This window comes from Pleurodeles waltl, chromosome 5 (assembly GCF_031143425.1).
Source record: "Pleurodeles waltl isolate 20211129_DDA chromosome 5, aPleWal1.hap1.20221129, whole genome shotgun sequence".
In the NCBI taxonomy this organism is placed as follows: Eukaryota; Metazoa; Chordata; class Amphibia; order Caudata; family Salamandridae; genus Pleurodeles; species Pleurodeles waltl.
In genome coordinates this window covers 1,502,866,454-1,504,019,886 of record NC_090444.1, presented here as the reverse complement: position 1 = coordinate 1,504,019,886, position 1,153,433 = coordinate 1,502,866,454, and the positions used below count along the sequence as shown (strand labels likewise).

Sequence of the window (1,153,433 nt, the reverse complement as noted above, 5' to 3'; positions counted from 1 at the left end):
GTGTTCTTAGAAATTGTTTTATTGTTTTTAATTGTGTTTTATATTATTTATAGAGCAGTAATATGTGTTCTGGTTTGCACTTTTAGGGCAATTGCCGAATAAAGTTATTCGACCGACCGACTGACTGACTGACTAACTGATCCAAATTGCTTGAAATTCTAGGAGACCTTTACACCCTCCTACTAATGCATTCTGGAAAATCGGGGTACCTACACTGGGGCTGAAAGAATTGATGTGTGATTGTTTCTGTGCCAGTAAAATCCCAAGAATCTAATGTATCTGCTATTGCTGTCTATTGTGTATTGCACTGGCATGAAGGGTACTCTTATGAGTGAGAATCTCCAGAAGTGTGTCAAATGAGGAAAACTATCTGTGCATGCTCTATCTGGTTGCAAAGTTCAGCGTAGTATGTGTAGTTAGAGCGTTTCTATAGCAGGGCAACATCTATGCTATTCCTCTCAAGTTATATCGGTATGTCTGCCTTTTTTATGTGAATTTAACCCTTATGAATTTCAACTTAACATCTTATGTCAATCAAGGCTGTCGACTCCTGTTATGTGGGTTTTTGGAATGTGTCAGGTTGTGCCTGTGCCACCCTACAACAACAAAGGGTAAACATTCACAGTTTAACTATCTACTTTATACTCTCAAGGGGCCTAGTTGTGTACAGCTATTTCAAGCTAGTCACGCACAGTGAGCAGTCAACATGTGCTGAATCAGTTAATTATACTCACCAGTAGCAGTGTGCTGCAGCCCAGATCATGAGATAAATACATTACACTACTAATAATCTTCTCTTGCTTGGTAATAGTATCATAAATCAATAACAGTATTTAACTAGACCGTGAGAAAACCACATAGGAAATTCTGGGAAAACTGTGTGTAAACAGTCTTGTGCTTTTTGTGGTTTGGAGCTCTTCACATTCGCCTGTGCAGCTTTTCTTGGGAGACACACACCCTCGTCGACCGATCTATCCTTCATGTTCTTCCTGCAATCTTGTCGCCCCTAGCATTGTAATAAAATAATCTTCCGTTTCCATTCCACTACCAACTTGGCTGGGAAGAACATTGCATATCTGAAGTGACCTTATACACTTCTTGGTATCATTATATGGTTGTTGTGCTTTCTGCCTCACCTGGGTGAAATCTGGGAATATAGCAAAATGCATGCTCTCCATCTGCAGTCAGTCTTTAGTTCAGCTTTGGGGGAGCAGTCAGGTATATTTGTGATCATTCAACTATAAATAGTGGCAAAAAGCATTGCTGCCAAATAGATATATGAGAAAGGATTCAACTCATGTCTGGGGCATTTCTCATGTTCTCAGACACCTCTATTATTATTGTATTGTTATGACGTGATCTGCTTTTTAAATCTTCATCTTTGAATTTTGTTGCTTCCAGAATCTTTTCCATTTAGAATACTTTAGTTTTCATAGTATTCTCATCATCTTCCAGTGTATAGCCTCCCTCGTCAACTGATCTATCCTTCCTATTCTTCCTGCAATCTTGTCGCCCCTAGCATTGTAATAAAAGGATATTCCGTTAGTCTTGTGGAATGCCTATTCAGTGTCTCCTTCATGTAGGCAATAATTTGAGTCATTGAGTCTATTTGGCCGTCTATTGTCAAGAGCCAACTGTTCATTTCTACACATAGCTTTTTTTAGCTATGGGAAGAATGCTTAGCCACTCATCTGTAAAGCAGAGGTCTTCTGCAGGAGTGAGGATAATCTGTACACTCCCCACTCAACAGCTCTCAACTATTGTTTTATTAAGCAGGCATTGGCAGTTGTTCACAAGAGGGAAGGGTATTGAGAATGCGAGAGAGAGAGAATGTGTCTCTTCTTCCTCTGGTATACCCTTGGATGGTTGAGTGTTTACAAGAGTGGGTTCTGCTTCTTTGTTCTGAAGTCAACGTCTTGCAGGAGATCCCTATGCACAAGGAGTACAACATAATGGGTCACAATTATCAACAGAGAAGCAATTGTACAATAAGTCTATTGATCATGTAATAACTAGACTCACCAACTCAGAAAACATGCAAACTGAGAAATAACCTCTTCAGTTAGAAATTTCTGGATTCTGTTCTCTAGGCACTTTTTTGAGTCCAATTAGAATTATTGAAGTCACAATTCCAAACCATTTTCATTTTCTAAGATGGTTCTTTCAAAAGAGGGAGAAATTCCCACAAGTCAATAAGCCAAAAAGGGTGTTAAATCTTTTGTGATCCCTCTGAGTCCTTAAAATAGTGCCCACATCTCAGTTGCAACTTTTCTGAGTGTTTACAGTTCAAATGTTAGTCACTAACCTGTAGCGTAATGTGATTTTGTTTTTGTCTTTCAGTTGAACACTGTCGCGGGTTGGATGTCAGCATCAAGAAGCAGGAAGCATGGGCATCTTCTGAAGAGAGAATCCAGATGTACAGGAGTGCAAGGTTTCCAGGTAAGTGTTCTCAAGCTAATGATGTGAAAATACAGTCCTAGCCATTGTAAAAAGCCAAATATTGATCTCATGGCTGGGACATGGTATTCATACCCATCCCAGTCAAGATGACTGTCAGTCATGTGACGGGCTCAAAATCTTGCAAAACTTCTAGCAATTGCACAGTAAGCAACACACACATGCTGAGAGAACTATTGATGCCATGGGGGCAAACTAAGGGCACAAAATAGAGGCAGTATCAGGAAAGGGAACAATCATGTTAGAAGAAGGTGATTGTGATATTGGCCACAGATACCAGGGGGATAAACCAGGGAGCATGAACATGTGATTGACTAATCCCGAACGCTGTAGATCACAAATGGCACAAGCGGCACAGCACCTTCCCCAAGGCTGATGAAGAGGGTCTGGTTTAGTGGGGTGTTGGAGGTGAAATTGGCTTTGTATTCTGGCTGTGGAGATCGAAGTCTATCAACCTACATTTTCATGTGTTCCTCTTGGTTTTCAACTCATGCAATAAGTGAGCTAGGTGTTAATGATGGTCTTGAACTGAGGGTACAGGATAGCTTGTATGCACATTCCCTAGAGGAAGTACCCTCGGATGGAACCCAGTTACAGAAACAAAAGAGGAGCACCCTGTGGATGCATGGGTGATGTTGTTATAAACAGATTTAGTTAAATGCTGTACTGTTAATGTTTTCAGGAGACTTGTACAATTTGTTCCATAGATTGATTTGCATGCTTTGTTTGCCCATTGATCTGTGGGTGATAAACAGAGGAAAAACAGAGGTCCATAATAAAGGACCTGCACAAGTCCTGCCAAAACCTCAAAATAAACTGAGGACCCTATACAAAATGGTTAGAGAGGGCAACCATAGGACATGTTGTATAAATAGATCAACTAATTCCTCGGCTGTTGGGGTTTTCATCTGGGGTACAAAATGTGCTATTTTACTCTGCAGGTAAACCACTGTCCAAAACCCCAGTGTAGCCATGGATCTGGGAAGATCAATTAAAAAATCCATACTTATATTATACCAGGGTTTGGAGGGAAATGGAAAGGGATGCAGTAACCCAAGTGGTGAGTGCCATGGGTGTGTTCACGCACAAGTTGGACAGGTATGTACATTCTCTTCAACTTCTTGGACAGGGTTGCCCACCAAAAACACTGTTTACAATTATTCATGATTATTCTCTCCCCTGTATGGCCCCCAGGTTCGTTGTCTGCTCCCAGTGGAAAGCCTCATGGATCAACTCCGGAGATGAGACAAACGCTTTTGGTTGTGATAAAGTAACCCATTTGATATAGTTTTTGTGTTTTCTTTTAACCAAAGTCAGCATCTAAAGCATTGTTGGAGTGTTTTAATTGACTTTGCAATTCATCTTGGGTGCAGGCGGCCACAATATTGTTCTCTGGAATTATTTAATTATTTCTGGAGGCAGTTTCTCACTTTTATCTACAGAGGGACATCCCATCCGAGACAACGTGTCAGCTTTCAGTTGTTTTGTTCCTGGTTTAAATGCCATCATTAAACCAAACTCACTAAAGAGCAATAGCCATCTGCATTTGTTTTGAGGTTAATGCCTTGGAAGAGCGAAAGCATTGTAGGTTTTTATGATCTGTGTAACTAGTCACTGTATTTCGAGTTCCTATTAGGTAGTGCCTCCATTCCTGAAAGGCCATTTTTGCTGCCAACAGTTCTCTTTCCACTGTGTAATGTTGTGCTGCTGTAAGGAGCTTTTTTAGAAAGGAAAGATTTGTTCATGTGTAGGGTCTGTCTGGAGAAGTACTTGGCCCGTGGTGAATCTTTGAGTATTTCAAAGGCTGTTTGGGGTTCTGGGGACCACTTGAAAGATGCCTTTTAAAAAAGTGAGTGATAGGAGAAACTATATCAGAAAAGTGGGCAATAACTCGTCTGTAGAAATTCCTTCCTTCTTTTCTTCTATCTCACTCCGTTTCTGTCCCTTGTGCCCTTAGGCCTCATGCCCAGACTCTTGCCCAAGCCCCCGCCGCCCCTCCTGCCATTCCTCATCTGCATGCCCTTTGCCACCCGTTTCCCCTTCACCCTGTCCTCCCCTAGACCTACTTTAAGTTCCCCAGCGACCGCCCCAGCAGATATGGCAGAGGAATTGTATCAACCACAAAGACCACATCAACTGCACTTCCACAGACGATGACACTACTACGATCATGTAATATCTCAACTTCCAGATCAAGACACACGCCAACAGCACTTTCAGGGGAAACCTCGCATACAGACCCCCTGGCCCCCAAATCAATTTCTCCAACAACATCTCCAGCCTCATCACTCCCCTGGCAAACCCAAAAAACACGCACCCTGGTTCACCACCAAACTCCAGACCCTCAAACACAACTACAGGAAACTGGAAAGACACTGGTGCACCAACAAAATGCCAGACAACCTCGACCACTTCAAGTCTGCCCTCAGCAAATACCACCACCAACTCAGGGAATCAAGGAAAGCAGACCTGTCCACCTGCATCAAAACCAGTGGCAGCCGCACCTAAGAAATCTTCAGAGTTGTAAAATAATTCCCCTGCCCTTCTGCCACTGAGAACACCATCCACCCCTCCCAATCTCTCTGCAACAAGCTGTCTGACTATTTCCACCTCAAGATAATTGACATCTACAGCAACTTTGACCCCCATCCCACCAAATTTGTCCCACCTTACACCCCAACCCCCCCCCCCCTCCTCACTGGATCACAGAATGGAAACAAATGTCTACCGAAGACACAGTTTCCATCATGTCCTCCACCCACTCCGGATCCCCATCTCGCCCCTATCCCCACCATTTCTTCAACCTGAGGAAAGAACTGATCAGAGAACCTCTCACAGAAATCCCCAACACCTCCGTCAAAAGCCACCGTTCCCAGCTCCTGGAAACAGGCAGAACTGAACTCACTCCTGAAGAAACCCACAGACAACTCCAGCAAACTCAAGAACTATTGTCCCATCTCACTCCTCCCATTCCCTGCAAATACTGGAAAATGTAATCAACTGCCAACTCTCAGAATACCTTGAACTCAACAACCTACTGGACCCGTCCCAATCTGGCTTCCACCCAAACCATAGCACACGACCGTCCACATCTCAGCCACAGACGACATAAGATGCCTCCTCGACCTTGGTGGATCAGCGGCCCTCATCCTTCTCGACCTTTCGGTCACCTTCAACACCCTCTCTCACCACACACTTATCACCAGACTCCACAGCACAGGAATCCAGTGCAACACACTCAAATGGATTGCCTCCTTCCTTTCTGGCCACACTCAGAGAATCCTCCTCTCTCCCTCCACCTCCGCCCCCAAGGAAATCATCTACAGCGTTCCTCAAGGCTCTTCCCTCAGCCCCACCCTCTTCAATGCCTAGATGGCCCCTCTCACGGAAGATGTACACTACCACAGACTCCACATTGTCTGAAATGTCGATGACACCCAACTGGTCTTCTCCCTCTCCGACCAAGCAGACACAACCAGAGCCAACTTTCAAAACACCATGACCGACGTAGCCAAATGGATGAAGTCCAACTGCCTCAAACTTAAATTGTTCTGCTGTATCCTCAGGATCCCCAAGAATGGCCACACACGCAGGAATGTCAATTAAATCAAAGGAAATTATCTCATTCTGACCATTTGCACAATTATGGTTACAGGTCAGCGACACAATGTTCCCAGGTAATGGAGCGGAACCATCTACCGCTCGCACTGCTTCTGGGTCAGGGTTTTTAATCTTAGGAACCCCCCGTGAAGCTGCTTGAGTGAGCACCTTCATCAGTAGCACCTGAGTCAAATAATGTAGGTATGTCCTTATTGTACTGAGGCGTGATTGCCAAGGTAATGGTAATAGTTACATTTTTGGGCACCCTGTTTGCAGATTTAGCCAGGTGTTGTGAGATCTTTGGAGGTGACAACTCTAACAAGTCAACCTCCTCGCTTGTAGAGTTACTTATTTTTCCTAACATCCATCTGTCTAGTTCAATGAGAGCTGTAGTCTTTTTGGTACAGCTAAAAAGTCTCAGACACAATGTCCCGACTTCTCACAGAAGAGCCATAAATACATTTTACTTCCACGTTCCTTCTTATTTTTGTTAACATGGGCCAAAGACCCCCAATCTGCATAGGCTCAGGGACCCCAAAACTACATAGGCTTAGGGACCTACAATCTGCATAGGCTGTCTGTTCTTTTTCTCAGTTTTTAACACAACTCCACATGAGCACTTTCACTTTTGGTCACCCAGATGATGGTCATTCTTAGCCACCAAGTCAATAATGTTAGAGCAATCCTCAGGAGATCCACACTATCTGAGCTTCCAATCAAGTCATCCCGCAGACCTCTATAGAACAGGGAAGTACGTTTCTCTTTCTGCCAGTTGGCTTCTGCCATCAGCCGGTTAAAAATAGTCACACCCAAAAGGAGATCTTTACCCACCCTAAGGTAAATTCAGTAACTCATTTTTGCTTGCCTGCACAAAAATGTGTTTAGCAAACGAGTTACGCATGGTTCCTTTAAAAGACCAGTTAGCAGCATTTCCGCCTAGAAAAGAAATAACAAAAGCTATCTTGGCAGCAGTTCATAAGGCAACACATTTGGGGGAATATTTATACCATGTTTGCACCAAATTTGCATCATTATTTTTGGCGCAAATTCGGTGCAAACTTAACTCCATATTTATATTTTAACGCTAGACACGTCTAGCATCAAAATATATGAGTTTGCACCATTTTTTGGATGTGTGCATCTACCTTGCGTCAATAAGATGCAAGGTAGGCGTTCCCATCTTCAAAAATGGTGCTCTCCCCATAGCCCCATATTAATGCTAAAAAGGATGCATGGGTGGGAGGAGGGGCTAAATAATGGTGGAAAGCTAGCTTTGCACCATTATTTAATGCCTAGGACAGACCACACATTAGGGGGCCTATGGACCCATTTCCATGGTTAAACACCAGGGAATGGGTCCACCTGTGCCCTTCCTAAGCCCCAGGAATACCCCCACCCACACCAGAGGGACACTAGAGGATGGAGGACCCTATCCCAGATAAGTAGGGTAAGTATTTTTTTTTGTAAGTGCCATTGGGGGCCCTAACTTGGGGCCCCCTGCATGACATTGAGTGAAATGGCAATGCCCAGGAGGCCCTGGTCCCCTGTGTTGGCCACTGGTGTGGTGTTAGGATGGTTATGCATCAGGAAATGACGCAAGGCAGGTTAACGGGATTTTATTTGCCTCTATTGATCCTAGAGTAATTTTTTAGGCAAAACACCCTTCACTCCTACCGCCACCCCCACCCGGCTAGCGTCATTTTACTGACGGTTACCCAAGCTTAGCTCCAGCTTGCAGCATTCTATAAATCTGGTGCTCGGCTGGTGCTTTGGAATGACGCAAGCTGGCCCTATTATTTTTGCAGCAAAACTGCATTTGTGCAATTTTACTGCAAAATGTATAAATTTGGGCCTTGATCTACACAGAAACTGAAGATGACACTGGCTCGAAAATATGCTATTTCTACTGGTATCTTCCATGAAACATTCAGGTGGTGTCAAAGGAACAAGGGTAGGAGTGATCACAGTCAAGTTCACAAGTTACAAACTGAAGGGAGTGTGTGGGGCAGATTTTTATATAGGTACGCCAAACCTCCGGGCTGAAACAATTTACATGTATCTTTTGAAATGGCCCCCCTCTTCTAACCCCATTGGGCTCAATGTGGTTTGTATGTCTGAAGTTCACTTTTCAATTCAGAATTTTACTGCGTTAAAATTCTGATATTATCCTTAGTGGCTGCAAGAACCTGTGCCAAATCGCTGACATAGGGGCTATTTGGAGAAACTTCACAAGCACGAATATACCACAAAGTCCAGTCTTTGTCCTCTTTTATGCAGAAGCAGCAACTGCAGGCCAAGCCGGCAAAGCACAGTCACGGGCACAAGGCCAGTACTCTTCCTCCAGCTCTTCAGCTCTTCTCCTTAGCAGAGGTTCCTCTTGGTTCCAGAAGTAACCTAAAAATCTGTTGTTTTGTGTCCACTACTTATACCGCTTTCTGCCTTTGAAGTTGGCAAACTTCAATGGAAAGTCTCTGTTGTTCACAAGATCCTGCCTTGCCTAGGTCTGGCTCCAGACTCACACCAGGGGGTTGGAGACTGCATTGTGTGAGGGCAGGCATAGTCCATTCAGGTGTAAGTGTCAGCTCTTCCCTCTACTCTAGCCCAGAAAACCCATCAAGATAAGCAGGCTACACCCCACTGTCTAGTGAAGATTAAAACTGTTAGTCTGACCCAGACTTGGAATACACAAGCAGGCAGAGGTATGGAATGGTTAAGCAAAAAACTCCCCATTTTCTAAAAGTGGCATTTTCAAACTGACAATCTAAAACCCAACTTTACCAAAAGTTGTATTTTTAAATTGTGAGTTCAGAGACACCAAACTCCAAACTCTATCTGCTTCCAAAGGGAAACTGCACTTACAAGGTATTTCAAGGCAGCCCCCGTGTTAACCAATGAGAGAGATAGGCCTTGCAACAGTAAAAAACACATTTGGCAGAATTTCAATGTTAGAACATGTAAAAACACACCAGCACATTTCCTACCTTTAACATACTCTGCATCCTGCCCATGGGCTCCCTAGGGCCTACCTTAGGGGTGCATTACATGTATAAAAAGGGAAGGGTTGGGCCTGGCAAGTAGGTACACTTGCCAGGTCAAATTATCAATTTACAACTGCACACACAGACACTCCAGTGGCAGGCCTGAGCCATGTTTACAGGGATACTCATGTGGGTGGTACAATCAGTGCTGCAGGCCCATTAGTAGTATTTGATTTACAGGCCTGGGCACCTCTAGTGCACTTTACTAGGGATTTACTAGTAAATCAGATATGCCAATCATGACAAGCCAATTACATATATGATTACACAGGGAGCACTAGCACTGTCAGCTGCGGTAAAGTGCCCAGAGCATAAAACTAACAAAAACAAAGTCCAGCAGGCAGTCAAAACATGGGAAGCAGATTCAAAAGACACAGGGGAGACTACACCAAGGATGCCAGGTCTAACACGTGCCCCCCTAGCTGAAAGTGGGGAGAACAACCCAACCTCATCGGAATTCTCATCACTAAGGTGGAAGAATCTGGACAGACCATCAGCATTGGCGTGTTCTGTTCCCCGGCAGTGTTCCACTGTAAAGTCCATTCCCTGTAGCGAGATGGACCACTCAACAGTTTTGGGTCCTGACCCCTCATCTGCATTAACCATATGAGGGGCCTGCGTTCTGTCTGAACCCAAAAGTGAGTCTCAAACAAGTAGGTTCTTAGCTTCTTCGGTGCTCAGACCACAGCAACATTTCACGCTCAATTGCACTCCACCTATGTTTCCATGGAAGTAACCTCCTACTGATGAAGGCTACAAGCTGTTCTAGGCCCTCTTTATTTAGCTGTGCCAGTACCACTTCCACACCATGATCTGAAGCATCAGTCTGCACCACAAATTCTTTAGAGAAGTCAGGTGCCTTTAGCACGGGTGCCGTGCACATGGTGCCTTCAGGGCATCAAAAGCTGTCTGGCAAGTCTCAGTCCAGATTACCTTCTTGGGTTGCTTTTTGGAAGTTAACTCAGTCAAGGGAGCAACAATGGTGCCATACCCCTTGACCACCCTCCTATAGTACCCTGTGAGACCTCAAAAGACTTTCACCTCAGTCTAGGTCTTGGGGGGACAATCTTTGGCTGCAGGGGTGACACCTGGCCATTCCCCATCTGATGTCCCAAGTACACCGAAGAACCCTGCCCTATTTGGCATTTACTAACCTTAATAGTGAGGCCTGCCTTCTACAGAGCCTCCGACATTTTGCAGAGGTACTGAAGGTGTTCCTTCCAGCTGGAGATGAACACAGCAATGTTATCTAGGTAGGCTGCACTGAAAACCTCCAATCCCGCCAAAACTTGGTTAACCAACCTTTGAAAAGTAAAAGGGGCATTTTTCATTCCAAAGGGCATCACCCTTATCTGGTAGTGCCCATCTGAAGTGGAAAATGCAGACCTCTCCTTTGCCCTCTCAGTTAGAGCAATCTGCCAATAGATCAAACATACTGAGAAATTTGGCAGCTTCCTTCTGATCAATGAACTCATTAGCTCTGAGGATGGGGTGCGCGTCAGTCTTCGTGATGGTGTTAAGTCCACGGTAGTCCACGCAGAACCTGAGTTCTGGGGTGGCACCGGGGGCAGTAGCCTTTGGGACCAAGACCACTGGACTGGCCCAAGGGCTACTGGTGAACTTAATAACCCCTAATACTAACATTTTGGACACCTCATCCTTCATGCTAGCCCTGACATTGTCAGTCACCCTAAAAATCTTATTATTAAAATGTTTTACAGGTGGACTATCCCTGATGTCCTCATTATGTGTACACAAGTGAGTGACCCCTGGGACCAAAGAAAACAATGAGGCAAACTGTCCCAATATCTGGCGACAGTCCCTCTGGTGCTCTGGGGTCAGTGAGGGAGAGAGGATCACAACCTCCACAGACTCATCTTTATCCTGAGCAGACAGGAGGCCGGTAAGAGGCTCACTGTCTTCCTCCACCCCATCATCTGTTGCTAGGAGCATTGTCAACTCAGACCTCTCACAGTGAGGTTTGAGGCGGTTCACATACAAGGCCCTTAAAGAGTTCCTTGGAGTCCGTAAGTTAACAAGATAGGTGACCTCATTCTTGCGCTCCACAACCTCAAATGGCCCAGTCCACTTGTCTTGGAGAGCACAAGGCTCCACTGGGGCCATGACCCACGCTTTCTGGCCAGGATGAAGCTCAACCAGAGTGGCATTCTGGTCATACCAGCATTTCCTGTCCTTCTGGCTTGCTTCCAGGTTCTCTTGATCGAGCTTCCTGAAGCGGGTTTTCTGGTACCTAAAAGCCAGAATGTAGCTAAATACATCCTTAGGGGGCCTACTGGAGGCTTTCTCCAAGCCCTCTTTCACCAGACTCAGAGGCTCCCTCACAAGGTGGACATACAACAATTCAAAGGGGCTAAACACAAGTCCCTTTTGTGGCACCCCCTGTAAGCAAACAGAAGGCATGGCAAGAGGACGTCCCACTTAAGCCTCAAGGGCTCTGATAGGCCAATGATCATGCCCTTCAAGGTCTGGTTGAATCTCTCCACCAAACCATTTCCTTGGGGGTGGTAAGGAGTGGTGAACTTGTATGTCATCACACAGTCCTTCCACAGAGACTTTACATAAGTAGATATAAAGTTGGTACTCATGTCAGATACCACCTCCTTGGGGAACCCTATGCGGGTAAAACCCCCCATCAATGACTGGCCCACCACAGGGGCTGTGATTGATCTAAGAGGTATGGCTTCTGGGTACCGGGTGGCATGCTCCACGAAGACCAGGATAAACTTGTTGCCCATGGTTGTCTTGAGATCCAGAGGCCCCACAATGTCAATACTCACCCTTTCAATGGGGGTGCTGACTACAGGAAAAGGTTGAAGGGGAGCCTTACACTTCCCCCTACTCTTGCTACTTGCCTTACAAGTCTGGCAAGACTTACAATGTGCGTCAGAGTGCCTATGCATTTGGGGCCAGTAAAAGTGGGTGACAAGCCTTTCAGAGGTCGTGTCCTGTCCCAAATGATCAGCTAAAAGCACATCAGGAGCCAAACCTAGTAGGAAGGCTATGAAGCATTGGGGTACCACCAGCACATGGGCTGCAGCAAGCTCAGCAACCTTAGGCTCACTATATAAGAGGCATGACTTCTGTGCCTCACAGAATGCCTCTCTGGTGATGGGATCCCCTTCCTGCGGGCACTGAGTCAGCTCGGGCACCTCCCCTGGTACAGCCACCTGTTCCCTTGTAGGCTCCGGGGTGTCCCCCTCAGGATCAGCCTCCTCCTGGACGGTGGGAACGTCTGGGGCGGGATTCCCACACCCCTGCTCTTCCTCCTTCTGGCAGGCACATGGGCCACTCTTTCAGGCTCCAGGGCTTCCTGATCACCCTGGCAGGCTGCCATTGACTGGATGGCCACACACTCCCACCCAGGCAGACCCATCATCTCCAAGTGAGACCTGTCTCCCACCTCCTTCCAAGGGGAATCCTCCAGGTCATTGCCAAGCGGACAATCAACAGGCATGGGTGGACTCACAGCTACCCTCAAGGAACCTGAGGCACCCCCCCACTCATAGGGAACCTGCACCGCTTTGCACAGATGATCAGAGTTGTCTACCGCAACTACTTGATGAAGTGCATCGGGAACTACCTGCTCTTCAGATACAGGTAACTTCTCACAGTAGTTACTCTGGCTCCTGTGTTTCTTAGAGCATACACCCTCTGTTCATTGATGGCCACCCTACTTCTTATGATGGAGACCCTGCCCACCCTTGGCTGAGTCTCCCCGAAACCTCCATTGAACCCTGGTGTTTTCTCACCAGTCCACTTCCTGAGCAAGCTTCCTGGGGTCACTCAGCTTGCTGTCAATTAGGTGCTGGTGCAGCTCTGGAAAACTAAGACTATACAAGTGCTCCCACACAATCAAGTTGTTCAGCCCCTCATAACTGCCCTTCACCCAACCATTCAGTGACCTTCAAAAAGAGTCAACACATTCTAGCCCTGTTTGGGATTCCTCCTTTTTGTAGGACCTAAACTTGTCCTTGTACTGCTCAGGAGGGAGAACATATCTTGTGAGTAGAGCATCCTTCATTATAGAGTAGGCGAGTCCCTAAAGATCCCCTAAGGATGTCAGAGTGTCCCTCCCCTCTACCTCAAAGTGTTTCCACAGACCCACCCCTTAATGTGCCTCAGGGACCATGTTCATGTAGAGAGCAGACTCATACCTTTTGAACCACAGATAGATGTCATCATCTCTCCTATAATCCTTCCCCAGGTCTTTAGGAATGCGCACCTTCCTCTCAGGCTGCACTGAGGTACTGTTGCCACCATCTCTGCTAGACTGGCTCCTCCTCCTACTCTTTCAGACTAAGCTCATGAGCCAAGAGCATTGTTTTCTCCTCTATGGCCAGCCTAATCTCCTCCATCTCCATCTTAAGCTTCTCTAGCTCGAACACATGCACCCTCTTTGCCTTTCTGTCCTGCAACTCCTCAGGGATCAGGCCTTGGAATGACACCTGTTACCTGCCCTGGAGACACTCCCCCAGACAGAACAGGGTGACCCAACATATCATCATGAATACTCTTCACCTCCTCACCCCCCATCCCATTCCTCTGTGTGCCCCACAGCCTCCTTGGCTGTCACCCAGGCCTTCAATACCTTTTGCACCTCTTCCTTCCTGGCAGAGCTTCTGATTGGGCAGGCAAGATCCTTGCAAAACTGTTTCAGTTGAGACACTGTATACTCCCCCAGATTCTCTAGCTCAAAAACAGCCTTTGTAGCCAAGACAAGATTTAAACATGTTGGTGAGTACTCAAAAAATGCAAAGTTCCAAGAGTACTTCAGAGAGTTCCCAAGAGAAGTTCAAAATCACAAAGAACGAAAGCAGAAGAAGTCCAAAAAGAGGAAAAGCAAAAACAAGTAGCATGTGGTCATGTAATGGTCTGCACTGAAAGCAGTAGTGTATACTTAATCACTGTATTTCAAGTACCAATGTTGGAAATTGGGTTTCTGGTTTGCAGTCATTTTGCACTCTGTCCAAGCAGGGACCCTCACTCTAGTCAGGGGAAGGGAGATATTCACTTAAGATAACCCCTGCTCACCCCCTTGGTAGCTTGGCACAAGCAGTCAGGCTTATCTCAAAGGCAATGTGTAAAGTATTTGTACCAACACACACATTAATACAGTGAAAACACTACAAAATGGACACCACACCAGTTTAGAAAAATAGCTAATATGTATTTAAATCAAACAAGATCAAAACAACAAAAATACAACATGCACAAGTAAAGTTATGAAGTTTTCAAATAATAGAATCTTACTCCATAGAAAACAAAGGAAACGTTGTTGTTACACAAAGTACCTGGTTTGCGTCAAAACGGGCGAGTGTGCATCGGAAAAGTCAGTGATGCGTTGATTCCTTACTTGCAAGTGAGGCCATATGTCATTTCTTCTCCGGTCAGGTAGGCAATGCATTGTTTTTCTTTCCATCAAAAGAGCGATGCATCGATTTCTGGATGGGCACCACGGGTCCGGGCAGGTTCATGTCGATTTTGACGCCCAGCGATGTTGCGTGTGAAATCCGGCCTCACAAGGATGGGAATCAGCACTGCGTGGGGTTTGTGTGGATTTTAACAGCCGCAAGTGGGTGTTGCGTGATTTCTCCAGCCACGATGCAGGTGATGCGTTGATTTCCCAGCCGCGATGCAGGTGGTGCATTGGTTTCAGCCGCGATGTGGGTGGTACGTCATTTTTACAGCTGCATTGCAGGTAGTGCGTCAACATTTTCCCCACACGGCTCCTGTGCATGAATTTTCACCTTGGTTCTACCAGCTTCACCTTTCAAGGGCCCAGGGACTAGATATGGCACCACTTGGCAGGGTAGGAGTCTCAGCAAAGAGTCCAGGTGCTGGCAGAGGAAGTCTTTGATGACCCTGAGGCTTCAAAACAGGAGGCAAGCTCAATCGAAACCCTTGGAGTCACTTCACAAGCAGGAATATACCAAAAAGTCCAGACTTTGTCCTCTTTCAGGCAGAAGCAGCAACTGCAGGCCAATCCAGCAAAGCATAGTCACAGGCACAGGGGCAGTACTCCTCCTCTAGCTCTTCTCTTTGGCAGAGGTTCATCTTTGTTCCAGAAGTCATCTAAAAATTTGGGGTTTTGGGTCCACTACTTATACCCTTTTCTGCCTTGGAAGTTTTAAAGGAAATTCTCTGTTCACAAGATCCTGCCTGGCCCAGTCCTGGCTACAGACTCACACCAGGGGGTTGGAGGCTGTATTGTGTAAGGGCAAGCACAGCCCATTCAGTTGTAAGTGTCAGCTCCTCCCTCTACTCTAGCCCAGATAACCCATCAGAATATACAGGCTACACTCCAGCTCCCTTTGTGTCACTGTCTAGTGGAGATTCAAAAAAGGCCCAAATGTTAGTCTGAACCAGACGTGGAATAAACAAGCAGGCAGAGGCACACAATGGTTAAGCAAGAAAATGCCCACTTTCTAAAAGTGTCATTTTCAAACTGACAATCTAAAAAACTACTTTACCAAAAGTTGTATTTTTAAATTGTGAGTTAAGAGCCACCAGACCCCTGATCTCTATCTGCTCCCAAAGGGAAGCTGCACTTAAAAGTTATTTAAAGGCAGCCCCCATGTTAACCTTTGAGAGAGATAGGTCTTGCAACAGTGAAAACTGAATTTGGCAGTATTTCACTGTTAGGACATGTAAAAACACACCAGCACATGTCCTACCTTTGAAATACACTACACCCTGCCCATGGGGCTACCTAGGGCCTACATTAGGGGGGCCCTATGTGTGTAAAAAGGGAACGTTTGGGCCTGGCAAGTGGGTACACTTGCCGGGTCGAATTGGCAGTTTCAAAACTACACACAGACACTGCAAAGGCAGGTCTGAGACGTTTACACGACTTCTCATGTGGGTGGCACAATCAGTGCTGCAGTCCCACAATTGTATTTTATTTACAGACCCTGGACACCTCTAGTGCATTTTAACAGGGACTTACTAGTAAATCAAATGTGCCAATCATGAAAAAAGCCAATTACACATATGATTTACACAGAGAGCACTTACACTTTAGCACTGGTCAGCAATGGTAAAGTGCCCAGAGCACAAAACTGGTAAAAGCAAATCCAGCACGCTTTTAAAACATAGGAAGCAGAGGCAAAAAAGACAGGGGAGACTACGCCAAGGGTATCAGGTCTAACAGTTGTTATGAATTACTAATTTATCATTATACACTTTGTATGTATGGCTGCTTTGAGTTAATGTTCTCAATCCCAGCAAGGTGTTCTTTCTGCTGCTGTTTGTATGGATTTTAGGAATTAGTTTTCTTCTTCTGTTTTGTGGAATGTCTGCTGGGTAGCAGTGATGATGAGTTGCAGTGCATGATTTCTAAAACAGTAGGTGCTGGGGCCCAAAGGTTTACTCAAAAGCTCACTGCCAGCACTCACTAATGTGCAAGTTGCTGAAAACCAAGTCTACTTCGACTTGCTTGCATCTAACCCCCCCTTTCATCCACTGTCGTTCACTCCCTGCCCCTTCCTTTTAATCTTGCAGGTTCTTTTTCATTGCTTGCTTTCTCCTTTTGTCACAGCGGTACTTTCTTTCTTAGTTTCTGTATTTCTCTCTTTCTTCTGGATCAAAGTCGTATGTTGAAAAATATGTTTTGGTCCTTAAAAATGAGTGCCAGCGAGCTCTCCTATAACCATGGGCTCACATTACGCACTGAAAGTTATATACTTATCTGAGACAAACTATTTTTGAAAGTAAGCTACCCACAATAACAAAATGTCACGCTGAAGGCGGTAAAGAGGCAGTGTAGTCTCTGCATCATCTTCCAAAATCACATAGTATGTGGTTGTTTTGCTGTGTTAAAGAACCGTCTGATCGAAAGTATCTCAAGAGGCAAATACGTTGCCTGTGCTGTAAATTTCCTGCAATGAAGCCTAAAACGTGCTGCGTATTCCTTTCTTTTATTTGTGTTTCAAATGTGTTTCCTGTTGATCGGGAAACACTGAATTTAGAAAAATAAGCGGATTAGTAGAAAACTTTCTTCCAATCATCATGAGCAGGAAGGAGCATCAAATAAATATTTTATGTAATTGAATGCAGTGGAATTTATAACAAAATATTTTAGTGATTCATTTTGCGTAATAACGTGCCCTTTTTGGCTAAAGCTGATAAACTGATGTTTTGAACTTATTAAATTGATGTTTTCCTACCCTGAAGCACCCTATTATAACACCTTCTACAAATAATCGTCCTTGCTCACAGAAAAGTATTACTATCTCGAATTCCAAGTAGGTGACTAGCAGTATAGAGATCTCCATATATTAACATACACTATTTTCATTATTTTAGATTACTCACTCCAAAATAAGTCAGTATTCACCTATCTTTATATTAAATTGCTTTTTCGCCAGAAACTCTCACTCCCAGGCAGGCTTCTTATCTGTTCACAAAGAAAGAACAACGCATGAAATGAACTGTCATATATTTTTTTGTTGCCTATCGACGACATTTTGGGTCAACAACAATCTAACATTTCTGAAGATGTCGTGGCATGGTGCGCTAGATGACGGCTCAAAAAAAACCTACAGCAAATTCTGATTTGATGACTGCTCAATGACAAACCCAGCATGTAAAAATTCACCTTTCAGATCCTGAACTTAACTTTGCAATTAAATGAATCTAGGGAATGTCCTGTACAGTGCTTAATTTGTGCATGTTGTTTCCGGTGCTGAGCACCGGCACTTATTTTTGCAGGCCAGAGCTTATTCTTCTGCCTCAATCATTTGCTACGAGCAAAAGACACATATGGGAAAGACGGAGGAAGGGAAAAACGAAAAAGCATCACATTAGGAGAAAGTCGAAAGCTGCAAGAGTGAGCTGAAGGGGTAGGGAGTGGCTTTATATGGATTGAAGAGGCGTGAGATGGCTTCGGGATTACGCTGCCCTAGTATTCCGTGTTCCCACATTTAATTGCAGCAGCCGCGCGTGTTTAAGAGGAGGGCTTTGGGCACTGGCACGTTTTTATTTACAAATTAAGCACTGGTCCTGTAAGATAAAATGGCTTCCATTAAAGCATGTCCAACACCCCTCCCTGGTTTCCTTTCTATTTTTTTCCCCTCCTTTTCATTTGTCTTTCACAAAAGCTATCTCAAGTATCTTCCTTTTACTGCCCTAATTTTGCGACCTCAACGCAGGCAACTTTAGTTTTTTGTCGCTGATAGCACAATAAGCAACATTCCAGTATGTTTAGACAGCAGCAGTTCCTCAGCTATGGCGGAGGAGCGTTGCCCCCAACCCCGCGGGCAGCAGCAGCTGCAATCCTTTAACAACGAAACTATAATAAACCATGTTTATTATCATTTTGTTGTTAAAGGGGCAGGGTCAAGGGGGATGACTGGCAGTGTCAAGGGGGATGACTGGGACGAGGAAGAGTGCACTGTCCACTCCTCTCAGTGCACATGTGTGTTTGGCCGGCCGTCTTGGGCCAGCCATACACACATGCGCACTGTGCTCTTTCCAACTCGGCATTGTGTTGCCGGGCTCGCAAGAGCATACAGAGGCTACCAGTTTGCCTGGGAGCGCATTGGTTGGGCACGCCAGCCAATCCTAACGCTGTTCTGAGCAGTATCAGGATTGGCCGCAGGGCAGGATAGGAGCCTGTGCCTGCATGCCTGCAGGAAAGAGGAGCGACGTGGCTGCGGAGCACGTACTTTTTTTAAAATTAAGGTGGTCATTATGACCCTGGTGGTATTACAACCGCAGGGCCAAAACGACGGGAGCACCACCAACAGGCTGGCGGTGCGTCCCGGCGTATTATGACCCCGGCGCTAGCGCCGCGGTTGCACCGCCGGGGCCGGCGCTTTACCGCCACAATAGCCCCGGTGGATGTAATCCGCCAGGGCAGCACTGCTTGCAGCGCTGCCCAGGGGATTACGACTCCCCGACCGCCAGCCTTTTTCTGGTGGTCTGAACTGCCAGGAAAAGGCTGGCGGTACAGGGAGTCGAGGGGCCCCTGGGGGCCCCTGCACTGCCCATGCCATTGGCATGGGCAGTGCAGGGGCCCCCTGACAGGGCCCCATGCTGCTTTTCACTGTCTGCTGTGCAGACAGTGAAAAGCGCGACGGGTGCAACTGCACCCGTCGCATGGCCGCAACACCGCCGGCTCCATTTGGAGCCGGCTCCCATGTTGCGGCCCACATCCCCGCTGGGCCAGCGGGCAGAAACTTGGTTTCCGTCTGCCGGCCCAGCGGGGATGTCCAAATGGGCACCGCGGGAGTGCAGCTGCATTGGCGGCTGCACGGAGGTTACAGCTTGGTGGGCGGCGGTAGCCGCCCGCCAACGTTGTAATGAGGCCCAAATGTTTTTGTTTCCCCCCACCACGTGCCACCACGCCTCTTTATTGCGCAGCGAACCGAGACTGTATTTAGAGTGGGGTTTCGGTCTTTCCCCTTCCTTGATCTCCATTGGATGGCTCTCTTGTTAACTTCTTTCCTATCTAAATACTCTTTTCTATTCTTGTGTTTGTCCTACCCCCGGAATATTTAGCTGTTAACCTGATTTGAAGGGTTCAATGTGTCCTTCCCCTGTGGATATCAGGGTCTCTCCCCTGCAGCATTTAGTTTACACTCATATTTTAATTTGTTCAGTGTATTCTACCACAGGGGGACACCATAAAACCATTTTTTCTTTTTTTTTTATATCTTGCCAATAGACAGCTTCAGCTCTCTGTTGCCGAAGACCATCTATGAGCAACACAATACATTGAGTAGGCTTGGGCTCAGCCACTAGCTCATGACTGGATGGCATTTTTACCTGTCATATTTCTTGTCTCTCAGTTTGATGGCTTTCCTCTATGTTCTTGTATTTGACTGGACCTCTGGAGCGTTGTTGCTATAATATCCTTTTAATTGGATATGTCTTATTGTTCCACTGCTAACATGACAAAACTACATTTACAATGCTATTTTAGCACTCCATTGCAGTGCCTGGCATTCCTGGCTTTAGCCCCTTACACCCTTTTTCTGCCACTTACCACCCTCTACTCCAGTCTGCTTCTCACACACGTTTCCCATTCAAGCTCCCTGATTTGTTTTTTTAATTCACTTTTTTTCACAGTAATTTTGCAAGGGCCTGGCAGTTGCACTTCCACCAGGCTACTGTCTTCAACATTCGTCTTTTACTCCATGGCACTCATTCTTTCTCATCTTACTCCCTCCTTTATATATGTATGTATATATATATATATATATATATATATATATATATATATATATATATATTACACCATCCACAGGTCTACCTTGTGGCGTGCAGATTTCACGGGTGCAAACGTGAGGAAAGGACCATTCCTCCACAATCTCCAACACCAACAATTGCAAAACAATTGATTCGTATGCACTCCAGGAGAGTTTTATTGCTTCTATTCAAGAAAAGTGTAAGAAGACACCACCAGCACGTTTCAGCCTCTCGATCTTGATCACAGATATATATATATATATATATATTTTTTTTTTAATAGCTATTTGTGCGAAGGGCTAGCAGCTTGACAATGCTACCAAGACACACATTTCTTTTGGTATTTGATGGATCTCAAGCAGACTTTATTTTTAATTTTTCAATTTAAAATTTCAAAATTGGCATTGATCATCTTGAAATGGTAAATTAAAGAAGAAAGGAAAATTCCAAAATGGCCAGCAGTGTATCAGTAGGCATGGCTGACCTGTCATCTTGGAATGTTATTTCTTTATGGTAAAAACAATTCCACTCCAGGTGTTTGTTTACATATGGGCAACCCTCTGGGAATGGGTTTTATAATATAGAAAAAGCATTTCAAGATGGCTACCCGTGTAATGATTCACTGGCAGCCATGTTTGAATTTTCTTTATGCAATACATATAAGCATTGGCAAAGCCAATATCTCTACACATTGCCTACTTATAAAAGGCAAAACTTACTGTCTTTGACAATGCTTGTTAAATCACTTATGACTTAGCATTCTATGGGAGTGCATGCCCTGCTACTTCCTCTTTCTGTTTGTTTTTTCTTGGGCTTGTGATCTTGTGTTCTTTTTCTTAGCACTTCACCATCTCCCTCTTCCTACCCCATATCACTCTGTTTCACTCCAGCCTCTTCCCCACTTTCCCACTGTCACCCAGTATTGATTTATCAAATGTGCTTGTTAAATTGAATCAGCCTCAGTACAAAAGCAATAGCTACGGCAAATCACCTTTGAATTTTACTTCCTGGTTGGCTGCCATGTTATGTGTAGACTCAACATAGTACTCATCTTCAGAGTATAAAGAGATAACACTTTTGATATATTGGAACGCTATATTTATACTACCACGATGGACAGCACGTTTTTTTACAGGAGCAACACGTCAGCCATCATGGAACCATATATACCATACTTCCAAAAACATCTCAACAGTTAGGTTCTATAAAACTTACATTTTACTGTTAAGGTGTTGTGCTATAGCCAAACAATGAGAAAACCTCCCAAAATTCACACTGGTGAGCCAATGGGGGCTTGGTGGGAGCGAGGGCTTGGCCAGTCTCCCCCAGAGCAGATCGGGCATCGGTGGTAGAACCCACCACGCTGGTCCTTGATTGGGTGATTGGGACGGAAGGATGGGTGTTAGGTAGGGCCTTATGTAGGAGGGGCAGGGTGTGGGCAGCCTCTTTGGCCGTTTTGCCATGCCCAGGATAGTCGTTTGTTTGGTTTGTGCGGTAGGCCTTAGATAGTGTTTTTAGGCTTTTTGTAGTTATTACGATTGGCTGGCGTTTTGGTAATGGTAGAAATGGACAATTCTGAAAAAGTTATTCAGGCATTGAGCATCTTGCAGGAGGAGGGTAGAGAGGACCTCCTCCAAGAAGGTGTATTACAACAGAGTTGGGTGGGGTTAAAAAGACCCAAGAGTGCATCTTCGGAGGGCATGGTGGCAGCGGTAATCGTTGCACGTCACCAACTTGCAAGGCAAAGAAATTCGGGCAAAAAAGTGTCTGTAGAAAAAGTACGGCTTCACCTGATAGCGGTGTGGTTATTCAAAGTAAGGAAGGCGGTGGCTTACCTGGGCATAGTTTTGTTGGCAGGAGAGGCAGCACGAAGTTCGGACGCCATTCCGGCACGTCGATTAGGCAGCGTGTGATTGCTAGGGGGTGAGGCATTTCCCAGCAGGGTGCAGTGACGAGTGATGGCCGCTTGGGGGATGGTGCTTTTAGCGCGCATGCACGTTTAGCAACGCGCATATCTGCTGCAATACAAAAACAAGCTCTACTGCCCTTGGACAATAATGGTAGGCGAGGGGATGGAGCGTTAGAGGAAAAGCAGTGGGGAACAGTTCCCAAGATGGCGGCGCTCACTACAACACATCAAGAGGAGGTCGAGAATTCAGGCGAAAGTTGTTTTATTTCAGGTGTAGAATTCGTTACTGTCCCTGTTTTGAGGCAGGATGGTGGAAGGCTGCAATAGGTCCCCAGATTGTTTAGCCCAATGTTTCATATGGTTCAAGAATGGGATGTGAGTAATCAAACTATTTACCAGTCAGGGCAGCATATTGAAGTTGCAGAGAAAGGTGGTATGAGCATGAGAGGTACGTTGTGTGGCAAGGCTGATATTAGTGGTAAAGCTGGTAGGGCACAAGTGAGATTGGATTTTTGACAGACAGGGTCATCAGTTCAGGGGCCTGGGTGTGGCAGCACTTGTGCATTGGGTGGGCATGAGGAGCACATGGCATCAGCAGGTTCTGGGCGGCCTGCTAATACTCAGGCATCATCGGTGGGGGTTAGTACACTCTCAAGACACCGGAATTAAGTGAGGGTGAGACTCGGAGCGGATCACCTGAGGGGAGTCAATTTTACCTGTAACGCAAACCCTGCATCATTTGGTGCATGAAGAGCCTTCTACCAACTGGAGCGCTGGTGGTTTAGATAGAAGTGTTGTCAGGGAAGAAGATCCTCTGGACTATGATGAAGGGAATGCATCTGAGGAGGTAGATCTCTTGCAGCTAAAACTAATAGGAGGAGGGGTTGTGCAGGAATCTAACAGGGGAAGGAGTTTTGGTGTTTTACAGGAGACAACAAGGGCAGCGGTCCGTAGCGATCGTCATTGTGGAGGGAGTCGGAGTATTCTTTCGGCTGGAAACTTACCTCAAGGTGAGGAGAGAAGGGAAGGTATGGTTTTGGTGGGGGGGGTCACACACTGGGAGGCCGATTTTGGCTGCAAAGGCTGTGGTAAAAGACATGGGGGTTCAAACTGGGCCAGTGGACAAAGATGTTTTGTTGAATATAGATTTAATATCAGAGGTAAGTGGTACAGACATGGTTTCATGTAAGCCGGATGCGAGTCAAGTTGGGAAAAAACAAACTCAAGATAGTAGACCTGATAATGAGTGTGCTGGGCTAAGTGTTAAGAATAAAAAGCTTCCTTCCATGGGAGTGTCGATGCCATTGGGGCCGCCTCTCACTCAAACTTTGAAGGATAAAATTTGTAGAGGAGAGTTTATTGATGTGTTCAAACTACTGCATAGGGAGGTCCAGGCTAAGGAGGGTTCAAAGGAAAAGGAGTGGGAGTTAGTGCTCAGGCCCAGAGTACCCACTACAATTGTGAATTGGACTTCAGCATTTTTTATATACACAAGTGTTTACTGTGAACGCTTTCCAGACTGATGTGTTGCTTTGTTTAAATATATGGATATTGTGCAGAGGGCTCAAATGGATTATGCCGATTTTGGTTGGTTTAGGTATGACGAAGAATTTCGGGCTAGAATGGCGGTTTATCCGGATAAGGAATGGGGAGAAATAGATAATGAGTTATGGATGCAGTGGCTGCGTACGGCGAGGAGTGCGCCGCTCAGGCATTCTGCTAGTGGTTTGCCTTTGCAGTATAAGCCCTTTCAGGGTCGTCCCACCCAATACGGGTGGGGAGTGCATCAAGAGGTCAGCTGCCTCAAAAGAAGGCATGCTGGTCGTTCAATAGCGGTTTGTGTACAAGACAACAGTGTAAATTCAGACATGATTGCTCCAGCTGCAGAGGTAGACATCCAGTTTTCCAATGTTTAGGAGGCATGTACTGTGGAGTGCAAGGTTCATATGGGAGAGGCAGTGACAGGGGTAGAGGCCATATGCAACAGGTGGCAGGAAAAGGGCCCTACACCTATTAACTTAGATGTTATGCGGTATTGGTTACAATTCTATCCAAAGGTGTCTGAGGCAAAAGTTCTCTAGTGGGGATTTTCTGAAAGTTTTAGGCTTTGCTACCAAGGGCCAAGAGTTCGGAGATGGGCAAAAAATTTGAAGTCACCATTGGATCAACCGGAGGTAGTGTGGTCCAAGTTGCATAAAGAGCTGGAAATGGGTAGAATTGTAGGCCCATTTGATCATTGGCCATTGCCAAATTTGACGAGTTCTCCATTGGGAGTGGTGCCAAAGAAGCAACATGGTGAATTTTGTTTGATACATCATTTGTCATGGCCGTTTGGGACATCTATTAATGATTTTATTGCCCTGGAAGATTCTACAGTGCATTATTCCTCAGTTGATGAAGCCATTTCATTGGTGAAGCATTGTGGTGTTGAGGCTGAACTGGCAAAATCTGACATTCAGTCAGGTTTTGGGCTCTTTCCGTTGCACCCTGATTTTTCTTTGTTGGGTATGCAGTTTGATGGTGCTATTTCTGTTAACAGGATGTTGCCGATGGGTTGCTCGATTTCGTGTTCATTGTTTGAAATGTTTAGTTCCTTTTTACAGTGGTTTTTCCAGTTACGTACAGGTTATAAGTTTGTAACTCATTACTCAGATGATTTGTTTTTGGTGGCAGCTGCCGGGTCAGGTGACTGTATGTCAGCGTTGTTGGAATTTCAAAGGGCGATGCTTGACATTAGCTCCAGAGAAAACGGAAGGGCCAAAGACATGTTTGAATTTTTTTGGAATTGAGTTGGATTCCCTGAAAATGGAGGTACCTTTACCTAGTGATAAGGTTCAACTATTGAGTAGGTTGTTGGAAGAGGCTGTTCAGAGACCTAAGTTGGAGTTGAGGCCAGTTCAAAGGTTACTTGGGCATTTAAATTTTGCTTGTAAGGTTGGAAGAGTTGGAAGAGCTTTTTGTAGAAGGTGGGGTTTCGCTGTTAAAGGTGCGGTTTTGCCTCATCATCATATCCGGCTTAGGGGCGGTGTTCGTGTTGATTTGCGGATGTGGATTTAGTTTCTACAGGAATTTAATGGTGTGATTATGTTGGTGGAGGATGAGGATTGGTTTTGGCAAGTACAAGTTTTTTCCGATGCTTCAGGTGCGCTTGGTTTTGGCTTTTTTTTCGGATAGACATTGGGCTGCAGAGAGTTGGCCGGCGGCGTGGAAGGCGGCCAGGCACAGCATTGCATTTTTTGAATTTTTTCCGTTAGTAGTGGTGTCGTCAATTTGGGGTCACACGCTAGACAACAAAAATGTGTTTTTTAATGTTGATAATTAGACAATTGTGAATCTTGTTAATTCACAGAAAGCAAAGGATGAGAAAATTTTACATCTCTTGAGGCTGTTTTTATTGAACTGTTTGAAGTTTAATATAATTTTCAAGGCTAAGTATGTTCCAGGCGTAAATAACGATATTGCTGATATGCTATCTCGTTCGCAGTGGTGGAGATTCTGTGGGATTGCACCGGGAGCAGACGTACAGAAGACAGCAGTTACTGGGGCATTGTGGGAGTTGGGAATTTAAGGATGTTGGAGCTGATTCAGCATTCTACAACTCCGTTGACACGAAAAAGTTATGAGCAGGCTTGGTCTGATTTCATTAAATCTGGGGCAGTTAAAAGATAGGGGCGGTTTTGGATTCTGAGGAAAGGTGGGTGGATGCAGTTTGTTTAATCATGCAGCAGATTGATTTGGGTTTGTTGGCGGTAAGCATAGCTGGTAAGCTGTCTGACATTTCTTATTATGGTAGGTATTTTTGGGGGTATGATCCCATAGAGGGAGAAATTTCTAAGAGGATTATAGTGGGTTGGGCTATAAGAGGGGGTGCTATGAGGGACCAGTGAAGCCCAATTACATCACATTTGTTGAGGGAATTGATTTAGTTTTGAAAGACGTTTGTTTTTCTTCTTGGGAGGTGGTTCTCATGTCTTTATATATGTCATGGCTTTTCGAGTCTCAGAGTTGTTGGGTTTAAGAGGTAAGGATGGTATTTTATGTTCGGATGTCAGGGTAGGTAAAGGTTTTATATATTTGTGGTTACGGTCATCAAAAGTTAATCAGCTGGGTGGGGGTCGGGAGGTAGTGATGCAGGGGAATTTTCTGAGGGTCCTTTGTATTGTTGGGGGTCCTTTGCCAGTCTTTTTCCGGAGGGTTCCAGGTTTGTATTCATTCATCAAGATGGTACCATGTTGAGGTCACATCAGTTGCTTGCAGTCCTGAAAATGGCTATAAAAAACTTGGCTTGGATCTGCAATTTTATGGTACTCATTTCTTTAGGATTGGGGCAGCTACAGAAGCGAGACAAATCGAGCATTCAGACAGGCAGATTATGGAGTTGGGGCACTGGAAGTCCCAGTGTTTTAAGTACTATGTTAGAACAACCCAGCTTTGAGGTCTGTTTGAATTTTGTACCTATGTTAGTTTATTTGTTATAGGTAATGGTTCTGTTTTCTGCCTTTACAGGTTGTGTGGCTGGCCCGAACAGAGAGTTTTGTTCTGTTTGGATAGTGGGGCATTCCTTTGTGTGTTTGGCTGAGAAGCAGGCTGTGTCACAACATTTTGGAAGGCAATTGGGTGTGGATGGGGCCAGGATTAAGGTCTATTGGATGGGTAAAAGTAGTATGAGGTGGGGGGAATTGTTATGTTTTCTTTCCAAACGATTGGCTCTAGGGGTTTGTCCAGATTTATAAGTGCTTCATCTAGGTGAAAATGACTTAGTTGCTTTATCAGGGATCGGGCTTTTGAAGGCAATGAAGTTAGATTTATTGAGGATCAGGCAGAAATGGGCTGGTACACATATTGTTTGGATGGAGTTGGTTCCTAGGCAAGTTTGGAGGGAAGCAAATCCTTTTAAGGGTATAGAAAAGCAGTGGAGGAAGGTGAACAGGGAAATGCGTAGTTTTTGTCACGTTGAAGGTTTTTCAGTTTTGCAACATGGTGAGATTGTTCATGGGGATGCAGATCTTTTTAGGCAGGATGGAGTGCATTTATCTTTTTTAGGTAATGAACACTATTTACTAGAGTTGCAAATAAAGATATCAGAATTGCTCGGGGAGATATTTTTGGGTGGGGCAGGAAAATGCCTGGTGGGTTTTCCTGTTTGGCGGGGTCTTTACAGACATGCTTTGGGGGCGATGGGTACGGATGCACAAAGATGAGAGGTCAGGGAGTTTGGACAAGGAACAAAAGGGAGGAAAAGGCAAGGGGAGCTACAGAAGGTGGACAGTTGCACAGGTGGGTACTGGATTGGTCGGGTCAAGGTGGGCATGGAAAGGGGGTATTGATGAGGGGTAAGTTTTGTAGAGGGTGTGATTTTTAGGAATTTTATGTATTAGTTAGGAGTTCTAGTTTTGTAAGGCAAAATGTCAAGGTTAATTGTTCCAGACCTGTTCTATTAAAGTGGCCTTTTACCCCCTTTTAGAGTGTTGTGGTTTGGCGCCGTTTCGCCAGATCTTTCCACGTGACATACACTAGACAGCTTCTTTATATAGAAAAGTCAGTTCTTATTAATGTCATTAATTTTCACAATTAGTCAAACCAGCTTTACACACATTGTTACATAATATTGTTTTTCTAAAATAGATCAAATCTTTCACATTAATTTTACAGAAAATATATATAATTCATCACTCCTCTCCCTTCTGTCTCCAGACGGTTTGCCTTTCCCTTCCTCCCACTTATTTACCTTGTTCCTCTGTCTTGTGATGCTTGCTGTGTTGCTGAGCTGTTCTTACACGATGAGGCTTTGCATAACTATCTAAAAAATTGTGTACCACTTTGCCATGTAGGTGGCAACTTATCATACACCAGGGGATTAGTTACAATTTCTGCGCTTCTTCGTTCTGGCCTATATATATGGAGTTTGTGTTTGTTTATATATGCTAAAAATGATTGCCTGGTTAAATGGAGATTTTTAGTCATTTTACCCAATGTATTTATGAATTTATTTCCTTGTAGCCTTACATAATGCGCACTAGAGACAAAAAGGATAAAATAATATTTTACATAGCTACATATATGTTTTTTACTTACATAAGTATGGACATGGTTCTCAGTGACAAATAAACAGAACAAATATACATTTGCTACTAAACACAATACCAGTGACTAAAAGACACATGGGTTGGAATATGATGTGAAAGGCCAGATGGAAGTATAAAAAGTCATTGTAAAAAACTAATCTGCAGTCAGGTATATGCATAATTTAAGACATCAGTGGATCATCCTGTCAAACAGATCATTCAAGGCAATGGTATCACTGCAATATAATGACATTTTAGGTTATTTTTAAACACTTCATGAAAGGAATTGGTAGGGTGTGATAGCGCGCCTGGTCCTTAGTAAGTAAACTTACAAGGGGACGCGTATAGGTCGATGAACCTTTTTGATCACATGGAGTATCCTAGTTAAGCGGTAGACCAATGAAACCATCAATAACACTATAACCAATGTCATACGTTAATGAAAAACCTATCTAATAAGAAATACCATCACTCTCAGGAAACGTTAATTGTTTTTTGTTCTCTATTAGTTACAATTCTAATCAAAACTTTTATACAAATGTATTGTTAATCAAGCTTTATTAATCATCACAAGACAATGCTCACCAAAAGAATCTCGAGCTATCAAAGTACGACATAAGTCAGTGAATCTTTAAAACATTTTAGAGTAATTCAGCAATGCAATTTAGTCAATTGTCACTGTCAAAGTCACCCTTGTCAGCCTACCTAACCCAGATTAGCATCAGCATGTGGGTCTTCATGCGAAATTAATTTAGACAAAAACATTAATTTGGAAAAATATATCTAAGAGAGAAAAACATTTAAAACAGCGCAGTTGGTACCTAGGAGAAAAAGTATGCATTAGTCAGTCACATTGTTATAGCTACCTATCCAAGATAGATCAGCTACGAGTCAGTCTTCCTCTCCAGGTCATCAGTCATCAGCAAAGTATCAGGCTCACAGAGAGTAAGCCCAATTATTAGCACTTCGGACAGCGTCTCCTGACGTCATCAACTTTTGCCTCTTCACTCTAAATTTCCTTCCCTTGTCATTACTTTTTATTAGGGTCTCTCAGTCCATCCCACTAATTGCTAATTGGTCAACCTTATCATAAGTTATGACTCTAACCTATAGTTTTTGTTTACCACTTGTACACGTCTATTCAGGCTTCAAGTTCCTTAGTTTGATTGGTTCTTCTGTCGATGAGAACATCATCCAGCTCTTCAGGTAACAAAATTGTTTCTCACAGTCTTTTAGTCAGTGCTTCTATTATTCAAGTCCTGGGAAAGTATGTTTAGCCTACACTACACATAATTATATCAATTTGTCCTCATCATCTCCTGTCCACTGGTACATTTGCAGAATTTTCTAGCAGAGCTTTGTCAACTCAGTACAGTTCAAGGTCCTTCTCTCCAGTTCCAGTCCTCGGCAGCTTTGTCGTGTCTCCACGTTAAAGCAGGCAAGGCCCAGCGAAAACCAGGCCTCCAGTATGGCTAAGTTAAGAACACGAATTAACATAAAACATAGGTTATACATTTAAATATGACATATTAATACGTTTTTTTAATGAATATTTTCAGTATTTAGCATTTTGTTAACACACATGGTGACCACTCCCCGTGGGCACATTTCACTCATATGCTTTATTTTTCAAATATTAGTTTTCTTATCGAGTCTTCTCATTAGTATTCATACGGAAATCATTAGAAATTTCTCTTATTAGTATATCTGCTCCAACAGTCCCTCCTCTGATGACTAAATATGTCATCACACCTTTCCCTTGTCAATCATTTTACAAATTGTTTTCAGCTACATTTTGATTTCTCTTTTTTCTTTTTAGTTTTATTTTCTGTCATAATTTACATGCACCCATAAGCCTAGTATGACGATAATCACAATTAATATTCCTTGGACAATTTTCCACAATATCCCACCTCAAATTTGAGTAAACCAATTTCCCACAGTAACAAATCCATTTCCAACCTTTTCCCAAACTCCTGGTTCCTTCAATTCTTTCAAATCCTTACCTTCATTAGTTAAATTAGTAAGTAGATATTTTATCTCTTTCTCGTTCTCACGAATATATACGAACAACAGTGCCTTGCATTAATCATTTTACAGACTACTCTGTCCTTCGCTAATACTATGTCTAAACCAAGCCTATTTTGAAACGTCATAGCTCTATCCGCAGCTACTTCAGTGTTTAGTAAAAGTATGGCTCCTGTAAAGTTAGTTAGCATATTATCCACAATAGTAGATAGTTTTTGTATCTTATTTGCATTTAATATAACTCCCACAGAAGGAATTATTACTCTAAAAATATCCCCTACGATTGCAGAGGCTGTTTCTCTCTTTTGCCTCATCTGGTGTAATTCAGTCATTTTCGATCCTTAGCTATCGTACTCAAATATCTAATTATTGGAACAAAGGAAAATACAACATCATAGTTTGAATAGAAATACTGTATATACTCCTGATTATAGAATCGGGTTAGTAGCAAACTACAAGGTATACCATAAATCAGAGGTAGACTATGATAAGTGACCCCCTCTTCCACAGAGGAAGGGATCTGCGTGCACGCGAGAGAATCCTTTGCATCCATCGTCTCCACATATTCATTCAACAACCGATAAAAGACGTTAGAAGACAGCTCTCCCTTTGTGTTTGTATAATCATGCAAATATTGCTCATCTAATTTAAACCTTTCTAAAGCTGTTAGTGTAGTAGTTTCAGATGCAGATGTAATATTTGCTTCTCTTATCTCATGAATAGACATTCCCACAATCATTATTACAAACAATATACCACACACAATCACCATTCCTACACTCAAATACCTACAGTACCTAATGTGCTTAGTGCTATTACCTAATCCAGCTATGATCAGTTAAGAATCAGAAAGTAGAATTAACTCTTAAGTAAGGTGCAACAAGAAAAATCAAAAGTCAAAAATATACTTCTTTCTCACGCTTCAAATTCATACAAAAAAAACACTTTTTCTTCCTTTGTCAAATCGGTAAGCAGCATCCGGTTTTACAAATGTCATATCAGGTTATTAGTGTCTCTTCCGGTAAGGTCAGCAATTTTCAGTTTCTCTTTCTTTTAGCTCAACAACTCAGTCTATTGGTTCTCTTCAGGTTGCATCAAAATACTGACTCCGAACTTCTCTGTCAAAGCAAAAAGACATAAACTTGTTTTCCAATCACTTTTTGCGGCATATGCCCGCTCGGGTCCTGCGTATCTTCGACTTTCTACTCTCTTCCTTTTCAACTCTTGTTCTCCTGCTAGCTCTCCATCACTTAGTTTGTCTTTCCTTGTAGTGTCTATATCTTCCTCTATTGTCTCATTTTTAACCAAGTTATTTTTCTTGCCTATTTGAGATTCAGGCCAATGGTTTCCTTCTCTTGTTCCTTCTGTCAACAATCTCTTTAAGATCTGACTTTTCTCTTTCGCCTTGTCTGTAGTGCCTTCTCTTGATGGACCTGCAATGGGTTCAGGAGGAGTCAGATCACTTTGGCTTCGACCTGTCTCAACTCTTTCCCCCTGGGGCTCTGGCACTTGGTCTCCTTGTGCTTCATCACCATTTGCTTTTGAGAGAACCTCCCCTGTACTTGGTTCTCCAGTCACTTCTGCCGGGTTAATTTCTTGCTATGTCTCCTGAAATTCTGCACCCTCGTCTCTCACTTGGGTGATCGATCCATCTTCCGCCGGTTCTGGATCCACATCAGGCTCGACCTGCTCTGGTTCTAGTTCAGGAAGAACTATTTGCTTTGCTGCTGTTGGTGCTCTCAACAACACTTCTAGTCACAAAAAGCCCATTTTGCACACCCAAATTACCACTAAGTTAGAGCAGGTGGTAACCAGAACCAAAGTATAAAAGGAGACCCAGAAGGCATCTGGGTTACTTAAAATGGCTGAAATATATGTGATAGCAAGGAGGAGGAGAGTCCACACCGCCCAGCAGAGGAGGAGGAGGAGCCAAAGACAGGAGAGGAAATACAGAACCAGGCAGACACTTTTCAAACAAACTGAGGAGGAGATTTATGACAAATACAGACTCAGCAGTGCAGCAATATTAGAATTAATTGAACTACTCAATCCGGACCTTCAACGCCACACTATGCGCGGCAGCACCATCCCCACACATGTGCAAGTACTATGATCACTGCACCTCTTGGCCTCGGGTAGCTATCAGGGGGTGATTGCAGTGGCAGGTGGGGTATCCCAAAGTGCACTCTCACGGTTCTTCAGATGTTTCCTATATGTCATACTCACACACATGTCCAGATACATATACCTACCCAGGAATGAGGCAGAAATTAACAGCACCAAGTTGCACTTCTACAGAATTGCCAACTTCCCTCATGTAATAGGGTGTGTGGATGGGACACATATACAAATTTGCCCTCCTGCAAATCTGGAATATCTGTTCCGCAATAGGAAATGTACCCACTCACTGAACATCCAGGTGGTATGTGACGCCCATAATGACATCACTGACATTGTAGCCAAATTTCCAGGGAGTACACATGACTCATACATATTCAGGCATAGTGGGATACACCTAGAACGTGGGGAGTTTGGAGACGGATATCTATTAGGTATTGCTGACTACACCCTGAAGCCATACACAGAGGTCACTGTAGAAACCATCCATGCCCTTCTAACATTGCTTATGTTTGCCAAACAGGTGACAGTGCATATGCGCTAAGACCCTGGATACTTACCCCGTACCTCACACCTGGCAATGAGAATGAGAGCCGATATAACAGTGCACATCGGCAGACCAGAAATGTCATTGAGAGTACCTTTGAAATGTTAAAGGCAAGATTCAGATGCCTCCACAGAAGTGGAGGTGCGCTCCAGTATGCCCCAATAACAGCATTCAAAATAGTTGGCGCATGGGCAATACTACACAACATTGCCACCAGACGTGGGCTACATCTCACCCCTGAAGACCCAGATTCGGATGATGAGGAGCAAGAGCTACCACATCGCCAGCCTGGAGATAGAAGCATTGCAAATCAAGGCAGACAGAGACGGGACCATATTGCAACCCAATACTTTGGAAGGTACGTGACAACTGTCACCACACTCACTAATGTCACACAAAAAGAGCCCAGTTGTGTAGTGGAACTAACAAAACCCTTTAATTTGTGAACCAAATGTCGAAAGAATATAACTGTCCGTGAGGGGCTGCACATGTCCACTCTTTATGAGGACACATTAACCTCATGTGCCTCATGAGTCCTGCTGTGGTATGGCCTACACCTTCCTCCTGGTTCACCCAACATGGCTCCTCCCAGGTCGGTCTGCTGACCCCTGCCGTGCACTTCCACACCTTAGCACACGTGAGTCAGTGGCTGATACACTGCTGATAGTGGACCCCTCCTCACTGTCCTGAGGGGTCTCACCTGTGCAACTTGCCACCTGCCTGGCCTCCAACATGTCCACTGAGTGGCTAATGCGGCCCAGTCCCCGTTGCCACATCCCCTGCAAAGTGGCCAAGTTCGACCTGCAGACTCACGGTCCGTCATGACAGGCTTGTAGCGTTCGTGGCAAGACGCCCAATGGACGCTGCCATGCAGTCAAATCTCGTGACTAGTTGGCGATCCTGGCGCCTTGCGCTGTGTCTATCAGCCACCAGTTCTGTCACTAGTTGGCGGATTGACTGGGTGAGTTTGCTTACATTGTCATTGAGTCTTGTGAACTGTGAGTTCACATCAGCCAGGCCATGTGTCAAGTTATTTTCCAGTCTGTGCAATGCACCTGCTATTAACCGTAATTGCCTTGTTTGCAGGCACTGACCAGTAAGGAGGGATGCCTCAACTACAGACATTTCTGCCTCTCCTGTCTCCTCCTGGGGCACCGCCTGGACTTGGCATCTGCTTCTGCGACGTGGTTGTGCTGCTGGCTCTGGGCGTCTCACTGTGTGGCTGGGGCCAGGGGTCAGGTTTTTTTCCTCCATGTCCTGCAATTCTTCTGGAGGGGACTGTGGTGGTGTCGTGCTGGGCCCTGGAATATCTGCTGCAGCCTCCTGCACTGCCTGTGGCCTGCTTTCTCCTCCCTGGATGGTGTGGCTGGTGGGGGTGTCATGTGGGAGACCTGTGGGACATTGGGAACACACTGTCAGTCTCTCACATCTGTTGTATGCCTCATAATAAACATTTACCTATATGCTGACTACTGTACTACATTGTCTATAATGCACCATTCTGGTGGTTGCTAGTCTGGAATGGAGCTAGTCTGGTTGTGCCTGCTGCTGTGTACTGGGAGAGTGTGGATACTGCATTTGTAGGTGTAAATGCTTATTTCATGGTACTCACTTTTGGATGTCCCTTACGCAGAAGTGTCCAATTCCTGACACAGCCTAAGGCTCCAGTGTCTGCTCCACCAATTCATCCATGGCTGTGGGTGGTGGAATGGTGGATAGGCCTCCTCCTGTGCCCCTCATTTCCCTGAGGCGTTCTGCCACCCTCTCATTTGTTCTGGAGCGCAGGTCGTACCACCTTTTTTTAAATTTCATCCAGGGTTCGGTGGCTCACCCCAATGGCATTGATCCACTCCTGGATTTGCAGCCAGATCTTCCTCTTCTCAGTGTCTGGGACACTCAGGGCTGCCTTGCCAAAAAGTTGGTCATGGTGCTGGCAGCATTCTTCTGTTAGCACCTCAAGTTCTTTTTCAGAAAAGTTGAGTTTCCTTTTCCTCCCTGCACTGCCTGTGTTTTCCATGGGAGCAGCAGCTCCTCTCTCCTGGTTGTTGCACAGCAGTTTGAAAAGGATGTGGTCCTCCCTCCTCCTAGGTGTATTTGATACCTTCCTGGTTCTGATGTCATCAGCAAGAGCCAGGAACTGTTATGCTGCACCTGCATGCAATTTGCGGGCCAGTCGCAAATTGCGATACCCGAAATGCAAATTGCGAGTTCGCTTTTAGCGAGGTCGCAAAAAGCTACCTCTCTAAAAGCAAACTCACAAACTGCGGTGCGACATCATTTGCGAGTCGCAATTTGATGTCGTTTTTTTTTCTTGGATCCCATTTTGCAAGTCGGAAATTGCGATTCGCATGGACTCGCAATTTCCGACTTGCTAAATCTTTCCTACCTACATCTGGCCCTAAGTAACAACTTTGCAACTGTGAGGCTATCATTTCTATGTGTGGGGTATGCTTCAATCCAATGACTAAACACACACACAATCACCAGCACGTACTTCAATCCACCACATGCAGGCATTTCAATTAAATCCAATTGCATTCTGCTGAATGGTCCACCTGCTCTTCAAATGTGGCTCAAATTCATCACTGTCCCTTTTCCCATGTTTAACTGCTGACAGACCACACATCTGTGACACACTGCTGCAGCTGCTTGCCTCAACTTTGGATTGAACCAATTAACCTTGTACAACCTAATCATGGCATCTCTTCCAATGTGTGCCTGACCATGGTAATGCCGAGCCATCTGAGTCAGCAGACAATTCGGCAATACTATCTGACTCTCCTCAGATACCCAAATTTCATCTGGTCTATGTAAACACTTCAACTTCGACCACAGCTTTTTCTCTTCCTTGTCTGCATTTTCTTGTAATGTTTTCAATTCTTCTAGGAAGTCAATTATTTTCAATGCAAAACTTGCACAATTGGTTTCTTCTTCTGGCATCAATTCCCACTTATCTTTGAACGATATACAGTTCAGGGCGCAAAACCTTGCAACCTGATCTGCATACCCATTTCCCAAGAAAATGTAATCATGCGTCTTTTGATGTGCACTGCATTTTACTACCAAATTTCTTCAGGTAATTGAATTGCATACAGTAATTCCTTTATCCTGTTGCCATTTCGCACTGGTGTTCCACTGAAGGTCATAAAACCTCGCTGCGACCACAATTGACCAAAATCATGAAGAATTCCAAACCCGAATTCACTATGAGTGTATATTGTCACTCGCAGCCTGGTAGACACATAACAAGCTCTAGTAAGAGCCACCAGTTCTGCTACTTGCGCAGAATACACACCTGGAAGCCATGATTGTAGGAAAGTACCATCTTGCCTGGCATATGACCCCCAATTTTTAATTGTGTGTCAGTTTGTTTTTGCTGTCTCACTGGGATCCTGCTAGCCAGGACCCCAGTGCTCATAATTGTGGCCTGAATGTGTTCTTTGTGTGGTGCCTAACTGTGTCACTGAGGCTCTGCTAATCAGAACCTCAGTGCTTATGCTCTTTCTGCTTTTAAAATTGTCACTGCAGGCTAGTGACCATTTTTACCAATTCTGATTGGCACACTGGAACAACCTTATAATTCCCTAGTATATGGTACCTAGGTACCCAGGGTATTGGGGATCCATGAGATCCCTATGGGCTGCAGCATTTCTTTTGCCACCCACTGGGAGCTCAGACAATTCTTACACAGGACTGCCACTGTAGCCTGAGTGAAATAACATCCATGTTATTTCACAGCCATTTTACACTGCACTTAAGTACCTTATAAGTCACCTATATGTCTAACCCTCACTTAGTGAAGGTTAGGTGCAAAGTTACTAAGTGTGAGGGCACCCTGGCACTAGCCAACATAGTTCAGGGCAATTTCCCCCTGACTTTGTGAGCGCGGGGACACCATTACTCATGTGCACTACATATAGGTCAATACCAAATCTGGTATTGGGGTGCCAATCCCATGCATCCCTGGGGCTCCAGCATGGACCCCGGGTACTGCCAAACCAGCTCTCTGGAGTTTTCACTGCAGCTACCGCTGCGGTCAACCCACAGACAGGCTTCTGCCCTCCTGGGGTCTGGGCAGCCCAGTCCCAGGAAGGCAGAACAAAGGATTTCCTCTGAGAGAGGGTGTTACACCCTCTCCCTTTGGAAATTGGTGTTAAGGGCTGGGGAGGAGTAGCCTCCCCCAGCCTCTGGAAATGCTTTGAAGGGCACAGATGGTACCTTCCTTGCATAAGCCAGTCTGCACTGGTTCAGGGATCCCCCAGCCCCTGCTCTGGCATGAAACTGGTCAAAGGAAAGGGGAGTGACCACTCCTTTGTCCATCGCCACCCTAGGGGTAGTGCCCAGAGCTCCTTCAGTGTGTCCCAGACCTCTGCCATCTTGAATGCAGATGTGTGAGGGCACAATGGAGGCCTCTGAGTGGCCAGTGCCAGCAGGTGACGTCAGAGACCCCTCCTGATAGGTGCTTACCTTACTAGGTGGCCAATCCTCCTCTGAGGGCTATTTAGGGATCTCTCCTGTGGGCTTCTCTTCAGATAACAAATACAAGAGCTCACTAGAGTTCCTCTGCTTCTCCCTCTTTGAATTCTGCCAAGGATCGACCGCTGACTGCTCCAGGACGCCTGCAAAACTGCAACAAAGCAGCAAGAAGACTACCAGCGGCATTTTAGTGCCTAATCCTGCCGGCTTTCTCGACTGTTTCCTGGTGGTGCATGCTCTGTGGGCTGTCTGCCTTAACCCTGCACTGGAAGCCAAGAAGAAATCTCCTGTGGATCGACGGACTCTTTCCCCTGCTAACGCAGGCACGAAACTTCTGCTTCACCGGTCCTCTGGGTCCCCTCTCATTGTGACGAGCGTTGTCCCTGGAACACAGGAGCTGGATCCAAATGACCCCTACAGTCCATGGGTCCATCTGTCCAAATATGGTGGAGGTAAGTCCTTGCTTCCCCACGCCAGACAGTAATCCGGTGTACTGCGTGAACTGCAGCTGCTAGGGCTTCTGTGCACTTTTGCAAGGAATCCTTCATGCACAGCGCAGCCCAGGTCCCCAGCGCTCCATCCTGCATTGCTCAACTCGCTGAGTTGACCACCAGCTTCGTGGGACCCTCCTTTGTAGTGTTGAGGCGACCACCGTGCTCAGTTTTCTTGAACCCGTGTTCAAGTACTTCTGCGGGTGATGCCTGCTTCTGCGTGGGCTCTCTGTGTTGCTGACCGCCCGCCCCTCTGTCTCCTCCTTCAAGGAGAGACCTCCTGGTCCTGCCTGGGCCCAGACAGCACCCATTTTCTTCAGCCGCGACCTTTGCAGATAGCAAGGCTTGTTTGCGGTCTTTCTGCATGGAAACAACTCTGCCTCCTCCAGCACACCGTGGGACATCTTCTGTTCAAAGGAGAAGTTCCTGGCATCTTCCGTTGTTGCAAATCTTCAGCTTTTTCCACCCGGAGGTTTAGTGGGCTCCTGCCCCCCCGGACACTTTCGTGACTCTTGGACTTGGTTTTCTTCCTTTGCAGGTGCTCAGGACCAGGAATACGTCTTCAGTGCTTTGCAGTCAGTTGTGGTCTTTGCAGAATCTCCTATCACAACTTTAGTGTGTTTCTGGGGAAGTAGGGTATCTTTTCTCATACTTTTCAGGGTCTTTGGGTGGGGTATCTTGGACATCCTTAGTGTTTTCTTACACTCCCAGCGACCCTCTACACACTACACTAGGCCTGGGGTCCCTAAGTGGTTCGCATTCCACTTTCTTAGTATTTGGTTTGTGTTGCCCCTAGGCCTATTGCATCCTATTGTATTCTACAGTTTGCACTACTTTTCTAACTGTTTATTTCCCTGATTTTGGTTTGTGTGTATATTTTGTGTATTGTACTTACCTCCTAAGGGAGTATATCCTCTGAGGTATTTTTGGCACATTGTCACTAAAATAAAGAATCTTTATTTTTAGTAACTCTGAGTATTGTGATTCTTATGATATAGTGCTATATGATATAAGTGGTATAGTAGGAGCTTTGCATGTCTCCTAGTTCAGTCTAAGCTGCTCTGCTATAGCTACCTCTATCAGGCTAAGCTGCTAGAACACTACTAATCTACTAATAAGGGATAACTGGACCTGGCACAAGGTGTACGTACCATCGGGTACACACTATAAGCCAGGCCAGCCTCCTACTCCTACAATGATGCTTCTAAAGTTCCTGTAACTGTAAATACAACATATCCTGCTCTCAAGGTGCCTGTCCCATCTCTAAGACATGAACCATCAACAAAGACAATTTGATCATTTTCTTCTAACTGGGTATCTCTAATATCAGGCCTCGGCTTTGTACATAGTTTGGTCACCTCAAGATAAATATGCTCTATATCCTCCTCCTTTTCAATTTCAACAGTATCACTTGGCAATATTGTTGCTGGATTCAACACTGTACATCTTTTCAAAGTTACATTTGGAGCTCCCAAAATGCTCATCTCATACCTTGTTAGTCTGGCCCCCGTCAAATGTTGTGTTTTCGTCCTTGTCATTAAAATCTCAACAGAATGTGGTACCATTACCGTCACTGGGTATCCCATAACCACCCCTTAACATTGGGAAAGACTTTGAACAACTGCAGCAAACTGTTCGCAGACAACCTGGTAAAGCTGCTGCAACCAGGTTCAAGGTAGCTGAAAAATAAGCTACTGGGTGCTAAGCACCTCCATGGACCTGTGTCAAAACAGACAAAGAACAAGCATCACGTTCATTACAAAACAATGTGAAAGGCTTTGTGTAATCAGGCATTCCCAACACTGGAGCTCCGCACAAACTCTCTCTCAATTCAGTGAATGCCTTCATTTGGTCCTCATCTACGATAATGGGATCTGTAACTCCTTTGTGAGTCAGCTGCTGTAGGGATTTGGCTATCTCAGCAAAATTTGGGATCCACTGTCTACAGTACCCTAACATTCCCAGAAACATGCGTACATCCTTCTGGCAAGTCTGGGGACTTCGCTGCAAAATCATTGTTATCCTCTCTTGAGAAATTCTTTTCAATCCTTTCTCAATTTGATGTCCCAAATATTTAACAGATTTCTGACAATTTCACAGCTAAAACCTTGTGTCCGAACTCTCCCAAATGATTCAACAGGGCAATCGAGTCATGCTTACTCTCGTCCCTTGTTTTGGATGCAATCATTAGATCATCAATGTACTGAACAAGAGTCAACTGGCAAGGTAATTCCAACGACTCCAGATTCTTCTTCAGAATCTGATTGAACAGGGATGGTGACTCCGTGTACCCTTGTGGAAGCTTACACCAGCTATAGACTTTATCTAGGAATTTGAAACTGAAAAGAAACTGACTATCCTCGTGAAGTGGTACTGAAAAGAAAGCTTGTAACAAATCAACCACTGTGAACCACTCTGCCTCGCATGGAATCTGAAACAGTATCACTGCTGGATTGGGCACAATTGGACAACACTTAACCACCATGTCATTCACTTTTCGCAAGTCCTGAACAACTCTTACTTTTCCACATGGCTTTTTCAGTCCCATTATCAGTGAATTACATGGGCTGCTCAACACTTTCTTTAGAACTCCTTGTTTTAGAAAGTCTCCAATTATCTGCGCCACTTTCATCATCACATCTTGTGCCATGTTATACTGTGGAAGTTTCGGGAATTCAACATTTGGCTTCAAAGTGATTTTAATAGGTTCCACTCCTTTAATCAATCCCACTTCCTTTCCTGTCAAGTCCCAAACTTTCTCTTTTACAATTCCCTGGAAGTCTGCATGCAACTGCTTTATAGTGAACATCGGGAAAAATTCAATCAATGGGTATTCCTCATAAGCATTATTGAATACCATGGCTGACACCTGTTCCTCCTCATCATCACTATTTGTTTGGACTTCTATCCCAGCATCTGTACAATTCCTTGCACAACAAATCTTTACCCAGCAAAGACACAGGACTTGAATCACACACCACAAATCTATGCAGTCCCAAATAATTTCCAATTTCGACTTGTACTGGTTCTGTGATAGGGTTTGTCAATTGTCTATTCTCCACTCCCACAACCTGAACTGTCCTGCCGGAAAGAGGTAAATTCGGTAGTTCCACACTCCTCACTGAGGAGCGCGTAGCTCCAGTATCAACTAAGAATGAGACCTTGTGACCCATTACCTTTCCTTTCACAAAGGCCCTCTTTGATCAACCTCTAGGGACACAGCAGGAATACAAGCTCCCTCATCCGAACTGTCACTCATCCATCAATCGTTTATTTCATCCTCACTCTTAAATGGCAACTGGTGTACTGTATTGTTACTATTGTCCTGTCTTTGACCTATGACCTGTTGAGTAAGCATAAACTGTTTCTGTTCCATCGGTGCTTGGGGTATGTGCATTTGATGTCTAAGCACCATAGAAACCTGCTGCTGAACTGGTGATAAAGGAGCAAATTGTGCTTGAGGCACCTGCAATTGTTGTACAGGCAAGAAATTCTGTCCTCGATTATGAGCATTCGGAACTATGCCCCTCATTTTCGGGATCCTAACAGTTTGAACTGCACTGACATCACCTTGCTGAACCACTCCTTCCTGCACCATCAATGGACACTCCTGCTTCCAGTGTCCCACGGTTCCGCACAAATGACATGGCAACATCTTTTTCATGCTCTGCATTTCATTCTGAACAACCACTGTGCCTAAATCTGGACCGCGCATCATATCCATTCCGCATCCTCTTTTCCTCACTTGAGGTTGAAAACATGACAGCTCTCTGTTGCGGCGGCATCGGCGGCACTAAAGCTCCTTGTACGCCTGATTGGGCTGCCTTAATCTGCATCACCATTGCCTTCTCTTTCAATTTCTTTTGTTTCAATTCAATCTCATTACTACAATATTTAGCATATTGCAGCACCTCATCAATCGGCTTTGCCTGCCAGCAGATCAAATAATTCTTAATCAGCTGCCCTACTTCTAGTCTCAACCCTTCAAAAAATCTGAAAATGAAATGCAACATGTCCTTTGGTTCAACCGCTTCCTTGCCACTGTACTCTTTAAAAGCCTTCAACAATCTTTCATAGTAAGTATGTATTGACTCTTTAGAAACCTGGACCGTCCTATCAATCCGCTGCCAATCAATGTTCTTAGGCGAAATCCTAATCTTCAAGAACTCAGTCACCTTATAATAATTCCTCATTACCTCAGGTGACGGTGCGCCTGTAACCTTGTCTCTCTCGGGTTCACTCGTTGGCCAGTCTACTGCCCTCTTACACTCAACCCATAAGGCAGGTGGAACAACTATCTCCAATAGTGTGTTCAGGTCTTCCCACAAACACTTAGGGCCAGATGTAGCAAAGGGTTTTTCCCATTCTGTGTCAATGGGAAAATGTGTTCGTACATATGGCCCTTAGAGAGCTTCACAATCCTCTCAGTCTGCTGATACCATTCAACTGGCTTCTCTCTCAACTTGGGATAATCATTCGTAAAAGACAATATGTCACTTCTGTGCAATGGGACATGAACAAATTGACCCCCTGGAATTTCTCTCATCGGAAGCATTTTGACTGATTCCCCTTTCTCGGCTCCCACTGACCTTCTTGGGAATCTCGTTTTCGTTTCTCCATTTTCTCTGTCCATCTGCCTTTCCACTTCTCTACACTCCCCAAATCTGTGCACACTGCAGTAAGTCTTTTAAGTGTGCCTTCATTCCAGCTGATCTCATGTGTTCAAAATCCTTTGCCTCAAAATCTAATCTGTAACTTCGTCATAAATGCTTTGTTGTTTTAAGATCAATGTCATGTTTTTCTACCAATTCCACTAACCTCTGGTGTATTTTCCCCACCTCTTTTGTGATTCTTGGGCATAAATACCTCAGCTCTTCTTCAGTATAGGATTTTAACCTATTCAGTCCCATTGTTCCCTCAACTAACTCATTTGCCTCAATATTTAATCCCACTCGGTTCAGCTGATCTTCCGCTTTCGATGCATTCTGAGGAGTATTTAGACTATCCAACCAATTATTCAACTGCTGAGCTGTTAACCACTTGCAATGACATATTACTTGAATTCGGTAATGGCAGCAGCTGCGCCACTGTGTTCGAAGCTTGCGGTGTCAGAAGTCTCAGGCTCTGACTTGCATTTGAGACATTTACTGCGTCTGGCAATGCCACAATAGGACTAAAACCCTAGAAGGTCTAGGTTTGTTGAAAGCCTGTCCTGCAGACGATGACATTTGTGTTGAATCTCCCTCTCCTCTTCTCACAAGACTCTGTGGCATGTCAGTTTGTTCTCCTGTCTCCGTTTTCTTCTGTGCATTTAAAGGTACCGCTGAACCAACAGTAATTGGTAGCGATATTGCGTCTGGAGCTGCCCTTGCACCTACACCTTGTGCGAGTGGCACTCCCATTGCCTGATTCATAACTGGTGTTAAATCAGTCAAGGTTCCTGTCAAAGGGGTAAACTTCGACATACCGTGTGCCTCTGCTGAGGGTAACAACATTGGTGTTGGGTCTGTCTGAATCAACATTGGCTTCGGAAGCACCTGCTCCCTTGGCACCATGATATTTGAAACAGTCTCAGTAACTGGTACATCTGGATAAATCCTCTGTACTGAAGGTAGATGCATCTGCGCCTGAGCTACAGTACTAGTTCCTGCAACAGGTGTACTCTGTACTACCCCTGGTAACTGTCCTCCTTCTACTTGTACAGCTCCCACAGCTCCCTGGGATGTTCCAGGAGTAGCAGGAGGGGCTAAAGCATTAGTTCCCAGACCCCCTGCATAGATTGTCATAGGTGGAGGTCTATTTCTTAACAACTGCGTAATGAGATCCTCAACATCAGAGTCATCATCATCTACATAAGACCTTTTCCTTTTCTTCTTTCCCTCGCTCTCTTCTTCCTTGACACTATCCCCTTTCTCCAACTCATCGCCCTCTGTAATTGCTGGGAACATTTTAATCTCTTTCATGGTCGCCATTCTCCATCTCTTTTGCTCCCAATCCCATCTATCTTCTGCTGGTGACTTTTCTACTTTCTTCATCCTTCTTTTAAACTTCAGCTCTTGCTGCTGTCTGGCCACTAGCTCCGAAACTGCTAAAGCCTCTAACTGTGCTGGTCTTGGTAATGGCTTCATATCATACAATGATAATTGCAACTGATCTAAAATTCTCAAATTAAACATTCCTCATTCCGGAAAAGCTAATGTCCCTTAATTCTTAGACAACTTACTCCATTGTTTTCACCAAAGACACCGAGCTATACCTTTCTCTGTCATCACAAGATATGCTGGAGAATCCTCTGGGGGTGTTGACTCCCTTACTGATGCCTTAATGAAAGAATCACCCCTCATTGCACTCTTAAGTACCTAATTTTGCCTGTGTTTGTGTACTATTAATTCAATAAATGAAATGACTTTTACTCCCGAGATTCCCTTCACCCGTTTACTCAACCAATTGCCTCTTACGGACGGCTGCCAATCCGGTTGCGACTCTTCTTACCAACCAACCTATCCCAGCACGGCACACTCTGATGTCACACTGACACACAGCGCTGACAAAGTCTTGCGGCTTGTTTCCCTTCAACTCTATTCACTCAACTAATGCAATTTTATTGCGAGCTCCTTCACCAAATAGTAACTAAAACAAACCTGCTGGTTTATTACAGGAAGGGACACAATCACTTCAGGGACCTTACGGATTTTCACTAATGGCTCTTTCTGGCTCTTTAGCCATTCCTCTTTCTCAGTCCCCCACATTTGCAAGCAAAATTCGACCCGCGAATTCCACTCTCAACTGATCAATGGGTCTGTCCTGGTGCACATAGGACTTGCCAAATCTCAGTTGAAGTTTCTCTTACTCAATTACCACGCACACTGACTTGTTGACCACGCCCAATCAACCTACTAAACCAGACAGATTACAACATATAACCAAGTGTCTCCTACACTTGTCAATATACTCTGGAGTCTTAGACCACGCAGGGTCCGTACATCACCAACAACCACGTGGATAATTTTTTAGCACAAAGCGCCACACACATATGAAGTTCAACGACTTCCCTACTCTCACACTGTGGAGTACGCACACTCCTACTAACCCTTAACTGGAGTACGCAGACTCCCTACTTTTACCTCACATACATTACAATTCACCTGCGATTTGCTTAAGCCTGTGCAAGCGCAACCTACTACTCTCATACTATCTCAAAAATACACCAAGAACATACTCAACCTTACCAGCAGGATCCATGATCTGGGGAAGTCATTTCTGGGTTTAAGGGCACATCATCTTTGCTACCAAAACAACATTCAAACCTCATAAAATACAAACAACTGAAGCTAACTTAAACTACTACCACAACCACTAGTTACCACTTAACAGTTTAACAAGGAAACTAACCATCAAGCTGCTACAAAAAACTGATAGCGCGCCTGGTCCTTATTAAGTAAGCTTACAAGGGGACATGTATAGGCTGATGAACCTTTTGGATCGCATGGAGTATCCTAGTTAAGCGGTAGACCAATGAAACCATCAATAACACTATAACCAATGTCATACATTAATGAAAAACCTATCTAAGGAGAAATACCAACACTCTCGGGAAATGTTAACTGTTTTTATTCCCAATTAGTTACAATTCTAATCAAAACTTTTATTCAACTTTATTGTTAATCAAGCTTTATTAATCATCTCAAGGCAATGCTCCCCAAAAGAATCTCGATCTATCAAAGTACGACATAAGTCAGTGAATCTTTAAAACATTTTAGAGTAATTCAGCAATGCAATTTAGTTGGTCAATTGTCACCGTCAAAGTCATCCTTGTCAGCCTACCTAACCCAGATTAGCAGCTGCATGTGGGTCTTCAAGCGAAACTATTTAGACAAATACATTAATTTGGAAAAATCTGTCTAAGAGAGAAACAAATTTAAAACAGCGAAGTTGGTACCTAGAAGAAAAAGCACGCATTAGTCAGTCACATTGTTATAGCTACCTATCCAAGATAGATCAGCAACGAGTCAGTCTTCGTCTCCAGGTCACCAGTCATCAGCAAAGTATCAGGCTCACAGAGAGTAAGCCCAATTATCAGCACTTCGGACAGTGTCTCCTGAAGTCATCAACTTTCACCTCTCCGCTCTAAATTTCCTTCCCTTGCCATGACTTTTTATTAGGGTCTCTCAGTCCACCCCACTAATTGCTAATTGGTCAACCTTATCATAAGTTATGACTCTAACCTATAGTTTTTGTTTACCACTTGTACACGTCTATTCAGGCTTCAAGTTCCATTGGTTTGATTGGTTCTTCTGTCAAAGAGAAAATCATTCGGCTCTTCAGGTAACAAAATTGTTGCTCACAGTCTTTTAGTCAGTGCTTCCATTGTTCAAGTCCTGGGAAAGTATGTTTAGCTTACACTACACACAATTGTATCAATTTGTCCTCATCATCTCCTGTCCACTGGTACATTTGCAGAATTGTCTAGCAGAGCTTTCTGAACTCTGTACAATTCAAGGTCCTTTTCTCCAGTTCCAGTCCTCGGCAGCTTTGTCGCGTCTCCACGTTAAAGCAGGCAAGGCCCAGCGAAAATCAGGCCTCCAGTATGGCTAAGTTAAGATCACAAATTAACATAAAACATAGGTTATACATTCAAATATGACATATTAATATGTTTTTAATGAATATTTTCATTATTTAGCATCTTGTTAACACACATGGTGACCACTCCCCATGGGCACATTTCACTCATACGCGTTTCAAATATTAGTTTTCTTATCGCGTTTTCTCATTAGTATACATACACAAATCATTAGAAATTTCTCTTATTAGCATATCTGCCCCAACAGTAGTTTGCCAAAGGAATTTATCTGAACTCTAAAGTGAGTGGGTTCCTTTTTATGGAATCAATTCGTGTGGTGGTATTGGGATATCCCGCACTGTAGGATTTTATAGACTTTTCATGTCAGCTTAAATATGGTCCTGGCTGCAAAAGGTAGCTCTTTGAGAGAGAGCAAAATTGGAGTGACTTAGTCAACTAATCTCGTTTCTTAAATTATTCTGCATGAGAGGCAGCTTACGGGCCGTCAATTTTATTAAGCACTAGTGATTCTACCATATGAATAACGTCCTCCTCATTGTTAGCTAGTATGTTTATGTGAAAATTTAGAGAATAGTTTTGGCTAAAAACAATTCCATCAATTTGGTACAGTCAATGATTAAAGGCTTGCAGTCAAGCATGTTAGTGTGTTGAGATATGTTTGGACATTGAGGGCCTAATTACAAGTAAGGCGGTCTTATGACTGCCACACTGGTGGTGAGGGTCTGATCGCCACATAACAACCCTGGCGGTCAGACTGCCAAGGAGCTGCCAGCTCTGACAGGATCTTGGATCCGGGCGGTCTGGCGGTAGCAGAGATCCTAATCTACCAGGGCAGTGCTGCAAGCAGTGCTCCTCTGGGGATTACGACCTTGTTCTCTGCCAGCCTTTTAATGGCTGTAACACCGCCATGAAAAGGCTGGCAGAGAACAGGTGCAGGGGACCACAGGAGGGCCCCTGCACTCCCCATGCACTTGGCATGGGCAGTGCAGGGGCCCTCCTGCCCAGCACCCTCGCAATGTTTACTGTCTGCTTTGCTTTGCAGATAGTTAACATTGCGAGGGTGCTAGTATACCCTGCTGGCTAAAGCATTGCTGCTGGCTCGATTACGGGCTGAGACAATGCTGTAGCCTGTTCCCCGCTAGGCCAGCGGGTGGAAACGTAGGTTTCTGCCCATCGATCTAGCAGAACACCCTTAATAACTCTGGTGGGGAGGTCACCGCATAGGCGGCAGCCATCCTGTTGGGAGATTGGCAAACTGAGTTTTCCATCCACCAAGCTTAAAATGACCCCCTAAAGGTGCATTGTGTGAAGGAGCTCAGAGGCACTTCTACAATACTCACTGCAAACCCTGTGTAATGTACACTTTTGTTTCATCCAACCTATTGCACCATACAAAAGACTGCAGGCTAAATTCCCAGGAGCTTCCCCAAACTGTCTTCAATGGCAAATGGTCCCCGCACACCTGACGCACATGATCTGTGGCTGTACACAACTAAATTCCTTGTGGACGGCAGTCTTTTCATTGTTTACATGGCTTACAGATAGAACACTCGAACACTCAATGTGGATGGTACTTCTTGGGGGTTAGCATTGCCTTGAATCAGCCTAAGTTACAACCCGATTCCTGGATCTAGCTCAACTGCTCACATGCTGAGCTATTACCCGTCATTCGAAATCAAAGACTACCCCCTCACTAGAGATAAGGCATGTTAATCTCCAATATTGAGCCTAAGCACAAGGTACTGCCTTGAGGCGAGAAGAACAGCGTGGGCTGAGATGCATGCTGTTAACTGACCTTTGGGACAACCTAGCGCAGAGCCACAAATGAATGATTAGCAATGATGACCCTCAATTCCATTTCCCCCTACTGAAAGCTTTCTGCCAGGTTACGCTGGACAAATGGTGTTTCTTATGTCTGTCTTCTTAAACAAGGGACCTTTTATGCTTCTCCCTCACCCTCTCCCCCACACACACAGAGCAGTTTCTTATTTATCAGTTATTATTTCTCATGGGCAATTCACTTTACCACTAGTCAATTGCCTTAATTTGATTACTGGATGTGATATTTCCCATATGTACTGTAAGCTAAAGTGCCCTGAGCCTCTTGTATGTTGTACCTGACCTATGATTCCATGTTCTTACTATATAAGTCAATAAAGTGGTTTTGAAAAACAAAATGTGAAACAGATCGGGGGAACTTTGTTTTGGCAGGGTCTCATTTAAGACAGGCATCCAGGATTGGCTATTTGTGTGAATCAAGACAGGAGAAGACTGCCATATCCAGCTAGGTGTTGTTAATGCATCACTGATAGGAGATGATGGGGAGTTTCAAGTGTTCAAATAGTGAATAAATGCTATATTTTAAAGAGTTTGGGGATAGTGTAGAGCCTCAAGGGCCACCTTTGGGCGGTGAGGATAGGTGGGAGAGAGAATCAGATATTTTTCCTTCAGTGAAAGGCTCCTTAAGTAAGAGGTAAACCATCAAATGACTGTCCCATTCAATCCTAGCCATACTTCCAGTGTTTTAAGTGAGAGGAATTATAGACTATGTTAAATGTTGCTCACAGGTATAGAGGAAATGAGAGACAAGAGTTGTTTTTGTCAAGGATGTCTATTGCATAATTGACTGTTTGAAAGATTGAACTCATTATGCTACAAACCTGAAACTTTGTTGGGATTGGAAATAGACAGGAATCTTATTTTCTCCAATGAACTGTTTAGGTCTGATTCCACAAAGCCTTCTGATACTTTGCCTAGAAAGGTTACAATCGGGAAAATAAACTGCTTAGATAGTCCAGCACTGTTCCTGTTTTAAATAGAGGTATGACTGACCTATTTGAAGGCAATATGGTACTTCAGAGAACTAAAAGGTATTTATCAGGCTGATCCAGTGAGGGCAAAAGAAACATTGATCTCTTTCAGGAGATTATGGAGATAGAGTGCAAAAACTGAGAGGAGGGTTTGGTCTGTGCAATGGCGTGCATGAGTTCAGATTGGGCAATTACCTGAAAAATACTAAGGTGCCTGACCTTGTATTTTTTAGGTGTATTATTTTTCAGGTGCATGAGGAGGGGGTCAATATTTGTTTACTGTCTGAAGAATATTTCACTTTTTTATTTCTGTTCGAAGAACATGTGGGGCTTGAAGGTTTGTGTTTCATAGGACAATATCAAAGAATTGTCTGGGACCATTTAGTCCTTGCTATTCTAAAAAAATGCTGCCTAATTTCAAATATGCTTTTTATGTTCCCTGCTTAAAGTTTCAATGTTCACCTTGGGTTGCCTTTGTCTCTCCTATCTCTGACAAATCAGATTTCCTAATTCAGCTCTTTTGAAATTGGTTTATTGGGTTTCTTGCATTCTTGCCCCTTCAGTGTAGGAAGTACCAATTTACTGATGTTTTCAGGTATTGCATCATTGTAATGGCCCATCAGTTCACTTATTTTTATCTCATTTGTGATGAATAAGGTTAGAGGAGACATGAGCTTCAAGGCTGATCCTCTTAATACCTTTGTATTATTATCATTTTTTTAATCTTTACAGTTAAGCAATGGTCACTGTTTTGGACAGGAGGAGAGAATCAGGTGGTGATCGACCGGTCCACTGGGATCAGCGGCTTAGTGATCCAGATGCCCTCCTAATAGATTATCAGATCTACGGTGGAAATCACACTGGAGGATAGTGGGCACTGTTAAAGGGACTCATTGCTAAGTAGAAAACGCCATAGCTGAGACAGTCTTGCCTGTGTGGTCTTTAGTTTGAAGTCTTGTAGGAAGAGGTTGCTTGAAGAGGAGTTTCATTTTTAGGTTGAGCGTTAGTGTTCGGCCTGCTGTATACTTTTAAGTATACTATACAGTGAGTTCCAGCGTTTTCATTTGTTAGTTGCAGTGTCCTTCAAAAATTCTTGCTTGCTAGTGGTCAGTTCTGCCTCTTTGTCCTGCCTTTTTTCACTTTGAGAGCGGCACAAAGTACTGTGTAATTACGCTATGTTCTGTTTACCTCTTCTGTAAGGGACTTTTTTTTAGCATTTGCCTGTTACACTTTAACACTGTGGGTGCTTGTTCAGTCCCTCCTCCCCACCAGCTCCCTTTGCAAACATAATAAAACCGAGGAGGGCTTTTTCAGGGCCAGCTTGCTCTCCCCTCACTGTTTTGTTATGTAAACATGATTGCGTTTCTCATGCATATTTTTAAAAGGTCACGCTAAAACATGACCCAGGTGTTTTTGCGAGTTGAGCTGTACAGCTTATTGTTTTCACCCCGTGTGCGCTGATCGGTGCAACGGGTCTCACATTTGTTCGAGTTAGAGCTATTAGCGCTGTAAACTCCTAACTGGACTTTTCTTGCCACACAAACGAAAAGAAAAAAAAAACGCAGCACTGTCGCGCTGGGGTTTACATAGTGCAATTACGCTGTGTTTTTTTTCTTCATTTGTGTGGCAGGAAACGTTTGGTTAGGAGTTTACAAAGCTAATCGCAACGGGTCTCGCATTTGCTCCAGTTAGAGCTATTAGCGTTGTAATCTCCTGACTGGACATTTCTTGCCACACAAATGAAAAGAAAAAAAACGCAGCAGGATTGCACTGGGGTTTACATAGCGCAATCGCGCTGCGTTTTTTTTTTTCCATTTGTGTGGCAAGAAAAGTCTGGTTAGGAGTTTACAAAGCTAATAGCAATGAGTCTTGCATTTGCTCGAGTTAGAGCTATTTGAATTGTAAACTAGCTCTAACTCGAGCAAATGAGAGACCAGTTGCATTGAAAATGCTTGTTATTTTACTGCAGTGAGTTCTGTCACTTGTTCTATAAGAGGATGTTAACTACTGTGAAATTTGATGGGCTTCAAGCTGCAGATTTCATTTCCACTGAGAGGCAGTGGAAGGTAGAGTACTGGTCGCATTTTAAACTCTTACGCTGAACTAAATGTGTGTGAATAAGTGCCACCCAACCCCCATTTTACCTTTTGAGTTATATGGTGTAAGAAGAAGTCCTGGGGTAAAATTTGAGTTTATTAGGTACATTTACTGTTAGGGATAATACATTGAGAACAATGCTGTGGTGTTTTGAAGCCAAACACCCGCTGAGCAACAGACACTCAAAGAAGAGGACAGTGTTGGAGGAACGTGGGGTGGAGGTTACTTTCTCAGTGGGGTTTAAAGGATGGGAGCCATTTATGCAGTGTTGAAACACAAGTCTTCTTTTGTTTTTCATTATGTGTATGTAGGAAGTAGGTTGGGGGATGGTACCTGCATGAATCATTACTTGATACATAACAAGCAATCTTTTGATGTGTTCACTGGAGAGCACAGAGTAGCGACTCTTCATTTATGGTTCTTTATTATTTCACATTTGTGAAGAAAGGTGTCTGAGAACGTAAAGTTCAGTGGGGCAAGGCAGCTGGCATGTCTGAGGAGGAGGCATCCTTGTTGGCATCCGCTTGACAAAGTCATAGTGAAGATTTCTTGGTTCAGACTTAGGCCCGGATTTATGAAAAGTGGCACTGCACACTTTTCTTGCCTCCCCTTAGTGCCTCACTAACGCACCATGTGTGTGCTGTATTTAAAATACGGCACACCATGGCTGTAGTCAGGGGGACTAGCAACATCATTTTTTATGCTAGTCCGGCGCTTTGCAGGACTAGCGTCATTTTTTACACTAATCCTGCAGAGCACCCAGAGACCCATTGAACACAATGGGAGCCTCTTTTGAACGCCTGCACTTAGCAGGAATTAAAAAATGCCAATAAAAATGGCGCAAAGGATTCTCATAGATTCCTTTGCACCAGTTTTACGGCCCTCCTAGCGCCAGAATGCCCCCTTGCATACCTTATGCCTGCCGCAGAAATAATGTGGCGCAAGGGGTTACAAAGTGGCGCAATGCAGGCATTGCACTACTTTATAAATATGGTGCAGTGTTTTTGCACTTCCAATGCCACATTAGCGTAAAAAAATGACTCTAATGTGGCATTGGAATGGCGCTAGGCCACCATAAATCTGAGCCTGAGTCTCTTTTTTGGAAGCTAAAGATCTCCAGCAGGATGAGGCTACAGATTGCAACTGACCAGAATTCAACAAGATTGGATACCCCATCTGTGAGGCGCTGCTGACCAGGGTCTGCTGCTGCAGATGTCGTGAGAGCTACCACAGATTCAGGCCGAATGGCGATGTAACTTTGGTGGATCGGCTAATACGTAGATCCTGGTCTCTTGTCAGTTCTCAGAGTTCTTTTGGGCTGGACATTTTTTAAGTCCCAAGTTTTGCTTTTAAGCCCATTTTTGTCACATTTAGCATCACCTTCAGTCCTCAGAGATTCCTCCATAGTGAACTGAAGAGTTGGTCTGAGAGTCCTATTTGTATACCTGATACCAGCTTTGAAGTGGAAGTAACTTCTGAAGCTCCAAACCCACCCAGACATGGTTCTGGAACATTTATTTCCTTCCTGACCTGGTCCCAGGTGTCTAGAATCACAAAAGAGATAGCTTGAAGTTCCTTGTGTGTGTGCTGAAGCAGCTCCTTTGAAGTGTAAGTAGAGCTGTACACAGCCCACCCCTTACATCCTGTCAGAATGGCCCATCATGCCAACCCCCAGTACCCCTTTGTGACATGTTCTGGAGGAATACTCAAAGACCAACTGCCAACTACACCTAGGGCCAGATGTAGCAAAGTCTGAGTGTGCGACTCGCAAATTGCGAGTCGCAAACCCGAATGGAGGATGGTGTCCCTGACACCATCTGTGAATCGCAAGGGGGTCACAAAGACCCACCTCATTAATATTAATGAGGTTGGCCACAATTTGTGACCCCCTTCCGATTCGCAGCACTCACAGGGATGGTTGCCTGCTGGAGACAGCAGACCACCATGTCTGTGACTGCTTTTCAATAAAGCAGTTGTTTTTTTGTATTGCACCATGTGGCCCAGGACACAGGTTGCAGGCACCAAAAGGTTAGGACAAGAAAATGCCAACTTTTTAAAAGTGTCATTTTCAGAATTGTGACTAAAATCCAACTTTACCATTGAAGAGATTTTTTCAATTTCAATTCTTTAGAGGCCACACATGATATTTCTTACTATTTCCAAACAAACATTATCACTTATTAAATCAACTAAGGTAACCCAATGTTACCCTATGGGACAGGTAGGCCTTGCAGTAGTAAAAAGTAAATTTAAGATTTTTTCACTGCCAGGACATGTAAAACATAAAAGTATATGTCTGTCTTTTTAAATGCACTGCACCCGGCCCTAAAGGGCTGTTTACGAGGTACCTTAAGAGTGTCTTATATGCATTAAAAAGGTAGGTTTAGGCCTGGCACAGTAGTTATTTTGCCAAGTTGAATTTGCAGTAAAAAGGCTGCAGTGGTAGGCTGAGACATGTTATAAAAGGCTACTTAAGTTGGTGGCACAAGAGGTGCTGCAGGCCCACTAGTAGCATTTAATCTACAGGCCCTGGGTACATGTAGTGCCACTTTACTAGACACTTATAAGCAACTTAAATGGGCCAACTGGGTGTAAGCAGCAATTCTACCATATTTGGGAAAGTGAGCACAAGCACTTTAGCACAGGTTAACAGTGATAAAGTCCACAGAGTCCTAAGGCCAACAAAAATTAATTCCAGCAAAACAGTAGGAATTAAGTCACAAAGTTTGGGGGAAGACCATTCTAAGGCTGGCAAGTCTAACAGAACTGGAGCCAACAGAAGATGTGGAGTGTTGAACTTTGTGCAGGAGTCTTGTGCAGAAGTGATGATGGCCGTGCGTGGTGTTCTGCTTCGGATCCTTGAGACCTTGACTTTGAAGACAGGGTGATCCCTTCTCAAAGCCACCCAGCCACCATGGAGAGTCCCACACTAGCAGATGACTAAAAAAAGAACCACTTCTGCAGGAGATAGCCAATGGTGCAAAAACATCCAAGAAGAGTCCAAAAGGGCTGGAGGTGCTGAAAAGACCAACCTGGAACAAGTGCACAAAAGTGGCTAGTCAGAACCTCAAATAACTAACCAGAAGCTTGTAACCAGAACAGAAAGATTTGTGGCACACTAGGTCCAACTGCCTTATATACTGGAAAGTGACCAGGAACAAGAAGTATCCTATAGGAAGTAGATGGCCGCCATCTTTGATTGAAGATCATCCAAATAGAAAAAAGGGAAGGGCGTCATCTTGGATTGGGTATTTTATAAAACCAAGATAGTGCCGAGTGCACAGGATACCAAAAACCACAAGAATGGTGCTTCTTGCACCATTAACCTGGGCCCTTCAAGTTTTCTATACCGGCCTGACCATCCACCCTGCAGGTAATAAAAAATTCAGGGCAGCTGCGTATCACACATCATCCAAGCTGCACAGCAGTTGAGGCTTGTTGCGCTCAGCGTCACAGATGAAATATGGCATGCCCAACAGGGAGTTGCAGTGTTACCTTGCTCCTTGCTATGTTATAGAAAACCCTATGACATGTATACATTTAGAAATCCTGCCATTCCAATAATGGAATTAATTCAACTCAGATGTTCTTCTGTACCATGATGTGATCTTACAGATCTTACAGATGTGTTCTCTGATGTGCCATAGTGTTGTGGAGGTCCTGAACATATTCAAACTACAAATGTAGTGAGGATGAGGGTCCATCCAAAAACCTAACTATGCTACCTATCTGTTAGGTAGGTATGTCATCAGTTTTAGAGCTACACTGAATTTTTGGAGAGCTAAATGGAAGAAAGGTGTCTGCGTCTAAAGTTTGTAGTGCAAAACTCTTATACCCATTTCACAAAAGCAGTAAAAATGGCAGTGCAGAGTCAGCAAATAAGTTTGAAGTAAAGCAAATACTTCTTTAAAAGGGACTTATACATTATTATTGTACCTGCTTACAGGCTGAAATTTCCATATGAGCAAGGTTAAAACTCAATTTGGACTTTATAATAATCCTTGGTGCATAATTAGAGTGCTGTACAATAATATACTTGGTTGTTTTTTGTAAATGAGAGTCTGTAAGATTGTGAAGAACAGGAAAAACGTGCCCAATTCTATGTTTCTCTCTGGCAAAAAAATATAGTAGTTTTGTAAAACTTCCACATGTACATGATATATCAATCAGAATCAGACAATTGTCATCCGAATCCTTCCCACTAAATGAACGCAAGTAAATCTGAAACCTGCTAAACTCAATTTCTGAATACCATGAGCACAGACCATGATATGATGTTTAGTGTTATCTTATTCCATCACAAATATCCCAAAAGATTATGCTGTTTAGTACTGAGGCTGATAGAGCATTTAAAGAAAAGAAAAACAAGCATTTGCAATGCAATGGGTCCTGCATTTGCTTGAGTTAGAGCTATTAGCGTTGTAAATTCCTAACTGGACTTTTCTTGCCACATAAATTGAATATGAAAAGTAAAATAGTTGACATAAGCAAGTCAATGCAAAGCACCATGGCGTGAGCACAAGAGTCATTGGTTCCCTGCATGACTGTCTAGAAAGGATCGCAACTGGGTTGAAAGGCAAACCGAAACCGGAGGAGGGGCCATCATATGCTGTAACTAGAGAAAATGTGGCGTAGTGTGATGGCCAACAAAAATTTTCACTTAATGAAATCGCCTGGGAGGGAATTCAGCACACAAAGGAGGGATATTTGACAAAATACACCAATAAAAATGAAGCATTTAAGACAAGCACAACAAAAGAATGAATGGCAGTGGACGTGGTTAAAAGCCCAAATAGAAATTACAACAGACTAGAGCACTTGCGCGCTCAACCCTAAAAAAATTCAAGACTTAGAAACTATTCTAACATGCAACAAAAGATATTAAAGGCAGAAACATCATAAAAATAAGTGATGTACAATCATCAAGAAGAGTAATTAAAAACAGATATGAGAATTATAAGCTCCATTAGCAAGGAGTTTGGTGACTGTGAGTTCAAAATTGCCCATATTAGCATACCATTTAGTGCATTTGGGGACTGCACTTGAGAAAGTACAGCTAGTATTTTGAGTATTTGGTGTGTCAACAGGATGGAGGACATACCCTGATTGCATGGCTAAACTGAGAAAATTGTTTAAATTGATCACACATGTGTGCATTTTAAGGCTCTTATCTCAAATTGGTAGTTGTGAAACTTCCGAGGTTCAATGTGGGACATTCTAAGGTCAGTCCTCCTCTGTGAATTGTGACATTGTTTGAGAGTGCTGTGAAGTAGGAGGATGGGAACATTTGGAATCTCAATCACATCTCTATTGTCAAGAAATGTTTTCACGCATGTCTTTTCCACAGAGTTTATTAGTTTTGTTTCAATTTCTCCTCTCTACAATCCCTCATATTTATTTTCATTTTTCTCCCATTTATTTTATTTTCTTGTCTTTTTTCCTCTGTTTTGGTAAATAGGAGGGGACCAAACTCATAATGAAACTCACAGTTTCCAGATAATAAAAGGTTTTTCTTATATGTAAAACATTAATAAAAAACATTGCTTCTTTAAAAGAAACAGTGGCATCATTTTGGTCAAATAAGTATTGAAATACCTCCTGATAATAATAAAAAATTTATCTTAGAAATAATGGTAATAGTATTTTTTATGTACAAGGTAAAAACTACAAAAGAGTACTAGGTGCAAAGTTGACTGTTTAGATCTATTATTACAAGGACATTCCCTTTTATTAGAGCCACACCCACCTCTCTTCAGAAATGGAACAAGATGGTGGATTATGGAAAGCTGAAATCGATTTAAGAGATATCTGATACACCTTAGGGACCAAAATGATATAGGACTGGAGCCCTGGACATGTAACGCATCACAGTGGATTTAATTTTGTCACCCAAAATCCTATTCTGTGCACTCAATCCAAAGACATAGGGACTAATTTAGAGTCTGGCGTATAGGTTACTCAGTCACAAACATGATGGATATACAATCCCCATATTATGATTCCCATAGGGTATAATGGGATCGTAATACGGTGGGCAGGATATCTGTCATGTTTTTCATGGAGTAACCCCATCCATCAAACTCTAAATCAGGCCCACAGTCTTTTAGGTCCCTTTTTAAAAACTGTACTATGCTCTCCAGAGATTTCCAAAGATCCTTATCTGAATTATCAGGACCCTTTATGGCATCTTTAATATGAGTTATCCAGGGAATTTTATGTGCCTGGTTTAACACTAAACAATTTCTAAAGGTTGTTTTGGTAAACCCTGTCTCAGTCTCACACCAAACTGAGTACCAATAAATAAATCACCTGGACTCTATTATATTGAGTAAAAAATTGAGCTCCAATTCTTTGTGTGTAATGTTCTCTAAAGTTGAATGCGGTGTTGAGAGGAGTATTTGCAAAAACGTATTTTGTTGCTTTTGTCATATTGTGTTGACATCTGACCCCAAATTCCTGCTCTATATGTAGCTGCGGCAAATGTTTTAGCATTACAGAGAAGCAGCATTTTCTTAATTGACATAGTTCCTTATTTTGATGCAAACCTAAACATCCCTTTGTTATGTCTTAACATGTTGGTGGAATTAATGTCTCTGTGGTGCTTCCACACTCCATCCAAGGAAAACTGAAGGCCTAAGTAAATAGAACGTTTTGTACTAAGGATTTTATTCCCATTAATGTAAACAGAACATGTCTTTCGTCTATTTTTCCCACAGCACAAAGTGAATGTCTTCCCATGATTGATCATTAAATCTATATTTTCCATGTATTCTGTGAAAGTGTGAATAAGGCTCTGGAGGATTTTTTTAAGTTAAGGAGAGTAGAACTGCGCCATCCGTACATAAGAGAATCAATATCATCTAGGAGTGTTGATACCCAGCGTTTGCATTTTCCCACCTACATCATTATTATGTAGAAAGAAAGGAAAGGTGCCAAGACACAACCTTGGTGGATTCCACTTTCTATCCTAAATGGTTGTGTTAATTCCCCCAATTGCCAATGTTGTGCTCTTGAAGTTAGATTGCTATACATGTATGCTAACAGCACAATTAAATCCTTTGGGCCCCCAGTTAGACCATATATTTCCATAACTTATTGTGGCTTACCAGGTCAAATGCACAACTGAGGTCCATGAAACACATATATAGGCTGCCTTCTTTTGCTTTTATGTACTGTCCCACCAAAAGGTTCAGGTTGAGGCACTATTCAACAGTCCCCAATCCTTTCCTAAAACCACATTTGTTACTCATTAAATTGTTATTATCTTCAGCCCACTGTCCTAGTCTTTATAATATGACCCTTTTTAGTGATTTGGCAGAAGAATCAAGCAGGGAGATGGGTAGATAGCACTTTAGGTCACTTTCCATGCCTTTCTTACAAATTGGAGTAATTAGTGAATTTGACCCAGATGATTGAATGAATCAGGCTTCAACCGCATTTAGGACTTTGGTTAGGAGGGGTGCCCATAAAGCAGAAAGATACTTATAGTTGTCCATTGGGACTCCGCTAGGGCCAGGAGCCTTTCCCATTGGGAGCCACTATTTCTATATCTGAACTTAGCGTTGATAAATAAAAATGAGGCAAATGATCCACCCAAGCTACTGCAGTGATTGAGGAGTCAAGATTAGGTGTCATATTAGGTCTGAACAGGGGGTACTTACTGTCTTCCAAAATACAAGGTTTTGCCTATGCATCCTCATGAAGCTCTTTTTTCTGTTGTTTAAAACCCTTTTATATCTAGTTCTAATAGCCTGGATTGCAATTTAGTCCCTAGGATGGAAGCCAAGCAGCTTACGTAGGTCACTATTGGCTTGGCTGCATTTCTAGTTAAACCAGCCTTTACCCCCAAGACCTTTACCCTTGAATATTCTAGTCAAGAGTTGATTAACAGAATTATCGATATGTGGTATTCATAATTTGCTCATAATCATCTTTCTGGGCAAGGCAAACTAGAAAATAGCCAAAATTTGCAGCTTTTAGATCTGTTGTAAAGCTAGAAGGATCTACTCGTGTCCGTTTCATTTTAATGGCATTCTGCCCAACAGCAGTGATACGTAATATTCTAATTGTCTGTTCTATTCATTGTAGCCTTATTTGTATTGTTAGAATTATTGGATTATGATCACTAATTCAATTTCCCCCCCACCTGATAGATAGTAGGCATGATTATTTAATTCTCAGAGGTAAGAATGTGGTTAATTTTATTATTACCCCTTCTACAAATAAAAATTGGGGGATGGTAGTCTGGAACCATAAATATCTGCCATAATTAAAATATATTTAAACATTAAGGTCTTGATTTAGTTTGGTGGAGTGGTTACTCAATCACAAATGTTACAGATATCCCATCCGCCATGTTACAATTCCATTATAGCTTATGGAACTTGTAATACGGCAGACGGGATATCTGTCACATTTGTGATGCAGTCACCCCTCCACCAAACTCTAAATCAGGCCCTAAGTTGTTTAAGGCTGAATGATACAGACAGTGTCTAAAATGGCCAGAAAATAATATTTGGTAACATTAAAGTCACTAGCCCAAATCATATAAACATAATTTGAATTGTGATGAATAAAAAGATTTAAGTTATTTTCCAAAGCTTTTACTACTTTAACTCTTAATGCATCGAAAATGTTGTTAAAAAGTTAATTATCAAAATATCAGAGTTGATAGTATGATGACAATAAAGATGTTTTTCATATTGTTAATGGTATTCTAGTAGAAGCCAATACCAGAAGGCCTCCCTTAGACCTGCCCTTATTACACTGGGTTAGTGAAGTACAAAACAATATGAAACCATCAACATCAAATGAATTAATTAACCAATTTTCTTGAATACAAGTTATCTGAGCTTCATTGACAAATGTTATACAGTCCTCTGAGGTGAGTTCATAGGCCAGTCCAGCTACATTCTATGAAACTATAGATATTTTGAACAGGCTTTCAAATACTTATTGGTTCTATCTTGACCAGACTGACACATGCTGTGATGTATTCAGCAGTGGTGCACAGCTAGCCCATGGCATCCCCTTACTGGATATAGAATAAGACTTATGTGATGCTTCAAGTCAATAATGATCATCCAAACATTCTAAGGAGGAGGGCAAATCGATTACTCAATGAAACTGGATAGCTGTGACTGATCGTTTTGTTGTGACCATTGATTGATTTATGTATTATAGAGGAAGAAAAATATTCTAGTCAATATAAAACCCAAGGGGACAACTTTGATGTTACTCCTCAAGCGAGCCCCAGCTGGTTGATTTGATCCTTAGGACCCTTCAGAATATGGATTTCAAAGTGACCAAGACAGATTTCGTAGTGCCTGCCAAGCTGGCCTTGTTGCAAAAGATGTGGTTCCAGTAGAAAGACAATATCTAGGTCATGCTTCCTTACATAACTCAACAGTTATTGTCTTTTGCTTGCAAAAGGTAGCACTATTATAGTAAGAGTTAATCACTTGAGTGGAAAACAGACAGATAAGCATTTGTGATTTCAGCTATGATAACCTCCACCACCCATTCTACACCCTGGACCTGCTAAGATCTCCCTACCGTAGTTGAGCAGTTGGCAAACTGGGCCTACACACTATCCCTGACTAAAATACATATCAGTTGTAATTCCAATCTTATCTGATATGGAAACAAACATTGGATGACAGTGAGTACAAAGAAAAACAACTAAAACCACTACTTTGACAAATCCCTTAATGTCACCGATCCAAGGGTCCCCTATAAGTTCATCTGAGTTAACACACCCTTTGCTCCCTGCTGCTTCAATTTTCTTCAGATGCTGTAGTGGCACTTTCTTCTCTTCTGAAGTGGAGACCCTGGGATACCTTCCAGTGTTTCGTCTGTGCCTCACTGTTTGTGAAATGGTATGTACACCATTTGTCTGGGAATAGCCATTGCTATTTGCCTTCTCTTGTGCTTCCCTTTCCATAGAAATAGACTACTGAAGGGGGGGCTATTTTGGAAGGGGATCGGGTTTTCTTGGAGGTGAAATTTCCTTGTTTCCAAATGGTGATAAGTGAGAGGTATTGAAACAGTTGTAGTTTGTCTCATCTAAATGTCATTACAGTCTTATATCTGATGATCTTCATCATCAGTTCCTTATCGACAAAAAAATCACACTCTAATCAGAAGGCATTGTGGCATGTTTCCATGGATTCCTTGCTGGCTCACTCTGTGTGTGTAGTCCAAACTGATTGTTCGAGCATCAGAGAGTTTGTGGATGGAGTGGAACTCTGACTATTTGACATTGCCTGCCCTTTTCAGAATACCTATAATCCTGATGTTCTTTCTTCGGAAGTGGATTTCAAGGTCTTCTTGTTTGCTTTACAACTCAATGTTCTGTTCCTTCACAGGTAACTCCTGGCCCAGAGCAATGGTCAAACAGGTACCATCTATGAGTTATTTTCTTGTCACAGGATGGGCTTGTGTTCTTCAAAGTAGGATCCTTTGTTTCACTACCACCTGACATTTCACTAAATAGTGTTTTATTTCTGTAGAATTTCCTGTCAACATTGCACATCAGGTGCTTTGTTTGGCCTTAACCCTTTCATGGACGTTCTTGCAAGGGCCTCACAGGTATGTCCCCTTACTAGAGTGCATCTGAATCTGGCACTTGTGTCTGCCGGCCCTTCAGTTAATCATATGTTTTTTAATGTTTTTCCCTGTGCTATAATTGTTTACTTGCCACCTAACGGGTGTAAGTGCCACCCTCACAGAGGTCCCTGAGTCTCACAGGTTGGGCAGTACCCAAAATTCACAGAGCCAACCTTTTCAATCTAGGTTGCTGTATCATATTATTCCACCCTTCTCTATTCCTCTTGAGGCTCTGCTATTAGATAGAGGAGCTCTTCAGTCTCCAATACCCATCACCAATTCTTTCTACCTCCTCAAATTTCTATGGCGATTCTGTGTTGTTCCCACTAATGTGCTAATGCTTGCAAACAACATTCATGCATGCCTGTGTTTGCATGCATTAGCATATTAAAGTAAAATATGTTTGATTTGCCAGTGATTGTTTTTAATAGATGTTTTTAGGTTTGGCAATGTTTTTCCTACATAATCAAATTACTTATACTCAATTATACGCATCACTTTTAATGGATGTTAAAAACATATTAACAAATGTTTCCTCATGGGGAACTTATTATTTCATTTAAATGCACTATATGTACAGTAAAGAATTAATTCAAAATAAACATAATAGTGTTATTGGATATTCATCTTTTGTTCTACGATTAATATAAATATACACAATTAATTTTCATTCATATTTTATATAAAAATAATTTTAAGATTTTTTTTTGCGTTAAACAAACCTTTTTACTTTTCCCTAAACTTTACCATAGGGAGACCCAACAAACGGGATGGAGATTTGACATTGCCAGGTTAATCATTAATACCATTCTAGACACACTCTTTCTTAAAGAGACCTGGATTTGTAGTACGTCTTTATCAGATACCTTTCTAGCTGTGTCCCCATTGTAGATACAATATCGTCCATGTCAATCGCACTGGAAAGGTAGGAGGTGGTGCTGCAGACATATATTAAGAACAGTACTCTGTCACTATTATTCTGATGTCACCTTCTAGGCCTGTAGAAAATCTTGCTTTCAGTTTCTCTCACCAATGGTCTCTTCCTTCTGTGCTTGCCAGCCAATGATTGTGGCCAACTTTGAGGAGTATATTTTGCCTTTACTTTGTGCATGTAGCATCTTGCCTTTGGATGATTTTATTATTTGAGTGGATACCCTCAACTCGCAGGCACTGCAAATTTGCTAGATATCTGCTCAGCCATTGCCTAAATCAGATGGTAACAATGACTGCAAAGCTGGCATGAAATTAGTTTGATTTGATCTTTATTTCCTCTAATTTTATTTCCACAGCTAAACTGGTTGGATCATTCTGCAATTTTGTTCTGTATATTTGTCACTATGCTTATTTCTACACATACTTTCCATCATAGCATCTACTCTTAAATGGTATCAGTTTCTCTATGCCTTTTTCCACCCTACACTGCCAATTGGCCACTGACCTGGACACTTTTCCAACTTTAAGACTTGAGTAACAAAAGCTCTTGATATTGTTTCTCTGCCAGTGCATTTTCTTCCCATCACTTACCCCCTTACATCCTGTACGTATGTGGAACCATTACCTGCCTCCACAAAAGGATATAAAGCACTGAAACACACTTAATCAGTATTTAATTCCAGGTCCTCCACATTTTTCTAACCCTCAGCCATTAAAAGCTGCAATCAAAAGGTAATTTAATGATTTTTCTACCAACTTCATCGTCACTGCTAGCCTTTCTGCAAGACAGTTTTTCAGGTGAGAAGGGTGCTATACAACCAGCTTGCTGTTTCTTTATTGTACCCCCTTCAGGTGCACTGTGAGACTCTCCTGCAAATCATTTTTCCACCAAAGTGTAATACATTAAAGTCTCCTCTACATCAGGTTTCTGATGATCTTCTACTTCTCCATCCACTCTCTCAGGTTGAATCACAATTTTTGTTATTTTTATGAACTTTACCCCTCTCTCCTGGATAATACTAGAGCGCCCATCCTATAAGTTAAGTAAGGCCTACCCTTGGAGTTTTATGTATCTTACAGCCAATGCTGTATTGGCCATAGTTTGGGTCCCCCTAGCCTTCTGGAGGGATGGGCCTGATCTGAGAGGCAAAACCTAAAACTGGCTTGTGTGTTCCCTTTTAGGGATTCAACAATCAGTAACATTGGCCCCTTTTCAGTCTACCTACAGATTCCTGTTTTAGGCAGTCCCTAAGGGTTCTTCTTTGAGTCCAGGTATTTAATCATTATGCATCCCAAATTGTTTCCCTCATTAAATCATTTGGCCTTTTATGTATGCTTCATGCCAATGCTGGATTGGCCATAGTTTGGGTCACCCTAGCCTTCTGGAGGGATGGGCCTGATCTGAGAGGCAAAACCTAAAACTGGCTCGTGTGTTCCCTTTTAGGGATTCACCAATCAGTAACATTGGCCCCTTTTCAGTCTACCTACAGATTCCTGTTTTAGGCAGTCCCTAAGGGTTCTTCTTTGAGTCCAGGTATTTAACCATTATGCATCCCAAGTTGCTTCCCTCATTAAATCATTTGGCCTTGTATGTATGCCCCACACAGATGACACTCTAAACATTCTGTACTTGGCTAGGAATCTTGAATCTAGAAGAGCCAACTTTCAGAACTGTCCAGCTGTGGTTGGTGAATGAATGAAGAAGAAGTATCTAAAACAAATCAAATAGGACCAATACACTTATGGGGAGGTGCTGTCTGAAGAAAGTTGCAGATGGTCTCCAAAGAAACTTATTTTCTGCTATTAGCAATACCCCAAATTACCCCTAGCTTTATTACACATCAAGAATTGGGAATGGGCTTCTTGGAGGGTTTTATTAAGGTAGCTCCCTTACTATTATTGTTCAAAGTTATGGAGCACCCTCAAGGCCAGTTGCTCACAGAAGTCTTGGAGGATTGCTTAAATCTTGATAATTATGGCCACCATTCCATGGTTAGCCTATGTCAAAAATAGCCTCTATAGCTTAGGGTTGAGCACTGTCTTTGATTCCCCTGAAACAATAGGCCCTCAAACAAAAAATAGGGTTAAAAATATCTTTGCTTCTTCTAGAGAGGAAGGTCGAATTGAACAGTCCTTCTGCAACGATACTGTTATTAGCTATATCCAAATCCCTTATGATTCTTGTATGAAATCCTATCTAACATGAATAATTAACCCTCCGGTTAAGAAAAGGGACAAGTCAGGTGTTTTAGCCACATCTTGATTGAAAAGGCTTTTTCTACCTGCAAGTTATACTTGTGAATGCTGAATAAAAATCTACCTTTTCCTTTTCTTCTTCTGAGTTTCAATTTACAAAGATAAAGACAGTAATTGATTTTCACCTTAATTATTGCAATTAAGTTTATATCCATCCTATTTGACCAACTGACTACAGCTAGTGCAAAATTCGGCAGTGCAACTTTTACTAGGTCTTCCTCACCAGATCTGGCCATCTTGCCAAGTTACATTGTCTACTGGTGGTTACGCTGTCTCTTTATGGCCAGGAGCACCTCTTTCTCTAATAATTGTTTGCTTTCTACATGTCTATTCTAGCACTATGGTCTGCTAAGGTCTGATTGCTGATGATGTCAAATGTGATAAATATGTCAGGGCAGTTGTCATATTTTTTCCACCAAGTGATGAGACTTTCTCCTTTCATCTGGAAAAGTTCCAATTGTTTAACATTTTGCAAGCTTTTGAAAATGTGTTTTCTTTCTGAATAACTCTTTTTTCCTCTCAGGAGAGAGTCAACTTTCAAATAATGTCACCAGAACACCATAACAGGTACTTGCACACTTAGCAAGTAGAATCAAAAATAAAAAATGAATGAAATAGTGCGTCTTGGCAAAATTGCCTACATGGGAACTGTTCTCAGACAGTGAACAAAGCTTGCATTTCTGATATTTGTTTAGGATCTCTATGGTGTGTTGGAGGGAAGCTTGGACTATTGAAGTCCATCTGGTATGTGGTCTCAGAGTATGGTCAAGCAAAACTTGTTTTCCTCATGCCTGTGTGGTAGTGCTAGTTTGTGGGCTTCCAATTTGGCACCAGTTGTGGTTCTAATGTGCTGCTATGATATAGACTCTCATTTTTAGTGACAGAAGGGATCTCATCTAATTCCAGTGGCTTCTGCTTCAACCAAATGTGCCTCTCAGCCAGTGTCCAGGTTCACCTGTCTGCAATGGATCTCTTGTGGTGCGTAGTGTATTCCTTCCAGACAGGAAAAAAGAGGCCTGGGTGTAAAGAGAATGGGTCTTCCTGACAGGATCAATCAGGAGGAGTTGTGCCCTGCCCTGGTTGCATTTCAAAGGGCCCTGCCTGCACCACACACAAATGAACATGGCACCAGGCCTGCTCTTACCTTTGTCATCCAAGGCAGTTTGGAGCAAAGCCCAGTAGAAGGGGGGAAAACTGACTAGAACCAATTTGGGAGTAAGCCAGGAATTGTCCCCTACACACTGGCACTAGGTATTAATGTGGCAATGTCATAACCTCTTATCAGAAGACTCCTGGACCTGTGGAAGATTTAGATGAAGGACTACCCTGCTATCTGAAGAAGGTAGACTGGGCCTAATTGCTGTGAATCCAGGATCCCAAGAAATTACTCCAATGGTCAGGTGGCTGACCTCCTGCTTGAACTACAGGGACACAACACACTTCCAGAGGCCTCTCTGCAACTGCCCAGGTGACCAGCACCACCTGAACCTGCCTTAATCCTGCTGCTTGCATCTGCTGGAGTGAGTCCTTATTCCAAAGAGTTGCCTTCCAGGTCTGGGGCCCGTGGCTAGCATCCCATCAGAGTGCACTCCTCCTGCTTCACATCTACAAAATTAGAATTCCAGGTGAAGATCCAGAGGTTTGGAGCTCTTTGTGGCCACAAGCGGGCTCCTCACTTCAGAAATGGTCACCAAGTCTCCTGCCAGTATGAGGTTCTGGTGGTGACCTACCAAACAGTGACTGCCCGTGTCTCCTGCCAGCACAAAGCTCCAGCAATGGCTGCTCCTTGTACTGACAATGAATTCCTTGCAGCCCCCGCCAATGCAGAGCTCCAGCTGAAATTCCTCACCAGGATACAGACTCAAAGAAGGTAAACTCTTCACCAGGAAGAAACTTGGTCCCTATGTCTGAACCTGTTTTCACTTTATTGCTATTTGAGTACTGCACAACAACGTTACAGCATGCCTCTAAGATAAGCCTAGCTGCTCATGTGCCAGGCTACCTGTCATGGTCCCCACTACCACTCGCACCACTGTGTGTTCATAAAATTCACAGGGACTTCATGTCCTCTACAACTTAGGTAGGTGGTCTCCCTCTCCATTGTTGTGATATGTATTCTTGTATATGGTATGCTTCACTGTTCTCTGATGGCAGTAGTAGGCGTAGTATGTACGTGTATGAGATGTTTCACTGTTCTCTGTTGGCAGTGATACAATTCTCAGATTGCAGGAATACTCAATGCGTGCAGAACGAATAGATAAACATTGATTTGTTGGGGGCAATAATAGACAGCGCTTACAGAACAAAAACTCTGGCAGTGTGTTGACTTTTGTGGAACATTAGCATTCACACACTGAGCAAGGACTTTTTTGTACTTCAGTGTTGCATTGTTTGCCCGTGAAGTGCCTTCATTTTTACATATGCTGTAACATGTTATGAAACATTGTGAACAAAGAATAGTTAGTCAAAGGACCATAACCAGTGTACATCTCAGAGAGAGATTGGCTGCTATTTTTCTTGGGTGTGTTTTCACCCTGTGGTTTTGTAAATCCCACATACCTGACACTCCAGTGACCACTACTGTGTACCTGAATCCTGTGGACAACAGTCCTCCCAGCACCCAGTGACGCAGAGAAGTACCCACTAAACATTATTCATCTCTTTCTTCTCTCTCTCATCTCAACCCTGTTTCCCTATGAGGATTACTTTGGTGCAGTGCAGGTATTGACCGCTACCTGGGCTACTTCTCAGAGGGATTCGTGGAATATTGTCACCCCATTGGAACCACCTGGAATTCAGGTGAGTGGCTTGCAACACTATCAGAGAATTAATCACTGGTTTATTTAGTGACTTTTGTGGTTCACCCTGACAATTATTGTGTTCATTAGTTGAGTGGGACTTTCTCCCCTGCCCCCAACTAATAACCCAAGTTGGAAGTTTAATAAATATGAAGGGAAAGTAACTTTTAAAGTCACCTTTACCTATCTAAATTTTCTTGAAGCAAATTTGCATCAGTTTTAAGGCTTCCCCTACCCTGTACTTTAATTTAATAAGATGTGAATGAGGTGTGAAGAGCCTCTAAGGAATTAATAAGAGGCTGACCTGAATGGGCAGAGGTGACTCCTCTGAACACCACGGAATTTTCAAAGTGGGGGCTGTGGAAATCCTATGGCACCACACTGTCAGAAATAGTGCTTGACAGGTCGCTTAAGCTACAATCTATACTTGGGGCACTAGGGCTATAACAGAATGCCAAGAAACTTCTCATGTATGCCCTATATGGTTGCGTAACCCTGCTTTTTTCCTACTAGACTTCTGTTTCTGGTTTTGCTATGGGTAAAGTGCCTGCTTCAAACTGGATTTAGGTAAAACGTATTAGGACATTCCCAATGACACTTCCACATACACACCTAGTACCAGAGCCAAGTTTAGTGTGGCCGAATACTTTTGCCATCTTGAAAATGCCCATACACATAGTATTTTTTGTCTGTTTGCAGGAAGGTACAAAGGAACAACTGAAAAAGTGGGTAAACATGGCCCAGGGAAATTTTACCCCATTGGTTACGGAGTGCCAAGGAGTCGTCCCCACCCACTAGCCGATGCCAGGCATAAATATGACACCTCCAGTCACCCACTTCAGAAATGAATTGAATTGATTGTTTGTATTGCGCAGCTGTCACTCCCATAGGCACGTCCTGGCACTGTAACGGACAGTATACATAAAAGGTGAGCAAGATAGGGCATAGAGATCCCATTATGACAGAGAGATGATGACTCATAGAATAAGGGGAAAGCATAGGGAATCGGGGATCCCAAAGACCCATGTCTTGAGCAGTTTTTTTAATGCTGCTTCTGAGTTGATGAGCCTTAGGTGGCTCGGAAGGGAGTTCCAGGCCTTAGCCCCTAAGAGAGTGAACAATTTGCCTCCTCTTGTTTTCAATATAAAAAGTGATGTGGATTGGCCAGGGAGGATATCAATGTTCTATTAGGGTTATAATGAGTGAATCTTCTGGTGAGAAATTTCGGGACAGTTTCATTGTATGCCCTAAAGGTCATCAGGACAATTTTGTAGAGTACTTAGAGTACTCACTTATGGATCAGCAGCCGATGCAGAGTTTTCAAAGCTGCGGAGGTGGACTATCTTACCAGAATATTAAGAACTGCTCTGGTGGCGGCATGCTGTACAACTTGGAGTTTATGTATAACGTTTTTGGAAAATATGTCAAACATGCTATTACAATAGCCAACCTTGAGGAGATTAATACACATGTTACCGTTTTCCTGGCAGTAAGGGGCAAAAGAGTGAACATTTTCTTCAAAGATTTTATTACATTGAAGCAGGTACCTACAGGCACAAGGAACTGAGGTTAAAACAACAGCCGAGAATCACATTTAATTCCCAGGTTTCTGACAACCTCCGCCATGGTGGGGGGAGGGGCTGCATGTGGCCACCAAATATATAGAACAAAGCTATTTGCCTTGCCAAGTAGCATGATCTTGGTTTAATCTGTGTAACACGTAAGGTGGTTAGCATGCATCCATTTGTTTATGGCAGTCAAGCAATTTTTAAAGTTCAGTTCTGATCCCAGCGATGATTTATCTAATGATAATAGAAAACTGGGTATCCTCTGCATATGAGATGGTATCTATTCCAAATGATGGTATAAGGGAAATTAGAAAAGCCATGTAGATATTAAACAACACCGGGATTGGGAAGAGCCCTGTGGTACGTCAGAGGTGACGGTGGTTTCTTCTGACATGTAAGGACCCAGCTTAACCAGCTGTTTGTGACTGATGAGAAATGATTTTAGCTAAGAAAAGGCCACCCCTTCAATCCTGCACACTCTGATATGATGGAGAAGAATGTCATGGGAGATGGTATTGAATGCTGCTGGTAGGTCTAATACAATCAGCACAGCATTCCTCCCTGAATCAAATGTTAGTTTTAAGCTGTCAGCGATTTCCAGCAGATTTGATTCAGTTGAGTGCTTCGGGCAGAAACCTGATGGAGGGGATGAAGTATATTGGTCTTTTCCGTAAAGGCTATTAGCTGGGTGTTAACCAGTTTCTCAATTATTTTGCTCATAATTGACAGTAAAGATATAGGGTGTAAATTAGATAAAGTTGTGGTATTTGCAAGAGATTTTTTATTTAAAGGTTTAACTACTGCCAACTTCCAGTGTGCCTGGACCTCTGTTGTCAACAGGGACTTGTTAAGAATTTGATTAATCACCAGGTTGACTATGGCTACCAACTTGTGAAGGATCAAGGGGGGACAAGGGTTGTTGGGGGATCCTGATTTACAAGCCATAATGGCTTTACACGTCTGGGCCAATGAGATTTTTAAAAAAGTCACCAATGTACTTGTACTTTCACTTAAAGGACACTTCTCGACCTGTGGAAGAACAGAAGAGAACTGGGCCTGCTGTATGTAACCTGTTGGGAGCCCAGAAGGACTGAGCCTTCTCCCCCTTAAGCCCAGGATAAGCAAGTGGACTCCAAGGGTCAGATGGCTGACCTCCAGTGTGGCTACGGGGACATCACAAACTGCCCTTTTCCTAATATGTCCAGTTGACTAGTGGAAACTGAACTTTGACTAGACTTTGCTGTTTGCCTGATACTTTGAGAGTCTGTCATAGGGCTTAGAAGTATACTCTGGTGGTTGATTTGGATTTAAAAAAACTGAGGGCCTGAGTTAGAGTTTGGCGGGCTACTGTGGAATGGTAAAACTCAAAATCAGACCCTAAGGGTGGTAAGCATACTCTGTTGCAAGGGTGGTCAAGTATCCTTATGATCCATCCGCATTAAATTTGCAATGGCCAAAACTTCTCCTACCGCCCAATGGAGTAAGACCTGTTGGAGAATTGGCTGTTCGTCCACCCACCCAATTTAGATGGGCAGACATGTAGGCATTTATTACTACTCATCACCACCAGGAAAACCCTGGCTGTAAGGGACAGTTAGAAACTAAAAAAGTTCTGCTCACCATAAGAGGTGACTCCCATAGTGAAAGAGTATTGTCTTTTTGATTTTCAAAAAGAAAAACACACTTTGGGGTTTTGTTTTGTTTTTTCAAATTTAATTAAAAAAAGTTTTGAAACTTTACTGCACTGCTCTGTCATGTTTGACGGAGCCATGCAGAATATTTCAAAATTTAGCAGGCAGGTACGATATCAGGATAATGGAGTAACTTACTCTATCGCCCTAACAGAGTACAATCCGTCCTCCAAGAAAAAACTCAGCCCCTTGTCAGAGGATAAATACTTTGACCAGGATGAACTTTGTAGGTGTATCCGACCCACACGCCTTTGCAGACAGCCTGAAATTGTGCTTAGGTCTTAATCTACCACAACTCCTGATTACCATTGGCCCTTTGTGCCTTTTTCCACTATTTGTACTTAAAACTTTAACAAATAATATTGCTGGGTACTCTAATTTAATTTTTGTTACTTTGATGTGTTTGCTGTTTACATTTTACTCTTTTTTCAAATTTGGTTTAGGATTTTTACTGTTTTACAATTTGACTTTATTACTGTTTTGGTACTGCATACATAATGTACACATTGGCTTAAGGTAAGCCTATCTGCGCTGTGCTATGGCTACTAAAGGCCTGAGCACAGGTTAATTTAGTAACTCTAAGAGTTCACCCTGATAACTTCTTGAGATGGGCAGTCCTCTACTCCAAACAATAATCTTATTTCTTAGAACAGTGCTGTGTTGTGTAAGGAGGAAACTCGGTGCAGAATTGTACCTATAAATGAATGGTGCTGCTGCTGTTATCCCCTGCACTGATACTCGTACAGGCTGCCTAGTGCCACACACACACCTGATTAACATTCGCATGTTGGGCTTCATGCAAAACAATTTAGAACACCAATTTGGAAAACATCTAGCTAAGGTCTCTGTCAAAAGCAAGCAGTTGGTACCTAGAAAGGAAAAGCAAACAGACAAATTACAATTGCATTGTCATAATTACCCTCCAAAGTTTAGGTCAGCGCACAGGATCGGTCTTCATCCCCAGGACTTCGGTCAAATCGCCATCAGTCAGAACTCAGCTCCGGGGCAAAAGAGCACTTTCCTCATAAGGAGGTAAAGTGTAAAATGGACAAATCTAAGGGCGAGGGTGGTTTTAAGTAACCCACCAAGTCACCAAACTGAGTGACAGAGTTTCTGGATAAAATCAATAGCATTCCCTAACCCGCCTCAATGACTCCCCGTGACATGGGTTTTTATCCATTTTTCAATGTACATTCCCCCAAAATTCTATTGGACATTTGCTATACCCCACTGTCTTTAACCTATCATAAAACACATTGGGTAATCTAACTCTTCACCCCATATTATTTTACAAGTTTTTGATTGGTCTTCATAACTTACGTCTTCAGAGGTGGTACGTCCGGTATGATTTCATCCTTCTGTAATTCTTTGCACATCTTTTGGTCAGCAGTTCCATTGTCTTCACCGGTTTGAATGACCTTGTACATTACATTAATCTACATTGTTTCAATTCACTTTTAACATTTATTTTGCAAACGAGAAGAAGCGGTGAGAAACGTATCTAACACGGTTACATTCATCTTCCAAGTCGAAGAAAAATAATAAGCAGGGTCATGGCCCCTTGTGAGTCAGCACACTGGAAAATAGAAAAAATTCATTTAATATGAGAGCCAGGGCAGCTAAGCTTCGGTTCATGCTCACTTAAGGCCTATGAGGATTTCAATACAGATTTAATAACGCAAATGTTAGTATAAACTTATTTAAACATAATATAAACACTTTAGTCATTATTATTAGTCTATGTATACATTGGTGGCCACTCATCGTGGTCACTATTCAAGAGCACGTCTAAGCAAAACTATTATTATTATTATAGTTTCTATGTGGCATCATCACACACTGATTCATAAACATTTCATGTTAATGTAAATTATATAAGCTACGCTCTCTCAGTCCCTCCTCTGATGACGTTCGTCATCACAAACCTTTCCTTTAACCTTTCACTTTAATTTTTCACTTTACGCATAATGCGCATTTCACTTGTGTGAACTCTCCCCAATTTCATTAAACATTTTCTCCCTTTCACTTTCCTCATTCCTTTTGCTTCTCTTTGTCCAATTTCTTTTGATTTTATCATTTCTTTTGCATGCTCCCCATAATCCTAATAGACAGGCCAGAACAATTAATAGACCCCCTAATATTTTTGCAAGTACCCCATTCCAAATATTGCTAAATCAGCTCCCTACTCTGGCAATTCCTTTTCCCAATTTCTCCCACACTCCGGGTTCCTTCAAATCCTTCAGATCTGCACTATCTTTAGTTAGGTTAGTAAGCATACCTCTAATCTTTTTACTATTATCCGGTATAAATGAGCAGCAATGACGCTTGTTGAGCATCTTGCAGACTCCGCCACTCTTTGCTAAAAGAATGTCTAAAGTAAGCCGATTTTGAAGAGTCATAGCTCTTTCCGCAGCAAGTTCAGTATCCATCAGGAGTATAGCCCCTGTAAAATTTGTCAGCATGTTATCCACAATAGTAGACAACTTTTGAATCTTTATGGAGTTTAAAATAACCCCTACTGAAGGAATTATGGCTCCAAATATGGCTCCAACGACAGCAGCCGCTGTCTCTCGTTTTTGTCTAGCATGTTGTAATTCAGATGTTTTAGGGATTTACTTTAAGTCATCAGTCTGATAAATTTTGGGGAAAACTATTCCCAAATAACATGTCCCATACCATCCCTTATGGAGACGGTAATAAGCATTAAGTCCACAGATATAATAAATCCCAGGGATCGCTGGATCCTGTTCATTTAACATGAATGTCTATTTACTCTGAAAAAAAACCACATGTCTGCATTCACTCGTTCCCACAAATAAAGTGTCATGCTCAGATTTTGGCCTATATATAAACAAAGCCTTCCTACATGTAATGCATCTATAGCTAGTTTGCCTAGCGTCTTTATTGCAGTGTAAGCATAATCATTTGCATATGTGTGTTTTTCTAACCCTTTTTCTAATCTTTCTTTCAATGCTTTGCGTCTATCATCGGTGTGATCTAAGAAGCTTTTCTCTACAGGTGTCAATAAGCAGGTCAGATTGTTGCCGTGTGCATAAGCTGTCCCATATGTAAGCGTTGGTTCAAAGAAACCTCTCACTAATTTTATACTATGCTCTTTAGCTAGCTTGTTCAGAAACTCAATCACGGGCACAAAAGAAAACACAACATCCAGATTTGAATAAAAGTATTACACATGCTCTTGATTATAGAATCTTGTTAATAGCAAGCTACAACTTATCCCATAAGTTAGTGGAAGGCTATGGTAAGTGACCCCTTCTTGCACTGATGAAGGAATCTTTGTGCACACTTAACAGTTTTTCGCATCCATGGTCTCAACATACTCATTCAGCAAGCAATAGAAGACATTAGTAGAAAGTTTCCCCTTTGAGTTAGTTCCCTCATGCAAGTGTTTTGCATCCTGCTCAAACCTTTCCCACGGTGTTAATGTTGTAGTTTCAGGTTTTGAAGCATGGTTAGTCACTGTCTTATCCATCCACGGCATTACCACAATCACTCCCACAATTATTACTGCACACACAATACCTAATATAAGACTCAACCAACCACACACCTTACCCTTCTTTTTACTACCTCTATTATAAGCCATGTCAGTAAAGAATCAGATAGCAGAACAATAATCAACTTGAGGACGATATAAAACTCTTTTCTTTTCTCTCTTTTTTTTTTTCTTCTTAATGCAAAAGTCTCTTTCTCTCTTCTGCGTGTATTTACAGCGTTTCACTCACTCCAGGACCCCTTTGTCAAATCAGGTTAGCAGCTTGTCATAATCAAGTTCTCAAAGTCAAATCAGGTTATCAGTATTGCATCCGGTAATTTATAAGTCTCTTTTCTTTAGTTTTTCAGTTTTCGATTTTTAACAAAGTCTTTTCTTTGAGTTACTTCAGCTACCGTAGTATTGGCCTGGTACTTCTCGATCAAAACAGAACGCTAAGAATTCTTGTTGCCATTCAGATGTTGTTGCATATGCCCACTCAGGACCTGCGTACCTTCTATTTGTGATTCTTTTTCTTTTTAGTCTGCGTTCACCTTGCAATTCTCCTTCACTCAGGTCCTCTATTCGGGATGTATCCGTTTCTTCTGTTATTGTTTCACCTGGTACGCTTCTTGCTTTTGCAGCCTGTTTCTCTGGCCAGTTATCTCCCTTATGCGTCTTCTTCCGGCTTGTCTTTTCAGGACGCTGAACAGCACCCTCCTCTTGTAATATGGTGTTTTCTCTTGATGGACCTGCAACTGGCTCAGAGGATGCCGGTGTACTTTGATCTCTTCTTCTTCTGGATCCGTAACGGGTTCAAGTTCTAACCTGTATCCGTCTGCTTCTGGGAGAACTTCTCCTTGACTTAGTTCTCCTGCTGCCTCTACTGAGATAGGCACACTGTCACCTCTCCCGAACTCGTTTACTGTTTGAGGGACAAGGCTGTTCTCAGTGGGCTCTGCTGCAATCTCAGTTCTCTCTTGGCTATTTTCAGGCCCTGAGACTTCCCTCTCTGGAACTATTGAGTCGGAAACTTCAAGTTCCTCATCAGTTGGACACCTTACCTTCTTTGTGTGGCTGGCATGTATCCAGTTTGGAACGCCTGCACATTTCACAGCAGTGGTTGTTGTCAAGATTACTTGATATGGCCCCTTCCAACGCGGCTCCAAACATGACTTTCTCACGTGCTTCTTGACAACCACCCAGTCACCGGCTTGCAGGGTGTGACCTGGATCACCGATCGGTGGCAATGTGTTAGCTTCCACTGGTGAGAAAAAGAGCGAATCACATCAGCCAAGCCTTTGCAGTAGTCCAACACCATATCATCCGTGATATTCACAAGAGCATTTGCAGGTACTGCGGGTAGCCTCATAGCTCTACCCATAAGGATCTCGTGTGGTGATAGTCTTGTCTTCTTATCAGGGGTGTTCCTCATTGACTTCAGCACTAAGGGCAATGCATCTGGCTATTTCATATTGGTAGCTGCGCACATCTTCGCCATTCTCGATTTTAAAGTACCATTCATTTGATCTACTAATCCTGATGCTTCGGGACGGTAGCTACAATGCATCTTCTGTTCGATGTCTAATGCAGCACACAATAGCTTAATCACCTCATTGTCGAATAGTCTGCCCCTATCTGATTCTATAGAGACCGGAAACCCGAACCTAGGTATTAGTTCCCTAAGCAGCAGCTTTGCAACTGTGAGACTGTCATTTCTACGTGTGGGGTAAGCTTCAATCCAGTGGCTGAAAACACACACAATCACCAACACGTACTTCAATCCTCCGCAAACAGGCATTTCAATTAAATCCATTTGCATCTTGCTAAATGGACCACCAGCTCTCCCTATGTGGCTCAAAGTTACCACAGTCCCTTTTCGGGCATTCATCTGTTGACAGATGATGCACCTGTGACAGGTAACCTCTGCGGCATGTCTAAACTTTGGGTTAAACCAATCGAATTTAAATTACCTGATCATTGCATCTCTTCCAAGATGAGCCTGTCCATGATAGAGCCTCACAAACTGTGACAGAAGACTGTTTGGTAAAACTAATTTCCCCTCTTCTGAGACCCACAAGTCATCAGCCCTTTGTACACATTGCATTCTCTGCCAGGAGAGTTTTTCCTCTTTGCTAGCACGACCCTGTAATGTTTTTAGCTCATCTAGTGTATCAACCACCCTTAATGCAAGGTTCAGGCATCTGTCATTTTCAGTTTGCGGTAACAATTCCCACTGATCCTCAAACGATATACAGTTCAATGCGCAAAACCTTCCGACTTGATCTGCATAACCGTTTCCCATGGACACAAAGGGGGTCATTCTGACCCTGGCGGTAATTACCGCCATGGCGGAGGTCGGCGGTAGCACCGCCAACAGGCTGGCGGTGCACCGCTGGGCATTCTGACCGCGGCGGTTCAGCCGCGGCCAGAAACGGAAAGTCGGCGGTGTCCCGCCGACTTTCCGCTGCCCTTGAGAATCCTCCATGGCGGCGGAGCGCGCTCCGCCGCCATGGGGATTCTGACACCCCCTACCGCCATCCAGTTCCTGGCGGTTCTCCCGCCGGGAACAGGATGGCGGTAGGGGGTGCCGCGGGGCCCCTGGGGGCCCCTGCAGTGCCCATGCCAATGGCATGGGCACTGCAGGGGCCCCCGTAAGAGGGCCCCAAAAAGAATTTCAGTGTCTGCCTAGCAGACACTGAAATTCGCGACGGGTGCAACTGCATCCGTCGCACCTTCCCACACCGCCGGCTCAATTCTGAGCCGGCGTCCTCGTGGGAAGGGTGTTTCCCACTGGGCTGGCGGGCGGACTTTCGGCGGTCGCCCGCCAGCCAAGTGGGAAAGCCAGAATGACCGCCGCGGTCTTTTGACCGCAGAGCGGTCTTTCGGCGGGAACCGCGTGGCGGGCGGCGACCGCCGTCCGCCGCGGTCAGAATGACCCCCAAAGTCTTGTGACTTAACGTGAGCATTGCATTTCACCACGGCAATTTCAAGAGGTAACTGAATTGCATGTAACAAATCCTTAATTTATTCACCATTTTTCACAGGGGAACCAGAGGAGGTCATGAAACCTCTCTGCGACCACAATTGGCCAAAATCATGTACAATTCCAAATCTGTATCTGCTGTCAGTATAGATAGTAACTTTCAGATTTTCAGCTGCGTGGCATGCCTTAGTAAGGGCAATTAGCTCTGACACTTGTGCGGAATACACTCTCTCAAGCCAGGAAGCTTCAATGATACCAGCTATGGTACATACAGTGTAACCGCCTCTCAGCATTCCGACTGAGTCTCTCAAACAGGATCCATCAACAAACATAATGCAGTCATTTTCTTTTAACTGCATATCTTGAATATCAGGGCGGGCTTGGTACTTAGTTCTGTTACCTCAAGACAATCATGCTCCACCTCCTCTTCGTTATTAATCTCGGTATTCTCAACAGGAAGTAGAGTTCCCGGGTTCAATACAGTACATCGCTTCAATGAAACATAAGGTGACCCCAATATAATTGTCTCATATCTGGTAAGACGGGCATTTGTCATGTGCTGGGTTTTGGTTCGAGTCAACAAAATCTCAACTGAATGAGGAACCATTACTGTCAAGGGATGTCCCATCACTATGCTTTCACACTGCATGAGGCTTTGACCAACTGCTGCAACTGCTCGCAAACAACCCGGTAAGGCTGCTGCGACGGGGTCCAAGGAAGCTAAAAAATATGCTACAGGGCGGTTTGCACCTCCATGGACCTGTGTTGAGACAGACAAAGAACAAGAATCATGTTCATGACAAAACAGTAGAAACAGCTTCGTATAATCAGGCATACCCAAAGCTGGTGTTCTGCACATGCACTCTCTCAATTCCATGAATGACTCAAGCTCTTCCTTGGATAAAGCTATGGTATACAGCTCATCCTTAATTTCTTTGCCTGTCAGCTTTATCAATGGTTTTGAGATAAATGAGAGGTTGGGTTATCACTGGCGACAGTAGCCCACCATTCCCAGAAACATCCTGACATCTCTCTTGGTTGTCGGAGGGTTCATTTGCAAAATAGCAGTCACCCTTTCCTTCGATATTCTCCTGGACCCTTTCTCAATCAAGTATCCTACGTATTTCACCTCTTTCTGACAGTACTGCAGCTTCTTTGGTGACACTTTATGTCCGTTCTTTCCCAAGTGATTCAATAAGGCAATTGTATCATATTTACAATCATCTTTTGTCCTGGACGCAATCAGCAAATCGTCAATGTACTGTACTAGAGTTGAATCGAAAGGCAGTACTAGGGACTCAAAGTCCTTTTTCAATATCTGATTGAAGATGGACGGTGATTCAGAAAATCCTTGAGGAATTCTGCACCAACTGTACACTTTGTCCAGGAATTTGAAACTGAATAAAAACTGGCTGTCTTCATGTAGATATATCGAAAAGAAAGCTTGTGACAGGTCTCCAACGGTGAACCATTCGGCATCACACGGGACCTGAAACATAATCACTGCTGGATTGGGCACTATGGGTCAACACTTTACCACAATCTTGTTTATTTTTCTTAAGTCCTGCACAATTCGAACCTTCCCACAAGGCTTTTTCGGTCCCATTATCAGTGAATTACAAGGGCTGCTCAACACTTCCTTCAGACTCCTTGCTTTACAAAGTCTTCAATTATTTGTGACACCTGAATAAGGACCTCTTGTGCCATATGGCACTGCGGCACTTGAGGAAACACTGCATTTGGCTTCACTTGTACTTTAACTGGTTCCACTCCTTTTATCAGTCTACTTCCTTTGCTGTCAAATCCCACACTTTCTCTGTCACCGTTCCCTGTAACTCGGCAGGTAAGTCAATCACTGTAAGCATCGGGAACAAAGTAATCAAAGGGTAATCTTCATTTGCAGTTTCTGTCTCTAATTATGCGAACTGACCATCATCTCCTTCATCATCACTGTTTGTCTGCACCTCAATTCCATCATTGGAACATGTAATCGAACATTTCATCTTGCAAAATAAGTCCCTTCCCAGTAGGGATATTGGACTTGAATCGCAGACTACAAACTTTTGCAATCCCTGGAAGTTGCCAGTCTCAACCTGCACTGGATCTGTAATTGGATTTGTCAAGTGCTGGTTTGCTACTCCGACCACCCTTATGGTATGCCCTGAAAGTGGCAATTTCGGAACTTCTGCACTTCTGACCGTGGAGCGTGGAGCTCCGGTATCAACCAAGAATGAAACCTTGTGACCTATTACCTTTCCCTCTACATAGGGTCCCCTCTGATCTACCTCTAAGGACGCTGCAAGCCTGAACTCTTCACTGTCTGAACTATCATCCGACCAATCCTCATTCATTCCATCTTCACCACGCAATGGGAATTGCTGTACTGTATTATTTTGACTCATCACCTGACCTGTGACCTGCTGAGGAAACATCACCTGTTGCTGTCCCATCTGAGCCATTGGTAAGTGCATTTGCTGTCTAGGTACCATGGGACATGCTGTTGTACTTGCTGCATTTGCGCTGGCTGAACACACGGCATTTGCATTTGCTGCATGGGCTGTAACCCTTGCATCTGAACCATGCTATTTTGAAAGTTCGGGTTTTGATTTCTCAACTTTGTACCTCTCATATTTTGCAATGTACCGACATTAGTGCTTTGTTGAACGACACCACCCTGCACCACATTTGAGCATTCCCGCTTCCAATGCCCCACACCCACGCACGCGTGACATGGTGACATCTTTTTCATCCCTTGCACATCATTTTGAACCACATCAGTATTCAAGTCTGGACCGCGATTCACAAAACCTCGACCTCTTGGTTGTGCCTGAAATACGCCATTCCCTTGCGGTTGCTGCTGTATCATCTGTTGAATTCCATTTCCCTGCTTTCCTGCCTGCGCTGCCCTTATCTGCATCACCATCACTTTCTCCTTCAACTTTTTCTGCTTCAGTTCAATCTCATCACTACAGTATTTTGCATACTGCAATACCTCATCAATCGGCTTTGCTTGCCAACCGATCAAATGATTCTTGATCATCTGGCTAACTTCTGGTCTCAGCCCTTCAACAAATCTGAACACGAGATGGTTCATGTCTTTCGGCTCAATGGTCTCAGTACCACTGTAATGTTTGAATGCCTTTAACAATCTCTCATAGTAAACATGTATTGATTCCTTAACCTCCTCTGAGGTCCGGTCGATTTTCTGCCAATCTGTCACTTTTGGCGACACTTTCTGCTTCAAAAGCTCAATCACCTTATGATAGTACTTCATCACTTCCTCAGAGGGTGCTCCAGTCACCGTCTCCCTTGCCGGCTCCTTCGTCGGCCAGTCTACCCCTCTCTTGCACTCGAGCCATAAGTCGGGCGGAACAATAATCTCAAACAAGGTATTCAAGTCTTCCCAGAGAGAGTTTGTTGGTACCACACGATCGGTTTCTCCCTCAACCTGGGATAATCATTAGTAAAAGATAGAATGTCTCCTCGGGACCACGGTACATGAATTAAAACTCCACCAGCTGCTTCTCTCATCTGTAGTAACTTTACTGATTCTGAATCTGGTGTGGTTTTAGTTTACTCGAACCTGGGCTGTCACCTTTCTCCTTGTCTCTTTTCTTAGCCCATCTGCCTTCCCATTTTTCTAATGCTCCCCAGATTTGCGCACTTTGCAGTATTTCCTTTAAATGCGCTTTCATTCCGGCAGATCTCATTTGCTCGAAGTCTTTTGAATCGAAGTCTAACCTGTAACTTCTTTTCAAATGTTTAGTGTTCTCAATATCGATGTTGTACTTGTTTGCCAGGTTTGTTAATTTCTGATGTACCTTGCCTACTTCTTTAGTAATCTTCGGGCACAGATATCTCAACTCTGCTTCTGTATATGACTCTAACCTGTTTACCCCCATTGTCCCTTTCACTAATTCAGCAGCTTCCACGCCCAGTCTCACAAAGTTCAAGTAATCATCTTTCTCTGACCTTTCTGGTTTCACTGTAGTTACTGTAGTCTTTTGCGAAGCATAGTTCTTCTCTAACCACTCATTCAACTGTTGTACTGTAAAACCTTGCAGTGAAATGTTCCCTGCATGCATCATCGGCGACTGTGAAGCGTTCGTACTTATTGACTGTGGGGTTAACACCCCTAGCCCTGCCTGTCTCATTGCTTCCAATGGTGCTTCAACTGGGCTAAGGTCTACCAAAGACCTTGGTTTTTCAACCGCTTGTTCTCCTGGGGCCATTAACTGAGGGGTTTCTATGGACCCTCCTCTTAGCACATCTTGGGCCATTACTCCCTGATCACATACACCAGGCTTACCTTGTGCATACAGTGGCACCGGTGGACCAACAGTAATTGGCAATGATATTGCAGTTGGTGTCTGACCTGGTCCCAAACCTCGTGGAGCAGGGCCTCCAAAGGTCTGATCCAGTGAAGTCGGGGCAGGTATTAATGGAGGCCCAGCTGCTGGGTTATATCCCGGTATCAGTTGTGGCTGCGGCTGGGGCAGCAATTGCGGAGTTGACTCAATCTGCACTAACCTCGATTTTTTATATACCAGGTCTGGCGGCATTATCAGATTTGTAGTAGTCTCTAGTACCGGGACGTCTGGATAGATTCTCTGTATCTGCGGTGGAGGTTGCAACTGTATCTGCATGTCTGGCACAGTGGGTACACTGACACCATTCTGTAACAAAGCCGTATCACTAGTCTGTGCTGCATCAGTAACTCCCTTCTCCTGCGTCTGGTTCCCAGGACCCGTACTAGTGCTCGGGACATTATCGCTTACCGCATAAGGTGGCGGGCGATCATGTAATATCCGATCCATAAATTCTTCATCGTCTGAATCATCTTCTTCTTCCCAAGATCTCTTAGTTTCTTTAGGCTTACTAGAGTCTTTGTCTGTTTTACAGGTGGCTTTCTTTCCCTGCGTCTCATCTCCCTGTGTAATAGCTGGGAATAATTTTAACCCATCAACTATTCCCCGTCTCCACATTTTGCTTTCATTATCCCATCTAGCTTCCGCATAAGTCTTTTCTGCCCTTTTTATTCTTCTTTGGAATTTCTCTTGTCTCTGTTTAAGGGCCATTAAATCCCAAATCGCTAAAGCCTCATACTGTGCTGGCCTCGGAGGTGGTTTCTGTACACTTAACATCCACCTCAGATTTTCTAGCACTCTCGTATTGAACGTCCCATGTTCTGGGAACGCCAAACATCCCTCTTTTTCTGTCAATTTGCGCCACTGTTTCATCCATAAACAAGGCGTGACACCTTTTTCCTCCATAACTATGTAACCCGGAGTTCACTCAGGCGGTGTAGGCTCCCCTTCACTCGCCATAATGTATGCATCTCCTTTCAAAGCACTCTTAAAAGCCTTGACAAAATTAATTATTGCGTTTTTTCTCTTATTTGTATTTAATCAGAAAGTGACGTTAGTACCCAGGACACTCTTCACCCACCTTTCTCAACCTATTGCCTCTCACGGACGGCAGCCAATCCGTGCGCGACCCCTCTCGACAACTGACCTATCTCAGCGCAGCAGCACTGACGTCACACTCACACACTGCAGCTGACAAAGTCTTGCGGCTCGTCCGCCCCTCACTGGATTCACACCAAACTAATGCAAAATTACTGCGAGCACCCTCAACAACAACACAAATTTGCCGGTTTACTACAGGAAGGGTAACACTTTCGCTTCAGAACTTTACAGAGATTTCACTTGAAGCCTCTGCCGCTACTCTCTCCTTCTCAGTTCCCGCAACCGCAAGCAGAATTCGACCCGCAAATCCTACTCTCGACTTGTCAATGGTTCATCCTAGTGCACTTTAGAACTTGCCAAATCTCCATTGAGGGTTTCATACATACAATTTGACTCAAACTCGACTTGTCAACCACGCCCTATTGACCTATTAAACCGCACAAATTACAACATAAACCCAAGTGTCTCCCACACTTGTCAATATACTCCGGAGTCTTAGATCACGGCGGGTCCGTACATGAACAACCAACAACGTGGATAATTTTGAGCACAAAGCGCCACACTTATATGAAGTACTCCGACATCCCTATTCTCATACTGCGGAGTACGCCCACTCTTACTAAAACAACATTACCTGGCCTAAATACACACAATCTTCACAATTCACCTGCAAAATGCATAAGCTGAGCAAGCGCAAATCCTACACCACACATGCTATGACGCCAATAACATTCCCAACTAACTTAGGCAGGCTCCGAGATCCCGGGAAATTCATGGTGAATTTAGAAACACATCATACCTCCAATTTACATTATCTCAGAAAAAAAACCAATTTAAACAATGATTCTCCGTCCTAGGCCCCCAAAGGGCCAAACCGTTGCTCTGCTACCAGAACTGTTAACGCGTCCCTTTATAATATTTTATTACACATCAGGACTCGTTTTAGGCCAATGAATCTTTTGACCCAGTTGAGAGACACCTTAGGACGAGATAGCTGATCAATACGTCAATCAATATGTCAATAATCTCATCAATATTTATCACAACAATACATTTCACTTTAGTCAAAGTCATTAATCAATTCAAGATTCTACCATGACCTTTCAGCCATGAATAACCACACCTTGTTTAGTAGAATTTTCTAAGTTTTATTCCCTATTAGTCTAAAAGCAAATGCGTTAATCTCAACACCAAGAAACATAATAGCATAGTCACAATATGGCAACTTTGATAATCTTTCATTAAAGCGAGAATCACAAACATCAGCACATAACACGGCGTGAACATAGATCAGTTTGGCAGAGTATTAATAAAGCGTCAGTTCAATAAAGCATAATCTTGGTCGTTTGTCTATTTGCGTCAGTTTGATGAACACCTGTCCTAACCACTGATTAGCATTCGCATGTTGGGCCCCTGACGAGGCATCTAAGTGATATTCAGCGAGTAGCATGCTACTCTGGAACCCAAAAGGATTAGTGGTGGATTAGTATTGAGAACTATGATTACAGTATTAGTATTGGCATAGGGAGGTATGAGTCAATTTGAGCGGAGGACATGTCTGTTGGTTGATTTGAATAGAATAATGGAGGGATAGAGAAGGGAATAATCCAGAAGTGTTAATTGGGAGATCATAGTAGTCAGATGAGGTTTGGGATGAATAGATGAGAGGTGGAGGATAGAAGGGTCTGTAGAAAGGTATTAGGGAGATCATAGTAGTTAAATGAAGTTTGGGATGAGTCAAAGGAGAGATAAATGAGGGAGAATTTGGTAGAGTTGTTTGGGAGATCATTGGTGAAAGCTGAGGGTTGGGTGAGCCAGGATGGTATAGGAGGAAAGGGTCTGGGAAGGTTTATTTTGGACATCATAGTAGTAGAATTGGTATGGGATGAGTCAGAGAGAAGAGATAAAGGATAGATTGATAGAGGTATAGGGCGATGGTCAGACAGAGTAAAGCTTTTCAGAGAGTAATTTTTTGTTTGTACCATGGGATTAGAGTAGTAAATTTATAGATACATGATTACATAATCAAGGGAATAAATGTGAAAGGAATATAATATACTGAAATTTGAAGCAGTATCATATAAACACAGTCTTTCAAGATTTATAGTGTTTGAAGTTATTCGATTTGTGTACTTTTAAACGTTATTTTATTTTTCCTCAATATTTCAATAGTGAAATGCTTGTAGACAAATAGTTAAGATAATATTTACCTATTGTGATAGATAAAATAAAAACAGAGACTCCAAAACATCTAATCAAGCAACTGCTATAGAAACTATGCCATAAACTGGAATAATACACAGACATATATGTATACACATAGAAATACTTACAACTATATACACATATAAATTTAACTGAAGTAAAATATACATTTGTTAAATAGTCCTAAAAAGTATGTATATATTTGAAGCTAAAATAGTTATCATACGTATTTGTACAAAGAAATACACATATCTAGTTATATACAAATAATCAAATTATAACACGTTTACATACACAGAGATATCCAGTCCATTGGTGTTTGAGTATGGTGGTTATGTAGGAAAGAGCCAACTCTTGAGTAGTCTTCTGAAGATAAAATAAGTATCTGTGGATCATATATATGTGGTGGAAATGAATTCCATAGTTTGGGTGCTTGAACAGAGAAAGGTGTACCACCTATTGTCTTTTTCTTGTACAGTGGTGTTTTGAGGCAGGGTGCCAATCTTGAGCGGAGGTTTCTTTGTTGAATGTATTTTGCGATTTTATTCCTGATGAAAAATGGTCCTGTCCCATGTATTCATGTACAAAGCAGCTTAGAGGTGGCTCTTTTCGCAACCAGTAGCCAATGTAGGACCCTCAAGGCAGGGGAGATGTGGTCTAGTGGCTTTACATGTCGGAGTATTTTGGCAGCTGAGTTTTGAATGTGTTGTAGTTTTTTCATAGTAAATAGAGATGATCCAGAGTAGAGGCAGTTGGTGTAATCCAGTTTAGATAGTACAAGAGAGTCCTTGTGTGGAAATCCGAGGTAGGGGAAGATGTGTCACAGAGTTTTCTTGATCTTGCTAATTTGGTCACTTAATCATTCCTTGTTAACTTAGAGTCCATGGTAATTCTAAGGTTTCTTGCTTCCTTGGATAGTTTAGGAGGGGGCCCCATATTGTCAGGCCAGGAGGAGAGTGGGTCTTACTTTTTCCAATTACCACATGTGAGTATTTCTGTTTTGGAAGCATTCAGTTTGAGATGGCTCCATCTTATCTATCGATCAATGGCTCTGAGGCAACTGAAGATTTGTGAGTTTGAAACGTCTGTGGGGCATTCCAGTTTAAGGAGTATTTGTGGGTCATCTGCATAGTTGTAGCATGTGAGTTGAAATTCATTGATCATTGTCGGTAATGAAATCATGCAGATGTTGAAAAGCATGGGTGAAATAATTGAGCCTTGAGGGATCCCTGCTTTTATGAATTAGGGTTTGGATGAGAAAAGGGGAGTACAGTTGACATTGATTCTGTTTTGAAGGTAGGATGTGATCCAGTCACAAGCAACCCCCTCCATGCCTGCTTCAAAGAGTCTTTGCATTAGAGTGTTGTGGTCAACTGTTTCAAAGGCAGTTGAGATGTGCAGGAGAAGTAGTGCAGCAACTTCATTGTGGTCTATTGAGTTTTTAAGATTATCCCTGATGACGATGAGGCCAGATTCAGTGCCTATAGCTGGACAGAATCCAGTTTGGTAGTCTGAAAGTACGGAGTTATCTTCAATAAATTGTGACATCTGGCAAAAGTTGCTCCTTCTATCAGTTTGCCCAGGAAAGGACCTTTAGTAATCGGTCTGTAGTTGTTGGGGTCATGTGGGTCCAGGTTTTTTATCTTTAATAAGGGGCATATGTATGTCTTTTTTTTTTTCCTCATACACCTCTGACCTTCAATCAACTCCATATCACCCCACCAACGCTTCTCGTATATGGAGATAACTGATGCCAGAGAGACCAGAAATATCTCATTAAAACCTTGATGCTGAGCTGCGTCAATGGTCCGAGAGTGATCTAGTTCCTAATCATAGGACATAGACTGATTAGTACGCCTAAGTAGTATATTATTCTACAGTGCCCCTCCATTCTCACACGTGAGACCATATTTTGATTTTCTTTTCCTTATTTAATTTACTCGCTCCCACATCCAATTTAGATACAGCAATCAAGGCGTTAAGCCAGTCTATATAGGAAGGAGAAGACGCAGATATCCATTTCTGACAAATTTCCCTCCTTGCCAAGAGTATTGCATGTAGGAGCATTGTCCTAATTGCTCTACTACTTGTTTCACCATCCTCCAGTGTAATAAAGATGACTAAAGAGAGAGCTGGAGAAATATGTTGCTGGACAATACTCAAAAGAGTTTTGCATACTTTTTCCCAGAAACAAAAAAACCCTGGACATTCTAGAAACATATGGATGTCGGACGCCCTTGACAGGCCACATTTTGCACAATTCACTTCCTCTCCTCCTCTCATCCTAGAAAGTCTACCTGGGAGAAGAACTCCCTGTGCAAAGTAATGAAACTGGTTTGACTATCTTGAATACCATTCGCATTGATGATCCCCACCATAGTTGCACCTGCTCTGGAGGCATCACTCCCCCTCAGAGGAAAACAGGCAATCCAAAGTCACCATTCAAGATTTCCAACATCCCCCAATACCATTTCGAAACTTTTTTGTAATCGGACATGATTCTTAATCAAGTTATCCTCTAACTGATTTACAGACCCCAAAGTGATTGTGGGCCCTTGTGTCCAGTTTCTTAATTGGATATACTTCAATCTTGAAAGAGATCCTCCTGACAGTTCCGTAAGTTCATCCTAAGATAACAAAGCCACTCCCCTAGTTAGATCTCCACAAAATTCAATCCCTGCCCTCTTGAGAGGCAGAGCCAGTATATCTGTTAAACATTCGGGGGTACCCGGGGAATCCCAAACCGGAGCCCACAGGCTGGAATATTCTATTTTTGCCACTTGGCGTAACTTAAACCAAGCCTTAGCTGCATCCTGTAATATTTTAAATTTGACTTTCTTAAAGAATTTGGGGTCACCAAACTTATATAAGAAATATTTTGATGCATCTTTTTTTGAAGCTACCAGAAAAATAAGCATTGTCCCTACTGCTGAGTGGTCAGGAGAAGAGAACAACATTCTGATGTTCTGAAGATTAAATGCCCACGCGTAATATTGGATGTCGGGAAGAGTCAAGCCTCCCTTCTCTTTTCTGCTACGCAATTTCTTCCAAGCAATCCTAGAACCATTATGCGCCCAAATAAAAGAGTTTATTTGCTGTTGAAACATATCCAAGAGTTTTTTATCCATATGTAGGGAAATAGCATTACAAAGAAAATTCAACTTAGGTAAAATTATCATTTTAACCAAGTTGACCCTCCCAATAACTGTGAGCGGCAAATATAGCCAACCTAACATTAACTTATTGCACTCTGTTATGACGGACCTAATGTTTACCACAGGTATTTGTTGCAAATCATGAACAATTGATAATCCTAGGTATCTCACAGAGGTAGTAGTACGCCAATTGTCAACTTTCAAGTTTCACACCATTATCTCAGTCTTTTCAGGGTTAATGTGATAACCCAAAATTTTCCCAAATTTCTCTGTAATATCCAACAAAGTAGGTAACGTTGTAGATAAGTTAGAAGTGTAAACCAAGAGATTGTCGGCAAACAAAGCAACTTTCTTCACCCAACCCTTACTATTAAAAGGGAGAATTCTCAAATCCTGCCTTATCCTTCTAGCCAAAGGTTCTATGTACAAATTGAACAACAAAGGAGAAAGAGGGCACCACTGTCTAGTGCCCCTAGTAATCTTAAAAGAATCCATTAGCCTTCCATTAACCAACACCGTGGCCACAGGTGCCTGATTAATTAATCGAATTACACAACAAAATTTAAGCCCCAGATTACTACGATCGAGGACCATATATAAATATTTCCAATTGACTCTATCGAAAGCCTTCATCGCGTCGAGAGCTATAACAGCCAAAGGCTCTTGATATGTAGTGGCTAAATCGATAGCCCCAATTAAATTAATTGTCTGTTCATTATAAGAATCTTTCAGAATAAATCCTTTCTGATCCGGGTGAATCAAATCACTCACCACCCCACTTAGTCTATTAGCCAATATCTTATCAAACAAGTTGTTATCGCTATTTAACAAGGAAATTGGTCTATTAGACTCACATTTCAATGGAGATTTCCCAGGTTTTAAAATAAGAGAAATAGTAGCTCCACGCCAAGAAGCAGGCAGTGGGACTCCTTACTCAAAGATCTCTGAAAACAATTGAAAAATTGATGGGACTATAGAGTCAACCAACACCTTATATAACGCAACCAGAAAACCGTCAGGCCCTGGGGCTTTACCATTCTTACTTTCTTTTAAGACTGTTCTTATTTCCCCCTCAATGATAGGCCTAGTCAAATAATTCTGTTTGCTCTGCACCAGACTAGGAAGCTTATCCATATCCAACCACTCACCAATCACCTCATCCCTTACGTACCTCTGCTCTGTGTAAAGCCCTGAGAAAAACTTATAGAAGGCCTCTCCTATAGCCTCTCGAAATGTAAGACTCACCCCTGACTGAGTGTCCACTAATTCCTTAACCATATTTCGTGCCTGGTCTTTTTTACTCTTCCAAGCTAATAATTTTCCCATATTTTCTCCACATTCAAAATGGGTTTGTTCCCTTGCCTCCCCTCGCTTTGCAATCCTGGCTTGTAATATAGATTCCATCTGAAGTTTCAACTGGCCAATCCTATTACTCAAATACACCTCATCTCCACCCTGCTCATAATGAGTATTACATAACAAGATTTCCTGCTCTAAGTGTTTCAATTCCTCCCTGTTCTGCTTGTTTCTATAGCTCACAAAACTTATAATTCTGCCCCTCATCACTACCTTAAAGGTGTCCCAGACTCCAATTTTAGGTGCGGATCCTTGATTAATTCTAAAAAAAATCCTCAGTCTCCTTACGAAGATAACAAATAGCCTCCTCTTCCATTAAGAGGGTCCGATTTATGGTCCATCTCACCCCACCTACCTCCTGGGGCAAATCAATCTTAAAGTTACTGCTGCATGATCTGATAGATGGGCAGGTGAATACGTAATGTCCTCTACTAGATCACAGATCATGTGTTCAACTAAAAAATAATCAATCCGAGAGGTGTGACCATACTCCATATTATGAAATGAAAATTCCTGCTTATCCCCAACTCTCTGCCTCCAAAAAATGTGCATAGTCTTAAGTCTTTCATCATTAACTTAAGATATTGCTGAGACTTTGGAGTGAAGATTGACCTAACTTTTACTGACCTATCAAGCCTATTATCTAGGATCACATTAAAATCACCTACCATAATAACTGGATCTTGAAAGTTCAAAAGGTGGGAAAAAACATTCGGAGGGGCTCTATATCATCACAGTTGGGTCCATAGTATCCTACAAATGTAAATCCCCTGCCGCCGAACTGCAATCTAAGGATAATCCATCTACTTAGCTTATCCATTATCACCTTGGATAAAGCCACATTCACCTGGTGCTTAACCAAGATCGCCACCCCCTTAGTATTAAAGTTATGCTCAGTACTGATAAAATCTCGAACCCATTCCTGAGTTTTGAACAAAGTTGAACTTTCCTTTTTAGTTAAATGCGTTTCCTGTAAGACTATAATGTGAGGTGGGGAATCCCTAAGAAACTGCAAGACTTTTCTCGCCCTACCTTTAACTTGCAAGCTATTAACATTCCAGGACATCATGTCTCCCTGGGTCCCCTGAGCATTATCCAATTGGAAAAAGAACCAAGGTTTATGAGGTTATTTTGCCCATTTCTCCCTCATGTCCCCCACTCTGCACCCTAAAAAGCCCCTACAGTGCCCCCCCTAAAACCCTACACCCACCCAACCCTCCCTGGGAGAACCCCCCCCAGTTATTGATAGACCTGTTGGGCCCATTTAAAACGCCATGAGCTCCCCGGCTTCCTTAAACAATACTCCCCTTCTTTATGCTTTCTATGAGGTCATCCGCTAGAGCAGGATCCCTAATGTTATGCATTTTATTATTGAACATTACAGGAAGGCTTGCTAGAAATTTGAGTTGGGCTACCGCACCCACATTTTTAAATTCCTCCAACAGTTTTCCCAACTCCCATTGCCAACTCAGTGTTGATCTGGAAAGGTCAGATCTAATCTCAAATTTAAATTTGTTGCTTTCTAAAGACCCCTCACCCAAGGCCTTTTCAAGGATTTTCTCCTTCAGAAGGTAGGTTTGAAAGTTCACTAAAATCTTCTGTGGTTTCTTAATATTAGGATTCCTCCTAAACGGATCTCTGTGGACCCTCTGGATATCCTTCATAATCTCATCCTTGGTTTCATCCAAAGACATTGTCCTTTTGTTAAGGGAAACTATATACTTTTTCGAATCAGCTCCCTCCACTCCTTCTGGCGCATTTAAAATTCTTAAGTTATTCCTTCTGGAGCTGTTTTTTAAATGTTCCAGCTTCTCCTACAGGTCGTGTTCATTCCCTTTTAACAATTGAATTTCTTCCTTATTTCTTTTCAGATCCTCCTTTATAATCTCAACTGATTCCTTGAGGGCCTGAGTTCTAAGTACCAAAAGATCAAATTTTTTCTCCAACAACTTGCAAGCCAGCCTTATTTCTCCTTGATTTGCCTTGAAATTGAAAAACCCTTCTTTATACTGTCTGTGAGCAACTGACGCATATTTTCCAACAAGCTAGGCTCTGATACCACGGTCTGGGCTTGGTTATCAAACAAATGTAAAGGCTCTATAAGCTCTGACCCCCCCCGGGGGGTCAAGAATTTCATGCGCCTCTGAAACATTCACCCTGCCACTACTTTCTTCTTGGATCGTAAGAGGCAAATTGAGAGGTAATTTGAGAGGAAGTTCTACTATCAGGGAAGATGTAGATGCCCACTTCTCACCCTACAAACCTGGTAGAGACGGAGAACCCTTGCTCATTTCTTGTTCCATCTGGAAACCAAGAATACTAGATATCACTGAGGGAAGAGACCTAAAGTAAGCCCGTAAAGATGGGGTAACTCTAGTAGTAATTGCGCTAGATCTCTGTTTCAACTTTATCTTCTTTATATTAAAGACTTCTTCCTTCCTCTGAAGATTTCTCAGTTTGTCCAACAATTTCTCTGCCCCCTCTTTACTATCCCGGTCTATAAGCAATACTTTATTCCTTTTAAAAGCTCCAGTTGGTCTGCCAGTAGTAAACAATAGGGGTCCCTTACCACTGGAAAAGACTGGCTGCCTGACATGACTTCCCCACCCCTCCTGCTGACTTCACTGAAGCTGAAGGCTCCTGGGCTGCACCGCCTGCCTGGGAAGTTTCAGTACAACCAGTACTGCCTCTGCCGACGTTCCTCCGAAGGGGAACGCATGACGCTGCCCGGCTGCTCCTTTGGAGCTCCAGGGCAGCACAAACCCAGTTTGCCGCACCAAAATCCTCCTCTGCTAATGAGCGGCTTCCTGCGCTCATGCGGCCACTAACCAGGGCCACTTAAGCAAGGGCTCAGAAGGAGAGAACACACAAAAAAGACTCCTCTGACGGGGAGCGCAGGTAGGTGTTCAGCGTGCGACCGCACTGCCGCCCACCAAGTTCTCCCGCCTCCGATGATCAATGTTTTTATTTTTATTTTATTTATTTCTTTTTAAGATATTCAGGAATTATTACCGCAGTTAAAGATTTATTTATGATTCTTCTTACTGGTGTGGCAGCAGAGGTAGGTAAGAGAATGTTCTTAAAGATGTGTGGTGGGCAAGGGCCTGAAGGGCAGGTGGAAGGCCTGCTTGCTTTGACCAGATCTATAAATTCACATTGTGATATTTGTTTGAAGGAGTGCAGAGGCTGGCTTGGCTTACTCTTTGAGGATATTTTTGGAAACAGTTTGGTGCTGGTGGTTTTCCTTTGTTTTATATAGAAGTCAAATGTGTCTGCCTTGGTTGTGCAATGATTTACCAGTTTGTCTGCGTAATCTTGAGTAATGGGATGAGTTCCTTTCATGCATTTAGGTTTTCGAAGTTTGTTGAAAATTTTATAAAATTCTTTATTTGCACATTTAGCTTTTTGAGTTCTGTCTGAGAAGTGCCTTTTTTAGATTTTTTGATTGTTGAATTGAACATTCTGTTAAATTTACGTAGCTGAAGTTTGTCTTGAATGTTGTTTAATTTGAGTCAGGTTCATTGCAACCTTCTCATTTGTCGTTTTATCTTTTTTGTTTCTGTATTTCTCCAAGGGGCTTGTTTCCTTTAGTCCTGTTTTGCTTTTCTTAGTAGTATTTGGATATTGAAAGCATCTTGTAGCCACTTGTAAAGATTTGAACAGGATTTATTGTTTCTAGAACTATGTTGGCTGTTAGTTGTGTTTCTAAATGTTCAAAATTGAGTTTGTTCCCTTGTCGATAGGTGGGTTTATGTAAGGTGGTCTTGGGTGTGTTGATGTGTGGTGTTTATGTTGGAAAGTTACCAAATGGTCATCTGACCATATAGCAGGTGTGATGCTTTGAACGGTAACTAGTTCTGGGTTTGCAAAATGAACATATAGGATATGTCCAGCCATGTATGTGGAATTGTGTTTGCTCTGGTGTAGGTTCAATGTGAGTAGACCAGTGATTATAGCTCTTGGTGGGGCATACTGGGTTTGTTAAACCAATTGTTTACATCCCCAAGAATACATAGGTTGGAATATTGAAACTGCTTCTATAAATGTGCATGGGAATGTAAAATTGCTAGGTAGTGGTCTGTAACATAGGAGGAAAATACAGGAGGAAGATGGTGTAGGGTTGCATCTGGTGAGGAGGGCCTCACAACTTGTCTGTTGTCTGCTTTGCTGAGATGTATTACTTGTTTGAATATAACAGCTACTCCAACTACTTTTTTGCCTATACGGTTTTGTGTGAATGGTTTGATAGCCTGGAGGAACGGCTTCATGCCATGTCATCTCCCAACCATGATTCAGTTATGAAGAGTAAGCCAGGTTGTGTGTCAGTGAGTAGGTCGTACATGTGTTACTTGTTATTAGAGCGTGATCGAGCATTTATGAGTAGGCAGTTTAGAGACTGTGTGTGGGTGGTGGTGTGATTTTATTTTGTAGGGAAGTTATCAGTATATTTTGAACTTCTAACAGGTGTGTCATTAGTGTTGATATTAAATGTATGAGGGTCACAATAGTGTTGTTTTTCTATATCGTGTTCCTCGGTCCAACAGGCTCACAAGGCATTTTGTTGGGTCTGTGTGTTTTGGTGGTGGAGATGGTGGTTGAGAGTGAGACTGTGAGCTGTGTTGTTTTTGTAGAGTAGCCTTGTTGTGTAATAGACATGGGGATGCAAAATTGTGAAGCGTTGCATGTTGTATATTCTGTTTGCACCTGTTTAGGGTAGAAGGAGTATGGGTTAAGGGGTCATGGTGGAGCATGTGGGTCATATTGTAAGGCTTTAAATTGTGCAATGGATGAGAGGCGGGTGACTGAATGTTGCTGTGTTGGGGTGTTTGTGGTAGATGTTGGTAAAGAATGTGAATTTTGAAGTAAAGTTGGTTTTGGATTTGTATTATATGTGTAGTCCGGAGGGTGGGAGTGGGTGTGATAGAAAATATTTTGAAAGTGTGTGGGATATTGATGTGGTGATGTGTGTGTGTTGTTTTGCTTTTGTGGAGTAGTGAGACGAGATACGGATGTAAAGTTTTTTTGTGAAGGGTTTGTATGTGAGTTACTGCTGATAAATGGTGTTTGAAAAGTACAGGGAGTGGTGATTTGTTTGGGAGAAGAGTGGCTGTTGTGAGTAACAGGGGATGGACAAGAGCTATGATTGTGTTAGATTTGAGCACTGGAAGAGGTAATATGTATAGTGGATTAGAGTGTAAGGAGTCTATAGTTGTGTGTGATTGGTAAAAAGAGGAGGAGGGTGTTTTTGGATGGCATGATGGAAGGCTGAGTATAGGTTTCATCATGATAAAAAGAGGTCTGTTATGAATAAGTAGAGGAAAGAGCTGGTGTTTTGTATGAACAGGAAGTATGTGTTTGGATGCATTATAGATTTGTATAATGTGGCTTTGTGTTGTGTTTGTAATGTGTGGACATGTTAGTGGTATGGGATAGAGATGTGCTTTGTGTGGGATTGAAGGTGCCATAATGTTGTAGTTGGGGTAGAATGGTGTATAGGTGTGGTTTGTGGGGTTTTGTAGTGGTTGTTGAGACATAGAAATCTGTATGAGGCTTGTGGTATGGTAGTAGAATGCCTTTGCTGATATTGTGTTTGGATGTTGGATGATGTTGAGGGATGAAGGTGTTTGCTTGAAAATGGAAAATGTGGCAGCATAACTGGCCCTAGGCTCAGCCATTCCTGAACAGGCCCAAATAGGCAACCGTCCTTGTCCTATCCACCCTTAGCCTCTACACTCGGGCTGAGTCTCCCTGAGGCTTAAATAGCCCTATTGGCCAATGGGAACTCAGCCCCAACCCTACCTAATCAGAATCCTAACCCTAAACCCTAGAGTCAATGGGAGACCAGGCACTATTAACCAATCACAACCCTAGCCCTAACAGTCAATAAGAACAGTAACCCTAAACCCTTAGTCCAATAGGAGCCCTAGCCCTACCGGGCAATGAGAATCCTAGCCCTGACAGCCAATCAGAACAGTAACCCTAAACCCTCCCTCTAACAGGAACTCTAGCCCCACTAACCAATCAGAGCCCAATCCCTGACAACCAATAAAAACAGTAACCTTAAACCCTTAGTCTAATAGGAACCTGAGCCCTAGTACCAATCAGAATACCAACCCTAGACTCTTACTCAAGTAGGAAGCCCTAGCCCTATAGTGAATCAGAATACAAACCCTAAGCCCTTAAGCCAGCCAATAGCAATACTAGCCTCAACAACCAATCACAACAACAAATGCAGCAACCAATATTAACGTATATAAGGGGCAAGATGCCTCACGGCCAGGCCCTTATGGAAAGGAGGAGAGAGGTGCTCCTCTGTTCAGAATCTCCTTAGATACAGACAGGCACAATCCACACTTCCAAGCTAGCAGATTCTACTTTTCAGGTAAGGCACAATTTTGAAACCATTGAAATACTGCTTTTCTCGTTCTCAAATATATCACTTTTTCAAGCCAAAAACAATTGGTGCATACTACTTTACTACTATGGATGTAAAAAAGCTGGTTCCTGATGTGCCCCTATTGTAGGTTACTATTGCTGCTAAAAGTAGATTCAGTGATGCATAGGTGAGATCACTGTCCAGCAGGTGGGTGAGGTAGATTAACACTGTGTCCTGAAGTATTATTGAGTCCATTTTATTTTTGTTTGTGCAACAATGAATGTAAGTTTTCTGTTTGTCTGTGTAGCATTTTCATGTGCGTGGTTTCCTTGCTTTCCATAGGATTGTCATTGCCCTTAGAGGGAGTTGTAGGTGACCAAATTCTAGGTATTCAGGAGTCAAGCATGCTTTGCATGGCCACCAAAATCATGCAAAGACCTCAGATGATCCAAAACACAGCTGCCAGGCTGATCTTCACTCTGCTCAAGAGAGCCCACATCACCCAGCACCTGATGGACCTCCATTGGCTTCCAATCCTGAACAGATGCTACTTCAAGCTCCTGACCCATTCCTACAGAGCCTTCTATAAGCAAGGACCCGCCTACCTGAACCACCGCTTTCACTTCCAACAACCGACCAGGAACTTCTGCTCGGCACACATCACCCTCGCAAAGATACCACACATACGCCACTGCCACACCAGAGGACACTCCTTCTCCCACCGCATAGCCAAAGACTGAAACACCGCCCTTTCCACCTCTTCACCACACCCTCAATCACCCACTTCAGAAAAGGACTGAAAACCTGGCTTTTCGAATAAACACCTGCAGCAAGATACCCACTCAGATGACAAGCCGCGCTATTCAAATAACAGCTGATTGATTGATTGCTTGATTGATTAATTGTCTGGCTCTGGGTAATACACTTCTCCATGTTCTATTGTCAATAGGTCCTTTACTAGCCTCAGAGTGATCATTTGTCTTCTTGACATTTCCTGTAGATCAGAGTACCACATCTGTCTTTCCCATAGAGGAACTATGAGGATGAGTTTGGCCCTTAATTGCCTGGCCTTCTCTAGCACCCTGGTGATCAGGGCAATTGGAGGAAAAACGTACGCAAATTTTCCTGACCAATTTATTGACAGGGCATTCCCTCCTGACTAGGGGTGAGGAAAACTGGAGGCGAAGTGTTGGCATTTTGGGTTTGTTACTGTGGGGAACAAGTCTACGTTTGGTGTGCCCCAAATGTTGAAAATCCCTTGGATGACTTCTTGTTTTCTCTCCCACTCGTATGAAATGATTTCTTGTCTGCTTAGTTTGTCCTGTGTTGAGTTCCTCTGGTTGGTGACTTATTTGTAGTTATTTTCTGTTGTATTGCCCACTGCCAAATGTCTTGGGCTAACTTTGATAGAGTGAAGGACTTTGTTCCTCCTCGTTTGTTGAGGTAGGACACGGTGGTTGTATTGTCCATTTGTGTCAAAACAGTTTTTTCCACCAAATATGCCTGGAAAGCCCTTAGGGCTAGGAGGACTTTTTTTTTTATCGCCCGGTAATTGATATGTTTCACTTTATCTGTGCTGTTCCATAGGCCTCATACCTTCAGGGGGCCTGTATGAGCTCCTAAACCTTTGTGGGATGTGTCTGCTGTTATAGTCACAGTAGAAGCTGGTGTCTTGAATAGTCTCCCTGTGCTTATGTTTGTTGTATTCCACCAGTGTATCTCGCTCTGTACCATTGCAGTGACAACCACAAGATCTTCCCAGGTCACCCTGGCTTGTGACCATTTGTTGCAGATCCAGTCCTGGATCGGGCGCATGTGCAGTCGTATGTGGAATCAATAGGATGTATGATTCCATCATTCCCATGAGCTTTCCAACAGTCCTCCCTGGCAGTTAGTGACACTTCTGGCACAGACGAGTTTGTTTCTCAATGGTCTCTATTCCCTTCTGCACCGGATATGCCCTTGCTGTCTTGGAGTTTAGTGTGGCTCCTAGAAACACCTTTATTTACTCTGGTTGAGGTGATGACTTCTGGTTTATTGTGAAACTCAGGCATTGTACTGTGTGCATGACTATTTGTATGTCCTTTTTCACTTGTTCTTTGATTGTGCTTTTACCAGCCTATTGTCTAGGTACGAGTAGACATGAATTTCTCATCTTCTTAAGTATGCTGCTATTGCAAAGAGGACTTACGTTGTTTGATTTGTTCTATGCAGTATCCTTGACAGATTATATTCAAGATCCACTTGAATGTCTTTAACATAGAAACCCTTTGATTCTGCCCTCTCACTTGTGTTATGTGCTGGGCACTTTCTTTGTGGGAGTCATTTGCTAAATGTTCCAGCACCCTTGGGCTCAAAAGGCTGCCTCGCTGGGTGTTGCTACGTTAGTGAGCTGGAAGTTTTGTGGCTTGGTATGAGGAACCCTGTTGTTGTTGCTGCTGCTGCCCAGTAATAAAGGGTGCCCTAGCAGTGGTTCTTCTGCTGATTATGCACCTCTTGTGTGCCCCTGAATTGCAGTGCTCCTATTGCTTTTGCTGTTTTGTTGTGTTTATCTGTTGCAGGATATTGTCCACTCAGTGACCAAAAAGCATCTGCTGTGAAAGGCATGTTTATTATAGATGCCTGTAACACTAGTTTGAAACCTAAGATCCTAAGCCAGGCGGCTCCTTCTTAGGAGGGTTCCTGTGCAAATGTGTCTGCTGGCTGTGACTGTTGCATCTAGTGCTGACTTCAGGCATGTGTTTGAGATGCTCTTTCCCTCTTGTATGACGGCCTTTGCTCCCTTTCTGTATTTCTCCAGGAGGTGTTGAATGAGGCTTTCCATCTCCTGCCACTGTTGGTGTCCATAACTATAAATGAGGGTGTTAAAGTTAGCTATCCTCCAATGTGTGGTGACCTCCCTTTCCATCTTCCTGCCCACCAATTCTAACCTCTTACTTTCCTTCTCTGCAGTGGTCCAGTGGGTGTGTTGTTTCTTTTCCTCGCAGTGGTGGGAATTTGCAGGAACATTGCCCTTGATGTATTTTGGGTCCTGAGTGGAGTGTTTATATTTCTTCTCCACTCTGGGTGTCACTGCCCCTATAGTGGCTAGTTCTCTAAAGGGCTCCTTACCTTGATCCAGGATGCTAGGCAGCAAGGGCAGATATAGGTTCCTCCTTTGGGCCAGCATCAGGGTCTCTAGGAGGAAGCATGAACCCTCCATCTCCACTTTATCCAGTTATACCCTATAGGTTTCAGCAACTCTCTTTGCCAGGCTGTTGAACAGGTCATTGGGGGGCGGCTGCCTCGAGGGGTAAGTATCTGTCCCCTGCTCAAGTGATTCGACATTGAGGTCCTGCCATGTTTCCTCAAAATAGTTTGATTAATTGAAGCCCTGTGCATATTATACCTCTTCGATTTTGAAGAATTCTTCCTGTTCTCCGCTGTGGGGTTCCAGTGGCACCAGTGCCTCCAAAGTTGACTGATCATCTTTAGCCTACATAGTCATCGAGGGCCTTGACGGAATACGGAATTATTTCAAGGAATCATCAAATTCCTTTTTTTTCTGGGTGAGAGTGGCCATTTCTGTTTTGAGTGTCCTTTTCTTTCTTTCAAGCTCTTGTGCTGTTTGGTCCACTTTGGCTGCTGGTGAGGTTTTTCTTTTTGGCGTAGATGGCTCCCCCATCTTCGAGGCTCTTGCTTTCTCTTTCGCTCCCTCTTAAGCAGTGGCTGTCATTGAGACTTTCAATGGTGCCTTTAGTCCTTGGGTATCCTTTGGTTAGGATCTGTGCAACTCTTTCGGCTTTGGCTGACCTTTGGTCACCTTTGGTTTAGATGCCAAGGCTGCTTTTGGATGCTTATGTTCTATGAACTTAAGAATCAGTGCCTTACAATAACTTTACCTTTTTTTCTGTTGGCGTCCTTTATTCCCTTTTTCTGTGGCTGAGTCTTCTCCACATCAGGCCCAAAAAGTTAGTTGGAATCACTGCTGCACTTGCTTTGACAATGCCTCAAGCTTAGTAAATGTTGGGAGGAGATATTGAATGATGTAGATAACATATTTAACACAAAGATACCAGACTCCCTGCCTATGTAATCCTGGGGGTGGATGAAAGCCTTACGTACCTTCTACACTCCAACAGAAGCAAACTGATGACATTATTACTGGGTGAAGCTAACTGGGGTGATATTGAGTACTTTGGGGGACTGCTCACACCCCAGAACACTGGCATTGGCTGTATAAGAAGTGGGAACTGCTAAGCATGGAAAACAATTCTATGACAATTGACCAAAAAGTTGATTAATTTGCAGAACACTGCATCATCTTCCCCATGTCTGCCCCCATTTCTTCAAGGTCCTAAGACTAAGCGCACAACAGGGGAATGGAGATGGAAGTGGATTGCATTGACACAAAGAGTTACATGGGGAGGTTGCCAGGCGGTATGGTATTTGAGTATTGGCAGTGGGATACAGAATGATGCACTGCAACAGGAAAGTGGAAAGAAAGTGGGGGTGGTTATGGATTCCGTTGGTATGTTTCTTTGGTTAAATATATTCTCTCATCTTTCACACTCATGCCATTTGACCTGCCAGCCTCTGGGATGCAACCAGGGCACACAGCATCCGACCCTCTCCCAAAAACCTAACAAAGCACTACTGATTCCCCAAAAAATCTGGAGTACTGCACTGCGGTGTTAGTACTTCAGGAATCAATCAAAATGTCCCTGCTTGACCCAATTGTATGATCCCAGGACATTGTTTTATTACTACTAAGGGCATACCCCTATAACCCCCACATTTAGAACATTAATTTTGTTAATCCTTCCTGAGTGGACCTGTGTAGTGCTTTGTTCTAGAATCAGTTATACTCTATTGGGTTTCTGAGAGAAATCAGGACACAGCACACTCCGCTCACAGCCCAGAGGCCAGAGACCCAAGCAACACAAGCAGGAAGGGAGAAGGTGTGGTTTGAGTGGAATGCAGGAGGCCATAATGCAGTATCAGATGTTGCCCATATGATTCTGCTTAAACTTGCCTTGACTCGCTTGTCCACTGGTAAGGCTCTTGTGGTTTCTTAATTTAGGATTGCTTCCAGAAAGGCCTTTTTCCTTTTTGGCTTTAGGGATGACTTTTCATAGTTGGTGGAGAATCCCAGTTTGTGTCATGTCCTTATGACCTTGTTGATGCTGTCCTTGCACTAGTTGAATGTAATTGCCTTTACTAGCCAGTCTTCTAGGTATGGGAAGACATCTATTTCCCTTCACCAGAGGCGCACTGCCAACGAAGTGAGGCATTTTTATGTGTAACTGTGGAGATTATAAAGTGTATTTTTTATTGCTGAAAAAGCATGGTGACCAAGGTGGGAACAGGGTATCAAAAAGCAATGATGACCAAGGCAGGAGGATTGGAAGGGAGCAACCATCTGAGAGTCCTGTCCTTGAATATAGATCACCTGGACAATAAAATCGAAAGGAGGTAGTATCCCATTAACTGCAGAGCTATGTCAGACTTGGTTCTTTTAAAAGAATCCTATTTGATGGCCTCCGAATTTAGGTTTCATGAGATGGCTAAATATATTTCCCTGGCAAATGCAGGCTTCAAATAGGGGTTAAGGACAGTGACACTAGCAGTCAAGAAATCGGTCCTTTTACAGTTCACAAAACCTGGGTAGATCCAAATGGAGGCTATTGAGGGGCTCAGGGAACTCAGGGGAGACTTCACTTGGCCATTTTCAGTATATACACACCACCACAACCGGAAAAGACACCGTGAACAAATGTGGTCCATTAATCCTCCAAACAGTCACATCCCTACACATAATGGTAGGGAACTTTAATGTTATGTCCACCAAAGTAAACAGATCAACTGAGGCAACACCAGATTCCCCCCTCCACCACACCCCTGGCGCAATTTGCCACAGATATTTGGCTGACGGATGTGTGGAGGCTGAAACATTCCACAGAAATGCAATATTCATCCATCTCTGGGATACATGAGTCAGCCTCCATGCTGTATAATTTGTTTATCCCCAAACTAGAGACTCTCCATCCATTACTGCTATACAGTGTCTGATGAGAAGCCTCACTGATTATTTCCCTCATAATGATGTTGGCTACCACGGTCAGGCAAGGCTTATATGGAGACTCAGTGCATGGGCACAGAGGGAGACAGAAATTATGACTGGTTTACAAGAAGACACTGACACTTTATTGAAAGATAACAATGAGTTGGTGCAGGGCCCTAGTGTGCACTGGGAGGCCTACAAGGCAGTGCTAAGAGGCAGGACCCAGAAAAAATGGCCAAAAACAGTAAACTAGAGAGGAGAAATCTCTGGCCCTTTCAAGGAAAGATATGAAATGTAGAAAAATGTATGGCTAATCCACCTACAGCCATGGAACGCCAACATCCACAGTTGTTATGCATAGAAAACAAAAATCTTAGTTTCTGCCCCATTGGCCTAATGGAGTGAGTTTTCACAGTCTCCACAACTAACTTGATTAATTTAAGATTGTGAATGAAGAAGTGGTGATTCTTTCACAAGACTCTGAGGAAAAGTTTGATTCAATATGACTGGGCATATTTATCCCTAATGCTCACGTGGTTCAGCTTTGGTGCTGTCTTTCAAAAGTGGCTGGGTATACTACACAGTGAGGTACTCTCATTGAATTGGCACCAGACAGAGGGACAAGGCAGGGATGTCCACTTTTGCAATGTCTACTACCCTTATGCACAGTACCACTGATGTGCTGTGTTACTCACAACCCCAAATCACCAGATTTTAATCCACAGATGGAACAGAGGATAAAATGTATTCATATGCTGACAATGTCCTTTTATGAACATCAAATTGACTAAAAAAAATACCGCCTCTGTGGCTGAACTTTGGCAGAGATACTTGGGATACTGAATAAGCTGGGCTAAATCCACTGTTCTTAAAATACATGACAGGAATGTAGTGAGAATGTGATTGCATATTGTTGAAGAGACCTCAGAGGGTGGAAATAACTAAAAGCAAAACATTATTTCTGCGACAAAATGCAGAAGTAGTAGTAGCTTTATTAGGGCCATAACCCCCACTCCCCAAGATGGTCTAAAGACCAACTCTCTTTCCCAGCCATTCCTGGTTTTGCCCCATGGTAACCCCTTCCTGTTCCCCCAACAAAGCAACAGGAGATGTTGCTGGGATTCGAACTTCTGAAATGTATTCAATGTATATCATCCTCATAAAACATCTCATACTGGTTGTAGAATCAGTACACACATAATGATAATGCATTCTGCTGTCTTTTCAGTTCTCTTTGTGGTTCTGTTGCTAGTAGCCAGTGATCAAGCACTGCCTTTCCTCCCAAGGGCCCTTAGTCAGCACTGGTCGGCTAGGCTTCCCCTGCAAAAAATCGCAGTAGGTGACCCCTTGGGCTTGACTAGGCCGCAAGTGCTATGCCTTCCCCCTGCTAATCCTTGTTGGCCTCTGTCTGCTCCCTTGTGTCGCTGCCATGAGGCATCCCAAGGACACTACCTGAGCAGCTATTGTTCTTTAAGCTAATGTGCTGTCCATCTGGCTGGGTTCTGTCCACCTTGCTGCATGTGGTTACCCGACCACAGGCAGCTTCCCCCATTCACCTCTTTCTCCACTGAAAACCTAGCTGTTCCAATGCTCCAACTATGTATTGCAAGAACATATCCCTGCCCACTCCCTTCAAATGAGCACTGTCTGCTTCATAGAACCCCAGAGTCCTCATTAATGAAGCTGTGCCTAACGAAACACCAGGAATTGGCCCTACAGATGCTGGTCATGGAAATGTTGAGTTTCCTTCTGGATCGTTCTACTGCTCCCTGATTTTTGCTCCCCCCCCCCTCCACTCTAGTCTTGCTATTATCTCAGACCACAAGATGTCTGTGGGGTGCAGCAGCCTTGCCACCACCACTAGGCCTGACACCATTGCCCCCAGCAAGTCCCTCCTCCCAATACAAGTTAGGTCATTCCCCCAGGTGGATTACACCAGTATCCCGCCTGCCCACTGCCTGCAGAGTGTTCTGCAGGGTGGGGAGGAGTTGAGCCCATCTCATCCCCGGGCCAACCCAGTCATGAGACTGATGCACGCAACAATTAAAGTTCACTATAGTTCTTCTGCACTGCCCAATGTTCGGCCCGCAAGACGTAGGAGTGAGCATGATCTAAATACTATGTCACTGGTGGGGCCTGTCATAGTAAGGAGATGAGGAAGGTTAGATCTTTGGGTTCCACTGGTCGTATGTATCCTTGAAATGCACCCAACTCCCAGCGGCCCACATGTTTTATCTGCTGCCCACTGAGCCCTCTTGCTGCGGCCATCGTGGCTGCACCATTGCGGAAAGATTGTTGATCAAAACCTATCCAGAGGGGGGCCAGCTTTGGCAATGGCCATCTTGATTACCACTGTAAATTGAAAACGTCTGAAACATGCTCCGTCCTCATGCTAGAAGAGCGGCAGGCCTTTTTGGATACCGCGCCTCATGTAATCCCACATTCAGCATACAGGGCACAGCGTGTCCTTGTCCAGGAAATGAGGGTGAGAGTACTTCTCCTTACCCCCTTGCCCCATCCTGGACTTGCAAAGATAGACCATCATACACCGGTGCCCCAGAGCTTAATGGATTGTGCCACCATCTTAGGGTCAAATGTGTTGTCCACCAACATAGGCGGTCCAGAAAACCCCACATCTGTCCAGGTATCGGCATCATGCATGGGTCTGCACGAGAGGCCAGCTCCCTGACCCTCTGCCATTGAAAACGAGACAGCACATCAGCCATTGAACTGTTGCAAACAGGAATGTGCATAGCACTGCCTGCAATGGTGCTCCTCAGTTGACATCCAGTTAGGTGGTGCAGGAGACACACTACCATGGGGCACTGGGCTGTCCCAAGATTTAGCGCCTGTACCACTGCATGATTGTCAGACAACAGTGTCATCTGCTTGTTTGCAAGTTTGTCCCCCCATATGGTAAAAGCCACAAATATGGGGAAGAGTTCCAACACCTTGATGTTCTTGGTGACCCTACCCATGTGCCATGCAACCGGCCATCGGGACGCTGTCCATGCTGATCGCAGGACTGCACTAAAACACTTGCCGCCTGTTGCTTCCATGAATAATTCAAGTTGTCTAGGAGAGATCCAGGCTTCCCTCCATATCAGTGTCCCATTGATGCTGCCCTGGAAAACTAGTCATGGTTCCAGGTCCTCTCTGACGTCTTGCGTAAGACGCGCCCTGTGGTGCTTCTTCCTTGAGGCCCTTGCTCAACAAGGCTAAGCATCTGAATAAAGGCCTGCCAGCTGGAATCAATTTGTTTGTGAAGTTGAGCCTACTCAGAAGTTGCTGGATCTCACCCAGAATCTCATTTTCCTTAGTAAGCATGGCCTCGAATTCCACTCTTTGGCTCCACTACTTTAGTCTGGAGCAACCTGCATACTCCCTTCATAGTGTCCAGTTCTAAGCCCAGGAACGCTAAGCATGCAGAAGGCCCCTCCATTTTTTCCCCTGCCAGTGGCACCTTCAGCTCCTCCACTAGCATCTCAAAAGCCCGGAACAGCGCCTCGCACTCACTGGTGCCCACTCTGCCTAAAAAGAGGAAGTCATCCAGATAATGAGTACATTTCCCCTTTGAGCGTCTCCTTATGAGTTCATATTCTAGGAAGGAGCTGAACGCCTCAAAACATGCGCAGGATATGGCGCAGCCCATTGGCACTTGTCATAACAGTATTGGTTGTCTAGGTGATAACCCAACAGGTGATAGCTATCTGGGTGGACCGGAAGGAGGCGAAAAGCACATTCAGTGTCGGTCTTCACCAACCATGCACCCTTCCCGAATGCTTTGATCTGATCCACTGCATCATCTACCGTGGTGTAAGTCATATAGCAGCTGCCGGAGTACTGACTATCGTTTACGGGACCCACAAGGGGATGGGATAAGTGGTGGATTAGCCTAAATTTCCCCTTTCTCTTTTTTAGGAACCATCCCACATGACAGTTTCTTTGCTACTTTTTGCCTTGCCAGTCAGGTTTCTGAAATTGATTTCAAGTTTCTGGACATGCAGCGACCCTGGAGGCCCTTGTAAGGGATGGGGGAATCCTGAAGTGAACCTTTTCGGCAGTAGCTGCCATTCCTTCCTTCTTGGGTAGTCGCTGAGCAAGTGCAGCAACTGGGTTATCTGTATGGGAGAGGAAAGAGGTTTTGGGTCCCCTGGGGCTGACCCCACCCTTTCCCCCTACCCACATGACCAACTTATTGCTGCTGTTGTCCCTGTCCTCGCCTGGTTCTCTACCCTTCCTACACTCAGCTGTTGGATGAGCCATCCACAATTGCTGCAGTTGTGTTTAAACTTGCAGGCCTGCCCCATTTACATTCCTTTTTCTTGTATTTCCAGCAGATTGTTGACAGGCTTTGCCTGGTTTACTTCCTGGCTAGTGTCTTGCCCTACGCCTCAGAGTCTACCCATATTGCTTGCCTTTTCCCCCAGAGGGGCAAAAATTCTACTCTTGTGTGCTTACAACTTCTCTGGCTGCCATCATGCGATTGGTGAAGCCTTCCATATCCTGCTGATCCCACTCAATGGTAGACTATGTTTGCATGTTCTCCAGAAACCCCTCATGGTATCTTAGCCACGCCTTGTCCTGGTACTTTAACTGAGCCGCTTGTACCCTTTGTGAAGGAATAGCCCTTCTGCGCTTTCTGGGAATTTTTCTACAAATACACAGACCAATGTGCAGAAAGCATGGTGATAGTTTTCAATAGACCTCTCTACCTTCGGCCAGCGCCTTTCCGTTCTATCATCATCCTTTTTGGCGTGGTTGCTCAAGTCCAACCCTGCCTGCTGCACCTCAAGGAGGAACAAAATATAATAAATTCTTTCCTTGGTATTTTCTCTTTCACTGCCAAGGGGATCGGGCTAGCAAGTCCCGTTTCCCTGGCTGTAATGGCTGGGTCACCTGGAGATGGTCATATGTATTCACCTGCTGGCTTACCTGCAGTCAGCCCTGGTTTCACCCCCTGCAGCCATGCCTGTGCAGGATCAGTTCTCTTAGGTGGGGTGATCCCGTGACCTCTCTCTGACCTTCTTTTGCACTATTTAACTGCTTAGGGCCATCTTGTCACCATGGTCCTGGGTCCGGTTATCCTTAGCCTTTGTTGCCCCTCGATCTGCCTGAGTACCACCCACCACAGTCTGTCCTTGCCAGGGAATCATACTCGGCCAGAAGAAGGGTGTGCAGCCCGGTGGAATTGCCGGCCCAGGGGGTAGGCAAGCCCACCATTGGCTGTCCAAGTGAGATGGCATAGGGTAGAGTTGCTGGGCCACAAACCCATGCTATCCATCCAGAGGCCTGATTGTCCCTGGTAATCGTGATTTAAGTTATCCTGGCACCCAGGTGGGTACTTTTGGTCGTTGTTTACCACCCCGTACTGTGTGCAAAAATTTGCTATGTTGCCACTGGCCACTCCCACGCTACACTGTGTAAGCGCTTCGGGCTGCACAGGTTGCTCACCCTCTTGTTCTGTCCAAGTGTCCTGGGCTGCTCCGGAGGTCACCACTGTACTTGCAGTGCACTCTGCTCCTCTTCCTGGTTATCCTTGCTGTCCTGGTTTCTTGCTCCCTCACTTTCTTGAGGTGCAGGTGTCACTCTCTTGACCCTCCTCATTGCATAGCACACCCGAGGTGGAGAGGGGTGTGGGCCACTGTCTTGCCATGGACCCCTTTGTAGGTTTGGATAGCTGCAGCTTTGTAGGGGGTGCTGCTCTGGCTGCAGCAGCCGGCCATGTCCTCTACTGGGCTTGCATCCCTCTTGTTGGTCGCATCCCGGCGTTGTTTGGCCAGCAGCTCCCTTGCCTTGTTTAGCAGTTCCTCGAGGTCCTCGTCCAGTTCAGGCTCTGCACGGGGTCCCAGTGAGGCTTCGCCCTGCTTCCCCCTTCGTGCCTTTGCCGGGGGTTTGCACTCCTTTCTGTAATGGATGGCAGGACCAGGAGCGCTGAGAGCGAAAACCACTGACGAAGGTTGGGGGGGGGCACTGGTTCCCCCGAGTGCACTCCAGTGAAGGCGGCACAGTCCTACAGGCAGGAAAGGAGGAGGGGAGTCTTCTTGTCTTTCTTCATCCTCAATGCAGTGATCCCTCAAAGTTGGCAGTTGCGATGTTTTTGGGTGCTGTCCTGCACCCCGTTTATGTGCCGTGAAGCCCATTGCCCCCACGCTTGATTAGCCGGTTTAAAGCACATTGGCCAATCAGTGTCCCCAAAATTCGTGGCCTTGGGCCTCCCATGGTCAGTTGGTCACACCCTTGCGCCTCGTTCGTCGCGGGCCCCTAACTGGTCCGCTATCCAGACCGGCCTGTGAACTATTTAGGTGGGCAGTGTATTACACCACATATGAGCTTATTGGGCCTCACATCCTCACGTATTACATATTTGGGTCTGTGTCCCGAGGGATAACCCCCCACAGTGGGATTAGATAGGCCGGCAGGGGGTACAAAAGCTACTGGTAGTAACAGTGATTAAAGCATGGACTAAAGCCATGCAGGCTATAGGATGCATAAGTAGGATCACCAAGGGAACTCTACTATGGATGGGTAATTCAATGCATGAACTGGGAGGGAATGGGATAAAAACGTCCCTCCCAATGCAAAATAAGTATGACCTGGATAGCTCCCAGAAATTCAAGTATATACAGCGGTGACATGGCCTGGCTTCATGTCCCACAGCCTGGACAGACATGCAGAGGCCGGCCCTCTTGAAAGTATGCCTGAGCTGACCAGTGGAGCAAGTCCATCAAACTACAATATCCCTAATAAACAGTTCATGGAGACGCGATCTGGTCCCCCTTAACCTGTTCTGTGCCTTGGACGAGGTCACCTTGTCCAAGGCTACAGTTCCCCTGTGCCTTGGACGAGGTCACCTCGTCCAAGGCACAGGGGAACTTGGGGGAGCGCTAGCACGCCCCCGTGCACCTCCCTCCCCCCCCAAGGCGGGGATGGAAGGGGAAGACCTTCCCCTTCCACCACCGACCCCCCTTGGCAATCCGATGACGTCAGCGCGCGCACAGCGCGCCGACATCATCTAGTGTTGCCGGGTGCGCTGGAAGCCATTTGCTTCCAGCGCGCGAGGAGGAAAGGACCCAGAAGGTGAGTCCTTTCCGTTTTTGGGGGGCGGGGGTGGTGAAAACAGACACGGGGAAAGGAAAGGGTTTTTCCTTTCCCCCTGTGCCTATTTTCACAAGATTCCTGCTGCACGATCGTGGGCAGGGCCCGCGATCGTGGAGCAGGAATCTCCACTAGACCCCTGGGATTTTTCCTATTAGGTTTCTTTTAGGGGCCACCCCTTGGGCAAGGGTCGCCCCCCTGGGGGGCAATTTTTTTTAGTATTTCGCCCCCCACTGGGGGCAGATCTGCTGAATTTTCGGCGGATCTGCCCCCGGGGGGGCGAAAACCACTAGACACCAGGGATTTTATTTTGGCTGTGTATTTTGGGGGCGACCCCTTGGGCAAGGGTCGCCCCCCCGGGGCAATTTTTTTTTGTATTTTGCCCCCCCCCCGGGGGAAGATCCGCCGATCTTTTGGCGGATCTGTCCCCGGGGGGGGGGACGAAAACCACTAGACACCAGGGATTTTATTTTGGGTGTGTATTTTGGGGGTGACCCCTTGGGCAAGGGTCGCCCCCCCGGGGCAATTTTTTTTAGTATTCCCCCCCCCCCCCGGGGGCAGATCGCCTTTTTTTCAGCGGATCTGCCCCCAGGGGGGGTGAAATCCACTAGACACCAGGGATTTATTTTTATTGTAAAGTTTCTCTTGGGGAGCGACCCCTTGGTCAAGGGTCGCCCCACTGGGGGGCTATTTTTTTAGTATTTCGCCCCCCCCCCCTGGGGGCAGATTGCTGATTTTTCGGCGGATCTGCCCCCGGGGGGGGGCAAATCCACTAGACACCAGGGAATTTGTTTTTATTGTGTTTTTTGGGGGTGACCCCTTGGGCTAGGGTCGCCCCACTGGGGGGCTATTTTTTTAGTATTTCACCCCCCCCCCCCAAGGGGGCAGATTGCCAATTTTTGGGCTGATCTGCCCCCAAGGGGGGGGGGGTGGCGAAATCCACTAGACACCAGGGATTTTGTTTTTATTGTTTATTTTGGGGGCAACCCCTTGGGCAAGGGTCGCTCCCCTGGGGGGCTATTTTTTTTTCTCTGTTTCGGCCCCCCAATGGCAGACCAGCCATTTTTGGGACGATCTGGCCCCTGGGGGGTGGAAGCACACTAGGCGCCAGGGATTGTGTGGTATGTGTGTGTGTGGTGTGTGTTTGGAGGCACCTCTTGGGCAACGGTCGCCCCCCTAAAGTGGGGAAAGTTTGTATTGGCCATCTCTGCCCCTATTTTTGTAGGCCCATCTGTCCCCAAGGAGGGCAGAAACCACCAATACGGCAGGGATTTTTTTTGTTTGTTTTGTGTTGTGCTGGGGGTGCCCCCTTTGGGAAGGGTCGCCCCCCTAAAGGGGGCACAGAGGTGTTGCCCATTTCTGCCCCCCTTGGGGGCAGATTGGCCAATTTTTTTACGTCCATCTACCCCCGAGGGGGGCAGGATCCACTTAGGTACCAGGGACAACTTCTAAGTTCTTGGTGGTGGGGTGTTTGTCAACTGGCAAAGTATTTGTATTTGTGATTATAACAATTTATTTCTTCTTTTTCTTCTGGTTCAACGCTTTTGCTTCCTTTGCTGTTGATCTTTGTGGTTTTGGCAGTAGTTGTCCTGCGGTTTGCATAGTTGCATGTTTTAGGTAAGTGAAAGCAATTTACTCCAAAGGAGTATTGTTGACATGCATGAATGACATGTTTGTAGGTGGTGTACTAAATGCAGTATTGTGTGTTTGACATTGTCCTTAGATTTGAGCACAGTAATGTTTGTGTTGCCATATGTCTAATTTGCTTTTTTTTTTTTTTCTTTTTAGTGAGATATCATTGGTGATTGCTGTGTCTGTGCAGAGTAGTTGCTTGGTGAGTAGCTTTTTCAGGCAAGTGAGTGGTATAGTTTTTTGTAGTACATAACTCTTTGTGATAAAGCTACACTTTGTTTATTACTTATTTTAGTGCTAGTTGTTGTTGGCAATCCATTTGTTGTTAGGATCATGGCTAGCCACAAAGTGACCGCTCAGCAGGTTGTTCGCATGCTCTTTGAGTCGTCTTCAGACCATGATTACAAGACTGACTCTGCATCTGAGGCAGAGGAGGAAGCAGGAGATTCTGGAAGTGAGTTTTCTGTCCGAGAGTATTCTTCTGATGAGGAAGCTACTCTCAGTGCAGATGAAGGGCCTGTGTTAGAGGAGGACATTGATGTGCCAAGAGTGCAGCAGCCTGGGGCTGAAGGGTTTCCCATTAGAAGACCTGACACCTGGATTGCCCCAAACATGGAGCAGCCACACTTACCTGCATTTACTGGTCTCCCAGGGTGTAGAGTTAATACGGAAAACTTTTTGCCTGTCCATTTCTTTCACTTGTTTATGGACGATGTATTTTTGGAAGAGATTGTGAAGCAGACAAATGTGTATGCAGAGCAATATTTGCGGGACAACGCTGCCAGACTTAAGCCTCAGTGGGTTCCCACATATCTGGAAGAGATGAAAAGGTTTTTAGGTTTGTCTTCTTTGATGGAGTTGATCAGGAAGCCGTCACTGGCTTCTTATTGGTCTACTAGTCCCTTGATGGCAACTGCTATATTTCCTGCAACTATGACACGTAATCGGTATTTGCTTCTTCTTCGTATGCTGCATTTTGTAGACAATGCTTTAGCCTTGCCACGAGATCACCCTGATTGTGACCATCTTTTTAAGATTAGGCCTGTCCTTGATCATTTTGTGGATCGGTTTTCAGAGGTCTATGTTTCAGGCAAAGAGATAAGTGCGGACGAATCTTTGGTCCTTTTCAAGGGGCGTTTAGTTTTTAAGCAGTACATTCCTAGTAAGAGGGCACGGTATGGGATTAAATTGTATCTGCTGTCTGAAAGCAGTACAGGATATGTGTATAATTTCCGGGTCTACACTGGTAGGGATTCCAGTATTGACCCTCCTGGTTGTCTGGCCACTTTTGGAGTTAGCGAAAAAATTGTGTGGGAACTTGCTAGACGGCTGTTTAACAAAGGTCACCATTTGTACGTAGATAATTTCTACACTGGAGTGCAGTTGTTCAAGGAGTTGTTTAGGGTGGACACTGTTGCTTGTGGCACAATCCGTTCTAACCGGAAAGGCTATCCAAGGGAACTTGTCTGTAAAAAACTTGAGAGGGGACAGTGCAGTGCCTTGCGGAATAATGAGCTGCTAGCTCTGAAATTTTCAGACAGGAGGGATGTGTACATGCTATCGACAATCCATGATGAGAGTACTTCCCCTGTGGCTGTTTGGGGTCAGGTTGTGGAAGTGCGCAAACCTGCGTGCATTTTGGACTACAATAGGCACATGGGTGGTGTTGATAGAGTAGATCAGAGGTTGGAACCTTACACTGCTCTTTGTAAGTCTTATGTGTGGTATAAAAAGTTGGCCCTACATTTATTTCATTTGGCAACTTTTAATGCCTTCATTGTATACAAGGATTGTTCACCCGAGTCAAGGATGACATTTGTTAAATTTCAGGAGTCGGTGATAGAAAGCCTTATTGTGGTGGAGCCGGCAAGAGTTCCTAGAGTAGAAGTGGTGGAGGATGTGGCTAGATTGAAAGATCTGCACTTTCCAGATCACATTCCTCCCACTCCCAAAAAAGACTTGCCCACAAAGAAATGTAGAGTATGTGCCCGGAGATTAATCCGGAGGGAGAGCCGGATGTACTGCCCCGAATGCCCTTCAAATCTTGGGCTGTGTGTGCCCGGCTGTTATAGAAGTTACCATACCAAAAAAAAATTCTGGGAAATACCGTAAGCGTAAGCTGTCTGTTTTATATTTTCATATGTTTCACGGTTTGTACCTCTGTCTTGTATTCAGTTAGAGCTTTTGAGTTTGTAGTTTTGTGCTTATTTTATAATTAGTGGTTTCTTTGTTCTTTATAAACAAAAAAAGTGATGGCGGTGTGCGTGGAGTGGCGCTTGGCTGGCGGTGTGCGTGGGGTGGCGCTTGGCTGGCGGTGTGCGTGGGGTGGCGCTTGGCTGGCGGTGTGCTTGGGGTGGCGCTTGGCTGGCGGTGTGCATGGGGTGGTGCTTGGCTGGTGGTGTGCGTGGGGTGGCGTTTGCCTGGCGGTGTGCGTGGGGTGGCGCTTGGCTGGCGGTGTGCGTGGGGTGGCGCTTGGCTGGCGGTGTGCTTGGGGTGGCGCTTGGCTGGCAGTGTCCTTGGGGTGGCGCTTGGCTGGCGGTGTGCGTGGGGTGGCGCTTGGCTGGCGGTGCCAGCCAAACGGCAGTCCACACTCCCATCAGCTGGTGTGATTCTTGTATCAGGCATGTGGGCGTATGTAAGTGATGGGCCCTTGAGTGGCGCAGTCTGTCGATGTGAGTGTGGTAATGTGCTGGGCCCGTGGCTGGCGGTGTGAATGGTCTTGTGCGTGTCATATATGAAAGGTGTGTGAATGGACTGTAATGCGGTTGGTGCCTTGTCGCGGCTTTACAGCTCACGAGCTGTGAGTCATTGGTTCAGTTTTTTGCCTTTCAGTTATTAGCAGTGCATTTCATTTTTGTGAAATCTCTTGTTAATAAAATTTGATCCACTGAACCATCACTCACCCTCGTGCCAAATCCAACCAGTATGTGTGGTAAAAATGAGAAAACCTGCTCCGCTGTAATCAGGCGTCACAGCACACCTGTGACACGCTAGGTGCCTCGGGTGGGACCCCGATGATGAAGCATGCCACCAACTTGGTTGGTGGGTGAGGGGTCTTCTTCACATAACCTAAGTGTGTTTCTTTTCACAATTTTAGTGTTTGGCACATCACGGACGTATGTGCACACATCAAAATGATATATTACAAAAATACCTGTGTTTGGGGGGAGGGCCCACCTATGTTTTTGGTCCTGGGTGCGGTCTTCATCTAGGGAAACCTACAAAACCCAGACATTTTTTAAAACTAGACACCCCAAGGAGTCCAGGGAGGTGTGGCTTGCGTGGCTCCCCCAACATTTTCTTACCCAGACTCCTCTGTAAACCTCAAAATTTGCATAAAAAAGCATATTTTCCTGACTTTTCTTAGTAGGATCACCGCTCCAGCACAAAATTCCTACTCCCCAGCTTTCCCCTCAGTCTCCCAAGTAAAATGACACCTCACTTATGTGGGTCCCCAAAGCAGAGTCCGTCTAAAGATGTATAAAAGAATATGCCCTTATAAACTCGCTGTGCTATCCATTCTATCTCTTCAAGTTTTGGGCCTTATTCTGTTGCAGGCACCTGGCCCACCCACACAAGTGAGGTATAATTTTTATCGGGAGACTTGGGGGAACGCTGGGTGGAAGGAAATTTGTGGTTCCTCTCAGATTCCAGAACTTTCTGTCACCGAAATGAGAGGAAATGTTTTTTTTAGCCAAATTTTGAGGTTTGCAAAGGATTCTGGGTAACAGAACCTGGTCCGAGCCCCACAAGTCACCCCATCTTGGATTCCGCTAGGTCTCTAGTTTTCACAAATGCACCGGGTTGGTAGGTTTCCCTAGGTGCCGGCTGAGCTACAGGCCAAAATCCACAGGTAGGCACTGTTTTCTTTAAAAAAATGGGATGTGTCCACGTTGCGCTTTAGGGCATTTCCTGTCACGGGCGCTAGGCCTACCAAACAAGTGAGGTATCATTTTTATCGGGAGACTTGGGGGAACGCTGGGTGGAAGGAAATGTGTGGCTCCTCTCAGATTCCAGAACTTTCTGCCACAGAAATGTGAGGAACATGTGTTTTTTTAGCCACATTTTTAGGTTTGCAAAGGATTCTGGGTAACAGAACCTGGTCCGAGCCCCACAAGTCACCCCATCTTGGATTCCCCTAGGTCTCTAGTTTTCAGAAATGCACAGGTTTGGTAGGTTTCCCTAGGTGCCGGCTGAGCTAGAGGCCAAAATCTACAGGAAGGCACTTTGCAAAAATCACCTCTGTTTTCTTTAAAAAAATTGGATGTGTCCACGTTGCGCTTTGGGGCGTTTCCTGTCGCGGGCGCTAGGCCTACCCACACAAGTGAGGTATCATTTTTATTGGGAGACTTGGGGGAACGCTGGGTGGAAGGAAGTTTGTGGCTCCTCCCAGATTCCAGAACTTTCTGCCACAGAAATGTGAGGAACATGTGTTTTTTTAGCCACATTTTGAGGTTTGCAAAGGATTCTGGGTAACAGAACCTGGTCCGAGCCCCACAAGTCACCCCATCTTGGATTCCCCTAGGTCTCTAGTTTTCAGAAATGCACAGGTTTGGTAGGTTTCCCTAGGTGCTGGCTGAGCTAGAGGCCAAAATCTACAGGTAGGCACTTTGCAAAAATCACCTCTGTTTTCTTTCAAAAAATTGGATGTGTCCACGTTGCGCTTTGGGGCGTTTCCTGTCGCGGGCGCTAGGCCTACCCACACAAGTGAGGTATCATTTTTATCGGGAGACTTGGGGGAACGCTGGGTGGAAGGAAATTTGTGGCTCCTCTCAGATTCCAGAACTTTCTGCCACAGAAATGTGAGGAACATGTGTTTTTTTAGCCACATTTTGAGGTTTGCAAAGGATTCTGGGTAACAGAACCTGGTCCGAGCCCCACAAGTCACCCCATCCTGGATTCCCCTAGGTCTCTAGTTTTCAGAAATGCACAGGTTTGGTAGGTTTCCCTAGGTGCCGGCTGAGCTAGAGGCCAAAATCTACAGGTAGGCACTACGCAAAAATCACCTCTGTTTTCTTAAAAAAAAATGGGATGTGTCCATGTTGCGCTTTGGGGCGTTTCCTGTTGCGGGCGCTAGGCCTACCCACATAAGTGAGGTATCATTTTTATCGGGAGACTTCGGGGAACATAGATTAGCAAAACAAGTGTTATTGCCCCTTGTCTTTCTCTATATTTTTTCCTTCCAAATATAGGAGTGTGTGTAAAAAAGACATCTATTTGAGAAATGCCCTGTAATTCACATGCTAGTATTGTCACCCCGGAATTCAAAGATGTGCAAATAACCACTGCTCCTCAACACCTTATCTTGTGCCCTTTTTTGGAAATACAAAGGTTTTCTTGGTAGCAATTTTTTACTCTTTATATTTCAGCAAATGAATTGCTGTATACCCGGTATAGAATGAAAACGTACTGAAGGGTGCAGCTCATTTATTGGCTCTGGGTTCCTCGGGTTCTTGATGAACCTAGAAGCCCTATATATCCCCGCAACCAGAGGAGTCCAGCAGACGTAACGGTATATTGCTTTCGATAATCTGACATTACAGGGAAAAGTTACATAGTAAAACGTAGAGATAAATTGATGTTTTTTTCACCTCAATTTAAATATTTTTCTTTTTCAGTTGTTATTTTCTGTAGGAAACCCTTGTAGGATCTACACAAATGACCCCTTGCTGAATTCAGACTTTTGTCTACTTTTCAGAAATGGTTAGGTTTCTGGGATCCAGCATTGGTTTCATGCACATTTCTGTCACTGACTGGAAGGAGGCTGAAAGCACAAAAAATTGCAAAAATGGGGTATGTCCCAGTAAAATGCCAAAATTGTGTTGAAAACTTGGGTTTTCTGATTCAAGTCTGCCTGTTCCTGAAAGCTGGGAAGCTGCTGAGTTTAGCACCGCAAACCCTTTGTTGATGCCATTTTCAGGGGAAAAACCACAAGCCTTCTTCTGCAGCCACTTTTTCCAATTTTCTTTAAAAAAACGAAATTTTCACTGTATTTTGGCTAATTTCTTGGCCTCCTTCAGGGGAACCCACAAAGTCTGGGTACCTCTAGAATCCCTAGGATGTTGGAAAAAAAGGACGCAAATTTGGCTTGGTTAGCTTATGTGGACAAAAAGTTATGAGAGCCTAAGCTCGAACTGCCCCAAATAGGCAAAAAAAGGCCTGGCACAGGAGGGGGAAAAGACCTGGCAGCGAAGGGGTTAAAGACCTGGTCTGGAGGCACTAACGATTCTCAGGGAAGTAGCAATAAAAGCAAGGCTACGCATCATCCAACTGAAAATATTCCAAAGGGTCTAATATAACAAAAGCAAATTACATAAAATGGGCTTGGTTGAGCCAGACATCAGTTTATAGTGAAAGACTGAAAGGACATGCTTATCTATACTATAGGGAGCTGTAGAGTTCTCCAGACATACTGGAAGGAGGTAATTTATCAAAAGTCTGCAGTGAGGTCTCACGGACTGCTCTCCGGATCCTGTTCGATATCGATCTATCCAGGAATAAACTTCCCCCAGCCCTGAGATGTTAGTCTTCTAGCAGACAAAAGGACGCGGTGGGTCCGAGGCCGTCAAAGAATACCCGCAATAATAAAAGATATATATTCAGTAGCATGTTCCCACGTGATTGCTATGTACCACCGCCTTGCCATGAATGGATGCTCATGCTTCTTAAGATTTTTGTTCTGATTATTTTTATAAAAAAATGTGTGCGAAGGAGAAACATAAACGGGGGAATTAAAAAATGAAACTGCAAATTCTAGCACGCGGCGTGCTATTAAATGAAAGGCCAAAGCTGTCCGCAAATGTCTACAGAATAGTATCAATGTTTAAATTTTTATTTGGTTTAACTGTTCTGAAATGTTAGTTCACATCGCCACCTAACGGCAATGATGATATATTTTGTTTGTAATGATACATTGCGATAGTGGATTCTGTACTTTTTTGTTAACTGATAAAAAAACATTTCTAAGCGAATTTCAACAAATATTTCTACGCATATTTCTACAAACATGTCTAAGCACGTTAGTCTTTCCACTTGATGTAATCTTACATGATCGGCTCGTATGCATTGGACGCTGCCAGCGCGCAAACCTACAGCTCATTTATTTACCTCCTTGTTTGCGCCAACTGCTTTGGGCGAGAGGTGTGGGAAGTTGGAACATTTAACATTTCGGTAAAAAATCGGATTTAAGAAAGATAGACAATAAAAAAGTTAAAGAGTTTACTTTTATTCTTTATTTCTGATAGAAATACAGAACATATTCACCTTCAAAGAAAGGGAAAAGAGTGCGTGTCATGTAGAGAAAAATCACCTTTTTATAAGGCTTTAGGCAAAGGTTTCATACATTTACTACAGTCGTACATATTTCACACGCTCACAACCAATAGAAATAAAGCAGAGTTGAAGAAATACATTCATGGAGTTTCTCACTATAGTAATATACGGAGTTCAAGTGTTACCAGTAACTGCTCTCTGAACATGAAGTGTTAGAACTTTATTCAGGCTGAGACAGTTGCTCTGTGTAGGAAGATAGCCTCTTTCTAGCATTGTTACTCCCAATTTTGACCTATTTGTGAGTATATGTCAGAGTGTTTTTACTGTCTCACTGGGATCCTGCTAGCCAGGACCCCGGTGCTCATAGTGAAAACCCTATTTGTCAGTGTGTTTTCTATGTCTCAGTGAGACCCTGCTACCCAGGACCCCAGTGCTCATAGTTTGTGGCCTGTATGTGTATCTCTGTGTAGTGCCTAACTGTGTCACTGAGGCTCTCCTAACCAGAACCTCAGTACTTTTGCTCTCTATGTCTTTAAAAGTCTCACTATAGGTTAGTGACCATTTTCACCAATTCTAATTGGCACACTGGAACACCCTTATAATTCCCTAGTATATGGTACCTAGGTACCTAGGGTATTGGGGTTCCAGGAGATCCCTATGGGCTGCAGCATTTCTTTTGCCACCCATAGGGAGCTTAGACAATTCTTACACAGGACTGCCACTGCAGTCTGAGTGAAATAACGTCCACGTTATTTCACAGCCCTTTTACACTGCACTTAAGTAACTTAGAAGTCACCATATATATCTAACCCTCACTTCATGGAGGTTAGGTGCAAAGTTACTAAGTGTGAGGGCACCCTGGCACTAGCCAAGGTGCCCCTACATAGTTCACAGCAATTTCCCCGGACTTTGTGATTGCGGGGATACCATTACACGTGTGCACTACATATAGGTCAATACCTATATGTAGCTTCACAATGGTAACTCTGAATATGGCCATGTAACATGTCTAAGATCATGGAATTGTCCCCCCATGCCAAATCTGGTATTGGGGTGCCGATCCCATGCATCCCCGGGGCTCCAGCATGGACCCCAGGTACTGCCAAACCAGCTCTCTGGGGTTTTCACTGCAGCTACAGCTGTTGCCAACCCACAGACAGGCTTCTGCCCTTCTGGGGCCTGGGCAGCCCAGTCCCAGGAAGGCAGAACAAAGGATTTCCTCTGAGAGAGGGTGTTACACCCTCTCCCTTCGGAAATAGGTGTTACGGGCCTGAGAGGAGTAGCCTCTCCAGGCCTCTGGAAATGCTTCGAAGAGCACAGATGGTGCCCTCCTTGCATAAACCAGTCTACACCGGTTCAGGGAACCCCCAGCCCTGCTCTGGAGTGAAACTGGACAAAGGAAAGGGGAGTGACCACTCCCCTGTCCAACACCATCCCAAGGGTGGTGCCCAGAGCTCCTCCAGTGTGTCCCAGACCTTTGCCATCTTGGATCCAGAGGTGTGAGGGCACAATGGAGGCCTCTGAGTGTCCAATGCTAGCAGGTGATGTCAGAGACCCCTCCTGATAGGTGCTTACCTCACTAGGTGTCCAATCCTCCTCTGAGGGCTACTTAGGGTCTCTCCTGTGGGCTTTTCCTCAGATAACGACGTGCAAGAATTCACCAGAGTTCCTCTGCATCTCCCTCTTCCACTTCTGCCAAGGATCAACCACTGACTGCTCCAAGACGCCTGGAAAACTGCAACAAAGTAGCAAGAAGACTACCAGAAACATTGTAGCACCTAATCCTGCCAGCTTTCTCAACTGTTTCCTGGTGGTGCATGCTCTGGGGGCTGTCTGCCTTCACCCTGCACTGGAAGCCAAGAAGAAATCTCCAGTGGGTTGACGGAGTCTTTCCCTTGCTAATGCAGGCACCAAACTTCAGCTTCACCAGTCCTCTGGGTCCCCTCTCATCGTGATGAGCGTGGTCCCTGGAACACAGGTGGTTGGTCCAAGTGACCCCGATAGTCTGGTGGTCCATCTATCCAAATTTGGCGGGGATAAGCCCTTGCCTTCCCTCGCCAGTCAGTCATCACGTGTACTGCATGAACTGCAGGTGCTAGGGCTTCTGTGCACTTTTGCAAGGAATCCTTCATGCACAGCACAGTCCAGGTCCCTCGCACTCCATCCTGCATTGCTCAACTCGCTGAGTTGACCTGCAGCTTCGTGGGACCTGCCTTTGATGTGTCGAGACAACTTCCATGCTCAGTTTTCTTGAACCCGTGTTCAAGTACTTCTGCGGGTGCTGCCTTCTTGTGCATGGGCTCTCTGTATTGCTGAGGGCCCCCTCTGTCTCCTCTTCCAAGTGACTACCTCCTGGTCCTTCCTGGGCCCAGGCAGCACCCTTTTTCTTTAACTGCAACCTTTGCAGCTAGCAAGGCTTGTTTACGGTCTTTCTCCAAAGAAACAACTCTGCATCCTCCAGCATTACATGGGACATCTTCAGTGCAAAGGAGAAGTTCCTAGCACCTTCCGTTGTTGCAGAATCTTCAGCTTCTTTCACCCGGAGGCAGCCATTTTGCACCTTCATCGGGGGTTTAGTGGGCTCCTGGCCCCCCTGGACACTTTTGTGACTCTTAGACTTGGTCCCCTTCCTTTACAGGTCCTCAGATCCAGGAATCCGTGTTCAGTGCTTTGCAGTCAGTTGTGGTCTTTGCAGAATCTCCTATCACGACTTTATTGTGTTTCTGGGGAAGTAGGGTCACTTTACTCCTACTTTTCAGGGTCTTGGGGTGGGGTATCTTGGACACACTTAGGGGGTCATTCTGACCTCGGCGGTAAAAGGCACTTACCGCCGGTGAGAAGACCGCCATAACACCGCCGCGGGCGCGGTAAACCGACACGGTCATTCTGACCCGCAACTGGCAAACCGCCAAAAACCCGACATCAACAAAAGTCCGCCCCACCAACGGCCAGCGAAAAACTGGCGATGACCAAACCTCCACCGTCACGCCAACAGAAATACGCCCATGCCATTCCGACCCACAAATCCCCGCAGCAGTCTTTCAACCGCGGTATTCCATTGGCGGTACACACCGCCGCGGTCAAAATACACACACCTTTACAAAACATAACCACATTGGACAATTCAAAACACACACACCTGATACACATATACACACCACACCCACACACCCAATACAATATAAAACACACACCCACATCACCCACAAACCCTTACGACCACAATTGAGACTGAAGGCCACAGAGAGACAGCACAGAATAGAGTACACCATCACACAGAGGCAAATCACACCATCACCCACACAATATCCACGCACAAAACACCACACACCACCACACTCACCACACTCTACAACACATACACCACCCCACACCTCATCCACACCACCCCATGGCACCCCAAAGACACCCCAGGTTTTCTGACGCAGAACTCAGGGTCATGGTGGAGGAAATAGTTTGGGTAGAGCCCCAGCTCTTCGGGACACACCACCATTGCCAGGAAGATGGAGCTATGGCAAAGAATAGTGGACAGGGTCAACGCTGTGGGACAGCATCCACGAAATCGGGACGATATCAGGAAGCGGTGGAACGACCTACGGGGGAAGGTGCGTTCCATGGTATCAAGGCACAACATCGCTGTGCAGAAGACTGGCGGCGGACCCCCACCTACTCACCCAGAATTTACAGCATGGGAGGAGCAAGTCTTGCACATCCTGCATCCTGAGGGCCTCGCAGGAGTAGCTGGAGGAATGGACTCTGGTAAGTCTCATCTTCACTACTTCATTCCCCCACCCCACCTGCATGCCAAATCATACCCCCACCCTCACCCCGACCCCCATCACACCAACTCCTTGCAAAAGGCACACCATCACAACCCACCCATCCCAACACCTAGCCCTGCATGCGTCCACAAAGCATGGACACCCATCACCAAAGCATGCCCACTGCACATACCCATCCCCCCCCCAAAGCACCGTCACAACAGCCCCCACAAGGGAATGCCAGCACTGGGGTACACGGCCACCCACCCATTGCACACTATGGCACACACAGAAGCAATAACCATACTCTTATACCCCTGCGGGACCCGAACGCCACCACACCGCCAAGGAGGGTCCAGAAATGTCCATCCCACCCCCAGAAGAGGCCGCCAGTGATGACAGCAGCTCTGTCTCCCTGCACCCAGATGACCAGCCTGGCCCATCGGGGACCTCGGGACAGTCGGTTCCCCTCACACAGCCACAGGCCACAGCAGACCTTCCCCCCTCTGGGAACACCAGCACAGCACCCACCCAGCGGGCCCATGCCTCTGTCTCCAGGACACGTCAAGCAGCGGTGTGTCCACCACTACAGGGCACCCAGGATAACCCACCACCCCAACAACAGCAGGGACCTGGGAGCAGTGGTAGTGGGCACACGGTCCAGGGGACAGAGGCCCAGGGAAACAGGGGAACTGGGAGGGCTGCTGTGCGACGGGGGGGACAGGCCAAGGGAACCCACTCTCCACGAGGCCCTCTCCTCCATCATGGGAGCATACCACCACTCCCAGGAGACGATGGCGATGGTACTGGCCAGGTTCCAGGAGATCCAGGTACTGCAGGAGGAACAGTACATGGGGTTCAGGGAAGAACTCCGAACCATTAGTTCCGCAATGGGGACCATCGTCGTGGCTCTTAATCAGATTGTCACCACATTGCGGGACCATGTGGCACCACAAAGGGCCGCTGTCACTAGCATGGACCAAGAACAGCCTACCACCTCCGCCGGCGCTAGTGGACAGGAGGCCCCCACACAACAACAGGCCACCAGAACCCCACCTCCTGCAGAAGAAGAACCACCCCGCAAGCGGGCCTGAGATCTCGGAAGAAGACAGAGTAGGATGTCAAGACCCCCGCCAGCAAAGGATACCCCCTGATGTCATCCCACTGTCCCACATTGTCACCCTGTCCAACATTAAACTGCCCCTGCTCCCTCCTTCCACAGGCATATGGACAATGCACCTGTGAGACTGAAAATCTGGACTCTGCCATGGACATTACTCCACCATCACCCATCACCGATTCCCAAGCATTTCCCTAAAATTAGCACTTAAATAAAATCACTTATTGCACAAAATTATCTGGAGTCTGCTTGTATTTTAAACAAATGTATTAGACATAAAGGCGCCATAATGTTAAGTTACATTGTGATGACAACATACCACTGTCACACACCTGTAGTCCATGGGCAAACAAAGCAGAGGTCACGCAGTGGGGCCCACATCTCTGAAAACGGAAGGGAAAGTCACAACTCAGTTAACATAAACTGGGGGGAAACTCAGACAGTAGAGAGGCAGGAGACTGTAAGTAATTGTAAAATGGCGGTGTTGAATCTGACCTGTGTGTTATTGAAAATACTGTAGTATCACTCTGTCCCTGTTGTCTGTGTCTTCCCTGTCGTCTTCCTTCTCTTCACTCTCCACAGGTTCCACCACCATCTGGACCATCCTCCTGCAGGAAAGGCACCTGGCGTCGCAAAGCCAGGTTGTGAAGCATACAGCAGGCCACGATATTATGACACACCTTCTTTGGTAAGTACATTAGGGATCCACCTGTCATATGCAGGCACCTAAACCTGGCCTTCAGGAGGCCGAAGGTCCGCTCGATCACCCTCCTAGTACGCCCATGGGCCTCATTGTACCGTTCCTCTGCCCTGGTCCTGGGATTCCTTACTGGGGTCAGTAGCCACGACAGGTTGGGGTAACCAGAGTCACCTATTAGCCACACACGGTGTCTCTGTAGCTGTTCCATCACATAAGGGATGCTGCTATTTCGCATGATGTACCCGTCATGCACTGACCCAGGGAACTTGGCATTTACATGGGAGATGTACTGGTCAGCCAAACAGACCACCTGGACATTCATCGAATGATAACTTTTTCGGTTCCTGTACACCTGTTCACTTTCTCTGTGGGGAACCAAAGCCACATGGGTCCCATCAATGGCACCAATGATGTTGGGAATATGTCCAAGGGCATAGAAATCACCCTTCACTGTAGCCAAATCGCCCACCTCAGGGAAAACAATGTAGTTCCGCATGTATTTCATCAGGGCAGACAACACTCTGGACAATACCTTAGAAAACATAGGCTGGGACATCCCTGATGAAATGGCCACTGTAGATTGAAATGACCCACTTGCCAAAAAATGGAGTACTGACAGAACCTGCACTAGAGGGGAGATCCCTGTGGGTTGGCGGATGGGTGACATCAGGTCTGGCTTCAGCTGGGCACACAGTTCCTGTATAGTGGCACGGTCAAGTCTGTATGTCTGTATGAGATGTCTTTCTTCCATTGTCGACAGGTCCACCAGCGGTCTGTACACCGGAGGATTCCTCGATCTCCTCGCAAGTCCCAGCGGACGGTGCCTAGGAAGGACAACATGGAGCACAGAGTCAAGCAACCCACAGGTACGTTCACACAGCTTGCACAGTACACGATTCTATATGCATTGAATGGCTTGTATGAGTGGCAATGCAAGGCCTAGGCCTGTATGACGCAGTAGAAATTAAGCCATGTGGGCCCTTGAAATGGCGGCTGCCTGACCTGTGAAGTGTGACAATGGGATGTGAGGTCAATGCGCTGGCGTGGCACACGTGGCGGTAGGCGGTTGAAGACCGCGGTGCAAAGCCGCATTGGTTAACATTGAACCCTATGGGTTTCATGAGCCAATGAGGATGTGCGCCTGCGGTCGCGGTACGCACCGCCGCAGTACGCACCGCCGCGGCCGTGACCGCCATTTTCTATCTGCTTAATCACTCGAGACCTGATCATCCACAGGAGAGGACCTATACTGCAAGTGCTGCTGTTACCTCGGTCTGGAAGAGACAATGGCTGCTGCGACTGGGGAAAGGGCCCCTGCCTTCACTTCTGAAGAATTGGAAAGTCTTGTGGATGGGGTCCTCCCCCAGTATGCGCTACTCTACGGTCCTCCAGACCAACAGGTAAGTACATTGGGACCATGTTTTGTGGCCTATGCCTGGGTTGAGTGGTGTGAATGAACGACGGTGCGGAGGGGAGCGAATGAGGCATGCATCAAACAACAGATGAGAGCATGTGCCACATGGCAAGGGTGGGGAGGGGGGGCCACTCACATCGAGCATGCAGAAAATGTTGATATTTTTTTTTCTCTCCCTGTACGTGTCACATAGGTCAGCGCCCATCAGAAAATCGACATTTGGCGTGCCATCGCCAAGGACGTCCGGACCCTGGGGGTCCACAACAGACGGGGCACCCACTGCCGCAAGATGTGGGAGGACATCCGCCGCGGGAGCAGAAAGACCGCGGAGGCTCTGCTGGGGATGGCCTCCCAACGTAGGAGGGGTGCTAGTCATCTATTGACCCCCTGATGTCCCGGATCCTGGCGGTGGCCTACCCCGATTTGGATGGGGGCATGAGGACATCACAGCAGACACAAGGGGGTGAGTACAAGCACATTCTGCTATCTTAGCGCACAGTGGAGGTGTCTGGGTGGGGGAGGAGGGATGTGGGTATCCCTAAGCCAGGGCGATTTCTGTAGGCTAGTCCCCTCCGTAAGGCATGGCCCTGTGTCCCCGCCCTCCACCTCTGTAGGGTGCCAAGTACAGCTATCCATGGCCCTGTGTCACCTATGTATGCAGTTGTCATCCATTGGCTTGTAGGCCAGGTCTCACTGATTGCGTAGTGTACCCCAAGTGCGCGGCGTAGTGCAGGGGGCTTCTGTGTCTGTCCTCTCCGCCAACTGTGTTGCCAATGCATGCACTTAACATGTCTTTATGGCCCCCCCCTTTTTTTGTCTGCTCTTCCTGTTCATGTGTGCATTAGCATCATCTGGCGGAGGAGAAGTGGCATTGGAGCACGAGGGAGCTGCATCTCACATGGCCCCGGAGGGCCATGCAACGGACTCTGATTTGACCAGTGAGACGGAGGGCGAGGGGTGCTCCACAACAGGGACACGTGGAGACATCAGCGACACCGACACGTCCTCGGAAGGGAGCTCCCTTGTGGTGGCGGCAACATCCGTGCCCACCGCAACAACAGATACAGCCGCCACCCAGCGCACCAGCTCTGCCCTCCAAACAGCCCCTCAGCGTTCGCCCCGTGCCCGCTCGCACACCAAGGCGGGCATCTCCTTCGCCCCAGGCACCTCAGGCCCTGCCCCAGTTACCCCTGCTGCCCTCAGTGAGGAGGTCATTGACCTCCTCCGGACGCTCATTGTTGGGCAGTCTACCCTTTTGAATGCCATCCAGGGGGTAGAAAGGGAGGTGCATCGGAGCAATGCATACCTGGAGGGCATTAATTCGGGTCAGGCTGCCCATCAGCGATCGTTCAACGCTCTGGCCTCAGCACTGACGGCAGCCATTGTCCCTGTCTCCAGCCTCCCTCCTCCAACTCCCTCCACCCAGTCCCACTCCCCTGTTCCTCTGCCTATCCCAGACACACCTACAGACCAGCCTGCACACACCTCAACACCCAAGGTCAGCTCATCCAGACATAAGCACCACACATCCCACAAGCATTCACCCAAGCAACATCCACATGCAGACATGCCAACAGCCACTGCCTCCTCTGTGTCCCCCTCCTCCTCGTCTCCCTCTGTCATGTCTCCACTCACACTTGCATGCACAACATCATCAGCCACTACGTCCATCACCAGCACACCCACCAGAACACTCCGCACACGTGCAGTCACTACCCCCACTGCCATTTACACGTCCCCTGTGTCCTCTCCCACTGTGTCTGTCACCCCCTCATCCAAACCACACAAACGCAGGCAGCCACCCACCCAACAGCCATCCACCTCACGACAGCCTCCATCACAAGCACCTGCACCCAAAGACAGCACACTTGACTCTCCTACAACCACATCCTCTTCCTCCACTCCCATACCCACTCCACCTACCCTTCCCATTGCTCCGAAAAAGCTTTTCCTCTCAAAATTGAACCTCTTTCCATCACCTGACCCACCCTCTCCATCTCGTAAAAGTCCAATCAGCACCTCAGCCACCACAACCCCTGGACCTACAAGGACCATAGTCCAGGGATATTGGAGTCCACCACCTTCGAGGGCAGCTACATCGGCCAGCAGCAAAGGGACAGCCAGCCCACCCCCTGGGAAAAAGTCTAAAAAAGGGAAGGCCCGGCGCGAGAGGACAGAGACGGCAGCCTCCACAGCCACCACCCTGGCACCGTCAGGAAGTGGGGTGCCACCTGGCACATCTACAAAGGGAGGCAAGGGCCACAGAGACTCAAGGAAGGATGGCAAGGGCAGCACGGCCGACAAGTCCGGCAGCAGGCGAGCAGCCCAGGAGGGCCCAACCAGCCCCATTCCTGGGGTGAAGGAGGACACCCACGGGCACGGGACACCAGCACAGGAGGGCCCAGCAAGCAAGAAGTCGCATGGCGAATGAACACCATCTATTGTCCGGATCTGGTGCCCTGGAGACACATGTGAAGAACCGCTGAACAGGACACCGCCGTCTCAAGAACCGCTGAACAGGGCCCTTCAAGACCTGCACCGCTGAACAGGGCCCTTCAAGACCTGCACCGCTGAACAGGGCACCGCCGTCTCAAGAACCGCTGAACAGGGCCCTTCAAGACCTGCACCGCTGAACAGGGCCCTTTAAGACCTGCACCGCTGAACAGGGCCCTTCAAGACCTGCACCGCTGAACAGGGCACCGCCGTCTCAAGAACTGCTGAACAGGGCCCTTCAAGACCTGCACCGATGAACAGGGCACCGCCGTCTCAAGAACCACTGAACAGGGCCCTTCAAGACCAGCACCGCTGAGCAGGGCCCTTCAAGACCTGCAGTGCTGAACAGGGCACCGCCGTCTCAAGAACCGCTGAACAGGGCCCTTCAAGACCAGCACCGCTGAACAGGGCACAGCCGTCTCAAGAACCGCTGAACAGGGCCCTTCAAGACCAGCACCGCTGAACAGGGCACCACCGTCTCAAGAACCGCTGAACAGGGCCCTTCAAGACCTGCACCGCTGAACAGGGCCCTTCAAGACCTGCACCGCTGAACAGGGCACCGCCGTCTCAAGAACCGCTGAACAGGGCCCTTCAAGACCTACACCGCTGAACAGGGCCCTTCAAGACCTGCACCGCTGAACAGGGCCCTTCAAGACCTGCACCGCTGAACAGGGCACCGCCGTCTCAAGAACTGCTGAACAGGGCCCTTCAAGACCTGCACCGCTGAACAGGGCACCGCCGTCTCAAGAACCGCTGAACAGGGCCCTTCAAGACCAGAACCGCTGAACAGGGCACAGCCGTCTCAAGAACCGCTGAACAGGGCCCTTCAAGACCAGCACCGCTGAACAGGGCACCGCCGTCTCAAGAACCGCTGAACAGGGCCCTTCAAGACCAGCACCGCTAAACAGGGCCCTTCAAGACCAGCACCGCTGAACAGGGCCCTTCATCTCAAGCACCGCTCCGCTGGGCCCTTCCTCTCAAGCACCGCTCCGCTGGGCACTGACGTCTCAAGCACCGCTCCGCTGGGCCAGTCCTCTCAAGCACCGCTCCACTGGGCCCTTCCTCTCAAGCACCGCTCCGTTGGGCCCTTCATCTCAATCACCGCTCCGCTGGGCCCTTCATCTCAAGCACCGCTCCGTTGGGCCCTTCCTCTCAAGCACCGCTCCGCTGGGCACCGCCGGGCACCGCCGTCTCAAGCACAGCTCCGCTGGGCCATTCCTCTCAAGCACCGCTCCGCTGGGCCCCTTCCTCTCAAGCACCGCTCCGCTGGGCACCGCCGTCTCAAGCACCGCTCCGCTGGGCCCTTCCTCTCAAGCACCGCTCCGCTGGGCCCTTCATCTCAAGCACCGTTCCGTTGGGCCCTTCATCTCAAGCACCGCTCCGCTGGGCCCTTCATCTCAAGCACCGCTCCGTTGGGCCCTTCATCTCAAGCACCGCTCCGCTGGGCCCTTCCTCTCAAGCACCGCTCTGCTGGACACCGCCGTCTCAAGCACCGCTCCGCTGGGCCATTACTCTCAAGCACCGCTCCGCTTGGCCCTTCCTCTCAAGCACCGCTCCGCTGGGCCCTTCCTCTCAAGCACTGCTCCGCTGGGCACTGCTGGGCACCGCTGTCTCAAGCACCGCTCCGCTGGGCCCTTCTTCTCAAGCGCCGCTCCGCTGGGCCCTTCATCTCAAGCACCGCTCCGTTGGGCCCTTCATCTCAATCACCGCTCCGCTTGGCCCTTCATCTCAAGCACCGCTCCGTTGGGCCCTTCATCTCAAGCACTGCTCCGCTGGGCCCTTCCTCTCAAGCACCGCTCCACTGGGCACCGCCGGGCACCGCCGTCTCAAGCACCGCTCCGCTGGGCCATTCCTCTCAAGAACCGCTCCGCTGGGCCCTTCCTCTCAAGCACCGCTCCGCTGGGCCCTTCCTCTCAAGCACCGCTCCGCTGGGCCCTTCATCTCAATCACCGCTCCGCTGGGCCCTTCATCTCAAGCACCGCTCCGCTGGGCCCTTCATCTCAATCACCGCTCCGCTGGGCCCTTCCTCTCAAGCACCGCTCCGCTGGGCACCGCCGGGCACCGCCGGGCACCGCCGTCTCAAGCACCGCTCCGCTGGGCCATTCCTCTCAAGCACCGCTCCGCTGGGCCCTTCCTCTCAAGCACCGCTCCGCTGGGCCCTTCCTCTCAAGCACCGCTCCGCTGGGCACCGCCGTCTCAAGCACCGCTCCACTGGGCCCTTCCTCTCAAGCACCGCTCCGCTGGGCCCTTCATCTCAAGCACCGCTCCGTTGGGCCCTTCATCTCAAGCACCGCTCCGCTGGGCTCTTCATCTCAAGCACCGCTCCGTTGGGCCCTTCATCTCAAGCACCGCTCCGCTGGGCCCTTCCTCTCAAGCACCGCTCCGCTGGGCACCGCCGTCTCAAGCACCGCTCCGCTGGGCCCTTCCTCTCAAGCACCGCTCCGCTGGGCCCTTCCTCTCAAGCACCGCTCCGCTGGGCACCGCTGTCTCAAGCACCGCTCCGCTGGGCCCTTCTTCTCAAGCACCGCTCCGCTGGGCCCTTCATCTCAAGCACCGCTCCGTTGGGCCCTTCATCTCAATCACCACTCCGCTGGGCCCTTCATCTCAAGCACCGCTCCGTTGGGCCCTTCATCTCAAGCACTGCTCCGCTGGGCCCTTCCTCTCAAGCACCGCTCCGCTGGGCACCGCCATCTCAAGCACCGCTCCGCTGGGCCATTCCTCTCAAGCACCGCTCCGCTGGGCCCTTCCTCTCAAGCACCGCTGGCCCATTGGCAGAAGGGGCGGCCCGTATCAGTGTTGGGCAGGGCTGCACGATACACTCTGGCCACCAAGACGCCTCCAGTACCAGTGGAGTCTGTCATCCACTTGAGAGACTGTGGCTTTGCACTCCCCAGGAAGACACAGTGGGCAAGCCACCCACTGTGTAGACTTGAGAGACTGTGGCTTTGCACTCCCCAGGATGGCACAGTGGGCAAGCCACCCACTGTAGAGACTTGAGAGACTGTGGCTTTGCACTCCCCAGGATGGCACAGTGGGCAGGCCACCCACTGTAGAGACTTGAGAGACTGTGGCTTTGCACTCCCCAGGATGGCACAGTGGGCAGGCCACCCACTGTAGAGACTTGAGAGACTGTGGCTTTGCACTCCCCAGGATGGCACAGTGGGCAGGCCACCCACTGTAGAGACTTGAGAGACTGTGGCTTTGCACTCCCCAGGATGGCACAGTGGCCATGGAGACCTCTCGTGGATCTAGCGTCGTGGACTCATCTGGCTGAGGTGCCCCCCCTTCCCTTCCCCCTGAGGTGCCTGTAATTTTCCTATCTGATGCCCCTGCAGTGTTCCCTCCAATTGATTCGGGTCTCCGGTGTGGGCTTTGCCCATGTGTTGAGGACCATTGGCCCACGTACAATGACTGTAAGCCAATTTTGACGGGACAATTTACATATGTGTATATAGTTATTGGATGTTCGAATTACTTATTTACTTAGGTTTACAATATATTTGGTTTTTGATATCATATTTTTTTGTCTTTGCATTCTTCCGTGGGGTTTGGGGGGTGTCACTCTGAGTTGTTGCTCTGCATTGGTGTGTAGGTAGTTGGGGGGGGTGGTGTCGCATATGTGTGTGCCAGTTACCTTTTCTCCTCCCCCCTCCCCTGTGTCGTAGGTGCAGTACTCACCGTAGTCTTCTGCGCCGGCGTTCGTGCTCCTGGTAGAGGAGCAGGTAGACAATTGCTGGTAGGATGTGTAGTTCGGGTTCCATGCTGTCCAGATTCCTCGTGGAGTGTGTAGAGGTGAGCGTTTTCCCGTTCGTTGTCTGTTTCCGCCGTGTTTTTATCGGCGGGGCTCCCGCCCCGGAAAAGGTGGCGGATTGGTGAATTGTTATAGGGTGGGAGGTACATTGTCTGCCGCCTGTCTGTTGGCGGTGACCGCCGCGCTGTTTGTTTGTTCAGCCGTGGCGGTCAGAGTGTTAAAGTGGCGGTCTCTGTTGGCGGTTCCCGCCAGGGTCAGAATTCCATTTTTTTGACCACCTGCCTGTTGGCGGGTTGGCCGCCGCTTTAACACCGACCGCCAGGGTTGGAATGACCCCCTTAGTGTTTTCTGACACTCCCAGCGACCCTCTACACAGTACACTAGGCCAGGGGTCCATAAGTGGTTCGCATTCTACTTTCTTAGTATATGGTTTGTGTTGCCCTATCGCATCCTATTGTATTCTACAGTGTTTGCACTACTTTTCTAACTGTTCACTTACCTGATTTTGGTTTGTGTGTATATTTTGTGTATTTTACTTACTTCCTAAGGGAATATATCCTCTGAGATATTTTTGGCACATTGTCACTAAAATAAAGTACCTTTATTTTTAGTAACTCAGAGTATTGTGTTTCTTATGATATAGTACCTATATGATATAAGTGGTATAATAGGAGCTTTGCATGTCTCCTAGTTCAGCCTAAGCTGCCCTGCTATAGCTAGCTCTATCAGCCTAAGCTGCTAGAACACGACTAACCTACTAGTAAGGGATAACTGGACCTGGCACAAGGTGTAAGTACCATCAGGTACCCACTATAAGCCAGGCCAGCCTCCTACACTCTGTCCTTGAGAAAGAAGACTCTGCTCAGGTATTCATGGGAAATCATTTCTTAACAAAGGGAAAGTCAAAGAGCAATTATTAAAACAGAGAATAAACAACAGCTTAGACTGTGGCATCATAGAAAATGAATGACAGAGTAAAGTTAGCCTAAGTTTCTTGAAAGCTCGATTTCTCGTGTTTTGTGCTCCACAAATAGAAACCAGATTTAAAAACACTGATGTCCCTTTCTAGTCAGTGGCAAGTTTGACATATCTAAATTAAACACATGCTTTGTTCTACATGTGGAATCTTTAGAGCACGAGGGAAGAGGTTTTGTGTAGATTTCTCTAATGTTTTAAAACCTAACTTTCCTTCAGCTCACACTGGAAATGATACTCTAGGCTATGATCTTCTAGGCTATTCACTGCTGTTTTAGATGTCCTGGACTCATTAAACAACCGCATTAACAAAAAACAGGCACTGGCAATGCCAGTCATTTTGGTTTTGGAATATTGAAAAACTCTTCATAGGTTTCAGTAAGTAACAAGCAAAAGAGGTAGCCCACATGTTATTCAAACCCCGACTTTTACTTAATTTTGGGTCTCAAAAGACATCTGCACACCTTTCACCTTATAGGTACGCGCTGCACTGGTTCCGTGTTGAAAAAATAATTTTGTTCAAAGCTCCCTGTCTGGTGCATAAGGCAGTGTAAGAAAAGGGTTCTCTCCTTTGGCAGAAGAAATTTCAGAGATACTGCACAACTAGCTTGTTTTGGTCTTGCTTTAGGGAATCTCATTATGCTGTCAGATATATAGCTACCAACAATTGGAATGCTCTGACCATTCCCTTAAATCAGTTTGGTATTGTTGGACTTTTGCTTATGCAGGGTCATCTTGAATCTTTTTGCCTCCTGCCTCCTATTTTTTTCTGACCTGTCGCTGTTGGCTTTTGAACTCTGAGCACTTTCCCACTGCTAACCAGTGCTAAAGTGCATATGCTCTCCGTGTAAATTGTATGTAATTGGTTTATCCATGATTGGCCTCTTTGATTTACTAGTAAGTCCCTAGTAAGGTGCACTAGAGGTGCCAGGGCCTGTAAATCAAGTGCTACTAGTAGGCCGGCAGCACTGTTTGTGCCACCCACATAAGTAGCTCTGTAATCATGTCTCAGACCTGCCACTGCAGTGTCTGTGTGTGTATTTTTACACTGTAAATTCGACTTGGCAAGTGTACCCACTTGCCAGGCCTAAACCTTCCCTTTTCTTACATGTAAGGCACCCCTAAGGTAGGCCCTAGGTAGCCCCAAGGGCAGGGTGCAGTGTATGGTTAAGATAGGACATATAGTAATGTGGTTTATATGTCCTGACAGTGAAATATTGTTAAATTTGTTTTTCACTGTTCCAAGGACTGTCTCTCTCATAGGATAATATGGGGGCTACCTTTAAATATGATTAAAGCGTAGATTCCCCTAGAGAGTAGATGGACATGTGGTGTTTGGGGTCCCTGAACTCACAATTTAAAAATACATCTTTTAGTAAAGTTGATTTTGAGATCGTGCTTTTGAAAATGCCACTTTTAGAAAGTGAGCATTTTCTTGCTTAAACCATTTTGTGACTCTGCCTTGTTTGTGGATTCCCTGTCTGGGTCAGTTTGACAGTTGGGTTGTTTTTCACCTCGCACTAGACAGTGACACAAAGGGGGATGGGGTGTAACCTGCATTTCCTGATTAGCCATCTCTGCTAGGAGGGAGGGGTGGAGTGGTCACTCTCATCTGAAAGGACTGTGCCTGCCTCTGACAATGCCGGCTCCAACCCCCTGCTGTGTGTATGATGCCTTGCCTGGGCAAGGCAGGATTTCACAAGTAGGTGTGAGTCCCCTTTGAAGGAAGATGACTTCAAAGACTAAAATGGGTATAAGAAGGGCACCCAAATCTACAGACTTGAGAAACACTTCTGGAACCAAGAGGAACCTCTGCCTGGAGAAGAGCTGATAGCTGAGGAAGAAGTGCTACCCTGCCTGTGACTGTGCTTTGTGGAGCTTTCCTGCAGTGCTGCTTCTGCCAGAGTAAGAGGGCAAAGACTGGACTTTGTGTGCCTTCCATCTTGTGAAGAAATCTCCAAGGGCTTGAGTTAGAGCTTGCCTCCTGTTGTTTGAAGTCTCAGGGACAGCAAAGACTTCTCTCTGCCAGCACCTGGAGTCTCTGGAGAGACTCCTGCTCTGACAAGTGGTGCCCTATCCAGTCCCTGGGCCCTTGAAAGGAAAGCTGGTGGAAACCCAAGGAAATAGACTTCGGACGACTGCGGACCGACGGCGCTGCTGAATCCGGTGACGCCGCCTGCACCCGACGCCGTGACCTTCGCTGGAACGCGACGCTCTTCGCAGGCCTGACGCCGCTGCAGCCCCACTGAAGTCCGCGACTCCGTGGAAGTCGCCGCACCACGTCGTGACCGACGCCGCTCGAAGTGCACGGAATCAACGTTTCGCACAGACGCCGCAATCCCCGACTTCGCGCATCGGCTTGTTTTCACTCTTCACCAAAGGTACTGTACTTGGGGGTCTACACGACTCCGTGTCCAGCGCCGCTGGTGTCGGCTTGTTGGGAACGACTCCGTCACGACACCGTGTTAACATCTCATCGAAGCATTTTTGTTTCTAAACGCTATTTTTTAGTTTAATCTCTAAAAATTCATAACTTGACTTGTATATGTCGGATTTTTGTCGTTTTAGTCTTGTTTTGTTTATATAAATATTTTGTAGCATTTTCATGAAGTTACTGTGTGTGTTGGTACAAATACTTTACACCTAGCGCTCTGAAGTTAAGCCTACTGCTCTGCCAAGCTACCAAGTGGGTAAGCAGGGGTTAGCTGAGGGTGATTCTCTTTTACCCTGACTAGAGTGAGGGTCCTTGCTTGAACAGGGGGTAACCTGACTGTCAACCAAAGACCCCATTTCTAACAGGTATCAATCTTTCTACTAGCAGATTTAAAAAATATATTCTCTTTTAGCGATGAGGTTTTGGAGATGTGTGCATTAGCTGTAGTTAGTGCCAGGGTTTCCATTGTGACTATAGTTTGTGTTTAAGAAAATGTTGAATTTAACATAACACATAACATAGCCATTTTTTATACCTAATTTCCATAAATAGGGAATCTTGTAATTTTGTTAAACATGCCATACTAATATTTTTCAGTAAGCACACACTGCTGTCATCTGTTCAGTAAAAGTGGGTTCCAGTCCTGATCAGGTTTATGGGCAGTCCCTGAAGGTAGTAGGTTGGTTCTTGTGGCCTCAAGGCACGATGTCTTCTACTCAGGGCATGTTCTAGGGTTTCTGGGATCCCGGGCAGAATAAAGGAACATGTGAGGCTCCTCTGAGATGTGACATGAGAGGAAATTACATCAATTGAAGATTAGCTTTCAGGCACCGTTGGAATAGCTTTGCAATAAACTACTTATTGTAAATATCACTAAAATGGCTAATCCTAATAAAAAAAGTACATATATTGTAAAGCTATATAATGTTGAAATACAGTACATTAATCATTCTGGCTGGAAAAGCTAGGCCTAGGTCTCCCCAAAACTGATTTCATTTGTACAGTGTTCACCAATTGTTTCCACATTAGTGCATGAATAAAAGTGTATGCCATATTTTCCCAGAACTAGGCAGAAAGACTTCAAGTGACTCCCTAGTCCTCTCTTTATGCTAGTAGATTAGATATTTGGTTGTCAGCAGGCATGGTGGAATATCAAAACAGATATGTGCTAGATTGGATGAGTGACCTGCAAGAGAAGCAGCAAATGACACAGAGAACAGATTTCAAAAGATAAGAAGAGGAGCCAGCACAAGATAAGAATACAAAAAATAAAAAATAAAAAATAAAGACTAAAGAATAAGGAAAACAAACATAAGAAGAGGAGTCATACACAAGTGGGGTGGCCAATATATTGGCAGCCAGAAGCACCAAAGGCCGAACCACACCTGCACACTTAGTACCTAAACACAGCCATTACTCTGAAACTCCATTTTTAGGTCAAACCGTACCAGACGGTGCAGCCATATTTGGTGAATGGTGAAAGCTTCACTAGCAATGCCTTCCACCCATTGCTTACCATTGGCTTGGTGTTTTGTAACTCACATTTGTATTTGATGGCTTTAATTGTTTTAGGTTGTCCAGAACATCTTTATCCATCCCTCCCCCTCTCACTGGTCCCTTATATACTCCCACCAGTGCTCACATTCTTGTAATGCTTTTTTCCATGAGGCACCCCAGGAGAGTACATGCATTTACAGTTGCCTCCTGTGTGCTCTTTCACAGCAATAAATGTGCTTTATTTCTTTGAAAAAGGTGCCTGCCTTCTATCTTTTTGCTTGACTGATTCTACTTATTTTTGCCAGTACATCAATCTTGCATGCCTGTGAGGAACAATGATCTATCAACAAGCTATTTTATTTTGTCCAGTGCTCTTTATAAATAGCATAGCTGAAACAAACTTCTTCCTCAATTTCAGGCCCATGCCATGCTGAAACGCCTCTAAAAATACCGATGCTGTAGTTCTTAAGCGAATGAGCAATCCTTTAAATTTAGTTTTTATCTTGTTACATTTGTGCAAAGAAAGAGGTCAAATGTTTGGCTCTGTCTTCTAGGGAGTTTGGTGTTTACTTTTCTTTCTCTGACTGCAACGTGAGAGGATTTATGGGACAATCCTGCTGGGGATGTGAAAGGAAAGGCTTTAGGATGTAAAGCACAAATTAATCAAATGTTATTGTGACTCAGAAGTGTGATGGGAAGACATTTTAATGCGATCAAAACAAATCAATACACTAGGTGATGTTTATTTGTACACATCATTTGTGTGTTGTATAGTTTTATCAGTAAATTGGAGGTCTGCAAATGTAATGGTCATTTCACTTTAAAATGTGTTGCCTGTAATGTATATTCCACTCTACACCCCTCTACTATACAACACTCCACTCTTCTCTGTGCCACTCCACTGAACTTTGCTCTACACCACTCTAAGTCACTCTATGCCCCTCCACTCTATGTCACAATGCTCCACTCTAGGCCACTCCACCCTATCCCAAGACACTCCACTCTATGACACTTTGACCCATATTTATACTTTTTTAGCGCTGCATTTGCGTAATTTTTTTTACGCAAAAGCGTCGCAAAGTTTCGCAAATGCGGCGCTAAAAAGGTAGAAATATGGGCCTTTATTCTAAGCGGCTCTACGCAACTTCACTCTACCCAGCTCCTCTCTACGTCACTCCGTTTCCCTCTACTCCACTCCATGCCACTGTACTCTACGCCACTCCACTCTATGCCACTCCACTCTATGCAACTCTATTCTATGACACCCACTCCACTCTAAAACACTCCACTCTAAAACAATGCACTCTAAACACTTCACTCTACTCTATGCCACTCCACTTTACAACATTCCACTCATCTCCACTCTGTGTCACTGCACTCTATGCCACTTTAATTCATGCGCCTATACAAGACCTATTGGCATTGTCAATTTATTTTTAAAGATGTTGCACAGGACTAGTGGCTACTGTGCAACATGGGTCAAAGTAAATAAAAACCAAGTGCTGAAGTATGCCCAGCATTGACCATGTCAGAGCGATTTTCTTAGTTACTTTAAAATATGCCGCACAGCATTTTGTACTGCTGTGCAACATCTTTGAAAAACATTAACGGGGCCAAATAGCTCGAGATACTTGGGTTTGTTAATGATTTTTTAAAGGTGTTGCACAGGAGCGTGGGCTGCTGTGGAACATGGCTTAAAGTAAATAAAATCATAGCACTATGATGTGGACAACGCTACCTGCACCATAGCACTTTGCTTCTATTTACTTTGAGCCATGTTGAACAGCAGCACTCTGTTAGAAATGGGGTTCCTGGTGTAGGCACCTCAGCCAGGCACGGACCACCACTCCAGTCAGGGCAAAGGAGCTACACACCTAAAATAACCCTTGCTCACTCCCTTGGTAGCTTGGCACAAGCAGTCAGGCTTAGCCGAGAGGCAACGTATAAAGCGTTTGCACAGCACACACAACTAGTGGCACAATAAATACACCACAAAAAAAACTCAACAACAAGTTATATAAAAATAAACTGTATTGCATAAAACATCATTAAACAAAAACAACATGGATCAGTAATACCCTGCTACAACAACAGTTGTCAGAACATCACAAGGTTACTAGTACTCTGCAAAAGTAAGCAGTAGACAGATAAACACATAGGCCACTGGTATTCTGCAACACAAGCAGTAGTCAGGTCATCAATATCATCATGAATGTATGTAGAGTGAAAAATTCCCTTATTGCATTAGTCATATACAACATTATCATGTGTGCAAAATAAAATAAATATTCCCATGCTGTACTTATCATCAGAAACACTAAGACTGTGCATATTATGCACATCCTGAATATAGACTCACGTACCTGGAAAGGCTAGAATCAGTAGGACACATACCATAACATTAGGATGACTATGCAGCAGATACTAAAATCACAGGAATCAGCACAACTCCCCAGTGTTACATAAGTCACCAGTCAAACGTAGGGCTCAGGAACTATGGGCACCTATTCCTCATTGTAAGCTACTGGCAACTATACCATGAGTTGAACCAACCTCCTTAACAGGCACTGCCCTCGGGCCCTATCCAGGGTAAGGAGGAATGGGAAGGAATGCACACAGTAAAGTGATTGCAGGGGGAACCCTCCTTGGGCCCTCCCTCATGTGCATTATACCAAACGGCGGCACTGCCCATGAGAGTGTGGCACAGGGGCTGGAATAAACGTGTCTTCTTATCACCTCTGGCCGGGCTGCCCACAAAGGTGATTTGGCAGCTACCAAAAACTACCCCCTAACAAGGCCCCTGCACCCTGAAATGTGATCCAGATCCAAAGGGGGGCCTCTCTGCCATCAGGGACCCCAAGGGGTATATACGTCGTACACAGGTCTGCCCCGGTCTTTGCACGGAGATGTAGCCCTGCCCGCGAAGGAGCACAGGGCGCTGGAATGACTTCCCAGGGGCCTAGCTCACCTTTTGGGACATCTGGTATGCTGTGAGCGATCCTCTTTCAAAGTGATGGTGCCAGCTTAGTCTCACTTCTTTCCTTCAATAGACCTTTGGTCTGATCTCCTGGGCTGTGGTGGTGAATAGGCCGGAAGAGGGAAGCTCCTAATGCTCGGTACTTCAGATGTAAGAGTAAGGGCCCGTTCTTGCCCTGGGGCACCACGGTTAGCGCGCTTGTCTGAGCTAGCTCACTGGCTCCTCGCGACCTATCCTGCATTGGGGAGGGGGGCACACACAGGGTGACACAGGGGCAGTTCCTTGCGCAAAAGCAGACCAAAAATTAAGCACTCTTCACACACTGGAACAGTGGAGCAAAGAGCACTCTACTCCCACTCCACTCTGCTCACAGAGAAAAAACAGTATTCCTCACGCGCTGTCTGAAATAAACAAATAAATCGCTCTCCATGTGCTGAAACAGCAATGAATAGGGCACTAAGGCGCATCCCCACACTCTGTTGCCCCTACAAGCGCTCTCCACGTGCTCAGCAAGGGCAAGGGGTACTGTTCTCGTGCCCAGCCGAAGGGAACAGCACCAGACCATCTGAAATGCAAGGAAGCAGAGGGGGCACACCGTCCACCCGATGGCGACAGCTGTGGTGGCACAAAGCTGCAGGACCAAGGCAAACTGGCCAGCACCCGGGTCCAGAAGAAAGGAGTGGCAGTCCGTCTGGTGACCTAGCAGGTCGCAGGTCAGTCCAACAGCAGCGCAGTCCCAAGGCAGTTCCTGGTGAGTCCCTCCAGCAGCACCTAGTGTCCAGTCCATAAAGTGTCCATCAGTGTCCAAAAGTGTGGTGGTCAGCCCCCTATACCTATCCTCAGTTTGCACATTTTCCACAAAGGTGGAGAGGGGTTCCAAACAGTTCTAACCAGTTCCAGGAATGTCCCCTTCTCCTCTAACACTGGCTTCAGATTTCAGTAGGGGGTAAATGAGCACTTTGTGTGAGGCCAGGGCACAGCCTTTACAGATGCATGTGTGCCCCGTCTCTACCTCTTCCAGCAAGGAAGGCCATTCAGTATGCAGATGTACTACTGTTACACCTCCACCCTCCACTGTCTGAACAGTATGCACAAAGCCCAGCTGTTACCATACCCCAGATGTGGATTGGAGTCAATCTGCAAAAGCACCAGAGGTATAAGCACAGAGAAATGCCCACTTTCTAAAAGTGGCATTTCTACAATGGTAATAAAAATCCACCTGCACCAATAAGCAGCATTTCTCACTACCATTCCAACCATACCAAGCATGCCTACACCACCCCTCATAGATCAGACAATACCACTTAACCATGTGAAAAGCCATTCCCAATGAGATCCTATGACAGAGGCAGTACTCATAGCAGTGAGAAACCAAATAGACTGTTTGTCACTACTAGGACAGGCCACACAACAGGGCACACGCCATACCTCTTACCTACACTGCACCCTGCCCACAGGGCTAGGTAGGGCCTACCTTAAGTGTGACATATCTAGTAAAAGGGGAATTCCAGGCCTGGCAACTACATTTAGATGCCAGGTACCTGTGGCAGTAATCTGCTTATGCAGGCCCTGCGGTGGCAGGCCTGAGATAGGTTTGAAAGGCTACTTCTGTGGGTAGAGCAAGCTGCGCTGCAGGTCCACTAGTTGCATTTCATTTACAGCCCTTGGGTATGAGGGATAACATTGTATAAGAGACCTAAAGGTAAATTAAATAAGCCAATCAGGTGTAAGCCAATCATACCAAGTTTAAAAGGGAGAGCACATGCACTTTAGCACTGATCAGCAATGATAAAGTGCCCAGGGTCCTAGAACCCACAAAAGGCATCAGAAACATAAGAGGAGGAAGGCAAAAAGTTTGGGGATGACGCTGCAAAAAGGGCCAGGTTTAACACAGTAGCTGCTGTGCAACTTGTTTAAAAAAGCATTGACAACTCCAATAGGTCTTGCGTAAGCAAAACCTATTGGCTTTACCATTGCTTGATTTAGTAGCTTTGGTCTTGTGGTTGTGCAGCACTGGAGACTCATCAATCCTTTACTTTAGATCTTGTTAATGCTCTGTGGCACTGAAACAAATCAACTTTCGAAAGGAGAGATACAAAAAGCAGATAGATGAGAAAGCAAGTATGTTTTCATTATTATTCAACACTGGCACCACTGACGGTGGAGTCGGGATATGCCCTGGGTGCTGCAATTGCAGGCCTGGTCACAGAGAGTAGGAGGTCTTCTGCTATGGTAAAACTTCATTTGTAGACTTCCAGAAAACCCCAGCATTTTGTAGTTAGTGGCTGGTAGTGCAATGCCAGTAGGCTGCAGTAAATGCAAGTACCCACACAGCCATCAAGGCTTGGAGCCATGAAAGCTGACATAGGACACCTGCTCTAGGACATCAGTAGCACCCACCAGAGTCAGCGGTAGAGAGCAGTGAACAACTGGCTGGACCCTGGATTGTGTGGTGTGTGCTTTGACAGAGCTGGATACATTGGAGAGCCCTGACAGCATTTACATGCAACCATGATGGTAGTGAGGCAGTGGCTGTGTGCAACCGGGGCAGAGGTAGGGGCCTTTGCATTTCCAGGACCTTCTTTGTTATGGCATGCCTTGATGAGGCTATGTAATTGAAGATGACACCCTGCGAATGAGGGAATAGAAGGACTGGCAGTACGCTGAACCACGACCGGTGCAGGATATCACAGTTGGATCCTGTTGGGGCTGTGGTCCAACTGCCTTTCTAATTCAACAATAGCGCATTCAAATTTGTTTGTGCATCACTTGGCTAGAAATCTGACCTCTGCGGCTCATTGAACCGCCAGATTTCATATCATCTCCTTTCTCATGCATTGCATTGTTTAGTGACCGGGTGCAGGTAAGCGATGACTCTTGGAACAGGAGTTAGGGTCCTGCATTAAAGTGTCCTTAAGAGGTCCTGTTTAGCAGCTGCAGCCCATCCTTTAGGGCGGAGGGGCCCGCCCCCTCACTTTTGCCCCTCGTGAAGAGTGCCTGTCAGGCTGAGCCAAGGTCAGCCTGACAGACACTCTTGTTTTCAGTTCAGGCAGCCAGGAGCGAGATGTGCATGATTTGTGCAGACTTCTGGCTGCCTGAGCTGAACTTTGCTGGGCTGAAGAGGATACAGCTCCTATGGGTGTGACCTTCTCAGCTCAGCAAAGGTGCCTCAAGGCCCTCCCCCCTTGGTGACAAGGGAAGCGTCACCCATTGACTTCGACCTGGGAACTCCAGGTTTCAGCCCTGAAGCGTCCAGAGCGAGTGTCAATCAGTGGCACCTCATCACAGAGTCTCTCTGACCCCATCCCTGAGACCTCCGAGGCTTAAGGTAAGTGTGTGTGTGGTTTTTTAAATTACTTTTTGGTGTGTGTGTGTATGTTTGAATGTTTATGAGTGTAGTGAATGGATGTGCGTGCGTGTATGAATGAATAAGTGTGCTGCCCGCCCCTTTCCCTCCTAAAATTACCATCCTCCACTGTTGTTTAGAACTTACAGGATCATCTCTGAAGTTAGTTTTCCTCTCTGCATCCCCTTCCTTCTAATTTTCCATAAGACTTATATCGTATTACGCGTCAAGCATATACTATGACATCTTGGGACCTGATACATGCATAGTATACAGCCTGGCTTCCTGCTGTAGTCAGCCCTCCATACCTATAGTGCGTAGGAGATTACGACTCATTCGAGGTGACATACTACTCAATGCCCTTACGACTCGAGGCAATTTTGTCACTAATGCCCTCAGAAGGAGGGTGACTAAGACCTTCTTCACCATCTCTTGGAGTGTTAATGATATGTGCCATCATAATAAGCTGAGAAGGTGTTACATTACATGCTCATCAGAAGCGTGGCTGTAGCCCTTATTCAGAAGTCTCATCAATCTAAGTTTGAATCCCAAAATCTCAGGGACGACTGCATATGCATGGGTAGATAGTAGTAAGAGGTCAATTAATGGTAGAGAAGTCACTCAATGTCACACAGTTGCTGTAAGAAATATGGGGTTGCAATGCTGATTAACCAAAGTCTGTCACATAAAGTACTAAAAACGAGAATGGATATTGAAGTTCATATGCTAGTATTGATTTTGGAGACTATTTACACCCCCAATGTTACTTAATTTAGATTTTTGGGTAGACTATCTTGACTTTCAGAATAATAATGTCAGAGCTATGCTGCAGGACTTGTTACACAAGGCCTTGTCTGATGTACGGTGACAGCTCCACCCCACAAACATGACAATCACATTACACTCAGTACTGATTATTTGTTTGTGTCATCCCACTGCTTCCGACATCACATACTGTGATATTTTTAAAAAGTGAATTACGGATCCTTTCCAGGCGAGCTTGCGCCTTTACCTGAGACTTCCAGCACCGTCACCTGCAGGATGACAAATGAGGGGTGTGGCCTATAGATACTTACGAGGGAAGAATACTCTTCACACTGTCAAATATATAAGAAGGAGAGGGCAGACGTTGTTGCCTCAGAGCAAACTGTATGGCTGGTAAAGTTACATGCTGAGTCCTTCTTATGAGGGACTCAGCATTTCATAAACAACAACAGAAGATAGAGCTGTCAGCATTGGAAACTAGATCAAGGAGCAGCATGGCACAATTTGTAAATGACCTGAGTCATACTACTAAGAAGGTTTTAGAACCGCCAAACTCCAGTTCAACTCAGGGCCTCATTTACTATGTGTTGTCGCTCAGCAGCACCACAAGTCTTTTTGCTGTGCCGCCCTGCGTCAAAACACAAGGGCAGGAATGCATTGTATCTGTAAGAAATGGCACATTCCTGTCCTTGTCCCCTGTGCTGATGCACAAATTGCTGTCTAGCGCCAATGCAGGCACCCTTCCACTATGGTGCAAGGGTGCCTGCTTTGCATGGATGAATGTTTATGTGCAGAAAGGGACACCTTCCTGCACATAAACAATCATTAATGGAGTTTTCCTCTTTTTATGTGTACTATAAAATACTGCACACATAGAAAGAGGAAGATATGGGGAGAAATAATGTTATTTCTTCCCGTTGTACCACTTTAATGTCACCCATGAGGTGGCGTATGAATCTAACGCATTCCCAGACTTGTAAATCTGGGAAAGCGTCAGTCAGTTAGATTCCATGGGTGTTGCTTGGGAACACCAACAGCAGCACCATGAAATGCTCCTTTCACAATGTGATATGCGTGAAAGGGATTCATATTTACAAGACCAAAAAAAGTGGCCTTGTATATATGGAGCTGCACACTGTGCCATCGGACCGTCTAAAACAATAATGCTCTGGTGGCGCAGTGTGCACTAGGGACTCGTAAATGAGGTCCTCACTTTTTACTGCTGCAGCAGATGTAGTGCTGATAAAATTCAAACAAAGATGGTATACCCACAAGGTGAAGGTGGGAAGGCTACTTGGTACCCAACTATGACAAGAGGAATCACAAATGGTACCAGCTGAGGTCAGGGACAGAGATGGTTGGTTCCTTACACATCCGATCAACTTAACTGACAAATTTGCTTTCCTTTACAAATGCTTACATACCTCAGATACTAATGTAGATCTGGATAGGCAGAAGATAGTTATGTGCTTCTTGTGCTTGCCGACCCAGTAGAGGGTAGGGCTCTTTGGATGGCAGGACTATGCACAAAGGAGACAGGAGATAGGGTTAGCCATTTCTAGTATGACCATTTGCAGACGACAAAATGGCTTCCCAAGAATTATAAAAGGCAGGTGAAGACTGGTAAAGCTCTTTTAGTCCTCGCTTTAATCCTTTATCCTAAGGTAGGGAAAATCCATTACTTTACCCCAAATCATTGATTAGTATGGACATAAAAAAATTGTCAAAAATATTGTCCTCCAGATTAAGAAGTAATCCCTTTTTAGATTCATAAATCTCAGGTTGGTTTCGTACCCAGACTATCATCCAAGAACCACCTTTGCATGCTGGCAAACCGTGTCTGGCAAGTCATAAACCACCCAATCCATGCATTTGGGTATGTTTTTTTAGATGCTGGGAAGTCCTTCAATTGGTAGAAAGGGTGTTCCTTTTCCGGGTGGTGAACAAGATGGGATTAGGGGAGGACTTTTGTTCCTGAGTTTGGTGGCTCTGTACCACAGCCACTGCAGAAGTAAATTGTCAGGTGCTTCCGTCTAAAACAATAAACATCAAGGCAGGTATTTGCCAAAGATGCCCCCTTTTTCCCTATGGTTCCTTCTGAATATGGAATTTTTATCGGCTGCATTTCGGCAACCACAAATGGTCAAGTAAAAAACTTTTTTATATGCTGTTTATACTCTACTACCCCAATCCTTTCTACTGACAGTTATATCCATTGCTTGTGAACTTTCCAGTTTTTCTGGTTAGATATCAACTGGAGCTAATGTGAAAAATTGCCAATGACCAACTGCATGACTATAGCTAGCTTTCATATATTCAATGCACGCTGGATTCAGGAATGGTATCTGTGTTAACAGGGGTCTCATAAAAATGGTAAACAATTGCTACTCCTGATGGATAGGTGTAGACTGGATTATGCTAAATGGAGAGCCCTCAATTTGCCATTGTTGAATAGAGTACAGAGAATCAAAAAAACTATTGCACCCAGGTTCAATTGTATTTTTGGTATACTTCCTGTACTGATTTCTACATCAAATTGACACAGGCATTAGGGCATATATTTGGAGTGTGCGTATATCCAGTCAATAACAGCCAACTCAGAAAAGTCATTGAAAAACTTAACTTTTCCTTTGGTGGTCAGTTAGCAGAAAAGATATGTATTATACATTGCCAAGTGGATCAGGTGGATAGCCAACTGGTTGTACCATTTGTGATTTTTACAAATCACATCATATAGTTAAAGTAGATGGTCAGTTTTGTACTTGTTATAACCAAGTATACAGTTGCGATTTCAAACTTCTACTACCTAATTCAACACCATGACCGGAGAAGTGTTATCACTGTGAATTGTAGTGAGCACACGTACTTCCTACCTAGATGAGAATTTCACACCCAGCAGTTTGCTGTAAAATAATGCTCTGTTCTGACTTTTTTGAGCTACTTACAAACAAGTGCCAGTGGGAATCCCTTGTGATGACTTTGAATTGTACCACAATCCACAGTGCCAGTGTTGTGCAGATTGCTGAACAGCTGTGTTCATATGCAGAATGTGTCCGCATAAAGGGTATAGCCTTTATGAAAGAGTCATTGAGTAAGATCTCACATGTCATCTTTTCACTAATTTCTAATATAGAAGGGCAACTTGCAAAATGTATACTGGAGTCCTTCTCAGTACACAATCTCAGGCTGTAATTAATAACCAGTGGAACTCTCATACAACATATAAAGCCTGATGCCACAATAGGCTGTCTTGCCTGGAGTCAGGGCCAGCAGTAGAGCTGATGGAGCCCTGTGTGACAATGTTTGATGGCACCCCCCTCTGCCACAGATGCCCTCACTATCATCCTTCAACAGAGAAACTCAAGTTTCCATAACCACTCTCTCTCAGATGCATTTAATTAGTTTTATAGCACCACTCATACCAGTGTAGGTTGTCAGAGCACTTTACATTGCACACCCATTACACAGAGGCAATTAATCATAGGTGTGTAAATAAGTGTAAAAGAAATGGTACATAGGACAGAGGACTACAAGGCGTAGGAGTCACATGTCATACATAATAGTAGACTGTGTAGTTTAATAGTATTTGGTCTGGAGAAGCAGACACTCAGAAGTTAAACTGTGACACCATGTTTGGGGGTTCTGTTTAATAAGAATTGATTTCTACCCAAATTAACAATTTTTCTAACATTAGAATAATGAAAGGCTGGGGAACAATTCATAACGCAATAATCTATGGCTTGCAATACGCATGTATTTCTTTGATGACAGTTATTAGCTCACTGTTCTATGTTAGGATTTTAACTAATAAACTGCAGGTAACAAAATTAACTCTCTGACAAAAGTAGTAATCCACTAACCTATTTGCTTTTTATGCACTTTATGATCTGCATGGCACACCTTTGTTGCAGCAGGCATATCAACCCCCTGTGCTACCTTTGAACTTCCACTACGAAAACTCAATCTCTCTCCAGGCAGAACAATAATCACCAGAGTTATTTTGACACCTTACCATTGCCTGAAAATTTCTGGAGGCAAGGAACGCAGCAGCAGGTGCTTTTAAAACAATAATATACCTGCAAACATGGTCCACCCCCCATCCAACGTCAGCACCTGGCACAGGGCACCCGTCACACCATCCTAGAGCTGGCCCTGTCTGGAGTATAAGTCTTAGGAACCTTGTGAGAGAAATGTTCTATTTTAGGCTGCATTTTGAACAACCTGTCATGGCTGGGATCGTCCTGTGACTATGTGTCAGCGTTATTGCTGAAATGCAGCATAAGCTGCAGGACAAAAAAAGATCTCTACTCAAGACAGACGGGAAGCTAAGTGTTTCCCATACCATACAAGAACACCTGTAAGAATGAAATAATGGTCTGCACAAAAATCCCATGAGGAGTGTAAGTCCCTGGCTATTTCAATTCCCTAACTGAAGTGGTAGACCACAGTTGTGCCCTTGAATGAGGCACCAGGGTGCTTACATGCACCCTACAGAAACACATCATGCCCAAAATGTTGGAAGCAATCAATGGGCACAAAACTTGCAGTACTGACTTTACATTTAGCATGTCCAGTGAATGGAGGCATTTGTGTCTGGGATTTATTAGGAGCCTGCAAAGTGAGTGTGAGAATGAGCCTCCTTTTGACTTGGTGAGCCCCCAATTTTTGCCTGGTATTTGATGTGGTTTTAAAGTTGTTAGTGCTCAGGGCCCCTGCTAACCAGATTCCTTAGGCCAGATTTATTTCCCAAAACTGTTGTCATGCATTGGCACAATTGGCAACACCTTTAGCTTCCACTATAAGTCCCAGTAAATGGCACATAGGTAGCCAGGGTATGGGGTACTAAGGGCAGGCCCCTGACGGCAGCAGCATAGATTGTGCCACCCTCAGGGACCATGCATCCAAGTGGACCCAGCACTGCCATTGCAGGATGAGTTTCCTGGTGCAACCCTAAAATGCAAAACTGCATGGTACACAGCCTGTGTGCCCCGTCCACTATACACTGCATGCAATATAGGTAATTCACCTCTCCGGCAGGCCTTCAAGCCTTCAGACAGGGTGCACTATGATGCATGTGTGGGCATAGATGCATGTCAATATGCCCCTACTGTGTCCTTGCCAAACCTGGGGCATAATAAGTGAACAGTGGAGCCATTTTACCTGCATGTGCTGGACACTGCTCAGTGCAAGTTTCACAGCTACGTGATGGAAACTCTGCACCTGTGGTTGTTTGGTATCAAACAACTCAGAATGATAAATCCAAACTGGTACCAGTATTGGATTTATTGCCCCCAGGGGCCATCTCAGAGGTTCCACCTGCAAAAGCTAACTACCCTGGCATCGTTGCTGGCCAGTCACAGCCAGCATGCCTCCACCAGACAGGATTCTGGAACCCTGGGTGGGAGCCTGTGCTCCCAGGGTCAAGAGAACAAAGCCCTTCCTGGGTGCAGGTGCTACTCCTCCTCCCCCATAAATTTACACAGCCCTGCCTATGAACTTCAAAGGTCTAACTGCCTTTGCAACTCAACCCACAGCCCTGCTGCTAGCAGCAGATGGCTTTCCCCATTGCAACCCCCCACTTTTGACAGGAGAAACAGTGGGAAAATGCACAAAGGACAGGAGGAGTGGCCACCCCCAGCTTGCACCACTCCTAAGGTGTTGCATGTGAGGTGACCCCTCCATTTCATTTTCCTCCATCATCTATGGTAGTGAAATAGCCTATTAGGGATAGGGAAGTGACCTTTGCCCAAAGGAAGCGGTTACATAGTGGGTGCAGCCACCCTAAGGTAACCATTGCTCACTGCTAGGTGCTCCCCTAAACACCCACTAAATGCAATACTTAGTAGTATTAGTAGGCCTAGACCTGCAGATCTGACTCCAGCGACACAATAAGGCCTGCAACAAACAAGTAGTCTACAAAACCCCAAAGGACCACCACCCTTTTGAAAATTGAAGGCATCACTCACTGCAACAAGAGACCCAAAGGCCAAATATGGACAGTTCACCCAATGGACACAGAGGTAAATCCTGAAACTGTGACAAGTTTGGGGGCACTGCCCCCTCCAGTGGCTGAACTGTGCAATAGCCTGGGGTACTCAACGTCGGACACCAAGAAGAAAAGTCCAAAAGGACCAGGAGCAAGCCCCAGTTGAGGGACTTCAGAACACATAAGAACCACCCACCAGAGTGGCCCTGCTGGCCTGCGATCCGCCATCAAAGTGACCTGCCTCCTGCTTCCAAGGGCACCTTTGCACACAGCTCCTGGCTCACCTATCTGCTCTTCACCCGGCCTCCCTGGGCCCTGCACTGGAGAACCAGCTGTGCTCTAAGGGTTCCCCACTCCTTGTGACCTCTACACTCCAAGGGGACCCACCAGACTCTTGAAATACACCTATGCATTACTTTTCCAAGTGGTCCCTTGCAGTGGTCCTGCATCAGCTCCAAGGACTTTTCAGCAGCTGCTCCTGCCGAAACAGGGAGCCACCCAAACCTTTCTGGCTGGTCCACAGTACATCTCAACAACCTCGACCTATAAACAAAAGAAGACATTGGTAAGTATATTGCCTGATTTTATATGCATTTGTAAAGTTATGTCCCATTGATTCCTATGGTGCTTAATTAGGCACAAAAAGACCATTTTTGCCAAACTTTGAAAAATCATAACTTAAAAAGCATTTATCTGATTTTGATGATCTTAGTCTTAAATATGTGTTAAAAATCTGATCTATTTTTGTAAATTGGTCTCGAGTTATTCTTTTGAGTGTGTGTCCACAATTATTGATACTATGAGTACAACAAATACTTAGCACTTCTCTAAGATTGGCCTAACTGCTCGACCAAGCTACCATAAAAATTAGAGCATTCAGTGGTCTAGTTGTTACCTCTGTGAACCAAGGTGGGGATGCTTGGACTCTCTGCATGTTGCATATCATTTGTATGCACTATATAGCGAGCCAGCCTGCTAGAAGAGCCGCTTCCCAAAATCGCTAAAATATAAAATTCCCTGGTGTCTAGAGGTTTCTGCCTCCTTTGGGGGCAGATCATCCTAAGAAAATGGCTGATATGCCCGTAAGGGAGGCAGAAATGACCAAAATATGTTCCTCCTAAATGGAGTGATGCTTGCCCACGGGGTCGTTCCCCAAATTTGCCAAAATTTAAAATTTCCTGGTGTCTACTGGTTTCTGTTCCCTTTGGGGGGAGATCGGCCTAAAAAATGGCTGAATTGCTCCTATGGGAAGCAGAAACAGCCAAAACATATCCCCCCTAAAGGGAGCCACTCTTGCCCAAGGGACCACTCCCCATGCATCAAAAACACTCACACACAACACAAAAATCCCTGGTGGCCTAGTGTATATTTCTGCTGCACAATCACAACGCCATGCTCACTCGTGCAGCAGGAATACATTTCAAAGCAACACCAAGGAAAAGGAAAAGCAATTTCCTTTCCTGCCGGTGCCTCATTGAAATTCCCCACCGTTCCCAGGAGGAAAGACTTACCTCCTTCCCCGATTGGCACTGTAAGCAAATTGCTTCCAGCGCCACCAGCCTGCTCTGATGACACTGGCATGTGGTGTGCGTGCTTACATCATCAGATCGGCAGGTGGGGGTAGGGGGTCACAGCGGTAGCACTTCTGCTGGTCTCCCCGGTGGAGGGGTGGAGGGAGCACCATTGCTTCCCCATCTGTGGGTGCTAGGACAGCTGGGAGTCGTCTGATTCACACACCCACTGCGGTGCCAGATGGCTCCCAGCTGTCCGATGCATGCAAGAGGTTAAACTCCAAAGCCCATACTGCTAGCACAGAAGTTTTAATGAAATTATTTATGATTATTCATGTATTCTGAGTGCTGGATTTGCATACAAAATGTAATGATGTAGGGAAAAATAATGCACACATTTGAAGGTACGCCCACCAGTGGGGCCACCAGTGTTCACAAAGTGTATTTATTAATGGCTTATTCATATGAAATGATGAACTTATGCTTAATAAATGTAGTAATATGTCATATTGAGGGTTATGTATTATGTATTAGCTTTATTAATTGTAGGCCTTAACTTAGCGAGGTCTGTGCCTAGTAGCACGGCCTCATGTCAAGCTGTATTCCTTAATCAACTTTCAAATTGTCTGCTTAGAGAAACAAAATGTGCTTTTCCACGGTGCTGACTAAATGCTTGTAGCTAAAAGTCTTTCTCATGAGAACTGCTTGCTAGGAGATTATGGGGGTGATTCTAACCCTGGCGGTCGGTGTTAAAGCGGCGGCCAACCCGCCAACAGGCTGGCGGTAAAAAATATGGGATTCTGACCCTGGCGGGAACCGCCAACACAGACAGCCACTTTAACACTCCGACCGCCACGGCGGTACAAACAAACAGCGCGGCGGTCACCGCCAACAGCCAGGCGGCAGACAATGTACCGCCCACACTATCACAACTCACCAATCCGCCACCTTTTCCGGGGCGCGAGCACCGCCGATAAAAACACGGCGGAAACAGACTACGGATGGGAAAACGCTCACCACTACGCACTCCAGGAGGAAGGAGGACAGCATGGAACCCGAATTAAACATCCTACCTGCTCTCGTCTACCTTCTCATCTACCACGAGTACGAAGTCCGGCGCAGACGACAACGGTGAGTACTGCACCTACGACACACAGGAGGGGGGAGGACGAAAGGTTACGGGCACACACATATGCGATCCCCCCTCCCCCCCAACTATGTACACACCAATGCAGAGCAACAAGTCACAGTGACACCACCCAAACACCCCAGAAAAATGCTAGGACATAATCAAATTTGGAATAAATATTTATGTACCAAAAAGCTCCTGAAAATTATCGTACAACCATGAAAGATATTCACAAGAAAACTAATGACATACACATCAGTGTATAACTGAAGTAACAAGTCCTGCACATCCTACGAATTCATCATGTCCGTGGGCCAAAGTTTTGAGAAACAAGGGCAAAGCCCACACAGGAGACCTGAGTCCTTTGGAGAGAACACTGCAGGGGCATCAGATGTAAAAACTACAGGCACCTCAGGGGGAAGGGAAGGGGGGGGCACCACAGCTACATGAGTCCACGACGCCAGATCCACGAGGAGCCACCATGCCCACTGTACCATCCTGGGGAGTGCAAAGCCACAGTCTCTCAATGTCTCTACAGTGGGTGGGCTGCCCACTGTACCATCCTGGGGAGTGCAAAGCCACAGTCTCTCAATGTCTCTACAGTGGGTGGGCTGCCCACTGTACCATCCTGGGGAGTGCAAAGCCACAGTCCCTCAATGTCACTACAGTGGGTGGGCTGCCCACTGTACCATCCTGGGGAGTGCAAAGCCACAGTCTCTCAATGTCTCTACAGTGGGTGGGCTGCCCACTGTACCATCCTGGGGAGTGCAAAGCCACAGTCTCTCAATGTCTCTACAGTGGGTGGGCTGCCCACTGTACCATCCTGGGGAGTGCAAAGCCACAGTCTCTCAATGTCTCTACAGTGGGTGGGCTGCCCACTGTACCATCCTGGGGAGTGCAAAGCCACAGTCCATCAGGTGGATGACAGTCTCCACTGGTCAAGGAGGAGGCATGGTGGGCACAGTGAACCATAAACAGTGATTGAGACGGCGGTGCCCAGCGGAGCGGTGCTTGACAGGAAGGGCCCAGCGGAGCGGTGCTTGACAGGAAGGGCCCAGCGGAGAGGTGGAGAGACAGCGGGGTCCAGCGGAGCGGTGCTTGAGATGAAGGGCCCAGCGGAGCGGTGCTTGAGACGGCAGTGCCCAGCGGAGCGGTGCCTGAGAAGAAGGGCCCAGCGGAGCGGTGCTTGAGAGGAAGGGCCCAGCGGAGCGGTGCTTGAGAAGAAGGGCCCAGCGGAGCGGTGCTTGAGAGGAAGGGCCCAGCGGAGAGGTGGAGAGACAGCGGTGCCCAGCGGAGCGGTGCTTGAGATGAAGGGCCCAGCGGAGCGGTGCTTGAGACGGCGGGGCCCTGTTCAGCGGTGCTCTTCTGCACCGCGGGCCCTGTTCAGCGGTGCCTATCTTCACGGCGGGCCCTGTTCAGCGGTGCTCTTCTCCACGGCGGGCCCTGTTCAGCGGTGCTCTTCTTCACCGCGGGCCCTGTTCAGCGGTGCTCTTCTCCACGGCGGGCCCTGTTCAGCGGTGCTCTTCTTCACCGCGGGCCCTGTTCAGCGGTGCTCTTCTCCACGGCGGGCCCTGTTCAGCGGTGCTCTTCTTCACCGCGGGCCCTGTTCAGCGGTGCCTTTCTCCACGGCGGGCTCTGTTCAGCGGTGCTCTTCTGCCCCGTGGGCCCTGTTCAGCGGTGCCTATCTTCACGGCGGGCCCTGTTCAGCGGTGCTCTTCTTCACCGCGGGCCCTGTTCAGCGGTGCTCTTCTCCACGGCGGGCCCTGTTCAGCGGTGCTCTTCTCCACGGCGGGCCCTGTTCAGCGGTGCTCTTCTCCACGGCGGGCCCTGTTCAGCGGTGCTCTTCTTCACCGCGGGCCCTGTTCAGCGGTGCCTTTCTCCACGGCGGGCCCTGTTCAGCGGTGCTCTTCTGCCCCGTGGGCCCTGTTCAGCGGTGCCTAACTTCACGGCGGGCCCTGTTCAGCGGTGCTCTTCTCCACGGCGGGCCCTGTTCAGCGGTGCTCTTCTCCACGGCGGGCCCTGTTCAGCGGTGCTCTTCTTCACCGTGGACCCTGTTCAGCGGTGCTCTTCTCCACGGCGGGCCCTGTTCAGCGGTGCTCTTCTTCACCGCGGGCCCTGTTCAGCGGTGCCTTTCTCCACGGCGGGCCCTGTTTAGCGGTGCTCTTCTGCCCCGCGGGCCCTGTTCAGCGGTGCCTATCTTCACGGCGGGCCCTGTTCAGCGGTGGTCTTCTCCACGGCGGGCCCTGTTCAGCGGTGCTCTTCTCCACGGCGGGCCCTGTTCAGCGGTGCTCTTCTCCACGGCGGGCCCTGTTCAGCGGTGCTCTTCTTCACCGCGGGCCCTGTTCAGCTGTGCTCTTCTCCACGGCGGGCCCTGTTCAGCGGTGCTCTTCTTCACCGCGGGCCCTGTTCAGCGGTGCTCTTCTCCACGGCGGGCCCTGTTCAGCGGTGCTCTTCTGCCCCGTGGGCCCTGTTCAGCGGTGCTCATCCAGCAGGTCAAGGGAGCCAGACCTGGCCTGGACTCCCTGCTCAGTCGCCCTCGGACCGTGACGTTCCTGGACCCTTCGGGGACGGACTCCTGGCCTCCTTAGTGTCCTCCTTCCCAGCTGGGATGTGGCATGTGGGGTCCACCTTCTCCGCGCTCCTGCTGCCCTTCCGCTCCTTTGATGGGGCTCTCGGGCCCTTGCCTCCCCTAGATGGTGTGGGTGGTGAAGTGGCCGCACATTGCTCCTTTGGGGCAGCCCTTTCGGTCCTCGCACGGCGGCCCTTGTTTTTGCGGGTCCTCTTGCCGGGGGGGGCTGGACGTGTCCTTGCTGCTGATCGATGTGTCACTGCTGGCAAAGGGTGGGCTCCAGAACCCATGCACAACAGTGACACCCGAAGCTGGGCTGGTGGTGGCTGCGGTGCTCTTGGGACTCTTTGAAGATGGATGGGGGAGCTCATCGGGGGGAAAGAGGTCAAGGTTAGCCATGAAAAGTTTTTTAGGGCCAAGGTAAAGGGTAGGACAAGTGGAGATGGAAGTGGAGGTAGAGGAGGTGGTTGTAGGAGAGTCAGGTGTGCTGTCATTGGGTGAAGGTGCTGGTGCTGTAGGCTGTCGTGAGGTGGATGGCTGTTGGGTGGGTGGCTGCCTGCGTTTGTGTGTCTTGGAAGAGGGGGTGACAGACACAGTGGGAGAGGACACAGGGGACGTGTAAATGGCAGTGGGGGTGGTGACTGCACGAGTGTGGACTGTACTGGAGGGTGAGGTGGTGATGGAAGCACTGGCTGATGTTGGGGTGCATGCAGGTGTGAGTGTAGACGTCACAGGGAGGGAGGAGGGAGACGAGGAGGAGGGGGACACAGGGGTGGCAGTGGCTGTTGGCATGTCTGCATCTGGGTGTTGCTTGGGTGAGTGTTTGTGGGATCTGTGGTGCTTGTGTTTGGATGAGCTTCTCTTGGGTGTTGAGGTGTGTGCAGGCTGGTCTGATGGTGTGGATGGGATAGGCTGAGGAACAGGAGACAGAGAAAGGCTGGAGGCATTAAGAAGAGGGAGGCTGGAAACAGGGACATTGGCTGCCGTCAGTGCAATGGCTGCCGTCAGTGCCGTCAGTGCAGAGCAGTGAACGCTCGTTGATGGGCAGTCTGACCCGAATGAATGCCCTCCAGGTACGCATTGCTCTGTTGCACCTCCCTTTGCACACCCTGGATGGCATTCAAAAGGGTCGTCTGCCCAACAATGAGCGTCCTTACCAGGTCAATGAGCTCCGCACTGAGGGCAGCAGGGGCAACAGGGGCAGGGGCTGAGGTGCCTGGGGCGAAGGAGACGCGCGCCTTCCTGGGCGAACGGGCACGGAGCGAAGACTGAGGGGCTGCTGGGAGGGCGGGGCTGGTGCGCTGGGTGGCGGCTGTACCTGTAGAGGCGGGGGGCACGGATGTTGCCGCCACCGCTAGGGAGCTCCCATCCGAGGACGTGTCGCTTTCGCTGCTCTCACCAGCGGTCCCCGTCGTGGTGCTCCCCTCGCCCTCCGGATCACTGGTGCCCTCGGTGTCTGTTCCTGGGCCCACCGGGGCCTTGTGTCCTGCAGCTCCCTCGTGCTCCGATGCCAAATCTCCTCCGCCTGATGATGCTAATGCACACATGCACAAGAAGATGAAGAGAAAGGGTGGGGGGAGAAAAAAAGAAGACCAGGTTGAGGGCATGCAATGTCAACACCGTTGGCGGAGAGGACAGACACAGGAGCCTAATGCACTAAGCTGCGCATTCGGGGTACACTACTCAGTACTACTGACTAGGACAACAGGCCAAGAGACGTCAAACGCGCACATGGGAGATGCTGGACCTTCAATGGCTGTACTTGTCACCCTACCGAGGTGGGGGCCGGGGGCACAGGGCCATGCCTAAGGGAGATGACTACACTACAGAAAGCGCCCTGGCCTAATGTCACCCACAGCCCTCCTCCCCCACCCAGACGCCTCCACTGCGCAGAAAGATAGGAGAATGTGCTGATACTCACCCCCTTGTGTCTGCTGTGATGTCTTAAAGCGCCCATCCATTTCTGGGTAGGCCACCGCCAGGATCCGGGACATCAGGGGGGTCATGGTGCGACTGGCACCCCTCCTAGGTTGGGAGGCCATCCCCAGCAGTGTTTCTGCGGTCTTCCTTGTTCCGCGGCGGATGTCCTCCCACCTCTTGCGGCAGTGGGTGCCCCGTCTGTTGTGGACCCCCAAGTTCCGGACTTCCTTGGCGATGGCACGCCAAATCTCGATCTTCTGATGGGCGCTGACCTATTTGACATGTACAGGGTGGAAAGGAGGAAATCATCAATGACCTGCATGTTAGATGTGATTGCCCCCCCCCCACCAACTTTGCCATATGGCACATGCTCTCATCTGTCGGGCGTTGCACTCCTCATTCGCCCCCCACCCCACCAACTTACATCCACCCCAATCCACACAGGCATAGCCCATTCCATGTGCACCCGGTGTACTCACTTGTTGGTCTGGAGGACCGTAGAGTAGCGCATACTGGGGGAGGACCCCATCCACGAGCTTCTCCAACTCGTCAGACGTGAAGGCAGGGGCCCTTTCCCCAGTCGCAGCAGCCATTGTATCTTCCAGACCGAGGTCACAGCAGCACTTGCAGTATAGGTCCTCTCCTGTGGATGATCAGGTCTCGAGTGATTAAGCAGATAGAAAATGGCGGTCACGCCCGCGGCGGTGCGTACCGCGGCGGTGCGTACCGCGACCGCCTGCGCACTTCGTCATTGGCTCCTGAAACCCATAGGCTTCAATGTTAACCAATGCGGCTTTGCGCCGCGGTCTTCGACCGCCTACCGCCACGGTGTGCCCCGCCAGCGCATTGACCTCACATCCCATTGTCCCACTTCACAGGTCAGGCAGCCGCCATTTCAAGGGCCTACATGGCTTCATTTTGACTGCGACACACAGGCCTAGGCCTTGCATTGCCACACATACACGCCTTTCAACCCATTGCCATTCTTTAACTGTGCAAGCTGTCTGTACGTACCTGTGGTTTGGCTGACTCTGTGCTCCATGTTGTCCTTCCTAGGCACCGTCCGCTGGGACTTGGGATGAGAAGGAGGAATCCTTGCGTGTACCGACCGCTGGTGGACCTGTCGACAATGGAAGAAAGCCATATAATACTTCGATACAGACTTGACCGTGCCACTATCCATGAACTGTGTGCCCAGCTGGAGCCAGCCCTGATGTCCCCCATCCGCCAACCCACAGGGATTCCCCCTCTGGTGCAGGTTTTGTCAGTCCTCCATTTTTTGGCAAGTGGGTCATTCCAGACCACAGTGGCCATGTCATCTGGAATGTCTCAGCCTATGTTTTCAAAGATTTTGAGTAGAGTGTTGTCTGCCCTGATGAAACTCATGCGGAGCTACATCATTTTCCCAGAGGAGGGTGACTTGCCTACAGTGAAGGGTGATTTCTATGCCCTTGGACATATCCCCAACATCATTGGTGCCATTGATGGGACCCATGTGGCTTTGGTACCCCCAAAAGACGATGAGCAGGTGTGCCGAAACAGAAAAAGTTATCATTCGATGAATGTCCAGGTGGTCTGTTTGGCTGACCAGTACATCTCCCATGTAAATGCCAAGTTCCCAGGGTCAGTGCATGACGCGTATGTGATGCGAAATAGCAGCATCCCCTATGTGATGGAGCAGCTACAGAGACAACGTGTGTGGCTAATAGGTGACTCTGGTTACCCCAACCTGCCTTGGCTACTGACCCCAGTAAGGAATCCCCGGACCAGGGCAGAGGAACGGTACAATGAGGCCCATGGGCGAACTAGGAGGATCATCGAAAAGACCTTTGGCCTCCTGAAGGCCAGGTTTAGGTGCCTGCATATGACTGGGGGATCCCTGATGTACTCACCAAAGAAGGTGTGCCACATCATCGTGGCCTGCTGTATGCTTCACAATCTGGCATTGCGACGTCAGGTTCCTTTCCTGCAGGAGGATGGTGCAGATGGTGGTGTTGAAGTAGCTGTGGAGCCTGCGGAGAGTGAAGAGGAGGAAGACTCAGAGGACGACACAGACAACAGGGACAGAGTAATAGAACAGTATTTCCAGTAGCACACAGGTAATAATCACCCATGCGATTTTACATTTCCTGAAAGCCTCCTGCATCTCAACTTTGTCGGTTTCCCCCCAGACCTATGAACATGATGTTTGATTTTCCCTTCCCTTTTCTGTGCTGTATGAGCCACTGCGTGACCTCGGCTTGGTTGGCCCATGGACTAATGCTAAGTTACCTCGGTATGTGTAATTCACAATGTTCACAATACGTAATTGATATGTAATGTGTCATACATTTGTAAATAAGACAGGCTGAGTCCTGATTGATTTCAGTGCAATGTGTGATTTATTATTAGTGCATAGATATTGGTACATGATAGTGAAACAGTGATGGGTGGGGGTGGAGTAATGTCCATGGCGGAGTCCAGTTCTCAGTCTCACAGGTGCATTGTCCATATGCCTGTGGCAGGATGGAGCAGGGGCAGTTCAAGGTTTGACAGGGTGGCAATGTGGGACAGTGGGAGGACTTCAGGGGGTATGTGATGCTGGTGGGGGACTTGACATCCTACTCTGTCGGTTTTTTTGATCTCAGGCTCCTTTTGCGGGGCGGTTGTTGTTCAGCAGGAGGTGGGGTTCTGGTGGGCTGTCGTTGTGGTGGGGCCTCCTGTCCACTAGCGCCGGCGGAGGTGGTAGGCTGTTCCTGTTCCTGGCTAGTGACAGGGGCCCTGTGTGATGCCACATGGTCCCGAAACGTGTCCTCTATGCGGTTCAGGGCCTGGACTATGCTCCCCATAGCGGTTGAGATGTTGCTGAGTTGGTCGCTGAACCCCATGTAGCGTTGCTCCTGCTGTGCCTGGATCTCCTGGAACCTGGCCAGTACCGTCGCCATCGTCTCTTGTGAGTGGTGGTAGGCAGCCATGATGGTGGTGAGGGCCTCTTGGAGAGTGGGTTCCCTGGGCCTCTCCTCCCCCCCCTGTCGCACAGCAGCCCTCCGAGTTGCCCTGTTTCCCTGGGCCTCTGTCCCCTGGACGGTGTGCCCACTCCCACTGCCCCCAGGTCCCTGTTGTTGTTGGGTTGGTGGGTTACCCTGTAGTGGTAGACACACCGCTGCATGACCTGTCCTAGAGACAGAGGCATGGGCCCGCTGGGTGGGAGCTGTGCTGTTGTTCCCAGAGGGGGTTGGGTCTGCAGTGGCCTGTGTCTGGGTGAGGAGAACCGACTGCCCAGAGGTCCCTGATGGTCCGGGCTGGTCGTCAGGTTCCAGGTCGACAGAGCTGCTGTCATCACTAGTGGCCTGTTCAGGGGGTGGGATGGACATTTCTGGTCCCTCCTGACCGGTGTGTTGTCGTTCGGGTCCTGCATGGGGTAAGAGGGTATGGTTATTGTTTCTGTGTGTGCATTAGCTTGCGTTTTATGGGTGCCCTTGTCCCCCAGTGCTGGCATTCCCTTGGGGGAGGTGTTGTGAGGGTGTTTTGTGTGGGGGGGTGATGGGTATGTGCAGTGGTCATGCTTAGGTGATGGGTGTCCATAGTTTGGGGGTGGCATGCAGGGGTTGGTGTTGGGTGGGTTGTGCTGGGGAGACATTCTCAGGGAGGATGTGTGCTGGGGGGTTGGGGGTGAGGGTGAGGGTTAGCATGCTGGGGGGGGGGGTGAAGTGGTTGGCCTTGTACTTACCAGAGTCCATTCCTCCGTGTACTCCAGCGAGGCCATCAGGATGCAGGATGTTGAGTACCTCTTGCTCCCATGTTGTGAATTCGGGTGGAGTGGGTGGGGGTCCCCCGCCAGTCTTCTGCACTGCGATGTTGTGTCGCGAGACCATCGAGCGCACCTTCCCCCGTAGGTCGTTCCATCGTTTGCGGATGTCCTCTCGATTTCTGGGATGCTGTCCCACCGCGTTGACCCTGTCCACGATCCGCTGCCAGAGCTCCGCCTTCCTTGCTATGGTGGTGTGCTGGACCTGTGAGCCGAAAAGCTGGGGTTCCACTCTTATGATCTCCTCCACCATGACCCGGAGTTCTTGGTCCGAAAAGCGTGGGTGCCTTTGTGGTGCCATGGAGTGGTGTGTATGAGGTGTGGGGTGATGTAGGTGATGATGTGTGTGTTGGTGTTTGGTGCTTTGTGCTTCTATGTGGTGTGTGTGATGTTGCGGTGTGCCTCTGTGTGTCTGGCTATCTATTCTCTGATGTGTCTCTCTCTCCTTCGTCTCTGGTTTTTGTTGGTAGGGGTTTGTGGGTGATGTGGGTGTGTGTTTTATATGGTATTGGATGTGTGGGAGTTGTGTGTGTATGTGTTTCAGGTGTGTGCCTTTCAAATTGTCCAATGTGGTAGGGGTTTGTAAAGGTGTGTGTATTTTGACCGCGGCGGTGTGTACCGCCAATGGAATACCGCGGTTGAATGACCGCCGCGTCGATTTGCCGGTCATAATGGGATGGGCGTATTTCTGTTGGCGTGGCGGTGGAGGTTTGGTCTTCTCCAGTTTACCGCTGGCCGCTGATGTGGCGGACTGCAGTGGAGGGCGGATTTTCGGAGGTTTTGCAGTTGTGGGTCAGAATGTCCGTGGCGGCTGACCGCGGCCGCGGTGGTATTGTGGCGGCCTTCTGACCGGCGGTAAGCGGCTTTTACCGCCGAGGTCAGAATGACCCCCTATGTTTTTGCTAGTGCAGCAATGTTTAATATAATGGGTGTGAGACTGACTTTCTCAGGCGAGAACAATGAACATACTGACTGGGGTATAAGCTGCAACAATATTGTTACCTGAGCGCAATGATGATAACGGAAGAGATGAGAGCCAATCATCAACATGTGAAACGTGTACTTGAAGAATTGTAGATCTGAGGGTTTAGTTTCATTGGACTAAAAGCAAACATACAATTTGTGAACCAATAGGGACTTGGGAAATAGTTTTAGTAAACCTAACTTAGCCGGACTGTACTGAGAAGAAGACACCATTTGCCCATTTTTTATCTTGCCGGAAGGCCATTATTTTTCTGTCTTGAGAAGAGACATGCTTAACTTTATTGCTCAAAGAGACTTTGCCTTTTCTGAACTTTGATGCTGAATCCTGATGCCTAGCTGACCGAAATATATGACGAAGGCTGTCACTGCTTGCTGATCCAAACTGAGGATAGGTATATTGACTATGATGTTGTTTGCTATGCCTATTTGCTTTTGTTTCTAGGTATTAACCGCTATTTTGATAGAGCCTTAGTTTGATGTTTTCTCAAATTTGTGTTAACCACATTTTTTTGCATGAAGCCCAAACATGCTATTCTGATCTGATGTTAGTTAGGTTCCTCACTAATGAAGTTCAATACATGCAATAACATTTGGGGGCTCATTCTGAGTCCGGCGGGCGGCGGGAGCCGCCCGCCTGGAGGGAGCCGCCAAATGACCGCACCGCGGTCAAAAGACCGCGGCGGCCATTCAGACATTTCCTCTGGGCCGGCGGGCGCTCTCCAAAAGAGCGCCCGCCGGCCCAGAGGAAATGCCCCTGCAACGAGGACGCCGGCTCAGAATTGAGCCGGCGTAGTTGCAGGGGTGCGACGGGTGCAGTTTGCACCCGTCGCGTATTTCAGTGTCTGCATTGCAGACACTGAAATACACAGTGGGGCCCTCTTACAGGGGCCCCTGCAGTGCCCATGCCATTGGCATGGGCACTGCAGGGGCCCCCAGGGGCCCCGCGGCACCCCCTACCGCCATCCTGTTCCTGGCGGGCGAACCGCCAGGAACAGGATGGCGGTAGGGGGTGTCAGAATCCCCCATGGCGGCGCAGCAAGCTGCGTCGCCATGGGGGATTCCAAGGGCAGCGGAAAACCGGCGGGAGACCGACGGTTTTCCTTGTCTGACCGCGGCCGAACCGCCGCGGTCAGATTGCCCTGCGGGGCACCGCCGGTCTGTCGGCGGTGCTCCCGCCGACCCTGGCCCCGGCGGTCTGAGACCGCCGGGGTCAGAATGACCCCCCTGATGTCTTTTCTTTGCTGAATCTAAATCTATGTAATATTGTTTTGTTGTTCATTTATACTGTAACCTTAGAATGTGTACTAGCTCAAGCTTTGATAAGATTGTGATTCTTTCACCGCTTTGGTCAGCCAGTGTTATTTCTGTATGTTTATCATTTGATTTTGAGAATGAGGTATGTAGCGTTAGCATTGTTATTATAGGGAAATAAATATTCCAACTTTTACAGAAAGGTGTGGTTATTCATGATTGCAAGGTCCTGGTATGTGACAATTACTGACTCCTATTGATTACTAACGTTATTGATTGTTATTGATTATTGATCTGCATGTACGGGATACATGGTGGGAAAACCTCAAAGCAAGCTGAAAGGTTCACCGACTTATTCGCGTTTCAATGTAAGTTTATTTCTTAAGGTCCGAAGCGCAAACAGAGATGGTAGCAGACTGATGGTTAGTCTCCTTAAGAGCCCATCATAGAGGCCCGGTACATGGTTTGTCTTTCATGAGGTCAACATCACTGAGATTTGGATTTATTGTTTCAATGATACAAATTGGAGACAGAATATGCCTCTAAGTACTTAAAATGACTTTCCCAGAATATTGGAGCTTGCCATTGGTTGTTTGAGGATGTTCTCGGCGTTCTAGAGACAGTGTAAATGAAGTAGGTTTTGCACTTGCACAGGTTATGCAAGTCGCAGGTGAATTGTTATGTTTGTGAGAGTTTAGGGGTTTTGCGTACTCTAAATGAAGTTGTAGAAGGAGTGTGCGTACTCAGAAGTGTGAGAGTAGGGAAGTCGTTGAACTTCACATGTGTGTGGCGCTTTTTGCTAAAACATTGTCCACATAGTTGTTGATGTACGGACCCTGTGTGGCTTAAGACTCCGGAGTATATTGAAAAGTGTATGAGACACTTAGTTTTTGTAGTAATGTGTCTTGTTTAATAAGTCGATTGGGCATGGTCGACAAGTCTGAGTGTGAGTCAAGGTGAGTGAAAGAATTTTTCAACTGAGAACTGGTAAGTCCTATGTGCACAAGGGCAGACCCACTTATCAGTTGAGAGTGACATCTGTGGGTCGAATTCTGCTTGTGAATCAGGGAAACTGAGAAAGGAGGAGTAGTAGAGTGAAATGCCATCAGTGAAAAATCAGTAAAGTTTCTGAAACCATTGTGTTACCTTACCTTTAGTAAACAGACAAATTTGGTTTTGATTTTGGTTAGTGCTCCCAATATGTTGCATTAGTTTAGTGTGAATCTGTATTTGGGAACTCAAGCCACAAGACTTGTCAGCCGCAGTACGTGTGAGTGTGACGTCATTGGAGCCGCGCCAGGATAAGTTGGTTAGTGAGAAGTGTCACAGACGGATTGGCAGCCATCCATGAAGCACAATTGGTTAAGAAGGTGGGTGAAGAGAATTCTGGGATTAAAAGTCACTTCCTGATTTGATTTAGAATAAAAAGAAAGGTCACAAAAATGATATTTTTCAGAGCTTTAAAGAGTGTTTGAAGGGGAAATACGTACATTACAACGAGTATAGGGGATATTGCACTGCCAGAAGGTACACCAGCTTACATTGTAATCGAAGAAAAGGGTGCTGCGCCATGTCTTTGGCTGCAGCAATGGTAGAAAGTGACAGAGGAAGATGGGAGCTTAGCGTTTCCTATCAATGGAACAGTTAATTTAAGGAATTTAAATAAGCTGAGGAGGGTGTTGTATGAACTGAAACCCCCTCTGAGACCAGCACGGTTTGAGGCATTAGCGATCTGGGAACCAGAAGCCAGACAGCAACAGCAACAGTAATTTGAGAGGAGAATGAGAAAAACAGAAAAGACACTAGTGGAGGCTAGATGGGACAGTGATCAGAGGTTCTGGAGGATGAGAATTTACAGGGAATTAAGTTGTTTCCTGCGATTACACAGGACAGTGAGAGAGAAGGAAGGAAAGCCACTAGAAAGACCAACAGAAGCCCTTTCCCAGAGTGGGGAGTCTAGAAAATCCTTGACATTGGAGGAAGAGTCAGACGATGATGAGTTTATTTTGCAGTTATTGAGAAATCATCACCCACCATATGCAGCCCAGAGAGTGGTCCGAGCAGTAGTGTAAATCCTTCAGCTCTGACACAGGCTAATGTGACAATGAGTCCAGCGCAGGTTAATCCTAGCCCGACACAGAGCCCAATGCAAAGCAGTCTTAACATACCTATTACTCCAGTAGTCCAAAATCAGGTGCCACAGTCAAAGGTACAGGGGATTTACCCTGATGTGCCCATGTGGAAACTGCCACAAACCTGACAGTCCTTAAAGGACAGGTTTTCCAGAGACCAACGTTGGTTCAAACAGAACTGACTCCCACTTCTATTGCCTCAGGCGCAGTCACAAACAATGGCAAAATATACTCTGATAACAGGGACAAAGTCAGATATGTCTGTACTGATGAATCACAATGCAGGAATTACACCCCCACATAACCTGAATGTCAGACCAAGCCCAGATGCTGTATCTGTACCTGTCACCATTGGCCCAATTGTACCTTTGTTTGCACCAGAGAAACCAAGTGCAGAAGGCCAGGGAGTCCTGACCCAGAATGCAATGAGGGGAGGACTTAATGAGAATATTCGAGTAGTCTCTCCTGTGGGACAGGCCTTTGACAGATCAAGATCTTTGCTAGACCTTAGTCCATTCGGAGTTCCTCCAGATACTTAGATAGGATTGAATGCTAGTCAGAGACTGAAATTACTGATACCGCAGACCCCAAATACAGTGGTACAGCAAGTGCCACATGCCCAGGCCAACAACATTTCATTGCAGGACTTGACTGCCCAGCAACTGACTGAATGGTTAAACAAGGTGAATACCCCACAGGGTGCTCCTAAGGGAGAAGAGAACTTGATCTATACGAGACTGTAAATGGTAGCGGGTGAGCTCGTTGAAGGAACTATGGGTGTAAACAGATTAGAGTCCTACACAGAAGCAGAATTGAGATATCTGTGCCTGGAAATTACAAGGGCAGTAAGCAATGTGCATCACAAGTTAGCAGACCTGGCAGAGAAGTACGGCATAGAAATAGAGAAAACAAAGCATTTGAAAAGGAGTTACAGGTTAGATTTTGAGACCAAAGATTTTGAACACATGAGATCTGCTGAAATGAAGGCACACCTTAGGGAGTTACTTCAAAGTGCCCAGACCTAGGGAGCATTATATAGATGGGAAGGCAGATGGGTAAAGAAAAGAGATAAGATAAAAAGGGATTCTGCAGAGCTGACTGCAAATGTACAGCCGAGTAAAGATCCAGTAAAAAAAATTCCAATGAGGGAGATTCCAGAAGGGAATTTTGTTCACGTCCCTTGGAGCAGAAGTGCCATTCTGTCTTTAGCAAAAAAGTATCCTTGATTGAGAGAAAAACCAGTAGAATGGTATCAGCAGACAGACAGGTTCATGAAACTTGCAAAATGCCTTTGGGAAGACTTGAACACTCTATTAGAGATAGCAGTTCCAGCTGATTTGTGGATGGAGTGCAAGAGTAGTGTAGATTGGCCAACAAAAAAAACAGAGAGAGATCAAGTTACAGGTGCGCCGTCTCCTGAGGTAATGAAATATTATTACAAGGCAAATTAATTCCTGAAGACGAGAATTTCACCCAAAACCATTGACTGGCAGAGAAAAGACAGGACAGCTCAGGAAGCAAAGGAATTGAAACATGTATATTATGAGAGACTGTTGGACGTTAAAGCATTACAGTGGTACAGAGACAATTGAGGCGAAAGACATGATTCATTTTGTGTTCAGATTTGTGGAAGGATTGAGACCAGAGATTAGCCAGATGATTAAGAGACATTTGATTTGTTGGCAAGCAAAGCCGACTGATGAGGTGTTGCAGTATGCAAAATAGTGAAGTGACGAGATTGCGTTGAAGCAGTGAAAGCTGAAAGAAAATGCAATGGTGATGCAGATTAAAGTGGCACAAACAGGGATGCAGGGAAATTTTCCACAACAGCAGCAGCAGTGAAATGTGGTATTTCAAAATCAGATGAGAGATAGAGATCGTGGAGGAATTGAAAATGGAAGCTGTGGTCGCAACATAGGTACTGTAGTGGTTCACAATAATGTGCAGGGAATGAAGAGATTGTTGCCTTGTCTCACTTGTGGAGCAGTCGGACATTGGAAGCGGGAGTGTCGAATGTTGGTACAGGAAGGTGTTGTTCAGCAAACAGGTGACATCAATTCATCCCAAAACATGAGAGGACCAAAAATGAGAGGTCATGATCCAAATTTTCAAAATAACGTGAATCAAATGCAGAACTTTCAGCCCATGCAGCAGGTACAAATGCCACATTTACAAATAACACAGTTGCAGCCAATGCAACAGCAGGTTCCCTTGGTACCTAGACAGCAAATTCAAATACCTCAAACCCCAATGGAACAGCAGCAGGTGATGCTTCCTCAACAGGTCACAGGTCAGAGGCCCAACCAAATTAATAACACAGTACACTAATTCCCGTTACACAGTCAGATTGGAATAAACGATGATTGGGTGAATGAGAGTTCGGATGAGGAGGAATGTGTGCTTGCAGCTTCCTTAGAAGTAGATTAGAAAGTTCCCTATGTGAAGGGAAAGGTCATGGGTCATAGAGTTTCATTCTTGGTTGACATAGGAGCTCCACACTCCACAGTGAGACATGCAGAATTTCCAAATTGTCCCCTTTCAGGAAAGACAGTCCAGATTGTAGGAGTAGCGAATCAGTATTTGACCAACCCAATCACAGAACCAGTCCAGGTTAAAATTGGTAACTTTCAAAGATTTCACAAATTCGTAGTCTGTGATTCAAGTCCTGTATACCTACTAGGAAGAGACTTGCTGTGTAACAACAGATGCTTGATTACTTGCTCAAATGACTGAATCAAGATACAGATGAATAATGATGATGGAGATGACCCTGTACCAGAAACAGAGTCTGAGACAGTAAGTGAGGAGTACCCTTCGATTGATTTCTTTCCAGTGTTCACAGTGAAAGAGTTTCCTCCTGATTTACAGGGAATAGTTAAAGAGAAAGTGTGCGATCTGACAGAAAAGAGATAGGTATGATAAAAGGAGTTGAGCCAGTTAAAGTTCCTGTAAAGCTGAACACAATTTTTCCCCAGATTCCCCAGGATTACATGCCACAGGATATCCTTATAGAGGTTGCCCAAATAATTGCAGAATTTGTAAACCAAGGGGTTTTAAAGGAGGTGTTGGGCAGACCATGTAATTCACCGATAAGGGGATTGAAAAAGCCCTGTGGGAAAGTTCAAATTGTCTTGGATTTGTGAGAAATAAATGACGTTGTGATCAAATGTTGCCCCATGGTGTCAAATCCAGCTGTGATAATGTTTCGAGTTTATTGTTGATGTTGAATTCCTCAAGGGTTTTCAGAGTCACCTTCATATTCAATCAGATCTTGAAAAAGAATCTGGAGTCATTGGAATTGCCTTTCCAATTGACATTGGTACAGTACATTGATGACCTACAAGAGGGACTAGTGCAAGTATGACACGTTTGCCTTACTGAACCATTTGGGAAAGAGCGGTCATCAAATGTCACCACTTAAATTGCAATACCATCAGAAAGAAGAGAAATACTTGGGTCACCAGATAGAGAAGGGGTTAAGAAAAATATCCAGAGAAAGGGTCACAACCATATTGCAGATGAGTTCCCCAGCCACACTGAGAGATGTCAGGATGTTTTTAGGGATGGTAGGGTACAGCCGCCACTGGATTCAGAATTTTTCAGTCATTTTCAAGCCCTTGCAGAAGCTAACCCACAAGGAGGTCACTGATCCCCTAGTGTTAGATCAGGCTTGCATGAAAGCGTTTTCTGATTTGAGAGAGCTCCTGCTTTCGGAATGCCTGACTACACGAAGTCTTTCACATTGTTTTGTCATGAGCGTGATGCATGTTCTTTGTCTGTCTTGACGCAGGTCCATGGAGGCGTAAGCCACCTAGTAGCATATTTTTCAGCTACTTTAGACCCAGTTGCAGAAGCTTTGCCAGGCTGTTTGCGTGCAGTTGCTGCAATTGGAAAGAGCCTTACACAGTGTGAGGGCATTATGATGGCACACCCCTTAATAATCATGATCCCTCATTCTATTCAGATCTTACTTACAAAGATGAAAACCCAGTACCTAACAGGTGCAAGATTGACCAGATATGAGACGAGTATTCTAGGGTCACCAAATGTTTCAATGAAAAGATGTACAGTGCTGAACACGGAACTTTTACTTCCAAATGAAAATGTTGAAGTATGATTGTCTTGAAGTAACTGATTTGTGCACAAAACCAAGAACTGATATTAGAGATATCCGATTGGAAGAAAATGACCAAATTATCTTTGTCAATGGTTTGTCGAGAGAATACGGGAACACTGTGAGCAAAATATGCTGTGTGCACAATTTCTTGTATCCTGGAAGTGTCCTGGCTTCGAGAAGTATACTCTGCACAAGTAGCAGAACTGGTACCCCTTAGTAGAGCTTGCCATGTTTCTGCTCAGCTTATAGTTACCATCTATACGAACGGATAGCCAATATGGATTTGGAATAGTCCATGATTTTGACCAGTTGTGGTCACAGAGAGGTTTCAGATTTTCCAACTTGATGACTTAAAGAAATTTCCTTAAGTGACTGAATTACATCGCAATAGACAAAGGAGAAAGTCTCCTTCTGGTATAATGGGGGATATGTTTGGAGCAATGATACCTTCAGTAGGAGTTGTTCTGAATTCAATAAAAGATTCAAAAGCTGTCTACTAGTGTGGATAGCATGCTGACAAATTTTTCAGGAGCCATACTCCTGATAGATACTGAATTAGCTGTGGAAAGAGCTATGACTCTTCAGAACCACCCTGTGTTAGACATTCATTTAGCAAAAGATGACAACGTTTTTAAAATGCCTAATTCTAGGCATTGCTGCTCATTTGTTCCTAATAATAGCAAAGAAATTAGGATCTTACTTACTAATCTGACTAATGATAGTGCTGATGTGAAGGAATTGAAAGAACCAGGTGTTTGGGAGGAACGTGGCAAAGGATTTGCTTCAGTGGGAAATTGGCTCAGCAACATTGGAAAAGGGATAATATTAAAAATAATACAAGGGATATTATTTGTTGTAATTTGCATAATTGGAGCATGGGGAATATGTAAATTGTGTAAAAGGATCAAATTAAAGAACACGAAGGATAATCAGAGGAGGGAAGAAATGAAAAGGGAAAATTTATTGAGAAGAAATTTAAAAAGAGAATGGAATGATGAAGGGATTGAAATAACAGAATTTTAGCTGATGAAAAAAAAATTGTGAGAAGGTTCTGTGTGATGACACATTCAGTCATCAGAGGAGGGATTGCTAGCGTAGAAGTTTTAATGAAATTAATAATGATTATTCATGTATTCTAAGTGTTGGATTTGCATAGAAAATGTAATAACATAGAGAAAAATAATGAAAGCATTTGAAGGTACGTCCACCAGTGTAGCCGCCAGTGTTTACAAAGTGTACTTATTAATGGCTTATTAATATGAAATGATGAACTTATTCTTCATAAATGTAGAAATATGTCATATTGAGGGTTATGTATTATGTATTAGCTTTATTAATTGTATGCCTTAACTTAGCGAGTTCTAGGAGATGATGTATTCGCTAGTGTAACAATGTTTAATGTAAAATGTGTGAGACTGACTTTCTCAGGCGAGAACAATGAACACACTGACTGGAGTATAAGCTGCAGCAACATTGTTACCAGATGAGCGCAATGATGAGAACAGAAGAGATGAGAGCCAATAATCTACATGTGAACCCTGTACTTGAAGAATTGTAGATTTTAGGGTTTAGCTTCATTGGACTAAATGCAAACATAGGATTTTTGAACCTATATGGACTTGGAAAGTAGTTTTAGGAAATCTAACTTAGCCGGACTGCACTGAGAAGAAGACACCATTTTCCCATTTTCTTTCTTGCCGTAAGGCCATTATTTGTCCGTCTTGAGAAGAAACGTGCTTAACATTATTGCTCAAAGAGACTTTGGCCCTCATTACATCCCTGGCAGTTGGTGTTAAAGCGGTGGTAATACCGCCAACAGGCCGGCAGTAAAAAAATGGGATCACGGCCATGGTGGAAACCGCCATCATAGATAGCCACTTTACCACTCCGACCGTCACGGCCGTAGCAACCAACACCGCGGCGGTCAGAGCCAACAGACAGGCGGAAAACAATGTACCGCCCACCCCATTAAAACCTGCCAATCCGCCAGATTTTCTGGGGTGGTACCAACGCCATCAAAAGCACGGCAGAAACAGTGTTTGGAAGGGAAACCACTCACCTCTCGACACTCAACGAAGAACTAGGACCCCATAGAGCCCGAGTTACAGGTCCTCCCCATGCTGGTGTACCTCCTCATACACCAGGAATATTAAAGGCGGTGGTGAGGACCTTGGTGAGTACTGCACCTAGCACACAGGTGAGGGGGGAGGAAAAAGAGAGTGACACACATATGCAACACGCAACACCCCCACCCCCACCCTCACCCACAACACCATATACACACCAAACACATGCAGCAATATTACATATACACCCTGTAACCCCCTGGAAGAACGCAATGACAAAAGGAATTGAGTTAAACAGTGATATATTAGAAATAGGCAGATATACGTAACGATTCAAAAAACAGTATTTACTAAAATATACAATACGTACATAAGGTTGTACGTTGTCCTTTGGGCCACTGGGCCAAGCCCACACTTGACTCCTGCCTCAATACGGAGAAAACACTGCAGGGGCATCAGGTTGAAAACACACAGGCACCTGAGGGTGATAGGGAAGGGGGAGCACCTCAGCCAGAAGATGGAATAACGCCACTGCTCCTCGAGGGGGCTCTATGCCCACAGCGATGTCCTGGGGAATGCAAGGCCACAGTATCTCAAGTGGGTGGTCTTCCCACAGCTTGGTCCTGGGGAGTGCAAAGCCACAGTCTCTCAAGTGGGTGGTTTGCTCACTGCTTGTTCCTGGGGAGTGCAAAGCCACAGTCTCTCTAGTGGGTGGTTTGCCCACTGCTTGGTCCTGGGGAGTGCAAGGCCACAGTCTCTCAAGTGGGTGGTTTGCCCACTGCTTGCTCCTGGGGTGTAAAAAGCCAGTCTCTCAAGTGGGTTGTTTGCCCACTGCTTGCTCCTGGGAAGTGCAAAGCCACAGTCTCTCAAGTAGGAGGTTTGCCCACTGCTTGGTCCTGGGGAGTGCAAGGCCACAGTCTCTCCAGTGGATGCCTTTCTCCACTGGTTCTGGAGGGTGCTTGGTGCCCAGAGATGCAGCACATGGGGTGTGCAGTTTACATTCCCTCACCTGGGTGTCTGAGTCACAAGATTTGCAGGGGACAGGTAGCAGGAAATTCCATGGAGGCAGGGCCAGGCTCCATCCTGCGGCGAAGGAGGCTGCAAACTGGTGGTTGTTGCGGTGCTGGTGGGGTGCTGTCAGTGGTGGTGGGAGGCTCCAGCCTGTCTCCTGCAGCTCCGGACGGACGCACACTGGGGCTGCTGCTGCTGTTAGTAGTCCTACTGTCAGCGGTGCAGGTGGCGGTGCTTGCGGCGGTGCTCGCGGTGTGGATGCTGGCGGTGCTGGCTGTGGTGCCGGTGCCGGTGCTGCCAGAGGTGGAGGGGGACACCAGCCCTTCTCCTGCAGCCTCGGACTGCTGGCCACTGGGGATGCTGCTGTGACAGGAGTTATGGCAGCGGCCGTGCAGGTGGCAACACAGGTGGAGGTGCAGGTGTTGGACCAGGTGGCGGTGATTGCGGTGGGGATGCTGGTGGTGGTGCCCGCGGTGCAGGTGGTGGGGCTGTCGGTTCTGATGGTGGCCACCAGGCCCCCATCTGCAGGCTCCGATGCCTGAGGTGCCTTGCCTTGGCATTTCTGCCCCTTCTTCACCTTGGCAGCTGCTGTTAGGACCTTGGATCTGGCAGGTGCAGTTATGGAGGAGGCCTTACTGGGTGGGTCGTGCTCCTTGCCCTTGGTGCATGCTGTCCCCTTCTTCACCTCGGCAGGTGGTGGAATGGTAAGGTCCTTTGCAGGGTTTGACGGCACACTGGCTGGCCTGACGGGTGCTCCCTTGAAGCCTCTGGGAGTTGCAGTACCACAGCGGATGCCGACTTGGTGCCTGAAGTGCTGGCCTGGGTTCTGGACACCCTTGCCCAAGGGGAAATATGGGGGGGAGGCTTAGGGAAGAGGTCAATGTTTGCCAGGAAACGTTTTTTAGACACACTGGGGCAGGAAGATGGAGAGGTTTTGGGAGTGGTTGTAGCAGGTGTCTTTTGGCTGAGGTTGGGTGAAGGTGCATGGGCTGGATGCTGTTGTGAGGTAGATGGCTGTTGGGTCGGTGGGTGCTTGTGTTTGTGTGCTTTGGGAGGAGGGGTCACAGGCACACTGGGAGAGGACACAGGGGATGTGTGCATGGTTCTAGGGGTGGTGACCACCAGTGAGGGGTGTGTTGTAATGGGCATGCTGGTGATGGAGGTAGTGGATGAGGATGTAGTGCATGCAGGTGTGAGTGGAGACGATACTGGGAGGGAGGTGGGTGAAGAGGAGGAGGGGGACACAGTGGAGTCAGTGGATGTTGGTGTGTCTGCATGGGTATGGTGCTTGTGTGAGTGCCTGTGAGATGAAGTGTGGTGCTTATGTTTGCCTGAGCCACCTTTGTGTGTTGATTTGGGTGAATGCTGGTCTGAAGGTGTGCCTGGGATAGGCTGGGGTTGAGGGGATTGTGTCTGGGTGGAGGAAGTTGGGGAGGGGGTAGGCACAGGGACAAAGGCTGCCATCAGTGCTGAGGCCAGGGCCTGACATGCTCTCTGTTGTGCCACTACACCAGAGTGAATGCCTTCCAGGTATGCATTTGTTTGTTGCAAATGCCCTGCTACACCCTGGATGGCATTCAGTATGGTTGACTGTGAGGGATCTCAGGAGGTCAATAGCCTCCTCATTGAGGGCAGCAAGGCTGACTGGGGCCGGGCCTGAGGTGCCTGGGGCAAAGGAGATGCCCACCCTCCTGGGTGAGCGGGCATGGGAAACACACTGAGGGGCTGCTGGGAGGGCAGTGCTGGTAGGGGGGGTGGCAGCTGTACCTGTTGTTGGGGTGGGCACAGAGGTGGCCACCACCGCCAGGGAGCTTCCATCGGAGGAGGAGCCGCTATCTGTGGTCTCCCCTCCTGTCGCGGTCGTGGTGCTCCCCTCGCCTTCCATCCCACTGGTGCCCTCACCCTCAGTGGATTGGGACGTGTGGGATGCAGCTCCCTCCGTTGCCGGAGCCTCTGGTCCTCCACCAGATGACGCTAATGCACACAAGGACAGGGTGACAAAACAAAAAGGGGGGAGACAGAGGATACACTTGGTCAATGCCAGCAACACCACTACTGTTAGTGTACACAACACACAGGGAGCAGCCCTATGCACTAGGCCATGCCCAACCATTTACTAAGACAGTCACCGGCCCATGGGGTTCAGTGCCTAACGCCATTAGCTGCACACCTGAAACCCACAGAACCCTGCCCAGGAGTAGATGGCTGCCAAAACTATTGGGATAGGAGTGATTCTGAGCCTGCCCAACAAGGGACCTACCCTGTCATGTTCGCCCTGGCCTAGGGGCACCCACAACCCACATCCCCCACCCAGGTACCTCCAAACGCTTGCAAAGTCAGGTTTCAGATTCTGTACTCACCCCCTCGTGGCTGCTGTGATGCCTTCAAGCGCCCATGCAACTCCAGATAGGCCACCGCCATGATGCGGAACATCAGGGGGGTCATGGTGACGGGCACCCCTTCCTCGTTAGGAGGGCCAGCCCCAGCTGGACCTCCACTGTCTTCTTTGCACAGCGACGCAGGTCCTCCCACCTCTTGCGTCCGTGGGTGCTCCGCCTGTCAAAGACCACCAGGGTCCACACTTCCTTGGCGAGGGCACGCCAAATACCCTTTTTCTGGTGGGCGCTGACCTGCAGGGAAAAGACAGCAGAAAAGGGAATTATTCACCTGGTTGGACCGTCATACTCATTCCCCACCAAATCCCACACATCCCCTGATGCACATACATTGACCACCTTTTATGCTGCACTCTGGCCAGGACCCCTCTGCCCCCCCTACATGAGGCTTACACACACAGCAGTCCATAAATTCATAGCTCACGCATCATTCTCACAGTGTACTCACCTGTTTGTCTGGAGGACCGTAGAGTAACGTGTACTGGGGTAGGACCCCATCCACCAGTTTCTCAAACTCGCTTCCAGACACAGGTCACAGCAGCACTTGCAGTGTAGGTCCTCTCCTGTGGAAGGCCAGGTAGCAAGTGAGTGATTAGATAGAAAATGGCAGTGGCGTTCGCAGCAGTGCGTACCGTCACGGCTGGCGTGCATCGCCATTTGCTCCTGGAACCCATAGGGCCCAATGATACCCAATGTGAATTTGCACAGCGGTCATCGATTGCCTACCGCGACAGCACACAACGCCAGCGCAATTACCTCATTTCCACTTGTCCCTCCTCACAGGTCAGGCAGTCGCCATTTCAGGGGGTCACAGGGCATGGCACCTAACTGTGTCACAGCAGACATTGGCATATCAACAGACTCTCGAGTTCACATACTGTTTCTGTAAAGTCAACAATTCATCATTAGTGGAGAAGTGTGGCACAATGGTTAGAGCGGCAGACCCTGATGCAGAGATCTGGCCCGGGAACAGGGTTCAAGTCCCACCGCGGCAGGTCTTGGGCTCAATTCCCTTGAACCAGATCATTCTGATCATTCTCGCCTCGGTGCCTAATCTAATTAATGGGTCCCACTCTGTAACTCTAGGCAATAGCTTGCTTAATCTCCACAACGGCCCCAACAGCGCTTGGATGCCTGGCTTCACCCTGGGGGTGCCCAGGAGTGGGCACCTCACAGGGAAAAGCCAGGAGGGGTTCCATAGCGGTATACGTACAGCACCTTGAGACCCTAATGGGTGAGTAGTGTGCTATACAAGTGCAAAGTTTACAGTTTACAGTGCAATATGTGTGAATATGACCCTCTGCTCACTGTTCTCTTACATAGGCTTCAACCACTGAGGCACATTATGAGATGGCGGCATCCTCCGGTGTACAGACCCCTGGGGGACCTAGCGACAATGGAGGACAGACACATTACCATTACCTACAGACTTGATTGTGCCACAATCCAAGAACTGTGTGCACAATTGGAGCCAGACATGATGTCTGCTATCTGCCAACCCACAGGTATCCCCCCTCTAGTGCAGGTCCTGTCAGTGCTCCATTTCCTGGCAAGTGGTTCGAGTGTTGTCTGCCCTGCTGAAACACATGCACAGCTACATTGTGTTCCCCCAGGTGGAGGCTTTGGCCACAGTGAAAACTGACTTTTATGCCCTGAGACATATCCCCAACATCATTGGTGCCATTGATGGTACACATGTGGCATTTGTCATCCCCCCGGAAAAATGAACAAGTTTACAGGAATAGAAAACGCTATCACTCAATGAATGTCCAGATGGTGTGTTTGGCGGACCAGTACATCTCCTATGTGAATGCCAAATTTCTGGCTCTGTGCATGACACCTATATCTTGAGGATTAGCAGCATACCATATGTGATGGGCCAACTCCAGAGGCACCAGGTGTGGTTAATAGGTGAGCCAAAGGTCCCCACACAGTATGAATAGGTGTCTGGGTATGCGGTTGCCCCTAAGAGTTACTGTGTGTCTAACAGTTGGCCCTCGATATTTGCAGGTGACTCTGGTTACCCCAACCTCTCATGGCTACTGACCCCAGTGAGGAATGCCAGGACAAGGGCAGAGGAACGTTACAATGAGGCACATGGGCGTACAAGGAGGATTATAGAAAGAACCTTGAGCTTCCTGAAGGCCGGGTTCCGGTGCCTCCATCTGACAGGTGGATTCCTGTACTACTCACCCAAGAAGGTGTGCCAGATCATCGCTGCATGTTGCATGTTGCACACCCTGGCCTTGAGACGCCAGGTGCCTTTTCTGCAGGAGGATGAGCCTGGAGATGGTCTTGTGGCAGTGGTGGAACCTGTGGACGGTGAGGAAGAGGAGGCAGAGAAAGAAGATGTGGACAACAGAACCAATATTATTTGGCAGTACTTCCAGTGACACACAGGTAAAACACTGTAACTTCATTTAACATTTCATTTATCTGTTGGACATTGCACAAGGCAGCCTGTTTACCAATGTCTATGGCCACTGACTGTACCCTTTGGCATCTCCATTTTCAGATCTCTGTGCCCCACTCTGGCTCCTGCTATGTGTTCTGCTGCCTACCAGAGGTCATCCTAAAGTATATTTCACTGTACTTTTGAGTTGCAATGCTTTGATAATGTTGTACTAATACGTATTTGAATCATTTGACAGACTCCAGATTGGTATTTGTTCCAAGGGTGTTTATTTAGCTGCTCATAAGTAGAGGGGTCGTGCAAGGGGCTGGGCTGATGGTGGAAGGAAGTTCAGGGTAGAGTCCAGTCTCTTGGTATCACAGGTGCATTGTCCAATGGGGCATAGGAAGGGGAGTAATGGCAGTTCAAGGTGAACAGGGTGACAGTGTGGGACAGAAGGATGACAATCAGGTGAGTCTTATTTCCTGGCGGGGGTCTTGGCAATGTTCTCTGTCTTCTGCCTCGATCGCAGGGACCATTTTCAGGGTGGTTCTCCTTCTGCAGGGGGTGGGGTGCTAATGGCCTGTTGGTCCTGTGGCGGGGCCTCCTGTCCACTTGCGCCGTTGGAGGTGGAAGGCTGTTCCTCAGTTTGGCTAGTGTCAGGCGCCCTTTTGTTGTGCCATAGCCTCCCTCATGGTCTTGCCCATGTCTGCCAGCACCCCTGCAATGGTGACCAGGATGGTGTATATTTTTGTTAGGTTCTCCCTGATCCCCAGGTACTGTCCCTCCTGCAGCCGCTGGGTCTCCTGCAGCTTGGCCAGTATCTTGCCCATGGTCTCCTGGGAATGGTGGTATGGTCCCAGGATGTTGGAGAGTGCCTCGTGGAGAGTGGGTTCCCTGGGCCTGTCCTCTCCATTTCGTACTGCAGTCCTCCCAGCCTCCCTGTTGTCCTGTACTTCTGTCCCCTGAGCCGTGTGCCCACTGCCACTGACCCCAGGTCCCTGGTCGTCCTGTGTTTGTGGGGTTTCCTAGGGTCCCTGTAGTGGTGGACACACTGCTGATTGACGTGTCCAGGGGACAGTGGCATGGGCCCGCTGGGTGGGTGCTGTGGTGGTGTTTCCTGAGGGGGGAGGGTCTGTGGTGGGTTGGGTCTGTGTCTGGGTATCCGACTGTCAGGAGGTCCCAGATGGGCCAGGTTGGTCATCGAGATCCAGGCGTGCAGAGCTGCAGTCGTCATTGTGGGCCTCTTCTGTGGGGGGACTGGATGTAGCTGACACCTCCTCTCCAGTGACGTGGGGTTTCTAGTGGCAGTATAAGCAGCATGAATAAGAACCATTTACAAAAAGGGTATCCTAATGCAGGTGGTCTAGACTCACATAGGTGTCCTCCTGGTCTTCTTCCTTCACTTCCAGATCCTTCTGTGTCTTTAGAAATTGGTCCTTCTCCTAGTCCTGTTCCATGTCTTCCTTTTCTAGGTTGTTTGGGTTTTTCTGATTCTCATCCAGTACTGGTCTAACTAGTTCTAGTCACTCAGGTACTGTCTTCTAGAATCTGGGGATCCTGGTTGTAATTCTTCCCAACTCTGGTGTTCCTGGCCCATCCTGACACATAATTTTACTAGCCCTTCCTAGGTCTCCTGATACTGTTGGTCTGCTGGGCCCTTATCCACTTATCCCTGTTGCCCTGGTTCCCCTGGTGCTGGCACACCTAGTCTTCCTGGTTTGGGTCACCCTGATTCTTCCTGCCCTAGTTCTTGTCTTTGTGGTCCACATAGTACTGCCGTCACTGGTCCTGGTCCTTCTTATTAGTTTTTCTTGCGCTGGTCCTGGTCATTTTGGTCTTGGTTTGGTCTTGTTGGTCCTCATGGCTCTGGTTGTCATGGTTTCCCTGATCCTCGCCAACCTGGTCCTAATACCCCAGTTCCTAGTCCTCCCACTACACTTGGAACTTCAGCTCCTGGTCCCTTGGCTCTGACCTCTATGGTCCCCCTGTTCCTGGTCCTATTTAGTCTAAACCATCTAGTCCACCTAATCCCTTCCTATCTGATCTCTGATCTTAATGGTCCTAGTTCACATACTCCTGACCTGCCTAGTCCTCGGGGTCCTCCTCTATGTCAGGATGCTCTTGGTCATGTTGTGTTTGATTTCTATGTGTCTTATTTGAATATTAAAATAAAATAAATGTTTTTATACAAAATTAACTTTTATTTTTTTCACCTGTAAACAACTTAGTTTAATTCATGCACTTACCCTTTTACAAACTATTGTACATTTGTGTATGAACTTACTTTCAAATGCTTCACATATGTTCAATCCCCATTATCACATGGCCACCACACTACCATTGCCTTGAGTCCCTTTTTTCTTTATAGACAGCTAAATAAAGACCTCCTCCACACTATTTATCCAGCCGCTGGTGAAATTGAATATCACATCTATTATTATAATAGTATTATTGTACTATTTAATCTATGGCCAGCTATACAGCAGAAACTGTTAGATTTTGCCGGTTGCTGTGTAAATAGTAGAGATGTTGTACTAATTGGCATGTGGCCGGGTAAATAGACCGTTCTACTGGGTATAACTTTGATTACCAAGGCAGTAAAACCAGACCTAGGCCCGTATTTATACTTTTTTAGCGCCACATTTGCGTCGTTTTTTTGGTGCAAAATCGGCCCAAACTTACAAAATACATTGTATTTTGTACGTTTACGCTGATTTTGCGTAAAAAACGATGCAAATGCGGCGCTAAAAAAGTATAAATATGGGCCCTAGTGTCTGAGAATACAGAATGTATGCTACTAACTGGTGTGTTTATTTTGGATTTAAATCGAAAGCCAGGTTCAGAAGTTTCTTTGTGCACAGTTTCAACTGCCACTAATTTTACCAGTATTTGTGTTTCTACAACACTCAGCCTACCCTCAGATATTTGTCACATAAAGCCAATTTTCTGCTTTTTCTTCATAGAGGGTCACTTGTTGTCCTAAAGAAAGAGGTTATTTTAGGGTTGGAGTTCCGACCACCTTCCTGGTTTTTAAAGGACACTGCTCCAACATGTGTGTCTTTAGGACCTCGCTTAACCTGCTCTTACCTGGACATTTCTTGATTTTCTCACAGTCAATCATGGACTGCCTGTTTGTTTTTGCACAGGGCATTTTCCTGGTGAACAGGAGCCATTTAAGGCCAGTGTTTAGGGCAGAAGGCATCTGCTGGTGCCTCTGTCACTTCTTCCTACTGTGACAGCAGGCAAGCTGGGTGCATGGACATCAAAGTAAGGGTTGCCAGGAGTCACAGCTGCTACACCTGACATACCCCTGGTGACTCCTAGCACTGCCTTTGTGACCCCTGACCTCAGAGATGTCAGAGTCACTGCAAGGACACAGTGGCAGCTCATCCTTATGGACATCCATGGGGGCTTAACTCTCTTAGATTCCTCTCAATGTTTTTATTACACTAATAGAGAATAAGGTAAAATTAGCTGGAATATGATCCTCCCTGGCAGCTGACGTTAATAAAAAAAGGTGCTTTTCAATGTATGTTGTGTGCTTGCTTGTGAGAGTGTGTAAGCATGAATGTATGTGTATGTTTAAGAATTGTGTTTGTGAATCAGACTGAAGTTCATAGGGCATGTGATGTTACTTCCACTACCCCTGGCATTTTGGTGAATTGATGTTCAGAGGGGTGCGGAAGGGGGATTAGGAGAGAACGGAAGGTAAGAGAGGAGAGAGCAAAAAAAGAAGGAAGAAAGCGGGACTGGCTTAAACATTTTGGCAGTGATGTTTTTGGTTGCCAGTTCGGCCCTGTCTTTGGCAAATTACACTGGATGTTGCAGTTAACAGCATGGCTTGCCCTCTGCTAGGTGTAGTGTAGACGTAGGAGTGGGCAAGCCCACTCCTCCCCATTAAGCCCGGGGTTTACTGGGGAGGATTGGGCAAGTCCACTCCTCCCCATTAAGCCGGGGGTTTACTGACATTACCCCCTGTCGCACCCCACCCCAGTGAGCGCGTCCACAGTGACGACAGGGTCATCTATAAAGAAGTGGACCAAACTAGTGGGAAGTTAGTTACGGTCTGGGGTGACTAAGAAAGACAACTGTTGCGCATTTTCCAACACACCATCAAAGGGGTTCTGCAAGGGCTCCCTGGAGTCCTCAACTTGAGCGACGACATCCTGGTGCATGCTCCAACTCTAGAAGACCACATGGGAAGGCTCTGGGCAGTTTTCGTGAGACTGCAAGAACACGGGCTAACGCTCCACAGAGAGAAGTGCGACTTTCTCAAGCGAGAGGTATGCTTCTTCGGATACCGCTTCTCGGAGCGCAGAATCGGTCCAGACCCACACAAGGTAAAAGACATTCAAGATGCCCCGGCTCCCACATCCGTCTCGGGGGTCTGGAGTTTCCTCACCATGGCCACATACTGTGGTCAGTTCATGAGGAGCCCGTCTGACATCACCGGCCCCCTCAAATTACTCACTCGAGCTGACCACCCGTGGGTATGGGACGAAGAGCGTGGGTTCCAAGACACCAAGAATGCACCCTCCACAGATACCATGCTAGCATTCTTCGATCCCCATCGAGAGTCGCAACTGGCCATTGATGCCAGCTCCACCGGCCTGGGTGCTGTTCTAGCACAGAGACTGTGGAGAATGGGCCCCCATTTCCTTTGCCAGCCGCACCCTCACCCTCACGCCCACGGAGCAGAGATACTCCCAAATAGAACGGGAGGCCATCGCCATCCATTGGGGATGCCGTCACTTCCACCTGTACCTTTACAGCGTGTCCTTCTCTATGGTAACTGATCACAAGCCACTGCTGCCCCTCTTCAAAGGTTCCTCGTCGAAGCCGCCTCTGAGGATCGAAAAATGGATACTACAACTGCAGGAGTTTGACTTCATCATAGAGTACCACCCGGGAACGCGAAACCCTGCCGACTTCCTGTCGCTACATGCCCACCAGGCCACCCCCCCAAGAGGTGGCGGAAGCTCAAGAGACCGAGGAGTACATGTGACTGGTGGTAGACCGGGCTAAGCCTCTGCCCATCCCACTCAATAAAGTGGTGGAAGCCACGAACCCGGGACGATTGTCTGCAGCTCGCGATAACGGCCACCCGGTCAGGGGACTGGCTCCCACTCCAGCACCCAGGGACCTTCTGCACGATCGACACCCAAGCCAGGCTTCAAGCTCTGTTCAACATCAGGCATGAACTCTCAGTGAGTGAGGAAGGCTGCTTGCTGAGGGGGCTCCGTCTGGTGATACCATCTAGCCTGACTGCTCGGGCGGTGTCCACCAGGGCAAAGTCAAGTCCAAGAACCGCCTCAAAAACAAGAAAAAACTGGTTCCCCAATCTGGATCAGCTAGTGGATGACACCATCAAAGGATGCCTTGTGTGCCAGGCCAGTGGAGCTTCAGACCCCCCGGCGCCAGTCATCACAGAAGAGGCCCTAGAGCCCCATGGCAACGAGTGAGTGGCGACTTTGGGAGCCTGCCTGACGGCTCATACATGGTAGTGGTGGTAGATGACTACTCGCGGTACCCCGAGGTAGAGCTAGTACAGTCGACATCAGCGTCTGCAGTAATACCGAAAGATTGAGAATTTAATGGCTACCCACAGCCTTTTTGCAGCCACACAACGGGCCATCATTCAACAGCCGGGATTGGGCAGATTTTCTGACTTTCACCAATACGAAACATCACCGGATCACACCCTGATGGCCACAGGCAAATGGGGAGGTAGAGCGCTTCGTCAAGACACTGAACAAGGTGATTTGCATTGCCACGGCAGAATCCAGGAACGTGGAGAGTGCTATCTATGCTTTCCTTCTGGAGTACCAAGTCACCCCACATGCTACCACCGGTGTGACCCCAAGCCTGCTCTGTTTTGGGAGAGTAATGACCGACACAATTCCACACCAACCATTGTGGGCCACACAGCGACCGGTCCCAGAGCCAGTCTTTGGAAAGGAGAACTCACACCAATGCCTATGCATCCTGGAGGCGGAGGGCTCGAACATCCCACGTCCAGGTGGGGGACGCCGTCCTGGTCAAGGACCGCCACCCCGGAGGCAAATTCTGACTGCCTTTTGAGGCGCAACCATGGACAGTGACCGCGGTGAAGGGCACCATAGTGACAGCAAGCCGCGGTTGGAAACTGTAACCCGTAATGTTGCACAGTTCAAACACCTCCCCTCAGAACTGGACGGTTGATGGTGCCACCATGACTGACACCAGGGCCGACCCGGGAGAGACTCGAACTCCTACCAGGAGCGCAGAATGTCGGGAGGGTCCTTCTGCTAGAGGACCTGCAACGGGCCTACAGGAGCTGGAATCTCCACCGTTGTCAGCACAGATTGGAGACTCATACATGAAAGCAGAGATGCCTGGCACAGGGAAGAACCCAGCACCGACGTCTGGGAGGTCTGGGAGCAAGCAATACCACCTGAGGCACAACCTCAACCCCTCCTGGCGATATGCACACTTTGCATTGGGCTAACCCTGGCACCCCAGAGACCCTGGCATCCACACCATGCCCGTTAGGGTCTCAAGGCGCTGTACGCATACCCGCTGTGGAACCCCTCCTGGCTTTTTCCCTGTGAGGTGCCCACTCCTGGGCAACCTCCAAGGTGAAGCCAGGCATCCCAGCGCTGTTGGGGCCCTTGTGGAGATTAAGCAAGCTATTGCCCAGAGTTACAGAGTGGGACCCATGAATTAGATTAGGCACCGATGGAGATTAAGCAAGCTATTGCCCAGAGTTACAGAGTGGGACCCATGAATTAGATTAGGCACCGATGGAAATTGAGTCCAAGACCCACCGAGGCGGGAATTGAACCCTGGTCCAGGGGCCAGATTTCTGCATCAGGGTCTGCCTTAACCATTGAGCCACACTTCTCCACTATATGACTACCATTGTGTCTTAACAAGTTCTCAGTTAATCATGTTCTGTTTTGTCTTGCTTTGTTTGTCCCTGTTAGGGAGGGATGTAGTATTGACTTAGTAGTGGGCAAATCCACTCCTCCCAATTAAGCCGGGGTTTATTGACATTACGCACTCACCCCACCCCTTTGAGCGCGTCCATGGTGACGACGGGGGCATCTATAAAGAAGCAGACCAAACTAGTGGGAAGTTAGTTACGGTCCGGGGTAACTAAGAAAGATGATTGTTGCACATCACAAAAAGGTGTCCCCGTGTTCACTGTGCACGCGACCCCACACTAGGGTTGCACTTTCCCTTAAAAAAATACCATCCATTTTTCTCTGTTTTAAGATTCTGCAAATGTCCGAACATGATACTTGCCTATGTCTTTATATAAACTCGTCCTCTTTCATTTTTAACATGGTTTTACTCTTTGTTTACTTTATTTATCCGTAAGGGATTATTACTACTGTTAAAGAACATATTTTTTTAATTGTCTTCCTACGTTTGCTGTTAAGTATGTAACCATAAGGGGACACAAATACCAGCTTTAGGTAATTTTCCTAAATTGCTTACAAGCCGGTACATTAAAATACCCGTCACGTCGGTAAAACACTGACCTGTTGATATCCCTACCCTCAGTGCTTTAAACCTTTTCATTTTCTTCCATTGAGTACCGGCATTTTTCCTCAAACAAGGAGAGTACCGGTACTCATGATGGCCTTGCTTTGACATGTCACCCTCTGTTCATCGATCACCTCGTACTTGGGCAGTTCCTTTAACAAAATCACAGCGGAAGCAGGGGCTCAGCTGGTACAAGAGAACAGCTGCTATTGGTTACCAGTACACAGTGATCTGCATGTTCTGCTCTGGAAGTTATCAAAGCAGGGCTTTGGCTGCAGGGAGTTTAGTTTATCTTTTGATCTTTCACAGAGGGCACAGAGAGATGGCTGTAAAACCTAATGAACAAGGGCATGGGAGGCGGTGTTCATGGTAATACAGTTCTTCAACGACTGTTCTGTAGCAGAAATCGAATTATGTAAACTGCTGCCATTAGACTTTTTAACATAAACTCGCCAGTACATATGTCACAAGAGAAGATGTTGAATACTATGCAGAAGTCATATACTTGTTTTTTTGCATCTGCAAAACAAAAACAAGCATTTTTTTCCACCTAAAAAAACCCACTTTTGCCTGCGATGAGTATTTTCAAAATGCCGTGGACAGAACGAAAGAAAGTTTGCACTTGCTTTCACCATCTCTAAACAGCGCTTCACAACTGAATAGCCTATTTGTATGTGTAAATAATATGGCATTTTGTTACCAACCTCGCTGATCCCTTTTTTATCGCCCTTGAACAGAAGAGAAATCCAGTAAAAAATGTGATATGCTCCTGCAACAGAGATGTTTGCAGCCAACGCAAAACCATCTGGGCTTACAAGCCACAAGGATGTATACGGCTGTATTTTTAACAAAAGCCAATAACTGTAATGCTTGATTAGGTAGGTGCGTGTAATTCACGCACATGGTTGCAATATATTGCACACTTTGAGCAGATGCCAAAAGCAGGAAATCTGTCATCTATTTTGCACTCCCAGGTGGTCATTGGTGGAAGATATTTTGGTACAAGCACAGAAAACATTTAATTGGTTTTAATCCCCATCTCCTGACCAGGACTTCATGTCAGTAATCCTATTTCAATTCAGAAAGTCAGTCTTGCCATTTGTAACATGATGTGAATGTCTCTTCCTTTTCTTTTAATATTTATTTAATCAGCCATTGAAAATGCGAGAATACATTTGACATTTCCTGTAGTAAGTATGACATGCAAAGTAATGTCAACAAAAGATTACAAAGCAATTTGAATACTCCAACGGAGACGATCATTCATCATGTGTGCTCTGTTACAGATCATGGTGTGTATTTTAACTACACAGAGTGTAGCCAGATAAACCCATTAGATCCATTTTTCTTTCTGATATCACATGTGCAGAATGTTCACCCTGTCCACCACCACTTTTGAACAACATAAAATGAAATGTTGAAAGGCTGAACCACCGGCTGCAGTTTCACCAGTGTCTCTGTGTCAACATTTCTTACCCAGTGGCAGCTATAGGGAGAGAATTTGCTGCTTATTGAAGTTACACAAAGTATGTCCCTTGGAAAGCAACTCTGATTTCCAGATTTGACAGAAATATCAACTAATGCAGAGAATGAAAAGAGTACCAGATGGATTGATTGCTTGTTTTGCAGCTGAGCATTTATTAATCTTGAGAAGCAAGTAGCAGGGGCCTTTCTCTTAAGTAATTTCAGGGCACCATAAGGAGCAATGAAGATGATTACTCTGTTGGTTAAAGCACTTGCTAGAAAGATCTGTGTGCGTTCTAATCAAAGTTTCAACTCAACATAAAATTGCATAGAGGGACAATGTTGTATGCTGTGCTTTCCAATTTTGGAAAGCACAGCATACAACATGTAGGTCACATGTTTGTTTTTTATGTAGATAGCTCAGTTGGCTATGGTTTACTGCATAGTTCCCTGGGTTACCTGTAGGTCACAAGTTCACACCCTTGTAACATAGCTTAATGAGTTATTAGCCTGCCTCAAGGACTTGATTCCAAACAAGAAGGAATATATTTTAGAACCTTGCTGGTTTTCACTCAATCTTTTAATATTTTAAGGTTGCTAAAAAAGGTTACTTTGAGTAGTGATAAACACTTATAAGTAAGTGATATATAAATGGTTATTAGCGTGAAAAAGTAGTGGACAGATCCATCTGACATGCTAACAATGCATGCAGATTTTTTGCATACACAGCTTGAAAAGGCCAAAAACATAGCCCCGCTCCCTTGTTCCGCCTTTTGCACCGCCCTTATGCCCGCCCCAAACTCCATCCCCAGTCCATCCCTCCTTTTGATGAGTACCTGCATTTATGTTTTTCCATTTAAAGCACTGCCTACCCTCTGCCCTTCTATCTAAATGACACAATAGCAACGTACTAAGCGTCCTACACATATGCAGTGGTTGTTCCGCTCTGACATTTTTTCCTCTTACTCAAACTGGGTTGTCTAATTGTAGTGCGCCTCCCCTTTGTTTTGTTCTTACCGCCACACTGGATGTGCAGAGACTGACGCAAGCATCAGTTAAGCAAGGTAGTTTAAAAGTAACTGAAAAATATCACAGCCCCAATTAAGTGACTTATGCAGGTTGATTCTGACACTCCACCATTGGGGATGCTGTCCTTTGATGACAATGATACGTATTTATACAGCACAACGGTTACCCAGAATGGGTCGCTTAGCACTGTTCTTGGAGGAAAACAAGCTTATTGAAAACGCCAGGTCTTTAGACCATTGCAAAATCTTAAATGACTGACTTAAGAGCAATGACATATAGGGAGTGAGTTCCACAGTTTAGGGGCAATGTAGAAAAAAGTCCATGCACTCATGCAGGAGTGAGAGGTATGGGGAATGTCCAGAAAAAGCATCTGCAGACCTTAAAACCTGAAGAGGAGCATATCCTCTGAATTTAGATGTCAACACCTGGGGGGATCTTGCCTGTAAAATGCTTTGTGAGTAACGTACAGTGCTTTAAAAGTATAACAACTGCTAAATGGTAACAAAAGAAAATCGCTACAAAATTCAGTTATCAAACAAATATGAGGGAGACCAAGAAGCACTCAAACTGCAAGGTTCTAAATGAGTTGTAGTCGTAGTTCATATTTTTAAGACCCAAATATGAGGCACTATAGTAATCCAGGCAAGGCATTAACGTTGCCTGAACCACTACAAAATGGGCCTAAGTGACAGTGGGCAAAAGGGAAAGGATGGGTAAAAATAACACCCAGGAAGGTAAGTGTTGTGTCTGCTACATGGTTCTGAGTATAGAAGGCCACCAATGGGGGGTTGGCATGTAATGGAACACAGAACAAAATGTTGTCACCATTTTATTTTCTTGGAATTCCTGATCATCCGTAGAGTGGAGCCAATAACATTGATTAAGGAAGTAAGTTTGCAGTGGTTGCTGACACATCCACTACAGAGATGTTAATTTAGGTATCATCAGCATCCAACATTAGAGAGAAACCAAAGATGTTGATTAATGTCAGACTAAGGGCTGATCTTTGCAGGACCATACATGGCAGTGATATAGACTGAGAGCAAAAAGGAGGCAAGATCATAGTTGGTGCTTTGCTCTCATGAACGAGGCTTTGCCCTGGGGACCGACAGAGCAAAGTCTCTGATAGAGGTCAGTACAGAAGGCTGTACTGGAGGATGCATTGAGGTCAAGCAAAATAAGGGCAGCACTTTCACCCTTGTCAACCAGCATTCACATGTCATCCAGGACTACAAGTAGGGCAGTCTCCGTACTGCGAAGTAGATACAAATCCACATATTAATTATTTTTATAAGCCCCAATAAAAGCAGAAGTTGGATGTTAGTTTCCTTTTCCTGAACCGTGGCTAGGAAATGGAAAATAAAAAATGGATGATAGTCTCTAATCTTTTGAAGTTGAGCTATAGGTCACTTGTGTGTCTCTCTTGAGATCACTTGTGTGGCTTTAGAGGAATTCAGAATTATTTCCAAATCTCACATCCAGCGAAACTCTCCACAGCTGCATGGCAATTATGAGCAGGGCAAGGATCCATAGGTGATCCAGATTTAATGGGCTTATAGAACCATCTAGATTTAAGTTTGAAAGAAAGTGGGCGATAGAAGGCATTTGACTGAGTCAGCTGGTGGTTGTTAGAGGCTGTCCGTGAGAAAATATTATTTTGAGCTTGAATGATAGACTAGCTTCTTGCAGGATACAAATCCCCTAAGGTGGCAGTCAAAAGAAAGGACTGAGATCTCCCATTTTTCCCCTGGTTTTAAGCATGAGGTTCACACATCTCCTCCTGTTTTTGCTCTAATTATGAAGCCCCTAGTTGTGATGATTAGAGTTTGTGATAACATTAAGGGAGTCCCCTTTGTGGGAGAAGACCACAAGACAGGTTTCTTTGCAAATTATGTCTTACTCTCCCTGTGAAACCCAGAGATCTCTCTATTGGAGATACTGGATGAGGTGGACCAATTTAAGAAGGCCTCCGGATTTAAAGTTAACAGCTAAAATTGCATCATCCTTTACTTGTCCATCTCCCCACACACTAACGGTGGCGGTCTTTACCGCCGTGGTCCCGGCAGTAAAGACCGCCACATAACGAGTTTGGCAGTTTGGTCGAAGCCAAACCACCACAACGCTGGAAGTCCTGCCGGTGCGCTCGGACCATTGCAGCTGGCGGTGAGCTCATCTGGGCCAGAAGAATGCCTAAAACCATCAGCCGTATTACGAGGAAGCAAACCGCCAGGCTTTTCCCCTTTCCTGTTGCTGGCACACGCTTTCCCACGTGTCCACACACTTGCAAACACACCCTCCCACATATCCACACACTTGCAGAAAGACACCCCCACCCAACTGCAAGCATACATAAAGACACCCACACCCAACCGCATTCATACATACAGACAGCCCCACTCAACTGCACGCATACATACAGACACCCCCGCCCACCCAAACACAAACAGACATGCATCCCCACCCACCCGAACACAGACACGCACCCCCACCTAACTAAACACAAACAGACATGCACCCCCATCCAACTGAACATAGACAAGCACCCCCACCCACAAAACACAAACAGACACGCACCCCCACCCACCTGAACCCAAACAGACAAGCACCCCTACTCGCTCGCACTCATTTGCACCCCCTCTGCGTACATTCACACACATCCCACCACGCACGCATACAGTCACACACGCACGCACGCACACCCATTCTGACACATACACATGCTTGCACACACACACACACACCACACACATGCATCTACCACACACACACACTCATATACACCCCTTCCGGTCTGCCCACCTACCTGTCTGGGCTGCGCAGCAGCCCACATCGAGGTGGCCGTCCAGGAGGGGGTAGATGTTGGCAGTTCCACCACCAATGCTGCACCGCCATGCAAGGATGCCGTGCCATATTACTGCTCGTAATATGGTGTGGGGGAGTACTTCTGGAATGGCAGAGCTTGCTTTGGAACCGCTTCTCAGCCACTGTCGGTCAGGCCGACGGTGTCGGATTTCCACCTGTTTATGGGTGGAAATCAGTTGGTGACACCTCATACAGCAGTCATTGTACTGCCATTACTGGTGGTCTTTTGGTTGCTGCCTGCACGGAGGTCCTGCCAAAGACCGCCTAAGTCATAATGGTGGCCTATGTCTCAGATATACAGTACACCTCACCATTCACACTGAATGATCACTCGATTCAGTATTTTGGCTAGAACTAGACCAACAGATTTGACAAACTGAAAGAGGCCAACTCTAGCCAGCCTTACATAGGCAAGTCTAGGAACATCTAAAACATTGATATCCCCTATTCAGATTGTAGTTGGCATGTATTATTAACATTTCAAAAATAGTTGCCATGTATTATTAACATTTTAAAAATAGGCCCGCTCCCTCTGGTCCTTTTATCCATGTGTGGCTGGTGTCAGGGCAAAGTGGCAGGGCAGGGGGTTGGGGTGGTTTACAAATGAAAAACAAACAGAAACACAACAAAAAAACAAAAGATAACCACTTACCTGAATGCCCGCTGCATTGTCGCTCTTCTGGCTCCCCTGCAGACATAGGTTCCCAGACTGCCCTGCGGCCAATCCTGATGCAGCTCTCATACTGACAACAGCATGAGAGCAGCATCAGGATTGGCCTGAGAGCCCTGGATTTGCACACCCCGACAGACTGGGAGCCTGTGCTGCTGTCTCTAACCCAGCAATGCAGCTCGGTTTGGAGACAGCTCAGTGCACATGTCGGTTCGGCCAACAGTGCACACCACTCCCCCTCATGCCTGTCATCCCCCATGAGCCTACCCCCTAGAAAAATAAAACGATAATAAGCATGGTTTATTATTATTTTATTTTTCAAGTTTTGCAGCTGCAGCTGCTGGCAGGCGAAGCTCTTCCTGCAATAGTGAAGGGCCACCACAGCTTTTATCATTGTTAGTCCTTTCTGATGAGCACCCCTCTTACTGAAATTCGCTCTGTGAGGCCATTGGAGGACTTTTTCTGACCAACAAGTAAAATGTGAATTTCAAAGATGGTTCTAATGTCAACTAGAAAGAAAGAGGAGGACTAGCTTGCCCATACACTACTATTGGGTAGCACATGTCTGCTTTATGTCGGAATCAAGGATGAAGGAAAATGTGAAAAAGGGGCTGTTTCTGAACCATGCATTAGTTGGCTGTTCCTTATGGGTTCTGGCTTGGCAGAAAAGGACATAGTGCTCGTGCAATGATAACTAGCTATTCCAGTGAAAACGATCCTTGAGGTATGGGATCACAGATCTGTTAAAAATGGTATAACATCCTTTCGATCTCAAAACACACATATTCACTGTAACCCCTCATTTACACTGGCCATGGTGGTTAACTTTGATACTGGAAAAAGGGGACTGTAAAACTCAAGCAGATCTATTCTATCAAGGTCAGATTAAATCCTTCACCCAGTTCAAAACTGAATTCAGTGTACCTGAAATGAACCTGCTCCAATACCTCCAAATAAGACACAGGATACGTCACTCAGCCAACCCAAAGGTGGCTATCAGATCACTGACAGACTTTGAAAAACTGATTGGCACTCACACAGACTCTAAGTGGTTGACCTCCAACATTTACAAAGTTCTCCAACTGTGATGCTATTAATTGTGTTTGAACAATGACTTTGTGTGTCACCACTGTGCATATTAGTTGCTCAATGTTCACCAGTAGCACATTATGGGGGTCATTCTGACTCCCGCCGGGCGCGGTCACCGCGCGCCCGGCTGGAGCCGCCAAAATACCGTACCGCGGTCGGAAGACCGCGGTGGGTATTTTGAGGTTTCCCCTGGGCTGGCGGGCGGCCTCCAAAAGGCCGCCCGCCAGCCCAGGGGAAACCGTCCTTCCCACGATGAAGCCGGCTCGTAATCGAGCCGGCGGAGTGGGAAGGTGCGACGGGTGCTGTTGCACCCGTCGCGTATTTCACTGTCTGCCAAGCAGACAGTGAAATACTCGTAGGGGCCCTCTTACGGGGGCCCCTGCAGTGCCCATGCCAGTGGCATGGGCACTGCAGGGGCCCCTCTTACGGGGGCCCCGCGACCCCCCCTACCGCCATCCGGTTCCCGGCGGGTGGACCGCCGGGAACTGGATGGCAGTAGGGGGGGTCGGAATCCCCTCGGCGGCGCAGCTAGCTGCGCCGCCTTGGAGGATTCAAACGGGCGGCGGCACACTGGCGGGAGACCGCCAGTGTTGCCAGTCTGACCGCGGCTTTACCGCCGCGGTCAGAATGCCCTGCGGGGCACCGCCGGCCTGCCGGCGGTACTCCCGCCGACCCTGGCCCCGGCGGTCTAAGACCGCCGGGGTCAGAATCACCCCCTATATGTTTTGTTCAGTTTAGCCGCCTATTGGCTTTGACATTGCATTAGCCATTACATTCTGTATTCTGCCTATTGGCTTTGACATGCTGTATTCAGTTTAGCCGCCTATTGGCTTTGACATTGCATCTGTATTCTGCCTATTGGCTTTGACATGCTGTATTCAGTTTAGCTGTCTATTGGCTTTGACATGATACATTTTGTATTCAGTTCAGCTGCCTATTGGCTTTGACATGATATTAGACATTACATTTTGTATTCAGCTCAGCTGCCTATTGGCTTTGACATGATATTAGACATTACATTTTGTATTCAGTTTAGCTGCCTATTGGCTTTGACATGATATTAGACATTACATTTTGTATTCAGCTCAGTTGCCTATTGGCTTTGACATGACAGACATTACATTTGATATTTAGGTTAGCTGCCTATTGGCTTTAACGTGGATTTAGACATTTCAGTTGAAACATCGCAGATGTCTGTATTCTTCCAAGCTGTGTTTTTCCACAAGATGAACCAAGCTGTTTTCTTCACACTAGACTAGACCTGATAAGAGAGAGTACATTTGGTGTTTTCCTTTCTGCTCAGGCTTGGGAAGAGGAGAAGTCTAGGAGATCTGGCCAGTCTCCAGAGGCTTGCATAGTTTTCCCGAGTCTGAGAGGAGGGGGCACACTTTTGTAAGGATGACTCTGGGCTACAGTGAGTTAGATTAGAATATGCTTGACTTCAGGCTGGAACTAGGCGCCAGTTACCAGTCTCCCGTTTGGGTAGATAATCTCTTTCTCGCAGTTGACCGGAGTCATCAACTTGCATACCCCAGAAAGATGAAGCTGAGTATGTAGGCCCTGCCGCATTGCTCAAACGGTGATGAACTTGACTTTTATGCTTTGCTTTGAATATATTATCTATATGCTGTGTACATTGCAACTGAGAAGTACTGTGATATATTTTGCTTTCATTGCTGCGACTACTTTTACTCTTTTGAACGTGTGCTTGAAATCTATTAATTCGTCTCTCAAGAACTTGTGGGTGGGGTAGAATTAACAACAATAAAGGTCTTCTTTGAACTCAGAAGTGCATTCCAGAGAGGTTCTGTAAGCTCTGATATGAGATAAGTAGGCAGGCAGAACATTTTGACGTAGTCAGCAGTCTTAAAAGTCGAATTATAGATTTCTACGTGCACAATTTAAAGGTGTAATTGTTTTTTGTTGTTTAGAGAATTACAGAAGCACAGCAGACCATGTTTGAAAATGCATGTGTAGTTAAACTGCCTGATGGTGCTGTGAGAAACATGTTTTCTTGTTGTGATAAAGCATATTTAGAAAATGTGCCTTTTGAAAGAAATGATGATCCTTTTGTTTTTGACAGAAGGGTTTGGATACTTTTATCTGCTTACAGAAAAATGCAGGAGAGATGTAGGCAGTTAGAACATTAAGTGAGCGAATTAGCCAGAACACATTAATGCAAGATAATGCTGAAATGTATAAAAATGCTGTTTTAGAAGAATCTGTCTTTTCCCATTCCAGTAACGAGGGGGTTAAGACAGCTGTGAGCCGGTCCCTGTGAGCCAGGTTTTTTGGCAGTCAAAGTGCATTCCTTAACTGATAACACAGAGAACAGAGCTCAGAATGTGATTTACGAGGTACCGCAAAATGTGCCATTACTGACACAAGTAAAACAAAAGATTTTAGAGTTTCTTACTGTTTGCACTAAGCAAGAGACACCGAGTTTCATTTGCTTGTTTGATTTTTGGAAACAGAATAGCTCTCACCTGAGTGAAATCCTAACACTTTGTTATATGGTCCCTAGGAAAAAATATAAGCAGATGCGCGCTTGTGATTTGGCAAATGAAATAATGCAGACTTTAGGTTTCTGCGCAGTGCAAGAGGGAAACACTGATTTACATGTAAATCAGGAACAGGGGAAGACTGAACAGGTGCCACAAGCCCCTTTTCAGGATGTGGAGAGGGTGCAGGGAGTACCACAGGTAGGAGTCACCAGTGAAATTGAGTACCATTTGAATCTGTGTCCCCTGAGGATAAAAAACATGTTTGTTTGACTAATGATTCATTGACTGAAATGTTGTTTTCTAGCACAAGAGAAGGAACAGTGTTGTACAATGTGTGTCAGACTTTAGAGCAAGAGCTGCTTGAGATGTGTCATTTTTACACTGATTCTTGGTTCATTGCCAATGGTTTAGCCGTTTGGTTTTCCACATGGCTTGTACCTAACTGGTTCAATTCCCTTGCAGATGTTAAAGAGAAAAATTCAGAGGGAGAAGTGTACACCCAGAATTCTGACTTAGTGGGGATGGCTAAGGGGGTGCACCAGAAATGTGAACAGCTGGGCGAAAAAGCCACTTAGAGGTGGGCAGAGATGAGAGGGATGCACATTCCCCTAGATTTGATAAAAACTGTGCAGCACGCACAAGAGCAATCTGTCCCACAAACAGTCACAGAGCAGTTGGAAAGAGGAAAGTTACCAGGACAGATATGGCAAATTGATCAGGTTTTAGGGCGAATGATTGCTGCAGATTACCAAGGAGAAATCAAAATTATGCTGGCAACTAGAAAAGAATCTGATTCATTCATACAAATTGGAGACAGAATGGCCCAAGTTGTCAAAAATGCAGTGAATAGAGGTTTGGTAAAGAAGGAGTCTGCCCCAGCCCTTCTGACAGTGCAAGAAAAGGGAAGCTGTGGTGCAGCAGATAAAAATCTCAGTGCTGAGGTGTGGGTTGAAGCCCCAAGTGACCCTCCAGAATCTGCAGAAATTATAACAAACGGCTCCAAAAACGTCCTGCTGATTATAAAACAGGGAGAGGAATGGTACATTTCAAATGACAAATGTTATTTGCAAGAAAAGTCATACTTTTTTCTTTTGCAGATCCTACCACGTTTCGCCACTGTCCCTGAGTGTGCTGTGTGGTCTCCCTCCGGGTGTGTGCGTGTGGGGTCGGGGAAGGGACCGAACCCCCTACCTGAACCTGATTGAGTAAAGTGCAAGCACCATGGATCCATTTTGCGCAAATGGCGCCTTCAGTTCAAGTTCAACTTGTTTGATTGCATTCTTCCACTGGAACTAAGCAACCTTAACAGTTAACTGTCTGTGTTTTTTCGTGTGGAACTCTGACTTTCACTTACCTTCCAGCAAACCTTTCAGGTGGACCGTGCACCTTTACATGAGTAGAACTCATGCTACATCAAATGCTATTTTAGAGACACTATAATCTCATTCATAGTATAAAAGTTTCAGTCTTTTCTGTGTAGATGTATCTGATGTGAAAGGGTATGAGATCTATATGTTAATCCACTTCCATTGATTTACAGTGATTGCTTTAATCATTCAAATCTGATTTGCTTATAATGTTTTGTTTTTTTTTGTTGAAAAAAGAGATATGTGAAACAAAAATTCATTGGTCATAGGGTGGAATGTGATGCTATTAATTGTGTTTGACCAATGACTTTGTGTTTCACCACTGCGCATATTAGTTGCTCAATGTTAACCAGTAGCACATTTAGGGGGTTATTACAACTTTGGAGGAGCTGTTAATCCGTCCCAGAAGTGACGGTAAAGTGACGGATATACCACCAGCCGTATTACGAGTCCATTATATCCTATGGAACTCGTAATACGGCTGGTGGTGTATCCGTCAAATTTGGGACGGATTAACACCTCCTCCAAAGTTGTAATAACCCCCTATATGTTTTGTTCAGTTTAGCCGCCTATTGGCTCTGACATTGAATTAGTCATTACATTCTGTATTCTGCCTATTGGCTTTGACATGCTGTATTCAGTTTAGCCGCCTATTGGCTTTGACATTGCATCTGTATTCTGCCTATTGGCTTTGACATGCTGTATTCAGTTTAGCTGTCTATTGGCTTTGACATGATACATTTTGTATTCAGTTCAGCTGCCTATTGGCTTTGACATGATATTAGACATTACATTTTGTATTCAGCTCAGCTGCCTATTGGCTTTGACATGATATTAGACATTACATTTTGTATTCAGTTTAGCTGCCTATTGGCTTTGACATGATATTAGACATTACATTTTGTATTCAGCTCAGTTGCCTATTGGCTTTGACATGATACATTTTGTATTCAGTTCAGCTGCCTATTGGCTTTGACATGATATTAGACATTACATTTTGTATTCAGCTCAGCTGCCTATTGGCTTTGACATGATATTAGACATTACATTTTGTATTCAGCTCAGTTGCCTATTGGCTTTGACATGACATACATTACATTTGATATTTAGGTTAGCTGCTTATTGGCTTTAACGTGGATTTAGACATTGCAGTTGAAACATCGCAGATGTCTGTATTCTTCCAAGCTGTGTTTTTCCACAAGATGAACCAAGCTGTTTTCTTCACACCAGACTAGACCTGATAAGAGAGTACATTTGGTGTTTTCCTTTCTGCTCAGGCTTGGGAAGAGGAGAAGTCTAGGAGATCTGGCCAGTCTCCAGAGGCTTGCGTAGTTTTCCCGAGTCTGAGAGGAGGGGGCACACTTTTGTAAGGATGACTCTCGGCTACAGTGAGTTAGATTTGAATCTGCTTGACTTCAGGCTGGAACTAGGCGCCAGTTGCCAGTCTCCCGTTTGGGTAGATAATCTCTTTCTCGCAGTTGACCGGAGTCATCAACTTGCAGACCCCAGAAAGATGAAGCTGAGTATGTAGGCCCTGCCGCCTTGCTCAAACAGTGATGAATTTGACTTTTATGCTTTGCTTTGAATATATTATCTATATGCTGTGTACATTGCAACTGAGAAGTACTGTGATATATTTTGTTTTCATTGCTGCGACTACTTTTACTCTTTTGAACGTGTGCTTGAAATCTATTAATTCGTCTCCCAAGAACTTGTGGGTGGGGAAGAATTAACAACAATAAAGGTCTTCTTTGAACTCAGAAGTGCATTCCAGAGAGGTTCTGTAAGCTCTGATATGAGATAGGTAGGAAGGCAGAACACCAACTCAGTGAGCCAGTTCGCTGATAGGCCTGTCAGAGAAGGCAGAAAGTGAAATTTGTGAATCAAGTCCCTGATGAATCATGAGAGGAATATGGATTGAAAACCTAAGAATCCCTCACAGTGAATCAGTGTATACAGTAATGTATCAATGGCACATGACGCCCTAAAGCCTTCACCATGTTTCCTCGGCAATTCCAGATGGATGATGGAGATGTAAAGAGAAGAGGTATAACATCATTCACATTCAGTGGTCCTATCTGATCATACACATGTTCTGGAAGTAAGCATATTAAAGGGGTCTTACAGCATCCTATACCAGAGGATCCATCATTAACAGTCATGGGGGCCAAACAGAGACACTTGAGGTCATGACTTTCTATGAATATGCCCTGATATTGCACATGCTGAGAGTGGCTAAACAATTAATTGCCTTATTTAAGAGGTAGAGAGAACCCCCAACCGTAGTTCTTTGGTTCAATAAATTCTGGAAATTCATAGCAAAGGAGGAGTTAATACACAACTCACCCCAGACACAACGAAAAGACAGGGCACTGGTACAATACCTTTCCAGAGTGGACCATCTCTGCTTCATGTCTTCACCCTTGTGGGCCTCGAGGTAGGTGGTGTGAGAAAATGCCTCTTTTTGTCATGGTTAGCCCCTACTTTCTGCCTGGTATTTGATGTGGTTGCAATGTTGTTAGCGTCCAGGGCCTCTGCTAACCAGGTTCTCTGGTCCTGATCTCGTTTCCAAAACTATTTGCATTGGCACACTCGGCAGCACCTTTAGCCATTACTATAAGTCCCTAGTAAATGGTACCTAGGTAACCAGGACGTGGGGTACTAGGGGTAGGCCCCTGAGGGCAGCAGCACGGATTGTGCCACTCTTATGGGCCATGCATCCAGATGCACCCAGCACTGCCATTGCAGGCTGAGTGTCCTGGTGCAATCCTAAAATGCAAAATCGGCATGACACACAGCCTGGGTGTCCTGTCCACTATACACTGCATGCAATACAGGAAAGTCACCCCTCTGGCATGCCTTCCAGTCCTAACACAGGATGCACTGTACTGTATGTGTAGGCATAGTTGCATGAGCAATATGCCCCTACTGTGACCTTGCCAAACTTGGGACATAGTAAGAGAACATAGCAACCATTTTAAATGCATGTGCTGGACACTGGTCAGTACAGATTTCACAGCTACATGATGGCTACTCTGAAGCCTGGTTTTTTTTGCCATCAAACAACTCAGAATAATAAATTAAATTTGGTACTAGTATTGGATGTGTTGCAAAATGTACCCATGGGCTACCTTAGAGGTGAACCCTGCAAAGCTAACTAACACTGGCATGGTTGCTGGATGGTCACAACCAACCTGCCACCACCAGACAAGTTTCTGGAAACTTGGGGTCAGAGCTCCTGCTCTCTGGGTCCCAGAACAAAGCCCTTCTTAGGTGGAGGTGTCACACCTCCCCCTTCAGGAATGTGCACTGCCCTGCTAGCGAGCTTCAGAGGGCTTGTCGCCTTTGAAACTCGACGCCAAGCCTGCTGCTAGCAGCAGACGGTCCGTCCCCATTGCAAAGCCCCCAGTTTGGCAGGAGCAACAGAGGGAAAATACACAAAGGACAGAAGGAGTGGTCAACCCCAGCTTGCACCACCCCTAAGGTGTTGCCTGCGAGGTGATCCCTCAAATTTATTTTCCTCCATCTTGCATGGAAGTAAAGTAGCCAACCAGATGTAGGAAGTGACTACTGTCCACAGTAAGTGATCACTTAGTTGTGTGTAGCCACCCTAAGGTAGATGACCCATTGGTCACTACTAGGTACACCCCTAAACACCCACTAACTACCATATTGAGTGGGCACCCTTAGACCAGAGATTCAGATTCCAAGTACAAAAGAAGACCAGCAACAAAGAAAACTCAAGGATCGAGAACTGAAGTCCTGCTGCACCAAGAAGAAGGCACTAAACCCTGCCTGCTGCACCCAGGGTTTGACAATTGTCGCTGAGGGGTTGCTCGGACATTGAACAAATTCTACAAAACCCCAGAGGACCTCAAATCTTCTAAAAGTTGCTGAAGATCTCCCTTCAGAGTGAAGACTCCACTCTCCTGCAACAAAGATCAAAGACCTGTGAAGCCCCGTTCACAGACCGGCTGATAATCAAGGGACATGACACCGCAGCCAAACCAAATTCCACCCAACAGACCGCGAGGATGAAACCTACCAGTGTGCAGTGTGGTGGGACTGCAACCTCTAGTGGCTGAATTGTGCAATGGCCCTTGCTTTTGGTCACTCCAAGTCAGACACCCAGAAGCATAATCCACTCTGAATTGAAAAAGGAGCAGGGGAAGCCCCAGCCAAGGGATTTCTGAAAACATCAGGACCTTCCACCAGACTGCCCCCGCTGGCCTGCAAGCGACCCTCAAAGCGCCCTACCTCCTGCTTCTAAGGGCACCTTTGTGTACAGCTCCTGGCTCACTGATTTGCCCTGCACCCGGCCACCTTGTGCCCTGAATCGAATATTCATCTATGTTCTAATGGTCCCCCACTCCTTGTGGCCTTGACACTCCAAGGGGACCCAACGGACTCACCTTGAAGCCCACCTGTGCAGTGCTTTTCCAAGTGGACCCCCACTGTGGCCTTGCACGGGCTCTAACAACTTTCTGCAGCTTCTCCCATCGAAACTGGGAGCCACCCAAAATTCTCCAGCTGGTCCACAGGGCCCACCGATGACCCCGACCTTTTTGCAAAAGGAGACATTGGTTAACGCATTGCCTGGTTTTATATGCATTGTTAAAGTATTTCTCCATTGATTCCTATAGTGTATAACTACGCACATAATTGAAACATTTTCAAAACTTTGAAAATTCATAACTTATTAAGTACTTACCCAATTTTGATAATCTTGAACTTAAACATTTTATACAAATCTGAAGTATTTTTGTAAATTGGTCTCAAGTTATTCTTTTAAGTGTGTGTCTTACTTTATTGATACTGTGAATACAACAAATACTTTGCACTTCTCCAAGATAAGTCTAACTGCTTAACCAAACTACCATAAAAATTAGAGCATTAGGTGGTGTACTTTTTACCTCTGTAAACCAACCTGAGGTTGCCTGGACCCTCTACACATTGTGCCTGGTTTTGCACACTACATAGAGGGCCAGCCTGCTACAGGGGAATTAGTGTGTTGCAGACTTTCAATGCAGTTTAAAACTCTAGCAATTTACATTGATTTTGTAGCCACTGTCGGAAATTTCCCTATGGAAAAATGAAAAAAGAATCTGAACTAAAAATAAATGCATCTCTCATCACAGTCTCTGACTCTTCTTCGTCATTCGGTTTTTAGCGTAGAGCATTGTGACTACAAAACCTCTTTTTTCTGTCTTAATGCACACATTGTCTTAATGTATATGGTAGAGCACCCTCCTTTCAAGCATGGGTACCACTATGGAGCAGGTGCACAATTAATTCTCAAAGATATTCTACGTTCCCCAATCTTCAACAGGATCTCTGCCTGACTCCACCATGGGAAGGCTGGTTTCTAGAATAGTCTTCCTTAGATGTTTATTTTGCCCGATCCTAAATTGATGGGTCCCCCAGCAAAATAGAAGCGTATTCTTTGTTCCACTGCGTGTTGGGTTGTGCTTTGTGTCTTACAAACCCTTTTGTAATCCCAGCCTACTCACCTCACAACGTCTGCTGTGTCAACACTGCAAGCAAAGATCCTGGAAGTGTGGCCCTAGTTGAACGTGCTTTTGCCAGACCTGGTATGCTATCCTCTATTCATGATGTGTGTTGTATTTGTGCCTAATAAGCTCAACACTTTAGTTTTGATAATCCTTCAGCAGTGTTTCATTGCAGCTCGCAAACTGTCACTCTGCTACCATGACTCTTTGCTGATAAAATTCGACGGCGGTTGCTCAGCTTCTTTGAAAACAATCAAGTTTATAGTTTGGAATATTTGGAGGTAAAATACCTTTGGCCTTAATCTTTTGGGTTAATGTTTACTGTATTGGGCTGGTCTATTTGTCTATTCATAACATGACAACAAATAGGCTATAGCTTAACTCTTCCTTTTTATGGTTTTGTAATTAAACAGATTTATATACTTTTAAATATCTCTCTTTTGTTTGCTTCACTACACCATGACTTTGCGTGCATGATAAGGGGAGTCATTTTTTGGGTGCTCACATGAACTAATATATAAATTGTTTCAGAGTACGTTTGGCTTTTGTGATTCTAATTCATCCACAAGACTTCTGGACATTGGGTTTCACATTGGTACTAATGCCATACATATTTGATAATGATTCCAATACAATTAAATTAAATCTATTTCTATGTTTTTATGATGACTCTTGGGTTCCAGACAAACATATTAAGAGAAGCGACTATATTCCAGCCCTGAGGAAGTCAAGTGATGAAACACGTGTTGGCTGTGAGGTCGTTGCAAGGAATTTGGACAATTTGATTTACATTGGATTTTATTCATAAAATGGACCTTGGAAATCAATGGAACATTATTAGTTGAGTCAGTTTACTTGGAAGGAAATGGACTGGTGGTATTGGACCAACTAATACTAAGAGGGAATCTTAAATGTTTGTTTGAATATTAAAAGATTAAAAAAAGGAATTCAAGATCTGTGATATTTTTGTTGTATTGTCTATCTATAGTCATTGAATATTACATTTTTGTTTTATGTACACTTATAGTTACACATTCTAAAAATCAATACTAAAGTCCCTATTGTAGAGACACATACTCAAGGTCAACGGGTGCCTCAGTATCTACATACCATGACTCTTTACTTTCTTTTGAGGTAAGGCAGTATATTGACTCTCATAATTTTGAGGGGCGATGCTCAAATTACCTATTCTGCAATCTGAATTTTGGGCATGTTTTTGCATTAATCAACAGCACAGATAATAAATGAAGGCTGAGGCATGCCTATTTCTGAGGTGTGCATGCATGGTTTCAAAAGCCAGAAGTGAGGTAGTGTGACTAAAGCACAAAACCAAATAGTTTGGTGGTGACTTTCTACTCTTAGCCTTTGCGAATGCTCCTGCATCCTGTTTTTAATTTTTTTTTTTCAATTCATGTTTCACTTTTTATTTGGAAGTGGAATTAAAAAAAGTATGGTTTGACTGAAGATCTGTACACCAATAGAAAAGTAAAAATGCTAAGAATTTGTGTCTTGGAACTAACTCTGAAAACATTCCATTAGCCCATAGTTGAATATCTATACCTTTGAAAGGGTGAAACAGACACTGCATGCCACTGCAAGATGGAAACACTAAACCTCGTTTGTCAAACAAAAATACTAGATTTGTTATAAGTGTATAAATATTGTAGTTACAACTTGCAGCATTTACAGATCTATCCATGTTAATTATAAATCAAGAAATACAGGCATTCATTAGGAGAAAGTATTTTAATGAATGATGGCAAAGAAAGAGAGTAAAATTCAATAAAAGCGCCTTAATTGATTTTGATACTTTTTATTTATGTACTTCATGCGAGAGTAGAAACAATATATTCCAATTGGCAAAGATAATTGTGTGTTCAATAAAAACACCTCTAAACATTTTCAATGGTATGCATTGTCATGTAATGACCGTATTGATATACCTTAATGGAAGATATAGGATTTCAATTCTCATGTGCATGTCATGGCGTAAGCTCATTTTGATTGAAAGTGGTACTGAATGTTACTTTGTGGATTTCCAGTGAAATACATATTATTCACACGCATGTATATGAAATAGGCTCAGTATTAATTACTTATATGCCACTATGTCCTTATTGTTTTCTCACAATCTATGAAAAACATGTTACCCCTACATTTCCAAACATTTCCCTTTTTCTCCTTGTTAATGCATATACTTGCTTTGTTCTTGATTACAAAAGAACCTTTACACCACACTACCCCAAAATAACTAACTTAGCTCACTATTCTGAAACAGCCTATGTGGTTCTTATATTCAAACTTGATAGGGAGAGTTATTTGGCATTTCCTTTGCGATAGCCAACACTTTGTTTACATATGTGCCTCTGTTACTCCTCTTTTTAGAACGTTGTTTTCTGAAAAGCAACAATCCAAAATAAATCTAAAGGTAGGGTGTTTTAATTTCCCACAGTGAAGTGGGTAGATGTATTAGGAATATTAATATATGATAAAGCATAAAAATAGTGCAACCAAAACTATGTTTTGGATGTTTCTCTCAAGCTACTTGAATTAATTACAGTATTTACAATTTACTTTCACTCATGTTGAAACAGAATATAGACTGTAACTCAGCTGAGAGTCTGTCCTTTTTTAGCTAGACCATATGTTTTTTAGTGAAATGTTTTGTCCCTTGACACTGGCTACATCCGGAAGCTTATCATTTAATACTTATAGTTACAATACGTGTATATCATGTGTCAATCTGTGTCTTCGCAAAAAGCACAGATGAACCCTCAAGGAGCAAATTATTTTCATCCTTCATTTTGATGAAGTAACCCAGAAAGGTAGTATTACTTTATAAGGTCATGGACATCTTTTAGAGCTTTATCAAAGGGTCTTTATATGCAAAGTTGCATCCATTATTCAAAAACATAATTGTCAAGTTTATTCAATAACAAAGGCAATGGAATTTACAACATTGGTGTTATTTAGGAAGGTGTCCATGCACCTAAATATCTTGCATCAACAAACAAACAAGCTATTTAGATCTTACAGAAGCAAGAGAGCAAAAATATGTATTAGTTTTGGTGGTGTCCAGCACAGGTGAAGAAAGTGAGATCCTTACCAGATTTTCAAAGCAACAACAAGGTAAAGGTGTTCCATTCAGATTCACAGTATACCAATTGATCCTCTGTTAATCCCTTGAAGATCAGCCATGGACCCCACACTTCCAGACTACACAAATATGATAGATTAGGGCTTAAAGAAAAATGTTATGAAGTGACTAGTGTACAGTGTGCTCTTCTGATTGTTCCCAGTCAATAACTCTTTAGAACGTGACATGGATTTGGGTTCCGATTACTGATTGTTGAAGGGAAACTAACACAACCTCTCACCTATATGTGGAGAAAGAGAATGTAAATTGATTGTTAATCTGCATCCTGCTTTTAGCTATGTCTACCTTTAATACTATTGTAATAGTTAATTTTAAATCATTAATTAATATAATTCAATAGTTCTGCAATCACAATGTACTGTAGTAAATTATATGTGAAAAAAAGAAGAATAAACTGTTAAATCATCAACATACTGCGACCTTGCTAGTTTACACCAAGGCCCTGTTCTATATTCTATTTAAATAAGTGTGTACAAAATTAGAATTAGAACCTACACATGTTATGCCTGAGTCAACTATTACGTCAGACATCTTGGTTTACCTTTTTATAAAGTAACTTGCTAATTATCAGGAATCAGCGCTGAATGAAAAGGTTAAACAATACAAAGGTGAAATGTGAAATATTCCTTCCACTTCAACCACTGTGAAAAATGACAGTGAATAAGAGATGATCACAAAGACCAAACTATATTTCACTGTAACAAAAATCTTCTAGTGTCAAATCCATAACAATTTTAAAAGTCGAATGTCAATCCCAGCTAAAAAACTGTCCAAGTCTCAACATACTATAACACATCAGGGAGGGAAGAAGCCTCTGCTTATTTCCTTCGATATCTAACTAAGAGGAAGTCCATCCACCATACTTAATTACTGTGATAGCCATCACTTGTACCTTTCACCTACGTAAATGGTTGTATTTTTGTTAAATAAAATACCTACATTCATACACTGAAATGCGAACTGCATTCAGTGAACAACAATGTTGTTCTTATATTACCAACCACCTGTACCAATTTACATTCAAAATAATGTTGAGTCACATTCAATGGAAGAAAGAAATCACCACTTTTAGATGTATGTGTGCATTTAATGAGGCGTGTAAGCTTAACTAAGACTGTTGATGAGAAACAATTCAGTAACTGCTTGTCGAGCCTCTTGCTCATTTGAGATTATGCCCTTTCCTTTTAATTAAGATGAGGCTTTTTCTTTGTTACAGAAGACCACGTGAATACTCTGTACGAGTTTAAACAATTTACTACAGGCAGTGCAGAAACAAATGAACTGTAACAAGAGTAATACACTCTAAACATTATGACATTTATGTTGTGAAAATCATATGTAATAAGGCAAGAAAAAATATATACTTACTAATTTACTTTACAATCCAATTTCACAGTTCTAATGAAATGCTGGTTTACCCAAATAGTTTGCACGTTTATGGATAATAGTAGAACAGCCTATTTTATTAATAATATGGTTGAAAGCACAGCTCTTAAACATGGCACATTGTGTTTACATTGTAAAACCCTGAGTACACTTTGCTGAAAAAAAATATGCCTTACTTTATGCACACACTAGGTTTACATTGATATTTAAGGGCCCAATTTTGTTTAATTCATGTGGTAGGCTTTTTGCTATTTTTCATTCAAACTGCAATGTGAACTTCACTTAATTTTTGGTAAAGAATGATATATTTTGAAGAGGACACTGAAGTCCTCTATAATGGAAGGAAATGTGATTCGGAGATTGCAATGCTTAGTTACCACCTAAATTCCATTCTGCACTCAGATATATTTGGTATTTAAGAAACCTGGTGGAGTCAATCAACATTTTTATTGTTTATCAAAAGTTTCCTGAATATGCTGCACAACATCTTAAGTATTTGTTACAGTTATATGAATATTGCATGCAAGGATGGGTTTCTGCACACACTTTCTATCACTTAGGGCACAACTCTCTATGTATTTATGTACATTTTTTTAAAATAAATATTGCTTTTCTATAGCTTGCAGTCAAGCCACTTCTTGTTAGTGAAAAACCATTTAAACTGGCAACTAGCCATTAGCACATGCTGTTGCGCTAGTCTATCAACTCCTTTTGAGGTGTGGTCTTTCAAGGTCATTATAGAAAGTGTAACTGCATCACCTCTACTATACACAAAATCCACCCAACTTTCTAGGGCTCTTCATTGGCAAATGAATACATCTCACAATATACCCCATATGACAAAACCAGCACCCACAAAGTGTAAAATAAAACTACAATAATCAGACATTACCAGGAATTCTCTTTTTTGTAAAGAATAAAATACCTTCCAAAATGTGAAAATTTATGTAAAGTAGAAAAGTCTGTATCAAGTATCAATCAAAGTCAGGACCTGAGTATTATCATTTATGTTCTTAGACTAAACTTATGGGCACCTTTAAGACACAAAACTGATCGATTTGATTTCAAACCCTCTTTGATGAGAGTTTTGCTCCATATGTATTGCTATGTTTAAACCAAAAAGCAGATTTGTTGCCTAGATTAATTTTCACTCATAACATTGATTAAATATGTGTACATTTGTTTGAATAATAATTATTAAAATATACTGTTTCTTTATGAATAAAATGCAAACCTGAGCATATTGTGGCATGATAATACATTTCAATAAAATGATGCTGTGTTTGAAGTTCCTTTAGTGGACATTGGCACAAAGATGTTTCCACCAAGCTTAGAGATCAAATTCATTCACACAGAACAAATCAGCGTTCAACGCAAGCTGCAGTATTCACGGATGAGCGATTGGCAACTAATTTCAGAATGTACATGATGCACTTTTAATCAATGTGACGCCATATGTAAGACTAACAAAATGTGCTACCTTATTACTTTTGCTTTCAGTAAACAACCTACTTAATCAAAGAGCTAAATTTCTGGCAGCAGTATTGTGAGTTAGTCCTCCATCTACTCTTTTGACCCATATGCATTATTATGCTTGGGCACATTCACAGTTCATGGTCTCAATGTGACTTAACATTATAACTTGTGAACATATTTCAACATTGTGCAGTATGTCAGTGGTGTAGAGGACCAGCTGCAATTGTAAATTGGGATCCTGTTTTCTTCTCATGTTCTCTACTGATAGTCCTCATTTGAAAATTCATATTGGTATAAAGTTTATACTAGCTTTTGCTTTAAGGGCTTATGGACAAGAATATAGGCATTTGATAGTGATGAAAATTCAGACCCTGAGGGATCCATTCCAGTGTTGTGCATGGGGAATCGAGAGCACAACTGCAGGGAATAATACATTTTTGGGTTGTGTCACATGCTATCCATACATTGCACTGAAATGGTTGAAGGATACGCAATTAAAACAATACATCGGAATCCACAGAGCAAAACACTAAACCCAATCATTGTTGATTAAAAACATTCTCCATGTTTTTGCAATAACAGAGCATTCCTAAAGACTTTGATGTTTTTCATAGTTGAAAAAATATAAAAGTAAATCTAATTAGCATATACGTTTTCACACCAATACAGCCAAAAGACAGATCAATAATAAATGTGACTTATTTAACCTCAGTCTTATTCTATTTTTTTTATTTTAGCAAAGGACTTCAAATTGATGTTAATTTCTCCCACTGGATTAGTAGGTTCAAAGTATTTGCCATACCTCTTGGGCAACCCTCCGGTGGCCCAAATCAGTGTCTTGTGTCCTTCAATAAGGAGACACTCTCAAAGCTTTAGATACTTCTTCCTCCTGAATTAAAACAAAAACCTATAAACTATGATGGGCATGTAGAAGGGTCTTTTAATGTATCATTGTCCTATTTTGGCTGTACTAGTGCTTCTTAATGCTACTTCTATTTTACATAGTCCTAACTGTAATTTGTTAAATACTGACGGGCATTGATGAGACTGAACTGGCCCTGGAATCCCGTGATTTGTTCATGGGCATAGTAATGGTACAACAAGACACTCCCACCGTGGCCTCAGGCAGCTCATCATCCTCAGTCCATTCATTCAGGTCTGGATTGTAACACTGAATGCACTTCTTATATTTCTTCTCTACTTCATTCCAGCCTCCCACCAAGTAAATTCTACCATTAAGGGAGGTAGCACCTGCAGTGCTTACTCCTGTTGCAAGAGGAGCGCAATAACTCCACTGGCCACTGTGGGGATTGTAGCTCTCAACAGGGAGAACATCTACTCTTTCCCCACGTGCACCAAGCTGACTCCCACCCATAACGTAGACCCTATCGCTAAGGGAAACAGCACAGTGCCAACCTCTGGGAGTACTCAGACTAGATTTATCCTGCCAGCTGTCAGTGGAAGGGTCATACATGCATGTCGAACGGGAGTATGCATTGTTTATATAACCTCCGGTAACCAAGATCTTGCCGTCAACAGAAGCACTGGCGTGGCAACACCTTGCCACCTCCAGTGGGGCCTTCATCTGCCATTGGTTGGTTGATGGGACATAGCATTCAACAGAAAGTAAACAGCCTTCAGTGTTGCGACCACCCACTGCAAATAGAAGGCCATTAAACACATTCAGGCTAAAATGGGTGCGCCTCTGATTCATATTTGCCAGATGGATCCATGTGTTGAAACGAGGATCGTATCTGAAAAAAGAATGCAAAAACCAAAATGTTAGAAGGCATTTAGATTTCTTGAACGTTTCAAATGTCAACATTTTATTGCATGTATATATTTATACATTTATTCTGTAATGCATTTTCTTTATTAACATTAAACCAAAAATTAAGAATATACCCAAATGCATATTCTGCTCCCAAAAACATTAAGCGTTTTCTAAACATGGGGCACAGATGGTAAAACATGGCCACAGTGTGCATGATAAGGAGTGGGACAATGGAGTGACTGAAAAATATTTTCTGTAGTCATCTGAATGCTAGTAGCAGGCGTAGCTGAGCTTTAAAGATTAGAGCTGTGGTACCAAAATGGACTGCCTTAACAGAGCCTCTCCATTGTCTTGCGTAGGTTGCAGAGAATTGCCAATTTTGTCAATTCAACGCAAAATGGGGTTTAAAGTGAAATACTATGTATTTACATTGAGGAAATGCCCTGTCTAAAAGGCAGCCGGGTTTCATGTGAAAACCCCCATAGCTCTGAAGGTAGTGTTGGAATCAACTTCTTAGTGCAGCAGGTTCTCTTCCCACACAGACTAGGGCGAGACTAAGTCAATAATTACAGTTTTGGTCATATACACAGTCTCACCATCAATGAGCAGCTACAGATATTAATGGTGGCTCGGAAGGAGCCTATTTATGGTGGATATGTTGTAGTATGGGAAGCATACCCCAATCTGAGAAAGGATCAGGATAGTCTACAAAGGGGGTACAATTCGCCCTAAAATAACTAAATTGTGTTTGCACACTCTGAAATAACATTCGAAAAACTTGGGAAAAATAATACCAATCACCAGCAGCTCACAAAAATATAAAAATCACGATCAATAGTGGTTCCTAAGGAAACTATTCATTGTCATCAGTGGCTGTTCTACAGCTTTTGGGCAAGGGCGTTGGATGCAGAATGTGGCTGTAGGCCAAGTGCAGCTGCAATGGAAGTAAACGCAATAGGTGCAGCGTAGGGCCCAAAGCCTTCTTCTGGTCATGGGAAAATGGTGTGTACAATGGGTGCAGGACATATGCAAACAAATCCTGTTCTCAGTGCCCCAGGCCTAGCGGATACTTTGTCCAAGGAAAAGAATGCATAAGAGCAACAAAAAAAAAAACAGAATTATTTTTACAGAATCAAAGTTACGAGTCCTTATGAACATCACAAAGCAATAAAATATGTGCCTCATTAGTGATATCATCTATGATGTCCGTGGTGATCTGCTATGTAATGTCATAGTAGCTACCACCAATGTCATTTGTGGTATCATCTGTGGCTACATGTGTGAATGGGGCATGGGGGAGTTATAGTTGTATTGATCACTGAAGCTGGAGAGTATCATTGCTTTTTAGGTATTTGAATTTATCCCCCATATCGTTTTAAATGACCTTTTTTAGGAGCATTATATGTGACAGAATCCTTCCACATTTCAACACATGAAACTATTAGAGAGAGCTGTGACAACAAATACATTAAAGGCACCTAGAATAATCATTAGCATTTTGATGTATGTTAGCAGAACTATTTCCCTAAATGGCAAAACAGTGACCACCTCTATCTAAATAGATAGAGATGACAGTACATAAGATCTGAGTAGACATTAAGCAGAGGAGTTGGGATTGGGAGATAGTAGAGTGATGGTTGGGACACACTTGATATTTATATTTAACACTTAGGATCTGAGAGAGATCGTAAGGTTGCTCAAGTTGTTGGTGGTGATCAAAAGTTTATATCCAACTCATAATTGTACCTATGTCACAGGCACACTGGATGCCGAGGGTAAATTCTGTGCTAAGGGCCTTTTACAATCCAGCAAATTGTGGCTCATGAAGATATCGTATTCATAGAAGGAAACAACGCTGTTTTGGGTTCTGAATAGTCTTGATGGAGAACAACCAAGCCACTTCACAAGAAAGTTCAAACCATCACACTATCTATCAAAAGCCATTTTATGGCACTTCAATATAATAGAACAGAAAACCATGCTCAGTGACGGTGTCAAATGTTTCTATACAGACAAAACCTTGAATGAATAACTTTTTCTTGTGTGATAATTTTTAAAGTCAAATTTATATTTGTAAGCGATGTTGATCGATCTTAATGGTTTTATATCGACAACATTATCACTCACTGTCTGAATTTAATAATTGTCCACAAAAGCCAGGAGTATTGAGTAAGCATGTTAATGAAGATATTATAGTAACTGGTGTTTGTAATAAGTGTTTAAGGTCTTGTTCATGTGAAAGGAGGTGTGTGGTTAGATTCTAAGGATGCTGAAGAGGTGGGCCTTGCAGACCTGTTTCATGTGATGGGCAAATCCAATGACAAATTCCTGGAAAGGGAAAGACAATACGGGTATCATGGCTAAAGTCCCAAGAGTAGACACTGCAGATGGCAGCATGGATGATGAGAAGGAAATGTTTCTCTGTTAAAGTTAGTGTGAGAGAGTATTGATGGAAGCAAGCATTAAGGCAGTCTGTGATATAAGCATGGCGGCAATTCACCATGACTGAAAGAAAACAAGCCCACAAACCAATGTGACTGATGTGACATGGGCGTGGTTTGAAGCCCAAAGAGAGATTACAGAATGGAGGAGTGCTTTGCGCTCGCCCATAAAAAAATTATCTTTGGTTACTGTCCAAACAAGGGGTAGTAGAAAACACCAATGGATAAGTTACAGCAGCAAAATAAATTGGTTTGACTGAAAGTAAAAAGGGTTAAGTTGTGTGAAGCCAAATGAAGCTTGAAGCCAGTTCAGTGAAGCAAGAGGAAGCCTGCATATGAAGTTAGAGGTTAAATAGTTTGTAAGTGTTAATATGGGACAAGACAACTGACCACTTTTCCAAGGAAATAGAGGAACAGTTTAGGAAGACTCCTGCTTTAGGTGGCTGTAGTATCTTGATCCTACTATTAGTTTTTTTACCAAAAATATTTTCAGAGCAGTTTTGAGACAGTGTATGCTCAACAGCATCAACAAGTAGAAGTGGAAATGTGGTGTTTAGATATTATGGGGGTTTGAAATTGTGTTCTTTTAATTTTTATAGCAGGTGTACAGAAAAACAGAAAGGTGCAAAATACAGTTCGTAGTTACATAAGAACTAGGCATGTACATACGCATAGTTCAAGCGCCAAGGATCTTATCATGAAAGATCACATGGAAAGAAGAATGTGCATGTAACATAAATAGTTAGCCAATCATTTAGTTGATTTTATTGGTTGCAAAACTGTATCTGGGAGCTCAAGTTACATCAATGATAATGCAACTAGGATGTCAAATTTATTCTACTACTCCTCCTAAATTTTGTTGAATTTCACAACAGCTCCCACTCGCAAAGCATACAGTTTTACCCTTACTTTTACTTGCTGCATCTTCAACACTCAGCTCTCAAAAGTAGGAACCTCCTCCGATTTCCATTTTTGAAGAATTAAGGATTTTGCCATCAGGGATGTTATAAAGAAGAGTTGCTTTTGATGCTGGGATATGTTCAGTGAATTGCATATCCCAAAAATAGCTCCCAAGTGATCGGGGTGAAATGGAAATTGATTGTACTGACTTCAGGTAGAAGAGGCCTACACCCAGTGGAAAGTTAAATCTTTTCTAAGGCGGCAGGAACCAATTTCATACAAAGTTGTTGTATTAATATTTGGTACCAATTGCCTACTTCTGTTAGTGTGACACCATAGAAGGCATGGCTAAATGAAGAAGCTAGTGAATCCCTTTGAGGCTGAGTTTGTAAGAGAACACGTTTGAACTGAAGATATGAAAGAACCAATATGTCCAGAATTTCCAGATTATTAAATTGTATCCAACTCCAAGACTTCAAGGTTCTGGCCAAAAACAAATCATTAAAAGAAAATTTCCCAATTTCCCCCCAGTCCTGTTCTAGTAGATGGCAATTCTTTGGCAAAATATCAGGATGGAACTGGGGGAAACAAAATTCTTCCTTTAACTGGCTATGCCTACAAAGCACAATGGAAGGGAATATATATCTGACATACTTCAGGAGCTTAGGAATCATAAGGAGCGGGGATAACCTCATTCCTATTTCAATAAGCATTTGTTTAAGATAAAAATTACTACACCAATTCTGAGAGGTTACTGCTGTGACGCACCAATCAAGAAAGGCTGCCTGGTAATACTTTTTAAATTAGGGGAGCGCTAATTCACCATTCTCTACATTTAGGTACAGGGTTTCCAGCTTGGTTAGAGGCTTCATCCCAATCTAGATAAAATGCAGCAGCATCTGCTCTAGCTCTGTGAAGAATGTCTGGGGCACCTTAATCATTACGTTAACAAAAACAAATGAAATAAATTGAAGAATCATCATCTTACCCAATGCTGTATCTCCAATAAAAGTAAGAGGATATGACTGCAATTGATGTAATAGATTCTGGGCTTTAGATAAAATAGGTAAATAGTTAAGTTGACATAATTCCAAAATGTCGTGGGATATAAAAATGCCTAAATATCTAATGGGGCTTCAGACCTGAAACTGAGGTTGTATCTCTATTGGTAACATTAGATCCTATGAATTAAAAAAAAGGACTTCTGACATAGCATGGTTATGTCTGTTCTCTTCTAAATTGGAAAATGCTTTATTCTTTGTGAAAGCTAGTAACATTTTGCTTTTTGGCCTCCAGATATAAAATCAGGTCGACCTTCTCTTCTGCATTAGGCAGATCAACCGTCCAAACCCCTGACCTTGCCGTAGATTGACTTGATGATTGCATTATTGTGTGTTTTTTTAATGACCAGGCTAGGAGTCTTCTGTCAAACTTGCTTTCTTCATAGTATTTAGAAATCTAATTAAGTATTATCTGGGAAGCATAATGATCCTTTAGAGCCTACCTGGCTTTCATCAGGTTAAAACCTGACCTCCAAGAATACTTTACCAGGTGAATCAGAGTAGCTTGGTCTATAACTGCAGAGCTTGAGATTTCTCCCTCCTTGCTCTTGACAATTGGGCTTTAAATGCAATTGCTTCCCCCCGATATATGCCTTACATGTTCCCCATACTGAAAAGGAGAAAGCCAATCCCACATTTCTTTCTAGCAACTCCACTGTGTTAGATTTCATGCCCGATATCCACCCAATATCAGTTAGCAAGGTTTTGTCAAAAGTCCAGTGCGGTCTTTCAACCGAATCAGAATTGAAAACCAGTTAAATAAGAAGAACCAAATGGTCTAAAAAAGGGTCAGAAAGCACCCCTGAATTCCTCCTGTCCCATTGATATGAAAATAGAAGCAAATAGAAAGAACTGGGTTTGACATTTTGTTGGGTGCAGAGAAAAGATAGGGAACAAAATAGGTTAGCTGCAGAAGATAACAAATAGCAGCTGATGAGGTTAAAGTAAGATAGAGACACCAGATGGGTAAGATGGGAGGCATCTAGATGAGTGGTGTTGAGAACAACTGGTTACATTAGGTGTCACAGATGGGATGTCTCGGTGGATTCAAGTACAGTGGGAGGAGGAGGTTAGAATTAATTTGTGTTCAAATAGCTTAGTGGTGTCAAGAATTAGTGAGCTGTGAGAGATGGTAGAGAATTTTAAGAAATAGCAATAAGCATAATATGTCCATTGACAGAACACTTAAGGAAGAGGTACCCCCCCCCGACATTCATACTCTAAGCCTATTGGCAGGTGCCACTAAAAGAAGTAGATTTCATCCCATCTGATCTTCTATTCAGCCATGTCTCTGTGTGATATGGGCACCTGAGGTCCCACATACACGTCCTGCTGAACTATATACTAGACTAATTAAAAAGCAGTACAACCAGAAGACAATCCTTACTGGTTGGTAGGAGAGTTAGGAGTTCATGATCCTCAAGCCAAATAGACTCAGGCTCTAGAGGACATATTTTGTGACTCCTGAAAGATGATTGTTGACATCAAACATTTAATTGAGAACACAGCTGCCAAGGACCGACCAACTCTATTCAGCTCTGGGAATACATCCAGAAGCACAATTTAGAAGTAATCCCCTTCGTCTATTACCACTGACCAGTTTGAGAATTAGAATGAGACCCTCCCTGATTTCCTACATGGATCAGAGAATGATGGCTTTAAAGGAGCAGCTAATCCCCCTTCTGAAATGAACCTCCAGATATAATCTACTATCGCAGTAAGACATTTTCGTAAATGTAATGCTACCTTTTAAAGGCAAGGTTATCAGATACCAGAGAAACTAAATTACAAAATCAATCAATCAATTAATTAATCAATCAATTAATCAATCATCATAGGGTATCCAGGTGCTTGCAGGTCCTGGAGACTTAATCGAACAGCCAGGTCTTGAGGGCCATTCGGAATTCCAGAAGTGAGGTGAACATCTGAAGGTGCGTGGGGAGGCTGTTCCAGGTTTTTGCTGCAATGTGAGAGTAGGAGCATCCTCCATTTCTGCTTCAGGAGATGCGGGGAGTTTGAGCAAGGGAAAATGAGGCAGAATGTAGACTTCTCAAAGGTGAATGGAAGTTCAGGTGGTGGTTAATGTACATGGGTCCTCGGTTGTATAGAGCCCTGTGTGCGTAGGTCAGCAGCTTGAATTGGCATCTCTTCTGTACGGGGAGCCAGTGGAGTTGCCTGAGGTCAGTTGTGATGTGGGTTCTTCGGGGAAGGCTGAGGATGATTCTGGCTGCTGGGTTTTGTATGGTCTGAAGTCTCTGTAGGAGGTGTGCGGCAATTCCTATCAAGGCATAGATCACCAAAATACTAGCCCTGGCAGCAATTGTGCACTTGCAGAGGTCATGGGTCAGTCTCTGGCTCCTAAGAGAGGATTGAAGTATCTGTGTTTTTTCACAAACTAACAAGGTCGCTCTGCTGTGACCAAGAAGGGTAGCCACCCCATTTTTTGAGTTGATGAGATTGTGGAATCATTGGGTGCCGTCAAGTTCCTGGTTACTTTCCTTTTCACCAGGGGCTCTTGACAGGTTTCTTTACCCTTTCAGCCAAATACATGAAAGCATAGTCATCTATTATGTTGCACTTGCATTTAAAGAGTGTTCCATACAGCTGACGAAGCACTGAAGCACATTTGTGGATGGGTACAAAGTCCTCCACAGGCAATACTATGGATTAAAAAGTGTGTGTCTGTCATGTCGCCTATGTCAGAAGTGTTTTGATGTCATGGATGATGGTCAGACGTATGCTCTCATAGGCTGAACTTGACACAAAAAAGTGAGATATAGCATGCTTAAGCATCAGATATGAGTGTGTGTGTGTGTGTGTGTGTTTGTGTGGTTAGCTAGTGCATGACTGCAATGTGGCCTGTGTGGGATATGTTTTGGTGTCATCTGTGCATGAAAAACTGCACAAAATGTGTTGCAGCAAGTATGTAGCTGCACTAGTGCATGGGTGTAGAGGAAAAAGTGATACAAGACAGGGTTGTGCAAGCATGCATGTACCTTTCTGTTTTGATGGGTCTGTAATATACAGTTTAAACTAGATTGAATAGGGACTGTGGAAAAGAGGTTTATTAGATGGGATGGATTGGTGTCCATCACAAACAATAAAGTCACTGCTTTTTAGGCCCAATCGAAGGTTCAATAGCTCAAACTTGAGCTAACCCCCTGGTTGCTATGGACTGGAGCAGGCAGATTTAACATAGAGAAATGTGTAAAACATTTAGAAGAAACATCACACAATTTAAAAAATCCCACTCTAATTTATTAAAATATAGTAACATTTAACAAGCAAAATAACATCGTAACAGCAGAAATCTTATAAGGGGAACCTGAGTAATGATTTTTTTAAAGATTTAAGTGGAAATAGCACCAAAAAATGCAAAGCGCCAATGGTAGTCAATGATTGCAGTAAACTTGGACATAGATGCGATTCAAGGCCGACCTCAGTGGAGTGTGATTGGATACACCAAGTAAATTGGTACACTAGGGCCTCAAAGTAGGGAAGCTAAAAAAAAATTCTAAGTCCCAATCTAAAAAGGGACTTTGTTATTTTTCTGAGGAAAAACTCTTCTCTAGGCTAGACAAAACTGAAATTCAATATGATGCTATTTGAACTGCCGTTCAGATACTCTTAACAGTCAGTTCCCTTGAAGCTGTGGAACTCTAGAGCAAAAAATTAGAAAATGTTCCCAAACTTCATTTGAGGATCAAGGAACCGCAAGAGTACACTTCCAAGACCACCAGGACTTTGGAGGGAGAACTTTCAGACTCTTAGGGAGTCTGGCAAAGGACAACAGCAAACTGCAGTCCCAATACAGTTGCCACTGGTCAGCTGGGATGCTTCACAGGAATGTCCTCTCCAGCTTTTTTTACATTCCTGATGCCATCCAGGTAGTTGATCCTTATGATCCTTGGAGATCTGTGTACTTCATGTGGAAAGGGATCCAACCTCCACAGGTCCATCTCGAAGGCACAGATTGCAAGTTCAGCAGTATTCAGAGGAAGGCTAATAAAGGTTCAGCTTTGTACAATTCACCACCCTGTGGGAAGGGGACAACACCACTAAGGCACTCATAGCTCCTCTCTAACCAATGAAGTAAAGGTTCTCAGAACCTGACCTCCTACTTTTGCAGTAGTTCCTGTTTGCTTTAGTGGAAACAGGCCCACAATGTAATGTGTCAGGTCAAATCCAGTATCATGAAGGTCTTCAGCCACCCTGAAGGTAGGCTCTCAGGCTGGGGGTGTGAGTGGGGAGAATACTATGGTAAACCTAGTGTCCTCCTACAGCTAACCACAAATCCAGTTTGGAGCAGACACTGTACCCACAGCAAAGACAGAGAAAGACATCAAGTATGAAAAAGCAGGATCCTTCAGCAACTAGGCAGAGGATAGACAAGAATTGTCCTGACACCCTGCTTGCTCACTTTGAAGGACCCAAAACGTTTGTGCTTTCATCGGTCCTGTCATGTAGGATTTGATACTGCTGCGTCAATAGGAGAGGCACAGCCCCTAAACTGCATATTATATTGAGCTCAGAGGAGTCATCTCTGACAATTCAGGTCAGCATATTGTGTGCCCCTTGGAGGAATTCCACTTCTTTTTCATACCATTTCCATGGCTGAGTGCAGACTGAGTTGGCAGAGGCTACTTAGCCTTATGACAATTCAGGCAGCTAAAGAGTAAGTTTCTGAAAGTCATTTTTCCTTAATATTTATTAAAAATCCATCTTCGCCATTAAATTAAATTCTTACTAATAAAGAAAAGTATTGGTTTATTTCTCTAGCTGGTCATATTCCTGAGATATAATGTTATCATTTTAATCTGTACTCTTGTTTTCTACATAGGACATCTAGACCTTCCACAGTGAAAATAGCTTTTATGGCTTTGCCACTGTAGGGAGACAGAAACATCCCTCTTTTAATCATCATGCATCATACCTTGTGGGCTACATTACTTATTTAGGAGTGACATTCAAAATTTTTAAAAAAGGGGTCCTACCTGTTAAGAAGGGTTATTTTAATAGGCCCCACTGCAGATTTTACACTGGAACAGTCAGGCCACAACGGTAGGCCTGAAGCCATCTCTTCCTTTGTCACACTAGTGGATGGCAGTATAAAAGCTGCTGTCTACAGGTGGCATTTAGCTTTCCACACCATGGGCTTGATTTCCACACAATATACTTTGTCCTTATAGGAGAGTTAAATATGCCATTCAGGGATTAGCTAATTCCTACATGCTTTAGGAGCCAGAACACATACACTGAGCACTGAACAGCAGTGTTCCAGTGTGCAAGTCTAAAAAACAGCAATAAAATTCAGCACACAAATGGGAGTGACCACGCAGAAAAGGGCATTTTCTGACAAAAACATAGGAAGTACCAACAGTTAAAAGGATGCTAATCCTTATGGAGTGCCATGTTGCATCATCTAAGCCTGTGGTCCGGAGACCCCTGTGGGGTCCATGGTGCCTTTTCAGGGAGTCTGCAACTGACTAGAAAATTTAATATTATTAACGGATTATTAAAATGTATATGAAAAAGTGAAATGTAAATTAACAAAAAAAAAATGTTCTGTGAATGTGAAGGAATTTGAAATTGGAGGCTAAAAGTTAAGTTGGTGTTCTCAAGATTGACTTGAAAGAGCAGTGCAAGTACATCAAACAGAATATGATATGAATGATGGGTGGCATTAAATGAATTTAGGAAAGCTCCAACCTGATTATTAAAGTTAACATTTGGATTTGGTGTCTTTATGTGTGAATCAAATAAAATATTTAATCATTTGTGTTTTTGATGAATGCCTGTGTATGTATTTTGTGGATTGTTTTGGGATTCAGCTCATCAAAATTGTTTAGATTGAGGTACCCGGGTACCACTAACAACTCAGTGAAGGTCCCTGGATTCCAATAACGATTCCGTGGGTATCTTTAGAGTCCACTAATGCAGTGGTTCCCAATCTGTGCGCCGCGGCTCGCTGGTGCGCCATCAAAACTAGCCAGGGGCGCCGCACACAGTTTGGGAACCACTGAGCTATTTATAGCCCTTGGGCCAGTTCATACAAAATAAAACTACTCAGTTGTAGCAGCTCTTTTTTAATTTTGTCCTTGAGCGCCCTCTGGTGGTTAAACACAACTAAAGGGATTCTACATTTCACAATATTTAAACAGTTATGTTATAACTACATAAAAATGAGACCTGCCCATTTTACTAGGGTTACGTCAACCAATATTTTCCCCTTACTAAAAAACCCTATGCATGCTGTAATTAAACAACTGTTACATTTTTATTTTTTACAGTTATATATAGAATTACAATACCTTCATTGGCGTCATCCCAATTCTTTTCAGGGAGAAAAATGGATGTACTCCCTAGGCCAGGGTTACATCCCCCACCCGCCAACAAAAAGTAACATAATGGGGAGCCGCAGCCAGTGGCCAATAGATCAAGGGAGCCGTGGGTCGAAAATGTTTGGGAACCACTGCACTAATGATTACGTGGGGGCCACAGAAGTAAAACGTTTAAAACCCACTGATCTACAGTTTATGCTTGAGTGTATGCATGTGAGGCAGAGAAGAAATCATTTTGAATGAGCATTAAAGTGCAAGCCATAGTATTTCCTTGGAATGGTCTGCTGTGGAGCCACAGAGAAGCAACCATTATATAAGCATTGTTTGTATACCATAAGGAGTTTGTACACAACCAGCAGGGAGTGATATCTAGGATTGGGCACTAAACAACTAGCAATAGTATGTGCTCAGATATCTTGACAGGTGAACAACTATTATACCAATAGCCACTGTACATTCCGGAGCCCATCCAGGTGCGGCATGGAAGAAATCCTTGTCGATGGGTAATATACATTCAGCCAAAGTATGCGCACTGATGGGTCATCATGAAGCAACAGAGAAGCAACCATTATGAGTGTAATTATAGTATATTCCTGAGAACTGCATCCATGTGCTACAAGAAGCAACTCATAGTAATGGGCATTATTCAACTATATGTCGCTTTCTATGTGGCCATCACCCAGGAGCAAGAATGTGCAACCACAGGAATTTTCTGTATGCATTCAATCGAAATAATGTTCTAAAGGGTCACAAAGGAGGAGCAGTGTGAAGCACGTAGTACAGTTTAGTCTATCCAGGAGAAGCAGTGGAGTATCCACTATTTATCCAAATATAATGAATGGCACATAGGAGTCCTTAGAGAAGTGGTAGTGTGGCAATATATGGAAAGGAGAATTATGCAGCCAGCTCTGCTTTTTGTCTGTACGGGCCAACTAGGAGCGGCAGTGAGCACATTTTAGGAATAGCCATTGTATAACCAAATGGGGGGAGTAGGAGAGGGGCAATCCACGGGAAAGGAACTTTTGTGCAATAGAAGGCCAATCTGGGAAGACCACAAGACCTTCCAGAGCTCATTACTGAGGGCAGAGACATGTCGGCTTCTACTTCCTAGATAGGTGACCCTGTGAGTCCTTGTTCTCACAGAGGTGTCCCAATCTCCATTTTTTTAACCACACCAAACAGAACTTTTTATTAAATAGTTATACAGGTATCTGTTTAGGCGTTTTTATTCCTTAGATTAGCTGGATCCCTCTATTTCCAGAACCAGAATTAATTTACGCACTCCCTCCTGTTCCTTTAAAAGTGAGGTTGATTCCGCCCAGGTGGCACTGTCCTACCTGGGGGGGGCTAGGTGGTCATATGATGAAGCATGACACTATATAGTGTGTGAGACCACCTAGTGCGTAAAGGAAACTCCCCCCTTGTTCTCCAGACCCTCTGCAGTACCACAGCTTACTGATACCCCGCCTCCATTAGAGGACCACGAGGGATCTGGTGGCACAACTGATGCACCATAGATCCATCCCTCGTTGTAATAAAAGAACCCCGTACTCCTTTTTGTGTTTTAGCATGGGAGTGGCTTCTGTTCATTTTCGGGTGGTGGGGTTTTAATGACGTGGTTTCTGACCTATTGTTACAGATACAGAACCACCTGGGCACATACCAGTGAGCTGTCCCTCCTTGCATACGGGCTGCTGAAAGACTATGTCAAAGAACAGATGTATAATGTGAAATGTGCTACAGCGTAGCTTTCTGGCTGAGTGAAATTAAATTTATATACTGCAGCTTAACACCCATGTGGGTCTCAAGGAACTGTCTGTGGGCACGGGATATTATGTGATCTGCCCAGAATCAATGGACGTTGCGTAGACACAGAGGCTCGAAAGAGGCTCGAACCCAGACCTTCAGCTACCGTGGCGGTTGCGCTGACCACGACGTTACATCCTCTCCTGACACCCTATCCCAAATAAGTGCTCCTCTGAAGAATAACATAATTGCTAGAGTTCTCTGTCATTTTTGTCTGCTGCCCCAGTATTTTACCTTTGTTTTGTATAGTTTCTCATTTTAAGTATGCAACTTTGTATATGAAACGTACTATTTTTCAAACACGTAGCCGTCATTTTATTCTGTATATGAATTACTGATAGCGAAGAATATCTGAGTTTCAAACCCCCTTCCACCTGCTGGAGTAAGATTTGCTTGGTTGCCAGGGCCATCTTCAGATTCTCAAGTGTACAATCGGAGTAGTTTATTCATATAAACGGAAACTTAAAGTACCAACGTTTCCAAGACACTAGTGATTAACAAGTGCGCACCATCGACACAACCTAGTAGCTACTGATTGCCAAACAGCCCATACAAAGTGGTATGTTCTTCATACGAATTTTATATCCTCCTGGAATCGGAGCTAATCTGTAGCTGATCATTTAGAGGGAGACTGCGTACTAAACATCTGCTCCTCACTTTGTCCAGGGATGACATGGCTACTACATCTATATTTTTGCCAGCTAGCTCGCCCTCCTTAAACCCTAGGTTTCAGTAGACATTAACTATCTTCATGCTCCTACCAATAAAAACTGGTTCCTCGTCTGGGAAAATGTACTAAAGGTTGCTTGTTGCCTCATTCTAGAACGTTTGTTTCCCTTAAAGGACCTACAGAGTCATTTTGGGCTTGGAGAAGCCGGAGACTTTTTGTAAATTGGTACCTCCCCCATTTAGTTGTGGGGAAAACACCAGGTTTTCACCTGCAGAGCATCAGTGGGCACAGTTATTGCAAACGTTCTATGTGGGAAATGTCCTGAACAATGCGTTGCAAACAACGCAGACATTTTCCACGCAAGCATAACCACTATTGCCGGAACAACGACTGTTTTTTTCTGTGATTATCCACGCATGTGCTGAACTAACCATATGCACGGCACATAAAAAGGCAGAGTGGATCGGGAGAGGATGTGGAGAGGTAAGTGAGGCTGAGGCAGGGTGAGAGTAGTTTTTAGGGGTGGGGTGGATTAAGGGCTTGGAGTGGGTGTTTTTTTTGTTTTTTAGGGCAGGGTGAGGGTTTGGGTACTTAGTTTTTGAGGGCTTAATGTGGGGGGTCGGGCTATTTTATTTTTAGGGGTGGGGGTTGGTTTTTTTTATTTAGGGAATACAGTGGGGAGGAGGGTTCTGTACCTTTAGAGGAGTGGGGAAAGGTCTAAGGAAGGGCAGGAGGAGGGAGGAGAGAAGAGGAGGAAAGATCGGCAGAGGATGCAGTGAGGTAAGTGGGTCTGGGGCAGGGGTGGTGTGTAGTTTTTAGGGGGGGGTGGATTAAGGGCTTGGGGTGGATAGGGGTCAGGCTTTAAGGCAGGGTGGAGGGGTTTGGGTATTTCGTTTTTTAGGGCTTAGGGTGGGGGTTGGGCTATTTTATTTTTTAGAAGCAGGGTGTGGGGTGTTTGGTTATTTTTATTTAGGGCTTAGGGTGGGGGCAGAGTAGTTTACTTTTGGAGGGGTGGGGGAAAGTTTAAGGAAAGGCGGGAGGAGGGAGGTGAGAAGAAGCATCAGGAGAGGACTCAATGAGGTAAGTAGGGTTGGGGCAGGGGTGGGGGTAGTTTGTAGGTGTGGTGGTGAATTTAGGGTTTATGATGGGTGGGGAGGTTGAGGGGGAGGTTTTAGGGCTTCAGGTTACTTACTTAGGGGTAAGATTTTAGGGCTCAGGGTGGGTGGGGGGTGTCTGGGTAGTTTTGTTTTATGGGGCAGGGTGGGGGTCAGGCTAGGTTTTTTAATAGGGTTCAGGGAGGGTGGGTGGTCAGAGTAGTTTACTTGAGGGAAGGTTTTAGGGCTCAGGGCTGGTTAATTTAGTTTTGGGGGCAGGGATGGGGGGTCGGGATAGTTTTTTATAGGGATTAGGATGGGTGGGGGTGGGGGTTGGGGTGGTACACTTAGGGGAAAGATTTTAGGGCTCAGGGTGGGTGAGGGTGTCATTTTGTTTTATGGGGCAGGGGTCAGCATACGTTTTTTTATTAGGGTTCAGGGTAGGTGGGGGTTGGGGTACTTTAATTTCTAAGGAAGGGTGTGGGGCGTTAGGATAGTATTTTTTTAGAGCTTAGGGTTAGTTTAGGTGTTAGGGGTGAGGGTTGTTTTTTCACCTTAGAGCGGTGGGGGGTTTATGATAGAGCCATGTATGCCGTTTCCCATGCGTTTCCACACATGCCTATACTAGGCATACTGTTACAACAAAATTAGTTGTAAAGGCATGCGTGGTAAAGGCATGCGTGGAAACAACGTGGTCATGGTTCCAACTGCGTTGTTAAGGCGTGTATTGTTTGTACATGCGTGGTTCCATCATTTTAGGTACTGACTTATCAGTCTCAGAGCTGCTAGGACATAGTGGCAATCACCCAATCCTGTTTAGGATAGGTCAAAGGTCACTAGATTTTCTTGCCTTGAGTGGCAAGATGGCCCTGCCAGAGAAAGCATTTAATGACCCCTAAACAGAGAGGAAACATCTTGTGTGTCAGTTCATTAAGTTTCTGGTTTTCAGCAACAACCCCAGTTGTTCACAGCCTTTGCTGCAACTGCAGTTTGCAACGAAGACTTTAAAGATCCCAGCCTAGCAGGCGAGGAACTAGATATCTACCTAGTGCAGGCAGTACTCCATCAGGGGAGCGGAGTACATTGCCTCTACTGACCTAGCGACCAGTCACCAAATTCTACATCTGTTCCTTAGAGTCTGCAGGCACCCCTTTTCTTTTATTAGGGATGAGACTATTGAGGTAAAATGGTAGATTTAAATAAAATATTACACTTTCTCAGAACATAAAGATCTAGAATCAATATCCTCAAAATCATTTAAAAAAATTAGGGTCACACACAATTTTAGGAAGTTCTAAACTTAAGGCGTTGTGGTTGCGTTTGTTTATTCTTCATACCGAGAAAGAAGATTCGAAAAAAAATTCTAAAGAGGGTGATGCTTCTCTGTGATTTTGCTAGGATGGGACAGCATGAGCCATTGCTGTAAACTATGTGGTGTTTCATCATCAAATATGATGACTAGAGTTGAGCTCTCATCATGCCCATTCCAACTTCAAGACTCTCATTTCAATACAATTTTTACATATACCACCGCATACATTTGAAAAGTGAACTGCTTCTTTCCAAATTATATGCAAAAACAAGGCTAATGCAGATGTGAGGCAAAGTTAAGAATAAAACACTTGTTTGTGCTCTTTATTGTAACACGCCACAATGGCTCTTCCTGCTCCTGTTTTTGGAAACAAACTATGCACATCTGGATTGATAACCACTATCAGTGAAATTAGAGTTAATCTGGTTATATTAGAGGAGATGTGTTCAGTCCCTCAAGGCAAGAAGAAAATCCGATTTTGTGAATGCCTACCACCCACCCAAATGAAAGATGTTTTTTACATTCAAGCATTATGACGAGGTAAAGGAAAACAAGATAGGAAGCTGTAGAACAGAATGAAAGTGTTCACCTGCAAAAATTGCTGACTGCATGCTTGGCTTGGTTTCTGGCATCGTTCTGGTCTTCCCCACCAGCTACATAAAGGAATCCATCCATCACAGTCACACACTGATTGAAGCTCTTGGAAGGCATTTCAGCTAGTCTTTTCCATCCTGTCTCAGAATCTCTGTACATGATTTCTCTACTAAGTGACTTTTCTGTTAGTGCTGGTCGTCCCCCGACTGTTACAAGGACTCGGCATCCACCTCTGATTTTTGTTCTCCTAGACTGCAGTGTGTTTTGATGATATGGCAGCAGATGGTAATTCATGGCATCAACTAACAGTCTATGGCATTCTGCATCTTGCATCATTCGAGGGACTGTCTGAACATAGTTGACAAGGTCTTGAGCTGAGATTGTACCAAAACGAATGTTGCTCAAGAGGTCAGCCGCATATTTCATTCTTTTGTCATCAAAATCCAGCCATTTCATTGCAATCTGGAACGCAGTTATTTCAGAGGGCAGCTGCAGGTCATCATCTATAAGGAGTTCATTAATCTGGTCGAACGTGAGCTTTGAAAATTGGTCTGTTTCGGAAAAATCAATAATGTTATCTCTTATAAACTTCTGGGCTGCTTCCTTTGTGCTTTTCAGAGCATATGTTTCCGCAATATTAGCAACATACATGCAGTTGTCAACGTTGATTTCTTGCATCAGGAAGTCACAGCACATCTTGACAAGGGTCTCGATTTGAAGGTAGATTGCAGAAGCGAGGCTGCTGCCGATTGTATACAATGAGAGAGTAAGCTTTCCAGTGTAAGCATAAGTGATGACTGTGGCTAACCCCAAGGGGGATATATCATTGAGGTCAACTCGTTGGGTGGATGGATCTTTCTTCAGTATGTTATGGAAGTATTCACTGCAAGAGGCCATTACCACTTTGTGAACAGTAAACGATTTAGTTTTGGTTCCAATGGTCAGGTCGCAAAGAAAGTCGTCTTGCCTCATTCTGCTGAGACCTTCCATTAGATTGCTGCCATATGTTGCATCACACACCTCGGTAGAGACGCAGCTCAACCCATTTCCTCCATCCAAAAAGCCGTTCAAATTATTGAGTTTACTTAGGGGGCTATCTTCTACAATTATAGTCATCTCGTTGATGTCAGTTTTGTTCTTTTTGATGGTCTTCTTTTTTGGTGCCATGACTGCAATAAGTTATCACAGCCAAGAAATTGCTGAAAAGGTAAAAAGTAAAACAGGAAAATGAATAAAAATCGCAATTTATTTAAATACTTGTTACTAATTAGTGTTAAATTCTGAAACGTAACATAGTAAGATGAAATTGCATAATGTATAAAAAAATAATGAAATTATACAAAGTACGCTTTTGAATGATTATTATATATTTGACACTATTCGTCCTCTTCTTCCAACACTTTTGCAATACTCAGTCGTATTTCAGACTCTCACCATACCCCTCAGATGTTATTACAGAACGCAATGCTGTGAAAACTATGTACCTGAAAACCAGACTTGTTTTTTCAGGACAATTCCCCAAAGTCGACTGAGAAGAAAGCAAGCCCAAGTCACCGTGGTGATTTTCTTTCATTTCCTTTAATGCCTATAGGATATTACATCTACTCGGTTTACCTTTACTGTTCCACATTTAAAATAAAGTATCTTGACATGATTTCTTAACATGTTCTATTCTGTCTCATTGTCTTCTTAGAAAACTGGGAACTTAATTAAATTACTTTCCAAAGGCAAAATAAAGTGCACGGAAATGAACTTAATTCCTTTACGAATTACACAGTGGACCTGCATACAAAAATCAACATCATTATCCTTTATCAATTCCTCAAGTCCAAACTACTGTCCCTTTGCCAATAATAAACCAAGACGCTTCCCAATACATGGGGTTTGCTTTTATGTTTATATCACTTGTACCCTTTTTATGTGAATTAAATCTCTACTCGAAATTAGAAAAAACAATGGAATATATGATTGTAGCTTCCACATCTATAACACAAGCAAAGGTGGTGAAGATAAAAAACTCTAGCATTGTAAACAGAAGGACTACTAGGAAACCAGCGTCACCAAAAAAGTTAAACATGCAAAACTGAAAAAGATTTAACAACAGCTCATATGTCCAAGCCAGTGAAAAATGATAGAGCAGAGAATAAAACTCTCTGCTGTCACAGCTGAAGGTTGCTTGGGCATTGTACGTGAAGTAATGTATTAACATGGCAAGCTCTCCTAACACAGAGTTTATGTTTTGTTTATTAATGATTCGCAATACGCTACATGTTAACTATGAAAGAATTTGAAGCTCAGGGCCTTGAGCACCTACCAAGTGATCTTCAGCTGACAAATCAGACTCACAGAAGTCCTTCTCGGTCCTTTATTCTATCGAGGTCGATAATATAAGTACCACTATGTTAGGCAATCAAAACACATATGATTAAGGGCCTTATTTAGAGTTTGGCAGAGAGTTTACTCCATCACAAAGGTAGAGGATATCTGGTGCACCGAAATATAAATCCCTAAGGATATAATGGGATTTATATTTCAGTGAATGGAATATTCGTCACCATTGTGACAGAGTAACCCCCCGCCCTCCCCTGCCAAGCCCTAAATCATGCCCTAAGGTCCTGATTTAAACTTGGTGGATGGGATACTCCATCACAAATGTGACAGATATCCCGTCCGCCGTATTACAATCCCCATAGGATATAAAGAGACTGTACTACAGCAGCCAGGATATCCATCACATTTGTGACAAAGTATTTCCCTCCACAAAGTTCTAAATCAGGCCCTGAGTGGCTTGAGGCAATTCGTTTTTGGTGTGTGCTAAATAAGTTACATTGAAGTTGGGTAAAATGGCCCTGTACAAGAACTGATACTATTAGTGTACTGAGTAATAATAATACCTGCACTCTACATTTTGCAGTTATGTTCCAACGCCCTCCACCAGTATATTTACCATGTATTGTCAAGCAGGGCTATTTGTCAGTATTCACCAGGCTTCTTGGTAATTCCAAATTCACCTGTTTTCATAAAGAAGCAAATGTGCTTGAATCTGATGAACAATCCTTTTCTTGTACAGCGATGCTCACCTTTACCACCTCAGAGATGGTAGTGGTGTCTGTACACAAAGGGGGTCATTCTGACCCTGGCGGCCGGTGACCGCCAGGGTCACCGACGATGGGAGCACCGCCAACAGGCTGGCGGTGCTCCCAAGGGCATTCTGACCGCGGCGGTTCAGCCGCGGCCAGAAAGGGTAAACCGGCGGTCTCCCGCCGGTTTACCACTGCCCTACAGAATCCTCCATGGTGGCGGAGCGCGCTCTGCCGCCATGGGGATTCTGACACCCCCTACCGCCATCCTGTTCCTGGCGGGTCTCCCGCCAGGAACAGGATGGCGGTAGGGGGTGCCGCAGGGCCCCTGGGGGCCCCTGCAGTGCCCATGCCAACGGCATGGGCACTGCAGGGGCCCCCGTAAGAGGGCCCCACAAAGTATTTCAGTGTCTGCAATGCAGACACTAAAATACGCGACGGGTGCCACTGCACCCGTCGCACCCCTGCAACTCCGCCGGCTCCATTCGGAGCCGGCATCCTCGTTGCAGGGGCATTTCCGCTGGCCCGGCGGAAATGTAAGAATGGCCGCCGGTGTGGTCATTTGTCGGCGGGACTTTGGCGGGCGGCCTCCGCCGCCCGCCAAAGTCGGAATCAGGCCCAAAGTGTCTTTGAAATAACTGTTCAAGTATACATTCATTCACTTACCCTACTCATTCTTTTCTGACAAAAGGGTGGTAAGGAGTAGGATTAGTAAGCCTCTGTCAAAAGTTTTGCTATAATGAATGTATAGATGAAGTAACAAGTGATTTATTGAGGGAATGAGCTTAAGAGGACAATTTATATCTAAGCTCTAATCAATAGAGTATCTCAATGTACTGATTTTCCCATAATCAGCTTAGTAACTTAGGTCAGTAAATCTATTATTGACTATTGAACAGATGTGTTTTAAGAGCGTGCATAGTTAGGACCAGGGCATATTGCTCTGCAGAGTGGAGTCAACAGATCGAGACATAGAGAATACCGTTACCATCAACATTAGTTAGAGATTCGCCAGATGCAGGCATAGAAATAAGGGACACCATAAGTTTAAACATGATGTACAAATGTATTGGGAACTAGTGAAGGGGACTTTTGTCTTGGCCCATATGTATAGTGGCTGGTGCTAACAGGGCAAGTGATTGCTCTGCATTTAGAACCTACTATGGCATTACCTTGAAAAAACTGTGTGTCCCAAACTCTAATTTTATGTGGTAGTTGTCCTTTAGGTTATGTACTAAAGAGGAGCTTGGTAACTTGAGTTCTAGGCCTTCCCGCAAACGGTTTGGTGCCTCAAGGAAATCAGCTTGGATCAGTATCCCCAATGTTTTTAGCATGCCAAGGGTAAAATTAATAAGTATAAACTATCCAAGTAGGATTGGAACAGAGGTTTGGCAGGTTTTCCCCACTAGGAAAGTAATAAACAGGTTTTCACAAAATCATATCCATTTGGTCTGAATGAAGAGTATGATTTGGGGCTTCCAGAAGCCCTGAACCAAGATGGCTGCACTCTAGTTTAATTCCTTCAGCTAGCATACTGACCTGTCATAATCCTACTGAATGTTGTCCCTGTAAAGATCTCCTCATCTTTGTAGAGGAGGCAAAGACACAAGACCTGCTCATACTGTGACGTTGCCACTGGTGGTATGCAAATGATCCTTTCTTAAGTAACCATATAAGGGTCTGTTTAATGAAAAAGGACACATTGCAATCCATTTGGTGCAAGAATAAATACTTCATATAATTACTCAAAATATTTTAGAGAAGTGAGAAACGATGTAGTGTTTAGTGCAAGTGAAACTCAACTGCAAACAGCACTGTGTAATTCATTTGCAGATTATATTTTAGCGCCAAGTAAGTATAGACTATACAAATGGCAGATGGATTTTGCCGGACAAAAAAGCTAACATATCATTGTGAGTGAGTCCGGTGGTATACTGTGAACCACTTGAATGGACTCGTTTGGACCATCACTGAATCATCATTATTAGAACGAAAGTCATTTCAAGCACCTGAAAGGGTTGTAAAATATTGTGATAGGACTGCAAAATAAAACTCAAAAGTCACTTACATTGAGCACAGGTAAATTTGGGGTTTGCTTGGGCCTCACCCCGTCGAGGATTGTGGTAGCTGCTTGAGTAGAATTTCACCTCCCTCAGCCATTAACCCAATTTCTCATAGTAACCCAAGTGAAAGAAAAAGGCTCACTTGTAAACATCAAGACAGTCCTCATATTGTTATATAAAAACAAAAAATACCAAATAATTTGAATAGCTAAACAAATCATGAAAGCATTGGTAGAAACCAATCTTTGAAGAAAGTGGTGAGTGATCAATTTTCAGAGGCAAAACTCTAATAGAGATCAGTTTGCTCAGCGGATCTGAGCCGCAATGGTGGCAACAACTATCAATGTCCACCCTGCAACTTCAGTGCGTTGTAAGTGCTGACAGAGAGCTCTTAAAAAAGCATTACCACCTAGCTCCTCATTCCTGAAAGAAACCTGCACTCGTCTCCGTGTAGTACCAGCTCCCACAAGAAAAGAGAAGCCAGCCAACTTGCGTTAATATGTGTAAGAAATTGGGTTATTAATTGAGTGGGTAAGAACCCTTCTCAAGCAAAAACCACCATCAATGTCAGGATGAACCACAAAGTCACTAAATTAAACCGTGTTTAACCCTCTGGTAGATTGGCACACAAACTGTAAAATGTGAATACAAAGCACAATAAAAATCCCACACCAATTTGAAAAATATAGAAAATTGCAATAAATAAAATGACACCAAAATGAATTAAATCTAATTAGAAGAACCGAAGTTATGATTTGTTAATGTTTTGAGTGAAAAATAAATAGAGCCCAAATAATTAAAAGCACCATCCTCAGGTATCTGGTCACGCAAGACCGGGACAAATTCTAAATCTAATACTAGCCATGATGAAGCACAGTCTGGCTACATGAGGTGGAGTGGGCCTAGATTTGGCTTGCCTTTGGACTTAAAACACATTTGGAAGACAGATTCCCGAGAAGGTAAATTTCAATGGGGCAAGGCAGCTGGCGGTGCCCAAGGAGGAGGCATCGTTGTCAGAGAGCTGCAGTCAAAATTTTTATGTTTGGACTTGGTCACATTTGTGGAAGTCGAAAATCTCCAGCTGCACGAAACCTGTAGCTGACGAACGTTCCACAAGGTCAGATACCCCATTCAAGAGGTCCAGCTGAGCAGGATTGGCTGCTACTGAGAAGAACATAGCGGTACATACCACAAAGTAAAACTGAGTGGTGCTGCACCTCAGGCAGATCGCGAGCAGGTAGGCCCAGTTTGAGGACCTCATTATGAGAGATGAGTGTTCCATTGTTTGGTGAAGTAGTACAGCAACTGGTAAATACCGAACCGTATACAGGAGAGGTATTAATTCATTATTCAGATATCTGCACTTTGGAATTGAAGCTAGCCCAGGAAATACTGCATGTTCCCCCGTTTCCAGGCTGCAAGATTCAGGAAGCTGGATGTTTCCTCAGGTAAAATTAGGGGTAATTGTACTGCATTTGGGTACAAGTTCCTGATCCAGGCGTAAATAAAACTGAATCAAGATTAACGAGGTTTTGGGAACGACAAACTCAGTATGAGCATCATGAGTGGTCCTAAAAGAAGACCTTTGAGCACCTCGTGGATTCTATATAGGCAAGTGATAGTGGCAGCAACTAGGCCAAAACAGTGGCGCCAGTTAGACAAAGGTGCCTCTGGCTTATCAAAGACTTATTAAACTTGCCTTTCGTTTTTTAAATTACCTTCCGCATCAGGCGACATTATGATTTCTTTCTTATATTTTTCAGGCTGGTACTCGTGTCTAACTTATCTGTGTGACTCATGGGGTTGCCATCTCTATCCACTATTTCTATAAACTGTTTTGAGGTTTTGTGCCTTAAGGACATTATAAGGGCCCTAAAACCATAATCGCTCTATTCAAAATTGCAGACGTTGCTGAAATAATCAAACAGCCCAAGAAAAAATATCTCACTTTTCTTTTGCTATACAATTTTGGGTCAAGCTCAGCTATACATATTTATTCGGAGGTTTGCCAGAAAAACATAAACTTCGTTCCGTACACCTCATTTGGGTTCATGGCTTGGAAAAGAAATCATATAGAGAACACAGGCATTTTTAGTTCTTGTTTATTTACGTGTCTGTAGACTGTTGGGTTAGAGTCCCCCTCATTGATTACCATTGTTTGGCTTATTTGTCACTCTCATTTGCCTCCTTCTTTTTCAACAGCTTGCTTTCCTCTTCTTGTGTTAGTCCCTCCTATGGGCAACCTATTCACTACATCCTTAAGATTGGCTGACTTTCATCCTTCCAGTGCTGGCATTTAGGGAACTACTTTTTTCTTACTTTTTCATTCAGCACTTCATGAAAGTGCATGTGTTTTCTTGCCCTCTCCCTTGTGTTAAGCTACCCCCTCAAATACCCAACCCTAGCACTCCGTGTTGCACCCCACCTCTCCCAGCTTGTCTGTAAAGGCACTGCAACATATATATAACATATACATGTTACCAGAGTTTGGCTAAAGACCAGACTTTAAGGGTTATTTTTGTTTCACCATCTGCCTTCCACATATTGCACAAAACCCTAGGCCTTGGCTTACAGAAGCTTCTATGGCGCTAGGGGGTGGGCTGACTGCTGTAGTCACTAATCTGGTGTTTGTCTCAATAGGTGTAATTAGCATGACTGAAAAAGAGATGTCTCTTCTGGAGCTCATATATCTGCTCCCCAGGCTACTCTAGATGAGCCTATGGTGGTATCATGTTTCACTTCTGTGTCTTGTGAAAAGTAAATTAGAAAGTATTTTCCTTGAAACTTCTTATTCTTTTTCAATTCTGTTCAGAGCTTCCTGGCTGAAAAATAAACCGTGCCACTTACAAAGATAGAAAATATTGAATTCAGTGTAAAGCTCTGAGAGACCTTAAGATATGTGTTTGCTTTTCCTCTAGTATTTTGATTTTTTTAAACATTACTTTACAAACAAGCATTGGCAAAATGAATCACTTGGCATGCTAATTAGGAAAACCTAACCTACTTTTTTCATCTATGATATAAAATCAAAGCCAAAACTTATATTAACATTTATTTATTTTTTATTTTATTTTTATTTTACAAAACCTAAAAAATGTAACTCACAATGACATGTCATCAGTGATGTGATGAATTATGTCATTTAATTGACCAAACCATACTTGGCAAACTTCAGTGGTTTGTAGATTGTGTTTGTAACCATAACTGCACTTAAATTGCCTTGTTTTCAAGGAATTTCAGATGTTTTTTTCAAATATCTGTTAAGGTCTTATTAGCAAAACAAATTGTAACTTTACTTTAACTTTTATGGGGGGTTTTCAGTTAATTTCTGGGGTTTATTGATTTTCTGGCACATTCATCTTCTCCTTGAACTTATCCCACCATATATGATCAAACCTTTCAATGCATGGCCCCGGGCTGCTTAAGACTAAACTGTGCAGCATGGCCTTGGGCTGTTTGCTGCGGGGCTTGGGAGTGAGTCCTGGGCTGTGGTAAAGTCCTGCACCCAAGCCCTGCCCGCGGCCAACGCACATAGGTTTCCTTAACTTTTTAAGGTTCTTAAGCAGAACCTTTTTGTAAATTTTTTCCTGCTCTGAAGCTGCACTTTTTCTTACAACCTTTTTCTGACTTTTTCCCCAACAAATTTGGGTTTTTTTCTCTCTGGCTAGCAAAAGCCTCTTGGAATATTTTTTGAGGTGAAAGTCCAAAAGAGAAGTGATTACTCTCCAATTTTCTTTACTGAGTGTATCATTGACTAATTTTTTTTATAGTTTGTGCTGAAAGTTGTAAACATCTTCAACTTCGGATCAGACTCTTCTTTCTATACATGTAGGGCTTTAGCAGGCACTGTTTCTTCCTCTTCTCCCTCTTTTTATCTCCTCTGCTGTACTTTGATCTAATGCAGGCAAATTATGGGGATAAATTGCTTGCAGATGCTTTCTCATTCCTGTGATGCCAAACAAGTAAAGCCCACTGTGGATCTACAGCAAAGCATGACTGGACAAAGTGCAGATGACTTTTCTCGCAATAACCTTTTTCTCACCTTGGTGATAGGTAAAAAAAGTTCCTTGCTTGGGACTCTCTGGAAGGATGATCACTCTCTCTTGAAGTGGATGGGATCTTGAACATGAGTTGATGGAGATTGGGAACTGGAACCTGTGGTTTCTTCGTTCTGCTCACTCTGTTGTTGGGGCCTTGTTCATTTAAGGATATTGCATTGCACTGCTTTCAACACCCTTCTCTGTTTAGAGTTGGATACAAAATGGTGTCTACTTAATTTTCTTAAGGCTATGGAATTGTTTTCGAAAGTGTGGATCCTGTAACCAAATAAGGGGTTCCCTTTCTGTTTTTTTATGCTACTTAATAATTGCAAATCCCTCATAAGACTTAGTAATTCCAGAATGCCAGTCTTTTTCTGGGTTTGAGGCTCTCACATGTAGGCAAAGATAGAACTTTCATTCTGAATACCCTGGTTCGAAAACAAAGCAAGTGATTTCCCATTTTAGCTCCCATAGGAATTCTTGCTCAGATCTACAGTCTGAACTGCTAAATGGATTCACACCAAACTTTAAGATGAATGTAGAACAACACTCAGATGGTGATCATTTTTTGTTTTGGTGTATTCAATTCCAGTACATTTTGAGAGATAAGAGTTTAAATTAATTCCAGAGCAGGCATTAACACTTTTGTACGGGTCTGCCATTTTAACGTGTGAGTCATGAGTCAGGAACCCTGCCACAACTACATTTGAATTTTACCAAAACCAGATACGCTGAATTAAGATCCAACTCCAAAGACGACTGACCCTAGGTTAGGGGTACCCAGACAGCTGCCTGGGGTCAGTCAACCCCAAAAGCACCAAACATGGGGTATGACTCACAAGCTTCCCAGACATTTTTAGGTGCTGAGTTCAACTCTCATTTTGAGCCTGTCTCACAAGTCGCTTCTGACTCACAAGTTTCAGATGAGTGTCTAGTGGGGCTTAGCTTGGACGCCAGGCAGGAGAGCGGAGGTCTTGGACATAACCGAGGTTCTGCACTCAACCCCAATTGCTTATGCCCAAAGTAGAAGTTGGGCACCAATGGGAGGGTTGGCAACCAATTTGCTGTGCAGAGCCGAAGGCCGTGCGCAGAAAGGGACACCAGTACGTAGTGCATCTATCTATCTATCTTTCTATCTATATATCTATCTATCTATATATCTATCTGTGTGTGTCTGTAAATCCTTAGGCCAAATCGGGTCCTTGAAGCCCTTGAACCTTTTCCATGCATTTTGCAGTCTCAGGCCCTGTGAAACCTCAGGAAATTTTGAGGTCCAGGACCTGCAGATCTTGGTGGCTGCATGGGGGCTGCAACTACTGCTCCTGGTTTCTTAAAGCCTTGTCGCAAAGTGTGCATTTCTATTTTTAGAAATCGAACATAGGGGAATTTTAGCCCTCAGAAATGGTTCTGGGCTCATTTGGTTTTATTTTTAGGATTCAGGGCTGTCATCAGTTTTTTGGGAGTTGTGACAAACCAGCATGATTGTTTCAGCTTAGCGGATCCAGCTCCAGATCCATTTATCTGAAATGGACAATAAGAGACAAAACTCTGTCATCTACTAAGATTTGAGTATTCTTTGAATTTTTGTATTTGTGAAGGTCCGTGAAACAATGTTAATGAAACTCCACAAACTAACAGTCCAGATATCTCGAAAATGTAACCTCTCCATGTTCCACGTGGGTCTACATTTTAAATAATTGAAGAGCCCCTAGCGCCTCCTTGCGCCACATTAGCGTTTTTGTTTCACTAATGTGGCCCAACGAGGCAAATTTACAAAGTGGCGCAATACATGCATTGCGCCACTTTGTACCCCTTCGCACTACATGGGCGCAAAAAAATGTATAAGATTTCTTTGTGTCGTTTTTTTCTGCACTTTTAACGCCTGCCCAGAGCCTGCTCAAATTAAGGTTACAAAAATATAGATATCTGAACTGTTGGCTTTGAGGGACTCTCACAAGATAGTTCTGATTGACTTCTGCAGGAGTGAGAGCTCTAATTGAAAAATATTGCTAGCAGCCATTACAGAACTCAGGGACTTAGGGCCAGATTTAGGTAGCATTTTGCATGGTGCAAACTGCGAAAATCGCAGTTTGCGCCATGCAAAATGCTCATCGCGATGCACATTCACAATTTGTGAGTCGGTACCGACTCGCAAATTGTGAATGCGACTCGCAAATAGGAAGGGGTGTCCCCTTCCTATTTGCGACTCGCATCATAATGCTAAATTGCTTTGTGACCGCGAATGCTGTCGCAAAGCAGTTTGCAGTTACCACAAGTGTCACACTGGTGGTGACCCATTCGCAAAAGGGTCCCCTTCCCCTTTGTGAATGTTGCCCCCAAAAAAATTTCAGAGCAGGCAGTGGTCCAATGGACCACTGCCTACTCTGAAAAAACGAAACCAAATAGTTTCGTTATTTTTTTTATTTTGCAACTCGTTTTCCTTTAAGGAAAACGGGCTTCAAAATAGAAAAAAAAGACTGCTTTATTTAAAAAGCAGTCACAGACATGGAGGTCTGCTGTCTTCAGCAGGCCACCATCCCTGTGAGTGCAGGGAGTCGCTATAGGGTCGCAAAATGCGACCCACCTCATTAATGTTAATGAGGTGGGTCTTTGCGACCCCATAGCGAATCGCAGACGGTGTGTGAGACACCGTTCTGCATCCGATTTTGCGAATCGGAAATTGCGAGTCGCACCGACTTGCAATTTCCGATTCGCAAAATCGGAACTTCCTACATCTGGCCCTTAGTTCTCTGTCAAGAACATGTAAAAAAAAATAATAATAAGGGGTCTGGAAAGGGATACCCTTAACCCCTTAGGCCCCATGGGCAGGGGCTCAAAGGAACCTCCCTTGGGCCCAAAACAAAAAACATTCACCAAAAATTGCTGTGAGCTCACAGACTTCTTGCTGGAAAAAATGGCAGCCGGGGCCACTTTGCTTTATTAATGGAAGGGGGAGCCTGGCCTCCTTCTCCTAGACTTTATAGGTTGCAGGTAGCCCATCCCAGAGTGGAATCATTGACTAAGGGGGCAGGGGATGCGTGCCCTCACTCCCCAAGCCATCACAAGCCCGATGGGAGCCTACCCCTATGGCTGAAATTATTGAATGTGGGGAAGGGGGGCACATGGCCCCACTACCTGGGTGTTATTAGTCCCTGGGGTCACTGTCCTTTGAGCCTTTTTTAATTTAAGGGTAGAGGGGTGTGTGCCCTCCCTGCCTGAGCCATGATAGGCCCTGGGGACCCAATCCCCTAGGGGACCCCTCCCTGAGTCTTTTCTAGCTCTCGGGTTCCCATATCCTAGGGCCCATTTTATTAAAGACGGGAGCCCTGGTGCCTGCCTAGGGCTCCCACCATACATTTGCTAAGGTCTGCGGGGGAACCCTGGGGCCCCTGCAGACCCAGGCAGCACCCCACATCCAGCAGGAGCCAACATTGCTCCCTCCTGCAGGGAGCAGCTACTTATGCTGCCCCCTCCAGGCAAGACCAATGTTTTGATCTCTTTCCCTGCCTGCACAGCCATCACAGGCCCCGGGGAGCTAACCTGTGGGGCTGAAATTTGTCAAAAAAAGGGAGGGGGGAATCATCCAAGATGGCGGCTGCAGGTTAGTAGGACTCCGTGCTCCATGCCACTAATTCTTCCCCATCCTACCGATTGTGATGCTAGGGGGAGTCCATCAGTCTGCTTGCGGGGGCTGGAGGATGCTGGTCATCTGACACTGTGGCACGAGGGCCCAGAACATTGCAGCCAGGGCGGCCTGCTGGGTCCTGTGGTCAAGAAACATGCTGACCTGCGGACAAGGATGCCAGCTGGAGAGATGGCCCTGAGAGTGTGGCACTGGCCTGCACAGAGGGCGACTGAGGATGGGCTTACCTGGACCCTTCCATCTAGGAGAGGGCTGCGGTTGCCTCATGCCATTTGATTGTGCCGCCAGGCAGGCTGAGGTGGCCCGAAGGCAGCGGTCGGCCAGCAGATACGTAGTGAGAGGCCTAGGTGGGGGTCTAGGGGTGTTGTTAGCCACCGGACACTGGCAGATGCGCAGCGCCCCCACGGGAGTTCCCCCTGTGGCGCACCAGGGTTGGGAACACTGGGGACCCCCTCTTCCTTCCACTTGCTTGCCGTTGGGCTGGGACCACCCACTCTGCTGAGGATCCTTGCTGTGCAGCCAGGGAGGCCTGACACCTCCCTCCTCTACTTGCCTGGCAGTTGAGCAGCCGGCCTACTTAAATCACTGGAGATTCATGAATGACACCTGTGGAGGTACGTGATGGGGGGGGAGCATGCCTGAGAATGAGATACAGTGGGCTGTGGGAACTGGAGGTAGACAGCCTGACTGTTTGAAAGGGCACTCCTTCTGTGAGTGATCCAGCTGCAGCCTGACCTCTTGGGATTGTGGTTATGCCAGGAGGCCTGACTGTTGTCGGGGAGTGTCCTATGAGGCCCAGGCACACTGAGTCCTGGAGATCCCACACTGTGGGTCTACCCACATTTTGGCCAGCCTAGACAGACACATGGAGGAGACCGGGTGATCTCCCTTCCCATCTTCCTCTGTTCTCACCCACCTTCCTGCTGACGTTTGTTGGATAGTGGGTTTTCAGAAGTGGCTGGGCTGTACATGCTACCTCTGAGGTTGCCAGGGGGCCCATGCTGCATCGCTCAGTGGATTCACACCCTCCCGTCCCACTGTGGCTAAATGCAAGTTACCCAGTGCAAAGCAGGGCATGGTAGAGAAGTAAGTTTACACAGATGGCCAAGAGGGATTCGGATGGCCCACAGAGTGGTGGGGGGTCAAACCCCACAGGGCCTGGCACAAATTAGGGCCTTAGGTACAGATATTTCACTGCTCCGGCGAGATCTACGCAAGGCTGTGGATAGGAGGCTGGTCTCCACAACTAAGGAACTGGCAGTGTGCGTAGAGATAGCTGAAGGTAGGAACAACCTCTGGTATTTGGGATTGCCTGAGGGGTGCTAGAGGGCCTCCCCAGAAAAGTTCTTGTATTGAAAGGGCACACTGTGGACTGAGTTTGAGACCCCGCTGAAGGGTCTCCCACCCAATGACAGCCCAGATATTGAACTACACGGATCGAGATGCGATCCTGTGACACTGTCTTGGTTCAAGCTCAGAAAATCCAAATTTTCCCTGACTATACTAAGCTTGTCCAAAATCAGTGATAGACCTTTCTTGCTGTCAAGAAACAATTGAGAGATTTAGGAATATGTTATATGCTGCTCTATCCAGCAAAGCTTAAGGTCACCTCTCAGGAGAAAACCCACTTATTCTACACTCCAGAGGACCAGATGATGCCCCACCCACCCAGACGAACAGATCCCCTCTGGGGCATCCTGGAACTCATGGCTGTGGTCGGCATCACTCCCAGTCCTCCTGGAGAGACACATTGGCTCTGGCATCAGATGCTATGAGAGGAGGTGGCCCGAGGGCTCTGGTGGGAGCCTCTGGAGATGAGGCAGGAGCCTTGGGTATTGCCCTGTGATGAGCCGCCCAAATATTTTTTCATCCAGCGGGGGTGGGGGAGGGCTTCACTTGGTACCTGCCACAATTTTGGAACTTTGACCACTGGAATCCCTTGGCTCAGACAATGGGACACTGCTTCCTGGCTATGGTGCAGAAGGGTGGTACAGGGCATGTGGTGAGGTGCTGCACCTCCCTTGGTGGTTATCGACTCACAATTCTAGTGCAGCTGTTAGCATTGTATGGAAACTGGTTTGCTAAAGTTTGAAATGTTGGGATGAGTTCTATTGGGGCTGCTACTCATTGTGCCGGCTTGGTGCAGCTCGACGTGTGGTTCCACTACAGATGCTTCTGGGTTTTGAAGTACATGGAGGGTTTCTTTTGTTTGGTCTTTGTTTTCAGTTTAGGTTCTTGCACAAGTGGACTGTGCACTTGGGGCTGCTGCAGAATCTTCCCTTACAAGCGTATTCCCTTTAAATGTCCCCAACTGGCTGTACTGGCCAGACAGACCGGACCTGCCTGGTCTCAAGGAATAATGGTGAGCTTGACAATTTTAAAGAAACTGCTGTCCTTAGGGTGGTGAAATTGACCTATACTAACTTTCTCTTCCTCCCGGAGACCCACTTCTTGGGGAACAAGACCCCCTTTCTGGCTGGCTACAGGTATACACAGGTGTTCCATTCTGGGTTTGTGAGGGGCTTCCGAGGAGTCACAATATAAGGGGCACCTTTGTTATACGGTGACTAAAATGTGGCTAGACCCCTGGGCAGATCTGTGGCTGTTACAGGGCACCTTCATGACAGACTGCTACCATGTTTCAATGTCTATGCCCCACCCCAACTTAATGCATAATTTTTGGAAGTGATCACAAAGACCATTGATGGACCTCGAGCTGGGGCGTTGGTACGGGGGGGTGACTGGAATGGGGTAGCAGATGTTGTGATGGACCACTCTAGGGGGGTGCAGGGTGGGGGTGCCACTCGATCACTGCTGTAGCCCTTTCTAGCAGCATTGGGCATGGTCAACCCCTGGCATCTGTTTCATCCACATCTACAGGGGTGTACATTCCATTCTAGGGCTCAAAACACCTCTTCCCACCTGGACTATTTTTTTGTTACCAATACACAGATGTATGCCGTGGTGGATACCCAGATTTTCCCTGAGGCCCATCTGACCACTCACTGATATTGCTATCCCTCCAAGCTGATCAACACAGAACCCCAATGCACTCAAGCCTGTTGGCATGGTCCCTTTGCGATGTCGAACTTACGTCAAATATCAGAGATACTCTGACTTGTTACCTCACACAGAACTGGGATACAGTGTCCTCCCCGATCATCCTCCGGGAGTACACTAAGGGGGGTGATCACTAGTCTCCTGAGGGCCAAGAAACAGAGGAAATTCCATGAAATATAAGAGCTGGAGGCATGGATCAGTCAGCTAGAAGGGCAATTTGCTTCAGACTCTCATTTTACCAGGTGAATGGACATTGATTTGGTGCGGGAGCGGCTGCATGACCTCCTGATGGATGACGCAAAGTAGGTGTGGGCTGCCACACAGACACTCTTATTTCAGTGGGGGACATGGCCAGTAAGCTCTTACATCATCTATGCTCCATCATTACCTATCGTAGCCCATTCCTGTATATTTGCGATGCACAGGGGAATAAGATCACTGGAGATGCAGCAACTGCACAATAATTTGTGCACTACTATGTGATGCTGTACGCACATGGCAACACTTTAGCAGAACCATTTATCTCCCAATTTGTTGCTGATCTGCCCCTTTGGATACTTATGGCAGCCAATAAACACATTCTGGAGGAGGTAGTGACCGCTGAGGAGTTTGCTGTGGCCTTAGCCAGCCTCCAATCTATTAAAGCAACAAGACCCTTGGGCTACCCTTAGCTTCTGTATTACCAAAGTCCTCCTTCTCATCTCTCCTTCAGTCTATACTCAGAGACCTGTGGGAACATAAGATCTCCCGCATAACACTCACAAAGTGCTTTAAGGCCACCTGCAAGGATGGGGTCACAGTGGCAAACATTGAGAGCTACTATAGAGCCTCCCAGCTTGTGGTTGTGAACCAATGGTGGCTGGATACTCAAGGGGACTTGGCTTACATGATGGAAAAGTGGGCTGTAGGGGGGCATGGACAAAGCACACCTCCGGTACATTGTTTGTGATCCCTCTAGACCCCACCCCGAAGCAACTAAGGTAGTGATCCCAATGTGATGGGTGACCTTGAAGGCCTCGGGTTGGGATAAACAGCTGATAGGCCAGACATCTCTGTGGTGGGTACAATGTTTCCAGAGGTAGCATGGACCCCAGTTTTTGAGGCTAGGACACTATACGGATTTCGGCCTTGTGATACGTGCTTGAAGGGATAACACTTTAATCTTATCAAACTATTCAAGAAAAATAGGCCCTCCACTGCAGCCAGTTTTTCCGCTATCTGCAATTGCGCCATGTACTCCAACCTTACCTCGTAGGCCTTAACAAACTTCCTGACTTTCACCCACTTAAGACCACACTGCTACAGGGTGACATCGACGACCACAAGGTTTCACAAATGTATCACTCCCGGGCACAGAACACCCCTGAATTATTCATGGAGCTATGCTCTCCTGGGAACAAGACCTAGGAGTCCTGTCTGGTGATGACTGGACAGAGGCTCGTGCCTCCATGAGGGGCACTGGGATCTCTGCTTCTCGGCTTCTAATTCAACTGAATTATTAACATAGGACTTATCGTACATGCCACAGGCTATGTTGAATGAGGCTGGTTGCCTCGCCTTTGCACCTACAATATCATATTCATGTTAGAGATTTTTTGCACACTACATGGGTTTGCCCTAACCATTGCCTATTATGGGATTAGATACTGAACTTCACAGGGCGTGTCCTGGGTCAGCTGATACTGTGGGACCCTGGGTGGCTATCAGTGCACCCACCTTTAAGAATGCGGGCCCCAGGGGAATGGCTACCCCGACCTGAAAAGACTCAGGGAGGGGCGCCGTGCAGCCTGCTTCCCATTTATTTAAAGTAGTAGCCTGGGTGATAGTGTCCCCAGGGCCTAGAAAACCTTGAGGAGGGGACCCACGTGCCCCACCTTTAATTTAAAAAAAAAAACAGTCCTTAAGTCCGGGCATAACAAGGCTTGGGGAATGGGGCCATGCAGCCCGCCTCCCAATTGATAAAAAAGGCCCTGGTGGATGGGGTCCCCAGGGCCTCAAAAGACTGTCATTAAGTCATAGAACTTGCCATGAGTGATGTAATATGTGACATCATAAGCAGTATATGGAGGGGCCGCAAGTTATAGTTAATGCTAACTATAACTGGTGAATGTGTGTGTTTTTTTTGTTTTTTTTTGTTCAAAATGTTAATGTTGTCACTGGCGTACCCACCGAACCACAATGTTACCTTAATGTTTGTTTTTTCCAGTGAATATATATGTATGTATATATATATATAGATATATATGTATATATACATATATATATATATATATATATATATATATATACATATATATATATATAGATATATATATATATATATACATACGTGTGTAGATAGATAGATAGATAGATAGATAGATAGATAGATAGATAGATAGATAGATACCAACCTCCACATTTGTACACACATATATTCACTGAAAAGGAACAAAAGATAAAGTGATGTTATGGTTAGGTGTTATAATATAAAAAGTAACATTTAAAAACTGAATAATCACAGAACTTTACCAGTTACAGTTTACTGAGCTAATTAGAACTTGCATCCTCACCATGCCCTGCTTATGACCTCACTTATTACAATGCTTATGACATGTTAAATGACATTATCGATCACATCACTGATGACATCTCAAATTACATAAACAAGTTATCTTAAATAGATGTTTATTACATTGACGTATATTTCATTCCTAATTGACAAAATTAATTCTCTTTGTGAAAGTAAATACTTTGGAGGCAGTGTTCTGCGACAGAGTACAGTTATATCAGTTACATTTGGCTATGTTTTCATCTCAAGAGATTGATGTTTCAAGTATGAAGAGTTTAAATTTTGCATACTGGCCAACCCCACCCGCACTGCTCACTAGTCAATGCTTACATTCAAACACATAGCTACGATCCTAGAGAAACACAGTATTGGACCTGGCTGTTTTTGCAGCTCCACCACCAGCTTTTTGCCGTCTGTTGCTGAATGCTGTTGGCATTAGGACTACGTGTACACAGGGCGTGCAAATGACATGCCGCTAGTGAGGTCTAGCACTCACTGTGCCACCCAATAAAGTAGCCTTTCAAAACATCTCAGGCCTGCCACTTCAGTGCAGTTTCAAACAGCCATTTCGACCTGGCAAGATACATCTTTTGTCAATCCTAAACCTTTCTTTTTAATACTTAAAAGTCACCTCTAAAGAAGGCTTTAAAGGCTCATACAGCAGGGTGCAATGTATTTAATAATCAGGGCAAGTATACTTACGTTTTACATGTCCTGACAGTTCTAAACTCCTTATGTTGTTTTTCAATGTTGTAAGGCCTTTCTCTCTCATTGACTAACAAGGTTTATGTTAATACATTTACTAAGTACTAACTCCAGACTGGGAGCACAAAGAGATATGTTGTTTACACTCTAATTGTAATTTAAAATCCTCCTCAATAGCGAAGTTGGATTTTATGTTATAATTTGGAAAAAGCCACTTTCACAAAGTTGGCATTTTCTTGTCCAAGTTAATTGTGCCTTCTACCAGTGACATCTGTCACATGACTGTAAATGGCTCTTACGTGTGCATTGCTTCCAGACAGTAACACAAAGGGGGAGTAAGTGTGGTCAGGATTGGTCATCCTGACAGGATGACTGGGGAGGTGCTGTACCCAGCCCCACTTACACTTCAAAGGACTTTGCCTCCTGCACACACAAATAAACAGTTTGGAGCCTTGACAGAAGGGGAAGAACTTTCCAGAACTAGGTGAGTGGGTGGGGCAGGGAACCCCCTCACAAACATGGCATCAGGTATAAATATTTGGCCTGCAGAGCCATTCATCAGAATACTCCTGGAGCTCTGGAAGTTACAGAAGAAGGACTGTCCTGCTGCCCGTTGACTTGCCCTGCTGCTTGAATGACGGCCTTGCTGCTTAAGAATGAACACTGGACCTATTTGCCTTCCTCCCAGACTACCCAGAGTGACTGCAAAGGTCAGTTGGCTGAGCTGCTGTGTGATCTACAGTTTCACAACAAGCCTCAGAGGCCTCCCTGCAGCTGCCCAGTTGACCTGCTGCAACAGGGCCTGCCTAAACCTGCAACTGGACTTTCCTGAGATCTGCTGCTGGACATCCCTGGAATGAGTCCTGATCCTAAGAGGATCCCCCAGGTTCTGGACCCTTGGCTGGCATCAGGGAGAGCTTCTCCTAAGTGAAAAGGCGACAATGCGGAGGTTTGGGCCATCACAATCTCAAACAGCCCTGTTCAGGCCGAGACTCTGCAGCCCACAATGACCAGCAATGCGAAGTTCCAGTGAGACCTACTCTTTGAGCAAACAGTCAGCCTCCTCCTTGTGGCCTCCTCCACTGTTGAATGAACTCTTTGTACCAGACTTAGAAGGTACATTTCAGTATTACTAACCTGGCCCCTGTATTCAACCAAAGTGCCATTGCAGTCATCTTAAACTTGTAACTTTCCCTGGTCTAGCATGACCAGATAACTGCAAGAGATGCTTTTAGAGGCTACAACTTTAAAATTGAACATCTTCAGCTGTACCAAATGGATTTTTGTTGTTCTGGTATCATTTTATGTGTCACAATTTACTCTATTTTTCTAAATTGATTTGCCATTTGTTTGTGTTGGATTTTTGATTTATTACTATATGTGTGCTGAATAAATACTGTACACATTGCTTCTATGCTAAATCTGTCTGTTTTGTGCCAATCTACTAGAGGAGTAAGTACAGGTTAACTTATTGACTTTTGTAGTTCACCCTCACAAGAATTGTGATCATAACCTGAGAGAGCCCCCCCCCAAAAAAAAAAAAAAACATTAACCCAGTTTCTTACTTACAGCATTGGCTATCATTAGGATACAGTTTCCAGATTAACATCTATGGAAAGCCTATGAACCAACATTATGTCTCACACTAGACAAACCAGTAATGGGTATGTCAGAAGGCATCCAGAACAGAGGTCTTGCTACAAAGTCCATGTGATCCTCCACCTTTCTATTTGGCTGATCCCAATTCATGGGGAACCATCAAAGGCCAGCATAGGAAATTTGTAATGTGAGGATGACATTAAATGAGAGCTTTATGTAATCCCAAGGATTAACAATATATTAAAACATATTTTCTCCTTCCATCGCCTCCAAAGGATCTATTTGTTATTGCAGCTTCCCCAACTGATTGCTGTGGCTCTTGCAGTGCCATTTCCAGGACTAACTCAGGTAACAGATTTTATGCCATACTCCGACCGAAAAAGAAATAGAGTAAACAAGAATAAACCTGTGTGGCCACCTATTTCTCAGAATGAAATGGTGAGACTACATCATCTGTTACTGACAGCCTCTGCATTGCTAGCCACTATAGCAGAGGCTTTAATTTACACCGCCAACCTAGGAGTAGACCAGTCAGGTTCTGAGACTGTTGTACTTTTTGGGAGCCCTGGCACTCGTTCTCTTTTGGGGGGGGGGGGCAATATAACCCTCCAGGCACAGAGTGGCTGGATGGTGTGAGAAGTCTGAAATTGGAAGCTGCTGCCCTCCTGTACTCTGAATTTGGGAAGAGACCCTTGCCTTTAAAATGCCTTTAAAATGCCTTCAAAATGACAGTAGCCATTGTATCTAACCCATGTGACTACAGAGAATCAACATAGTGTTTTAAAATACCGCCATGGCACAGCAGCTCAAGTCTGTGAAAGTGAACCTGAGCAGAGGGTAGGGAAAACACAAACATGGAAACATGGTCACCAAAAGCCCATAAGAAACTATTGAAGAGTAAAACCACTTAGCAGACATGCAGTGGATAACCAGTGATGTGTTCTAGAAGGTGTATTGGCATGTGTACTGAGAGGAGAAAAGATGGTAGATAACTCCTCAAGAGGAACACAGGATGGAAACCGGAGATGTGGAGGCACTGAGTGCTCCGCTAGAAATCTGGTTGGGCCCTTTTTTATACTCAAATGAGCCAAATTTCTAGGTGAAAGACATGACTAGGACGAGGAAAGAATCAAGACATCGCAGAGTAGAATATCGCTACAGTCAGGACACATTTGTCAGAAGAATACCATATGAAGATGGATCTGGACAGGGGCTCTCTAGAGTGTCTGAGGATCTAAATGATTCCTAGAACACACCTCAAAACATCGAGGATAAGGTCACCTCAGCTGAAGATCCAAGGCAAAAACAACAAAAGCCGAGTCATCAGTTTATAGCCTGGGCAACAAATCTATAAATTCGGACATGACAGTGAATGAGGTGGGTGTTCTTTGGATTTCAGAGCAGTGTAGTGTCAACAACAGTGGGCCTCGAAGTAAAAATGGAGAACCAGAACAATTAGGCTAGGTCCCCCAGTCAAAGAATCCTGACAGTCGGTCAGATAGCAGGACTTCATAAAGCAGGAGACACGAGCAACAGGCAGGGAGAAAAGAGCTACTGTCTTGCAAAATATCCAGCTAAATGTTAAGTATTTTATAACGAAACACAGGATGTGTTTATCTATGTTATACAGCTTGGAGTTCTTTGGACCCTTCAGAAAGAGATGATACCACTTGCTGGGGAGGGTTTACCATTAAGAGACTGAGGGGCTTATGAACAGTCCTAACACTGAAGATTTAGTACTACGTTAGTTTACACATGATCACATGATGCTGAGGGACGAATTCAAGGGTTTGTGTTAGGTTCGCATAAACATAATATATTTTCCCTTAAATTCCATTGATCCCCATTGATCCTTGAAATATATAGACTCCAGGCAGCCCTCTCCCCTTTTGTCTTCATTCATGATGAATAGTGGAGGTTGTGAACAGAAGGTTTTATAAGAAAAGGCAGTAAACAATTTTAAGCATCTTTGTCAAGGAGAACAGTTTTTCTTGCGTATAACTCCATGTTTTCCGGTAGGATCGAACTGGTGCCATTTGTCCAATTGTGAATTTCCCTTTTCTCAATACACATAACTAAATGAAATACTATAGCTTATACATTTAGTTCTGCATGGTCATGCCCCTCTCCACCAATCAAACTGGTAATTAAGTATCACTCGACCAAATGCCTAGGCTCGGCATCTAAAAAGAGGTTTTCCCCAAGGACAGCACACTAGAAAGAGCAATCCCAAGTTGACTTCTTCCACGTTAACTGCTCTGTGACGGTCTTGAAAATCCCTAAATTGTTGACAATACAACTTCTGCAACAGTTTAGTTTTATCAAAAACTGCACAATGGGCTGTAGACTACTTTGCACAACCCTTTCACCCCTTTTGCCCAAATATAGATTCGAGTGCCATGACTACTGTCTAAAGGTCATGTGAATGTTCAACAACAACAACTACATAGCTGCCAAATATCATTCCAAATACTGACTTGCAAGTGCCTTGAATACTGTGAAGAGGCAATGTGGGTTCCAGATAAAAACAATAATACGTAAAAAAGACTACCGGAGACAATTGCAGTGATATTTAATTTCTGTCAGTATTGGGTGACCTCAGTCACCTTTGTTGCAGTACCTATTCCACACTGACATATGTTAATGATGTGGCAAGATCATAAAACAACACCTTTGAGCAGCAATCATAATCCGTGAAAGAAAACACAAGTTCCTGATGAGCCTACTACTTATACACAATTTATGCTAAGGAAAAAGTACCATCGAGATTTTGAATTTTCTCTTTCAGGCTGATTTAAAAAGCTCTCAAAATCTGGGCAAGGTAGATTTCCTCGCTCTGAAGATTACCCGTTAAGATTACAGTAGAGACCGGTTTCACCGTGCGAACTGAAAACATGAATGTATAAATGTGCCCCTGATAAACCTATACTTACATTCATACTTCACCATAGTAGGGAAGCTCGCTCATTGCTATAATAAAAAGCGTACTTCCAAAAATACCTCGAGGCTTTAAATATAGACGGGACAGGTGAATTGTCGGCCTCAGCCTCCCTCCCCCCCCCCCCCCACCCCTTTCGTGCAGATCTCATCGTACTCAGAGGAAGGCCTGGCTCCATGTATACAGACTGCCTGTGACACTTGCATGCCAGCCTTTTAAACACAGTCCTCAAAGTGTGCGATTGCCTAACCGGAGGGTCAGCTGTTCTGTTCGCCCACACCCCGCCCCCTCTGCACAGAAACGTCTCTCGCTCGCTCGCCTTTCCTATCTGTCGCCCTGCTTTGCATTCCTTGGGATGCATCTGTTGAAACATATCAGAGGCAGCTCTAAAGATAGGACCCCGGGTGCTTACGCAGAGGCTTCCAAAGATAGCGACAGCTGGGATGTGTTGAGCTTTGCATTAAATGTTTCTAATGCCAGTCTGAACCTTTCTAACACAAACTAAAGAGTAAGATTGGGCAGGAAACTGCGAAACATGAGAAACCTACAGTCTCAAAATGGCGACTCTCTTATGCCTGATATCTCTGACTATTGTTTCTTATGTATGATGTGAACGGATTAGAATGACATTTTCAGAAGAAAATATTCTGGATTTTGGCAATGTAATTTAATAAACAGTACAAAGCCAAAGCTCTATTGAGGATGCGGTCAACCGCTTTAAAAGAGGGATATTAAATATTATGGATAAAACAAAACCAGTCCTGGGTATCACATAATAATTAATGCTTATAGCATACGGGAGCGGCGCCTATGAAAGAAACTGTGTAACCAGAACTTTAACTAACTTCGAGCTGTTTGACAGGACACATTGAAGATGCAGTGGAAAAAAGAAAGACTCCAGTCACGCAGTCCAAAATTCATGCAAAATATCATCCTAGTTTTCATAAAAAAGTTGGCATGGCAACCCTTACCTCTCTCTCAGGGGTACCCTGGCTGTATAGGAAGGCGAGAAGCGGCTGTTTTGATGTGGGGATCAGGGAGCTGTTCTCCAGTCCAGGCCCCCCTCGCAAGAGAGCGGGGAGAGAGTGAGAGGCCAGGAGACCCAGTCGCCTCAGCAGCGCCCGTGAGCGCCAATCACAACTTCTCCTTTGGTTAGCCCAGGTTGAAGGGTCCTCAGCCAATGACCGCTCACTAACTGTGGCCCCTTCCTCCCGTCCCTGGGGGTGTTCCTGACGCAGGAACTGACATTGGAGCCTGTCAGCAGGGTAAGAATAGAGCTGCAGGTCAGGTGCTTGTCCTGCCTGAAGTCTGTGCTTCAAGCTAGTCCCGGATCACGGCAGCTCCCAAAACACATCCAGTATTTGCCTGCCATGTGCCAACCATCTATCTATCATATATATCAGTGGCAAATATCACCTTCCCTTCTGCACTTGACGATTGAGAAGGTCCCTCGTGTCTAACGGGGCCATTTTAACCAAATGAAGGAAACTCGAGAGCAAAATGATATTAGAAAACTTATTCTAACACCTATAAATCTAGATTTGTGTTTTGTTTTGACCTGTGGGGCTTATATTTTTCTTGCAGGTAGAACCTTCTTGCTGTTCTTGAAACAGCAGATAGCAGTCACAAACCTTGCTAATAGTCAACTTTTTATTACATTTCGAGTTTTTGTTAAGTCCGCTAACCACCATGCAGTGTATAGGGTCCGTATGGAAGTGGTAGTGGCAACAGACCCAATGATTGGGAAACAGAGGGTCCGGGCTGTGGAGGAGAGTGTCACAAAAATGCCTGTGAATAATCAGAATTACGCGACACCCGTTTAAGAGTAAGAAGTCTTAGGAGCCTTGAAGAGGAGCGAGTCCAGTCTTAGGCATCTGACCGGAAAGGACTAGGGATCAACTGGATCTGCCTGTGTCATATGTACTGTTAGTCAAATACCAGAGTGAGAAGGTTGTCTTTATGGATCTTCTGAATTTAAGACATCCATTTTCAATTGCCAGTTGTTCCACAGACAAGGGCTTTTTGGTAGACAGGGATTGACCATCATGTTATTTGTACCTAAATGGTAAGATTGTTAGTAGGCCCGGTTTTGCAGGTTTGAGGCTTTTGGCAGGATGTTAGGGGAATAGCAGGTTAATAAGATATTTGCGAGAGGGGCCCTGGCGTTAAAAATAAAATGGTAATAAAATCATTTTATTACCATTTTATTTTTGAGACTTTCTGTACAGCAGTGTGGGGGAGCCGACGCTCCTCTGCTCCCATGGAGGAACCAAAACTGCAGTAGAGGGACCGCCTCCCTAGGGGAGAAGATGTATACCACGGTGTCATTCACATACAGCAATATAACATGCATAGTGCCTTCCACCTGGATGCTTCAGTTCCTCATCTCCTGACGGAACAAAATCACCAGGGGATCCAATGCTAATGCAAAGAGCAACAGCGAGAATGGACACCCCTGTCTTGTACCTCTCCCACCAATCCAGCTGTCGGAGATGGTGTTACCCACCCTAACACGTGCCAGCGGTTCTGTATAATCTCACCCAGCCAAGAAAAGAGGGTCCAAAGCTCCTTGTCTCCAGCACAGCCAACAAGTAGGCCCAGTCCACCATATCAAAAGCTTTTTCCATGTTGATGGCCATGAGTGCCATCTCCTGTTCTTTATCAGTTATCCCATGTAGCACATGAAACAGCCTACTGATATTGTATGCCATACTCCGCCCTGGAATGAAACCACATTGGTCTTCATGAACCAGATCTCAGATCACACCCTGGAGTCTGGATGCCAAACGCTTGCAGAGCACCTTAACGTCCGAAATAATTATGGTGAGTGGCCTATAATGGGAGGGTTCTGTGTATCACCCCAGGCTTGAGCAAGAGACATATAACACACTCCCGCATTGTGGGGGGGGGGAGAATCTTCTTAACCAGTGCCTTTTGAAATACCTCCAACAGCCGCTCTGACAATGTTGCTGAGAAAGTTTGGTAAAATTCAACCAGGAAGCTATTACAACTTGGCACTTCTGACTTATTAAGGTCCAGCAGAGCCGTCTTCAGTTCCTCTTGCATTAGGTCAGCATCCAAGTCCAGCGCACCCTCCACTGCGAGCCTGGAGAGAGCTACCTGATTGAGGAATAGACATTTGTGCCCCCATCTGTGTCCACCCAGGCGTTAAACACCTCTCCCTGAGATGTCCCTACGATGTCCCGTCAGGCCATAATTAGCCTTAGTGTGCCAAATAGGTGGCAAGTCCTGCTCATGTCAAAGTATCAAGACAAACGTTTCCCTGATTTGTCGCCCTCCCTGCATAAGCTCTGTGTAATCATATATTTGGCCAGTTTGCCTCACAACTCGTGCATTCTCGGCTACGTTTCGGCAAACCCCTGCCTGGCTACTACCATAGCTGTTTCCTCCCTCTGATAGGTTGCTAGCTGCTCCTCACATCTCACCTCATCCCGCTCTAACTGTTTTCGCCTGCTGTAAGTGGTCCCCATGCATACACCTCGCAGAACTGGCTTCATGGCCTCCCACTAATTTGCTCTGCTTGTTGTTGTTCCGCAGTTATGTGCCAGTGTATCTTCCAAAAAGGAGTGACGCACAGCATCAGTCAGGATATCTGGAGGCAAACAACAATTTCTCTTATCTTGGGTGCCCCCACATCACATAAATCACAGCAATGTTGGGGCATGGGCAGACAAGTACCATCCCAAGCGTATCACATCAAGCAGGGAGGTGTAGGGGCGCCCTGTCACCAGAATGTGGTCCAAGTGACTATAGATATTGTGTGCTAAGGAATGGCAAGTATATTCCTGAGCCTGTGAGTGAAGTGCCCTCCAGCTATCCAACAGGTCCAATTTATGCATGACTTCTAGGACAACAGTTTCATGCCAGGATGGGGTAGATGACAATATGTAACCCCATCCATCACACAACTAAAGTCACCAGCCCAAAAAATAGGTTAGCCAATACTGCCCTGGAGTAGACCCTGCATCTTTTTAAAGAGCTGATGGTCATCCATGTTGGGTGCATAGGTATTCAGAATAGTAATATCTTTCCTATCCAACATGCCCTGTACAAGTATATATCTCCCTTCTACATCCTCTTCAATGCACATATGTTGAAATGGTACACCAGGCACTACCAAGACGGCCACCCCCCCAGAATAGACAGAATATGTGGCAAGTATAGGTTACCCCCACTTCTTCACCAATTTTTGTATTTCACTGGTTATTAGATGCATTTCCTACAGGCTCACTATCTGGACCTTCGTAAGTCTAGGGGAATGAATGCACTCATACCTCTTGGTGTAATTGCCTATCCCCCTGACATTCCAGGAGACAAAGCTACTGCTTTCACCCATAAGTAATTGCCTGTGTCGTGCAGCGTGGTCTCCTCCTGGCCCTTTAGGGCAAGATGAGACCCAACATTCTCCTCTGATCACAGTGCTGAAATGGACATGAAGTCACAACTCAACTAAAGTGAACTCCCCAGAGCACAATTGCAAAACAAAAACTAACAACCCCAAACCCCTGTCTCCAGGCAAACAATCAAACAAGGAGAAGTCAAGCATGCCCATTAATGTTAAGATGCCCAGACCATTAGCGTAATCCCTACACTCAAAACAAAAAAACAAATCCTACCACCAAAGGTTCGGAGTGAGTTCCCATCCCGTACAAACTTTATAAATGTATATGGTAAATGACCCACATCATCCAACCTTCTCCCCGAACATCCCTCTGTAATCAGGAGACTGAGGACTACAAGACCCATTCTCCCCCCACTACTGCAATAGTCTGGTGTTCCGCACACCATACTCTGCAGCTGGCAAGCACGCACTGGAACCTCAGACCCATGAGGTACAGCAAGGGGCCATCAAATCAACAGGTAGTCCCCGTGCACCTCCTCATTCTCCAGTCTCACTCAGCGTTGACACTTCTACCATGGCTGCAGCCTGTTGTACCACTCTGATTCCACTGGACCATTGTCTATTGCCATGGTGTCGTCACTTTGTACCACCACCCTTGAGGTGTCCTTCTACTGGGCGCAAAGGCGTCCTCTTATTGGGCTACTGGTTTCTCCTCAGATGCCGTGATGTCCCCCACATCCTCAGTTGGCTCCTCTAGGAGCCTATCGCATCACACGCCACTTTATCACACATTTTGAGCCATTGACAAACATCCTCAGAACTATCAAAAAAGTGAGACTGGCCATCAGAGATAACCCTCAGTTTGGCCGGGTACTAGAGCATGTATTTCAGGCCCATAATTTTCAGTTGACTCTTGACCGCCAGGAAGGATTTCTTGTTCTCCTGTACTTGCTGTGTATAGTTCAGGTATATCGAGATTTTGTGAGTGTCATAATGCGAAGAGTCTCTTTCGCAATGAGCCTGGAGGATACTGTCTCTGTCCTTGTAGTTAGGAACACAGGCTATACTCACCTAGGGAGGAGCCCCTGCTGCTGGTGGGGCAACCAACACCCTGTGTGCACATTCAGCGATAAAGAAGTTCGAGAGGTCTCTCGGCTGTAGCACCTCACGCACCCATTGCTCTATAAAGTGCTCTGTCGATCTTCCTTCTGCACACTCAGAGAAGCAGAGGGGTCTGACATAATTTCAGCGTCCCCCACTCTTGCATCCAATGTCCCTGTTCTTGAGAGGACATTAGACATTTGCTCCTGAAGTGAGGCTACTTCCTGTGTGAGATTGTCGATGCTCCCCTTGGCTGCGTGCACTTTTTCGGTGACCTTGGGTTGGTCGGTGCGGACAAGATTGACCTCTATGGGCACTGTTTCAATTTCATCACTAGTGCTGTCCTGGATCCCTGTATCACTACCATTAATTCCACCCTGGATGGCCTCTCCACAGTGGCTGCCAGGCTAGGATTATGCCTAGGCCCCCCATAGCTTGTCTATCTTAGGGTGCCCGACTGAGGCGCTGTGTACTGATCCATAGTATTGCCCTAGTACAGGTCCTGGGATCTATTCTTCCACATGTGGAGAGGCAAATCCAATATTCATCCCCATGGACAGCACAATCTCAAGAGGAGGGGAAATCCAGGCCATCAGCTGTGATGTAGGGGTTACTACCAACAGAAACAAAACACACTGCAGATCACATCATTCCATTGAGGGACCAGTATAGCAGTACCCTCTAGATGACAGCGAATGTCTGGTCCTCACCAAAAATGGGGCCCTACAAAGGGAGAGCCAACCGTTCCCTCGGTCCACAGAGTTTGTTGGGCACTACCTATGATGCACGGAGGCTCGGGGTGGCACCCGGTGAACTTCACCAAATGCCTCCACATGGTTCCTCTAATGTCCGCTCACCCTCCCCGAGAAGGTGACTATCAGCAAGGAATGTAAGGAGAAACAGACCCCACCGCTCCCTCTGATCCAGCTCTTGTCACCAAAGTCCACTAAGCCGCATACACTCTCACCTGCAGCAATCAGGCACTCGCGCAATAATATTTCCTGGGGGGCCACCACAGAACAGTCACTGATCCCCCAATGAGGTCCTCTCTGGTCACAGTGAATCCCCTCCGAGATAGGGGTCCGCTGTCCTGATCTTCAGAGCTGCCATTCTCCGCATGGCAGAGCCACCCACTGGGAAAATGGGTGGTGGCCTCCTGACATCTAATCACTCCCTGGGCGCAGGCTTGCCCTGCAGGCCTCGCACCATTTACCATGGGTGGATCAGGTTCTGCTGGGCTTCTGGAAGAACCCCAGAGACTTCAAGGGCAGCTGAATCACTCCTCCAGGGCCCGGGTACAATCCTCTTTGCCCAAGCAGGCTTTGCCATGATCGCAGCCACAGCACCCACAGATATGAGATCACAGCTCCAATTTCACAGCAAGGGTGCAGAATGAGTGCCCCAATATGTCTGCCACAGGGATCTATGGCTAGTTTAGAGGTTTACATTAAGATATTGCCGGATATCAGCAGGCCGTGTAGAGCTCCTCAAGGACGCGTCCTGCCAGCCATCTTTCGTGGCCATGCCCCCTAAAACTAGTGTAAATTAATAATTAATACAATAATGCATTTAGTAATTATGAAGTTCAAATCAATTAAAGTCAGAATCAGTGGGACAAATCAGTATAATATTGACTTAAAGGAAAAGGTTAAGGAAATCAGTTCTCCCATAAAGAGAGCACCCTACTCTGCTTTAAACTGTCTCTAATGGGGACAAAAGCATCTTCTTTACACGTTCTGGAAAAGTACTGCTCTGCACTAGGGTAAATAACAATTCTAAGATTTTCTACACCTACAGGTGGTCCCCATAAAATGCTCCAATCAGGTAAAGGCACACAGTCACCATCTAGGCTCATTAGTTTCTCAGGATCCTAAACAATGAAGCTTCTTTAAACAGAGTTCAAATGTACACGTATCTGCAAAAAACATGATAGAATAGACCAACCTATACTCTGTAGGTATACTGTAGCAACTCACAAAAACATTCTGCAGCTATCACATGAACTAAAACATTTCACATGAGCAAATAAGCAAAGTCACAAATGTTCTGTGTTGGGTTTGTGTTACTTTTGTAACGCAAACCCGACGCATAACCTTTTTGGGGATTAACAAACCAATGCAAATTGGTATTTGCATGGGTTTGTATGAAAAAGTAATGCAAAGCAGTGCGAAATGCTGCTTTGCATTACTTTGCGACAAGGGGGCGTTTCATAGGTGGTACATGGGCCTGCCCATGCAACCACCCATGCTTTCTGACGCAAACCCCAATCTACTAACCTTAGCAGGCAGGGTTTTGCACCAAAATTAACACCTTTTGAAAGCAGACACTAAATGGAGACATGTTTTCATTTCTACTTGCTTTTCTGACTTTGCATGTGTGCTGCACTGTACAGTAAACATACAAAGTGAGAAACGTTTTAAAATGAGTCTAAGCAAAGGATTTTGTACTGCAAGGGTATGTTTCATGTACAAGTCCTATGCTAGACTCACAAACACACATGTGCACTATGGTGCAAAGGTATGTGCGTGGCGCACAACAGCTAAAATCTGTGTCGGCACTAGGGAGAGGGGAGGAGAGTGGCATATCTCTGTGAACACGGCACTCTCCTGCTCTCTCCTTGTCACACAACACAGCGTAGCATTTTTGGCTGCTGTGTTGCCTGACAGGTTTGAGAACCTGGGCCTACATTTGTTAATTGTGAGTTCAGCTACACCTAGATATAAAAATACACACGTGATATGAAATCAGATGGCTCCCAAACGTTAGTCATCCTAAACACAGACCTGCATTAGCTACGGTAATTTTAAATTTAAGTATTGAACAGTTCAAGGCAATTGCGTTTTTCCATGTTGATGTTAATATAATGCAAAAACATCTAGCATGAAAAATAAACCGATCAATAGGGAGGTTTATTCAATTGAATGGCATGGGAGCTCCAGGAGCTCCAGCAGAATGTCTGCCCAAAAAACCTCTAAGCACAGGTAGATATACCATCATCCACCTAATGGAAATTTACTCCGCAGCTGGTTCTCAGGCATTGTAAACAGATGGACACTCATTATTTATGTAACAACTTCTTCTTGGTACATTGTTAAACCCACAATATGACCGATGTGACATTTAAACACAGGTTCCAGCAACGTACGTCCCTTCCAGATTTTTACTATACCATTACGAAGAGGTTCTAGGCAATGGTATTCCAGCAGATGGACTCTAAGGGGCATATTTATACTCCGTTTGCGCCGGATTTGTGTCGGTTTTTTTTACGCAAATTCGACGCAAAACTAACTCCATATTTATACTCTGGCGTTAGACGCGTCTAGCGCCAAAGTCCATGGAGTTTGAGTCACTTTTTAGCGTGGACACCTACTTTGCGTTAATGATATGCAAGGTAGGCGTTCCCGTCTAAAAAATTGACTCCGAGGCATGTGCGCCGTATTTACACTCCCAGGCAAAAATCACGCCCGGGAGTGGGCGGGTCAAAAAAATGACATCCAGCCGCTTTTGCGTCGTTTTTTAGCGCCTGGTCAGGGCAGGCGTTAAGGGACCTGTGGGCTCGGAAGGAGCCCAGAGGTGCCCTCCCATGCCCCCAGGGACCCCCCCTGTCACCCTTGCCCACCCCAGGAGGACGCCTAAGGATGGAGGGACCCATCCCAGGGAACATAAGGTAAGTTCAAGTAAGTAATTTTTTTATTTTTTTTTGTGGCATAGGGGGGCCTGATTTGTGCCCCCCTACATGCCACTATGCCCAATGACCATGCCCAGGGGACAGAAGTCCCCTGGGCATGGCCATTGTGCAAGGGGGCATGACTCCTGTCTTTGCTAAGACAGGAGTCATTTCAATGGGGGTTGGGAGTAAAAAAAAATGGCGCAAATCGGGTTGAGGTGATAATTTTGCCTCAGCCTGACTTGCCCCATTTTTTGGCGCCCAAGCTCCATATTCCCCTACGCCGGTGCTGCCTGGTGTACGTCATTTTTTTTCACGCACACCAGGCAGCGCCGCCGGCTAACGTCATTGTATAAATACGGCGCCCGCATGGCGCTTCAGAATGGCGTTAGCCGGCGTTAACTTTTTTGACGCACAACTGCGTTGGCGCAGTTGTGCATCGAAAAGTATAAATATGGCCCTAAGTATATTATTTTGAAGACGTTGGAGTCTCTTGTGCTCAGAGGAACAATTCTATATTTTTTGCCCTGAGAACGTCATGCTTCATCATTGTTTGGAGATGGATAAAGATCTTTAATCAATTGTGGTTGTCGGGAACAAGTCATTGTTATCCTTTTTTTGAGAAAGCCATCTCTTAGGGCCAGATGTAACATCTAACCCTTTTGCGATTCGGCAATAGCGATTTTTAAGAAATTGCTATTTCTGATTCGCAAAATGGTATGTATCATATTTGCGATTCGGTAATAGCGATTTCTTAAAAATCGCAAATGCTATTACCGAATCGCAAATTGCGATACTGACCCCATTCGCACCTATGGGCCTGTAGGCCCATATTTGCAAATTTTTGGCATTTCCCAAATTGTGAATTCCTAACTGGAATTCGCAATTTAGGTAATGCAAAACCCCAGGGTGCTGGGGGCCTAAGGCCCCCTCTGCTGCACCCCAAAAAAATATTTTAGGACATGTAAGGCGCACACATGCCAAAGGGACATGTGTGTGTTACATGTCAATTTTAAAAATGCATTTTTAATGCATTTTTAAAATTTGCACATGGTTACCACCAAGTTTTACTTGATGGTAATTGCGATTCTTTAATGCCCAATTCGCAATAAGGAAAAGCTTCATACATGTGCTTAAGAAATCACAAATAAGGATTCCTTATTTGCGATTTCTTATTTAGAGAATCGCAAATTGCGATTCTCTAAACAGGCTCGCAATTTTAAGGAATCGCTATTTTAGCGATTCTTTAAAATTGCATTGCCAATGCCTTTCATGAATACTGAAAGGCACTTTTGCATTTGCAAACGGGAATTCGCATCATTTGCAAATGCAAAAAGGCTTGATACATGTAGCCCTTAGTTACATTTCCATTCAGGAAATTTCATTTGTTATTGGATACAGTCATAAGGCCGTTATGCATCCTATCTAAAAATTCCAAGTAATCTCTATTCCGTCACTGTTATGGTGTGTTAATGTTTTGAAATAAAATTAAGAAAGTAAATCCTTCATCCATCTGATATCTAATGAATAGACTTCAATGCCGCCACAAAGTGGAGCAAATTCTATTGTACGACTGAATATGCAGGGTGGCAGTGACCAATGGATGAGGAATACAACAATAGAAACAGAAGACCACAAGGAGAATGGTTGGAGGATGACTGCTCAAGGAGGAAAGCCTGTTTATATTCTGGTGAGAGGCCATCACCCACTGTGCTTGGCCCAGTTTCTAAACCAAGTTACAACGCACTGTTTTAGATATCTATGTTTGTGATGATGAACCCACACAACTGTTGGGATTTTAACATTGCCCCACTGTTAAAGCACTCAAAGTCATAGATGGAGGGCTGGAACCCCTGCCAATCCCCACAATGTAAAAAGGAGCACTTTTAGTGAGTCCGGGAAAGACGAATGGACAGAGGCAAAGATAGCCTCTTGCTGCTTGGTTATTTCCATTTGCGTAAGTCTGATCCAATTAAGATGATCTATTTTCAACGAACCAACCACTGGTAAATGGGAAGGACCTTCATCCCAAATTGTTTACGTTGAAAAGAAGCCTGGAGCACTTTCCTAAACACTGTATGAAATGCCAGATAATCGCTCAATACTGGCCACCTATTCAGAAGATGTTGGGGAGAGCGGTAGGCCACCCAAGTGATCTATATCCCAAAATTGCATTCTTGGTTTAATTGAAGACTGTGAGAATTCCGGGAGTGCCGATCATTGCTAACAGTCACCTTACTGGTGGCTAAGAGAGGCATTGTGCATCACTAGAGAAATGAAAGAACCAAGACGACAAGAGGCATGGACTACTCTTCGAGGGAGGAAAATCAGATTTGCAAACTAGGAGGAAAAATAAAAAGAAGTGGGACCTCTGACAGGAATTTTTCCATGATTCTTTATAGGTAAATGTGTGTAGCCATGCTATATAAGAAGTGTAGAACCCAATAGAATATAATAGATTGTACTGAATGTTAAGTGCCTCAATTTGCATTTTTTTGTATTATTGAGTGTCAAACCCATAAAAAGATTTGTAAATAAAAATAAATACCTATATTGTCTACATCAAAATCTTCCCAGTCAGGCTGAGGACAGTCTTTCAGGAGTACAGGCACTCTACTTAAAAAGTCAGCAACGCAATTGTTTAACTCAAGGTAAGTATTAAACCTTGTAACTATAGTCCAGCAGATGCATCAGTCTTCTAGCAACATGCATTGTGGCTTTCAAAAACCAACTGGTGGTGATAATTTTGGTGAGAGGGTTATGGTTAATACGTAATGCAAATTCAGATCCCCACACACACTGCTGGAAGTAAGTCAGCCCCTATACACACACCAACACTCCCTCTCAATGACAGATGAACACACCTCAGACAGTGAAAGAGAGCATGATACAAACACAATGTTGACCCCGTACAGCACCCAAGGCTTTCTCCTGCTGGCATCTGTGGTGCTGATACTTTTGGTGGAGGGATTAAAGCTTTGTAAGGGAGTAGTCTTAAAAATCTCTTCCTTAATAGTCTCAAAACTATTTTGTGATGTTTAGCTAACACAAATGTCTGTTTGTTCTTTAGTAAATGGCAAAAGTCATGAATTGCAGTGCAAACCCTTATACGAACTTTGAGTAAATTTCTGACATCCTAGAAAGATCTAACTTTCTCTTTATTAGTAAGGAAATAAACACCTTTGATTGTTTCTACTAGTTCTGACATAAATAAGTTAGAGACTGCAATGCATGTAAGTTTTTTTGCAATTTTCCCCTGACCTTTAGCCCCCATCTGGACTACTGGGAGTAGGCAGAATAATACAGTCTGGGGTTATTAGGTACCACACATTGCTGGAAAGTTGTTACCAAAAGGGAGGTGACTTGGTAGCCCATTAGCTAGTGACCGCGTTTTCCTCTCAGAGCACATTGCTGGGATAAATATGCCACCCCTAGAACCCTGAACCTCATATCACATCAGAACTGGAAAAAAAAGACATAAAAAGGACTGCCTTGCTAAAGGCACAAAGGGAGGCTGCACCGTCTGCTGAACTGCGCATAGTGCACCTTGGGCTAGGAAAGTTAGGACTGTGCCTGTGGCTCCTGGCTCAGGGAAAAGTTGTGCCCCAGGCCGAAGCAGTGACTCCAAGGGTCAGGGTGATCAGCTCCAGGGACAAAAGTGCTGAAGTAGCCCAAACCGGCAAGTTAGTAGTCACTTCAAAAGAATCTCCACTGACTGTCACTGGGCATCCAAAGTGACCAATCTTCGATGGTCAAATGTTGCACCTCAGTCAGCCGGACTCAGATGTGTCATCAGAGTCCAGATTGGTCACTCAAGAGGAATACTACTCTCCACCATAGGATTTTGCTGTAACTGCTGTGTTCGCAGACCGGTAGCTCAGCAGCAGCTGGCCTTCTACTGTCTCAAAAAGAACTTTGTGGGAGTCTGACCTCTGTAGCCACCACAAAGGAAACCCCATTGCACATCATCCAAAGCATCTTTGAGCATCTTTGAATTCTGTAACCTCAGCATCAGGACCACTCCATTCAAATCTACAAAGGTAATTTCCTAAAGGCTGTAACTGGATTAGAAAATGCTCCGATGGCCAGATAACTCTCCAAAGCTTGCCTACGGGCCCCCTTGACTTTCATCCTGTCAGATTTGGTCACCCAAGCTGGGCCAGAGAGCCGAACTAACTTTTACAAACTTTTCAAAAGTTTGTAAACTTTAAATTGGCCATTGCCTATTTGCAGTTGAAGTTAAAAATGATAAAACATTTAAAAACCTCTATCTCAGAAAACCTCTGGAGGATTTTTCTCATCTTGAACTCTAAAAATGAATAAAAATATGATCCATTTTCATAAATAGGTGTTGCATTTGTTTCTTGTTGTGCGGCTTTTTTATTTAATTGTTTTGCACTATGGGGGTCATTACAACATTGGCGGTAAAAGCCGCTTACCGCCGTGCAGAAAACTGCCAATATACCGCCGCGGCCGCGGAAATCCACCACAGCTATTATGACCCACATCTCGGAATCCGCCGAACTTCAGACACCCACACAAGTCCGCCACACCAAAGGTCAGTGATAAACTGGCAAAAACAAAACCTCCACTGTCACGCCAACAGAAACACGCCCATGCTATCACGACCCACGAATCCACGCAGCAGTCTTTTAACCGTAGTATTCCATTGGCGGTACACACCGCTGCGTTCAAAATACACACACATCTCCAAAACACCGCCACATTGGACAATTCGAATTACACACACCTGACACACATACAATCACCACTCCCACACACCCAACACAATATGAAACACACACCCACATCACCCACAAACCCCTACGACCAAAACTGATTGACGAATGCCAGAGAGAGAGCACAGAATAGACAACCCCACCACACAGAGGCACACAACACCATCACCCACACAACATCCACGCACAAAACACCACACACCACTACACATCACCACACTCATCACCACATACACCACCCCACACATCACCTACACCACCCCATGGCACGGCAAAGACACCCCAGGTTCTCCGAGGAGGAGCTCAGGGTCATGGTGGAGGAAATCGTACGGGTAGAGCCACAGCTATTTGGATCACAGGTGCAGCACACCTCCATAGCTAGGAAGATGGAGCTATGGCGAAGAATAGTCGACAGGGTCAACGCAGTGGGACAGCACCCAAGAAATCGGAACGACATCAGGAAGAGGTGGAACGACCTACAGGGGAAGGTGCGTTCCGTGGTCTCCAGGCACAACATCGCGGTACAGCGGACTGGCGGCAGACCCCCACCTCCTCCCCCACAACTAACAACATGGGAGGAGCAGGTCTTGACCATTATGCATCCTGAGGGCCTCGGAGGAGTCGGTGGAGGAACGGACACTGGTAAGTCAAATCTTAACTATCATATCCCCCACCCTACCTGCATGCTATCACACACCCCCACCCTCACCCCCTCCCATATCACTCCAACTCCTCACTAATGTACTGATAACACAAACCACCCATCCCAACACCAAGCCCTGCATGACACAACAAAGCATGGACACCCCTCACTAAAGCATGCCCACTGCACATACCCATAACACCCCCCAACCATCATCACACAAGCACCCACTAGCACTTGGGTACATGCTCACCCACCCATTGCACACCATGACACACACACATGCAATAATCATACTTTTACACCCCTGCAGGACCACTACCTAACGTCACCAGACAGGAGGGTCCAGACATCTCTACCCCACCCACAGAAGAGGCCCACAGTGATGACAGCAGCTCTGGCCAACTGGATCCAGATGACCAGCCCGGACCATCGTGGGCCTCAGGACAGTCTGTTCCCCTCGCACAGGCACAGCCCAACACAGACCTTCCGCCCTCTGGAAACACCAGCACAGCACCCACCCAGCGGGTCCATACCTCCGTCCCCAGGACACGTCAATCAGCTGTGTGTCCGCCACTACAGGGAACCCAGGATAACCCACCACCCCAACAACAACAGGGACCTGGGGACAGAGGTAGTGGGCACACAGTCCAGCGGACGGAGGCCCAGGAACACAGGGGAACTGGGAGGGCTGCCGTGCGACAGGGGGCGGACAGGCCAAGGGAACCCACTCTCCACGAGGCCCTCTCCTCCATCATGGGAGCATACCACCACTCCCAGGAGACAATGGCTACGGTCCTGGCCAAGTTTCAGGAGACCCTGCACCTGCAGGAGGAACAGTATATGGGCTTCAAGGAGGAACTCAGAACCATCAGCTCCGCCCTGGGCACCATCGTAGGGGTTCTGAAGGACATACAGAACACCATGAGGGACACCGTGGCACTCCAAGGGGCCCCTGACACTAGCATGAACGATGAACTGCCCACCACCTTCGCCGGCGCTAGTGGACAGGACGCCCTGCCACAGGACCACCACACCAGCACCCCACCCCCTGCAGAAAGAGAACCACCCCGCAAGCGGTCCCTGAGATCCAGGAACAGGACAGAGTACGATGGCAAGACCCCCGCCAAGAAATGAGACCACCTTGATTGTCATCCCACTGTCCCACTTTGTAACCCTGTCCATATTGGAACTGCCCCAGCTCCACTTCCTATGCCCATATGGGCAGTGCACCTGTGAGACTAATAGACTGGAATCTGCCATGGACATTCCTCCACCATCACCCCTTACCATTTTACCACCCCCTCCAATAATTAGCACTTCAATAAACACCCTTGAAGCACAAAACGATCTGGAGTCAGTCTGTGATTTAGAAAATGTGTATTAGCTATGACAGTGACAAAATCCGTTTTCAATAGTAATGTCAACATACCTATGTCACACATCACAAGTCCATGAAGGATGCAAGCAGATGACACACATTGGTAACCACACTTGTGAAACCGTAATGGAAATGTACAACTCAGTTACCAAATACAGGTTGAAATTGACTGACAGGATAGAGGTAGAAGTGTGAAAGTACTTGTAGTAGACAAGAAAGTGTTCTCACCTGTGTGTCACTGGAAATATTGCTGTATGACTGAGTCCCTGTTGTCAATGTCTTCTTCCTCTGCTTCCTCCTCATCACTGTCCACAGGCTCCACAGCTGCCACAACACCGTCATCTGGACCATCCTCCTGCAGAAAAGGTACCTGGCGTCGCAAAGCAAGATTGTGAAGCATACAGCAGGCGATGATGATCTGGCACACCTTCCTTGGTGAGTAGAATAGGGAACCACCTGTCATATGGATGCACCTGAACCTGGCCTTCAGGAGGCCGAAGGTGCGTTCGATCACCCTCCTAGTCCGCCCGTGGGCCTCATTGTAGCGTTCCTCTGCCCTTGTTCTGGGATTCCTCACTGGGGTCAATAGCCATGACAGGTTGGGGTAACCAGAGTCCCTTAATAGCCACACACGGTGCCTCTGGAGTTGACCCATCACATAAGGGATGCTGCTATTCTGCAGGATGTAGGTGTCATGCACAGAGCCAGGGAACATAGCATTTACCTGGGAGATGTACTGGTCTGCCAAATATACCATCTGTACATTCATCAAATGATAACTCTTCCGGTTCCTGTACACCTGTTCTCTCCTGTGGGGTGGGACCAGAGCTACATGGGTCCCATCAATGGCACCTATGATGTTAGGGATATGTCCAAGGGCATAGAAGTCACCTTTAACAGTAGCCAAATCCTCCACCTGAGGGAAAACGATGTAGCTCTGCATGTGTTTCAGCAGGGCAGACAACACTCTGGACAACACGTTGGAAAACATAGGCTGGGACATCCCTGATGCCATGGCCACTGTTGTTTGAAATGACCCACTTGCAAGGAAATGGAGCACTGATAGCACCTGCACTTGAGGGGGGATTCCTGTGGGATGGCAGACTGCTGACATCAGGTCTGGCTCCTGTGGCACGGTCAAACCTGTAGGTGATGATTAAATGTCGCTCCTCCATTGTCAACAGGTCCACCAGCGGTTGGTACACCGGAGGATTCCACCATCTCCTCACATGTCCCAGCTGACGGTGCCTAGGAAGGACAAAAGCGACCACAGAGTCAAGCTACTCAGAGGTATGTACCCACAGCTACACAGAACACAAAACATAATCCAAAAAGTTGTCTGTAAGTGTGTTGAGTCCAGCCTAGGTATGTGTGACGCAGTTGAAAATGAAACCATGTGGGCCCCTGAAATGGCGGCTGCCTGACCTCTAAACTGGGACAATTGGATGTGAGGTAACTGCGCTGGCGTTGTACACCCTCCGCGGTAGGTGGTCGAAGACTGCTGCACAATGCTGCATTGGTTAACGTTGGACCCTATGGGTCCCAGGAGCCAATGACGGAGTGGGCTGGCGGTGATGATACGCACCGCCGCGGACATGACCACCATTTTCTCTCTGTTGAATCACTCGATACCTAATCTTCAACAGAAGAGGACCGATACTGCAAGTGCTGCGGTGACCTCGGTCTGGAAGAGACAATGGCACGCGCGTCTGGGGAAAGGGCCCCTGCCTTTACTGCACAGGAGTTGGAGAAGCTCGTGAACGGGGTCCTACCGCAGTACACGCTACTCTACGGTCCTCCAGACCAACAGGTGAGTACATAGGGTGCAAGTTGTATGGGCTATGCCTGGGTGGAGAGGGCTGGTTGTAAAAAGGAAGGGGGCAGAGTTCTGCGAGCATGAAGGACTGTGAATGCATGTGCCACATGGCAAGGGCAGGGATGTGGGCCACTCACTTCGACGGTGCAGTTGGTAATGACTTCTCTTCTTCCCCTGTACATGTCATGTAGGTCAGCGCCCACCAGAAGAAGGATATTTGGCGTGCCATTGCCAAGGACGTCTGGACCCTGGGGGTCCACCAGAGACGGAGCACCCACTGCCGTAAAAGATGGGAGGACATTCGCCGCTGGAGCAAGAAGACGGTGGAGGCTCAGCTGGGGATGGCCTCCCACCGTGGGAGGGGTGCCCGTCGCACCATGACCCCCCTGATGTTCCGGATCGTGGCAGTGGCGTACCCAGAGTTGGATGGGCGCTTGAGGGCATCACAGCAGACACAAGGGGGTGAGTCAAACATCATTCTGCTGACTTTGCGCACAGTGGAGGAGTCTGGGTGGGGGGAGAGGGCTGTGGGTTTCCCTAGGCCAGGGCGAATTCCGTAGGCTAGGCCCCTTCGTAATGCAGGCCATGTGCCACTCCACCCCACCTCTGTAGAGTGCCAAGTACAGGTATACATGCCCCTGTGTCACCTATGTGTGCAGATGTCCACCATAGCCATGTAGGCCATATCCCAGGAACTGCATCTGTAGAGCCCAACAGAGCGTCGTAGTGCAGGGGGCTGCTGTGTCTGTATTGTCCGCCAACTGTAGCAGTAAGCCATGCACTCAACCTGTCTTTCTTCTGACGTCCCCCCCCCATTTTTGTGCTCTCCCTGTTCTTTTGTTCATCAGCATCATCAGGCGGAGGTACAGTGGCACCGGAGCACGAGGGGGCTGTATCCCACATGGCCTTGGAGGGCCACACCACGGACTCTGAATACACCAGTGGGACGGAGGGCGAGGGGAGCTTCACGGCGGTCACCGGATCAGCAACCAGCGACACAGACTCGTCCTCCGATGGGAGCTCCCTTGTGGTGGCAGCAACATCTGTGCCCCCCACTTCTACAGGTACAGCCGCCACCCCCACTACCATTTAAACGTCCCATGTGTCCTCTCCCAGTGTGTCTGTGACGCCCCCCTCCCGTACACAAACGCGGGCACACACACAGCCAACATCCATCCACCCCACGACAGCCTCCAGAACATGCACCTGCACCCAAATCATCAAAAGTTACACCTCCTACAACCACCTCCTCTTCCTCTACTCCCAGACCCCCTCCAGCTACCCGTCCCAGTGTTCGTCAGAAACTTTTCCTGAGCAACGTTGACCTCTTTCCCACCACCACCCCCTCCAATTCATAGGTCCCGTACCAGCACCTCAGCCAAAAAATCACCGGTACCAGTGGTGTGTGGAGTGCACCAGGCACCAGGGCAGCCAGTGTGACACGGAGCCAAAGCACAGCCAGTCCCCCCCCTGTGAAGCACCAGAAGTTTGACAGTGCCCGACGGGATAGGGGGAAGACTCCAGCCGGCAAAGCTGCTCACAAGGGTCCCGGGGGGAGTGTCAACTCAGCTGTGACTCCTCCCAAGGTGGGGAAGGGGCAGAAGAAAGTGCCAAAGTCTGGGAAGAGCAGCACGGCGGAGAAGGCCGCCATCATCCCCGCTGCCCAGGAGGCCACCGCCAGCCCGATCGTCACTGGCCAGGACGCCACCGCCAGAGTCAGTGCCCAGGAGGGCACTCCCATAGTCACTGGTCAGGAGAGCACCGCCAGAGTCAGTGCCCAGGTGGGCAGTCCCATTGTCACTGGTCAGGAGACCACCGCCAGAGTCAGTGCCCAGGAAGGCAGTCCCATCGTCACTGGTCAGGAGACCACCGCCAGAGTCGGTGCCCAGGAGGGCATTCCCATCGTCACTGGTCAGGAGACCACCGCCAGAGTCGGTGCCCAGGAGGGCAGTCCCATCGTCACAGGTCAGGAGACCACTGCCAGAGTCAGTGCCCAGGAGGGCCCCAGCAGCCACAGCCCTGCTGGGCAATGAGGGACCACCATGGCAAACACTGCTGCACAGGTCAGAGACAGCAAAGTCAAGCACCGCTGAACAGGGAAAGCACTGCTGAACAGGGAAAAGACCGCTGAACAGGGCAAAGACCGCCATGGCAAGCACTGCTGAACAGGTCAGAAACTGCAAAGTCAAACACCGCTGAACAGGGCAAGCACCGCTGAACAGGGCAAACACCGCCATGGCAAGCACCGCTGAACAGGGCAAGCACCGCTGAACAGGGCAAAGACTGCCATGGGAAGCACCGCTGAACAGGGCAAGCACCGCTGAACAGGGCAAAGACCGCCATGGCAAGCACCGCTGAACAGGTCAGAAACTGCAAATTCAAGCACCGCTGAACAGGGCAAGCACCGCTGAACAGGTCAAAGACCGCCATGGCAAGCACCGAGACTTGACTTGAGAGACTGTGGCTTTGCACTCCCCAGGATACATCAATGGGCTTGGAGCCCCCTCGTGGATCTGGCGTGGTGCTGTCATCCGGCTGAGGTGACCCCACTTACCTTCCCCCTGAGGTGCCTGTTGTATTTCGATCTGATGCCCCAGCAGTGTTCTCTCTGTTTTGCTCAGGTATCTGATGTGGGCCTCGCCCATGCATTTTGGGGCCAGTGGTCCACGGACATTGAATGGTGCATACCTGCACTACTAATCGTGATGTATATTTTGTTGAATGTGTATATATCTGTATATATATATATTAGCTTACTGTATTTTGATACATTACAATGGTTGCACTCATTTCCTTTTATCTTTGCTTTCTTCCGGGGGTGTTAGGGGTTGTTACTGTGATGTTTGGATATGCATTGGTTTGTGTGTTGTAGTGGGTGAGGGTTGGGGTGGGGGTGGGGGTTTTGCATGTGTGTGTCCCTGACTTTTGCCTCCCCCCTCCCCTATGTCGTAGGTGCAGTACTCACCGTTGTCTTCGGCGCAGGCGTTGCTGATGATCGTACAGGAGCAGGAAGACTATCGCAGGGAGTATTTGGAGTTCCGGCTCCATGGTGCCCTCCTTCCTCGTGGAGTGTTTGAGGTGAGCGTTTTCCCTTTGAAATGGCTGTTTCCGCCGTGTTTTTATCCACGGTGAATCCGCCCCGGAAAAGGTGGCGGATTGGTAGGTTGTGATACTGTGGGCGGTACATTGTCTTCCGCCTGTCTGTTGGCGGTAACCACCGTGCTGCTTGTCTGTACCGCCGTGGCGGTCGGAGTGTTAAAGTGGCTGTCTTTGTTGGCGGTTTCCGCCACGGTCATAATTCCCTTTTTTTTTCCACCGGCCTGTTTGCGGTCTTACCGCCGCTTTAACACCGTCCGCCAGGGTTGTGATGACCCCCTATATTCCTTTGTGCAAGCCTTGCTGCTCGAAGTAATAGCTACCCAGGGTTGAGCTTAAGGTTGTTCAAATGTGCCTGACTGAACCCAAGACAGTGTTTGCAAGTGTATACCACAAAAAAGCTGCATAACCATACCAAATAATACACACAATTCCTCACAATGCAAATGTGCATGTAGCAAATTCAGTGGTTAGACCCTTCTTCTGTAACACACTTAACTCCTCTTCTAACCTTCTGTTGTGTTCATTCTTGATTCTTCCCATTACTGAGATGTGTTCTTGAAAAAACAGAAAGCTATTCATTGCCTTGAAGTTCAAGGAAATGGAACGCTTACAAACTGCAACAGTGGAGGCTAACCCAAAGGGCATTCAACAAATTGATAACACCCAAATGGCATAATGAAAGTAGTCAAACATTTGCTATATGGGTGCAAAGGCCTCTTGAGATAGGTGCATGTTAAATCCAACATGGAAAACCTTTTCACACATTTGGTCAAGACCGGAAGCTCACTAATCCTGGGTGAAGGGAGTTTGTTAACCAAAATGTTATTGTTCTAGTCTCTAAGATATGTGCACAATTTGATATTTCTATTGGAGCGTCTAGCCATTACCAAAGGTGCCATAGGGACCCCTTCCCTTTTGAAAATGGGTTACCACCCATTTGAAATGGGTGCAAAATGCGATTGGTTTGTGACCGCGTTCGCGGTCACAAAACAATCCTACATTGCACTGCGACATGCAATTAGGAAGGGAACACCCCTTCCTAATTGCGAGTCGCAAACCTGTTTTGCGATTCGGTAACCAGGTTACCGAATCGTAAAACGGGGTTTGTGCATTGCGATGTGCTTTTTGCATGTCGCAAACAGTGAAATTCGCTGTTTGCAACGTGCAAAAAGCTAGCTACATGTGGCCCTCTGTGTCTACAATACTCACTCACACTACACCTTTAACAACAAGAAGATTCTGCATTTGAATTTTCCATGGTTCACGTATCGTTTGAGGAAGAGCATTTCTTTCTAAAGACCACTGCAAATTTACCTATTATTCTGCAGTAAGAACGTCTCTGCCTGATAGTTACACAAATTCTATCATGGGCAAAATGGTCTGTTTTCTCGCATCGATGGAATTCTTCACGTATGTATTTAGATTTATTGGACTTCCCTCTGCTTTTTCTTCAAGATTAAAATACCTACTGTTGTAGGAAAGTAGCCTCTTTCTAGCTTTGTCACCCCAACTTTTGGCCTGTTTGTCAGTGGGTTTGACTGTGTCTACTGGGATTCTGCTAACCAGGACCCTAGTAATAAATGTGGTTGTTGGTTACTGTTATCATAGTATTTCACCCACAATTGGCACACTGGTACCCCATTACAAGTCCCTAGTATATGGTACCTAGGTACCCAGGGCATTGGGGTTCTAGGGGATTCCTATGGGCTGCAGCATTTATTTTGCCACCCATAGGGAGCCCATGCAAAAGCTTCTGCAGGACTGCCATTGCAGCCTGCGTGAAAAGGTGCAAGCACCCTTTCACTGCCATTTTCACTGCACCAGGTCACTTATAAGTCACCCCTATAGCAGGCCTTCCAGCCCAGAGGGCGGAGTGCAAAGTACCTGTGTGTGAGGGCACCCCTGCACTAGCAGAGGTGCCCCCACGAACATCAGGCCCATTTTCCCAGTGCGGGACGCCATTTTATGTGTGTACTGGACACAGGTCACTACCTATGTCCAGCTACATATTGGTAACTCCGAACGTAGGCATGTTTGGTATCAAACATGTTGGAATTATACCCCAAGGCTTTTGTAAACACTGGTTGAATGATTCCATGCACTCTGGGGGCTCTTAAGAGGACCCCCAGTATTGCCATTTCAGCCTTCTTACGGTTTCCAGGCAGGCCAAGTTGCTGCCACCTTCCAGACAGGTTTCTGCCCTCCTTTTGCTTGAAAAGCTGGAGCCCAGGAAGGCAGAAAAATGATTTCCTTTGGGAGAGGGGTGTTACACCCTCTCCCTTTGAAAATAGGTGTTACAGGCTGGGGATGGGCAGCCTCCCCAAGCCACTGGAAAGGCTTTGAAGGGCACATTTGGTGTCCTCCCTGCACAAACCAGTCTACACTGGTTCAGGGACCCCCCAGTCCCTGCTCAGACGTGAAACTGGACAAAGGAAAGGGGAGTGACCACTCCCCTGTACATCACCACCCCAGCTCCGGACCCCAGCACTCTATCCTGTGACGCATAGATTCCTGAGTGGTTCTCCAGTGGCGTGGGAGCCTATGTCGTAGTGCTGCATGTGCCTCTTTTGCAACTTTCTTGTCCCCATCCTGTGTGACTCCTGTGTGTGCTGTCTGGTGTTATGTGGGCTCTCTGTGTCGCTGAGGCCCCCCTCTGACTCCTCCTCTTGGGAAGAGTTCACCTGGTCCTTCATGGTCCCTGACAGTGCCATTTTCCGCTAACCGTGGTGGACTCCGACGATGAAAACTCAACTGCAGTCATCCATCTGGCATGGGACATCGCTTGCACCCTCCAGGAACCCGACTTTGTCTTCCTGGGTGCAGTACTGACTTTTCTTCTCCACCGGTAGTTCTCCTTTTACACGTTCAGCCCGGTTAGCAGGGGCTCTTGTTCTTCCTAGAATCTCCTGTGCCTCTTGGACTTGGTTCCCTTCTTCCACAGGTCTTCCTGTCCAGGAATCCACTGTCGGTGTCTTGTAGTCTCTTCTGGGTTTTGCATAATTCTTTTTGTTGTTTTTGTGTGTGATCTGGGAAACATACTGTGATTTACTCCTGTTTTCCTGGTTGCTGGGATGGGTTGGGCTTTTCCAGTACTCCTAGCTCCCCTCTACACACTACACTTGCCTAGGTGGGGAGCTGACATTCGCATTCCACTTTATTTGTGTATGGTTTGTGCTCCCGAGGCCCATTTCTAACTATTATGACTTTCACTAATTGCACTGTTTTATAACTGTTTTTATGCCTGTTTCTGCATAGTAGAGTATATAATTTGTGTATTACTTACCTCCTAAGGGAGTATAGTCTCTATGGTGTTTTTGGTATTTGTGTCACCAAAATAAAGTACCTTAATTTGTGTAACACTGAGTGATTTCTTTCATGTGTGTAAGTACTGTGTGACTACAGTGGTATTGCATGGGCTTTGCATGTCTCCTAGATAAGCCTTGGCTGCTCATCCACAGCTACCTCTAGAGAGCCTTGCTTCTAGCCACTGCCTACACTGCACTAATAAGGGATAACTGGACCTGGTATAAGGTGTAAGTACCATAGGTACCCACCACACTCCAGGCCAACCTCCTACAACTGTCCATTTACAATGAAACATACTCCCTTTGTGAGACCTTGCAGGCAGGTTTGTTGTCTCCTACACTATTTAAGTCAGCTTTTGCACTCTTCTACATAGCCTGCCTTCTTGACAATACTGATGATATCTTTTAAGGCAAAATCCCAATTTACCCATAAACTCTCTTGAAATCTGTATTATTAATGCGCATAACACTTACATCATGAAAAACTGCATTACGCCAACCATTGAATTTGAAAGTGATCACTGCTGCATCATCTCCAATGGATTCATTGGAGGCATGTTTCCACTGAAAATGATGAAACCTGCTTACGGCTAGACAATCTGCTTGTATAAAGAAAGAGTCTAAATTGTCAAGATTTATACACACCAGTTTCTTAATCTGTTGCAAGTTTCTTTTCCATCTGATTGTATTTCCTAATCCTTCTAACCCCAGCATATAAAATACCATATTTTTTTCCTTGTAGGTTTACATTTCTCATGATTCTCACCCTAAAATATAGAAAAGTAATTCGAAAAATATTCCCTCCATTTCAGCCATTTCATTGCCGCTTCTCCAGAAGCAGGTGAAAAGCCATGAGATTTTTTTTCTCTCCAAATCAGTGTCTATTCAAAATGGTCGCCATGTTTAGGATCCCGTTGCTGCATGACATGACCATTGCAGCAAGGGGATGTTGTAAAGTGAGAGGAGAACGTCGCTTGAGAAGATGTAGTGATGAGGGAAACAAGGAATTACTTTTTATAAGTATTTATTCTCGTAGTGGGAAAGAGCAGGACAGTACACATAAGAACATAACTAACTTCATATAATTTCACATAAGATCATAAAAACTTCACATTACCCTATTACAAAATGTTTAAATTTAATGGGTATTGATGTGGCTCTAGTGGAACTCCTCATCCCTTTGATGCTATGATCCAGTTTTTGAAACTTCTTCCTTCTGTTTACATCTCTAGATGCAATCTCACACATTCTTTCTCTTGATAAACTCACAGGATTTACAGGAGCCATGTAAGGACTGGATACATGTTGCCTTCTTCTTCCCACAGCATTGCTCCAGGAACTCTTGTTTTGCTGCTATCCTCATATAGAGGCATTTTACATTTAGATGATTTACTAAAATGCCAAACTTTCCCATTGCTTAGCTCGGCTGAACACCAATACACTTTGTTCACTGGAACCAGATTAGAAAATGTACTTCTACATTTATTCACATTTTTATTCAATTTAATGCCCATTCGATCTCCTTCATTCAAAGTACCATTCTTCACATTATGCATTTTATCATATTGACTTTTGTATTTGTGACTTACTTTCTCCAGATCATTTCTGACAATCTCTGGTGACCATTTACTTTGAATACTTTGTGACATCCACAATGCGTTGTCTTTAGCAAAAGGTTCCCTTCCCCTCAAAATTTTAAATGGGCTGTACCTTTTCACTATAGGGGTTATGCGGTATTCCCATATCAATTTATCTAAATCAAATTCCCAATTCCTCCTAGCATTGATGGCATCCTGAATACACTCTGTTATTACATTGTTGAATTTCTCCACAGCTCAGTTACTGGCAGGATGATACACTGGTGTTTTCTTCTCTTCAAAGCCATTCCTTATGAGAAAATTAGTGAGCTTCTCAGCCACAAATTGTGGACCATTGTCACTTAATAATGATTTGGGTATTCCTTCTCTCTGAAATGTTCTTTCTATGAATGCAACAACAGGTGTTGCATCTATCTTTCCACATATTTCTAATTCAGGCCATTTAGAATATGTAGCTAGTAACACAATAATGTTTTTAGGATTCCCATTCTTATCTAAAATAGGACCTAAAATGTCAGTTGCTAGCATTTCCCAAGGACATGTGGGTATTTCATTGAGACCCAAAGGTGGTCTCAAGACTACACAAGTTTATTCAGCTTCTTCGCGTTGCACACAATTCCTTTCAAACTATTCCATGCCAATGCCTATTCCTGGCCACCAGTAGAATTTTTAACCCTCTGATTAGATTCAACTATTCTTAAATGCCCTTCATGTATCAATTCTAAAATCTTTTGACATAACTTGAGTGGAGGAATTACTTTATTCCCTCTAAAAAGGAACCCCGAGTCCGAAATTGACAATTCTTCTCTCAATCCCCAAAACTTTCTACACTCTTCCGAAATTTTATTTTTATCTGGCTGCCCTTGTGATACATATTCGGAAACCATGTTTAAAACTACATCTTCCTCTTATTGTGTATTACATTCATACTCTGAAATAGTTTCTGTTTCACCATCTACAACAGCAACACTATAGTCATGCTATTCATTTGTACATATTGTTTCACCCTTTTATGGTGATCTACTCAGAGAATCGGCCACTTTGTTCTTTCTCCCCAATACATGTTCTACTTCATAGATGTAATACAGTAGTTGCAAAGACATTCTAGCTATTAGTGGAGTGGCATTGACTGAACCTTCAGTAGTTAAGACTTTTAACAATGGTCAGTGATCCATACTTATGGCAAATTTTGTACCCCACATAAACTGTCTGAACTTCCTAACAGCCCATACAAAAGCTAGCATTTCTCTTTCAATAACAGAATGCTTTTCTTCTGGAGATGTCAAGGACTGGGATGCAAAATATATGGTACTCTCAGTTCCTTTGCACGGAATTTGGGTCAAAACAGCACCTAAGCCTTTCCCACAAGCATCTACAGTCAGAACTGTGCAAGCTTTGGGGTCAAAAACTTGTAAGGGAATAGCATTAGAAATATCTTCTTTAATCTTCACAAATTCTGTTTGTCTTTTTTCACTCCATTCAAGATTCTGCTTATTCTTTAATAATTGGTGAATATTGTATGTTTTTTCCACACTTTTTAAAATACATTTTGTGTAAAGTTCTGCAAGATCCCGAAACGACCTAACCTCATCCTTACAAGTAGGGGTCGGGCCTCTCTGATAAATTCTATTATATCCTTTTTAGGTGAAATTCCTTCTTCACTGATCTCTTGACCCAGATATGTCACTGATTGTCTACAAAATGTGCATTTGTCTAATTCTGCTGTTAATCCAAAATTCTTTAGTTTCTTTAACACTCTGTACAAGTTAATGTAATGCTCAATTTTATCCCCTGATCAAAATGTCAAATTGAAAATAGATCTCACCTGAGATATCCTTCAAAAGCTTGTGCATTAACCTTTGAAATACTGCAGTAGCAGATGCCAATCCAAATGGCATGCGGATGAATTGGAAACACCCAATCGGCGCAATAAAGGCAGTCAATTTCTTGCTCTCATCCTGTAATCTTATTTGGTGATAAGCTGATGTCAAATCGATAGTAGAAAACCATGAAATTTCCTTAGTCTTTGCCAATAGTTCAGAAATTTTCAGCAAGGGAAATTTGTCTACTGTAATGTTTTTATTAAGGTCTCTAAGGTCACTGCACAACCTTAATTTACCATTTGCTTTTATGGCTATTACTAAGGTGCCTGACACTCTTCACATTTTATAGGTTCAATAATACCTTCCTCAACCAGTCTGTTCAGTTCAACCTGTACTTCATTCCTGACACTTAACTGAACAAACATTACTTTATAAATTACTGGTTCTGCTTTATCTTTCAATATTATCTTATGTACGCATTTTTTCAGTTTACCTATTTTTCCTGAAAACACTCCAGGAAAGTCACACTTGATTTTATTCACCAAGGCTTGTTCCAATTCTTCCAACAAAATAACTTGATCATCCTCATTAGGATTCAATACTATATTCAGAGCTTTTTGGTCTTTCCACCCTAAAACAGAAGCTCCAACTTTGGCTACATACAGCTTGCTTATGGTTCTCCTGCCCTTAAATTCAAATGGTAGTTTACAATAACCTAACATAGGAATTTTCTCCCCAGTAAATGTGACAGAATGAATGTCTATTTTTCCTAAGTGTTCACTTAGTACTTGTGTGATAGATTCTTCCCACATTTTCTTATTGACGATAGTGTATGGTGAGCTTAATGAGCAATTATATTTATCCCTACACCACCTATGGTCATCTCACATATTGGTTTATTTTTTAATCAACTCTAAATTGAGTACTGGGCACTCTACGCACAGCACTTCTTCAGTATCCTCTCCCTAATTATCCTCTGAATGATCAGAATCTGACTTTTCAGAGATCAATTTCATACTCTGGTTTCTCTCCTTCTTTCTACGTACTTTCGTATAGTGTCCCATAATTCCACAAAACAGACATTTTACTTTAAGTGCAGGACAACGTTTATCTTTTACAAGGTGGTCTTTGCTACCACATCTAAAACAACTTATACTTTTATTTTTAAAAGGTACCTTGTACTTCCTTTTAGTACTCTTACACTCTTTAATTTTATTGTTGCATACGCAAATTGTTTCACTTCCCTTACTCTCAAATGAGGTTGTTCCATAAGTCATAGCTGCTTTTGCTCATCTTTTTGATAGTTCACTTTTTTTTACTAATGCTATTATATTCTTAAGTGAGGAATCACCACTCACCCATAATCTATTTGGCAAATTAGGATCATTAGTGTGCGTGATAATTTGATCATGTATCAAATCATCATGTTATGTTCTGAATTTACAAGGTATTGCTAATTTCTTCAAGGCTGAAACATAATCTTCTACTGGTTCAGACTTCCCTCGTTTGCTCTGAAATAAATTGAATCTTAATATAGCTACACAAACTCTAGGCTGATAATATCCATCAAGATCTGGTAATGCATTTTTTAAATACATCGTGCTCATCACTAGATCTGTCTTTTTTCCATTTGGTTAAAACCCTTAATCCTTCTGGACCTAAGTTACGTAGAAGAATCTTCTTCTTCCCCATTGTAGAAAATTCTTCTGGACCATTGTCTTCAATGGCTGAAATATAGTTTAAAAAATATTCCTTCCATTCTTCCCATTTCATGTGGTGTTCTCCAGGATATGAAAGAAAAGGTAAGGGAGGAGTTAATGAAAATGTTTCAACACACATAGTTAAAATCCTTAAAACTATGAGTAGGTAATTAATACTCTGTAATCATTAACACATGAAGGTATTGCATACATGACAGTATAGACTGTCCAACAATTTGACTAAAATATCTATAAATAGTGTGTATCACAGTTGATGCAATACATTGATGTGGTAAGCTGAAATTGAATAAATTCACTGTTGCTGAAGATTCGACATTCCTATTAGTGTTACACAATAATCTGTAGTATGTGTATCAGTGTTAGATACTGTGATACACTAAGAAAGTGGCTTGTTTGTGTGTCATAAAGTATCACTATGTGATTCTCCAACCAGGTTCTTGACAAGCTAACGGTGTGTGTGTCACCACGCCTAAATCTTGTTCCAAGATAGGTATTCCCCTTAAAACAAACAGCAATCAATCACTGAGCAACACTCTAGTCTTTTATGTGACTAAGATGGCCTCTCCATGTGACATTGCACATCTGTGCTGCATGCTGCAGAAGCCTCTGCACTAGCACAAGTTATCCCACCGTTTCTATGCAGGGCTCGTTCTAGTCTTTTATACGACCAGGAAGCCAGCTACGTGTGATGTTGCACGAACTGTGCCATGCACTGCCAATAAGCGTCTGTACTAGTGCGAGAAAGCCCACCATTCAGACACAAGGCTCGCACTCAACAAGTCTGCGGCAACGCATAGACCAATTAGTTTCATAGTACCTCACGCAGTGATGGCAGTTGGCTTTCTACGGATGGCTCCACTTGGTTTCCACTGCTGCTGATGGCCTACTCTCCCCCACCGCAGAGGTAACCAAATGCCTCTAAACTAGCAGTCCTGAAAACATGACATGAATTTCCACGACATGTTTCATCTCATGTAGGCATTACCGCTCGTTGACAAATTGTAGTGACGAGGCTAAAGAGGAATTACTTATAAGTATTTATTATCATAGTGGGGAAGAGCAGGACATTACCCTTACTCTTACCGAGATCGCCTCCAACTGTCCAAACCGTCTACCTTATCATTCTAAAGAAGAACCACTAGAACATATTATCACATGTGCCATAGCAACCTAAGCAACACCACAGAAGATAGTTGACGATCTATAGAGCTAAGACTATTGAACAGAACAACAGGTGCAAGGCTTTCCCCACTATGAAGCTGCAGTAAACAGTGGTGTGTGACATCTTAGGGGACAAACATTCCTGAATTGACTGAATTTTCTCCTTTCATGCAGAGTTCAACACAACGAACTCCAGAACAATGATACGATGTGCACTACCAGTGGCAGGAAGGTTTATTCAGCTGCCAGTTCTTTGAAGTGAGAAGCAGCGCTGATATGGAAGGTGATACATGAGCTCAATTTCCTTGGTTGTCCTCTTGTTGCCACTTTGTAGAAAAAACAACTCCTCTGTTAATTAGGTTTATGAGAGGATTTATTATAGGCACTCCGGGGTGGCAGCTGCAGAGCAACTGCCAACAGTAAAATGTTACGGGAGAAAGACACACAGAAAGTAATATAGAAGTTAGAACCATGAACACACATCAACAGAAGACACTATTAGTATAGCAACAGTGCACCTCAAATATTAACCAGCAAGAGTTGGTCAGCTGCATAACAAATCTGGCATTTAAATTAGTAGCTGGCTTTAACTCACCCAGTGAGGTGTATGTCACTTTATTTTCTTAACCTTGCGTAGGTATCTAATGTCTAAGTAATTCCTCTTCCAAGAAAGCTGCAACTGAAAGTGGTGACCCTATCTTTAAGGGACCCCTTTTATCCATTTGAGTGTAACAGTGGCGACGTCTTGAAAAATAGAATTTTATTACAGAGAAGAAGGTGTCCTATCCTTATTTTATTTCATCCTTAATGTCTTCTTTACCTCATAAACAACTCTTGAAGAACATCTGGTGGACAATCTTTTTCTGCTGAATTATCTGGGAAGTGTTTGAGGTTGTCAAGCCTTTACAGCATGACTTCCTGACTACCTCTAGCAAAGATGGGTGGATCTTGCATACATACCTGGATGTCTTCCACTTCAGCCCCCAGAGTGACTCTCTGATGCAATTTCCTATTGTTTGATATTTTGTTCTTCAGTTTTTTTAATCACCAACAACATTAGATCTTGCTCTGTTGACTGTCCATTGTAATTTCCTGGTCACCAAGCCTGCCTCCTAATTCTTCAATGTTGTTTTTTAATGCAAAATCTATAATTGATTTAAGACTGTGTAAATAATGACTGTTTTCTCCTTTATTTCACAAAGAAAGGATTCCCTGAAGTACATTACTATGACTTCCTGTGTTAGGTTTGAAGATAAGTGTTCTGAGGAGTTTCAGGGGGTATCCACAGTTGTTACCCTGGCTCCCTTCTTGGAAGCTGACATAGTGAAAATATCTATCACTGACGGTTCCTGTTGTATTGTGGTATCTATTGTAGTAGGGAAAAATAACATAGAATCTTAGAATGTAGAACATGTTATGTTTTAGGGGAAAGAAACCTTTTTGGGCACTTGGAGATTGAGCTTGCAAGGGTTTGTCGCTCTGTATGCAGTTGCCAAATAAACTATATTATATGACATAGAGGTGTGTCTTTTTAGTGGCAATGAGGATAGGATCTAACCCCTCTGGGTCCAAACCTAACTTCATGAATTTTTGGGGCAAGCGTGTCATTATCAGCACTTAATTGTTGACAAGCAGTGCTGTGATGAGTAAGTCTGTGGTCAATGAGGAGAAGGACAGAGGGTCTCACTCTGTACCAGGTGAGGAGGTATTTCTGAAGCACCCGCGGAAGTATTCTTCCCGACTCCGGTTTAGAAACCGCAAGCACTCTGGTGAGACACCATACGTATTTCCCCCGTAGAAATCGATTAGATCTTGGGCCTCCGTGAGGAGTATGGTAATTGGATTTATATATCCCAAATCAATAACATAGAAACATAACACTTCTACACCCTGACCAATTTAACCACAAAATAAACCCCAAACTGAACAAAATTTCAAGCTTTGTTACATCCACAAAGCTAGTGTAACGTAAACGGTACACAAAGCAAAGTTATAAGCATACAAGAAAACCATAGGCTGACCAAAACATCTAAAGAGATTATCTACCAAACATCAATACTGTTAAACACTCCAAAGGTATAAGAGATTAATAAAACAATGATATGCACATTAAAGTCAGATTTCAAAGCAAATGATGGTGACATCATTAAATCAGCAATATTTAATTGGTAACATTCAGGTTTCAGAGCTGAGCCATCCTTATCTCTAACACAAATTTGGACTTGCATGTGTGGGAAAGGGTTAACATATGTGAACAAAAACAATAAGAAAGACAAAAATAATTTGGAAAAATCATCTAACTAGAGCAACTCACTATAAACATACAGGTGTAAATATATAAGGGGAAAAGGAAACAAGAAAGCCACATTTAGTATATACCTCTCCTTATTGGACAGCAGACAGGAAATTTTCATTGAGCAGAATGTTCACCGTTGTGCATCACCAGTAGACAGCAGCATCAGAACAGTGCAGAACACGGGCTGCACATTAGGTGGATCAGCAGTTCAGAATTTATTGGGCATATTAGTACTGAACAGCATAAGCAAGTGGAGAAATTAGAAAAGATAAATTTAATTCTTCATAAGACATCTATGGATCACAGCGATTAAGGAGAGGTGAGAGCAACACCATGTCCAGGATCACCAGCGTGTCAAGACTGACTCTCCCAGACACTCACAGACTAACTAAAAATGTACAGAGTGTTGTGATTGGCCCTCCTGGTGGGCTCATTGTACGCACAAGGATCAACATCCAATGGTAACTTTTGAAACAATCGAGTTTGCAACTCGTCCGGATTTTCTCAGAGAAATTACATGATCATCTCAATGAATCCATACAGTTCCGCCAAAATATTACATTTTCTAGTTGATTGTAATATCAGGATCTGTCTCACAGTACACAGGATGAGTTGTAAAATTCTCACACAAAGTTAGTAAGACTTCCTGTCTTGTCCGACAGCTACAACAAATATTGTTACATTTAAAATGTCGAAACATATTCTGTCTCTAATACAATAGGACATTCAACGTCAAGTCAGCATCCTTAGGGAAAAATTCAGGTCAGAGGGAAACAGAGTAATCAAATAATCTTTCTCTACTGCTGCAAAATGAATCTTCAGGCAAAGTCAAGTTGAGAAAGCCTATATACATTCTAATGCAATTTAATACATATAAACCCTATTGCGCACCTTACAACAATTTGAATCAAATATGCAAAGCAAATTATTTATTTGCAAACATTATTTATGACATATTAGAAACAATTTAAATGTATATTTATTATTCTTCACATGTGTTACTCACGTTAATAAAATCATTTAATTCACTATAGGTACAATTAGTTCATGTTCATTTAATATTCATAATATACTTCATTTCTACTGTTTCTCTAAAATAATACTTTCATTATTAATTCATGTTAGTAATTCACTCTAATATAAATGTACAATATCTTTCATGTTAAATCATAATGTCCAATATGAATGGAGTCCATATTGTCCACCATATTTCATACATGTACATTTTATATTTCGTGATATTTACACTGTTAGGCTTGTAAATGAAGGTTAATAAATCACCATATGCTAACTTCTATGCCACTAATATATTAATAAAAGTTGATCTCTCTCACTCCCTTCTCTAACGGCAATATGTGCCATAACAAAAGGACATTCTCTTTTACAATGAGACAAAATCAAAATCTTGTAGCTTGATAACGCATAAGTCTAAGTCTGTGATCATTTTCAATTCTCTTCATGAACTGGTAATATCTGGTTTTCATCTTTTCCATTTCCATTTCTTCCCTCCTCTTTCTATTCTGTACTCTTTGTCACTTCTAGAAATTATAAGCTTTGCAAAATCTAAGTGCACAAATTATGCACACTGTCACAAACAATAAAGGTTTGAGGATCATTCTCACAAATCCATTTCCCAAATCTCCAAACCACGATTCTAATATAGGGGATCTTTCACCCACTCTTTCCCAAATATTTGCCTGTTTCAGGTTATTCAGGTAATTTTTCAGACTAGTCAGAGTAGTGAGGTATATTTTTATTTTTTTACTGTTATCTGGTATGTAAGTCCAACAGTGTTGAGTCTTTAAAACTCGACAGACTCCGCCTTCCTTTGCTTAAATGTTTAAAGAAAGGTGATTTTGCAAAACCACAGATTTTGCCACATCCATTTCTGTGTCCATTAGGAGCACTGCACCTGCAAAATCAGTTGACATCTTATCTACAATCATTGATAACTTCCTTATCTTAATGTCATTTAGGATCACACCTGCTGATGAAATAAACGATAAAAAAAAAGGTCCAGTAATCTCTGAGCTACTTGCTTTTCTTTTACTCCGCATTTTAGGTTTCTCATTCCCTGCTGGATAGTCAATGTCCTCTACTTGGTAGATATTCAGAAAAAACACTCCCAAATAACATGTGCCATAACAACCTTTCGGTAATCTGTAATAAGCGTTCTTTACACAGATATAATGCACACCAGGCACAGCGGGGTATTGTTAACATAAAATTCCATACATTCTTGAATAGAACCACATCTTCATTCACTCGTTTCTACAAACGTATTTTCAGTTTTTGATTGAGGCCTATATATACAAAGCTTCCCTACATGTTGCCAATTTAAAGCTAAGCTTCTTGTGTGTTAGGCATGTTATATATAGCCTTCTTCTTGAAATGACGTGAAACTATGCCCTTATCTATCTTTTCTTTCATTGCCTTCTTTTCTACTTGTGTGAGAAGACATGTTAGATTATTTCTATGTGCAATGCTGTGCAAAACGTTAGTGTAGGTTCCAAGAATCCAATGACTATATCTATGTTCTTAGCCTTTGCAATGCTGCTTAAATGCTGATGAATAGGAACAAAAGAGAAAACGAAGTCAAAGTGAGAATAAAAATGCTGTATGTTTTCTTGATTGTACAAACATGCTAATGATAAACTGCAACTAATGCCATAAGTTAGTGGTAAGGTGTGATAGGTGATCTTTTCTTGTACTGACGAAGGAGTTTGTGTACACGCGTAACAGTAACGCACATTCATTGTTTCCACATACTCATACAGCAAACTATAATAAACATTGAAAGATAAATCTCCCTTTGTGTCATCTAAATGAAGTATTCCCTTTCCTTAATGTATCCTATCCTGCTTATATAGTGTTATTCTCTGTACTGGAGTTGCTGTGTTTTGCATATTTCCTTTCATTGAAACATTCATTCCCGCAATTAATAATATGCACACAATCATACAGACTATAACTAAACCAATGCACACATATTTACATTTACTATGTTAACCATGTCCTGGGTTCAGGCTTCTGAAGAATCAGAGAGGGAAAAGAAAAAGAACATTCAAAAATTCAAAGGCAAATAAAAAATGAAATCCAAAACAGCTTTTCAAAACATATTTTGCACTTATTACAACAGTTCTTGAACTTCTAGAAAGTTCATCAAGTCTCAACTAAGATTCTCAACAAAATGTTCAAATGTTCGTTTTCAACATATCATAGCCTGATGATCGCTTATTGTCACTTCTAGTGTGTAATGTCTCTGTTGGTCAATTGACAAGGTTATTTCAAAACTCAGTTCAAATGTGATTTCAAGTTTGAGAATGTTTAACTGAATCCTCACAGTCAAAACAAAAGGCCATAAACCTGTTCTCCCATTCATTTGCAACAAGGTAGATCCATTCAGGTGAACAGGATTTGCAGCTTGGCACTCTTTTCCTTTTTGTTTTCCTTCCAGCACAAACTTCGCTTTCACTCAGACTCAATTCTTCAGCTGCTTCCACTATTGTTGAGAGTTTGTCAGCATCCAGTTCAGGTGCAAATACAGGCCATTGATCTCCTTTTACTGTTCTCTTGTCAAGTCCAAGTGATCTCACAACATTTGCTGTGTCAGCAGGAATAAGTTGGCTTTGACTTTGCTCTCCTGCACTTTTGTCTGCATTCAGATTACTTGCATTTTCATCATTTTGCACAAGTTCTGCTCCAGCCACTTGTTCAGTCCTCACAGCTTGTTCAATCTCAGCCCCTTCTTCTACAGCATTCACTCTTAGAGAATCAGACTCTGTGTTTTCAAGAGGATAATAAATTTTACCTGCGTGGCTTGCATGAATCCAGTTCAGAAGACCAACACACTTCACAGCAGTTGTTGTCATCAAGATGATTTGATACAGTCCTTTCCACCTTGGCTCTAGGCAAGTCTTCCTCATATGTGTTCTTATAAGAACCCACTCCCCAGCCTTCAAGCTGTGACACTGTTCTTTAGCCATTTAACTGTTGCTGCTTCTACCTGATGAGATAAAGAGCAAACCACATCAGCCAGACCTTTGCAATAATGCAGCACTAAGTCATCTGTTATGTTCACAAGTGCATTTGCAGGTAATGCTGATAACCTCATTGCACGGCCCATAAGGATCTTGTGCAGTGACAATCCTGCCTGCCTGTCAGGGGTGCTATGCACGCTCATTAGGACAAGTGGTAATGCATCAGGTCAACGTTGTACAGTCACAAACCTTTGCCAATCAAGCTTTCAATGTTCCATTCATTTGTTCCACCAATCCAGATGCCTCTGGTCTGTAACTGCAGTGCAATTTTTGCTCCATGTTCAGTGCTGCACACAACAATTTTATGATCTCATTATCAAAATGAGTTCCTCAACCTGAATCTAAAGAAGCTGGGAAAGCAAATCTTGGTATTAGTTCCCTGAGCAGCAGCATGGCTACAGTAAGACTATCATTCCTACGTGTTGAATAGTTCTCTATCCAGTGGGAAAACATGCACACAACAGCCAGCACATACTTCAATCTATTGCAGGCAGGCATCTCAATGAAATCAAGCTGGCTTCTGTTAAATGGACCTCCCAATATGCCTATGTGACTTTAATTAACCACAGTGCGTCCTACATTCATCTGCTGACATGTAACACATCTGTGTCATACCGCTTCTGCAATTAACCTAAATCTGGGGTTGTACCATGTCTGTTTAAATGTGTAGATCATTGTATCTCTGCCGAGATGAACTTGCCATAGAGGTCAACAAACAATCTGGAAACACAACTTTCCCCTCATTTGAAATCCAGACATTATCTTCCATCCTTTGCACACAACCTGCTCTACTCCAACTTCTGTGTTCCTCCTCTGTTGCCTCTTCCTGCAATCTCTTAATTTCTCCAATGTATCAACCACTTGCATCAAGAAACTTTTATTTGATTTGCCGGTGTACATTTTACCACCCCACTCTTCATTGAAGGCGATGCCATGGAGTGCACAATATCTGGCAATTTGGTCAGCATAGGCATTGCCTAATAAGACATAATCATTTGACCTTTGGTGGCTGTGCCCTTTACAACCACAATCTTCTCTAGTACTTGCAATGCATTCATTAGACTGTGAATTATTTCACTATTTTGAATAGGTGATTCTGAAGAGGGCATAAAACCTTGCTGGTGCCATAACTGCCCAAAGTCATGTACAACACCAAATCTGTATTGACTATCTGTGAATATTGCCACTTTAAGCTGCTCAGATACACAGCATGCTCTCGTAAGAGCAACTAATTCAGGTACTTGCAGAAATGACCTCTTGAAGCCATAAAGCTTCAACTACTCCTGAGATGGTGCAGACTGCATAACAGCTCTCAAAGTACCCTTATTGTCTCCAACACAGGAGCCACCAACAAATACAATGTGATTATTCTCCTCTAAAGGAGTATCCTGAATATCAGGTCTGGGTTTGGTGCATATTTCAGTAACACCGAGGCAGTCATTTTCCACTTCATTAACATCATTTGCATAATCAACATTAACAGGTAATAATGGAGCTGGGTTTGGGGTTGAACACCTCTTCATTGCCACATTTGGGAAACTCATAATGGGTAAGTCAAATTTTGGGTCTTTGTTCTGGTTAGAAGAGCTGCAATTAAATATGGGGCATAAACAGTTAAAGGGTATCCCATCAAAATGTCTTCACATTGACCAATGCTTACACCAGCGCTGGCCATGGCTTTCAAACAGCAAGGCAAAGCTGCAGCCACAGGGTCCTATGTGGTGGAAAAATATGCCACAGGTCTGTTCGTTCCTCCATGTGACTGTGTCAAAACAGAAAGAGCACATCCATCACGTTCACAACAAAACAGAGAAAAAAGATTTGTATAATCAGGCATTCCCAAGGCTGGAGCTCTACACAAACTCTCTCTCAACTCAGGAAAGCTTTCATGCATTCTTCATCAAAGGGGACTGGGTCTGTAACTTCTTTGTGCATTCATTTCTACAGTGGCTTAGAAATTACTGGCAAATATGGGATCCATTGGTGACAATAGTTCACCATGCCCAAAAACATTCTGACATCTCTCTGTGTAACTGGGGGATTTATATCCAAAATAGTCATAACTCTCTCTCAGGACACTTTCCTTACACCTTTCTCAACTTGGTGACCCAAATATCTTACATCCTTCTGGCAATACTGTAATTTGGTAAGGGAAACCTTATGTCTGTTCTCTCCCAAATGTTGCAACAACACTATGGTATCTTGTCTGCAAGCTTCGTGTGTATTAGACACAACCATCAAATCATCAATATATTACACTAAGAAAGACTGAAATGGCATGTTGAGGACTCTAAATTCTTTTTTCGGGATTTGGTTGAAAATGGACGGTGATTCTGAAAACCCCTGTAGAGCACGGCACCACAAATACACATGGTTGCCCAATCTGAATGAGAAAAGGAACTGACTATCCTCATGCAAGGGCACAGAGAAGAATGCCTGTCAATTATGGAAAACCATTCTGCTTCACATGGAATCAGGAACAAGATCACTGTTGGCACTATCTGACAACTAGATACCACAATTTCATTCACCTTTCTCAAATCCTGCACTATGCAATATTTCTCTCTTGGCTTTTGCAATCCCATAATTCAAGACTTGCATGGGCTACACATCACTTTTTTTAGAACTCCCTGCTCGACAAAGTCTGCAATTACTGGAGTAATTCCCTCAATTATTTCTGGAGTCCTGTTATACTGTGGCGTTCTAGGAAAGACTGCGTTTGGATTTATGGTTACTTTGACTGGCTCAACACCTCACATGAGCCCAATATCTTTTCAAGAAAGATGCCAAACTCTCATCGTTACTGTGTAGTTCATCAGCCAGGCCTCTAACTGTCATGGCAGGAAACAACAAAATTTAAGGATACATCTCATCAACTTGACTGGAAGTTTAATCATCGCTATCTGTTTGAGTTGCTATTCCTTCATGAGTACAAATAATGGAGCATTTTAATTTGCATAGCAAGTCTCTTCCTCACAGACTCAGAACTTGAATCACAGACTACAAATTGATGCAAATCCTCAAATGTTCCTATTTTAACTGGAATGAACTCTGTCATGGGGTTCACTGAATGCTGGTTTGCTATTCCTACTACCTGAACTGTCCCGCCAGAAAGGGTCATATGAGGGACTTCTGCAGATCTGACAGTGGAATGAGTTGCTGCAGTGTCAACCAGAAATGAAACATTGGGACCCATAACAGTTGCATTCACACCATAGTGATCTACCTCCAGTGAGGCAGCCAACACACATTCTTACTCTTCTGAACTCTCACTCAAGTAGTCTTCACTCACTACATCATCACTGAAATCCACCAATGAGTATTTTGTGATTAACTGATTGACATTTGCATTTGGTCTTTGGTGTGCATTCTGCTGAGAAACCATTAGCTGCTCTTGTGCCATCGGAGCTTGTGGAATCTACATTTGCTGCGGGGTCTGAATTTGCTGTTGGGGTAATTGTACCTGTTGTTGGGGAACTTGTATTTGTACTGCTCCAGTAGGAACATTCATATTTTGATTTTGGGGCCTTTGAACCATTTGATTTTGAAATTGACTGTTGTCAATCATCTATGCAACACCACCACCTTGCACCAAAATATTTGAATTACTCTATGGACACTCCTGTTTCCAATGGCCAATGTTGCTGCATGAATGACAAGGAAGCATTTTCTTCATTTTCTGAACATCAGCCACATTAAGATTTGGATCTACTCAAATCCCATGACCTCTACCTCTCAAAATTGATGCACCAGATTACCCTGCTGTTGTGATCCCTGCATTCCTCCTGTGTTCACCATTCCTTGTGATCCCTGCATACCTGCTACTTGGGCAGACTTAGTTTGCATCACCATCGCCTTCTCCCTTAACCTTTTCTGCTTCAATTTAATTTTGTCTCTACAGTACTTTGCGTACTGCAGCATTTCATCAATCGAGTTTCCCAACCAGCAAATTAAATGATTCCGAATCATATTACTAACTTCAGGCTTCAATCTTAGAACAAATCTAAACACAAAATGACTTCCATCTCTTGGTTCAATAATCTCTGTGTCACGGTATTGTTTGAATGCTGCACTAGTTCCAAAAGGAGAATTAATGGCTGATACTGGATTTGGAATCTGGGGACCATATCATTACTACCCTGGGCATACAAGGGGACAACTTGAACTATTGTTATGGGAACTGTCGATGCATCTGGTCCTGATGAATTGGTTTGACTGGGTGGGAACATTAATTGTTTACCTTGGCCAGTTAATACTGTATCAAAAGACAAATTCCACTGATTTGGGGCAACATTCTGCGGTGTCGTTATTGGGGAATACATGGGCATTGTATGCCTCTGATTCACAACTTGTACAGGTGTCTGTTCATTAGGTGTACACTCATATTGAGTCATTCCTGAACCCTGAATTGATTGTGAGGTAATTGGAACTGTGACATTCTGAGCTGTATTGGCAATTGGAATTGTTGGATAAACCACTGGCATCTGTGCAACATTAGCAGTAGGTACATTTGGAGTTGTCTGAACCTGACTTTGTACAACTGGAGCTGTAGCTATACTCTGGACTACATTCTGGCTTACTGATGCAACTGCATTATATGGTAGGGGACGATTCTGCAACAACTGAGCTATAAATTAATCATCTGAATCACTTTCGGTAGCTGTTACCTTTTGATGTTCATCTGACTTCTGTTCCATTTCCTCTGCAAGTTTCTTCTTGGCTTCAGATCTAACACTTCCATCACCTTCCTGTGTTCTTGCTGGCAATAATTGTGTTGCATGTAATATATCTGCTCTCCACATTTTCTGTTCCTCATCCCATCTAGCTTCAGCTAACATTTTTTCTGCTTTCCTCATTCTCCTCTCACATTTCTGAGCCTTTTTCTGCCTCACAACTAATTCCTAAAAGGCAAGTGCTTCCAATTGTGCAGGTTTAGGTAGAGGTTTTGACTCATACAACACCCTCCTCAGATTCTATAATACTATTAAATTGAATGATCCATAATAGGGAAAAGATAAGGTTTCTACCTTCTCAGTTATTTTACACCATTGAATTACCCAACGACATGCCAGATCCCCGTTTTCCTCCATTACCTCAATTACTGGTGTACCCTCATGTGGAGTAGACTCACCTTCTTTAACTTGAGTAAAACCATCTCCTCTCAATGCACTCCCTAAAGCTTTGAAAAAGTTAATTTGTACACAATTTTAATTCACAACCACAAATTCTTTAAAACCTGAAAGTAATTTCAACCCCACAATCCTCTTCACAAGCTGTTCTCAACTTATAGCAGCACAGTCTTGTCCACCAATCCATGTGCGGCTTTTCTCACCAACAGACCAATCCAAGCGCAGACCAAATGATGTCACACTCACTTAACGCTGCAGCTGCCACTCACTTCAGAGCCATCTCATGCACCTCTCACACATACACTCTAAATACAAATATTGCGAGCACAAAAACCAAACCTGTCTGCTCACTACTGGTAGGACTCAAACGCTTTGAAAGCTGTATGGCTACACTTCCGACTGTGGCTTTCGCACATACACAAGTAAAATTTGACCCGCAAATCTCACTCCGATTGATACAGATTCTCCCAGTGCACTCAGGATTCACGTAACACCAACCAACAACTCACACAATCAAGGAATCTACTGGCATTGCCAACAGCGCTGAATCGACCAACACCTCACTGCAAACAATAAATTAACCAAGTGTCTCCATACATGTGTGCAGTACTCCGGAGTATCAGGCCTTGCAGGACCCGTAAACAACAACAACCACTTGGGGAATTTTTAACACAAAGCGCAACATTCACATGGAGTACGCAAACTCCCTACTCTTTTACTTGGAGTACGCAAACTCCCTACTTATTTACCTGTAGTATGCAAACCCCCTACACACTTTATACATTGCAGTTCAATGCAATTTAGCCAAATCATTGCAAGCACAAACCCTACTCAAAACACATACTATACACTTCTAAGACAACGCTGGAGTTTCATCAACCCCTACATGTCACCAAGAACAACTCACAGTGTGGGCAAAGTTGAATTCCCCTTATAAGGCAAAAGCCATCCTCTGCTACCAAAACTGCAGATTCACCCACAGAGGTCTTCTCCCTGCCTCAGGTTCAGAAAATGCAAGCATTTTGGTGAGACACCATACCTTATTTCACACCTAAAAGTGGACTGGATCTTCGGCCTCAGTGAGGAGTGTGGCAATTGGATTCACAAATCAATAATACAGAAACATACCACTTTGACACCATTACCAATACAACCATAAAATAAACTCCAAACTGAATAAAATGTCAAAGCTTTTTTGTAAATGGTGCGCAAAACTAAGTTATAAACATACATGAAAACCACAGGATGACCAAATCGTCTAAAGAGATTAAATCCACCCAACATCAATATTGTTAAACACTCCAAAAGCATAACAAAGATTAACAAAACTATGAAATGCACATTAAAGTCAGATTTCAAAGCAAATGATGGTGACGTCAGTAAATCATCAAATTTAATTAATAACATTCAGGTATAACAGCTGGGCCATCCTTATACCTAACACGAAGTTGGAAATACATGTGTGGCAACAGACTGACACATAGGGCAAAAACAAAAAGAAATACAAAAATAATTGTGAAAAATCATCTAACTAGAGCAGCTCACTATAACAATACACTGGTGTAAATAACTAAGCTTTAACTAGGCTATTGCCAGAGCAATGGAAGCATGCTATCATAAAACCACTTCTGAAGAAACCTAATTTAAATACTGTACTTTTTAGCAATTTCATACCCATTTCATTGCTACCAATCATATCTAAGATAGCTGAAAAGTATGTCCATTCTCAATTGTCTTCTTTTATGGAAGATAATAAGATCCTCTATCCTACTCAGACGAGTTTCAGACCACTACAGGGCACTGAGATCGCACTGATCGCTGTGACTGAAGAAGCAAAAAAACGATTGGATAAGGGGAGGGAATCAGCCATCATTTTGTTGGATCTCAGTGTATGTATGTATGTAGGCCATAATGTATAAAGCGCATTCCTACTCAAAAGAGCGTTGAAGCGCTATGAGGGGAGAACGTGAGAGGAAGAGGGCACAATAAAGTGTAGTAGCCAGAAAGAAAGAAAGAAAAAGAGTTAAAAAACACACAATAAACAGAAGAAAAATGAAAGAAAAAAAGCTGAAACATCGCTCATAAACCACCTGGAAAAATGTTAACGAGGAAAGAGCCAAGTTTTTATCAATTTCCTGAATTTCAAATACCATGATTCTTGCCTGATGTTCAAAGGGAGCAAAGTCCACCTTCTGGCAGCAGCCACAGTGAAGGCTTTATCCCCCCATTTAGCTTTATAGGTTAGAGGGAACTGTATCCGATAAGCCAGAGACGACCTCAGATTTCTCTTAGGTACATACCAATGAAGTCTAGAAGTCAAATACCGTGGTCCAATTCCATGAGCTGCCTTAAATGTTAGACAGAGTGATTTAAACTGTATACGCTGAGCCACTGGCAACCAATGTAATTGCTTAAGGCTCTCTCTAACAGACATCCACCGAGGGAGATTGAGAACCGCTCTAGCGGCGGAATTCTGAACTAATTGAAGACTATTAATCAGCACCTTGTCCGAATTAAGAAATAAGGCATTACAATAGCCTACCTTAGACATCACCAGTGCCAACATGGCAGACACTCTCTATTCATATGAAATATGAAATAGGGAAAAAAAAATCTAAGCATGTTAATGGACCATAAACTGATGTTTAACCTGCTTTTTAAATGATAACTGTTCATCAAACAGAATGCCCAGAGTGCCGCCTTTGATACAGTGGATCTGAATATACTGTTGGAGAGGATCCAAGAGATTGGAATATCAGGGCCAGTCTTAGACTGGATGAAATCTTTTATCAAAGACAGATCGTTCCACGTATTAGACAGATCCTATCTTTCCAACCGGATCATAAGCAAATGCGGAGTCCCACAGGGATCTTCTCTTAGCCCTATCTTATTTAATATTTATATGCTGCCACTTGCAGAAATAGTGCAGCCTTTTGGGATAAACGTGGTAACGTATGCAGATGATACTCAACTAATTGTATCTCTCTCACAGGAATCCTGCACTATAGAAGCAGCGCTGGGTCCCTGCCTTCAAGCTTTATCCGCCTGGATGACAACCAGTAAATTAAAACTGAATGATAATAAAATGGAGGTGATGTTCTTTGGGCAAACAACAAAGCCCAGCTTGATTCCGGTACGGATTGATGGCATGAGTTCTCTACCTCCTCCTAAAGTACTTCTAAAAAGTCTTGGGCTCTGGTTAGACCTTCATCTTACTATGGCCCACCATGCCAATAGAATTGCCTCTAACTCCTTTGGCCTCCTTAGGATGCTAAGGAGAGTCTTTTCCATTTTACCATTTTACCTTTTACAGCTAAAAGAATAATTTTAGAATTGATTATGGGAATGCATTGTTTATTGGTTCACCCAATTATGTGATGAAAAGACTGCAGAGAGTACAACATGCTTCAGCACGTCTGCTACTGAATGTCTCCAGGCATGAATCTATAAAAGCGGGAATTTCCTCCCTACACTGGCTTCCTAAAGCTAAAAGAATACAATTTAAAGCACTATGCCATATGCACAGAGCACTGTACATGCAAGGCCCAGAGATTTTGAGTTCATTGGCATCCCTTTACTCTCCTACTAGGTCACTTAGGGCCAGATGTAGCAAAGGTTTTTACCCATTCTGTGTCTATGGGAAAAAGTGTTCGTACATATGGCCCTTAGATCCTCCTCGACATATCTGGCATTGGTTCCTAAAGTGAAGAAAGCCAGATGGGGTGGAAGAACTCTATCATATCAAGGAGTTAAATTGTGGAGCTCTCTACCTATTAGTATACGAGCAATAAATCAGGAATTATCCTTTCGGAAGGCCCTGAAGACGTGGTTATTTAAGACTTCACTTTCAACATATGATTCTGTGATGTTACTGATTTAAAGCTTTGAGCGCTGCGAGGCCGTTTTGGTAGATACGCGCTATATAAATTAATCTAACATAACAGAACAAAGCGGAAAAGGAAACAAGAAAAACACATTTAGCTTATACCGCTCCTCATGGGACAGCAGACAGCAAAGTTTCATCAAGTAGAACGTTCACCGTTGTGCATCACCAGTAGAAAGCATCATCAGAACAATATGTAACATGGGCTGCACATTAGGTGGATCAACAGTTCAGAATTTAATGGACATATTAGTACTGAACAGCGTAAGCAAGTGGGGAAATTGGAAAAGATAACTTTCATTCTTCAAAAGACATCTAAAGATCATAGGAATTAAGGAGAGGAGAGAGCGACAACACATCCAAGATCACCAGCATGTTAAGACAAACTCTTGCAGACTCCCAGCACTTGCACACTAACTAAAACTTTCAAAGTCTTTTCCTAACTAGAAATGTCCAGAGGTTTGTGATGGGTCCTCCAGGTGGCATCATCGTACAATCGTACATACGTACAAGAATCAGAATCCAACGGTAGCCACTGACACCATCAATATTGCAAGTATTCCAGATTTTGTCAGAGAAATTTCATGATCATCTTGACTAATCCATACAGTTCTGCCAAAATATTAAATTTTCTAGTTGATTGTAATATCAGGATCCTTTTTCACGGTACACAAAATGAGTTGCTAAATTCTCACACAAAGTTAATAAGACTTCCTGTCTTGTTCCACAGCTAGAACACATATTGTCACATTTTAAATGTTAAGACATATTCTCAGTCTCTAATACAATAGGACCTTCAACATGATGTCAGCGACCTATAGTAAAAATTCAGGTCAGAGGGAAACAGGGTAAGCTAAGCTGAGAAAGCCTAAATACATCTAATGCAATGTAATCAATATAAACCCTATTGCGTACCTTACAATTTGAATCAAATATAAATAAGCAAATTATTTAATTGCAAACATTATTTATGACATATTAGAAACAATTTAAACATGCATTGATTTTTCTGCACACATGGAACACGTTAATAAATGCATTTAAATCAATATAAGTACGATTAATTTGTGGTCATTTATTATTCATAATGTACTTCATTTATAGTGATTCTCTAAAATAATACTTTCATTTTTAATTAATGTCAGTAATTCACTCTAATATAAATGCACAATATCTTTCATGCTAAAACATAATATCAATTACGAATGAAGGCCACATTGTCTACCATAATTCAAACCTGCACATTTTACATTTCGTGTTATTTTCTCTGTTAGGTTTTTAAATGAAGGTTAATAAGTCACCATATGCTAACTTCTGTGCCACTAATATATTAATAAAATGTATTCTCTCTCAGTACAGGATGTTAGAAGATGTTGGCAAGAAAGAGAGGAAAAGGAAAAGAAACTGTCAGCCATGAGAGCAGTCTGCACATGCTTGGTTTGCTCAAGACCTACCCCCATGAGTTAGAGGAGCCGTGAGCTTGGGGCCTACACAAGAGCACTCGTGAGGACAGCTACGCAGCCAGGGTTCACATGATCTACGAAATTCGAACCGCTTTCTGCACCCCAAAGCGCGTCAGAGAAGAGAGGCAGAGCAGGCAGTCTGAAAAGAAATTAAAAAGAAGAAAGGGAAATATAACTTATTGGAGCAAAAAGCAAAAATCTGCGGTGTGAAGTAGCACAAGCAATGCGCTTTACCATCAGAGGTCGGGTGGCACAGTCGAATGTTGTGTAGTTGGGCCCAAAACACAGTGTGTGCTGATTGGACAGTAGGAGATTCAGAAGCGTCTACTGGGAGGTGAACTTGTGGGTGACAGTAATATTGTATAGTGTCTCCTATTGGATGTTGTGCTACAAATGGTCATTGGACAGCAATTTGGATAAACTGAAAGTACGTGGAAATGGGAAGAGGGAGCGAAGAAAGAATTCTGTATTAGCTCAGTATGGTGAAAAAAGAAGATACCACCAAACGGCAGTGACTACATCTATCTTGTAAGTTTCCTGTGTTTCCAAGATAGCAGTGACTACTTTTTTGTGAAAACCTGTTGTGGATTGTGGTTCTGTTGTATAATATTTATACCATTATGTAGGGGGTCATTATGAGTTTGGCGGTCCCAGGACCGCCATGTTGAAGGTGGTGGTCAACCCGCAAACAGGCTGGTGGAGAAGACTGCCAAATTATGACCATGGCAGTACTTCCAACAGAATACAGCCAAACCACTGCAGGGACCCCAACGGTCAGACCACCAGGGATGACCGTATTCACCTGCTGGCTGGCGCAGACCATGTTTCCGCCAGACAGATTAAAGGTTGCACACCGCCAAGGTTTGCGCCACGTTGTACCACCACAGAAACCCAGGCGGAAACCAACTGTATAAAAGGAGACACTCACCTTCAGGAAGTTATACTCATCCGGAGCAGCCATGGAACCAGAACTACACATGCTCCAACTGCTGCCGCAACAACTTCAAAACCAGCAATGACGACAACAACAGCAACCACTTACCTGTCACTGTTGTAAATTGTCAAAGTACCTATGCACACACAACATACAAATCGGGAGCGGGTGGTGAGGGCAACACTCAAACGTAACCCCACACTGACATGCACACACACGCAGCCACATGCACACCCGCATATACATGGTACACACCCTACAGCCATCACGTACACATGTCTAAAACACACACCAACCCCCAAATACACAGCACTGGCACAGTCACACACAACAACACAACACCACCAACCAACACAAGTACACCAGTGGAGAAGTGTGGCACAATGGTTAGAGTGGCAGACCCTAAAGCAGACATCTGGCTCAAGACCAGGGTTCAAGTCCCGCTTTGGCAGGTCTTGGGCTCAATTCCCTTGGACCAGATAATTCTCGCCTCGGTGCCTAATCTAATTAATGGGTCCCACTCTGCAACTCTGGGCAATAGCTTGCTTAATCTCCACAACGGCCCCAACAGCGCTTGGATGCCTGGCTTCACCCCGGGGGTGCCCAGGAGTGGGCACCTCACAGGGAAAAGCCAGGAGGGGTTCCATAGCGGTATGAGTACAGCGCCTTGAGACCCTAACGGGTGAGTAGTGCGCTATACAAGTGCAAAATTTACAATTTTTACACCACAATCACTATATCATCAAAACATTGTCATGGACACACAATAGATAATACCCCTTGACAAATTATACGTAGAACACCCAGTACCACCACCAGGTTTTCTCAGAGAAATTTGATGATCATCTCGATTAATCCATACAGTTACACCAAAATATTACATTTTCTAGTTCATTGTAACATCAGGATCCTTTCTCACGGTACACAGAATGAGCTGTTAAATTCTCACACGAAGTTAATAAGACTTCCTGTCTTGTTTAACAGCTAGAACAAATATTGTCACATTTTAAACACAGCACATGACATACCCCACAAACACACTTCACAACATACCTGACATACCATTCTCCACACACACTCACATACACAGTCAAAGCACACAAAGGCACACAACACTGCTACAAACACACACAATACCAGCACTACAACATGTCCACAACAAACACATGGCCATCACACAACACACCCATCACTCATGGACAAATGCACTGCACACAACTACACATGCTGCCCAAAGAAAACAGGTAGCACAACCATCACTGACAAACATGCTCATACACAAACAGTGTCAGCCAAGACCAAAACTGCCCTAATTAAAGAAATGCAGGACAAAGACATGACATAGAAACCAACAACAGGTTGGTCCCAATATTAATATTATCACCATAAATTAAATATCAATGTCCAGGGCCAGAGGCCAGTCAAACAAATGTGTGTGCAAGATGCACACAAAGCAAATGTTTGTGCCCCCAACTTGACTCCTGACTGCCATGCAACCTCCACAGGTAGGGGCATCAAGGGGGCAGGCAGACACCTCAAGAATTGGGGGTGAAAGGCAGGGTTTGGGCTCTGGATTGGGAGGGGGACCTTTGGGTTTAGATTTGGGAGGGGGCATGGGCTGAGGCTTTGGGGAGACTTGGGTACTCCTGGGAGGGGTTGACTTCTTTGCGGGGGAGGGGCATCGGTACTAGCAGGGGGGACAGAGGAGGTTTTTGAGGTGGAAAGGCTGGACTTGGGGAGGGACACAAAACATTTAGGGGTATCACAGGGTGGGAGAGGAGTAGCGAAAAGGGAAAACTCTGAAAGGAAAGCTTTCTTTGACATATGGGGATGTTCATAACAGAAGGGTTTGGGTGTGGAGGGAGAGGGAGTGGTAAGAGGTGTAGTTTTGGATGTCTTGGGTGCTTTGTATATGTTTGTGGGTGGTGGGTGTCTGTTGGTTGGGTGAGTGTGGGTGTTTATGTGTTTTGGAAGGAGGGGGGTGGGGGTGCTGGGAAATGCCATGGTGGATGGGTGACTGTCTGTATGGATGGTGACTGCAGGTATGGTGGATGTGCTGCATGAAGTCATATCTGTGGTTGTGGTGTCTGCAGATGTAATGACTGGGGTGGATGTCTGAGAGTCTGCTCTTGTGTTGTCTGTGGGTAAGATAGGTGTAGTGGCTGGATCTATAACTGGTGGCGTGGTGTCTGCAGGTGTGTCTGGTGTTGTGTCTGTAATGCTGGGGGTGGTGGTTGCAACTTTTGAAGTGTCTGCAGGTGGATGTTGCTGTGTTCATGCTGGTGGTGTGTCCTTTGGTGCTTAGGTTTGTCGGAGCTACCCGTGGATGTTGATGTGGATGCATGCTTGTCTGTCTATGTTCTTTGGCTGGGTTGGGGAAGAGGAGTTTGGGACTGGGACGAGGAAGGTGGAGGGGGGGCAGAACACAAGGGGTGACTGGCTGCCATCAGTGTGGAGGCCAGAGCCTGAAATGATCTCTGTAGGACAGCCAGTGCACCATAAATGCCCTCCAGTAACACATTACTCTGTTGCACTTAAGTTGCAAGACCCTGGATGGCATTCATGATGGGCGACTGTCCCACAGAGATCGACCTCAGGAGGTTAATAGCTTCCTCACTGAGGGCAGCATGGCTCACAGGGGCAGGGGCAGAGGTGCCTGCGGTAAAGGAGACACTGCCGTCTTGGGTGAGCGGGCACGGAACACTGGGTGGGGAGCTACAGGGAGGGCGGTGGTAGAAAGGGAGGTAGCAGACAAAGATGGTGCTGGGGTAGTCCCAGATGGGTCTGCCACCACCAGGGAATGGCCACAGGAGGAGGATTCAGAGGATGATGTTATAGAACCTGACTCCCAAATAGCACTCAACTCGCCCTCCGGGCCACTGGGTCCCTTATTGTTGGTGGTCTTAGCACTCGGGCTCATGTGGCCATCAGCATCCCCACTTGCATGTGCCCCATCTCCTTCACCTACCAATGCTGATGCACAGAGAGAGAGAGGGAGGGAGAGAGAGGGTCATCACATTCTTCACATACACACATTATAACATGTACAACTGTAAGTTTACATCTCGTGGCAGGGAAGTCGCAATTTAAAACCCTCAGATCCAACATCATGTCCAAATATGACACTTCAAACTACCCCATTTGTCAAATTTCCACCAACATCATAAGCCAAGTATTTGAACACTACTTTACCATTCCATCCAATCACCTGTAATTCAGAGACAGTATTTTCATCATGGCCTAGGCAAAGCACATATTTCATCACCATACAGCACATCACTGTCCTTAAAGTTATCGTAGGTAATGCAGCTGACAGATAATATCCTATCATGGCTACTACGATTACACACATGCCTTGTCCATAACCAAAAGTCATGACCCATGCAAGGAATATTATTTCTCAACACATAAAAGACAACACCTAGCCTTCCAATCACATGCCTAGCTGATCCTTCTGCACATACCTGACACAATGGCAACATACACTGATAAATACACAACATAGGACAGTCACATACAGTGTCCATCTCAATTTGATATTCCATGTCTGGAGAACAGCAATGTCAATACATGTACCAAATCTGACAGGATCTTCTGCAGTCACTATTCACAGACATTGCCAAATACACCATGACTCAATGTACTGCAACTGTGGGGTACCTAGCACCCATGATACATCCACAGACAATCACAGAGAATATAGTTACAACAACAAACCATGGAGATCCCACAATTTGTTTAGGAGGTCCAATACAGTTTCTGACATGCTGAATCAGAGCCACAACATGACAACAACATATGATGCTGAGTTGACTATGGGGACACCTCCTCAAATCACATTTGGACAGTACTATATTGGCCATACCAATTGCCTGAATGGGATGCCTGCCTCATATGAAATATACAACTGTTTCAGGACACTGGATAACTTGGTCTTATATCTAATACTTCAGGCCCAATGCTGCACATAGAGCTGATCCATTGTAAAGTAATGGGAGGTGTGTAACATCTTAGAGGTACATGAAACACTAATAGGATTATTGAAAATGGAAACACTAGATGGGAAGGATGATACTGCTCCTTACTGACATATATATGGCTGGGTAGAGTAACACATGTGGCTCAGTCACATGTGCATCTCCACATGCAGTCATACATATTGCTGGGCATGATCAACATGCCAAGGCAAGATACATTTTTTTTGTAATGGCAACTGGAGTACTATGAATTCTCAGTAGTCAACATACCTGTAGCACCTACTACATTGTCACTGCTGCTATACTGAGACAGCATACACCAAACTATCAGAGTAAAGTAAATGGATTTAGTCAGTACTTTCCCCCTTGTGGCTGCTGTGCTGCCATCAAACGCCCATCCACCTCAGGTTAGGCCACCACTAAAATGCGGGCCATTAGGGAGATCAGGGTCCGTCAGGCTACCCTCCCTCCCTCGTTGGGAGGACATCCACAGCTGGGCTTCAGCAGTCTTCCGGGCCCAGCATCCCAGCAAGTTTCTCCACGGTTGTGACTGCCTACCGCCATGATGACTTCTGCTGGTGGACTTAGGTCACTTCCACCTGTCCAGTACAGTAGGTCAGGCGCCTGCCATTTTGAGCACATTTCATTGATAGTGCTTGTTTCCAAATCTGAGTCATATACTTTACCACCTTTTGTGCTGTACATCTGTATGCACTGCCCTCAAGTTTGGGTGACATTCTGTGCATAGGTGCAATATAAGCTGTGTTATGTGAGAACATGTGATGGTAGCTCTGTACTGCTACTCAGATGTTACTATTTGTCAGAATAAAACAAATAAGTCCAACAATATGTGAGATATATCCCATTGTTATGTCTAGCAATGTGCAACAAAGAGGGTCAGCTGTTTGGTGTGAGGAATGTGAATAGCTGTAATAGATGTATGTATTCTGCATTTCTCATACTATGTTTACTTTTTTCACATAGTTATCTGGCCATGAGGAGAGTAAGACAACCACCAGTGTACCATCCACTGGCAGACCTGCACACCATGAAGGAAAGACAAATAATTCAGACATATCATCTGAATCGTCATACCATCATGGATCTATGTGATTAGTTGGAGCCAGATCTGATACCTGCCATTCGGAATCCCTATAGCATACCTCCCATTGTTCAAGTTTTGTCAGTGCTACACTTCTTAGAAACAAGGTCCTTCCAGAATACAGTGGCTCTTACAGCAGGGATGTGCCAGCCCTTGACCAGTCTGGTTTTGAAGGGTATACTGTGTGCATTGCTGAAGCACCTGGATAGCACCTGGATAGCTACATCAGGTTTCCCCATCGAGCGGATTTAGCCTACATGAAGGGAGACTTTAATTAGCTTGGACACATTCCACATGTGGTAGGAGCCATGGATGGCCCCCATGTAGCCTTGGTCCCTCCCTGTATAAATGAACAGGTGTATAGGAAAAGGAAAAACTACCACTCAATCTACATTCAGGTGATGTGTTTGGCAGACCAGTACATCTCACAAGTCACAGCCAAGTATCCCGGATCGGTGCATGATTCCTTCATCATGAGAAACAGCAATCACACAACTCTACACAGAGAGGGCATGGCTGGTTGGTAAGCTTCCACAGAACTGTGTATTTGCTATTTATGTCTCTTGCCAACACATTATAGCATGTCAGACATACCTGTTTGTGTTGTTTTTACAATGTGTTCACAGGTGACTCTGGCTATCCAAACCGTCCTTGGCTGCTGACACCAGTGAGGTACCCAACCACGCCAGGGGAATTCTGCTGCAATGAGGCCCATGAGAGGACTTTTGGGCTCCTGATTTAGGTGCCTGGACCTATCTGGAGGAGCCCTCCTATACTCGCCCAACAAGGTATGTCAAATAATAGTTGCCTGCTGCATGCTCCTTAATCTAGCCCTGAGATGTCAGATACCATTGATGGAAGACGAGGGAGAGGTAGCTGAAGCTGTGGCTGGCAAGGCTGATAAGCCAAGTGATGAAGAGCCAGAGGAAGATGAAGCTGGTGACTCTAGGACTGATCTCATCAATCAGTACTTCAACTGACACACAGGTATGTGAATTAGACCTATTTAACAGATGTTAGTGTGCAATCAGATGTAGATTTGTTGCATCACACCTCTTTAGTTGCTTCTTCTTTGGGGGTGTAATTTACTCCAATGCCTATGAGTGAGTTGTGAATGCAGACTGAAAGTCTGTATTGTGTACAGGACAGATTGTTGTGCATTCACATATATTGCTGTCGCAGATGCTAAGTTACACTTTTGGTACTGAATTCACAGTTATGAGGTGTGTTATGGGCAATGTCCTATCCTCTTTCCATTTCACTCACAGATTTCCCTAGATCCTGTTTGGCTCTGTAACCTTGGCTTGAGGAATACTGTCTCAGAAGCAGCTGAGAGAGAATTGCTGATAGACATGAGCGCTGTACATGACAGATACCTGGTGAAATTAGTTAAGTGTAAGTGGGTTGTAAGGTTAATGGTTTAACCGTCATGAGACTAGGGTGGTAAATAGGGCATCCTGTTCTTTCACACGCGGGGAAGAGGAGAATGTCAAATGGTGTATTATTTGTCTGGAGGAGTGTCTGGTACATGTGTTAAGGTTGGATCATAGCCTCTGACTTCACTAAAGGTGGATAAAATAGTGATGGCCATTGTACCTAATTTTTATTTTGTTCTGACTTAGCAGTCCGAGGTGCATGTAGGATTAAATGGTGAGGCACACCTAGAAAAAACTAATTAAGAAAAATCCGTGTACAAATTTAGCACATTTAAGTATCCACTTTTAATACAAATTCAAAAAGTCCATTCAGTGCTTTGAATATTTGCTTCCTCATAAGTATAAACATGGCTCCAAAATAGTACAACTCAAGCCAACACGTGTTTCATCTTGGGAAAACTTCAAATCGATCCCAAACGACTTCTTCAGGGCTAAAATTGTAAATAAATTAATTGAGTTAGAAATCAAAATACTACAACTTGGTCCTCAAAGTTAACAAAAAAGAAGTTTTAGTGGATATTCCAATTAAGTCCAAAACAAAATGGCCGAAGTGTTTGACCGCATAGTATCATTATCTCTAGTATACGTGTCCCTTAATAGAAAGAAAAAGAAGAAAGGAACACAATGTGAAATGGGGGCCCAGATAATCCCAAATGTACTATCCATATGTAAAAAGTTGGAGAACCGATTATATAGTTGAAAGGAAACACCTCCCAACATACACTAGCTATAATTCCAAAATTTATATATAGAATAACAAAACACCCAATATATAGTTAAAAGGAAAACACCACCTAACATGCACTAGATCCAACTCCAACAATCCATATAGAAAAACACCACTGTGTTGATTATCATGCAATAACACACAAAAAAAACCATACCTAATTTTTAAAAAGGTTGGTCTAAACTTCAAACAACCTCAAGCACAATCCACGAGATATCACACAAAAAGTAAGTGCTGATTTTCTAAAACAAGAATAATAATGCTATTTAAACCTCCTATTACAACAATACTCAAAATAGAATTGAGTCCACAAAGTTCACAATACGGTTACCTATCATCACAGGATTTCTATACTCCAATGTATAGTTTAGAACGTCAATTAGTCCATAAATCAGTAAATGTCCAATACAGTAGCCTTTATTACGCCAACAGATCTAACAGAAAAACAAACAAAATACATTGAAAAGCAAATGAATGCCATTCCCCTTCTAATAGTCTATATATCACGCTAAAAGTAAAAATAGTTTTAATGTTTAATCAAGTGTAATCTCAAATTATCCCACAAGTTGTTTACTGATAAAGTTACGTGTAACCAGCGGCACCCTAAACCTTCAAATAACAGTAAAAATCGATTGTGAGTAAAAACTATTCAAAAGCCGAAAAGCACCCCCACATCTGGGTTTTCTTCTCATATAACATATACAATCGCCCTATTTAAGAATCCACACCCCGATACTCACCGTATCAACAATATGAGCCGAAATGGGCTCCAAATTCAACTGTGAAGAAAACGGAGAGGCGAGTATGCTAGTCTCTGGCTGTAAAATTGAATAAAAAACGGGAACGCGAGTACGCGACTCTAACAACTCGCGTCTAGCACCCGGAAGTCAAAATATGCACAAGGCCAATGACATAGAAAACGGACTACCGAGAAACACGAAGGCATCATCATGAAACCAAACAAAAGACTCACATTGATTGTCAAAACGAAAAAGCCTAATTAAGCGTCTGGGGAAAACCCCGATGTATATTATCTAGTTGGTGATGGAACCCGATCGAATTGTCCCTGTTACATTTACAGGGAATAAATTAAAACACAGACGACTCTGTTGGAGGATTTTGATTAGTAACTCAAATAATGCGAACTTGTTAACAACAACAAAAAATTACAAAAAATTGAAAGACAAATATACAACACACAGCACATTCGATTGAAACAAAGAAAAACACATGACAATAATGACGACTAATTAGGTTTACCTGGAATAACCTCGATGTATAGGTAACCTATTTTTTGGTTATTCTACAAGGAAGAATTCCAACTCCCTATCAGTATTAAGACCAGACTCCACGGCCTTCAGTCTCATAATCCAGAGTGCCTCTCTTTGTCGCAGGGCTAGTTCCCTATTTCCACCCCTCAGATCTCTGGGGATGTGTTCTAACCCAAAGAATTCAAAACTCTTATGATTAGTCTGTGAGTCACAATTCATTATGTGTGTCACTAATGGATATCTCATGTCAATATTCTTTAGCGCTCTAAAGTGTGTACCAATTCTAATCCTGAGTGCACGAATTGTGCTGCCTACATAAATCTTCAGGCATTTACACCGTATAATGTACACGACAAAGGTGGTATTGCAATTAATCATTGAGCAAATCTTAATTTGTGTTTTCCCATCTGAAAACTCTTTCACATTGTGACAGGCCCAGCGGCATACTCCGCAACCTCCGCATCTGAAAAAACCGACCATTTTAGTAGAGAGGTGCATGTAACTGTAGACTGACATAGGTGAGTGACAAACATGCAGGTATGGGATCAATGTCCCTGTATGCTTGGCCCATTCTGTCTTGGGAACTTTGGTATGCTCCCAAGACTTGAAAGATGGTTTCCTGGTCAGTGGTGTTCCTTTGAGAACCCATCCTCTGGCCCACAGCATCCTTCCCACATACCCTACCCCTACATCTCGATGCCCCTGGCACACTGTGTCCACTCCCAGTGGTTGCAGGTCTATCATTGTCAGGGGTGGCAAGGTGAGACTAAGGTACCTGTACTGCGGGGCATTCAATAGATGTTACAGTCCTTTAGACACAGGTTTGGGGACAAATGGTTGCCTGTGATGTTGATGCAACAGGGTTGGTAGGAGTTGCTGTGGGCAGGGTGAGGCTGAGAGCTGTTGACTGACCAGGTGTCTTGGATGGGCCAGGTTGTTCGTCAGGGTCCAAAGCTGTTGTCCTCAATAAGGCAGTCATCTTGAGGGGGACTGACAGTCTCAGGTATCCTCTCCATGGTGGCAATGGCAAGGTTATCTGTGTATGGAGTGAGACACAGAGTTCAGTATAAATTGTGTTTAGTTGCATTTGTGTGAGATGCATACAGAGACTAACATGATTTCCTGCAATGACATTGACAACTGCTGCACAGCATACCTTTGTTTTACATACAACGCTTGTGACTAGATTTCCATACTCCATGTTTCGAGTTGTTATACTAGGGTAGCACAGATTGCACTGCAGATGGAATGTGTTGATTTGATTATTGACTTAACCGTTCACCTCTGTTACCTAGTGAATAGTCAGGCTTGCTAGATGTCACACATCAAAGCTGCACAATACACAAATGTGACCTAGTGGGAACACACTATGGCCTTCATTACAACCCTGGAGGTAAATACCACTTACTGCCGTGCAGAAGACTGCCAACATACCGCTGCGGCCGCGGAATTCCGCCACAGCTATTACGGCCCACAGCTCGGAATCCGCCATAATCCAGACACCCCAACAAGTCCGCCACACCAAAGGTCAGTGATAAACTGGCGATAACAAAACCTCCAACGTCACGCCAACAGGAATTCGCTCACACTGTCACGACCCCCGAATCCACGCGGCGGTCTTTCAACCGCGGTATTCCATTGGCGGTACACACCGCCGCGCTCAAAATACACACACATTTACAAAACACAATCACATTGGACAATTCAAAATACACACACCTGACACACATACACACACCACACCCACACACCCAATCCAATATAAAGCACACACCCACATCACCCACAAACCCTTACTACCAGAATTCTGAAACCACACCAGAGAGAGGCACCACCATAAACAACACCAGCATCCACAGACACACAACAGCATCACTTACACAACATCCACCCACCTCAAACAACACACACCAACACATCCCCTCACACATCACAACACACACCACCTCACACATCAACCACACCACATCATGGCACCTCAACGACACCCCAGGTTCTCTGAGGAGGAGCTCAGGGTCATGGTGGAAGAAATCGTCCGGGTAGAGCCACAGCTATTCGGATCACAGGTGCAGCACACCTCCATTGCAATGAAGATGGAGCTATGGCGCAGAATTGTCGACAGGGTCAATGCAGTGGGACAGCATCCAAGAACTAGGGATGACATCAGGAAGAGGTGGAACAACCTACGGGGGAAGGTGCGTTCCGTGGTCTCCAGACACCAGATTGCTGTACAGAGGACTGGCGGTGGACCCCCACCTCCTCCCCCACAACTAACAACATGGGAGGAGCAGGTATTAGGCAATACTGCATCCTGAGGGTCTCGCAGGAGTAGCAGGAGGACTGGACTCTGGTAAGTCAAATCTTTACTACCTCACCCCCCCACCCTACCTGCATGCCATCACATACTCCCACTCTCACCTCCATCACTCCAACACCTCACATATGCCCCACTATCACAACCCACCCATCCCAATACCAAGCCCTGCATGCAACACCAAAGCATGGACACCCATCACCAAAACATGTTCACTACAGATACCCACACAGACCCCAAACCAAATATCACACAAGGACCAAGACAAGAATGCAAGCACTGGAGTACAGGGTCACTCACCCATTGCACACAATGGCACACACAGATGCAATAATCATGCCTTTACACCCCTGCAGGGCCCCAACCCAACATCAACGGACAGGAGGTACGAGACATATCCAGTCCCCCCACAGATGAGACCCACAGTGATGACAGCAGCTCTGCACAACTGGATCAAGATGACCAGCTCGGCCCATCAGGGACCTCCGGACAATCGGTTTCCCTGACACTGTCACAAGCCACCACAGACCCTCCCCCTCAGGAAACACTAGCACAGCACCGACCCAGCGGGCCCATACCTCTGTCCCCAGGACACATCAATCAGCAGTGTGTCCACCACTACGGGGAACCCAGGCAAACCTACCAACCCAAGAAAATCAGGGACCTGGGGGCAGTGGCAGAGGGCACACGGTTCAGGGGACAGAGGCTCAGGAAAACAGGGAAGCTGGGAGGACTGCTGTGCGACAGGGGTAGGACAGGCCCAGGGAACCCACTCTCCATGAGGCCCTCTCCAACATCATGGGAGCTTACCATCCTTCCCAGGAGACGATGGCAACGGTACTGGCCAAGTTTCAGGAGACCCAGAGGCTGCAGGAGGAACACTATCTGGGGATCAGCGAGGACCTGAAGTCCATAAACAACACCCTGGTCACCATTGCGGGGGTGCTGCAAGACCTTGTCAACACCAGGAGGGACACTGCGGCACAACAAGGGGCCCGTGACACTAGCCTGGATGATGAACAGCCCTCCACCTCCGCTGGCACTAGTGGACAGGAGGCACAAGAGGCACGATACCAGCACCCCACCATCTGCAGATGGAGAACCACCCCGCAAACGGTCCCTGAAATCAAGGAACAAGACAGAGAACATTGCCAAGACCCCCGCCAGGAAATTAGACACCCCTGAATGTCACCTTTCTGTCCCACTTTGTCACCCTGTCCATCCTTCAACTGCCATTGCTCCACTTCCTATGCCACTTTGGACAATGCACCTGTGAAACAAATGGACTGGACTCTGCCATGTACATTCCTCCACCATCCCCCCACCCGTTTTACAACCCCCTCCACTTATTTGCACAGAAATAAACACACTTCAATTACAAAACAATCTGGAGTCAGTATGTGCTTTCACAAACTTGTAATTGCAATAGCCATGGAATATAGCAATGTGAATTTACTTGTGCACATACCGATGTAACACAGCTGTAGGGCTGGAGGAAATATAGCAGAGGGCACAAAGTGGGACCCACATCTGTGAAATGGAAAGGCAAAGTGACAAGTCAGGGTCCATACACTGAGTGAAAATGACAGACTTATGCTAGCTCCAATAATAGTATGAGATATGGGAGGCAGTGACATCTTATTACCTGTGTTTCACTGGAAGTATTGCATGATTATGTTGTTTCTGTTGTCGATATCCTCTTCTTCTGCCTCCTCTTCATCACTGTCCACACGCTACACAGCTGCCACAAGACCACCAGCTGGCCCATCCTCCTGCAGAAAAGGCGTTGCAAAGCCAAGTTATGCAGCATACAGCAGGCCACGATGATCTGGCACATCTTCTTTGGTGAGTAGTAGAGAGAACCACCTGTCATATGGAGGCACCGGAATCTGGCCTTCAGGAGGCCGAAGGTGCGTTCAATTACCCTCCTAGTTCGCCCATGTGCCTCATTGTAGCATTCCTCTGCCCTTGACCTGGGATTTCTCAATGGGGTCAGTAGCCATGACAGGTTGGGGTAAGCAGAGTCACCTGCAAATATGAAGGGACAACTGTTAGACACACACTAACCCGTAGGGACAACCCCATACCCAGACACCTATTCACACTGTATAGGGTCCTTGTCCTCACCTATTAGCCACACACGGTGCCTCTGGAGTTGCCCCATCACATAAGGGATGCTGCTATTCCTCAAAATGTAAGCGTCATGCACTGAGCCAGGAAATTTGGCATTCACATGGGAGATGTACTGGTCTGCCAAACACACCATCTGCACATTCATAGAATTGTAGCTCTTCCGGTTTCTGTACACCTGTTCACTCCTGCGGGGGGGTACCAAAGCCACATGTGTCGCATCAATGGCACCAATGATGTTGAGTTTATGTCCCAGAGCACAGAAGTCACCTTTCACTGTGGGCAAAATCTCCACCTGAGGGAACACGATGTGGCTGCGCACGTGTTTCAGCAGGGCAGACAACCCTCTGGACAACACGTTAGAGAACATTGGCTGGGACATCCCTGATGCAATGGCCACTGTTGTTTGAAAGGAACCACTTGCCAGGAAATGGAGTACTGACAGGACCTGCACTAGAGGGGGGATTCCTGTGGGATGGCGGATAGCTGACATCAGGTCTGGCTCCAACTGGGCACACAGTTCATGGATTGTTGCACGATCAAGTCTGTAGGTGACTATTATGTGTCTCTCTTCCATTGTCGACAGGTCCACCAGCGGTTTGTACACCGGAGGATGCCGTCATCTCATCACCTGCCCCAGCAGACGTGCCCTATGGACGAGAACAGCAAGGAGAGAGTCAGCAAACACTGAGGTATCACAAAATGTAATTTGCACACATTTATTAATCCGCAATGTGCCTGTAACTGTGTGTATTCAAGGCCTACGTTGGTGTGACGCACTTAATATTAATGCCATGTGGCCCCCTGAAATGGCGACTGCCTGACCTGTAAGGTGGGACAAGGGGATATGAGGTAACTGCGCTGGCGTTGTGCACTGTCGCGGTGGGCGGTCGAAGACCGCGGCACAATCCAGCATTGGTTAACATGGGATCCTATTGGTCCGAGGAGCCAATGGCGATGTACGCCAGCGGTGACGGTACGCACCGCCGCAGACGTGACTGCCATTTTCTGTCTGTTCACTCACTTGATACCTGACCTTCAACAGGAGAGGAACTACACTGCAAGTGCTGCTGTGACCTGTGTCTGGAAGCGATGATGGCTCATGTGTCTGGGGAAAGGGCCCCTGCCTCCACTTCGGAGTAGTTGGAGAAACTAATGGATGGGGTCTTCCCCAGTGCACACAACTGTACGGTCCTTCAGACAAACAGGTGAGTACACTGTGAGCATGCTGCATGGGCAATGCCTGTTTGGAGTGGTGTGGCTGGAAAATAAATGGGGGTGGTTGAGGCCTGCATGTGCGGACGGTGAGTGTATGTGCATCAGGGCAAGGGTGGGAACGTGGGTCAATGGGTATGACGGTCCGGACGGTAATGCTTTTCCTTTCCCCCTGTACTATTCCTCTAGGTCAGCGCCCACCAGAAGAAGGCTATTTGGTGTGCCATCGCCAAGGACGTCCGGACCCTGTGGGTACACCACAGATGGAGCACCCACTGCCATAAAAGATGGGAGGACCTGCGCCGCTGGAGCAAGAAGACGACGTAGGCCCAGCTGGGGATGGCCTCCCAACGTGGGAGGGGTGCCCGTCGCACCATGACCCCCCCTGATGTTCCGGATCCTGACGGTGGCGTATCCAGAGTTGGATGGGCGCTTGAGGGCATCACAGCAGCCACAAGGGGGTGAGTACACTCCCATTCAGCTGACTCTGCATGCATTATGAGGAGTCTGGGAGGGGGAGGTGGGCAGTGGGTTCCCCTAGGCCAGGGCGATCTTGGTAGGCAAGGTCCCTTGTGAGGCAGGCTCTGTGGCACCCCAACCCCACTAGTGGTTAGTGCCATCTACACCTAGTCAGGCTCCTGTGACTTCCAGGTGTGCAGCAATCGGGCTTAGGCCTTATACCCCATGGCCATGTGATTAATCTAGGAACTATAAGTGCATGGCGTAGTGCAGAGGGCTGCTGTGTCTGTTGTGTCTGCCAATGGTAGTGGTGTTGCATGCACTGAACATGTCTTTCTCCTGTCTCCCCCCCTTTTTGTGGTCTCCCTGTTCTTGTGTGCAATAGCATCATCAGGCGGAGGAGCATTGGCACCAGAGCAGGAGAGAGCTGCATCCCACTTGGCCCTGGAGGGCGAAACAACGGAGTCTGAAGCCACCAGTGGGATGGAGGGCGAGGGGAGCTCCACGGCGGGGACAGGAGCAGAGACCAGTGACAGCGACTCCTCCTCTGATGGGAGCTCACTTGCGGTGGTGGGCACCTCTGTGCCCACCGCATCAACAGGTACAGCCGTCACCCCCCCTACCAGCACCGCCCTCCCAGCATCCCCTCAGCGTGTGTCCCGTGCCCGCTCACCCGGGAGGGTGGGCATCTCCTTTGCCCCAGGCCCCTCAGGCCCTGCCCCAGTCAGCCGCGCTGCCCCCAGTGAGGAGTCTATTGACCTCCTGAGATCCCTCACTGTTGGGCAGTCTACCATTCTGAATGCCATCCAGGATGTTGAGAGGCATTTGCAACAAACAAATGCATACCTGGAGGGCATTCATTCTGGCCAGGCAGCCCAACAGAGAGTATTTAAGGCTCTGGCCTCAGCACTGATGGCAGCCATTGCCCCTGTGTCCAGCCTGCCCCCTCCAACTTTCTCCACCCAAACCCAATCCCCTGTACCTCAGCCTATCCCAAGCACGCCATCAGACCAGCATGCACACACATCAACACACAGGAGTGGCTCAGGCAAACATAAGCACCACGCATCTCACTGGCACTCACACAAGCATCATACCCGTGCACACATACCAACATCCACTGCCTCCACTGTGTCCCCCTCCTTCACGTCTCCCTCCTCCCAGTCTCGTCTCCACTCACACCTGCATGCACTACATCCTCAGCCACTACCTCCATCACCAGCATGCCCATTACCACACACTGCTCATGTGCACTCACCCCCCCACTACCATTCACACATCCCCAGTGTCCTCTACCAGTGTGTCTGTGAGCCCTCCTCCCAAAGTACACAAACCCAGGCACACACCCACTCAACAGCCTCCAGCCCATGCACCTTCACCCAAATTCAGCAGATGTACACCTCCTACAACCACGACCTGTACCTCCACTCCCAAACCCCCTCCATCTACCCGTCCCAGTGTGTCTAAAAAACTTTTCCTGGCTAACATTGACCTCTTCCCTACACCCCCCACGTCCTTCCCCTAGGGTCATTCTTTCCAGGTCCCAGCCCAGCACCTCAGCCACCACATCCCCAGGCACAGTGGTGCCAGCAACTGCGGGGTCATGGAGTGCGCCAACCATCAGGGCTGCCAGTGTGCCACGGAGCGAGGGCAAGGACATTCCGCCACCTGCCAAGGTGAAAAAGGTACCCACATCCCGAAGCCGAAAACATCTGCCACCAGGGGGTCAGGGAAAACGAAAGAGGATAGTGGCAAGACAGCTGCACCACCATCAAAGGTGGGGAAGGGCCAAAAACTGAAGGGCAGGTCAGGAGAGGGCATGGTGGCACCGACTGAGGGACCAGTGTCACACGTTCTGTCCACGTTGACGCCAACCTGTACAGCGGAGAACAACGCCACCTGCACCGCCACCTGCACCACCACAGACCCCGCCACCAGCACCGCCGCCACAGACCCCGCAGCCAGCACCGCCGCCACAGACCCCGCAGCCAGCACCGCCACCACAGACCCCGCTGCAAGCCCCGCCGCGACTGACACTACTGCAAGCACCGCCAGTGGCCCCGCGATGTCCTCAGACAGTGGCACCACCGCAGACATAGCTAGCATCCCCAGTGGTCAGTCGTCTGAGGCTGGTGGTGAGTTCCAGGACCCTGGGCAGCTTCCATGAAGCATCACTGTCATCACAGTTGTCACCTGCATATGGAATGCGAAGCCGCAGCAGTGTGGGGTATGTCTCTGCCTCCATGGCGTATCATGCTACCTGTACCTCAGCAATCTCGTGGCACACACACCCAGGCGAGTGTATTGTTCCGGACACACTGCACGTGGAGCACTCTGGGCACAAAGCCCCCTCCAGAACCATTGAAAGATTGAAATTCAGTTTGAAGGGCCATAGAGAGGGTGAAGCCATTGATGGGTATGTAGCAGTTTTAAGAGCAATGGCATTGACACGTGATTTCGAGTAGATCACAGATGATTAGATTTTACATGAATAAATTCAGATGAACAATAAATCCAAATTGGTTCTGAAAAGGTTTTTTCTAGATCCAGAACATAGGTTGTTATAAGTGTTGTAAGGGGTACTGAACTTTCTAGAAAATATGTTTTTGAAATTAGGAAAAAATGCTATGGTAAACTTAATATTTTGTCCACAAGGGAAAAAGATGACAAAATTAAACTTAAAAAGATTGATAACAGAGGCAAGGTGAGTAAGAATGCTGTTATAGGTGCAGTAGTTTTGCTCATTTAGCTAACGTTAATGTTACCTTTCAGTAGATAAAATATTCAACTACTCTAAAAAGAAAGGGCAGTTTATTAAGACGTGCAGAAATGAATGAGTGGGTAGGGAACTCCTTCATACCAGTGTATGCCGTGGTGGTTATATGGGCCACAGAATTAAAACGTATGAGTTATTTGAGCTGTTCTGAAATTTAAAGGAAGAGAAACAAAAGGAAAAGTGTATTTTGCAGTAAGGGAGGAAACATTTTTGGAGTGTTGGAGTGACTGCATCAAGAAGAACTAGAAATAAAGCTTAAACCCTGAGTTATTCCTCCAATGTATTTGATTAAATGTGAGAATGAGAATGTAGAGATCTCCTAAAGTAGTGATTAAGCAAATTCTGGAAAATTGGTTTTGTGAAGTAATCAATAATAAATGAGGGAACATTCAAGGTTTTAGCATAAATCATCCTTAACTAGGATGCTGTTTCGATTATAGAGCACATGTACAACGTGTCCATTAATTCGGGAGAGATGCTGAAAGAATTTCTACCAGATCTTTGCTAAAATGACAAAAGTTAGCCAATTGAAGCTCAGACATTTTTAAACAGTTGTAATTTTATTATGATGTATGGGTGATTTAATGGTCTGCATAGACTGAAGGAGGTTGAATGATGTCATTTGGATCAATAGTTTTCCGTTACAAAACTTACAAATATTGTTAACAGATGAGTCAGGTGCATTTCCACATTTGATCTTATGAATGCCAAACATCAGATAGGCTTCAAGGAAAATCTAGGCGTTGTACTGAAATTATACACTCAGGTGGCGTATTTAAATGCAAGAGGATGCATTTCAGCATATCAAATGCCACTGTGGTTTTTCTGATGATTATGAATAAGACTTTGGAAGACGTAGAAGGTATAAAAGTGTTAAAAGATGACATTTTGGCGGAATGCCCAGGAAGAAATATGACCATAATTTAAGGAAAACCTTCACATCATTCGAAATGTAGATCTTACCTTCAAGCAGAGTAAATGCAAGTTTGGACACTAAGAAGTAGAATATCTAGGTCACAGAAATAAAAAAATGGTTGTGCATCAAAACAGTACCATGTGGAAGCAATTGTCAAAGCCTCAGAATCATCCTCAAAGGAACAGTTATTGTGATTTTTCAGTATAACACAATGTTATTCTAAATGTATTGAGAACTATGCAAACAAAGCAGAGCCGTAAAGTAGATTATTAGAGAAAATTATTGGACTAAGAGCAGAGACATTTTTTTAGTCTATCAAAATATAAATGACAAAAGTTCCATGTCTGAATCCATTTGTCACCAGCAAAAAGATGCTTAACATCAGTGCATGTAAGCAGTAACAGGTTAGATGCTGTTTTGGCATAGAGGAGTGCTAAGAAGAAGTGTGTTAAGATGTACTTCAAGAGCTTTCAGACCATGAGAGAAAAATTATTCAGTCATTGAAAGAACATTTCAGGATATGGGGCATTACATTTGTAATCAGAACTGATCACAACATTTTGATAAACATGTTAACTCCTAGTAGTGTAAACAGTTTGCACAGCTTTCACATTTAGGATCACGAGTGCAGGCATATCATTACAGAGTGAAACATGCACTGAGCAGATTAAATGGACAGACAGATAGATTACCTGGGCTATTTTTAAAGTGTGATCTTGATGGAAACAACGCAGGTAGGTGTAGGATGCTGGCCTGGTTTGTAGTGGGTACCTAAGTTACTTACACCTTATACCAGGTCCAGTTATCCCTTATTAGTGAAATGTAGGCAGTGTCTAGAAGCCAGGCTCTCTAGAGGTAGCTGTAGCTGAGCAGCCAAGGCTTATCTAGGAGACAAGCAAAGCTCATGCAATACCACTGTAGTCATGCAGTACTCACACACATGAAAGGAAATACTCAGTGTTACAAAAACTAAGGTACTTTATTTTGGTGACACAAATACCGAAAATACTATAGAGACTATACTCCCTTAGGAGGTATAATACACATATTATATACACTAGTATGCAGAAATCGGCATAAAAACAGTTAGAAAACAGTGCAATTAGTGAAAATCGCAATACTTTGAAATGGGCCTTGGGGAACACAAACCATATACTAAGAAAGTGGAAGGTGAATGTAGGTTTCCCACCTAGGTAAGTGTAGTGTGTAGAGGGTAGCTGGGAGTACTAGAAAATCTCAAAGGTAAGTACTAGAACCCACCCCAGTGCCCAGGAAAGCAGGAGTAAACCACAGTAACTTTTCCAGAACACACACAGAAATGAAAAAGAAGATTATGCAAGAACCAGAAGAGACTTCAAGACACCAACAGTGGATTCCTGGACCTGAGGACCTGTGGAAGAAGGGGACCATGTCCAAGAAACACAGAAGGGTCCAGGGCGAACAGGATCCCCTGCTAACCCGGGCGAAGGTGCAAAAGAAGACCCACCAATGAAGATGAACAATCAGGATTGCACCCAAGAAGATGGAGTCGAGTACCTGGTTGGTGCAAGTGACATCCCACAGCGGATGGAGGATTGCAGTCTGGTGTGCATCACTGGAGTCCACCAACAAGCTTTGGAACATACAAAGCTTGCAGTTAAGGGAAAATGGCGCGCCTGGGCCCAGGAAGGCCCAAGTGAACTCTACCCCGGAGGGGCAGTCAGAGGGGGCTCTCCACAACCCAGCGAGCCCACAGAAGACCAGGCAGCGCACACAGGAGTCCCACAGCACGAGGACAAAGAAGGTGCAAAAAAGGGCCCATGCAGCATGACGACAAAGGCTTCCACCCTGCTTGAGAACCACTCAGGAAGCTGTGAATTGCAGGATAGATTGCTGGGGGCTGGAGCTGCAAGATGGAAGAAGAACTTTGGCAACTACAAAACATGCAGTGCATGGGGGTACTGTCTTGCGTGGGGAGGCAAGCTCTTACCGCCACCAAAGTTGGACAGTAGGACGTCGGGACCATCAGGACCAACTCAGTCCACCAACCATGATGCAGGATCCACGCAGCTCAGCGGGAGAAGGGATCCACGGAGCCGGTCATCATTGCAATAGGTGCCTGCTGAAACAGGGGAGTGACTCCTTCACCCCAAGGGAGATTCCTTTGCTCTACTGGTTTAGGCTGAAGAAGGGCTGTCCTCAGAGGATGCACGACTGGGAAACAGTTGCAGTTGCTGACAGGAGCTGAAGATACAATGTTGCAGAAGGTGTCTTGCTTCTTTGTTGCAGTTTGTAGAGTGTCTGGGGGGCCCGGATGCAGTTTCTTCGGTGAGAAGTTGAAGTGGAGGATGCAGAGTCTTGCAATCCAAATCTGAAGAACCACCCAAAGGAGAAACCCTAAATAGCCCTGAAAGGGGGACAGATAAGCCAACCAGGTAAGCACCTATCAGGGGAGGGCTTCCCTTTCCTTTGGACCAGTGTAGACTGGATGATGCAAGGATGGTACCAAATGTGCCCTTCAAATCATTTCCATTGGCTTGGAGAGGTTACCCCTCCCAAGCCTGTGTCACCTATTTACAAAGGGAGAGGGTGTAACCCCCCCAAAGGAAATCCTTTGTTCTTTCTTCCTGGGCTTGAGCTTTTCAAGCAACAAGAGGGCACAAACCTGTATGTGAGATGGCAGCAGCTGGGGGTGCCTGGAAAACCTCAAAAGGCTGTAATGGCTGTACTGGGGGTCCTCTAAAGAGCCCCCAGAGTGCATGGGATCATACAACCAATGCTTGCAAAAGCATAATTTATGATTCCTACATGTTTGATACCAAACATACTTATGTTTGGAGTTACCATTTTGTAGCTGGACATGGATAGTGACAAACATCCAGTACACGTGTAAAATGGCGTCCCCGCACTCACAAAGTCTGTGAAAATGGTCCTGGAGGTCATGGGGGCCAGTGCAGGGGTGCCCTCACACACAGGTACTTTGCACACTGCCCTCAGGGCTGAAGGGCCTGCCATAGGGGTGACTTATAAGTGACCTGGTGCAGCGAAAATGGCAGTGAAAGGGTGCATGCACCCTTTCACGCAGGCTGCAATGGCAGTCCTGCAGAAGCCTTTCATGGGCTCCCAGTGGGTGGCAAATGGAAAATGTTCCTAAGGTGTGTTGTGTGCCTGCAACTTCAGCTAAACTTTTCAAAGGCACCAGGAGGAAATTAACTATTAACATTATGGGGAGTGTGCCACAGAAAAAAAAAACATACAACATTGTTGTTATTGACTACTATTATAAGTAGCCAAAAGTATGGATGTGAGTAGTATTACCACAGAAGTTGTCATTCGTATCTTGGAAGATGTATTCAGTAGGGAATTTATTCCTAAGGAAATGACATTACACTTTAATTCAGTTCAGAAAAAATGCCTTTTGTTGTGAGATAATTCATTCTAGAGCCAATGTTCAGGTTGAACATTATAGAAAGAAAACAATCTAACCAGATGCCAATTAAATCAGAGATCTACAGCCATAAAATTATACAAACTACACGGGTATCATACAGAGTGTCACCAAATGGCGTAACTAAGAAAAGATTTTTTAAGGGGAGATAGACCTAGAACCATGTTATGCCCTTGGTAATTTTTTCATTGACAACAGAGCAAACAAAGATGGAATGATTACACTTAAATTAGAGTGATGGTCAAGAAGCTATTAGAATAAAGCAGTAACTTGATAATAAAAGAAGTGGTGGAGTATGTAAGCGGGCTAAAGTTGTGTCTGGTCAGTAAATTAGAATTAAGAAACCAGGTCTGATCATTAAAGGTTTTGGGGCCAGATGTATCAAGGTTTTTTGCATTCGCAAACAGTGAGAATGCACGTTTGCGGATGCAAAAATCCAGTTCAGAATGTATGAAAGACATTCTGAACGCAATTTTAAGGAATCACTAAAATAGTGATTCCTTAAAATTGTGACGCTGGGCCAGATGTATCAAGGTTTTTTGCATTTGCAAACGGCACGAATGCCCGTTTGCGAATGCACAAAGCCAGTTCAGAATGTATGAAAGACATTCTGAATGCAAATTTAAGGAATCGCTAAAATAGCGATTCCTTAAAATTGCGACCCTGTTTAGAGAGTCGCAAATTGCGACTCTCTAAATAAGAAATCGCAAATAAGGATTCTTTATTTGCGATTTCTTAGCACATGTATGAAGCCATTCCTAAATGCGATTTGGGCATTTAGGAATCAATATTTACCACCAGGTTGAACTTGGTGGTAACCATGTGCAATATTAAAAAATGCATTTTAAATGCATTTTTAAAATGTACATGTAAAGCACACATGACCTTTTAGCATGTGTGTACCTTACATGTCCCCAAAAATTATTTTGGGGTGCAGCAGAGGGGGCCTTAGGCCCCCAGCACCCTGGGGTTTTGCATTTCCAAAATTACGATTTCTGGTTAAGAAATCGCAATTTTGGAAATGCAAAAAATTCTCAGATATGGGCCAACAGGCCCATAGGTGCAAATGGGGACGGTATCACAATTTGCGATTCGGTAATAGCATTTGTGATTTTTAAGAAATCGCTATTACCAATTCGCAAATGTGATACATGGCATTTTGCGAGTCGGAAATAGCGATTTCTTAAAATTCGCTATTTCCGAATCGCAAAAGGCCTTCATGATACATCTGGCCCCTACTCTTTGGTTAGATCCACAAAGAGCAGTGGATTTTTTAAGGCACCAGTCAGAGTGGAAGATTGAAGAGTTAGGAATTTTAACAGAGTTTCATTGTACTGAAACATGCTTGGAGTTGGGGGGAAACGTTATAAGGAGGTAGAGTGTACAATTTAAGAAGGAGTGTGATGGCTTTATTTAGAGTATGTCTATGTCAATTGTAATTTTGTAAAGAGGGAGATGTGTTGTGTGTGCTTGTGTTGGGTGCTGGTTTGGGTATGTTCTATGGAATACTAAGCAGTGGAACATGATGAAAGGTATGGAATATTTCTGGAATGTGTATAGTAGAAAGAAATATGAAACAGAGAAGCTGCTGCTTACCTTTTGCTGGTACACTCCTGTGTTGCTCCACATCTGTGTTCTAATTACAACTAAAGTCACTTCCCAAGTACAGCCGAGTCTTACTTTTTTCTATAAGGAAAGAATCTTGAGAGACTGTCAGGCATAACCTTTACTCCATAGGGTTTGGAGATCAGCACTCCGTTTACTTTGCATAGAGTATGTAGACCTTGGGGCCCCCGCCCCTACAGCACTAAAGGATCTTATACAGGATGATGTGAGTGCACTTTGGTTGTGAATTACACTCTAGACTGTTGAATATTAACTTTGGGGGTCTGGGAGCGTGCTGTGCATAGGTCGGTAGGCCCACTTGTCTCTAGGCCCCTTTCTTGCTAGTTTGAATGAACATTGGCCCAGAAAGACAAGGGAGTTTTTTTTGGCTGGTAAGACCCCTCAGTATCTATCCCTAGAGCACCACCACATTTTTTGAGTCACATCAGTATCTTAATTGGCTGCTTGGTGCCTCAAAGCACCACCCCTAAGTGGGAATGGTAGCTTTAGACTTGATGGGGTTGGATATATTGTGACTGCCTCCTTGAAGACCTAGTAGTGAGGTGCCTAAAATTTGCAGCCACTCAAATCCTCATGACTTGCTAAAGTAGACTGAGGCCATTGGCTTTGCTATACTCAGTGAGCAATGCTGCAAACATCACTCTCATGCCCCTTACATTAGCAGGGGTAAACAATGTCCTTCTAACCTTCCAGAAAGCATTTGTAGGCTCCTAAACCACAAGCTCCCACCCCACCCTGGCCACTGTTCATCTCTGTAGTTGGAAGCAAGTGTTCTAGATCTGATGTTAGCCAGCACCTTGCATTTTACTAAAACTTCCCCCAGCTCAAGCCCAAGAAGGCAGAACATTTCCTTTGGGAGAGGGGAGTAACAGGCTTGGGAGGGGTAGCCTCCCCAAGCCTCTGGAAATGCTTTGAAGGGCACAGATGGTGTCATCCTTGCATAATCCAGTCTACACCAGTTCAGGGACCCCCAGTCCCTGCTCTGGTGTGAAACTGGATAAAGGAAAGAGGAGTGACCACTCCCCTGTCCATCACCACCCCAGGGGTGGTGCTCAGAGTTCCTCCAGAGGGTCCCTGGGTTTTGCCATCTTGGATTACAAGTTGGCAGGGCACTCTGGGAGCATCTGAGGGCCCAGAGGGGGATTTAGCTGACCAATCCCCCTTACAGGGCTATTCATGGTCTCTCACTTGGGTGGCTCTTCAGATTCAGATTGCAAGACTCCAGCAGAAATCCTCTGCATCCTTTACTTCACCTTCTTACTGAAGAAACTGAAACTGGACCCTCCAGGAACTCTACAAACTGCAACAAAGAAGTAAAGACCACGTCTGCAACATTGTATCTTCAGCTCCTGCCAGCAACTGCAACTGTTTCCAGGTCGTGCATCCTCCGAGGACTGCCTGTCTTCAGCCTGTACCAGAAGGACAGAGGAATTTCCCTTGGAGTGAAGGAGTCACTCCCCTGCTTCAGCAGGCACCCCTCTGCAGTGAAGACCTGTGGTGTGGGACCCTTTTTTCTGATGAAGTGCGTAGATTCAGCATCACGGGTGGTAGACTGAAGTGGTCCTGATGATACTGACGTCTTACTGTCCAACTTTGGTGGAGGTAAGAGCTTGCCTCCCCACGCAAGACAGTACCCCCGTGCACTGCCTGTTTTCTAGTTGCCAAGGCTTGTTGGCATCCTTCCAAGACATTTTTCATCCACCGTGCACCCCCAGCCCCCAGCATTCCTTCCTGTGACGCACAACTTCCTGAGTGGCTCTCCGGCGTTGTGGGATCCCTTTGTGTAGTGCTACATGGGCTGCCTTTTGTACCTTCTTTGTCCCCGTGCTGTGGGACTCCTGTGCGCGCTGCCTGGTTGCTGAGAGTCCCCTCTGATTCTCCCTCCTGGGTAGAATCCACCAGGTCCCTCCTGGTTCCAGGCAGCACCATTTTCCACGAACTGCGGGTTTTGCATGTACCAAGACTTGTTGGCAGAATCTAGCGATGCACACCAGAATGCATTCAGCCATCCGGCGTGGCACATCTCCTGCACCAACCAGGAACCCGCATCTGTCTTCTTGGGTGCAATACTGACTATTGTTCCTCACCGGTGGTTCTTCTTTTGCACTTTCATCTGGGTTATCAGGGGTCCTGTTCTCCCTGGACTCTTCAGTGTTTCCTGGACTTGGTCCGCTTCTTCCACAGGTCTCAAGGTCCAGGAATCCATTGTTGGTGTCTTGCAGTCTCTTCTGGTTCTTGCATAATCTTCTTTCTTGTGTTCTTGTGTGTTTTAGGAAAGTTACTGTAATTTACTCCTGCTTTCCTGGGCTCTGGGTTGGGTTCTATTACTTACCTTTGGTGTTTTCTAATACTCACAGCTTCCTCTACACACTACACTTGCCTAGGTGGGAAACCCAATTTCGCATTCCACTTTCTTAGTGTATGGTTTGTGTTCTCATGTTGCCCATTTCTAACTATTGTGATTTTCACTATTTGCAATGTTTTCTAACTGTTTTTACAGCTATTTCTGCATATTAGTGTATATAATTTGTGTATTACTTATCTCATAAGGGAGTATAGGCTATATGATATTTTTGGCATTTGTTTCCCCAAAATAAAGTACCTTTATTTTTGTAACTCTGAGTATTTTCTTTCATGTGCGTGAGTACTGTGTGACTTCAGTGGTATTGCATGAGGTTTGCACATCTCCTAGCAAGGCCTTGGCTGCTCATCCACTCTACCCCTAGAGAGCCTGGCTTCTAGACACTTATTACATCTCACTAATAAGGGAGAACTGGACCTGGTATAAGGTGTAAATACCTTTGGTACCCACTACAAACCAGGCCAGCCTCCTACAGGGAGCACAAAAACTTTACTGGTTAGCAGGGGTAAAGTGCACAGAGTACTACAGTGAACAAAATTAAGGTTTAGAAAAAGAAAAAAACATCTGGGCTGACCTGCAGAAGGAATACATTTATAATATATTTGTAAAAAGCAGCAGCTGCACAATTGCAGAATTCTACTGGACCTGCCCATGATAGTCACTTGCACACACTACTATTTAATGTATGTCTTTGTTTTAGAAGAAATCCCTCTGCAGTTGCTGAAAGAAGGAATGGCTTGTACTGCATAAAACACATACATAAGTAATGTCTATAATCTATAAGCATATAGATTAGGTTTAGACATTATGGAAAGAATGTAATCACTTCACCTGTGTCTAGGTCTCAGACATGCATAATTACTAGCTTCAGTAACACCAACATTTTAGCAACCGCTGGATCTTGTGCAATGAAACTCCCCCTACACAGTCTCAACATTTTTAAACATGTGATTCACGGTTCATTTACACTTTAAGGTCATGAACTACAAATGGATTTTATATCATGTTTAAATTGCTCAATTTAGAAACAACCGGTGCTTTGGCAGCCTCATGTCTTAGTCTCTCTTTTCACTGGGGTAAGAAAACAACAACAAAGAGAGTTAATGTTCAAAGCAGATGCGTGTGTATTTCTGTTTGTGACTTGAGACGTTTATCATATGAGCCAAAGACATTCACAGATATTTCACACATCACCTTTTGTTGTTTTAATAAGATGCCCTGAGTCTAATGGGTATGCCCCGACGTGGGCCGCGTGGTCGTTGTGCTGTAGCATTCAATTTGCATTTCACTAATGGGGTTGCTTGTGTTCAAATGGGACATAGCCTAGAGTTTTGGACTGGAGCAGGAAAGAGACTGATTCGCACCTGGCTGCTCCTCATCTACAGTGTTTTATTTGGCAAAAACACAATCAACTTGAAATGTGGCTCCAAGCAAATGCATATAATTGCAATTATTGCATCCATTCTTTACGTTGTTATTTTGAGTGTGCCATTATCGCAGTTGATGAACTGTGCTATCCCATGCTTAAATATCAGTCTTTTGTTTATTTGATGTGGCAAATATGCAATAACAAGGCCAGTGTAAAAAAAAAGACTACCTAATGCCCCAGCACCAAAAAGGGAAACAAATACTACAATTCAATATGTAATTATTTTTTGTGTAAGTGGGCAACTTTAATACTATGGCATAGGTTGGTAACTATCAAAATACTTAAAAAGTATATTTGAATATGCTGATTGGTCTAAAAAGCAGCGGTGCTGGTGAGAATTTGAAAATGGCTCTCTGATGATAGAGTGAATTTACCCCAAGAAACAAGTTAGTAGTAAGAATGCACTTACAGATCACAAACGACCAAAGTAATTATTTAAAAAAAAAAATTGTCAAGCATGTTTCTAAGCATGTCTGCATGTCTGCTTGTTCATCCCACCGATACATTTGGATATTTAGATCCTGATTCACAATTAAAAATGTATTTAACCTTAATTATTGGTCTCAGGAAGACAGAGGTCATAATTATATATTTAATATTCTTTATTCACTAGCTAACTCCCCCCCACCTTTCCTTTCCCAAATTTGCCCTCCCCACCACCTTTGATAATCCTAGCAATGCACTTTGGGAGATCGTATAGGGTGTGACAGGATGCTCCCCAAGAGGACACTTTGACTCTCTTTACTTACATTTGGGACAATGAAGAAGGTACCACGTATAACACTCTAAGGTACTCATGACAAATCAATTCCTTGTTTTACAATGAACATGTCATCTTTTAATTATCAGCAAATCCCAAATGTTGTCTAACTAGTACAGGGGCATTGGCACTCTCATAACTGTCATAAAGCTAGCACTACTTGAAGCCCACAACCAAGGCTATTTCACCTGTCTCCCTCTGGGAGACTGCTGTTAATTTCTCCCTTTATATGGAAGCCCCTGCAGTATTACTTCAGGCTCTTTCAGGACTGTGAACCAAACATACTCTTAACAACCTGTAATAACATAGCTCAGAATTCTGAAATCTTCTTACAGTGCCCTAAAAAGAAAGTTAGCCTGAAATGCCTGCTCTGTCTTCTCCAGTATTCCTGAGATTTCCATGGATTCCATTCATGAAACTTTGCTGGTGTATAATACCAGACAATGTGATTTTACAAAGTGTTTTCTTACCCTTGCCTTTGTGAATGGACTTGTGTGTTCTATGGTAAATCTTATAGTACTCCATTTCTGTCATGGCCTGACCTATTTTCCTTTCCCAAGTGTTTTGTGTATGCGGGTTCCTCTAAGTATTATCTTATACAGGCTGGATATCAGTTGCTAGCAATGCTCTCCTTTCGGCATCCCTTTTTCAAATCCTGTAAGCACACCTTTGATGCACCTGGTCTCAGTCAGGTGGATCATCCAATGTCGTCATGGAAGTTACCTATTCTTCTCTGGTATATTTAATCTGTACTCTGTCTTCAGTGTCAGGCTTACCTCCATGTTGGGAATAGAGATTCCACCATTAGGCACCCAGGCTTTAAAACCCATCCTTTACTGTCTGTTTAGAATTACAAATTGTTGCAAATGGGTGTGAATGGAAATGGAAACGTGGTAATGTGGTAAGTGTCAGTTAGCTTGTTCCACACACCCAACATAGACCTATGTTGTATTTAGACTTGTGCAGCTCTACTCCACGAGACACTAGCTGCAGTATTCCACCCCTCGTGGATCGTGACAGGGGTTCTAATGGACAACAGAAGGAGGAATGACGGTTGAGGAGTTGGCTGGCAGCTCCCTCCTGATGTTACTTCTGTACTTAGAATAAATACTGTACTCACCATATCTGTGTGAGTGCTTCTTTATACTGGCGACGAGGAGAACTTTATCAGGAGGAGAGCATTGCTGAGGCCTGGGGCATTATTCTGAATTGAGTTGAGTGCTAGGCTACTGATGTTCGTTCAGCGTGGCGTGTAGGACAAGGAGCATTCAGCCTAGACATGCGGCTGTGGTAGAGGATGTTGGAGACATACAGCACTGGTGAGAGCATTCCGGTTTTGTTACAAGTGAGGACCAGGCTGTGAAATGCAATTGTCTTTCATTAAAACAATAAGCCGCATCTCCCTTTGAAACAGTCCAACCATGTAGTTGCAGCAACTTCTACTCACTGAAGAAAAGGGCAGGTTGCTTAAAAAACATGTCCAATCGCCTGTAAATATCCATGTTGTGCAATGTTTTGCTGGCCATCTGTACAGTATGGGAGCAATTAGATTAAGTACAACACAGAAAATACTGTGATAGGGAAACCACTGCCTGTGTCAATAAGAGATGTGACAAGCACACCACTGACCCTTTTGTCAGTGACCCTTTTAGTTCTGTGTTTGTAAGGAACAGTGATACACACACCTATTAAACACTGAATTGCTATTGTGCTGGAGTGTGGTACAAACAGTGATCCACACACGTATTGAACAATATACAGCCCTATTGTGATAGGGGCAGAATTTTTACTAGTGCTGTTAAACTTATATGTTCTGTTCTGCCTGCATCAAGTGTGAGTGGATGAATTTGTAGCAGGACTCAGGATATTGGCATCTGTGTGCAACTATAAGGTATTCCTGGGTGAAATGTTACAAGATCAGTTAGTACAGAAATTGAAAGACAAAAGAGTTCAAGAAAGATTGTTAAACACAAAGGGTTTAGCATTGAAAAAACATTTAATATAGCAAAAAGTGCTGTAAGCACAGAAAAAAGAGTGAAGGAAATAGTTGCAGGAAATGTGAAGAAAATGGATGGTGTTCAAGGAGAAGTGTGTAAAAAATCTAAAGAGAAACAAGCAACGGAATCTGCAAGGAAGAACATGTGGGTGGCTGGGAAGATGGTGGTGTGCTATAAATGTGGATTTAAGGGGCATTTAGCAACTGACCCAAATTGTCAAGCTGTGGGCAAAATATGTAGGAGATGTAACATGAAGGGACATTTTGCAAACGTTTGTAAAGGAAAAGGGTAACTCCAGGATGCAAGAAGCTAGAAGTGATTGAGGTTGAATGGTCAGGAGATAGAGATCATCCTTTCTGTGGGGTCACTATTGATGGAATAGAAGTACAAATGATGGTTGATTCTGGTGTATGTTACACTTTAAGGGAGAAGAATATTCAGAAAAATTTCCTGGAAGAGAATTATGTATTTATGGCATCAGATTAGTGGATTATGGGAATAAACCCATTGAATTGGTCGGTTACTGTAAGAGTACACTAGAATTCCAGGATGTGAAATCTCAGTCCAATATTGCCAAGTATGGTTTAAATTAGCTGAGTTGCCTGCAAAGAGAGAATTAAAAATAAGGTTGAAGTCTAATTGTGAGCAAGTGTTGGGAGAACAAACAAATGTAAATGTGATTGGTGAGACGAAGTGGGAGAATGAACTTCCTGTGGTCATCCCAAAAAAATAGGCCTGCTGAAGGGGTTTGCACATAAAATCATATTAAAAGATGGCATGTGTCCCAAGGAACATACGTCTCATGGAATACCATTTGAGCTTTGCAAAGGAGTTACAGAAGCTATTTTCAGAGGGTATTACTGAAGAGATTGAGGCCTCAGAAGGGTTAGCTCCAGTGGCCTTGGCAAATAAGAGGAACAGAGATTTGCGAACGTTTATGGACTTGCCTGAACTCAACAAATGTATTTGGATAGATCAGCATCCCCTGCCAAACATTGGTGATATGCTGATAACGATCAGGGGAGCTATGTTTTTCTTTACTCTTGATTTGTTATCAGCTTATCATCAGATTTTCATTGCATCTGGAGTTGAGACCACTCACGTTGTTCATCACAACTGAGATGGTATACTGGTTTAAACACATGCCTTTTGGTTTGGCATCTGCAGCAACAGTATTTCAGAGGGCCATGCACCGACTGTTTAAAAAGAGAATAAACAATGTGAACTTATTTTCAAGATGATATCTTGGTACTTGGATAAGACACAGAACATCATGATGGAGTGCTGTGGAAACTGTTAACACTTTTACAGGAGTGCAGGTTAACTATCATGTGTGACACATGTAAAATTGGTGTGAAGGGTGTAGACTATTTGGGTCACTGTCTGAATGAGCAAGGAGTGGTGCTCAAATTAAAGCTTGTAAGGACCATAGGGGAAGCACCATCTTCACAAAACAAAGACCAGTTGAAGTCGTTCCTAGTACTTGCAGAGTATTCCTCCCATTATGTTCATATGTTTGAAGACAAAACAGAATGCAATAGTAAACCTATGGCAAAAAATGCTAAATTCAAATAGAGTGAAGCTTGTCAGAAGGAGTTAATGTTAATTAGAAAACTGTATTGTGTTGGCTCCAGCATTGACACCATTGGACACTAAAGGTAAATGTATAATTTGCAAAGATGCAAAGATGCAGAAAGAGTTTATGTTGATTAAAAAATGTATTGTGTTGGCTCCAGCATTGACACCATTTGACACTAAAGGCAAATGTATAATTTACAAAGATGCCTGCAGTGTAGGCTTGGGAGATTTGATGCAACATAGGGAGACTAAGGAAATTACAATTGCTTATGCTTCAAGACCTTTGAGAGGTACAGAATTATCTTATTCAACAATTGAAAGAGAGGGACTGGTGTACCAGTGGAGTGTGGAGCGTTTGACAAATTAAAGTTATTTTTAGACAGAGGTAGATTGCTATTTCTGGGGGGGACAAAAGATTTGAGGCTATAAGAAGGAATTGTTTTTACATTTTTTTTTAATGACTTGGAGGGTTTTTAAAAAAATGACTTTGTGTAAACTTTTAAACTTCTATGAAACTGGGTTTTTAGGTTTCTATTTAAGAGGACGGGTTTTCTCTTGTATTTACCGGCTGGGGGAGGCCATTTTGCCGCAGGGGAGGTAAGCACTCTAGCTGGTGAGTGGGCTCACAATGGATAGGTTAAAAAATGTATGGAAGTGAGTCTGCACAGTGTTTGACAAATCAAAGTTGATTTTAGGAACAGGTGGGTTGCTGTTTCTGGGGGAGGAGGGGAAATTAGAGATTTGAGGCTATAAAAACTGAATTGTTTTTACATTTTGTTTTAAAAATTGCTTGATGGGTTTTTAAAAATTGACGTTGTGTTAACTTTTAAACTTCTGTGAAATTTGTTTTTTAGGTTTCTATTTAGGAGGGTTTTTTTTTTTGTACATACAGCTTGGCGGCTGCCATTTTGCTGCAGGGGAGGCGAGCTGTCAAGCTGGTGCGTGGGCTCTCACTGGAGAGGTCAAAAAAGCTTGGAATTGTGTCCATGGAGTGGGCTTGCCCAAGGTGCGTTGAAGGCACACTACAGGCAATGTCCGTCTGCATCCGTCTACGCAGGGCCACACACATCACCAGCCATGATGCCGGTTTTGATAGGGAAGCCTGGGATTTGCACCCAGGTCCCAGCCCCTCAAAACAATGGTAAGCAGTTCTGAAAATGTCCCTACCCTTAACAGTATGCAGTGTAGGATTAAGGACACTGGGCATTCTGGCTTCATCGGTTCTCTCCAATCCCAGTTGGTTAAAACGGTGCCAACATGTGGTTTAGTTCACTCATACTCCCTGGTTGAGCATTTGTTAGAGAATAAGCGCCCTTTAGAATCTAATAAGTGGGATTTTCTCTTCATAACTGAAGTATGGATCCCATCGGACTTTGAAGTCGATATAGAGCTTATCTGCCCCCCTGGTTTTAAAACAGTGTACCAATCCAGAGTTGGAAAAAAAGAGGGGGTGTGATGGTTTTCTTTACAAATATTTGGTAATTAATCTCCCTTCAGACAAATAATATCCATGGTGCGGAGCTGTTGGGCTTCTCCATTAAAATGAGTAATTTTATGGCAATGGCTGGCCTACTATGTTATAGGCCACCAGGTCCTTGGCCTACTATGTTGTAGGCCACCAGGTCCTTTAAACAGTTTTCTTTAGGCTTTTGCACAACTAGTCTCTAATCTTGCCCTTCCTCACTCCTATTTTCTGGTGCTACGATATTTTAATGTCTGGGCTGAGGATCCCTCTGAGACACACAGTAGGGAACTCCTAGCAATGTGTGAAATTTTGGGGCTTAACCAACTAGTAAGGGACTCAACTCATTTAGGAAGGCATAACCTTGATTTGATATTTGCCTCACCAAAGCTGATTCACTCAATCAGTACAACCCCTGTAAGTTGGTCAGATAATGTATTGATTGGTTTTGAAATGAACTGGCCTATGGTGGTGGTGATGCAGAGGAATCCAATGAGCCTGGGCAAATTTATGGGAGAGCTTGGCACAAATTAAAAAGGCTAAAGGAAAATAGGCTATTTTACAGTTTGAGCTGTATTCAGGACGAAGAGTCAATGGAGGTAAACTATAGCTAAAACTATGCTAAAGCAAGCCTAAGACCTGATTATAACTGGGAAAACAGTATCTCATTAATGGGGTAAGCCATCTGAGCCATGGTCTACAGACTCCCTGAGGCATAAAAGAAGTCAGTGCGGGAAATTTGAAAGACAGTGGAGGAAGGGGACTTCAAGTCAGATATAAATCTTCTAAGGCTAGCTCTTAAGGAATGTAAAATGGAAATTAAGAAAGCAAAAAAAGATTAGTATTCAAATATCAGTATGGAAGCAATTAATAAACCAAAGAAGATATTTAATATGGGTAATAGCTTAACTAAAACAAAATTCACTGCTCAGGAGATAAAGCCTTCCCAGGAACTGTGTGATAAACTTTCAGACTTCTTTCATGATTAAATTCAATCAATCCTAGTAGGTATTGAGGAAACTGGGAATGGTGTGGCACCACCTGTGATAGTAGAGGTTAATGACAAACGTCACTCGGTAGAACTTACAGTAAAATGGGACACATTAGAACCTATGACTGAGGAGGTCTTTATATGTCTACCACAAGGTATCTCATCAGGGTCGTCTTAGACCCTTTGCCCACGTTTGTATGGAAAGACAGGGAGGTAGAATTATTTCCATACTTGCATAAAATTTGTAACCAATTGTTCAAGACTGGCTCAGTTCCTGAGATTTGGGAAAAAAGCTCTAATGAGCCCTTTACTGAAAAAGCTTTCCGGACCGGAATGTGTTGAGTAATTACTGGCCCATATCACTTTTCCCCTATCCCACTAAAATAGCGGAAAAATATATGAGTACTATATTTATGGATTTCTAAGAGAGATATACCATTTTGGAAAATGAACAGAATGTTTTCTGCCCTATGCATGGCATGGAGACAGCTTTAAGCCTATGTTTGGATAAGTTGAGAATTGCGGTGGATGGTGGCCAAATGGCCATTCAAGCATTACTAGATTTATCAGCAGCCTTTGACACCGTCAACCACCAACTATTGCTATATAGACTTGAAGAAACTGGTGTGGAAGGAATGTGCCTTCAATGGTTCAAATCCTTTCTCTCAAACAGATATCAAGCTATCTCAACTCTACCCTATCAATCCATGTTTAAGAATTTAGTTGGAGCATGGAGTACCACAGGGCACTGCCCTGAGCCCCATCTTCTGTAACATTTATATCCGACCTCTGTTAAAGCTAATCCGGTCCTTTGGGATCTTCTTTCTGAACTATGCTGATGCTTATTGTATCTTACGAGCAAAACAACCTAGAGTCCACAGAATAAATTCAGTCTTGTATAGTTGAAATGATGAAGTGGTTAAAAAATAACTAACTATTTAAAATGTAATGAAATAAAAAAAATAGTTTTTATGCTGTCCCAATGACAAACACTGAGATTTTTCAGCCTGCACAGTCTGTGTGAAATCTGGGTGTCCTGCTGGATGATAGACTGTCCCTCGAAAAGCATGTCAGTGAGACTGCAAACACTTGATTTGGCATCCTTAGAAACGTAGTGAAAACTGTTCCTTTTTTACCACAGACGGCACTAAGATTAACAGTGCAAAGCATAATTTTGAGTAGACTAGATTACTGTAATGCGCTGATGTTGGGAGTACCAAAGTACCTTTTTAACAGATTATTTAGGATACAAAAACTGGCAGCCAAGCTAGCCCTGAACATAATGAGAAGGGACTTCACATCAGCAGCATGGAGCGGACTGCACTGTCTACTTTTGAAGGAACGTATCAAGTTCAAGGCCCTCTGTAAAGTCCATAAAGCTGTAAATGGCATAGGCCCAGTCAGGACTCTGAGGTCTGCCACAGCGAACCGGACTGAGATAGAAAAAATAATAATGGTGGCAGGTCCTTCAGGGTTAAAGATGGTCAGCTTTGGAATGATTTACCAGCAGCTCTTAGAGCTGATAGAAACCTTCTTAGTTTTATAAAGAAACTAAAACATGGTTGTTTCCTAAAGAGGTTTAAGAGCTGGGTCTAGTGGGGGGTTTGCATGTTTTCCTTCTATTTGGATGAGGGTCCTGTAGTAGTAAAAGGTTAAGGTACTTTTGTATTGTATGGTTTTTATTGTCTTTTAGGGTACAAAGATGTTAAGATCAGGAAATGTTTCTATGTGTATTTTTAGAATGTATGCTTCTGACTTGTCTCTTGCTCTAGCGCCTTGATACCTGTAATTTAGTGTACTCCTGCACTTTATAAATGTTGGTTCATTCATTCATTCAGTGTGTGTCATTTCCAAACATTTGTGTGGGGAATTAATTTTGTGATTCGTACAGATCATTGACCGTTGGTGGGTGTGTTTGCTAACAAAGGTACTGGTCACGTTTCATCAAGGGTTACCAATGGAGTGTTGAGATTGAAGGAGTGCACCTTCAGAATGGAATATGTGCTAAAAAAAAGAAAAATGCAGTTGCTGATCTTTTGTTTTGGTTACTGGTGAAGTGTGAAGATGGAGTGAGGGAAGAAGGTGACTGGGAGTGGCTGGTGGTGAATGTGGATACCCTTACTGAGGGCCGAACATATCATAAGGTGTGGGTCCAAGTAAATAAAGTGGATGCCCCATTGAAAGAAGTAAATGAGTATTCGACTAAAGGTTGGCCAGCCAAGGGTAAGGCTTCCCAGGAGGCCGAATCATTCAGGAATATGAGAACAGAATCACTAGTTGCTTGTGAAGTGTTTTTCAGTGGCGAGTTATTAGTTGCACCAGACTTATTAAGAGGTCATGTAGTGAAGTTGACACATGAAGGACATGCTGGCATGAGTGGATCAAAGCGCAAAGTAAGGTTGAAGTACTGGTGGTCGGGATTGGATAAAGATGTGGAGAGAGCGATAAGTAAATGTATACCATGTGCTTGGAGAGACAAGTTGAAAAAACCGGTGGAGTAACCACCAGTGGAAGTGGACAAAAGGGATGCCCATTGGAATAAAATAGATTTGGACATTTCTGGTCCATACATGTTTTTGGGTTCATGCTCCAAGCATGCAGTGGTACCCATAGATTACTATTCAAGATGGCCAGAAGTTACGTTTACCGATCATTTGACGACTCAAGATGTGATATCCTTTTTAGTAGAAGTGTGGCATAGAGAAGGTATACTGGAGCAAATGGTAAACGATAATGGTGTGCCGTCTGTATCGTAAGAGATGAAGGAATTTTTAGACATTTATGGTGTTGAGCACATCAGATCTTCCATTTATTATCCCCAGTGGAATGGACTTGTAGAAAGAAGGAATAGGACTTTAAAGGAAGGTTTGCAACTGCTGTTGAGTCAAGGTAACCAGTGGAAGAGTGCAGTGAGAAAATTGGTCTGGGCATATCGCACTACACTCAAGAGTTCTTCAGGAAAAGAGCAGTTTGAGGTTATGCAAGAAAGAGAGAGGAAAGGTTTGATATACAAATGAGTAGAGAGGACAAAATGGGCAGAAAATGTGTAAGGATTGAAAAACACATTTAAAGTTGGGAATGGGTGTGTGTACAGAAAGGGCATAGAGAAGACAAAGCTTTAACAACATTTTCTGATCCTCTGCAGGTTAAGAGAGTGTATCCTTACACAGTGGTATTGCCTGATGAGAATGTGAGGAATTGCAAAAAAGTGGTGAAAATTGCAGACTCTGTTAAGAGAAGAAATAGAGATGGGATTTGTGAAGATAAAAAACAGTGGGTGCAAGGTAAGAAGATGCAAAGAGAGGAAATATCTGGTGAATGTGTTCTACCTCATCAATGAAGAGAAGACAAACATATTGGCAGACATGGTAGAGTCAGGTAAAAGCCTGTTTGGCATGGGGATTTTGTGATGGAGTGATGCAAAATGTATTTTTTTGCAATGTGTAATACCTTGTTATGCATTTAGTGCATATTTTGAGTAACAATACGTTGATACTAGTTTTTCTTATACATTGTCATTTTATTATAGTTATATTATGTTTTGTTTCTTTTATTCATTTATTTGTATTTGTTTTATTGGTTATTTTAAGGAAGGAGATGTGTTGTATTTAGACTCGTGCGAGTCTACTCCATGAGACACTAGCAGAAGTGTTCCACCTCGCATGGAGTGTGACTGGGGTTCGAATGGACAACAGAGGGTGAAACAACGGTTGAGGAGTTGGCAGGCTGCTCCCTTCTGACATTACTGCTGTACTTAGAATAAATATTGTACTCACTATTTCCCTGTGAGTGCTTTGTTACAACCTGGTAAAGGGGGAGGAGGATAGCCCCCAGCTTCTGTGCTTAAATCCAGCTACTGTACTCTCCAATTCCAGACTTCTATAAGGGGTTTTGTCAGTAAGTGCATATAGATATGTGCAGGGTGCAATCCTAGCTCATGAGCATCAGGGTACTGAATGAGGGTGCAAGCCCTGTGTTATGATTCAGAATCATTTACAATCAACCAGTAACTTCATGGGTAATGAGCTCTATCAAATGGAGATATTGTGTTCTCCAAAGAAGTGGGTCTTGAGCTTCTTTCACATTCATGTGGAGCAGTTCTGATCTTGATTGGAATGGTCTGTATCCTGGGAGCAAAGATGGAGAAGATCTGTGATATGGTTATCAGGTCAAGCAGCTTGCATGTGGGCTTGGAGGGGGTGCCAGTAATATTTAATCAAGTTTGAGGTTGGTCTGGTTGAACAGTTTAGACCTTTATTGAGACTTGCTACAGCATGATGCAGGATACCTTGTAGGAGGGGGGCAAAAAAGGTGTGAAAAAGTTCACAGAGCAGAGTGTTGTGTTCATCCAGGTGCGGGAGGACTAAGGCTTGGACCATTGTTCTGAAGCTGGTTTCCAATAGAAACAGTCAATCTTTCTTCAGGAGGAAGAGTTGGTACCATGCTGTTTTGTTTTTCCGCACAATGTTTTGTTGTTTTGTACAATTTTGGTATTAAGGGGGTAAGTGATTTTGCATTTGAGTCAGCTGGTGTCATGAGTGGTATCTATTGCAAACCTTCACAGGAGCAGAATGATTCCTTGAACCCAATGCCTCTCTAAAGTTCTCAGTCTCCTACTATATTCTTATCTGGAGACTAAAAACACTTAGAGGTGAAAGGGGTTGGGAATGAAAGAAGAGACTTGTCCTATACTCAGCGCTCGTCTATCACTTCGCCTTTTGTTTTTTGAGGACTCAGTGGTTATGTTACTCAAGCTGTAAAATAAAGCAAAACAAAGCCCTACCTTCTCTATTACTTTTAACAAGGATTAATCATCAAAAGGTAACTTTTAGCGGGACCTACCCTAGTGTAGAGAGGCGTTAGCTTCTCTTCTGTGTTTGCAATTGCAATTAAAGGTTTTTTTTTGGTTTGAGATTATACAACTTCTGTTTTCATATTCTTTTCCTCTTCTTCAGCACACTGGATTTGATTGAAAACGAATATTTCAGGAGAAAAGCTATTCTTCACAATTTTCACATGACAGAAAACATATGTTCTTGAAATAACTGCTCTTCCTGCTCTTCACAGTTTCCTCATGACTAAAATGAATGTTCTTGAAATAACTGCTCTTCCTGTTCTTTACAGTTTCCACATGGCTAAAACGAATGTTCTAGGAATTAGTATTCTTCACCTTTTGCATATTACAGAAAACGAGTGTTCTTGAAATCACTACTCTTCCTGCTCTGTGCTGTTTTCTCAGGACTAAATGAATGCTCTATTCCACTATTTTTAATATGACAGAAAACAAATGTTCTTGAAAATACTCTTTACTATTTTCTCATAGGAAAAAAATGTTCTAGGAAGTAAAGGTTTCTATGGCTTGAAACTGGAACTCTTAAGAATTCATTCTCTCCTTCTCTCAGAATACTTGCGTGACTGCAACAAGTGACTCAGGAAAACAAATGCACGACTTCTCCAGAAAGGCTTCTGTCTCTCAAAATCTCCTCAGTGAAGTGTGCCGCTTCATAGGCTACGCGTGCACTTCACATCACCCAGCTGTCCACAAGAGCTCCTCCAGCCGCAACACTAGAGCACCAACCTTGACTCTCAGTGGCCACCATTTTGAGAGCCCTCTGCTTCCAGGAAACTCTCCATAAGGAAGTCTGCAGATTGTGCGGGTGTTGCCAACTTCGAAGAACCCCCAAAACCTGGAGAGGGGGAGCTTCAGAAACCAAGGATTTCCTGACAGCTGGGGAAGAATCTGTCTAAGTTCATTTCACTGAGGCAGGTTGAATTTGTTATTATTAGAAAACAGAAGGAATTCTGTCTTAGGTTGAGAATCAGGTAGGCACGGGATACGAGTTAGAGGCACGTTTTGAGTTGATAAATGTGAGTGGTAGAAATCTTTAGGTAGAATTATGATTTCAGTGTTTTGATGCTACTGTTGGTGGGGATGGTTTATAGGGCTTCTGTAAGACATTGGGTTACTGGTTTAGAAGGGGATAACCTTTCTCAAGCAGCAACCAAAATACTTGCCAGGGTGAGGCACAAGCAAATCCCAACTTAATCTGTGCTCAACCCTCTGGTAGCTTGCACAGAGCAGTAAGGCTTAACTTAGAGGCAATGTATAAACTATTGATGCAGCAATTCAAACAGTAATAAAGTGAAGTCATGACACAAGGAAACTCCCACACCAATTCAGAAGTATACAGTGAATTTTAATGAATAAATCAAGACTAAAATACTAATCTGTAGAACTGAAAATATGTAATTTTGAAGATTTCAGAGAAAATAGTACAAAAAAGAACACAGCGACAACTGTGGATATGTGGTTGCGCCAAGCCAGGACAAAGTCACTACTTCAACCAGACCATGATGGAGTATGGGCGAGCTACATGGACTCAGTTAGGCTTGCTGAGCAAGAGTACCTTAAGTCCTGGTTGCGGAGCATAGCAATGTGCTGTGTCAAGGATGCATCACACACCCGAGGGGATGTGTTGGTTTTGAGGAGCTGCGATGACAGGTCCTGCATTGTCATAAAATATCCTGTTGATGAGGGCTTTCACTGCAAAGTCTGGTGTTCAGGATAAGCTGCATGGTCAGGCGATGTGACAGATCCGAAGAGCTGCAAGGTTGCAATGCAAGAACCTGTGTCATTGTTAAGGCTGTTGTTGATAAGAGATTTGCGTTGCGATGACCTTTGTCAGAGAAGCTTTCAGTAACAGAGGTTCCGAAGTGGGCTGCAAGGTCAATGCAGAGTTCTTGTGCTGGGAGAACCCTTGCAGCAGAGGAGATGCATCAGTCCTGCTCTGGTTTGCACCACGTAGCAGAGGCAATGCATTGATTCTGCTGGATCCACAGATGGGCTGATAGAGCACATTCCAGCCCACTCCCAAGGGTCCAGGGTTGGGGTGGCACCACTTGGCAGGGTAGGACTCATAGATGTCACAGTCCCGGTGCTGGGTTCAAGGTGGTTGTGGCTTTCTATCCTGAGGCTCTAGTCAGGATGCCAGTCAATTAACCTTTGAAGCTACTCTGGGGTCCTATATTCAACAGATGTAGGTCCAGTCCATCTCATCCTGGGAGGAGGGCAGCAGGCAGCAGTCCTTCAAGAGAGCAGTCCAAAAGAGGGGCAGTCATTTCAGCAGTTCCTTCAGAGTATCCTCAGGTCCAAAAGTGTACTGAAGAGTTGATGTCTGTGGTCCAATATTTGGGCCTTCTTTTGAAGTGGGAGAAGCTTCTAGAGGTTTTCCTTTGAAGTCCACAGGCTTCCTGACTTACCTGTCTTGGCTCCAGAATAACTATCTGATGTATTAAGACCTTTGTGTAGAGGCAGGACACAGCCTATCCAAATGTAAGTAGGGCTGTGCCCAGCTCTGCCCTCCCATTTCGCCATTGATGGCCACTCAGTCTAGGAAGAATACACAAAACCCAACAGTCAGCTACAGCCAGCAGTGTGACCCAGAGACATGCTGCAGGTACTAAATGGCTAAGACAGGAAAAAAAAACTTTCTAAAAGTGTTTTTTTTTTTAAATAGTAATTTAAAATCCAACTTAACAATAAGAGAGGATTTGTCATTACAATTCCAAAGACACCAAATATTAACTGGTTATCTGGCCACTTTTTGGAAATTACCATTTATTAGGTGTAACAAGGTAACTCCAGTGTTGGACTATGGGGGATGTATACCTTGCAGTAGTGAAAAACAAATGTAAGAGTTTTTCACTTCCAAGATTTGTAAAACTACATGTCCCACTTTTTAAATACACTGCACCCTGCACTCTGGAGTGTCCACGGCCTATCCTAGGGTTGACATATGTATTGAAATGGAAGGTTGGGCCTTGGAAAAGGTTTATTTTGTCTGGCTGAAAGCAGTTTAAGACTGTGCACACAGGCTGACATGTCAGACCTGAGACATGTTTGAAGAGCTACTTAAGTGGGTTGCACAATCAGTGCTGCAGGCCAACGAGTAAAATGCATTAGATTTACAGTCCCTGGCCACGTGTAGTACCACGTTACTAAGGGGTTACAAGTAAATTAAATAGGCTAATTGGGTGTAAGCCAATTTTATAATTTTTAAAGGCGAGAGCACACACACTTTAGCACTAGTTAGCAGTGATATATAGAGCTGAGTCTTAAAAGCCAACAAAACATGTTCAAGAAGCAAGAGGTGAAGGTAAAAAGGTTCAGGGGATGACCCTCCAGAAAGGTGCAAGTCCAACAGCTTCCCTACAGAGGTTAAACTTAATTGGGGATGAGATGGATCTTTGGAGTACTGGGCAGGATACAGGAAAATGGATTGTGTGGGGCCGGGGGATGGCCCTGGTCTCGATATGGGCTATGGTTGAGTTCCCATATTTAAAGTTAAACATTCAAGTGCCCAAAACTTTTAAACAGTTTTATGTGGAAAATCCTGGGCTTACTCTTGGCAGATATGTCTCAACCAACAAGCTTATCTCAGAGAACGTGCCTGTATTTTACTAGCACCATAACAACACTAAAGACAGTGTTAGACCTTTCAGCCATAGGGTAGTCCTCCCCAAACTCTTTACCTACTCACCTCCAATTTTTGCTGGATTTTTGCTTTGCTAGCCTTAGGCCTCTGTGCACTCTCCCACCGCTAACCAGTGCTAAAGTGCTCATGCTCACTCCCCTAAACATGGTTTGATTGGCATACACCTAAATGGCATATTTAATTTACTTTTTACTCCCTTATAGAGTAGTATACCTTATACCAAGGGCCTGTAAATTAAATGCTGGTAGTGGGCCTATAGCACTAATTGTGCCACCCACTTAAGTAGCACCTTAAATCACGTCCCGGGCCTGCCATTGCAGACCGGATGAAGTGTCACACTGCTGTGTCAACTTGACATTTAAACTCCCTTGCCAAGCATTATTATCATCTTTTATCAGGGCTGGTTTCTTCTCGAGGGCGGGGGAGTGTCACTCCCTACCCACTGAGAGTCACGCAGGAAAACATATACTGGCAATGAAAAGATTTCATTGCCATTTTATTTTTTTCTCCACTGTGAGCACCAGCCCAGAGGCATGCTGGGCTTGTCCTCTGCTACCAGCAGCAGAGGACTGCTTCTGCCTCTGGCAGCAGAGGACTGAATCAGTGCCTGGACAGAATACTCCAAAGTGCGCATGTCAATTTGGCTGGCTGTTTTTCACCTGCCAAAGTAACATGCGCACTTTGAAGCTCTTCACTCAGCTACCTTAAGAAAGCTGGGTGGAGTGCAGCCAGGACGCTCCATCCAATCCAGGCACTTCGCTCATGCTGGGTAACAGCATGAGAGCAACGTCTAGATTGGTTAGGGGCGCTCTTCCTCTATCGGAGAGTAGAAGAACACAGAGGAAGACGCATAGCCCGTGGGCAAGTGCCTTTGAAAAAAAAAAAAAATGTGTCATTGTGTAATGCATATGTGTGTGTAATGCATGTGTGTAATCTATGTAAGTGTGTAGTGCGTGTAAGGGTAATAGTTTTGTTATAGCCAGTGTTATTTGAGCTTTTAGAGGGGGGTTTACCTTGAGGTTTTAGAAGGAGTGAGTGTTTTTTTTTTTTTTTTTTTTACAAAGTGGTGGGGCACTTCCCTCGCCCCACCACTTTAAAAGGGTACAAGCCACAACTCTCTCTTATTACATATAAGTCACGCTTAAGGTAGGCCTTCGGTAGCCCATAGGGGAGGGTGCCATGTAATTAAAAGGTTGGACGTGTATCTTTAAGTTTTACATGTCTTGGTAGTGAAAAACTCCAATATTCCTTTTTCACTACTGTGAGGTCTACCCCTCCCATAGGATAACATTGGAGATTCCTTATTACATTTAATAAGCTGTAATTTCTTATTGAGATGAGGTAGCCCTTTGTGTATGCAGCCTGTCCTGGGTCATCTGACTAGGTGCAGCTGAGAGACTTTGTGAATTCCTCCCAGACAGTCACACAATAGAGGGATTAGGTGTGCCTGAATGGGCTATCTGCCGGGAGGATGGGGGCGGAGCTGAGCACAGGCCTACTTACACCTGAATAGCCTCTGCTCTACCTTCACACAAAGGGCCTGTATTGCGACAGCACCCAGCTTGGAGACAGGGCAGAGGAGTCAGGAAATTCCATGCACTTCAAAGAACTTCATCAAAAGCTTCTCTAAACTAACCTTCCAGGAGAAGGGCACCTGAGTATGAAAATAGGACCTTTACCCCAAGTCTTTAGTATACTTCTGAACCTGTGGGTACTCTGCCAGGAGGAAGGACTTCTGTGCCGCTGAAAGGCCTGGCACTCTGTTGACTGCTACTCTGAAGGAGCAGCTGTCTTGCTGTGATGACCTTCTGCCTGCTGCTCTCTTGCCTGGGGAAGCATAACTGGACCTGCGGACCATCTTAATCCCAGGACCTCAGAGTGGCTTAAAGGGCTAGTCTGCTGGCCTCCTGATCTCAGCCTCAGGGATATAACTGGCTTCCCAACAGGTCCTGGACCCGTCTTCAGTGAGTTACGGACCCTAAGAGGTCCCTTTCAGGTCCTGAATCCTTGGTCTGGCTCTAGAGCTCTTAAATTTAAGATTTAGGGCTCTTTGCAACCACAAATGGGCCAGTTTGCACTGGAACCATGCCTTTTGCACCAAAATTCAGCTCAAGCCAGTCTCTTTGCACAGCAGTATCAGCCGCTCCTGGGAGACCACCATCACAAAGCACCTGCCTGTCCTTGACACCAAGCCTGCTTTTTGTGCTACACTGATCGCTGTCCGCAATGTGCTCCTGACTGCTCGTGACCCTCTCTAACGCGAACGAGGCACTTGGCACAAAACTTGAGAAGTTAAACCTTCAGTGAGTCTCATCTACGACTGTATTCAGCGTGCGTTGCATCACGGTCGACCTGAACTTTTGACTTTGACCCGATCCAGTGTGACCAGATAACTGTGCATAGCGTTTTTAGTTTCTAAGCACTATATTGCAGTTTATTCTTTAAAAATTCATAACTCTAGTTTTACTAATTGGAGTTTTGTTGTTTTGGTCTTGTTTTATATATTGAATTATGTTCTACTTTTCTGACTTGGAGTGGGATACTTTTTGTTGTGGTGTTTTCACTTTTTTGCTGTGTGAAGTGTTGCACAAAGATTTTACACATTGCCTCTGAGTTAAGCCTGACTGCTCTGTGCCAAGATCCCAGCGGGTTTAACACAGGTTAATTTGGGGTTTGCTTGTGCCTTACCCTGACTAGGATTGTGGTTGTATTTTGACCAGCTCACACCCCAGTTAACCAGTAACCCAATTTTTAACAGTCGGTAAATAAAGCAGATAAAATTATTAAACAACTTAGGAAAAGAAGATCGATGTAGTGATTAAAATAACACCAAAATGACAAAAATAAGAAAATAAATAAATTAAAAGGAACAGGAATTAAGAATGTTTAAAAAAAAAAAAGGGTACCCCTAATCACTGAGTATGTGGCATGGGTGACTGCTTACGGAGCATGGGCCAACTAAAGCCTACAAGTTCTTGCTAGTCAACCTTTTGACTGACATTACCTTGTTTAGAAAAGTCAAAATTCTCCAGTTGAGTCAGATTGGATGCTATGACCAAGATGGGCTGTATGCGGTTGAAAAAAAACAAATTTGGGGTCCTATTGAAGCCTTGCCATTTGGCCTCAAAGGTCGGAACAGGTCCTGTTTCAAAACTAGTTGCTTGAACCGCTTTCCCACTGAAGTCACTTTGCGGACTGTTTCTCACCTGAGGTTTCAAAGTGAGACTTATGGCCTGATTTCTATTTTGTTGGACAGGTTACTCTGTCACAACGGTGATGGACATCCTGCCTGCTGAAATATAAATCTCATATGACATAATGGAATTTATATTTCAGATGATGGGATATCAATCACAGTTGTGACAGAGTAACACATCCGCCAAGATATAAATCACACCCTTATTCATTTTTCCAGAGCTTCACATTCTTGACATCGGCAAGGGTGCAAGTCAAGGCTGGACAGAGCTTCACAAGTTATACTTCCTGTTTCTGCAGTCCAGTTGAAGCCTCCAACTATGCTGCAAAGGTTTTGTCAGCACCTTGTTCCAGTCCTCTGGGTGTTGAAACATTTTAAAGTCCAGGCTATACAAACAGCTATCTTCCTTTTTGTCAGGTCACTCAGGAAAGAGGTGCATGCATGTAAACTATGCAAAGGACATTCCGATGCCAACAGTAACATTCTGTAATATCAAATAAATGCATCGCAATAAATAAGCCAGTGCAATGCACACAAAGTCTCCCCTGAAATGAAGTTAAGAAAGAGCTCAATGCATTATTTGAATACTGACATATGCAGATCTCTGCTATCATCAGAACTTCTGCATAATGTCATAAAATGCGAACAAGAACACTCATCGGCCGAGATGGTGAATTAACCAGACGTCAAATCAAGAGAGTAAAAGGCCGCTTTATTGGACAGGCAAGCAGTTCTGAAACTTTTAACACATTTTACAAATTATAAACCAATGGCCTCACTAATACATAACATACTATCACCCCACCCTTAAACCTCCCTCCAAACAACCCAAAACTTCAGAGCAGTCTTCCAGGCTTCAATCTTCCCCATTCCTTTTCTTTCTTCCCCTGACCTTCCCCGTGACTCCAGCATTGCCCCCCGGTGTCCCCTCTGCCAACCCCTACTCTGTAATGATCCCAATGTTTCCTGTTTACAGCAAAACCATGACAAGGAGTTATTTTCTGACCCCCCTTTTTTTTATCTTTTTTGGGAAAAGGAAAAGACTGCTGCAACAGCAGCTGAGACATCGCCAAAATGCCAAGCTGAAATTTCAATTAAATGAAAGAAAAATGCCATGCTATTACCCACACCATCTTTGAATACCCAAAATGGATGCCAATTTTTCCCTCAATTCCAAAAGATATAGGGGGTTATTCTAACTTTGGAGGAGGTGTTAATCCGTCCCAAAAGTGACGGAAAAGTGACGGATTTACCACCAGCCGTATTACGAGTCCATTATATCCTATGGAACTCGTAATACGGCTGGTGGTATATCCGTCACTTTACCGTCACTTTTGGGACGGATTAACACTCCTCCAAAGTTAGAATAACCCCCATAATTCTGTCCCCAAAAATGAAAGATGCACCCCGTCTTGTTGATAAAATTGGAAATCTTCTTTTTTAATGTCATGGTGTTCCAACCACCCCAAGCCCCTTCCTTTGAAAAAACAAGACATTTCTCGGTTTACTTTCCGCCTAGCCCTCTCCACCGCAGTATATTTTACCGCCACTCTCCAAACCCTTCTAGGTACTAGAGCCGTCACTACCACTTTCGTACCAGCCCAAGATCTCCTGATGATGTCCATATCGTTTTTCATCTCTTTCATCAGGCCTAAACCTGACAATTGTACTAAATCATTTTCACCTAAATGTACAATAAGAACATCTGGACAAATCCTAACAGATAACAAATTTGAGAAGTAAGGAAGCAACTGTCCCCATCTCATGCCTCCTCTACCCCACCATTCGATTTTTACTTCATTACTGCAGAAACCTAGATTTCTTCCAAATGGTCTGTTGTCCGCTTGTTTTGCAGCCCATTTCACGAATGAATGTCCCACTATCCAAATAGACATGAATGTAACAGCCGGGCAGGCCACAAAACCTGAAATGAGAGAAAATTGTTATATATCCTGTAAAAACTAAACGTCCTCCAGATCTCTAATATAACGAAAACAGCAATCAGATGACCAACAACCCAGCTTATTCACATCTCTGATTGAAAAACCTAATCTGGCTGCTTCGGATGCTGCTCCTATACGGAAAGAATGTGTGCCAAAACGTAAAGATTCCAATCCTATATAATAAAGCGCTTTCCTCAACACCCCCAATACTTGCACAGAAGTTAGCCTTGAACCATCCTGATGGGTAAAAATAAAAGCAAACTCATTACACCCCAGTGCCTTAAAACTGAACCAACTATCTACTGGACATACCATACCTCCAATCCTCTTCAATGATACTGTGGTGCCTTTCCTTCTTTGATCTGTCTTAGATTGTTCAAGAAATATTCGTACATATTCACCCGACACTGTGACGTGTTCCTCGTTCAGCCCTTCCTCCCGATTCTTTCCCAACAGCTCGGATATTTTGAATGCGCCAAAAAATAACCATGACATGCATAGCCTAAATAAAGTTTGCTCAAAGTGTGAAAAACATACTTGCCCCAAGATACTTAACAATTTTACCATAATCTTCATGGATATGGGATCCCTGGCTGTACAATTAGACTGCTTCTCTTTTGCCCAGCCCTGAAGTAATCTCCTACCCATTTCCCCAGCAGAAGGTTCGTAACCCCAGAAAAACTTGCTATAGAAATTCACTCCTGCCAATTTGCCAGCAATAGTTGTGGCTGAAATTTGTCTGTTAATATTACTCATTATGAAAGATATCACATCCTCTCTCCTCGGTAGCCAGCCTTGCTCATTACTAGGCCGAAAAGTTGCTCCTGTGCTCAAAAACTCCTCCCATGCTTTCCTATAAGCCCTTTTAGTTCTTTCAGCTAATGATTTCTTCACTAATCTTAGTATCCTCAGTTTGCAAGTTCCCATACCTCCTTTGGAACCTATGTTTTCAGTAAATCAGCTCCGGGCCCCAAACCACAGAATCTCCGCCACTGTGAACGAGATAATGCGTCCGCTATATTATTGTTCACACCTGGCACATGTTTTGGTCTGAATACAATACTGAACATCAAACAACCCAGCATTAATCTTTGCAGCATTTTTAAGAGTAACCTATCTTTGACCCTTTGTCCGTTAACCAAGTCTACTACGGTCTTGTTAGCCACGTTGAAAGTAACTGTCTTGTTCTTTAGATCTTTTCCCCACACTGCTAGGGCTACTAACAAAGGGAAAAACTCAAAAAAGGCAATTCTTCTTTTGTCTTTCAACCATGCTTCCGGCCACTCTTCAGCACACCATCTCCCCTCCCAAAAACCTCCAAAACCATTAGCAGCTGATGCATCTGATGTGGCATACTAACTCCTGACCTTGCGAAACCAAGTCTTCTGCAGAAAGACCTACCAGCTCTTACCACTTTACAAGCAAAGTTAAGTAGGCCTAGCAAACGTTGAACCTGATGCAACTGCAATTTGTTAGCCTCAACTGCTTCTTCTAAAGCCTTTGTAATCTCCTGAACTTTGGCCTTTGGAAGCCTAGCCTCCATCTTTACAGTATCCAATTCAATGCCCAGAAAAACCAAGCAAGTACTTGGACCTTCCGTTTTCTCTGGGGCTAAAGGAACACCCAGTTCACCTGCCATCTCTTGGAACTGTTCCAAAGCTATTGCACATTCCCCACTTCCAGCTGTTTCAACTAACAAAAAATCATCCAAATAGTGTGGAATAAATAAAACACCACTGTAAAAAAAGTACTAAAGGATTCAAAGAGGTTACAAGAAATAGCACAACCCATTGGTAGCACTGTGACGGGCCGGACTGGATCGGCCCGCACAATTCCCCTACTAGTGCTGGCGCTGCCACTACGGACCCGGAAGTCATCAGACTTCATTCCAATCCGGGCGCCGCAAGGAGGTCGCAGCGGGAAGAAGGATGTTTAAAAGGCCCGATATCGGTTTTCCATGGGGGCGTGGTGAACAAGGAAGAAGATGGAGGAGCAGATGGGGACGCGAACAGAAGACTTGGAGAAACCCAGGAGCAGCCCGTCCCAATCGGGGACGAGGAAACCAGGGAAACCCAGGAGCCGGCGGTCCCAGTCATGGAAGGGAGGAGTGGAAAGATCCGGACGTCATTTGTCCCAATCGGGGACAGAAGAACCAGACTCCGGGAAGCGGAATGCAGCAGCCCGCCACGCTTCTGAAGAAGCGTGGCTCAACCAGGTGCGTGGGAGTAGCTGGGACAGGGGTAGGGAGGACGGGTGGGTAAACAATAACGAGGGGTTGAAGGGGATCACATTACGAGTATCAAAGACACAGGGAAGGTAAGGGGAGTAATGGAGAGGGGTATATAAAAACGTGATGAGAGGAATTTACAGTAATGGCTGGAGAATGAGGAAAGAAGAAACGAGCTAGTGCGATAGAGAGGCACAGAAAAGAAAAGAGGAGATAACGGAAAGAAAAGAAGATAGAGAGAAAGAGAAAAATAACCTCCTAACAAAGAAGGGAAAGCACAGGAGAGGCAAGTAGAGAGAGCAAAAGAAAAGAGAGGAAATAGAGACAAGAAAAAGACAAGAGATGAAGAGGGAAAGCCAGAAACAGTAAACAAGGGAAAAATACAGACACTTACCGAGATTCTTCTTCTTCTCTCCACATGTGCTTCCCGAGAGACCTGAAGGAACAGAAGAAGAACAAGGAAAAGACTGTGAACCAACCCCTATACAATAAGCTTGAATATTGCAAGAACAACAACGAAGAACATCCATCTTAAAATAGCACTATATTCAAACAATAAAATAACCACTATCAGTGTACCAGACGCTCTTTGCGTAGTTATTTGCGCCATCCCTGCAACAAGCACCTTATCCACATAAATCTGATTCTCAAACTGAATACCCAATTGTGGAAAATCAAAAGGATGTACTGGCAATAAACGAAAAGCTGATTTCACATCACATTTTGGCAATTCAGATCCAGGACCTACTGCTCGCACAAGTTCCATAGCAACGTCTACTGATGCAAATTAGACAGCTGCATCCTCCCTTGCTATATAATCATTAGCGGATGAACCTTCTGGCCATGAAAGATGATGAATCATCCTGAATTCTCCTTTGCTCTTTTTTGGTACGACACCTAAAGGGGATATGATCAAATTCTCTAGCGGCCAATAAGGGAAAGGACCTGCCATTCTACCCTCTGAAACTTCCTTGTTCAGTTTTTCTTTTATGATGCAGTGATGCTGATTTGCTGACTTCAGGTTATCTGCAAACCTCCTAGTTCTTGTGCCCTGGTAGCCTAACCAAAAACCTTCTCTAAACCACCATTCCAGCTTCACTGCCTCTTCTCTGTTGGGATAAAATTCTAACCAGTAACTCAAAACATCTACCTTAACAGGAGTAAAAGCCTTTCTGTCCAAATTGAGCGTATCCTGCTCTCCCTCTGCCTTGCCCACTAGCGTTAAAACCTCCCTGCTCCCTGAAACATTGCAAAACAGCGTGTTTGCCATCGCACTTTGAGCATTCATGTTTGTACATGCATGGAATCCTCGGACGGTATCCCCTATTAACTCCCCAGCCTGCTCCAGAATTGACATTTTGACCCTGTCCCCACACACCCACCCCTCCCGGGGTGGGTTTCTCGAGAAAAGGCAGAGACTGCACTGCCAGACCACTGGCAGTATGCATTGCAGGCGGCGGCCTCTGTGGATACATCCACTGGACCCATAACTCATTATCCACCTCTTCCCATGGTTTATCAGGCAATAAAACTATCCGTTCTCGGAATTCTTCATCATAGTGTATCCATGCAAAACCACCAAATTCTATGCTAGCTTTCCTGATTGTATCCATGTATTTGAATATAGCTACCGCCCGTTCAGGAAATTTTTCACAATAAACACTTGCGAATATCAAAAATGCTGACGTCCATGTCTCAATAGTAGTCAGAACCCTAGGTCTCCTTACCAATTCCCAAGCTTCTTCTTTAGAACCCGCTTTTGATTGTACCTCTCTATGTAAAAGTTTGTACATATCTATAAATTCTCCTTTCCAAATCTTCTCTTTTGTTCCTGCACTCAAATGCGCTCCCAAAGGCATGGACAACCCCATGTATGGCAATCTTTTTAACCCTTCAGATCTACTCTTTGGTACTTCTTCATCTGTTTTATCTTTTTTATTCTCCCCCGCTCGAACCTCGCCTACATCCTCACTCTTGTCTTTGGTTACCCCTTTATTCTTTATAACTGAAATCTGTGTACTCGTTGGTTCTACTACTACCTCTGGTTCAGTACCCACACTTTTATCGACAGAGCCTTTGAAACTTTGTTTATTGTGATGCCCAACCTCATTATTTATTCAGTTCCCCCCCCCAACTGCACCACCATTGTGTCTCACCTGTATTTAGTTTATTCTTTGCGTCCATCACCAAATTGCACCCATCATTTCTCCCTCGTGCTTTCTTAAGACCCGACCTTTTCCTGACTGCTCAGCCTCCTTAGAAACCTGCTAAATACAACCTGTGGACAAGTATTTAGCATCCCCTCTGCCCTCTTTTTGTATAAAACGGTCTTGACGCTCCCCCTTGTTGCGCTCGTCTGGTATCTCCCCTTCTTCGAGATCCTCACTTTCTTCATCATAGTCCAATTCACATATCTCAGTATCATCATACCCAAAACCTGTCCCTGGACGTTCCCCATCGCCTACCCCCCATCGAAATTCTTCCAGTCAACATTTTTCTTTTGTACCTCAGAAGTTGTCTGTTGCTCCCCCGCTGTCAGGACAGTTGCCCTGAACCGCTCCCTCATTTCTTTTCGGTTCTCCCAAGTTGCTCCAGACTTGGCCGGCTGGTCCCTGCTACATCTGCCAAACTTATGCAGCATGCTCCCACTGACGTCCTGTAAGCCGCAAAAACCTACAGGAACTGACCTTTGTTGTGCCTCTCCCAAAGCTCTCTTTATATACTACGTCGTGTTCCAGTACATCAAAACGCCTGCCCCACTCCAACTGTGTGGCAGTTCTGACGGGGCTTCCCTCCACCTCATCTTTAACGTTCTTTGTTGAGAATACACTTTTCTTTAATGATTTACTGTGCACCTTCTTAGGTGCTAAAACAGACACCCCTTCTGAGAGGTCCTCTGACACATGGTTGAGGCTGTGTAAATCATTCTCCACCCATATTGACTTCATGGGAAGTAATTCCCTTTCTATACCAGCACCTGTCATAACTTCTTCAGAGCGTTTTATTAAAGTCCTAAAAATAGGTATTTTCCGTTGCACCATGTGTTCAGACAGATTGCTAGGCAACCTATGCTTCTCCGGCCTCCTTTCGTTCCGTTCTGTTTCAACAGGCGGGGCTGTTCCCGAAAGCTGGGAGCCACCGCCCATTTTGGCCTCACCTTCCTCCGAGGCCCGCCTTCTTTTAACAGCCTTCTCCTCTGACAAAGCTAGAGCGCATGCGTGGCTTCGTTTAGCCACAATATCCTGAGAGTCAACAAAAGACATGCCGATCGCCAATGTAAGTGCAGTTTCTTTTTTGACTTTTCGTTTATATTCCCCTAAACAACGAGCATTTGTATTTTTATTAAATCGTTGCTGAGGTGGTGAGCAGGCTAAAACTGCTGCAGCCACCCCTTCAGCCGCAGCTCGCCTAGGATGCTGGAATCCAACCCAGGCGTGGGACAAAACACCTGGTTGGATAAGGTCATCCCTTCCGGCATCACAAATTACCCTGAGGGCTTCCCTGACAGCTGCTGCCTTCTCCGCCATAAAATAAATAAATAAATATCTCCACAGAACAAAGGAGCCAAAATTATTCTTACCCTACTCTGTCTGGTCACAGTGTCGTAATGACGCACTTCAATATAACGGATAAAAACTACTGTTATATTCAGACACTAAACAGACACAAGCAACCAATCAGGAAGCTCCACTGGCCTGGACTTCACCAAACACCCGAAGCTGCCCGGGGGGGGGGGGGACACCTAGAGGTGCCATCCCCGGGAGCCCTCACTCTGCGTTTTCTTCAAACGTATCCTTACTGCTGTTCTGTTTCGAGTGAACCATTCCGATGAAAACTAAATCTTTTAGGTTTTGTTCTGCTAAGGGCTTTATCTCTGTACACGTTCAGATTCAATTACAGCCCCCCACCTACTTCCTTCTTTTCCCCTTCCCTCCACCACCAGCCCCACAATCGCAAACCCATGTGGGCGGATGGGCGCCGTCCCAGTCCAGGCCATGGTAAGCAGGTGTGGAGCTCTGCATAAGGTTTACTCTCGCTTGGATGTGTCCAGTGACTGTCCTCTCCTTGAAGAATCTTGGCTCCTGGATTAAGCTACCCACCACCTGGGATGCACAGCTTTTTCTCTTCTCCTCACTTGATGCATGTCAATTTTTTCCTGTTCCTCCCCTTCCATGTCTCTTTCTCCTTCCGGCTTTGTCCCCTTGAGGAGAAATGGAAGTCCTTCTTTTGTTTCTCTCCTCTCCTCCTTTCTGTCTGATTCTTGTTCACCCTTTATTTTAATGCTTGTTTTTTCTTTTCTAGGTCACGTTCAGAGTGGAAATATGACCAGAATGTCAGGTAAGTCCTCTGCTTGGTCCCCCCCACCCACCTGCTACATTTCCCCTCCATTTGATTTTTCTAGTGAAAAAAAACGGGGTATTAAGACAAATAGTCAATATTACCATGTTCTGTGCCTCTTCTGTGCCTAACTTCAGATTGGTAAGGTTGTAGGGGCAGGAACCAATGTAACACTCTAGCGTTATTCCCTTTGTTACAGCTCAACAAGGTGAGGGGTGGATAAACTGTATAGAGAATAGAGGAATGCTCTTCTACCGCCCATTTGATTGCCAAACCTTTCTTTTCTGTGACATGGTATTTTACGTCTCTGGGGAATAGCTTAGAAACCTGATGGGCGGCCCTCTCCTCATCATTATCATTTACTTGGGACAATACAGCCTGATAGCAATATCTGAAGCGTCTGTTTGTAAGATAAAGGATTTATTTTATTTTAATTGGGTGTTTGTAGAATGGGTTTTGAGGCAAGTATCATTTTTAAATATATCAAACGTTTTGACAGCAGCTGGTGGGGAATTGCTGAAGGTTTTGCCAGTGGTGGCTTTCTTTAACATGTCAGCAAGGGGAGCTGAGAGTTTTCTTTTCCAGGTCGCATTTGGAGTGGAAGTATGACCGGAATGCCAGGTAAGTCCTTTGCTTGGTGCCCCCGTCTACCATATTTCCAATCCCTTTGATTTTTTTCCAGTGACAAAAAGTTTGGGCTATTGAGACAAAAAGTCACCATTACCTTGTTCCGTGCCTCTTCTATGCCTACCTTCAAATTTATAGGGTTGTAAGGAAAGGAACCAAAGTAACACTCATGCCTTATTTCTTTTGTTGTGGCTCAACCAGGTCGGGGGTGGCTGAGCTGTATACTGTTCTAGATAATACCTCAGTGTGTCCACTGCCAATTTGATTGCCAAGCTTTCCCTTTCTGTAGCATAGTATTTTATTTCTCTGGGGAATAGTTTGCAGAGGGCAAACTGGATTGACCTCTCCTCATTATCTTCATTTTTCAACATTCAAAAGCTTTGACAGCAGCTGGTGGGGGAGTGGTGAAGGTTTTATCAGAGATGTTTTTTAACATCTCAGCAAAGGGAGGTGAGAGTTGAATAGTTGGGATTGCATTTCTTATAGTACCCTAAAAGTCCTAAAAGCCTGCATATTTTTGTTTGTTTTGGGAAGATGGACAGCCACTATTGCCCTCATTGTCTTCTCCTAGGGTTCAAGGAGCTCATTACCAAGAAAGTATTCAATATGTCTAATGGTATTGTGATGAAACTTGGATTTTGTTTGCGTTAATAGGAAGGTCCGCTTTTGTACAGTAACCAATATGCTGGCCAAATGTTTCAAGTGGTCTTGTCAATTTTTACTAAAAACAATATCATCTAGATAAGCGGAAGCATACCCCTGATGAGGTTTGAGAATCTGATTCATTAGTCTCTGGAAGTTAGTTGGAGCCTGTTGGACCTAGCCCTTTTTGCAGGGTAATCCCCAAACTTTTTTCCATCCCTTTTTACCACATTCGTTTTTGTTGGGTTTAGGACTCTGGCCTCTTTACCACTGCTAACCATTGCTGTGTGCCTGTGCTGTCTGCTTAAAACATGGCAACCTTGGCTTATCCACAATTGGCATATTCAATTTACTTGTAAGTCACTAGTAAAGTGCACTGTCTGTGCCCAGGGCTTGGTAGTTAAATGCTACTGGTGGCCCTGCAACACTCATTGTGCCACCCATGCCATGCCATGCTTTTGCAGAGCCTTTGTGTGCACTTTTAAACTGCTATGTCAACCTAACAAGTTAATCCTCTGCCCAGGCCTAAACCTTCCTGTTTAATAAACATGTCACCCCTAGGGTAGGCCCAAGAAAGCCCAAGGGCAGGGTGCAGTGTATTTAAAAATAGGACATGTACTTTTCAATGTTATATGTTTTAGTAGTTAAAAACTCTTAAATGTGTTTTTCACTATTGCAAGACCTTTCAATCCAATAAGATAACCCCGACTGGTAGTGCCTTATTACCAGTGTAATTTCCACCTGCTGCCCTCCTGACCTGGAAAAGAAGAATTAGACCTGCAACTTCATATTGACCCTAGGACCCCAGAGTGACTCCAAGGGCTTGCTGGCTTGCCTCCTGTTCTTCTGAAGTGTCGGGACACAAAAGCCTTCCAACTCATCACCCACAGCACCTGGACCCACCTTTAACAAGCTCCTAAGCCCCCAAGAGGAGCACCTCAGGTCCTGGGCCACTTGAAGTCTTTTTTGGGCTCCTGAAATCAAGCTTTTGGGCTCTTCGTGACTGAAAACGGGCCAGTTTGCTCTGGCAGCGTGCAACTCACCAGAAGTAATCAGCATAAGCCACAATTCGGTCTCCTTGCACAGCAAGCATAGTCACTTGCAAGACTCCAGTCTGCCTGGCAGTGACACATAGCTGACTCTTCGTGCCCGCAATGCTCTCCTTGCTCCCAGCAAAACTTCTTCCCTGCAAAGAGAACTCTTGGCTCAATTCTTGAGAAGATAAAACTTCAGCTGAACTTGTCTGGGACTATATCTGACCTACGCGCCATCACAGTTGGGTTGAACGCTTAGATTTAACCCGGACTAGCGTGACCAGATTGCCCTGATTGGCAATTTATGTTTTTAAGCGCTACATTTCAGTTTATTCTTTAAAAATTCATATCACAACTTCTACTTATTGGATATTTGTCATTTTGGTCCTGCTTTGCTCATTAAAATCTAATCTATTATCCGAACCTGGTGTTCAGTCTTTTTGTGATGTTTTCACTATGTTACTGTTTGAAGTGTTGCACAATTACTTTACACATTGCCTCTTACGTTAAGCCTGCCTGCTCTGTGCCAATCTACCAGAGGGTGTGAACAGTTTAATTTATGGTGTGTATCAGACTTACCCTGACTAAGATTGTGGTACCTGCTTGGAAATGATCCATATCTCTGCCAACCAGAAACACAATTTCTAACAAAGCCCTATGAAATCCAGACTGGAAAAGCAAATAGAGAGTTGAAATGGCTGTTTTTCCTTCTCATCTGAATGCAGTTGTTCAGGTCTTTTTTTGTTGTTGCTCACTTAGAGTAAAAGCTTCTAAGGTATTTACCATTGAAGAAGCAGGAGTAGGTATCTGGACTTGTACAGGAGGACCAAGCCATTTTCTTTAAAAAAGGTTGATATATTTGTTTTCTTCCACCAGGCAATTGTAATTTATAGGTAATTTTTCCCAATTCTCTCTATTACCTTGAATGGTCCTTGCCATTAGGATTACTTATTATCTGCGGTGGGCAGTAGGGCCAAGGTCCATTCATCTATTTTTAATTAGCTTAATTTTTTTCCATTGGTTATAGATGTATTTATGAGCTTTTTCTAGGTTAGTTTGATCTAAGTGTCTTAGCTTTCCCAACCTGATTTTTAGCTGAGTCGCATATCTGAAGAGAATTTTCTTGCTTTGAGTTTTTCTCTCTTACTTCTCATGTCATTTTGAGTAACGTTCTGTGTTGCCGGCCAAAAGTGACTTGAAAGAAGAGCACCCAAGTCTTCTCTGGACCCAATTTCAGATTACAAACAGAGCTAGAGGAAGTAATTGATCTAAAGTTTTCCCTTTGCCAGTGAGCATTTTCGTTCATGCTAATTTCACAGTACAAATATATCTTTCCACCAGACTGTTGGTCTGGCATATTATACAGAGGTACGTAGATGTTTTATAACCAGCTGCAGATGCGCCTGTTGCATCAATTTAGACACAAAAGGGGTCTGATCTGTCAAGATCTCGTTCAGAAATCCTTTTCTACAAAACATTTCAATCATGATCCTGGCAATGGTCTTTGCAGTGGTTTCTCTGAGAGGAACTGCTCCAGGATATTGTGTCAACTAAGACCAGGACTTACTTATATCCCTTAGGAGATGGAATTAGAGGTCCTATAATGTATAGGCTTATCTTAACCGATTTCCAACACTGCACATCTTTTGTTGAAGGGGTCTGCAAGGATGATAGGGATTCTATTTTTGACATAGTTCGCATTCCTGGCGATATTTCTTAATTTGTGATGCGATACTATGCCAATAGAATTGTGCTAGAATAGCATAGGTGGTTTATTGAAATTCAAAATGGCCTGTGAGCAAATGTGAATGTACAAAAAAAGTATTTGTTTCCTATAAATATCAGGAGCTATCAAATGCAGTTGCCTGCCCTCTATTCTTATTCTATACAACAACCCGCTTTGAATCTTAAGTATGGGATATACCTGGGAACCCTTCTGTCATCCTCCTGGGCTTTTTGCTAGGTAAACTGAAGGGTAGGGTGATTTATTTGTGCTGTCCTAAAAAAATTATTGAACACCAATGGTTCAAGTGTTTTGGATAAAATTGTTCTGTTTCTGCTGCCGTCTCTCTTTGTTTGATTTTTAAACTTTTAGGGTAGAGAGAGTATCTGGCAGTTCTTGGGAGAAAGGAGCCTCTTTTAACCAGGATTTTGCTCCTTTTAATGTGGCCTTGAAGAGAGAGGGGAAATTGGAATTATCTATGCCCAGTATTACTTCTTCTGGAACATGAGATAAAATGCCTATCTCTACCCAAGCTTCTTCCCCATTGGGTCTATATACCAATACATTTTAAAATAGCTTTCTTTAATGTTTTTTTGAGTATAAAATCATTACACTGGCAAATATCTTTGTCAGAATAATTAAGAAGTGGGTTTACCTCTTCCGATCATGTATGACACAGGACCATGCAATGCAATCAAACCTATATGTCAGTCACATCAGCATTATTGTATATTGCGCTCCTTTGATACTACTTAACATCCCCTATTTTTCATGTCTGCTAATAAAAAGGAAAAAAGGTAAATAAACTAGTATGTATGCTTAACATGAATATTACAACTCTGGGAACAAAAAGAAAAAGGGATGCTCAGTGAAAGTCACCATGAGTACCAGCCGTTTTAATGACCGCAATATCTCTCTTCATCATCATGGTAGACTCCGAGAAATGTGAGAGGGGGCTTCAGGGAATGAGGTTGCCACTGCATTTGATGTATATATCTACGCCCCAGTCTAAACAAACTAGTGACCACTTCTTGACATAGGAACAGCGATCAGTTTCCTGCACAGTCCTCTAGATACTTCAGAACGTAGTGCAGTACCTTCGACTAAGACCCATGCTTCTACCTCAGCCCGCCATCTATTGTGTGGAGGGCCATGAGGTGGCTTCCAATGACTTGATATGTCCCTGCCGGCTATCCTTGGGGCCAGGTCCAGTAACCTGTCACTCACTTTTTTCTCTGGCTGCCTCTTGTAGGGGCCAAAAAGGCATAGCTCCGCTGTACAGAGTTGGCAACAACTTAAGGTTTGCTCCCAATCCGCAAACACCTGCATTCAGAAACACTCTATGGCCTGGAAGCTCCACACCATATGTACTGCTACTTGCCTCACACTGATTGGCTCGGGGGTCATCACTCCGAAACCAAGTGGTACACAAACAGGAACACGAGAGAAGATAACAAAAAAGGGGGGGAGAGGGCAGTAGAGATGAGCAGGCCATGTATAGCACACACAATTTTATAAGTCCTCGCAACAGTTGTGGGCGCCACAAGAGAGCCAGTTTATGGGGAAGAGGTGGATGGAGTGGTGGAAGGTGGTTAAGAGGGGGACATGGGGCACTAAGGTCCATCAAGGCAGTGCGGCCAGTACCATGTCAACATAAAGACCCCATTACAGCTCAGTGATGGCAGTGGAGTCGTTCCCAGCATTAGGGTCTGTTAATGAGCGCAGGCTGGGTCTCAGTGTATCATCAGCATGCATTCCCAGGTAAGTCACCAGGGGAGACCAAATATTTTGAGGGTGTGAACCAGCCGGCATCAGCTCTCAGTAAGTCTGTAGATGTTCTGGTCAGTAAGCCGCATCCTGGAGCCGTTCAGTTTTCCGGGGGACACAGCGCCCTCCTCAGCAAATTGCAATCCTGCACTTTGCCAGTATCAACAGTATGCCTGCTACCCTCTGCCCTACGTCTGGGACATTTTTAACACAGCAGAGCAGCGCAAGTAGTGGGGAGCGGGGGACGTGCAAATTTACTACTTCATCAATAACATCAAAAATGTTGTGCCAAAAAGTCTGCACAGTGGGAAGTCCGCCATGGGGGTGGAGCAGCGCCGACAGTGTGTCCATCCAAAGGTCTAGTCTATGCAAGCGTGCAGAGGTGATAATAGAGATGGTGCAGGAATTTAAAGTGGATCAGGTGTAGCCTGTAATTAGGGGAAAGAGTGTGAATCTGTGTGCAGCAGTATTCCATTTATCACCTGAGAGAGGGGCACCCAAGTCCGCTTCCTATGCCTCCAGGGAGTGTGGGGCAGACATCGGGGCAGCAGCCTGCATGGTGACGTACAGTTTAGAAATCAAGCTGCGTGGGGAGGGATAGGAGAACAGCACTTCCAGTGCAAGAGGAGCGCCTCTCAGGCCCTCAGCAAAGAGCCATGTTGGTAGATAAGAGCAGCGCGCAGCTTGACATAAGGATGGTAAGAGGTGTCTGCAAAGCTTTTTCCAGTTCAAAAACTTACCCTCTAGGTACACAGCCCCCATATTTGTCAAATGTAGTGCTTGCAGCGGGCACGAGTACCCACCTCCTCAGTAAAGGCATTTTATCTCCGAGCTACAAAATTCACTGGCCATAGTTAGATCTCCATAGTTCGGCAAGGCCCCCACTAAATCGGATTCCTAAATATTACACAGGCTCTACTGTCCAGCAAAGCGGAAATGGGGAGACAGATTGGGTAGTGGCATCGGACAAAGGAAATATGATGGACTTGGCCCAATTGATCATGATGCCAGAGAGGCCACCAAAATGGATGAGGGGCGTCCAGATTATCCTGCGGGTTTTTCACGTAGAGCATGACATCATCCGCATGCATGAACAGTAACACAGTGTAAGGAAATGCCTCCTTGGCATGGTTGCCCCCTGACTTTTTGCCTTTGCTGATGCTATGTTTACAATTGAAAGTGTGCTGAGGCCTGCTAACCAGGCCCCAGCACCAGTGTTCTTTCCCTAACCTGTACTTTTGTATCCACAATTGGCAGACCCTGGCCTCCAGATAAGTCCCTTGTAACTGGTACTTCTAGTACCAAGGGCCCTGATGCCAAGGAAGGTCTCTAAGGGCTGCAGCATGTCTTATGCCACCCTGGAGACCTCTCACTCAGCACAGACACCCTGCTTGCCAGCTTGTGTGTGCTAGTGAGGACAAAACGAGTAAGTCGACATGGCACTCCCCTCAGGGTGCCATGCCAGCCTCTCACTGCCTATGCAGTATAGGTAAGACACCCCTCTAGCAGGCCTTACAGCCCTAAGGCAGGGTGCACTATACCATAGGTGAGGGTACCAGTGCATGAGCATGGTACCCCTACAGTGTCTAAACAAAACCTTAGACATTGTAAGTGCAGGGTAGCCATAAGAGTATATGGTCTGGGAGTTTGTCAAACACGAACTCCACAGCACCATAATGGCTACACTGAAAACTGGGAAGTTTGGTATCAAACTTCTCAGCACAATAAATGCACACTGATGCCAGTGTACATTTTGTTGTCAAATACACCCCAGAGGGCACCTTAGAGGTGCCCCCTGAAACTTAACCGACTATCTGTGTAGGCTGACTAGTTTTAGCAGCCTGCCACAAACCGAGACATGTTGCTGGCCCCATGGGGAGAGTGCCTTTGTCACTCTGAGGCCAGTAACAAAGCCTGCACTGGGTGGAGATGCTAACACCTCCCCCAGGCAGGAATTGTCACACCTGGCGGTGAGCCTCAAAGGCTCACCTCCTTTGTGCCAACCCAGCAGGACACTCCAGCTAGTGGAGTTGCCCGCCCCCTCCGGCCAGGCCCCACTTTTGGCGGCAAGGCCGGAGAAAATAATGAGAAAAACAAGGAGGAGTCACTGGCCAGTCAGGACAGCCCCTAAGGTGTCCTGAGCTGAAGTGACTCTAACTTTTAGAAATCCTCCATCTTGCAGATGGAGGATTCCCCCAATAGGGTTAGGATTGTGACCCCCTCCCCTTGGGAGGAGGCACAAAGAGGGTGTACCCACCCTCAGGGCTAGTAGCCATTGGCTACTAACCCCCCAGACCTAAACACGCCCTTAAATTTAGTATTTAAGGGCTACCCTGAACCCTAGAAAATTAGATTCCTGCAACTACAAGAAGAAGGACTGCCCAGCTGAAAACCCCTGCAGCGGAAGACCAGAAGACGACAACTGCCTTGGCTCCAGAAACTCACCGGCCTGTCTCCTGCCTTCCAAAGATCCTGCTCCAGCGACGCCTTCCAAAGGGACCAGCGACCTCGACATCCTCTGAGGACTGCCCCTGCTTCGAAAAGACAAGAAACTCCCGAGGACAGCGGACCTGCTCCAAGAAAAGCTGCAACTTTGTTTCCAGCAGCTTTAAAGAACCCTGCAAGCTCCCCGCAAGAAGCGTGAGACTTGCAACACTGCACCCGGCGACCCCGACTCGGCTGGTGGAGATCCAACACCTCAGGAGGGACCCCAGGACTACTCTGATACTGTGAGTACCAAAACCTGTCCCCCCTGAACCCCCACAGCGCCGCCTGCAGAGGGAATCCCGAGGCTTCCCCTGACCGCGACTCTTTGAATCCTAAGTCCCGACACCTGGGAGAGACCCTGCACCCGCAGCCCCCAGGACCTGAAGGACCGGACTTTCACTGGAGGAGTGACCCCCAGGAGTCCCTCTCCCTTGACCAAGTGGAGGTTTCCCCGAGGAACCCCCCCCTTGCCTGCCTGTAGCGCTGAAGAGATCCCTAGATCTCCCATTGACTTCCATTACAAACCCGACGCCTGTTTCTACACTGCACCCGGCCGCCCCCGCGCTGCTGAGGGTGAAATTTCTGTGTGGACCTGTGTCCCCCCCGGTGCCCTACAAAACCCCTCTGGTCTGCCCTCCGAAGACGCGGGTACTTACCTGCAAGCAGACCGGAACCGGGGCACCCCCTTCTCTCCATGCTAGCCTATGTGTTTTGGGCACCACTTTGAACTCTGCACCTGACCGGCCCTGAGCTGCTGGTGTGGGGACTTTGAGGTTGCTCTGAACCCCCAACGGTGGGCTACCTTGGACCAAGAACTAAGCCCTGTAAGTGTCTTACTTACCTGGTTAACCTAACAAATACTTACCTCCCCTAGGAACTGTGAAAATTGCACTAAGTGTCCACTTTTAAAACAGCTATTTGTGAATAACTTGAAAAGTATACATGCAATTTTGATGATTTGAAGTTCCTAAAGTACTTACCTGCAATACCTTTCGAATGAGATATTACATGTAGAATTTGAACCTGTGGTTCGTAAAATAAACTAAGAAAATATATTTTTCTATACAAAACCTATTGGCTGGATTTGTCTCTGAGTGTGTATACCTCATTTATTGTCTATGTGTATGTACAACAAATGCTTAACACTACTCCTTGGATAAGCCTACTGCTCGACCACACTACCACAAAATAGAGCATTAGTATTATCTCTTTTTGCCACTATCTTACCTCTAAGGGGAACCCTTGGACTCTGTGCATGCTATTCCTTACTTTGAAATAGCACATACAGAGCCAACTTCCTACATTGGTGGATCAGCGGTGGGGTACAAGACTTTGCATTTGCTGGACTACTCAGCCAATACCTGATCACACGACAAATTCCAAAATTGTCATTAGAAATTCATTTTTGCAATTTGAAAGTTTTCTAAATTCTTAAAAGTCCTGCTAGGGCCTTGTGTGTTAAGTCCCTGTTTAGCATTGTCTTTTTAGAGTTTAAAAGTTTGTTAAAAGTTTGAATTAGATTCTAGAAACAGTTTTAGATTCTTAAAAAAGTATTCCAACTCTTAGCAGAATAATGTCTGATACAGAGATGCAGGTGGTGGAACTCGACACCACACCTTACCTCCATCTTAAGATGAGGGAGCTAAGGTCTCTCTGTAATATCAAAAAAATAACCATTGGCTCCAGACCTACCAAAATTCAGCTCCAGGAGCTGTTGGCAGAGTTTGAAAAAGCCAACCCCTCTGATGATGACATCACAGAGGAAGAAATTAGTGACTTGGAGGCCAATGTCCCTCCTCCAGTCCTAAATAGGGAGAACAGGACCCCTCAAGTCCTGTCTCCAACTGTGTTAGTCAGAAATAGTGAGTCCCTCACAGGAGGGTCCCACATTTCTGAAATCACTGAGGATGCTCTCAGTGAAGATGACCTCCTGTTAGCCAGGATGGCCAAAAGATTGGCTTTAGAGAGACAGCTCCTAGCCATAGAAAGGGAAAGACAAGAGATGGGCCTAGGACCCATCAATGGTGGCAGCAACATAAATAGGGTCAGAGATTCTCCTGACATGTTGAAAATCCCCAAAGGGATTGTGACAAAATTTGAAGATGGTGATGACATCACCAAGTGGTTCACAGCTTTTGAGAGGGCTTGTGTAACCAGAAAAGTGAACAGATCTCACTGGGGTGCTCTCCTTTGGGAAATGTTCACTGGAAAGTGTAGGGATAGACTCCTCACACTCTCTGGAAAAGATGCAGAATCTTATGACCTCATGAAGGGTACCCTGATTGAGGGCTTTGGATTCTCCACTGAGGAGTACAGGATTAGGTTCAGGGGGGCTCAAAAATCCTCGAGCCAGACCTGGGTTGACTTTGTTGACTACTCAGTGAAAACACTAGATGGTTGGATTCAAGGCAGTGGTGTAAGTAATTATGATGGGCTGTACAATTTATTTGTGAAAGAACACCTGTTAAGTAATTGTTTCAATGATAAACTGCATCAGCATCTGGTAGACCTAGGACCAATTTCTCCCCAAGAATTGGGAAAGAAGGCGGACCATTGGGTCAAGACAAGGGTGTCCAAGACTTCAACAGGGGGTGACCAAAAGAAAGGGGTCACAAAGACTCCCCAGGGGAAGGGTGATGAGACAACCAAAACTAAAAATAGTAAAGAGTCTTCTACAGGCCCCCAAAAACCTGCACAGGAGGGTGGGCCCAGAGCCTCTTCACAAAACAATGGGTACAAGGGTAAAAACTTTGATCCCAAAAAGGCCTGGTGTCATAGCTGTAAACAGCATGGACACCAAACTGGAGACAAGGCCTGTCCCAAGAAAGGTTCCACTCCAAACTCCCATCCAGGTAACACTGGTATGGCTAGTCTCCAAGTGGGATCAACAGTGTGCCCAGAGCAAATCAGGGTCCACACTGAAGCTATTCTAGTTTCTGAGGGTGGGGTGGATTTAGCCACACTAGCTGTCTGGCCGCCTAACATGCAAAAATACAGACAGCAACTCTTAATTAATGGGACTAGAATAGAGGGCCTGAGGGATACAGGTGCCAGTGTCACCATGGTGACAGAGAAACTGGTTTCCCCTGGCCAATACCTGACTGGAAAAACTTACACAGTCACCAACGCTGACAATCAGAGAAAAGTACATCCCATGGCAATGGTTACTTTAGAATGGGGAGGGGTCAATGGCCTGAAACAGGTGGTGGTCTCCTCAAATATCCCAGTGGACTGTCTGCTTGGAAATGACCTGGAGTCCTCAGCATGGGCTGAGGTAGAACTAAAAACCCATGCAGCAATGCTGGATATCCCTGAACTGGTGTGTGTGAAAACAAGAGCACAGTGCAAGGCACAGGGTGAACAAGTAGAGCTGGAGTCTGGAAGAATGGCCCAGCCTACCAAGAGAACAGGAAAGTCAGTTGGGAAACCAACTACAACACAGCAAAAGAAAGGGAACCTCTCTTCTCAGGAAGAAGTTGTGCCCTCTGAGGGAACTGAGCCTTTGGAGCTTGAACCTTATCAGGTTGAGCTCTTAGGCCCAGGGGGACCCTCAAGGGAGGAGCTGTGTAAGGGACAAGAAACCTGTCCCTCTCTTGAAGGCCTTAGGCAGCAAGCTGCTGAAGAGTCCAAAGGCAAGAAAAATGGAACGCATAGGGTCTATTGGGAAGATGGACTCCTGTACACTGAGGCCAGAGACCCCAAACCTGGTGCCACTAGGAGAGTGGTAGTGCCTCAGCTGTTCAGGAAGTTCATCCTAACATTGGCCCATGACATTCCCCTTGCTGGACATTTGGGACAAACCAAGACGTGGGAGAGGTTAGTCAACCACTTCTACTGGCCCAATATGTCCAACATGGTTAAGGAGTTTTGCCTCTCCTGCCCCACCTGTCAAGCCAGTGGTAAGACAGGTGGACATCCAAAGGCCCCCCTCATTCCACTTCCAGTGGTGGGGGTCCCCTTTGAAAGAGTGGGTGTGGACATAGTTGGTCCACTGGAACCTCCCACAGCCTCAGGAAATATGTATATCCTGGTAGTAGTGGATCATGCTACCAGGTATCCTGAAGCTATTCCCCTTAGGTCGACTACTGCCCCTGCAGTAGCCAAGGCCCTCATTGGTATCTTTACCAGAGTGGGTTTCCCTAAGGAGGTGGTGTCTGACAGAGGTACCAACTTCATGTCAGCATACCTAAAGCACATGTGGAATGAGTGTGGAGTGACTTATAAATTCACTACACCATACCATCCACAAACTAATGGCTTGGTTGAGAGATTCAACAAGACATTAAAAGGCATGATCATGGGGCTCCCAGAAAAACTCAAAAGGAGATGGGATGTCCTCTTGCCATGTCTGCTTTTCGCTTACAGAGAGGTGCCACAGAAGGGAGTAGGATTCTCACCCTTTGAACTTCTGTTTGGTCATCCTGTAAGGGGACCACTTGCCCTTGTTAAAGAAGGCTGGGAGAGACCTCTCCATGAGCCTAAACAGGACATAGTGGACTATGTACTTGGCCTTCGCTCTAGAATGGCAGAGTACATGGAAAAGGCAACCAAAAACCTTGAGGCCAGCCAACAGCTCCAGAAGTTTTGGTATGACCAAAAGGCTGCACTGGTTGAGTTCCAACCAGGGCAGAAAGTCTGGGTTCTGGAGCCTGTGGCTCCCAGGGCACTCCAGGACAAATGGAGTGGCCCTTACCCAGTGCTAGAAAGGAAGAGTCAGGTCACCTACCTGGTGGACCTGGGCACAAGCAGGAGCCCCAAGAGGGTGATCAATGTGAACCGCCTTAAGCTCTTCCATGACAGGGCTGATGTGAATCTGTTGATGGTAACAGATGAGGATCAGGAGGCAGAGAGTGAACCTCTCCCTGATCTTCTGTCATCAGACCCAAAAGATGGCACAGTAGATGGAGTGATCTACTCAGACACCCTCTCTGGCCAACAGCAAGCTGATTGTAGGAGAGTCCTACAACAGTTTCCTGAACTCTTCTCCTTAACCCCTGGTCAGACACACCTGTGTACCCATGATGTGGACACAGGAGACAGCATGCCTGTCAAGAACAAAATCTTTAGACAATCTGACCATGTTAAGGAAAGCATCAAGGTGGAAGTCCACAAGATGCTGGAATTGGGAGTAATTGAGCGCTCTGACAGCCCCTGGGCTAGCCCAGTGGTCTTAGTCCCCAAACCTCACACCAAAGATGGAAAGAAAGAGATGAGGTTTTGTGTGGACTACAGAGGGCTCAATTCTGTCACCAAAACAGATGCTCATCCAATTCCAAGAGCTGATGAGCTCATAGACAAATTAGGTGCTGCCAAATTCTTAAGTACCTTTGACTTGACAGCAGGGTACTGGCAAATAAAAATGGCACCTGGAGCAAAAGAGAAAACAGCATTCTCCACACCTGATGGGCATTATCAGTTTACTGTTATGCCCTTTGGTTTAAAGAATGCCCCTGCCACCTTCCAAAGGTTGGTGAATCAAGTCCTTGCTGGCTTGGAGTCCTTTAGCACAGCTTATCTTGATGATATTGCTGTCTTTAGCTCCACCTGGCAGGATCACCTGGTCCACCTGAAGAAGGTTTTGAAGGCTCTGCAATCTGCAGGCCTCTCTATCAAGGCATCCAAATGCCAGATAGGGCAGGGAACTGTGGTTTACTTGGGACACCTTGTAGGTGGAGGCCAAGTTCAGCCACTCCAACCCAAGATCCAGACTATTCTGGACTGGGTAGCTCCAAAAACCCAGACTCAAGTCAGGGCATTCCTTGGCTTGACTGGGTATTACAGGAGGTTTGTGAAGGGATATGGATCCATTGTGACAGCCCTCACTGAACTCACCTCCAAGAAAATGCCCAAGAAAGTGAACTGGACTGTGGAATGCCAACAGGCCTTTGACACCCTGAAACAAGCAATGTGCTCAGCACCAGTTCTAAAAGCTCCAGATTATTCTAAGCAGTTCATTGTGCAGACTGATGCCTCTGAACATGGGATAGGGGCAGTTTTGTCCCAAACAAATGATGATGGCCTTGACCAGCCTGTTGCTTTCATTAGCAGGAGGTTACTCCCCAGGGAGCAGCGTTGGAGTGCCATTGAGAGGGAGGCCTTTGCTGTGGTTTGGTCCCTGAAGAAGCTGAGACCATACCTCTTTGGGACTCACTTCCTAGTTCAAACTGACCACAGACCTCTCAAATGGCTGATGCAAATGAAAGGTGAAAATCCTAAACTGTTGAGGTGGTCCATCTCCCTACAGGGAATGGACTTTATAGTGGAACACAGACCTGGGACTGCCCATGCCAATGCAGATGGCCTTTCCAGGTTCTTCCACTTAGAAAATGAAGACTCTCTTGGGAAAGGTTAGTCTCATCCTCTTTCGTTTGGGGGGGCGTTGGGTAAGGAAATGCCTCCTTGGCATGGTTGCCCCCTGACTTTTTGCCTTTGCTGATGCTATGTTTACAATTGAAAGTGTGCTGAGGCCTGCTAACCAGGCCCCAGCACCAGTGTTCTTTCCCTAACCTGTACTTTTGTATCCACAATTGGCAGACCCTGGCCTCCAGATAAGTCCCTTGTAACTGGTACTTCTAGTACCAAGGGCCCTGATGCCAAGGAAGGTCTCTAAGGGCTGCAGCATGTCTTATGCCACCCTGGAGACCTCTCACTCAGCACAGACACCCTGCTTGCCAGCTTGTGTGTGCTAGTGAGGACAAAACGAGTAAGTCGACATGGCACTCCCCTCAGGGTGCCATGCCAGCCTCTCACTGCCTATGCAGTATAGGTAAGACACCCCTCTAGCAGGCCTTACAGCCCTAAGGCAGGGTGCACTATACCATAGGTGAGGGTACCAGTGCATGAGCATGGTACCCCTACAGTGTCTAAACAAAACCTTAGACATTGTAAGTGCAGGGTAGCCATAAGAGTATATGGTCTGGGAGTTTGTCAAACACGAACTCCACAGCACCATAATGGCTACACTGAAAACTGGGAAGTTTGGTATCAAACTTCTCAGCACAATAAATGCACACTGATGCCAGTGTACATTTTGTTGTCAAATACACCCCAGAGGGCACCTTAGAGGTGCCCCCTGAAACTTAACCGACTATCTGTGTAGGATGACTAGTTTTAGCAGCCTGCCACAAACCGAGACATGTTGCTGGCCCCATGGGGAGAGTGCCTTTGTCACTCTGAGGCCAGTAACAAAGCCTGCACTGGGTGGAGATGCTAACACCTCCCCCAGGCAGGAATTGTCACACCTGGCGGTGAGCCTCAAAGGCTCACCTCCTTTGTGCCAACCCAGCAGGACACTCCAGCTAGTGGAGTTGCCCGCCCCCTCCGGCCAGGCCCCACTTTTGGCGGCAAGGCCGGAGAAAATAATGAGAAAAACAAGGAGGAGTCACTGGCCAGTCAGGACAGCCCCTAAGGTGTCCTGAGCTGAAGTGACTCTAACTTTTAGAAATCCTCCATCTTGCAGATGGAGGATTCCCCCAATAGGGTTAGGATTGTGACCCCCTCCCCTTGGGAGGAGGCACAAAGAGGGTGTACCCACCCTCAGGGCTAGTAGCCATTGGCTACTAACCCCCCAGACCTAAACACGCCCTTAAATTTAGTATTTAAGGGCTACCCTGAACCCTAGAAAATTAGATTCCTGCAACTACAAGAAGAAGGACTGCCCAGCTGAAAACCCCTGCAGCGGAAGACCAGAAGACGACAACTGCCTTGGCTCCAGAAACTCACCGGCCTGTCTCCTGCCTTCCAAAGATCCTGCTCCAGCGACGCCTTCCAAAGGGACCAGCGACCTCGACATCCTCTGAGGACTGCCCCTGCTTCGAAAAGACAAGAAACTCCCGAGGACAGCGGACCTGCTCCAAGAAAAGCTGCAACTTTGTTTCCAGCAGCTTTAAAGAACCCTGCAAGCTCCCCGCAAGAAGCGTGAGACTTGCAACACTGCACCCGGCGACCCCGACTCGGCTGGTGGAGATCCAACACCTCAGGAGGGACCCCAGGACTACTCTGATACTGTGAGTACCAAAACCTGTCCCCCCGAACCCCCACAGCGCCGCCTGAAGAGGGAATCCCGAGGCTTCCCCTGACCGCGACTCTTTGAATCCTAAGTCCCGACACCTGGGAGAGACCCTGCACCCGCAGCCCCCAGGACCTGAAGGACCGGACTTTCACTGGAGGAGTGACCCCCAGGAGTCCCTCTCCCTTGACCAAGTGGAGGTTTCCCTGAGGAACCCCCCCCTTGCCTGCCTGCAGCGCTGAAGAGATCCCTAGATCTCCCATTGACTTCCATTACAAACCCGACGCCTGTTTCTACACTGCACCCGGCCGCCCCCGCGCTGCTGAGGGTGAAATTTCTGTGTGGACCTGTGTCCCCCCCGGTGCCCTACAAAACCCCTCTGGTCTGCCCTCCGAAGACGCGGGTACTTACCTGCAAGCAGACCGGAACCGGGGCACCCCCTTCTCTCCATGCTAGCCTATGTGTTTTGGGCACCACTTTGAACTCTGCACCTGACCGGCCCTGAGCTGCTGGTGTGGTGACTTTGGGGTTGCTCTGAACCCCCAACGGTGGGCTACCTTGGACCAAGAACTAAGCCCTGTAAGTGTCTTACTTACCTGGTTAACCTAACAAATACTTACCTCCCCTAGGAACTGTGAAAATTGCAGTGTCCACTTTTAAAACAGCTATTTGTGAATAACTTGAAAAGTATACATGCAATTTTGATGATTTGAAGTTCCTAAAGTACTTACCTGCAATACCTTTCGAATGAGATATTACATGTAGAATTTGAACCTGTGGTTCGTAAAATAAACTAAGAAAAGATATTTTTCTATACAAAACCTATTGGCTGGATTTGTCTCGGAGTGTGTATACCTCATTTATTGTCTATGTGTATGTACAACAAATGCTTAACACTACTCCTTGGATAAGCCTACTGCTCGACCACACTACCACAAAATAGAGCATTAGTATTATCTCTTTTTGCCACTATCTTACCTCTAAGGGGAACCCTTGGACTCTGTGCATGCTATTCCTTACTTTGAAATAGCACATACAGAGCCAACTTCCTACACACAGCCTGAGGTATAAATGTAAGGACCCTGTGAGTATGCTGCTGTTGTAAGCCAGCAGCTAAGGGCTCCACCGCCATGGCAAACAGTAAAGCTGAGAGGGGATAACCTTGATGGTTGCCCCTCTACACTGGGAAGGGTGCGGATATAGTACGATTAACATGCAGATGGGCCGTAGGATGTTCATACAGGACCCCTATAAATTGTAGAAACTTGGTGCTCATTCCGAATTGGGCCAGCAACGAAAATAGATAGGACCACTACAAGGAGTCAAACACCTTGGTGGCATCTAGAAAGACCGCAGTGGCCTTGTTAAGTGGGTGGACAGTCTTTGCTACCGTAAAGTAGATGCATAAATTATGATCTGCAGACCTTCCCGGTATGAATCCAGATTGGTCTTGGTGAGTAATGAGGGGCAGCAGAGGGAGCAACCTCGAGACAATCCGTTTGGCCAGAATTTTGTTGTCAATATTGATCATTGAGAGTGGGTGGTATGAGTCGCATCAGTGTAAGTCTTTACCAGGCTTCGGGATGGTCACGGTCAGTGCCTCCCTCAATGATGGAGGGAGTACTCCCGCTGCCATAGATGCAGCATACATGTCAAGGAGATAGGATGCTAAGAGTACAGCATATTCCTTATAAAAGGCAGCTGTAAGGCCATCAAGGCCAGGTGCCTTTTCTCCGTGCATTCCCTGGATTGAATAATATCATCAACCGTGAACAGGGCATCTAGATAGCTTCTGTGACCATCATCCAGCCACAGGAGCTGGAGTGTGTCAAAGTAGTCAGCGTAGGTCTCTATAGTGACCTTGTGAGACATGGACTAAAGCGAGGTAAAGAAGGCAACCATTGTTTGCTGGACCGCCTCCCTACCTACATGAAGATTTGCTTGATGACCTTCGAGTTCAACCACGTTGTCACTAGTCCAGGGCCTACGCAGCAGGTTTGCGAGAGTTCTATTGGCCCAGTCTCCCTCGCCATAATGACAGGCCAGTGCCTCACACCCCAGATAGCACACCTTGCGCTGTGCCACCTCCTCAAATCTGTCTATCTTCACTCTAATCTGCTCAAGAGTGGACTGGTCCTCTGTCAAATCACATTGGTATTGAAGGTCTCGTAGTTCTGCCTCAAGCGAGATAAGTTCACAATGCAGCATCCAAAGGATCCCAAATTGTTTTGTAATGCAGACTCCCCTGATAGCTACCTTAAACACCTCCCAAAGGTTGGAGCGAGACTGAACAGAGTACTTATTACAGTTGAAGTAATCGACTATGGTTTCTCTGATTTCTGCCTGGAAGACCTAGTCCCTGAGAGCACCGCTGGGGAGACGCAAAGAGAACAATCGCTGTAAGCCGCCAGGGATGTGCAATTCAAGAAAAACAGGAGCATGGTCAGAAAGCATGCACGGGCAGTCCACAACTTGGTAAGTCCAAGAGTCCACATCCTGAGTTGCAAGCCAAAAGTCAATGCATGAACAAGTGTTACATGTTGTCATGATACAGGCGCCTTCCCTGCCGAGTGCGTGTTTGGAGCGCCAAAGGACAATTATGTGATTGTCTGTCATGAGTGAATGCAGCAGTGCGGATGCATTATGGTGTGGTTGTCTGGTCACACTACTGCAGTCTGCCACAGGCTCTAGCACAGTATTAAAGTCGCCACCCCACAGAAGAGCTCCTGGATTCAACATGCCAGCCAAGAGCCAGACCTCAGCAAAAGAGTCTGGGCAGTCCGAGTTGGACCATACACTGATAGCAGCCGGTATGGGCGGTCGCAGAGCATGCCAGCTAGAAGCACGGAACCCCCCAGAGGAAAACACAGCACTGTCCTGAGGCACCAGGGGAGTCCTGTCCAAATGATGATTGCTACCCCTCAGGCATAATTGGTGTAGAGTGCCACATGGCACTCACCAAATTATCCAGCCCTCAGCCGCCATCTTGCTATTGGCAGTGAGGTGCAGTTCCTGAAGTAGACAGATGTTCACCTTATGCAGTGCATGTATGCAGCTACCAATCTGACTTTGCACGCATCATTGAGGCCTTGTATATTCCAAGCTAAACAAATAAGATTAGTCATGGCCAGGATGGCAGAGGGATTGCATGAGCAAATGCATCAGTGGTAGGTTGACAGCGCAAGGCGATCCAGTGAGTCTGACTACCACTGGGGGAGGAATGTGGCAGATACTGCAGAGGCAATAAGCAGGAAGTGGATTCCTGACAGATAAGAAATACCCAACAAGCTTAATATGAACTGTTAATTTGAGAATTCGTGGAGTGGTGCTGAATTGGCAGGGAGAGGAAAAGGGAAAGGTACCACAAGATTTAACAGTAGGAAACAACAATATTTTCCCAACATTCGACCTTCCTCCCACATTGGCCCCCCAATTAGGCCAAAGCTTCCCATCCCTCCCACTGAACATTACCAAGTTAAAGATTATAAAGAGAAGACATGAACTCATTCTTTATGGGCAAACTGGAGGCCAGACAACTCCTAGCCACATCATAGTCAGATGGCGAGAGTGACAGCACGTGCATGGCCGAGGCCCAGCGAAGCAGATCCCCACTCTTGAGTCAGAGGGGAAAGTAAAATATAACAACCCTCCCCAATGTTCAATCAGGGATGAAAGTGCCCAATGCAAAGGCTCACCATAGACGAGTAGGCCACAGCTCTCAGTCAGCTACAGAATTTTGCGCCACCGGAGACCGCCCAGCACGGCTTTTGGAATGGTTTTAACATACTGAACAACCTCCTTCAGATCAGTAAGGTAGTGTATTTTTACTAAAAGAAAGATTCAGAGTTTGGCCATGTACAGAAGTGAGTATTTTGCATTAGTCAGTCAGTCAGAAAACTTTATTCAGCATAATGCCATAAAAGTGCACGTGCATATATATGTTTCACCATAAAAATACAATACTTATTACATAATTATAAAAGCAAATAGCTTCAATCTGATGATTTACAAGGATTATAAAATCACATTATAAAATCACAACATGTCCCTTAACCCTTCTAAATCGAAAAAATATTAGTTAATACTTATAAAATCATATACATCAATAAAACAGTATTTAAAATTGCATTAACAAGTGGTCACATCAACTAATTCATATCGATTTCTAATAGCAATAGCTGATTTGATAAAGCTTAAAATGGAACTACACATATGTTTGGATGAGAGGCTTTGAATACCAATCAAACCTTCTTTGTGAGAAAGAGTGTGTAAGTTGCGCAAAATCGGTAATATAAAAGTTTTCCTAGGAACTGAGTAAAGTGAACAAAATAAAATAAAGTGGCAAGTGCTTTGTTTTTCGAGATGTTATCACAAGGGCATGGTGGTAATGTTTTTACCCACACACATTTTGTTGGAAACGCCACTCTAAAATTAATCATGTTGAATCTTAACAATACAAGTAAGGAATATAAGGAGGGAAACGGAAACCAAACAAAATAGGGTTCTAAAGAGTTTGAAAATGAAATTTGTACATATAACTCAAATGATCTCAATTTCTCTGCCGCTTGATATCTAAGATTCATACCATACTCCTTATAGCGGAATTTAACAATTTCCTTTGCATTAGCAGGCATAAGCTCCGGGTTAAGATACATGAACTCCAAGTCCAAATTTCGGAAACAGGTTTGAATAAAATTTAACCATGGAATTTTATTGTGGTTTGCTAATGAAGAGCAGTCTTTTACACAGTCCTGTGTTAAAGTGGCCGCCGGGGTTGACCATACTTTTATCCATAGCAAAAGAGGGGCAATATCTATCAGAACAGTAATGTAACCAATTCCCAGCACCTCATGGCATATAATATTCGCTACATTCTTGGGTACCATTAGTAGTCGATGGAGAAATTGATTCTCCGCCCGTTGTAGAATAATTGAACTGGTATATCCCCAAAGGCCCCCCCCATAAATTGCCGCCGACACACATTTGGATTTGTAGAGCGTAATGATCTGATGAACTGGTCTATGCCCTAGTCTACGAGCAAAACGGAAAATAGCTTCAACATTTCTTTCCATTTGTAAAAGCTTAAAATTCAAATGGGGTTTCGATGACAAAGAGGAACTTAGGTACAAACCTAGGTAACAAAAATCTTTCACCTTTGTTAGGGTGTTCCTCCCATTTTAAAACATTTAGTACGTGTATTTCTAGGACCACAGATCATAAAGTGACTTTTTAAAATTAACTTTCATATCAAGATCTTGTGTATACGTTAAAAAAAGGTCCAGAAGGGTCTTTAGGCCATTAGCTGTACAGGTTATTAAAACAGCATCGTCAGCATACAGTAAAATTGGCAATTGTCTAAAACTCATTCTTGGATAATCCTTACCATTTTGGGCTAAATAACTATACAAGCCATTAATATATAAAAATAAAAAAAACGGTGCCAGAGTACAGCCCTGTCTTACACCCCGATTGGATGCAAGGGGATGGGACCTTTCGCCATGTTGACCAAACTGAATTGAAATGGTAAGATCAGAGTATAAACGTTTGATCAGATCCAACAAATCTTTCTCAACCCCCATTGTATCCATTAGTGCCCAAAATGTCACTCTGTTCACCATGTCAAATGCACTGGATAGATCTGTAAAAGCTAAGTGGATAGATTCCCTTTTAGCAATAACATATTTGCTAAGAATAAGATGTAAGTTTAGGGCCTGATCCACTGTACCAAATCCAGGCCTAAACCCGTATTGAATTGGCGATAAGATGTTTGTACTTGCCACCCACTCCTCAAGCCAATTCAAAATTACACTCCCCAAGATCTTTGCCGTAGAGTCAATGAGAGAAATGGGTCTATAACAAAAGGGGTCAAGCCTATTACCTTTTTTAAATATCGGGACAATTATTGCTGTCAGCCATGATGAAGGAATAGCGCTTTGAATGGCACTATTCAAAACATTTGTGATTATCAGGACCCACAAATCAGGTAGAGATTTGAATAAGTCCACTGGTACCCCATTAGGGCCGGGGGCTTTCCCTAGTTTCATTTTGTTTATTGCTATAGCAACCTCATGTATCTCAAGTAAAATTCCACTGTTATTTGGAATGGGAGTAGCCAAACCCGGAGAGCCACGTAGCTCCATGCCATGATTAGGGTCATTTGTGGACTGAAATACAGATGAGAAATGTTCTACCTAAACCCACTCAGGTATCAGACAATCATCCTCCCTATTTTCTTGTCCTAAGAAGTATGGATGGTTAACCACCTTCCAAAATTGAGAGGGGTCCCTCAAATCCGTGGCTGCCATGAGATCTTCCCATGCTCTAATACGTATATAGTTCTTCCTATCCTCGGGGGAGGAGCCAAGATGGCGACCGGGAAGGACGCTTCGTAAAGCGCTCCGTCTCGGGCTCGCCTCCAAAACGATTGCGGGGCACCCTGGGGTCGCCAATATCCTCATACAGAGGAGTAACCCGCTCTAGGAGCCTCTCTCCCCTTGCTGACGGCCACGGGGGCGCTGGGGCGGCTGAGTGGAGGAGCCGCCGAGGGACAACATCGCCTCAGGACTGCGGCCGCCATTTTGCCTCGGCGCGAGGCTCGGAGCTCCGTCCCGGAGCCCCTGAGGTGAGGTGGGGGTGCGGCGGTGGGGGGATCCCGTTGCGGGAGGGCAGCGGACCTGCCTCGGGGCTCTCCCCCCCCCCCCCCCCCCTCTACCGCTGGACAACCCTCTCCACTGCCGTGGTGGGGAGGGGCGGTGGGACGGTGAAGCCGTGATTGGGGACCTTGGGCGGTTCCCCCCCCCTTGGCCTGCGTTCTGGCTGCAAGGCGTGCCCCCCCCCTTCGATTTAGGGGGGTCGCGCAGTAAAAGTCACGGGGCTGAACGGAGGAGCCGCCGAGGGACGACATCGCCTCAGGACTGCGGCCGCCATTTTGCCTCGGTGCGAGGATCGGAGCTCCGTCCCGGAGCCCCTGAGGTGAGGTGGGGGTGCGGCGGTGGGGGGATCCCGCTGCGGAAGGGCAGCGGACCTGCCTCGGGGCTCTCCCTCCCCCCCCCCTCTACCGCTGAACAACCCTCTCCACTGCCGTGGTGGGGAGGAGCGGAGGGGCAGTGAAGCCGTGATTGGGGACCTTTGGCGGTTCCCCCCCCCTTGGCCTGCGTTCCGCTGCAAGGCGTGCCCCCCCCTTCGACTTAGGGGGGTCGCGCAGTAAAAGTCACGGTGCGCATCTGGAGCCCTGGCGGTTTGCTCTACACGCCCCCCTGGTCACTCCTAGTGGCTCCTGCAATTCAGGAACGTCTGCGGGCTACGAGTGGGGCCCCCCCCGAAGTATATTATGACTCCACCATTCCCCCGGTAAGAGGAGCAGAACCCTGCATGGAAGCCCAATTGGAAGTGAGTGCATATGGCAATTGACCTTGTGAGGGTGGGGGACCCACGCCCAGGCCCTGAATCGTTGGAGCCGACATGATGGGCATATTGGATTGACTTCGGAGATCATCCCGCTATCCGCCGCCCCCCCGCTGGCGCCGGGTGAGGGACCTGGAAACGGGCAACCAAGCAGGAACTCATTTCGTGGAATATTAGGCAGTTTGTAATCCAAAAAACTTAAAGCGCATGACGGTGGGGATCCGTGAGTACACACAGCCCTCCATATCCGTCCAACCTGGGGCTCGAGGAGCTCATGTAAGCGCAGTAGAAACAGAGACCCATAAATCGAGTCAAAATGGCCGGGAGATCAAAATCAGCGAGGAATCAGGACCGGGGCACGCAGGGACCAGCGCCTGGGGACCAACAACCTACTCCTACCTTACAATCACTGGAATCTACACTTTTGGCCCATTCTACACAATTCGAGAGAGTACTCCAAGCAATTATGGACACTAAAATTTCATTAGAAAATAGAATAGATACGGTATCGCAAGATCTAAATATTCTTAGAGCGGACCACCGCAAATTATCCGAAAAAGTGAAGTCAACGGAAGAGACGCTAAATGACATGTGCCCCAAAGTAACGGACAACCAAAAACAAATTCTCCGCCTGGACCTAGAGGTAAAAACACTGCTGAGGAGAGCAGAAGAGGCGGAGGGAAGATCACGCCGCAACAACATACGGTTTCTTGGTCTCCCGGAAAAATCAATAGAACAAAACACAGAGATTCAACTGGAACAGTGGTTAGCCAAAGAGGTCCTGAACGGAGCCCCGTCGAAATTCTTCTCAGTAGAAAGAGCACACAGGACTCCCGGGCGCCCCCCAGTACCGGGCCAGTCCCCAAGACCGCTGATAGCCAGGTTCCTGAACTTTAGAGACCGGGATGCGATACTGCAACAATTCCGCAGCAATGGTCCATTTCAATATGAGGACTCCACTGTTCACGCTTACCCAGACTTCACTCAGGAAGTGCAAAGACAACGCAACTCCTTTGCTCAAATTAAGCAACGTCTCCGTGAACATGACATAAAGTATGCTCTGCTATTTCCCGCTAAATTAAGAGTACTAACAGATGAACGCACCCACGTGTTCACATCTCCGGAAGACGCTTGGACATGGCTACATGCCAAGGGGTTTGCCCAACCCCGAGAAGAAACCGGTATTAACGACAACTGGTCCACAGCATCCAATCGGAAACGCCCCAAAAGACGACCCGGGGGTCAACCTACGGAGAAACAGGCTGCGGAAGAGAGAGCCAGGGTCCTGAAGGAAACTCCCCTGCTGACACAAAATGCTTTTGAGACACTCAGAACCCATCCGGAGGAGGGTTCGGAATCGGATTCAATAAGCTCGGATTCCACACTGACGGGGTCGCTGAAAGGCCCAGAGATTACTCCCCGGACTGCGGACATACTCTGAACAACTGATGCTGACCCACCACCAGGGCGGGACCCGCTGCCACAGAAGGAGAACAGGATTGAATATTGTGTGTCCCGCCGACAGCGGCTGGATATATCGCTTGAAATTATGTATCCTTGTTTCTCTGCTTTCAGAGTCAACTCCTGTATTTAGCCTGCGTGTAATTGGAGGTGACGCGCAGCAGGGGAGGGTTGGCTTGCTGCGCCCCGGGGATGCCCCACACAACTTGCAGGCTGAATCTGCAGAAGGATGCGAGCCCCTATAATGAGCCGCACCCGGATAGTATTATAGCTCCCCCGCAGGCATCCACACGGACACTGCCTAGGTCGCACCTCTCTGGGGTGTGCGTTTGTTTTTTTGTTGGTTCACAGTTGGGGTTGGGATCCAGCTGGGGAGGGAGGGAGGGTAATTACCAGTTTGTACACCGCAGGTCTGCGCATAACACAAGACACATAGATGGAGGTTGGGGAACGGGCTGTAGTGGCGATGGGGAGGGGGAGGACTGCTTGGACCCCATCAGGGACCAGACTGTTAGATGCACCACTACGAAACAAACATGGCCCAGCAAACAGCCCACAACGTAAGCAAATATATCATAGTCACCTGGAATGTCAGGGGTCTAGGGAACCACAGAAAAAGGTCCAGGGTGCATGCAAGACTCAAACGCCAGGGCACACACATTGCAATTTTACAAGAAACCCACCTACTGGACCCAGACTTACAAGAACTGCGGAATAGATGGGGAGGTCAGATCGTAGGCACATCTTATTCAACCTTTGCGAGGGGGGTCCTGATATGGATGGCAGGGAGTGTTCCATTTCTTCTAACATCATACAGGATAGACCAGGGAGGTAGATACGTGGTGGTGGAGGGTAAATTAGACGGAAAACAATTGTCACTCATAGGAGTATACGCCCGAACACTGCGTTGCCTGTGTTCCTGAACACGCTCACCCCAGCTCTATTGACTAACCCTGCAGCACCTGCAATATGGGGTGGTGATTTCAATAATACGCCGGACCTGACATTGGATAGGTCAAGCCCCCCCACACATTCAGCGGCCAACAGACGCCCCGGGTGCCCACTGGTGACATGGGCCAGTGACATGGGTCTCTGCGATTTGTGGCGCATGAAGCACCCGCAGCGCAGAGAATACTCATTTTACTCAGTACCACACAAAGTATACACTAGGATAGATCTGCTATGGGGTACCCGGGACATTTGCACAGTAACCAACGGGATTGAATACTTAGCTAAGTCACTATCAGACCACTCACCGCTTAAAATAACTTTAGATTGGGGCAGGAGGCGACAAGCGATCCCAACCTGGAGATTACAAGTGGAAGCGTTGCAGGACCCTGCATTTAAAGACGCTTTGAGTACAGCGCTCAAGCAGTACTGGGAATTGAATGCTGGCACTACAAGCTTAAGAGCAGTAGAGTGGGACGCACATAAAGCAGTGACCCGCGGGCACTGCATTTCCACTACATGGGGGGTAAGACGCACACTCCATGCAGAGGTTACCAAACTGGAAAAGAAACTAAGAGCACTAGAAAACGCAGTGGCCCGCAGCGAAACACCATATACGTCATTAAAAGATGCGCGCGCAGAATACGCAGCTGCAGACGCCACACTACGCCTACATGACTACAAATATCACTTGACCAGATTACAAGCGGAAGGCGACAGATCGGGTAGGCTGCTCGCATGGCTCCTGCGGGAGGAACGGCAATGCCCCCCAATAGGGGCAATAGTGTTAGGCGTAGGCGCAATAGCAACCACACAGGATGAAATTAATGATGCGTTCAGGAAATACTACACACAGCTATACAGCACACGCACATCATGCACCCCCCAACAACTCGAGTCCTTTTTGGTGGAATCCTCTCTGCCCCAACTCACACAAAATGACAGGGAGACATTAGAGGCCCCCATCACATTAGGAGAACTAAATAAGGCTCTTGAACAACTACCTAGAAATAAAGCTCCAGGGGCAAACGGCCTGCCATCAGAATACTACTCCACTTTTGCAACACACCTGGTCGCACATCTCCTAAAAGTCATGGAAGAAGCAGAGATCAAGGGAAGTCTCCCCCCCACAATGAGAGAGGCAATGATAGTGGTCCTCCCGAAACAGGGGCGAGACCCCACTGACGTTAGGTCCTATAGACCCCTGTCTCTACTAAATCTAGATTGCAAACTACTTGGCAAAATACTAGCCAACAGGCTAGCTCCTCATATGCACACTTTAGTACACGAAGACCAGAATGGATTTATCCCAAAACGCAACACCTTTCTCAACATTCGTAGGCTACTAAGCGTAATGGGCGATACCCCCCCGAGTGCATCTGAGGAAGCAGTGATCTCGCTAGACATCTAAAAAGCATTCGACACACTAGAATGGGACTTCCTGTTTGCCACCATGCAGCGAATGGGCATAGGCCCAAAATTTATAAGATGGGTACGCATACTGTACACCAACCCGCAGGCCAGGGTGAAGACAGGAGGAGTCATATCAGAGAGCTTCCCAATTAGCAGGGGAACAAGGCAGGGCTGTCCCCTTTCCCCCCTGTTGTTCGCCCTGGCGATGGAACCACTGGCCGCGCGTGTCCGTGCAAAAACAGAAGAATGGGGGGTGGTAAGGAACGGCACATCCCACGTCATATCATTGTATGCAGATGATGCTTTGATCTATATACGCAGTGTTGGGGAGGCACTGCCCCCGGTGATGTCATTGCTACGCGAGTTTGGAGAGATATCGGGCTTGATAGTTAATTGGGGGAAATCCTGTATATTCCCACTGGTTGGCCGGTCCCCAGCGAGACGAGAGAACACTTCACCAGGCCCATTAAAATGGTGCTTCGACACATTCAAATATCTCGGGGTTAACGTCTATCACAGTGCTGAAGACCTCAGGGATGGCAACCTGGGGAGAGCGGTGACATCTATAAAGAGCTCATTGCGTTTCTGGAATAAATTACCGCTCTCACCATTGGGAAAAGTTGCCATAGCCAACATGCTAGTGCTGCCCAGGCTGCTATATCACTTCGCTGCCCTGCCCATCATAATTCCTAAAAGTTTCTTCAACAGTTTAAACTCTGCATTGGTGCAGCTGGTATGGGGTGATGGCAGAAGGCGAGTCGCACTCAACACACTATATCACCCAGTGGCGGCGGGTGGACTGGGAGCCCCTAACTTTGAGCTCTACTCTGCGGCAGCACAGCTGCAGTGGATCTCAAATTGGATTCATAACTCGGGGTCGGCGGAAGCTGCCTGGCTGGTAACCCGACTCCGGGGAGTCCCCCTGCTTGAGTGGCTCTCGAGCAAGCAAACTAAAAGCACATGCGCAAACCCATTGATGGCAGCAGCACATGCATACTGGAAGAAGTATATTCAAAAAGATGCCAAAAAAATTCCCTACTCACCTCTCATACCACTAGAACGAATCCCTGGATGGGTGACAACTGGTTCTCACCTATCCGCAACCTGGATAGAAGCGGGCATAAGCACGGTAGGAGAATGCTTCGAGGAAGGAAAACTAATGTCCTTCGAAGATATACAGGCCCTCACAGAGATCAGCCCAGGGCAATTTCTGACATACCACGCTATATGTCATGCAATTAGAGGTACATGGGGGCCCGGGGACGCTGAGCCAGATATCTCAATAAACCTACACCATATGCTGAGCTACGACACACGTGAAAAAGTAGTCTCAAATACATACAAACTACTAAATAAGCCCCCGGAGTCTAATCTGCAGAAAGCTCGAGAAAGGTGGAATGCCGTACTGCCTGACCCGATCACAGAGACAGAATGGTCAAAAGCCCTGAGCCACACACGCGAGGTCTCAAGGAACCCCAGATTCCGATACACACAATTGAATTACTTACATCAGACTTATTTAGCGCCAGCCAGAATTAAACGTATGTTCCCTGGATCGGACCCAACTTGCCCTAGATGTAAAACCCCAGCAGCACAGTTTTATCATATGGTCTGGGAGTGCCCGCAGGTAAGGGGGGAGTGGACCGCGCTGACCACTGCACTGTCGGAAATGACTGGCCTGGGCTTGGACGCGAACCCCAAATCCTGTCTACTTGGCCTCAGGACCAGAACAAAAAGGAGCATATTTATGCACAGATTCGTAGACCTGGCTTATGCAATGTACAAAAGACTAATAGCCATGAACTGGAAGGCCTCTAAGGCCCCTGACCATGGAGCTTGGCTCGCTCTTACGCTTCGCTGGACACGTGCTGAATATCAGGTACTAACGAAACTGGCGCGAGGTGGTCCTCGACACTCGGGCTGTGAAACCTGGGGCACATTGGTCTCCAAACTAGAAACAAAGAATGACGAAAAACCTCCCTGAATAGCAGTCAGACGCGATAACATAGACAATTGTAGGTTTCACCCCGGTTGCAATACCACAGTAATCATGAGTAGCGCACACACCTGCCAATGGTGCCTAAGCACAGATATAAATACACTGCACCCCCAAATACACACTAGCCAATTAATACACACAGCCCATCGTCCCCAACTAGTAAACTCAGGGTCTTCAGAAGTTAAGTTGCCCCTTCCCCCGCCCCCCGCTCTCTCCCGTCCATCTTAGGGTTCGCCCTGAACTAGAACTCTTGCAGGCATCGAAACCTCCGCACGAAAGATAGTATCAAACGCGCGAACTAGCAATGCCTGTAAGTACAGACATAAAAGCGCGGATCTAGCGGTGTACGAAAGTTATTGGTTGTTTGTTAAATCTAATAAATAAGCGCCCAGCAAACTATTGTAACTGTAAACATCCTATCACTGCTGCTAAATGGATGCATCGAAATGTTTGATTTTATTGAAAATTTAATAAAAATATGTTAAAAAAAAAATAGTTCTTCCTATCCTCAAGGACTGCCTTGTATCGGCCCCTAGCCTGTATGACTAAGTCACGGTTAAATGGAATAGTTTTAATAGCTATTTTTAAATCCCTGTGGGCAGCCGTAGAGGCCGAATTAAACCAGCGTTGAGGTTTTACACCTTTAGAGTGTTCAGCATACGTCAGTGCCTCGGAAATAGCACAACTTAAAGACTCATAGGCAGCTACAAGATGGACACAGACAGGTTGCAAAGACAGACAAATATTGATGTGGGCCTTGTTTTGTGTTATGAACTCCTCATGAAAGGTGTTTGAGTTTACTCTCTCCCACTTCATACGGGGGCCAAAATGTCTTTTAAAAACCACTTTCCCCTTACATTCTGTCCTAGGTAAAATTGCCCTAGTTTTAAGGGCTAGTTTTATACTCAAGGGATTATGGTCGCTGGCACAGTGGAATAGGATCTTGAAATCCACAATTTCCTGATGGAGTGAAGGGCAGGTAAGAATGAAGTCAATAATACTACCATTTGTGCTCCCAGTATAGATGGGTAATTCCCTTATCTGGGTATTTGTCTTATCCCTTGCGAAAATAAGGTCAAATTTATAAATAAGAGAATTCAGAGCATTACCTGAATTAGAGTGAATAAAATGTGTAAGTGACTCTCTACCATCTATAAGGGAGCCACATATATGGGGTAGTTCATAGTTACACAACCGAACATTGAAATCTCCAACCCAAATCATATCAAATTCCCGGTCCTGGAGTTTTCCTACAGAATCTATAAAATAGGTTAGTTCTGCGAGGCTTCCTGACAGGGCATTAGACGGAATGTTGTTATAAAAATTCAGAAGTAAAATATCCTTACACCCAGCCATTGATGATAAGACCACCATAAAAAAGGCAGAAGACCAAATCAAAGAGACCTCGATTTTGGGGAGTAATAAAGACACAAGTACCAAAAGCCCACCACTTGCTCTGCCCGCTATGGATAGAAGAGCAGGTTGAAACACGGAATAATATCCATCCAAATAAAAAGGAGCCATAGACCAAGTTTCTTGGAAACAAATAATATCATAAGTGGATACAAACTCCAACCATTCTTGGTTTCCCACTTTAGATCGGAGCCCTGCGATGTTCCAACTGATTAAGGATAGAGACTCAATACTTTCCTGGGACATATTCCCTGGCTCCTTATTTATAACAATGTCTGTTACATTCTGTAATAAAATAATTGATTCATCAGACCCTATTGATGATGCCGGAGATATATGCCCTCCCACCATCTCATTTTCATACAGAATACCAATTGGAGACACCTTCCCCTCCAATTGTCAATCATTAACATCAAGAGGTGACAGATTTTGATTACCTTCGAAATCAGGGGTGAAATTCCACGATGGTACCTTTAGCGGAACTACATTTGGTCCGTAAGGAACCTTCATGGAGGGAACTGATAGAACAGTTGGCGCATAAAAAAAACTTAGAGGGTGAATTTTGATCCCACCACCCCCTTTCGCACACAATGGCAGGGTCACCAGCAGATAGTTAACCACATGAGGGTTGGCAAAATTAAATCACTATACAATCCCCTTCATATGCTTTATTGGACAAACCTACCCACTTCACCCTTCTTGCCATAATAATTCTATTATTTAAATCATCTTGGCATCTACGTTTTCTCCTCATCCAGTGTGCACATTTCCTTATTAGAGCCAGAGTGTCTTCTTTCTGAGTACATTCAAGAGGGGGCACATTAGCTAAAACTAAAACATATGGCATACTGTCCGGCGGAAGCTGTAAAACCTCCATTGGAATGACGGATGATCTGGGCCTAGCGGCTATATCAGGTTTAAAAAAAGTAGTCATACTACCAGTCAGAGTAGGCAAGGGATCTTTAGGTAAATCCCCATGTTAGCCACGAGTAGTTTTACAGTGAGCCGAAGCTTGATCATAATCCATTAAGCAGTTAGCTTGCTGTAAATCTTTAGAATCTGACTTAGTTTCCAGGATAAAAGAAGCCACTGGATTTATACCAGTTTTTGTAGAGGGCTGTTGAGATAGAAATTTAAAAACAGTTTCTTGTAGCTGCTCGAATTTGGAGTTAATTAATAATGTTAATTTCTCCTCTAAAGCCACAAAAAGTGGTTTAAGGATTTGGTCCAAGTTGGGCAGAGAGTTGCCCTTTACGTTCCTGATGTTTAAGCCCAATTCTCCTGATGGTAAACTTGTCATGGGGAAATGATCAACCGGAGTGTCCAATAATGGAGAAATAGATTCCCTAGCCTTCGGCGCTTGTTTTAGCAGCTTGGTGCTTTTACGATGACCTACGGATTTCCTTTTTTTGGAAGGAGGAGAGATAGCAACTAAGGGGGTCATTCTGACCCTGGCAGTAATTACCGCCATGGCGGAGGTCAGCGGTAGCACCGCCAACAGGCTGGCGGTGCATCGCTGGGCATTCTGACCGCGGCGGTTCAGCCGCGGCAAGAAACGGAAAGTCGGCGGTGTCCCGCCGACTTTCCGCTGCCCTTGAGAATCCTCCATGGCGGCAGAGCGCGCTCCGCCGCCATGGGGATTCTGACACCCCCTACCGCCATCCAGTTCCTGGCGGGTCTCCCGCCGGGAACAGGATGGCGGTAGGGGGTGCCGCGGGGCCCCTGGGGGCCCCTGCAGTGCCCATGCCAATGGCATGGGCACTGCAGGGGCCCCCGTAAGAGGGCCCCAAAAAGAATTTCAGTGTCTGCCTAGCAGACACTGAAATTCGCGACGGGTGCAACTGCACCCGTCGCACCTTCCCACACCGCCGGCTCAATTCTGAGCCGGCGTCCTCGTGGGAAGGGTGTTTCCCGCTGGGCTGGCGGGCGGACTTTCGGCGGTCGCCCGCCAGCCCAGTGGGAAAGCCAGAATGACCGCCGCGGTCTTTCGGCGGGAGCCGCGTGGCGGGCGGCGACCGCCGTCCGCCGCGGTCAGAATCACCCCCTAAGTGTTCTATAGTGGCTCCATTGCATACATCAGGGGACTGTAGGGAGTACAGAGCGTTAATTTTATCTTTAGATTGAGGCAGACCAGAATTAGGATTGGCAGTTAAAGAATCAGTAGACAGTATATGAACCGTAGGCTCTAGAAGGATTCTTTGGGTTAAATTGTTGGCCACCCCAATCCTTTCTTCTACTTGACCAATTTCAGTTTCAGTGGCCCCAATAACTGTAGATAAATAACTAGTTATTGATGAATGAATGGGCACAGTATTTACTCCTTCAGCCCCGGATGTAGTGTTCTTCCTTTTGCCCATTGTATTCAGATAGTAATAGGGCAAGACCCCCCAAAATTAGCCAAAACAAATAAGGCACAAAGGTGCTATATAACGATTTGAAATACGTAGATAAATAAACTACTCAATTAGCAGGTCAAAATGTATGGCTTACTTCTCCACTCTTCCTTGGATACTGGTCACTGTACCTCCTGATTGGCAGGCCTCAGAGGGGGGCTTCCGGGTCCGCCCCTCTGCTGCTCTGGTCTCCCAGCTCCTGTTTGCGCGTCCCCTTTTGCATTAGTTTCCATGACGGAGAATTTAATGTAGGAAGTCCCTCCGAGCACCCTGGACTGCTACTGTAAAGTCCAGGAAGATCAAGATTGTGTTATCCTGGCAGTGTAGAGTTTGCTGCTCCCTGTCCAGGCACAGAACCATGTCGCAGTCCCGGTAATTAAGAAGGTGGGCAATGATTGGCCAGGCAGGTGCTCCAGTGGTAGGTCGCGGAACAAGGGAGCGCTCCATGATGAGCACACTGAAAAGGTCATCCTTAAATAGCTATCAGAGCATGGATTCAATGTAGTTTTCCATGCGGCCCATCGCTGTAGACTCTGGAACTCCAATGATCCTTATATTGCTCCTTAGCGTCAGCTCCTCAAAGTTTTCTTTTTTTACTGCAAATCAGTTCTAGGACTTTTTCTATCTTTAGTAGAATTTTCGTCGGTTGCATGTTGAACATCTTCAGCCTCTGAGGTGCGACGTTCAAGCTGGTCAAGTCGTTCATCATGTTTATTTACTCTGTCTTTTAGGCAATCAAATCTATACGTCAATAAATCTATTTTGGTGGCTTTGTTTCAGGTCCAAGAACATTGAATGGACTTCTGTGTCCTGCATGGAGCTAGCAGTCTGCACCTGCATGGGCCGGGCATCTTCGGGCTCCAGGTCAGCGGTGCGTGTCTGGCAGCACTGTCCGAAGGACAACTTTGATTGTTTAGAGTTTGATTTTCCCATCTCAGCTGGATGTGCTAGCAGGATGGGCCCAGGGAAAAATTACTCCAGTGGTCACCATCAAACTCGGGGCATCGAGACACCCCCGCAGAGTAGAGGGGGAAGAAGCCCACACTGCCAGGTGCGGAGTTCACTCAACACTTCGGTCAAGGCCCCATCTCATCCCAGGAAGGCCCTCTAGGGGGCACAAGCAAGCCGACCTGGGTACTCAGGGTACAGTTGTTGCCTCAGGGTACAGTTGTTGCCCCAGCGCACTCTCCAGTGGCGATAGTGTGATCAATGGCAGAGATAGGGGGGACCAGATGACCTGCCAGGCCCTGTACCTCCGGCGAGATCAGCACCCATCTGGAAGGGTTGTTTAGTAGATACACAGTGCTGTTCCTTCAACTGTGCAGGCTTCAGGCTCACTCCCCTCGATGTTTAGTCTTCAGGGCAGCCACAACAGGTGTGCAGAGGTAGTTCCAGGGACGGTGGGTCATTCCTCGTGCAGGAGAGGCCACCGAGGGGCAAACAAGCAGCTCAGCAGGCATCAGAGGAGAGGGGTGCAGGGCAATCCCGTTATCACAAGGGTCAGGACGCATCACACCCTGGAGGCCTTCGTGGGGAGCAAAAGCAGTCCAACCACTTCAGGGCCTTCAACTATAAACTGTTCTCTGGTGTCAGAAAGTCCAGTAGGGGGAGGCAGGGCAGCCACACACAGGTCTGAGGCAGAGGGGAAGATGTTGGTCTTGGTGGGCCACAACGACAAACCCTCTGCCCACAGCAACGAAAAAGACCAGCAGCAGGAGAAATCCCAGCCGCAGCCGCACTGGCACAGCAGACAGCCCTGCCATCACCCCCACCAGAGCCCACTCAACCCAGGTAAGCACTGTGTCTCCCCCTTGAGGGGTTGCAGGGCCCAGCGTGTCCTCTATCCCCTCACATTCTCCCCCAGCTGCACACGGGGCCGGCCTGGCTCCAACTTGCAATCTGCCAGCCAAGCAGCACTCAGGGGCTGCAGCCCCAGAAGGCAACCCGCCAGGTAGGCGCTGCTCCTCTCTCTGCCCTCCGAGGGTCCTCCCCACCTCCACCATCCACCCAGGGAGAACCTCAGCGCCACAGGTCCCCAGTTGCCTTCAGCAGCCATCGGGTCCGTCACACACGGCCTCAATGGCTTAGGCCCTCTCCACAATCACGAGCAGCTAGTCGCCATTACAAGGCTCCAGCAACAGCTTCACGGGGAGAGTTATGTGCATCTAGGGATTGAGGATGTGGGCATCTCCTGATGCCACCTTTTGAGATTAATTTTGGGTGGCTTATCGACTTCAGCCAGCAAAGCCTCACACAGTGGTGGCCATATTGCAGTCAGGCACTCTAGCGTCCCCCAGTTTCCCTGTTACTTTTTAAGGCTGAGGCAAGGATGAACTGGACTCATTAACCTCACTCCTGCTTGCCCGTGCTCTGCTGTTGCTAAAGTGATCTTGGGCTCATGCCAATTTTAAAAATACCTTTTTAAATATTTATTTTTTTCAAAAAAATATTTATTTTTTAAAAAATACCTTTTTGAAAAGTTTTGTGCCCTTCACTTGCATTGTCCTGGGTCTCACTCTGCCTGCTACTCGTCTCACACTGACAGGCTCAGGAGGAGCCAATCAGAAGATGGGCCGGGAGGAGCCTGATAGAGCTCCCTGCTTAATTAATGAAGGCTGTGGCGTGGACACACAGTATGTACACCACTGGTATGCCAAAGGCAAGACCATCTGTGCCCATTCGTGCCTGGACGGCGCCAGGGGCCAGACACCCTACTCTTTCTAGTTCCCGCAGGTTAGTTTAATCTTTTACCTGAACTTCACGCACTCAGAGTTTCCTCACAGCTTTATTGCTTAAATGAATGGGCCCCAGAAGAACTTAAGTTTAGTTGCAGGACCTGTGGCTTTAAGGCCTCTCCATCTGGGCCGATCAGCAGGTCACCTCTCCAACTCTTCAGACATCTACAACCCCATAAGGGCCACAGATTATAACCTTTACAGCATTACCTGCTGGTCCTTGGTTAAACACCATGCTGACATTTATGAATTTATTCACGACAATGCTCCATGTTTTTTTTTTTGGGGGGTTTATTTTTACTCAGAGAACTGGCTGGGCCAGTCCTCAGAGCTCAGTTGCAGAACTGCCTTGGCACTTCCCTCTGGCTACTACTTAAAGAACAAAACGAGTGGCAGAGGAGGTGGCATTGCCGTGATTTATAAAAACACGTACACCTATAGGCTTTCGCAATGCACCATCACGCACTGTGAAAGCACTTTTTAAAGTTTTTCCTGAGCAAAACCTTGTCTTTTCAGGACTGCTAAGTTACCCCCCCCCCAGCCCTTTCAAAGCCTTCAGTGAGGCATTAACACATTTTTATTACACTTCTGGTCATCAAATCAGCAAACTTCCACATCCTCTGGAACCTCAATCTCCATCTGGAGGCAGAACAGAGATGTCACCAATATTATTGATGACCTCACTGCTGTACAGTTAACTCAATCTGTTGAGGGGCTACACATTCTGAAGCTTACCTCTACTGACATGGTGTGTTTCCAATCTCAGGACCTTACAAGTTGCTGTACCCGTACCTATGCTCTGGATGATCATTTTATGGTCCCATTGTCCATTCACCTACCCCGCAGGGTGACTACACCAGTCTCTAAACTAATTCTCAAAATCCCTTGGCAAGTACTCAATCTTCCACAATTTGGCTAGTTTATCAAAGTCAGTTTCCCCCAGTGGCTCCCTAATGTTGAGACCGCAAATAGCACCTTCAAACTTTGACTTGCCTTCGCCTTAGATGTCATTATTTCAGTCACACAGGTCTCTGTGAAGAAGAGACTCACTGTCCCTTGGTTCAAAGAGGGCCTCATTGTGACTGAAAAGCACTGCAATGGCTTAGAATGCTCTTGAGGAGATGTGATGCTATTAATTGTGTTTGACCAATGACATTGTTTTTCACCACTGCGCATATTAGTTGCTCAATGTTCACCAGTAGCACATTATGGGGGTCATTCTGACCTCGGCGGTAAAAGGTGCTTACCGCCCGTCAGAAGACCGCCATAACACCGCCGCGGCCGTGGTAAACCCGCTACCTGAAAACCTCCAAAAACCCGACAACCACAAAAGTCCGCCACAGCCAAGGTCAGCGAAAAAATGGCGATGACCAAACCTCCACCGCCACGCCAACAGAAATACGCCCCTGCCATTACGACCCACGAATCCACGCGGCGGTCTTACAACCGCGGTATTCCATTGGCGGTACACACCGACGCGGTCAAAATACACACACCCTTACAAAACACAACCACATTGGACAATTTGAAATACACACACCTGAGACACATATACACACCACTCCCACACACCCAATACAATATAAAACACACACCCACATCACCCACAAACCCCTACGACCACAATTGCGAATCAAGGACTGAGAGAGACAGCACTGCTTAGAGTAGACCATCACACAGAGGCAAATCACAACATCACCCACACAATTACCACGCACAAAACACCATACACCACCACACACATCACACTCCACAACACATACAACTTCCCTCACCTAATCCACACCACCCCATGGCACCCCAAAGACACCCCTGGTTCTCTGACGCAGAACTCAGGGTCATGGTGGAGGAAATAGTACGTGTAGAGCCCCAGCTATTCGGGGCACAGGTGCAGCACAACACAATTGCTAGGAAGATGGAGCTATGGCAAAGGATAGTCGACAGGGTCAACGCGGTGAGACAGCATCCACGCAATCGGGAGGACATCAGGAAGCGGTGGAACGACCTACGGGGGAAGGTGCGTTCCATGGTATCAAGGCACAACATTGCAGTGCAGAAGACTGGTGGCAGACCCCCACCTACTCCCCCAGAATTCACAGCATGGGAGGAGGAAGTCTTGCACATCCTGCATCCTGAGGGCCTCGCAGGAGTATCTGGAGGAATGGACTCTGGTAAGTCAATTCCAACTACTACTCCCCACCCCCACCCCACCTGCATGCCAACACATACCCCCACCCTCACCCCCACCCCATCACACCAACTCCTTGCAAATGTCCCACCATCACAACCCACCCATCCCAACACCTAGACCTGCATGCGACCACAAAGCATGGACACCCATCACCAAAGCATGCCCACTTCACACACACATCACCCCCACAAGCCACCCTCACAAAAGCCCCCACAAGGGAATGCCTGCACTTGGGTACATGGACACCCACCCATCACACGAAATGCCACACACAGAAGCAATAACCATACCCTTATACCCCTGCAGGACCCGAACGCCACCACACCGCCACGGAGGGTACAGAGATGTCCATCCCACCCCCAGAAGAGGCCCTCAGCGATGACAGCAGCTCGGTCTCCCTGGACCCAGATGACCAGCCCGGACCATCGGGGACCTCTGGACAGTCGGTTCCCCACACACAGCCACAGGCTACAGCAGACCTAACCCCCTCTGGGAACACCAGCACAGCTCCCACCCAGCGGGCCCATGCCTCTGTCTCCAGGACACGTCAATCAGCGGTGTGTCCGCCACTACAGGGCACCCAGGTTGACCCACCACCACAACTACAACAGGGACCTGGGGGCAGTGGTAGTGGGCACACCGTCCAGGGGACAGAGGCTCTGAAAAGGGAAGGGAAAGTCACAATTCAGTTAAAAGGAAATGGGGGGAAACACTGAAAGTTGAGACGCAGGAGGCCTGAAGTAAATGTGAAATGGCGTGGGTGATTCTTACCTGTGTGCTACTGAAAATATTGTTGTATGACTGTATCCCTGTTGTCCGTGTCGTCCCCGTCGTCTTCCTCCTCTTCACTCTCCACAGGCTCCACAGCTGCTACAACACCACCATCTGGACCATCCTCCTGCACAAAAGGCACCTGGCATCGCAAAGCAAGATTGTGAAGCATACAGCAGGCCACGATGATATGGCACACCTTCTTTGGTGAGTACATTAGGGATCCACCTGTCATATGCAGGCACCTAAACCTGGCCTTCAGGAGCCCGAAGGTCCTTTCTATGATCCTCCAAGTTCGCCCATGGGCCTCATTGTACCGTTCCTCTGCCCTGGTCCGGGGATTCCTCACTGGGGTCAATAGCCAGGAGAGGTTGGGGTACCCAGAGTCACCTAATAACCACACACGGTGTCTCTGTAGCTGTTCCATCACATAAGGGATGCTGCTATTTCGCATAACATACGCGTCATGCACTGACCCAGGGAACTTGGCATTTACATGGGAGATGTACTGGTCAGCCAAACACACCACCTGGACATTCATTGAATGATAACTTTTTCTGTTTCTGTACACCTGCTCACTGTCTTTGGGGGGAACCAAAGCCACATGGGTCCCATCAATGGCACCAATGATGTTTGGGATATGTCCAAGGGCATAGAAATCACCCTTCACTGTAGCCAAATCATCCTCCTCAGGGAAAACAATGTAGCTCTGCATGTATTTCATCAGGGCAGACAACACTCTGGACAAAACCTTAGAAAACATAGGCTGAGACATCCCTGATGACATGGCCACTGTTGTCTGAAAAGACCCACTTGCTAAAAAATGGAGTACTGACAGAACCTGCACCAGAGGGGGAATCCCTGTGGGTTGGCGGATGGGGGACATCAGGTCTGGCTCCAGCTGGGCACACAGTTCATGTATAGTGGCTCTGTCAAGTCTGTATCGAAGTATAATATGTCGTTCTTCCATTGTCGACAGGTCCACCAGCGATCGGTACACAGGAGGATTCATCCTTCTCCTCGCAAGTCCCAGCGGATGGTGCCTAGGAAGGACAACATGGAGTACAGAGTCAAGCAACCCACAGGTTCGTTCACACAGCTTGCACAGTAAATGAATCGCAATGCAGTTAAAGGCGTGTATGAGTGGCAATGCACGGCCTAGGCCTGTGTGACGCAGTAGAAATTAAGCCATGTGGGCCTTTGAAATGGCGGCTGCCTGACCTGTGAAGTGTGACAATGGGATGTGAGGTCAATGCGCTGGCGTGGCACACCGTGGCGGTAGGCGGTCGAAGACCGCGGTGCAAAGCCCCACTGGTTAACATTGCACCCTATGGGTTTCAGGAGCCAATGACGATGTGCGCCGGCGGTCGTGGTACGCACCGCCGCGGTACGCACCGCTGTGGGCGTGACCGCCATTTTCTATCTGATTAATCACTCGAGACCTGATCATCCACAGGAGAGGACCTATACTGCAAGTACTGCTGTGACCTCGGTCTGGGAGATACTATGGCTGCTGCGACTGGAGAAAGGGCCCCTGCCTTCACTTCAGAAGAGTTGGAGAAACTTGTTGATGGGGTCCTCCCCCAGTATGCGCTACTCTACGGTCCTCCAGACCAACAGGTAAGTACACTGGGTGCACGTTGAATGGGCTATGCCTGTGTTGAGTGGGGTGGATGTAAGATGGTCGGGAGGGGAGCGAATGAGGAGTGCAACACACGACAGATGAGAACATGTGCCACATGGAAAGGTTGGGGAGGGGGGGCCACTCACATCTACCATGCAGAAAAGTGATGATATTTCCTTTCCCACCCTGTACATGTCAAATAGGTCAGCGCCCATCAGAAGATCGACAGTTGGCGTGCCATCGCCAAGGACGTCCGGGCCCTGGGGGTCCACAACAGACGGGGCGCCCACTGCCGAAAGAGGTGGGAGGACATCCGCCGCGGGACCAGGAAGACCGCTGAGTCTCTGCTGGGGATGGCCTCCCAACGTAGGAGGGGTGCCAGTCGTACCTTGACCCCCCTGATGTCCCGGATCCTGGTGGTGGCCTACCCCGATTTGGATGGGCGCGTGAGGACATCACAGCAGACACAAGGGGGTGAGTATCAGCACATTCTGCTATCTTTGCGCGCAGTGGAGGTGTCTGAGTTGGGGAGGAGGGCTGTGGGTAACTCTAGGCCAGGGCGCTTTCTGTAGGCTAGTCCCCTCCCTTAGGCATGGCCCTGTGCCCCCGCCCCCCACCTCTGTAGTGTGCCAAGTACAGCTATCCATGGTCCTGCATCACCCATGTGTGCATTTGTTGTCCATAGACCTGTAGGCCTAGTCACAAGTACTGAGTAGTGTACCCCGATTGCGCGGCGTAGTGCAGGGGGCTTCTGTGTCTGTCCTCTCCGACAACGGTGTTGCCAATGCATGCACTCAACCTGTCTTTATTTCTCCCCCCACCCATTTTTTTTTTCTTCCTGTGCATGTGTGCATTAGCATCATCAGGCGGAGGAGAATTGGCATCGGAGCACGAGGGAGCTGCAACTCACATGGCCCCGGAGGGCCATGCAACAGACTCCGAGTACACCAGTGAGACGGAGGGCGAGGGGAGCTCCACCACTGGGACCCGTGGAGACGTCAGCGACACCGACACGTCCTCGGAAGGGAGCTCCCTTGTGGTGGCGGCAACATCCGTGCCCACCGCCACAACAGGTACAGCCGCCACCCAGTGCACCAGCCCCGCCCTCCCAGCAGCCCCTCAGCCTACGCTCCGTGTCCGCTCGCCCAGGAAGGCGGGCATCTCCTTCGCCCCAGGCACCTCAGGCCCTGCCCCAGTTACCCCTGCTGCCCTCAGTGAGGAGGTCATTGACCTCCTCCAGACCATCATTGTTGGGCAGTCTACCCTTTTGAATGCCATCCAGGGTGTAGAAAGGGAGGTGCATCGGAGCAATGCATACCTGGAGGGCATTCATTCGGGGCAGGCTGCCCATCAGCGATCGTTCAACGCTCTGGCCTCAGCACTGACGGCAGCCATTGTCCCTGTTTCCAGCCTCCCTCTTCTAACTGCCTCTACCCAGTCCCAGTCTCCTGTTCCTCTGCCTATCCCATCCACACCATCAGACCAGCCTGCACACACCTCAACACCCAAGGGCAGCTCATCCAGACATAAGCACCACAGATCCCACAAGCATTCACCCTAGCAACATCCAGATGCAGACATGGCAACAGTCACTACCACCTCTGTGTCCCCCTCCTCCTCGTCTCCCTCCTCCCTCCCTGTGACGTCTCCACTCACACCTGCATGCACACCACCATCAGCCAGTACTTCCACACCAGCACACCCTCCAGTACAGTCCGCACACGTGCAGTCACCACCCCCACTGCCATTTACACGTCCCCTCTGTCCTCTCCCAGTGTGTCTGTCACCCCCTCTTCCAAACCACACAAACGCAGGCAGCCACCCACCCAACAGCCATCCACCTCACGACAGCCTCCGTCACAAGCACCTGCACCCAAAGACAGCACACTTGACTCTCCTACAACCACATCCTCTTCCTCCACTCCCATTCCCACTGCACCTACCCTTCACATTGCTCCTAAAAAAACTTTTCCTCTCAAAACTTAACCTCTTTGCATCACCTGACCCACCCCCTCCATCTGGTAAGAGTCCTAAGAGCACCTCAGCCACCACCAGCCCTGCATCAAGTATGAGCATAGTGCACGGGTATTGGAGTCCACCTTTTACTAGGGCAGGAACATCGGCCAGCAGCAAGGGGACAGCCAGCCCACCCCCTGGGAAGAGAACCAGAAAAACTAAGGGCCGGCGCGAGAAGGCTGAGACTGCTGCCACCAAGGACCGTAGCCTTGGCCCGTCACCTGCCACAACATCAAAGGGAGGCAAGGGCCAGAGAGCTTCATCGAAGGAGGGCAAGGGCAGCAGGGCGGAGAAGTCAGCCAGCAGGCGAGCGGACCAGGAGGGCCCCACCAGCCCCATACCGGGTGTGACGGATGACAGCCACGGGCCCAAGACTCCATCACAGCAGGGGCCAGCAACCGCAAGGTCGGAGGGCGACTAAGCGGAGAGTCTTGGCCAGGTCTGGCTCCCTAGAAAGACAGGACAGGCACCGCTGAACAGGGCCCCGCCGTGGAAATGCACCGCTGAACAGGGCCCCGCCAAGACAGGCACCGCTGAACAGGGCCCCGCCGTGGAAATGCACCGCTGAACAGGGCCCCGCCGTGAAAAGGCACAGCTGAACAGGGCCCCGCCAAGACAGGCACCGCTGAACAGGGCCCGCCGTGAAAAGGTACCGCTGAACAGGGCCCGCCGTGAAAAGGCACCTCTGAACAGGGCCCCGCCAAGACAGGCACCGCTGAACAGGGCCCCGCCAAGACAGGCACCGCTGAACAGGGCTCCGCCGTGAAAAGGCACCGCTGAACAGGGCCCTGCCGTGAAAAGGCACCGCTGAAAAAGGCCCCGCCAAGACAGGCACCGCTGAACAGGGCCCCGCCAAGACAGGCACCGCTGAACAGGGCCCCACCGTCTCAAGCACCGCTCCGCCGGGCCCCGCCGTCTCAAGCACCGCTCCGCTGGGCCCTTCCTGTCAAGCACCGCTCTGCTGGGCCCCGCCGTCTCAAGCACCGCTCCGCTGGGCCCTTCCTGTCAAGCACCGCTCCACTGGGCCCCGCCGTCTCAAGCACCGCTCCGCTGGGCCCTTCCTGTCAAGCACCGCTCCGCTGGGCCCTTCCTGTCAAGCACCGCTCCGCCGGGCCCCGCCGTCTCAAGCACCGCTCCGCTGGGCCCTTCCTGTCAAGCACCGCTCCGCTGGGCCCCGCCATCTCAAGCACCGCTCCGCTGGGCCCTTCCTGTCAAGCACCGCTCCGCTGGGCCCCGCCGTCTCAAGCACCGCTCCGCTGGGCCCTTCCTGTCAAGCACCGCTCCGCTGGGCCCTTCCTGTCAAGCACCGCTCCGCTGGGCCCCGCCGTCTCAAGCACCGCTCCGCTGGGCCCTTCCTGTCAAGCGCCGCCCTGCTGGGCCCCGCCGTCTCAAGCACCGCTGGCCCATTGACAGTGCCTGTTATGTGTCGAGCTGGTGTTCACGCAGCACTCTGGGCACCATGCCTCCTCCAATACCAGTGGAGTCGGTTATCCATCTGATGGACTGTGGCTTTGCACTCCCCAGGATGGCACAGTGGGCAACCCACCCACTATATAGACTTGAGAGACTGTGGCTTTGCACTCCCCAGGATGGCACAGTGGGCAACCCTCCCACTGTCATCCACTTGAGAGACTGTGGCTTTGCACTCCCCAGGATGGCACAGTGGGCAAGCCACCCACTGTAGAGACTTGAGAGACTGTGGCTTTGCACTCCCCAGGATGGCACAGTGGGCAACCCTCCCACTGTAGAGACTTGAGAGACTGTGGCTTTGCACTCCCCAGGATGGCACAGTGGGCAACCCTCCCACTGTAGAGACTTGAGAGACTGTGGCTTTGCACTCCCCAGGATGGTACAGTGGGCATGGAGGCCCCTCGTGGATCTGGCGTCGTGGACTCCTGTGGCTGAGGTGCCCCCCCTTCCCTTCCCCCTGAGGTGCCTGTAGTTTTATCATCTGATGCCCCTGCAGTGTTCTCTCCAATGGTATCCGGTCTCCTGTGTGGGCTTTGCCCATGTGTTTGTACACATTGGCCCACGGACAATGGAAATTTAACTGACTGTGCAGGACTTATTGCCTATGTTTATAGATTTCGCAATGTTCATTCTTTATTTTTTATTTTTCATATTGCTAATTTACCATGACTTCAATGAACCTATTTTATACATAAATTTTAAATCTTAATTTAATTATGTCTTTGCATTTTTCCGGGGGGTTTGGGGGGGTGTCACTGTGACTTGTTGCTCTGCATTGGTGTGTAGATAGTTGGGGGGGGGGGGGGTGTTGCATATGTGTGTGCCCGTAACCTTTCCTCCTCCCCCCTCCCCTGTGTCGTAGGTGCAGTACTCACCGTTGTCGTCTGCGCCGGCGTTCGTACTCGTGGTAGATGAGCAGGTAGACAATAGCTGGTAGGATGTTTAATTCGGGTTCCATGCTGTCCTCCTTCCTCGTGGAGTGTATAGAGGTGAGCGTTTTCCCGTTCGTAGTCTGTTTCCGCCGTGTTTTTATCGGCGAGGCTCCCGCCCCAGAAAAGGTGGCGGATTGGTGAGTTGTGATAGGGTGGGCGGTACATTGTCTGCCGCCTGCCTGTTGGCGGTGACCGCCGCGCTGTTTGTCTGTCCCGCCGTGGCTGTCGGAGTGTTAAAGTGGCGGGCTGTGTTGGCGGTTCCCGCCAGGGTCAGAATTCCATTTTTTTGACCGCCTGCCTGTTGGCGGGTTGGCCGCCGCTTTATCACCGACCGCCAGGGTAGGAATGACCCCCTATATGTTTTGTTCAGTTTAGCTGCCTATTGGCTTTGACATGGCATTAGCCATTACATTCTGTATTCAGTTTAGCTGCCTATTGGTTTTGACATGGCATTAGCCATTACATTCTATATTCAGTTTAGTTGCCTATTGGCTTTGACATGGCATTAGACATTCACTTTAGCTGCCTATTGGCTTTGACATGGCATTAGCCATTACATTCTGTATTCAGTTTAGTTGCCTATTGGCTTTGACATGACATTAAAAATTACATTTGATATTTAGGTTAGCTGCCTATTGGCTTTAACGTGGGGTTAGACATTGCAGTTGAGACATTGCAGATGAGCTGTTTTTTTCCAAGCTGTGTTTTTCCACATGGTAGACCAAGCAGTGTTGTTCATACCAGACCTTAGCTGATAAGAGCACGTAGATCTTGTGCTTACCTCGCAATCCAGTCTGAGAGTGAGGGAGCTCGGGAGAATTGGCCACTCTCCAGGGTTCTTCGGTTCTCACACTGAGTTTGCTTTTAAGGATGACTCTGGGCTACAGCAGGGGTAGATTGAATCTGCTTGAATTCAGACAGGAACGTAGACGTCAGTTGCCTGTCTCCTGTTTGGGTAGAAAATCTCTTTCTCGCAGTTGACCGGAGTCATCAACTTGCAGACCCCAGAAAGATGAAGCTGAGCTATAGGCCCTACGATGATGAATTTTGACTTTTATGCTTTGCTTTGAAGTTATGCTATAGTATAATCACATATATTTGATGTGTACATTGCAACTGAGAAGTACTTTGATATATTTTGCTTTCATTGCTGCAACTACTTCTGAACATGTGCTTCCAATCTACTAATTTCGTCTCTCAAGAACCTTACCGTGAAGAAATAATAACAATAAATGTCTTCTTTAAACTCAGAAGTGCATTCCAGAAAGGTTCTGTAAGCTCGGTTATGAGATAAGGGCAGGAAAGCAAAACAGGAGAGCATATGACCCTATGCAAAAAGTCCTATACAGATCAGCTATCAAATCCTATCACAAACTGACCATGAAATCTAGAGCAGACTGTTATGCTAACAAAGTTTACAGCAGTATCGACCCTGATAAACCAGTTTTCAGCCTGGTGAATAGCCTCTCGAAACCAGTGTTCTCAGTTGACCCTGTCAAAGTCTCTAGTGCACATTATTTTAAAAAATATATATTTTAATAGATTTTTTTTAAAAACAAACAACACTGGTGTTCAACCGCACACTGTCAAACCCAAGTACAGAGGAATGGTAATGCATTTGTAGTTGGTTTGCCGGAGTACAGCACATTGTCAAATCAACCATAGTGAACACATAGACCCTCATTATGACATTGGCGGTCTTTACCAAAGACCGCATGGTGACGCCTGCCAACAGACAGCTGTGGAGGCGGCAATCCGCCCGCTTGATTATGAAAAACAAACACAAAACCATCAGAAAGCAGCCAAAACAACAATCCCGCCAGACCTAAAGGAGGCGAAAAACAGTCGGTCCCACCACCCTCCCCACTACACCTGCAACACATCGGCCTCCAAATTATGAACCACGAATCACCACCCCGGACACTCAACAGCGGTCACTCACTGACGGTGTGGACCACTGCGGCTGATTTGGCCACTCCACACTAACAGAAGCCCACATTGGCCAGACTGAAAAAACCCATACCTGACACAGACGCACACACTGTACACACCCACCAACAGCACTCTAAAATACACCCCCACACAACCCACAATTCTTTGCAAACTCAAGAATACTGCTACATGTTGCAAGCACATACACTGACATAGCTGCACACACACACACCACAACCACCTATACACCTGTCACGCATCACACACCATACCTCAACACCTAACACCCTCTGCACAACACACACTACACAATAGGTATGTCCCCACAAAAGAAACCCTGTTTCACTGATGAGGAGTTGCGGGTGGATGGTAGAAGAAATCATCAGGGTGGTCCACAGCTGTTCGGTGCGCAGGTCCAACAGATATCCATTGCCAGGAAGATGGAGCTATGGCAGAGGATCGTGGACAAGGTGAACTCCGTTGGAACCTATCCACGCACAACGGACGACATTCGAAAGAGGTGGAACGCCCTATGGGGGAAGGTGCATGCAGTGGCCTCCAGGCACCACATTGATGTAATGAGGACTGGCGGTGGACCCCCCCACCTCCTCCCCCACAGTTGACAGCATGGGAGGAGAAAGTCTTAGTTATCATGCATCCAGAGGGCTTCACTGGAATCACTGGCGGGCTGGACACTGGTAAGTCACCATTACTACCCCATCACCACAGATACCTGCATGGCATGTCACCCCTTCACCCTGATTCCCTTCACCCCACTCCATCCCGTACAGAGACCCACCCCATAACCACTCTCATCTGTATACCCCTGCATTTCCTACCCACTACAAGCACACCCCTCCCAGCTCTGCATGCACACACAACAGTATTGCATGGGCAGCATGTAGCACTACCAATCCCACAATCCATCACCATACACTAACCAAAGGTGGAAGCACAATACCCATCCCATAGGAAAAGCCAGAAATGCTTAATATGTCACTGACAATGACTGTAACAAATCTAATACATGTCCACAGATACCCCAGCCAATGTCAGCGGCCAGCATGTTCCACGGCCACCCAGTCCTCCACCTGAAGAAGGCTACAGTGTTGACAGCAACTCTCGATTTCTGGATCTGGATGATCTCCCTGGCCCATCTGGGACCACTGGTCACTTGGACACCACACGCAACACCCAGTCCACCACAGGGCCTCCCCCATCGGACTCCAATACCACAGTAGCCACCCAAAGTCCCCACAACACAACAATCAACAGGGTTCCCACCTGTACAGGGACCGGAGTCAACACCACACAGTCAATACGATGAAGGTCCTGGTGTTAGTGGGCACACAGTTCAGGGGACACAGGCACAGGGGGCCAGGGCCAGTGGGAGGTTAGGTGTGCACCAAGGGGAGGCCCAACCCAGGGAACCGACTGCCCAGGAGGCACTCACACCTATCCTTGGAGCCTACTAGAAATCCCTGGACAGGATGGGGCAGGTGGTTATCATCTTGCAGGAGAACCAGCGGCTACAGGGGGAACACCACCAGGAGGTTATACAGCTGTTGCAGGGCTTAAATGCCAACATGGCCTTCACTGCTGGGGTGCTGGGTGACATGGCGAACAACATGCGTGAGTAACCAACACACCAGCGGGCCCTTCCACTAGCCAGTTTACTCACCAGCCTTCCACATCTATTGCAGCTAGTGGACAGGAGGACCTGCCACAAGACTCACAGGCCACCAGCACCCCTCCCTCTGCAGCAGAAGAACCACCCCAAAAATGATCCCTGTGACCCAGACAGACACCAGAGACTGTAGCCAAGACCCAAACCACTGCCAGGAAATGAGCCTCTCCTGAATGTCTCCCTTGTGTGCCACTGAGACACCTTGTTGACTTTGGACTGCCATTGCTCCTTTTCCTATGGTCCCATGGATACTGGGCCTGTGCTACAAACCAACTGGGCCATTACACTGAAGATTTCATTCACCATCACCCCCACTCTATTGCACTATCCCTTTCTTTTTGTCACTTCAATAAACACACTTGAACACAACTGAAGGTTTTGTGCTTTAATTACAACAATATGCAATGTCTTGACTTGTATTATCCTGTGCACATGTCATGTAAAGTGTGACTCTATCCAAGAAACAGTCAGTTTGGGGTACACATAACCAGTGTGAGAGCATGCCAGAATGCACCACCCACCAAGCTGTGTGAAAGCAGTCTGTAGGCATCACATGAGTTCACAGTTGTGACTACATCAACATCTGCAAAAAGGGAAACCATTAGTGACATTCAACTGAGAAGTAAAGGAAGTAGAGCAACATGAACCCCTGTAACGTAACAGCCTACATTCAACTAGTCACTTCTACTCAGTAATTTGTACAGCAAATGACTTCAAACACCAGCAGTGAGGAGAAACAAATAATTTCAGGCCCTCAAACAATATACCACAGTATTAGCTATGCCATGTTTTCAGTATGCCAATCCGTCCTGTGGACCACCTATTCTGGGACACACTGTCAGGGAAATTGAAGTCACAGAGCGGTTGTGTAAGCACATTGTAGTCACATGACATTCCTAGCAACATATGCTAAGTACAGCATGGGATGAGGTCACAGTTTGCAATGGGCATGAATTTGAGAAAGCTAAACTACTGACACAGTGCATGGGCTGAATAAGCTTGTTTACCATCACCATAATATGGGCAGGACTGACCACAGATGGAACAGTGTCAGGTCACATAATGCACACATTTGTGCTTGCACAACACCGCAGCCACACAGCACTTAATGGTAACGGAGGTATGAACAGAAGTACAGTCTTACCTGAGTGTCATTGGAAATACTGCTGTATCAGATGTGTCCAGCTGTCCACATCTTCCTCCTCCCCATCCTCATCACTGTCTTCAGTGTCCTCTGCTATCACAGGTGCATTGTCTCCCCCCACCTCCTGCAGGAATGGCACATGTTGTCTGAGGGACAAATTGTGGAGCAAGAAGCAGGCCACCACTATCTGGCAGACCTTCCCAGGGGCATAGAGTAAGGATCCACCAGCTCCATGGAGGCACCGGAACCTGGCTTTCACTAGCCCAAAAGTCCTTTCAATTACCCTTCTGGTCCGACCATGTGTTTCATGGTCGAACCAGAAGGGTTCTCTGCCCTTGTCCTCGGATTCCTCTCTGGTGTCAACAGCCAGGATAGGTTTGGGTACCTGAGTCACCTGGAAGTAGTGAGCGACACACATTACTCTTGTACAATAGCACAGAGTACAACTTCAGGTGGCATACAGTGCTTTGGGTGAAATCTCACGCTCACCTATGAGCCAATCTCTCTCTCTCTCTGTAGTCATGCCATCACCTGTGAGACAATGCTATTTCTCAATACAGAGGCATCATTCACAGATCCAGGAAACTTGGCAGTAATGTGGGAAATGTACGGATTTGCAAAGCACACCATCAAGACAGTTATTGAATGGTAACTCTTTCTATTTCTGTAGACCTTCTTATTTGTTCTGGGAGGGACCAACGCAATATGGGTCCTGTCAATGACCCCAATCACATGTAGTATGTGTCCCATGGTGTAGAATGTAGCCTTCACAGTGGGCAAATTATCACTGTGGGGGAATGAGATATAGCTGCTCATGTGTTTCATCAAGGCAGACAAAATTCTTCTCAGCACATTTGAAAACATTGGCTGTGACATACCTGCAGCCAAGCCCACAGTCACCTGGAAATAACCACCTGCCAGGAAGTGGAGCACTGAGTACCTGTACTGCAGGGGGTATTGCTTTAGTAGTACAATTAGCAGGAATCAGATCTGGCTCCAGTTGATGACACAGTTCAGTAATTGTGGCCCTGTCCAGACAATAGGTTAGTATAATGTGGCGTTCCTCCAGTGTATACTTTTCTTTTTCTATTTCACCACAAACTCATGCGGATCGCTGGGCGACAGAAACCATTATTTATCCTAGTCTGGCGTCCCGCTAAGCAGATGGATCTATGAGATCCGAATTTATTTGACCGCATGCCACTTTTTAGGTCCTTTCTCACCGATTGGGTTGATAACTAGGTTGTGACACTTTCCTAGCACGTTGGTGAGAATACTTCCCGTTTGGGTATTGACTTTGGCCTTTTTAAGAGGTACTTTCTATTCTCACCTTGCACTTTGTCACACTGTTATGTATATTAGTTGGTGATAATAATTATTTATAATGACTGATATTACTTTATATGGATATAGAATTGTTATTACAACATTCTGTAGACGTTGGAGATGTACGAGATGATTACAGCTGACATTTGACTAAAGGTGTTCCAATTTTTGTTAATTGTGCAAACAAACTTTTACGACTACCATAAATATAGGATGTCATTTCCAGTTCCTGACATGCTATTCCTAGGAGCCTTATCCTGAAACCGGGGATGGTAAGCCTATTTACTTTTATCCTTTCGTGAACTATGCACTGAATTATTATATTCACTATGCTTTACTTTGGACTACACTTTACTATATGTGTCCTTTGATTTCATTTTTTAGGGCGACCTTTTTTGACATAGCACACACACAAATGTAAGTGACTGTTTTTGTACTCTTTTCCCTAGTAGGGCTCGTAGTAATTTATATACATTTTTGGAGAAGTTAAAAATTATTTTTGGTCCTGATGAAGCGCCATTGGATCCGGCTGGACCAACAGACGAAAAACATGTAGATTTGATGATTAGAGGTACCATAATTGGTTTAAACCTCTTGTATAAGTGTTGGGAGTACGTGAGCATTAATACTCACTTTTTTGACTCCCCTTTCGTTTTTAATCTTGGTCTCCATCTTATTGGTACTGATTAAACCTATGATTAATATTATTTGATGGATAACCAATTTTAATATTTCCTCTCTCCTTGATTGCTCGGATACTTGAATTTTGGACTAGGGGTCTGTACATGGGTGTTTGCCTTCTCCTCCTCCTTCTCCACAGTGATTGGTATCTAAGTGAACCAAACATCAGACGTGTGTGACTACAGGAAGGATGGACACACAATATCACATTGTAATAGCACTGGTGTCCTCTACATGCAAACGGACTTCCTCAAAAATACCAATACTTTTCGTTACCCACTGGGATCACAGATGTAGTCGGAGTTGTGTGTCATGATTAGTAGCATTCCATTTTATATGTTCTGTCAACTACTCATCTGCAAGCAGTGCACTGGTATGAGATCTAATATGTGTGCCAGAGTCTACAATCAAACTAAGGTATGTAGCGGACTGGAAATGCCTTGGTGTCTACCATCGATACCTATCATGCACATGAAATAGACCACCAAGAGTACCAGCATCAGGAAATGGCAACAGCCTGTCCTGCATGCAGGAACAGGTGGAAGTGACCTCACTCTGCCGGTGTTTGGCTTCATGGTGGAAGGCGTTCTGCACCGCCGTTCAACTCCTCATTGGTTAACATGGAAATCTATGGCGCACAGGAACCAATGATGATCACCGCAGGCAGTGACAGCGATCACCGCCGCAGACGTGACCGCCATTTTCTGTATCCCACTTTACTTGATTCCTGACTCTCACCACATCAACACCTCCACTGCGTGTGCTGCTGTGTCCTGTGTCTGGAACTGGCAAAGGCCTGTGTTACAGGGGATAGGACCCCAGCCTTCACATCTGAGGAGCTCGAGAAGCTTGTGGATGGGGTCCTACCCTTGTATGGACAGTTGTATGGGCCTCCAGATCAACAGGTGAGCCCTTTTGGGTACTTTGGATGCGACATGACTGTATGTAGATGTATGTGTGTGCTGGCAGTGTGTCATTTGGGGAGTGCATTTTTGCTGCATGCAATGGGTATGCATAGGTATGAGTAATGTGTGAGGTTAATGTGGCATCTATGCAGTATGTAAGCCATTGCAGTAACAGAATTAAGTGTGGAGTTCATGGTGTCCTTTTGTCTGTGTTCCCTACGCAGGTCAGCGCCCATCAGAAGAAAGGGTTATGGTGTGCCATCGCCAAGGATGTGCGGACCCTGGGGGCACACATCCGGCGGAACACCCACTGCAGAAAGAGGTGGGAGGATCTGCGATGCTGGGCCCGGAAGACTGCAGAGGCCCAGCTGGGGACATCCTCCCATCGAGGGAGGGGTGTCCGTCAGACCCTGACCCCCCTAATGGCCCACATACTGGTGGTGGCCAATCCGGAGTTGGATGGGAGCTTGAGTGCAGCACTGTAGCCACAAGGGGGTGAGTACACACTGTGTGGAATTCTTTCATGATACCTGCTATGTTGTATGGGTGCAAGGTTCTAGTCAGTGGATGGCCCAATATGCATGTTTAGCTAAACTTGTAGAGTCCTGCTTACAAATGATGAGTGGTATGTACATTTGGTATTGGCAAATAGCTGGCACACCATGACTGACATGGCTTAGTGAGTCCCAGTAGGTGTGCAGATGGTAGTGTTTGAGTTCATTTGTGCTGTTGTTCCCAGGCAATGGCTTGGTATTGTGTTTCATACTGCACAGTGTTAGTCCCAGTGAGTCATTGTGATGTGTATGCCATATGTGCTGTTATTGCTGTAATTGACTCTGTGCTCCCTTTCGTTTTCTCCCACCATCTCTCCTTTTCTCATCCTGTCCTTGTGTTCATCAGCATCATCTGGCGAAGGAGCAGGCACACCGGTGAGTGGGAGAGCTGCAGCCCATGGGACACAGGAGGCAGAGTCCACTGACGCCGAGGGGACCAGTGGGTTGGAGGGCGAGGGGAGCACCACAGGGGAGACAGGAGCTATGACTACAGGCTATGATCCCTCCTCTTATGGAAGCTCTCTGGTGGTGTGGACCCCTCTGGGCCCGCCCGAGCTACATCATCGTCCGCCACTCCCGTACCAGCTGTGCCCTCCCAGTAGCCCCCACCCAGTTGCCTGTGCCCGCTCACCCAGGAGGGTGGGCGTCTCCTTCGCCCCAGGCACCGCAGGCCCTGCCCCAGTCAGTCCTGCTGCCCTGACTGAGGAGGCTATTGAACTCCTGAGATCCATCTCTGTAGGGCAGTCAACCATAGTGAATGCCACCCAAGGGATGGCATCCCTGATGCAGCAATGCAATGCATACCTGGAGGGCATTTCTGGTGGTTTGGCTGCCCTACAGAGATTGTTTCAGGCTCTGGCCTACTCTTTGATGCCAGCCAATGTCCCTGGTTCTTCTGTCCTTCCTCCAGCTACCTGTTCCCAGTCCCAAAGCCCTCTCCCCCCACCCATCCCAAGTACACAATCAGACTAGCATACACCCAAGACAACAGACAGGACTCGCAAAGACAATCACAGGCACCACAGATCACACCACGAGCACACACACACAGCCAACACCCAGGTGCACACACAACAGCCACTGCCTTCACTGTCTCCCCCTCCTCCCTCACAGTCACATCAGCACTCACACCTGCAAGCACTGCATCTTCAGTCCCATATCCAGCCACCTGTACAGCCTTGTCCACAGTCACCACAACAGAAGACATGCAGACTAGCACCCCATTCACCACATGTGCAGTCAGCACAACCACCATCACAACCACATGCAGAACACCCACCTCACTTGCAGACACCACACCAACATACATGCACACGACCTCTTTGTCCTCTCCCACCCTGTCTGCCCCATCCAAAAATACATAAACGCTCCCACTCAGACACTCAACAGCCATCCACCTCACGCACGCACACTGTACATGCACCTGCAACCCAGTCCAGCACACCTACTCCTCCTACAACCACTCCCTCTACCTCCACTTCCAAACCTCCTCCCACACTCCACCCTACTGTACCAAAATAACTTTTCCTTGCCTGCCTTGACCTCTTCCCTCCTCCTCCTCCCCCACCCCATGTTGTCTGTAAAAGGAAGGTCCCACTCCCCCAGCCCAGTCCCTCCGGCTCCCAGTCCTCTCATGGCCCCCCTGGTGTTGCCCATGTCCTACCCCCTGCAGTGAAAGCTCCCACTAAGGGGCACAAGACTGCCACTCCAACCCCCCGCTCCAAGTCCACTCCTCTGCCCCCTACACAGAAGATGAAAGGTCTGCTCCTCCCAAGCCCAAATCCAAGGACCCCCCTCCCAAGAAAAAACCTCCCCCGGTCCCTCAATACCCCTTTCCCCCTGAGGTGCCTGCCTTGCATTATGATGTTCCTGCCCAGTGGAGTGACTTGGACTGTCAGGAGTCAAGTTGTGCCTATTTCATTGCCCTGTGGGATGTCATGGACAATTGGACTGGCCAATGGCCCTTTATGTATATAGTTCACTTTAAGTTGCTATTCCAACTGGAACACTGGGGTTGGACCAATGGTATTTTTCCTGGCTTTCTTTCCTTCTGGCTAATGTTGCTGTTATATTTATTAGCTGATTGTTCTCCGTGTGTGGTATGTGTGTATGGTGTGTGTTGTGCATGTGGGTGTGTCACTCTCCCTTTCCTCCATTGTGCGCTAGGCAGCTGTACTCCCCATCGTCTTTGCTGCTCCTGGACTGCCATCACGTGGTACAGCATCGGCAGGGCTTCCAGTTCGGGTTCCATGGCAGCCGCGGAGTCCTCTGTGTCCCTGGAGGTGGGCGTCTCCTTTTATATGATTCATTTCCGCCAGGCTTTTTGTGGTGGTGGTCCTGCCCCAGAAATCCTGGCGGTCTGCTATGTCATAATATGTTGGGCGGGGAATGGTGTTCCGCTAGCCTGAAGATGGCAACCGCATGCTTGGGGGACGGATCGCACTGGGGGTTCATTGGCTGCATATGTGAGGGATCACCGCCATGGTAATAATTTGGCAGTCTTCAACGACAGCCTGGCAGCGGAACTACTGCCATCACCGGTGTGGCGGTCAGCTGACCGCAAATGTCATAATGAGGGCCATAATCACTAAACTTTATAGCATGGCACACAGAACATTTTATACATTATTCAGGCAGGATTAAAGGGGGGCTCCCACCTCCACTGTCCACTTCTATACCATAGTAGCTCATCCAAGAACCCCATATTTTACAGAACTTCTACGGGCATCCTCTAACCTTATAGATAGTCTTCTCTACCACCTTGTAAAAATCCATTCCTGTTTTCCATTCCTGAAGAGTTGGCAGCCCTGGGGCCCCCGGGACTTAGCTACGTCCCTTTTGGTCACTATTTAAAATGTTGCAACTTATTTGACTGGTACTCTTTCTGTAAGGCGCCAAATGAAATCAGTGACCCCCCTCTGTTGCAAGATCACCCAAATTAGAGATCCCAATCATTATTGAAGCTGTGAAACCCTTGAGTTTCCCTATTTCTATCAGAAAGACCCCACCCATAGGGTTGTCTCTCAGGTGATCCGCATATGCCATCCTGTGTATTTCCCTGCTCTCGTCCAGGCATCTATAGCTACCTGTGTTACTGGTAGTAGCTTTCGAAGCCTTTTCTCTCCATACATGTAATGCACATAGGGATGTAGTCTGAAATTGCAACCGCTCAAGGGCAGGATGGTCTCCAGGTAAGTGGTACCAGTCACTGATCATTATGAGTTGTGCTGCCCACTAGTAAGCCCCTATGTCTGGTAGGGCTATGGCCCCATTATATTGGTTTCATTGCAGCATCGTTAGTGCCACTCTTGAGTATCCCCCACTCCATATTAGGTGGCATACTTTTTTGCCTATTTTAAGAAAGACCTCCTACGGGACCTTACAATAGGTGTTTTGAAGGATGTAAAGGAGTTTTAGCATGGCTATCATTTTGTACACTGCAGCTTTCCCTAGTAATGTGAGGGGTAGTGCCTTCCATCATTCCATGTACCTACCAAATGTCATCAGTACTTGTCTGATTTGACAGTTTAGACCCCTCTCTCTGTTAAAGGTCACCTATCGTCCCAAGTATTGGAATCTCTCTTTATCTATATGAAGACCACGTAGGAGGTCTAGTTCTTCTAAGTTTCTCCCCATCAGGTAAAGGTGGGACTTATCCCAGTTTATGTATATCCTGCGTGTGTTCTCTACTGATCAAAAACTTTAAATACTCGGTGGGCCCGGACTATATACACCAGTGGCTCCAATCCCAGGGCAAACAGTAGGGGGAACTTGGCTGACACCTGCCAATTCAACTTAACTGTAGCCACTGGGTTTTTGTACAGCAGTTCTATCCAGGTCAGAAATTTAGGTCCAAAACCAAACCTCTTCAAGGTCTGTGTCAGGAAGGGCCAGTGGACAACATCAAATGGCTTGTCAGCATCCAATAATAAAAACATGTGTGGACTGTCTGTGACCTGCACCATTTCCATCCAGTTATACAGTCTGCTGAGGGTAAGTCTGGCTGATCTCTTTCTCATGAAGCCCAACTGATCTTTATGAATCAGGGGAGTTATTAGGGCCACCAGCTGTGTGGTTAGTATTGTTGATAGTATCTCCGTTTAAATGTTCAGAAGCAACATTGGTCCCAATACCCATGTCCTTTGCTCCTGTATACACTTTAAGCAGGTGGGGGCCTAAGTGCCCAGCATTTATTTTAAAGACTTCCACATGTATTCCATTGAAGCCTGGAGTTTTCCCTGTTTTTAGTCTGCCTATAGCGTCAAGGACTTCCGAGTGTTATGTCTTTCTCTAAGTCTTCTCGATCTTCTGGGGTTACTGTTGGGACTGACACCTGACCTAAAAATTCTAATATTTGGGTTTTGTCCGCTAGTGGGTGGGCCTTATAAAAGTCAGTATAATACCTTGAGAATTCTAGAACTATTGCTTGGGCTGTGTCATGTGTTGCTCCACCGCCACCTTTTATTGTATGTACCTAACTGGTCTCTACTTGTTTTTTGCCCAGCCATGCCAGTAGTCACTCAACTTTATCCCCGGCATCATATAGGTGATGCTGGGTAGCACTAAACTTAACTTTTGCTTCATTATGAGCTAGTGGTTTCAGAGGATAGCTATTGTACATAAGATGGTAGAGTCTGTACCTGCTCCAGGTTGGCTTTCCAAGTCTAGGAAGTGTCTTTCTAGGGATTCTATGTCTCTCACTTCCTTTTTCCTTTTATGTGCTATCATGTTTTGCACCTTGTCTCTTTGTACCGGTTTATATACCTCCCATAGGGTAACCGCTGATTTTACTGTGACTTTCTTTTCATTAAAATATAGCTCAGTGTCTACTCTAAGCTCAAGGAAGAAAGAATCGTCTCTCAGTTCCCATGCATTCAGTCTCTACTTTGGCCCGGTCTATGGTGTTGCATGCGGAGTATGATCCAGAGGGGCAAGTGGTTATAGAGGCCCCTCCCCATGTATTCCACCATTTCTATCTTGTTCACTTCTCTCGTAGGGGCAAGGAGAATCTAAACTGAAAAACACCCTATGGGTTCCTGAAAGGTAGGAATACTGTTTATCTTTGGGGAGACGGCAGAGATCTGATAGACCCAGGGAATGTACAGATCCTGCCAGTGGCGTGTCCCTCACCTTGCAAGGGTTGGTCATAAGTGTTCTAGTCCTAGGCTGAGTACGCCGTTGAAGTCCCCCCAACTATGTGTAGAGAGGAATTGGTTTTGAGCAGTATCCCAGCTACTTTCTGGTTTGTTTTTGTGGTTGCGGGGGGCTTAAAGACTAATCACTGTCATACTTCTCTGTCCCCATATCCCTGTAACTGTTGTGTATGTCCCACTCAGATCCATTTAGGATTTTTCTATATGTAAATTGGGTGTTTCCCTAATTAGAATATCTACCTCTCTGGAGTCTGTAGTAGAACCAGCGTGTGCCAGCGTAAAATAGGCACCTCTACCTAGAAATCTACAATGGGAACCTTATGGGGCGTCTCCTGCAGGAATACTATGGGGGTCATAATGAACTTGGCAGTCCTGCATCACCACACCTTGGGTCGCTGTCAGACCACCGACAGCGTGGTGGTGCAGGACTGCCAAAATATGACCACTGCAGTGAACTGGCTGCACTGCAGCCAGTTCACCACCTGTACCGCCAGGGGGTGGGACCGCCTGGCTGAAGGTTGACCACCTTCAACCCGGTGGTCCACCTAACACCGCCCGCAGTATTACAAGTATCCTTACCGCCAGGGATTCCGTGGCGGCAGCCCCGCCACGAAACTCCTAGCAGTAAAAAAACTGATGACAGGAATACTCATTCCTGTCGCCACTACAGGACTCCCCAGCCCCCCTCCATGTAGGAGCCCGTCGACCCCAGCAGGAACCCCCATCCTACCAAGCAGCAACCCCTCTCCCCGATCCCCTTAATGATCCCCACCACGACCCATGCACGCACACACCACATACATATACGCACACATCCATGCTCATTCATTCACACACACACACACATGCCATGACACTCCCCCTTCCATTGCATACCCGCACACATACTCCCCCACCCCTGCTTACACACATTCACACAAGTACACAGATACTTGCACACACACAACACACAAGGAGGCACACACACAACACCGCCACCACCCTCCATTCATGCGCACACACACACAACCCCATTCATGCACACAACACTCAACATCCCTGTAGGACGATCACCTTACCTAGTGGTCACAGTGGCCATCTGGGAAGAAACGGGGTCCACGGAAATTGCTCTGTCGCCACCGCCGCGCCAACACAACACCGCCATACCGTTTAGAATGTTGTAATACGGCGGGCGGTGTTGTGGTGACGTGGCGGTGTTGACAGAGCAAGCTCCACTAGACCACCAACCGACAGTATGGCTGCTGGCTGCTTCCCTGCCAAATAGTGGCAGAGATCAGCCAGCAGTCATAATATGGAGGCCTGAAGAGCACCAACACTGGTGTTCATGTGGCAGACGTGACTTCGGCAGTCTACTAAAAAGACCACCAAAGTCATAATGAGGGCCTATGTGTGGTTTCAGTTTCCTGATGTAGGCAGCTACAAGTCCTCATTTTTATTGTGTTGCCTAGCCCGGTCACATCCCAGGTTAGTATAGAATAGGTTTTACTTTCTTGCATCTCTGCCCCTCCCATCTATGTGTGATAGTAATTTTTTGTCATCCTTTATTGTCTTCACCAGTACTTCATCTATGTTTGCCTCCATTTCACTCTGTGTGTCTGAACATATTTCTCCCCCAACCCCACTCAAAAACCTCGTAACATGACCTATCCTCATGCCTCCCCACCCCTTCTGGCTCTTTGCGATTTTCTCCCTGTATGCCAACATGACAACTGTGTCGCAGGTCAGGCCTGAGAGGTCTGTCCCCCACCCAAACATAGTTCAAATACCCAGCCTAATGATCAATCCCCAAATAATTGTTGCACAAACACACTTATACCTGTGTATGAAACTATGTTAAAGAACAAAGTAAAGATAGAAAAGGAGAAATTTGAAGTAAGAGCTTGCACTCTCCCACCCACTCAGTAATCGTTTCTTGGTAGCGTGCGCAGTGGGTGGATGTCCATTTCGCCAGTCTCTGGCATATTGTTGCCTTCTCAAGGGTCTTGTCACTGAGTCCAGGGAATGGGTCTGCAGCTGTGATTCCTGACTATTGTTATCCTCTTCTAGGATTGTGATTGCATCTGCAAGTAGATGCAGTCCTTCTGTGTCTGAGTGAGTTCTTTCTCTCCTGATCCCAATTGGGATGTCCAGAACAGTTCACAATTACTTGCTGCTCCTGGGGTCTCTTTATGATCTCCTTCCATGTCAGATGACAGTCCTCTTCTGCCACTCATCCCCTTTGTTAGGTATGGAGTACCTCTGCTGCTCTGTGTCAAGGTGTGCCATCTCCTTTCTTGCCTTTGCTGGCTCACTTTAGGTCTGGCCACTGTATACCAAGATGTTGGCCTTCAGGACCCCTGTTATGTTCGTGGCGGGAATCGGGGTCTCTCCTCCAGCCATTCCCAGGCTTTTTCTGTAATTTGGAAAAAGATGGATTTACCTTGGTACAGGACCTATAGCTTCACAAGGAACAACATGTATTGCAGTTGGAGGGCTCTTAGTTTAGTCTTCACCAAGTCAAATGTACAGCATTGGTGTTGCACCTCTCGGGTATAATCAGGGAGCACCAGGATCTTCAAATTTTCATAGTATATTTCATTTCTCGAAGGATCATATCCTAGTCTAAGAAGTTGAGGAATTTTGCAATGATGGGCCGAGGCAGTGCTTCTGGTGGCAGCCTGCCACTCAAGGCTGTGTGTGTCCACTCTATCATGAAGCATGCGAAGAATAGATCTGAGGGGATAGTGTCCTTCAACCAGTTCTTTAAGAACATGTTCATGTTGGCACCCTCCACCCATTCCGGGAAGCCGATAAAGCAGAGGTTATTTTGTCAGGTGCGGTTTTCTGCATCTTCCAAGCACCACACAATGTCTCCGTTTGTGGTTCTGAGTTCCTCCATTTCTTTCTTAAGGTACTGTACCACATCTTTTACTTCTGGGATCCTGGTTTCTGCTTCTCTCACTCTCTCTGATACATTGTGTAAATGCTGGGGCAACAAAGTGACCTCCGAAGAGACCTCTCCTATCTTCCCCTCCAGTGTTTCTCTTGTGGATTGGATCGCCTGAAAGATGGTGATATTGTTTCGGCATAGGCTGGGTATATTCTTCTTGGTCCATCACAGGGGCCACAACCCTGTTGTAGCAGTCTATCCTCCCCTGGGCAGGTGTTTAGTGTCTTTGTCTTTTGCTATGGTTGTGGATGGACAGCAGATTCAGCAGCGGTGGGAGGAGGCCCAGTATCACTCATTTGGTAGCATGTTGAGTGGCACGAGGGGGAATGGATGAACGTGATCTCCTTTCCCCCATAAGTATATCTGTACGTCACGCTAGCGCCCCATCAGCACAGCTTCAGAGGGACGGGGGACCGTATGCACAAGGGGATTGTGCATAGCTGCCACTTAAGTCTGGATTTTACTGTCATGCTCTTTTACAAAGCAGGGTAAGGTGGACCCTCATCCAGTGACTGTGCATGTCAAGGCTCTAGGGTTGCACCTATTATTCAGGACCGCAGGGAGGGTTCTCTTGTGGCACTGGGGTCTGGTCCCAATCCCCATGTCAGTGTGGTCCCCTCAGTGACCAGACATGAATGCTTCCCCTCCCGCAGGCCAGATATTCAATGTTTTCTGTTGTTCACACCTTTGAGTTTAACTCCCAGCCCTCATATGCGATCAGTGCTTGCTTTTTTCTGAAGGGCTCAGCAATCAGCACTGTGTCAGCCAGGCATTCTGAGGAGTCAAGTAAAATTAGATCATCGCCACAGCAGGTCCCCTCTTCTGTTCCCCATTGCATTCCCTGGGGGTATAGCAAGTGCAGATCTCGGGCCTTAGGGTGCACCTCTTCCCCGTCTGGGCCTTGTCGGGCACTGCACAATGGGCCAGGTTCTGTTCTCAGGGCCACCTTCGACTACGGGACTTCTGTGGCGGCTGCAACTCCCTCTCATGGGAGGCAATTCATTATGGAGTCTGTTGCATACTAGGCACTGACCGCTACCAGGTCTGCTGCACTCAGATGTGTCTCTCTCAGCTGCTGAAGCAGTCCACTCCCTCTGCCATCTTGAGTCTCTTCATTTGACTCTCGATCCCTGATCGTATGACAGCGGGCTGTGGCTGTTTCGGTGTTAGGGCTCATCGGTCAGCGGCTCAGATCGACCCTTTCTTATTAGGCAGGATTAGTGTCGGATTTAACTTGCCTAGCTGGAGCTCTCTGAGAATGCGGCTAGTCCGCCATGTTGCTGGCCACACACTCCCAGTGCACATTGCGACAAATTAGCAGACTACTTCATGAATAAGATCAAGGACATCTACTTCCACTTTCCCCCTGTCAACCATGTTGCAAGGTCTGAGGTTGTGATTCCAGCAGTGTACAATTCTCCAGCGGTCCTCCTCAGCAAATTTCCCCCTTTATGTCTGCCTTTCTTTCAAAACTCTTGCAGCCAAGTGAAATCTGGCTCACCTGACGATCCATTCAAACCAGACAATTTCATTAAACTACAGGATCAGCTTCTTTCTCTCAGCTTAGAACTGGTCAATCTTTCTTTGTCCACTGTTTCAGTGCCTGGCCCATGGAAGAATGCTAAAATTATCCTGATCCTTAAGAAACCGTCTTTTGACACCTCCAAGCCTGAAAACTTTCATCCCATTGTCCCCCTACCCTTTCTTGCAAAGGTTACAGAGCAATATGCCAATAGCATCCTAACCAGTTTTCTAGAAGATAACTGCATTCTGAACACATTTCAAAATGGCTTTTGACCTGCACACAGCATGGAATCTGCACTCCTTGCTGTTTCTGAGCACCTTTGTAGTGCCTTGCAGATCCTCAGCCCTGATCCTGCTCGACCTGAGTGCCACATTTGATATGGTGTCTCACCAAATCTTAACTCAATGCATGCGGGACATTGGCATAGGAAGCGTCACTCTCTCTTCGTTTGCCTTGTATAGCTCTCAACCCCATCCGCTACAGTATGGTGTTTCTCAGGGTTTATCATTAAGCCCAACATTGTTCAACATATACAACATCCACAACAACATATACAACAACATCCTGCCTTTAACCCAAGTTGTGGAGTCTTCTGGGCTACTCTGGTATCGTATGCAGAAGATAGTAAGCTTGTGCTTTCATTATTTGACACCCCATCACAAGACAGTACCAACTTTCAAAAAAGTATGCTTGTGCTGGCAGAGTGGATGACAAACAACTGTCTATGCCTCAACAATAACAAGACCTAGATTCTTCTTCTAGGCAAACAAGTTTTTTTCTGGGATGACTACTGGTGGCCTTCTTCCCTCGGGCCTCCTCCAAACCTAAGTCCTCCATCAAAAACCCAGGCGTCTGGTTGGATAACTGTAGGGAAGTACCATCTTTCTTGGCATGTTACCCCCATTTTTACCTGTATGTCAGTATGTTTTTGCCTGTCTCACTGGGATCCTGATGGCCAGGAACCCAGTGCTCATAGTTTGTGGCCTAATGTGTGTGTATGTATAGTGCTTAACAGTGTCCCTGAGGCTCTGCTATTCAGAACCTCAGTGCTTATGCTCTCTCTGCTTTTAAATTTGTCACTATAAGCTAGTGACTTCATTTACCAATTTCAATTGGCCATTGCACTAGCAAAGGTTACCCCACATAGTTCAGGGCCATTTCACCGGACTTTGTGAGTGCGGGGATACCATTACACGCGTGCACTACATATAGGTCAATACCTATATGTAGCTTCACAATGGTAACTCTGAATATGGCCATGTTACATGTCTAAGATCATAGAATTGTCCCCAATTCCAAATGTGGTATTGGGGTGCCAATTCCATGCATCCTGGGGGCTCCACCATGGACCCCCAGCATTGCCAAACCAGCTCTCTGAGGCTTGCAATTCAGCTACAGCTGCTGCCACCTCACAGACAGGGTTCTGCCCTCCTGGGGTCTGAGCAGCTCAGCCCCAGGAAAGGAGAACAAAGCATTTCCTTTAGGAGGAGGGAGTTACACCCTCTCCCTTTGGAAATAGGTGTAACAGGCTGGGGAGGGGTAGCCTCCCCCAGCCTCTGAAAATGCTTTGAAGGGCACAGATGGTGCCCTTCTTTCATAAGCCAGTCTACACTGGTTTGGGGACCCCTTGTCCCTGCTCTGGCACGAAACTGGACAAAGGAAAGGGGAGTGACCACTCCCCTGTCCATCACCTCCCTAGGGGCGGTGCCCAGAGCTCCTCCAGTGTGTCCCCGACTTCAGACATCTTGTTTTGCAAGGTGTGGGGGCACTCTGGAAGGCTATGAGTGGCCAGTGCCAGCAGGTGTCGTCAGAGACCCCTCCTGATAGGTCTTTACCTGAGAAGGTAACCGATCCCCCTCTCAGGGCTATTTATGGTCTATCCTGTGGGTTCTCTTCAGATTCTACTAGCAAGATTCCAGCAGGAATCCTCTGCAACTACTACTTCATCATCTAACCTCAGATCAACCACAGCCTGCTCCAGGAACCGCTGTAACAGCAACAAAGTATCCAGAAGGGATACTTTTCCTCTGCAACTTCAGCTCCAGCCAGCAACTGCAGCAGTTTCCACGGTGTGCACGCTCTGGGGACTCCCTGTCTTCACCCTGCACCAGAAGGACCGAAGAAATCTCCCGTAGGGTGACAGAGTCAGTCCACTGCTGAAGCAGGCACCTTCTAAGTCGATGACCGCTCTCTTGGACTCCTCTCCTGGTGGCGAGCGTGCCCCTTGAAACACAGAGGGTGGACCCCATTGTCACAGACTGTCCTGTGGTCCTGCTGTCCCAATTGGGGGGGGAGGTAAGATCTTGCCTTCCCCCAGAACGACACTACCCCTGTGCACTGCATCTTCTTCCCCTCCTGAGGCCTCTGTGCACTATTTGCAAAATTCCTTCATGCAAAGCCTGGCCCGGGTCCCCAGCATTCTATTCATTCTATTGTGCGATACTCAACTCGCTGAGTTATTCTCCGGCGGCGTGGGACCTTCCTTTGTAGAGCTGAACCAACCTCATTTTGCACCACCTTTGTCCCCGTGTCCTGGGATGCCCGTGGGTGCTATCTGGTGCTCTGAGGGCTCTCTGAAGTGATGTGTGTCCCCTCTTCCTCCTCGCACAGAGTTGAGGCCCCCAGGTCCCTCCTGGGTCCAGATAGCGCCTACTTGACACAAAGCACAACTTTGCCAGAACCAAGGCTTGTTGGAGGAATCCAGTGCCCAAAATCACTTGCATCCAACTTTACGACGTGGGACATCCAGTGCATCACGCAGGAACCCACTGACATTTCTGCAGCCTTCGTCCAACTGGGGACTCTTCTTTTGCACCCTCTTCTGAGTTGGCAGGGGCTCCTGTCATTCCTGGAACTTCTTTCAACTTCTGGACATGGTCTCCTTCCTTTGCAGGACTTCAGGTCCAGGAATCCACCATTTGTTATTTGCAGACTTGGTTGGTTCTTGCAATAACTCTAATCATGACTTGTAGTGTGTCCTAAGGAAACTTGCAGTACTTTACTACTGCTTTTCTGGGCTCTGGGGTGGGGTAATTACTTACCTTTACTGAATTCTTACTCTCCCAGCAATTCTGCACACACTACACTTGTCTATGGGGGAATTTGTGATTCACATTCCACTTTCTTAGTATATGGTTTGTGTTGCCCCTAGACCTTTTTTCTCCCATTGCATTCTATAGCATTTGAAATTGTTTGCACTATCCTATGCCTAATTACCTACCTTTTTTTGGTGTCTAGTGTATGCATTGTGTATAATACTTACCCCCAGAAGGAGTATTGCCTCTAAGATATTTTTGGCCTTGTGTCACCCACATAAATACCTTTATTTTTGGTAACACTGAGTATTGTCTTTACTTGTCTATAAGTACTGTGTAACTATAAGTGGTATTGCAGGAGCTTTGCATGTCTCCTAGTTCAGCCTAAGCTGCTCTGCTATAGCTACCTCTATCAGCCTAAGCTGCTAGAACACTACTACATTTCACTGATAAGGGATAACTGGACCTGGTATAAGGTGTAAGTACCCAAGGTACCCACTACAAACCAGGCCAGCCTCCTACAATAACACCCTGGCCTTTGAGGTCCAAGCTAAATCGGTGTTGGTACCTGTTTTAGGCTCTTGAGAAGCCTTAAACCAATCTTGGGACTTTTTGACAACCCATGCACCTGGCAAACCATCATTCAGGTGATAATCTTGCCCCAATTGGACTATTGTAAAATTCTCTACATAGGAGCCAATAAATCTGTTTTGAAGAGACTACAGCTTGCTCAAAATGCTGCTGCTAGGCTGCTCTTTTCCCTTCCAAAGTCTTCTTCTGCCTCTGGCCTTCTGCATACATTACACTGGCACCCTGTGGATTTACTTTAGGACTCTCCTTCTCCTCCAGAAGCCACATCATCTTCACTCACACCACCAAACTCCATTGGACTGACCACCGCTGTGTTAATTTTACCTTCCAGAAACCCACCACCAACAGCATCGGATCCTTCACCGCAAGTGGTACAAGATCTCCAAGGAACAATTGATCTTCAAACTCGCCCACCCCGTCCCACCCAAAACCAGCTACCCCAACACCTCTGCCCTCAACCTCAAGCAATGGCTCGAAGACTGCGGCAACACGCTCGCTCAAGAAAACCACCAACACCTGCGCCAACAAAAAAGCTCCCTGGTTCACCGGAGACCTTCAGGCCTCCAAACGAGAATGCCGAAAAGCCGAGAAGATCTGGTGCCTACAACAAACAGAAAGCAACCACATCACCCTCAAAACTGCCATCTGTATACATCACCAACTCATCCGGTCCACCAAAAGATCCTTCTACAAAGAACGAATTGACAACAACGCACACAACAGCAAGGAGCCTTCAGCATCATCAAGGAACTCACCAACCGCCAAATCCTGCTCTGCCGAACACCCCACTCGCAAGACCTCTGCGACACCCTCGCCACCTCCTTTCGCCGCAAAATCACAGACATCCATAGGCTCCCCCGCTGACCCCTGCCCGCACCACGTCTTCAATAAAGCCAGCCAAATAATCGCTCCTTAGCTCCGGACCATCATCAACAGCTCCTTCGAGACCGCCATCTTCCCGGAGAGCTGGAAAACACGCCCAAGTCAACGCACTGCTCGAGGGGCGTGGCTAACCGCCCATGATGGTGGCCGCTTGATCGCGGAGCTCCCGACCCGAGTCCGCCACACAATCGAATCCAATGCCAACCGGGACATTTCTACACTAATGCACGTAACAGCTGAGGGGAGGAACTGACGAGGCATCTGAGGAGTGAGTCCGATCGCCAGATCGGACCCCCTGGATGCGGCCCGTGATTGATGGCCTCCGGCAGCGTGAGAAGTGAAGCGGAACTGGGCGCGGCTGGAGCCAAAGACACGCACCGGTAAGCAGGGCGCAGGGGGTCGAAATTAACAGCCGGGAGTGAGATCGGAATCGGTGAGTGGGGGGAAAAAAACGGTCGGCTTGCCGAGGCCGGCCGCTCCCACCCCCCCCCCACCCTGTCTCCCTCGCAGAGGAGAGAAGCATTGAGTGAACGAGGCATTAGGAAGAGACGGGGGGAGAGGAGAAAACAAAACAAAAGGGACCCCAGAGACAATGAAAAGAAGGTGACAACACCCAGCCCTTAAGAGGAAAAGCCAACATAACCTAGTTGATAAAATCGTAAAGGCGGCGGCGGTGGGGACCACGAGACACCGCTTGTTGGGTTGCGCCCCACACCCCTAAAAGGAGGTTTCGTGAGGACAAGGATATGCCCTCTGGAACACGCACGGAATAAGGGGGTGCTAAGACTAAAAAGAACTTAAAATATTGACCGGCTGAGGTCCGGGCAGAATCTAACGCTCTGTCTCCCGCGTGACAAGCGTGAAACAACAGAAAATGCGCATCGGACACAGATGCTAACATTTGTGAGCCCTGGTTTAAGAGTTAACCAAACATAATTATTGTAAGCAGTTGAGTGACTCTGTGGTGCGCCGGAGCCCCAACCGACTCCCTTACGTTGCCTGCCCGTAGACATGTGAAGGCACAGGGTAATTAATTAACCCCCACTGACAATCACAAAGCCTGAACATAAATTGTACATACACCATTTGCTGGATCCACAGTGCACATCGGCTCTCGGACTCACTGGAAGGTGACTCTGTGGTGCGCCGGAGCCTCGACCGACTCCCTGACGCTGCCTGCTCATAGACATGTGAAGGCACAGGGTAATTACTTAACCCCCACTGACAATCACAAAGCCTGAACATAAATTGTACATACACCATTTGCTGGATCCATAGTGCACATCGGCGCTCAGACTCACTGGAAGGTAACGCAAACTGCACAACCAACCATGGGCCGCACCAAAGCCAAACAATTCGAAAATGGATAAGCTTCTGGTCCTAATGGCCCAACACTGGAAATGCCAGCAAAAAATCCTGCGGACAAACTTGATCTTATTCTGCAAGAAATCAAAGACTCTCGACAAGCAATAGAGAACAGGCTAGGCTCTATCACAGCAGAATTGAGTATCCTAACGGATGATCAAAAAAAACTATCTGACAGAATACAGAAAACAGAAGCTAATATCACAGAAATTCTTCCAACCCATAACGAAAATAGAACCGCCATTGAACTACTTCAACAACAAGTGCAGGCTCTGCAAGAAAGAGCCGAAGATGCAGAAGGGCGGGCAAGATGCAATAATATCCGCATACTAGGAATCCCGGAAGGAAAAGAAGGGAAAAACCCAACACAATACGTGGAAGAATGGCTGAAAACAATCGTTGAGGATCGCCTATCAGACCACTTTGTGGTGGAGAGAGCACACCGTATCCCAGGCAGGAGACCCCCGCCGGGAGCACCAGCGCGTCCCTTAATAGCGCAGATACTAAACTACAGAGACAGAGACACCATACTACAAATAGCAAGAGAACTTGATCCCATTATAGTGGACAATGCCCGAATTTCCTTATATCCAGACTACACTATGATAGTTCAGAAACGCAGAACATCCTTCCAGGGAGTAAAGCAAAGACTCTGAGTGGAAGGGATAACATACGCCCTCCTATTCCCAGCCAGACTGCGAATCTCATATAACCACAAGGCTCTCTTTTTTGAGACGCCAGATCTGCTGTGTGCCTGGCTTGATGAGACCTTTCCACAGTCAAAAACTAGAGAGCCAAGTGATGCCCCCCCACAAGACAATATCATCAACCCCGCAAAGACAAGCAAAACAGATCGTAAACACAGTGGAAAAAAGCTGGCCCGACACTCCAACAAGCTCTGGAAGGCCAAAACGATGCGATACAATCAGCATATTCCCTGCAGGAGTCAAACTCCTCCCCATGTGGTGTGGCCTCATCGATGGACAGCACTGTGGCGTCGGACTCAGAAGGGAGCCTGACGCTATTTCCTGCAATCACCCCACAAATAGCACAAGACCTGTGTTGAACACTCCCCTCAATGCTAGAAACTGTGTTATGCCCATATTCCATGGGGCCTTGAGGCCTTCTTCTAAATGGCGGGCTCGGGCGGTAGAGCTCCGCGGTCTTCATAATTCATAAAAGAACCCGCTGTATACCGGCAAGAACCATAGACCCCACATCTTGTATTGCTCCATTGCGTAGGCTCCTTACTATTCGTATACTTTTGTTATAATATAATAGTTATGTATTGCAGAAAGGTTTGGCAGAGCTGGTTCGTGCTCTGCCCAGTATTCCGATTAAGATTCAGTATTGTTCACTGTTACACACAGTTGTCATATACAAATAACTCAAATATGCTAACACAAAGGGGATACCAGACATGGAGAGTCAAAGGAGGGATAAAGAGGTTAACACCCCAGAATGGCTGCACAACGTGAATACAACATTGTCACTTGGAATGTAAGGGGAATGGGAGCCATACAAAAAAAGACATAGAATATTGGCCCAGTTAAACCGCCGACAAATACACATTGCTTATTTACAGGAGACCCATCTTACCACCCATGAAGTGTCAAAACTCCGTAAGAAATGGAGGGGTCAATTTTTACACACATCATACTCATCGTTCGCACTAGGGACAGCTGTGTGATTAGGGCCGGAGTACCCTTTGAAGTACTAGATACCAAGATAGACGTGGAGGGCAGATACACTCTAATTAAAGGCAACCTAGACGGGAAACCCATAGTAATAGGTAGCATTTACGCCCCTAATGTCGGACAGGATACATTTCTGGAGAGACTATTGAAGACACTGCTACAATAGGCACATGTCCTGTGGGTATTGGGGGAGACTTTAATGCAATACTCGATACCAGCTTGGATCGTAGCACCCCACCACTGTCCGGGACAGGCGTCCAAAAACAAGCTGAAGCGCTAAAAACATGGCTAACGGGCTGGTCACTTACAGATATATGGCGGGCCAAAAATGCTGGTATGAGAGAATAATCTTTTTACTCCCATCCACATAAAGTTCACATAAGACTAGATCGCATGGTATACACATCATCGTTACAGACACAAGTGACTAAGACTAGATACCTGGGGAAGATGCTCTCTGACCATAACCCCTTAGAATTAACCATATTATGGGGAAGGTCATCTACGCCTATCCCTACGTGGCAATTACAGCCATTAGTACTAGAGGACACCCCTCTGAGGGAAGAGGTGAGCCAGACGATCACCACCTTTTTTCAAAACAAAACAGGGTCGGCGTCTTCCCCTCTGATGGAGTGGGAAGCGTTCAAAGTAGTGACAAGAGGTACACTAATGAGTAATGTATTGGGAGTGCAGAAAACACTGGTGCGGGAACTGCAACAAGTAGAGAACCGGCTGGGAATATTGGAAAAAGAATCAATATCACAGCCCCTCAAAGCCCAACACTTACAAGAAGCAAGAACCAAACACACACAACTTCTTGAGAGATTGAGAAAGATCGACTACGCTAAATATAGGGAACGAGCTCACAGCGAGGGAGACAAGGCGGGTGCACTCCTGGCACGTCTGATAAGAGATGGACCACCCCCCACTCCTATAATACATATCAACACCCCAGACCAAGGAAACATAACCACACAACTAGAAATCAACACTGCATTCCGAGACTATTATACAGCCCTATACTCCACCCCACCACTAATGGAGCAGGCAGAAATTAATGCCTTTCTAGCTAATATTAAGCTTCCACCACTCCACAAAGAGGCTAGCGAGAAACTAAGTGCCCAAATAACACAAGGAGCGATACGAGGAACTATCAAGGGCATGTCACAAAACAAGGCACCGGGCTCGGATGGGCTCCCATCCGAGTTTTACTCTTTATACATTGCGCAGCTTGCCCCACACCTGAAGCGACTATACCAAGCCTCACTGACATTAGGACACCTCCCAGATACTAGCAAACAGGCAATAGTGACTTCCTTCCTGAAACCGGGTAAGGATGCAACTGATATTTCATCATACAGACCACTATCCTACTGAATACGGAGTATAAGATATTAGCAAAAATACTAGCACAGAGACTTCTTGGCTATATCAGTGGCCTGATCCATACAGATCATTGCAGCTTCGTCCCATCCAGAAGCACCTCCCTTAGTATACGCCGCTTATACCATGTAATGGACGCGGCCATGAGAGGATTCCCCCATGTGGGGTGTCTCTCACTAGATTTGCGTCAGGCCTTCGACTCTCTGCACTGGGACTATATGCTGGCAGTATTGGAAAAATATGGAGTTCCCCCGGACTATACAAAATGGGTCTGTCTCTGGTATGCTGAACCAATAGCAAGAGCACACACAGGACAGAATATCTCTGACTCCTACCAAGTAAGTAGAGGTACGAGGCAGGGATGTCCTTTATCCCCTTATTGTTTGTCCTGGCAATAGAACCCCTGGCACAACTACTGAGACAAGATAGCTTATCATGGGGAATAGACACAGAAAATACAAAACATGCAGTCTCATTATATGCAGATGATATTGTATTATATATCAAGGACTTTCGGCAACCCCCCGATACAATAGCATTTATTTTCCAGAGGTTCGCACCACTGTCAGGGCTGGCTATTAATTTTAACAAATCTATAGCATTCACCTTCTATGAATCGGATGATGATAATACAATACCATTTGTTGAACAACAACTACAAAAGGCCACAAACACATTTCGATATCTAGGTATCCATATATCGTACCCCGACAGATCTACTGGAAGGGAACCTAAAGAGAGCCATGTCCACACTTAGACCACAGATCCAATTTAGCCCTGGCCAAAATGGTAATGCTACCCCGCCTCTTATACTATTTCGCAAATTTACCAGTAAGGGTACCAGAAACTTACTTCAAAACACTCAATTTGATGCTACTAGATCTTATATGGGGAAGGGGTAGACGTCGGATAAGTTTGCTCAAACTGCAGATGTCCGTGGACCAAGGAGGTATGGGTGCACCAGATTTTAAAGCATATTGCGTAGCAAATCAACTTCAATGGCTAGCATATTGGCTAGCCAGTCAAAATCTTCAAGAAATAGAATATACCCAGATAATGTTCGACAGGGGCAGCATACATGCCCTACTGTGCCCCGGGGGCCAGATGCCCAAAAACATTTCGCTTCTTCTGAGAGTGGTCTTGCAATACTGGAGATTATCGCTAAAATACACCTCCGACATACTTCCTTACTCTCCCAACATACCGTTGCTGGGTCTACCAGTTACAGCAGGTACCTTAACCTACAACACACTACAATGCTGGGCACAGGAGGGAATAAACACAGTTGGTGCCCTATTTAAATACCAGTGATTGCTTACCCACACAGAGTATATATATGAACACGGTTTGTTCCCCTCATGCTTTCTTCTACATGCTAGCATTACACACTACGTCAAGAAACACTGGGCCACAGACAACAAGGAGCCTCCTACACACGACCTCGTACATACTATATACACTGTAGGGCAGGGTAGGCACTTAATAAAATGGCTATATAAAGGAGTCAGAACACACTTGTCATACCCTCTGGTGGCACTTAAGCTCAAATGGGAAACAGACATAGATAAGGAACTATCCGAAGAAGATTGGTCCACCATACTAAAATACCCAAGCCAAATATCCCGCAATACGAGATTCAAATGTATTCAATTTGCCATACTGCATAAAGCATACCTCACACCACATAGACTACATATCCTATACCCAGGGACACTCTCGGCATGCCCCAGATGTAGAATGGAAGATGCTGATCTCTTGCCCATGCTTTGGAACTGGCCTTATATAGCGTCATATTGGAAAGGAGTAACTACCATACTAGGCAAAATAACTGGTAATACCATACAGTAGAGGTATGCATGCTTGGTATGCTCCCACACTTAAGAAAAGGAAAACACTACTTAGACTAATACATGTGGCACTATTATTAGCGAAGCGCCTCTTAACAAGATGCTGGAAAGCAACCAGAGCCCCCACAATAACTCAATGGAGAGCAGAGGCGATGGAATGGGGAAGAGCAGAGGGTGCGGCACTTAGACAAGAAGACAACTCTGGAATGAGAGAGTGTCCGGTAGCCCCAGATTGGGATGCACTAATGGACACCTTCGAGACACTGAGTAAGGAAGAAAATGGGTAGAAAAGCACACAAAGGTATAGATATGACATAATCCCCCAATTTACTAGAAACTACAAAGCTGTAAAGACTAGAGCAATAGTAAAAATCTATGACCTGGTAACCAAAAACCCCATGTATAATTAGAATGGATGACCAATTGGTAGCTAAAAGTTAATTAGAAATGTTAAACGGTTAAAAGTTGGAACAGGCAATAAAACGACACAACTTACTGTATAAAAATGTTAAAAGAAAACGTTAAAATACGGTTCTGTATCGCATAACAATGATATAGAAAGATGTTTGAAAAATTGCAATATATGTACTGCCTTGACAACAATTAAAAATGTGTTTAAAAAAAAAAGTCAACGCCCTGCTCAAAAACCCAAAGCTGCCCCTGAAGACCTCAAAAACTACCGGCCAATTTCGTTACTCCATTTCCCCACGAAGGTCATTGAGAAGATAGTCAACAACCAACTATCCCACTTCTTGGAGGACAACAGCCTACTCAACATATCCCAGTCTGGCTTCCGCAGACAGCACAACACTGAAACCACCCTTATCGCTTGCACCGACGACATCAGGAGCAGGCTCGACAAAGGTGAAACCCCTGCCCTCATCCTCCTTGACCTCTCCGCAGCCTTTACGCCTCTACGACGCCGGAATCGGCCACAGAGCCAGGATTGGCTCACATCCTTCCTCTCTGGAAGAACCCAGAGAGTCTGCCTTCCGCTGTTCCTGTCTAAAGCCACCAGGACCATCTGCGGAGTCCCCCAGGGATCCTCACTCAGCCCCACCCTCTTCAATGTCTCCATGGCACCACTCGCTAACATCGTCCGATCCCACAGCCTCAACATCGTCTCCTACGCAGACAACACTCAGCTCATCCTCTCCCTCACAAAGGACCCCGCAACCACTAAGACCAACCTCCACAACAGACTTTTGGCCATCGCCAACTGGATGGAAACAAGCCGCCTCAAGCTGAACTCAGAGAAGACTGAGATCATCATCTTTGGCCCCAACAGATCCGCTTGGGACGACTCCTGGTGGCCCACCACTCTGGGTTCAGCCCAAACACCCACAACCCACGCACGCAACCTTGGCTTCATACTGGACTCTTCGCTCTCTATTACTCAGCAAGTCAATGCCATCTCATCCTTATGCTTCAACACCCTCCGCATGCTCCGCAAGACCTTCAGATGGATCCCCGTGGAAACCAGAAGAACGGTCACCCACGCCCTTGTCAGCAGCAAACTGGACTACAGCAACACCCTCTATGCGGGAACAACAGCCAAGCTCCAGAAGAAACTCCAGCGCATCCAGAATGCATCAGCACGACTCATCCTCAACCTCCCTCGCCGCAAACACATCTCAGACCACCTCAGAGACCTCGACTGGCTGCCCGTCAACAAAAGGATCGTCTTCAAACTCCTGATCCACATACACAAAGCTCTTCACAACGCTGGAACTGCCTACCTCAACGTGCATCTCAACTTCCACATCCCGACACGCCAGCTCCACTCCGACAACCTCGCCTGCACAACCGCCCCCGCATCCACCGCACCACAACCGGCAGCTGATCCTTCTCCCACTTCATCGCCAAAACCTGGAACTCCCTCCCCATCAGCCTATGTCTGACCCAGGACCTCATGACCTTCAGGAAGTGCCTCAAGACCTGACTCTTCGAACAGTAGCACCCCCCCAGCACCTTGAGACCCTTCTGGGTGAGTAGCGCGCTTAACAAATTACTGATTGATTGATTGACTCTCTGATTCACACACAAAATTCTTTATTCCCATGGGGACCTTGATCCCGTGCTATCTCATCCTATTTTAGGGTTCCACATGCTCCCTGAGTTCCGCCAACCTGAACCTGCTTACTGTTCCTCCAGTGAGGAGAGTCAGATCAGGGGGGCATTCCTTCTGTGCCCTGGCCCCTGCTCACTGGAATGTACTTCCTCTCTCCATCAGAAACATTCAAAATCATCTATACCTGGATTACACATTTATGACCAGAACTCCGTAAGTCTAAAATTGGGTACCCGGTAAGCCACTCTCTGCATCCAGCTCCTGCAGCATTTTAAAGGAACCATCTGAATAACAGTACCCATGAGTCTCCTCAACCCCCTCCTTCCACACACTCAATCGCTGGGCAGTAAAAAAATTCCCTCTCTGCTTCTTGGAGCCGCACCAGCAGTATCGCCGGGACACAGAGTGGAACTGACCCCCACATAGATAGAGGCCCTTCTCCAGTTCCTAAGTGGTACTCGCATAAGCCTGAATCCAGTATTAAGGACCAGTGTGACTCCCCAACAGCATGGCCAGCAATGCTCCTCTTTGAGGACTGCCTCAAGGTCCCCCAGCTCAGCCAAATGACACCCCGCTAGCCAGCAGGCAATCTACTGCAGCTGGGCCACTAGATAATACATCTCAAAATCTGAGACTCCAAGGCCTCCCCTACTAGTCGGTCTCTGGAGTATACATAGGGATACCAGAGTACGCTGCCCATCCCAGACCAGTTACCGAAGCAATCTGTTGATGGCTTTAAACCATGCCTTTGGCAACTAAATAAGTAAATTGGCGAATAGTATAGAACTCTGGGCAACATGACCATCTTAGTCAGGGCAACGCAAGCCATAATGCGGAGCTGCAGCACCCTAAAAAATGCCACTGAGTCATGAAGAGCATGGATAGTCTTCCATAGGTTACCCTCTGTATTTTCGTTGTCAATATTATAGATCCCCACCCCAAACACTTAAAGGAGCTCGGTTCCCACTGCAGCCCAACATTCAGCATTTCCTCTGCAGGCTCCACAAATACAGAGGACACTGAGAAGGAGCAAGACTTCCACCAATTTGGTCGCATAAGGAGAAATCACATTCCCTATCATGCAGCAGTATTCCTTTCCTATGGCCCTCCGCCAGCACCATGCATGCTTGACCACCAGTACAAACAACATGTGGGAAAGAGGGCAGCTCTGGCGCACTGCGATGGACTCAAATCAGGTCCAGTATACATGTGCCAGTGCATACTCCAGCTCTCGTGGCCACATATAACATCGCAACCACCCTAAACCACCCCTCTCACAGGGCCATTTGTGCCATGACCGCTTGAAGATAGTTCCATTGCAAGGATTCAAAGGCTTTTCTTATGAACACCGAAAATACCACTGCCTCTGAGAGCCACTCTGCAACAGTTTCAGCAAAGATGCAGAACAAGCACCTGATATTGTGAGAAGTGTTTGGGGTAAAGCCATTCTGGTCCTCATGTACTGGGCTTTAAGGTGAGGCTGGAGTCATTTTGCTAGAAACTTACTAAGGATCTTATAGTCTAGGTTAAGCATTGATAGGGGCCAATATGCCATCACACCCAGGGCATCCCCCAATGGTTTAGGGACAGAGACTAAAAGAGTCCCTCTAGTTGTCTCTGAGAAGAGCCCGAAGTCTAAGCCTTTAGCATACATTTCAGCCAACCTAATTTCAGGTTCAGTAATGGGGGCACCCAATGCATCTCCCTCCTCAGGTGGCAGTCACAGAAGTGGTACCCGGTTCTGAAAGTCGTCATGCATTTCTCCCGGCATTGGATTAGCAGCCCTGTACTACTCCCCAATAATGTGCCGGAAATACACCATGTTGATGATGCCAGTTGCGTAATGGGTCTCCCCTGTCCTCTGTCTGAATAGGCCAGGCCAGTAGTCACCCAGCTCTGTGTGTGTGGTATTCAGGCATTCTCTCTATTGAAGAGAATGGAGTCTTCTCTACTCTTCTGCATGTTTTTTGCAGTCCTCCCTTAGTGCCTGAAGAGCGCCAGGACAGTGCATATCTTCTCTTTCTAGGTCCCATATGGTCCCTTCTCTCATAGTCAACTCTGTCTGCAGTGACAGATCTACCCAACTGTCTGATTGAGGCAGTGACCCTGAACAATCGTTATCAAGGCATCCCATTTAATGTTGACATGGGAGGCTGTACATGCTTCATTGGCAAAATAGTCTACAATCACCCTGGCAATAGGATCCCTGAAAGTAGGCTCATACAGGTAACTAGGGTTAAGGCTACAGGTGGGTATTGGTGAGAAGCACCTCCCCAGTACAGTTCAACCCTCAGAGGATTGTGATCAGACAGCATGCGTCCCAGATATTCAGCCTGACCAACTTAAACCACAAGGTCACCATATATAGCACAGTATCTAATGACACATGCAAGTCCTGCATGGGGCAGTAAAAAGAGTATTCCCTTTTTCCGGGTTACAATCCCACCACACATCTCAGAGAACCCAATTTTCTTGCCAGATGCGGATATTCTGAGTGAGCCTCACCACTGAGGAATCAACATGGGAAGAGTAGACCTGTCAAGGACTATATCCATGACTCCATTATTGTCACCTTCAGCAACACCGGAGCATTTGGGTACATGAAAGGGTCTGGAAAAGAGTTGTGAGATACTGTGCTTGACCCATGTAAGGCCCATAGATGCTACCACTAGTATCCAGAGCCCATTAGCCTTACTACCATGATCACATATCAGCCCTCTTTGTCAATGTAACCTCGAGTGGGTTTTCTGGCCTTACCCAGAACAACACTCTCCCAAAAAAAGTAGAAGATTGTGTTGTGAAAACCTGTCCTCTCCATAATCTGTCATTTAAGCGTCTCAGAGCCCATTAAGTGGGTTTCTTGAAGGAGGCCACGTCCATGTTCCTACATTTAAGGAAATAGAGGATTTTGTATTGTTTGCTAATGGATCCCAACTCTTGGATGTTCCCTATAAAAAAGAAGCAGTGCATTTTCTTTTCAGTTATGTAGACCCAAGTATAAAGGTCCCATCTTTCCCTCTCACCACCCCTGTCTGGAGATAATATCACAGCTGTTGGTGCACATTGAACAAAAAAAACATTTCCCAACTCCCCTCCTCCCAGGTCAGACTAGCAATGACCCTCCTGCCAAAACCAAAATTCAAACACAATTGTGAAACCCAAACCCCCAATAACAATTCAGTGAAAGGAGGTTTCCAGTAAAAGGAAGATGCCATAGCATCCTCACGTAAAAGTTACTTCACCACTGACCTTCATATATACATGCAGCATAAAATCAAATGCTCCAGTGGCTGGGATGACCCAGGAAAATAGTCATTCAGCAAGTATCAGTGAGCAACATTTCACTAACAGGCCCCACTATGCATGGGCCCCTCCAGCTAGCCCAGAGCAGGCACAGAGAAAAACACACTCATATATGGTGGTCTCCATATCAGAGGTCATCTGTCCTCTTGTGGGTAATATGAGGACCTTCAACAACCTCCTTCGGTACAGCGTCAGATTCCCAATAATCAGAGGGAGCTGTGGCACTGTGGCCTTCTGTAGGCTGTTCCAGCAACAACCCCAGGAAAGAGGTCACATTAAGCTTTGACGCTCTTTCTTTTGGGTCCCGTTTCTAGTCCGGGCATAATCACCTGGCCACCACCCAGTGTCCTCTGTGATGTTTCTTGAACCACTGTGGGTCCCTGCCTTGCTCTCCATCCAGGCTAAGCTTGTACGTCTCGAGCCATCGAAGCGTCATTGAAGAATAGTGTTTTACCATCCAGCAGGCTGGGAACAAAAGTGTGTACCGAACTCCAGCTTATCTCATCTAATTTGTAACATCAAGAAATGAAACTCAACACTCCTGAACATGGTGTAATCCAGGAAGCTAGCCACCAAAGCCTGTCCAATCTGAAGTTGTGCGTCTCTTCCAGGTTCTCAGTGTTGAGTTTCACCTTGTCCGCTAGCTTGTGGTGATCATCCCAGGGCATACCCAAGTCAATGGATACCTTATCAATTTTGTATAACCCTTCCCGGATGGCATGCACTGCATTCAGAATCAAGTCTAGCTTATCTAGCCTATCCATGAAGTCTTGGCTCTGATGGGGCTCCGCTCCCTGCACGATGCTGGCGGACCCCTGGCATTCACCCACTAAGGTGTCTCTGTTTCCTTTAGTGCACCCCATGGCATAAACTTCACACTTATTCTCAACCGATCATGGGGGTAATGAATGTCAAGCCCAGATGCCCAGATGCCCAGCAGGAGGGCAAAAGAAGCCAGCTCTTCATATGCCCCAAGTAGCTGAGGTAAGGGGTCCTTCTCAATACAGGCCACCTCCCACAGAGTAGAAGTATGACCAGACTGTCAGGTAAGTTCTCAGCTCGGTCCCCCCACCAACTCCACGCCATTTGGTGATTCATCACAAAACATTTTAAAAAATAGGATATTTCACCTTAACTTCTTCCTGGAAAGTTTCTGGGTGATCTGCCAAGTGGGGGCAGAGAAAGCGGGAGAGACCCAAAACATGTTTTTCAATGCAATTTCCCATTAGATTTTTTAACAGTGCTGAAGCCAAAACAGCTGAACAGAATTACACCACATTTGGCTGAAAGCTAGATCCTTACCAAAAAAGTGTGTCTATGTGATTTGGCGTAAATCTGTTCAGTAGTGTTTGAGAAATTAAGGTTCAATATTTGTAGATATTTCAAACTGCTATAGTACTGTGGGACCAGCATGTCACAAAAATAGGATCTGACTGCCTCCCATCAACAAAGACATTTGACAGCCATTTTAGGACTTGTGCTTCAGTGAATTATTAATTTTTAATCATGATTGGAGAGAGGGTGTGTGTCGGGCATACTCATTCAGGGTGCAGAAGCCCCCACTGCCCTCCATCTCCCTTTGCTCACCAGATGACTCCCCTGACAGGGTATTTGCTCTCTTCATCAGTTGTCAATAGAAGACTTAAACATTTGTCTTCATATTTGTCATCCCATTTCTCTTCTATATATTCCACTTGTGTGTCCACACCAATACATTTATATTATGGGATGCCTACAGCCAGAAGAGGGTGAGGATCCACATCACTACTGCGAGACGAAGCACAACCAGAAAACAGTCTGTGTTCTCATCATGTGCAATGACATTATGGAAAGCAATGCCACAGAAAGGTCTCAGAAAGTGACATTAGACAACCTGTTAAAAACAAATGCGCATTATAGATGAAAACTACTTTAATACCAATATCTCATTGAATAGACACGTGACCTAACCCTGTTATATATGTTCAGATGTCCACAATAACTATGCATAATTGTCAGAAGCAGTGTATGCCCCAATGCCACTGTACAGTAAATGCAAAATTGGTCCTAAACAGGAAATTCTTCAATTATGCCTGACAGTGCTTGCAATATTTGCCCCAGACAATATATGCATGAAGAGGCCAGGAAATGTGACTCAGTGATGCCAGACAATACTGGCAGGAACTGTTGAAGTCATTGGACTCATCGGACATTTACATATGGGGTTGGGGGGGAACAACAAGGTTCCCTTTTTCAGGGAAGCTGCCTGCTCCCAAGGTTTGAGCAATGTAGCCTAGGGCTCGGCAGTCTGTCTAATGCAGCCTTAGTCTTTGAGGTAGAGGGCATGCACTCCTACTGCTCTCCAGCATCATATGCTTACTCAGATCTGCAGCGAGGATAAGGCACCATGCACCACTACAGGACAATGTGTACTGTACAATCAGGAACTGGCAGAACTTCTGCGCAGCAAGCACCAACTAGTCAATGAATAATTGTGATTGAAGAAAGTGGACTTTCTTTATCTTCCATCCCAAACCTTTTCTGGTGTTTAAATACTGCAACAACACTGTGGGGACTGGGGGGAGACAGCTCCAGCCAGCAAAGGGATGGGATGGCCGTTTCCCATCTCTAAAGAGTAGCATAGCACTGCTCAACTATGTAGAGAGATCTCTATCCCAGAGGTAGGTGTATTTCAGATGGGGTGGATTAGCCGAGTGGCTGCCTCTCATAACTCTACTTACCAGAGGATGGTCACCAGTTGGATTGCTGTCAATCAACGTGTGTCCTGTAGAGGTCACAGAACAATAGTTCAGATGACTAGTAGATGGTGCAGGTTGGAACCCCAAGTGGTTGGGGACCTTGTTGCAGAATCTTAAGTGTCAGTGGCTGCTGTGCACAGTAGAGCAGTACAATGAAACTTGCATGCACTACTAGATTGAGTTCAGCCCTCGCGTGAAGTCCATTTATGCAAGATTAGGAGGAATGTGCCAACCTGCTGTTTCTGGCCTACATCCTGATCATCTTTGATGGGAAAACTGAAAGGCTACTGAAAGTAAAAGGACGTTCAGTTTCTGGGTGATATTTTACTTACATAAAACCCCGGTGAGCAATCTTTGAAATGTGTGCTTTATATTGATGCTGCCAACACAGCCAGTTTCGCATCAAGCTCTGTCGTACTAACCCTCAAGTCTCTCATGATGTTTAAATTGCATTAAATAAGTTGGTACCATGTATTTTCATTTTAATAACAATGTGATATAACATGGCAGGAATCTTGTCATTAAAACTCATGAGGAAGGAATAAAGAAAACACTGAAATCAACTTAGACACAGTTGCTTCATTATATTGTTTCGCACACAATTTGCATTTTTTACAGCTCTTCATACTTCTGGAGAGGTCCTGCTGTGCCTTGGTAGTCTGGTAGTCAGGGTTCTTATATTTTATTTATAGTGTATGTAGTGTGTGAGTGACTGATATTGGTGTTCCAGGACCAGCGGCGTGGGGAGAGAAAGTAGGGATCCAACAGACACAAAGAAAGGTCTAGCCCTGTGCCAGTGCTGCACGATCTTTTAAAATAATTTCCTTGAAGTAGAAAGTAAAATCACAATCAACAATAGTCAAAGACACTACCTCATACAGCAGCCCCACAGAGGTGGAAAAGCACTTGTCATCAATACATAATCAAGATCCAGCCTGCCTCTCCACTCCCCCAAAAATTAATTCTCCCTACTATTGCATAAAATTCTCATCAGACCCATGTCACATAGTGGAAGAGCTCCAGCTCCCCTATTCGACCACATCAACATATATAAATTTATAACGATGGCTCAGACTCATCAAAACTCCTTATCTAACCTCAGAGAGGTCTCCAAACATCTCTCAGCCTAGATGAGGGTGGAAATAACTATGCATATAACTCAGCCATTTCACTACACATTATCATATTCTTCAACCAAAACTTGAAGCTAGGAGTGCCTGTGCCCCACCATGTTAAAGCCACCCTTTTCCGACCTAAGAGGGATGTCATTGTTAGAAGCTTCCTGTCGCCTTTCGGGGCATTCATCGCACCACCCATTAGGAGCAACAAAAGAGTAATATGGGTTGCACTATCCATCATGATTTCCGGGGCATGCGCCAATTGAGACTAAAAGGCTGCAATTGTGGGACATAGAGGGGCAGTGCATCTGTGACAAGTAGAGTCAGATCACTTGCAATGTTTCACCATATTCACCAGTGTATAATAGGCCCTATGTAAGTATTTATAATGGCTCAGGCGATAGTTCCCCCTAGGAGAAATATCTTTGGTAATAGCACATCAGAAAGCCCATTGATTATCGGTAATGTCAAGGCCCAAGTCCGCAGACCATTTTGTGTGTGCATTCCATTCTGGTTCTGAAGTGCCCTAGTATACATGTGGATGACTAAATGCTTGACTAAGGAATTGGTCAACAGAAAAGGCAGGAGCTCCGAATCTGCTGGAGCATCCGAGAAGTGAGGTATCAGCTGTTTTAGGACATATTTGAGGTTATAGTAGCTAAGCATATCCAACAAAGGAAAGGAGGGAGAATAAAGGAAGTCAATGATGGCTTAATCCACCATTGTCAGTAACCCATGACATACAGGTACCATAATTGGCCCTCACAATTGTGTCCATATCCCAGTGGTACATAATACCTATCTAGCAAATCGGCTCCATCACTCATCATAAGGTAAATGTCAAGCTCCAGTCTAGTGGTAGCAGCTGTGAGGGGGGGGCTAATAGTGATTTATTTAAATTAATTTGGAGTCCGGACCATCGCCCATAACATATTATATCCTATATGATTGTCAGCAGGTTTCTTAATGAGGACATTGGCTGCGTACACAGACAAATCCAACCAAAGCTTATACCCATGTGTTGATGGCAGGTCAGTATCCCCCTTTCAATAGTAAATGGCTTTCTAGCAGGTCATTCACCCACACCTGGGCTCTCGGCATCTTAAATTAAATATAAATTATTTTAGCCCATTGCAGATAGGCCTTGCCCACTGCCATTCTTTCAAGTACCGTAAACGTGAAGCACTTTTCAATAGAATGAAACTTTTTCAGCATTTAAAAAACAGCAACAACCTCAAGCCTCATGTCCTATTGGTGTGTGATGATAAAAAGAGTACATAAATTATCTTTAGTAGTGCGGCCAGTTGGACCAAGGCAGGCATCAACGAAAGGGCTGATTGGCCAGTAGTTTAGTGAGTATTTTTCCATCCTTAATAATGAGGGACAAGGGGCGGTAGGAGCCATATTGATTGGTGTTTTTCCCTGGTCTTTACAGCTCAATAATTACCACCTCTGCAATAGAGGTCGGGAGGCAGCTTGTCCGAAAGGCCTCCTCATAAAAAGAACGGAAGAGCAGGGCCAGCTCCTCAGCATAAGTTTATAGAATTCAGCTGGGAGCCCATCACTCGCTGGGGTACTGCCATTCTTTAATTGGTTAATAACCCATTCAGTCACTTTCACTGTGATCGGATGACAGACCCCGTCCCACCAAGTAGAAGACAGCCATGCCAGCCCAGCGTGCCTCAGAAAATCATTTAGTCAGGGATATAATCCACAGCATGAAATACATACAAATGTTTATAAAAAGCATTAAACATTCTAGGATAGCTTTTGAGTTATTAACTAGTCTCCCCACCTTCCCCAAGATCTCTGTAACATGATTCACAGCCCAATTTGTCCTAAGTAAAGATGCAAGCTTATGCCTGAGGCGTTCTACCTCCCCACAGACAGGCAGGCAGAGGAGGAGATCTATGACAAATACAGGGTAAATTCTGCCATGATACTGGATCTAATAGCAGACCTGCAATCACAATTGCAGTGATACACATATAGAAGCCATGCCATTCTCACTCCAGCGCAGGTGTAATGGTCCCTGCACCTCTTAGCCTCAGGAAGCTACCAGGAGGTCATAGCAGCAACTGGAGGTGTGTTCCAAAGTGAGGCTCCCAAGCTTGCTTCTTCAATGGATTCCTGGATGCAATGTTAACCATAAATGAGCACATCAAATTTCCAAATACTCCACAGGACCTGCAGCTCACAAAATTGCATTTCTATCAGGTTGCCCAATTCCCACACATCATTGGCTACATTGATGGGGCACATGGCAAAATTTGTCCACCAACTGACAATGAATACATACACAGAAATAGGAGATGTAGCCATTCCATGAACATATAGGTCATCCGCAATTCCTCACACATAATCACAGATTTAGTGACCAGATATACAGGTAGTACACAACTCATATTCAGATGAGAGAAAGTGCCTCTTTTGACATGATTAGCTCCCCACCACTTTTTGCTTGGTAAGTGATGTAGTTTCAGAGTTGTTAGTGCCCATGGCCCCTGCTAACCAGGTTTCTTGGGCCAGATCTCTTTCCCAAAACTGTTGTGAAGCACATGTACAATTAGCAACAGCTTTAGCTGCCACTAAATGACCCTAGTAAATGGTACTTAGGTACCCAGGGCATAGGATACTAAGGGTAGGCCCCTGAGGGGAGCAGCACAGATTATGACACCCTCAGGGACTATGCATCCAAGTGGACCCAGTACTACCATTGCAGACTGAGGCCCTGATTATGACCCTGGCGGTGAATGATAAAGTGGCGGTAATACCGCCAAATTAGAACCATGGCGGTGAGAACTCCCATAGACAGCCAATGTACCACACCAACCGCCGGGACATTAACACCACTGACCATGGCGATAGCCATCAACAGCCAGGCAGAAGACAAAGTACAGCCCACCATATTAAGACACATCAATCCACCATCTTTTCCAGAGTGGTACCAACGTCATCAGAAGCCTGGAGAAAACGCATCACAGAAGAGAAGGGGCTCACCATCGGAGACACAGGGAAAAACAACGCCGCCATGAAACCTTAACTGCAAGTCTTTCCGATGCTCTTCTAAGTCATGCTCCACCTGGGACACCAGCACCGACGAAGACGACAACAGTGAGTACAGCTGCCTGGTACACAAGGGAGGGAGGGAGGAAAACGAGAGTGACACACACACACGCACAACACACACCCAACACACACACACCATACACATGACCAGCTGCATACGAAAAACAACGGCACACGATACACTGCAGAATAATTCAAGGACAACAAGAATGCACTAATGTGAATGTATTGACATCAACAGCTAATAAATAATCCAATTGTACATGAAACAGGTATGTTCAAATGTACACAAAGGGCCACTGCCCAGTCCAATGTACTAAGGACCCACATGGCCACAGGGAACAGTTCAAGGCCCAACTCGAATCCTGACTTCATCCAGATAGAACTCTGCAGGGGCATCAGTTTGCAAGTGGGCAGGTACCTCAGGGGGATAGGGGGTGGGGGGCACCTCAGCCGAATACGTGAAAAGGTCCACTGGTTCTGGAGGGGCCGCCATGCCCATTTCTCTGTCCTGGGGAGTGCAAGGCCACAGTCTCTCTAGTGGGTGACTTTCCCACTGGTTCTGGAGGGGGCCCCTCGTACAGCACCCCCTGGATGGTGGCCTACATGGCTTCTGCTGGTGGCAAGGGTTGTACTGTGGTGGCAGATGAAGGTGCCTCCTGGGCATCCTCTGCTGGTGGTGAGGGCTGAACCATGGTGGCAGATGGAGGTGCCTCCTGGGCAGCCTCTGCTGGTGGCGAGGGCTGAACCATGGTGGCAGATGGAGGTGCCTCCTGGGCAGCCTCTGCTGGTGGCGAGGGCTGAACTGTGGTGGTAGATGGAGGTGCCTCTGGGACAGCCTCTGCAGGTGGCGAGGGCTGAACTGTGGTGGCACATGGAGGTGCCTCCTGGGCAGCCTTTTCTGGTGGTGAGGGATGCACTTCCTCAGCTGGTGGTGGGGGCCCCGGTGACCACTGGTAGTGGAGGTGTCCCCTTCATGGCATGAGGCATGGAATCCTTACCCTTCCTTGCAGGGGCTGAGGGCTTCTTCCCCTTTTTGACAGGCTGTACATGTTCCTTAGCCTTCTGGACAGGAGTCGAGGGCTTCTTCCCCTTCAAAGAAGGCGGTGCAGGCTCCTTCCCCTTCATGGCAGGTGGAGTGGGATCCTTCATTGACTTGCCACCACGACTAGGTGGTGCCACAACTGTCCGCGTGGACTGTTTGGCTGAGGTGCTGGGCTGGATCGTTTGGACCCTGCTCTTACAGGCAGGATGGAGGGGAAGAGGTCAAGTTGGGCAAGGAAAAGCTTCTTTGGGACAGTGAGGCAGGATGAGGGAGGAGGGACTCTGCCTCCAGTGTCCTGTAGGATGCAGCTCCCTCTGTCACCGGTGCCCCTGCTCCTCCACCAGATGATGCTAATGCACACATGGAGAGGGTGACAGAAGAAAAAAGGGGGGGAGAAAAAGCAAGCACTGGGTCAATTTCTGCACCAATGCCACAGTTGGCATAAACAGTACCGTCACACACAGGGATCAGGCCTGAGCACTATGCATTGCACTGCCAATGATTTGGCTATATGCCACGGCAAAATGAGGGCCACACACCGCCAACTGCACCCCTCCTTGTACCCACAAAGTACCCACAAAGTCCTGACTGAAATGGAATGCTAAAAAGCTAGGTGACCTGCATTTGCCATACACCCATAAGCCTAGAGCTGACTCACGCTGCAATGTTTGGCCTGGCCTTAGGGACACCCACTAACTCACATCCACCACCCATATCCCACCCCACCTGCAAACTTTTTTTTAATAATGGCCACTGTACTCATCCCCTTGTGGCTGCTGTGATTCCCTCAAGCGCCCATCCAGCTCTGGGTAGGCCACAGCCAGTATGCGGGCCATCAGGGGGGTCAGGTTCCGACGGGCACCCCTTCCTCTTTGGGAGGCCATCCCCAACTGTGCCTCTGCGGTGTTCCGTGCCCAGCGTCTCAGGTCCTCCCACCGTTTCCAACAGTGGGTGCTCCGTCTGCCATAGACCCCCAGGGTCCGCACGTCCTTGGCGATGGAACGCCATTATCCCTTCTTTTGATGGGCGCTGACCTGCAATGGTGATACAGACAGAAGAACACCATTAACCATACAATCCAGCCTGTCACACACATGGCCCACCAATCCCATTTCCATCACCATTGGCACACACATCGTCCGGCACACACCATGTACACCACCACAAGACACCCCCGATGACATGATGCTTGCACACAAATATCTCCATGCATCTTTCCCACATGCATCGTGCCCAAAGTGTATTCACCTGTTGGTCTGGAGGCCCATACAGCAGTCCGTACTGGGGGAGGACCCCATCCACCAGTCGCTCCAACTCCTCTGAAGTGATGGCAGGGGCCCTTTCCCCAGTCACACAGGCCATGGTAGGTTCCAGACACAGGTCACAGCAGTACACGCAGTGTCAGTGTTCTCCTGTTGAAGATCAGGAAACAAGTGAGGAATCAGATAGAAAATGGAGGTCATGTCCCCAGCGGTGTACACCGTCATCGCCGGCGTAAATCCCCATTGGCCACTGTTCTCCATAGTGCCCCATACTATCCAATGAGGAATTGCACGGCGGTGCAAGACTGTCTTCCATCCAACGTCGGTGGAATTACCTCACTTCCACCTGTCCCAACATACAGGACAGGCAGTCGCCATTTCATGAGGGAGGACAACAGTCATATTGACATTAACTGCCTAACAGCCTAGATAAGCACATACCTCGCCATTCCCACTGTCCCATAACATAAATGCACTATGTACACTGCAGTTGTGGTTCCATTGTTCAAATAGTGACAGCCTACTCACTCTTGTGTCCCTTAGATACCTACCGCTGTGGATGAATAGATTGTGGCGACATACCCCTGTGTACAGACCCCCTGTGAACTTGGCTACACTGGAGGACAGGCACATTATCCTCACCTATAGACTGGACAGAGCCACAATCACAGAGCTGTGTGCCCAATTGGAGCCAGCCCTGATATCTGCTATCCGTCATCCCACTGGGATCCCCCTCTTGTGCAAGTGCTATCAGTGCTCCATTTCCTGGTAACAGGTTCTTTCCAAGTGACAGTGGGCTTGGCAGCAGGAACGTCACAGCCAATGTTCTCAATCGTGCTTGCAAGAGTCTTGTCTGCCCTGGTAAAACAGACGTGCAGCTACATTTCTTCCCCCAAGTGGAAGATTTGGCCACTGTGAAAGCCGGATTCTATGCAACAGGGCATATTCCCAGTATTATTGGAGCGATTGATGGGACACTTATTGCGTTTGTCCCCCCCGCCAGAATGAACAGGTGTTCAAGAATCGTAAGAGTTTCTACTCAATGAATGTGCAAATGGTGTGCCTCGCAGAGCATTACATCTCCCACGTCAATAATAAGTATCCTGGGTCGGTGCATGATGCCTTTGTTCTGAGGAATAGCAGCATCCCAAATGTGATGGCCCAACTACAGAGGGACAGGGTGTGGCTAATAGGTAAGCCTTGCTCCCCACCCACTGTGTGTTGGTGTGTCCCTTCAGGTGTCATCCCTATAGCATTGTGTGATGCTAAATGTTATCCCTCAATACTTGCAGGTGAGTCTGGCTACCCAAACCTATTGTGGCTGCTGACCCCGGTGAGCAATGCCAGGACAGGGGCAAAGGAATGTTATAATGAGGCACATGGGTGAACCAGAGGGATCATCGAGAGGACCTTTGGCCTCCTGAAGGCCAGGTTTAGGTGCCTCCATCTGACAGGTGGATCCCTGTGCTACTCGCCCGGGAAGGTCTGCCAGATAGTAGTGGTATGCTGCATGTTGTACAACCTGGCCCTCAGAGGGCATGTACCCTTTCTGCATGAGGAAGACACTGGAGATGCCCCTGTGGCAGCAGTAGACCCTGAGGACAGTGAGGATGAAGAGGATGAGGACATCAGAACATCAGTTATCTGTCAATACTTCCAATGACACACAGGTAAGACAGTGCAATTGACTATTCCTATGACTACTGGTGTATTCTGTGGGGCTGTAGCATGATGGAATTAACTTTCTTTGCATCCCAACTTACTGTCACTTATGGGTTGCCATTTTACAGATGTTGGTGATATAACAACTGTGTACTGATGTGTTGACTACAGACAGCTACAGGTCCTTATTTCTATGCTCTCACAGTGTTCAGATCATTTGCACTAGATGTGACTGTTTCCATAAATGCACATATTCAAAACATAAAATACTAGTAGTCAAGATGTGTTCAAGAGTGTTTGTTTATTGTAGTGCTATGAAATTGAGAAAAAAGTGCAATGGAATGGGGTGATGATGGAGGAAGGTCCAGGGTATTCTCCCAGTCTGTTTGTAGCACAGGTCCAGTGTCCAAGGGGCCATAGGAAGGGGAGCAAAGGCAGTTCCAAGTGGACAAGGTGGCAGTGTGGGACACAAGGGGGGACAATCAGGAGAATCTCATTACCTGGCAGTGGTCTTGGCAAGTGTCTCTGGCTTCTGTCTGGTTCGCAGGGAACGTATGCGGTGTGGTTCACCTTCTGCAGGAGAAGGGGTGCTGGTGGCCTCTGGGTGCTGTGGCAGGGACTTCTGCTCACTAGCTGCAGCAGAGGTGGAGGGCTGGTCAATGGACTGGCCAGTGGTAGGGGCCCGCTGCTGTGCTGTTGCCTCCCTCATGATGTTGGCCATGTCTGCCAGCACCCCTGATATGGAGTTCAGGGTGGTGTTAATGGCCTGCAAATCCTTCCTGGTCCCCTGATATTGTCTCTCTTGCAGCCACCTGTTCTCCTGCACGTTGTCAAGGATCTGGCCCATTGTGTCCTGGGAATGTTGATAGGCTCCCAGGATTTTGGAAAGTGCCTCCTGGAGAGTTGGTTTCCCGGTCCTATCCTCCCCCTGGCGCACAGCGGTTCTCCCAGTGTCCCTGTTGACCTGTGCCTCTATCTCCCCTGAACGGTGTGCCCACTGCCACTGAACCCAGGTCCCTGATTGTCTTGGGCACGAGGTGTGTCCTGGGGTCCCTGTACAGGTGGGCACACTGCTGATTGACGTGTCCTGGGGACAGTGGTGTGGGTGCGCTGGGTGGGTGCTGTTGTGTTGGAAACTGATGGGGAGGCTCTGTGGTGGAAAATAAGTGGGCTTGGGTGACCGTATGTCCAGTGGTTCCTGATGGGCCAGGTTGTTGGTCCAGATCCTGAAGTCCAGAGTTACTGTCATCACTGGGGGCATCTTCTGCTGGGGGACTGGTTTGTTGTGGCACCTCCTCTCCGCTGAGGTTGGCTGAGGCACCTGTCGGGATGTAAGTGATGTATTATGCTTCATGTCTGTGACATATTGTACATCCATGGCTTCCCCTCTACCATTGCTGTTGCCTTGCCACCTTTTGCTTGTGTATGGTGATGTATTGTGTGAGTGTTAGTTCCCCTATGTTGTGCATGCTTTGGTGAGGAGTATCCATGCAGGGCTGTCCATGCATTGGAATGGCATGCAGGGCTTGGCATTGTGGTTAGTCATATGTGTAGGTGCAGTGAATAGGATGGAATGGAGTGATGGGCGTGAGGGTGTGAGATGGCATGAAGGTATGGGGGGTGAGTCCCTGAGGATGCAGAAATGCCAAGACTTGCTCCTCCCATGCTGCGAGTTGTGGGGGTCCACCGCCAGTCCTCTATATGGCGAGCTGGTGCCTTGCTGCTATGGAACATACCTTTCCCCGAAGGTCGTTCCACCTCTTCCTGATGTCGTCCCTTGTTCTTGGGTGCTGTCCCACGGCATTCACCCTGTCCACGAATCTCCGCCAGAACCCCATCTTCCTGGCAATAGATATTTGCTGTACCTGTGCTCCAAATAGCTGTGGCTCTACCCTGACAATTTCCTCCACATGACCCTCAACTCCTCATCAGTGAAACAGGGATGCCTTTGTGGGGACATGGGTGTTGTGTGGTGTGTGTTGGTGAGAGTGTGTTAAGTAATGTGGTGGGTTGTGTGACGTAGGGTGCGTGAGGGGTGTATGGGTGTAAGTGGTGCGTATGTCTAGTTGTCTCTGTGCTGTGTGTGTCAATCTCCTGACAGTACTTGTTGTTTGTAAAGGGTTGTGGGTACTGTGGGTGTATGTTTTATATATTGCTGTGGGTGAGTGGGTGTGGTGTGTGTATGAGTGTCAGGTGTGTGTTTTTAGTATTGGCCAATGTAGTGTTACTGCCGCTGAATGTCCACCGTGGTGATTTGTGGGTCATACTGTGGTGGGTGTTGTTCTGTTGGCGTAACGGTATGAGTGTTAGGACCGCCATTTTATCACTGACATTTGGGCTGGCGGATTTGTGTATGTGGCTGTATTCTGTTGGATTGGTGTCTGTGTGTCATAATACGGCAAATGGAAATTCGCCACCGTGGCGGTATGTTGGTGGCCGTCACAACGGCAGTAAGTGGAATTTACCGCCAATGTAATAATGAGGGCCTGAGTGTCCTGGTGCAATCCTAAAATGCACAATTGATACGGCACACAGCTTGTATGACCTGTCCACTACACACTGCATGCAATATAGTTAAGCCACCCCTGTAGGAGGCTGGACTGGTTTGTAGTGAGTACCAAGGGGTACTTGCACCTTGCACCAGGCCCAGTTATCCCTTATTAGTGTATAGGGTGTCTAGCAGCTTAGGCTGATAGATAATGGTAGCTTAGCAGAGCAGCTTAGGCTGAACTAGGAGACGTGTGAAGCTACTACAGTACCACTTAGTGTCATATGCACAATATCATAAGAAAACACAATACACAGTTATACTAAAAATAAAGGTACTTTATTTTTATGACAATATGCCAAAGTATCTTAGAGTGTACCCTCAGTGAGAGGATAGGAAATATACACAAGATATATATACACAATAGCAAAAATATGCAGTATAGTCTTAGAAAACAGTGCAAACAATGTATAGTTACAATAGGATGCAATGGGGAAACATAGGGATAGGGGCAACACAAACCATATACTCCAGAAGTGGAATGCGAACCACGAATGGACCCCAAACCTATGTGACCTTGTAGAGGGTCGCTGGGACTATTAGAAAATAGTGAGAGTTAGCAAAATAACCCACCCCAAGACCCTGAAAAGTGAGTGCAAAGTGCACCAAAGTTCCCCTAAGGACAAAATAGTCGTGTTAGAGGGAGAATGCAAGGAAAACACAAATCAGCAATGCAACAACGATGGATTCCTGACTGAGGGTACCTGTGGAACAAGGGGACCAAGTCCAAAAGTCACAAGCAGCTCGGAGATGGGCAGATGCCCAAGAAATGCCAGCGGTTGGTGCAAAGAAGCTCTTACTAGGCTGAAGAACTGTGAATACTGCAGGAACGACAAGGGCTAGAGACTTCCCCTTTGGAGGATGGATCCCCCACGCCTTGGAGAGTCGTGCAGAAGTGTTTTCCTGCCGGATGGACGCCAACAAGCCTTGCTACACGCAAATCGTGCGTTTGGCGTTTTTGGACGCTGCTGGGGCCCAGGAGGGACCAGGAGGTCGCAAATTGGACCTGCAGAGAGAGGGGACGTCGAGCAAGACAAAGAGCCCTCACTGAAGCAGGTAGCACCCGGAGAAGTGCCAGAAACAGGCACTACGAGGATGCGTGAAACGGTGCTCGCCGAAGTTGCACAAGGGAGTCCCACGTCGCCGGAGACCAACTTAGAGAGTCGTGCAATGCAGGTTAGAGTGCCGTGGACCCAGGCTTGGCTGTGCACACAGGATTTCCGCCGGAAGTGCACAGGGGCCGGAGAAGCTTGCAAAGTCGCGGTTCCCAGCAATGCAGCCCAGCGAGGTGAGGCAAGGACTTACCTCCACCAAACTTGGGCTGAAGAGTCACTGGACTGTGGGGGTCACTTGGACGGTGTCGCTGGATTGGAGGGACCTCGCTCGTCGCGCTGAGAGGAGACCCAAGGGACCGGAGATGCAGCTTTTTGGTGCCTGCGGTTGCAGGGGGAAGATTCCGTCGACCCACGGGAGATTTCTTCGGAGCTTCTGGTGCAGAGAGGAGGCAGACTACCCCCACAGCATGCACAAGCAGGAAAACAGTCGAGAAGGCGGCAGGATCAGCGTTACAGAGTTGCAGTAGTCGTCTTTGCTACTATGTTGCAGGTTTGCAGGTTTGCAGGCTTCCAGCGCGGTCAGCGGTCGATTCCTTATCAGAAGGTGAAGAGGGAGATGCAGAGGAACTCGGCTGAGCTCATGCATTCGTTATCTAAAGTTTCCCCAGAGACAGAGACCCTAAATAGCCAGAAAAGAGGGTTTGGCTACCTAGGAGAGAGGATAGGCTACTAACACCTGAAGGAGCCTATCAGCAGGAGTCTCTGACGTCACCTGGTGGCACTGGCCACTCAGAGCAGTCCAGTGTGCCAGCAGCACCTCTGTTTCCAAGATGGCAGAGGTCTGGAGCACACTGGAGGAGCTCTGGACACCTCCCAGGGGAGGTGCAGGTCAGGGGAGTGGTCACTCCCCTTTCCTTTGTCCAGTTTCGCGCCAGAGCAGGGGCTAAGGGGTCCCTGAACCGGTGTAGACTGGCTTATGCAGAATTGGGCACCTCTGTGCCCAACAAAGCATTTCCAGAGGCTGGGGGAGGCTACTCCTCCCCTGCCTTCACACCATTTTCCAAAGGGAGAGGGTGTCACACCCTCTCTCAGAGGAAGTTCTTTGTTCTGCCATCCTGGGCCAGGCCTGGCTGGACCCCAGGAGGGCAGCTGCCTGTCTGAGGGGTTGGCAGCAGCAGCAGCTGCAGTGAAACCCCAGGAAGGGCAGTCTGGCAGTACCAGGGTCTGTGCTACAGACCACTGGGATCATGGAATTGTACCAACAATGCCAGGATGGCATAGAGGGGGCAATTCCATGATCATAGACATGTTACATGGCCATATTCGGAGTTACCATGGTGAAGCTACATATAGGTAGTGACCTATATGTAGTGCACGCGTGTAATGGTGTCCCCGCACTCACAAAGTTCAGTGAATTGGCTCTGAACAATGTGGGGGCACCTTGGCTAGTGCCAGGGTGCCCTCACACTAAGTAACTTTGCACCTAACCTTTACCAGGTAAAGGTTAGACATATAGGTGACTTATAAGTTACTTAAGTGCAGTGTAAAATGGCTGTGAAATAACGTGGACGTTATTTCACTCAGGCTGCAGTGGCAGGCCTGTGTAAGAATTGTCAGAGCTCCCTATGGGTGGCAAAAGAAATGCTGCAGCCCATAGGGATCTCCTGGAACCCCAATACCCTGGGTACCTCAGTACCATATACTAGGGGATTATAAGGGTGTTCCAGTAAGCCAATGTAAATTGGTAAAAATGGTCACTAGCCTGTCAGTGACAATTTGGAAAGAAATGAGAGAGCATAACCACTGAGGTTCTGATTAGCAGAGCCTCAGTGAGACAGTTAGTCACTACACAGGTAACACATACAGGCACACTTATGAGCACTGGGGCCCTGGGTTACCAGGGTCCCAGTGACACATACAACTAAAACAACATATATACAGTGAAAAATGGGGGTAACATGCCAGGCAAGATGGTACTTTCCTACACAACCCCCCCCCAAACGAAGGACAATAAGACTAGCCATTACCTGATGAGTCTTCATTGTCTAAGTGGAAATATCTGGAGAGTCCATCTGCATTGGAGTGGCTACTCCCAGGTCTATGTTCCACTGTATAGTCCATTCCCTGTAGGGATATGGACCACCTCAACAATTTAGGATTTTCACCTTTCATTTGTTTTAGCCAAAGTAGAGGTTTGTGGTCTGTCTGAACAATGAAGTGAGTGCCAAACAGGTATGGCCTCAACTTCTTCAGAGCCCAGACCACAGCAAAGGCCTCCCTCTCAATGGCAGACCAACGCTTTTCTCTAGGGGTCAACCTTCTACTAATAAAAGCAACAGGTTGATCCTGGCCCTCAGAATTAAGTTGTGATAGGACTGCCCCTACTCCTAATTCAGATGCATCAGTTTGGACATAGAATTTTTTAGAGTAACAAGGGCTTTTCAGGACAGGTGCAGAGCACATGGCCTGCTTCAGCTCCTCAAAAGCTTTCTGACAGTTTGCTGTCCATAATACCTTTTTAGGCATTTTCTTGGATGTGAGGTCATTAAGAGGGGCTGCAATGGAGCCATAGTTCTTAATGAACCTCCTGTAATACCCAGTGAGGCCTAGGAAGGCTCTCACCTGAGTCTGAGTGGTAGGGGGAATCCAATCAATAATAGTTTGGATTTTCCCCTGAAGTGGTGCAATCTGTTCCCCACCAACAAGGTGTCCCAGATAAACCACCTTACCCTGCCCTATCTGGCACTTTGAAGCCTTGATAGTGAGGCCTGCCTTTTGCAGGGCCTCCAAAACTTTCCAAAGGTGGACCAGGTGATCATCCCAGCTGGAGCTAAAGACAGCTATATCATCCAAATATGCTGCACTGAAAGCTTCCAGCCCTTGCAGGACTGTGTTCACCAACCTCTGAAAAGTGGCAGGTGCATTTTTCAAACCAAAAGGCATTACAGTAAACTGGTAATGTCCTCCAATGGTAGAAAATGCAGTCTTAGGTTTAGCATCTTCTGACATTTTGATCTGCCAATACCCTGCAGTCAAATCAAAAGTGCTTAGATACTTGGCAGATGCCAGTGTATCTATTAGCTCATCTGCCCTGGGTATAGGGTGAGCATCTGTTTTGGTTACCAAGTTGAGACCTCTATAGTCTACACAAAACCTCATTTCCTTCTTTCCATCTTTAGAATTGGGTTTTGGTACCAGTACCACAGGAGAAGCCCATGGACTGTCAGAGTGCTCAACCACTCCTAGTTCCAACATCTTCTGAACTTCTTGCTTTATGCAGTCCCTGACATGGTCAGGCTGCCTATAGATCTTACTTTTGACAGGTAAACTGTCTCCAGTATCTATAGTGTGCTCACACCAAGAAGTGGTGCCTGGCACAATGGAGAAGAGTTCTGAAAATTGTCCTAGGAGATTTATGCAATTATCTTTCTGCTCAGCAGTAAGACAATCAGCCAAAACTACACCTTCCACAAGAGCATCTTGTTCTGTGGAAGAGAAGAGATCAGGTAGAGGATCACTGTCTTCTTCCTGTCCCTCATCTGTTGCCATGAGCAGGGTGAGATCAGCCCTGTCATAGTAGGGTTTCAGGCGGTTGACATGGAGCACCCTAAGGGGACTCCTGGCAGTGCCTAAGTCAACCAAGTAGGTGACTTCACCCTTCTTTTCAACAATTGTGTGTGGACCACTCCATTTATCTTGGAGTGCTCTTGGGGCCACAGGCTCCAAGACCCACACTTTCTGCCCTGGTTGGTACTGAACCAAAACAGCCTTCTGATCATGCCATTGCTTCTGGAGCTCTTGGCTGGCCTGAAGGTTTTTACTGGCCTTTTTCATGTACTCAGCCATCCTTGATCTGAGGCCAAGTACATAGTCCACAATATCCTGCTTAGGAGCTTTTAAAGGTTGTTCCCAACCCTCCTTTACAAGTGTGAGTGGACCCCTAACAGGGTGTCCAAAAAGAAGTTCAAAGGGGCTGAAGCCCACTCCTTTCTGGGGTACCTCCCTGTAGGCAAAAAGGAGGCATGGTAGAAGGATATCCCATCTCCTGCGGAGTTTTTCAGGGAGTCCCATAATCATGCCTTTGAGAGTTTTATTAAATCTCTCCACCAGTCCATTTGTTTGTGGATGATAGGGTGTTGTGAACTTGTAAGTTACACCACACTCCTTCCACATGGCCTTTAAGTATGCAGACATGAAATTGCTTCCTCTGTCTGATACTACTTCCTTTGGGAAGCCCACCCTGGAAAATATTCCCAGGAGGGCCTTTGCCACTGCAGGAGCTGTAGTGGTCCTTAAAGGAATAGCTTCAGGATATCTTGTGGCATGGTCCACTACCACCAAGATAAACCTATTGCCTGAAGCAGTAGGAGGGTCAAGGGGGCCAACTATGTCAACCCCTACCCTTTCAAAGGGAACCCCAACCACAGGCAGTGGGATAAGGGGTGCCTTTGGAGTGCCACCTGTCTTGCCACTGGCTTGACAGGTTTCACAGGACTTACAAAATTCTTTTGTGTCCTCAGACATCCTAGGCCAATGAAACAGTGGTACCAATCTGTCCCAAGTTTTCATTTGACCCAGGTGCCCAGCTAAGGGAATGTCATGTGCCAGTGTTAGGAGGAACTTTCTGTACTCCTGAGGAATCACTAATCTCCTGGCAGCTCCAGGTTTAGGATCCCTATGCTCAGTGTACAAGAGGTTGTCCTCCCAGTAAACTCTGTGTGAGTCACTGACATCCCCATTAGCCTGTTTGACAGCTTGCTGTCTGAGACCCTCTAATGTGGGACAGGTTTGCTGTGCCACACTCAGCTCCTCTCTGGCAGGCCCCCCTTCACCCAAAAGCTCAGCAGTGTCTGCTTCCAGCTCCTCTGGTGTAGGTTCTGCACAGGGAGGGAATTCTTCTTCCTCAGAAGTAGAATCCACTGTAGAGGGAGGGATAGTAGGAAGTGGTTTGCTTCTACTAGCCCTAGCTTTAGGGAGCACTTGGTCCATTGTTCCAGGATCCAAGCTTCCCTGTCCTTTTTGCTTTTTGGCCTGAGCCCTTGTCAAAGCAAAAATATGCCCTGGGATGCCCAGCATTGCTGCATGGGCCTCCAACTCCACATCTGACCAAGCTGATGTCTCCAAATCGTTCCCTAATAGACAGTCTACAGGTAAATCTGAAGCTACCACAACTTTCTTTGGACCAGATACCCCCCCCCAGTTGAGATTTACAACAGCCATGGGGTGGCTTTGTGTTATGTTGTGAGCATCGGTTACTTGGTACTGGTGTCCAAGTATGTGTTGTTCAGGGTGCACCAGTTTCTCAATCACCATTGTGACACTGGCACCTGTGTCCCTGTAGGCCTGGACCTCAACACCATTTATTAGGGTTAGTTGCTTGTACTTCTCCAAGTTATGGGGGCAAGCAACCAAAGTGGCTAAGTCAATAGCCCCTTCAGAGACTAAAGTAGCCTCTGTGGTCTCCCTAATCAGACCAACCCCAACTAAATTACCAAAAGTGAGCCCAGCTACTCCCTTGGATTGGCTATTAGTAGGTTTGCTCCCACCACCACTGCTATTAGTAGGGACACTAGGTGTAGCAGTAGGGGTTGTAGTGGTAGGAGCTGTGGTGCCTTTCTTTGGACAACTGGGATCTGTTGTCCAATGGCCTTTTATCTTACATAAATAGCACCATGGTTTCTTTTCCTTGTTCTGATTAAAGGAGGATTTGGGCCCACCACCCCCACCAGAGTGTTTTTGTGGGCCTGATGAAGACTTACCATCCTTCTTTTTGTTGCCATCTTTGTCACCCCCTGTATGAACTTTTCTGTTCACTCTTGTTCTGACCCATTTGTCTGCCTTCTTTCCCAATTCTTGGGGAGAGGTCAGATCAGAGTCCACCAAGTACTGGTGCAACAAATCAGACACACAATTATTAAGAATATGCTCTCTCAGGATCAAGTTATACAGGCTGTCATAATCAGTAACTTTACTGCCATGTAACCACCCCTCCAAGGCCTTCACTGCCTGGTCAATGAAATCAACCCAGTCTTGTGAAGACTCCTTTTTGGTATCTCTGAACTTTATCCTGTACTGTTCAGTGGTTAAGCCATAACCATCCAGGAGTGCATTCTTAAGAACTTGGAAATTGTTAGCATCATTTTCTTTTACAGTAAGGAGCCTATCCCTACCTTTTCCAGTAAATGATAGCCATAGGATAGCAGCCCACTGCTTTTGAGGGACATCCTGTACAGCACAGGCCCTCTCAAGTGCAGCAAACCACTTGTTAATGTCATCCCCCTCCTTGTAAGGGGGAACTATCTTATGCAGATTCCTGGAATCATGCTCTTTTGCAGGATGACTATGGGGAATACTGCTGCTGCCACCATGGGTATCTAAACCCATTTTCTGTCTTTCCCTCTCTATTTCTAAAGACTGTCTATCCAAATCCAGCTGTTGCTTCTTGAGCTTCAGTCTGGTTTGCTCCACTCTCAATCTATTGAGCTCCCTTTCCAACAATCTGTCATCAGGGTGGGTGGGAGGGACATTTCTAGATACAGAGGTATGATGGGAATGAACAGAAGGAGACCTGTCCCTTACAGAGGGCACCCTAACAGCTTGGCTACCAGTATAATGTGAGAGCACATCCTCAGTATGATGTGATTCAACCTCTGTACCAACTATGCTAGACTGTCTAGTAATGGGCAGGCTGAGAAGTTTCTTTCCTGAACCTTTTCCTGGGGGAGTCCCTGGATCAGATTGAGAACCATTAGCTACTTTTTCTACAGATTGGGCACTTATGGCCTTATCCTGTACTCTAAGCATATTAATTAACAGTTCTAAGGAAGGATTCTTCCCTACACTCAAACCTCTCTCTATGCAGAGACTCCTTGCTCCTTTCCAGCTAAGGTGATCATATGCAAGTTTGGACAGTTCAACTTTTTGGCCTGTGCCAGACATTTTTAGAGAGAGTTAAAGTGATAGACAAAAGAGAAAAAAAGTTTTCTGAACTTTTTGGAAAGACAGAAAAAACTTTTTAAACTTTTAAGAACTTTTTGAAAGTTTAGAAGTACTTTTCAGCACTTAGAAAAGAGTGAAAAGAGGAAATGCAAAACTTTTTGTCTATGTGTATATACACTGACCTTGTTTTGTATATTTTTCTCTTATGAAAAGTACAATGACAAGAGTGGTAAGTAGTCTCAAAGCACTTATCCCACCACTGCACAACCAATGTAGGAGGCTGGACTGGCTTGTAGTGAGTACCAAGGGGTACTTGCACCTTGCACCAGGCCCAGTTATCCCTTATTAGTGTATAGGGTGTCTAGCAGCTTAGGCTGATAGATAATGGTAGCTTAGCAGAGCAGCTTAGGCTGAACTAGGAGACGTGTGAAGCTACTACAGTACCACTTAGTGTCATATGCACAATATCATAAGAAAACACAATACACAGTTATACTAAAAATAAAGGTACTTTATTTTTATGACAATATGCCAAAGTATCTTAGAGTGTACCCTCAGTGAGAGGATAGGAAATATACACAAGATATATATACACAATAGCAAAAATATGCAGTATAGTCTTAGAAAACAGTGCAAACAATGTATAGTTACAATAGGATGCAATGGGGAAACATAGGGATAGGGGCAACACAAACCATATACTCCAGAAGTGGAATGCGAACCACGAATGGACCCCAAACCTATGTGACCTTGTAGAGGGTCGCTGGGACTATTAGAAAATAGTGAGAGTTAGCAAAATAACCCACCCCAAGACCCTGAAAAGTGAGTGCAAAGTGCACCAAAGTTCCCCTAAGGACAAAATAGTCGTGTTAGAGGGAGAATGCAAGGAAAACACAAATCAGCAATGCAACAACGATGGATTCCTGACTGAGGGTACCTGTGGAACAAGGGGACCAAGTCCAAAAGTCACAAGCAGCTCGGAGATGGGCAGATGCCCAAGAAATGCCAGCGGTTGGTGCAAAGAAGCTCTTACTAGGCTGAAGAACTGTGAATACTGCAGGAACGACAAGGGCTAGAGACTTCCCCTTTGGAGGATGGATCCCCCACGCCTTGGAGAGTCGTGCAGAAGTGTTTTCCTGCCGGATGGACGCCAACAAGCCTTGCTACACGCAAATCGTGCGTTTGGCGTTTTTGGACGCTGCTGGGGCCCAGGAGGGACCAGGAGGTCGCAAATTGGACCTGCAGAGAGAGGGGACGTCGAGCAAGACAAAGAGCCCTCACTGAAGCAGGTAGCACCCGGAGAAGTGCCAGAAACAGGCACTACGAGGATGCGTGAAACGGTGCTCGCCGAAGTTGCACAAGGGAGTCCCACGTCGCCGGAGACCAACTTAGAGAGTCGTGCAATGCAGGTTAGAGTGCCGTGGACCCAGGCTTGGCTGTGCACACAGGATTTCCGCCGGAAGTGCACAGGGGCCGGAGAAGCTTGCAAAGTCGCGGTTCCCAGCAATGCAGCCCAGCGAGGTGAGGCAAGGACTTACCTCCACCAAACTTGGGCTGAAGAGTCACTGGACTGTGGGGGTCACTTGGACGGTGTCGCTGGATTCGAGGGACCTCGCTCGTCGTGCTGAGAGGAGACCCAAGGGACCGGAGATGCAGCTTTTTGGTGCCTGCGGTTGCAGGGGGAAGATTCCGTCGACCCACGGGAGATTTCTTCGGAGCTTCTGGTGCAGAGAGGAGGCAGACTACCCCCACAGCATGCACAAGCAGGAAAACAGTCGAGAAGGCGGCAGGATCAGCGTTACAGAGTTGCAGTAGTCGTCTTTGCTACTATGTTGCAGGTTTGCAGGCTTCCAGCGCGGTCAGCGGTCGATTCCTTATCAGAAGGTGAAGAGGGAGATGCAGAGGAACTCGGCTGAGCTCATGCATTCGTTATCTAAAGTTTCCCCAGAGACAGAGACCCTAAATAGCCAGAAAAGAGGGTTTGGCTACCTAGGAGAGAGGATAGGCTACTAACACCTGAAGGAGCCTATCAGCAGGAGTCTCTGACGTCACCTGGTGGCACTGGCCACTCAGAGCAGTCCAGTGTGCCAGCAGCACCTCTGTTTCCAAGATGGCAGAGGTCTGGAGCACACTGGAGGAGCTCTGGACACCTCCCAGGGGAGGTGCAGGTCAGGGGAGTGGTCACTCCCCTTTCCTTTGTCCAGTTTCGCGCCAGAGCAGGGGCTAAGGGGTCCCTGAACCGGTGTAGACTGGCTTATGCAGAATTGGGCACCTCTGTGCCCAACAAAGCATTTCCAGAGGCTGGGGGAGGCTACTCCTCCCCTGCCTTCACACCATTTTCCAAAGGGAGAGGGTGTCACACCCTCTCTCAGAGGAAGTTCTTTGTTCTGCCATCCTGGGCCAGGCCTGGCTGGACCCCAGGAGGGCAGCTGCCTGTCTGAGGGGTTGGCAGCAGCAGCAGCTGCAGTGAAACCCCAGGAAGGGCAGTCTGGCAGTACCAGGGTCTGTGCTACAGACCACTGGGATCATGGAATTGTACCAACAATGCCAGGATGGCATAGAGGGGGCAATTCCATGATCATAGACATGTTACATGGCCATATTCGGAGTTACCATGGTGAAGCTACATATAGGTAGTGACCTATATGTAGTGCACGCGTGTAATGGTGTCCCCGCACTCACAAAGTTCAGTGAATTGGCTCTGAACAATGTGGGGGCACCTTGGCTAGTGCCAGGGTGCCCTCCCACTAAGTAACTTTGCACCTAACCTTTACCAGGTAAAGGTTAGACATATAGGTGACTTATAAGTTACTTAAGTGCAGTGTAAAATGGCTGTGAAATAACGTGGACGTTATTTCACTCAGGCTGCAGTGGCAGGCCTGTGTAAGAATTGTCAGAGCTCCCTATGGGTGGCAAAAGAAATGCTGCAGCCCATAGGGATCTCCTGGAACCCCAATACCCTGGGTACCTCAGTACCATATACTAGGGGATTATAAGGGTGTTCCAGTAAGCCAATGTAAATTGGTAAAAATGGTCACTAGCCTGTCAGTGACAATTTGGAAAGAAATGAGAGAGCATAACCACTGAGGTTCTGATTAGCAGAGCCTCAGTGAGACAGTTAGTCACTACACAGGTAACACATACAGGCACACTTATGAGCACTGGGGCCCTGGGTTACCAGGGTCCCAGTGACACATACAACTAAAACAACATATATACAGTGAAAAATGGGGGTAACATGCCAGGCAAGATGGTACTTTCCTACAACCCCTATGGCAGGCCTTCGAGTCCTAACGCAGGATGCACTATAATGCATGTGTGGGCATAGCAGCATGAGCAATATGCCCCTACTGTGTCCTTGTCAAACCTGGGACATTGTAAGTTAACAGAGACAGCCATTTTAAATGCATGTGCTGGACACTGGTCAGTACGAGTTTCACAGCTACATGATGGCCACTCTGAACCCTGGGTTTTTTGGTATCAAACAACTCAGAATGATAAATCCAAACTGGTACCAGTCAGATTTATTGCAAAGGGTACTCAGGTGCCACCTGCAAAGCTAACCAACCCTGGCATGGTTGCTGGCTGGGCACAACCAGCCTGCCAACATCAAATCAAATTCTGGAACCCTGTGGTGGGAGCCCTTGCTCTTTGGGTTTGGAAAACAAAGCACTTTCTGGGCAGAAGTGTTACACCTCCTCTTCCGGGAATGTGCACTCCCCTGCCTATGAGCTTCAAAGGACTTACCACCTTTAAAACTCGACCACCAGCCCTGCTGCTAGCAGCAGATGGCTGCCCCTATAGCAACCCCCCAATTTTGGCATGAGCAACGGCAGGAAAATGCACAAAGGACAGAAGGAGGGCCACCCCCAGCTTACACCCCCAAGGAGCTGCATGTGAGGAGACCCCTCCATTTCATTTCCCTCCATTATTGCTTGATGGGAAAATAGCCTATCGGGGATAAAGAAGTGACCTCTGCCCACAGGAAGTGGTCACATAGTGGGTGTAGCCACCCTAAGATAGATAGCCCATTGATCACTACTAGGGACTCCTTTAAACTCCCACTAAATGCAGTATTTAGTTGGCACCCCTGGACCTGCAGATCAGATTCCAAGGACACAGGAAGACCAGCAACAAAGAAGACCCAAGGTTAAGAACCGCATTCCTGCTGCACAAAGAAAAAGGTGCCAAACCCTGCTTGCTGCACCCAGGACTCAACAATCGCTGCTGAGGGGTTGCATGGACATCGGACGGACTCTACAAAACCCCCAGAGGATGTCCGTCCTTCTGAAAATCAACAAAGATCTCCCTCCAGAGTGAAGCCATCACTCCCTGCAATACAGAAGCAAAAGACCAGGCCAAGGAACCAGACATAGCAGCTGGACCAAATTCAACCCAATTGACCCAGAGGACAAATCCTGCAAATGTGCCAAGTTTGGTGGTATTGCAACCTCCAGTGGCTAAACCATGCAATAGCCCACTTTACGGGACCCCCAATGTCAAACACCCAGAAAAAAAGTCCACTCCAGACTCTGGAAATTAATGACAATGACTCACTATGCACTGCTGTCATTGTAGCAGACAGTGCATATGCAGTGCAGTCCTTCATCCTCACACCATACCTGAATCTGGCTACTCAAAGTGAACGGCGTTATAATGCTGCACATAGAAGGATGAGTAGTGTGAAAAAGAGGGCCTTTGGCATCCTGAAAACTTGCTTTTGATGCCTACACAAAAATGGCAGGGCACTAAAACTCAGTCCTGAGACCTGCTGCAAGATAGTAGCTCCACGTGCTATGTTGTACAACAGTATAGCCCCGGAACCCTCAGATACGGAGTCTGATGAGGACCCTGTCACCCAGCAGATAGATCAAGAGCAGCAGAAGGCAGACAAAGACACGCTGAAATCACCCGCAATTATTTTTAATATAAGTAACGATGAGGCCACATATTCTCTCTTCTTCCGACAGGTATCACATTTATTGCCTTAACTTCAGGTCAAATTTGTGAACAAACACAGGGAGTTGAAAAACACATTCTGTACACAAATCAAATGTGTCACCAATAACATAACATATGTTTTGCAATATACCTAAACAAACAAGCACTGAGACATGTCACCATCACGTTTTCCATCCACGCACTCCCCTGGAATGGTCAGTGGGTTCAGCTGCATCTTGATGAGGCCTCAGAGACTGCACTGTGTCTGGAACTGTGACGCCTATTGTCCATCACAGGGGAAGTCACACTACTGAGGCTTGAGAGTTCCTCATTATCCCTTCCACCTAAGTCACTGTTACCAGTGATCTGGGCTGTCTGCATGTTCTCCAGCATATTAGTAACTTGCACCAATCCGCTTGTAACATCTTCTCTGCAATGTGCCATCCCCACTTGCATGCTCACGGCACAACCTGACAGTAATGCTTTAGCATTGGTGAGGCGATGGACCGGTCAGGTAAACCCATCCAATCTGCCCATCAATTAGTAATGATGTCTACGGTGGGTGATGTGTTCCTGCTGCATCACTGTGCAGAGTTCCTGTAATGGGGTTGCTTTCTGTCCCTCCAACACTGTTGTGTTCAGCTGACACACGTTGTTTTTCAGTGTCACCAACTGTTTGTGCATTGATTTCATGTGCTTACATTTTAGGCGCTGCATCTTCAACATGGATGCCTCCAGAATGCCAAAACCAAATGAGCCCTCACCTTGCTGTGAGCTCTGCCTGACATCCACTCTTCACCTCCTGAGAGGGGTGTATTGGTGCTGGAACAGGGACTGACGTCTATGGGTGCGTCTATCCTATGCAGGTGGTGTATGCATGTCTTGTGACATGTCATCGGACTCCAGGTTGAACTCAGGCAGCAATGCCACTGTTGCCTGCATCTAGGTTGTGCAGGTGTCGTGGGTGGTATGGACACAAGATTTTCTACATCTGTCATTGGCTGGGTTTCCTCATTTCCCCCAGTTTCTGTTTCTGCTGCTTGTGGTGCAGGTACATATGACATATCAATGAGAAACATTTCAGTTACGGAATACTTTTGCATGTCTCTGTTCTATGCTGGATTTTGTAATAAACATTTTCCCTTGTGTTATTGCTTGTCATTTGTATTGTGTATGTGTATCGGGGCGCACAATGCTGCAATATTTGAAACTGGTTCATTGTTGGGGTACGGACTACAACTTCCATGAGGCACTGTTCGGTTACATGGAATGTGTGGCATGGTTTTTTCCTTAACTTTTCCTAATCTTTTCTATGGTACACTTTTTCCTGCAACTATGGTAAGCAAAGTATTTGTATTCCTTACCTTTGCTGTTGCTGGCTGTGGCTGAGGTGTTGATGTCTGTGACTCTAATGATGGCTTCAGGCTCTAGAGTTGACTCTACCATGTCCTCCGAGGGAGTGGATTGTGTCTGGGTGGATGGTCCTCTACCAGTAGTCCTTGTCTCCGCAAGCCTGGTTGCTACCCTCTCTTTTGCCCATGTGTGTAAATCGTACCATCGCTTACTTATCTCGTCAATGAAGCACTGCGCCACACCCACCGCGCTGATCTTGGGCTGGATGTCTGTCCATATTTTCCTCTACTCGCTCTCTGGGACATGGAATGAGTTTTTACTAAAGAGCTGGTCATGGCTCTTTACCACCTCTTCTGCGAGGACCTCAAGTTCCTGCTCACTGAACTTTAGTTTCCTCCTCTGGCCTCCAGCATCCTTTGCATTCCTCTCAGTGGCCATGGTGAGTATTGTGCCTGGGGAACACTGCAAACTGCCTCCCTAATGCTCAGCTCTCACAATCTGACACCTCCTGTGGCTCAGGCTTCTGGAAACAGCACGGTCTGACCGCCTTCCTGGTTGTGAGGTCATCAAGCTGCTTTGAAAAGCAAGATTCGCAGTTTGAGATTACCAAATAGTGATTTGATATTTTACCAAATCTCTATTTGGTAATCACTATGCGCGATTGCGAATTTTAGGTAATCTAAAAACAAATTGTGATTACTGTGTTACAGTGCATTTTGCGATTACTAAAAAGTGATTCAGGGAAAATCACAATAGCGGTGCTCAACACATTTGGCTCTTTGTACAGTAAGCAGGAGGGCATGGATGGAACATACCCTGCAGATGTATATAGGCTAGCATGATGAAAAATTGCTCAAATTCCCCCTTCCATCCAGAACCTGGCTCCAATTGCCCTGTGAATATGCTCCAAAACACCCATCTCCAACAACATTTGCAAATATGTGACCAGAAGCACTTATACCAGTGGGATATGTGACACTTAGCCTAGAAGGGCAAGAGAACTTAATATCAAATAATATACTACAGTCCTCTGAAAACCAGAGAGAACATAGTCATCTCAGAACCATTCAGCAACAAAGGATTTGGTCCAGTGGGCCACCAGCTCACTAAGGAGCTGGAATTCTGAGACCTCCTCTTATACATGCAAGTGTTGTGTCCAGTACAGTCAGATATGGCAACAAATACTGTAGCGCCTGTCATTTTCATTCTGTATCACGGAGATAAGGGTCTCATTGGCTGGAACCACCTGAAGAGAGGCTGCAGGTAGCCATGCAGTGTTTGTTGAGCAATGACAAAGCTCTCTTAGGGTCTGTAAAGATCAAAGTTTTACCCTTTTGTGTGAAATGCAAGCGGGCTGGATACAATATACTGTATGGAATGTCCAACTCCTGCAGCTTATTCTTGACTGGAGTAAATTTTGTGAGTCTTTCAACCTTTGAGTGAAGTTGGAAAATGACAAACACATGCCCTCATAAGTAACAGCTCCCTTGCAAAGCATAAGATGGTATCCAGGTCCCAGTAATTTAACAATTTGGCCATGATAGGCCTTGGAGGCACACCTGGATCAGACAAGGGGACAGGCCACGATGCGCTTCTCCACCACAAACATGCGGGAGAGGGAGTTAGACCCAGAGAGGTCACGCAACAGCTTTTCACCATAGTCTTTAGTTGTCCCCATCACAGTGGTCTCCACGATGCCCAGGATCCGAAGATTACTTCTACGAAAGCGCACTTCCAAATCCTCATTTTTCAGCTGGATCTTTTCCATCTCTTAGTCTTTTGTTATTTCTATGAGCAGGGAATTGTGATGCATTACATCATCCTCTACATCTGAGATTCTGTGGTCTGCTTGACCAATGCGCACCTGGATATAGTCCAAGAGCTCTTTGATATGCTCTATTTAGCACGAGGGAGTCTATTTTCAAACCGATAGCAGATAGACTAGCTTTCATCTCTCACAGTAGGTCAGCAACCTCATTAAAGGTGACAGGCCCACTCTCTGCCACTCCCTCCCTGCGTGCATCCTGCCCAACATCAAGCAGTTGCTTTTGAGGTAAAAGTGGGCTCCTACAGACAAGGCAACAGCAGGTAGGGTTAGACGGAAAGAAAAAGCCAACAAGTCTCTCATCACAGGGCTCAAAAATGTCGAGTCACTGACAGGCCGAAGCAAAGAAGGATCCAGCATGCAGTATGGAACCGCCATCAACTCACCAACAGCTCAACAGATGGACTCCCACAGGAATCCAGTGGCGAGGGTCTGGGCAGGTTCATCAAAATCTTCATAGCCAAGTCAGTCTCCCCAGTAGGGGGAGATGGTTATCAGGAACAGGGCAGTGTGTCCAGCAGAACCTCTAGGCCAAGCAGCTGCTCCCCACTGCTCACTCACAACAGCTGCAGCCTCCTGGGGAGATCAGCACTGCTGAAAACCCTTGAAGCACTGGCTTGCCACCTGGCTGGGGAACACTGTTGAGGCATGAGGACACTTGTTAAGGAGCCCAAGCACCCACCTGGCTCCACAAGGCCTGCTGCATGCTGACAGTTTTCACTGAGCTAGACGTGACTGCGATCAAGCAGCTGCCACCCTGAGCAATTGCCCGCGGTAGCGATTAACTCAAGCATTACATCTATCACCTTGTTGGTTTTGCATCTGCTTACCTAAGTGCTCCAGGTATGCCCAGACGTGGGTCCCCGGCTCACTGTGCCAATGGACTCAAACTAGCCTAGCTGATGAGGGGCGATATCCTGAAACAGGTCCCAGGATGCTTGTTTACGCTTCAGGGAGGACCCCGGCCTGGCAATTGGGGCTAGGTTTTCCCCATAGGGAGCCTGGTCAAGACTGAATTGCATATTGCTGAGTCCAAACTGATGTGGCATGGAGGGCCAAAAAATGATGGATTGAGAGGACGCACAACCTATTGCCAGTGGCTGAGATTAATTCAAGCATTCCATCCATCACCTTGTTGCAAAGCATCTGCTGCCCAAAGTATGAACAGGCCACACAAGGGACACACCTCCTTTGGCTCATCAGCTCTCGAGTTGCCTCAGGGACCAGTCGTCATTCACGGGCTGCCCCTCTGGTTCAGTACTTCGGATCATGCTATTCCAGGTGGCAGCACTGGCAATTGTAGGATGTGGTTGATGGATCTATGCACAGCCCACAGAGCTGACTCACAAAGCTGACATCTTCTTTGCTGGCTCTCTAACGCCCCGTCCAATGCAAAATGATTTTATGCACCCTTTCTTGTATTCAGTTCCTGTAGAATCAGTCCACTTTCAGCTTGCAAATGGAAGCGCATTGTTGGGACATAAACAGGAGCCTGCACTTAACCATAGGCGAGTGTCAGCGTCAAGACCAAGGGTCCAATAATGAATTTGTTCACCTTTGGCTTGAATAAAGAGTTGTACCTCTCAGATATAAATGGGATTCAGACTGCTAGTCATTATGCACGTTCAGATGTTCTAAAAAATATTTGACACGAAAATATTCATCGTTAATATTTTTGTGTTGACACCACTTGCACGGGAAGGTATGCGACCTTCCCCTGCTCCTAGTCAGGGTGTTACCTGCCAAGATTCCCAGATCCATTCGTGATGTGCTGCTCCAGTCCGTTTTTTTCTTTGAATTCTCTTCCCTGAAATCCTACAGCAAGATTTTTATGTCTGTCTTACAGTCCACCACCCCAGGGGCACGCTGCTGATAAATGGCGACGCAAAGGAAGCTTCCGGCCGGTGGTTGGGAGCGGTACAGGGCGTGGTCACGTTCCCGGCATCGGTCAGTACCGTAGAGTGCCGGAGGGCAATAGAGTGGGAGGTCACGCGGCACCTTGAGACCCAGAAAGGCATGACTACCTCGGAGACTCGGGAGCGTGCAATGATGCACAGAGTGGGGCAGCTTAAGGAGAGGCTATGCAATACCTCCCTGGAAACCAGAAAGGTACAGTAGCTGCTAGTTGCTCAGATACTCCTCGTCTCGTCTTTTGACACTCAACCCTAAAAAACACCCTTCCTCCTGTTAGAATTGTGATGCGATAGAAGGTTAGTAGTAATGTACAGAAAATTTACATTTGCGTCTTTCGCGTACTTACCAAGGCTACATACAGTGAGTATAGGTTTGAACAAGCGTTAGACTCCCTTCCCACTTATTTTTGGCCATTCTTTACTCGACTACATGTGAATGTTTTCCCTACCTGAAACTGAATGCTTAATTGCAATCAGTTGAGCGCGTATGACGATTCCCTCAGGCTGTAGCTCATCAAATCGGTGTTGAAATTTCCAACTCGGTGTTGATTTCTTGTATTTGGTACTTGCGGTGTTTTTTTTTTTATCAGGTCTAGGACTATGACTACCAGAATGCCATGCACTAGCCTCAATAGTTGGACAACTACCTCCTCACGCCGGTTCTCCACAGCTCTCTTCAGATTCCCTTGGTTGGAGATTTCAAAGGTTGGCAGATGTACTTCGGAATGCACTTTGCATACTACACAGCTTTCATGTGTATCGTTGCATTTGCCGAATACCGCAAATCTCACATTTAGCTTTACTCAATAATATTTTAAACAAAAAAGGTAAAGAATAATTAGCGGCAGGTAAGCGAGCAATTGGAGCATTTGTAAGGAAAACAACAAAATGTGTCTAATTGTTTCGTCCGTATTAGGATTCTGCGAATAAGCATTATACATAATAAACGTCCATGTGTGTGATGTTTTACGCATTAACGGCTGTTTAATCGAAGTCGAGCATAAAACGTTGACTCACAAACACACAGTGCCTGGACACAAATGTGCAGTTATGACGGATTCCTTGAAAACAAACATTTTCTGTTGTTCAAGAAAGGATGAAGTACTTTCTAGGTCTCACCTACTGACTGCTGTAATCTATGTGTTCGTGTTTTGTATACCATACCAAAAACCTAAAATGGGCTTTGTGCCAGAGCATTGCTTGCCATTGGGTGGCTTTATCACGCTCGTTTTTCTTCTCCAGGGAACAACGAGACAACATACTTTTCATTAGATAGAGTGTATCCTTCCACCACTAACATTCTGGCAACTACTTTTTTCAGCACTCCCTGAGAGTGCGTGCATCTCTCCCTCAAATACCCCCTGCGCTCTGTGGTGTTCTCCTCCCTCCCAGCTTGTTTGTAAAAACACAGCAACAGGTAAGGTATGGTTAAAGAAAATACTTAAAGATTGTTTTTATTTTACCTTCTGTATTCTATATATTGGATGAAAGCAAATGCCATGCAACAGACTAGCTCTTCTGACCTTTTGGGGGATGACTGTGTTAACGCGTCCCACCCTTGTAATTTACTTACTCTGGGACTCGTTTTTGGTCAATTAACCTTTTGACCCTAATTGCTAATCAGCAAATCAATCGATAAGTCAATAACTTCATCTATATTTACAATAGTAAATTAATCAAATTAGTCAATGACATTAATAAGAATCAAAACTCACCATGACCTTTCAGCCAAGAATAACCACACGGAATTTAGTAAGGTTTACAATATTTATTCCCTATTTGTTACACTCTACTAGTAAGTTTATTAGTCTCAATACCAGAAAGCACATCAATAACGTCACAATATGACAACTTGAATAAGACTTCATCAATGCAAAGATCACAAACATTAAAACAAAGCACGATGCCAACATGCGTTAACTTTAGCAGAGTATTATTAGCGCATTTATTCAACACAGCAAAGATTGTCATTTGTCTATTTGCATTCGTTTAGTGAACTCCTTAACTAACCTCAAATTAGCATTAGCATGTTGAGCTTCATGCAAAACAATTTAGCAACATCAATTCAGAAAAACCTCTAGCTATGGCCTCTATAAAAGAGCAGTTGGTACCTAGAAAGGAAAGGCAAACAGACAATTACGATTTCATCATTCTATAGTTACCCTCCGTAATGGGTCAGCATACAGAGTCAGTCTTCGTCCTCAGGACATCAGTCGATTCGCCATCAGCCGGAGTAAGCAGCAAAGTCTCAGAAACTAGGGCAGAAAGTTCTTCCTCATAAGGAGGAGAAGTAAATGTCGGGCAACTAGAGGATGGTTAGAGGAAGGACAAAAGTAATAAGAGCATCCGCAAGGAACGGCAAGAATGGCTAAAATTTGGCTAAGAAATGTCTGATTTCTCCTTGTGACAAGTCGTTAAATGGAATTTGCCAGAGAAGTCTCTAATCTCCCATTGGTCAGTATTTGGTGCATCATTATCTCTATCCAATGATCCGTTGATCGCCTCACTAAAACTTTCACTTAAGACAGTTCTCATGCAGTTTATTGGCTTCTGTGATTTACGTCTTCAACGGGTAGAATGTCAGGTAGAAAAAGTAACTCTCCTTGCTTTAGTCAGAAGGTCCATTGTCTTTACCAGTTTGGGCGACCTTGTAACTGTTGCAAATTACACTGTTGTATTCAACAAGAATGTCTCCTTGAGCGAGTCGGGTCTCGTGAGAAAGAATTTACTACGGTTATACACACATCTCCAGCTTCTGGAAAAGTACAGCTACACGTCTTTTAGGAAGACAGCACATTACACCTTAGAAAAACACATTTAATATGAGACCAGGCAGCTAGGCCCGACTCTTGCTAACTAAGGCCTAGTGATTAAATTAGCAACCCTTACTACATGATTCATAAAGCTGGTAAAAATTCACACATTAGTACATCATTACTTCGTCATTTGTCAAATTAATTAATCAACTTATACATTGGTGGCCACTCCCCATGGGCACATTTCAAACGCGTACCTTAGAAGCACATTAATACATTTTTTTTTTTAATGCGGCATCAGTGTATATTAATTTGCAAGCAGTTCATGTTTATTTTTGATTATAAAAGCTACACTCCAACAATCCCTCCTCTGATGACTCTTATCACACAAATCCTTCCTTTAACACTCTTGTCACTTCTTTATCTTTCATCTCAATTTCTTCCTTTTGTTTTGCCTTTTCATATTTTGCTCTGAACATTTACTCCCTTTTCTTTTCTTCACTCCTCGCATTGTTTTGCCAATTTTGCTTTAATCCTTTTGCTAATTTTGCATGATAAGCATAGTCCAAAACAACAAGCCAGAAAAATCACTATTCCCTGTATTAATTTTCCCAATATCCCATGCCAAATACTACTAAGCCAACTTCCCACATGAGCAAGTCCTTTTCCCAAACTCCTGGTTCCTTCAATTCCTTCAAATCTGCACTCTCTCTTGTTAGGTTAGTAAGCATACTTCTAATCTCATTACTATTGTCAGGTATGTAGGCACAGCAGTGACACTCATTAAGCATCTTACAGACTCCGCCACTCTTCGCTAAAAGAATGTCTAAAGCAAGCCTGTTTTGAAGAGTCATAGCCCTCTCCGCAGCCAGTTCAGTATCCATTAGTAGTATAGCCCCTGTGAAATTTGTCAACATGTTATCCACAATAGTAGACAACTTTCAAATCTTTACGGAGTTTAAGACAACCCCTACTGAAGGAATTATCGCTCCAAATAAGTCTCCTACTACACCAGCAGCAGTTTCTCTCTTTTGTCTGGCACGAAGTAATTCAGTCACTTTCGGGAATTTCTTTAAATCTTCTAGCTGGTAAATCTTTGGGAAAACTATCCCCAAGTAACATGTCCCGTACCATCCCTTTGGAAGACGGTAATAAGCATTAAGTCCACAAATATAGTAAACCCCTGGGATCGCTTGATCCATTCCATTTAGCATGAAGGTCCATTTATTTTGAAACAAAAACACATGCTTACACTCACTCGTTCCCACAAATACATTGTCATAATATGATTTCGGCTGTGTTATGCAAAGCCTAACTACATGTTTCGCATCTAAAGCTAATTTCCCTTGTTCACTAATCCCATTTTAACTACCACTATTAAGAAAAGATCGTTGCTGCAAGCCTTTTTCCAATTTCCTCTTTAAAACCCTCCTTCTATCTTCAGTGTGATCTAAAAAGCTTTTCTCTACAGGTGTAAGCAAGCATGTAAAATTATTGCGGTGTGCATATGATGTACTGATCGCTACTCTAGGTTCAAAAAACCCTTTAATCAATTTTATGGCATAGTATTTAGCTACACTATTCAGATCTTCTATGATAGGCACATAAGAGAATACAAGGTCATAGTTAGAATAAAAATATTGCACTTCTTCTTGGTTATAGAAACGCGTTAGTAGCAGACTACAACTAATCCCATAAGTTAGTGGCAAACTGTGATATGTAACTCCCTCTTGGACTGAAAGAGGAATTTGTGTACACACATAACAAGCTTTCATAGTGTCAACATACTCACTCTGCAAGCGATAGAAAACATTAGTAGACAGTTCCCCTTTTGCATTAGTTTCGTCATGCAGATACTTTGTATCTTGCTCAAACTTCTCCCAAGGTGTTAGTGTAGCAGTCTCTGAAACTGTAGCATTGTTAGCTTCATTCTCATCCACCAATCGCATCTCCACAAACAAAGCTATAATGAATATCACGCACGCAACACTCAAAGCAACACCCAAATATTTACAATGCCTACTCCCGTCACTATCATCTCCCGTGCCAGGCATGATCTGTAAAGAATCAGAAAGTGAAATGCTACAAGTGTAAACAACAATCAACAGAGGATAGCTGAAAGCTTTTTTTTCTTTTTTTTCTTTTCTCTCTTTATTTTGTTCTTTTACAGCAAGGCTAAGCAAAGTCTCTCTTTAGCAAGTATTTACAGCTTCCTCATTCGCTCCCAGGACATTTGTCAATTCAGTTAGCAGCTTGTCACAATCAGTTTTCAAAAGTCAATTCAGGTTAGTAGCGACACATCTGTTAACTTATCAGTCTCTGTTTACAAATTTCTTTAATTCAATTTCAGCTTAACACAGTCTCTTTTCCTCGAGGTCGAACTCGGGTACCATACTATTGATCTGGAACTTCTAGATCAAACCAAAATGCTAGGAACTCTTGTTGCCACTCTGCTGAAGTCGTGTATGCCCATTCAGGACCTGCTTCTGCTTCTGTTTGCTATTCTCTTTCTTTTCAACTTGCGATCCCCTAGTAATTCTCCTTCGCTCAGGTCTTCTCTCCTTGTTGTATCAACTTCCTCCTGAATTGTTTCATCAATGACCACTTTTACTTTTGCTACTTGCGACTCTGGCGACTTATCTCCTTTCGGTGTCCCTTTATCGTTCGGCCTTTCTGGTTGCTGTTCAATGCCCTCCTCTTGTGCTATGGTGTTTTCTCTTGCTGGACCTGCAAGTGGCTCAGGAGGAGTCTGGATACTCGGACTTCCTTCTGTCTCAACTCCTTCGCCTTCTGGGTCTGTCGAGGGTTCGACTTCAAACCCATATCCATCTGTTTCTGGGAGAACCTCTCTTTGGGTCGGCTCTCCTGGTGACTCAGTTGAGATAGGCCCACCGTCACCCCTCTGGATCTCGTTTACTCTTTGAGCGACCAGACCATCCTCAACAGGCTCTCCTCTAGTCTCCGTTCCCCTTTGATTACTCTCCGGCCCTTAGACTTCCTTTTCTGTGGCTGTTATTTTCGATAATTCAATTTCCTCATCAGTTGGACACGTCACCTTCTTTGTGTGACTGGCATGGATCCAATTTGGAATTCCCGTACACTTCACAGCAGTGGTAGTTGTTAGTATCACTTGATACAGCCCCTTCCAACGTGGCTCCAAACACGACTTCCTCGCATGTTTCTTGACAACAACCCAGTCACCAGCTTTCAGGTTGTGACCTGGATCATTTATCGGTGGCAGTGTGTTTGCTTCCACCTGGTGAGAGAAAGAGTGGACCACATCAGCCAGACCCTTGCAGTAGTCCAACACCATATCATCTGTGATATTCACAAGAGCATTTGCAGTTACTGTGGGCAATCGCATAGCTCGGACCATGAGAATTTTATGAGGAGACAGTCCTGTTTTCTTGTTGGGTGTGTTTCTCATTGACATTAGCACTAAAGGCAAGGCATCAGGCCATTTCAAATTCATAGCTGCACGCATTTTTGCCATTCTAGACTTCAGGGTACCATTAATTTGCTCCAGTAGACCTGATGCTTCAGGGCGGTAACTGCAATGCAATTTTTGTTCAATGTTCAGCGCAGCACACAAGCTTAACCACCTCATTGTTGAAGTGACTTCCTCTATCCGATTCTAAAGAGATCGGAAACACGAAACTATGCAGCAACTTCGCTACTGTGAGACTGTCATTTCTATGAGTGGGGTAAGCTTCAATCCAGTGGCTAAAAATGCACACAATCACCAGCATGTATCTCAGACCTCCACACACAGGCATCTCGATAAAATCCAATTGCATTCTGCTAAATGGACCTCCTGCTCTGCCAATGTGGCTCAAATTCACCACCGTCCCTTTTGCCCGCATTCATCTGCTGACAGATGATGCACCGGTGACAGATCACTTCTGCGGCTTGTCTGAATTTTGGATTGAACCAATCAATTTTGAACAACCTGATCATGGCGTCCCTCCCAATATGTGCCTGCCCATTGTAGAACCTTGCAAATTGTGACAAAAGACTGTTCTGCAAAACCATTTCCCCCTCATCTGAAACCCTCAAACCATCTGGTCTTTCTACACACTGCATTTTGAGCCAAGAGCATTTCTCCTCCCTGCTGGCATGACCCTGTAACAATTTTAATTCTTCCATTATGTCAACCACCCTCAAAGTGTAACCTGTGCATGTCTCATTTTCTGTTTCAGGTAACAATTCCCACTGATCCTTGAACGATATACAGTTCAATGCGCAAAAACTTGCGACTTGATCTCCATATCCATTTCCCAGTGACACAAAATTTTGTGATTTCACATGATCACTACATTTCACCACGGCAATTTCAAGAGGTAACTAAATCGCGTGCAACAACTCCTTAATTCTTTCGCCATTTTTCACTGGAGAACCAGAAGGGTTCATGAAACCCCTCTGGGACCATAGCTAGCCAAAATCATGGACAATTCCAAATCCATATCTGCTATCAGTATAGATAGTCACTTTCAATTTGTCAGCGGCATGGCATGCCCTAGTAAGAGCAATCAATTCAGCCACTTGAGCAGAGTATACTCTTTCAAGCCAAGATGCTTCTAGAATACCAGTGATTGTACATAAAGCGTATCCGGCTCTCAGTACTCCTACTGAGTCTCTCAGACATGAGCCATCAACAAAGATAATATAATCATTTTCTTCCAGTTGGGTATCCTTAATGCCAGGTCTCGGTTTGGTGCACAGTTCTGTTACCTCAAGACAATCATGTTCTACCTCCTCAGCATCATCAACATCTGTATTTTCATTGGGAAGCAAAGTTGCAGGGTTTAATACAGTACATCGTTTCAGTGATCCGTTTGGTGACCCCAATATAATTGTTTCGTACTTGGTCAGTCTGGCATTTGTCATGTGTTGGGTCTTAGTTGGGGTCAATAGTATTTCAACTGAATGTGGGACCATTACTGTTAAGGGATGTCCCATCACTGTGCCTTCACACTGAGTGAGGCTTTGACCAACTGCTGCAACTGCACGCAGACAACCTGGTAAGGCTGCCGAGACTGGCTCCAAAGTAGCTAGAAAATATGCTACTGGTCGGTTTGCACCTCCATGGACCTGTGTCAGGACAGACAAAGAACAAGCATCAGGTTCATGACAAAACAGGACAAAAGGCTTTGCGTAATCAGGCATACCTAAAGCTGGAGCCCTGCACATACACTCCCTCAGCTCAATGAACGCCCTCATCTATTTCTCTGACATAGTTAGGGTATCTGGGCCATCCTTAACTGTCAGTCTCACCAAGTGCTTGGAGATAACAGAGAAATTCGGGATCCACTGACAACAGTAGCCCACCATTCCCAGAAACATTCTGACGTCTGTCCTAGATGTCGGGGGATTCATGTGTAATATGGCAGTCACTCTTTCCTTGGATATTTTCCTCGACCCCTTCTCAATCAAATGGCCTAAATATTTCACCTCTTTCTGACAGTACCGTAGCTTCTTTGGGGACACCTTATGCCCATTCTGTCCCAAGTGATTCAATAGGACAATAGTATCGTACTTGCAGTCATCTCTTGTTGTGGAACCTATCAACAAATCGTCAATGTACTGCACTAGAGTCGATTGGAAAGGCAGTTCCAATGACTCCAAATCCTTCTTCAAAATTTGGTTGAAGATAGATGGTGACTCCGAAAACCCCTGAGGGATTCGACGCCAACTGTAAACCTTGTCCAGGAATTTAAAACTGAAAAGAAATTGGCTGTCCTCGTGAAGAGGCACAGAAAAGAACGCTTGGGACAAGTCAACGACTGAGAACCATTCTGCGTAGCATGGAACTTGAAACTTTATTACAGCTGGATTTGGCACTATCGGGCAGCACTTTACTACTATGTCATTGATCTTTCTCAAGTCTTGAACAATTCGGACTTTCCCACAGGGTTTTCTCAGACCCATTATAGGTGAGTTATATGGGCTGCTCATTACTTCCTTCAAGACCCCTTGCTTCACAAAGTCTGCAATTATCTGCGTCACTTGAATAAGGACTTCTGGGGCCAAATAGTACTGCGGTACCTGGGGGAACACAGCATTTGGCTTCACGTCCACTTTAACTGGTTCCACTCCTTTTATCAGTCCCACTTCCTTTCCAGTCAAGTCCCACACTCTCTCTGTGACCGTCCCCTGCAGGTCTGCAGGCAGGTCAGTCATTGTGAACATCGGAAAAAAGCTTATCAAAGGGTACTCTTCATCTGTGATCTCTGTCTCAGGCTCTGAGATCTGACCACCATCCCCTTCATCATCACTGTTTGTCTGCACCTCAATTCCCTCGTTCAAACGCGTGATAGAACACCTCGTCTTAGACAGCAAGTCTCTTCCCAGTAGGGACAAGGGCTGAAGTCACAAACCACAAATCTGTGTAATCCCTGAAAGGTACCAATCTCGACCTGAACCGGATCTGTGATCGGGTTGGTCAGGAGCTGGTTTGCCACTCCCACTACTTTTATTGTGCGTCCTGAAAGGGGCAACTTCGGAACCTCTGCACTCCTGACTGTAGAGCGTGTAGCTCCTGTGTCAACCAAAATGAGACCTTGTGACCCATCACCTTCCCTTGCACATAGGTTCCCCTCTGATCTACTTCTAGGGACGCTGCAAGCCTGCACTCCTCACTATCTGAACTGTCATCCGACCATTCATTGTTTGTTCCATTCTCACCACGCAATGGGAACTGTTGTACTGTGTTATTTTGACCCATTCCTTGACCTGTGACCTGTTGAAGAAGCATCCTCTGTTGCTGTTCCATTGGCTCTAAGGGCAACTGCATTTGCTGTCTAGGTACCACTGGAATCTGCTGTTGCACCTGCTGCATCTGCACTGGTTGCATACGTGGCATCTGCACTTGTTGCATGGGCTGAAGACCCTGCATCTGAACCATGTTATTCAGAAAATTTGGATTAGGACACCTCATTCTTGGTCCTTTAACATTTTGGAATGCATTGACATCATTGCTTTGTTGAACTGCACCATCATCTGACATTACCGCTTACAGTGTCCCATGCCCCCACACTCGTGGCATGGCAACACCTTCTTCATCCCTTGTACATCATTCTGAACCACTACTGTATTCAAATCTGGACCACGGTGCACAAAACTTCCCCGACCTCTGCCTCTCGTTTGCGTCTGAAACATTCAGTTTCCCTGCGGCTGTTGCACCATGTGTTGTTGTACTCCGTTTCCCTGCATCCCTGCCTGCGCTGCCTTAATTTTTAATTTGTATCACCATCACCTTCTCTTTCAGCTTTCTCTGTTTCAACTCAATCTTGTCACTACAGTATTTTGCATACTGTAACACCTCATCAATGGGCTTCGCTTGCCAACAGATCAAATGATTCTTAATCATCTGGCTAATTTCTGGTCTCAGCCCTTCAACGAACCTGAACACAAGGTGATTCATATCTTTTGGCTCTATGACCTCTGTACCACTGTAATGCTTGAATGCTTTCAACAACCTCTCATTGTAAGCATGATCGACTCTTTGCCTTCTTATGCCGTTCGATCAATCTTTTGCCAATCAGTATTCTGCAGCAACACTTTCTGCTTCAAAAACTCAATTACCTTATAGTAATACTTCATTACCTCCGGTGGGAGTGCTCCGGTAACCCTATCCCTTGCCGGTTCAGCAGTTGGCCAGTCAACACTTCTCTTGCACTCTAGCCACAAATCGGATGGAACTATGATCTCAAACAATGTATTCAAGTCTTCCCAAAGACACTTTGCAAGCTTCACAAATCTGTCTGCTGATACCATTCTATTGGCTTTTCCCTCAGCCTGGGGAAGTCATTTGTGAAGGACAAAATGTCACTTCTGGACCATGGTACATGGACAAGAACCCCTCCAGCTGTCTCTCTCATGGGTACCGGTATCCGGTGCTGGTTTTGCCTGCTGCTGCTCCAAGTAGTCACTTTTCCTTTTATCTCTTTTCTTTGCCCATCTGCCTTCCCATTTCTCTAAGGCTCCCCAAACCTGCGCGCTCTGTAGAACTTCTTTAAGATGTGCCTTCATCCCAGTAGACTTCATGTGATCAAAATCTTTAGGTTAGAAGTCTAATCTGTAACTCCTCTTTAGATGCTTAGTATTGTCTAAGTCTAAGCCATATTTGTCTGCTAGATTCACCAACCTTTGGTGCACCTTGCTCACTTCCTTAGTTATTTTTGGACACGCATACCTTAATTCTGCTTCACTGTATGACTCTGGCCTATTCACTCCAATGCTCCCTACAACTAATTCAGCTGCTTCCACGCCCAGCCTCACAAAATTCAGGTATTCCTCTCTCTCTGACCGCTCTTCTGTATCAGGGGTAGTCTGTGGTGAATTAAGCATGTCTAGCCATTCATTCAGTTGTTGCACAGTCAAACCTTGCAACGTGATATTTCCAGCCTGCATCATTGGTGGTTGCAACATGTTCGTACTGGGTATCTGTGGAGTTAGTAGTCCCAAACCAGCCTGTCTCATTGTCTCTAGAGGAACCCCAATTGGAGTGAAGTCCAACAAGGACCTAGGTCTCTCTGCTGTCTGTTCTCCCAGTGTCATCCCTTGAGAGCTTCCTGCGAACCCTCCTCTTATCACCTCTTGAGTCATTACCCCTTGGTCACATACACTAGGCTTTGCCTGTGCATACAGAGGTATGGGTGGACCAACTGTAATCGGCAAAGATATAGCAGCTGGTGCCTGCCTGTCTCCCAAACCCTGGGGAGCATTAACTCCTGTATTCTGATTCATTACTGGTGCTGTGACTGACTTCGGTCCTGTGACCGAAGTGTAATTCGGGACCATCTGTTGCTGGGGCAGCAGAAGTGGAGTTGGCTCCATCTGTACCAACTTTGATCTTGTATATGCTTGATCTGGCGGCACCATCAAATTCGCAGTGGTCTCTAATGTTGGGACATCAGGGTAGAGCCTCTGAACCGGTGGTGGCTGTGACTGTGTGCATCTCTGGGGCGGTGGATACACTGGCACTATTCTGCACTGGAGCTGGTGTCGCAACTGCATTTACCTGAGCTGTATGCGCTGTTCCCTGATTCTGTGTTGAATTTACAAGACCTGCACTAGTACTTAGTCTGTTGTCATTTATGGCATATAGCGGTGGATGATCCTGTAACAACTGATTAAGGAACTCATCGTCATCTGAGTCACCTGCATCTGCCCAAGACCTGTTATTCTCTTTCCCTCTACTAAAACCCTTGTCTGTTTTACAAGTGGCCTTTCTTCCTTGTGTGTCGGCTTCTTGAGTTATTGAGGGAAACATCCTGACTGCATCTATTATTTCTCTTCTCCACATCCTGGTCTCGCTATCCCACCTAGCCTCGGCTAGCGTCTTTTCTGCTTTTCTCATTCTCCTCTCAAACTTTTGCTGCCTTTGTGGTATGCCCATTAATTCCCAAATCGCTAATGCTTCGAACTGTGCTGGCCTTGGAGGTGGCTTCTGCTCATTTAACGCCTTCCAAAAATTCTCTAGAACCTCTATGTTGAACGTCCCATTCTCTGGAAACGCCAAACACCCATCTTTCTCTGTTAATTTGCACCAATGCTTTAGCCAAAGACATGGTGCGACTCCCTTCTCCTCCATTACGGCATAAGCCGGAGAATCCCCTGGCGGTGTAGGCTCCCCCACACTCACGGTAATGTACACATCTCCCCTCAAAGCGCTCTTTAGAGCCTTGAAGAACTTCATTTTTGCGTCTCTTATTTCATTTATAACTGAATCAGGAAGTTACTTTAATTCCCAGAACACCATTCTCCTACCTCCTCAACCAATTGCCTCTCACGGACGTCTGCCAATCCGTGCGCGACCCTTCTCACTAACTGACCTATCCCAGCGCGGCTCCAATGACGTCACACACACTGCGGCTGATGAAGTCGTGCGGATTGTCTTCCTCATTCTCTATTCACGCAAAACTAATGCAATTTATGGCGAGCAATTTAACAACAAAACTCAAATTTGCCGGTTTACTACAGGAAGGGTAACACACTCGCTTCAGAAATTTAAAGAGATTTCACTTGAAGCCTCGGCCGCTACTCTCTCCTTCTCAGACCCCGCACTCGCAAGCAAAATTTGACCCTCAAATTTCACTCTCAACTTGTCAATGGCTCGTCCTAGTGCACTTCAGAACTTACCAAATCTCCATCGAAGGTTTTCACTCACACACTTTGATTCAAACTCGACTCGTCAACCATGCCCGATTGACCTATTTAAACCGTGCAAATTACAACATAAACCAAGTGTCTCATACACTTATCAATATACTCCGGCGTCTTAGAACACGCAGGGTCCGTACATCACCAACAACCACGTGGACCATTTTTGAGCACAAAGCGCCACACTCACATGAAGTTCACTGACTTCCCTACTCTCATACTGCGGAGTACGCCCACTCCTACTAAAACATCACCTGGCCTAAAATTCTCACAAACCTCACAATTCAACTGCGGTATGCATAAGCTGTGCAAACGCAAATCCTACTTCACTCATAGCATCACTAGAACGCCAAGAACATACCCAACTCACTTTGGCAAGCTCCGGGGTCCCGGGAAAGTCATTTGGGGCTTAGGGGAACATCATCCTTCCCAACTGCATTATTTAAAAAAACAATTCTAAAATGATGGACCCTCGTCTTAGGGCCCCAAAGGGCCGGAACCGTCCTCTGCTACCAGAACTGTTAACGCGTCCCACCCTAGGTAATTTACTTTCTCTGGGACTCGTTTTAGGTCAATTAACCTTTTGACCCTGATTGGAGGCACCTTAAGACAAGATAACTGATCAGCATATCAGTCGATAAGTCAATAACTTCATCAATATTTACAATAGCAAATTAATCAAATTAGTCAATGACATTATTAAGAACCAAAACTCACCATGACCTTTCAGTCAAGAATAACCACACGGAATTTAGTAAGGTTTACAATATTTATTCCCTATTTGTTACACTCTATTAGTAAGTTTTAGTCTCAATACCAGAAAGCACATCTATAACGTCACAATAGGACAACTTGAATAAGACTTCATCAATGCAAAGATCACAAACATTAAAACAAAGCACAATGTCAACATGAGTCCACTTTAGCAGAGTATCCTTAGCACATTTATTCAACACAGCAAAGATTCAGACATTTGTCTATTTGCATTTGTTTAGTGAACTCCTTAACTAACCTCGAATTAGCATGTTGGGTTTCATGCAAAACAATTTAGCAACATCAATTCAGAAAAACCTCTAGCTATGGCCTCTATAAAAGAGCAGTTGGTACCTAGAAAGGAAAGGCAAACAGACAATTACAATTTCATCATTCTATAGTTACCCTCCGTAATGGGTCGGCGTACAGAGTAAGTCTTCGTCCTCATGACATCAGTCGATTCGCCATCAGCCGGAGTAAGCAGAAAAGTCTCAGAAACTAGAGCAGAAACTTCTTCCCTCATAAGGAGGAAAAGTAAATGTCGGGCAACTAGAGGATGGTTAGAGTAAGGATAAAATTAATAAGAGCATCCGCAAGGAACAGCAAGAATGGCTAAAATTTGGCTAAGAAATGGCTGATTTCTCCTTGTGACACGTCGATAAATGGAATTTGCCAGAGAAGTCTCTAATCTCCCATTGGACAGTATTTGGTGCATTATTATCTCTATCCAATGATCCGTTGATCGCCTCACTAAAATTTTCACTTAAGACAGTTCTCATGCAGTTTATTGGCTTCTGTGATTTACATCTTCAACGGGTAGAATGTCAGGTAGAAAAAGTATCTCTCCTTGCTTTAGTCAGTAGCTCCATTTTCTTTACCAGTTTGGGCGACCTTGTACCTGTTGCGAATTACACTGTTGCATTCAACAAGAATGTCTCCTTGAGCAAGTCGGGTCTCATGAGAAAGAATTTACTACGGTTATACACACATCTCCAGCTTCTGGAAAAGTACAGCTACACGTCTTTTAGGAAGACAGCACATTACACGTTAGAAAACACATTTAATATGAGACCAGGCAGCTAGGCCCAGACTCTTGCTAATTAAGGCCTAGTGATTAAATTAGCAACCCTTACTACATGATTCATAAAGCTGGTATAACTTCACACATTAGTACATCATTAATTCGTCATTTGTCAAATTCATTAGTCAACGTATACATTGGTGGCCACTCTCGGGGCACATTTCAAACACGTACCTTAGAAGTCAATTAATATATATATTTTTTTAATGCATCATCAGTGTATATTAATTTGCAAGCAGTTCAGGTTAATTTTTGATTATAAAAGCTACACTCCAACAACTGTTGTACTCACTGAGCCAGCATTTGAGGCGTACTTGCCACGACTGGAAAGGAGAAGTCCATTCTCTTGAAACCAATAAGTTTGCTCCCTGGTAAACTGCAGAGGACCAAATGTCTGGATCATTTGTTTCGGTTATGACTCCTGCAGAGTGTTGGTAGGCATGAACAATGGTTTTCCTTGAGATTCTGATACTTACTTCTATTTAAATTCTGTTCAGAGTTTCCTGAAGGAAAAGTATTTGAAAAATGGACTTTGGCATTTATAAAGATTGACGATATTGAACTGAATGTACAGTTTTCGAGGTACCTTAAGATAATTTTTTTTGTTTTTCTTTTTCTCCAGTATTTTGACTTATATTCATGTAACTACTTTTTAAAAAAAAATATAGTGGTGGAATAGCAGATTTTTCTTAGGGAAAATATTTTCTACGGAGAATAAAGCTCCCACTCAATGGAACTTCTATATTGATGATTTAAGAGCCAAGACCTCTGAATCGGGCCCCATATATTTTTGTGTTGATCTGTTTAGGAAAGCTTTGTAATCTATGATTTATTTAAATCAACTAGGCTGCCAAATATCTTGGTTTGTAAATGAAAAGCACAGCATGAACATAATTTATTATGCTACCTTGAGTAGAAAGTAGAGTGAGCATATTTTATTGCAGACTGCAGTTCAGTATAAAGTGGCTTATGTGCTACCTAAACAAATCTGTATACATTTAGCATACTATTGATAATGGTCTGTTTGAATTGTAGCAGGTCTGAAGAGTATAAAGTAAGGTAATTAACCTTTTGGGCACCTCCACGTCAATAATGCTCACAACTGGGCTCAATGGACATGGAATGTGATGTCCAAGTACCGGAGCAGCGGTTGTCTGGTGCTTCCCCCACATCCCTTTTGGTCAGAGCCAGAAACCCCTTTCTCCATCCCCTTGTATCGGGCTTGAAAAAAGCCCAGTTTTAGGCAATAGTGCCTAAAGAGACCTGTTGGGGGAAAACTAAAAAGCTCTGCTTTACAGCAATTCCTGTTACCCTGCAAAGCACTAGGTGATCATAGTGGGATGTGCTCTCCTGGCACTTAATCTAGACACCAGGGATTTACTTTGTAGGGGAGCAGCCCCTTGAGGAAGGGCCTATGCTCCACCTACCTCCCTAATATTTTCAATCTTTCTACACCCACCCAAGGTGGTCAATGGGGATGTTTACACCCAATCGGCATCCTCCCTCTGAAAAGGCAAAATATCCTCTAAACACTTGAGGATTTGTTTTGTGTGTGTGTGTGTGTGTTTTTTTTTTTTTTTTTTTTTTTAAAGGAACCAAAAGAAGTGGGTGTGACTTACCATGCATAGGACCATGTCCTGCCCCCAAAGGGAGGCATTACAGTTTTTCTGCAACCGCCACTGCAAGGCACATTAGACTTTTTTCCCCCTGTCTGTCCCCAGTGGGAAGATAGCTACAAAGCCCACCAAATGCCAAGAATTGGTTTTACAAAAAATAAACAAAGGAATGGGGTTAGCATGTCTTAGTATAGGGTCATGGCCCTATCCCAAAATGAGGCAGTAAAGTCTTTCTGTCAGTCTGGGTGCAGATTGGGGATTTGATTCTGTTCTGTCCCCCTGGATATGGTGAGTGATTGGGGAAGGAGGGGGGGTTCAAAAAGCCCTCTCAGTGCCAGGGAAGTTTAAAAAAAATAAATAAATAAAAATAGGGGTGGGGCATGCTGCCCCTTTTGCAAAAGAGGGCATTAGTCTTTCTAACTTCCTGGTGGGCAATGAAGGGGGTTTGCTCTTAATTTGCCCCAGAGCTAAAAAGCCCACCAGACACCAGGGATTTAAAAATGGTACCAAAACAAACACAAGGACGGGGGCAGCCCACCCTGGCATTGGGCCATGGACCCATGGCAGAAGGAGCTATAGTCTTTCTGTCTTGCTTGGGGGGGTGGGGGCAGGATGGCTGTCCCTAATCTGTCCCCCCCCAAGGGAGGCGAAGGGTCACTAGATACAAGGGATTTTACATTTTGGCAAAATAAATGTGTGAGCGGGTCCCACCGGGCCATTGAGACATATCCACAAACAAAAAGAGGCAATCTAGTCTTTCTGCCTTTTCTGAAACGTTCCCTCACGAAAAGGTGATGAAGGTGTGTATTTTTAGCCAAAGTTAGAGGCTTGCAAGGGATAAATTTCAGAAATGACTAAATTTGAGAAATGTCTGGGTATGGAACTTTTTCCTCAATGAAGTTAGAGCTAAAGTATGCAACTACCCACATTTTAAAAACAAAAAAAAACAGACATAATCTTGCTGGATGAATTGTGATGTCTCTAGGCCGTATTTTGGGCTATTTTGTGTCAGACGCTGGACCCCACCACACAAGTATGGTACCGTTTTTATCAGTAGACATGTGGAAACACAGAATACTAGAACATTTATTATTACCAGTTACATTTCTCTGCATTCATGGCTTAATGTGCAAGAAATAAGACATTTTGCAGAATGATAGTATGAGTAACCACAAATTCTCTACAAGTAATTATTTTTCCTAAACTGAGTGTCTTGTGTGTTTTTTTTTAAAATACATGTTTCCTACATAAAAATGTTGTATCATTGAATTGCTGTGTAGTCTGTACATAATAAAAAATTCTTCTGAGGTGCAGCTCTGTTGTTGGCCCTGGGTAACGCTTGATTTTGGAGAACCTACAAAGCGTGTATATTCCTGAGACCTGAAGGGTCTATGGGACGTAATGGTAAATTGAGGGTAAATTGGCCCTCTGATAAACACATTTTTATTGTTTTTAAAGAGAAAATTACAAGACAATTGACACAGATAGCACAGTGAGATCCAACTCCAAACAACATTGACAGTTAACAATCCAGGGGCCAGACTTTGCTTCATTTCTTGACACAATACTGAGGGTCAAAACCCCTACACTGGCCTAAGGCAGCAACCCTAGCCACTTTCCCCATACCTTCTCATGTTTCCGGGGGCAACCGCTAGATTCATACACCAGTTTATCTTAGCTTGTGCACCAGTCTACCCCCCTTCTCCACTTTTGAAAGGATGGACCTGTAGAAGAGTTCCAGGCGGCAGCAATGTCTCTCTTCGCGACCTGCAGGACCGTACCCACTAGGGCACAGTTTGCTCATGATCCTCCCATTTCCTCCATCACACCCAGTAAGACTAGTTTGGCGGACATCTGCAGCTCCTGCTCCAACACCATGCTCAGTTCATGAACTACTTTACCCCAATATATCTGAAATACTGGACAGGACCACACCATATGGAAAAAATCTGCTGGTTCCCTTGCACATCGTGGACACTGAGCCGTAGGGTGAAGACCGCCCCGGTGCAGCCTGATAGGCGTTAGATATGCTCTATGTAAATAGTGAAATTGTACTGCGCGAAGCCTCACTGACACCGCCAGCACCCTAGGTGCCGTCAATGCCTCCATCCATTCTGTTTCTTCAAAATCCCCCACCCATGACACCCACTTATCCCTGGTCAAATCCAAATCTCCCAGAGCATTATTAACTAACATTTTACAGATCTGGGAAACACCCTTTCCTTCTAGATTACCCATGAGTCGCTTGGCCCCGAGTGGGCTGAACTCTGGCAGAGGGCCTGCGGCTGGCACATGCGCCCCCAGAGCATGCTGAAGCTGGAGGTATCTAAAGAACTGCGTCCAGGATAGCTGAAAGTCCACCTGCAGTTCCTGAAAGGATTTCATTGCATCACCTTTCCACACATCTCCTACCAAGGAAATACCCAAAAGATCCAACTCCACTAACCCTTCCAGCACCTCTGTTGCACTCAGCCACTTCCCTGCCACAGCGGAGTCTGAGTGACAATAGCATTCCAACGGTGGTGCCGTAGTGCGGCACGGCATGCCAAGAAAACCACCTTTGTTATCGCTTCCATGTCCCGGGGAAAGGGAGCACCATATGGCATATCAGGGATACGCGGGAAACCCAGAATCTCCAACTCCACCTGATAAGCCGGATCTGCCCATCCCCCTGTGAAGCAATCATGAATCACCAACAGCTTGGTCGCCAGGTAATAAAGGTAGGGTTCCGAAGCTCCCAATCCCCTGTTGTATATTCCTATCTGGCAGTGTTGTGCAGCCACTCAATGTCGTGCCCCCTTCCAAAGGAACAACAAGGTGGCGCTCTCTAGAGCCCTAAGCAATGAGCGTGGGATCGGGAGGGGGAAGTTCTGAAATACATACAAGTCTTGGTAGGACCACCATCTTGTACAGGGCTACGTGTCCCATCACGTTTAAAGGCAATGCTTTCCACCTCTGCAAGTCAGTCTTGATGTGTGTCAAGAGCGCGGGGCCAGATTCCTGGCCCATGTCAACTCAGGCAGAAGAGTCATCGAAATACCAAGATATGTAAAACTGAGTCTGCGTAAGAGTATCATGTCCTGCCAATCAAAACAGTCATGTGAACTCGCGAGGGGGACCAACACTAACTTAGTAGGATTCATTTTAAGTCCTGACGCTTGTTCATAGCATCTTAGAAGGTGGAGACTCTGTGGGCCCGTTATATTGGGCTCTTATACATACAACAGGACATCGTCAGCGTACAAGGCTATCCTGTCCTCCGGAAAGCACCCCCATCTCCATCCAGGATATAATGGGTCCATCCATCTGGGCTAGTGGTTCAGTAGCCAGGGTAAATAGAAGGGGGACAAAGGACATCCCTGCCGTGTCAGGGTAAATTGGTCATCATGACAAAAAATACACATGAAAACATAACATGGTGAGTTTTTTTTCCTACTTGTTTTCATTATTGTTTTATTTCAACAGCTTGTTTCTTTGGGAAAACCATGAGGGATCAACACAAATGATTCCCTGTTGAATTTAGAATATTGTGTAATTTTTATTGATGTAAGACACCCATTGCAAGTTGGTTGAAATCATACAATGTAGGACAAATGGACTACCTCTTAGAAAGTGTTTTTTTGTTTTTTTTTATAAAATGGAAAATTCTTAATGCAACCCTGATTTCTTCTGAAACCTTGGAATCCCACTAAAACAAACCCTTTGATGCAATATTTAGAAAAAAGTGTTTGCTTTCTTGCATAGCACTTTTTCATATTATTCCCATCAGATACAAAATGTAGCTGTGTTTTGGCTATTTTCTCAGTTCCCTCCAGAAGAATCTGCAAACCCTGAAAGATTTCTCAGCATGTTGGAGAAAGGACACTCATTTGTTGTAGCTACTTTTTGTGGAAAAAAGTTTAAGGATATTTAAGCACAAACTACCCCTATAAAGGCTTGGCACTGGGACCAGGAATAGGGGTTTTGGAGGAGGGTGGGGGAGGGGAGAGGGAGAGGGGGCCAGGGGAGCCCTAACAGTCACATGGTTAAAATAAACCATCACAGATGATTCCTGGAGCGCTCTCGTTTTCTAAAGTTCAAACTATTTAACATTATCTAATGTGTTTGAAAGTCAACTGCCTTTTACATATTTTCAATTTATTGTTTTAATTCATAATGTGGATACATTTAAAAAATACATTTTGTTCTGTTTATGAGTACCTTTTTCACATTTTTATTACTTAATCTTCTTTTTCCCCAGTACTCATCGGTGAGAACAAGTTTGTCACTCGCGAGCAGCAGTTGCTTGTGCTAGTTAGCATTTCAGTTGTATTCTTGCAGTCTTCTCTTTTTTTATATCTAGGGTAGACAGGGTGGGCCTACAACGCAGACCTCTTACTAGCGCTAGTTATACAAGTTACTGGCACAGAAGCTCAAGCCTATCTGCACCTGTTTGAACAAGCACTGGGCATAGAACTCTTGTCTCAATGACAATAGGTGTTACAAATAATCTGCCCTATGTCAAGCAGGAACTCTCACTACTAAAAATTACAAGAGATCCGAACATACTGCCAAATGAGATAATATAATGAAAGGAAAGATAATTCCTGAGGGATCAAAGAGACTGTGAGAAAAATAGTCTTTATGTCTGCATTAGGAAGTCAAGGCAAAAGGAAAGGAAGACAGAGAGCATTTTGTGATTCCTCCTCAACGGGGAATAATTCAGATAGGTTTGAAACTAAACTTTCTGGGTCAGTGTTAGAAACGGGGTCTCTAGTTGACAGAGGTGTACACCCTTGTCCGAGTAGGGACCACAATCCTAGCCAGGGTAAGCCACACACAATCCAAATTAAACTGTGTCCACCCTATGGTACTTTGGCACTGAGCAGTCAGGACTAACTTTGAAAGCAATGTGTGAAGTATTTTTGCAATAAATCATACAGTAACACAGTGAAAACACCACAAAAATCCACCACAAAGGTTTAGAAAAATAGATCATATTTATCTGAATACAATAAGGTCAAAACGACAAAGATCCAATAAGTGAAAGTTGAAATATCACTTTGAGAATGTTTAAGAGAGTACTAATCCTTAGAAATAAACAGCTGTCTCTTTGTTACACACAGTATCTGGTATGCGTAAAAAATAACTCCGCACGGAGACTGCCCAGGAGGAGATGCATGGAAAAATAGGGTGTTGCATCGAATGTTTCTGTCGCGTCATAGACTATGCTTTGTTTCATTCCACGCTGCAAGAGGCTTGCATCGTTTTTCGGTGCGCAGTCTTGGTTCCTTGGTATTTTGACTCCCAGGGACGATGCAGGGAAAATCCTTGATGTGCTGAAAAAAGGCACGGGTTCTGCGTTGATCTGGTAGGCGATGCGTGAAATTCTTCTGTCTCAAGGCAGGCGCTGCTTCGAATTTCCATTCGGGAAGTTGGGCTGCGTCATTCCAGATGGCTGTGCGGTAATTCCTCAGTTGCAAGGCAGGCTTCGTGTAATTTTCGGCAGGTGTTGGGTCACTTTTTGACGCACAAGGAATTTCTTTGAAGAGATTAAGTCTTTTTGGCCCTGACACTTCAAAAAAGAGGAGGCAAGCTCAATCCAAACCCTTGGAAAGCACTTTTGGGAAGGCAGAGTCCTTCTCAGCAAACTCAGAGGCCAGCAGTCCTTTTTCAGCAAAGCAGTGCAGATGAGTCCTTTAGGCAGCCAAGGAGTTCCTCTTGACAGGATGCAGGTGTAGGTCCAGAAGTGTCTGAGTTGGTGGGGTCAGAGACCCAGTTTATATACCCCAAAATGTCTTTGAAGTGGGGGAGACTTCAAAGAGTGATTATGAAGTGCACATGCTTCCCTTTCAGTTCAGTCTTGTTTACCAGGGTCCTAGTAGAGGTTTAGCAGTCCATTGTGTGAGGGCAGGCCACCGGCCTTTGAAACGTAAGTGTCAGACCATCCACCCTTCCAGCCTAGGAAGACCCATTCATTATGCAGATGAATGTAGGTGTGACTGAGTATCCTGTGTTTGTGGTTGTCTGGGTGAAATGCACAAGGGAACTGTCAACCAGCCCAGCCCAGACGTTGACTGTAGACCGGCAGTAAGGCCCAGATGGTGTTTAAGTGCAGAGAAATGCTAACTTTCTAAAAGTGACATTTCTAAAAAAGTAATATAAAATCCAACCTTACCAATAGGCAGGACTTTGTTACCATTCTGACCATGCTAAATATGACCTGGTTTCCCCTTTCAGATCAGAATCTACCACTCAAAAAGTATGAGGCCAGTCCTAATGCTAGTCTAGGGAAGGAGCTGGCATCATAGTGGCAAACGAATTCATGAGTTTTTCACTACCAGAACATATAAAACACATATGGACATGTCCTGCCTTTTACCTACATAGTACCCTGCCCTATGGGTTACCTAGGGCCTACCTTAGGGGTGACTTATATGTAGAAAAAGGTGTTTAAGGCTTTGCAAGTACTATTAAATGCCAAATCAAAGTGGTAGTGAAACTGCACACACAGGCCTTGCAATGACAGGCCTGGGACATGGTTAAGGGTCTACTTATGTGGGTGGCACAATCAATGCTACAGGTCCACTAGTAGCATTTAATTTACAGGCCCTGGGCACATGTAGTGCACTTTATTAGGGACTTATAAGTAAATCACATAGGCCAATTGGGGTTGAGCCAATGTTACCATGTTTAAGGGAGAGGGCATATGCACTTAAGTACTGGTTAGCAGTGGTAAAGTGTGCAGAGTCCTAAAACCAGCAAAAACTGTCAGAAAAGTGGAGGGAGGAAGGCAAAAAAGTTGGGGGATGATCACCCTAAAGCGGTCAGGTCTAACAGTCAGCAAAGGGTTTGATGGCAAATCGTTTTTTCAGTGAGACAACACTCATGCAGAGGAACCAGCGGTGGAGGGATTTAGTTCCTTCAAAACCAGAATCCCTCTATAAAGTTTGAGGGAGAAGAAACCGAGAAAGGAAAGGAAGAAGGTCAACCTTATCAAGTTGCAAGAGTCAATTGGACTCAATCTAGATAAATTACATGTAGTAAATCCAGACTTTTCTGAAGTGAGACTTCGTATTTTGAATCAAGGTCTGATTTGCCCCCTCAAGATTTTTTTTTTTTTTTTTAATTTTATTGATTCTACAACTGATTTCTTTAAATTTGTGAGGAAGTTAAAAATTAATATTGCAACTTGAAGAGCAATGTGGATATCTGGTGTAGAGCTGTGGCATGAAAGAGGATTTTGAGCACTTTGAACTTTTCTTGGAGCTAGAACATAAGGACAGAATACTATTTTAACAAACTAGATCAAATTATGAAACCATGACTTTTTCACTGAGTTCGGAATCCGAGTGATTTGGCTCTGTGAACATGGAGTTCTGCAATAAATTTTAACTTTGGTTTGAGCATGTCTTGTCTTGGGATGTTTTCTATATTTATACTGCCACTTTCCCAAAGAGAATATCATTCGTATGAACTGTACAAGAACATTGTATGTAGCACCTAAAGATCATGGAATTTGTGTATTTAAAGACTCTGAACCACCATAACAGTGCAATGGGATTTAAGCTTTTAATTTTACGAACTGTTCACCCTAATCAGCAATCTGTTTTGATACTTAAAGTATAAATACACTGAAAGAAAGAGGGACAAAGATCACTTTTTTAGATGCCTGTTGCTTTGGGGGTGCAGTGAAAGGCCATGTTATCTGAGAGGCTAATGAATTAAACCACTTGTCTTCTTCCAAAATCTTAGAAGGTTTGTCTTTGATTTGGTACTTTGTTACACCTTGCAGTGTAATTTATCTTCCAGCCACAAGAAGATTCAAATATAGAGTCTTAGTTCCATTTCACCTTTTCCATTTGTCTAAGAAAAATGGACACATAAATTAAGGATGGTGTCCAAGGGTAAACAGCGAACTGTTAATAAATTCTCTGATGCTAGAGTGGTGAGAAAACACATGAGGTGCCTACCTGTTTTAGATTTCTTGTGTTCAGAATGCTTGGTTGCATACACTATGCATGCCGGGTAATGCTATCCTCCTGCACACAGAAGCAATGGCTTACTTTAGATGGGAGGCTGTAGTAGTTGGTATTTTTATGACCCACTCCCTCGTTTTGACCATTGGCCTCCGTCTAATCATGACTTTCCTTACAATAGAGCGGAAACTGCTGTAAGCAATGGTTACCCCAGGGTGCAGCTTTACTCTGAGGAGTGCTGTGGCTGGTACAAGCAGCGCCTCTGGGGTCTGAGTAACTTGGAAGGGTAAATGTCACCCTCTAGATCCTCAGCAGCACTTGCTTCTGGTAATACTTCAGTGAACCCAGCCACTCATTCAAGCCTGACATATAGTTGACTAGGTGTCAAAAGTAATTGAAGCTTTCTTATCCCAAAGGGCAAACTATTAAATTAAGAGGCCCTTGTGCGGAAAAAAAGGCAGTCTTCTGCTGGGTAGTAGGCATCCCTGTGATCTGCGTTTAGCCACTGGTCAAATCAAACGCACTAAGGTGCTTCTCTGCACCCAACCTATTTACCAGCTCATCAGCGTAGGAAAATAGGTGAGTGTACATCTTCATGACTGTATTGAGGCCCTGGTGGTCAACACAAATGTCCAGGTCCAGGGAGTCCTGCACAGACACTAGTGGTACTGGGTTAGCCCATAAAAAACTGAAGTGTTGAATCACTCCCAGATCCTGCATCTTGTCCACTTTGACTTGATACTCCTGGACCTGATATGAAAACCTGTACAGGAATCTTTTCATGGGCAACCTGTCTACATTATCTGTGTCTTGGACACAAACTGGAGTTAACCTTGTGGTGAGTGAGAAGAGGTTGGAAAACCATCATAACACCTCCAACACACTCCACTTGTTATTGGGATTCAGCTCGGCAGCATGCATCACCCTTCTAATGAGCTTTCTTTTTTATCACTGTGCAACGTGTGGCAGGGGTGCACTCTCCTCCTCAACCTCTTCTGCCATTGCCAAGATTGTCAGACACCATTTGAGGGTCCACAGAACAGACGGCTACTGGGCCCCCACCCCCAGTTGAGGTAATTTGTTACTGGTGTCCTGGGGCCCATCCTGCTCTGAACACCTTCTGCTCTTGATTATGAGGGTAGTGAGGACCAGCAGTCACAGGCGGTAGAGTGGGCAAAGAGCTCTGAACTCAAAAGTCAACCAACAGGCTTAGTAAGGTATTGTTCTGCATAGTCATTGTCTGTATGGAAAAAAACGTGCTGTTAATCTTACAGCGGAACTCAGTACTGAACAGTTCAAAGGAAATGAGAGAGTGACCGAGTGTAGCATTCTATAGCAATACACTGCAGCACCTTCATTCCCTGATGATTGTCTTTTTTTTGTCACTAAGGCAGAGATTCCCACTACTACCTTTCCCATCCTTGTATAGCATTAGCTCCTGGGGTAGTTTGCCTACATGTTCTCACTTGTTTTGGTACGAAGCTCAGTTCAGCCATTTTTAGTTTATCGCCAAAATACTGGTCTCTATTGAGCGCTGGGAGTTGGCCCACTGTCTTATGTTTTGCATCTTGCATCTGTCTGGGCAGTCTAAGCCTCATTTCTTACCTTCAAAAAGGACTTTGACATTCCACATAGGCCCTTGATGCTGCTGCACCATCCCTAATTTACAGATTGGGTTCTTCAGTACTACAGTGGTGTCCTTTCTAAAAGGCGTCCAAAGACTGACTCAGAGAGGTGAGTCTTATCAGCAGTTACTGGCTAAACTCTGGTGGTTCAGCTCCCCAGCTGAACCACCAGAGTTTAGCCAGTAACTCAGTAGTTCATTGTGGATAGTTGAGGCCTCCAGCTTAAATTTTCTGATACTGATCTCTTGGACAGGTAGATTGAGTTTTTCTTCCATTGGTCACAAGGTCCTTCACTCTTCTTGGCAGCAGTACTAAATGATCGAACTTGCGGCATATGCTTCTGGTATGAATGTGAGACCCCCTCACTCCAGAACTGTGCAGAGAGGACCAGGTGACCCTTTCAGTTCAAGGGACCTCTCCTGACACTCTTAAGTTGCTAGGTTTTTCTGGTGTTCCCCTCACCATGAACCCACATTGACCCCTCCTCCTGGACAATGTCTCTGCCTTCAGGGCCTGGCACACTTCTTCTGTCTAAGGAAGCATGCAGACTTTCAGCTCCGCCAGCAAAATAGTTGACTTAATATGATCCCCTCTCTTCGCCCCTCCCCTACCCCTCCCCCCCCAACCTCAGAGAGACATAGTGTCCGGTTGACACCAGTCCTGGTTTCACAGCAACTCTTAGAGTGTTGTGTAGAGAGCTCACTTCCTTGGCCAATAGGAGCAATTAATTTGAACAAAGTAGTCATTTTAATTCCACTACTATACACGTTTTTCCAGACTGGGGATGTGGATCCGCTGTCACACATTTAGACTCGGTTAGTGTTGGTCTCATTCAAGTGACCTTGGGCTGCTCTCCAGGCAGAGGCTTTGTAATACTTTTCAAACAAGGTACAAGAGATGCGAGTTTCATGCACCTGACTGTCATCAGCCTTCCTGAAACAGTAATCAGAAGCTGACAAAAGGGTAGGAGTTTTCCAGAAACTCCTCACCTTGAACAACAGAACCTGCAGTCCCAACCTTCACCCATACCATCTACAGATTTCCTGAGGAAGAAATAATTGGCAGCCCCTAGCTAACAAATTCCTAATAGGATTTGTGAAAAAGAGCTGTTTTGATCCTCCTCACTCCAGTATGTTTATCTTTAACTCTGCAATACAAAATGCAGATGATACATTTTCACTTATGTTAATGGAAGCTATCCTCAACTTCTATCTTGTGCATTTCTACCACCAGGGGTATCCAAAATGGGTTTACTGACCTCAGTCAATCTCTCTTTTGCTCTCCCTCACTCCTACCTCCATTATCACGGTCTTACTGTATACACACTGAACATGCACACAGGAAGGTCCAGGCTTTCATACAACAGCATAACTTTATTCAAGAGGGTTCAGTAGGCCAACACTCTCTCAGTGACACATGTATGAATATCTTATTACAGTAAAGATTCCAAAAACCACTTTGTTTATATCCAGGACAGGAATAGTAGTTCAAAATCAACTATGGAAACATGCTTGCTGTATTGTATTGTATTGTATTGTATTGTATTGTATTGCCCCATTTTAACAGAGCTTAGTACCCCAATGTGGGGTGCTGAACCGCTTGACTACCTGGGTAGCACACTACACCACTTAGGATGTGTGGTTGGAAGTGGGTTGTCTTTGTCTTCATCCTACATGGGAGGTTTGATAACCACTGAGGTGTGGTTATTATGTGCTAGGACGCAACGTTTGGCAGTGTGATGAATTAAGAGGAGAGGTGTGTAGTTTGATTTTCAGTAGGATGGCAGCGTTTAGCAGCTCTACAGATTGTTTTGTGGTATTTCTTATGATCATGGTTAACTTAGCTGGTTACTTTACTATGTTGCCCATTCTAAGATATTTTGTTTAAAGTTTATGGTCCGGAGCAGGCATAGGTCGGAGGGAGAAATGGTGGAGAGATCTGCTGGGATGGACTGTCATTGTGAGTTGTTAGAAAGTGGTACTCGTGTGTAACTTGCTGGAGCCTGTAGTGGTGAGTTAAATTAAAGTCCTACATTGGCCAGCGGCATATGGTAATCCTCTTCAGTTGGTGGTGGGTGATTTAATGCTGTGAACTAGTACACTGCTGCGCTGTGGCTGGGACCAATAGCAATTTTGTCTCATGCAAGTGTAAGAATATCATGAGGTATAAGAGAATTATTATGCAGCTTATATGAACTACAGTTGACTGCCCGACCACTGAGTGTTACGGTATTAGTGTTAGAGTGAGCCAGTAGGGATATATATTAAGATGTAGTTGCATTGTTTAGCACTTACTCTCCTTGGCGAGGCATTAAAGCAAGTTATGCCTCACAGCATGAACCCTAGGTTTTCTTCTTCTTTCCCCAGTAGTTGAGATTAGCCTTCTGCTCTTAAGTGAACCATTCCATGTATTCAGTTCAGTTTCTATGTGCTAGAATAAATTATTATGAGTTAGGCATGATCTGTACCATGTACTAGGTTAGCAGTATTAATAGATTAACAACAGAGGATTAGTTACTGTCGGATTACAGGGGTATGACTTTACAAAGGATAGGTTGTGATCTCTGAAAATAGGTGTAAAGAATTTGCAGGAAGGCAAGAATATGTACTAAATGCAAAAATGCATTTTATTTAGAGTAAGCTGTGCTCTGAGGAAGGAGGCGTTTAGAGGATGAAAGATAAAGAGTGTCATCTGAAGGAAAAGGACAGGCAGTAATTCAAAGTTTTTGAGCAAGTTACATTTTCCTGTTAATACAGAGGAGACCTTTCTAGGTCAAGCGTGCAAGCCCTTTGAAGTGTTGTCGGCTTCAAAGAACACCCATCTGTTCTGCTCTGCTTCAGACTGAGAGGGAATGCAGAGAAAGGAATGCTAAGAATGTAGCACTCTTAGTCTGAGTAATGAACTTATTAAGGCACTGCCCAAGTTTCATACACGGAAAGAATAACATGAGCTTATATTTCAAATGCAGCAACTTACATGCAATTCTATAAATATTCATAGCAGTAGAATAATACTACACATTCATACATGCACAACGCAAAGCTAAAATAAAATTCAAAATGCATCACCAGTTACTTGACACCGACTTCATCCCCTTTCCTGCCAACTTCAGGTGGTGGCACCCAGACCGGGAGAATAAACCACAATGGGATTTTTTTCTAAGCAAGGCTTCCCTTCTCAGATGAGTTCCTTCTTCCTCTAGTCTCCCCCACCTTTTATCCTTTAAAGAAATGTAAGAGGAAGATTCTAGAACCTCCCCCCCCCCCCCCCCTTGGAGTACGTTGTGAAATTCACACATTGGCTATGTCAGATCAGTGTTGAGAAAACATGCATCAGACCAAGCTGTACCCTGCTCTGTGATAACATTCTCAGCCTGTACCTGCTTATCTTCAGTGCTCCCCCATGTTTTGCTAGTTTCCCTGGTGAAAAGAGCGAAAACAGTTTAATCCCCTTGGTGCCTTGGACGAGGTGGTCTCGTACCAGCACACGGTCGCTCCTGGGGGGCCAAATTGTGTTTAGGCCATTTCTGCCCACCCTGGGGGCAGATAGGCCTAATTATATTAGGCCAATCTGCCCCCGGGGGGGGGGGAGAAGGAGGAGGAGGAGGAGGAGAGAACACTTTTATTTTGTATGGGGAGCAAATTGTATTTAGGCCAGAAACTTGGGCAAGGGTCACTCCCCATGGGGACACATTACTGTTGGCCATATCTGCCCCCGTTGGGGGCAGATTGGCCTATTTTGTGGAAGCCCCAAGGGGAGCAGAAAGCTCACCAGAGACAGATTTTTATTTTCAAAATAAGAGGGTGGGGTTATGGCCATATCCCCACCCCAAATAAATGGGGCCAAAGTTGTTCTGCCCACCAGTGGGCAGATGGGGCAATTACCCCGATCCACACCCCGGGGGACAAAAAGTCTACAAGATTCCATGAAATTTAAAAAAAATGTGGGTTGGTGATTACTTACCAATATGGGCTTGGTTATGCCCTCACCCGAACTGAAGGGGCTAACAGTCATTCAGCTCTTCCCCCACGCACACTAAAACATCTTATCCCATGGCAAGCAAGAGGACATTTTATTTTTTTTGTTTTTTGTTTTACATTTGGACCATGAGAGCGTGGTAACTCAAGATCATCCCACTTGAAATGGTGAGGGCAGCACCTTTTTTACTTTAGGATGCTGGCATGTAGGAAAAATTCACAAGAACTAGACACATCTGAAAACCAAACATCCAGTTGATTACAGGGTGGTGTACTTCACATGCACCCCGCACCATTTCCTTACCCACAATGCCCTGCAAACCTGCAACTTTGCTGGAAAGCACACATTTTTCCCACATTTTTGTGATGGAACCTCCCAGAATCTGCAGGAATCCACAAAATTCCTACCATCCAGGATTGTCTCATTTATACCGATAATCTTTCTGCTGCACTTGTCAGCCTAAAAATGTTTTGTTTCAAACTGCCCTTTTGGACCCACTTTGGTTCCCCCTCAATTTCGACGTGTTTTTGGTCCTTCCCTGTCACAAACACTTAGCCCACCTACAGAAGTGAGGTATAATTTTTACCGGGAGACTAAGGGGTACGTTGGGTATGTGTCCCGATGCAGTGATCCCACACAGAAATGTGGGAATAATGCGTTTTTTTTTTTTTTTTTTGTTTTTAGCAAAATTTGAGGTTTGCTGAGGATTCTGGGTAAGAAAACATTGCGGGATCCACGCAAGTCACACCTCCCTTGAATCCCTCGGGTGTCTAGTTTTCAGAAATGTCTGGGTTTGGTAGGTAGATGGCTGCTAAGCCCAGGACCAAAAACGCAGGTGACCCCCCACCCCCCTGCAAAAACGGGTAGTTTTCTATTTGATCATTTTGATGTGTCAAGATAGTGTTTTGGGGCATTTCCTGATGCGAGCAGAAGGTCTACCCACACAAGTGAGGTACCATTTTTATCAGGAGACTTGGAGGAACACTGGGTGAAAGGACATTATTGGCTCCTCTCAGAATCCAGAACTTTCTGTCACCGAAATGTGAGGGAAAAGTGTTTTTTTTTTTTTTTTTTTTTAGCCACATTTTGAGGTTTGCAAAGGATTCTGGGTAACAGACCCTGGTGAAAGCCCCACAAGTCACTCTGTCTTGGATTCCCATAGGTCTCTAGTTTTGAAAAATGCACAGGTTTGGTAGGTTTCCCTAGATGGCGGATGAGCTAGAGGCCAAAATCCACAGGTAGGCACTTTGCAAAAAAACACCTCTGTTTTCTTTGAGAAAATGTGATGTGTCCACTTTGTGTTTTGGGGCATTTCCTGTCGCGGGCACTAGGCCTACCCACACAAGTGAGGTACCATTTTTATCGAGAGACTTGGGTAAACATAGAATAGCAAAACAAGTGTTATTGCCCCTTGTATTTCTCTGCATTTTTTCCTTTCAAATATAAGACGGTGTGTAAAAAAGACTCCTATTTGAGAAATGCCCTGTAATTCACATGCTAGTATGGGCACCACAGAATTCAGAGATGTGCAAATAACCACTGCTCCTCAACACCTTATCTTGTGCCCATTTTGGAAATACAAAGGTTTCCTTGATACCTATTTTTGACTCTTTATATTTCAGCAAATAAATTGCTGTAAACCTGGTATACAATGAAAACCCACTGCAAGGTGCAGCTCACTTATTTGCTCTGGGTACCTAGGGTTCTTATGAACCTACAAGACCTATATATGCAACCAGAAGAGTCCAGCAGATGTAATGGTATATTGCTTTAAAAAATCTGACATTGCAGGAAAAAGTTACAGAGTGAAACTTAGAGAAAAATGGCAGTTTTTTCACCTCAACTTCATTTTTTTTTATTTTTTATTTCAGTTATTTTCTGTAGGAAACCCTTGTAGGATCTACACAAATTACCCAATGCTGAATTCAGAATTTTGTCTACTTTTCAGAAATGCGTAGGTTTCGGGGATCCAGCATTGGTTTCACACCCATTTCTGTCACTGACTGGAAGGAGGCTGACAGCACACAAAAAATCGTACAAATGGGGTATGTCCCAGTAAAATGCCAAAATTGTGTTGAAAAATTGGGTTTTCTGATTCAAGTCTGCCTGTTCCTGAAAGCTGGGAAGCTGGTGATTTTAGCACTGCAAACCCTTTGTTGATGCCAATTTCCCCATTTTTTTGTTGTTGAGAATTATTATTTTTTTTTTACTGTATTTTGGCTAATTTCTTGGTCTCCTTAAGGGGAACCCACAAAGTCTGGGTACCTCTAGAATCCCTAGGATGTTGGAAAAAGGGACGCAATTTGGCATTGGTAGCTTATGTGGACAAAAAGTTTTTAGGGCCTAGGCGCGCCCTGCCCCAAATAGCTAAAAAAAAAAAAAAGGCCTGGCACCTGAGGGGGAAAATGCCTGGCAGCGAAGGGGTTAATAAGCTGTGCACGGAAAAATACCTGTGCCACCAATGTGACGGTGTTTGCAGCTGAGTCACTGGTCAAGGTGGAGCTGTTAAATACAGATAGCTTTACACCATCTCATGCCCATCACTTTCACTTGTTCGCGGACTTGCTTTTCGAAAATCACTTGATGTCATTGGTAAATGTTTTACGTTTGTCCCTCCATGAGGCTGCTTTTGTCACGCCGTGCAGACTGCCCGTTACATGGATTATTGCATGGTTGCCGATATACTTCGGCATAGGCAAACTATTTTTATTTTGGTCTCTCCCTTTCCTGCTGCATGGCAGCCATGGTACTCACAGAAAGAACAGCACAGCTCAGCGTGAACTCCATCGGCGGTATTAAAGCTCTGGTCACAATGTTCACACTATTACTGAGTCAGTTTCTTCAGAGAGAGGCACACACCGTGAAAAATTTATAATTTACTATAGCGAGACCTGCAAAGAGTTTTTTTAAGGGATTCAAAAGTGGAATTGCTTGATTGATTTTTGTAGTTAGATTATTATAGTATTAATTGGTTTTGTTTTACTAAAAGACACTTGCATTAGGTGTTAATGTAACAAAAACAAACTGCTTTGAAAGTATTTATATAACAAAAACAAAAAGCACACAGATCCAAACAAACATGGCGCCCGCTTAACATTGAAGGTATTGTCCCACGAGGCAAGCGGGGATCTCACAATATAGCGGAAACCCTTCTGCCAGAGGAACAGCGGTTAAGGACTCCCTCAACTGACCTGGCAAACCTCATGGCTGCTTCCAGGTGACCCCCTTACAGAAGACCCTGTTAGAGCCTAAACCATTTTTAGAACTTGAAGTACAATTCTAATACTATTCCAAGAACAAAATACCTGGTAATTGTGTTGTGTAATTATTTTGTATTTTTTTTAAAGAAAGGACATAGGCATGAGCCTGCCAACTCCTGAAGTTTGGATGTAATCTTCTTCCATATGGTAATATCATAGCTTGTTGTGCTGCACTAGCTGCAGTGCCTTGAAACACTTTTATGTGCAGCCATATTATAGAGTTGGTTTGACTTCCTTCAGTTCAAGTTTAGGAACTCAGATTTTATGGTGAGCAGAAATGCTATTGTTTGTTTCCTTCATGGAAATAACTTTCTTTGTAAGCCACAAAAGATGTATTATCATTTTCCTCAGCCATCCTATTCGCATTTGAAAATCTATCTTAACCTCATGCATTTTAAAAACCTTTTTGAGTAACAAGCTGAGATAATAAAGATGTATAAACAGTGTGTCAGGTGGGTTGGTGACATAAGCCTACTGAACTAAACAGAGCCTAGTACATCTAAAATAAAATTGTGATATTCTATTAAAAGACAGCCTCTGGTAGGCCTGTAGGTCTGGGGGGGGGGGAGGGTCAGTTGTGTGTGTGGCCTGCTGCCTGCTTGCCTGCCACTCTCCCATGGGTGTTTTAAGAGCACTATTGTGTGAAGTCTCCAGTTCTTCCTGCATATCCCTGACTGCATCTGATCTGGTGCACTGCATGTACCCAGTTCACCTTCTGTCACTTTCCTTGCCTTTGTTTCCACCCTATCTGCATCTGTCCAATATGCCAGGCCTGCATAATGACACAATTACACATGGGTATTGCCAGCTTCATCTGAATTGCTAATTTCAGGCATGATACAGTGCTCGCACTTTCCACCAGTTTGTGCGGCTTCTGCTGGCAGCATGAAAGCAGCAGTAGGATTGAACTGAGCGCCTTGGCTGGGCACTCCAAGGCAGAGTGGGAGCTTCTGCCTCATCACTCCACTCTGGCACTGCTTTGCTGGGTTGTGCAGAGCCTGCTGTTCATATGTGATTGGCCGGCCCAAAACGGCCGCCCAAACATACATGCGCACTGAGTGGGAGTGCTGTGCACTTCCCCCTCTGTCCCAGTCACACCCGTGGGCCAGCCTCTTTTGCAGTAAAAATATAATACACCTAGTTTAAGTTTTTACTATTAAAGTTTTGCTGCTGCTGGGGGGGTTGGGTGGTGACGTTCATCCACCATAGCGGAGGAGCCGCCCCTGCCTATTCACCAGAGCACAATGGGAAAATCTTCATGTGAGAGGCCTGCACAACCTTAGCATTGAGCCCCAGGGCTGGGGGAGATGCGGGGGCGCGTGGCCAAGTATGTGCAAGGATGGCATTCCTTTGCACAGCAGGACTTAAGATCACAAAGGTGGGCTCACTACAGATGTTTCTGAGAAGCATGTTCAAAATTGTGTACATTGTAGAGCAGTCAAAGGGGAGCACCACATATGGTACAAATATGGTACATATACAGTGTGTGTGTGTTGGAGGGAGGCAAGGCTAATGCTGTCCAACATTTGACACCAAATGCCCTCTGACATGTTTTATTTTCCCTGCATACTTTCTTTCCTGCAACAACTGCAGGAACTTGCACAGTGAAAAGATGGTGGTAACTGGAAACCCTGAGTTATACCAGTCCAGTGGGTGGAATCATGGCCATCAACACCAAAATCATGGATATCATGTTGCAGAAACAAATTTGCCACAACAGCTAAATGGAGAACTTTACCTGGAAGCTTGTCTGCTAAATTAGTGTCCTGGACCGGTCTTAATTACCCTACCAAGATCACCTGCATATAAGATGACTTAGTTTGTGATTCTCATAGTGTGACACAGTCCTACAGGAAACTGAAACTCAATTCTTTAAAAATATCATGGGACAGTCTTTATAAGATTCAATAATAGCAACATCAAACCTCTCGATGTCTTCATTTTTTTCAGTTGTCTGCTGTGACTTCTTCCTCCCCTTATCTTCCCAATTACCATTATCTAGAAATTGCAGTGTAAGTGACACCATGTGAGGGGAGGATAATACTTCTTCTCACCTCCTCTTTCTCAGGCATCTCATAACTGTGTTCTACCCTTGGAGATACCGCCTTGTGCCTCTGCTCTCCCCTTTAAGATGCAGTGAAGAAATGATATTTCTGCAGAAGGAAGGGACACAATAATAAAACATAAACAAATAGGTACAAATTGTTGTCCCACAAAATTAGAGGGAGTTCATAAGTATGTATGTGGCTTTAGCAGGAGTACCAGCTTTAGGGTCCATGCGAATGAAGCACGTGGATGCCTTTAATGAGTTCAGTATGATGCCCGACTTCCCTCCAGGTACATCTCCGTGAACTTGTACCATCTTGGAGAAATTCAAACCAAATGAACTCTGCCTTCCTTTGAAGGCATGTTCTTTTCCAGTCTTGCTTCTGCCTTTTGCTGACTCTGCAGCCCTTTGTTTTCCCAAGGTCACCACAAGCCGGCATGGCAAACCTGGCTCTGTTTTTAGCAAGGCCTTGAATCCTCCAGGATAGTGGGGAAATAGATCAGACTACAACCATGGCTCTGACTTCAGTGGCTCAGAGTAGAAACAACCACACAGAATCACACTCTGAATGTTTATATGATGAAAAGTAAAAAAAAAAAAAAAAAATCAACAGAAGCCATGCAATTGTTTATATCAACTTGGGACCATTTAATTCATATATATTTCTCCAGAGTTGGATCGTTCATAGATTCACTTGCTTGAATTATTCCCTGTTGTGAGGCTGGAAATCAGTGGCAATAAATGTTAAAAAACCACTGATAACAGAACACTTATTCAATATTACACATATTGCACAGTTTATTTGGCACTTTGTGTGGCCTAAACTCTCTCTACCCATTAAGGTAAATGAAAATATAAAATATTTAAGCTCAGTAACTGAAGATACATTTAAGCTATTTAAGTAGTTTTTTTTAAGGGCCTTAGTAGTGCTTTTTGTTTTCAGTAAATGTGATACTGTTTCCTTAATGATGAGGCCAAATGGTACTCTAGTTCTTCACCAAACATATTTGTGCATCTAAGTGTGAACTAAGATGTGAAATAAGGTGCCTAAAGACCAGTATCTACGTGGGTAAAATCCAGTTTTGATTCACAATATGGTGGAATGTATGCGACAACAAATCTGCTTTGAGAGGTTTGTTGTAGTTCCAGGGTGAGACCTCCTCTAACACTTGGTGAGCATCTTTAGGCAACTTTGTGACTGTTCACAAACCATCTTCAGGCAGTTACCCAGCCCGAACATTTTGATATATCTACGCTTGTGAAGGCAGGACTAAATCTGCTTTCAATGTGGTATTGGAAAGGGGATGTTTTCAAAATTGGGAGGTCAGGAAAGGATTTTTTGTGGGAAAACTGGAAAGTACGAATGCATTAGTGTGCCTAACTCGCTGCTAATATAATTAGTCCTAGGAATCTGTGACCATTATGGCTTCCAAATAATGCTCCAGGAATTCCTTCAGAATTTCTTAAGTTTGTAAATGTATTCAAAATGTGGGCATAAACATACGGGAGCGCATTATTCGATTAAATTTTTTAGGTCAAGCGTGCAGGCCTGACCTGTTAATATTGTGGGATTTTAACCACGCCCATCACTTTCACTCGTTCGTGGGCTTGCCTTTCAAAAATCCCTTGACATCATTGGTAATTGCTTTACGTTTGTCCCGCCTTGGGGTGGTTTTGTTACCGCCTTGCAGACTGACCCTGTTAAATGGATAATTGGACGACTGCCAATATACTTCAGCGTGGGTGAAATATTTTTTTCTTTTGTCTCTCCCCTTCGTGCTCCATGGCAGCCATGGCCCTCACAGCACCGGACAGCAGCACAAACTCCATCAGCAGTATTGGAGCGCTGGTCACATTGTTCACACTGTTACCTAATTAGAGACATTTCTTTTGGGTCTCCATTTACTCTCCATAGCTTTCCCCAAAACACTTACTATAAAATGATTTACTACAAAACACAGAAATTCGCAACACTGCTTTCCCGGCACAGCTGGTGAGCTGATACTACAATATTCACTGCACTCCGGAAAAGTCGCCCCATAATGCTTTTCAAGCATTCTTTTTCAAAACTTCTTTGCTCATAACTCAGCTTGTGGTGGTCCTCGGACAACGTTCCCATCACCAAAAAGTTCTGCATGCCTCACTCTTTTTGTTTAGGTCATTTATGGATCCCCACACTAGGTTAGTGGGGTCCCTTTTTAAGCTCTTATGGCTGAAAGTTTTGTTTTATAGCTTGGAGTAGTTTATTTTAAGGGCCTTAGTATTGCATTAGGCCTGAAAATGTGTAAGGCACTAGGCCTTCTAGGAACTAAATATATGGTTGCTCTACATTACTTTGTGCCATTCGTTTTTCCTGTGGTTATGCCTTCTAACGGCTAATTCTATGGTTACATGATCATGTTTCTTACAAATGATATTTTTATTGTGGTGTCCTCTAGGGCCTTTTCGGAGCATAATAGTCAACATACTATAATATTTGCTGCACTCAATCATACCATAATGCTTTGCAGGACATTCTTTTATAAAACATTCTTGCTCATAAATAACTCAGTCTGTGTTGGTTCTAGGACAATGGGACCACCAGCAAAATGATCGCCACAGCCTGCTTTTTCTTTCTAGATCATCTCTGGGTCCCCACACTAGGTTAGTGGGGACACCAAAATAATAACCCCTCCCTCCATTCAATGTATTTTTTACTTCTCTCATGGCTGGAACATTTTGTTTTACATTTGTAATATCAGGGTCTTGTTTTAAGGGTCTTAAGGGTTTTAAGGGTCTTGTTTGTAATATCATTGCAATAAGCCTGCTAGTCCTGAAAATGTGTAATGCACTATGCTCTCTAGGGGCTAAATACATGGATACACTGCAATCTTTCAGTCACTTTCGTTTCATGTGGTTATACCCTCTCGGGCCTAACTATATGGTAACATGACCATGTTTCTTACAAATGCTGTTTTCATTGGGGTATTCGATAGGGGCTGCTCTGAGTATTACAGTCTAATGCCAAATGTTTATTTCTTATATATGTTTTTATTGGGTTTATATAGAAATTGTATATGTTTTATTAATCTCCCCTTATTGCAATTATGACCATGATTCAGGCCAACTTAATATCCTTACTACACCATGACGGTTTGAACACGTGATATGTTTGGGTGACTGTTTTGGGTCTCTAGTTGGCAGAGGTATGCACCCTGTCCAAGTAGGGACCACAATCATAGTCCGGATGAGTTACAACACATCCCAAATAATCCTCTGCTCACCCTCTGGTACCTTGGCACAGAGGAGGCAGGCTTAACTTAGAAGGCAATGTGGAAAATATTTGTGCAATAGCTCATACAGTAACACAGTGAAAACATCATGAAAATGCACCACGCAGGTTTAGAAAAATAAATAAATACTATCAACAAAAAATAAGATAAAAATGACAAATCCAATATGCACAAGTTGAGATTTCACTTTTTAAAGGTTTGAGTCTCAATCGTTAAGAATCAGTTGTTGTACCTTTGTAACACACAGTACCTAGAATGCATCCAAAATGATGCACGGGGACCGCAGAGGAGGAGATGCGCTGAAAAACAAGGCCCTGCATTGTATTTTCCAGTGCAGCACAGGCTATGCATTTCTTTCCATGCTGCAAGGTGATGCGTCAATTTCTGGGAGCACAGCCTTGGTTCCTCACTGTGATGCAGGGATATTTTGACGCATAGGGACGATGCGTTGGAAATCCTGGATGCGCTGGTAGAAAGGCGAAGGTGCTGCATCGATCAAGTAGGCATTACAGTGATTTTTCAGCTGCAATGCAGGTGCTGCATCAGATTTCCTGTTGCGAGTGTACTGCTGTTCTGGTCCGTGCTGCAGCAATTTTCCAGCCGCAATGCACGTACTGCATCAATTTTATTATTATTATTTTTTTATGTTGAATTTCCGATGCATGAGAATTTCCAGAAGGGGTGAAGTCTTTGTTGGTCCTGAGACTTCAGAAACAGGAGGCAAGCTTAATCCAAGCCCTTGGAAAGCACTTTAGGAGGACAACAGAGTCCTTCCAGCAGAGTCGGGAGCACCAGGCAGCAGGACAACAAGCAGGAAAGAAGTCCTTCAGCAAAACAGTCCAGATGAGTCCTTTAGGCAGCCAGGCAGTCTGTCTGACAGAGTCCAGGTGTAGGTCCAGAAGTGTCTGATGTGATGGGATCAGAGACCCAGTTTATATACCCAAAAATGCCTTTGAAGTGGTGGAAATTTCATAGAGTGGTTTTGAAGTGCACAAGTTCCCCTTTCAGCCCATTCCTGTCTGCCAGGGTCCCTGTGGGGGGTTATCAGTCCTTTGTGTGAGGGCAGGCTACTGGCCTTTAAAGTGTAAGAGAGAGCCCCTCCACCCTCCCTGCCCAGGTAGACTCATTCAGTATGCAGATGTGACCGAGTGTCCTGTGTTTGATTGGGTGCAATGCACAATGGGAAGGGGTCAACCTGCACAGACCAGATGTAGATTGGAGACAGGCTGTAAGGCACAGATGGCAGGAAGTACAGAGGCATGAAGCTTTCTAAAAGAGGAATTTCTAAAATAGTAATATTAAATCCAACTTCACCAGTAAGCAGGACTTTCTATTACTATTCTGGCCATACTAAACATGACAGGGCTACTCCTCCCAGATCGGAATCTACCTCTTAAAAGTATATGAGGGCAGTTCTAAGTACATGTCCTGCCTTTTACTTACATAACACCCTGCCTATGGGTTACGTAGGGTCTACCTTAGGGGTGACTTATATGTTGAAAAAGGGGAGTTTAAAACCTGGCAAGTATTCATAAATGCCAAGTCGAAGTGGCAGTAAAACTGTACACACATGCCTTGTAATGGCAAGGCTGAGACATGGTTAAGGGGCTACTTATGTGGGTGGCACAATCGGTGCTGCAGGCCCACTACTAGCATTTAATTTACAGGCCTTGTGCACATGTAGTACACTTTACTAGGGACTTGCAAGTAAACTAAATATGCCAATTGGGTATGAGCCAATGTCACCGTGTTTTTAGGGTGAGCCACATGCACTTAAGCACTGCTTAGCAGTGGTAAAATGCCCAGAGTCCTAAAACCAACAAAAATGAGGTCAGAAAAAGAGGAGGAAGGCAAAAGGTTTGGGGTGACCCTTCAGAGGGGGCAATTTCCAACAGTGACCCTTCTAGATCATTTACTTTGTTACTCCTCCATGTACTTGGTACTTAGCCCCAGGTTTTTTTGTAGCCATCTGTGGCTACCTCCTACCCCCTGGAATCCTGGCACTGCAGGTCTGAGTGAGGAACAATGGCACATATATGGTGGTCTGTGATCGGGCTCAAACATTTTGGAAAGCTGTATTGCTACAGATAAAAATGTAATTAATGTCTCTCTTGATGGACACCTGCCAGTAGTACTGGGAAACTCCGGAGAACACTGGGGGCGCTTGGGATTCCTGGTCCTTGTTGGAATCTCACTCTGCTGGGAAGTAATCCTGAGTTAGAAAGGCCTTCTTTAGTCCGTCAAAGGTGTCTTCAGTGAGGGTTACTGTCCCTTGTACTCTTATTCTTATGGTTAGCTGCAAGTAACCTCTCGAGTTCTGCAAAACCAGAAGGGTCCATTTGTTCTTCCTTCCAAGGGATGGGATCTGGGAGGGGAAGTCGCCAGTTGGAGCAGTTTCTTCTTCAAAAGTTCCAAGACCCTAGACACTGCCTGCTTGATGGAAGCATCTACTTCTTCTGCTAAGAGATCATGCCAAGGTCTGAATTCTACTTCCTCTTTGTCCTAGAGGAAAAAACAAAGTTTGCCCCTTATGTTATGGTAGTGTTGGTTAGGATGAGTAATGGGTGCCGGTTGGGCACAGTGCAGTAGTTTAAGACGATGATCACAAGTGGTGCTGTTCTCGGACTGATGAAACTGATCTGGAGAGTTGAAATGTTCTTAGTCAGTGGGGAATATCTTCCTCCTTGAAGATGTGTTTTGGCTCCTTTCCAAAGTACAAGACTTAAATGACAGGGCTGATATATGGAAGAACGTTTCAAGTCATTGATGCATAATTTGAAAGGACTTTCTAGAAAAGTCCTCCTTTTTGCTCTGGTCACCCCCAACCTTTTTGGACAGATACTGGTGGTTACGGACTCTTGACTGTGCCCTGCTAACCAGTCCCAGGGCCAGTGTGCCTTGTAAAATGGTTTATGCAAATTAGGCTAATTACAATTGGCTGTAGCAACCTACCTGTAAGTCCCTAGAATATGGTAGGGTATGTAGGTTTAGGCACCCCAACATAGGTAGCACTGCTCAGGTGCCCAGTGTCGTTTTAATGCAACGTTTGAGCTTTTGCTGGCTACTTTTAAGTTAGTTACTTAAAGTTGACCCCAAATTCGACTTTGGAATTAAAAGTACTTCCAAAGTCCTAAAAGCCCCTATTTTCACATATGTCACCCCTAAGATGTGCCTGGGTGCCCCCAGGGTTAGGTACAGTCCAACTATAAGCTTTGACCTTAGAAAATATGTTTTATAAGCCCTGGTGAGGGAAAGATAGCTAAATTTGTTTTCTCATTTTAGTGAATGAGCTCCATAGGCTAACATGGGGAGACTTTATTTTAAAATAATAGTCTTATTTTCCATGTAAAGGATCTAAATATGGCAGGTTTAGTACCAAATTAAAAGTTATAATAAATCCAACAATTTGCCACTGTTGGATTTAATATAATTTGAAAGAGTCCTTCTAAAAGTTACCAGTTTCAGCTTTGTAGTTCTCGTCTCTGATTGGTCAGCCTGGCCAGGCTGCCTTGATGAGGTGTGACGTGGCCTGGGCTGAACACAAAGGAAGTGCCTGAGGGAGGAGAACTGCCTCAGCAGATGGTGAAACAGGATGGGGGAGAGCAGCCAAACTAGACTTCAGTGGGTGGAAGGATATTAGGAGCAGCTCAGGATCCCCCCCCCCCCCCATTTCCTGCAAAAACAGACAGCCAGGTGCTCCCTAATTAGATTAAGAGAGTGCTAGAAAGGGGTGAGCCAAGGGAAACTTGGGTGGGCTCAGCCGGACTAAGCTCTGAGATGGAAGTTTTGCCATCTTTGGATTCTGGAGAATGTTGCTCCCTGGGACTGATTTTTGGCACACTTCCCAGGAAGTGGTCGCTGAAGAGGGTGGTGGCCTGCATGTGATTGGACAGAGCCGGCCCCCCATGATTTACACTCCCGGGAGCAAGGACTGGCAGAGCTGCACCCCACCTCAGATTCCTACAAGGAACAAGAACAGATGAAGGACTGCCCTGCTGGACCCCTGACCTACACCTAGACACTGCACTCTGAAGGACTGCACCAGCTGCACACTTGGGCTTCACCACTAAAAGGACTTTGCCTGCCTTCAACTGCTTCAGGAAGGTACTTCCTGTTTGCTACAGGTGGAAAATATGTGACCAGAATCACTGGCATCAAGCCCTGAAGAAACTGACCAGTTGACCAGTGGTCATTTTTGGATTTGAGCCAGGGGCATTCTGGGAGTTGGAATCCTAACCCTCAAGGAGCAACACAAAGCTTCTGGAACCTTTGGGTGAGTTGTGGACTCCTAAAGGACCTTCAAACACCTTTTGGAATGCGATCCAGAAGTTTGGAGAAATTTTGGATAAAAGTGTAATAAGTGGACTGACCCAACGTTGTGAGTCAAGCCAGCTTGCTTGCAGGTTCGTCCTGCTGAAAAGCTCTGGAGCCGCAGACTTCTAGGATTTCACCGGGGGCTTGTGGAAAGGCAATCCAATGTTGTCGACTCAAAATGGGCTTGCTGTGGAGGTTCGTCTGATGTTGGAGAGAAAAAGCTCCAAAAAAGGTTTCTAAATGCAACCATAAAAAGTTGACTGAGTCTTCCCACGCAGCATATTTGAGGAGGGCTCCAGAGAGGTTGGCTTCTATTTCAATTTCGTCTCGGATGGGGATTTCCATCACGAAAAACTGTCTAAGTCTGAACTTGGAATCCTTCACCGAGGTCTCCTGCGACACGTATCCAAAGAGTGCTCCGAGGAGGTTGGCTCCAACTTGTGATTTCGTCCCAGTGAAGATAATCTTCAACACAAAAGTTAAGCCCGAAGGTAAAACTTTGACAGAGGCCTTCCGCTCACTGTAGCCGAGTAGGGCTCGATCACGGCCGGCTTCAAATTTGGACTTTTCCCCGGTCGAGTGCAAACAGATGTCCAGATTGGCACTTTTAGTTTCCATGCACTAAAAACACTTATTCTTAAAAAATTCATATCCCCGGTTCCCTTTATTTGAGTTGTCATTTTAGTGTCATTTTAAAGATAAAAATATAGTCTATTTTTATAAATTGGTGTTGGATTTGTATTGTGTTTTACTTATTTACTGATTTTTGCTTTTGGAAATACTTAACTCAGGAGACAGGTGTGTAAAGCCGAACTGCTCATTGCTAAGCTACCAAGGGTTGAGCTGGTATTAATGTATTGAGACCTAACTGGACCTAGTAGGGGTTAGTGGCCTATTGCTAAGTATAGGTACTTACCTGCCCCTACCAATAATCCACTTTCCTACAGGCTTGTCTTTTGGGTCTTTTTCTTTTTCTAATTCTTGATTTCTCATGTGGTTATATAATGCCACCTTTTGTTGTGTTTTCCTCTAGACCTGGTTAATGTTTCTCCCACATAGAGCTGACTGCAGTTAACAATGTGTAGAACAGCAGGTCTCTAAGGTAATATACTTAATGGCAACTAGTGCTGGTCAACCAAGGTGAGTGTGATATGCTTTTCCTTTGCTTCTTTGTCAGAAGCAGGGCCATGCATGAAGCTCCAAAGTGGAACTGAAGTGTGGTTGAGAAACAAGCAGTTCCTGTTTGTACGTTAATTTCTAAATTACAAATATAATAAGAAGACCTTTGTCATTAGCTAGAATGGAGAATGATGTTCTGAAGGCTTTCTAAAGGATGAAAGAATGATGTGCTCAAGAACTTGGATGTCTGCGAAAAGTGAAGGCACTCTTCACTGCAGGCAGCCTAAGAAAGGTGTGCTGAATTACGTGCATGTCCAATACAGCAGAACATGATGGAAGATTTTGTTTAACTGTCTTTAAATAGTTTTAGTTTCCAGCTTATTAGCGAGGAGGGTTCTGGGAACGAACACATCCTTCTCCACACTTTTGATTCCTCTAAGAACCCAAATGGATAATATAGAAAGGAGGACTGGCCGTTCTAGCACACTAGCACATGGAAGCTAGGGCACAAAGGTTATCATTCTACCAGTGGTGCAAATGGTTCAGTTATTACTGACCGTTTTACTGTCCCACACCTTTTGGGTTAACATTGGGGTAGCAGCACAGCTTTTCCCTTTCTGTCTGTTTTATTTTGTGGAACCTTCCACCTTCCTTGTTGCATGGAACGGTTCCTGCCTTCCCTTCACAATCAACACCCCAACACTGAAGTAGTTGTGTTCTTAACTATGTAATAGTCTCCTTCCCAGTGCTGGTAATTAGGAGTTTTCACTCCTGCTGTCCATCATACTAAGAACCGAAGAGCCACCCCCTAACTTACAATGTTTCTCTTACCTGGGCCTATTTTTTTCATTTCCCTGTTTAATTTGATTTAATGGGAGTATGCCTTGTTTACAATTAAAAACTGAGATCAGGAATTCTTGTTAGATTCCTTAACTTAAATCAGTACTACGTTGGTTGGGGAAGCACCTAAAACTAGCATGCTAGGGTCTCTTGCAGATCTGTACATTTATCATACTGATTTTCTTGTGAAACAATCCTCCCATAGGCTGGTGAGACCTCAGTCGTTTTTCTCCACTCTAAAGGCCCACAGGGTATATCCACATGGCCAGTGGTCAAGAGAAATTGAGAGTTAGTCCCTTGGCTCACATCAGGAGAAGGGAAATTTAAGACCACTTGGACCATTTATGAGGGCTGAGGGCAGGAGGACCAGAAATAGTTCCTGGGGAAAGGCTTTGGATGAGGGAAGGACTACCAAGGCAACAAGGAGGAGGAACAAGCGTAGAACCACAGCTAAGAGTACTAACAGGAGAAAGAGGTAGGAAAAGAAGGGAAGAGATTGATTAACCAAGAAGATCAGGAGTACCACTGCGAGGGTGGGGAGGGGGGACAAAGAACAGTAGTTCTAGAACCACTACGCTCACTTGGACAACGATAACCTTGACCGCCAGGATGGGAGAAGGAAAATTATTAAAATGAGAATGGCCAGAGGAAGGGGCATCTCTAGGGAGCATAAGAGGAAGGGGACATGGTGGAGGTTTAGATACAGAGTAGAAGGAGGACAGGAACTGTTAGAAGTGTGAGCAGTGCCAAGAGGTTGAGTAGTGGCTGAAGGAAGATAACAAAAAGGCATTACCAGGAATCTCCAGATATGTAGAATAACCAAAACAGTACCAGGAGGATTAGAAATAGTAAGACCAGAACAAATAAGTTGGGTGAGGAGGAGGGCTGTCAAGACCAGGAAAACATAAAACTGGAGGAGCAAAGCTATCAAGAAGACCAGGCCCATCACCATGAGGAGATCTAGTGAGACATTGTGGAGGACAAAGAAGAAATGAGAGAGAGGACATATGGAAGAAGGAAGATGACAAAAACCACAAGCAACAACAGGGACCAAGAAAACCAGTAGGATCACTAGGACACCTATTTCCATAGCATCAACAGGAGGGCCAGGAATGGTAGGTGAACTAGGAAGTTTTGAAAGACATTGTGAAAGAGGAGGACCAGGAAGGCTAGTATGGGGAAATGAGGATCATAAACGGGAAGAAGAGATCTTGCAGGGAGCAGTGGGGTTTAGGAAGAGGTGAAGTAGGAGAACCTGGAGGACCAGAACCACTACGAGCAGGAGAGAGGACCAGGAGGATGAAGAGCAGCGGAAGGAGAAAGATGACTAGGAGTATTGGGAAGATGACCAGAAACACCAAGGCCAAAAAAGGAGGTAGGCCTCATTGTTCTGTGTTACTCCTGATTCTCCTAGTAGTCTAAGATAAGGAGTGCCAGGAGAAAGACCCATTTAATACTACCAAAGTGACTAAGAACAGCCCCACAAAAGGATCTAGATGCTGAGGAGGACCAGGGAAATTACCAGCATTAGGAGGACAGCTGGGGAAACGGTAGAAGGATGAGGAAGTGGACCAGGAGAACAGGAAAGAGCCCAAGGACTAGGAGGGAATAGGAGAAGGAACAGGGCCACCAATAGGTCCATAGTAATGACCAAGGGAAACTGGAGGAGTAGCTGGCTGAGGGGTACAAGAAGACCAGTATCCACCTGTAGGACCAGAACAGAACCATTGAGGAGGGAGTCTTTGACAGGAAAGGACCAGTATGAGGAGGAGCAAGTCCCCAGACTTGGAAATACTAGGAGGACGAAGAAGGGAAGTGTGACTTAAACTGTCAATAGTACTGGGACCAACACAATTAGATGGTCCAGTAGGACTACTGTGACAAATCATAGAACATGAATTGACATCATTTTGGATGGTAACTGGTGTTACAGTTGTGGATCTTAGATTCTTTTGAACCATGACAGAATATGAAAACCATAGCCATGACTGACCAACTCTTGCACATCATCCAATAACCGTCTAAGCATTATAGTTACCAAAGGGTCACATTAAGATGTGCAGAGTTCCTGGATAGTCTTTACAATCTAGATGTGTGAGTACCAACAAAGTGCTAGATTGCTTTTATTAGATTTAATGATTTAAACTCCATTTAAAAACAGAGACAAAATTGCACACCATCCGGGTGGATTCACAATGTGGGCCGGTAACAGAGGATTCTGCATTAGTCAATTGAAATTTGGAAAACATTGTTTTGATGTGCATTTGTGTGATTCTACAATTCACTTAGACTTACGAAAGGAATGTCTAGCTGTTTTGCAAATTAATGCCCCCACCTTCATGTACCAAAACTAAGTAGTGCAGATCTTGTTTGGAAAAATTGCCTGAAAGCAGTTATCTAATAACCATCCTTTTTAACGATGCATCACTAATTCAATAAAGTCTTTAACTGATGTTGACGTTCCTCATTTTATTAACCTATGAGGGATGGCATGCTGAACCAGTCTTGCCAGAATTTGAACCTGTAATCCCCTGCTCTGTTTTGCAGGTTCATTAATCTACTAAACTATTTTACATGCAGTGGGTCTCAGACATGATATAGGCAGTTGCTTCAGTGCATAACATTTTTGAGTAGGACTGGTGTTGGACCTGGCATCCTTGGTGTGGCCTGCCCCTCCCCCCCAACACACACACACACACAAATGTTTACCTTCTCTGCTCCTGTATTCTGAATTTCATTTAAGTTGGCATTAGGACTCTGTGCACTTTATCACTGCTGCCCAGTGTTAAAATGCTGATGCTGTCTCCCCAAAGCACAGTAAAATTGACCTATATCTGATTAGCACAATTAATTCACTTGTAAGTCCCTAATAAAGTGGTACCAATTGTACCCAAGGCCTGTAAATTAAATGCTACTAGTGGACCTGCAGCGCTGACTGTGCCACTCACTAAATTAGCACTTTTTTAATTAACTTTTATTCCCATGTAACAAACCAACAGCAAAATAGTGCACAGCATGAAGCAGAGAGCTCATACAACATATCAGATCTTGTTCACCACAGAGTTTGTATAGCAGAGCAGCACAATAGGTAAAGATCCAAATGTAGAGATAATCCAGGCAGAAGAAGGGGTTTGTTGGCAGGCCCTGGTCGGCGCATAGAGTCCAATCTATTGTAACCAGATCAGCTACACTCTGGGTATGCAGCACATTATGGCCTTGTACAGGGAGTCGAGCTCAGCCCCAGTTGCCGACATCCCATAGTCGCTCCGGGCCCAAGAACCTGAGTCCTCATTGAATTTAGTCTGGCAGTGCACATTTGTTTGCAGATTGACTTGAAGCGGGTCCCATATAATCTTTGAGCCTGCTGTTTGGGGATGCATTGAATAGTAGACTACTAATGTGTTCTGTCAATAGACCGTATCTAGCAAGCATGTTCTCAGTGTGTGATGCTTATCTTTTCCCCATGTACACGCCACTGCCGGCTTTGCCAGGAACAGTGATACACTAACAAAGCATCAGATAGTGTTCAGGATATGGGCTGTGCAGCCCATCAGTTCTATCTTTGGGGAGTACTCCAAGGATAGTCCTACCATCTCTGGTATAGTGTCTATTAATGTGACCCAGTATGCATTTATGGATTGGCTATTCCAAGCTAAATGGATGAAATTTGGATCCTAACTCATCAGAGGCAACATGAGTCTGTCCGCAGTGGCTGCTTGGCCAGAGCAAGGAATTTGAAGTGGATACGGTGTAAGTGACCATTTAGGGGTGGGGGGGAAGGGTTTATCTTCCTGTGTGGGAGCATAATTACAAACAATGGATGGAAATACTGTCCTGAGCAGTGTCCTGCCAACACAGCCTGAGTTAAATATCCCCAATTGTGTGCATGCGCCATTCCTGTAGGCTACAGGGGGCCTGAGATTCTTAAATGAGTTGTATCGGGGGTATTGGGTCAGGGATTGTGTGGGGGCATGGTGGATAGGTAGTTTCAGACTATTACAAATTATTTATCAATTACTTTATTTGCACAATAAATTAAAATACCGTTGCAATCCGCTACAGAAGAAGAGATAATAGTAATAAAAACAAAGTGGCAATCCATTAAGTGCAATAAAAACATTAGGAGCGAAGAGAGAAAAATACAAAGGACTGAATAAAAAGGTTAAAAATCCCCAAGGTGGGCTAAAAGGAAGAAAATTCGGGCTGCAGCCACGAAGGTCAAATGTGCAGCTACGTCAAAGTGTGATAGTGCTACCTTTTCGCTGAAGATGAAATAGAGCAACAAAGTATGAACAACCAAAAACTCCACAGTGCTTGGCAGTTCTGTGTTCCAAAGTAAGCCAATGGATTATTTGCGTTGGGTCAAGAGCATAAAAGCCAGGCTGCTTGATCGTCGATGGACTATTAAAGTGCAGAGCATTTGACATGTGGCATGTTGGCCCTGTAAAGCAGCAGGTAGTGGGACTCAAGCATGTGAAAGGGATTGTATTTGTGCTCCATTCTGGATTCCCAAATGTTTTGCTTTTAAGAGGAATTTAGCAAAACACGTGTTGAGGAGTTGCCCCCTTCAGGAAAAACAAGATTGCTTGGCGGCAAGACCTGATGTCAATGGCGGTAAAGATGTTGTGAAGATATATTCTGCTCCATGGCAATAAAACTGGACATATGCAGAGAATGTGTAGGAAATCTTCCCAAGGGTATGAGCAGAGTCTGCATCTGCTGGGATTTGAAGATTGGAGCCCTTTAGGAACAGTGTCAATTGAGGGGAGAAGCTCAAGTCTGCCGTGAAGCACTTTTATTTTTAAGTGCTTATTTAGGAGGATGGCCATGTATGGCTGCACAATTAAAGCCTTATATGTATTGATAGACATCCCTGCATGGTTACATGTCATTGTGCCAGAAGAGTAGCTCAATTTGATTATTTAATGCTTGTTTAAAGGCTTGATGTGGTAGGCATTTTTGCCAAAGTTCGTCCTCCTGCAGGTGTTTTGCCATTGCCTCAATACTTTTTAACCAAGAACTTAGGTTTCAGGGCGTATTGGCACCACATTTCTTGCCATAACAGGGCTCCTAATGAATTTGATTTTGCCTGCCTAAATAGCGAGGCATATTTAAGAAAGGCACCCTCTTGTGCCAGTACTTGATCCTGGAGGACAAATTCCTGTTTGATTTGTGCTGGAAAAGTGCTGTGTGGTAGTAGAAAGAGACGACAGAAGACTTTGCTCTGTGCTGGATTAAAAAAACGTGCAAAATTGCCAGGGAAAATTTCCAGACCATAGATTAACGTGGGAAGGTACTTTGCTCTGATCACAGTAAACAGCGAATGCCAGGTTAGACTAGGAAGTTTAGTTGTCAAGACTTGTAGAGTTGCTATATGAGTCACCATCTTGCTTTCAAGGTGTTTAAATGCAGACGTTGGGACCAGCGATCCTGCAGCCAGGCACCATGATATTTATATTTACCGCTCCTGCCCACCGGACTTCCCCCACAATGCCATTGCTTTTTCTTGATTACCCGTTAACCAAAAATGACAACCTTGTTTGGAGCACCGTTTGGCGAGGAGAACATGGCACGCAGCAGCACGGCTGCGCGCTGAGCACTTACCCGAGCCCCCTCGGTCGGGCGACGGCTCCCTTTCTCCGCTCGGAGGATTGAGCGGTTATCATTGAAGGCGGAAGTGCGCGGGGGCCCCCTTGGAATTTAAGAATAATATCAGCAGGGCAGCAAGCAGGATCTGTGGCTCCCTGGAGCTCCGTAGTAATCTCCCACGTTCCCCTCCGGGGGAGCAAGGGCAGAGTCAGCACTGGTTGTGCTGCAGCCTCAATAGCAGAGGCACTGGAGGCAGGGGAAACAGTTGGAGGAAGAAGGAAGCCTGTGGGCTTAGGAGACCACCATTGGAGGGCAAGAGGCTCCACAGGAAGGCACAGGGGGACTCCCAAAAGAGGTAAAACAATTTCCTCTTCTTTTTTTAATCTGAATCCACGGCCAGACTCCGCCTTGGAGTTAGAGGCTGCTGCTGCGGAGGAGGGGTCATTGGAAGGACTGAGAAGTATACAGGAGAAAGAGGAAGTGTGGGACTCTAAGAGGAGTAAAGTTAAACATAAAACTGGAAGTGTTGGTACTAAAGTCACCCCCTCTCTACGAGCCTATTTTAGGGCAATACCGTTAGTATCTGCTAACACTTCTGGCACTATGAAGGAGCAAGAACTGAGTGCGAGTTTTAGACCAATGCAAGCTTTGGAGTCTGAGACAGAGTTTTTTTTTTTTTTTTTACCCCCTTTCTTGGTGGAATCACCCCTGGAGGTATCTCAAAGTATAAATCAGGATATTTTGGAGACGCATGAAACCTCTAACTTGTCTAGACCCTCAGAGAACAGCGAATCTTCGGTTTCCCTAGACGATCAACCTCCGGCTGGGGTATTAGGGTCGAATACATTGGGGAATATGCTCGCCTTGTTTACTGATCAGATTAATAAAGGTTTTGCAATTTCAGAAACAAACCAGGGGGAAATTAGGCTTGCTTGTGAATCATTGGAAAAGAAAATAGACCTCCTGGGAATTAGAACACAAGCTTTAGAGGAATCGGTGGAGATTATCAAGGGCGAGATGAAAAGAAATAAGGAAGATATTCAACTCTTAAAGGAGAGCGAGCGAGATCTTCAAAAGAAGCTGTAACATTTAGAAAATAAGTCTAGAAGAAATAATTTAAGATTCTTAAATGTTCCGGAAGGAGTGGATCTGAAGAAATTTGTGGTTTCCCTTATAAAAAGGGCAATATCCCTGGATGAGACTGAGGTAGAGATTATGAAGGCTATTCAGAGGCTTCATAGAGACCCATTTCGGAGAAATCCTAACAACAAGAGACTGCGGAGGCTCTTGGTGAACTTTCAAAAGTATATGCTGAAAGAACAAATTTTGACAAAGGCCTTGGCGGCAAAATGTTTAGAAGTTGGAGATTTCTCTTTTGAGATTAGGTCGGACCTCTCTAGGATAACGCTAAATAGGCAATGGGAGCTGGGAAAACGTTTAAATGAATTTTAAAAAATGGGTGCGGTGGCTCAACTTAAATTCCCGGCAAATTTGCGTGTAATGTATAATAACAAAATGCATAACATCAAGGACCCTGCAGTAGCCGACGAACTGTTAAAAGGAATAAAGAAGGGGGGCATTGTGTTAGCAAGACCAGGGGGCCCGGGGTGTTCTAAATGGGACCAGTAGGTCTGTTAGTAGATAGAAGGGTTCTCACAGGGAGGGTGGGTAGGGCACAGAACATAGATGGGTGTGTAGTAGGTTTTTTTTTGGTGAAGCATGGGGGTAAAATAGAAAAAATATCATCATACACCTCAGTTTAACTGAGTACATATGGGTGAGGTTAAGGGGTGCCAGGGAGATGGAAAGGGATTGATACAAATATTGTCTTGGAATATCAATGGACTACGAGTGAAGGGAAGGGCTAGGAAAATCCTGCAGTTTCTTAAGGACTCTTCAGTTCATATAATCATTTTACAGGAAACGCACTTAACTAAAGAGGAATGTACAGCATTGTTTAAAACTCAGAAGTGGGTTCAATATTGTGTTGCTACTGAGCATGACTTCAACACTAAGGGAGTCACTATTTTGGTTAAAAATCAGGTGGATGCGACTTTGCTTGGGTTGATGACGGATAAGCTAGGCAGATGGATCATACTTTGATTGCATTTGGGAGGTAGGAAATTTACATTGGTAGGTTTTTTTTATGGGCCAAATTGTGATGACCTACAACCGCTCCAAACAGTTTTTTCCCACCTCTTGAATTTTTTCGGGTCCTATTATTATGACTGGGGATTTTAATGTAGTTTTAGACAATACATTAGATAGATCAGCAAAATGTAGGTCGGTGGGCATTCCAAAATCTCAACAATATCTTAAGTTGATGAGGAAAGGCTTTCGATTATGTGATCTATAAAGGCTAAGAGTGGGGCAGAAGCAGGAATTTCCTTTTTAAAATAGGAAGTATGGGCATGCTTCTCGGATTAAATACTTTTTAGTTGATTATTTGGTGTGTGACCTGGTTGATGATATTGTGTATGCACCGGTCTACTTGTCAGATCACACTGAAGTGATCTTAAAAAATGAGGTGCCCCCAGGAACAAGGAGGGATGAGATGGACTTTGGATCGGGTTTTGCTATTGGAGGAGGAGGTTGTTAGTTATCTTCGTAAGGAGACAGAGGCCTTTTTTAGGTTTAATCAGGGATCAGCTTCTAAAATAGTAGTATGGGACACCTTCAAGGCAGTAATGAGGGGAAGAATTTTAAGTTTGGCTAGTTACCAAAGAAGGCTATATATAAGGAGGAATTAGAGGGGATAGAGCAGGATATTTTGGTATGTGATACCCAATGGGTAGAGGGAGGTGATAAAAAGGGGTTGAATGATAGGAGAAGACGGTTGACATTGCAGTTGGAATCCCTATTGCAAGCAAAAATCACAAAGCGTTGGGGGGCAAGCAAACTAGCCTATTTAGAATATGGAGAAAATATGGGAAAGTTATTAGCTTGGAAGGCTAAGAAGGACCAGGCGAGAAATCGTATTAAGGAGTTGGTGGATAGTCAGTCGGGGGCTAGTCTTATTGATTCAGAGACTATAGAAAAGGCTTTTTATACGTTTTTTTTTCTGTGCTCTATACTGAGGAAAGGGAGGTGAGGAATGACTAAGTTGGTGAATGGTTAGACACGGATACACTCCCACGTCTTATTGAGAGTAAACAAACCTACTTGACTAGGCCAGTCACTGAGGAAGAAATAAGATCTGTTTTAAAAGAGTCTAAGAGGGGGAAAGCACCAGGACTGGATGGTATTCCTGTAGAGTTTTATAAGGTATTGGGTGACTCGATAGTTCCGTCAATTAGTCAACTATTTACAGAGATTTTTGAGGAAGGAACTCCTCTGCCTGCTTCTTGGTATGTGTCAATTATTTCCCTGATTTCAAAACCTTGAAAATCTCCTCTGAAATATGAGTCATATTGCCCAATATCATTATTAAATTGTGACTATAAGTTGAATGCTAAAGTATTGGCAAACAGGTTAAGTGTAGTGATGAGGGATTTGATCCACCCTGATCAGAAAGGTTTTATTCGGAATAGGTTCTTGCATGAACAAACATTTAATCTCATAGGGGCTATGGATTTAGCTACTGCATATCGAGAACCCTTGGCAGGTATTGCGATTCGATGCAATGAAAGCTTTTGATAGTCAATTGGAATTATTTGAATAAGGTCCTTGAATGTAATAATTTGGGTACTAAATTTTGTAAAGCGATTCAACAAATCTATCAGGCCCGTCGGCACGGGTTTTGGTAAACGGGAAGTTAACAGATACCTTTAGGGTTACTAGGGGTACCAGGCAGGGTTGCCCTCTTTCTCCTCTGCTGTTTGACTTATATATAGAGCCCTTGGCTAGAAGGATTAGACAAGATTCTAGAATTTCTCCTTTTAGTAGGAAGGGGTGGGAGAAAAAAGTTGCTTTGTTTGCTGATCTTTTAGTTTACACTTCAAATTTATCTACTGCCTTACCCAGTTAGATATTATGGAACAATTTGGGAAGATTTCTGGTTATCACATCAATCCTGAAACAACAGAGATAATGGTATGGAATCTGAATCCTGACCATTGGCGTACCACTAATTCAATGAGGTATTTAGGGGTAGAAATTGTGCAGGATTTGGAACAAATACCGGTGGTAAATATGAGGAGTATGGTAACAGCTTATAGTAAGTTATTGTTAGGCTGGCAACATCTTCCCCTCACAATAATAGGGAGGGTCAACTTGGTTAAGATTATAATTTTGCCTAAATTGAACTTCCTTTATGATTCTATCCATTTACAAATGGCTAAGAAATTTTTGGTTATTCTTCAACAAAAAATTAACTATTTTTATTTGGGCACAAAAGGGACCTAGAATTGCATGGAAGAAACTGCGCAGGAGAAAGGAGAAGGGGGCCTTACTTTCCCTGACATCCATTATTATGCATGGGCATTCCACCTTTAGAATGTTAGAATGTTATTTTCCTCGCCGGATCGATCAGCGATTGGAGAGATGTTTAGTTCTATGTTAGCTGCAGAGACAGGCGCAGCTAAATATTTTCTATATAAATATGGTGACCCAATTTTTTTTTAAGAAAGTAAGATTTAAAATACTACAGGATGCAGCTAGAGTTTGGTTTCAACTGCCGCAAGTCGCAAAAATAGACTATTCTAGTCAATGGGCTCTGGTTTGGGAATCTCAGGGAACCCCCGAGTGCTTGACAGATGTGTTGGCCCTACCCCTTAGAAAGGCTGGGATTTAATTTTGGGGGGGATTTAGTTAGAAATGGTAGTTTGTTGTCTTGGGAGGAGTTTACAGAGTGGACAGGAGGGAATCTCTCAAGATTAAAGTATATTCAATTAAGGGAATGGACACAAGGGGTCGCAGGAGGGTTGGGGACCGCTAATCAGTTACAGAGTGACTTAATTAAGAAGCATTGGGGATTAAAGAAGGTTTCGAGTTGGTATTGGAGTATGTTAGATATGGCAGATGGGGGGCTTTAACCTGTCTGTCTCCCTTTGGGGGGAGAGATGTCTGTGGATCAATTACAAGCATGGTGGGGGCCATCTATGCAAATAGTATTAAGGGCCATTCAATCAGCACCGTTAAGACAAAATCATCTTTTTACGCTGCATAGGGTCTTTTTTTCCCCAGAGAAATTAACTAAGATAAGAGGGGGAGAGGAAGTTAGTTGTGCTAAATGTGGCTTACCAAAGGCATCTGATATTCATATGTATTTTATAATGCCCAGTAGTTTGTTTTTGGGGGAAAGTATACGAAAGGATTTCTAGTTTTTTTATTACAACACATTACGCCATCTCTTCCTTTAGTTATTTTCGGTATAGTGGAGCAAGGAGAAGTAGGCCCTAGACTTGTGAAGATAGTTTTGTTGTATGCAATACTTTTGGCTAGGAGGGAAATTTGTCGGAAATGGGTATCGGTGCTTCCTCCTTCATATGGTGATTGGTTGGATGCTGTGACTGTTATGTCAAAATTAGATATCGCAGTGGATAAATTACATAAGGAAAAGAAAGTAAAAATATGGTCACGGTTGTTAGAAGGAAGAGCTGTGGGAGAGTAATTTAGTTTAAGCATTTATGTCCTATGATTACGAGCTTCTTTATTCTCTTGCCTTGGTTGTTGACCTTGTGTGCCGAAGAACAATTGAGAGAGGCTCGAGCTCCCTGGCATTTGGTCATTTTCGAGCATGAGAAATCATGGAGTGGAACAGTAGCCAGAGGTGTATGAGGACAATAAAAAATAAAAAAAGACAACCTTGGTTTTCTTAAGGTTAGCCGATAACTTGATGGACAAACCGCATTGGTGGATGGAGGTTATCAGGTTTTGTAAGCCTATACCAGAAAGGATTAGTAGGACAATATCATCTGCGTATAGTAATAGGTTATTAATCGTTTACATAGCCTTGGTGGATGGGAGGTGGCAGAGTCCAATTGAAAGCACAAGTCTGCCAGATATAAGTTAAATTATGTTGGGGACAGCCCGCATCCTTGTTTAATACCTCAGTCTATCCGGACTTTGCATGTTACCCTTTTGTTATAGCCGATTGTGCTCCTGACCCAGTTCTCCAAATATAAAGGCTGTATTCCTCTTAAGTTTTGGATATTCCAGGCCACTAGCTTTCTCCATAGGTGGTGTCTGTCAACAGACTCAAATGCTTTTAATAGATCTACAAAGTAAGAGTATAGGAATAGGTTTTTTTTACCCTGTGTACTTTTCCATTAGAATGGCCAAGGCTGACAGATTGTCAGTGGTGCTCAATGTTAGGCGGAAGCCAGTTTGAATTTGCGGATTAGATTTGTTTGTGGCCCAAGCTTCCAGGTCCTGCAGTAATAGTCCCGCAATTATTTTTGGATTGATATCATGCAATGCAATCATACGATAGCTATCTGGGTTCCCATAGGGGCCCTTCTTGTAGATGGGATGTATGAGTGCTCTCTACCACAAGCTTTAAACTTTGTTTTTCTTGAGGCATGAGTTGCAAATTTTACCTAGTTCCCTACTTCAGAATGCTTGATCATTTTAAATGCTTCTGCAGGAAGGCTTTTTGGGCCAGGGGCACCGCTGCTACTGCAGGACCGTAGTCTCCATTTGATATTTTCTTCTGTGAAATTTAAGGGTGGGGTTTCGCTGAGTGTGTAAGATGGTGGTTCCTCTACATTCTGATTCTGTTGCAAATTAGAGATATGCTCTATCCACTGTTCCTCAGTTACCATGTTTCCTGGGGCTCTGACAGTCCCTCGCTTGAGTTGAATTATAATGGACCATAATGGCTAGCTCTTTCTTTCCTTGTATGCCTCCACAATTGTAACCCACTCCTGGTCCATGTAGACCTGCTTGGCTTCCCATATCACCTCCTTGTACTCCTTTCTTATATCCAGAAAGGTTATGGAGCGTGTTGGAGCTTCAGGTTCCTGGCTTCTGTGAGTTGCTGCCTCTGTTGCTTTAAGACCTTTGATTTTTATGAGTCGCCCATATGGCGGGCTACCATTGTTGAGGGCCCAGCTGTTTTCTCAATGAGGACAGCATAGTCTCCCAGTTAGTGATCACGTCTGGGTTTTCCCCTTGCACTGTTGATAAGCTAGCTTTCCATATCTTAGTTTTTCATAGATAATTTTGACCACCGTATTTGCAGCCAGTGACTCCCCACATCCTGTGCTCCGAGATTTATCATGTGGTCAGCATACTGGTTATTTGATATTGTCGTCATCTGTGGATGATGGTCAGTCTCTCATCTGACCCCTATGTGGAAGCTTTGTATTAAATGAAATATTGAGATGGAGAAGAAAGTATAGTTTAGGGTAGACACTGACTCTTTGATTTACTTGTCGGGGCCATTGGTGAGTCAGATGGAAATCTGCCATTGAGGGCCCTCCACGATATGGCCTACATGACTCGTACCAGGGTGTGATTGCATTTATTGATGGTCATATAGTTCGACATCTGCATTGGAATCCCCAGTCTCTGGTCTTGAGCTCCTTCTCTAGAATTTCTTACAATGATTAGCCATATTTACATTAAAGTCTCCTAGTAATTTGTTTTCTGTGGTATTGATTAGATTTTGTTTAACAGCATTTGGGTTGATATAAAAGTTTATTATTATTATGATAGCGGTTGATAGTGATCCTGGTGTCCAATGTTTGATAATTACTAACATATGGGTGGACTTCAGAGTTAGTTGACCAACGTTAAATGCTTTACTGGTTATGTAGGTTGATAAGCCTCCTTTTGGGTGGCCTTTTCTACTCAGCTTGAGAACTCAATATATCCTGGTAAAGGGTTCTCTCTTCCAAACCAGGTTTCCTGGTGGCAGGTAATATCAAAGTTGGCCCCAGCTATATTCCAAGAGATTACCTTTGTGGTCCCAGGCTTGCTGTCAACGGGACTTTGGGAAATTTGAGTTTTCCTGCGATTGCAGCACCAACCCTGTAGATTCCAACTGTCAGGACTAAAGGTGAGGGTTCCTAGCCTTTGGGCCACCTTGTTTCGTTGATGCAGTACCCTGCAATTTACATTCCCAGCTGTCCCGTGGAAATGGCTATTGTGATTTCCCTTGGCGTCCTGACAAAATCCAGTGTAGCACCCTTGGCCATGTGTAGCACTGACCTCCTTCTTTTTTTTAATTTTTTTTTTAAGACCAATTATTTATTGCAGAGACACACACCCACTTTGAGTACGTCACACTTGAACAATAGTGGCTGGGTGGTTGTGATTTATACGTCATGCAGAAGATAGGACTTTGTGTGCTCTTATTCTATGAGGTATGTAAATTGCTAGGTGAATTCTGTTGGCAAATTGGTGCGTACATCGTGGACATGGATAACTGCATCTGTGAGGTTTTTCAATTCCACCTCCTTAGACACTGGGCAACTGGTCACTGTAGGATCATTCTGCACATTGCTTGGTGGAATTTCCCAAGGCTCCGCAGGCCTTTCTGTCTGGGGATGGACTTCAACAGTGGTTGGGGCTATCAATTCACCTTGTGCTCTTGTCAAAGGCCCCCAGGGGGAAGATACCAGGATGATGGTATCTAAAACATCCGGCCGATAAACACCCCCTGATAAACTCCACTTTGGTCCATTCCCCTGGATCCCTTTGTCTGAGATGCCTGATCTAAAACCCTCTTGATCTTGCAGCAAGGGGATTCGTTGGTGGGTTGTCTTGGTGTCCTTGGAGGTTTTCTTCAACTGACACAATGGCTGGTGGCTTCATTGAAGGTATACTTTTGGTAGCTAATTGGAGATGAAGTGAGGCATGTTCTGTCTTGCCCCCTTTTGATTATTGCTTTGGCTGGTGCTCCCTGGAGGTTCTTTGTTGCTAACGTTATTATGAAAGGGGAAACCTTTATTTGCCTGCCTGGTAACTTGTTTGTTGCCCATTTTCTTTCCTAGTGTTTCTTATCCTTTGGTAAGACCTGTATGAAGGATCCTCCTTCTCTGTTATCATCGGGGGTTGAGCTTCCAATTCGTGCAAACAATTTCTATTGCCGGCTCTCCTTTTCATGTGGTGCTTCCTCAAGCTTCTTTCTTGATTGATTATTGTTTGGTTCAGACCCCTCATGCCCATTTGTTGGCGTTCTACCATGTTTTTACTGTTCCATTCCTTGCTTTAATACTGGTACCATTGAGGACATAATTCCCAGCAACTCTGTGGATTTCTCCACCACGGGGCTGCAATGACATGCCTGGACCACCGCTCCAGAATCTGCCTCCACCTGAGCCTGTGTTCTCTTGATGGGTGAGTTTAGTTTGTCCAGTGTTTGCAAAATTGAATTTTGCTCATCAAGTTTATCTGTGTTTAGAGTTGTGGCATTAGTTTTGGCAATTAAGGTTTTGCTTAGGGGTTCCCATTCTATCACAGACAGTGATTCTGCTGTGCCGGTGGGCACCCTGATTTCAGTTGTTACTAATGCTTGTTCTGGACTTGGAGGAGAATGATTAGTGCTTTTCTCTGTAGAGGCAAGTTTGATGTTGGCTTTCGCCAGGCCCAGCCCCTCCTCTCTGATAAATTGACCCCTTAGTACTTCTTGAGAACTAGAGTCTTCCCAGCATATCAGCATATATTATCTAATTCTTGCTTGAACTTAATTGTCTGTTATCCAGCTTCTGATCTGGGGTCCAGTTATTTCCATAGGAATCTCTTCCTGGACTTCTGTGACGACGAGCAGAAAAAGCGGGGGTCCCCTTTTGGGTGAACTTATGAATTGCTAGATTTGACTAGTATGAGTTTTTTGAGGAGGGAGGTTGCTTGCTCCGAGAGATGTAGCATTGACTCTTGAGCTCAGTTGCAGGGAGGCAGTTCTTTCCATGTTGAACTCATGGTAAATGCGCTATCGCTAAGAGATCTCTCACTGAATTCTGTTCCCAGACTGCCCCTTCTTGGAGAGTTCTCTGAGCTTTAATCCTCGGGGGTGGTAAGTAATCTTAATTGTCTTGCCTCCTCCTTTCCTCTTCCAAAATGACCTATTTGGCCACCCCAAGACTGCTCCCCTCTACTGTTGTGGTTTGTCTCTAACACTTGTGGGCATGCCTTACCCCCCTTTGCACATCCACACTGTGCTGTTTTTATTATGAGGTCTTCTATTTTTTTCATTGAGATCTGCACCCTGTCATGGGCCATTCAGGGGGAGCGAGCTTCAAGTCCTCATTTTCCCTCCTCGCTGGGGCCGGGGGAAGAGGGGGTTAGGAGGGGTTGCCGCCTTCTGCCTCAAGTAGACTTCTCCTCTCTTGCTGGGTGGAAAAGTTGCACTTACCTGGTTTACTCTTAGGTCGCAGCTGTGCCAGGTGACCGGGTTGTAAGGCGGGGAAGCTCTCTGAGAGAAGCAAACTGCACCAGAACCTAGTCTGGCTGTTTATACCCTCTCCGGCTTAACCCTCTAGCTGCTGCAATAGTACAGCACCCATGCTGCTTGACTAAAGCACTGGGGCACCCCCCTCCGTTGCTGTCTAGGCTTCAAGATTGAAATGGGTTTCCCAACACCCCCTTTTTCCATAAAGACTCAAATTATGTATTGCAGGATGTTTGAGCGTAGTGGAGCGTAGCCCCAACAAATTAACTAGGCAAGTCAGTCTGAAGTCGAGGCAAGTTTCTCTGTTAGCTCTCTGTTGCTCCTTGTGAGATAGCTTGCTAGAGTTAGGCTCCTCGTTTTTAGCTGTCGAAGGACACTGGGGGACGTTTGACATGCTTAATATGGCTTGATTTTTGTTTTATGCGAATTTATGTTCCCTTGTGGCCCTCAGTCACAGGCTGCTATGGGCTGTTGAGTGGCCATCAGCAAAATTAAAAGTAGCATCCCCCCTTGTCCCAGGCAAGTGGGAAGGGAAGAGACTAGCCACCTACAGGTGAACAGAGGCCAAGCAGGCTGAGAGAAAGGGGCTGGAGAGCTAGAGCAGCCTGGGAGTCTGGACTTTGAGTGTCTCCCATTACCTCTTGTGGCACGAGTCTCGTGACTCTGGTCGGCCCCCTGTAGCACCTTCAGCTCCGCAGGCACCACAGGCTACGCAACACCCAGATGCTGGAGTATAATGCTGGAGCCCCTGTGCCCCCACATTGGACAACCAGGTTGATTGGGCCGTTGCTGGAGTAAGACAGAAGTTTGCCTCTCCTTGTTTTGCTGGACCTTCGCCACACCTAATTGGGTGTTCATAGAACTGTCTGCCGCCGCTGCTCACTCCACCACCCTCACTGTTATAACAAATCATTCCCAGATGTGTTTTGTGCAAGCCAACCAGTTAATCTCTGCACACCCACATGAGGCTTTTTAACAAATCAGTGTTTGAAAGGGATAGGACAGTGCAGTCTCCCTTTCTATGGCTACATGTACAAAGCAATACATGGCACAGGACCTCTTTTCACCAGGAATAAAATCACCAAATACATTCAACAAAGGAACCTCAGTTACGATTGGCACCTTTAGTCAAAACACCACCATATATTAAAAAGACAAAATGTGGTACATCTTTCTCTGCTCAAGCGGCCAACTCATTACTGCCAAATATAAGATCCACGTTTAACTATCTTATCTTTATAAGTCTCCTGAAGAGTTGTCTCTTTGCTACATAACCACCTTACTCAAACAGCAATGTACTACATACCCCTGTGTATGTAATTGTTTATTTTGATTAAATGTATATATCTAGATATGTGTAGTTCTTTGTACAAATATGAATAACAGTTTGTTTCCTCTAAAATATATACATATACATATACTTTTTATGCCTGCTTAACAACTATATAGTAGGCATAAATATATAATTATGCACTTAACATGTTCAAAGGTCGTTGCATTGTTTCTATAAGGTTGATTAGATGCTTATGAGTCTCTTTTTTGTTTATCCACCGCAATAGGTGAATATTACCTTAACTTAGCATTTTACTATTGAAATTTTGTGGAAAAGATCAAAAGTACACACATTAACTTCAAAAACTGCAGCACTTGAAAGTCTGTGTTTGTGATCCATCTTTAAATCTCAATATATTATCTTCCTTAGACGTATTCCCTTTCTATGCAACTTATAATCTATCTATATATTTATTACTGTAGTCCTACTGTACAAGAGAGAAAGAAAAAACTGTAATATCACTCTCTCCAATGCACTACTGTCTCACCCTATCCCTTTATCAATCTATCCTCTATCCCCCATCTCGGACTCTCCCCAAACATCATTCTACTAATGTGATCTACTATGATCTGGGGGTCTCTATTTGGCAGATGTATACACCCTTGTCCAAGTAGGGACAACAATCCTAGTCAGGTAAGACACACATACAATCCAAATTATCCTGTGCCCACCCTCTGGTAGCTTGGCACTGCGCAGTCAGGTTTAACTTAGAAGGCACTGTGTAAGGTATTTGTAAGGCATTTGTGCATTAAATAGAGTAACAAAGTGAAAACACCACCAAAATACACAACACAGGTTTAGAAAAATAGATAATATTTATCTGAATAAAATAAGGTCAAAAATGACAAAGATCCAAGCACAAGATGAAATATCACTTTTAAAAGGTTAAAAATGAACAGTTGTCTCTTTGTTACACACAGTACTTGATGTGCATCGAAAATAACGATGCACGGAGACCGCAGAGGAGGAGATACGTGGACAAATAAGGTGCGTCATTCTCCGGCACGACACTGATGATGTTGTTTCCACATTGCAAGGGGTTTGCGTTGTTTCTCGGCCTGTAGTCTTGGTTCCTCACTGCATTGTAGGGTATTTTAACGCCCAGGTTCAATGCGGGGGAAAAAATCCTTAATGTGCTGGAAGAAGGCCTGGGTGCTGCGCTGATCCCGTAGGCGATGTTTAAAATTTTCTGCTGCAAGGCAGGTGCTGTGTCGAATATCCACTTGGGAAGTCTGGGTGCGTCGTTCCAGTTGGCTGTGCACAATTCCTCGGTCGCACTGCAGGCTTCACGTCAATTTCAGCAGGTGGTGAGGCGATTTTCGATGCACAAGGAGTTTCCTGAAGAGATAAGTCTTTTTGACCCAAAGACTTCAGAAAACAGGAGGCAAGCTCAATCCAAGCTCTTGGAGAGCACTTTTGGGGAAGGCAGAGTCCTTCTCAGCCACGTCAGAGGCCAGCAGGGCAACAGCACAGCAGCAGTCCTCCTCCGCAAAGCAGTCCAGATTAGTCCTTTTGGCAGTCAGGCAGTTCCCCTTGACAGGATGCAGGTGTAGATCCAGAAGTGTCGGAGTTGGTGGGGTCAGAGACCCAGTTTACATACTCCTAAATGGCTTTGAAGTAAGGGAGATTTAAAGAGTTGTTTTGAAGTGCACAAGTTTCCCTTTCAGTTACTTCAGTCGTGTCTGCCAGGGTCCCAGTAGGGGGTTTGGCAGTCCATTACGTGAGGGCAGGCCACTGGCCTGTGAAATATAAGTGCCAGGCCCTCCATCCTTCCAAGCCAGGAAGACCCATTCAATATGCAGACCAGTGCAGATGTGACTGAGTATCCTGTGTTTGTCGTTGTCTAGGTGAAATGCACAAGGGATCTGTCAACCAACGCAGCCCAGAGGTTGATTGGAGACAGGCTGTAAGGCCCAGATGGTTTTTAAGTGCAGAGAAATGCTCACTTTCTAAAAGTGGCATTTCTCAAATAGTAATAAAAAAATCCAACCTCACCAATAAGCAGGATTTTCTATTGCCATTCTGGCCATACTAAATATGACCTGGTTACCCCTTTCAGATCAGAATCTACCACTCAATGTATGAGGGCAGTCCTAATGCTAGTCTAGGGAAGGCGCAGACCTCACTGTAGTGAAAAACGAATTTAGGAGTTTTTCACTACCAGGACATATAAAACGCTTATGTACATGTCCTGCCTTTTACCTATATGACACCCTGCCCTGTTGGTTACCTAGGGCCTACCTTAGGGGTGACATATTTGTAGAAAAAGGGGAGTTTAAGGCTTGACAAGTACATCGCCAAGCCGAAGAGGCAGTAAAAACTGCGCACACACAGGGCTTGCAATGGCAGGCATGAGACATGGTTAAGGGGCTACTTATGTGGGTGGCACAATCAGTGCTGCAGGCCCACTAGCAGCATTTAATCTGCAGGCCCTGGGCACATGTAGGTCACTTTACTAGGGACATATAAGTAAATTAAATATGCCAACTGGGCATAAACCAATGTTACCATGTTTAAGGGAGAGAGCATATGCACTTTAGCACTGGTTAGCAGTGGTAAAGTGTGCAGAGTCCTAAACGCAGCAGTGTTGGAAAAGAGGAGGGAGGCAGGCAAAAAGATTTGGGGGATGACCATCCTAAGGCTGTCGGGTCTAACACCTTCCTAGACTCTTCCCTCCTCTACCCCAAACCTCATTTTACTACTATGATCTCCCTAATCCTTTTCTACAAACTCTTCTCTCCTCCATCCCGCCTTTACTCATCACAAACCTTATCTTACTAGTATGATCTCCCAGTTAACACTTTCTGGATTCTTCACTCTTCTATTCCTCCATTATTCTATTCAATCCAACTAACAGACTCATGTCCACCATCCAAGTTAACTCTTATTTCTCTATGCTAATACTATGCTCATAGTTGCCTAAACCTATCCACCACTAAACCTTTTGGGTTCTGAAATAGCTTCTTACTCGCTGAAAAGTGCTTCAACGCCTTTTCAGGGGTCTTGAGCACAATATAAATACAATTACATGCATGTTATATGGTGGAGGGCCATGTATAACAATGGGCTTGTACGGAAATATAGTGAAGCTCAAAATCAGTTGCTGCAAGGCCACCTTGCCCCAAGGGTAATGGGAGTATTTTCCATCGAACCCCCAACTGTTTGCCTACCTGTTCCGGGGATATCATTAGATGTGCGCAATTGCATAAAGAATTGTTTGAGCAGGTGATTGGGGATATTATTTTTAAAAAGTACAATAGACCAGGGGTAGAGTTCAATCTGTGAGACAGGGAGATGTTGCCATTTAATAACTTTTTACTCATTCTTTGCCATGGCCACTCTGTAATTTTCAGTGAGCACCACATTTTTTTGTAGGCTAACCCAGATGCTGATGAGTTGCACCATGCTATATGGGTTTCTACTGGTACTTCTGGGGTGTTGGGGGTTAGCGGAAAGACCATAGACTTAATCCAATATACGGTGATGCCTGATAGTGCTATTAGAGAGTAGACACTGATAACGGGGATTAGACTACAATCGGTTTCACGTACATAGTGATATTGTCCGCATATAACAACACAGAGAGATTCCAATAGTTGAAATTGAGGCAGCGTGGTGCATGCAGCTGCTAGATTGCATATTAGTGGATTAGTGGTTCAGAAGCTAGTGTATAGAGTATTAGGGGGCATCCTTCTCAAGTGCCTTTGTGAGAACTGGCCACTTTGTTACAGTATCTTCCCCACTTTTGCCTAGTTTCTGAATGCAAGTTGGACTGAAGTGCACTAGGTACCTACTAACCATGTTCCCAGTGCCAGTGTTCTTCCCTTAAAATGGATAAAACAAATTGTCACAATTGGCAACACCTTCAGGCACTATAAGTCCATAGTAAATGGTACTTAGGTACCCAGGGCATAGGGTACTAAGGTTAGGCCCCTGAGGGCAGCGATTCTGCCACCCTCCGAGAACATGCATCCAAGTGCACCCAGCGCTGTTGTTGCAGGCTGAGTGTCCTGGTGCAATCCTAAAGTGCAAAACTGCCTGTGTGCCCTGTCCACTACACACTGCATGCAATATAGGTAAATTGCCTCTCTGGCAGGCCTTCTACCCCGAAGTCAGGGTGCACTTTTCATTGTGTGGGCACAGATGCCTGAGCAATATGCCCCTACAGTGTACCTGCCAAACCTAGGGCAAAGTAAGTGAACAGAGCAGCCATTTTACATGCATGTGCTGGACACTGGTCAGTATGAGTATCACAGCTACATGATAGCCATGGTACCCTGAGTCGTTTGGTATCAAACAACTCGGAATGATAAATCCACACTGGTACCAGTATTAGATGTATTGCAAAATGTACCCAGGGGCCACCTTAGAGGTGCTCCCTGCAAAAGCTAACTACCCTGGCATGGTTGCTGGCTGGTCACAACCAGCCTGCCACCACCAAACAAGATTCTGGAACCATGGGGAGAGTCCTTGCTCTCTGGGTCCAGAGAACAAAGCCCTTCCTGGGCAGAGGTGTTTCAACTCCTTCCTCAGGAATGTGCACAGACCTGCCTATGAACTTCAAAGGGCTTACTGCCCTTAAAACTCAACCCCCAGCCATGCTGCTAGCAGCAGATGGCCGCCCCCTTTGCAAACCCCCACTATGGGTGGAAAAATGCACAAAAGACAGGAAGAGGGCAACCCCCCCACCCCCCAGCTTGCACTACCCCTATAGTGTTTCATGCAAGGTGACCTCTCCATTTCATTTTGCTCCCTCTTGCATGGTAGGATAATAGCCTGTCGGGGATAGGGAAGTAACCTGCGCCCACAGGAAGTGTAACCATTCTAAGGTAGATGACCCATCCACTCTTCTGAAAAGTGCTTAAGATCTCCCTCCAGAGTGAAGGCATCACTCTTTTGAAACGAAGACCCAAAGACCATTGAAGTCCAGTTCACTAACCGGCTGCTGACCAGAGAACCGGACACCGCACCTGAACCAAATTTCACCTGACAGACATGAAGGACAAACCCTGTAGGTGTACCAAGCATAGTGGCACTGCACCCTCCAGTGGTTGAACTGTGCAATCGAGGGACTTTAGAAACTACCAGAAACACCAGAGTGACCCTGCTGACCTGCAAGAAACTCGCAAAGTCACACCCCTCCTGCTTCCGAAGGCACCTTTGTGCACAGCTCTTGGCTTATCTATGTGCTGTGCACCCGGCCTCCCTGGACCCTGCACCAGAGAACGAGCTGTGCTCTAAGGGTCCCAACCCCTTGTGACCTCTACATACCAAGGGGACCCACCAGACTCTCCTTGAAATCCACCTGTGCATTGCTTTTCCAAGTGGTTCCCCACAGTGGTCCTGCACGGGCTCCAAGGACTTTTCAGCAGCTCTTCCCACCAAAACCGGAAACTAACTGAACTCCTCTGGCTGGCACACAGGGTTTCTTGACAACCTCCACCTAAGAAAAAAAGAAGACATTGGTAAACGCATTTCCTGATTTTTTTTTTTTTTTTTTTTTTTTTTTTTTTGTTGATTTTTTTAATTTTATTATATGCATTCTTAAAGTTTTCTCCTATTGATTCCTACGGTGTGTAATTACTCACAAAAAGACAATGTCTGACAAACTTTGAAAAATAATAACTTAAAACCTTCTTACCCACTTTGATGACTTTGGTCTTTAAAATTTGATAAAAATCTGAAGTATTTTTTTTATTTTTTTTTGTAAATTGGTCTTGAGTTATTCCTTTTAGTGTATGTCTTGCTTTATTGATACTGTGAGTACAACAAATGCTTTGCACTTTTCCAAGACTGGTCTAACTGCTCAACCAAGATACCATAAGAACTAGAGCATTAGGTGGTCTAGTTTTTACCTCTTTAAACCAAAATGTGGTAGCCCGGACTCTCTCTACAGTATGCCTGGTTTGGCACACTACATATGGACCCAGCTCCTACATCCACTACTGGGTGACTTTGGCTGTGATATAACGCCATTTTGATGCACCTTAGCAGTTGGTTTCATATACAGGAGCTTCACCCAATGTATGTAGCTGTCGAGGAAACCAGTTCTCATGAGGATGGAAAATACAAAGGTCCATTCCAATTAAACCAACGCTTTGGTGGCGTCCAAAAAAAACTCAGTGCATTGAGCTGGGGGTTTAATTGGTGGATCAAGATGAACAGTGTATGGAGCTTATGGGTAGTAGATCTACTGGAAACACATTCTGCTTGATCTGGAAGGCTGAAGTCTGGTAAAGGAGTAAAAGTCCATTTTCCAGGAACATAGCGAGAGGTTTTGTATCAACATTTACATGGAACAGTGGGTGATAGGAATTGCAGTGGAAGGGGTCTTGCCTGGTGTTCAGAATGGTACCAATTTGGCCTCTGCGAGTGAAGGAGATAGTTCGTCTAGCTCCTGTGTCTCATATACTTTCAGAAGGTGAGGGGCTAACAAGTATGTTTTATATAGTTCCACTAGAAAGCTATCCCTGCTGTGAGTCCTGCATGTGGGGAGGCATATGATGGCTGTAGTATTCTTATCTAATGTAAGCAGTGCAGCTGGGAATTTCCACCTTGGCCCCTCCAACCATACCCTAGCTATTCGATCAAAATATATTAAGTACTTCCTCAGTGTAGGCAGATGTGCAAGATGTCTACAGTATAAGGTGAAGTGTTTCATACATTTTTTGAGCAAGTGTCATATAAGGGCTGCCCTTTGTCACATTCACCGTGAACGATGGCCTGTGGAGCTAGGTGACTACGTACTAATGCAGCTAGTGTTCTACCTAGCTCTTCTGACTCCTCATACACTCTGGTGCAGGGATATCCATACAGTTGTTTCTGTTCCTGTTCCGCAATGTCCGATAATTAGTCTTATTTGGCACATACCTTGTCCAGCCCAGTGTATCAGTTCATAGCGATAGCTTGTCTTCAAAGGCTTTCATTTCATTCTCAAGCTTGTTAAGTTGTGCTTGCAGCACTTTGCGGACTCTGTATTGCTTTTTGATACAGGTGCTTCTCAGATAGGCCTTAAAGGCTTCCCATGTAGTGCCAATAGTGGCAACTAACATTTTGTTAATCTGAAAGTTATTAGAAATTTCCATCCCCCCTTCCTCTCTGAATGCATCACCTAAGAGGGCCCCAGGTGACAGTCGCGCGTTAAAGCCTTTGTGTGGAGGCTGGTGTGTCCAGTATAGGTTTAACAGGGGCATGACCTTTGAGCATGTGTGGGAGGTGTTCCACCCATTTCTCCCACATGGAGATTTCCTTTGTCACCAGCTAATATTACATGGGGCCCATGAGGCATATGTTGTGGAGACGTGTACACTTTATAGCTTGGGGTTGTCTTTCTCACCATATATTCACCAACCCTTTTGATTGCATGATATATTTCATTGCAGTTGCTGCTTTACTATGTGTGCTTGAGATTGGTTTAGAGCAGTCTGCTTGTCTAATAGAGATTAGATTGATCCTCCACAAATACGTGCCGCAGGGACATCACAGTGCGTTTGAGCCATACCTGTATAAGGAAATCCCCATCATCGATGTTTTGCCATATGTGTTGAGGAGTGTTACATGCCTCCCATTTATCACAGCCTGGACCAAGTTGTATCACATCTGGTTGAGGGTGGGGGGGGGGGGTGGTTGGGAGGAGCATTGAATTTGGAGAGCAAGTGGAAAGAGGTGTCTATTGAGGTAAGACAGTATGGTTGTTTTCTTTTTTTTTTTTTGTAGGGGTTGAGGTTACTGAGCCCTCAGACATTCCAGGATAGAAAGTGAATTATTGGAAAGTCACTTCTGCTCATAGGTGGGGAGATCAGGTCTCAAACGGTGTGAACCAGAGATACACTTTGAGTGGAGGTTCACGCTCCTGCATACACCCGGATGTGTCTGCAGTCATAGGCTGTGTGCCTTTTCTCAAGGGACTCTGCCTACAGCTGTGGCCCATTCTAACAATCCCCTACCCTACCAAACTAACCAACAAACTTGCTAGTGATTTCCCCCACCCATCCCACACTTCCAAGGTGTTAATTCACAGTCAATACAATCCGAAAGCTTAACAAGTAAGGGGCTTACCCCAGAAGGAAAGCTGGAGTGCTGGCTGACTAATGCCTCTGAATCAGTGCTTCTGGTGGGACATAGTTTTTGGTAAGCAATCAACCAGGCTGCAGGTGTTCCTTGTCAGAGTTCAACAGTAGTATTTCAGTTGGCCTCACAGGAGGGTTGCCACACGGGGCATAGCTAATGCAGCAAGGTGGCACAACCCTCATCTCTCACCTGGGGGCGGGGGTATTACCGTGAATTGATATATTGTGTTCCGGTTGCTGTGTCACCCAGTCTGGGCATGGTCGGTAAGGGGGTGAGCCAGAGATGGCTTGTTATCTATTCCATATCACTTGGGCTGTCATCTGGTGCAGGAGAAGATATTGCAGTTTTTGTGTCTTGTTTCTGAGACAGTGAACTTTCCAAGTGAGTCTGCACTTTGCGCTCTTTAAAAAATGTGAGGCTTGTAGCAAAAGGTGATGTACAAGGATAGAGTATTACCTATCGACTACCTGCTTGTTCCAGCTTACACTGCAGTGGGAGGTATTCTTGGCGTGCTCCCTGAACAGCCAGGGTGAAGTCTGACAAGAGGATGAGGGTGTTACCCTCATACTGAAGGATTTGTTTGTCTTGTAAGTCAAAGGACTGAGTACTTTGTCCCTGAAGTTAAAAAGCCTGGCTGCTATGGGTTGTGGGGTTCCTGGTGAGGACCGAGGCCCCAGGGAGCAGTGCGCATGATCCACATCAAAGACTGGTGAGGAGCTGTCAGCACCAAACAAGTCTCTGACAAGGCCACGTATAGTAAGCCAAGTTTCCTTGGTTTATGGGCTCTGGCAAACCCATAATTTGCAGATTATGACCGGACCTCTAGGTCCTCGTTCTTCACCTGGATGACGATCAGGACCTTCACCATGTCAAGCAGTTTGGTGTCCTGTCCAACTTTGGTGTATTGAAGTGAGGTGACCCTGGCTTCAGCTTCCGGGAGTCTCTGTTCATGCCCATCTAGATTAGCAGATGGCTTGTCTAGCCGTTCCGTGAGAGTGTCCGGCTTTACATGTATTGAGGTGAGGCTCTTTTGCTTAGTTAAGAGGAGTGACTTTGATGTCTTGGTCATCTGCTCCCTCCAAGGTCAGCAGTGGAGTATATGTGCAGCTTGATATCCAGGTGCTCATAGTTTAAATCACACTATAGCATGGGCTGCTGGGTGTCCACTTTCCCCATGGTATGGGTGTGTGGCTGATCTGGGGGGTCTGTGGCCAAATGTAATACTGAGGGTCAGTTTAATCAGGCACAGGACAAGGGGTAATCAGATAATGTTATCCTGCTCTGTACATCCAGGTGATGTTTCTAGCAATAGTGTGATGTCTTGCTTCTCCAGTATAGCCCACAGGGTCGGGTAAGAGGTGCAATGAAGGAAGAAGGGCCCCCTAGTAGTGTACAGGATGGTTGTTGAGGTGTATGTATGAGTTCAGCTACTTGGGTTGCTCTTCAGTTCCCCATTCCATATAGCATAGATGATTGGCCTGAAGTCACCTGCTACAGGTGGGGCATTGGCTGTGTTTTACGGCTGCACGGGCACCTGTAGTGCCTTCCATTATGTAGGAGTGCAAGTGAACTTGTGTTTCTACTGCAGGTCTGCCTCTCGCCCTTTGACATCAGTCTTCAACATGGCATAGTTTCTCTGCTCAAGGGCTAACCCTGCTCCCTCTCACACCCTGGCTCGCAATCCCATCACGTCTCTATAAAAGCGCAGGCTTCCTCTCTCTGGCAAGGCTGGCCTACTTGGTCATTTGGTAGGTTATATGGCGTTGGAACACTTCCTGCAGGTCATGGCGATGGCCGCCAGATGTAGCTCCCCTCAGCGCGGCTGCCCACCTGCACAAGCCACCATCTTATTGTTGGGGCTGAGCACCACACTGTAGATGATCGTCCAGCGATATGCTAGAGCCCTGCTCACCTTGGTTCTCCTGTGGTGGGGGGGGGGGGAGTAAGGAGGAGAGGGGGCGGCGTAGGTGTCGGCTATTCAGGGCAACAGTTTTTAGGTGTGATGGGTAGTTAATAGACTGTTCTAGTCCCCTATGCTGAAACATAACACCCGGCAGAGCCACCCTGTTTAGAGATGCAGGACCAGGATCGGCCAGAGCAGCTCAGACCTTCCCATGGAGCTCCTGATCATCCCATCAGTGTCTGACAGGTTTTTTTGCAGGGTCTTGCCTATCTGAGTTTTTAAAGGTCCTGCGTCTTCAGATTGTTGGCAGGTTAATACCCTGTGACATGGAGCCTCATTTTAGTGTGGCCATCTTTGGGCCAGGCACTCTAGTACCCCTGCCCCCCAAAGTAGCACTCTAAAACATGTTTCAAGCCTGCCATTCTATTTTTTTGTGCATCTTTAAACTGCAAACTCGACCTGACAAAAGAAACCTTTTGCCAGGCCTAAACCTTTTTAAAACTTAGATCAGCCCTAATGTAGGTCCTAAACTGCCTGTAGGGCAGGTGCATTGCATTTAAAAAGTAGGACATATGTTTTAAGGTTTACATGTCCTACTAGTGAAAAACGAAAAGTGTTTTTCGCTGTTTTGAGGCCTACCTCTCTCATAGGATAACACTGTGTTAGCAATTGTTACATGTCACTGCCTCCAACACACTTAGAAAAGAACTTGACACCAGTCTTTTGTCACTCTACCCTACTTGGCATCTGGACATGGGAAATAAGGTACTTCATAGAACCAGATGTTGGGGTAGCCTAGATCTTTCCTCCACTTCAAAGGTTGGTGCAAGGTATACATTTTGGTGCCTCACACCAACTCTTGAGTACACTTCTGGACCTGCAGAAGACATTGGAAGGTCTATCTTGGACCCTCAGATGACTGCCCTGCTGTTTGAGGCCTGCTTTGTACCTCTGAGGACTGCCCTGCTGCTTGAGGCTTGGCTTGCCTTGCTGCGTGAAGCCCAGATCTACCACCGTGACTCCAATGGCTAGCTGTCTGGCCTCCTGAGTGACCAATAGGCACATAACAAGCTGCAGTGACCTTGAACCGTGCACCTGGCCTCTGCTGTAGTGAGTCCTGACCCTTCTCAAATGGTGCCTCTCCAGTCCTGGACCCTTGGTGGTGGTGCTAAAAGTTAGAACCTAAATGTGGCCTGAGAACAGAAAGAAGATTAGGACCTATCTGCTTGCCAAACCACCCAAGGTGCATGCAATTCACCCTGACTCTGCGGCAGTTTCAGCTGTTCTTCAAAAAAGCAAATCCTACTGAGCAGGACCTCTAACTGAAGGTATTAAGTGTTCATGGAGCCATCTTTGGCTACAGCCTGCAGCTTCATCCTGTTGGAAATTTTCAACATCCAAGAAAGGGACAGTCTGAATGATGATTTCGCCTCGTCTAGCATGCCCGACTGCCTTGTCCCACGGAACTTTACCTTGTCAGGAACGTTTCCTCAAATGTTTCCAAGTTCGAAGCAGGGACCATTCCCAATCCACCTCATGTAGCCAAACCATGCTCCATCGTTTGACTTTGTCCTGGTCTCATGTGGCCAGATACTAAGGTTGGTGCTTTGCTCTTTTAAGTTCTATTTTGCACGTAAAGCTGTAAAAATTAAAATACATTACTCTAGTTCTACTGATTGGATTTGTTAGGGTATCATTTTATGTATTCAATTTTATTCAAGTTTTTTTTTTATTGGTGTGATTTTTCTTGTGTTGTATTTTCACTTTGTTACTGTTTGTGTGAAGCATAGGTTAATTTAATGACTTTTGCTTTTTACCCTATGAGCAACTATATTCTTACATTCCCACAAACCCTACCCTTCACTACTAACTCAATTTTTCAATTACCTGCAGTTGGTTTCTTTGTGACTGGGCTTTTCCTGGAATGTGATGAATGAAAGGCTCCTAGCTTTTGAAAAGGATAACTTTCATTTGTTTGTGAAGACTTTGTTTAATCTCTCGTAGCATTTTGGATATGCTACCTATTGCATTGACGAGACCTAACAGTTTGGCCTTAGGCTTAGGTGCCAGTAGGCACAGAAGGATATAAACTTTTCTTCAGTTGTGCCTAGTTAATAGCCACAACTCCTCTTCGTGGGTGACGCCTGTATGAATATAAGCCACTGGTTCTTGGGTTCAGAGGCTGTGCTACTTTTAAATGGATATTCGGTAATATTCGTAGGTTACCTCGCCTCTAGAGACCACCCCACTTTTTTCCATTGCTCACATTGATTACCGTTTGACCGTTTAGTCCAGACACAACATTCAAGCTGGGCTGTTGCATTGAACAGTGGCCATGCTAATGCCCTTCTGTTCACAGTTCCGAATTATGTTACGTTTAGTGGATGGCCTAACTTGAGCTGTTAAACTTCTGTGCCTTTAAATCAAGATTCTGGGCAGACCTGCTAATCCCACGCTAAAAGAAAACCTACTGAAAAAGTACTACACTAAATAGTTACTGCCTTGTTTTTGGCGCATACTCTACAAGCAAATTGCTTTGGGTTGGGTTGTTGCCAGTGAGACCTGATAGCATCAGCTTGCTCCATTGCTGTTTGTTCCAACACGTCACCAGCTCTGTTTTTCTCCTTCGTCCCTCCCACACACAGAGAAGCCATGAACTTCAATTTACCGAAATGCCAGGGGTGGCCGAAGTGACACGCCCTTTGACCTCCACTTTCACTCACACACACACACATACTTAAACATACAGACAAATTCACACTTACATGCGCTCTCACACATATACGCTCTTAGTGCAAGCATGCACACAGCGGCACACAACTTACATTTAAGACATATGTTTTTTACTTAGCTCAGCTGCCATGGAAGGGCATATTCCAGCTAATTGTTCTCCATTTTTATTACCCCAATAGTGAATAATATATTATCATTCACTGTTAGTGTAATAAAAAAAGTGTCCGAAAGCAAAGAATGGGGCCCCGACTGATGTCCATGAGGACGAGCTGCCAATGTATTCCTGGGACTGAATTTGCCACCTCTGACGCCGGGGTCGCAGAAGCGGTGCCAGGGCTAGCAAAGGGCAAGCCAGGGGTCGCAGCTGCGAATCCTGGCAACCCCTAAATGACGTCCTTGATCAGTAGCTTTTGCACGTTAGACTGCTGGTAAACCATTTTTTTTCTTAAACAAGTAACTGCCTTATGTACGCTGGCCATTTATAGTGCGACGTAAATTGAGCTGTCTGTGATCCATTCCCATACATAGGTACTGACCTCACTGCATGCTCAGCCATTCCTTTTTTCCCAAAAGAGCGGGGGGCCTCTCTTAAAGGGGGTGGACTTGTTTCTTGTTTTTGCAAATCGATGGACTCTAATGTGCGCCTACTATCAACATAAATCCCAAAGGATCCGATTCGGGCAGGAGACTCCCAATTTTTAAAGCCAAAAATGGCTTTATTTTACATGTCTCCTACCTAAAATTGCCTCTTCTTCAATGTATGCCAATCGCAGTGTCGGATTAAACCCTGCGGAGGTCACTTGGCAGTCGAAATTTCGCCCCCTCGCAAAGTATATTCTAATGTTGTTAATTTTACCAACCAACAACTTCAATAAACCCATTTTAATACACAAAACATTACACGTACCTAGTTTGCACCAATTTATTTTTACAAGCTGACAGAAGAGGAGCTTTTAAGAGACAGATGGTTATGTGAATCTGATGTCTGTGGTTTATGTACTTTAAGTTGTTAATGGGTACATTGCATTAATACAGTATTTTCTCTATAAAGTCTAAAAGTTTTCATTTCTTTGAGTTGATTCATTTTTTCGATCTTTTGAAAACAATTTAGGAAAGCTTGATTGTAATTTTCTTTCAAGATCAAATCAAATGTTATTTTTATCCGTTGTCACGGGGTCACTAAAAGGAGTAGGGTCCATAGGCCAGTGCCTACTTTGCTTATTCGGTAATCCGGCACTGGTCAATGCGGAACATTTTTATTCAAAATCTCTCACATGCAAAATGTTCGTGTGTATGTATCAAGTACAACCTGGAATGATGCCTGCCATGATTTTGAATATATATTTTTTAATGTTTTAATTTTAATTGCAGAACGGATTTATTTGTTGTAGCAAGGTGAGGTATTATACGGTATGACTAGATAGTCCTATCATGGAATACCAATACAATACCCAATAGTGGACCTCTGATTCACTCTCGGCAAACCCTATCTCAGTCCTGGTAGTGTGGCAAAGAGCAGTCAGGCTACTTTAGAGGAACATGTGAAAGTATTTCACATTACCAACATGGACAAAAAATAAATGACAGGACTCAACAGAAATCAGACGGCAATTTAAAAAAATAGATTTGATTTTAATCTTGATTTAGACCCCAAAACTAACTTTGTAGCTTTTGTACAACCGGAGTTGTGAATCTTGAAGTCTTCAGAAAATACAGTACTTTGTAGATTTAAAGGGCTTCCATTGAAGTCAATGTGGAAAATAGCAGTGTGCACTCAGGCACTTGTAGGGTGAGTTCCGATGAACCCACAGGAATTTAATGTTCTGCAGGGGCCTAGTCTAAGAATCAACAGACTTTTTGCTACCTTACCCAGGGAGTCTGGTTGCAGAGGTGACTTGTGTGTCCTTGGAGCTGAACGGTCTGCAGTGGCTGGTGCGTTTTGCGCTCTGTTGCAAGACTGGACTTGGGGGGTGGAATCACAGAGGTCTTTGGGGGGGCCAGGACCAGGAATTGACACTTGGATCTTCACCACCTCATCCAGTGGCTCCGGGTGCAGAGGTAGCTCCTAGCTGACAGTCACCGGGCTGGTCGCGCCAAAGATGCTTTGCTGCTCCAGTCAAAGTCATGTCCTTCAGGCTGCAGTCCCACAGGAGAGGGGTTGCTGGCAACGTTGGTCTCTATGCTGCAGGGGTGCCCTGGAGTCGGTGAACGTTGTGTGGCTGTTGGTTTTCGGGCAGATGACAGACAAGCGTCAGTAGTTGCAAGGGTGGTCCAAGAGCTTTTTGGCGGCTGGAGGTTGCTTGGTTGGGAGTAGAGGCTTGATACTCTGCACAGGCCTCATTCCCACTCTTAAGATACAGTGTGTAGGAAAGTACCATCTTGCCTGGCATGTTACCCCCCTATTTCACTATATATATGTTGTTTTAGTCTGTGTCACTGGGACCCTGCCAGGCAGGAAGGCAGAACAAAGGATTTCCTCTGAGAGAGGGTGTAACACCCTCTCCCTTTGGAAATAGGTGTGAAGGACTGGGGAGGAGTAGCCTCCCCCAGCCTCTGGAAATGCTTTGATGGGCACAGATGGTGCCCATCTCTGCATGAGCCAGTCTACACCGGTTCAGGGATCCCCCAGCCCTGCTCTGGCGTGAAACTGGACAAAGGAAAGGGGAGTGACCACTCCCCTGACCTGCACCTCCCAGGAGAGGTGCCCAGAGCTCCTCCAGTGTGTCCCAGACCTCTGCCATCTTGGAAACAGAGGTGTTGGGGGCACACTGGACTGCTCGGAGTGGCCAGGTTACGTCAGAGGCTCCTTCTGATAGGCTCTTACCTCTCTTGGTAGCCAATACTCCTAACCTGGTAGCCAAATCTCCTTTTCTGGCTATTTAGGGTCTCTGCTTTGGGGACTTCTTCAGATAACGAATTCAAGAGCTCATCAGAGTTCCTCTGCATCTCCCTCTTCACCTTCTACCAAAGGATCGACCGCTGACTGCTCAGGACGCTTGCAAAACCGCAACAAAGTAGCCAGACGACTACCAGCAACATTGTAGCGCCTAATCCTGCCAGCTTTCTCGACTGTTTCCAGGTTGTGCATGCTCTGGGGGTAGCCTGCCTTCAACCTGCACCAGAAGCTCTGAAAAAATCTCCTGTGGGTCGACTGAAACTTCCCCCTGCTAACGCAGGCACCAAAAGACTGCAACACTGGTCCTCTGGGTCCCCTCTCATCCTGATGCGCATGGTCCCTGGAACTCGGCAACTCTGTCCAAGTGACTCCCACAGTCCAGTGACTCTTCAGTCCAAGTTTGGTGGAGGTAAGTCCTTGCCTCCCCACGCTAGACTGCATTGCTGGGTACCGCCTGATTTGCAGCTGCTCCGGCTCCTGTGCACTCTTCCAGGATTTCCTTCGTACACAGCCAAGCCTGGGTCCCCGGCACGCCTTCCTGCAGTGCACAACCTTCTGAGTTGTCCTCCAGCGTCGTGGGACTCCCTTTTGTGACTTTGCGTGGACTCCGGTTCAATCTTCTTCCAAGTGCCTGTTCAGGTACTTTTGTGGATGCTGCCTGCTTCTGTGAGGGCTCCCTGAGTTGCTAGGCGCCCCCTCTGTCTCCTCCTCCAAGTGGTGACATCCTGGGCCACAGCAGCACCCAAAAACCTCTACTGCGACCCTTGCAGCTAGCAAGGCTTGTTTGCGGTCTTTCTGCGTGGGAACACCTCTGCAAGCTTCATCGCGACGTGGGACATCCATCCTCCAAAGGAGAAGTTCCTAGTCCTCTTCTCTTCTTTCTTGCAGAACTCCAAGCTTCTTCCAACCGGTGGCAGCTTCCTTGCACCCTCAGCTGGCATTTCCTGGGCTCCTGCCCACTCTCATCACTGTCGCGACTATTGGACTTGGTCCCTTGTCTTACAGGTACTCAGGTCCGGAAATCCACTGTTGTTGCATTGCTGGTGTTTGTTCTTCCTGCAGATACCCCCTATCACGACTTCTGTGCTCTCTGGGGGTAGTAGGTGCACTTTACACCTACTTTTCAGGGTCTTGGGGTGGGCTATTTTTCCAACCCTGACTGTTTTCTTACAGTCCCAGCGACCCTCTACGAGCTCACATAGGTTTGGGGTCCATTCGTGGTTCGCATTCCACTTTTGGAGTATATGGTTTGTGTTGCCCCTATACCTATGTGCTTCTATTGTAATTCTGCACTGCTTGCATTACTTTTCTTGCTATTACCTGCATAATTTTGGTTTGTGTACATATATCTTGTGTATATAACTTATCCTCATACTGAGGGTACTCACTGAGATACTTTTGGCATATTGTCATAAAAATAAAGTACCTTTATTTTTAGTATATCTGTGTATTGTGGTTTCTTATGATATTGTGCATATGACACCAGTGGTATAGTAGGAGCTTTACATGTCTCCTAGTTCAGCCGAAGCTGCTTTGCCATAGCTACCTTCTATCAGCCTAAGCTGCTAGAAACACCTCTTCTACACTTATAAGGGATAACTGGACCTGGCACAAGGTGTAAGTACCTCTGGCCAGATCTAAGTTCTGGTGCCATGTGAACCCGTTAAATCGTGGTTTAGGATGCGTTTAAGGGTGTGAGGGACAGTGGCCAATGTGCTATTAATCCCTGCGGCTAACCCGCCCCTGGTGTGATGACTTCCTTTGGGAGTGCGTCTCTTTTTACCCAGAATCCACTATTCTTGTGGTCTGCCAAGATGGCAGAATCCTCACTCAGTTGTGCAGACCTCCTAGTCCATCCTAAAGGTGTGGCTAGTCCTGTGGGGGTTCATGCCTCCTGCATAGCTAATTTCCAACCTGACTTACCGTACTTTTCTCATTAGCCAGCCTACGTGGGAGGAGATGTGAACTTCTTCCTGCTCAGGCCCTTTGTCTTACGTCCTGCCAAGGTGCTCACACCACCAGCAGGAGGTAAGACTCTTGTCTATGGCAGCAGCGGCTCAGGAGAGCCCACCAAAACAGTACAGGACCCGGTAACTTGGTGGGTACCCTCTTAGGGTGCCACCTGAGCATCTGCTTTTTAATCCTAAACATAGCTATCATGTTCAGGGTTAAAAAGCACAGTATTTGATACCAAACATGACAGGATTCGGCTGGGCCATTGCAGAGCTGGACATCTGAGCAGTGGTCAGATGCCAGCCCATGTTATCCAATGGATCTCCGGTTACTTGGGCCAGCATCACATTTTAAATGCCAGCACAAGAGCATATGTGCTCCAGCACATATGTCCTCACTCATAGGACAGTGCACTCTGCCTACTAGACTAGAGGGGGGCCTGCTTTAGGGGTGAATGAACAGTCCATGGGCAGCAACAGGGACTCTGCCTGCACCTGGTGTAGGCAGAGTCTCAAACGAGCAGTAGGCTACTCATGCAGGCTGATATGGCAGCTCTGCAGTGTCTTTTACTTGGGATACTCGGGGTGGCACAAACAATGCTGCAGCCCTGGTGACCAATTTAACCACCCTTGCCCTGGGGACCAGTTACTAGGGACTTACAGGGGTGATTAGGTCCTTGCCAAGTGGCCTATGCAATTTGACATGCAGTTTGACATGCAGTTTGTTAGCAGGCCTCAGTACACTGTCAGGTCAAAAACCGCATCTGACCGCAAAAAGTGTGGGGTGACCATCCAAAAATGAGCACATTACAACATTTGGGTTCATGGGTTGTTTATCCTTTAGATTTTGTTGTAATCGCTTCAGAATTGTAATGTACACATTACAGTTATGTCATGTTGTTTTTTTTTTTTTGTTTTTTTTTAAAGTGATCTTCATTTTCAAATTTACTTTAAAATCCAATGGGCTATGTAATCCATAAGGGTCTCTTATTTTATTCTTTGTGTGTGTATCTTTTTATTTACACACATATATATATGTATGTATGTATATATGTGTATGTACATATATATATATACATTCTCAAGCATGTTTTTCTTGAGATAGGTATATAAACACTAAAAAGGGGCACAACATGTAACACCTGTGAGCAAGGTCGGAATGACTGAAACGCGTTGGGTGCTCTTGTAATCTTTGCAAATGATTTAAAGCCCAGCATTAGAGTAATTGAAAATGTACACCTTTGGAGTGTGGTTCTCTCCTTGCGAAGCTAAGTAATTTGCTGAAATACAATAAACGGGTGTCCTGCCATCAAATTTGCACCACTGTGGAAAGAAAGTGCGCCGGAACAAGCCCTTGCAGGCAGGACAACATTGTTTGGATCAATTTTATTTTTTATATATAATATAGCTTTTCTCTCACGTTCATATTATCTTCTTCAAAGTATTATTTTTCTAGGCATAATTTTTTACTGATTATGCTTTTGGCGAAGGTGGCACTACAGGAAGAAAAATTAAAAACAATTTTTGTAAACTTGATATGGCAACAGTTGACACGAAAGTTTAATATCGAAGTAGGTTGCCACTATTACGTGTACTGTGGCCCGTTTGAGGACTTGTTACAGTAATACTTCAAGGCATTTTCTCCAGGTCCTGGGGCGTTCTGTTGTTAATTGGCAGTGGCCAGTTTGACAGCTGACTTATATCACTGGTCCTCTGGTACTGTTGAAGTCTATTTGGATAGGCCAGTAACTAACTTTATGGAACATTTGATTTCCCAAGGGCAGATCGGACAGTCCATGCCTATGTAGGATGGTGTTTGTAATTAGGTGGAGCACAGTGAAATTTAATGTTCAAAACTATTTCCTTTTGAAATAACTTTATTTGGCAGTGGGAAATTTAAACCAGCAAAAATGGCGAGCCACAACAATATAACGTTCTATTAACGTCTGTGGCGAAAATACAACCCTAAATAATTTCTTAGGACTTTCGTGAGTTAAGGAACCACACAATTCTAATAACATGAATTTGACAATCAAATCGATTTGGGGCAGGTATCCCAGCTATCTGCTCTTCTCTTAAACATTCACTCTGCCGTTGTTCGCAGTATGCAATCAATCAAGCGAAGGTACCTGACAGAATATTAAACATGTGATGTAAGCTGTGGCAGCCTCCCAATGTCTGAGTTTCTGACTGCAGCAGAATAAACCTATGTTGGTTTGAGCTCATCAGAAATGTTTCAAATACCTAAAGGTACATCACCCTCCGAGTTTCCACTTGAATTTAAGACATTAGTGAGGCAAGAGCACAAAGCCAGAGTGTAAGGTCCAGAATCCATTTAACAGAGCTTCTTTGGATTTGTTAGTGACATTGGAGACATTTCCTATCCATAGGGGTACCAGGCAGAAAGATGCCCTCTTTACCCACTCCTTTTCGCCCTAGCCATCAAACCCCTTGCTGAACACCTTTCTAAGATTGTCCATGTACAGGTCCACCTGATCTCCAAATGTATTCAAAAGGGGTGAGGGGCCTGGAAATCCATACTAGCTCAGGTCCAAATATCTTGCGATAGCTAGCCTTAGTAACCACATGAGCACACAAAGCCCAATGGATAAACACTAGATCCACCACTACTCACTTGAAAGTGGTATTTAGTGTTAGGGACCAGACTCTTCTTTAAACTGGAAAATCTCATTCAGGTTAGAGATAATATCAAGGCGCTGGAGTGGTGACCAACCTAAATCTTCTGAACACTACCCTAAGGTCCAGTGTAGTGCTTTCCACTGAGCCATGAAGGCCAGACCCATGCTAATTTCAGGGATGTCCACATTAAATAAATTGGCTTATAACAAAGCTAAGTTGAAACAGTATACACAAGTTGTGGTTATCATGAAAATTGTGTGATGCTGACATCCTCAAACCACATATGGTACACACAGTTCAGGGCGACACAGGCTTACAGTATTTTTTGCAGGTCCCCCACAACTCTAGTAAAGCAGATATCTTTATTTCAGATCTAACCCTATTGGCGTCTCACTGGCTCACTTCCTTGAGATGAGAGAAGATGAATTGTACGTGGCTGCAATCTTATGGACCATTCCTCTTGTTCACATGGATATTTACTGCTTCTCTAAACACTGGGTGGTGGGTCATTCCTTAGTACCAGTGTAATTCACAGCAGCAGAGTTCTTTTTTTTTTTTTTTTTTTTTTTTTTAAACAGAGTACCATACTCGAATCCTCCTTGGGGGTGAGGAGGGAAAATGGGAATTTCCAAAGGTTTTTTTTTTTTTTTTCTTTTCATTCTTTTTATAAAGCACTACTGCAGTGTATAGTACATTTTGTTCAGACTAAAGTGTTCATCCTTTACAGACCAGTGGTACATTGCCCATAAAAGTACAATAGTTTCCCATCTGTCAATCCATTATATGACAACCACTTGCCTCTTAACCTAGTGTGTTTGTAAGGTCATCCCAAGCCAGTAGAAGGGTTTTTCCAACTTGGCAAACAAGTTCACCCCTGCCCGCCAGTCCCTTAGTGTGGGAGGTTGTGTATTTTCATTTCCAGACTATTTGCCGTCATTGAGTTTGGCAGGAAACGCCTCTAACTGCCGTGCTGGCGGCCCCCAAAAGATCGGCAGTGTCGGCGGAATGCATTCTGCCGTATTATGAGTACAAAAAGCCAAACGGCCCAAAATTTGGCAACCTTCACACACCGCCAGGGCAATGATGGTGGAAAGTTGGGACTCAGTAACCCGTGACCACGGTGTAATTAGTCAGCAGGAGCAAAGCATGATATGCAATGGTGGGCAAGGGTCATATGCCGCCTGGGCGAAATGATCAGAAGCACTGACATGGCAGTCTACACAGAGTGCTGCTTTTCGCGATTGGTAGCAGAATGTGGATTGCATACTGGCCTCCTGAATCCGAGGCAAGCAGTGATGCCAATACCTCCTAGGCGAGGTGGATCCAGGTCATTAGAGAGCTTCAAGCCACAGCTCGCCAGTGATGTGATTCATCAGTTTCACGCCACCTGCTGCGTGGACCAAATATCAACTTTACTTAAGACCCAACAAAGAAGGTTACTGTAAATACAGTCCTTAAAAATACCTGACTGGGAGCAGTCTGACAAATGTGAGGATCTGGATCCCTCTCCAGGAGTGAGGGGCCACTGTAAGCAGCAGGGCTTTCCCTGTGGTGACGTTTCTAAGTGTACAATGCACCTGAGCTTATTCATAATTCTGAAGCTTAAACTGTGATAGCAACATTTGGTGAAATTGTTTTATTCTCTGACTGTTTGGGAGATTAACAATAAAGTAGCAAGAGGTTGCTTGCGAAAAGAGTTCACCTACTGGCACATGCCACCCAATACCGTGATGACTGCATCAGCAGAAAGAGGGAAGTTTGCCTCAATCGAAGATGATCACATGATCCTCACCTGAATATTAAGGGAATCAGGGGATCAACTCAAGGCATGCTTGCCATATAGTAGCTCCCACTGTGCCTCACAAGCAACCATACAAGAGGCATTCACAATTGTTACCAGGGGATTTGTGGAGCACCTTTTCGAGGGCTGAAGGAAGAGATCACGTCGCGGAGGTCCGATCTGGGAAAAGATCTATTAAATTTGAGACCCTACTGATCTGGGGAAAAGGTGGTCATTTTGAAGAGTCTATTGTTAATTGCTTCAGAAATGGAGTCTCTCAGGCAAGAAGTGGTCTAAAAAAAAAAAAAAGAAAAAAAACATAGTTCTCCGGGAGAATTTTAATTTGGAAAATTCCTGGTGCAAAATGTATGCATCCAAAGAATCCATAGGGAGGCTAAAGGTCACAAAATTGAGGCATATGTTTTACACCTGGTTTCATACCTCTTGATTGAAGCAACATTCCAAATCTAACTAGAAAGGATGTGCAGATTTACAGGTCCCAGGTAGGTAGATTGTGTGGTTCTATTCACATTGACAGGAGTTCACAGCTTCCAGTTTTAGTTGTGCAGCAAATTAGCCTTTTCTGTATGGTCACCGTAGATCTTTTGTATTTTTCTGGACCCTATTTGCTGTTTTTTAACTCTCTGCATTATCCTTCTACTAACAGGGGGAAATTGCCTGTTTGCTCTCCCTTTAAATGTGATTGAATTTGCTTAGAACTTATTGACATATTTAACTTGCATGTAAGTCATCAGTATATGCTGTTGGAAATATACACAGAGCCTGGGAGTTAACTGCTACCTGAGGACTGAAGTACCTATTGTGTCATTCACATAGTAGTCTTGTAAAACATAGCTTCAGTCCTCTACCCTGTGTAGCCTGACTTCAGAAGCATAAACATCTGCTTTCAGTGTGTGTGTGTGTGTGTGTGTGTGTGTATATATATATATATATATATATATATCTCACTATTTCTAGGTGTGTGTGTGTGTGTGTGTGTGTGTGTGTGTGTATGTATATATGTGTGTGTATATATATATATATATATATATATATATATATATATATATATATATATATATATATACATATTTATCTTTCACTATTTCTGGGTGTATGCACCAGTGGCCTCCTAGGTGTGTTAGTGTATGCATCCATTTCTGTTTGATGTCTCACTATATTCATCAGTGTACATTAGTCTCTGTGAATGAAATGGTGTGAGCCCGGGTGTGACAGTGTATCTTTCAATGTATGTCTAGGTGTGTCACTGTGTATGTATGTATATATATATATATATATATATATCACTCTGTTTGGGTGTGTCAGTGTGTACATCGGTATGTGCCTGAGTGTTCTGCAGTATTCATCAGTCTATGTCTAGGTGTTTCATTATATTCCTCAGTGTACGTCTGAGTGTGTCTGTGGATACATCAGTGTGCTCCTGGGTATGTATGCTTTGGTGTATGGCTGGGTGTGTTACTGTCTGCATTGGTGGATATACAGTTGGTTCTCCAATGTTTCACTTGATATGTGACTAACTCTATCCTTTTGTTATAAGCTATATGACTATCATATTTCTACTAAAACACATGTATACCTCTGCATAGGGATCTAGAAACTAATATCCAACTCAGTGAAACTCAGTGACATCATTTAAGTTTTATTAGGAAAGCACTCCCTTCAATGGCCTACGTCCATCTTACTTAAAGGTTGACCCGTCTGTGGAAAACTGGGTGTATAAAGTTTATTAAACAGATTTTCTAAGTTCAAGTTAAGAATAAAACTGTGTACCTAGGCTCATTGTTAGCAGCCCAATCCATATTTAAAACAGATCTAATGTAAGTTTGAAAGTATACTATGATTGTAGAGAACTACATATTGCATTCTCTGTATTAGTTGCTAAACAGCTCCCATACTACAACATATATATCTACCCTCCCCATATGAATGTTTGAGTGGCTGTTTGTGTCTAACTCACTAAGAGTTTGCTTTTATACTTCTATAATTATGTACTTGATTAACTGTATAGATTACAGACTGTGTGTGTGTGTGTATATATGTGTATATGTATATATTTGTGTGTGTATATATATATATATATATATATTGACATGGCGAGTTCATGTTTAAGGCAGTATTATTTTTTTATTTGAACAAGTGTTTGGTCAATAACAATAATTACACGAAGGCAGTAAAACTTTAAAGACGTTTTATGCACACAGCAACCTTCTCTATAGCCCATATGCACCCTGTTTGAGAGCATCATTTTTCTACACTGAAAACAGTTTAAGGTTTGTTAAGCAGGTTTTTAATGCTAACTGAAACTAACACTGAATCTTCACACTTAGCCTTTCAAGTGGTTCACTTCAGTTGTGTCTCTGGCCAAATGATAGTGAAACAATCTTGATCCTTTTAAAATGCATGTCTTTCTCTCTATGCATTAAACATTGCAACTATGAATGTCCATATCGGTATACACACATGCATTTAAGTTTAAGTTTTTACAACATAGCTCAGGGGTCAGTTCAGTATACTGAACAAAAACACAAACACTCAATAAGAACTTTTCCAATCCAACTAAATCCTTTAGTTGTTTATTAGATGACTTCTATAAATTCTTTACATGATTCACAAACCTACTATTTATATTCGGTATGGCATTTCATCAACAAACCTCTGTTTCGTTCACCTATTATATATTCATTATTTAACTGATACTTTGTAAAATAAATGGCATTTCACTAGACATACCTGATAAGTGTGCTTGTTGAATTGTATATTTGTGTATTAGTTAGAAGTTCTTCTAAAAATGTTTAAAAAAAACAACCACAAGAATGGTTCTCCACTCTCACAGAAGGGAACCATTAATGGCAACATTTTCAACTTTACTTTCAAGGTTACTGAATCAGAAAACCAATTGCAGTCTCTGTTTCACGTTAAACTTATGTTCTGCCACTTATGACTGGCTTCTGTAGTTAACCCTATCCAACACTCCTCAAAAGATAGCCCAATTTGGTCAGAGTTTTCGCCAGATCCACAGATCCACCGCATGGTGCAAATCCGTGGTGGATCCATGGGGAAGTTAAGAAATTATTTTTTCAACATGTTAAGACACAAACCCATATGCATGCCATATGCATGCCTTTTTTTCCAGACTAAAACAAACAACACCAAGTAATCATTTTAATTCATCATTGCTTTCACATTTAAAACAGTCAGTCTAGTTTTTTTTTCTATTTCCTTTGCCTCATTTAGTTGCAGCCTTCTCCTGGGTGCTACTCCAGATTACCTTTTAAGATGCTCGTAGTGTGGTTTGTGGGACACAGCTTTGGGTTCTGGCCCGGAGAGAGTGCAAAAAAGTGGTTTTGACAGGGACCTAGGTTTATCTAATGTGGATATTGGTCAGGAAGGGTTAAAGTGGCATCAATTGCTCCACTTGGTTGACTCTATTAGGGATTGCCAACATCCAAACCTTACAATTATGCACTGTGGTGACAATGACCTAGGCACATTTACAGAGTTTGTTTTGGAAATCCAAATGAAGGATAACGTTGGAAGATTAATGGCACGTTTACCTCACTCTGCCTTTGTGTTTTTCTAACATTTACCAAAGACAGAAGTGGAACTGGTCAACTCAGTTCTGCCCACAAATAGACAAATACAGGAAACATGTTAGAAAACTGTTTCTGCATTCCTCAGAGACCATAACATGGGCTCTATTTACCACAACAAACTAAGATTTGATATGGATGGTATATACAGAAATGATGAAGTTTACCTAACAGACAAAGGCAACAAGGTGTTCCTGCATAACTTGAGACTGCATCCTCTTTCACCTTTAGTAATCACCTTCACATCATAAACAGACTCTTTTCAGAGCCAATCCATTACCATACACATTTATTCGTAAAAACGATTTTTTTTAAAATGTCATTCAGATCCGCAGATCTTGAAAACAAAAAAAATAAGTTTCTAACATTCTCTACACATTTTTATCAATATGCTATATTTATTTAAACTTATGTGGCCAGGAAACGATGACCCTCACCCCTTTATGTGCATCAGTACCCAAATATTAGCCCTGATATCCTTTTCCAATAAAACAAAATGTAAGTGGAAATTTTGCCTCTCGGATCATACACACCCAAGACTACATGAGTATTTGTGTGAGTGTATAAGCATTGGTCTTTGTGCAAAAGTACATGTGAGAGAATGTATGTGGAAGTGACTATTGGTCTGACTGTGTGTATCTTGGTGTGAGAGTGGGTGACTCTCCGCTGAGTGTGAGAGTGGATAGGAGAGTATGTTTGTGTGTGAAAGTGGGTGTGTCACTGTCTCTCAAGGTGTGTGAATGGGTGTGCGAGTGTTTATCTGGGTGTGAGAGTGTGTGTGTTTGTGTACCAAGCTGTAAGAGTGAATGCATGATTGTCTGCCTCAATATAAGTGGGTGTGAGTGTGTCTTTCTGGGTGTAAGTGTGTGTCAGACTGTGTCTGAAACGGGGTGTGAGAGTGTCTGGGTGTGATACTTGGTGTAAGACTTTCTATGTATGAGTGAATGTGACAGCCTCTCTCTGAGTGTGATAGTGTCTCTGGGTGTTAGACTAGGTGCAAGAGGGTGTCTGTGTGTGTCTCTCTCTCTGGGTGTGAGAGTGAGTGTGACAGTGTCTGCCTGGCTCTGAGAGCGCATACAAGAGTGTCTCTCTAAGTGAGAGTATCTGTGTGAGTGTGATAGTGTCTGCCTGGATGTGAGAGTGGGTGTGATAGTATCGGAGTGTGAGAGGGAGTGTGAGTCTGTCTGGGTGTGGGAAAGTCAGAGTCTGAGAGTCCCTGTGTAGGCGTGAGAGTGGATGACAGTGTCTGCCTTGGTGTGAGAGTATCTGAGAGTGAGTGCGATGTGAGACTAGGTGTAAGTGAATCTCTCTGGGTGTGAGCGAGTGTGACAGCATCTACCTGGATGTAAGACTGGCTCTCTGAGTGAGTGCAAGACTGTCTGTGTTGGTGTGAGATTGGATGTGACAGAGTCTCTCCATCCACCCGCGGATTTACACCAGGAGCCGTGCGGAGCCCCATGGTTGGATCTGCGGATTTCGAGAAACATCAAAAAACATGTTTTCAGGCATTTAAAGCCCATTATTTACTGCTTCATCACAAATATATAACCCTCATGTGGCCAGGGAACCTCTACCCTGACCGCATCAGCTCCATTGTCCCCCACATTTCAGCCCCGGGGACCACTTCCTGACAAAATAAAATGGCAGCTGCAACATTTCTTTCAGGATGTGACCAGCCAATCGGATACTTCCTGTGGCGCGTGGGTCGATCTGAGTCCCTATATATCTATATTTTTTGGACTTAAATTACTCCAGAACTATTGAACAGATTTGCTCCAAACCACACAAAGCATAAACTGTGGAACAAGATCTAGCTTCCTGCCAAATTTGGTGTAATTCCGTTTAGCAGTTTCGGTTGGAGGTGTCTCTAAAGACCTGTTTTGGGACACACCCTTTTTCTCAGCCCCCACCTGATCAAACAGCAGCTTAACTGACCAAAGTATACGTTTTGAAAATTTCATAAAGATTCATCCAGCAGCACCAAAGTTATAGGCAAAACAAAAAAAGCTCCGTCTATGGAAACTAGGTCCTATCTATAATTACCTAGTGGCCAACGCCACTAGGTAATATATATAGATGGATGTAGATGGATGCAAAAATGAATAGAGAACTCTGGGTAGCTCCCAAGTTTAGGTGGAGAGCAACTCTAGTAAGGAGCACCCTGCAACAGCAGCGACACTCTAGATTTGCTCACCTGAAATGTCTGTTTATCTAGCAAAGTTTTTAAGCATAGGATCAGCACAGTGCTATCCACGCCAAGCTAGATAGTGACAAAGACTTTTGCCATTTGCACAGCAAAGTCTTTAAGCATAGATTTGACACAGTGTCAACCTTGCCGAGCTGTAAAATGACAAAAGCCATTTACCACTCCAGGCACAGTATTACAGCTTTGGACTGGTAAATTACCGTCCAAGCCAACCTGGAATGAGTAAAAGCAACCCCTGACACGTGTTTCGCTCTCATTAGAGCTCATCACTTGTCATTCCAGGTTGGCTTGGACGGTAATTTACCAATCCAAAGCTGTAATACTGTGCCTGGAGTGGTAAATGGCTTTTGTCATTTTACAGCTTGACAAGGTTGACCCTGTGTCAAACCTATGCTTAAGGACTTTGTTGTACCAATGGCAAAAGTCTTTGCTATCCACGCCAAGCTAGATTGTGACAATGTGCTGATCCTATGCTTAAAAACTTTGCTAGATAAACTTTGGTACTCTGGGCACTTTACCACTGCTGACCAGTGCTGAAGTGCAAGTACTCCCTGTATGAATTGTGATTGATTGGTTATACCTGATTGGCCTATTGGATATTCTAGTAAGTCCCTAGTGCAGTGCACTAGAGGTGCCCAGAGCCTGTAAATCAAATGTTACCAGTAGGCCTGCAGCACTGATTGTGCCACCCACATAGGTAGCCCTGTAAAAATGGCTCAGACCTGCAACTGCAGTGTCTGTGTGTGCAATTTTGCACTGGCAATTTGACATGGCAAGTGTACCCAGTTGCCAGTCCCAAACCTTCCTTTTTACTACATGTAAGGCACCCCTGAGGTTGGCCCCAGGTAGCCCTATGAGCAGGGTGCAGTGTATTTAAAAGGTAGGTCATGTGCTGGTATTTTTTACATGTCCTGATAGTGAAATCCTGACAAAGTTTTCACTATTGCAAGACCTATACCTCCCATAGGTTAGCATGGGACTGCCTTTAGATATCTTAAGTGCAGTTTTCCATTGGAAGTCAATAGAGATATGGAGTTTGGGGTCTTTGAGCTCACATTTTAAAAACACATCTTTTGGAAAAGTTGGTTTTTAGATTGTTTGAAAATTCCACTTTTAGAAAGTGGGAATTTTATTGCTTAACCATTCTGTACTTCTGCCGTCCTGTGGAATCCAAGTCTATGTCAGACTGACAGTTGGGCTATTTGTGAATTCTCCCTAGACAGTGACACAAAAGGGAGCTGAGGTGTGTCCTGCATATCCTGATCGGTTTTCCTGGGATACAGGGGGAAGGAGGAGCTGACACCTGCACCTGAGAGGGACGTGCCTGTCCTCACACAATGCAATCTCCAATCCCCTAGAGCGTGTCTGGGGCCAAACCTACACTTTCCTTTTGAAGTTTGCCTACTTCAAAGGCAGAAATGAGTATAAGTAGTGGACCCAAAACCCCAGATTTGTAGAACACTTCTGGATCAAGAGGAACCTCTGCCAAGGGGAAGAGCTGAAGAACTGTGAGGAGGAGTACTGCCACTTTTGCTGTGTGCGCTTTGCTGGGTTGGCCTGCAGTTGCTGCTTCTGCCTTAAAGAGGACAAAGACTGGACTATGCTGTGTATCCTGCTTGAGAAGATTCTGCAGGGCTTGGACTTAGCTTGCCTCCTGTTAAAGTCTTTGAGGTCCCCAGGACTTCTTTTCTCTCAGCACCTGGGCTCTCTTGCTGAGAACCCGACTTGCCAAGTGGTGCCACATGCAGTCCCTGGGCCGATGGATGGAGAAGCTGGTAGAACCATAGAGAAAAGCCATGCACCGTACCCTAGCAACAGGAAAAACTGATGCAGCACCTGTACTGTGGCTGAAAAATAGACGCTGTGCCGGTAGAATCAACACTTCGCCAGCTCAGTGAGGATTCATCGCTGCAGTGCATCCAGGTTTTCCACGCATCGTCCCTGGGCACCAAAATCTTCAACATCACTGCATGGACCCAATGCTGCTGGTTCGGAAACTGATGCATTGCTTACCAGGCAGAGAAAGAATCTGTGCACGGCCTCACTTGCGAATAAGAAATTAATGCATTGCTTGCTTTTCCAACGCGCGCTCACCTGTACGGCTTTATTTTGCATGCATACCAGGTACTTTGTGCTAAAACACATCCATTGATTTCTGTGGATTAATATTCTTTTTACTTTAAAAATTCATATATTTGTGTATGTTGGAGTTTTGTCATTTTGGTCTTGTTTAATTTAGATTAATATTGGCTATTTTTCTAAACTGGTGTGGGGTCCCTTTGTGGTGTTATTAATGTTTTACTGTGTGTGTGTTGGTGCAAATACTTTACACATTGCCTCTGAGAAAAGCCTGACTGCTTGTGTCAAGCTACCAAGGAGGTGAGCAGGAGCTATCAGAGCTGTGTATCTCCCTTACCCTAGAGTGAGGTTCCTACTTGGACTGGGTGTAAACTGAGTGCAACTATGGACCCCATTTCTAATATGTGTATATACATAAATATATAGGTGTATAATTGCCTACTGGTGGTCACCAGTAGATTGCTATATGTAGGACCAGGTTTCCACTGAAAAAGCATTTTTTTGACTTGGCTATATATTTGGTGACGTTTGACAAATGTTCACAATTTTCCCAAAAAGTGTGCCCAAGGGTCTTGTTCTGCATGGAATCTTCTGGGGTGATCCGCCAAGCAGGGGCTGCAAAAGTGCGTTTCCCATGTTAGTTCCCATAAACTCATTAGACACACCTGCATCCCAAACCACTGGACAGAATTACACCAAATTTGGCAAAAAGGTAGCTTTTGGCCACTAGATCAAACTTGTATTTATTTGGTGTAAATCTGTTAAATAGTTTTTGAGATGTTAAAGGAAATATGAATATCTAGGGTTGCAGATCCAGAGATCTTTCCTGCTGTGATCTGATTGGCTGCCAACAGTTCAGATAAGAAGTGATGGCAGCCATTTTGGGCCTCTGCTTCAGCCGAGTCCCCAAAAAAGATATAAAAAAGAAAAGGGGTCATGGTATAGATACCTTAGCCTTGCTTTAAGGGTCCCCCTGGAAACCCCCCACCGAAGCTTAAAAGCATTCCTTTTTTTAATCATGGAGAAATCTGCAGTTTTATCTCTGGATTTCTCCATTATGTTTTAAAAGAAAAGCGGTCTCTCACATTGCAACTGTTTTGGCCCTCTGGTAGGCCATGTTATAATAAATATGCGGAGGCTGGGGACCACCAACTCCCTGTGGCAAAGTATGAAAGGAGCTGCACGACCACCACCTCCCCAGGGATAATTTAATTCAATAATAATGGGGCGTCCAGCAGACCCCCACGCTGAGCCCTGGGGACCCCCACCGCCTTGGGCTATTTATACACATTTTTCTGGGGGGGGGGGCAAATGCCCCCCGCTCCCCTGGGACCTGTGCCTCCTCGGGGCAAGATATATAAAACAAATAGTAAAAGAGGGGTCCTGTGGACTCTCACCAAAGCCCCGGGGACTGCCACCTCCCTGGGCTACAAAATGGTTTTACAAGGGGGTCCATGTCTCTGGGGCCGACACCTCACTGGGGCCAAATCAAAGAAGGAGGGGGACCTTGCGTCCCACCTCGTGGGGGTGTACATGACCCTGAGGACTGCTACACCTCGGCCGGCTCCCTCCCTAGGTGCCAACCCTTGGAGGTAACTGTTTGCTTTTGTTTGGCGGAAGCTGTTAGCTCCCACCAAGCAAAGGCAAACACTCCACTTTCAGCAAGTGGGAGCTGTCCAACTGCTCCCACTTGCTGAAGAGGAGTTTTCATCTCTTTCCCTGCCTGCTGTCATGTGGGCAGCGAAAAAGATGAAAACATTGCTCCAGCATGCAGAGAGCTTCTATTTGAAGCAGCTCCCTGCGTGAAAGAGCAGTGCTGGCTGTCACAGGAGACTGGAGCCGATGTGACTGCGGGGACATTGAGGCTTCCCTGTGGTGCACATAGTTGTCATGGGTGCCCTAGGCACTATTGAATATATGGCTGGGCCACGGGGAATGGGGTCGCCGGTGCCAAAATTGACGAAGGGGGGCCTCATGAACACCCTCCCTTTGTGTAAATAAAAGGATTTGTCCCTGGGGAGGTGGTAGTCCCCAGGACTTTCTTTTCGGGGAAGAGGTGCGGGTGTCTGTCCTGCCCCCTTAAGTGTTTATAATATGTAGCTGAGGGTGGCGAGATATATATATATATATATATATATATATATATATATGTGTGTGTGTGTATATATTTCTTTTTAAATATTGTCCCGGGGAGGTGGAGAGCCCAGGGGAGGCCTGTGCAGCCCCCCCTAAATATATATAGTTTATGATGCCCCTTTTAAGCTCCAAACCCCTTTGGCCATGCATGGTGTGGGGTGTGGTTTGGAACCCCGTGGCCAACCCCCACATCTTGTCTGAAGGCTTTGCTTGGCATGGGGTTGGTGTAGTTATACGGTGTTGGCTGCAGGGCCTCGCCACAGACCATGCCTACAGAAGACCTCTGCCACTCATGGCCAAAAGGAGTGTGAGGTACGGGATTGGGTGGTTATGGGGGTGTTGGGTGCAGGTCCTGCTAACCCCCTCTGTGCTCGGCCAACGGCAGTGCGTTGGGTGGTTATAGGGGGGTTGGACAGTTATAGGGAGGGTTGGACGCTGGGCCTGTGGCAAAACTCCTCCTTGCAAGGCCAAAGGCCGTGCATGGTTGGGTGTTTATAGGTGGTTGGCCAAAGGCTGTGCACAGTGGCTGTTGGATTAAGGTATAGTAACAAAAATTAGTTTGTGTTTGGGAAAAAAAAAAAAAAAAACATAGAATTTCATGTTAAAAAAAAAAAAAAAAAAAAAAAAAAAAGGATTACAGGGACTTTATAGTTAGGCTCACATTTTAAACGTAAACATTTAGGTGTTCTAGTTAGTCTTATTTCAAGTAACTATAACTTGTTCCCTAAGGTAACTATATCTCGCTCCCTCACCATGCACTGCTAATTACCACAGATATTACTGCATGTTGAAATCCTTCATGAGCCCTGCCTGAGAGTTATTTTTATCTTGGCCTTGCAGAGATATAGATGATAGTTATAGAGATATAGGGCCTGATTACAAGTCTGGCAGTCACAAGACCGCCAGACTCACTGTGGTGGTCAGACTACCACATTACTAATTTGGCTGGCGGACCCGCTAACAGACTGCCATCTCTGCCAGGACCCAAGATCTTGACGGCTGACGGTGGTCCTAGCTGTAGTCCGCACCGCCGTGCTGATTACAACCTTGTTCTCAACCAGTCTTTTCATGGCGGTTTACCCACCATGAAAAGGCTGGTGAAAAACAAGTGCTGGGGCCACAGGGGGGATCCTGCACTGCCCATGCCCATGGCCCAAGTGGGCAAATTACAATGTGTTCACATTTCACCTTGCCATGCCGTTCAATGAATAATTCATTAACACTTTCTCAATCCTCAATCCTTTTTGATTAATAAAAGAATTTCTCTAGGACTAAAAGTCCATATCTAAACCAAAATTATGCATTACTAGAAACAGTGCAAAAAAACACAATCCCACCCCCTGTTGTCCCTTCCAGATCACTCTTGCCAGGTACTACTTGCAAAATTAAAGAAAATAAGAGGCTGCAGCGCCTAAGAATTATTTTTACAGAAATGTATATAATTCTTCAAGATTTAGGCCATTTGGTGATTTGGAATCTAGGTTGATTATATGCCTTGTTTCTCTTTGTCTCAATAGCTGCCCCAGGTTACCACCTTGTAAGAGTTTAAGAATTGCATTGAGAACCTAGTACTTCAAGCACTTGAGGTCATTGTTGTGGTGTTCATGGAAACTCCTTCCTGCTGGATAGAAAAAATATTTATTGCTAATGGCTCTCAAGTGTTGCAATATTGTCTTATGAACCTGCCACTTAATTCTACCTACATATCTCAACCAGCAGTCTCATACCAGTATGTATACTGCAAAGTCAGTCTTGCAACTGTATGGGCCAGCTATTTTGATTGGTTTATCATAAAAAAGAAGTTGCATATTCTGTTGTTTATGCCCCAAAACCACAAGCTTTGCAGTTTGCATTTGCGTAAGCCTTTATCTTGCTGAAGCCAGCACTTCTGTTCAGTAACCCCTGGACTACTCTTAACCAGGGCATCTTTTGTTGAGCGGGCTCCCCTAAATGCAATGGAAGGTGACATAGGTGGTACTTGGCCCCATGATTGGATTCCCTCAAATAAAGTGCTAGTGCTTCCACATAATGGAGCTTCGTTCCCTTTCTTTCTTACTATATGTCTTAGCAGTCTTATAGTTGGCTCATTCTTCTTGGTGTGTTTGTTCTGGTAAATAGTTTTGATTCTCTACAATTCCGGTTCACTCTGGCCACTGCCTTATCTAGGAATTCCTTTGAGTGTCCTCATTCTAAGAATCTACTTATCGACCTTTCCTCCCATTTCTGTAAATCGTTGACAGGACCGCAATTCCTTTTCAACCTAAGCATTTCCCCATAAGGGATGATGGATTGCTGGTGGCAGCGATATAAACTGCATGCATGCAACTTAAAATTGCCGGCACTCTGCTTCCTGAACAATCTTGTTTCTATTTTATTGTCATGCACAAACACCTGCAGGTCTAAAAAATCAACGAAATTCTTGCTAATGTGGCCTGTGAAATGCAAATTGATGGTGTTAGTTGATTGCCTCATAAGTGCCTCAGATTTTTCTTGTGTGCCCTTCCATACCACAAATAATCAGTAAAACGTAACCAACTAATATGTTCAACCCATGTAGTGCCGTGGTCATTGATGAATACATGTTCCTCCCATCAGCCCATGTGCAAACATGCATAGCTGGGGGTGAAGCAGGTCTCCTGGTTTAAAATCTATCTAATATTCCATGTCCTTCTTGCGTGCCAAGAAGGCAGGCACTTGGTATGCATTTGAAAAATCATACCTTTTTAATTCATTATGGGAACAGAACATGTTTCGGCAGATACTGCCGTTCTCAAACTGTAAAACATAATTTTACTTTTCCTTATAAACCTATCACGTGACCACAACTTCAGATTACGTGCAAAACCAACCTTTACTGAATGTGTAAAAATACTCTTACTACAGTTCATAACATTGCAGAGTGGATTAATATCAGTTAAACATTCACAAATATTATCAAGATAGTTTAGTTGTTCCATCTATTATTTCTAAACCACTTAGCTGCTGGGCCCACCCCCTCCCCCCAAGTGCTGAGCCCTTTTTTTTTTATTTTATTTTTTATAGCTATTTTGGGTACTTCGCGCTTAGGCTCCCATAACGTTTTGTCTACTTAAGCTATCCACGCCAAAGTTGCATCCTTTTTTCCAACATTCTGAGGATTGTAAAGGTACTCGGAGTTTGTGGGTTTCTCTAGAGAAGACCAAGAAATTAGTCAAAAAACAGTGTGTGTGTATATGTGTGTATATATATATATATATATATATATATATATATATATATATATATATATATATATATATATATATATATATATATATATATATATATAATTTATTTTTTTTATTTGGAAAAATGGGGAGAAAAGTGCTGAAGAAGATGGCATCAGGTTTGTCGTGCTAAAATTGCCATCCTCCCAGCTTTCAGGAACAGGCAGACTTGAATCAGAAAACCCAGTTTTTCAACACAGTTTTGGCATTTGTCTGGGACATACCCCATTTTTACTATTTTTGTACTTTCAGCCGCCTTCTAGTTAGTGAGAAACCAGTGGCTCATCCCTGACAGCTAAACATTTCTGAAAAGTAGACAAACTTCTGAATTCAGCAAGGGGTCATTTGGGTAGATGCTTCAAGGGTTTCTTATGGAAAGTAACAGTTCAAATAAAAACAAAAAAATAGTGAAATTGAGTTGAAAAAAACAGCATTTCTGTCTACGTTTTCTTATCTAACTTTTTCCAACTATGGCAGATTTTTTTAAAGCAATATACCGTTACATCTGCTGGACCCTTTTGGTTGTGGGGATATATGGGACTTGTAAGTTTATTAAGAACACAAGTACCCAGAGCCAATAAATGAGCTGCAACTTGCAACTGGTTTTCATTGTGTACCGGGAGCACAGCAATTAATTTGGTGAAAAATAGGTATCAAGCAAACCTTTGTACTTCCGAAATGGGCACAAGATAAGGAGGTTGGAAGCAGTGGGTATTTGCACATCTCTGAATTCAGGGGTCCCCATACTAGCATATGAATTACAGGGCATTTCTCAAAATGACTTCTTACACACGGTCTTTCATTTGGAAGGCAAAAATGTAGAGAAAGACAATTGGCAATAACAAGTCTCCCAATTAAGAATGATACCTCCCTTGTGTGGGTAGCTCGAGTGCCCGCGACAGGAAATGCCCCAAAACACAACTTGGACACATCACATTTTTCCAATGAAAACTGATGTGTTTTTTTTGCAAAGTGCCTAGCTGTGGATTTTGGTCTCTAGCTCAGCCGGCACTTGGGGAAACCTAGCAAACATGTACATTTTTGAAAACTAGACATCTATGGGAATCCAGAATGGGGTGACTTGTGGGGCTCTCACTGGGTTCTGTCATCCAGAGTCCTTTACACTAGAAAGAGTGAGAGATAGTGTCAGTCTCTCTCTTTTGGTTTAATACATGTGGTTTCCCTGGGGGGCGATCATGGCCCCAGGAAAAGCACACATGAAAAACAAATGATACCCAGATATGAGTCGGCCTGTGTCGAGCAGGCCGATCCTCCATTTTTTTTTTTTAACATACTTTTTTTTGTAGTTTAAAAAAAATATATCTTCTGGGAGGGCCATCCCCTTCCTCTCCCCACCCCCCCAGGGGAAAATCCCATAGTTATAAAAAAATTAAATTTCCCCCCACGGGGGGGGCTGGCCCACTTACATGGGGGCTGATTTCCCCCCCCCCAAGAAGCAATCCCTGCAGCCTAGTGCCGTTTCCTGTGCTGGGATCCACGGCATGGAAGCAGCACCAGGAAGGCATTGATGGAATGGGGAATGGGTCATCTGTAGAGGCCGTTTTGCCCTTTTTTTCCCAAATGTGACCTCAGTGTGCCTCATGATGTGCTGACATCACAGATGGGCAGGCGGGCGCGGGGAGGCATGAAAACTGCTCCACGTCTCCCGAGGGGTTAAAAAAAAAATCCCTCCTTGGCATCTGCCACTAATAGTGGCCCACCCCATGAAGGGTGTGCGTGTGTCAGCCGTTGGCCGACACACACACTGATAGGATTAAACACATTTGTTTCGAATACAGTTTTTTCAGTTAGGCCTTTAGACACATGTTACATTTATAAATTACATTTCAGTTTTTCAGTTTTTATTAATTAAGTTTGCTCTCGAACCAGTTTCTTTGCCATCACGATCTGTGGACTGCATGTCATAGTTCTTACTCAAGACAGTGCATAAAGGAATCCCCATAGCCTAATTGTCATGAGCAAAAACCCTCAAACTGAGAGGTGTGGGTTTTTATTCCAGGTGTGTCTGTAGACATTCCTCTCCCTTAAATTATTTTTAACTCTAAATGTTTAAAATTCTTACCGAAAGGAAATCTTGCTTTGTTTAATTAACAAATATCTTTCTTTTCACTTTCTCCTAAAATATCTCACTCTACGTAAGTAAGTCATTCATCAAGGCCTAAAAAAACACTTTCCATCTTGCTCTCTTTCTCTCTCGAGCTTAGTCAATCTAGTTATCTACATTTTATCTCCCTCTCTACCTTTCACTTTGTCTTTCTCTGGGATGGAAGAGAGAGAGAGAGAGAGAGAGAGATTGATTGATTGATTGATTGCAGTGGTCTCTCCATTCAAATACTTCAGACTCTGACCACCAAGATCTTCGGTTGGAATGTAACGATTTCTTATAACTGTTAAACCTTCGTAGTGATGGAACTTTCGTGTCTCTTTGCCATCACGATCTGTGCACTGCATGTCATAGGTACTTATCAAGACAATTCATAACAGAATCCCCGTGGCCTGAGACACTCCCCGTTCTATCAATGCTTCCCTGGCATCTGAGGAGGCCGTTTTTGCCTTTTATCCCTCACCGGAGGACGCTCACCTGCTCCTTGATCTTCCGGTGGGGAAAAGGTAGGGTGGAGGGTAGGGAGATATGTGGAAGCTCTTCTGCATCTCCGGGGTGGGGGAGAAATCCCTCTCTGGCATTGGTCACTGATAGTGACCCATACTAGGGAGGGTGAGCGTGTGTCGGTTATTGGCTGACACACGCACTAATAGGGTTAAGTACACCTTTATTTGACCCAAATTTACACATAACGATTGCCGATGGTTACACAGGTTATGGAATTCTTGTAAGTTGGCCTTCTTAACTTCCTCCTAGGTTATAATAATTACCACATGTACATGTCGGTACTATAAAACAAAAATCTCAGCTTATAAATTGTCTATTGTAATATTTGCCGGTGGAGCATTATTTTTGTTGCTATGGAGCACATCTGACAGGGAATTTCACAGAAAGGAAGCCGAGAGCAGCTATGATATTTTCAGAAACTGTGATCAGTGGTACCAGTCAAGTAGTTGCCAACCAACTAGAAAATTCTGAGGATTTATATGACTTATTTAGGGACCTGGAAAAATAAAAGAAGTCTGAATTGAATAAATGGTGGAAAAGTGAATCACTAAAATAATGCATGGAAGTTGGAAGGGCACACATGGGTCTGAAAATTGTATTGATAACACCTACATATGAAGACCCAAATCCAAAAATTTTAAAAGAATGGGTGGCACACAACGCAAAGAGCTCAACTGGAATGATGGAGATACCAATCAACTATGTAGAGATAGATTGGGACAAATTGATTGTACGCATTTCAGAAATAACAGAAAATAGTGAAACATTAAGATGAGGGACTGGCAGAATCTCTTTTGGAGTCCATGGTGAAAACATTGAAGAGGCTGAAAGAGGAAATTGTGCTGAAAAAAACCGTGCACATTTAACAGAGGTAAAATAGATTACGAGACTGGGCAGATATACACATTAGTGATAATTTAAGGAGACAGGTTAGAATATGGAAAAGTCCAAAACGGATCTAGTGATAAAAGTACGGACATTAGTGTGAGCGCAGACATGGATGTGGATGAATCAAACAGAATCCCCTTTGATCTTTGGGGAGATTCTTAAAGCCGGAAATGTGCCCCATAGTCTGATGTACAGCTCTTGCTGAGGAATGACGCCGAAGAGTCCATGAAGAAACTCGAAGCAGCTGCTAATCTTATACCTAGCCATCACCCAAAGCCCTTCTTTTTGTGAAATGTATTAAATATTATTTTAAAGCCTCTTTTGCAGTTCAGTGTCTCAGTGCGAGTCATAGAAACAGTATTTTGACATGATTAATAAATATTCTTTTGGTCCTTCATTTAAAGAGACTAGTGATGCTGTTACTCCTCGAGTGCTGTTCCAGAGCCTCTGCGTTACATAGGCAAAGACCGTTTGTTGTATCAAGAGGTTTGAGGAGTAACCCTTTTTTTCTTTTTTTGTAAGAATGCTGGTAGAATAATGGCCTCAAGAGCCATCATGGAGTTGTTTTTTGAGAAAGTGTTTGTTTTTCTCGCTTTTCACGTTATGGTGTTACATTTAGGTATTGTGTTTGGCCTTCCCCATTAGTTGTATTTATTATAAATTACTGAAATTGTGTGTCTAGAGCTCCATGGTCCCCTGAAATGCCAATTATAAAAAGTCATCATCTTGGTCTTCCAAGTAGTTTATTGTGCTAAGAAACTTAGTAATGTTCATCATCTAAAAATATTAATATATTTTTTTCCATCCCTATTTTTATTTTTTAGATTGTAAAAGCACTTAAAGAGTTGCAGGAGACCAAAATATCATTGGATATCCTTGTGGTAAGAATTGAAACATTTAATATACTTGTGGATTTTGAGACTGTCAGAAATTCCTAAAAGTGTTAAAGGAATTTTAGGCTTTATTCGCATCACTAAGTTTAAAACCAAGACTACACACACCAAAGCACATTCTGTTGGAAGTGCTTCAATTTTAATTTATCAAGATTTTGCCCTTGCAAAGCTACAAATAATCAAAATGTATGAGCACATGCGTTAGTAGGAAATGCAGGCCACATGCTAGCATCTCCAAGTTCTTGTAGTTGCCATGGTGGTGTAATCCTGCGCTGCCAAGGACAAATAGCAGCATAAAAGAAGCATTTGAAGAAGTACAAGAAGATTCGGGTGCAACTGCATTACTTGTTTTTTGACTCTGATCACGCATTTCACTTTCACAGATGGAGCAGTAGGTGAATTCCATTATTCATCATATACACTGCATAAAGAACTCTGTTTCTCAGTCCCATTTGCGCACAATGTGTAGTTCTCTACAAAACCCTGCGTACTCTACCCACAGAAGCACGTTTCTCTTCTCTTCCTAGTAAAACCTTTTCGAGGCACACCACACATTCCGCCATACCCTCAGTGTAGGTCAACACACATTTTCTAAACCTAGCACCCTAGTAATGATGTAAAATAACATCCCTTTACTACATACTCGAAGACATTGCCTATGTCCTCAGATGCTTTATCGTGGGATCACTGTGGCACTAAACTACATATTTCTTAAAGCTATCCTTGTATCACCATAGTACAGTAGGCCAGCGCCAAAATAAGAACTTAAATAAGTGTTTTGAGGGTAGAACAGTTAAAAGTATGTAAGGTGAGATCAGGTTTATACAAAAAAGTAGGACTACGAAAACTATATAAAATAAAGGAAACCTAGTTAAAATAGTTCTTGATGGGGTGATAATTAAACAGTTGGGCTATGAACAAATCACGTGATACAAAAAAAAATTCTCCTTTAGATACAAACTTCCCTATTTCCTGAATGCTTGAATAAGGTAGAAAAAATGACTTTTGCCAAATATGTCAGCGTTTCGTCAGGCCAGTGAAGAGAAGTGAGTTTCTTTAGTGAATACTTACCAGTGGTATGTGCCCACACGCAACATCAACATAATTGAAAACAGTGTTGTGTTTCTGTACGTTTCCCATTCTTCATGTCACTCATGCTCATGTTCTTACATAGGTCCTATGCGGTGTCTGGGTTTTCTGTTTTTTCCTTAGCTCCTTGCATCTACCTAACTACGCTATTGTCTCTTACGCAGTAGTGTAACAAAACTTGAAGGCACCCCCCCTCCAAAGCATATGGAGCCCCCCCCTGCTTCAGATGCACTCAGGAGCTCTCTGGTCAGGGTACTGTGGTGAGGTGCCCTCTGGAGCCTCAGGCCCCTCTGTACCACGGGGCTGCAGGGTCCTTTGTTACACCACTTCTCTTACAGCAGGCAAGCATGGCAAAGTGCATGAGCGAACCCCATTGATGCCTTAGAACAGTGTCGGCTCTGCCCTAAATAGGCACAATTTAAATGAAGCTCGGTTTCTATTGGCACCAATGCTTAATTTGTAAATAAAAACGTGCTGGTGCCAAAAGTTCTCCTCTGCAACATGCACTTCTGCAATTTAAATGTGCAAGCACAGAATACTGAGGCAGTGAAATCCTATATCCTTCTCGGACCTCTTTAATCCATTTACAGCCCCCCACTGCCCCTTCAGCTCACTCTTGCAGCTTTCTTCCTCTGTGTCACTTTGTCTTTCTCTTCCTCCGTCTTTCCCATGGGTCTCTCTTGCTCACAGTAATTGCCTGGTTCAGAAAAATAAGCACTGGCCCCCAAAAATAAGTGCCAGTGCCCACCACCGGCTCAAATTAAGCACTGTTTGGCACCTGCCCCTAGCTTAAAGTGTATTAATCTTAAGATGCTCCTAAACTAATCCGCACTCAATTTTAAGCCAGTAACCAATCAAGAATATGGCAAAAAGTTGATTTGAGGTCCTAAATTCACATCTGAGGATTCAAAAATGAAGCAAGATAGGTGTCCGAATAATAAAGTCTCCAGTAGAAGTCGTCCTAGAGAGGAATCAGTGTTAGCATAAAGCTATGCTCTGTAAGGATAAAAGAATGTGGAGAGGTCTGCACCTCCAAGTCTAGAGGGATCTGCTGTAATTTTAACAATGTGAACATTAAATAAAGTGGAAAGTTCCAGGAACATCTATAGCTCTAAACGTGTCACCATGAACCCAATTATTTCTCTTTCTCGCAGGGCACATCCGTAACATTACCTGAATTTCCCAGCCCATAGAGCTCGAAAGACCAGGTTAACCTTGAGCATCTTCGTTCCAGATGCGAAATGAATAGGAGTTTTTTTCTGCTCATTGCATCCCATAGTTCATGCCAAGATTACTCTTCTCATGTCCCTCTATTGCTAATACACGATACTCCTTTCTCTGGCTAAGAAATCACGAATGTACACCTGCAAATGCAAAAACATGCAGAGCACCAAAAATATATCTCATGTTCTAATAAAGGCCTATTTGTGCTAACTTTAGTAAATTGTCAATGTGCACTTCTGATACACAGTTATAGGTGCACTCATAATACCAGGATAAATGCAAAAACATGATAAAGTCATGATTACATATGCAGAGTGCTTTTAATAAATAAAGTATATCAAAATACAAGTGTAAATGTGAACAAGAGCTACAAATCTTCATGCTAAAGTTTCCACACTGAATAGATCTCTAATATGTTTTGATGCTTCACTTTATATTAATAATGTTAAGGCACACAGAGTATATGATCTTGGTTACACATTTACATTGTAGGGGTGAAGCAAAAAATTATGCTGCTCCACTTCTATCTCATGTAGATATGACCAGTCTTGATCTCATTTCTGTTTCTAGTTGAAGTGCCCATGAGGGAAAAGTAAGTCATTTTAACAAACGTTTGTGAACGTTTTGTTTGTAGGAACAGGTTATGTGAAATGTCGGCGCTGCCTAGAACACCTCTACATATCAGTGGAAACCCCCTGCTCCACACTGATTAACAACCCTTAAGAGTGCCCATCCTCATGTACAAACCCAACAAATCCCAGATATTCATTTGCTCACACATCTCTTAACCTACAAACTACCTGCTAACACTTAAAAGAAAGATGGACTGTCGTATATTATTCAATCGATTTGAGTTGATCGGCTGTGGAACTGTCACATCTAAGGCTGGTTCAAAAATTATATAATTAAAGTATATAACTAATTATATAAATTAGGCTTCGCAATGTTTAACTTGCGATCCAGTTCTAGGCGACACTATCCATTCAAGACCAAAATAATGACATATTGTTGCAGGATGCATCTTCCTGATTGTGCTTGTTAATATGACGTTGTTTTGATCTCACTTCTGTACCTAGTGTGAAGTGCCTGTGAGGGAAATAAGTCATTTTAACAAAAGCATGTGAAAGCTGAAGCAAATACATAAATAACAAATCATAGTATGAGCAAAAAGCACAATATTAAGGTTCTTGAAGTACAAGAGGTTTCCCCTGTCTTTCTAAATATTCATAAGTTTACTTTCATCAACTTTAAATACCGGTGTAATTTGTTACATCATATAGCACAGGATTGTTTATTAACTTTTGATTGTTTTGGAAGTTACTTCACTGTAATGTATTAATGATTTTTGTGTGTGTGTATATATATATATATATATGTATGTGTGTATATATATATATATATATATATACTTTTTTTTTTTTTTTTACCTAAAGGGGAGTTAAGTGCTTAACAAGGTGTAAAATATTTGGAAGTATTATGAATCCAACACAATCATAAAGAATGAATAATTCTGAAATAAATTAAATAAACCTAAAGTCACTGATGGGGAAACATGGAAAAAGCCAGTCGGTCATCCTTCATTTGACACAGAAAAGAAAAAAACGCAGAAAAGAGATGTTCTCATTATCTTTAGGGGGGGGGGGAGCGAATCCAGTGCATTTTGGGTCTAAAATGTAGCGAATGCCAAAGCCTGGGATCAACAGTGGAGAAGGCATGAGTAGAATATTTTGAATGCTGGGCATTATAAGCTAGGGTATTGGGTACTTGTCATTCTAAAGTCTCTCACAAACTCACTGTTCAGGCAATGCCTAGTATTTGATGCAAGACCAATTAAAGTGGGAATGAAAATGTAGAGCAAGTCTGGGTAAACCACAATCAACGCAAGAGTAGTAATATTACATATATGACCACAAATTCCTGATATCTCAGACCTGCTAGAGCAGAGGTGGAGTTTCCACAATCAGATGCATTCCCGTTCTGGAATAAATGGCTTTATTGTAACGTAGTCACCTTTATTCTATGCCTGCCAGGGTAGCCCCCCTTTCCTAGCTTTCACGTGGTAATTGAGGCCCCTAAGATATGTTATAATCTTTAGGTGCTGAAATATCTCTGAGCCTCAAGCTCCAACAACCACTGTGATATGATTTGGTCTGTACCATATAATGACTATAGGGCCAAAAATGTATGATGGTCCTTTTCGTAGGAGTGGGTTGTGTGGAATGTCTGTGCTGCCTAGAACCCCCTTTACATACCAGTTCACCCCCGCTCCACACTTAATAAGAACTTAATTGGCTGTCACTGTAAGCATGCCCATCCTCATGTACAAACGCAACAAACACCCTAGCAACAATCCCAGGTAACCATGTGCTCAAACATCTCTTAACCTACAAACTATTTTTTTACACAAGAAAGATTGACTACCATGTTTATTAAATTGATTTGATTTACTGCAGAACTGACATATCTAAAGCTGGTTAACAAATCATATAATTAATTAAAATATGTAATTGTATAAATTAAGACCAGAATAATGACACATTGTTGCAGCAAGTATCTTCCTGATTGTGCCAAGCAGGTGCCGTCTTTTAATCTTTAAAAGAACAATATCCATCCACGCTGCTTTCTGCCATGGCCATAATCTTGCACTACGGGATTTCCCTACTACAAGAAACAAAGATATTGTGCTCCAAAAAAGTCCCTTGCATCTGCAGCTATGCTGAAGATGTGTGCTCTCTCCCTGAACTCAATAGGGCAGATTGTGCTCTCTTGTTCTGCAACACGTTTTTTACCTCGATGAACATTTTGCAAGCCGCTGATATAGATGAAGTGAAGTCATGAAAAACCATCTCCTTGAAATATGTATTGAAGAGAGGCACTTTTTCTGGTAAACCAAAGAACCTTTGTCCATGGCTAAGAAGTTAGTAAGCTGGAGAATTATAGTCTGTTATGGTCTACTTGGGACAGGCTGCACCATCAGTTCTCGGTGTTCTCTTTAAGCTGCAAAGTGTGCAGAAAAGGACTGACTTTTAATCTAGTCATCAGAAGGTTCTCCACAAATTCTTCAATTCTTCCATCAGCTTGTTCTTGTCTGTCTGAGAATTTTGTGTGCTTTTTATTTATTTATTTATTGTATTTTTTTGGGCACCCTTCCAAATCTCCAGTTTACATATCGCACTGAATGTGGTGCCTCCAGCATGCTTGAGATCTGTAATGTATTGATCCTCCTGTCCACGCAGATAAGAGATCCAAGGACCAGGGGAAAAATATTTTCTGATTTAAATTGGGGACAGGGGGGCAAATGTTGGAGCTTTAATGCTGTAGGGAGGCAAGGAAATCTGATAAGAAAGACAGAGGAGAGGTGAAACAAAGGGAGGGAATGATTGAACACTCAATGAGGGGCACAGGCGTGATTTAAATGGGCTAGTATTTGATTAGCAGTCAGTGTAGGTGACTACCTAGGGAGATTAAACAGTGTTTGAGTCCTAGATAATAGGATCCAAGTGGTGTGATCCAGTGCTTATACACATGGGTGCGATTCTTTGAGTTGGCTGCTACTACTCACAACTTTGTGGCAGGCCAGTCATCCTCAAACCTAAGAGTTGTTGATGAACTTCAATATATACTGGTCTGTGGGGGCTTCAGGGTGATCTTTGTGCTTCAAAGGCGTGAACCCCAGTGAGTTGAGGAAAGGAAGAAATAAAGGATCAGAAGAGTATAAACAGCGGAGAAGTGTAAAATGTAGGTAAACAGACAATGCCCGATAGGATGCACCAACATTGTAGCAAAGATACTTTGATCACTGTGTGGATGGCTGGTGGTTGCTGTTCAGATAATGACCAAATGTGCCAGTGCCCAGGAACTAGGTGATTAGAAAAAGTGGCTGGGCCAGTGGGGGTGGTGGGGGGTAAGGGTTTTCCAAAGTAGATGTAATTGCTGAAAGGAGCCCCTCTGTGACGTTTCCCACAAGTCCCTCCCTTGGGCATAGTGATTGCTCTGCTGTGGTGTATCCTGCCCCGGTCTCTTTGAAGGGAGACCTTGATTTACCCTCTCCCTAAATACAGAATCCACTGCATAGTTAATTCCTACCATATGTAATTGCCTTTGAAACGTTATGCAGTCAGACTGAAAATGAGGCCTGACTATGATTTTCTGTGGCAAATGTTTACATCTCGATTATATTAAGTCTGCCACTATCTGTATGTCCACGGTTTCTTGGATCTCAAGGACGAGTTTGAGGTCATCAGGTTCTGTGGATTCAGAGGATTTGCCATGTATAGTGATGCACATTGCTAAGGGCTCCAGCAGGACAAACATCATATACATTTGTGAAGCCTTGGTCAAAATGTCAGGAAGATCTTTAAATTCATTTCAGTCTCCAAAGAGAAGACTGCAGAAATATTAATCGTAAAGGCAGCCAGGGGGAAGAGGCCATTTTTAAGTGCAGTTTGTATGATCTGTCAAGCGTGTTCGTGCCTCAAGGAGTATGTGATTACAGGACATAGTTTTTGTCACTGTGGTTCTTGGTCTGATTTTGTGTGCCTGTTGGAATACACAGAGGTATAAACTCAATGTCAACTCAATGTTCAGAAGTCAGTGTAATAACGCACACAAGAAGCGTTTGAGTGTCTTTCTCCAATTCCTTTGGATTACAATAGATGTGGGCATTGACACACCTCAACTGATCTTCTAAGTCTGTAAGTTTCCTGCAAGCTGCCATATTTCTTGGCCCCAGCTATCTTTCAAGGCTTCATCCGCCGTCATGAGTATAACATTGACATGAACCATTTTGCTTCTGTTTTGACCTTGGAAATTAGCTCTGATAGGTAATATCCAGTGCCCTTGCTTTGGAGTCAGTGGTCAACGGCTCCTTTAGAAATGTTTGTAGTGGGATACCTTGTGTGCCCGAGATCACCTGGGGTTGTGGTGCTTTGTTACAACCTACCACGTCTGAAACAAGCAGGTGTCTCAGACCTCAAAAATAACATGGCTTAATGATAGCATTCAGTATGAGGCAAAGATATGAAATGTTTGTTAGACCTGGCATCCTTGGTGCGGTCTCCCCTATCTTTTTTGCCTCTGCTTCCCATGTTTTGACTGTGTGCTGAACTCTGGTTTTTTTTTGCTGCTTTTGGTACTCTGGGCACTTTATCACTGCTGATCAGTGCTAAAGTACAAGTACCCCTGTGTAATTTGTATGTGTGAACGATCTAACTGAAACCATCCTATTCAGTGCAATCAGGGCAAGATATGGAACCAGCATCCTTGATGCCTCAGATGATACTAACCTTGATGTAGTGTTCTTGTTTCATCTAATTGTTCATGAAACTCCTGTGGTTGAAGCCAGTGTTAGCAATGATAGGAAGTTAAAATATTCATAATTGCTCCAGCTTGTACGATAAGGAGTGGTGTGTCATGAAAAGCAAAGTCTTGCAGGCTCTAGGTCTGCGCCTTCATGTTATGACCAATGTATGTGCTTCTGAAGCTTATAGGAGAGAGTATAAATATTTGCTAAGAACAAGAAAGCAAGCAGCAAAGAACTAAAAGAAGCAATGTATACGAAGAACACTAGGAGGTTTCTACTTGTGTAGAAAGGGAAACAGCAAATAAGCTAGAATGTCATATAGGTCCAGGGGAGTCGATCAATCAATTTGTTGATTTGTATATGTGCGACAGCTCCAAAACAAGTAAGACTGGGCCTATATGAGCAAGGAACAGTGTGAAATACATTCCTTGATGGGCATTTTAGTACTGAAAGTGGAAAGGGCATCGGCTAGTATGAATAAATGTAAAGCCTCAGACCCGATCTGGTGCCTATGGATTTGTTTCAGAAATATCTGCCACCTGTAGCCTAGGGTGCCTTCAAAAGTATTTAACACCTCCATAGCCAGCAATAATATCCCCCTATTTCTAGCAACCAGCAATTCTCTTTCCTATTTATAAGAAAGGAGACTGTAGCTGTTGTTTTAAACTGCAAATTTGACCTGGCAAGTGCACCCACTTCCCATGCCTAAACCTTCCCTTTTTCTACATGTAAGACACCCCTAAGGTAGGCCATAGGTAGCCACATGGGGGCAGTGTATGTTAAAGGTGGGACATGTACTGTACTGGTGTTTTACATGTCCTAACAGTGAAATACTGCCAAGCTCAGCTTTCACTGTTGAAAAGCCTATCTCTCTCACAAGTTAACATGGGGGCTGCCTTTAAATAATATTTAGGTGTAGAGTCCCTTTGGGAGCAGATGGAACTATGGAGTTTGGTGTCTCTGAACTCACAATTTAAAAATACATCTTTTGGTAAAGTTGGTTTTAAATTGTCAGTTTGAAGATGCCACTTCTAGAAAATGGGCATTTTCTTGCTTAAACGATTCTGTGATTCTGCCTGTTTGTGGATTCCCTGTCTGGGTCAGACTGACAGTTGGGCTGTTTGTGAATCCCCTCTAGACAAAGGAGACAAAGGGAGCTGGGGAGTAGCCTGCATATCCTGATAGGCCTTCTGAGCTAGAGTGGAGGGAGGAGTGGTCACTTACACCTGAAAGGTCTGTACCTGCTCTCTCACACTGCAGTCTCCAACCCCCTGGTGTGAGTCTGGAGCCTGGCCTGGCCAAGGCAGGATCTTACAAACAAGAGAGACCTCCCTTTGAAGTTTGCCAACCTCAAAGGCAGAAAGGGGTATATGTATTGGGTGCAAAACTCAAGAAAAACACATTTCTTCAAGGATTCAAGAGGAACCTCTGCCAAGGAGAAGAGTTGAAGAGCTGAGGAGAAGTGCTGCCCCGGTCTGTGACTGTGCTTTGTTGGGCTATCCTGCAGTTGTGGCTTCTGCCAGTGAAAGGGGTTAAAACTGGACTTTGATGTGCATTCCAGCTTCAGAAGAATCTCCAAGGGCTTGAGTTGAACTTGCCTCCTTTTGAAGTCTCAGGGCCATCAAAGACTTCCTCTACCAGCACCTGGACTCTCTGGTGAGACTCCTGCCCTGCCAAGTGGTGCCCCATACGGTCCCTGGGCCCTTGAAAGGTGAAGCTGGTGGAAAAGGACTGAAATCCACACAGATACCACAGTGCGGGGAAATTTCCGATGCACCATCTGCAACTCGGCTGATAAACGATGCGCCGCTGGCCTCACGGCTGAAATCATCACTCTGCTTGCATTGCGCCTGGGAGATTGAAGCATCACGGCTGCAGAAACGATGTGTAACACCCGCTTGCGGATGCTGATAACTACGCAAACCCCATGCAGCGTGGTTTCCTGACACCCTGTGACTGGATTTTGAACACATCGCTGGGTGTGAAAAATCGACGCAAAGCCTGTCTGGACCCAAGGTACCCATCCGGAAAACAACGCATTGCTCTCTTGCGAGGGAGAAAAACAACACATCGCCGACCCTACTGGAGAAGAAACGATGCACGGCCTCACTTGCAAGTAAGGAATTGATGCATCGATGACTTTCCCGATGCACGCTTGCCTATGCAGCTTTATTTTTGACACAAACCAGGTACTTGGTGTAACAGTGTTCTCACTGTTTTCTATGGATTAAGATTTTTTTTCTTTTGAAAACTTATATCTTGACTTGTGTATGTTGGATTTTTGTTGTTTTGGTCTTGTTTGGTTTAGATAACTATTACCTATTTTCTAAACTGGTGTTGTCCATTTTGTAGTGTTTTCACTGTATTACTGTTTGTGTTCGTACAAATACTTTACACATTGCTTTTAGGATTAAGCCTTTCTGCGTGTGCCAAGCTACCAAGGGGGTGAGCAGGGGTTACCCAGGTGTGTTTCTCCTTTACCCTGATTAGAGTGAGGGTCCCTTCTTGGACAGAGTGCAAACTGACTGCCAACCAGAGACCCCATTTCGAACAATGTTGTACAGTTTGCAGTACAGTCTGTGGGGCCACTGGCCTGTGAGTCACTGTGATAGTGCACACTTTGTGTTCAGCAGAGATGAGTGTGTGACCCTAGGGCATCAGAGTGATTGCTTCAATAGCAAACAATCCACAAGTGTGGCAACTGAAGTCCTTTCTGTTCTCCTCTGCCAGGGTTCAGAAGAGTTTGGATATTGCATGATAACTTAAACGCTGAAGTACTAGTTTTGTTCCTCTTGTTCTGGTAGTCTAGATGTCACCAATGGTTGATTTGAAGTAAGCCATTGAAGAATTCTTCCTGTGTTAATGTAAGAGCGCTGTCTTTTGATGCTCCCATCGATCTACAGGGCACATATGCACCTCCTGGGGTTTGGGGGGGGATATGTGGTCTAGAGCACTGCAGTTGTTGACCGTATCCTCAAGCCTATTCCTTGTAGTGTTGTGTACAGCAGTTACCTATGATGTAGCCCAGTCCTTTAGGCGTTCACTAGAGTCTTTACAGTGCCCAAGGTTCTGATTCTTTTCTTTTCTAAGTACCAACTCGGTGGATTCACCACAAAACAGTAGTACTGCTGTAGTGGATAAATCTATTCACCAGCACTCATTTGGCATCGCTGCGGCCCCTGTGGTATAGTTCCTATTTTGGAAATAGGACTGCTTAGTTTAGGGTGGCAGGACTAACGATTGTTGGTGACTGACTTGGTCCCACACCATCTGGAAGCTGTTAGTGAAGCACTGTGAGCTAGCCAGGAGTCGTGCTAAGCTTTAGAAGGTGATTTGCGGCAACCTAAACATGATACTCTGTCTCCTCAGGGAAGTCCTGGTTAACAGATCATAACCCTTTCTCTTAATTACACAAAGACTTGCACATGCCAAGGCAAACAAGGAGATGTGAAATGTTTCAATATATTTATTGAAGCAATTGCATCTGATTATAGATATTAAAACAATAGCATGGGCTGCGATAATTAGGCAGATGAAACCTAATACAGTGATCATTGTTACCATTAGAGTAAAGAAGATAAACACCCCTACCATCTTGGTATGATCCTAAAGCCTAGATTTTCATACATGCAGCCTAACCTATAAAACCTGAGAACATAGAGGTGGTAACCCTTTTGCCTATCCAGTTCTAAGAACAGGACCCAGACCCCATACCTGAAGACGGGCAACGGTCTGCCTGTTGTTTACTGGCAATCCCCCTAGTTGGCTAAAGAGTCTGTGCCAGGATCAGCAAAGCTGTCAATGGAATAATGTACATCACAGGATCGCCATGACTGGAATGCCCTCTACCCCCCTTAGGCCTAAGTGTTGTTTATGTAACAAATCTTACAGTGTTCTAAGAATAGGACTGATGTGATATATCTGAAAATAAGGAATGGCTCCCTAACTCCTGAGGTGGAATATCATGTACCGAACATGACAGCCTTGAGCAGGGCACACAGTAAAATGTGTGCGAAGGGCTGATAAAATGTGCAACGTGAACTGTCTTCTCAGAAAAGGCAGCTGATACAAATATAAAAACAAGCTAAAACCTGGCTGTTAAAAATATAAATATAAATATATATATATATATATATATATATATATATATATATATATATATATATATAAAACAGGTCTATGTATTTAAAAGCACAGGCCATAGGTCTGAAATAAGGGTGTAGGGCAAGTGCTCTAGTCCTCCCTGAAGGCAACTAGAGTAGTACAGCTGCTTTGTATTATCCTCATGACACATAGGACCTCTGGCTTCATATCTAGGCCCAACAAGATAGGTGTTTTTCTTCGGGAAGGACTCCACAATCTTTACTTCTCTCCTACCTACACCCCTGTGCTCTCTGGGGTACCAGAATGGCCGATGGCCATTTAACGGACTCTCCAGTGCTCTAGTCTCTCAGTGAATGAACTATGCAGCTGAAACCTCCATCCAGCAAAACTGCATTTAGGCCAGCTTAACACCATGGAGTCCTCTTGGTCAGGCGCCATCTCCCAAAAAAATCTCCTCTCTAATCAGTCTGGCCTGTTAGGCCAGGACCTCAGGTCAAGGTGTATGGCTGCCTGTGTCCTATTAAAAATGATGTTGGAAACATGCCAGGCCTTTCCAGTTGAGTGCAGGGACCACTGGGAGTGTGCAGAAGAGCAGGTGCCACATGTTTACTACTTTCCTTGGTATGTCTGCTGCTGCCCCTACACATCTAGAATCTTATGTCCTGTGCTTCACCACTCTCCTCTGAAGCAATATCACTGTCCTATCTCCACTCCTTCTGGGCACCAAGACTTCAGACATGCTAGCACAGCTAGCCTGTCGCCATGTGGACCATGGACCATGGGCCTTGTCCACCTTTCTCCCGGTTCTGTTACACAGCACTAGTCTGCCCAAGGAGAAGGCAAGAACTAATCCTAAATTAGTGCCATCATTCCTGTACCATGGCCACTTAAGGACCCCTGACATGCACTGACTGGTCTGCTCATGCTGGTGGGAACTCCAAGACACTGACCACACAAACCTCCTGGACACAGATTTTGTTAAAACAATGCATTTCCCTCTCTCAGGGCTTCCTCTGAAGTACAGCAGCAGCACTACAGTGAATGGCATCTTTGTACAGTGCTTCAGAGGACATCTTGAGAGGATGTAGTGTGCCAGTTTGGTGGCTGTAAATTAAGAGGTGCCATCTTGGCTTGTAGCACCATCTACATCAAAATTGCTATACAAATGGTCTAAAGGCCTTAACCTCCCAATGATTTAAAGGCTGTGACCTTCCAGAAGATGAGATGGTGACTGCCCTCTGCTGTGAGTACAGACTGATAACACCTGGCTGCTGCTCCATGAGGCACTGTGGTGAGTCCAGCTCTGCCTTACCCCCACCCCCTGTGCAATAGGCATTTCAGTGGCTTCTTTGTTCATTGGCCTCTGGCGCCAGCTGTGTGTGAGCTGCCCAGAAAGTTGTCTACATGAAGTAGCAGTTGGAACTGAATGTGTTATATTGGTGATATGTAGTTACTAATTCGGCCTATTTCTGCAAGAGTAAATTTAAAAATAGTGTTGTGAGGCCTTCTTGGGCCCATATTTTACACATATTAGGCATCCTCACTTTTAGCAGTGACATTTTACACACTTTATGCAAGTACAATATTGTTCTGTGAAGAAACTATATATGTTGCTTGTTTTCAGAAAATCTTCTCGTTATGTAATCTGTACACTCTGTTTAAGGCTAGGAACATAGAACATGATATCCTATTGCCTGTGTTGCACTTTCAGAGACTGCTTCTAACATCTAGACACATCATTTCATCAGAGCTGTGCCTTTAACACAGTGTGGTTTTGATTATATAAATGGTGCACTGCCCTACAGGGCTCAGAGGAGTACTACTGTTTTAGAATGAATTATTTGCGTGACATGCAACTCTGCTGACACTGATCCTTGATCTTGCAGATGAGATTTGTCAAGTCACCTCTAGCTCTCCAGGTGTGGGTTTGAAGGCTATCCACCCAGATAAGGAAGAGGGTACACCTGCTGTTCTCGGAGTGTAGGTAGTGATAGGTGGGAAAATGTACATCTAATATTACCTTGATTGGACTGTTTATTCTTTTCACTCTCTGCAAGAAACCGTTTATTGCAATAAATATTTGAAAACCTAAATTTTTATCTTCCCGGTCTTTACCCTGGGCATGTATGGGTAAAAAGACAAAGGTCATGTCTGTTTCCATTACTTCCTTGGAAGTCCGTGTCATGTTCAAGATTGCTGAAATAATCTGTTACACTGGAAAGGTTAGGCATTCAGATGAGGCATGGTGAGTAAACTAGGAATTGGGTTGACCGTTCCTTATGGTGTAGACAAACTCAGTTCTCTCGTCCTGAGGATCTTTAACCCTAATGCACAGTCCTATCTTTTACTGTATAACAGTAGCTTTGGCAGCTAGGTATTCTTGGAATGTTTTTAAATGCTTGTATCATTTCAACATTTTGTTTGAAAGGGGAAAATTGATAATTTAACAAATTTGTATTGCCCTTTGCATGCATGCAATGGTGGTGAAAAAGCAAACACCCACTGAACACAGAGCATTGTAGCCTTGTGTTGCTCCAGGGACTCTGTTTGAAGTCCTAGATTTTATGGTGAGAAGTAGCATGATTTTAAATATATATATACTGTTTCTGTGTGTGTGTATGTATATACAGAGAGTGCAGAATTATTAGGCAAGTTGTATTTTTGAGGATTAATTTTATTATTGAACAACCATGTTCTCAATGAACCCAAAAAACTCATTAATATCAAAGCTGAATATTTTTGGAAGTAGTTTTTAGTTTGTTTTTAGTTTTAGCTATGTTAGGGGGATATGTGTGTGTGCAGGTGACTATTACTGTGCATAATTATTAAGCAACTTAACAAAAAAAAATATATACCCATTTCAATTATTTATTATTACCAGTGAAAGCAATATAACATCTCAACATTCACAAATATACATTTCTGACATTCAAAAACAAAACAAAAACAAATCAGTGACCAATATAGCCACCTTTCTTTGCAAGGACACTCAAAAGCCTGCCATCCATGGATTCTGTCAGTGTTTTGATCTGTTCACCATCAACATTGCGTGCAGCAGCAACCACAGCCTCCCAGACACTGTTCAGAGAGGTGTACTGTTTTCCCTCCTTGTAAATCTCACATTTGATGATGGACCACAGGTTCTCAATGGGGTTCAGATCAGGTGAACAAGGAGGCCATGTCATTAGATTTCCTTCTTTTATACCCTTTCTTGCCAGCCACGCTGTGGAGTACTTGGACGCGTGTGATGGAGCATTGTCCTGCATGAAAATCATGTTTTTCTTGAAGGATGCAGACTTCTTCCTGTACCACTGCTTGAAGAAGGTGTCTTCCAGGAACTGGCAGTAGGACTGGGAGTTGAGCTTGACACCATCCTCAACCCGAAAAGGCCCCACAAGCTCATCTTTGATGATACCAGCCCAAACCAGTACTCCACCTCCATCTTGCTGGCGTCTGAGTCGGACTGGAGCTCTCTGCCCTTTACCAATCCAGCCACGGGCCCATCCATCTGGTCCATCAAGACTCACTCTCATTTCATCAGTCCATAAAACCTTAGAAAAATCAGTCTTGAGATATTTCTTGGCCCAGTCTTGACGTTTCAGCTTGTGTGTCTTGTTCAGTGGTGGTCGTCTTTCAGCCTTTCTTACCTTGGCCATGTCTCTGAGTATTGCACACCTTGTGCTTTTGGGCACTCCAGTGATGTTGCAGCTCTGAAATATGGCCAAACTGGTGGCAAGGGGCATCGTGGCAGCTGCACGCTTGACTTTTCTCAGTTCATGGGCAGTTATTTTGCGCCTTGGTTTTTCCACACGCTTCTTGCGACCCTGTTGACTATTTTGAATGAAACGCTTGATTGTTCGATGATCACGCTTCAGAAGCTTTGCAATTTTAAGAGTGATGCATCCCTCTGCAAGATATCTCACTATTTTTGACTTTTCGGAGCCTGTCAAGTCCTTCTTTTGACCCATTTTGCCAAAGGAAAGGAAGTTGCCTAATAATTATGCACACCTGATATAGGGTGTTGATGTCATTAGACCACACCCCTTCTCATTACAGAGATGCACATCACCTAATATGCTTAATTGGTAGTAGGCTTTCGAGCCTATACAGCTTGGAGTAAGACAACATGCATAAAGAGGATGATGTGGTCAAAATACTCATTTGCCTAATAATTCTGCACTCCCTGTATATATATACTGGAAAAAAATAAAAACGTAAAGCAACGTTTTAGTTAAGTGAAATATTCAGTAACAACGTAATGTGTCGAACACTAAAGAAATCACACAAATTCACCAGTTATACTTGGTTATCGCACGTGAGTTTTCTTTTGCTCCTGCGGGGTGGGAGCAATCCAAGCATTTCCCTGTCCGAGAGCACAGGCAGAAATATTTTTTTATCTCCCACTATGCAGCAGATTTGAGCTCCCACCCAGTGGGAAAACTCCCCATTTCCCTTGCCCATAGGCAGGGACATATATGGTGTACCAGGAGTTGGGGGCCCCAGAACACTGTCACTGAACTGGTCCCCAGAGCCATTGTATGGTTTGGGAGAGATGCTGTGCAGCACCCTTCCCTTTTATCTGAAAGACTGCTTCATTTAATGAGGTCCCTTCTTGGCCCCATCCCCTTTATTTAAGCTATCGGCCCTGGTGAATGGGGTCCCAAGGCCTTGGGGAGGAGGGCCCTGTGCTTTCACCACCTAAAACATACCCCACTCCAGCCATGGAGTTAAATACAAATAAACAGAACCCCACACTGTTTTTTCCAAAATATTCATTTTACCACAGATATGTGGAAACTTTTTGAAAAGTGTTTGACCCAACGGTGTCCTTAGGGGACCCCACCACCAAGTTTAGGGGATTGTAATAGTATTTATATAGCGCTTACTACCCCTGACAAGGCGTCAAAGCACTTTCAGCGAGTAGCATGCCACTCCAGAACCCAAAAGGATTTGTGGTGGATTAGTATTGGAAATATAAGTTAATTTGAGCTGTGGACATGCTAGTCTGTTAGATGGATCGAATAGAAGAGGGTATAGTCTAGACAGAGTTAACTGGGAGATCATAATAGTAAGATGAGGTTTGGGATGAATTAAAGGAGGGATGGAGGAGGGAAGAGTTTGTAGAAAGGGGTTAGGCAGATCATAGTGGTAAGAGGAAGTTTGGGATGAGTCAAAGTAGAGATACACGAGGGATGCATTTAGTAGGGTTGTTTGGGAGGTCAAAGTAATAAACTGACTTTCAGGGTGCGCCAGGAGGGATAGAGGAGGGAAAGGTCTTGGAAGGGTTATTTCTGAGATCATAGAAGTGGAATGAGCTTTAGGATGAGTCAGAGTGGAGATAGAGGATAGATTGAGAGACGTTTAGGGTGAGACAGGTTAGTGCATTGGAGAGTTTTTTTCTCTTGTACAGCTGGTTAAAGTAACATAGACACATGATTACATAGAAAGGGAATATGTGTATGAGGAAGATAATCTATTGAGATTTGAAGTTGTATAACTTCAGAATTTCTGGTGTTGCAGTATTTGGAGGTAATTTGTGTATTTTTATAGCTCAACTTTTGGTAGTTATTAATTTTATCTTTTCCTAAAAATGTCAATAGTAAAGTACTTGTAGATAAATAGTTATGATAATATCCTTTAGTAATAGATAAATAAAACAGAGACCCATAAGCATCTAATCAAGCAACTTGCATAAAAAAACTATGCAATGACCTATGAACGTGTTAAGCATAGAACAATATATATAATTCTGATATCTAGATATACAGGGAGTGCAGAATTATTAGGCAAGTTGTATTTTTGAGGATTAATTTTATTATTGAACAACAACCATGTTCTCAATGAACCCAAAAAACTCATTAATATCAAAGCTGAATATATTTGGAAGTAGTTTTTAGTTTGTTTTTAGTTTTAGCTATGTTAGGGGGATATCGGTGTGTGCAGGTGACTATTACTGTGCATAATTATTAGGCAACTTAACAAAAAAATATATATACCCATTTCAATTATTTATTATTACCAGTGAAAGCAATATAACATCTCAACATTCACAAATATACATTTCTGACATTCAAAAACAAAACAAAAACAAATCAGTGACCAATATAGCCACCTTTCTTTGCAAGGACACTCAAAAGCCTGCCATCCATGGATTCTGTCAGTGTTTTGATCTGTTCACCATCAACATTGCGTGCAGCAGCAACCACAGCCTCCCAGACACTGTTCAGAGAGGTGTACTGTTTTCCCTCCTTGTAAATCTCACATTTGATGATGGACCACAGGTTCTCAATGGGGTTCAGATCAGGTGAACAAGGAGGCCATGTCATTAGATTTCCTTCTTTTATACCCTTTCTTGCCAGCCACGCTGTGGAGTACTTGGACGCGTGTGATGGAGCATTGTCCTGCATGAAAATCATGTTTTTCTTGAAGGATGCAGACTTCTTCCTGTACCACTGCTTGAAGAAGGTGTCTTCCAGGAACTGGCAGTAGGACTGGGAGTTGAGCTTGACACCATCCTCAACCCGAAAAGGCCCCACAAGCTCATCTTTGATGATACCAGCCCAAACCAGTACTCCACCTCCATCTTGCTGGCGTCTGAGTCGGACTGGAGCTCTCTGCCCTTTACCAATCCAGCCACGGGCCCATCCATCTGGTCCATCAAGACTCACTCTCATTTCATCAGTCCATAAAACCTTAGAAAAATCAGTCTTGAGATATTTCTTGGCCCAGTCTTGACGTTTCAGCTTGTGTGTCTTGTTCAGTGGTGGTCGTCTTTCAGCCTTTCTTACCTTGGCCATGTCTCTGAGTATTGCACACCTTGTGCTTTTGGGCACTCCAGTGATGTTGCAGCTCTGAAATATGGCCAAACTGGTGGCAAGGGGCATCGTGGCAGCTGCACGCTTGACTTTTCTCAGTTCATGGGCAGTTATTTTGCGCCTTGGTTTTTCCACACGCTTCTTGCGACCCTGTTGACTATTTTGAATGAAACGCTTGATTGTTCGATGATCACGCTTCAGAAGCTTTGCAATTTTAAGAGTGATGCATCCCTCTGCAAGATATCTCACTATTTTTGACTTTTCGGAGCCTGTCAAGTCCTTCTTTTGACCCATTTTGCCAAAGGAAAGGAAGTTGCCTAATAATTATGCACACCTGATATAGGGTGTTGATGTCATTAGACCACACCCCTTCTCATTACAGAGATGCACATCACCTAATATGCTTAATTGGTAGTAGGCTTTCGAGCCTATACAGCTTGGAGTAAGACAACATGCATAAAGAGGATGATGTGGTCAAAATACTCATTTGCCTAATAATTCTGCACTCCCTGTATATATATACTGGAAAAAAATAAAAACGTAAAGCAACGTTTTAGTTAAGTGAAATATTCAGTAACAACGTAATGTGTCGAACACTAAAGAAATCACACAAATTCACCAGTTATACTTGGTTATCGCACGTAAGTTTTCTTTTGCTCCTGCGGGGTGGGAGCAATCCAAGCATTTCCCTGTCCGAGAGCACAGGCAGAAATATTTTTTTATCTCCCACTATGCAGCAGATTTGAGCTCCCACCCAGTGGGAAAACTCCCCATTTCCCTTGCCCATAGGCAGGGACATATATGGTGTACCAGGAGTTGGGGGCCCCAGAACACTGTCACTGAACTGGTCCCCAGAGCCATTGTATGGTTTGGGAGAGATGCTGTGCAGCACCCTTCCCTTTTATCTGAAAGACTGCTTCATTTAATGAGGTCCCTTCTTGGCCCCATCCCCTTTATTTAAGCTATCGGCCCTGGTGAATGGGGTCCCAAGGCCTTGGGGAGGAGGGCCCTGTGCTTTCACCACCTAAAACATACCCCACTCCAGCCATGGAGTTAAATACAAATAAACAGAACCCCACACTGTTTTTTCCAAAATATTCATTTTACCACAGATATGTGGAAACTTTTTGAAAAGTGTTTGACCCAACGGTGTCCTTAGGGGACCCCACCACCAAGTTTAGGGGATTGTAATAGTATTTATATAGCGCTTACTACCCCTGACAAGGCGTCAAAGCACTTTCAGCGAGTAGCATGCCACTCCAGAACCCAAAAGGATTTGTGGTGGATTAGTATTGGAAATATAAGTTAATTTGAGCTGTGGACATGCTAGTCTGTTAGATGGATCGAATAGAAGAGGGTATAGTCTAGACAGAGTTAACTGGGAGATCATAATAGTAAGATGAGGTTTGGGATGAATTAAAGGAGGGATGGAGGAGGGAAGAGTTTGTAGAAAGGGGTTAGGCAGATCATAGTGGTAAGAGGAAGTTTGGGATGAGTCAAAGTAGAGATACACGAGGGATGCATTTAGTAGGGTTGTTTGGGAGGTCAAAGTAATAAACTGACTTTCAGGGTGCGCCAGGAGGGATAGAGGAGGGAAAGGTCTTGGAAGGGTTATTTCTGAGATCATAGAAGTGGAATGAGCTTTAGGATGAGTCAGAGTGGAGATAGAGGATAGATTGAGAGACGTTTAGGGTGAGACAGGTTAGTGCATTGGAGAGTTTTTTTCTCTTGTACAGCTGGTTAAAGTAACATAGACACATGATTACATAGAAAGGGAATATGTGTATGAGGAAGATAATCTATTGAGATTTGAAGTTGTATAACTTCAGAATTTCTGGTGTTGCAGTATTTGGAGGTAATTTGTGTATTTTTATAGCTCAACTTTTGGTAGTTATTAATTTTATCTTTTCCTAAAAATGTCAATAGTAAAGTACTTGTAGATAAATAGTTATGATAATATCCTTTAGTAATAGATAAATAAAACAGAGACCCATAAGCATCTAATCAAGCAACTTGCATAAAAAAACTATGCAATGACCTATGAACGTGTTAAGCATAGAACAATATATATAATTCTGATATCTAGATATACAGGGAGTGCAGAATTATTAGGCAAGTTGTATTTTTGAGGATTAATTTTATTATTGAACAACAACCATGTTCTCAATGAACCCAAAAAACTCATTAATATCAAAGCTGAATATATTTGGAAGTAGTTTTTAGTTTGTTTTTAGTTTTAGCTATGTTAGGGGGATATCGGTGTGTGCAGGTGACTATTACTGTGCATAATTATTAGGCAACTTAACAAAAAAATATATATACCCATTTCAATTATTTATTATTACCAGTGAAACCAATATAACATCTCAACATTCACAAATATACATTTCTGACATTCAAAAACAAAACAAAAACAAATCAGTGACCAATGTAGCCACCTTTCTTTGCAAGGACACTCAAAAGCCTGCCATCCATGTATTCTGTCAGTGTTTTGATCTGTTCACCATCAACATTGCGTGCAGCAGCAACCACAGCCTCCCAGACACTGTTCAGAGAGGTGTACTGTTTTCCCTCCTTGTAAATCTCACATTTGATGATGGACCACAGGTTCTCAATGGGGTTCAGATCAGGTGAACAAGGAGGCCATGTCATTAGATTTCCTTCTTTTATACCCTTTCTTGCCAGCCACGCTGTGGAGTACTTGGACGCGTGTGATGGAGCATTGTCCTGCATGAAAATCATGTTTTTCTTGAAGGATGCAGACTTCTTCCTGTACCACTGCTTGAAGAAGGTGTCTTCCAGGAACTGGCAGTAGGACTGGGAGTTGAGCTTGACTCCATCCTCAACCCGAAAAGGCCCCACAAACTCATCTTTGATGATACCAGCCCAAACCAGTACTCCACCTCCACCTTGCTGGCGTCTGAGTCGGACTGGAGCTCTCTGCCCTTTACCAATCCAGCCACGGGCCCATCCATCTGGCCCATCAAGACTCACTCTCATTTCATCAGTCCATAAAACCTTAGAAAAATCAGTCTTGAGATATTTCTTGGCCCAGTCTTGACGTTTCAGCTGGTGTGTCTTGTTCAGTGGTGGTCGTCTTTCAGCCTTTCTTACCTTGGCCATGTCTCTGAGTATTGCACACCTTGTGCTTTTGGGCACTCCAGTGATGTTGCAGCTCTGAAATATGGCCAAACTGGTGGCAAGTGGCATTGTGGCAGCTGCACGCTTGACTTTTCTCAGTTCATGGGCAGTTATTTTGCGCCTTGCTTTTTCCACACGCTTCTTGCGACCCTGTTGACTATTTTGAATGAAACGCTTGATTGTTCGATGATCACGCTTCAGAAGCTTTGCAATTTTAAGAGTGCTGCATCCCTCTGCAAGATATCTCACTATTTTTGACTTTTCTGAGCCTGTCAAGTCCTTCTTTTGACCCATTTTGCCAAAGGAAAGGAAGTTGCCTAATAATTATGCACACCTGATATAGGGTGTTGATGTAATTAGACCACACCCCTTCTCATTACAGAGATGCACATCACCTAATATGCTTAATTGGTAGTAGGCTTTCGAGCCTATACAGCTTGGAGTAAGACAACATGCATAAAGAGGATGATGTGGTCAAAATACTCATTTGCCTAATAATTCTGCACTCCCTGTATACATAGGCTTAAATTATAAGTGTTTACATACACAGGAATATGCTGTATGCTGTTGGAGTATGGAGGCTATGTCGAAAGAGCCAACTCTTGAGTATTCTTTTGAAGATAAGATTGTTATAGGACGATCTTATTTTAGCCGCTTGGACAGAGAAAGATCTACCACCTAATGTCTTTTTCTTGTATGGTGGGGTTTTGAGGCGAGGTGCACATAAATAAATTTGAAATCATACAGTGGTTAGAGGTCTGCAGCTTCCAAGGGGTGCACATCATGGATACTGTCATTAAAGACGTAAACACCCACTTTCAATACTTGTTGTATTTTATCCATTGTCCTAGTGTATCAGCTTTTGTCATTATAAACATAACCGTAAAATACAGAGTATGCTAAACGAGAGAAGACAAACATTTTCATTTGTGTTACTATTCAACAGGTTAAGGCATTGTTACCAAACTGAAACCCATCACAAAAATATTTGTGGCTTCTGCTTGCCATTTGATCACGTATAGAGTTAGACAAAAATCATCAGACATACATTTTTGTCATTCCCGTTTATTCTTATTCCCATTACTGGATTTTGAGGACCATGGTTTTCACAGCCTTACTCGAATGGGTTGTGCAGTGCTTATTATGCTCCAATTATAAAAACAACTAGATTATTTTTGTCTGTGTTTACCTTTTTTCGCTGTAAGTGGCCAGAACCCTAGAACTGCAGCAGCAATTTTCTTAAAAGTAATGAAAGCCACACTAAAATGCAAAGGGATCTCCAAAATAGCATTCTCAGATTGCAGACAGAATTTAGTCCTGTCTCTGTCAAGTGCCGCCTGTGGCTCACCTTCTTCCATAAGATGTCTGTCCAGGGTAGAGTCTAATTAGTTTCAGATGTAAACACCACCACATCCAGCAGGAATTGTGAGGCTCACAGGATATCACACAGGGCAGCTGTAAGAGGCTCCAAAGTTACTCTAGCCAAATTGCGCGAATCAAGCAGAAACAGTTGCTTGCCCTCCACCCTTGTTGACACTGCTTGTCGCTACCCACAAGCCATAACACAAAAAGCACTGACAATGACACAGTTGACTGTGTCATAAGTGCTTTTTTCCAATTTCAGCCATGCTGCACAGTAGCATATTGGTTTTTGCCAATGCATGTTTTTAATACAAGCAGTAGTGTATACTGTCTTACTATTCACTGCAAATAAGCCTTTATTATTACAGAAGAGCCCTTCTTAACAACCTTTGAATAGAGAAAGATTCTGTAAAAAGATAATGCATGGCTATTCCTTTGCCTTGCAGTTTGTATGTAGCTCCCTGATGCTAATTCATAGCTCACTGTGCTACAGTGGAAGGATTGTAACTTATGAACTGCATGTAACAAAGGGAGCGCTGAGTTAAAGCATTAACCCGCTGATCTGTCTACCTAAATACCAATATCTGAGATCTGCATGTTAAATGTTCAGTTTTGCAGCAGTCTTGCAGAGACTGCACAAACAAACCAGGAGGAGGCATCGCCATCATACACAAAAGCACCATCAAGATCACCACCGACACCCTAGACAGAGCAGAACACCTACACTTCTTAATTCACATAAACGCCAACACCACCCTCAGAGGAACCCTCATTTACAGACAACCAGGCCCGCTCCCTTTTCTGTGACGCCATCGCTGATACCATCAACTCCCGTGCCCTCACCTCCACAGACTATATTCTCCTTGGTGACCTCAACTTTCACCTAGAAAACACCCACGACCACAACTCCACAACCCTGCTAGACAACCTCACGAACCTAGGACTCAAACAACTGGTCACCTCACCCATTCACTCAGCAGGACACACCCTTGACGCAATCTTCACCTCCAGCAACCACATCACATTCACACACACACACACCACCGAACTCCACTGGACCGACCACTTCTTCACAAAACCCCCCACCCACTACCGACAACACACCACACCCTACCGAATGTGGGACAAGATCCCCATAGAACACCTGAACGCCAAGCTCACACAAACTCCACTCCCCCTTCACCAACAACCCCAACATCGCTGCTCAGAACCTCACGCACTGGCTAACAACCTGCGCAGACTCCCTCGCCTCACTGAAAAATAACAACACCCACAACATCAAGACCACCCCCTGGTTCACCACTGAACTCCAAGCCTCCAAGCGTGAATGCCGCAAAACTGAGAAAGTATGGCGCCAAGAGCTCTCCATGAACTACTTCTCCACCCTCAAAACTACTATACGCAAACACCACCAACTCATCCGGACCATCAAAAGGGCCTATTACAAAGAATGCATAGATAGTAACTCACATAACAGCAAGGAACTCTTTACCATCATCAAAGAGCTCACCAAACCCAAATCTTGCACCATCGACCCTCCTCACACACAGAACCTGTGCAACTCCCTCTCCAACTACTTCCACCTCAAAATCTTAGACATGCACAACAGCTTCACACCATCCGCACCCACCACCACCACCGACATGACCAACAACATAACACCCCACCACCCCAACCAACTCCACAACTGGACCCCCACCAACGATGATACCGAAAAAAACATGAACTCAATCCACTCAGGGTCCCCCAGAGGCCCCTGCCCCCACCACATCTTCAACAAGGCCAGCCCAATCATTGCTCCTTAGCTCCGCACCGTAATCAACAGCTTCTTCAACGCTGCAACCTTCCCAGACACCTGGAAGCACGCCGTAGTCGCCATACTCCTCAAAAAACTCAAACCAGACCCGAAAGACCTCACCAACTACCGCCCCATCTCTCTTCTCCCCTTCTCCACCAAGGTCGCTGAGAAGGTAGTGAACGCCCAACTGTCTCACTTCCTAGAGGAAAACAACGCACTCAACGCCTCCCAGTCTGGATTTCGCAAGAACCCTCAGCACTGAGACCGCCCTCATCACCTGCACTGACATCAGAACCAGACTCGACAAGGGCGAGACTGTCGCACTCATCCTCCTAGACCTCTCCGCAGCCTTTGACACTGTTTGTGTATGTGTTGTGAATCTGCTCACGCCTTTTCGACGCAGGAATCCGGCACAAGGCCCTAGACTGGTTCACCTCCTTCCTCGCCAGAACCCAGAAAGTCCGGCTCCCTTCCTTCCAGTCCCCAGCAACCAAGATCTGCGGTGTCCCCAAGGGTCCTCCCTCAGTCCTACCCTCTTCAACATTTACATGGCCCCGCTTGCCAACATCCTCCACCCCCAAGGAATCACCATTATCTCCTATGCAGACGACACCCAGCTCATCATCTCCCTCACCAGGAACCCCTCCACCGCCAAGACAAACCTCCATGCCGGACTCCTCGACACTGCCAAATGGATGACAGCAAGCCACCTCAAACTCAACTCCAACAAAACAGAAATCATCATCTTCGGCTCCAACAAGACAGTATGGGACGACTCATGGTGGCCCACCACCCTCGGCCCACCCCCAACACCCTCCACCCACGCACGCAACCTCGGCATCATCCTAGACTCTTTTCTCTCCATGGCCCAGCAAATCAACACCATATCATCCTTTTGTTTCAACATCCTTCGCATGCTACGGAAGACCTTCAAATGGATTCCCATAGAAACCAGAAAAACCGTCACCCATGCACTCATCAGCAGCAGATTAGACTACGGAAACGCCCTCTACGCTGGTACCACAGCCAAGTTTCAGCAGAAACTCCAGCCTGTCCAGAACACAGCCACACGTCTCATCCTCATCCTCCCACGAACACATCTCCACTCACCTCAGATCCCTTCACTGGCTACCCATCAGCAAGAGGATAGTCTATAAAGTCCTCATCTACGCTCTCAAAGCCCTCCACAACACTGGACCAGCCTACCTCAATGAACGAACTTCCTCGCACCTACTTGACTCCTCCACTCTGCTGACCTCGCCCTCGCCACAGTCCCCCGCATCCAACACGCCACTTTTGGAGGCAGATACTTCTCCTACCTCGCCTCTAAGACCTGGAACTCCCTCCCCACCAACCTATGCAAGCCTCAGGGCCTCCTGACTTTCAGAAAGCACCTAAAGTGATGGCTTTTTGAGCAGTAATATGGCAGCCCCCCTTCCCTCCACTCTGCGCAGCTCCTTGAGACCCTATCGGGTGAGTAGCGCGCTTAATGCATTTTTTTGTTGATTGATTGCATATTAACCCTCTGTGATAAATTATAAATCAAAGATGTTACTAGATAAAGCACAGATCTTACCGGAAAGTACTTTTGTTTCACTATCTGAAAAAGGGGACAAGTGCAGGTAAGTTAATTATTGAAATTTGGCCCTTCTGGGTTCAAGTGAAAATGGCTCAACACCTGACTTGGCCTCCCAGCATGGCCTCCTGGCCTCTTCACACTCTCTTCTCTCAGCCCACCATGGCCTCAGTTTGATGGTCTGGGAGATGAGAACAGTAAAGACACTGCTTCTGTGCTGAGCTGCTGCTGCTCCCTACAACTCCCCTAGCCTCATGGGGGTGAACGTTTGAATAGCTTGAATTGCAGAGCAACACCTGCCACCCACCCCCTCCCCCAGCGAGTACGTTGCATTCACACCTTCTGTCTCGTCAATCAGGGCGTCACTGTGATGGCCTGGTCAAGGAGGAGTGGGGAAATCCAGTGCTTCTGGGGTCTGGTCCAGAAAGATGTCCCAGCTGCAGCCACAAACCTGCCTCTCAATGACACCACTCCATGCTTACTTGTCCTAGCCCCCCACCTCAAAGAAGAGCACTGTGTTGCTACTATGGGTGGGTGGTGAATTCCACTTGTGGAGTTTGTGGAGCTTTTCTGACTCCACGCTCTGCTTAGAGTGTGGAGTTCCAAAAACTACACATAGTGGAGCAGAGTTTTTCCTCGCTTATGCTAATCAATGGTAAGTTGGTGAGCACAAGTAACGAAAATCTTAAGACCACCTCCTGCAAGAGTTCTCAATGCGAGCGGTCGCTGATGGTTGCGACCGCCATGTTGAGAAATCTTCAGATCGCATTGAGGTAGCTGTTGCTCGACTAGAAAATCAACTCGAGCAGCAGAAAAAAAGCAGAGCCCTCTTGCACTACGCAGGGAGCCGTTTGTGCTGTTTTTCAGCACGGGACAAACACCTGCCACTATAAATCAGTGTGAACGACGCAAATTACACACTCTGCTGTTTGCGGAACTCTGCATTGCACAGCAGAGTTTTTGGGGCACTTCGTGGAGCTCTGCATAGCGCAGCTCCGTGAACTTCGCCCAGGGCTAGTCCTGATTTTAACTGTTTAGCCCATCCCATTCCTAAATAATGTAGCTATGATTTCTCTTGCAGAACAATTGGTGTCTAAATAAAACGGCGTGGTAAAAACACCTGGTGCTACAAATCGGCGTGAACGGCACAACCGAATGCCCTCCGCCACTTGCAGAGCTCTGTGTAGCATGGCAGAGTTTTTTGGGCACTAAAGAGTTTAGCGGGTGGCCTCCGCCGCCCACCAACTGTTAATAAGGGCCCTAGTCTTGAGTCCTAAGATGGCTGCCACCACTTCCTAGTTCAGGTGGTAACAGCTACTCAGATCTCTGGATGAGAGCCTCTACAGCGTGATATTTACTTTTTTTTTTTTTTTTCCTTCATTTTTACAAAACTACTTAATGGATTTACACCAAAACAGAATAAAAGCATAGTGGCTGATTTTTGGCCCTAGGGACCCAGCCCCCCTGAGGCCTGACAAATTAGTGCAAGGGAATGGGGGCACCCAACCCCACTTCCCAGGACAATTTCAGCCCTGAGAACCCCATCCCCGGGGTCAACCACTTAATGGTGAGAGTCTCAATGCTCCTTCGGTCCCTGCTGGCTCCCCACTCACGCGGGAGCCATCATTGCTCCCAAACAGAGGGAGCAGCAAAAAATGCATGACAGCGGGCACAGAAACAAATTAAAAGTCTGCTACCAGCTGGTGGGAGCAGTTTTCCTGCTCCTGCCTGGTGGGAGCGGGCTTACTGTTTTGCTCTTGCTTGGTGGGAGCTGCCCAAGATCCCACAACGTGAAAGCAAGTAACTTTTTCGAGGTTGAGCACCTCAGGATGTAGGGAACTGGCCCTGGGTGGTGGTGCTTAGGGCCATTAAGGGTTGCAGGAGTGGGGGGGGGGGGCCTTCCCTTGAAATTTTATGGGCTGCCCTGAGAAATGGTGGTCCCAGGGACTGAAAATGGCCTCGCCTCAGAAGGGGGGTTTGTATGGCCTCCCTCCCCTTGTAAACATAGACCTTGCCTCTGGGAAGGAGGCTGTCCTTGGGGCTGTGAACAGTCTGGGGAGGGGGTCTCCATGTGCCCTCTCCCCAAAATACATGGTTTCTGTTGTCTCCGGAACCTGGCCCACCTGGGGGGGCTGAAGTTTAAACAAGCATGGGAAACAGCGCTATTCATTTATTTTTTTTTTTTTTTTTTTTTCTCCTAAAGATTCACAGATCCTTTGCAATTTTTGTGATTGGAAAAAAAAAAGTTTTTGTTAATCAGAAGGTCTAGGGAGTCAGGATATTCCTACCCTGACCCCTTCTCTTTGTTATTTTTTTATTTGTTTTTTTACTTTTGTTTTGGGATTCGGGTGAGTCAGAGTCCCAAGATGGCTGCCAACACTTCCTGGTTGAAGTGTTGGCAACCAATCAAATCTCAACATGAGGTCTGTAGAGGATCCGTGTCCATAGATATGTTTTTTTCCTTAATATCTCCAAACTACTAAACTGATTTGCACCAGATCACAAAAAGAGATCTTTCTGGATCAAGATCTAGCTTTCTGCCAAATTTGGTGTATTTCCAGTCAGTGGTTCGGGCTGTAGTCGTGTCTAAATCCTCTATGGGAAATAACATGGAAAACGCATACTTTGCTCCCCCCACCACTTTTTCTGTGCAGAACTAGACCATGTAGGGCACTTTTTAGGAAAATTTCATGAAGATTTGTCAAACAGCGCCAAAGTTATAAGCAAACCAAAAAATGCATTTCCTATGGTAACTAGGTCCCAACTGTAACTACCTACTAGCTCTCAATATGTCACCTACTGGTGATAGGTAGGACCATCTTTTCCCATAGATGAAGTGTTTTTTGTTTTGCTAATAACTTTGGCGCTGTTTGATGAATCTTCACAAAGGGCCAGATGTATCAAAGGGTTTTTACCCATTCTGTGTCTATGGGAAAATGTGTTTGTACATTTGGCCCAACATTTTAAAAAGTAGTGTACTGGTTACTTTAGCTGCTGTCTTAAATGTTTTGCAGTGATTTTGTCAAGTGGGGGGGAGTGAATAAAAGGGGGTCCCATTACACTTTATCATAATGCAATGTCTATGAGGATTTTCCAATTTTTTTGTCACAGCTACAGCTGGAACCACTGAAAGGAATTGCACCAAATGTGGAAGAAAAGTAGATCTAGGTCTATAAAGCTCACTTTTCATAATTTTGTGTAAATCTGTTCAGTAGTCTCAGAATAATGAAAGGAAATACAATATAGATATCTGGTGATGCCGCTTCTTTGTGCATCCTCCCATGGGGGATCTGCGGTTCCAGAGTAAATGCAAGGCCCTGATTGGCTGTCCCCAACCTGAAAGGAAAGTTACAACTGACATTTTGTTTGTTGCTAGGGCCCTGGGAGGGAAAAATAAAGTGTGAAACATATAAGGGTTCAGGAAACAGGTATTCTGGCCTTATAGGACAGATGGGGGTGTCCCTGTGGGACCCCCTTACAGGCAAGAAATTGGGGTGATATGCAGATGGGGCTCAGTGTGGCCACGAGTGTAACTTTGTGAAGTATCCGTGGGTCCGAAGCACAATCCAAAAAATAAATAAATAAACCCAAGCCAATAGCCACCGCACACAAGCAAAGACTGGGCTGTGGTTGTATTAACGTTTGGTAATTGTGGCGAAATATCACTGTTTATTACCTCATGGTTTGGACTGAAACCTGAGGCGGTGAGTCCCCAGAATTATTACTGAGAGTCCATCTCAGTTTAAGCTTTTTGCAGTGTTACAAAGCAGTGAGTACTTGCACACCTCCGAGGCTGTGAGTTGATGCATTTCTGTGCCTGCTACAAGACAGAGTGTGCGTGTGTGCTGCTTTGTAGTGAGACAGTTACTGAGTGACTGGGCTGTGAAGGAGAACATACATCTTTGGCTAGACTGTGAGAGAGCGCATGACGCATGCACATTTGAGATGGAAATAAGTGATTTCACTGCTTTCTCTACCCAAAGTGCTCTAAAATATACTTGCTCTCTTCTTTCTTACCTGTGGGCAGTTCTCTCCTCCACACACAACCTCTCCGTCATACTGACCCATCTTTCTTTGCAGACGGAGGACGGGGTTGGATTGTGTGACAGTGTTGCAGGGGTACAGAGTGTGGTGGGCTGTGAGATGGTATTTTTTCTACTGCCTGTGGGTGGGACTCTACATTGGTTGGGAGTGCGGGAGCGAGGCACATTTTGTGTTCAGAGGTGTGATGGAAACGGGGATTTTAAAACAATCAGAACAAGAGAAGCAGGCAGGATAACTGGTTTGGGTGGCTTCCTTTTCAAGTACCTATCTTTGCAGTTCTCTAGGCACATGCCTCTGTGTGGGGTGATGCCCCCTCACAGCAGGCTAGTCTCCAGCCTGTATCCCAAAGAGGTCTGAACTATTTGCATCAGGCTATGAACATCCACAAAGACAGTGATCCGGCAAGAGAGAAAAGGCTGGTCTCTCCCAAATGACCCTTCTCACTCTGAACAGGCTGTAGCCCCCCCACCCCTTACACCCACCATCTACCAAGTGACAGTGCTACAGGAAGGAACTAATTGAATTTCAGTAGGAGCCTTTTCACCTTTGTTTTCACTTCACTGTAATCGTGATACACTTCCACTACCTGGGAAAACAACTTCACCCCCAAATTGTGCACAGAAACATGTCTGGGACATCCAAATAGAACCCACAGGGCTGCATTATTTTCCTTGCTTATACATATACTATAATAGTCACATACACCAACATGCACAATACACAGTTGGGCGAGATTAGGTGCCAAAACAGTATATGAATCTGAGATAATCTCAACCAGTGCAAAATAACTCATTTTTGGTGAGCGAGTGGGAAAAGAAACACTCAATTGTCAGAATAGTGAGGGGAGATCTCTAAATGAGACCTTTTCTTTTTCTGCACCAACATCCCTGGTGCAGCAGACAGACCTTGTACCAAGGTTGGGATATTCCAGACTAAACTTTAAAGTGTTGTCGTAGGTTAGGACTTTTAATGTTAAAATTATGTGAACACTCCGATTCACATTTAAGCTGTCTGCTCCAGGGATGGAGCACTAGTTATAATATATATATATATTTTTTGTACAGCTTACGTTCAACAATTGTTTGCTAATTTAGAAAGCCTTCTCCCACTATAGTCCTAACCCTGCATGAAAAGGTGACCTGGACTTACTCCAGCTTGATTCCTCTCCTTTCTTTTTTCAGACTTACCCTCTTCTTACCTTCCATCCTCTGCATAACTTCTATTTCTTAAATTAGCCTCCTCTTACTCATGACTGTCTACCTTAATCCTGTGTACTGCCATTCTGCAATTGGCTTATACCTCATCCATAGATCACAAACACTCCTCTTTAAAACCCTATCCCTGTAATTTAACATTACCTAATCTTCGCAACCTATGCATGTCAGCAACTATTCACCTGAAACCACATTGCCCCCACTAACAATCACACCACCTGTTATTAATATATCAATAAGTAACCAGAGTACATGCATGCAGTTTTTCTCGAGACTAATCTTAATATCCAACAACAACTACTTAATTAACTACTAACCTTAGGTTCCGGAGTACTGTCCTACTCACTGTAAATCGCTTCAATGTCTCATCAAGGATAGTAATTGTTATACAAATAATAAATGTAATCAGGTCAATTACTGGTTATAGTAAAACAGTACAATACCAGTTAATTAGAGATAGTGCAACTGGTTTACCTTTGTTCTTAGCAATTTGGGTTACCTGAGCAATGGTTAATTACAGAAAATAACCCGCAGCATAGATTGACATTATTTGGTGAGATTTCACAGTGCCATTGAGCAGGATAATTATAGACCAATCTACTGCATGACAAAAATGCTAGGTGACCTGAACTTCAGCAACTAAATGAAGAAAAAATATGCATGTATAAACCAGGAAAGGCTACAGTGAGATTTGAGATTATCCACAATTCGAAACTAACATAAAGTTTCCTAGCTAGCATGAAGGAAAGTTTTAACTTTATTAAGGGCACAGAGGCAAGGATTATGTATTCCCTTTGTCCTTTATTTTGTCAGCAGCCATGAACAAGTACTGCAAAACAATACCATCAGGACCTTTACTTACATGAAATCTAGATCCACACCTTAACCAATCAATATATTCAGTTCATGCATTTAATCCCACCTGGAGAAAGGGCACTCCCTCATTCTTTGTGTGAGGTAGCGTGTGAGGTAGCGGTCCTTTCCTGGATCTATATCTTCTTCCCTGTTCTCGTTTCAGATCTCACAGCAGCAAGCATTGATCTGTTCTTGCTGGTTGGAATAATCCTCTCCTCTCCCCTGATTTACGAAAAAAAAAGAAAGGGGAAATACTTTTTGTTGTATAAAGCTGTTATACTTTTAGACAGTCAACTATCAATGGTGAATTGTTTCTTCCTATTTGGGTCTCATTGGATTTGTAGTTCCAGACTGGTTTTGTGTGGTTCCATATTTCTCAATGTTCTGCTGAGAATATTAAATGAAGAACACTATGGATAATTCTTGCCTCTGTGTCCTTAATAGAATTGAAAGTTTCCTTCACAATAACTGGGAAATTTTACATGCTTTCATACTGCCAGTTTGGTGGTTCAAAGTTTGGAAAGTTCATGGTGTGGACAAAATGCATGACTATTGTATAAGATACGGTTGGCAAGTATTCTAAAATTTCGGGAACATTCCATATCGCTGCTAAATCTGCTATAGTAATAGGTTTGTAGCCCCATCCAGCATGACTGCTTGAAACTTCAAGTACATTCTGTGTAATGTAGTCTTTGGATTCTACTGGTGAGGTTTGTTACTGAAAATTACCAATGAGGGGTGAATGCAATATTCCCCCACTTTCACTTCTTTGTGTCTTATGATATCAACTTGGAAACATTGTTGTAAATGGCTGCATCAAGAATATTTTAAATCAAATTGCTTAAAACACCGGAGTACATCACATTACACACATCATGATAATGATAATGTAATCCGTTACTTAGGATTCAAGCTACAGTTAGTGGTTTATCATTGGGAATCCACATAAGACTTAAAGTGTTTTTGCCTAAGTCCTGGGGTCGTGTAAAATCTCTGCACCAAAAGTGTTCACATGATAAATGGATCTCACAAGTTGGCTATAGTGATTTGCCCTCAAGAATGTGCAATAACCGTATGCTGTTCTCAAACCTGTCCACGTCAAACTATTAGTGAGGTATCCCTAAGGGAACATTTACGCTTGTGAGGGATGCAATTTTTCACTAAACAAACTGTTAAACATAAAGCAATTTTAATATAAACATCAATACCCTCCTTTTGGTGATTTAAGACCCAGTTGACAACTATCAATAGCTGTAGGTGATTGTGATTTATATAAGATACACAGTGAGCTTAGTCTTCATAAATTAGTCACCACTCCATAGCCCAGAGATATTCTGCAAATTAGCGATACTCCTACTTTTCTGTGCATGTACTTTACTGTTGACATAAGGTGTTGGTAAAGTTTTTACAATCATTGCTGTCACATATATACTACATCCATGTCAATTCCCTCCTGTTAGCTATATGACTAACATTTAAATTGTACTCTTTGGCACAAAATAGTGCTGGCAAAATATGACCTAGCAATGTCCTTTGGGTGGATTTGTTTGTGTTTTGCATATCACACTGTGGTGATTGCCACCTTTAGCGGGGGAAATTCAAATCTCCGTGGAATGTATGCATTGCTCCTAAGCAACTATATTTTATGCAATTCTCAGCATCATAAACTCCACTTCTTTAGATGAGTTGATCAGCAGTGAACACTCAACATGGTGGGTGTAGCAATGTTTCCTTTCTGTACAACGTCTACATTTTTTGCCCGTTTTTCTGGCACTCGGACTGTCATTTAAGGTTTAAGCATGTATTTCCCTACTCTGATAGCTTGAGATAAAATTGGTTACAACTAGTTGGCTTACTTAAATTTGTAGTAAGACTGTGGTCAGTTGGTTCAGAATTGCTGGTGTTGAAGTTGAGGCCTTCACGCACCCCAGCCTTACATCAGCTGTCCTAATGTTGAAATGCCCCTCTCCCGGCCATCCAAGCCCTGGCCTTCCAAGACTTGCTGACTCACATACATTTAGCACCTGCTTGGAGTAAATGTACAAGTTTAAACTCCTTTAAAATGGAGGCCTGGAGATGCAGGTATTTTGCATTCTGTAATTGCATGATACCGGTAATTATGAAGGCAAAGTTTATATACCAGTAGTATTGTGCAACTTGTAAACCCATTTTTGTCCCTGTTTGCTTATTACATTTTAATCTATCTTTCTAAATGTGTTTGAGAGTTTTAACATTTGTTTTAGCCTGATTTGTTTCTGTTCTTCTTGATTCTATCAAACATTACTCTGGGCTTAAGCACACCTGTTAGAGGCTGACCAAAGTTGTCCCTGTGCTGTGGCAAAACAATATTGCATTTTATTAAGGTGGTACTATAACCCTTTCCAAATTAATAAAGTGCTTTCTGTCAGTGGAAAGCCAATGGTGCCTCTGCACTTTTTTGGTAACCTATTTGCAGTTGTGAATCATATTGTGGGTATTAGGAGTTGGGTTACTAGTTGAGGTGGGTGGAAGCCGGCCACAATCATTGTCCGAGTGAACTATAAAGGACCCTAAATTAATCTGTGCTTTAACCATCTGTTAGATTAGCACAAAACAGACAAGCTTAATTTAGGGGCACTGTGTAAAGTATTTATGCAGCACACAAACGGTAATAAACCCAACACAAGAAAAATCTCAAACTAATTTAGACAAATAGAATAAATTCTAATATATAAAATGATAAGATTGTTGAGCTTTAAGAAGATACAGCACCTAAAACGCAAAGCACCATTCGTGGCCCACGGTGGTGCTAGACTGGGGGGGGGGGGGGAGTCACAAGTTCAGGCAGACTGTGATGAAGTGCAGGCTGGATACAGGGACCAGGGTAGTCCTACTGAAAGTTGCCGTCTCAAATCCTGGTGTGAGGAGTTTTGTTTGCAGTGGAAAAGGCTGCGAGGAGCAGTTAGAGTGTTGAAGATGGTCATCGCTGTGGTGCGAAGAGCAGGCTGGGTTGTGCAGGCTGTCGTCGCAGTAGTGCGAAGAGCCAGTCTGGTGTTCCAGGTGATCGTTGTTGCTTTGCATTGGCGGTCACCGGAGGCTTTTGTTGCCATAGCATGAAGTGCAGATCTCACATTGTCAGTTGTTGCTTGCGGTTACTGTAACTCAAAATGTCTGGTTCACCTGTGCTTTACTTTGGCTGTCGTGGTGGACTTTCTTCACACAAGGAGCTTAGCTAATGCTGCCCAAGGGTCCAGGACCTGGGAAGGCATCTCTTGGGGACTCGGAACACACTCGAACAGAGACCAGCTGGGCTCAGGTAGATAAGAGTAGAAGGTTTAGGCAGCTCTAGTGCAGCAGATCAGCTTGGCAGTTGCAGGAGGGCCTCTAGACCTTGGAGCTTGTTGTGTATCTGTAGCTCAGAGAGGAGATTAACCAACTGATCCTTGGAGTCAATCAGGTTAGCCTGGATGATGGGAGCAGGTTCAGTCTTCATTCGCAGAAAGCAAAGCAGACCTATGTTAATTGGGCAGTCCTTCTGTGATGTCTACTGGTCCAGGAATGTACTGAAGGTGGTTCTGGAGGCCCAATATTTATGCCTGGTGCCAGCTGTTGAAGTGAGGGGGGGTTGAGATTCCCTATACTAGACTCTCATCTGGTTCTAGAAAGGTCTTCTCTTCCCCTGTCAAAGCTTCAAGAACTTTGGAGGGATGAAAGGCAGGGTGAGCCTCGTGTCATATTCCTTCTGTGTATGTGTTTGGAGGGGGTGGGAGGGCAGAGTCATTTGAAGCGCAAGTGGGGGGCTGGCTGCAGTTTCTCCCATCTGTTCTGCCAGGGTGTCCAATTCTGTCCACACCTAAGCCCCCTTTGTGTCTCTGTCTGTAAGGAATATACAAACACAAACAAAAATGTTAGACCTGACATTGTTGGCATGGTATTCCTTTCTATCTCACTTCCTGTTTTGCTGAGTTAGCTTTTGTTGGCAATGTGACTCTGCACACATTAAATCTATTAACCAGTGCTAATGGGCTTGTGCGCTCTCACCTTCAAACATGGGAAGATTGGCTTACACTTACTTGGCACATTTAATTTACTTGTAAGTACCTAGTAAATAGTACAAACTGTACCCAGAACCTATAAATTAGATGCTATCAGTGGGCCTGCAGCACTCATTGTGCCACCCATTAAATAGCCTTTTAAAACATGTCTCAAGCCTGGCAGCCTGTATTGCAGTTTTAAATAGCCATTACGACCTGACAACATAAATGTTTTGCTGGTCCTAAACCTTCCTTTTTAACCACTTCCCCGTCAAGGCCATATCCCCAGCCCAAATAAATGGGGCCAAAGTTCTGCCCACCATGAGGCAGATGAGGCAATTACCCCTGAGCCACATCCCAGGGGGCTAGAAAATCTACTAGATGCGAGGGAATTAAAAAAAAATTTAAAAAATTGTGGTCGCTACCAACCAGTATGGGTTATGCCCCCTCCCCAACTGAAGGGGGAAACAGTCTTTCAGCTCTCCCCTGCACACTAAATCATCTTATCCCATGGCAAGCAAGAGGACATTTGATTATTTTGGGTTTGGTTTTACACTTGGGCCATGAGAGCTTGGCTAACTCTCAAAATCGTCCCACTTTGAATGGTGAGGGCTGCACTTTTTGGACTTTGGGATGCTGCCATGTAGAAAAATCCACAAGACCCAGACACCAGTGCTTAATTTGTGCTTGTTGTTTCCGGTGCTGAGCACCAGCACTTATTTTTGAGGGCCGGGGCTTACCCTTCTGTCTCAAGTATTTACTGCGAGCAAAAGACACATATGGGAAAGACAGAGGAAGGAAAAAACGAAAAAGCGTCACAAAGGGAGAAAGCAGAACGCTGCTAGAGTAAGCTGTAGGGGCGGGGAGTGGCCTTGTATGAATTAGAGGCTGGAGATGGCTTCGGGATTACGTCGCCTCAGTATTCCATGTTCACACCTCATGCAACATACTAAAGAGGGGGGCTTTCTGCCCGGCACCTTTTTATTCACAAATTAAGCACTGCCAGACCCATCTGAAGACTAAATATCTGGGTGATTCCAGGTGTGCTTCACATGCACCACACCGTTTTCTTACCCACAATGCCCTGCAAACCTCCAATTTTGCTAGAAATCACACATTTTCCCCACATTTTGGTGATGGAGCCTTCCGGAATCTGCAGAAATCCACAAAATTCCTACCACCCAGAATTGTCTCATCTATACCGTTTAAAATTCTGCCCCACTTGTAAGCCCAAATTTTTTTTTTTTTTTTCCAAACTGCCCTTTTGGACCCTCTTTGGTTTCCCCCTCAATTTCGACATACTTTTGACTCTTCCCTGTCACAGGCACTTGGCCCACCTACGCAAGTGAGGTATCGTTTTTACCGGGAGACTGAAGGGAACGTTGGGTGATAGGAAATTTGTCCCGGTGTGGTGATCCCACAGAAATGTGGGAAAAATGCGGTTTATTTTTATTTATTTATTTTTATAGCTAAATTTGAGGTTTGCTGAGGATTCTGGGTAAGAAAACATTGGGGGATCCATGCAAGTAACACCTCCCTGGACTCCCTCGAGTGTCTAGTTCTCAGATATGTCTGGCTTTGGTAGGTTTCCCTAGATGGCTGCTGAACCCTGGACCAAAAACGCAGGTCCCCTCCCCCCGCAAACATAGGTAGTTTTGTATTTGATCATTTTGATGTGTCCAAGTTGTGTTTTGGGGCATTTCCTTTCGCGGGCACTAGGCCTACCCACACAAGTGAGTTACCAGTTTTATCGGGAGACTTTGGTGAACGCTGAGTGGAAGGAAATTTGTGGCTCCTCTCAGGTTCCAGAAATTTCTGTCACCGAAATGTGAGGAAAGTGTTTTTTTTTTTTGCCACATTTTGATATTTGCAAAGGGTTCTGGGTAACAGAACCTGGTTAGAGCCCCACAAGTCACCCCATTTTTGATTCCCCTAGATGTCTAGTTTTCAAAAATGTGCACGTCTGGTTAGTTTCCCTAGGTGCAGGCTGAACTAGAGGACAAAATCTACAGCTTGGCACTTTGCCAAAAAACACATCCGATTTCAATGTAAAAATCTGACATTGCAGGAAAAAGTTAGAGTAAAATGTGGAGAAAAATGGCTGTTTTTGCAATTTCGGCGTGGGTAGCTTATGTGGACTGTGAGGAAATGCCTTCCTTGGCATGGTTACCCCCTGACATTTTGCCTTTTGTTGATGCCAGTTATGATTGAAAGTGTGCTGGGACCCTGCTAAACAGGCCCCAGCCCAGTGTTCTATCTCTAAACTGCACCTTTGTTCCCACAATTGGCACAGCCCTGGCACACAGATAAGTCCCTTGTAAATGGTACCCTTGGTACCAAGGGTCCTGTTGCCAGGGAAGGTCTCTAAGGGCTGCAGCATGTCTTATGCCACCCTGAGGACCCTTCATTCAGCACATGCACACTGCCTCACAGCTTGTGTGTGCTGGTGGGGAGAAAAATACTAAGTCGACATGGCACTCCCTGCAGAGTGCCATGCCCACTTCCCATAGGCTGTGGCATAGGTAAGTCACCCGTTTAGCAGGCCTTACAGCCCTAAGGCAGGGTGCACTATACCACAGGTGAGGGCATATGTGCATGAGCACTATACCCCTACAGTGTCTAAGCAAAACCTAAGACATTGTAAGTGCAGGGTAGCCATAAAGAGTATATGGTCTGGGAGTTTGTCTAACACAAACTCCACAGTTCTATAATGGCTACACTAAAATCTGGGAAGTTTGATATCAAACTTCTCAGCACAATAAATGCACACTGATGCCAGTGTGAGATTTATTGTAAAATGAACCCAGAGGGCATCTTAGGGATACCCCCTGAATACCAGTCCGACTCCTAATGCAAGGCTGACAAGTTTCTGCCAGCCTGCCACAACCAGACGAGTTTCTGGCCACATGGGGAGAGTGCCTTTGTCACTCTGTGGCCAGGAACAAAGCCTGTACTGGGTGGAGGTGCTTCTCACCTCCCCCTACAGGAACTGTAACACCTGACGGTGAGCCTCAAAGGCTCATGCCTTTTGTTACAGCATCCCAGGGCATCCCAGCTAGTGGAGATGCTGTCTCCTCCGGCCACTGCCCCCACTTTTGGTGGCAAGGCAGGAGAGGTTAATGAGAACAACAAGGAAGAGTCACCCACCAGTTAGGACAGCCCCTAAGGTGTCCTGAGCTGAGGTGACCCTGCCTTTAGAAATCCTCCATCTTGAGATTGAAAGATTCCCCCAATAGGATTAGGGATGTGCCCCTCCTCCCCACATGCAGGAGGTACAAAGAGGGTGTAGCCACCCTCCAGGACAGTAGCCATTGGCTACTGCCCTCCTGACCTAAATAGCCCACTAAATTCATTATTTAGCGGCGGCCAGAACCCAGGAAATCAGATTCCTGCAACCTACACAAAGGACTGCTGACCTGAAAGCCCTACAGAGACGACAACTGACTTGGACCCAGCCCTACCGGCCTGTCTCCAGACTCCAAAGAACCTGCACAGCGATGCATCCGACAGGGACCAGCGACCTCTGAGGACTCAAAGGACTGCCCTGAACCGAAATACCAAGAAACTCCAGAGAACAGTGGCACTGCAACATTTTTGCAACTTTGAACCAACCTTTAAAGAACTCTCTTCCTGCTGGAAGCGTGAAACTTCACCTTCTGCACCTGACGCCTATGACTCGAGCTCCAGATAACCAACACTGCAGAGAGGACTCCCAGGCAACTGCGACCTTGTGAGTAACCTGAAATGACCCCCCTGCACCCACACAGCGACGCCTGCAGAGAGGATCCAGAGGCTCCCTCTGACCGCAACTGCCTGGAACAAAGAACCTGACACTTGGACAAAGCACTGCACCTGCAGCCCCCAGGACCGAAAGGAACCAACCTCCAGTGCAGGAGTGACCAGCAGGTGTCCCTCTCCCTAGCCTAGTCAGTGGCTGGCCCGAGAAGCCGCCCTGCCTGCATCGCCTAAGTGACCCCTGGGTCCCTCCATTGCTTTCTATAGCAAACCCGACGCCAACTTTGCACACTGCACCCGACCGTCCCTGTGCCGCTAAGTGTGTGTTTTGTATGCCTATTTGTGCCCTCCTCCCCACCCCCAGTGCTCGCCAAAAGCCCCCCTGGTCTGCTCCCCGAGGACGCAGGTATATGCCTGCCAACAGACCGGATCCGGAGCACCCCTGTTCCCCATAGGCACCTATGTGTTTTGGGTCCTCCTTTGACCTCAGCACCTGACCTGCCCTGTGTTGCTGGTGCATTGACTTTTGGGTTTCCTCGAACCCACAACGATGGGCTGCCTATGCCCAGGAAACTGAACTTGTAAGTGCTTTACTTACCTCAGAAACTTAACCGTACTTACCTCCCCCAGGAACTGTTGATTTGTGCACTGTCTACTGTTAAAATAACTTATTGCCATGTTAACCTATACTGTGTGTACTGCTGCTTTATTTCAAAGTTCATCACTTACCTGTGTGGAGTACCTTGTATTTTATGTATTTACTTCAAATCTTGAATCTTGTGGTTCTAAAATAAATTAAGAAAATATATTTTTCTATATAAAAACTATTGGCCTGGAGTTAAGTCTTTGATTGTGTGTTCCTCATTTATTGCCTGTGTGTGTACAACAAATGCTTAACACTACCCTCTGATAAGCCTACTGCTCAACCACACTACCACAAAATAGAGCATTAGAATTATCTAATTTTGCCACTGCCCACCTCTAAGGGGAACCCTTGACTCAGTGCACAGTATCTCTCACTTTGAGATAGTATATACAGAGCCAACTTCCTACATGGACAAAATGTTATGAGGGTCTAAGCGCGAACTTCCCCAAACAGCCAAAAAAAGGCTTTGGCACCTGAGGGGGAAAAGGCCTGGCAGCGAAGGGGTTGAAACACGTCACCCCTGGAGTAGGCCCTAAAGACTCATAATGCAGGGTGCATTATATATTTTTTTAATGCCTTATTTCCTTTAGTAAGTGATTACTTTGGATTGGGAGAAGATAGAAATATGGTGTTTACATACAAATTAATTGTAATTTAAAATCCACTTTACTGGTAAAATTGTATTGTAAGTCTCCGTTCTAAAAATGTCACCTTTTAGAAGGTTAGTACTATAGCAACAAGAGAGACCTAAGACTCGCTGGGATAATGGTTGTGCAAAACAAGAATTGTCCCTAGAAAATATATATTTACAATGCTTAATTCCAAGTGACAACTTTAATGAGTCAAGAAAATAAACCAATTGAACACATAGAGATAGTTAATATACGTGTGGATGTACGTGGTCAGAGCCCTCTTTTTTTTTTTTTATCCCTTATGTGCCAAGGACGTAACAGTTACGCCAGTGGCAGTGCCATGGACGTAACTGTTATGTCCTGGCTGTGACCTTCGGTGAGAGCGCTAGTGCTCCCCCATGGGGCCACCAAACAACCTCCCCCTGGGCATCGATGGCAGCAGAAGCGCTTCTGCTGCCACCCCTGTTCCCTGTGATACCTGATGGCACCCGATGTCATCAGAAGAGGCCCAGACACTCAGGAAGCTATGTTTCCAGTGACTCCCTAGGAGAAACTGATTAGTTTTTCCTCAAGAAGGGAGAATGGGGGTCAGAGAGGCAGAAAAGGAAAGGCTTTTCCTTTCCTTACGTGTCTCTTTGAGCATTCCTGCAGCATAATTGCCTAGGGCCATACCCCCACCTCAAATAAATGGGGACAAAGTTGTTCTGCCCACCAGAGGGCAGATGGGGTAATTACCCATGATCCGCTCCACGGGGAGGGATATGCTCAGAAGGACCACTAGATGCCATGCCCCCCTACTGAAGGGGATAACAGTTTTTCAGCCCCCCGCAAAATAAAACATCTCATCCCAATGGAAACAAGAGGCCATTTGATTCTTTTGGATTTTGATTTTACTTTCTGGCAAAGAGAGTTTGGCTACCTCCCAATATTGTCCCTCTTGGAATGGTGAGAGGGTTCACTTTTTGGACTTTGTTACGCTGCCACATAGAAAAATCTATCAGACCTAGACACATCTGAAAACTAAACATCTGGGTGAGTCCAGGGTGGTGTGCTTCACATTTCTTTAATCAACAATGCCCTGCGAACGCAAACTTTTTTTTTTTTTTTTCAAAACATTCCTACCACCCAGCATTGTCGCATCTATGACAATAAAAAAATCTGCCCCACTTATCAGTCTAAAAATGTTTTTTTTTTTTTTTAAATTTATTTATTTTTTTTATTCCAAACTGCCCTTGTCGACCCACTTTAGTTCCCCATCGATTTCGATGTGTTTTTGGCCCTTCCCTGTCACAGGCACTTGGCCCACCTACACAAGTGAGGTATCATTTTTATTGGGAGACTGAGGGGAATGCTGGGTGGTAGGAAATGTGTGCCAGTGTTGTGGTCCCACACAGATATGTGAGTTTTTTTTAACCTAAATTAGAGGTTTACGGGGGATTCTGGATAAGAAAACACTAGGGGATTCACCCACGTCACACCTCCCTGGACTCCCTCTGTATCTAGTTTCAGAAATGTCTGGATTTGGTAGGTTTCCCTACACGGCTGCCGAGCCCAGGACCACAAAATACAGGTGCCCCCCCTTGCAAGAACAGGACGTTTTTTTTTTAACCCCTAGGGTGCCTTGGACGAGGTGATCTCGTCCAAGGCACCGGTTCCCGGGTGCCTTGGACGAGATCACCTCGTTCTGCACCCGGGAACTGGGGGAGCGCTAGCGCTCCCCACCCATCCCCCCCAAGGCAGGGATGGAAGGGGAAGCATTCCACCCGACCCTCCCACCCTTCCTGTGACGTCAGCACGCACCGCGTGCTGACAATCAGTGGGCCTCCTCCCATCGCACTGGAAGCTCAGCTTCCAGCGCGATCGAAAGAGAAATGCAAAGCATTTCTCTTTCGATTACGTGGGGGAGGCCCAGAGAGGCTTCAAAGGGAAGGAAAGGAATTTCCTTCCCTTTGAAGTCTCAACAGAGCGTTTCAAAAGCCGGATTACAAAGCATTCTGGCTTTTGAAATGCCCACTAGACACCAGGGATTTTCTTTGTTTTTTTTTAATTGGCATAAGGGAGCGACCCCTTGGGCAAGGGTCGCTCCCAGGGACCTCTAGGCACCAGGGATTTCTTTTTTTTTTTTCTTTGGAGGTGGGGAGCGACCCCTTAGGCAAGGGTCACTCCCCTAGGGGGCAAATTATATTTAGGCCATTTCTGCCCCCCTTGGGGGCAGATTGGCCTATTTTTATGAGGCCAATCTGCCCCCAAGGGGGGCAGAAACCACTAGACAACAGGGAGTTTTTTTTTAATGTGAATTTCACGCAAGCGGAGCGACCCCTTAGTCAAGGGTCGCTCCCCTGGAGGGAAAATTTATTTTAGGCCATTTCTGCCCCACTGGGGGGCAGATCAGCCTAATTTGATTAGGCCGATCTGCCCCCCACTAGGCACCAGGGATTTTTTCTTTTTTTTCTTTTACAGATGGGGAGCAACCCCTTGGACAAGGGTCGCTCCCCTGGGGGGCACATTATATTTAGACAATTTCTGCGGCCGATTTTTACGCCAATCTGCCCCCAAGGGGGGCAGAAACCACTAGGCACCAGGTTTTTTTTTTTTTTTTTGCACCATTGTCACGCAGGGGGAGTGACCTCGTAGGCAAGGGTCGCTCCCCGGGGGCTGGAGGGGCAAATTTATATTAGGCCAATTCTGCCACCCCCGGCGGCTGATCGGCCTATTTTTTATTAGGCCGATCAAAATCTCTAGGCGCCAGGGCAATTATTTATTTATTTTTTATTTTTTTATTTTTTAGAGATGGGGAGCGATCCATTAGGCAAGGGTCACTCCCCGGGGGGGCAAATTGTATTTAGACCATTTCTGCCCCCCTAGGGGGCAGATAGGCTGATTTTAGGTCAATCTGCCCCCAAGGGGGCAGAAACCACTAGCCACCGGGGATTTTTTTTTGCGCCAATGTCTCGCAAGGGGAGCGACCCCGTAGGCAAGGGTCGCTCCCGGGGGTGTTCTGGGGTTGGGGGGGCAAATTGTATTTAGACCATTTCTGCCCCCCTAGGGGGCAGATAGGCTGATTTTAGGTCAATCTGCCCCCAAGGGGGCAGAAACCACTAGGCACCGGGGATTTTTTTTTGCGCCAATGTCTCGCAAGGGGAGCGACCCCGTAGGCAAGGGTCGCTCCCGGGGGTGTTCTGGGGTTGGGGGGGGAAATTGTATTTAGACCATTTCTGAACCCCCCCCACCCCCCCGGGCCGGCTGAGCTAGAGGCCAAAATCCACAGGTAGGCACTTTGCAAAAAACACCTCTGTTTTCTGTGAAAAAATGTGATGTGTCCACGTTGTGTTTTGGGCCATTTACTTTCGTGGGCGCTAGGCCTACCCACACAAGTGAGGTACCATTTTTATCGGGAGACTTGGGCGAAATGCTGGGTGGAAGGAAATTTGTGGGTCCTCTCAGATTCCAGAACTTTCTGTCACCGAAATGAGAGGAAAAAGTTTTTTTGGCCACATTTTGAGGTTTGCAAAGAATTCTGGGTAACAGAACCTGGTCAGAGCCCCACAAGTCACCACATCTTGGATTCCCCTAGGTTTCTAGTTTTCAAAAATGTGCTGGTTTGCTAGGTTTCCCCAGGTGCCGGCTGAGCTAGAGGCCAAAATCCACAGGTAGGCACCGTTTTCTGTGAGAAAATTTGATGTGTCCACGTTGTGTATTGGGCCATTTCCTGTCACGGGCGCTAGGCCTACCCACACAAGTGAGGTATCATTTTTATCAGGAGACTTGGGGGGAACGCTGGGTGGAAGGACATTTGTGGCTCCTCTCAGATTCCAGAACTTTCTGTCACCGAAATGTGAGGAACATGTGTTCTTTTTTAGCCACATTTTGAGGTTTGCAAAGGATTCTGGGTAACAGAACCTGGTCAGGTAGGTTTCCCTAGGTGCCGGCTGAGCTAGAGGCCAAAATCTAAAGGTAGGCACTTTGCAAAAAACACCTCTGTTTTCTGTCAAAAAATGTGATGTGTCCACGTTGTGTTTTGGGGCATTTCCTGTAGCGGGCGCTAGGCCTACCCACACAAGTGAGGTATCATTTCTATCGGGACACTTGGGGGAACATAAAATAGCAAAACAAGTGTTATTGCCCCTTGTCTTTCTCTACATTTTTTCCTTCCAAATATAAGAGTGTGTAAAAAAGACGTAATTCACATGCTAGTATGGTCACCCCGGAATTCAGAGATGTGCAAATAATCACTGCTCCTCAACACCTTATCTTGTGCCCATTTTGGAAATACAAAGGTTTTCTTGATAGCTATTTTTCACTCTTTATATTTCAGCAAATGAATTGCTGTATACCCGGTATAGAATGAAAAAGCACTGCAGGGTGCAGCTCATATATTGGTTCTTGATGAACCTACAAGCCCTATATATCCCCGCAACCAGAAGAGTCCAGCAGACGTAACGTTATATTGCTTTCAAAAATCTGACATTGCAGGAAAAAGTTACAGAGTAAAACGTAGAGAAGAATTGCTGTTTTTTTTACCTCAATTTCAATATTTTTCTTTTTCAGTTATTTTCTGTAGGAAACCCTTGTAGGATCTACACAAATTACCCCTTGCTGAATTCAGAATTTCGTCTACTTTTCAGAAATGTTTGGGTTTCTGGGATCCAGCATTGGTTTCACACCCATTTCCAGTCACTGACTGGAAGGAGGCTGGAGCACAAAAAATCGTAAAAATGGGGTATGTCCCAGTAGAATCCCAAATTTGTGTTGAAAAATTGGGTTTTCTGATTCAAGTCTGCTAGTTCCTGAAAGCTAGGAAGCTGGTGATTTTAGCACTGCAATCCCTTTGTTGATGCCATTTTCAGGGAAAAAACCACAAGCCTTCTTCTGCAGCCACTTTTTCCAATTTTTCTGAAAAAAACAACATTTTCACTGTAGGTTCCCCTGAAGGAGGCCAAGAAATTAGCCAAAATACAAAGTTTGGGTACCTCTAGAATCCCTAGGATGTTGGGAAAAAAAGGGCAAAAATTTGTCTTGGCTAGCTTATGTGGACAAAAAGTTATGAGGGCCTAAGCACGAACTGCCCCAAATAGCCAAAAAAGGCCTGGCACAGGAGGGGGAAAAGGCCTGGCAGCAAAGGGGTTAATAGATCATTTTGATGTGTCCATGTTGTGTTTTGGACCTTTCCCTGTCTCTTGGACTAGGCATACCCACACACGTGAGGTAGCATTTTTATCAGGGGATATGGGGGAATGCTAGGTGGAAGGGAGTTTGTGGCTCCCCTCAGATTCCAGAACTTTGCTGTACAGAAATGTAGCCCATATTTTGAGGTTTGCAAAGGATTCTGGGTGACAGAACCCATTGAGAGCCCCACAAGTCACCCCATCCTGGATTCCACGAGGTGTCTAGTTTTAAAAAATGCCCAGGTTTGCTAGGTTTCCCTAGGTGCTGGTTGAGCTAGAGGCCAAAATATGTAGCTAGGCACTTTGTAAAAAACATGTCAGTTTTCATTGGAAAAATGTGATGTGTGCACGTTGTGTTTTGGGGCATTTCCTGTTGCGTGAAGTAGGCCTACCCACACAAGTGAAGTACAATTTGTATCGGGAGACTTTGGGGAATGCTGTGTGGAAGGAGGTTGGCTCCTTTCAGTTTCCAGAACTTTGCAGCATGCAAGTTTGAGGATTTTTTTTTTTTTGCCAAATGTTGAGTTTTGCAAAGGATTCTGGGTGACAGAGCCCAGTGAGAGCCCCACAAGTCACGCCATCGTGGATTCCATAGGTGCTGGCTGAGCTACAGCCCAAAATCCACAGCTAAGCACTTTCCCAAAAACATGTCCATTGTTAATGTAAAAATGTTAAGTATCCATGTCGCGTTTTGGGGCTTAACCCACACAAGTGAGGTACCATATTTATCAGGAGACTTGGGGAACACAGAATAGAAGAACAAGTGTTATTGCCAATTGTCATTTTACATTTTTTCCCTTCCAAATGTAAGACAGTGTGTAAGAAAGAGGTCATTTTGAGAAATGCCCTTTAATTCATATGCTAGTATAGGAACCCCTGAAATCAGAGATGTGTAAATAACCACTGCTTCTAAACTCCTTTTCTTGTGCCCATTTCGGAAGTACAAAGGTTTGCTTCATACCTATTTTTCACTCTTTATATTTTACCAAATTAATTGCTGTATACCTGGAATACAATGAAAACCCATAGCAAGTTGCAGCTCATTTATTGGGTCTGGAAACATTGTGTTCTTAATGAACCTACAAGCCCTATATATCCTCGCACACAGAAGGGTCCAGGAGATGTAATGGTATATTGCTTTAAAAAATCTGCCTTAGTTGGAAAAAGTTATAGAGGAAAACATAGACAGAAAACCTTGAAGGATCTATACAGATGACTGCTTGCTAAATTCAGAATTTTCGTCTACTTTTCAGAAATGTTTAGCTGTCAGGGATCCACCATTGATTTTTTTTTTTTTTTTTTTTTTTTTTTTTTTTTTTCCCCATTTCTCTGACTAACTGGAAGGAGGCTGAAACCACAACCAAATAGTAAAAATGGAGTATGTCCCAGCAAAATGCCAAAATTGTGTTGTAAACTTTGGTTTTCTGATTCAAGTCTGCCTGTTCCTGAAAGCTGGGAAGATTGTGATTTTAGCACCTTAAACTCGTTGTTGTTGCCATTTGCAGGGGAAAAAAAACATGTGCTTTCTTCTGCAGCACTTATTCCATTTTTCCTCAAAACCGAAATTGTAGCTGTATTTTGGCTAATTTATTGGTCTCCTCCAGGGGAACCCACAAACGGAACCTTTGGAATCCATAGGATGTTGGGGAAAAAAAGGACGCATATGTGGCATGGACAGCTTATGTGGACAAAGTTATGAGGGCCTAAGAGCAAACTACCCCCAAATAGCCCAACAAAAAAGGCTTTGGCACAGGAGGGGGGAAAAGGTCTTGCAGCGAAAGGGTTAAGTGTAGGAACTGTCATGTAAATTTCACCAAAAGGTAGCAATCACACACCTGATGTTTCCTGCAAAACTGAGATTACTTAAGGTAATCCCTACATTTTGTGGCAGTGAAGAACTTGTCATGTTTAGTGGTGGACTGTTAACTCCGCTTCGCTCAGTGAGTTTTTCCCGCTCCGCGTAGAGCGCAGAGTTCTAAAACACTCCGCGTAGTGAAGCAGTTTTTTACTCGCTCGTGCTCGGCAACGGTGAGTTGGCGAGCGCAAGCAAGGAAAATCTTACCCAATGCCACCTCCCAGTGAGACTTCTCAACGCAAGTGGTCGCAGTGTGGTTGCGACCACTTGCGTTGAGAAACCTTCCGTTCGTGTTGAGATAGCTGCCTCTCAAGTCAAAAATCAACTCGAGCAACAGAAAAGAAGCAGCGCCCTCTTGCTTTGCAGGGAGCCATTCGCGCTTATTTTTCAGCATGGGACAAACACCTGGCTCTAAAAATCAGCACTAATGGCACAACCCTTACGCACTCTGCCGCTTGCGGAACTCTGCGTTGCGCAGTGGAGTTTTTTGGGCTCTTCGTGGAGCTCCTTGTAGCGCAACTCTGTGAAACTCCTCCCAGGCCTAGTCCTGATTTTACCTGTTTAGCCCAACCATTCTTAAATAATGAAGCTATGATTCTTCTTGCGGAACAAGTGGTGTCTTAAAGAAAAAAAAAAAAGCCAAATAAAAAACATTAACAGAAAGAAAGAAGATGCCTTGCAATACTAGTTATTTATAATGTTTTTCGCAGATAATGGATGTGGTGGTTTGGATATCCGCATATAAAATCGTGCACCTCCACAGTGTCAAATGTAACAATAAACCAAAGAGAACATGTTTCTTATCAGAAACATGCACTGAACTTATTGCAAAGGTGTCCACTGCGCTGAACTTTGGAAAATGACATTGCAGTTACTTGGCAAAGGTAAGTATTGTAAAATAATTGCCTATAGTTGGAAATGTTACGTGTAGGCTGATGCACATCCTTGTTCTGTTTGTTGATAATGTGAAAGCTCTATCCACTGCACAACCAACCAAAAGTTAGAAAGGAAGACCGACTGTAACGTGGAGAATTTGTGTTGCGACGCAATGTGATTGAAACAACCTTTAATAAATATGAATTAAAATAAATACTTCACTTATTTTTTTGTGACAGTTTAAAATATTTTCATTGTCCTAATGACATTTTACAGGAAACTGGAATAGGCAAAACAGTGAACAGCCTTCGCAAGCATGCTGAAGTTGGTGATATGGCTAAAAGTCTAGTAAGTCAATGGAAAAAGCTTGTGCCTCAGGAAACGCAAAGGTAATTTTCAAATAACCGTGGGAACTGTTCTGATTTTAGGGATATTGACAATCCCAAAATTACCAATGTTCTCTTTGCTTGATACTGATATGCTAGGACTGATCAAAAGCACATTAATTTTATAGTACCTTGCTATTTAATTCAGCAACCAGTTACCTGGCAACTATAAGAAAGCTAAAGTATTTTATAGAGTTACACGTGTACAGCTGCCTTGTCAAGTATAAAATGCAGTTCCCATCTCTTGCCCATGATTTAAAAAAAAAAAAAAAAAGTTTGTGAATATTACACTGAATGCATATTTACTATGGTTATTTTGTTATGTGGTGGTAGTTTTTCTCGATTGAGAGCTACACTTTTGCTTACAAGACAGCTTAAATCTGTTCACTTGTGGACGTCCGATTCAAAATGACAATTTAAGAGTGGTACATCCAGCATCAGGCTTGCAGTGAAGTAGACCCCCACCACTTTCGGACTTGTTTGCTCATTATTTATGTTAATGCTGAAATTTTACTAATAAACATCCATGTACTCTTAACGTTAAATCTGCATATAAAATGAATCAATATAGATAAATAATACACAACTTTTTAAATGTAACTACTTGAGTGACTGCCAATCACAGTGTCTTTATTAACTGCTTATTAATACGAAATGTTTTGCTCATATTTGAATTACTGTAGTAGTATGTTATATTAATGGTCATGTATTGTGAATTTGCTCTGTTAATCATGGACCTTAAGTTAGCGAGGTCTGGGGCCTAGTTGCACAGCCACATGTTAAGGTGCACTGTTTAAACGAGTGACACAAAATGGCTGCATAGAGAGTTACTTGTATTTTTCCACTGCATTGACCAGCTGCTAGTAGCTACATTTCTTTCCCAGGAGAACTGCTTGCTAGAATATGCTGTACTAGCTATTGTTTCTTTATAGAATTTGGTGTATGTAAAGGCAACGTTCCCAGGAACTAACAATGGATGCACTGACTGGAGAACAAGGTGATACAAAATTGTTACTTGCTGAGCCCAACGATGATTAACAGGAGAAGAGGAGCCAATCATCGACATGTGAAAGACCGTTTAGATATATCTTAGATGTGGGGTTCTACTTTTATTGGATTAAATGTAAACATAGGATTCTTTAACCAATAGCAACATAGGAGGACGTTCAAGGGAATATAACTTAGTCAGACTGTACCGTGAACACACACTTTTTTCCAGAGGAGAAAGCTCACTTTTTCCTAACTCTGTTGCTGAGAAGCAACATTCTGATTATTACCGCTCCTGAGACATTTCTATCTTGAACTTTATTGCTGAGTCCCGATGCCTTGCTGACCGAGTAGATGTCCGATTGACGGAGACTGTCGGAGCTTGCTGAACTATACTGAGGCAAGGTATACGGCTTTGTTAGTGATCTCAATGTCATTTGCTTTTGTCTTTAGGTACCAACCGCTAATTTTGATAGAGCCATAGCTAGATGTTTTTTCCATATTTGTGTTGACTAAATTGTTTTGCATGAAGACCAAGCATGCTATTCTAATCAAAAGGCTAGTTAGGGGACTCACAGATGTTTGCTAATATTTAACAAAAGTTGATGTTATATTCTTTGCTGAATTGCTGAATCTAAATATGTGCTATTTCTGTTGTGCAGTTATTCTTGCTATTGATTTGTACTGTAACTTTAAAATGTGTAGTGATCCATCCATTGGTTAAATTGGGACTCTTCAGACAGTTTGGTCAACCTGTATTGTTTCTGTATGTGTATCATTTGATTTTGAGACTAAGTTATGTGATATTAGAATTGTTAATAGAGGGAAATAAACATTCTATTGTTTACCTAAAGGTGTGGTTATTCATAGCCAAAGGGGTCATGGTGTGTGGAAATTACTGACTCCCAAGATTATTGACCCTATTGATCGATATTGTTATTGACTTGTATTGAAATTGAGTCTTATGTGGGAATTACTCTAAGCAAAGTCAAAAGGTCTATCGAACCTCTAATGCGCCCCCTTATAAATTAATGAAAAGAAACCAAGTAAGATCAGACGTGCTAACATTTACGAGTGAATTGTATTCCTGTGAACTTTGTGACTGCACTTTGAAATTTTGACATGCAACAAATGTTCAAATCTTACATGGACTTCAGTGCACGTTATAAATGTATCGCACTACACCAGTTGGTCAGAACCAAAACTAAACCGTTCCCTATAGAAGTTGGGTTTTTAAAGCTCATGTAACAGATGGTATTGTAGGACACCTACCATCAAAGAGCAGCAGAGCCAGAATAACTCATAAGTTCACTGTTTCCAAATAACACCCTGGCTATGCAGTTCAAAATCGATAACCGCCACACAGTTTAACGTCCCTAATAAAACAGAGGCAAATATGTGCACTGTTGGATATTAGGGATGGAATTACAATCTGACTTTGCATAAAAATGTAGGAACGGTGGCCTTGAACGAGATTACATTTTAGCCTGATAATCAGTGAGTTTACCTTAAGATGGGCTCTGCTGACCTAGAGGTCTAAGTAGACATTTCTTCATAGATTGTTCTGGGCTTTGTAGCAGACCTAGTGTTTGACGGCAAGGGACAGCTTTCTCCTCAGTCCTGATATGGGCCTCATTCCCTGGGACATGCCTGCTCGAGTTCCCACTGTTTACTCGTTGTATCCGCTCCATACAGGGCTAACCAGGCATGTGGCTATGTAGTAGGCAGATTTGTGTGCTTGAACTTACTAGACCGTTTTGGCCCAGCTGTGCTTGCTGCATGGTATGACAGTTCCAGGAATCACAGAGACTATGTCCTCACGCTTTGAAGGCTTCATCTGTACAGGGTAGTGCAACAAGGTTGGGTGGGACTGGACATTAAACTCCGATTGCCAGTTGACTGATGTGCTTTAAGCAAAAAAGACAAAGTAGTGTCAGAGCTAATGCCTACTGGGGATCATTTTTCCACAATCCAAAAAGCAGCAGTGGAAGCAAGTCTTTCACTTTCTGAAGGCTGGTGGCAAGCAGAGACCTCTCCAAAGACCTACTTCATTCTCAGAGATTCTTGATTTGCCTGCAAACAATTGAGAAGTGTACTTTCAAAATGGAGACCAAATTGGATAAAAACATCAAGGCACCACTCCAACTCGATGCTATAGCCAGACAAGTAGAAGGTAATGTGAGACAAATGGAAATATGGGGGTCGAACATGGAGAAGTGTAAAGAAGAGTCAGAACCACCTCTACCTGGTATTGTTGGAATCAATGGGTCTCCTGGAAAACAGGCTGGAGAGTCTGATGGAAGATTGGACAAAAGGGCATACCATGTGAACTGTGGGTTATCCTTTGAGGGTGGTTGCCAAAGTTGGTTGGGGTACAGGAGAAGCTCGTGGAAAGCCTGTTGCCAACAGTGGACATAACATTGTACATTATCAAATATTTTAGGGTTATAAAACCGGAGTGACATCTCAAAATATGGATGAGATCCAGTGGCCTTTTGTAGAAAGTACATTCATGACATGCATGTGAGAGGTGGAGTGTCATTATGGCTGCCACAGGAAAAAGGTTCACTTTTATTTTAGTAGACATGTGTAATTTTGTTCCTCATTGTTTGTGAAAAGGTGGAAGTGAGAAAGTGGAGAAGAAACTTTCATGTAAATTTTGCCGAAAGGGAGCAATAGCACAACCGTTGTTTCCTGTGAAACGGGCTATTTGGGGGGGAAAACCCTACAGCTTCTAGGAGCTGAAGAACTTGAGTGTTTCAAGAGTTCTGGGAACAGCCTGAGAGATAGAAGATGGGCTTCAAGTGAACTATTCTGAACTTAGTGAAAAAAGGATAGGGGCATTAGATGCTGCAATTCAGGAGTGTGCATGGGATGGCATTGTGGTTTTGGCAATAGCTAAATGATTGTAAGACCTGACAGCCTTAGGGTGGTTATTCCCCCCCACCTTTTTGCCTGCCTCCCTCCACTTTTCTGACACTGTTTTGCTGGTTTTAGGTCTTAGCACACTTTACCATTGCTAACCAGTGCTAAAGTGCAAATGCTCTCTCCCTTAAACATGGTAACATTGGTTCATCCCCAGTTGGCTTATTTGATTTACTTATAATTCCCTAGTAAAGTGCACTACATTTGCCCACATTCTGTTAATTAAATGCTACTAGTGTGCCTGCAGCTCTGTTTGTGCCACCCACATACATAGCCCCTTAACCATGTCTCAGGCCTGCCTTTGCAAGGTCTGTGTGCGCAGTTTCACTGCCACTTCGACTTGGCATTTAAAAGTACTTGCCAAGTGTTAGAAATGGGGTCTTTGGATGGCAATCAGGTTACCCCCTGTCCAAGCAAGGACCCTCACTCTGTTCAGGGTAAAAGAGAATTACCCTCGGCTAATCCCTGCTTACCCCCTTGGTAGCTTGGCACGAGCAGTAGGCTTAACTTCAGAGTGCGAGGTGTAAAGTACTTGTACAAAAACACACAGTAACTTAATAAAAACACTACAAAATGACACAACTCAGGGTTAGAAAAATAGAAAATATTGATCTAAACAAAACAAGACCAAAACGACAAAAATACACAAGTCAAGTTATCACTAAAATAATTTTAAACACACACTAACACTGTTAGTGTGAATATGTACCTTGGGTGTGTCAAAAATAACCCGCACGGGCGAGTGTGCGTCAAAAAGGGCTTGCGATTCGTCGATTTCACTCACGAGCGAGACCTTGCATCGTTTCTCCTTTAGTTGGGTTGGTGTGCGTTGTTTCTTCTCCTGCAGGAGAGCGATGCGTCGATCCGGTCAGCATTCTCGGGTCCGGGCAGGCCTTGAGTTATCTTTAAACGCCCAGCGGTGTTTGCGTCAGAAATTCAGCCGCATCATGATCCGAAAACCACGCAGCACGGGTTGCGATCTTACCAACCTCCATCAGCGATGCTGCTCATCGTTTCCCCAGCTCCAGGCGTCAATCTTCCGGTCGCATTGCAGGTGAGTGTCCATTTTCAGCCACAAAGCCGGTGGCGCAGCGATTTTTCGGCCGCAGATTGGAGTCACGTTGATCTTTTCCCCACACGGCAGTCAGTGCGTGGATTTCTCACTATTGGGCTGCCATCTTCTCCCTTCAGGGTCCCAGGAACTGGATGGGCACCACTTGGCAGAGACTCCAGGTGCTGGCAGAGAGAAGTCATTGCTGTCCCTGAGACTTCAAACAACAGGAGGCAAGCTCTAAGTCAAGCCTTTGGAAAGTTCTTCACAAGAAGGAAGGCAACACAAAGTCCAGTCTTTGTCCTCTAGCACAGGCAGAAGCAGCAGCTGCAGGATAGCTCCACAAAGCTCAGGCAGGGCAGATCATCTTCCTCAGCTCTTCTCTAGGCAGAGGTTCCTCTTGGTTTCTAGAATTGTTCTAAAGTCTGCTGTTTTGGGTTCCCTTCTTATACCCATTATAGAGTAGGCCTACTTCAAAGCAAAGTCTCTCTTGTTTGGGAAATCCTACCTTGGCCAGGCCAGGCCCCAGACACGCACCAGGGGGTTGGAGACTGCATTGTGTGAGGGCAGGCACGGCTTTTTCAGGTGTGAGTGACCACTCCTCCCCTCACTCCTAGCACAGATGGCTCATCAGGAAATGCAGACTACACCCCAGCTCCCTTTGTGTCACTGTCTAGTGGGAGATGCAACCAGCCCAACTGTCAAACTGACCCAGACAGGGAATCCACAAACGGGCAGAGTCACAGAAATGGTTTAAGCATGAAAACTATCCCTTTCTAAAAGTGGCATTTTTAAACACAGTCTTAAAACCAACTTTACTAAAAGCTGTATTATTAAATTGTGAGCTCAGAGACCCCAAACTCCACATGTCCATCCACTCCCAAAGGGAATCTACACTTTAATCCGATTTAAAGTAGCCCCCGTGTTAACCTATGAGAGGGACAGGCCTTGCAACAGTGAAAAACGAATTTTAGCAATATTTCACTGACAGGACCTATAAAACACATTACTATATGTCCTACCTTAACCATACACTGCACCCTGCCTTTGGGACTACTTAGGACCTACCTTAGGGGTGTCTTATATGTAAGAAAAGGGAAGGTTTAGGCCTGGCAAGTGGGTACAAGTCGAATTTATAGTTAAAACTGCACACACAGGCACTGTAGTGGCAGGTCTGAGACATGATTACAGAGCTACTTATGTGGGTGGCACAACCAGTGCTGCAGGCCCACTAATAGCATTTGATTTACAGGCCCTGGGCACCTCTAGTGCACTTTACTAGGGACACTGGTTAGCAGTGGTAAAGTGCCCAGAGTAACAAAAACAGCAAAAACAGAGTCCAGCACACATCAACAACCTGGGAAACAGGCAAAAAGTTGAGGGAGACCACACCAAGGATGAAAAGTATAACACCAAGTCTTAAACTTTCCTTTTTCTACATATATTTAGGTATAGGTAACTCATAGAGCAGGGTGCTATGCAGGTAAAAGGAAGGACATGTACATATGTGTTTTATATGTCCTGGTAGTGGAAAACTCCTAAATTTGTTTCCACTACTGTGAGGCCTGCTCCTTTCATAGACTAGCATTAGGACTGCCGTCATATAGATTTTGAGTGGCAGACTCTGGTCTGAAAGGGGTAACCAGGACATGTTTAGTATGGCCATATTTGTAATAGAAAATCTTGCTTAATGGTGAGGTTGAATTTAATGTTACTATTTTAGAAATGCTACTTTTAGAAAGTGAGCATTTCTTTGCACTTACAGCCATCTGTGCCTTGCAGCCTGTCCCCAATCAAAGTCTGGCCTGTTGACAGCTCCCTTGTGCATTTCACTGGGACAACCACAAACACAGGACTCTGTCACATCTGCATACTGAATGGGCCTTCCTGGGCTGGAAGAGCGGAGGGCCTGACAGATTTCAAAGGCCAGTGGTATGCTCTCACGCAATAGACTGATAACCCCCAACTGGGACCCTGGCAGACAGGACTTGACTGACAGGGGAACGTGTACACTTCAGAACCACTCTTTGAAGTACCCCCACTTCAGAGGCGTTCTTGGGTATATAAACTGGGTCTCTGACCCCACCAACTCAAACACTTCTGGACCTACAGCTGCACGCTGTCATAGGAGCTGCTTGGCTGCCCAAAGGACTCATGTGGACTACTTTGCTGAGAAGGACTGCTGCCCTACTGTTGCCCTGCTGGCCTCTGGCTTTGCTGGAAGGTCTCTGCCTTCCCCCAAAAGATGCTCTCCAAAGGCTTAGATTGAGATTGCTTCCTGCTTCTGAAGTCTCTGGACCAACAAAGAATATCTCTTCAAGAAATTCCTTGTGTGTTGAAAATCAACGCAACGCCTGCCGAAAACGACGCTGAGCCTGCATTACAACAGAGAAATCGCTGCACAGCTAACTGGAACAACTCGCCCCAATTACCTGGCTGGAAAAACAACGCAGCGCCTACCTTGCGATGGAGAAGTTTGACGCATCGCCTACCAGATCGACACAGTGCTTGTTTTTACCTTATTTTATTCAGATGAATATAATTTTTCTAAACATTTGTGGTGTTTTCACTGTTACTGTGTGATTTATTGCATAAATACTTTACACAGTGCCTTCTACGTTAAGCCTGACTGCTTGGTGCCAAGCTACCAAAGGGTGGACACAGGCTAATTTGGATTGTGTGTGACTTTCCCTGGTTTGTGGCCCCTTCTTTGACAAGGGTGTATACCTTTGCCATCTACAGACCCCATTTCTAACAATGATGAACTGAGTACAAAAGGCCGGTTTGGAGTAAGTTCTGCCGAGGTTGTATCCCAGGGTAGGCATACATTGTTTTGCCCCAAGAGAATTCAGGGAAAATTAATGTAGCTAAAGGTAAGTCCGCTAGGGAGTGGTCTTTGAGAGTCTTAGAAATGCCCTGTGATGTACATCATGAGAATCTGTGGGCTGGTTTATGCCCATTTTATTTTTTTGTGTTTCCCCAGCACTCCTCATGTGAAATTTTACACAGTAGAAATTGCTGCTTTTCTGTGCAGCAAGGAAAAAAGAATATTTTCTGGTGAGCTGAAATGAATGTCAACTACTAGATATTTCACTGAGGTGCAGCCAAAGTCTTATGTTACTGTGAGCATGAGACCCATGTCTAGGCACGTCTGGACATACCATTCTCTTGCTTGAAGAAAATAGTTAAAGGTGGAATAATTTAAATAATCTCCGCAACTGATGCTTACTGGAGGCCACATTGCTGTCCATTGTGTTTTGTTTTTTTTTGCTTACTCTGCTACTTCTAATATCGTCAATCTTAAGCAATTGTTAACTCACCTTGTAGGCCGGGAAGGGAGCACGGGCGGCTCCTTCGCAATGGCAAAGGATGGTCGCCTCTTCCTGGCTGCATGTGTGGAAGAAGGTGCGGGCTGGGCCATGGGAGGTGGGTGGAAGGGAGGAAGAGGAGAGAGTTCACCTAAGTGCATGTGTGTTTGGCCAGCCGTGTCAGGCCAGCCAAACACACGTGCACTTACGTTTATCTAGCCCGGCAGTTACACACAGCACCCAGGGTTGTGTCTAAGTGGCAGTCCAAGCCGCTCAGACCAATCCTGACTCTGCTTTCATGCTAGGGTTAGCATGAAAGCAGTGCCAGGTTGCTTGGGAGGCTGTGCTGGTGTCCCAGTGAATGCTGGGACACCACATTGAGGGAAGAGGAGCGACAATCAAGGCGGCAGGAGAAGTTGGCAGCATGGTAAATGTACTTTTTTTTTCTTTTCTTCAATTCCCCCCCTCCCCAATCTGTTTTCCCACCCCAACCCCCAGACTCTCCCCTTGAGAATTGTGGCTGCCGCTGCGGCGGAGTGGATATTGAGAGCTACAGATGCAAGCATTACTACACTTGTGTGCAAGAAGACACATTTGATATATAGATCGGGGCGGGTTGGTGGAGGATGCGTTTGGAAAATATTACCCAGGCCCAGAATATTCTAAGAACTCTAACACTGGACGAAGTCAAAAACTGAGACGGACTTACCTCGCCAATTAAATTTTCAAAATAGGCTCCTTACTACCAAGGAGCACACTACATTAAAATCAGTTTATATACATATCGGAACTTTAACTTTCATTGGTGCCAGCTATCCTATGCCAAATCCTTGCTTTTATTAAATAAGATAATACCATAGCCATCTCTTTTGTTAATAAAAAACAGACTGCAACCGAACCTCAATGCTTCCCTCTGTTTTTAGTGTTGAATGTTTGAATGTTTCCAAATTGCAAGGGGCCAATGAAATAAACAACATTCTGTTATCTATTAAACCCTACAAACACTATATTTGAGCTTTTAGGAATGCACCTTTTCCATAGCATGCCCTGTCGCTCAAAAGTGAAAGCTTTTTTCCTTGTCTATTGTTTATAGATGAACATAGCAATACAGACGGTCATCAAGTTAACAGTGGCAGACACAACTTGCTTAATTCAGTGTAGAGTAATCACGCAGAATTACCCGAGAACTGAGTGAGATGATGCTTAATTACATGAGAAGAGTAATTCTGTGTTCAGTACTGTTTCTTAGTGCAAAAATGCCTCTGTGTCCAAAATGTGCGCACGGATGCATTTTACACTAAGAAATAGTTCTAAACGCAGTAGAATATGAATAAAAAGCAAGAGTGGCCACTCATGCTCCCTCATAGTTACACAAGCAGGACTAATCTCGTATTTATTGGTAATTCCCTGTCGGAATATAGGAGAAATACCGAAAATACTCTGATTACTCTGGCGTAATTGAAATTACGCCCAGGTCTAGTTAACACAAAGGTCCTTAACCACTTCTGTGCCGCGGATGTAATGGTTACGTCCTGTGTCACAGTGCCCCTGTGCCGAGGACGTAACCATTACGCCCTTGGCCTGGAGCTCGGCGTGGGCTTTCCTCCCACCTCCCCCAAGGCAGGGATGGAAGGGGAAGCCCTTCCCCTTCCACCTCTGCCCCTCCCACCCCTGTGACGGATCGCGTGCTAACCTCAGAGGCCGCCTCCGATGCGATCGGAAGACAAATGCAAAAGGATTTCTCTTACGATCATGTGATGGGGGCCTGAGAGGCTTCAAAGGGAAGGAAAGGAGTTTCCTTCCCTTTGAAGTCTCTCAGAGCATTTTAGCAGCCGGATTGTGAAGCACTAGACACCAGGTGTTGGGTTTTATGATGGAATGTTGTGGATGTAATGTTGCTTGGCAAAGTAGTGGGAAGGAATGTTGAGGGGCTTCGGTCCTGGCAGTTGTCTTGGGTATCTGCCAGGGTTGGTAGTATTTTTCTTGTCTTGAATAAAGCATAGAAAAAGATCTGAATGGCGTCTTTTTAGTGGCGAATGAGGATGGGATACCACAGGTGACCAACCCTGGTGGTGCGACATCCCTACGTCACGAAGAAAAGAGGTGTGTTATGAGTTTCAAGGTTCCAGCAGAAGACTTTCAGCGTGTGACACAGTTGCCTGGCTTGTGACCAGCTTCGTGCTGTGTTTAATCTGCACGACGTCAAGCTATATTCGGCCTGAGGAGATTTAGGAAGAAGGATGACGATTCAGTACGAGGAAGTGCACGTTTATGTCAAAATATGCTGTAAAATTGAGGTACTGCAAATCGGGCATCGCTATAGTGCTATTTAACTAATTGAGCGCTGTATGGAGACTGTGCTTTAACATTCACATGCCGAAGTTTACTTACTTATGGGAGCATCGTAGCCCCACTCTGGATTGTTTATCTTTGAAGCCAGTCGTTGGGTACCGGTGCGCGCTGAGTGAATCTGCTCGCGCCTGTCTATTCGGCATGCCGCAGCGGCAGTGCAACCGCTCGCCAAAACTTGTTTACCTTCAAAGGCTGCTAGCGTCTGTCTCTACCGGTGCCAGTGCGAGCCAAGGTGGAAGTAGTTGCGCGCTAGAGCCTTCGCGCGTGTGCTGCTATTGGCGTTTCCAAGGCAACCACGTAGTGTGTCACGCTGTTTCACGCTCATAACAAAACAAGGGAGATTGACTCGCCGGATAATGAAAACAATACAAATCTTCTTAAGAAATTTAAAAAAAATCTATGCTGATGTTGCAGTCAAGTTTTTTTTTTTAAATAAAGAGGTGGATTTTCGCTTGGATCAAAAGGGATCGAAAAGGAACATTTAGACAAATGATGAAAAGGAGCATTAAGAAAAATATATAATAGGAAAAAAGTGTGTCCTGTTTAGGCAGCTGCAAGAAAGGGAATCAAAAGCAACACCTTCATACATCAAAAGCAACACCTTCATACAGCATACACTATGCAGTCCATAGCACCGCCACCTGCATTTTTACCGTTCCCTGCTGACCCCATTATGCCATGGGAAGATTGGCAAGAGACCTTCGAAACATATCTGGAGGCATTAGGAGGAGCTATATTCACAACATAAAGGAAATTAGCCTTATTGAAGCATAATTTAGGTATTGAAGGCAGGAAAGTATTGAAAACCTTGCCATACAATGCTGTTGTTGAGAATGATGAAGGATCTGATGAAGAGGGGGAAGGTGATGATGTATATGTGAGAGGGCTATAATGGCGTTAAAGTCATTTTAGCAGGAAAGTGAGCATTGTGGTGGAATGCCACAAGTTTTTTTTCCAGGGCACAAGCGCATGCTGAATCGATTGACCAATTTGTAAGTGCATTAAGAACTTTGGCTAATAGCTGCAAATTTAAGGACTTGCATGAGGAAATAATTAGAGACCAATTAATTAATTGCACGAGGAATTTAAAAATCCAGGAAAAACTTTTGAGTTTGAAGGATCCGTCCTTGGATGAAGCAATACTTATTACACGGCGTATCGAAGACACATCACGTTATATAAAAGAATTGAGCAAAAACACGACAGAGAATGTCATTGTGCAAGAAGTTGACCGGGTTAAAAGCACCAGTAATGATAATAAGTTGGAAGAAAAAAAGAAAGTGTTATAGATGTGGTAGTATGAAACATCTAGCATTCTCTGGGAATTGTCCAGCTACTTATGCTAAATGCTTTAATTGTAACAGAATGGGTCATTTTGCTAAAGTGTGTAACCAAAAGAAAGGTGGAATGGGAATTAAAAAGAAAAGTGTAAATTGTTTGCAGGGCGACAGTAAAAGGGTGGAGAGAACATCATCTGATGATGAAGACGACCACATACAAATATTGATGTTAAATGATGCCCCTACGGAAGAAATCACAGTTGGGGACAGTGTGATGCAGATAAGGAATGAGTGTTCCAGGCCTTCAAAATGTAGGGTAAGCCTGAATGGTGTAGTAATTGACATGTGGGCAGATTTGTGTTCTCCACATACGCTTATTGACAGAGACACGTGGCTTAAGGTATGAAAGTTGGAGTTATCTAAATCCAAGATTGATTTAGTGGGTTATGGAGGCACCAAAATACCTGTTGTCTGATATTTTAGAGGGAATATTATTTTCAAACGGAGAGAGATCATTGGTTGTGTGTATGTTGTGGAAAAAGGGAGATGCTTGTTAGGCTGGAGTGAGCAAAGAGCATTAGGTATAGTGTTGAACCCAAACTCAGAGGAACAGGATTTGACTGTGTTACATGAAGACCCTAAGATAGAGAAGTGGAGATCCAGGTTTCTGTTGTTGTTTGGGGATAAGTTGGGTTGCCTTAAGAAATTTCAACATAGGATTGTTTTGAGGGACGGTGTGATACCCAAAGTGCACAAAGTGAGAGCTGTACCGTTGGCATTAAGGGATGCATTAAAGGTTGAGTTAGCAAGGTTGTTGCAGTTGGGCGTAATAGAAGAAGTGGAGTCTTCGGAGTGGTTGAGCCCAGTGGTGTTAGATCGGAAATCTAATGGCAGAATTAGAATGTGCATAGACCTGAGAGATTTAAACGAGAATATAGGGATAGACAGACATCCCATACCGAATATAAATGAGTTGGGAGTAGATCGCCCTATTTTTATAAGGCCGATCTGCCCTCAAGGGGGGCAGAAACCACTAGGCACCGGAGATTTTGTTTTTTTCTTCTTTTTTTGCACCAATTTCACGCAAGGGGAGCGACCCCTTAGGCAAGGGTCGCTCCCCTTCCCCTGGGGGGGAATTTATTTTAGGCCATTTCTCCTCCCCTTGGGGACAGATCACCCTATTTCTATTAGCCCGATCTGCCCCCGGGGGGCAGAAACCACTTGGGCACCAGGGATTGGTGTGTGTGTTTTGTTTGGGGGGGCAGCCCCTTGGGCAAGGGTCGCTCCCCATGGGTGCACACTACTGTTGGCCATATCTGCCCCCCTTGGGGGCAGATTGGGTTATTTTTGGAAGGCCCATCTGCCCCCGAGGGGCAGGCAGAAAGCCCACCAGAGAAGATTTTTTTTTTTTCAAAATAAGAGGGTTGGGGGTATGGCCATACCCCCACCCCAAATAAATGGGGACAAAGTTGTTCTGCCAACCAGTGGGCAGATGGGGCAATTACCCCTGATCCACACACTGGTGGGGCAGAAAGTCTACTAGATGCCAGGGAATTAAAAAAAAAAAACAAATAGTGGGGTGGTGGCTACCAACCAGTATGGGCCTGGTTATGCCCCCACCCCAACTGAAGGAGGTAACAGTCTTTCAGCTCTCCCCCACACACTAAAACATCTTATCCCAGGGCAAGCAAGAGGACATTAGATTATTTTGGGTTTTCGTTTTACATTTGGGCCATGAGAGCTTGGCTAACTCTCAAAATCGTCCCACTTGGAATGGTGAGGGCCACACTTTATGGACTTTGGGACGCTGCCATGTAGAAAAATCCACAAGACCTAGACCCATCTGAAAACTAAACATCTGGGTGATTCCAGGGTGGTGTGCTTCACAGGCACCCTGCACCATTTTCTTACCCACAATGCCCTGCAAACCTCCAGCTTTGATGGAAATCACACATTTTTCCCACATTTTTGTGATGGAACCTTCCGGAATCTGCAGGAATCTAGAAAATTCCTACCACCCAGCATTGTCTCATCTATACTGATAAAAATTCTGCTGCACTTGTCAGTCTAAAAATGTTTATTTTTCAAACTGCACGTTTGGACCCGCTTTGGTTCCCCCTCAATTTCGACATGTTTTTGGCTCTTCCCTGTCACAAGCACTTGGCCCACCTACACAAGTGAGGTACCATTTTTATCGGGAGACTTGGGGGAACGTTGGGTGGAAGGAAATTTGTGGCTCCTCTCAGATTCCTGAACTTTCTGTCACCGAAATGTGAGGAAAAAGTGTTTATTTTTTTTGTGGCCAATTTTTGAGGTTTGCAAAGGATTCTGGGTAACGGAACCTGGTGAGAGCCCCACAAGTCACCCCATCTTGGATTCCCCTAGGTGTCTAGTTTTCAAAAATGTGCAGGTTTGCTAGGTTTCCCTAGGTGATGGCTGAGATAGAGTCCAAAATCCACACTTTGCAAAAAACATGTCTGTTTTCCTTGGGAAAATGTGATGTGTCCACGTTGAGTTTTGGGGCATATCCTGTCGCGGGCACTAGGCCTACTCACACAAGTGAGGTACCATTTTTATCGGGAGACTTCGGGGAACGCTAGGTGGAAGGAAATTTGTGGGTTCTCTCAGATTCCAGAACTTTCTGTCACCGAAATGTTAGGAAAAAGTGTTTTTTCTATTTTTTGTTTTTTTGTTTTTTTAAGCAGAGTTTTGAGGTTTGCAAAGGATTCTGGGTAACAGAACCTGGTGAGAGACCCGCAAGTCACCCCATCTTGGATTCTCCTCGGCGTCTAGTTTTCAAAAGTGCACAGGTTTAGTAGGTTTCCCTAGGTGCCGGCTGAGCTAGAGGCCAAAATCAACAGCTAAGCACTTTGCAAGAAAGACATCAGATTTCAAGGTAAAAATGTGATGTGTCCATGTTGCGTTTCCTGTCGCGAGCATTAGGCCTACGCATGCAAGTGAGGTACCATTTTTATCGGGAGACTTGGGGGAACACAGAATAGCAAAACAAGTGTTATTGCCCCTTGTCTTTCTCCACATTTTTTCCTTCCAAATGTAAGTGTGTAAAAAAGACGTCCATTTGAGAAACGCCCTGTAATTCACATGCTAGTATGGGCACCCTGGAATTCAGAGATGTGCAAATAACCACTGCTTCTCAACACCTTATCTTGTGCCCATTTTGGAAATACAAAGGTTTTCTTGATACCTATTTTTCACTCTTTATATTTCAGCAAATTAATTGCTGTGTGCCCGGTATACAATGAAAACCCATTGCAAGGTGCAGCTCTTTTATTGGCTCTTGGTACCTAGAGTTCTGGATGAACCTACAAGCCCTGTATATCCCCGCAACCAGAAGAGTCCAGCAGACGTAACGGCATATTGCTTTTGAAAATATGACATTGCAGGAAAAAGTTGCAGAGTGAAACGTGGAGAAAAATGGCTGTTTTTTTTTTTTTTACCTTCAATCTCAATATTGTTTTATTTCAGCTGTTATTTTCTGTAGGAAACCCTTGTAGGATATACACAAATGACCCCTTGCTGAATTCAGAATTTCGTCTACTTTTCAGAAATGTTTAGCTTTCTGGGATCCAGCATGGGTTTCACACCCATTTCTGTCACTAACTAGAAGGAGGCTGAAAGCACAACAAATAGTAAAAATGGGGTATGTCCCAGTAAAATGCCAAAATTGTGTTGAAAAATGGGGTTTTGTGATTCAAGTCTGCCTGTTCCTGAAATTTGGGAAGATGGTGATTTTAGCACTGCAAACCCTTTGTTGATGCCCTTTTCAGGGAAAGAAACCACAAGCCTACTTCTGCAGCCCTTTTTTCCCATTTTTTTGAAAAAAACAAAATTTTCGCCGTATTTTGGCTAATGTCTTGGTCTCCTTCGGGGAACCCACAAAGTCTGGGTACCTATTGAATCCATAGGATGTTAGAAAAAAGGGATGCAAATTTGGCATGGGTAGCTTATGTGGAGAAAAAGTTATGAGGGCCTAAGCGCAAACTGCCCAAAATAGCCACAAAATGGCTCGACACAGGAGGGGAAACGGCCTGGCAGCGAAGGGGTTAATTCTAGTGATACATTGTATTGTGAATGTACAGAAAAGGGAGCCAGCTGACTGTGAAATGCAAAATGAGATGTAACGCTGTTGATGGCTAGAATACTTATTTTCAAATACCCAGTGCCTCTTTGCCATACTGGCTGCTGTCTGGAAATAGGCTATGCACATAGATGTTAGGTGAGCCCCCAGACGGATTTCATTTGATTTCGTTTGTGGAAATTAATAGAAATGCCCACACTTGTTTACAAATTGTGAAATGCTATTCCAATATTTTGCTCTATTTTTTTAAGCCTGAAATATATATCCTCATTGAATGTATGAATGCATCTTGCGCTTAAAAGCACAAATTCAAGCTGGCTTTCTGTTCATTTCCATTGCTCCCGCGGTAAGATTTTTATCTAATCGAAATCTTAGTTGCACATTATGGCATAACCTCGGGTAGTTTGTATAACATGCAGTGTCTAATATTACATGAGATCAAGCTGGCGTAAATACATTTATCACAGGCCTTTTTTTTAAGGTGAAAAAAATGAGGCCACACTCAACTCAGAAAAAATTAACAATATGTCTGTGTCTATGCAAGTGGAGGACAACTGCACCAAAAAAGGAGAAATGTATGGCAGATGTGTAATCTTTTGAAGAAGCCTAAGTGGGGATTGAACTGACACAATTCCTGCAATAATCACACTAGCTAGGATGGCCGCAGATATTTGGAGTACATTCTTGAACAAGTCAACTGAATCATTACATTGACAAGTTTTTTTTCTTCTTAGAATTGTTAGAGAGAGGAGCAGGTTAACATTCACACTTCGTTGATTCCTGAATGGGATGCTACAGAAATATTCGTAGTCAAAGGAACCAGGCAGATTGTGTTTTTGAGTTACCAGGGTGACAGTGGAAGAGGGATAGTGTGCTTGTCAAAGTATCTGAAAATGTAGTTTTGAAAGGCACACACTTTAAAGCCTTACGTTCTACCTGTATGGCCCCTGCCCTTTTGCACAAAATTAATTATGCCTGGAATGAGAACTGCCCTAAACGGTTATATACTAAGACTGATTTCATCCATATGCTTTAGAGATGCCAAAGATCTTAGAATTCTGAGGAGCTTTTACGGATTAAATTAAGATTTGCATTATAACAGTCTACCTTCCTTATCCTTAATCCTGGTTGCTGGAATAATCTGCAACCCAGCGGGTGTAAAATTAGATATTTGTTGATGATAGTTATGCCCTGTTGGCAAAGCATGATTTCTAGACCGGACACCTTTGTGTCGTAGTTTCCCAACTTTTTTACCTTCTTCTTTTCTGTTTTGCTGAAATCATTTTTGTTAGCTTTAAGTCTCTGTGCACTTTACCCCTGCTAAACATAGCTAAGGTGCTTGTGCTCCCTCACTTCAATATGGTACAAATGGGCTATACCTAATTGGCACATTTCATTTACTTGTAAGTACCTAGAAAGTGGCACTTCATGTCTGTATATTAAGTGCTAGTGGTGGACCTGCAGCACTCATTGTGCCACTCCCCATCTTAGCCTTTCAAAACCTGTCTCAAGCCTGCCACTGCAGCCTGTAGCGCAGTTTTGAACTGCCACTTCGACCAGGCAAAAATAACAGTTTGCCAGGTCTAAACTGTATTTTTAATACGTATAATTAATTGCTAAGGTATCCCTGAAGCATCACAGGACAGGGTGCACTGTGTTTAAAATTTAGGACATGTTGGTTTAAGTTTTACATGTCCTGAGAGTCAAAAACTCTTTAATAGTTGTTCTCTACTACAAGGCCTATATCTCCAATAGGATAACATTGGGTTACCTTATTACACTTAATAAGTGATAACCCAAGTTTGGGAGCAGATAGGAAAAAGAGGTTTAAACTTAAATTGATTTTAGTTATAAACACTCTAATGGTAAAGTCTGATTTTAAGTAACAATTCGGAAATCTTGCTTTTAGAAAGTTGACATTTTGTTGTCCTGGCCATTTAGTACTTGCTGCCTGTTTTCTGGGTCACATGACTATAAAATGTTTTGCAGTTCGCCTTTGTGTATTCGCCCCAGACAGTGAGGCAGAGGGGGGGGGGGGGGGGGAGGAGAACCATGTGTTGGTACTATGGACTATCCTGCCAGGCTGGTTAGGGCAGAGTTGTTTCTTGTCCCATTTACATTTTAAATGGCTCACTCCAGTGCGTATACACACACACACACACACACCACACACCACAAACACACACCACAAACACACATGCACTTTTAACACCAGCCTTGTATCACCCTTGGAGGCTTGGCAAAGAAAGGTAATCACCTTCCAGAACCAGATGTGACAGAAGTATAGTGAATCCCTTTCTCTCCCTCCCCCCCACCCCCCTCCAACTTCAAAGGCTGGCTGCAGGTATGAGTATTGGACCTCTTGAGCCACTCTTCTGATTAGTTCTGAACCTGTGGAAAACTTGAGAGGACTGCTCTGCTGCTGGATCCTCAGGACCTGCTGCTGGAGCCCAGGCCACCATATTGACTCAAAGGGGTAGCTGGATGACTTCTGTTAGGAGCTACAGGGACACAAAAAGCTCCAGAGGCCTCCCTGCGACTGCCCAGCTGATCTGCTGCAACCGGACCCGCCTGGACTTGCAACTGGGCTTCCCTGAGCTCTACTGGCCTCTGGTGGTGGTGGTGGGGAGGCCCTGATCCCAAAGTGGTGCCTTCCCAGTCCCATGCCATAAATTGGGACTCTGTGACCCTTTTCCTCAAGTACTGATTGCAGTCAGTGCTTAATTTGAGCTGGTGCTTGCAGGTGGGGCCCAGTGGCACACATTTGTGGGACCTATTTTTCTTTATCAGACTTTGACAGAGAACAAGAGAGAGAAAGGCAGTAAAGGGTAAAGTTGAAGGGACATGACATAACTGAAAAAACAGTGACAATGGTAGAAAGCAAGGATGAAATGAGAACCTGCGAGAGTGATATAGAGTGGGAGTGCTTGGTGGATGGAGGAAACATAAGATCACATCAAGGCCGGATTGTTTCGGCACCCCTGACATTGAGCAGCAGGGGAAGGAGGAATTCTGAGAAATCTTTGGGCCCTGCACTTATTCTTTTATAAATTAAGCATTGGCTACAGTGTTGCATATTCTAATTAACACTCCTGATTTGTTGTAATGTGTGCTACATGTTTGCTTCTATCCTGTGAAATCTTGATGTGATAATGAACACAGTGTTACTCTCAACACAATGAAAAATCTCCCTCGTGTGGTGGACCCTTCTGCCTACAGATATTTAAGTCGTGAATCAAACTTATCACCATATTCAAATCTGCATGGTTAGGAGTTTTGTTTTACTTTTGACTGAGCCAAGATATAAACACTGAAAGGAGTCGATAAGATTCTCTGGAATGCTCTTCTTAATCCTAAGAAGACATTTATTATGGCTTTTTGCAAGGTTCGTGAAGGAAGGTTTGAATAGTAAAAAGTGTACTTTCAAAATGTGCAGCAACAACGTAAGACCATGTGTAAAGAATCTTAAATCTATGAACAGCAAATATATACATGCAAGGATACAAACACTTATATTGATATATAGATATACATTCATACACAACACAAAGCAAGTAATTATTAAAAAATCATAACTTGAGGGCCTGTCAGATGCTTCATCTTTCTCATGCCAGCAAGAAGATTACCCCGTTTAACTGTGAGAAAGTTCTACACCCTCACGGGACAGATATCAAACACTTGACATCCAATCCTGACGGAGGTCTCAAAATTCATCGCTACTGAGCAGGGCCATCTTTTTATATCTTAAAGAACCGGAGAAGGGCTTTCTGGAAAAAAAAAACCTCCCATAAAAAATAAATATTCAAAAATGCTGGCGAATGTAGGCCAGAGATGAAAGAAACAATTTGGAACTGGCCAGTTTCCCAAATTGTCTCTCTCAAGGCCAAACCGTTCCCTGCTTTCACTTAAAAACATTAGTCTGGTACATTCTTATCATGCTGACTTCCTACCTCCTCCATATTATGTACCAGTTCTAAGTGATATGTCCTAGCTCTTGGTGGGAAAGAAAACACGCAGAAATAGTAAACACATTGCATAACATGTTTGTATGGAAAAATGCTCACATCTCTAACGTGGCGGTGAAGCTAAGCTGAACACAAAATGGAGTCTAGGCTGAGTACAAAATGGAGTCTTTAACGAGTGACCACTAAAGTGACAGTCGGCAGCGAAGCCAGGTGCAAAGTGGTGCGACACAAAATCAATGGTCAACACACAAATTGCACTACATTCGGTTACATTTTTTTAAAACACATTTTATTGAGTTTTACTACAGCAGTACATTGTACTCCGGACCATGCCACGTTCCTCCCCACCCACGCCGCAGATCCACAACGCCTTGGCTTAGCCTACACAGCCCTTAGTAGCATATGTTTCTGCAAATTTACAATAATGTTTCCAACTTAATGCACAAACAAAAACGCTGCCAGAAAGAGATCAGACTGGGCTCACTTGTCAGTGTGCATCAGAACCCAGGTATTAGGTTACAGTTCATGTGAACCAACATGAAAATCCACTCTTAACATCCAAACATCTATTTCTAGAATTTACAGTTTGTACAAACTGTAGTAAAAGTAATGTCCTGGTTTTGAGAGATACCAAATTCTGCTTTTTTGTTTCACTCAGTGCCTTGTTTTGGCAAGCTTCTACTTGCATGACAGCCGAGTTATGACATCCTGTCATGTAAATAGAACTTGTACAATTATTGCTGGATTACAGTAGTTTACTTGTGTCCTGTGGTAGATTAGTACTTTAAGCTCGCCCACTTCTTCCACAACAAGATTGCAACCATAAACAGAGATTTCAAACCCCAACCCACGCCTACGGACTTCCTCGACAGATACGCCACTGTAACCAACACAAACAACACACTGACCACCTGGAACATCCTCTCCACCCAGGACATCACCGCCACCATGAAATCCAGCTCCCAGCTCCCACAGACCCATGCCCGCACCACATCTTTAGCCTTGGAAACCAAAGGATCGTCCAGAAACTCACCACCCTGCTCAACACCTCTAGCACCACTGCAACATTTCCCTACACCTGGAAACCTTCTGAAGTCAGACCACTACTCAACCCAATGCCAACTCCAGCAAACCCAAGAACACCACTGTCCAATGTCCCTGCTCCCATTCCCATACTGGAAAAGCTCATCAACAATCAACTCATGACGTACCCGGAGCAGAACCTGCTATTCGATGCATCCTATTCTTGCCTCCACAGCAATCGCAGCACCAAAACTGCTCCTATTGCAGCCATCAACGACATTCCAACCCTACTTGACAGAAGAGAAACAGCAGCTTTGATCCTCTTCGACGTCTCAGCAGCCTGTGACACCATATCCCACCACATGCTGATTGAAAGACTCCACCATATCGTCATACAAGGGGTCACACTCAGATGGATCATCTCCTTCCTCACCAGAAGAACCCAGAGGATCCACCTCACACCATCCACCTCTGAACCCAAGGAGATCACCTGTGGTGTCCCCCATGGCTCAGCCCCACGCTCTTCAATATATGTTACAAATGGGGTCTCTAGTTGGCAGTCAGTTTACACCCTGTCCAAGTAGGGACCCTCATTCTAGTCAGTTAGCCCCTGCTTCTCCTCCTTAGTAGCTTGGCACAAGCAGTCAGGCTTATCTCAGAGGCAGTGTGTAAAGTATTTGCAGAAACACACAGAGTAACACAGTGAAAGCACCACAAAAGGACTCCATACCAATTTAGAAAAATAGCCAATATTTATCTAAATCAAACAAGACCGAAAATACAAGAATTCAACAAACATAAGTGAAGATATCAGTTTTTAAAGTAAGAAGAGTCTTAATTCATAAGAATCGATGGAGACATTGTTTTAGCATAAAGTACCTGGTATGCAGCAAACATAAATCTGCAGGGGCCATCATAAAAGCAAGCAAAGTGTCTATTCCTTGCTGTCACTCAGGTTCTGTTAGCTTCTCCTTCCAGGGGCCCAGGACCTGGATGTCTCAACAAGAGAGCCCACCAGGTGCTAGCAGGTGAAGTCTTTGGTGCCACTGGACTTCTTAACAGGAGGCAAACCCATCCTAAGCCATTGGAGAATCTTCACAAGCAGGATAAAAAGCAAAGTCCAGTCTTTGTCCTCTCTAATGCAGAAGCAGCAACCTCGGGCCAACCCAGCAAAGCACACACAGCAAAGGGGAAATACGCCTCCTCACAGCTCTTCACCTCTTCTCCTTGGAAGGATCGTCTTGATCCAGTAATGTTTTAAAAGACTGGGATTTTGGGTCCACTACTTATACTCACTTCTGCCTTTGAAGTAGGTAAACTTCAAAGGAAAGCCTTTGTAGTGCACAAGACCCTGTCTCTTCCTTGCCCTGCCCCAACCACACTCCAGGGGGTTGGAGACTGTATTGTGAGGGGACAGACACAGCCCTTTTAAGTGCAGGTGACACTCTCACCCAGGAAGACTCATCAAGATATGCAGGACACATCTCAGCTCCCTTTGTGTCACTGTCTAGAATGAACGCACAAACAGCCCAACTGTCAGTCTGACCCAGACGTGCATTCAGCAGCCAAGCAGAGGCACAGAATGTTTAAGCAAGACAAATCCCACTTTCTAAAAGTGACATTTTCAAGCAGACAATTTAAAAACCTACTTTACCAAAAGAGGTATTTTTAAATTGTGAGTTCAGAGACCCCAACTCCATACCTGCTCCCAAAGGGGAAACTGCACTTAAGATTTAAATGCAATTCCCATGTTAACCTATGGGAGAGATAGGCCTTGCAATAGCGATAAACAAATATATTCACTATCAGGACATGTAAAACACATCAGTACATGTCCTACCTTTTAAATACACTGCACCCTGCCCATGGGGATACCTAGGGCCTACCTTATGGGTGACTTACATGTAGTAAAAGGGAAGGTTTGGGCAGGCAAGTGGGTACAGTTGCCAGCTCGGATTGACACACACATGCACACTCCCCCTTCATGCCCCCCCCCCCACACACACCCCACACCCAGGTCTGAGACATAGACATGTTTACATGGCCACTCCTGTGGGTGGCACAATTAGTGCTTCAGGCCCAATAGTGTGTCCCCAACACACATTTGCTTCACTTATATAGATACTGACACTTGGCTTCAGAGATGTGAATGCTTTAGCTCCACATTGTCTCACTGACATCTTACCCCCATACACATCTACTCGAAAGTTTCCAAATTCGGTACAGATATAACTTAATGGGGTCAGACACAACAACATGCCCTGCCCCAGTCACCTGTACAATAGGCTTATAGCGATATAAAATTCAATAGAAAGGTGTTTCTGGTTGTGAATAGAGTTTAAGTGGAAGTATGGGTGATCTGTATACTGCAGGCTCAGAAATCCTGGTACTAGTTTGAGGTTGGAGACCACTATCATAGTAGAGGACGAGTTCATTGAACCAAAGTTAAGAATAGGTTTCCATTGTTGTACTATGAGATGGATTAGAACATCACTGTTTGCCCCATGGGGGCTTGATTCACAAACCAAATGTACTACAAAATGCAATTAACAAACTATGTGCAGGGTTTTAAGATTAAACATTCCCTATGCCTATATGTGTGGAGCTTTGTGACTCGACTGAGGAGTCTCCAGGTGCAGAGAGCTTCTTAAACATAAGTATAGGGAGTATGGAGTCATGGAATTCTGCATGTAGTTTGTGAAATCCCAAAAAGTAGTAAACTTTTTTAAATTAGATTTTTAAACACAAATATCCAGTACATATCCATATGAGCACAGTGGATTAACTGAGCATATCCAACAGTAGAATGGTCATATTTGACAGTACGTCTGTGAGGCTACATATAGTGAAGCTCAATTTAAGTTTTCAGGTCTGGGTTTCCCTGCAATTATTCCTTATTAAGACTGTATGGTCTGTGGATACATCGGAGAAGCATTCTAGGGTGATTCTTCATCTGTCCACTGCCCATCAGGCCACATCACCAGGTAGGTTTTAAAGAGGGCCCAAAAATCTTTCGGTCTGCTTGTCGCATGCATTAATAACTTTTATTCTGCTAGCTGTTCCTATCAATGTGCTATATCCTCAATCCAGCGGTCGCCATGAGGCACAGCGGTGTGCTGCCATGGCAAAGCTACACTTTGTTTTGCCAACAGCAGCATCATGGCAGTAATTATGTGCACACCAGACGGGATCTCCTTCACATAGCCAACAGAGTCACCATAGGTAGCACAGCTGCTGTTACCTCCTTTATACACTCCAATACTCAATCCCATTTGTCACTGTTCTCAGGAAGTGTCAGGCTAAGTGCAGGAAGCCATCACCATCTTTGCCACATCTTGCACACCATTTATCATCTGCAGTGGAATGATAGTGCAGTTCAGCCTTTGTCTAACACAAATTACATTTTTACAGAACCTGTAGCTGGAAATAGTGAACCAGTTTGGGCACACCAATATTGTCATTGCCGATCAGGGATGTTAATGCTAAGCTTTCTCTGCCACTCCGAGTGCACTTTTGCTTCTCAGCAGGGGCCATATCCTATATAGTGGAATAAAGCGATGTTACCAGTCTCCTGGAGGAAGGTGATGTCAAAATAGAATCTAATGTCAGAAACTAGTGGGTTCCTGATGGGATGTGGTGCGTGCTCCTGTCTGCGGGTGCCACACTTCAGATAATGCAGAATGACATAAAAAGGTGTGCATTCAACAACTAATTATAAGTTGTGCAGCTCAACAAAAGACCCATCAAAGTATAAATCCCTTACCATCTCCTGCTTCATGTGTTTTAGGTGCTGGCAGACCCTTTCATCAGTTGGGTGTAAGGCTGTATTAATTGCCAATTGTAGTCCCTGTGAGCTGAGATTAGGCAGCTCACTAGGTCAGTTTCGCCCCTGGGATGCGTCAGAGTAGCACAGACAGTGGTGCTCAAAGGGCAGGGAGAAACTAGTAAACTTGCTACCAAGTGTAAGTTTGTTTGTGAATAAGGACATGAGTGTTTTCACTTCCAGGGCATTTTTCTGTTTTCTTACCAGTGACTGATTTTTCCAGTGCCCATGGCACCAGAAGAACCCTGGTCACTTTCTTGTACATTGTACATCACTCAGGAGTATAACCACACCTTTAAGCAGAAAATACTTAAATGGGATACCATGGCAAGTTGACCATTACAGAGTTTAGCTCAGCCAGGATAATGCAGCAGAGTGCACCCCAAAGGCTTTCAAAGAAAAGGAGGAAAATCTAGGTTTGAAAAACCAAAGATAGTGAAAAACCAAAGAAATAACTTCTGTACCAAACCATGGGCCTTAACCCAATGCTTGTAGATTGTGGCAGAGGCTTACACTCTCTGGCACACAGAGTCCTCTCTGTGCACTAAGGGTCTTTATCTTGTGCTGGTTCTGCAAAGATGCAAGTCCTTCTGGCATCTTGGATGGCTGCTTATCAATTTTGCTGTTCTTTGGGTCTCGTCTTATAAACTTGGGTCACTCAAATAGCAGCAAACAAGCTCTTCCTTTAGACCACTTCAGCAGTTCTTCAGATCTGTCTAATTTGTTCTGAGCTTGAGACTGAGCGCTGACTAATAGATGCTCTTACTCAGCTGTTCTAAACAGCTCCTTCTTGAAGTCAAGAGTACTGGTCTAAGAACTGGTACTTACAGATTCTGATCAAGGATATATTTTGCCCTGCAAACTAACCAGAAAAGTGAGCAATTTTTCAGGTTTTCCTACTTATTAAATAGTGTGGCTATGCTCATGGTGGGATGCATATTGGTCATCCTGATGAAGACATCAGCAAAACAAGCAAGGCACTTGCAATGGAAGCCTCTGGAGGTTCTGTGGGCTTTGAAGACCAAAACTTACTGCACTAGAGCTAAAACAACAGTAAATATGGGTGGTGTAGTCCAAATATGTATAGTTGTATAGTTAGCCAGCCAATCCAACCAATTAATGTCCACCACCTAACTATTCATCAACTGTTCACCCAGTAAGTTGTGCTGCAAACAGCATTTTTTTAAGGTTTTACCCAGCTACTGGATAAATAGTGAATTAAAGCTGCTATTTAATCGGCTGCTGGATAGATTTAAGGGATTATGCCCTATTTGACCGATGACTGACTGGGTAAATAGATTTGTCTTTTTTAATGAATACTTAACCAGCTGCTGACTAAATAGTAGAGTTTAGATATCGTTTGGCCAGGAGCTGTGCAAGGAGCAAAGAAACTTCACTAGTCATTCGCCAGCCAACTAGATAGCAGAGATCATGTATTATTTGGCTGACAGCTGTTCAACAAGCAAAGAAGGTTCACTATTTTTGGGCCTGCTAACTAGATAGCAGAAATCTTTTACTATTTGGGCTGCTGGCTAGAGGGCAGTGTTCAAGTACTATTTGACCAGTGGCTGTGCAAACAACAAAGACACTTCACTATGTTTATAGATGCAGACTAAAATGATAGGGATCATGGACTGGTTCACCAGCAACCATGTTAACAACTAAGATTTCCTGGCCCTCAAATAAGTAGCAGAGGTTATGTACTATTGGCCCACTGCCATGCAAACAACAAATAAACTTCACTGTTTACCCAGTCACTGACTAAATAGCACATATTATGGACAATTTAGCCAATGGCTAACCAAATAGACGAGAAAGTTCACTGTTTCTTTGCTGGCTAACTAAATAGCAGAGATTGTGCACATTTTGGCTAGCAGCTGTGCAAAAGGTAAAGAAGCTTCCACTATTACCCAGACACAGAAAAAATAGCAGCGGTTAGGTATCATTTGGTGAAGAAAACCCTGTATATGAAGAACCTACAATTTATGATGTTGTTGATTAAATAGCAGATATTTGGAACTCGTAAACCTTTTGCCAGATAACAATAAAGTTTCCCTGTAGATTAGATGCACTTCCTGACCTTGAAAGTAGGACAAACATACTTTTCTATTCTTTTTCAACAAATATTCAAAGTATTCTGTACATTTCTCAAACTCTTCAAATCTTTACTTTTATCCATTTGTCCTAAATATATTTACAGTGCTCATAATCATATTCGTTTTTTCCATAAAAACTTCACCAGGTTACAACATTATTACACACATCATTATTATTTCTCCTATCCGTCAGTCACCTACCTTGCTCTTTAGACACATCCTCTGACACACACCATTCATACCCATCAAAGCCACACCCCACATACACCAAAGACTACAGCCGGAAAAGCTCTTCAATGTCAGCCGCTGTTGTGTTGTGGGCTAGGATAACTCCTAAAAACAGTAAACACATGTTTCAGTGGGTGAAAAAGCAATTGTAAAACAACCTTCTTCAGGACCCAGGTATAGTTTATATTTTTCTCCAGTTGACAGGTGGGAGATTTATCAGCAATGATATATGGGTAATCAAGGGTCAAAACCACATGTTTGAATATATGCTTATACATTTCTTTTAAACAGAAAACTCACATTGGATGGAAATCCACACTGAGATTACAAGGTGTTAAACACATGCAGACATCAAAAGTGCTATTACCCAAGTTGTCACACAAAGCTCCCAAGCCTGCCACTGACATTTACTCCATAGATGAAATACACATGTGAACCATAGAAGGCCTCATATAGAGTTAACTTTATAGAAGCACTGATAAAGGGAGAGCTCCAGGTCATCAGATGTGTCTGCGGTAGACACCCTATGCTTTCTGCTCTATCAGCATCTAATCACCTGCTTCCAGCATTCATGCATCTGCTCTCTATCCCATTACCAAGTGTTCACATCTACTTAAAATACTTACGCCACTCTTTGGTGTAAGTGGGGTGTAGCTAGGAAGGGTATGAATGATGTGTGCCACAGGATGTCTAGAGAACAAGATAGTAGATTGATGGATGGGGGAGATAATAATGATATATGTAATAATGTTCTAACATGGTGTATTGTATAAGGTTTTTATGGAAAAAATATAAATGTGATTAAGGGCACTGTAAACATTTTCGGGACAAATGGATAAAAGTAAAGATTTGAAGAGATTGAGAAACATAAAGAATTCTCTGTAAATAAGTTTTAAAAAGAATAGAAAAGTATGCTTGTTATTGAAATATAAAGAGCAAATAAAAAGATGAAGATGCACTGGGTGTAAATTGGGTTTATCATTGGTCAGAGCATTTACCATTTCCAGCCACTATAGAAGAAATGCAGATCACGTGGGATATTTTGTTTTGTTCATGTCTCTGCGTATGATGTCTTTTGTTATTAGCAAACAGAGGCTACCTCTGATCCCCTTCAGTGTTATGTTTGTTACAGATTGTAAATGCTTCCCTGCCTCCTACTTGGGCTTAGTTTTTGTCGTGACGATGGGTGAATGACACAGGATATAAGTATCACTGCAGACCAGTTGATGGCCAAAAAGTTGATTCCACCTCTCATTTGTTTGCATTGTTCTATTGAGCTTGATAGTAATACCCATGCTGTCAAACATTTTGTAGCATCTATTAATAAGGTGTAGGAAGGTAGCCTCTTTCTAGCCTTGTTACCCCCACTTTTGGCCTGTTTGTGAGTATATGTCCGGGTGTTTTTAGTGTCTCTGGGATCCTGCTAGCCAGGGCCCAGTGCTCCTAGTGAAAACCCTATGTTGTCAGTGTGTTTGTGTCACTGCGATCCTGCTAGCCAGGACCCCAGTGCTCATAAGTGTGTGGCCTGTATGTGTTCCCTGTGTGGTGCCTAACTGTATCACTGAGGCTCTGCTAACCAGAACCTCAGTGTTTATGCTCTCTCTGCTTTCTAAATTTGTCACTGCAGGCAAGTGACTAAATTTACCAATTCTCATTGATACACTGGTACACCCATACAATTCCCTTATATATGGTACTTAGGTACCCATGGTATTGGGGTTCCAGGAGATCACTATGGGCCGCAGCATTTCTTTTGCCACCCATAGGGAGCTCAGGCAATTCTTACACAGGCCTGACACTGCAGCCTGAGTGAAATAACTTCCACGTTATTTCACAGCCATTTTTTTCCCTGCACATAAGTAACCTCTAAGTCACCTATATGTCTAACCCTCACTTGGTGAAGGTTGGGTGCCAAGTTACTTAGTGTGTGGGCACCCTGGCACTAGCCAAGGTGCCCCACATCGTTCAGGGCAAATTCCCCGGACTTTGTGAGTGCAGGGACACCATTACACGTGTGTACTATACATTGGTCCCTACGTATAGCGTCACAATGGTAACTCCGAACATGGCCATGTAACATGTCTAAGATCATGGAATTGTCACCCCGATACCATTCTGGTATTGGGGGGACAATTACATGATCCCGGAGGTCTCTAGCACAGAACCCGGGTACTGCCAAACTGCCTTTCCAGGGTTTCCACTGCAGCTGCTGCTGCCGACCCCTCAGACAGGATTCTGCCCTCCTGGGGTCTGAGCAGCCTCGGCCCAGGAAGGCAGAACAAAGGATTTCCTCTGAGAGAGGGTGTTACACCCTCTCCCTTTGGAAATAGGTGTGAAGGGCTGGGGAGGAGTAGCCTCCCCCAGCCTCTGGAAATGCTAAAATGGGCACAGATGGTGCTCATCTCTGCATAAGCCAGTCTACACCGGTTCAGGGATCCCCCAGCCCTGCTCTGGCGTGAAACTGGACAAAAGAAAGGGTAGTGACCACTCCCCTGACCAGTACCTCCCAGGGGTGGTGCCCAGAGCTTCTCCAGTGTGTCCCAGACCTCTGCCATCTTGGAAACAGAGGTGTTGGGGGCACACTGGACTGCTTTGAGTGGCCAGTGCCAGCAGGTGATGTCAGAGACCCTCTCTGATAGGCTCTTAACTTTCTTGGTAGCCGATCCTCCTTTCTTGGTAGCCAAACCTCCTTTTCTATCTATTTAGGGTCTCTCCTCTGGGGTATTCTTCAGATAACGAATGCAAGAGCTCATCAGAGTTCCTCTGCATTTCCCTCTTCGACTTCTGCCAAGGATCGACCACTGACTTCTCCAGGACGCCTGCAAAACCACAACAAAGTAGCAAGACGACTACCAGCAACATTGTATCACCTCATCCTGCCGGCTTTCTCAACTGTTTCCTGGTGGTGCATGCTCTGGGGGCTGTCTGCCTTCACCCTGCACTGGTAGCAAAGAAGAAATCCCCAGTGGGTCGACGGAATCTTCCACCTGCTACCGCAGGCACCAAAAGACTGCATCACCGGTCCTCTGGGTCCCCTCTCATCCTGACGAGCGTGGTCCCTGGAACACAGGAACTCTATCCAAGTGACTTTCACAGTCCAGTGATCCTTCAGTCCAAGTTTGATGGAGGTAGGTCCTTGCCTCCCCACGCTAGACTGCAAACCTGTGTACTGCGTGATTTGCAGCTTCTCCGGCTTCTGTGCACTTCTCCAAGGATTCCTTTGTGCACAGCCTAGTCTGGGTCACCAGCACTCCGTCCTGCAGTGCTCAACCCTTTGAGTTGGACTCCAACGTCGTGCGACCATCCTTTGTGACTCTGAGCCAGCTCCGGTTCACAAATCTTCTAAGTGCCTGCTCCAGTACTTCTGCGGGTGCTTCCTGCTTCTGTGGAGGCTCTGTGAGTTGCTGAGTCCCCCTCTGTCTCCTCCTCCAATGGCGACACCCTGGTCCTTCCTAGTCTCCAGCAGCACCCAAAAACCTCTACCACGACCCTTGCCGCTAGCAAGGCTTGTTTGCCGTATTTCTGCGTGGGAACACTTCTGCAACCTTCAGCACACCGGGACATCTTCCATCCAAAGGAGAAGTTCCTAGCTCTCTTCGTTGTTGCAGAATCCTAAACTTCTTCCATCTGGAGGCAGCCTTCTTGCACCTTCATCCGGGGTTTCCTGGGCTCCTGCTTCCCCCCGCCCCCCGGACACTATTGCGACTCTTGGACTTGGTTCCCTTGCCTTGCAGGTCCTCAGGTCCAGGAATCAGTCTTCAGTGCTTTGCTGGGGTTTGTGGTTCTTGCAGAATCCCCCTATCACTACTATTGTGTCCTATTGGGGTAGTAGGGGTACTTTACTCCTACTTTTCAGGGTCTTGGGGTGGGGTATCATGGACACCCTGACTGTATGCTTACAGTCCCACTGATCCTCTACAAGCTCCCATAGGTCTGGGGTCCATTCGTGATTTGCATTCCACTTTTGGAGTATATGGTTTGTGTTGCCCCTAGACCTATGTTCACCTATGCATCCTATTGTAATTTTACACTGTTTGCATTACTTTTCTTACTATTACTTACCTGTTTTGGGTTTGTGTACATATGACTTGTGTATATTACTTACCTTCTAACTGAGGGTACTCACTGAGATACTTTTGGCATATTGTCCTAAAAAAGTACCTTTATTTTCAGTAACTGTGTATTGTGTTTTCTTATGATATTGTGCATATGACACCAGTGGTATAGTAGGAGCTTTGCATGTCTCCTAGTTCAGCCTAGCTACCTTCTATCAGCCTAAGCTGCTAGAAACACCTCTATTCTACTAATAAGGGATAACTGGACCTGGCACAGGGTGTAAGTACCACAAGGTACCCACTATAAGCCAGGCCAGCCTCCTTCATAAGGCTTCTGGGTAAATAGTGATTTTTCTTTGCTGTTTGTGGCCGCTGATTCAATAGTAGAAAATATTTACTGTTTGGCCAGTGGCCTTGAAAATTACAGGCACACTTCACATTTCACCTGGCTGATAGCTAAATCATTGAGATTCTTCACTGTCCAGCAGCTGTGCACATAACAAAAACTTCACTATTTACATGGCTGCTGGCTTATTAGCATAGGTTACAGACTATTTGGCCAGTAGTCAAACAAACCACAAAGAAACTTCACACATTCCCTGGGTGCTAGCAAAATAAATATTATTTAGAGTTTGGCCCGAATCCATGCAAACAGGCGGTAATTATTTTCCTGGCCGCTGACTAAATGGTAGATATGATGTACTATTTCATGGGTAGCCTGGCAAATGGAAAAAAAGCATCCTTACCCCCTGCTGGCTAAATAGCAGAAATGATGTACTGTTTGGCTGGTGGCCTTGCAAATTGAAGAGAAACATTTTTCACCTGGTTCTTTGCTAAATAGCAGACCGAAAACAAAACTTGGCCAGTAGAAATCCAAATAGCAGAGGAACTTCACGATTTACCCAGCTGTTGTCTAAACAGCTTAAATTGTGTATTTTATGCAGATTTCAACAGGTACTTACCACCAGGTAGAAGTGTAGACAAGGAGTGAATATAATTGGTATCCATCTCCTTATGAAAGTTCAGGTTCTGATAACATTTCGTTCACATGTATTTGCAAATTGCACACATACATTTGTGAATTGAATAGTATCTTACTGACCTATGAACTATTAGGTGGGTTCACAAAATACTTAATCACAGGACGTTTCAGAATGACCCACCAAATTATTAATTCATCAGGTAGGTGTCAATTTGCACCATCTGTGATTTGCTTTAATCAGAGGGTGGGTGTCCTGCAAGGGACAGCATATCGCTGTATCTATGACTGCGTTCCAAAATGAAAACTTGTTTTTAAAGCAGCCTGTGTTCCTTGAAAGAACTAGTGCTAATTAAAAAAAAAGACTTTTTTTTTTTTTTTTGGTTTTTTTTTTTTTGGGACATTCTGGCCCCTTATGCTGCCAAAATGATTCCCAAAGGGAATTGACTCCTAAGGGTACCCCATCAGCTTTGCTAATTATTTATTACTCTAACTCCAAGGCCAGTTATAGCCCATGTCTGTTAAAATAATTTGGAACATTATTTAACAATTATTTACCACCCCAACTCAGAGGTCATTATCTCATCAATGGTTTGTGACAGCAATTCCATTAATAAACTGTCAGTTATTTAAAACCCCAACTCAGAATTAATTAGGTCATGAATGGGTTGGGACATCAATTACTTTTTTAAACTGTTATAAATGTCTTTCCCAATTGGAAAAGAGGGGTGAGAGAAACCCCTTTCACGCCCTCTCCTATTTGGGATTCAGAAAATTATCACAAAAGTCATTTTACAAGTCAAAAGAATTTTACAACTCGTAAAAGGGATTTTCTACATAATAAGCTCTTTTGTGGTCACAGACACTGACTTTGCAGCATGAGGCTCTTAGTGCTAAAACTGGTTTAGATGCAAGCAATAACTTATAGATAGGCCTGGGTGAAATTTTTATTACCCCTGAGTAATCAGAATAATGTTGGTAACTATGCAATACTCTTCTGATGGAAAACTAGTGAAAACTAAACAATTACGCCTGCTCGCTTAATTAAGAGTACTTTTTGGCAAAAATCCTGAAGCAAAGGCACAGGGGAAAAAAAAACTTAGCTAGTGTGAACGGCTGCTGCTCTTCCTCTTCTGTTACATTTAGCACTACTTTCATAGCACAAAATGCATCATAAGGTCCGCTTTGGATGTGAGGGTGAATTTTGCAACAATAGCTCTAAATGCTGGGTTGAGTTCCTTATGTAATTCCGGATATTTTTGCTATAGTTTTGTATAATTATACTACAGCAAATTACACTGACTTCTAGATCTAAAATTTTGAAATTTTCTATGTTGTTTTGACAGACATTGTACAGAATGCCACTCCATTGCACCATGGACCAAGACACAGGAAATTGGGAGGACCTTTATGGAGCAGTCTTGTGCTCCACACATGCTCCTACTCCTTCAGGTTTACCTCCAGTGGTGGCTAACTATAGAGATGATTATAACATTTTCAAGGCTAGTCAATGCTGTTTCATCTTCTACATATATGTACTTGCTCTTACTCTCAAAGCCATGCACTATACCAGAGACTGATATAGGATTACCCAAAGGCTCCATATTATCAGGACAGTTGTTTTTCTGCAGCAGATCAGTGTTTTCTGGAATCAATAATTCTGGTTCAATTAAACAAATAGGACTAAAACACATGAAGGCAATGATTTGTAATAGCAAAGGCCAGAACTCCAAATGTTGTATGTCAGTGACATAGTCCCATCTGATACTTAACTCCTTCCCTGCCAAGGACGTAATGGTTACGTCCATGGCTGCGGCGCTCAGGCACCATGGACGTAACAATTATATCCTGGGACCGGCACTCGGGGGAAGCTCTAGCGCTCACCGAGGACCCCCTCCCACCCCCACCCCAGGACAGTGTTGGAAGGGGAATCACTTCCCCTTCCACCCGGACTCCGCCCACCACCCCCACCAGTAATATCTGATGACATCAGGACGCGATCACATGCTGACCTCATCAGAGGTCACCTCCCATCGCGCTGGAAGCTCGGGAGGAGGGGGCAGGCAGAGACCTCAAAAGAAAGGAAAGGCTTTTCTTTTGATGTCATTCTGAGCATTTCTGCAGCCCGATTGAGATGCGATCGGGCTGCAGAAATGCCCACTCGACACCAGGGATATATGTATTTTTTTGTTGTTTGTGTAAAAGGGGAGCGCCCCCTTGCGCAAGAGCAGCTCCCAAGGGGAGCAAATTATTTTTAAGCCTTTTCTGCCTATATTGATTAGGCCGATCTGCCGAATCCACAAGACACCAGGGATTGTTTTTTTTGTGTTGTATCATAAGGGTCGCTCCCCAGGGGGCAATAATTTTATTAGGCCTAGTCTGGCTCCCCCGGGGATATATCAGCTTATATTGATGAGGCTGATCCGGCCCCAGGGGAGGTAGAAGCCACTAGACACCAGGGATTATTTTTTTTTTTTTCATGAAATTGGGATAAGGGGAGCGCCCCTTGGGCAAGGGTCTCTTTCCAGGGGGCAGTTTTTTATTAGGCCTTTTCTGCCCCCCCGCCACCCCACCCAGGGGCAGATCAGCCTATATTGATGAGGCTGATCTGGCCCCAGGGGAGGCAGTAGCCACTAGACACCAGTGATTTTTCTTTCATATCTTTACATTTATAAGAGGCAAATTTATTTTAGGCCATTTCTGCCCACCTTGGGGGCAGATCGGCCTTTTTTTCTTGGGCCAGTCTGCCCCCCCAGGGGGTCAGAAACCACTAGACACCAGGGATTTATTTGTGTGTGCCAGTTTCATGCAAGGGGAGCGACCACTTAAGCAAGAGTCGCTCCCCTGGGGGAAAAATTTCTTTTAGGCCATTTTTGCCCCCTTTGGGGGGCAGATTGGCCTATTTTTATAAGGCTCACCTGCCCTGTAGGGGGGCAGAAACCCCACCCGACACTGAAGTTTTTTTTTTTTTTTTTTCTTTTTCAAAAAGAGGGTGGGAGTAGGGCCATACCCCCACCCCAAATAAATGGGGACAAAGTTGTCCTGCCCACCGTTGCGCATATGGGGCAATTACCCCTGATCCACTACCCGGGGTAGGGGGGGTTGCAGAAAGCCTACTAGATCCCAGGGAATTAAAAATAATGGGCTGGTGGCTACCAACCAGTATGGGCATGGTTATGGCCCCACCCCAACTGAAGGAGGTAAGTCTTTCAGTCTCCCCTGCACACTAAAACATCTTATCCCACGGCAAGCAAGAGTATATTTGATTATTTTTCGGTTTTGGTTTTACATTTGGGCCATGAGAGCTTGACTAACTCTCAAAATCGTCCCACTTAGAATGGTGAGGGCTGCGCTTTTTGGACTTTGGGACGCTGCCATGTAGAAAAATCCACAAGACCTAGACACAGCTGAAAACTAAACATCTGGGTGAGTCAGGGGTGGTGTGCTTCACATGCACCCCACACCGTTTTCTTATCCACAATGTCTTGCAAACATCCAATTTTGCTGGAAATCACAAAAATTTTCCATATTTTTCTGATGGAACCTTCCGAAATCTGCAGGAATACACAATTCCTACCACTCAGCATTTTCGCATCTATACCGTTAAAATTCTGCCCCACTTGTCAGCCTAAAAACATTTCTTTTTCAAACTGCCCTTCTGCATCTGCTTTGTAACCCTCCTCAATTTCGACATGTTTTTGGCTCTTCCCTGTCTCAGGCACTTGGCCCACCTACACAAGTGAGGTATAATTTTTACCAGGAGACTGGGGAGAACGTTGGGTGGTAGGAAATGTGTCCCGGTGCAGTGATTACGCACACAGATGTGGAAGAAATGTGATTTGTTTTTTGCTAAATTTGAGCTTTGCTTAGGATTCTGGGTAAGAAAACACTGGGGGATCCACATTAGTCACACCTCCTTGGACTCCCTCTGGTGTATAGTTTTCAGAAATGTTTGGGTTTGGTAGGTTTCCCTATATGGGTGCCAAGCCCAGGACCAAAAACTCAGGTGCCCCCCCCCCCCCTCACTACAAAAACAGGTCTTTTTGTATTTCATAATTGTGATGTGTCCACATAGTGCTTTGGGGCATTTTCTTTTACGGATACTAGGCCTACCCACACAAGTGAGGTACCATTTTTACCGGAAGACTTGGAGGAACACTGGGTGGAAGGAAATTTGTGGCTCCTCTCAGATTCCAGAACTTTGTCACAGAAATGTGAGGAAAAGGTGTTTTATGGCCACATTTTGAAGTTTGAAAAGGATTCTGGGTAACAGAACCTTGTGAGAGCCCCACAAGTCACCCCATCTGGATTCCCCTAGGTGTCTAGTTTAAAAAAAATGCATAGGTTTGGTGGGTTTCCCTAGGTGCCGGCTGAGCTAGAGGCCAAAATCAACAGCTAGGCACTTTGCAAAAAACATGTCAGATTTAAATGTAAAAATGTGATGTATCCATTTTGCGTTTCCTGTTGCAAGCATGAGGCCTACCCATGTAAGTGAGGTACCATTGTTATCTGGAGACTTGAGGGAAAACAGAATAGCAAAACAAGCGTAATTGCCCCTTGTCTTTTTCTACATTTTTACCTTCCAAATGTAAGACAGTGTGTAAAAAAAGACGTCTATTTGAGAAATGCCCTGTAATTCACTTGCTAGTATGGGCACCCCAGAATTCAGAGATGTGCAAATAATCACAGCTTCTCAACACCTTATTTTATGCCCATTTTGGAAATACAAATGTTTTCTTGATACCTATTTTTCACTTTTTATATTTCAGCAAATGAATTGCTGGATACCCGGTATAGAATGAAAACCCATTGCACGGTGCAAATCATTTATTTGCTCTGGGTACCTAGGGTTCTTGGGTTCTTGATTAACCGACAAGCCCTATATATCTCCGCAACCAGAAGAGTCCAACAGACATAACGGTATATTGCTTTAAAAAATCTGACATTGCAGGAAAAAGTTAGAGTAAAATGTTGAGAAAAATAGCTGTTTTTTTCCCCCTCAATTTCAATTTTTTTATTTCAGCTGTTATTTTCTGTAGGAAAACCTTGTAGGATCTACACAAATTACCCCTTGCTGAATTGTGTTTAATTTTCAGAAATGCTTAGCTGTGTGGGATACGGCATTGGTTTCATACCCATTTCTGTCACTAACTGGAAGGAGGCTGAAAGCAGAAAAAGTAGTAAAAATGGAGTGTGTCTCAGAAAAATGCGGAAACTGTGTTGAAAAAAGGGGTTTTATGATTCAAGTCTGCCTATTCCTGAAAGCTGGGAAGCTCGTGATATTATGCACCACAAATGCTTTGTTGATGCCATTTTCAGGGAAATTTTTGCTGTATTTTGGTTAATTTCTTGGTCTGCTTCAGGGGAACCCACAAACTGTGTACCTCTAGAATCCCTAGAATGTTGGAAAAAAATGATGCAAATTTGACGTGTGTAGCTTATGTGGACAAAACATTATGAGGGCCTTAGCGCGAACTGCTCCATATAGGCAAAAAAAAAAAAGGGCCTGGCACCTGAGGGGGGGGGGGGGGGGGGGAGGGAAGGCCTGGCAGCGGCGAAGGGGTTAAGGTAATCTTATCAAAATAGAAACAATTGCATGGGCCCTCTTATGAAATCACCAACACAGTATAATTGCTAGTCTCCAGTGCAATTTCATTTCAAGGAAGGAAAACGAATGCCCTGATATTGAGTTTGGGGGACGGAGTTAACTCCATCAGGATGACAGATGACGTTCTCTGCCTTTCTAGGGGAACTACTCCCACCAAATTTATGATTGCCGATCAGTCATGTGAACAACTCCCTGCATTGACAAGGATTGCTGTCACAGTGGTTTCAGTCTATGCAGGAAAAGTTTGACAAACTATACCATCAGATATGAAGGCCTGGCAAGCAAAATGCATCCCAATAATCAATGTACTTAGTTTCATCACACACAGTCTTACTAATACACAGGCTATATATCCACCACACATATGTGCACATGGAATATCAACTTAAAGGTCTGGGGGTCATGTAGACTATTCTGCCAGTCTTGATGCTCATTGCCTCTTCGCTGGCTTCCCAAATACCTCTGCCACATCTCTCCACCACCTTTCATCCAGTTTTTGGAGGTTCAGGGACCACTTGTCTCTGGCTAAAGCTCTCACTGCTGGCAGTCAGAACACATTGTTACTCAGAATACATTTTTAGGTCATCTGATATCTGTCTGCAGCCTTCCTCACCCTCCACCTGCTCATCTAAGCCTTCGTATGATCCTGAGCTCTCCTTTACTGATTGCCATAGTTCTTTGATACCCTTTGTTAGCCATTAACCATTTTTGTTGACTTTAGCCATCTGAGTTTCACAAACGATTTGTCATTCTTTAGAGACTACACTCCATATCACCCGTCCACTTTTAGACCCCTCTGTCATGTTTCAGGCCCTCTACCAGCAGATCCTCCCTCAGGCTACTGTGCCAGCATGAGTCTGCATTTTCTATCACTTAAAGGTCAGGGTGTTAATTGTTCTTGCTTTTAATTCCCTTTGCAGCCACCTCTGATTTTTCCTACTTATCAGTTCTAAACATGGGATAAAAAGGTGAGGGTTTCTGGAGGTTGACGGCATAAGAAGCATGTATAAGAACTATTTACAAAAGGAGTATCCTAATACATGTGGCATATAATCACATAGGTGTCCTCCTGGTCCCAGTCTTCCTCCTTCTCCAGGCTCTTCTGTGCCTTCTGTTGCTTGCTCTCCTTTTATGTTCCAAGTCCTCCTTTTCTATGTTGTGTTAGTCCTCCTGGTCCTCATCTTGGTCCTGGTCAAACTAGTTTTGGTGTCCTTACAGCTGATTTACTGAATCTGATGCTTCTAGCCCTTCTTGACCCTCTTCTTCCTGGCTCTGGACCTTTCTTCTGTTAGCTCTTCCTAAGCCTCCTGATACTACAGATCCTCACCCTGATGGCCTGCTCTGTAGGTCCCCACCAATCCCTGTTATCCTAATTCTTCTAGGTATGGCACTGCTAGTTTGGATCATTCTGATCTCCTTGCCGTGGTCCCTGTTTTCGTTGACCACTTTGTCTGGAGTGCACGGGTCCTGGCCGTTCTTATTGGGTCCTGTTGGGCTGGCCATGTTCATTTTGTCACTGGTCTGGCCCCATTGGTTCTTGTGGATCTGATTGTCCTATTGGTTCATCACCAGCCTGGTCCCGATACCCTAGATCCTGGTCCATCTTCTCCACTTGGTAATACAGATCCTGGTGCCCTTGGTTGTGTCCCCTTTGGTCCTCCTTGCCTTGGCTATTGTCCTGCTTATTCTGAGCTTTCTAGGCCACCCTATACTCTCCAATCTGGTCCCTGGTTTTAATGGCCCTAGTCCACCTGCTCCTACCCTGACTAGTTCTCCTGGCCGTCCTACAACTTGTCATGATGCTTGCTTGCTGATCTTCTAGCCTTCCTCTCTGTCTGGTTTGTCTAGCACTGATCTTCCTGGTCTTCAGTTTGTGTTCTCTTCCTGGTTTTGGGCCCAATAGACGTGATCCTTTCATTTCTGGTCCTCCTTGTTTGGGTCTTTGTATGCCTAATCCTCTTGGTTCTGGTCATCCTGATCATCCTAGCCATTCCAGGTCCCCTTCTTTTAATTATTGCTTCCTGATCCTCTTGACAATCATCTCTTTGCACTAGTCATGCTGATCCCCTCAATGCAACAGTCCTCTAGTGTTCTGGTCCTCTTAGTCCTTGCCCTCTTAGTGCTTGTCTTCCTGGTTTGGATCATCCTGGTGGTCCTGGCCCTGTGCCTTCCGCTCCTGGTCCTTGTGGCACTTCACCTAATTGTCTGTGCCCTCTTGGGCCTGGGTCTCATTGTCTGGGGCATTCTGCATCTCATCATTATGGTCCTGCTTTTCCTAGACATCCACACCAAGTCCTTTTTGGCCTTCCTGGTTGTGGCTGTTTAGGTCCTTCTTATCTTCCTCACCCTAGTCCTGCTACCCCCAGGTCCTGGTCTTTCTCCCCAAGTGGTATTCTGGGCCCTGGTCCTATAGTCATGGTCCACTCAAACTCCTAGGCCTGTTCCCAGTCTTCTTAGTGATGATCTTTCTAATCCACCTTGTTCTGGTTCTACTGGTATCCTTGGTACTGCCCCCTCATATTGTATCAGTGGCCATAAGCCTCATGCTCCTATTATTCTAGGATTTGGTCGTAATCCTCCAGCTCTTTGTCCTCATTCTTCTACATCATCTGATCATGGTCCTCCTTGCTCTGGTTGTCCTGGGCCTCGCCATACTGTTCCTCATCTTCTAGGCTATCTTGTTCCTACGCCTCTGGCCTGGACCTCCAGGGTTTAGTCACCCGGGTCCAGATCTCTGTGGTCCTTATTCTCCTTTTCCTCTTCACTCTGGTCCTAATGTTCCTGGTACTCAATGTCTTGATTTTCTTTGCCCTAATCTTCTTTGCCGCCCAAGCCCTTTGTTTTCTGGTAGTCTCGGAGCTTTGTCTTGTGGTTCTGTTTACCTGTGTCCCTGGTCTCACCTCAGTGGCACTCGTGCCCATGGTCATGCGATTCTGGTTTTTCATAGTCCTAGTCTTTCCTGAGATTGTGTCCATTGGCTGTGGTCCTCTTCATCCTGGTCCTTCTAACTTGGTTTCTATTGGGCCTAGTTCTCATGGATCTGGTTCACCAACTATCCTAGCCTTTTTCTCAATGGTCCTGGTCATCCTCATTCTCCTAGTCCTATTTCTTTTTTTTTTTATCATACAACGTGCCTCAACTGGCTCTTTCTTTCTGGTCCCTTTTGTCAGTCACTTTCTCCTAGACCTTCTCACCATGAACCTCCTAGTCCTGGCACTGTAGGTCCTGGCCCATCTGTCCTTTTGTGTCCTTACCCTATTAATGTTTGTCCTCCCCATTTCTGTTGTGTTGTCCTGGTCCTCCTGGATCACTTTCTTGTCCTGTTGGTCTTGCTGGTACTGCAGCATTTAATCCTGGCCTTCTTGATTCAGTTTCTCCTTGTTCTGGTGCTCCTGAGCCAGGTAATTTTGGTTCAGTCCTCCTGGCAGTATTGCCCAGTGCCCTTCCTCTGTCTCACTTGGCAATCCAACCCTTAGTCACCTAGGTCCTGCTCTTAATGGCCCTCTTAGCCCTCACTGGTCCTCTGGTAATGATCCTTTTACTTCACTTAGTCCCCCCTACTCTTGTCTCCAGGGTGTCCTTAGTACTGGTCCCCTTGGTTTCATAGCCCCTGCCCTGCTTGTTTTCTTTGTACTACTGGCCATTACTTTCCACACCCTGATCTTCATAGTCCTCTACAATCTGGCCCTGATCATCTTGATCCCAGTCTGCATGTTCCTTGACCGCATGGTTCTTCATTAACTTGTCCTGGCCCACCACAGTTCATCCCAGCCTTGCCTAGATCTGTTCTTGCTGGACTGTGTGGTAGTCATTGCCATGTACTCATGCATTTTAGTCCTTTATATCCTGAGTCTCTGGTTTCACAGGGTCTGGAACGTTTAAACCCCCCTCACCCTAATTCATGTCCAACAGTCCTCCTGGTCTTGCTCCCATAATATTACCCTTGTGTGCATGTTCCTAATCCTTCTGCTCCTAGTTCTCTTGGTCCATGTAGTCCTGGTCTCTGTTTAATTACTCCTTTGTCTGATCCCCATGTATCTGATCTTCTGGTGCTAGCCCCATTGGCCTTTGTTTCCCCAGTCCTCCTAGTACCCCTGTCCTCCTGCTCCATGCTAGTCATATTAGTCTTTCTGGTCTTTTGGTCTTCCCTGTTCCACCTTGTTCTTCACCTGACTCTGGTCCCCTCTTCCATAGCCCCCTTAGCAATGGTCCTCCTGTGTCTCGTCTTCCTCATTGCTCTGGCAGTGGTCCTCCTGGCTCCCATTTTGTGGGACACCCTGGGTCATATAGTTCTTGTCAACTTGGTTTTGAATCCTCCTGAGTCTGACTCTCATGGGCTTTCTCATCTTGGTCCTATTGGGCATAGACTTCCTGTCCTTTATCTCCTCCTAGTTGTTCTAATCTAGGGTCTCTAGGAACTGCTAGCTCTGGTCCTTTCTGGCTGTGGTCTTCCTGGTCCTGGTGGAACTGGTTCATTCACCTATGGCCCCTTGGTCCTCCTTGAGCATATCTCTGTGATTTTGGCCCTCCCGTTTCTGCTCCTTCTTTTCACTGGCCTCCTGGTACTGGGCCTGTTTGGTCTGTCTACCTAGGTCTTCTACTCCTGGCAGTCCTTTTCATTCTCATCCAGTTCAATGTGCCCAGGACCCCTTAGCCCTTTTTGTCTTTATGGTTTAGGACTTTGTTTCTCCTTGCCTTGGTCTTTCTGTCCCTTCGGCCATTTTCCACTGGATCCAGATCCTCCTGGCCCTCCTCATCCTTATCCTGGTACTTCTAGTCCTGTTTTTCCTTATCCTGAATTCCTAGTCTATTTGTTCCCGGGTCTCCTCTGGCATTGGTAACTCTGGTCCATGTAGATTAGGCCTCCCTGTGTCTGGTTCTTCTTGTCCTAGCCCTTGTGGCTCTGGTCCACCTCCTGGCCCTTGTTCTCTTACTTGTCATCATTCCCCCTCACCCCCCTTGTCTTATTCCTTCCATCTGCAGACCATTCCACAGTAACCTTAGTCAGGTACAGCCTCCAAGCCTGCTGCTCACATTTTGTTTTGCTTTTAACTTCCATATTCCTTTTGTTGAGATAACATTGGCAAGGTTCAAAGTTCGTGCTCAGTAGAGACAAGATTGCCCATGTAAAAAAAAAAAAAAAAAAACACTGCTGAGCATGCTAAAAATATAAACTACCATTTCCAAGCTACATTCTGCAGGTGACTAAAATGTCTGAGTGGCTGCAGTGTCCACTCATTACATGGAACCAATAAGCATCTATCCCTGAAACCCATTCTGCTGGGTGAATAGTATGAAAATGTGTGCCCATTCACAGGCAGCAGAGTAAACTCCTTCTGTGAATTACCCAGATGCATTACTTAGCTGTCTCGTGCTTTCACTTCCCCATTCCACAGAAGCGCCATTACTGTGTCACTCAATTTCCCTCCTACAAGTGACCCAAAGCACTGTGCTCCCAAGCACATATTTCCTGCTGTACATGCTCCTCCCTCTGGCGTTCAGGTATCACCTATCTGTCTGCATTGCCTGTATGCTGATTCTCGATTGCTACTACGTTGTCAGGTTTGGAATACTAAGCGAATACAACCTCCCTTAAAAAAGAAGCCTAAAGATAGAACAGGGTAGCTTAAAAAGAGCACAGCCTCAAAAATCATCAAAAAGAGGATTATGAACATTAAAAAAAAATCTTCTCATGAGTTAATAAAATATTTATCAAACATACTTTAAAACTGTACTCATTATTTTGCAGACCGACAAATACACCTAGTGTGCAGCACAAAATATGTGTTGAATCCTGAAGCTCCTGTAACAGACGTTTGATTCCTACATTTCTTATTTGAATATTAAAATGGCAAACATTTTTATTCAAAATTGATTTTACTGTTTTTCAGCTTAGCTTAGCTTAATTCATGTACTTACCTTTGCTCAAACTATTACACATTTGTATGTGCATATAGTTTCAAATGCTGCACAAATGTTGCATTCCCATTACAAAATGGCCACCACCCCACCATTGCCTGTTGTCACTTTTGTCTTCTTTGCTGGCTAAACAAAGACCCCACTTCACACTATTTATTTAGCCTCAAGTCAAATTGTGCCCCATATCTACTACATAGCCTGTGGCCTGCTAAGCAGCAAATGGTGTATGCTATTTTGCAGGCCACCAGTTAAATAGCCGATATTGTGTTCTCTTTCAACTGTGGCCAGATACATGGACACTTCCCTTTTACAAATGTTTTATTGGCATTATAAACATACTCATGGATCATTACAAAGGTTACAGTGTTAGGTTCGTTATGAGTACTCGTAAGAGTACATGAGATGTCCTTTAATGATGCATCATTTTTAATGTATCCAGTCTATATGCCTTAGTAGCATATGTAACGTTTGATTCAGTATCACTCCCCACCACCCAAACCCTTCTTGAACACAAACTTATGCTTTATTGCTCTTCTCACAACCCATCATAGTCTTAACACATTTTAAGAACAGTGAGGTTATTGCCCTCTTTGTATGGTTTCGTATAAATATTGAAGATAATATCGTGGTTCTTCCATGATTTGGAACATTGTCTGTCTATACAACCAATGAATCTTCACATTAGAATACTTTTTAAACATATTTATCTAAAGAAGTGTATGTCACAGGGGTTTACGGAGGTAGTTAATGGTCTTTGCTTTGGAATTTCAGGGCTTCCAAAATAGTATCCCATCTATGGGCAATATGTTTTTTTTCCTTAGTCCAGCACGTTCCTCCCTATGCAAGTGACCTCTTGCATGTAGTTATTCAACAGCTATAGTGGGTTTCCAGTTCATGGTAATATTTTGGCGAGCTAACACAGCTGCATCAGAGAGTTTCCCAGAAACTGTGTCCTGGTTAGGGTATGGGGAGAGGAAGAGTAAACAAACCTAGAGTATATTATGCACCTCATGACCCATGAATTGAATGAGTTCAGTGATGATAAAATCCCATGAGGGCTATTGGGCTTTGTTGACTTACATCATGGTAATTGGGGAAGCTCCAGGATACATTTTGCTCATTCTTTTTGAAGAAGTTGAAATTGTGTGTTGCACAATATCTTATGCAGGTTAGTAAGGATCTTTTTCATTGTGAATCCTGTAAAGTCCTGGCCAATTCGGATTCCCATTGTGTGGGGAGTTTATAAAATGATACATCTAGATGCCTAAAATCACTTGTAGAACCATTTAATTAAGCATCAATTGTCCATAGTGTGTAGGGTCTGAAGGACTTCATGTGTAGACAGTTTAGTCATTTGTACCTGCCATAGTTCTTGTAATGCATGTTTAATCATTTGGAATATCCTTGTCTTGTACTAATGTCCCAAACTAGTGTAATAGCCCAACTGAAAACCACACACCAATCGTATCAGTTCAGTTCACAGAACGAGGGCAAAGGGGAGTCAGCCTGCCTTTGTGTAGGGTGTCCCAATGATGGGGTTATGGGAGGCATAGGTAAGGGTATGTTTTGTGTGTACAAAGGTGCCTTTTAGGCATGCTAGGGCAGTATGCAGCAGAACAGGCATCTTGGCAATAGGTAGTTTCCTAGGATACAATAGCTTTTACAGAGTACGGTCTTTTAAATTCCCCATCGTATACCTGTCTCAACCAGGAAATGTCCAGCAAGCTTGCTACTCACCCATTGTAACTGGACCGCTAAATAACACGTTCCCAGGTTGGGGAGACCAAAGTATCCAGCGTCACATGGTAGTTGTAACATGGAGAGGGACACTCATCATCATCCTCATTCCCAAGTTAAGCAAGTGATCAGTTGATCCAAGTCTTTAAAAATCAATGAGGCAGGATCAGAGGGAAGTTTACTAAATAATACAACAAATGTGGGAGTGTAGCTGCAGAGAGCACAGCCACCATTTTGCCAGGTGGTTATTACTACTATCCATGTATGTGTAATACTACATATCAGATAGAGCTAAATGGATATCAATATTGTCAATGATGAATTATGAAAAACCTGCGACTTGTTCACATCCTAATATACCTGTCACTGTAGCTCAATCTTAGGACTCCATTACTCTTACCAGAAGGCTGGCTTCCAGAAAAGTAGTCCGAGGAACAAATGGGACTGGACAAATTGTAACTGAAAGAGAAGGGGTGCAACCCATCACAGAGGGTTTGTTTGAGAGCTGGGATATTGACTTACCCATCACAAATTCCCTGAAAATGGGGGCAGATGTTAGAAAGACTCCCTGTCCCCATTTGAATTTAGAGAGGAAAGGAGGGGCGGCTAATGAGAGGATTGGTTCTGAAAGAGAGCTACCCAGTCAACCCAGAGTTGGTAACGAAGAAGACTGAAGTATCTTAACAGCCTTCCTTTCTTTACCACAGAGGCGCTTGTCACAAGTCACTACCAAATTTGTTTAATTTAATACAGCAGTTAAAAAGAAAATCGACATACCCTGTACTTCCTTATACTTGAACAGCCGAAGGCTGTTTCTGACACAATGGGAGATGACAGTATAACTGAGTGTTGGACATGGAGACTACAGGTGCAGGATCCAGGTGCATCTGCAAGCAAAGGTCAAAGAGACTGAGCCTTTAGAGGTTAAACACTCGTTACCTGGCAAAAGCCTTGGAGCGCACACTAAAACATTTGTAATATACATTGTCACACTCATGTGGGAAAGTGAGGAAACACAGTTCTAGAAGACAGAAGTCATTTTTTACCAGAGTGCTATCATGTTTCTCTCTGAGGAGTATGGGTAAGAAGATTTGGTTCCATCACTATATACTGTACTGTGATCAACGGTCAGTCTCTCCTAGCCTGGTGAGAAGAGCAGTACACCCTTCACCTAGGGGTTGGGTGAAGTTTGAGTGGAGCAGAATAAACTACTGTGCTGAGGAGAATGTAGAAACATGGAGCTTCAAGGGTTTTATCCCTAGTAGGGCAAAAACACAGGGAATTTAAAATAAGGCATACGTAGGACAGGGTAGTACAGATTGCTGAACAAGCAGACATTGCTTCTCACAAATGTTTCTTTTCTTTTTTTTAGTGATCCAAAACAAGAACACTCCTATGAGAGAAATGAAAAATCGGGATCCTCCACTACAAAGGAAAATAAGCCAGTTGAATGTAAGACCAAAGGCTCAGAAAGTGTTGCAAAGGAATATAAAGAGACGTCAACTAAGGATAAATGCAAATTGACAACAAAAGATTCTGCTTACAGCAAGACTCTTGAAGGCAAAAAATCCAACTCCAGCCTCAGTAAAAAACATCTGAAAACTGCTCCTGATGCGTCCTTAAGGAGTGATTCAAAGAGCAGTATTGGAAAGCAATCAAGTTCAGAAAAGCTGTCTCCTGGTTCCACAACCTCAAAGAAAGATTCTTCAAGCCAGAAGGTAGTAATGAAGCAATCCTCAAAAGAGGACAGGAAGCTGGAAAAAAGTGGCATTCCTATACAAAGTTCTACACAAAATGGTAGCCCAAAAAGCACCACAAAGATGGTGGAAGAAGACTTTGAACCACCTACCATGTCCTTTGAATCCTACTTAAATTATGATCAGATTGCTAATAAGAGAAAAAAGACAAACAATCCTGGCAATGAAAAAAATAAAAAAACAAAGACTGATAAGCAACCTAGCACTTTACCAACAAAAAATAAACTGAATGAAGAAAAAAGTAAATGCAAACCAGATGCTGTGCCAGAGACGCTGGAAAAAAAGGTATGGTAATGTGAGTTTCTCTACCTGTGACAATCCGAAGTTTTCGTGGATCGAGGCGTTAACTAACATGCACACATGTAGCAAAGTGCCTACACCTTCTTTCCAACATGTCTTGGAGCGTCTCAGATCCCTCTTATGTAGTTTGGGTGTGTGATAACAGTAAAACATCAATGTAGTCATTGCCTTCCTTGTCATACTGCGGCGTGCTGGTTTCTGTCATCTATGAAAAAATGTCCTGTCACTTCTTATCTGTGAGCTGGGTGTCTCTGTTCTTCCTCTCACTGCTGTTGAACCGCCATAACCAGGAGTTTTGAATTCAGCTTAATATGCAAAAGTGTGGGCACTCTGGACCCGGCAACTTTGCCACCCCAAAATTAATATCAACAAAACGCCCACAGTTAGAATAACTAGATGGTGTAATACTTCAGTTTCTTGAGACAATGTGTCCCTAAGCTAACAACCTCCCAGCAGTGGTGTAACGAATTATGAGGGGGCTGCTCTGCAAAATACATGGAAGGGCCTCTCTCCGGACTTACTCTGGAGCACTCAGGGCCCAGGTACTGCACTGAAGTGGTCCTCTGGAGTTCGCCCCCCCACCTGCACTGCGAAGGCCTTTGTTACGCTACTGCCTCCCAACACATCAAAAATACCCAAATTTAAGTCAATTTAGTAAATAAAGGTCCTGATCAATAACGGAGTTAAATATCAGCAGAATAATTTAAAGGATTTATTACAAAAATTCAACCTGCGGTACAGAATTACTGCTTACTTGAATGGTCTCGGCAAATAGAGCATTACAGCGAAGTGCAAAATCTACAAAAATTGAAGTCACCAGTGAGCAGCAACGTCAAGAAAAAAATGGACAGCATCCCTTGTAGCATTCAGAAAAGCTCTGGATGATTCCCAAAAATCAAGTTTTTTATTTTAATTTTATTTTTTTATACATGTTAGCACTTTAAATTACCAAAAACGCAGATTTATCCTAGTAAGAACAACTGCATCATATTATCTGCAAATCAGAGCACAGTCTCATTAAGCGCAATTTCTTAAAAAATCATTTTTATTCCGTTTTCTGTATTGCGTCATAGTAACATCAAACCACAATATACAATAAAGCCTTTGCTGTAAGCATCAGACAGTAGATTTGGTAGTACTTTGAATGTCATCAAGCGTCATATTGCCTTAACACCTAGCACTATCCCACTATATGAAAGTGATTCTGCCCACTCTATGCAATTTGGGGATCTGGGTATGGTGTAACAAACTAGTTGCACGAACAACAGCAAGCTACTATGAATGAATAGGGTACAGTAAGCTAGCTGAAAGACTTTGAAGTTGATTAACTGAAAGACCTAGAAGTAAATTAACAGTTTTGTGAATAGGCCATAGAAGTTTAATTAAAAACAGCATAAACACTGAAAGTAGACATAAACAGGCATAATTCTGCCTATGTGGTGCAGAAATAATAAAAAAGGATATGTACAGGGTAGATAATGGTAACATCCATTTTACAAAAGATGGCTGCTGGGCCCAAATTGAGGCATAGTCAATAATGGTCAGGAAAGCACACGCCTGCACATTAAAGAAAATGTGTTTTAAAAACAGGATTATAGCAGTGTATACATGTGTATTTGAGCATAAAACTACTTTCTGCATGTTAATTATAATGCACAAAAAACGTAAATGTACAATCTTTTCTAACAGCAATCAATAAAAGTTGGTGACAATCCTTTGTCATTTCCCTCGGTAAAGATCAAATTCTCAACGAGCATGAGAACACTGGGGAAAATGCCCTGCAACAGAACCCAATACCTACTGTAGTAGTATTTTGGTCTCTGCAAGTTGAAATTGCTTTTTTAAACTTCTCAGTTTGATCACCATGTCATCAAAAATGTCTCATTCTCCAGTAGCCTGTATTTTCCCATTCTAAAACTGAGTGTCCCTTTAAATCTGGAGTGAAATCTGGGTTTCCAACATTCGGGGCAAACTGGGAGAAGGTCGTCAATGCCACTTAATGACAAGGGTGATCCCATACCTCCAGGGTGGTCCTAGTCACAGAAGAAACGTAGAGTCCCTAGTTATGGTGTTTTTCAGATCAGTGTGCTTTCAATAATATGGTCTATGACGCAGCCCTGTTTTCTGGGTTTCGCTATATGCCCTTTTGTCATAAAATGGTATGCTTCATTGTGTCTTCTGAGGGTTGGTGTCCCATTCCCCTTTTCATTGGCGAGAAGTATAATGTGCTCATTTTCTGGGATGCTTTCTGGCTCATATGAAATTAATAGCCCTCTGAGGGAGCTCCAGTAAACCAATATTCAAAAATGTTTGTGCATTCCTATGTGCCTATCCTAAAGCATCCTGAATAATGCACTAAGACTTTAGCAACCTGCAAAACTAAACTAAATCAATTTTTATGTTACTATGCAATCTACGTCAGAAGAACACGAAGCTGGCCCATTGTACTGGGATTCGGCCTGTATTTGCTTGAGATATCTACAATACTTGCCAGTTGTGTAGAGGTTTCTGAAATATATGCAGGCCCAATGAACTAAATGCTTCAGTAGTCTACTTGTCATTTTGCAAAAAAAAAGACTTGCTTATCCAATTTCGGGTCAGGCAATGAGGTGACAGATTACAGCAACATTATGGTACCATAGCTATGATATAGGTCCAAGTGCAGGGGGCACTTAGTGTCAGGATATAGATTCTAGCAAGCACTGATCATTTATCTTTCTAAACATGCTATAGTCTGAACATACCATGGCTCTTCTGTTATGCCAGACATTTGAATGAAGCAGAGTTTAGGTTACATGACAGCACTTTTTCTTCTTTTTGTTTCTGACGAAGCGTCTTGCTCTGGCAAATATACATTGGGTCATGCACTTGATTGAAGAAAAATGATATATAACATTTAGCAAGAAAAGTTGCACTTCGCAGATTTTTCATGAGCACATGTCCTTGTATATCTGCTCATGCAAAAATGGACTACACAAACATATTAGAAGTACAACATTTTTTCCGACTCTCTTAAAGAATGTGGCCCATATTGGTTTTACACTGATTCGCCATAATTATTTTTTTAATTATTGGCTGGGATACTTCAACCAGGTTTAAATAAATAATACGAACACCATCATTGCAGGAAAATGGGATTGGCACCTCGTGCTTCTCCTCCCAGGTTCACTTGTTTCCCTCAGTATATTTATTCATATTTGGTTCAAGGTCTATTAATGGTCTGAGAGTAAAATAGGAGTCGTAAGTCATTTTCTTCTGTCCAGCTCCTTTATTCATCAGTATATGTTCCATCCAAAACAATTGTTTTTTCATTTGCACTTTAGTTACATTCCATTATAATTACACAGCCAATTAGTATTTTTGCAACAAGGTTGCTTCTTCAGGGACAATTTTTGACTGATTACTCAATGAAATACTCTGTTCTATAATAGAATATAGCCTTGGAACCCGCCGTAGCGGGCTCTACCGGCTATTAAAGGCCCGCTCCCCGCGTTAAATGCCCGAGCCGAAGGCGAGGGCATTTAACAAGGGAGAGGGACTTTAATAGCCGGTAGAGCCCGCTACGGCGGGTTCTAAGGCTATTAGAACATTCTGCCACTCAGGGCAGAATGTTCTATTAAAAAAAAAAAATGTTCACGGAGCCCGAAGGGATTAAAATCCCCTCGGGCTCCTTGAGGCTTTGTTCACAGCTGCTGCTGTGAACAAAGCGAACATTGGAATGTTGGCGCTGCGGGCTTTTACCGGCCAGTTGTTTTCAATGGAGCCCCCAGCATTCCAATGTTCTAATATACATTTTCCTTCAGATTATTTATGACCCAAAGATTAACCCACTTATTAGTATGGACTTGAAGTCCAAACTTCTAAATTGTCATCACCATTATAATTTCCCTCATTAAGGGGAACATCATTTGGTTAGACCATTGTTCTGCAAAATAATGGTCAGTGGTGGCTCCTCCGCTATGGCAGAGGAGCGTCCCCCCCCCCCCCCCCTCTCCTCCAGCAGCAACCCCCTCAAATCCTTTCACAAGGAAAGGATAATTAACTCTGTTTATTGTCCTAAACTCTGTTTATTATCCTTTCCTTGTGGAAGGGGCGGAGCATTGGGGGTGACGAGCAGAGGAGAGTGCACTGTGCACTCCCCTCAGAACTCAGGTGTGTTTGGCTTCCATGAGCACAGGGCTTTCTCCAGCACAGTTGCCGGGCTGGAAAGAGCCTGCACAGTCCGCCCATTGCAAGGAGCTATAACTGGGTTGTCCGAAGAGTGCACTACAGTTTAATTAAAACTGTCAATAACCTTTGCTCATTTTTTCAAGTTGCAGTTCTCTTTGGGTACATTTCATTTAAAAAGCAAAGAAATTTGCATGGTAGCTCAGCAAATTAGCGAAACTACCTGTAGTCTGTTTTACTGAAGTTACAGTTTTTGAGTACCTTGTTAGCTTTCAAAATGCCATTACTAATCTTGTTTCTGTTCATCTGCACGTATTTTCATTGAATGAAGCAGCATTCTGGGAGCATTGTAAAAAGCCAAAAAAATAGATTTTCCAAACCTGTGCTCATTTTTATATTGAAGCCGTTGTTAATGGAGCTTACAGCTCCGTGTATTTCTTTAGAGAGCACACCTTAACAATAAAATGTAATGAACCACATTTACCTTTCTGAGCATCCTTTATATAAATACATATGTGACCTTAGGAGCAGATAATTATTCCTCCCACAAATAGTGTGGGGCTGTCATCTAGCATCAAGAGGGTTTGTGCTGCAGAGGAGTGAATCTGCTTGTCCTGTGGACAAAATAAATATGCAGACATGTTTTCCAAGACTTCAAAAAATATACTCTGAATATCGGACAATAGGATGTTCAAACATTTGTGCACATTTCCCCATAGACCTATGTTCCCCACTTACATTGACAAATGTAAATATATGTTCTGCTACAACATGTTGATCCGAAGAGGACTGATAACTGCATAGTTCTAATTTTTTGTAGGAGTTATTTTGGGACATTGATCAGAGTTGGTGAATATCCCATTGTAAAGCAGCAATGCCATGAGTTGATTATGTAAATCAGTGTTTGAGGGCTCCCTGCCAGATAATTTACTGACTGACCGCAGGCCCCAATGTAATAATTGCTTCCTCAGCCTTTCATCCTTCAGGCGTAAATTATTCAGGTACGATTTGGTGTGCCTCTTGTCGTACGTAAATAGTCAATTTATTTTTTGTATTATGAGCAGTGTGTAAAAGACCTTGCTTAGAGTGACTTTGCTAACATCTATTTATACAGATCGAGGTTATTCTTTTCTTTAAAATATATATTCTTCAGTTTTAACACACATAATTGATTGCCTCCATAATTAGCAAGACAACGATTATCATTTTGTGCCCCTGCACTGTTTAAGAGCACTTGCACCAGTGAAGTGCCGACTGTTAACTTCGCAAGTGCTTCGAGTACACAGTGCGTCGCGCTGAAGTGCTTCGCAGTTATCTCAGAAAGGCAGATTACTGAAATTGCTAACAGTAAAGTGAAATGTGGCTATTAAATGCAAATTTACATGAAAAAATATTTAAGTCCATTTCAAAAATTCCGTGTATATTCTTGTATATAATTAATTGTTTTTAGATCGTGATTTCTTCCACCGCCTCGTGCTAAAGAAGCACTACGTGCAGCCAGCGGCAAAGCTTTCAGAGGAGGAAAGGATGATGTGGGTCTGGACTAGGGGTGGGCTAATTCCTTTTTTTAATTTTTTTTTTTTTTTTTTTTAAATCCCCGGTAAGTGGATTCGATACGTACCTTTCTGCAGGTTTCTTATTCATCTGCCTAAAATAAAAGTAAATAAATACATAAACAAAAGGCCGAACATAGAATGCTTTGCTACTCACTGTTTCGTTCATTGAGAAATGCACAGAGGAAGGAATATTTGTGCCACACAGCACTATCAGGGGCGGTCGATGTAATTACCTCATTACTAATTACAATAAGTAAACTACACTGCCTCGTCCCCGGAAGGGATGTGTGTTTTTGGCGCCTACCTGCTATAGCACCAAGAGGACCCTGCAGGCAGAAACTGCACACAGGCTTCTCTGTTGAAGAAGTTGCTTTTAAGAGCACTGTTGGGCGTCTTTGCATTGTATTAATGCTACTGCAATAATCATTCAAGTAAATATATTACCTGGGTCCACCATGCTCCTAATGTTAACGCAGGGCTATCTTTTCCCATTTGTGACGCAACTCTAATTACACTGCAGAGGTGAAAAAAGGGAGAAAGGGTATCTTGTTTGTTCTCAAAATCAGAATTTGCTTGTTCTCAAAATCCAGAATATCTCGGTTGTCTGGTTTGTTAGAGTGCAGTTCATTAATGCATTTACTGCCAAATCCTGTTCACATAACCTGCAGTTCAGATTTGCAAGGAGTGCAAGACAGCGAGACAGTACTTTTGAGATAGGTAATGACATCTGCAATTTTACGCCTGGGAAGCCATCTCCTTTCCTTCCCATTGAGCCAAATAATTGTCTGGCTGCTTGGGTGTAACTATGTCTTATGGATCCTCATGTGTTTAGTCTCTTGGTATACCTCAAACCATTAGTCTAGTCCCATGCTTCCCGTGGATTAGAGAAGAACCTTGTCTTCCCTTACATCATGATGTAAAATTTTGCTGGGATTAGAAGACGCCCAGAATTGGTGTGAGAAATTGGGTTACTGGTTGGCTCGGGTGGGAGCCATGGTCAAGCAGCAACCATAATCCTTGTGAGGGTAAGGCACAATAAAATTCCAAATTAACCTGTGCTGATGTGGGCGTGTGACCTCCTATGTTAGGCTAAGGTGACACGTAATAGGGCAGTGATATCTACTACCCTCAGAGGTCAACTCAAATCTTTTGATCAGATAGGAGTGTGAGATCATCCGATAAGACAATATAAAACAATCATCAAATATATTGTTTTGCGCCTGGGAAGCCAGTCAGTAATATATATACATGCCATCACCTATGTGGTCATGAATCACAACACCAGTTTAGTAAAGGTTAGACATTTATTGCCCTCAAATTAACAATACTAAAGTCACGTAAATGATGCGCAAGACCGAATGATAGAAATACAGACACAACACAGGCTGTCCAAAGTGTCAGAAGAATCTCAATCTTGTTAATGCATTTACTATTAAATAGCCCTAAAAGAACAACACAGAATAACAGAATTAAGTGAATAACAGAAACAGTATACATTTAGTTTGTGCAGTTGAATTAATCACAATCAATTAATATACATTCAAAATCAAATATTTAGTAAGGCATCCCTAGCGATCACTCTAATTCGAAATGCACGTGTGGGCTTCATGTAAAAATAAGACAAAAATTAATTTGGAAAACATCTAACTATGGCGCTAATTAAAATAATCTGTTGGATTTTCTAAAGTGAAAACCTGCAAAGCAAAACAAATGCGCATTGGTAATAACTCTCCTAAATGGGTCAGCAGCCAGTAGTATCTTCGTCACTAGAGCGCAGGAATATCACGTCTCTTCATTAATCAGCATCAGGACATGATAGGGAAGCATTTCAGTAAAATTGGGCCTAGTATAACTTAACTGTTAAAATCATAGACAAGAAATAAACAGCATCTCTCTCTACATGGAGCTGAACTGAATCTATAAAAATGCAGAACTAACTTACATCACCTAAAGCTTTGCTATATTAAAGTCTCAAAAGTTACTAGCCAAGCTTCTGTTGGACAAGACTATGAAGTGGTTAGTGCACATCCAATCAGGCTTTGTCTGCACCTCAGATGTAACTTTTCTTTAATCCTATATCCAGGATTGGTTCACGTTGTCATTCCATTGTTCTCTCCAGTCAGCAGTTTCCATACAAAATTACAATTTAAAATACATAAACATGACATGTTCATGTTACTTCCTGCCAAAAACTAAGGCATATTCTAACTGTTGCAAATATTAACTTGAGGAAGTTCACCAAACAAAACATAAGCTCAAGACAGAAAAATGCAAGTCATATCGGATGTTTGATGGAACATTATTTGCAAAGTTACCCCACGTTTAAACTTTGTGCTTCTGGAAAATTACTAAAATGTGGGCCTTTTAGCTAATGCTGAACATGAAAAATAAAACATTTCTGTGAATGTCAAATTATGATTAATTAAGATACATTTCAATTAGCGTATACTATTTGATATCGAACTTCATTGTGGCTGATACCATGTCACTTTTCCAAACCACACGTTTATTTTTCTAACACATGTTTTTCAGTTAGGCTTTTTAATACACCTTATTACACATTTATGTTTTATGACTAATTTTTATCAATAATGTTTGCTCCCTATCACAAAACACTCTGGTAGCTTGTCACAGAGCAATCAGGCTTAACTAAACTGCAATGTGTAAAACCTGTTTGCAACTAAACAGTAATACAATGAAAACACACACCAAGTAAAAACAAAAGGATAACATTTAGTAAATAAAGCAAGCCAAATCACCAAAAATTCAATTAGTAAAATTAGAGTTATGAATTTTTAAAGATTTCAGTGAAAATAGCGCCAAAAATTACAGTGCGTCAACTAGGGATATCTGGTCATGTTGGACCGGGTCAGTCACGCTTTCAGGCCCAGGGTGATGGAGCGCAGGTCAGCTTCAGTCACCAGGTTAGGTCTCCTGAAGTTAACCTCCTCAGTTTTGTGCCAAGAGTCCTGTCTTCATTGGGGATGGCAACGAGGAGCAGGAGGAGCATGGTGGGGGGCTATCAGCGTAGCAGAAGAGATGGCCATGTATCTCAGGAAAGGATTCCTGGAGATTCGTGTAAATAGTCCCCTGCCTTTGGCCAATACCATAGGTCTCAGTCTGAACAGGCCCGTTCCAGTCACACAGAGCCTAAGAGCTTGAGTTCAGCTTCCTTGAGCCATACCAAGGGTCCAGGAACGGAGCAGCACCACTTTGTGGTCAGGAACTCAATGTAACTGGCTCCAGGGGCTTATGTAGGATGTTGGGGAGCCTTTTATGTTCCTGAGGCTCAGTTCAGGAGGCCAGTAAGACTATTCCTTCGAGTCACTCTTCTGTATCCTGGGTTCAAGGATGAAGTTACAGGTTCAGTTGTCTGTTCGGCCAGACAAGATGCAGCATGTCAACACAGCAGGGCTGCTGTTCCTTCAGAACAGCAGTCCAGTGGAGTGGTAGTCCTTTCAGCATCATACCAGTCTTTCTTCCTAGCAGAGTATCCCCAGGTCCAAAAGTGTAGTCAAGAGTTGGTATCAGAGGTCCACTATTTGTACACAGCTGTAACTTCGAAGTGGGGAGAAGCTTCTAGAGGCATGGCTTTGAAGTGTACAGGTGCCCTGTCTTCCTAGGCCTGTCTCCAAAATATCTACTGGGGGTATGCAACCCTTTGTGTGGAGACAGGATACAGCCTATTCATGTTTAAGTAGGGGCTGGGCTAGCTTCTACCTCCTGACAGTGATGTCCCATCCTTTCACATGTACGATCCCATCTGCATTGTGTGTGGCTGTCAAGGAGGAATACACGAAGTTCAATTGTCACCCACACTCAATTATGTGATCCAGAGACAGACTACAGGCACCAAAGGGCTAAGGCAAGAAAATGCCACTTTCTAAAAGTGACATTTTTAAAATTGTGATGTAAAATCTGACTTCTCAATAAATTAGGATTTTGCATTCCAATTCCAGAGACACCACACATAACCAGCTTACCTGCTCCTATTTGGAAACTACACTTATAAAATGTAATAAGGTAACTTCAATGTTATCTCTTCCAAAGGATAAGTCATGCAGTAGTGAAAAACAAGAGTAAGGGGTTTTCACCACAGTGATATTTAAAACATAGAAGTACATGCCCTACTTTTTCAATACAGTGCACCCTACGCTGTCCAGGGCCTACGTTAGGGTTGACATATGTATTAAAAAAGGAAAGTTTGGGCCAGGCAAAAGGTTTATTTTGCCAGGACAAAAATGGCAATTTAAAACTGAACACACACAGGCTACAGTGGCAGGCCTGAGACCAGTTTAAGGTGCTACTTATGTGGGAGGCACAAGCAGTCCCACTAGTGGCATTACATTTACAGGTACTGGGCACAGGTAGTGCCACTTTATTAGGGACTTTGAAATAAACTAAATATGCCAGTTGGGTATAACTCAAGCTAACATGTTTTAAAGAGAGCACAAGCATTTTAACACTGGTTAGCAGTGGTAAAGTGCAGAGAGTCCCAAGGCCAACAGAAACTAAGTCAGCAAAAACAGGAGGTCTAAAGGCAATAAGTTAAGGGGAAACCTCACTAAGGATGCCCGGTCTAACACTTGGCCCTCAGTGTGGGAAACTTTCATCTGATTTCATCTCCTCGTGCCCAACCTATTATTTTGTTAACTTGTGCACTTGTTTGGTGTAAGCCAGGAAGGCGATTATTCTGGTATTACCCCTCCCTTCTTGGTTAAGTTATACCTAGCTGTGTTGAACAGTGCACTTAACTGCTAAGTGTTTGCATTATTATGGTAGCTTGTGCAAGACCATAGATAGCAGAGTTATTTAATTCTGCCCAGTTGTACTTGAAAGGTTAATTGCTGCTTAGAATTCTTTTATAAGGCCAATCATAGGGAGATCAATTATGTTTCTTTTTGGTTTATCAATATTGAAAACACTGCATGTAACAATCTGTAGGTATCTTGGAATTCTCTTTAGCAAGTGTGGTAGTTTTTATGAACACCTCTTGTCACAAGTTGAAAACACAATATGTAGGATTTGTTTTTAAAACAGTATCTAAGAATTTGAGCAGCACTTCTCTAGAGCCACTATTGAGGGTAGTAAAAAGCAAGTTCCTACCTCCCTGAGCTAGGCAGCTTAAGCTTTACTATGGAAATTTTCCAGTTTCTTTGACATGGCAGTTTGCAATATTTGTATACCAGTTTAAGATCTTCCTAACTTTACAACACCTTTATCACAGGCTTTAAGTTGTCCTGGTAAGGCACACATTCACACACAAATCGGCATATCTCAGACTCTGTTACAAATTGAAGAATGCACCAACTTTGACCCCAAGTCATTACATATGGCCAGAATCTTAACAGACTAGAGACAGTGATAGTATTTCATGCATGCATGTCTCTTATTCACTCTTGGGGCTCTAAATGTTATGTTATGTGTATTGGTAAAGCACACTATCCCACATGAGCATTCTGGTGTTGAGTAGGTCTGTGTGTCTAGCCCTACTTATGGTAAGTTGGTTAATTAAAAAGCCAGATCTTCAGCTTCTTGCGGAATGCAAGAAGAGAGGAGGAAGATGTGATGTGGAGAGGGAGGTTGTCCATGCTTTAGAAACAAAGTTCGAGAGCGATCATCCACCTGATTTGGTTCTGTGTGTGCATGAGACGTTGGCAAATAGAAGTCCTATGGAGTGGAGGAGTCAGGATGGTTGGTTGAAGGAGATGCAACTGTTCAGGTAAGTGGTGTACGAGTTGGGGAGTGCTTTGAATGTGTGGATGAGGATTTTCAATTGAGCACATTTTGTGTATTGGAAGCCAGTGTAGTTCCTTGTGGTGTTGTGTATGGGAGGTTGAGGATGAGTCTGGTGGCCAAGTTCTGAATGGTCTGGAGTCTTCCAGTAAGTTTCTTGGTGATCCTGGTGTAGAGGGTGTTCCCATAGTCTAACCTGCTGGTGACTAGGCCATGAGTGACAGTTTTTCTTGTGTTGCTTGGGAATCATTTGAAGATCTTCCTCCGCATCTTCAGGGCGTGGAAGCAAGATGCAATGACAGGATTGACTTGTGCAGCCATGTTCAGTTTGCTATTGATGATTATTCCAAGGTTCTCACACAGCTGTAGGATCTGGGTGTGATGTTAAAGAGAAATTTGGCAAATCCATGAGCGTTAAATTGTGATAAAACTTATATTACATGTTGACAATAAGATAGTTCTTTGTAATAAATTTCATGTCTAGATTGCTATTACTCTTTTTGAATTTGGTTGGAGACAACTATATTTTGGAATAAACTACCACATGAGACTTAAACCCACATTGAGCTATTGGTTCAGGATGCCCCAAGAAAATGTTTTGTCTTACAGTGAAGGAAAATGAATGACCATAAGAAAGGTAGCCTGTGTAATTATTGTAAGAAAGTGAGTTATTAATTGGGGTGGATCTGAGTCCACCACAAGGACAAATACCACAAGCTTGTCAGGGTAAAAAAATGTTCCAATTATTTTAACCTGTGCTCAACTCCCTGATAGATATGGCACAACTTGGAAAAATGTGAAAAGTTTTTGGCACTAACAAAATAGCTAAAATGTCACACAAAATACAAGAATATTCCTAAAAACAATATCTAAATGTAGAGAAAAATTCAATGAGCAACATTTAATCAAAATGACAAAAAAAAGCCAATTAGATGAACCAGTGAGAACAGTGTTCTGAATGTTTAAGGCAGAAAACTCCAAGACAAAGTAAAGAGCCAAACGGTAACCACTGGTTGTGGTTGACTGGAGCCTGAGTGTGATTTCAGGCTATCTGTGATGGAGCATGGGTTGGATACACCAAGCTGACCTAAGATGTCACCTTCTGACATGGAGGCAGAAATCCTCCAGCAGGACAATATTGCAGGTTGTATCCAATGAAGTACTTTCAAAGCTGGATAGCTGCTGAAACTATTGATTGTGGTGGGAAAAGCTCAGAGTGAGAAAAATTCAAGTTTTGCTGCAGCTGAATTCCTAGCATTAGGTAGATTCTTTTTCCACCTTCACCTGGTCAAGATTTCTACTTGTGGACTTTTTATGGAGATCAAAATCCTCCAGTGGGGCAAGCCTCAATCAGAATCTGAAGAAATTCCTTCAGAATCAGACAACTTTGCTACAAGTTTGCTCTGACTCCCTCTCAGAAGCCCAAAAATGTTTTAATTCCCAACTGTTCAGAGTTTCTGGAGGAGTTCCTTTGGTCACTTCAAAGGCTTCTAGGACCCAAGAGCAGCACTTGCGTAGCCAGAATCCCTCCTGCAAAGGCCGCCGGTAGGGTCTGGTTCACATCCAGTTGCTACTGGTCAGCTTGGCACTTCAGGTAAAAGACTTCTTGCTGCTTGTTGTGCACCTGTAGACACACAGGAGGTGGGCCATTTGAACCTTAAAGCCCACTCCTTAATGTTGGGTACAAGTGGGAACATGTGCAGCTCTTCAGGTCTCCACACAGGTATCAAACAGCAGGTCCAGTCCTCTTCTGTTTTTCCACAGGTCCAGAAAGTATTGTAATGAGCTGTGGGAGAGGTGACACTTCTGTAGAATGTTATAACCAGTGGGTTGGGGTGCCTCCTGGACACTCCCTAACCAATATGGAAAAAAGTGCCCAAGGGCATTCCTCCCCACCTTTTATAGTACATCCATTTTTCTTAGGGCAAACTATCCCACAGTGCATTGTTCTAAGTGCAGTCCAAAGTGTTGCATCCTTTCTGCCTTTGGAGATGGCTTGTGTGCCAGCCTAGGTTGTGCTTATGGAAATGAGCAGTTCCCGCCTTTTCAGCTGCCTCCCACTGGGCTGGTGCCAAAATGGCTACAGAGACCCCTGCGGCCAAATCCTGCTCTTCCCCAAGTCTCCCTTTATATTTAATTATGAATGGGCAAGCCTCGCCCTAGTCCCTTTCACCTGAACCCTTCCCAGCTGCCCTTCCTCAGCTGAATTGCATTACATACCTTATAACCATGTCTTCATGCTAAAAGGCCTTATCCATTGTTGCTGCTCTGAGAGGTGTTTCCACACCTCATTAAGAAGATGCATTGACAGACCAACTGACGCCCAGCTATCACTATGTAGGGTCACCCTGCAACATTTCTGTCTGTACCTTCCACTCTTTGCTGAATTTGTTTTTGTTGGCCTTAGGACTTGAACACTGGTTAGCAGTGGTTAAGTGCACAGAGCGCTTGTGCTTACTTCCCAAAACATGGTTCAGTTGGCTTACACACAATTGCCATATTTAATGTATGTGTACATCCCTTGAGGAGCAGTATTCCATGAACTCGGAGCCTGTAAAATAAAAATTAAAAGTGTCTGCAGCACTAAATGCACCACCCACTTAGGTAGCCCCTTAAAACATGTCCAAGGCCTGCCATTGCAGCCTGAATGCAGTTTTTAATCTGCCAACTCGACTTGGCATTATAATCCCTTTGCCAAGTCTTAAACTCCCCTTTTATTGTATTTAAGGCACCCCTAAGGTAAACTCTAGGTAGTCCAAAGGGCATGGTACATTGTGATTAAAAGGTTGGACATGTATTCTTACATTTTACATGTCCTGGTAGTGAAAAACTCTTAGATTGGTTTTTCACTACTATGAGGCCTACCTCTCCCGTATGCTAACATTGGGTTGCCTTATTACATTTTATAAGTACTAACTTTTGATTGGGAGCGTGAGAATTTCATGTTTGGTGTCTGAGAAATTGTAATTAAAAATCCTCATTAGTGGTAAAGTTCAAGTGCCCCTTTTTGAAAGTTGTCATTTTATTAACCTAAACTATTTGGTGACCGGGTCACATAACTGAGTGTAGTTGACAGTTGGATTTTGCTTATTCCTCCTAGATAGCCGCACAATAGAGGGATTTGGTGTTCCACGATGGGTAATCAACTGGCAGGATGGGGGTGTAGCTGGGCATAGCCCCACTTGTAACTGAACATGCTGTGCTCTGCCTTCACACAAGGGACTTGTCACCCCTTGGAGCTAGCTTGGATCCAGGGCAGGGAAATCAGGAAACTTCAAGGACTTCAAAGGAAATTCTATAGAAACCTCTTCTACTTCAAAGAAGACACCATGTATAAAAATGGCATCTCAGACCAACTCTTTTGGCTCTGAAGGGCTCTAAAAGGACAGCCTGCTGCTGTGGCTGGCTGTGTACTCCACAAGACTGCTTTGCTGCACCTGGAATGACTGCTTTCTGCCTGGAGCCTGCCTTGAACCCTCAGAGGCCTGCCCTGCACCCAGAACTACCCTACCAGAGTGTCACCAATGGCTAGCTTGCTGGTCTCCTATTTGGAGCCTCAGGGACAGAAAAGGTATCAACCATCTCCAACCTTTACCTGTAGCCAGCCTAAGTGAGCCCTAACCCCCAAATGGTGACCCGCCAGTCCTGGGTGCTTGGTGGTGGTGCTTTTAAATGTGCTCAGATAGCCAAAATCCAAAACTTAAGACTTCAAAAAGTTTTGACTAAAAACTGCTGAGAACCAGGGAAGCTCGATCATCTGCCCAAGGTGCAACCCTCGTCAGCTTGACTTTGCAGCATCTCCCTCTACGTTCTTCTCCACAACAGCAAATCCTCTTTGGCGGTCCTTTGCCAAAGGGGTATCTGGCCCTATAGAACTCATATTGGCTGCACCCTCCTGCCTCGACCTTTGGGTGATTTTCAACTTCCAAAAAAGTGACCAAGTCCAAACATAGAAATCTTCACCACAGTTTTGCCCAGAGCTCCCTGACAATGATGCACCCTCCTCGCACACCACCTGCAGCCTTGCCCCTCTGAACTTTACCTTCTCAGAACATTTTTCTCAGAATATCTTCGAAGTCCAAAGGTAAGCGCTGACCAGGCCCAATATACTCTTTGCATCTGGCCCACATTCCATTGCGGTCTGCCATTTTTTTTTTTACTTTGACCTGGTCTTACGTGACTAGATGTCCGTGGTTGACCCTTTGATCATTTAATTGCTAGATTTTGCTAGAAACTTTTGAGGTTTAGAACTATGGTTCTACTGATTGGATTTCTGTGTTTTTTTATGTCAGTTTATTGACATTTAATTTATTCTATTTTTCTAAATTAGTGGATGATTTTTCTTGTTGCATTTTCATGTTATTACTGTTTTTATTCCGCTGATGCTGCATTAATTATTACTAGTGTTTTAGACATTTAAGAAAGTGGAAGGCAATATGAAATTCGTTCACTGTGCTGTGTGTCTTTTTTTGTTAAGTCTTTCAATTTGAATATTTTACGTATAGCACAAAGCCAGCTGTTGGGCAACCAATAGTAGTTACTTAATTGCTGCAATTTTTTCCTTCAATTGATTTTACTGTTTTTAATGCTTCATTGTAACAGTTTATATTAATTATATACAATACAGTTACTTACTTTATTACTGATTGTGTGCTGCACAAATACTTTACAATATTGCCTGTAAGTTAAGCCTGACTGCTTTTGTACCAAGCTACCAAAACATTAAGCTCAGGTAAACTTAGTGAATTCGGTGTTTCATTCTGAGATTGTGGCTGTTGCTTGACAGGTCTCACCATCTTCATCCAGGAACTCAAGTTTTCCCAGTAACCTACTGGTGATTCAGGCAGACAAAGTCTAACTTCTTAAAAGTCACTTGTTATAAATATTTACTAAGCATCCAACTTCACCCCTCAATTGGTTTCTTAATAAATATTAAACATAGTGTTTGAATTAAATGTAGTTTGTGCCAAACCAGAGAGACGTTATAATGTAATTCTCAACTTTGTTTTTTCTCATCGGACACCTGTAGCCCATCAGAGTGAAAAATAGCTTTTGGGAGACAGTCACAGTGGACACACTAAATTCTTGCATGTACCACTTTATAATACTGAACACCCTACCTTGTATGCTACAAGGCCCACTTAGGGGTGACTTATTAAATATGTAAGAGTAGGGAGGTTCTTTCCTGTCATGAGGGTTATTTTGTTGATCCAGCACACCACACCTTTGTAGTGTGTGACAGGGTGCACAGCTACCCAGTCACATAATGTATTAAATTTATCTTGAGTGAAATTCACAAATGAGTGAGCCAATGTGATTCTTACATTTAAATTAGTTTATTTGAGTACTATAGATCAGGTGTGTCATCCAGTCTTCATTGATGCTCGATGTATTTTTGGTATATGTTCATTGGAGTCCAATATAGCCTTTTCACTTAAACACTGGGGAGATTAAAAATAGCACATGGTGTATGCTGGAGGAAGAGATGATCTGTCGTAGCAGAGGGTCCTCAAAGAAATGGGAAAAATGTGGGCTCCTTGGCAAGCGCATAAAGGGTTAACAAGCTATACTCTTCCTATATGATATGTGACAGAGCAGTACATAATGATGTCCATTGTCAATGGTTTCTGAACACCTGTCTCATTATCCCTGCATTGAAGCTATGTACAATGTATTGCCTTGGAACCTACCTGTGGTCTTAATAGGTTTTTTTGTTACTGTCTTTTTTTTCTGAAAACACATAAAAATATATTATTTTAAAAAAACGCACACCAGTGTTTGAAACCTTTAATAAAAACAATAAACTAATTAAGTTGTCATAAGTGCTAACTCATCTTTCAAGGCTGAGGCATTGTGACAAAAATTCACCCGCATGTGACCATAAACATGTAGATTGTGATAGAAAGCCAACCCTTTTGTGTGAAAATTCCTTAAACAGAACTCTATTTACTCAAAATAATTTCAGAACATGGTTCACCCATGCTCCAAAATGAAATCAGTGATAATCCTTGAAAAAATGATATACTATTGCAGGACAATATATCCTTGGTACCTCAACATACCAGTGAATGTTACACAACTGTGATCCTGATTCAAGCACAGCATTTTCACTTACTGAGATGTCATCCAACGTCACTTAACAGAAATGAACCACAGTAGTGAAAACACATATCCAAATACTCACCATTTATTAAAGGACAGACAGCTGCAGAAATAACCACATGCACTCACAGATACCTACAAAATAATCCATTAAATTTAGCAGTTGATGTAAAATAAACATGTGTTTATTATTGGGTTGCCAGAACAAAATTTCATGGCTCAATGTACATATTGGAATTGTTGTATAAGAAGACTAAACTTATGGTCGCTGTTTTGGGGTAGCCGTCCTAAAATGTGGAACTTTTAAGACCATTCTTTTTACTATTCTGGTATGCTAGAATTACTGCTCTATGAACTGAAGTTCAAGTAAACCTTATGTCTTATTACTGAAACCCCAAAATAATACAGGCTTTATAACTCTAAGTAAGGAGTAAACATATGGTTGCATTTTATTCACCATTCCAGATTCAATGTTGTGGTACTCCATTAACGTGCTATGAAACAACCTAATATTTCACACATTTAAAAACCCTAATCTCTACCATAGAACAAAGTGATTTCTGATTTATTTATAAAACCCAAAGAGGAGGCACCTCAAACACAAAAGTAAAAGATCAAATGAGAAAGAAAAAAGTGAAAAGAAAATAACACTTTTTTTTAGTTTTTTTTTTTAGTAAATCCCAGATTAAGCCTGGTGGAAGAGCAAGATCTTAGGTATGACAGGTTGAGACTGCATTTGTCCTGAGAAACATAGTAATCAATACATTTTGTATTACTTAATGGCAGTAAGTGAGCTAATTTGCACAAGAAACATACTTAAAATTCCTCCAAGAATACCATTGCCTGTATGAAAATGTTATCCAGGTAATAACAGACGCAGAACATCTTGTAAATCAATTGATTAAAAAAAATTAAAAAAAATAAAAAGTCCAAAGATACTACCCAAAAGATCAGAGAACTACATAAGACACTACAAAAACATGACCTTTCCATTTTGTCATTCGTTCTCTCAGACTGTAACTATTTAAAATCAGTTTCCAGAGATTTTCTCTCTGAAGCAAATGTTTGCTGATGTCTATAAATCCAGTTTTGAAAACTCCTTTTATAAGTTGAAACCTTAATTGAGAAGCATTGTGATTTTATTTTTCCATTGACAACTTCTGGTTGTTACATCTGATATGCTTTTATGCTCTACTATCCTTGCTTTAGCCCCTTCACTACTATGTCTTTTCCACCCTGTGCTGAGCGTTATTGGGTATTTGGGGTAGTTTGTGCTTAGGCCTTGATAACTGTTTGTCCACATAAAGTATCTATGCCAAATTTGCGTGCTTTATTTTTCCAACATATTGGGAATTATAAAGGTGCCCAGGGTTTGTGGATTCTCCTGGATGGGACTGAGAAATAAGTTAAAAACAGCCAATTTGGTGTTTTTGGAAAAAATTGGGAAGAAAAGTGCTGCAGAAGAAAGCTTTTGATTTTTTTTCCCCTGCAAATGGCATCAATGCTAGGAAAACTAAGCAACACCACCAGCCAATTGCCATCCATGCACACCTCCAGCCAATCACCATCCATGCACACTGCCATCCAATCGCCATCCATGCACACCTCCAGCCAATCACCATCCATGCACACCTCCAAACAATCACCATCCATGCACACTGCCATCTATTCGCCATCCATGCACGCCGCCAGCCAAGCACCATCTACGCACACTGTCAACCAAGCACCATCCACACGCATCACCAGGTAAGTGCCCCAATGCGGGCAGAAATAGCCAAAAAGTATACCCAAAAAGGGGAATGACCCTTGCCTATGGAGCTGCTCCCTGACATGCCTATAAACATAGCCCTGTCTGCCTAGTAGGCTTTATGCCCCCCTCGTGAAGGCAGATCTGGTGTAATAACCTCCATTTGCCCTCCAGGAAAGCTAGATAGACTGATTTCTTTTGGGGGTGGGGCGGTCTGTGAGGGCATTAGCATGCCCATTCTGGGCAGCCCTCACTCCTACTCTGGTGAAAACAAAAATACTCCCTGGTGCTTAGTGGGCTTTCTGGCCTCCCGAGGGGCAGATCATGGGCTATTTCTCCCAGCTGACCGCCCCCCCTCCCCCCCCAGGGGAGGACGAAAGACTGTGCTTATTCTTTGGGAAGGCTGGGGCATTGCCGAGCCCATTCTTGACAGCCTTTACCCCTACTCTGGCAAAATAAAATAATCCCTCATGTCTAGTGGGCTTTCTTCCCCCCTGGAGGGTATATTGGGGGTAATAACCCCATCTGCCCCACCATGCGGGGTAGAAAGTCTGCCTATTTTTTTGTTGGGTTGGGGGAATTGCTGTGCATATTCTGGGCAGCCCCCCACCCTTTCCTTACCAAAATAAATCCCTGGTGCCTTGTTTCTCCCCCTGGGGTTGCAGAGCGGGCACTGCTGCCCCCCCCTCCCCCAACCCCCCCCCAGAGGGGCAGAAAGACTGACTAGGACCATTAAATTAAGGGGGGAGCAAAAGTCCTTTCCCAAGGGGCCGCTCAACCCCCCGGGGTCTAGTGGATCCCTGCTTGGGGAGGGTCATCCTCCTGAGATTCTCCTCTTTCCAAGGATACCTCTCCTGTCTGCCTCAATGCTCGGGGGATGAAATATCCCCCTGAGCACCGAGGCAGAGAAAGAGAAATGAGCTAGTTTCATTTTCACTGTTATGACGTTAGAGGACAAAATGGTTCTGTTCTCGGAAAATGAGCATCAGCCCTCATGAGAGAACCGTTCCGTCATAAAATCCGAAGAGGTTCATTTTTCGTTCTGTTTACCATATGTGGATCATCCCTCAAGGACGCTTTTAAGAGCAAATTACATTGGCTTTGTTACGTGTAAATGTAAATGAATAGGTATATTCTGCCCGCCTTTAGGTGGGAAGTAGTTTCCTTTAATTACTATGGCTCTCATTACAACTTTGGTGGTTTTCGGGGAAGACTGCCATGCAAAATGGTGCCACCATACCACCAGTGGTAGCGGTATAGCGATTCCGGATTACGAGTCACAAAACACAAACTGTCCATAAACAGACACACAACCAACACCGCCAGGCCAGCCGCCGACCCTGCCACGCAGACAGCATTCCAACCGTCATATTTCGAGGCAAACTCCAGCACAGCGATACATGCACGGTGGTAAACGTTTGGCGGTTCGCACTGTGGCACTACAAAAAGGCACCGCCGAAAGTAGCCAATACCACATTGGCCATTTTGAATATCCCATACCTGAAACTCATACACACACCACACACAACTGCACATGCCACCTTATAACACCCCCACACCCTCCCACAATCCCTAGCGACAAATACAAGCAGACGAAGCTTCGACACGAAGCACACCCCAAACACAGCAAAGACAATCACACTGAACACATTGTACAAATTACCACAACAGCCCCCAGCACCTCCAGCCAAACGCCCCAACATCACCATACACACCAATTGCACCTGACACACACACACACCACATACCCACCCCATAACATGTCACGCCAGAAGCACCCACGGTTCACCGGCAATGAGTTGGGGGTCATGGTGGATGAGATCATCAGAGTAGAGCCACAGCTCATGGGAGTCCAGGTACAGCAAACATCGATATGCAGGAATACTGAGTTATGGCAGAGAATGGTCGACAGGGTCACTGCAGTCAGCACCTACCCACGCACAAGGGAGGACATTAGAAAGAGGTGGAAGGTCTGTGCCAAGGCTTCCAGGCATCAGATAGCCAGCAACATGACTGCGGTGGACCCCCATCTTCTCCCCTTCAGTTGATATCCTGGGAGGAGAAGTTCCTGGACATTATGCAACCAGAGAGCCTGACTGGCATCAGTGGAGGGCTTGACACTGGTAGGTCAACAATAACGCCCAAGCACCAACAAACCCTGCCCTGCATGCCTCCCCATCAACCTACTACAACCCACCCCACTGCACCCGTCCCAAACACCCTTTGCTCTTTCTCTGCATGCCACAAAACCACACTCACACCAACCCTCCTCACTCTCTCCTAATGAACGGATGACAACCTCAGTGTAGAGAACCACAGCTCCCACAATCCTGCACAACCCACACAGCAACACATCACAGACCAACCGCACAGTGGAACATCTGCATGGACAGCCATACCACAGCCCTCACCAACTGGCTGCCACAACTTCATCCCAACACATGGCAAGGACAGCAATGCCAACCACCATACACAACCCCCCATACCATATAGAAACCATGCCACAAACCCCTACACCAAATCAATGTCTGCAGTGCAGCAGCTGTCATTGCCATCACTGGGAAGCAAGTTGGGCCACTGCATGCATCAGAACAGGGACATGACAACTACAGTTACACAACTAATCCCTACTGTTTCCACCCAAAGGTACTCCTGCAACCCTGCAGAGGATGCTAGGCTCAGACAGCCCTCCCCAAAATGAAGGCCCCACTGGATGTCTAGATGGGAACAATTTGCCTGGGCAATCTGGGGCCACTGGACAGTCCAACAGCAGACCCACCTTGGACACACCGGACGACCCAACCTATGTGTCAACACCACAGCCAGCCCCTGAACCCCAAACCTGTTCCCCAGGGACCTCACAATCAGAGGAGTGCCCCATTGTACAGGGGCCAGAGTCAAGGGCACACAGCAGACAATGAAGGCCCTGCTGCTACTGGGAGTGGGCACACTGTGCCACAGGGCACAGGGGGCCAGGAGTAGTGGTAGGGGAACTGTGGTGCAAGGCTCGGGCAGCCACACCAACTGATTGCCCAGGAGGCCCTCAACCAAGTCCTGGGTGTATACCAGCAGACCCAGGACACAGTGGCCCAGATCCTTGCTATCGACACCCAGAGGCTGCAGGGGGAATACCATCAGGAGGCCATGCAACAGTGGCAGGCGCACATTGCCACCATAGCAGGGGTGTTCAAGGACCGGACCACCATCATGCATGAGTCCACCACCCACCAGCAGGCCCCTTTCACTGGCCACATCCCATTACAACCCTCCACGTCAGCGGCAGCCAGTGGTATGGAAGCCCTGCAACAGGACCCGCAGGACTCCAGCACCCCTACCCCTGTAGCTGAGCAACTCCCATGCAAGCGAGGACGTCCAACTAGACATCCTGCTGGATATGATGCCAAGACCACAACCAACACCAGGAAGTGACCCTTTCCTGAACATTCTCCCTTCTGTGTGACTGAGACATCCTGTCCACTGCCCACTCATGTCTCCGTTTTCCCATGGCCAGCACATTGGACCTGGACCACCCACAGCTGGCCTCACCACTCTGATGATTTCAGCCGACATGACCCTACTCATAACCCCTTGCACTTGTCCCTCCCAAATAAACACCAGTTACTGCCTACGTCTTTAATTGTCATGAGTACAATTAAACTTGGAACTGCCAATACAGGTGGAACTGGCAACCCATCGCCCAGCACATGCATGGGAGGGTGACAGAGGAGGAAGGAAAAATGCAGGGAGGTCAATTGTGGAGCAGCCAATGGCTGGAGATGTGTACACCACAACAATGTCGTGAAAGTAGAGCAAGACAGGGAAAACAATCCCTGTAGGAGTCATAGATGCCAACATAACACAAATGCACTGTAGGAACAGGTATCCAAGGCAGATATGGCAGTAAGGTCCACAACCATATGGCCAGTACCAACACATAAAAACAACACACACCAATCCAATGGTACCACCCGTACAGCACCCAGCGCCAGACCTGACCCCATAACCACTGCCACCAACAACAGTGTAGCACTGCCACACCATGTCGACTCCCTGGATAGGTGCTGCACCGATGCAACAAACCTGTGTGGTGCACACATAGCACTTGAACTAGCAACTCAGGGAACATTGTACATACACGTTGATGGCACTAGTGCACCAGCACAACAGCTGCCTGACTGTAGGCCTGACCTGTACACTGTGTCTACCTAAGTCATGGGCACATGTGACACCCCCCAACCCACCCAAAGGCAGAGCTGAAACCAATTCAGTCAGTGGCCACAGACAACAGGTGGTAGCAGGGACAAGGCAGACAGTGGTAGAGGACACATACCAGACAGTTGCAGTTGACACATACTTGCGTCTCAGTCAAAGTACTGTCGAATCAGCTCTGCCCTGGAGTCAGCTACATCCTCATCATCCTCCTCTTCATCACTCCCAATGAACCCCTTCATCAGCCACTGGTATAGCTACCCCCTCCTCTGCATCCAGCAATGGGATGTGACGCCTCACGGCCAGATTGTGCAACATGCAGCAGGCCACAATAATCTGGCACACCTTCTGTGGGTTGTAGAGCAAGGCACACCAGAGAAATGCAGACACCGGAATTTGACCTTCAACAGGCTGAAGCACCTCTCAATGACCCGCCTGGTATGACCGTGGGCCTCAATGTAACGGTCCTCTGTATCTGTAGTTGGATGCCTTATGGGTGTCAAGTGCCAGGGCAGGTTGGGATAGCCAGAGTCACCTGTGTGCACAGAGTTAAGAGGCATGTCTAGACCGGGAGGGCAGTAGGGCAGGGACACAATAGTGCAGAGAGGTGAGGGGCACACATAAGCAGAGGTACATACCGATAAGCCAGGCCTGGTCCTTCATAAGTGGTGCCATCATGTGTGGGATGCTGCTGTTCCGCAGGATGAAGGAATCCTGCACAGAGCCTGGAAACCTGGCCGTCACCTGGGAGATGTATTGGCTTGCGAGACACACCACCTGCACGTTATGAAAGCTTTTGCGGTTCCTACAGATCTGTTCACTCCTCCTGCAAGGCACCAGGGCAATGTGGGTGCCATCTATGGCCCCAGTGACATGAGGGACATGTGCCACTCTGTAGAACGCAGCCTTGACAGTGGGTAATTATGCACATTGGAAGAACCGGATGTAGCTGCCCAGATGTTTGAGCATAGCACATAGTACATCCCTCAGGACTTTGCTTAACATGGGCTGCGACATCCCTGCTGCCAGGCCCACTGTGACCTGGAAGGAGCCTGAGGCAAGGTAGTGGAGGACTGGCAACACCTGCACTGTGGGGGGATGGCATTGGTTTGGGAATGGCAGGTAACTGTTCTGGCTCAAACTGGGCCACCATTTCCATGAGGGTCTCACGGTTCAAGCGATTGATCTGGATGATGTGACGCGCCTCCTGGGTGGCAAGGTCGACTAGGGGCCTGTACACTGGCACATTCCTCATCCTCAGCCTTACATAATACCTGGGAACAGTAGAGAGTGGGTATTATGTTGTGCTCCATAGACGGTATAGACAGTGTTGATGTGGCCACAGGTCACCAAATGTCACCCATGATGCACTAACATTTCACCCACAACACACATTGAACATGTAAAATTGCAGCTGCCTGTCCTGCATGCATGGCAATATCACAAAATAAAATGATGGACGGAGTGTTGAAACTTTTCAAACACTCCCAGTCACAGATCTGGGTTTAATCCATCGCTACTTTGCTTGCCACGTCACCCCAGTTTGGACCCAGCGACATGCAAATCAGTCTTGACCCTGCTCCCAAGGGGAGCAGTCCAGCCCGAACTGCCAAACCAGGTCCTCCCTGGACAGGATTCAAGCATCCTGGGACCGGCGGAGCACCCACTGCAGAAAGCGGTGGGAGAACCTAAGACTCTGGGCCCGGAAGACCATGGAGGCCCAGCTGGGGACGTCCTCTCAACGAGGGAGGGGTGCCCGTCGAACCCTCAGCCACCTAATGGCCCACATATTGGCGGTGGCCTACCCTGAGGTGGATGCGCGGTCGAGGGCAGCCCAGCAGCCACATAGGGGTAAGTACCCTCTCTCACTTGCTACATGTGTTGCCATAGTGGCTCTGGGTAGGCACCATTGAGTAGCTGTGGTATGGGTGCTTGGTACAATGATTTCCACTATAGGTAGTATCCCTTCTGGGCAGGATTGGCATCATAGGTGTGGGTAATGCCATGCAGTCAGTTGTTGCGGTGTGGCCACCTTCTAGATAGATGTGCTTGCCAGCACATAGCAACAGGATGATTGGGCCTGGGGTGTCAGGCTATTGTGATCACTCCGTGCCAAACACTGTGCCGGGGTGGATCCCGGGACCTCAGTCAGCTGGCAGGCACTGCATATGCAGTGGGGCAGGACGCACCAAGTGGTCTCAGTGCTGATTGACAAGTAGACCTGCCAACTAGCCATGCAGGATTCTGTTGGGTGTGCAGTCCATCACATGCCTGTCTCAACAGCCATGGGCAGTGGGCAGGTACTGGACCGGTGTGATGGATATGCCACTCCTTATGTTTGCATCAGTCATATCATCAGCGGTTGACATGTGCCTTGTTGTGGTTTCCCCCATGGTGTTCCCTAGTTGTAGGATGTGAAGTGGTGGGCATAGTTTATCATGGCATGGCATCAAATGCTAATGTTCTATCCTGTGTTACTGTAGTGCTGGCATTGACCGATTGCACCCTGTCTCTATCTCTCTATCCCTCCCTGTCCTCCTTTGTCTTTGTGTGCATCAGCATCATCTGGCTAAGGAGAAGGGGCACCGGTGACTGGGGAAGCTGCAGCCCAGGGCACCCAGTAGGACTGACACAGCAGAGCCGGGGAGACCAGTGGGATGGGAGGGCGAGGGGAGTGCCACAGGGGAGACCGGATCGACTACACCATCTTCCGATTCCTCCTCCGATCGTGGCTCCCTGGCAGTGGGACCACCCCAGCACCATTCTTGTCCAGCAGCACCCTTTCTGTAGCTCCCCACCCAGTTGCCCATGCCCGCTCACTTAAGAGGGTGGACATCTCCTTCACCACAGGCACCTCTGCCCCTGCCCCAGTCAACCCTGCTGCCCTCAATGAGGAGGCTATTGACCTCCTGAGGTCCATCTCTGTGGGCAGGCAACTATTGTGAAAGCCATCCAGGGACTGGCATCCATATGCAACAGACCAATGCGTTCCTGAAGACCTTCACAGTGCCTTGTCTGACCTACAGAGATTGTTTCAGGCTCTGGCCTCTTCCTTGACGGCAGCCGGTATCCCTTCTTTTTCCGTCCCCCCTTCAGCTGCCTGTTCCCATACCCACATCCCTCTCCCCTCACCCTTCCAAGGCACACCTACTGACCCACATGAACAGGCACGGTACACAAGGACAGACATAAGCACCACAAATGCCACCAGAGCCATGCACACATACAACAGACATGACAACATCCACACCCTGCACTGACTCACTCACCATCTCCCCCCCCTCAGTCAGTACACCACTTACACCTGCAGTCAGCACCACATCAATCACTGATCCTGCCACAGGTGCCCTCACTGCTGTCACCACATTATCTGACCCTCATTCATGCCCCCATACACCATTGGTGCACACGCCACAACTGTCAACATGGCCACATGCAGACACCACTACAACGTACACTCACACGTCCCCCCTGCCATCTCCCTGCATCTCCTCCCCACCTCCTCCCAGTACATCTAAACGCCCCCACTCACTCACCCAACAGTCCCCCAGCACACACCTTTCATCCACCCATGCACCTGCACCCAAGGCACCTCCACGTACACACTTCACAACCATACCCACTCCCAAACGTCCTTACCTTGACCTCCCTTGTGTCCCCAAAAAACATTTCCTCATTCCCCACCACTGCCCCAGTCCCTGTCACCCCCAGCGCCCTACTACCCTTCCAAGGCCCCTGCCTTCCACCTCCCAGTCAACCACTGCCCTTCACCATGTCCCTCCACCACCTGCCACTTCCGTCCCTGTCACGTCCACTGCTCCTGCCAAACCCAGGCCCAGGCCCACTCCCTCCAGTTCCAAGGCCAAGCCTACTCCCTTTAGTTACAAGGCCAAGCCCACCCCACCCAGCTAAAGCTACCCCCTCCAAGCCCAGACCCAAGGACCCACCTCCAAGCCCAAAGTCCCCCCCCCCCCACCCCACTCCTGAGGTGCCTACATACCCTATTGATGCCCCTGCCCTCTGGAGGCCTGCACTTTGCAGTCAAGAGTCAAGGTGAGAAGTCACCTTGTGCCCAATGTGCTTGGGGCACTGTGGGTCTTTTGGACTGGCCCTTGGGCCTGTGTGTACTTAGTTTTATTCCAGATGTTAACATTTATAATATATTAGTGCCACAGCACTGTCGGTGTTGATGGTACCTACCTAGTCCTGGCTTTCCTTCGAACATGTATGTATGTGTGGTGGTTGTTGGGATTAGCGTGTGTGTGTGTTGTACAGGTGTTTGCGTGTGGGTGTGGCTTCCCATTTCGTGAGTGTGTTGTGTGTACTAATGTCATTCCCTTCAGTGTGTGCTAGGCAGGTGTACTTACAGTTGGTATCTTGGTCGCCATTACTGGACCGGGAGTTGCATGGCCAGGTAGAGCATTGGGAGGAGTTGCAATTCACTTGCCATGGTGCCTACGGACGTTCCTGTGTTCCTGAAGGTGTGTGTTCCCTTTAATATTTGTTTCCGCCAGGCTTCTGGTGGCGGTGAATCTGCCCTGGAAGTCTTGGCAGTGTGCAACCCTGTAATGTGGTTGTGAGATACTGTCTGACCGACTGGCCTGGAGATGGCTACAGCCAGCCGCGCCAGCCCCTTCGCTGTGGCAGGCCAAACAGTAACTTGGCTGTGTTCTTCAGGTGCCTTCCCAGTACCAGCAAAGTGTAACTCTTTGAGTTCATTCAACCCAAAGCCCCACTACTGTACACAAACTACTCTAACTGTAATATAAGCCATCCTTACGGGGTTTGGTGGTCAGCGACTGCCAACTCCACCGCGGTGGTCCGCTGACCACCAAACCTGTAATGAGGGCCTATATTACATGTAGAGTAGTTTTTGCACAGTAGCGTGGCTTTGGTTTGAATGAACTGTAAAAGAGTTGTTTTGACACTTTTGCCAGCAGGTTTAAGCTGCACGTGTCAAGCACCAAGAGTGTAGGTTTGAAGGCATGTGTCCTTTGTGAGCCCAGTGAATGGCACAAAGTGTGCTGTAGTCTATAGGTTACATATAATTTTTCCGTGCCATTGGTGGTTTTCGTGCACCATATACTATGACCTTACATGGAAGTTACATATGCTATTTAGGAGTTAGACAATTTTATCATGGTTTAGGGGTGAAAGCACAAACTTGGGCTTGAACAGCAGGGTCCCAGTGTGCAGAGTACAGAACCAGTCACCAAAAAATGGAGGCGATCAAGCAAAAAAGGCAATTTTTCACAAGTATAGACAAGAGGCAATATTGTAAATGCTATGGGGGTCATTCTGACCCTGGCGGTCGGTGTTAAAGCGGCGGCCAACCCGCCAACAGGCAGGCGGTAAAAAAAAAGGAATTCTGACCCTGGCGGGAACCGCCAACACAGCCCGCCACTTTAACACTCCGACCGCCACGGCGGGGCAAACAAACAGCGCAGCGGTCACCGCCAACAGACAGGCGGCAGACAATGTACCGCCCACCCTATCACGACCCACCAATCCGCCACCTTTTCCGGGGCGGGAGCCCCGCCGATAAAAACACGGCGGAAACAGACCACGAACGGGAAAACGCTCACCTTTATACACTCCACGAGCAATCTGGACAGCATGGAACCCAAATTAAACATCCTACCAGCGATTGTCTACCTGCTCCTCTACCAGGAGCACGAACGCCGCCGCAGGAGACAACGGTGAGTACTGCACCTACGACACAGGGGAGGGGGGAGGAGAAAAGGTAACGGGCACACAGATACGCGACACCCCCCCCCCCCCCAATCCCCACACACCAAAGCAGAGCAACAACTCAGATTTACCCCCCCAAACCCCCTGGAATAATTCAAAGACACAATAAAATGATCATTAAAATAGAAGTATATTAAAGCATATTTGAACTGAAGTGAAATATGAGATATTTAAAATAAATAAATCACAACATGAACAATGTATACATAGTCCAAAAGTCCGGCACATATTGGGTACATGCCATTGTTCGTGGGCCAATGTGCATTAACACATGGGCAAAGCCCACACACGAGACCCGATTCCATTGGAGAGAACACTGCTGGGGCATCAGATAATAAAACCACAGGCACCTCAGGGGGAAGGGAAGGGGGGGGCACCTCAGCCACATGAGTCCACGATGCCAGATACACGAGGGGCCTCCATGCCCACTGTACCATCCTGGGAGTGCAAAGCCACAGTCTCTCAAGTCTCTACAGTGGGTGGCTTGCCCACTGTACCATCCTGGGGAGTGCAAAGCCACAGTCTCAAGTCTCTACAGTGGGTGGCTTGCCCACTGTACCATCCTGGGGAGTGCAAAGCCACAGTCCATGTGGTGGATTACAGACTCCACTGGTTATGGAGGAGGCATGGTGCCCAGAGTGCTTCGTGAAGCCCTGCCTGACACAGATCCGGCCCTGCCAATGGGCCAGCGGTGCTTGAGAGGAAGGGCCCAGCGGAGCGGTGCTTGAGAGGAAGGGCCCAGCGGAGCGGTGCTTGAGAGGAAGGGCCCAGCGGAGCGGTGCTTGAGAGGAAGGGCCCAGCGGAGCGGTGCTTGAGAGGAAGGGCCCAGCGGAGCGGTGCTTGAGAGGAAGGGCCCAGCGGAGCGGTGCTTGAGAGGAAGGGCCCAGCGGAGCGGTGCAGAGACGGCGGGGCCCAGCGGAGCGGTGCAGAGACGGCGGGGCCCAGCGGAGCGGTGCAGAGACGGCGGGGCCCAGCGGAGCGGTGCAGAGACGGCGGGGCCCAGCGGAGCGGTGCTTGAGATGAAGGGCCCAGCGGAGCAGTGCTTGAGATGAAGGGCCCAGCGGAGCAGTGCTTGAGATGAAGGGCCCAGCGGAGCGGTGCAGAGACGGCGGGGCCCAGCGGAGCGGTGCAGAGACGGCGGGGCCCAGCGGAGCGGTGCAGAGACGGCGGGGCCCAGCGGAGCGGTGCAGAGACGGCGGGGCCCAGCGGAGCGGTGCAGAGACGGCGGGGCCCAGCGGAGCGGTGCAGAGACGGCGGGGCCCAGCGGAGCGGTGCAGAGACGGCGGGGCCCAGCGGAGCGGTGCAGAGACGGCGGGGCCCAGCGGAGCGGTGCAGAGACGGCGGGGCCCAGCGGAGCGGTGCAGAGACGGCAGGGCCCAGCGGAGCGGTGCAGAGACGGCAGGGCCCAGCGGAGCGGTGCAGAGACGGCAGGGCCCAGCGGAGCGGTGCAGAGACGGCAGGGCCCAGCGGAGCGGTGCAGAGACGGCAGGGCCCAGCGGAGCGGTGCAGAGACGGCAGGGCCCAGCGGAGCGGTGCATGAGAGGAAGGGCCCAGCGGAGCGGTGCATGAGAGGAAGGGCCCAGCGGAGCGGTGCTTGAGAGGAAGGGCCCAGCGGAGCGGAGCGGAGCGGAGCGGTGCTTGAGATGAAGGGCCGAGCGGAGCGGTCTTGTTTTTTTTCCCAGGAGGTGGGCTGGCTGTCCCCTTGCTGCTGGCCGATGTTCCTGCCCTAGGAGCTGGTGGACTCCAATAGCCCTGAACGATGGTCCTAGTAGGTGCAGGGCTTGTGGTGGCTGAGGTGTTGTTTGGACTCTTACGAGATGGAGGGGGTGGGTCAGGTGATGCAAAGAGGTTAATTTTGGAGAGGAACAACTTTTTAGGAGCAATGGGAAGGGTAGGTGCAGTGGGTATGGGAGTGGAGGGAGAGGATGTGGTTGTAGGAGAGTCAAGTGTGCTGTCTTTGGGTGCAGGTGCTTGTGCTGGAGGCTGTCGTGAGATGGATGGCTGTTGGGTGGGTGACTGCCTGCGTTTGTGTGGTTTGGAAGAGGGGGTGACAGACACAGTGGGAGAGGACACAGGGGAAGTGTAAATGGCAGTGGGGGATGGTGACTGCACGTGTGCGGACTGTTCTTGTGGGTGTGGTGGTGATGGATGTACTGGCTGATGGTGGTGTGCATGCAGGTGTGAGTGGAGACGTCACAGGGAGGGAGGAGGGAGACGAGGAGGAGGGGGACACAGAGGAGGCAGTGGCTGTTGGCATGTCTGCATGTGGATGTTGCTTGGGTGAATGCTTGTGTGATCTGTGGTGCTTATGTCTGGATGAGCTGCCCTTGGGTGTTGAGGTGTGTGCTGGCAGGTCTGTAGGTGTGTCTGGGATAGGCAGAGGAACAGGGGAGTGGGACTGGGTTGAGGAAGTTGGAGGGGGGAGGCTAGACACAGGGACAATTGCTGCCGTCAGTGCTGAGGCCAGAGCGTTGAACAATCGCTGATGGGCAGCCTGACCCGAATGAATGCCCTCCAGGTATGCATTGCTCCGATGCACCTCCCTTTCTACCCCCTGGATGGCATTCAAAAGGGTAGACTGCCCAACAATGAGCGTCTGGAGGAGGTCAATGATCTCCGCACTGAGGGCAGCAGGGGTAACTGTGGCAGGACCTGAGGTGCCAGGGGCGAAGGAGATGCCCGGCTTCCTGGCCGAGCGGGCACAGGGCTGTGAGGGCGGGGCTGGTGCTTGGGGGCGGCTGTACCTGTTGTTGCGGTGGGCACGGGTGGTGCCGCCACCACAAGGGAGCTCCCTTCCGAGGACGTGTTGGTGTCGCTGACGTCTCCACAGGTCCCTGTTGTGGAGCCCCCCTCGCCCTCCGTCTCACTGGTGTACTGTGAGTCGGTTGCATGGCCCTCCGGGGCCATGTGAGATGCAGCTCCCTCATGCGCCGATGCCACTTCTCCTCCGCCTGATGATGCTAATGCACAAATGAACAGGAAAACCAAAAAAAGGGGGTGGGAGAAGAAAGAAAGACATGTTGAGTGCATGCATTGGCGGCACCGTTGGCAGAGAGGACAGACACAGAAGCCCCCTGCACTACGCCGCGCACTCTGGGTACACTACTCAATTATTGTGACTTGGCCTCACTTGGCCTACAAGTCAATGGACGACAAATGCACACATAGGTGAGGCCCAACCATGGATATCTGTACTTAGCACCCTACAGAGGTGGGGGGCGGGGGCACAGGGCTATGCCTAACGGAGGGGCCTAGCCTACAGAAACCGCCCTGGCCTAGAGATAGCCACAGCCCTCTTCCCCCACCCAGACACCTCCACTGTGCGCTAATATAGCAGAATGTGCTGATACTCACCCCCTTGTGTCTGCTGTGATGTCCTCACGCGCCCATCCAAATCGGGGTAGGCCACCACCAGGATCCGGGACATCAGGGGGGTCAATTACCGTGTGGCACCCCTCCTAGGTTGGGAGGCCATCCCCAGCAGAGCCTCAGCGGTCTTTCTGCTCCCGCAGCGGATGTCCTCCCACCTCTTGCGGCAGTGGGTGCCCCGTCTGTTGTGGACCCCCAGGGCCCGGACGTCCTTGGCGATGGCACGCCAAATGTCGATCTTCTGATGGGCGCTGACCTATGTGACATGGACAGGATGGAACAAGAAATATCATCACTTTCCTGCATGGTCGATGTGAGTGGCCCCCCCTCCCCAACCTTGCCATGTGGCACATGCTCTCATCTGTCGTGCGTTGCACTCCCCATTCGCACCCCTCCCCACCATCTTACACCCACCCCACTCAACACAGGCATAGCCCATACTACGTTCTCCCTGTGTACTTACCTGTTGGTCTGGAGGACCGTAGAGTAGCGCATACTGGAGGAGGACCCCATCCACAAGTTTCTCCAATTCCTCAGATGTGAAGGCAGGGGCCCTTTCCCCAGTCGCAGCAGCCATTGTATCTCCCAGACCGAGGTCACAGCAGCACTTGCAGTATAGGTCCTCTCCTGTGGATGATCAGGTCTCGAGTGATTAAGCAGTTGAAAATGGCGGTCACGCCCGCGGCGGTGCGTACCGCGGCGGTACGTACCGCGCCCGCCGGCGGCCATCGTCATTGGCTCCTGAGACCCATAGGGTTCAATGTAAACCAATGTTGCTTTGCGCCGCGGTCTTCGACCGCCTACCGCCACGGTGTGCCATGCCAGCGCATTGACCTCACATCCCATTGTCCCACTTCACAGGTCAGGCAGCCGCCATTTCAAGGGCCCACATGGCTTAATTTCTACTGCGTCACACAGGCCTAGGCCTTGCATTGCCACTCATACAAGCCATTCAATGTATAGCGAATCGTGTTTTGTGCAAGCTATGGTTTCGTACCTGTGGGTTGCTTGACTCTGTGCTCCATGTTGTCCTTCCTAGGCACCGTCCGCTTGGACTTGCGAGGAGATGGAGGAATCCTCCCGTGTACAGACCACTGGTGGACCTGTCGACAATGGAAGAACGACATGTCATACTTACATACAGACTTGACCGAGCCACTATACAGGAACTGTGTGCCCAGCTGGAGCCAGACCTAATGTCCCCCATTCGCCAACCCACAGGGATTCCCCCTCTGGTGCAGGTTCTGTCAGTACTCCATTTTTTGGCAAGTGGCTCATTCCAAACAACAGTGGCCATATCATCAGGGATGTCTCAGCCTATGTTTTCTAAGGTTTTGTCCAGAGTGTTGTCTGCCCTGATGAAATACATGCGGAGCTACATTGTTTTCCCTGAGGTGGGCGATTTGGCTACAGTGAAGGGTGATTTCTATGCCCTTGGACATATCCCCAACATCATTGGTGCCATTGATGGGACCCATGTGGCTTTGGTTCCCCCCCCAGTGGAAGTGAGCAGGTGTACAGAAACAGAAAAAGTTATCATTCGATGAATATCCAGGTGGTCTGTTTGGCTGACCAGTACATCTCCCATGTAAATGCCAAGTTCCCTGGGTCAGTGCATGACGCGTACATCATGCGCAATAGCAGCATCCCTTATGTGATGGAACAGCTACAGAGACACCGTGTGTGGCTAATAGGTGACTCTGGTTACCCCAACCTGTCGTGGCTACTTACCCCAGTGAGGAATCCCAGGACAAGGGCAGAGGAACGCTACAATGAGGCCCATGGGCGAACTAGGAGGGTTATAGAAAGAACCTTCGGCCTCCTGAAGGCCAGGTTTAGGTGTCTGCATATGACAGGTGGATCCCTAATGTACTCACCAAAGAAGGTGTGCCATATCATCGTGGCCTGCTGTATGCTTCACAACCTGGCTTTGCGACGCCAGGTGCCTTTCCTGCAGGAGGATGGTCCAGATGGTGGTGTTGAAGCAGCTGTGGAGCCTGTGGAGAGTGAAGAGGAGGAAGACGACGGGGACGACACAGACAACAGGGACACAGTGATACAACAGTATTTTCAGTAGCACACAGGTACGAATCAACCACGCCATTTTACATTTACTTAAAGTCTCCTGCCTCTCTACTGTCTGAGTTCCCCCCCAGTTCCTGTTAACTGAGTTGTGACTTTCCCTTCCGTTTTCAGAGCTGTGGGCCCCACTGCGTGACCTCTGCTTTGTTTGCCCATGGACTACAGCTGTGTGACAGTGGTATGTTGTCATCCCAATGTAACTGAACATTTTGGCACTGTTATGTCTAATACATTTGTTCAAAATACAAGCAGACTCCAGATCTTTTTAGTGCAAGAAGTGATTTAATTCAAGTGCTAAATTTAAGGAACATGATTGTCAAACGGGGATGGGTGATGGTGGAGTAATGTCCATGGCAGAGTCCAGTTCTCAGTCGCACAGGTGCATTGTCCATATGCCTGTGGAAGGATGGAGCAGGGGCAGTTCAAGGTTGGACAGGGTGACAATGTGGGACAGTGGGATGACATCAGGGGGTATCGTTTGCTGGCGGGGGTCTTGCAATCCTACTCTGTCTTCTTGTGAGATCTCAGGTTCCGCTTACGGGGTGGTTCTTCTTCTGCAGGAGGTGGGGTTCTGGTGGCCCGTCGTTGTGTGGGGGCCTCCTGTCCACTAGCGCCGGCGGAGGTGGTAGGCTGTTCCTGGTCCAGGCTAGTGACGGGGCCCCTTTGTGGTGCCACATGGTCCTGCAATGTGGTGACTATCTGGTTTAGGGCCACGACGATGGTCCCAATTGCGGAACTAATGTTCCTCAGTTCCTCTCTGAACCCCATGTACTGTTGCTCCTGCATGACCTGGATCTCCTGGAACCTGGCCAGTACCGTAGCCATCATCTCCTGGGAGTGGTGGTATGCTCCCATGATGGAGGAGAGGGCCTCTTGGAGAGTCAGTTCCCTGGGCCTGTCCCCCCCCTGTCGCACAGCAGCCCTCCCAGTTCCCCTGTTTCCCTGGGCCTCTGTCCCCTGGACGGTGTGCCCACTACCACTGCCCCCAGGTCCCTGTGGTTGTTGGGGTGGTGGGTCAACCTGGGTGCCCTGTAGTGGTGGACACACCGCTGATTGACGTGTCCTGGAGACAGAGGCATGGGCCCGCTGGGTGGGAGCTGTGCTGGTGTTCCCAGAGGGGGTTAGGTCTGGTGTAGCCTGTGGCTGTCTGTGGGGAACCGACTGTCCCGAGGTCCCCGATGGGCCGGACTGGTCATCAGGGTCCAGGGAGACGGAGCTGCTGTCATCACTGGGGGCCTCTTCTGGGGGTGGGATGGACATCTCTGGACCCTCCTGGGCGGTGTGGTGGCGTTCGGGTCCTGCAGGGGTATAAGAGTATGGTTATTGCTTCTGTGTGTGGCATTTCGTGTAATGGGTGGGTGGCCGTGTCCCCCAGTGCTGGCATTCCCTTTTGGGGGCTTTTGTGACGGTGGCTTGTGGGGGTGATGGGTGTGTGCAGTGGGCATGCTTTGGGGATGGGTGTCCATGCTTTGGGGACGCACGCAGGGCTAGGTTTTGGGATGGGTGGGATGTGATGGTGAGCCATTTGCAAGGAGTTGGTGTGATGGGGGTGGAGGTGAGGGTGGGGGTATGATTTGGCATGCAGGTGGGGTGGGGGGAATGAAGTAGTGGAGATTTGACTTACCAGAGTCCATTCCTCCGCCTACTCCTGCGAGGCCCTCAGGATGCAGGATATGCAAGACTTCCTCCTCCCACGCTGTGAATTCTGGGGGAGTAGGTGGAGGTCCGCCGCCAGTCCGCTGTACCGCGATGTTGTGCCTTGATACCATGGAACGCACCTTCCCCCGTAGGTCGTTCCACCGCTTCCTGATGTCGTCCCGATTGCATGGATGCTGTCCCACAGCGTTGACCCTGTCCACTATTCTGCTCCATAGCTCCATCTTCCTGGCAATGGTGGTGTGCTGCACCTGTGCACCGAAGAGCTGGGGCTCTACACGAACAATTTCCTCCAGCATGACCCTGAGTTCTGCGTCAGAGAACCTGGGGTGTCTTTGGGGTGCCATGGGGTGGTGTGGATGAGGTGAGGGGTGGTGTATGTGTTGTAGAGTGTGGTGAGTGTGGTGGTGTATGGTGTTTTGTGCGTGGAAATTGTGTGGGTGATGTTGTGATTTGCCTCTGTGTGATGGTGTACTCTATGCTGTGCTCTCTCTCTCTCTGTCCTTCACTCGCAATTGTGGTCGTAGGGGTTTGTGGGTGATGTGGGTGTGTGTTTTATAGTTAATTGGGTGTGTGGTGTGTGTATGTGTCTCAGGTGTGTGCATTTTGAATTATCCAATGTGGTAGTGTTTTGTAAAGGTGTGTGTATTTTGAGTGCGGCGGTGTGTACCGCCAATGGAATACCGCGGTTGAAAGACCGCTGCGGGGATTTGCGGGTCGGAATGGCATGGGCGTATTTCTGTTGGTGTGACGGTGGAGGTTTGGTCATCGCCAGTTTCCCGCTGACCTTTGGTGTGGCGGACTTTTGTGGATGTCGGGTTTTTGGCGGTTTGCCAGTTGCGGGTCAGAATGACCGTGGCGGTTTCCCGCGGGCGCGGCGGTGTTATGGCGGCCTTCTGGCCGGCGGTAAGCGACTTTTACCGCCGAGGTCGGAATGACCCCCTATGTGTTTGTTCTGCGGTAAATGAGCACCATATGGTGATCAGCTAGCATTTTAATCAAATGAAAATGCATACAAGTTGCAACACCAGATTTGATAAATTCATTGAAATCATTGACAAAACTGAAGTAAAGAAAATTGAATCACACTATAATTATCAGTTGCAAACTAATTTTAGATAACAATAATAAAAGTCACAAATACATAAAATTCCGTGCGATGCTACGTATGACTGTTTTGAAAATTAATTCTCATTAGAAAAAAGAAATGCTTAATAATTCATTTAACATACCCAGGCTGCACAAGGCCACCTAATAAAAAGTGCATGTTTAAATATGGTGGGCTAGTATTATTATCATTCTTCTTTTCAGAAAAATATTGATATTCAATGGCAGCTACAGTCTGTCTGTTTAAAATAACATTTTTTTGGTTAAAAATATTTTATTACGTTTTAGTTGCATATGAGAAGACATTACATAAAAGAGGACTGAAAGAGGTACTTACAATTTTACAGTCCTATTATAATTAAATTTATAGCTTATATCAAAATAAGTCAGTAAAGTACCTATCAATTTTAAGTATAACAATTTTATGAAACTAAAGTTAATAAAAAGGGGGTAAATTAAATCATTTTTAAAATAATAAGGCCCTCATTACGAGTGTGGCAGTCTTAAGAATGCCATACTCGTGGTGGTGGTTGTACCGCAGCCAAAGTGGCAGTCCGACCTCCACATGACGACCGTGGCAAAAGCACCACGGTTGGACTGCTGGCACTGCCACTTTTAGACCGGCCTGGCAGCGCCGGTGCTCGTAATCTGCCAAGGCAGCTCTGCAAGCAGCGCTACTCTGGGGATTATGACTCCTGTGTCCCCCAGCTTTTGCATGGTGGTTTCCCTGCTATACAAAGGCTGGCGGAGATGGGGTGCTGGGGGCCCCATGGGGGCCCCTGCCCATACACTTGGCATGGGCAGAGCAGGGGCCCCCATGCACAGCCCCGTCACGCTTCTCAGTGCCCAATTTACAGGCAGTAAAGAGCGTGACATTGCCACCGGCTACATTACGAACCTGAATCAATGTTGTGGTGAGTTTCCTGCTGGGCCGGCAGGCGGAAGACTGGAGTGGTGGTCTTCTGACCCAAAGAGTTTGGCAAGCAGGCTCTGCCCGCCAAACTCATAATGAGGCCCTAAATCTTGATAGAGATACTATAGTAACCAATATACCTATACATGAACCAAATAACAGCGTATCATTAATACTTATTTAGAGATGTAAAGGAATGTAATCAATTAGTTTCCAAAATAAATATTTAGGAGTATTGTGAACAACATCTGATAGTCAAATGGGCATCTCTTAACTGTCCAGGGCCACCAGGTATGAACTGATAATACTGAGGCATTTTCCCAGTTGATAGTAATTAATCTTAAAGTTTCAGAAATTAAAACATCTTAGAAGTTTGATATTGATAACAGACAGTTTGGTAATTAAACTCAGTTTACAAATTATTAAATGACATGATGGATTATCTGCGATATTCAATATTTTTGTAATGACCTGCCAAACCTCTTTCTAAAACGCATCAACAATTTTACATTCTAAAACATATGTCATAATGAACCTGATTTCTTAGTACAATTTTAACAGTTAGGAGAATTTCACAGTTTTGCATTAATTGTCCTCAAAGGAGTTAAAAGCAATTGAATAGTATAAAGGAAATTTGTTTGGTATAGAGAAACAGGCAGCCATCCATCCATTCAATCTAAGTTTTCTCCATATATCTTGAGAAAATGATAAATCAAGTTCTTTATTCCAAAAAGAAGAGGACAATATTGGTATTGTCCCCTTCATTATTATTTAATATTTTATTAATTAATGATACAGCATGGGATGATGAAGCCATTGTTTGAATGTATAATTCTAAATCTGGTGTAGCATTTAGAGGAAAATGATTTGTAAATGAATCAAGGATTGAATTACATAAAAGCTCATATTTGTAAATATCTGATCTTTGTAACCTAAATCGTTTGCTGTAATTCTTCAAATGAGAAAGAAGTTTTGTTATGATGAATATCTTTTAAGTAAAAAATGCCAGCTGTAATCCAGGATTGCCAAAAATGTGTGTGACGAGCTAATTTTAACACAGGAATATACCATAATGACAAATTTGAAGCAAGTGATATAGGGGATTTGAAAATAGTCTAATGGCCTCATTACGAGGCTGGCAGTCATTAGACAGGCAGGCTGGTGGTGGTGGTGGCGGTCAGACTGCTGCGCCACATAACTTAAATGAGAAGATGTATTATTCCAAATACATTTTAAAAGACCTTTGTCTATATTTTTATAACATTTAAGAGGAGGTTCAGTAGGTATTGTAGAAAGGAGGTAGAACTTTTTTGGAGCAACAACCATTTTGATAGCTTCAACTTTCCCCCACCAAGTTAGATGTAGGGCTACCCATTTTTTAAATTTGTCTTTATTATGAGCAAGAAAGCACTCACAATTGAATGTAATCAATTGTTTTATGGAGCAAGAAAATAATATTCCAAGCTATTTAACATTATCTTTTTGCCAGATTATTTATTTGTTTGGAAGCATATCATGGGTACAATGAACACCTTAAAGGAGAAAATTCTGTTTTATTAGTGGTTAAAGTATCCTGAAATTTGTGAATAAGTGTGAATTAAATTTAATAATGGAGTAATAGAGGATTCTGGGTTATAGGAGTACATTATCAGCATAAGCTGAGGTTTGTATAATGAGGTCTTTAATGTCTATACAATTTCTAAGGGCAATAAATAAAGGTTCAATAGCAAAAAGAAAAGGTAAAGATGATAAGGGGCAACCTTGTCTGGTATCCAGAAAAAGGAAAAAAATATTAGAAATTTGAACATTAATGAACATTTTGGCAGATGGACCACAATAGAGAGCTCATATCATAGGAAAAAAGTTAAATGTCCTTAAGGCACAGAAAATATACCTCGAATGGACTGTATCAAAAAACCTTTTCCGCATCAAATGCCAAGACTCCTACTGGTATCAGTAGTGATGGTCCAATTTCAATCACATGGAATAATAATCTCATGTTATTTACTAAATGTCTGTTTTTCATAAAACCAAATTGGTCAATATGCACGATAGTAGCAAGCACAGAGGCTGACCTAGTTGCAAGAATCTTTGCACAAAGATTAAAATCTTGATTAATTAAAGAAATGGGATGGTATTTGAAACAATATTGGGATCTTTGTTAGGTTTCAGTAGAACTATAATCAAAGCTTAAGTAAAAGACTCAGAAGTTGAACCTGTACTACTAAAGTAAGAAAATAACTTGAGTAAATGATGTACAAGATGAGTAGAAAATTCTTTATAAAATACAGCAGGGATACCATCTGGGCTTGGAAATTTAAGTAATTTAAAGTATTTAATTGCAATTAAATTATAAACTAGCATGTGTTTTGTGACTTTTTAATCACAATCTATTCCATCAGATCTCATTTCTTAATTTCTCAGCTTTCTTTTTGATACTCTCCCATTATATTGGCTAATAAATTACATTTCTTCATCAGTCACTCTATAAGCATTCTGTATCTTAGTGCTCCCAGTGTTAGTATTATCAAACTTGTAGGTCTTCTAATAGCAGTTAAAAGCTTTATTGGAAACTCATAATCCGTGTTAGCTTCTTCTAAATAATTCTGGTGCATTACAAGTGACTAGTATATTCATCAGAACAGTCTGTAGCTTAAAGGAAATTGTGTGTAAGTCACACATTCAGAAACAGAAGTAGGTAAGTGTTCACAATAAAACAATCAGAAAATCATAACTATAATTAATTAAACCTATGTAATCGTTTCCTTCAATTTTGTTTTCCTATTTCTACATACTAACCTATGTTTATTAATAGAAATATTGAACTCTTAGTAATTTCGGGAAATACCCATCAGAGGGATAGGCATAATCCAACATACAAAGAAGTACAGCTGAGATAAAAATTATTTAACTGTTTAGAAAGTCATGCAAATCCGCTCCTTTCTCAAAGACATTTTGGCAAGCTCCTTTTGAAACAAAGTAATTCAATCCTCAAAACAAAGGTACAAAATTAAAAAATAACTGCTGCTCAAACCTCTGACCTGTTAAAGCAAAAATTCTGAAAATAATTAATTCAGTCTTTATAAAATGCAGACCAGCATAATCCTTAATCAGGAATCTCATTTTGCTTTGATTATTTCATAGCTCATTGTCTGTTCACTTCGCAGTGGCTCTTGGATACCTTCAAACAAAAACTGAAGATCTTTCAAATTAATGTCTCTTTCATCCAATTCCATCTTAGTCAGTTATGCCTATTTAGGAGCTTTGTACCTTGTTTGGCACACACTCCTGTTCTTTTTGGTGCACCACACGGTACAGACTTTTCAGATGATAATTCTCAAGTGCTCATCTCAGATTCTTTATCAACACTTAATATTTTAGTTGATTTTAAATTCAAACCGGTTTGCTCCGATCTGTTTTGCACCACAGCGTGTCCCTCTCACACATTGCCAGCCAGCTCAAGTAAATTGAGGAGGTATTTTGATTCAAGTTGATCTGCTTGCGTTTCATTTGCTTTGCTTGCTGGATTTTCATTTACTTAAAACTGAAGTTGTTGTGGGTTCCTTTTAGTGCCTAGATTGGGCATCCTTATTTTAGCTCCAGGTCCATAGCCTGTGCCCTTTCACATACCCACCCATGCACGTTATTAATTTATTCATTTTATTATATTTTAGCACAGCTTGCTTTTCAGCTTGGTTGTTTTTATATTTTTTTCAGCTGCCTTTCATAGAAAGCAAAGTTATTTGTGCTTTACATTTATCAGTCATCTGGTATTGACGGTGATGGAATGTAGTAATTGCTAGACTATCACATAACAACATCCTCATGGGAACATCACAAGCAATAGTAATCTATCGGGCCGATCCAGGTCTAGAAAGGAGGACAGGGGTACACACATGGGGGTAGTAGTGTTCTGTTGTGAATAGACATCAAAAGTACCGGTAGCTTTGTTGAGAAGTTTATTTGTGAAAATAAACCATCTAGCGTTATGCTCCCGCTCCGACTCCTCCAACCGCCAGACCTCGAATTCCGCCCTCCTCGCGACTAATGATGCATGGAACCCTCATGCATCATAACACATCTTCTCCCGTTCACTAACAAATTACAGAATGAAAGATAATCCACAACAAAACAATATATAAAACAAGAAAATAATAAATATATAAAACAAAGGTTAGAACATATGAACAATGAAATGCAACGACAAAACCGTGCTTAAAAACATATCATAGTGAGCAAACTTGTACAGTAGACTAAGAATTTTCTATATATTTAATTTCAGTAAGATTACCTGTAACATAGTTCCTCTAATGAAATCTTCCAAGTAAGATGGTGGTTTCCTAATCCTCTTCTGGGAAGTGGGCACATCCACACTCTCAACAGAACCATCACCACCTTCATTTGCAACATCATCAACGCAATCGCTAAACGACATGCATTCTGTTTCACTTGAAACTACACCATCATTTATTAACATCCCCCCTGAGCAGCCTTCATCCAGTTCTTTATCAGTTGTTCCACCCTTTTGATATATGGCTACATTTCTAAAATTCCACCGGTCACCATTTTCCAAAATCACATAATGAGTACCAACTTGTTGAACCTGGAAAGGACCCCTGAACTTATTTAAGCCTCCTTGTATTCTGCCTGACTTCACTTTGACCCAGTCTCCCACTTTCACTCGTAAACTAGTTGGTTCCTCATTTTTTTTTTAATCTAATTGAATCACCAACAACTGTCTCCTCACACAAGAGTTTTTTTTAACCAATGCAGCACTAGCTTGGTGCCAGATAACCGCCCCCTTATCTCCACAAAAGGAACCCTCTGAGTAACACTGTGTGGCGTGGTACAGAAAGCCCACACCATGTTTGAAATGGTATCCTTGACATCACACCGGTTTGTCAAAGCCAATTGCAAAGTTCCTTTGAACAATCTGACTGTTCTCTCAGCCACACCATTTCCCCTAGGATTATACAAGGATGTGCAAGAATGTCTAACTCCACAGGCTCTCAAAAATTCTGTCATGTCATGTGAAGTGAGTTGTGTGCCATTGTCTGTAATGAGAACTACTGGAGCCTCCTCCTCTTTAAAGATTCCTTTTAAAACATTGATGGTAGTCCTTGTGGTGACATCTCTTAAGAATTACACCACCAACCACCTCGAATGAATATCCACCACACCATTGCACATTTCATGTTTGGAGACAACTCTCTCAGCGGTCCAATAAAATCTAAACATACAGTATGCCAAGATTTTCCAGGGTCCGCCAAATGTCCACCTTCGCACTTCTCAAGAACCAACTTCTTCTCACTCTCCTTGCATAGGCAACAATTTCGCACCCACTGCTTGATTTGGTTGTCCATTCCTGGCCACCAAAAGTTGGCCCTCACCCTTCTGATGGTCAATCCTTGACCCAGGTGACCCTCATGCACCAGTTGAAAGATACAAAAACGCAACCCTGCGGGAGTAACAAACCAATCTCCCTTTATAATCACACCACCATCACAAACGGATAAATCCTCCAGGACCTTCAAATATGGTCTCACAGACGGGGCTAAAACACTCTCCCTCACTCCACCACTTTTAATCATTTTGATTACATCGTTCATCACCAAATCCTCTTTCATCGTCTCTTCCCACTGCGCCGCCGAAAATAAACCAGTACCACTATCCATTACATCATGAACAGTAGCAACAGCACCCTCCTCATTGGTATCTCTCACACTACCATCATCCACCTCCTCCCAGTTCAGTGACAGTCGAGATAAGCAATCTGCTTGAACATTATTTCACCCTTGTAAAAACTCAGTAGTGTAGATGTATTCTTGAAGTCTAGCCGCAACCCTGGCTAGTCTGGCCGAACCCTTCCCTGCACCACCCGGAGCTAAAATCCTGACCAACGGTTTATGATCTGTTTGTAAAACAAATGGCAAGCCCCATAAATACATGTGGAAATATTCAGCACCCCAGGCTGCTGCTAAAGCTTCATCTTCTGTGACCGAATAATTTCTCTCAGCCTTCGTCAGAGTACAAGAAGCAAAAGGCACAGTCTTTTCTTCACCTCTATGAAATTGGGAAAGCACTACACCCAGACCAGAAGCACTGGCATCAACGGTAAGTGCAGATTTTAGACCTCTATGAAACACTGATAATATGCTTTCTTGACATATCTCTTCCTTAAATTTGTCAAAACACAGCTGTTCCTCTTCCTGACACTCAAACTTGTTCCCTTTTCGCAAAAATTGAGGGCGTGGAGGGTGGTGGGGTCGTAGCAGAGCAGTGGGGTTTGGGAAAACCCCTACTGCGCACTTTTCCGACGTTCAAGAGTGCTCGAGCGGCGGAAAAAGCGATGAAAACTCAAGTGGTGTGAAAGAGCGCCCTGTGCCGGAGCAGACACGTCACTGCAAGGTGAAACTGCGCTCGGGCTGAAAAGCATGCTGCGCTTGAACGTGTCCTAGCAATGACTCCAGTAAGAGTAGATAAACAAGCATGGAGTTGCAACTAACCACAATCACTAGCAAAAAGACAGTTGAAAGAATTCAGAGGCAGACAGAAAAAAAAGGAGTGATTTATCTCTGACTGGAGCAGTGAAGAAAGAGGGATTCGGGAGCCGGCAAGAGATCCTTATAGTATCGTCGGATCCGATGTTGGTTGAACTATGGTCGTCATGGGAACGTTGTCCCATGGGATATGTAATTTTTTCTGTCCTTGTTTTGCCAACTTTGAACCTGCTGTCCTAATAAAGAGTGAAGAAAGACGAGCATAATCCTCGCATCCGGTCCTGCCATAGAATCATGGGCACTTTCCTTGTATGTAAATGTATCAATGTATCTTTGGCTTCCTCGGAACGGATGCACTTGTTTAGCTACACTGCAAGGATATGAGCTTCCCTTTACCGTTATGAATGTACAGAAGTTCTTTGTTGTATTTTGATACTGTGCGTCAAATTATATACTTAACAGCAAATTAAAATAACGTACAAGTAGGTGTTACTTGGAAATTAATGTGATTGGTGCTACTTATTTGAGTAAACTTTGTGTGTTTTATTTGTGCAGAAAATTATTTAAAAAAAATACATGGGTAAGGTAGATATTCTGACTTGTCAGATTTCACTTTAGTCTGTTATAGAGGGCTAGTTGCTTGTGGTTCTTACTGTGTTTACTATTTAGTATTTAGAATTTGATTCTCCCACCTTCTTTGGTTGTTTAATTACTTCACAGCACATGGCAATTTGCATTTATATTGATTTTGTTTTTAATGCTATTTCCCTTAATAAATTAGCTTAAGCTTACTGTAATGATGCTATTAGTTGAATTAATCACCAAATACTGTGAACTGGGAAAGCATTGTTGTGCAGTTTTTCCTAAAGAGCTTAATTGAAGAGGATTCTCCTTTTTCTGCCTATCAACCCTCCTTAATTAATAAGGGGTGCAGCATCAACAAGTACATAATTCATTGCATGTTTTATTAATGCAAAAACACGAGAACGGAGAACTACATTTGTACATTTAATAAGGTCAGAACTATTAACCTTGCAATGTAATGTGGCAGCACTAGTACATTTCTTCTTGAGGAAGCTAGAAATGAGTTACATTTACACAAAAGGACTAAGACCATGGTTTGCAGATGAATTTTTATCATTTTTTAAAACAAAGCACATAAACTAGAGTAGCTATTACACAATACATAACCATGCTCTTTTCTGCAATGTGATGAGCACTCTTGTTAATGCGCCTGTGAAAGAAGTTTTAATGTCGCAAAATTAATGCAATAATGTGCAGAAGAGGAATTATCACTTTTAATTTGCAAAAAAATGCTAGACAGTCATAGTTACATGTATGAGGCTTGAATAGCTGAAGCAGCATTCCTTGACAAACTGGCATATTTTTCATAATGTACATTAATTGAATACAATGTTGTTTAATCCTGAAGATGTTCTACTTGCACGAAGAACACTGTAGAATCAATAAATAGCTTGCATTTTAGTGAGGTAATGTAGAAGCTTATACTTTATAAGACAAGTTTCTAAATGTAAATGAATGGAGAGAAAGCTTGGAAACCTAAACTTTGTATTTGATATAAATGTTTAATTCATTTGCTATCTGTAGACTATTGTATTCCTGGAGGGAAGATGGAGTCATCCTGTTTCCAGGAGTGGATCGAAGGCTGACGAAAAATGAACAAGCAACATGTTGCAAAAGCTTCTATAAAAATGTGCGTTCCTAGAGTAGGTTACCTTCATTGCCCTCATTCATAATGTCACTTTACCCTGCCCAATCTATGCTGCTCACGCTGAAACTCTACTGGTTTCTTGAACCTCTTTGTGAGAATTTCTGGTTTGATTGGGAAGATTCCTAGAGTAGGTTACCCTTGATTTGCGACTTTATCCTACTCAAATCTACACTGCTCATGCTGAGACTCGACAGAGTTTCTTGAACCTCTAATTATGGGACTTTCTGTTTTGATTGATAACTGATATTTGACATTGAGGTGTTATGTTTTTGATCTCTCTTATTAGAGTTCTTTGAGTTCTGACTGACAACGATTTCTCTTTTTCCCTTAACCGTCCTCATTCTTAGAATAGGGATTCTTTCTTTTATGGAACACACTTTATCCATTGATTATGCATTATTGATTGCATTTTTTTTTTGGCACATTGACTGTACTGATGATTGAGTCTAATTACTGACTCAATAGGGATGAGATACTGAAAGATTTAATAAAGCTTTTAAACTGGCATTAACTCTCATTATTGACTGAGAAGAAATTTAAATTGTGATGATGCATTAATTGATGGTACAGCTAATGGTTAATCTCATTGAACATCAAAAATCAGTTTGGGCCAGAGAGCGGGATTTCTACGTGATGGATTGGTAAGCTTTACCTCCTAAACAGATATTTAAACGAGATACCCACTCCAACAAAAAATGGCAGTGAGAGGAAAGTTTACATTATGAGAAGGAGGAGCTGTAATTAATTGCCCTGATTTAGAGATATGCCGCTGTCCCTTTGCCGAAAGCCCGAATTTTGAAGATTGATGGAGTGTGGTTTTCTTGTAGAATTCTGGATGTGAATATCAATAGAATCATGTGGTTATTGAGACTTTACTCAAGTATTGCCATGTGTGTGTTGAATGAGTAGGTGATGCTTATGCGCTCATTGTCAAGAAGTTGAAAATGTTATCGAACTAAGAATTACTCTAAAATCCTGGGGTAGATAAATACGTTGTTTTTATGCTTTTCTTGTCTGCTAAGGTTTTTTGGTGCGGGTCATGAGGTACTGTTGACTGCACAATTCAGGTAGGGACTGTAATGATTTGTTAGTGGAACCTATTGCGCAGAGTTGAAGCTTCATTGAGTAGGGTGATTTCCCACTGGTCGAGATTTCATTGGCGTGTGTGAAAACTCTTTATGAATGAGAAAAGTCTGAGGGTGTAAAAAACCTAAATATTCTGGTTGCTTAATTGTCTTTTTGTTTTCTTTAGAGGAGCAGACAAATATTAAGTATTGTGTTCACTTAGAGTTGTAGAATTGTAGGTGTGTGTGTGTGTGTGTGTGTCTTCAAGGAAATTGTAAAGGAGGGTGAACCACTGCAGGGAATGAGTTGTTTCGTCATTTGTGCACTGGGGTTGCTCGGTTAGTGTGAAATGTGTGCAGTGATTGGATGGTCTGTGTTTAAAACCACCCTGAGATTGGAGGGTGGGCTTGCTAACAAACTGACATACTGAATAAAATCCAAGCATTGAAGATTTTAATTACATTGTTTGCCATTTATTAAATTAATCCAAAGTCATAAAATGCTTTGAAGTTTTTACAAATATTTTGAGAGGTGATGTGACTGTTTCAGTAGAGGGAGGTGAAGAGGCACCTCTCAATGGTACACCAGCACATTATATGGTGATAAATATAGGGTTACACACGTTAGTGGCTTTGTCAGTGGTGCAATATCATTGTAGAGGAAGGTCCTTTGAGCTTCCTAAGATATGGTACATTTGAATTAAGTATTATTGAATTGTTGACGGAAAAGCTTTATGAAATGAAGCCACCTCCTAGAACTACGCATTATGAAGCATTACATTTGGCAGAAAGTTGCACACGCTAAATACCAGACTAAGACTGCGAGCAGTGAATAATTATGCAGATGCTTAATGGGATGAACAACAGTAGAAATTTAGGAACGCTGTAGTTGAGGGAGCTAGATTCTACCCAGCAATTGCTACTGAGAAATCTGAGAAACCAAAAAAGACAAAAGCCCAGGGAGATACGGATGAAAAAGAGAAAAACAAAATCAGACTGAAAGCGATCAGGGAATGAGGTTTTAAATGCATTGACTGCACATCAGTGTGACAGTGGCTACAGCCCATGTTGATCCGAATGCAGATTGAGAGATCATTATGGATGACACAGCCAGTTATACAACCTTTTATAACAAAAACTGGGCCTGAAAAAGTTGAGGCTGTTCCTAAAGTGATGCCTCAAGATGTTACTGCTTCTATTGTGACTGTAGCATAGCAGGACCGGTTACTATAGTTATAATATCACAGCCATTAGAGATTCACACGGCAACTGCTCCAATGAATAATGTCCCAAATACTGTCATTCAAGGATATGATGCAGGATCACCTGCGACAGGGTTCATCCCAACATCGCAGAGTTCACAAATTGTTGCTTGGACACCACTGCAAACTATTCATTCATTGAGAGAAGGTAGAAGGATAGTCTTTATAACACCACTAGCACAAGGTGAGACAAATATATTGAAAGATGGGATTTTTCCCCATAGTTTGAAGAAGCTAAAGAAAATAGAACTCCAGAGAAGGCAAAAGGAAAGACCATTAAAAATAAAATTAAAAGAAGTAATTAGAGGGTATTTAGATCATGAACATGTAAATCAATACCTAGAAAAAGACCAGATCTATTTGAGCAAAGAGATTACTAGTATGCAGCGGCTAAACATGACATATTAACTGATTTAGCTAAAGTTTTAAGTCGAGCTTTCAAGAAGCGTCGAATTGCAATAAAGTTTAAGAACACATTGGATGGTGAAGCTATTGAGACAATGTGTTATTTAGGAATGCAATTACACGTTACTGAATCAGTAAAATGCATCTGCGAATGGAGGGATTTTGAGAAATTAGAGAGCAAATGGGCAAAGAAACATAAAAAGAAAGAGAATCAATCCGAGGCGACTGAAATTAAAAGAAAGCCATCACTAGGTCCCCCTGATGAAGCTTTGGCTTATCCAATGAGATTCCAGGTGGTGAGTATGTTTGTGTACCATGGAGTAGGGGAGATTTTGCAGCATGTATGAATGATTTTCTAAAGTTGATAGAAAACACTATGCAGTAGTATACACAAGTTGACAGATTTGTGAAGATTTCAAAAGTGTTGTGGACTGATTTGAATACATTCTTTGATATTGTGGTTCCAAATGAATTGGGGCTAGAGTGTAAATTTGCTGTACAGTGGCCGCTTGCAGAGCCACAAAGAGATGCACGCACTAATGCACCATCTCCTATAGTAATGAATAATTAAAATTAGGTGATTACTTTTCTGAAAGGCATGGTTCCTTCAAAAGATCTTGATTATGTGAAACCAAGGACAACATCACAGGAGCCAAAAGAATCCATTCATGAATATTATAAGCATGTGTTGCAGGCATTTTAGCAACAAAACTGTTGGATGAGATCCTGAGATATGCCAAATATTGTAGCAGTGAACCAGAATTGAAACAGAAGAAACCTAAGGAGAAATTCATTTTGGATCAGTTAAAGATGGTGCAGAATTTCAGAATCTGTTGTTTGCAGGGAATCCTGGTGGAATGCAAGGTGTTAAGGGAGGTATAATGGCTCCACAGTGTAATAGTCTGAGTTCTTGTTAATCCAAATTCTGGTGTAGATGTTGCAATGTTGAAGAAAACAACTCCTTGCCATTTTTGTAGCAATGATGGGCATTGGAAGAGGGAGTGTAGACTGAATTCAGATATAATGAGTGGTAATAATCAAATGCAAGGTGGATATCAGATTCAGATGCAGAATGTAACTGTTCAATCAATTATTTGTTAAGAGCGCTACTCACCCGGTAGGGTCTCAAGGCGCTGGGGGGGGGTGTGCTACTGCTCGAAAAGCCAGGTCTTCAGACGCTTCCTGAAGGTCAGAAGGTCCTTGATCAGCTGTAGGTTGACGGGGAGGGAGTTCCAGGTCTTGGTGGCGAGGTGGGAGAAGGATCTGCCGCCGGCTGTGGTACGGTGGACGGGGAGAACAGGGGTGAGGTTGGTGGAGCGGAGCTGGCATGTTGGGACGTGGAAGTTGAGTTGTTCGTTAAGGTCGGTAGGTCTGGTGTCATGGAGAGCCTTGTGAGTGTGGATCAGGAGTTTGAAGATGATCCTTTTGTTGACGGGGAGCCAGTGGAGGTCTCTGAGGTGGGCTGAGAGATGTGTTAGTGGCGAGGAAGGTTAAGGATGAGTCGTGCTGAGGCGTTCTGAATGCGCTGAAGTTTTCTCTGGAATTTGGCTGTTGTTCCCGCGTAGAGTGCGTTGCCGCAGTCCAGTCTACTGGTAATGAAGGCGTGGGTGACCGGTCTTCTGGTTTCAATAGGGATCCATTTGAAGGTCTTGCGAAGCATGGGAGGGTGTTAAAGCATGAGGATGAGATGGCATTGAATTGCTGAGTCATAGAAAGTGATGAGTCCAGTATGAAGTCGAGGTTTCATGGGTGGTGGGCATTGGGGCGGCTCCTAGAGTGGCAGGCCACCAGGAGTCGTCCCATGCTGATTTGTTGGAGCTGAAGATGATGATCTCGGTCTTATCCGAGTTCAGTTTGAGGAGGCTTGCCTCCATCTAGTTGGCGATGGCGTGAAGTCTGGTGTGGAGGTTGGTTTTGGCGGTGGCGGGGTCCTTTGTGAGTTGAAGGATCAGTTGTGTGTCGTCCGCGTAGGATACGATGTTCAGGCTGTGGGATCGGACGATGTTGGCGAGTGGCGCCATGTAGACATTGAAAAGGGTGCGGCACAAATAATGGCACAGATAACATGAAGGCAAATTACAGGATGGCACAGACAACAGCACGAAGACAAAGTACAGGACAGACACACAATACTTACGGCAACCACTAGACACCAGGGATGAAGCACAGGCGCGTGCCTGCGGGTGGTGGAGGGCCTTGAACTCTCAGCAGCAGCAAGGGTGGGGTCGGGGGCACGGTGGCAGACAGGAGGAGCTGCGCAGTGTTAAACAAATATTCATGCCAATGCAGGCCCCGATTCCAATGATGCAGGTCCCACAAGCCCTGATGGCTTTACAAAATATGGGTAACAGATTTAACATGAATCAGATGGAAATGCAAACCCATTCCAGAACCAGAATCAGAACCCATTTCAACAGTTCCCCATGTTGGACAATGAGAGCTTTGGCTCTGACAATCTGTAAAGATTGTGTGCTTGGTGCAGTCATAGAGGCAGATGAATGTACCATTTGTAGTGGGTGAGGTAAATGGCCGCTAAGTGTCATTTGTTATTGACATGAGCTACCTGTTCCACCGTTATAACCGGGAACGTCCAAGAGCTACCCCTCTTGGGAAAGATAATCCAAGTTGTAGGAGGTATAAATAAACAGATCACAAATCCAGTTTCAGAAGAATTTGCAGTAAAAAATAGGTATATTTGAAGAGAAACGCCATGGTACCAGTCTTGTAAATCTGCTAGGAAGAGATTTGTTGTGCAAGTTAAATTGCACAGTTTACTGTCCACTGGATGGTGTTGAGTTTCAAACACATGATGAGGACATTGAACTTAAATTGGCCCAACAAGAAGCTGTAGAGCTGTACCTAGTGAGGACAGCATAGGAGTTACCCCCTGATTTGAGTGAGACCATGAACCCAGAAGTATGGCACCTTACAGGGAAAGTCATCCCACTAGTATAAGGTGTAGGACAAGTCTGAATTACAGTAAAGACAAATGCAGTTTTTCTGAGAACACTACCTTACAATTTGGCCCCCCAAAAAGTGGCAGGAATAACACTAATAATTGAAGACAAGAAATCTTGAGGGAGATTGTTGGGAGCTCTCTTAATTCACCTGTAATGGGCATACAGAAACCCAGCAGCAAATATAGAATAGTACAGGAACTCTGAAAATGAATGACATTGTTGTTCCATGTTGTCTTGTGGTCTGACTCTAGCCACCATCCTTTTCCAAATTCTGTGGACTGCAGAATAGTTTACCATTGTGGATTTCTGCCAAGCCCTTTTCTCCATCCCATTGCACGAAGACAGCCCATTCTTTGGCATGGTGCCGAGTTCCCCAAGGGTATACTGAGAGTCCTTCCATTTTCAACCAGATCTTGAAGAAAATCTTGTGTCCCTGCAGATGCCCTGTGATACAGTTCTGGTGCAATACATTGATGACCTACTTGTGGCATTGAGCAGTCGAGAAGCTTGCAAACCATTGCTTTGCTGAATCACCTAGCTGGGAGTGGACATAAAGTCTCTCTGAGTGGACTGCAATACTGTCAAGAAGAAATCCTATCACTGAGCATTGAATGAGAAAGGTATCGCAAGAGAGAATAGAAATGACTCTTCAAATGTGTCTACCCAAAAAAGAGGGAGAAGTCAGAATGTTCCCTGGAAAGGTTGTTTACTGTAGACACTACATACAAACGTTTCCTTAGTGTCTAAGCCTTTACTGAGGCTGACACACAAAGATGTGCCTGAGATACTTCCATGGGACAACAAATGCTTGAAAGCTTTCCTAGAGCTTAGAGGGAGTCTGTTGTGTCCAAGCACTGAGAATTCCAGATTACAATAAGATGTCCACACCGTTTTTCAGTGAGGGGGAGGGCTGCACTCTCTGTGCTTACTCCGATGCATGGAGATTCTCTAAGACCTGTGGCTTTTTTTCCAATCACCCTTGACCCCAGTGCTTCAGGACTGCCTGGCTGCCTTAAAGCAATTGCAGCCGTTGGTGTCCATATGGACAGATGTGAAAACATAGTGATGGGATATCCTTTAAATGTTATGGTGTTATTGTCCCTTGGCTTTCAAATCTATAATACCAGAACTAAAAAATACAGTATATATCCATCTCCAGTCTTACAAAATATGAGCAGCAAATCCTTACTTCAGAAATCATAATGTTGTGAGGTTTTGAATCTGTCTACGTTACTGCACTAAAGAAATGGAAAGAAATTGAAAGGCTATTTGTGCAATAAATATGAAAACAAACTATTTGTATTTTTGCTGCTACACTTTCCGTTTCAAAAAATCTGACTTAATACAAACGAGTTTCCGAACCAGAGCTAGATGCAAGATTATTAGGAGTATTACATTTTAAGTACCAGTATTAGTAGCTATAGCATTATTATTAGTGTTACACATTACATCAGAGACACAGAAATCTGCATTTACTAACATGACACCTGCACATGTATTTGAAGAGGATAAATTAAAAGCTTCATTTGTAGATTACCTGAAAGATGATTGCACAACAGATGTTTATTCTAGATTAGTTCTGGAATACACACAAGCTTTAGATGCAAAGGATGGTTTGTTTGTGTGCACACTTACCTTCATTGGCTGCGGAGGAGGTGACATACCATCACATACCTTTGTCATACACAATTGCATGTAATATTTTGCTTAGCTTAGTACATATGCAAAAAGAACAGATGATAGACGGAATGCTGAACAATGTTAAATATTCACCCTCTGTCACAGACCTGGGCCTGAATCCATAGTTTTTTTTGCTCACCACGCCATTCCAGTTTGGACCCAGCCAAATGCAAATCAGTCTTGACCCTGCTCCTCGTGTGAACTGTTCAGCCCAAGCTGCCAGGTCAGGTCCTCCCTTGATTGGAAACAAGCATCCTGGGACTGGTTGTGGTCTATCACACCTCATCAGCCAGGCTAGCTTGAATCTGGTTGCATAGCTAGTATGGGAGTCACGTCTGGGCATACCCGTGCACTTAGTGCAACAAATGTTATACAGACAATTTTGGAGTGATCATCCCACCTGTAGGAGTTATTTTATACAATGAAAAAATTAGAAAACTGTCAACAGTGGTAGACCAACTAGTTCTTTTGGAGCCTTATTAGGTAACACAGAATTAGTGGCTGTGGTCTTACATAATTGCTTATCTTTATACATTTTACCCCCAGAGAAAGACAGTCTGCAAGATGCTGAAAGCTAAGCATTGCTGCACCTATATACCTGATGAGAGTAGAAACATTTTGAATACACAAGGCTCATTTCTGATCTGAAACTTCAATTGGAATAATCAGAAACCACCAGTGTTTTAGAAAGTCTAAATAAAGGGGTTTCTGCAATACTAGTACATATTGACTTTTAGCGTTTGTTTCCTGACATTATTGGGAGTCTACAAAGGTATCCTATGTTTTATAGAAAAGAAAAAACTGAGAGAGAAATAAAGAGAGAATTCGAAATAAATGATCACATCAATTGAGAATACAAAAGCCTGAAAGAATCTGATAGCTTAAAAAAAAAAAGAGAAAAGACTCAACTGACGATGAGAGTGACCTCTGAAGATTCAATTGCAAAGAATTTGATGGTTGATAACCATCAGCGGGGGGAGGTTGTTAAAGTGTTTTATGTTGAGAAATAAATGAAATAACATGCAGAATGAACTTGTAGGGCTCCAAAGAAAAATAAGTGCTCTTACATTTCAAAGAAATGTACTAGATAGTCATAGTTACATGTATTGGGCATGAATAGCTAAAGCAGCCTTCTTTGACAGTGACCTAGTTCAAGAATGTGTAATGTTGTTTCTTCTGACCTTCCTGTAGGCATATTTTTCATAAGGTGCATTAATTGAATATAATGTTGTTGTTTAACTCTGCTAATGTTCTACTTACACAAAGAACACTGTAGCATTAATGAGTAAGTAGCTCGTATTTTAGCAAGATAATGTAGAAGCTTACATTTTATAATACAAGATTCTAAAGGCAAAAGAATGGTGAGAAAGCTTGGAAACCTAAACTTTATACTTGATAAAAATGTTTCATTCAACATTGTTGTCTGAACTCTTGTATTCCTGGTGAGAAGACGGAATGATCCGGTTCCCAGGAGGGCATTGAAAGCTGATTGACAGTCAGAAGAACAAAGGAGCAACATGCTGAGACTCTACTGAGTTTCTTGAACCTCTAATTATGGGACGTTCTGTTTTGATTGGTAACTGATATTTGACATTGAGGTGTTCTGTTTTTGATCTCTTTGATTGGAACTCTTTCTGGGTTCCTACCTACACCTTTTTCTCTATTCCCATAACCATCATCATTCTTAGAGTAGGGATTCTTTCCTTTATGGAACACACTTTATGCATTGATTTAAGAATTATTGTGTGCTTTTTTTGGACTATGCTGATGATTGAGATTGATTGAATCTAATTACTGACTCAATAAAATGAGCTACTAAAAGATTTGAGTAGTAAATCTTTTAAACTCAAATTGATTCTCATTATTGACTGTGACGAAATTGAAATTGTGATGATAAATCAATTGATGGTATGGCACCTTATTAATCTCATTTAACGTAAAAGATCCATTTGGCCCGCAAAGCAGGGATTTCTCTGTTGGTAAGCTTTACCTTGTAAACCAATATTTAAACAGATAGCCCCACTCCAGCACAGCCTAGTTATGCTAACTAACCCAAACCTACATTATTCCCTATTTTTCTATTGTAATATTTTACTTCTACACCACCAAGGAATCCCTCTAAAGCCAGGTGTTTCAAGACTCTTCTAATGGGAAACATGCAATTGCATTAATATATCACTTACAACCTCTGATCAGGCGTTGTAGCTCTTTGCGTCAAGTAGCACACCACTCTGGATCCCAAGCATAGTTCAATAGTTAGTAGTTTAGTAATATGTGGGCTTTTCATCCGTGTGCATTAGTTTGTGCTCCTGATTGTGCATTACATGTGCATTTTTCACATTGAGGGCCAAGACTGGACAAGATTTACATCTGCGCAAGGTCAATGGGGTCCTTCTCAGTGGGGGGCAATATGTTGGCAGTCATATCGATTCTATATCTGCAGAGCATTGCCCATGTCCTGTCAATAGAATTAATCCGGGATGGGTTTCTTCTGTGCCGTTCAGTTAGTTGTCATATCAATTCAAAATCTACAGAGCATTGCCGGTCTCTTGCCATTAGCCTTCATCCAGTATGGCTTCCCTATGTCCCTCTGTGCCACTTAAGGGTGACATATAATGTAAAATAGCCCTAGGGAATCTGGCAGTGGGTGGCTAGACACCAGCCTTATGCTAGTCTGTCTATACCATGGGACCCAGATGGACCCCTCAATGTCTATAATCTTCCTTCACTTTGGCCCTCCCCACTTCAGGTCCATTCAGAGTTGGGGAGAATCAGGGCTGCCCAGCTGGGAGCTCAGATGCAGACTCTACCTTTCTTGAAATGCACCTAACAAATAACTAACTTTCCAGAGCACTGATGAATGCCTTTCAGAACCTTGACAGCAGATAAACGTCCATTCTTTTCACTGCAGACTTTGTTGCTCATCCAGACTAAGCCCAGGCATAACTGGCAACCTCGTCACTCCTGATAAACAAGGTGCTGTATACCTCCAACATTCCAGAGTATACTAGCTGTGGAAGCACTGGAAGGGGCCTGCAGGTACACTTCTCCCTGTGCGAACAAAACCTGGGTGAACTCCAGACGGCATGGATACACCAAGTTTATTTTTCACTCATAGAACAAATAGGAGGGTCCTATTGTAATAGTTAACATTAGAGATGTGTTGCATATTGGAACTAAACTAACATTTAGTAATGGACTAATGTGTTATCTCGAAGTGTATAAATGCCTTTTACTTTTAGTAACTGAGGTGTGTTGAGAGTGCATGACAATATTTGTAATAGTGAATACAATAAAAAAAATGCTTAGACTCTATTGCCTCGAATGGTTTTATTAAATGAGTCATAATCTTTCACATTTGGGGTTATCACTGGTAACGCGTCCCTTTATGATAATTTATTACACATCAGGACTCGTTTTAGGCCAATGAATCTTTTGACCCAGTTGAGAGACACCTTAGGACGAGATAGCTAATCAATATGTCAATCAATACGTCAATAATGTCATCAATATTTATTACCACAATGCATTTCACTTTAGTCAAAGACATTAATCAACTCAAGACACCACCATGACCTTGCAGTCATGAATAACTACACCAGTTTAGTAGAATTTTATGAGTTTTATTCCCTATTAATTACAATTCTAAAAGCAGGTGTGTTAATCTCAAAACCAAAACACTCAATAACATTGTCATAATTTGGCAACTCGAATAAGACTTTATCAAAGCAAGGTAAGTAATTAATAGAACAGAACACAGTGTCAACATAGATTGATTTCAGCAGAGTGTCATCAACGCGTCAGTTCAACAAAGCATGGATTCAGTTGTTTGTCTATTTGCGTCAGTTTAGTGAACCCCTGTCCTAACCACTGATTAGCATTGGCATGTTGGGCTTCATGCAAAACAATTTAGAACACCAATTTGGAAAACATCTAGCTATGGTCTCTGTCAAAAGTAAGCAGTTGGTACCTAGAAAGGAAAAGCAAACAGACAAATCACAATTTCATTGTCATAGTTACCCTCCAAGGTTTGAGTCAGCACTCCGGTTCGGTCTTCGTCTTCAGGACATCAGTTGATTCTCCATCAGTCTATGACTCCGCTCTCTGGGAAAATAGGGGCACTTCCCTCATAAGGAGGAAAAGTGTAAAATGGGCAATCTAAGGACAAGGATGATTTAAGTAAAACCATATAAGTCATCAAACAGAGTGACAAAGTTTCTGAATCAAATCGATAGCATTTCCCTAACCAATCTCTCCTGGTCTCCTGCTCCCTAATTCTCTAATTCACTTCCTGGTGATGGGTTTTTATCCCCTTTTCATTGTACATTCCCCTAAAACTCAATTGGACAAATGTTGCACCTCACTATCTTTAGCCAATTAAAAAACAGATTGTCATTAATCTTTCACCCCACATTAGTTCACAAGCATTTTATTGGTCCATATGATTGACGTCTTCAGAGGTAGCACGTCTGGTATGAATTCATCCTTCTGTAATTCTTTGCACATCTTTTGGTCAGTAGCTCCGTTGTCTGTACCGGTTTGAACGACCTTGTACATTATACTAATTTACACTGTTGTATTTTGACTAAAACATTTCTACAAGCAATATGAATTTCATGAGAACGGATCTACTATAGTTACATTCAGCTCCTAGTTTGAAGGAAAAAACAAGAGTTCATGTCCTTTTGCAAGTCAGCACACTGCACGTTTAGAAAAACACATTTAATATGAGAGCCAGGCAGCTAGGCTTCGGCTCATGCTAACTTAAGGCCTACAAGATTTATTTAGCATATCATAATCACCAATAATTATTTGTAAAACCATTCTCTAACGTAACATTAGTCATTTATATTAGTCCACAAATACATTGGCGGCCACTCCCCGTGGTCACATTTCAAGCGCACGTTTTAGCAAAATACACTAGTACAGTTTCTATGCGGCATTATTACACATTAGTTCGTAAACATTTCATGTTAATATAAATTATATAAGCTACGCTCTCTCAGTCCCTCCTCTGATGTTGTTCGTCATCACACAACCTTTCCCTTTCAACCTTTCACTTTAAATTTTTCACTTTGTGCATAATGCGCATTTCAACATCTTGCCCTTTGTGTGAACTTTCCCAAATTTCATTAAACATTTTCTCCCTTTCATTTTCTTTGTTTCTTTTACTTTGTTTCGTCCAATTTCTTCATTAATTTTGCATGCTCCCCATAAACCCAATAAACAAATCAAGACAATTAATAGACCTAATATTTTTGCAAGAACCCCGTTCCAAATATTACTAAACCCGCTCCCTACTCTGGCAATTCCTTTTCCAACTTTCTCCCAAACTCCAGGCTCCTTTAAATCTGCACTATCTCTAGTTAGGTTAGTAAGCATACCTCTAATCTTTTTGCTATTGTCCGGAATAAACGAGCAACAATGGCGCTCGTTAAGCATCTTACAGACTCTGCCGCTCTTTGCTAAAAGAATGTCTAAAGCAAGCCGATTTTGAAGTCATGGCTCTTTCCGCAGCAAGTTCAGTGTTCATCAGGAGTATAGCCCCTGTGAAGTTTGTCAGCATGTTATCCACAATAGTAGATAACTTTTGAATCTTTATGGAGTTTAGGATAACCCCTACTGAAGGAATTATGGCTCCAAATATGTCACCAACGACAGCAGCCGCTGTCTCTCATTTTTGTTTAGCATGTTGTAATTCAGACATTTTAGGTATTTGCTTTAAGTCATCAATCTGGTATATCTTTGGGAAAACTATCCCCAAATAACATGTCCCATACCATCCCTTAGGGAGATGGTTGGTAATAAGCATTAAGCCCACAAATATAATAGATCCCAGGGATCGCTGGATCCTGTCCATTTAACATGAACGTCCACTTACTCTGAAACAAAAACACATGCCTGCATTCACTCGTTCCCACAAATAGTGTCATGATCGGATTTTGGCCTATATATACAAAGCCTTCCTACTTGTAATGCATCTATTGCTAATTTGCCCTGCGTCTTTATTGCGCTGTAAGCATAATCATCTGCATATGTGTGTTTTTCTAATCCCTTTTATAATCTTTCTTTCAGTGCTTTGAGTCTATCATCCGAGTGATCAAAAAAGCTTTTCTCTACAGGTGTTAATAAGCAGGTCAGATTGTTGTGGTGTGCATAAGCTGTCCCAAATGTTAGTGTCGGCTCAAAGAAACCTCTAACTAATTTTATACTAAGCTCTTTAGCTAATTTATTCAGAAACTCAATCACAGGCACAAAGGAAAACACTACATCTAGATTTGAATAAAAATATTGCATATTGGTCATGGAACCTTGTTAGTAGCAAACTACAGCTTATCCCGTAGGTTAAAGGAAGACTAAGGTAGGTGACCCCTTCTTGTACTGATGAAGGAATCTTTGTACACACATAACAATTCTTTGCATCCATTGTGTCAACATACTCATTCAGCAAGTGATAGACATTAGTAGAGAGTTCCCCCTTTGAATTAGTTCCCTCATGCAAATATTTTGAGTCTTGCTCAAACTTTTCCCATGGTGTTAATGTAGCAGTCTCAGGTTTTGAAGTCTTTTAGTCACTTTCTTATCCAACCATGGCATTCCCACAATCACACCTACAATTATTATTGCACACACAATACCTAAGATAACACTTAACCAACCACATACTTTACCCTTTTTGCTACTACCTCTAGTGTAAGCCATGGTCTGTAAAGAATCAGATAGCAGAATAGCTCAAAACAATCAACTTGAGGACGATTTAAAAGCTCTTTTTTTATTCAATGAAAAAAGTCTCTCTTTCTCTCTCTGTGTATTTACAGCGTTTCACTCACCCCAGGACCCTTTTGTCAAATAAGGTTAGCAGCTTGTCATAGTCGGTTTTTCAGGGTCAATTCAGGTTTTAAATGTCACATCCGGTAATTTATAAGTCTCTTTTCTCAGCTTCCAGATTTCAATTTCTTAATTTTAGCAAAGTCTCTTTTCCTGTTTGAATTCAGATACCGTAGTATTGGCCTGGTATTTCTCGATCAAAGCAGAATGCTGAGAATTCTTGCTGCCACTCAGATGTTGTTGCATACGCCCATTCAGGACCTGCGTACCTTCTGTTTGCGACCCTCTTTCTTTTCAGTCTGCGTTTGCTTTGCAATTGTCCTTCACTAAGATCCTCCCTTCTGGTTGTATCAACTTCTTCCTCTATTGTCTCACAAGGGACGACTTTCTCTCTGCAGATTGTTTCTTTGGCCAGTTATCACCTTTATGCGTTTTCTTCCTGCTTGGCCTTTCAGGATGCTGAACAGCACCCTCCTCTCGTACTATGGTGTTTTCTCTTGACGGACCTGCAGTTGGCTCAGGGGGTGTCTGTGTGTTTTGATCTCCTTCTGCTCTCTCCCACTCGTCTTCTGGGTCTGTAACGGGTTCAAGCTCTAACCCGTATCCGTCTACTTCTGGGAGAACCTCCCCTTGACTTAGTTCTCCTGCTGCCTCTACTGAGATAGGCTTACCGTCACCTCTCTCGAACTTGTTTACTGTTTGAGGGACTAGGCCGTCCTCAGTGGGCTCTCCTGCTGTCCCAATTCCCCTTTGAATACTCTCTGGCCCTGAGACTTCCTTCTCTGGAGTTGTTGTTTCAGACACTTCAAGTGCCTCATCAGTTGGACATGTTACCTTCTTTATGTGACTGGCATGTATCTAGTTTGGAACGCCTGCACATTTCACAGCAGTGGTTGTTGTCAGTATTACTTGATATGGCCACTTCCAGCGTGGCTCCAAACACGACTTCCTTACATGCTTCTTGACAACCACCCAGTCACCGGCTTGCACGGTGTGACCTGGATCACTGATCGGTGGCAATGTGTTAGCCTCTACCTGGTGGGAAAAAGAGCGGACCACATCAGCCAAACCCTTGCAGTAGTCCAACACCATATCATCTGTGATATTCACAAGAGCATTTGCAGGTACCATGGGTAACCTCATAGCTCTGCCCATGAGTATCTCATGGGGGGATAGTCCTGTCTTCTTATCAGGTGTGTTTCTTATTGACATCAGCACTAAAGGCAATGCATCTGGCCATTTCATATTGGTAGCTGCGCACATTTTTGCCATTCTCGACTTCAGGGTACCATTCATCTGTTCCACTAGTCCTGATGCTTTGGGGTGGTAGCTACAATGCAGCTTTTGTTCAATGTCTAGTGCGGCACACAAGAGCTTTATCACCTCATTGTCGAAGTGTCTGCCCCTATCTGATTCTAAAGAGACTGGAAATCCGAACCTTGGTATTAATTCGCTGAGCAACAGCTTTGCAACTGTGAGACTGTCATTTCTACGTATAGGATAGGCTTCAATCCAGTGGCTGAAAACACACACAATCACCAACACGTACCTCAAGCCTCCACATACAGGCATCTCAATTAAATCCATCTGCATCTTGCTAAACGGACCTCCAGCTCTCCCTATGTGGCTCAAAGTCACCACAGTTCCTTTTCCTGCATTCATCTGTTGACAGATGATGCACCTGTGACAGGTAACCTCTGCGGCTTGTCTGAATTTCGGATTCAACCAATCAATTTTGAACAATCTGATCATTGCGTCTCTCCCAAGATGTGCCTGCCCATGATAAAGGCTTGCAAACTGTGACAAAAGGCTGTTTGGCACAACCAGCTTCCCCTCCTCTGAGACCCACAAGTTGTCTGCCCTTTGTACACATTGCATTCTCTGCCAGGTGCGTTTTTCTTCTCTGCTAGCACGGCCCTGCAGTGATTTTAGCTCATCTAATGTGTCAACCACTCTTAATGCAAAATTGAAACATGTTTCATTTTCAGTGTGCGGTAACAATTCCCACTGATCCTTGGACGATATACAGTTCAATGCGCAGAACCTTGCGACTTGATCTGCATAGCCGTTTCCCATTGATACAAAGTCCTATGACTTAACGTGAGCATTGCATTTCACCACGGCAATTTCAGGAGGTAACTGAATCGCATGCAACAAATCCTTAATCTGTTCGCCATTTTTCACTGGTGAACCAGAAGAGGTCATGAAACCCCTCTGTGACCACAATTGGCCATAATCATGTACAATACCAAATCCGTATCAGCTGTCAGTATAGATAGTGACTTTCAGGTTTTCAGCTGCATGACATGCCTTAGTAAGGGCATTTAATTCAGCCACTTGTGAGGAATACACTCTTTCGAGCCAGGAGGCTTCTATAATACCGGTGATTATACACACAGCATAACCGGCTCTTAGTATTCCGACTGAGTCTCCCAAGCAGGATCCATCAACAAACATAATGCAGTCATTTTCTTCTAACTGCGTATATTTAATGTCAGGTCTGGGTTTGGTACATAGTTCTGTTACCTCAAGACAGTCATGCTCCACTTCTTCTGTGTTATTAATCTCAGTATTTTCAACAGGAAGTAGAGTTGCTGCATTCAATACAGTACATCTTTTCAGAGAGACATTAGGTGACCCCAGAACAATTGTCTCATATCGCGTAAGTCGGGCATTTGTCATATCCTGAGTTTTAGTTCGGGTCAATAGAATGTCAACTGAATGCAGAACCATTACTGTTAAGGGATGCCCCATCACTATGCCTTCACACTGTGAGGCTCTGACCAGCTGCTGCAACTGCGCGCAAACAACCCGGTAAGGCTGCTGCGACTGCGTCCAAAGTAGCTGAAAAATATGCTGCTGGGTGGTTTGCACCTCCATGGAACTGTGTTAAGACAAAGAACAAGCATCACGTTCTTGACAAAACAGTAGAAAAGGTTTGGTATAATCAGGCATATCAAAGGCTGGTGCCATACACATGCACTCTCTCAATTCCATGAATGACTCAAGCTCTTCCTCAGACAAAGTTATGGTATACGGGTCATCCTTAGTTTTCTTGCCTGTCAGCTTTATCAATGGATTAGAGATAATCGAAAAGTTAGGAATCCACTGACGACAGTATCCCACCATTCCCAAAAACATTCTGACATCTCTTTGTTGTCGGGGATTCATCTGCAGTATGGGTGTCACCCTTTCTTTTGATATTCTCCTGGACCCTTTCTCAATCAAGTGCCCTAAGTACTTCACCTCTTTCTGACAATACTGCAGCTTCTTTGGGGACACTTTGTCCGTTCTTTCCCAAATGGTTCAATAAGGCAATTGTGTCATACCTGCAGTCATCTTTCGTCCTGGACGCAATCAGCAAGTCATCAATGTATTGTACCAGAGTTGAACTGAAAGGCAGCTCTAATGACTCTAACTCCTTTTTCAATATCTGATTGAAAATGGAAGGTGACTCAGAAAATCCTTGAGGAATTCTGCACCAACTGTACACCTTGTCCAGGAATTTGAAACTGAATAAAAATTGGCTGTCCTCATGAAGAGGCACTGAAAAGAACGCTTGTGACAAGTCCACAACCGTGAACCATTCTGCATCACACGGAACCTGGAACATGATTACTGCTGGATTCGGCACTATAGGGCAACATTTTACCACAATCTTGTTTAGTTTCCTCAAATCCTGCACAATTCGAACCTTCCCACAAGGCTTTTTCAGACCCATTATTGGTGAATTACATGGGCTGCTCAATACCTCCTTCAGAACTCCTTGCTTTACAAAGTCCGCAATTATCTGCAACACCTGAATAAGGACATCTTGTGCCATGTGGTACTGCGGCACCTGGGGAAACACTTCATTTGGCTTTACTTGTACTTTAACCAGTTCTACTCCCTTTATCAATCCCACTTCTTTTCCTGTCAGGTCTCACACTTTCTCTCTCACTGTTCCCTGCAACTCAGCTGGTAAGTCAGTCACTGTAAGCATCAGGAATAAGGTTATCAGAGGGTAATATTCATTTGCGGTCTCTGTTTCTGATTCTGTAGATTGCCCATCATCCCCCTCATCATCACGATTTGTTTGCACTTCAATCCCTTCATTAGAACAGGTAATTGAACATTTCGTCTTGCACAGTAAGCCTCTTCACAGTAGGGACACAGGACTGGAATCACAGACTACAAACTTATGCAGTCACTGGAAGTTGCCAATCTCAACTTGAGCCGGGTCAGTAATCGGATTTGTCAAATACTGGTTTGCTACTCCTACCACTCTTATGGTACGCCCTGAAAGTGGCAATTTCGGAACCTCTGCACTTCTGACTGTAGATCGTGAAGCTCCGGTGTCAACCAAGAATGAAACCTTGTGACCCATCACCTTTCCCTCTACATAGGGTCCCCTCTGATCTACTTCTAGGGACACTGCAAGTCTGCACTCCTCACTGTCTGAACTGTCATCCGACCATTCATGGTTCATTCCATCCTCACCACACAATGGGAACTGCTGCACTGTTATTTTGACTCCTCATTTGGCCTGTGACCTGCTGAGGAAGCATCAGCTGTTGCTGTCCCATTGGAGCTAATGGTAATTGCATTTGCTGTCTAGGTACCATGGGAACCTGCTGTTGTACCTGCTGCATATGTGGTGGTTGAACACGCGGCATTTGTATTTGATACATGGGCTGTAACCCTTGCATCTGCAACATGTTATTCTGGAAGTTCTGATTTTGACCTCTCAATTTTGGACCTCTCACATTTTTAAATGTACCGACATCAGTGCTTTGTTGAACGACACCATCATGCACCGCATTTGGGCATTCCCGCTTCCAATGCCCCACGCCCCCGCACGCATGACATGGTGACATCTTTTTCATCCCTCGTACATCATTTTGGACCACAACCGTATTTAAGTCTGGACTGAGATTCACAAAACCTCGGCCTCTCGGCTGCGCCTGAAACACACCATTCCCTTGCGGTTGCTGCTGTACCATCTGTTGGATTTCATTCCCCTGCATACCTGCCTGCGCTGCCTTAATCTGCATCACCATCACTTTCTCCTTCAACTTTCTCTGCTTCAGCTCAATGTCGTCACTACAGTACTTCGCATACTGCAACACCTCACCAATCGGCTTCGCTTGCCAAAAGATCAAATGATTCTTAATCATCTGGCTAACCTCTGGTCTCAGCCCTTCAACAAATCTAAACAAATCTAAACACAAGATGGTTCATGTCTTTCGGCTCAATAGTCTCAGTGCCACTGTAATGCTTGAACGCTTTCAACAACCTTTCATAGTAAGCATGGATCGATTTTTTTTTGACCTCCTGTGAGGTTCAGTCAATTTTCTGCCAATCAGTCACTTTCGGCGACACTTTCTGTTTCATAAATTCAATCACCTTATGATAGTACTTCATCACCTCCTCAGATGGTGCTCCAGTCACCTTATCCCTTGCCGGTTCCTGCGTCGGCCAATCCACACCTCTCTTGCACTCAAGCCATATATCAGGTGGAGCAATGATCTCAAACAAGGTATTCAAGTCCTCCCAGAGACACTTCGCAAGCTTCACAAACCTGTCTGTCTGCTGATACCACTCTATCGGTTTCTCCCTCAACCTGAGGTAATCATTTGTGAAAGACAAAATGTCTCCCGTAGACCATGGTACATGGACTAGAACCCCTCCAGCTGTTTCTCTCATTGGTAATATTTTTATTATCCCAGTGTCCGGTGAGGCTTTAGTCTGGCTTGATCCCGGACTGTCATCTTTCTACTTTCTCTCTCCTTTGCCCATCTGCCTTCCCACTTTTCTAAGGCTCCCCAGATCTGCACACTTTGCAGTATTTCTTTAACATGCGCTTTTATTCTGGCCGACCTCATGTGATCAAAATCTTTGGAGTCGAAGTCTAGTCTGTAACTTCTTTTCAAATGTTTAGTATTCTCAATATCAATATTATATTTGTCTGCCAGGTTCACCAACCACTGATGCACCTTGCCCACTTCTTTAGTGATTTTGTGGCACAGATACCTTAACTCTGCTTCTGTGTATGATTCTAATCTGTTTACCCCTATTGTCCCTTCCACTAGTTCAGCAGCTTCCACACCCAGTCTTACAAAGTTTAGGTATTCATCTCTCTCTGATCTCTCTGCGGTCACCATAGCAGGTTGTGAGGTTTTGTTATTTCCCAGCCACTCGTTTAGCTGCTGCACAGAAAAGCCTTGCAACGAGATATTTCCTGACTGCATCAATGGTGTTTGTGACGCATCTGCACTCATTGTCTGTGGGGCTAGCACACTTGACCCTACTTGTCTCATTGCCTCCAAAGGAGCCCCAATCGGGCTAAGATCTAACAGAGATCTGAGGTGTTTGGCTGTTTGTGATCTTGGTGATATTGATCGGGGGTTCCTGTGAACCCTCCTCTTATTTCCTGGGTCCCCACCCCTTGATCACATGTGTCAGGTTTACCCTGCGCATATAGTGGTACAGGTGGTCCAACAGTAATTGTTATTGATATAGCAGCTGGTGTCTGACCTGGTCCCAAACCCCGCGGAGCAGTAACTCCCGAAGCTTGGCTCATTGTGGCTGGTGCAGGTACAAACGGAGGTCCTGCGGCTGGACTATAACCCGGAATCGGCTATTGCTGCGTGTGGGGCCGCAATTGTGGAGTTGGCTCAATCTGTACTAACCTCGATTTTGTATATATCGGATCAGGCGGCACTATCAGATTCGTGGTTGTCTCTAGTACAGGGACGTCTGGATAGATTCTCTGTATCTGTGGCGGAGGTTGCAACTGTATCTGCATGTCTGGTGCAGTGGGTGCACTGACACCATTCTGTATCAAACCCGTATCACCAGTCTGTACTGTATCTGTAACTCCCTTCTCCTGCTTCTGGTTCCCAGAACCCACACTAGTGCTCGGGCATTGTCGTCTACTGCATAAGGTGGCGGACGATCATGCAACAACTGATTAAGAAACTCTTCATCGTCTGAGTCATCTTCTTCTATCCAAGACCTCTTAGTCTCTTTTGGCTTGCTAGAGTCCTTATCTGTCTTACAAGTGGCTTTCTTTCCTTGTGTCTGGTATTCTTGTGTTATTGCTGGAAACAGTTTGAGTCCATCAACTATTCCCCTTCTCCACATCTTACTCTCATTGTCCCATCTAGCCTCAGCTAAAGTCTTCTAGGCCATTCTCATTCCTCTCTCGAATTTCTGCTGTCTTTGTTTAACAGCTATTAAATCCCAGACTGCTAATGCCTTGTACTGAGCTGGCCTTGGAGGTGGCTTTTGTACACTTAACATCCATCTCAAGTTTTCTAAAATTCTTGTATTGAACGTTCCATGTTCCGGAAACGCTAAACTTCCCTCCTTCTCTGTTAATTTGCGCCATTGTTTCATCCACAAGCAAGGCGCAACTCCCTTTTCCTCCATTACTATATAAGCTGGAGTACCCTCAGGCGGTGTAGGTTCCCCCTCACTCACCATAATATATGCGTATCCTTTCAGAGCGCTCTTAAAAGCTTTAAGAAAATTCATCTTTACGTCTTCTCTTTTGTTTGTATTTAATCAGGAAGTGACTTTAATTCCCAGGACACTCTTCACCCACCTTTCCCAACCTATTGCCTCTCATGGACGGCTGCCAATCCGTGCGCGACCCCTCTCGCCAACTGACCTATCCCAGCGCGGTACCACTGACATCACACTCACACACTGCAGCTGACAAAGTCTTGTGGCTTGTCCTCCTCTCATGGAATTCACACCAAACTACTGCAAAATTACTGCGTGCACCTTTAACAACAACAACTCAAATTTGCCGGATTACTACAGGAAGGGTACACAATCGCTTCAGAACTTTACAGAGATTTCACTTGAAGCCTCAGCCGCTACTCTCTCCTTCTCAGTTCCCGCATACGCAAGCAGAATTCGACCCGCAAATCCTACTCTCAACTTGTCAATGGTTCGTTCTAGTGCACTATAGAACTTGCCAAATCTCCATCGAAGGTTTCATACATACATTTCGACTCAAACTTGACTTGTCAACCACGCCCGATTGACCCATTAAACCACACAAATTACAACATAAACCCAAGTGTCTCCTACACTTGTCAATATACTCCGGAGTCCTAGACCACGACGGTTCGTACATTAACAACCAACCACGTGGATAATTTTTTAGCACAAAGCGCCACACTCATATGAAGTACGCCGACTTCCCTACTCTCATACTGTGGAGTACGCCCACTCCTCCTAAAACAACATTACCTGACTTAATCATACACAAGCTTCACAATCACCTGCAAAGTGCATAAGCTGATCAAGCGCGAATTCTACACCACACATGCTAAAACGCCGAGAACATTCCCAACTCACTTAGGCAGGCTCCGAGATCCCGGGAAATTCATGGGGAATTTAGAAACACATCATATCTCCAATCTGCATTATCTCAGAAAAAAAATCTAAACAATAATTCTCCGTCCTAGGGCCCCAAAGGGCCTACCCGTCGCTCTGCTACCAGAACTGTAACGCGTCCCTTTATGATAATTTAGTACACACCAGGACTCGTTTTAGGCCAATGAATCTTTTGACCCAGTTGAGAGACACCTTAGGACGAGATAGCTAATCAATACGTCAATCAATACGTCAATGTCATCAATATTTATTACCACAATGCATTTCACTTTAGTCAAAGACATTAATCAACTCAAGACACCACTATGACCTTGCAGTCATGAATAACCACCGCAGTTTAGTAGAATTTTATGAGTTTTATTCCCTATTAATTACAATTCTAAAAGCAGGTATGTTAATCTCAAAACCAAAACACTCACTAACATTGTCATAATTCGGCAACTCGAATAAGACTTTATAAAAGCAAGGTAAGTAATTACTAGAACATAACACAGTGTCAACATAGATTGATTTCAGCAGAGTGTCATCAACGCGTCAGTTCAACAAAGCATGGATTCAGTCGTTTGTCTATTTGCGTCAGTTTAATGAACCCCTGTCCTAACCACTGATTAGCATTGGCATGTTGGGCTTCATGCAAAACAATTTAGAACACCAATTTGGAAAACATCCAGCTTTGGTATCTGTCAAAAGTAAGCAGTTGGTACCTAGAAAGGAAAAGCAAACAGACAAATCACAATTTCATTGTCATAGTTACCCTCCAAGGTTTGAGTCAGCACTCCGGTTCGGTCTTTGTCTTCAGGACATCAGTTGATTCACCATCAGTCTATGACTCAGCTCTCGGAGAAAATAGGGGCACGTCCCTCAAAGGGAGGCAAAGTGTAAAATGAGCAATCTAAGGAAAAGGATGATTTAAGTTAAAACCATATAAGTCATCAAACAGAGTGACAAAGTTTCTGGATCAAATCGATAGAATTTCCCTAACCAATCTCTCCTGGTCTCCTGCTCCCTAATTCTCTAATTCACTTCCTGGTGACAGGGGTTTTTAGCCCCTTTTCGTTGTACATTCCCCTAAAACTCAATTGGACAAGTGTTGCACCTCACTATCTTTAGCCAATTAAAAAACAGATTGTCATTAATCTTTCACCCCACATTAGTTCACAAGCATTTTATTGGTCCCTATGATTGACGTCTTCAGAGGTAGCACGTCCGGTATGATTTCATCCTTCTTTAATTCTTTGCACATCTTTTGGTCAGTAGCTCCATTATCTGTACCGGTTTAAACTACCTTGTACATTATACTAATTTACACTGTTGCATTTTGACTAAAACATTTCTACAAGCAATATGAATTTCTTGAGAACGGAGCTACTATAGTTGCATTCAGCTCCTAGTTTGAAGGAAAAAACAAGAGTTCATGTCCTTTTGCAAGTCAGCACACTGCACGTTTAGAAAAACACATTTAATATGAGAGCCAGGCAGCTAGGCTTCGGCTCATGCTAACTTAAGGCCTACAAGATTTATTTAGCATATCATAATCACCAATAATTAGTATAAAACCATTCTCTAACATAACATTAGTCATTTCTATAAGTCCACGTATACATTGACAGCCACTCCCTGTGGTCACATTTCAAGCGCACGTTCTAGCAAAATACACTAGTACAGTTTCTATGCGGCATTATAACACATTAATTCATAAACATTTCATGTTAATATAAATTATATAAGCTATGCTCTCTCATCACAATTATTGTATTCTAAAAAGTAGATTAGACATAGATTAATTCCAGCCTCCTGTATATCTGTTTCTTTAAGGAATGATGCATATTGGCATTCTTTGATCACTGTGCATTGTGAGCAGACCCATTGTGACCCAGGCTACAGTGCTGATGCCTCATCCCAGGGACAGGTTTCACTCCTTAGCCAGAACTTCAAGTGTTTTGCTGTCTTGGGTGAAGAAACCATTTGACCGCCAAGGATTTTCAGAACTATTAGTTATTTGCTTGTTTGGAAACCAGCACAGCGAGATAGAAAGCCTTCAAGTAAGAGCTGGGTCACAGTGCCCTTTTCGTGGGTTTTGGGAGCAGGGTTGTGGGCAAGCTTAAAAGATCCGGTGAGTGAAGATCACAAACCTTTTACCCTGAAATAATGTGTTTTCCCATGGAGCCTATGAAGTATCTTTTTTTTTTTTTTTTTTTATCAAATATGTTCACTTTTTTTCTGTCAGACTTAAGTAGCCCAATCATGACTATGCATGTACTGTTCGAACACCTTCAGTGTAACGGGCCTATTAATGCGCAATGCTGTTAACCACCATCCTTGTGTCTCATGACCTTTGCCCGTTTAAATCCATACCTTAGGATCTTTATCTCAGACACTTTTAGGTTCTACTCTCATGCCTTAAATTACAGTAGTTGCGATGCAGCCCACATGAGACAGCAACTCGCCTCACCACTTTCTCTTGCTTGATGCAAGATGGAATATCTCGCAAGGTATGCTGTCTTTCATGTGATTAGGTTTGAACCTAAAATGCCTCATTAGAGGAATTAAATATACTTAGCTTCCCGATCTTGATGGGGAAACCATGCTTCTAAAAATAACTTCCCATCCTAAGTGTCTGTGTGTAGAAAAGGTATCTGGTCTGGAGATTTGTGTGCTACAGTCTGCTAGATATAGGCTATACAATGGGGCGACTAGTTGACAAACAATCAAGTTACATAATCACATTATCATGCCACATGCCACTTTTTCATACGCTGAGGTTTTAAAATCGCAGGTAGGCTTGAGTAGATGGTTGGGGAGTAAGGGGTGACATTTATTTTTCCTCTTAGTTCAGTGTCTCAAAATATAGATCTTTAGGTATCAGAATGTAATATACATGATAGTACACACACACTAGTAGAGGAATGTAGGATTTTAAAGTTTTACAGGGCAACCATGAAGCTAATGTTTCGTATGCGGGCTCTACAGAATGCTAAATACAATTTAGAAAAGTTGTTGCTAGGCGGCATTGAGTCCTGTTACTCCATAGAGCTTGACTGATTCATGTGATGATTCAACTGATGCATTTTTAGTTCTTCTATGGAGTACAGTACTCACCCCCAACGACTGTGGCAATACGCGAGTACACCAATCGTTTCTTAAATACTGTGGCGAGTCTGCTAACTATAGATGTGAAATGAACATGGCCCGTTCCCCCACGCTTCTGCAATGAAGCAGTTGCTCGCGAATGAGCATGTTTGAGAGTAGTGCCGGGGGCTATTTAGCAGACTACTCATGGACGCTGGCAGAAGGGTACAAAAGCATTAGATTGGTTTTCAGTTAGTTCAGGCCTTTTAGAGAGACTCGGGAAAGCAGCCCAGAGACGTCTTGTAGAAAGGTTGATGTTCAAAGAGGATCCCAGCAAACTAAGCAAGAAATAGAAATGGTTTTAGGTTACAAATAAGGTAGTGAGTGTTTTAGAAATAGACTAGATAGGAGTATAGGCTTAAACTGCTTGTCGACCAAAGCTAAAATTAAATCATTTCTGCAAAGTATTTTTACTAACGGCGTAATCATCTCCTTTCTAGGTGAAGGTCGAAAACCTGACTGATTTACTTGATATTCCCCTTCCTAAATTTCTTCCGGACTACTCTATTTTGCCATCTCCACCCTATGAAGCAGACAAAGGTAAGTAACACATTTTAATCAGTATCAATAGCTGTTGTGGCAGAAAACTGTGCACCAACACTGTATATTAATGAAGAACAAGCCTAAAGTGCTACTGCTTTGAAAAGCAAGCATATGATACCTTCCAATTTATGGTGATATACTTTTTCTAATGCGAATGCATTTAATCGCATACCATGACAATTACCGAGATACAAGGTCAGTTCATGTTATGCGTCTTAATAAGAACAAGATTGTTGTTGTAAATAAAGCACCCTCCTCACAGGGAATCTTTGAATATACCTGACCTGCCACCACATGACATTCTTCCCTGCCAGCCTAACACCAGCTGACACAAGTAGTCCATTAACAACATTCCCCCAACATTCCCCCAGAATCTTCGAACAAGAGTTCCACCCACGTCATAAATACGACAATTGTTTCACTTGTTCCTTTGCTCGCAGACCCACTTCATCCTTGGTTTAGCTTTTTCCCCTCTTTTTTCCACATAATCCACAAGAGAAAGTGATTTGAGAGTTGAATAAAACGTGGTTCAGCAAACTGTTTAACACTCACGATTTCAGAGGTTCTATTCATTTTGGCTTTATGACTGAAGAACATCAGAACAGGTTGTACCTCACCCGGTGCGCTCTGTCGACCTATACAAGTGATCAAAGTTGACTTTTTACTTTCAGGCTGTACATGCTCACCTCTCTGTAGTAAATTAAAGTAGACCAACCGCACTTTATAAAAATTCACAAATAAAAATGTATTCACATTTTGAATGGTTAATTACAACTAACAGAGCTTTACGTAAGAAAGTTACTTGTTTGCAAAACCGTGCAAGACGGTAGGAAATGTGACACTTTTACATTTACCAAAAGTTGACTTTGAGAGCGGAAAATCCAAGCACCCGATGAGCTTCTAAAGAGCAACAGTATTCTTTATTTTCCCATGGGATCGAGCTGCACTAGGGGCATGTTCCAGATGCCCATCAAACAGCCTCATTGTGATCCCTCTGAAGGCTTCCCTAAATACAACTTCTAGAAAGGTGAGACACGGATGGCTGTTATTGTGTTGGATTGCAGCTGTAAAACATAGCTACGCTTCTGAACAGGTGCTTCCTAATCTTTGGTCAACGAAAATAAAGGATTGCCGAAGCCAGCCTCATTTGCAACCACCATATGTTGTCTTTGGGGAAACCAAGATACAAATGGAAAACCAGTCTGCTGCTGTTTGTATAGCCACAGTGGGATTAGACTGTAATAATTTTCTTAAGCTAAAAAACCTAATAGTATACAAAATGCTAGATGGAATTAATCAAATGTCAGAATGCGCACCAAATTTCGCCTGGCCCTTCAAAATGATACTGAATAGGACGCGGGAAGTCAGGAAGTAAATTATGCAACAACACTGTGCAAAACTAATAGTTTCTCTTAGAGAGCATTTGACAACCTTGAAGTCATAGACTCCATTGTTGATGAGACAGCGCAAGCGACACATTTGGGATTCGCGACCTCTCGGCAATCAACTGCAGCAATGGAAGTGACAGTATTCTGTTTGTGGAAATGTGGTTGCAAATTCTAGGTCCACGATTGTCTTGTGCTAGATCCGATTTACTTTTCAAATCGTATATCATGATGTTTCCTATTTTCTTAAAGTTCTTAGGAGTTTGACAGGGGAAGAAGGCAAGTGCGTGCAATCCTCAGAAGGCTTTTATTTTAGTTAAAGAAATCAGTTATCTCAAAAAGGCAAATCCGCTTTCAGAAACTACAGTGGGAGTCCTCAAGAACCTTAATCACTCTAAGGTGAGGTGCCTATCAGAAATCTACGGACAACCACTGCTGGATATCTGTGTGATAAACTTCGAAGGGAATATAGGTGGTCCTGAGCCAGGACCTGCCTCTGTTTAAATTGAAAAATCATCCAACAAACGTACGTATATAAGTAATTGTTGCATTTTTGAGGTTTGGGAGCACTCCCTGCTCTGTGTGTGGATGCTGTATCTTTTATTGTGTAGTCTGTGTTAATTTGAGACAGTGGTTTCCAGTGCTCTGCACCAACACTTAATTGTCACCACAGCCACTTCTGACAGTCTGCCACATGGTGGCAATGTGTTTCTGATTTAGAGATGAGCACAACAACAGTTGTATACTAATTAAACATATGTGAAAAATGAGTCTTACCTGTAGTCCAGGCTGTTCTTTTAGCTTTTGGGCCTGAAATAGTCTGGAAGGTTACACTTTAGGAGTGGGATGATTAGCAGTTGTATTGGTAATGTAATTGGCAGTACTGGCAGGGGTAATGGGTGGTGCAAGCTGCAGTAGCCTCCTGACCAGGACCCTGGCACTTATGTTTTTTAAATGCAAAAAAAGCGCTGTGTGCAGGTGTTTTCAAGTGGAATGCCTATAATTTGAATTCCCTGCCACCAGAAATGAGGCATGCTTCCAGTGTTCTTTAGTTCTGAAGGTTTTTCACACCTTACTTTGTTTGCCTTTTGTACGTTTATGTTCCTCAAACACTATGCTTTAATGGTTTACCTAAAGTCACTATTTATCTAACTTTATGTACGGAACGTTGCCGTAGGGTCTTTATCAGGGTGATTATTGCAAAATGAAATCTATTGATATGCTAGGTGTTCCAATGCTGCCATTTGTCAGTAACCTTTCTGTGTAAAGACACATTAGCCAGGTCAGAGCTTGCTTTTTAGTGCCCTGTTAGAAATTGGGTCTCTAGTTAGCAGAGGTACACACCCTTGTCCAAGTAGGGACCACAATCCTAGTCAGGTAGGTTACAACACAATCCAAAGTATCCTGTGCTCACCCTCTCGTAGCTTGGCACAGAGCAGACAGACTTAACTTAGAAGACAATCTCTAAAGTATTTGTGCAATAACTCATGCAGTAAGACTGTGAAAACACCACAAAAAGTACTCAACACCAGTTAGGAAAATAGATTATGTTTATCTGAATAAAATAGACCAAAGCGATAAAATCAAATATGCACAAGTCAAGATATCACTTTTGAAAGGTTTAAATGAGTCTCAATCCTTAAGAATCAGTGGTTGTATCTTTTTAACACATAGTACCTGGGATGCGTAAAAAAAAAAGAAACACGAGGGCCGCAGAGGAGGAGATGCGTTGAAAAATAAGGCGTTGCATCGGATTTTCCGGTGCAGCACAATGTGTTTCTTCCCACGCTTCAAGGTGATGCTTCGATTTCCTGGAGCACAGCCATGGTTCCGCACCATGATGTGGGGATATATTGATGCCCAGGGACGATGCATTAATATCCTTGAAGCACTGGATAGATAAGGAGCAGGCACTGCATCGTTCGGATAGGTGATGCAGCAAATTTTCAGCCTTGAGACAGGTGCTGAGTCAATTTCTTCAGGCGTTGCATTTATGTTTCAATGCACAGGGATTTTCTTCTCTTTGGTGAAGTCTTTGTAGCTCTGAGACTTCATGACAGGAGGCAAGCTCAATCTAAGCCCTCGGAGAGCACTTGTGGGGAAGGCAAAGTCCTTCCAGCACAGTCTGGCCAGCAGACACCAGGGCAACAAGCAGTGCAGCCCTTTTCAGCAAAGCAGTCCAGATAGGTCCTTTGGGCAGCCAGGTAGTCCATTTGACAGAGTCCAGGTAGATCGAGAAGTGTCTGATTTGTTGGGGCCAGAGACCCAGTATATATACCCAAAAATGCCCTTTAAGTGGGGGAAGCTACAAAGAGTGGTTTGGAAGCACACAAGGTCCCCTATCAACCCAGCCCTGTCTGCATCCCTGTGGGGGTTATCAGTCCTTTGTTTGAGGGCAGGCCACGGGCCTCTGAAGTGTAAGAGAAAGCCCCTCCAACTTCCCTGGCCAGGGAGACCCATTCAGTATGCAGATGTGACTGAGTGTCCTGTGTTTGTCTACCTGGGTGGAATTCACAAGGGGGAGCGGTCAACCAGCACAGACCAGAAATGGATTGGAAACCGGCTGTAAGGCACAGATGGCAGTAAGTGCAGAGAAATGCCCACTTTCTAAAAGTGGCATTTCTAAAATAGTGATATTAAATCCAACTTCACCAGTAAGCAGGATTTTGGTTACCCTTCTGGCCATGCTATACATGACAGGGCTACTCCTTTCAGATCAAAATCTACCACTTTAATGTATATAAGGACAGTTCTAATGCTGGCTTCTGAGAGGGACAGGCCTCACAGTAGTGGAAAACGAATTTGAGTTTTTCACTACCAGGACATGTAAAGCACATAACTACATGTCCTGCCTTTTACTTACATAGCACTCTGTTCTATGGTTATCTAGGGCCTACCTTAGGGGTCACTTATATGTAGAAAAGAGGAAGTTTGAGGCTTAGCAGGTAGTTTTAAATGCCAAGTTGAAGTGGCAGTGAGACTGCACACACAGGCCTTGAAATGGCGGGCCTGAGACATGGTAAGGGGCTACTTCTGTGGATGGCACAGCCAGTGCTGCAGGCCCACTAGTAGCATTTAATTTACAGGTACTGGGGACCTCTAGTGCACTTTACTAGGGACTTACAGGTAATTTAAATATGCCAATTTGGTAGGAACCAATGTTGCCATGTTTAGTGGAGAGAATACATGCAATTTAGCACTGGTAAAGTGAAAAAGTCTGTAGAGTGCCAAAACCAGCAAAAACAGAGTCAGAAAAATGGAAGGAGGCAGGCAAAAAGTTGAGGGATGACCAACCTAAGGCTGTCCGGTCTAAAATGCTGCATCGCACAATTTGTTAGTGTTGTTCTCAGCAGATGCTGAGATAGTACATAGGAATGAGGGCTTCGGCATATCAGATTGTCCTTCAGAGCTGCTTAATTAACAATGTTAACCTTCCACCAGCTAAGTGTAGCGCTTTAGGCACCCCTCCCAGTCTTAGCAATACCGTAATCCCAGAGACAAGTGTAGGCCCTTGTGCACAATGCATAGTCTGTTTTTGCCCATGACCAAACCATTGTTACAAAGGGTACAGATATTTCCACAGCTGGGGCATTCAGGGCAGGAGTGTGCATCCATTACCAAGTGAAGGACATTTTCATCGCATCAGTCACTAGCTGCTTTTTCAGCGCAACATGAGTACAAGGGGAGGAGTTTGAAAGGCATGCAGCATCAATGTTATTTACTAACATCAATCCACAAGTGCATTTTGCAGGACTCTCACTACAGACCAGGGGTACTTAGAGCTTGTAAGTCGAAGTGTCTCTTGTAGGCTGCAGCACTAGGTGTGCCACCACTACTTTGACAAAATAAAATATGGCTCCCAGTCTGCCACTGCAGACTGGAAGGGCAGTTTAAAACTGCTAACCCGACTTTGCCATTTAAAGTAATTGCAAAGCCCAAACTTCCCTTTTTAATATGTGTAAGTCACACCTAAGGTAGGCTTATGGAGCCCTGAGGCAGGTTGCTGAATATTAAAAGGATGAATATGTACTTTTTCGTGCTCCAAAGGTAAAAATCATAAATTGTCATTTTTACTGTGAAAAGGTGAGTAGCACCATTGCAAGTACAAAGTTACAGGCTGACATCGCAGCCCTGCTAACTTGTGAATGGAACTACTAAAGTTAGTATTGTAAGGTAACAAAAGAATCAGTGCAATAAATTTGATTTAAATGTTAAATTGAATGTAATGTCACTGATGGGGAAAGTGCAGCGTTAAAAGTTGCCATTTTAGTTGCCCAGAATTTTCAGTGCCCTCTTTCTGTTGTACAAAGGGCCTGCCCTGCAGACAGCTTTTTGCCTCTCCTGGTGAGACGTGCTAAATGCTCCCAGGAAAGAAGACAATGGGGCCTGTATGGGAGAGAGGTGTTACCTCCCTCTGTCGTGAGGACCTCTAGGACCTGGGATGGTCACTCCTGTTTTAGCTATATTTTAGAGTTCATATTTTATTCATTTCAGTAAGGCTGCTTTAGCAATGATTCTTGCATGTATTTTGTTTTCAGCTGGCTTTATTCTAGGAAAGCGGGGAACAAGCTGTTTGTTTAGTTAGCCTTTGCACAACATATGCATATGTACATAGTACATATAATCTGTACTATCTGTCCCAGGCTAAAGAACTCTGTACACGATATGCTGGTTTATGTTGCCTGTTCAGGAGACAGCTTCTATGACCCAGACATAGCATTTCATTGGAACTGTAATTCCAACACGGTATGGTGTATTATGTAAACTGTGCAGTGACCCAGAAGGGACAGAAGGCATTCCATCCACGACTATCCTTGGACGCATGCTGTGCGACACACAGCCTGGTTGGCACTCATCTGCCAGCCTCCTGAGGGGACTGACATCTACTCATCGACTAACTCCTGACACTGTTCCAGATATGGGGTAGGGGCTAGTCCCTTAGGTCAAGCCTGGCAAAAGGTTGCACCTGCTATGCTCTCAGCGCAGACATAGTTAGGTACGAACCTCTAAAACCACATACATCATGTTTGGATTATATATTTTTTAGAATGTTTCTAATGCTGATTACCTTGCTTTGTTTCATCTGCCTAATTATCGCGGGTCACTCTCTGTATGCCAGATTGAGATTGTTTCAATAAATGTATTGAAAACGTATCTTGAACCTTTACTGTCTCACCTTGTCATGCATTAGTGTGTAAGATCTGTTTCTGTGGCTTCCCTGTGGAGTCAGTGTCATGTTCAGGTTGCCATAAACACCCCTCCCCCCCAATAGGCTTGGGGTTCAGGTGAGGCACTATGAGCTAGCGAGGAGTTAGGCCAACAGTTACTATTGGTGTAGATGGACTCATTCTCACACTCTGTAGTCCTATACACATAGTCCTATTACCAAAGAACTGCATAACACCTCCTGCAGGAGGTCCTCGGATGGTCACCCAAAAAGTGAGCTTCAAAGGAGAATCCACCTTTGAAGGGCAAATGGGAAGCACTTGGGAAAGAGGCTGCTTTATTGTTGAGGTAGACAGGCTGATACTAGGGACAGCAAGAGGGTGGCAGTTGTCAAACCTCTGGATTGGGCTAGGGAGAGAGGGAACCTGGTAGCCCATTGGCTACTGGTCGCTCCCTCCCTGCAGGCATTTTCTGGGCATAAAAAGTGCACCCATGGCACCCTGATTTGGACTGGAAACTGAGAAAGAGAGAACTCCCTAGGAACCTACAGCAATGCAATAAAAGTGCCTGGAACTAACTGAGGACTGCTCCTACCTTCGACGCAACTGTTTCTGTGGACCTTGCTGGACCCCTTAACTGGCTCCCTGCCAGAGTTAGTCCCTAAACTATCTCCAAGTAACCACATTGGCACTTACCCAAAGTTTTCCTTGAAAGGTTTTCTGCGTGTAAAATTCATTGATTATGACAATGCTGGTTTGTGGTTAAGTGAAAGTGCATACTAACTATCCCTTGTATATTTTATAGCTCCAGAGTGCTCCTGTGGTTTTTTCATTATAGTGTCTAAAAATACTTAAAAATATCAACTATTTTTATCAATTGTGTCCGATTTCTTGAGTGAAGTATTTCTTCAATTGTTTTGGTGCTGTTTAAATGCTTTACACTTGTTCCTTTGTGTAAACCTTGCTACTCAGAGCCACAGCTACCCAGCGTTTGTGCTAAAAGTTTGACAAACAAAACCTACTGGTCCTAAAGAGGATGGTAAGTATATTATACATCGAGGCTACACAACCACATCATAAAATACACCCCACTTCCTCACACTGAGTCACTGCTGTACCATTATCAGCAAATCCTAAATTAAGTAAGCCAATGTCTCCTTTGATACAAGGTGCTCCATCAGTGACAGATAGGTGCCAAGGCGCGGTGGGAGCAGTTACCCCATAGTATGTGATTCACAAGGAGACTGCAACATCACAGCCATTCATCAGGGCATGAGACAATCTTCACACAATTGACAGAAATATCAACACCCTATCATTTGTATTAAACTGTATGTTACAGTAATCAACCTTTCGGAACATCGTATTTCAGAAATGGATAGATAGCAGATCCACTCTAAATAATCACTACAGAAGGAGGTAATCAATGCTAAAAATGACAATCTTGAGGCATGCTCTGGGTGCAACAACATTAGGATCACAGGTTTAGTGGAGATCACAAATGCAGGGATAATGGAGTCCTTTCAGAACAACCTTCTCTTCAACCTGTTTTGCAGAGACTGTTTTTCCCAGTTTTTGTTTTTGAAAAAGCACACAGATACCTAGACAGGTGCCACATGTACCAGCACAACTTATAATTGCTTGCCACTTGATTTAGAGATCAAGACATTATCCTAAGACTCCCCATGAAAAGTGTGGGTTTCACTATTTGGGTGCCTCTTTTTCCAGATTTTACAGTCCCGCTGCAGTGAAGTAGAAACTGCAGTAATGAAATGTACCTTTTGTGATGCTGTCCACCGACTTGCCTCAGGTTCTCAATAGATGACAAGACATCCATATTTGGAGACCCACAGGTGCAAACCTTTTCATTCTTCCACACCGTGATAAAGAAAGAAGGGAAGCAGACTTTAGCATGATAACAATGATTGATTGCTTTCTGTGATTGGATGTTGGGACGGGAAAGTCCCTTGCATGATGATGGATGCACCCCTGCACTGAGTATCCCAGCTGCAATGATGTCTTGGTCCTGTGTGCTGATTTTGGCTGTCACGGGTGAACTGATGAAGTCCTAAAGAATATGGCTGGGGCCCTGGGGTAGCCTTCCGATGCACATATCACTGTGGTTGACATCCAGGTGTTAACCTTTAGTCACTCTGAGGGCCTGTGTTGCTGTGACAGACTGCTTTCTGGAGGAAGGGCGCTACAGAGGAGTGAGCACTTCAAAAGGAAGCAGATCCCCAACACAGACTTCAGACTTGGACCCTAAATCACATTTATTGTCTGTAAATGGACTCTAAGAAAGGGAGCTCAAGACCCCCAAAATTGTCAAGCAGCCGGTTTGGCTGTATGTTGAGAAGGAGAAGCTCTGCAAGATGTCTGCCTGTTACCAGGTCTGGGGGCTTAGGTCTTTCAGTCTTCCAGCTGGGTTAGGGGCCATCACCCAGGGAAATCCAAGGCCACCTGTCCCATAGAGCCTAGAGCACCAGTGCCTGCCTGCTTGCCAAGACCTGTGTGCCCTGGGAGAAAGAGGAGAGTGCTTGAAGGGAGCGAGGTCCAGTGGGGTGTAAAGGTGAGTGGATCCCCCCCATAATGATGTATGAGGAGACAACTGCTGCACCGATCGGGTCATCACCCCATGTGCATATTCAATTCAATTACCTTGTATGCCAGAGGGGGGCACCGTGAAGCTAAGTGTGGTTGCACCAATCAGGCCACCACCAGTGTACCAAGTGATGTTGGCAACCCTGTATGTCAAAGGGAGTCGCCGTGAAGATTGCATGACTGATGTGCTGATCAGGCTGTAGCGCATGTGCAGAGTAGGTTTGGTGAATCTATGTGCGAGAAGGGGCCTGCGGAAAGGACAAGGAACATTTTCTGGTTCTTCTTTAATCTAGAGGGGAGAATGCCATTGTGACCTGTGCATCCCCAAGCCCCAGTGAGGATCTGAACCTGAGAGATTTCCCCACCAACCGGGATCAGAGGAACTTATGTGTCACTATAGGAAGCGCTGGTATACCCAGCTGCTGCCCCTGCATATCCGCCAGTGCCTGCACTGTCCACAGCTGCTGCAGTCCTCCACGATGTCGGAGAGTGAACTGCTCCTGTGGACTCAGGAAGTGCAAACCCTGCAAGAGCAGGTAAGACTTATCACAGGTCCTGAAAGCCCCATAGGAACATGTTCTGCCACATAGTGGTTTGGGTGCCGTAACACTTTTGACTTTAGAAGAGTTAGTGGGACTCTCAAGACTCAGACTGCTAGTGGAGCTCAACCTGAATGTCACCTTCAATGCATGGGCAATAATCACTACTATTAGTGAGAGGGAATTGAGGCTTGGAAGTCCTGCCTATCGAACTGACCATAGCCCTGACCTCAGTATATGTATAGTTTGTGTATGCCGTGTCCATATATAAACACTTCTTTTTACATAAAGGCAAGTATTTGACTGGACAGTCATTTACTGCTGAGATTGAACATATTTTCAGTTGTGAGCCTTTGTTGATCCCCTTTATCATGCTTTTACTGAGTCATGTGCTGAAGCATGGCTTGGTCAATTTGCCCACAACCCATAGTAGTTTGGGCCCAGGGGCATTGGGAGTAAATGACCTCGGCTCCTGCTTGCCCATGGTCCTCTGCAAGGGGTTTTGACATGGGACAACAGATGTATTTCTTTTCTTACGTTGCATATGCATTTTTGGATTGATTCTTCTATCTTGGTCTTTGGGTCAATCCGAGAGAGGGAAGAAAGGTGTATGGCCTGTTACAATGCCATACTATTGTAATGGTTTAGCTTGCTATTGCCATTTCTCTGCACAAACGTGCTAAGGCATGGTTAGGTTATTAATAATGCTGGCTCTCACCCATTTGGTGAGGACTTTCTAGGATTGCTTGCCGTTCTCAACAGTGAGTGGCCATCACTGCGTGCATGCTGTGGATGTTTGTTGATTTTGGGCCCCCTATAGCATATTCTGTCTCTGCCAGTGATATATAGTTGACCTATTGGAGTGGTATTGCACTTTTGGGGGAAGGGTGGAATAGTGAGGCTGGGTGGGGTATACAGTGTGGGCAGGGTGTAACTGGTGGTATTTGGGGTAACAGACATATGACAAGTTCTGTGATTTTTCGACAGACACACCCATCAGGATGTGGAGAATCCATCAGTTTATATGCTTATGACCACTCCAATCCTGATATACTATGAGCAAAGATTGGGATGAAACACAACCTGATGTTAAGACTACTGACATGTAATGTACAAGGTCTAAATGACATGCTGAAAGTGAGGAAGATTGTAGCCTATCTGCATAGATGTAAAATAGACTTGGCCTTCCTGCAGGAAACACATTTATCTTTACAGAAGGCCAGAACATGGAGACTAGGAGTCTGCTGCCTGTTTGCATCATACAGCATGTCAGAGGTCTCCTTCTGTGAATGAAAAAAGAATTCACTTTGTGGATGGCCAAAATGACGGGATACCCAGAGTGCAGAGTATTGTATTCCAGGGAGTGCTTCATGGGCTGTTGCTCACATTTATTGATGTTTACCACCCAAACTTTGAACAGCCACAATTTTAGTCTGACCAATTGGTGCTGTATCAAAGTCTTGATACCCAGACTATATGGGGTGGGGATTTCAATGCTTTCTGAAACACCATCTTAAACAGATGGGGCTCCTAGGGAACCACCAGCCAAAACCAAGAATCTACTTCAGATAATCTATCAGGAGGGCTTAATTGCTGTTTGGATATGTAGGTTTCCAGAAGCCTAAAGGTTTACTTTCTATTCAGGTACTCATTCATAGTTTACTGCTAGTTACGCTAAATATGTGAATGTGGCTACATAAGTGCACAATACTACAGCACATTCTTACGGACTACGAATTGCTTGATTTGGAAGTTGTGGTGCCACCTTGGTAGCACAGGTTGCTCTCCAGCACTTCCTTTCTGAGTCATTTTCAGGGGAGTCACCAATAGGCAAAATAGTATAATTGGGTGGGGCCAGCAATAAGAAATTTTTGTATTAATATGGGCTTGGTTTCTAGTACTAAGTGGGGAGACTTTAAGGTATTTATCTGAAGTATCTGTATTGCTAAATATTTGTGGGTATGTTAATCAATACAGGGAAGTCTGGACCGGGTGGACGCAAAGATACAGGCGCTTGAACAGACCCCTCCCTCAACAGGAGTCGGTTGCGTTACTGATTAAATCTCTTCTGTACTGCAAGAGTGCAGTGACTTGTCTATCTCAAACTTATGTACATGGCAAAATGTGAAACAAATAGAGCATAAGGAGAGAGGAAATTCCCTAGGACACTATCCAGGCTGTTCAAGCCCACATGGGCTGCTAGCGATCTCACCACCTGAGAAGCCTCTGATAATTTCTAAATTAAGATAGACCTTATATCCTGGCCTGATTCAGGGAACAGTATGAACACTTCTAGTCACAGTAGATGACCCACTTTGGCAGTCTTATACAGGAATGTTTCGCTAGACTGACAGTGGCATGGCTTCAGAATGATAACCGGGAAAGGATAATCCTGGCATTTATGGAGTTGGAGATTAGGAAGGCCATGGGTGAGATATAGGGCAACAGAGCCCTGGGAACAGGTGCCCTCATCATGAAGTTTTGCAAAGTTTAGGTAGACAAAGTACCCCCAACCATTACCTATATTTGATGAAGCATATAACTGCAAACGTCTCCCACCTTCCCTCAGAGAGGCAGTAGTTGAAAACATGTACTAAACTACTTGCCTAGATTATTGCTGATAGACTTCCCCTGTTCCAGCTGGAGCTGATTTTACATGATCAATGAGGATTTAGTCTTGTCTGGTCACCCTGTACAACCTTTGCACAATTTTTGCTTTGGTGAATAAGTTGAGTCCGGATGTGAGAGTAGGAAAGTCCTGGGTATCATTGCTTTATAAGAGTCCTGCAGCTAGAGTTGGTATAAACGGGACAGTTTCAGAGCCTTTATATATTTGACATGGTACCTGGCAGGAATGCCCTCTGTCCCTGCTGCCATGTGCCTTGACCACTGAACTGCTTACCTGTGCTGTGAGAGCACTATGTGCATCGGGGCTGCAGATTAGTGGGTTGTTGTGAAAATATGTATCTTTTGCAGTCTATGTTCTGTTATATATCCAAACCTCAGAAGGCAATAACTCTCCTATTCTATGGGAGGTTTTGTTTGGCAGCATATCTTGGCACAAGGTGAACTGGGATAAATCAATGTTTTTTGTTTCTGCATATGGTAAACACATTGCAGTTGGGCCTGAAGTTTCTTTTCCAGTTAACAAATTACTCTTTGTGATATCTGGGCAGCAGAGTGCATTGAGATGTCTTGAAGACTGTTGAAAATAACTACACAATGGTTCTCTGCCAACTATCTGAAAGAGCAGAGCGTTTGCTGGATTGGCCTCACAGGTTCATTAGCAGGCCATGTTGCTTTTATAAAGATGATCATACTGCTGTACCTGCTTTATATGTTGATCTGTATATCAACAGTACTAGCCCTGAGGTTGTTTAACTTGCATAAGTCCCTTAGGACAAGACTGGCCTGGGCTGGGAGCATCAAAGATAGAGCTGGGACATGCTGACTCTGCTGCATGGGGCCAGAGGCTTCTTGGCCTCAGACTTTGAATTATAGTTCCATGCAGCACAGGGTCAGATGTCCTTTTTTGTGGTACCGAGTGTTGGGTGGGAAGGAAGACTTCAGAAATGACGCCATTTGGCTACTCTGAGGGAGGAAGCCCAGTTGACTATCTTTAACACAGCAGTGCTGGTGTCGGCTGTTGGCCCAGAATGAAGCCTGGACTTGGTGCCGTGTTTTCTTGGAACTGGTTAGAACTTGCAGGCAAAGTCACAAACGACTTTGCTCCCTGTGTGTTCTAGTTGTGGGCGGTCCATGTCTCCCTATGACCATGGAGTGTGTGAAAACCTGGCAAATGGGTGGACCTGGGTTCATGTGTCAGAGAGATCTATTTGTAGATGGGAGATTCAGAGACCTAGAGAGCTTTCAAAGCAAGGAGGGCGTGTTGGAACTTCGTGGTACCTTTCACTAAAAAAAATTACAACTGTAGTCTATGAAGCATTAAAACGCAAATGTTCACTATCCCGTCTCTGAGATTTTCGGGACAGGAACAAAATAGCCCTCAAAGTTAGGTACACATGAGAGAGCAAGCTCGGACAGAAATTCAGACAGGCTGGGTTTACTGCTGTGCAGGCATTTACTCATTCTGTTTAAACAGAAGACATTGATTGCTCCACTTCAGATGTACACACCAGCTTTACTATTGTTTGGGCTGATTGAGGCAGATGCGCTCTAGATGCTCTTAAGGTGAAACTGATTTTATTCACTTGGCTTCGGGAGCTTTTCGATTGCGTGTGTTCACTGAACTGGGCAAAATGATACAACGCAGAATTGATCCATCTCCCTTACTGGCAAGACTTGGGTTTGTGAGGGAGGTTCTGACCCTGGTGAAAAGCTTTACTGCACTGGATCTTCTGGCCAAATGGAGCATCACACCGAACTGAGGAATGGACCCACTGCCGAAAAAGGGGAATTGGATTGAAGATTTGATATTCTGTAATGACTCATCAGACACCTGTGGTATACTTCTTCTTCACACCTCCAAGACAGATAAACACTTTGCATCAACGTAGACATGACTTGCTTTTACAATGTTTAGATGATTGATAATTGTATGTGGCAATTACACGTGATGGAAAAAATTTCACTGAAGTCCCAATGTATAACTGCATTTATAGTTTGTGTTCCTGCGATTCAGGAGTGAATGTGCGATATCCAATTTGTTATGGTCAGACTATTAATAATGTTGAAAATAATACATTTAAGTTAAAAAAAAAAAAAAAAAAAAATAATAAAAAAAACTAAGCAACTTTCGAGATACTATCTAGACAGACGATTGACAATGTTTGCAGGGCCACTGATATTAGGTGTAATCTTGCTAGTGTTGGGGTAATTTGTCATATTGCTACAGATATTCTGTCACTTATTGTATGACCACATGACCCTTGAAATCAGTGCAATTATTCCCATATGAATTGATGTTGGATCTTGAGCAGAGCAGGCTTAGTCTGGCTTATGAGCAAAAGGAAGGAGCACTTAAAATGGCATCTCAGCCTTTACCACTTACCACTTGCTGCGATAAAAAACAAACTTACTTAACTACATTGGTTTCAGTAACATTTACCATTTGGGCATAATTGTTTGCCTTGTCTTCCATACTTAGGTTCTACACCGGAAGCATTGTTGGATGAACACAGTGATATGACCTGCTTTACAGGAAAGAGACTTAATTCTAAAATGCAAGTGTACTCTGGATCCAAGCCGATTTTTCTTTCAAAAATGCTAACACTCTATGAGCAATGTCTCCGTGTTCTTCAAAATAATATTGACTGTGAGTACTTTATGCTAAAATGTTTTATATGAGGAAATGTTTTACATATGCCCTTGAAAGCTGTTGCACCATTGATAATTAATCATCTGAGTAATGTGGCACCACTGAGTAGAATTACACTTAAAGGATATTAGCCCTTAGCAGAACTGCGCACTGTTGCAAAAGGCTGCTGAGTCACTCCTCATATTAAGCTTGTAATGCACGGTATAGTTACAAGCGGAACCAAACTGCATTCCCAACAAATGTCACTCATGTTGATCCCATTGCAAACTCCCAAGAACCATTATATGTCTTGTAGAACAACCCTTGAATTTAGAGGGAACTGGTAGCTGAGACTTGGGAAATGTGTTCTAAAATTCGAGCATGTGATTACCTATACAGTTGTCCTGACGCTGAGAAATTTGAGCAAGAAATGTCCAGGGCAACTATATGTTAAAATGTCTGTTTCTGGTTCACATAATTAGCATATATAAAACCAGATCTTTAAGGCCCTTCTGAATTGTAGGAGTACTGGTGATTTGTGCACGGTTATCAGCAGAGAATTCCACTATTTGGCAGCTGTTGCATAAAAATCCCCATCCGCGGGCCAATCCTGGTTAAATCTGGGGATAGACAAAAAGCAAGGCATCCTGAAAGAGCTCAGTGCATGGCTGGGGTTGTAGATATTGATTGTTTTCCTTAAGCAGAGCGGTCCAAAATAAGTGGTTTTATGCACGAGCCATAGGAATTTTAAAAAAATGGAATAATCACCAGATTTGAAATCACAATTCAGTGCCATCACTGCATCATGCTTCCACACCCTGAAGGTGGTGAGGAGGATCTTCAAATGGCTGCTCCCAAGCAAAACTAGAACAAAATATTTCAAGTCCTAGTCACCCACAAGTTAGACTATGGTAACATCCACTGTGCCGGGATCACCAAGCAACTCACTAGAAGACTACAAACCATCCAGAATGTAGCAGCCAGAATCATCCTCAACCTCCCAGACAGAACTCACATCACACCTCACCTGATAGACAAATGTTAACTTCTCTCTCGCTCTGCCTCTCCCCTGCCCCCCTCAGGTCCCATCTGCTTGAATAGTTGTATCTCCTTCCACCTAGGCACCTCCACTTGACTCCTGCTCGCACACAACCCACACATACACAATCAGATCAGGAGGACGGGTGTCCTTTGGCATCACTCCTGAAGCGTTGAATCACCTACCACTTCACACCAGAGCCGCCTCCTCCTCTTCTTGAATTCCACAAGAAGCTGGAGACCTGGCTTTTCAACCAACCAACCTCCTATAGGCAGGGCTAGGCACACACATCTGCTCGGCACTAGGATACCCTCACGAGTAATAATGCACTTCACAGATATACATAACACACATAAATCATTTTAGCCAACTAGAAGCCTTTGTAGTGGATCAATAACACTAGATGCTGAGGAATATCTCCACATTCCTTAAGGTTATTTAACTGCTGAATTTCTATACTTTGAAACTTACAGACCACAGCAGAAAGGGCACTCAGAAAAAGGGAGTTACAGTAGTCAAGGTGATTAAGAATTGTAGCCTGGACTTCAATGTGACAAGCTTGTGAGGGAAGAAGTGGGACAGTTTTCCTCCGCATCCTCAGCTGTTGGAGATCAGATGGTTAGCCTGTTTAGCAGGGGCAGGCTCTCTGCCAGGCAAAAAAAAAGTATGTTTTGTTTCTCTAACACAGTTTTTGCAGTATTTAGAGGGTCAGACCAGGATGGATTGCAAAATCCCTTGAATGGAAGGTGTATGAAATCCAGAGAACCTCTGTTTTGTCTGAGTTAAACATCAGGACAATGTGTTGCAACCAGATAGCCTTAGCAGTCATCCAACAATGGAATGTTTCAAGATGGACTGGTCTTGTTCTGTCCAAGGCAGTGATAACTGTGTCATCTGCATTATTCATACAGGTGATGCCAAAAGACCTTACTAATGTAGCCAAAGGATGATTATGCAGCATTTTCCTCTGTCCTTCTTTGAATTAGTTTCTCCCTCCGACTTTAATTATTGGGCAAATAATGAGAAAGAAGGACAACTTTCTGCCAGTTTATCTGACTACCTTCGGAATCTAAACCTTGAGCAATGTGTGCTCGCCACCACTCACATTAAAGGTTATACGTTAGACCAAGTTTCGTCCATGCATCTTTCGTTGATCTTCCTCAGTGTCCCCATGTGCTTGGTCAGACCAATAACTCATTAAATTCTCACTGACATGTCGATCACCCCCTGCCCTCTCAAAGACCTCCACCCCTGCCTAGTCTCCTCTCTAGGAGCTGGTCACGATTCAATTTTAAATTTCTTTTGTAATTCACTACCCTTAGCCATGCCTGACCTAGATAATGACATTGATCAACATGGCAAGGTGATAACTGACTGGCTCACAAAAACCAGTGATAACGCAGAATAAAACAAACAAGAAGTCTTGAAGCCTTTAAATGGTTTCAGATTAATTAAAACTAGCAAAATTAGAGCTGCAGTGTCTTGAACGTAAATGGCAGAAGAAATACCCCTTAGAGGCCAAGACATGCTATCTACGACATCTCAAACAATACAAATTGGCTATTCAGAAAGCTAAATCTGCCTTTTTTTCTCAACCAGAATTCTCTTGTCTACAAACAGAGATTTTTTCCAACCGTGATTGAGTGGCATTACCTATTACCACTTCCCAAGCTCTTTGCAATGCACTTAATTATTAAATAGATAAAATTAAAGACCATTAAAGCAAATATGCCCCTTCTCTTCCACATCAGAACAACTCGGCTAAGATGAATCTTGACGTCTTATCTTCATTTCCAGAAATCAGTAAGGACTGCCTTAAGGACCTATTGACAAAAGTAAAATTGTACTCTCCATATGACCCCATCCTGCAAAACATTTAAACATGATTCTTTCTACCATCCCAGATGCTGTTTTGTCCCTTCTCAACCTATCCCTAAAGTTAGGGAAAGTACCCAGTGCATTAAGGCAGCAATAGTTGTACACCTCCAGAAAAAACAAGACAAAGACCCCCCCCCGTTACCCTAAAAAACGATCACCCTATCTTTCTTTTATCCTATTTAGCGAAAGTACTTAAGGCTCATGTGGCATATAATCTCTGTACCTTTTTAGAGGAGTTTGATTTTTTGGATCCTTGTCAAGCTGGCTTCTGCACTGCCCATTCCACCAAAGCAGTCATCTTTTCTGTAATGGATGACATGCAAGGAGAAATTGACCACGGTGACACCCAGGCCCTGGTGCTCTTTGATCTATTCACAGACTTTTAAATGTTATTTTTATATTCTTTTTAAATAATGGCTTTTCATTTTTCATACACTTTGCTTGCACAGTTAGATGATGATTTCCAGACTCCATTTTAAATTTGCTATAATATAGTTCAAGTAGCATTGTAACATTGTAATTACCTGCGGTTTGAGTGCTTGGTTGGATGCTGAGTTCAGTTTGTCGTGCACAATAATTATAAAATCATGTGACAACTGAAAGGGTTCTTAATAAAAGCAAATCACTAGTAAATCACATTTACATTTTTTAAGAGGAAGCGTGTAATGGTCACATTTAGGTGGCAAAATAGTTTCTTTTGACTTTTGTAGCATTTGTTTGCAGTATTTCTTTTTCTTTAAAAAAAAAACTAACCATTGCATCAGCATTCCACCACCAGACCTATTGCCTTTGCCAAGGTTTGTTTCAGTTTAGCGGTAGCCAAATCCTTTTCATTTTACAAAAATTGTAGGTGTGAAAAGGACCTCTTTTGACATGGTTAGCTCCCACTTTTTGCCTGCTATTTGATGTGGGTTCAAAGTTGGTGCCCAGAACTCCTGCTAACCAGATTCCCTGGGCCAGATCTCTTTACCAAAAATATTGTGATGCATTAACACAATTGGAAACAGATTTAGGTGCCACTATAAGTCCCTAGTAAATATTACTAAAGTACCCAGGGCATGAGGTACTAGGGGTAGGCCCCTGAGGACAGAAGCATAGACTCAGGGACCATGCATTCAAGTGCACCCAGCACTGCCTTTGCAGGCTGGGTGTCCTTGTACAGTCCTGAAATGCAAAACTGACATGGCGCATAGCCTGTGTGCCCTGTAGACTACACACTGCATGCAATATAGGTAAGTCACCCCTCTGGCAGGCCTTTCATCCCTAATGTGGAGTGTACTATACTGCACGTGTGTGCATAGATGGATGAGCAATATGCCCCTACAGTGACCTTGGAAAACCTGGGACACAGTAAGTGAACAGAACAGCCATTTTACATGCATGTGATGGACAATGGTCAGTACGAGTTTCACAGCCACATGATGGCCACTCTACACCCTGGGTTGTTTGGTATCAAACCACTCAAAATGATACATCCAAACTGGTCTGGGTATTGGATTTATTGCAAAATGTACCTAGGGGGCACTTTAAAGGTGGCCCCTCAAAAGCTAACTACACTTGACATGTTTGCTGGGTGGTCACAACCAGCCTACCACCACCAGACAAGATTCTGGAACCCTGGTGTTAGAGCCTGTGCTCTCTGGGTCAAGAGAGCAAAGCCCTTCCTGGGCAGAGATGTTAAACCTCCTCCCCCAGGAATGTGTTCAGCCCTGTCTAAGTCCTTCAAAGGGCTTACCACCCTTGAAACTTAACCCCCAGCCCTGCTGCTAGCAGCAGATGACTGCCCCCATTGCAAACCCCCCTTTTGGCATGAGCAACAATGGGAAAATATACAAAGGACAGGATGAGGGACCACCTCCAGCCAGCACCACCCCTAAGTTGTTGCATGCGAGGTGACCTCTCCATTTAATTTTCCTCCATCTTGCATGGTAGGAAAATAGCCGGATAGGGAAGTGACCTCTGCCCACAGGAAGTGGTCATATAGTGGGTGTAGCCACACCCATTGGTCACTAATAGGTACTCCCCTAAACTCTCACTAAATGCAGTATTTAGTGGGCACCTCCTGACCTGCAGATCGGATTTCAAGGACACACGAAGATCAGCAACAAAGAAGACCCAAAGCTTGGGAACTGCATTCCTGCTTGTTAGAAATAGGGTCTCTAGTTGGCGGTCAGTTTGCTGTAAGGGAAACAATCACCTAGGAGAGCCCCTGCCCCCCACCCCCCCCCCACCCCCACCCCAGTGGCTTGGCACAAGCATTCAGGCTTATCTAAGAGGCTATGTGTAAAACATTTGTACCAACACACAGTAATAACACTAGAAAAATTGGCACAACACTAGTTTAGAAAAATTGTCACTACCTATCTAAATCAAACAAGACCAAAATGACAAAAATCGACACAAGCAAAGTTATGACTTTTTAATGTAAAAAGTCTTAATCCATAGAAATCAGTGTATGCGTTGTTTTTACACAAAGTACTTGGTTTGCGTCAAAAATCAAGCTGCAGGGGTGAGTGTGTCACAAAAGTTAGTGATGCATTAATTCCTTACTCGCAAGTGAGGCTGTGCTTCATTTTCTTCTCCAGTCGGATAGGTGATGCATCCTTTTTCTCTCCTGAAGAAGGATGCGTCAATTTCTGGATGGGTAACCTCGGGTCCACGCAGGTACACATTGATTTTGACGCCCAGGGACAATGCGTGCAAATTTGAGCGCAGGGTGTGGAGAGCTGCGCTGCATGGGTGATGAGTCAATTACGGCAGCCGCACATGGGTGTTGCGTCGATTTTCCCAGCTGCGAAGCAGGTGCTGTCGATTTTTCTCCTGCACGGCCTCCTGTGCGTGGATTTCAGTCTTGGTTCCACCAGCTTCTCCCTTTAAGGTCTCAGGGACTGGATTGGGCACCACTTGGCAGAGTAGGAGTCTCAGCAAGAGAGTCTCGGTGTTGGCAAAGGAAGTCGTTGATGGCCCTGAGACTTCAGTGCAGGGGGCAAGCTCAGTCCAAAATCATGAAGACACTTCACAAGCAGGAAAACACAGCAAAGTCCAGTCTTTATCTTCTCTCAGGCATAAACAGCAACTGCAGGCCAACCCAGTAAAGCACACTCACAGGCAAATGGGCAGTACTCCTCCTCTTCAGCTCTTCTTTTTAGCAGTGGTTCTTCTTGATCCAGAAGTAATCTAAAAGTCTGGGTTTTGAGTCCACTACTTCTACCCCTTTCTGCCTTTGAAGCAGGCAAACTTCAAAGGAATGTTTGTTCACAAGAGCCTGCCTTTGCTCAGGCCTGGCCTCTGACACTCCAGGGTATTGGAGACTGCACTCTGTGAGGACAGACACAGCCCTTTCAGGTGTAAGGGTCAGCTCATCCCTCCCCACTCTAGACCAGGAGACTCATCAGCATGTGCAGGCTACACCCCAACTCCCTTTGTGTCACTGTCTAGAGGGAATTCACAAACAGCCCAACTGTCAGTCTAACCTAAAAGTGGATTCCACAAGCAGGCAGAGGCACAGAATGGTTAAGCAATAATATGCCCACTTCCTAAAAGTGTCATTTTCGAACTGACAATCTAAAAGCCAACTTTATGAAAATATGTATTTTTAAATTGTGAATTCAGAGACCCCAAACTCCAGACCTCGATCTGCTCCCAATAGGAAACTAAACTTAGATATTTAAGGGTAGTCCCCATTTTAATCTATGGGATAGATAGGTCGTGCAAAAGTGAAAAACAAATTTGGCAGTATTTCACTATAAGGACATATACAACACATTACTACATGACCTACCTTTAACATATATTGCGCACTGCCCATGGGGATACCTAGGGTCTACCTTAGGGGTGCCTTCCATGTACCAAAAGGGAAGGTCTGGGCCTGGCAAGTGGGTAAACTTGCCAGGTCGCATTGGGGGGTTCAAAACTGCACAGAGACACTACAGTGGCAGGTCTGAGCCATGTTTATAGGGCTACTCGTGGGTGGCACAATCAGTGCTGCAGGCCCACTAATAGTATTTGATTTACAGGCCCTGGGTATCTCTAGTGCACTTTACTAGGGACCTACTAGTAAATCAAATATGCAAATCATGGAGAACACACATACAATTTAGACAGAGAGTAGCATATGCACTTTAGCACTGGTTAGCACTGGTAAAGTGTCCAGAGTCCTAAAACCAACAAAAAACGGTCAGAAAAAATAGGAGGAAGGAGGCAAAAAGTTTGGGGATGACCCTGCAAAAAGTGCCAGGACACCACAGCCAGACTAAATTTCACTCGAGACCCAGAAGACAAACTCCAATGACTGAACCATGCAATGCCCAGGCTACTGGTCACTCAACATTGGACACCCAGAAGGAAAGTCCACTCTGGACTCCAAAAGGACCAGGAGGAAGCCCAGGTCGAAGGACTTCAGAAACCACCAGAGTGGCCCTCCTGACCTGCAAGTGACCCTCAAAGTGACCTATCGCCTGCTTCCAAGGGCTCTTGGCTCATCTATCTGCTCTGCACCCAGCCTCCCTGGGCCCTGCACCGGACAACCAGTTGTGCTCTAAGGGTTTCCACCCCTTGCAAACTCTACACTCTAAGGGGACCCCCCCCGGACTCACCTTGAAGTCCACCTGTGCATTGCTTTTCCAAGTGGTGCCCTGCAGTAGTCCTGCACCATCTCTTCCTGCCAAACCGGGAACTGCCTGAACTCCTCCAACTGGCCCACAGGATTTCTTGTCGACCTCAAACAAAAGGAGACTTTGGTAAATGCATCGCCTAATTTTATATTTATTTAAAAAAAAATCTTCCATTGATTTCTATGGTGTGCAATTACCCACAGAAAGACTATTTTTGCTAAAAATTTAAAAAACATAACCTAAAGAGTACTTATCCATATTTGATGATCGTGGTCTTACAAAATTTTATAAAAATCTGGAGTATTTTTGGAAATTGGTCTTGAGTTATTTTTTTGAGTGTGTCTTGCTTTATTGATACTGTAAATACAACAAATGATTTGCAGTTCTCCATGATCAGTCTAGCTGCTTGATCAAGCAACCTCAAAATTAGAGCATTAGGTGGTCTGTTAAACAGTATGTGGTTGCCTTGACTGGGTTGCCTGGACTCTCTGCTCAGTGTTCATGGTTTTGCACACTACATAGAGAGCCAGCCTCCTGCATTAGGCATTCTGTATTTACCTATAGGGGCTTTCAACAAGCTCTCTTCATTGATTGGTCTGTTATTGCCACTCATATTTTTCTTTCACCCACTACAGCATTCAGTATGGGGCAAAGGTCAGCCCGCTTCAGCCACTAACTTTGCTGTGAGTGGCCGTATTTTGTCTTCTCATAAGCAGCACATCTGCGTATAAGGTAGATCCCTTTATTGTCGGGAATTACTATGCAACATGTTCTGTGTATAGCATTTTTTAAATTGAAGTTATGGCAGCTTTCCCAACAAAATATATATCTTTTTTTTTTTTTTTTTTTTTTTTTTTTTTGCAAAAACCCTAACAAAACAAGCTTTTACAAACCCAAAAAGGCTACCTGCAAACTCCAGATCAACTGACTTTGCAAATGCTTGTTGTGTAGTGTGGGATCAATACTGCAGCTGCAAACCATGTGCATGGTGGAAACAATCATTCACACCACCGAACCTGGCTCAGTCAGCACTTGACACTGAAGATGAGAAGCCCGTAAAAATCAGTCAACTGTGAGAAAATCAGCTTGTTCGCACAAGCAGGTGATTGCTTTTTCCCAGCCCTCGCACTCTCATTGTGACTCAGTTTACTCTTAAGCTACAGGCATTTTTCTAATCCTATACTTTTGTATGTGTGCTGCTGTTTTGTGCAACAGGAGGAAATGCTTCTGTAGCTGTTAATACATCTGTGTTACAGCATACCCTGTACTTTTAGGCAAACTTAAAAGGTTTTTTTCTTTAAAAAAAAAAAAAAACTCCAGGGGTGTAGCAAAGTGCATATTTCATCAGGGTTTCCATAAACTTGTTCCAGAAATAGTTATTTCAGACCATTCAGAATTTCTGGGTGTTGTGAATGAAAAATGCCCTGCATCCTGACGAGATGCAGCACTGCCTTGAATGCCCCAGCTTCAATGATATCTGGATCCCAGATCCTGATTTTTGGTTATTGGTGAGCAGTGTTAATTTGAGTACACCAAGATCTGGGCCTGCCTTTTTGCAATGCAGTCTTTTTAGATTGGGAGGGGTGCCCCAAGAACTGACCTCTTGAAGGTAGAGGGCTACTGCCCTTAACTGGAGCTGACACAAGCACAGTGATGGCAACATACTTGTTATGTGTTCACTAGAATCTTTAATGTGAGCTGGTGGTCTTACCTTCAGGAGTGGGAAGATCGCCTAGTCTTCTAGCTGCTTGAATCAGGTTTGGGGACCAAGTATCGCCATTATTCAGTCTGGGTGAGAGTTCATCACCCAGAAGTAAAGAACACTTGCCCTGTGCCTGGAGCATGTTAGAAGGAAATCTGTTAATAAAATAAGACAGATCAATTTGACAAAGTAATATAGGTTTAATCGATTTTCAGCTGGGAACGACAGGCAGTCTCAACATAGAGGCCATGACTGAAGTTCAAAGTTCTAGTTCACCAGCAGTGGTATTTATACTGTAAAAAACACAAAAAACTACGTCCACCAGTTCAACATTGACGTAAGCAAGAACAAGCAGTATAGATAAGATAATAGGGGAGAGGCACCTCTTGAAAAGAGCACATGCACGATTATTGGTCGCCTCATGGGTGGGTAAGTAACATTGACGTCATTCTGCATCTCTATCTTTCTGCACAACAAGTGATTATATGTGACATGATGCTCACCATAGCTCTGCCTTGTGCAAATGCTTACCTGACCCGTACACAGTTCCCCTTCACCAAGATATGAATGACTTGTTGTTTTCAGGACTCTTGCGCTAAGGCAGGATACACCCTTTTGTTCCACCCTGTTCGTGCTAAGTGAAGATTTTGAAAGCGACAGTTAGCCCAGCTCCAAATAAAAACTCTCATTCTAATGTGGCTTGGGCCTCTTGTGTGTTTCAGCACAGCTAACTTAACAATGCAGCATGTGTATAAGTTTCCTAAGTAATAAGTGTTTGTTTGTCCTAAATATGACCTGCCTTTTCTATTGAACCCACAGTCTGTCTCTTTTCACATGTCATGCATTAAGCCTTTCACTACTTACATTGGTTTAAAACCATCTCTAGCCTACAATGTTTGTTTTGGGGTCTGGGAACTTATGTTTGTATGTATGTGATGTATATGATGTGTTCCCATTCTTCCTACATCAAGCACCAGCAGTCTGATTGCCTGTCTAGACCAGTGGCCCAGCAAGGAGGAGTAGAGCACGTAGATGCCTGTCTGCATGTCAAGACCAGCAGATCCAGTGAGGAGGGAGAGCACCTGGAGGGTGCCAGGCCAAATGGGGATCATGGCAAGAGGATCCTGCTAAGCAGAGTGTGAGGTCCCCTGTCCATTTGTGACCTGTGTTCCAAGAGAGCTGTACACTCCTTTGAGGAATTTGGCAACATCGGTCAGGCAGCTGCAAAGTTGTGGGCCATTGCCCATTAGCACTGATATTGTTGGGGTGGTCACCAGTGTCTGTGACCCTTGTGTCCCATGATGAAGCCACTGAGACTGCTGGTACTCTCACCCTCCAGGATACGACTTGATTTGTACTGCTGCCTGTAGCTGTAACCCCCCCATATGCCAGAAGGGGCTACTAAGATCATTTATGCCATTGTTGTGTCAGAGGAGTCCCTGTGACCAGCAGAAGGTCTCAGGAACAAGTCCAGAAGATGCCTGCAGGGATGGAGCTGCTTCACTTACTAACTGGCATGAACTGGTTGTAGTGTTGTGTGAATTACTGGACCCTTTTGGCTCCTGAAGAACTCAGTAAAGCTGTGATGTAAGTGTTAGAACGTAGTGAAGTGAATGCAGATTTAGAATGTTGAGTGTGTAGTTACATGCAGAAGAATAAAGACGTGCAATAGCTCTGTGGGTGGTGTATTGATTGATTGATGGGCACCCAGGTTGGGGAAGACACTACAGCTGGTAATGAGATAGGATATAACTAATCCAAAGATCAGCAGCGCTCTTCCAGAGAGTTTGCCCCGGTCCAAGCAAACTGCTTGTGCATGCCGCTTGTGTCTTTGTCGAAGTATAGAATCAACATTTGGCTATGGAGTCAAAGTGCAACTCTAGCTGGCGAGAAGCGTTGAAGATAAAGAAAGCTTCACTGAATGAGGGGACCGGAAATATCTTCATTGATTGATTATTAAAATCATTACAATACAGTGCACAATAAATACAATAAAAAAATCTAACTATAAATGTTAAAAAGTGCATAAATTAGACACATAGTGCAATCACCATTGTCCATTCTGGAGGAATATTTTATGGGAAGACACACTTCCTACCCTATAGTTTGAGATGCATTGGCCCCAGGTCTGGTAATGCCAGTACGGCAACTGGTGTGTGTGTGTGTATGATTAAGGCACATCAGTAGAGTGTAGGCAATTTTCTAGACATGCTCCCACTCCACCAGCTTGATTCAGATTTTCATAAAAGCGATCTTTGTAATCATTAATCCAACAAAGTGCAGGAGCAATGGTTAAAGTGCAGTCTGCCTAAAAATAAGATTAAGCTGCATCAGAACCCAAGGTGGTTAAAGTGCTATTTCAAAACTGTAATCCGACTAATAGACCAACATACACCTAATGAAACAGTTTTGGTGGAAGTATTGTTGAATTTCCAAACAGTGAACAGTAGGGGCAGATGAAGGTTAAGAAGCCATGACCCCAGTGCCTGGTCAGTAAACTGCTGATGCTACCCATTAGCAAAAAGAGCAGTTTATGTAGTTAATAAATCTGTGCAAGTGCATCAGATAAAGTACAGTATGCCTAAAGACTGCACCAGAGCTAAGGGTGGTTAAAATGATTAAACTGTTGTCAGTAAAAGTACAGGTACAAGGATCTAGGCATTTAAAGTCTATAAATGAACTAATAGACTAGCATATACCTAATAAAAACAATTAAAACAAAAATATTGTGAAATTACCTAGTAATAAATGCTAGGAACAGACGAAGGTAAAGGAGCCAAGACCGCAGTATCAGGATGGTAGAATGCTGGGGACATTATCATAAGAGGAGTGGTTACAGAAGGTTAGTATTTCAAATGCTTTACCAAGTTTACAGAACAAACACACAAACATGAAGAATCAAAGCTGAGGGCTGACGCCAAATATGTTAGTCATCTAATCACACCCCTTCCCTGCATCTGCTTCAGCCATAGCATCCACCTTTTTCGTGAATCGCTGAAGAAATTTCACTAGTGCATAGTTTAGCCTAATTTCCAAAGGATCAAAGCACGCCAACACTGCCTCCCAGCAGGACATTATGCGCCGGACAATCCACCTTCTTCGCAACAGTTCCCGCCCACCTCCATTAAGGTGGGGAATAAGTCCAGTATGTGGATGTCTTCCTGACCCTGGTCTCAAAGCTGACAATTCTCCAGCGCCTCCTGTATTTTCCACACAGGATAATAGTTTGGGTGCGGTATTATCCCCATCCTGTACTTCATTAGCTGTCCCTTGGACCAATAGTTATCTAGCTCACTTAGGTAATTCTGTGGTTTCAGCCACATAAATGTGTAGCGTCATCCAGCCATGTTTTCTTAGAGACAGACAAGCCTTGTCCTCTAGTAGTGAGAGCAATTGTGTGCTTGCTTTTACCAGCCTTTTGATCTCTTGATAGCGAATGGATATGTTTCAAGTGCTCGTTAGACCAAAGGTGCTCAATGCGACAGGTAAGACCTTGCTGGGAAGCTATGCTTTTTTTTCAATTCGGACCAAAGGTACTGGCCTAATGAATCTTCTTTTGCAGACCTACGTTTATGGCAACACATGTTGAAGGCTGCTTCCATGCCAATGACTGCTTGACAATACCAAATTCCAGCCTTGTTTGGGCTGGAGATGAATGGGAGGAGTGCTCACAAATTGATCTTCATCTTGAATAACATTTTGTCCAATATTGCACTGTCCCATCCCTGGAAAGCCTTGCTTCCATAAGCTATGGTCGGAAGAATCTTTGCTTGAGCCACCTGGAAGATCTGCGTAAAATTAGGACCTTTTTAGATTTGTATAGAGGGACCTAAGGCCAGCAGTCAAGGCATTGCCTTTCTTTGTGATTTCATCTAATTGATCACTATATCTCCTGTTCTCATTAAAGTGGACTCCAAGGTACTTAAAGCTTTTAGTTGGCTCTAACCTTTCAAAACCACGTTGGGTTTTGTGATCTGGTCAACATGAAGAACCAGGATCCTTGTTTTCTTTTTATTGAGTGTCAAGCCATTCCTAGTTGAAAAGACTGAGGGTTGCATCAAGAAGGTGCTGGAGGCCGATGTTGGTCCTATTAATCAGGACTAGATCACCCACATACAACAAATTCGAGAGCTGGAAGCCCCCAGTTTGGGTGGATTGGAATTGACTGATTTTAGTGTGGGAGTCAGATCCGATTAAAAACAGGTTGAATAATGTTGGTGCAAAGACACAGCCCTGATTGAGACCCTGCGTAGTTTAAATTGGCCTGGACAAGCGAGAACCATTCCTGATCTTTATTCTAAGTCCTTATACAGTGCTTCTTGGGCCCTTAATAGGCCACCCAGGATATGAAGGAGAGACAGTTTCAGCCAAACCCTCCCCCGGTCAACCCTTTCAAATGCAGACTTATAATCTATGAAACACAAGTAGACTGATTGACTGTTAGTGTTTGCCTGGCCAGTTAATAATGAGAGTGCCATGAGATTGAGTTCCTTGTGTGCTTAATGAATCCGATTTGGCGGAATTATGTTATTCGCCTCAGCCCAAAGCTTTAGCTCTTCTAATAGCACCCCTGTAAAACATTTGGTGTTATTGTCAATCAGAGCTACCAATCAATAATTCTCAGGAACCCCCTTACCTCTGCCCTTGAATATTGGGGCGAGAATCTAGCCACGCCATAAAGGAGGAATGCAGTTCACCTGCAAGATGTTAAGGAAAAGCGGTTTTTGTTGTGCAGCCCAGAAAGTTGGATCTTCTTTATAGATCGCTGGTGGGATTCCATCCAGGCCTGTCATCCCCTCTCTGTGGCCCTTTGCAATTTGTTTCTGGAGTCGACAAGCAGTGATGGTACACCAGGATGTTTTGTGACCACTGCTCCAGGGCTGGAGTGACAGAATTGAGTAGCTTCCCAGCCTTCTTCCTGTGCCTGGGACTGGTTCAGCTGAGCTGATAGATTGAAGTGATCGAGCAACAAATAGTAGCAGGTTGACTCTGACATGTTAGAGTGGGCAGATATCTTCCGAATGTTGCCTCCTCTGTTTACAGTCCACCAAAAGTTTGCAGAATTGTTTGAACTGATGTCACACAGTAATTTTGACCAGAAGGAGTGCCATCTCTTCCTTTGATTACTCTACTTCTCCACCTTTAACTATCTTCTTGCTTACCTTAGCTTGTATATTATTGGATCCACGGGCAAACTTTTAAGGGCTCGCCACAACAAGTTTACCCGGCTTTTGGCCCCTCCTTATCCGGTAGCTGGTTTGCATTCTTGGGAGAAGGTTGTGTTTTGGATTTATTTCTGGGTAGAACAGGCTTACCATACTGACTTGCAAATCTTTCAGTGAATCTTACCCAACAAGACAGAGAGTCTCTCACAAGAATCTGACTGGATTCCAGTAATTTAGCCTCTTAAGCTAGGTTGAGAGGGTGTATGTAGTGTACCTTATGTGTTTGAGATTGATTGTGTGTACTCTGGTACCTTGGTCTGCTGCATATTCACAGTGGTCCAGACGAATGCCATAAGTTATCTCTTGTGGTCGATGGTCGCTGTTCATTTCTTCCTCCAAAACCAAAGGAATAGACCGTATTCAGCAAGGGTATACTGACAAAAGTGTAATCCGTTAAAGACGCCTCAGATGATGTTAAGTATGAGAGGCCAGGCAGTTTGTCTGGGAGCCTGTCCTCTTAAGGCTTTAAGGCCAAGATGTCCCAAACACCTTGTAGGGTCTATCCTCTCTTATCATCTTTATGCCACCCAGGAAGATCTTGAGACTGTCATCCAGAGGCTGTCTTGCACCTCTATGATCTAATTTACAGGTAGTGCGCTCACTAGCTATATATTAATGTTGCCTGATATCATGAGATCATTACTGGGCCTCTCCGACATTCGGTCTATTATGATGTCACTCCGCTTATCAGAGACCTCTGTCCTTGATCTAGCATTTAAGTGGACGTAAACATTTACCAGGTTGATTTTCTTGGTTTGGCCATTAAACGTCTAAATTACAGTGGTGATGGGCACATAAATAGCAAGCCCACCCATGCTGCACCTGTACTTTTATTGTTTGATTGCAGGGATGAAATGATTTGTATAGCCCTTCAACTGATGAGCCATCTGTGAGCAAGTCTCTTGTAGCAAGATGATTTGAAAAGAGCAGAGGTATTTAAAGGGTTTCACAGTCTGCCAGCTTGTTTGCCATATAATTAATATTCCAGGAGCATACCTTGAGCACCTGATCTGTGTATTCGGTTGTGTTAATGTTTTGTCAACATAAGTCTGGTCAAGTTTAAAGCTCCCAACAGCCAGCCCCAATTATCTCCACTTCACGACCAGTAGCAGGTTGATCATAAGACCTGCTTGTTTGCTGAGATGCGAGGACTGGAGTTTTACTTTGGGCATTTCTTAAAACTGAGAAGACTGGTCTATGTTGAATCGGTGTTGTGACCTCTTTCATCAAGCTCTCCAAAACATGTGGCTATCCAGGATCCCTTAACAGAGTGGTTATGCTCTGCTTGGTGTTAAATGTTTCCCAGGACCTTCTGGGCCAGCTTGTGAATCTTCAGGTTACTTAGATTGTTTCATTACTCTGGCCAGGGCCTGGATTGATGAATTCAATAGAGGCATTGTCTTACGATGTGATTTTTCTGAGCGTGCCCAGTGATCTAACAGGCTTGAGTATATTGCCACGATTTTAAAATGGCCGATGAAACCCTGGACGTGTATTCCGAATGGAGTAACATGCAGTCTGTTGCAGTAGGAAACTGCAAATATGCCTTGAAAGCTAGCGCGTGGTTCAGAAGGTGGTTGAGCTTCCCAGCCCAGAGAGGCGAGTGCTACAAGGTCTCTTGTAGCGGGCGTTGGAAGAGACTGCCAGTTATAAGATTCCCGCCAAATCCAATGCACTTGACTATTGCCTCATCTTTGTTATTGTGCAAATTTTTAAGGGAAGGAATTGGTACCCCAGTATAGGTATTTGAGACTGGAGTTGACCCGTCCAGGTTGCTGTCTGCTGGAGTATTGTCTGGGGCTCCAATTTGGCTATCATGGTTAATCCTGTAGCATTATATAAGGCTCTTGCTTAGGGGGTTTCCATTGTATTGGTCATTTAAAACAGTCGCCCCAGTGTTTTTGCTGTGCATATTATTGAGAGAGGCGAAAGGACCCCCAGGTGGGTGCTTGTTCCTGTGGTCAATCTGCCCCAGTTTGCTGTTCGAGGGTAGGTAGTATGGGGATCCAATTTGCCTGCTGTGGCTAGAGCCATAGCATCTTGTGAGGCACTTGCCTGGGAGACTTCCATGACATTTGAGATGCAGAAACAATCTCCGGGATCAAACCCCCCATCCACAGGAGCCTCTTCCAGGGTGGTAGGGGGAATTTGTTCTTGGGCCACGACAGCAAGGGCTCTTCTTTTTCTGGTGTTGAAGATTGGATAGGCCTCCAAGTCTTGATTATGATTTAGATTTTTGCTGTGGGCCTTCCTTTTTTTAATCTTACATTTTAGCTCACCTTCTGCTGTTAGATGCTCAATTCCAGAGTCCTGTGGTTCAGTTGAAAAGGGAGGAATATCCCCAGGATTGGAATCTTTAGTTGATGCTCTCGTGTAGTTGCCTTCAGTGGGGCTGGAATTTACATACTGAGATTTCGCAACCTCATCGGACAGTCAAATTTGAACCATCTCCTTGACCAGCCTGATTTCCATAATCGTCTATTGCTTCTTCTTTTTGTGATCATCCATTGAACTTTTGGGATTTCACATTGACCAATTTCTTCGTCGCCCACTGGCCTTGACATAATCTCTGGAAGCCTAGTTAGTTTGTCAAGAACCAGGGAAGAGTTGCAGCCCTGGACATGCCCCAATGAGTCAACCTGTGCTTTTATAATGAAGTTGTTTAGATTTGAAATCTTTACATTGATTCTTGCTACATACTTTGCTAGGACATTCAGGCGGCTGATCTGTATGTCAATGTAGTTGACTTGGAAGTTAATTGCTTCCATAGAACTCTGCAGGATTCCAAGTGCTGTAGTCCAGAGCGAGTCTTGGGACCATTGGGGTTCCTCATTGCCAGTTGTTATAGGGCTAGACTTTTTTGGTGCTTCATCACCGTATGAGGTCAACATGTTCTGCCATTTCCTTGAGTGGCAATATGAAAGGTCTTTCTCAAGGACTCCTTGCTATGAGCGGATTGGTTTCTTCTCCCTGTGCTTTTTCACGTCCATGGTGGCCCATTTCCTCGGGGTGATGATTACGCTCCCATAGAGTGCCTGAGTATAGTTAGACTGCAGCTGCAGAGTGCAGTTCTATAGGCCAGGGGATCCTCCAGCCACAGAGGAACCGGCTTTTTCCCCCCTCTATTTTCGTGATTACATGAGAAGTCTTTTCCCCCTCACGATGAGCCAGGGGAAGACTGAATTGAGTCTCTCACTACACAGGCTTGGAGTCGGTCTCCCTGGCTGTTGTCCCTGGTCCTTCTGATTTCTCTTGATGCAAGGGGCTGAAGAGAATACTCATCCATCAACTGACAGGCTCTTCCACATCCCTGCCCTGAACGCAAAGGTCACGCTCATTAAAGGAGGGATTCTTGATGGTTTCAGGACTCTTAAGAACATTGCAACATCCTGGGCTCTCTTCCAGCTGGGGAAGGCACAGGGCCCTTGTGCGCATGATCAATTAGGGTGTAGAGATACGGGCAACCCCTTAAGGTTGGAATTATTAGAGAAAAATGTCTGCCCCTGTATCTTTTAAAAAGCTGAATTTGGAGGTGATTTTGGCTGAAAGTGGTTTGTAGCCGCTCCTCCAGTAATGCTAGCTGCAATCACGTGTTGAGTCAGACTGATATACTGTTGGAGTTAGAGTTGGAGTTAATGGTAGAATCTAGTCTGACAAAGCTGGGTGAGCTGGGACTGGATCAACTGTTTTCTTTCTTCTCCTCTTTTGAGTCACTACTGGCCCCCATGATTTGCCAGATCTCATGTCGTAGGCTGCGTCAAGATAGCTAGACTTATGAGTATGGTCGTCTTGTCCCAGCCCCTGTCCTCCAATGAAGCCCTGAACAACTATGAGTGCATGCTTAGAGGGGCAGATGGAGGGGATTACGTGAGGTAACAGGGTGAAAGAGGAGGTGCAAGCGGCACCGGACTAACCCCACCCACCTCCGAGCCTAACCCTGCAAGCACCAGGCACCTGGGGTCTTTTACAAGCCTCCACTGAAGGCTGCTCACTTTCTTTGAATCTCCACTTGTGGGTTATGGGTAGGCTGATGAGCTGATAGACTAGCGCCAGGGGGTTATGTCCTTAAGCCACACCACCTTTGCTCCCTCTAATGTTTGATGTTTTTTGGTAATTTTGCTTTCCACTGTATTCTGCTGTCAACGGCGTTAAAGTGCGCCGCCTTATCCCTCCATTAGGCTGTTAACTTGCGGCATAGCTAGAAAGCATAGGGAGGAGGGCACGAGCATGCACAGTCTCTTATGAGGTGTAGGGTGCAAAATGCTCACTCAGAACCATTGGGCACAGCCAGCTCCCTTGGGCTTATGGGGTTTCTTGCTGATTGCTTGGTGATCACTTAGGGTTTGGCAGAATCACTAGTACCTCTCTGATCCAGGCCTCGCCACACCACAGTGCAGCTAGACACTACTGGTGGTTATGCTTTACAGTTTGTACATCCCAAACTCAACATCTCATTTGTAGGGGAGACTGTGGTACGTACAGAAATAAACGTGTTGCTTTAGTGACCTTCTGATTAAACAAAAAAAAAAAAAGAACCAGCCATCTCGGGTGTAATGACCGAACCAGAAATCCACAGTTGTTGACTAGTCTTACAAATGTATGAAGGCCCACATCAGAAGTCCAAACAGCATGTGATTGTATGAAGTATACAGAAGTCCCCAACACGTACTCTATATATACAATATCTAAGTCATATACATTGATGATTCAGGGATAAGTGTTTTTTATTGTGCTCACCATGTACGAAAACACTTAAGTAAAAAAAAGTGTCAATCCAGGGTTCATTTGAGGGGTCAGAGGAAAGTTCTCATATCCCATGGGCATATCAGTGTAAGGTGCAATTAGGGAGAGAAAACAGAGCTCCCTTGCATATATCACCAATTGTATCAGAGTCCAAAGACTACGGAAAGATTCTCTCACCACTAACAAAAGAAGAAGAAAGGGTGAATTCCCAAGTATAAGAGCATAGTAAGTAGGACGCTATATATCCAGAAGCTTAGAGAGAACAATGAAGACGTACCCAACTCGAAAGATGTATGTCCATATGAAGATCGAGAGCATCTACAGGAGTCTGGCCCTCTATGTAGTGTGCAAAACCAGTCACACTGTGTAGAGGGTCTGGGCAACCACACCTTGGTTTACAGAGGTAAAAACTAGACTACCTAATGCTCTGACTTTTATGGTGGCTTGGCTGAGCAGTTAGGCTAATCTTGGAGAAGTGCAAAGCACTTGTTGTACTCACAGTATCAATAAAGCAAGACACACACTCAAAAGAATAACTCAAGACTAATTTACAAGAATACTTTAGATTTTTATAACTTTTTTAAGACAAAGATCATCAAACCAGCTGGAGAAGTTCATGCGGTATCACCTGCAGAAAGTCGCTGGAGCAAGGCCACTGCGGGGTACCACTTGGAAAGGCACTGCACAGGTGGACTTCAAGGTGACTCTGGTAGGTACACTTGGAATGTCAAGGTCACAAGGGATGGGGACCCTTAGGGCACAACTGAATCTTTGGTGCAGGGCACAGTGTGACCATGTTCAGAGAGAATCGGTGAGCCACTAGCTGTGCACAAGATGCCCTTGGAAGCAGGAGGTAGGTTGCGTTGAGGGTCATTTGCAGTTCAGCAGGGGCACTCTGGTGGGAAGTCCTGGTGTTTTCTGAAGTCTCTCGACTGGGGCTTCCTCCTGGTCCTTTATCAGTCCAGAGTGGACTGTCTTCTGGGTGTCAGACTTTGAGTGACCAGTACCTGGGTCTGTTGCACGGTTCGGCTACTGGAGGTTGCAGTGACACCAAACTTAGCACACTTGTAGGTTTTGTCCTTGCTGTCTGTTCGGTGGAATTTGTCTGGCTGCGGTGTCCGGTTCCTTAGTCAGCAGCTGTTTAGTGAACTGGACGTCACTGTTTTTTTGGTGTTTGTTGCAGGAGAGTGATGCCTTCACTCTTGAGGGAGATCTTAGGCGAGTTTCAGAAGTGTGGAGGTCCTCTGGGGGTTTTAAGGGCTCTGATCTTTCTACCCACATAGAAGCAGTCACACAGATAGGTTAAATAGTAGACTACCTATTTGGTGTTGCAGTTCCTGTATGTCTGTTGGGTATTTTATTGGAAGGCAACAGTCTTATCCTTTGCATAACAACAAATATTAAAGTGACCGCATTTGTAAAACTCATTAGGCGGTTTGGGTAACCAAGTCATGTTAGTATCTGGTGGTAAGTAGCTCTGGCACAGGATGCCCCTTAGTGTCTGGCCCCCTGCTACGTGTGAGGGCTGACCTATTTGTAATGGCATTTCTAAGAGTACTGTCAACTAGCAAGAGGTGCCCATGCTTCTGTAGAATCTTAAATACCTGGAAGCTGAGCACACTGTATGGGGTGATAAAGGATAAATTAATGTGGTTCCTGTTTCCACCCTTGTCAGGACTGATAAGAAGAGTGTCTCATCTGACTTTCTCAATTCTGTGTCTAGCCTTTTTTAATATGATACTTGGATAGCATTGTGCCATAAACGGATGTTCCATCCTATGTAGTTCAGTTTGAACTTCCTTATCCTGACTGATGTTGCACCTAATCCTAGCAGCTTCCACAAAGGGATTTGCCTTGATTTGGGATGGAAGATTAGAACTTGCTGCATGTAATAGAGTTGTAGGCAGTGGTAAACCTATACAGTTTGGAACATATTTGGTTGCCCTCAATGTATAAAGTAACATCTAAATAATCAATATTATTAGTACTGTGTTGTCGTGTAAATCTGATATTGTATGGGTTGCTGTTGATGTTGAGTAAACCGAGCAAGAGTGCGTGTCAACAGACCAGAAAATTATTACGTAATTGATATATGTACCCCAGTATATTATGTGCTGAGTCAGTTCGGGAGGACAATTTTACCAGATGTGTACTTTCACAAAAAAAAAACATGTAGATTAGCAAAAAATTTAGATAATTTTGCCCCCATGGCAATTCCTTGTATCTGACCATACTAATATCCATTGTCGATAAACACATTATCTAGAACAGTCTTAATCAAATCCACTAACATATCCAAGTGGACAAGAAAAGTTGCATCACGTTTGTCCAAGAAGTACTGTATGGCAGTAATTCCTTCAGCTCTAGAAATGCTGGCGTATAACGAGCAAACATCTATGGTGACTAATAGGTCAGACCAATCTAATTTCCAATTTTTGCATAACAGATGTTCGGTGTCCCTGATGTTAGATGGTAAGTTACATACAAATTGTTGTTTAAAATGTCGATAAATTCCAAAAATCTTTCTGTTGGAGACTCTATTCCTCATATTATTGGCCTTCTATGTGGGAAAGTGGCAGTTGTATGTATTTTTGGTAGAACAAACATACATGGTGATCTGGGTGTTGGGTTGTACATGTAACGATATTCCACGTCAGTAATGAGACCCCAATCTCTCGCATGACACTGATTCTGTGGTAGGGAAGTGTTTACTGCACTGAGTAGGCTGTATGTGAGTTTCTGGTATGCTATTGTATCTGGTAGTTGCCAATTAATCTCCCTGATATAGTTATATTTGTTCATCAATATTATGTTTCCAACTATCAGCCTCCTTAATAATGATGTCATTGCCTCCAGACAGAGAGGGATTGTAGTGCCTCTTTCTCCTCCCTGGTAATGTTATGTTTAATATGTTTATGCCCAGTGGTGTAGCTATCCTCTAATTTGTAAAGATCTCTAGTCACCTCCTTGTAGCAGGTATCAATGACATTGTCAGACGGAAGACAGGGGGTGAACTTGGGTGTAGTTCTGAGTCCACTGTCAATCTCCAAATTTGTCAATTTTGGGGTCCTCAAAGTGGAAGAGTGGTGTCAGGTGTGTGTTTCAAAGACCGTAAAATTGGTTTGCCTCGTATATCCTTAATAGTTGTATTGGAAAGCGTGGTTGCTGTCAAGGTGGAAGCTGTGGGCACATCTTTCTCTTGTGAATGTTTATACAGTTTACATTTGTGAACAAACTTAAACAGGCTGATGTGTAGTTCCGTGAAACCCAAACCTTTGCCTCAAAATCTTTATTTGTTGCATAGTTGGTAATGTTCTAAATTTATAACAGATATATTATTCTGGGAGGCCCCAATATTATGAGAACTAAGATTGGATCCTAATTCCGCTGGTTGCAGGAGACTGAGCTCGTGGTAACCCCCCTCTCTCCTTTTGTTGTCTGTGTCTTCCCTGCCCCTGCCCCCTTATGGTTTTCTTATGTATGTCTTCTGTCTGTTGCGAGGTTTTGTTCCCTTTGCGGTATCTCTCTCGCTCTAGTAAAAAAAGGTGGTTTGTCAGTAGAAGCAATAGTTGGTTGCTTTGCTGAATTTGCTGAGGCTAGAAATACTAGATGTTGGAAAATGGGTTATTGGTAGGGCAGGTAGGTACCTACACCTAGCAACAAGCCACTAACCTCCACAAAGGTACAGTTAGGTCTCAGTAAATTAATCCCAGCTCAACCCTTGGTAGCTTGGCAACGAGCGTCAAGGCTTAACTTAGGAGACAAAGTGTAAAGCATTCAAATATCACAAAACAGTAGTTAAATAAAACACAGGAAACAGTTTAAAAATCCAAAACCAATTTATAAAAATAGTTTATTTTTATCTTTAAAATGACACAAAAACGATAAAAATCGGTTCAGGGGAACCGGAGATATGAATTTTTAAAGAATTATTACTTTTCTAGCGCTTAGAAACAAAAATCGCCAATCGGGTCATCTGGTTGCACCTCGACCGGGGCAAAGTCAAACTTTCAGGCCGACCGCGATGGAGCCCTGCTCGGCTACAGGTCGCGGGAGGCCTCGGTTAAAAAGTTACCTTCTGACTTAGTCTTTATTTTGAAGTTTTTCTTCACCGGGACGAATCTGCCAGTTGAATCCGACCTCCTGGAGCCCTTGTCCGGATACGCAATGTGGGTTTCCTCGGTGGAGACTTTTACCTTCGGACTTAGTCGTTTTTTCGAGATGAAAATCCTTCGACCGGGGTAAACCTGGATCTTGATCCGACCTCCTGGAGCCCTTCTCGGATACGATGGCTGGGAGGTCCCGGTCAACTTTTTACGTTCGGACTTAGTCTCTTTTTTGGATGTTTTTCTTTACCGGGACAAACCACGAAGTCAGGCCGGGTCGCGGTTGAGGCAAGCCGGCTAGAATTTCCGCGGCGGGTCGGTCCCTCTCTGGAGCTTCTTTCCAAAAATTCTCAAATCTTTTCCAAACTTCTGGGGCTTCACCCAGATGTTCTTTTAAGGTTCTTTTGGGGTCCACACCTCACCCCAAGAGTCCAGAAGTTCTGTGATGGTCCTTGGGGGGTGTGGACTTCAACTCCCAGAATGCACCTGGCGCAAACTCCTTTTTGGCCACTGGACAGTGGTCAGCTGGTCGCTTTCTTCAGGAGTTGGTGCAGGGGACTCTGGTTCAGCAATTTTTCACCTGTAGCAAACAGGGAGTCCCTCCTTGAACCAGTTGAAGCCAGGCAAAGTCCTTCTTGTGGTGAAGCCCAAGTGTGCAGCTGGTGCAGTCCTTCTGAGTGCAGGGTCCAGGTGCAGGCCAGGGGTCCAGCAGGGCAGTCCTTCTTCTTCTTTAGTTCCTTTCTTGTTGAATTCTGGAGGGGATCTGAGGTGTGGGTGCAGGTCTGCCAGTTTTATCCTTGCTCCTGGATGAAAAGCAGGGGGGCCCTGGTTCTCCAATCAGGGACAGGGTCGTCCCCCTGTGATGACCACTTCCTGGGAAGTGTGGCAAAAATCCATCCCAGAAGGCAACAGTCTCTAAAAATCCAACATGGATGAATCTGATTTTTGGAGGTTACATCTGGCTGAGCCCACCCACTGGTGTGGCTAAAAATCATAAACACACCCCTCTCCTGCCCTCTCCTAATCTAATCAAGGGGGCACCTAGCTGACTGGGGTTGCAGGATGTGGGGGTGTTGCTGGGTGCTGCAAATGTCCTTCTCTGCCTTTGAAGACCAGTTTGGCAGCCCTCCCCCTTCCTGCCTCACCATCTGCTGAGGGGAGATTCTCTCCCCCAAGCACATTCCTTTGTGTGAAGTCAGGCCACTTCACACCTCATCACGGTAGCCTGGCAGAAGCTGCTGCAGGCTGGCCAATCAGAGCACAGCAGCAAAAACAATGCAGAGCTGAAATTGGCAACTTTTTAGGTAAAGTCTAAACTTTTTACCTGCACTAGTTATATTAAATCCAACAACTGGAAGTTGTAGGATTTATTACAACAATTAATTTGATACCAAATTCTTGGTATGCAACATTTCAGGAGACTTTAAAATTTAAAATAAAGTCTGCCCATTCTAGTCTATGAAGGCCATTTACTTCAATGAGGGAAAAACGAATTTGGCTGTTTTTACCTCACCAGAGCTTATAAATCTATTTTTATAAAGTCCCTGCTTATAGTTACATGGCACCCAGCCCTAGGGGCACATAGGGCAGACCTTAGGGGTGCCTTATATGTAAAAATAAGGTAGTTTAAGACTTTGGAAGTACCTTTAATTCCAAAGTCGAATTTGCATATAACTTTAATTTAAAAGCAGCCAGCAAGGCAGGCTTGCTTTTAAAATGACACTGGGCACCTCAGCAATGCACCTAGGTGTGCACCACCTATGCTGTGGTCCCTAAACCTACATGCCCTACCATATACTAGGGACTTATAGGTAGGTTAACTTAGCCAATTATAATTACCCTAATTTGCATATCCATTTTACACAGAGCACAGGCCCTGGGACTGGTTAGCAGTACCCAGGGCACCATCAGAGTCAGGAAAACACCAGCATAAAGTGGAAAATGGGGGCAAAAAGTTATGGGGCCTCTGCAATCAGCCCTAGTTTCTCACACAACCCCCCCCCCCCCCCCCCCCCCCAGCCCACACGCCCAGGAGACTCAGCCCAGCCCTGGGAGAGTCTTCCTGGCTTGTTAGGCGAGGAAGACAGTAAAGAAAACTGGCTGTCCCTTTGCAGGGCCTACTCTGCCTTATATCCTCCTGTCAGGGTCACTCCCTCTGGGTAGTGAAGCCATCCCAACAGTAAAAGGACCCAACTCAAACTGAAACTTCCCTCTAGGGGGGTCTTCCTCCTCTCTCTCTGCCAACTTGGGTAGTGAGGTGCCCACCTCCCCTACTCCTAACTTTGCTAGGGCAACACCTAGCTTACCCAAAGAGGTCACCCAACACTTGAGCAACCCCACCATGACCAATAGGGTCAGGGGGCCTACTTTGCTATTGGCCCTGGGGTCTGCCTCCCAGGCCAAGTACAGTGCTGCCAGGAAGGCTAGCACCCAGCAGAGGCTACCGACAGCTGTCAGTACCCAGAACCACACCCTAAGCTCTCCACTGACAGGTGGCTGAGCTGCTTTAGGGGCATCTTTGGGGTCCTGGCACCCCTCTTGCTGTCTAGAGTGGGGGGCTACCACCTCCTGTGGCAGACACCCTCCTTCCACTCTCCCTTCTGTCAGTGCAGGGGCAACACCTTGCATCTGGACAGCTGCCTGACTACTCAGGACTTCCTTGGGGTCAGGTGAGGCCTCACCAGTGCCAACTCTGGGCTCCCCCCCTACTGGGGCAGAAGGCCCTTGGCTCCCTGGAACTCTCTTTAAGAGTGGCCTACCCTTCCTTTTCTTCTTTCCTTTTCTTGGGGACCCCTGTCTCCTAACTGTAGGGACTGACTCCCCAGGACTTTGGGTTGGGGGGGCGCCCTGGGCGACCACCCCATCTGTGACCAGACTCACCTCTGGGAGGTCATTGCCCAGGATACAATCTAGGGGAAGGTCAGCACTGACTACCACCCTAATCCAGTCAAGGATACCCTCCCTCTCTAGGGGCACTATGGCTACAGGTTTGGAGGTGACCTCCCCTGTGGCTATCCGGACTTTCTTTGTCTTTCCTGGGACATACATGTCTGGGGTCACTAACCGGTCACTCACTATAGTGTGACTGGCACAGGTTTCTCTCAGGCCAGTGGTAGGGATCCCATTCACTTGAATGTGGTGGAAGTGCCTACTCCCACCCTCAGGGATCACCAGCTTACCATCTGGTCCTGTCTCCCAGCTCAATGCTAGGAGGACTTCATCATCTGAGGAAACCTCCTCTATGGCTACACTGGACAGCCCAGTGCTAACCACCTTCTTTGGACAGGCTGCATTTCCTCTGAAGTGACCTGTCTGCTGACAGTCAAAGCAAGCCCTACTGTCCAAGAGCTTTTTTAACCCTGGGTCTCCCTGTCTCTGTTTGTCAGAGTGGGAGTGGGATTTACTCTCCTCCTTCTTAGGGTTCTGGGGTACAGAGGGAGTCTCTGTGGTGGGCTTACCACCTCCCTCCTTAGGTTTTTGGGGACCTGTCCCCCCCTTCTTGGAGTCTCCCCCCTGGGACTTGGCAACCATCCTGGTTCTCAACCACTCATCAGCTGCCTCCCCTAGCTCTCTAGGGTTGGTCTGCTTAGAGTCCACTAGATGCTGGCGTAACCTTTCTTGGATACAATTGGTCAAGATTTGCTCTCTCATGATCAGATTGTATAACCCCTCATAAGTATCTACTTTGTTACCAATAATCCAGCTCTCTAGTGCCTTTAGTGAAATGTCCACAAAGTCAACCCAAGACTGGGTACTGACCTTCTGGGTGTCCCTGAACTTCATTCTATATTGCTCTGGGGTCAGACCAAACTTCTTGGCTAAGCACCTCTTCATACTAGGGTATGAATCTGCCTCCTCCCCCCTTAAGGTCAGATGCCTATCCCTCCCTGAGTTGGGGACCAACTCCCACAAAAGGGAACCCCAGTATTGAGGCCTAACCCTTCTCATTTGGAGTGCCCTCTCAAAGGCCCCTAGCCACTTATCTAGGTCATCCCCCTCTACATAAGCAGGAACTACCCCCTTGGGTAATCTGGGGCAAACTCCCCCACCCTTGGACACCTCAGCTTCTTTATCGCTGCTTCCATCTCTTTTCCCTTTGTATGCCCACTTTTTCTTTTCTAGGGCCAGCTTCTCTGCTTCCAAAGCTATGTATGCTAGCTGGGCCTCCAGCTCTCTTTCTCTGATGGATGGGTTCTCTCCTCCTGAAAGGACCCCCTTCCCACCACTAGCTTTGGGCCTGCCCCTAGTGACTGTATCTACTGAGGACTGTTCTTCCTCGTCCTCACTTAGGGTCAGATGCCTTCCCTCCCCTGAGTGGTTAGAGCTTGCATCCTCCCTTCTTTCTCCCTCCTCTGGAGCTTCTTCTGACTCTACCTCTTGGGCCTCAGCCCATGCTGTCAGGGATGTGATCAGGATTTGCTTCCTGAGATCAGTGGTTGCAGGCAACCCTCTTTCAATACACAACCCCCTAAGCTGGACTACTGTCAGTGTGGGTAGGCTAGCCAGATCAAGCTCCATGGTTCCCTAGTTTTGTGTCAACAAAAACTTTTTGCAAAAATTGGAAACAAGAATTTAGAAAAATTACAAAAATTCAATATTTGAAATTAATCCAAATTAAAAACAATTTTTGCACTAGGACAATTTAAAGGATTTTTAATTTGTTTTACCTAAAACTGTAAAGTGATATTGAACACAAGTACAGGATCCCGTCGCTGCTTCCAATTATGTTGGAAAATGGGTTATTGGTAGGGCAGGTAGGTACCTACACCTAGCAACAAGCCACTAACCTCCACAAAGGTACAGTTAGGTCGCAGTAAATTAATCCCAGCTCAACCCTTGGTAGCTTGGCAACGAGCGTCAAGGCTTAACTTAGGAGACAAAGTGTAAAGCATTCAAATATCACAAAACAGTAATTAAATAAAACACAGGAAACAGTTTAAAAATCCAAAACCAATTTATAAAAATAGTTTATATTTTTATCTTTAAAATGACACAAAAACGATAAAAATCGGTTCAGGGGAACCGGAGATATGAATTTTTAAAGAATTATTACTTTTCTAACGCTTAGAAACAAAAAGCGCCAATCGGGTCATCTGGTTGCACCTCGACCGGGGCAAAGTCAAATTTTCAGGCCGACCGCGATGGAGCCCTGCTCGGCTACAGGTCGCGGGAGGCCTCGGTTAAAAAGTTACCTTCTGACTTAGTCTTTATTTTGAAGTTTTTCTTCACCGGGACGAACCTGCCAGTTGAATCCGACCTCCTGGAGCCCTTGTCCGGATACGCGATGTGGGTTTCCTCGGTGGAGACTTTTACCTTCGGACTTAGTCGTTTTTTCGAGATGAAAATCCTTCGACCGGGGTAAACCTGGATCTTGATCCGACCTCCTGGAGCCCTTCTCGGATACGATGGCTGGGAGGTCCCGGTCAACTTTTTACGTTCGGACTTAGTCTCTTTTTTGGATGTTTTTCTTTACCGGGACAAACCACGAAGTCAGGCCGGGTCGCGGTTGAGGCAAGCCGGCTAGAATTTCCGCGGCGGGTCGGTCCCTCTCTGGAGCTTTTTTCCAAAAATTCTCAAATCTTTTCCAAACTTCTGGGGCTTCACCCAGATGTTCTTTTAAGGTTCTTTTGGGGTCCACAGCTCACCCCAAGAGTCCAGAAGTTCTGTGATGGTCCTTGGGGGGGGTGCGGACTTCAACTCCCAGAATGCACCTGGCGCAAACTCCTTTTTGGCCACTGGACAGTGGTCAGCTGGTCGCTTTCTTCAGGAGTTGGTGCAGGGGACTCTGGTTCAGCAATTTTTCACCTGTAGCAAACAGGGAGTCCCTCCTTGAACCAGTTGAAGCCAGGCAAAGTCCTTCTTGTGGTGAAGCCCAAGTGTGCAGCTGGTGCAGTCCTTCTGAGTGCAGGGTCCAGGTGCAGGCCAGGGGTCCAGCAGGGCAGTCCTTCTTCTTCTTTAGTTCCTTTCTTGTTGAATTCTGGAGGGGATCTGAGGTGTGGGTGCAGGTCTGCCAGTTTTATCCTTGCTCCTGGGTGAAAAGCAGGGGGGCCCTGGTTCTCCAATCAGGGACAGGGTCGTCCCCCTGTGATGACCACTTCCTGGGAAGTGTGGCAAAAATCCATCCCAGAAGGCAACAGTCTCTAAAAGTCCAACATGGATGAATCTGATTTTTGGAGGTTACATCTGGCTGAGCCCACCCACTGGTGTGGCTAAAAATCATAAACACACCCCTCTCCTGCCCTCTCCTAATCTAATCAAGGGGGCACCTAGCTGTCTGGGGTTGCAGGATGTGGGGGTGTTGCTGGGTGCTGCAAATGTCCTTCTCTGCCTTTGAAGACCAGTTTGGCAGCCCTCCCCCTTCCTGCCTCACCATCTGCTGAGGGGAGATTCTCTCCCCCAAGCACATTCCTTTGTGTGAAGTCAGGCCACTTCACACCTCATCAAGGTAGCCTGGCAGAAGCTGCTGCAGGCTGGCCAATCAGAGCACAGCAGCAAAAACAATGCAGAGCTGAAATTGGCAACTTTTTAGGTAAAGTCTAAACTTTTTACCTGCACTAGTTATATTAAATCCAACAACTGGAAGTTGTAGGATTTATTACAACAATTAATTTGATACCAAATTCTTGGTATGCAACATTTCAGGAGACTTTAAAATTTAAAATAAAGTCTGCCCATTCTAGCCTATGAAGGCCATTTACTTCAATGAGGGAAAAACGAATTTGGCTGTTTTTACCTCACCAGGGCTTATAAATCTATTTTTATAAAGTCCCTGCTTATAGTTACATGGCACCCAGCCCTAGGGGCACATAGGGCAGACCTTAGGGGTGCCTTATATGTAAAAATAAGGTAGTTTAAGACTTTGGAAGTACCTTTAATTCCAAAGTCGAATTTGCATATAACTTTAATTTAAAAGCAGCCAGCAAGGCAGGCTTGCTTTTAAAATGACACTGGGCACCTCAGCAATGCACGTAGGTGTGCACCACCTATGCTGTGGTCCCTAAACCTACATGCCCTACCATATACTAGGGACTTATAGGTAGGTTAACTTAGCCAATTATAATTACCCTAATTTGCATATCCATTTTACACAGAGCACAGGCCCTGGGACTGGTTAGCAGTACCCAGGGCACCATCAGAGTCAGGAAAACACCAGCATAAAGTGGAAAATGGGGGCAAAAAGTTATGGGGCCTCTGCAATCAGCCCTAGTTTCTCACACTAGATACATCAATCTCACTGTTAGAAGAGACCAATACCAGGTAAATGATAGCCCTATTACTAATGTCTTCTGATGCGTTAATCTTTATATTGCCAGTTTTCATGCATATTTGAAGACCCTGCTGTTTCTGTAATCATTATCATTCCTCTGTAGTTTGTGCATTTTGTTTTTCCTTAATATATAGTTGATGCCGTGGTCACTCCTCGCACCGCCACCCCGCGCCGCCTCCACTTGGCCTTTCCCTTCTGCTAAAAATCCCTGCTGCTGCGTCCCGCGGACCCTCCCACCTCCTCACTGTCTGTTTTCCAATCTTTTTTCTTTTCTCTTGCCGCTGCGTCCCCGCATCCTCGCCCGCATCCCCCACCTCCTTCACCGTCCGTTTTTCCAATATTTTCTCTTTTCCCTTGCCCCTGCGTCCCCGCAGCATCTCCCGCCTCCCCCCACCTCCTCACCGTCTGTTTTCCTTTCATTTTTTCCCGTCGCTGCTAATCCCTACGGCCCCACCCCCCCCAGCCTTCCCATTTACCCAGTCCTTCCTCCTCCCAGCTGCCACTCCCTCCCTCCTTCGCATTTATGGCAGCCGCGGTGCGGTAACAAGGAGCAACCCTTGGTCGCTCCTCGCACCGCCGCCCCGTGCTGCCTCTTCTTGGCAGTTCCCTTCTGCTTAAAATCCCCACCGCTACGTCCCCGCCGCCCCTGCCGCCTCCCCCACCTCCTCACCGTCTGTTTCCCAATCTTTTCTCTTTTCCCTTGCTGCTGCAACCCCGCGGCCCCTCCCGCCTCCCCCCACCTCCTCACCGCCCTTTTTCCAATCCTTTCTCTTTTCCCTTGCCGCTGCATCCCCACGGCCACTCCCCCACCTCCTCACCATCCGTTTTCCAATCTTCTTTCTTTTCCTTTGCCGCTGCGGCCCCTCCCGCCTCCCCCCACCTCCTCACCGTCCGTTTTCCTTTTGTTTTTTCCCCGCCAATGCTAATCTCTGGGACCCCAACCCCCAGCCTTCCCATTCGCCCGGTCCTCCCTCCTCCCAGCTGCCACTCCCTCCCTCCTCCCCATTTATGGCAGCCGAAGGCGTGCCAAAGGCAAGCCCGTCTGCGCCGGTCCGTGCCAAGACCGCGCCCAGCGCCAGTCCCCCTGGCCCCCTGAGACAAATCTACTCCCCACTCACCCTCCACTCACTCAACCCAGGCCCTCGCCCCACCTGCACCCTTTCCAGCCCCACACACACACTCATGGCCCCTTCACCTGCCACACCTGTTATTTCTCCTGCTCCTCATCCCTCACACCACACACCAACTATAGCAACCCCCGAAAACAAACACAACACCCCCAACGCAATACACACCTGCTCTGCCCCCACCAACCAGCCCCGCAGCACACCACCCCACAACCAAAACACACCCGCAACACCCTCACGCACCACACCACCAACTACAACCACCTCAACTGCCTGCTCCTCAACACCCGCTCCCATCACAGACATGCCATAGAACTCTGGGACCTCATCACATCACACTCACCTGACATCGCCTTCCTCATGGAAACCTGGACCAACCCCTCCCCGGAACCCGACATAGCCACCGCCGCCCCCAAGGGATACAAACTCCAACGCAAAGACCGCCTCAACAGGCCAGGTGGTGGCATCGCCATCCTACACAGGGGCACCATCAAAGTCACCACCAGCTCCCAAGACACTATCGACAACACAGAACACATGCCCTTCCTAATCCACATTAACAACAACTCCACCCTCAGAGGTACACTAATCTACAGACCACCCGGACCACGCCCCGCCTTCTGCGACACCATCGCCGACACCATCAGCTCGCACGCCCTCACCTCCATAGACTACATCCTCCTTGGTGATTTCAACTTTCACTTGGAGAACCTTCAAGACCACAACTCTACCTCCCTCATAGACAACCTCACCAACCTCGGACTCAAACAACTGGTCACCGCACCCACCCACTCAGCAGGACACATGCTCGGCGCAATTTTCACCTCAAGCCAACACATAGCCTACACCCACACCACCGAACTCCTCTGGACTGACCACCACTTAGTCCACTTCTCCTTCACAAAACCCCCCCAAACACCACCATCAACACACCACACCCTACCACATGTGGGACAAGATCCCCACAGAACGCCTGAACTCCCAACTGGCTCACAACCTCCCCCTTCCCCCCCCACACCAATGACCCCAACGCAGGAGCACACAACCTCTCTAAATGGATCACTACCTGCGCAGACACACTAGCCCCCCTCAGAAAACACATCGCCACCCGCAACATCAATAACGCCCCATGGTTCACCCCTGAACTCTAAGACTCCAAATGCCATCAAGCGGAGAAAATATGGCAACAATATCCCTCTACAACCAGCTTCTCCACCCTCAAAGCCACCATTCGCACCCATCACCAACTCATATGCACTGCCAAAAGAGATCACTACAAGACACGCCTTCACAACAACTCTCAAAATAGCAAAGAAATCTTCACCATCATTAAAGAGCTAGCCAAACCCAAAGCCAGCAACATAGACCCCACACACACACAGCCCCTATGTGACGCCCTCTCCAACCACTTTCACCACAAAATCCTGGACATCCACAACAGCTTCATACCACACACACACCCACCCACCCTCACTCACCCAACTCAACCCCCACTCACGACTCCTCGCACCACACTCGCCACCTGGGCCCCCACCACACACGAAGAAACTGAAAAAACCATGAACTCCATCCACTCCGGATCCCCCTCCAACCCCTGTCCACATCGCGTCTACAATAAAGCCAGCCCAACCATCGCCCCCATACTCCACGACATAATCAACTCCTCTTTCGACTCTGCCACCTACCCAGACCTCTGTAAACACGCAGAAATCACCGCTCTCCTAAAAAAACAAAAAACAAAGCCGACCCGGACATCCTCTCCAACTATCGCCCCATCTCCCTCCTACCTTTCCCCGCCAAGGTTGCCGAGAAACTAGTCAACGCCCGCCTATTCCACTTCCTCGAAGAAAACACTCTTGACCCCTCACAATCCGGGTTCCGCAAGAACCACAGCACGGAAACCGCCCTCATCGCATGCACTGACTACATCAGGACCAAAGTCGACAAAGGCGAGACCGTCGTACTCCTCCTCCTAGACCTCTCCGCAGCCTTTGACACTGTCTGCCACCACACACTCCGCACACGCCTCAACAACATAGGAATTCGCCACAAAGCCTTAGATTGGCTCACCTCCTTCCTCACCGACCGGGCCCAGAGAGTCCGCCTTCCACCTTTCCACTCCACCGCTACCAAGATCATCTGCGGAGTCCCCCAAGGGTCCTCCCTCAGCCCCACACTCTTCAAAATTTACATGATCCCCCTAGCCAACATCCTCCGACCACACAGAATCTCTATCCTCTCCTACGCAGATGACACCCAACTCATCCTTTCCCTCACCGCAACCCCACCGCCACCAAAATCAACCTACACGCTGCTCTCCTCAACACCGCCAACTGGATGACAACTAACCACCTCAAGCTTCACTCCAACAAAACCGAGATCATCATCTTCGGCCCCAACAAAACCATATGGGACATCTCCTGGTGGCCCACCGCCCTAGGCCCCGCACCCACCCCCGCAAACCAAGCACGCAACCTCGGCATCATCCTGAACCCCTCCCTCTCAATGACACAACAAATCAATGCACTAACCTCCTCCTGCTTCCACACACTCCACACTCTTAAAAAATAAATCCTTCAAATGGATTCCCCCAGAGACCAGGAAGACAGTCACCCATGCACTCATCAGCAGCAGACTTGACTACGGTAACGCCCTCTACTCCAGCACCACAGTCAAACTCAAACGCAAACTCCAGAGAATCCAGAACACAGCCGCACGCCCCGTCCTTGGCCTCCCCCGCCACAAACGAATCTCACCACACCTCATATCTCTTCACTGGCTCCCCATAGACAAGAGAATAATTTTCAAGATCCTCATCCACGCACACAAATCCCTCCACAACACCGGCCCGACCTACCTCAATGAAAGAGTGAACTTCCACACTCCCTCCTGCAACCTCCGATCAGCCGACCTCGCACTAGCTACAGTCCCACGCATCCACCGAACCACCACAGGAGGCAGGGCCTTCTCCTACCTCGCCCCCACAACCTGGAACTCCCACCCCACCAACCTCCGCAAAACCAAAGACAACCTACTCTTCAGAAAACACCTCAAGACATGTCTGTTTGAACACTAACCCCCCTCACCCCTGCCCCCACTAGCGCCTTGAGACCCTTACGGGTGAGTAGCGCGCTCTATAAAATCTTTTGATTGATTGATTGCTTCTTATAAACCTCTTTAAGGGTTTTGTAGTTCTTTTCAGCTACCTGTGGTAAGTTGACATCTCTGATTTCTTGCTCTAACTCATCTGTCTATTGTAAGAGTTTCTCCCTCCTGTTGGTGGCAACCCTGATCAGGATGTCCATCATACCAAAGGATGAGGTTGCCAAAAGTTGTTCCCATTCTTTGAGGAAACCAGGACTTGAATCCTCAGAGGAGGGGGAAAATAACTACACATAGCCATCTAGGGATTTCTTTGTTCTCAATGTATTTCTGTAAGATAGTGAAGTCCCACCACCTGGATAGTTCGTTTCTTTAAACAATCCAGTCTAATAAACTTCATTTTCAGACCTTCCTTATTGTCTCCTACCTTAGTGGTAGGTACTGATGGCATTTTGTTTTGAAACAATTCATCCAGGAGAATGTCCCTGTTAATATCAAAAGTAGTTATGTCATGAATCAATACAGTAGCTATAGCATCATGTTTCCCCTCTTAGTTCAGGAAAAAGAGTGCAGAACAGCATGTATTAGAACAGTTAACCACTACTGGTGGTTATGCTTTTCAACACCTTCTTGGCAACACCGACGAATAGGACTGACTACCTTATCATAGTGGGTCCTATGTATAGTTATAATTTTGTTTCCCTCCAGTTTCAGCATAACATAATACTGAGATGGTCTCGCTGTTCATATGAACATGCATCTTTCATGTTGGGTATGTCTTCATTGTTCTATTTAAGCTTCTGGATATACAGCGTCATAGGACTCTATACTCTGACACTTGGGGATTCACTCTTTCTTCTTATATTAGTGGTGCAAGAATATTTCCGTGGTCTTGGGACTCTGACACAAATGGTGATAAATGCACAGGAGCTCTGTTTTCCCTTACTAATTGCATCTTACACTGATATGTCCATGGGATATGAGAAGTTCCCTCTGCCCCTCATATGAATCCTGAAATGACACTATTTTTACTCAAGAGTTTTAATACATGGTGAGCACAATAAACTATGTATCCCTGTATCATCAATATTTGAGTCAGATACTGTATATATCGTTTTGCAGCCTTGAAAGTCTTGATGACGAGACTTGTCGGCTGCCATGTACATACTGGAATCTTCGCCTCTGTGAAGAATAAACTACGAACTATCATGAATACTTGTTGGGGACTTCTGTATACTTTATACAATCACATGCTTTTTGGACTTTTGGTGTGTGCCTTAGTATGTTTGTAAGACAGCGCAGAACAGGACATCCAAATATCTTGCCCACACATTGCGGCAAACAACAGAGCCTCTCAAAGTGCAAGACTCGTAGTCAACACTGGACGCAAGGGAGCAGGGTAAGGCGCACAAGACGGGTGGTAGGCTCAGGCCAGACACAAAACTGCAGGGACACCAAACAAAAGCTCTTGAGACCACTCAGTAGGGCCTGCAGCATCCTCGGCAAAGCCTCTGTTCACCTGCAGTGGGGCTTCAGCACAGAGCCCCCGCTCGATCACACCAGCTTGCTACACACTGGAAACTGCAAGCCCACCAACCTGCCTCAGGGAGCTGCAAACCTCCAGTGTCAGGTGTGCTGTGTCAAATGTTGGAGATTGGGTGTCCGGGCCAAACCCGTCCCGATGCAGCAGCTTGCGCCACGTCTCACCCCTCTTGATGATCGGCAATTAACTTTGAGCCCTGCTTCACTGGAAAGTCCATACATCGTAGTCCAAGAACATGCTAGAAAGGCCATACAGAAAGGTACTGCGTACTATGCAGTATAAAGCTATACAGTGAACAGAGATAACACTAAAGGCGGCCACAAGCCATTACAGAAAAGAGTGTTAGTTGACAGGACAGTTTATAACAATGCATACTGTTGTTACCTACCAGAGCCTCGAGCAGAAGAGCCCTACAGCCTTGGAGGTGGGCAGAGAGACCCAAGAAGAAGCACAAGAGTTGTGCTTACTGAGCTGTCCAATTCCTGACACTGCACACCACGAAAGCTGCTGGGTGGCGGTTAAGTACAACTCCAGAAGTCTCCAGAAAGTGAAGGGAAGACCAAGGAAGATGTCACAGTTCCAAAGACGTTCCAAGATGGCACAGAGGCCATCACTTCACCAGGCCTCAGATAGTGTGTATGAACAAATTTACCATGACCACCAAGCGGAGTCTGAGAGAACTCCATTCCCAGTGTCATCCAATCCTATGAGCAGTTACACTGCCACCACCTTCCTGGAACCACCACCATCATTTGATACCACCAAAAAGCAAAGCATTGGCAATAGATGGACTGCTTGGATAGACATTTGATGATTTCATTGATGCACTTGAATAAACAGATAACAAAAACACTACCAAATACCTGAAGAATCCTGCTGGAGATAGTGTTAAAGAAGTCATAAAGAAAATGCCTCAAGCTGATGAACTTGCACACTGTCAAATTAAAGAAGCCTTGAATCTCAAGTTCATTCCAATGCCGAATGTAGATCACGAAATGTACATTTTCAGTCAAGAATGACAGAATTAGTGAAACCATAGACAAATTGGTTGAGAGACTGGATACACTCATTAAAAACTAAGTTCAATCAATTTAATGAAGAGGAAGCAATACGTCTTTGAGTTATTGACGGATGCTGTCAGATTCATTCAGACAGCGAATGCGGAGAGAAAACAGAAGTCAGATGCTCCATTTGATGGTGAGCCATTCCATGTCGTAACCAGCAAAGGACACATGGTGGCTGCCCAATGTCCTGGAAAGTCCATTAAGCAAGCTTTCCCACATTTAAGACATGTGGCTCATTACTCGGCACAAGCTGATGTCCAGGTAGAGACTGGTTCAGAACAAGCAATTGGAAAACCCCAGACTGCTGTTGCCCTCTGCATTACCAATGCAGACCATGGACACTCCTGTTGCTGATTCCCAGTTTCTGATGACGCAATCAGGAAAAGTAATCAAATTGCAAAGCGAGCTCATCTATGGACTATGATTGTGTATATGTTTGTGTGTGTATATATATATATATATATATATATATATATATATATATATATTTTTTTTTTTTTAACAGAGGGGTGGATTTTGTGTATGTGAATAACGGAACCCTTTTGACTCCTGAAGAACTGTGACATAAGTGTTAGAACGTGGTGAAGTGAATGCAGGTTTAGAATGTTGAGTGTGCAGTTACATGCAGAAGAATAAAGACGTGTAATACATAGCTCCGTGTGTGGCGTGTTCATTGGTGGGTCTCCAGGCTGGGGAACACATTACACTGCTCAGTTGAAAAAGCCACAGTACCTGGAAGCTGTTGGTCTGCTACCACCCCTGTGTGCTGATTCAGCTGCTGGATGAATGAAGCACCCCAGTTTCTGGACGCTCTGAAGGCTGCCAACAGGGTGAGGTGGAAGTGGGGCGGTAGGCCCATGTGAGACTGGTTGGAGCTTGGTGGATTTACCTTTCAAGGCTGAAGCCAGACTTTAATGCTGGCATCAACTGTGATTCTTTTTAAGAATCCTCCAGGGATACATAATTTAGCATGCATTAGGAGAATGGGGGATAGAAGGGACCAGAGGGTGAGGGGGGCACTTCCCTGATGAGCACTAGTCTTGAGAGACTACTGTCTGGGTTATCTAGTGTATAATAAATACCTCTTTTTACACTAAATGTCAGTATTAGATTGGAAAGTCATTTTTTGGGCGATCTCTTGGAGGTATCTTGGATTATGAGCCCTTGCATAGCTTACCAGATACTTTCTTCTGAAGAGCCATGGACTGCACGACGCACACTATCACTGAGAGTCAAGTGCAGAAGTGGTAGTACCTAGTCATGTTACTCAGGAACCATAGCAGGTCGGGTCCTGGAACATCAGGAGTAAAAGACAACTACCCACTGTTGGGCCCAGTAGCTTCTGCTTAACCTGTGGCCCTCTGAAGGGGTTTTGATACTGGGCATACAATATCACATGGCCTATCATTTTTCAAAACAGAACTGGTATCTTATTTGCATGCTCCACCTTCACATTATTATGACATTGAAAAATCGTTATAACTACAGATGATAAAATGCCTCCACCCCAGTCCTGAAATAGCCAACTCTAGAAGGCCTAGCCGGCGCCACCAATCTTCAGCAATACGTATTATGAACTCACCATGAATTATCACTCAAAATATCAGCCTTAAGTGTTTTTAGTAAATGCAGTGTGCCTGTTTCTGAAATACATGGATTTTGCTATCAAATAACCAGTGCTTAATTTGTGCTTATTGTTTCCGGTGCTGAGCACCGGCACTTATTTTTTAGGGCCAGCGGTTATTCTTCTGCCTTAAGCATTTGCTACGAGCAAATACACATTGGGAAAACAGAGGAAGAGAAAAATGAAAGAGCACCACAAAGGAAGAGAGCAGAAAGCTGCCAGTGAGCTGATTGGACAGGGAGTGGCTTTAAATAGATTGAGGAGGCCCGAGATGGCTTCAGGATTACGCTGCCTCAGTATTCCGTGCTCGCACATTTAAATGTAGCAGCCCCGTGTTTAAGAGGAGGGCTTTGGGCACCGGCACGTTTTTATTTACAAATTAAGCACTACAAATAACTAAATTGCAGATAAATAAAAAGGTTCTAATTTTCGTGCAACAAGCAATACTATTGTTATTAAAATACTAGTTTCTCAATTGGTGTAATACTTTTTTTAGTCCCAAAATATTGGCCTGTCATTTTTTCCAAATGCTTCCGCCACAGTTGTGACAGATAGTCAGATTTATGTCAAGAAGGTCGATAGTATATCAGTTGTAGGTACCATTATGCAGTGTAGGGTGATTGTGTGCGTAATAGTCTAATGTGGCTAAATCTTTCCTGTGGAGACGCTCCCTAAACACCCCAGCCCCCAAAGTAGTAGATATAAACACGTTCGGTGTTAGCGTTCTTTCAAAACGGATGTATAGGGCGAAGGTGAACACTGATGGACATTTGGCAGTCCCTGCAAAGGAAGGGGTCATGAATGCAGGGACTGCACTGGCCGCAGACCGCTTTTGTAAGGGATAGTAGCAGCAGTGTTAAAGATGGTAAAGAGGGGCTCGGTACTGTTGCACTAGGCCTTCACAGTGGCGCCCACCTAAGAAGAATATTGGACTTTACTTATTTTACAAATGAATCAATGGCCGAGTCCCTCATGGTTCCCCTTTTTCTCCAGTAGTCTTCAATATAAACTTTAAACTGCTGCATGATCTGCCAGCAGCAAGAGGCATGGATTTTCATTTTTACATTTAGGTGATGTTTCCCCTGGGTGGAAGTCATTAGGAACTCACAGAGCAGTTGAATAAGATCTGGAAAAACTGCAGCTTTGGTTGTAGAAAAATGGCTCTTGATCACTGGCAAAACGCAACTGATGTTTGTGGGTCCAGTTCCGTGCTGTTGAAGCTGAGTAGAATGTATAATTTGGGTTTTGGCAGCTACATGGTTAAGGTGATCCTCTCTGGTGGGATCCGTGGGTTTTATGTTGGATGGCTAAGTAATCCCAAAAGGACCCGCAATCAGGTCTCATTCTGGACCAATTTCATCCCTTCTTGGATGAGAAAGAAAATATATCCGTATCAGAGGTGTAAAATGTCTGGATTATTTCAAGTCCATATTAAATTATACTAATTAAAAAAAATCTGATCCAAATTGTAGCAAATATAGAATCACGTGGCAAGGTGGTAGCAAATGTTGGTTATCACACGTACATATCTACCTGAGCCGCCTGCCTTAGACTGCATATATTCCCGACGCAGCCACTAGGCAGTACTGGGCATTGAGTTAGTTTTTTTTTTTCTTTTTTTTTTTCTTTTTTTTTTACAAATAAAGAAGGCCCAGTGGCATTGGAAAGAGAAGATTCTCACATATATGGCTGGGATAACAATGAGATTACCGAATATGTTGGATGTTTCCCTTTTAATCCCATAGCACTTTAGGCAAAATACTCAAATGACCGTAGTCAAGAGCTGGGGAAATAAAGGAATTATTATGCTTTAAGAAGAGAAGACTTTATAGACAGTACATGCTTGCTGTAGTATTTTTATTTATTTTTTCAAAATCTGGTTTAACTAATTCCCTTTTGTGAGAGAGGCCTACTTATGATTTAAAAATGTGTGATGCAAATTACAGATTTGGTTAATGGTATATGACTTGCTTCTTGGTAAAGTTTACACTGTTTCAACCATTTTGCAAATGTTTAGAACACAACAGCATTGTACTGTGTTAATGTGCATGTTTTGAACTACGTTTGAATTTTGGTACTGATATGAATATTGAAATTTACTGCCTTGCATTTTAGTATTGCATGAAGTTGGAGGAGTACCGTTTGAAATCCTCGAACCTGTCTTGGAACGTTGTACTCCAGAACAGTTGAACAGAATAGAAGAATGCAACCCGGTAATTATTGTACATAATCCTACCTAGAGGTTAACCTTTGTTTTATTTGAAATGTAACTTTGTATTACAAACGTTTTTACAGCCCCGCTTCCTTTTACATCCCGGCTTCCTTTAAATGACCAATTAGTCAACGAGCCTCAACGCCAAGTTGCTCTAAACGGGTACGAAGTAGAAACGACTAAACAGTTTCATGCTGTTGGCTGCTCATATTATGTCTGACGTAGGGGGTTTTGTACGCCAACATTGCTGGATATGAAATCCATCCTTTTGTTAAAGCTTTTGAGGTCATGTTTTTGAAATGTCCTGAAACAGGATGTCTCACTTAGCAAAACAAGTTTCTAGGTGGTATTCTGAAATTCTTTTGTGAGGAAAAATGGTGATCCTCACAATGACTGGCAGGTTTGGTTGCCTCTCTGCTCCTAAGTTTCCAAGGAAATGGCTCTTTTAGATGAACATTATAAAATGTTTAGAGGTTTGATGACAGTTAATGCTCGGAACAGAAAGTAAACTCAAGCAAGCCTGACATCCTTGATTTGGGCAGATACCAATAAAAGTTGAAAGCAAAAGTGTTCTGTATTTGCAGTTAATATGACTAGGTTTTGAGGCGGTGTTATCAGTTAAATCGCTTTATTGTGAGACCACGACTGTAACTAATTAACTTGTGACTAGTAAAACTTTGCACGTGAGTTTGTCATATCATCCACTGACGGATCAGTTTCACATTAAGCAACGGTTAATGCTAAGTGTACACAGAATATTTCCCTTTACAGACCACGTCATTTTTAACTGTTAACCCCTTCGCTGCCAGGCCTTTCCCCTTCAGGTTCCAAGCCTTTTTTTGGCGATTTGGGGCAGTTTGCGCTTAGGCCCGCATAACTTTTTGTCCACATAAGCTACCCACACCAAATTTGTGTCCTTTTTTTCCCAACATCCTAGGGATTTTAGCGGTACCCAGAGTTTGTGGGTTCCCCTGGAGCAGACCAATAAATTAGCCGAAATACAGCAAAACTTTCGTTTTTTTTTTTTTTTTTCGGAAATGGGGAAAAAAGAAAAGGGCTGCAGAAGAAGGCTTGTGTTTTTTTCCCCTGAAAATGGCATCAACAAAGGGTTTGTGGTGCTAAAATTACCAGCTTCCCAGCTTTCAGGAACAGGCAGACTTGAATCTGAAAGCTACATTTTTCAACACCATTTTGGCATTTTACTGGGACATACCCCATTTTTACTATTTTATGTGCTTTTGGCCTCCTTCCAGTTAGTGACAGAAATGGGTGTGACACCAATGCTGGATCCCGGAAAGCTAAACATTTCTGAAAAGTAGACGCAATTCTGAATTCACCAAGGGTTTTTTGTGTAGATCCTACAAGGTTTTCCTACAGAAAATAACATTTAAAATAAAAAAAAATATTGAATTTGAGGTGAAAAAATCAGCCATTTCTCTCCACGTTTTACTCTAACTTTTTCCTGACATGTCATATTTTTGAAAGCAATATACCGTTACGTCTGCTGGACTCTTCTGGTTGCGGGGATATATAGGGCTTGTAGGTTCTTCAAGAACCCTAGGCACCCAGAGCCAATAAATGAGCTGAACCTTGCAATGGGTTTTCATTCTAAACCGATATACAGCAATTCATTTGTGGAAATATAAAGAGTGAAAACTAGGTATCAAGGAAACCTTTGTATTTCCAAACTGGGCACAAGATAAGGTGTTGAGAAGCAGTGGTTATTTTCACATCTCTGAATTCCGGGTCCCCATACTAGCATGTGAATTACAGGGCATTTCTCTAATAGTCGTCTTTTTTTACACACTGTCTTAAATTTCGAAGGAAAAAATATAGAGAAAGACAAGGGGCAATAACGCTTGTTCTGCTGTTCTGTGTTCCCCCAGTCTCCCGATAAAAATACTTCACTTGTGTGCGTGGGCCTAATGCCCACGTCAGGAAACGCAACATGGACACATCACATTTTTACATTGAAATCTGAAGTGTTTTTTGGAACGTGCCTAGCTGGGGATTTTGGCCTCTAGCTCAGTCTGCACCTAAGGAAACCTACCAAACCTGTGAATTTTTTAAAACTAGACACCTAGGGGAATCCAGGATGGGGTGACGTGTGGGGCTCTCACCATGTTCTGCTACCCAGAATCCTTTGCAAGCCTCAAACTTTGGCCAAAAAACACTTTTTCCTCATATTTCGGTGACAGAAAGTTCTGGAGTGTGAGAGGAGACACAAATTTCCTTCCACCCAGAGTTCCCCCAAGTCTACCAATAGAACTGGTACCACACTTGTGTGGGTAGGCATAGTGCCTGCGAAAGGAAATGCCCCAAAACATCTGGACACATCAAAATGATCAAATACAAAACTATCTGTTTTTGCAGAGGGAGGGCAGGACACCTGCTTATTTGTTCCTGGGTTAAGCAGCCATACAGGGAAACCTACCATACCCAGACATTTCTGAAAACTAGACACCCGACTGAGTCCAGGGAGGTGTGACTTGCGTGGATCCCCCAATGTTTTCTTACCCAGAATCCTCAGCAAACCTCAAATGTAGCTAAAACAAAATTTTCCCACATTTATGTGGGGGATCACACCACTGGGACACATTTCCTACCACCCAACGTTCCCCTCAGTCTCCCGGTAAAAAAAAGATACCTCACTTGTGTAGGAGGGCCAAGTGCCTGTGACAGGGAAGAGCCACAAATGTGTCAAAATTGAGGGGGAACCAAAGCTGTTCCAAAAGGGCAGTATGAAAAAAACATTTTAGGCTGACAAGTGAGGCAGACTTTTTATCGGTATGGATCAGACAATGCTGGGTGGTAGGAAGTTTGTGGATTCCTGCAGATTCCGGAAGGTTCCATCACAAAAATGGGGAAAAATGTGTGATTTCCAGCAAAGTTGGAGGTTTGCAGGGCATTGTGAGTAAGAAAATGGTGCAGGTGTATGTGAAGCCTCAGATATTTAGTTTTCAGATGTGTCTAGGTCTTGTGGATTTCTCTACATGGTAGTGTCCCAAAGTCAAAAAGGTGCAGCCCTCACCATTCCAAGTGGGATGGTTTTGAGTTAGCCAAGCTCTCATGGCCCAAATGTAAAACCAAAACCCCAGATAATCAAATGTTCTCTTGCTTGCCGTGGGATAAGATGTTTTAGTGTGTGGGGAGAGAGCTGAAAGACTGTTACCCCCTTCAGTTGGGTTGGGGGCATAACCATGCCCCATACTGGTTGGAGGCCATCACCACACTATTTCTTTTATTTTTTTCTTTATTCCCAGGCATCTAGTAGACTTTCTGCCCCCCAAGGTGTGAATTGGGGGTAATTGCCCCCATCTGCCCACTGGTGGGCTGAACAACTTTGTCCCCATTTATTTGGGGTGGGGGTATAGCCATACCCCCACCCTCTTACTTTGAAAAAAAGGAAATCTTCCCTCGTCTCTGGTGGGCTTTCTGCCCCGCTTGGGCCAGAAATGGCCCAAAAAAAATTCCTCCAGCCTAATTAATATAGGCTGGTCTGCCCCCAGGGGAGGAGCAGGAAAGGCCTAATAAAAAAAAATTGCACCCCGGGGAGCAACCATTGCCTAAGGGGTCGCCCCCCCTTATCAATATAAATAAAAAAAAAATACAAAAAAAATCCCTGGTGCCTAATGGCTTCTGCCCCTCCCCCCCCCACCAACCATCCCCCAGGGGCAGATCGACCTATTTATCGGCCTAATTAATATAGGCCGAAAATGGCCTTGTATGAAATACAGCCCTTGGGGAGTGGCTTTTGCCTAAGGCGCTGCTCCCCTTATGACAAATTCCACACTCAAAAAAGAAATTCCTTGGTGACTAGTGGCTATGCGATCTTGCTGCAGGAATGCACAGAGAGACCTGCAAAGGGAAGGAAAAGCCTTTCTCTCCCTTTTCATGTCTCTCTGCCTCCCCTGCCCCCCGTACCAAAGAGAAACTAATCAGTTTCTCCTCGGTCGCGCTGGAAGCATTACTTTCAGCGTGACAGGAGTTGACGTCTGATGAGGTCAGGGCGTGTTGGTGCGCTGATGTCATCAGACGTCACTGGGGGTCAGGGGTGGAAGAGGAAACAATTCCCCTTCCAGCCCTGCCCTGGTGGGGGGGAGGCCCTCGGGCGGAGTGCCAACGCTTCTCCAGAGGGCCCGTCCCAGGACGTAATGGTTAAGTCTGTGGCACCTGAGCACCGCAGCCATGGACGTAACCATTACGTCCATGGCGGGGCAGGGGTTAAAGAGTTCTAAAGCTTTCCTTCAGCTCCGCACGTTAGTCCCTCTTGGGTAACTGCCTGGTATGAATCAATATATTAGTCCATTAATGTCTTCCAAATTTCGGTTCTCTTAATCTTCTGGAAGTTAGGTAATTTCTTGACCAGTTATACTGACAGCCTGGTGGTTCCAGAGGTGTCTTGAGCTGCTGCCATGCCTCATGTGATATGCCCTGGGCTAAGCTCTGCATATGTTCCTTTACAGTTCTGTATTACCAGTCCACGTCCTTCCATTCCATTCATTCCAGGCTTTGATCTTGTTATGGTGGGAACAAGCTCCTTTACCTGTCTTTTCTGTAGCTTACCATTACAACCAACTCCTCAGAGTGGTGAGCATATTACTGGAAGCTCTAAATTGATGCCTTATAGAAAATCAAAGCTGTCCAGGGGCGTAGCTTGGTCAATAAGATAGGTGGGGTGTGAGCTCTACATTTCCTGACAATCACACTGGTGTATAATGTTAAAATACTTTGTATGACAAGCAGGGTGCATAAAAGATGCTTAAAAGGCAGTGTAAAGGAAGAGGAATACGGATTGGTTGGTCTAATGTTTTTTAAACTTATTTTACAGTTTTTTGGTTTTTTTTGCAAGCAATAAAGAAGATGGTTAGCAGTTACAGACTGTACGTAATTGACATTTAATACAAAACAATGGCGTAGTATACACCGGCAGCAAGGACTTTGTTTATATTGGCAGAATCTGGAGGACAGCAAAACAGACAATGTCTGTAGCCCACTTATTCACAGCCCCCACTCAGTATATTTCACCTGCACCCGTCTTTAACTAGTAGCTCCTGCCACCCCCTCCGAACTTAAGTACCAAGATAGTCAGGCTCTATATATGTGCATTACTTGATAGAAAATAAATGAATCATTTCCATAGCAATGTGTGCGCAATTTCCACATTCACTTATGGAAGATGAGCTTGGAAGGGACTAGAAATATTCACTAGCTACACTTCCCTGTACTCAGGAAGGTCTGCACTAATCGGTCACCTTGCGATGCTTGTAGTCGGAACTGTTCCAACAGCATTTCCCACACCATAGAAATCTGGTTGTTTACATAACCCCCTGTACTCTTCTCTGCAGTGCTGTACTTTATGCAGCCCCCTACTGGCACACCATCTCCCTTCACAGCAACACCAAAAGAGGGACTGGTGATTTCCTACAAAGTCTTAGCTAGGCGACAGATAGCAGTAAAGCGAGATCTACGAAATGCATCTCAGTGCGGGCACTTTTCAGTCATGGATAGAGCCCCAGTATGCAATGTTCCATTGTGTCCCAATATGAATGTTCTGTTAGTCACCTAAGTGAGTCACCAACTCTTTCCCGGCAGGGTGACAGGTGGCAGCATGCCCGTATCATGTCTCAATTACGCATCTTCAATGCAGCATCAGGGGCAAGTAAATGCCACTGAGGGGAAGAGCACATGAACCCTTGAGAGTGGTAGGTATGCTCTATGGAAGACCATAAATTGAATAAACTTAAACTGTGTATTGCGGAGTATATGGGTGACATATTCTGAGAGGAATCACTACTCCTTGTCATGAAGCAGGGGAGCAATTGCTGTTTGCCATTTATCTCGTAATTAGGACAGCGACAACTGGAGATGAGGGCATATGCCTTTATAGAGCCACTGAACGGTGGCTTTCTGTGTCCATCTCATGAATTGCTCGTAACGATGCATGTGTTTCTGGTTCTTCTCCTGTCTGTGTCCAGTGGGTTATAATAAATCGCAGTATAGCAGCGTGCATAAAGAAGACGGTATCAGGGAGAGAATATGCATGCACAAATTCCTCATGTGAAATCAACAATCCCTCCTATAAAAGGCCCCCCACAGTCGATATATCTTGCTCTTCCTAATGCCTGAGTCTAGCCATCGACAGAACAGCTGTAGGTGTGGGCAGGCCATACAGCAGAATATTAGGGGTATACGAGGTTGTGGTTTGTGTGAGGTGACGTGCTAAACACCAGTGCACAAGGACATTATGCAGTAATTATGGTAGCTTTTGGGGACAACAAACCTTCTCTGGTAACAACAGTGAGTGTAGGTAGCCATTTCCTAACTGAGCCAGCTTATAACCTAATTCTTGCAAATTTATGCCTGCTAGCCAAAAAGAGTGCCACTGTAGTTGTGCCACCAAACAGTAAGATCTAAAATCTGACGCTCCAATCCCCCCTTTGTCGACTGGTAACTGTAATATTTGAAGACACTTGTGGTGGTGGCCAGAGACCAATATGAGATAGGTTAGGAGAGAGTCTGTCTGTCTAAACGGTATTGGTGATAGGTTTAACCATGATCATAGTATTTGATTTGCCAGTTAGTCCCTAGTATAGTGCACCAAGTGTGCCCAGGGTCTGTAACTCAAATGCTACTGGTGGGCCTGCAGCACTGATTGTGCCACCCATATGAGTAGCCCTGCAAACATGAGTCAGGCCTGCCATTGCAGTGTCTGTGTGCAGTTTTAAACTGCCATTTTGACCTGGCAAGTGCACCCACTTACCTTTCACCACATGTAAGTCACCCCTAAGTTAGGCCCAAAGCAGCCCCATGGACGGGGTGCAGTCTGTTTAAAAGGTAGGACATGTACTGGTGTGTTTTACATGTCCTGATAGTGAAATACTGCGAAATCCATTGTTCACTATTTACCATAAGGGGGAACACTTTCAAGTGTAATTTCCCACTGGGAGCAGATGGCGATATGGGGGGGAGGGGGGGGGGGGGTGGTCTCTGAACTCACGATTTAAAAAATACATCTTTTGGAAAAGTTGTTTTTTAAATTGTAAGTTTGAAAATGCCACTTGTAGAAAGTGGGCATTTTCTTACTTAACCATTCTGTGCCTCTGCATGTCGGTGGAATACATGTCTGGGTCAGGATGGCAGTTGGACTGTTTTTTGAATTCACTCTAGACAGTCACACAAAGGGAGCTGGGGTGTGCCCTGCATATACTGATGAGTCTTTATAAGCTAGAATGGTCGGAGGAGCTGACACTTGCACCTAAATAGGGCTGTTACTGTCCTTACACAAAGCAGTCTCCAAACCCCTGGAGTGTGTCAGGGCCAGGGAGGAAAGGCAGGGCCATGTGCACTACAAAGACTTATTTTAAGTTTGCCTGCATCAAAGGCAGAAATGGGTATAAGCACTGGACCTCTGTCACCACAAAGTTAGAGTCCTTCTGGACTGAAGATACTTTGCCAGGAAGAAGAGCTGGTTTCTGTAGGGGGACAGTCACCCTGCCTGTTAATTTGCTGTTCTGGCCTGCTGCTTGCTGCTTCTGTCAAGGGAGTGAAAGGACTAGACTTTGCTTTCTACCTCCTACAGGGCTTGGAATGAGCTTACCTCCTGTTAAGAAGTCTGAGGGGCATGAAAGACTTCATCTGCCAGCACCTGGGTTCTCTTGCTGAGAGTCCTGATTTGTCAAGTGGTGCCATATCCAGTTCCTGGGCCCTTGGGAGTGAGTTATGGTGTAACCAAGAAGAAACAAGCATATTGACTTCAGCGTGACTTCGGAACTGGTGCCGCTGTCCAACTCCACACTGCTGCCTGTAACATGGTTCCCACTGAGTGGAACAACTCCAAACGGCGGCGCTGCCACCACAGCGCGAATCCCGTGTCACTGATGTCCGTGACATCTGACTCTGCTGCAGCACCTGGTGTGATTGTGACACTGTGAAGTTTATGCCTTGCGTCTTGGCCTGCTGGATTCATCGACTCCCACCTTGTTGTAAGGAACTGGTACCTCGTAACTGATGCCACATCACCTCCCCTGCCCAGCAGTGAGGAACCAATGCCTCACCTCCCCAGTAGCTGTAAAGAACCATCACAGCATTGGCTCCAGCGACTCCTCGCCTTCCCATCTCTGAGGAACGTCTTTGTTTCCTCATTTTCCAAGGTAATGCACCTGGGATCTGTGCAACTCTATGACCAGCCTGCACTCCCTCGCGAGTGCCATTGGACTGTTGGGCACAACTCTGTGAAGACATTGTGATAGCCCCAGTTAGAGACATTGTATTTCTAAGCGCTATTCTAAGATTGCATCATTGAAAATTTATATCTTTGCTTGTGTGTGTTGTTTTTTTGTTGTCATTTTGGCTATTTTTCTAAACTGGTGTGGAGTACTTTTGTGGCGTTTCTACTTTGTTACTGTGTGTGCAGAAATACTTTACACATTGCCTCAAATATAAGCCAGACTGCTCATGTCAAGCTACCAAGGCGGTGAGCAGGGGTTATCTTAGCTGTGTAACTCCTTTACCCTGACTACAGTGAGTCCCTACTTGGATGGGGTGCAAACCACTACCATCTAGAGACCCCATTTCTAACATTGGTGATCAGCGTTGAGGATAAGACTTGTATTTGTACTTGACGTATAGTGATTTGTGTACACTACTTCCATATTACATACTACAACACCCCAGCATACTGGTTTGATTTATCTCTTTTTGCAACTTTTGAGCTTCATTCACAACCATGTCTCTTTCTGGTGTGCCATCAGTTGGAGCTGCAGAGTTGGTGTTTGAGCAGGAGAGGTTCGAGCACTATTCAGTGCCTTAGCTCCAAAGGTTCTGCAGGGAGCCCAAATGTACTATTAAAGGCCTCACTAAAAAGAGGACCTGCAAAAAGCGCTGTGGGCCTGGTTGGCAGCCAAGGAGGCTGATGAACATACAGGGGAGGTAATTCTATTGTGGAAGAAGAGGAGCAAAACCTGCCTGATGATTTGATGGAGAATCTGGATCTGCCTGGTATCTGGGCAAGAAGCAGTGTTTCCTCAAGAGGTCTGACCCAAGAGGAGTTGGAGGAGAGGAGGGAGGGTAGGAGGCTCCAAATAAATCTGGAGAAGCGCAAACTGAATCATGAGATGGCTCTTCAATTGGAACTAGCCGGGTTTAAAAAAGAGCAGAAAAGGAGAAAATGACCATGGAAAAAGAGAAAATCAACATAGAAGAGAAGAAAATGATTGTAGCTCAAGAGCTGAGCTTGAAGGAGCTGGATCTAAAGAGCAGGCCAAGCATAGATGGTGCCAGCAGTTCTCCAGTGCGGTCTGAGGAGAAGGTGCATCTACCCAAGGATGTGGTCAAGGATTTTGTTGTGGGGGATGACATAGAGTAGTGGTTCAGGAGTTATGAGATGGCAATGAAGATGCACAGGGTCCCTGAGAGAGATTGGGGGGCAGGCTTGTGGAAGGATTTCTCCGTGGCGGGGAGGGACACCTGGTTGGCCTTGGATACAGAGGATCAGATGAAGGCCATGAAGGGCGCCCTGACCAGGAGGCATAGTGTCACCCTAGAGAGTTTCAGGGTAAGATTCAGGGAGAGTACTAAACTTGGGTCTCAAACTTGGGTAGACTGTTGATTCTTTCTGCGGAGCACTGGATGGTTGGCTGAAGAGCAGTGAGGTAACAGACTATCAGGGGCTGTACAATTTGATTGCATGGGAGCACTTGTTTAGTGGTTGTTTAAGAGCTGCACCAGCACTTGGTTGACAGCAAGCTTACTGACCACAGGAAGCTTGCCAAGGAGGTGGACCGCAGGCTCAGCAACAGAGTCCAAAAGTAGTTTATTGTGGGAGACTCAGACAAGAGTAGGCAGGGTCTCTAGCAGAAGAAAAAGGTGGAGGTCAAGGGAGACACAGGTCCCAGGATATGGGGGGAGAAAAAGGTTCCCATGTCCCTTCTGACAGGAAGGAGGGAGGTTCTGGTGGGCGGTGGACCAAGGCACCCCATTTTCAACCCCGTTGCTTTAGTGTTCTCAGATGGGACACAATAAAGGGGGCTTTGACTCTCCTTAGAAAACCCCTCCTGGTGGCCCCTCTACCATGGTGCCAAATATGGCCTTAGGGGGAGATAATCCCCAGGGGCAGGGCATAGACCATGTCATAATCTCCCCTACTTGGCCGGTGAACTCAGAGGGTTAGTTGGTGATCCTAGAGGGTAAGAATCATCATTTCCACCAGGTAAAAGTGGAGGGGGGTCCCTGTCACAGCTCTGAGGGACACTGAGGCTAGCCGGACCAGGGCTGTGGAAAGGCAAGTTTCCCTGGAGCAGTAAACCGACCAGGTGTGTAGAGTGACTCCAGCCCGTGGGCAGGACTTTTTCCGCCTTATGTCTCTGCTGTTCCTACCATGGGGAGGTGACCCAGAGAAGGGTCATAGTTAATCCCCAGGTGCCCATAGACTGCATTCTGGGTAAATGAGTTGCCCCCAGTGTTAGGGGAACTGGGAGGGGTCGCCCTCAAAGGCTCTCTACCAGTTCAGTTTTCTGGTGGTACAACTCCAAAGTGTAAGGTACAGGACTGCAGCAAGAGGGACAGGAGGAGGGAGAGCCCACCCCTGTCCTCTCCTCAGTCTGAGGGTACAGACCTTAAGTTAAGTGACCAGTCTCAGGATACCACCCCTGCACTGGTGGGAGGTGAAGTGGAAAAAGGGTGCAAGGCACCTGACGCTACAGTCCCCCACTTATCCAAACCACAGAGGGCAGAGACCCTGGGATGGCCTGGTTCTTGACATGGACAGCTGTCAGTGGCCTCTGTTGGTTGTTGTCATTGTGGTCAGAGTATTCCCTGGGCTGAGGACTGGAGTCAAACCCAACAGATGGAATGGGCCACATCACACTGTTGGCCATGATGGTACTGTCTGCCTACTAGGATGCATCTGTGAGCAGGATAAAGTTAAGTACTGCACAGATGGAGTCCACAAATGAGGAGAAGGGTCCCCCCTGGGTTAGTTCAGTGGGCCCTGAGAAAGTAGACCTAGGGATCCACCTGGCTTCAGAGGCGTAGAACTGGCAAGAGCCCCTGCACTAGTGGGCCATTGTCCAAGTTCTTTCGCCCTAAGCAGGGAAGTCCAGCATGGTATTAATTGGCTTACCCTGCCTTTAAGCTGGGAGGGGGGGTGTTGAAAATGACCCCATGGCTCTGGTACAGGCAGTGGTGCAGAGTCAGACAGCGGTAGCAGTAAGGAACTAATATTGCACCAGCTCCAGCGTCTCCTCACCTCCTGACTCGGTGCAATGTCTTTGTTTCCTCATTTTCCAAGCTACTGTACCTGGGGGTCCATGCCTTCTGTATTAAAAAAGATCTGCATCACCTGGGATGATTCCAGCAGGTATTGGTGTTGGCCTGTGCTGCGAGGACCTTAGCATATTGACTAGAGTGTGGGCTCTCGGCCCAGTGAGCGGAACAGTGAGAAAAGCCTGGCAGCAGTGCAATTCTGATTTAACTTACTGCTGTTGCCATAGGGATTTAACTGGATGAGTACTGATGGAGCAGCTCTGGTGGGAGGGATGCAGTTACCACATGTGCTGATGAGACTTGCTGCTGAGGCGGGATAGGAAAGTGATGTTGCCCTACGTTTCAGACTGGTGCATAGCAAACTTCATCAGCTGCATGTCCAAGGTCGTGAACTGGATGAATAACATTTGCCTAAAACACAATACCAACAAAATGAAAGTGGTCATAATCAGAAAGGGTACCTCTGCTTTGGTCTTTGGCCTGTTGACACTAACATCCAGCCCATCCAACTCTGCTGGGAATATGGGGATTACAATAGACAATTAAATCTCAATGTCAAACCAAGTCAACCTGATTGCTTCTACACTCTTGGGCTCACCAAGAAAGTCTTCAGACAGCGCCCACTGGCCACCTGAAGATCTGTCATGCAAGACCTAATCACCAGCAGACCAGACTGCTACAATCCCCTCTGTCAGCATCACCATTCAATTCACCAAGAGGCTTGAAGGCATACAGAAACTTTCTGCACATGCATATCCAACTACCTCAAGGACATCCACTGATTCTCTATCCAGAAATGTGTTCTCTTCAAGCTCCTCCCACATGTTTACATGGCACTAACCTGTCAAAGCTCTGCATAGCTCAAGAGCCACGTCCACTTCCACACACAGACCAGATACCTTTGCTCTAGCAGCTTTCTCCTTACCCACATCCACCACTTCTGCTGAGCTGTAGCGGGGGGCTGTGCCTTCTCCCACCTGGAATGCTATGCATATTAGCATTTTTTTTACAATGTATTCCCTAATTGTGAGAAATTGGGTTACTGGGTGCGGGAGTGAAAACTTACTCTACCGCAACCACGGTTCTTGTCAGGGTGAAACACAAGCAAATCACACATTGACCTGTGCTTACCCCTCTGGTAGCTTTGCATAAAAGCAGTGAGGCTTATCTTAGAGGCAATGTATAAAGTATTTATGCAGCTCACCAACAGTGATAGTGATAACACAGCACAGCAAAAATCCTGCACCAATTGACAAAAATAGAGAAAATTGAAATATTTTTGACACCCTAATAACAAAAATCCAATAAGTAGAACTGGTGATACGCAATTTTTAATGTTTAGGTAAAAATAGTACTTAAAACCACAAAGCGTTACCTATATCTGCTTGAGCCAGACCGGGACAAAGTCACAAGTTCAGGCCAATGGCAATGAAGCACAGACCTGGTTCCAGAGACCAAATTGGACCTGTTGAGAAGTGTACCTGAAATCCTAGTTGCAGAGCGATGCACCACGAATTGCAATCCCAAGAAGCGATGGGAGGTCTGCTTTGATGATGCATCAGCTCAGCAGCGGTTCCAGTGAGCTGCAACAGCTGTGATGCAGACTTGCATGAAGACTGCATCCCAGTACATTGGTTTCAGTGAGAGGCTGCACCGTGGATGCTAAGTGTAGCAAAGGGTTTGATGAGCTGTTCAGGATGGAGATGCAAATTTGCGTTGAGGCTGTCTGTTCCGATGAGGTGCTCCGAAGAGCTGCATTGGGTTTGTGTTGCACTGCAAAAGTTTTGAACAGACACCACTGCTAGGCTGACAGAGCACTTTTAGCCCCATTTACAAGGGTTCAGGACTGAAGGGGCACTAATTGAGAGTTAGGACTCACAGCAGGCACAGTCCAGGTGCAGGGTTCAAGATGGTTGGAACCTTTTCTGTCACTGATGCTCTGATCAGGAGGCCAGCCAACTACTCCTTGGAGTAACTCTGATGATCTTAGGTTCAAGGTGTAGATCCAGTCTTTCTCACTCAGGCAGCAGGGCAGAACAGCAGTCCTGAGTCTTCTGGTGGTTCATAAGTATACTGAAGAGACTGGTCTGAGGGTTCAGTATTTATACTTTGTGCCAGTTTTAAAGTGGGAGAAGAAAATGCCAACTTTCTTAAAGAACTGTAAATTCAAATCCAATTTTACTATTGCAGCGGGATGTTTCATTTTTCTTGTATTAGGTTGTTAGAAATGCAGCAGTAAAACATCCCAGCTGTCCCTCTCCCGCCACCCCCATCCCACCAACCTTGAGAAGGAGAATGCCATAGCAGTTCCACATCATTATCCAGTAATACAAAATATTCAAGCAGCACACTCAGAATTCTGTGTTCAGTATGCAGTCTTCAATTCATCAATTCCATTTCAGTGACATGTAATTACCCTTCTACATGCCCTTAGATGTGCTCCACCACAGGATCCTCCATTTCTTTTTGTAAGCAGGCCTCTGCTCTGTCCCATTCCATCCTACCCCCTAGTCCTGTACCAGTGTATACCAATCTGTGTCCTGCCTCACATTCAGCACACACCCATTTCGCATATTCCCATATCCTTTGTTTACAGGTGGGAAGTCTGTTATCCACCATAAGGCTATACATTTCTTCACCACAGTTAACCACATTTCCAGGATTTTTTCCACATGTTTAGTGTGTTTGGCCCGGGTCACTAAGCCCAGCAGACCTAGTTGAATTGTCAGTTGCAACTGTAGTAAGGTCAGGACCCCCAGTGTCTTAATTACTGCCTCCTAAAGCTCCCTCACCCCGGGCACAGCCACCACATATGTATATAAGTTCCTACTGTTGTCTTGCATTTGGGACAATGCTCGTTCTTGGGGGGACCAAGACTAGATAGCCAGCACAGTGTAACATAGTCCCTATGTACTCATGTAGTGTGTCAACTTCAGCCTTGCATTGTGTGTGCCCCTCCTGCAATTGGCCATTATAGATATACATTCATGATTGCGCAATTCCATCCCTAGATTGTTCTCTCACTGTAGCTTCAGTGCCCTCACACGGGGACACAGTTTCAATAGCAATAATGCATATAACGGGAGATCAGTTTGTCTTCTCCTCCCATGTCTGGCAGAGTTTGATTTAGTATGCGAGTTTCTGGTTCCTGTGGAATCCCCACCCAGGCTTTGCGGATATCTGGAGTGATGCCGGCATAGGCCAGAAAACTGTCCCCAGCCCTCTCCCATCTGACGTGGAAGCTGCATTGCCCTTCAAGCAAACATTTTCATAGAGGTCCCCCAATGTGTGTGTTACAACTCACACTCTCACACGCACGCTTCTTGCTGCACCCTCACAAAATAAATCAGCATGTATGAAACATGTCATGAATGTGTTTACAGCACAACACTTCCCTGTAACTTGTGAGGAAAACTACATTGCATGTTGGTTTATATTGATAAAAGCAAGTGTTGTTCCATTTGTGAACAGTGTGCCAAGTGGCTTATGGAGACATCAAATTCCTTCATATGAATCATCAGAAGTGTTTGACTCATCACCAGCCTATAAAATGTCCTGCCAAGGTCTTTCCTGTGCTTGGCTCTGAGTCTTCCTTCACTCACAGGTGTTCCCTGGTTCAGATGGAGCTCCCGGATTCTTTCTGGAGTAGTCACTGCAGTGCGAGGCTTCATCGGAGTTTCCGTCTCTGGAGCGGATTACTTTACCGCAGCGACTGGAGAATTTACAAACAGTGTTCCATCTCCCTCAAATTATCAAACATTTCAGGAAAAGTCAGTTCTTGAGTACTCCCCATCTTGTTTCCCTGTTTTCAACATTCTCAGATTAGTGATCTTTTTGTGCATTATAAAAAAAATTGTCGATGCTGAGAAACCTGTGATACAAGACTATTTTCCAAAGACAGCTTGAAGTATTTTCAAAGGCAGAAATGAAGTTAAGTGTTGTGAACTCCTGAAAGCATCGCTCGATATCTATGCAAAACTAGAAGTTTATTCTGATTTATTTTTGCAGTGAGTATATTGTGTAAAAAAAGAATAACAAAAGACAAATTCTTAAGTTTGATTTAATAGCTTTTTTGTTGTGAGTTACAAAAGCGTGTTTAATAGTTGAGTATTCAAGTGCTAATAATTATTGTGATTTTGCTGAAAGGCTCGGTGATTGCTCAATCGAACGATAATCATTTGTTATTTTGCTGAAAGACTCTGTGATATTTGTAGTTCGTTTCTGATTTGTTTTTGGTCTTAGAAATTCCGGCACCAAACCCTCAGGCAACTTTCATAGAACAGTGACATTCCTTTGTGAACCAGTGTTTTTGTTTCTCTTCCCTTCCCAAATCCCTGTTCCCTATCCCTTTCCCCCAGAGACTATTAGCTTGTTCCATGTTCAGTTTAGATACGTCAGAATAGTGTTTAGGGGTGAGGGTTTTATTTTCTTTGCTCCTGCGGAATCTGGCATTCACGTGAGTGGACATGGTCTTGTCAGTGTGCGGGACACCCATATCCTTTCCTGCATCATAAGAAAAGGTGCAGAATAGAACTAATTCCCCATGTACTAGGGATACGTTTGCATGTATATAAAGTCATCAACATCTCTCCTAGAAGCCTCTCCCATATATCTAGTATGGTCCTGACCTGCAAAGGTAGAATTGCACTCTTCTTACTGTGGACGAGAGGTAAAGCAGCAGCTTACGTCGTCTGATTGGTCACATCAAAAGTCCTATCACTGGCCTCGCATCCATCTCCAGGAATCACATTACCCCATGCTGTAGATGGGATGCCCAGTAATAGATACGGAAGTTCAGTGCCTGTAACCCTCCATCATCCCACAATAATTTCAGGATCTCCAGACTTAAATGCATGCCATTTCCCCAGTAGAGCAACCTAAGTAGTTTGTTCAAGACTGTTAAAGAGGGTTTTCAATTGCAAATCTTTAGACACCAATCTCAACATGTCTCCTGCTCCCAGCTGAAAGTTATCACTTACTAAATGAAATAAGGCAACACACTGTTATCCATGGGAGAGGGACAGCTCTCAGTTTTGAAAAACAAATTTAGGACTTTTTCGAGTCTGACTCTCTATGTAGTGCACAAAAATGAAGTGCACTGTGCAGAGAGTCCAAGCAAACCCACCTTGGTTACAGAGATAAAAGCTAGACCCCCTAATGCTTTAATTTGTATGGTAGCTTGGTCGAGCAGTTAGGCCAATCTTGGAGAAGTCTTAAGCATTTGTTGTACTTACAGTATCAATAGATGTGAACACGCACTCAAAAGAAAAACTCGAGACCAATTTACAAAAATACTTCAGATTTCTATAACATTTCAAAAGCAATAAAATCTGGTGACTACTTGTTAAGTTCTGATTTTTAAAGTTTAGCAAAAATAGTTTTTTGTGAGTAATTATGCTCCATAGGAATCAATGGGAGAAAACTTTAAAAATGCATATAAAATCAGGCAATTTGTTTACCAATGTCTCCTCTTGGTTATAGGTAGAGATCATCAAGATGTACTGTGGACCAGCTGGGGAAGATCGGGCAGCTCGTGGTTTCATCAGGAGTAGCTGCTGAAAAGTTCTTGGAGCTGGTGCAGGACCACTGCTGGGGGACCTTGTGGAAAAGCAATGCAAAGTTGGACTTCAATGTGAGTCCAGTGGGTCCACTTGAAGTGCAGAGGTCGCATGGGGTTGGGGACCCTTAAAGCACAGCTGGTTCTCTGGTGCAGGGCCCAGGAGGCCAGGTGTAGAGCACATATGTGAGCCAAGAGCTGTGTGCAACGGTGACCTTGGAAGCAGGAGGCAGGACACTTTGAGGGTGGATTGCAGGTCAGCCAGGCAACTCTGAGGGGAAGGGGGGGGCAGACTTATGTGTCCTGAAGTCCCTCGACTTTGGCATGCTCCAGGTCCTTTGAGAGTCTGGAGCGGACCTTTCATCTCGGTGTCTGAAGTTGGGTGTCCAGTACCCCAGGCTATTGTACTCTTCGGCCACTGGAGGTCACAGTGCCACCAAACTTGGCACACTTGTAGGATGTGTCCTCCAGGTCTTTCAGGCAGAATGTGGTCCGGCTGCTGTGTCCAGTTCCTCGGTCAGTGGCTGGTCAGCGGATTGGTATTCACTGGTCTTTTGCTTCTTTGTTGCAGGGATTGATACCTGCACTCTGGAGGGAGATCTTTGGCGGTTTTCAAAAGGGTGGAAATCCTCGGGGGGGTTTTAAGGGTCCGTCAGATGTCCATGCTACTCCTCAATGGCAATTTTTGAGTCCTGGGTGCAGCAGGCATGGTTTGGCACTTTTTTCTTTGCGCAGCAGGAATGCACTTCTGGAGCCTTGGGTGGTCTTTGTTGCAGGCCTTTTTGTCTCCTTGGAATCTGATCTGCAGGTTAGGGATGCCCACTAAATACTGAATTTAGTGGACATTTAGGGGAGTCCCTAGTAGTGATGAATCTAGCTTAGGGTGGCTACACCCACTATGTGACCACTTCTGATGGGCAGAAGTCACTTACCTATCCCTGAGAGGTGATTTTCCTGCTATGCAAGATGGAGGAAAATTAAATGGAGATGTCACCTCGCTTGCAATACCTTGGGCAGGCGGGGTGCAAACTGAGGGTGGCCTCCCCTCCTTTCTTTTGTGCATTTTCCTGCCGTTGCTCCCGCCAAAAGTGGGAGTTTGCAATTGGGGTGGCCATCTGCCCCTAGCAGTAGGGCTGGGGGTTGAGCTTCAAAGGCGGTAAGCCCTTTGAAGCTCTCTGGCAGGGCAGTGCACATTCCTGGTGGAGGAGGTGTAACAACTCTGCCCAGTAAGGATGTTGTTTTCTGAACCCAGAGAGCACAGGCTCTCACCCCAGGGTTCCAGAATTTTGTTTGGTGGTGGCAGGCTGGTTGTGACTGGCCAGCAACCATGCCAGGGTTAGTTAGCTTTTGCAGTGGACACCTCTAAGGTGGTCCAGGAGTACATTCTCCTAAGCCCAACAAAAACTAATTCAGGAAAAACTGGAGTAAGGCAAAATGTTTGCAGGAAGACCACCCTAAGGCTGACAGGTCTAAGACAAATCTAAACATTTGTAGTAAGCACAAGATTATATTGCTAGATCAAAGAGGAGAGTGGTTTTGGGACACACCTGCCTGGTTTCGCTATGCCGGTGGATTTTCTTGGAGAGCTTCCTATTTACCTTAACTTGAGCCAATGGTGCTTGGTCACTATTATCATTAAAGAGGGAATATTTATTAAGACACGACTTTTAAAAAACATTAGATAGTTATTTACTTCAATAAACCACATTTCTTTAAATTGCTACATAAAATTTGTCCCACAGCAATTAGCAAGCTGATGAGATTGCAAACAAACTAAAACGTCTGAGCAAAAAGAGGGACGCAAAACCCACCTCTGCTTTAGGCTAATATAAATGGAAATATGCTGTGACAATTGCCCATCCAGGGCTATTTCCACATGGATCCAGTTATCACAATGAAGAATTTTTAAAATATATATGAGCTTTTGTGAAAAAGCAGACTTGAGTATTTCAGTCCACAGAATTGATTAGTCTGCACTGTCAAAGCATGGCCGGATGTCTATGAAGCAGCAGCAAAAACACTGAACCACCTCTATGGACCTTAGAGTGCTCACCCACAGGGCAAAACAGTGATCAATTGTTGATTGGGGAAACTCTTTCCCATGCTGTGTAATTTATATTTCAGTAGCCCATCCCAAGGTTCTTTTCAACACGCTTTTAGAATAAATCTTGAAAATAGTTTCTTAAATGGATCTAAGGGACACTATAGTCGGTGGCTCGCTTATTTTAATTTTGACATCTCTTTCCCATTAGGAGGGTGACTTGCTCACTGGCTTCTCTGCCACTTGGATTTGCCTTTCATGCCAGGTGGCCATTTTGTGCTGGCTCATCAAATGTTATTACTCATAAACCTTTTAAACCATTAGACACTGCTCGTTTGAAACCTGTGAAGTTGCTTTCTCTGTTGTTGCTCTTGCTAAAGGTTATCTTCCATTGACTCCCTACACTGGCTTGTAAAAGTTGCTCCTAGTAAGCATCTGCCGTTCCGTCACAAATTCAGTCAGGTTAGCTAGGCTATTGTCATTTGTCACTTTCAGTTCATCATTTGGATTAATAATATTCTGTTGTCACTGATTGCTAACTGAGAGGCATTCTGTGTTTCAGGGTGCAATGAAGTTGCTGCTTTGGAGAAAGGAGGATGGGTAGTACCAGTAGTTATAATCAACTAACAAATTGACTGCTGTATTTGTAGACTATAGTTCCAAAATCCACTCTTCATCCATTTTACCTCCAGATGAGCCCACTGACCAGCTCCTGTCTTAGTCTGTGTCCTTCAAAGAAAGGGGGACTGTGATTTGGCATTCAGATGTAAGTGGTTGTGCATTTTTCTAGGTCCCTATACGTCAATTATTAATGGAAGTAGAAATGTACCAGCAATTGGTACCCTTGGGAAGAAAGAGTTCCTCACATGTTGTTGAATGTGCACCCCTGCCCTGAGTATATGCACCATGACCTAAGGCATGGATCAGGCACTACCCTCATAAGTAAGAAAGGGCTACTGCCCTTACCAAAGAGTTAAGTATATGACCTTGGTGGTGTCCGCATATTGTATATTAGTATGATGATCAGTAGTGTGAACAGACCTTTTTACCTGTGTCACTGGAGCGGGCTCACTGGCACATTAATGTTAAGTTTCATTGCTGTGTTTTGAACTTGCCGACATAATGTTAGCATGTAGAGCTGTGCAGCGCATGCATGATGTGATGTATATTTGCCTGTGAGTGGTACAATACATGGGGGCCTGTGGGTTACTCTTGGAAGCCCTGGATCCTGGAGAAGGCATTTGGAGATGGGGAGCCCCCAGGTGGATTGCAACATTCCTGAAAGCTGCAAAGGTGGGGGGGGGGGCACAATGGAGAAAGAGAGAGCCTGATGGACTGAAAAAGGAATCCTAAAGAGTAGGTCTGGGGGTCTCGTCCTTTATAAACATATATGGATGGATGTCAGCCTTGTATGTCTTGGGGCTGACATCCCAGTGTGATCCTCTAGTCACTACTATGGCCTGTATCCACATCTGGACCTCTGCTCCAGTCAGGCTGACTGCCAGTGTACTGCGGTTTGCAACCCCGCATGCAACGTGGGGTTAGCCATGAAGATTAAGGGTTGTAGCCCTGGTGCATCACTGTGACAAGAAGACATAAGTTGCCCTGTGCAGTGTTGCAGCCAGAAGGGGCCATTACCCCTTTATAATAGCCCACCACCTATGCCAGGGGGAATCCAGGGTAAAGAGATAGCTTTCACCCTGGAGCAGCATGAGACAGGGAAGAATAGCAGACTGTGAACTGTTGAACCAACCGCCCAAACTCAGAAGTACCCCAGGCCTACTGATGGATTCAGGAAGACTTATCACATGAGCAGTGTAAATGCATGCCATCTCTCCTGCAGCATCCAAAGTTCTTTTCACTGCTGGGAGGCTGACAGAGACCTTCTGTATTGCTACTCCAGCGAGAGAGAGTACAACTGAGTACCGGCTGCTAAGGAAATTTGCTCTGACTGAAGCGCTATGTTGCTGAGATTCTTAAACTTTTTTAAAAGCCGTTGGGGAACTTCTAAGACTTGTACTCACTGGTGGGCCTAGACTGATTGTTGCCTCACGAAAATGGGGAATGACCACAGCCCTTAAAGGGAAATGGGATCTTACCCGTTCAGTGCTAGTGTCGGCCTTACAAAAACGGTATATATTTATTGTGTGCCATATTTCACCTGGTGTTAGTACATAAATACTACTTTTTATTCTCGTCTTTTGGGGCTGCTGAGGGTGTTGGTGCCCAAGTAAACCTTGCCCCTAACCCCCGATCACCCTGAGAATCCTGGGAATGTTCTACTAATGCCACACCTGAGAGTCCAATGCTGAAGGAATACTTCGTCCCAGTTGCTCAGAGCCTGAGGTAGGTCTGACCCAAGAACATTAGGAGTAAAGCGTCTTGCCTCCCACGGTTGTGCCCAGTAGCTCCTGCATGCCCTGTAGCCCTCTGAAAATACATTCTGACAGTTCTGTGGCAAACGGTGCAGTGCCTAACGTTTAGGAGCTAGTGTTCTTTTAGTTTTCTGTATTTTACAGAGTATTATCTGGCTAATAATTTTAAACCTTTGTGGTTTCAATATATATATATATATTTTTTTAATAAATATGCTGTTTGGTTCACAACTGTTTGTGCTATTGACTGTTTTCCCATTCATGATGCTGTAGGTTGATCTGTAGGACCTCGCAATAGAGCAGTGTTAATGGGTTTTAGTAAAAGAAAGGTGTAATTTAAGCAGCTGACTTCGCCCATCCTGGTGATGACACATGCAGATGTTATACTGTAGTGTCACTTAGTGTTAGAAAGCTAAACTGTCCTTTGGGAAAATATGTTGTCTGGTTTTTCCTTGTTTAATTTAATTGCAGCAGTTGAGATGATGACTCACCTGAATACCAGCTAATATGTGCAATATTAGTTATAACTTAAAAAAAATTATTGATTTATTAAAGGTTTATAACGTTCTACATATACATAGGTTTGTACTCAGCCTTATTTATTACATACAAGTACATCGCAGGTGACGAGTGCTGGCTTCCGGTGCTTTGGTGTCGATATTTATTATACATCATAACAGACTAGTTGAGAATAGCTGTTGCCGTGGTGAGAGTGGCGTGGCAGTGCTACGTAATAGTAATGGCAGTGAACTCACCAGCAGTTGAGATTATAGAATGGGTTAATATAATGTCAGGGTTAATCTTGTGTGAAAATGGTCTCTACAACACACAGGCTCTAAGATGGAAATAATCGAAATACGTTTTCACTACTGGAGTCTGCAAGTTCGCCGTTCGCCTCAGGGTCTGGTGTTGTAGTTAGGAGTGCAAAAGGTCCCATATGTATCTGGGTCAGGATTGTAAGGGTGATAGGTCAGCATAGGTAGTCATTTGTTCTTGAAAATATACCAAATCATTTATCCAGTCCTTAAATGTAGGTGCCTGTCCCCTCCCCATCTGCACTCAGTCTTATGCTTCGCTGTGAGAAAGTAGCATCTTTCTAGCATGGTTACACCCACTTTTGGCCTGTTTGTGAGTGTGTCAGTGTCTTTTTACCTTCTCACTGGGATCCTGCTAGCCAGGACCCCAGTGCTCATAGTGAAAACCCTATATGTCAGTGTGTTTTGCCTGTCTCACTCGGACCCCAGTGCTCATAGTTTGTGGCCTGATGTTTGTGTTGTCAGTACTGCTTAACTGTGTCACTGAGGCTCTGCTAACCAGAACCTCAGTGCTTATGCTCTCTCTGCTTCTAAATTTGTCAGTATAGGCTTGCGACTTCCTTTACCAATTTCAATTGGCACACTGGACCCCCCTTATAAGTCCCTAGTATATGGTACCTAGGTACCCAGGGCATTGGGGTTCCAGGAGATCCTTATGGGCTGTAGCATTTCTTTTGCCATCCATAGTCGGACAAACCCTTTCACGGGACTACACCTGCAGCCTGCGTGAAATAGTGCACACACTATTTCACAGCCATTTTCACTGCACTTAAGTAACTTATAAGTCACCTATATGTCTAACCTTCATTTAATGAAGGGTAGGTGCAAAGTTACTAAGGGCCATATGTACGAACACATTTTCCCATTGACACAGATTGGGAAAAACCCTTTGCTACATCTGGCCCTAAGTGTGAGGGCACCCTTGCACTAGCAAACGTGCCCCCATGCTGTCCAGTGCCAAATCCCCAGACATCGAGCGTGCAGGGATGCCATGACAGGCGTGCCCTACATATAGGTCAATACCTATATGTAGCTTCACAATGGTAACTCCTAATATGGCCATGCAAGGTGTCTAAGATCATGGAATTGTCCCCCCGCATTCCAAATCTGGTATTGGGGAGCCTATTCCATACATCCTGGGGGCTCCACTATAGACCCCCTGTACTGCCAAACCAGCTCTGAGGCTTGCACTGCAGCTACAGCTGTTGCCACCTCACAGACAGGGTTCTGCCCTCCTGGGGTCTGAGCAGCTCAGTCCCAGGAAGGCAGAACAAAGCATTTCCTTTGGGAGGAGGGTGTTAAACCCTCTCCCTTTGGAAATAGGTGTTACAGGCTTGGGAGGGGTAGCCTCCCAGAGCCTCTGGAAATGCTTTGAAGGGCACAGATGGTGCCCTTCTTGCATAAGCCAGTCTACACCGGTTCAGGGAACCCCAGTCCCTGCTCTGGTGTGAAAGTGGACAAAGGAAAGGGGAGTGACCACTCCCCTGTCCATCACCACCCCAGGGGTGGTTCCCAGAGCTCCTCCATTGTGTCCCAGACTTCAGCCACCTTGTTTTCTAAGGTGTGGGGACACTCTGGAGGCCTCTGACTGGCCAGTGCCAGCAGCTGACGTCAAAGACCCCCCTGATAGGTGCATATGTGGTTAGGTAGCCAATCCCCCTCTCAGGGCTATTTGGGGTCTTTCCTGTGAGTTCCTCTTCAGATTTTGCTTGCAAGTTTCCATCAGGAATCCTCTGCAACCACTGCTTCCTCCTCTGACCTCGGATCAACTGCAGACTGCTCCAGAAACCACTATAACTGCAACAAAGTATCCAGAAGGGCTACTTCGACTCTGCAACTTCAGCTCCAGCCAGCAACTGCAACAGTTTCCATGGTGTGCACACTCTGGGGACTCCCTGTCTTAACCCTGCACCAGAAGGACCAAAGAAATCTCCCGTGGAGTGATGGAGTCACTTCCCTGCTTCTGCAGGAACCTTCTAAGACAATGACCGATTCTCCTGGACTCCTTTCCTGGTGACGAGCATGCTCCTTGGAACACAGGTGGTGGACCTCTTCGACACAGACTGTCCTAAGGTCCTGCTGTCCAGATTTGAAGGCGGTAAGAGCTTGCCTTCCTTGTTTGCGACAGTGCGCCTGTGCACCGCGTCTTTGTCACCTCCTGAGGCCTCTGTGCACTACTTGCAAGGATCCTTGGTGCACAGCCTGGCCCAGCTTCCCAGCACTCTATCCTGTGACGCTCAACTCGCTGAGTTGTTCTCCGGCGGTGTGGGACCTTCCTTTGTAGTGCTGCAGCAATTGCAATTTGCACCTTCTTTGTCCCAGTGTCCTTGGACCTCCGTGGGTGCTGCCTGGTCATCTGTGGGTTCCCTCCATTGTTGGGAGCCACCTCTGCTTCCTCAGTCCCAGTTGAGGCCTCCAGGTCCCTCCTGGGTCCAGGCAGTGCCATTTTGACGCAATCCGCGACATTGCTCGAACCAAGGCTTGTTGGACGAATCAAGCGCTGCAACTTGCCTGCATCCAACATCTCCACGTGGGACATCGTTTGCATCACGCAGGAACCCGCAGCCATCTTCCTTGGTGCTCTTCTGCAGTCTTCTTCCAACCGTAGACTCCTCTTTTGCACCATCTTCTAGGTTGGCAGGGGCTGCTGTCCTTCCTGGAATCTCCTGCGACTTCTGGACTTGGTCTCCTCTCTTTGCAGGTCTTTTTGGTTCAGGAATCCACCATTTGTTGCTTATAGTCTTGCTTGGTTCTTGCAATAACTCTAATCATGACTTGTAGTGTGTCCTAAGGAAACTTGCAGTACTTTACTCCTACTTTCCTGGGTTCTGGGGTGGGGTATTTTACTCATCTTTTTGGTTTTCTTACTCTCCCAGCGATTCTCTACACACTACACTTGTCTAGTGGGGAATTCGTGATTTGCATTCCACTTTCTTAGTATATGGTTTGTGTTGCCCCGCAGACCTATTTTCTCCTATTGCATTCCATAGTATTTCCTATTGTTTGCACTATCATACGACTATTTACTTATCTGATTTTTGTGTCAACTGTATATATTATGTATAATACTTACCTCCAGAAGGAGTATTGCCTCTAAGTTATTTTTTGCCTTGTGTCACTAAAATAAAGTACCTTTATTTTTGGGAACACTGAGTATTGTCGTTTATTGTGTAAGTACTGTGTAACTATAGTGGTATTGCAGGAGCTTTGCATGTCTCCTAGTTCAGCCTAAGCTGCTCTGCTACAGCTACCTCTGCCAGAGTAAGCTAGAACACTACTACATTTCATTATTAAGGGATAACTGGACCTGGTATAAGTTGTAAGTACCCACTACAAACCAGGCCTCCTACATTCGCTGACAAAAGACTCAACACCACATATTTCCGCCACAGTGGTCAATATTTTTGACATATCCCAGAAGCGCTATGAGCGGCGTGAGTGTAATGGCTTGTCCTATCATGATGGACAGCCATGCCTCTACCGCTCTCCAGTTGGCTTGAACTCGGACACATGCTGAGGCCAAGTGAAGAAAATCCACTCCACCCATCCCACATCTTGCGCTTCAATTATTGTCACACAAGTGAAAACGATGCAGCCGAGCAGGGGGTGTAATAGTCTGTTTATGACTTTATAGTGTATTATTCAGAGACTGCTATTAGGGGAGAGCATACCCATTTGCATTCTGTACAAACCACATTGCTCCTCAGTAATGGAGAGTCCCGATTCCGATTCCCTCTGGGTGTGTGCTCTGACAGTAGCAATAGGATGCTCCCTTTGGGCAGTATGATATATGATTGAAACAAATGTGCTTAGAATCCGTGGACTGAAGCAACATATGTAAAGTGTCTAAAATTGAGGGTTCAAGTGGAAACGCAACAGTACCTGCTCTCACTTTATTATGTAAGCGTGTGTAGAGGAATATGTCCCAGGGAGTGGGATCTCTCCCCTCAAGCAGTGTCTCCTCTGTGATTAAAGGTGTTATCACTGCATAAGTCTCCCCATGTTATCAAATCATATTTCTGCAGCATCCGTCAACAGGTCGCTTCATGTGTAACTGAAGATTTGGTGATAGGGAAGTAACAGCGGAAAGTAAAGTAGCGGTTTCCCTAATTTGTTAGCCAGTCTATGCAACGCAGAGGACATACACGCCACAGTAGCCTCTGCAGAGTGAACAGAGGGCATCCCTGGCCCTAAATAGGAAGAGGGAGGTACAGGGGCCATATATAGTTGTTGAATGGCCAAGTGCAGCATTGGGGTGGCCTTGTACCAATGTATAGCATGATGTGCTTGGGCGCAAAGAAAGTAAAGTTCCATACCCGGGGCTTCAAAGACTCCCCTAGAAAAATGTTGCTTTAGGGTAGCCCATGCCATTCGAGGGTGTTTCCCTCCCCACACCTGATGAGTCAATTGTGTTTGAAGTGCCTTGAAGAAATGCCGGCCTAGCTGGTGAGAATATTAAGAAATGAGTAAATTAATTTGGATAGGATAACCATTTTCGTGGGGGTGATGCGCCCGCTAGACAAAATGGCACTGAAATCCACAGTATATCTTCTGTTATGTTAATGGGGGCTGTCCCATAATTAGCTAGTATAGCATTTTTTGGGTTGCTATACACTGTGATCCCGAGAGATTTCGAATCGGAGTCGTGCCACTCTAATTAAAATCTAGCGCAAATTGCGAGGTAGCTGGTGTGAGGGATCAATTGGGACTTATTCTAATTAATGTGTATTTCGGAGAGTCCCCCAAAGTGAACAAACTCATACAATACTGTATTCAAGCTGACCTGCGGATTCTTCAAATATAGTGTTATATCGTCACCATATAATGAAACTAAGATGTAGCAGGCAGATAAATGGCGACTTGTCAGTGGTGTTGACGAGGTTTTACTGCCAGTGGTTCTATCAGTAGTGCAAAAAGCAACGGCAATAAGGGGCATCACTGGAGAGGGCCCAGAGACTTTGCAATGGGATCTGCGCCTACCCCATTTACTCTGTCGCACCATTGGTTGAGCATAGAGAAGGGCTATCCACTGCAGGAAGGGCACAGGAAAGCCCATTCATTTTAATACTATCATAAGGTAGCTCCACTCTAGGGAGTCTAAGGCCTCAGTGGCGTCTAAAAAAAGCAGCCACTACGGTGATGTCTGGATCAATGTCTTGTAATAGCGCAAAGAGGGTTCTCAGACTGTGTGATGTAGATCGGCCTGGTACAAACCCCAATTGGTGTGACCAAGAAGGGCTTGAGAAGGGAGTCTATTGGCCGGTATTTTGGCAAGTATCTTAGTGTCGCAGTTAACAAGTGACAGGGGCCTGTATGACCCACAACAATCAGGTGGTTTTCCCAGTTTGAACAAGGTGATAATCCTTGCCTCTTGCATAGAGAGAGGAAAGAGCCCTAGTTCACGTGCCTCCTGATAGACAGATTTCAGTATCGGGAGGAGAGTGTCTATATATGTTTTATAGAACTCAGCAGGTATCCCGTCAGGGCCAGGGGTGTTACTGGAATGTAGCTGCATAATGGCCTCAAGAATCTTATCCTCCTCTATTTCTGCCCCCAAACATTGTCTCTGAGTATCACTGAGCCACCCAAGTGCCACATCCTCCAGGTATTCATCAGCACCACTGCACTGTTAACAAGCAGTGTGAAGGTCACTGTAAAAAGATGTAAAGGCGTGTAGAATATCTGGTGTGTCTCTGCAGACTGTGCAGTCAGTCTGACGTATCTCAAGGATATTATTGGTTAATCGTGGATTACAGGTCATAACAGCAAATGTCTGTCCTGGGCGCTAGCCCTCTCCAAATGCTGGAGCCTGTGGATTTTTGCTCCGGTAAACGATTTCAATATTAGTTAGAACTTTATGGAAAAATCATGTATCTGGGATTAAGCATGCTTTTGGCTGAATGTGCATATACCTTTCAATGCACCTATTTGTAACCTAAAAATCTCATTTCAGTTCCCTAATAATCTTTTCAGGTATTGACTGCAGTCCGATTTAGCCATGTGTTAGAAGAGCTATTGAATGCAACATAGACTTAAAATGGACTTTGGATCCAACATTTGTCACATGTTTCAGTGGTACTCCTGTCTGTCAATTTCTTGCATTTGGCTTGATTGGTGTCCTCCCTATTCTTGTGTTTTCTCTTCTGAAGAACCGTTTTCCCATTCCTTCTCCCCTTTCCTCTACTGCTCCATGTGAATTGTTCTCTCTAGTGCCAGTTTAAACCCACCCAACCCCCACACTTGCGCTCCATCGCCTGCTGTATTGGCAGTCACCATGGTACAACCTTAGAATGCTTGTTCTTGTCTTGCTTTTTTTAATTTTTTTTTAATATTCCATGACGGCTATTTTGTGTGTGCCTGAAGCAGAGGCCATTTTACAATAATTTTTGCTGAAAAGGATGGCAAAACAAAAAAGAAATTGACAAAGCCAATAGGTGGGCGTCCTGTGTCACAGACTAGTAATGTTGACTTTGCCAGTCTGGTTTCTACTTATGCGGATACAAGTGTATGGTTAGATTTGTTATTTACACTTTTTATTTAAGCCTCAAAGAACTATGGGCCAGATGTATTGAGCATTTTTCTGGTTTGAAACCGCCTGATTCACAGAATCGGGTTGTTTGTGACTGGAAAAATGCATTACGGATGTACTAATCCCAAATTGATTCAGTAACATTACCAAATTGCAGTTTGGAATTGCAAATAAATATCGATTCAGTATTTGGAAGGGGCTTGTTTAGGACATCCCTTCCAAATACCAGATCAGAACTTGATGTGTGAATATTTTGTGCCTGAATTACAGTTGCAAAACATTTGCACATTTCTCTAAATTGGTGGCAAGCCATTTGCTATGCTCCCCTTTGAGAAGGTTTAAAAAAAAAAAAAAACATTTTTTTAAGAGCAGGCAGTGGTCTCGTCACGGACCACTGTCTATTCTATTAAAAAAGAAAAAAAAAAGAAACTTTTATTTTTAAATGCATTCTGTAAGGAAATGCCTCCTTGGCATGGTTACCCCCTGACTTTTTGCCTTTGCTGATGCTATGTTTTGATTTGAAAGTGTGCTGAGGCCTGCTAACCAGGCCCCAGCACCAGTGTTCTTTCCCTAACCTGTACTTTTGTTTACACAATTGGCACACCCTGGCATCCAGGTAAGAACCTTGTAACTGGTACCCTTGGTACCAAGGGCCCTGATGCCAGGCAAGGTCTCTAAGGGCTGCAGCATATCTTATGCCACCCTGGGGACCCCTCACTCAGCACAGACGCACTGCTTGCCAGCTTGTGTGTGCTGGTGAGGACAAAACGAGTAAGTCGACATGGCACTCCCCTCAGGGTGCCTTGCCAACCTCACACTGCCTATGCAGTATAGATAAGTCACCCCTCTAGCAGGCCTTACAGCCCTAAGGCAGGGTGCACTATACCATAGGTGAGGTCACCAGTGCATGAGCACTGTGCCCCTACAGTGTCTAAGCCAAACCTTAGACATTGTAAGTGCAGGGTAGCCATAAGAGTATATGGTCTGAGAGTCTGTCAAACACGAACTCCACAGCACCATAATGGCTACACTGAAAACTGGGAAGTTTGGTATCAAACTTCTCAGCACAATAAATGCACACTGATGCCAGTGTACATTTTATTGTAAAATACACCCCAGAGGGCACCTTAGAGGTGCCCCCTGAAACCTTAACCAACTACCCGTGTAGGCTGACTGGTTTTAGCAGCCTGCCACACTCGAGACATGTTGCTGGCCACATGGTGGAGAGTGCCTTTGTCACTCTGTGGCTAGTAACAAAGCCTGCACTGGGTGGAGATGCTATCACCTCCCCCAGGCAGGAGCTGTAACACCTGGCGGTGAGCCTCAAAGGCTCACCCCCTTTGTTCCAGCACCACAGGGCACTCCAGCTAGTGGAGTTGCCCACCCCCTCCGGCCACGGCCCCACTTTTGGCGGCAAGGCCGGAGGAAATAATGAGAATAACAAGGAGGAGTCACTGGCCAGTCAGGACAGCCCCTAAGGTGTCCTGAGCTGAGGTGACTCTAAATTTTAGAAATCCTCCATCTTGCAGATGGAGGATTCCCCCAATAGGGATAGGAATGTGACCCCCTCCCCTTGGGAGGAGGCACAAAGAGGGTGTACCCACCCTCAGGGCTAGTAGCCATTGGCTACTAACCCCCCAGACCTAAACACACCCTTAAATTTAGTATTTAACGGCTCCCCTGAACCTAGGAACTCAGATTCCTGCAACCTAAGAAGAAGAGGACTGCTGAGCTGAAAAACCCTGCAGAGAAGACTGAGACACCAACTGCCTTGGCCCCAGCTCTACCGGCCTGTCTCCCCCTTCGGAAGAAAACTGCTCCAGCGACGCTTTCCCCAGGACCAGCGACCTCTGAATCCTCAGAGGACTGCCCTGCTCTAAAAGGACCAAGAAACTCCAGAGAACAGCGGTCCTGTTCATTCAAGACTGCAACTTTGTTTCCAAAGAAGCAACTTAAAGACAACAGCATTTCCTGCCAGAAGCGTGAGACTTGCAACCCTGCACCCGGCGACCCTGACTCGACTGGTGGAGAAACAACACTTCAGGGAGGACCCTCTGGCGACTCCGAGACTGTGAGTAACCAAAGTTGTCCCCCTGAGCCCCCACAGCGATGCCTGCAGAGGGATTCCCGAGGCTCCCCCTGACCGCGACTGCCTGACTCTCAGATCCCGACGCCTGGAAAAGACCCTGCACCCGCAGCCCCCAGGACCTGAAGGATCGGAACTCCAGTGCAGGAGTGACCCCCAGGAGGCCCTCTCCCTTGCCCAGGTGGTGGCTACCCCGAGGAGCCCCCCCCCTTGCCTGCCTGCATCGCTGAAGAGGCCCCTTGGTCTCCCATTGAAACCTATTACAAACCCGACGTGTTTGCACACTGCACCCGGCTGCCCCGTGCTGCTGAGGGTGTACTTTCTGTGCTAACTTGTGTCCCCCCCGGTGCCCTACAAAACCCCCCTGGTCTGCCCTCCGAAGACGCGGGTACTTACCTGCTGGCAGACTGGAACCGGGGCACCCCCTTCTCCATTGAAGCCTAAGCGTTTTGGGCACCACTTTGAACTCTGCACCTGACCGGCCCTGAGCTGCTGGTGTGGTAACTTTGGGGTTGCTCTGAACCCCCAACGGTGGGCTACCTTGGACCCAAATCTGAACCCCGTAGGTGGTTTACTTACCTGCAAGAACTAACAATTACTTACCTCCCCTAGGAACTGTGAAAATTGCACTGTCTAGTTTTAAAATAGCTATATGTGTTTTATTTGAAAAGTATATATGCTATTGTGATTATTCAAAGTTCCTAAAGTACTTACCTGCAATACCTTTCACGCAAAGTATTACATGTAGAATTTGAACCTGTGGTTCTTAAAATAAACTAAGAAAATATATTTTTCTATACAAAAACCTATTGGCCTGGAATTGTCTCGGAGTGTGTGTTCCTCATTTATTGCCTGTGTGTATGTACAACAAATACTTAACACTACTCCTTTGATAAGCCTACTGCTCGACCACACTACCACAAAATAGAGCATTAGTATTATCTCTTTTTGCCACTATCTTACCTCTAAGGGGAACCCTTGGACTCTGTGCATACTATTCCTTACTTTGAAATAGTGCATACAGAGCCAACTTCCTACATTGGTGGATCAGCGGTGGGGTACAAGACTTTGCATTTGCTGGACTACTCAGCCAATACCTGATCACACGACAAATTCCAAAAATTGTCATTAGAAATTGATTTTTGCAATTTGAGCTATTTTTCTAAATTCTTAAAAGTCCTGCTAGGGCCTTGTGTTAGTCCCTGTTAGCATTTCTTTTAGAGTTTAAAAGTTTTGTGAAAGTTTGAATTAGATTCTAGAACTAGTTTTAGATTCTTAAAAAGTATTCCAACTTTTAGAAACATAATGCCTGGTGCAGATGTGAATGTGGAGGAACTCGACCTCACACCTTGCCTCCATCTTAAGATGAGGGAGCTAAGGTCACTCTGCAAAATAAAGAAAATCACAATTGGCTTAAGACCCTCCAAACAACAGCTCCAGGAGCTTTTGGCAGAGTTTGAAAAAGCCAACCCCTCTGAGGATGACAACCCAGAGGATGATGTTAGTGACATGGAGGAGAATTCCCACCTTCCAGTCCTAACTAGGGAACCCAGGGACCCTCAATCCCTGATTCCAACTGTGATAGTCAGAGATGCTGCTTCCCTCACAGGAGGGGCCAGCACCTCTGAAATCACTGAGGATAGCCTCAGTGAAGAGGACATCCAGTTAGCCAGGATGGCCAAAAGATTGGCTTTGGAAAGACAGATCCTAGCCATAGAAAGGGAAAGACAAGAGATGGGCCTAGGTCCCATCAATGGTGGCAGCAACATAAATAGGGTCAGAGATTCTCCTGACATGTTGAAAATCCCTAAAGGGATTGTAACTAAATATGAAGATGGTGATGACATCACCAAATGGTTCACAGCTTTTGAGAGGGCTTGTGTAACCAGAAAAGTAAGCAAATCTCACTGGGGTGCTCTCCTTTGGGAAATGTTCACTGGAAAGTGTAGGGATAGACTCCTCACACTCTCTGGAAAAGATGCAGAATCTTATGACCTCATGAAGGGAACCCTGATTGAGGGCTTTGGATTCTCCACTGAGGAGTATAGGATTAGATTCAGGGGGGCTCAAAAAACCTCGAGCCAGACCTGGGTTGATTTTGTGGACTACTCAGTGAAAACACTGGATGGTTGGATTTAAGGCAGTGGTGTTAATGATTATGATGGGCTGTACAATTTATTTGTGAAAGAACACCTATTGAGTAATTGTTCAAATGATAAACTGCATCAGCATCTGGTAGACCTAGGACCAATTTCTCCCCAAGAATTGGGAAAGAAGGCAGACCATTGGGTCAAGACTAGGGTGACCAAGACTTCCACAGGGGGTGGCCAAAAGAAAGGGGTCACAAAGCCTCCCCAGGGGAAGAGTGTTGAGACATCCAAAAACAAAAATAGTAAAGAGTCTTCTTCAGGCCCACAAAAACCTGCACAGGAGGGTGGGCCCAAAGCCTCTTCACAAAACAATTTTGGGTACAAGGGTAAAAACTTTGATCCCAAAAAGGCCTGGTGTCGTAGCTGTAATCAGCCTGGACACCAAACTGGAGACAAGGCCTGTCCCAAGAAAAGTACCACTTCCAACTCCACTCCAGCTAACACTGGAATGGCTAGTCTCCAAGTGGGATCAACAGTGTTCCCAGAGCAAATCAGGTGTCACACTGAAGCTACATTAGTCTCTGAGGGTGGGGTGGATTTAGCCACACTGGCTGCCTGGCCTCCTAACATGCATAAATATAGGCAGAAGCTCTTAATTAATGGGACAAGTGTAGAAGGCCTGAGGGATACAGGTGCCAGTGTCACCATGGTGACAGAGAAACTGGTTTCCCCTGGTCAACACCTGGCTGGACAAACTTATCCAGTCACCAATGCTGACAATCAAACTAAAGTACATCCCATGGCTATGGTAACTTTAGAGTGGGGAGGGGTCAATGGCCTGAAACAGGTGGTGGTCTCCTCAAATATCCCAGTAGACTGTTTGCTTGGAAATGACCTGGAGTCCTCGTCATGGGCTGAGGTAGAACTGAAAACCCATGCAGCAATGCTGGGTATCCCTGAACTGGTGTGTGTCAAGATAAGGGCACAGTGCAAGGCTCAGGGTGAAAAAGTAGAGCTGGAGTCTGGAAAAAGGGCCCAGCCTACCAAGAGGAAAGGAAAGACAACTGGGAAACCAGCTGCAACACAACAATAAAAAGAGAACCTCTCTTCTCAGGAAGAAGTTCTGCCCTCTGAGGGAACTGAGCCTATGGAGTTAGAATCTTATCAGGTTGAGCTCTTAGGCCCAGGGGGACCCTCAAGGGAGCAGTTGTGAAAGGGGCAAGAAACCTGTCCCTCTCTTGAAGGCCTTAGGCAGCAAGCTGCTGAAGAGTCCAATGGCAAGAAAACTGGAACACATAGGGTCTATTGGGAAGATGGACTCCTGTACACTGAGGCAAGAGATCCCAAACCTGGTGCCACTAGGAGAGTGGTAGTGCCTCAGGAGTTCAGAGAGTTCATACTGACCTTAGCCCATGATATTCCTCTTGCTGGGCATTTGGGACAAACCAAGACGTGGGAAAGACTAGTCAATCACTTCTACTGGCCCAACATGTCCCAGAAAGTCAAGGAGTTTTGGGTCTCCTGTACCACCTGTCAAGCCAGTGGTAAGACAGGCGGACATCCAAAGGCCCCCCTCATTCTACTTCCAGTGGTGGGGGTCCCCTTTGAAAGAGTGGGTGTGGACATAGTGGGTCCACTTGAACCTCCCACAGCCTCAGGAAATATGTACATACTAGTAGTAGTGGATCATGCTACTAGGTATCCTGAAGCTATTCCCCTTAGGTCGACTACTGCCCCTGCAGTAGCCAAGGCCCTCATTGGTATCTTTACCAGAGTCAGCTTCCCTAAGGAAGAGGTACCAACTTCATGTCAGCATACCTGAAACACATGTGGAATGAGTGTGGAGTGACTTATAAATTCACTACACCCTATCATCCACAAACTAATGGCCTTGTTGAGAGATTCAACAAGACATTAAAGGGCATGATCATGGGGCTCCCAGAAAAACTCAAAAGGAGATGGGATGTCCTCTTGCCATGTCTGCGTTTCGCTTACAGAGAGGTGCCTCAGAAGGGAGTAGGGTTCTCGCCCTTTGAACTTCTGTTTGGCCACCCTGTAAGGGGACCACTAGCTCTTGTGAAAGAAGGCTGGGAGAGACCTCTTCATGAGCCTAAACAAGACATAGTGGACTATGTACTTGGCCTTCGTTCAAGGATGGCAGAGTACATGGAAAAGGCAAGTAAAAACCTTGAGGCCAGCCAACAGATCCAGAAGTTTTGGTATGACCAAAAGGCTGCAATGGCTGAATTTCAAACAGGGCAGAAAGTCTGGGTTTTGGAGCCTATGGCTCCCAGGGCACTTCAGGACAAATGGAGTGGCCCTTACCCAGTGCTAGAGAAGAAGAGTCAGGTCACCTACCTGGTGGACCTAGGCACTAGCAGGAGCCCCAAGAAGGTGATCCATGTGAACCGCCTAAAACTCTTCCATGATAGGGCTGATGTGAATCTGTTGATGGTGACCGATGAGGACCAGGAAGCTGAGAGTGAACCTCTCCCTGATCTCCTCTCATCAAACCCTAAAGATGGTTCAGTAGATGGAGTGATCTACTCAGACACCCTCACTGGCCAACAGCAATCTGACTGCAGGAAGGTCCTGCAACAGTTTGCTGAGCTCTTTTCCCTAACCCCTGGTCAGACACACCTGTGTACCCATGATGTGGACACAGGAGACAGCATGCCTGTCAAAAACAAAATTTTCAGACAGTCTGACCAAGTTAAGGAAAGCATCAAGGTGGAAGTCCACAAGATGCTGGAATTGGGAGTAATTGAGCACTCTGACAGCCCCTGGGCTAGCCCAGTGGTCTTAGTCCCCAAACCTCACACCAAAGATAGAAAGAGAGAGATGAGGTTTTGTGTGGACTACAGAGGACTTAATTCTGTCACCAAGACAGATGCCCATCCCATTCCAAGGGCTGATGAACTGATTGACAAGTTAGGTGCTGCCAAATTCTTAAGTACCTTTGACTTAACAGCAGGGTACTGGCAAATCAAAATGGCACCTGGAGCAAAAGAAAAGACAGCATTCTCCACCCCTGATAGGCATTATCAGTTCACTGTTATGCCCTTTGGTTTAATGAATGCCCCTGCCACCTTCCAAATGTTGGTGAATCAAGTCCTTGCTGGTTTGGAGTCCTTTAGTGCAGCTCATCTTGACGATATTGCTGTCTTTAGCTCCAGCTGGCAGGATCACCTGGTCCACCTGAAGAAGGTTTTGAAGGCTCTGCAATCAGCAGGCCTCTCTATCAAGGCATCCACATGCCAGATAGGGCAGGGAACTGTGGTTTACTTGGGACACCTTGTAGGTGGAGGCCAAGTTCAGCCACTCCAGCCTAAGATCCAGACTATTCTGGACTGGGCAGCTCCAAAAACCCAGACTCAAGTCAGGGCATTCCTTGGCTTGACTGGGTATTACAGGAGGTTTGTGAAGGGATATGGATCCATAGTGACAGCCCTCACAGAACTCACCTCCAAGAAAATGCCCAAGAAGGTAAACTGGACTGTAGAATGCCAACAGGCCTTTGACACCCTGAAACAAGCAATATGCACAGCACCAGTTCTAAAAGCTCCAGATTACTCCAAGCAGTTCATTGTGCAGACAGATGCCTCTGAACATGGGATAGGGGCAGTTTTGTCCCAAACAAATGATGATGGCCTTGGCCAGCCTGTTGCTTTCATTAGCAGGAGGTTACTCCCCAGGGAGCAGCGTAGGAGTGCCATTGAGAGGGAGGCCTTTGCTGTGGTTTGGTCCCTGAAGAAGCTGAGACCATACCTCTTTGGTACTCACTTTGTAGTTCAAACTGACCACAGACCTCTCAGATGGCTGATGCAAATGAAAGGTGAAAATCCAAAACTGTTGAGGTGGTCCATCTCCCTACAGGGAATGGACTTTATAGTGGAACACAGACCTGGGACTGCCCATGCCAACGCAGATGGCCTTTCCAGGTTCTTCCACTTAGAAAATGAAGACTCTCTTGGGTAAGGTTAGTCTCATCCTCTTTCATTTGGGGGGGTGGGGGGTTGTGTAAGGAAATGCCTCCTTGGCATGGTTACCCCCTGACTTTTTGCCTTTGCTGATGCTATGTTTTGGTTTGAAAATGTGCTGAGTCCTGCTAACCAGGCCCCAGCACCAGTGTTCTTTCCCTAACCTGTACTTTTGTTTACACAATTGGCACACCCTGGCATCCAGGTAAGTCCCTTGTAACTGGTACCCCTGGTACCAAGGGCCCTGATGCCAGGGAAGGTCTCTAAGGGCTGCAGCATATCTTATGCCACCCTGGGGACCCCTCACTCAGCACAGACACACTGCTTGCCAGCTTGTGTGTGCTGGTGAGGACAAAACGAGTAAGTCGACATGGCACTCCCCTCAGGATGCCATGCCAACCTCACACTGCCTATGCAGTATAGATAAGTCACCCCTCTAGCAGGCCTTACAGCCCTAAGGCAGGTTGCACTATACCATAGGTGAGGACACCAGTGCATGAGCACTGTGCCCCTACAGTGTCTAAGCCAAACCTTAGACATTGTAAGTGCAGGGTAGCCATAAGAGTATATGGTCTAGGAGTCTGTCAAACACGAACTCCACAGCACCATAATGGCTACACTGGGAAGTTTGGTATCAAACTTCTCAGCACAATAAACGCACACTGATGCCAGTGTACATTTTATTGTAAAATACACCCCAGAGGGCACCTTAGAGGTGCCCCCTGAAACCTTAACCAACTACCCGTGTAGGCTGACTGGTTTTAGCAGCCTGCCACACTCGAGACATGTTGCTGGCCACATGGGGAGAGTGCCTTTGTCACTCTGTGGCTAGTAACAAAGCCTGCACTGGGTGGAGATGCTATCACCTCCCCCATGCAGGAGCTGTAACACCTGGCGGTGAGCCTCAAAGGCTCACCCCCTTTGTTCCAGCACCACAGGGCACTCCAGCTAGTGGAGTTGCCCGCCCCATCCGGCCGCGGCCCCACTTTTGGCGGCAAGGCCGGAGGAAATCATGAGAACAACAAGGAGGAGTCCCTGGCCAGTCAGGACAGCCCCTAAGGTGTCCTGAGCTGAGGTGACTCTAACTTTTAGAAATCCTCCATCTTGCAGATGGAGGATTCCCCCAATAGGGATAGGAATGTGACCCCATCCCCTTGGGAGGAGGCACAAAGAGGGTGTACCCACCCTCAGGGCTAGTAGCCATTGGCTACTAACCCCCCAGACCTAAACACGCCCTCAAATTTAGTATTTAAGGGCTCCCCTGAACCTAGGAACTCAGATTCCTGCAACCTAAGAAGAAGAGGACTGCTGAGCTGAAAAACCCTGCAGAGAAGACGGAGACACCAACTGCCTTGGCCCCAGCTCTACAGGCCTGTCTCCCCCCTTCGGAAGAAAACTGCTCCAGCGACGCTTTCCCCAGGACCAGCGACCTCTGAATCCTCAGAGGACTGCCATGCTCTAAAAGGACCAAGAAACTCCCGAGAACAGCAGCCCTGTTCATCCAAGACTGCAACTTTGTTTCCAAAGAAGCAACTTAAAGACAACAGCATTTCCCGCCAGAAGCGTGAGACTTGCAACCCTGCACCCGGCGACCCCGACTCGACTGGTGGAGAAACAACACTTCAGGGAGGACCCTCCGGCGACTCCGAGACTGTGAGTAACCAAAGTTGTCCCCCCTGAGCCCCCACAGCGACGCCTGAAGAGGGAATCCCGAGGCTCCCCCTGACCGTGACTGCCTGACTCTCAGATCCCAACACCTGGAAAAGACCCTGCACCCGCAGTCCCCAGGACCTGAAGGATCGGAACTCCAGTGCAGGAGTGACCCCCAGGCGGCCCTCTCCCTTGCCCGGGTGGTGGCTACCCCGAGGAGCCCCCCCCTTGCCTGCCTGCATCGCTGAAGAGACCCCTTGGTCTCCGATTGGAACGTATTACAAACCCGACGTGTGTTTGCACTCTGCGCCCGGCCGCCCCCGTGCTGCTGAGGGTGTACTTTCTGTGCTAACTTGTGACCCCCCCGGTGCCCTACAAAACCCCCCTGGTCTCCCCTCCGAAGACGCGGGTACTTACCTGCTGGCAAACTGGAACTGGGGCACCCCCTTCTCTATTGAAGCCTATGTGTTTTGGGCACCACTTTGAACTCTGCACCTGACCGGCCCTGAGCTGCTGGTGTGGTAACTTTGGGGGTGCTCTGAACCCCCAACGGTGGGCTACCTTGGACCCAAATCTGAACCCCGTAGGTGGTTTACTTACCTGCAAGAACTAACAATTACTTACCTCCCCTAGGAACTGTGAAAATTGCACTGTCTAGTTTTAAAATAGCTATATGTGTTTTATTTGAAAAGTATATATGCTATTGTGATTATTCAAAGTTTCTAAAGTACTTACCTGCAATACCTTTCATGCAAAGTATTACATGTAGAATTTGAACCTGTGGTTCTTAAAATAAACTAAGAAAATATATTTTTCTATACAAAAACCTATTGGCCTGGAAGTGTCTCTGAGTGTGTGTTCCTCATTTATTGCCTGTGTGTATGTACAACAAATGCGTAACACTACTCCTTTGATAAGCCTACTGCTCGACCACACTACCACAAAATAGAGCATTAGTATTATCTCTTTTTGCCACTATCTTACCTCTAAGGGGAACCCTTGGACTCTGTGCATACTATTCCTTACTTTGAAATAGTGCATACAGAGCCAACTTCCTACACATTCCGTTTACCTTTACGGAAAACAGGCTGCAAAAAGATTGCTTTATTAAAAAGCAATCACAAACATGGTGGTCTCCTGGCCCCAGCAGGCCACCATCCCTGTGATGCTGCGATTCCTTATAGGTCTACCTACTTCATTAATATACAGGAGGTAGGTCTATTTGCGACCCAATAGGAATAACTAATGAAACTTAGTGTTTAAATTAGGAATACCGATTCCCTAATTGTGATTCTGAGAGAATCACAAATAGGAATGCCTAGTGTTATTACATCTGGCCCATATACTCTTTGTAGTGTGAAAAACATAATAGTTAAAAACTAGATGTCATTGTTCAAGGAGTACATTGTAAAATATGTTTATTGCTCCCAAAATAGTCTTTCATGGAAGAGTCTGACCATTTGTGGAAGAAGCACTGCCAGAAAGATTTTAGAAATGAGCATCTTTTGGAGTATGAATCGTGGCGTGAAATGTATTTAAGACTGTTCAGTGAGAGAGAAGAAAAGCTGCAGAAAATCACAAAGGATATTAGCTCAGCTCATTCTGGTAAACCAAAAGGTATGTCCAAATGTTACTTAATAACACTTTTCCATGTTAAATCTCCATTTTTAAATCTCCGTAGGCATTTAATACCAATCAGGCTATTTACAGTAATGCTTGACCGAAAAAAAAGTCCTGTTCAGCCTAATGCAGTTTGGTATTTTCCACGTATGTTTCTTAATTCCATGTCAATAGTTGGAGTATATTTGATCATTATATCTGAAAAGGGGATGACTAACAGTCACATCTCGGGTATTTGACCGCTATACTTTAGTGACTTTCTAGAATATTTGAGTCTTAGATTGTTTTTTTTTATTTGCCTCTTCATTGTGTTTAATTTTATTAAACACACCAAAACCACTGGTGTATGAATGAGGTTGTATAGTGCAAATCGAGCTGCTAGGTGTTGGAGAGCTAGCTGAACAGGGTCAAAGGCAAAGATACAGTCAGTGATTGATTGGTAGTCGCTACTTTCTGTGAGTGGATCTGGACTGCTACAGTGTTGTAACATAGTGTTCTTTAAAGGGATGACTTCAGCTCTAATTTAGAATGACTAGCAAAGTGGTGGAAGAAATTCTTGAATTAATGTCCAGCAATGGTGATCGCTAGGACAGCATTTCAGTCCGTTATTTTTCACTCACTGTGTCACTCTAGACAGAGAGCAGTTATATGCAAATCAATCTTGGTCCTACTCCAACAGGAGCAGAGCAACATACGGTGTCAGGCTAGGTTTCCTCGATATTTAAACACAAGCAACCCCAGAACCATTTCAGCTTACTTGGGCCTCATCATTTAGGCATTGTTTGAATCATGTAGCACCTTTTTTCCTCAGTGTGATTCTCGTAGTGCACTTAGTATGCCCAGACATAGGTCCCATGATCAATCTGCCGTTGGAGTCATGCTGCATCTCACTGAAGAGACTTGGCTAAGCCAAAACAAGTCTGGTGTTAATTATTTGCCATTCGAAGGCGCTCTCGCCTGTCAGTTTGACCTGAAATATTTATATTGGAGAGGGCCAAGACTGATATTTCTTATCTAGAGTAGCCTTGTTGGGAAAACATAGACTATAGTGCAGTCCAGAGAAATTACCACTGGCTGATACTCATTTGTGCATTCCACCCATCTACTTTTTGTTTTGCTCCTTCTTAAATTGGTGCAGGTTTTTGACAGTCCTGATGGATACAGAACAGATACCCATATCCAGGGTACATAGATAAAGAAGGCCTGCTGCTTTGTCTCTTTATTATTATTTTTTGTACTAATTAGTCTCTGGCATCATGGTATACTGGCAGCAGGTGTGCCAAGAACCAACAAACATTTTGAATTTTCCAGCCAGTTAGACAATGAGCTGCTTGTGATGTCTTTGTACATGATGCATCTGGTTTGGAATAGAGTGTGGGCTGGCAAGGGAAGCAAGAGAAGTTCACCAGGGTTGTGGATGTTATGATCATATTTCATGAGGCCCGTTATGATCCATGCTGCTGCTGCTTGTAGGATGCCCCTGAGGTTAGTCTGGGAGGCTGTATTATAGGGTGTTGCCACCATCCCAGGTGTACAAGAGTACGAGGACTTGATAGCAATCCTATCAGAAGAGACTAAGAGGAACAGATTCACTTTTTTTTCAGTAGAAAAAGCCATAGACTGTGTTGGTTTTCCTGGCAATGTTTATTGAGGATGAGGTCGAAGTCCAGGATAAATCCAAGTGATCTGATGTGGGGTGAAAGTTAGGCTCAAATTCACCCAGCAGGTTGTTGCACCAGGTTTGAACTCGTAGTCAGTTGTTCTTGGTGAACAACAGGTCTTCTGAATTGGTGGGGTTTGGATCTTTTGATTCACTGGAGATTGTCGAGGGCATTACAAAAACATACAAGAGGTAAGACCACAAACCTGTGAATCTAGGTGCTTGATCGACCAGACAGATAAAGCAGCATTAATAAATGCACCCAAATGCACAGTATTGCAGTGATCCATTAACTCCGGAGACTGTAAATTAGAAATGGGACTTGACAGTTCAGGTGAGTTCGGGCAAGTTGGAATATACTAATCAAATGAGACGGAATGCACAAAGGGTTAGCACTGAGATAAGTGAACAGTACAGAAGTAAACCGGTCTTAAGGTTATACCAAGTTTACCATTACTAACTCTTGTCTAATGTCTATTTTTTCAGTTTCAAAATTCGATATACCCCACTGACGTTCTCTTTATAACATGGAAAGGAAAATCAAAGATCTCATAACTATAGGTCAGCAATTGGTCTGCCCTTTTGATGACCTCCGGGAAGGCGTTAGCAGAACTTCCGTAACCTTCTTGGACCTTCACCCTCAACGTGTTCCTCCTCTTCTGCGCTCTCAAGCTCAGTATTAGCATCACAGTCCCGCCTCCTAACCAGTGCTTTCTCACCCTCACATCAACACCGCTTGTTCCATCATGGCCTTCTATTTCTCTCGGATAGATTTGCCACCGGTTGCTCCGTTATTGACAGTAGCTATCTCTTACAAGTGGATGCTGGAATGGCCAGGCCCTGATTTGTGTCCATCTTCTTAGGTTTTATAGTGCTTTCTATTTTGGATAACAACCCTTTCACAATTTCTTATGTAAATCAGCTGGTGCTGCAGTGCAGCCGTGGTTGCTATAAGGCTGATCGACTAACAACCCCCAGTTTTCAGGCTTCTGCAACGATTGTTTGAGCCTCTCAGGCATGCGAGATAAAACGTCTACGTTTATTTCCACTGCTTTGCTAGCAGGCCCTTGTTTTTCTTGAGATTCTCACATACTACACATCTAGATGCAGGGCTGAGAAACCATGCTTAAGAAGTAGTGTGTCCTCCTTGCTTCTCTTTCTTATGTGCATGTAGAGGTAAACGTCTTCACGCTGGTTTTGCTTTTCTGCTCTTCTGTGAAAAGTTGTCCCTACTGCACGCAATAGTTGAACACATTGGAGGCGCCCCATGTTTTGTTTTTGCTTCGTCAGCCAAGAATTAGGCTCCCTTGGAAATAGAGTACACCCAGATTTTATCCATGCTCCTAGAAAAGGTTGGCTGTACTCGCACCAAACTGTTAGGGAGCTGGAAGGATGTTTGCTGCGAATTGCATAGCGCCGGAACAAATGATAAACAGCATTTATCACGAAAGATTAACGAGAGGCCTTTACAACGAAGGCCTTACAACGGAAATAACTTTACAACTAAAGAGGTCTACAACTTAATTGTGTTGAACGAACATGCTTTTACAACGGATGTCTCTTATAACGAAAATCGTGATAAATGGAAGTTATTGCAGGTAAGTAAAACGCTTAAAATGTGTGTGTATATAATATAATATAATATATATATATATATATATATATATATATATATATATACACATATTCTCTAAAAAAAAAATATATATATTAAAGAGGAGTTATAGTTAGGTTCTGAATTTACTCGCACAAAACCAGTGAAATTCAGCAGTTAGTTATTTCAAGTAACTATATGGCCCATTTTTTAAAAATAAATTGAACACGAGAAATTTACACTCAATTTTTAAAAGAATTCCTTAAATATTAAAGCCTGGTGCTAGTGCAGATTATATGAATTAGCTTTATGGTAAAAATAAAAATGATGAAAAGCAAAAAAAAAATTGATACTTGAAAATAAGGGGGAAAATGAAGATCAGTAAATCAAACGGAATCAATCTCTATTAGAACCAGTCCCTTCCTCCCCTCTAGATAATGTCTGTTAGCAACAAAATTTCAAATAAGAGTTTCCTTCATGTCCTCTTTATATACATACCTTTCTTTCATAACCTTTCTCAGTCTGCAGAAAGCAAGGAACGTTTCAGTCTTAGTTTTGTTTTGCCTTGCTTGAGAAGGCCACTGATAGTACCAGCTCCGGCCAAGGCGTGACCTTCAAGCAGATTGCTTGCAGTTTCAGTGCTGTCTTGAAAATGTGAGGCAACTCCCACCTCTTAAACATGTTTGAAGAGGCCTGATCAGCTGGCTATTGAAGGTCCAATTGGCTACAATAAGTTTTGATTTAACCTTTAAAGCCGCTTGACCTATGAAAGTCATACAGGCAGATATCTTTGATTATTGGTTTGGCCAAAATCCTTGCTAAAGTACTGACCAACAGAAAGCCCACGGTGATAGGCTTTTTGATACACTGCGATCAGAATGGATTCATGCCAGACTGGGGGAACTAAATTCTGCATTAAATGTGTACATTTTACTCTGGTTTGGCTGAGGGAAATCTCAGGTCCATGCACATTAATGCTTATAGGCTTCAAGAAGGCATTACATTTATTGGATTAGAGATTCCTGCATTAGGCTTTTTTATAATTAAACTTCAGACCACATTTACTCTACTACATTAACCTTCTTTGTGGTAGCCAATGAAAGTCAGAGTTAACAGAGTGTTATCATCCCCATTCATTATCAGGAGAGGAACAAGACACGGGTCCCCTTCTCTCCCTGTGCCGATTCGTCCTTGCCATGGAACCCCTAGCAATTTGGGTTGAGGGCCTGGGCAGGACGTCCATGAGAATGGGGACATCAATGATGGTATCTCCCGCTTCACTGCATAATTAATTTACTCCGGTTTATGTGGTACCCCAAAGGGACAGGGCAGAGACTGAGGCATATCCTGGACTCCTTTGGCGAGACGTCAGGAGTCCATGTAAATTGGGACTAGTCAACTCTCATCCCACTGTGGAGAAACCTGCTAGCTTATCAGTAGGACAGTATATTGGTTGTGAATGTTTTAAAATTTTAATAACTGGGAGCTACACCAGCCAATGGAATGCACATGATGTTTGGAACTAAAACCTGACATCTCTATGGGAAGAGATCCTTAGAAATACACAAAATTACCCCTTAGTATACTTGGAAGAGTTGCATTGTGTAAAAAAAAAAAGAAAGTTATTATTCTACCTAAAGGTTTATATTTTCCCAATTACCCCCAGGAGATTTCTAAATATTATGTCAATTGACCGAGCTCCTACTTGATAAACTTAATTGAGGCTTATAAATACCATAGATTTGCATTTGTCAAATGAACTTGATCAATTTATGAATGAGGATTGTGAATGGGAGGCAAGTATAAATATTATTGTGCCACCCAGCTAATGTTTGTTAATGTCTGGCTGTGTGGTGATAGAGAGGACCCCGGATTTCACATTGTAGAGGACCTCCTAGACTACAGGGGACATTTGGATATCCTATATATTTCCCTCTTAGACTACAAAACAACCTTTTGGTGGTGAACCTCCCTGAAACAGGTACAGCCTACTTAAAAGGCTTTATGTAATGGAACCTACTCCCTACTGGGGGACATATGGCTCCCACGTGAAACCCTTCTATGCGTTACAAACCGATTTTGATCTTCCCAAAAAGCAATTTTTCAGATCCTTTAACTGTCATTGCCTGGCGACCAGTTGTTCCAAGATTTTAGCAATATCTGAATATAGTTTGTTGGAATCTCAGTTAACTATTTGAAAAAAATGGAAAAGGGTGGTATTTTGGATATGTATTTCCCATTAATTGATAACTACCCAGTTGACCTATTGCTATTAAGAGCTTGATGAGTGGGGGACCCAGGCTGCTTGGATGAGGTGGATTGGAGCAATGCCATTCTCGCCCCCCAGAGAGCTCCCCTTATAAGCAAGGCTTATTCAAAATAATTTTTCACACTGAACTTGTTGTACCTCTAGATAACTTGGGAAATGGGTAGGGATAACCCACAGGCCTGTTCTACATGTGGAGGGGGACAGGAGATTGAATTCACATGATATGGCTGTCCCAAAACTATAACATTCAGTGGGTGAGTCGTCAATACTCTGACCAAGGACTAAAACAATTCATATCTCACCTACGGTGTGTCTGTTGTGAATCCTAGAAGATATGAATGACCCAGCAAGAGTGGGAACACTGGGATATTGCTGAGCACTGGAGGTCAGAAGACACCCCTCCCCTACAGGGCTTGCTTGAGGGAACTGATTGCTGTTTGTAACTGGAAGAATCTGTTTATTTAACCAGGGGCTGCATTAACAAGAACAAACAAATCAGGGGAGCCTGGTGGGACCAATTCCATATTGGTGTAGCCTGGTATGGGGGGGCAGGTTTGAAAATGAGACTGCAAGGTGTTCTTAGAAATACTGTAATTAGAAGTCTTATACAAGTCTCAGATTAGGGTAATCTTCAATGAAGCATAACTCTTGTGCCTTTTTTTATTTCTTCATTTCCTCTTGTTTCTGCTATGACATTTACTATTTATTGTAAGTATTTTCTGCCACCAAAATTCAAGAAAAAATAGCTTGCAAAAGGCCCTAATGTAAAAATGTCATCCAGTGAAATGCAAACAATATATGCTATTTCAGTCAATATTTTAGGGTCAAAAATGTATTTTAGTACTCTTTCCCTAAGAAACTTTTTAGGCAATGGATCTGCAGTGATGTTACCAGCATAATCTGCCTTATCTCTGTGTGAGAGAAAATGTGGCTGAAGCTCCTGTAGCACAGGAGATGGAATAAAACTTCCAGGCAGGTAATGACAACGAATCTTCATTAAAATAACTGTCAACGTTGGAAGCCATAAAAAGAAGTGTAGAGATTGCAGAAAATACCTAAGTCTATAACCATGGCCGGGAATTATAACCCATCACAAGCCAAGCAACAGTTATGCTTCTATCTGTTGCACCGAGTGATTTTAGAGGTTGTATTTTCCGGAAGAGATGGAAGGAAACAAATCTTGTTTTGTTTTTTCACAATTAGGTGGTTTATCCCAGCATACATAGTTGATGTAAATTCATTTATTGGTGGTGGTTTTGGAATTGTAGCATGTGTGCTCTTTGTTGAAGCTGGTCCAACGATTGATGTTGCTTGCACCGTATCTGGATCAGTACTTGAAGATTGTTACAAAGCAGCTGGGGACTCAGCAGATTCTGAAGTCCTTGGGATTGGATCAATAATCTCTTCCTGACTGACCCCTTATTGGGATAACTCCAGAAGAGTGACAGGACATATTAATCCAATCTGCAGGTGCAATGGCATTGGTGACAGGCTGATTAAAAGAATTGGCCTAACGATGCTTTTCATGTGATCAACCAACTGTACTTTGTTTTTTCTTCACACCAGGCAGTGGTGGTAGAATTACAGGGCAAGTGCCTTCTACCCCAAAAAGTAACACAAGCAATCTATAGGATGGTCCAAAAACGCTGTTTATTAAGAGTCTTTTCCTGGGTTAGTCCACTCACTTGTGGGAACCAGCTGTCAACAACCGCTTTCTCTTCAGTGGTGTTTTCAGACAGTCCTCTTCTTAGCAAGATTTTTCCCTCACTTCTTGGATGTTCTGCAATAGATGTGTGTGAGACTCGATCAGATGAATAGGTCTTCTAGTGAGGTCAAGGTTGGGCATGTGCACACTTAGTCTAAAGAGCATTCCATACACATACTGCCATATAATACTCCTAGGCAAGCTATTTAGAGCTCACTGAGCCCTGTATAGGTTATGGTACCACAACAGCCAGTAACCTACTGTTAGACCTTGCAGTCTTAGGGTGATCTTCCCCAAACCTTTTGCCTGTCTGCCTCCATTTTTCTGTTCTGCTGGTTTTAGTACTCTGTGCACTTTACCACTGCTGGCCAAATTGGCATATTTAATTTAACAATAAGTCCCTAGTAAAGTGCACTATTTGTGCCCAGGGTCTGTAATTCAAATGCTACTAGTGAACATGCAGCACAGATTGTGCCACCCACTTGAGTAGCCTCTTAACCATGTCTCAGGCCTGCCATTGCAGGCCTCTGCGTGCAGTTTTATTCCTGCCTCAACTTGGCATTTAAAACCCCTTGTCAAGGCGTAAACTCCCTTTTTATAACATAAAAGTCACCCCTAAGGTAGGCCCTATGTGACCAAAAGGGCAGGGTGGTTGTATTTAAAAGGCAGGATATGTACGTATATGTTTTACATGTCCTGGCAGTGAAAAACTCCCAAAGTAGTTTTTCACTATTGGGAATCTGCTCCTCTCATAGCTGTAATTCCTGACCAGAAAGGATTAGCTAAATCATGTTTCATATCTTTGGAATGGAAATGATAAATCCTCTTTACTGGTAAGGTCCGATTTAAATTACTATTTTAGAAATGCCACTTTTAGAAAGTAGACATTTCTCTGCTCTTACTGCTCTATGTGCCTTATAGCCTGTCTCCAATCCATGTCTGGTCTGTGCAGGGTGACATCTCCCCTTGCGCATTCCATCCAGAGAGCCATAAATACAGGACACTCAACTGCGTTCACATTCATCACCATACTAATGGGTGATCCTGGGTAGGAGGGGTGGATGGGCTCTCATTTAAACTTCACAGGGTAGTGGCCCGACCCCACCCAAAGGATTGATAACCCCTCACAGATCTCCTTGCAGACAGGACTGGTCTGAAAGGGGAACTGATGCACTTCAAAACCACTCTTTGAAGTCTCCCTTACTTTAAAGGCACATTTAGGTAGAAGTATTGGTTTCTGACCCCATCCAATCAGACACTTTTGGACCTGGAACTGAACCTCTGTCAGAAGAACTGCTGTGCTGTGAAAAATAAAGGACTCAACTGGAATCCTTTTTGGCAAAGACTGCTCTTCTGCATGTTGCCCTACTGCTTTCTGATCTTCCTGGAAGGACTCATCCTTCCCACCAGAGTGATCTCCAAGGGCTTGCTGCCCTGCCCCCTGTTCTCCTGCAGTCTTCTGGACATCAGACTGCCCACAACATTCCTGGTGCTGCTGGACTCTGTTCTCTCTGAGTCTCACTCTTGCCTGCTGTGCCCCTATCAAGCTCTGGGCCTCAGAAGTGAGTTCTGCAGCTGAATTCTGCCAAAATCGACACATCACCCCGAGTGTGGCAGAAAAATCAATGCGTCACTCGGAGTGTGGCAGAGAAATTGGCACATTGCATCTCCGACGATGGAGCCCGCCGATAACGCAGCGACCTGACAACGTGGAAAATATTCACGCATCAAGTCCTCAGCCTCACTGCATCACTCCACCAGAGGTACTGTTTCAGCGTGCCCTACGTGGGTTTTGTAGCCTATCCTTGTGGTCCGCCTGGATTTTGGATTTGCACCGATCCCTCATGAATTCAAGTAACCTTTTGACTGGTAATGTCTTCTAGCACTGTTTTCACATTTAATATTTAAAAATTCATATCTCGACTTCCACTGGATGGATGTTTGTTGTTTTGGTCTTATTTTAATCAGATAAATATCCTCTGTGGAGTCCTTTTGTGGTGTTTTCACTGTGTTACTGTATAAGTTATTGAACAAATACTTCGCACATTGCCTTCTAAATTAAGCCTGCCTGCTCTGTGCCAAGCTCCCCCAGGTTGAGCACAGGATAATTTAGGTTGTGTTGTGGCATACCTTGACTAGGATTGTGGTCCCTACTTTGACATGGTACATACCTCTACCAACTAGAGACCCAATGTCTAACATCCAGTAACCTAGCAGTTAAGACTTGTGTGTGCTGTTGGGTCACTCAACTATTCCGTTCGATTTCAGTGAAGAGGGCTGCAAATTGTGCAGTCCAACTTCCAGAACAGAAATATTATTCATAAACATCTTAGCACCAAACACAGGACCATTGTCTGAATGAATAGTATGAACTTCTGCCATTGATATTAGCCCTGAAAGTCTTTTCCAAATGTTTTAGCAGTGGCAGTGATTTGTATTCACAATAAAAGGAATCCAGAGCAGTAATCTATTGCAACCAATACGTATATCATGAGTGGAAGAGGCACTTGTCTCACAACAGTAGAAATTTGTTGGCAAACATTACATTGTTGTACATGTTTTTTTCAACATTCTTTGGTAAATGACACCAATATTGCTGCAGTGTCATTGATATTGTTGCACTGTCAGCCCAAATAGAAGCTAAACCTTCATGAGCTGCCAATAGCAACTCTTGCCTAACTTTCTTAATAGGTATATGTCAATTTGCGGGTTCTAGCATGAAAATCATAGGAACATTTTTCTTTGGTAATGCTATATGACTATAGTGAATTAAAACCATCAAGAGCTTTTCTCTAGAAGATTTTGCCACCTAGCCTTTGAATACAAGATGGCATAATTGGTGAACAGTTTAATTTTCACCATCCCAGTTTTTGAAGGCATGATCAAGGGGTTAGCATGAATCCTAATCATTAGAGGCTCAATAAAGAGAATGAAAAGCAACGGAGACAAGGGACACCCCTGCCTTGTACCTCGTTTAATCTTTACGACCCCCGCTTCTTTGCCATTGATGATGATCTTGGCCTCTGCTCCATTATAAAGTTCTTTAAGCAGAGTGATCAAGGAAGGCGGGAACCCAGATTTTTCCTGAATGTAAAAAAACACCCACCAGTTCACAAAATCAAATGCTTTTTCAGCATCCATCATTAAGATTGCTGCCTTTTCCCTATTGACTGTAATATAATCAATTGCTTGAATCAAGAAATGGATATTGGCGGCCATCACCCTAATGGGCAAGAACCCACACAAGGTGCAAGCCGTTCAGCCCATATTGTCATGAATAATTTGTAATCAACATTCAGCATGCTTATGTGATGGTAGGAATCTGAGTCCAAGGGACTCTTGACCTTTTTTAAGAAAGCTAACTACTAAGGCCTCTTTAAAAGTCTTTGGGATGGAATCAGACCCCTTTATTTTGTTAAAAAGTATATTTAGAAATGGAAGAAGTTCTGTGACAAAGGTCTTATACACTTTGGTAGAAACTCCATCCGTCTCACTGGCTTTAGCATTTGCCATACTTTTCAAGGCAGAAGTTATCATCTCAGCCTCTATTTGCTTCGAGAGAGCAACCTTTGGAGTACTAGAGATTTGAGGTAGATGTTATGAGGAAAAATTATCTAGTAGTGGTTCTTGTGATATTGCCTGTTACTCTTCATAAATCTTTCTGTAATGATTAAGGAGTGTTTCCCTTATTCCTATGGTACTGTCCTCAATCATCCCTGTGGCTGGGTCTTCTATTTTGTTGATTAGCTGGCTTCTTTGTTGGCTTTTTGTAGACCATGCCAGATACTTTCCCACATGTTGGCTGTCTTCATAAAGCTTCTGCTGGAAAGCTTTACTCCCGGCAATTACCTCTAGAGTGAAGAAGTCCCTAAGCTCCTGTTTTGCTCTAATGAGCTGATTGCACACTACCTGCCTAGCCAATGCACCCATTGGCTTTGAGGCTTCTCTCACTGCAGACTCCACAGCTGCTTGAAGATTCAGGATCTTATGCATCCGAGCCCCGGCTAGATTCACTTTGTAGGATATTACCTGTCCTCTAAATGCTGCCCTGAAAGCTTCCCAGACTGTGAAACCAGAGGCAGTATAAAGATTTATGTAAAAAAGAAATCTCGAAGAAACTGACGTGTTTCATTTAGCCATGTTTTATCAGAGAATAGAGACTTATAAAAAATACCATCATGTCGTTTTTTGTACCTCCCCATCTTCCCAGATAACCTCCAGCGAAACCATGGAATGGTCCGAGAAAGAATTTGTTTTGCGTATGTTTGGACCTTCCCACTTTTCAACCACCTGAATGGTAAAAAAAAAAAAAAAAAAAAAAAAAAATAGTCCAAGTAAGAGGCGGACCGAAACCTGGCAGAGTAACATGTACATTGAGCAAATTTGGGATATTTAAGGCACGAGGGATCTGCCAGTGCCAGATCCAGCTTAATTATGTTCAAGATTCTAGAGGTCTTTGGCTTCAGCTCGTTTATTTTTATTTGAGGTGTCTAGAGACCAGTATTGTATAAAATTAAAGTCACCACCAAGACCAATTAAACCTTTGTCTGAAGAGCAAGGTTATATATTTGTTCCAAAGTTTCAGTCTCATCCAAATTTGGACCATAATAATGGCATATATTACAGCCCTTCCTTCTAATCTGGATTCTATCCATATCCACCTCCCTTTACTGTCCCTGTGGACCTCTTTTTATCTCCCAATCTAATGTATTAGACAATAGTATCGCCACCCCCGGCCTAGCCATTCCTGCCAATGCATAAAATGCCAAAGTATACTTGGCAGGAATAGAAACCCTTGGAGTGTTTGTTTTAAATTGCATTTCATGTAAATAAAAAAAAAAAAGAAAATATTAACTTTCGGATTAAATGAAGCAATCCATTTCAACAAAGCACAGAATTTTTGTTTGTTCAGGAGGCCATTCACATCACAAGTAATAATTTTTATCTGAAGCATTTTAACCCAAGGAGATCAGGCTTCACCTCTAGACATTCTCGTGAAACCTTCGACCAACTGAAATTCCCCTTAAGTGTCACCAAACATTCAATGTGACTGACCAAAGTTACCTGAATCCAGCAAGACCTTATGCAAAATCTTCCTAGACCACTCTTTGCCACTCTGCTTTTGCTCATTTTTAATGCACATACAACCCCTACAATCCCCTTCCATCCCAAGTTATTCCCATCCCCACCACCCCGGTCCCTACATCCACAGGAAAGGAGTGCCTACCTCGCTCCCTTCTTCCCCCAGCCCCCCACAATTGGGGTGCTTTATGAATGCACCCATCTGTGCTCCAAGGCTCGCCCTCCCCGCAAGAACACCTGTCACCCAGATCCAAGAACTACCTAAGTTAGTCTAAGTTAGTTGGGACTTTTAAAAATACAGCACATAGTAAACACTCATTCAAATATATCATGTGTAAATCTTTTAGCCTGTTGACTGGTGCAGCAGGGGTTGCACTTCAACAGTAGAACAAACATCAAATTTGCTTCGTAACAACACTTTCAATTTTGACTGCTGTATAAGTGCAGCTTGACCAATTAAACCCAAAAAGTCTCTTCTCCTGCGAACTGCTGATGCTGACATGTCACAAATGCAGAGTTGACCTCCAGCAGGTACAGTGACACAATCTTCAGAATGTCATTGACGAAATCTCATTTCACGCAGGTAGGTGGGTGAAAAGTTAGCCAAGCCAAAACAGAACTACTTCTATTCAATGCAGCCTGTTCCATACTACCTGTTAGTTTGCAGTCGGTCCTAGACCATCCAATTAGGTACCAAGTAATGTGTCAAAAACGTATCCTCAGCTATGTCAGTTAAACTATGGGGCCATGTTGTTGAAACTCAAAAATCCATTACAGATATGGACTCTTTTACTTCTGTCTTTTGATTTGTTGGGTTGCATTAATTAAGATGTGTATTCTCTCTTTATTTTTTATTTTTTTCCAATGTCCCCCTTAGAATTTCTAGTACATCTTTTAATGAGGAAGATAGTATTTTTATAACCTTGATATGAGCAAATAAGCAGCCTAGATTTAAACTCTCCGTTCTGTTATATTTAGCCCAGGGAGATTTGGCTATGCTGCATCTGCCGACATACTATCAGGCGACGTTAACTGATTACATGTCCCAGTTGGTATCCGATTCGCCAGTCTACAACAACTTTTTCTTGAATGTTATGATTAATGAAAGCCAAACTAGGCTACCAGTTTTTAAACGTAGCGCCAAACTCCCAAAGAAAACTAAATATAAAACAGAGTCAGTATTGTCATCTCGGATATCAGATTTCATTAGATCATGGTGTATTCCATGTTGTCATGCCTTTATCCCATTACAAGAATCTGCGGTTTGGGGCTTGTTGCTACCTAAACATGTTATAGAAGCTTGGAAGGCACTTGGGTTTAAGATGCTTGCCAATTTCTATAACGGGGAAAATCTGATAACATGGGATAGTATGGTACAGCAATTTGGGAATCTAGGCACCTTATGTTGTTTTAGTTTTAATCAAATTAGCAGCTTTTTAAAGAAAAACTATATAGTAATGAATGAAGCTGCAAGGTATGTAGCCTATCGTATGAATGTAACTAAATTGACAGCTGTAGGGAATTGGTACCGTCTGCTGCACTACCATCTGAACCAGAAATTACTTCCTGAGCTGCTGCAGAAAATTTCCCAGGAAACAAATTGTAGATTTAGTACTCAGGAATCGGACTTTCATAGTGAAGTAGGATACAGATCTTTAAGAGCAGCTAATTTCAAGTTTATTGCTTTTCTCTCAAGATGGTTGGTGTATTATACACCGCATAGGCTCCACAAGATGTATCCTTCGGTGTCCGATCAGTGCTTCAGGTGCTTTGCAATGGAGTGTGTTGATTGGATTCATGTTTTCTTTGATTTTCCCAGCCTCCATTAGGTATAGTGCCCAGATTGAGATTATCCCAACCCTGAAGTTGGAACGTGTTGGATTTTTGAATGAGTTGCACAGTCTGTGGAAATATCAACATCATTTTATATCAATTGCTTTTGCAATAGCCACAAATGACCAGTTGATTGTCTTTTTTTTTTAATGGAATGTGATATTGATTTTATGATATTTATGTACTTTTGTACATCATATACTATATTTGTAAGATTTGTAAAGATTCTCGACTAATCCACTCATATGTATGGCACTGTTTCGATTTATTGTGAGTTTTCGGTTTGTTCATTTGTATTAAGAATATATTATTTCTGCTCACTCTTGCTCAACAATTAAAAAAAACAATTTAAAAGTAGCACTTATTCCCACCATTATATCTGCTTCGAACTTTGCTGGACGTTAAATAACAGCAGCAACCTTAAAGGTTTGCCCTGCTGTTTTTGTAGCTAGACCAGTCACACAGATCCCCCTAGAGTGAATATCTTCACTTTTAGGGACCATTGTATGTTTCACTTGGAATAGCTGTAGCTAATCCTGTAGTACGGCTACCGTTCCCCAAGCCTGTTTTATCCTTCATTGAGTTACCTTTTGAGTCCTACTCTGCTCAATGAACAGCATGGCTGGTCTACATTGTAACCTTGTACGCAGTATGCTGAATCCAGTCTTATTATTCTAAAAATTGATGGATCAGCTTCCTGAAAGGTCAGGACTTTCAGCTGTTTGTGCGAGTACGTAGCTCTTTGAAGTTGTTGAAGACTCCCTGCACTACAGCACAAATTAAGTAGTATTTGTGTTTAATACCAACCATAGGCTGATCCAAGCCATCTGTATAGAAAACACTCCTTTACTCATGTACGGGTCATATATGGAGTTTATGGTATAGTTTGTTGACATTGTAGAAATTCCAGCTTCCTAAGTGTAGTATCATACTTCAGCTTTCTGTCATAAGAATTTTATGTTGAGGACCATTGCATCCAGCGCATATGTAGTACACGTACCCTAGGGATACTTGCTTTAGTAACTTCCTTGGGCATAGTTCTAGAGAAACTACAAAGAACTGTTTTCTTTGTGCCAGAGGATGCTCCTTCAAAATGGCCATCTGCACAGCTGCGAGCATTTTCTCATTCAGTGTGTACGAATACTCTGCCATGGAATACAGCTGTGATTTATAAACTATGGGGGTAGTCTGTCCATCACTGTAAACTTTTATGTTTGTAGATTGGCCTGATAGGAACAACCCTACTTACTAGTCCTGGGTCTGGCAATTTTTTGTCTTTAGCATATATGCTTGCGGACCATGTAAACTATGGGCCTCATTATAACATATGCCTTCACTAGCTCAGCATAAGGAGGTTATTTAGCTCATCAAAAGTTCAAGAACACCATAAGGCTTGCAACTTTCTCAATATATTTGGAGTCTGCAAAGTGTTGCAAGAAATCTGGTACCAGTAATTTTTCTTGACTGAGTAATTCATTTCATGAAATATTACAGTTGTGTAATTTTGGTTCTATGTGAAATGCCTAAAGTTGATTTATACTTTTTTCTAAGTTAACCATGAATCCAAGACTGTGCGTGGTGGTCCTTTGGACTTAGTCTTTTTTACAAGACAAATTTCTCACTGGAACAAAGTTGCACATTGGGTCCGACCTCCCTGAAGCCCTCTTTGGATACGCAGGAGACCTTGCTGAAGAATTCTACCTTTGGACTTCTTCATCCGGGCCAAACTTTAAATTGGATCTGATGTCCCTGGAGCCCTCCTTGGATACGCTGTGCGGGAACCCTCAGTCAACTTTTAACACTTACTGTCACTTTTTTGGATCTTTTTCTCTCCTATGTTGGACGACCCTCTACAGCAAGCATATTTCAAGTCAGAGTCGTCGGATTGTCTTTCTAGGAGCCCCTGGTGAAATCCTGGAATTCTGGGGCTCCGGAGCTTTTCAGCAGGACGAACCTGCAAGTCAGGCCGGCTCACAGTAGACGTAAGCTGACTTGACTCGCAATGTTTGGTTGGTCCCTTTATGGAGCTTTTTACCAAAAGTTTTCCACTCTTCTTCAAACTTCTGGATCTTCTTCCAGAAGGTCTTTGAAGGTTCTTTAGGGGTCCACAACTCACCCAAAGGTTCCAGAAGCTCTGAGTTGCTCTTTGAGGGTTAGTACTCCAACTCCCAGAATGCACCTGGCTCAAACTCAAAAATGACCACTGGGCAGTAGTCAGCTGGTCAGTTTCTTCAGAGTTTGATGCAGGGGACTCCGATCAGCTATTTGCTACCTGTAGGAAACAGGGAGTCCCTTCTTGAAGTGGTTAAGGACAGGCAAAGTCCTTTTAGTGGTGAAGCCCAAATGTGCAGATGTAGCAGCCCTTCAGAGTGCAATGTCTAGGTGCAGGTCAGGGGTTCAACAGGGCAGTCCTCCTTGTCTTGTTCCTTGTAAGGATCTGAGGTTTGGGTGCAGCTCTGCCATATTTATCCTTGCTCTTGGGGTGGAAAGCAGGGTGAGACCTCTTGACCAATCACATGCAGGCCACCACCCTCTTGGATAACCGCTTCCTGGGAAGTGTGGCAAAAATCAATCCCAGGGAGCAACGTTCCTCAAAAATCCAAATTGGAAAAATTCAATCTTGGAGGTTAGGTCTGGCAGAGCCCACCCACTGGTGTGGCTAAGTTTCCTTAAAACACCCCTCTCCAGCCTTCTCCTCATCTAATCAGGGGGCACCTTGCTGTCTGGGTTTGCAGTAAATGGAGGTGGTCCAGATCTGCTTCAAATTCCCTTCCCTCCTTTGAAGTCCAGTTTACCCCCCCCCCCCCCCCCCCCCCCCCCATCCTGTTTCACCATCTGCTGGGGCAGATCTCCCCCTCAGGCACTTCCTATGTCCTCTGCCCAGGCCACTTCACACCTCATCAAGGCAGCCTGGCCAGACTTCCATAGGCTGGCCAATCAGAGAAGGTCACTACAGGGCTGAAGTTGGCAACTTTCAGTTTCTTACCAAGCGTGAAATAGGTAGCTCTTTTTGAGACTTTATTAATGAAAAATAAAGTCTCCCCATATTAGCCGATGGAGCCCATTACCTACAGTGAGTGTAAATTAATTTGGCTATTTTTCCCTCACCAGGGCTTATACCACAACTTTTATAAGGTCCCTGCTTATAGTTACACTGCACCCAACACCTGGCCACCTAAGGCACACGTTAAGGGTGACATATGTAAAAATAAGGTAGCCTAAGACTTTGGAAGTACTTTTAATTCCAAATTCGAATTTGAAGGTAACTTTAATTTAAAAGCAGCCAGTAAGGCAGGCCTGCTTTTAAAATGATATTGGACGCCTCAGCGGTACACTATCTATGCTGGGGTTCCCAAACCTACATGTCCTACCATATACTAGGGATTTATAGGTAGGATGATAGAGCCAATTATAATTAGCCTAATTTGCATATCCACTTTACACAGAGCACTGGCCCTGGACTGGTTAACAGTATCAAGGGCACAGCCAAGAGTCGTTAACCACCAGTATCTGCCCAAAACGTTTCGGGGTGACCAGGCAAAAAGAAGGACTTTCCAACACTGTGCATGTATGCAAATTTTAATTTCTGTAATCCAGCATAATTGTTGAGGAATTGTCTGGAAAAGAGGAATGTTTATAGTACAGTGACATGACTCTATCACACCAGGATAATATAAATGATCCAGGATAGTTCTTAAATTGTATTTTGCTTCTGAATTTAATGTATATTGAGCCTGTACCTGTGGTTCACTGCTAAGGGGAATCATATGCAGCTCAAAGTCTTTATCCCACCCACTTGATTTGTATGCAGTGTCCGAGCTTGCTTCAAACCCCACTCACATGTGTACCTATCCCTGAGATCCTTAGGCACCGAAGAGGAAAACACTTAAAGTAATACTTCTGCTTCATGAGGTTCCTCCTTTACAAATTGTGGGCCGGTCATCCTTAGTAGGATGATTCCATAGGCATCCATTAAGTCTGACCAGACTACCGCTTTTATTGTGCACAGCAGCTCACCCTCTGTCTGTAGTTATACGCTACAAGTTCTATCCGGGAAATTAACATGACCACTCAGTGTTTCTGTTTGAATACAGTCTTCAGTTGGAGTCGTGCCCTGATGCTCTTTGAGAGGTACTTCTGCTTGTGCTGTCTAGACGCACTATTGCTCATGTCCCATTCTGCAGAACTAGTTGCAATCTCTGAGGTGTTCTTTCTCTTTCTCAAATGAGACACTTCCTCCTTTTATAACTTACTATAAATGAGCTTTTGCAGTTGAACCTTTCTCTCCCTTCTTTATAGACTACTCAACATCATAATAGTCCTACCTCACTCTACTGTCTTGCATACTCCTCTTTCTTGTGATACTGATGTGGTTCTCACCTTTCTTCTCCTCTATCTCTATAACCCTGCAAAGAAAGGCCATCCTCATATTAATACCAATCTGGCTTTTTAACTTTTTCATGGTCTTTCAGATTGTGATCACCCTTTCCAGACTCCTGGTGTGGAGGAGATCAATCCTTGCTTTCTGTTCAGCTTTCTGCTTATTCTTCGTTATTGTTCGCTCTGACTCAGTCTTAAGAGGTGATTTACAGCTTTGAAGGAAGAATATTCTTAGCATTTTGACCTTTGGCTCTATACACAAATTAAATCATTTTAGGTTTGTCAATCTTGTACGTCAACAGCAGTCAGATGCTGATAAATGGCCAACAAAGCCACCTCCTCGGCCCCTCCCCGAACCACAGTAAGATAGTTCAAAGAGACAGTTCAAAGTTCTCTAACGAACTCATAAACAAATCAACAGCTGTATCAACTCTGTTAATTTTACATTTGTTTCAAAACTTGGTATTTTGTCTCTCTTTGTGGGCACTTACTGCATTTATAGTCTGCAAACGAATTATGCGTATTTTAAGACGTGCCTGCACAGCTGCAGAGGTTCCAACATTAGTTCCCAATGTTTGTAATATATACAGTACTGTCTAAGTCATAAAGTAACTGTTGCAACTGAGCTTGATTTGTTTCTAGCATCAGAGAATTTGGAATAATCAGCTAATCCTGGCCAGTTTGCTACTAATAGGACCCATTCTAATGGAATCCATTACACGTGGTAACTCTCCATCAAACTCTAGAGCATGGTCTTAGAATCCTACGGAAATTTCCTGTTTGTCAGATGGTACATATTTTACAGGAATCAGAAAAATCTTATATGTGGTAAAATGCCTAATGCTATTATCTAGTGATTCAAACTTCTCACAACAGTAAATTATTTCAAGAGGATAAGCTGGAGTCGCTGTCACTATTACACTAACTTCACCCATGCCTCAATGATCTGTAGCACCATGAAGTATTGTGTCAAAGGACCACTAAAGTTTGTCCTTATCTCTGCAGCTGGCTTTTTAGTACAGATGCAGAATACAATTCAAAATTCACTTAACTAGGGATTACCTTGCACATGCTTTTGTGTTACCCGTAAGGGTATTCAGAACTCCAGCCCTTTTAGTTGGATGACATGATGCTGAGTAAATACTACCCAGATACTTTCTCAGCCCCCTGGCAATACCCAGGTATGAACTATCTGAACAATGCAAATAGGAAAGACAGTCAGTCTGTGATCCATACACCTCCCATGACTTGTACGTAGATGAGTCATGTCTGGTAACAATCAATCTTGCGAGAGACTGCAGAATGATATTTATTAGTGAATGCTGGAGCCCATTTCCACAAAATATGGGCACATGCAGGAAATCCACACTTTATTTTGAAAAAGCCTTTATTAAAGATTAAACCCTGATTCTTGTACAGGTTATATGACTGAGCATTATTACAGACAAAAACAAATGATGAAAAGCAAACATATGATGCATGTAAATACAAACAAAAGTGACAACATATCAGAAGGTGATTTTTAAAACAAATTAATGTCAATATTAGCTCTAAAATTTCATGTAATCGACTTTCCTAGATGGACTCTTTACACATATCCCTTTTCACTCATACCCCACTGATAGCCTATTGTTGTGTCTTAATTTGCAGTGAGCAAGGTCAGTTTCTGTCTTTTGTTGTACTTTGATTGGGAAAGCGACAGATGGCATCAGCTTGTGCCGTTGCGTGACCTACAAACGGATTGCTTGCAGCTTTGATACCCCGCAAAAATTAAAACATTATTTCCCTAAAACAGCCTACTTGTGTAGGATTTCTCAGCATTATTTAGAGAAAAACAGTCTTTGTATTTTATATTAAATATCAAAAAGAAATGCATGCTATCCAATTCATAACATATGAGCTAGTGATGCTTTACCAACCTATTGTGAAGCATCACACTTTATATTCATTACAAGCAATTAAATAGGAAGTACAATCATGCATTTAAATTGAGTAAAGGAATGCTAGGAGGAGCTCAAAAGCAGGAAAATGTGAAGCAGGTGACAGGACCACATATTGTCCTTTTTTTCTTTTGCAGTTTTATTTCTGTTGGTGTTTATTCAATAGGACCTCTATGAAAAAAATGCCCAGCTGCAATGAACCTACAATGTGTAAAATCATATAATACTGCATTAAATACCTTTTGAAATTATCCAGTAAACTAATCAGACTTCAAAACTGTTATTTTGGGGAACAGTTGTATATAGTCCTTAGTGTACAATTATATCTGTAGAAGGTGGACCCAGTTTCTTTGATCTTCCATCAGTTCATAATTCTTGTGGAACAAGGCCATCATATGTCCCTCTGCTGCAGCTCATTCCTTGACATCTGTCACCCATTCTTTGAAATTTAGACCGGTGGATTGCATCCAACATATCATGATATGTATTTTGGCTAGTACTATATGCAAGCTAAAAAACTATATTTCTCAGTCGTTTCTTTTTGGACCTTGGGTGTAACCCCAGAATGAAGTACCATAGTATGCATTTTAGCATATATCCCAGAACTCACCATAATTTATTCACAACTGCTTCTCAAAACTGGATCACCACTTTTATTCTAAATCATGTACTCCAAGTCTGCCTGTGGGATGTTAAATCTGCGACAAGTGCTTGGTCTGTGGGGGGAGCACTTAAGTGCAGGTGTCGGCCATTGGCCAGTGGCTGACATCATCACTCCCTTCCTTCCTAATGCATCTGTTTGCCATTGGCTGACACTGGGGAGGGATATAAAGTCTTATTTCTCAGGGCGCACTGACGGCATTACAGTAAATGGGGAGTAAAACAAGCCGATGGTCGTGTTTTACTTTAACTGCATCAGTGCTCAGGGGGCTAAACTCAGTCTCCCAAGCACTGATTGCTTTGGTAGAAGTATTATTGGAAAGGGGAGAATCTCTCCTTTCCAATGGTATCTCTGCCCAGTGGATCCCTGCTTGGGGCTCACCACAGGAGAGCGATCGTCAAGCAGGGATCCAGCCACTGGACCCCAGGTACAGTGAGGAGCTGCTCCTTAGGCAAGGTCTTGTGCTTTCCCCACCACTCCTAAAAATATCAGGCTTGCATAATCAACAAAATTCCCACCACCCTCATTCCTCTACTTTCCCTGATTTAAAAAAACAAAAACATGCTATCGCTCGTATGTGGCTGAGCCTAGTGACAGCAACAGGAAAGGATCAATCTAGGGTAAGTGGATGTCTCACAGTAGAACTTATTGACCTTGGTTTGAGCCTTACCTGTCATGGGCACTAGGCCCAGCCACACAAGTGGGGCAGCAATTTTATTGGGATACTAAGTGGTAGGAATTTTGTGGATTCCTCAAGGTTCCATCACAGTGGCAACACATTTGGGATTCACGCAAGGCACACCGGGTGTCTAGGTTTCATAAATGTCTGTGGTTGCTACATTTCCATGCGTGGCAGCCCAGCATAGCCCCAAAAACATCAGCTACCTGTATTGCTGATATCGCCACTTAGCTCTTTAGGGCTTTCTGTGTGGTGGTCTCATGGCCCACCCACACAAGTGGGGTACCATTTATTGGGAGAGATATGGATACTCTGGGTGGTACAAAATGTGAGGATCCTCACGGATTCTGGAACTTTCCTGCATGCTGGGTCTTTAGTTGATAATTTGTGACCAGGAACATAAAAAAAGTAATTCTCAGTCAATTTAGGGAAATTAATTCAAAGCAATGTTTACTTGTTAATTTAATTATTTCTATTTTTCTGTGTTTTAGGACGGCAAGTAAAACTGGCATATGTGCACTGCGTAGCAAAACCACCTCGCAGCATCCGACGGCGGCAGGAAATATTTGGGACTGCAGGACCTATTGTCCAGCCTCATCCTGTTGACAGATTAAAGTAAGTGTTTAGCAGCACTAATTAGATTACTATTGTTGTTTTTCATCAAGTTTCTAATTTTGAGATTTGACCTGTATGATACTAGATTTCTTTGCAAAATCTCCAGCCACAGAGGATTGCAAATCAATCTGCCTAAAGAATATTAACTTGTCAGTTCACTATTTGTGAACCCCTTCTTCTCCATATAAATAGCCATAAACACAGGTATGGTAGCTCTAAGGAACAGCAGACAACAATCCGTGTTTTTAAATTCCCAAACTGCAAACTTTTGTTTTAAGTAGCCCGTGTTTCTTAAAAATACAAGTGCTCCTTAAAAAATCATTTTCTATTTAGAAAGACGGATGTGCATCCCACAGGATTCCCAAATGGGAAGCTGTTCAGTGGGTTAGATTTTTGCAGCACTTTGAGAAGAGTCCAAGGTGCAGAGCCTCTTCATAGGCACTTGAGGCTCATGTAAATAAATCTAATAAACCATGTCTTCAGTTTCAATCTTTTTATTTATTTCTCTTGTAAATGATGAAACTTGCATGTATTCAAATTAACTTCTTTAAATGTTCTTATTAACAATGTCATATGAAGAATATATATTATAACGGGATAAAATTAAATCATCATCCAAAATACTTAAACACCATACCCAATGCATTTTGGGCCTATATGGTACACATTAAGAAGACTTAAGATTCTTCTATGGTTTTAGCAATGACATTGCCTTTACCTTCTACTTTTTTTTAGTACTTTAAGGACCCTTGGCCCATATATTCTAACACATTATCCTAACTCCTTTAATGCACCAGGCCCTATGTCGTTTTCCTAATGAGGACTTCTGCAACAATCTCTCTAATTTCTTCAGCATCAAAAGCATTGCCATTTGCCGTAATTGAACCCAAGAGACCTTGCCAAATGCCTCCCAGTATTATCCAAAGAACTAATGCTAACCAACTGACATGTCATCACCCCGGAAGAAACCGCTGCTACAATGAAGTCCATCCTCTCTCGGGCCCCATCGGTCCTGTGCCCCCACCACCTCTACTCCAGAGGACTGCAGCACCTATTCTGAATTTCTCTACCTCTTCTGCTACCTTCCCAGATGCTTGGAAACATGCAACTGACCTACCATTTCTGAACCCCTCCGCTGACCCTTTAACACTCACCCACTACAGACTAATCTCCCTGCTACCATTCCTGGCAAAGGTTCTTAGAGACAATTATCAACAGGCTCCTCACTGAATAAGTCAGTGACCACTAACTCCTCAACACCAGTCAGTCTGGTTTCAGAACCCAACCACAGCATGGAAGCTGCCCTCATTGCCGCCACGGATTAGATCTGAATGACTCTGGATAAAGGAAACATGGTGACCCTCATCCTCCTGGACCTCTCTGCAGCATTAGATACAGTCTCCTACCCCATTCTCTTCCAAATCCTACACTACATCATAATCCAAGCACACACGCTCTGATGGATCCACTTCTTTCTGACTGGAAGTTCTTTGCACCGTACATCTTGGATGCTCACAACCTCATCTACAGAGTTCAACAAGGATCCTCATTGACCCCGGCTGTATTGAATGCATATGTAATTCCTCTAGCCAGCATCATCCACTATTAAACATCAATGTTGTATCCTACACAAACAACACGCAACTCATTCTCTCCCTCATGGACAAGACACCCAGCACTCTGATCAAGTTCAATGACTACATGACTGAAATCACCCACTGCAAAAAGACCAGATGTCTGAAGCGTAACACAGACAAGAGCAAAATCGTGAAAAATGCCTCACTGTGGAACTCCACCTCGTGTCCAATGACTAAATTCACTTTTCACTAGTGCGAGCCCTACCTCTTCCATAGAATAACATTGGATTACCGTAATACATTTGACAAGGGATAACTTTTGCTCAGGGAAAAGGTAGTAATATGATGTTTAGTTTACAACAAATTGAAAGTTAAATTCCTCTTTATTGGTAAAGTTGAATTATAAGTTACAATTCTGAAAATTTCCATTTTAGAAAGTTTGCATTTTCTTGTCCTAACCATTTTGTGCCTGCAGCATGTGTCCTGAGTCACACTACTGTAATGAGCATATCAGATGGTCTGTTTATTCCTCCCAGACAGTGAGACAAAGGGGGACTAGCTGTTGGCAGGATGGGCTGTCCTGCCAGGATGTGTGAGGTGGAGTTGTTCCCTCCCGCACTTACATTTCAAAGAAGCTGCCTCAGCAACACACAAAGAACTTCATACTAGCCTTTTGTCACCCCAGACCTCTTGGAGCCTGGCCTGGAAGGAAAGGAATTCCAGAACCAACTGTGGGGTATGGGGGGAACTCTAGAGGTTTCTTTCACTTCAACACTGGCCTCAAGTATAAAAATAAGACCCTCAGTTCCACTCTTTAGTTCACTCCTTGACCTGCAGAGGACCCCCAGAAGGACTCCTAGAACTTCAGAGGGCTGCCCTGCTGGTAGAGGCCTGTTTTGTACTTCAGAACACTGCCCTGCTGTTCACAGGGGACTGCCCTGCTGCTTGAAGCCTACCTTGTACACGCAGAGGACTGCCATGCTGCTTGAGGCCCACTTTGCTGCTTAATACCAGTACTACAGGAATGACTCCACCTGGACCATTGGAATTGGTGCTAAAGGTGTCCAAACAGCCAAAAACCAAAACTTGGGACCAACAGGAGACCTGGACCTACCTCCTTGACGATCTGCCCAGGTTGCATCATTAATCAGCCCGACTTTGAGATAGCTCCTACTGAGTTCTTCGCAGCAACAAATCATATTCACCGGCTCATCTTCAGAGGGTATCTGACCTCCTGGATCCGTCATCGGTTATAGCCTGCAGCTTTGCCCCACTGGCGATTTCCGACTTCCAAAAAGACTCAGGCCCTCATTACAACTTTGTTGGTCTTTTTGCAAGACTGCCGAAGCAGCTGCTGCCAACAGAGACCGCCAGTTTTGCTGATCCGAAGGCCTCCATTTTTGGAGTTTCTGTGGATTTCCGCCCATTTTTGGGTAGAAATCCGAGGGGAGGTTCCACCGCCACCCCCGACACACCAACAGGACTCCGCACACCGTATTATGATCCGTAATACAGCGTGGTGGTTTCCTGCACAGCGGTGAGGAAAGCACTAGGACCTATCCCCTCCCAGACAGCCACCTTGCCGAAGCAGTTAAGTTCATTGTCTGAAAGGGCGGTCGGGGGGGGGTGATGTGCGAATGTCTGGTGTCTGCGTGTGTGTATGAATGTGGGGGGGAAGTGTCTGTGTGCGCATTTGTGAGTGCATATATGCCGAGGGGGTTGTTGTGTGTGTATGTGCGAGTGCATGTATGTTTGTGTGAATGCAGAGGGGGGTTGACTGTCTGTTTGAGTACGTGCATGCAAGTGTATATGTCTGAGTGCATGTGTGCGAGTGAATGGGTGTATTTGAGTGCTTGTTTGGGTGCAAGTGTGTGGGGCTGTTAGACCTGACAGCCTTAGGGTGGTCACCCCTAACTTTTTTCCTGCCTCCCTCCACTTATTGGACACTGTTATTGCTGGTTTTAGGACTCTGCACCCTTTACCACTGCTAACCAGTGCTAAAGTGCATATGCTCTCTCCCTTAAAACATGATGAAATTGGATCATACCCAATTGGCTTATTTAATTTATTTATAAGTCCCTAGTAAAGTGCACTATATGTGCCCAGGGCCTGTAGATTAAATGCTACTAGTGGGCCTGCAGCACTGATTGTGCCACTCACTTAAGTAGCCCATTAACCATGTCCCAGGCCTGCCATTGTAAGGCCTGTGTGTGCAGTTTCACTGCCAATTCGATATGTCATTTAAAAGTACTTGCCAAGCCTAAAACTCCCCTTTTTCTACATATGTCACCCCTAAGATAGGCCCTAGGTAACCCATAGGGCAGAGTGCTGTGTAGACAAACGTACCTGTACCTGTGTAGTTTACATGTCCTGGTAGTGTAAAACTCCTAAATGTGTTTTATACTGCTGTGAGGCCTGATCCTTTCATAGGCTACCATTAAGGCTACCCTCATATACTGTTTGAGTGGTAGCTCTTGATCTGAAAGGAGTAACAACATTATATTTAGTATGGCCAGAATGGTAATGCAAATTCCTGCTGACTGGTGAAGTTGGATTTAATATTACTATTTTAGAAATGCCACCTTTAGAAAGTGAGCATTTCTCTGCACTAAAATACTTCTGTCCCTTACAATCCACGTCTGGCTAGCTTCAGTTGACAGCTCCCTTGTGCATTCACTCAAGGGAGGGTGGAGGGCCTGACACTTATATGTCAAAATACAGTAGCCTGCCCTTGCACAAAGGACTGCCACACCCCCTACTGGGACCCTGGCAGACAGGATAGAACTGAAAGGGGACCTTGTGCACTTCTTTGGCACTCTTTGGAATCTCCCCCACTTCAAAGGCACATTTGGGTATTTAAGCAGGGTCTCTGACCCTACCAACTTAGACACTTCTACCACTGGAGAGGAAACCCTGAGCCAGAACCTGCAACTTGCCAAGAACTACTGCCTGGCTGCCCAAAGGACTCATCTGACTGCTTTTTTGAGAAGGACTGCTGCCTTGCTGTTTTACTGTTGCCTTGCTGCTCTCTGGCTGTGCTGAGAAGTGCTCTCCAAAGGCTTGGATAGAGCTTGCCTCCTGTTCTCTGAAGTCTCAGGACCAAAAAGACTTCATTCCTGCAGGAGAACTCCCTGTGCGGTGAAAAATGATGCACAGCCTGCATCGCAGTGAGAAAATCCCTGCACGCCGAACTGGAACGATGCGGCCCAACTTCGCAAAGAGAAGATCGACGCAGTGCCCTGTAAGTGATGGATTTCAATGCATTATCCCCGGGGTATCCCAAAACCCCGCAACCTGAAGATGATCCAAGACTACGTGCCGGAAATCGAAGCAAAGCCTGCCCTGCGTGAAAACTAGACGACTCATCGCCTGTGTGTGCCAGAACAATCGACGCACACCTCCCCGTTTTCCATGCATCTCCTCCTCTGCGGTCCCATGCAGAGAATTTGAACGCAAACCAGGTACTTTGTCCTTGCAAGAGACATTTGTTGCTTTTTAAAGACGAAGGACACTTTATATAATTTTTACAGTGATATTTCAACATATACTTATTGCATCTTAATCGTTTTGACCTGCATCTTATCAGATAAATATTATATATTTTTCTGAACACTGTGTGGTGTATTTTTGTGGTGTACTACTGTGTTATTCCATCATTTATTGCACAAATACTTTACACATTACCTTCTAAGTTAAGCCTGACTCCTCAGTGCCAAGCTACCAGAGGGTGGGCACATGATAATTTGGATTGTGTGTGACTTACCCTGACTAGAGTGAGTGTCCTTGCTTGGACAGGGGGTAACCTGACTGCCAACCAAAGACTCCCCTTTGAACAGGGGATGTATGTAAACGAATGAATGAGTGGGTGAGTGGGGGTGCTTGAATGTAGGTGTGTGGTTGTGTGGGGTTATCTCTGCCGGTGGCAGGAATGGAGATTCATTTCGCTGGGTACATGACCGCCCGCATCTTTGTGCCGGTGCGACCGCTACGAAAATGCTGGCAGTCTGCTGAGTCATAATACCGATGACGGTATTATGGCTACCACCGGGCCGGAAGTTCTCACCTCCGGCCCGGTGGTCTGACTGCCCTGGCAGTACGGGTGGTGTTTTGCTGGTTTGGCTTCAGCCAAACCGCTGAGGTCGTAATATGGCGGTCTTTACCGCCGGGCCAGTGACAGTAAGACCGCCACCACGAGTCTGGCGGTCCAAGGATCGCCAGACTCGTAATGAGTTCCTAAGTCTGAAAGCAGGAATATTCACTGCAACGGTGTCCAGCAGGTGACAAAGCCTCTTCCTCGGATACCTCCAGCTTCATTGCCCCACTGAACCTTACCATTGTAGAAGTTTTCAAGAAAAGTGTGTGTAAGTCTGAAAGCAAGCAGAGATGGGGCCCAATCCTCCTCATGTATCTGAATCATGCTCCATTGTGGTCAGCCATAAATTTCCACTTTGCCTCGCTCTTGTGTGACTAGATGTCTGCAGCGAGCACTTTGATCTTTTAGGCACTAGTTTTTAATAAAAACTTAAATGAGGGTGTGTCACTGGCTTATATACACAAACCAGTTCAATTCAAACTCCTCACCTCCACTTTCAAGGCACTAAATAATACTAAACCAGCAGACTCAAACAATTGCATATGCTTTCACAAACCGTCCTGACACCTTCTTTCGTCAGTCTCCTTCTTGCATACACCCCATGCATACGGGAAACCAGATCTGGGGGTCAAGCCTTCTATATTGCTCCTAAAGTGTGGAACGATCTGCTGCCACACATAAGAACCTTCTTTTCACTTCTTGAATTCAGCAAGAAGCTGAAGACCTGGGTTTTCGAGTAGTCCCGGTAGGCCCTAGGTTTGGCCCACCTCTCACCTACTCACCATTAGGATAGCTTTCCAGGAGATAGTTCACTCTACAAATCTACAAACCAAACCAAAACAAACCTTGTTGATTTGTGCCTCCCAAAGCACCTCTGAAGGAGCCTTGAGCTGAAGCAGCTACATAAGGAAAGCCAAGAGTTTCTTGTAACGATGTTTGGGCGTCTGTGTGAGTAGATGTATCTAGGGCATTGTTTCCCAAACTGTGGGTCTCTAGCCGTTTCTTTTTTTTTGGGGGGGGGGTGGGTCGCGAAAGTCAGAGCAATAAATAACGATGCCTCTAAATTCTGTTTATCTTTAGCAGTTGGTGCTACAAATACAGGGGTCTTCTGACAAACTGCTGCTTATGGGATTGGTGTTTACTTTTCTTTCTCAGACTGCAAAGTGAGAGGAGTTTGTAAAGTGAATTATGTGACAATCTTTCTGGAGTACAGCAAACTGTGATGTCTTTTTTTGCAACATGCACCAAAATGGTTATACCTGTAAATGAACTGTATTCACTCCGTAGTTAGGAAAAGCAAAAATTCAGCAAATTTTTTTTGTAATTCTGAAGTGTGCTGGAAACAGATTTTAGTAGGAAGAAAACTAATCAAGACACTTTGCTTGGTGATGCATAAATGATAAATATTCACAGAAACCAGATTTCCTTACTTTATCATTTGTGCACTATATGGTTTTAACAGTAAAACTGTATGTCTGTGCAAAGTTAGTGGCCACTTCAATAGAAAATGTGCTGTCTGTAAACGGCACTGTGCTACTAAACGATGATTTAGTTACACTCAACAAATCACCCTGCCTCATGTTGATTAAAGTTAGGTGGGTTCTCATAGCTTGTCGTTCTTAAAAGTGGTTCGGCTTCAAAAAGTTTGGAAACCACTGATCTAGGGTGTTTGGATGTTGAACTAATTGCCTCAAGTCTACACTACTATTATATAACTCATATTTATAACTATACGTTATTTTGAAAATAAAACCTAGATGGTAAAATGATCAGCATGCACAACAGAGTAGAGAAAATAAATACATATAGAATACTTGTTATAAAATTAAAAAATCTTTACAAAAATAGTAGTAAACCAATGCCTTGTAGACATATTATCAGTTAAGGTACAAATCATTAAATTAGCAGGGAAGCTCTGCATTTTGAATTTCTAAAGCAGAGCCACATAGGACACTGCGTACATTGATTTTCCATTAAGTTATTTTTATCTTTACAAGTTCTGATTCATGACAAACTAGCCTTTGTATATCTGTAGAACTAAGTGGAAATTTTAGAACTAAAGAGTCAAAGAACTTAACTTCCCCAATATTATTATGAGTTTTACATGTTCTTACTATACCATTATTTTGTTTTCATCTAGATTTGATCTTTATACCCTCATTAGTATTGTAACAAAAGTAAAGATGATGGAGGATTGATTAAGTTAATCTCATCCTCTGGAAATTGATTGGGCCGCACCAGAGTCCATTGTTTTTTGCCTAGTATGTTCTTCTATGCCAGGGGTCTCCAATGAGTAGATAGGGAGTACTGGTAGCTTAGTCAGCACCCTCAAATTAGCTCGCCAAAGTGAAATTAAGGCCAGTACCTCATCCAGGGAGTCTGTGCACATTCAAGACAGAAACACTGCTAACCCAAGAGTGACTGCCAGCTAAACCAACGGTAGGGCCTCATGATAACACTCAGACACACAATATGGCCTCCTGTGGGGCCATGAAAGATGTGTGCCAGCAGTATCCTGAACAGTAATCAGAGTTGATCCACTGAAGTGTGGGACTGCAGGAGGCAGAGTGAAAATGTTAGATGTGTGCCCGATCAGCCTAAGAGCTGAAAAGAGCAGGGTATGGATCCAAAGCTGAGACAGTTAAGCACCTCAAGAGACAATTAAGCACCTCTGTGTTTCTATGCATGTGTGCACATTTATGTGTGTGACTTTCTTTCCCTTGCAAAATAAACAGTGTTGATCTCTGGAAGCTATGCCTGGTGTTGAGAACCACTGAAAGTGTAGGCACTAATCCTTATCATAAAGGGTTCATCTCTGACACAACCTTGTCTGTTCATGGCATAAGTGCCATTGTATAATGATCGTCCTTGACTATTTTGGCAATTCTTGGTCTAGGAATGGCATACTGGCAGATGTCATTGCATATTGAAAGCATGGCTGGCCTACCTTTAGCCATCCCATACATAATTGTGCCCTTCTTCATATAATAATGGCTATCACTGATGTATGGTAGGCATCTTGGCTGTTATGGTGTCCAGCCTCTGCACATCCATGGTCCTGGTATAATGGTGGGCATGTGTGGCATATTACAAGCATCCTTGGTGTTATGATGTGCATCCATGGCCTATGATTGTAATAGCTGCACATTTGAAGCAGAATCTGTCCATGTGTGGTATCTGTCCATGTAAGGTCACAATGAAAAGGACAAACCAGTGTGTGGGGACTGTACATTTCCTAAAAATGAAAACTGATTTTTTGAAGTTAAAAAAATGTTATTTTTTTTTTCTTCCAGGAAAGGATTTTCTTCTGTAAAATTGTTTGCCCAAAATGGAAAGTGGTATTTGATACAAAAATATCTATATTTTCAGAAACTGATATGCTGGTGAAGACAAAGGGTTGCAATTCGAAAACACATTGAATTTTGATAGTTTAATGATGATTAAAGCTAAGCTGAGGAGATATGGCTGCAGTTATATCCTTTGTGGCAAAGGACACCTGATGCTTTGGCTGTAATTTCATTAGACAGGTGGAGGCATTTAATATTAAGCTGTTTTTCTGACATCTGCTGCGTAACCTCATCTGAAATGCTTGGAGGACTACTACTGATATTCCTGGTCTTAGTGTAATGTAAAGGTATGCAGTCGCTATATAACAGTGAAAAAATTGCTAGTAGCTCGGGAGGACTTTACTTGAGGAGACATAACTCTCCCTGCATAAAGGATTGGATACCCTCTACTTCTGCTCTAGACAGAGATCAGACATAGGGACTTAAATAATGGACTGGATTGTGGCCCCATGTATTTATCCGTGGCTGAGATTAATTCAAGAATTCCACCCATCATTTTTCTTTTTATTATTGCGATGCCCCAAGTGCGACTGGTATGCACAGACTTAGGTCCTGTGCTCTCTGTGCCACAGGAGCCAAGTTGTACCTCACTGATGGCATAACTAGGCTGTAACCAGGGTTTCAGGTGTACATTATCTTAGAGGACCTTCGCTTGACTGCTCCTGTCGCAGTAAAAACAAGGCTTATTAGACCATGACTGGTTTGCTTCTGAAGTAGCATTGAGGAATAACAAAATAGACTAGAATGTAGCCTAAAACGTTACCAGTCACTGAGATTGATTCAAGTCTTCCACTCATGTTTTTCCTTATTACTGCAGTAGGCATGCAAAGATTTCAGTAATTTGTAGGACTAGCTGCTCTCTGAGGGCATTTGGAGCTATCAAATGCATATAATGCAACTGGAACAACCTTCCTGGAACTAAGTATTGTGCTTAAGGTCCTGGCTAGACTCCTAAGAGGCAGACTGCTCCCATTTCTTTCCTCATTCTCAAGCCAGAGCTGTCTTGCTTTGAGCCCGGGTGATCCACAGAGTGCAGTCTGTGCACCCTGTTCGCTGTGCTCCATTCCGTAATCGGTACAGGTCAGTGTCCTTGTCTTTTGACATCTGCTACACAGAGCATTGACACAGAATTCCCCCTGAAGTGGTCCAACTCCCTGATTCAATATCTAGGAATTTTGATCGGCCGAGAAACAGAGGAGCTGTGGAGAGACAACTACGGTAGAGCTATAACATGGCTGGAGCAGCCAATAACACTGAGCTGGTAGAAAGTCCTGGTATGTTTGCTCCATCCTCTTGGCACTTTCCGAATGGGCCTTCTGAAATTGCTAAGACCATGCAACCAAATTGGTCCTGCCTATTAAACACTGAATTCCATACCTCTGACATGATGGACCTCAGCTGCTACTTGTCACACTGTCAGTGACTTAATGTGTAAGCAATTGTAATGATTAACCATTGAGCAGGGATATTCAAATATTGTATGTTCATTTGTGTTTTCACTACAGCTACAAACAATAAAAAAAAAAAAAAGTATTGTGCCTAAGGAAAATTTCCCCAGTGCAGGCTTGTGAATTGATCGCAGCCAAACACTGGAAATGTTGTACTGCCAAAACAGGATATTGGATTTAGAACCTTTGAGGCTTTACTCAGCTTTTTCCCTTAAGATTTCTCTGAGTTTTTTTCCATCATGCAACCACTGTAGTCTTTGGGCTCCAGGTATCACAACAAATGCCAAAAACAAATGTTTGTTGTGGACCCCCACAAGTTCTCTTTGTGGTGCAGAAGGTTACTAAATGGTCTACATCCTTTGTTATCATGAAACTGAAAACTATTGGCAAGAGGCTACGCTCACTTTGACTACTCTGAAGGAGAAATCTAGAATCCTGATCTTTGTGATCCTGGACACCAACCCATATCTTCTCCCCAGAGAGGCACCATAAACAAAATAAGAGTTCTAAGCATTTCTCGCCCTCATCTCACAAGCAGAAGAAATGGATGTGGTCCACGGGGCAGTATGACATATTGGAACCGTTTCTGAAGGCAGTACTTTTTGTTTTGGCAAAACCCATGTGACATACCTACCCTATACACCACAGCTTTAGTAGAACGATGTACTTTGGCTGAGCATTTTGTAAAATCAGTGGATTCTCGGCCCATGGCTCTGCCTCCCACCACCAAAGCTAATAAACCTCTCCTATCTCTGAAATGTGATTCTGCACAGCCCATGAATTTACAAAATTTATGGGGGCCTGACACTTCACTACTGATTAGATCCTTTCTTACAAAGGTCCTATGATAACCAAAAAGTCACATTTTACTGCAGTCATCCACAAGGCTGCAGAGAAACTGGAAATCCCTCTTCTCCCGCATATTGAGAAGCCTCAAGCAAACATCTTTACTGAGGAGCACTTACAAAGAGTCCTGGAGGAAGTGGAGCTCTGCCACTGCTCTGTCTCAGTTGCCTCTAGGAAACTGAGGCATACCCTGTCGGACCCTTCTGTTCTTTCCACATATGAATCCCAGTCATGCATATCCTTAACCTGCTTTTTTTTCTTTTATCGAAATTGTTCACCCTTGCAGTTATTAATGTGTTTTATATTTAATATCTCCAGCTACGAGGGGCAGTTCTTGAGAGTTGTAAATTAGGCGCAATATTGCCTTTTGTAAAGAAATCTACTTTGCAATACAATTTTCATCCAAACACACTTTCCTGAACTAGAGAGAATAGTTGCAATGCAACTGTTTGCTTTTCTGGGGAAGATGGATGCCTTAGATCCATGGTAAGTGGATGTTTATGCTTGGAAAAGAGCAAAGACGGTCATTGCTAATAAACAACTGAGGGCAAAGATAGATTGACATCTAAAAATTGTGTGTACACCAACAAAGGCATCATGGCCTAGGAACTAGCTGAAAAATAGTGAAGTTCTACTAAAACACATCAGAGAAGTGCTCCTAAACAAGCATTTGCAATGCAATGGGTCTCGCGTTTGCTTGAGCTAAAGCTGTTAGCGTTGTAAATTCATAACTGGACTTTTCTTGCCACTTAAATTGAAAATGAAAAGTAAAACAGTTGACGTAAACAAGTCATTTCGCAGCACGACAGCAGCCATGAGCGCAAATTACTGGCTCCCTACGTGAATGTCTAGAAAGGATTGTGGCTGGGATGAAAGGCAGACTGATACCGGAGGAGGGGCCATCACATGCTGTAACAGGAGAAAGCATGATGTAGTGTGATGACCAACAAAAATGTTCACTTAGTGAAATAGCCTGGAAGGGAACTTAGCACACAAGTGAGGGACATTTCTCAGAATGCACCAATAAAAATTAAGCATTTAAGACGAGCACAACAAAGAATGAGTAGCATTAGTGGGGGTGGTTAAAAGTCCACAGAGATTACAAAAAACCAGATCGGTTGCGTGCTCGACCCTAAAAAGGACCATGAAATACATCTTTAACCAGTGTGTATATTTCTCTGTCAAGGGCTTCACTCTGTCAAGGGCTTCAGTGAATGGTCATCACTGATGCCACTGCTTCTGCTCACTAAGCGGGATGAACAGAACTCCAGTAATTTGTTTCAATTTCTATTGAATACGAGACCAATGGTGGAAGGCATATTCTCACGTGTAGGTGCCTTCACTATTCGCTTTACTCCCAGCACAAATGCCACACAATATGGGCCAACAGAATAGGTGGCTGTAGCTTTTTAGTGACTTCAGCCAAATTATGAAACTCACTTCCTTATGAACCTGACCACATTCCCGCCCTTAACTACTACAGAGAAATGCCCAGTTCAAGTTTCCCATTCTCAAATGTGCCTCATCTTGGAGTATGAAGAACTGCAGAAATGCAACTAGAGTATAATTTAATAAAGTTTCTGGGTTTCTTTTCTCAGGCCAGGTTGGTCTGGACAGCTGAGGAGACATGCCGTGCAAAGACCTCGTTAGCGTTGAGAGCCATTTCTGACCAGGTTAATTATTTCCCTTTCCTCGATGTCTAACAATGCGGCCATTCCCTCTTCTGGTCAGTGATGTATTGGAAGAACAGACCGTTAGGAGTTGGAGGAAGTAGGGATGACGACAGATGCATGTATTCACACCCGCAGACACTGATCAATGCTTTCTTGCATGACACTGGCATGCAGCAACCAATGTCAAGAACCCACATGCGCCTAACAAGTAGGCCAGTGACTGGGAGCTGGTGATCACAGAGCCAGTAATTGAAGCAAATTCTGACATTTAAGATTCAAGATGTAGAAAATTTTCTGTGACGGTTCATTTTATGTGTATGTATTTGTTCCGCCCTGCCATTTCTTAGTTGTGAGCAAACCTTTGTTTGCCATCACAGTACACAACATCAACCAGACCTTCAGAAGTATCAATTTAGATTAATGAAGTAAAAAAAAATAATCACATAAATACCACAATGCTGAGTGAATGGTGACTTTCAGAATTAAGTTCTAGCTCAACCACGCAGCCAAAAACAAGCAATGCTGGTGCATGTCTTTGGAATAAATTTCCAAATAATGTAAGGGTGATTAGGTGATGAATCAACCTCTGGGTTCAGTAATTAGTGGCTACACATCTGGAAATCTACTAGAGCCTGCATTCTGCAGGATACCACCTCGGTTTTTATTTCTGAGTGTTTGCTTGCTTGGGTACAGCATGAATTTCATGAGCACAGACAACCTAAACCCAAAAAAAAACAAAAAATGATTTCTAAAACGGAAGTACTGATTTGGAGAACTATTTTCACAGCCTACAACTAGCATAGAAAACGTTCATAACTTGTTTCAAATACATCATAAAGGTCAATCAGATGTTTAAAAAAAAAACTGTCATTGTTTAGAAAAGCACTTGAGGAATTGATTGAATAAATAATCACTTCCTTGCTTAACAAGAACCACTCCCAGGTAGACCAAAAGCCCTGATGGATGACTGTGGGCGAGGTTCAAACCGTGGAAATCTGCTGTAGAAATTTATCCCCATTCACTAATGAAGGCAATGCTCGCTGGTAGAAAAAGAACAAGGCGAGGGTGGGCGGGGGTGTGGATGGGGTAAAGTTACCAAAAAAAAAATCTTTTTTTAAAAACAAGTCCGATTGCGTTGTGTAAAACCCAGCGAGATCACGCTGCAAAGGAAATAAAAAGAAAAAGTAGTCCAGAAACCATGCTGAAAACATGGAGCTTCGTATGTTTTCAGTAGTTGGCCGGTGCGCTCGAGAAGGTCTAAACACCGGAAAAGGCATGACGTATGCATGAGTTTCACAAATGAAATCAAGCAAATTTTATGAAATTCATGGGCGTGGTTCAAGCCCACAGAGAGATTACAACAGGGACCAGAGCACTTGTACACTCGATCCTAAAAATGCATGTTTTTAACACTTTCCTGGAGGCAAGATGGGAGTAATACTCTTTACATGTGGAGGCAGTTTATTCCAAAGTTTAAGGCTGAGATAATTAAGAGAGCGGCTACCCAGACGAGAGAATTTCACATGCAAAAGACAGACAAGTAACTGCGATGTGGACCAAACGGAGCTCACGGAAGCGTGGTGAATAAAGCGTTGTGAATAATGCAGCAGGCCTTTCGGACATCACTCCTAGTCCTTCCTGTCTCATAAAGAGAGCTGCCCGCCAGCCATCAGGCCACACACAGAAACTGAGCTGCCAGATAACGTCAAAAATACGGGAGAGCAAGCCCCCCTGCCTCCACTGGGAGACACAATGTAGCAAGCACAACACAGCAGTGACCAGTACCCCAAAGCAGAGTCATCAGATAAAAATGAAGTTGCCAAAAAGTAGAGTGACAAATTAAAAGAGGAAGGTCAACATAATAATAAAGGAGGCGAGGGAGAAGCACAATCTTTGTCAAGGCCACCCTCCCAATCACAGACAGAGGCAGAAACTCCCAGAAAGCCCTCTGGGACCGGAGAGCTCAAGTGGCTTTCCCCAAGTTACCATCTAGCAAATTTGCTAGTGAGTGATAAATCTGAATCCCAAGATAACAAAATGTAGTAGCTCTGAACAACAGGCCGGGATCAAAGGAGGGCAGCAAAGGACACGGACAAAACGGTAGGAGCGGGAAAAAACAGGATTTAGTCCACTTGTCCTAAGGGCCAGAAACACTGCCAAAATCTGAAAGTATCTGCATGATGGAGGACAGGTCTAAAAGGACATCTCAAACATACAACAGTAAACCATCAGCATACAACAAGATCATGTGTGTTTGGTCAGAGGTCGGGACCCCACGACTCCTCGCCAGTGCATACAAACCACCTATGGTTTCATGGTCAGGGCAAATAACGGAGGAGACAATGGACAGACCTGCTTGTTGCCCTTGAAGACTGACCATGCAGTAGAGACACATTATTCAGTTTTAACTTGGGAAATCGGAGCAGCATATGGGATGCGGACCCACATCGCTGCAATACACTATGCATTTCATCCCATAGAAGAGAATCAAAACCCTTTTTTAGGTCAAGTTGAAGCATAACCGATTAAGTAGGTCTTCAAGAAAGGAGGAGAACCAACAGCTATTGAGCCTTTGAAACCAATGTTAGAAAGTTGATTTATGAGAATGGAGTGATTGACCATATCAAAAGTTGCTGAGAGATCGACCAACTCAGGGCAGCAGAGTCAACTTGATTAAAAATGAGCCTTAATTCATTGGGGCCAGTGCAAAGACCGCTTCTGAACTGCATGCTGAGGGGAAACTGAGTTGGTTTGAGTCATTGCCGGAGTGATCCATTTGGTTTTCTGTTATGGACCACTCAGTTCTGTTCCAATCCTTGAAGTGGGAGACCTGGCCACTGTTCCATGACTTGTTTTTCTAGAGGGCCAATCTCTATAAGACTTGGACATTATTCATTTGAAAGCCTTTAGATCCCTTTGCGGGTACCTCCAGGGTCAAAATTGTCACCTGTGATTCTTATTACTATCCAATGTTACATATAGGGCAGGTGTGACCCAAGGATGTTAGAGCTCCTTTACCTGCGCACCAGATTACGTTATGCAATGTCCGATTCATTTTTTTTTTAGGCACAGGAGAATAAGTAAATTTCACGGAATCTGAGGATATTGAGCAACGCAGGAACTGAAACCTGGTTTCCAGTTTCAAAGACAGCAGCTCTGGCCATTGGGCCATATCCCTCCCTCATCAGCATCTTTTTGGATAAGCAGAAACCTTGCTTGACTGCAAACATTCACTTCTAATGCATACTTCTTCCAGCAGACTCTTCAATTTTTGAATATTCCACGTGCCAATATGGATCCAGAAACTCTTCATTTGCTCTACCACACACCAGCGCCTGGTCAAGAACCAGCAGGAGAGCAAACAGAGGATCCGGCACCTTATCTCCATTTGACCTGGCGCCAACTGCGGACATGAAACCATCTGTGCGGCATGTTCCCAGAGTTTCCAACTCCTAGGACTGATCCATTGGCCTTTGTGAAGTCAAAGTTCAGCATTTTTAGCAGGACCATAACCCTGTCTGGTGTGCCAGCTGGTCCCATGAATCCGATGGCCTACTCCTTAGGAGGTTTTCCAAGGTCCTACCAATGTGCGTCCTTCACACCATACCCAGCTCCAACTATGCTGACTGGGTCGACACTGAGGGCTATATCATGCAGCATACTTGTCCTCTGAGCTGGCTACAGACATCTTGCCAGTGCCGCAGATGATGTTGCTGGACCCCCACATGACACAGCAGGAGCTGCTGCAGCCACTGTCTTTAATACCACTGGCGCTGCATCCACCTGAGAGTCTACCACCAATGTCCACCAATCCAGAAGAGAGGTTTAGCAGCTTTTAAAAGAAGGCAGGCATTTCTTTGGGGAATCAGACCCGGACTACCACAGTGGAGAGCTCATTGATCCAGATATTGTGGGTTTGAAGGATTTTCGTGGTCTAAATACCTTACCAGAGTGGAAGCTTATGTCACCAATGGACTTATCTCCACCACAAAAATTCAACATCATGTAGTTTTAGCACTCCCTCTCCCACACAGCAGAACCCTTACATTCAAATAATGAGGCGCAAATGGAGCCCATGCTGATTACATGGGCGAAACAGACATCCTCTGCTGCCGTCTCAAGACGGATTGCCCAGCCATATAAGCCAATCCCAGTCCATTACACTTCCAGCATACGACCCTCCTCAAGAAAGGAGGAAAAATACTTCACTGTTTATGAAGGGGCAAGGCATTGCATAAGAGGACATTGTCAAGATGGATAAGTCTGTGCATCAAGATCTGCTGCACCATGGCACACAAGGGGACATCAGAAAGTGTTTGTGCTCATTCCACCAGAGCGAAGTCTAGTGCCAGTTAGAGACATTTGCAAAGTGTCAGCATGGGCGGCCCCCACACCTTTGCCAAATGCGATTGGTTGGACTCTGAAGTGAGGAGTGATGGTTTCCCTTGCTTAGTGCTTCAAGATTTCTTGGTATAACCTCCCATGCACACAGCTCCTGGTGGGGGAGCTGCTTGCGGAATCTATTGAAAAAGGTGAGGAAGCATGCTTGCACTTTTTAGTGAAGGAGAGAATGGTGCCAGTGGAAAAGATTTTGACTACTGCTGAACTGCCATAATTAAAGAATAATCTACTGCACAATGCAAAAAGATATCCACTTTGGAAGAAGCTACAAAAGCAAGTAGTCACAAATCCAAAGCCCTTCAGACATTTATAGTATCAGCAAATGGTAACAATACGCCACCAAATATGACTGTTTATTACATTGATCGATTTACACGGCCTGTTGTGATAATCAAATGGTAATGCTCATCACTGTTTGGGCATTTAATAATTCTAGGCTTTTCACACCATTTAGTCTTTCTATGCCCTCAGATTGTAGTGATATTGGCAATGTTGCTAGCATTTCAAAATATAAATTCACTAGTCTGCTTCCAGTGCTTTCAGTAGGCACTTGTCTTGGTCGGTAGCACGTGAATGGCCTTCGATATAGGCAGGGGTTGTGAATGGTCGGTCACATATCTTACATATTCTTCTGTCTCCTGAGCTGCTGCTGCTGCTTCCTCTTCCACTGTGGCCGTCCTGGGGTCCTGGGAGAGGTAGTCTGCAGCATTATGGGACCCGGGTTTATACTCCACAGAACAATTGTATTGCTGGAGCATCCATTTTTCAATCCACAGGGGTGGCTTGGAGGTGGTTCAGTTGAAGAGTGGTATGAGGGGCTTATGATCAGTTGTGATGGTAAATGAGTGTCCAAGACATAAAGGTGGAAGTATCTGCACCCCCAGTGAATTGCAATTGCTTCTTAATTTATTTGAGAGTACTTCTGTTCTGTCATGGTGAGCGACTGGATTGTGTACGCTACTGGGGCCCAATCTCCTCCTGCTGCCTTTTGTAGGAGTATAGTACCTAACCCTTCTGGGCTGGCATCAATTGCAATGGTGGTTTCACATTGTGGGCTGAAGTACCTCAGAGTGGTGTCTGCTGAGAGGGTATCCTTGGTAGCTTAGAGTGCAGCCCCTTGAGCATGGTCCAGGACCACTTCGCTGTGGACTTGGTCAGGTTTCAGAGTGGTTGGGTCACTGTTGTAAGGCCCTGAATGAAACACCCACGGTAGCTTATCATCCCCAAGAAAGTGCAGACTTCATTGACTGTCGTGGGCGGGTGAGCATCTTTTATGTCCCTGACTTTTTCAGGATCTGGGGCAACTACCTCTGAAAAGGCGTAGTCGCAAAAAGTGAAGTTTCTGTTTTAGGAATTCACATTTGTTTGGATGAAGAGTCATGCCCGAGTCTTTGATCCTCTGGAGGACATTCTGCAGATGAAGGTTGTGCTCTGGAATAGTTTGAGCTGGATCAAGATGTCATCGCTGACATTTATGACACCTGGGAGGTTGGCTAGGAGTTTATGCATCATGTTCTAGAACACCTAGGCGGCGCTTGATATGCTGAAGTTGAGTCCTCTGTAGCATCTGAGTTCAGCATGTGTCAAGAAGATGGTAATGTAGCGAGACTCCTCTGCGAGGACAAGCTGGTGATATCCTGATCGCAGACCTAACTTGAAAAACCAGCACACTCCGCTCAGCTTGCCAATCAGGTTGTCTTTTGTGGATGTTAGGTGCTTTTACCTCTTGATCGAGGTACGGGGGAGCCTCATGTCTCTGCATATTCTTGCTACATCCGGTTGTTTCGGTTTTCGGACGACTGCAGTCGGGGACACCCAGGGCATAGGTCCCTTTACTCTTTTGATGATTCCTCCTTCCCCCCACAGCTTCTAACTTATCCAGTTCTCTCTCTACTTATGGCTGCAGGTGAAAAGCAATGCGACAGTGCCTGAGGGCTACTGGTTGAATAAATGCAACTATCTGCAACTTGATCTCTTTGTCTTCCAGGCAGCCAATTGCATCAAGCATCTAGTGGAAGGCATCTAGGATGTTGCCTATTGGCTCTGCGTGCACTCCAAAAGCGAAAGTTACTAGGCCTAAAGCTTCAGCCGTCCAGCATCCTACGATGGCCCTCCTCTGTGACATGAACTGGAGTCTCAATTGATTGAGATCTGTATGCGATAGTTGTCTTGATCTTGCCCCTTGTGGTATGCAGATGATTTTGACCATATGTATACACTTTGACTGGTTTCAATCGAGGAGGTGGTGTCAGGTTGCGATAGGATTCTGATGACATGATAATGATGGACACCCTGGTATCTGATTGCGAGGTTGGGGTGCCCTCCCATCTGTGTCTGACACTTGGGTAGTTTCCACACAGTTTGAGCGACCATGCTAACAGTGAAGACAATGTGAATCACATGTTCTCCTTCGTCGTCATCGTCTATGTCACTGCCGGAATCTTGAGAACTACAGGTGACATTTTCAGTGGTCCTTGGTGTCTGTCCCTTTCTGGATCTGCATACTTTTGCAAAATGGTTGATTTGCCACATCCGGAACACCTCTTTCCTCGAGCTGGGCATTCACTGTGTCGGTGTGGTGGCCTTTCTCAGGATCCACAGGCTCTGGGCACCTTGCTGCCTGTCTTGGGCTTAGGCCTGCTGGGCATCACTGCAACTGTATTAATTGATTCTATCTTGATGGGTTTTTTGCAAGGCAGCTTCCACATGAGATGCCCTTGCATTTGATAGCTTTTTCGTTTGCCCCATTGTTAGGGTGTCTGCTAATGATATCCCAGTCTCTTCTACGATAAGCTCATGTAGCTTGACTGAGGCGCACCTTTGAATAACTTGCCCCCTTATTTCCTCATTCTCATCTGGAAATCTACAAGTGCTGGCTAGCCCCTTGAGCCACATATGGGTTCATCTGATTGTTTCCTGGCGTGGCCAAACACAAATCTCTCATAGTATATATTTGACATGGGCTCGAAGTGAGCATTGAGGGTCGCAATTAGTGAGAGTTGTGTTTTGGGGGTGGCTTCTAGGACTGCTTTGGAGATTCGGTATATGTCTTTTCCCCATAGGTGTTAGGAGCAGGGACTCTCTTTTGTGCGTACTCCACTTGGGTGGCTTAAAAAAATAGCAGCACACGTTCCACCCTGTTGTTACATCTGGACGCTTGGGCAGATGGTGTGTCCTCGTCGATGAAATGTTCAATGGGTGGTATGGTATTCATGGTGTTACTTTCAGTGAGGGTTGGCTCCTTGTGAATTTGTGTCCGTCACTTGTAGGTGTTGCACGTTGCAATGCTTCTTAGTTTACTGACCTAGCATTTGTCTGTGTGTCAAGCCTGTCTCATCCAGGTAAGGATTACTCTAGGTCAGATTTGTCTATCTCTTCCTCCCACTCACATAGCCAGCTCACCTCAATTTGACACTATTTGTGCCTGCACAGTCTGTCTTTCCAAGTGCCAGGCGGTGGTAGGGCTGCCAGAGGCAAAAGTACACTGAGCGCAGGAACGTTGGTTCCCCAGATTGTCCATTCCAGGGAGTCAGAGGGGGGCTGCTTTGGAGCAGTTGGGCGGGCCGATGTAGCTTTTCATGCGGGCTCCAACTGCAGATCACGGATGCTATGTGAGCGACAGGAGGCAGCACTCGCATGCGTCACAAGCACCGTGCTCCTACGAAGGAGCGCGCCACCATGGCAGAATGTGCACGGATGGTCATTGCATATCAGACTCAGACACTTGGCGCAGGAGATGGATGTGCAGCAGCTCCCATAAGTCCCTTGCCGGGGCAGCAGGATGGGCTTTTACAGCATATTGTCCATTTCATCACAATATACTAGGTCATTAAACCACATTTCATACATAGATGTCTTAGCCACTCTTTTCTTGGTTAACAACATCATAAGTACAATCTTTGAAAACTTCTTAGGAACTGTTTCTGTATGTCCCAAGAGTACAAGAACAAGGGTTAAGAAAACTGTCATCTCTCCTGCCTTTCCACATTTTTATGCCAGACCCCGATTACCTTGGGACAGGACTATACCAAGTGTTTAAAAAAAAAGAAAAAAAAGTTTTATATTTTTATAACTCTTACCGGAGGGTCTGTCTGTGTGGGATGGGTATGACAGATATGCAATTTCAGCTGTGCAGTCTCTTGGCGGTCGCTCAAAAGGTGGCCTGGTTACCCTAATTCGCCTCTCAAAGATAGTGGGTGCCTTTCAAATCAACTGCAACCATCAAGGTATATTGCTGGTTTGGGTACTCTTCTCTAATCATTTTAATATATTACTGGTCAACTTTTATAATGCTGTGTGGGATGTGGGGTGCCAAATTGGGACCTTGTTCTCCGTTCTCAAGGTTATGAAATATAGAATGGAGAAGGTGGGATTGGAATTTCGTGCCATCATCTCGGGTGACTTTAATGCCAAATTGGGCAGGGTAAGCACTGTGGTTAATCCCTTTATTCCTGACCGCGAGGACTACTCAGCGCATGGTCTGCAGGACCCTAGAGGCAGAGATCTATTAAAGGAACTCAGCAAGTTGGGCCTCTTAAATTTCTATGATATTGAAGCAGTAGGCACCCATCAACTTCCAACCTATGTGGGAAGAGGGTCTGGATCCACCATTGATTATATTTTTGTCTCTCCTCCTATGAGAGGCTTGGTGATTGGGGGTAAAGTGTTAGGCGAGTGCTTTAGCGATCATAATCCCCTTATACTGTCCTTTAAACTCCCTGGGGTCCTACGCTTACGGGGACGAGGTAGGCCTGTAATGGTGGAGACAAGGGATCAGGGTAGGAGGCTTGGGTGGAAGCAAGTAGACTCTCAAAAAGTAGTAGGAAGGGTTGTGGGGGAAAACTTGCACCTATTTATGGAAATACTCCTGACAGACGCGCCAAATCCCACGACTGTTATAGATGCGATAACAGTAGTAAATACAGCAGTCAGTGACTACCTCTTTCCAGTTGGCAGCCACCCTAGCAAACGCAAATGTGGCTGGTACGACAAAGCCTGCTATGATGCAAGGGTAAATTTAAAGATGGCTACCAAGACTCACCCTAGAGACTGGGCTCTCGTAAAAGAAGCTAGAATGAGGTATAAAAGGGCCCGGAGGGATGGTAAGCTAAAATATAAAGATAAAGCTTGGGAAGAATTAGAGCGTGCTACAACTTTGAAGGACACTGGCCTGTTTTGGAAGGTGGTTAATAAAAGCTCCTTTGAAACAGAAACCTCTGAGGGCCTTGGCTGTAATATCGACCCGGAGGCCTGGGTAACTCATTTCTGTGGAATATTTGATGGTACCCCCGTAAGAAATATTCGGGAGAGCGTGTATGATGCGGCTCCTAACCTAGCAATCAGGTTTTCACTACAGGATGTTATTGATGCAATACAGAGTAGCGCGAATAATAAAGCTCCGGGCCCGGACTCGATCCCGATGGACATGTATAAAGCTAACCCTCAGTTATGGGCACCCATTCTCCTAAATGTCCTCAATGCAGCTGTTACTGTGGGTATCCCTGCCTCTTGGAGACTGGCATGTAGAGTTCCAGTGTTTAAAAAGGGGGATCGTAATGATCCTAAGTCTTATCACCCCATATCACTCTTGGATTCCTCTGCGAAGATTCTGGGACGAATTATCCTAGGCCGTCTGGAGGCCTGGATGATAGGAAATGATATTCTAAATCGGGAACAGTATGGCTTCAGGGAAGTCCTCGGCACGCAAGAACAATGTCTCAATTTACTGATGATGATCGGTAAATACACCCAGGCTAGGAAAGGTACCCTTTATCTTGCATTTATGGACCTTAGCTGTGCTTTTGATAAAGTGAACCGGTCTTTATTATGGAAAAGGCTAATTCAGTCAGGGCTGGATCCGGATATTGTAGAGCTTCTCCGATATCTCCATTCAGGGACAATCGCAAATGTGAGGGTGGGCCCTAATGGGGAATGCTCGGAGGCTTTTAAGCTTTCAAGGGGTGTGCGCCAGGGGTGTGTTTTGGCCCCTACCTTGTTCCTACTATATACAAATGGATTGTCCGACTTTCTGATGGAATACTGCAGGGATGTCCCGAAGGTGAAGGGTAATGATATCCCTGTGCTGACGTATGCGGATGACGCGGTCCTTATGGCCCGCACGATGAACGGTCTCCGAGAATTAGTTAGAGCTTATGTTATCTTTATGTCAGCTTTGGGACTGGAGGTAAACTTTAAGAAATCACATTTTATGGTGTGCGGTAAACCTATGAGTAGGGTGGGGGATCAAGCTATTAGCAGAGTCCACGAGTTTCCATACTTAGGGGTCATTTTTGATGAGAAAGGATCTTGGAAACCCTGTATTGCTAGAAGGATTGTGCTTTTTCATGCAACAGTTGGTGCAACCTTTGACTTTGCGGCTAGGGTACGCAGAAAACCTATCAAATCCATGCTTGAAATCTATAGGCGGAAATGCCTACCTGTCCTCATGTATGGTTCGGCACTTTGGGGGTTTAGGGATACCCGAGCCCTTATGGTGGAAGAAAATCGTTTTTGTAGAAGGCTTCTGGGTGTTGGACAAAATATTCCTGGTTTTTGCTTACACCTGGAACTCAAGCTTGAGTATGTACAGGACATTACCCAGCTGGCCCCCCTTCTGCTATGGATCTCAGTTTGGAGCAACAAACATGCCACTCTTAATAGGGATATCATAAGGGATTGTCTGGCCTGCGATAATGTAAAGCATATTCCCTGGTTGTCGCACATAAGGAAGATGGCACATGACCTGGGGCGGCCTGATTTGTTTGATTATCCCGAGGACCTGACTAGCTATGATAAGAAATGGGCTAAGGATAACTTTCTGAGAATCCAGGAGACCAAGAGAGAGGGAGAGGTTCTGGGAAAAAATAGATCAGGGATTTTATTGTGCTAAAGATGTGGGTGGGTCCTGAGCGATATCTCTTAGAAATCAAGGATGTGAGGGAAAGGTCTCTCATAACTCGATTTCGCTTGGGGATCCTTAGAAGTAATTTGTGCTTCCCTTTAGGTCAGTATGGGGAAAAATGCATTAGACCCTGCCCCTGTGATGGGGTGTCCCATCAGACCTTGATACATTTTACACTTTTTTGTGTCTTTTATGCACCATTTAGAATTCGATTTTTATTACCGCTCCTAAAGAACAAGGGTTTTGTGCAATATCGTCCTGCTTTTATGTGGCTGCAAATGGCCTCAGATGTATTGGTATGGAAGGGCCTGGGATCATTCCTGAAGGGAGCTACTACTTGGCGAAAAAATGTAGAATTTTTAGAGTGATTTCTTCTTATTTTTTTTCTGTTTTTATGAATGAGGTTTTTATGATGGGTGTTTTTACTACATATGGTTTTTATTTGTATTTTAATAATTTATTGGTTGATTATTTTGCTGTAATGGATGAATTTTTTCATACCGAATAAAGTTTCTTCTTATTCTTCTAGAACTCTTACCACAACCAAAAGGAGAATTTTGCCTTAGTTTCTGGTGTAAAATACAACCAGTGGACAAGCTTGAGTTGTACCAATTTATGTCTGTAATTACGTTCCAAAAGAAATCACATATCACATCAGACTAGGACTGCCCCAGTTAACATTCCCATGCCCTCCTGGCTATACAGTCTTGTGCTATTTCACAGTTAACATTTCGGCATACATAAAGGAAATAGTCTTTCCTAGGTCTCCTTATCAAATTATCTCAGTGAGTAGAGCCAGTTTTGCTGGTGATCTGAGGAAGTCTGGACACACTAACATAGCTACTGATCAGTCTACAGTTTAGCAGAGTTGCTAAAGGCGACCCACCTCCCTTTGCTTTCTAATCCTCCAAATTCATAAACATTCACCCATGTACAATACCCATATCTCTCAACATATTACTAGCAGATTTCCCGAGACTAGATGGTAACAGGAGGATTCGAACTATGGTCAGCAGGGGGAAATATGGAATTGTGGCTCCACCATCTTGGCCAGCCCCCACTACCTCCATCTAGTCATCACGACTGCATCAACATCCTCCCTCTGAAATACCTGATTACCATATATTGCTGATGCCAGCAAATTTGGTCTAGCATTCCTGCATTCAAGGCTTGCATGCACCAAAGTGCATCTGCTACTAGATAATATAATACCTCATCAGGTTCTGCTGATCCCCCTTTCACCATCAGCTGTCAGAGCACCTTCCAATGGATACAAAGTTGTTTACCACTTCATATTAATACACCACTTATGCACATTGGAATGCCTGTAAAAAGATATAAAAAGTTGTGCATCACAATCATTTTAATTTGTGATATCGCCCTAATAACGAGATAGGTAACCACATCTAAAGTTCAATCTTTTTTTTTTTTCCAAATGCTCTAACACTCTAATGCCTTCATAAAACCTTTTTTTCAGTAGCTCCAGTGTCTCTTGTCACATCTTCCCCTAAGTATTTCACACCAAAAACTGACCTTCTAAGGAGGTATGCTTTCGCTGACATACATGAGCTGACAATGAGCAGAAATATCTGATTTATCCCAGTTGGTCAACAAACTAGAGAAGCTTCTGAATTGCGCTACATCTCTAAATACAGAGTCATATTTGCTTCTGGATTCCTACAATAAAGTATATTGTCATCAGCATACATTAACACCAACAACGATCTTCCCCCTTATATAATAATCACTGTGTGGCTGGGTCTTGCACAATAGGGTATGCAAGTGGCTCAATAGCCAGAGCAACTATCAGAGGTGAAAACGGACATCCTTTGTGAGTACCCCGCCATACATCCCCGTCCACCTCCCATATCAAATGGATTAAATCCGGGAAATTTCTACCAAGCCCAATGCGTTTAAGTACCATCTTCATAAACTGCCATTTCAGTGCATGAATGAAAGGCTTTTTCAGCTTCCAACAGGAGAGCTACAGTTGGCAAATGCTGCTCCATCCTATGCAATACAGCCATGAAGGTACAGAAATTAAAAGCTGTAGATCATTGCAGTATAAACCCTTATTGTGCAGGTATCACCAGTAGCTGCATTAGTGGTTGCAGTTTCTGCACCAGAATCTTGGCCAAAATCTTGTTGGTGTCCAAAAGTGAAAGCCAACTGTATGAGGAGCATTTTTGGGGATCTCGTCCATGCTTAGATGAAACTATTATCACTTCCATCATTGATAAGGGACGCCTACCGCTTGTCAATGCCAGATTATACACCTCCAGTAACCTAGGTGCTAGAACTTCAGAGTATGCTTTATAAACCACCACCAGAAGGCCATCACCCCCTAAGCCTTAAACTGGGGATTGCAGTCTTTAAATCCTCAGTTGTAATAAGGGATTTGAGAATCTCATGCATTTCATCTTCCATCCAAACATGACCAACATTGTCTAAGTACTTAATTTCATCAACATTGGAGTTAATCCTAGTGGAATTTAACTTTTTATAATATTGTTAAATATAGACAAAATATTCAAGAAAGATGAAGGGCTCACCAGCATCAGTGGTGATATTGCAAATGTATGATTCATTATTTCTCAGTCTCACAGCCCATGTCCTTTTTGGACAAGTACCTTCCCCAAATGCTGTAGCCCAAGTCTGCCTGCTCAGATAGAATTCTTTTTGATCCAAAGTCTCCCTAAAGCTTTTCAAGAAGCCCTGTATTTTGAGTAACTTACCTTTATCTTTAGACATCTTGTAAGTCAATTTGAGCTCCTTTAACTCTTTCCAATATTTCTAATTTAGTACATTAGCTCCGTACTCCTTAGCCTCCAATATCTAATACCTCATAAGGAAGTAAAGTCACTCAATTCTAGTACAGTCGGTAAATGGGCTAACATTGTTCTCTGCAAGATACTTATCTCTCCAAGATAATCCAAAAGAGGCCATGTGTGAATCATAAGTCAGTGCAGAAGCCAGTATTAAGCATTGTGGTAAAATACATATATTCCAGATATGCGGACAGTTGTGTTCTATATATATATATATATATACATATATGCTCCAAATTATATAGATGCATAAAATGGGACTTGGTAGTATCTACATTTGAAGCATACACGTTCATCAGCACAAGGGGTGCTAGACATGTGTCCCACCACTATTATAATCTACCCTTATGGGTCCACCCAGACCTGCAGAGTAAACTTAACTGATTTGTGCATGAGAATTGCCATTCCTGTGTAATTTGAAGACTATCATGAAAATATCTATGGTGTCCCCGTGCAGAGGCAAATGTACAAAGTGTAGTTGGCAACACATGTCTCCCAGGGCGATATCTATTTTATGACAATCAAGACAAGCTAAGATGAGACCGGCCTTATGGGGATTATTAAATCTATGTATTTTACAACTGATTATTTTCAATGTAAGGTGAGTTGTACAATGTATTCCTAATGCATCTGTAAGCTGTGTGATAGTGTGCCACCATATTCAGTCTTGTAGCACGAAATGTACAGCATATTCAACCAGTGCCTGCTTGCTGTGAGATGTCAAAATAATTAATAACTCCAGAAACTCAAAACACCAACCGCCTTTCACATCAACCACAATCATCCATGAATGCCCCACCGCCCAGAACCAATAATACAAGATAACCACAGTGACCCACAATGTCACCACTGGTGCTCTCTACACTCAGGGGTGCCTTAGAGTCTGCACTTAGTTATGGTCATTTAGAAGTGCCAATTACTGGTATGAAAAATATGCCTGAAATCCGCCCGCCCACTAAACAATGCCTACTTAAACAACTTTAACAAACGTCTGTCACCACATGGGTGAGAAATTGACCAAAAGCAAACATGCCAGACTTCATCTCACTATGTTTCAGGTGGCCAACTATTAGTAACTATTACATAGCTGGTCACTTTGAGCATCATTCCCTGTTTCAAAGTCTAGATGAAATGAAATAAGCATTTATAGTTTGCGTAATAGCACAGCTAGTTCACACCTTTTAATCCCTACTAGTCATATCAGTGGCAGCAGCCCTCTGTCTGTTTTGCTCGGAGCCCTGCTTAGCACAACAAGAGTTAAGTTTGTCTTTAATGTGAAGTTCAGTAAATTCATAAGCTAGAGCTGGCTTAGTATGATTTTTCAACTTAGCCAGGCACTGCATTGAGTATTTGACGGACTTCTTTGCAGTAATTTCTTTACCACTAAGAATGATCTTCTGGCTTACTGAACCTCTGGGTGGAAAGCAGTAGGGGATCTGTTGTGCTCTAGATCCCGGTTGGCACTATTCATTCGTAAAATCGCATCTCTGTCCATATAATTGAGAAGACATGCAATTAAGGCTCTTGAATTCCAACCTGGATGTTGCCTAGGCACCAAGGATCAATGTGTTCTTTCAACAGTTAACATAGAAGATAACGCTTCTTGTACAAACAAGGTTTCCTGCAAATACTCAACAGACTTTTCCATGTTGCTTCTGCCTTCCGTCTCTGCTGCTCCTACTATATGCACATTGTGGTGTGAATTCCCTTTCATGTTCACCAATTCGATTTCATGGTCCAATATATGCAGCACTTACATAGTTCTTCATATCAGATATCTGTGTTTCAGCATCTGTAAATCAGATGTCAGTCAGAAATCTTGCTTATCAATCTTTACTTTAGGCCCTCTCATCTCCTGAAGCAGTGAAGCCACATCGTTATCGTGGATTGTGCACATGCCTGATGTTGTTCCTCTACCTGACTGGCCCCATGCCACTTTTAAAAATGGAGTTTCCCCTGCTTCTGATCTGTTATAACTATCGTCATTGAAATGCAGTAATATTCCAACTGGACTGGAATGCATAACAGAGCAGTCTACACCACTGTAATGCAAAGGATATGCCATCAGGCCATCTAGCGCATGGGCTGCACCTTAAAACTTTGCTTATCATAAAAGCTTGCTTTAATATGTTTTGATTAAAGGACTTTTCCCACTGCTTTTCTCAAAGATTACTGTGAGCACCCACTCCAGGACAGGTCACATCCTTAAGAATCCAGAGTCTGTGCCTTTAAGGGTTGAGTTGAGTCCATCATTCCACACCCTCATTCCACATGTTGCCTAGGTCATTGGTGCAGTAGAACGCAATAGAAAGGGGGTTTGGGGTACGTTACAAATTGGCAGCTCTCCCTGCTTCTGAATCACTGCACTGACATGTGTGTGGGTCTCATTCTTCCCCAGCAGCCAGCCCACTCAACAGTTGTTCCAAGCCCCAACAGGTTGCAGCTTTTAATTCCAGGAGTGTTACTCCCAGCTCTGGTTATGGCACTATTTGTGCCTGCAGGGCAAACCACTAGTTGTCTGCCTGGTGACAGCCAGATGGCCTGGCAGACCATGACTTACCCTGAGACACCAGGAGTTCCAGTGAAAGCCCCAGACTTTTTCTTGCATTTCACTAACTTCCCAGTTATGCCACAGTCAGCCTCAATATTACCACCTTGGGGCCACATGTGGGTCTGCTCTCACAGTTCTGCACCCTCAGTCCTCACCCAGCCGGCTACAATTGAATCCTCTACTATTCACATTTCATCAGCGACCTAGATCATTGCGGGGCAGTCCCGGACTTCAATCAATCAATAACTTTATTTCGGCTATACGCCATAAAAGTATGCGATAGAACACCATATCATAGTTATACAGTGAATCAATTGTAAAATAAGATAAACGAGAGGCACCACATTATGCATTAAGAAAACCCTGAATAAGTTATAAAATCACATACTTAGTAAAACAGCTCAGGCAAAACATTGATCTTAAAATCTTAAAATTACAGAATATTAAATATTGAGATATAAAAATATAAAAGGCGGTTAATCCTAACTCCAATCGATTATCAGCTGCTACATTAAATAGTTCAAGCCTAAAATCTACTTGTTAAAATTATAGAGTTATAACAATTCTCTAGTTCTTATAGCCCATGCACTTTGCAGGTATCTCGCGACTGAGAAAACTATTTTGTCAGTTGTATCAGTTGTCAAAAGGCGTAATGATGTATTACATTCCCTTATCCCCATTGACCTGCATAACGGAACAATCCACTTCTTACTAGGGGCCGGATATCTAGGGCAAAAAAACAAAGTGTGCGAGTGACTCTGGTATCTCTTGACAATGATGACAGGAAGTCAGATTACGATCCTCCACTCTCCATCTCGCAGTAAATGTCTTGAGCGGAAGGATCCCTAGTCTGAACTTAATGAAGAGAGTTTTGGTGTAGGGAGGATTTACATTGTCCATGTAGGCCTCGAATTTAGTGCTACATATATGGTCCAAAAACTGTATGGTCCGGCTGCCTTGATTTTAAGACCAGATTTGCACCAGAATATTCTCCCAATAACACCTGTTTATACGCTCTTTTACTTCCTTAGTTAAGTTATGAGGATCTATCCACACCTCCTCCATTTTAAGAATTTTACACATGTCTCTAATATATCTGAGCCAGGGGATTTTTGATGCACAGTCACCCACAAGAAACTCATCTATTGCTATTTGGAAGGTGGACAAGTGCTCAGAGGTCCAGAGACGAACTCAGTACATGAGTGGTCTTAGAGCAATTTCTTTATGAATCTCATTTAAAGCTAGGTCAAATCTGAGAGGTATGAGGGGGGTACTCATCGGCAGCCGCAAAAAATTACGTAGAAAGCGGTTTTCTACTGTCGTCAAGCACCTTGAGTTAGTGTGCACCCAAAGCTCGGCACCATAAATTGAAGCTGCCACTGCCGCTCCTTTGTAGACAGTGATGGCGGGTGGGATCTCCCCTTCCGAAATGTTAGCAATTTCCCTCCCTATCGCTGTTGACCTCTGTCTGAGGGCTGACAGACTCTTCCCAATCTGTGCCGACCACTGTTGATCATCTCTTAACCTAAGCCCCAAATAGTCAAATTGACTAACTCTCTCTACCGGATGGCCTGCTATGGTCATTGTCCCCCTGAACGATTTGTGCGGATTAAAAGCCATGAACATGAATGTATTTATTTCAAGTCTTCTGCTGGAGCAAAAATTGTAAAAAGCATCCAGTTCGTTTTGTAGACCCATTGGCGTTCTCGAAATTAATAAAGTATCATCAGCGAACATTAAAATGGGAACTGAGGCTCCAGCTAACTTTGGAGCGTCATGGTTACAATGTAACAGCTGGTCCGCTGCACCTTTGATGAAGTGATTAAACAATGTTGGGGCCAGAACACACCCCTGCCTGACCCCCCTGTTGACAGGTATAGCTTCTGTTATATCACCACCATGAGACCAACGTACTTGGGCGAAAGTCCCCTCGTGTAAGTACCTAATCAGTCTTAATAACTCCATCTAGTTGGTAGCTCTCCAGAGCATTCCACAATAAATCTCGTGGTACCATGTCAAAAGCAGCTTTTAGATCAATAAAAGCCACGTACAGGTGGCTCTTGTTAAGTAACAGGTATTTCCAGCAGAGAAGATTGAACCTGAACGCCTGATCTATTGTACTCATTCCTTTCCTAAATCCTGCCTGGAGGTCGGAAAGGATATGAGAATCCTCTATCCATGCCTGTAATCTATTCAGTACCTGTTTGCAGAATATTTTTTGGCTGGCATCAATTAGTCTTATTGGCCTATAATTTGTAGGTTCTTCGCTTGGCCCTTTCTTGAAGTTTGGGACTATAATTGCTCCTTGCCACATAGGGGGTAGTCCTCCACCCCTCAGTATCTCATTGCTGAGTGCATTTAAATATAGGGACAAAGTTGTTGGTCGGGACAGATATAGGTCACCTGGGATACCATCTAACCCAGGGGCCTTCCCTTTACGTACTGACTGGAGAGCCAAGGTTGTTTCTTTTAGAGAGAAGAGATCCAGACCAAATTTAGGTAGTGTGACTGTCCCAACAGTTGGTATGTTGGCAATAGGTGGTCCATTGGGTTTTAATAAAGGGGCAGTAATACAGTTAGTTTGAGGCTCTCTACAGGGAGTGCAGAATTATTAGGCAAGTTGTATTTTTGAGGATTAATTTTATTATTGAACAACCATGTTCTCAATGAACCCAAAAAACTCATTAATATCAAAACTGAATATTTTTGGAAGTAGTTTTTAGTTTGTTTTTAGTTTTAGCTATGTTAGGGGGATATCTGTGTGTGCAGGTGACTATCACTGTGCATAATTATTAGGCAACTTAACAAAAAAATATATATACCCATTTCAATTATTTATCATTACCAGTGAAACCAATATAACATCTCAACATTCACAAATATACATTTCTGACATTCAAAAACAAAACAAAAACAAATCAGTGACCAATATAGCCACCTTTCTTTGCAAGGACACTCAAAAGCCTGCCATCCATGGATTCTGTCAGTGTTTTGATCTGTTCACCATCAACATTGCGTGCAGCAGCAACCACAGCCTCCCAGACACTGTTCAGAGAGGTGTACTGTTTTCCCTCCTTGTAAATCTCACATTTGATGATGGACCACAGGTTCTCAATGGGGTTCAGATCAGGTGAACAAGGAGGCCATGTCATTAGATTTCCTTCTTTTATACCCTTTCTTGCCAGCCACGCTGTGGAGTACTTGGACGTGTGTGATGGAGCATTGTCCTGCATGAAAATCATGTTTTTCTTGAAGGATGCAGACTTCTTCCTATACCACTGCTTGAAGAAGGTGTCTTCCAGGAACTGGCAGTAGGACTGGGAGTTGAGCTTGACTCCATCCTCAACCCGAAAAGGCCCCACAAGCTCATCTTTGATGATACCAGCCCAAACCAGTACTCCACCTCCACCTTGCTGGCGTCTGAGTCGGACTGGAGCTCTCTGCCCTTTACCAATCCAGCCACGGGCCCATCCATCTGGCCCATCAAGACTCACTCTCATTTCATCAGTCCATAAAACCTTAGAAAAATCAGTCTTGAGATATTTCTTGGCCCAGTCTTGGCGTTTCAGCTTGTGTGTCTTGTTCAGTGGTGGTCGTCTTTCAGCCTTTCTTACCTTGGCCATGTCTCTGAGTATTGCACACCTTGTGCTTTTGGGCACTCCAGTGATGTTGCAGCTCTGAAATATGGCCAAACTGGTGGCAAGTGGCATCGTGGCAGCTGCACGCTTGACTTTTCTCAGTTCATGGGCAGTTATTTTGCGCCTTGGTTTTTCCACACGCTTCTTGCGACCCTGTTGACTATTTTGAATGAAACGCTTGATTGTTCGATGATCACGCTTCAGAAGCTTTGCAATTTTAAGAGTGCTGCATCCCTCTGCAAGATATTTCACTATTTTTGACTTTTCTAAGCCTGTCAAGTCCTTCTTTTGACCCATTTTGCCAAAGGAAAGGAAGTTGCCTAATAATTATGCACACCTGATATAGGGTGTTGATGTCATTAGACCACACCCCTTCTCATTACAGAGATGCACATCACCTAATATGCTTAATTGGTAGTAGGCTTTCGAGCCTATACAGCTTGGAGTAAGACAACATGCATAAAGAGGATGATGTGGTCAAAATACTCATTTGCCTAATAATTCTGCACTCCCTGTATATACATTTTTAAAATGTGACACCCACATTTCTGGCTGGATTACAGGATAGTTCTCCGCAGTTTGGGAGCTGCCTAGTTTCCACTAGTTTCCAAAATAGTTTAAGATCCTTCTCATGGAGTGCATCCACCAGCCCATTCCAATATTTAGTTTCCCACTCTTTTTTTGCATTTTTTAATGTTGCTTTGTATGCAGCCCTGGATACTCTTATCTCTCGACAATTCCCTGCCTTCAGTGCTCCCAATAGTTGTATTTTGGCCTGACGACAGGAGTTAGAAAACCACCTCAATGTTCTAGCTCCAATCTCTGCCCGCCTCCTTACTACCTGAAAGTGTGGTTTTAGCCGATTGGTCAAGATGCTATGCAAGTTAATCAAATCCACCAATGCAAAATTAGTGTGTTTCAAGGGTAAGAGCGTTGACATAACTATTTTGTAAATTAATAACTGGAAATTTACATCATCTTCCACCAATTCCCATTTCACATTTTTATAATTATTCGTCATGGCTAGAGCATTGCCTTTGACCCACTTTGTTAATGTTTTGCAGCTGAATAGAGTAGTGGAAAAGGAGGTACTCGGAGCTTGATGATCGCTATTGTTGCGAGGAAGAACAAACATATTGAGGAGAGATTTCCAGAGGGTGTCGACTACTAAGACGTAGTCTAAGCGACATGAGTATGGACCTTTCCTATATGTGGGCAACGCCGGGGTGTCTGATTTTGTATTCCTGATCTGTCCCATGGATCTGCAAATTAAGTTCCTTTTTGCTGGTTGTCGTCTCTGCAGTTCAGTTGCATATTCAGATCTCCTGCAACAATTAAACCCTGTCCCCCCGGTAAACAGTTCAAGAGGTCTGTTAGCATACTTGTCAAAGCTGTCTGGGACCTTTGGGTGCCAGGTCTAACGTATATGTTTGCAATTACTATACGGACGGGCCCCCTTGGGCTGCTAAGTTCGACCTCGACAGCTAATATGTCCCTCATGGGGGTTGTTAGCTCCTTCGCCTTTGGGAACAAATCATGTTTTAGCCAGATTATCAAGCCCCCTGATGCCCTGCCAGATGGTGATGGAAGCGCTGTCTTCTGAAAGGTCCAATAGCCTACTCTATTAATCGCAGAAGAAGCCCATGTCTCCTGCAATAGGATAATGTGATGTTGATCTATAAGGCTACACCAATCCGGGTTAGCTATTTTCTGAAGCAAGCCTGCCACATTCCAGGATAAAAACTTAATCAATAAATCAGATCCATCCCCCATGTCTTGCGGCTTCTCTCTATTTTCACTTAGATAAGCTGTTGCTCCACAATCCATCTCCCCTGCTTGGTTGCTACAATATGCTTTTGGCTCTGCCCCCAGGATACATAATATCTTGTTGCTTGGTATAGAGGGGTCCAGAGCCATTTTACTAAGTATGCCATCTCTCCCAACCTTCACTATGGGGGCTTCATGTCAATCTATGGTTGAGGTTGGGCTGCTCCTGTAATCCCTTCTTAGAGTGCGTGTGCTCAGGGGTGTTGGGGTGTTATATCTCTCTTTAAAAAACAGATTAGCCAATGATTGAGGTTTTTTTTGGGCAAGCGACACTTGGGATGAAGTCCCAGGTCTCAATCTTTTATCAAGTGCCAAAAGGCCCTTTACTAGGGTCTGGCTGCTCAGTTTCAGGCCTATAAGGTCTGTTGCTGAGCACTCTCTTGAATGTCTCTGGACAGTGACTATGTCATCCCTTATGATAGACCTACACTTCCTGACCCCCCTTATCCAATGGATTACTTTGTTCTTCAGGGAATCCCCTTTTTGACCATAGCTTAGCTTGGGGACATTTGTTATATATATATATATATATATATATATATATATATGTATCAATCATACTGGCTGTGCTTTGTCTGGCTCATTAGTGACGGCAGTAATCCCTTTCTTGGGGGGTTTAGAGGGCTTGGTAGCTAACAAACTTTTTACTTCCTCTATTAGGTCATCAATTTGGGTCAATGTACAGTTTTTAGCGGCATGTCGGGGAATTTTCTTTGCCCCTCCCAGCCCAGTGGGGTTACCGCTGGCTTTCCTTTTCCCCATCCCAGTAAGTTGTTAAAGTTCCTCAGGAACAGCAGCAGATATTTAAGAATTTAGACCTGCCCCAATAATAATGACTAAATGCTGCTATTACAGGTTACTTTGCATGGGCTAGAAGTTAGGCTCAGTCATGGGGCAGCAGAAAATGGAGAGGGAAACACCAAGAGAGTACCTTCTGGCGGCCATGTGCCTGTATGCCACCCAATCCAAAAGCCTTTGGAGAGATGTCAGGGGGGGGCCCTGCCCTGCCTCTTCCTGGCAATGACGGGGAAGGATGGGCCCGCGAGGCGGGAGCGCTGCCAGGAATTTAAAGGGCTCCTGCCCTTTGCTGTAATTGCCGCCGCCTCCTCCTCGGCCCCCAGGTGCAGAAAATGCGCGTCCCGTGAAGCGGGAGCGCTGCCAGGAATTTAAAGGGCTCCTGCCCTTTGCTGTAATTGCCGCCGCCTCCTCCTCGGCCCCCAGGTGCAGAAAATGCACGTCCCGGACTTGATATTTGCTCTTTTATAAAATGGGTCAGCGGAACTCTCCACCTAGGTGGACATCTTTATGTGCTGCTCTCCCACCCCCACCCACTTATGTTGTTAGGATAGTTTAGAATGTGGGTGAGAATTTCTTTGTTTGTAGCGTGTGAAACGTGATTTAATAATTGTGGTAGATGGTAATCCACTGCAAGTAAGTAACTAACTTCTTAGGTTCAGTCAAAGGTTTTATTATTTTGAACCTTAGCCCAGCCCCTTGTAGCTATGGTACAGAACAGACTGGCTTAACTTAAAGAAAGTGTAAAGCATTTAGAAGTATCAAAACAGTTAAAAAGTCTAAAACACAACACAATAAAAGTAGAAAAAAATTAAATAAACACTGTAATACCCAAAATGACAAAAACCAAATAGCAGCTACTGGAGGTATGTATTTCTAATGATTAAAGTAAAAATAGGGCCATAAAAGCATAAACCACCAGTGTTAGTTAACAGCCACAACACCAGGATCTGGGGTCGATTTGGGGTCGACAGTGTTTTGAGCACAAGTATATTGGCCCCGCTACAGCCTGGAAGAAGGGAAGTTTGCAACAGGTTTCAAACTCTTGATCTGAAAGGGATTTTGAAATTTTTTGAAGATCAGGTTTGTCCCACACAAATAGCAGTTCATCCCAATGCCATGGGACAGCCAGTCAGATACTTTTTGTAATCTATCCCCTTGAAGCGCTAGAGTTCAAGTTTTGAAACTTCTTTAGTGCTCAAACAATCACAGAAGTACACTTCGAAACGCCAAGGACTTTAGGTGGGAGCACTTACTCTCAAGATTTCACACAGAAAGCAACAGCAAAGTTCAGATGCCACTGGTCGACTGGAATTCTTCACTGGAATGTCCTCTTTATCTTTTGTATGATTCTAACACCACCCAGGTACCAGCCTTATGATCTTTGGAGTTCTTTCAGTCCTTAGATTTTAAGTGGAAGGGGGTACCACCTCCTTCCCATTGGTCACAACCCCCGGCGCAGCAGGGCTAGTCCCCCTAATACCTTTTCACAAGTCCAGATGTCTTCTGAGGAGGTTTTGGGTGAGAATTCAGCTTTATATAGTTCACCAACCTGTGGTTGAGAAACACCCTAAGACACTTCTAGCATATCTGTGACCAATGGAGTAAAGGTTCCCAGACCCTGGCCTACATACTTTTGCTGTAGCTCCTGTCTTCCCTACTGCAAACTAACTTAAAAAGTCATTTGCTAGCACATTTTCAAGATGGAAAAGGTCCAGTTTCCTCACACATCTAACACGAATATCCAGTTTGAAGCAAGCACTGTCCCCACAACAACCTCGGAGACAATAATCTTGTAAGACAAAAGCCAGGTCCTTCAGCAACCAGGCAGGGTATACACAAGAGTTGTCTTGGCAACATATTCTCTTCCTTTCAGGTTCCACCAAATGTTACTTGTGGCTCAATAGATATTGCAAGCAGAAGTTTGCAGCCTGGTGTCAACAGGATGGGCACAGCTCCCATTCTGAACATTCTGTGGAGTTCAGAGAAGTCAATTCTGCCCATTGAGGTAAGCTATTCTTTTCTCCTGAGAGGCATTGCAAACCTTTTCCTCACCTATTCCTAGGCATGAGTACAGGCTGGGATTTGACAAACGCTTATGCTAAATAGCCTTCTGACAGTTAAGGCAGGTAAATGGTAACTTAAAAAAAATATATTTTTACTTTAATATTTGCTTTAAAAATCCAACTTCACTTATTAAATTGGATTTTAATAACTATTAAAAATAGTGACTTAATTATCTTTGTAGCTTGTCCCATTCTGGACAGTATCAGTATTTAAATCTATGTTCTGGTTTTCTACATAAAAGAGCTGGTCCTGCCAGTGAAAAATAGGTTTTAGAGTCTTGTCACTGTAGTTTGTTATTGTGTACATCTTCCACTTGATACCATGCACCCTATCCTGTGGGTTAAAAGGCTTTCTTACTAATATTTGGAAAGCGTTATTTACCTGTTAAAAGGGTTAATGTAACAGGTTGCGTTGCAGTTTTGGCAAAAACAGACAAGTTCAGAAAGCTTGCCATGCCACAGCTAGCAGCAAATATTCAAAGATGACGTTCTCTGCTTAATAGGTTAAGTAGGGAAGCCTCTTTCTAGAAAGTTATATTGACACAGAAGAAAGAAAAGTATTTTCCTTGGAGGAGATAGCATCTATCTCACAAGCAACATATTGCGATTGCCAAGTCAGTGCAATCCGTTCTTGAAATTATGGCTTGTTGATGCTATGTTTCCAGTGCTAAGCTGAGAGTGTAAACTCCTGTGTGAATAGCTTGACTGCTATTAGTATCACATAACAATGAAGATATGTTTGTGATAGACAATGTGAAAATACCTGCAAATACCACTATAACTTGCATGTTAACATGAAGGGATTTCTATTTCAATAGCAGGAGTCTGGTAAAATGATCTGTGAGATCTGAGTGAGAACCCTTCTGAAAACAATCATTCAAAGATCTTGATCATCTGACTGACAAGACAATGACCATAAACTTGTTGGAACCTCACCCCTTAATTGATGAAGCTCTTCTACCCCAGCACTAAGCTTTTATTTCTTCTTCTATATTTAAGGTACTTCACACTGACGCCCTTACAACTTGTTTCTACATAAGGGATTCACTCCAAATTTGCTTTGTTCTTTTCCAACATCTTAGGGATTCGAAAGGTACCCTTGGCTTCTGAATGCCCCTTGAAGGCACTGAGAAAATGATCATTTGTACACAATTGAATTTTGGGTTACTATCCTGTGATTCAGAGAGCATTTTGCAAAATGTGGTGTTTGATGAATACTAGCTTATGTTTGGAAGCCAAAAATGAAGAGAAATCCATTTGGTGCTAATGAATGTTCAACAATGCTGTGTTACCACGTGTCTCCTGATTTAAAAAAAAAAAAAAAAAATAATAATTGTGTCTGGGCACACACGCACCTCACAAAATACTGCAAACTGAGATTGGAGACATCCTTTTTCACCAATCATAACTGCTCCTTTTTTGCAGTGCAGGTAGACCTAGCCATTTCTGAAAAATAGACACACAGGTGAGATGAGGGTGGTCTGACTCGTATGGATCCCTCTTTTTTTTTTTTCATTCATTTATTTTATTTTTTATTTTTTACCTAGAAAGCCTTGCAGACCTCAAATTTGGCTAAAAACACAAATTTCCACATATTTTTATTAGAGAAACTTCTGGAAACTGCGTGAATCCTCAAACTTCCACATCACATCTCATCTATTAAAATACATTCTTTTTTGAGCTTTGGAAAGCTGCGAAATTCGGGCCCTAGCACAGCTATCAGCCAGGGAAACATACCAAACACAAACGTTTCTGAAACACAGACACTCTGGGCAGTGTGATTAGAGTATACCCTACGTTTCTTTTTACCAAGAAGGCATTCCAAACTCAAACCTTGTTTTAAAACACCCATTTTCCTCACATTTCTGTAAAAGAAAGTTCTGTAAGTTGTGGAAATCCACAAATTCTCTACCCCTCAGCATTCCCAAATGTCTCTGTGTCCCTGAGTATAGCCTTCATAACAGGAACAAAACAGACCAAGGACCGAGGGAGAATATATAGACTGTTCAAGGTCTTTGTTTTGAGCTGTTCGAGTTGCAGGTGCTAGGCCCAGATACACAAGTGGGGTGCCGTTTTTAACAGGAGATATGCAGGGAGCACCTGGTAATAGGCATTTTGTGGATCCCAACAGCTTCAGAACTTTCTCTCACCGAAATGTGAGGAAAATGGAAGTTTGTAGCCAAATTTTAAGTCTAAGTCTAATTAACCTGAAGAACTAATATAATTATTTTCTAATCTTAAAGAGGTCATGTTTTTTGGTAATAACGAAACCTAATCCTTTAGTAAGTATAAGGTTTTCTTCATGGTTCAGTGTGCAGCTGGAAATATTAAAGATTGGGGACTTTAGGGTCCTTGGTGTAGTTACCAACAGTAATACTCATTCAGGGTCTGCTTTCCCCCTGACTGGCACTGGCCCCCTTTCCATCCTCTCACTCATCCTTGCCCTATCCCTTTTCCTATCATCTGTTGTCCATATTCTATAAAAGTGATAATCAGAGTATTTGATGCAAAAGAAGCAGCAGCAGAGCTAGGTCTTAGGGTTTCTAGTTTTCTGAACTCTCAGATGACTTTGTGAATGTGACCCTCTTGCATGTATCACAGGTGTTTGACCCTGCAGGAGTGTATTTATATCAGTTTATTCTGAGGTAAGGGTACACCACTTCCTTGTTGCAGCAAGCCCTATCTTGCCGCACCTTGTCAATGTTTTTTGCACAAGTTAGTTGAAAAGAAGTCATCAATCATTGATTGTAAACTGCTCAAGCCTGCTTTGGCATTCTCAACTGCATTGTGATTCTAGATTGTCTTCTAAATCACTGATCTGTTGTCTCAGGGCAGTCAGTTTTTCTAGGGCAGTGTCTATGTCTAGGAAAATCCAATACCATGAGCAATTGTTCAATATAAAACAAAAAGTCTTCTAGAATTTGTCATTTTGGATTAAGATAATAAGTGTAGTCTTTATTTGGAAACCCAACAGGATTATATCCACCTTCAGATATTCTGTTAGTAATTTGCCATGGAGCTCGGTCCGGACTGCCTGTTTCTTCAGTTTTTCAAGTTCATCTACATGTGTCCTATTATTCTGTGTGGAAGAGGTCCTCCACCCATTAAAGGAAGAACCCTCCAATAGTCTTTGCCACAGTGTGGGAGGTTTTCTTTTACTATGTCTGTATCTAACACGAAGTTGGGTAACAAAGAGATGTTAGCACTTAACGCAAGTCCTCGCAGACAACCATCTGTTCCAAACTGTGTGGACTAAACAAGGACTAACCCTCTATACCCATGGGGACCAGGGTAATTACACTGAACAAAACAGTACTCCTATGAGACCCGCTGAGAGCATTAACTAGTGCTCATGTTTTACATCAAGCTCATTACCTGTCTCTCAAACACAAGCACTTTGTTAACCATAACGTCAATATCACCATTTCTTTAAGTATTTCGTTTTAAATGTTTTTAACAATGATATTTTATTATTTGCTACCATAAGTTGATTGCTCTCTATACTGTGTATCAACCTTAAGTGTTACTTGAAGAACATATTTTAATTCTCATTGCTTGTCTTAACCATATTTTAACGGGTGGTTCTTTGATATTTGTACATGCTGTTATGTACTTTTAGAGTCACCTATTAATATATTGTTTATACTTGATGTTAATCTTACTGAACTGTGACTTTTATTGTCCATGACTGATATAAAGTAAAGACCGAAGAACTAGGGTATAATTTTGTTAATAAACCTCTCCCAGAACTCCAGTAATTTACAGTTTACCCAAAGTAAACGAACATCTACCAAGTTTACCGGAAAGGCCTATTGTTTCAGCGTGTGGATCTGTTTAAGAACCATTATGCAGAGTCATAGATTTTTACATCAATGATGAGGTTCCAAAAATCACCTCATATATGATACATTATGTAGTTTACTAATGACAAGAAGGTGTCCAATTTGTGATAGTGAAAATGTTATCTTGGTTATCTTAGACGTTGGGTCTTGGTATTCTAATAATCCCCTAACCTAGACAAAAGTGATAGGGAGATCTATCACCAGCAATAACAAGACTTCACCTCTCCCCCCTCCACCCCCCCACACAATTTTCTGAATTTATCTTAGAACTTGCATAGATATCTCTGAAAAAGAACTATCTTCTATTCAAAAACAAATGTCATGAGCAATTCAAAGGTGTGGCAATGGGAGCCTCCTTCACCCCAAATCATTGCAGAACTTGAGGCAAATAAGGTCTCCCATGACGGCAACCCTTTTAGAGTGAATAAGTGCATGTGAAAGAGATATATTCCTTCTTTGGCATGGCAGTAATTTGGAGCTCCTTGTTTGAGTCGTGGCTTGACATTTACACCTAACTACAAAAAGACAGATTAATTACTATCATCTCTTAATGAGACACAGGAATGGGCATTAAACACACCTTTGTCCAAAAGAACACTGATAACAATTCCTTGTTGCGATGCAATAGTCTTCACCCATATGCCCTCAGGGACAACCTGCCTTTCTACCAATTTTTAAGGTTACTGAGGAGTTGTAGTTTTAAAGAAGAGTAGGTTAACACCGCTGATCAGTTAAGGTCTACATCATAAGAGAAGGAGATACCCCAGAAAGATTATCAAGAGAGCTCTGAAGCATGCATGGTTCTGTTCTAGAGAGACTCTTCTCACTTCAGATGTTAGAGATAGCAAGCAGGACAGGTTGGTGATGGTCAGTACCTTCAATCCACTTAGCAATGTCATACCGAAAAACATCAAGAGAAACTGGTGCTTGATTGAGGACATATGCACAGAGCTGACAATATTTGTGTTTAAATGTAAGAGAAACATTAGGTATTTTATAGTACAAGTATGTGGAAACACTAGTAGACTCAGTGATATCAGGACTATATGGAGCCTACCTAATGTTCTGGGACTTTACAAATGTTGTAACTGTCTAGCCTGTAAACATACCTCCAGCACAAAAGTTCTAGTCACAAATTCCAGGACGTACACGTAGTAATCTTTTTCAAATTGTAACAACCAAAATGTTATTTATATCCTTGTGATTTAACCTTTGTAAGACAGGCATCACAGATGGTGAAGTAACTGATGTGCCTGCAAAGAAGCACAATAAAGTTCAAACTTGAGACATTACATCTAGAAAGGCCACACAGAAAGCAATATTCATCTGGCAAGTGATTGAGGTAGTAAAGTTTGACAGAAGAGGAAGGAACATTGCCGCACTGCTGGATACCAGACAGTGTAAATGGATGGACTTTGCTGAAAGTACCTCATGGGGTCTTGATATATGACTTCCGCCACTTGTTGGTTTTGAATGTATTACATCTGTCTTGTCTTTCCTTGCTACTGTTCCGGATTTTTATTTTTAAGTCAGGCATATGACTCCCTTGAGTGCACATGTGTACTTTTGTTCAGCATTCAAATATAACACTTGATTTCCAGTTCTTCTGGCCTGTTGTATATTTTAACGCAGGGTTTTTCTATGCACATTCATTCTACTCCTATTGAGCTACGTTTACAATGTTCTTAATATGGAAACCATAAAGGCTATGTAAAGTATGTGTTGAACCTGTCATTCTTGGTGGATTTTGCCTTCACCACTCCTATTTTCTGAATTTCGTTTATGTTGGCATTAGGACTCTGTTGACGAGGGCTAAACTGCTTGCACTCACTCTAAAACATGATACAATTGGATTAAACCTGATTCAGGCCTGCCACTACGTCTGTTGTACCGGTTAAACTGCCAATTTGACCTGACAAAATAGACCTTGTTCCCGGGCTAAACCTCCCTATTTAAAACATATGTCACCTCAAAGGTAGGCCCTAAACAGCATATAGGGCAGGGTGAATTGTATTTTAAAATTAGGACACATGTTTTTGAGTTCTGTGTCCATGTAGCAAAAAACTCATCAATTTGTTTTTAACTACTGTAAGGCCTATTTCTCGTGTTGGATAACATTGATTTATCTTACTACATTTAATAAGTGCTAACTGTAGGAGGCTGGCCTGGCTTGTAGTGGGTACCAAGGGGTACTTACACTCTGTACCAGGACCAGTTATCCCTTATTAGTGTAGAAGAGGTGTTTCTAGCAGCTTAGGCTGATAGAATGTAGCTATGGAGAGCAGCTTAGGCTGAACTAGGAGACATGCAAAGCTCCTACTATACCACTGGTGTCATATGCACAATATCATAAGAAAACACAATACACAGATATACTAAAAATAAAGGTACTTTATTTTTATGACAATATGCCAAAGTATCTCAGTGAGTACCCTCAGTATGAGGATGCCAAATATACACAAGATATATGTACACAATACCAAAAATATGCAGTAATAGCTAAAGGAAGTAATGCAAGCAATGTAGAATTACAGTAGATTGCAATAGGAGCACATAGGTATAGGGGCAACACAAACCATATACTCTAGAAGTGAAATGCGAACCACAAATGGACCTCAAACCTATGTGAGCTTGTAGAGGGTCACTGGGACTGTAAAAAAACAGTGAGGGTTAGAAAAATAGCCCACCCCAAGACCCTGAAAAGTAGGTGTAAAGTACACCTATATTCACCAGAGAGCACAGAAGTCGTGAGAGGGGAATTCTGCAAGGAAGACCAACACCAGCAATGCAACAACGATGGATTTCTGGACGAGAGTACCTGTGGAACAAGGGGACCAAGTCCAAGAGTCGCGACAAAGTCGAGATTGGGCAGATGCCCAGGAAATGCCAGCTGAGGGTGCAAAGAAACTGCCACCGGATGGTAGAAGCTGTGGATTCTGCAAGAACGAAGAGGACTAGGAACTTCCCCTTTGGAGGATCGATGTCCCACGTCGTGAAGAAGCTTGCAGAGGTGTTCCCATTCAGAAAGACCTCAAACAAGCCTTGCTAGCTGCAAGGGTCGCAGTTAGGGTTTTTGGATGCTGCTGTGGCCCAGGAGGGACCAGGATGTTGCAAATTGCGTGAGGAAACAGAGGGGGCGCCCAGCAAGATAGGGAGCCCTCACAGAAGCAGGCAGCACCCGCAGAAGTGCCGGAACAGGCACTACGAAGAAGAGTGAACCTGAGCTCACCCGAAGTCACAAAAGGAGATCCCACGATGCCGGAGGACAACTCAGGAGGCTGTGCACTGCAGGTTAGAGTGTCGGGGACCCAGGCTTGGCTGTGCACAAAGGAAATCCTGGAAGAGTGCACAGGAGCCGGAGCAGCTGCAAATCACGCGGTACCCAGCAATGCAGTCTAGCGTGGGGAGGCAAGGACTTACCTCCACCAAACTTGGACTGAAGAGTCACTGGACTGTGGGAGTCACTTGGACAGAGTTGCTGAGTTCCAGGGACCATGCTCGTCGTGCTGAGAGGGGACCCTGAGGACCGGTGATGCAGTTCTTTTGGTGCCTGCGGTTGCAGGGGGAGGATTCCGTCATCCCACTGGAGATTTCTTCAGAGCTTCTAGTACAGAGAGGAGGCAGACTACCCCCACAGCATGCACCACCAGGAAAACAGTTGAGAAGGCGGCAGGATCAGCGATACAAGGTTGCAGTAGTCGTCTTCGCTACTTTGTTGCGGTTTTGGAGGCTTCCTGAGCAGTCAGCGGTCGATTCCTTGGCAGAAGGTGAAGAGAGAGATGCAGAGGAACACTGAGCTATTGCATTCGGTATCTAAAGAATTCCCCAAAGCAGAGACCCTAAATAGCCAGAAAAGGAGGTTTGGCTACCTAGGAAGGGGGATAGGCTAGCAACACAGGTAAGAGCCTATCAGGAGGAGTCTCTGACGTCACCTGCTGGCACTGGCCACTCAGAGCAGTCCAGTGTGCCAGCAGCACCTCGGTTTCCAAAATGGCAGAGGTCTGGAGCACACTGGAGGAGCTCTGGGCACCTCCCCTGGGAGGCGCAGATCAGGGGAGTGGTCACTCCCCTTTCCTTTATCCAGTTTAGCGCCAGAGCAGGACTGGGGGATCCCTGAACCGGTGTAGACTGGCTTATGCAGAGATGGGCACCATCTGTGCCCATCAAAGCATTTCCAGAGGCTGGGGGAGGCTACTCCTCCCCAGCCCTGACACCTTTTTCCAAAGGGAGAGGATGTAACACCCTCTCTCTGAGGAAGTCCTTTGTTCTGCCTTCCTGGGCCAAGCCTGGCTGGACCCCAGGAGGGCAGAAACCTGTCTGAGGGGTTGGCAGCAGCAGCAACTGCAGTGAAACCCCGGGAAAGGCAGTTTGGCAGTACCCGGGTCTGTGCTAGAGACTCGGGGGATCATGGAATTGTCTCCCCAATGCCAGAATGATCTTAGACATGTTACATGGCCATGTTCGGAGTTACCATTGTGACGCTATACATAGGTAGTGACCTATGTATAGTGCACGCGTGTAATGGTGTCCCCCCCACTCACAAAGTCCGGGGAATTTGCCCTGAACGATCCGGGGGCACCTTGGCTAGTGCCAGGGTGCCAAAGCAAAAACAACAACAAGGGATGGACGGAATGCTGAACCTTGTCAAACACTCACCCCCAGTCATAGATCTGGGTTTAATCCATTGTTCTTTTGCTCACCATGCCACCCCAGTTTGGACCCAGCCATATGCAAATCAGTCTTGACACTGTGCCAGGGTGCCCACACACTAAGTAACTTAGCACCCAACCTTCACCAGGTGAGGGTTAGACATATAGGTGACTTATAAGTTACTTAAGTGCAGTGTAAAATGGCTGTGAAATAATGTGGGCATTATTTCACTCAGGCTGCAGTGGCAGGCCTGTGTAAGAATTGTTAGAGCTCCCTATGGGTGGCAAAAGAAATGCTGCAGCCCATAGGGATCTCCTGGAACCCCAATACCCTGGGTACCTCAGTACCATATACTAGGGAATTATAAGGGTGTTCCAGTATGCCAATGTGAATTGGTGAAATTGGTCACTAGCCTGTTAGTGACCATTTTTAAAGAGAGAGCATAACCACTGAGGTTCTGGTTAGCAGAGCCTCCGTGAGACAGGCATCACACAGGGAACACATACACATAGGCCACAAACTTATGAGCACTGGGGTCCTGGCTAGCAGGGTCCCAGTGACACATAACAAACATACTGAAAACATAGGGTTTTCACTATGAGCACTGGGCCCTGGCTAGCAGGATCTCAGTGAGACAGTGAAAACACCCTGACATATACTCACAAACAGGCCAAACGTGGGGGTAACAAGGCTAGAAAGAGGCTACTTTCTCACACTAACTTGATTGGGAATAAATAGGGATGTCAAGTTTAGATGCAAATGAATTGTAATTCAAAGTCTTCCTTAATGGCGAAGTCGGATTTCAAGTCACAATTCTAAAAGTGCCACTTTTAGAAAATTGTTGTTTTCTTGTCGTAACAATTTGGTGTTCTCTGTTCTGGGTTAAATGGCTGTGAATGGCTTAGCATATTGCCTTTGTGTATTCCGCCTAGACAATGAGATGTGGGGTCCATCCTAACTACTCCCTGTGCCACTTACATTTCAAAGTACTGCCTCCAGCACACACACAAAGGAACGTGACCTCACCCCAGACTACTTAGAACCTTGATAGGGGAAGGGAAGAATTTTCAAATCCAGATGTTGTGGTAGCCAGGATGTCACCCTCACTGCAAAGTCTGGGGCCAGGTATAATTATAGGACCTCCTGAACCATACCTCCAGTACACTCCCGGACTCGTGGAAGACTTCTGAAGGAAGGCCTTGTATTCCAGAGGACTGTCCTGCACCTTAAGGCCTGCCTTGCTGCTTGACGTAGAGAGGACATCTTCTTGAGCCCAGGACTACCAGAGTCACTCCAAGGGGCTAGTTGGCTGTCCTCTTGTGTGAACTACTGGGACATGACAAGCTCCAGAGACCTTGAAACCTGCACCTAACCTCTGCTGGAGTAAAGCCTACATCCCAAGTGGTGCCTCTGAAGTTCTGGACCCGTGGAAGTAGTGTTAAAGTTGCTGTTCCTGCCTAACTCTAAAAGTTGGGATTTAGAAACATTTTCACAAAAAAAAGTCAGAGGAACCAACAGAAGACCGGGACCTACCTGCCAGCCAATATCACCAAGGTGCATTCCAGTCTACATAACTTCACAGTAGCTCTTGCTGTGTTCTTCTCTACAACAGCTAATCTGTTCAGCTGGACCTTTGGGGAATAGTATCTAGCCTTGTGGAGCCTTTGTTGCCTATGGCTTTCAGCTTTTTCCTGCTGGAGCTTTTCAACTTCCATAAAGTTGTCAAAAAACAGACATAAGACTTGGGACTACCTGCCACCTGATCCTCCCAAAGTTCATCGCTGGTTGGCCTGAGCTTGCAGTAGATTCTGCTATGTTTCCTCTGAACTAACAAATCCAATTCACTAGGATCAATGAGCAATGATCTGTCCCCATGGAGCCCTCTTTGGCTACAGCTTGCAGCTTTATCCCACTGCAGGTTTTCAACTTCCAAAACAGTTGCTTAAATCTGAAAGTAAAAAATCTTCACCTGGCTTCACAACAAAAGGCTCCCCATCAGCAGCAACTGCAAATCTTGCTTCTCCCAGTCATACCTTGTTTCTGACATTGTGGACTGCTTCATTCAGACCTTCTGCAGTGCTCCCCGGCGATGACAGCGACTCCCCTTACACAGCCTTCTGGCTTGCCCCTTCGAATTCTACCTTCTACTGGATTTTTTCTAAGAATTTCTTCTACGTCCGAAGGTAAGCTGAGACCAGACCCAGTTCACCTTGTGTATACAAACTGGTTCCATCGTGGTCTGCCTCAACCTTTGACTTTGCCGAGGTCTCTCACCACTAGATAGTCTTGGTTGGCACTTTGATCTTTTAGGGGCAATGTTGCACTGAAAACCTTATAAATTCATAACTCTGGTTCTAGTTATTGGAATGAATTTGTTTTTGTGTCATTTTAGTTATTCGGATTTTCTGTTTTTCTAAACTGGTATGCCTTAACTCTTGTGTTTTCACTTTATTACTGTTTGTGTGCTGCATAAATACTTAACACAGCACTCCTAAGTTAAGCCTGACTGCTTTTGTGCAAAGCTACCAGAGGGTTAAGAGCAGGTTGATTTAGTGACCGTGGTTCACCCTGACCAGCTTTGTGGGTGCTTCTTGAAAAGGGTTTTCAGGGCCTAAACTAATAACCCAATTTCTTACAGTATCATACTACCTTGTGCTTTAGTATGCAGCTCAGTACCCATATTAGACATGCCTTTTAGTGTTGTGAGGTTTTTTTTGCGGGATGCATGGGCACATTTCTTTTTACTCCAGGCCTTAGGCATGCGCCCTTTCACCTAGTTGCATTTCATTTTATTCCTTTATTTTAGCAAAAGCTTCATTTTAGCGGTGCTGTTTTTATTATTTTGAACTGCTGTCCTTCTATGCAGAATTTGTTATTTCTACATGTCATCTTGTGCTCAGCCCAAGGCTGAACGAAGCTGTACATGATAATTTACCCAATATTGCCGGCCCAAGAGTTCATTGTCTAACCTACACAGAAAAAGATGCAATATCAGAACAACAACAACACGTTTTATTACAAAACAGACTGCCCAGAACCAGGTTAGAGGGGTACATTCCAGCCAGCAATCCTATGCTTTACCATATTGTTACATAGCTGCTAGACCCTGCCTTGTTGTCCCAAGACACCTAGGGCGACCATGAACAGACCAACAGGCAACGCCCCCCGCTCATTATCCAGGTATTGGGGTGAGTCTTCCCTGCACAGACCAAATAGGGGCAGAACAGTGCTAACAATGCTAATGCTCTTGTGTAGATTTTTAGCATGCAGGTAGGGATTCCAGATTCACTAGTCTGACAAATTGTTGGGAATTTTCCTACGTCTCACATTTTTCATCACAATGGTAAGAGTTGTTTGATTGTTCTAATAATCACAATTCATACCTCATTACGTAGAATGCAGTTGCTTCAATAAAATATATTGACCTGAATCCTGCTTCTCTTCGTCTTGTGCATGTATGAGACTTATTAACTGAGAGAAAGGGGTAAGATCTGTTCCACTACAACTTTCCTGAGAGCTCACAGTGTCATGCGTCAGGCTGCCACAAATGACCTTTACTTTTAGGTTTGGGTGAGGTGCTGCTATATAGCAGAAAGGGTTAGGCCGACAGCTGTCAGACAGTGTGGGATAAGACTCAGTCCCCCACATGAGGTGGTGCTGCCACCTGAATGCAGCAGGCTCATCCCCATGTACAGAGTTCCACAACAGTGTGTTTAGATTAGAAACAATTTCTACATTTCAGCTCTTGGCACTATAATAGCACTTTGTGGTGCACGGACTATACGTTACGTAGTCATTGAGCTAGTTAATGCAGAATGGATTGTTTCATTGTATTTTAGAATGACTTGCTTGCATTTGATTTAAATCATCTTTTTGAATGGTGTGTTACCATAGGACAGCAGGTCAAGCCACTGTTGGCCTGATTAACACAGGTAGCTTACACTTGGGAGTAAGTTTACATTTTTAAAAATGTTCCTCCCATAGGGAGTGGTGGCCGAGATCTCAGCATGGTAAAGTGTAGGAAAAAAATAAAACGTTTATGTAACTCAAATAAATATTAAACATATTTTAGGTTAATAAAGTAAATTCATTTTATATATTTACTTTAATTGTAGAACAAAATAAAAACCCAGCTGCGCTGTTAATTAATTTTGCATTATTGCTGAAATAATGGAAACGTTAATATTTTTTTTTCAAAGTTTAAATTTAAATAAATTGAACTCTGAACTGAGGAAAAAATATACATTAATAGCTAAGTGATTTATATAAATATGGAGAATTAATTTATTTTGAAGACTGTTTTGTTACAATATTTTTTAAAAATAAAATAGGATTTTATAATACTTCATGATTTAGTCATATGTACTATTTTTATATAGTTGAACATTAATTTACATTAGTTATATTTTTAGCTATTTAAATAATTAAATTCAGCAATACTCCCCTTAGGGTATTATTTCAAGTTCCTACCTCAATTATTTTCTATGGTAAGGAGTTGAAGTACCAGTGGGTGGACATATTGCTTTCTTTTTTAGAAGTAACTTACACTCTGAGTTTGAATACCCAAAAGTACTAAACTAACTGTAAGTTACCTTTGTCAGTTGGGCCCTAAGTGCTCAAACTCACCTGACTGAGTGCGCCAGTGTATTTGTCTTTGTCTCTCACTGCTAGGTGAATTTTACATATGCAATTCTGATCAGTGGATACATAAGGGTGGTGGCCTTATCTGCTTCTGACCCCACATGCACACTACCATAGGTTTTATGGTGCTAGACTTAAATGTCTATAGTGAGTATCAGAACACTGTGTCACTTCTGGTTCACCAGATTGATATGTGAGGAATGCTGGATATGTGTCAATCAATCAATCACAATATTTATAAAGCGCACTACGTAGCCGTTAGGGTTTCATGGCACGGGGGGCTGCTGCTACTGGTCGAAGAGCCAGGTCTTGAGGAGTCTCCTGAAAGGGAAGAAGGTCCTGGGTCAGTCCAGTCGTAGGTCAGTCGTAGGGGGGTCGGGAGGGCGTTCCAGGTCTTGGCGGCAAGGTAGGAGAAGGATCTGCCGCCGGAGGTCGTGCGCTGGAAGCGGGGGACGATGGCGAGGTTGGCGGAGCGGAGTTGGCGGGAGGGGACGTAGAAGTTGAGTCTGCTGTTCAGGTAGACTGGTCCGGCGTTGTGGAGCGCCTTGTGAGCGTGGGTGAGGAGCTTGAAGGTGATCCTCTTGTCCACGGGGAGCCAGTGGAGGTCTTTCAGGTGGTGGGAGATGTGGCATCGGTGGGGTACGTCGAGGACCAGTCGGGCGGAGGCGTTTTGGATACGTTTGAGGCGTCGGATCTCTTTTGCTGGGATGCCTGTGTAGAGTGCGTTGCCGTAGTCTAGTCTACTGCTGACGAGGGCCTGGGTCACAGTTTTTCTGGTTTCTGTCGAGATCCATTTGTAGATTCTATGGAGCATGCAGAGGGTGTTGTAGCACGAGGAGGAAACTGCGTTGACCTGCTTGGACATGGTGAGGGCGGAGTCGAGGACGAAGCCCAGGTTGCGTGCGTGGTTGGTTGGTGTTGGGGTGGCTCCCAGCGCGGTGGGCCTCCAGGAGTTGTCCCAGGCCGAGGGGGTGGGTCCGAGGATGAGGACCTCCATCTTGTCGGAGTTCAATTTCAGGCGGCTATTTCTCATCCATACGGCGATGGACTTCATTCCCTCGTGGAGGTTGGCTTTGGCGGTGTGTGGGTCTTTGGTGAGGGAGAGGATGAGCTGGGTGGCGTCGGCGTAGGAGAGAATGTTGAGGTTGTGCTGACGGGCCAGTTGTGTGAGGGGGCCATGTAGACGTTGAACAGCGTCGGGCTTAGGGAGGAGCCGTGGGGTACGCCGCAGATGATGTTGGTGGCTCTGGAGCGGAAGGGGGGAGCCGGACTCTCTGGGTTTTGCCGGAGAGGAAAGAGGAGATCCAGTTGAGGGCTTTTTCTTGTATTCCGGCTTCGTGGAGGCGAGTTAGTAGGGTGTGGTGTCAAACCGTGTCGAAGGCTGCGGAAAGGTCCAGGAGGATGAGGGCTGATGTTTCGCCGTTGTCCATTTGCAGTCTGATGTCGTCTGTAGCGGCGATGAGAGCAGTCTTGGTGCTGTGGTTGCGTCTGAAACCGGACTGGGACGGGTCCAGGATGGAGTTGTCCTCGAGGTGGTGGGTGAGCTGGGGGTTGACGATCTTCTCAATGACCTTCGCCGGGAAGCGGAGGAGGGAGATCGGGCGGAAGTTTTTGAGGTCGTTTGGGTCAGCCTTGGATTTCTTGAGGAGGGCGTGGATTTCGGCGTGTTTCCAGTTTTCCAGGAAGGTTGCGGTTTCAAAGGATAAATTGATGATCTTCCGAAGTTGGGGGGCGATGGTAGAGTCGGCTTTGTTGTAGATGTGGTGGGGGCAAGGGTCTGAGGGGGATCCTGAGTGGATTGAGTTCATGGTCTTGCAGGTTTCCGTGTCGTCTACTTGGGTCCAGGCGGTTGGTGTAGGTGGAGCTGGCGGAGGTGGGGTCTGGCGGAGGCGTGGTGTTGAGGCTGTCGTGGATGTCGGCGATCTTCTGATAGAAGAAGGTGGACAGGGCGTTGCAGAGTTCTTGGGAGGGTGGGATGTCATTGGCGCTGGGGTTGGATAACTCTTTCACGATGCAGAAGAGTTCTTTACTGTCGTGTGCGTTGTTATTCAGGCGTTCTGTGAAGAGGGAACGTTTGGCGAGTCGAATTAGCTGGTGGTGTTTGCGGGTGGCTTCCTTGTGGGCTGCCAGGCTGTCTGGTGTGTGTTCGAGGAGCCATTTCTTCTTTAGTTTCTGGCAGGTGCGTTTGGAGGTGAGGAGTTTGTCCGTGAACCAGACGGCTTTTTTCAGTCCTTGGTTGTCGGTGGGCTTTTTGAGAGGTGCAAGGGTGTTGGCGCAGTCGTAGAGCCACTGTCGTAGGTTGAGGGCGGCGGAGTCTGGGTCGGTGGGCGGGTTCTGGGCGAGGGTGCTGGTCAGTTGGTCTTCGGTGACTTTGCTCCAGCGGCGGTGAGGTGGTAGTTGGGTGTGGTGGTGCTCGATGTGCTTCTTGAATGTGAAGTGGACGCAGTGATGGTCGGTCTAGTGGAGTTCGGTGGTGTGGCTAAAGGTGACGTGGTTGCTTGCGGAGAAGATCGGATCGAGCGTGTGGCCGGCGATGTGGGTGGGTGTGTTGACCAGTTGTCTGAGGCCGAGGTTGGAGAGGTTGTCGATCAGGGATGTGGTGTTGGCGTCGTTGTTGTTCTCCAAGTGGAAATTGAGGTCTCCAAGGAGGATGTAGTCCGAAGAGGCGAGGGAGTGGATGCTTGTGAGGTCGGCGATGGAGTCGCTGAAGGGTGCTCGTGGTCCTGGGGGTCGGTAGATGAGCGTTCCCCTGAGGGTGGTGTTGGGGTCAGTGTGGACTCCGGAAGTGAAGGTGTTCGGCAGCCTTGACGGTGTCGTCCGTGTGGGTGTGGATTTTGAGGGTGGATTTGTGGGCGATGGCTATTCCTCCTCCGATTCCCTTGGGGCGATCTCTTCTGGTGATCTTGTAGCCGTCCGGGATGGCTATGGCGATGTCCGGTGCTGAGGAGTCGTTCCACCAGGTTTCGGTCAGGAAGGCTACGTCTGGGGCGGTGGTGTCGAGCAGGTCCCAGAGCTCGATGGCGTGCTTGCGTGCGGAGCGTGTGTTGAGGAGTATGCAGTGGAGGTGTTTTGTTGTGGTTGTTGCAGGTTTCTTTGTTCTGTTGCAGGTGAACTTGCAGGCGTGGCAGGAGAAAGGTCCCTTGGTGGTCTTTGGGGATGACTGGAAGCAAGTAGTGGAGCGGCCGGGGTTGAGGGCGATGAGCTGGTTGGCCGAGTAGCGTTTGGTGATGCATGGGTTGAGCGGACAAGGGGGGGAGGTGCTGGGCACGGTCCAGGCGCGGACAGGCGCAGACGGGCTGGACTCTGGCGTGCCAGCCATTAAGAAGGGAGGAGGGAGAGAGGAGAAGCTGCGAGGCGGGAGGGCGCGGCGAATGGGGGCGCGAGGGGGGCGGGCCGCAGGGAGGCAGCGGCAGGAATAAGCGGCAATAGGGAGCGCCCAAGGGGCGAAAACAGTAAAAATTGCTCAAATGGAAACAGAATGGGGCAAAAGGCACAAAAAGCACAAAGTCACAGTCACAGTGAAAACGGCACAATGCACACGAATTTAGCGGCGCAAAAATGGGGCAAAAGGCAGAGAAAAGCAAGGCACAAAATACGGTCACAACTACAGTAAAAGCGGCACAATGCGCACGGGATCAGCGAAAAATGGGGCAAAAGGCAGAAAAAAGCAAGGCACAAAATACAGTCACAACTACAGTAAAAGCACGGGATCAGCGAAGCTTACCAGAGCCCACTAGACGGGCCTCGAACACGCTAGCAGCAGCGTGGGCGGGGTCAGGGACACGGGCACAGCAAGGTGGTGCTGCGGATGTGGGGGAGCGAGCTCTTGACCGAAATCAGGTCAGAGGTCGCTCACCCTCGACGCGCAGCGCCAGCCATTAAGAAGGGAGGGGGGAGCAGCTGGGAGGTGGGAGGGCGCGGCGAATGGGGGCGGGCCGCAGGGAGGCAGCGGCAGGGGAAAGCAGCAAGGGGGAGCGGCCAAGGGGCGAAAACAGTAAAAATGGCACAAATGGAAGCAGAATGGAGCAAAAGGCACAAAAAGCACAAAGTCACAGTCACAGTGAAAACGGCACAATGCTCACGAGTTTAGCGGCGCAAAAATGGGGCAAAAGGCAGAAAAAAGCAAGGCACAAAATACAGTCACAACTACAGTAAAAGCACGGGATCAGCGAAGCTTACCAGAGCCCACTAGATGGGCCTCGAACAAGCTAGCAGCAGCGTGGGCGGGGGTCAGGGACACGGGCACAGCAGGGTGGTGCTGCGGACGTGGGGGAGCGAGCTCGAGACCGAAATCAGGTCAGAGGTCGCTCACCCTCGACGCGCAGCGCCAGCCAATAAGAAGGGAGGGGGGAGCAGCTGGGAGGCGGGAGGGCGCGGCGAATGGGGGCGTGAGGGGGGCGGGCCGCAGGGAGGCAGCGGCAGGGGAAAGCAGCAAGGGGGAGCGCCCAAGGGGCAAAAACAGTAAAAATGGCACAAATGGAAGCAGAATGGAGCAAAAGGCACAAAAAGCACAAAGTCACAGTCACAGTGAAAACGGCACAATGCTCACGAGTTTAGCGGCGCAAAAATGGGGCAAAAGGCAGAAAAAAGCAAGGCACAAAATACAGTCACAACTATAGTAAAAGCACGGGATCAGCAAAGCTTACCAGAGCCCACTAGACGGGCCTCGAACACGCTAGCAGCAGCGTGGGCGGGGGTCAGGGACACGGGCACAGCAAGGTGGTGCTGTGGACGTGGGGGAGCGAGCTCTTGACCGAAATCAGGTCAGAGGTCGCTCACCCTCGACGCGCAGCGCCAGCCATTAAGAAGGGAGGGGGGAGGGAGGAGCAGCTGGGAGGCGGGAGGGCGCGGCGAATGGGGGCACGAGGGGGGCGGGCTGCAGGGAAGCAGCGGGAGGGGAAAGCAGCAAGAGAGAGCACCCAAGGGGCGAAAACAGTAAAAATGGCACAAATGGAAGCAGAATGGAGCAAAAGGCACAAAGTCACAGTCACAGTGAAAACGGCACAATGCACACGAGTTTAGCAGCGCAAATATGGGGCAAAAGGCAGAGAAAAGCAAGGCACAAAATACGGTCACAACTACAGTAAAAGCGGCAAAATGCGCACGGGATCAGTGAAAAATGGGGCAAAAGGCAGAAAAAAGCAAGGCACAAAATACAGTCACAACTACAGTAAAAGCACGGGATCAGCAAAGCTTACCAGAGCCCACTAGACGGGCCTCGAACACGCTAGCAGCAGCGTGGGCGGGGTCAGGGACACGGGCACAGCAGGGTGGTGCTGCAGACGTGGGGGAGCGAGCTCGAGACCGAAATCAGGTCAGAGGTCGCTCGTAACAATGGGTTCACTATGTACAGTACTGTTAATTGGAGACTGGTTATATGCACTCTTTGGGTAGTGATGATGGCTATTCTGGGTGGTAAACTGTTTTCACAATTTGCTGGTCATCGAGTTGTTTATTATAGCATTTTCTGATTAATCGGACAGTGCTGTCCAGGTTGTTGTTCTGAATTGTACAATACTAAGGTTCTAAAAGTACTGTGTGAATGGTCTGGATAGTTTGGGTTGAGGAGCAAATCTAACCTGGAAATAGTCAGTAATTTATTTTTATTTTTTTTATCTCGCTGTACAATGCCTTCAGTTCCTATCCCAGTTCCCATTCCTGCTCCAGCGTGAGTGGGTGTATGATGCAAGAAACACTGCGTTTGGGTCTTTTTGTGCCTATAAGTGGCCTATAAACAAGAATGATCACACTTGCAATGGAAGAGCATAAACTAATCAGAAGTAATATGTTATGAAAATGCAGTCACTGTGGTGGTTTTGGACAGCTGATAAGTTTAATATGGATGCTGTAACACTAATTGAGAGTAATTTTTCGTACATAAATCTGAGTGCGCAACAACGTAAACCATATAATTGTTTATTTATGGCAGGCATTATGATGCACCAGGGCAACAATAGTGGTGCTCATTCGAACAAGGATATTACATAAATGAATGTAATAACAATGCAGGGAAATTAAAATATCAACAATATAATTATTCTGTTAGAGATTTCTGGCATGAGATTCCTTGCCTTTTGAATATTACTCAAGAGTCAGACTGGATCCGGATGTTTTTCAGCATTACCTCGCATGCCATAAGGTGGCACCATGCAGCTCTGCACTCCTGCTGTTCTGCTCCAGAAATTATGTGAAGAGCTTATGTTGGTGCCACCACTGTGCACTGATGTTAGTTCCTTTCTTTCCTCATCACTAGACGCAGATCTGGGGTTCCCTTCATGTTCCACAAAGATGATATCCTCCATTTTCTTCAGTGCACACAGGAACAGTTTTTAAACCCTGAAGAGACTGTGGCAAGCAAATGCCTGTGACAATTCCCCGCAAAGAATTCTTGTGGTATCTGAGGTCGGGCCGTGACTCAGAGGCCTGCAAAGACCCCCGTCAATAAACACACAGGCCATCAGGGATTGCACAGTGAAGCTAACATTGCTAAGCATTAAAACATTACTCAATGGGTCTGGTCCAAGTCGCGGTCTGCATCCAAAGGTTGATCCTGGTCCTGACCCAGTAGTAGACAGTTCCTCTAGAAACCAGTCTTCTTTGTGGTCCAAATCCTCACTTAAGTAAAAAAAAAAAGAAGCACAAGAAATTGAAATGGAATCTGACCCTTCATGCCACTCACTTTTTTCATGAAGAGGCACCGGGTTGGCTCCACAATTCTCAATCTCGCTCCTGAAGTCAGTTTACTTCAGAGCTGATCCCACAGCTGGTTTCAACACAGCCCGAATTTCTGGGTCCAATAGTCGTGCCACATCAGATCGAAGAGTTCAGCACAGCCATGCTCCAGCTCTTCGGATCCCTCCTTACTCCCTCTGCTGCACCTTCGAGCCCCTAATCGCTGAGAGGCATTCCATCTGCAGTTCCACAGGCAGGTTCACCCTTGGCACCACTTTGAAAATCAGAGCCCATCTTCACGCCACCTCCAATCCGGACCTGGTTTCCGGCACTACCAACTATGCTGGCTTCAGACACTTTGTTGCTAACTCCATTCAAGCTGGAGGAGGAGGTCCCTATAGTTCTCTCTAATGCTCCTTTGACCTCAACCGAAGTTGCACCCAGTGACCTAGGTGATGAGTTTGCTCAACTCTACCAAGATAACAGCTGGCACATTGACTTACAGGAGATTAGTGGTCTTGATTCCTCCCCTGAAATTGACCTTCTCTCCTCCCCTTGATCAATGTTCCGCTTCCTTCGCTATGGTAGTAAGTAGAACATTTTAAGTTCTTCATCTCCAGCTGCTCGCCTTGGAGGTGTTAAAACCAATGTATTGACTGAAGTTCTGAAGTTCTCTAACTGGGGCAAATATCTTCTGAGCCTCTTCTTCCATTTAATGGTGCACTGACAGTTACTATATTGGAGGATTGAGTTCAAACCTAATTCTGGCCCCCCCAGTCAATTGAAAAATTTCCAGGTCCCATCGTTCTGCCACATGGCAACCCTGCTTTTCTCTCAGAGTACCCTTCCCCTGAAAGTCTAGTGGTGCATGTAAGCCTCCACAAGCAGGTCCAACCCACCATTATTTCCTGACAGGGAATCTAAGTGGGCAAATAAGTGATTTCCTCTACCAGCCTGGCACACTGATAAGTTAATGCCAGCTGCTCATTGGGATGCTATTAGCATGCCATTTGGGACTCTGTTGCACAGTCCCTCTTCATGTGCCTGAAGATCTCTGATCTGTTCTAACTCAGGCGATTCAAGACAGTTGTGATGCTGCCAAGTTCACGATATGCTATGGTGCAACACTACTTATTCTATTAGGTGGGTCATCAGCACCGGTGTTGCCCTTTGCTGCCATGTATAATCCAATTAACTGGATTCCTATAAAATGTCCAATCCTTGCTGAACAACATGCTCTTTGATGTCTCTTGGTCCAATTCAAATAGTTTCATCGGCTTTTTAATTCTCCTGAATGCCTTTGGAATATGGGTCGATCCCATGACCCAGCATGTCTACGGTGTGGATCCACCCTAGGTAACCTTTACCACCCTATCGGGACATGTGAGGGACACAGGCCTACTGGTCAGCAGTCATCGTGCACATAGGGCGGTTGCTGGGTATTCCTCTGGCGCTTGACACCAAAATTATTTTATTAAGGATAATCGACTCTGGGGTGTTGGACTTTTTGCCTTACGCAGGGTCATCCCCAGTCTTTTTGCCTCCTTCCTCCTGGTTTTTCTGACCTCTCGCTGTTGGCTCTAGGACTCTGAGCACTTCATCACTGCTGACCAGTGCTAGAGTGCAGGTGCTCTCCCATCTAAAGTTGGTATGATTGGCTTATACCTAATTGGCATATTTAATTTACCTATAAGTCCCTTGTACCGTGGTATCTCTATACCCAGGGCCTGTAAATTCAATACTACTAGTGGGCCTGCAGTGCTGCTTGCGCCACCCACTGAAGTAGACTTTTAAACCTCTCAGGCCTGCTAGCGCAGGGCCTGTGTTCGCAGTTTTCTGCCACAGGGACCTGGTATCTAAACTTACTTGCCAGGCCCAGAACTCCTCTTTTACTACATGTAAGTCACCCCTAAGGTACGCCCTAGCTAGCCCTATGGGCAGGGTGCCATGTATGTAGAAAGGCAGGACATGTGCCGCATTGAATGGCCTATCCTAGTAGTGACAAACAGCCTAACTTGGAGACTCACTGCTGTGAGTGCTGCCTTCTCATAAGATTGCATTAGAAATGCCCTGCCTTATGTGTAAAGGGTATTGTCTGATTTATGAGGGGTAGCGTGTTTGGTATGGTTGTGATGGTGATAATAAATGCTGCTTACTGGTGTGGGTGTATTTTTTATTACTATCACAGAAATGCCACTTCTAGAAAGTGCGCATTTATCTGTGCTTATGACTCTGGTGTTTTGCAGCTTGACTCCAATCCACGTCTGGGCAGAGTGACAGTTGGGGCTTTGTGCATACTTTTCAGACAGCCTGTACACAGGGAGGGTGGAAGTGTCACAGAGGTGCATCTGCATACTGAATAGTCTTCCTGGGCTGAGAGAAGGGAGAGGCGGGGCACACCTGCATTTGTAAAGACTGTGCCCTGGCCTCACACAATAGGGTCGTTAAACCCCCACTGATGTTTGGAGCCTGTGCTGAAAGGAGAGAGGGGGCACTCCCAGAACCAGTTGTAACTGGCTGGAACCTCCTCCCTCTACCATTGTAAAACACTGTAAGAACTGACTATAAGTACAGGGGAATTTTCCCCACTATTTGGAGACTCTTGGAATCATCTTGGAACTGGACACCAAAGGCTGAAAGGACTCACCAGGAACCGCCATGGACTGCTGCTGCTGTGCTGACCTGTGACCTGCCTGGCCACTGTGAAGGACTTGCCACTTGCTGCCTTTCCCTTGTGCTGGCCTGTAGCTGGGCCCTCCACCTGAGGACCTTGTCTTAAGATTCTGCTCTCAGGGGCAGGGTGCTGTGGCCCCTGACCCCTGCATCCATTTGTTCATGAGGGGTGCTTCTCCGTGGTTGCGGCTGCCATAGCGCTGATTGCAGCGCGCTTATGGAGCCTTGGGAGCTCGTAGGCTCCTTGCTGCATTGTGCCCCTTTAAATAAGATCACCGCAGCGGCCCGGGAAGCTGGAAGAACACTCGTGCACCGCATCAGGTGCAGGCGAGTGTCTGCTCGGGCCCCAGGAGGGGTCTGATCTTCTTGTGGCTTCATGGCAGGACCAGGGGAATGCGCGGGGAGTGCCCCCTTCCTCCTGGCCTCTGCGTTAGGATCAGGACGCTCCTTTTCTGCTGCTAGGTAAAACGGGCATTATTGTGCCCCCCCCCTTGGTGGAAGGGCCAGTGGAGGCCCAGGGGGGGCCCCCAGAGATTGCGGGTCCCGGGGGGGCCTGTCATTAAACCGGAGAGGGTTAGTGGTGCCCCCCTCCTGCCCTAAGTTGTTATTGCTGGCTTTGGCCCCCATCGTGAGGGCCGGTTGAGGCCCTGGGGGGCCCCCAGTAATCACGGTCCCCAGAGGGGCCTGTCTATAAAAGAGAGGAGGTGCATGTCACCCTCCTCTGACCCCAGAGTATAAGGGAGGCCCCCCGTTTTGCGCATAGGAGCGCCGGGGGCCCCATTGTTCGCCTTCTAGGCACTGGAGGTGCCTTCATCCAACCAGGTACTGTTTAAAGGACCAATATAGTTGCAATCCAAAGTTCTTTCTACAGACTTTTGTTTGATTCATATATTACCTTCCTGCGTTTGATGTTTTTACATATGTGTATGCAAATGTTACTTTTATGGACATGCTTGCTAAGATGTTTTTCTAACTTGCCGTATGTTTTCTAATGTTCCTACTATGGGCATTTTACGATATTCTTATGACATGTTGCATGTTATGTAATGTGTTTTCCTGACTACTGCTTATGTTGCAGAATACTGAGTAACCTGTGTGTTATGTGTGACTACTGCTAGTCTGCAGAGTAACTAATGTGTAACGTTCTGACAACTGCTAAGGTAGCAGGATAGTACTAATATGTGATGTTTGGTCTGATAATTGCGTTGTGTACAATACAGTAGATTTTCATATAATCTGGTGTTGTGTTTCCTTTGTGGTGGGGATATTGAGTCACATGTGTGTGTTGTGCAAACGTTTTACACATTGCCTCCGGGTTAAGTCTAACTGCTCGTGCCAAGCTACCAAGGGGGTGAGCAGGGGTTATCTTGGACGTGTAACTCCCTTGCCCTGACTAGAGTGGGTAGGTTCTGCCTGGCTGAGGTGCATACCCTAGCCAACCAGAAACACCATTTCTAACATTGGCTGTCAGCGGTGAGGATAGGACTTGCGCTTGCACAATACCATTGTGGCTCATTATTTCACTACAAGGATTGTGTTTACAACATCACATGTTTGGCTTCTCTTAACTTTCTCTCTTTGGTCATTTTTCCTGTTTTCAGTTCTCACGCTCTGGTATTGTGGTTGTCACATTTGAGTTATTTGTACCTTTTCAAGATGGAGCTTACCTTTGATTTAGAGGACCTGCCGTTTTACACGCAGGAGGCATTAGAGGGGTTCTGTAGAGAGAGAGGGCTGCCTGTAGAAGGGGACCTCAGGAGATCTCTGAATTTCTTTGAAAGGTTTGTGACATATACCCAGGGAGGGAGTGTGCTTAGGGGGTACCCAGAGGATCCTGAGTGTAGCGAGGGTTCCCAATGGGAGGGCTCCCAGACCTCATACCTAGAGAGTGGTAGAGAGACTGATAAGGAGGGTGAGAATGACCGGTTGGGGACACCAGTTGACAGGGAAGGCCCCAGTGATAGGGAGTCCCTTGCTGGGTCCAGTGTAAGAAGCAGGGCTACCTCTCATTCCTTGACGCCTGATGAGCTAAGAGATAGGCGGGAAGAGAAGGACCTGAAGTTGCAGTTAGCGCGCCTAGCTGTTGAGGAGAGAAGGGCTGAGGTAGAGAAGGCCTTAGTACAGGAGGGAATGGCAGAGGCAGAGAGGGCCTTTGCCAGAGCAAGACTCGCTCTAGTGCGCAGTCTGAAGGTTCTGGACTCACCAGCGCTGCAGGTGGAGTCCAGTGGTGGCAGCAATGTACAGTGCTGTAGCAAAGATGTTCCTCACATACCCATAGATCTGGTACCTAGGTTCCAAGAGGGGGGTGACATACGTCAGTGGTTAAAGGAATATGAGAGGGCTCTGGTAGAGCGCAGGATCCCTGAGAAGGATTGAGGAACTGGCCTAGGGAGCTTTATTCCTGAGGAGGGGAGGGATGCCCTACTGACTCTAGAAGAGAGTGACAGGGAGGGGTACTCTGCTGTAAAGAATGCACTGATTGTGAAGTATGGTTTTTCCCCTGAGGAATACAGAAAAAGGTTTAGGGATGGTAAGAAACTGTCCCACCAGTCTTGGGAGGAGTTTGTAGAGGATTGCTGCATTACACTAGATGGATGGGTAAAGGGTAGCACAGTAAACAATTTTGAAGGGCTGTTTAATCTGATTGTCAGAGAGCACCTGCTTTGTTGTTATTTTGCAGAGTTACGCCAACACTTGTCACTGTGTGAGCTCTCTGACCCCAGGGAGCTTGCCAAGGAGGCAGACTTCTGGTTGCGTACCAGAGGGTCTGATGTGGCATTAGGGGGTGTTCCTAATGAGAGTGGTCTAGGTGTTTCCCAACCAGGTGTGGTGGGAAAGGCTTGTGTCCCAGGTAGGTCCCAGGGTATTAGGGCGGGTAAGACACCCCATGTCCAGTCTCAGAGGAGAGGGAATGGGGTTGGGCTGAGGCCCAGGGTACCCGAGCTCCAGTCGCAGGTCCTGGAGGGTTCCATGAGTGAACGCCAGGAGGTGAGCCTAGCCTGTGCCGTAGGTCCAGCTGTTCAGAAGGATCCCATTTTGTCATTAGGACTTGGGCGGGTGGCTGGTGATAGCGTTCCACCGGTCCTGGTGTCTGTTAATCTCGCTCTACAGCGGAGGAGGTGGAAATCCAGGCATAGGGTTGAGATGGGGCTGCGGGCCCCAGTGGAGAACCTTGAGGGTCAGGGTTCAGCTCTGAGAGCAGAGCCCCCCAGGAATGACCTTGGTAAGGCCATTTCTGGGCTGGGGGGAATCCAGACTCTGTCAGATGGGCAGAGGTCAGGAGACCTGCGCCAGCCAGACTCTTGTGTGGCCCTTGGGGAAGGTGTTTCCCTGGTGGGGGGTAGGTGGGCCCCATGAAGTCCTGGTGCGCCAGGCAATGATTCAACCGCAAGGTGGTGACTCTGGGTTGGATTGCCAGATTCAGGGGGTAAACTCTGATCTGGTAGGGGGTAGGTGTGCTCCCAAGGAAGTCCTGGTTCGCTGGGCAGTGGTCCAGTCTAAGGGTGTCATCCCTGGACTAGATAGACTGGTTCAGGGGGTAAACTCTGACCTGGTTGGGGAGGCGGTTAGTGTGCTCACCTCACCGTGTGAAACTTCTGGTGGTTTCTCCCGAGGTGGGGAGACGCAGGACGCTGGAAGTGGGGTTCAGGGAGGGGGAAGCCCACCCCGGTGCAACCCAAGGGTGTCGTCCCTAGGTTGGGTGGTCAGTCGCCAGGCAGTGATGCTGGGCTAGCGAGAGAGTTGTGCAGGGCTGCTGTACCCAGCACCCTGGCAGGTGTGGATTCTGGTGATACCCCTCCTAGGAGAGGAGGGCGGGATCCTAGACGGAGGGGTAGAGGGAGGAGAGCCTCGCCTCTAGTCCATGTAGAACCTATGGGTGCGGACCCTAGGTTGGTGGATCAGTGGCAGGGTAGAGCCCCTGAAATGATTGGAAATGGAGTGGAGACAGGTTGCTTTGCACCTGGGGATACCGCCCCCCTCTCGTTGTGGTTTCAGAGACCAGAGGCTCCTAGATAGCCTGGGGCCTGGTTCTGGCCATTGGCAGATAGAGAACCCCCGTGGGTTGGTCTAGGCTGCCTGGGAAGCATTGACCGAGAGATCCAAGTGGAGTCAGGAAGGTGTAGAACTGGAACATGCCCCTGCTGTTGTGGGCCTGGGTCCTTGTTCTATCGCCCCAATCAGGGAAGTACATCAAGGTATTGATTGTTTTCCCCTGGCTTTTGGCTGGTAGGGGGTTGTGTTGGACTTTGTAACTTAAAATATAATGATTCTGAAGTCAGTTCATTCTCATGCTGAAGGATATAGCTATTGACAAAAGGAATTGCAGAAAGCGTACAAAATTAAACTTAATGTCAGAAGAACAACTCATTTAAAGTGTAGGAAACCAAGTCTGTTCATTTGAAATATGAGATTAGTCTGCAAATAGTTTTCTGCACCTCCTACAAAACTCAAGCCATACATTTAAATGGGAGATTAAAAAGCCTTAGTAGTGATATTTTGGAAGATAATTTTAAAAGTAAGGTAGAATTAAGTAACAGAGAGGATGGATATAGTGATGTACAGAACCCTGAGGAAGCCTCCCTTCTAAGTACATTGAGGGCACCAACTACAGACTTACTCGAGAGCTCTCAGGCCTGGGTACTGTGTTGAAGCTCGGGGGGCCTTTGTTGCCCTACTGGATAGATAGTCTAAGCAAACCAATGTGGAAATGAGATGCTGGCCTTTAGTAGGCATCACTCTCACATTATTTAGGCATTTAAAAATATTTTATGTCATACTTGATTAAACATTTTTAATATAAGACTCATTTACTTTAGCCTGCTCTATAGGAAAGGCATTAACTTCAAAGGCTTCTGTTGAGGAACATGACATATATGTTGTCATGAATATAAAATGTTGGCACTCTAGTTGTTCTTTAGAACAGTTGGTGAAGCTACAGTAGAACATTGAGGGAAATCATTTCACATCCTTGTGCTTCTGTAAGTTTCACTGCAAGACTTTTTTTGCAATGAATGAGGAAGATAGAGTTCGTAGAAAATGTTTTTACACTTTCAGTATTCTTGAGCACTAACCATAATTGCTATGACTAAATGAAACCCATCATTTTGTTCATTTACTGAGGTCTCATTTATAGGAAATGATTTTAAGCCTAGAGCTACTATTCTAGCAACATGGCGTTCAGGTGGGGCCTTTCTTGGCATGGATATAGAATGTTTGCGCTCTGGTTAATTAGAATTGAGCGTGACTGGCCTTATTTGGTCTTCTATAATTTTTTGATGAGGGGGCACGTTCGATGGACCTTTTGACTATGCTTAGTGATTCCACCATGTTCATAACTTCAACAGCAATATGACAACATAATCAATAAACACCATCAATCTTTAGTGGTCAATGATCTTTACGCACCATGACCCATTCGGCCATGAATAAACACACCTTTTAGTAAAGTTTAGAATGTTTATTTCCCTATATTAACAATGATAATATCACATAAATTAGTCTTCAAGCCAAATGATAAGCATAAAAAAATAACACAGGCTGACCAAAGCGGCTGAAAAACCTCAATTTAACCAAAGCATTAATTATAAGACATTAGAGGATTACAGTGGCGATTAATAACATCAATAACTGAACAACAGAGGTGGCATACATCTAGATTCAACAGGTGAGCAAAATCATTTCTTTGTTAATTGTACTTATTAGCGCGTGACATGCTAACTAACCCTCAAATTCGAATAGCATGTTGGGACTTCATGCAAAAATAACTTTAGTCAAAATTAATTTGGAAAACATCTAACTAAGGCTCTATCAAAATAGCGGTTGGTACCTAAAAGAAAAGAAAAAATCTATAACAGAAACAATAACATCTTGTTATATCTCTTCTCAATGGATCGGCAGGCTGCAGTTTATTCATCAGATGGACATCCATCTGGTCAGCGTCAGCAATGGGACAATGAAGAAGATTAGCTCAGCCACGGTTGGGCTTTCAGTCAACTGAACCAACTTAGAAAAGTCATCAAGCTAGAATGTGATTGAACGAGCTCAGAAAAATGAACTAGAACTCCTAAGTGCAGTCAGGCTAAGTTAAACTCAATAAGTATCTTCTCACGCCGTCATTGGTCAGAATATCGTATGTTCACAGTAGATCCAATTTCTAAATCTATAATATAACAAGACAGTGTTTCCCACTTTGAGGATTGATTCCTCTTCTCCCGTTCCCATGCTCAGCTTAGTCAGGTAACTTTTTAGTTGCAATCCTAGCTGCAGTCAGTGCAGCCATTGTGGAATCCTGGGAACATCAGTTTGTCACGCATCAAAGATACTTTTGTAATGATTCGTAGTACGGGACATTTCAGCAGACCGTTATCACAAGAAAGACATTTGCAAATCACTTGGTCAGTGCTGTGTAAACAATGGTCAAATACAAACACTTTGGTTTTACAAAACATTTATGAACATGTATTTAGGACGTGAAACTTAACCTGAGGCTTTGTCGACTAGGCCAAACCTCGAAATTAGTCAATGCCCAATACCTTTAAGTAAATTCATAACATGAATTCATTAGTATGATCCACTAATACATTTTATTCTACACATACACACTTATTTGAAATATAAGTGAGATTCTTTACTAATGTTGTACATATCATGATGGCCACGTCAGTGGGCACCTTTTCCAAGTCACACAGTTTTCTCTACGTTAGCCTAATTTGTTTAAATTCTTAGCTATTTAATCAATGCAGATGTATTAGTAATTAATTCAGCTTTCACAATCCCTCCTCTGATGACTAAGGCCCTCATTACAACCCTGGCAGTCGGTGATAAAACGGCAGTAATACCGCCAAAATACGACCATGGTGTAAAGCGCTCAGACAGACAGAAACTTTACCACACCGACCGCCAGGGAGGAATCAACAGAACAGTGTTCCGCCCACTGTATTATGACAGCCCAATCTGCCACCTTTTCCGGGGCAGTACCAACAACATCAAAAGCTTGGCGGAAACACTGCACAGAAGGGAAACGACTCACCCATTGGAGATACAGGGAAGAAGCACACCACCATGGAGCCTGAACTGCAGATCATCCCAGTGCTATTATACGTCCTGCTCCACCACGAACACCAACAACGGCGAAGACAACCACAGTGAGTACAGCCGCCTAGCCCACAGGGGAGGGGGCAGGAAAAAGAGAGTGACACACACACACACACACGCAACACTCCCTCCCCCAACACCCTACACACAAGCAAATGCAGTAACAAAACATATTCACCCCGCACCCTTCAGGAATAATGCAAGGACCACAGGAATACATGAAAGTGAGTGTAATAATTTAAATATAGTAGAAATACAAAATTTCAATCTAAAAGTATATACACAAGTACAAATAAGGGACACTGCCCAGTCCTTGATCTGCGTGGGCCACAGGGCCACATTCCAAAGTCCAAGGCCCACTTGACTCCTACAACAACATGGAAAGAACACTGCAGGGGCAGCAGTTCAAAAATAGGCAGGCACCTCAGGGGGACGGGGAACAAGAGGTACCTCAGCTGACAGATGGTACAACACCATTGGTCCTGGAGGGGCCAACATGCCCTATGCCTGGTCCTGGGGAGTGCAGGGCCACAGTCGTGCAAGTGGATGACTTGCCCACATGCTCTGGAGGGGGCAACATGCTCTGTGCTTGGTCCTGGGAGGCTGGGGTTGGTGGGTGGCTTACCCACTGGTTCTGAAGGGGGCACCGTGCCCTGTGATCTTCATCCTAAGAGGATGGGGTGAGTGTGTTGTGGAGGGGACATTGTGCCCTGTGAGCTTCATCCTGGAGAGGATAGGGTGAGTGGGTGGCATACCCACTGGTTCTGGAGGGGGCATCGTGCCCTATGCTCAGATCCTGGGTAGTACAAGGTCAGTGTCTCAGGTGGGGGTCAGGCCACACAACAGCCCATGGAGGCAGGACTACAGACTGTCCGCCGGTGGTGATGGCTGCTCAGTGGTGGTGGTGGTGGTGGTGGTGCTGCTGCTGCTGGTGGTGGGTGGAGGCTCCTGCCCATCCCCTGCAGCCTCAGACGGCTGCCAACTGCTCGTGGTGGTGTTGCTGATGCTGCTTCTGGTGGTGGGGGGAGGCTCCTGCCCATCCCGTGCAGCCTCGAACAGCTGCACCACCATGATTGGTGGTGGGGGCTCTGACTGAGTTCCAGCACCAGGCCTCTTGTCCTTTCTGCTTGCTGGTGCAGTCCCCTTGCCCTTCCTGGCAGCAGCTGGGGATTTCTCATTGCCCTTCCTGGCAGCAGCTGGGGTGGCACCTTGATCTTCCTGGCAGAACTTAGGGCAGGCACCCTTTCCATGTGGCTGGCTGGTGGCCTGAATCCTTTACCACCACAAGTTGCTGTGGAAACTACTGGGTCCATGGACTGGGTGGCTGAGGTGCTTGCCTGGGTTTTACATACCCTGGCCAGACGTGAGGGACAGTGGGGGGGGAGGGCTAGGGAAGAGGTCAATGGTGGAGAGGAAAAGCTTCTTGGGGACATTGGGGCAGGAAGAGGGAGAAGGTTTGGGAGTGGTTGTAGGAGGTGTCTGCTGTGTTTAGGTGCAGGTGCATGGGCTGGATGGTATTGTGAGGTGGATGGCCGTTGGGTGTCTGAGTGCTTGTGTTTGTGTACCTTGGAAAGGGGGGCACAGACACAGTGGGAGAGAACAAAGGGGACGTGTGCATGGATGTTGGGGTGGGGACTGCAAGTGAGGTGTGTTCTGATAGGTGAGCTGGTGATGGAGGTAGTGGATGAGGATGTTGTGCATGCAGGTGGGGGTGTAGACGCAACTGGGAGGGAGGTGGAGGACGAGGAGAAGGGGGACACAGTGGAGGCAGTGGATGTTGGTATGTCTGCATCTGGATGGTGTTTGTATGAGTGCCTGTGGGGATGATGTGTGGTGCTTGTGTTTGCTATGTCCAATCTTGTGTGTTGTCCTGTGTGTATGCTCGTCTGCCTGTGTGCTTGGGATAGGTTTGGGTTGGGGGGAATGGGATTGGGTAGAGGAAGTTGGATGGTGGAAACAGGGACAATGGCTGCCATCAGAGAGGAGGCTAGAGCCTGGATTGATCTCTGTTGGGCCGCCAAGCCAGTGTGAATGCCCTCCAGAAATGCATTGGTCTTTTTCATTTGGGCTGCCAGCCCCCGGATGGCATTCACAATGGTTGACTGCCCAACAGAGATGGATCTCAGGAGGTCAGTAGCCTCCTCACTCAGGGCAGCAGGGCTCACTGGGGCAGGGCCTGAGGTGCCTGGGGCGAAGGAGATGCCCACCCTCCTGGGTGAGCGGGCATGGGCAACTTGCTGAGAGGCTGCTGGGAGGGCGGTGCTGGTATGGGGGTGGCGGCTGTACCTGTAGTTGGGGTGGGCATATAGGTGTCGGCCACCACCAGGGAGCTTCCATCGGAGGACGTATCCGTGTCTGAACTGTTCCCTCCAGTCTCCGCCTTGGTGCTCCCCTCGCCCTCCATCACACTGGTGCCCTCCGTGTCAATGGACTACACCTCCTGGGTCCCATGGGATACAGCTCCCTCCGTCGCTGGTGCCTCTGCCAGAAGATGCTAATGCACATAAGGGCAGGGTGACAAAACAAAAGGGGGGGGGGGGGGGGAGACAAAGGATACACTTGGTCAATGGCTGCACCAACACCACCGTTGGCGTACATACCACCCTCACACACGGGGATCAGCCCTATGCAATGCACTACCAGTAAAAATGCTATTCACCAGGGCATGGGGATGGACACATACCGCCAACTGCAGCATACTTGGGACCCACACAGCCCTGCCTAGTAGTGAATGCCTACTAGCTAGGTTGGAGGAATTTCCCATCAGAACCCTGCCCAACATGGGACCTACTCTGTCAGGCCTGGTCTAGGGGCACCCACAGACACATGTCTCCCACCTGGATACCACCCCCCCAGGCGTGAGTTGTAATGATGGGCACTGTACTCGCCGCCTTGTGGCTGCTGTGATGCCCTCAAGTGCCCATCCAGGTCCGGATAGGCCACCACCAGTATGCAGGCCATCACGGGGGGGTCAGGGTTCAAAGGGCACCCCTTCCTCGTTGGGAGGCCATCCCCAACTGGGCCTCCACCGTCTCCTGTGCCCAGCATCTCAGGTCCTCCCACCATTTCCGACAGTGGGTGCTCCACCTGCTGTAGACCCCCAAGGTCCACACGTCCTTGGCGATGGCACGCCAGATACCCTTCTTTTGATGGGCACTGACCTGCAGAGGACACATACACAGGGAAAGGTATTAGTTAGACCGTCCTGTCTGTTACACTGATGGCCCACCATAGCCCTTCCCATCCCCTTTCACACAGACATGACCCAGCATACATGCTTCATGCTGCCCAGGGCCTATCCACCAACCTTCCTCCCCGCCCCCCACACAAGGCCTTCACACACAGCATTCCATGCATTCATGCCCCCTGCATCGTACTCAGTGTACTCACCTGTTGGTCTGGAGGCCCATACAGCAGTCCTTACTGGGTAGGACCCCATCCACTAGGCTCTCCAACTCCACTGAGGTGAAGGTAGGGGCCCTTTCCCCAGTCACCCGCGACATGGTAGGTTCCAGACACAGGTCACAGCAGCACATGCAGTGTAGGTCCTCTCCTGTTGAAGGTCAGGTAGCAAATGAATGAACAGATAGAAAATGGCGGTGACATCCATGACGGTGCATACCATCACCGCCGGCGTACATCAACATTGGCCACTGTAACCCATAGGGCCCAATTACAACCAATGAGGAGTTGCATGGCCGTTCCCGACTGCCTCCCGCAACGGCGCACAACGTCAGCGGAATTACCTCACTTCCACCTGTCCCTCCATACAGGACAGGCAGACGTCATTTCGGGGGGTGGGGGCAGTGCATGGAACAAAACTGCATCACCGATCACAATCGTACCTACAGGACGCATGCCAGTAATACATTTAAAAATCACATCATGCATTGAACTGTAGCGGCTACAATGTGCATTTTATGACCAGAAGCTCACTCTTCTGCCCCATAGATTGCAACCTCTGCGGATGAGTAGGAGATGGAGAAATCCCCTTGTGTACAGACCCCTGGTGGACTTGGCAACAGTGGAGGACAGGCACATTATCCTCACCTACAGACTTGACAGGGCTACTATCACGGAGCTGTGTGCCCAATTGGAGCCTGACCAGGTATCTGCTATCCGCCACTCCAATGGGATCCCCCCTCTTGTACAAGTCCTATCTGTGCTCCATTTCTTGGCAACTGGTTCTTTCCAAGTGACAGTGGGCTTGGCAGCAGGAATGTCACAGCGAATGTTCTCAATAGTGCTGACAAGAGTGTTGGGTGCCCTGATTAAACGTGCACCTACATTGTCTTCCCCCAGGTCGATGATTTGCCCACGGTGAAGGCTGACTTCTATGCAATGGGACATATCCCCAACATAATTGGGGCGATTGATGGAACACATATTGCTTTTGTCCCCCCCCCCCCCCCCGGCAAAATGAACAGGCCTTCAGAAATCGAAAAAAAAATCACTCAAATTTGCAGTTGGGGTGTTTGGCGGACCAGTACATCTCTCACGCTAATGCTAAGTATCCTGGGTTGGTGCATGATGCCTTTATCCTGAGAAATATCAGCATCCCAAATGTGATGGCCCAACTACAGAGGCACCGTGTGTGGCTAATAGGTGAGCCCTGGTTCCCACCCAGTGGATATTGGTATATGGGTATGGTGTGGACCATAAGGGATAGTGTGTGGCTAACAGTTGTCCCTCGATATTTGCAGGTGACTCAGGTTACCCCAACCTATCATGCTCTGTTGGCATAGCGGTGTGGGTGTTAATACCACCACTTTATCACTGACCTTTGGTGTTGGGCGAAGTTGTGTCTGTGACTGTGCAGTGACGGATTGGTGTGTGTGTCATAATATGGTGAAAGGATATCCGCCGTGACAGCGGCATGTTGGCAGCAGTCAGCATGGTGGTAAGTGGGATTTACCGCCAATATCATAATGAGGGCCTAAATATGTCATCACATTCTACATCCCACAAAACAATTTTTGTTAATCTAAAATGTTGTTTCATGAGAATGTTTCACATTTCTTTTCTTTCTCCAATTCTCATCAAAATACTTACTCCTTTTAATTTCTAATTTAATTTCTTCCCTCCCCTGATCATTTTTCATTTTCTGCTTTTTAATTACAGAGTACAATTTACGAACTCCCCATAAACCAGGGATACGAATCATAATAATCAATATTATCTGTATTATTTCATGATTATACCTTTCCCTAGTCTGCCCAGCCAATTTCCCACAGAAGTAAAACCTTTGCCAACTTTTTCCCAAACCCGGGGTTCTTCTAAAACATTTGGATCAGACTTAATGTTAGTCAGATTATTAATGAAGCTTCTGATTTCTCTACTATTGTCAGTAATATAAGTACAACAATGTTGTGATTTCAGAATTTTACAGACTTCGCCCTCCTTTGCTAAAAGGGTGTCTGACGCAAGGCGGTTCTGAAGATTCATAAATCTTATTACAGCCATTTCAGTGTCCATTAGGACCATGGCTCCTGATAAACTAGTCGGCATGTTATCCACAATAGTAGAAAACTTTTGAATTTTAATAGAATTCAGAATAACCCCTACTGAGGGAGTTATAGCTCCGAATATATCTCTAATTTTGCCAGAATAAGACTCTCTTTGGTCTAGCAAGGTGTAATTCATTCAGTTTAGGTGTCTCGTTTAAGTTTTCAAGTTGATAAATCTTTGGGAAAACTACTCCCAAGTAACATGTGCCGTATCATCCTCTTGGAAGACTGTAATAAGCATTTGGTCCACATATGTAGTAAACCCCTGGAATCGCTGGGTCTTGCCCATTTAACATGAAAGTCCATTTACTCTGGAAGAGAAACACATATCTGCATTCACTCATTCCCACAAACAATGTATTTGTTCTGGATGGTGGTCTATATATACAAAGCTTCCCTTTGTGTTGTACGTCTAAAGCTAACTTCCCTTGTGTTTTAATTTCACTAAATGCATAATCATTTCTAAATGTCCTTTTCACTAAGCCCTTGTTTAATTTCTCCTTCAATGCCTTTCTTCTGTCAGTCGGATCTAAGAAACTCCTTTCTATTGTTGTAAGCAAGCATGTGAGGTTATTCCTGTGTGCGTAAGCTGTACCAAATTTCAGTGTAGGTTCAAAGAAACTTCTTCTCACTAATTCTACAGTATATTATTTTCTTCAGCCACTCTACTCAAATATTTAATAGGAACAAAGGAAACACCAAATCATGATTTAAATAAAAATACTGTCTTCTTGTTTACAAAATCCTGTTAATAGAAGATTGCAACTAATTCCATACGTTAGTGGCAAATTATGGTATGTTATTCCTTTCTCTACTGATAAAGGAATTTGTGTTCAAACATAACATTCTCTCGCATTCATTGTTTCAACATATTCACTTAATAAGCAATGGAAAACAGTAGAGGAAAGATCTCCTAGTGACCTATCTACATGTAAGTATATTTCATCTCTCTTAAACCTGTCTAACTCTGTAAATATAGTAGTAGTTTCTAAAGCAGAGGTATGACTAGCTACAGCTTTATCGAGAAAACTCTCACAATCAATAACAAGCATACTATCATGCACACAATTGCTAAGCCAATACCTATGTATTTACAGCACCTATTCTCCCTAACCTGTTGGTTATGGTCACGCATTACCTGTAAAGAATCAGAAAGTAGAAGGAGAAAAGAAAATCTTCAATCTTCTCGGCAGTTATTTACAGCTTTCAGTCTCTTTTCCAGAACTTATGTCAAAATCGGTAACTTGCCAAAAATCGGCTTAGCAGCTTGTCAAATCAGTTTATTTCAAATGTCTTTTTAGGTTACTTTCAATGTCCCTTTTCTCTCTCAGTTGCACAGACTCTTTCTCAAAGTTCAGTTCACTGACCAACTTTACATGCCAAAGTATTGACCTGGAATCTCACGATCAAAACAAAATGACAAAAAATGTACTTTGCCAGTCACTAGTTGTTGCATACGCCCATTCAGGACCTGTGTACCTTCGATTTGCAATTTATCTTTTCAGTTTCCGATCTCCACTTAATTCTCCTTCACTCAAATCTTCTTTTTCTTGTGGTGTCTACCTCTTCTTTGATTGTTTACAACGCTACTGAATCTTTTCTCTGTGCTTGTGATCTTGGCCACTTGTCTACTTTCTGACTTCTTTTGGCCATGCTCTTTTCAGGGCTTGCTTTACAGCTTCTCCTTGTTCTGCAGGTTTTTAACTTGACATACCTGCAACTGGTTTTGGTGGAGTCACATCCTTTTGACTCTGATTTGACTCAACTCCCTCCACTGGGTCGGTGGGCTGTGCTTCTAGATTTTCAAGATCACCTTCTGGGAGAGCCCTCCTCTGACTAGACTCTCCTGCGACCTCAGTGTTCGATGTCACTTTCCTGTAAGTCCTCCTTCTTGTCTCTTACAGAGGTATCTGGATTATCCTCAGTCTGCTCAGACTCTGTTTCTGATTCTCCAGTTCCCTTGACTGCTTCTGAAGTTTGTCTAGATGTTGTTGGTACTCTTGACAGCTCTTTTTTATCTAAAGGACAGCGTACTTTCCGAGTATGGCTGGCATAAATCCAGTTCGGAACTCCTGCACACTTCACAGCCGTAGTATTAACCAGTACTACTTGGTGGGACCCTTTCCACCTGGGCTCCAAACAAGTCTTCCTCATGTGTTTTCTGATCACAATCCAGTCTCCAGCTCTCAGGTTGTGACTCTGGTCTTGGAATGGCTACACAGTTGTGGTCTCCACCTGATGAGAGAAAAAGTGAACCACATCAGCTAGACCCTTGCAGTAATCCAACACCATATCATCTGTTATGTTAACTATGAAATTGCCAGGAACCGTTGGCAATCTCATTGCTCTGCCCCTGAGGATTTCATGTGGTGACAGTTGGGTCTTCCTGCCTGGTGTGTTTCTCATACGCATCAGAACTAACTATAGTGTGTCTGGCCATTTCAGATTCGTGGGCGCACACATCTTTGCAAATCTTGACTTCAGGGTACCATTCATTTGCTACACAAGTTCTGATGCTTCAGGGCCGTAACTACAGTGCAACTGCTGCTCAATATTTAAAGCTGAACATAGTAATTTAATCACTTCATTGTTGAAGTGACATCCTCTATCGGATTCTAAAGAGACCGGAAAACCAAAGCGAGGTATCTGTTCCCTAAGCAATAACTTCGCTACAGTAAGGCTGTCATTTCTTCGTATGGGGTAGGCTTCAATCCAGTGACTAGAAAGGCAATCACCAGCACGTATCTCAATTCTCCACATACAGGCATCTCAATTAAATCCATCTGCATTCTGCTAAATGTACCTCCTGATCTTCCAATGTGGCTCATACTAACCACCGTCCTTTTACCCATGTGCATCTGCTGGCAGATAATACAACGGTGGCAAACTGCTTCGGCAACCTGTCTAAATCCTGGATTAAACCAAACCTGCTTGAAAGTATGAATCATTGCATATCTCCCAACATGTGCTTTTCAATGGTAGTACCTAGCCATTTGAGTCAACAGGCTATTTGGCAGGAATATTTGGCCCTCCCCTGAAACCCAAACGTCATCTTCTCTGTGTACACATTTCAATTTAACCCACATTTTCTTTTCTTCTTTGTTAATGTTTTCCTGCAGATTTTTCAATTCATCCAACGTGTCTATGACATGCAGCGCATAATTTGGACAAATGTCTTCTTCCGGTAACAGTTCCCATTTGTCCTTGAAAGATATACAATTTAATGCGTAAAACCTTACTACTTGATCTGCATATCTATTTCCCATAGACACAAAGGGCCTGATTACAACTTTGGAGGAGGTGTTAATCCGTCCCAAAAGTGACAGATATACCACCAGCCGTATTACGAGTCCATTATATCCTACGGAACTTGTAATACGGCTGGTGGTATATCCGTCAAGTTTGAGACGGTTTAACACCTCCTCCAAAGTTGTAATCAGGCCCAAAGTCTTATGATCCCTGATGTGCACTGCATTTCACCACAGCAATTTTTTCAGCCATTTGTAAGGCTTGTAACAAATCATGGATTCTATCGCCATTTCTAACAGGCAAACTAGAAGAGGCCATAAAACCTCTTTGTGACCATAACTGACCGAAATCGTGGACTATTCCAAATCTGTACTGACTGTATAAATGGTAACCTTAAGCTGTGTAGAAATATGGCATGCTCTAGTAAGAGCTACCAATTCAGCCACTTGTACAGAATATACTCACCGAAGCCAGAAAGCCTTGAGTATACCAGAAATTGTGCGCACAGCATATCCTGCTTTCAGTGTTCCCATGTTATCTCTTAAACAGGAACCGTCAGCAAAAATAAATTGTTCATTTTCTTCGAATTGGGTATCTAGGATGTCAGGTCTAGGTTTTGTACACAAATCAGTAACTTCCAGACAGTCATGTTTGACATCCTTTAATTTGTCAATTTTAATATTTTCTTTTAGTAGCAAGGTTGCTGGGTTAAGCACTGTACACCGTTTCAGAGTAAAATTTGGTGACCCCAGAATTATAGTTCCATATCAGATCAATTTCGTCATTGATCAGACATTGGGTCTTTGTTCGGGTAAGCAAAACTTCAATAGAGTGAGGGACCAAAACAGTAAAGGGGTGTCCCATCACAATGCTCTCACTGTGAGTGAGGCTCAAACCAACTGCTGCCACAGTTCGCAAACAGCATGGTAAGGCTGCTGCAACTGAGTCCAAAGTAGAGGAAAAATATGCTACGGGGTGGCTTATACCACCATGTACCTGAGTCAGGACAGACAAAGAACATGCATCACGCTCATGACAAAACAACATGAATTGTTTTGTGTAGTCAGGCATTCCCAAAGCCGGAGCTTTGCACAGCCTTTCTCTCAACTCTGTGAAAGCTTTCAACACACTTGGTCTAACTCTAGGGGGTCGGTAACCTCTTTGTGAGTCAACTTCTGCAATGGCTTAGAAATCATTGAGGGATTCTGAATCCACTGGTGACACTAACTCACAATTTCACATTCTGACATCTCTTTGCGTAGCTGGGGGATTCATCTGCAATATGGCAGTGACTCTCTCTCTCTCTCTCTCTCTCTCTCTCTCTGGAAATCTTCCTAGCTCCTTTTTCAATTTGGTGTCCCAAATATTTCACTTCTTTCTGGCAGTACTGTAATTTTGCTGATGACACTTTGTGTTGGTTCTTTCCCAAATGATTTAATAAGGCAATAGTATCTTGCCTGCCCTCTTCTTTCGTCTTCAAATCATCAATGTATTGAACTAACGTCAATTGGAAAGGTATTTCCAGTGACTCCAGATTCTTCTTCAGGATCTGATTAAAGATAGACAGTCACTCTGAAAAACCTTGGGGAATTCTGCACCCACAATATACGCGATCAAGGAACTTAAAACAGAAGAGAAATTGGCTAGCCTCATGAAGAGGGATGGAACAGAATGCTTGTGACAGGCCCACTACAGTTAACCATTTAGTATCACATGGGATCTGAAACTATATCACTGCTGGATTTGGCACCACCAGACAACATTTAATCACAATGTCATTGATTTTACTCCAATCCTGAACTATTCGAAATGTCCCACATGGCTTCCACAATCCTATTGTAGGTGAGTTACATGGGCTGCTCAATTCTTCTTTTAAGATGCCTTGCCTTACAAATTCTGCACTTATAGGAGCGATCCCTTCAATAGTATCCTGTGTCATATGGCATTGGGGAATCTGGGGGAAAATCACATTTGGTTTAACTGGGACTTTGACTGGCTCAACTCCTATGATTAGACAAATGTCTTTCCCTGAAAAACCCCATACTGTTCCCTGTAAGACAGCGGTAAGATCTTGCACGGTAAAGACAAGAAAGAAACTGATTAAGCGATACTCTTCATTTACTGAGTTAGTCTGTTGCTTCAAACTGGTCATCTTCATCATTACTGTAGGTTTGAATGGCAATTCCATCATTTGAACAAGTAATTGAACATCTCCCTTTGCATAGCAAATCTCTTCCTAGTAAGGAAACCGGACTTGAGTTACAAACTACAAATTTGTGTAGGCCTCTGAAAATTGCAATTTTAACTGAAACTGGTTCTGTGATCAGCTTTGTCAAACACTGGTTTGCAACTCCTAAAATTTGTATTGTTTTTCCTGAAAAAGTTAGGTTAGGGACTTCTGCACTTCTCACAGTAGGGTGTGTAGCTCCTGTATCAACTAAGAATGAAACCTTGTGCCCCATCAACTCTCCCTTCATGTAAGGGCCCTTTTGGCTGACTTCTAATGAAGCTGCTAACACACATTCTTCCTCATCTGAACTCTCACTCATCCAGTCATCATTCGTTCCATCCTCACTGTATAATGGGTATAGGTTTACTGTGTTATTACTGGGGTTAAACCTTTGACCTGTGCCCTGCTGAGGAAGCATCTGCTGATCCATTGGGGCTTGAGGAATCTGTATTTGTTGCCTAGGTACCATTTGAACTTGGAGTTGCATTTGCTGTGTCGGTGGCGTCTGCAAGCAAAGCATTTGCATTGGTTGCAGGGGCTGAGGACCTTGCACCTGATTCATATTGTTTTGGAAACCAAAAGTTTGACCCCTCACTCTTGGTCCTTTCATGTTTGGAAAAGAATTGATTTAATTTGTCTGTGGGGCAACAGCTTCCTGTCCTAGAGTCGGACACTCCTGTTTCCAATATCTGAGGCCTCCATAAGCGTGACAAGATAACAACCTTTTTATTCCCTCCACATCATTCTGAGTGACTACTCAAATCAGGACCATGGTTTACATTTACGTTTCCACTACAACCTTTGCCTCTTGCCTATTTCTGAAACACCAGGTTTCCCTGCTGGTGCTGCAGGAAACTCCTTTGCATTCCTGATTGTGCCGCTATAATCTGCATCACCATTGCCTTTTCTTTCAACTTTCTTTACTTCAATTCAATCTCGTCACTATAGTACTTAGCATATTGCAATACTTCATCAATTGGTTTTGCTTGCCAACAAATTAAATGACTTTTAATCTTCTGGTTAATTTCAGGTTATAGCCCTTCGACAAATCTGAACATAAAATAAATCATGTCTTTTGGCTCAATTGTTTCTGTGCCACTGTACTGTTTAATGCCTTCAATAATCTCTAATAGTACACATTTATGGACTCCTTTCCTTCCTGAGCTGTCCTATTCTCAGCCAATTGATATTTTTTGTGAAATTCGCGTTTTAAAAAACTTCAACCACCTTATAGTAATATTTCATTACATCAGGAGATGGTGCACACGTAACTGGATCTCGTAGGGGTTCTCTTGTGGCCAGTCTATGCTGCTTTTGCATTCCACCCATAAATCAGCTGGAACCATTATTTTTAATAGTGTATTGAAATCCTCTGACAAGCATTTTGCAAGCTTCACAAACTTTTCTGTTTGCTGGTACCATTCTACCGGTTTCTCTCTCAACCTGGGGTAATCGTTTGTGAACGACAGAATGTCACTTCTGTTCCAAGGGACATGGACGAAATTCCCTCCTGGAATTTCCCTCATTGATAGTATTTTTACGGGATCCTCAGACATTAACAGTTGAATTTGCAGACTCCTTTTTCTTTTTGTCTTGTTTCTTTACCCATCTGCCTTCCCATTTGTTTAATGCTCCCCATGTTTGAATGCTCTGTATTATTTCCCTAATGTAAATTTTCATTCCCAGTATTCTCACGTTCTCAATATCCCTTGAGTCAAATTCTAACCTGTAACTTCTTCTCAAAATCTTTGTTTTCTCAATTTCTAGTTCATAGTTATCTGTCAGATCTGCTAATTTCTGATCTACCAATCTTGCTCTGTTGGTAATGAGTTTGCACAAAAAGCACAACTCATCTTCTCGGTATGGGTCAATCTGTCCAATCCAATTGTTCACTCAATTAATTCTTCTACTTCTAATTTAAGCCTGGTCAATTTCAGTGGACTGCCTCCATTTGAATCTCCTGGTGTGCTATTCAGCTTATCTAGCCATTCAGTCAATTGCTGGGCTGTTAAACCCTGTAACAAGATGTTGTTGTTGCTTGCATTGGGCACTGGTTGTAACATTAGACATGGAGTCTCTGGTGTCACTGAAAATGGGTTAGGACCTATTTTGACTTCCCCGGATTATTCGGTGGAGTCCTGGAATGACTCAAGTCAATTAAGGGACCTGTCATATCAAATGTCTGCTTCATCGAAGACATAACCCTTGTATTTACATTGAATCTTTCCATTTCTACACTTAAATTTAAAACCTTCTGTTCACTGCTCTTGTTGTTTGCCTAGGCAAACAATGGTATGACGGGACCAATAATAACAGGGACTGACACAGCGTCTGGACTCGGTCGGACGTTTTGATCTCTAGGGTACATTACTCCTGTATTGTGACTTGTCAATGCAGACATATTTGTATGTGACCCTGTCATGGGGGTTTATCTTGGGCTTGTTTGAGTTTGCATTGGACGCAGCAAGTTTGGTGTAGACTGAATTAATGTCTGCTTCTCATAAATCTCTCATGTGGCAGCTTGTCCTGTCAGCACCATTAAACTTGTTGCAGTATCTACAATAGGAACATCTGGGTAAATCCTTGATATGTCAACCTGCGGCATAGGTATCTGTGATGTGGAAGCAGTAGGAACATTGTGGCTAACCTGTACTTGCCTCGGTGTAGTTTCAATGGGCACCGGAGCTGTATGGTCTGCACTAGTACTTGGACCTGTTTCATGTGCTGCATATGGTGGGGGACGACTTCACAATAACTGCAAAATAAACTCATCATCTTATTCTTCAACGTCGGTCAAAGATTTACTATACCCCTTTGACTTCTGCTCTCTTTCCTCAGAAGGATACAAATCCTTCTTTTTGGTACTCTGCCATTGCTCTCGTTCTCTTGTGTAATTGCAGGACGCATCTTAATTACCTGTAAAGTCTCAGTTCTCCACAATCTCGCCTCAGCTAAGGTTTTCTCAGCTTTTCTCATTCTCCTCTCAAATTTCTGTTGTTGTTGTTATCTGGCAACTTGCTCCCAAATAGCTAATGCTTCAAATTGTGCAGGTCTCTGAGAAGGTTTTGAATCAAACAGTTCTCGCCTAAAATTCTGTAATATTCTCAAATTAAAGTTCAGTGGGCAGGAACACGCACTCTGAGTTTGTCAACCAAGCCCAATTGATCTATTAAACAGACAATGACAGCATAATCCAAGTGTCTCATACACTTGTACAATACTCTTGAGTCTTAGACCACACAGGATCTGTATACCAACAACGACGTGGGCAATTTTTGAGCAAAAAGCGCCACACACATATGAAGTTTGACTTCCTTACACATACTCTTTGGAGTACACAAACTCCCTAAACAACTTAATTGGAAAGCCAAATTCACACAACTTCATTGGAGTACCCAAACTCTCACAAACCTCACAATTCATCTGCGATTTGCTTAAGCAGTGCAAGCGCAAAACCTATTTTATTCACACTCTCACTAGAAACGCTGAGAACATCTTCAAACAAGCATTGGCAAACTAACTGCAAGGTTCTGGGGATGTCATGGTAGGCTCTTAGGGAGACATAACCTTTTACTTTATCATCTACTGAAAAACTATGGGGGCCTCTTAAGGAGATTTAACCATCCTCTGCTACCAAAATCTGTGAGCACTTCTGGCTTTATTTGGTCTTTTATAATTTACTGATAAGGGGACGCGTTAGATGTTCGATGGACCTTTTGACTACACTTAGAGTAATTCCACCATGGTTCATAACTTCAACAGCAATATCACATAATCAATAAACGCCATCAATCTTTAGGAGTCAATGATCTTTATGCACCATGACCCATTCGGCTATGAATAACCACACCTTTTAGTAAAGGTTAGAGTGTTCATTTCCCTATATTAACACTGCTAATAGCACGTAAATTAGTCTTAAAACCAAATAGTACGTGTAAAAAAACTACACAGGCTGACCAAAGTGGAGAAAAAACTAAATTTAACAAAAGCATTAATTATAAGACATTTGAGGCTTACAGTGCAGATTAATAACATCAATAACTGAACAAAGAGGCCCTACATTGTCGTAGATTGTCTTGCTCTAGGCAAGACTGCTGATTTAAGGAGGACAGTACTTATGTTTGTAGGCGAGTAGGTCACTCCTACAACAAGTTGCAACTGTCATCCAAAACCTCACAAGCAGTACCTCACCAGAAACCTAAACAGTAAAAGATGATTTGTGGCAGCCTTTACGCATGGACTCAAGAGTACAACATCTCAGGGAGTGTCGTGATTAAACGGAGGTTACCCATTTCCCACATGAACAACATGTCTCAGTCAAACTCAGTCAATGAAAGAGATGCAGTAAAGTTATAATAGGTTTTATTAACAAGACTACAATCAATAAGTTGCCTGGGCTGCAATGATTAGGATAATGAATAATGCAAGGAACAGAATGGAAAAAAACAAGAGTCATGAATACAAAGACCCCCTCCATCTTGCATTAACATAAAATGACATAAGTTACCAAATATGACCTAATACCCTAATATGATTAGCCTATCCTCTAACCTAAAGAGAGCTAGGTGTGTTAAACCTAATCTGCCAGTGCCCTGTTCTTGAGAAGAGCCCCCAACCCTTGTTACCTTGGAATGAGGTCTCTAGATCAGATTAGGTGGGGACACAAAGACTGGATCAGCATCACTGCAAAGTGTAGCATTGATAGCATTGATGGCATCTGGTAAAAATCACTCTATCTGTCTATGTAAGGTATATTTACACAGATCTGATCAAACTCCTGACGTAGGTCTGTTCCTAAACAATAGAAAATAAGACATGCTTTGGGCGGCAATTACATAATTCCTTTGAAAGCACAAATAGGGAAAGTACCTAATATGAATGCCTACAGTTTTTTATCTTTGACCCCGATAGTAACGCCTTAGCACAGTGGCACTGATAAAATGAAACTAAAACATTGGCCTAAGTAAAAACAATGCAGCCATCTTGGAAAGATATAATTAAATAATTGTGCTAAAACAGAGCAAACTAAGTAGGGTAAAAGTCACTTGGTGACGGGGGTATAAGTCTGCAAGCCAGAAGGCTAAGCTAACTCCTTCTTCCCATTAAAACAAGATAGGATTCACTACTACATCTAGATTCAACAGATAAACAAAATCAATTCTTTGTTAATTGTAGTTATTAGCACGTGACACGCTAAATAACCCTCCAATTCAAATAGCATGTTGGGACTTCATGCAAAAATAATTTTAGTCAAAGTTAATTTGGAAAACATCTAACTAAGGCTCTATCAAATTAGCGGTTGGTACCTAAAAGAAAAGAACAAATCTATAACAGAAAGAATAACATCTTGTTATACCTCTCCTCAGTGGATCGGCAATCTGCAGATTCTTCATCAGATGGACATCCGTCTGGTCAGCATAAGCAATGGGACAATGGAGGAGATGTGCTCAACCACGGTTGGGTTTTCAGTCAACTGAACCAACTTAGAAAAGTCGTCAAGCTGGAATGTGAAACAAAGAGCTCAGAAAAATTGACTAGAATGCCTAAGTGCAGTCCGGCTAAGTTACAGTCCATAAAGTATCTTCTTCCGCCATCATTGGTCAGAATATTGTACGTTCATAGTAGAACCAATGAACTCCAGTTTCTAAATCTGTAATATAACTAGAAAGTCTTTCACATGTCGATGATTGGCTCCTCTTCTCCCTTTCCCATCCTCAGCTTCATCAGGTAACTTTTTAGTGCCAATGGGAACCCATGTCCTGCAAACTCAAACGTAAACCTGCTCCAGGTCACCCACAATGTGGAACCGCACTCCACAAACGCACCAATGTGGAAACATGCCCTGTGGAACTTATTTGCGTGAAGCTCACACAGACTGATATGTCACTCACTGTTGCGCTTTCCAGTATCACAGCATTATGACTTACTCCCCAAAAGAGGAAGGCGGAGAAGAGATGCCTTGGGAAATGTGCATTTGTTGGCTGTTCCTCTCATTCAGTTGAGGGTTCCCCCCAGTGTCATGCCTTAACATACTTGTTGAAGTTTTTTTTTCATATTATTATTATTTTTTTACATCCAGGTGGCGGTCTCTTGATATAGCCATCGTAGTGGAGATCACTGGAACGTGTTCCTCTAGTGTATCCTCTAATTTACTTTCCCAATCCAGTGCTTATGAAATTGTAGTCTAGGAGGTCATGAGCAAGCAAAACCAAAGATATCCCCAGGAAACCTGCCTTGACTGATAGTGGTCCCCAATAGACAGGGAGATTCCTGAAAGTCATTGGAAGCAAAGCAGAACTTCTGCTGCTTGACACCAAGCACACCACCACCCTCAAATCAATCTCCCAGTCACCAAAGTAAAAATCTTAGATGTAATTCCTGTCTTCGAAGTCCTACTTCTGCCTTCTCAGATACATACTGTCCCACAGCCATCTCAAGGGAGTATTTTCCCTACAGCTCCTGACTCAGTTAACATTCTGCCTTGGACTGTCTGGCTAGCCAAACTCCCACCTCTAAGTGATCAAGAATACTACTGCAGGGCTGATAGTGGGGAAGCAGAGCTACAATGCCACCTCACCGACAGGTCATGCTCCCTGTTAACGCCTCAGCCATCTCAAAAATACACCAACAACAAATTACAGCCCGCAACCCTGGATACCCCATACACTCCTCCGGTAAAAGCCTTCTCCAGATCCTATGAACCCAGGTGGCTGAACTTTGCAGGTCAAAAGGCTTTACTGTGACATCTGGTCTAAAGTAACAGCTCAAACAATGCTAACATACACTGTAAAGCTGCCACACTACAACAAACCATCCATCTTGCGGCAGTCGACTGCTTGCAACAAAGCAATTACGTTTCTTCCCTACAATGCAGACAATTTTACAACAAAGTTGACCACCATGCAACAAGGCTAATGACTTTGCAGCAAGGCCATCTGTTTTGCAATAATGGCATGCAGCAACCATGATCACCTTGCAACAATGTTGAGAACCTTTCTTCAAAGCCAAGAATGTCATCCTTAGGGAAAAAGCTTAAAAGTTGTTTTGTAACCCATCTTTTCTAATCACTGTACCAGGAACGGATTGGAAAAGATGGGTTGTGCAGCAGTGTAGTTCATAGAGCCATGCTTTAATAGTATTTTGACTCAATGAACTATAGCAATTCACCCTCCAGGTAACTTCCTCTGCACGACCGCTCTTGCGCCCATATTCCCATCTTCTGGGCTTTGCTACAGTTCGAGAGAGATACATGGAAAGGGAAATTAAAGAATAAAGTGGCATTTCAAAATGCAAGTCTGAATGGAAAGACTGGTTGGTTCAACTAAATTTTAAGCAAAGAATAAAAAGACCCAATTAAGTCAGGTTGGGTGGATTCTCTATTAATCGTTTACAGGACAATTCAATTTTGCAATAATAGCTCTAGCTGAGATCGAGAGCTGTAAAGGGAATAAGAAAGAATCCCCAACCGTAAGCGGGCTTGAAGTATCTTTGTCCCATTCGGACTACTGACCTAAATTGCATATAGGTCCCTAACAGCCTTGTATTAGGGAAAGAGACAAACTAGTGCATGGCTGGTGCCAGAGATTGAGGCCCAAACCTGCCACTGCAAGGTTGAGAGTCCAGTACTGACAATGCAGGTGTAATGTCCTCCTGAAGCCATGGTATCAGCACACCTCTGGTTGTATTTGTGGTGAACTGGCGGCGGTGGTGGTGGTGGTGAATAGTGGGCAGGGCCAGTCATGTAGCCACTTCACTTGTCTGGTCATGTGTGGGGCCAGTTCCAGTGTTCATCATTCAATCAGTCGGCTGGACAGGAGTCACAGATGCCTCAAAGTAAGCCTAAGTGTGCCATCAAATGAGCACAGGACAAGCAGTCTGGTGATCGCTAGGATTCACTAGGCAACTTATGATCCTATCCTAGGCCAGCTCACACAGTGGGCCTCAGTTCAGGGTGGTGATTGGATTATCTATACAGCCACATTATTGGCCTCAGTGCTGGAAATGGAAAAGAAATACTCTGAAATTCCATAAATTATTGGTGGGGGTGTGGCAGCAGAAGAGGGTGGAGTCACAAGTAGGTGAAACTTGCAAAAAACGATTCTGACAATCAAACAGTGGCAGCTCCTCCGCTATGGCGGAGAAGCGTCACCCCCCTCACCAGCAACTGCTGCAAATCCTTTAACAAGGAAAGGATAATAAACTAGGTTTATTATCCTTTCCTTGTTAAAGGGGTGGGGCATGTAGGATGGTGAGCACTGAGGGGAGTGCACTGTGCACTCCTCTCAGTGCTCATGTATTTTTGGCCGGCTGTCTCAGACCGGCCAAACACATGCGCAGTGTGCCCTCTCCAGCCCAGCACTGTGTTGCCGGGCTGATAGAGCAGGCACAGGCTACCAGTCTGCCTGGGAGCACCCTGGCTGTTCGCTCCCAGCCAATTCTAGCACTGTTCCTGTCTGGCTTGTGCCTGTCTGGCCTGGTGCGGAGGCGACTGAGGATCAGCGATGCAGAGTTTTTTTTTCTTATGTTATTAATGTCGCCCCCCCCCCCCACGTGCCGTCCCGCCCCACGTAGCCACCACAATCAAATCATACGTTTATTAAAACTTTGCTGCATTGAAATTGTCAACAAAGACGTGTGAGAGTAACTCCGTTCTGGGTTACTTGATTAGTCAGTCTGGCTGCATTTTAAAATATTTTATGATTTTAGGCACCTGCGGCAGATATCATTGTGCCAAGCATTATTCAGGGGATAATAACTGTTAATGTGCCTGCGTTAAATGACATTGTGCAGGTTAGATTTGTATTTTGATGTGGATTACTGCTTTTGTCACAGATCATTTTGTTGCTTGCAGTTAAGCTACAATCCTAATATGACAGTGAGCTATGAACTTGCACTAAGTAGCTGCCTTCAAACTGCAAAGCCTATGTTTAGAACTATTTATTTCTCAATCTTTCGTTGTTCTAAGGTTGCTATACAGAGTTCTTTCAGTTAGAAATAGTTTTATTAGTACAGATGACCCCAACCATTGCTTTTTTTAGTTTAATAATGCTTTATTGAATAAATTAGCATACACTGGTACAATAGAATAAATACATTGTAACTAGAAGAAAAAACAATACAAATCATGATCATAAAGATAATTAGATCTATAAGAAACAATTTGTATACACAACCAGACTATAATATTGTACCATAGAATAATAGCATTTTTTGTAATGTTTTAGTAAAGAAAGGAAGGAGAAAGAAAAGAAAGATTAAAACTATGCAAATTATAAATCACATAATTACAATAAAGGAACCATTAAGTATTAACAGTAGTATGAAAGGTCTTGTGTTGCGAAAGGAAAGAGGTGAGAGGAAGCCAAAGCAAGTCCCTTTTAATTAACAGTTGAGTAGTATTAGCATTTGCTGGATCCCCAACCATTGCTTTAAGTTTTAAATCCTGGTTTTGTTTCTACAGACCAAGCACTTGTAACAGATAATGCTTACCATTATGGATGATTTGTAACTTCTACACCTTGTACGTTGATTTACACACTTGTATGATTCATTCTCTCTGTATAATGTGTGGAAGAGCTGTAAAGCACTCTATCACTACATTGGATGAGTAACAGTGTAAAAGAAATAAAATTACTCATACAGTCCGATACACCAGGCATTATTATAATGCATGCATGTTTTGCATGCAAGGATTGACCAAAATCGAAAACCTGCCTGCAAATCATCTCATAAGCAACTTGTGAAGGTTGACGATAAGCTTGCCTGTGTTTGCCTCCATGGCACTAGCATCTAGGTGTTAGGCTCCAGGTAGCATCCAGCCAGCATGAGACTCAAACAAAAGAAGGCCTGGTACCCAGTAACTGAGGCTTTTGTGTTCAGGCAAGCTGAAAGTGAAAATAGGACCCCCTCCCCCGCCCCATCCCACAGCCCCCTTTTCACTCTGCAAAGGGCTAGTGACACTTTAAGTGAGGCCTTGGTGTTGGGCCAAGCTGAAAGTGAAAATCCCCCCGCCTTCGCCTCAGGCAGGTTACTGCTGCAGACAGCATGCGGGCACTGCTGAAGGTATTAAGTATATTCACTGGGGCCAACTTGATCCTTTTAATTTCCTGCACTCATTAGCTGTGAATAAACAGCTCTCAATTCACTTCAGCAGCTTTAAAATTAGTGACAAATGTTGTCCCCAGTGTGACCATTTATGGGCAGTGGGCACTCGTCTAAAGTCATGGACAGTTAGTCACCCTATGGTGAAGGCTGATCCCAAAAAAAAAAAAAAAAAAAAACGTTGCTGCTTGTAGCTGTCTACGTAAATAGTCCTATGTCAAACACACCATCTAAGAAACAATTTTGTGAAGTGTACCATGAATTCAAGGGTTTGTTTTACTATACAATGTTATGTATGATTCTCACTAAGCGCCACTATTACGAATACCAGATACTAAAATTTGTTTTTTCACTGCTTTTCCTACCTATCATGTTAATGTCACCTGAATCCCACAATATAGCTCTCCATATTTTAGTTTTAGAAATGTGTACAAGCCCTGTAGGCTTTGTTATTCACGTCCAACAGCATTCGAAGACTTAATCGTATTTCTTCCTTTTTCACAGCTGATATTTTTGATGACGTGTATGTTTTTTTTTTACATAGGATTCAAAAGATTGAACGAGAGAAATTGAACTCTTCCAGCAGTACAAATTCACCCAGCAGCAGCGCCTTATTGGTATCTAGCCCACAACCCAGTGGAGCTAATCAAGATGCTAGAAGGCCATTCAAGAGTAAGTTTAAAGCGACTTTGAACGTTGTGTGTTGGATGAATTCTGAAGTGAATCAGTGATGGCCTATAGATCAGTTTTATTTTCTCTTGCATGCGTCCTGTTTTCCCAGTGGCATTCTCAAAATAGTCGATTTATTTTTGATGACTCAAACATTAACCGTGGTTCTTTAGTATAACACCTTCTGGAAATAGCTAAAATGTTTGTGTGGTTCTGAGGCGTGGGAAGAAGGCACTGGCAAAGGAGAGTTCGATGAATAGTTCGAATGCATAACAGATCAAAAGAAAAACAGCAAGGTAAAGAAGCTGTAAGTTGAGCAAAACAATGACAATATTAAGTATTTCCAGAATATAAAACACGACTGTAAATCAAGAAGCCAGAGAAGAAGAGAGTAACAAAGGTAGAGTGTGGGAGAAGATAAACTGGCTTGATACAGGAACCATACACGAAAGGGAAGAAAGGAACAAGGAAGAACGAGAGGCACCAGCGGCGCAGCATAAAACGGTTGCAGAGAGGCGTAGATTTTGCTGCTGGTGTCGCAGTAAGACCTGTCTTGTAGCCAGGGAGTTTCAGTGCGGAGGGTGCCATTGCCCCACTGAAGGACAACCCGGTGCTTGGCTAGGAGCAGTGCAAGTGCAGTAAAGCACCTTATTGTGAAAGGTAGGGGTTTCACGTAACTAAGCAGGGCCAGTAATGGATCAGGAGTGAGCATGTGTTCCGTCATATGTGACAGGGTGGTTTGGTTAGTGGTCCAAAACGTGCGATTAGGAGCACAAGTCCACGATAAATGAGCAAAGTTCAGCCGAGCGTTTAGGGCAGCAGTGTGGCTGGGAGGGATCTAGTTTAGCGAATGCATGTGGAGTTGAGAAAACGCAATGAAAGTATTTATAGTGTAACAGTTTATAGCGATGATTAATAGAGATAAGTTTAGTTTGCACTCAGCAGTAATATCATATTTTGTCAGAAATGGGGTGCTCCAAGTATTGCTCCCATGAGGCCCTTGGTTTCTCCATACTAATAGGCCTCAGCGACACAGTTGGGAAATTAAGTGAGTTTTATCTGGGGCCATGATAATCAGTGAAAGGAGAGCGAGTTCTCTCAGTTCCTCTGGGTATGCTGGTAAGACTACGCTGCGTGCTATATAGCAGGTGTAGGGTAAATGGATCCATGTGCATTGCGTTGTGTCCCTCTACTAGTGTGATGACAGATTTTAAAGTGGCATCTCTGAAAAGATCACCAACGGTGTGTATCCGATGTGCAGTTAATGAGCATTGAGTCAACTGTTCCCGGGTAAGTGGGAGCTATGGGTTCCCTATTCAGGGAATGTGAGGGGAATACAGGGTATCATGCCCCAAATAGCAAAGTAGTTTGGTCCATGCCCAGTATGTAGTGGTGAGTGTTTGTATGTCAGACGGGTTTCTGGGCAGTCCCTGCAGCAGCAAAGTGGAGATGGAAAAAAGAAGGGCCTGCGTGTGTTCAGGTTTAAGGTATTGGAGTTTAGCATCAGGGTGGTACCAAAAAAAGTGCAAAGTGTGTCTGAGCTACTAGATAATAAAAGCGTAGGTCAGGGACTGCAAATCCACCCCGGTCAGAGGGGAGCATCAGTGTGTCCCAGTGCATACGAGGGTGGCGTCCAGCCCATGTGAATTTAATGAGGAGGCTTCGGAGAGAGAGGAAGAAGCCATTGGTCAGGGCAACAGGGATATTGAAGAACAAATATAAAAAACATGTAGGAACTATTATTTTAATAATGGCAATCTGCCCGACCATTGAGAGCGGCAGCTTAACACAATGGTTTATATGTGTAGTAAGTTTAATGTTTGCTAGGCCATACTTCAGATGGACTTCTTCGATACTATCGCAGTGAGATAAATGCTGAGATAGTTAGATGGGACTTTGCACCAATTTTAGGGGGCAGTGATAACGCGTCCAGCCCTTATAAATTACCTGTACCTGGACACGTTGGAGGTCGGTGAATCTTTTAACCGAGTCGGGCTCTCCTCATCCTAAAATAGTAGAGTCACTCAGATCAATAATCAATAACTATTGCAATCGGTAATCAATACTCAATTAATAGATCGATATGGCACATCAGAAATCAATAACAGTTGGTATTTCGGCGCACCATGACCTTTCAGTCATGAATAACCACACCAGTTTATTAAGTTAGTGAATTTATTTCCCTATATTAACAAAGCTAGCACGATGTATATATGTCTCAAAACCAAATGATATATGTATATGAACATTACTAGCTGTCCATAACGGCGGAAGAAACGCAATCCACGCAAAATCTGGATAATGATACACTCTGTTATCGCAATGCAAATCACTAATATGACTAACTGTATTTGACTAATTTCATACATTGGTCAGCATAACAAGATTTCAAATTAGCATGGTACATCGAATGAATACCTCAACTAACCTCTAATTAGCATTGGCATGTGGGGCTTCATGCAAAATGAATTTAGTCAACACAAATTTGGAAAACTTCTAGTTAGGACCCTATCAAAATAGCAGTTGGTACCTAAAAGGAAAAACACAATGCATAATACATTTATCCTTTCATATTTACCAAATACAATCAGCATTCAAGAAAAGTCTTCGTCCTTCAGGTACCGGTTGATCAGCATGGGGCAAGTTTCAAAGGGGCAAAGTTAAGGGCAAACTTCCTTGCAGCGGCAAGGAGAATGGGGCAAAGTTACTGCATGGGCAAGACGGGGCAAATCAAAGTTAAAGTCTCTAGGGTGAGAATTCTTAAAGTCTCTTTCTCTCAGATAGAGAAAAGGGCATCAGGTTGTCGTCCAAAATGGAGTCTGGCATCTGGCTTCAAACTGGCATCGAGGAAAATGGCTGACTTCTCTTTGTTCAGTGGGTTTAAGTAAGAAACATTCCAAATTCTGCAGGGTCTTCCATTGGAGGGTTCATAGGTTGGCTTCAAATTGTCCAATCAAAATTGTCTTTTACTAGCGCTCATTTATGCATACACTGTCCTTGGAGCCTTGGAACACAAGTTGTAACATGGGTTGCCAATTATTTTACTATCTGTACCTTCATTGTCCGCACCTGCAGACTGACCTTGTATCAAAGGGGATGAAACCGGCCTAGTACGAAACCTTGGAGATAAGTGTATCAGTCAGCTCTACTGGAAAAATACAACTTCAAGCAAGAATATATGTTTCATTAGTTCAAGGAAAAAGCCACGCGATTAGAATTTGAGACCAGGCAGCTAGGCCAAAGCCTGTACTAAATTTAAGTTAAGCAAAACAGTTTTCAAACAAGAAATCATGGCATACATTTGCAATTATGACGGATTACTACACTTTCAATACTTCATGATTAATAAAGCTCGTTTACAATGATGGCGAACTACCCCGAGGGCACAATTTCCCTCGTACATTATTTTCTTTACTAAAATCACACTACATTATACGTTTTGATTACACAATATGTATGAATATATGTCGGACCTTCTTTTTCTGCGTCATCAGCAGTCAAGAGAACAAGGGGTCATTGCACCAGTCAAGGGAAAGAGCTCTGATTTACTCCATTTTATGGACAGTCCAGATGCACCACCTCTTTTATTGGGGGTGGTGTTAATGGCGGGGTCCCGGGCAAGTAGGAGGATATTGTCAACATAGGAGGAGGCTAAAATTGCCCCAGATGGAATCATAGACCACAATCTAAATGGCGTTCTTGTAGATAGCACACAAGAGGATCCATGGAAATGATTACTAGAAGAGGGGAAAGCGAGCAACCATGATGGGTCCAGCGTTAAGAATGTAAAACATGACTGAGTTGCCACATTATTCTGTATCCAGCTATGCACAAACTGATGTGGACCAAAAGCTCCTTTAAGTGCCCCTTGCTTTTATTGGCATTATGGACTGAGCTCCAGCCGTAACTCGCCAGGGTTGCTGAGAAGTGAAGGAATTGACAATAGCTGTGTAAAATACTTTTAACAGAGGTCCGGGAACACTTTTATAAAGGTTAACTTTAAAAAGCTAAGGAGTAAAAAGTGAATAAAACTGAATACCTTTAGATTTCACAGATGTAAAATAAGACTAAGGAGAGTTTCAAATTTTAGGAGCTCACTAAGCTTTTTAAGAGGACCCTATTAGCTGACATGAACTTTTAAATGTCTGCCTGTCTATTTTATTTTTTAGGAATTTTTTAGGCAATTGGGCAGACTGGCCCACGAGGGCCTTAGGTAAAGTACGGGAGCAGGTCTAAACTGGTTGAAAAGGTCAGTTTCGAACTGCAAATACTTTTTGTAGGCTTTTAGCCCACCTTCAACTGGGTTCAGTGTGTCAATTTTGCAAAACCAACTGGAAGCACACAGGTTTGGAGTGGGCATACAAGAGGTGCGGAAGTTTGAGAAAGTATTGCTGTGAAAAAGACTTGAAACCAGATGAAAACTGTGTAGCTGTAGGAGTATCTAAACAAAACTACTGAATATTATGTTAATATTTATTTGGGGTTCTCGCCCAAATACTTATGATATTGTTATACAGTTCCTACTTTGGTAATAGGAAAGCATGTTTAGGATGGTAGCACTGCCTGGTGTGGGAGACTAAGTACAACCCACAATGTTAGTAGCTGCCAGCCTAACTCCTGGCTAACTCTGTGCCTCACCGAAACCTCCGAACCCACATGGATAAGTAGTGATTATGACAACCTGAACATAACACTCCGACTCCCTAGTGAAGAAGTGGAAACAGATCGTACCCCTTTCGCTAAGTTACTCATGCATGCCAAGGTGAGACACAAAGGTGTGAGATAGATTTTCAATACAAGTATTGAAACAATCACAGTCTAGTGCAAAAGGCATGTGCTGCGATAACTAGGCAGATGAAACAAAGCAAGGTAATCAACATTATGCCTAGGGTGAAAAATATAAACAACCCCACCAATGATGTATGTACTTCTAGAGGTTCCTACCAAACCCAATGTCTACGTCTGAGAGAATAGTGGTTGTAAGACTCTGCCTGATCCAATCGAAGGGATCGTCCCCAGCCCCATTCCTGGCTAGAATATCGGGATTTGGCCTGTCGTGTAGATGGCAATCCTCTCAGGATGCTGGAAATTCTCTAGCACTAAAACTCCCTGCCATGCAGTACGAGTCCAGGGTAGTCATGACCAGAATGCCCTCTACGCTCCTTGGGGTCAATGTGTAGCCTATAGGGTAACTTGTGCCACACTGGGGCCACAGTCCTGATGTAGTGCTAGGTCTTGAAGATAGAAACTGGTTCCTGGACTGGCAACACAAGTTAGCATATTGTGTGTCGCATTTTGCATCCTTGGACAAAGAGTACTGATTATAAGTAGTGCAAAGGCTGATTATATGAGAGGTGTGTTCCTTGCTTTCCTAGAAAAAAGCGACTGCTAAAATGTATAAAAGCCATCACTAAAAAACACTCTCGCTAACAGGAATAAAATGTGTATAAAAATGTAAATGAAACAGAAACCAGAAACCAAAAAACTAAACTAAAATGGGGTGCCCAATCTGGTTACTAAAAGGGTCCTCACAACAACGTGTACTGTGAAAAATCAGTGAGGGCATTGTTACAAGTAACTAATTATAAAATATGGTGTTCCACTGTTTTTCCATCACTTGCGGTGGTTCTCTTCAGTGTATGTATTTGAATACAAAGTAATAGATTTTTCATTGAAGCCTAACAAGCACTGAGCCTACCAGCTCATATAATTAACTGGTTCCTTGTTACAGATAAATTTCAGTGAACTATAAGGAGCCTACATGATTTAGTATTTGTTTTAGGTTCTGGTTCTCACTCCCCTAGGAGCACAATTATCATTTGTTTCACAATAGTGTGTCATGCAAAAGCATTTCAAGCAAGAGCATAGTAAAATTCTACTGCCAAACCAATAGCCTTAATGATACCATCTCACTTCGCTAGAGATCTGGAGTGGAGGGCCTTATATTAAGTAGTGTGGAGCATAGGAGGCAGGAACCTGTAACTCCGACATGATTATGCAATACAAAATGGATGCTACTGGGTGCAGCATCTCACATTTCAAAAGGCATGATGGGTGATGTAGTCTTCACATTGTGATATGAGAAGGAATCAGAATATAGCTTGGCAAACAAAAAAAGGGTGACTATTAGTAGAGGTAAGTACACACCTACCACTAGCAATAATGCCCCAAGCCAATGGGAGATCCAGTCAAGGTCTCAAAACATTAGCCCCTGGATCAACCACTGGTAACTTGGCAACAAGCAGGCAGGCTTAACTTAGGAGACAGGTTTGTGAAGTGTGGGAAAACAGGGCTGATTGCAGAGGCCCCCTAACTTTTTGCCCCCATTTTCCACTTTATGCTGGTGTTTTCCTGACTCTGATGGTGCCCTGGGTACTGCTAACCAGTCCCAGGGCCTGTGCTCTGTGTAAAATCAATATGCAAATTAGGCTAATTATAATTGGCTAAGTGAACCTACCTATAAGTCCCTAGTATATGGTAGGGCATGTAGGTTTAGGGACCACAGCATAGGTGGTGCACACCTAGGTGCACTGCTGAGGTGCCCAGTGTCATTTTAAAAGCAGGCCTGCCTTGCTGGCTGCTTTTAAATTAAAGTTATATGCAAATTCGACTTTGGAATTAAAGGTACTTCCAAAGTCTTAAACTACCTTATTTTTACATATAAGTCACCCCTAAGGTGTGCCCTATGTGCCCCTAGGGCTGGGTGCCATGTAACTATAAGCAGGGACTTTATAAAAATAGATTTATAAGCCCTGGTGAGGTAAAAACAGCCAAATTCGTTTTTCCCTCATTGAAGTAAATGGCCTTCATAGGCTAGAATGGGCAGACTTTATTTAAAATTTTAAAGTCTCCTTAAATGTTACATACCAAGAATTTGGTATCAAATTGATTGTTGTGATAAATCCCACAACTTCCAGTTGTTGGGTTTAATATAACTAGTTCAGGTAAAAAGGTTAGACTTTACCTAAAAAGTTGCCAATTTCAGCTCTGCATTGTTTTTGCTGCTGTGCTCTGATTGGCCAGCCTGCAGCAGCTTCTGCCAGGCTGCCTTGATGAGGTGTGAAGTGGCCAGGCTTCACACAAAGGAATGTGCTTGGGGGAGAGAATCTCCCCTCAGCAGATGGTGAGGCAGGAAGGGGGAGGGCTGCCAAACTGGTCTTCAAAGGCATAGAAGGACATTTGCAGCACCCAGCAACACCCCCACATCCTGCAACCCCAGACAATTAGGTGCCCCCTTGATTAGATTAGGAGAGGGCAGGAGAGGGGTGTGTTTATGATTTTTAGCCACACCAGTGGGTGGGCTCAGCCAGATGTAACCTCCAAAAATCAGATTCATCCATGTTGGATTTTTAGAGACTGTTGCCTTCTGGGATGGATTTTTGCCACACTTCCCAGGAAGTGGTCATCACAGGGGGATGACCCTGTCCCTGATTGGAGAACCAGGGCCCCCCTGCTTTTCACCCAGGAGCAAGGATAAAACTGGCAGACCTGCACCCACACCTCAGATCCCCACCAAATTTCAAGAAGAAAGAACTTAAGGAGAAGAAGGACTGCCCTGCTGGACCCCTGGCCTGCACCTGGAACCTGCACTCAGAAGGACTGCACCAGCTGCACACTTGGGCTTCACCACAAGAAGGACTTTCCCTGGCTTCAACTGGTTCAAGGAGGGACTCCCTGTTTGCTACAGGTGAAAAATTGCTAACCAGAGTCCCCTGCACCAACTCCTGACGAAAGCGACCAGCTGACCACTGTCCAGTGGCCAAAAAGGAGTTTGCGCCAGGTGCATTCTGGGAGTTGAAGTCCGCACCCCCCAAGGACCATCACAGAACTTCTGGACCCTTGGGGTGAGCTGTGGACCCCAAAAGAACCTTAAAAGAACATCTGGGTGAAGCCCCAGAAGTTTGGAAAAGATTTGAGAATTTTTTGAAAAAAGCTCCAGAGAGGGACCGACCCGCCGCGGAAATTCTAGCCGGCTTGCCTCAACCGCGACCCGGCCTGACTTCGTGGTTCGTCCCGGTAAAGAAAAACATCCAAAAAAGAGACTAAGTCCGAATGTAAAAAGTTGACCGGGACCTCCCAGCCATCGTATCCGAGAAGGGCTCCATGGACGTCGGATCAAGATCCAGGTTTACCCCGGTCGAAGGATTTTCATCTCGAAAAAACGACTAAGTCCGAAGGTAAAAGACTCCACCGAGGAAACCCACATCGCGTATCCGGACAAGGGCTCCAGGAGGTCGGATTCAACTGGCAGGTTCGTCCCGGTGAAGAAAAACTTCAAAATAAAGACTAAGTCAGAAGGTAACTTTTTAACCGAGGCCTCCCGCGACCTGTAGCCGAGCAGGGCTCCATCGCGGTCGGCCTGAAAGTTTGACTTTGCCCCGGTCGAGGTGCAACCAGATGACCCGATTGGCGCTTTTTGTTTCTAAGCGCTAGAAAAGTAATAATTCTTTAAAAATTCATATCTCCGGTTCCCCTGAACCGATTTTAATAGTTTTTGTGTCATTTTAAAGATAAAAATATAAACTATTTTTATAAATTGGTTTTGGATTTTTAAACTGTTTCCTGTGTTTTATTTAATTACTGTTTTGTGATATTTGAATGCTTTACACTTTGTCTCCTAAGTTAAGCCTTGAGGCTCGTTGCCAAGCTACCAAGGGTTGAGCTGGGATTAATTTACTGAGACCTAACTGTACCTATGTGGAGGTTAGTGGCTTGTTGCTAGGTGTAGGTACCTACCTGCCCTACCAATAACCCATTTTCCAACATAATTGGAAGCAGCGACGGGATCCTGTACTTGTGTTCAATATCACGTTACAGTTTTAGGTAAAACAAATTAAAAATCCTTTCAATTGTCCTAGTGCAAAAATTGTTTTTAATTTTTAATTTGGATTAATTTCAATTATTGAATTTTTGTAATTTTTCTAAATTCTTGTTTCCAATTTTTGCAAAAAGTTTTTGTTGACACAAAACTAGGGAACCATGGAGCTTGATCTGGCTAGCCTACCCACACTGACAGTAGTCCAGCTTAGGGGGTTGTGTATTGAAAGAGGGTTGCCTGCAACCACTGATCTCAGGAAGCAAATCCTGATCACATCCCTGACAGCATGGGCTGAGGCCCTAGAGGTAGAGTCAGAAGAAGCTCCAGAGGAGGGAGAAAGAAGGGAGGATGCAAGCTCTAACCACTCAGGGGAGGGAAGGCATCTGAGCCCAAGTGAGGATGAGGAAGAACGGTCCTCAGTAAACACAGTCACTAGGGGCAGATCCAAAGCTAGTGGTGGGAAGGGGGTCCTTTCAGGAGGAGAGAACCCATCCATCAGAGAAAGAGAGCTGGAGGCCCAGCTAGCATACATAGCTTTGGAAGCAGAGAAGCTGGCCCTAGAAAAGAAAAAGTGGGCATACAAAGAGAAAAGAGATGGAAGCAGCGATAAAGAAGCTGAGGTGTTCATGGGTGGGGGAGTTTGCCCCAGATTACCCAAGGGGGTAGTTCCTGCTTATGTAGAGGGGGATGACATAGATAAGTGGCTAGGGGCCTTTGAGAGGGCACTCCAAATGAGAAGGGTTAGGCCTCAATACTGGGGTTCCCTTTTGTGGGAGTTGGTCCCCAACTCAGGGAGGGATAGGCTTCTGACCTTAAGGGGGGAGGAGGCAGATTCATACCCTAGTATGAAGAGGTGCTTAGCCAAGAAGTTTGGTCTGGCCCCAGAGCAGTATAGAATGAAGTTCAGGGACACCCAGAAGGTCAGTACCCAGTCTTGGGTTGACTTTGTGGACATTTCACTAAAGGCACTAGAGGGCTGGATTATTGGTAACAAAGTAGATACTTATGAGGGGTTATACAATCTGATCATGAGAGAGCACATCTTGACCAATTGTACCCAAGAAAGGTTACGCCAGCATCTAGTGGACTCTAAGCAGACCAACCCTAGAGAGCTAGGGGAGGCAGCTGATGAGTGGTTGAGAACCAGGGTGGTTGTCAAGTCCCAGGAGGGAGACTCCAAGAAGGGGGGGACAGGTCCCCAAAAACCTAAGGAGGGAGGTGGTAAGCCCACCACAGAGACTCCCTCTGTACCCCAGAACCCTAAGAAGGAGGAGAGTAAATCCCACTCCCACTCTGACAAGCAGAGACAGGGAGACCCAAGGTTAAAAAAGCTCTTGGACAGTAGGGCTTGCTTTGACTGTCAGCAGACAGGTCACTTCAGAGGAGATGCAGCCTGTCCAAAGAAGGTGGTTAGCACTGGGTTGTCCAGTGTAGCCATAGAGGAGGATTCCTCAGATGATGAAGTCCTCCTAGCATTGAGCTGGGAGACAGGACCAGATGGTAAGCTGGTGATCCCTGAGGGTGGGAGTAGGCACTTCCACCACATTCAAGTGAATGGGATCCCTACCACTGGCCTGAGAGACACCTGTGCCAGTCACACTATAGTGAGTGACCGGTTAGTGACCCCAGACATGTATGTCCCAGGAAAGACAAAGAAAGTCAGGATAGCCACAGGGGAGGTCACCTCCAAACCTGTAGCCATAGTGTCCCTAGAGAGGGAGGGTATCCTTGACTGGATTAGGGTGGTAGTCAGTGCTGACCTTCCCCTAGATTGTATCCTGGGCAATGACCTCCCAGAGGTGAGTGGTCCCAGATGGGGTGGTCGCCCAGTGCGCCCCCCCAACCCAAAGTCCTGGGGAGTCAGTCCCTACAGTTAGGAGACAGGGGTCCCCAAGAAAAGGAAAGAAGAAAAGGAAGGGTAGGCCACTCTTAAAGAGAGTTCCAGGGAGCCAAAGGCCTTCTGCCCCAGTAGGGGGGGAGCCCAGAGTTGGCACTGGTGAGGCCTCACCTGACCCCAAGGAAGTCCTGAGTAGTCAGGCAGCTGTCCAGATGCAAGGTGTTACCCCTGCACTGACAGAAGGGAGAGTGGAAGGAGGGTGTCTGCCACAGGAAGTGGTAGCCCCCCACTCTAGACAGCAAGAGGGGTGCCAGGACCCCAAAGATGCCCCTAAAGCAGCTCAGCCACCTGTCAGTGGAGAGCTTAGGGTGTGGTTCTGGGTACTGACAGCTGTCAGTAGCCTCTGCTGGGTGCTAGTCTTCCTGGCAGCACTGTACTTGGCCTGGGAGGCAGACCCCAGGGCCAATAGCAAAGTAGGCCCCCTGACCCTATTGGTCATGGTGGGGTTGCTCAAGTGTGGGTGACCTCTTTGGGTAAGCTAGGTGTTGCCCTAGCAAAGTTTGGAGTAGGGGAGGTGGGCACCTCACTACCCAAGTTGGCAGAGAGAGAGGAGGAAGACCCCTCTAGAGGGAAGTTTCAGTTTGAGTTGGGTCCTTTTACTGTTGGGATGGCTTCACTACCCAGAGGGAGTGACCCTGACAGGAGGATGTAAGGCAGAGTAGGCCCTGCAAAGGGACAGCCAGTTTTCTTCACTGTCTTCCTCGCCTAACAAGCCAGGAAGACTCTCCCAGAGTTGGGCTGAGTCTCCTGGGCGTGTGGGCTGGGGGGGGGTGTTGTGTGGGAAAACAGGGCTGATTGCAGAGGCCCCCTAACTTTTTGCCCCCATTTTCCACTTTATGCTGGTGTTTTCCTGACTCTGATGGTGCCCTGGGTACTGCTAACCAGTCCCAGGGCCTGTGCTCTGTGTAAAATCAATATGCAAATTAGGCTAATTATAATTGGCTAAGTGAACCTACCTATAAGTCCCTAGTATATGGTAGGGCATGTAGGTTTAGGGACCACAGCATAGGTGGTGCACACCTAGGTGCACTGCTGAGGTGCCCAGTGTCATTTTAAAAGCAGGCCTGCCTTGCTGGCTGCTTTTAAATTAAAGTTATATGCAAATTCGACTTTGGAATTAAAGGTACTTCCAAAGTCTTAAACTACCTTATTTTTACATATAAGTCACCCCTAAGGTGTGCCCTATGTGCCCCTAGGGCTGGGTGCCATGTAACTATAAGCAGGGACTTTATAAAAATAGATTTATAAGCCCTGGTGAGGTAAAAACAGCCAAATTCGTTTTTCCCTCATTGAAGTAAATGGCCTTCATAGGCTAGAATGGGCAGACTTTATTTTAAATTTTAAAGTCTCCTTAAATGTTACATACCAAGAATTTGGTATCAAATTGATTGTTGTGATAAATCCCACAACTTCCAGTTGTTGGATTTAATATAACTAGTTCAGGTAAAAAGGTTAGACTTTACCTAAAAAGTTGCCAATTTCAGCTCTGCATTGTTTTTGCTGCTGTGCTCTGATTGGCCAGCCTGCAGCAGCTTCTGCCAGGCTGCCTTGATGAGGTGTGAAGTGGCCAGGCTTCACACAAAGGAATGTGCTTGGGGGAGAGAATCTCCCCTCAGCAGATGGTGAGGCAGGAAGGGGGAGGGCTGCCAAACTGGTCTTCAAAGGCAGAGAAGGACATTTGCAGCACCCAGCAACACCCCCACATCCTGCAAACCCAGACAATTAGGTGCCCCCTTGATTAGATTAGGAGAGGGCAGGAGAGGGGTGTGTTTATGATTTTTAGCCACACCAGTGGGTGGGCTCAGCCAGATGTAACCTCCAAAAATCAGATTCATCCATGTTGGATTTTTAGAGACTGTTGCCTTCTGGGATGGATTTTTGCCACACTTCCCAGGAAGTGGTCATCACAGGGGGATGACCCTGTCCCTGATTGGAGAACCAGGGCCCCCCTGCTTTTCACCCAGGAGCAAGGATAAAACTGGCAGACCTGCACCCACACCTCAGATCCCCACCAAATTTCAAGAAGAAAGAACTTAAGGAGAAGAAGGACTGCCCTGCTGGACCCCTGGCCTGCACCTGGAACCTGCACTCAGAAGGACTGCACCAGCTGCACACTTGGGCTTCACCACAAGAAGGACTTTGCCTGGCTTCAACTGGTTCAAGGAGGGACTCCCTGTTTGCTACAGGTGAAAAATTGCTAACCAGAGTCCCCTGCACCAACTCCTGAAGAAAGCGACCAGCTGACCACTGTCCAGTGGCCAAAAAGGAGTTTGCACCAGGTGCATTCTGGGAGTTGAAGTCCGCACCCCCCAAGGACCATCACAGAACTTCTGGACCCTTGGGGTGAGCTGTGGACCCCAAAAGAACCTTAAAAGAACATCTGGGTGAAGCCCCAGAAGTTTGGAAAAGATTTGAGAATTTTTGGAAAAAAGCTCCAGAGAGGGACCGACCCGCCGCGGAAATTCTAGCCGGCTTGCCTCAACCGCGACCCGGCCTGACTTCGTGGTTCGTCCCGGTAAAGAAAAACATCCAAAAAAGAGACTCAGGTGGTCATTCTAACCCTGGCGGTAAAAAACGCCAGGGCGACTGACCGCGGTTGCACCGCCAACAGGCTGGCGGTGCACCGCTGGGCATTCTGACCGCGGCGGTTCAGCCGCGGTCAGAAGCGGAAAGTCGGCGGTGTACCGCCGACTTTCCGCTGCCCGTCAGAGTCCTCCATGGCGGCGGAGCGCGCTCCGCCGCCATGGGGATTCTGACACCCCCACCGCCATCCTGTTCATGGCGGTTCGCCCGCCATGAACAGGATGGCGGTAGGGGGTGCCGCGGGGCCCCTGGGGGCCCCTGCCGTGCCCATGCCAATGGCATGGGCACGGCAGGGGCCCCCGTAAGAGGGCCCCAAAAAGTATTTCAGTGTCTGCCTAGCAGACACTGAAATACGCGACGGATGCAACTGCACCCGTCGCACCTTCCCACTCCGCCGGCTCAATTCTGAGCCGGCATCCTAGTGGGAAGGTTGATTTGCCCTGGGCTGGCGGGCGGTCTTTTGGCGGCCGCCCGCCAGCCCAGGGCAAATGTCAGAATCACCGCCGCGGTCTTTCGACCGCGGTGCGGTGTTCTGACGGCGGTACCTTTGCGGACGGCCTCCGCCGTCCGCCAAGGTCAGAATGACCGCCTAAGTCCGAACGTAAAAAGTTGACCGGGACCTCCCAGCCATCGTATCCGAGAAGGGCTCCATGGACGTCGGATCAAGATCCAGGTTTACCCCGGTCGAAGGATTTTCATCTCGAAAAAACGACTAAGTCCGAAGGTAAAAGACTCCACCGAGGAAACCCACATCGCGTATCCAGACAAGGGCTCCAGGAGGTCGGATTCAACTGGCAGGTTCGTCCCGGTGAAGAAAAACTTCAAAATAAAGACTAAGTCAGAAGGTAACTTTTTAACCGAGGCCTCCCGTGACCTGTAGCCGAGCAGGGCTCCATCGCGGTCGGCCTGAAAGTTTGACTTTGCCCCGGTCGAGGTGCAACCAGATGACCCGATTGGCGCTTTTTGTTTCTAAGCGCTAGAAAAGTAATAATTCTTTAAAAATTCATATCTCCGGTTCCCCTGAACCGATTGTAATCGTTTTTGTGTCATTTTAAAGATAAAAATATAAACTATTTTTATAAATTGGTTTTGGATTTTTAAACTGTTTCCTGTGTTTTATTTAATTACTGTTTTGTGATATTTGAATGCTTTACACTTTGTCTCCTAAGTTAAGCCTTGACGCTCGTTGCCAAGCTACCAAGGGTTGAGCTGGGATTAATTTACTGAGACCTAACTGTACCTATGTGGAGGTTAGTGGCTTGTTGCTAGGTGTAGGTACCTACCTGCCCTACCAATAACCCATTTTCCAACATAAAGTATTTAAATACACCAATACAGTAAATAGGTAAGACACAAAACACAATAAAAATCCCACTTCAATTTATAAAAATAACAAATATTTTTATCTTTAAAATGACAGCAAAATGAACGGGGGTGCGGCTAAGATGGCTCACGAGTAAGACGTGCCTTGCGGCGGTCGGTTCTTACCACCTCAACAGCAACCAGCAGAGCCTCAATGGCCAGTTACACGGCTTGCCCCTGGGTTCCTGCATTCTATGGGACCTGCCGGTGCCCCGCTGATGCCGGCCTGCCTTGCGTGACCTCCCGGTGGGTCCCCTCCAGCTGGGGCCTGATCTACCCCTGCTCCTGCTTGGTGGGCGAAACTGCCTGAGACCGCAGGAGGGCCTGCACAGCTCTGCGCCGGCCCAGGAGGACCCCTCATCATCTGGGGTCCCCACTTCATCTCCTGCTCAACTCAGTGGGGGCCCCCAAAAGCGCAGTATTGTTGGAGAAGCTTACCTGGACAACTCTGTTACACCCCTGGGGACTCCTTGGCGATTCGGCCTGAGTGCCAGCCATCAGTAGCTCCCGGACCTGGAGGCATGCGAGAAGCATGATCGCAGCATTAACAGGGGGGGAGTGAGGACCACTCACGCCCCCTCCTGTGACTGGCCTGGGTCCCATTGTGTGGCACAGGCAGGGCTGAGACTGCAACCTTTCGGGCCCAGCCACCTGGGTGCCCACACCGGGTGTCGGCCTGGTCCCATTGTGCAGCAGTGAGTGAGAGGGGCATCGCGACCCAGGCTGGGGCTGTGAGCGCGCAGCAGCATGATGATCCCTGCCAGCGGCTACTGACCTGGGGCCCTCTGGACTACCTTTCTAGGCAGCAACGTGCAGTGAGTACGGCCCTAAAAGCCACCATCCGCTGCACCACCTCTGGCAGTGCACAGACCTCAGAGCACACAAGCTACACTCCTGGGGCCCTCAGGGATCTTGAGTGAGGGGGGAGTCTGTGGAGCATTTGTACATGCAAAGGGAGGAGGTGGCCCCCTGCTAGATTTTGGGGGACATGGTCCCTGGAGGTCTGCGCCTGGCTTGGTGAGGAACTTTCTCCCTGGGTCTGTGGTCAGGGGAATCTCGTGCCCCCCCACCCCCCTTTGGGCCTTGAGCCCCAGTGACGACAAAGGCGACCTCCACAGTGACCTGGTACGTTGACCTGACCCCAAAACTGTCTGGCACTTGGGGGCATCTGGGCAATTACCACCATTGGGGCGTGTAAACTGAGCAGGGCCTGTAGGGCTTTGCCAAACCCATCCTCCCAGGACCGGGTCACCTGCACGCCTCACTAAGCTCCAGCCATGTGACCTCGCCTGTTCCTTGCCTCGAACAAACTCCTGTCCCTCTTAAATTCTGTGCCAATGTGGCCGCACACTTCAAGACATGCTCACAAAGCCAGTGGGCCCCCCTCGGGGAACGTTAAGCCCCTGCCTAGAAGTCCCTTCCCCTCTCTGGCCGATGAGGGCCAGGAGGGATCAGTGACCAGATCCTTCATGGAGGCACTCTTCACATTACTCCGCAGCGACATACAGGTTGACAAAGATCTTTCAGTGGACCTACAGGAGGTATGACGCAACCTGGAAGAAATTGGTGATAGAGTCTCTGCCATGGAGGCCCGTGAGGCTGGATACGAGGGGGGGGTGGAGTAGCTACACCAGGAGGTCCTGAGGTTGCGAGACCAACACATTGAACTTCAGGGACATGCCATATGCTGGGAGCCTCGGAGGACACAGACATCCAACTGGACTGCATATACTGGGTGGGCCCCACCATACCAGATAACTCCCCCAGCTGCTGACATTCTGATGTGTGTATGTGACTTTTAAACGAAGGAAACCATTCTTCGCAAGGCCAGAGAAGCCCACCTGCTTCATTTCAGGGGCAGGACTTAGCAGCTATAGCTCTCCAAAAATGCTGAGTTCCGCCCCATCATGACTCAACTCCAGCAGGCAGGAATCTCCTACTCCTGGGGCCACCCTTTTAGAATAATCTTTCAGCACAGTAGCAGATAGTCAAACAAAAGCCCCTTGCCGAGGCCTGCAACCTCCTGGGCATAGCTGAGACAGCTACGAGGGGCAGCCCAAAGGGGTCCCAGGTCAGAAAGAAGCACAATTAACAGGCTAGCGCAAGGTCGTAGGGGCTCCTGTCGGTGCCAAGCTGGATCCTGCCACCATGGCAAAGGAACGGCAATCAGTCCTTAAATCTTTGGCTCCAGAAACAGAGTGATAGATGGGCCCACACCACAGGTGCTCAGACCTTTCACTATTCTGTCGTTGCAGACAATGGGGCACAGAGCAGGCCCACCTTTTAGGCAACAGACATGCCCGCTGGCCACTGCCCCTGCTGTCGTGCCACCTTTCTCCTAGTGGTTCAACTACACCACACGACTACCATTGTTGATGGACTCTTTCATTGTGTTTCCTTTGGTTTTCTGTTGCTTGTTTTTCAGTGTTTTGGGGGTTGCATCCCTCCGTCTTACACCTCATCACTGCCTGGGCCAGGTGGGTGGGGGGGGAGGGGGAGTTTGCAAGGGTGGTGAATGGCTTAAGCTCTGTTACCCCTGGGTTTGGATTCCAATGCACCTCTCACACCCCTCGTGAGATACACCTGCTGACCTTAAAATTATAAACCTAAACGCTAGAGGACTTAACTACCCAGTAAAGAGACAGGCAGTCCTATCCCTAATTGAATGCTCAGGCAGCGACATCTGCCTCCTCCAAGAAACCCACCTTCTAGCTAGAGACACCCCTCGCATGCATTCCTTCTGGTTCCCTAGACAGCTGTGGCCCTCAGGCCCTTCCAAGAAAGGGGGAGTGACCATCCTACTTTCTTCCCAGTTTAGGGGTGTTATAGTTTCCAAAATCAATGGGATAAAGGGATGGACATGTTTAATTGAAAAATACAACCATTCTTTTGCAATACTGCCGGCCCAAGGGTTGTAGGCATACAGCTGTGTTTATTCTTCTCTCTGACTGCTCTTCTGATGCAGCTGGCCCACTGGGTTGTAGGCGAAGGGTTGTGCACTTTTTTGATTGGTTGCTGATTTAATAAACAGAATTGATACATAAAAGTACATAAAAATGACAAAAATCCAAAATAAGAATTTTTAAAGATGAAATTAAAAAATTGCTTTGTAGTGCTAAGAAATCGATAGCATCAACCAGGGACATCTGGTTGCGCTTGACCAGGACAAAGTCAAAGTTTGAGGCCAATTACGATGGGGCCCTTCTCGGATCTACTGAGTTGGAGGCCTTGGCCAAAATTGTACCTTTGCACTTTTCTGGAGCTTTTCTCTCTCGACGTAGTGTGGTCCTCTTTAGCAAGCCGATTTTGATTCAACACCGTCGGATTGCTTTTCTATGAGGCCCATGTCAAATCTTGGAAGTCTGCAGCTCCGGAGCTTTCAGCAGGACAAACCTGAAATTCAGGCCGAGTCTCTGTTGAAAGTAGTCTGCTCGACTCAAGACATTGGGTCAGTCCACTTATGGAGCTTTTACCAAAGGTTGATCCAAACTTCTAGAACCTCTTCCTGGAGTTCCTCTTGAAGGTTCAAATTGTCCAAAACACAATTCCAAGGGTCTAGAAGCTCTGAGATGGCCCTTGTGAGTTTAGCACTTCTGTTCCCACAATGCACCTTCCAAATCCTTAAAGGTCCACTGGACGCACTCTAGGGTGAGGACATTTGTGATAGTTGGTGCAGGCAAGCTCTGTTAATCTGTTGCTTTCAGGGAGTCCACTCCCGAGTCCTTTTTGAAGTACGGCAAAGTTGTTAAGGCTTTTGTTCCAGTGTGCAACAGGAGCAGTACTTCAGAGTTCAGTCCTTGGGGTTACAGACCAGGGTTCCAGTAGGGCGGTCCTTCTTCTTTTGGTGGTTTCAGGCAGCAGATCCGATTTGCAATGCAGCTTATGCACATTTTTTCTATCATCTTGGGTGACAAGCAGGAGGGCACCCCTGTCAAGTGAGGTGCAGAGTGCCACACAAAAGCATGGCAGCTTCCTCCAAAGTGTGACATTTTCTTGTCCATAAAGCACTGCACTTTAAAATCCAAGATGGACAATTTTCTTCCAGGGGAGCAAGACCTTGTTAAACCAACCTACTGATATGGCTTATTTCCTTTACCACTCCCCCTCGAGACATCTGCAAATTCCTTTCCTGGGCCTGCTATCTGTCTGTGGCGTTGTTAGACTTGGCATCATTGGCATGGTCTCCCTTAACTTTTTGCCTCTACTTCCCAGGTTGCTTCTGTGTGCTGGACTCTGTTTTTGCTGTTTTGTTTATTCTTAACCCTTTACCACTGCTGACCAGTGCTAAAGTGTAAGTGTTCCCTGTATAAATTATATGTGTACATTGGTGTTGGACCTTGCCCTTTTACAGGGTCATTCCCCAGACTGTTTGCTTTTTGCCTCCTTATTTTTCTGACCTTTGTTGGCTGATGTTTTGACTCTGAGCACTTTTTCACTGCTAACCAGTGTCTGCTTTATGAGGGGTAGCATAGGCATGTTTGGTATGGCTGTGATAGTGGTGAGAAATGCTGCTTACTGGTGTAGCTGTATTTTTTATTACTATCACAGAAATGACACTTCTAGAAAGTGCGCATTTATCTGTGCTTATGACTCTGGTGTTTTGCAGCTTGCCTCCAATCCACGTCTGGGCAGACTGACTGTTGGGGCTTTGTGCATACTTTTCAGACAGCCTGAACACAGGGAGGGTGGAGGTGTCACAGAAGCTGTGCCCTGGCCGCACACAATAGGGTTGTTTACCCCCCACTGATGTTTGGAACCTGTGCTGGAGGAGAGAAAGGACACTCCCAGAACCAGTTGTAACTGGTTGGAACCCCCTCTCCTCCCCATTGTAAAACACACTGAAAACTTAGTATAAGTACAGGGCAATTTTCCCCACAATGTAGACATCAATTTGGACTCCAGGAACCTTACCTGGAGCTGGACAGGACGCTGTTGCAAGGACTCACCAGGACCACCTTGGACTGCTGCTGCTGTGCTGACCTGTGACCTGCCTGGTCACCAGGAGGAACTTCCACTACGTGCACCCCCTTGTTGTGCTGACCTGCTGCTGGGTTCTCCAGCCCTGCGCACCCCTTTCTTCACCTGTTGTCTCCAGAGGCAGGGTGCTGTGGCCCCTGACCTCTGAAAACTCTCTTCAGCACGAGGTGTGTTGACTCAGCTGAGTAGTGCCTTGGAAGCGCTGCTTGGTGCCCATAAAAGTGCTTTTCCAAAAGCGCGCTCTTCTGCCTGCTGGATAGAATCACCACCGCAGCCTGGACTACAGATTTGCCCTTATCCCTTTCCAAAGCACCCTGTTGATGCCCTCAAATCACCGCCGCAACCCGGACGTCTACTTTGTGTTCAGCATGAGGACCATGCTCTGCCCAGTGCCCTTGGGGCACGTGAAGAAGTAAAAGGGAAGCCACGTGCTCCTCTCGGCACCCCCGGGGCACGGTCTGCTCTTGAGAGCGCCACCGGGGCACCAGCTGCCTCCCAATTCCCTCAGAATCACCGCGGCGACCGGGAAGCCTCTCCAATCACTTGTGCACTGCATCTGGTGCGGATGAGTGTCTACTCGGGCCCCAGGATGGGTCCGATCCTCAAGAGCCTCGTAGCAGGATTCGGGGAAGGTTTCCCCGGTCTCTGCACTAGGAGCAGGACGCTCCTTTTTCTTTAAATTCAAATGGGCATTGTTTTCTTGTCAACCGGGGAGGGAGACCTCAACAGAGGCCCCCCCTTCCGCTCGCCCTAATTGTTGTTGGGCCTTGCCTGGCCCCCACCCCAAGGACAGGGAGTGAGGAGGCAGGCCCCATCCAAATTGGGGCCCCCCCTGAGGGGCCAGTTTCCCACTAGGTGCGGGTGCCGACCACCCGTCTCCCCCAGGAGCACCACGTGACCCCCGTAGTGCGAGCAGGAGCGCCACCCCCCCCCCCTCATGCTCTTCACCAGGAAATAAGGTACTTTCTAGCAATGTAGAGGCTGAGTGAGCCAAGTATGGACCTCAGAGAATTCATATGTTTTACCTGCTTTTCCTGCCATTACTTATACGTGCTAATGTTCCTTTTATGGGCATGATTTGCTGATATGTATTTATGTGACTTTTGAGATGTTTTCTAATGTTCATTTTATGGGTATTTAGGAGTTATTCATAACAAGTGCACAGAATTCTTACTGTAATTCCGGACTACAGCTTATGTTGCAGAATCCTGAGTACTTACATGTTCTAATGTGACAACTGCTTGTTCTTGAATAGTATTAGTAACTTGTGTAACGTTCTGACAACTGCTAAGGTAGCAGGGTATTACTTACGTGTAATGTTGGTCTAATTATGTTTTGTGCAATGCAGTTTATTTTTACATAGCTCAGTATTGTGTTTACTTTGTGGTGTACATTCCGTGTCACGTGTGTTGTGTGTGTTGTGCAAACGCTTTACACATTGCCTCTGGGATAGGCCTGACTGCTTGTGCCAAGCTATCAAGGGGGTGAGCAGGGGTTATCTTGGACATGTAACTCCCTTGCCCTGACTAGAGTGGGTAGGTTCTGCCTGGCTGAGGTGCATACCCTGGCCAACCAGAAACCCCATTTCTAACAATTGGCCTATCCATGATTGGCATATTTGATTTACTAGTAAGTCCCTAGTAAAGTGCACTAGAAGTGCCCAGGGCCTGCAAATCAAATGCTACTAGTGGGCATGCAGCACTGGTTGTGCCATGCACGTTATTAGCCCTGTGAACATGGCACAGACCTGTCACTGTGTGCAGTTTTAAACTGCCAATTCGACTTGGAAAGTGTACCCACTTGCTAGGCCTAAACCTTCCCTTTTTATACATGTAAGGCACCCCTAGGTAGCCACATGGGCAGGGTGCATTGTATATTAAAGGTGGGACATGTACTTATTTGTTTTACATGTCCTGACAGTGAAATACTGCCGAATTTGTTTTTCACTGGTGCAAGGCCCATCTCTCTCATAGGTTACCATGGGCGCTGCCTTTAATTATCATTAAAGCATAGATTCCCTTTGGGAGCAGATAGAAATATGGAGTCTAGGGTCTCTGAACTCACAATTTAAAAATACATCTTTTAGTAAAGGTGGTTTTTAGATTGCGTGTTCGAAAATACCACTTTTAGAAAGTAGCCATTTTCTTGCTTAAACCATTCTGTGACTCTGTCTGTTTGTGGATTCCCTATCTGGGTCAGTTTGACAGTTGGGCTGTTTGGACCTCTCCTCTAGAAAGTGACACAAAGGGAGCTGGGGTGTAGCCTGCATATCCTGATGGGCCATCTGGGCTGAGGGGTGGGGCGAAGTTGTCACACCTGAAAGGGCTGTGCCTAGCCATGACATAGTGCATTCTCCAACCCCCTGGTGTGTCTGGGGCCTTGCCTGGGCAAGGCAGGATCTTGAAAACAACAGAGACTTCTCTTTGATGTAGGCCTACTGCAAAGGTAGAAAGGAGTATAAGAAGAGCACCCGGAACCCCTGAAAATCAGATTACCTTTAGAACCAAGAGGAACCTCTGCCCTGGAGAAGCTGGAGGAGGACTATTGCCCCTTTGCCTGTGACTGTGCTTTTCTGGGTTGGCCTACAGTAGCTGCATCTACCTGATAGAGAGGACAAAGACTGACTTTTGTGTGACCCCACTGGTGACGAATCTCCAAGGGCTTGAACTGAGCTTGCCTCCTGTTGTTGAAGTCTCAGGAACAACAAAGACTTCTCTCTGCCAGCACTTGGGCTTTCTTCTGAGAGTCCTGCCTGCCAAGTGGTGCCCTAACCTGTCGCTGGGCCCTTGAAAGGTGCAGATGGTGAAAAAGGACAGAAATCCATGTTAAGACCGCTGTATGTGTAAACGTTCGACACAGCACCCGCCTTGCGGCTGCTAAACAACTCACTGCCGGCCATGTTCTAAAATCGTTGCTCCACCTGCATAGCGTCTGGGAGAAACGCCTGGAGAAACGACGCGCAATACCCACAGTGGCTGCTGTTAACTACGCAAGCCTCCATGCATAGTGGTTTCTTGACACAGTGTATCCGGATTTCAACGCAACATCGCTGGGCACAGAAAATCAATGCAACGTCTGCCGGACCTGAGGTGCCCATCCAGGATTGACGCATTGCTCTCTTGCGGGAGAGAAGAAACGACGAACACCAACCCGGACAGAGGAGGAACGACTCACGGTCTCGCTTGAGAGTGAGAAATCAATGCATCGCTGGCCTTTTCCGACACAGTCGCCTGTGCGGCTTCATTTTGACTCTACCCAGGTACTTTTGTACAATAGGAGTTCTCACTGTTTTCTAAAGATTAAGACTGTTATTGTTTTTAAAATTCATAGCTTGACTTGTGTATATTGGATATTTGTCTTTTGTCTTGTTTTGTTTACATAAATGTTACCTATTTTTCCAAACTTGTGTTGTCATTTTGTAGTGTTTTCACTGGGTTACTGTGTGTGTTGGTACAAATACTTTACACATTGCTTCTGAAGTTAAGCCTGCCTGCTTGTGCCAAGCTACCAAGGGGGTGAGCGGGCTTTATCTGAGGGTGATTCCCCATTACCCTGGCCAGACTAAGGGTCCTTGCTTGTTCAGGGGGTAACCTGACTGCTAACCAAAGACCCCATTTCTAACATGGGTATAGGGAGAGAGGGCAGGCCCTGCTGGGCTTTCCTTTATGTCCTGCGCCCTTTGAATCCCTGTTTGATTTACCCAGCCCCCTTCCTGGCCTCTAAAGCTGCAGAACTCCCCCATCAGATAACCTCTGCTCAGCATAGGCCACTTATCACCTCATCAAAGCAGTCTGGCTAATCCTGTTGAGGCTGACCAATCAGGAGAGGCCACTAGGAGGCTGGATTTTGGCTTGCAGAAAAGAAAGTCCTATAACCTATTTTCTATATTAATTATGATAAATTCAACAGTGGCAAGTTGTTGGATTTATCAATACCAGTCCTTTCATGGCACATTTAGGTCCTTTCTAGGAATGCTTATGCTTATCTGAAATATTTCCTTGTTCTCCTATGGAGGTAAGTATCAATAATGAAGAAAAATGAAAGGGGCAATTTGTCCCTCCCCAGGCTACATAAATATGTTTTATAATGTCCCTGCTTATAGCTAGATGGCACCTATGGGAGACATTAGGGGTGACATATAAACATAAGATAGATTATCACTTTGGAACTACCTTTCATTCCAAAGTCGAATTTGCACATGTTTTACTTTTTAAAGACAGTCTGCAAGGCAGGGCTGCCTTTTAAAATGACAGCAGGCAACACAGCAGTGCACACTCCAGTGCAGGAGGTCTACTTGGCCTCTAAACTTTCCTGCCATTATATACTAGGGACCTAAAGGTAGTTTGAATCCCCTTTGCCCTATTACCTACTAGGGACTTACATAGGGTCTGTCATTGCAAATTGTAATTGTACCACTTTACCATATGCATTTCATTCAGAGCATGGGTTCTAGACGTGGTTAGCAGAGCCCAGGCCTCAGTCAGGGTCAGTTAACCACCAGTGTCAGTTAACCTCCTGTGTCAGTCAGAAAACATGGGGTGCCCATGCTAAAAGGACGGCTTTGTGACACTAAGGGCTTTGAAAATAGGCATGTCCACAAACCTATTCTCTCTGTGGGACCCTAGCGGCACCTGCTCATAAGAGTATGTCTGCAGCCGGATCAGGGGCACGTGTAGACCCAAGATTAGTGTGACCACGACAGCCACTGACCTCTAAAGTCAGTTTAGGAATGCTAGTCTGCTCAACTGAACCACCAATGAAACAGTGTTGGGATTAAGGAGATCGGAGTAGGAGAAGGCTATTTCAGAGGCTAAATCAGAATACATGCTTCTAAACATCCAGTTCCTTCTCTTGTCTAAAGTTTCTCTGTGCAAAATGATCATTAATGTGAATGTATCGAAGGCTGAATCCAAAGTTCTCTAAAGCCTCTTATCAGCTTGGCAGACACTTGTGGTATCTGGAGGAAGATTTCAGTTCCTGGCAGCTCAGTGAAATGCCATTGTGCACTTAATTTTATAAAAAGTTTTCTCTCCTGTTAATTTAGGCTTTTGTGTTTACCCATAGTAGCTCTCATGCTATATTCCTAGGCTGTCTAAGCTTGGGTACAGCTATGTGTTGTCCGCGAAATGACAAGAGTCTTTAGTCCAGGTGGCCTAGATTCAGAGGTTATTTTGCTGGTCTGACCAAAATACCTTCTGGGATGAGCTAGCAAGGACTCAGTTTCCTCATGCATGAGGGATTTTGCTCTTCAGTTGCAAGGGCCTGATTCCGTCATGGGTTTAAAATGCTTGGTCCTTCAGCAAAGTAAAATTAAGGCTTTAACAATGAGCAGACAAGCCCCACTGCCCCTAGTGATGGTGACAGACTGGCAGTCTAAGCTGACACCAAGATTCTAATTTTACGGATGTAGCATCCTCCTACTAAGGGAGAGTTACATGGTACCACATAAATATTTTAAACCAGTGTTGGTCAGTGTTACTAAAGAGAAGGGTGTGCACTGTGCCACTGGATCCCCATTATGCGGCAATAGGATATCAAGCTAATTAAATTACTTTTTTTTTATGTCAGACTGTGTTTTGGTCTGGTAAGAAGTACAGGTTAATTTGATGGTTGTCATAGTAACATCAGTATGATTCACTGACCGTGATGTAGTATCTGGTTCCATGGAACATTTAAGGTTTCAAATAATCTTGTGACTATTTATTCTGATATACATCTTTCCACTGATTCCTCATCTTATGATTACTCTTTGCAGTCTTCAAACTGGTCTGGATTTTTTTTTATTTCAGCAGTGACTCTCCAGCATCACCAAGGGGAAGCCGTCACTCCACTTCTGGAAGTGGTGACATTAGAGTATACAAGGCACTGGCTGCATGCTGGTACCAGTTCATGTTTTTCCATGCCTTTGTGACATGGACTGGAGAAGCTGCTCACACTCTCACCAAGAAACAAATATCAGTTTTGGACCACAACAAGTTTAAATGTCTCTTCAGCAGGCCTTGTGTTTCAAGCCGTGCAGGCACTGCTTCAAGGATATGTATGCCCCCTTTGGATCTGCACAATGACTGTACGCACAATGACTATATGTGGTGTCTGTGGTTGGCGCACATTGCTATCACTCTTGTTCTTGCATGTACCAATGTACCTATATAAAACATGAGCCCAGGAGACCTCCGGTGAGACCTTTAGGGGAATCCATCTCAACAAGGTAAGTCATCTTCCAAGGAAAAGCCTCCTAAAAGCCCTTCCTATGAGAAGCATAAAAAGCACATTAGTAAGGAGAATTGCTCTTCTCCCTTGAGAAAGAGATCATGTTCAAAGGACTGTTCAGAGTCAAATGGTGTTTTTTTCCCCCCAATACCAGGCTGTTCCTCAATGCTCAGACAATTCTTGGTGCACCTATTCCCAGGGCCAAAAATGTATGTCAGTTTAGGTGAGATTTTTGGGTCAAATTTGGATGCCTTGGCTATGGAGTATAAAGACTACAGATGCATGGAGGATGATGACTCATACTCTAAACTCCTATTTCCTTATAATATTGATTTTGTCCTTTTTTAATTTACAAAATCCCAGTGGTCTAGTTACTTATCCACAAGTGGAAAATTCCTCTTGTCTTGGAGAGGGTCTCTTCTTTCAAAATAGTTATGCGGAAGGTGACAGTGGCCTTGGAACTGACTTTATATTCTACTTAAGTGAAGTCAAAAAACCTAACAGAAATGTTGCAACTCTACAGTTTCTGTAGAGCCCTCTCTTACTTTTAACATAGCTTTTCAGACCTCTAATGGTTGCATGGGTGAAACCCTTCACAGCAGATCACGTGCCATAGGCTGGCTCTGGGTGACCCCCACTTTTTTGTGCTCCTACCAATCAGTGGAGGATTTAGTGGTTCAGATGTCCTCAAAGCAGTTCTAAATGCTTTTCCTTCAGCCCCCTCTTGACAGTGATCATTTAAGTCACAAATTCTATGTGTATCTTGGAGCACAGCTGCCTGCTTTGCCCATTCTTTATGGGCACTGGCAAAACTTCAAGGTCATTAGCCTGCCAGAGCACATTCAGCCATTCTCTGACCTGGTGAGGGATGGACTAGATGTATCTAAACACATACTGAAATGTCCCCAGAGACCTTGATCCAGTCTATGGGTGCAGCGGTCATGCTACAACACATTTGGAGCACTCCACGGGATTATTAAGAGATGCCTAGGCTACAGTTATGGACATCCCTTTAACTGACATCAACCTTTTTGCAGAAAGAGACGATTCCTTCTTGCAACAGCTCACCGACATCCTGATTTCTAGGTGTAACCTTCTCTACAGGGCAATTCCACTAATAATATCAGTGGTTACTGTAGGGCTGTGCAGCCCTGGAAGCAGCAACTGCATCTTCAAAAACCACAAATGAAGTATGACCCAGCTCGAGGCAGGGGTGGATCTAGAAGGCATCACCGCCACAGCAGATCCAGACCTCATTGTCTTCTGCAGGCTCTGCTGCCAGTAAACCCCTTGGCCTTCCCTTTCTTTCACACCACTGTCTTCTGGCGGGAGGAGTGCCTCCCGTTTCCTCACCAATTGGGAGGTGATCACAACAGACAGCTGGATCAACCAGTTGGTCTGGTGGGTATTTGCTCACCACCCTTCTATCCTTTGGACTACTCGCCCTCCTTCAAAGCATGCTTGCAGACTCAAGCCTTGACCCTGGAGGCAGAGTTCTTTGCCTTACTGGGCAGTAGAACCATAGAAGTGTTTCCCTCAGAAGAAAGGGGCACAGGATTATATTCCCTTTACTTCCTGGTCTCTAAGAAGGATGGAGGCCTGAGGTCCATTTTGGATCGCTGCCTTCTCTAGCTGTTCCTTTGGCAAGGCAAGTTAAAAATACTGTACTTGGGCCTATCATGTTGGCCTTGAACTCAGGAGATTGGTTGGTGCCCCAGGATCTCCTAGATGTCTACTTTCATCTTTCCCGTGCACAGCATGGGTTTGCCACTCGCTGCCAAAAGTGAGGCACTTTGCGCTCTCCTCTTCCCCCACAGCATCTCACATCAAAAGGCCTTGGCTTATTGCATTGGCTTGTACTGAGGTTTAAAGGATGTGCGCAGCGGAGATCAGCTGCTGAACATCAAGCACTGCAGCCAACTCCAGCTATGCCCAGGCAAAGGGGCTGTGCAGGAAGGGCAGGTTGCCTGCAGGGCCTGGATCTGCGCACCCAATACCCGCTACACTCAGTGAAATGTAGGGGTCAGGCCTGTTTGGGGTTGGGCAAAACAGAGGTAAGCAGTATATAACATGAAAAAGCACAAATAAATAGAAAAAACACAGTTCAAGTGAAATTGTGTTTCGGTTTGGTCATAAGAGATTAATGATTATTTAAAAAAAAAAAAAAAAAAAACTCAAAAGCTTGTGGAAAAAACTGAAGTTCTAGTGTATTTATGGTTACAAAACAACCTGAAACCCCTGAAATTTACCAATTATAGTTACACTACCCATAACTCACCCCCCTGCCGAGGACTGTTCATGAACTCACTCACGATATCATTGATTACATGACTGACAACTCAGATGACATCAGTGATAGCATCACTGGTATGAACTCTTTGCACTAAATACTTAAACAAAAAAAACAAAAAAAGATTAAACATTGTCTTGCAAACCTAACCTGCTATGTCTGGTCATACAGCCATCATACTACTGTTGTCCTGCTTCATCTACGTTTGCGCACACTGTGTAACAATCACATAGCCAACATCACTCTAATGCATGACTTCACAAGAAATTACTTAAAAATACGCCCATCATAGCACTACAGAACTACTATAATGTACCACACAGAAAAAATAAAATGAAAAGTAATCCATATAATATGTCACACGTGTCATCATATATTCACATATCTAATGTATAGTTATCCCTGATGTTGCACCATAAAATCGCAAAAGTTCAACTAGTTGTCTTGCAGCCTTAATCTAATCCACTACCTCTTAAGATCACAAGTAGCATCAAGGGCTCCTCTATCTCTTTGGTCCCAGCTCTAAGCCGGCGCCACTGGATGATAACTATGAGGAGGCCAGGGGTGGCTTGTTCCACCTCATTATACTGATGTTGCCTTATACACTGATTTACAGAGTGCCAATGGGCTTTGACACTTCTTCTGAGTCAGCACTTGACATGCTACTTGGGCCACCAACGGAAGAGAGTGCCTCTTTTGCAGGGTTGTATGACATTAGCAGACATGCATTTACAACGCATGCCCTTATTTACCATGCATCAATTGCAATGCTGTGCCTTTACCACATAAACATTTTGTCAGGAGATTACCCATTAAATCTTCCACAGGAGCAGATGCCTTTTACCCAACTCCCTCCAACAGATGCATGCTAGGACTCTACTGATTATCTGAGCCCTGCATCCACTAGGGGAAAAGGTGAATGGGAATAGAAAAAGAGACCGCCTCCAGATCCAGTTCCAGCCAGCGTTTCCCACTTGAAGATAGGATATTCAGTCTGTCCTTCTGTAACCTGCTCCTTTCTTCCTATTGGGATTTCTTTAAAGGAAGCACCTGCAGTTGGGTGATAATAGCATAGATTAGTACATTCCTACTGCGCATTCAACTGTTCAGCCATTCACATTAACCCAATTCTATCGTTCTCCTAACCTGGATCTTTTGAGAGACTTGCTCTCTCGAAGAGAACAATGGTAACTTAATATCTTCTTTTCTCCAGGAGTCAGAGGTATCCAAGGTTCTCTGGAGAACAGTTCAAAGGTTCCCAAATATACAATCTACTTATGTCTTTTACAGGAAATGAAAACTCCTTCTCAAGGTTCAGTTTTCTCAAACACAGTCTCTAGTAATTAGTCTGAGCACTGAGGTTTGTCTCTGACTGCCAAGTCTGCAAGGCAAAGTGTTTTTGAATTTATATGTACATATATACACACACAAGTCTGGAAATCATACAAAAGGATTTCTTACTGCAGTTGCTTGAAGTTCTGTTAAGCCAAAACAAATTCTCCTCAGAAAGACGATAGCCAGTTGTTTGGAAGGAGGAAGAAATGTAACTTCTCCAGAAGTGAAAAAGTAGCTGGTGGGCATACCGTAGCCAGAAAAAGAATTAATTACTTAAAACTGGAAGCATTCTCTATGAAACGAAGCACCTCATAAACACTGCTCATTCTCCTAAGGATGACAGTTGAAGTGCACAGCTCCCAGAGAGAAACCTCTGGAGGGAAGCTTCAGCACAAGACTAAGGTAGAAACACTAGAGCGCTGACCTCACAAAGATATGCGGCCACCATCTTGAGTGGCATTTAAACCTGAAGAAGCTAGTTCTAAGAACAGTCTCTGCAAGAGCCACCAGGAGTGAGAACGTCGCTGCAACCAACTTTGGTACAAGGAAAAGGGGAATCGTTTTTTGCTGAGGGAAGAACTTAACAACACTGGCAATAGTCTTTCTGACACCTTTACCACGCATATACTTTTGCCACTCATGCCTTTACAGTGCAAGGGAAGTATATGTAAGGAGAGTGAAATCCATAGAAAGAAGTGACTCAGACAAACTCACCAAAGAACAAAATTATATTTCCACTACAACTTTTTGGCTTCTGCCTCTCAGGTAGTACAAGATGGTTTGCTCAGTGGCTGCACAGCTGTGGAAAAATATTTTTGTTCTTTGGTGAGTTCATCTGTTGAATCACTTCTTTCTTGGATATTTAATTTCTTTGTGACTCATTGTGTCCTTTGGGATCTGAATTGTTTTCTTGTGATCCCTCATCTTCTAATGTGTGTATATATGTATTTGTGTGTGTGTGTCTGTGTCTGTGTGTGTATGTATGTATGTATATATATATATATATATATGTGTAACCAAAGGTTACAGGGACGTATAGTTAGGTTCAGATTTTACATGCAGAAAACCATCTGTTACAGTTGGTTATTTCAAGTAACTATAACTAGTGCCCAAACATAACTGTAACTCGCACCCCCGCCATGCACAGTTTACTCATCCATAATTTTGCTACAAATGTTACAGTGATATTATCAATGAAGTCAAAGAAGATGTCATGAGTGGTTTAATATCTGGGGTAATTAGCAGTGCGTGGCAAGGGCCAGAGTTATAGTTACCTTACTGAAGGAGTTAGTTACTTGAAATATATATAACTATAACAGCTGAATTGATATGTTTTTTTGTGTGTAAAATCTGAACCTAATTACATTGGCCCTGTAACCTTGGTTCTTTAGTGAATTTCTAAGGGTTTTTTTAAATAAAATTTCCCTGTGACCTTTGTTTTTTTCAATCAATTTCAAGGGTTGTTTTTGATAAGTAAAATGCCCATCACACTGCATGTTGGGGGTGGGGGGGAAGGGGAATTGGGCGCAGGGCCTGGTTTGGCATTGTGCTGCCAGCACCCAAGCTTGCTTCTCCTGCCTCCCCCACCTCCTCCCCCCTTGCCATCCATTGTCGAGGGACATGCCCCTGCTTCCTCATTACAGCCCTGTATGGCTGTTGGTCTGCCTCTTTCCTTCCGCCAGCCCTAAAAACATAGCTTGCTGCCCCATCTAATCTACCTCCTCCCTGCCCACTATTGTCTTAGTCCATGCATGAGCCCCTTCCCTCCTGCCTGGTCCGTATTGCTGCCACTGCCCTCCATTTAGCTTGATGTCCTTGCCCACTCCTCCTGCCCTCCTTTGCCCACTTCTATGCTTCATCATTTCCCTCCTGCTTAGCCTCTGTGCTTAGCTTGCTTCCCCCACATCCTTCTTCCCCCTGCCCTCCGATTCCAATGTGCTTGCCCCTGCTCCATTCTATATTTGTTATAAAAGTGTGGCACGCCTGACGTCAACTTGATCTAATCAAAACTGTAATACTGGAAGCATTTCTTTTTGAAGTTATAAAAACGAGAGGGTCTTATTCCCATAGAAATTATGGTTAGTTCTCCAAAAAACTAAAATGGCATATTTTCTAAGATCTCGGCTAGCAACAAAGCACTTTTAAATTATTTGCTATCTTGATGTTGTTTTTATCCAGTTCATCACTTAATTATATGTTACACTTAGGAGGAAGAATGTGGCATTACGGCCAGAGCTGTAGACTTTGCAACTGGGGAACCAGGTTTTAATTTAGCATCATCTCGCCATCCTATGATTCTGGGCAAAACACTTACTCTCCCCATACCTAAAGCCCAAAAGGAATTATGTCCTTGTGTAGTACAACTGATGCTCAAGAATAGCAATCTAATATCTTCAGGTCAGTCTGCGCTATAGAAAACTGAAAAACAAAAAAAAGAGTTAAGTGTTTTGCACACTTCAGTCATTGAGCTATGCTTGGGCTACATTTGGGTGATATTTATGCTGCATTTGGGCTGTTTCTTCTCTGATGGCTGTTTTGGGAGACTTATTTGTTATTAAGCTCCTTAATCTCATTTACTGCAGAATCCTCAGCAAAAAATGATTTTGGTTTTCCACTTTGATGTGGTCAGATGTGCCACACTTTTGGCATAAAGTTGGAATGTTGGCACTCTAATTGCTCATTAGAGCACTGTAGTAAACTGATGATCACAAGGGAGTTAACTGGCGTTCTGCTGTTGGTGCTGAAAGTGCATGTTTCAGTTTATATCTCAGAATGTTTTATTGAAATAGAAGAGGAAGATTTTTGAGCCCTCACTTGACCTAATTTTTCTTTCTACAATACTAACCACAATTACTATGATAAAGTGAACCCCTCATTTTGTTCCTTTCTAAATTAAATTTTGTAAGTTTTACCAGTTAGATTTTAATAAAGATGGCTTCAGGTGTGCCACACTTGTCATAAGTAAGACCTTTCTAGTTATTTAGAACACTCTGGGAGGCTTCAGTAGAACACAAGGGAATTGACTGACAGGCTGCTCCTGTTGGAAGTTCATGTTTTACTTAGAATGTGAAACTTTTTTTTTTTTGTATTAGTGAGAAAGATAATGTGAATTTACAGAAAATATGCTCTCATTTTAGCTTCTGGAACACCTTCTATAACCTCTATGGGAAAATCGTGGGAAAAAACTGTTTTCTCTCAAACATGATTCATGAAATCCCAGCAGAAGGCTTTTTAACATGGGTAAAGTCATCTTAGCAACAAATGATTTATATTGTAAATTAAATCTGTTAGCACCCTTTATACATTATCCTTTTTGTGACCTTCAAAACCTGTCATTTACTACAATGCATTTCAATGGGGTGCTATCATATATATTGGTCCCAAGGCGGCTGCCATCACTTTCTGGCGGAAGCGCTGACAGCCAATCCGATCTCACCATGAGATCTGTGCTTAGGCTCTGCCCAGATGTACACATTTCTTTTTCCCTTAATATCAAAAACTACTGAATGAATTTACATCAAATAACAAGAAGTGGGCTACCTTCCTGCCAAAGTTGGTGTAATTCGGTTCAGCAGTTCGGCTTGCAGTAATGTCTATAATCGGTATGGTAATTAAAATGGGAAACACGCTTTTTTTTTGCCCCCCCACCTTTTTCTCAACTCCTGCTTGACGGACCACCCCAAAACATTCCATGCACAATACCCTAGGGGACACTGTATTGGAAAATGTCAAGATTTGCCGAATGGCGCCAAAGATATAGCCAAGTCAAAAAAAACTTTTTTCTATGGAAAGTAGGTCTTAACTATAGCTACCTACTGGTGACTGCCAGTAGGTAATATCTATCCATCTGTCTTTCCTTCCTTCCTTCCAGTCACCAGTAGGTAGTTATAGTTAGGACCTATTTTAATAGGAAAAGCATTTTTTTGTTTTGCCACTAACTTTGGCACCTTTTGACAAATTTTCATGAAACTTTCAAAATGAGTATGCCACTCTCTTCAGCTGCTGTCTTGAAAGCTTCCGGCTGATTTGTCAAGTGGGGGCTGAGAAAAAGAGGGGGGTCCCAAAAGGCATTTTATTAATGCAATTTCCCATAGTGATTTTGAACATGACTCTAGCCTGACACAATCACACCCACTAACAGACCCACAGGAACTCCCACACTCACTCCCACACCCAGACACTCTCACACCTAGTCATACACCTTGGCAGACACTGTCACACCCACTGTGACCCCCTGACAGACACTCACTCACAGACCCAGACAGGTATTTTTCTAATCCACTCACATACCCAGACACCCTCATACCCAGACACCCTCACACCCGCTCACAGATGCCCTCACACACACAGACCCAGACGCCCTCACACAGACCCAGACGCCCTCACACAGACCCAGACGCCCTCACACAGCCCCAGACACTCACACACCCACCCCCACACACTCACAAACCTAGTCACACACCCAGACACACACACTCACATATCCCCTCACACACCCAACCACTCTCACCTACTATAATAATCAGACACATTCTCAACCATTCTGATACCCACACAGACCCAGACAGACTCTCTCACTGCCATTCTCACACACCTGCACAGGTACTCGCACCACTCACACCCACTGTGAAATCCAGACAGACACTCTCTCACCCACTCACACACCCAGCCATTATCACACCCCCTCATACACCCAGACACTCACCCTCTCTGACACCCATCCACACCCACTCACAAACTCTCAATCCCACTATGATACACAGACACTCACACACCCAAATGCTTTCACACCCATTCTGACACCCACAGTCTCACTCACCCAGACACTGACATCTACTCTGACACATACACTGTCACACCCACCCACACACCGACACACTCTTACATCCACTCACACACCAAGACACACTCACACCCACTGTAACACCCAGAAAGGTACACCTACTCTCACACATTCTCATACCCACACTCTGATACTCACACCCACACACCTAGACTCATACCGACTCACACACCCACTGACACCCAGACACTCACATACTCACATGTACACTCACACACTCACACCCTCACCCACTGTGACACCTGGGCACTCACACACCCACTCACACACCTTCACACCCCGTCAGATACTCACACCCACTCATACATCCAGACACACACACCACTGTGACACCCAGACACTTACACTGACACTCATACACTGACACTCATACACTGACACTCATACACTGACACTCATACACTGACACTCATACACTGACACTCATACACTGACACTCATACACTGACACTCATACACTGACACTCATACACTGACACTCATACACTGACACTCATACACTGACACTCATACACTGACACTCATACACTGACACTCTCACATCTGCTCACACACTCGTATGCTCACACCCACTTGCATACCCAGACACTTACACCCATTCACTGACCCAGACACTGTCACACTCACTCACACACCGAGGACACTGTCACACCTACTCTGACACCCATAGAGACACTCTCACAACCACTGTGATGCCCACAGACACTCTCATACCCAGCCACACCCGCTGTGACACCCAGACACACACACTTTTACACTCACATATGCAGACTGTCACACACACCCACTCACACACCCAGGCACTTTCACACGCAGACTGTTCCATAGTCACACCTACCCTGACATCAATAGACACTCACAACCACAGTGACACCCAAACACTCACCCAGGGACTTACATACACATCCAGAGACTCACACACCCAGACACTTTCACACCCACTCTCACACCCACTCTTACACCTACACTCATCCCGACTATGACACCCAGACAGATGTTCACACACCCTCTCTCACCCCAGATACACTCACAACCACTCACGCACCTAGCCAGACACTCATACCCACTGTGGCACCCAGACACCCTCTTCACACACCCATACAGTCTCACGCACCTACATACTCGCACCTACACACCCTCACACCCATACAGACACCGTCACAGCCACTCACACACTCGCACTTTCACATGCAATCTGGCATCTGTACGGACTCACATCCACTGTGAAACCCACACACCCACACACTCGCATCCTCTCGCACCCACTCCCACCCACTCAGTCTTACACCCATAGGCACACTCTCATACAGCTGTGACACCCATACAGACACTCACACCCAGTCTTACACTAAAACAGACTCGCAGCAAATTGCAGACCTGCTCAGACAGTCTCAGCAATTGACATACCGAGTCATACTCTGATAAAACCACTCACACACAGACAAATCCTTCAGTGTTTCTGGTGTGTATTGTATGAGTGCTTTTGGTTTGCGAGCCTACGATGGATCCACAGATCCACATGAGGATTTTAAAAAATAGGAATTAAAAATAAATGCATATTGTAAAAGGATTGACTCTGAAAAGAGCCTTTCTGTTTGTGATGTGTACATTATTACTACACATAAAAAAGGATGCAGGCTTTCAAGTTGTGGAGGAACACCCTGTGGCCTTTCTCTGTCAAAGGAACTACATCATTTCTATATATACCTTCCATATCAAAGTGTAAATTATTGTGGTATATGTAGTCCATGTTGTGCTCTGTGAGGAAGGCAGAAACCTTTTTATTCACATGTTTCCTGGAGTTATCTATTGGTAGATAGCATTCACTTCCACTTCCACTTCTGCCTTTGACAAATGTTGGAAAATACAAAGGCAGTGTGTGGAAAAAGTGCCATTAATGTACCAAAGGTATCTGTCATTAGGATTTCCAAATCTACCCCTGCAACTGTGCTCAGGGATTGCCACCCCAGTGCACAATCATGAGGTTGCATGTTGGCAATTCTATTCTATTCTGTTCTCTAATTTTAGAAAGCGCATGGCTGGCCGAACTTCAGGTTTCCCAGCGTTATCAGATTGGATTGGAGTGCGTAAGATAACAATATCTAATAGAATGATTCAGAAAAAAGAAATATATATTTTTTTTTTCTGAAACTCAAAAAGTTGTCTTCCATCCTAAGGCTTATGGGTAACATGTTCCAGAGCTTAGTTGCGAGATAGGCAAGAGACAATCCCCTGCTGCTAGCTCTTTTGATTCTAGGAACCACCAGCAGCTCCAGCTTATTGACCTCAGGTCCCTATTGTCACAGTAAGGAATGGCCAACTGCTACAATAAGATTGGACTTGAGTTGTGCTTTGCCTGATGTAAAACTCATAATGCCTCAAATTTTACTCTGTCATTTATCATGAGCCAGTGCAGAGCTTTAAGCGGCATACCCACTGACTTTGTTTTTGGAATGCCTAATGATATTTGGGGAGCGGCATACTGAATGAATTTTAACTTTTTTTTAATACTGCCTTTGGACTACATAAGTAAATGTATTACCGTAGATAAGGCGCAAATGAATCAAACCTTGAATCACAATTGTATGTGTATCCTCCAGAAACCACTTTAGCAACTTTCTCAAGACACTTAAGAGGCCAGAGCAACTACCAGCCAACTTTTTCACTTGGGGGGACCATAATTAACTGATTACCCAAGACCATCTTATAGCTCTTTACTGCCGCTTTGGGGGTGGGTCGGGCTGTTCTCCCAGTGTTGGAGGGCAGATAATTTTATCCCAGATTGTTGAATTATGACGAGGACCGTGACCTCCGTTTTATCTCCAGTCAGTTTCAGGGAGCTGGTTTTCATCCACTCAAACGCTTTCTCTAGACAGTGATTTAGTCTTAGAAAAGTTAAGTTTATATCCTTTGACAGACTAACACTCCTCTGCATTTAATCTGCATAAGATATCATCTTGAAGCCGAGGGAACAGGTGATTTCTGCTAGTGGGCGAACCGATATATTAAAAAGCGTTGGGCCCAAAGATGAGCCTTGTGGTACTTCAGACTTCAGCTGATAGCTGGATGAAAGAAATGGTTCTTCACTTACCTGAAAGCTCAGATTCTCCAAAAAAGGAGGCAAGCTAGCTTCAGACCTTCCCTGTAATGCCTACCTTTTCCAATGGGTGTAACAAAATGGGATAGGACACTGTATCAAATGCTGCACTTAAGTCCAGGAGGATTAGTGGTACTGATCCTCCCTAGTCCATACTTATTTAAAGATTCTCTGTGGCTCTTCAAAGAGCAGTCTCCGTACTGCAGCCTGCCTGAAAACCCATCTCCGTAGGATGTAGAATGTTGTTAGTATCCAGATACTCTGTCATGTCTCTATTAATTAATGTCTCTAGTATTTTACTAACTCCTGGTAGAAGAGATATCAGTCTGTAGTTTCCTACTGTCTCTGGGTGTAAATTACACTTCTTTATCAGCGGATGGATAATGGAATTTTTCCATTCCTTTGTGATGCTGTACTTATCTAGAGAGAGATTAAACGGCTCAGTTAGTGTGAGAATCATCACATTACCTCCTCTCAGTAGAATATCAACTGGAGCCGGGTCAAGCAACACGCCCAACTTTACTGACATTGCTGCAGGAATAACCTCCTGTTCAGACAATTTCAAGAATATAGAAAGTCTTGATTTGATGTTTTTAACTTTAGGTCTTCTGCCCACCATAACCATGTGATCTGATGGTCCTAGAAGTGTATCATAAATGTCCGTCACTTTCCCAAGAAAATGTTTCACAAGTAACTCACACCGTTAGAATTATACGGTGGGCCCACTTTCTGGGGTCTTTTGGTTCAGAAATGCATTTATTATATTATAAATTTCTCTTGCGGAATTGGCAGATTGCTTAACCCTCAGCCCAATTGCACTACGTGCCCTTTGATTTGCATGATGGTATCTATTCTGGGATGCTTTATGCAGCTGTTTGCTTATTGCGTCATATCTGGCTGTCCATTTCCTTTCATATATTTTACATTCTTTTTTTCAATTGTCTAACTTTTTTTTAGTTTTTTCCCCCCTGTACTGATCTTTTCTGTTCCCTTTTAGCGAAATTAGGTCATAGAGATTCTTCCTAACACAATTTTTAAACCCAGCGTACACTGTTGAGACCTCTGCTTCTTCAGCCATTCTCAGGGCTGATTTACATAACGTTTGCTCCCATTTGGTGTTCTCTAGTTCAGACCACTGCCATGAGAATTTAAGATATAAAATTTTGGATGTATGCTTTCCTACTATTAGAATTTAGAAAGTAATATTATAATGGTCAGTCCAAACTGTTAGTACCTCTACTACCATATTAGCTGTATCTGAGAAGATTGGGTCCAAAATATGCCCCTTCTTATGTGTTGAGAATTTCACCAGCTGTGGTAAATCATTACTGATAGGTTGTGCAAAAAGTTGATGACTTGTGCACACTCTAAATTATCTACATGAACTTTTAAGTCACCCAGTACTGCTATTTTAGCTGTCTGAAGGCTAAAAGCTGCTAATATATATCTGGTACCACCTTCATGAACTCTACAGCTGATCCACGGGGCCAATAAATCAGCAGTCCTGAAAATCTAAACTTGTGGGAGAGCTTTATCACAAACACCAGTCTTTCGCTCCCTGGGATTTGGGCTGAAGTAGATTTGCATTGTAAATCTTTTTTTACAGTTATCGCAACTCCACCCCCTTTCTGATCAACCCTATCAAACCTGGTCATTATGTAGCCTGGCAGTAGGCCTCTACAACAACTGGCCCACTTTCTTCTGTGAGCCGTATTTTTGTTAAAAAAAAAAAAAAAAATAGGGCTACTGGCTGGGTGTCTTCTAGTAAACTAAACAGTTCCATTTTGTTCTCTGGAAGAGATCTACAGTTAACTAGAAACATTTGCCCACCCACGCTTTGTCTGACTCTTTTCACTATTTACAGAAATACCATATTTTATTGTTTGACTGCTGTCATCTCCAGCAGATATTTGCACCCGTGGCATTTGCCTGGTAGATTAGCCAGGTCCAGTGAATGCTTACAACCTAAGCTCACCTGATTGTTAAGGCTTTTCAGCTGTATTGCTGAATATCTAATAATTCCTGGATTACCTGCTTTAAGACTGGCAGGGTTCCTGGCCCCAGCTGGGCGCAGACTGGCTTGCCTTTGGCGCCAACGGCATGTCCTCACGCCAACTGCCATGATATAGTCTGGCCTTGCCAATAGCTAGAATGCCAACCATCGGAGGCAACTTGTGTATTTAAAGGAAGGACTATTGGCACTGAACACGGTCAATAACCAGCAGCAGTAAAAAAAAAAAAAAACAAGCAATAATCCCCACTGATTTCACCCCCACAAAGTGCAACATGACAAGTACAGTACTTCACCAAGTTAAAATTCACAATTCTAAAAATCAGTTGTTAAAAGTCTGAAATCTCATTAGCATCGGTGTTAGAGCATCTTACTCACACCACCTTTGCATAATGCTTTCACCAATCTATAATGCTGTCAACCAAAGGCAGCAATTGATGCTGCACCCTCTCTGACCAACCCAAATAATATCCACATTAGGTAAACCCTGGTCCCTGTGAATACCACTCTTTCTAGCGCTCTCTGGCCCAAAACACAAAGCTATGACCCACAATCCACACACTGAGCATTTTGGAGGGATGCTGGTGTACCGCACAGGAGAAGGGTGCAGCTGAATGGGAGAGATTTCAAATGAAAGGCAGATAAAATGGAGGATAGAACATAAAATGTAAAAAAATCATATTTGATTTGATGTTGTAGATATGCTGGGGCCTAGAAGTAGGTAGCAATTTAGAGATAAAAGTAAGTAGATGTGTGATTGGCTTTTGAGAGCTAACAAAAAAGTAATGGTGTTTGGGATTTGGTTATAAGTTGGTTTAGAAGTTAGTATGTTGCTCTCAGAATGTATTGTGACCTACTGCTAGCAGAGAATGTTTCTAAATTGGTGACCGTTGTAACAGAGCTAAAGGAGCATGAGAGAAGGGAACAAAAAAGACTAGACTGTGAATGTGAAGTCACAGTGCTAATAAAATAAATGCTGCGTATGGAGTGTTTGGGTGCAAATTTAGTCATTTATACTTAATGGGGTATAAATGCCATTGTTTATGAACAGATTATGAAGAGTATTTTCGGGCTGCCATGTGGATCTGTGGATAAGCCGAAAGGTTACACAGCGTAGCTCTGAGTGCTTCTGCAGATCTGAGAATCTGCCCAAACCCCTAACAAATAGGGCTTTCTTTTGGAGGAGTGTTAGAAAAAGTTAACTATACTGACCGTTCAAGGAGGTTCGGATTTGTTTTCTTACTGAGTAACCTTGAAAGCAAAGTTGAAAAGGTTGGCATTAATGGTTCCCTTGTATGAACGTGGTGTACTGATCTTGTGCTTGGTTTTATTTTTGCATTTTCAGTGAGAAGAGATTCTAACTGATTCTGAGAAACAAAAATACAGAACAACAAAAATATTTAATGGGTATGTGAAATAAGGTGTTGTTTAAAAAATAAGTGTTAGAAAAGGCATGAGTGTATGTAAAGTGGATGAAAGTGAGTACAATGTTTACAAAAACTAAAAGGGAATATAACTGGAGAGTAGATAATGAAAATAAGGAAAAGTACAGTGATCATGAAGCAACAAAAAAAGTTAAGATTAACAACACCCTGGCATACACCAGTGCAGACACTGACACAACCACTCAAACATGAATGCATTCAATAACACACCCAGGCATACCATAATGTATACACTAACACACTCGGGCACATAGTCATGTACACATTGAGACACCCAGGCACACACTCGTACATAGATTGAAATACCCAGGCGCACACTAATACATACACTAGCACACTCAAGCAGACACTAATGCACCCACTGACACACCCTGGCAAACAGTGATGCATACACTGACACACCCTGGTAGATACTATTAATTGCACAAGGGCTATCTAAATAGTAATACAGCTACTTACAGACCCAGACATAGAAAGAGATATACAGTAACACAAGCCAAACACTAGTGGATGCACTAACACACCCATAGACAAACTGATGCGTACACTGACACTCAGTCAAACACAAATACCTATTCATAAGATATGCGGTTGTACAAACAGTTGGATGTTTGTAATGTAGGAAACACAGCAAGTAACCAATGCAAATAGTTTCAGTTTTGGAATACCTAGACTTCTATGTATATATTAACTAGTATTCACATTTCTAGATGACTAGTGAGATACTTATGAAATCTTTTAGACACTGAATTGATCACTTATGTACCTATTTTCTTTCTTACAATATGTAATTTATTAGTATGGTTGGTAGATATAAATATATTCTTTATTTTCTTTCCACATACCTACATATAGTTAAATAAGAGGAATTGCAATGCCTGATAAGAGACAAAGAAGAAAGAAACAGAGGACACAGTACTACCTGAGAGTGAAAAAGAAGATAAGGTGAAGAATGTGTAGAGAAAAAGAGTAGCTGATAAGAGTCCTAACAAGTTTCTGAAAAAATGTTGAAAAATGCCAAATTGAGGGAAAGGTGTCAAGTAAAAAGAGATGTTTGAAATCAACTAACAAACAGCAAGGAGTACATGATTGAAAGTATGATTGAAAGTAGGAAATCTTATGAGAGAACAGGCAGTTCTTTTTTAAAGAGATAAGAGTTACGTTTTGAACTAGAGTAATACAGAATTTGCTACGAAACAAAGAAGTAGAAGAGGTTAACTGCTGCACTTCAGCAAATACAACATATTGAGAGTGTAGTTGAAAAAGAATTTCCTGTGAGGAGGAAACTATCTTGATATTGAACAGAATGAGGACACTAGCTAAAACAGTATTGTCTATGAAGAAAAACAAACACTAATAAAGAAGATATAAGATTTTTAAAGGTGAATGGGACCACACATGTAGTACAGAGCCTTTTTTAAATAAAAAAAAGACTATTTACAAGAGAATGCAGTTGATACAACTACGTGAATTTCCATGCAAAAGTGTGAAGCAGAAAATTTGAATTTTGCAAGAATTAGATTATTGCAAAGTGAGGAAGTATACTAATTTATAGGGACATTCACTGGCATGTATATTGAAGAAAGTGTGCAGAGGCACCTTTCATCACTTCAGAATGTTAGCGGTTCATCACTCTAAAAGGCGAAATTTAGTTATGAGACTTTACTTTGTGAAAACTTCTGTCCTATTGTTTAGAAGAGATAAATAGAGCTGTAGTGCATGGTACACTAACAGAGGTAGAAAACCTTTGTGAAGATGTTCAGTTTTGTTTCTTTGGTCCTGAAGAGGAGCATAGGGAAAATAAGGAGTTAGTGGAGGTGTTGAGGAACATGATACAGGTATTAGTATTGAAAACTTTACACAAGAGATAGCAACATTTAACACAGTTTCTTCAGAGAAACTAAACTGTGTTTGTTGTTGATTAACTCAATACAATAGCCAAACTCGCAATGTTGTTGTCTTACAAACTGAACAGGAGAGCAGAGATAAGTGGCAAGAAGTTGGTGTATATTTATTTGAGGAGGAACGCTTTGATTTGTCAAGTTGGCAAATTATATGGAAGTATTGCTGTAATAACTTAGAGGATAACAACATTCCACCCAGACCAATACATAAGTTGGGATTGGAGTCAATTCCAGAAGAACTTTGATAATTAATTATTTATGAATCACTTCTCATACAATCTATACACACCTTTCAAGCAGTAGTTTATATGGAACCAAAGAGTGGCAAACTACCACGACCGAGCTACAGAAAGGCCTTAAAGGAAAATGCAATGTTGAAGCTGTGGCTGTAGAATGAGATATTGATTAAGCACTTATTTTAGTAAATTACATGCTTAACAAAAGTAAAAACAATCTGGCAAGAGTTAGCAGATGTTAGTATAGTAACAAAAGCTAAATTATACCTGTAACAAAATAATATCTATTACAAACATGTCCATGTTTGAAATGTAACTTATATGGATGATAAAATGTTACCATTAAGTGGACAGATTAATAAAATGGGTACATGCAAATCAGAAGAAATATATGAACACTATAGTATCCATCTACCCCATGCCAAAGAGGTTATTGGTGATGTTATTGAGCTCTTTCAAATTAAGCAAGCAAAAGTTGTGTGGGGAAAAAACGTTTAGAGGCTTGCTGTTTTCCACACCTATTTCCTACTGCAGTAGGTGGCTGGTATGATAACCACCCTGTACAAATACCAGCAACTGAGTACAGGCCAACTAGATTATATTCAGAGGATTTTGCTAGTGTATTCCATAGATATTCCATCTACCTGAGCGTGACGTTTTTGAACTATTGCATGCTGTAAACCACATTGTGAAGATAGGAGTTAATCTACAAAATCTCTCTGCAAGGAAATTTGTTGACAAAGTTCAAGGTAATGATGAAAAATTGGAATACGATTTGATGGCATGTCAATGTGGCACCATCAAGTATTGGTATTGTCGTCATGGAAAACTGAATTTAATGTGGCAAAACTTTGGTGCACCTACTTGGTTTGTGACACCTAGCTATGTAGAGTATGTATGGGATGACGACTTTTCAAGAGAAGCAAACTCAAGCATTAAGGACGTCAACGTGAAGACAGCAGGAGAACTTTGCTCTTTGGCTTCTGCTAATGTTTGTAGATATTTCAACCATAGATTTTAAGCCATTCTGTGTTTCATCTGCAACAAAACAAATCCTCCTCCTGGTGAAGCTACAGATTTCTTTTGGCGTAAAGAGTGCCAAGCAAGAGGTGCTCCTCTTATTCACATGCTTTTATGGATAGAAGATGCACTGAAATTTGGAACAGACAGTGATGACTCTGTACTCTCTTTCATAGAACAGTATTTGGCATGTGCCATCCCGAAAGACAATGATGAAAAAGGCCTGAGACAACAAGTTCTGTGCTTTCAAACACATAGATGTGGCAAGTACTGTAGTCAAAAATAGAGATGTAAAGGAAGATTTTATGCAAGGTGTTGCTTTTGATTTTCAAGACCTGTCCTTTCCAAAGTAAGCGTGAACACCTTTTTATCTACCGAAAAACGCATACAATCTCAGAACAGAGGCCACCAAGTATATTAATGATTCTAATCCTGTGATTCTGAAAATGAGGAATGCAAATATGCTTATACAGTTTGTTGCAGACAACTCCATCGCTGTTGCTCATTATCACTTGCATTACAAAATCAGAGATGGAGATGTGGGAGGAGACTTCTGCTGCAAATTCTCTAACAAAGAAGTTATACAGCCTCAGCTTGAAAATGCTTTCACATAGGGAGATAGGTTCCTATGAATGCTGTGATCAGTTGAGCTCAGCCATTTTGTACTCTAAGTCAAGGGGAATTGTTTGGGTCAGTATAGGTCTTGCAAGCATGCTAAACAGTCTTGTAGTCTTTACCAGAAATTCAGTACCTAGCAGAGTTCGACCGGAAAGTGCAGCTATTGTGAAAACAAATATGTTAGATACTTCCTATCCAATAAGGAGTCCACACCTTGAAAACATGTCTTTATGAAATACTTCAACACTATAGATATAGAAACAAGTTAGCAGAAAAGGTAGATGAGGGGCAATATGCAGTAGTTGATTGCAATTGTTTGGTTTGTCAAAAGGAAGTTTAATAACCACAGAAAACTTAGTTGCCAAACTCCTAGTAAGAGATTTTCTATTTGGCACTCCTGCAACTGTTCAAACCTTGCCATTCTGAATTGGAGTTACTCAGACAAATTGACTGCTGCGAAGATTCTTTCAATGCTGTGAAAGACATCATACAGTGTTCAGTGTTTCCCAACTAGAACTACATGAAAATGTTAAATGATGAGATTGAACATGAGGAAACAGTTGCTGCTGAGACAGCTAAGGAAAGTTCACAAAACAGCCACATGTCTGGACCTCTAAGTCAAGATTCTCCTGGGCAACCAATTATTGAAAATGCAGATGCCTAGCTGCTTCAATGCAACAAGCAAGACAAACTGTTGATTTGGAGCAGTTAGCTGAACAACTTAATGAGGAGCAGAAAGAAATATATGCAGAGGTAAAAGAGAAAATAGAGCGCATTTTCCTCCCCGAGAAGACTGAATGTAAATGTTCATCATTTAAGCGAATACTATTATGTCAATCGTCAAGCTGGCAATGGGAAAAGCTTTTCAATTGAAGTTCATCACACTGCTTACCTACAGAGGACTACAGACTCAAATGTGTCATGTGTTGACAGCACCAACTGGACTAGCTACATACAACATTAAAGGAATTACTTTATATTGACTTCTTGTGCTATGTATAGAACAAGACCACAGACTGGAGTACCAAATGTTGTCCGCTGAAGCTTGTCATAAAGTCACAAGAGTACTGAAGAAATTGAAACTTTTAATCATCAATGAGCTGAGCATGATCTTAAACATAATGCTCATCTTTGTACACTTGAGTGCAACAGATTCTAAAGACAGACTATGAGGTGCTGTTTAGAGGAAAGCACATAATTATGTATGGTGAGCTATTACAACATACCCCCCTAAAGGATGACCTATATTTAAGACACTTCTCCATGATGAAACTCAGAATTCCATATTGGAAACGTAAATGTTTAGCTAACCTTCCAATACAAGGAACTACTTTAGAATGTCAAGCATCTGACATAGAATATGAAAATATTCTGAAGGCTATTTGAGTAGGAGTTCTCACAAAAGAGAGGATTGTTGCTTAGAAAGCTAACTTATAGCAAAGCTATTTCCTACAAACAACTCTGCAACACAGCTAATGTTCAGTTTCACTGAAGAAGGGAAATCTATTGTCTGCCTAAGAGTGCTCCTGTTTTAATAAACAATTAATAAAACTGTAAAAAGATGACATTTTAGAACTTACAGCAATTAACAAAATGGAACACCAGGGTGCGACATTACTCCCAAGTGAAAAGCTACAAACAAAATTGGATTAGTTAGTGAAATCTGTTTCCAGAACTACAGGTTTAGAAATGTGTTTAAGGGTGTTGGCAAAAACTGTAGAGTAACTTTGCGGCTTAACTTAAATGTTGAGGAAGGATTAGTTAATGGTGCTTTGGATAAAGTAATTGATTTCATTTTCTTTCCTAGCAGGAATGAGGTTGAATAACTAGCAATTACTTTTGATCAGGTTGATGGTATAAAACCGATTGGAAGGTCTGTTACACACTTGCTTGTTAAAGACTTGTATGTTCAGAGGAAACAGTTCCCATTTTCTCAAGTATATGCTGTGACTATCATAAATCTCAAGGTTTAAGTGTAGATGCAGCATTCATTAATATTGGTAATACTTTCTTTAAGGAAGGTATGTCATATTTAGCCTTATTATGACTTCGAACATTGTCCAGTTTGTATCTTGTAGAATATAAGGATAGTAAAGTAAAGGCTGATTCAAGTTGTGTCAAAGAGTACAACCGATTGAGAAGTAATAATGCTGATTATTTCGGACAGTATCCAGTTTATGAAAAACCTATAGTCTGCGTGAAACGAAAACGTTCGAAGGATCATACTGATGTTGTTGAGAAGTGTAAAAAAGAGATCAACGAAAATCTGACAATGCGGAGATATTGTTGGTTACCCCTCTGGTGTCAACTGCTATGCCAATGTTGTTCAGAATGCACTGTTCTCTTTACCTCATGTTGTTCGTGCAATTGAATAGAGAAGTGACAAGATTGTGCCATGCATTGTTTGCTTTGTCGAAACGCATGTGCAGTGATAGAAGTAAAACATATTGTGCATCTCACATTCGAGACCTTGTAGTTGTGCACTGGATCTGTACACTTTTTCCCCAAAACACTGAAGAAGGTGCACACAAATTTGTAATGATAATCTTTGGATTTTTTTGAAGAAGAGGCTGGACCTAATGATGACTAATTTGGACTTACTCATGAAACAGAGTGTGAAAATATTTCTTCTACATCAAATACAGAAATAGATTCACAATGATTTATCTACTTAACGCTACCGGATTGCAAAAGTGACAAAAGTTGACAGGTTGTTTAAAGAAGCTTCACAAAACAATATCTGCAGAAATTGTAAATCAGACCTTTTATCACCTTTGCATATACAAAGAAGAGGCAAATATCTTATTGTATTTCTATAGTGATGTATAGCATATGGAAGTAAATTGGAAACCCAAATTATAAATGTTAAAGCAGAACAAATATCTGTTTCTGGAAAAACATATACCCTTATGGCTATTTTTTTCATGAAGGAGTAAGTATTACATCTGGACACTGTACCATCTATTTAAAAACTGCAGTTGCATGGACAGAATGGCTTTAGCAACAGCAACCTCACATTCAAGAAAAAAACACCTTTTAAACTACCAAGTTCCTATCTTTGTTTCTTGAAACTAAGTTTTAAAAAACACTACAATGGAAAAAGTGAAATAATATACTTGTGGCAGTCCTAGTACAACTATTTATGACATCATGGGGGTTATTCTAACTTTGGAGGAGTGTTAATCCGTCCCAAAAGTGACGGTAAAGTGACGGATATACCACCAGCCGTATTACGAGTTCCATAGGATATAATGGACTCGTAATACGGCTGGTGGTAAATCCGTCACTTTTGGGACGGATTAGCACCTCCTCCAAAGTTAGAATAACCCCCTATATGTCCTATCAGGGGTAATGCCAACATAAGGGATTCGAAAATCTGACATGTAGTTAATGGTAGAACGATACAGCTCAGATGCCAGTAAATTGGAAACAGTCATTACAAACTAAAAACCAGGTCAAAAAACTATTCTGTGGAGATAAATATACTACTAAGGATATTATTTTTTATGAAGAAATTAATATTACCTCTGGATGCTGCATTTTGTATTTAAAAACTAAAACGGGATGAACACAATATATTGAGAAGAACATCACAATCAAATAGATATTGCAAAATGACCTACCAAGTTACCAGACAGATTACAATTGGAAAAGTGAAATAGTCTACTTGTATTTTGTGTTACCATTTTTTATGACATCACACGGCTTACCAGGGATGAAGTCTTTATAAGGCTCTCCATACACTAGTGTCCTTTATAAATATTAATTGCATTGTGACACTCTTAGTAAAAAGCAGTTACCTTTATCATACATTTCTTTATATTAGTTGAGTATGTATAGGTAACATAATCAGTTTTTTGCTACTATCTATGATTGTTCCTCCCCCCCCGTTCATTGATGATTCTTCATGCAACACATCATTTATGGTATAAAAGTATTGAAGCTGAGAAAGGTAAACAAAGAAAATGAAATGTTTAAATTAAATGTATGATTGCTTTACACTGTAATGTGTAGTGCTTTATTATTAACATGAACGTTTGCACTGCAGAATGTTAAACTTGTGCAAAGTTATAATATGCAACATTAACTTACATTTATGTTTCTCTCTTTTTACAGAGATCAATGGAACCATTTATTGTAGTAATGTGGGTGAATAATTACATCTTTACAATTTATAATGCATCCAATAAGACACCCAAGCAGACATTGGTGCATACTCCGACACCCAGGTACCCAGTGAGACATACACTGAGACACCCAGACATACACTGACATACCAAATCACACACTGATGCATATACTGACACACCCAGACACACACTGCTGCATACACTACAACACACCCAGAGACATACACATGCATACACTGACACACTCAGACACACACCGATGCATACATTGACTTATCCAGGCACACACTTATTCAGATACCCAGACACACACGTGTGCATACACTAACACCACCCAGGCATACTCTCATGCATACACTGACACACCCAGGCACACACTCATGCATACACTGACGTGCTCAAGCACACACTCATGCATACCCTGACACACCCAGGCACACACTGATGCATACCCTGGCATACCCAGACACACACATACATACACTGACGTACCCAGGCACACACTCATGAATACACTGACACACCCAGGCACACACTTATGTATACACTGAATCACCCAGGCACACACTCATTCATATAGTAACACATCCAGGCATGCACACTGATGCATACACTGACACATCTATACACACACTGAAGCATACACTGACACATCTATACACACACTTATGCATACACTAATATTCCCAGGCACAAACTGATGTATACACTAATACACCCAGGCACACACTAACTTATACACTTACATACCAAGGCACACACTCACACAGCCAGAGGCATACCATGACACACCCAGGCCTACAGTTACACAACATATATGCATTAAAGGAATAAAACACAAACAAATATATTTGTATGATTAGATGATGTGATTCTAAGAAACTTTTTTTTTTTTTACGGTTTTACATTTTTGATTTTGTAGTATAACAGTAAACAGGTGCAAAACTGTTGAAAAACAACCATAACTAAACCCAACAGGCTTACTAACTCAAAACACATAGAACCAACTTGGATGCCAGAAGGAAAAAAAACTAACATTGATGGTTATTAAACCGAACAAATCTCATGCAACTGGTGTTATATTCAACCCGATTGGTATGTGGTATCTCAGGCAGTGGGTTGTCATCTGTCCTAGATTAGGATACAGAGCAGGAAAGGTGATAGTAGACGAGGTGGAGGCTGCAGACAAAGTGGCTGTAGATATAGAAGCTCCAGCACTAGTTTCCCTTTCACATGCCACCCCTGAATAAAATCTTGGGTGGATGGTCTTAAGATGCTTCCACATTGACCTGGTACTGTGGCTGCACTTTTTGATGATGCCACCAGATACTACTTTTCCGCAAAGTGTACATTTTACAATCCTTGCCATCATCTTCTTCTCTCCAGAAGTGATTGTAACAAAATTGCCTCATCTCACACCGCCTCCTATCTGGAGGGTTCTGTTGTTGGTGAGCCTTCTGGACCAGGACAGGTTCCTCTTCTTCCCTAGAAGGGTTAGATGCACCCATAATTTCGAAAACTAGAGTTCTGAGCAGCTAAAAACCTGAAAAGCAGTAGATTTATGTGAAGCAGTGTGGCTCTCTGCACTGTTCAATCAGAAATAACAGGGTTTGGGTGGGGTTTGTTTAAAAAAGTTGAGGTCCTTATCTGGTCAGTGAGAAGAGAAGGTTTGGCTGTGTCATTGCTCAAATTTTCGGTTTCATTCCGAAGATTAGCAAAGTGGCAAAAAATATAACCTGCCTGACTAATCTTAAAAACAGATATATACTGTGATAAATATGGCCTCAAATATGTCTACACTGACCTTTTTTAATATTTTTTAAATTTTTGACTAATCCGTGATTCCTTATTTGCAGATACATTGCAATCACATGATCAGAATCAGATATCATAGAGGTCTTTTAGTCCCGTCTCAGTTTTCGGTCCCACGAAGGATCCGAACAATATTGGAAAAAAAAAAGTAAACTTATTAAAACCAGTTTAAATAATTGACTACATATGTGTCTCGAAAGATTAGAATTTTTTTTTTAAACGTAATTGTTTAAAAAATATTTTAAAATAACAAAAAAGTTTGCACAGAAATTGAAAAAAACATACTATTAGAGTTTATATCCTAAAAAAAAGTTCAAAAATGTAAAAAAACAAATGAAAACAATAAAAAGCAAATTCAATGAAAATGGTAAATTATATAAACATTTTATAATTTATGAATAACATTTGGGGAAAAAAACTTTAAAATTCACTAACAAAATATGAATTAAATATTAGTTACATGACAAACTTAAAAAACTTTAGAGATTCTTTGAAAAAAACAAATGTTACATGGACATTACAGTTGGGAAAATAAAATTTGTAAAATCTGAGAAATTCACTGAAAAAACAAAGGTTACGTAGATGTTACAGTTAGGAAAGTAGAATTTAAAAAACCTTAGAAATTCACTGAAAAAAGCATAGGTTACACAGACGTTATAATTACGCTCACATTTCAAATGTACAAAACCATAGAAATTCAGCAGTTGTAGTTAATTCACCTAACTAACTTATGCCCCCGCACTGCTTATGACCTTGCATATTACATCACTCATGACATGGTCATTGACATCACTAATGACATCTGAAATGACATCATCCACACACTCACTCCTAGAGCCAACCATATAGCCACTCCTGCACAAAGTGATAATCCCATAGATCCAAACACCAAAATCCACAACCTCTTACTCACGTACTGACATATCTGTATAACAGTTCAAAGAGCCACAGAGGCACATATACAAACACTCACTCAGTCACTCATGTGCTACAACTTTAGGCCCAGACAAACACCCAGTCACTCACACACTCACTGACACAGCCTCACATGCAATTGGTCACCCAGTAAGACAGACTTACTACCTCTTACACACTCACACAACCATTCACAAACCCAATCACACATTCACAGAACTAGTCACAAATCCAATCAGACACACACACACACAAAGACAACAGCAACTCAAACACTCATAAAATCAGTTACACAAGCACCAACACATATACTTAATCTGTCACACACACACTGATAAAGCTACTTTTACATACCAACTTAGACACTAATATACAACATGCCCACCAATTCAAAGATCCATACAAATACTCAAACATCCACACAAGCACTCACATATGCACTCAAAGACCCATACAGCCACTGCCCTAACCACTGAGACCAAAAAACGTGTTCTCACACATATTCACACAGCAGTGACTTATGCAACCAACAAAACACCCTATACAGCCATTCACAAACCTGTTCAGACATCCTTAGAAGTACTTATGTACCACACATATGCAGGCACTCACACATACCCTCAAACACCTATAGAAGCATTCACACAGCTCACTCCACATATGTTAGAATTACTCTCACATATTAGTACTAAACCACAAATAATAATTTAACTTATGCAGCAGCTTATTTTATATCACAAACTCACAGAAACTTTTACAAAACACTCACACCCACAGGAGATAATCAGTGATGTCACTGACCATGTCATGAGTAATGTAAGTTGTGAGGTCATAAATAGTGGCATTGTGGGGGTGTACGTCAGTTAGGTAACTATAACTGCTGAATTTCTATGGTTTTGTACAATTGCAATGTAAGCATAACTAACGTCCTTGTAACATATGGGTTTTTCAGTGTGTCTATCCCCGCAGCTCCTAACACTGATGGCAAGGAAAGAGCCACACCAACAGTGTCAGTTCATATTAGTTTACTTCAGGCAACAGCAAGGAAACACCATGGATTTCGACCAGTCACAGCCTTGATTACGTGACCCATAGTTGCTTGCACCAGTATTTCAGGAACTACAACCATAGTAGAACTTCACAAGACTTCTAATCTTCAAGTAATGCAATGTAAAGGAAAAAGAATACACAGTGAAAACACAAACATAATAATACATTAAAATACAAAACCCTATCCATACTTTGTGAGCTAACCAAAAAGAGACAATGTTTAAATATTAACAACACAAAGACTACATAATCTGTGTGGCAGGTAATAATTGTAGTGATTTCCCATTTCCTTTGGGAGCACTCACTATGGTGGCCATTATTGTGAGCAAGACCCTGTGTGGTTGAAACGCATTGAGTTTAGGGCACCATAACACCTTTTATCAGCATAACTGAGTGTGTGTCCTTCTCAAGGCATTGGGGGAAGATATATATGTGTGTGTGTGTGTGTGTGTGTGTGTGTGTGTGTGTGTGTGTGTGTGTATATATATATATATATATATATATGTGTGTGTGTGTATATATATATATATATATATATTATTGATGGCAATGGTGCCAATGTAGTAAAGTTTGGGCCACAATTCTCATAGGAAATGGATTAGTTTGCTTTATATTCAGAAAACAATTAGTTGAATGGAATTACACTACACTTGAAGATAGCACTTAAGTCGCTGAAATGGCTTTGCTGGGTGTGGTGCACGTTTGTTCAGTGGTTTTGATCAAATTACCATTTGAATAGATGCCTTGGCTGGGCATAAAAAGGTTAGAGTTATCTGGACTGTTAATTCACAGAGGATCTGTGGTATATCTACTGGAGACCTCTGCACCTTAAAAATAAAAAATACAAATCAGATATAATTGGCCAAAGGAGATTTTTCTCCTGAGGCCATTTCAGTACTGATGATCTGCAGTACCAAAAAGGTCTGACTGATTCACAGCCACATTCAAGTAAACGGAATCCCTGTGACCTGACAAAAAATTGGGAACATTAGGAGGCTGGACCAGCACACCCTAACACCCTGGCCAATGCGGTGGGGTATTTGACGAAACCCAGCCCCTTTATAATTTCTTTTTTGGGGAAAAAAGGGCAATTTGTTTTAAGCAGGATCCACTGGTCTTTTGTAGTGCTCAGGATGATTCACCTGACCCTGTTTGTGACTTGCAGCACCTGCGACCTTACCAGTCCTGGTACTGCAAAAGCAGGGCAGTCTTCATTAACCTATATTGCTCTATGGTTGGATCCTCTGCTCATGTTCCATAGCAGCGAATCCTGTTTAGGTTCTTGCCAGAGGCCAGACCCTGCAGCACCTACTGACCCCTCATTATAAACCATCAAATCACATGTATAATGTGATTAGGGCACCTGCGGTGCCCACTGCACATGATCAGAGGCTGTGCGCAGCTGGGGTGTTGCCCCCACAGAGGAACGACATGTGGCCTAAGGCTGTGCAGCAGGCGTCGGGAAGCCACAGAGCACTCACCTCCATTGAATAGGCTAAATGCGTTATGCAGATCAGTTCACCAGAGGTGGATGGGTGCCACCTCCCTAAAACCCCTCCCCTACTTCACACAGCCTGGGGTTCCACGGTGCGTGGGGTGCAGGGCCTAGCTGGATGTCAGGGTCTTCCTCCTAGCCCACCTGCACAAGTTAAAAGGCCGAATGCAACAGAGTTGGGCATGAGATTGCAGTGTGGCATACTAAACAGTGTAAGCCCACAGTAGCCCACCAGGGATCAATTTAGTTCTGCTCTGACACACAGTATCCTCTGGTGTCTACCAAGTGGGTGTTCACATTAGGTACTTTCCCTCTTCACGCTTTTAGGGGAATTGTTTATATTAATTACCATTCCAAGCATGCTTTGTTATCTATTGTTTGGGAACAACCCACTTCAGAGGTCCAAGTAGATCTGTATAAATACACCTAACTTTAGGCAGATAATCAGAGGGATTCCAACCAGATACCATCGCTGCTATCGATGCTGCATGTCGCCTTGACGCTGACCTGGACTTCATGTAGATACAGAGTATGAGCTAGAGACCTCATTCCAAGGTAATGAGGGTTGGGGGCTCCTTCCATGGACATGGTATTGGCAGATTAGGTTTAACATACCCTGCTCTCCTCCAGGTAGAAGGTTAGGCCTATTATGATAGAGTATGAGTACATATTATACACTCTGTCTTTCCATGTTATTGCAAGATGGTGGTGGTCTTTATAATCATGACTCTTGTCTTTACTACTCTGTCTCTTGCACTGTTCATTATCCTAATCATTGCAGCCCATACAATTTATCGTAGATTCCAGATTGTGTTAAATAAAAACTATTGAAACCTTATTGCATCTTCATTATTGCCTATGTTTGGTTGAGACATGATGAATCTGTGAGAAAAGGGTAATCTCGGTTTAACTGCGACCCTCCCTGAGATGTCATTCTCTTGAGTCCATGTGTAGAGGCTGCCACAAATCACCTTTAACTGTTTGGGTTTTTGGTGAGGTACTGCTAGTGAGCCAGAAGGGTTGGGACTGCGACTTGTTGTAGGATAGGCATAGTCACCTACAAACATAAGTACTGTCATCCTCAAACCAGCAGTCTTGCCTAGAGCAAGAGTCCAACTATGACAGTAGGACATGGATCTTTAAGGTTATACACGCCCTGGCAGATGTTAGCACTATAGACTGGCTCGCCCTTAGGTAAACACTGGGTTGTATTATACCAGCTGATATTGGTTGCTTTTGTTTTTAGGAGCTGCTAGAAAAATGATGCAGTGATTTCTTTTGATGATAATTTAAAATCTACCTTAATGGTAAAGTCAGATTTTATGTTACTGTTTTGAAAGTAACACTTTTAGAATGTTCCCGATTTCCTGCCCACGCCACATGTGCCTTTCTGCCAGTCCAGTGTAACCTAATTAATGAATTTGATCTCCTGGGTGACATGTAGATTGCTTTCAGACAGTGGACAAATGGTTTGGTTGTGGAGGGGTGTTTTCCCTTTTTGAGCAGGATGGGAGTGGGGGAGCTGTGCCCAACCCCTTCCTGAGCTACAACGGGTGCCTAAGCTGTCACTGGGAGATGTAGCTCACACCACGGCCTGCCTGCCTTTGCATTCTTAGGTAGCTTGGCTGAAAATCCTGAGGGAAGGAAGTGCTGCAATGGAAGTGGTTTGGAGTGACCTCAACGGAAGGTTTGCCTATTTCGATAGCCCTACCCTGGGTGGGCACAGGGAGCTCTGACCAGGTGAAGAAGGGTTCTGCCATGTGGGATTTAGGTAGAGGGTGGCCCTGTGGGATAGTGTACACTAAAACACACAAAGTAATGCATAAGTGGGTAGTGTAACACATGGGAAGTTTTAGCCCATTAGTTAGGAAGTGGGCAGGTGTTTCACCCACCCACAGTCTGGCTCTGGGCATAGATGTGGCTAATCTATTACCCTCCTCAAAACATGTGACGATCAGAAGGACTTCCCTGCTGTTTGAATGCTGAAGGAAGACTAGAGCTGATTGTCTTGAACCTAGGACTCCAGAAGTGACTTCAAAGGTCAGTTGGAGAACCTCCTGTTTGTACTGCAGGAACTCAACAAGCTTCCAGAGGCCTTTTCCTGTAATTGCCCAGCTGACCAGTTCGAACTGGACCTGACCTAGACCCTGCTACTGGCCTCTAGTGAAGTAAGTCCTAACTTTCAAGTGTTGCCTCCCAAGTCCTTCACCCTTAGCTGGAGTTAGAATGTACTTCTCCTGTCCAGACTTGAAAAGATAGGATTTAGAATTTTTTTGCCATCTTTTGGCCTGGCAAAGTGACTAAAACTAGAATCACAGTCAAAGTGAATCGCCTGCCGGCCTCAGCTTGCAGGTTGCCTCACTGAAGGAGATCTGAGTTCTGGAAAAACGTCAAGACCTTCATGGGCATAAACTCTGCGTACACTGAGATTCCTGTCTTTATCGACAACCACCCGGTACCCCACTTTTAAGCAGCCTGCCATTGTCAAGTCCTGCATCGGGTCAAGCTTACAGCTTGCCTCCCTGTCAACCCTTTGACAACCACTTTTCTCCAGAAAAATTCATAAAGTGAGCTTTCCATTAGAATGAACCTGGTCACTGTATTCGGCCCATGCCTATCACCTAGCCATAAAATTAATTATGAAATGTCATTTGTATAATAACAATTTCATGATTTGCATAAAATGTTTTGGGTTTGTGGTACCCTAAGGAAAGTTACACCCAGCTTATCTTTCTTGTCAGAGAGCCACAGCACAGTAGCAAGGTGTCTGATGGATCTAAAGGGGATCTGCTAATCCAAAAGCAACAAAACAAAAGTGACACCTTCTGATTGGTTTAGCAATGCACACTGTGCAACAAAAAAGCAAGCTTGTATCTGCTAGCAACAAGGATTCATCCACAAGTGTATAGGGTAAAATGTTGCCATCTGCAGTTCATCACAATCTACTGCAACCTGTGCAGAAAGGTCATTTGTTAAAAAGAGATCAAGACCATAATCTCAAATGCAGTGAACTGGCACCTTAAAAACTTATCAAAATTTTAAAAACAGATTTTTTTCAAAACGTTATTTGAATATATTTTGAAAAAATAATTGATCAAAAACAAAAAGTGGTGCCAAAATAGAAACATTATTTAAAACAAATCTTTTAAAAAAGCAGTTCATATATGGTTGCATGGAGGAACTCACTGCAAGCTCTCCACCCTCCTGCCTATGGCCAAAGGTTGCCACTGGAGGGTGGGGTCAAAGGACCTGGCCGGAGGTTAGCCATATATAAAGGATCGAAAAAAACCTAAAGTTGACTGAAAAATATACATTAAAGTAAAGTTACAGATAGGTTGGGCTATAACATCAGTGATGTCATTTAACAGGTCATGAGCAATGGAATATGTAAGGCCAAATGCTTGCATCATGGGGGTGCAAGGTATGGTCAAGGGTACAGAACTTATAACCTGTGAACCTAGTGGCATTTATTTTAACTTCAATTTAGCTGGTGTTTTTTCAGTGATTATTTATATGAAATTTAAGTGTGTGTGTGTTTTTTTGTTTTAGTTTTTTTTGTTTTTTACATAATGTAGTTATTCAACACATGCCGGCACCCAGCCTTTTGAGCGGGCCTTGCCTGCAGGTGTCTTAGAGTAACTAAGTTTTTATTGGTGGGTAATGTGTGATGTTTAATCTTAATGTAACGTTTTGAATATTTTTCAGGAGTTGCACCAATGATGGCAAAATCGATGAGAGCTTTCAAGAATAGAGTTGGACCACGATAAAGCTACTTCCGGTTTCTGAAGAGCCAGTGTTCAAATTTCCTTTCTGATGGGTCAAATGTTTAAATCAATTTGTAGTATGTTACAATATGTGGTAGATGTGATTTCATTAATTTAATTGAAAGTTTCTGTACCTTGAGTTTTTGTCACTGGAAGATGACCCATCAAAGATTAGAAACAAAATATACTTGAATAACCTGTCTCAGTTCTCTGAATATATAGAATGTATTCACCAATGCTGTACTTATTTGTACAATACCTTACCCTACTATATGATGTTATATGCCCAGAAAGGATTAAGAAATATTAACAAAATACCTAACTAAGGCTTAATTTCATTTTCTATGAAGAAAACAAAAATTGCACTTAAAATTGCTGCTGGTACGCATGGAAAAATAAAAAATATACTTGTATTTGCATATAGTTTTAGATATTGCACCCCTAAATCGTGCTCTTTGGATTATCCTGCTAAATTTCAATACTGGTCGCATAATTAGATGAGTGTCAACATCCTTCAATTGTCAGTCCCGTCCTGCTTGAAGACAGATACTTGGTGGCATCTACATCATGCTTTTAGGGGCAGGAGGGAGCCCACAGCTATTTTCTTCTTTACATATGTTACCACAGTCATCCACCTTGAGATGGGAAATATATGTTCTCTCAAACACAGCTTTGCTAAAGGACAGAAGGCGATGCAGTACCTTAGCAGCACAACGAAAAATCCTACTCTCTATCACAATGTTCTGACCTCTGAAAGGAAATGGCATTTGCACTGCTCACATTGGTGGTAAGGGTCGGGTTAGGACTGAGGGCCTCATTACGAGGATGGCGGTCAGCCTCATGGTGGCAGTCCGAACGCCACACTCCAGGCAATCCGACAGCCAAATTACAAGCTTGGTGGGTGGACCTGCCTAAAGACTGCCGTTCCCACCAGGAACATGGCTCCTGACGTGGTAACGCCGGTCGGGTTTGTTACAAGCCAGGGCTGCACTGAACTTGGTGCCACCTGGCTGATTACACCCCCACTTTCTGCCAGCCTTTTCATGACGGGGACCCTGCCATGGAAAGGCTGGAGGGAAGCCATGGCCGAAGGCCCCAGGGGAGGGCATGGCATGGGCAGTTCAGCCCTCCCCCCCCCAACCATCGCCATCGGACAGTGCACATTCCGAGGGTGCTGGAGAGCTGGAATATTGGCCTCTTCTCCCTTAAAGGAGCCAAGGCCAATATCCTAGCACTGTTCCTGCAGGTCAGCCCGGTGATAGTACGCGTTGCAATGTTCCACTTAGTCAGCCTGGCGGGAGCATTGCAATAGGCTCAGGGGGACGTCACCGCCATGGCATTGGCGTCCTGCCCCCAGCTTTGGCAGTCCTGTCGTGTGACCTCCGTCATAATGAGGACCTAAGTGTTTTGTCTGATGGTGGATGGAGCATTAAGATGTGTCCCCACCCCCGCCCCCCCCACAGCACAGCCAAAGTCGCCTGTCTGGTGAGGGAGATTAGGTCTGAAAGACTTGACTCAAGTGAACCAAAATTTCACTATATTCTTAATAGTGCACATCGCTGTTTTGGCCATGAGTATTGTGGATTCTTTCTAGAGAGTGGTGAAAACACTGTAGTACAGTAGCGGTGGTTGTATGTTTTTCATTTTTGTCTGGTGTGTGGCCTTGGCCTACTGCCCAGTCATCCCGGATACTGCCTTGATCACATCACCTGCAGGGATTTATTTGAGCAGAGCAAATGAGTCCTGTTAAATACTAGAACACTGCTGCAGCCTTTGATCTAGCTGCTAATAATGGGGCACCTGTAGGTTCAGCAGCCTTAAGCCTGCACCCCCCTCCTCCCAGGATGCTTTGGCTGGTGGGACAATCTGGGGTCCTTGAGGACAATGAATTGGTCATATTCATAATCAGAGCGGGGCATATATGGCAGTTAGGTGGCAGTCACAGGCAGTGTTGGTGCTGCTGTGGTCCAATAGGCAGGTGGGACTAATGCTACAGCGATAAAACCGGTCTGTACAGGTTTTGTGTGAGCTGTCTGCAGCTTAGCGGGGAGACATCAGAGCCATGGCGAGTTCTTCAGACTTTGTCATAGAAGCATTGCACACTCTGTGCGGCAGACAGTGAGGACTTGGGTTGGTGTGCTTGACCAGGCCTGGGTGGGTTGACTAGGCCAAGACAGGAAGTAGCAAGTGGGGTTGCAGTGGTGGATCTGTCATGTTCGAGCCCACAAGGAAAATTCAAATGTAAGAAAGATACAGTGGGTGGGGGAGCGCCTTGCGCAGGGGTGGTTACTGCTGGGTTGCTTTTACCATTAACAGAGCTTTCCTTGGCCAGGTTGTCACAGAAAGGAGAAGGGGGGCTGGCGGGACTCAGGCTCGGCAGTTGTGGGTAGACACCACACAAGCCTCTGTGGCATGACAGGGTGGGACAGTCCACAGAGATTCAGCCTCTGCCAGCCCCGCCTGAGCAGTGTACAGTATACACGAGCATTCCAGAAGGAGTGTGGGGTTTGTCTGAAGGCATGATCGTGGTAGGAGTCCGCACCCAGCAGGGGGCACTAGGCTTTGCAAGCAGCGTGTATGCTGCAGTGGAGAGGGTGGTATTTCCAGACAGGAATGAGAGAATAGATTCCAATGATGGTGCTCCAACACTACCTAGTTAGGTCTCAACAAATAAAAAAAATCATCAAAGTGATATGGCCCAAAAAGGGAAGCCAGTGACTGAGTTGAGGATGCTGAAGAGGGCGAGCAGCAGTTGGGTGAACAGCCAGAACTAAGAGGGTGCGCAGAGTAAAGTCAATAGAGCACCTTGGTTTACAGTGGACAAACTTAACAGTACAGGACTTTGGCACACAGGTTGCAGTTCAAGGTGCCTTAGGACAGAGGGTGTGGATTTCAGCTGGAGAAATGGGATGTGCAGAAGGCTACGCAGATACCAGGACCACAGTGGTCCCAGGCTCTGGCGTCCTGGGATCAGTCAGGCGGCTGAGTCTGGCAGTTGAGGGCAGAATTAGTGACCTGCCACTGGTGGGTCTGTTGTAGCCTTGGACCTTTGGGACGAAGGGCAGAAGAGTTTGTGTGTCTGTCCCAGTGATAAGGGATTTGGAATTCACACATGCAGTTTTTTCACAGCAGAATGTTGAGTGGAGAATGTTTGATGGGGCAGCTGGGGATGGTGAATGTCCAGGAGGAGTGTGGAATGCATGGGGTTTGGTGATTTGGGTACCAAAGAGTTGGATTATGAAACTGAAGGGGAAGGATTAGAGGAAGGGCAAATTCCACATTGGAAGGCATCAGCATCGTTGCTGAAATGCCAAAATAAGGCAGTGGAGAAGAGGGTGGGGGGAATCTAACGTTTCACATCAACTATCTGTTTACATGTGGATTACAGTGAGAATGCAGAAGATTGAATGCCGAGCAGGAAGAGGACAGGGGTCAGATACTGATCATGAGACAGAACAACCCGAAACATGCATTTCTTCCAGGTGAGAAGGATTGGCAACAAGGATGGGTAGTAGGGGATAACTCTTTATTACATCAGGTGAAAAGTGGGCAGCACGTTCATTACACAGATGAATGTGTTGGCACTGGGACTGAGTCTGATAAGGATTCTACACATTCCTGTAAGAAGATATTTCAGGTGAGTGGGGGGTAAGATATCATATGAGGCGGTTACAGAAAGTAAGAAGGTAAAGAAAAATCAGATGTAAGGAGACAGTTGCCTTATACACGGTCTCTATGCTACTGAGTGCCCATTTATCATTATCTATCAAAGCGGAAATTAGGCAAGGGGAGTTTATTGATGTATAAAGGCTCTTGCACAGAGAAGCCAAAGAGGGGGCAAAGAGGTGTGGGAGTTGACATATAGACCTATGGTCTCAACCAGTATAGACACTTGGACTTCCACATTTCTAACATATGTAAGTGTGTATTGTGTCTAGCTTAAGTACATGGTTACCATTAGGAAGGCGCAGCTTGATTTTGGCGGCATGGCATGGCTGCATTATGATGAAGAATTTAGGGCCAGACTTTCAGTAAAATTTTGGCGACAAGTTAATAAAGAACTGTGGTTTCAGTGGATGTGTTCGACTCTGCCACCTCCAGCATTACACATGGTATGTGGATAACCTGTTCAATACCGGGTTTCCCTGTTGTCCCACCCTTTGTGGAGTGGGAGCCTGGGATAGAGGCCAGGGGTTGTCCGTGGGGCATGCAAGGGGTTCAACAGGAGCTGTTTTATCCAGAACTCTTACACAAACATGAGGGCTCCATGCTTCCCACCACATTTGGAGTTTTCCAGTGTTTCAGTGAAATGTCCAGTCCCACTCAATTGAATGAATGCCTTACCTCTGAATGTATGCAACAACAGCCGGGAAACAAGGGCTTTAACTCCTATTTATGTCTGTAAGTTAGGTGCGTATTTGCAGTTTTATCCCAGCAGAGAAGCTGCTTTGCCACTGATATTGGGAGGTTCACTGTTGGTTTTCAGTTAGATTATCAGGGCCCATGAATTACGTGTTTTGCGGACAATTGGAAGTCATTCAAGGACATGTCCCATGTTGTCAGGGAAAAGTGACAAAAGAAGTGCCTGAAGGGCAAAAGGCAGGTCCCTTTGATTATTGGCCATTGAATGTTCTCATAGTGTCTCTCTCAGGTGTGGGTCCTAAAAACACTGCTAGTGAGTACCTCATGACCAACATTTGTCTTGGCCTGTGGGATGCTCTGTGAATGATTTAATTGCTAAGAATGATAGCGCAGAAACCTTTGCTTCAGATGATGGTGCTATTAGTTTGATCTGAAGTGTGGTATTAAGCTCGCTTTTAGACTGCTACCCATGCATCCCATGGACTTTCTTTTTGGGTATTCAGTTTGATGGCTATATTTTTGTGGATAAAGTTCTGCCCTTGGGCTCCACAGTTTCTTTCAAGTTGAGACATTCAATACTTTTTTACAGTGGTGTTTCACAGCAGAAATTGGTCTTGAGTTAGGTACTCACTATTTGGATGATTTTATGGTTCTGGGTAAGAAAATTCTGGAGATTGTGAGCAGGCTGTGTTGAGCTTTGAGAAGTTGGTGTAGGAATTGGGTGTCCCTTTAGCACCAGAGAAGACTGAAGGCCCCACTACTATGTTGGTTTCCTTAGGGATAGAATTGGATAATGCAGGCTGGGTTGCTCCAAAGTAAAATTGATGAGTTGATCAGTCCATTAAAAGCAGCGATTTCTGCTTAAAAAAATAAAATAAAAAATGTAATTGAGAAAAGTTCAGCGTTTGCCAGGACATCTATATTTTGCTTGCAGAGTTCTCAGGACAAGAACATATTTTAGAACACTTGGTTTTGCCATGTCTGAAGCTAAGCTGCCCCATCACTGAAAACTGATTTCTGTAGCAATATACTTGAAGTATAGTTGTTCTTCTTGTAACATTTTAATTGAGTCCCTTGAGACAGATTTTGACTGGGACAGTCAAATCTTTTCAGATGCAGCTGGTGGCTTCGGTTTATTCTGGGAACAGATGGCCAAATAGTGCTGCCAACAAGGGAAAGAATCCAGCTATCTTTGTGGGGTCATGAGTTGGCCAACAAGATTGTTGCATTCAACGTTGACAATGCCACGGCTGTGGGACTACTTAATGGGCAAAGAGTGAGAGGTAAAAGATTGCTCAAGCTGTTACAAAGGTTTATGTTTGGTTTTCTGATGATTAACATTGTCTTCAGAGCTCGAGATGTGCAAGGTTTGAATAATAACATAGCGGACACTTTGGGGATCAATACAAGTTTGGCGGTCCCAGGACTGCTATGTTGGCGGAGACGACCACCATATTATGACCATTGCGGTATTCCCAACAAAATACTGCCGGCATCGCCAGTGCAGTCTGGCTGCCACAGACGACAGTAGCCACCTGCAGGCCTGCTGAGACCATGTTTCCGCCTGACAGATTGAGGTTGCACACCACCAGGATTTCTGCCGCGGTCGCACCACCACGGAAACCCAGGTGGAACCCAACTGCATAAAAGGAGACATCCACCTTCAGGAAGCCATACTTGTCCGGAGTCGCCATGGAACCAGAACTACACATCTTACCGCTGCTCCTGCTCACCCAAAACTTCAGAATCTGCAACAACGATGACAACAGCAACCATAAGTACACATTCTTACCTGTTATTGTTGTATATTGTCAATTTTTGTACACACAAACACACAACTTACATTCATGAAAGGGGTGTGAGGGCGACACTCGCACATAACTGCACACTAACACCCACCCTCACAGACAACCACACACATACTTGCTTACACACACAAACACGCCATGGCCACCACACACACACGCAGACCACAAATGCACACACAGATCTCAAACACACAGAGGTACGCACAGAAACACTGCACCGGCCCATACTCACACACAACACCACAACATGTCACAAAAACAACACAACCTCACCATCTCCAATTACTTGGCACAGACCCACAGGGGACACTACCCAGGAACACATCACACAGATTACACAGCTTAACACCAACATGCAAAGCACACATACACATCATACTACTTACTGATCATTCTGCAAAGAACTGCATGTCCAACATTTCACGCATGTAAAACTGACAGTCAATGCACACAAAGCCACACAACACACCAACAAACACATCACAAAACCAAAAACACACAATACCAACACAACTAAACCCCTTGAACACACAAATGTTCATCACAAAACACATGCCCTACCACTTTGGACAAAATCACTGGACACAACCTCACATACTGCCTAAACAACCCATGTAGCCCAAGCAGAACACACACACAAACATAGACACACAACTAATGTCAGCGAGGAACAACTACATACTACAGAAAGAAATGCATGACAAAGATGTAACCAGGAAACCAACCACTGATTGGTTAAAATAATTCTTTTTAGCATCAAAATATTGAAACAGACCATATGCCAGTCCTTTCGCAAAGTGACACAATGCAAACAGTGCACATGCTGCCCTGAACTTGACTCCTGGCTGCCATATTACCTCCACAGGAAGGGGCATCAATGGGCAGGCAGGAACCTCAGGGGTTATCTGGTGAGGGTGGCGAGGGGGATTGGGTCTAGGTTTTGCAGGGGGGGTTGTGGGTGATAGGAGATGACGTGGTGGGTGGGTGAGTGACTGTTAGGGTGGTGACTGCAGCTATGGTGGATGTACTGCATGTAGGCGTGTCTGTGGTGATTGGGGTAGATGTCTGAGGGTCGGCTGTGGTGCTGTTTGTGAGTAAGATAGATGTTGTGGCAGGATCTGTGAATGTTGGTGTGGTGTCTGCAGGTGTGTCAGGTGTATCTGTGCTGCTAGGGGTAGTGGGGTGTCAGGGCAGGTTGTGGCTTTTGCTGTGTGTGCAGGTGTATGTTGCTTGTGTGCATGCTGGTGGTGTCTTGTGGTTCTTGTGTTTGTCTGAGCTACCTTTGGATGCATGCTTGTCTGTCCGAGTGCTTTGGCTGGGTGGGTAAGAAGGGAATTGGCATTGGGAAGAGGAAGGTGGCGGGAGGATGGAAGCAAAGGGTGACTGGCTGCCGTCAGTGTGAAGGTCAGATCCTGAAAGGAACTCTGTAGGCCAGCCAGTGCACCATGAATGCCCTCCAGGAATGCATTACTCTGTTGGACTTGAGTTACCAGGCCCTGGATGGCATACAGATCGACCTCAGGAGGTAAATAGCCTCCTCACTGAGGGCTGACAGGGGCTAGGGCAGCGGTGCCTGCGACAAAGGAGATGCCCCACCCTCTTGGGTGAGCGGGCACGCCCAACTGGGTGGGGAGCTACAGGGAGGGCAGTGGTAGTAATGGCGATGGCAGACAGAGATGGTGCTGGGGTGGTCCCATATGGGAGGCGGTGTCCACTGGAGGAAGATTCCAATGATGATGAGGTGGATCCACTCTCCCCTGTGGCACTCCCCTCACCCTCTGGGACACTGGTCCCTCTGTGTCTGTGGTATCAGCACTCTACGTCTAGTGGCCAGCAGCTTCCCCACTTGGCTGTGCCCTATCTTCTTTGCCTATTGATGAAGATATAGGGTCATCACATACTTAACATACACATACATTACACCATACACAACAGTAACAACAATGTCAAATAAGCCCCAGATAGAAACAATTTAGAGCCTACATCATGTCACAAATATTTACTTTCAACATTCCCATACAACCACAGCCTCACCCACAACATAAGTCAATCATCTGACTACTACATCACCATCCCAGCAATTCAGCTGTAATACAAAGAAAGTGCAGTTTACTGACAACACAGTATCATGGCTCCCCCCTACTCTACACTTGCCCAGTCCATCACCAGTAGTCACGTTCCATGAAAATAAATTCATCTAATTTCAGTACAACACAGCATGTTGATTTGCAATCACATACCTTACTTGTGAATCTGACCATATCTTTCACAATGTTGAATACCTCAGATGAATACACTACATATGGCATACCCAAATAGGGTGCCTCGCAAAATGACATTGAAACATCTATCTAGATACTATATAAAGATTTATAAGGAGTATCTGGACCCACTTATTGAACTCATTGACACATAGACAATAATTCTATGTCTTACATTGGGGGCCTGCTTAGCACACAGAATACAACCATGGGGAGCATACCAACAACTCCAATACATTGAACACCAAACCATGTGCATGAAGGCACATACCATTCCACTATACATGACAACATCTAAATACCTACATCCCTAACCACTGTCCAGACATGTGACTCCTATTACCTTCATACAGAACCAACACTTACTTAACCATTTACTAATGTAACCATGAAGACACATACACCTATAGTGAAGCAAATTGAATGACAACATATCCCATAACACCAATATGTGTCAGTCAAATGAAAGCCCCGCTACACTATTAAGTCAGGAAGAAATGAGCAGATCCATTACTAGAACTGTTCAAACAGCCTCAGATTAGGGAAGACGCGGTTTCAACATAACAGTAGGCAAAGTATCAATTGACAAATGATGTAGGCACAAACGTTTATGTTGCACCCATACAGGTATGGCCCTATATTGCATTGACAGTATACATGGGCTAAGGGATCAGCAGCCTAGCCACTTACCTGCGCAACACCAACTACATTAGGATAAAAGGTATTTGAACACGTCAGTGTTATGGTCTTGAAATGTCAATGTATTGTTACCAACATGAGTTTCACTGTGCAGGATGTCCATCCTGATCAATCTTCATATTTCCCAATGAAGGAGTCTGACATGACAATGGGGACACCTTCTCATACCTCATAGAGAGTGTAGTAAGTTTGCCATATCAATATCCTGATTGGGACGAGACCCTCACATGAAGATTCCATCTATTTCAGGGCACAGGATTTCTTGGCCCTGTTACTCATCTGTCAGACCCAATGTTGCACATAGAGCAAGATCCAGTGGAATAGGACTGGTCTGAGATCAAAGAGCTATAGAACTTACCAATTGGGTAAATGGACTTGAGAACACTAGGTGGGAAGAATGGCACAGCGGGTTACCCATATGTATGTCTGAGTAGTTACACATGACAATCACATGTTCACATCCACATGTACTCATTCTATTTGGTTGACAAAGGTGATTAACATGTCTCTGTACACAATACAATAGCCACATCTGTGTTGCAATGCTGGCACCTGTAGTACTATGTCTTCCTCAGAGACACTTTACCTGTAGCACTTACCACATTGTCACGGCTGCATTACTTAGACATCATACACTTAACTGGCAGAGGCATGTACATGGGTTCTGTTAGTACTTACCCCCTTTGTGGTTGCTGTGCTGCCGTTAAATGCATATCCACTTCAGTGTAGGCCACCGCCAGAATGCATGCCATTTGGGGGGGGGAGGGGGTCAAGGTCCAATGGGCACCCTTCCCTCATTGGGAGGACATCCCCAGCTGGGCCTCTGCAGTCTTCCGGGCCCAGCATCTCAGGTTCTTCCCACTGCTTCCTTCAGTAGGTGCTCTGCCAGCTGTGGACCCCCAGGGTCCGCACTTACTTTGCGATGGCACACCAGATTCCCTTTTTTAGATGGGTATTGACCTGAATGGATGACACAGACAAAAGCAAAAAGTCAGGTCCATATTCGCCATAGCAATAGTAGTAGACGGAACACTTCAGTAACAGCAAGTAGGCAAACATTCCCATCCTCTCAGTTCACACACATGTACAAATTAGTATCTGCATGCATCAATACATTCACTACTTTACATTTCAGGTACACCATAATACACCACACCTTTCACACATTGGTACCGCATTGGACTCAGGTGCTCCTCTGGTGCTCCGTACAGGACGTGGCATGATAGCTCCCAGAGGCAGTACACAGCAGCTCAGGTAGTGAAGATCTTGCAGGAAGCAGTGTTAGGAGTCAAGTGAGCAATATTTCAGTAAATGGCAGTCACGGCCACCATGTACAGGATCATCACCGCCAGCATACATCGCCATTGGCCCAAGTTCACCAAAGGCAGCAATGTGTTCCAATGGCAATTTTCACTGCAGTTGTGATCACCTACCGCCATGACAACTTCTGCTGGCGGACTTCGGTCACTTCCACATGTCCAGTTCAGTAGGTCAGGCAGCTGACATTTTGAGCACATTTCATGTATGGAAGAGTTTTGTAATCTGTGTCATAAACTAAGCCCTATATTGTGCATTTTATCTGTAAGTACTGCTGTCATGTTCAGTTGTCTATTTGTGCCTGTGAGCAGTAAAAGCTGTGTAACTGAAGGACATGGGGTGATAGCAATGTACACCTATTCTGAGGATCCTGTATGCATTGTTAATATAGATAATGTACAACAATATGAAAATGCATGTGTAGTACATTAGGTAACTGAGGGAATGTGCACCAAGGAGAGTGTCTTAAGGTGCATAGCTATGTGCTATACTGTAGATGTTAGAGGTTGTAACCAACCACAACAGCAGATGTGTGTCTTGTAAATGGACATTTTCATGATGTATGTATGCTTCATGTTCACATACTATATTTACATGTTTCCACACAGTTACCCTGCCATGAGGAGAGGAAGACGACTACCAGTGTGCCATCCACTTGTAGAACTGTACACCATGGAGGAAAGACTTACTATTCAGACATATCGGTAGAATTGGCATACAATTGTGGATCTTTGTGATCAGTTGGAGCCATATCTGATGTCTGCCATACGCAATCCCTACATCATACCTCCTGTTGTTCAGGTCATGTCAGTGCTACACTTCCTGGCCACTGGGTCCTTTCAGAATACAGTGGCCCTAACGGGAGAGATGTCTCAGCCCAAGTTCAGTCTGGTTTTGAAGGATGTACTGTGTGCATTGTTGAAATACCTGGACAGCTACATCAGGTTTCCCCAACATGCAGATTTGGCCTTTGTGAAGGCAGAGTTTTATTCCACATGTGGATGGAGCCATAGATGGCACCCATGAAGTCTTGGTTCCCCCTAGTGCCAATGAACAGGTTTATAGGAACAGGAAAAACTACCATTCCATCAACATTCAAGTGGTGTGTCTGGCAGACCAATACATTTCACAAGTCACTGCTAAGTATCGAAGATCAGACTGCGATTCCTTCATCATGCGGAACAGCCATGTCCCACTGCTGATGACATGACTCAACACAGAGGGCCTGGCTTGTTGGTAAGATACCATTTAAATGTGTGTTTGCAAAGTATGTCTCCTGCCATCACAATGTTGCATGTCCTACATATGTGGTGGTGTTGTTCTGCCAAATTGCTTACAGGTGACTCTGGCTATCCTAACCGTCCTTGGTTGTTGACACCAGTGAGGCACCCAACCATTCCAGGTGGAAGTCTGCTACAATGAGGCCCATGGGAGGACAAGGTGTGTCGTTGAGCAGACTTTTGGGCTCCTAAAGGAAACATTTAGGTGCTTGGACATTTCAGGAGGAGTCCTCTTCTACTCATCTAACAAGGTATGTCAAATAGTTGTCGCCTGCTGCATGCTCCTCAATCTTGCCCTGAGACGTCAGATACCATTTTTACTAGATGAGGTGGAGCCAGCAGAACCTGTGGGTGGAAATGCAGATTTGCCAAGTGATGACGACCCAGAGGAACATGAAGCAGAAGACTCCAGGGGAGATCTCATCAATCAGTACTTCAATTGACTAAAAGGTAAGTGATGTTTACTTAATATTGTGATTTAATTTTGTAGTCTTAAGTTAATGGGTAACATGCCACCTCCTTTATTGCATCATCTGTGGGGTTGTTGGTAGCCCTAATGCATGCAGACTCAAAATGTGTATTGTGTACAAGACAGAGGGGGTCATTACAACTCTGGCGGACCTTGTTAAAGCGGCGGTAAGACCGCCAACAGGCTGGCGGTCTTATTTTTGGAATTATGACCATGGCGGTTACCGGCATGGTCATCCGCCGCATCTCCGTTCCGCCCGCCAGGGCAGACGACCACCGCTGGGCTGAAGACCTGGGTCTCCAGCCCGGCGGCCGTGACAATACCGCCGCCAGTATTTTGACCCGGCTTACCGCCGTGGATTTCCAGCGGTAGGAACCGCCATGAAATCCATGGCGGTAAGCACTATCAGTGCCAGGGAATTCCTTCCCTGGCACTGATAGGGGTCTCCCCCACACCCACCCCGACTCCCTCCCCTACAACCCCTGCCACCCCCCGAAGGTGGCAGGACTCCCCTCCCCACCCCCGGCATTACCTTACACACACACACACCCGACACGCAAGCAGGCACCACCAACACACATACACGCACACACACCGACACACATGCCAAGATCCACACACAGTCACACGCACACCCACATTCAAACATACACGCGCACATCCACACAGACATACCTACAGACATAAACGCACTCATTCCCAAAACACGCAACACCCCCGCAAGCATACACGCACTCACACACCCCCTCCACATACACCCACGCACAATCCCATGCACCCACACAACACCCCCCTACCCCCGTCGGACGATCGACTTACCTGTTCCATCGAATCTCCGGGAGGGGACGGCAGCCATGAGGGCAGCTCTGCCGACACCACACCACCAACAAAACACCGCCGCGCAGAATCACAGGACGTGATTCGCTGGGGGGTGTTCTATTGGCGTGGCGGTGGAGGTGGAGCAACCTATACTTCCCCGCCACCCGTCACTATGGCTGTTGGCGGCTCTCTGTTGGAAAAACGACGTAGAGCTCCCAACAGTCCTAATACGCCGAGTGGAAAACCGTCACCACTGGCTGTCTTCAGCACGGCTGTCCCTCGGCGGTCTTGTGAAAAGACCGCCGAGGTTGTAATGACCCCCAGAGTTGTCTACAGTAACATGTTTTGTTATAGCAGATGCAAAGTCACACTTGTGGACATGACTTCTCTGAGGAATGTTTTCTGGTAAGTCCTATCCCTTTTCCCTGCTAATCACAGATTTGCTGAGATCAAGTTTGACTCATCAACCTTGGCAAGTGACAGACCGTATCAGAAGCAGATGGGAATTGCAGGCGAACATGAGAAGTGGACATGGCTGAAACCAGGTACTAATAGTTATGAGTATGTGGAGTGTAACTAACATTGGTAGACTGTCAGGACACTGGGGTGGAAATGTGGTTTCCCTTCAAGTTCACCGGTAGGGTACAGGAGGTTGTAAAATGTCATTTGTGTCTCCATATGTGTCTGGCTCATGTGTAAATGTAGGACCATAGCCTCTCCCATCACAGTGGTTTCTGTAGTGTGTATTCGTACTTGAACCTAGCTGTCAGTGTGTTCCTACTTTGCAGACTAATGTGCATGTCACTGTGGACTGACATAGGTGAGTGACAAGCCTTACAGGTATGTGACCAATGTAAGTGAGAGATCCCTGGACTGGGGACATCCGTACTGATCTCCGTCTGTACCATAGGGTATGAATATTTGGAAGCTAAGGTATGGGTATGTGATCAGGCTTTACCAGGTGATACAAAGGATCAATCTGTGTTCCCTCTGCCCTGATTAACGTGACCCTAACTTCGGTATCCTGTGGTTTAGAATTGTGTGACACCTTCGCAAACATCCTGATGTTACTTAGAGAGGGACATATTCATAGTAGAGTTGGCATGCATAACTATTGTACATGGTGGATACATTACATATACACAGGACCTGTGTTTAGGTGTAATTTATTTTGGGCATTAAAACAATATGTGTGACCAGTAACTAAATGAAACAAAGAATTAACAGCGATAGGTTCAGTGGCTTAAATAATGAGGGTAGCTGCTACACCATTAGGATACACAAGTCCAGTGTGCTTGCAAAAAAAGGAGAAAGGAAATTGGTTGCAGAACAGTCACCAGGATGTATCTGTGGCACATAAGAGTAACAAGTCAGGTGAGGTTTACTTCCTGGCAGTGGGTTTGTTCTTAGCACCTGCTCCTACTGAATGTCTGGGTGGATGTCCAGGTTTGTGGGAAGGTTCCTCGCTACAGGTGGTGGGGTGTCTGAGGCATTTCTTTCCACTGGCACGGCCTCAATTCCAGTAGCAGCTGCAGATGTTGAAGGGCCTTAAGTCATTACTACTGATGTTGTGGGGCAGCCCTTCCCAGGGTATTGTTGATTTTCCTCAGCACCCCAGCAATGGAAGCCAGGATTGGATTTTGGGCCTGCCACTGCTCCATGACTTCCTGGTGGTTATCCCTCTGCAGCTTTTGGTAGGCTCCCAAGACTTAGGAGATAGTTTCCTGGTCAGTATTGTCCTGTTGAGACCCCACTCTCTGGCCAACAGCATCCCTCCCACACACACACACACTACCTGTCAGAGTCACCACATCCTCGGGGTCTGTGCACGTTCCCAACACGTCCACCACTGAACAGCTCCAAGACTCTGCTAGATAAATCACAGAGACTGAGAGAGTCCAAGAAGGGATTAGGAAGGGAACAGCTGGGAAGGAGACCTGTAGTAAGAAAAAGGTTAGAACACACAATATGAAAATTATATCTCCTGAAATCAATACTAGACGATGATTCTAAGCCTAGCCACTCTGAAAACATGAACAATCTAAGAGTTAAGTTTAAAATGACTAAGTTTCAAGATGGCCGGATACTTGTAGGGGAATCAAGATCAATTAAATGAAAACTTTCTTATTCAAGTACTTTCCTTTACATGAGAATCAGAAAAAACATTCTGACTAAATTTTAAACCAGTCATATAAATCCTGTTTTGAGAATGTATACTAGGACCATACAATATTGCATCTAGAAACTCTGGCCTTCTGTGTACTCTTAAAATGTTTCAACACAAATTTTGCATATTGCAGATATATATATATATATATATATATATATATATATATATATATATAAAACACCATAAAAGGATTGTGCACCATGAATAACACAATATGGATTCAGGAAACAAATCACATAAATTGTCAACTCGAATATTACATAATAAATATCTTAAAATAGTAGCATACAATAAACAACATGAATTAAACTCAAGGAGAGAATCATGCGTCTTGCCAATTCGAGTGTTACCATGTAAAATACCAAGAAATGGTAGCACGCAATGAATATCAAAGTCAAATCATCATTAATCGAATCGCGCGTCTTGCCGATTCATAAAACACAATGTAAATGTCAAGGAATAACAGCTCACAATAAATAACAAGATCAAAGTACACTGAAACGAATCGCGCTTCTTTTGCTGATTCTTAAGCCACCATGGCTCAATCTACAACCAAGGAATTTTACAAAATTCTCAATGAATTTCGAAAACCCACATGCATGGAAGGAAGTCATCCCACCACTCAAGATTTCACAAACAAATTGGCAACTCACTACACAACCAAGGCAGACACACTGGACTCCTATTTAAAACAGAAGAAAACCATCAGCACCAACCCCTTTACTAAAATACCCTTTAAGAATAAACCATCCCAACCTCTACAGTCCTTCAAATAAATATCCCAGGATGAATTTATGGATTTAGTCAAAGCAAGCAGACCTTCTGGTTGCCCTTCTGACCCTTGCCCACCACAGATCTTCAAGAACATCCTGCTATCTACTTCCGCTGCCACACCTGTAAAAAGAATCATCAACAACTCTTTAACTTCAGGAACTTTTCCTACAGACCTGAAAAAGGCATACATACGACCATTATTAAAGAAAACAAATCTAGACCCGCAAGACCCAAACAACTACAGACCTATCACAAATGGACCTTTCCTGGGCAAATTGATAGAAAGAGCAGCATTCGCCCAGATGTCACAATTCATTGAAGACAACTCTATACTTTCAGACTTCCAAACTGGATTCCGCCCAGGAAGAAGCACTGAATCGGCACTCATGGCAATCTGGGACGATCTTAAAAACACAGTTGACCGAAATGGAGTTGCTGCACTACTTCTCTTGGACCTCTCAGCTGCCTTTGATACAGTTGACCATGACACCCTAACTCAAAGACTCCACAAAGCCGGCATACAAGGGATTGCGCTCGACTGGATTACTTCCTATCTCCAAAAAAGAACAAATATCATCCACTCACCCCCCTTCTCATCCGAACCCTACCTCACAAAAACAGGGGTCCCCCAAGGGTCAATCATCTCACCTTTGCTTTTTAACATCTACATGATATCTTTACCAGAACTGATCAATGATTTCCATCTCACATGCTACAACTATGCAGATGACACACAAATACTACTTCAATTAGAAGACCCCAAAAACATTGAAAACTCTCAAATCTTCAGTTGCCTCAGAGCCGTTGATCAGTGGATGACCTGGAGCCATCTCAAACTAAATACCTCCAAAACTGAAATACTCACATGTGGTGACTGGAAACATTATGACCCTCTGTGCGGCTGGCCTGACGATCTCGGACCACCTCCTCAATTATCCAAGGAAGTGAAAAACCTAGGAATCACCATGGATTCCAAACTAACTTTGAATGCCCAAGTAGACAAATTAGCACGCACAAGCTTCATCACCTTAAAGACTTTACGACGCATTTTCCCTCACCTCGGATTTCCACACAAGGTGCAAGCTACTATCTCACTTGTATTATCCAAACTGGATTATGCCAATAGCCTCTACCATGGATCATCTCTATCTGTTATGAAAAAACTACAACGTATCCAGAATTCCGCAGCCAGGCTACTACTACATATAAAGCCGCAAGCCCACATCTCCCCTGCCTTGAGAGCACTACACTGGCTACCCGTTGCCAGAAGATGCACTTTCAAGCTGCTTTGTATCACCCACAAAGCTATACATGGAACAGGACCGCTTTTCATCAGAAAGAAAATTACCAAATACATCCAACAAAGAACCCTCCGCTCAAGACTGGCACCCCGCCTTAGAACACCACCATGCAAGAAAAAGACTGTAGGTGGTACATCCTTCTCCGTCCAAGCAGCCAAACTATGGAATTCATTACCCCCAACTATAAGAGCCACAGATAACTTTCTTGTTTTCAGGAAACTACTCAAGAGTTGGCTCTTTCCTTCATAACCACCTTTTTCAAACAACTATGAACTGCATATGCCTATGGGGATAAATATTTTTTTCAGATTATATGTATATTTCTATTGATTTATAGTTTCTTTGGAAACTAAAGCAAGGCTGTGCGCCCAGAGATCCCATAGCAGAAAAAGATCTAGAATCCTTCCTGGAGGTGAACTGATGATGTACTAGAGCGTAATCTGTATCTGACTGTGACGCGCAGGTTCTATCTCCCTCTCCTGGAGACACAGAGTAGAAGGTTCTCCCTTTATGAAGCACCTGTAAGCTCCGCCCGCTGAGCCACGCCCCGTCCACCCTCGAAGTAGGTAAAGGAATTCCCGCCTTTTACCAGGATGACGGACAGCTTTCCAAAACGACCCCACTGCGTTTACCGCCGATTCCGGTGGTGCGTTGTTGATGCACAGAAGCACGAGGACATCTCCACAGAGACACACTAGTAACAATAACATTGCCAATGGCACACAAGGTTGCTGGAGACGTTTACCCCGTGGCCCATCAGGTACCCCTAGTGTACAATATAAACGGGGCGTATAAAACATGCTAGGTAACGCTTACTGACATACTCGTAGAAAATACTCCGGTTGGTTCGGTCACGATGCTCATTTTTACAGAAACTAAACCTCAACAGGAAACACTTACCAATATAAACGTAGCAGGTGCCCCAGTTGAAGCTCAGCTTCTGGAAAGGACAAGCCACCCTAACTCTCGGGCTTGGCAAAGATAAAGCAAGGCTGTGCGCTCAGAGATCCCATAGCAAAAAAAGATCCAGAATCCTTCCTGGAGGTGAACTGATGATGTACTAGAGCGTAATCTGTATCTGTATCTGACTGTGACACGCGGGTTCTATCTTCCTCTCCTGGAGACACAGAGTAGAAGGTTCTCCCTTTATGAAGCACCTGTAAGCTCCGCCCGCTGAGCCACGCCCCGTCCACCCTCGAATGTAGGTAAAGGAATTCCCGCTTTTTACCAGGATGACGGACAGCTTTCCAAAACGACCCCACTGCGTTTACCGCCGATTCCGGTGGTGCGTTGTTGATGCACAGAAGCACGAGGACATCCCCACAGAGACACACTAGTAACAATAACATTGCCAAAGGCACACAAGGTTGCTGGAGACGTTTACCCCGTGGCCCATCAGGTACCCCTAGTGTACAATATAAACGGGGCGTATAAAACATGCTAGGTAACGCTTACTGACATACTCGTAGAAAATACTCCGGTTGGTTCGGTCACGATGCTCATTTTTACAGAAACTAAACCTCAACAGGAAACACTTACCAATATAAACGTAGCAGGTGCCCCAGTTGAAGCTCAACTTCTGGAAAGGACAAGCCACCCTAACTCTCTGGCTTGGCAAAGATAAAGCAAGGCTGTGCGCTCACAGATCCCATAGCAGAGGAAGATCCAGAATCCTTCCTGGAGGTGAACTGATGATGTACTGGAGCATAATCTGTATCTGACTGTGACGCGCGGTTTCTATCTTCCTCTCCTGGAGACACAGAGTAGAAGGTTCCCCCTTTATGAAGCACCTGTAAGCTCCGCCCGCTGAGCCACGCCCCGTCAACCCTCGAAATAGGTAGGGGAATTTCCCACCTCTTGCCAGAATGATGGACAGCTTTCCAAGGCGACCCCACTGCGTTTGCCGCCGACTCGCGTGGTGCGTCGTTGATGCGCAGGGGCGCGAGGACATCTCCGCGGGGACGCACTAGTGGCAATGACATTGCCGGGGGCACACAAGGTTGCTGAAGACGTTTTGCCCCCGTGGCCCATCACGTACCCTAGTGTACAATGTGGACGCGGCAGATGCCGCGGTTTGAAGCTCACCTTCTGGAAAGGACGGCCCACCCTGGCTCTTGGGCTTAGCAGGGATGGGGCGGGGCGGGGCTGTGCGCTCAGAGATCCCATGGCGGAGGGGATCTGGAATCCTTCCTGGAGGTGAGTTGATGATGTGCTGGAGCGTGGTCTGTGTCTGACTGGGACGCGTGGTTTCTGTCTTCCTCTGCTGGAGACAGAGTGGAGGGTTTCTCCCTTTGTGGAGCACCTGTGGGCTCCGCCCGCTGGGCCACGCCCCGTCCACCCTCGAGGTAGGTGGGGGAGTTCCCGCCTTTTTACCAGGATGATGGATGGACGACTAAGTATTTTTTACCCATGTTTCTAGTTATGTATTGTATGTGCAGATGTGTGTGTATAGTCATGTGTGTGTGTGTGTGTGTGTGTATAAATATATATATATATATATGTGTATATGTTGTTTCTGTGCCTGGCATGTTTCTATGAATTTCTGCTCTCTTTTTATCACACTTATCTACTCATCGCTCTTATGTCATGTCTCTATCAAACTATCCTCCATTCTCACTCGGACTCATCCCAAATCCCTTCGACCACTTCCATCTCCTAAATATCTCTGCCTAAGCTCATCCCTCCACCTCCACATCTAACTCACCAAACCTCACTCTACCTCTGTGACCTCCCACACAACCCTACTAAATTCTCCTGCATTCATCTCACCCTGCTACTATGCTCTCCCTAACCCTTCCACATCCTCTTTCCCCTCCGCCCCCCTTTTATTCATCTCAAGCCTTTGGATTGAGCAAATGAAGGATAAACTCCAAATTAACACTTCTGGATTTCTTTCCTCCTCCACCCCTCCATTACTCCAGTCAATCTAACTAACAAACTCTCATATCCGCAACTCAAATTAACTCATAATAATACTAAAACTGTACTCCTTATTAAATTATACTAATCCATCACTAATTCTTGTTGGGTACCGGAGTAGCGTGCTACTCATCGAAAAGCGCTTCGACGCCTCGTCAGGGGTAGTAAGCGCTATATAAATACGATTACAATACAATACAATACAATACAATGTAAAATGTCAAGAAATGGTAGCGCGCAATGAACAACAAAGTTAAATGCTCATGAAACGAGTTGTGCATCTTGCCAATTCGTAAAACATCATGTAAATGTCAAAAAATTGTAGCGCGCAATGAATAACAAAGTCAAACCTTTATGTTAATAAATCGCGCGTCTTACCTATTTGTAAACTACCATATAAATGTCAAGATATGGCAGCGCGCAAGTAATCGGTTACTCATTTAAGAATTTAAACCAAGAATATGAAAATTCTAAATAACGGTGTCGGGACAGTCCAACCACCGTCTTACCGCCTGGAACAATGATCACCAATGAAGGATTAGGACAGAAGACTGGAAGATCCAAATATGCCGCCGGGACAGGAGCTTAGGAAGAAGCTGCTGCTCTGCACCTGAAGTTGGGCTGGCTCTCTTTTATAGAGTCTTGGCCCAGCCCAGAACCACGCCCAGGCATGTTGCAGGGAAAGTCTCTGGAAGGCCCTGGAAAGGGGCCACACCCTAAAACACTCTGAAAACCTGCAGCAATACATTGCAAAGGAACAGTATTTGTAAGCATATTAAAAATAAGTTTTCAGGATTGAACTCTGCAATGCAAAAGGTTAAACCACAACATATCAGCACAATGCATAAATTACTTTGTTTTGAGAGTACTGGGTTTTTGCATTTTTGTTGCCAATAGAGTGCGTATTGCTCTGGTGTTGACACTACCCCCCATGTGCCTGTGCCCCTGGCACAGTGTTCCCACTTCCAGTGATGGCAGGACCATAATTGTCAAGTGTGACAAGAGGAGACTCTGGATACCTGTACAGTGGGGCACACAATGGATGGAACTGTCCTTGAGACACAGGTTGGGGGGGTGAATGGTTGCCTCTGTTGTGGATGCAACAGGGGTGGGAGAAGGTGAGGCTGACAGTTGTTGATTGACCAGGTGTCCCTGATGGGCCAGGTTTGTCATCAATATCCAGGCATCCAGGACTGTTATCCTCACTGGGGCCTTCATCCAGAGAGGTAGTGACAGTCTCTGGTATCCGGTACATGGTGATACTGGCAGGGTTATCTGTGGGAGAAGTGGAACACAGAATTCAGGTTACATTGGGGGTTATGTTGCAGTTATGTAAGATACAGATAGTGCCTTAACATGATCCCCAGCAATGACGATGACAGCTGCTGCACAGAATAACTTAGAACAACATTAAGCTCTGTGACTTGAGTTCCATACTCCATGTTTAGAGTTGTTAAACTATGTTGGTAGCGATTGTACTGCTGAAGCCATCTGATGTTGTCAGATTATTGGCATGGCTGTTCACCTTTGTTACCTAGTGAACTGTCTGGCATGATAGATAGCACAAATTAGAGCTGTACAATGCACATTAGCGTCATTGTATGGACACACTATGTGAGTAAGCAATGAAGATTGTCCTGTACCTGGATGTGCTGCATGTGCATCCATTCAGCCATCTGAGTTTCCAACCCAGGTGAGTACATTTCTATCTTACGAATCTTTAATCTGAGGCCATTATGAATGGGCACTCGGCTATAGCTGTGTTTTGCTTGTGCTGATAATGTGAGTGAGCCATTGCATTTCTGTCATTGCCATATACTGTTCCACACTTGGACATTAAAGATGGTTTGGATATGTAGTTTAAGATGCATGACATCTCATATTTGTTGCACTCTCCTGGTTTTCACAGTGATGGGATATTGCATTCTGGGAGTTGTGGTGCTATAATTTGCCAGTACTTCATGTACCCTTTCCAAGGGATGTGGGGCCAGGTGACTTTAGTGTACATGTGGCATGCCAGAGAGGGGTATTAGGTCATTTGGTCCGAGGTGTTGTGAATGGTGTGTTAATTGGGGTGGGGTAAGTTGTTGAGGGAGCGTGCACTACCTGACAATTGAGTGACATGAATATTGTAGTGACTTACCAGATTCCACTCCCCCAGGTATTCCTGTCAGGCCCTCAGGTTGCAATATGGCCAAGACCTTCTCTTCCTAAGATGTGAAAGTAGGAGGAAAAGATGGGGGCCCACCGCCAGTCTTTATTACTGCCAGCTGGTGCCTGGCAGCTTCCCCCTGAGGTTGTTCCACCTCTTCCTGATGTCCTCCCTTTTGTGTGGATAGCTGCCTACAAAATTGACCCTGTCAACTATTCTTTGCCACAACTCCATTTTCCTGGCTGTTGATGTTTGCTGGACCTGTTCTCTGACCAGGTGTGGCTCTACCCTTACAATTTCATCCACCATGACCCTCAACTCCTCATCGGTGAAACATCAGTGTTTTTGTCAGGACAAGTAGTGTTGTAGACGGTGTGGTAGTGTTGAAAGTGAAAGGCTGCAGAGTTAGGTAAATGCTGGGGTGTATGTGCTGCAATGTGAGTGGATGATGGTTGTTGTAGGTTGTGTGGTAGTAAAATGTTTGTTGATTATGTTGTGCTGGTGTGTGATGGGTGCGCAGTGAAGTATTTATGGGTGCCTATTCTTACTTTTTGTATCTGGGTAAATATGTAGGTTGTCTGGTTGTCTGTAACTGTGTGTGGTGTTCTGTTTGCAAAGTATTGTGGGTCATGTAGGGGTGTGTTATATAATGCAGCGAGTAGGTGTGTGAATGTGTCAGGGGTGGGCTATTCAAACTATCCAATGTGGTGTTGTGTTCAGTGTGCTGTGAGTTGAGACAGTCGCGGTTTGTACCGCCAATGGTTTTCCGCCATGGAAGAACCACTGTTGTGATTTGTGGATCGTAATCTGTTGGGAGGATTTTTGTTGGACTGGTTGTACTGGGGGTGGGACTACCTCTTTTCCGTCCTCCAGTGTCCTTGTGGTTTTGGAAAATTGGCTGTTTTTTGGGGGACTTCACAGTTTAACTCTTAATACGGTGGTCAGATTATCGCTAACATGGTGGTCTTTTGAGGGCTGCCACTGCAGCGGGCTTCCTAAAAGACCGCCATACTCATAATGAGGCCCTTTATCTTGTCCACAGTGGCAGAGCTTCTGTGGTTTGGCACTCGGAGCAAGATTTGAAAAAAACTGAGTGCCAGCGTTAGTGTGGGTGCTAGGCAGTTGAAAGTGGTCAAGCTTGTGGAGAAATTTCTAGCAGACAACACTAAAAGTGCCTCTTATAGGTTGCATGGACATTTGCAAGGCCAGGATCAAAGTAACAACATAATGAGGTTCATGTGACTGATATTAAGAGAGGTATTGCAGCTAAACTCTGACATTACTTTTTATGTTAAGTGTTTTTGGGGTTACAGCAGAGCTTCAGGTTAGCTCAGCTGGAGGATGTTACAGGGTTGGGCAAAAGAAACTGGAGTTTGTTATCCACAGGAACCCAGTGTTGATGCCCCTCTTACTTATGTTGTTAAGAGTTAGCTAATATTTGTTGGTCTTCTTATGAAGTGTTATTGTTTAGCCTTTATATGATATGATTGTCTTGTGGTGCCTTTAGGGTTTCAGAGTTATTAGGCAGCGCAACAGCGAGGGGTATCAGGGCAGAAGATGTGCATTGGGATATGGAATATGTTTCACTGTGGCTTGGAAAATCAAATCTGATGATAGGTGCTAAGGGCATGATGAAATGAATTGGTGGTTTGATGTGTATGGCTCAAGAATGGCTTGTATTTTGCCACCTTGGAGAAGCGCATTGAAATTTGGTGTTTTATCATCAAGATGGCTCTAATCTATTAGTTAATCAGTTCTTAATCATGAGGAAAGTGTTTGCAAAACATGGCATGAATGGGCAGCGTTTTGGTACACATTTGTTTGGATTAAGAGCGGCAACGGAGGTTACCAGGTTGCGGTTCACTTTGAAAGAGAGAATGCGTTTGGGAAGATGGTCCTCAGACTGCTGTTTAAGTTATATAAGACAAGTCGAACATTACCATCAGTAGTATCTAACATGTTTTTGTTTGTGTATCCTAAGATTGTGTAGCAGTTACTTTTTGGCACTTCATTCCATTTGGATCATCGATCACCCCTTCATAAGATGGGCAACTAAACAGACGGCTAAAGGACCATTTGTGAAGAATTTGTATTTTAGCTCCAGTGAATTTTTGATTGAATGGTGGGGAGGAGGGGGGTTGAAGTGGGGTCAATTATGAGTGTTTATCTGAATTGGTGCATACTAGGCCTTGGACGGATGTTTTAGTGAGTCGCCTCTTGGCAAATTATTTAGTGCGGTTGTTGAGTTGAGCCTTATCATGGTCATGAAACAGGATGTATTAACAATTGCTAGTTTCTGATTGGGTACTTTCATCTTGTGGACTGAGTTTGCTTCTAGAAGAGTGTGGAGAGGTGCAGCTAAACACAGGACAGTGGAGAGAGCGCGGAGGATAGTTAATAGGTAAATGTGACACTTCCGCACAGGAGAAGGTATTGGTGTGATATAACATGCAATCACAGAAGAGTTTCATCTTTTTAGACAGGATGCAGTACACTTGTCCTTTATGGGCAACAAGTATTATCTCTGGCAGTTGAGGAAGTCTTTAGCTCAGAAATTATCTGTTAGGTCATGGTGTTCAACTGTTCTCATGGCTGTTTGAGTAACAAGCCCATTTGGAGTCGCTCTTTTAAGTAAATGTGGGGCACAAGTTAGTGTTTGACAATGGCTGCTGTTATGGTGACATGCAGCAGAAGGTTTCATGACACGTGTGGGACTGGAAAATACCTTGACAGGGTTTTCCTGGGTGGCAGATTGTCAGAGGGCTCAGGTGCAGAATGTTTGTGTTGGAGGTTTCTTTCAGGTTGGTGGGGAGGCTTAAGGGGTGGAGGGGGATAAGTTGTTCTATGAATTAGGGAGGTGGGGATTTAATGCTACGTAACATTTGAAGGACGTTCAGCTGCTTGATTGTCCTAAGGAAGCTGCCTTTCACTCTATTTGGCGGTCCTGTTATTGTTCCTATTGGCCAATGGACTAACATGGGTTGGGCAGCCTGATGGGCATTCCCTCCCCAGAGGTTCTTGGCCGGTGCAACAATCCGGGACCTATGGGGACACTGGATTGGCCATTTTCATAATTGGGGTGGGCATGGATGGCAGGTGACAAGCTCAGTCACAGGCAGTGTTTGTGGTGATGTTGTCCATTAGGCGGGATTAATTTTGGCCCCTTCCTCCTCCTTTTTCTGTTTTCCCTAGTTAGAATGATTTAGCTCTGGGGTCATGTTGTTTCTGCTCCATTGAGTGACTTTCTTTGGTCGCTTTGTTGGTTGTTTTTTGTTTTTGGTGTTAATTAGGTGGTAGAGTGAGCTTCTTTTGTCACACAATTAAGACAGGTGGCAGACTGTCACAGGGCTCTGTCACTGATTCCGAAGGGTGGCGGCCCTGTTTGGGGGGGGGGGAGGAGGACTTGGGCACAGGGCGAGCAGGCAGGGGACCAACCCGGGAGTCATGTTGGAAGGATAGTGAGTGTGAAAAAGGTGTTGTGCAGAATGTTTGAATTGTTTACATTGGTGGATTTTTTGCCCGTTGAGGGGGAGGTTTAAGGGTGGTGGGGGAATAGGTTGTTCTATGTATTAGTGGGGTTGGGATTTCATACTATATAATTGGCCTGTCCTAATAAAGCTGCCTTTTACTTTACTTGGTAGTCCTGTTTTTGCCTATATTGGTTGAAGTTTCTTGTATGCCCAGATTGTCTGTCTGCTCTTGTTGTCATGTCCGGTTCATTCTGAAACCTGCTCACACTGTTTGTGTGTATACCTTAGCCCACTGGTGGTGCCTAAAGCGCAATTTGGTTCTGTATTTAGCATTTATTTGGGCCAGCTGAGATCTCACATGGCGGTGCAGGTGTTGGGGTGGGGGGCACAGGACTGTATGGTGGATATTTGGCATGCAGTCTCTATTTTATTAAATAAAAAGCTGTAGCAATTAATTAAAACAGTATTTGTTAGGTTGTAACTCTATGGGTTATTCTTTTAAGCTTTAACAACAGGACATGCACAATAAAGTTATCTACAACTCATAGAAAGAGGGGAGAGTTCTGAATCTAACTTTGCTTTAGAAACACGCAGGTTCAAAGCATTGTAAAGCAGACACAGGTAAAAAATATACACTGAAAAATCTGTACAGACAGCACTACATGATCATCCAGCCAAGACTACAGGAACATATGGTCATACAAGCAACAGCACCAAAACATTTCTTTTGTGGTGTATGCTTGTGCGTATGTCTGTTTTACAAATCAATAAAAGAAACATGTTAAACTAAATTGCATGTAATATTTAACCCCCGCTATGCAGGACTTTCAAGGCACACCACAGTCTGCCCTTGCTGAGCATTGGAAAATCTAATATGTCTGGGTTTAATGTGCTAATCAATGCATCATTAGCAAATTAAAGCGAGATTCATGGGAAGGAGCCAGCAGGAGTGGGTGGAGGGCAGTAGTTATATACTAGTCCTTCTTGCAGATCAATGCAAGCACTTGAGTAGAGGTGAAAGAATACGGCCAAAAAGCCAATAACATTAGATGAGAGATGAACACTGGGCTGAGCAAAGATGTGACTGTAAAAGTCTGGTCGAAGATGGGCAGTGGTTGAAAGGGGCAAAACTACAGCCCACTCTATGCATATTGTTAGCAGATCTGTTTAAAAGCTGTACTGTCAAAACCCAGACTTAAAAAGTGAAAGTACTTCCTAGGTTGCTATGTTAACTCAATAGTTTAATGTGCCTGCTATTTAAATATTAGCGATTTGCACATCACAGTTTAGAATCCCAGAAGAATAAAGTGATTCTCGTCAAAATAGAAAATGTTAACTATCACCTGTCTACAGCCAAATGAATCACTGGCAGTAAAAAGAACATAGGATCTGACTTGAAGTTTGGTGGATGGTTTAGTCCTACCAAAGGCCATCTGATTAAGCATGCACGCCATAGAGTTCTGTTCATCCGGTTTGGAGTCTGGAGTTTGATCGGCTAATATCGGTCACACATTTGCTGCCTCCTTCTATTACTTCCTCCTTCAACTGAGTTCACGACGGACGAATAAGCACTGCCATAACTCTGCCCACTTATTTAGATTTGGCTTTCCAACAAGACAACCATAGTGGCTTCACCTCCAGACTTGCGATTTCAGTAAAAAAGGATAAATAAGCTAGAACAAGCCACAACAAACACCGTTGACAGAAGAAACATGCCCCTATTCCTGCAAGGCATGGTCCTCTACCTGGCAATGTTTGTTGTGGAACAACGCAATCCACCAGTAAAAGGTTTTTTTTTCTCCTTTGTTTCCCCTTTATGTGCTTTTTAGGAATTTCCTTTTGGGCTTGATATTAATTTCAAAAGGAGCTCAAAATATGCAATTCTTTGTTAAATAGCCCAATAATTACTTTCCAGCTAGCCATTCTTCACGTCTGTCTACATGTTTGATACTTTTAAACAAAATATAAGACTTAATTTTTATGCCAATCGTCTCCTAAACGTTTACCATTATATTTCATGTTAAGTGTGTCATATCTGCAAAATCCGATGCAATTTGAAAAAAGAACTATAGAATTGATGTATTGTATTTAAAACATTAATATATCTTATAAAAAAATATTGACATGAAATTGTACATTATATACATTTTAAAAAGTAATAATGTTGAAATTTCACTCTATGGAAGTGTATAAGCTGGACATGGGTGCCATTTTTAGCCGACTGTAATGGATCCCTGGTCATAAACACTAAATCGATTGCGACCACTAAGCTACGGAGCTTGGAAATTATTTCCTCAAATTTTCCAAGTCCCATCCTGGTATGTCTCATCCAAATGTATACTCTGGGGCACTCTCAAGAACCTTTTAAGCTCAGACAACACTTAATGGCCAGTATTTACTCACACAAATGTCACCCTTAAGGTCCAGTGCAGATCCACTTGTATCTGGTCAACTGGAACCTTTAAAAAATATACATTGTTTTTAGATTTACATGGAAACTCTTTATTAGTACGTTAATGCTGGAAATGTTATGGCGTTATGTTTAGCATATGCTTCATGCTCTTTAGGCATGGTTTATCTTTAAATAAATATCTACATGTTTATATATACTTTTTGTGTAAATGTTTTAAATATTTACAATACAAAAATATTAAACATGTAGATGTTTTTATTTAAAAAAGAAATTAATACAAATATTTAGTTTGTGTTATTCTATCTTAACAGATGTCAGGCGTTTCCTGCCATAGTATAAATTGATACCCATAGTATAAATCGATAATAGGTTGCTGATGTTCTAAGGACATGTTACTGCAATATTAGAATAATTCACAATTTTAAAGACCATTCACCCAGTCATGGGCATGATATCCCAGCATATGTGTGTCATTGTCACATTTCAGTGTTGCAAATGTTCACTGAGAAAATGTTATGTATGACTAATAGCAATGTATGTTGTAAACACAGGAGTGATGCTACACTGAGATTAAACAAACCAGATATGGGTGAATAACCTAGTGGATGGCACACTATATTTTTTCCAGTTGACATATACATTTACTTGGCATGTTATTATGATATACCCCATAAACATAGTACATATAGATCAAATAAATCATGTTGTCATTTCTAATAAATTATTATTATTTTTTTTTTTTTAATAAATCCTAGTATTGTGCTATGGCCACTGAACATGAGTGGCCAAGGTTTGTTTTATGATTAAACAACCATTCTTAATTTTATATATAATATATATATATATTTTTTATTATAGCACAATAAAGTGTTGAGATTTTACCAGTGAGTCTGCATACTTCGTTATTGTTTATTAGCTTCAAGTAGATAATACATCATTAATACCTTTTTATAACCAACCATAAACATTTTGCTTAACCGTGTAATGTTTGCTTCTTTAAACATGTTACATTGTAATACATGTTTTAATCTAAATCAAGGAATACATTATTAATAACTACATGTTGGCACATTTTATAATATTTTTTTATTAAGTGTCCTATTTAAAATCTTCATCCTCTGGGTATATGTCAAGCTGTTTGTCCCATGGAGACACAATGTTGACCAAGTTGCTTGTTCCCAATTCCTCCTAGACGTTACGTGCCTCACCCTTAAATACACATGATTGGCATCGGAGCACCCTGGGGGAAAGGGGATGGATGAAAGAGAAAAAGAGAAAGACACACTGGAGCCACAGGTCCAGATCCGAACACCTGGTGATGGTCCTTGAAGAGCTGCAATTTCATATGATAAATTACATATCAGTCAAACAGCTCATAATTCATAACCATGTATATACTAGTCTCTGACTACTATGTGCAGGCTAGGTGCACCTGTTAGGTTCCCCTTTCCTGCTTTAGATGGCTCTCCCGCTCTAGGAATTTTCGGGAAACAATGTGGATTACCTGTAATTAAATAGGAACCTTGAACCTCCTATAATATCTATGACTACTCCCACTGTGACCCTAGATTAAGCCCATGTCACCTTAATTAATGCCTACCTAAATGTACTTGAAGTTCTGTGAATATCTTGTTTGATGCCTTTGCTGAGATTTCCTAAGATGCGGACTCACTCGACTCCATAGACATTTAAATAGGTAACAAATAATGGCAAAAAATTATCAGATAATTTTGTATGTATGTATGTATTGAGTATTTATAAAGCGCATTCCGGCCCCAGGGCATCGAAGCGCTAACTGGGTGAGGCAGGGTCTACTAACAGGAGGCCCCAAGATTTATTGCGGGAAGAGCCAAGTCTTGACCAGTCTCCTAAATGTTAGATAGTTGTGTTCTTGCCTTAGATCCAATGGGAGTGAGTTCCAGATTTTAGCAGCCGCAATGGTAAACGCTCTATCTCCCCACTTCGCCTTCTTGGTGCGGGAAGTTTGGATTCGAGAGGCAGATCGCAACAGCCTATTCGGCCTATACCATTGCAGTTTGGAGGTTAGAGCCTTAGGCCCAATCCCATGGACAGCCTTGTGAGTGATACAGAGAGCCTTGAAAGAGAGCCGCTGGGCTACCGGAAGCCAGTGTAGATTTCTAAGGCACCTCTTGGCAGAGGCCCCGCGGGGCAGTTTCAATAAGAGCCTAGCAGCAGTGTTCTGCATCACCTGTAGCTTATTCAGCGATTCTTTATCCAAGTTGAGCAGAAGCGCATTCCCGTAATCCAATCTGGAAATGACTAGAGCCAGAGTGGCAGTAGTTCTGCGGGATTGTGGAATAAAAGGAAATACTTTCTTTAATTTCTTCAGAGTCCACATACAGGTCTTGATTATCTGATTGACCTGCGGTTTGAATGACAATTGATCGTCAAACAGTAATCCTAAATTTCTCGAGGTAGACCCTGGTATAAGGAGAGTGCCACACTCTTCAGGCCACCAGATGGAAGACCAGTGTTCCCTCTTAATCCCAAAGCACAGAATCTCAGTTTTTTCACAATTAAGTTTTAGCCAATTGGCCTTCATCCAGTTATTCACTGCTGTCATGCAAGCGTTGAAGCGGATGGCCACTTCCTCCATATCTTTTTTAATAGGGATGATAATCTGAGTGTCGTCTGCATAAGAAGTTGGAATAAAGCCGAAAGAGCGAATTAGCTCTGCCAGCGGTGCCACATACACTTTAAATAGCGTAGGGCTGAGGGAAGAGCCCTGAGGGACCCCACACGGCAAGAGGTAGGCTGGGGATCTAAAATCACCGCTGCTAACTGTGGCCCACCTATCTGATAAAAAGGATTCGATCAGCTCGAGAGCCTGATCTCTGATGCCTACCTGATGTAAACGGTCTAGCAGAATGTGGGGGGCAATGGTGTCAAATGCTGCCGACAGGTCCAGTAAAACCAAAAAGACCCCCTGCCCCTCATCAACCAATCTGCGTATGGTATCGGATGATGCAATGAGAGCTGATTCCGTGCTATGGGATTTCCGAAAACCATGTTGCGAGCTGTCTAGGCCCTTTGAGGCTGACAGGAAATCAACCAATTCTTTATTAAGATGTTTTTCCAGAATTTTGGCTGCATAGGGGAGAAGGGCTATTGGGCGTAGATTAGTCAGATAATCGGGTTTGCCAGTTTCCTTCTTTTTTAAGGGAATAATAGTAGTTTCTTTCCATGCCTTAGGGTACAAACCCGATATAAGGACTTCCTGAATAATAGGGGCCAGCATAGATGCCACTAGCTCTGGTACTAATTGAAGGACGGCAGGGGGGCAGGGATCCATAGGGGAACCTGATTTACATTCCAGAAGTAGCTTACATATGACCTCTTGAGATGGCACTTTAAACCTAGAAAGTAGAAATGGCTTATCTGGCGACCCATTGGGTGTCAGCACAGGGCGCAGAGGCTCAGCTAACCAGGGAGGGGAGTTTCTTTGTTCCTTGTCCGATATAAAGCTAGAGTAGATGTTAAGAATTTTGCATTCGAAGAATTTCGCTACTTTGTTGCAAAAGTGTTGGGAGTTTTCTACTTTAGAAGTGCCTAAGGGAGTGGTGAGAACGTTAATGGTTCTAAATAGCTCTCTAGAAGAGTTGGCTGCCTCACTAATTTTAAGTGTGAAATAGACCGATTTGGCTACCAGACAGGCTTCTTTGTAGGTGTTTAGGGCTGATTTTAGCTCCGCCCTCTCATCTTCCCGGGGTCTAAGTTTCCAACAGCTCTCCTTCTGCCGGTATTTCCTCTGTAGGATTTTGAGGTCTTGAGAGAACCATGGTTGGTTGGTTTTTTTTCTGATGCGGGGGACAAAGACCCTCGCCGGTGCAAGCGAGTCCATTGCCTGTGTAATGCCCTGATTGAATCTGGCAAGCGGTGACAGAGTGGACGCCTTCAGATCATTCCAATTATGTATTAAGGCTATTTCCAACGGTTCTGCTTTAATGTTTCTCCAGGGTCTTAGCAGTTTTCCCTGGGGAATGGGTATCAAAGGCTGCTGCCTGACCAGAAATTTAAATGTCAGGAGAGCGTGATCCGTCCACTCTAACGGGGTCGTTAAGAGATTAAGTTCTTCCTCAGGGTGGGTAAAAATCCCATCTAGGGTATGGCCTGCTCTATGAGTGGCCTGCCCATCCTTTAGGACCCAGTCCAGAGCCGCCATAAGATTGAGAAATTCCACGACCAGCAGATCACTCGTATTATCAAAGTGAATGTTAAAGTCTCCTAAGATAATTGCTTTAGGGGCCATGATTAGAGGTTCCAATAGTGAGGTCCATATCGAGAGGAACTTAGGGATGGGGCCGGGGGGCCGGTAAATTAGCAGGCCTTCAAAGACCAGGGATTTACCAAGGAAAAGTTTAAAGGCCATAGTTTCACAGACCTCTGGCATATGGCTAGCGCTATTCCAAATGCAGGTAAACTCAGACCTGCAAATAATAGCCAGGCCTCCTCCTCTACCAGTATTCCTGTCTCTCCTATAAAAGGAGAAGCCGGTGGGGGCTGCCTCAATAAAATCAGGGTCCGAATCTGGCTTCGCCCACGTTTCTGTTAGGAAGAGACAATCTATGTTAAGGGTGGAAATAAGTTCATTAATTTCAAATTTGTGTTTGGGGAGCGATCTGGCATTAATAAGGGCAAAAGAGCTCACAGCTCTAAAGTCCCCTATACCTCCACCCGAAGCGTATTTTGAATTGTTGCCTCCTACTCTCCGAACTCCCTGAATTTCCTGCTTTCCCACCATTGATGGTATAGGTGCCATCCAGTTACACTGCGCACACCTCCAGGTATGAGTAATGTCAGGGATAAGTGTGTGCGTGCACCGGGGGCCCGCCAAGTTCTTCAATTCCGCTATGGTGTACCTGTTCTTTTTAGTGCAGGGTGCGAGGTCCCTGGCCCTCAGGCCCGTTCTGGCGCGGATGGGCGCAGACGGGCTTGCCTTTGGCGCGCCAGCGGCGCGGCCGTGTTTCTGCCCTCATTTATCCTCCTAGATGAAAGGCAGATCGACTAGACCGCAAACCGCGGTCCCTGCCGAGAAACAGGAAGTGGGCTCTAACAGGCCCGAACTTCCTGCACAGAATGGGTCCAAAACCTTAAAGGACCACCGGTGAAAATATACACCCCCCCCAACCGCCCTCAGAGGAGTGTCACCAAGGTAAGGAAGGTGCTTTCCCAAGCTAAAAGTTAAGGCATGTTAAAAAAGTAAAATATCTTCTAAAATCGGCCCTGCAATGTTCCTTCTTTTTAAAAAAACAATAAGTGGACACAGATTCAAATTCATACACAACAATGATTCTAGTTATCAGAATGCGGCAAATAATAGAAATCGCTAAACTAAATTACTAAAATCGGCAGTAAACACGGAAAACGCGCTCACCTCAATTTTGTGTCTTTTGATCACACTGACAGCATAGGGTTAATATCAAAAGATTACGTGCAAAGCTTACATTACTCTGGAAACAGGGTTAGTATCAAAACATCACAGTGCAATAATAGTAACACTCTGGGAACATAGGGTAAATATCAAAAACACAAGTGATTGGTTTTATCACTGTTACATCACAGCATAAATTGAGCATAGTAATGAAACTTTCAGGTCATTCACAGAATGTTCCGTATCACCAGCACCAATTATGCAAAGGTCATATTAAACTTAGTGCTAACAAACATATTCACAATACATTGTTTTTCTGATAATTGCATGAAAGAATTTCCTTCCTGTGATATATAGCAACAACATGAAACGTTATTACGCGACTAGCGGTGCTCATCCAAGTGACCTTAAATGCCAATGATGTGCCTTCTTAGTAGTATTGTGCGTTGAAACATCTGACTTTCGAATATCAAGTCAGCAAGTGTCAAGCTTTCACTAATAAGTGCTTTTCGAGCGTACAGCGCGTTACCGCCTTCTTAGTAGTCAATTCTCTCGATCGCTTTAACTCCTCAGAAGCGACATCCAGGATACAGGACTGAACACAAAGATCAGTCATAGAGAAGCAGACTCCTCTGCAGCCGGTAACCTGTACAGTAAGCAATTCACTCAGGCTAGGTGTGGTTTAAATACCTGCTGCATCCAGCCACACCCAGTATGAATCATAGGGGGGCCACATAGTGATGCTGGAGGCTTGAGCAACATGTCCTAAATAAGCATTGGTCTTTGTAAACAAGCATTGGTAGCTGCAAAACATTCTTAGAGGGTAACAACAAACATTGGTCTCTACAAAGGCAGATGATTGGCTTAAGAGTTCTTTACTGGAGCACATCCAGGTTTGCAGGCCCGACAGTATATAATAATATTTACAAACAAAATACTCCAGATTTGGATAATAAAACAGTGTCCCATTCCAGTACACAGTTCTTCATATAATGTAGCTCAAGCCATTGTTCTTACCTCCTATACAATTGTTACATTAAACTCCTCAAGGGGCGCTCCATCATGGAGCAGATTGTGTCCATGTACTTTATCCTTTGTTGGTGGTTGGAATTTTGTGATTTTTTTTTTTTTTTTTTTTTTTTTTTTTTTTTTTTTTTATATATAAGGGGAAAGGCCTGTCGGTTCTGGGAATTGTGTAGTTCTGGGGAATGGGCTGTTTGAGTGGTGTGGAGTACAGGGATCTTGTAAAGTGTGGCTATGAGTGGGTTAAAGTTTTTGGGAGTTTTGAGGTGTATTTGTGTGGATGTGATTGTATAGTTGAATGTTTGGATGTTTATGGGAGGATTTAAGTGTATATGTGGCTAGGCAGGCTTATGGGAATGCGAAGAGACTAAGGATGGTTTATGAGAATGGGAGTAGATAGGTATACGTGAGCGTGTAGGGCTATGAGAGGATTTAGGAACAGAGTTAAGGCAAGGAGTTACAAATACAGAAGGGTTTAAGTGTGTGTTCTTGTTCGCTGTGTGTGTGTGTGTTCTCGAGCGGGGTGTGTGGGTTCTCGCACTGGTGGGTGGGTGTGTGTGTGTGTTCTCGTGCGGGGTGTGTGGGTTCTCGCACTGGTGGGCGGGTGTGTGTGTGTGTTCTCGCGCGGGGGGTGTGTGTGTGTGTGTGTGTTCTCGCGCGGGTGTGTGTTCTCGCGCGTGTGTGTGTGTGTGTGTGTTCGTTCTCGTGCGGGGGTGTGTGTGTGTGTGTTCTCGTGCGGGGCTGTGTGTGTGTGTTCTCGTGCGGGTGTGTGTGTGTGTGTGTGTGTTCTCGTGCGGGGGTGTGTGTGTTCTCGTGCGGGGGTGTGTGTGTGTGTTCTCGTGCGGGGGTGTGTGTGTGTTCTCGTGCGGGGGTGTGTGTGTTCTCGCGCGGGGGTATGTATGTATGTATGTGTGTGTTCTCGCGCGGGGGTATGTATGTGTCTGTTCTTGCGCGGGGGTATGTATGTCTGTTCTTGCGCGGGTGTATGTATGTATGTATGTATGTATATGTGTGTGTGTGTGTGTGTTCTCGCGCGCGGGGGTATGAGTGTGTGTTCTCGCGCGCGGGGGTATGAGTGTGTGTTCTCGCGCGCGGGGGTATGAGTGTGTGTTCTCGCGCGCGGGGGTATGAGTGTGTGTACTCGCGCGCGGGGGTATGAGTGTGTGTACTCGCGCGCGGGGGTATGAGTGTGTGTACTCGCGCGCGGGGGTATGAGTGTGTGTACTCGCGCGCGGGGGTATGAGTGTGTGTACTCGCGCGGGGGGGGTATGACTGTGCGTGTGTTCTCGCGCGGGGGGGTATGACTGTGCGTGTGTTCTCGCGCGGGGGGGTATGACTGTGCGTGTGTTCTCGCGCGGGGGGGTATGACTGTGCGTGTGTTCTCGCGCGGGGGGGTATGACTGTGCGTGTGTTCTCGCGCGCGGGGGTATGACTGTGCGTGTGTTCTCGCGCGCGGGGGCATGAATGTGCGTGTGTTCTCGCGCGCGGGGGCATGAATGTGCGTGTGTTCTCGCGCGGGGGCTGCGTGTGTGTTCTCGCGCGGGGGCTGCGTGTGTGTTCTCGCGCGGGGGCTGCGTGTGTGTTCTCGCGCGGGGGCTGCGTGTGTGTTCTCGCGCGGGGGTGGTGTGTGTGTGTGTGTGTGTGTGTGTGCGTGCGTGCGGGGGGGTGTGTGCTCTCGTGCGCGGGGGGGTGTGCTCTCGCACGGGGGGGTCTGTCTGTGGGTCTGTTCGCTATCGCGCGGGGGTGTGTGTGTTCGCTCTCTTGCGCGGGGGATGTGTGTGTGTGTGTGTGTGTGTGTGCGCGCTCTCTCTCTCTCGCGCGCGGGGTGGTGTGTGCTCTCTCGCGCGGGGGGTGTGGTGTGTGCTCTCGCGCGGGGGGGTGTGGTGTGTGCTCTCTCGGGCGCGGGGGGGTGTGGTGTGTGCTCTCTCGCGCGCGGGGGGGTGTGGTGTGTGCTCTCTCGCGCGCGGGGGGGTGTGGTGTGTGCGCTCTCGCGCGCGGGGGGGTGGTGTGTGCGCTCTCGCGCGCGGGGGGGGGTGGTGTGTGCGCTCTCGCGCGGGGGGTGGTGTGTGTGTGTGTGTGTGTGTGTGTGTGTGTGTGTGTGTGCGCGCGCGCGCGCGCTCTCTCGCGCGGGGGGGGGTGGTGTGTGCGCTCTCTCGCGGGGGGGGGGGGGGGTTGTGTGCGCTCTCTCGCGCGGGGGGGGTGTGTGCGCTCTCTCGCGCGGGGGGGGGGTGTGCGCGCTCTCTCGCGCGGGGGGGGGTGGTGTGCGCGCTCTCTCGCGCGGGGGGGGTGGTGTGCGCGCTCTCTCGCGCGGGGGGGTGGTGTGTGCGCGCTCTCTCGCGCGGGGGGGGGTGGTGTGTGCGCTCTCTCGCGCGGGGGGGGTGGTGTGTGCGCTCTCTCGCGCGGGGGGGTGGTGTGCGCGCTCGCGCGGTCTCTCGCGCGGGGGGGGGTGGTGTGTGCGCGCGCGCTCTCTCGCGCGGGGGGGGTGGTGCGCGCGCGCTCTCTCGCGCGGGGGGGGGTGGTGTGCGCGCGCGCTCTCTCGCGCGGGGGGGGGGTGGTGTGTGCGAGAACGGGGGGGGGTGTGTGTGCGCGCGCGCGCTCTCTCGCGCGGGGGGGGGTGGTGTGTGTGTGCGCGCTCTCTCGCGCGGGGGGGGTGGTGTGCGCGCTCTCTCGCGCGGGGGGGGTGGTGTGCGCGCGCGCTCTCTCGCGCGGGGGGGGGTGGTGTGTGTGTGTGCGCGCGCGCTCTCTCGCGCGGGGGGTGGTGTGTGTGCGCTCTCGCGCGCGCGGGGGGGGTGGTGTGTGTGCGCGCGCTCTCGCGCGGGGGGTGGTGTGTGTGTGTGCGCGCGCTCTCGCGCGGGGGGTGGTGTGTGTGTGTGTGTGTGTGCGCGCGCTCTCGCGCGGGGGGTGGTGTGTGTGTGTGTGCGCGCGCGCTCTCGCGCGGGGGGTGGTGTGTGTGTGTGTGTGCGCGCGGGGGGTGGTGTGTGTGTGTGTGTGTGTGTGTGCGCGCGCGCTCTCGCGCGGGGGGTGGTGTGTGTGTGTGCGCGCTCTCGCGCGGGGGGTGGTGTGTGTGTGTGTGCGCTCTCGCGCGGGGGGTGGTGTGTGTGTGTGCGCGCTCTCGCGCGGGGGGGTGGTGTGTGTGTGCGCGCTCTCGCGCGGGGGGGGGTGGTGTGTGCTCTCTCTCTCGCGCGGGGGGGGGTGGTGTGTGCTCTCTCTCTCGCGTGGGGGGGGGAGGGAGGTGTGTGCTCTCTCTCTCTCTCGCGCGGGGGGGGGGAGGTGTGTGCTCTCTCGGGCGCGGGGGGGGGTGTGGTGTGTGCTCTCTCGCGCGGGGGGGGGTGTGTGCGCTCTCGCGCGGGGGGTGTGTGTGTGTGCGCGGGGGGTGTGGGGTGCGCGCGCTCTCGCGCGGGGGTGTGGGTGCGCGCGCTCTCGCGCGGGGGTGTGGGTGCGCGCGCTCTCTTGCGCGGGGGGGTGTGGGTGCGCGCGCTCTCTCGCGCGGGGGGTGTGGGTGCGCGCGCTCTCTCGCGCGGGGGGTGTGGGTGCGCGCGCGCTCTCGCGCGGGGGGTGTGGGTGCGCGCGCGCTCTCTCGCGCGGGGGGGGTGTGTGCGCGCGCACGCGCGCTCTCGCGCGGGGGTGTGTGTGTGCTCTCTCGCGCGGGGGTGTGTGTGTGCTCTCTCGCGCGGGGGGTGTGTGTGTGCTCTCGCGCGGGGGGTGTGTGTGCGCGCTCTCTCGCGCGGGGGGGTGTGTGTGCGCGCGCGCTCTCGCGCGGGGGGTGTGTGTGCGCGCGCGCTCTCGCGCGGGGGGTGTGTGTGCGCGCGGGGTGTGTGTGTGCGCGCGCGCTCTCGCGCGGGGGGGGTGTGTGTGCGATCTCTCGCGCGGGGTGTGTGTGTGTGTGCGCTCTCTCGCGCGGGGGGGGGGTGTGGGTGTGTGCTCTCTCGCGCGGGGGGGGTGTGCGCGCGCGGTCTCTCGCGGGGGGGGTGTGTGTGTGTGTGTGCGCGGTCTCTCGCGGGGGGGGTGTGTGTGCGCGCGCTCTCTCGCGCGGGGGGGGTGTGTGTGTGCACGCTCTCTCGCGCGGGGGGGTGTGTGTGTGTGCGCTCTTGCGCGGGGGGTGTGTGTGTGCGCTCTTGCGCGGGGGTGTGTGTGTGTGCTCTCGCGCGGGGGTGTGTGCTCTCGCGCGGGGGGGGTGTGTGTGTGTGTGTGTGTGCGCGCTCTCGCGCGCAGGGGGTGTGTGTGTGCGCGCTCTCGCGCGGGGGGTGTGTGTGTGCGCGCGCGCGCTCTCACGCGGGGGGTGTGTGTGCGCGCGCTCTCACGCGGGGGGTGTGTGTGCGCGCGCTCTCACGCGGGGGGTGTGTGTGCGCGCGCTCTCACGCGGGGGGTGTGTGTGCGCGCGCGCTCTCACGCGGGGGGTGTGTGTGCGCGCGCTCTCACGCGGGGGGTGTGTGTGCGCGCGCTCTCACGCGGGGGGGTGTGTGTGCGCGCGCTCTCGCGCGGGGGGTGTGTGTGCGCGCGCTCTCGCGCGGGGGGTGTGTGTGCGCGCGCTCTCGCGCGGGGGGTGTGTGTGCGCGCTCTCGCGCGGGGGGTGTGTGTGCGCGCTCTCGCGCGGGGGGTGTGTGTGTGCGCTCTCGCGCGGGGGGTGTGTGTGTGCGCTCTCGCGCGGGGGGTGTGTGTGTGCGCTCTCGCGCGGGGGGGTGTGTGTGTGCGCTCTCGCGCGGGGGGTGTGTGTGTGCGCTCTCGCGCGGGGGGTGTGTGTGTGCGCTCTCGCGCGGGGGGTGTGTGTGTGCGCTCGCGCGGGGGGTGTGTGTGCGCTCTCGCGCGGGGGGTGTGTGTGCGCTCTCGCGCGGGGGGTGTGTGTGCGCTCTCGCGCGGGGGGTGTGTGTGCGCTCTCGCGCGGGGGGTGTGTGTGCGCTCTCGCGCGGGGGGTGTGTGTGCGCTCTCGCGCGGGGGGTGTGTGTGCGCTCTCGTGCGCGGGGTGTGTGTGTGTGTGCGCGCGCGCTCTCTCTCTCGCGCGGGGGGTGTGTGCGCTCTCGCGCGGGGGGGTGGTGTGTGTGTGCTCTCGCGCGGGGGGGTGGTGTGTGTGTGCTCTCGCGCGGGGGGGTGGTGTGTGTGTGCTCTCGCGCGGGGGGGTGGTGTGTGTGTGCTCTCGCGCGGGGGGGTGGTGTGTGTGTGCTCTCGCGCGGGGGGGGTGGTGTGTGTGTGCTCTCGCGCGGGGGGGGGGTGGTGTGTGTGTGCTCTCGCGCGGGGGGGGTGTGGGGGGGGGGGGGTGTGTGCTCTCGCGCGGGGGGGGGGTGGGGGGAGGGGTGTGTGTGCTCTCGCGCGGGGCACGTGTGTGTGTGCGCGCACTCTCTCGCGCGGTGGTGCGCGCGCGCGCTCTCTCTCACGCAGGGGTGTGTGTGTGTGTGCTCGCGCACGGGGGTGTGTGCGCGCGGGGGTGTGTGTGTGCGCTCTCGCCCGCGTGGGGGTGTGTGTGCGCGCACGCGCTCCCTCGCACAGGGGTGGGTGTGTGTGCGCGCGCGCTCCCTCACGCGGTGGTGTGTGTGTGTGCGCGCCCCCTCGCGCGCAGGGGGGGGGTGTGTGTGCGCTCTCACGCGCGGGTGTGTGTGTGTGTGTGCGCGCTCTCACGCGGGTGTGTGTGTGTTCTCGCGCGGGGTGTGTGTGGGTTGGGGAGGCAGAAGAGGGTTTAGGGGAATGAGAGGAGGCAGGAGAGGATTTAAGGGAATGGGGGTAGGGGCAGGGAAGGGTCAAGGGTTATGGGGAAGTTAGGAATGGGGGATTTAGTGGAATGTGAATGTTTAGGAACAGGGGACAGTTTATGGGAATGGGAGGATCTAGGTACAGATGGTAGATTTGAGGTATTTCAAGAGGTAGGGTCAGTGGAGATTTGGGAGTGTTTTGACTTAGTGCATGTGTGCAAGACCGTTGATTTGGAGTGAATTTGATGTTTGTGTATTGATGTGTTTTTGGAATGGTTGATAGAGGTGAACTGCAGGGTGGTGTTGTAGGGATGGTTTGTGTGAAGGACACAAAAGTGTGTTTGTGTGTAATGGGGTAATATGTTTGGATGGTGTGTGGAAATGGTGGCTGTGGAGGGAATGTGGGTACAAGGAAGAATGGGTTCTGATGTGGTAGAAGCACTGATGTCTGACTAGTCTGTTGGTGTAAGTAAACCTCTCTGGAAGGCAGACACTGCAGAGTGGTTGCAATAGAGGATATTTAAAACCTGCCAGTTGTTGATGGATACCCTGATGGCATTCACCAATTCCATCCGCCCTACAAAAAGGCTTTTTAAAACGTTCAAGGTGTTTTGTGAGACCAATGCTAGTGGCATGCAGTCACTGGGCGAGGTCCTCAGGGCAAAGGAGATGCCAGTCTGTTTACAGACTGGATATGGCCTAATTTCTGGGGGAACAGGACTGAGAGAGCTGATGGTAGTATTGGTGGTGCCGGACACTGGACAAGATTGATCCTGTACTTCCACCACAAGGGAATGGTCTTCATCTGCTGTTGTACTCTTCAGCCACTTCTCCCTCAGTGCCTCTGGGTTTTTCATGTATGTGTATTCAACTTCAAACTCTCAACAGATATCCAGTTGTTCCTCGGAAAGCTGGCCACCATCTCCTTCGCTTGCTCCAAAGCAAACTCATGTATACATCAATTATAGGCTACATTGTTGAGCAGCATTATTTTAACAGATCTAATGCATATATAACTGTATTTTTAAATCTTAGGATACTCAAGGACGCACCAAAAAAATTATTGGTCATTAATGGTTTAAATTACCATTTGTAAATTGACACATTTGAGATAAATTCACCTTCCATTATCAAAGTCCTTTGTGAAAAAATCACAGATTATTTTGGTTTGAAAGGATATATGGCACATTCAAGTGTAATTATCACTGCCAAAATGATGTGATGGGATTCATTTTGTCACACAAATACTCCATCACAAATGTGACCAATATCGTATCAGGCTATTTACAAGTGCCTTAGGATATAATCCACTTGTACAAATCTTTACAGAATATGCATGACATTTGCAATGAAGTATCAATCTTAATCAGGTTCCATGTGTAAACGCACAAATTTGGTAGCTGTTAAGTTTCTCACAAACTGTGACAGATATTGTTCCGCATAATTACTAGTGGTTTGTATAGAAATGCACAAGCCAAAATCAAGATGGAAAAACGATTGTGCCAGAGGACTACTCTTGCATAATCATATTTTTTTTGTTGTACATTTTCTTATCAGTTAATCATGCTATATAGCCTTTAAACATGTTAACATGAAAGTTTAGTGCCTGAGAAACACAATTTATATAGCTCTTATTGGTGTTTTTTCAAACACTAATTTTAAGGGTTGTTAAAACCCACACAATGTTTTTTTGCTTAAGATAGCCAAGGCATGCAAATATAAGGCTATTCTGTTCTACAACAACTACTTTATTTTAAGGAACTGGACACCTCTTAGAAACATTACGAGTCTGACACCCAATTCTTAACTCATCTATTCATGATTAGTGTGTTAATTTCACATTTTTACTATTGGATAATCCCATGATAAGTATGTCAGTAATGAGAAGCCTTAAACGAATTTTATTGACAAGTCATTTAAGCATTTCCAAAACACATTTTAATCAAAGATATATAATTAATATTAAAAAACAAATATTTAACAAATGTTGATTGTTAAGCTTCAAAATGAAACACAAAATAAAGAAATCTAATACCTAGAATGTGAAGTAGGATGTCTTAACCTTAAATCTATAATTAGTGTTAATAAAATAGAGCCACTTAGCAGCACCTAGCTATCAGGACTGCAAAGGAGCTATGGTTGGATATAGTAAGTAGACTTATCCCGCTGGAGCCTTGAAAGTCTAAGTCTAGTTAGATGTCTATTAAGCAAAAATAAAGTTGGACAATTAGAAAATTGTTACTTGTGTAATTCCTCTCCGAGTGGGACAAGACAGAAATATGACCTGCTGTTGTGGAGCAGAACTTTAGATACTTGAAGCAGGTTTGTCACGCTAACACAAGTTTACCAACCAACTTAGCTTTAAAGTTGATTTTTCTTCCAGACTATTACTGTGAGAAATCCACTGTAGTGTATCCAAGCAGAGCTTCACTGGGGATGTCCAGAAATAAGTCCTTGCTCCCAATCTACCATATACATTGACTTCTGTGGCACTTGTGCATTTAAGTGCTATGTTTTTATAAATATAGACAAAAATGTATAGCCAGTTCCCATGTTTTGATTTTTAAAGTTTGTTGTCATTTTTAAATGGCAAAATATTAACCTTTTAAATAAAATAGTGGCTTATTAATTTATGGTTTGTTTCTGATTAAAGGTTGTTTGTTTATGGCATACATAATTCAAATAATCCAGTTATTTAGCACTGTCTGATCGGTCTCATACCTACTACTGTGTTTATTTATTTATAGTTGTCAAACTTTGTGACATAAACAATATAATCCATGGTAGTATTACTTAAGTTGGACAGTAGCCCACCCCATAAATAGGTATTTTTATATTTAAAAAATCTCACTAAAGAAATAATTACCAGAACAATTGTCTTATTTGTTTTTAGTGTTATAAAAATTTGAAAATAAATGTACGGTTTGCACCACAATAAGGATGCATTTAAAAAACAGGATAGTCATGTTCATCTCTCAAGTCACATGTCATTGTTACTAATACATTTTACACAATGTCAAAAATAAAAAAGTGCCTGTGATAAGAATGATTCTTGAAAAACGTACATCTTTGTTTAAAAAAAACCTTGGCAACTTTGGAATACTTACATCTCTGCTGTGAGTGTAGATACTGCTAAATGTAAATGAAAGCTCTAATTTGCATAAAGTGTAATAACATTTATCTTACCACCTTTTTATTGCTAAACAGTTGTCATTAAAGAAGCTGATAAGGGCAGTTGTGATTCTAAACAAAAACGACTACCTACACGAAATTCATAGACAAATTAATGATACCACTTGCTATAAAAAACTGTCCACAAATCCTACACGTGAGATCCAAAAGAAATTGAAGAACTGTTAGACTATTGGCATTCTAAACAAATCATTTATTCTGAGGAAAGAAACTTTCTTTTCATACAAAATCTGACTATCCCTACTCTATATGTACTACTGAAAATACATAAAGGAGGTAACCCCCCCTAAACGCAGACCAATTATCTCAGGAATTAACTCTATCTGCTATAATCTAGGCACCCTCATCGACACTGAGCTAAAACCCTTCATGCAAAATTGACCTTCTGTACATTAAAGACACTAAGGATATACTCCAAAAATTGCAGACTACATCCTTGCCACCATAGATGTGGTTAGTCTATATACCTCTATCAGACATCAAGATGGAATTGAAGCAGTTAGCAGCTGCCTTTCCACAAGATCGGCTCACCATACTGAACAAAATAAGATGATAATAGAAATGCTACTGTTCTGTCTTCAAAATATTTTTTCACTTTTTGAAGGACTATTTTATCTCCAACTTCAAGGGGCGGCGATAGGAGCTAAGTTTGCGCCGCCATATGCATGCATACTTATGGGAGCCATAGAAAGATTTTGGCTCTGGAACGACAATTTTGAACACTTTTTCCAGTATATAATCTTTTGGGGCCGCTACATAGACGACATTTTGTTAATCTGGCAGGGTCAGGAATCCTTACTTCAACTCTTTCTTGAATCACTAACACCCAATAGATGGAACATTTAAATCGCGTACCAATATTCGAGAACCACAGTGGAATATCTATACCTCACACTGTATATCAAAAATGACAAATTACATACTCGTCTTCATAGAAAGAGCACTGCAGCAAATTCTATCTCGCATGCTTCCAGTTGTCACCCGTCTAGCATAATCTGCAACATACTGGCAGGAGAATTTGGGAGAGCCAGATTGAGTTGTAGCTATATATCTGACTATGAGGTAGCTTCTTTTGAAATTATACAATGCCTGTCTACCAGAGGTTATAACTTCTCAAGCCTAAAAAAAAACGATAGAACATTTTGCGTAACTAGACCGCAACACGATGCTCAATAAATCCCAAACTACAAATAAGAACTCTGTCATTCGCTTTATCACAGATTTCCACAATGGTCATCACCTGATCCGTAAACTACTTCGCAAGCACTGGTACCTACTTCAGAACAATTCGTCCATTAATCAATACATTTCATCTTATGCACAAATAGGTTTTAGAAGAGCTCCAAATCTTAAGGATAAACTCTGTTCCTCCTTCTGCTCTGACCAGCCCTCCAACCAAAGTGCTATACAGCGACCCAAAGGTTTTTTACACCTGCACAAAGTGCTCAATGTATAAACTTCGTCTCTCAAAATCTAAGTCTATTTTGATTAATGATCAACCATTTATTATACGAGACTTCATCAATTGTGACAGTATCAATACAGTCTATCTGATTATTTGTCCCTGTAAAAATGTTTATATTGGAAGCACAATCCGAGCATTGAAGACTCTGATACATTATCGCAACATAGAAAAAAATGATACCAAATTGCCATTGGTGGAACACTTTATTGAACATCATCCGAATGCCTGTACCTTTACTTTTTGTGGCCTCTTGCGACTGAAACCGCACCCTAGAGATGGCAATCTGGAACTACAACTATGCCAAAATGAAAGCCGTCTTATCATTCGACATGATACCGTACAGCGAGGTCTCAATAAAGATCCAGAATGGCATTATTGGCATTAACAAATACCTGAAGTCTTGTTGTAGCAAGGGGTCCAACTTTAAAGGAAGACATAGCTTACTATAAGACTGATAATAGGATAATACCAATTGTATCAATCATTTATTCTCTGTTATCTCAAATTGCCACATGGTTTTTGATCCTATCAGATCTATCACACTTAACAATTTTACTTTACTTACTAATATATATATATATATATTTTTTGCAATCATTAATGTATTTCTACTTAATTACTAGCTTCTCCTTAAATTTTCTCCAGTCTCGGATTTTCAGGTAGCAGTCTTGAACACCAACAACTGCACTCCATGTTGGCGTTGCATAGATTCAACTTCTCCTTTCCAACATACTGCCTTGTCTACTAGTGCCTTAATAATCTATACAAGATGGTGTTTTTACATCATTTCTCATACTGGACCTAGTGATTTATTACTTTTCATGACTCTTTAAGATGGCGCCCACCATATATTGTTAATTCTCTTACTTTGTCTTCCTAAATAAGGGAGTTTAAAGTAACTTGATACTCTACAATACAAACACTATTGATTATCGGGCAGTCTTTTTCTCAATTATATCTATTGTTTGTATTAATCCTTGTTTGACCGACTTTTGTCAAAGTAAATATTAGCACATTTTACTTTGTTTGTATCCAGCCTCTCTAACATACAGGACTTTTTGTCTGTTCAAACATGGCACCACATGACTAGTCTGTCCTTTGTTATAAGGGCACTAAAAGAAACGTAGGGCTGGGAAATAAACACATAAATGCACGCATACACTTCTATATACTTTTCCTAGATGGCCCCTCACTAAGACGCGGACACGGCAAACAAGTGCTGTTTTTCTTTTCATGATCAATAACTGGTATTTGGGTGAGTCTCTAACCCTAAAACCTCGATGCCTTTACCATATGTAATTAGGCTTAGAGATTTTAGTCACTCCAACTTTATATCCTGATTGGTAATTTTGATACTGCGTATAAGGTTAACCTTTAATTAGAACTTAGCACAACTTACTACTTCTCACATATTATTCACATACCTCATCCAAATAGTTCCTTGCTCTATAACATCTTTATCAGCATATTGATTCTACCCAGCCCTATTATCTCACTTTTTGAAGAGTAGCTTTTATGTTATTTCTGTAATTACAATCTAATATTCTTTCATGTACTCTAATCATTGATGGGAGATATTCTTTTAGTTTTTTCATTTAACATTCGGACCATATATGACATGATGTGCTGCTTTATATGAATATTACAATGGTATGAACCTCCTTTGTTTCAGTACTATTATGGTTTTATATGGATTAGAGTGCAGGATTAATTAACTTTGTGAGCTTTCTTAACACGCTGTGACTACTAAACCTTACTTCATATCTTAACTTGATGTGCCAGCACCTAAACTAACGTTTTAAATTCACAAGCTTGCTTTCTTTCTGCACACTTTACTTCTGGTAATCCATTGACCAACCAGATGTGGTTTATTTGTCTTTCTGAATATGTTATTTCAAATTGGGTTTCCTTTGGGGATTCCTAGATAGTTTCTCTCACCTTTTAATATGTTGTTTTAAATCAAGGTTTTTTTTAGGTATTCTTATGACCGTTTTTTTCACCTTTAATTTTCACCTTCCGCACATAGCTTTAGGTGGAATGTCACTGATTGGTAAGGGCTCTGCATGCCTTATCACATGTTCCTAACTCACTGATACTCTTAGTAGTCCACTTCTACATTTGATTTGTTGACTTTTGATTGATTACAGCCTTGAGAAAACTCTAGGTGGACTCACCATAGAGGGCGAAACACATGTCGGCTGTGCTTTGGTCTACAATCTCCAATTTTTCTTGAATAGCTTGGAATCGATGAATAAAGGTTGTACTTAGTCTGCAACTTGTCAAGTCTTTTCTTAAACTTCATAAACATTCTTCTACAAAATAATTTTTGAACTATACGGCTACTTGACTACTGAAAAGACTGCATCAAGAATTATTTTCTTCATAGCATAACTTATGTGGGTTCTCATTCTCAACTAGTTCCGGTCTTTTACTCTCTGAGGGGGAATCCGGTCCATACCCACTGTTTGAGTTCCCACCACCGAATTCTTAAGCTCTTATGGGGCATTTACACAAGAAGGAAATCTGGACCTTCACTTTCTAGGGTTATTATGACGGACACATAACATCGGCCAATGTGTAAATGCACTCAACCTAAATTGTCCATCACAGACTTTTTTTTAAAGATAGTGTGATTCTCTACTTATTGAAGTCAGCACCTTCCATGGTATGTAGGCCAGCATAAATCTACAATCTGTTGCTTGGTAATGTCTAGCAAAATGGCTGACCGATATTACTAATTTGAAGGAAGCACCCGGTATTCCTGATGTTGATTTATATACAGTGTACTTGAATGTTTCCTATTGGAAATATATAATGCAACCTTCCATGGTGTAAGGTTTTGATGGACAGATAAATGTTATCAATTTGTTGTATCAATATCTAATACTGTTCATAAGTTATAATTGTTTTCTTAATTTATAGACTGTAAAAATACTAGACTTTACCAACAAAACAAAAAAACGTTTTTTTTCAATAATTACCACTGGTAATGTTTGAAATTCAATTAAATTGTTTATATATCTGAAATATGTGTTTTGTGTAGAGATTGATGGGTTATTACTTAAATGTAAATTTGGTTACATTTTAAAATTTTGATTGTACAGCACCCATCTCTACCAATCCATTAACCTTTCTTAAGGACAAGTCCATCTGCCACTAAGTGGGACAAGACAACAACATCGAAAAAGAGTTAACAAAGCACTTCCTTATCTGGAGATCATGCAAGAGACATGTCATCCACAAGTACAGATTTAAACCAGGCATTCATTTCCCCTTCCGAACAACATTTTGAATCATTTGCTGCTGGACATTACAAATCCTACTTCCATCCCACATATTGTGAAGATAATGTCAGTGTTATATTTTTTGTTTGCCTCCTCCTAATACACCGTTAGTGACTCAGATTAGATGTCACAACTCACCTTTTCCACTGCCCTCAACCAGGTTTTGGAGGTTATGCTGAGATGTATAAATGACTGCATACAATTTCCAACAGCTAATGCTACCCTGAAAAATATTAAAGCGGCGTTCTGTGGTTTGGGATATGTTGCTTGGTTCAATAGATGGAACTCACATAGGAAACAAGTGTATCAGAATCACAAATATTTCGATTCCATCAATGCACAGGTGTTTTGCATAACCGATTTCTACACCACCAGTAAGTATGCAAGATTTCCTGGATCAGTCCATGACTTGCTAGTGCTACACAACAGCTGTGTAGCACCAGAGATGGTGAACGTGACCCCAGAGAGGTCCTGGGTAGTTGGTAAATATTGAGATTACTATATTGGGTAGAATTTTAGCTCATATTTTGACCTTTGTTTATTTCTTCCCTTTAACATATTTCAGATCATTCTGATATCCGAGCCAGACATGGCTCCCGAAGGCACGTTTCTTGTACCTGGACAAGTCGAAAGGGGCCCTCCGCTACTCGTCTGAGAAGGTCTGCAAAATAGTTGTGCTGTTGTATGTTGCAAAACATTGGCCTGAAGAGGATTACCCCTTCACAATTGATTAAGATTACCAGTGGCAACCCCAGGGTCATGTTAATGAGATGCAGTAGCAAGATTACAGTGGTGAAGATGAAGGCAGTGAACTAATTGAAAACATCTGTTAAGTGTATTGTTTAAAATGCAAAGATCTAAGTAGAAAATGTTTCAAACTTCTTTTAGTATGTTGGCTAATAGTGAACCAAATATGTTTTTCTGGTCAAGTACCTTAATACCAATATTAGATATATATACACACATATATATATACACATTTATACACATATATATATATATATATATATATATCTATTACCTACTGGTGGTCGCCACTAGGTAGTTATAGTAAGGACCATGTTTCTACAGAGAGAGCATTTTTTGTTTTGATAATAACTTTGGTGACGCTTGACGAATCTTCATGAAATTTTCTATGAAAATACGATGCTCACTTGAGCTGCTGGCTGTAAAGCTTTGGCTTGATCTGTCAAGCAGGGGCTGATAAAAAAGGAGGGTTCCCAAAACACTTTTACCCCATTTTTCCATAGTGATTTTGACAGCGATAGCACCAGAACTACTGGACGAAATGTTATCAAATTTGGCAGAAAGGTAGGTGCTGATCTAGAAAGCTACCTTTTAAAATAAAAATTGCATATCTAGTGATGCAGATCTGTTGGGACTCCTACTTGGAGCTCCACGAATCAGCAAGCCACATGGAGCGGTGTGATTGGCTGGCTGCAAGCTGTTCTCAAAGTTGTAGCTGACATTTTATGCAACAGTCCTGGGGGATGCATTCTGAAATGAATAGAAGGGGTCAGAGTAGAGGTACTCTGACCCCAAGGGTGTAATGAATAGGTTTGGGAAGGATTAATGATAAATATAAAAAGGTGAAAAATATATATATATATTTTTTTTTTTTAGATAATCGTGTAGTCGCGATGCTCAGCCCGGACCCCCTGTGTGATATCATGATGAAGTCACGAACCCTGACGATCAAAAAAAAATAATAATATATATATATACACACTGTTTCTATCAATGATCTAAATACCCGAGGGAACCTACTCAACAACTCAAACATCTCGGAAAAGACCTGGAGAAGTCACCCCAAGACAATCTTCACAGCAAAGTTCAACCCCTGTTGAAACACCCCGCAACTGCCAGCATGGATGCCCATCACAGGAAACATCTTGCTGGACGACGGGGAAATGACCGAACTCACACAGTCAACCGATGGGACTTACCGAGCACTCCTAAAGGCCCATCAGGAAGGAGCTCGCAGGTCAAATGGCCTTCTACAAGCCATTTTTATGAAAAAAGCAGTCTTCTGATCAGAAGTGCTAACTTCCTTTTATCAGGAAGCAAGCTTAGTAGGAGGCATCCCTGAGAGCTGGCGATTCCCTATAATCAATCCAACCTTCAAGGGTGATAATAGAGACAATCCGGGCGACTATAGGTTAATTGCCCTTTTTGACGTTGAGGCAAAGAACTAGCCCTTCCAGCTCCTTGCTGAACTAACAACATGGTCTGAAAAGCATAAAATTGTCCCAATCAACCAAGCAGGCTTCAGAAAAGGAGTGGGTACTACGACAAATATCTTAATAATTTCTCTCCTGGTAGAGCAGAGTAAAGGGCGGCAAAGGAAACTTCATCTTGGCTTCATCGATTTCAAGGCCGCCTTTGACCGAGTGAATACACACCTGCTCTGGAGTAAGCTGAAGCAATGGGGCCTTCCGGCCCCTCTCTTCAACGCAATAATTGCTTTATACTCAGACACGTGAGTACACATAAGGATCAGAGACCGCACAAGGCTCTCAAGGAATATCTCCACCACCCTCGGCCTGAAACAAAGCTGTGTACTCGTCCTGCATCTGTTCAACCTATTCATGGCAGACCTGACCCCAGCTTTGGACGCCGGAAACGTTCAACCCCTTCCCCGCCTGGGAGGTCTCTCACTGTCACATCTACTTTGAGGATGATCTGGTATTGTTCAGCTGCACTAAAGTTAGGCTACAAAGATCCCTAAATATTCTTGCTACGTTCAATCCAACCAGCAGGAAATCAATGTGTCAAAATCAAAAATAATGTGTGTAGGCTGCAAGCACACCCTCAAATCAAGGATGGCCTTAAGCAATGTTTCATTAGAGATGGTGCCATCTTACAAATATCTCAGAGTAATTTTAGACATCCAGGGCTCCTTTCGTCAACAGAAGAAATACATTGTACAAAGAGTCACAGCACTAATTTACGCTTTCTCCCTACTGGCCAAACGTCTACACAGACCATCACTTTGTCCTCTGGCAGCAGTCATTTCATCCAAACTGCTCCCTACACTAACCTATGCAAGAGTGGCAATGCACTGTCAAGACGAGCCCCTGATAGACAAAGCACAGCTCAAAGTATTCAGACGAGTCCTCAAATGACCAAACTCTGCCTCACCGGCACAGCTCCGCCTTGATTATGGACTTGTTCGTCAAGACTTGGCCACAACACCAGAGGTGGTTAAAACCTGGTATAAAATCAGTCACTCTTCAGACAAACTGAAAAAAGCTCTTTGGCAGGCCCTAGAAGATGACCAGCACTTAGCCTACCACATGTACCTTCGATCATCAATTGTCGAGCTACGACTTAAGGATCTGTGGGAGGCAGCCCCAACATAAAATTATTTTTCTAAAGGGGCTACCAAGGCCACTAAAATCCTTTCTTTCATAGAAGATAAAGTCAAATTCAGTGCCCGGCTGACAATCTCTCCACAACGTTTGCACCGCACATGAAACATAACCTTATGACAAAGCAACTAAGCAACCTGCCAACCCTGGCCAATGCTCCGTCCTGGAAGAACATTACCTCGCAGCAGTGCAGGCACTGTTTATGCCAAAATGAAGACCTAATACACATAGGTGGCCATTACAACCCTGGCGGTCGGTGTTAAAGCGGCTGTAAGACCGCCAACAGGACGACGGAAAAAAAATGGAATCACGACTATGCCGGAAACTGCCAACAAAGACAGCCACTTTAACACTCCGACTGCCACAGCGGTACAAACAAACAGCACGGCGGTCACCGCCAACAGACAGGCGGGAGACAATGTACCGCCCACAGTATCACAACCTACCAATCTGCCACCTTTTCCGGGGCGGATTCACCGCGAACAGAAACACGGCGGAAACAGGACTTCGAAGGTAAAACGCTCACCTCTACACACCCCACGAGGAACCAGGACGCCATGGAACCAGAGCTTCACATTTTCCCGGCCCTTATCTTCTTGCTTCTCTACCAGGAGCACAAACGCTGGCGGCGAAGACCACGGTGAGTACTGCACCTACGACACAGGGGAGGGGGCAGGGAAAAAAGTCACACACACGCAACACCCCCACCCCCACCCCCACCCTCACCCACGACAACACACACACTATTACAGCATGATACATTACAGTTACACCCCCCAAGCTCCCTGGAAGATTGCAAAGACAAAAGCAAATGAGTGTAGCCATTGTAATCTATTCAAACCTAGTACACAAAAATATATATATACACTATAAACAAATATATATATATACACCTAAAATAGTAGTCCAGGTATTGCTCCATTGAAGTCCGTGGAACACTGGGCCCACATTGCATGGGCGAGGCACACACTCAATACCTGAACATGACAGAGAACACTGCAGGGGCATCAGATAGAAATAAAACGGGCACCTCAGGGGGAAGGGAAAGGGGAGGGCACCTCAGCCGGTTGAGTGCATGACGCCAAATCCACGAGGGGGCCCCATGCCCACTGTTCAATCCTGGGGAGTGCAAAGCCACAGTCTCTCAAGTCTCTACAGTGGGTGGTTTGCCCACTGTTCAATCCTGGGGAGTGCAAAGCCACAGTCTCTCAAGTCTCTATAGTGGGTAGTTTGTCCACTGTTCAATCCTGGGGAGTGCAAAGCCACAGTCTCTCAAGTGTATAACAGTCTCCACTGGTTCTGGAGGGGGCTTTGTGCCCAGAGTGCTTCATCCTGCCAAGGACAGAGGTAGTGGATGTAAATCTCCACTGGTTCCGGAGGTGGCTTGGTGCCCAGAGTGCTTCATCCTGCCAAGGACAGAGGTAGTGGATGTAAATCTCCACTGGTTCTGGAGGGGGCTTTGTGCCCAGAGTTTTTCATCCTGCTCGAGGCTGACTCCGTAGCGTCAGTGCCCTTGGCGCTACTGGGCCAGCGGTGCTTGTGGCGGCGGTGTCCTGATCAGCAGTGCTTGTGGCGGTGGTGTCGTGTTCAGGGGTGCTTGTTGCGGCAGGGTCCTTGGCAGTGACTCTGCTGCTGGCGGTCCTTTCTGGCCCCACGGGGCTGGTGCTGGCGGTCCTTTCTGGCCCAGCGGGGCTGGTGCTGGCGGTCCTTTCTGGCCCAGCGGGGCTGGTGCTGGTGGTCCTTTCTGGCCCAGCGGGGCTGGTGCTGTCGATCCTGCCTGGCCCAGCGGGGCTGGTGCCCGCGGTCCTTTCTGGCCCAGCGGGGCTGGTGGTCCTTTCTGGCCCAGCGGGGCTGGTGGTCCTTTCTGGCCCAGCGGGGCTGGGGCTGGCGGTCCTTGCTGGCCCAGCGGGGCTGGTGCTGGCGGTCCTTGCTGGCCCAGCGGGGCTGATGGCGGTGGCCTCCTGGGCAGATGGCGGGGGCCTCCTGGGCAGCGGGCTGATGGCGGTTTTCTCCGCCGTGCTGCTCTTCCCAGACTTGCTGAGTTTCTTGTGCCCCTTCCCCACCTTGGAAGGTGTCGCAGCTGACTCCACACTCCCACCTGTACCCCTGGGAGTGGCTTTGGTGGCTGGAGTCTTCCCCATCTCCCGCCGGGCACTGGCCAACTTTTGATGCTTGACAGGTGGGGGACTGTCCGTGCTGTAGCTCCTTGCTACACTGGCCGCCCTGCTGCCTGGTGCACTCCAGAATCCAGTGACTACTGGCACCACTGGTCCCGGAGATGTTGTGGCTGAGGTGCTAGGTTGGGACCTGGAGAGTTGGGCCCTAGGAGACTGATGAGGTAGGGGGGGTGAGGGAAAGAGGTCAAGGGTGGACAGGAAAAGTTTCTTGGGCACACTGGGAAGGGTAGCTTGAGGGGGTTTGGTAGTGGAAGAAGAGGTTGTGGTTGTAGGAGGTCTACGTTTGGTGACTTTGGGTGAAGGTGCATGCACTGGAGGCTGTCGTGAGGTGGATGGCTGTTGGGTGGGTGTGTGCCTGTGTTTGTGTATCTTGGGAGGTGGCGTCACAGACACACTGGGAGAGGATACAGGGGACGTGTGAATGGTAGTGGGGGGAGACTGCACGTGAGCGGGTGTGGTGGTGTGTGTGTGTGTGCTGCTGATGGAAGTAGTGGCTGTAGATGTAGTGCATGCAGGTGTGAGTGGAGATGAGACTGGGAGAGAGGAGGGAGGCGAGGAGGAGGGGGACACCGTGGAGACAGTGGATGTTGGTGTGTCTGCATGTGTGTGATGCTTGCATGAGTGCCTGTGGGATGTGTGGTGCTTATGTCTGCCAGAGCTTCCATTGTGTGTTGAGGTGGGTGCATGCTGGTCTGATGGTGTGCTTGGGGTAGGCTGAGGTACAGGGGTCTGGGTGGAGGAAGTTGGAGGGGGGAGACTAGAGACGGGGACAATAGCTGCCATCAGTGCTGAGGCCAGAGTCTGAAAAGCTTGCTGAAGGGCTGCCTGACCAGAATGAATGCCCTCCAGGAATGCATTTGTTTGTTGCAACTGCCTCTCTACACCCTGGATGGCATTCAAAATGGTAGACTGCTCAACAGTGACCTGAGGAGGTCAATGGCCTCCTCACTGAGGGCAGCAGGGGTGACTAGGGCAGTGCCTGAGGTGCCTGGGGCGAAGGTGATGCCCATCCTCCTGGGTGAGCAGGCACGGGGCAAAGGCTGAGGGGCTGCTGGGAGGGCGGTGCTGGTAGGGGGGATGGCGGGTGTACCTGTAGATGCGGGGGCACAGATGTGGCCGCCACCACAAGGGAGCTTCCATCAGAGGACGAGTCTGTATCACTGGTGTCAGCTCCTGTCCCTGCTGTGGAGCTCCCCTTGCCCTCCGTCCCACTGGGGAATTCCGAGTCCGTAGTGTCGCCCTCCAGGGCCATGTGGGATGCAGCTCCCTCCTGCTCCGGTGCCACAGCTCCTCCGCCTGATGATGCTAATGCACACAAGAACAGGGAGACCACAAAAAGGGGGGGGGGACAGAAGAAAGACATGTTGAGTGCATGCATTACCGCTACCGTTGGCGGACACGACAGACACAGAAGCCCCCTGAACTACGTCGCGCACTTGAGGTCCACTGTTCAATCCCTGGGACATGGCCTACAAGGCTATGGCCAACATCTGCACACATGGATGTCACAGGAGCCTGACTAGGTGTAGTTGGCACTGCACACAGGTGGGGTGGAGTGCCACAGGGTCTGCCAGAAGAAGGGGACCTAACTAGCACACTCGCCCTGGCCTAGGGAAACCCACAGCCCGCCTCCCCCACCCAGACACCTCCACTGCGCGCTGAATCAGCTGAATGAGAGTGTGCTCACCCCATTGTGGATGCTGTGATGCCCTCAAGCACCCATCCAACTCCGGGTACGCCACCGCCAGGATCCTGAACATCAGGAGGGTCATAGTGCGACGAGCACCCCTCCCATGTTGGAAGGCCATCCCCAGCTGGGCCTCCGCCATCTTCCTGCTCCAGCGGCGAATGTCCCCCCATCTCTTACGGCAGTGGGTGCTCCGTCTGTGATAGACCCCCAGGGTCCGGACGTCCTTGGCGATGGCACGCTAGATGTCCTTCTTCTGGTGGGCGCTGACCTACATGAATTGTACAGGGGAAAAAGAAAAGTTATTACCAACTGCACCATCACAGTCTTTGGCCCCCATCCCTACCCTTGTCATGTGGCACATGCACTCACCGTCGTTTCATGCACGCCTCAATCTCCCCCCCCCATCTTTCATCCACCCCACTCCACACAGGCATAGCCCATACAGCATGCTCCCAGTGTACTTACCTGTTTGTCTGGAGGACCGTAGAGTAGCGTGTACTGGGGGAGGACCCCATCCACGAGTTTCTCCAACTCCTCCGTGGTGAAGGCAGGGGCCCTTTCCCCAGGCGCACGAGCTATTGTCTATTCCAGACTGAGGTCACAGCAGCGCTTACAGTGTAGGTCCTCTCCTGTCGAAGATCAGGTATTGAGTGATTGAACAGATAGAAAATGGGGGTCACGTCCGTGGCGGTGTGTACCGTCACCGCCGGCGAACATCGTCATTGACTCCTGGGACCCATAGGGTCCAATGTTAACCAATGCAGAATTGCGCTGCGGTCTTCGACCACCAACCGCGACGGTGTACAACGCCAGCGCAGTTACCTCACATCCCATTGTCCTACTTTACTGGTCAGGCAGCCACCATTTCAGGGGCCCACATGGCTTAATTTTTAACTGCGTCACACATACCTAGGCCTTGCCTCAACACACATCCATGCAAATTTCAGATTATGAATCGTGTTCTGTGTAAGCTGTGGGCACGTACCTCTGAGTTGGTTGACTCTGTGCTCGCTGTTGTCCGTGGGACATGTGAGGTCATGGCGGCATCTTCCGGTGTACAGACCGCTGGTGGACCTGTTGACAATGGAGGAAAGACACGTGATCATCACCTACAGGCTTGATGGTGCCACAATCCTGGAACTGTGTGCCCAGTTGGAGCCAGACCTGATGTCAGCTATCCTCCATCCCACAGGAATCCCCCCTCTAGTGCAGGTGCTGTCAGTACTCCATTTACTTGCAAGTGGGTCATTTCAAACAACAGTAGCCATAGCATCAGGGATGTCCCAGCCTATGTTTTCCAACGTGTTGTCCAGTGTGTTGTCTGCCCTGCTGAAACACATGCAGAGCGACATCGTTTTCCCTCAGGTGGAGGATTTGCCTACAGTGAAAGGTGGTTTCTATGCCCTGGGACATGTCCCCAACATAATAGATGCCATTGATGGGACACACGTTGCTTTGGTAACCCCCGCAGGAGTGAACATGTGTAGAGAAACTGGAAGAGTTATCATTCGATGAATGTGCCGATGGTGTGTTTGGCAGACCAGTACATCTCCCATGTGAATGCCAAATTCCCTGGCTCAGTGCAGGACGCTTACATCCTGCGGAATAGCAGCATCCCTTATGTGATGGGTCAACTCCAGAGGAACCGTGTGTGGCTATTAGGTGAGCACCTGGAAGCAAGTCAGTGGGAATGGTTGTCTGGGTCTGGGGATATCCCTATAGGTTAGTGTGTGTCTAACAGTTGTCCCTCGCCATTTGCAGGTGACGCTGGTTACCCCAACCTGTCATGGCTACTGACCCCAGTGAGGAATCCCAGGACAAGAGAAGAGGAACGCTACAATGAGGCCCATGGGCGATATCGGAGGATTATAGAGCGGACTTTCGGCCTCCTGAAGGCCAGGTTCAGTTGCCTCCATACGACAGGTGGATCCCTATTCTACTCACCAAAGAAGGTGTGCCAGATCATCGTGGCCTGCTGTATGCTTCACAACTTAGTTTTGCGACGACAGGTGCCTTTTCTGCAGGAGGATGGTCCAGATGGAGGTGTTGTGGCAGCGGTGGAGCCTGTGGACAGTGAAGACGAGGAAGCAGAAGAAGAGGACATCGACAACAGGAACTCTGTGATCCATCAATACTTTCAGTGAGACACAGGTAAGAATACAACCCGGCCTACTACATGTACTTTAACACTACTACCTCTCTACTGTCTGTCGTTTTCACCCAGGGTGTGGTCACTGAGTTGTCACTTTCCTTTATGATTTCACAGATGTTGGTCCCACTGTGTGACATCTGCTTTGTTTCCTCATGGACTAGAGCTGTGTGACATAGGTATGCTGACATTACAATTGAAAGAGCATTTTGACACTGTAATTGCTAATACACTATTTCGAAATCACAGACAGACTCAAGATTGTTTTGTGCTTTAAGGGTGTTTATTTAAGTGCTCAATATTGGAGGGTGCTGTAAAATGGTGAAGGGTGATGGTGGAGGAGTGTCCATGGCAGAGTACAGTCTATTAGTCTCACAGGTGCATTGCCCAAATGGGCATAGGAAGTGGAGCTGGGGCAGTTTGAGGATGGACAGGGTGACAAGGTGGGACAGAAAGATGACAATCAGGGTGGTCTAATTTCTTGGCGGGGGTCTTGGCATCGTTCTCTGCCTTTGTCCTGGATCTCAGGGACCGTTTGCGGAGTGGTTCACCCTCTGCAGGGGGTGGGGTGCTGGTGTGGTGGTCCTGTGGCGGTGCCTCCTGTCAACTAGTGCCGGCGGAGGTGGTGGGCAGTTCATCGTCCAGGCTAGTGTCAGGGGCCCCTTGTTGTGCCACAGTGTCCCTCCTGGTGTTGAGGACTTCCTTCAGCACCCCCTACGATGGTGCCCAGGGTGGAATTGATGGATCTGAGTTCCTCCCTGAAGCCCAAATACTGTTCCTCCTGCAGCCGCTGGGTCTCCTGAAACTTGGCCAGTACTGTTGCCATCGTCTCCTGGGAATGGTGGTAGGCTCCCATGATGTTGGAGAGGGCCTCGTGGAGAGTGGGTTCCCTGGGCCTGTCCTCCCCCTTTTGCACAGCAGCCCTCCCAGTTCCCCTGTGTTCCTGGACCTCCGTCCCCTGGACTGTGTGCCCACTGCCACTGCCCCCAGGTCCCTGTTGTTGGGGTGGTGGGTTAGCTTGGGTTCCCTGTAGTGGTGGACACACTGCTGCTTGATGTGTCCTGGGGACAGAGGTATGGGCGCTGTCCCACCGCGTTGACCCTGTCCACTATTCTTTGCCATAGCTCCATCTTCCTAGCTATGGAGGTGTGCTGCACCTGTGATCCGAATAGCTGTGGCTCTACCCGGACGATTTCCTCCACTATGACCCTGAGCTCCTCCTCAGAGAACCTGGGGTGTCTTTGACGTGCCATGGGGGGGTGTGGGTGATGTGTGGGGTGGTGTGTGTAGAGATAAGTGGGATGAGATTTCGTGGTGTGTTGTGTGAGGTGTGTGGAAGTAATGTGGGTGATGGTATTGTGTGCCTGATGATGCTTGGTAGTAGTTTGTAGTCTCTCTCTCTCTGGCCTTCGTTCGGAATTTTGGTCTTAGGGGTTTGTGGGTGATGTGGGTGTGCGTTTTATATTGTAATGGGTGTGTGGGAGTGGTGTGTATATGTGTATCAGGTGTGTGTATTTTGATTTGTCCAATGTGGCTGTGTTTTGTAAGTGTGTGTATTTTGAGCGCGGCGGTGTGTACCGCCAATGGAATACCGCGGTTGAGAGACCACCATGTGGATTCGTTGGGCGTGATAGTGTGGGCGTATTTCTGTTGGCGTGACGGTGGAGGTTTTGTTTTCGCCAGTTTATCACTGACCTTTGGTGTGGCGGACTAGTGTGGATGTCTCAATTTTGTCGGATTCTGAGCAGTCGGTCATAATGACCGTTGCCGAATTCCACTGCTGCGGCGGTGTGTTGGCGGTCTTCTGCACGGCAGTAAGCGGCTTGTGCCGCCAATGTTGTAATGAGGTCCATAATCTGTCCGGGCCTGTTAGATCTCCGAAAGAGATTTCTTAAGAGGTTGTTCACTACAGAGTCATTAGGACCTGCAGTGGAGCCATAGTAGCCTGCTTCCACCTACATGACCTCCAGCTAAACTGTAAGTTAGTCAAGTTCTTGAAATATGCTATGTAAAAAAACGTATGTTCAGGTTTTTAGCTCCAGTGGGTCAAGCAGTCGCACACCACGGAAGTCTCATAAGTATTTATGACACTTCTCAAGTCCGGGACAGTAATAAACTTATCTCTCCCATCTAATGACATCTTGAACCCCCAGCCTGCGCATCTTTATCCCCCACTATAACCGAGTCATTTTTTAACAATTTATTTTAACTCTTAACTTGTCTGTATTACAATCTTAATTAAGTTCTTTCTTTTTTTCAGAATGTTTTTACCATGTAATTTGGCAAAATTGTTATGGTTTTAATCAACTGAAATAATTTGTTAATCTACATTTAATCTCTTTGTATTACAATCTTAATTTTCCTTCTTTTCTAAAGAATGTTTTTACCATGTAATTTTGCAAAATTGTTATGGCTTTAATCAACTGAAACAATAAATAAACATTTGCATTTACACTGTTGCACACACTCACAGACCCACTCTCACACCTACTCCCAGACCTACTCACACTCATATAGTCACTCATAGACCCACTCAGACACTCTCCCAGATACCCACTCAGACACTGACACACCCACTCAGTCTCAATGAGAGAGTAACCCAACCACACAGATGCACTGAGACACGCACATACCCACAAACCCTCAAACATCCACTCAGACCCAGTGACACTTGTATACCCACTCAGTTTCACACACACACCCACTGAGACACTCACAAACAGATCCAATTAGACACTCAGACACTCTCAAACAGATCCAATTAGACACTCAGACAGTCACAAACAGATCCAATTAGACACTCAGACACTCAGATACCCACTCACACTCAGTCACACACTTTTGCACCCACTCACTCTTATGCACCCACTCACAGACCTTCTCCACCCCCAGGCACCCACTCAGACTCAGAGACACTTGTATACTCACTTAGATTCTCACACACACCGATCCACTCAGAAACCCCCCACTCACAGACCCACTTAGACACTCAGATACCCATGTACAGGCCCAGTGACACACTCATATACCCACTCAGACACTCACATGCCCTGTCATGGACCCAGACATTCAGACACCCACTTACATACAGTCCCAGTAACACACTCATGTATTCACTCACAGACCCACTGAGACCCATGTACTCTGTCACAGAACCACTCAGACTCTTATACCCCCACTCAGATCCTCAAGCACCCACTGACTGACACAGTGACACTCCTACACCCACTCACACACTCATGTACTGCCTCACAAACTCACTGAAACTTATACATTTCCTTACAGATCCATTGAGAACTTCATACACTTACTGCCAGAACCACTAGAGCCCTTATGTCCCACTCACAGAGCTTCAAGTACCCACTCACAGATATAGTGAAACCCATACTCCAATTCATAGACCTCCTCAGATACTCAGTCTGTCAGACACTCAGACACCCACTCACAGACCCAATCACACACTCATGTACTCTCTCAGAGACCCACTTATACACTCACTGACAGACCCAGTGAGACCATTATACACCCACTTACAGACTCATTGAGACCCATATGCACCAACTCATAGACCTACTAAGAGCTTCAATCACCCACTCACAGACCCGGTCACATACATGTGCATCCAATCACAGACCTACTAAAGCTCCTACACCCACTTAAAGATCTACTTTCCTAAATCTCTATTTATTAATAAAAAGTAATTCTATTTTCTCTGAGGTATTCAAAAATGTACTGGTACATATAGACTGGAAATAAAAATATATGAAAAAGATGTTAGATGTTTTGCATTGAATTGCGCTTTTGCTTTGCGAACCAGTGACTGAGTTGCGACTCCTACATTTAAAAAAACAAACTGTTTTTTCAATTTAAAAAGTGTTTGGAATGTAGGGTGGCTCTAAGATCCTTTGTGTTTGTTGGGTGTATATGATTAGTAGATGTAAGAGCAGATGCAGTTTTAAGTTAGTGAGAAACACTATGTTGCCCTCGTCTGTGAAGTGTACACCATCTCTTCAATATATTTTATGCATGTCAAAGTGGAAGTTATTATTGTAGACTGAGTCTATGTTATGGTCTCTGGGATTGCTGAAACTATTTTTTTAACATGTTTCCTGGCTTCCTTAGTCTGTGGACAGAACTGATTTGACTATATCCATTTCTGCCTCTGGTATATGATAGACGACGACGACAAAGGCAGTGTGAGGGAAAAGATGCATTCATTGAACAAAGATATCCTTTTTTAGGATTTCCATTCCTACCCCAGTTAATGTGCCTAGGTCATTACCACCACAGTGCACAATCATGAGGTGGGGGGGAGGGGTAGTTGGCAATCTCTAATGCTTTCAACCAGTGGAAGCAAGTGCTGCCACTTTAACCCTCTTTTGGCCAACCCAAGTAGTATCAACAGAGGTCCCTGTTATTGACACTCTTTCTAGGATACTCACCAGCCCAATAAACCTATCTGTGACCTACAGTCCATAATGCTGAACATTTTGGAGGGAAGGCGGAGGCGCACCCAGGAGAAAACTGTAGCTGAATAAGGGGGTTTTGAAAATGTGAGGTGGTTAAAATGGAGGAAGCAATAGATTAAATAAAAACTGTGATTTTGATTGGATATTTTACATACATTGGTGAAAAAAGTAGGTTGCAGTGTAAAATATTAAGTGACTGAATCAGTGATTGGTTCTTATTTTTCCATAATGCAGTAAAAACATTTTGGATATTGTATGAATGTGCATTAGTCAACCACACTTGCTTTTGCTCAAATTGAAGCTAGTATGCTGCTTTAAAAAATGCAATGAACCTTTGAACTACTGCTATAGTACAGTGTTCTAAAGAAGGTTGCTGTGGCAGCTAAGGTGAAATTGTGGGGGGAGGTGAACTGTTAAGGGATGCATACATTTTTTTAATTGAGGGGTTTTCTTATTAAAGGAAATGTTATGAAACATGTTTCAAAGTCATCGATGTCAGTAGATGGAAAATGTTGAAGAAATTGTGTAAAAAATAATAATAATAATAATAATGGGGAATTTATTTTTGAACCCCGACTGCAGCTACTCCTGCAGCACACAGTAGCAAATTAGGCGTCTGACTAAGAGCACAACATAGGGTTATCCGACACTAACCATTGAGATGTAGGCTAACATGAAAAATGAAATGGAGTTTGTGATTTGATAACTAGCCAGTATCAATGAGAGCAAAACTGAACAGGTTGGCATTACTGGTTGCTTGGTGTAAGACTGGGCTCCCATTCTTATTCTGAGTTTTTATTGATATTAAAAAGTGACCTTCTGATAGTATTTTGCCTATCAGCAACATCTATTTACAGGTGTGTAAATCTAAGCATTATTTTTAAACTAAGCTCTGCTTGCTAATAAAAGTAAAACACCGGGATATAATAATCTAAAAACCTATTTTAAGTACGGTATAGCCAGATAGATATTGATTATTGGAAAGAAAATGAGATAAAACTAGAATGTTTTGATGAATGCTTTAAATTATATATTGAGGTGTTATATGCAAACACATATGTAGAGTTACACTTTTTATTTTTTTAGGTCCACATTACAAGGGCTATGCTGCAAACAAGTGTAGTTAGTGTTTTGTAGTGTTGCCCAGCTCCACTTTAACATCTGAAAAATGTAGGGTATGAATTAAATAAACTGAATTTGTGTTCTTTACCATTGTGACAATGTAGAAATGTGTGGCTATCTCTGTTGCAGACAAGATTCCACCATGGTGTACGGCTGTGTTGTGAGGATGAATTTTCTTTAATGCAGGGAATGACACCATCCTAGAGACAAGGAATTCTGACACTTTTTTTAATTTACAGACCCATTACTGCATTGCAAGATGTTTTAAAAATGCAAGAAAGAAAATACATTGGGGAAATTATATTATCTACTTGCACATCAGAAAAAGCAAAAACGTGGATGTCAGTAAAGAGAAAGGAGTTGCTGGTAAGCAAACCAAAATTTATTTTAAAACTGTATGTGGGAAACTGAAATGTTTGTAACATGAAGATAGGAAACAGGGCACTTTTAAATCAGTTTCACAAAGTTAAAAAAAAATCGAGAATAGAGGCAAGAAGTCAAACAAGAAAGCCAAAAGCTCACCCAGAAGACAGAAACTGTTCAAAGAAATTAGAGTGACAATATTTTGTACTAGTGTAGTTCAGAATCTTATTAAAATATGAAGAAATACGAAGGAGAAGAGAAGTACTGAAACAAAAAATGTTGAGACTATAGTTGATAAGGCACCTTGAAGGGGAAACTTTTCATTTTGATTATCAATAGGATGAGAGCCTTTGATGAAATGGTGTTAGGTATAAAGAGATGCAGCCAAAGAAAGACTTGAAAAATAATTTTTTGTAAAACATTTACTGATGAAGGAAAGCATACATCCAGTACAGAACCATTTCTTTTTGTTTTTAACGAAGAAGCCTATTTGCAAGAGAACACATTAGTATATGCAGTATTCAACTGGTTCATGGTATGAAATGAAGGAAGGGAGTCCAATTGAAAAAGAGAAGATTGTTCTTAGAAATATGGAAGAGGTGATAGCTGAGGAGGTTCAGGGAAGGCGTAGAGATGGCCCTGTTTACCAGTGAATGTGTGGTAGTATTTGTAGCATTCTGCAACAGTCTGAGTTATTAAGAACTTTCTACATGAGTTTCCTTGTAGAAGTCTCTAGTAAAAAAAACAATTTGGCAAGGATTAGATCCATGCAAAGTAAGAAAGCTTACACATTTACAAGGGCATTCTTTAGCATGTTTATCCAAAAAATGTGCCAAAGCACCTTCCATCATTTTAGAATGTTGGCAGTTTACTATACAAAAATACAAAGTTTAGTTAGGGGATTGTACTATGTGTAGACTCCAGCATTATGTTTAGGAGAGATATAGAATAGAGTATTTTTGCATGGTACTGTTCAAGAAGTAGAAAAGGCTTGTGAGGATGTGAAGTTTTGGTTCTTTGGCCCACAAGAGGATTGTAGTGTGAATGAGGGATTCTTAGGTATAGGTATTGAGGAAGAGAGCTCTGTATTGCTACTGATAACTTTGAACAAGAGATTACAAATTGTATCATAGCTTCTTCTGAAAAGCTAAACTATATTTGCATTTGCTATAAACACACTCACTATAAAAGCCAAACACGAAATGTAGATGTGTTTTTGAAACCTGAAGGGTAAAACAGAGAAAAGTGACAAGAACTTGCTGCTTATTTATTTGTAGAAGAATATTTTGATTTGTCAATTTGGCAAGTTATTTGTAAGTTAAAGGATCAGAGAACACCAGCTAAAGCAGGGTATAACAGGTTAGAACGTGTAAGTGTGCCAGAACAACTGCAAGATTTAAATGTATATGAATTTACACTTACACAATTGGTACATCCATTTCTAGCAATTATACATTTGGACCTAAAGACAGGTAGATTGCATTCAGCACAGTTATTGAAAGGTCTTAAAGGAAGAGTAGTGTATTTTCCATTAGACTTTTAAAAAACAAATGCTGAAACTATACAAGTAGAGAAAGGCACTAAAGACCCACTTATTATTCTGGTAAAAGGTGTACCTGCTAATAAAACAATTTAGCAAGAGTTGGTTGTCAACATTATACCTGGTACAAAATAATGTTTATTATAAACATGTTGATGTTCAGATTGGTGTGCACAATATTTATGATGAGTTTGCCAGCTAGTGGACAAATATAAAAAGAAGATCCATCCTGATCAGAAGAAAATTATGAGCACTACAGCATCTGTCCATTATATTCAAAAGAAGTCATTGGTGATGCTATAGATCTTTACCAGATGAAGAAAGCTAAGGGAGCTCCCATGAGTATGTGGGAAAAGAGGTTAGAGGCTCGCTGCTTCCCAAACTTTTTTTCCCAAAGAAGTAGGAGGTCGATATGATGTCTCACCCATACAAATATAGGCAGCTGAATACCAATCAACACGATTATATTCAGAGGATGCACAGTTCAGACAGTGTTTTCCATACACATTTCACCTTCTATTTGAGAGTGACTTGTCTGGACTTTCGTTTGCAGTGAATCATATTCCAAAAATAGGAGTTAATCTTCATAATATGTCTGCAAGAGATTTTGCTAACGAAGTTCAAGAAAACGATGAAAACCTGGAATATAATTTAATTAATTTAATGGTATGTCAACGTGGTACCAATGAATACTGGTTTCAGCATCATGGAGAACTGAACTCTATGCTGAGAAACCTAGGACCTCCAACCTGGTTCTTGACATTGAGTTGTGCAGAGTATGCGTGGGATGATCTCATTGAATTCTTGAGAGAAGCAAACTCTAATCTAAAAGATATCAATTAGAAGACAGCTGGAGAACTCTGCTCATTAGATCCTGCTAATGTTCATAGATATTTCAGCCACAGGTTCCAAGCTATGCTTGCTTTTTTTCTGTAACAAATCCAATCCTCCTCTTTGAAAAGCGAGTGATTTTCTTTTGGAGGAAAAAATACCAGGCAAGAGGAGCTCCTCACATTCATATGCTGCTATGGATAAAAGATGCACCTAAATTTGCAGCAGAAAATTATGACTGTGTTATCTTTTATAGAACAGTATGTCACATGTACAATACCAAAAAAGACTGCTGGAAAATATCTAAGTGAACAAGTTTTGCATTTTCAAGCGCATAGATGTGGGAAGTACTGTTGTCGTATACAGGTCCAAAGAAGTTTTTTATACAAGATGCTATTTGGATTTCCAAATGAAGAGTAAACAGGTTTTTGTCTTAAGTGAGACATACACTAACACAGAAATCAAGGAACTTAAAAAAAAAAGTGAAGATTCCAAATATATTAATAACTACAACCCTGTGATTTTAAAAATTTGGAATGCTAATATAAACATTTAATTTGTTGCAGACAACTCCATTATTGTGGCTCTGTATGTCACCTCATATATCACACAATCTCAAAGAACTGAGATGAAGGAGATGTGGGAAGAGATTTCTGCAGAGAAGACATTTAGCAAGAAGTTATATTTGTTCGGCTTGAAAATGCTTTCAGAAAGGGAAATGGGAAGCTATGAAGCCTGGTTGTTTGGCAAGTTTGTTTTCACAATCAAAAGGCATTCCAAGGGTTAGTCTTGGTCTATCTACTACAAGAAACAAAGTATTGAAGTATTTTCCTGAAATTCAGTACCTGGTGGAGTTTGAGCCAGGAAGTACAGATATTATAAAATCAAATATGTTGGATACATACTATCCAAGAAGAAGTCCACATCTAGAAGACAAGTGTCTTCATGAAATTCTTCAAAACTACAGATATAGAAGTAATGTAACTGCAAACATAAAAGAAGGTAAGTATGCAGTTTGTGGATGTGATGATTGCTTAGTGAAACATGAAAATCAAATTTAATTAACCATTGAAAACATACCTGTCAAACTCCTGAGAAAAGGGATTTTTTTCATTTAGTACTTCAACTGTTTAAACCTTGGCGTAGTGATTTGGAATTACTTGGAGATTACGACTGCTACGAAGATTGTTTTAATGCAGTCAAAGAAAGTATTCAGTGTCCCATTTTCAATAATTACTTACAAATGTTAAATGATGAGATACCACAGGAAGAAATGATTGCTGCTAAGGTAGCTAAGGATAGCTTTCAAAGCAGCCAATGTTCTTCACCCTCAAGTCATGATCCTCTTGGAAAACCTGTTATTGAAAATGAAGCTGCAATAGCTATGATTGAAGTTGGAACTGCTATGGAACAAGCTAGAGAGGATGCAGCAGATCTGGAACAGTTGGTTGGACAACTCAACAATGAATAGAAAGAGATTTACATTGAAGTAAAAGATAAATTAGAACATTGGAATGTTGGGCGCTCCATTGCAGACAATGAACTGCTCTGGGCTTTTACTGGCTGGTAAAAACCCGGAGCGTCAACATTCCAATGTTCTTTTTTCACAGCAACAGCTCCGTGAGGACTTTGTTTTATTTATTACAACATTCTCCCCTCTAGTGGCAGAATGTTCTAATAGCCTTATAGCCCTTCGTAGCTGGCCTATTCCAGCAATTAAAGGCCTGCTCTCTTGTTAAAGGCCTGAGCTGATGGAGCGGGCCTTTAATGGCCGGTAGAGCATGCTACAGTGCGCTCCAAAGCTATAATAGAACATGGATTATGACATGAGAAAAAGGAACGCACTTGCTCATCATTCAAGCCAATACTAATATATATTAGTGGTCAGGCTGGTACCAGAAAAAAGCTATTGAATCAAATTTGTCTCTACTTACTTACAGAAAACTATATATTTCAATGTATAGATTAGCTGCACACAATATCAAGGGAATAATATTACATAGACTACTTATGCTACCTGTAGAACATGACAATAAACTGGAATGCCACAAGTTATCTGGTGAAGCTTGTTATGAAGTAGCAAGAGCTTTAAAGAAAATGAAGCTTTTGATTATTGTTGAGATAAGCATGGTTTCAAATCTAATGCTTGCTTTTGTCCATCTGTGAATGCAAGGGATCTTAAAAAATGGAATACGACGTCTTGTTTGAAGGAAAGCACTTGATTGTTTTTGGAGACGTTCTACAACTTACTCCTGTAACAGGACAGCCTGTATTTAAAACTTTCATGTGAAGAGACTCAAGTAATTGGGAAGTAGTGGTAATGTCAACTGTTGGCAATATTTTGAATACAAGGAACTTGTTAAAAATATGTGTCAAGCTCCGGACATGGAGTATAGTAACATTCTAAAGGACAGAGTGGGAGTTCTGACAGAGGAGGGTAAACTCATGTTGGGAAGTCGACTTATTAGGAAAAAATGTATTTAAGAAGATGGCAGCAGAGCTAATGTATATGTTTTGTAAAGAGGGAAAACATATAGTTTCTTCAATGCCTACATTTTGAGTGTACTGCATTAAATGAAGAATTACTAAAATTTGAGAATGAAGAAATTATGGAGATCACGGCTATTGACAAAATTGAACCCCATGGAGTAACTGTACTGCGGAGTGAAAAATTGAACTCTTTGGAGAAATCTATATCCAGGACTGCTGGACTCAAGAAGTGTTTACATTAAGACATCATTTAAATGTAGATGAAGGATTGTTTAATGGTGCTATAGGTACAGTTCTTGATTTTATTAATTTTCCTAGCCATGATCAGGTTGAAATTTGTTATAAAGTTTGATCAGGTTGATGGTGTAAAGCAAATTGAACATGTTGTATGCTTTTTGCTTGTGAAAGATTTGTATGTCCGACAAAAAAAGTATACAGTTTGTATTGTGTATGCTGTAGTGATCCACAAGTCTCAAGGGTTAGGTGTTGATGCTGCATTCATTAATATTAGAAGTACAGCTTTTAAAGAAGAAATGTCATATGTGGCATTGTCACGAGTTTGAACGTTATCTGGTTTGTTTCAGGTTGATTTTGATGAGAAAAACCTTAGTGCAGATGCAAATTGCGTGGGAGAGTACAACAGATTAAGAAGTAAATTTGCTCCTCATTTAGCACAGTATCCTGTTTATTAAAAAAGGCTGTTATGTCCTCAGCAGAAACTGACAAAAGAATCAAAGAAGATTATAAAAAGCAAACATAAAGCAGAAGGTGTGAAGAAAAGAAAACTGGAAAAAGATGGAGCTATTGCTGGTTACCAGTTGGATAACACTACTGGTGTTAACTGCTATGCTAATGTCATTCTGAATGTTCTCTTTCCGCTACCACATTTTGTGAATGCAATACACGTTGTGCACAGCATTATTTAATTGCCTTCAATGCTTATCTCGTAACAGAACTGCATTACAATCTGCTTTGGGAATTTGAGAGCTCATAGACAAGTATAGTGGATCTGTAGTATTTAGTCTAAATGCTCATCAAGATGCACAGGAATTTGTTATGGTCATCCATGGAATTTTAGAAGAGGATAATGTGAATATTGTTATATTGATGATATATTTGGACTCAGTTATACATGGAACCATGAGGATGAAGATTGCTCTTTCTGATCTACCCCTGAAATCCAATGAGAACGATTTTTGTACTTAACCCTGCTGGATTCTAAAAGTGTGCTTTTTGAAAAAGTAATAAATAAGTGACCAGCATTTGACGTATCCAACATGTAAATCAAATGTATTTTCTACATTATTTAGACACAGGAGTGATAAATACATTATAGCAATCTTTCAACCATGCAGAACCGATGGGACAAAATTGGATAATGAGATTACAAACTTTAAAGGTGGGCAGATATCAGTTTCTGGAAAAACATATTGTCCTTTGGTTATCATCTTCCATAAAGGAGTAAACATTACTTCTGGGCATTATGCTGTATATTTGAAGACTGCAAGTGGATGGAAAGAATGCAATGATAGCAGTTTGCAATGTAAACAAAAACTACCTTTCAAACTTTCTAATCCTTATTTGTTGTTTATTCAACCAAAGTTCTATAGGTGGATCAAAAGGATAGCATTGGATACACTCTTATTTGTATGTGGATCATTAGTACTTCAGACATCATTTGGCCTAATGTTAGAAATGGGGTCTTTGGTTGGCAGTCAGGTTATTCCCTGTCCAAGCAAGGACCCACACTCTAGGGATTTTTCACCAGTGGTATCTTGTCCAGAAGTGTCTGAATTGGTAGGGTCAGAGGCCCTTTTTAAATGCCCAAATGTGCCTCTGAAGTGGTGGAGACTTCAAAGAGTGGTTTAGAAGTACACAAGGTCCCCTTTTAGTTCTATCCTGTCTGCAAGGGTCCCAGTAGGGGGTGTGGCAGTCCAGTGTGTGAGGACAGGCTACTGTCCTTTGACATGTCAGGCCCTCCACCCTCCTAGCCCAGGAAGACCCATTCAGTATGCAGATGTGTGCAAGTGTGACTGAGCATCATGTGTTTGGGGTTGTCTGAGTGAATGGACATGGGAGCTGTCAACTAAACCTAGCCAGGCGTGGATTGGAAGGCACAGAAGGATTTTAGTGCAGAGAAATGCTCACTTTATAAAAGTGGCCTTTCTAAGATAGTAATATTAAATCCAGCTTCACAAGTCAGCAGGATTCTGTATTACCATTCTGGCCATACTAAATATGACCTTGCAACTCATTTCAGATCAGAATCTACTACTCAATCAGTGTATGAGGGTAGCCCTAATGTTACCCTATGAAAGAAGCAGGCCTCACAGCAGTGTAAGAGGAATTTAGGAGTTTTACACTGCCAGAACATATAAACTACACAGTTACATGTTCTGCCTCTTACCAACATAGCACCCTGCCCTACGGGTTACCTAGGGCCTACCTTAGGGGTGACTTATATGTAGAAAAAGGGGAGTTTAAGGCTTGGTAAGTACTTTTAAATGCCAAGTCGAAGTGGCAGTGAAACTGCACACAGAGGCCTTGCAATGGAAGGCCTGAGATATGGTTAATAGGCTACTTATGTGGATGGCACAACCAGTGCTGCAGGCCCACTAGTAGCATTTAATCTATAGTCCCTGGGCACATGTAGTGCACTTTACCGGGGACTTACAAGTAGATTAAATAAGCAAATTGGGTATGAGTCAATATCACCATGTTTTAAGGGAGAGAGCATATGCACTTTAGCACTGTTAGCAGTGGTAAAGTGTGCAGCGTCCTTAAACCAGCAAAAAGTGGAGGAAGGTAGGCAGAAAGATTAGGGTGACCCTTGTTAGGCTGTCACGTCTAACACCTAACAAGGGTGATGTCTTCAAAAACATGTGAAAGTGTTCTGTGCTTAAAATGCATTATAATAGTTTTCAGGAAAAAAACAGATACACAGCCTTCTCTGTTAATCAATTTTCACCCATTAAGATATCAATCGGCATATCAATGGTGATGTCAAAAAAAGCAATGGAAAAATTAACTGTGGATAAATGTCTTGATACTGCTTCTATGAGAAGAATACTTTTGTACCAGGTATAATAATTACCAACATGTCTGTAGGATCTGTAGTTTTCTTTACTGCAGTAATTATAGGATAAGTAAATGGCATTGAAAAATTATAGTGAGTGCAAATAATAGTTACTTGAAGTAAAATATTGATAAGTTAAAAGACATATGCATAATATTGTTAATTTTAAATAATATACTATGTGCTTATGATTTGTTTATAAGTCCATATGACTGTTTAGTCCCCCACCCTTCAGTGATGAGCAGCTATACACATTTATTTTAAAGTGCAAAAGTATAGCAGCTGGGAATAGTGGACAAGGGAACATAACATGTCTACAAAGTATGTGTAATTGATGTGTTAAAAAGAAAAGGTGCTTGTATTTTGTTATTATATTTTATCCAAGTTATCAAGTTTTAATATATATAACAATTATATCAAATTTCAACTAATATTTGTCTTCTTTCTCTTTAAATACAGATCAAAGGACATTGTTTTAGCAGTAATGTAGGTAAGGTATTAGATGTTGCTTCTTCAATAGATAATCTATACATACACTTATGCACTCAGTCACTCACCCTTACAGGCACTCAAACACCCATTCACTCACCCATTCTGCCCCTTATGCACTCACTCACCCATTCAGCCCCTCATGCACCCTATCAGTCACCCATACAGCAAATCATGCACCCACTTACTCACCCATACAGTCAGTCATGCACCCACTCACTCATATAGGCAATCACACACCCAGTCACTCACCATACAGTCGCTCATGCACCCATTCACTGACCTATATAGCCATTCATGCATCCTGTCACTCACATATACACCATTCACACACCCATTCATTCACCAATACAGCCATTCACACACCCAGTCACTCACCTATACAGTCACTGACTGTAGGAAAGTACCATCTTGCCTGGCATGTTACCCCCATTTTTACTTGTATGTAGGTTTGTTTTTGCCTGTGTCTCTGGGATCCTGCTAGCCAGGAGCCTAGTGCTCATAAGTTGTGCCTTGTATGTTTTACCTGTGTGGTGCCTATCTGTATCACTGAGGCTCTGCTAACCAGAACCTCAGTGTTTATGCTCTCTCTGCTTTTAAAATTGTCACTGTAAGCTAGTGACTAATTTTACCAATTCTGATTGGCACACTGGAACACCCTCATAATCCCCTAGTATATGGTACCTAGGTACCCAGGGTATTGGGGTTCCTGGAGATTCCTATGGGTTGCAGCATTTCTTTTGCCACCCATAGGGAGCTCAGAGAATTCTTACACAGGCCTGCCACTGCAGCCTGAGTGAAATAACGTCCACGTTATTTCACAGCCATTTTACACTGCACTTAAGTAACTTATAAATCACCTATATGTAGCCCTCACTTAGTGAAGGTTAGGTGCAAAGTTACTAAGTGTGAAGGCACCCTGGTACTAGCCAAGGTGCCCCCACATTGTTCAGGGCAATTTCCCCGGACTTTGTGAATGTGGGGACACCATTACAAGCGTGAACTACATATAGGTCAATACCTATGTGTAACTTCACAATAGTAACTCCGAACATGGCCATGTAACATGTCTAAGATCATGGAATTGTTCCCCTAAGCCAAATCTGGTATTGGGGTGCCAATCCCATGCATCCCTGGGGCTCCAGCATGGACCCCGGGTACTGCCAAACTAGCTCTCTGGGGTTTTCTCTGCAGCTACTGCTGCTGCCAACCCTCAGACAGGTTTCTGCCCTCCTGGGGTCTGGGCAGCCCAGTCCCTGGAAGGCAGAACAAAGGATTTCCTCTGAGAGAGGGTGTTACACCCTCTCCCTCTGGAAATAGGTGTTAAGGGCTGGGGAGGAGTAGCCTCCCCCAGCCTCTGGAAATGTTTTGAAGGGCACCAATGGTACCCTCCTTGCATAAGGCAGTCTACACCGGTTCAGGGAGCCCCCAGCCCCTGCTCTGGCGTGAAACTGGACAAAGGAAAGGGGAGTGACCACTCCCCTGTCCATCACCACCCCAGGGGTGGTGCCCAGAGCTCCTCCAGTGTGTCCCAGACCTCTGCCATCTTGAATGCAGAGGTGTGAGGGCACGAAGGAGACCTCTGAGTGGCTAGTACCAGCAAGTGACATCAGAGACCCCTCCTGATAGGCTCTTACCTGGTTAGGTAGCCAATCCTCCTCTGAGGGCTATTTAGGGTCTCTCCTGTGGGTTTCTCATCAGCTAATGAATGCAAGAGCTCACCAGAGTTACTCTGCACTTCTCTCTCCAACTTCTGCCAAGGATCGACCGCTGACTGCTCCAGGACGCCTGCCAAACCACAACAAAGTAGCAAGAAGACTGCAGCAACATTTTAGCGCCTAGTCCTGCTGGCTTTCTCGACTGTTTCCTGGTGGTGCATGCTCTGCGGGCTGTCTGCCTTCCCCCTGCACTGAAAGCCAAGAAGAAATCTCCCGTGGGTCGACGGAATCTTCCCCCTGCCAACGCAGGCACCAAATTTCTGCATCACCGGTCCTCTGGGTCCCCTCTCATTTTGACGACCGTGGTCCCTGGAACACAGGAGCTGGATCCGAGTGACCCCGACAGTCCAGTGGTCCTTCTGTCCGAATTTGGTGGAGGTAAGTCCTTGCCTCCCCACGCCAGACGGTAATCCTGTGTACTGCATGATCTGAAGCTGCTAGAGCTTCTGTGCACTTTTGCAAGACTTCCTTTGTACACAGCACAGCCCAGGTCCACAGCACTCCGTCCTGCATTGCCCAACTCGGCTTCGTGGGACCCTCTTTTGTTGGGTTGAGATGACCACCGTGCTCAGATTTCCTGAACGCCTGTTCAGGTGCTTCTGCGGGTGCTGCCTGCTTCTGCGTGGGCTCTCTGTTGCAGAGCGCCCCCTCTGTCTCCTCCTCCGTCTCCTCCTCCAAGGGGAGACCTCCTGGTCGTTCCTGGGCCATGGCATCACCCAAAATCTTCAACCACGACTCTTGCAGCTAGTAAGGCTTGTTTGTGGTCTTTTTGCGTGGAACTCTGCATCCTCCAGCACGGCATGGGACATCTTCTGACCAAAGGAGAAGTTCCTGGCACCTTCGTTGTTGCAGAATCTTTGGCTTCTTCCACACGGAGGCAGCCCTTTTGCACCTTCATCTGGGGTTTAGTGTGCTCCTGCCCCCCCCTGGACACTTGAGTGACTCTTGGACTTGGTCCCCTTCCTTTGCAGGTCCTCAGGTCCTGGAATCCGTCTTCAGTGCTTTGCAGTCAGTTGTTGCCTTTGCAGAATCCCCTAGCTCGACTATACTGTCTTTCTGGGGGAGTAGGGTAACTTTACTTCCACTTGTCAGGGTCTTGGGGTGGGGTATGTTGGACACCCTTAGTGTTTTCTTACACTCCCAGTGACCCTCAACACACTACACTAGGCCTGGGGTCCATTCGTGGTTCGCATTCCACTTTTGGAATATATGGTTTGTGTTGCCCCTAGGCCTATTTTCTCCTATTGCATTCTATTGTGTTCTACAGTGTTTGCCCTACTTTTCTAACTGTTTACTTACCTGATTTTGGTTTGTGTGTATATTTTGTGTATTTTACTTACCTCCTAAGGGAGTATAGCCTTTGAGATGTTTTTGGCACATTGTCACTAAAATAAAGTACCTTTATTTTTAGTAACTTTGAGTATTGTGTTTCTTATGATATAGTGCTATATGATATAAGTGGTATAGTAGGAGCTTTGCATGTCTCCTAGTTCAGCCTAAGCTGCTCTGCTATAGCTGCCTCTGTCAGCCTAAGCTGCTAGAACACTACTAATCTACTAATAAGGGATAACTGGACCTGGCACAAGGAGCACGTATAACAAGGTACCCACTATAAGCCAGGCCAGCCTCCTACACTGACCCAAGCAGCTACTTATGCACAAACTCACTAACCAAAACCACTACTGACGCAGTCACTCACCCATACAGACACTCATGCAGCCAGTCCCTCACCCATACAGGTTCTCATACAATCAAATACCCATGTAGACACATACACACCCAGTCACTCACCCCACACACACCATATACTCACACACCGTCACTCACCCATGCACCGTCTGATGCACACACAAACTCACCCATACATTCAATTATTCTCCCATAAAGCCAGTGATGCAGGCCCTCGTTCACACATACAGCCACTCGTACATATCTACTCGCCCATGCAGCCACTCATGCACCCAAACAGCCAGTCATGCAGCTAGTGACTCACCTATACATCCTCTCAAACGCACACATACCCATACAACCACTGACACACCCAGTCACTCACTCATATAACCACTCAATCGCCCAGTAACTCATCCCTACACCCACTGATGCACACACTCACCTAGCCACTCACACACCCAGTTACTCACCCATACAATCATGCAACCAGTCATTCACCCATTCAGCATCTCACACATGCAAATACTCACCCATTCAACCATTGACACACCCAGTCACACACACACACACACACACACACACACACACACAGTGACTTATGCACCCACTCACTCACACACCCAGTGATGCAGTCACTTCTGGATAAAACCTCTTACGCAACAATTCACTCACACGCACTCATGCAGCCATTCATTCTGTGATACACACATAAATGCATCCACTCACTCATCCTTTTTTTTTTTAAGTAAAAGATGTTTTTAACAAGAACTGTTTTTGTGTGTTTTTTTTCAAACGATTTTGTGTTTTTTTTTGTGTGCTTTTTAAGCATTTTGGGGTATTTTGTCATGTAGTTTTTTATTTTTGCAAAAAAAGTAACATCACTTGCAACTGCAAGTAAAAAAACGTACAAACAGTAAACTTCAAAAATTGAGAATACAAATTAACATCTATGAGCGCTTATTATTTGCACAAGCACAGGGACAGCTTGCTCCCCTATTGTTAAAGTTGCTGTACACTTTGGGCATAAAAGTCCTACTTTGACAAATTCTCGTATTGTAGGTGGTGCACAGAAAACATGGGGCGTGCTTGACGATGTTCCTGGTTGGTTGTTCCCAGATGTTGCTCCTTTCTCCATCTCCAACCTTTTTATCTCAGCTCTCCCCAAACGAGTAGAGTGAATGGAGCTGAGATGCTTGTATATGCTAGATATACCACAACCGTACTTTTTTTTCACTACCCCTTGAAAGCAACTTCTGGAAGATATTACACATTACTTTATATGCCTTAACCTTCTCATGTCCCTCTGGCATTTTGAAGAACTCCCACACTATACTCTCTTCTTTGTAGGTGTTTGTAGTTCTTCCTTCTCCAGGATCTTTTAGTCTTCATCAGGGGCATTTTCAGAAGCAGCTGCCATGACTTCAACAGGTGGATATCCAAAGAAGAAGCAAAAAAAATGCAGTCTTCAAGTTTTCCAGTACAAGTGTGCACATGTGCTGCCACACCCAGAATGATGCATAAAAGAGGTGGGACCTTTCTATATTTGTGGTGGCAAGGTCTTTCACCTATGAGAATTTCATTTTTTTTATGTCACATGGGGTGCGTGACCCCTACGCGAATCAGTTGCATAGAGGTCGCAATGCCATAAAATATATCCGAACGATTTTAGAACTCAATATTCTCGTTATCTGCTCTATTTGTTTTTCATTTTACAAATAAACCTCTTTACTTAATTTACACTTTAGAACTGTTTAACATATAGTATTTTCATTTTTTTTTTTTTAAATACACCGGAGTCAGGTACCTGCCATGATTCCAGGAATACATGTCGCCAGCTGCCGGGGTGGAGTCGCACCTCTTCAATTTTATACTACACCCTGAAAAATCTTTTTTTTCCTTAAGTTTCCCAATATATTTATAAACGGCTTAGAGAACCTTTTCTAAAAATATGTATACACGCAGTCTATATATATTTTTTCTGCTACAGAAAGTACACCAGTGTTGAGTATCCCTCACTGCCTATGACCTCAGATATTACATCAATGATGATGTGGTCAGTGACATCACTGATCACACCACTGATGACATCTCAGATGACATCATCCACAAAACCACTCACACACCCACTCATACTCACATATAAATTAATCAGTGCATTATGAGGGTGTAAGTTATGGTTAGCTCAGGTAACTAACTGCTAAGTTTGTTTGGTTTGGTATTAATGAAATGTGAGCCTAACTAGATCCTCTTATATGCCACATTTGTCTTTGCTTTCACCGAGAATTACCTTCAATATGCCAGTGCCAGCATTTTGCCATGGATGCCCATTATCCAAAGAATTATCTCCAGTATACCAGCACCAGCATTTTTCCATTGGTACCCATGCCAAGAATCACCTCCAGAATGCCAGGGTGAGCATTTTGAAATGGGTGTTTCAAGTGCTTAGTATGACTTCCAGCATGTCGGTGTCAGTATTTTGTCACAAGTGCCTGCCCCATTAAATTTTTCCAGGGCCAACGACATACAGGGAGTGCAGAATTATTAGGCAAATGAGTATTTTGACCACATCATCCTCTTTATGCATGTTGTCTTACTCCAAGCTGTATAGGCTCGAAAGCCTACTACGAATTAAGCATATTAGGTGATGTGCATCTCTGTAATGAGAAGGGGTGTGGTCTAATGACATCAACACCCTATATCAGGTGTGCATAATTATTAGGCAACTTCCTTTCCTTTGGAAAAATGGGTCAAAAGAAGGACTTGACAGGCTCAGAAAAGTCAAAAATAGTGAGATATTTTGCAGAGGGATGCAGCACTCTTAAAATTGCAAAGCTTCTGAAGCGTGATCATCGAACAATCAAGCGTTTCATTCAAAATAGTCAACAGGGTCGCAAGAAGCGTGTGGAAAAACCAAGGCGCAAAATAACTGCCCATGAACTGAGAAAAGTCAAGCGTGCAGCTGCCACGATGCCACTTGCCACCAGTTTGGCCATATTTCAGAGCTGCAACATCACTGGAGTGCCCAAAAGCACAAGGTGTGCAATACTCAGAGACATGGCCAAGGTAAGAAAGGCTGAAAGACGACCACCACTGAACAAGACACACAAGCTGAAACGTCAAGACTGGGCCAAGAAATATCTCAAGACTGATTTTTCTAAGGTTTTATGGACTGATGAAATGAGAGTGAGTCTTGATGGGTCAGATGGATGGGCCCGTGGCTGGATTGGTAAAGGGCAGAGAGCTCCAGTCCGACTCAGACGCCAGCAAGGTGGAGGTGGAGTACTGGTTTGGGCTGGTATCATCAAAGATGAGCTTGTGGGGCCTTTTCGGGTTGAGGATGGAGTCAAGCTCAACTCCCAGTCCTACTGCCAGTTCCTGGAAGACACCTTCTTCAAGCAGTGGTACAGGAAGAAGTCTGCATCCTTCAAGAAAAACATGATTTTCATGCAGGACAATGCTCCATCACACGCGTCCAAGTACTCCACAGCGTGGCTGGCAAGAAAGGGTATAAAAGAAGGAAATCTAATGACATGGCCTCCTTGTTCACCTGATCTGAACCCCATTGAGAACCTGTGGTCCATCATCAAATGTGAGATTTACAAGGAGGGAAAACAGTACACCTCTCTGAACAGTGTCTGGGAGGCTGTGGTTGCTGCTGCACGCAATGTTGATGGTGACCAGATCAAAACACTGACAGAATCCATGGATGGCAGGCTTTTGAGTGTCCTTGCAAAGATAGGTGGCTATATTGGTCACTGATTTGTTTTTGTTTTGTTTTTGAATGTCAGAAATGTATATTTGTGAATGTTGAGATGTTATATTGGTTTCAATGGTAATGATAAATAATTGAAATGGGTATATATTTTTTTTTGTTAAGTTGCCTAATAATTATGCACAGTGATAGTCACCTGCACACACAGATATCCCCCTAACATAGCTAAAACTAAAAACAAACTAAAAACTACTTCCAAAAATATTCAGTTTTGATATTAATGAGTTTTTTGGGTTCATTGAGAACATGGTTGTTGTTCAATAATAAAATTAATCCTCAAAAATACAACTTGCCTAATAATTCTGCACTCCCTGTATAAGTTCAACAACACATTCTCACTCACCTTCACATTCACTCTTATTGTCACTTGGATTCATTTACCCGTGCTCCTTCATTCATGCCATAACCCTTGGTTTTTCAGTGGGGAAAAAAAAACAACGGTTACAGGGACATTATGGTTTTGTGCGAGTAAATTCAGAACCTAACTATAACGTCCCTGTAACCTTTGGTTTTTTTCAGTGTATATATAGATATATATACATATATATATATGCATATATATATTTATTCACAGAAAAAAACAAAGGTTACAGGGACGTTATAGTTAGGTTCTGAATTTACTTGCACAAATCCATAGACATTCGGCAGTTATTAGTTATTTGAACAAACTATAACTTGCACCTTAAGGTAATTATAACTTGCACCCCCATCATGCAGTTTGTTTTCTTCAATAATTTGGCTGCTAATGTTTCATTTATATTTTTAATGACATTATAGAAGTTGGCGTGAGTTATAGGCACCTTAGGGCATGAGTTATAGTTACTTCAATTAATTATAGCTGCTGAATTCCTGTGGTTTTGTGTGAGTAAATTCAGAACCTAGCTATAACGTCCCTCTAGCCTTTGGGTTTTTTCGGTGAATGTATCTACCCAGAGAGTTATTCTAAACTTTGATGAATGATAAACTTAGAATGACATAATTTATGACAATTTTAAAAGAAAAATGTATTTGTCAAGTAAAATAATGCAATTACATTTTGGTGTATATCTTAAAAATTTTAATTTGAAAAATACTTTTTCTAGACTTTGATGAATCGTATACTTGGAATGACATCATTTAGGACACATTGTAAAAGAAAAACATATTTATCAAGGAAAAATAGTGCAATTACATTTCAGTATATTTCTTAAGTTTTTGAATTTGAAAAGTAATTAAAGCAGGAATGTGACTACTGACACACCTAACCTGGAGCCCTCAACCTTCATGGTGAGGGCCTGAGACTTTAACCTCTAGGCCACAGATGACTCTTTGAATGCAGTTTCTAGACATACATATAACATTAAACCCAAAACTTTGTATGGCAAAAAAGACGTAAATGTTCCTTCACTAGGAATGTTTAATAATCAAAATACTAGTGAATAAACAGTCACTGCATGAGGTACCAGGATTTGAACCTTCAACCTGCTGAGTGATAGTGCAATAGCTATACCAGTAGGTCAAAGTTTTTTTTATAGGTTCAAAAGATAACTTTTACGTTTGAACCAAACATCTTGCTAGTGTGACACTTTTAAGTTATTACATAGAGAGACCATTGCAATAATAATCTCACTCTCTCTCTTCCATCCCATCATGGGATGGAAGAAAGAGTGTGACAGGGCCACAGGGGAGCCTGAAGGTCCCGCAGTCCTAGCCCACTCCTCACATCCTATAGCAGCCAACATTGCTCCAGCAAGCAGGAAACTGCTTGAAATAGTATATTCATGTGCAGGGAAACAGATGAAAACTCTGCTTTCTGTAAGCAGGAGTTGCTTGACAGGTCCCACTTGCAAAAAGTGGAGTTATATTTGCTTTTGCTTGGTGGAAGCTGTCAGCTCCCACCAAGCCAAAGCAAACAGCTACATCCCAAGGTTGGGACCTCGAGAGGTAGCAGGAGCCAGCACTGTGGGTTGTATAGCCCCCTCCAATGTAGTACCTAACCCCAGGGAGTTGGTGGTCCCCGGGGTCAGGGGTCTGCGACAGAACTCATTATTTTTTTTCATCCCTGGGGAGGTGGCAGCCCACCCTTAAATTGAATGAGAAAACCTAAGAAGGTGGTGGTCCCCGGGGTAGGGGAGGGGGGGGGGCACGCAGGCTCCCCCCTCCCCACATTAATTTACCACAGTTTGCCCTCATGAGGTGGCAGTCCTGCATATATAGGTTTAACTTCACCAGGTGGTGGCAGTCCCCTGGGCTGCGGCAGGTGCCCCTTGCATTAGTTCTGTTTAGCCCTAGGGAGGTGGTGGTCCCCGGGACTGCGGGGGTCTGTGCTGGCCCCCGTCATTATTTTTGTGTGTAGCCCTGGGGAGGTGGCAACCCATGGGGATGCAGGGGGCCCGTGCATGCCCCTGCATTAATTTACTATAATTTGCCCTGGGGATGTGGTGGTCCACAGGGCTGCGGGGTGCATTGTGGGCTCCTGCATTAATTTATTAACATTTGGCCCTGGGGAGGTGGCAGTCCCCAGAGAGCGGGGGCTCCACACAGTCACCACCCCCCACATAATTAATAACCAATGCCTAGGGAAGGTGGCGGTCCCAGGGCTTTGATAAGCCCTAGGAGGGTGGCCCAGTGTTCTCCCCTCCTATTCTATGGCAATGCTTCCGTACCTGGCCAACCCAGCAGCAAAAATAAAAGCAATCATGAATCCTGTACTTTTTTTTTTAAATTGCTGCAAACTTAATGAATATTCCTAACTTTTTCCTTTTTTTTTTTTTTTAATGCTTTTTAACCCTGGGGGAGGGAAGCTGGAGGAGCCCTGTACCAAGGCTAGTGGAGTAGGGTAAAGGTACACTACCCCATTTCTTTTTTAATGTTTATTTTTCAGACTCAGCTAAAGTTGAGTCTCAAAATGTCTGCCAACACTTCCCGGTTGAAGTCTTGGCCAGCAGTCAGAGCTCTGCACGATATTGTTGGTATTTGCGAAGTCGTGGCGACCATAGATATGCAAATTTGGATTCCCTATAAATTATCCTAAATTACTAAACCGATTTACACCAAATAACAAAAAAACACAACCTACAGTACAAAATCGAGCTTTCTGCCAAAATGGGTATAATTCTTTCCAGTGGTTCAGGCTGTAGTTATGTTCAGAACTCCTATGGGAAACACAATTTTTTTAAACCCCTCCCCCCCCATTTTCTCAGCACCGCTTCACAGATCACAAAAATATATTTAAAAATACAAAGACACTGTTTTACATCTCTGCAGATGAAATACTCAGTCACAAACATGACCGATATCACGTCCGCTGTATTACAATATCCACAGGATATAATAGGACCGTAATACGGTGGACGGGCTATCTGTCACGTTTATAACGGAGTATTTCCCTCCACCAATATCTAAATCAGGCCTTCCAAAGTCCAACAATATATGTGATGAGAATGTGCAACTTATTTTTTGTAACTCACATATAGAGAAATATTCCCAGCATAGGTTTCATAGTCTTTGTATGCATCTTTAAATAGATATCATATATTTCAAAAAGTAACTGATCTGTTCTTCCTATACTGTAAACTGTGGTTTCACTATGAACATCTATTTTTAAGGTGTGATCACTCTGGAGCCTCGCGTAATCGCAGTTTACATTTTGTTCTAATCTCTGGTCAGTTACTATTGAATGCTAATGTTTAATAATAGTCAGTACAGTATGTATAATATATATTTTTTGATTACAAACTCACAGCAAGACATCACAGGAACCGAATGCTCAATCCCATGTGAGCACAATGAGGGGGCTGTACTTCCTTTCTGGCTCTTGCGATCCATATTCGAGATCATAATGGTGTATTTTTGTTGTTTTAAAGAAAGTAACACATGATACGCATTATTTAAAGTGCAAAAAACTGTTGATGTATAGTTGCATTTGTGATATTAAGAAAGTTCTCTGTACTTCACAATTTTGCGGGCCTCTTGCGAGACACCTGGGAGAGGAGAGAGTGTTGCGCCACAGGTAGCAGCACGACCCACGGTTTACTCCACTGCATCCCTGGCATTCTGTGTTATACAGCTGAACACCCTAAACACTTATCTGCAAGCTAGGGAGTCCTGCAAGGGGCCACAGAGGGCCATACTTCACCTCACTTGTCAACTAGGCTGGAGGCATTTTTTTTTTCATTTTTTTTTTTTACCCTCAGTAGTTTCTTGTTCCTAGAATTCCTGAGGAAGGGTTTTTACTTAACCATTCCATCTTGGAGGCTCTATCATGTGTTCTTGCTAGCATTTCCTAATCAATCATGGTGGCCTCACTTATTACTCTGTCACTTTCTATTTTGGGGTATATACGGAGAGGCACTGTCTTTCTGCTTTGTGTTGCAGCATTCCTAGCTCCTGCTAATGTGTCTTCACTCCTGCCGATGTGTCTTTGCTCCTGCTGGTGTCTCCTTGCTCCTGCTGGTGTCTCCTTGCACCTGCTGGTGATTCTTGCTGCTATTGCTTTCCTTCCGAACTTTTCTATTCTCCTGGTTCTGAGCTCAGTCCAAGTCTTCTACTGTCAGTACCATTCCTCATCAGACTCTCTGGAGCCTTGGATCACCATCAGAGGTTTTTTCCCTTTGCGTTTTTTTTTCTCTTGGGGCCTCCTTCAAAAATACACTATCTGCTTAGACATTCCATTGTCAGCAGCATCATGGCTACCAGAAGGGATCACTTCTTTGGCAGACAAGCACAAGTCAAAACCTGGACTTGCGGATTTTCCCATTGCTCTGAGTCTGTGAAAAGAAGTCTGTCTACTAAGGAAACTGAAAAGAGATCCCAAGGAAGGATTGTGAGTGGTTCATACGGATGCCTTTTTTTTTTTTTTTTAGAAAAATTCATTCCTTATGCATCTTTTGGCAGACAAGGACAGTCAAAACCTGGACAATTGTTCTGAGGCTGTGAATAGAAGTTGGCCTACAAAGGAACCTGACAAGACATCCCATAGAAGGACTGTGATTGGTTTGTATAGATGCCTTTTTTTTAAAGCAAAGAAAGAGTCCTTACTTGTTGCATCATTTGCTTACTGGGTTTTTCTCTGATTACACCTTTTTGGCTACTAATCTTACTTTGCTGTTTTTTATGTGTGATCAGAATGTCCTCATCTGATTCAAAAGAGAACCCTGCCACTATTTCTGCAAGTCAGCTATCCCTGCCACCCAGGCAGCCCTTGGTCTAGCAATTTTTTCCGATGAAGCCTGGTGGAAGGAAAGCCTGTGCCAAATATGTAATTTGTAACATTTTGCCAAAAAGAGTTCACCAGTGGCAGTGGGAACAAGCAATATTCCATGAGTATCACCGGGATGACGTGACATTTGAGAGCTGTGCACCGTGAATGCCCTACTCGGCTGAGTTAGCCTATGCTACATAGCTTGATAACTCCTAAGGGTCGTCCACATCTTTCCAACCTGGTGACAGTGTGCCTGCCCAGGTATTCACCGAACAAGCAGATAATAACCTGGCATATCTGAACAAAGCCCTTTTTGCTCTTTATACAAGAAGATTATTTTGTCTCCTGAGACAAGCGTGGTAGCTTGGGACTGGCTTGTCCAGGATCAGTTTTTTTATTTTTCAAACTTCATTTTTTTACATTTTTCTCCGCTTTGTTTTGAAGGAGATTTTGTTACTCCCAATTTCTTGTTTTTGTTCTATCCCTTTCTAAATCTTTTTTTTAAACGTAAAAATGTTTGAAAATGCAAAAAGATACAGTTCTTGGAAAATCTCTTTTCAGATGTACCTTTATTTTCATTATGTATGCTCTTATGTACCCCCTTTTTTTTTTTTCCTTCTTGGTGATTCTTGCAAGACACTAGAGTCATAATGCTCTCCTTCATAGCGTGGCTTACTCTTGCAGTCCTCTTGCAAGCACCAGGCAGAGAGTCCTCTGCATACTCTCAGAGGGGGCAGTGTTTGCTGCTTTATGCTTGGGTGTCTCTCACAAGAGTTTACTTTTATAATGGAATTTGCATTTTTACTGAACATATCCTGTCATAATAGGTATAATTTATATGCACCTGATTTTTGCTACCCCTTTTTTATATGATTCTGTGAGACTCTCACAAGATCATAAAAATACTTTAGAGGAAAAGTGCACATTTTCCTTCATTACAATACTTATTTTTTACAAAACCCTAGACTACAGGGGGACAACGCCCTCTCCGCTGAGACCTTGCATGAAGATAACTTGTGTGTAGAGTAGGGTGTAAAGAGACACTGGCTCTGCAGTTACTTTTCCCAGGCCCAGTAGTATACATAGTAAGGTGGGGATGGTACTCAACTCACATGTAAGATCTCACTATGCCATGCTAAGTATAACAAGTACTATCCTCACCACTGACACCTCTCCCCAGGAAAATATGTTAATTAGTTTGTGAGAATGGATTTCCCTGTTGTAAGGAAATGTCACTTTTTGTACGTTCAGCCCCACAATTTTGGACTCATGCTGCTGATTTTTCAACTGTGAGAGTGTAATGAGGCCTGGTAACCAGACCTCAGTGCCAGTGTTTTAACCTGATACAAATTGCATGTAGAATTGGATACCCCCAGTTGGCAAGGCCTGGCTTACATATAGGTCCCAAGTATATGGTATGCAGGGTCCCCATGGCATGTAAGCCAGAGTATCCACTCAAGGCTGCAGCAATGTTTGTGCCACCATTTGTGTGATAAGGTACAAAATGGGTCCTAGCTTGCTGCTGCAGACCGGAAGTGCAGGGTGTTCATTGCCAGGTCGACTTTGCCATTTAAACCAATGACAAAACCACCCTATCCCTTAACATTATGGGGGTCATTCCGACCCTGGCGGTCCATGATCGCCAGGGCCCGGGACCGCGGAAGCACCGCCAACAGGCTGGCGGTGCTTCGAGGGCTATTCTGACCGCGGCGGTAAAGCCGCGGTCAGAAAAGGGGAACCGGCGGTTTCCCGACGGTTTTCCCCTGGCCCAGGGAATCCTCCATGGCGGCGCTGCTTGCAGCGCCGCCATGGGGATTCCGACCCCCTTCCCGCCACCCTGTTTCTGGCGGTATTCACCGCCAGAACCAGGATGGCGGGAACGGGTGTCGTGGGGCCCCTAACAGGGCCCCACAAAGATTTTCACTGTCTGCTTAGCAGACAGTGAAAATCGCGATGGGTGCCACTGCACCCGTCGCACCCCTGCAACTCAGCCGGCTCCATTCGGAGCCGGCTTCCTCGTTGCAGGGGCTTTCCCGCTGGGCCGGCGGGCTGCCTTTTGGCGGTCGGCCGCCGGCCCAGCAGGAAAGTTGGAGTGGGCGCTGCGGTCTTTTGACCGCGGGGCGGTCATTCGGCGGGGACCGCATGGCGGGCGGCGACTGCCGCCCGCTGCGGTCAGAATGACCGCCTATATGTAAGTCTCCCCCCCAAACAACACCTATACAGTCCTTTGGCAGGGAGTATTTTTTTTTTTTTAAGTAGGGTGTTTTAAGATATGTCTTAGTAGCAACACATGCAAATTGTCATTTTGCTGTGGGTAAAGTTAGTAGCCTTATTGGCTAATACAGAGTTGTTGGGTGGCATCCCAACCTGACTAACTTTTGACTGAAACTACCAAACTGAGTCACGTAAGGTATCAGCTTAATTGTGGCATTAAAAGCGATGTTATGCCCAGGTCAAAACTAATGTCACTATTAAAGATAGGCGACTTTTAGAAAGTTGACACTCGTCCTGTGGCCTCACAAAGGCATGCCCCTACAGCTAGCTTTCTGACCACCTGGGAAGACATGAACAACTCCCAGGCTCAGAAACAAAGACAGTGCCACACTGAGGTGTCACCTCTGCCAAGATGGCCACTCGGGCATTAGCCAGAAGGCGTGCTTCAAAGTGGAAGCCGCCTTTGTTGGGTCACATGGCCCAACATCCCAAGCAGGATGGCTTTTGTTCCTGTAGACTGTTTGGAGACAGGCCCAGAGAGGGAAATTTTGCCCTCAAACTGGTTTCACCATGGCGTGTTGCCCTCGGTAGACCCACCTCTAGGGTGGGCTACCTCCCTCCTCATGCCATTTTGAAAGGGGCAAGGATGTGTCATTCTGAGATAGCCAGATGCATAACATCACAGGCACTTCATTACTAGACAGGAGGGGACCCAGAAGCCCATTGGCTAGTGACACTCCTTGATCGTTGACCCTTAATACTCACTGGAATTGGAAGGAGGTTGAGAAAATGACCACTTTGTACCCATGATAAGTGCACATGGAGGTTGCAAAGCTGGAGCGACTTTGGGCTATCTGAGTTTGGACCCTGTTCTGCATGCCTAGTTCAGGAAATAACTGGTCTCTAAAGCAGAGGCTCAGAGGGTCAATTGGCTGACCCCCAGAACGGCACTGGGGACATCAAAGCTGAAAGACCCCAAGACATATCTCTGGTAGCCACTGCAGAAGGTTTGCCACTACTGAGCACCAGGCATCCCAAATGACAATTCAGAGATTACCAAAAGTTGAGCCCATGTCTGCTGGACCCGTGGGTGTGGGTTGTGACTGGATTCGTCACGCAAGAGGGACACCAGCCTCCATCAAAGATTTGTACTGTGGCCCCTGTGTTGCAAAAACACATTGTCTGCATCAGCAACCCTTGGAAACCTGCAAATAGGACTTTTTGGGACACCAAGATCCATAGACAGGTGCCCCCACTCACCTGAGGACTGACAATGTGACTGGTTTTTACCCTTGTCGACTGCACAGCATCCATTGTTGTCTGGTGTCCAGGTAACTGTTGAAAGTATCCTTTGTGGACTTCGGTCTTGCCAGATTTGGTCACCCAACTTGGGCTGTAGTTGTTGAACTATCTTTTACAAACTTTTCTAAAGTTTCCCAACTTTTTGCTGGCCAGTGCTTGTTTGTGGTTGATATAGCAGTTATTTATTATTCCTAATTTTGATGATTAAGGTCTAAAAATGTATAAAAATCTGCTCTATTTTCTTTATAAATCAGTGTATTGTTTCTTTTGTGTCTGGTGACTTTCATTCTTTTTGGTGCTGTTAAATGCTTTACATAGAGTTCCTTTGCTAAGCCTTATTGCTCGAAGCCACAGCTACCCAGGGTTGGGCTTAAGGTTAAGAAAATGTATTTGACTGGACCCAAGACAGTATTTGTGAGTGTCCTGCATAACAAGGCTTCCAACCCATACCATGTAGTATACCCAAATCCTCACACCTGTCCATTCACAGCTCTCCCCAGCCTGGCAGATATATAGAGTACTAATGTAGGGAGCAATGGTCTTCTCAACTAACACCTATCTCCACGACAACTTGGATATACAGTACAGTGTACTGGACCAGTGGCATCTGTCCTCATACATCTCCTTAGAACAACAGTAAAATGTAGTTCTATCTGGGAAGGAAGTAATCTCTCTGTTAACACATCTTCCCAGGGTAAGAGGTGTCTCTAGTAGGGTTTAAGAGAAATATCTCTCTCTAGTCATACCTCTGGTCACGGTAATGGGTATCCATAGTAGGCCTGGTTTCCTGAAAAGTCTTTTGCATGATAACTCTGTTTAGTATAGAGAGACTGGCCTCTCTGCTATGATTTATCTTGGATAATGCTTGTGCAAACAAGGGTGTGAAAAGTGGCTTACTTTTGTGGTCACACGTCTCCCCATTATGAAAGAAGTACAAGTAAAGTATGCAGTTGAAATTACCTTTATACTCATAAGTATATCATGCATAACAACTACAGAGCCTATGATTTGAAAACACACTGTTCTCTCAGCTGATACACCTCCTCAGAGTAACATGTGCAAAATACGATATGGCTAGAGACTGCTGTCTCTGTTCATACCTATCTTTATAATGAATGTCATTAGTAGCTAAAACATACATATACATACAGGAGAACTGTCAGAAAATGGGGCTGATTGCAGAGGCCCCATAACTTTTTACCCCCATTTTTCACTTTTTGCTGGTGTTTTCACTGACTCTGATGGTGCCCTGGGTACTGCTAACCAGTCCCAGGGCCTGTGCGCTGTATAACATAAGTATGCAAATTTGGCTAATTATAATTGCCTTTGTCATCCTACCTATAAGTCCCTAGTATACGGTAAGGCGTGTAGATATAGGGACCCTAGCATAGGTAGTGCACCCATAGGTGCACTGTTGAGATGAGCAGGGTCATTTTAAAGGCAGACCTGCCTTGCTGGCTTGGCTGCTTTTAAATTACAGTTAAATGCAAATTTGACTTTGGAATTAAAACTACTTCTAAAGTCTTAAACTAACTTATGTTTACATTACTGTATAAGTCAGCCCTAAGGTGTGCCCTATGTGCCCCTAGGTTTGGGTGCCATCTAACTATAAGCAGGGTCCTTATAAAAATAGTTTTATAAGCCCTGGTGAAGTAAAACAGACAAATGTGTTTTTCCCTCACTGTAATGAATGGCCTCCTTAGGCTAAAATGGGGAGAGTTTATTTTAATTAACAAAGTGCCCTTAAGTGTCAGATACCTCAAGTTTGGTATCACATGAATTGTTATAACACATCCCATAAATTACAATTGTTGGATTTAATATAACTAGTTCAGCTAAAGAGTTTTAAATTCTACCTAAAAAATTGCCAACTTCAGGTCTGTAGTGCCCTTCTCCGAATGTCTCAGCCAGTTTTAACCTCCAAAAGTCAGTTTCAGCCATGACGGATTTTTGAAGAATGTTGCTCCCTGGGATTGATTTTTGCCACTCTTCCCAGCAAGTGGTCATCACAGGGGTAAGGACCCTGCATCTGATTGGAGTACCAGGACCTCCTTGGTTTTCACCCAGGCACAAGGATAAGTATGGCAGGACTGCACCCCCACGTCAGATCCCTACAAGGAAGATCAGGAGAAGAGGGACTGCCCTGCTGGACCCCTGACCTGCACCTGGACACTGCACTCTGAAGGACTGCACCCAGCTGCACACTTGGGCTTCACCACAAGAAGGACTTTGCCTGGCTTCAACTGGTTCAAGGAGGGACTTCATGTTTGCTACAGGTTAAAAATAGCTAACCAAATTCCCCGTCATCAAATCCTGAAGAAACTGACCAGCTGACCACTGTCCAGTGGCCTTTTTGGAGTTCGAGCTGGGTGTGTTCTGGGAGTTGTAGTCCGCACCCCCAAGGAGCAACTCCGAGCTTCTGGAACTTTGGGGGTGAGCTGTGGACTCCAAAAGAACCTTAAAAGACCTTCTGGAAGAAGATCTAAAAGTTTTGAGAAGACTGGAGAACTTTGTTGAAAAAGCTCCATAGAGGGACCGACCTGGCCCGGCAATTCTAGCCGGTTTGCCCAACCATGACCCGCTGAAGAAAATCTCCAAAAAAGTGACTAAGTACAAACCTAGAAAGTAGACCACAACCTCCTGAGCAGTGTATCTGAAGAGGGCTCTAGGGACGTCAGATCAAGATTCAGGTTCGGCCTGGTCAAAGGTTTTTAATCTTGAAAAATCGTCTAAGTCCAAATGTAGAAATCTTCACCGTGGGCTCCCACGATGCTTTTCCAGGGAAGGGCTCCAGGGAGGTCGGATTGGACTGGTGACTCTGTCCTGCTGAAGAAAATCTTCAAGAAAATGAGTAAGTCCAAAGGTAAACTTTTGACCGAGGCCTCTAACTTGCTGTAGCTGAACAGGGCTCCATTGTGGTCAGCCTTAAACTTTGACTTTGCCCCGGTCGTGTTGAGACTGGATGACCAGATTGTTTTTGTTTCTAGGTGCTAAAGAACGCTAATTCTTTAAATATTCGTGTCTCCTGTTCCCCTTATCCGAATCTATTCATTTTGGTATCCATGTAAAGATAAAAATATAATCTATTATTATAGATTGGTGTTTGATTTTTATTATGTTTTCAGTTTTACTTATTTACTGTTTTGTGATTTTTAAATGCTTTATAAATTTTTCTCCTAAGTTAAGCCTTTTCGCTCATTGCCAAGCTACCAAGGGTTGAGCTGGGTTTAATTTATTGAGACCTAACTGGACCTAAGTGGATGTTAGTGGCCTATTGCTAAGTGTAAGTACTTACCTGCCCTTACCAAAAATCCACTTTCCAACAAGAACAGTTTCAGTTCTTGAAGAATGAACTGCCACTTTATGTAAACATTAGAAGACTGCATTCATTTTTAAAAATTTAAAAGCTATTAAGGAAAGAAATCTGTAGTAACTTCAGACATTTTCCTTAAAAATGATTTAGCAGCACAACTAACAATAAGCTACAACAACAGTAAAAACAAACTTTATAAATTATTTATTTATCATTGCTGTTGTTTAAATATACAAAAAGGAGTTCAGCAGGGACAGCAAGAACAGGAAATACACGATGAGTACCACGGGCATGTGGCGACATTTGAGGGCTATGCACCCTAACCACACCTGGCTTAGGCGGGGATAACCTGTGCTGCAGAGCTTGGTAACTCCACATGGGTGTCCTTATCTTGTAAACCTCGTGACACTGTGCCTGCCCAGGTATGCAGTGCTCAAGCAGATAACAACCCTTATATAAATCCAGCATTGTTTTTGCTGCTTAAGTAAGCAGATTGTTTTGTCATCAAAAACAAGTAAAGTAGAGCTACACAGAATAAGTTTTTCAAGGTATGAATGTCGCTCTAGGCAGTAAGAACAACATTGGTTGTGCAGTTGAATTTATTTTCCGGACTTTCCACACAGTTACTGTTCCATCTTTCTTCCAAAGTAAACCATTTTTGTTTTACTCCTCCATATATTATGTGACATGGTACTTCTTTTTTTTTTTTTTCTTCAGAGCTTCTGTTTTCTCCCTTAAACAATAATAAAAAAAATTCAATTACATAAAGATCAGCAGTTTTCCACCTACAATCACATATTTAGATGTATTCCACAGCACAACGTAAAAAACGTTTGAGGTGCTTGATTGAAAATGATCCCTCTGTTTATTTCTTATACCTCATGCCTCTTAATTCTTATCAAACTTCCAAATATGAAGATAGTTTGCAGCTTATAGGTTTTGTGCAATAAATCTCACTTTGAAAGGTTGAAAAATGATACATAAATAATGGGAATCATTGTGTTATCAATTAATCGACCTGTATTTAGTAGAATCTACTAAAATGACCATTAATAAGCTGATGTGATTATTAAAACAGAGCATCTCTTGACACCTTTTATGCAAACCCACAATTCACCACAACAACTAGCGCATTAAAGAACATGATGGGAGGGCTGAGTCTGCTGAAATAATCTGCAGATAGTGGTCTTGCCAGAGAGCCTGGAGGAAAAGAACCAGGAAAAAGTTTCTGGAAAAATGGGACCTCTTGCTTGTGTTAACAGAAGACTTACCATCTTGTTTTATCATACAGTGGGCCCAAAAGTAATTTGCACAATTGCCTTGGGTGAGTGCTCCCTAGCACCTCCTTATCGTAGGTTTCCTTAACCACAGAAATTTAGAGGCCACATGCAGTTAGATTTTTTGGGGGTGCAAATGGCCAGATTTGCAGATTCGGTATTACGAAGGGCCATGTTAAAGGTGCCCCTTCCTAATAGCAGCTCAGTCCTATGTACAAATATTTTGCAGCCGGAATGCGGTTGCACAACATTTGCTTTTTGACACCAATTTAAACTTGCTGCTAATGCATTCACAAATGGGAAGGGTTCCCCAAGGGACCCCTTTGCCTTCATGAATGCATGCGAAAACATTTCATAAGAGCAGGCAGTCGTCCCAGGGACCACTGCCTAGTCTTAAAAAAATGAAACTGAAACTTTCATATTTTGCTTTTTACGCGCATCCCGTTTTCTTTAAAAGAAAATTGGCTGCAAAAAAAGATTACTTTATTTAAAAGCAGTCACAGACATGGTGGTCTGCTGACCCCAGCAGGTCACCATCCATGTGACTGAGTTTCCCCGTGGGTCGCAAATTTCAACCTACCTCAATATTAATGAGGTAGGTCTATTTGTGACCCACTGGAAATCACAAAAGGAACTCTATGAAGTTATGTACATTTGAAATTGTGATTCCCTAATTGCTATTTCATGGAATCGCATTAGGAACTCGACACCATCCTGCATATTATGCAGAAGAAAGGGCATGACACCAATGATTGATCACACATCATGTTTTTCCCAGATTACACTAACTGTACAAAATCACAAGAAATATTTTTAAGAAATCAAGAGGATGAGAGAAATGAACTTGGAATACATGCTTCTCTTTCCAGCTCGTTTTAAGGTGCTGCATAACATAAAATCCTCTTCCTTTGACAGTCAAGAAGCAGCATGGGTCTGGGTAGTGGAATATAAGAAACTCATAGATATTGTGAGAGGGACCAAAGTCTCTACCCCCGTTGAATACCAGGAAAATGAAGGAAGACTTGACGTACTAAGAGGCTCCTGCCCTCTACTGTTGGGCGCATCAGGGAATGGGGGTCAGCAGACTCTTCCAGGGGTGGCTCCTCCTTAATAGTGGAGGAGCATCACACCCTCCAACCTCCCCCTCCGCTCAGACGGTGACAAATAATTATTTGTCTCTGTCTGACTGAGCCATGGAAGTAGCCATGGTAGCCGAGGGTGGGGCCATGGCAGGGAGGAGGAGTGGTGGGCCCTTGAAAGCGTGCATTTCAGCTTGGACAGCCATTTTAGGGTGGCCAAACTGGCATGCATACTTATATTTCTCCAACCCAGCTGTGTTACACAGCTAGGTTGGAGAAATGGCACAAGCTCCCTACGCCTGAGCAAGCATCAAACCAGCCCGCTCAGGGCAATCCTGGCGTTGCTCTCATGCTTGCTTAAGCATAAGAGCAGACTGAATTGGGAGCTTGGGGTTTGTGTCCTGGGAAGAGTGGAGCATCACGGAGGCGGGCAGCAGGTATGTATTTTTTTTATAATTATTTTTAATACCCCACAATGACATTCCTCCCCCCAATACTCCCTTCCCTCTACCCTTAATTTGAGGCTGTCGCCACTGTCCTTTTCTGATTTTGTGGGGCCTATTGGCATACTAATACACAACATAACTATTTTGGGTTTGGTTTATGGGAAGCACTACAAGCAGTTCGGTTCTGAGAGATAAAGTGCACACTAGAGGTTCAGGAAGGCACAACTAGCAAATGACGAGCCCATGAAAACATCATAGAATGTTATCGCCATGGAGACAGGATCAAAAAGAGGATGGTTGTACAGTACCTGGAAAGACAAAGACCAGATATGATCCATCTACAGAAAACCCACTTTGGCCCTCAATCTGAGTTATTTCACCAGCAGTGGAAACTCTGGGTGAAAGTCAAAATTATAAGTGTGTTATGGCCTGGAATTATAGGGTCCCGGAGACACTGGGTCACTCAAAGAAGCAGCACAAGTCCCATGGACCCCCCAGACATCCCCTTACAGGCAGGTGCAGTCACTCAGTGCACCTGCCTGCAAGGGGATCTCTAATCCCCCTTAAAAATGCAGGCGGGTTGACGTCTGCACAGTGAAACAGAGCAGCTTTAAAGTAGCTTCTTGGAGCAGTGCAGTCATGCTGATATGGTACATCTGGCCAGACAGGCACCCTGAGCAGAAACTGTTTTCTTCCCCCGTTTGCACAGACAATCTGGGACACACTACTTCAGACAATTGGGGTTCAGCCCCCGCAGAGCCCTCAATTGGGAGGCCATGAAGGTTGTCCTGCATGGGTTATGCATCACCCCATCTCACTGTGTTCAATGCCAATTAGAGCATGACATTCACGTAGGAGAAGAGGACTTGGCCAATTAGAGGCTGCGCTTCCCTTTGATCCCCATGTGTTGACCGCTTAGTGCACAGCGCACGCCAAGCTTTAGAGTATTGGCTTTGGCTTAAAAACACCACTCTACAGCTTACAGGCAGCGACTGCACGAGGAAGGGGACAGGAGCATGGCTGGTCCGGAGGGAATCTCCTGACCTCACTGTGTTGTCAATACGTGCAGATATATGGAAGCCCTGCTGCACACCCAGAGGGCAATCAAAGTGTGCTATACCCATCTCTGGGCATACTGTGCTGAATGGCGGCCCCTTTCGTCAGAGGCTCTGTCAGAATTTCTGACAAATGTACAGCTCCCTCGTCTGGACCTGAAATCCAGTGAATCACTGGATGTTCCACTCTCTAAAGAAGAGGTCGGCAGCCATCAGATACCCAAAAACAGCAAAACCCCCGGCAGACCGATATCCTTGGTAAACATGGACATGAAAATCCTCAGTCATGCCATGGAGGCTTGTCTGCACCTTCAGATGCCCACTCTGATTCACCAGGACCAATTGTTCTTCATCCCGAGATGGAACACCCTACTCAATTTAAGACAGTTAGTCCATGAATATCATGCCCCACAGCTCCTAACCGATGAGTATGCCCTCGGTCTTCTAGACACTGAGCAGGCATTTGATTCCTTCAATTGGGAATGTCTGTGGCGTGTGCTCAAGGAGATAGTTCTGGGTCCCCAATTCATCTTATGGGTCCACATGCTTTAATCTAGCTCATGCATCTGGGTGCGCTCCAGGGGAGTGGTACTGGAGCCCTTGTGGTTGAGTATGGGCACTCAACAGGGCTGCCTCCTCTCACTGCTCCTATTTGCCATAGCCATGGAACCCTTGGTGGAGACCATGGGGCATTATGCTGGGGACACCACCCATGTGGTCTCCCTCTACGCTGATAATGTCCTGGTGTATCTGCAGCAGCCGACATACTCCATGCCTATCCTACTTAATATCATGCAGGTATCTGGAGAGATCGCAGGACTTTGAGTTAGCCCGAACAAGTCCAAATCTTTTCCTTTGGGTAGGACGGTGGGGATCCCAGCTGAAGAGCTCCTCTGAGTGGGTTTCCCCTGGAAGCTCCAAGAGGTTCAATATCTTGTAATACAGCTGACTCATACAGCCCTGAATTCCCTGACTTGAGCAGAACATTTGTTGACTGGTGGAGCGGGTAGGAACCTCGATTAAATTCTGGAGAGAGTTAACATTATCCCTAATGGGTAAGATTACTATAACAAAAATGATAACTATGCCTCAATGTCTTTGTGCTCTACAGAGTACTCTATATGCGATCCCTCAGCACTACTTTCAGACTCTAGACAGTCTGATGGTGGACCTGCTCAGGGTGCCCAGGTGCAAGGGTGCTGGGCTAGCCAATTTACAAAGAATGTTGGAGCAAGGAGTGCTTGAGGTCCCCCAATCAGAACTGTAATATATGGCGACCCAGCTGCAGCATGCTGTGCACTGACGTGATTTGGATGACAATTTGGAGACTCCTAAAGGTCATGCATGAGGGAAAGTCCCTGCAGATGCTACTAATGGCAGGACTGAGGATTCACCCCACCTTCCCCCATATCATTGGATTGGTGGTGGGGGTCTGGGAGGGGGTGGTTTGACAGGTTATCCATAATGTTCTGTATGCCCCGGAAATGCCTCTGTGGGTGGTACAACCTTTTTGACAAATCACAGACTTCATGTCTGTGCATAGATGGAAGGACAGTGGGTTTGAAACTATGGGGGACCTTTACCCTGGGCAATGCTTCATTACCAGAGAGTAGGTTATGGACTTGTTCTCCTTGGGGGTAGGGGGTAGTACCTCCAGTACATAAAGATATGAAGCACAGCACATGACGTGTGGCCTTCCTCCCTGATGAGCCCGTTTGATCTGATGTATTGTCAGTCATGTTAAACATGACAAGGGGCTGCAGGTTGGTCTCCCATTTGTATTGAGCACTGCGCACTGACCTGCCACTGGCAGAGCTTGCTATATAGACTAAATGGGAGACCATCACTAGGGAGCCATTATCAGCCTGTGATTGGGTGAAGATCTACAATGGGGTGCGGAGGGTCAATTCCAAAGCCCACTTCAATCTCCTACAATATAACTTTGGGCACCAGACATATCTTACCTAACAAACTCTAATTGCGATCTATGACAATCTGTCGACCAGTTGTCCCCGTTGTGGAGCACAAAAAGCAGAATTCCTACATATGGTATGGTCCTGCTCATCCTTATCCTCTTAATGGAGTTCTGTGATTCATAGTATTGATAGGGCCTGGGGTGGGAGGTACAGTTGGAAATACGGTGAATGCTGCTGGGTCGGCTCCCATTGCCTGCTAAGAAGCATTTGAGCTGAGCAGGAAGTTCATCCTCCTTGGGCTTCTATTAGCAAAGAGACGTATTGCCATTGTGTGGCTATGACCGGCACCCCCTGCCCATGCAGCGTGGATGAAAGATGTAGTTGAGTGTGGAGGAAGTGCAAATGCGCCATATTCATAGACATTACCGCTTAGAAGATGACTTACGAGCCTGGGCGGCCATGCTATCTAACCTGCAGGAGACACAAGACCCTCCTGCTTCAGAGGAGGACAATACCTGACCAAATGAGGACCTTGAGGGGAGGCCGGGACAGAATGAACACCCCTGTAGGACACTTGGGCTAGCAAGGTAGAGAGATGCACGTACTGTCCAAGACACTGCCTAAACAGACTCATGCAAGCAGACCGTGGGGGTGGTGGAGGGAGGGGAGTTTGTGTTACATTATGATTTTTTGAGACATAATATGGCCATGGACTGTTTTTTGTCTCTATCCCGCATTTTAGGCTCTGGGAGCGAGCATGTAGGATGTTCCACAATGCTACAGTTATGCTCTATAACTTCATGAAGTATAACTGGCCATCATCCTATTCTCACCCGGAGTGGCTTAGATGGTATTTTTGCTTTGGTGTTTGTCTTGATTCCTGAAACAATTGTATAGAGAACAATGAATCTTTCAGGATGTAATACTACTTATATCCTGAGGTGTGTGATGTAATGGCTATGTGCTAGTTGAAAAACAAAAAAAAATATTTTAGGAAATATAGTGCATTTTCCTTGGTTGCGCTGAGCACACCTTCTAAAAGGTGTGCCCGGTGCAAACAATGAAAATGTGCTGTATGTGTGACACAGACCCTGGAGACTCTTTATTCACACAGTTCAGATGCCACAGAGAGAGCATTAAAATAACACCCTCTTGTTGCCACCATTCGGTGCATTTAATGAACACAGTGGTACTACTGAACAATCAGATGCCTAGGAGCATAAAGCCGGGGAGATTGGTAATACTATGATTAAGACTAATTACTTCACGGACAATGTTGGGTCCTTTTTTTGCCTATGGAATGCTATGGGAGGCATCTAAAACAGTACGGAGGGACAGACCCTGAGCTAGAATTGGGTACAGGAGAACTAGACTTGAAAAGGTACATGCTCTAGAAGTGGCAATAGCCAAGAGAGAAAGGCTAGTGAATACTCCTTTGACTGGGAGACAGTCAATAGAGTAAGAATGATAGTCACCACAGATCAAGAAGTTGTGCTGGCTTTCACTGATTACTACACAGACTTATATGGGGTGAGAACAGCACTGTGGGAGAGGCTAGTACAAAATAATGGTACTATTGAAAAGAATACTTATTCCCAATTTAATAAATGAGCACAGGGGCCATCGATGAGATATCCCTTGAAGTGACCTAGGCCATAAAATGGCTTCAGATCTTGAAGGTTTCTGGCAGCTTGTTTAAACGCTTATCCCAGTTGGGCCCCCACAATTAGTGGGTGACTATATATGTGTGTGTGTGTGTGTGTATATGTGCGAGATATATATATATATATATCTACACACACACACGTCAGTAGTTATAATTAGGACCTAGCTTTAATAGGGAAAGCATTTTTTGTTTGCCAATACCTTTGCCACCATTTAATCAATCTATACAAAATGTTCAAAACTAAGATGACAGTCGGCTCAGCTCCTGTTTTGAAAGTTTTGGGGTGATCTGTCAAGTGGGGGTCGAGAAAAAGGGAGGGTTCCAAAACATGTTTTCCTCATGAATTTTCCCATGGGGTCGTTAGACACAGCTAGCGCCTGAACCGTTAAATGGAATTACAACACTAAATTTGGGGCTGCAATTCATATGAAGCGGTCAGGGTAGAGGTTACTTGACCCCATGTGTGTGATAAAGGTGTGGCAAAAGAAAAAATAATGGGCACAAAATACGTGAAAGTGTTTTTGTTTTTTTTTACGTTTCCCAACATCTGCTGATCCATCTGCATGGCTCAGCGCGGCCCCTGGTGTAGGTCTGCAGGTGGATCAGTGGATCTCGGGAAACATAAAATATATGTGTGTATATATATATATATATATATATATATATATATATATATATATATCAAAACAATAATCCTTTCAGGATTAGAGTAACACATAAATTATGCAAAACAGTATAGAGAACTCTGGGTAGTTCCAAAGTTTAGGTGGAGAGCAGCTCCTGTAAGGAGTGCCCTCCAACACCAGCAACACTATAGATTTGCTCCCCTCAAATGTCTGTTTATCTCGCAAAGTTTGTAAGCATATGATTGCCACAGTGCCATCCACACCCAGCCAGAAAGCGGCAAGGTCTTTTGCTATATGTACAACAAATTCTTTAAGCATATGATTGGCCCAGTGCCATCCTTGCCAGGCTGTAAAATGACAAAAGAATTTCACCACTCCAGCCGCAGTATTACAGCATTGGACTGGGAAAATACCATCCAAGTCAACCTGGAATGAGCAAATGTAACCCCTGACATGTGTTTTGATGTCATTACATCTCTTCAGAGAGGTTTAGCTTTGTCCAGACACAAGGAAGCGCCCAGTATAAGTCGGAACAAAACCCTTGCAGGGAAGGGGTGATGTGTAAGTTATGCAAAACAGAATAGAAAACTCTGTGTAATTCCTAAGTTTAGGTGGAGAGCAGCTCCAGTAAGGAGCACCCTCCAACACCCTAGATTTGCTCACCTCAATTTTATGTTTTTCTAGCAAAGTTTTTAAGCCAAGCATTGGCACAGTGACATTCACGCTGAGCTAGAAAGTGACATAGTCTTTTGCCATAGGTACAACAAAATCTTTAGGATTGGTCTAGTGCCATCCTTGCAGAGCTGTTAAATTACAAAAGCCTTTCACCACTCCAGGCACAGTATTACAGCTTTGGACTGGTAAAATACCATGCAAGCCAACCTGGAATGAGCAAAAGCAACCCCTGACACGTGTTTCAATGTCATTACATCTCTTCAGAGAGGTTTAGCTTTGTCCAGACACAATGGAGCACCCAGTATAAGTCAAAACAAAAAAATACATCCACTCTGACACCCATAAAGACACTATCACACCCACCCAGACACTTTCAAATCTACTCACACAGACACTGAGATCCAGTCACAAACCCAGACAGACACTTTCACACCCACTCAAACAGCCTGACATACACCTTTGGCTGGCCGCAAACTGACAGGGAAGTTGCAGCTGCCATTTTGTTTATTGAGGAAGTGGTCCCTGGGGTTGAAATGTGGGCTGTAATGTTTATGAAGTGGCAGCACAGAGCTTCCCGGACACAATGGGGGTCATTCTGACCTCGGCGGTAAAAGGCCCTTACCGCCGGTCAGAAGACCGCCATATCACCGCCGCGGCCGCGGTTAACCGCCACGGTCATTCTGACCCACAACGGCCAAACCTCCAAAATTCCGTCCTCCACTGCAGCCCGCCACATCAGCGGGCAGCGATAAACTGGAGATGACCAAACCTCCACCGTCACGCCAACAGAAATACGCCCATGCCATTACGATCCACACGGCGGGCATTCAAACGCGGTATTCCATTGGCGGTACACACCGCGGCGGTCAGAATACACACACATCACCAAAACACAGCCACATTGGACAATTTGAAATACACACACCTGATACACATACACACACCACTCCCACACAATCAACCAACTATAAAACACACACCCACAAACCCCTGCAACCATAATTACTGAGAGAAGGAGAGAGAGACACAGCAGACAATCCAAAGCAAGACACACTGAGGCACACTACACCATCACACACACCACATAGTAGCACAAAGCACCACTCACCAACATACTCATCATCACATACACCACCCCACACCTCACCCACACCACGGCACCCCAAAGGCACCCACGCTTTTCGGACCAAGAACTCCGGGTCATGGTGGAGGAAATCCTAAGAGTGGAACCCCAGCTCTTCGGCTCGCAGGTGCAGCACACCAGTATAGCTAGGAAGGCGGAGCTATGGCAGCGGATCGTGGACAGGGTCAACGCGGTGGGACAGCATCCCAGGAATAGGGAGGACATACGCAAAAGATGGAACGACCTACGGGGGAAGGTCCGATCGATGGTCTCCAGGCACAACATCGCGGTCCAGAAGACTGGCGGCGGACCCCCACCCACCCCTCCCGAATTCACATCGTGGGAGCAAGACGTCTTGAACATCCTGCATCCTCAGGGCCTCGCAGGAGTAGCCGGAGGAATGGACTCTGGTAAGTCCAATCTCAACTACTATATCCCCCCCACCCCACCAGCATGCCAACCCACACCCCCACCCTCACCCCCAACCCCCCAGCACACATCCTCCCTGACAATGTCTCACCAGCACAACCCACCCATCCCAACACCAACTCCTGCATGCCAACACAAATCATGGGCACCCATCACCTAAGCATGACCACTGCACTAACCCCCCCCCCCCACTAACTACCCTCACAACACCTCCCTCAAGGGAATGCCTGCACTGGGGGACAAGGGCACCCATAACACACACGCTATTGTACACACAGAAACAATAACCAAACTCTCTTACCCCATGCAGGACCCGAACGACAACACACCAGCCAGGAGGGTCCAGAAGTGTCCATCCCACCACCGGAACAGGCCCACACTGAGGATAGCAGCTCTGTCGACAGTGAACCTGATGACCAGCCCGGACCATCGGGGACCTCTGGGCAGACGGTTCCCCTCAGGCAGCCACAGGCCACACCAGACCCGACCCCCTCTGCCAACACCAGCACAGCTCCCACCCAGCGGGCCCATGCCTCTGTCTCTAGGACAGCTCAATCAGCGGTGTGTCCGCCACTACAGGGCACCCAGGCTAACCCACCACCCCAACAACAACAGGGACCTGGGGGCAGTGGTAGCGGGCACACCGTCCAGGGGACAGAGGCCGGGGGAAACCGGGCAGCTCGGAGGGCTGCTGTGCGACAGGGGGGGAGGAGCGGCCCAGGGAACCCACTCTCCAAGAGGCCCTCACCACCATCATGGGGGCATACCACCACTCCCAAGAAACGATGGCGACGGTACTGGCCAGGTTTACTGACATCCAGGCACAGCAGGAGGAACGCTACATGGGGTTCAGGGAGGAGCTGAGAATCATCGGGACCGCAATGGGGACCATCGTCCTGGCCCTCCACAGGATAGAGGACGCGTTGCGGGACCATGGTGCACCACACAGGGCCCCTGTCACTAGCCCGGACCAGGAACAGCCTACCACCTCCGCCGGCGCTAGTGGACAGGAGGTCCCAACACCTCGACAGCCCCCCAGAACCCCACCTCCTGCTGAAGAACAACCACCCCGTAAGAGGAGCCTGAGACCAAAAAAAAAGACAGAGTAGGATGTCAAGACCCCCGCCAGCAGGACATACCCCCTCAAGTCTTCCCACTGTCCCACATTGCCACCCTGTCCAACCATGAACTGCCTATGCTCCATCCTTCCACAGGCAAAAGGACAATGCACCTGTGAGACTGAGAACTGGACTCTGCCATGGATATTCCTCCACCCCCACCCATCACCCTTAGAATCACATGTACCGATATCTAGCACTGTAAATAAATCTCATTTTGCACACAAATCTGTTTTGAGTCATACTGTATTATTGACAAATGTATTACATATTACTGTTCGATTTCTGTTCTGTCAATTAGTCATGACAACATACCAATGTCAATACGCTGTATTTCATGGGCGAACCAAGCAGAAGTCAGGTACTGAGTCAGACAGCACTGAGAAGGGAAGGGAAAGGCAAAAATTAATGAAAAACATCTGTGGGGAACTACAGAAAGTACAGATGCAGGAGGCTATAAGCAATTGTGAAATGGCGTGGGTGATTCTTACCTGTGTGTTACTGGAAATACTGTTGTATCACTCTGTCCCTATTGTCTGTGTCGTCCTCAGAGTCTTCCTCCTCTTCACTCTCCACAGGCTCCACGGCTTCTACAACACCACCATCTGGACCATCCTCCTGCAGGAAAGGCACCTGGCGTCGCAAAGCCAGGTTGTGGAGCATACAGCACGCCACGATGATATGGCACACCTTCTTTGGTGAGTACATTAGGGATCCACCGGTCATATGCAGGCACCTAAACCTGGCCTTCAGGAGCCCAAAGGTTCGCTCAATCACCCTCCTAGTACGCCCATGGGCCTCATTGTACCGTTCCTCTGCCCTGGTCCTGGGATTCCTCACTGGGGTCAATAGCCACGGCAGGTTGGGGTAACCAGAGTCACCTATTAGCCACACACGCTGTCTCTGTAGCTGTTCCATCACATAGGGAATGCTGCTATTTCGCATAACATACGCGTCATGCACTGACCCTGGGAACTTGGCATTTACATGGGAGATGTACTGGTCAGCCAAACAGACCACCTGGATATTCATTGAATGGTAATTCTTCCTGTTCCTGTACACCTGTTCATCGTCATTTGGGGGGACTAAAGCCACATGGGTCCCATCAATTGCACCAATGATGTTGGGGATGTGTCCAAGGGCATAGAAATCAGCTTTCACTGTAGGCAAATCACCCTCCTCTGGGAAAATGATGTAGCTCCACATGAGTTTCATCAGGGCAGACAACACTCTGGATAAGATCTTGGAAAACATAGGCTGAGACATCCCAGATGACATGGCCACTGTTGTCTGGAATGAGCCAGTTGCAAAGAAATGGAGGACAGACAGAACCTGCACTAGAGGGGGAATTCCTGTGGGTTGGCGGATGGGGGACATCAGGGCTGGCTCCAGCTGGGCACACAGTTCATGGATGGAGGCTCGGTCAAGTCGGTATCGTAGTATTATGTTGCGTTCTTCCATTGTGGACAGGTCCACCAGCGGCCGGTACACGCGAGGATTCCTCCTTCTCATCGCTAGTCCCAGCGGACGGTGCCTAGGAAGGAGAATATGGAGTACAGAGTCAATCCACTCACAGGTACGTACAACACAGCTTGCACAGTACAGGTAAATGTATGGTTTGATATGTTTGTATGTGTGCCATTGCAAGGCCTAGGCCTGTGTGACGCATTAGAAATTAAGCCATGTGGGCCCTTGAAATGGCCGATGCCTGACCTGTGAAGTGGGACAATGGGATGTGAGGTCACTGCGCTGGCGGGGCGCACCGTGGCGGTAGGCGGTCGAAGACTGCTGTGCGAAGACGCATTGGTTAACATTGAAGCCTATGGGTTTCAGGAGCCAATGACGATGTGCGCCGGCGGTCGCGGGACGCACCGCCGCGGTACGCACCGCCGCGGGCGTGACCGCCATTTTCTATCTGCTTAATCATTCGAGACCTGATCATCCACAGGAGAGGACCTATACTGCAAGTGCTGCTGTGAACTCGGTCTGGAAGTGACAATGGCTGCTGCTACTGGTGAAAGGGCCCCCGCCTTCAGTTCAGAAGAGTTGGAGAAGCTCGTGGACGGGGTCCTCCCCCAGTATGCGCAACTCTACGGTCCTCCAGACCAACAGGTGAGTTCACTCAGTGCACATTGAATGGGTTATGCCTGTGTGGAGGGGGGGGGATGTAAGTTGGTGGGGTGTGGAGGGAATGGGGAGTGCAACGCACGACAGATGAGAGAATGGGAACCATGACAAGGTTGGGGAGGGGGGGGCATGTACTCCAAACATGCAGATATGTGACGGTTTCTCTTTCCCACCCTGTACATGTCAAACAGGTGAGCGCCCACCAGAAAATCGATATTTGGCGTGCCATCGCCGAGGAAGTCCGGAACTTGGGGGTCCACAACAGACGGGGCACCTACTGCCGCAAGAGGTGGGAGGACATCCGCCGCGGAACGAGGAAGACCGCAGAAACACTGCTGGGGATGGCCTCCCGACCTAGGAGGGGTGCCAGTCGCACCATGACCCCCCTGATGTCCTGGATCCTGGCGGTGGCCTACCCTAATTTGGATGGGCGCTTGAGGACAGCACAGCAGACACAAGGGGGTGAGTATCCGCACATTCTCCTATCTGTATGCGCATTGGAGGCGTCTGGGTGGGGGAGGAGGGCTGTGGGTGACATTAGGCCCGGGCGCTCTCTGTAGTGTAGTCCGCTCCCTTAGGCATGGCCCTGTGCCCCCGCCCCCCACCTCTGTAGGGTGCCAAGTGCAGCTACCCATGCTCCAGCATCACACATGTGCGCGTGTGTTGTCCCTAGACCTGTTTGCCTAGTCAGAAGTACTGAGTAGTGTACCCCAAGTTCGCGACTTAGTGAACGAGGCACCTGTGTCTGTCCTCTCCGCAAAGGGTATTGCTAAGGCATGCACTCAACTTTGTTGAATTTCTCCCCCCACCCTAAATCTTTGTCTTCTTGTGTTTTAGCATCATCAGGCGGAGGAGATTTGGCGTCGGAGCAGGAGGGAGCTGCAGGTCACCAGGCCCCGGTGGGCACTGACACAGACACCGAGGGCACCAGTGATCCGGAGGGCGAGGGGAGCACCACAGCGGGGGCCGGTGGAGACACCAGCGACACGGACACGTCCTCGTTTGGGAGCTCCCTAGCGGGGGCGGCACCATTTGTGCCCCCGCAACAACAGGTACAGCCGCCACCCAGCGCACCAGCACCGCCCTCCCAGCAGCCCCTCAGTCTTCGCTCCGTGGCCGCTCGGCTAGGAAGGCGCGCGTCTCCTTCGCCCCAGGCACCTCAGCCCCTGCCTCTGTTACCCCTGCTGCCCTCAGTGCGGAGCTCATTGACCTGGTGAGGACGCTCATTGTTGGGCAGACTACCCTTCTGAATGCCATCCAGGGGGTGGAAAGGGAGGTGCATCGGAGCAATGCCTACCTGGAGGGCATTCATTCGGGTCAGGCTGCCCATCAACGAGCGTTCACTGCTCTGGCCTCAGCACTGACGGCAGCCATTGTCCCTGTCTCCAGTCTCCCTCTTCTATCTGCCTCCACCCTTTCTCTGTCTCCTGTACCTCAACCTATCCCATCCACACCATCAGACCAGCCTGCACACACCTCAACACCCAAGGCCAGCTCATCCAAACATAAGCACCACAGAAAACACAAGCATTCACCCAAGCAACACACAGATGCAGACATATCAACAGTCACTACCACCTCTGTGTCCCCGTCCTCCTCGTCTCCCTCCTCCCTCCCTGTGACGTCTACACTCACACCTGCATGCACCCCAACATCAGCTAGTTCTTCCACCACCAGCAAACCCTCCACTACAGTCCGCACACCTGCAGTCACCACCCCCACTGGCATTTACACGTCCCCTGTGTCCTCTCCCACTGTGTCTGTCACCCCCTCTTCCAAGACACATAAACGCAGGCAGACACCCAAACAACAGCCAACCACCTCACCACAGCCTACGTCCCAGTCACCTGCACCCAAGGACAGCACACCTGGCTCTCATACAACCACATCCTCTTCCTCCACTTCTCTCACCACTACTCCTACCCCTTACGTTGGTCCCAAGAAAAATTACCTCTCCAGTTTTGACCTCTTTCCCTCCCCCGACCCACCCCCTCCAACTGGGAAAAGTCCCAAGGGCACCTCAGCCACCACCAGCCCAACTACTACAGTGCAAGTGGTGCATGGCATGTGGAGTCCACCCTTTGGCGGCAGTAACACTTCGGTGAGCAGCAAGGGGACAGCCAGCCCCCCCCAGGCAAGAGGACCCGGAAATTGAAGGGCCGCCGTGAGCGGACAGAGACGGCTGCCCCCAAGGAGGTGACTCCGGCCACTTCACCGGCCACAGCAGCCAGGGGAGGCAAGGGCCCGAGAGCCCCTTCTAAGGAGCGGAAGGACAGCAGGGCGGAGAGGACAACCACCAGGAGCGCGGAGCAGGAGGGCCCCACAAGCCCCATCCCGGCTGCAAGGGACGACACCAAAGGGCCCAGGACTCACTCCCCGAAGGGGCCTGACACAGCACGGTCGGAGGGCGACTGAGCAGGGTGTCCAGGCCAGGTATGACTCCCTTGACATACTGCAAGAGCACCGCTGAACAGGGCCCCACCGTGAAGACAGGTACCGCTGAACAGGGCCCCGCCGTGAAGACAGGTACCGCTGAACAGGGCCCCGCCGTGAAGACAGGTACCGCTGAACAGGGCCCCGCCGTGAAGACAGGTACCGCTGAACAGGGCCCCGCCGTGAAGACAGGTACCGCTGAACAGGGCCCCGCCGTGCAGAAGAGCACTGCTGAACAGGGCCCCGCCGTGCAGAGGAGCACCGCTGAACAGGGCCCCGCCGTGAAGACAGGTACCGCTGAACAGGGCCCCGCCGTGAAGACAGGTACCGCTGAACAGGGCCCCGCCGTGAAGACAGGTACCGCTGAACAGGGCCCCGCCGTGAAGACAGGTACCGCTGAACAGGGCCCCGCCGTGAAGACAGGTACCGCTGAACAGGGCCCCGCCGTGAAGACAGGTACCGCTGAACAGGGCCCCGCCGTGCAGAGGAGCACCGCTGAACAGGGCCCCGCCGTGCAGAGGAGCACCGCTGAACAGGGCCCCGCCGTGCAGAGGAGCACCGCTGAACAGGGCCCGCCGTGAAGACAGGTACCGCTGAACAGGGCCCCGCCGTGAAGACAGGTACCGCTGAACAGGGCCCCGCCGTGAAGAAGAGCACCGCTGAACAGGGCCCCGCCGTGCAGAGGAGCACCGCTGAACAGGGCCCCGCCGTGAAGACAGGTACCGCTGAACAGGGCCCCGCCGTGAAGACAGGTACCGCTGAACAGGGCCCCGCCGTGAAGACAGGTACCGCTGAACAGGGCCCCGCTGTGAAGACAGGTACCGCTGAACAGGGCCCCGCCGTGCAGAAGAGCACCGCTGAACAGGGCCCCGCCGTGCAGAGGAGCACCTCTGAACAGGGCCCCGCCGTGAAGACGGGTACCGCTGAACAGGGCCCCGCCGTGAAGACAGGTACCGCTGAACAGGGCCCCGCCGTGCAGAAGAGCACCGCTGAACAGGGCCCCGCCGTGCAGAGGAGCACCGCTGAACAGGGCCCCGCCGTGAAGACAGGTACCGCTGAACAGGGCCCCGCCGTGAAGACAGGTACCGCTGAACAGGGCCCCGCCGTGCAGAAGAGCACCGCTGAACAGGGCCCCGCCGTGCAGAGGAGCACCGCTGAACAGGGCCCCGCCGTGAAGACAGGTACCGCTGAACAGGGCCCCGCCGTGAAGACAGGTACCGCTGAACAGGGCCCCGCCGTGAAGACAGGTACCGCTGAACAGGGACCCGCCGTATCAAGCACCGCTCCGCTGGGCCCCGCCGTCTCAAGCACCGCTCCGCTGGGCCCTTCCTGTCAAGCACCGCTCCGCTGGGCCCCGCCGTCTCAAGCACCGCTCCGCTGGGCCCCGCCGTCTCAAGCACCGCTCCGCTGGGCCCTTCCTGTCAAGCACCGCTCCGCTGGGCCCCGCCGTCTCATGCACCGCTCCGCTGGGCCCTTCCTGTCAAGCACCGCTCCGCTGGGCCCCGCCGTCTCAAGCACCGCTCCGCTGGGCCCCGCCGTCTCAAGCACCGCTCCGCTGGGCCCCGCCGTCTCAAGCACCGCTCCGCTGGGCCCTTCCTGTCAAGCACCGCTCTGCTGGGCCCCGCCGTCTCAAGCACCGCTCCGCTGGGCCCCGCCGTCTCAAGCACCGCTCCGCTGGGCCCCGCCGTCTCAAGCACCGCTCCGCTGGGCCCCGCCGTCTCAGGCACCGCTCCGCTGGGCCCTTCCTGTCAAGCACCGCTCCGCTGGGCCCCGCCGTCTCAAGCACCGCTCCGCTGGGCCCCGCCGTCTCAAGCACCGCTCCGCTGGGCCCCGCCGTCTCAAGCACCGCTCCGCTGTGCCCCGCCGTCTCAAGCACCGCTCCGCTGGGCCCTTCCTGTCAAGCACCGCTCCGCTGGGCCCCGCCGTCTCAAGCACCGCTCCGCTGGGCCCCGCCGTCTCAAGCACCGCTCCGCTGGGCCCCGCCGTCTCAGGCACTGTTTATGGTTCACTGTGCCCACCATGCCTCCTCCTTGACCAGTGGACTCTGTAATCCACCTGAGAGACTGTGGCTTTGCACTCCCCAGGATGGTCCAGTGGGCAATCCACCCACTGTAGAGACTTGAGAGACTGTGGCTTGCACTCCCCAGGATGGTCCAGTGGGCAACCCACCCACTGCAGAGACTTGAGAGACTGTGGCTTTGCACTCCCCAGGATGGCACAGTGGGCAACCCACCCACTGCAGAGACTTGAGAGACTGTGGCTTTGCACTCCCCAGGATGGTACAGTGGGCATGGTGGCTCCTCGTGGATCTGGCGTCGTGGACTCATGTGGCTGTGGTGGCCCCCCCTTCCCTTCCCCCTGAGGTGCCTGTAGTTTTGACATCGGATGCCCCTGCAGTGTTCTCTCCAAAGGACTCAGGTCTCGTGTGTGGGCTTTGCCCTTGTTTCGCAGAACCTTGGCCCACGGACATGTTAGATTCGTAGGATGTGTAGGACTTGTTACTTCAGTGATACACTGATGTGTATATCTTTTTGGTTTTTGTAAATATTTTTCACGGTTGCTCAATTATTTCCAGGTGCTTTTTTTGTACATGAAAATGTATTCCAAATTTGGTTGTGTCATTGTATTTTTAAAGGGTGTTTGTGTGGTGTCACTGTGACTTCCTGCTCTGCATTGGTGTGTACATATTGGGGGGCGGGGGGGTCGCATATGTGTATGCCCATAACCTTTCATCCTCCCCCCTCCCGTGTGTCGTAGGTGCAGTACTCACCGTTGACGTCTGCGCCGGAGTTCGTACTCGTGGTAGATGAGCAGGTAGACGAGAGCAGGTATGATGTTCAATTCGGGTTCCATGCTGTCCGGATTCCGCGTGGAGTGTGTCGAGGTGAGCGTTTTCCATTGAAAATGTCTGTTTCCGCCGTGTTTTTATCGGCGGGGCTCCCGCCCCGGAAAAGGTGGCGGATTGGTGGGTCGTGATAGGGTGGGCGGTACATTGTCTGCCGCCTGGCTGTTGGCGGTGACCACCGCGCTGTTGGTTTGTTCCGCCGTGGCGGTCGGAGTGTTAATGCGGCGGGCTGTGTTGGCGGTTCCCGCCAGGGTCAGAATTGCATTTTTTGGACCGCCGGCCTGTTGGCGGGTTGGCCACCGCTTTATCACCGACCGCCAGGGTCAGAATGACCCCCAATGTTCTTTATATACATCGAACAAAAGAATAAATAGTGGGCACAAAATGTGTGAAACTTTTTTTTAAATGTTTCCTGAGATCTGCGTATCCGCCTGTGGTGTTCAGCGTGGCTGTCAAAGCCCAGCTCACCTGAGTTCTTGTTCAGTTCTGATGGAGGTTGAAGACAATCCGACCCCACCCTGAAACTGCTTGTTCCAGCACACTAGTTTTTAACACAGTGCACTAAGAACAGAAGCTCAAGGGTAGGGGGGAAGTGGATAAAATAAAAAAAGAGAGACAACACTGTTCTTGCGTTTCCACTGTTGAAGTGCTGCACAAATCTGCGGCCCTTTCTGACTTCCGTAGAAACTGGTGCCTAATGAAACATAAACAAAGAACAGATAAGTGCAACCTATTCCTAAATGGGTTCCTGACTATCCCTTTATTTATTAGAAATTCTCTTCTAAAAGTACCTCTTGGATCCTGGTCTCGAGTTTCCAGGTTTGGAATGTGTTACTGCTCTGGGATGTGCTTTCTATTACTGTAAAGCTTCTAAAACATTAAACAAATACCGTTATCAGAATTACCAATATCAAACATTCATCTTAATATAACTAAAGCCTAAATTCCCAATAGCAGACTCACTTTTCCCATATCTCCAGAATCTTTTGGAAAACAAATACTGTACTTTTACATCAAAATACAGCATGTAATTTGTGCAAGTCCTTGATTTACTGTTTGCCTTGCTGTTAATGGTTTCCACTGTTCGATTCTTAAAAGTTCCATAAAAAAAAAACAATGTTTGTTTCACAAAGCTCCGCAAGGTATTCTTGCAACAAAGAGCCTGAATCACAATGTTCGTGGAAGGTATCTTGCTTCAAACCGTCCACACACAAATCCAGAAATTGTTGTCAAAGTTCCTTCAGGTAATAAAAAGTTTTGCACTTACTTGTTGCTGGCAAGAGATACTGATCAGTCTAACCTTGTCTTCTTTCTCTTTTGCAGGTTGTTTGTAGGAGAGAGGCTGAGGCAAGGAGGAACCGGAAACCAGAAGAAGGAAGAGCCAGCAGCTGCGCGCATTGAAGCCAATGAAAGTCTGTAGAGAGCAGGAGTGCCAGCGCCGAGGGATCTGTTCTCAGGTAAGCGGGAGGTAGACGAGCACAAGCACTGGGTGAGGCTCGGGGGCTGCCTTTTATAGACAGGGCTGGGTGTGGTTCGAAGAGCTGGGTGTGGTTTGAAGGGCTGGGTGTGGTCCTCACATGCTGCACATGTTCTTGAAAGGTGTGCAGAGTTTCAGTTATTATGCAAATGAGTTGAATTAACACATGGCCTAAGGAGGAGTGTTTTAAAGAAGCCTTGGTAAAAGCAAGGCCCAATGTGTAAACAAAACAGCACATTAAACAACATACACAGAAGCCTAAGGGGGGGGGGAGGTGAGATAACAAGAAAGGGTTTGAATAGTAAGTTTAAAAGGGAGCTATTACAGAACCCACTAGTGCAGTGAGAGGGGACATGCTCTTTGCTGTGCACAAACCCTAACAGTTGCCCCCCTCAAAGGCCCTCCTACAGGACGGGGTTTTCCTGGGTTTTTTAAATAAAACCGTCTAATCAGCTGTGGGGCATGTACATATGATGCTGGTTCCCATGAATTCTCAGATTCATCATATCCTTTCCATTCTACTAAATAAAACAGACGTCCACTAATTCTTTTTGAGTCTTTTATGCTTTTCACTTCATATTCTAGATTTCCCTTAATTGGTATGGGTGGAGGTGGTGGTTCAGGTCGGGTTTTTGGGTTGTACGGCTTAAGCAAGGACACATGGAATGTAGTATGTACTGGATATTCTTTTGGTAAATCTAATTTTACTGTTACCGGGTTTACTATGGCAGTTATACTAAAGGGTCCAATGAAACGTGGTTGCAGCTTTCGGGATCCCTCTATGTTTAGGTTCTTTGTGGAGAGCCATACCTTGTCACCAATTTTATACATTGGGGCCTCAGATCTGTGTTTGTCTGCTTGTCTTTTCATGCTTTCCTTGTACTTTAATAAATGTTTCCTGGCTTTGTCTTGTATGTCACCTAACCTCGTTAGTCTATCCGTTACTGTAGGCAACAGGGACTCTTCTAACAAAATGGGTATAGCTCTTGGATGATACCCCTGCAAGAAATAGAATGGTGAGCAAAGTAGAGCTGAATGCTCAGTATTATTATAAACAAACTCCGCTACAGGGAGAGCTTCCAACCATTCACTAGAATAATCAGCCAATAAACAACGTAGCGTTTGAAGTAAGGTTTGGTTCAGTCGTTCAGTCTGTCCATCTGTCTCTGGGTGGAAAGCAGTGGATAATGCCACATCTATTTTCAGTTTTTCACATAATTTTTTCCAAAATCTAGAGTTGAACTGGCTCCCTCGATCTGACACCACTTTGCTTGGCAAACCATGTAAACGCACAATTTCCCTTATAAAAATATCGGCAAATTCTGCCGCCGTGGGTAATTTCCGTAATGGTACAAAATGTGCCATTTTAGATAAAAAATCCACTATAACCAACACTGTTGTGAAGGATTTTACAGGTGGTAAGCCTACAATAAAGTCTACGCTCACAGTGTGCCAAGGTTGCTTGGGTGTTGGCATTGGTATTAACAAGCCGTCAGGGGCCTTATGAGAAGATTTATGTCTTGCACAAATTGGACAGGTAGTGACAAATTGCTTAATGTCCTTTCTTATAGTGTCCCACCAAAAGTGTTTTTGCACATTTTCCAGGGTTTTTACCCAACCAGGATGACCTGCCAATGGTGAGGCGTGATGCCAAATTATCACCTGTGTTTGTAATTCAGAGGTGGGCACTAACAGCATGTTGTCGTGATACAATAAACCTCGTTGTATTGTGTTATGGGAATCCTTTAACCAATCCTGAGGTGCTATTTGCATGTGTGCATTATATAGATCTGTGATGAAATCCTTCTGTTGTACTGGTGCCAAAAACTTTTGGGGAGGAATAATGGGTTCTCCTATTTTATCTTGTTTCATGTCTGAGGTATGTCCGTATCTAGATAACACATCAGATTGAATTTGTTGTGCACCTGGTCTATAGGTTATAACAAAGTCAAATGTGCTAAAAAAATTTAACCAGCGCATCTGACGTGGTGTTAGTGCTTTAAGTGATCCAAAAAACTGTAGGTTCTTATGGTCAGAAAAGATTGTAACTGGGTACTTGGCTCCCATTAAATGATGCCTCCATTCTGAAAAGGCTACTTTGATAGCTAGTAGTTCCCTTTCAGCCACAGTGTAATTTTGTTCAGCTGGTAATAACTTTTTGGAATAGAAGGCTATAGGATGTAACTGGCCATCTACTATATCTCGTTGAGAGAGAACTCCTCCTAAAGCTACTTGTGAAGCATCCGCTTCAACAAAAAAGGGCAAGTCAGGATCAGGATGTTTCAGAATTGGGGCTGAAGTGAACTTTTGTTTTAGGAGTTGAAAGGCGTGTGCCGCCTCATCAGTCCAAAGAAATCGTTGCCCTTTCCGCAACAAGGTAGTTATTGGGGCCGCAATGTCTGCAAAATGTGCAATAAACCTCCTATAAAAATTGGCGAAACCCAGAAATTTCTGAATATCTTTTACAGAGGATGGTTCTGGCCAATCAGCAATAGCACTGATTTTCTTTACATCCATAGTTATTCCTTGAGGTGACAGGCAGTATCCTAAAAAGTCCACCTTGCTGACATTAAAAGTACACTTTTCTAACTTAGCAAAAAGATGATTTTCTTTTAACTTTGATAATACTGCACGAACATGTTGGGTATGTTCTTCTGAGTTCTTAGAGTAAATGAGGATGTCGTCTATGTATACTATGACACAAACGTCCAGGAATTCGTGTAGGACCTCATTTATAAAGAACTGAAAGGCCGCAGGGGCATTACATAACCCAAAGGGCATTACTGTGTACTCAAATAAACCAAACTTTGTCTTGAAAGCTGTCTTCCACTCATCCCCCTCTTTTACTCGGACCAGGTGGTAAGCTCCCCGCAGATCTAGTTTAGTGTATACAGTAGAATGTCTTAATTGATCCAACAACACAGGTATTAGAGGAAGAGGATATTTATTCTTTATTGTAGCCTTATTTAGTCCTCTATAATCGATACACGCGCGCAGGGATTTATCCGGCTTCGGGATAAAAAAGAGTGGAGATGATACCGGAGATGTGGAATGACGGATGAACCCAGACTGTAGTAGGTCATCTAGGTAGGTTCTTAAGTATTTGGTTTCTTCGTCAGTCAAAGCATATACTCTGTTATTAGGTAAAGGGGCCCCTGGGATAAGATCTATACGGCAGTCATAAGACCGATGTGGGGGCAGCACACTAGCCTTTACTGGATCAAAGACGTCTTTAAAGTCAGAATATTCAGGAGGGAGACTTGGTTCATCTTGTGTAACACTAGCACAGTGTAATACTGTGCTCTGTTCTGTACCTGCTTCTTGATAGCAATTGGTTCTACAGAAAGAGGAATCCAAAGTAACAGTTCTATTCACCCAGTCAATTTTTGGGTTATGAGTTGTTAACCAGGGTACCCCGAGAATCAAACCAAAATTAGGAGTATCTATCAGATCAAAGCTAATCACCTCTGTGTGCCCGTTCTGACAGACCATAACAAGTGGACTTGTTTGTTTTGTGATTAATCCAGAGGTCAATTCTGACCCATCCACTGCACATACTGCTTCTGGACAAGGCTTTAGGCACATAGGAAGTCCTAAGTTTTCAGCTAACTTATTATCCACAAAATTTCCTGTCGCGCCTGAGTCCAGTAGGACAGGGAGAGAATGCCTCACTTGGGTAGTAACAATTAAAACGACCTGAATTATGAAATGTCTAGGAATGTGCGGTACCATGAAGGCTGCAGCATTAGAGGTTTGATTAAGATGTTTTCTCGAACAAGTAACCTCTCCCCTTGTCGAGCTTAATCGTTTCCCGATTCAGTTGAGGAGGTGGAGGAAACAGCACCCTTTTGTGGAGTTTTAGGCTTTACTGGACATTCTCTGGCAAAGTGACCTGCCCTGCCACAATATAAACATAATTGAAGTTTTCTCCTTCTTTCTTTTTCCTCTGATGTGAGTGGACCTCTGAGTGTCCCTATTTGCATAGGCTCAGGTTCAGGGAGTTTATTATCTGTGTCTTTCTTCTCGTGTTTAATAAAAGTTAACCGTGATTCCAGTTTGTATTTATCTCCCTTTCTTTCTCCTAGTCTATGTTCTAATTTCACAACTAAATCTACAAAGTCCGAATAGTCTTCTGGCAAATCAACGATATGAGCCAGCGCGTCTTTTAACTCGTCTCTCAAACCTTTATAAAAAAGGGAGACACGCTTTCCTTCTGGCCACTGTGTCTCGGTGAGTAAACGATTAAAACTAGTGAGATAGGTCAATAAATCCTTGTTACCTTGTTTAAGATTTAAAAGCTCATTATCACTTGCCTGCATGAAAGTGTGTTTTGCAAAAAGGCTGGTCATGGTACGTTTAAATTGATTCCAATTATGGAGGATGGGATCATCTCTATCCACGAAAGGAATTGACCAATTGGCTGCTGTGCCACCCAAATAAGACAAGACGAATGCCACTTTCGTAGCATCAGTAGGGAACTGTTGTGGCTTACAAACGAAGTGTAATTGACATTGATGGATAAAAACATGGAATTTGTTACTATCTCCATGAAAACGTTCAGGTGCTGCTAAGGGCACAGCATTAGGAACATTAACAGTAACCTCAACTGGGGGAGGCAAAGTTGTATGTTTTGATGGCGCCCCTGTCTCTGAGGTGGTTTTAAACAAAGGCGTAAAAGCTGTGTTCCACTGAGATCCCCTAAATTTATACCTGCTTAAATCCTGTTTTAAAGAGGTATTCTCCATCTTTAATCTCTCTATTTCCTCTTGCATATGTTGTAAGATGCCAGACACTGATTCATTATGAGCCAAGTCCTCATTTAGGGCCTGCGCCATATCCGTGACGTCAATGCCCTCTATTTCTTCCCCGGTATTCATCGTCCACCAGAACTGAATTTTTTTAAGGCTTGTGCTTCTGTCAAAGCCCAGCTCACCTGAGTTCTTGTTCAGTTCTGATGGAGGTTGAAGACAATCCGACCCCACCCTGAAACTGCTTGTTCCAGCACACTAGTTTTTAACACAGTGCACTAAGAACAGAAGCTCAAGGGTAGGGGGGAAGTGGATAAAATAAAAAAAGAGAGACAACACTGTTCTTGCGTTTCCACTGTTGAAGTGCTGCACAAATCTGCGGCCCTTTCTGACTTCCGTAGAAACTGGTGCCTAATGAAACATAAACAAAGAACAGATAAGTGCAACCTATTCCTAAATGGGTTCCTGACTATCCCTTTATTTATTAGAAATTCTCTTCTAAAAGTACCTCTTGGATCCTGGTCTCGAGTTTCCAGGTTTGGAATGTGTTACTGCTCTGGGATGTGCTTTCTATTACTGTAAAGCTTCTAAAACATTAAACAAATACCGTTATCAGAATTACCAATATCAAACATTCATCTTAATATAACTAAAGCCTAAATTCCCAATAGCAGACTCACTTTTCCCATATCTCCAGAATCTTTTGGAAAACAAATACTGTACTTTTACATCAAAATACAGCATGTAATTTGTGCAAGTCCTTGATTTACTGTTTGCCTTGCTGTTAATGGTTTCCACTGTTCGATTCTTAAAAGTTCCATAAAAAAAAAACAATGTTTGTTTCACAAAGCTCCGCAAGGTATTCTTGCAACAAAGAGCCTGAATCACAATGTTCGTGGAAGGTATCTTGCTTCAAACCGTCCACACACAAATCCAGAAATTGTTGTCAAAGTTCCTTCAGGTAATAAAAAGTTTTGCACTTACTTGTTGCTGGCAAGAGATACTGATCAGTCTAACCTTGTCTTCTTTCTCTTTTGCAGGTTGTTTGTAGGAGAGAGGCTGAGGCAAGGAGGAACCGGAAACCAGAAGAAGGAAGAGCCAGCAGCTGCGCGCATTGAAGCCAATGAAAGTCTGTAGAGAGCAGGAGTGCCAGCGCCGAGGGATCTGTTCTCAGGTAAGCGGGAGGTAGACGAGCACAAGCACTGGGTGAGGCTCGGGGGCTGCCTTTTATAGACAGGGCTGGGTGTGGTTCGAAGAGCTGGGTGTGGTTTGAAGGGCTGGGTGTGGTCCTCACATGCTGCACATGTTCTTGAAAGGTGTGCAGAGTTTCAGTTATTATGCAAATGAGTTGAATTAACACATGGCCTAAGGAGGAGTGTTTTAAAGAAGCCTTGGTAAAAGCAAGGCCCAATGTGTAAACAAAACAGCACATTAAACAACATACACAGAAGCCTAAGGGGGGGGGAGGTGAGATAACAAGAAAGGGTTTGAATAGTAAGTTTAAAAGGGAGCTATTACAGAACCCACTAGTGCAGTGAGAGGGGACATGCTCTTTGCTGTGCACAAACCCTAACAGTGGCCCCCGGTGAAAAATCAGCAGGTGGATCCATGGATCTTGGGAAATGTAAAAAAAAGATATGTAGAATTAGTCATACACATGCTCTAACACTCATACACTCTCATACCCACTCACAACCTCAGAAAAACACTCACATCCACTGTGACACACATGCTGACACTCTTACACTCATACAGACACTCACACCCCCCAACCACACACACACACACACACACACCCATACACACTCACACCCACACAATCCCCCACCCACTCTACAGTCACTCTCACACGTACTCTCATACACACACTCACACCCATACAGACACTCGCAGTCTCACAATCAGACACTGTCATGCACAATCACTCATAGACACTCTCACACCCGTTCACTCACCCATACAGACACTCTCACATCCACTGTGACACCCAGGCTGACACTCTCACACCCATTGTGACATCCAGACAGACATTCTCACACCCAGTGTGACACCCAGATAGACTCTCACACCCACTGACATACCCAGATAGACACTGACACACGTAGACAGACACACTCACACACATAAAACCATTATACAACCACTGACACGTACTTTAGTTTTGATGGTATGTAGTGGATGAGTGCTTTTGGTTTGTGAACCTGCGATGGATCCGCAGATCCAAATGAGACTATAAAAGATAGGAATTGAAAAAGAAATAAATTTGTCTATGGTAAGCGAGTTTAACTCTGAAAAGAGCCTTTGTGTTTATGGTGTGTTCATGATAACTACATATGAGACACGATGCAGTCTCAAGTTCTGGAGAGCCACTCTGTTGCCTTTATGTGTCAGGTGAACTCCATTGTTACTATATATACCATCCATATTGAAGTGTAAATTATTGTGGTATATAGAACCCATGTTATGGTCTCTGAGGAATGCAGAAACAGTTTTATTAAAATGTTTCCTGGATTTATTTGTGGACAGAATTCACATCACTACTTCCACCTCTGCCTTTGGCAAATGTTAACAAAAACAAAGGCAGTGTGTGGGAGAAGTGCCATTAACTTTCCAAAGGTATCTTTGATTAGAATTTCCAATCCTACCCCAGAAACTCTGCCCAGGTCATTGCCACCACAGTGCACAATCTTAATATCTGCATGTTGACAATCCATGATGCTTCAACCAAGGGCAGAAATTCATGCCACTTTAACCCTTTCTGGCCAACACAAGTAATATCCACATTAGATAAACCCAAGTCTGTCAATCCCTCTCTTTCTAGCACTCTCTCTGACAAAACACAAAACTATGGCCCACAGTACACACTCCGAGCATTCTGGAGGAAATCTAGAGTACCACACAGAAGAAGGCTGTAGCTTATTGAGGCAGATTTGAAATGAAAAGCAGGTAAAATAGAGGCTACTCCCTACAATTTAAAATAATTTTATTGGATGTTGTAAATATGCTGGTGTCAAAAATCAGCTAGTGATATTGTGATAAAAGATGGGTGATTGAGTTGGAGGAATAACAAAAAGTAATGATGTTTAGGTTATGTTTTTAATTCCAAACACACAACCACACCTGCTACAGTTGGTTTAGAAGTAAGCATGCTGCTTTCTGAAACAGTTGTGAACTTGTGACCTAGTTCTAGCAGAGAATGTTTCAAAATAGGTTACCAAGGTGACAGAGGTAGAGGAGCATGGGGGAAAGGAACAACAAAGACTAGACTGTAAATTTGTAGTCACGGTTCAAGTTTAATAAATTGACCATAAAGTGTGCTTGCGTGTAAATATATTTATTTATACAAAGATGAGTGTAAAAGTATTTTTTAGGAATAGATTATAAGAATAAATCTCAGACTCCCATGTGGATCTGCAGATCCACCGCAAAGTTACACACAGGGCCACGCTGATCCACTGTGTTGGACCTGGCCCTTTTTGCAGGTTCATCCCCAGACTTCCTACTATTTTTTCTGACCTTGTTTTTGGCTATACTGATCAGCGCTAAAGTGCAGGTGCTCTCCCTTCTAAAGTTGGTATGATTGGCTTATACCTAATAGGCATATTTAATTTACCTGTAAGTCCCTTGTGTAGTGGGATGTCCGAGACCCAGTCTCAGAGCCTGGTTGGTTTCATGAGGGAATGCCAGGAGGGGAGCTTAGCCTGCACAGTAGGGCCAGCAGCTCAGAGGGATCCCATTTTGCCAGGAGGACTTGGGAGGGTTCCGCTGGTCCTGGTGTCTGGTAGTTTCACTCCAGGGTGGAGGAGGCAGAAATCCAGGCATAGGGTTGAGAGGGGGCTGTGGGTCCCAGTGGAGAACTTAGAAGGTCAGGGGTCAGCTCTGAGGTTAGAGCCCCCCAGGAATGACCCTTGTGATACCATTTCTGGGCTGATGGGAATCCAGGCTCTGCCAGATGGGCAGAGGTCAGGAGATCTGCGCCAGCCAGACTCTTATGCAGCCTTTGAGGAAGATGTTTCCCTTGTGGGGGGGTAGGTGTGCTCCCCAGGAAATCTTGGTGCACCAGGCAATGGTCAAGTCTGAGGGTGTTGACTCTGGACTGGAATGACCGGTTCAGGGGGTAAACTCAGACTCTGGTTGGGGGGGGTGAGGTTGGTGTGCTCACCCTCGTGTGAGACTTCTGGAGGCACTTCCCGCAGTGGGAAGGTGCAGCACTCCAGGAGTGGGGTTCAGGGAGGGGGAACCTCGTCCTGGACCCCGGTGCAATCCATGGGTATTGACCCTGGGTTGGGATGCCAGTTGCTGGGTGATGATACTGGGCTGGCGGGAGGATTGTGCAGGATGGCTGTACCCAGCGCCCTGGCAGTTCTGGATTCTAGTGGTACCACTCCTAGGAGAGGAGGGCGGAATCCTAGAGGGAGGGGTAGGGGGAAGAGAGCCTCACCTCTAGCCCCTGTGGAACCTATGGGCAACTGCACAGACCTCCTGGTCAGCATCTGCGTTCCTTGCCCAGCTCCTCTGGCTGCTGCCTCTGACTTTGCTGGGTCGAATTGAGAGTCTCCTGACTCTCAGTTTGAGGCCCTCCTCCACCCACAGGCATGACCCTGCACCTTATGCCTGGTGGTCTAGTCGCCATCACAAGTATTTCCTTTTCTTTTCTTTCTCTCTGTCGCCCTTTTACTCTTGCATTTTCTGCCTTTTTCTTCTATCTTCCCTTATTATTCTCTAGTTCTTTTTTGTTCTTTCTTCCCTCTTTCCTCTGTCCCATCACCCCCCAGAAAGCACTTTTCCTGTCCCCAGCTGACTGTTCCCCCGCCATCTTCCTTTCTTAATGGTGGCCGCAGTACGGCTGTGCAGATAGCGCGTCAAAGGCACACCAAAGGCAAGACCATCTGCGCCTGGGCCACGCCAAGCATCAGGAACCCTGGGTCTATGTTAAACCACCCCAGGACTGCCTCTGATACGACTCAGAGACCCTCCTCCGCCTCAACACCGAACATCTCAACAACTGCTGCACCATCTCCCCGAAGGACACCCATGGACCTTTCACCTGCAGCAACTGCAAATTCAGTGCCAACCTCAACAAACTGAAGGTACTCTCCACACACAAAGATACCAACAACCTCCACAACCCCATCAACTGCTTGCTCCTGAACATCCGCCCTCTCCACAAACAATACTGAACTCTGGGACTTGATCGACACCACCTGACTGGACAGCGCCTTCCTCACCGAGACCTGGACCAACCCCTCCTCAAGTCCAGACATCGCCATTCCCAAAGGCTTCAGCATCCTAATGGGGGATCGGTCCTCCTGCCCGGGCGGAGGGCTTGTCATCGTACACAAGTTCTCATTAAGTGTCAAGGTCGTCCAAGAAAAACACTGCATCACCATGGAACACCTTCACTTCCTGGTCCACTCCAACCACAACTCCTTCATCCATGGCATCTTGGTGTACAGGCCACCTGGCCCCGCCCGGCTTTCATAGACAACATTGTAGACATCGCTACTCCCGAGGCCCTGGTGTCAGTGGACTACCTTCTCAGTGACCTGAACTTCCACCTCAAGGACCACACTGACCCAAACACCACTGGTTTACTCGACAGCCTCACCACCCTCGGCCTCAGACAGCTGGTCTCCACACACACTGAACCCCATCTTGACCTCAAGCAACCGGATCACCATCGAGACCATCTCCACCCCAGACTGGACCGACCAGCGCTGCATACATTTCACAATCACTGCACCCAGCAGCCGCACCCTCACCTCCAGGACCCCCACAGGAAATGGAACAAAATCACCAACAAGCAACTCACTGCATCGCTCACCAAATCCCTCCCTCCCCCTCTGACGACACCAACACAGCAGCGCGCAGTCTCAAAGCTTGGATGACCAAATGTGCTGACACTCTAGCCCCTCTCCGGCAGACATTGACCAAACACATACCTAAGAAAGCCAGCTGGTTTACCACTGAACTCCAAGAATCGAAGCGTACCCACCTATGTTTAGAGAAAAAATGGAGGAACTGCTAATCCAGCGAAGACCTCACCTCTTTCAGAGCCACAACCGCTGCCCACCGATGAAAAATCAAAAACGCAAGGAAGGACGCACTGGGGGAGCACATCAACTCCTCTGCACACAACTCGAAGGAACTCTTCTCAGTCATCCGTGAGTTCATAGATACCCCCACCAAAGGCACCATCATCCCCCCCATCACAGGTCCTCTGCGACAAACTCGCCTCCTTTTTCCACCACAAGATCCAGATTCCTCCTGGAAAATCCTGGCAGCAGAACCTGCGACCGACCCACCCCCCAAAAAGATGCTAAGACCATCCACGACTGGACCACACTTACTACAGAGGAAACAGTATACATCATGAACAGCATCTACTCCGGAGCCCCCTTGGACCCTTGCCCGCACCACATATACATCAGAGCCAGCGCATCCATCGCCCCAAGCTTCGTAACACAATCAACTGCTCCATCAGCACGGGCACCTTCCCTGAGGACTGGAAACACGCCCTCTCCTGAAGAAACCTTCGTCCGGCCCATCAGAACTAAAGAATTTTGGGCCCATCCTGCTGCTACCCTACCCCACCAAAGCACTAGAGAAAGCAATCTATGCACAACTACGGAATTTCATTGAGGTCAGCAACTCCCTGGACAGCTCCCAGTCTGGCTTCCTGGCAGCCACCGATGACATCCGATTACTCCTAGACTGCGGCCACACCGCAGCTCCCATACTCCTTGACTTCTCAGCAGCTTTTGATACAGTCTCCCACAGCACTCTGCGCACCAGACTCCACGACACATGAATCAGCGGAAGAGCCCTGGAATGGATCCACTCTTTCCTTTCCAGGAGGACGCAGAGAGTCAGACTCCCACCCTACACTTCCAGACCCTCAGGAGTCAACTGCGGAGTCCCCCAAGGATCCACACTAAGTCCCAAACTGTTTAATGCATCCATGGCCCCTCTTGCTGCCATCGTCAGAAGCCATGGTATGAACATCCTGTCATATGCCGATGAGACACAACTCATCATTTCCCTCACCGAAGACCCAGACATGGCCAAGAGGAATTTTCATGCAGGAATGGGAGCTATTGCCACCTGGATGAAAGAAAGCTGCCTCAAGCTCAACTCCGACAAGACAGAGCTCATCATCTTCGAATGTTGGCCCACTTCCCTCAGCGCACCCCCTGCACTGACTGAGCACAACCGCAACTTAGGAATCATCCTCAACGTCTCCATATCCATGACCCACCAGGTGAACTCTGTCACCTCCACTTGCTGGCACACACTCCGCAAAGTTCGGAAGATCTTCAGATGGATCCCAGCAGACTGTCGCAGGACAGTCACCCACTCCTTAGTCACAAGGAAGCTTGACTATGGCAACGCCCTCTACGCCAGCACCTCAACTAGGAACATCAAAAAACTTCAACTCATCCAGAATGCTGCTGCCAGACTCATTCTGGACCTCCTTAGCCACAAACACATCCCCCAACACCCAAGGACCCTCCACCGGCTACCGGTCGTGAATTGAATCACCTTCAAGCTTCTTAACCACAAGGCCATACACAACGCAGGACCAGCCTTTCTGAACCACCGTGTCTCCTCCACACCCCACCAGATCCCTTCGATCCACCCAGATGCCCCTGGCCACCGTCCCTCGTATCCACAAAACCCCAGCTGGAGGACGATCTTTCACCTACACTGCAGCAAAGGGCTGGAACAGCCTCCTCCTGCACCTCAGACAAAGCCTGTCACTCACCATCTTCAGGAAGAAACTCAAGACATGGCTCTTCGAATGAGGCCCCTCCCCCAGCGCCTTGACACCCTCAAGGGTGAGTAACCCCTCTAATCAAATTGATTGATTGATGGGTGTGGACCCTAGGTTGGTTGGTCAGTGGCAGGGTAGTCTCCCTGAACTAACTGGAAGTAGAGGGGGGACAGGTTGCTCTGCACCTGGGGCTACCTCCCCTCACTCATTGTGGTTTCAGAAACCATAGGCCCCTAGGTGTCCTGGGGCCTGGTTCTAGTGAATGGAGGCTAAGGAACCCCTGTGGATTAGATTAGGTTGCCTGGGAAGCATTTACAGAGGGACCCATCTAGGATCAGAGTGGCGTAGAACTGGAGCGTGCCCCTGCAGTTGCGGGCCAGGGTCCATGTTCTATCACCCCAACCAGGGAAGCCCATCAAGGTATTGATTGGTCTCCCCTGGTTTTAGGCTGGTGGGGGGTTGTGTTGGACCTGGCCCTTTTTGCGGGTTCATCCCTAGACTTTTTGCCTCCTTTCTCCTATTTGTTTCTGACCTCTTGTTGCTGGCTCTAGGACTTTCAGCACTTTATCACTACTGATCAGTGCTAAAGGGCAGGTGCTCTCCCTTCTAAAGTTGGTATGATTGGCTTATACCTAATCGGCATATTTAATTTACCTGTAAGTTCCTTGTACAGTGGTATCTCTATACCCAGGGCCTGTAAATTAAATGCTATTAGTGGACCTGCAGTCCTGCTTGCGCCACACACTGAAGTAGCCTCTCAAACCTGTCTCAGCGCTGCTAGCGCAGGGCCTGCGTTTGCAGTTTTCTGCCACAGAGTCCTGACATCTAAATTTACTTGCCATGCCCAGAACTCCCCTTTTACTACATGTAAGTCACCCCTAAGGTAGGTCCTAGATAGCCCTATGCGCATGGTGCGATCTATGTAGAAGGCAGGACATGTGTCTAGCAGCGTGGCCTATCCTGGTAGTGACAGACAGCCTATCTGGTTTCTCATTGCTGAGAGTGCTGTCTTCTCATAGGATTGCATTGGAAATGCCCTGCCTTATGTCTAGGGGGTATTGTCTGATTTATGAGGGGTAGCGTAGGCATGTTTGGTATGGTTGTAATGGTAGTGAGAAATGCTGCTTACTGGTGTAGGTGGATTTTTTTATTATCATTACAGAAATGCCACTTCTAAAAAGTGTAATAGAAAAGGGGTATGGCCTATAAAACGGTGAGGAAAAGTCAATCAAACTACACAGAAGAAACAAGACCCAACACTGTAATTGACGTGGAAAAAATTATTATTAACAATGAGAAGGCAAAACCAATTCCCTCTCCTAGTATTAATACATTGCATTTATCCAGAACAATTGTAATTGAATAACATTTATCGCAAACATAAGAACAAATAAAAAAATTATCAATTACCTCATATAAAAAAGACAATGCTTTGAATTCTCCCTGAAGGCCATATCTTCTTTAATAGCGCTCACTGCTATTGTTGAGGCGTTTTGAACCCATTGGATTCAAGGGCTTCCTTCTGACCAGGTATTTATAATGGAATGTGTTATGGGCAGAGTGATGAGATCTGTTGGCACTTTTTCTTTTAGTAGTATATGTGATTTTTCGTTTTTCTTTTACTAGTATATGTGATTTTTCGTTTTTTTTTGTTAACAGTTGAGTTTTGGTGTTCTGTGTCCTGAAGAGAACCCTTGAATTTTGCGAATAAGTTAGGCTCTGAGTTCCCGCTCTTTCAAATTGGTGCAGAACCTGAATTTTAGTCTGATTTGTTTGTGTCATTTTGTGTTTTTCAATGTGTATATTGTCATATGTTTTTGATGTATGTAATGTGGGTGCAGTGCCCCAAAACTTTTTTTATATTAGGTAATTGCTCGCTTTTGTATTTGTTCTTCTGTGTGAAAACCAAAATTTGATGGCAGCACACACTGTTAAGGTTATTTGACTTGACTTCATTTTTTTGTTAAGTGCAAAATACAAAGGAAACAATGCATTTCGACTAACCAGTCTTCTTCATAGTTGCAAAGTCCTTTCCTTTCTTTTTGTCATTGTTTATACTTTCGTGCTCAGGTATCTTTTACAATGCATTGTGGTTGTTGTAGTCCGCCACTATTTAAACCAATGAGTTAGTATTTGTGTGTCAAGTTTCAACGACGCAATCTTCCAAAATGTATTAAAATATATACCCTAATTCACATAAACAAACATTTACAATACTAACAAAGAAAAGGACCACTCAAAATATATAATACATTTCTGTAATCTAATTACATGTCCTCAATTCACTTGAAAAATGGTAAGAACATTTTTTACACCATTATTTTATATTTCCATTAATTACTTTGTATTCCCTTGAAGTGTCTCCAATTATATAAAAAAATGTAATGTCCTATTCGAATAAGATTATACTTATGACTACTATAACAACAATCTCATTCTTATTACTCCACTTATTCTTCACAAGTGTATGAAAAGTTCCTCATCATTATTCATCCCAAACGGTATCTCAGTCCTCATTTTAATAATATATCTGGATTCTAATTGTCTAAGTTTCCTGACTCTATCACCACCTCTTTCATGTTCCGGAATATGATCCAACCCATAATATCTTAGTTTTCCAATCATTATTACCATATGTTTTTAGATGTTTGGTCACAGCATAGGTTAAATCATTATGTTTAATGGCTCTGATATGTTCTAGAATTCTCTTTTTAAGCATGCATATCGTACTTCCCACATATTTTGCCCCACAATGGCATTTAATCACATATATAGTGAATTTAGTATTGCAAGTTATTTTGTTCTTTAATTCAGCAATATTTCTTTGTTTCAAAAAATATTCACAAGCATTCAGCCCATTATTATGTTTGATAGAAGTGTATAAAGAGACTACATCAATGGTAACCAATAGATATTCATCACTCCAATTAATATTCGTCAATATTTTCAATAAATCACCAGAAACCTTTATGTATGAACTCAATGTCATAACAATAGGTGGCAAGTAAAAATCTACATAATCAGATACTCTTTCATAAAGTGAGTCACAAGCAGAGACTATTGGTCTGCCTGGTGGATTGGTTAATGACTTATGAATTTTCGGTAAAAAGTAGACTGTTGGTAAAGTTGGATTTTCCTTTTTCAGAAACTTTTATTCGTCAAGATTCAGTAATTGTTGTTGATACCAATCATCCAATTGCGAATGTAACTGGTGAACCAGTTGATTTATGGGATTATGGCTGAGTTTCCTATAGTTCGATTCATTCTTTAACTGTCCATATGCTTCCGCAATATAACTTTCAACATTTAAAATCACAATATTGCCTCCCTTATCTGCTGGTTTGATTATATTGTTATTGTTCATCAGATTTTTGATTGCTGTACGTTCACTTTTAGTTAAATTCTCCTGTGATCCATGATGTCTTATCTTTTGTAATTTTTCAATATCTTCCAATACAAGTTCTGAAAACATATACATTTTATTGCCAGGTGATAAAACTGGAAAAAAAAATTGATCTTTCTTTAAAGTGACTGTATATAAGTCTATTTGTGTCAACATTTAATTCATGAAGCACTTCCATATCCATATAATCTTCATCTGATAAATTAGGATACTAGTCAAACATGGTTTTCAAATCAGATATCTGATCAATTTGTAACTCCAAGTTATCTGATTCATTAAATATTGGGTCATCTTTTTTAGAGTCCACCTTCTGTGATTGCATAGAATGGAATTTAATTGATTTCAGTTTCCTAATAAATTTGTAGATTTCTATACGAGTGTCTACATAATTTAAATGAATCTCACGGGCAAAATGATAAACCCTTATTCAACATCTGATGTTCTACTGGTGTTAATTCATGGTCTGGTAAATTTACTACTAAATCAAGTTTCCCTATTGCTTTTTCTGACTCCTGAGAGGATACTGCCTCTTTTCTGTTACTTTTTCTTTTTGCTCTTCTTGTCTTTCTCTTCTTTTTCCTATTGAGTCTGTGCTTCTTCCAAAACCACAGGCTCTGTTTCTTCCTCTTCCGCTCATTAGTCGTTGATCTAGATACAACACTTTCATCTCCTCTAAAAAAGTATTTTTCCCTGTAATGTCAACATGTTGCAATAATCCTTCTCCTTCACTTGACTCAACATCAGATTCACTTGGGGTGTCAGTATTATTAGTGTTTTGCTTTGCACCATTCCTTTTGACATCATATTTCAAACTCTCAAATTTTTTCGCAAATGTCAAGGCTCTTCCATATTTATAATCATTTTCATCTCTGATGAATTTACTTTTTTGCGATCCTGTATAACTTCCTCATATTTGTCCAATTTATTTTCCATACTTTTCCCTAATAATTCCTGTTCACTTGTATCTTCATTCGTAGTTATTTCTTCTTCCAAATGTTTTATTTTACCATGTATTTCATCCAAATCCAATTCAGAATATTTAATTAATATTCTCATCATGTTCAATGAGCATTGTGTGTTATTCTTTTCCCATTCTTGGAATAACCCTGGTTTTACATTTGAATATGTTGGAATAGTAAATATACGTAATCGCCTGGGAATTCTTAACCTCAATGTATTTTTCCAATGTAATTACCTCCCAACTTTTGCTTATTTCTCTCTTGTATTGTTTTTCCGATTGAAAAAACTGATATTTCAATGAGGAGTTTTTTTTGTTGTTGTACTGACGTAGTTTCTAACGAGGTACTTTGATCACAGACATCAAAAACTTTTGTGGTCATCAATAGCCGTTTTGTTTTCCTAGCTTCCATCTTCAAGTGAATATATTTAAACAGTTTTTGTCCTCTTTGCACTTGTTCAATTCCAACAAGTCTATTTTATAACTGGATTCCTACCAGCTACCAAACATCTTAACCGCCACGTAGCCCGGGAAATATAATTGCCATCACCCAGACCGGGGCCACTTCAACATCAATTCAATTAGAGATAATTGTTCTTTCTCTTCACTTTCTGTTTCATGCGGACTTACCTTGCTCGTAGTTTTCAATCAGAAGGCGTCCTCCGACACAGTCTCCGCGATACCAATTCAGGACCCGCGTTTTCCAGAAACCGAACTCCTCCGAAGTCGGGCGCCGTCACTGTATAATTATTTGCTCAGCAATGTGGCCACACACCGCGACGCACTCTACAGTTGGTGCGTTATGTGAGAGCTGGCTGTGCTCTCAGTCAATATGAAAACCAAAATTTGATGGCAGCGCACACTGTTAAGGTTAATTGACTTGACTTCATTTATTTGTTAAGGGCAAAAGACAAAGGAAACAACGCGTTTCGACTAACCAGTCTTCTTCATAGTTACAAAGTCCTTTCTTTTTGTCATTATTTATTCTTTCGTGCTCAGGTATCTTTTACAATGCATTGTGGTTGTTGTAGTCTGCCACTATTTAGACCAATGAGTTAGTATTTGTCAAGTTTCAACGACGCAATCTTCTAAAATGCATTAAAATATATACCCTAATTCACAAACATTTACAAAACCTTTTCTTCTGTGTAAGATAAATGTTATTCAATTACAATTGTTCTAGATAAATGTTATCTATTAATATTAGGGAAAGTTAATTGGTTTTGCCTTCCTTCTCATGGTAAGTAATAATTTCAGTTACAGTGTTGGCTCTTGTTGGCTCTTGTTTCTTTTGTGTACTTCGTGAAAGTGAGCATTTCTATGTGCTTATGACTCTGGTGTTTTGCAGCTTGACTCCAGTTCATGTCTAGGCAGAGTGACAGTTGGGCTTTGTGCATACATATCAGACAGCCTGTACACAGGGAGGGTGGAGGTGTCACAGAGGTGCATCTGCATTTTGATTGGTCTTCCTGGGCTGAGAGAAGGGGGGAGGCATGGACACACATGCATCTGTAAAGGCTGTGCCCTGGCCTCACACAAAGGGGTGGTTTACCCCCAACTGATGTTTGGAACCTGTACTGGGGGAGAGAAGGGGCACTCCCAGCACCAGTTGTAACTGGTTGAAACCACCTCGCCCCTCCTTTCTTAAAACATTCCAAAACTGAGCATAAGTACAGGGTATTTTACACCACAATTTGGGAACACTTTGGGAACAAGGAACATACTTGGAACTGGACACAGAATGGTGCTGGAGGGACCCACCAGGAACCTGCTTGGCCTGCTGCTGGGCCCTGCCACCCTGTGCTCCATCTGTGTGTCCCCCAGGGGCTGGGTGCTCTGGCCCCTGACCCCCCTGCAATTGTTGTTTGCAGCGCATGAGGAGCGATGCCTGTGTTGTTCTGGCTGAACCATAGTGCCTTGTGAAGCGCTTTATTTTTGGTTCCTAGTACCTCATGAGTGCTTTATTTTGCCCCACTCAGCGCTTCGTAAGCGTGTTGCTGTACGAAAAGATCACCACCATGACCCAGGCATGGGAGGAAACCTAAGCGCGTTGAAAGTGTGCTACATTGGGTGCCCCCATGTCACCAGGAAATGAAGTCAGGAGCGAATGTGCTCCTGGCAGTGCCCCCGTGGTGAAGCCCTCTGCATTGAGCACCCCTTGGGACACAAACGGGCTCTTCTTTTCGCTGGAGTGCACTGGCGTGGTCTGATTAGAAGAGCAGGCCAGCCCGAGGCCACCGGGAGCGCGAGGAAGCCGCAACAGCCGTCTCCAGGAGGAGCGCAGCTGGCAGAGGGAGGTGTTTGCCTCTCCCTCATCTTTCTGGCAGCTGCCTCAAGGACGCGGGCGGCTACCACTAGTATTGAAGGGCATGGGGGGAGGAGAGTAAGGCCCTCTTTCCCCCCCTCAGCCACTTCACCAGGGGCGCAGATACCCCAACCGTCCTTTAGGCCTGACTTCGGGTCCCCCAGGAGGGTCAGTCGTGGCCTGGGGCCCACAAAATCTGCAGGCACCCGGTTTTGACACAGGTGCCCAGGAGGGGCCCCGATATTAAGACAGATCACAGGCCGGGTTGACAACCCTCGACAGAGGTCCCCGGTCCTGCCAGCCTTAACTCCGGCACTACAGGTGCTACAACGGGAGTGCAGAAACTCAGATATTGGGGTATGGACGTCCCAGAGTTACCTGCATATCTTCATTTTTGTGGTACCCCTAAGGATGTTGCCAACTAACATATGCGGTCCTGCTGTTCTCTTATGACCTGCGCAGCAAGGGTGATATGTTTTTCTTTCATAATGTGCCATATACTTGCCAATGGCCCTTTTATGGGCATGATGTGCTATGTTTTCATGACTTGCCATGTTTTCTAATGTATGGGCATTTATGATACTTTTATGACAAGTGCATTTTTATAGTAATGTTTTCCTGACTACTGTTTATGTTGCAGAATAATAAGTAACCTGTGTTGTGTGACTACTGCTGATCTCTGCAGAGTAACCGTATTGTGCAACGTTCTGACATCTACTTGAGTAGTAGGGTATTACTGACATGCTGTGTCTGGTCTAATAATGGTGTGTACAATACAGTTTATTTTTATATAACTTGGTGTTGTGTTTCCTTTGTGGTGGGGATAGTGCATCACGCATGTTGTGTGTGCTGTGCAAACGCTTTACACATTGCCTCTGGGATAGGTCTAACTGCTCGTGCCAAGCTACCAAGGGGGTGAACAGAGATTATCTTGGATGTGTAACTCCCTTGCCCTGACTAGGGTGGGTGTGTTCTGCCTGGCTTAGGTGCATACCCTCGCCAACCAGAAACCCCATTTCTAACACACTGAAAACCCCAAAAACTAGATATATGACTTGTATGTTGGACAGGCCCAGCATTTGTGGATAAAGTTTTTATTTTCATAGGTTTTTTTTGTAACAGATTTTATTCAGGTTTGAGGTAGAACATATCACAGTACAATAGGAAGAGAACCTTGCACATGGAAGCCTACAATGGAAAAGTCAGTATTGGCAACAATCATACAGTACATTGTGTAATCAGGTACAATTTAGGCCCAGATGTACAAAGCCCTCTTGCATTTTTAACAGTCTGAATCGTTTTTTTTTGGGCCATTATGAAATGCAAAATAGCCTTTGCTTATGTACAAAGGCCCTTAAGGAACCGCAAAGTGTGATTTCTTCCTTGTACCAATCACAGTTTGCGATTCCCAGAATAAGGAATTGCAAATAGGAATTCCCTATTTGCGATTCCTGTTCTGATGTACAAAGCATTCCCTAAATGCGACTTAGGCAATTCAAATATGCAATTACCACCAAATTGAAGTTGATGGTAACCAGTTACTTTTAAAAAAAAAAAATTAAATGGACCCCAAATTGCCTTTTTTAATTGCAATAGACCACACACGTGCCCCTTAGGCATATTGGTGCTCTACAGGTGTACTCCTAATTTTGGGGTGCACCAAGTAGGGGCCTTTTGCCATCCCTGGTTTTGCATTTCCTAAATAGCGATTTCTTACTATGAAAGCGCTATTTAGAAAATGCAAAACCAGCCCATTGACTAAAATGTAATGCAATTTCTTAATACCTATTTCCTCATAATGATTCCTACTTTGTAGGAATCACTATTAGGAATTCAGTATGTCTGTAAATAGCATTTTGCATTTCTTAAATAGCGATTTCAATGATGTCGCTATTTATGAAATGCAAAATTGCATTTTTGTACATCTGGCTCTTTGTCTCAAGAATAAAAACAATCTCCAGTCAAATATATGGTACTGTAGAGTCTGTTTGCGTAAATTAGATATGTAGGCTAAGTATGTCAAAGCACAAGGGTCAGGCGAGGGGAAAAGAAAGGGAGGAAATAAAGTAGTCAAAATATAACAAGTTAATGATCATGAACAAACCTACACTTAGGTGTTTTGCCAGGCAAGGATGCTATAACAGTGTGTAGTCACAATGAAGAGCCAGGTAAAGTAGAATTCTGATTTATTGTAGAACATATTGTTACCAGCAGCAGAGACAGTGACCGGACAACACAGTGGCCATAGTCCAACTGCCTACGAAATTCAATACTAACATTCTAGGTGGAATGTAGAACCTAAATGTAACATACACAGCACTATGCCACTTAAACCATACTTAACTGAACACCCAAAAGGAAACACAGTATGGATATATAAGTAAAACTAATAAAACTCAGTATGCTACACAGTGTTGTGCAATGGGGCAGGACTGAGGCCCAATCCCTAGACCGTACATTCTGTGCCCCCAGCCCAACAGTAGGATACCGGGCCTGTGCACTCTGGGAGCCCAGTGCCTACCCTTTATCCCCGGGCTGGGATCGCTATTACGCTCATCATATGATCCCCCATCCAATTTTTTTAAAACTATTACAAAAATACTCTTAACCTGGTTCTGAAAACATAATCTAAAAAGAGGCATAAATCACAGGAAAACACCCAATGCAGGTTGCATGCTCTTAAAACTAACAGGGCGTAAAAATATTACATATGTTAAGAGCAGGGGTGGCGCCTCCAATAGGGCAAAGGAGCATCACCCCCCCTCAACCACCACCCCCCCCAGCAGCAGCAGCTGCAAACCTTTTACCAAAAAACGATAATAAACTGTGCTTATTATTGTTTTTTTTGGTAAAAGGGGTGGGGTGATGATCGGTGAGGGGGAGTGCACACTCCCCCCACCCCCCCCCAGAGAGCATGTGTGTTTGGCTGGCAGTCTCAGGCCTGCCAAACACACATGTGCAGTAAGCTTTCTCCAGCCCGGCAACTGAGAGAGCCTGTACAGGGTCCCAGTTTGCCTGGGAGCTCCCTGGCTGGGCACCCAGCTAATCATGATGCTGCTTTGAGCAGCATAAGAATTGGCCACAGGGCAGTCTGAGAGCCTGTGCCTGCAACCTGGAGCTATGAGGGACAGGGAAGCTGCGTAGTGGCAACGGAGGAGGTAGATGTTTTCTAAAATTGTTTTTAATTACATTTTTATTTATCCCCAAACCCCCCTGCCCCACCTCTCCCACACCGCCCCTTCTGCTTGCTGTGAGCCATGGCTGGTTAAGAGTTTTAAAACTTTAAGAATGGACTTCATATATTTGCAAGCCAGGCAGAGACATTTTATGGTGGTTTTGCAGTACGATTGAAATCCCAATATAATGAAAAATTATCTGAGGTGTACCTTCGTTACCCATTCGAAACGGGGCAACATCATAGCTCTTGTGTAATTGATGTCATTCCAAACCTCTCAGTGAAAAATATCCCCATAATTCACTGTTGCCCATCTATAGTTCGAGAATGTGCTTGTAGCACAGGTATGGCTTTGGCTCAGCTGCATTTTCGTGGCACTAACAATCGATTTATGAGTTGAATAACAGCAAGCAAGCAAATAAAATCCTGTTCAATGGGCAGTTTTTTTAACAGTAGTAATTGTTTCATATTTTGAAGACACTCAGCTGCGACTATGAATTTAGTTTTTCTAATAATAGGACCACAATTTGTTTTTTAATTCATATCCTTTATTTTATGGAGTGCGCTATGCATCAATACTCTCCTGTTATAACCTATTGGTTAATATCGATATATGGTCATACCTGTGATATTTTTTTCTTACCATTTACCCTAGAGTGTTTTTAATGTTGTAAATATTACGTACCATTTATTTTACAGCTAAATAATAAATTGTTTTGTAATTAGTGTTTTATTTTTCCATAATATATATTTTTTTTGCACGTGATGTCAGATCTTTACAGGTTAATAGGCATTAAATCCGTCTTACATAAGGTTTTTGTGTTTCTAGTGGCGTTGGAGGCATAGAAGAATACTGCTAACTTTTCAGCCTTTTCTGTGTTTTTTTTCGCAGGAAAATGCAAAGATGCAGTTACGAAATCCAGATAATCTCAAAGCAGCCACTAGCCTCCTCTGCTTGGTTTCCCACAAGTCCTGGGTCAAATACCTTCCAGCGCTCCCTTTGTTTAGACATGCACGGAGGGGCTCATGTAGGCATTTGCCTTTGGCTGTAAATCTAGCAGGATTTTCTGACACCTCTAAATTAAACAACAGAGCTAAGGGACATATATACAAAGTAACTTGAGCATCAGCTTTGATGCACCAGTTTTCATGTGTCACCCTGCGCTCCCCCCTAGCGACACCATGGTAGTGCTTTGTTTACAATATAGTGCACCATGCCGCATGTTGGCACAATAGTGTCAAAACCTTTGACACTATTATGGTGCTTTGCTGGACTACCTCCAAAAATGTTGATGCTAGTCCAGCAAAGCATGAGAAGGCCCATAGCAAAATAGCCCAACGTCACTTTAACACCTGCCTTGGGCAGCCGCTAACAAATGCTAGAATGGTGCAGTGCAATATTGTAAATATCACTGTGCCGTTTTTTGGGCCTCCCTGCGGTGGAACCCCTCCCCCCTTGCATAAATTATACCTTGCACAGGTATAATGTGGCACAAGGGTTTACAAAGTGGGGCAATGCTAGCTGGCATTACGCCACTTTGTAAATATGGTGCAAGGTGAGGGCCTGTTTAGCGCTGCTGTAGCGTAAAAAAAATGATGCTATGGGGGTGCAGGGCAAAATTAAACAATCAAAATAAGAACACAACACAACGACCACGGTAAAACACAACATAATCACATTACAAAAATACCGAGGATATATACGCAACAAACCGCTACCACGACAAAAAGGCACACAACTTTCTAGTCACGCATAACTTTCTCCAGACATCTGTTTTCATCATACAGTGGTAAAAGGGGTTTCCATCACCGACTGCCATACTTACAACCACAACATGAAATAGTGCCATTCAAAAATCGGTGATCTGGCCTCCGGACTCCAAGAACTTTGACGAGGCCTCTAAAAAGCAATCCCTGTAGTGGAGTTGAATAGTGGAAGAGAACACAAAATCAAAGGGCACGTTCGAAGACATAATGTTTATCCAATTCTACCCACAAGATGGCAGTGTCGCATTAGTTCCCTTAAGTATCAAAGTTGAAATTAAAAAAACACGTGAATATGTAAGAGAACAAGAATGAATCAGGTACCCTTTTAACATGTACTCTTGTAACGCCCATCAATTCACTACGCTTTAGAAAATATTCAATGCAGGCAATATGCTTATTTTCATATTACTTGCTGAATTTAGTAATTGGTAATATTTAGCTGTGTTTTTTTATGAACTCGTTATTCTAAATGTTAATGTCCATTAGAATTTTTTTTTTTTTTTTTTTTTGGACTCGTTATTCAAAATGTTCATGTCCATTAGCATTAGGACTTTCCTGCTGCTGTCCTAGTGGTTTATAGCAGACAGGTGCTTCGCGAGCTGTTTGATTGTGTACTTCAGGGGGTGTATACGATATTACCAGTGCTTTAAATTGGCCGGTACTGAGTACCGGCACTTTTACATTTTGAGAGGGAGAGTACCTGCACTTATTAAAAAAATAAAAAATAAAATAGCGCAATACTTTTAATTGGAGAGTACCGGCACTTCTCAGAAACAAGTAGGTACTCCGGTACAGAGTACCTGCACTTCTATTTTTCCATTTCAAGCACTGGATATCACTAACAAACAAGGGAAAAGGCAGCTATCTGTAATGAAGGTTCTAAAGTCTCTGGCGTGAGCATGCCCAAAGCTGCACAGTTGAGATGCGCTCCCCAATATCCTGCCTGATCCTTCCCGGTTTGCTGGAGAGCCAAGCGATATCCTCTGATCGGCCAGCGGTTATGTGCATCCCAATCCACAAAAGCAGAGCGACAGGTCTCCTGTCGTATGGTTGCAGTGGAGTTTTTGTGCACCTGAAAGAAATACATTTGGATTGGCTCCTGAGAAGCCAGGGTTATGCACATCTGAAATATGCAGCTACACTGTTGTTGACACCTTGCCATATACAATACATGAATGAAGAATGAGAAATGTTAATAAACAGATTTAAGCAGAAAATTAGAGGGTGGGTATGTGAGAAGCAAATGATTTGAAAAAAGCTTGAAAAAAAGCTTGAAAACAAGCTTGGGATTTAAGAGTAGTTTATATATATACCTGACTGGCATTGGCTAGTAGGTAGTTATAGTTAGGACCATGTTTCCATAGAAAAAGCATTTTTTGACTTGCCTATATATTTGGCATGGTTTGATGAATCTTCCCGAAATTTTCCAAAAAGGTGCCCCGGTGAGTCTTGTGGCGCATGGAAAGTTTCAGGGTGATCCATCAATTAGTGGCCGAGAAAAAGGGGGGATCAATAAAGTTGTATTTCCCATGTTCATTCCCATAGAACATTTAGACCCGACTACAGCCCGAACCGCTGGACATAATTACACCAAATTTGGCAGAAAGCTAGCTTCTGGTACCCAGATTGTGTTTTTGGTTATTTGGTGTGAATCTGTTCAGTAGTTTGAGGAATTGAGGAAAATCCAAATTTGTATATCTATGGCCGCAAATTGTGAACATTTGCAAATTTTCTCAAATACACATCCAAATAGAAGTGCTGTAATGGTTGGATTAACATATAGTAATAAAAATTACGTAATTGATTGATTTGTCATTTATATAGCAGACTGTCAGTACCTAGGGAGTATCCCGGCGCTAAAACGGAACGTAAACAGTAAAGCTGAGATAGATCTCGTCTGTAGACTTCCTAGAGGAAGTGACCGAAGCCATCTTACAAAATGTAGGAATAACAAAGGGAGTCTGAGATCCCGAAGGCTCAAGTCTTCAGGTGTTTTCTAAATACCGATTCAGACTCAATACACCTTAGTTGACTGGGAAGGGAGTTCCAGGCCTTGGCTCCTACAGCTGTAAATGATTTACCTCCTTTGATTTTTAGCCTGAAATAGAACAGTTTCAGTAGGCTGGCATGTGAAGATCTCAATGGTCTATTAGTAAGGTAGTGTTTAAACCTCTCAGAGAGGAATTTTGGGCTGGTCCCTATATAGGTTCAAAAAAGTAAACAAGAGAATTTTAAACAGAACTATCTTGTTAATCAGCAGCCAATGTAGAGTATTCAGGGCCACAGAGGCAGACACTCTCTTGGGTAGTTCTGCCGATGGGTCCAACAGGACCAGCACAGCGTTCTTCCCTTCATCCAGCAAGGTGGATTTGGTAGAGTGCTTTGGGCAGAAACCTGATTGAATACATGGTGTACATTCGCTGTTTCTAAGAATGAAGTTATTCGACTATTTACCACCTTCTAAATATTTTTACTCAGGGTGGACAGCAATGAGATTGGCCGCAAAGTAGAAAGATTAAAGGAGCTGACTAGGGGTTTCTTCTCAAGATTTTTAACCACTGCCACCTTCCAGACCTCTGGGATTTCTGCTGAGCTCAGGGAGTTATTCAGGATCTGACTGATCCCTGGATTGACTATGTCTACCAATTTATGCAAAACCATGGGGGGAGTGTTGGGGGGCAGTGATTGTTAGGTGAGACAGATTTGCATGCCAAAATGTCTTGGCAAGACTGGGCTAAATAAATTGACTGAAATGCTGTCACTGTATTTGAATCTTTCTTTAAGGCAATTACGGTCTCTAAACTGGTCTGAGGGAGAACTGGAACACTGAAGTGATTATAGATAGTCTGTATATTTTCAGTAAAATACACAGATCTCATCACAAAGGTCTTGTGATGGTGGGATCAAGCGCTCCATAACCTTGGGTTTAAGAAAATAATTTGATGTATTAAAAAAAGCTATATGATCAAACTGAGCTAGCTCTATTTGATAGGCGAAATATATCCTTTTAGATAATTTAACCTGTCTGTGATAGCCTTTCAATGCTGTCCTAAATTTTTCTAAGCCCTCAGGATTATAGGCCTTCCACCACTTCCTCTCAAGTTGCATGCAAAACAGATATTGCTCTCTCAGAGCTGCATCAAACCAAGGTGCTGAAGGTCCTGACTTAGACCTTTCAACTGCCTGTTATATCCACCTTTTAAAGGCCTCAAGATTTTCCATAACTTGACCTGTTAGGAGAGGTAAAGATTCAACAAGGGCTTGTGAGAGTCTAGAATCCAATATCAATTTCCCCCACGTAAGAGTGGTGGAAACAGCCAAAGACGCATCTACAGGCGTGGGCATTTCTTCAGACTCTCAAATAAGAGTGAAAGGAATGAGCGAATGATCTTACCAAGTGTGTGTGGTCTAGGATAATCTGCGGATAGCAGGGAGTTTTTTTGTACAGATGCCATCAAGCGCGTGACTTCCCACGTGGGTAGAACCTGTTTCCAGATTACAGTTCCCTGTGCTTTCCAGATGAAAATTAAAATCACCAAGGATAGTAAAGTTTGAATATCAAAGAACCAAGTTTTTCCCCGAGTGAAGCCAGGAGCTGGGCGATAAATCAAAATGCCTTGGAAATATTGTGAGGGACTAACCCTGAAGCAAAATTCTAGGCTTTCTGCACCTTCGAAGGGGCTGATGTTAAAGGAGTCGAGTTTAAGTGTCTCTTTAAAAATGATAGCAAGCCCGCTACCCTGGCAACGGGGTCTATCCTGCACAGAAATTGAATAACCTGGTGGCAGTGCTACTGCGATATCTGGGCTGCACCAGTCTTTCAGCCAGGGCTCAGTTGCAAACAGAAAATGTAATTGGAGATCACAAATAAGGTCATGGATTTCTTGAGCTTGCTGAGAGACCGGGGATTGATCATGTTCCCTGCAGTGTGCGCATATTTTGAGGCAGCAGGCAGACTGAGTGTGAAGGCTCCACCGTGCAAAATCAGGCTCTACATTTTCTACAAGAAACAGGGCCCTCACTGTTATTAATTAAGAAGCAAGGTTGTATTACAAAGTGGCATAGCTTTAAAAATAACTTTCAACATGGTAGCAGAAAAAGAAATACCTTTTGTCAGAGAGGCAGCATGGCTGGCAGTGTCCAGGACTTGGATGGGCGCAGGAGGTCTTGCCTTAGACGCACCCACTGCAGGCTCCATGCCATGGGGCTGCTAAAATGTGGTTGCCAGAAAATACTAGTGTGCCGAAACCCAAGATGGCATCTTTAGACGGAATCAAAGGGACCCAGGAAGTAAGTTCCCAAAAAAAGTGTGAGTACAAAGTGCCTTATTACAATATTAAAAATTTTGTAAAAACCAATCATGCAGCAATTCCCTTAACTCTTTAGCCCCAAAACAATCACACAGCCAATCGTCACTATAATATTTGTAAGTGTTAAAAATCGTAGCTATAAAACTTTGTAACCCCTTAGCTGCCTTCCTCCCCCTTCCCTGTACACCCCAAGTGCTGAGCCCTTTTTTGGCTATTTGGGGTAGTTCACGCTTAGGCCTTCATAACGTTTTGTCCACATAAGCTATCAATGCCAAATTTGAATTTTTTTCCCCCAACATCCTAGGGATTCTAAAGGTACCCAGAGTCTGTGGGTTCCCCTGGAGGAGACCAAGAAGTAGCCAAAATACAGCTAAGATTTCGTTTTCTTCCAGACAAATTGGAAAAAAGGGCTGCATAAGAAAGCATGGGTTATTTTCCCTGAAAATGGCATCAACAAAGGGTTTGCGGTGCTAAAATCACCATCTCACCAGCTTTCAGGAACAGGCAGACTTGAGTCAGAAAACCACATTTTTCAATGCAATTTTGACATTTTACTGGGGCATACCCCATTTTTACTATTTTTGTGCATTCAGCCTCCTTCCAGTTAGTGACAGAAATGGGTGTAAAACAGATGCTGGATCCCAGACAGCTAAACATTTCTGAAAAGTAGACACAATTCTGAATTCAGCAAGGGGTAATTTGTATAGATTCTTCAAGGTTTTCCTACAGAAGGTAACCGCTCCAATAAAACAATATTGAAATTTAGGTGAGGGAGAGTCATTTCTGTCCATGTTTTCTTCTATAACTTTTTCCAGCTATGGCAGATTTTTAAAAACAATATATTGTTACATCTGCTGGACTCTTCTGGTTGTGGGGATATATAGGGCTTGTAGGTTAATCAAAAACCCTATGTTCCCGGAGCCACTAAAGGAGCTGCACCTTGCAAGGGTTCTTATTGTATATCGGGTATACAGCAATTCATTTGGCGCAATATAAAGAGTCAAAAATAGCTATCAAGGAAACCTTGCATTTCCAAAATGGTCACAAGATAAGGTGTTGAGAAGCAGTTGTTATTTGCATATCTCTGAATTCTGGGGTCCCCATACTAGCATGTAAAATACAGTGCATTTCTCAAATAGACTTCTTTTTTTACATAGTGTCTTACATTTGGAAGGAAAAAATGTAGAGAAAGACAAGGGGCACTAACATTTGTTTTTCTGTTCTGTGTTCCCCCAGGTCTCCCAATAAAAATGGTACCTCACTTGTGTGGGTAGACCTAGTGCCTGCAACAGGAAATGCTGCAAAACACAAAGTGGACTCATCACATTTTCCCAAAGAAAACTGACCTGTTTTTTTTTTTTTTTTTTTTTTTTTGCAAAGTGCCTAGCTGTGGATTTTGGCCTCTAATTCAGCAGGCACCTAGAGAAACCTAGCAAACCTATATATTTGTGAAAACTAGACACTTAGGGAAATTCAGAATGGGGTGACTTGTGGGGCTCTCTTCAGATTCTGTTATCCAGAGTCCTTTGCAAACCTACAAATTTGTCAACAACAACAGTTTTCCCTCAGATTTTGGTGCTGCAAAGTTCTGGAATCTGAGAGAAGCCACAAATTCCCTTCCACCCAGCATTCCCCCAAGTTTCCCGCTAAAAATGGTACCTCAATTGTGTTGGTAGGCCTAGTGCCCGTGACAGGAAACGTCCCAAAGCGCAACATGGATACATCAAATGTTTACATTGAAAACTGACCAGTTTTTTGTTTTGTTTTGGAAAGTGCCTAGCTGTGGATTTTGGTCTCTAGCTCAGCCTATACCTAGGAAAACTTACCAAACCTGTGCATTTTTTAAAACTAGACATCTAGGGAATCCAGGATGGGGTAACTTGTGGTGCTCGCACCAGGTTCTGTTACCCAGAATCCTTTCCAAACCTCAAAATTTGGTAAAAACACTTTTTCCTCACATTTCGGTGATAGAAAGTTCTGGAATCTGAGAAGAGCCACACATTTCCTCCCACCCAGCATTCCTCCAAGTCACCCAATAAAATATGGTACCTCACTTGTGTGGGTAGGCTTAGTGCCCTTGTCAGGAATGGACCACACAATGGTCAATGTTAGTCCTTGCATGAGGGCAACTGTTGACCCTGGGGTGATCCATTCCTGACGCAGGCACTAGGTTCAGGTACTCAAGTGGGTAGTGTTTTTTCATTGGAACAGACAGGGCAACACTGGGTGGTAGGAATTTTGATGATCCCAGCATATTCCTGTAGTTTGTGTGACAGAAATGCAAGAAAAAATAGAGTTTTTATTCAACATTTCACCTTTGCAGGGTATTCTGGGTAACAAAACTTTGGGGAATCCACAAAAGTCACACTTCATTGAACGCCCCTAGGTGTCAAGTTTCCGGAAATGTCTGAGTTTTGTAGGTTTCCCTATATTGCCTCTGAGCCTGGGACCAAAACCGCAGATGCCTGCCTTACAAACCAGGTTGTTTTGTGATAGATAATTTTGATGTCTCTACAATACGATTTGGGCAGTGGAATTTGGGGCTGAAATAAATTAGGGGGCTCCCAAGAGAGCCCTCTGTCTGTGCTGCTGCCGCATGCACCTGGTCTCTGGGTTGGGCTGACCTGCTATTTTACTGCTGCACAGACTTGGCTTGCGAAGGGACAGCAGGACTGTCCTCATCGTCTCCCTCAGAATCACTGGAAGAGGAGTTGTCAGAAAAATCAATCCTAGAGTCTGCGTCATTGTCCTATCCCTGAGATGCTCTCTCAGGCTCTGATCCGATGTCAGAGCTGTCCTCTATAACCTGCGTTAGGGCTTGAGCAGCAGTCATCCAACGAGACGGCATCTCTGCTACTGGCTAAACTCTCGCTCTAAAACACTAGTCTACGTAGACAGTCACAAAATGTGTGTGTGATGCGTGCAACTGTAAAGGTCAGTCACCTTACCTTCGCTTCTTCCCTATATCAGCACATTCTCTCAAGACAGTCAAAAAAGACACACTATTACTTCACCTTGTCATATCACATTCCAACAATCATTATTGATGCTCCAAGCCCCATGACCTCCTCCTTGTATTCACTCACTATCAGACAGCAAAAGTGCCCTTCATCTCTCCATAGCCCCCCTCGCGCATACATTTCATTTGTATTGTAGCACAGGTAATGGATGGCTTTACAAATCCACTCAGCTATATACAAAAAATACAGATGTGATCTTTGCAGTAGGCATATAAATGTTCTGTGCTACTTTATGGCCTCAAAACTGCCATTAGGCAAAAGTCAGCTGCTTTTGTAGCAAGGGCGCAAGTTATTGTTACCTTTGGGAGTAAGTTATAGTTACTTGAAATAACCCTTACTGTAACTCTATGGTTTTGTATGAGTAAATTCAGAACCTAACTATAACGTCCCTGTAACCTTTGGTTATTTTTCAGTGACTATATATATATATATATATATATATATATATATATATATATATATATATAAATACATTTTAAAAAACACACTCCTACTTAAAAAGAAGTATGTCTTATGCCAAACTCCAAGTAATACCAGGAGACCCACATGCAGCAGCTTTTTTTGAATTCTCAGTGCTGACGCGTTTTGGTTCATAATGAGCCTTGCTCACAGGTAGGCAATCTCTTTGACTTTCAAATGGCCACATGTTTTTTTAGGCAAATCCCAGGCTATTCCATTGTTACGTAGTCTTAAGGTGATACATTCCTCAAAATGCGCATTGAAAATAAATCCAATATTCCATTTTTATATTATAGTGGAATATCAACATCACTTTTCAATGCACATAATCACTGCAGTCATTTATCGACTTTTATGCATTTCCAATGGCACTTTTACTCATTTGGCCATTTCAAAAGTCATGCTGTTATGGTAGTGTCACATCCCTGGTTGCACATCCATATCCTTGCAGTCAATAAGTGGGAATCCAAATTTCCTCACTCACATCCCTTGCCTGCTTCAACTAACAGCCAGGGTTGATTTTAAAGTCCTCCTTTTTTCTGTGAAATCTGACGAGCCAGGCTCCCATATATTAACTTGAAAACACACTTGCTCCGATGGCTGTGGCCATGCAGGAATGGGGCACCCCCATAAATACAAAAAACACACTCCAGGAGCAGCATGACTTTGGAAATGGCCAAATGAGTTGAAGCACAATTGAAAGCGCATAAAAATTAATAATGAATATTTTGCTCTGTTTTATCTGCCTAATTATTGCAGCTCATTCTCTCTATTTAAGATCATGTTAGTTTCAACAAATATATTGAAAACTCAGCACATTTCTTCTTTGTGTTTCCGCTTTAGCTGGCATGAGTATTATGATGAAAGGGTCAGATCTGTTTCCATGGCTTCCCTGGAGAGTCAGTGTCATGTTTCAAGTTGCCACAAAATCACTGTCTCCCTGTAAAGTTAGGGGTTCAGGTGAGACACTGCAACATGCCAGGAACAAGGCCAGCATTTTCTGATGGTGTGGAAAGACTCAGTTCCCCATTCTGAAGTTCTGCCTTCCCACATGCACTGTTTCATAATATGAAATGCATCACATGGCGCTACCAACGTTTGGTCAGGTACTTATTTAACGGGTCTCGTAAGTAGTTTTCTCATGTGCTGCTGTCTTATCCAGGTGACTGGTTGACACCTGTTCGGTATAAGTCAATAAGGATGCTCAATGAAGGACCACACACCAATTATGGACACAATTTAGCTTTACTAGAATTTCAGGTAAATGTATGCATTTGGCACATCAATGTGGCAGAATAAAAATAGCAATAAAGAGCATCTATTTATATATGAGCAAAGAGTTCCTCAACAGATATAAGCTTTGATTAACTGTATATCAAAATGCGTATTTCAATTACTGCAGCAAGCTCACACTACGATGTCAGGAAGCAAAATATAAACAAGCTGAATACTTCAGATAAGCTTTGATTAACTGCATACCAAAATTTGTGTGTCAATTACGGCAGCAAACTCATACTACGATGTTCAGGAAGCAAAATATAAACGAGCTGAATACTTCGGATTATAAACACAGTGCAAACATAATAATCAATCATAATAATAGAGCAGAGAAACAAAGGCCTTTCATCCCTGGGTGGAACTTAACTTAGTCCACGAAATGCTGGGAAGCCCTCTACCACCCGCTTGGACCTCTCTCCCCCTCAAGCTTCACGGTCTCTGAACAGCAAAACAGGGAGGCAGCGCTGTGGGCCTGGCGATGGCAGCTTTCACAACTCCATCTGCGAGCTTCAAATCCCTCACCCGCACTTCAGTGCTTAAATAACTCGAAGCTTGGATTCTATCCCTTTCTGGCATTTTCTAGCTATGTTATCAGCACTTGTCTCTTGGCTGCTCTGCCGTTCCCTAGCCATTGTTTTCATTCCATCTTCTCCCTGTACTCTTGTTCTCAAGGTTGAGACGGAGTCTCCTACTCAACCTGTTTCTTACACATGCAGCTGAATAATTTTATCTATGGAATGTTGGGAAACAAGCTTGAAAACAACATTGTGAACTTTTCCACGTTGTTCGGGTTTCAGCAGGCATCACGCTCATCTACACTACTCAAGCTAATTAACCCTTCGCATCACAATGTCTTCCGCACCTTTCCCTATACTGATCAGTGCCAAAGGCACCCTATTAATTGTAAAATTAAGACTTTCGTGGTGTTACAGACATTATCGTCCTCAGCTGTATAGGAAGCACCTATATGTTTCTATAGATTGTTCAAGCTTGAACCTTCAAAAGGATACCCCATTGTTAAACTTCCCCTTCTCTGAATTCCATATAAAATGGCAAATCCAATTAATATTTCTGTTAATTGCAGACATGCAGGTAAACAACATTTACTTCAACATTGGCTAGCACATGGGGGTGGTGATGTTACGTTCATGATTCAGGCGCATGCAGCATACAAAACTGAAGTTTTTTTTATTTTATTTTTTATCCTGGGTCACTTTTTTAGCAGTTGATGCTAACACGTTAACATTTCACACATTCACACCTGTGAATTTACCACAACTATACAGACCTTATCTTAACTTAGAAATAATATTAACATATCAAGAACACCTATGTTGGTTTTAAGGAGCCCTACCACATGTCATAGAATATATTAGATTTGGTCCCTTCAGCAATGACGGGGCCACAAAGCCAGTGTTAGCTGGCTATACATCATATTCTAAAACACAAAACTTGGCAGTAGCTGACATACGGCCTTTATATTTTCTAATTTAGTTAATCTATACAGACGTTTAACACAATTTATAATGTGCACACTACTACAGCACCAGCAAAGGGTGTTCATGCTGTACAACCACAATTGGCTATGCCTGGTATAAACCCAGTAACGAAAAATGCTATCATGGGTAAGGTACCCAACAAATGGGAGGCAATCTTGTTCTGTATTGCACAAAAACAAATCCGCTTGAAGCAGGGTTTCTCCATACGGGAGCCCAAGATAAACATAGAATTCTCACAATGTGCTTGCCACTGATAGTGATATCATCAATAGATGACTGTGCCACATTGGGCACTGTCTTTGCTGCAATACATAGCATAACACAAGGTACATGGTCACTTGCTGTCTTACCAGAAGTGCTCAAACAAATTCAAAATGAATATGGACCTGCCCCAGCCCTGGATTTGGGAATGTAATTAATTGGCAATTTTGTCACTGTATCCTCAGTTATATTAGCCAATATTAAAGGGGAAGCAGCTTCTTTGGTAATATGCCAACAATTCCTACAAGTTCCACTAGTAGATCAGGAACACAAGTTATCAAAAATTATTGCATAGATCGAGATAACTTAGATGCCAGACCAAATAGGCCACAGCTTAAGGGTAGTTCTGAAAAGAACAATATCAAGTAAGCACCAGAGTCTTCTAAAAGTGATGGGATAAACAAAAAATGATACTAAAGGAAAAATAAAAAAATGGGGAGATTATCCAAAGTCTGAAACCTCTGAAAGACGCTACAACTTGTGCACCGTTGTACACTAAAACAACCTGACAGGTATCAGTATGCTTATACACGCCCTTCTTGTTCCTTTCAAGACTCATCTGACAAACGGAGTGAAAGAGGTGCCAGTCAGAACATCAACAGGAAGAGTATGTGAAATCAAAGAAGGGCTACCAGCACTCGTCTGACGTAATAATAAAAAAAGGAAGAGAAACGTCCACAACAAAAAACCCAATTCAAAAAGAAAAAGGTTGCAGAAATTTCAGCAAAATATGCCACACATACTGAGAACATTGCTTCAGAACAATATGTAGGCAGTGAGTCTGCTAATCAGTGCATTGTAATTTACAATGAATGTCTACAGAGTTATGAAAACAGTTGATGTAGCTCTACTAAACATAGGGACTGGCAGTCATTGGAAAGTTCAAGTTTCAATTTTTGGCAAAGTAGTTTAGGTGTATAGGTGCAAAAGCAAAATGTAGTCACTCAAACTGAAAGCATCCAATGGCTGGAGTGGGCTGGTTTATACCTTTTGCTGGGGTGGGACAGAGTATAACTTGAGTGACATGTCAGCAGACCAGTAGTGGAAGAATGTTGATTGGCAGCATATATATGTATGTATTTTCCGTATGATATTTTTTCAGAAAACATGAGGCTATCAAGGCAGCTAAGCTGTCTTTAGGCCAGACCAAAAAAGACAGTGTTTCATCACTGAATCATAAAAGTACTTGTGGTAGAGTAAACTATTTTAAATATATGTGTTCCTTTACGAAGGTCTGGTGCTTGCTTGAAGCAGAACAGCTAAAAGCATTCTGTCAATCTACTTATTATTTTGAAAGTCCATTTGCCAGGAGCAAAATTGTGCAGCCCCACACAGTCATCTGCACAACTCTTAGTAATCTAGGCCATAGTTCTAATAAAATGTGTTGGCGGTAATGTCTGCGATCACAAACAGTCAAAGATATATTTCAGGTAGATTCTCTCTTAAGAGTAGATCTGTACATGGACAGCAACAATCCCAGATACTAGAATCCAAGCATATCCACTTATGATAGTTGCCGTCTGATGCAAGCTGAAAGTTTTGGTGCTTCTGAGGGAGCCATGTAATACTTGATCTATATTTGTTTGGCTAAAATAGAGATACATCTGTCCTCATGCACAGGAATGTATCAGTAATTATTTATACATGAGTGGTAATTCCAGTTTCTGTTAAAGTACCAGTGTCATACTGGATGTCGCTGTACTAATATAATTGCTGTAATATCTGTGCTGTAAGGAAAAGAGGTGAAGTATGAATACATTCCACACATATGTTGTGGTATGTAATTGAGCAGTTTGAGCAGTCACCTGAGTGATTGTTCTGCATTCAGGCTCTAGGGGAATTGTGCAAACTGTAGCTGATTTGCAGCAGTCCTGATGCATGGATGTGAAGCTTGCTATTCCAGCTGCTTGTGAGAGGTACTGGGGTGCTCTGCTTGCTTAACTATAGCTTGAAGGTGATCAGCTCTACATGACTCCACTTGCCAAGATTGTCAGGCACCACAGGCTCAATATTGTCTCGTACACCGATGACACACAGCTAATTTTCTCCCTTACCGATGAACCATCAACAGCTAAAAGCCAATTTCTCAACGGAATGAAGGCAGTCGGCGACTGGATGAAAGACTGCTGCCTCAAGCTCAACTCGGATAAGACGGAGATCCTCATCCTGGACCCCACCACCTGGGACAAGTCCTGGTGGCCAACTGCCCCATCTCCTACTGACCACGCACACAACCTCGGCATCATTCTTGACTACTCGCTCTCTATGGCCTGCCAAGTCAACAGCACATCACCCTCATGCTTCCACACACTCCACCTGCTCCAGAAAAATTTCAAATGGATCCCCATCAATGCGAGAACAGTCTCCCATGCACTCGTCAGCAGTAAACTCGACTACGGCAACACACTCTATGCCGGCATTAGCAAGAAACTCCAAACAAGCCTCCAAAGAATACAGAACAGTGCGGCCAGGCTCATCCTGGACATCCCCCACCACTGTCACATCTCCCACCACAGCCACATCTCCGCCTACCTGAGAGACCTACGTTGGCTTTTCGTCAACAAACACATCACTTTTGAACTCCTGACACATGCTTACAAGTCCCTTCACAACATCGGACCTGCCTACCTCAACCACTGCCTTTCCTTCTACGCACCCCCAGGCAACTCCGCTCTGCTCAACTGGCCTTCGCCATCATCCCTAGAAGCCGGAAGAACATGGCTGGAGGAAGATCATTCTCCTGTGCAAACCTGGAACACGCTGCCACTTCACCTCAGGCAGGCACCCTTGCTGGCTCAGTTCAGGAAGGACCTCAAGACCTGGGTCTTCCACTGAGCTGTGTCTCCCTTCAGCGCCTTGAGAGCCCCTGGGTGATAAGTTGCACTCTACAAATATCTGATTGATTGATCAGTCTTGCTTGTCTGGGTTTAGTTCATATGGCCATTAAAATCAGGGTTCAAGCATTGGAGACTAACAATAGCACCCTAAGTACAGTTATTGGGCATCCTGCTATTTAGGAAGGCATAGTTGTAGTGGGTTATATAACGTATGGCTGGCTGGACGTGCCACAGCAGTGGATGCTACAACCTCCACCTCCCCAACTGCGGCTAGCCACCCAATGTACACTTTGACACTGGTCAGGCTCTATTTTACCCTAAAACAGTTCCCACCTCCATTTTTGAGTCCTGAATGAGGGAAAACAATGTGAAGGTAAATCTTGATACCATTGATGCCTGGAGGCCTTATTGGAACTTGTCGTTTCCAAGACAAAGAAATCTGGAACCTATCTTTGAAAGCACATTAATCAACGTCCTGCTTGTTCCGTTGCCTCTTAATATGCCGGGACATTTAAGGACTCTTCCTGACTGAGCTGCCATGGTCTGCATGATGGTCTCGACAGGACAATAAGTGGTGGATAGGGCGTCCGAGGAGCCACCTACATCTTGATTAGGGAGAGGTGGGACACATTGTTGTGTGTCTACAAGCTCGCTATGTTTACGAGAGGTATGTCAGTTATGAAACAGTGGTATATTATTCAGTTTGTATTTACCAAACGTTTTGTTTGAGCGTGAGTCTGGCCAGTTCAGTTATTACAGCACTGAACACACTTGTAATCGATACTTAGGGATGTGAACGATGCAGCCTAAACAATAATCACTCTATAGAGCCAGCGTGTTTGCCCCCACGGAGAACAAATGCCCGCATTATATATAATTATGGGAGATAAAATATGAAGTTAGTTTCAGTCATTTAGTGTAGTTTCAAAAAAGTCTCACCGGATAATTCTGACTAGATACACCTTCCCTGGAACCTTCCCGGTTGAAGTGCTAATTCACAGGAGAACTTATAGAAATGAGTTCTTCTCAACTCGCAGATGTTTCCTTTACTTTGCCATAGCAGAGAATTAGGTGTGGGTGCAAAAAGAAGCAAGAGCTCTTGATAGGAAGTAGCAGGCCGGAGCATCCGTGGATATTGGACAAATTGTCAGAATGGCACGACATAAACCAATAGTAAGTCGAGGCTTCGCTATGTGGCTATTGAACTGAACAGCTGTGGCTGAATTTTGAGATTCGTGTTCTGTGAAGCAATCCTTTGGGGGCACAATCTCCAGCTGTGAAGCACCTTAAGGGAGCCAAAGTAGAGCTCCAGCACCTGTCTGAAAAACACACGACCTTACTAAATGTCTAAAACCGAGTTCGAGTGTTTTCACTTCTGCAAAACCGCTTTTTTCAAGTGTTTGTACCTCAGCTATGTGACATGGTAGAGCTTAGTAAAATTCAGTTTAAAGAAAGCCACACAGAAGAGGCTCTGTTTCTTCAAAAAGCGCAAAGGTAGCCTTGTTCACTGGGAAAAACTTCCATGTTCTGTCCAGTGGTGTGGACTTTCAAGTGACTGCTTTTACCAAGCGTCAGTGGCATTCGTTTAAGACCCAAATGGGCCTGGAGAAGGCAGAATCGGGTCCCCAACAGTTGTCTCGGGAGGTGTCCAAAAGGAGGATTTATTATAAAGTTACCAACCACTGAGGGTGCTAAGGATTGTGAGACCAAGAAAGGTTACAATTACTCAGACATCGCAATATGGGAGGAATACAAAGAAGGTCTCTGAGGAAAGGTTAAAAACATGAACTCCCCAAACTCCACTCTATTAACATCCTAGCACCCTTAGGAGACCATATGAAGTAGGAGATAAAGCAGAGTATTCATTAGCATCGCGCAGTCAGCAACAAGAAGGGAACAAGTGGTTTGAGGAGACAGCCGATGCCGGGGAGAATGATGAGCCACTGACAGAGCGATCACACAGGCGTTTTTGCAGAATACCAAGGATTAAACCAGCTAGGGGAAGCTAAACAGACCAGGACATGTCAATTCTCTCGGATTGGCTAGATCAGCGGTCTCCAACCTTTTCCAAAGGGAGAGCTACCTCTCCTCCAGGAAAGTCCCCCCAAGCTATTAACAGATTTTATTGCTGTAAAATATGACCATATGTTTTAATGTTGCACTATGAACACCGTAAGCAGGATTATCAGTAGTGATCACCCACTCCAGAGAAAATGCTAGGAAAATGCTGATCAATATTGAATGGCTCCACCTAGTAATGAAATAACATTCAAATCATCACATTGCTTCTCACACACATGACATAACCACAGCAATGACTCCTTAGCTCAGCTTGAATTATCATTCAATTATCAACTTTATATGTGTTATGGAATTGCAACATTTTGGCCCTCATTACGACCCTGGCGGTCGGTGATAAAGTGGGGGGTAATACTGCCAAAAGCCGGCAGTAACTACCACTAAATTCTGACCAGGGCAGAAATATCTACGAAAGACAGCCAATGTACGACACTGACCGCCAGAGCAGAAACCACAGCCCCCACGGCAGTAGCCGCCTATAGCCAGGTGGAAGTCAAAGTTCGGCCCACCATATTATGACCAGACAATCCCCCACTTTTTCCAGGGCGGTACCAACGCCATCAAAAGCCTGGCGGAAACAGTGCACAAAATTCAAAGGACTCACCATTGGAGACACAGGGAAGAACCTCACCGCCATGGAACCCGAACTGCATGTATTTCCGATGGTATTCTATGTTCTGCTCCACCATGAACACCAGTGCTAGCGAAGACAAAGACGGTGAGTACAGCCGCCTAGCACACAAGGGAGGGGGGAGGAAAACTAGAGTGACACACACACGCACAACACACACCCCATACTTACAACCAGATGCACAAGAAAACAAGTTAATCCACCTAAATCAGCTGAAAAATGCAAGGACAACACAAATTTACTAAAGTGATTGTAATAAGATAAACACAGTATAAAAATATTTTAGCCAATGTGACAGATCTCTACAAATGTACAGAAAAAGGGACACTGCCTAGTCCTCAATTTGCGTGGGCCACATGGCCACAGGCCAAAGTCCAAGGGCCCACTTGTCACCTACATTGATACGGAGAGAACACTGCAGGGGCATCAGTTGGCAAATAGGCAGGCACCTCAGGGGGAGGTGGGGTGACCTCAGCCGGGAGCGTAAACAAGACCACTGGTACTGGAGGGGGCAACATGCCCTGTGCTTTGTCCTTGGGAGTGCAAGGCCACAGTCTATGGGGTGGGTGTCTTGCCCACTGGTTCTGGAGGTGGCAACATGCCCATTGCTCTTGGTCCTGGGGAGTGCAAGGCCGCAGTCTATGGAGTGGATGTCTAGCCCACTCGTTCTGGAGGGGGCAACATGCCCATTGCTCTTGGTCTGGGGAGTGCAAGGCCACAGTCTATGGAGTGGGTGTCTTGCCCACTGGTTCTGGAGGGGGCAACATGCCCATTGCTCTTGGTCCTGGGGAGTGCAAGGCCACAGTCTATTGAGTGGGTGTCTTGCCCACTGGTTCTGGAGAGGGCATCATGCCCTGTGCTTGGTCCTGGGGAGTGCAAGGCCACAGTCTCTTGATTGGGTGTCTTGCCCACTGGCTCTGGAGGCAGCAACATGCCGTTTGGTTGGTGCTGGGGAGTGCAAGGCCACAGTCTCTCAAGTGCGTGTCTTGCTCTCTGGTTCTGGAGGGGGCAACATGCCCATTGCTCTTGGTCCTGGGGAGTGCAAGGCTACAGTTTATGGAGTGGGTGTCTTGCCCACTGGTTCTGGAGAGGGCATCATGCCCTGTGCTTGGCCCTGGGGAGTGCAAGGCCACAGTCTCTTGATTGGGTGTCTTCCCCACTGGTTCTGGAGGGGGCAACATGCCTGGTGCTTTGTCCTGGGGAGTGCAAGGCCACAGTCTCTCAAGTGGGTGTCTTGCTCACTGGTTCTGGAGGGGGCAATATGCCCTGTGCCTGGTCCTGGGGAGTGCAAGGCCACAGTTTCTCAAGTTGGTGTCTTGCGCACTGGTTCTGGAATGGACAGGCCGCACAGCAGCCCATGGAAGCAGGATCACATAGCATCCACCGCCAGTGACGGCTGCACTGTGGTTGGTGCTGGTGGTGGTGGTGGGACGCTCCTGCACTGCCCCTGCACCCAAGTATGGCTGCACTATGGTGGTGCTGGTGGTGGTGTGAGGCTCCTTCACTGCCCCTGCACCCTCTGATGTCGGCACTATGGTGGTGGTGGTAGTGGTGGGAGGCTTCTGCACTACCCCTGCACCCTCGGATGGCTGCACACCCATGGTTGCTGATGGGGTCTCCGGAACAGCTGCTGGTGCAGGCTCCTTGCCCTTCTTGCCTGCTGGTGCAAGCTCCTTTCCCTTCTTGCCTGCTGGTGGAGGCTCCTTGCCCTTCTTGCCTGCTCGTGCAGGCTTCTTTCCATTCTTGCCTGCTAGTGCAGGTTCCTTCCCCATTCGGGTGGCAAGTGCAGGCTCCTTCCCCTTCTTTCCTGCTGGTGCAGGCTCCTTTCCCTTTCAGATGGTAGGTGGAGGCTCCTTCCCCTTTCGGCTGGCTGGTGCAGGCTCCTTCCCCTTCAGTATATGGGGCCTCGCACACAAGAAAATCGGGGACCTGGGATCAGTGGCAGTGGGCACACGGTTCAGGGGACAGAGGCACAGGCCAACTGGGTAACTGGAAGGACTGCTGTGCGCCAGAGGGAGGACAGGCCCAGCGAACAGACTCTCCAGGAGGCACTCTCCAAGATCCTGGGAGCCTATCAACATTCCCAGGACATGATGGGCCTGATCCTGGACAACGTGCAGAACAGGCAGCTGCAGGAGGGACAGTACCAGGCAATCAGGGAGGACTTGCAGGCCATGAACAACACCCTGATCTCCATAGCAGGGGTGCTGGCAGACATGGCCAACATTATGAGGAAGGCAGTCTCACACCTAGCCATCTTTGCTAGGAGGGAGGGGTGGAGTGGTCACTCTCATCTGAAAGGACTGTGCCTGCCTCTGACAATGCAGACTCCAACCCCCTGGTGTGTTTCTGATGCCTTGCCTGGGCAAGGCAGGATTTCACAAGTAGGTGTGAGTCCCCTTTGAAGAAAGGTGA

At 44.9% G+C, this 1,153,433-nt stretch overlaps 2 protein-coding genes and 1 long non-coding RNA gene across 4 annotated transcripts; 1 reads left to right on the top strand and 2 right to left on the bottom strand.

Annotated features, from left to right (window-relative positions):
* Positions 1-202,678: 202,678 nt before the first annotated feature.
* On the bottom strand, positions 202,679-249,739 carry KLHL31 (kelch like family member 31). Its single transcript, XM_069235794.1, has 3 exons — positions 249,544-249,739; positions 224,889-226,092; positions 202,679-208,654 (listed from the first exon to the last, which is right to left on the bottom strand). The coding sequence occupies exons 2-3, from the start codon at positions 226,058-226,060 to the stop codon at positions 207,922-207,924; spliced, it is 1,905 nt and encodes a 634-aa protein (XP_069091895.1). The 5' UTR covers positions 226,061-226,092; positions 249,544-249,739; the 3' UTR covers positions 202,679-207,921.
* Positions 249,740-343,767: 94,028 nt separating this feature from the next.
* LOC138296557 (uncharacterized) lies at positions 343,768-462,952 on the bottom strand. The gene is made up of 4 exons (XR_011203859.1): positions 462,888-462,952; positions 370,872-371,003; positions 346,945-346,986; positions 343,768-344,304 (listed from the first exon to the last, which is right to left on the bottom strand). It is a non-coding gene; the product is annotated as an uncharacterized lncRNA (long non-coding RNA).
* On the top strand, positions 461,420-999,343 carry LOC138296556 (elongin-A-like). Of its 2 annotated transcripts, none has more exons than XM_069235792.1 (11): positions 461,420-461,620; positions 563,001-563,057; positions 612,792-612,904; positions 659,709-660,378; positions 733,180-733,279; positions 748,080-748,247; positions 789,378-789,475; positions 829,299-829,479; positions 851,777-851,900; positions 941,096-941,223; positions 998,974-999,343. In XM_069235792.1, the coding sequence occupies exons 1-11, from the start codon at positions 461,528-461,530 to the stop codon at positions 999,033-999,035; spliced, it is 1,794 nt and encodes a 597-aa protein (XP_069091893.1). In that variant the 5' UTR covers positions 461,420-461,527; the 3' UTR covers positions 999,036-999,343. The 2 variants fall into 2 exon arrangements, with proteins under 2 accessions (XP_069091893.1, XP_069091894.1); XM_069235793.1 differs by lacking the exon at positions 461,420-461,620 and adding an exon at positions 512,072-512,151.
* The last annotated feature ends 154,090 nt before the right edge of the window (positions 999,344-1,153,433 follow it).

Coding starts and splice junctions, on each gene's coding strand:
- KLHL31 (XM_069235794.1), bottom strand. CDS start 226,060: ATGGCACCAAAAAAGAAGACCATCAAAAAGAACAAAACTGACATCAAC. Junction 208,655..224,888: donor GCAGTCAGCAATTTTTGCAG/GTGAACACTTTC, acceptor TTCTTTTTTCAG/ATACGATCCTCGTTTCAACA.
- LOC138296556 (XM_069235792.1), top strand. CDS start 461,528: ATGACTACCTCGGAGACTCGGGAGCGTGCAATGATGCACAGAGTGGGG. Junction 748,248..789,377: donor TCTTCAAAATAATATTGACT/GTGAGTACTTTA, acceptor CTTGCATTTTAG/TATTGCATGAAGTTGGAGGA. Junction 941,224..998,973: donor TGCTAGAAGGCCATTCAAGA/GTAAGTTTAAAG, acceptor AATATTTTTCAG/GAGTTGCACCAATGATGGCA.